Genomic DNA, 1,153,433 nt, shown 5'->3' with positions numbered 1-1,153,433 from the left:
ACACCAAAAATACCAATTGGTAATGGCCTAAGACAGGGCTGTGTATTGGCCCCACAGTTATTCTCTATATTTCTATCCGACCTACCAGAGGGTTTAGAAGTGGAGGGCAGTGCCAGCCCTAGGATGAATGGCAAAAAGGTACCGTGCCTCTTATTTGCGGATGACCTGGTAATAGTAGATCAGACGGAAATAGGCCTTCAAAGGAAGCTGAAATTTTTTAAGGAATATTGTGAAAAGAAATTTCTAACTATAAATCTAGATAAGACGAAAATGTTATGCTTTGGGAAAAAATCGATTAAGTTTAATTGGATTTTAGGTGATCTTAAATTAGAATCTGTTAATGAATACCGCTACCTAGGTGTGTGGTTCGATAAAACATTAAACTGGCACACACACCTAGAAGCCCAAAAAGCGAAGGCACATACAACAATTGCTGGGCTAAAAATGTTTAACCGTGACTATGGGGATATGTCCCATCGTCCTCTATTAAAGGCTTTCAATGCAATGATACCATCGCAAGTACTCTATGGAGCAGAAATCATTTATCTGAGCAGTAAAGATGTCTGGGACCTGGAGGAAGGAAAATGCCTGAAAAACCTCTTATCACTGCCCCCATCAGCAATGATCCAAGCATTAAGATTAGAAATAGGAACAATGGCGTGGGGAGTACAAGTACAAGTAGCAGCGATTAGATTTTGGAAACGCCTGGAGAATGACAATGGACAAAAATTTGCATATTGGTGTCGTAATGAGATTCAACAAAGTAATTTAAGTTGGGCAAAAAGGTGTAGTAAGAAAGTGGTACAGGCCGCTGAGAATATACAAGTGGTCTTATGCCGTGCGTTACTTAAGATAGAAGGCACAAAAAAAGAGTTAAAGTATAATGGTCAAGAAGCATCAAAAAGAGCAGACAAGGAATACCTTAGCAAGAAAAAATCAGTAAAGTTTATGATGAACTCCTGGGCAAAGGAAAATTGGTTCCCTTACCTGGTTATCTTACCAAATCCATGGTATAGAGAGGAGATCTTAAGGTTCCGCATTGGGATTAACCCATGGCTAATAAACAAAGGAAGCAAAAATAAAATGCTCGATCCCAAAGGGTGCTGTAAATGTAACCTGGGAACAAAAGCAGACTCAGTGCATATTCTGCTGGACTGTCTAACAATCCTAGAGCAACGCAAACTCTGGCTACGTCCAATATTCGTAAACTATGGCATAAGAAACCGGGCACAAGCGATCGATGTTATCACAGAAATGCCCAACATAGAGATTGCAATCGCCTTGGGGAAGTTCATAAAGGCAGTACAGAGTTTTATAATAAATTAGAACTGATATTTTAGAATTTTATAACAAAATGTTTTTATATCTTGTCTAGAACCGGTTTTATAATTTCGTAGAGAGTAGACCCACCAACAATGAAGTGAGATTTATTTATTATCTGATATGCATATAGGTCATGAGGATTTTAATCTAGTTTTAATTTGGTCTGACTAATTAATCGGTAAAATTGCCGGTGCGATTGATGTGAATTAATTTTAAATTACACTAATTGTTTTGTATTGTTTAAAGATTATGATCTAAATAAACATATCATTGACTTGACTTGAGTGGTTGGGGCCCAAAGGGGGATCGGGCTACGCTCCTCACAGCTAAAGTGCTTTGTTTACTGAAATCTGACCCGAGTGGACTTGGCCGTAGACCCGAGCAGTCTTTGCATATTGTGAAGTGCCCCACGCAGCTGATTGCCCATCCCATGTTTTGTTTACTTGGATTGGACCTGAACGGTCTCATGACCTTTTAAATATGAGTGTTCTGCCTGTTTCTTTCATAGATGCCTCTGACATCCTTGCTGTTAACAAGGAATAGTTTGTCAAAGCGCGCACACATTGTTCTTCTGTTATATTCCATATAGGTACTATAATATAGGCCCCAGTAATCTCATTACCCTTCACCTATATTCTCTCCCTACATTACAATGGTCATGGTTTGCAGCGACTGGCCTTTTACCTAGATATTCAATTCAGAAAGCGGGTTTTCCCTAGTTCTAAAATTCATACATTATGCATGAGGATTCTTGGAAGTACAGCAGGATTACCATCTCCTGTATAAAATCTATGTACAAAGTTCTTGCCCAACGCCATCCTTAGGCCGACACAGTAATACAGCAAGGTAGGACCCCTGGGGAGACCTATGGGTATATTTTCATCACATATAGCTAAGATAAGGCAGAGGAGACCGAGACTTCCCGGCTGACACACTGACCAGAGACGCTGAGGTTGCTGCATGCAGACACTCCAGCTCGCAGTGGTCTAACATCCCTCGCTGGATGTCCAGCTCAAGACCAGGACGGGTCCCACAATCTCTCACTTCAGGTAATGGGGTTGACTAAATCCTAGAGGGATTCTTTGCTTAACACCTACATACATACTAGGTACACTTAGGTACATCTAGTTAGGGAGGCATCGTAGGAGTACTCATCTTTTATCATGTGGTTTATATATTCATATGTATTCATGACTGTAGTAAGATGGTAGAGCTATACCATCCATATACCTTTATCATACTGCTAATCATTTATATATTATACTGTCTAATGGTTCTTGCAGCTCATCTATTCTACACCAGAATAACAACTGTTCAATAAATTCTTATTGAAAATGCCCAGCCTGTTTATTCTGTATATTTCTCTGAGACAGACTAAGTAAGCACGAGTGACTGAGCGAAAGGTAGTATATTGTTTCCACGGTCCTGAGGGATCAGTGCTGTCATATTCAATGGTTACCAAGAACTATTCTCTCCTTGGTAAGAGGAGATTCTAGTGGCACTGTGAGCTAGTTGGTACAAGAAGGCCAACATACCCAGTGGGGGTGATCAGAGTTCGTCTGACACCAATCCTATAGTGTATGTCGTCTAAACGCGCAGATCCTGTATTTTGTTTTATAGGAACTACACGACATGGCGCTGCCAACGTTGGTTGGGTACTTATTTAACAATAGAATCTGAGTCGTTCAGTCATGCTATTCCCAGAAATCCCTATTCACAAAACACCAGAGCGGTCTTGAGTGGGTAGGCTAAACTCCGCTACAGATGAGTAGGCGAAAATACTATTTATTAGCTGTTGGTTAATCAAGCTTGAAAACATAGTCTTCCTAAAAATTGAGCAAAACACCTATTGTGATACCCTTGGAAAAAACTTCTTAATTTAAACAATGACTGAAGACGCAGATAACGCGGGAGGAGTTGTGCAATAACTAAATCTCTCAGCAGATGAGGAAGATGCGAATGCAATTCAGATTGCAGAAAATATTAGAAATGCTGTCACCCTGAAACTGCTTCCACATGGTTTAACACCTAGAGGTGGCAGTGTAGCTTTCGTGATTGAGGCACACAATCATACAGAACAGAGGTATTTTATTCGGTGGTTACATTCCCAGCAGTAAACGCAAGAACAAAAACATTTCACTTCTTCACAGAAGGTGATGCACAAGTGGAATATTGTCCGTATGAGGACATTGAGGTTCTGCTCACATACCAGGAACATTTATACTGGTTTAAAGGTGCCCTACCCCATACAAGAAGAAGAGTACGACTTGGTCTGCTCGGATATTAGCAGCCTACACACCACATCCTGACATTGAAACAATGCCAGGACCAAACTTACTCACACTTCACAAAGAATTAATAAAACTTTACAGAAACATGACGCAATATGTCATGAGGGCTCTTACGGTCCAGCCAGTGATGGTAACAACAAATGCAGCTCACTTTCAGAACACAGGAACTAAAATGGAACCACAAACATTACATGCAGTAATGGGTAAAATGCCAGCAAAATGTGAATAAATGCCCTTCTGGATAGCTCAGAAGATCACACAGCTTGAAGCAGTATTCCCAAATACTATCCCTTATGAAAAACACAGAATGCTGGCAATCTCTTACCCATGGGGATAACACCACATATAGAGGATTGTACCTCGTGGGGTACAGTTTTCGCTGCCATATATACCAGAACTCATGGTATCCCGTCATTAGCAGTAATACCAGACGTATTAAGACAAATACAAAATGAGTACGGAGCAGAACCTGCTCTGAACTTAGGGATGAAGTTACTAGGTAACTATGCCCAGGTATCAGCCATAATATTAGCAAATATTAAAGGGGAGGCAGCATCAGTGGCCATCCGCCAACGCTTAAGGGAGTTCAGTCCTTTACAACAGGAGCACGAACTACCCAAAATAATTGAAACTGCATATGCAGAGTTGGGCAGGGACAGTTTGGATGGAAAAGCGTTAAAACCACAACTGATGGGTAGTCCCGAGAAGGAGACTTTGGAGCAGACACCTACTTCTTCTAAAAAGAAGTGGGACAATAACAAAAAACAAAAAGGTAAAGAAAACAGATCTCAATCCAGAGGTAGATCTCCTCCACAGGAGCCCTCCACAAGGAGGTATAATGTTAGGGAAAGGCATAATATTAGGAAACCTCACAGGTATCAGGATACTGATGCACGTTCCTCTCATTCCTTTCACGGTTCATCGAAAAACTCAGAAAGGGAAGGACGGTCAGACAGACAAGAAAAGCGTACAAAGTCCAGAGACAAGCAGAACGCTCAAGACTATACTTCCCAAAAAGAAGATAGAGCAACACCAAAACCACAGTTCAAAAAGACGAAGGTTGCAGGTCTAAAGATCAGAGAATGCCCAGAAATCTGAGGACTCAACTACTGAAAGAGGAATGGGCTTTGACGATGCTAGACAGTGCAGCAGAAGTAACAAGAGCTCACCAGAACCTGATGGAATTCCTGGTGACAACGGACTTGAATGATTATATCACGGTGGAAACACCAGATACTAGGGTAAGTGTCCCACACAAATTATATGAAATTACACTCCAAATGGAGGGGGACAAATGCAGGACAATAAGAGGTCTCTTTTGGGAGAACCTAACGTTGGCTATGACATTTTGTTAGCTGAACAGGATTGGCTGCAAGCATTCATCATGGATTGCCCTAGGGGAGAAACAGTAATTTTACCAGCATTCTTCAACCACGTTTCCAAATATTTAAGATATGCATATGCGCTGGAGTGGGCGCTAGCTGAAGCCCCAGCATTATACAAAAATCATGTTGGATGGGATGAGGATTCAACCCACCACATAATTCCATAAAATAATACTCCAACTGGGGGGCGTGACCGAGCAAGATGGCCGAATGGACTTAGCTCGTCTCGGTTCCCGGTCCACGCCCGATTCTCAAGATCACAGTTGCTGATTAAGACTGCTGCCAAGGCCGCTAGACTGACCCAGAGGTGGCCCGACGCCCAGAGCACATGAAGAAACCGTACTTGGGGCTCCAGCTCTGAGCTTTTAGGCATATCTGCGCCAGGTTGCCTCGGGGTGACGCGTCAGGCTGACTGCGGGGCTCCCCCAAAATGGTGCACACCAGCATCGCGACTCGCGGTTCGTGAGCGAGATGCCAGGAGGACTCGCTGCTCAGTGGGAATCCTGTTGCTACTGTTGAGCAGCTCTCCTGGTACTGACTGCGAGCGCTAGACATCGGAGGCCGTACAGCGTGAACTGCAGCGACGGCGACGCGGCTGCTCCAGACACTGCACATCGCAATGGCAGCGGAATTAGATGCCCTAAGCAACCCGCGATTGCCACAGCTTTGAGGGAAAGCACTCCAGGTACGGCGCGCTTCGGGACTGCAATTATGGCGAAGATCCCGCAGTTTTGAGTGCCTGGACATCCAGAGAGCCCCATGCTTGACATCAAGATGGCGGCCACTGAGGGGACGACGCTAGCCACAGAGGGCCCGTCCTGCATGTTCTAAGCACTTCCCACAGCGCCAGTTGCAGCACTCTGCCGGCAAAGTACTCTCAACCGGCCCTGTTGTGGGCCACTGGGGAAGAGCCTGAATGCTCTCTACAAGCTAAGGCCAGCCCGTTGAATGAGAGAACACCCATGATGCGGACGTGCTCTGCTGTATCTTGCCTGACATGTGCAACCTAAAGGTACACTCTGCCTGACCGGCTCCTTAGAACCTTACACCTGCCTCTGGGACGAGAATAGCTACGGGGCTTGCGCTGCACTGTGGAGCCCATTTGCCACAAGGAGAACACCCCTGGGGCCTAGAGCAATAAGGCTGCCGAGCCGAGTTGAGTTGGACCGTCTACTTAAGTCTATCTGGAGATAACACCCTGTAGGGGTCCACTCAGGTCTGACGAGGTCAGATCGCTGGAGGCCTGGCGACATCGCTATCAGTGAGCGACAGCCGACTAGATGGGGGCTAGTACACCCCCTGCCCGATCCCGATAAGCGACAACGCAGGCGAAAGGCGGAGGGGACTTTCCACACAGTTAGCCACCACTACCATAACAATGGGGTGCGGTGGGCCCCGCCTCTATACCCCCGAAGAAGGCGATATCCAAGGCCTCGAACAAGGTCTCCAACTTTTTTCCTCCAGCAGATAAACGGCAACAGTCAGAACGTGAAGACACTACAGACACCATGGCCCTCACGAAAGAAGATCTCATGGCATTCCTAAGAGACTTTAAAACAGAACTTCAGGTGGAACTTAGCCAGGACATTAAGGCTTCCATTGAACAGTTGAAATCGGACCTCAATGGACTTTGGCCACACTTCAACAGGATGTAGAATCAGTGGGCATGAGAGTGGTAAACTTGGAGACACAGACCCAGGAAGTAGAAAAGAAAACTTCAGATGCGCATGATCAAATATGCAACTGCCAAGACCAACTCTACCTAACCCAATTGAAAACCGAAGATTTTAAAAACAGGGCGAGAAGAGACAACATTGGACTCCGGGACTTAGAGGAGTGTGCGGAAGGGCTGAACCTTGTAGCCTCCCTCGAGGGATTATTCACAGAGATCTTAAGCCCACAAACACTCAAGATTAAATTGGAGCGGGCACACCGTGTGGGAGGTCCACCCACTGGGGAACGGAAAAGGACACGGTATGTGCTTGCTAAGTTCCACACCTACAAGGTGAAAGAAACAATCCTACAAGCCACCCGGAAAAAGTGCTCCATCTCATTCCAAGGACACACGTGCAGCATCTACCAAGATCAGGCTCCTGCCACCATGGCGAGGCGTCAACAGTTCAGACCTATCACGTCGAAGCTCCGTGAGGATCATGTTCGATATTGCTGAACCTATCCGTTTTGCCTAAATTTTGAACATAATAATAAGCAACGCCATATTACCGAGCTGGGAGAGGGCCTGAAACTGCTGGGCCTTTCTCCTGTTGAATCTGAGAGATCGCGAGGCCTGTCCAGAGGGAGAGATTGGACCAGCACAAATGCACCACAGTGGACCACCAGTCTGAGGGGAGGCCACAAATGAGGACTGGATGCAGAAATGACTCAATATGGATCACACACCCATGGAGCCACACTCTCTACTGCAGCAAGGCGGGCAGCCTGGATACAGAGCCACCTATGGACTGAGAGACACTGACCGACTCAGAGACTCCGTTATATAGGGCCGGTCACGCCAGACTGCGGTCAATGTTTTCCTGGACATTCGAGATGGGTGCGGACGGGGACTTCGGTTGCGCCGTCCCCCCAACACGTACAGCAGGGCAACAAAACTCACTGTTGGCGAACTGTCACCGATCTGACACATGTTGCTGTTGGTAATGTTATGTTTCATTTTGTTTAATTTTTTGGGAGGGGGAAGGGTTTTGGGAATGGTGGCGGCATTGTTTATGTATTTGTCAAAGATGCGTTTTGGTTAGGATGCACTCCTCACGGCAGGCATGACTAGGGAGGTCATTACTCATGGCTTCTGAAGCTGTTCACAAGGGTCTGACATGCAGATGCGGGGGGGAGAGAGTGGGGACAACATTTAAAAGATGGTACTTTCTATAAGCTCATGGAATGTTGAAGGACTCAATTCACCTCACAAATGTCAAAAGGTTTGGAAATACCATACAGTACATAATTTTGACATAGTGGCCCTCCAGGAGACTCACCTTCCATGGGCGGAAGAATCTCGACTTTTCGCAGCTCTACAAAATTCCAGCCAGCCAATATTTGAGTGGACAAGGAGAGAAGGTTAATTATGGTCAAGGGCACCCTGAATGGTCAAATTTGCACATTCATTGCAGTGTATGTGCCTAATGTGGGGCAGGCAGCCTTTCTAAATACACTTATAGATAAAATACAGGACTTTACAGAGGGGCCGACAATCCTACTGGGTGATTTCAACCTGACTTGGCAAGCTGACCTAGATAGCACCCACATAGGCCGGAAACTAGCTCCTTCTCCACAGATGTTAAGCAACACATACAAGATCTGGGCCTTAGATATGCCTGGCGTACCCTATATCCTCAGACAAGGGACTACACCTTTTACTCTCACATGCATCGTACATATTCCAGACTCGATAATATTTTTATTAGCCAGAACCTAGTGGCAACCCTCCGGGAGGCCAAGATTTTTCCCCTCTCCATATCGGACTAGTGCCCCGTCTCGATCTGTCTGAAGTGGAGTGGGTTTGCAACAACAACACCCAAATGGTATTTTCCGACTTCACTCACAAGAGACAGTGTGCTCCGTACTGCACTTAGAGAAGTGATCACAGACTTTTTTACTCTCAACGCTCCCGCAGATACATCGGTATGTAATTATTGGAACGCTTTTAAAGTGGTTCTACAGGGGAAATGCATAGTTCTTAACTCCACCCTGAATAAACAGAGAACTAAGGAAAGAAAGGACCTAGAGGCAGAACTCAAACGGGCCGAAACAAATCATAAAAACAACCTCACTACAGGTTCCCTAAGCACTCTTACGGTGCTAAGGGGAAAGCTTAGGGCCATTTATAACAACCGGGCAGAACTCACACTTTTGAAACTGCGTCAGCTCTCCTACTCCCAGGAAAACAAAATAGGCAAACACTTAGCTATGCAGTTGAAAGAGAAGCGGGAAAGGGAATATAGGAGGCATACAAGACAGGGAGGGTGGGTTGGTTCACAAAGACACAGAAAAGGCCAATGTTTTTGGCTCCTTCTACAAGACACTTTACACTGGGGAACCACGAGATACAGCGATGCAACACAGCTACCTTCAGGCACTACAGTTTCCCCAGGTCTTACGGGAGTGGAACGACAAACTCACATCTCCCAAACACCAGAAGAGGTGGGCGCAGTCATTAATTTCCTTAGACTCTATAAAGCACCAGGCCCGGATGGATTGACAGCCCACTTCTATAAAACCTTTGCGCTGGACCTCATACCCCATCTCACGTGTCTCTTTAACAAAATGGCTGAGGAGGAAGAGGTGACTCGATGGCAAAGGCAGTGTTCACGGTTATTCCCAAACCAGGGAAGAATACACAATTGTGCGCCTCATACTGCCCCATCGCCCTCTTAAATTTAGATACGAAGCTCTACTCGGCCATCTTAGCTGCCAAGCTGAATGCCCTTATGCCGGACCTAATCCACCCAGGTCAATCGGGATTCATTAAAGGACGCCAGACTCATGACAACACCCGACGGATAGTACACCTCATTGAGAAAGCTACCAAAAGGAAGATTCCAGCGGTGCTTGTTGGGTTGGACGCCGAGAAGGCCTTTGACAGGGTGGATTGGCCATTCCTCTTAATAACACACACACATTTTGGCTTTGCAGATAAATTTATCTCTATGCTCAGGGCCAACTATGTACAACCGTGTTCTAGAGCGCAAGTGAACGGGACACTGTTTGCGCCATTTTCCCTTACCAGAGGAACCCGACAAGGTTGCCCTTTGTCACCTCTTCTATTCGCCCTCAGCATTGAGCCATTAGCGATGTCCATTCGGGTGTCGCCGGAGATCAAGGGAATTCCCTTTGGTGGTGATACCCACAAAATATCGCTTTTTGCCTATGATGTACTTTTGTCTCTCACTGACCCGTCCCACTCCCTCCTGGCACTGCAATCTGAGCTGGCAAAGTTCGAAGTTGTAGCAGGCTTCAAGGTCAATTTAGATAAATCATATATACTTTATCTCATAATCCCAGCGGAGGAAGTCGGTGCATTACAGACACACACTTTACTCCAGTGAACTACACGCTCTCTTCAGTACTTGGTGGTCCAGTTGACAACACGTGTGGAAGGACTTTATAAGGCTAACTTCCAGTCCTCTCTTAACCAGCTCCAAACTGGTCTTAAATGCTGGAAGCCTCTTTTTATATCCTGGCTCCGCCGAATACATGCGATCTAAATGACAGTACTCCCCAAACTCCTGTACCTATTTCAGGCATTACCTGTTGAACTAGAGAAATAATTCCTTCCTAAAATCCGGCCCATGATACTATGGTTTATATGGCAAGGAGGCAGGGCATGCTTCTCCTTTTCCATATTACGGCGACCAAGAACAGAGGGAGGAGTGGGACTACCAGACTTCGGCTTATACTATAAAGCTGCCCAATTGAGGTTAGTGACAAAATGGTCTAAGAGAAAGTCGGAGAAACACTGGCTCCACATGGACCGAGCTATTGCGGGGAGGACAATTTGGGATCTCATATGGAGACCCAAGAGGGAGAGGCCCGAGAACGCTTACATTAAAACTCCCACTCAACCACCTTGAAAGTATGGGACTCTGGGAATGAACACTGGACTACATTCCCTTCACCCTATACACCCCTTCACTTCAATCCGGCCTTTCCTCCAGCCTTCCAGGAGGGAACTTTCATTTCCTGGAGAGAGGGTGGCTGTCGTGCTCTGACACACTTATTTCACAACTATGATATTCTTACCTTTGATAATTTCAGAAGGGATTACGGCTTGGAGCCCGCTGAATACTTTCATTACCTCCAATTGAAGCACTGGGTCCTCACCCCCCACATCCACGAAGCAGCTACACGTGCACTAACAAAGTTTGAACTTTTTTACAAAATGTTGGCTCCATGAAAGGGGTGATTTCATTCCTAAACACCTACTTGCTTAACTCTGTACACTCTCCACGACCCCGATACATGGCCATATGGGAGGGTATAATACAACGAGGTATACCTGATAGGGAGTGCACTGGGTTGTGGTCAGACATCACGAAATTTAACCACTCTTTAGAACTCTGAGAAGCCCATCTCAAAACACTGATGTACTGGCATCTTTATCCCACTAAGCTTAAAAGTATCTTCCAGAACACATCCGACAAGTTCTGGAGAGGCTGTGGACTACTGGGCGACTTCCAGCACATTTGGTGAAACTGCCCCACAATAAGACCATTCTGGGAGGAAATCCTCGCACAAATTAAAAACATGCTGGGTTACCCTATCCCAACCACGATGGCAGAGACTTTACTAGTCCTCCGTGACCTGTCTCTTGAACATCAAACCAAAGCAGACAAGGCCATAATGTGGACATTCATAGGGGCTGCGAAAATAGCGATCGCAGCAGCCTGGAAGAGGAAGGCGGCTCCTACTATCTACTATCAGGCTTTGGAAACTGTTATGTCTCAAAAGGATGTCGGACATCTTCCGAAACGATTACAAAAGTTTTGAGTACAAGTGGGGTCCCTTGGTTACCTTCCTTACTCAGGGATGACTGTACTACGATCCTAGAACCTGATCTAACTACTACGCCTCTGTCTCCGTTGTCTTCAAGTAATCTTCGCCCAGGTCTTGTTACTATCCCTCAAATGTTTAGTAAAAAAACTGCCCCAATCTCACCAATATTAACAGTCCAGGACAGCATGCAGAGCCACTCTGCTATCCCCGGAGCAACTACGGAAGTTTTAAGCTCTTGTGCCCCTGTGGAAAACTTGGTACCTCTTGAACCTACCGTCATTGTCTGTAAAAATCGTTTTGAGGTATTATCTGACCTGGGTAATGACCCTGTAGAATGTTTGGACATTACTTCTAGTTCATCTATACCTGTTGTTCTAGACCTTCCTGGTGATGGAGTTCTTGCTCCTGGACCAACCCCGCGGGAGGTGGTGGCAGATACAGATCCAGCGCCAGGTCTAATTATGGAAACCATTAATGCAGTGAAGCTTGAAATTAGTGATCTAAAAGCATTAGTTAAGGAATTATTATCAATAGCTAAAAGACCCTCCACGCAGCCCTGGCAATTACCAATTGTTCCAAACAGCACTGCCCATTATTCACACTTACCAATAACTCCTTTCCTCACTAATACTGATTCTAGTGTACCCACACTCCCCCAACCGTCAGTGCCATCTTCACAAGTTAGTTTAAATTCTATATTACCTACTAGAACTGGGACTAACCCACCTATTCTTAATAAGAGAACGTTCCCAATGTTGCACCATAATGCTACAACCAACCAGTCTCATCTTCCTCTAAAATCTGCAGCTTCTGATTCGCTCTCCCAATCCTCCGTAGTGCAAAAATCTAGGGTCAATTCCCAGCCTATTGTCCATATGGTGGGAGTCCCCACGAGTGATAGGTATGAGAGCGAAGAATCCCTAAAGAACAAAGTTACCCATTGGATTCGCTATACCAGAGGCTGTCGATCTCTTATTAGAGATGATCTTCTAAGGGCTCGCAGATTAAGATTCAATCATTCCCTAACGGACACGATTGAGTTGACCCTAGCTAATCACTATCTAGCTGATGGCCTCATTGCACTCGAGTATAGATCTTCCTCCCCTGACTCGTCTTCCATCCAGTTTAGACATCCTTCTACACCGAGTCACGTCCCTGCGGGGTGGAGAGGTGGGTTGCCCTACCAAAGGCTCGAGGGCAAATCAACATTGGGAAAAATTGATTGACTAATAACTGTGCCCTACACATCACCAATTTCCACCGAAGCAACTCAAGTTGCTCTTACTTCCAATTGTAGATTGACCCCCGAAACATCGTTCTCTATTACTTCCTATGGGGTTAGGGGGGATGGGGTACCAACACGGGTTGTCCCAATGTCGAACTCACCGGACCCGGTCACTCCCCCTTCCCCAGCACCAAATATGATCCATAAAATTATCTCTTGGAACATTGCGGGTCTGAAAGCTAAACTCCCACTCCCAGATAGGAATAATTTTATTGCCACCTTCGATCTCTGTATATTCCAAGAGACCTGGAGCATCGCACCTTTATTCAAATCTGGTTTCTCATGCCATTGCGTCCCTGCGGTCTCCACTGGTCGTGGACGCCCCTCGGGGGGCCTTATAATATGGATTAACGTTGCCCTCTCTTGCAGAGTTAGACATGTACGAAGTCCATCTCCGGACGTGCTGCACTTAACCTTGAGTGGGCTGAATGGGGGGCCCACTACCGAGCTTTTTAACATCTATATTAGGGGCACCCAAGGAGGATCTAAGTCCCCTATTGTTACCATCCTAGAAGAGGAACTTTCCTCTTGCCCCCCCAATTCACTCACACTGGTTGCTGGAGACCTGAATTGTACCTTTGAACCTCTTGCCTCCGAAGATATCTTGGACATTGCAGAGGAAGATACTAGGTGGGGTATACCCTCCCTCACTGTCCCCCCAGTAACGAGATGGTCACCAGTGATAATTCAATTGAATGCTCTGGTTATGGAATATGGGCTGAGAGCCGCTAATGGTCGACTTCCTTCCGACCTTCACGCAGCATCCACCTTTAATAGAATCTCCAGCCCATCACAAATCGATTATATTCTAATCGATCGAAGACTCTGGCACTATGCAGTGGATATGGTCATTGTCCCTACCATCGACAGTGACCACAATCCCCTGTGCCTGACTCTAAAGAGCTTATGGACCCCTGATCAATCAATCTCTGACCACCGTCCGACATTGCTTACAAGGGATGTCATTCCATCCAATTGTAAAAGATATCTCAAATGGCCTAAAATTGTAGTAGACAAACAAAAATTGTCCTCTATAAAAGAAATACTGCTATCAAAAACTGCTGAACTTAGGCAAGCATGTGAAGACACCAACGAGAAATCAAGGGCCGTGTCTATCTACGCAGACACCATTGAGTCAATTGGGTCTTTTTTCATATCCCTCTCCTCTAACAACACCAACAAACATAAAACATCTGGTTCTTGGTTCAATTCTGAGTGCAGATCCAGCAGGAAAATGCTTGCAACTGCTATTAAATTTAAGGACTGCACTTTAATTAAAAATGCTAGGTCTGCTTATAGGAAGGCTGTAGCCAACGCAAAGTGTGCATGGGAAGAATCTCATTGGCTGGCTTTAAAAAACGCTAGCCTAGCAAGGGACGGGACCACATTCTGGAATCTTTGTAGATACTCCCAAGGTCCAGAACCTGATATAATTCCTAATCATATCACCAATCATGAATGGTTTACCCATTTTTCAAAACTTTATTCGGATGACAATATGCAATGTACCAGTGCTCTTTCTCCTATTATCCCCATAGACCTAACCCCGCCTAACAATGATTCCTTTACTGAAATAGAAGTTATGTCCGCCATCAATAGATTGGTCCCAGGCAAAGCTGCAGGCCTAGATGGCCTGCCTGGAGACCTGTTCCGCTCTGACCCCAAATCTTGGGCTGTGTATTTTACCATCTTACTTAACGCCTTTCTTAAGGGGTTACCCATCCCCGAGTCATGGAGGGGGGCGGAGGTTATACCAATATTTAAGAAGGGCTCCAGGGAGGACCCCGCTAACTACCGACCAATAAGCCTTATTGACGTCAGCCAGAAGGTGGTCGGCAGGGTTCTGCTGGAGCGAATTCTATTGTGGGTTACTGACAATGACATTCTATCACATTACCAAGCTGGGTTCAGGCCGTTCACGAGCACGATCGACCAGGTCTTTAGGCTCCTACTGTTATATTGGAAAACTGTTCAGATTGGTAGGGGCAATCTCCATCTAGCCTTTATCGATCTGAAGTCGGCCTTCGACCTGGTCCCTCGTGACCGTCTATGGTCTGTCCTCCACGACTTGGGTCTTCCACCCTATATCCTCGACCTCCTGGTACGTCTCCATGAGGGGAACTTTGCCAGGGTGAGATGGGGTAGCCAGGCTCAAAGAACTGATAAGATCCCAGTCAGCAGAGGAGTCCGCCAGGGCTGTGTACTAGCGCCCACTCGTTTTTCCCTTTTCGTGAATGGAGTGGTGAAATTCTTGCTAGAAGTCCCGGCGGACGCTCCTGTTCTGGCGGGGGAAAAAGTCCCCACTCTTTTATTCGCGGACGATACCCTGCTGATTTCTAAGACACCAGCAGGGTTACAGAAGCTTTTAGACAGATTTCACTTGTTTTGCTCAATGAGAGGTCTGGTTATTAATACATCAAAAACTAAGCTCCTCTCTTTTAAATCTCGCAAATCACCTAGTGTATCCATCATGTCTGATGGAGTTCCCCTAGAATATGTCAAATTATTTGACTATCTAGGTACCAGGATCTCCGACACTCTGAGCTGGAAGCCCCACATTCACAAAATGCTGCTTGTTGGAAACAGCCCACTCCCACTCCGCAGGGTGGTGGTGGACTCCTCGAACACACTGGGGTAGCTTGGCTCGAGTGGTCAGGAAACAGGCGCAGTGCTAAGCATACAATATACCCATACAATAACCATGCGTGCATCCGTTCCAAAAACGACTCTACACCGTAAAAATTATGAAAATATTCTTTCTTTATCTTTTTCTCTTAGTTGCTGATTGGAAAAATAAATAGGTCAATCACAATATACAAATTTTAAATACTGCAGGTCAAATAAATATTGGCTGTTTGATGAAATAAATAGGGGTGATCATAAATAACAGGGCATAAATACAAGTGCAATATATACAGACAATTAAATACTTTGAGGCAATAAATACTGTACCAATGAATATTGTACACCAACACGTCCTGTGGACCTATAAATATAGTGCAGCAATAAATAGATAAAAATTCAATAAATACAGTATCCCCAATAAATAATTAAAAGTATACAGCACCCCTCATATAATCAGATGACACTTCACTTCTTAAGGGCTGATTTGGCCCAGGCACAGCTTGTAGGGTTGTGGAAGGCTTGAGGGGGGAGGCTACTCCCTGGCTGGGACAAGGCTGAGGCCTAAACTGAGGTAGATCAAAGGGGGGAATACCAATGCCCTGGCTTTCCTTCTCCACACAACCTCTCTAGGTTAGTCCCAGTTCACCCCAGGCACAGTCAGGTGGGTTTCAGCACCTCCCTAGCCCCTTAGAGCAGTCTCTCAGGTCTCCACAGGGCCTTAGGCGCCCTCTACTCCACTTACTGCCCTTTTTCTGATGTTCCGACGCCGCTGGAGTCGTGTCGACGCCGTGAGGCGGTTCCGGTTCGGTCTCGGCGGCCTCGGCACAATGTCAGTTCTTTGTCGACGCCGGAAGGCGGTTCCGGTCCGATGTCGGTGGCCTCGGTTCGATCTCGACCTCCGATTCGACGGCGTCGGGCAGTCTCTTCACGATGTCGACTTCGGGCGGCTCCGGTCCGATGGCGCTCTCGGCTCCGATGACGTCGGCCGGCCTGGCCTCGATGTCGACTTCCGGCGACTCCGGGGTGCGATCCTCACCCCCGACCTCCGGTGCTCCTCCTCACAGGTTCCGGGCGACTCCGGAGTGCGATCCTCACTCCCGACCTCCGGTGCTCCTCTACCTCGGTCTCCGACGACTCCGGAGGGCGGACTTCACTCCTCCGATGACGCCGCTCGCTCGACCTCGGTTCACTTCCTCCTCGACCTCTGGTATTCCTCTCGACCCCCGTCGGCGCCCTCTCACGACCTCAGGCGGCTCCGGGTACGACGTCTGCTACTTCAGTCAGCGCCGCTTCTCCACCTCGGGCTCCAGGTCTTCAGGCTACTCGACGCCGGACTCCAGGGAAACCAGTTTCCAGGTCAGGATCTTGCTGCTTTCTGCTTCTAAGGCCTGTTCCTGCTGTTCAGGTCCTTAGGATGAGTTTTTTCTGTCTTCTTCCCACACAGGGCTACAGGCTGGGATCCATCAGTAGGGACAAGTATCAAGGGTGGGTTTATGGACCCCACTCCAGGCACAAGTTTCCACCCCTGCTGCTTCACTCCTTCCTCCTTCACTGTTGTGCTCCTCTCTCTTCACCAGTCAGGTGCCAACTGCCAGCTCCAACTGCCAACTGCCTCTCTTGTCCTCCCAACATTCTAAACCGCCTCCAACGGTCACAGGGTTCTGGAAGCTCCTGGAATGTTCTGGAAGGTGCTGGTAGGTTCCAGTGGATGCTGGTGATGTCACAGGTGGCCACCATTTTGTGCTCCAGGCCCTCAGACAGAAGTTTCAGGGGTAGCTAAAATGGCTCCCTGAATCTGTAGCAACACGAAAAAGTCTGGTGGTTCCCAAAAAGGAAAAATTCAAACAGGGTTTGAGGCAAAAGTGGGACAAAATAAATAATGATGAGGAGGGACCACCCAAAGGGCTGACAGGTCTAACACGCGTCCCCCCCAGCTGAAAGTGGGGAGAGCTACCCAACCCCTTGGGAGTTCTCATCACTAAGGCGGAAGTACCTTGAGAGACCGTCTGCATTGGCGTGGTCCACTCCAGGCCGATGTTCCACCTGAAAGTCCATCCCCTGTAGGGAAATAGACCACCTCAACAACTTGGGATTCTCCCCCTTCATTTGCATCAGCCAACGAAGGGGTCTGTGGTCGGTCTGAACGAGGAAGTGCGATCCAAACAGGTATGGCCGCAACTTCTTCAGAGCCCATACCACTGCAAAGGCTTCGCGCTCTATTGCACTCCACTTCTGTTCCCTGGGAAGTAGTCTCCGGGATAGGAAGACCACGGGTTGATCCAGACCCTATTCGTTGAGTTGCGATAACACTGCCCCAATGCCATGTTCTGATGCATCTGTCTGGACAATGAACTTCTTGGAAAAGTCTGGGGCCCTTAAGACCGGGGCCTCGCACATGGCTTTCTTCAATCTCTCAAAGGCTTGCTGACAAGCCTCCGTCCAGACTACCCGTCGAGGTTGTTTCTTGGACGTGAGCTCCGTGAGAGGGGCTACGATGGTACCGTACCCCTTCACGAAGCGGCGATAGTATCCCGTGAGGCCCAAAAATGCTCGGACCTCAGTCTGTGTCTTGGGGGGTTCCCAGGCCATGATGGCCTCGATCTTCGCCTGGAGGGGTTGCACCGTTCCCCTACCCACCAAGTGTCCAAGGTACACTACCGACCCCTGCCCGATCTGGCACTTGCTGGCCTTGATCGTCAATCCAGCTTGTCTCAGGGCCTGGAGAACAGCTTGCAGGTGACGCAAGTGATCCTCCCAGCTGTTACTGAAGACGGCTATGTCATCCAGATAAGCAGCAGAGAAACTCTCCATTCCGGTGAGGATCTGGTTTACCAGGCGCTGAAACGTGGCAGGTGCGTTCTTGAGCCCAAAGGGCATCACACAGAACTGGTAGTGGCCATTGGGCGTGGAGAAGGCTGACCTTTCCCTTGCTCCATCAGTCAAAGAGATCTGCCAGTACCCAGAAGTAAGGTCAAAGGTACTTAGATATTGGGCAGCTCCCAGCCGGTCAATCAATTCATCCGCCCTAGGGATCGGATGAGCATCAGTTTTTGTCACTGAATTCAGTCCCCGGTAGTCCACACAGAACCTCAGTTCTGGTTGGGCAGCCGGTGGTGCAGCTTTCGGTACTAACACCACCGGACTAGACCAGGGGCTGCTAGAAGGTTCAATCACTCCTAGCTCCAGCATCTTAGTGACTTCACTATGAATGCTAGCCTTCACCTTGTCTGACATCCGGTAGATCTTGGACTTCACAGGTGGGCTGTCCCCTGTGTCCACGTCATGGACGCACAGGTGAGTCCTACCCGGGACAAGGGAGAACAACGCAGAGTACTGCCCCAGGACCTGGCGACAGTCCTCCTGCTGTTCAGGAGTTAGAGATGGGGAGAGAATCACTCCCTCCACCGACCCATCCTTTTCTTGAGACGCAAACAGATCAGGGAGAGGCTCGCTTTCCACGTCCTCTCCTCCGTCAGTCACCATCATCAAGATGACTTCGGGCCTCTCGTGGTGGGGTTTGAGGCGGTTGGCATGCAGCACCCGCAGGGGCTGACGAGGGGTCTTCAGGTCCACCAAGTAGGTAGCCTTACCCTTCTTCTCCAACACCTCAAAGGGTCCTGACCAGCGATCCTGGAGGGCACTAAGCTCTCCGGGTTCGATCACCCACACCTTCTGGCCAGGCTCCAACTCCACCGGGTGAGCGTTGTGGTCATACCACGCCTTCATCACTGCTTGGCTGGCTTCCAGGTTGTCAGAAGCTTGCTTCCACAACTTAGCCATTTGGCTCCGGAAGGCCAGCATGTAGCTCACCACATCCTGGGGGAGCTTTCTGGGAGTTCTTTCCCATCCGTCTCTCACCAGGTTAAGAGGTCCACGTACAGGGTGCCCATACAGAAGCTCGAAGGGGCTGAAGCCCACTCCCTTCTGTGGCACTTCCCTGTAAGAAAAAAGTAAACAGGGTAGGAGGACGTCCCATTTCCTCCGCAGGCTTTCAGGCAGACTTCTGATCATGCCCTTCAAGGTTTTGTTAAACCTCTCCACCAGACCATTGGTCTGGGGGTGGTAAGGAGTGGTGAACCGGTATGTCACTTCACACTCCTTCCACATTGCCCGCATATACGCTGACATGAAGTTGGTCCCCCTGTCGGACACAACTTCCTTGGGAAAACCCACTCGGGTAAAGATTCCCATCAGGGCCCTAGCCACAACAGGTGCTGTTATGGTCCTCAGAGGTATTGCCTCTGGGTACCGTGTGGCATGATCCACCAGAACCAGGATAAACCTGTGACCAGCTGTAGTCGGTGGATCTAATGGACCCACAATGTCGATGCCCACCCTTTCAAAGGGGGTGCTAACGACAGGAAGTGGTTCCAGGGGAGCTTTCAGCTTCACCCCTGTTTTCCCACTGGCTTGGCAAGACACACATGTCCGGCAGTAGGTATCGGACGACACTTTCATCTGAGGCCAATAAAAGTGTGGGACAAGACGGGCGAAGGTCTTGTCTTGCCCCAGGTGTCCTGCCAAGGGGATCTCGTGAGCCAACTCTAAAAGGAAGGCTCGATAACGTTGAGGAGCTACCAAGGCTCGTGACGATCCATGTAGGGGTGCCTTGGGTTCACTGTAGAGGAGGCCATCCTCCCAGTAAACACTGTAGTTCCCTTCAACGTTCCCTGCTGCCTGGGCTTCGGCCTGTCGCCTCAGCCCCTCAAGGGTAGGGCACTCCCTCTGGCCCTGGCAGAATTCCTCCCTGGACGGGCCTCCCTCCACGTGCCACTCGGCCGGGATGGGTAGGTCCTCCAGGTTGGTAACGTCCCCCTCCGCAGACTCCTGGTCCACCACCTCCGGTGGCCTATCCGTCCTACGGGGTGGAGACGCCGAGGCAGGCTCCTCCTGTCCTCGGTTCTTCCCTTGACTGGCAGCTGGCTGGGCCTTTGTTCCAGGCTCCAGCCGGAATGAACTCCCTCTTCGGGTAGTCACGGACCTTGTGCTAACACAGGCCCAGTCAGGTGTACCCAGCATCTCGGTGTGAGTCCGGTATTCCACCTCCTTCCAAGCGTTGTGCTCCATGTCATTGCCCAGCAGACAATCGACTGGCACGGCAGGGCTTACGGCAACTCGAAGTGAACCTGCAACCCCCCCCCATTCAAAGGGAACCTCGGCCACTGGATAGTGACCTGTTCTGCCGTCAGCCATCGCGGCTGGGTGGAGTACATCGGGAATTACCTGCTCTGGAGACACCAGTTGACTACGCACCATAGTCATACTGGCTCCTGTGTCTCTCAGAGCCTCCCCTCTTTGGCCGTTGATGGTGATCCACTGCCCATACTTTGCGGTATTTGCGGGCACCTGGATCTTAGGAACCATCTCCCGTTCTCCCAGGGACACTAAAGTGACACCCGCCCACTCCCTTCCCTTAGTTAAGGGCATCTCCTCCCCGAGCACTACACTAGCTACTCCGGGGGGCTTTCCTCCAGTGGGAGGGGGTGATCGTTTCTGACACTTCGGATCTCCTTTATAGTGTCCAACGCCACCGCACTCGTAGCAATGGACAACCCTTGGCTGCTGACTCTGGCCAGGATTAGGGTTTCTGGGTGGGTTAGCCTTAGAGGTGAATCCTGTTCCCTTCCCTTGGAAGTTATTTTGGGGGCCTTTGGAGAACTCCTTTTTCTTTTCCCCTCCTTCTTTCTTCTGGGGGGCGCCCTGTCCGGCCTTTTGAGTATCCCCTCCAGTCCCCCTTGTGGACACCCGGGTACTAGCCCAAATGTCCGCCTCCTCAGCAAGCTTCCGGGGGCTGGTCAGCTTGCTATCCACCAGGTGTTGCCGCAGTTCAGGGAAACATTTCTCGAGTAGGTGTTCCTTCAGTACTAGGTCAAACAGCTCCTCGTAGTTCCTTACTTCACTGCCCTGAATCCAACCTTCCAGTGCCTTCTTTGCATAGTCCAGGAAGTCCACCCAATTCTGTGTGCCCAGCTTGTGACTACCCCTGAACTTCTGTCTGTACTTTTCAGGTGTTAGTCCAAACTTTCTGATGAGCGCCAGTTTCATGGTGGGGTAATGGGTCTGCTCATCCTCTTCGAGGGCCAATAAAGCATCCCTACCAGCTGGAGGCATGTACTTATACAATCCCCCTCCCCAGTACTTCACTGGAACCCCATGGGCCCTCAACGAGACCTCATAGGCTGCTAGCCACTTGGCGATGTCGTCACCCGCCCCATAGCTAGCTACTATGTCCTTTGGCAGGTAAGGTTTGGATTCCCTGGTGACCTCTTGGTTTTGGCTGCCACCATTAGGAACAGGTTGTGCCCCTATTCTTAGGATCTGAAGCTCTATCTCTTTCAGTCTTATCTCATGAGCCATCCTCTCTTTCTCCGTCTCATGAGCCAACCTCTGTTCCTCCTTCTCCTTCTCCAGCTTGGCTAAATCCCATGTGAGCTGTCTTTTCTCTCTCCGATCTGCTAACTCCACGCTGGATAAGCCCCCGCTAGAGACAGTGCTGCCCTTCCTAGAAAGTGTCCTGGGCCCTGCTGACAGGTTCCCCACCTCAGGTTGGTACATCTCAGCCCCCTCGGGGTTAGGCTCTCCATCCCTGTCTTCCTCCTCAGCCTTGCTTTCTCGGCGTGCCTCCCCCCAAGCCCTTAAGCTGGTTTGGAGTGCACCCTTCTTTGCTCCTGGGGGACAGTACACCCCCTCCCGCTGGCAAAACTCCCTGAGTTGGGCCACAGTGTACGTTTCTAAATCTTCCAGTACAAACTCCATCTTGCCCACTCAGGTTAGAGGACAGGTTTTGTGCAGTAACAATGCAGGGGGGTACCTTTAGTAATACCTCCTCCCACCACCAGAGTAAATTTGGAAAAAACAAAAACCCACAATTTGGAAGGCCGCTGTGAGAAAACTCCCGGTGTAGGCCTATGGACTACCCACAGTTATTGTTGAGTATATGTAGGCACAGCTCTATCCCACCACTGAACACCAATTTATGTTGGAAACAGCCCACTCCCACTCCGCAGGGTGGTGGTGGACTCCTCGAACACACTGGGGTAGCTTGGCTCGAGTGGTCAGGAAACAGGCGCAGTGCTAAGCATACAATATACCCATACAATAACCATGCGTGCATCCGTTCCAAAAACGACTCTACACCGTAAAAATTATGAAAATATTCTTTCTTTATCTTTTTCTCTTAGTTGCTGATTGGAAAAATAAATAGGTCAATCACAATATACAAATTTTAAATACTGCAGGTCAAATAAATATTGGCTGTTTGATGAAATAAATAGGGGTGATCATAAATAACAGGGCATAAATACAAGTGCAATATATACAGACAATTAAATACTTTGAGGCAATAAATACTGTACCAATGAATATTGTACACCAACACGTCCTGTGGACCTATAAATATTGTGCAGCAATAAATAGATAAAAATTCAATAAATACAGTATCCCCAATAAATAATTAAAAGTATACAGCACCCCTCATATAATCAGATGACACTTCACTTCTTAAGGGCTGATTTGGCCCAGGCACAGCTTGTAGGGTTGTGGAAGGCTTGAGGGGGGAGGCTACTCCCTGGCTGGGACAAGGCTGAGGCCTAAACTGAGGTAGATCAAAGGGGGGAATACCAATGCCCTGGCTTTCCTTCTCCACACAACCTCTCTAGGTTAGTCCCAGTTCACCCCAGGCACAGTCAGGTGGGTTTCAGCACCTCCCTAGCCCCTTAGAGCAGTCTCTCAGGTCTCCACAGGGCCTTAGGCGCCCTCTACTCCACTTACTGCCCTTTTTCTGATGTTCCGACGCCGCTGGAGTCGTGTCGACGCCGTGAGGCGGTTCCGGTTCGGTCTCGGCGGCCTCGGCACAATGTCAGTTCTTTGTCGACGCCGGAAGGCGGTTCCGGTCCGATGTCGGTGGCCTCGGTTCGATCTCGACCTCCGATTCGACGGCGTTGGGCAGTCTCTTCACGATGTCGACTTCGGGCGGCTCCGGTCCGATGGCGCTCTCGGCTCCGATGACGTCGGCCGGCCTGGCCTCGATGTCGACTTCCGGCGACTCCGGGGTGCGATCCTCACCCCCGACCTCCGGTGCTCCTCCTCACAGGTTCCGGGCGACTCCGGAGTGCGATCCTCACTCCCGACCTCCGGTGCTCCTCTACCTCGGTCTCCGACGACTCCGGAGGGCGGACTTCACTCCTCCGATGACGCCGCTCGCTCGACCTCGGTTCACTTCCTCCTCGACCTCTGGTATTCCTCTTGACCCCCGTCGGCGCCCTCTCACGACCTCAGGCGGCTCCGGGTACGACGTCTGCTACTTCAGTCAGCGCCGCTTCTCCACCTCGGGCTCCAGGTCTTCAGGCTACTCGACGCCGGACTCCAGGGAAACCAGTTTCCAGGTCAGGATCTTGCTGCTTTCTGCTTCTAAGGCCTGTTCCTGCTGTTCAGGTCCTTAGGATGAGTTTTTTCTGTCTTCTTCCCACACAGGGCTACAGGCTGGGATCCATCAGTAGGGACAAGTATCAAGGGTGGGTTTATGGACCCCACTCCAGGCACAAGTTTCCACCCCTGCTGCTTCACTCCTTCCTCCTTCACTGTTGTGCTCCTCTCTCTTCACCAGTCAGGTGCCAACTGCCAGCTCCAACTGCCAACTGCCTCTCTTGTCCTCCCAACATTCTAAACCGCCTCCAACGGTCACAGGGTTCTGGAAGCTCCTGGAATGTTCTGGAAGGTGCTGGTAGGTTCCAGTGGATGCTGGTGATGTCACAGGTGGCCACCATTTTGTGCTCCAGGCCCTCAGACAGAAGTTTCAGGGGTAGCTAAAATGGCTCCCTGAATCTGTAGCAACACGAAAAAGTCTGGTGGTTCCCAAAAAGGAAAAATTCAAACAGGGTTTGAGGCAAAAGTGGGACAAAATAAATAATGATGAGGAGGGACCACCCAAAGGGCTGACAGGTCTAACACTGCTTAATCATAAACGAGCCACGGGGGTAATTGCTAAAGAACATCGCTCCTCGAGGAGCAAGCCAATCACTCCCGCATTAATGATCTACCAGGCCAAAGCAGTAGGTTCGGCCATATATGGAGCCGAACTCTGGGGCTTCGAAAACTCAGAAGAACTTACTCTGTCCGAGAATAAATTTTTAAGAGAACTAGTTTCTATGCCAAGGGGTACCCCTTTGAAACCTTTCTTTAGTGATCTGGGTAGGCGTTCGTTTAAAGACATTGTTAGGCTACGCCCTCTGTTATTTTGGGCTCGCCTATGGCGCACCCCAGAGCTAGCCAAATATACCGAGGGCTTGAGAGAAATTATGAATATAGTTGGCTCCCAAAAAATAAGCTGGCTACGTAATATTAAAAAATCTCTTATCCAGCTTGGTCTAAATGATCTTTGGGAGCACGGAGCCCCCGTGAGCAAGGTGGATCTCAAAAAAGCATACTGGGCCTGGATTGACAACCAGGATCTTGGTACCAGGATCCTGGATCTTGGTAGCTCAAGTCTTGGAAGATTAACCGAAGATTTTTACATCTTCAAGCAGACAGTTAGTTTTGAGCCTTTCCTTGAGTTTATATTAAAACCTAGGGACAGATCACTGTATTTTCAATGAAAATACAGTGATCCAGTAAATGGAAGCCTCCCTACAAGACCCCTGCCACTTGCCTGACATGTTTTGAAAAAGTAGAAAGTACCGCCCACATTATGTTTGAATGCCCAGCGTACAGAAACCCGAGAAAAAGATGGCTAGCCCCTGTGGGGACTGTGCTAGTCTCAGAACAGAGTAGGCCAGAGTCCTCGGGAGCGAAGATGATGTCTCCCCTTTCCCCAGAGACCACGCACCCCAGCTGAGGTAACAGCTAAAGAGGTACGCAATATCAGAGAAAATGGGAAGACCGGAATGAGCCACCAGGAAGGCTCGAGTAGTGTCTGTGGTGAATGGTCAAGGGAACGTGATACCTGTAGTAGGAAATAAACAGATACAAAGTATGGATTAACACTTTTTAACTTAACGGGTGATATCTCTAATTAAGCAAGCGTGTGTACTTTGTCACTTACATATAGGTTCATTAAGGAGCTTCGAGTAATAGGATTGTCACATAATATCTTGATTCCCTTAGACCAATAGGTAGTTTGTTCAGGAAGTATTCAAGCTGTAACTGAAATGACGGGGGTATAAATCCTTCTATTCAGGAACCCTGGACACCCAAAAAAGAATAATCCAAATGTCACAGTTCCAATGGTTCACCTACTAGAGTCTGAACGAACGGGGTTCTTATGCAAATACAAACGATTCCCAAACCCCTGAGGTATACTTGCGATTAGTTGGAATCAGCTGCGGGCGCTACCAGCGCGATTGGAATACTTCGTTCATTTTGTTCGTATTGTTCTCCTTAGGTAAACAAAACTCCGGACTTCCCCAAGTGATCTTTGTCGTGAATGCGCTGCCTAGCGCGAATCGCCCAACAACCCGGTTCCAGTGTCTCGGCGTCCGAGGGTCGGTCTTACAGGCAGGAAACAGACAGCCCCTGGGGTCCTGGTATCCGAAAGCAGGCACAAAAGGGGGCACCTAAAGTTCAGAGCTGACTTCGCGCTTGTGGTACGAATAAAGTTCAAAACAAAAAAAAATGAAGTAGCAGGTTCAGCGCTGACTTCGCGCTTGAGGTACGAATAAAGTTCAAAACAAAAAAAAAATGAAGTAGCAGGAAAACAAACGAAGCAAAACAGCCCGACGAGCGCTTCCAAGAAGTCTCTATTTTCGGGTTCCAAGGATTTAACACAAAGGGTTTTACTCTTGAAGCTCTGAATCTTTCAGGTCCAAAACAAGGATCACAGAGAAGTGTAACGCACGTCCACTTCAACGGCTACCAGATCTAGGCGTGGCTCAAGCACCAAACAACAAAGCCAAGCACCTGGGAGTTGTTACAGCTTGCTTATAAGCTGGTTCCAACCAGCTGCTGCTTCCCAATGTATTGTGGGAAAGTACACACTCTCGCTGTTTTATTGCATTATGGGACCTGTAGTACGTGGTGAAAGCTAACAGCCCCTGCCTGCCGTCTCCTGGGCATTTCGAACCATCGTGTCGCCCTAAGTATTCTTCGCTCTGACACTAGTTTGGTGCTAGTCTGTGCTGTGGCCAAATTTCTGGGCTGGTCCTGGATCATTAGAAGCAAACTCAATAGTTGCATTAGATGATATAATGAACTGTCTTCTTCATATATGTCTTTTTTAACTGTATTTTTTAACTTATTTTAATCGTATTTTTAGCATGTCTTTTTTTAAATCAGCCACTAAGCTATTATCATGATCTGATGTAAAATTTGTACCCTAATAAACTTCTACTTTTACTATGCTCTTTTGTACATGCTTTTATGATAATTCTTATCGAAATAAAGCTTTTTGACTGACTGACAACACATATCGTCTAGTTTTAGATTACAGACATTTAAACACTTGCACAAAGACATTTGCAGTTCAAAATCACACAGTGCCGCATTAATGAATAACATTGTGCAGAAAAAATACAAAACAACGCTAGATATCTCAAATTGATTTTTTTGCCAAAATATAGCACCTGAGAGCAGATATTTGACAGCATTTTCAGTGCTAGGGTCCAAGCTGCAATTTTGTCGACTCCCCCAGGGGTAAAAGAACAGCCCGGGGTTGTTTTCAGCCAGAGTAACTGAATTACTTCAAAATCTGGATGAGGAGACATTGTCCTATGTGGTTGATATTTATCTAATGGACAATGACCTGGAGGAACACTTCAACAGAGTGTACCATAATTTTGGGATTTGCCTCTGAGGGTTACAAATTCAACTTTAAAAAATAGAAGATAGCCCATCTTAATGTCTTTTTTCTAGGATATGAGCTTTCAAGCAAAGGGAAAAAGCCTGACAGCTAACTGTTTTGAAAAATGTGAGCTGCTCCAAACTCCATAATCATTAAAAAACTTACAATCAATCTTGGGATTTTTGAATTTTGGCAGAACATACATTTTGGATTACGCTGAGAGAGTAAAATCTTTCTACAATTTGATAAGACCTAACTTTTCAGTTAGACAGTGGACACAGGAACACACAGATACTCTTCGTTCCTTACAAGCTGACATGATAGCTTTAAAAGACTTACAGACACGCGTAAATGTACGCAACCTGTTGATCTGTATAGTTGCGGGTCAATTTGGGTACACCTATCTAACATATAATGAAGGTGAGACAGTACCAATAGCATATAAATCTCATTTGTATACGAATGCTGAGATGCGCTTCGCATCTACAGAAAAAATTCTAACAGCAGTCCAGACTGCTGTAGTTAGAGAAAGAGCCCCGGCTCAAGGGAAAATTATAATAGTCGTTACACCAGTTCCAGCCTTAGAGGCTGCAACAAAGGCAAGCAATCCAAATGCTAAAGCCTTACATCCAAGATGGATACAATGGGCTAATTCCCTCACTGCAACAGATGTAGAATACAGGTACGACCCAAATCTAAAAACACAAGCATTTCTGCAATACTAACAAGAATATCCTCTACCAAATGAAATAATGCCTCTAGATCAGTATAAATACATTATTTATACTGACGGTTCTGCGCAACCGGCCATAGGAAGCAAACAACAATACAGCGCCGGGTGTGCTATCGCAAAAGGATACCTGAAGGATGGCAAGTTTCCCCCGAAATGCACAAAAACACAGTCTCTAGGAGACTGTACAGCGCAGCTGGCAGAACTGAAAGCGCACTAATACTGGCATTGGTAAATATGGATTGATAATTCCCCACACTAAACGTATATGATTCCTTTTAGTGTGTACAGTCATATAATTAATATTTACATCACTGGGGACAAAATGGGTTTAAGGATGCAAAAGGTGTCACAATAAAGCACAAAACACTATGGGAACAGGTAGTGGAGTTGAAAAATGAACTACCAAGAGCTCAAGTGATACATACACTGAGTCATCAACGTGATGGCGTAGATGTGGAAGAGAATTCATTGACTCACGAAGCTGCAAAGGGGGCTGTACACACGGCTTCCGTAGCTGCAATCACTCATTAAAAAACTAGGATAGACGGTGAAATAATGGTTGCGATTATTGCTACACACAATAACACAGCAGTAACGAAAAGATTTCCACTCAAGTACTCCTACAAGTTAGATGTAAACAATGTTCCATTTGCTCAAATTCCGGGAGTGGGGGATAGAGTAATATCAAATATGGATCGAAGGTCAGTATTAATTCTAGTAGCACACGAGGGTATAGGTTCTGCACACGCAGGAGTTTCTGCTACAGTTTCTCTATTGAAACAACGCTACTGTTGGCCAGGACTAAGAAGGCAGACTAAGGACTATGTCTGGAAATGCGATCATCTGTCAGCAGATGAAAGGCTCCACCGTAACACGTCCAGTGCAGACACCATTACTAATATCAGGCAAACCACTTGCTTGTGTTTATTTGGACCACTGAGGCCCCTTACAATCTGATGGGGCTTACAAGTATATCATGGTTGCAGTGGATTTCTGCTCTAGGTTCCTATGGGTGTGGCCCCAGAGCTCGACTGATGCTCAACCTGTTATAAAAGATTTGCAAGTCTTTATAGGGATATACGCCAGCCCTGGGCGTAGTGGGGCTACGTGGAGCAGCACGTAGTGTGGCAAAATCTACGCACACTCGCATTCTCCGCGTAGCCCCACTATGCGCCACCCGCCGCCCACCCACCCGCATGCGCATTTCTGTGAAGAAGTTACCGGCAAGCAAGCAGACGGAGCCCCGGGACGCCGCACTTCAGGTAAGGTCTTTAATTTACTTTTTATATTCTTTTAAGTATTTTTAAATGAGGGCGGGCGGGCGGCGGATGGCGGGCAGCTTCGCTTCGCAGCGGCGTGGGCGTAGTGCTGCCTGCTACGCCTACTTCGTAAACGGCGAAGCAGGCAGCACTACGTGCACTCCGTGGGCGAAGCGTAGCACGCCGCCCACCCTTAATATACGCAATTGGGACATTACATTCTGACTTTGGCCTCACGTTTAGCTCTAGGGCTTACAAGGAAGCTATGGGAAGTCTGGGTGTAGCACTATGGTACTCCTCTCCATACCATCCTGAGGGAAATTCGGTTGTGGAGAGGAAAAACCGGGACTTAAAGAAATCTTTGACAGCTAAAGTATTAGGTTCGGGTGGAAATTGGGTAAAACATCTGTATGGAGTCCCGAGGACATTAAACAATCAGCCAAGAAGCGCTCTAGGGAGGGTCGCTCCTTATGTGGTCCTATTTTTCGGATGAGAATGTGGGTACCTGATCTTGATTGTGAAGGTACAGTGGCGGATGATAAACCTTTTGACATCCATAAACGTTTTGCTGTTTTACAGGACCTGAACGAAACCAGGACACTACAGAGTAATGTCCAGACAAAAAGGAACGCCATTGGGGATGTAAAAAGTGTCACAGCAAGACCTGTCTGGATCTCTAAAGTCGGGGATATGGTCAGAGAAAAAATAGCGGACAAAAAAGAATTTGGGCCATCATACAGAAAGCCTGTACCTGTCCTGGCAGATGAAGGAACTAGAACAGTACTTCTGTCACCTCTTGCCGGTAAAAAGGAGAAAGAATTTGTCTCAATTGACCTAATCAAACCGAACTATGTGGCCGAAACTGAATAGTAGGCTGCGTGGACTCCAAAGTAACAGACACCCTCCTCTCAGAACTATACAAGAAGTACAAATAGAAAGATTCATCACGTTTGAAAGGTCACCTGCACGGAATGAAGGACTGAGTAACAATGCAATGGAATTCGTTCCTCTTGAAACTGAAGTTTGAAATGAGAACTCCACTGAAGGACGTATTTCAATTCAACCAAACACGGATATCTACGTCAACATGCCCCAACAAGAGAAAGCTACAGTTTCCACAAAACCTGCGGAATTACAGAAAATTGATCGGACTGCATCAGTGAACCTGCAACAACGCCAGCCCAAAGAACTTGTCTACAGCTATTTAAAGATTTTCTGAACTTTCTTAAAAAGACTTACCTGGTATCACCTTCGGTAGAACTCTGGGTATCTACAGGAATACTTTTGTTTCTTTTCTGGATAGGCCTAGTAATAGTTTTTAGCATGCTTATTAATGAAACTTATCTTCGAGAACTCTCCGTGGCACAAAAAGTGAATGTAATTCTGAAACCGCACCTATCATCACATTGTGAAAAAAGAGACCTGTCATCAGTGAACATTACAGTAGTTCCTATACCCGATGGTATAGTTTGGGACAAGGTTGATTTCGATATATTTGGCCTGACCAAACTTTTAAAAATACCACTTTTATTTAAAATATCATTGAGTGATATCATTACCTCCAGTACATTTTTCGATGATTGGGATTATGAAACTGTAAATATGTTGTCTGATTTAGAGAAATATGCTGCTTTTTCTAATAATGAAATGTTAGAGGACACATCAGACTTTGAGAAAATGCATTGCTATCAACATTATGGTCATCACCTTCTGCATAATCTTCTAACCCTAGGAATGTTTTCACATATCACCAATTGGACCATTGCCCGACAGCCCCAAAAAGCAGTTCAAAAACATTTGCACACAAATTTCCATATTTTTCAGGGTTTAACACATCAGACCCAGCCTCATATTACTATAAGGTTGCACTTACACCGGCACATAAAATATGTTGAAAAACACCAAACAGATTTATTCTGCTTCCTTTATTGCCCAGTTGTCTGAACAAGGGTTTGACCTATGGAAAGACACCATAGACTTAAAATTGGTCTGGGGTACTAGAGACTGGCAGGTCCAGGTAACAGAGGCACTATTTAGAGCATGTCTTATTCCTCGTCAAATAATGTTCTTGAATGAAACAGTGCAGAAAACAACTTGTCTTGGGTTAGCCAGGAATAAAGATGGGAATACACCTTGGGTGCCAGCACCATCACACACGAGGATAACATAACATCACAAAAACTTGTTACAGTAGATGACATTTTGCAGAGCAATAAATCAGACCCCGATTGGAGGGAATGGTTGGTTTGGCCCATAGACACCAATAACTGTCAAGAAAGATTCTTGGGTTCAACTGAAGGATCCAGTATTAATGGGCCAGATCCACGTTATGTGCAAAGACAACACCCAGGGGTAGTGACATAATACAGTGTTGGGAAGTTATGCCTCGATTGGCTACAAACCTCAACACTCACACAGGTGAAACAACACTTATCCTTACTTAAAGGGGATGTGGACCTATGGGATTTTAATGAGGTCCTAGGAAGTCAAGCCACAAACGTTTCTATTACGCTGTCTACAATGAGATTTGGAAAATATCACAACAAGAGGCCGCGGAAAGATTACGAGAAATAGATTGCATAAACTTAGAGAAAGCTCTAGCAGTGGTCGACAATGGGTTAACGACACTCACGTCCAGAATATATTCACTGGGCAACATTGTATCATCTCCTATCGATGTACTAGAACAAAATTTGTCCATATTACAGCACGGCAATCACAATTGCGTTCTATTATGTTGCTAAGCTGGACGCTGCAATCTGTTCTTGCAGGCTATGTGCCTTGGTGTTTCATAAACAGCACGTCTCCTTGTACAATCTGATGGAAAAACAGATATAAATGGCACAGAGGGGAGCAAAGTATACAATGCTGCGCATTAAAAAATTAGACCAATTAGCTTTTGCAGTGGCAGAGTCACCATCCACAGAATGGTTATTCCATGGCCACATAACTCTTCCGTTCACTGCTTTTCAATTTCAATATTGCCTTGAACAAAGGCAGGCAGATATGAAGAAATGGGTAGGGAATTCATCAAGGAATCTTGCGAATTACCGTACAGATTTTGATGCCAGAGTGGGGAAAAAGAAGTGTTTCTAAGCGGTACAAACTGCGAGAATACTTTAAGTGGATCACTTATATGCCAGGATTTAATGCTTCATCGGACCTGTAATGGTTCAGTAGCAAACTTATCCTGTCACTTGAGGGGTGCCCCAGCTGCTGTGATCACTCAAGTGTTCGGGCTACTTTCAAATGGGAGTTACTTAATGCTGAACGATCAAGGTTGCTGTGGGATGCTTCCGGGTATCGCATATCTGGTAAATGTGAGTTGCAGGGTTACTTGCTGTATGCAAGTACTGTTTCTACCAACACATACAGTCAGGGAGGTGCTGTTATGGCCTTCACTAAATGTTTCATTAATACGGTTTGATACTTTGAGGTGAATGAAAGCCAAGCTTAAACAGAAACCGGTGCCCTTAACGGCCACTCGAGAGACTTTTGATCTTCAAGTAGCAAGGTCTTTGGCAGAGATACAGGCACTTATACGTACAAATTGCCCTTTTCATTTTGCAGAAATGGTAAATTGTATCTTGAACATGTCTGATACGACAGGCATTGCCCACCTATTTAAGACCATAGGTTCTGGACTTTTAAGCACTGTTAGATTTGGGGGTCTCTAGTTGGCATAGGTACCTACGACAAATAGGGACTCTTGCGTCTAGTCAGGGTAAGGGGGTACACTCCTAAAATAACCCCTGCTCACCCCCTTGGTAGCTTGACACGAGCAAACAGGCTTATCTCAGAGGCAGTGTGTAAAGCATTTGTGAACACATACAGTAATCAAGTGACAGCACTACAGATGGACACCACACCAGTTTTATATAAAAAAATAAGTATTCTTTATATAGGTTAAACACAAGACCATAAACAACACAAATCCACAATACTGTTACTTTAAAATGGTAGAATTTAGCTTAGTTCTCTTAAGATGGTAAATGCGACACTCAGAGTTCAATGTACCTTAAGATGCGACACGCAGGGCAACAAAAGTGTTGCAAGGACGGTGATGCGTTGAAGATCCGGTGCAAATAAACAAAGATGGCGCTTTCTTCTTGATGCGACACGCTTCCCGGTGATGCGGTGGCACCTGATGCGACGTCGATCCTCTTATCCGGGGATGCAGGATGTTTCCTCACGATACGAGCCGCGACAGCCCCTGCGACATGCTTCCCAGTGATGCGGCAGCGTATGATGCGACGTCAATCCTCTCCCCTGGCAATGCGAGTTGCTTCCACAACGATGCGAGCCGTGACAGGCCCTGTAACACTCTTCCCGGTGATGCGGCAGTGTCTGATGTGACGTCGATCCTCTTCCCCGGTGATGAGCTGTGACAGGCCCTGCGACACGCTTCTCGGAGATGCGGCGGCGTCTGATGCGACGTCGATCCTCGTCTCCTGTGATGAGCCGCGACATGCCCTGCGACACACTTCCCAGAGATGCGGCAGCGTCTGATGCGACGTCGATCCTCTTCTCCGGCGATGCGAGGCGCTTCGTGTTGTGAAGCGGCAGGGGCAGTTCGGCGTCACGCTTCTTGTTCTTGAGTCGCGCTTCCAGCTCCTTGCGACACGCAAGTCCTCAAAAAGTCCAGCACAACTGCAGGCACTGCAAAAGAACTCTTGGGGAGCTGGTGGGTGAAGTCTGTTGGCCCTGAGACTTCAGCAGGAGGCAAGCTCTTTTCCAAGCCCTTGGAGATCCTTCACAAGTTGAATAAAAGTGCACACAAAGTCTTTTCTCCTTTCTTTGGCAGTCAGGCCACCACTGCAGGCCAATCCCCCAAACAGCACTTCAGCTTAGGGATAGTCTCTCCTCAGTTTCTTCTGGTTCCACTCCTCAGCAAAGGTTTCTTCTTGTTTCTCAAAGTGATCTAAAGTTCTTGGGTTTGGGTCCCAATATGTATACTAAGATTCTCTTTGTTCTCTGAAGGCAGAGAGGCCTTTGCCTAGTCCAAACCAGTTTTGGTCAGTCCTGGAGCACTTTGTTTACATGACTCCTTCTTTCCTTTCAGAGTGGAGGGCAGAGACATCAGATGCACCACAGGAGGTGGCGCCAGCATTGTGGAGGGAAGGCACAGCGCTATTCAGGTCCCAGCTGCAACTCCTCCCACCCATCTAGATGCAGATCTCTCTATTCAGCCCTGTGCTGACTCACCCTGTCTCCTGGAATCCCCCAGCCCCTGTCACTCAAACTCCAGACAAGGAATACACAGCCTAGCAGAGGCAGGTTTGGATGGTTAGACAAGAAAATACCTACTTTCTAAAAGTGGTATTTTCAAACACAGGATGTTAAAACCAAGTTCAGACATACTAAATTTACATTTCTACCATGTTCCCTGAGGCAGTTAGGATTATAAGATGTAATACTCAAACTGCTCATTCTGGCCTATGGAGAACAGGTAGCCTTGCAATAGTGAAACACGAAAATGGCTGTAATTCACTAGTAGGACATGCCACACACACCAGGGTATGTCCTACCTTATAATTACAATGCACCCTACCCTTGGGCCTACCATAGGGGTGTCTGATATGAAGAAAAGGGAAGGTTTAGGGACTGGCAAGTGGGTGAACTTGCCCAGTCAGCATGACAGTACCAGACTGCACACAGGTTCTGCAATGGCAGGCCTTGGACACACTTTTACAGGCTGCTTATGTGGTTGGCACAACCAGTGCTGCAAGCCCACCAACAGTATTTGGATTACCAGCCCTGGGCACTCCTGGTGCACTGTACTAGGGTCTGACAGGTAAACCAAACCAGCCAATCATGGAATCACTAATTCATACATCAATTTACAATAGGGAGAGCATATGCACTTTAGCACTGATCAGCAGTGGTAAAGTGCCCAGAGTCATAAAACAGCCAACAACAGGTCAGACAAAATATAGGAGGAAGGCAAAAAGTTTAGGGATGACCCTGCAAAAAGGGCCAAGTCCAACACGCACCTTTCAGACGGTCCTCGGAGTTATACCAAACTTTATACACTCCGTATTTGGAAGCATCTTTGAAGGGCTGCCGCTGATCCTGTTTCTAATAGCAGGTATCCTGATTGTCATTTTTCTGCTACGCAATGGACGTCCCAGTCACCAAGGAGATGGAAACAGTACTTCTGGAGATAAAATACTGTGATCGCATGGTACAACTTCTAGGCACACCTCACCTAAGAGAACTAAGTGCTTCTTGGTTCTTGCCATTTAGACCAGTCTGGATGGACTGCATTTTACCTGTCCTCCGATGCCTGTTTTGCAGAGAAGAATGCGTGTTAGATCTCTGTCTGACACTTCCATCATGTGCGCAACCGGACGTTGATGCTTTACTGGACCTGATAACGGGCCATGTTCTGCAGTTTCCCCAGCATATTCCCATATTGATGGCGGCATTCCTAGATCCACCACAGGTAGTATCTGCTCCTGTTGGTATGGACACTGGCTCCTCCTCTGACAATCAGGCCTTGGATGGTGCACAGGCTGTCCCAGCATCAGCTGTGGATAGTACGGAAGATCATCTGTGCTCAATTGACATAATATTCGAGGTGTTACAGGGACCACCAACAGCGGAAGCAAGCAACGAAACTGTTGCATCTACCAGCCAGGACCCATAAACATTTGACTCATTTGGCCTATCGTGTGCTGGGAAAAAATTAGGGCCCGATTCACAGAACTAACTTAAGACAAAAGCCTAAACTTACTACCATTTTGGTATTCACAGAATGCACTTACTCATTTTGGTATTCACAGAAGGCACTAACTCATTTTGGTATTCACAGAAGTTAGGAGTCCTAACTTTAGGACTCCTAAATGCCTTCTGTGAATAACAAAAGTCTTAAAGTTAAGATTTTTCTCAGTTTAGGAGTAGTAAAGCTAGGACTCCTAACTTTAGGACTCCTAAATGCCTTCTGTGAATACCGAAAGTCTTAAAGTTAGGATTTTTCTCAGTTTCGGAGTAGTAGAGTTAGGACTCCTAACTTTAGGACTCCTAAATGCCTTCTGTGAATACCGAAAGTCTTAAAGTTAGGATTTTTCTCAGTTTAGGAGTCCTAAATTTAGGAGTCCTAACTTTACCACTCCTAAACTGAAAAAAAGTTTAGGATTTTGTCTTAAGTTAGTTCTGTGAATCGGGCCCTTAGACTTTTGGAAAACTAGCGGAAAATTAGAACTCCGTATCAAAATTGACATTCTTTTTGAGCATGCATGGCTTTCAAAATGCTTGTAGTAGTTCGAACTATATCTACGGACATATTAGAGCTATAGCTTGAGTGTCAATTTCCATTTTTTACCTCTTTTTAGAATTTTTTATAGAACTTTTTAAAATGTTTTAAACATTGTTTTAAAGCATAAAAAGAAACAAATGTTTTTTTTTACTATTTGGGTACCAATATCATCATCCTTGTAGTATGTTTAGAATTTAACTATGTCGTCCATTCAGAAGAGGAGTGGGTGTTAGATTCCATATAGGTACCATAATATAGGCCCCGGTAATCTCATTACCCTTCACCTATATTCTCTCCCTACATTACACTTGTCACGGTTTACAGGGACTGACCTTTTACCTGGATATTCCACTGCATTCAGAACGTGGGTTTTCCCTAGTTCTAAGTCTCATACATTATGCATGAGGATTCTTGGAAGCACAGCAGGACTACCATCTCCTGTATAAAATCTATGTACAAAGTTCATGCCCAACGTCATCTTTAGGCCAACACAGTAATACAGCAAGGTAGAACCCCTGGGGAGACCTATGGGTATATATACATCATATCTTGCTAAGATAAGTCAGAGGAGATCAAGACTTCCCGGCGGAGCCACTGACCAGAGACGCTGAGGTTCCTGCATGCAGACACTCCAGCTTGCAGTGGTCTAACACCCCTTGCGGGGTGTCCAGCTCGAGACCAGGACAGGGTCCCACAGTCTCTCACTTCAGGTAACGGGGCTGACTAAATCCTTGAGGGATTCTTGGCTTAACACCTACATACATACTAGGTACACTTAGGTACATCTAGTTAGGGAGGCATTGTAGGAGTGCGCATCTTTTATCATGTGTTTTATATATTCATATGTATTCATGACTGTAGTAAGATGGTAGAGCTATACCATCCATACACCTTTATCATACTGCTAATCATTTATATCTTATACTGTCTAACCGTTGTTGCAACTCATCTATTCTACACCAGAATAACAACTGTTCAATGCATTCTTATCGAAAACACCCAGCCTGTTTATTCTGTGTATTTCTCTGAGACAGACTAAGTAAGCACGAGTGACTGAGCGAAAGGCAGTATATTGTTTCCATGGTCCTGAGGGATCAGGGTTGTCATATTCGATGGTTGCCAAGAACTATTCTCTCCTTGGTAAGAGGAGATTCTAGTGGCACTGTGAGCTAGTTGGTACAAGAAGGCCAACATACCCGGTGGGGGTGATCAGAGTTCGTCTGACACCAATCCTACAGTGTATGTTGTCTAAACACGTAGATCCTGTATATTTTTTATAGGAACTACACGACACTTCATCAGTGCAATGAACCACAGAAATAAATATTTTCTCAGTTATAGAATTGGAGCGGCAGCCTTTGCAATATCGAGTTTCAACTCTGGGATTCACCTATGTGAAAATATTCTGAAAATAAGTTCCATCTTCTTGTTCAGTGTTTTTTTACGTAATTTCTGATGCCTGGTCGGAAAACAGTGAGAACTTCTTTCCCTCATTCTGCAGGCCGACCTCCTTGCTCATTTTCTCTAAGATTCTTTCTTTTTATCTGTGTATAAGGCCTACAATTAACGTAGCCCCTCATCTAGTGTATCTCCCACAAGCGGTTGCTTTGACTTCATTCTATATCACATAGTCGCGCTGCAGGGGGCGGAAGGAGCACACAAATAAATCATAGCTTGTCAGCACCACTAGGGCCTGTTGGCACAGTGTTGAGGGAAGTCTACAGCACACTGCACCTTTTATCTTTTACAAAAATGTATTGCTAAAGACCTTGCTAGGGCGTGTTTTCATTCAAATTTATACTTTACCATGACAGATTTTGCTAATTGTATTATGTGCTAAAAAAAAAGAAAGAGTAAAGGTCGTAGATTAGTGACTTGGTTATTTTTGTTATTTTCTATTTGGAAACGCAGATATTTTTTTAAAAAAGATGGTCATATGACATGTGTTTATATTTTTTACAGGCAGTCCAGCCCTGTAATGAAGTGTGATTTTCATAGATTCCTGAAGGTTAACACACTGGTAACTCCCCAGTTTTAGGATGATACCCTGTTTCTTCGGTAGACGCTTAGTGATTTAGGTTGGGGATGTCTCAGGTGGGGTCCCGAAGCTCATAAGCCAGACAAAGTGGGCCTGCTTGCACAGTCTCTGCTGTCACTGTGCAAAATATAACGGTGCTCAGCCAAATTTGATTTGGTTTTTAAAATTACAATAGTCCAATGACAGATGCTGTCAAGAGACAACTTATGTTTTCTCGATTGACAATGAGAAAGTATTAGGCTTGAAGTAGAGTCAGAGATATTTTTCCCAGGTTAACTTTGCCTAAAGGGGTTTTGTGACTGTAGAACTCGGGCACTGTTAGCGGGACGTAGAGATTTCTAGAGCTAACCATGCAGGATGAAAGTGGCGAATAAAGAGGAGGACCAGCCCCAATCGAACAAACGTCAGGGTATGCTGTTTTGATTATCGTAACATCAACGTACCCCACCTTCACAATTAAGAATTGTGTTAAAAATATACCCTTTATCTAGATTTTCTCCTTCGACAAATATGTTTTGTGTTTCACATAAAGAGCTGACTTCCATTGTTGCGTTTTTGCACCGATTATAGGAAATTAGGCCACAGAAATAAAGTACTAACATTCTAACTGCATAACAAAATCAATGTGGCAGGCTTGGACACCATGTTGGTGAATTAGAAGATGTGGAATTCACAGCAGGTTGCAGGAAATGAACATGTGGCTTTTTGTACTGGTGTGTTATCTGTCTTTGTTTTTTTATTCTGGGATGGTTAAGAAGTGTGTGTGATTTATGCAGGATTTAATTTTGTAAAATGTGTGCCCAGCACTTCTTTCTAGAGCTATCGGACTAGTTTTTTTTTAACAACCAAAAAACACAGATCTGGAGCTTAGCTCCTACTGATTTGTTTTTTTGTTATCACCAAAAAGGCGAAGCTGTCTACACAGTTCCACGCCTCACAGTTTAACTCCACACATTTCCAATCCATACCAAATAATTCCACACCAAACCACATAATTAAGCTCAACAACACAATTACACAACACCACATACATCCAATTCAAACCACAGAATTCCACATCATGCCACAAAATCCACCAGCACCCCACATAATTAAACTCCACTACACACCACACCACAAAGTACCATTCCAGGTAATTATACTCCGTAACACACAATCTAATTTCACATAATGCCGGTACACTTAATACCACATAATTACTATCCACATAATTCCACTGCACACCGTGCCACATAATTCCACTGCACACATCCACTCTGCACCACACAGTTCCACGCCATTCAATACCACAAATAAAATTTCCGGTCCAACCAACACATTCCCACTACACACCACATACATATACTCCATAACCCATAGGGTGAGACTTATTGCATTTCCAATGCTTGTTTTATGTATATTTATTTATCTAATTTAGCCTATTTTTGTCTATGTAACAGAGAGTTTCTACAAGATCTAATCTTGTTTGGTATATTGTAGAGGGGACGAATGTGTAGTGGGCCCCTCCATTAATGTGATTTGCCAGTAAGGAATGTTATAACGTGTAAAGGGTTTTATGACTAGAACTGTTCTTTATGTGTCTGTTATTTGTTTTGTTATGAGTGTTTCAGAACAGTTGTTGGGAAGCTGCAGGAGAGGCAGGTGTTCACTATCTCCTCTGGTGTTGGAATAAAACGTACCTTATTTGAGAGTTCTCCCATATTTTTTATGGTCATGCTCACTTCACCAAGTTTCTGAGCCTCTCCTCATTGCACTCAGGATCACACTTCACATACTTTTTTATACACTTTAACCACTGGTAAGAATGCGCTGTTTGTTCTTTAGGGGGAATGGGCCATGTTGCACTCTGTGAATTGACAGACGCAGCTCATCTCCTCTCACAGTGCACTAAACACCTTCATAGTAAGGATGGTGAGGTGGCTGTAGTATTCTCACCCTGCTCACCCGAGAAGGAGCTGGGCACTGTCAGCCTATGAGAGGTGAGCTCTAAGCGCAGTTAACACCTCTGGCCAATGTAGCTACAAACCTTTAATAAGTCGGCCTGCAGCTAGCAAAGTAGTTCGGCTAGAGCACCAACCGACCGCGGAGGTGTCCAGCCAGATAAGGTCAGGATCAAGAAAAGAGACGGTGCCGGGTCAGGAGGCCGCGTGACAATCTGCTGACAGGAGAGACTACAACATCTCTTCAGTAACACCTAAACACCTCTTCAGACAGTGCCAAAGCTCCATGGTAGCGTCATGAATGGGCATGTAACGTGACAAACAAATGAGAGAAAAGGCAGAGAGCATCCCGTGCCTTTTCCACAGGTGCAGGAGAAAGCCTTCAGGTAGGAGAGGAAAGAGCACTATAAAGAACAGAATGCCAGGCAAAACAGTTAAGGTCTACAACCAAAAGGACACAAGAATGATTATAAAAGCGCCATTAAAATGTCTCACGCTACTGATCCAGTGATCAGGGATCGATAATTTTTCATAGACATAGGCCCATTTACACTACCCAACTAATCCCTTCACTCTGGGGTTCAGTGTGATGCAAGTTTATACCTAACTTACAACAGACACTATTAAACCTGCATTGCTCTTCATATAATGTGGCGACTGATCTAAAGTTGAATAGTTGATGATAATAATTATGTACTCATTCTATCCTCCTAAATAATAACAAACTCAGTATTTAAAATGTATAATTTTTTATCGCAAATAATGTGAATTTAATGCTCATTGAGTACAATCACACAATGCAAAGACACAAATTATCACGGAGAGAAAATATTAGCAATGTATAAATGTTATGTTATGTTACATAGTTTATAAAGCGCATGAATCACCCCGGAAGGGGTCTCTCAGCGCTTGCCACCCTGAGCTGGTGTGCTGAGGTATTATTGTTCCGAGAAGAGAGTGGTTTTCAGAGACTTTCTAAACTCAAGATAGTCAGAGCATTGTCTGAGTGAAAGGGGAAGTTGATTCCATACCGAAGGGGCTTGGTAGGAGAAAGATCTACCGCCCAAACGCGATCTCTTAATCCTCGGGACGGTTAGCAGCGATTTAGAACCAGACCTTAGATCACATTTGGGGATGTACCAATGGAGCCTTTCAGTCAGGTATGAAGGGCCGGGGCCCCACAGTGCTTTGTGGGTCAGACAGCACAGTTTGAACTTGACTCTTTTCTTCACTGGTAACCAATGCAGTTGCCGTAGTAGCGGGGTAGATGTTGATCTGCTGGGAGCTTTAGTAACCAGTCGTGCTGCGGTATTTTGCACCACTTGTAGACGGCTGAGAGTAGATTCATTTGAAGCGACCATTAGTGAGTTGCAATAATCAAGTTTGTTTAGTACCAGGGCCTGGATCAGTGTCCTGCGGAAAAAATCAGGGAGGTATGGCAAGGCTTTCTTCAAAAGACGCAGAGTAAAAAAACATGTACTGACGGTGTAAGAGACATGATCCTTCATGGACATGGCCTGGTCAAGGCGGACGCCCAGATTTTTCACTGTGACCTTAGGTAATGGAACGGGCCCCAGCTCAATAGGCCACCAGTTTGGAGACCATAAAATAGTGGCATCTCCAAAGAGGACGATTTCAGTTTTATTGGCATTCAGCTGTAAAAAGTTACTGCACATCCATTCCGAGATGATCAGCATGCCTTGGGAAAAACGGGTTTGAGCAGAAGGAGAAGTTTTATCAAAAGGAAAGATAAGTTGAGTGTCATCCGCATAGGAAATGGGGATGAACCCAAGAGATCTTAAAAGAGGGGCAAGGGGGGCCACGTAGATATTAAACAGTGTAGGGCTCAAACAAGAGCCCTGTGGCACACCCTTGGTCAAACACTTGGTGGCGGAGTGAAAGGGACCGAGGTTCAAGGTTTGTGTGCGGTCAGTAAGAAAACTGGTAATCCAGCTAAGCGCCGTACCTCCTAATCCTGCTTCTCTTAATCTTTTGAGCAGGGTCTGATGGTTGACCGTATCAAACGCAGCAGAAAGATCTAAAAGGACCAAGATGGCAGACTGTCCCTGATCTAACGTGCGTCTGATACAGTCGGTTACAGCAACCAAGGCCGTCTCAGTGCTGTAATTTGCACGGAATCCTGATTGTGACGGATCCAGGTAGCCTGTTGTTTCAATATGGATAGAGATGTGTTTATTCACATATTTCTCAAGAACCTTGCTCAGATATGGGAGAAGGGAGATAGGGCGAAGGTTAGCGAGATCGTCCATAGGAAGCTTGTTATTTTTCCGTAGGGGTATAACCTGTGCAGCTTTCCAAGAAAGGGGGACTAGGCCCGAACTTAAAGAGGAATTAAACAGCATGGTAGCAGAGTCCGCAAGTGCGGCCGCAAGAGAAGCCCCCAATCTTGCAGGCATAACATCTACGGGGGAGCCCGATGTGACATTCTGTAATAAAGTAGTCGTCTCCTCCCGTAGGATAAGGGGGAAGGACATCAGAGGTGGGGGATTGACGGTAAAAGGTTTAACAGTGTCATCCAACATTGAGGAGTGGCCGGTACTGGCCAATTTATCATAGATAGTGTCAATTTTTTGGATGAGAAAAAGACTAATTTTATTGCAGAGAGCTTGGGAGTGCATATTGTCCAAATCACAGGCTTTAGTGCAGGTGAAGTCTTTCAAGATTTGGTGAAGAATTTTCGGCGCATTACCTGCTAGTCTCAATTGCGTAGCTATATATAATCTGCGTGCAAGTTTAATTTCTTTATGATAAAGTGATAAAGCTGCTCTAAAATGTGCTTTATCAGTGTCTAGGTTGGTGCGACGCCACTTTCTTTCGAGGTTTTTGCATTTGCTTTTCGTTAAACGCAATTCCGGGGTGAACCACACCGCCAAATTATTCCTGGGGGCTTTCGAACAAGTCTTTACAGGGGCGATTGAGTTAATAGCCGATAAAACAGTGGTGTTAAAAAGAGTGAGATTGTCTTCTATGTTGTTGATCGGAGAGAGCCAAGGAGGTGTGAAGGCTGATGCAAAAGACTCCGAGTTAATTTTAGACCATTGTCTATAGGGGAATTGAATATGTGCTGCCAAAATAGAAGGTGTAGGGGGGTGCTCCACTTGGAAATTAATAAGGGCATGGTCGGACCAGCACAAAGGACGGGGGGATTTACAAATAAGCCGGTCTGAGTTGGAGAAAATAATATCTAGAGTATGGCCGGCCGTGTGTGTGGGACCCTCGTTCTTTTTGATGAGGTGAAGGGTAGCCATGTCAGAAGTAAAGGCTGCTACTTCGGGCAGCAAAAGATTATCACAATGTATATTAAAATCGCCTAGTAATAGAAAATTCTCCGTCGCAATCATATGGGGGGCAATTAATTCCATTAATTGGGTGGGGAAATCCTTTATAGGACCAGGAGGGCGATATACCAATGCCCCCCTCCACGAATCTTGGGTGACCGTATCCATCTTAAAGATCATGATCTCAATTTGGGCGTTGGAACATTGATCTAAGATGGAGAGTTTAACCTGATCATTATATACTATTGCAACCCCCCCCGGTTTTCAGCGGCCTGTCGAGGCGCAAAATTTTGTAGCCATCGGGGATAGCAATCTTAATATCAGGGCCACTGGTGGGTTTCAGCCAGGTTTCAGTCAGGAAACTCACATCAGGCATAATAGTCGTGATTAGATCCCATATCTCGGATGAATGTTTGGGGAGCGATCTCACGTTGATTAGGAGACCCTTCCAGTGATTAAGCCGTGGGTTGTTAGGGGGTGAAGTGTAATTATTGCTAATCATGCTTGGCACCGAGGGCCTGGTATAATTCTGGCCACGGGTCTGTCCCAGGGGAGACTCCGCTTCCCAGTTGCTCTGAAATCTGCAATATATGCAGGAAAAGGCTTCTTCAATAGGATGCGGTACCGTGTTGTGGCAGAGCAGGCTGGATAACGGTGACCTAGCACAAATAGATCTGAGAGCGGCGCTGCTATATAATAGTATGCGCTTACTAGAATTATCGGTGGCAGAGATAGGGGTCCTGGCGCCTGGCGACGGCCCGGCACGGACGGGCGCAGACGGGCTTGCCTTTGGCGCGCCTTTGGCGCGCCGCCGGCGCGCCCGCTGCGCGCGTCCGCTGCGCGCTTGCGCCATGGCCCACTAAATAGTGTGCAAGGAGCAGACGCTAGACTGCTCCTCGTGTACTATCAAACTCATGTCAAATAAACAGTGCATTGAAGGAGTGGATAGGTGAAGAGAGAAATGTTTCAGAGACAAAATACATTTGCAAATGATTATGCAAATTCAAGATATCATCTATACTAACCCAAATAAGAATCAGGGAAATCTACACTCTGGCCAAAAAGGGCAGCAAGGCCCTTGAGAAGAGTCGAGTGGCAAAGATTAAGTCAGGAATCAGGAAACAGGTTGGCCTATATCTTGAAACAGCAATCCGACGACAGCGACGATCTCCCGCTAACTGACCAACACCTACAAACACCCCACCCCCGGGGCACCTCAATTATACCCTAAAACCATAACGTTCAACCCACCTATTAGAATGAATTCCGTCTCTCATTGGCTAAGGACGGGGGTGTTTCTGTCACACCACTCTCAGCGTGATCATTTATTAAATGTCCCATTGTCTTGAACATTTAGCATTACAACAGATTCTAACCAGGAAAGAATTTTGAACACAATCACAACACATATTTCCTAGAGTGTGTTTTCATGTATCAAGTCTTTCATGCTTTCTTTGTTTGCCTCTGGCATCTCGTGAGGAAGTTGCATCGCTTCCATTTGCTTATCAAAAATGTATTTTCCAAAGCTTGGCAGTCATACAAGGACACAAGGGCAAGCACAACTTTCGCGTTCTCTCTTCTTCTTACAAAACCATCTTTTTGGACATCTTATTTTTCATTTAATATTAACCCCAAACTGGCATGTAGGAAAGGCCCAAGCTTGTTTTTCTACAGAGAAAAAAACACAAACATTTATTATTTTCATGAAATGTAAATTTTCAAAGTGCACCATCCCAGCATTGCACTAACCCATGCACAACCCATGTTATTCCTAGCAATTATTATTATCATGCACATAAGCAGCATTAGTCTCTTATTCAAAGCACTTATGGCCTAGTTTTCATGCATTAGTATATGCATTAATTCACACATGCGCAAAAGCATTTTCCTTTTTTTAGCGTTTTTAATAATATTTTCACAGCACACTGTTAATAAAATGTTACTGATGGTTTCAACCCGAGCAGGTTTTTTTTTCTCAAAACCCTGCTCCATCTATCCCCCTTTGATGGCGTTTTGAGCCATCATAAAATACCCAACAAAATACAAGTTACCACTTATTAATATGCTGTACTTCTTTCTCGTTTTATCATTCTTACGCCTAAATCTTTCATGATCTCATAGTAATTTCCTCTCATATCCTCTAATTCTATCAATTCTCTCTTTCTTTTTCTGGCTCCATGTTTAAGATCGGACACCTTTTCCTTTCTACATTTTCCACCATTAAAACGCTATTCCCTGCTCGTCATCTCTTCCTGACATTGTAGCTCTAAGACTTTCCTCCTCCCTGCTACCCCCAACTGCTCACCCCCTTAATTGTTTCAACCCCAAAACTACGTGCACTCTATGAGGTTATCTCAGGACTCACGGACTACCTCAGTGCTGCTCAGCATACTTGGATTTCCGAATCTATTATGTAGAATCCTGCTTTATTGTATCAACCCCAAGATAACGTGCACTCTATGAGGTTATCTCAGGACTCTCGTACCACCTCAATGCTGCTCAGCACACTTGGACTGCCGAACTTATATGTAGAATACTGCTAATTGTATAAATCTTGCTGAAAAAACTGTTGTGAAGCGCTCCGATACCCTGGGGTCAGACTGGCGCTATATAAAACTCCTTAATAAATAAAAATAAATAAAGAAAATGTGCAACATTTATAAATCAAAACAATCATCAATATCACTACAACTACAGAAGGAATAGGTATTAATATTTTCCCTAGTAAACTATCCCCTAAAGTAGAAAACCAATTTCCCACTGAGGAAAAACTCTTACCAAGTTTCTCCCATGCACCATCAACCTTTAATTTAGCCAAATCTTCATGAAGTTCTGCAATATTTTTAACATACCCCTCAAGATTTTTAATCTCATCAAGGATATAAGTACAGCATTGTTGTATTTTCAACATGCTACAGACTCCACCCTCTCTGGCCAATAATATTACAAGCGCAAGTCGATTTTGAAAAACCATGGGTCTAATTGCAACCATTTCAGTATCAATCATCAAGAACCCACAAGCAATATCTATTGATAAACGATCAACCACTGTGGACAGTTTTCTAATTTTATGTGAATTCAGAATGACTCCAACTGAAGGTATCAGTGCTCCAAAAATATCCCCAATAATTTCAGAATAACTCACTCCTCTCTTATTACGTGTGAATCGCTGTTTTATATCATTAACTCTATTACTCTTATCTACATGATATACCTTCGGAAACACTATACCTAAATAACAATATCCATACAAGCCTGCAGGTAACCTATAATAAGCATTCTTATCACACATATAATAAATTCCCGGGAAAACAGGATCAGTTCCTCCTTTCAATCCCCAACTTCATTTTATCAAGAAAGTATGCTCACACTCACTAAAACCAATAAAGTAGCTATTAAGTTCAATCTTTTCTCTAAACACACAAAGCTTTCCTCTGTGTTGAAAATCTAGAGTCATGGCAGAGTAAGTATCACCCTTTTTATAATCACCCTCTCTGAAAGCCCATGGAGGTACATGAGACTTTTGCTCAGCAGCATTCTTTTTGAAATCTCGTCTTCTATCTTCTACCATAATCATACATTCTATTTCTTCACGCCGTAGATTACAAGTTAAGGTATTTCTATCTGCATCTATTGTATCTATTGGTTTGATACTAATGAAGAAATCACCCATGCATGCCGCATGAACAGGTCCATAAAATATCTTCAAATCTCTTCTTTTTTTTAAAACTGTGTTTATTAAATTTTATACAAGAATAACAGCGGTTACAGTGCAGCATACATTAATACACATGTAGGATATTATGCATCATGCACGTATGTACAGACAAAAGCAAAGCTAAGTCCATGATACCACAAGGGGCAGACAAAATGCATCACTGTTACTGACATTACAATAGGCATCATACCTTACCCTCCTCTGGGTCCACTATCCGCTCACAAGGGACACACTCATGAGTTGTGTATTTGCTGGTGTAGTTGTGGCATCCGGTATGTCCTGGAGATACAGGTGTAGCGGTTGCCATATATCTACGGGTCTCGCCATAGGTGGTTGTAGTTGTGAGTAACTGTCACTGTTTGTGCTACAATATGTCATACTGCGCAGCCATGACTTGATCATTGGTGTACGCTTACTACCCCAGTTTATGGCCACTTCGCGCTTAGCAATAAGCAGTGCAATGGCAGCATAACGCTGATTGGATCTTGGAAGGTCGTGGACGTACCCAAGTAGCACCACTTGGGGTGTGGGTGCAACTGTAAATTCTAACATTTTGGAAAGTTCCACAAACACAGCTGACCAGAATCCTCCCACCTTCACGCAGGTCCATCTTCCAATCTTTTCTAACAGGAATTTCAGAAAATATTAAATCAAAATTAGAGAAATAATACCCTAATCCTTCCCTCTCATAGAAACGACTTGTTAAAACACTACAAGACACACCATATGTTAAAGGTAGGTGATGATATGTCACTCCCTCTGAGACAGACAATGGTAATTGCATACACACATAACAATCTCTCTTTATGTTAACGTATTCATACAACAATTTAGTAGACATTTAACGAAAAATCATTAATTGATTTATCATGATGATAAATACTATCATCCTCTATCTTTTCTACTTTAGTATTTACATTTCCTTTAGTAACAGAATCCAGTCTCTCACTTTCCACATCATTAGTATTATTTTTGTGATTAATCACCATAAAAACAGGCACAACAATAATCAATGTTAACCACATCAATGTTAGTAATAAGACAGTACATAAGCAAGCATTACTACACCTATGTTTAAAACTATGGTTTTGATATCCAGTCTCTGTTACCCCTGCCATTTTAGACACTATATAAATATATACAAAAAACTAAAAATAAGAAAAAAAACAAAAACCTTAAAAATACAAAAAACTTGAACTTTTTGAAAAACGTATCCAAAAAAACATCTATAGCAGTGTATCCTTACACTTTAGGCCTCACTTCTCTACCTCCTCTTTATCTTTTTATTTTATATCTTGCTCAACTTCAAATCTTATGATTCTTCATTGAGTTTTCACACCTTAATTTTTCACAGTTCTTTTTAAGCCGGTCTTAATTTGCTTTCATCACTTTGATCAGTACCAGCTTCTTCTCTTTCATTTATGTTTTCAATCTCTTCCAACACCACATATGTCCATTCTGGAGCTCTGTATTTTTTATACGGAATTCTTATTCTTTTTGTTTTTCACACCAATTCTTCTTCTGATTCACTTTGTTCACTTTGACACAATATTTCATTTATTTGTTCTGGCCTTTTCTTTTCTAGAGTGTATTTCAGTCTTTTCACTCCTTTTGGTCACTCATCACCTTTTCTTGCTTTCTTAACTTGAACTGTTTCACCTTCGTTGTCAAGTTCGCAAGTTCTTTTATTCAGTTCTTTTCTTTGTTGTACTTGCTCTTGATTTTCATCAGTCACTTTCTCTTTTTCTTTCTTAACAGCAGTCTCTTGAGACGCAGTAGCTGGTGCCCACTTTATTCGACTTGTACTTGGTTCTTGTTCAGCTTTTTCAGAATCTGTCTCACTAGATTCTATAGCTTCATGACGTTCAGCTTCTGTTTTTTTTCTTTTCTTTACCAGTTGCTGCTTTTCTCCTTGTCTTTCAAGTGGACTTGGGACTCTTCTAGTGTGACTTGCATGAATCCAATTAGGCAAGCCACCACACTTCACTGCTGTCGTTGTCACCAAAATAATCTGGTATGGTCCGTGCCATCTGTGTTCTAAACACAACTTCCTCACATGCTTTTTCACCAGAACCCACTCGCCTGGACTTAAATCATGTGCTTGATCCGGCTGTGTTGTAGTTGCAATTTCTCCAACCTGATGAGATACAGAACACACCAGATCAGCCAATCCTTTGCAATTATCAAGCACTAGATCATCAGTAATAGTCATCAGTTTGTTTGCTGGCACAATTACTTGTCTCATTGCTCTCCCCATCAGAATTTCGTGCGGACTTAATCCAGTGTTTTTATCAGGAATGCTTCTAAGACTCATCAATACCAGGAGTAAAGCGTCTGGCCATTTCAGTGTTGTAGATTCACACACTTTTGACAGTCTGGACTTTATAGTGCCATTAATTTGTTCAACCACCTCAGATGCTTGTGGTCGATAGGCACAATGTAGCTTTTGTTCAATTTGTAATACGCAAATCATCCAAATTATTTAATTGTTGAAATGTGTTCCCCCATCTGTTTCTAAAGAGACTGGAAATCCAAACCTAAGAATTATCTCCCTCAAAAGCAGTTTAGCAACAGTCAGGCTGTCATTCCTTCTTGTTGGATAAGCTTCTACCCAACGAGAAAACAAACAAACAACACATATTTCAGTTCATTACAAGGGGGAAGTTCTATAAAGTCTAGCTGTGGCCTGGTAAATGGTCCTGCTGCTTTATCAATTCGACCCCAACTAACAACTGTCTTTCTGCCTGGATTTTGCTGCTGGCAGACTATACACCTCTGGCATAGACTCTATGCAATGACCCTGAATTTTGGATTATACCATGACTGCTTGAAGAGTCTGATCATAGCATCTCTTCCAACATGTGCAATTCCAAGGTACATCCTTGCCATCTGAGAAAGTAAACAATCTGGCAGCACTGGTCTCCCATCAACATACAACCCACACTTCATCTTCTACTCTCTTTTTACAACCTGATTTTATCCAAATGTCTTTTTCTTCCTCATTTGCTTCCTCCTGTAACTGCATGATGTCATCTCATGTTTCCAAAGAAGAAAACATCAAGTGACAGTTTGAAATTGAATTTTGTGCACAGAAATGACCCACTTGGTCTGCGTATCTGTTTCCAGTTGTCACATAGTAATTTCCTGACTTATGTGCTGAACATTTTTGGGCAATTGTAATGCATCCAACAAATCCTTCACATTTTTACTGTCCTGGATTGGGGATCCTGAAGAAGTCAAGAATCCTCGTTGCATCTACAACTGTCCTAAATCATGCACCACCCCAAAACCATAGTGACTATCAGTGAATATGGTACTCCCAGATTATTGCCAATTTTACATGCTCTTGTCAAAGCAATTAGCTCAGAAATTTGAGCAGAATTTACCCCCCTCGGATAAGATGCTTCAAGAACCATAGACACCGTACATACTGCATAAGCAGCACTCAATACACATTTTTCATCTCTCAGACAAGATCTATCCACAAACATCACACTATCTGATTCTTCTAGTGGTGTATCTTTTATGTCAGGCCTTGGTTTTGTGCACAATTCTGCCACATCCAAACAATCATGATCTGCTTCATCCCTCACTTCTTCACAATTGGAACTCGGCAGCAAAGTTGCCATGTTCAATGTTGTACACCTTGTTATTGTCACATTTTCAGCACTCAAAATCACACTCTCATATCTAGTCAGCCGACAATACGTTATATGCTGAGTTCGAGTTCTTGTTAAAAGGATCTCAACAGTGTGGCACATATGCTTTCACTTGATGTCCAATAACAATTGCTTAGCTCTGATCAAGACATACACAAGTAGCAGCCGCTGCTTTTAAACTTCCTGGTAACGCTGCTACCACTGAATCCAACGTAGCTGAAAATTATGCCACTGGACGACGTGCCATTTCATATTTTTGTATTGAGACTGAAAGTGCACACTCATCTCTTTCACAACAGAACAATGCAAAATCCTTTGTGTAATCTGGCATTCCCAATGCAGGTGCTCGACAAAGACTATCGCGCAGTTCAATAAAAGCTTCCATACTCTCTTCATCCATCTCAATCGGACCAATCATATATTTATCTGTCAACCTCTGTAAAGGTTTTGCAATCAGTGAAAACCCACTGATCCATTGTCTGCAGTATTCAACCATTCCCAAAAATATTCGGATTTCCTTGTGAGTCGTAGGAGGACTCATTTGCAAAATCACATTGATTCGGTCTTGCGTCACTTTTCGAACTCCTTTCTCAATTTTGTGTCCCAAATATTGTACCTCTATTTTACAGAACTGTAATTTTGCTGGTGACACTTTATGCCCACCTTCTGCAAAATGATTCAGTAAGGCAATTATATCTGTCACACAGGTCTCTCTTGGTTTTGATGCCACAAGCAGGTCAATGGCATCAATGTACTGCACTAACACTGAAATTTCTGTCATGATTAATGCCAAAAGATGGTCTCCGAACCGGAATGCAAATAATTATTGGCTATCTGGATATAATGGTATCGAGAAAAATGCTTGACACATATCAATCACTGTGTACCATTCTGCATCACAAGGAATTCGAAAAAGAATCACTGCTGGGTTTGGCACTATTGGATAACAAGGTACTACAATCTTATTAATTTTGCACAAATCCTGTACTATTCTGTATTTTCCACTTGGTTTCTTAATCCCCATAATCGTTGAATTACAAGGACTACTTAGTATTTCTTTTAGAATACCTTGCTCAATCATTTGATCAATTACAGAAATCACTCCTGCTGTGATCTCAGAACTCATCCTGTACAGAGGTGTGTTTGGATATATTGCACCTGGTTTTACTGAAGCTTTAACAGGATCCACACCCTTCATCAAACCAATGTATTTTCCTGTAAAGTCCCAAAAATCAGATCTTACTGTATTTCTCAACTCTGCAGGTAAATCTTTTTCTGTAAGCAGGTAATACAAATAATTCACTTCTGTCCCTTGTTTCACTAACATCATTTTAAAAGCAACATCCTCATCTGGTGTTTGAAAAGCAATACCATCTCGCGTACAATAAATGGAGCAATTCATTGTGCATAACAAGTCCCTTATTAAAATCTTTACCGGACTCGTTTCACATACCACAAACCGATGCATGTCTCTGAATTTTCAAATATGAACTTCTATTGATCTTGTTATTGGAGTCTTAATATACTTATTTGAGACCCCCACAACTTGGATAGTTTCTCCTGGGAAGGCTAGGTTTGGAATTTCTGCTGCTCTTACAGTAGATCAGGCAGCACCAGTGTCCACAAGGAATGTAACATCATTACCGTCTACTTTTCCATCAACAAAAGGACCTGACTGATCTACCTCTAGAGATGCGCCAAGCACACACTCTTCCTCCCCCCTCAGGCACCGTTATTGATATGAGTCTGAATCACTCTCTGAACATTGCAACAAATATTGTATAACCATTTGTACATTTTGATTCGAACCAACTTGTTCACCTGCGTGAAATCCAGTATTCGCACTGTATCTCAGTACTTGAGCATTAACATTATTTGGCATAGGAGCTTGAGGCACCTGTACTTGTTGTGTCTGTGGTGTAACAACCTGCTGTTGTTGTTGCTGTTGTTGATTCACAAACACCTCATTCTGCATCTGCGGATTGAAATTTTGGTTAATTCCATTATTTTTCAGTAAAGATCTACACTCATTCCTCCAATGTTCAAACTTTCCGCATGCATTACAAGGATATTTCTTTTTCATTTCTTCTCTATTCATTTTACCTCTACCTCTACCTCCGTTTGGTACCTGACCATTTGATTTTGTCCTTTCATTTGAAAATCTGTTTGAGAACCATTGTTTCCATCTTTCTGTTCTGCTGCTTTCACCTGTGCCCACTTCATTTTTCTTTCAACTTTGTATGCCTTGATCCAATATCATCACTATAATATTTAGCATATCTCAGAATCTCATCAACTGCTTTACTCTGCCAACAAATTAAATGTTACTGAATCATGTTACTAATTTCAGGTTTTAATCCAAAAACGAACCTATATACAAAATGTCCTATATCTTTGTCACCTATACTTTCAAAACCACTATACTGTTTAACCCCTTGTGTGCCCATGACGAACTGGACTCGTCATGGGCCGCGGTTGCGCTGTGCCCATGACGAGTCCAGCTCGTCATAAACCCCGCCCGCTAATGTAACGGCTGGCACAGGGCGGGGAAAGGGCGTGGCACACAAGGGGTTAAACACCGGTAACAACCTCTTATAATAAGCATGTACCAATTCTTTGGGTTCCTGTGTTGTCCTGTCAATTTTAACCCAATCTGTTTCTTTTGGGGAAATCTTACTTTTCAGAAAAGTGATTATTTGATAATATTTTTTCATCACCTCTTCTGAAGGTGCACCTGTTTTCACATCTCTAGGATATTCTACCTTAGGCCAATAAACAGTAATTTTACACTCAGCCCACTTTTGAAACCTTTACAAACCTCTCTACCTGTTTGTACCACTCAACAGGTTTCTCCCTCAATCTGGGAAAGTAGTTTGTAAAAGATAATATATCCTGTCTTGACCAAGGAACATGAACATATCCACCACCATTTCAGCCTGTCCTATTTCCCTTAATGGAAATAACGACACATTTTTACTTGCAAGCATTTCTTCCTTCTTTTTCGCTCATCTGCCTTTATACTGTTCTAAATCACCCCATATCTTCAAAGTGTTCATTAATTCTTTTATTTGCAATCGTTTACCAGATGAATTCAAGCTCTCTAAATCTTTATCAGAAAAATCCAGTCTATATATTTTCTGCAAAATCTTAGACTTCTCTATGGCAACTCCATATTCTTGTGCAGCTTCTGCCAACTTCTCATGTAAATGATTTGCTTTCCAGGTTATATTCTTACACAAAAATAACAACTCTATCACAGTACTTACTCAATCTCTCTAGACTTATTGTACCAATAATCATTTCTTCCAGATCCACTCTCAGTCTACCAACATCTATTCTCGATTAAGACTTATTGTTTTCCATTCCTCTTATCCAGTCATCTAACTCCTCTGGTGAAGGACCCACTGAACTCCCTGACACTGGAGTTGTCCCTCTAACATATTGTACTGTCTTTCTAGGATCGATCTCAACACTTCTCTTGGGTATTTCGATCACATTTTCATTAACTGGAATATCAATCAATGAGGTATTCATCTCCACTGGCTCCGATCCACTAACATTCCTGACATTATTACCGGGAATTGTCAATGCATGTCCTCTCGATATATTCAGACTCTCACCATACAATGGAACTGTAGGACCAATTGTTACTGGTACCGATAATGCTTCTGCATTCAAACTCATCTGACTAATTTTCTGAGTTAATTCCTCTCTTGCTTTATCCAACATGTTAATCTCATTCTCCTGCAACACTCGAGGACCTGATGAAACTTGTGAAGCTACCGAAACTTGTATAACCTGTGGAGTTTGCTGAGTTTGTGGAACTTGAGGAACTTGCATGTCAATTAATGGTGCATTTGGAATTGTTTCCCCTGAACTTTCCTGGTATGGTAGAGGTATCTTTAACAATATTTCATCTATTAATTCATGATCAATTTATTTCGGATCTATTTATTGTTCTGAATTCTCTGAGTTATTCTTTTTATCTTTACATTTGCCTTCAGTCTGTTCTTCAGCCACTAATACTGGATATAATCCATCTGAACTCACATCTCTCCTCCATCTTTTCTTTTGATTATCACATCTAGCTTTAGAATACCTCAATATTATATTCCTGTACTTTATTCCATTCCTGTCTCTCTCCCTTTTATAAGCCTCATGTTCCCACTCCTCAAGTGCTTCGTACTGCATAAGTCTAGGATTTGGTTTCAATGAATTCATTCATCCTCTCAAATTCTCCAAAATCCCTACATTAAATGTACCATGTTCCAGAAAAGCTAAAACTCCATCATCTTCTGTATAACTCATCCAATTTTCTAACCATGTACACGTATGATACCCACATTCCAACATCATAAAAGAAGCAGGTGTTCTCGGAGGAGGTATAGGAAGTCCCTCTCTAGTAACTATCAGCTTGTTCCTTTTAAAAAATCCTTTATTCAGTTTACCATCTTCATTTTTCAACTCTTTTCACACTAAATGTCTCAGTTAACCAAATAAAATCCTTCTGTAATTCTGCTTATTCTATTTGTTAGCGCTCGTCTAATGCCAGCGCGACTCACACCAACTAACCAATCACGGCTCTCTACGTATCTACTATTCTAACCAATAACAGCACAGCTCACAGCCACCAACAAATTACAGCTCACTACGCACCCGCTGTCTGACCAATGCCAGCGTTGCCCTTTGTGACGTCAGTATTACTCCTGCTACTGACCCTCCATTTACAAAATAATACAGCAATGTATTTCTAAGTTTTCCTAACTAATTTCTTGTTAGGAACAACACAAAACAACGCTACTTTGTCTGCTCCACCAGTAAAAGAGATAGTTTCACCTTTCAAAAAGAGATTCTTTCACTTCTGGTAAAAATAACGACCAGCGCTACTCTACCCTGAATCAAGTTAAAGGAAGACTTGGAACTCCTCTATGGATACTAGCCAAAGTTTCGTAAGAGAACTTTCCTTTCAGAAAGAGGTCTTGGTACTCCTTTGCGGATGTAAGGCCAGAGTTTTGGAAGTGGACCCTTCACTATTTCAAGCAATCGTCTTTCGATTGAATAAGTTCCTAAAATAACATCAACAGCCTTTTGCTGTTCAATATTACGTCAACAGACAAAGTACTTCTGCAGTGTGATACTTTTCCCACACTAGTCCTCTTCCACATAGGCTAAAATAACATCATCTCTGGACCTTAGGTAACTCTGTACCCGTATTTCCAGACAACATAAAACAAAGACACTAGCTTTTCATGTTAATAGCCAATACATCAATAATCAATAATTATTATCAAACTAATCAATAATTAACCATCCTCTGCTATTAAAACTGATCCAGCAATCAGGGATCGATAATTTTTCATACACATAAGCCCATTTACACTACCTAACTAATCCCTTCACGCTGGGGTTCAGTGTGATGCAAGGTTATACCTAACTTACCTCAGAAACTATTAAACTTGCATGTCTCCTCATATAAATGTGGCAACTGATCTAAAGTTGAAAAGTTGATGGTAATAATTATGTACTCATTCTATCCTACTAAATAATAACAGACTCAGTATATAAAATGTATAATTTTTTATCGCAAGTAATATGAATTGAATGCTCATTAAGTACAATCACACAATGAAAAGACACAGATTATCACGGAGAGAAAATATCAGCAATGTATAAATTAAACTCAGTGCATTGAAGGAGTGGATAGGTGAAGAGAGAAAGGTTTCAGAGAGAAAATACATTTACAAATGATTTTGCAAATTCAAGATATTGTCTATACTAACCCAAATAAGAATCAGGGAAATCTACCCTCTGGCTAAAAAGGGCAGCAAGGCCATCGACAAGAGTCAAGTGGCAAAGATTAAGTCAAGAATCAGGAAACATGTAGGCCTCCATGTGGAAACAGCAAACCTACAACATCGACGATCTCCCTCTAACTGACCAATACCTACAACCACACCCGGGCACCTCAATTATACCCTAAAACCATAACGTCCAACCCACATTTGTTTGGATATTAGAATAAACACTGTCTCTCATTGGCTAAGGATGGGGGTGTTTCTCTCACACCACTCTCAGCGTGATCGTTTATTAAATGTCCCATTGTCTTGAACATTCAGCATTATGACAGATTCTGAGGTAATTCAGTTTTCGTATTTAGCCACCATTTTGTGTCTTTCCGCCATTTTGTGTTGCCCTCACTGAGGCAGCACGGTTAACGAGGTGTTGTTTTCCCTCATACTACTGCAATGTGTCAAATAACCTCCTGCCTCTGTTTATAGCTGGTGTCAGGGTCTGGCCGACTCCACTAATCCTCGTCTGGTTTGACTGATCCCTGTTTCAACTATCGGTTAGTTCGCACCTTTCTTTCCTGACTTTATCTTATCCTCTGGCCTTCGCTATTCTTTACTCGTATTCTCTCATTTCACAACTGTCCTCCAGGGCATACAAATGTGCCCTGCCACCTGCAAGTCGACTTATAAACACTACCACTGATTAACTTGTGGGGAAGGGTGACAAACACAGTTGGAAGGGAGGCTTATTTGAGTTACTTAATATCTTGTTTTCACGTTCTTCTCATTGGCCAACCCTGTATGCATTGGGAGTGTTCTTTGTGAATATGTGTGTTATAAAAGATTGTGCGCCACAAAGTAAAGTGGCAGTCTCCTAAGAACATACCGAGTGTACTTCTGGGACAACTGTACTTAGCTGCAGCTAATAAACCAAACCTTCTACGCCTAACGGAGTGTCCCGTGTCTCTGTTCAACAAAGCAGGTGAACTCAGGAGATTAAGGCGTACTCTGCGCCGCCAGGCCCATAAGGTCCCGGTTCTTCAATTTGGCGCCCAATGTCGGGCGGCTTCAGAGGTAGCAGTTCTGCCCGAGGATCGTGAGGAGCCCCGCAAGAAAATTATGGAGGAATCGCGAACCACGTCAAGCGACCCCTGTATGTCGAAGTAGTCCGAAGGTCTTTTGCAGCGCGGTTTCTCCTTTCTGACGGCTGTTGACGATTGCTGCCCTGACTGCCGACCTGCTTTGGTCCCTTTGATGATGTTTGGTATCGCGAGACATTAGACGGGCCTCTGTTGGCGTAAGAAGACACTTAGTTAAGTATTGGTGGGTAGCTCCCACTATTTTGTTTTGATTTGGGTCTTTGATTCGGCTATTGCTAAAGCTGAAGCCGAGGGGTGAGTACGTTTGTGCTGTATTATTTGATTTAACCCCTTGATGTTTGGGAACAGTCCAGTGAAATAACGATGCCTGGTCTGAGTAAGTTTAGGAAGTTCTGTTGCCTTGGTTGTAATAGGGATTCCCGGCTGGAGGACTCTTGTCCCATTCCTCCGGTTGGAACTCCCACCTATGAGCTTTATTCAAAACATGGTGTCGGACCCATTGCCTTTAATAAGGCATGGATCCGATACAAGAAGAACGATAGCGTTCTAAAGTGGCCACTAAATGGTAATTTTGAGCCTGACATATTAGACAATTTGGAAGCGATATTGTTCAAAAGACAAGCCCGGCCAGCAATGTTTGACTTTTTCCGCCTCTGGCGTAAGGAAGCCAAACAAAAAGAAATTAAGCAGGCAAAACGAGATAAGAAAGCACAAAATATGACGATTATACAGGCTGCACAGCAGTTTAAAGATAATCAGATTGATAATGCAATGGAAATTTCAGAGAGACAGCATCGTATGGCAATAGATAGATGCTATCCGGTGTTGCCTAATTCCCTTTCTGATAAGAGTAAGGATCTGGAGGAAGACCCTTTGATGTCTCACCTATTGAGATTGCCTCCGCCCTATGTACAAGGTGCTAATGCACCCCCGTTGTTACAACCTGTTCAGTTACCTGTTGTCCCCCCACCTGTTGCGGTTCTTCCACATTTGCCCCTTCCGGTATTGCCACTCCCACCTCTCGTGCCACCGATTCCTTTGTCTCCATCTCCTGAACATCAATCTTCTTTGCCTTCGGCTCCCCTTATAACGGCCAGTTCCTCTCCTGTATCGCCTAATACCCCTTGTCCCCTGTCCTTATGTCTAATTCTCCTACTGTGCACAAATGAATAACAGATACTAACTCTGGCTTTTTGTCCCCTTTGTTTGGGACTCTGAACATGTCTCCGGCTTTCTCTCGAAGACAGTCTCGTAGTCAACTTCCAGGTTCTGACGAATGGGTGGTATTGGACTCTCTCGCTCGCAAATGGATCGAGAAGGGTCCCCAGTATAGTGTGAGGGATATCATGATCACCTTTCATCAGTGGGATGCGCCCACGCAGAGATATTTATTTAACGTTATGTGTGACGCTCTTGCTAAATGATGGGAGGATATGGATTTGGGTTTACTTCCCCAGGGTCTGTTGGATGTTCAGGCTAATTTCGATAAAGGACTCATTGTGGGTTCTAAGGTTGAGGACGCCGTAAGGTCTGCTGTTCGGCAGACATTGAAACATTACCCAATGAGAGAGTTTCCTCCGATATCGAGGAAAGAGGTTGCGCAAGCAGGTAATAATCCAGCTATTCCCGCTCACTTCCAGCGTATATGGGTACATGTGCCTTGGAAGAGATCTGATGTTTTGGCCCTCAAACAATCTTTACCGGATCCCTGTAAAAACCCTGCTGGTTACAATAAAGAATTGTCCCAGACTGTAGATGCCTGTATTATGAATTTAGCCGATATTGACATGTTGATGGGAAATGTAGTCCCACAAGCGTTATGGGCTCGGATTCGTAAAGAGGATCACGCTCAAGAATTGGGTGGTACATGGAATGCTATAACTGCCTCGGATAGAGCACAAGTGGGTGGTGCTAAGCCTGATATATTTTGATCACAGAACTCCCTGGTAGGATTATTACTTTAATGAAAACAATGATGCCCGCCTTATGAGTTAATTGGGATAAATTAGCTGCGTGTAAACAGAAGAAAGATGAGAGTGTCTCCGATTTCTTCACTCGTTTTGAGGAGACGTTTATTGATCACAGTGGTCAGGATTTGACTACGGAGGGTGGACAGCGGTTATTTGTAGATACATTCGTATTTAATTTGCTCCCCGAGTTGTCACATAAATTAAAAGACTCTGAAAGTTCATGGGCTGTTTCTTCTTCTGCTCAGATATTGGCTACTGCTCAATATTACGAAAACACGGACAAAGAGGAAAAAGACAAGCAAGAGAAAAAGACTAAAGAATTAAAAACGAAGGTTCTTCTGCAACAAGCTTATCCTCCTCGCTCTGCTCAGCGCCAGTTTCAACAGCCTCCCCAGTTTCAGAGGGTGTTTCAAAAGCCTGAGCCCTATATTCCGCGGCCTTTGTTAGGTCCTAACCAATGCGCCTATTGTAGGGAGGAAGGTCATTTTAAGAATGGCTGCCCGGTTTTATTACAGCGTAACGGAGGACTATCTACTCCACGAGGTCGTGGTGGTTCCCAGTTAGCGCCCAGGGGAAGAGGTCGAGGTATGTCGCCCCAGACATAGCGCTCCCCTCCCCCTCCACATTCTACGAACTACTTTGATCAGCAAAATACTCAGTCTACACAGTATTACAATGATGATTACTATGTTGAAGGTGAGAATGACGGTCTTCTCACTAACTAGGAGAGCCATGGACAAAGTGGGGGAGTTGTATCGATTCCAGTAGAATGGGCCTTATGTTAATGTCACTACAATGGGTGTTTCAGAGCCATTTCTTTTAGATACTGGTGCGATGAGAAGTTCTATTATTCACTCCAAACTCCCTGGGGCACCTTTGTCTGGCTTAACAAACGTATCCGTAGGATTTTCTGGTGCCCCAGTTCATAGCCCGGTCTCTTGTCCTCTGCCTATTTCAATTGGTTCTTATGATTTGGAAGCTCCGCTTCTTTTAACGACTGGTTGCGGCGAAAATCTGTTGGGTTTGGATTTATTGAAAAGACTGCATGCAACGATATATTGTTCTCCTTCTGGTGTACATCTCGTTTTGGGGCGAAAACTGACTTCACCAATGTATTTGTCTAAAGATCAATTTCCACCTGAATTGCTCTCTCTGCCTGCGACACTTTGGGCTACGGGTCCAAATGATGTTGGTTGTCTTGAGATCCCACCCTATGTCGTTACCCTCAAGCCCAATGCTAAATTGCCACGCATCCCTCAATACAAAATTCCCAATGATGGTGAAAGAGCACTTTTTGCTATTATTTATGATTTGGTTCAGAACGGTGTGGTTGTGGAGACGAGGGGAAATGTATGCAATAGTCCTGTTCTCCCAGTTCTTAAACGCACTGATCCTTCTCAGCCTCCTGTTTATCGTTTTGTTATTGATCTCCGGGAGGTTAATAAAATTGTTGTACCGCAGCTTCCTGTCGTTCCAGATATCACTGCCCTGTTAACCATGATACTTGCCTCGGCAGCTTGGTTTTCTGTTATTGATCTGAAAAATGCTTTCTTCAGCATCCCCATTGCTGAAGAGAGTAGGGATATTTTTGGCTTCTCTTCAGGAGGCCGAAGTTTCCGGTTCAAGCGCGCACCCCAAGGCTATTGTGAAAGTCCCTCCATCTATAGCCAAGCTCTGAAGTGCCATCTTGATGCTTTTCCTTTGCCGCCAGGTGCTACCCTTATTCAGTATGTGGATGATTTATTGATTGCTGCTGATTCAGAGGATATTTGCAAAAATGTGACTATTGCACTATTGCGTCACTTGTCTGACCTTCACCATAAGGTTTCACCTTCTAAATTGCAATATGCTCGCCAAGAGGTTACCGATCTAGGTCATCTCTTGTCAAAGGAGGGAAGGCGACTGACCCCAGAATGTATTCAAGCAATTGCACAAATGTCTGTGCCATCCACACAAAGAGAAGTGCGTGCCTTTCTGGGCATTACCTCTTATTGTAGACAGTGGATTCCAAATATTTCATTGTTGGCTAAGCCTTTGTTGGCACTCACTTTGAAAGACACACCCCAACCCCTTCCTTGGACTGACAAATGTCAGAAGAGTTTTTCTGATTTACGTGCTGCTCTGTGTTCTGCTCCTGTGTTGGGTACTCCGGATTACAGTAAGCCCTTCACGCTCTCTATGTCCATGAAAGAGAGGGTTGTGCGTTGTCAGTCTTAACACAACGATTTGGAGACAAGCAGCGGCCATGTGCCTACTTTTTGGCTACATTAGATCCAGTAACCAAGGCATTGCCTAGTTGTCTTAAAGCTACAGCAGCAGCAGCAATTTCTATTCGTCAGTCTGCTGGAGTGGTGCTAGATAACACTCTTATTGTTATGGTACCACATGCAGTGGATACCTTGCTAAATAGGACGAAAACGCAGCATCTTACGAGTGCTCGCTTGTCTGGGTATGAGCTGACACTCTTGGCTAGTCATGTGCACATCAAACGATGTAACACTTTAAATCCAGCCACATTGTTACCTCTTCCAGAAGATAAAGGTATTTAGGAACAACATGATTGTTTTCTCCGTACTGAGGAGGAGACAAAAGGTAGGATTGATTAGAAAGATACACCACTAATGGACCCGGATGGGATCCTATGGGTGGATGGTTCTTGTTTTAAACTCCCTAATGGTGAAACAACTTCAGCTTATGCTGTTACCACCTTGCATACAATCGTGGAGACAGCACGCATCAGAGATAATTCAGCTCAGGCGGCTGAGCTGATAGCTTTGACCAGAGCGTGTGTGTTATCTAAGGCGAAGAGAGTGAATGTATATACCGACAGCCAGTATGCGTTTGGAAGGAAAGAGGATTCTTTACCTCCCACGGTACTAAAATACAGCATGGTCAGTTGGTAACTGATCTTCTTGAGTCACTTGCTTTGCCTACCCAGATAGCAATCATAAAGTGTAGTGCGCATAAGAGGATTACTGATGATGTTGGTCGCGGGAATGCGTTTGCGGATGAGGTAGCGAAAGAAACAGCCAGAGATGCTATGAGTCGCATGTATGTTGCGGGCCCTGCAAATTGGGTCAAGGAAACAGGAATGTGTGAGGATACAATAGAAAGTGTGAGATCGATTCAAGGAGAGGCTACAGAGAAAGAGTTGAGTAAGTGGAAAGAGAGTACAGGAATGTTAAGACGCGATGGGATGTTGGATAGAATTGTCAGAACATCAGCGTTGGCTGTTACCAGATGCCTGTGTACTGCCTGTAGTTGCTATGGCACATGGTCCAGCCCACATCAGTGCGAAAGGAATATGTACGCTTCTGGTTCCAGTGTGGCTGAACGAAGGGATTCCAAAATGTGCAGCTAATTTAGTGAAGCATTCTATCGTTTGCTTGATGCATAATCCAGGAAAGGGAACCCCAACTCCAGCCGATCATTTTGCTCCCCCAACATATCCTTTTGAGGTGCTGCAAATTGATTATATTCACACGGAACGATGCAACAATCTCAAATATGTTTTGGTGGTGGTGTGTGCCTTCTCCAGATGGATAGAGGCCTACCCCCTAAAAGACAACACTGCTTTGTCCACTGCCAAAGTTCTTCTAAAAGAGTTCTTCCCTAGGTTTGGTTTGCCGCGCATTGTCTGGAGTGACAATGGAAGTGAATTTGTGGGTCAAATTATGAAAAAGGTGTGTGCCGGTCTTGGTATCGTCCAGAAATTCCATGCGGCGAACCATCCCCAATCAGTGGGTTTGGTAGAGTGCTATAACGGCACTCTCAAACTTAAGCTTGCAAAGGTACAGGCTAGCACGGGACTTGCCTGGCCCGATGCTTTACCTTTGGCTCTCCTATCCACTAGAACAGCTGTACATTCTCGTTTGGAACTCAGCCCTTACGAGGTTGTTTTTGGGCGCCCGGCTAATGTTTGGGGAGTCCCTCGCCCTAAAAAGTATTCTGACATACAGTATCCAATGCTGATTGACTACTTACATGACCTCCCCACTAAATTACGTGTTCTCCACCAACAGGTTCGAAACGCTTTACCAGAGGCCTCCACAGACCCAGGTCATTCTATCCATCCGGGAGACTGGGTCTGTGTGAAAATTTTTCAGAGGACAAGGAATTTGGAACCTCGTTGGAAGGTGCCTCGACAGGTTCTTCTGGTGACACGTACAGCAGTGAAAGTCGAAGGGAAAAAGAACTGGATCCATGGCGTGCACTGCAAAAAGGTGCCCTTGCCCTTGCCTTTTGACCAGTGGGTCCGTAAGGGTGTAGGTGATTTTGAAGGCGAAAGGGTCCCCCGGTTTGTACCTTTCAGTAGTGCACACCTAGATGGAACTCGGTCAGAGAAAGAAGATGACGACGTTTTACAAGAAGCCGTACCGCCACATCTCCGATTGAACACTACAGATCCACAGACACTATTTCAGGACCAAACTGTACTGAACAGAACTCGATATAATTTAAGGCCTAGACTGGTCAAGGACACCTGAGATTCTCATCTCTTTCATGACATGTATCATCTGTCCAGGTTGCAGGGTCACGGTAGGACTCTTGGTTCGTGACCTGTATAGTGGCTAGGCCCCCAGGACTTGCAGTGTCATAGGACGGCTAATTATCACAGCCAAGTGAGTAAGGAAGATTGCCGTGAGCAACTATTTTAGAGGATGGATGTCAAATTGGGAAAGAATAATAAGAAGGAAGAAATGAGAAAGAAATATTGTAAATTAGTCAATATTGTCAATGTGGCATAACATTGTGTGTTCTTATGTTTTCTAGTATCTTATTGGCTTGTATAGGTTGGATTGTTCATGCTATGCAGCACAAATCTGTCCCTACTTCTATTTCCTTGCCTTTTCATTCTACTATCTCCCCACATCAATTACATACGATTCCCCAACATGAACTAATCAGTAGAACAGAATATTTTAACAATTCATTTGTCCAGTTGTTGCATCAACACCAATTGGTAGTCAACACAACCGACTGCTGAGTGTGTGGACTTATGCCTCATACCACAGACAAAGGGATGCCATATTTAGCCCTCCCATATTCTTATGAAGGTTCCGCTTGGGCCTATTTTGTGATGTTTTCAAATGCATATCAGAACCGATTTAGACGTCCAGTTGGTTCATGTGGTAGTGGGCAAAATTTTAGTCATAGTTCTCTGATAAAAGGAATAGTGGCTATGGCTAGAATTGTGGAGAATAGTAGGGTTCCTGTTGATGAGAAACGGGCATACGATGGTTGGAACGTGACTCGTTACGCTACTAGCCTTACATATAGAGTTAAACAGGGAAAATCTCCACCAATTTGGACTGTGCCTCATCGAGGTAACTTTTGTTTACAAATGAATGGCCAGACTACTGACACTGGACAAGGAAAGAGTGTTTGTTCCCATACATACATTCACACATCTCAGAATTCACCACCGTTAGTGCCATCCCAGGGCACGTATTTTGTCTGCCACGATAGAGCGTACACGTGGCTACCGACGGATTTTTCAGGAACATGCTATATAGCCTTTCTTCTCCCTCCTACCTACACTGCTCCTTCGGGACGTCACAGAAACAGATATGGCAGAGGGATTATTGATTCTAAAGACAAGGCAGGACAAGAGAGGGGTGATTTCCTTAAAGGATTCCTTCCTTTTTGGGGCCCAATGGCCAACAGTAGAAACATTAGACAATTGGTTCGTGTTGTTGAGACTACCATAGATGTCACTGTGGGAGCCTTGAGTAATCGCACAGCTGAACTTCAAGTGGATCGTCTCATGACATTGCAGAACCGTATTGCTCTGGATGTTATTCTTGCGGATTGTGGTGGAGTTTGTAAATTGATCGGATATAGCTGTTGCATTTATATACCTGACGATGCCCCTACGGTATACCAAGGTGTATATACAAATGGTATAGAGGGATAGATCATGTTTACTTTCTGCACAAGTGTTTATTAATTACCTCGGCAAAAAATCAATTTCTTCTGACAAGATTAAATGATTATAATACAGGCACAAGTATCTATCGGTGAACATCCAAACACATAGTGTACCACAGTACAGTCAATACATCTAATACAAAACAATTTATATTTACACTACAGCACATATATACAAACTCATATACAAAGTAATTCAATCAAAAATCCTTTCCCTATTGGCTCATTCCATCAAACATGTGTGCACTTAACATTGCGTAGTGCTACAACCGGGGGTAGTCCTATCAGCAATACGCAGATATAGTATTTCATCTAGGTTTGTAATGCCAATACAATTTATGTATTTATTCCACAATACAGTGGACTCCTCCTTTGTCAAGGTGTCGACGCGTTCGCGTTTCAGCCTCCACTTTCCTTATGGCTTCCTCAGGACAGGGATATGATCTACAAAAATAATAACGCTAAAGTGAACTTTAAAAACCTATGTTGTACTTTTTATCTATTTGCGCTGTGTTCTATCCCTTATTTGCCCAGAGAGTGCTGTTAGAAGAGGAGAATCCGCAGGGATGCGTGAACTTGACCTCCAAGCCATTTATAAAAACGTAAATGAAATTAAGAAACAGAACATAAATCCTACAGGATAGTAGATAAAGAATCCTACTTATATGCTTAAAAGGTGTCAATGTGAATGCTCAAAACGCGCACTTATGAATGAAGAAAAACATGCACTTATAAATAAAGAAACATGAAAGACATGGTTCCAGACGCCACAGAACCCAACCAGAAGATGTGGAACGCACGCGGGGTCCTGTACCCCTTCTGTGCACCGCCACCGACTATAGAGAAAGGCATCACCGTGGAGACCTAAGATAAACGGGTCCTGGCCCGTGTGAGGGCCAAAATACCTGTGGGTTCTAATGGGGCAACCTGGTCTCGTAGATTGCAAGGTCGACTTATACTCCGGTCCCAAACGTCAGTTGGGAGCTCCTACATACGGGAGAGAACAACTATGAAATATCCCCTGTGCATCAGACAGGACACTATGTCATGGCTACTAAAATTAGGCACCAAGCCATCTCCAAATTACATGTGATCTCCGAGTCGATTTATCAGGACGAAGGAGATTGGTCTTTATTGGAATGGTTTTGGGGATTACTGTCCAAATGGGGATGGAAGGTATTAACATTCCTTGGAGTGGTTTTGGCCATCATTTTTTCCTGTTGTCTCTGTATGCAGTGTGGCCCCGCCATCTGTGGTCTTTGTGCCACTATGTGTGTCCCAAGGCCTGTGCCACGGAAGACGGAGAGCATTAAAATGATGTTGCAGCAACAGCTTGATGACCTCATGGCCATTGACGTCGACTCAGATTAAAATGAGTCTGTGTGTCTTGCCTGAGTAATGGCAAAAGGAGGGTCTGAGGTAATTCAGTTTTCGTATTTAGCCACTATTTTGTGTCTTTCCGCCATTTTGTGTTGCCCTCACTCAGGCAGCACAGTGAACGAGGTGTTGTTTTCCCTCATCCTACTGCAACGTGTCAAATAACCTCCTGCCTCTGTTTATAGCTGGTGTCAGGGTCTGGCCGACTTCACTAATCCTCGTCTGGTTTGACTGATCCCTGTTTCAACTATCTGTTAGTTGGCACCATTCTTTCCTGACTTTATCTTATTCTCTGGCCTTTGCTATTCTTTACTCGTATTCTCTCATTTCACAACTGTCCTCCGGGGCATACAAATGTGCCCTGCCACCTGCAAGTCGACTTATAAACACTGCCACTGATTAACTTGTGGGGAAGGGTGACAAACACAGTTGGAAGGGAGGCTTATTTGAGTTACTTAATATCTTGTTTTCACATTCTTCTCATTGGCCAACCCTGTATGCATTGGGAGTGTTCTTTGTGAATATGTGTGTTATAAAAGATTGTGCGCCACGAAGTAAAGTGGCAGTCTCCTAAGAACATACAGAGTGTACTTCTGGGACAACTGTACTTAGCTGCAGCTAATAAACCAAACCTTCTACGCTTAATGGAGTGTCCCGTGTCTCTGTTCAACAAAGCAGGTGAACTCAGGAGATTAAGGCGTACCCTGCGCCGCCCGGCCCATAAGGTCCCGGTTCTTCAATTCTACCCAGGAAAAAATTTTGAACACAATCACAACACATATTTCCTAGAGTGTATTTTCGTGTATCAAGTGTTTCAAGTCTTTCACGCTTTCTTTGTTTGTCTCTGCCATCTCGTGAGGAAGTTTCATCGCTTCCACTCACTTATCAAAGATTTATTTTCCGAAGCTTGGCAGTCATATAAGGGCATGCACAGCTTTCGTGTTCTCTCTTCTTCTTCTTACAAAACCATCTTTTTGGACATCTTATTTTTCATTAAATATTAACCCCAAACTGGCATGCGGGAAAGTAGGTTCATGCCTGTTTTCCTACAAAGAACAAAACACAAACATTTATTATTTTTATGAAATGTAAATTTTCAAAGCGCACCATCCCAGCAGTGCACTAACCCATGCACAACCCATGTTATTCCTAGCAATTATTATTATTATGCACATAAGCAGCATTAGTCTCTTAATCAAAGCACTTATGGCCTAGTTTTTATGCATTAGCATACGCATTAATTCATGCATGTGCAAAAGCATTTTCCCTTACTTTAGCGTTTTTAATAATATTTTCACAGCACACTGTTAATAACATTTTACTGAGGGTTTCAATCCGAGCAGGTTTTATTTTCTCAAAACCCTGCTCCATCACTACCTTACAGGACGTCTCTGAGCCGACCTCTCTCATTCACAGACACAGTGCGATGCTCATAGTCAACTGTAAGAGAGTGTGGGTCTTTTACTGTATGACAATGCAAGGGACAATGGGTAGCAGCCCCATCGTAATATGTAAGGCACAGAAAAAAATGAATTAAAAACTCTTGTGCACCTGCAGCACGCTGGCAAAGAAGACTCAAGGGGAGAGTATTTGTAGCCTCTATCCTGCAGTACCAGAATCTACCTGCTCTCAGCATTCACTAGGGCTCCAGCACAGGCAAGGACTGCACTGCCTTGAATGCAGCCCACAGAAATCATTGCTGGTCATTTTCCTGCCCTCAATTGTGAGCAGCAGCACTGAATCAGTCTAATAATTCATTTGAGAGGGAAGGAGAGACGGCTACTGTATTGTGGTGCAGCCAGATCACTGCCAGTGGACACACAGACACTGTACGACTGCAAGACATGGATGCTGTGCCAGCTGGCCTCCCCCCCTGGATGGTCTTCACCGGCTCCAGAAAACTGCATGAAGCCAACTATCCCATAAGGTGAGAAGAAGTTTGAAGGAGCTGAGAGGCGCAAAGGAAAAGAGTGTCCAACTCTACCTCCACCTAAGGGAGGAGTGACATCACCCCGCAAAGAGACTGAGTCTCTCAACCTCTCTGCAGTCAGGAACCCTAGAAATACCATACTAACTAATCAAGCCTGCCATTCGGACATAACCCCAGACAGGAAGAGGTCCAGCAAAACTGAGGCCTTACTGAAAGGAGGATAGGCTCTCACTGCACCTGAGACCCTACTCCAGACACCAAGACTTCATTGTCCTGCACCCTCAAAGGACAATGTGCCACAACCACTCTACCCATGATTGATGGCTGCCATGGCTTTAAGAAGTAGGAAAGGCATCCCCGCTAAGAATTGCAGATGCCATGACAGATGGGTAGCACCAGCAACTCAGAGTCACAAGGCTATGAAGCCATCTGGGCACCGTCACTTCAACCGCCGATTAACCAAGGAAGAAGTCATGCAGCCATGAAGGCACGGCGCCAATACATGTCTTAATGGTTCAGTTGTGCCAGGCCCTATAATGTGGTTCACTGCTACTATCTGTGGAGTGTCTTACAATCAGAGTGGAGTCCGACAACATCAAAATGTTAAGAAGTGCCCATGACAATGTGAAGCCACAATCAACCAGTGACTATTTGCTCATCTTGTCTACATCCTGACCATGTTGTTTGCAGCACACCTTGGCCATGACCCATTTACCCCTCTGGTTGCATGAGTGACTAGGCAGCGGCCCCTCAGCTGCCTTGCAGCGGCCTACACACAGCACACATGCAGCCCCAGTGCAGTCCACACATATCCCCATGAGCGACACGAGGGAGGGGCTCATACCTTACGTTATGCAGCAGCCACAAGCCCATGGGACAACTTGGAAACTGGGTCGTTCGAAGACCCATCAACAGGTTCATGTCCACAGCAACCAGCGTTTGCAGAGCCAGGCACCTATCTAGTGCTCATTCAAAGGGGTACCATAGGCAATGACACACAGGCTGGACCCAGGCAAACCAGACAGGTCAAAGTGTCACTGACCAGTCAAGATCAAGTTCTTGAAGTAGCAAGATTCCAAAGAACCTTACCATGACTTCACAACATAGATGAAAAGGTGGTAGTTCCAGAGTGCTCCAAGATGGAACATCCATTGGGGTGGAGCAAAAATAGAATCACAATGCAGCAAATGAGGAATAACACCAAGGGGATGCTCCCGAACACCCTGGAAAACAGGGAACAAATAAAAGCTGGTATTACTCCAAAGATTTTTTGGAAGGAATCAAATGTACCAGAATGGAGAACTTTAAAAAAGTTAGCAAGGCTGGAAGTATTCGATGCATTAAAGATGCGATGAACTAAACCAAAATGTATTGGGAGGTTGGTGTATTTCACTGGCTGTCCTGGCATCTTGCAATTCAAAAATGTCTTGAGCAGATGTCCGTGCAACATCTCTTTCAAACAATAGTGCTTAGAGTCTACTTAGCTCATTAAAATATGTCTTCAGCGGTGGGCTGAAATATCTAGGTGTGTTCCTTTCGGACTCGCAGTCGACCGCTTGGGACAGGAATTTGGTGCCGGTGTGGAACAGGGTGCGTGAAGACATTAAAATTTGGTCCCATATGCCCTTATCTATATATGGTTGTTCAGCTATTTTTAAGATGGTCTCTCTTCCCCGTCTCTTATATCAGCTACAGAATCATCCATTTCCCATCTCCCCTAGCTGGTTTCGTCAGGTTAATGCGGTCTTGGGTCAGATCTTATGGGGGGTGGTGGAGTGGCCAGGATGGCTCTCTGTACCTGTTTCCAATCTACATATTGTGGTGGGCTTGCGACATCCGACATCCTTTCGTACTATATGCCTTCGCACCTTCTCATCCTTAATGAATGGTGGTATGGGGACAGGTCAGATCCGGCGTATGCAGTGGAGCGGCGGCTCATGGGTGATCACTCGCTGCATACTCTTCTATATTCTGCACCCTTGCGGCGCTCCTTGCCGGTCACCACACAGCTAATTTTTCGGATCTGGAGGCAGGCTTTGCGGAGGATGGGTTGGTGGAACTGCCTGGCCCGGGAGACCCCATTGTGGCAGAATGAATGCCTGCCGCAGTTGGCTGCCTTGACTGGATTTCGTGGTTGGGATGTGATTGGGATCTCCGTGCTGGGGGATTTCATGCGGGGGCCCGTTTTGAAGTCGTTTCAAGACCTGCAGAAAGATTTTCAAATGCCGCGTACCCAATTTTTAAAAAATTTGCAATTTCGCTATGCTATTTCCCCTAGCTTGGAGGGACTGGAAAAGATGGCCGATTTTAGCCCGGTAGAAGCAAAAGTTTTCATGGGTGACTTGAAGGACCATAATATTTCTAAAATGTATCAATCCCTTGTTACGCATAGCTCCCCGACCCTCCAGAATCTCCGGGAGGCGTGGGAGGGTGATGTGGGCCCACTTGAAGAGGAGGACTGGGTGGAGGCTCTTGCCTCCCCTCGGGGGGCAGACATTGCCATGAGTCTTCGGCTCATCCAGTTTAAATACCTCCATAGGGTATATTTCACAAGAGTCAGGCTATATAGGGCGGGCTTAGTGGTTTCCCCAGTGTGTCTACGATGTATGCTTGAAGAGAGCACTCTGCTGCATACTATATGGGACTGTTCCGTGCTGAAGCGGTTCTGGCGGGGAGTGATGACGTGTTTGTCGGAGGTTTTGGGTTGGGACCTCCCTCGCATGCCTAAGCTGGTGCTCCTGCATGTGAAGGATGATATTGGGGGCAACATCTATAAACGCCATCTTATGCTCCTGGGCATTACCGTTGCCAAGCGTGACATTGCTCGGGCCTGGAAGGCGACAGTGGCGCCATCCGCCTCGGTCTGGAAGACGGGACTAGATTTTTGTATGGGTTTGGAGGCTCCTATCTTTCTAGCGAGGGGGTGCCCCCGTAAGCACTATAAGATCTTGAAGCATTGGGCGGACTATCGAGGGCTAGAGTTGGAGCCAGTTCCGGCTCAGGGTCTGGGCCGGTGCTGATCTTCCTTCCCCCCCCCCCTCCCCCCCCCTCCCTTCTCCTCTTCCCTTGGTGGGGATACTATTTCTTTTCTTTTCTCTATGGGTATATTTCTGCTGGTGGGATTGTGCCCTTCTGTAGGGTATAGTAGTGAGCGTGGGACATTGCTCTGATTGTGCTATTTCACATTGCTTGGCTAAGAGTGCGATTGGGTGCGGGGTGTTTTTTAAAAAAAAATAATATTTTTTACGTTTCTTATTTCTTTCGTATTCTTGAATTTGCAAGTTCCTTCAATATTGTTTTTCATTTGAATATGAGAAAAGTGTCAAAGTCATGATAAACGTATGTTGATGCTACGGAAGCCTCTGGGTTACAGAGCTCCGCTCCATGTGTGTTTTGACAAATAAAATATGTTCTTAAAAAAAAAAATATGTCTTCAATGTTGAAATAGAACGCCACAACGATCTAGCTTATCCTCCTTACGGAAGGGGAAAAAGCACATTATTGCACCAGGTGACTATCTGGGAAACTGATAAAATAATGGGATCCTGGCCTTCATTCCACAACATTTATGATCATTTAACATTAAATAGCTTCTGTTTGAAATAACTTGAATAAGGTGGACAAATGAAGGGACCAGTATTCCTTTTAGAACACAGGCCAAATTCGGTACAAATGCATTACAGGCGCCATAAATGGTAACTTGTTGATAAATAAGTGAATACCCGCCAGAAGAGTCGCATTCCTTTCCGATAAAGAAGACCTCCTTATTTGTGCGTTCGAAACAATAAGAAAATGGGAGGGACCATATTTATGCATGAATATGACTCCGAGGGGCTCATATCTTCTGACAGAGAACTGTTTCATGCAAGCTGTAAATTGAAATGTTTAAATTGGCAGAGATAATACACCATGTATTAACCATACAGCGGAAGGGTTTTCTTCTATAGTGAAAGGGAGCCATTCTAACTTCTCGAGATGTAACATTGTGTAGGTTGCATCCTTTGTTGCCATGAGTTGTTTACGTGTCAGATTGAAGGCATGAGAAGCTGACTGGAATTAGGATAACGCCAAGGGATGCAACCATTTTTAAGGGTCTGAAGTGTCCAGCTAAACTGCATGATGGTTCTAAGCTGACTCTGCCCATGGTACAATGAAGACATGTCACTTTGCACGATGTCAATAATAGATGACATAATGTAATTCAAATTGGAAATGCAAGAAGATAATGCATTAAAACTATTATCAACAACAGCAGGCACTTTATAAAAATGATCTTGATCAATTTGTCTTTAACGTGCAGCAGCTTCCATTTGTGACAATTTCCAAATTTCATTATATGTAGCATAAAGAAATCTTTTAGTATGCCATAATTTATGACCCAACTGAAAATCAGATAGGTCCATGTCCTTGATAGGAAAGAAAGATGTTGTTTAACTGCAGATAGTGTAGAGAGTTCTACCCATTTTTTAAACAATTTTCCCACTGAATAGGTACTAACAGTTACTGAATGTTGGAAATAGGACTAACGAAGATCAGGTCGGCTAGCTTTAAACCCCGGTGTGAAATTCAAAAAACAGGTATGACATCCATTTGTGTCCACTGGTCGCTAATAATCACCCGTCAAGACCTAAAAGTGTGGTGTTAAATGTATCATTCTGTAACATACTATCGAGTTGGTCAGCAGAAAAATGTGTTAAATGTTGTCAATTATCAAATCGTTCAAAGGAAGCAATGGTTGGTGCATTAATTTCTTTAACCTTAGCCAATCCTGAACATGTAGTCTGCTCAACAGTGACATTCAGAAAAATCATTTCAGTTAAAATTAGGCAGGCTCGAAATAACGTATTCGTGCCCTGGACCTGCCAGGATTTGTTACCCCAAACGGATTTCATATCAATGGTGTCCTTCCAATAATCATAGCCTCTTATAGCCAATTGTGCAAATAATGATTCCATATAGATCAATTTAGTTTACCTAAGCATTTATTTTTTCGGGTGTGTGGGGACAAGTTTAAAATAAAAAGACGTTGGATCTGACGTGTTATATCCTGAAAAATATGTAAATGTATCTTTGTATGTTTTGGAACTCCCTTGTGGGGGAGTGGGACAGTATTCCCATTGTATGTACTTGTAAAGTGAGTTTTGAATACTAGCTCAAAGTAAATAATGATGTCCATAATGGTGGTAACAGAGCATTTCACCATAGTTAGCAGAATTATGGTACAAATACTCTGATTCAAAAACAGTATAATATTCCAGCTCCAAGAACATTGAGTTTAGAGGTTCAACACCCCATCATTTCAATGTAACCCAGTACTATTATATCCCCCATAGATACATGTGGTATCTGCAGTACTTCCAAAGGACTGAATATGTCATAAGGAACTTTATCCAAAACAATTCAATCAGTTACTAGTCGAAATGTTCATGAGGGACAAATCTCTTTGCACTTAAGAGTGGGGGGCCATTAACCCGTTGACCAGTTCCACAGCAGAGTGTTCTGGAAGTTAGTGGCCATTAATCAGCGAGAAAAAAACTTTCATGAATCCAATCCAGAGGAATAGAAAAACCAAGGAAAGTGTTATCCAAACATTTATCCAAGGTGAGACCTGATAAGTGCCTTGCAGCCATGAAAAGAAAACACCGAACCGTGCCGGAGGAGTGTCTGAAATGGAAGAATTGTCTGAGGAAAAATCCTCTTGATCCATATAATATCCAGTAGCACTTAGTTATAAAACAGGAGGCTCTGGTTCTGCAGCAAGACCCGAAAAATCCAAAAGTGGTGGATCCAAAGATGGTGGAACAGTATAAACAACGTCAGCTGCAAAAGACGCAGTAGTAGGAACAGTAATCACTTTGGTCATGTTGCTGGTGGTTGTAGAGGAGACAGGTATGGATTGAAGTGCATTCTCCGTGCCCCCCCCAACCGGGGAGAAACAGCTTTGGTGGTGCTCACTAGCTGTAGAGGAATTTCCTGTACGGTTGTGCGAGGAGGGAACTACCAAGGACTCCTTGTGGCCTACTGTAGAGAATCGGCCACATTATGTAACTTGATGTTATCAATGGAGCCAGAAAATGGTGGCAAGATTACAGTTCTTTTACCTTGAATGCCAAGGACTGGCACTGGTGCTCGGTGTGATGAGCCAAACTCCTTCTGTACCACCACCTTCTTTCCCACGAGATCCCCAAGTTGTGGCATCCACCCAGAAGGTTCTGGTTTCTCCTTGATTCTCGCATAGTCAGACATCTGAAACTGCACGTTGGATTAGGTGTCATAGAACCTTTGTAGGTCATGTAAGACAGCACAATGATTATCAATGTCTAAGGGCGTGGCTGCAGCCACAATGTCTGGGCCACCAAGGTCTGCACTGAACATTTTGATGCCAAAGAGTACTTTGTATGGAGTTCGCCCACCCATAGATCTTTTAGGGAGGTTGGTAGGATGCCCACTGAACCCTATATAGGTGGTGGTTCCAACTACGTCCAGTGCCTAATACTCTAGCTGTTAAGGACTGCTTTAAGTCATGGTTCATTCTCTCCACAACAGAATTGCTCTCTGGCTGATATAGAGAAGAATTATGCACTTGTACACCCAGGGATGCCATAGTATCCCAATACTCTTTAGTAGCGAAAGTCGGATCCTGGTCCGAGTTGAATGTACTGCATACATGTGTCCTGATAAAGACGGCTGTGGTCAAATTCAGAGGAACCTGAAGCAAGAATCAACTGCAACTAGGATAAATTTAAATGCTGTATCCGAAATAGGGACACAGTGGTCAAAATAAATGCAGCCAAAATGGTTGTTAGAAATTAACAGGTGTGCCTGCGGTGGGCGAGCCACGGTGGAAGCTTTAATTTGTTGATAAATGTCACAGCAAAGGACATATATTTTGGCCTGCTGATATAAGCCATACCATCAATAATGTTGCTGAAGCAATGAAATTGTGGCCGCCACACCTGCATGTACTGAAGGAACACCTTTCTGCACAGCTATCACTAAAGCTAGTCTGCAGTCTTGGTTGGGAATCAATCGATCACTAACTCCTGGAATAGGTACAAAAGGTATATTTTGTTCACTCAAATAGTAGATGGAAATCACTTAGATAGGGGTGGGCTGTCTTTATTAGCATTAACAGCAGCTAAAATATCAGAGTCTGTTCTTGTTTTAGAATGAGTAAGTGAAGCAACAGTGGCAGTCACAACTGCAGATTTGGCGCTTCATCAGCCAAAGAATCCCCTTCAATGTGTGTTCCCACATGCTGATGACTCAATGTATGTATAACGTGAGCCTGTGGCAACCTATATTTGAGGGCCGCTACTTTAACACCAAAGCATTTTGTGCTTGATTGTGTTGCCTTTAGAATCTTTAAGTCCATTCTGTCGCCAATAATGTAAATTATCATTAAAGGGCTGATCACAGTAATATGAAACACACACAATAAGTGTATGGAATTCAGGATCTGTATGTTCGAGTGCAAGAAGTAAAGCTTTCAGTTCAGCCATCTGTGCAGTGCAGTCCCCGGAGGACTGAGTGCAAGTTTTTGTGGTTGGAATTTTCTGTCCAAGATCAAACCAGCAACAGTGGCACATGCCGCCGAGTGCTGTTGTTTAGAGCCTATAAGAGGTTGGGCTGAACCATCAATGTTAACAATCTGTTTATACTGTTGAAGAGGTAAGACCGAAGTGGGCATGGGATAAACATGCTCATACTGCAAGAATTATTGTGTCTGTAAAGACGGGTTAAAGACAAAATCTACATCAAAAGCTGTTAAGGATATTGCCCATTGCATCCATCTCGGATGCATGGTTTTAGCTTTAGGGAAGATAGCCTTTGTACCAGCCTCTAAGAGAGTAACAACAATCATTTGTTTCCCTTGTCCTAGTGGTTACTCCTTGAGAATAGCCATCTGCACCGCAGTCAGTATTTTTTCAGTGGAGGCAACATGCATTTCCACATTGGAATATAAATGCGATTTATATGCCATTGGCATTGTCTCACCTTCATTAAAAGTGATATAGGTGAATCCAATCACACCCGGTAAAACACAAATGACTAGGTTTGTGGTATTTACACTTGTGTGTAAGTGACGTGTGGCAAGCAAGTCAGATTGTAAAGATTTGAGTGTGTCTGTGTGTTTTGGGGTCCAAAGTGTATTGTAAAAATCAGGACAAATTAATTCATATAGTGATTTAATGTATTGGGCTCTCAGGTTCTAGATTGTGGCTGAAAAACTATTGGAAATAGCAAACGGTGTTTTGTATTTTTTATGGACCATATTGTTAAATAGTGCCGTACTGTGTGTATTTTGTATTGCAAATTTGTGTGTATGACTGTTTAAATGTCTTTAGTCTAAGACTATTCGATATGAAAGATCCGGTTTCAGAATAGGAAAAAGAGGATTATTCATCTGAGATAAACATGGTTCAATTACTCCCTGGTGCTCCAATTGTGAGAGTATTTCTCTAAAGGGTGCTTTAGCTTCCTGTTTAATGGGATATTGTGGTTGCACTTGTGTGCTGGACCTAATGGGTATGATATGATAAGGAGAGTCCTTATCCCAGCCAACATGATTGCGATATAGCGCAGGGACTAGTGCAAGAGCCCACTCTGCTGCATAATGTTTGACTTGTTCAGGGACAAGAGCAGAGAAGGAAGAAAGTGTGGCATCCTCACCCTGTGGGGATTTTTGTACGAACTGTGGGGGCCAATTGACCTCTGTTAAAAGGGTGTCATAAGACAAAGTTACATTTTCCCAGAATATTGCTTTAATGGTACGTTGTATGTCACCCTCAATTTGAATGCTTAGATCATGAAATTTATCAGGAGGGGCTGGGCAGCTCTCTGGGGTCTCAAAGTAATAAAAATATTAGTTGCGTTTTCTACAAGAAACTCCTGGGGATTTCAGCACACTATGATGACTTTGCTTTACTGTTGAGGAAAGTCACCACCCAAATCCTGTTCAGGAGAAGGGTTCTCAGTCTCTGTGGCATATTTTGCAGTGATATATTTCTCCTCCTTCTTTATCTTTATGTCAGACGAGCATTGTGAGTCTCTTTTCGCCATCACGTACTGTTCTTGTCTGCATTCAGATGACCCTCCTCTCTTGCACTGCTTGTCAGATGAGTTCTGCAAGGAACCGAGTATCATAACTCTGATGCCTGGCTGGAGTCTTGAGTTAAGTGCAATCGCAAAAATCAGCCCCTCTCTCAAGGGATGCTGTGGTGGAGAACCTCTGCAAGGTTTACCTATTTGTGTTTGTTTAGATTTATCCCAAGGTTTTATAACAAACTCATGGTTTTGCTTGGCTTCCTTGTCAGCACTAGGTTTGCCAAGAGATGGTTTAGTAGGTCTGATTTCCAAATTATTGCATCCCAAGGATGTGGGTCCATCTCACGTACTCTGTGGATCCACCTGTATGGGATATATCTGTCGACAAGCATCCAAACAAATTTCTCCACATTTCCGGATTTATAATAAGAATGAACATTGTAAGATTCCATTTATTACGCCAGTAGTCCATACTTTGGACTCCAACATTGTTTGGTCATTCGACTGAATACTTTGCCCTGAAGAAGTCTGCTGTGACTGCAACAGCATAAGACAAAACACGTGTTGGCAAAGGGGTGTGTCTAAAGAGGATTGAAAAATAAAAAAGACTTCTGAAACCAGGACCTCAGTTTGGGATTTCTGTTTGCTCAGAGACATTGTGTTCCAGAAATTAAAATAATGTGCAACACAAAAATGGGTTCTCCTTTTAAACTTTCAACCTTTAAAATCCACAGATTGTGGTGCTTCCTAAATTGTATGGAGGATTAATCCCCAACACCATGGACATCTCCAGTGGTAGGTGCAAGGGGTATTATGGACACACACAAGCACTACTCAGGAGACCTGTGCAATAAGTACCAGACCAAGTGTTGGTAGGGCCATGTCGAAAGGGATTCTGTGTAAAAAAAACTATGCCTGGGACCACAAAAGGTTAGTATGTAGGAACTGAGGAACCATACCACATCAGTACCTGTAAGCTCCAATCCAGACTAAAGTGCTTTACCACCCCTCCTAACCTTCCCAGAGTGGCAGGAAATTTAGCACCCCAGAACACAACACTCTAGTCTCCTCAGGGAGCAATGGAAACAGATCATCAACCTTTCGCTTTCTCACTCATGCATGTCCATAATAAACAAAAAGACGCAAGGATAGTTTCAATATTTATTGAAACGTATTGTGCTCTATTATAAAACATCAGTGCTGCAACTAGAAAACACATGCATCCCAACAGAGTGAAGAGTGTTACAAGTGAACTATAAACAATAAGCCCTACCATGGTGAATCGTGTATCTGCCTCAGCCTACCCCCACTATGGAAACACAGTGTTACATTATAGATCTCTGGGTTTAGTGGCGAATCCCATACCTGCTATGCATAGGAAGTTGTTCTATATCTCAGGCTGTGGATATCTCTCTTCGGGACCTTTGCTCAGCTAGAATATCTTTTCTCTGTTGGCATGTCTCAATGTATTTGTTACGAGGTGTCTTCTTGAAAACAGCAGATATCAATGTACATTGTGTCTAAGTGCCAAGCTGCGTTTTCTAACCAATCACAAGAAGTCCGGGCACAGTGTTATTTGACCTTGTATAAGATGTTCAGACAGTCTGAAACAATAACAAAAACATGTGCAGTGCTTGTCTAAAATAGTGTGGCACAAAAATAAAACATGGCAAGTGTAATGTGTGAAAGGCAAAGAAGCCTAAATTTGCAATCAAACTAATTGGGCCCTAAAAGAAACACATGACAGCGACACACTTAAAGGGGCCTCCACAAGTGAGAGATAACCTCGGCGTTGCTTAACCAATGAATACCAGCAGGTAGAAGGACCTCAGAGGAAGATGTCAGAAAAGTGTGTGACAAATTCTCTAGTCCCTTCATACTGTCTTCAAAGAGACAAGCAATGCCACAAAAGCAAGAATCGCAATGGACTGCAACCTTGCTCCTGACACACCTTTGTTGTAATTTTAACATTAACTATATGCTATCCCGAGCATCAGCAGGGTGGCCCAATCCTTTGATTTTTGGACATGACACAAGTGGGTATTCTTTAAGAGGATCCTGGACTTCTTTGCACTTGTAATCGTGCCCTGGCTCACCAGGTTAAGTTACGAATGTGAGCATAGATGTCCTGTTGCAGCCAGCCTCATTCTTCTATGTGTCTACTGATGTCCTGCTGATCGCATCTAGAGGCTGATAGTCTCAGTTGGTGTTCAGTTTGTTGTTTTTTGTTTCCACAGTTTGGAATTGTTGTCCTTTCTTTTGGTTTTGGGGATGAATGTAGTGTCCTGATGGACATGTCAAAGGTCAGGCCCTCCCTGAGGGTTGTCCCCACACTCACCCCACATCCATCCACTACAGACGTTACAAGTTAGGTGACCCTGTCAATAAAAGCTGCTGAGCCGGTTATACCCTCATGTGCCATCATTTCTTTAGCATGTGGGCCTAGGGCCTACAACATACCAAGCAGCAGCCGGGCATAGCATGGAACCTGCCTAAAGATGATAAAAGTGGCGTGCATGCCTCATCCAAAAAATTCCCTCACACATTAAAATGGTGATCCCCAAGCTTGGCCCCGGGTGTGGTGGCACCGGTCGCACAGACCTAAAGTTGTCACTTGCCCTGCATCAAGTTCCCCGCACTCCCTTTGATGCCCCCATAACTCCTCAGGCAGCAATGGCAAGTCAAACACACTTCCCTTCCGTCCCCAATCTCTGAGCCACTTTTCAGCTTTTTGTTTGCCTGAATTCGGCTGACGTCACAGAGTCAACCCTAAACAAGGTGGTCAAGTGATCCAGTGATAATACCATTTTAAATGTGCACACAATGGGAATGATCATGGCCATAAATAGGGTATCCAACTGTACAAAAGGGCCGCAAAAGGCTGTCGACTCTCTTGTTCTTTACATGCAAGGACTGCTCAGACCTTCCACTTGCAAGTATTCAGCTCAGGTGCTCCAGTAAGATTAGGGCCAGAAGGAAAATTGGTCTCTGAATGAATTACTCAGCCAGATGCGTGTCATCCGGTAAGAAAACAAAAGACAAATGTATTAAAAGTACAATGTCCCTTGAGCCTTATCAAGCTCAGAGCTGTGATCAGTGCGGACTACTTATCCCTCTCTCCAGTTAGTCCTTGAAACCCATATGGCGCGGCTGACAATATCAAATCACATTACGAATTAATTGCAGCGGGGGTCTTAATAGGAGCAGAGCTCCCCGTAAGGGCTGAGAGCCGTAGGAGGCTCGCAGACGAGAAGAAACCCGCCGCATCTGCCAGGGATGAAGAAAGAAACTATATCAGAAACTGGCTGCGGCCCTGCGTGCTCCGGAGCTGGAGGTAATTTCACAGTAATGGCTTTTCACGTTGCTTTAAAGTAAGATGGCGGCAGTGGGTGATGTGAAATCTGGTTTATATGGATCACACGCAACATCGGCGGAGACTTTATGAAATTTGTATCAGGTGATAAGCATGGAGGGTAAATAGAAGTACTGGCTGTGTTCAATCTTATGTGCTCTCAGTTTGCCCCCTCCCTCCCCCCTTCTGCCCCATAGAAACACATTTCCAGGCCAGCGGCTACCTCTGATACAGGAAACTTTATTAAAGCCGAGTTTCCCCGGAGCCTGACTAGACTTAGAAAGAGGAAATTACACCCATGCTATATCAAATGTGTATGAAGACCCTACAAGCAACATACAGAAGAAAATGATACCTGTGGTTAAAGGAGCCGCTCGAGATTATTTCCAATACAGGGGAATCGTGTTAATTCGGCAACTGTTCGGTTTGACTATTTCAAGCTCTGATAATGTAAGGGGCATTAGTGCAAATCACACGTCCCCTAAAATGCTTGCATTTACACATTCGTGAATAGTCCGTGACATTTCTGTTTACAGAAAGAAGGAGACGAAGGGGCATTGGGGAGAGGATGTGGTCCATCGGCTGCGCTGCCGCCTCTGGTGCAGGAAACCAGGGTTCGAGCCTAGAGGTCGCGTCCACATCCTGTGATTCTGGGCAAATCACTTAATCTCCCGGTGCGTAATGTAAATACGGTGCTATGTAAAGCGCTCCAATACCTTCGGGTCGAGTTCGCGCTATATAAATATGCAAAAAAAAAAATATCAGCAGTCCTTGCAAGTCAAAGATCAGTGCCAGGCAGCCATGTGGTTCCCCTCCCTGCATTCAAGGGCATCAGCCACTGGCGGCAGGCCAGACCCATGTTGTCTTTAAAACTGAGGGTCCCGGGTAGTGGCTGCAACACAGACGTCACTGTCATTAAAACACGTTCTGATGGGGATGGGATGCTTATGTTTGAACATATATTTGTGTCCTTTTGTAACGTAACTGGTGCTCATGTAAAGCGCTCCAATACCTTCGGGTCGAGTTCGTGCTATATAACTCTGCAAAAAAACCAAAAAAAAAAATATATATATATTCACTGAAAAAACCATAGGTTTCAGGGGCGTTATAGTTAGCTGGACTTTTCACTCGTACAAAACCATTGAAATTCCCCCGTTATAGTTAGTTCAACTAACTATAACTCGCGTGCCTGCAATGCACTGCTGATGACGTCACATATTACATCACTCATGACATGGTCAGTGACATCACTCAAGACATCACTGATGACATCTCAAATGACATCACTGATGACATCACTGATGACATCATCCAGTGAATAAGTGTTTTTCTGAAAATTAAATATGTTTTATATATGCATATCTCAAGGTCGATGGAAGAATAAATGGGTATATAAGTGTCTAAATGGATGATTTGTTTTTGAAAAATTGATTGTATAACTGACTGATTAAGTGTATCTTAGTGAATACATGGCTTAGTGAGTAATGTTTAAATATGTAAATATCTGTATCAGTCTCTCACTTTGTGTATAAGTGGCTGCATGGGTTGGTGAGTAGATACATGAGTGTCTATATAGGTTATTAGTTGTTTTTTTGAGTATCAGTATGAGTGTCTGACTGTATGGTTCGGTGGGGGGTATTACGTAGTGCATAGGTGCATGAATGAGTGATTCACTGTTTGTATGTGTTGAAGACAGCATGTGTGCAGCACTGTATGGGTGGATGAGTGTGTGTATGGGTGTGTTAGTGAGTGAATGACTGTCTCAATAGTGTCTTTATGAGTAACTACATATGTTTTAAACTAGTATATGTGACTATTGGTGTATATAAGTGAGTATATGTGAGAGTGAGAGATTGGAAGAGTTTCTGTATGAATAAGTATGTGTTTCTATAAGTGATTGTTTAAAAGACTAAGCATGTGTACGTTTCTGTAGAAGTAAGTGTGGTGGTGTGTGTATAACTGTATATGCAAGTAAATGGATGTTTGATTCTTTATTAGCATGAGTGAACTATGTGTGTGAGTAACTCTATGGATGAGTGGCATTGTGTAACAGGATGTATAGGTGTATGAGTACATATGATGAGTGAGTACATGTATGAGTGACTATATAGGACTGTTGGTGAATGAGTGGATGTGTATGTGGATCTTAGAATTACTGAATAGGTTGTTGTAACTGGTATTGGTATGTCCATTGTTTTGAAAATGTTAGTTTCTATTTTTGAATGTGTGTATCAAAGGTTATATTAGGGTGAGAGGAGGTCTGCCACTCTATCACAAGGATGATGTCATCAGTGATGTCATTTGAGATGTCATCAGTGATGTCATGAGTGATGTCACTGACCATGTCATGAGTGATGTAATATGTGATGTCATCAGCAGTGCATTGCGGGCGCGCGAGTTATAGTTAGCTGTACTAACTATAACGGGGGAATTTCAATGGTTTTGTACGAGTGAAAAGTCCAGCTAACTATAACACCCCTGAAACCCATGGTTTTTTCAGTGAATTTCAAAGGTTTTTTAAATGCTAATTTCTAACTATGCCTACAGAGATAGGACATGTGAAGAAAGAAGAAAAAATGCACAGAAAGAAAACAAAGAAAGAAGCAACAGAAGTCCTCAAAGACGAAGAAAAGTGCAGGAAGAAGGATAACGTGCAGAAAGAACAAACAGAAGAGCAGAAAGAAGCCTTGCTGCAAAATCATCCTGTACCCTCAACTTTTTCAGACGGATACTGGTGGTAACTGAGTCTGACTAACCAGTCCTAGAGCCAGTGCTATGTTAAAAGACACTTATAATACAGTGAAAACACCTACATACACTAGGGAACACTATGCGTTGGGGTCCCCCTGTGATTAGCATGACCTCCTCTGTAAGCCCATAGTATATAATAGGGCAGGGGGATTAAAAATACCTCTTAAAACGCGCCACAGGGCGTGTTTGCACACATCACCTCAGGCTCTGTCCCCTCCCTTCACCACTGTGTAAACATGCCCTGTGACCGTTTTTAGTTGGGAGATTAAGTTCATTTGAATCCTGATGGTCCCAAGGGTCCAACTAGCCCACTAGGTACCTCCAGTAAGCGCCACAGAGCTGCGTTGAAGAGAGGTGTAAAAAGGGGCACGGCCTGGACCACCTCTCTGCAATGCAGCTCAGTGGCGCTTACTGGAAGCACCTGGTGGGCTAGTTAGCCCCCAGGGGCCCTCAGGATTGAAGGGGAATTATATCCCCAACTTCAAAACGTGCCATAGGGCGTATTTGCACACGTCACCTCAGGCCCCGTCCCCTCCTTTCCCCACTGTGTAAACACGCCCTGTGGCCGTTTTAAGTTGGGAGATTAAGTCCCCTTGAATCCTGAGGGTCCCTAGGGGCAAAATAGCCCACTAGGTACGTCCAGTAAGCGCCATTGCAGAGAGGTGTAAAAAGGGGCACGGCCTGCACCACCTCTCTGCAACGCAGCGCAGTGCTGCTTACTGGAAGCACCTGGTGGGCTAGTTTGCCCCCAGGGTCCCTCAGGATTGTAAGGGAATTATTTCCCCAACTTAAAACGCGCCACAGGGCGTGTTTGCACACGTCACCTCAGGCCCGTCTTCTCCCTTCACCACTGTGTAAACGCGCCCTGTGGCCATTCTAAGTTGAGAGATTAAGTCCCCTTGAATCCTAAGGGTCCCTAGGGTCAAACTAGCCCACTAGGTACCGCCCAGTAAGCGCCAGAGAACTGCGTTGCAGAGAGGTGTAAAAAGGGACGTGGCCTCAGAACACCTGTCTGCAACGCAGCTCCCTGGCGCATACTAGAGATACCTGTTGGGCTAGATGGCAGTCAGGGACCCTCAGTATTGAAGGGGAATTGATTCTCCAACTTACAATTCGCCAGTGGGCGCGTTTGCAGAGTGCTGCAAGGAGGGGGCGTGGCCTCCGGCGTGATGCCGGTCTTTTATTTTTTTTATTTTTTTAAGAAGGGGGGGCTGTGTGGCCCCCCTTCTTTTTCTAATTTACTGGCCCTGGGGACCCCATCCCCCAGGGCCTGCCTCCTAATTTTTTTTTTTTTTTTTAAATTTTGAAGGGGGCCACGTGGCCCCCCTCCCAAGGCCTTAATCGGCCCCAGGGACCCCAACCACTGGGGCATGGCCTTTTTTAAAAAAAAAATCTTTAGGAGGGGGGGATGCGTTGCCCCCCTCCTCAGGCCACTTATGGCCCCGGGGACCCCATCCCCCGGTGCCGGCCATTGTTTTTTATTATTTAAAAAAATATATATATTTATAGAAACACCTAGGACATGCTGGACAAACCGTACGTACCAATCACCATGGAGATTTGCGTGATATTCATTAAAAGGCGACCATGCATACAATTAATCCACGTGGAATGTATTTACACCGCTAGTGAAGCTCTGACGTGTCTGATGCCCTACCGTGCCTAATCCCGGCGCCCCCGCCGGTGGGTACTCTCCAAGTAGACACCCTTGTCGTTTATTTATACAAACATGGGTAGCTATTGACGGGCACATTTAATACACATGCACACCAAGCCATTCACAGGGGATTCGACAAAAATTCGACCAAAACTATGCAAGAAACCCCCTTCATGGTTAATAAAACACACATCCACCGCCAGATGTGTAATTCTTTTTATTTTACTCTCTGGAAAGGAGACAAACCTCCCTTGAGAGTCAAAGCGTGCTCCTGGCTGAGCCCAATGCTGTGTTACACCCACCAGTGCCCGCCAAGTGCCACACACCTCTGTGTTGTATTCCACCAGCTAGTGCGTATGCTATGACACTCTCTAGCCCATGTGCACTGTAACACCACCCCGTGAATATGTCATGCCACACTCGCCTTCGCACGGGTTATATTGCCCCATCTAATGTGCCTTCCTCGATGCCTATGTTATAACGCACATCGCTATGCCATACATATTACAATCTGGGATCCATATCTTTGTCACAGTGCATATGCAACATTACACTCCGAGCACATATTTTATATTACAACTTTAGAGACTAGTTAGGTTACACAACACTGCCCTGTGCATATTATACTCCAAGGCGCATATCGCATAGCACGCGCTAGTGCCTGTGCTATCTCGCACTCTCCAATGAATCTGTCATTGCTCACAATGTATTGCATATTATATTTCACGCCTGGTTCATCTTATATCACACTTTTTGGGGCATAGTTTATACCATACACTATATCAAGTCTTCATTTTCAATCGTGGTCTCAGGACTATGTTCTATATAACACTGAGTTCACCTACCCTTTTCACGGGCATTACATTTTGCGATGGGGGGTGGAGGGTCAGGGGGTATTTCTGCCAAGTGAGCCCGGAGTCACAGTCACAAACGTCCTCTTCTTCCTCAATAAAAGGGAGATTATGCCGCATACTTGTTCATATTTTAAGTAGTTCGCACAGACACACATTTTAAAAACAATAAAGTTCCTAATACCCACCTTCTCTGAACAGTTAGCTTGCTGCCCCATCCCCCCCTCCCTCTGTTGTCTGAATCCATGGACTAGCCTCCTCCCTCCTGCCATGCATGGTTTGATGTGCTGCCACTGCCCTTCATTTAGCATGATGTACCAGTCCACTCCTCCTGCCCTCCATTGCCCAATTCTATGCCCCATCATTGACCTCCTGCTTAGCCTCTTTGCATTAGCTTGCTGCCCCTATTCTCCTTCCCCCTGCCCTCCGATGTCTTTGTGCATGCCCCTGCTCCATCCTTTTTGCCCACCATGTTCCATGGACCTGCCACTCCTACCTACTCTGAGTGTTCTGTTGAGCTGCCACTCCCATCCCACCTGCCTAGCATTGTCAGAGGACTGTAACCTGTCCCTGCCACCTCCACCTTGCCTGTCCACATGCCATGCCCCTATCCCCTTCCTCTTGTCCTCCATGGTCCATTTTACTGCCACACCCTTCTGCCCTCCCTGGTCTGTTGTGCTGCAACTGCTCCTCCTGCCTGCCCAGCGCGGTCTATTGTGAGTCCCCTTCCCTTGAACTCTCTTGTCTGTGCCCAGGTCCTGACCCTCCCTTCTATCCTCCATAGTCCTTTGTGCATGCCCCTGCACCCTCCTTCTTGCCCATCATAGCCATTGTGCTGCCACTAACCCTCCCGCTTGCCATGCATGGTCTTCTGTGCTGCCACAGCCCCTCCCACCTTCCCTGTGTGGTCAGCTAGCTGCCCCTGACCCCCTCCCACCTTCCCTCCATGGTCTGTGTGTATGCCATCATAGTCGCACTGTTGCTTTCCATGGTGTATCTTGCTTTTAGTGCTCATCCTGCCGGACCTCCATGGTCATCTTGCTGCTCCTGCCCTGCCTCTTGCCCCTAGCCCTCTGTCTCCATGTGCAGACCCCTATTCCCTCCCTCCTGGCTTGTCTGTTCCATTGTAATGCCCCTGATCTGTCCCTCCTGCCCTTTATGGTCTGTTATGCTGCAGTTTTCTCTCCTGTCGGTCCATTATGGTCAGCTAGCTACCATTGCCTCTTTCCCCTCTGTTCTCTGTTGTCCATGTGCATGGTCCTGTCCCCTCCCTATTGCTTTCTATGGATTGTTGTGCTGCACTCCCGTCCTGCATGCCCTGTGTGGTGTATTGTGCTGCTGCAAACCCTCATGCCTGCCCTGCAGGGTCTGTTTGGTGCACCTCTCCATGTCCCTCCTGTCCTCTGTTATCCAAGTCCATGTCCCTACCCCAATTCCTCCTGCCTTCCATGATCCAATGTACCATACATGCGAACATTTTGAACTTGGTAAGAGGGAGATTTTGAAAACAAACTGGGGTATTGATTTTCCCCTTTGAGTTACATTGAAAAAGAGGAGATTGTGGACAGGAGACAGATCAAATAAAGCCCATATGAGCTTAAAAACATTGGACGTTTCCTGGCTGAATCGGGTCTGTTGGCATGTATGGTTGTACTACCACTGCCTCTTCCTTCTTCCCACAATGGTCTATTATATTGCCACAGCCTCTCTTGCCAGTCCTGTATTGTTGGTTTGTTGCCCCTGCCCCCCTTTCCACTGCCCTCCATAGTCTGTTGTGCTGCCACGGCCCTTCCTGCCTGCCCAGCGTGGTACAATTGTTGCCTCTGCACCCTCCTACCTGCCTTCAATTTTCAGAGTCCGTGCCCCTGGCCTCTGCCTCTCAACAGTATCCTAATGAACAACTAGATTGCTAACATTCTATATTTATTACAAAGGTGTGGAACGCCTGACGTCATCTTGATGTAATCAAAACCGTAATACCTAGAGCATTTCCTTTAGAAATTACATATAAGAGAGGGTCTAATTTGCATCAAAATTATGGTTAGTGCTCTAAAAAAACTAAAATGAGGACACGTTTTCAAATAGCGACAAAGCACTTTTAAATTATTTGTTATCTTTATGTTTTTTTATCCAGTTGACCACCTGATTAAATGTTGCACTTAGGGGAGAGGATGTGGTGTTACTTCCAGAGCTGCAGACTTTGCAACTGGGGAACCAGGTTGGAGTTTCTGCTTCAGCTCGACATTCTGTGATTCTGGTCAAATCACTTAATCTCCCCATGTCTACAACCAAAATAAATTTGTTCTTGTGCGATGTAACCAATGCTCATGTAAAGCACTCCAATACCTGACAAGTCTGCACTATATAAAACTGCAAAAACACAAAAAATAAGTGTTTTGCACACTTCTGTCATTGGGCTATACTTGGGCTACATCTGGGTGATATTTGGGCTACATTTGGGCTCTTTTGTCTCTGGTGGCCATCTTGGGAGATTTATTTGTTATGAAGTTTCCTAAATTCCTCATTTACTGCAGTCTCCTCAGTAGGAAATGCTTTCAGTTTTTTACTTTGATTCCATCAAGAAGGTATTCAGATATGTCACATACTTGCCATAAATTCTGAATGTTAGCACTCTAGTTGCTCATTAGATCACTGTAGTAAAGCTACTGTTCACCACGGAAGTCTGCTCCTGGTATTCAAAGTGCATGTTTCAGTCTGCATGTCAGAAATTTTTAATGAAATAGAAGAGGATTTCAGACGTCACTCAAAATGTGCCCTAATTTTTCTTTCTTCAGCACTAATCATAATTTCTACGGCAAAATGAACCCCCTCATTGTGTTCCTTTTTAAATTAAATGTTTTAAGTGTTACCAGTTTATTCCAATCAAGATGGCTTCAGGTGTGCCATACTTTTGTCATAAGTAAGACAGTAAGCGCTCTTGTTGTTCTTAAGAACACTCTGGGACATTCTGTCATTGGGCTATACTTGGGCTACATCTGGGTGATATTTGGGCAACATTTGGGCTCTTTTGTCTCTGGTGGCCATCTTGGGAGACTTATTTGTTATGACGTTTCCTAATTTCCTCATTTATTGCAGTCTCCTCAGTAGGAAATACTTTCAGTTTTTTACTTTGGTTCCATCAAGAAGGCATTCAGATGTGTCACATATTTGTCATAAATTATGAATGTTAGCACTCTAGTTGCTCATTAGATCACTGTAGTAAAGCTACTGTTCACCACGGAAGTCTGCTGCTGGTATTAAAAGTGCATGTTTCAATCTGCATGTCAGAATTCTTTAATGAAATAGAAGAGGATTTGAGAAGTCACTCAAAATGTGCCCTAATTTTTCTTTCTTCAGCACTAATCATAATTTCTATGGCAAAATGAACCCCCTCATTTTCTTCCTTTGCAAATTAAATGTTTTAAGTATTACCACTTTATTCCAATCAAGATGGCTTCAGGTGTGCCATACTTTTGTCATAAGTAAGACTGTTAGCTCTCTAGTTGTTCTTTAAAACACTCTGGGACATTCTGTCATTGGGCTATACTTGGGCTACATCTGGGTGATATTTGTGCTACATTTGGACTCTTTTGTCTCTGGTGAACATCTTGGGAGACTTATTTGTTATGAAGTTTCCTAATTTCCTCATTTACTACAGTCTCCTCAGTAGGAATACTTTCAGTTTTTTACTTTGATTCCATCAAGAAGGCATTCAGATGTGTCACACATTTGCCATACATTCAGAATGTTAGCACTCTAGTTGCTCATTAGATCACTGTAGTAACGCTACTGCTCACCAGGGAAGTCTGCTGCTGGTATTGAAAGTGCATGTTTCAGACTGCATGTCAGAATTTTTTAATGAAATAGAAGAGGATTTGAGAATTCACTCAAAATGTGCCCTAATTTTTCTTTATGCAGCACTAATCATACTTTCTATGGCAAAATGAACCCCCTCATTTTGTTCCTTTTTAAATTAAATATTTTAAGAGTTACCACTTTATTCCAACCAAGATGGCTTCAGGTGTGCCATACGTGTATCATAAGTAGGACTGTTAGCGCTCTAGTTGTTCTTTGGAACACTCTGGGAAGCTGCAGTAGAACACAAAGGAATCAAATGACAGTCTCTGCCCTTGTTGGATGTACATGTTTTACTGAGAATGTCAGACTTCATTCTCACATGACTGAGAAAGATAATGTGAATTTACAGAAAATATGCTCTCAGTTTAGCTTATAGATCACCTTCCAAACCGCTGTGGGAAAAGCATGAGAAAATATTTTTCTCTCAATCATGATTTATGATATCCCAGCAGAAGGCTTTTTCACATGGTAAAATCACCTTAGAACATACTACAATTCTTAAAATGAGTATGGTACCATCAACAAATGATTTATAATGTAACTAAAGTCTTAAAACCTTCTATTAACTGCAATGCTTTTTAATGAGGTGCTATCATGTGTATTGGCCCCAAGATGGCTGCTAACACTTCTTGGATGGAGTGCTGACAGCCAATCAGATCTCACGATGAGATGTGTGGTTAGGCTCCGCCCAGATATATATGTGATTTTACTTTTGATTTTCTCAGGAACTACTGAACGGATTTACACCATTTAAGCAAAAGGCACGACTCTGAACCAAGGTCTACCTTTCTGCCAAATTTGGTGTAATTCCGTTCAGCAGTTTGGGCTGTAGCTGCGGCTAAAGGTCCTGTGGGAAATTGCATGGGGAAAAAACGTTTTGGGACCCCCTTTTTTCTCAGCCCCCGCTACACAAATCATCCCGAGACTTTCAGGATAGGAGCGGACCGGAGCTGGCCAAAAGTTTTGAAAATTTCGCGAAGATTCGTCAACGGGCTCCAAAGTTATTCCAAATAGAATGTTGCGGATTTCCTATGGAAAATAGGTCCTAACTATAACTACCTACTGGCGACCGCCAGTAGGTAATATATGCCATGGTTGGTGAGAATCATTGGGTTTGCTAAACATTTAATACCTGGTCATTTTTCATTTTGCATGACAACGCTGCTGAGCTTGGCATACGCTGCTGTACCATAACACTTATGCACCACCGTTATATGGGCTGATAATGGTGGGAGTCTCATATGGTGGAATGGCTTAAAAAGCGTAACAAATAACCATTATAATAGGCATGGACTCCATGACTAAGGGGGTGTCCTAATACATATGGCTTGTAACCATTTCTGGTACTCTTAGACCTAGTCTTCCTGGCCCCCCTGGCCATCCAGGTAGTCCTGGTGGTTCTCATTCTCCTGATCCTCTTCCTCCTATTCTTGCCTTGTGGTCCAGGTATGCTTGTTATTTTTTTTTCTTTTCTGATCCTCTTCCTGTTCGCTTTCATCCTTGTCTGGGCCCTCCTGGTCCTAACCCTGCTGGACTTTGTCCTGCTGGTCCTGTCCCATGATTCTCTTACCGTCTTCTCCTGAGCCTTCTAGAGGTCCCAGTCCTGGTGATCATGTTCTTCCTCCTCCAGGTCATCATTGTCCTTTGCCTAATCCTGACCCTCTTCCTCCTAGTCCTCCTGGTTCTGGTATTTGCTGATCCATCTACTGCACCCTGTCTGCCTACTGTTCCTGGCCCCCTCCTCTTCCTCTTCTTGGTTCTAGTGGCCCTCTTGGTCCTGATACTCTCAATCCTCCTCCTGGCCCTTTAGTCCCACCCCTTCTGGTCCTCCACTTCATGCTTTTGTTCCAACTCCTCCTCCTTCCTCATCTGGGTCTATCATCTCCTCCTCCTCGCTCCTCTGTTCCTCTAGTCCTGGTCCTCCCGGTTGATCCTGTTCCTTCTGATGCTTTTGTTCTGGACACCACTGATCATGCTGCTTTATCTACTCATGTTGGTAGAAAACTTCCTTCTCCTCTTCTGTCTTGTCCCTCTGGTCTTGGGTCGTAGGCTCCTCGGAGTCCTCCTTCTCCCATTCCGCTTGGTCCTGGCCCTCCTGTTCCTCCACCTGGTCTCCCTCTGCACCCTCCTGGTTCTTCTTCACTGCCCTCAATTGGTCCATTTCAACATTTGATCATTTTTTCCTCCTCCTCTCCGTCTAGCACTCCCACATCAACGGTGGTCAGCCAGGCATGAACATCAAGCAAGTGCAGACAGGGATGTGTGGAGCGGACCAGCAAGATTTGAATCTACCAGCCCTGAACATCATGAATGTGTGCTAAGCAGAGTGCTTTAAAGGGGCCAGAGTTTGTACACTGGATCACTGGGAGATGGAAAGACAGCTTTAGGAACATTTGTTGCCTTTTAGAGATGTTACTAAAAAAGAATGTGAACACCTACAGTGAAGTTGATCAGAACCAACAGGGGAGTATTTGTACACCAGCAGGAGAACAGCCCCCAGACCAGCAGAAGCCAGATGAATTACTAAGCACATTCCCACTTCATTGAGTTTCCTACATGATGGGTCGGTCACTACTTGAGAAGGATTACGCCACGGGACATTAACTTAAAAATAGGGTAAAGGTACATAAGTTCAGAGTAACGGTTTGCTAAAGAAAATGGTAACTCATATTGGGTGTGGGGAAATTGCCGGGTATAAGAGCACCCACCAGTACAATAGCAACAACAAAACACTTCTATGACCACAAGATCAAACAATTACAACGGAGTACGATATAATTAACTCTCAAAACATCACAGTAATTCTGTGATAATAAATGTTAAAACGAATTACAAATAACCAATTCAAAATGTATTTAATGATTATATTTCATGCATTTCATATATATGCGAGCATTATATATAACAATGACCCATCACCAAGTTCCATTCCAAAAGACCAATTCATCCATCTCAAGTTAAAAACAATGCACCTGTTGCATACCAAAACACCTAATAAAAGAGAAAATTACACAATTACACACATTTAGTTTCACTTTTGTAGGCCAGCAATAATGGACGGTTAAAGACGTCGACACACGTTTCGGTGGAATAACGCTGGACATTTGTAATATTTGATAATTGCATTCAATTATGGCCACGATGGATGGACATGCATCTCCAGGGGTCCATGTTTAAATGGGTTTGATCAAGTAAAACAACCTTTTTCTTGGTGTCTGCTGTATATGCATGCATATTTGCACTCGAATAGTAGCCATCTTGTAATTGGTAAAGCTGATTTTAAGATGGATGCTGGTCACCTGAGCAGTGGGTAAAAAGTGTTAAAATAAAAGTATAGTGGGAGAATAGAACAATGGGGAGCTTTTGTAGGGAAGTGGGGATATTCAAAAAGCAAATGGGAGGGGGAGGTGTGTGGGAGCAGCAGACAAGCTGGCTGAGAGGAAGTAACAGGAAGAGTAAGCAGGGCAAATAAAAAGGGTAAGCAACACACAGGAGAGCAAAACACAGCCACTCCCATGAAGTGCCTAAAGGAATAGAAAGAATGCAAGAAAAGTTAGCAGTGGAATGCGTTTGCCCGCGGCACGCGCAGTGGGCTCCTTAAGAAGGTGGCCACCTTGTGCCACTTCAGGCACCGACTCGCCCTATTTGCTGGGACCCCCCTCCTCTGGGAGTCCCCCCCTCGGGTCTAGTGCCTCCACGATGCCATTAGCAGTGCGCGGTGGGCTGTGGGCAGGTATTTATACCTGTCCGCACCCACTGGTCACCCTCTTTGTCCCCCTGCTGAACACATCGTGCGGTATGGTGTTGGATGTGTTGCATAGTAGGCAGGCCTCTCCATTTCTGCGGTGAGTCTGGACCCTACCTCCACGTGATGGGGAACAACCCCAAGGGTGTGAGGTGGTCGCATAGGGACCTGAGGAGCTGGGTTCGAGCCTGGTCTTGGCGTGAGCTCTAGGGGCCTAACTGGGTCACTTGTATTGGTGATCAGGCTTGGAGTGCCGGGCTCTCGAGGGACACGCTGTCAGGGCAGGGTTGTTGTGTTGGGTCTCGTGTCGGCTTTGGTGAGTATGTTCCCTATGCCCCCTCCCCTGGGGTACCGTTGTCTGCCGTGTGGCACCCCCTCCCTTCCTACATTATTGGCCGGCTGCCCCGCTAGCAGGCGGGCACTCTTTCTATGTTTGCTTGTGTGCGGTCAGCCGTTTGTGGGGAGGGCAGGCATCTTGCCAGGACCGGGATTGCCTTTGCCGTGCTTGTCTGGGGGGGCCTGCCTGTATTGTCATAGAATATTTCTCCAGGTGGGCAGAGCTTAAATGGGTGTCACTTCCCACTACTGATACCAATGTTTACAGGAAAGGTTTTACAAACAGGGTTTACCATGCAGTATTATCTCTGATAAAATAATTCGTTTGTTTCTCAAAAATTTCAAGATTTTCTTAACAGTCAGTCAGATAATCTTTTTTTCGGTCAAAGACCATCAAAGATACAAAAATTACAAGCATGTAAATATAAAAGCAGAAATATAAAAACAGGAATAAAATTGACCATAAAAGTTATCTACAGTTATAAATAAAATACAGATCCCCCGACTGGAAGCAAAAAAAGAAGAACACATGGTTATATAAATGTTTTTCTCCTGCCCCACATAGCATTAATAAAGCCGGAGACAGAAAAAACTATGGGTGTGGAAGTGTTGGTGTGTAAAATACGGAGTGCATGTTTATAGTTTCTGACTCCAAGATTACTACAGGGTGGGACCAACCAGCGGTGACGTATCTGTTTATACCCTTTACAAAAGAAGAATACATGAGCTACGGATTCTTCCTTAGCGCCACAGGCTGGACATACCCTGAGTTTGTCACTTGACCATTTACAGGAAAAGGCCCTTAATGGGAGTGTGCCAGATCTAAACTGTAAATACAGTTTTCTCGCTGAAAACGAGACAATCTCATCAAGGAATGGCTCTACTTTATAATGGGTTTTGTGAATGAGGTAGGCCGATGTTAATGAACCCAGCCTAAGATTAGAAAGAATAATCGAGATGTTATAGGTGCGATATAAGTTGACCAAATCAGCTCGGGACATCTCAGCACAGAAAGAAGCTGGATTCGACCAGAGGCCTGGGATGCCTAATTTCGCACTTACGTTCTTTATGTGGGCAAACCAAGGCAAGTTATGGGTACCCGCGAGTGGTAACAACTCTTGAATCTCCAGTCTGAAGTGGAGCAGTTCGGGTGTTACCCAAAGTCTTCGCCAAAACAGTAAGGGACGCAAAGAAACAAGTTCTTCAATGGGTCTAATGCCTAAGTCCATTCTAATAGGTATTAGAGGGGTGCTCGAGGGTAGAGCCAGCAGTGATCTAAAAAATGCGTTTTCAGTCATGGAGATTTCCAAGATCTTGGAATGTCCCCACAATTCGGCGCCATACAATATAGCACCACGTGCTTGGCAACTGTATATTTCCAGGATGGGAGCTACAGGCTTAATGGGAGACTCTCTATGGAGTCTAAGTATACCGCCTATGGTTTGTGACAGCCTTAGTTTGGCTTTAGCCAGTTGGGGTCCCCACTCCATTCTGTCATTCAGGGTGATGCCCAGGTATTCAAACTCAGTGACCCTGTCTAATAATGTGCCATTCAAGGAAGGATTGGAGCACCTGGTCTTAGGAGGATTACAGACCATACATTTAGTTTTTTGGGTGTTAATCTCCAATCCTCTTATGTGACAAAAGTTGGCGAAACTATCCAGGGCACGTTGAATACCCATAGGTGATTTAGAGAGCAGTAAGGTGTCATCTGTGAACATCAAAGCAACCACCTGGTCATTGAGTAGTTTTGGGGCATCAATATCCTTAACCCCTTTAAGATGACTAATTAATCCATTCACAAAAAGAGAGAACAGAGTGGGGGCCAAGACACAACCCTGTCTCACTCCCCTCAAGACTGGGAATCTAGATGTTAGAACACCCCTTTGACCGCTCCTGACCTGAGCAAAATTGCCCGTGTGAAGACGCCTAATAATATTTAAAAGATATACTGGCAATCCCATGTCCTCCAGCACTGCCCATAGAATGTGACGAGGGACAAGATCAAAGGCAAATTTAAGATCCACAAAAATTAGGTAGAGGCTGCCACCCTCTACACTAACTGTTTTCCAGTAAAGGAGAAGAAGCCTGAGTAGTTGATCTAGCGTTGATATCTTGTCCCTGAAGCCAGCCTGATAACAACTGAGGATCGAATGGTCGGCCATCCAAGACTGTAACCGATCGAGTATTATGCGCGAAATTTTTTTCTGGCTGACATCGATCAAGCTGATCGGGCGGTAATTAGCTGGGAGGAGAGGGGAACCCTTTTTAAAAATAGGGATAATCTCAGCACCCGCCCATGTGTCCGGGGTTTTGGATCCCAACATAATGGCATTAAATAAATAACAGAGATAAGGGACCCAAATAGCCACTTGGTCCTTATAGAGGTCACCAGGGATGTTATCAAGCCCTGGCGCCTTACCACCTGGGAGCCTCTTAATGGCCGATTCGACCTCTAGTAGAGTAACTCTAGAATGGAATGGTTCGGTTGGTGTGTAAGTAATAATGGATGGCTCAGCAAACTGCAATGAGGGGCAAAGAAAATTTTCGGAGATAGAATGAGGGACAATGGGCAGGGAGTACAAGGATTGATAATGTTCTATCCTACTCTCGGAGGCAATATTAGGATCATCTGCTGTACAAACACCCCTGGTTCCATTTCTGACTATTTGCCAAAATTCCTCATATCTCTTTTGTCCAGTGCAGATTTTATGTCCTCCCATTTACTATTGGCCCAGTTCAGCTTAGCCTCATTTAGCACTAGCTTGTACTGAAGTCTCTGGTGCCTGATCAGTGGTCTTTCCATAGATTTAATGGCTGCCAACAGTGCCCCCTTTGCTGACTTACAGCTATGGTCAAACCAAGAGCAAGGTTGCCTAGATTTTCCTCGTTTGGCCGATGGTGGATTTAATATGTCACCAAGGGAGGTCACTAGGTCCAGGTGAATATGATGTATCTGTTGGGTAAACGAGTCTGGACTCTGTTCAGACTGGATAATTAGATCGTATAGTGCCTGATGGACCACTTGATATAAGAAAGACATCATTTCTGGGGATCCTTTGACCAGTGGCCATTTAAGTCTTCTTCTGTCATTGGAAAGTAAAAGGTGTGGCACGAATAACGTCAGTATCCTTTGTGTATAAACCAGGCACAGGAAGACTTACGTCCATAACAAGAGCATCATGATCACTGTCGTGACGGGATAGGACCTTAAAATCTATTATCCTAGACCAGGATTTAGTCTCTACCATAATGTAGTCAATACGGGAAAACTGACCAGGACGATTAAATGTTGGTCTGCCCTCCAGATCTGATGGAGAGCGACCATTGCAGGCTCTCAAAGAATGTGCGAGGGTGATGGAATTCAGCTGTAACACGAGGGGAGACCAAGACTTGATCGGTGGAATTTGGAGGTCAGGAATAGACCAGAGAGAATCTTCATCTGAAGTAATGGATTCAACAAGGCCAGGCAAGGGTTCGTACTGGCAATTAAAATCACCAGCGACTATCAAAATAGTCTCACCCTGGATGGTTGGAATAAATTTGTCCAGGGTGACTAATATCAGTGATTCTTTACCAGACTGGGTAGGCCGAGAATATACATTAATGAGGGTGAGAGAAATTCTGGGGGAAAATACAAGTCTAACACACTGAATGTCCGGAGAAGGGATAGGTACAGAAGTCGCTGTGCAACCTAGTTGAGAGGCAATTAAAATAGACATACCCCCAAACGGTCTGCCCCTCACAGCAGAAGTGGCCAGATTGTTAATAGATAAGAAACCCAGCCTGGTAAAGTGTTCCCCAAACCATGTCTCCTGAAATAGACAAATATCAAACTGATCGATAAAGGAGCCCCAATCTGGCGAGTCCATTTTATTACGAAGCCCTGCTACGTTCCATGATAAAAAAGAAAGTTTGTTGGCAGTACCCAAGAGTTCCGTACCATTGGTGATTGTTGAACTGGAGGCCGCTGGTACAGAAAGGGAGTTGGTTGCTTTAGTAGGGGCTACCACTAATTGTGAACCAGCAACAGGTAAAGATAAAGGGAGAGAAGGAACCCGAGAGGGGTCAGGTCTGATGTTAGATATATTAAAAGTAGTCACAGTGGTATCTACGTCGTGTACCGAACAGCCTTGCTGATAATTCTCTAAAGGGTGGTCGAATCGCCTGATGAGTCAGTCTACATCTTCCAGTGGAGCATAACGGTTTGAGACTGGTAAATTACATAAGGAAGTGTAGTGCTGCAAGTTGGGAAGTGGAAGTTGTTGGAACGGAACACGTCTGTCAGAATTAAACAAAGAAAATGAGGCATCCGGCCCCCGGGGGCGGGGATAGTAGAAGTCAAGAGTATGAGCGCAAATTTGCGAAGAGGAAGCCCTAGATGTAGAGTATTGGGTTAAGATACTGCAGATGCGTGCTGGAGTTCTAAAATTTATAATCACGCAGTCACCGGGAAGGGACTTGTAAGTAGGGCCCACCTAACCAACAAAATGTCATCCGCCATGCTGTATGGAAATTGCTTATTTCTGGCTAACTAAAATAGGCACTTATTACGAAGTTCCAGCTGAGATTCTCTGGTACCATGCTTTAGTTCAGGCAACCCTGAGAGTATTAGAACATAAGGAGCAGCTTCCGGGGGTAAGTTGATTATGGGGAGACAGGATAGTATGGGTAGAGAACTAACCCCCCCAGTATTCTCTAGTCCAACTCTGGTTTCAGTTTGCCTAACCCTTTGAGATGCGATATGATGGATAGTATTAAGTAAGTTGCAATGAGGGAGACCAGCAGAAGCCTGTTCAACATCTGTCTATCACTAGGATCTACAGGATTTAAAATAGGTCGATCATGCAACAAGTTAGCGACAATGGGAGGGCGTAGGGTCGATAGGGAATTTGGATGCTGTATGTGTAAGAGCCCTGCGATTGTATTGGACTCTGGGTGAGTTGACCTGGATTCCTGGTTCATTTTTTTTTTTTTTAAATGCAAACATAAGAATTCATGCAGAAACCAAATAAAGCAGTAACAGCTGTTGCAATATACAAAACATATTAGCAAATGTTTTGTAAATTAATTTGGAACAGTTTCAGTGCTCCAAGCTGTGATAGGAGACCAAATCTTATCGCCTCTTCTTTTAGACTTCGGGCCCCTAGTGGCATATATTGCTAGCTCATAGTTATTTAGAGTCAGAAATCTGGATAACCACATTTGAAAACTAGGGGGATCACAGTTTTTCCATAATGCAGCAAGAATAATTCTATATATCGCAGTTCCAATAAAAAGAATAGCTTCCTCGCTAGGGTTCAATTTTAGCGTACCATCATATCCAAGCATATAGATAGTGGGTGACTCGGGCAATTTACGTCCAAAGATCTCCTCCCAGAATTCCCATATCATTTTTTTTAATAGTGTCAGCTTATCACAATAGTAGAACATATGTGTTAGCGTGGCGGGTCCGCAATTACACCTGGGGCATTGATCATTACTTCTTCTACCCCATAAATATAATTTAGCTGGAGTGAAATAGAGGTTGTAAATAGTTTTATACAGTTGCGATTTTAGATTAGTCGAGAGTAATAGTTGTGATGACATAACCAAGACCTTATCAATGTCTATATCTAAGATATCGAGCCTATTTATCCATAGTAGTTTGGTCTGTACTATATCATCTGGTGAATTCTCGTGGAGGAATGTATAAATTGTGCCAATTCTAGAGGAAGGCCTGATGGTAGCTTCGATAAGAGGGCTTCTAATCCAACTTATGTTAGGCAACTGGGAGTTTATACTTGATCTTATTTGAAGGTATTTTAGATAATCAGTCTCAGGTATATTAAACTGACTTTGGAGAGTAGTAAAGCTATACCCAGAAAATCAAAAAGGGAGTTAATTCCCTGTCTCTCCCACCTGGCGGAGATAGCATCATTTAAACTTTACGGTAACAAACAGGAATGCCAGAGTGGAGTATAACGACTTAACCTGGGAATATTCATATATTTTGTGATTCTTCGCCAGACTTTCCATGCCCCAGTAATAATTTTGAACTTAACTTTTTAAAAATAACTGGGCTCAAGTTGTCTTAAGAATAGTCCTCTAGTATTGTGACCGAGGGCTAGTTCGTATATGGACGGTATTTCGGGCTCTTCCCTATTAGCTACTGGGTTAACCATTGGGGAGAGTTGTTGCAGGAGGGCAGCCCAAAAATATAGAAGTAGCTGTGGGATTGCGAGCCCCCCTCTATCGAGTGGGAGAGACAAATATTTAAGCGATCTTCTAATCTTGCCGTTTTGCCAGACAAATTTAGAGAACTGTGAATCCCAAATTTTAATAAATTTATCTTCGACTAGCAACGGAATTGCACGAAATAAATACAATATTTTAGGAAAGATAGTCATTTTGATAAAGTTCCCTCTCCCTATGATAGATAACTGCAAGCTATTCACTCTTGTTAGATCTTGTGTAATTGAATCAATCAGGGGTTCATAATTAACCTTAGTAATATTTTGTACTGTAGCGGATATACGGACCCCTGGATAAGTTGCCAATTCGGTCCGTCTAACATCCAAAAACTGTGTATTTTCTGTACATAATATGATGGTTTTATTTTTGTTCAGGGAGTATCCTGAATAAGCGCCGAACTGCTGTGTGATTGCCTCTATCTCAGTTATGGCTGTCTCGGGATCAGGTGTTACGACAGCGACGTCGTCTGCGTAGGCTAAAACTTTGGTTTCAAATAGTCCTGTCACCACTGGTGTGATTCTAATATTCTCTAAGATTTTAAGTATCAGAGGATTGATGTAGAGGGCAAATAGTATCGGGGAGCACGGGCAGCCCTGCCTTGTTCCTCTTGAGATTTTGATGGTGTTTGATTCACATCCCATAACCTGAAGCTTAGCCCTTGGATCGATATACATAGCCTTAATTGATTTAATAAAACTATGCCCAAAGTTATATCGCTCTAGAATAGCCCACATAAATTCCCATGACACTCTGTCGGCATCTAGGAGAATCATTGACATCTGGCCCCCTGTCGTTGCAATAATATCGAATAGCGCTATTACTCTGCGAGTGTGATCAGTAGTACCCTTCCCTGGGATGAAACCGCGTTGCCATGGGGTGACCAGATGCGCAATGACTCCCCTTAGCCGATTGGCAAGTATTTTTGAGTATAGCTTCGAGTCTGAATTAATCAGTGAAATTGGGCGATAAGAAGATGTAGAATCTGTGGGTTTACCTTTCTTGGCGATGATAATAATGTTGGTATCCTGCCAGGATGCAGGCGTGTTTCCATTCCACTGAATTCCAAGAAATAGGTCTAATAGAAGTGGTAATATTACTTTACCTAAGACTCGATACAGCTCCAACGGCAGTCTATCGGGGCCTGCAGCTTTCCCCGAAGCTAGTTCTGCAAGAGCGAGTTCAATCTCAGTTAACGATATTTCTTTCTCCAAATTATTTTTGATGGTATTATCTAGCCTACTATCTGAGCAAGTTACAAAATCACTTAAAAATTTATCTATTTCCTCCTTGTTATAAACAATGTCATTCTGATATAGGCTCTGGTAGTAGTGTTGAAATATATCAACTATATCTTTTGTTTGTGTGTAATCTTGACCGTTTGATTTAATAGAGGAAATTGTATTTTGGGAGGCCCTTTGTCTTGTTCGTAAAGCCAGTTGTCTGCCAACTTTTTCTCCATTCTCATAGAGGTTTCTTTGCTGGGTTCTGAAAGTTTCCGCGGACCTCTTTGTTATTTCCTTGTTTAGGTCATTTTTTTAAATTAAGATCTGACGAAGCAGATCTGCCCCATCTGTTTTTTGTACAAGCGATAAGGTATGCGCGGCTTCTAAACTAGCTAATTCCCCTAATTTCTTAATGAACTCAGTGGTTTGTTGTTTCTTGATCCTGGCTACATAGCTAAGGGATTCCCCTCTAAGCGCAGCTTTAAAACAATCCCATACTATATTTCTAGGGGCGCTGTAGCGATTGATGTCAAAGTAGCACTGAGCCCAGTTCCTAATAAAATTAATATACTCACTACTAACCAATAGTTTCCTATCGAAAGTCCAAACTGAGGGTTTCCTAGCAGTGCTTGTTAAATTAATGGTACGAGCTAGGGCGTTGTGATCTGAGATTAACTTAGGATGTTTTACAATCGTTGCTGAATCAGAGATACTTCTGGTGGTAAATATATAGTCGATTCTGCTGTATTTATTGTGTGGATTTGAAAAAAATTTATACCCCGGGTCCCCTTGGTGTTTAAGGGACCAAATATCGGCTAGATTATGGCTAATAAGAAGTGAGTTGATAGCTCTAAATACTCTAGGTTTTCGACCATAATAACTATGCCCGCCTTGAGTATCATAAACAGAATCAAGTGTGATATTGAAGTCGCCGGCCATGATTAGTGGAACAGGCCAGCCTGCCAGCTCCACTTCTAGGCTTTCGAACATAGATGGATCGTCTAGGTTTGAACCGTAGACAGAGCAGATGGTTAGCCCTACGGCAAGCTCCACGATTACCCATCTACCATACTGATCCATTGCTTGGCGTTTGGGCATCCCAATATAGCTCTTGCCTAATATGGCCACCCCCCGGATATTTGTCGTTTGGGTTGTAGTTGCCAACACGTTGTACCCCTGGATTTTGAGTAAACTTCGCATTGCCCAGGGTAGATGAGTTTCTTGCAGACAAATAATATCTAGGGCATTTCATTTTATTATCTCAGACAGCCGCCCTCGCTTGCCTCTGTCATGTAACCCTGCTATATTCCAAATACATAAACTTATCCTCCCCATGATACTGAGTGGTTTGATCTTTTGCTGATACTTAAATCTAAGTTTGCCCTATAATGCAAATATGTTTTGCAACTTATCTTAATAGTTTGGATTCTTTTATATGGAGTTGTCTGCTTTTTATTAGTTTTGCTCCCTTTCCCACCCACCCCCCCCTTCTTGTCCCAACCCATCCCCCCCTCCCCTACTCCCAAAATGAGGCAACAAGACTCCATTAGAGTCTAGATGTGATGAAGGTGCATCACGCTGTCAGGCCCCCAACCAGTAAGCCGGTGAGAGAATAAAGTTTTTTTTTTTGTATTATCACCCATATACCTATCACCTATATACCTACTGGATGCTAATCCACACATCGCACTATTCTTAGACAGTGTTTCATGGAGCACCCTCCACACCTTATATTAACATACTTTACATTGCTTTAAATTGCACAAACAAACTCAACCGTGCCCTGCCTTCTGTAAGATTATTTTAAGCTGTCGAGATATTCTTGCGCAGCTATCTCAGAGACAAATTTCACCTGCCCCCCATAAATAACTTTCAGCCGTGCTGGGTTATTGAGGTACACTATTGCCTTCTTGTCTTGAAACGGTTTTATAAGCTGGCGCAGCCTCCATCTTCTTTCCACGGTTGAGTGGCAAAAATCAGGACGTGAAAAGTAAGTAATATCTTTGGAGGTACGTTTAGCGTCAGGCCTTGCCTTTTCAAACACTGCCTGTCTGAGCAAGAAATTGCCAAAGTAGACTAGAATAGCCCTCGGGTATGCTCCAGGTTTATCGGGGTTTTTTTTAATGAGAGGCATACGATGTGCTCGTTGGACTTCAATGTCCCAATTCCAGTTAGAGAGCTCCGGCAGAGAGTCTCGGAGGATGTTAACCTTAAATGAACGGATATCCTCCCCCTCAGATTTCTTGGGTATCCCTAATATGCGCAGGCTGTTTCTGCGCTGACGATTTTCAAAGTCCTCCAATTTCCATCTAATATCCCCTATCTGTAGCTCGTTTGACTCCACCCGCTCTTGGATTGCGACAACTTTGACTTCATTAGCCAGGGTTCTGGATTCTATTTCAGCCAATCGATCTCCAAAAGAACTACACGTTTTAACCAGCTTTCTCACCACACCTTGCACCTTACGAAGAGCTGCTTGTGCCCTGCGCCCATCCTGTGAAGTCTCTTCGCGGTGTGAGCTATCGCCTGTAAGACAGTGTCTATAGATGCAACCGCCGGGTTGTTTGGAGCAATTGAAATTGTTGGAGTTAGCTGCTCTGTGTGAGTGTGGTCCCAGTGTAGTGCCGTCCCATGTGATTTATTTCCCCACTTATTGAGGACTTTTTGCTTTAGTTTGACAGTAGTTGGCTCTGCCCCCGCATCTGTTGCGCTATCAGATTCGTCAGACAGATATGAGGCTGATGTGTCACCCCACGCTGCCCCTAGTTCTGCTTCATCGGAAAAAGAGAAAAAGTCGCTAGCTTCTTTCTCAAGGTCATTATGGATGGCAGCGCCAGAATTATCTGGAACTGATGTAGCTCCCTTGTTTTTGGGCATCTCCTGAATCTTACTTAGAACCGGATTTGGATCAATATTTATATTAACTGTCAGCCCTGGCTGATTATACTCTCTTAGGCTGAAACAATTCTGCAGCTGCGCTTGCTTACTAAGTGACCCGCACCTTAAGCTTGTATCTGTTTCAGCAGTTTTGCTTGAACCAGGGTCACCCTCCGCTATGAGAGACGAATCATTAACAAGGGAGGCCACAGTATTACAGTGTATGCCAAGTAATGTGCTCACCTCGGGGTTTGCCTGTAACTGTATCAGTTGCTGAGAAGGAATCGGGTTGCCTGAATCATTCTCCCCTAACTGAAGACCTTCAGTTACTATAGTTTTGCTGCCTATTCTCGTCGTTAGGGGGAATGGGCCACTTGGGAGACCTGGAGCAGGGTTGCTCTTGCCCTCAGTATGCGAGACCTGTCGCTGCTTCTCCTGGCCTGGAAGCGTACAGGAGCCTTTCCGCATCAGATCTACCACTGAGGGTCCCGCAGCCTCTCTTCGCGTGCCTTTCTTCCGGGTCACGGCTCCTGGCTTGGAAGAGTCGAGCATGGCCGCCGCCTCAGCTCTCGGACCCCGCGCTGGGGTGTCAGCTTTCTCCTGTGCTGCCGCTGTCGCTCTGTCCGTCCCCCGGCGCTCCGGCGCTTCACGCTGGGCCTGCCTTGCTGCCCTAGCACGGGCAGCTGCCGACAAGGTGGGTGGAGCGGCGACTTTCGGAGCCATTTCCGCAGTGACCGCGGCTTGCATCCCCACGTCCCGATACTGTATCGTCTCGACTTGACATGCACGAGCACAGCAGTCCGGTCTATTTATTGGGGTAAGTGAATTAAGAAAAATACGATTTAGGATTGACCAACCAATGTAGGAATAACAAGTCCAAGCTGCGTAGCGCGTTGAGGGGGTAAGATCCATGAAAAGCGCGCTTAATGATACCCGTTTGTGCTAGGGTTGTCGTTGTTTAGGCAGTCCAGTAGCTATTTCTCCAAACGCTGATCATCGTGAGAAGAATGGTGCTTCCAGCAGGGCCATAGCGCAGATATGCAGTTGCCGATCCTCGGCTTGTATCAGCGGTTGGGCTGGCAACGCTGTCAGGGCTCTCTCAGCATGACTGGTCAGGAACCTGTTGCGTGAGCACTGCGGTCCACGTTAGACCGCCATCTTGCCCTCCATAGTCCGGGATTCCTGGTTCAAATGTACCTGTGGAGTATTATTCGTAGATGTTCTGTTGTAGAGTAAGGATAATACAGGAGCAATCTCTTCCCTCACCATCTGTCGACACTGGGCCATTAGGTCCGCAAGGAGAGCTTGAGCCCAGGAAGGATAAGGCTGTAATTGGGGAGATTTAGGGGGAGTAGAGGACACTCCAGGTACAGATCTCACTCTATGTTTCTTCGCCTTAGCCCCCCCTTGAGACAGGTTTGTCTTTCCTGATTTTAATTACAGGTCCCTCTGTTATAACCACAGTGTTTGGTAACTGGAGAAAATCAGAAACAGCCAAAATGTCATGATGATCACAGTTAGTGGCAGTAGAAGTTGGACAGACATTCAAGGAGTGCTGGTTGGAATGGAGACAGCCCAGGGTAATGGAAAGGCGCCTCTCAGTCTGTTCGATTTCAGAGGTGACAACACCAATAGCCTTCTGGAGCATTAAATCAATAGAGGTAGGGAGAGCGGGGGAAGGGGTGGGCAGTTGTAGACCAGAGCGTTTTGCTGCACAGGTGCGTTTCCCCTGTACACGAGAAGGGGGGAGTTTAGGCGCCATCAGAACCAATATAGAACAGTACCTGGGTGTAGAGGTAATTGGATTAATAGGTAAAGACAATGAGCAGCGGTCCAAGAATATACAGGTCAGAGGGGTAGCCCAGTCCAGGCTTCTCCGGGCAGTTACGGGCAAGGACGGGCCTGCCCTTGGCCCAGGCTTCGCCCGGGCGAGCCCGCGCAGTGGGAGGCGCTCTTTGCTTTTATGTGCGTCTAGCACACAACGTTGACGTTCGGCGCGTGGCACGCAGAGCCCCCTGGGAGATGGAGTTCGTCTCCAAGCCGTTCCCCTCACGGCGATGGCACGGAATGTGCGTGGCTTCTCAGCTGCAGGGGGAAGGAAACAATGGGAGCAGGTAAGGTTTCGGGCCGTTCCCCTCACGGCAGGTACAAGAACTGATGCTGGAATAGCGCGTCCCGCGCAGCGGGAGGCGCTCTTTGCTTTTATGTGCGTCTAGCACACAACGTTGACGTTCGGCGCGTGGCACGCAGAGCCCCCTGGCAGATGGAGTTCGTCTCCAAGCCGTTCCCCTCACGGCAATGGCACGGAATGTGCGTGGCTTCTCAGCTGCAGGGGGAAGGAAACAATGGCAGCAGGTAAGGTTTCGGGCCGTTCCCCTCACGGCAGGTACAAGAACTGATGCTGGAATAGCGCGTCCCGGGTTTACCATGCAGTATTGTCTCTGATAAAATAATTCGTTTGTTTCTCAAAAATTTCAAGATTTTCTTAACAATAAAGGTATTAAACATTTGAAAACTGCATTGTATTCTCTAAATATGAATGGCCTTGTTCAAAGGTTCAATATGGTGGTTGTAAAGACTGTGCAAGCCGCTTTGGCTAACAGACTTGATGTTAAAAATTTAGTCAGAGAAAAAAGTTTGGTCATATCATTCTTCACCAATTCTTCCCACCGGTTTTCCCCATTCCACATACTTAAGGGACGGACACCAAGAACGTCTTTGGTTACTATATGGATAAAAAGGGGACAACCTATTTTGATTCTCAATAAAATGTATGAGCGAGCCACGGAAAATATTTAGGCGAAAAAAAAAGGTAACTTTAACTAGTGGAGAAAATAAAATAGGGTCTAGAAGGAGCATTGACATATAAAGGGGTGAATGTGTTAAAATAAAACTTCCCTTCCATGTTGAAGAAAGGGAATTCTAAGTAATCAAAAGTTTTCAAAGTGATCAGAGTGGGCAAATCATCTGCAAAGCTTAATAATGGTTCTTGGTGGGGTTTGAACAGGTTGGCAAAGGTCTGTGATAAATTGTGCACTTTTAGTAATAATATTCAAATGCAAGAAGGAATTGAAAATAATAATGTGATATGCAGAAATGACATGTTAGATGATACTGTTGTGGTGGATTCTGGTTCACATTGTTTTTTCCAGATTCTATAAAAAGTCTTCCTTGTGACAACATGTCTGAAGGATCGTGTGAGATGCCTCTGTCTTATGGTCAAGAAAGGGGGGATGGAGATGATTCTAGTTCTACAGCTCCATGTATTAGTGATTTCTAAATCGGTTCCACACCTACTGTGAGTGATGATTCTTATGCATCGGTGGAAGAGGTAATTGACTCAAAATTTCGGTGTTGTAAAAATGACCACTTTTGATGAAAATTCGGCTTCGTATTCTAAGCAGAAAGATGTTATTGATGTATTTAATAGACCAAAGAGGGAGATTATTCCACCTAAGAAGTTTGATGATTTGGTTTTAGGATCAAATTATACTTTCCTTGTTTTTGCTCTTGTCACTCATCGGTGAATTTTTCATTGCATTTTTTGCACTTCCTCTTTTTCTTTTCTTTTGCTTTCCTTGCTATTTCTTTCTCTCATTCTGTGTACTTTTCATTGGTACAGTTTTACAGGTTTTTTGTAAGTAACCGTTCAATTACTCCGAGTGTATCTTTCTTGTTCAAATAAGTTTTTAGCTTTGAGTTGTTTCTTGTTTACATTTTAGCTTTGTAAAAGAGGAAGATGTATAGTAGCGTGCATTTATAACTGTTATGTTCTTGTCATGAGCGGTTCCATGAGCCAGCTCATGCCGTTATGATGTATTACAGAATGCTAAGTTTGTACCTACCTGCAGCAGCTGGTTACCAGTTGTCGACTTGTGTGTTTGACGCTCCGCTGCTGGGGTCACTTGGGGCATGTGTAAAAGGGGCCAACGCCGCCTTAGCGGCACCTTTCCAACGGTTTTGCGGCGATATTTTTATCGCCATATGTACAAGCTGTCGCTAACCTCTGTTAGCGGCAGTTTTCAGGCAAAAACGTCCATTCTAAAGATCGCCACTTCTGTTAGCGATAATGACATGCAAGCGAGGCGTCCCCGTACAAAAACGGCTGTTAATCCCACTTTGCGATATTTATAAGGGATTCCTGAACTTTGGAGGACTAAAATAACTGCCTCTGACTGAAGTTAGAGGCAGTATTTTAAGACCATAAAATAGCTGGTCTTAAAAATGGAGATAACACTTGGGGCCTCTTTCCAGCAGGTTTTGGTGCTGGACAGCACTGCAAGCAATGTTTCAGTGCGACCTTGCGACAAAAGTACAGGGCAGGAATGCACACCATCAATAAGATAGTGCACATTCCTGGGCCTCAGTAATGAAAAGTGTTGCAGCGCTGTGACAAGACAGCGTTGTAACACTTTTCATTACGTCCTTCTTGCGACAACACGGATGTGCAGTATTCACTGGACATCGCTCCATGATGCAAGTAATGGGAAATACGTCTGGAATCCTGACGTATCTGTCTGCACTAAAGTCACACATTGCTGCAGTCGTGTCACAAGCATGATGCAACTCCAGCAATGCATGGGGCCAGCCTATACCTGTGGCACTGCGTCACCCTTATGCCTGCCATCAGGCAGGCGTAAAGTGCTGACGCAGTGCTGTCGTACAATTGTCGCAGTGAAATCTGAGGGATTTCACTGTGCCACTCCTTGTTGCGTGGGAACGCACACCCTGGGGACATCATACCTGATGCAGATATGATGTGGCACAGGGCTTCACAAGGTCACACATATGCCTACATGCGTCACTTTGCAAATATGGCGCAACGTTGTGCTAGTTTTCCCTGGCCCATTCTTGAGGGGTGCCAGGGTGTCGGCGCAGTTGGAGATCCATCGGTGGCAGTTGCGCGTTGTGGTGTCATCATCTGTAAGCGTTGGTGGAGTGGTGGGGCTGAGGGAGTTGACGAGATGTTCTTCAGTGGCCTTGGTCCAGCTGTGAGGGGGGGCGATGATGGGGATGGTGTACGGTGGGCATGGTGAAGACGTGATGTATACAATGATGGTCGGTCCATTAGAGTCCAGTGGTGTGGCTGTAGTTGAAGTTGCTGCTGGCGGAGGCGACGTGCTCGAACGTGTGCCTATGTGGCTTGCTGCGGTGACTAGCTGCTTGAGTCTGATGTTGGGGAGCTTCCCCAGGAGGGGCTGGTGTTCTGATCACTGGGGTTGTCCAGGTGGAACTTGAGTTCACCGAGTAGGATGTCATCTGTGGATGGGAGAGCCTGGTGTGCAATGAGGTCTACAATGGTATCAGAGAATGGGTGTCCATGGCCCCGGTGGCCTGCAGATGAGGGTGCCGCAGAGGATGGGGTTAGGGCTGGTCCGGATCTGGAAGTTGAGGTGCTCTATGGTCACGGTTTGGTCATTAGAGTGCGTGGTCAGTCGGAGTGTGCTTCTGTAGGTGTTTGCAATGCCTTCTCCTGGACTGTTGGGGTGGTCCTTGCGGGAGATTTCATAGCCGTCATTGATGGCAATGTCCGGTCCGGAGCAGATGTTGGTACTTGCAGGCGATGTGGCTTCCAGGGTTGATGGCGAGGAGGGTGCTGGCATCGTAGTGTTGGAGTGTGTGAGAGGAAGGGTCCTTGGTGCTGAGCGCGGTCCAGGGGCACACTGACGCAGACGGGCTTGCCTATTGCTTGCCTTTGGCACGGGATACGTCCAAAACAACACAGGCATTACATCGTAATGCCTTTACAATGCACCTCCAACAAGGCAGGTGCCAATATATCGTATTCTATTACAGCGCCTTGTGAGGTCAGTAATGGGGTATTTTTATGTTTTAGGATGGGTATGCGTTTTGGGTGTTGGAGATGAAATTTGGGGTGTCTCATGGGGTAAAATTTGAAATTTGGGGTGTGTTTTGGGGTCAATCATGCAAATGCGGGTGAGCATTTGCTCAAAAATGAAAATTAGGGTTTGCATTTGGGTCAAATATGATTTTTAGGGTGTGTTTTGGGGGCTCAAAGATGAATTTTAATGTTTAGGGTTTGCTTTGTAGTGCAACGGTTAGTTTTAGGGTTGCACTCACTGCAGTGTGAATAGTAATATTTACATCTCCGCTATCCAACACCTTCCCTACTGTTGCAATATGCCTAGTATTAGTATGCATTGTAATGGAATGCAGTGTAATAGTATGTGTCGTAACTTCATATATACCTTTGGCAAACCAGTGGTACGCCCGCTGCGCATGGTCGTGCAGCGCTGCCATTGAGAAGTGCTGTGGGGGGGACTGGACAGCTGGGAGGTGGGAAACACACCACGTAGGAGTTACTAAGTTCCTTAACATGCATTTAAGTTCTCCATGACAACGATACCAATACTCATTAGTACCAGGCTGACACACCATTAAATTAATCAATTGAGATTCTAAATGATTATCTCTCTCATGTACTTTCTCCATGAGTTGCTTTGCAGAAACATTTTGAAGATGAACTCCTGTTTTTAATATGTGGTTGATTGCATATGAAAGTCCAGACAAGTCACTTTCAAACAAAAGATGAAATATATATGGGATATATTGTCGAAACCTTGGATCTTCTGAGTACAATTTGGTTGTTCGATATTCTGATGCGGGAATCTATACTAGTTGTTCATCATATTGTCCACCTTTTCCAGTGGGGGGGAGCTGTGGAAAACAACAAGCTTCCAAACGTTTTTTCCAAGCACTCATGGGAATTCCTTTTGCTTTCTTCATTTGGAATAATTCAATAGTATGTCCTATGACTTCTTTGGAATGTAAAGGATGTACACTATAATGTTCATAAATTTCTTCACTTTTGGACATGTCCACTTTTTCAATTTGGCCGCTTGACATTTCGCTATCATCTCCTAAAAGTATTTCTTCTTCTTCCACATACACAGTTTTGTAGTAATCATTGCTTTTTATCAGATATAACGTTGCCTTTTGCACTTTGCTGACATCTACTAATTCTTGCCATATTTTCCGACTCTTCGTAGGAATCCCATTAACTAGGATAACTACCGGTTCAGTTTTGTCTTTCTCTACACCAATAGTTTCAATATTTTTCTTTAAATCTAAAGGTAAATATACAACTCTTCCTTTTAATCCTCTCTGTAAGTCTGTGGGAGGCAACTTACCTGTTTTAGGCTCCATACGAACAATAGCCTGAAACGGGTGCACAGATTGAATCTGAATAGACTCATAAGTATTTAAATCTATCAGTTCTGGAGGAATAGCTACCAACTCTACGTTATTATGTAGAGCTCTAGCTGGCATTTTGTTGTCCTCTAATTTGTTATAACAATATTTACAAATACGTTGATCACTACCCAAATCAAAGCAATCTTCTACCAACAAATAAGTTGTAAATTCCTTCCACTTATCATTATTTTCTTTTTCACTTTTTAAATACAGATCAACATTCCTTATCTGATTTTTATAGTGAGTTCGTCGACAACAAATACAAGCATAATTTGGTCTTTCACAACAAATTATCTTAAAATTTGTAATTTCTTCTTCAAACTTCTCAGTACTACTATATTCCACGTCTTCTTAAACACCTACTTCTATCATTGACTCACTTTGACTACACTCTTCTTCAGGACCAAAATAATGAAACTCTATTTCATCACAAACTTTTTTTTACATCTGATACTGACCCACACAAAAGAGCACTGTTTAAGTCACTTAAAATTATTGCTGGACTTTTTGCATAATACAATCTTCTGACTAACTTCTGCATTTGAGAATGATGTACTGCTAACATTCTGAAATGATGAAAAACACTTTGACACACCTTTCTAGAAAGACAAGCCAAAGAATAACCTTGCAAACCAGTATTTTTTCTCACTTTGCAAGGATCTAGTCCTTGCAGCATCTTAATCTTTTGTTTAACACTTTTTTTAACTATACTCTTGTAAGAAATTCCGTAAAATATCAATAGACTCCTGTCGTATACTACAAATACTACTACAATCCCAAGTATACACTGGGGCTTTAGTATGTCTCCCAACAACTTCGTCTTCACTTCTTCTACATTTCTAGGAACCATCTTTTCTTTTTCAATTGGACAACCGTTTTCTACTTCATAAGCACGACCACTGGTATCAACTGCATGCAATAATGTATAGGTTTGAAAACAACTCTCTTCATTAAAAAAAGGTTCTGAACTTGAACTGTGCTTCCATTCACCCAAAAAAATCACAAAAGTTAGTTCTGTTAATTAGTCTCTTCTTTTTACTTTTGTCCTTCATAAAATGTATTGACTTATCTAATGGCCGAATTCTGTTTTAGTTCTGTTAAAACTAAAATGAATAATTTCATTTTTAATTCAAAAGCCTTCTCAACAAGAGTTTCAATCTGGTTCTTCTTTTTATAAAATGCTGACCTTTTTTATATTAGTTCACATCTTTCAACAAATTAAAAGCAACTCTATTGGAAAACATTCTCTTTCTAATTTCTCCATACTGACTCTTTCTCCTTTTACCATACATTGTTTTTTGAAAACTTGAATTCCCATTAATGTCTCCTTTTTTTCTTCTCATTCTTCTTAGTGGTTGAGTTATTCTTTCTACTTTCTACATTGTGCAAATTGTTTCTACTCTTTGAAAGTCTTTTAATAAAATATTTTGTTCTCCTACCACAAGACTTTTTCTTTTTTCAAACATGTTGTAGTTCATCTAGTTCTTGCTGTTGTGTTTTCTTCAAATAATAGTCCTTTTCTTGTTGTTTCCTCTTTTGTGTTATTCTAGTCATGGTGAGATTTTTTTAATGATGATGAAGAACATGTGTTTAAAAAAAAATATATAATATTAAAATACATCTATAAAATATACTACTGTTTTACTAAACAAACACGTTTTACATAAACCATTTAAACACTTTGTTTTGAAATCACAATCCATTTACTGCAGTACACAGGTATTATCTGGATAATTGTAGGACTGAATGAGTAGTGTTTACGTGTTTAAAGGACTGCATCAATAGTGGATAGATGATTGTAATACTGGATGTATTAGTACCTGGGTCATTGCATTAGTGCATGGGTACTGACTGGATGATTATAGTACAGCAACGAAACAGAATGGTGAATTTATAAGTGTTTGGGTTTTCGCACAGTTATTAGATAAGAAAATGGTACTAGCTGGATGATTGGAGTAGTGCACGGACAGTGACACTGTGATTGCTGAACTTCATGGGTACTACCTGAGTAATTGGAGGAGTGAATCAGTACTGTGTAGGTTGTTAAGGGACTGCATGGATAGTGCACATTTCATTGTAGTACTACATGTCTTAATGCCTCAGTCATTATACAAGTACATGGATAGTTGACAGCATGGTGAATTTATATGTGCTTGGGTTTTGGCGAGGTGATTACATAAGGACATGTTACTGGCTGGATGATTGAAGGAGTGCACAGAGAGTGACAGTGTGATTCCTGCACTTCATGGGTACTACCTGGGTAATTGGAGGAGTGAATCAGGTGTTTAGGGGACTGCATGGATAATGCACATTTCATTGTAGCACTGCATGTCTTAATGCTTCAGTCATTATAAAAGGACATGGATAGTTGTCAGCATGGTGAATTTATAAGTGCTTGGGTTTTGGCTCAGAGATTATATAAGGACATGTTACTGGCTGGATGATTGGAGGAGTGCACTGAGAGTGACAGTGTGATTCCTGCACTTCATGGGTACTACCTGGGTAATTGGAGGAGTGAATCAGGACTGTGAAGGTGTTTAGGGGACTGCATGGATAGTGCACATTTCATTGTAGCATTGCATGTCTTAATGCCTCAGTCATTATACAAGTACATGGTTAGTTGACAGCATGGTGAATTTATAAGTGCTTGGGTTTTGGCGCAGTGATTACATAAGGACATGTTACTGGCTGGATGATTGGAGGAGTGCACAGGGAGTGACAGTGTGATTCCTGCACTTCATGGGTACTACCTGGGTAATTGGAGGAGTGAATCATTACTGTGTAGGTGGATAGGGGACTGAATGGATAGTGCATGAGTTTTTGCATGAATGCATGGGTAGTGCTTTCATACTAACTGGGTGATTGCACAATATAGAATCAGTAAATCATTTCTCATGTACTTATAAAATCACATATTCACTACCTTTGCACTCCTGTAATCAGTCAAGCACCTCTCAATAATTCACTAAATATACATACAACTATATAAATACTATTTGAACACATAAATGAGTCATTACATACTATATAGTTAAGTAGATTACTACAACATAGCAGAAACAGTAAAATGTGGTGGTTTACTTTTGAGCTACATCTTGCCATTAAATCTAGAAATATGCAACATCATCAAACTATACCTCTCAACAAGCGTAAGGAAGAAAACTAATAAACAACACCTTTTATGAGCATTTCTAAAACCACACTTTTATTATACATCATCAGCATCATATCTAAAATAATGTGGCATCATTCAACTATACCTTAGCTCAAACTACAAAAAAAATCATAATTAACAACACCTTATTTCACCATTTTATCTTAAAACATATAGCAACATTTAACTTTACCTTCTGTACAAACTAATAACAGAAACTTAATTATTAACACCTTACATGATCATCTTTCAAACAGCACAGATGTGCTACAGTTTACCAAACTAACTATAATTATGCAGTATCATTAATCTATACATTTGTAGAAAGAACAAAAAATGATGCCTAATAAACTACACCTTTTATGAACATCTTTGAAAATATGCATTTGTAGTGCATGTTTAACCAACTATCAAAAAATAAGAAGCATCATTCAGCTATACCTTTGAACAGACTTAAAAATATATATATTACTGTACAAACTCTTTTTTAAACAAACTTCAAGTACAATAAAAAATAATCCCAATATACATCTGTGCATTTGATAATATATTTCAAACAACACAGTTTTAGAAACATGTCAAATCTATTTTAAATAAACGTCAAAAATATACAACTCACCGTTTAAATAAATCTGTTGAATGAAAAATCTCAGACAGTCAGACAGGATTTACTTTTACACACAGAGAATATAGATCACTACACTCTCCAAGGTAAAACCAGTAATGGCAATATTTCCCAATACTTTGCCATACTAATTCACATAAGCAACAAATCACATTGCTTCCCAGAGATTTTCAAATTGAAAAACACATTTCAATAGGTCATACATAATGAGACTTTTCAACTGACTTCTAAACCCCTTCTCCTTAAGGCCAGTTTCCATAGCAACAGCTCATGCAACATTCAACTTAACTGTCAGGTCAAACGTTCACCACAAAATGTTGCAAATAAGAACAGCAAGTGTGGTTGCTATTGCAAAACATGCCCTTATCCTTTATGCTCTACCTTTCAAACATTTTTTACTAACCAATAAGAAACATGCTTTTAAACAAAGTAAACTGCACCCTATATTTGAATGTAGAATCTTCTTAAACAGTCAAACAAATCTCTACTGTCTTAAAAACAGCATCTTCTCCACCATTTTAGATATCTCTCATTCTACCAACTGCCTACCTCAGCTACAGACACCCTTTCATTACCTGCAGAGATCCCTTCAAGATGCTTTCAGTGTGGATTGTTGGGCACAGCTATGTATTCTGGTGCAAAAGGTATGCTGAAAGCAGAAGTATTGACAAAGACCTAGCTTTGTAAAATGTAGACATTAAATGGATTGGACAGAGAGGATTAAGGTGGCACCAATTGATGGCTTTGGTTAAAATCTTTTTGCATCTCCAACCCCCTGACCTCATGATTGTGCACTGTGGTGGCAATGACCTAGGCACATTGATTGGGGTAGGCCTGGAAATGCTTATGAAGGACACCTTTGCAGAATTGATGTTGCTTTTCCCCCAAACTGCCTTTGTATACTCTAACATATGCCAAAGACAGAAATGGATGTGGTCCAATAAATTTTGTCCACAGATTGAGAAAGCTAGAAAAGCTGTCAATAAAGCTGTTTCTGCTTACCTCAGAGACCATAGGATGGGCTCTATGTATACAACAACAATCTGTGTTTTGATATGGGTGGCATCTACAGGAGTGATGGTATACGTTTCACAGATAAGGGAAACAGAGTCCTTCTCAACAACCTCTGCTCCGCATTGGCACTTACATGTAGCTCCAAAAAATCTCCCAATAAACATAAGGGCTCTTTTTAGAGCCACCTAGTAACCCAACAAAAAACTTATTTTTTTACCAAAACTATCTTAATTATTTTTGCTTGGAGTCGCGCACCTAGCGTGACTTAAAGCCTCTCACCAATCGCGTTCACACCAGGGGAGGGGGCCATGCTGAGTGCTGCGCACCCCTTCGTGTTCACACCAGGGGGCCGCACTGGGAGCTGCGCACCCCTCGCGTTCACACCAGGGGGCCACACTGAGCGCCGCGCTAGGGTCACGACTCCAATTGTTTTTTTAAACGTCTACTTTCATAAATTTACCTTCGCCCTGGGGACCCCATCCCCTGTCCGTTGGAGACTGTGGTGGAACCCCAATACCCCCACAGTCCCGCCAGCTCCCCGCCTCCTGCGGGAGCCAGCATTGCTTTTCCACACTGGGAGCTGCTAACATACAGTTCCCCATGTGGAAAAGCAATAGGCTTTGGATTTTGGAAGTGAGAGCAGGTTTCCAGCTCTCGCTTCCCAAATCCAAAGCAAGTTTGCTATGGCAGGGTGGGAGCCACACGGCTCCCACCCTGCCATAGCAAACAACAGTGTCCCGGGGTGGGCACCCCGGGACACTGAAGGAGCCGGCCCTGGGGGGTGGTGGCCCCCAGGGTCATCAAGGGCTCCAGGAGGGGGGCCGCACTGCCCCCCTCCGAACTAGTGCTAATATTTTTGGGAATGCCCCCGGGACCTGGCCCACCCGGGAGCCTCAATTAAATCAAGCGTGGGAGCCTGCTCTTTATTTTTTTTTAAATTTCGGCAGGATTCGCGAACCCAGCGCACATTTCACCGAATTTTTATTTTAAAAAAAAAATGCTATTTGTGTTCCAGGGGGTCCTTATGGAACCCCCTGGACAGACCTAGGGGGTCAGGGTTCTTCTACCCTGCACCCTTTTCTTGTTTTCCAACTTTGTTTTACTGTTTTCTTGTGACTCGGTTCTACCGAGTCACAAGATGGCTGCCAACAGTTCCTGGTTCGGAGTGTTGGCAGCCAATCAGAGTGAAGCTCGTGCTCTGGAGGGTTCGCAAACCCACCTCGTCCCTAGATATCGAAACTTTTCCTTTATCAAATTTCTCAGGCACTACTCAGCGGATTTACACCATTTGAAAAAAAGGTCTCTTTCTGAACCAAACTCTACTTTTTGCCAAATTTGGTGTCATTCCGTTCAGCAGTTCGCACTGTAGCTTTGTCTGAAGTTTCCTATGGAAATTAATATGGGGAAAACATGTTTTGGGACCCCCCTTTTTTCTCGCCCCCTTCTTGACGAATCACCCCAAAACTTTCAAAAGAGGAGCTGACTGGAGAGCCCCACTAGTTTTGAACATTTCGCGAAGATTTGTCAAACGACGCCAAAGTTATTGGGAAAACAAAAAACGCTTTTACTATGGAAACTGGGTCCTAGCTATAACTACCTACTGGCGACCGCCAGTAGGTAATGTCTATGTGTATTAAAATGCAAATGTATATCAACACATATATACAGTCAGTCAGTCAGTCAAAGTTGGCTTTATTTCGATATAAAACATATCTTTAAAAGCAATACAATACATCTATTTTTAAAAATAAAATAAAAGGCCAATTCATACGAAAACAATTATGCAGGTTCAAGATACGAAAGGCATAAAAATTCCAATTTTTAAAACCATAATTAAACAACATACAAAAGCCTTTTTGATCTGATCGACCATGCCCAATTTAAGAACTTCGCCATACCACAGGCGAATAAAGGGCGTGTGTCGGATTTTAAAATACGGAGAGCCTCACTACATTGTCTTGTGCCTAGCTCTTTACATAGGGGTTTCAGCCACCTGAGGCGAGGAGCTTTATATGCAGGACATTCAAATAAAAGGTGGGAAACCGACTCAATCCTGGTCTCACAGAAAGGGCAGAAAGGAGTAGTCTGTGCTGGTACCTTCCATCCTGCGGTCAACTCACACACAGGCAGCACACCTATCCTAAATTTAAAATATAAAGCCCTATCTCTAAATTTTGAAATGATATCGAGATAAGGCTCAAGTAGTGCCACCTCCTTTACTAATAGGAATTCAGCAGAACATCTACATAGATTGGGATTAGAGTTTCTGGAATCCATTACCCATTTCCAGTACAGTTTTTTCAGGACAGACTTGGATGGTGCGGTCCTGGACTGCCAGGCCCCTCCAAGACCTAACTCGCCCAGCAACCGCTTAACATCCCTCAACCATCCTATTTTATGCCAACCAGGCATTGATAAAACCTCATTTAGCCCCTCCGCATAACTAACAAGCTCCGGAACTCTCCATATGCGGGCCCAGAGGAGTAGAGGGCGCAACCTTGCCTGGTCTTTAATAGGACAGCAGCCCATGTCAAGGAGTAAGGGAAGGGTGGGGGTACTATAAGGGAGGCCCATTAAATCCTTCAAAAACTTATTTTCTGAACGGGTCAACTGATCCACATTCTGCGCCCCCCAAAGCTCTGCTCCGTAAAGCGCCAACCTCACCCCTCTTGCCTTGTAGATGTCAAGTACTGGGGCAATCGGTTTGAGGGTGGAGGACCGTTGTTCTTTGAGCAGTGCCCCCACCACCCTTTTATGACTTAGCAGCATTTTGTGGAGATGACAATTCCACCTCATGGTGTCAGAGAGGCGGATTCCTAAATAGTCAAACTCCTTGACTCTTTCTAGGGACACTGAGTTCAGTGCAGGTGGCCTACCCCTTTTTTTGGGGGACTCAAGACCAAATATTTTGTCTTTCCCGTGTTAATTTCTAATCCCCTCAAATTACAAAAAGTTTGGAACCTATCAAGGAGGCTCTGCAGTCCAACTGGGGTCTTGGAGATCAAGAGGGTGTTGTCTGCAAATAATAGAGTGGGTATTCTCCTGCCCGCCAGGGATGGAGCATCTGAAGGATTTTGTAAGAGATGCTCCACCACTCCATTGACGTACAATGAAAACAGAGTGGGGGCTAAAACACAGCCCTGACGGACACCTCTATTTACAGTTATTCGGGCGGTTTTTTGGCCCTGATTGCCCCACCGAACCTGTGCAAAGTTTTCTGCATGGAACTTAATTATCAAGGATAATAAGTACGGTGGCATACCTAAATCTGACAACACCCTCCATAGGCGGCTGCGGGGCACTAGGTCAAAGGCAGTCCGTAAATCTATAAAGGCAAGATACAGACTGCCTTTGCCCAGCACAACCACCTTCCAGTATAACAACAGCAGACGGAATGACTGCTCAATGGTCCCAGTACCTGACCTAAAGCCCGCCTGGAAATCAGAAAGTATCCTATTCTCCTCTACCCACTGGAGCATCCTCCCTAAAACCACCTTTCCTGCCACCTTTTGCGATGAATCCAGTAGGCTTATAGGGCGATAATTAGCCTGGTCGTCCCGACTCCCTTTTTTGAAAATCGGGACGACCTCAGCGCCCATCCAGGGGTCTGGGAGAGGTGCATCATAGAAACTTGCATTAAGTAATGATGCAATGAGCTTTCCCCATTCTAATATATTAATGCGGATCAAATCCCCGGGTAGCCCATCCGGCCCCGCAGCTTTATTTGGGACAAGACACGAAATCGCAACCTCTACTTCCTTCCCTGTAAACAGGAGGTCCTCACTCAGCCCGAAAAAATCAACCGAAAAAGTTTCAGCTGGATCTACCCCAACCCCCGTAGCCACAGTATAAAGGTTGGAAAAATGGTCAAACCATGACGCCTCAGGGATATTGCATGTTATAAGGGAATCTATGGGTTTGTCCCTGGTTCTAATTAAATCCCAAAAACCCTTCGAGTCCCTCCCAGCACTTGCCAGTTTTAGATCACACCAGAACTGATTTTCCCACTCTTTCTTCGCCTTACCAATAGCACCCCTGTACAACTTCCTGGCTGTACTAATCAATTCGGTATCCTTAAGTTTAACTGCATTGATTAAGTCCCTTTTCGCACTTCTGCAGGGAGCAGAATACCAACCAGGGTTACCCTTAGGGCGCCCCATCTTGTTGGCCCTATCACCTGGATTTCGCACAGTGAAGAGGTCACCTAATGCTTTGGTAGTATGGCTAAACAGAGTGGAAATCTCATGAACATTCGTCGCAAGGGAATCTAGTCTGGACAAGGCGTTAGCCATGATTGATCTTATTGCCACGATCTTGCCCTCATCGAAAGCTACATTTTTCCATTTTAGGCGCCTACCGCAATTCGAGGGACAAACATTGCTTGTTGACTTCCACGCCTGGGGGGCTTGCAGTTTCTCCCCAACCGTCCACATTGGGGACAGTGACAAAGACAGCGGATTATGATCGCTGTCAGACGAAGGGAGGACTGCCATATCCAACAAATGCCCCCAGAGCTTGAAATTCAGCAGGATATAGTCAATTCGAGATGAATGACCTACCCTATTGAAGGTGTGGGCCCCACAGGAGTCCGACTTTGACCGTCCATTTACTGCCCTCACACCATATTCAAGGGATAGAGCATTTAAATGGATAGCACTTTGGGTCCAGCTCTTAATAGGTGGTATTAACAGGGGTGGAATGCCTCTCCTAACATCTTCTTCTTGAGAGCCTAATATGTCATCCTCGGCTAGGGGTTCAAAGGTGCAGTTAAAGTCCCCTGCTATCATAATATACGTTGCTGACCTACAGGATCTGAGTGCATCCTCTAAGCCCAGTAGGGTCAATGAGGGCGTGCCCCCTTTCGGGGATCTAACATAGATATTAAAAATCTCTAAAGTCCGCCCCCCAGAAGACCCTCTGACTACTAGTCTCTGCAAATCTGGGGACTTCGTTTCTATACACCTAATCTGATACCCCAATAAGATGCTTACCCAAATTAATAGACCGCCTGAAGGTCGACCTCTCCCAGCGGACGAAGGGGTTGCAGGTACAAAATAGGTGGTGTAACCAACCTTGTATCGCGGTTCCAGACACCAGGTTTCCTGAAATAAGCATATCCCGAATGACTCAATAAAAGAGTTCCATTCCGGTATGTCCAGGTTGCGAGAAATGCCCGCTATATTCCAGCTGACAATCTTCAGGACCTCATCATCAACTGCAACCTGCGCAGAGGAAAACCTCTGCACGGATAGACTAACCTTCAAATCCAGAGTTAGTTGGTACATCACTTACTGGTTTCAGCTGGTTAGAGGCTTCGAGGGCAGACTCATCGGGATTTGAATAACCTGTTGACTCCACAATATGGGACACAGCACTACCCTCAAAAGAAGATAAGTTATAACAGGGTGGCCCCAAAACTACCCCGTTACAATCTAAAACACAGCTCTCCTCCTCCTCAAGTACAGCAGGTGACTTCATGGGAGGTTGGTAACTATTTTGTCAACAATCCTGCCAGGACCAAGTGGGAAATGGGCATGGATTTTGACGAAACAGGCTGAATTGGGGGAGATTTTGAGGAGTTTGTCTGCCAATCCATCCCTCCCAACTAGCGATTCTAGCAGGCCGGGAGGGAGCTACATAGGGATTAAAAAAACTAAGATCACGCGTACCAATTCCTGTGTTGGGGCCCATACCGCCCTCACTATTGTTGAAACTACAAACATAGCTGGCTACCCTAGGGTCTTCAAAATTAACTATAATACAGTCCCCCATTATGTCTTTGGGCCGGGTGCCTAACCAGCTAACCCTCCTCACATGGATAACCCGACCACCCAATGAGCTAGGGAGAGGTCTGTTTTCCTTTAGCCAGAATAGGGTTTTATTCTTAAGTTCGGCATATGACTCATGTTTACCTGGCTTTAGCACGGGAACCCCAGTAAGTACTGTCACAAAGGGCTGGCAGTCTGGGGGTAAGTTGACATTGGGGACAGGAAAAATGCTTGAAGCATTTCTTGGTTGTAAGATGGAAGTTGGGGTTATTTTGCCAGATTTGGTATTAGTTGTACCAGTACAATTACTATCGCTAGATTTTTTAGTGCTTGGGCCCGTAGACCTCGCAATCGTCACTGGATAGACAATGCTACCCAGTGCTGCGTTAGATTGCGCCGGTACCCCCACTGTGGTTGCCCCGAACTTTGGAATGGCTCCAGAGGAGGCCACAGTTTGCACCACAGGGCTATTTACCTCGACCACCCCCTGCACTGCCCCACATGTGTTAGTTAGACTTATTGGGGCAGTAGGTGACTCTCGAGGAGCAAAATTCCCTACTGAGACATCCTCCCTAATTCTAGAGTGGAGTTTAATGAGAGATTTTAGGGAGAAAAAATTATCAAGAGTGACTTGCTCGAATCTGTCCAGTCGCTCTGTTAGCCCCTTCACTCTCTCTAGAACCGGGATCAACAATGATTTCATGATTTTTTCGAGCTGAGTGATTAATGGGGTCTCGGTAGGGGGGCCGTCGGCAGATTCAGGAGGATTGGACATCAGATCCACACATGTCTTCTCTACAATAGCACCAGTAACTGCTCCCCCTTTAAGCCCCTGTGGATAACCAACACCCACCCCTGCGCCCTTATGGGACCAACCCACCCTACTTCCAACTCTCCTGGGTTTCTTAAAAGGTTTTAAGTAACTGCCCTTATGTGGACTAGCCAGTCGTTTCCGTTTGCTAAAAACTTGGCCATTTACTGCCAGTGGTAAGGGCACAGAAGGGGCGGTGGAATCCTCCTGACGAGGTGGTGTAGCAACAGGGAGCAAAGGCGCAGATTTCCCAATCGGCCGTGGCTCTGGCAGGGCTCTCTCACCTCCCAGCGAAACCGCAGCAGACAAACTCTCTAGCCGGTCCAGGCTAGCCCTAATCGCAACAACCCGTGGGTGGTCAGGGTCTAGTAAAACATTAACTAAGGGATCAGATGCAAGAACAGGAGAAACATTAACTAGAGGGTCAGTTGGGTGTACTGGGGAGGGAACTAATGCCAGAGAGCCCAACAATGAGCGTTTACCGGTCAGAGGCTCCCGAGAAAGACGCCATTCCGTCATGGCAATTTCTTTCTCGATAACCGTAACAACCCGGGTAATAAATTGGTCCATAGTCCCAGAAACACAACCAGCGCCCGCCCCGCCTACCCCCCTCAAGCCCCTACCAGATCGGGTAGACATTGGCATAGAGACCTCAGCAAAGATAGTTAAGCCACTAACTGCGCCGAGAGAAGGAATCCTTCAGCTAACAATCCAATACACTCACAATACTTGCTACCCGTGCACCTCCTAAAGCAGGTATCAGAGGGGTGGCCCAGCCCAGCCTTGTCCAGCCCCGGACGGCCACAGACGGTCCCGCCCTTGTCCCGGGCTTCTCCCGGCACGCTCCCGCGCGCTCCCGTGCTGCGGCTCTGCGGCCTCCTAAAGTAGAACAAAAGGGGTGATAGGCTGGGGGGGCGGGTCCAGCAGGGAGAACAGCCCAGGTGAAACAAATTGGGCTCGCAGGGACTCCTGGGTGATGTAGTCCCTGCTAACGTACTCGCAGCCCTGCCAGCAATAACACACCCCAAGTTTTAAAGCACAAGACAGCCCCTCTCTCAGCAGCAACTCTCGCTGGTGGAATGTGCGCTGCGGGACCCGCGAAGCAGGTCCGGCGAGTTGCTGATGAATTTCAAGTCAAAAAAGGCAGAGGGCAACAATGGCAACAACAGCAGACCGGTGGCAGGTCCAGAGAAACAGCCAGTAGGAATCCAACAAACAAAGTCCTGAATCCCAGTTTTAACTCTGTGGGCGGGGGGGCGGGTCCAGCAGGGAGAGCAGCCCAGGTGAAACAAATTGGGCTCGCAGGGACTCCTGGGTGATGTAGTCCCTGCTAACGTACTCGCAGCCCTGCCAGCAACAACACACCCCAAGTTTTAAAGCACAAGACAGCCCCTCTCTCAGCAGCGAATCTCGCTGGTGGAATGTGCGCTGCGGGACCCGCGAAGCGGGTCCGGCGAGTTGCTGATGAATTTCAAGTCAAAAAAGGCAGAGGGCAACAATGGCAACAACAGCAGACCGGTGGCAGGTCCAGAGAAACAGCCAGTAGGAATCCAACAAACAAAGTCCTGAATCCTAGTTTTAACTCTGTGGGCGGGGGGGCGGGTCCAGCAGGGAGAGCAGCCCAGGTGAAACAAATTGGGCTCGTAGGGACTCCTGGGTGATGTAGTCCCTGCTAACGTACTCGCAGCATTGCCAGCAATAACACACCCCAAGTTTTAAAGAACAAGACAGCCCCTCTCTCAGCAGCAACTCTCGCTGGTAGAATGTGCGCTGCGGGACCCGCGAAGCGGGTCTGGCGAGTTGCTGATGAATTTCAAGTCAAAAAAGGCAGAGGGCAACAATGGCAACAACAGCAGACCGGTGGCAGGTCCAGAGAAACAGCCAGTAGGAATCCATACATGTATTCATATACACACTATACATACCTATATCTCTTTACAAGGCAGAAACCTTATATATATATATATATATATATATATATATATATATTACCTACTGGCGGTCGCCAGTAGGTAGTTATAGTTAGGACCCTGTTTCCATAGGAAAACCGCAACATTCTATTTGGAATAACTTTGGCGCCGGTCGACGAATCCTCGCGAAATTTTCACAATAGGTGGGGCGCTACGCTCCGCTCCTACCCTGAAAGTCTCGGGGGGATTCGTCAAGCGGGGGCTGAGATAAAAGGGGGGTCTCAAAACGCGTTTTTCCCATGCATTTTTCCATAGGACCTTTAGACACAGCTACAGCCCGAACGGCTGAACAGAGTTACTTGAAATTTGGCAGAGAGGTAGTCCTCAGGTCAAGGAAGTGCCTCCTGTAGGTCTGGTGTAAATCTGTTCAGTAGTTCCTGAGAAAATAGCCTTTAAATCAATATATATATCTGAGCCAGCTTACGGTGCGCTTACGGTAAGCTTACCGTACGCGTACGGTGACGTGCGCGAGCGCGAATCTGATTGGCTGTTAGATGTTAGTAAACATTCGAATCGGTCGAAACCAGGAAGTGGCGGCCGCCATTTTCTCTCTCGCACTCTGAGAGGGGGTTAAAAAACAAAGGGCAAAAACATGTAAAGGGGCTGTTTAGACAGCTCCTAAGCACCTAGCCATGTTGAGGGAGTCCCCAAAGATCCCCTAAGGCCAAAAACGGAATTTTTATTTTTTCGATAATTTCAGCGATTACGCTTACCGTACGCGTACGGTAAAAATTATTAAAAAAAAAAATATCCATACTCTCCCTACCCCATGTGCCAAAGGTGCCCGAAGGGCACCATTTGCGCCTGGCTTATGACATATGTGAAAAAGTAAAATATTACCTTTCACAACGAAGCGCATCATATGTCCTCCATGTGCGCACGGTGCGCGAAGCGCATCGTGCGTACATGGCCCATCTAGCATAACGTGGGAACGCGGTGCACGTAGCGCACCGCGTGCCCACCGTGCATGCACGGCACTAACTGCGTAAAGTGGGGGCGCGGTGCGCGAAGCGCACCGTGCGCGCACGGAACGAACTGCGTTAAGTGGGCGCGCACGCCACGAATGGCGTAAAGTAACTTAGCATTTCAAAAACCGTACAAATTCACTGAAAAAACCATAGGTTTCACACACGTTATAGTTAGGAATTAGCATTTCAAAAACCTTGCAAATTCAGTGAAAAAACCATAGGTTTCACACATGTTATAGTTAGCTGGACATTTTACTGATAAAAAAACAATGAAATTCCCCCGTTATAGTTAGTGCAGGCAACTATAACTCACGCGACCGCAATCCTCTGCTGATGCTAATACTGTATTTAGACACTTATTTGCCCATGTCTTCTTCCATTAAATTTTAGCTATACATATATTGCAAATATTTTTTTTTCATAAAGACACATATGTCATCAGCAGAGGATTGCGGTCGCGTGAGTTATAGTTGCCTGCACTAACTATAACGGGGGAATTTCATTGGTTTTTTATCAGTAAAATGTCCAGCTAACTATAACATGTGTGAAACCAATGGTTTTTTCACTGAATATATATATATATATATATATATATATATATATATATATATATATATATATATATATATATATATATATATACATACTCTTTGGGCATAAATGAAAAAATATTACATGGCCAGACTTAGAACTATATGTAAAGAATAAAAATACCTATACTGTTATATGCATTTTGTAATTCTTTTTGTTTTTTTTCTATATTTATGCATATTTTTGTACACAGAAGCATAGATACAGGGACATACACACATGTATATAGAAAACTTTGTCTTCATACTTAGACATATATATTCATGTCATGTTAGCCTAGACCAGAGGTCTTTAATCTGTGGGGCACAACCCCCAGGGAAGGCGTCGAGTCCTGGGAAGGGGGTCGTGCATTCCCCAGCTTTACGTTTGCTTTCCTTTTGGAAAAGACAGCCATCCTGGAATGACTAATTTAGAATGTTATCAGCTGCTTGCCTGAATGAAATGCAAATGTGCCTATCAGTTAATCTTCAAGTGTTGATGATGCTTGGGAGCGTTTCTGGCTTGTGATGAGAAATAATTGTTTTTTTGAGTGGTATTGCAAAGAGTTAACAACTGGGCTGGGAAGTGTTTGCTTTTCATTTTAACTGCATTTACACAGCCCTTAGTACCCCTAAAGAGGTGTTGAAGGGACAGATATGTATTAAAAAATTGCATTACATACACTCTGGAATTATTAAAATCTACATTTTGGAAGCACCATTTTATTATAAAACTATTTGCACATTTTGCAGCATTCTATCTTACACTGTGTGTAATGCAGGTATAAACTAATGACTCACATATTCACATGGCTTTCTGTCACAGGCCACTAAAAATACATATCTCTATTCTCTACTGTACCAATCAAGCTTAAATTCTGTGGCTCTCTGGTTACACACAGACCTCTGCAGTGCATTAACTAATAGAGGTTTCATGATTTACTACAGTGCATTCCTCACTGAGTAAAAACCTTTTTTATTTACGCTGCCCATTATTTTATATGTAGATACCTTATGATGAAAGACCTAAAAAATGTACAGAATATTTTGGGGCTTATTTATGAGAGGCTTTCATCACCAGAGCAGCACTTTTTTTCATGCGCCGTAGCGCAGTCATCTCAACCATACCTATGAGGCGGAGCAGAGTCACTCTGCATGGCTTTGCATAGCCTCATAGATAGGGAGTAAGATATAGCAGCGCAAGTCACTGCATTGCCTTACTCTGCATCAAGGAGGTGTTCCATGGGCTGTGCGTTACAAAATCACATAAATCTGGGACAGCACCAAAAATGGACCCATCCCCAGTCGAGCAGTAACGAGAAGAAATGTTTTCATTTCTCCTAGTTTTTCTCCTCTTTCCATGTGTGCTGCATTCTGCCGGTCATATAGAAAGAGGAAAACATCTCTCTGGATTGTTTTGGCAAAGGAAGGTAGCCCTTCCTGTACAAAAACAATCCTGCTTATGTTGGTGCTAGGCAACAATTTGTGCTCCAACGCAAGGGAAAAGGACATGAATGCACCGTATTTCATAAATACGGTGCATTCCTGCCATTTCACATTGGCATAGGGCAGCTCTGCAAGAAGACTTGCTATGCTGCCCTACGCCAATTCCTCATAAATGAGGCCCTTTGTTTTTAGCTACACTTTTGACTACACCCCCACACTCACTGACCTTTGGTTTGCTAAACACTGTTGAATATTATCTTCCTACTGTAAAAATTATTTGCTGTGGCAATTGGGGGCGTTTGTGGTTGTTGATAATTGGTGATAATGAGGAGTACCAGGTTCTCGACATTTTTGTCAGAAGGGGTCATTACGCCTAAAAAAAAGTGACAAGGGGGTCTCGGCATCAAAATGTTTTAAGACCTCTATATTTGTCTCTTGTTAGAATATAAATGCAGTGTCATATTTTGTAAATATCTAAATATATTTTTAGACCCTTATAGAAAGCCTAAAAGACTATAAGCATAGGTTCAGGTACCTACCTATAATCATATTTTTTTTAAACTGTATTTTATGGATTTTGAAAAAAACAACAAAATAAACAGTGCGTCATGACAGTATTATACAGGATCTATTGTTTGATATACGCTAAGAGCATATAATATCTAATAAGACAAAAAAATGCATATGTGAAATTGTCCATTGGTCCAAGGCTCTTTCAAGACAATGGTACATGAACCTAGACATCGAACAGAATATCATACAATAAAATATCAGTGCCCACTTGGTCGTCGACAAAACATCAAGCACAGTTACCCAGCTCTCTGTTCAGTCCTCCCATCTCAGCCCATCCCCAATGGAATGATCATCATCATCATGAAACATGCCCAGCAGTTGGCCCATTGCATTATAGCCTTAAATGCCCCCTCATCATTACATGAAAGATGCATGTGCTGTTCTTCTGCAACCACCTCCCATTCCAGTAGGTCCCTCAAGCAATGTTTCAGCATAAGGGCCTTTACCCCGATCCAGTCAATAGTTACCCATCTCTTTACCGGCCACAAACCAAGCTAGGCTAGCTGATAGTGGATCTTGCTATCCTCTAGGCTGCTTCACCACGCCCAAGAGGTAGGCCAGCGGTGTTGGCGGAATTCCTGTTGATGTTCCTATGCGGGGTACCACATGGGCTCAATATGTTTGAACTTTGGCACACTCCCAGGCTAAGTGTAAGAAAGAGGCCCAACCACTCCACAATGTGCACAGACATGTGCCCCTGACTGGATGAATTTTAATAAGGCCATTTGGAGTAATGTATGTATGATGCAGAAAATAGAAATGCAGAAGTTTAAACCTGTTATTACAGGACACAGTGCTAACAAGATGTTATGCAATTTCCCAGTCCGGATCAGAAATGGGTTTGCCCAGTTTCCTCTCCCAGGCTTTCCGTGCAGAATACTGTCTCTGCAGCATATCACTTCTATCTATAATCATATTTACATACTCTGAGATATATATCATGCAAAGAAGCATAATCCTATATACATATGTATTCACCTACACATACCCAAAACGCTGTCAACTCTTTAAACAGTGTAAACTCATATAAATATGCATATGTACATACCCATCACAATGTCTCTATATAGAGCCATTTTAAATGCATAAAGAATAAGTATACACGTGCTATAAATGAGATAAATGTCATTTTCCTCCAAATGAATAGTGGTCCCTTGCCATTTATTGCCTTGTGCATAAAAAGCACCTTGAAAGAGGATCATCTATCAACTGGAAACCAGAGGAGGGCCATCAAGGCTAGGGAGATATGAGATTGCGGCTTTACATGAAGGAGTAGTCTGGCAGCAGACTTCTGAATTTTCAGTAATATTCTCATTGTTGATAAAAAAATAAGCAGTTATATAATTTTTGCTTGGACCCTGTGGGTGAATCCTTGGTGTGGGAAGATGCATTACAGCATTTTCTCAGTAAAAAAGCTTGATCTAGACAGCATATCCACTTGGGCATTGATGGACAACTTAAATTCCAAGGTAATTCCAAAGTGTCCACATCATTTGATTTTTTTGGTGGTGGTGCTAGATAATCAGGCGCAGAGACGGTCATACGTTTTCCAGCCACCATAGGTTAGTATTGCAGTGTTGGAGGCATCCAATTTGAGGTTTCTCCATGTCATTAATTAGTCAACGGCCCAGAGGCTACTGAAGATTTTTGAGTTTCCAATGGCCTTGCAGCTTTCCTATTTAAAAATGATCTGTGTCAAAACATTGATTAGTTCTGGAAATGATTTCATGAAGATGTTGCAAGGAGGGGTGGGATGATAGAGTCTTCAGGGACTTCTGTTTGTGTGCTGTAGGTTTTTGATGAAAAAGGAGGAGCATGGATGTTTATTTATGTAGGTAAGATGAGGTCCAAATAAGAGCAGTACCCTCTATGCCGGCTTCCTTGAGTCTTAGGATTAATGTGTCCTGATCGACTTTGTTGAAGGTAGCTGAAAGCTCCATGAGATGTAGTGCAGAAACCCCAGTCTGATCTACTGTGTTTTTAAGTTTGTCACAGATGGACATTAGAGATGATTAAGTGCCTTTTCATGGACGGATTTCTGTTTGGAAGTCTGAAAGTAGGGAGTTTTCTTCAATGATTTGTGACATTTGGGTGAAGGCTGCTCTTGCCTATAAATGGTCTGTTTGCTTTTTGTCTGTGATTGATAGGGTCCTGATGGTCTAGGTTTGTTTTCTCTAATAATGAGAATTAGTACAACTTTTTTAGTCTTCTGAAAAATCCGATGTTAAGTAGTGTTCTGAGTGTCCTGATTGGGATCATCACTGAAGTTGTTATAAGCATTTTTTATTAATGTACATGGTACAAATAGCAGAAGGGTAAATTGCTGGCCTGCTAGCTTTGAGAAGATCCTTTTTCAGTTGATGATAGTTCTTTAAGGGAGCGCTGGGGCTGTGTTAACCTTCTTCTAAAAGGGTCTGTTGAAAGTAGGTTATTGCTGTTGTTTGTTTTTTGAGTCTTAAGCATGAATCCTACATATCTGTTTGGCTGTCTAATAAGTTGCCAGTTTGTGACAAAATTCATCAGAAATGGGTCGGGTTCCTTTGGTGCATTTTGTATTGTGAAATTCTGTGAGTATTTAAAAATAATCTTTTTTATGGGGCATTTTGTGTTGTGGATTGAAATTGACTTGTAGCTTTTTGATTGATGATTTGTACTTGTACGAGTTAATGAAGTTCTTGGGCCCACCTTCACCGTAACTGGTATTCCAGTAAGGGTAAAAAAACAACTCACCATACCCAGCCATTGTTGCTGCTCTGGGAGCAGTTTTCATACCTCATTGAGGCCAAGCACTGGAAGATCAGCTTTAAGACTTTACAATTAAATTTTATTTTTACTAAATATTCAAGCAAGTCTTACTTTTGCAGCTGTTTCCGGTCAAACGTTACAGATTTAAGTTACTAATCTGTACTTTGACATTTTCAAGGGTTCACTGCTGGTGAAAATAGTTTTAAGAGCATAGTCTTGAATTGGAGGAACGTGTCAATTTAATTTCACACATGTTACACTTTTAAATTTCCTCTGATCCGGGTTAATAAATAGTATGCACCATTTGTTGTGACCATCTAAAGGTTTCAGATTCAGGTCTTACAGTCCTTATGGTTTCCTAATTGATGAATGTTTGCTACTTTTCTTTTCCACTGCTTTTAGGGACTGCCTGCCCGGTATGTCATGGGTTGGTGGCTTCTGGAGGTGCTGTTCAGTGGTCACTCTATCCTAAAGGTGGTTTTGTCCTTCAACTGCTGAATGAACACGTAGTAATTGAGGATTTGTCTGCAGATCAAGTGGTTCCAGATTTATTTCCAATTGCCTTTAGGTGCTTTTTATGTAAAGTTTTAAGACAAATGTCTCAGGTGTGGCATGTTCTGAGACTACTCCATCCTTCTATGGTTGTATAGCGCATCTTGTATGGGTGCTTTCTCACATACGTTTTAGTATTCAATTCCCTCCAGCAGTGCGCTGGGATTTTTAAATTTCTTACCTCTGTCCCCTTATTAATTCTGAATGCCAGGTGTTTGCTCAAGGTCATCCTGGACTGTTTTTGCAGAGTATATTTCTCTGAGATGAAACAGGGCACTGGTTGTGCTGGAGTCTCAGTATGTTTCAGTGCTGCTGTACCCCCTTTTTCTTTTCTTTGGTTCTGAGTTTAAGAGTTACTGCATTTGCTGCTGAGCTCATTTTCTCACAGTATTCAGCACCTTGCTTTTCCCAGGGAAGGGTTGTATGCTCTTACGTTTCTACACAGTTTTTTCTTCAAGCCCTCTGATTGGAGGGTCTGGACCTTATGTCTTTTTATTTGTGTTCCATCTTCTGCAATACCTACTTAGGTGGGCTACGGTTCAGAATGCTTGTGTCTTCTCTTTTCCATTTGTAAAGCTTTTCAGGCTATCAGAGTATCTTGATGAAGGAGCATCACTCTTAGTCAGTACTTCATTTGTAAATGAATGAGGGCAGGTGCCCAAAGTTCTGCTCAGAAGCCCATGGACCGTGCAATTACATTTTTGTGTGCCGAATACCCAGAATTCATAGTTTTAAATCTACCTCATGCCTCTTTAATCCACTACAAGACTCTCCCTTCTCCTTCACCTCACTCTTGCAGGTACCTGCTTTCTCTCTTTTTAACAGTGTTCCTGTCTGTCTCTTCTTTAGTCATTTTGTTTTGTGTTTTCCCTCTCTTGATATCGGTAAATGTCTGATGTGAAAAATAGGTGCTGGTCCTCAAAAATTAGTGCTGGTGGCCCCCACCGGAAACTACCAGCTTAAGTTAAGCACTGCTCTTAGACTAGTGCTTAATGTCGCCACCTCTAAACCTAAAGATGAATGGTTCAAGCCCATATGTCCACTTGTAGGTTTGTTCAACCCCAAGATGCTTACAATGTCTCTAGTATTGGAAAGTCAATAGATTTCTATTTAGCTGTCAAGGTTCCCAGGTCCATGTGCTACTAGCTATTCCAGTTCTATTTTTTCTTAGAATTCTAGGACTTGTAGTCCTGGTTTTATACTGAGATAAATAAGACGACAAGCCCTAGAAAGCTAAGAAAAAAGGGACCTGGAAAACTTGACAGCTATGTATCTGTTACTGATTAGTTTCAGTTGATAGGACTTTATTCTGTTACATGCCTGTTGGGTGTTATGGCAATGCATGATATATAATTTACCACTTTGACAGGCAGACTGTAAGTAGCCTACAGATCATTTCTGGTAGGCCATTCCAAGAGCTCCAACTGCAATCCCGCAGCACTGAAGAGATTGTTTTTCCTCGGCATGGATTGCTGTGACTCATTCTGCGTTTTTTCTCCTGACTCAATTCTTCTGTTTTACAGTTGCCCTAATACATCGGCCTAAGGGGTGTAAGTCAAGGATTTCACCATTAACTGGATATGCAATTTCTTCTACATTCAGATTGCAGCTGTGCAGCTTTGAATGGCTCCCCTCTGTTCCTTTTCTACGGCTATGACACTTATGGGTTGTCTGGCTTTCTTCGTTGTTGCTTTTATTTTGTGACAGTCTCCTTGTCACATCTACTTCGCAGTCCATTGAAGAGTCACACATACCATCCCAATTATTCAGACTCCTGTGGCTTTATTATGTATAGGGCACACTTTCACTGTTTTCGCCCAGCGCAACTTACAACAGGTGCGCCTGGCGCAAACAGGGAAAGGGCTCCTTATTACATAGAATGTGCTGCCCCCAGGGCAGCTGCAAACTCAGGTTGCTTAGAAGCAGCAGCACTGTGTTTCATTGTGTGGGTGTCAACCCACCAGCACTTTTAAAGGGATCATAGATACCCTTGCAGGCGTGTGCAATGGGTGATGGCACCTGCCTACAAGGGGATGTCTTGGGGTCCATAGGACCCCTTTTCCCTCCTCCAGAGGGCTGCTATCAGGGGCCCTGACAGCTTCTTTGCCTCTGCACTCATAATTGTGTGACGGAAAATGGAATTGATGGTATTATTTTGAGGAGCATCTGGGTTTTGGAGCCACAAAGGGGAATAAAGTGTTATAGCATGGGGCAGTGAAAGAGATGGTGCAGTTGATGACTGCCCTCCCAGCTTTACCGTAGGATATGACCATGGTGATAGCTAAAGTGGCTCACTTGTTGAAATGGTTGAGAAATTTGAGTGAGGGGATAGTGATCCAGTGAAAGGCCAGGATAAACTTTTCACAAATCAACGTATCACTCACAATGGGCCCATATACACACTCAGATTTCCTGACTGTTTCGCTGGGGGTCAAGTTTTATTTCTCTTTGATCTGAATTAGTCAATGCATAACTAATCTTCACAGATCAACACTCTGCCTTTGGTCAATGGACCATTGGTCGAGTAGTTGATGGTGATATAAACAAATACATTAATGTATCTTATAGCTTTCAATAAAATGATCACAGACTCCAAGTAAGATTCAATAGATTTTATCTGAATAATTCAATCAAAATGAACGCTCATTTGTACAGATTCACAGTGCAAACTCCATCAACTTTCATGGGAGAGAAAAATTCATTTATCAAATAACATACACAAATGCATCCAACAATCTCGACGCATTAGGAGTGATATATGAAGAGACAAAAGGACATAGTATCTCATAATCTGCAATGAAATATTAAATTCAAGACAAAATTCTATTTACCTATAGTGAAATGGGAAACCCAACCCCTGGCCAGATGGGTTAGTGGAGGTCACCTGATAAAGTCAGGAGACAAAGACTGTAGTACAGGTTCAGGATAGGTTAATACTAACTACACTTCTCTAGAACCCGATGCACCGGAGCACATCCCGCTCTTACACTCTTTCCCTCCTCGACATTCTTCCACAAACCTTCAATCTAGTCAGGCTGTTTTAAGCATTGAATCTTCTTAGTCTTTTCTTCCCAGTAGCAGTTTTTGCCTACTCCTCACTCAGCATCAACGACTTCGTAGCAGCTCTCTCTATTTAAATCTTAAGTCTCTCAAATTATACCCTTTAATTTTGCATGTCCCATCCTCAAAGGTTGCAAATGTCTGCAAATCAAGAACTATGATTGGACCGGGGTATGGGAGTTGTCATCACCTCATGTGGTCATCCCAAAATTCTTAACTAATTATTTGTTTAGTAAACCCTTCCCACTAAATTTCTTCAATTTGTCAGAACGCTTCCTTTCACATGCATTCATGAAATAGATAGATACAAATTTTATATAATATCTTCAGTTGAGGAACTTTTCCCAAGCCCACATACTTGGGTCTTGGAAGCTGATCAATGTCCCGGTCAGCAGGTCATTCCAGGACTCTAATGGGCAGACTCAACTTGCGTTACGTCTCACCCACCATCTTTTCTTTCGGCTTAGCATATCAGGCCCAAATACACACTATTGATAACAGAATCATAAACAGAGGTTAATTTCTCAAATATGTTATTATCACTGTTTACCACCCACTTCTACTCTATCCTGTGGTATCATTTTCCTTGTTAAGCAAAAGCGTTATTAGCAGCATCTCCTTTACGTTCAGGCAAGCATATTTCAAGCACACAGTACTTCAAGACCTGCAGTTAGCAACTCTTTGCGCATGCGTGAGAGTTTCCTCTCACATGGGTTAATCACATGTTTACTTACACAGGACGGGTTCGCACAAATGCGCAAAGCGATTTTAGGTTTCAAGCGGGATTTCAGTTACGTAGCAAATTATTCTTTGTTATTTAAGCAAGCAGAAAGCCTTCTCCCCGTGTATGAATGTCGTGTGTATATTAAATTTACTTTCAAGTTTCTATTATTCACTTGTTAGTACTTATTAACGAGGGGTTGATTCGAGGAAGTTTCTTTTCTTAGAATCCTTGTTCCATCAATTCCCCCTCTGATGGCATTTTAGAGGCATCATAAAATACCCATCATTACCAAATGCCAATTAGATTTTAGTATCTACATTTGTTTTAATTCTTTCTTTCTTTATTTCTTTTATAGTCATCCCTTTCATTCTACCATACAGATCGTCTTCCATTTCTTCTAACTCAATCTTTTCCCACTTTCTCTTTCTTCCCATTCTTCTGTTCTTCATTTAAATCATTGACCTTGTCTTCCATTTTCTCTTACTACATTTATAGGTCATTACTATCGTTAATATCACTAATGCTATTGTAATTGTCGGTATCACTAGTTTCCCTAATAAACTACTTCCAAAGGAGGAAAACCAATTTCCTAATGTAGAAAGACTTTTGCTAAATCTTTCCCATGCACCCTCAACCTCCAGTAGGGTCAAATCATTTTGAATGTTCGAAATATTCTTGATATAGCCCTCAATACCTTCACTTTAATCCAGGATATATGTACAGCAGTGTTGAACTTTCAACATGCCACAGACTCCACCGCCTTTTGCCAAAATAATATCAAGGGCAAGTCTATTTTACAAAATCATAGATCTGATCGCCACCATTTCAGTATTGATCATTGAGAATCCTCCAGCAGTATCAGTTGATGAATGGTCAACTACAGTGGACAACAAACGTATTTTATGAGAATTTAATGTGACTCCAGCTGACGGTATCAATGCACCAAATATATCACCTACTATTTCTGTAAAACTTGCTCTCTTATTTCTTGTTAGTCCTTTACTTATCTCACTCATTTAATTGTTCTTAGTAATGTGATATACCTTCGGGAATACAATGGCAATGTAACAGCTGCCATACCATCTTGCAGGTAACCTGTAATAGGCATTTTTCCCGCACACATAATAAATTCCAGGAAATACAGGATCAGTTCCTCCTTTTAGTCCCCATCCCCCCGTTATTAGGAAGGTATTTTCACATTCACTAGTACCGATGAATATACTATTATACTCAGTTTTTAATCTATGATGACAGAATTTCCCCATTTATGCCAAGTCCAGGGACATTGCAGCGTGAGTCTTGCTGTTCTTATATTCTCCTCCTAAAGCAGCCCATGGAGGTATATGGGATTTTTTCTCAACCGCTTTCTTTTGAAAATCCTGCCTTCTTTCTTCCACTAAATTCAGAAAATCTTTTTCTTCATCTCGCAAAAGGCACATTAAATTATTTCTATGTGTGTATGTTATGTCTATGGGATTCTTTGTTAGAAAGAATTCCCCCATAAACTCTGCATTTCTAGCAGTAAGTACTGGATTCATATTTCTTCTAATAGGAATTTCAGAAAAGACTAAATCCATGTTACTATATAAATATTGCAACTTACCAGTAACATAGAACAAACTAGTTACAACACTACAAGACACACCATAAGTTAATGGAAAGTGGTGATAAGTTAATCCTTCTGAAACAGAAGTAGGAAGTTTCATGCAAACATAACAATCACTCACATCCATTGTCTCTATGTAGCGATAGAGGAGTTTAGTAAATACATTTAATGACAAATCACTATTTGATTTATCATGATAATACATGCTTTTATCCACTTGTGTTAATTCTGTAGTAGTATCTTTCTTTAGTAACCACATTCACCATCTCACTTACGTTTGTGTTATTCTTATTATTAGCTATCATTAGAACAGGTATTACAAGTGTTAATAACAACCACATCAATATTGATATTGTAATACCACATAGACAACATTTAACACATCGTTGTTTTAGGTTAGATTTCAGATGTTCATTCACTTTTAGTTCTGCCATCTTAAATTTCTAAAATTAATTCTACATTTATTTTCTTTATAATAAGCACCTAAATCCTTTGTGTGATCCCACACTTCAAAAAGCTTTCCGTCTTTGCCTTTTTTCAGAGTCCTTGTTTAATGTCTTTAATAGAATCTACCTTTTGTAAAAAGAAAAAAGTCTTTAAGGTGGTCTCAATTCCCTTTCATCAGACCCTTCAAAATTTCCACTGTTTGGTTCTTCATTTAGATCTAGATTTTCAAAATCTTCAAGGATGATGTATGTCCACTTTGGAGCCTTATATTGTCTATTTGGAACCTTCACTCTCTTTGATGACCTTAATGTTCTTCTTCTTGTATATTATTGCTCAGACTGGCTTGGCACCTCATCTACTTGTTCTAGCTCTTTCCCTGACTTTCTTCTTAGGATGTATCTCAGTCTTTTCACTCCACTTGGCCAACAATCTTCCTTTCTAACTCTCTTTGTCTGTACTGCTTTTTCACCTTCTTCTTTCAAGTGACCTTTCATTTTCTCTTTAATTATGTTGGTTTTGCTCTGAATTGCCTACTTTTTCTTCTTCTGTTTTTTGTTCTTTTTCTTGACTTTCTACTCTCCTTTTTTCTTCTTCTGACTGACTCTGATCTAAATTCTCTTCAGCAAATTTTTTCCCTTTTCCTAACTTGGCTGGATTTGAATTTTCAGTAATAGTCTTCCCTTCTTTTTCATCTTGTAGCGGAACCTGATCTAAGTCTCCTGTATTGAGTTCTTCTTCTGTTTCTGGCTAGGCTGAATCTATGATTTCTTCAATGGATTCTTTTGGATTTTACTCACTTCGTTCTGGTCTTTCAATTTCAAGCTCTCTTCTGGTCTTTACAGCAGCCACTTCAGTCCCAGTAACTGGTGCCCACTCTACTTGACTCGTACTTGGTTGTTCATCGTCAATGCGTTCTTCAGAGTCTGATTCTCTGATCTCTTTGACTTCACAACTCTCAGCTTCTTATTCTTTTCTTTGTTCTATCAGTTGCTGCTTTGGTCGATCAGGTGGACCTGGGACTCTATGAGTATGACTTGCGTGGATCAAGGTTGGAATCCCAGCACACTTTACTGCTGTTGTCATGACCAATATGACTTGATGTGGTCCCTTCCACCTGGGTTCCAAGCACGATTTCCTCATATGCTTCCTTATCACGACCCAGTCTCCAGGACACAAATCATGAGCTTGATTTGGCTATGCGGCATTTGGATCTTCTCCAACCTGGTGAGACACAGAACGTACCAGATCAGCCAGCCCTTTGCAATAGTCCAATATTAAATCATGAGTTATATTCATCAATTTGTTTCCAGGTATAAATGCTTGTCTCATTGCTCTTCCCATAAGGATTTAGTGAGGACTCAATCCTGGTCTTCGATCAGGAATGCTTCTAAGGCTCATAAATACAATAGGCAAAGCATCAGGCCATTTCAGTGAAGTGGATGCACACACTTTTCCTAACAGGGATTTTATTGTGCCATTGAGCTGTTCGACTACTCCAGAGGCTTCTGGTCGGTAGGCACAAAGTAACTTCTGCTCAGTTTTGAAAGCTTCACAAATTAGTTTAATTATCTCATTATTAAAATGAGGTCCTCTGTCTGATTCTAAAGTGACTGGAAACCCGAATCTTGGTATAAGTTCTCTTAACAGTAGTTTAGCAACTGTTAGACAGTCATTTCTTCTCATCGGATAGGCTTCCACCAATCGAGAAAACAGACAAACAATGACAAGGACATACTTCAAACTGTTACTAGGTGGCAACTCGATGAAGTCTAGTTGCAATCTTGTGAATGGTCCCTCTGCTTTTCCAATTTTTCCCCAACTAACCACAGTATTCCTTCGTGGGTTTTGCAATTGGCAAGTCAAACATCTTTGGCAGAGGATCTCTGCAACTATCCTGAACTTGGGATTAAACCACATCTGTCTGAACTGTCTGATCATGGAACCCCTCCCAACATGTACATCTCCATGATACACCCTAACCATTTGTGACAACAAGCTATCTGGCATTATTGGTCTACCATCTGGACACACCCATACTTTATCACCAGCCCTTCCTGTGCAGCCTGTTTTGATCCAACGTTCCTTCTCTTTCATGTCTGCTTCATCCTGTAATTGTCTAACTTCATCCCATGCTTCAAAGGCAGAGAAAAACATTTGTTGGCAATTGGTAACTTCCTCTTCCATCCCTCTGTTCAGAGACATCGTATTTCTTGCACAAAATTGTGCCACTTGGTCTGCGTACCGATTACCCAATGTCACATCATTATTTCCTGACTTATGTGCGGCACATTTGACCACTGCATTTTCTTTTGGCAATTGTAGTGCTTCCAATAGTTCTTTAACATCTTTGCCATTTCGTATAGGAGATCCTCAGGAAGTCAGAAATCCCCTTTTTAGCCACAAATGCCCTCGTCAATGCAAACAACTCAGCAATTTGGGCGGACTTGACTCCTCTTAGACATGAAGCTTCTATAATACCTGACACAGTACATACAACATAACCGGACATCAGTTCTCCATTTTCTCTTCTCAAACATGACCCATCAACAAACAACACAAAATCTGATTCTTCTAGGGGAACGTCAAGGAGGTCAAGCTTTGGCTAGGTACCCATCTCTGTCACATCTAGACAATCGTGATCCACTTCTTCTTTCACTTCTTCACAATAAAAATCAGGCAACAAGGTTCCTGGATTCACCATGGTACATCTTATCATGCTTACATTCTCAGCACCCAAATTTACACTTTCATACTTAGTCAGTCGACTAATGTTGAGTACGAGTCCTTGTTAAAAGGATCTCAACTGAATGTGGTACATATACTTTGACAGGATGTCCCATCACAATTGATTCACTTTGCTCCAAGCTCACACAAGTAGCAGTTACTGCTTTTAAACAGCCAGGTAATGCTGCAGCCACTGGGTCGAGGGTAGCAGAAAAGTATGCTACGGGACGTCGAGACAATCCGTGTCTCTGGGTTAACACTGAAAGTGCACACACTTCTCTTTTACAACAAAATAATGCAAATTCTTTTGTATAGTCTGGCATTCCTAAGGCTGGGGCCTGACACAAACACCTTTTCAGTTTTATGAACGCCTCTTCACTTTCATCATCCCACTCAATTGCATCTGCCATCTCCTATTGTGTCAACCTTATTAAAGGTTTTGCCAGTAATGAAAATCCACGTATCCATTGGCGACAATATCCAACCACTCCCAAAAACATTCGCACTTCTTTCTTGGTTTTAGGCATACTCATTTGTCGAATTACTTTATTCTTTTTGGTGTCACCTTTCTGACTCCCTTCTCTATCTTATGTCCAAGATGTTGAACTTCTTGTTTACAAAATTGTAATTTATCTGGGGAAATCTTGTGTCCTCCTTTTGCCAAATGGTTCAGTAAAGCTATTGTGTCAGTGACACAAGCTTCTCTTGTCTTTGATGCCACCAATAGGTCATCAATGTAATGAACTAAAACCACATTTCCTGGCATTACCAATGTCTCTAACCACTTTTTCAAAATCTGATTGAATATCAACGGACTTTCTGTATAACCTTGAGGAACTCGGCACCATGCCAAAACACGGTCTTCAAGCCGGAAAGCAAAAATATATTGGCTATCCGGGTGCAATGGAATTGGGAACAATGCGTGGCACAAATCAATCACACTATACCAATGAGCATCCCATGGTATCTGATAAAGAATCACTGCTGGGTTTGGTACTACGGGACAACAGGGTATCACTATTTTATTGATTTTCCTCAAATCTTGTACTATTCTATATTTTCCACAAGGCTTCCATGATTGGCAAATTACAAGGACTGCCTAATATTTCTTTTAAGATTCCTTGTTCGATCATTGGATCAATTACTTGGGCTACTCCTGCTTTCACTTCAGGGTTCATTTTATATTGTGCGGTGTTTGAATATATTGCACCTTCCTTTACCATAACTTTGACAGGGTCTACCTCAGCAATTAGACCAATGTCTTTTCCTGTGAAAGCCCACAGATCTGACCTCACTGTAGCTCTTAGCTCATCAGGCAAGTCTCTTTCAGTATGAAGTGAAAACATCTCATCCACTTCTGTTCCCTGTTTAGCTAGCATCATTATAAAAGCTATATCCTCATCCGGTGTTTGAAAAGCTAAACCATCAGGCGTACAAAAGATGGTGCAATTCATTTTGTACAATAAGTCCCTACCTAATAGGTTTACTGGACTTGAATCACATACCACAAATCGATGCATGTATCTGAAATGTCCAATATTCATATCTACTGGTTTCGTGATCAGGGTCCTAATCTGCTTATTTAAAACTCCTACAAATTGGATAGTTTCTCCCGAGAGGGGTAGGTTTGGGATTTCTGCTGTTCTCACAGTAGAACGGGTAGCACCAGTGTCCACTAGGAAAATGATATCATTGCCCTCGACCTTCCCATCAATAAATGGACCTGACTGATCTACCGCCAAGGATGCGCCAAGTACGCACTCCACCTCCCCCCTCAGGCACCGTCATTGCAACATTCCTGATTCATCCGCATCACTCTGCATGCAAAACTGTTGAACGGTTTGTGTATTCTTACCACTTTCTCCTCGGAATCCGGTGTTCATACTGTATCTATGCACCTGAGCATTCACTTTGTTGGGCAAAGGGGCTTGAGGCACCTGTAACTGAGGAGTAACTATCTGCTGCTGCTGCTGTTGATTCACAACCCCCACATTCTGCATCTGTGGATTTAAAATGTGATTTTCCCCATTATTCTGTTGAATGTTTCTACACTCATTCTAGCTTTCCACACCCATGACAAAGATATTTCTTTCTTGCTTCTTCGCTAATCATTCTTCCTTTTCCTTTACTTTCATTCAAATTTTGACCAACCTGATTCTGTCCGTTCATCTGTTTATCAATTTGGGAATTTGAATTTGCTTCTTCGCGTTCTGCTATCTTCACTTGTGCCCACATCATTTTCTCCTTTAACATTTTATGCTTTTCATCAATGTCATCACTGCAGTATTTTGCATACTTCAGAATGTCATCGTCCGGCTTGCTTTGCCAACAAAGCATATGCTGCTGAATCATCTGATTTATTTCTGATCTTAATCCGTAGACAAATCTATATACAAAATGTCCCATATCTTTATCACCGATGTTCTCAAATCCACTATACTGTTTAAACACCTGCAGTAACCTTTCGTAATATGCATGCACTGACACTTTAGGTTCTTGAGTTATTCTGTCTATTTTAACCCAATCTGTTTCCTTTGGGGGAATTTTCCCTTTCAGAAAAGTAATCACCTGATTGTACTTTTTTATTACTTCCTCTGAAGGGGCTCCTGTTCTCGCATCTCTAGGATATTCTTCGGTGGGCCAATCAACTGTAATCTTACATTCCATCCACAAATCTGTTGGCACCACTATATCAAACAACCCATCGAAATCTTTCAACAAAACCTTTGCTACCTTAACAAATCTCTCCACCTGCTTGTACCATTTAATGGGTTTCTCTCTCAACCTTGGGAAGTCATTTGTAAAAGACAAAATATCCTGTCTGCTCCATGGAACATGAACATATCCACCACCTGGAACTTCTCTCATAGGACACATATTTTCAACCTATTCCACTGCTCTCATTGGAAATGCAGATAACTCTTTAGCAATTGCTTCCTCTCTTTTCTTAGTCCATCTACTTCTCCAACGATCCACGTCTCCCCATTTCTTAAAAGGTGTATCAGTTCCTTTATTTGCAATTTCCTTCCTGATGCATTTAAGCTTTCTAAGTCCTTTACAGTAAATTCTGCTGTACAGTGTTTCTGCAGTATTTTTGACTTTTCTATATCTTTTCCGAATTCTAAGGCTACTTCTGCTATTTTCTCATGTAAATTCTTTGCCCTCCAGGTTATACTTTTGCACAGAAATACCAACTCTTCATCTTCATATGAACCTAGTCTATCAAGACCTATTGTACCAATGATCATTTCTTCTAAATCCACCCTTAACTTGTTTACATCTATAGTTTTGGGCTTCTTCTTTTTCAATCCTTTTGCCCATTCCTCTAGATTTTCAGGAAAAAATCCAACGGAACATTTCTGCTACTGGAGTGACAGCTGGTACTTTTCCTCTCGCAATTATGGGTGAAATTCTCTTTGGGGTTTCAGTCACAGCCTCAATATTTGGGAGATCCATTAATGAAACATTCAACTCACACTCACTAACTTGATCGTCCACCATGACTATCTCTTTTCTAGCTCTATTCTGAGAAGGTTCCATAGTTTGGGATTTTGGTGTACCTCGTTTATTACCATACAATGGAATCACAGGACCAATCGTTACTGGTACTGTCAGTGCTTCTGCATTTAGGCCAAATTGATTTATCTTCTGAATTATCTCTTCTTTTGTTTTGTTCAATGCATCCTTTTCTTTTTCTTGCGATGCTCGAATATCTGTTGGATCATATAGGACTTATGGAACCAATGGAGTTCCCATCATCTGGGCGCTTGGAGTGGTATCTCTAGCACTTTCCTGATAAGGCGGAGGCCTCTTTATGAAAATGCCCTCTAATAACTCATTATCAGATTCATTCCACCCGATCCCTGTCATACCCATATGTTTCATTTTCTCCTTACATTTACTCTCTTCTTGATTATAAGCCACTAATACTGGATATAAGCCCTCGGTTACTACAGCCCTTCTCCATCTTTTCATCTGATCTCCTCGCGTGTCAAATGGATATCTAGGTAAAAATCCTCTATTGATTCTCATACCTCCTCTATATTTCTTGCACTCAAATGCCTCAACTTCCCATTCCTCCAAAGCCTCATACTGTGTTAACTTAGGATTTGGTTCCAAGGAATTCATCCTGTTTCTTAAATTCTGAAGAACTCTTACATTAAATGTACCATATTCTGGGAAAGCTAAAACACCATCATCTTTCGTATACTCCACCCAATTTACCAGCCATACACACGTATGATATCCACTTTCCATCATCAAATAGGAAGCCGGTGTATAAGAAGGTGGCATAAGGATTCCCTCCCTAGTTATTATACGCTTGTCTTTCTTGAAGAAATTCTTGATTTTATTAATCAACTTCACTCTTCTTGTTCTCTTATTTAACTCACTCGACAAATTCAAACCGCTTCCGTATTTTCACTAGACTTATTTTTCAACTCTCGTCCAATGACTGCGCGACTCACACCAACAACCCAATCAGAACTTACTACGTATTTTCTTTGTTGCCCAATACCAGCACGCTACCTGTCTATTTACCAATCAGAGCTTACAACACATCCTCTAGTCTGACCAATGCCAGCGCGGCTCTTGTGGCGTCAGTATTACTCCTTCCACTGACCCTCCCTTTACAATCTGCAGTTTTCTCGCGCCCGCTGCTTTCACCAATACCAGCGCGGCTCTCTGTGACGTCAGTACAGCTCTTGCTACTGACCCTCCCATCACAAGGTAATTCACCAATGTCTGTTTTATTCTTTTTATTATAAAATTCTTATTAGTAACTGTTAGACCTGGCACCTTGGCATGGGCCTCTCTTCCATTTTTTTGCTGTTGTCTCATGTGTTTTTGCTGGTGTTAGATGCTTTGGGCACTGTGCCACTGCTGTCCAGTGTCACAGTGCAAGTGATCCCTATTGTAAATTGAGATATGAATTAGTGATTCCATGATTGGTTGGTTTGGTTTACCTGTCAGACCCTAGTACAGTGCACCAGGAGTGCCCAGGGCTTGTAAATCCAAATGCTGCTGGTGGGCTTGCAGCACTGTTTGTGCCACCCACAGAAGCAGTCTGTAAAAGAGTGTCTAAGGCCTGCCACTGCAGAGCCTGCGTGCAGTCTGGTACTGTCATGCTGACTGGGCAAGTGCACCCACTTGCCAGTCCTTGAACCTTCCCTTTTCTTCATATCAGACACCCCTATGGTAGGCCCAAGGGCAGAGTGCATTGTAAATATAAGGTAGGACATGGGCTGGTGTGTGTGGCATGTTCTAATGGTGAATTACAGCCATCTTCGTTTTTCACTATTGCAAGGCTACCTGTTCTCCATAGGCCAGAATGGGCAGTTTGATGATTACATTTTATAATCCTAACTGACTCAGGGAACATGGTAGAAATTCGAATTTAGTATGTCTGAACTCAGAATCCTAAAATACATCTTTTAGTGAAGTTGGTTTTAACATTCTGTGTTTGAAAATGCCACTTTTAGAAATAACTAAGTGAACAAAAGCAGCTAGATATGCACTCGTTTAAATCAAACTAAAACTATTATATCAATTATTTTGAAAAATTACTCTATACTTTACTCATTTATGTGTGCACCTGAAAAGTGGCACTGCCAGCCACCTTAGTGAAATTCAAACAGAGAAAAATCTGGACGAGTGTCCTGAAACAACAAGTGCACTACTGATGCCCTAACGGGGCGTAATCACATTTAAAGTACAACTTTGATATGACACATGTACCAACAGTGAATGATCAGTTGCTCATAAAGCAAAAACAAAAATTAAACATAGAATACATTGAAATGCGTTGGTAATAATTAGAGTAATGAATGAGTTTCCCATGAACAAAATGGATTCGTGTGTCTTTTAATTCTTTGTAAATCAAGATGAAACAGTTCGACAGAACGTTGCTTATTTTCAGCAGTGGTCTGTACTTCCAATTTCACATATCAAATCCCAATGCATTTCGGGCTTCTACCTAAGCCCTTCGTCAGGGGAATCTATGAAAACGAACAATGTTTTTATGAGTTTAAATATATGCATCAAAATTGTCATAATATCAACATGTACAATAATGCGGCTCAAGGAAAGTCAGGGTTATAGAGGATAGCATTATGGTCATTGCAACAGAAGCAGAAAACCACCACCAAAACAACGTGGAGGAAACAAAAAACTAAAACCCTCATTTACACATCCGTGAACTGCGAAGTGTAACAGTATGTGATCTGAATACAAGCAAATCATACCTTAGTGTCCTACGATGCGTGGAGAAACGAAAACAGCTAGATAACTTATTACGAAGACCAAAATGTATTTACAAATCATCTGCAGTTGCGCTATAGAAAATGAAAGCGAAAAATCAGAAAACTGGAAACCTGTCCCAAGTGAATCTACATAGACTGGACAAGTGAGATCCGCTTACCGGCATTACACCTCAACCAAAGGTCAAACACCAGAGTAACAACTAAATGACCGATTAATCTCCGTTTCCCGCCACTGATGGCCACAAGTAAAAGCCTCAAAAATGCGGTAGCAATATTCGTCTGGCGTCTACAATAAAAAATAAAAAATGTGTCAGAATACCTATATCGAAAGCAGATATAGGCTAAGCTATTACAAAAATGACGCAACGCTTACCAGATCTAACTGCAGTCCACGATAAACCCACACCAACAATAGCGTTTGGAGAAACGTCTGTGATCACATGCTTTAAAACAAAACCGAACATAGAAACAGGACTATAGTTTTGGCTGCAAACGAGAAGAGATCGCCATCTTAGAAAGGGGAATCACCTCTAATCGTGAATTGTGCTAAGTCCTAAAAAGACCAATGTGTGTTGAGACTTAAGTCTGTCATAAAAAATAGAAAAGAGTGCCAGAAGGAGGAAACTGATGCAACGATCATATCATGCTTTACAAATGTCGGGGTAGTTACACAATAATATAAACACAGTGCATAAACAGCCTCATACAAATATGTTGAAAAACACGAGGGAAATTCAGAGAAAACAAGCCAATTCAAACTTATCATTGAGCCCCTTGGGCAGGAGACTTCGCATAAACCAGATCCAGTAGGCTTCACGTTGTAACAAAAACTTTGTCATGTCCCTGTCAGAACGTAATGCTACTTTCTCCAAAATGCCAAGACGTAGTTGAGCTATGGAATGTTTTTTATCTGCCCAGTGAACTGCGAGAGGTGAACTTGTGGTCTTTGTACGAATTCTGCTCTTATGCTCAGTGATTCGAACACGTATTGCCCTTTCAGTTTTCCCAACATAATGCAAATCGCATGGACATTTGATGAAATAGTTGACGTGATGACTATTGCAGTTAGCGTCAAAATTTAGAGTAATCTTTTTGCCAGTCCATGGGTGTGTAACATACCTGCCGGTGATAACATTGTGACAATGTGAGCAATTCATACAAGTAGTCATGCCTTTAAAAATTGTGTTAGGTCTCACAATTGTCTGATTAAGGATCTCTTTTATGTTATTGGATCTCTTGTAGGCGAATAGAGGTGGCTCAGAAAAGAGATTTTGAAAATCAGATTCATTTTGAAGTAGATCCCATCGGTGTAGGATGCTTTTTTTGATCAAATTGGAATTACTAGAAAAAGTAGATACAAATACTTCTCGACTGGGGGCGACAGGCTTGTTTTGCTTAAATAGAAGTGTTTCACGACTCTTCATCAATGCTCTGTTTTCAGCCTCATTAACCACTTTGGGGGGGTAACCCCTGGCTAGAAATTTGCTTTTAAAATCATGCATGGTCTGCACGCATGACTCAGGGTCAGATGAAATACGCCTAATTCTTAGCAGTTGGGAAAAAGGTAGATGCCTTTTTAAGGACCAAGGGTGAAAACTCTGATAATGCAATGCATTGTTACGATCAGTTTGTTTTTTGTACACTGATGTCTCAATGGTGGTACCCACCCTAGTCAAGGCAACATCAAGGTATGAAATCCTTTGAGAATCGATTGAATGGGTAAATTGAATTCTAGGATTAATCTCATTAAGCTGATGAATACATGATACCAGTTCATTTTGGGGTCCTTGCCATACTATTAGAATATCGTCAATATATCGACGATATAAAATAGGTTTAGATGACCACATTGTGTTGGATAGAATATACTCAGTTTCAAATTTGAGCATAAAAATGTTAGCATAGCTAGGTGCCCCAGAAAAGCCCATGGATGTACCATTGGCTTGAAGATAGAATTCACCCTTCCACTGGAAATAACTGTGATATAAGCAATAGTGCAACAGTTCAATCAAAAACACTTTGTTGGTTCTGATGGGATCATGCTTCAATAAGGACCATTCAATAGCTTCGATACCCTCACTGTGAGGAATCGAAGTGTACAATGACACGACGTCAATGGTGCACAAAAAAACTTCAGCTGAATATGGTAACCTGATGTCAGCAGGAATATTCAGTAAATGCGTGGTGTCTTGCAAGTACTATGGACTAGACTGCTCAATCGGTTGCAAAAAAGTGTCAAGATACCGTCCAAGTGGATCATGTATTGACCCACAACCGGAGACAATCGGTCTCAATGGGGGGTCATTCACATTCTTATGGATTTTGGGTAACATGTAGAGAGAAGGTCTACGCGGAAATCTAGTGAACAAAAATTCCCTCGTTTTGTTGTTAATCCAACACATATCTACAGCGTGCTGTAGAATAGAATTCAATAAGGAAACAAAAGAACCAGTAGGGTCTTCAGTTAGTGGAATGTAGGTGTCTCGATCTTGTAACATCAGTCCAACTTTTTGTTCATAATGAACACGATCCATCACAACAAGTGCCCCTCCCTTATCAGCTTTTGTGAAGTGAAGAGTAGTGTTGAGTCTTAAAGAATTCAGTGCCATTTTTTCACCTTTGGATAAATTGAGTGAAACCGGTTTCGTAAATGAGATATGTTTTAGATCTTGTTTCACCAAATCCTCGAATAGATCAATGGTTTTATGTGAAAAAGGTGGTAAGAAAGAACTCTTGGGTTTGAATTCAAGATAACCCTCATCAACACTGGGATGAGGAGTAGTTTCAATAGTTGAAAAAAAGTACCGGAGCCGAAGCTTCCTTGTGAATTTAAACAAATCAACCTGAGAATCTAAAGCCTTTCCTGTGTAGGTGGGAACAAAAGAACAACCTTTGTTCAGAACTGAAATTTGCTTGGGAGTCAAAGGCTTCGAGGAAATGTTCACCACTGGTGTCTCTTCCCTCGTCTCGTGGATCCTGTTCTTGTTAAATCTGTGGCCTCACCGGGTTTTGCTGATGGTGTTGGTGTCAGTGTGGGGGGTTGGTTTGAAGCAGGACTTGTCTCTAAAAAAGAAACTTTAGATGTACTGGGCCCAGCGATGGCTGGTTCGCCCTCTTGGGGCTGTATACTGGTGGGAGCAGGTGGACGAGATAATTGGGTGTCCGAAACTGATACTAGACTCTCTTCTGACGAAGTGGTGCCTTGTTTTTGCCAATTACGTTTCTGGGCGTAAACTTCCGCCCAAGTATAAACCTCATCCAGTTTATAATCGATAGTATCCCTGCAAAATTTTCTTATTTTACGCTCATGTATTTCTTTAGCGTAGCTATCCAGTTTAAGATTAATGTCATCAAGAGTTTTAGTCCATACCTCAGTAACCATTTGTGCTGTTAAAGTGGCTTGCAAATTTTTAATTTCAAATTCTAGTTCTATTAGAACCTGAGACAATTCTTCAACTATCAAAAGGATTAAATCCAAAGAGCACTTGTTAAGAATGGCGTACCACTTCTCCATGAATTTCTTGTTCATGTTGAACAACATGGGTTTGATTGCTAAACGTAAGCCTCTTGGAATTCGACTCGCTTTATGGTACTGGACAAGAGTCGTGGCGTGCAGACGTTGATTAACTTCTCTACGCATGAGATATTCAAGTTGCCGGAGTTGCTGTAAGGTTGACCCTGAGGAAGTGTCAAATGCCCTGACTTCCTTAATGAGCCCATAAATATCGCTAGCTTCTGCTTTTGTGTGGGCTCTATTATCAGTCAAATGTACTATCTCCTCGAATGACATATTTACGTTGAAAATTGTTAACAGTAATGGTGCAAAGTGAGCTGCCAAGGCAGTGGTAATAGATAAACTAAGTGAACAAAAGCAGCTAGATATGCACTCGTTTAAATCAAACTAAAACTATTATATCAATTCCCCTTTCTAAGATGGCGATCTCTTCTCGTTTGCAGCCAAAACTATAGTCCTGTTTCTATGTTCGGTTTTGTTTTAAAGCATGTGATCACAGATGTTTCTCCAAACGCTATTGTTGGTGTGGGTTTATCGTGGACTGCAGTTAGATGTGGTAAGCGTTGCGTCATTTTTGTAATAGCTTAGCCTATATCTGCTTTCGATATAGGTATTCTGACACATTTTTTTATTTTTTATTGTAGATGCCAGACGAATATTGCTACCGCATTTTTGAGGCTTTTACTTGTGGCCATCAGTGGCGGGAAACGGAGATTAATCGGTCATTTAGTTGTTACTCTGGTGTTTGACCTTTGGTTGAGGTGTAATGCCGGTAAGCGGATCTCACTTGTCCAGTCTATGTAGATTCACTTGGGACAGGTTTCCAGTTTTCTGATTTTTCGCTTTCATTTTCTATAGCGCAACTGCAGATGATTTGTAAATACATTTTGGTCTTCGTAATAAGTTCTCTAGCTGTTTTCGTTTCTCCACGCATCGTAGGACACTAAGGTATGATTTGCTTGTATTCAGACCACATACTGTTACACTTCGCAGTTCACGGATGTGTAAATGAGGGTTTTAGTTTTTTGTTTCCTCTACGTTGTTTTGGTGGTGGTTTTCTGCTTCTGTTGCAATGACCATAATGCTATCCTCTATAACCCTGACTTTCCTTGAGCCGCATTATTGTACATGTTGATATTATGACAATTTTGATGCATATATTTAAACTCATAAAAACATTGTTCGTTTTCATAGATTCCCCTGACGAAGGGCTTAGGTAGAAGCCCGAAATGCATTGGGATTTGATATGTGAAATTGGAAGTACAGACCACTGCTGAAAATAAGCAACGTTCTGTCGAACTGTTTCATCTTGATTTACAAAGAATTAAAAGACACACGAATCCATTTTGTTCATGGGAAACTCATTCATTACTCTAATTATTACCAACGCATTTCAATGTATCCTATGTTTAATTTTTGTTTTTGCTTTATGAGCAACTGATCATTCACTGTTGGTACATGTGTCATATCAAAGTTGTACTTTAAATGTGATTACGCCCCGTTAGGGCATCAGTAGTGCACTTGTTGTTTCTGGACACTCATCCAGATTTTTCTCTGTTTGACTTTTAGAAATAAGGCATTTTCTTGTCTAACCATTCAAACCTGCCTCTGCTAGGCTGTGTATTCCTTGTCTGGAGTTTGAGCGACAGGGCTGGGGAATTCCAGGAGACAGGGTGAGGTAGCCCAGTGGTGAATAGAGAGATCTGCAACTAGATGGGAGGGAGGAGTTACACCTGGGACCTGAATAGGGTTGTGCCTTTCCACCACAAGGCTGGCTCCACCTCCTGTGGTGCGTCTGATGTCTCTGCCCTGCACTCTGAAAGGAAAGAAGGAGTCATGTAAACAAAGTGCTCCAGGACTGAACAGAACTGGTTTGAACTAGGCAAAGGCCTCTCTGTCTTCAGAGAACAAAGGAAAACTTATTATAAATATTAGGACCCCAACCCAAGAACTTTAGATCACTCTGGGAAACAAGAAGAAACCTTTGGTGAGGAGTGGGACCAGAAGAAACTGAGGAGAGACTATCCCTAAGCTGAAGTGCTGCTTGGGGGATTGGCCTGCAGTGGTTGCCTGACTGCCAAAGGAAGGAGAAAGGAACTTTGTGCGTACTTTTGATCAACTTGTGTAAGGATCTCCAAGGGCTTGGAAAAGGGCTTGCCTCCTGCTGAAGTCTCACGGACAACAGACTTAAGCCACCAGCTCCCCAGAGTTCTTTGGAAGTGCCTGCTGCTGTTTTGGGCCTTCTGAGGGACTGCGTGTTGCAAGGAGCTGGAATCGCGACTCACGGAGAAAAGGCGTGTCGCCATCGCAGCCGCTGCCGTCACATCCCGGAACTAGGGTCTCGCATCGAGGAAGAAGCGTGTCGCCGTCGATTCTAGGATGTCGCCTCTGTAGCTGTCGCATTGCACTGCGTCAAGAAAAGCGCCTCACATCCACGGAGAAGCGTGCCGCCGTCGGAGCTGCTGCCGTCGCAACACGGAACAAGGGTGTCGCCGCTGCAGTTGTTGCATCGAGCTGAAGCGTCTCGCAACGTCGGAGAAGAGTGCCGCCACCAAGGCCGCTGTGATCGCATCACGGAACAAGGGTGTTGCCGCTGCAGCTGACGCACCGAGTCGAGTCTTCTCGCAACATTGGAGAAACGGGCCGCATCAGGAAGTTCTTCACGTCTTTATTTCTTTGCACCAAACTTTCATCGCATCACCCTCGTTGCAATACTTTCATTGCCCTGCGTGTCGCATCTAAAGGTACATTGACTCAAAGTGTCGCATTTAAGATCTAAAAGAGAACTAAGTTAAAAACTACCATTTTAAGTAACAGTATTGTGGATTTTTGTCGTTTATGGTCTTGTGTTAAATCTATATAAAGAATACCTATTTTTATATAAAATCTGTGTGGTGTCCATCTGTAGTGTTGTCACTTCATTACTGTATGTGTTCACAAATGCTTTACACACTGCCTCTGAGATAAGCCTGTCTGCTCATGCCAAGCTACCAAGGGGGTGAGCAGGAATTATTTTAGGAGTGTACCCCCTTACCCTGACTAGAGGCAAGGGTCCCTATTTGTCACAAGTGCATACATGTGCCAACTAGAGACCCCCCAATCTAACAGTAACAACGTAAAAACAGCGCTACTCTATCTGCTCCACTAAACCAAAGATATTTTCTTCACGCACCACAAAATAAAATTCCTTCCTGTCACTGCGAGTAAAAACCATTGCGCTTCACTTAAGCTCGGGGAGGACCTGTTACTCCTCTAGGGATACTCCTCCTTTGGGTAAGGCCAAAGTTTCACAGGCGGGCCCTCTGCTATCAATCTCACTCTACTTTTATATGATCAATCAATCAACAAAGCTTTATTTCGACACATGATGTCATAAAAGCACAAAACACATAAAAACAATTACAAATTCATTATTTTTAAAACATGTCGTAAGAAAAATCCAATTTGAAATATGCAATAAATATCTAAAAAATGTATTAAATTTCACAGCTTTGGGGATTAAAAACAGTATTTTAAAAGATTTAATTAAAACTGATAGATTTTTGCCTGATTAGCCATGCCCAACCTAAAAATTTGGCCACTCCACAAACTAAGGTGGTGTTGGTGGTGGTTTTAAGGATTCGCATGGCGACAATGTGATCCCTTGTTCCTAAGAGTAAACAGGCGGGTCTAAGCCATTTCGTCCTAGGTAATAGATAGGCTGGGCATGCAAAGAAGAAATGGGAGACGCTTTCAGTGGCACCAGGACAGAATGGACAGTCAGGGAGGGTCTTGTGGGGGGGTTTCCACTTACTAGTATGGTTACGTAATGGGAGCGTCCCGAACCTAAACTGAATAAAGAGCGACCTGTCCCTGGGCTTAGTGATGAAGTCAAGGTATGGTTCTAACAGGATAGTTGATTTGTGTTGATAAAAAACCTCTGTCAGCCTTCCAATATTGGGATCTCTTTGTTCCGAAGCATCCACCCAAGCCCAAAAGGCTCGCTTAACTTCGATCTTCGATAATGGTGCCCCCGCTGGCCAAACAGTTGTAAGGCCGGTTGCGATCAGAAGTTTTTTAGTGTTTGTGAGCCACTCAATTTTATGGGCACCTTGCATGTTCATAACCTCCCTGAGCCCTTCAGCATAGTTAGAGAGCTCAGGGGTTCGCCACAGCCGCGCCCAGTATAGCAGAGGGCGAAGGGTGGCTAGATCCCTAATTGAGCGCCTACCAAAATCGCTAAGGAGTGGTTTAGTCGGAGTGCCCCTGGGGAGTGATACAAGTTCCCTAAAGAACTTGTTTTCGCTGGTCACCAGTGAGTCAACACAGCTGTAGCCCCATAGTTCGGCGCCATAAAGTGCGCTACCCACCGCCTTTGCAGCATAGATGTTTAGTACTGGGGTAATAGGTTTAGAGGTAGAGGCCCGAAATTCCTTTCCCAAGGCACCAGTTACTCTTTTAAGATTAAGTGCCATTTTATCTATATGAGGCTGCCATCTGAGCCTGTCGGAGATTCTGATTCCCAGATAATCAAACTCTCCGACGCGCTCAAGTGGTTTCCCTTCTAGGGTCAGAATAGAACCAGAAGATTTTGAGGGATTAAAATAGAGGAGTTTAGTCTTGGCGGTATTGATGACGAGGCCTCTTCGCTCACAGAACAGAGAGAAGCGCTGTAACAACTTCTGTAAACCAGACGGAGTTTTTGATATTAACAAAGTGTCGTCTGCGAAAAGAAGTGCGGGAACTTTATCACCCGCCAGAGCGGGAACGTCCGCTTCGACTTCAAGCAGAAAAGAGACCACGCCATTCACGAATAGCGTAAAAAGTGTTGGCGCCATGACACACCCTTGTCGAACCCCTCTATTCACTGGAATTTTTTTGGTTTTCTGGCCCTGTGTCCCCCATCTAATGCAGGCAAAGTTCTCTTCGTGCATTCGGATGAGGAGTTTCAGGATGTAGGAAGGGATGCCCAACTCCTCCAAAATCGACCACAGACGATCGCGGGGGACCAGATCGAAGGCGGTTTTAAGGTCAATGAACGCAAGGTATAAAGCACCCTTGCCGATGGTAACCGTCTTCCAGTAAAGAAGCATTAACCTGAATGCTTGGTCAATGGTGCTGGTGCAGGCCCTAAAACCCGCCTGGAACTTGGTTAGAATCCCTTCCTCGTCCACCCAGGAATGTATCCTCTCCAGAAGTACCCTGCCGACCAACTTCTGACCAGAATCGATTAAGCTAATTGGGCGATAATTCGCCGGGTCTCCCCTTAAGCCCTTCTTGAAGATGGGGATTACTTCTGCACCCTTCCATGACTCCGGCACCGGGGATCCGCTCAATAGACTGTTGATATAAATAGTAAAGAACGCAGCCCAGCCTATTGGATTCGCTTTGAAAAGGTCTCCCGGAATGCCGTCAGGACCTGGTGCCTTGGCAGATACAATCTTATCAATTGCAATTTGAACCTCCTTCTCCTCAACACTTGGGAACAAGACATGATCATGGAATTTTACTACAGACCCTGGGCTGGTGGGCTGGTCTACCACAACCTCAGGACCTGCGTACAAGTTCTTGAAGTGGTTAAACCATTCCCCATCCGTGATGTGGTTAGGGATTTGCGCCTGGGCACAGCTGGATGATCTTCTCATGATGGACCAAAAAAGCTCGCCATTTTTTGCATGGCTCGCTAATTTCAGTGAAACCCAGCGCTGTTCTTCCCAGACTTTTTTGGCAGATGCGAGGGCTTGCCTATAAAGCAACCTCACTTGCCTAACCTCACCGGGATTATTGGATTTGATTGCAGAAATTAGGCGATTTTTCTTAGTTCTGCAATCTTTATTGAACCAATCATTCTCTCTTTCAACTCTGGGGTTAGGTTTTTTCCTGCGGTCAATGAACAATGCCCCAATTGCATTCATAGAATCCACATAGACTTTAGTATAGCTAGAGTTGTCCTCAGATAGTGAGGAAAGCCTGGTGGTGTAATCAGCGAGGATGTTCTCCAACGCAAGAAGTTTAGTATCACTAAGGGCAAATTTGGACCATTTAAGGGATCTACCACAGTTAGAAGGCTCAAGCTTCTTGGTCAACAGCTGTGTACCTGGTGGAGGGGAAATAGCCTGTCTATGCCAGACTTCACGCATGGTGAGAGACAGGAGGTTATGGTCACTGGATGTTGATGGTATTACAACCATATCAACGACAAATTTCCATCCCCTCCTGTCAATTAGGATGTAATCTATTCTACTTTGACTGCCTACTCTGTTGAAAGTATTAGCGCCCACTAGATCAGAAGGGGTGCGCCCATTGACAGCTCTTAAACCGAATTCCAACGCTATGGCATTCATTTGGATTACAGCAGGGGTCCATCTTTTAACGGGGTTCAAGGAGAGTGAAGGGATATTCCATCTGGTGTCCTCGTCATGTGCGCCCAATAAATCTTCTGCGGCAAGTGGTTCAAAAGAACAATTGAAATCACCGGCGACAAGAAGATAAGAGTTCGAGGTGCATGCAGAGAGTATCTCTGAAAGTGCTGTAATGGTAAGCGACTTAGCACCCCCTTGAGTGCCACGAGAATAAACATTAAGAAGTTCCCAGGGTGGACTGTTCTGAGTGTCTTTGATAGTGAGTCTCATTATATCAGGCGTGGAGCGACCGTCAATGGTGACCATCAGGTTGAGATCCGCCTTGATCCAAACCATGAGGCCCCCGGAAGGGCGCCCACGGCCTGACGAGATAGCTGGTATAAAAAAGCAACAGAACCCCGATTTATATATTGGATCGACACTCCAGGTTTCCTGGAAGATGCATATATCGTGTTCTTCTATGAATGCATTCTAGTCAGGGAGATCTAGCTTGTTGCGTAAACCAGCTATGTTCCAAGAGACAATCTTGAGAAGACTAGGTGTAAACACCCCGGGAGTTGAAGCACTTGGAGGATAAATTTGAGGGGGGTCAGGACTAATAATGGACCTCGTCGGGCTCGTTAACATGATTGATAAATTCGACCCCAAATGTTCGGTCACTGAAGTGGGCTCTAGGGGACAACTTGCTGAGAGAAGCGGAGGAGAGGCTGGGGTAACTTTACTGTCCTCCAGTCAATCGACAGCTTCAAGACTGCTAAAACGATTTACTGTAGGAATAAAGTCTAAGGGTGGCGGATGTATAGGCCGACTCCCCAGTGGAGGGCCTCTCCCTTTTCCATGTACAACTGTCCAAGGTTCTGTGAAATGACCAGGGGGATAAAAATAGGTTAAGGGGAGAGTTGAAATACATGATCCTATGGTGGTCGACCTCCAGTTGCAAATATACTCAACTGTTCTGGTGTCCTTGAAGTTAATTAGGATGCAATCCCCCTTTATGTTTTTAGCTAAATGGCCTACCCATGGAACCCGTCGTACCATAAGAATTTTGGCGCTGATGTGCGGAGGTAATGGTCTATTTGTGTTGAGCCAATACACAACCCTATTCCTTAGGGTTGCGGGTGACTCAAGTACATTACTCTCCAATTCGGGGACTCCTGCCAAGATTACAACATATGGAGCTGTTTCAGGAGGCAAGTTGGGAGTATTAGCCATGGTTATAGACTCTGATGTTGAAGGCCTAGCAACCTCTTTTAAATCTGTTTTACTGGACAAGATGGGTTTCCTTGGGTTGCCTGCTCTAATGGGGATGTTTGGTGTAATTAAGGGTTGGCTTTCGGTTTGGGCTGGTGGTAAAGGTTTAGGGGCCAACGGGACTTTCTTAGCTCTAGGGTTGGCAGATGGGTTTGGGGCCTCTGGACTAAGAGTGGTGCTTGGTGCAATGGACAGACCCCCTAGGATGCATTCGATCCTGGCTAGATGTTTTTCGATTTTGAGTAATCTGTCCTGCACGGGACAAAGAGAGGACCTAATTAAATCCCGTATGTCATGCAAGCGCAATGGGTCAGGGGTCCCTCCCTTGGCCACTACGCTTTGCCCATCTCCCTCCTCCTGGCTCATTATCCTTATTGATGTAAAAATAGATTGGGGGACAGAGTCATCCAGTGGGGCCCCCTGTAAGGGTTGCTCGGTGATGTCAGGGGTTTTATTCATTTTTCCCATTTGATTTGGCACCTTATGTTTGCTTTTAGATTGTTTGCCCTTTCTGCCAATATTGGGCGGGCGCCCTTGTTTTGTTTTGGGAATAGCCCCCAAGTTACGCTCCCGAAGCTGCCTGGTGCTACACTCCGGGGCTGTGCTAGGGGCAGACGGCAGTGGGCAAGGAGACAATAACAAAGAGTCGAGGACCAAAGACTGGTCCTCCACTAAAGTATCAGCAACCGTTCCGCTAGCTGGCAGCTCCTGGGCTGATGGATCTGTGTCAGATCTAGCTGAGCTTGTGGGAGATAAAGTTTGACGTGCTGGAGACCGAGCATTAACAAGGTATCCCAGGGAGGACCTTCTGGCGGCTGCCAGATCCTGGGAGACGCGGCGCTCCAGAAGCATTATTTCTTGATCAATGACACAATTAACTTTAGTGACAAATTGGTCCATTGTCCCCGTGAAATGAGCATTTGCCGCCCTGGCTTTGCTGTCCTTTGGTGGCATAATAATGGCCAATAGAACAAGCTGCAAGGTGGGCTGGTACAACAAGAGCAAAAATAATAATTAATAAATGTTCAATTTCACATGACACTGTTGTATGCAAGGCGCCTGTGGAAAAAGATGGGGCAACAGTACCTTAGATGAAGTGGTGTGCGGGAAGCGTTGGAGGGGTTGCCCAGCCCAGTCCGTTCCAGGCAGTGACGGGCAAGGACGGGCCCGCCCTTGGCCCGGGCGCTGCCCGCGCGCGTCCCGCACTGCGTGAGGTCCCTGTCGGTTTTAAAGACCTCCGGCGCTCCTGGATGATGCAAGTGGATGGCGCCTCGCTGGGAACTCTGGGGGATGTAGTCCCTTCAGTGCCCGGCGCCGTTTCCCGCGCAACTGGAGCGAGAGACCCTGCTGCTGAAGTCCGTTCCCCTCACGGTGGTGTCATCTGGTGAGGTAGGGTAGTGGTGGCAAAAGAGAGAGTGATATTGCTGCATTCAAGCGTCCCGCGCTGCGTGAGGTCCCTGTCGGTTTTAAAGACCTCCGGCGCTCCTGGATGATGCAAGTGGATGGCGCCTCGCTGGGAACTCTGGGGGATGTAGTCCCTTCAGTGCCCGGCGCCGTTTCCCGCGCAACTGGAGCGAGAGACCCTGCTGCTGAAGTCCGTTCCCCTCACGGTGGTGTCATCTGGTGAGGTAGGGTAGTGGTGGCAAAAGAGAGAGTGATATTGCTGCATATAAAAGCCTTTTATATGATATAGTCCCTACTGTAATACTGCCAGCCCTCCATAGCTTCTCAGTATTACGACAACAGACGAGTAACCTTCTGCAGTGTGATTTTCATTTACCACACTCTTCTAAATTCCATTCCAGGGATTCCCAGGTATCTCTGTACCTGTGCTTCCAGACGACATAAAACGCAACACTAACTCTTTATGTTAAACATATAATATTAGTCAGATCAATAATCAATAATCACCAAACTAATCGGTAATAAACATCACTGTGCTACCAGAAAAACTGATTCAGCGAAAGGCCAGGATAAACTTTTCACAAATCAACGTATCCCTCACAATGGGCACATATACACACTCTGATTTCCTGACTGTTTCGCTGGGGTCAAGTTTTATTTCTCTTTGATCTGAATTAGTCAATGCCTAACTAATCTTCACAGATCAACACTCTTCCTTTGGTCAATGGACCATTAGTCGAGTAGTTGATGGTGATATTAACAAATTCATTAATATATCTTATAGCTTTCAATAAAATGATCACAGACTCCAAGTAAGATTCAATAGATTTTATCTGAATAATTCAATCAAAATGAACGCTCATTTGTACAGATTCACAGTGCAAACTCCATCAACTTTCATGGGAGAGAAAAATTCATTTATCAAATAACATACACAAATGCATCCAACAATCTCAACGCATTAGGAGTGATAGATGAAGAGACAAAAGGACATAGTATCTCATAATTTGCAATAAAATATTAAATTCAAGACAAAATTCTATTTACCTAATAGTGAAATGGGAAACCCAACCCCTGGCCAGAAGGGTTAGTGGAGGTCACCTGATAAAGTCAGGAGACAAAGACTGTAGTACAGGTTCAGGATAGGTTCATACTTACTACACTTCTCTAGAACCCGACACACCGGAGCACATCCCTCTCTTACACTCTCTCCCTCCTCGATATTCTTCCGCAAATCTTCAATCTAGTCAGGCTGTTTTAAGCATTGAATCTTCTTAGTCTGTTCTTCCCAGTAGCAGTTCTCGCCTACTCCTCACTCAGCATCAACAACTCTTCGTAGCAGCTCTCTCTATCTAAATCTTAAGCCACTCAAAATATACCCTTTAATTTTGCATGTCCCACCCTCAAAGGTTGCAAATGTCTGCAAATCAAGAACTATGATTGGACCGGGTTATGGGAGTTGTCATCACCTCATGTGGTCACCCCAAAATTCTTAACTAATTCTTTGTTTAGTAAACCCTTCCCACTTAATTTATTTAATTTTTCAGAACACTCCCTTTCACATGCATTCATGAAATAGATGGATACAAATTGTATATAATTTCTTCAGTTGAGAAACTTTTCCCAAGCATACGTCCTCGGGTCTTGGCGGCCGATCAATGTCCCGGTCAGCAGGTCATTCCAGGACTCTAATGCGCAGACTCAACTTGCGTTACGTCTCACCCACCATCTTTTCTTTCGGCTTAGCATATCAGGCCCAAATAGACACTATTGATAAAAGAATCATAAACAGAGGTTAATTTCTTAAATATGTTATTATCACTGTTTACCACCCACTTCTACTCTATCCCGTGTTAACCTTTTCCTTATTAGGCAACAGCGTTATTAGCAGCAGCTCCTTTACGTTCAGGCAAGCATATGTCAAGCACGAGGTACTTCGTGACCTGTAGTTAGCAACTCTTTGCGCATGCGTGAGATTTTCCTCTCACATGGGTTAATCACATGGTTACTTACGCAGGACGGGTTCGCACATGCGCAAATCGATTTTCGATTTCAAGCAGGATATCAGTTACGTAGCAAATTATTCTTTGGTTCTTAATCAAGCAGAAAGCCTTCTCCCCGTGTATGAATGTCGTGTATATATTGGATTTTCTTTCAAGTTTCTATTATTTACTTGTTAGTACTTATTAACGAGGGGTTTATTCGAGCAAGTTTCTTTTCTTAGAATCCCTGCTCCATCAACATCATTGTGGCCAAATATTAAGTAAGTATGGATGGAACTGCTCACCAGGAATGAGTGATCTGGAGTGTTGAAGCTAATTGTAATAAATTGTGTAAGTTAAAGACCGCCTTCCGAAATGCTTTTTTTCAAATAGGGTATTTGTGGTATCCTCCATAGTGGTTCCTCCCATTGCCTATGTCCACTCCCTCTGTTCCATGGGACAATAGAATGTTCTGACATGATATTCCAACTGTACTGTGCAGATACTGTTCCCCTCAATGAAGAGCTGTACCTGTGCTGTGGCTGGGGTGTTACCAATAAACCTCTCTTCAAGCACATCGTCCTCCTGATCATTCATTCTATGGGATCCGGACCCACATGAACAAAGCACAATTTTGAAGTTCTGGCAGAAGGAACACACTTTGAGAGGAATTTTCCATGGGTACAGAGGCTGGTAGTCAGGGAGTTTAAGTTACAGTGCAGCAGGTAGGTAGGGGTTTAGAGGGTTGCCCTGACCATTGTGCAGATGAGCCTGCTCCCTGGGCTTTAGAGCACGATAAGCCGTAAGACTTAGGAGTACCAGTAGATAAATAAGAGTCTATGATGAGGTGCAATTGGGTGCAATTGGGTGGGAAAAGGGAAAACAGATCCAGAAAGTGGGATCAGATGTCTATGCAGGTATTGGGAAAGCTGGGTGACTAGTAAGGTCAAGAATGTGTTGTCAGGATGGGAAGAGCCTATGACATGGCATGGTTGGCTCTTACACAGGAGGAGGGTTTGTGGGTCACGGAGGGGCAACGAGGCAAAAAGATAGAAGAGATAGTGTCATTTAGAGAAGGTTTGAGTGTAGGGATTGGTTTGCATTAATATGAGTAGATTCGTTTTTAACCAAGGAGCCAAGTGTAGCAAGTGTTTAGAGTGCAGACCTTTTTTCATTAAAACAGGCCTTTTCACAATAAAATGTGTCTGTCACCTCCTGTCCATTCCACTCAGTTGGTATCTGGGTCAGGCAAGGCCACCGAGTCCCATCACCAGGGAACAATGAGTAGATGGTGAGCGTTTTTGTGGCACCATTGTCCATTGTTCAGTTTCTGGGACCTCATTCAGGATTAGGTAGCAGGCTTTTAAAGAGGTGGATATATAAAGTTGTCCCCTTTTCTCCTGATATGCATAGTTTATCCTCTCCCAGTCCTCATTGCTTTTTGAAAAATTTGGGGTTTAGGAATTTAGCTACTGATGTGGGAAGTGAGTTTATTTTGCCACCTATGGTGTGCAGGGATGTTGGTAAGCAGTTTATAGATGTTTTGTCCTTTTGGGGTGTTTTATTGATTTAGGCCTGCATAAATGATGTTTATGTTTGTAAATGAATAAAAATTGAATGTTGCTGCTAGGTGGGTTTTATTTATGTAAACATAGCGCTTCCAAGACCAACAGCTATTCCTTTACATCAACGCAACCAGCAAGTGGAGACTCGCTGCAAGCGGGAAGGTCGCAGGAGATGAAGCGACAAAAAACAGCACGTACAACATATCGCATGGGTAAGTAGGTGTGTTTATTCTCCAGTCTCCTGAAATATGAGTAAAATAGAGTTTAGGAAATTAGCAGATTCAAGCTTAAAACCAGGTGCCCTATTATATGTAGGGTGCACTTTCCCTGTTTGCGCCTGGGGCACCTTAAAACCAATGTGCCAGGCGCAAACGTTTGCCCTGTTACAAGTATGTGCTACCCCCAAGGCAGCTGCAAACTCTTGTTGTCCAAGGGGCAGTGCATTCAGGTGAAAAACAGAGCAGCTTTGAAGCAGCCAGTCCGTGTTTCACTGTGCAGGTGACAAGCTGCGTTCACTTTTAAGGGAGATTAGAGATACCTCACAGGCAGATGCAGTGAGTGACTTCACCTGCCTGCAAGGAGATGTCTCGGGGGTCCATAGGACCCCATTTCCCCTCTCAAGAGGGCTGCTATAAGCGGGTGCATCCCCTGACAGCTTCTTTTTCTCTGCACCCATGTCTATAACACGTTGCAGGCGCAGAGGCAAAGAGATTCCTTCATTTCCATGGAGCTATGCCCCCACGGAAATGAGGGAACACCCTCTGGAGAAAGCGCTGGCACTGAATGTGAGCCAGCACTTTCATTATCAGTGGCGGTCCGCCCAGGTAAGAGCAGTGACCCTGGGTGGGGGATAATTAAATCCACTTAACTTGTGCTCAACGCATCACCGAGTTGGCAATGCGGCTAGCCCAAGGTAAGTGGTTTTAGTTATTTATTTTATATTCCTTATTCCGTCGTAGGCCACTTTTAGCGCCTGCCCCGCTCCTACTCCACCCAACCACCCTACCATGCTTACCTGCACGGACCGCCACTGTTTTTTGTTACAGAAGGGGCCGCACAAGTGTCTGTGGCCCCTTCTGTAATACCAAAGTGCCAGTTTGCGCAAATGCCAGTTGCAACCCTGTGACACTTTGGGCCAGATGTACGACCATTGGAATTTGTGGCTCGCAAATTAACGACAAATTGCGAGTTGCAATTTGCGAGTCTCAAAATCCAATGTACAACAGTGTCTCAGACATTGTTTGTGATTCCCAACAGGGTCGCAAATTGTATGCCTGATGAATATAAATGAGGCTGTCGCAATTTGCTACCCCATTGGGAACGGCTGGCACTCCCAGGGATGGTGGCCTGCTGAGGTGAGCAGACCACCATGTCTAGGACTACTTTGTCAATAAAGCAGTTTAAAAAAAAAATGCAGCCCATTTTCTTTAAAGGAAAACGCGATGCATTAAAAAATAAAAATGAAACATTTCAGTTTCATTTTTTAAGGGCAGGGAGTGGTCCCTGGGACCACTGCCTGCTCTTAAAAAATATTTGTGCATCCATTCCCAAAGGGGAATGGGTCCCCAGGGGACCCCTTCCCGTTTGTGAGTGGTTTACCACCCTTCTGAGAAGGGTGGGAAACTGTGAGTGTTTTGTGACGGTAATTGCGGTTGCAAAACATTCATACATACGTTTTGGAGTCCCTATTAGGAAGGGATGCCCTTGGCACGCCCCTTCCTAATAGCGAGTGCTAACCCTATTTTGTGAGTCGCCAAAATAGGGTTGGTACTTTGGGCTTACTTATTTTGCAGTCGCAAAAGGGACTGAAATCCCTTTTGTGACTGCAAACAACGGTTGTATATCTGGCCCATATACTATAAACTATATCGTTTTCTTTCTTAAGGTCTAACAAGGGTAGACTTTAGGTGACTGTCTCAAGTCCTGTAGAAAGCCCACATCAATGCACAAACATGTTGACCCAACTAGGCATGTGAGGAAGGTTGGAAGGTAACATTATCGTTGCCACATTCTCCCAATATGTGTTCTTTCTACCTTTGCACATGTTAGATATTTAAAAAAAAGTATATCATGTATTTATCATGATGTAATTTCAACAGCAAACACAGAGACTCCATTAATTTTGAACACACCTCTAAATCCCCAAGAGCTCTGTGTGAGCCTGGCTCGAACCATTATGGTGTTGACAAAGGAATTACCCTGATGATGAAGCATGCCAACCAGTGCGGGTGAAGGGTTACATCCTTTTTACCAAAAGCGTTCCTATTACTAGACGATCATAAAACACAGTGTAGATTTTTGGGCACAGAACACTCAGGGATAAGGGAAAACATATGTCTCTTTTCCCTCTGCCAGAGCCTACCAGTTCATTTGTATTATACATAGCCTACTTGAGGATATTATAACTAGTAATGTTCTTTAAATGTTAGAAAATGAACCACAACGTTTCATCATATGAGGGAAGGTGAGATAACAGTAAAAAATAATGAGAACCAGTTAGTAGGTGCACTGGCACATATTAGATGAGAGGCATGTACTAAAGTTGAGATAGTGGAGATAGCTGATTACTAATCTTGGGACGAGGTGAGTAAGCAGAGTGATAGAACGCGATGGTGCTCTTTCATTTGTAGGGGTGCATTATAATCATGAGTAGTTCACACCTACATTTATTTCTTGGTCGTGTTAACCTGTGATAGTAGAATGTGTACTGTAATAATATGAAAAGTGATGTGCTAGTTATATATTTCATATAATGTAGAGAAATGAATTTTGCAATATATGCACGTTTAGCTGAAAACATTAACGGGTGTGCATCTGATGTGTTCATGTAACCTGTTGATTTAGAAAAGCTTAGTAAAACAGCCCATTTATATGTAAACTTGTGGGGGCTACATATTATTCTCATATGTTGGCCAATTTTTGTAGGCCTGAATAAACTCTCCCTGGTGCTCTTTATTCATGGAGTTAATGTTGAAATTTCATGTACATGTTGGATTTGTTTTTTTCTCACGTTTCTGTTGCAGGTGGAGAAACCCGTTTTTGTTAGTTAGAATAACGCTATTGCTTTAGGAGCTAGCCTTAGGGGAGGAAAGCATACATTTACCCCAGAAAGAGCTGATAATGTGGGAAGGAAGTCTTTCTCACTGGACAAGGCCAAAGAATCAAGGTCATCGAGCAAGGAGCTGGGAGTTTCAAAATGTAATGGAAAAAAACACCTATCAGGAGTGCCCAGCTGGATGAGGTGATCGGAAGAGGAGCAATGGGCGTGCTAAGAGATTTTGGTATTTGAATTAGGGACAGTGCCTTGGGGGTTGAGTCAGGAGAGGAGAGAAGATCAATGAGGAGGGAAGTAGCATCTTAGAAAGAGCTCTGTAGCCTTTGGCTACTTAACCCATACAACGTGAGTGTATTTCTCAGGAAGTCTTCACGTGCTGACACCTTTTCCTGACTTGCCTGGGGAATGCTAAGTAGGGATGTCAGGTTAGTGGTAGAGTAGGGACAGACTAAGGCTTTTTACTTACGAACCTCCAATGAAGACCGATCTAGACATGGGGGTACTTATTGCCTGTGTTCTGGTCTTAGCATTTATCATCCTTTTTATGGTCCAGAAGCTAAATTTCGGTGGTAGGTTTGTCTTTGTATTAGTTCCACTGTATTTTTACAACCTCGTCTTGAGGTGTTTTTTATATGTCAAGTTGTGTTTGGCTTTGTAATAAACCCACTAAACTTGACAACCTGGAGTCTGTCATTCTTCGAAGTTCTGATTCTTTGTGTTAGTGATTCCAACTGAATTAGTTATTTTTCCCCTCAAAACTTCTAAAGCAGACACCAAAGGTCCATTGACTGAGAGTTCTGGAGTACAATTGAGAGAGGGAACCCAGCTCTTTCAGTTGGCAGCACTTTTGGATGGTTGACTCTTGGAGTGAGGGGGGAATCAAGAAAAGTTGGGAAAGTTTAGTCATAGAACCCCAAAGAGCCCGAAAGATGGGAGGCCAAAGATCAAGGACAAAGAACGACGGGACCTATCAGAGACCAACGGAGAGTGACGGTGCGGCGTATGTGTTAGATTGCGGTGCTGATTTGATAGTGTGATGTCTTGTGGAGTTGGGATGAGAGTCGAGTGAATGTTATTCGATTTGATGACTTAGATGTTAGGCTCAATGAGTAGCCTAAGATCCCGGGATAGATTTGAGGTATAGAAGACACCGAGTGATGTAATTGTCTGACCAGTGATTGTTGGAATCGTGAAGCACTATCGATGACCCGTTGGAGATAGGGAATGTGTGTGAGTGAGCTTGATAGAATTGTGTGGGAAGATAGTGCACAAGGGCGGACCACACCAATTTGAGTGGCCAACGCAGGTTGGGGGTCACTTTGTCTGAACGGGATTGAGCGATTGGATCCTATCGATTTTATTTATATGACTGTCTGGTCGTTTCGCAGACAGACAGTTGCCAGAGGTGAGGCAGATTATTGCTTGAAACTGCCCGGTCATTTTGTGGACAGGCAGTTGCCAGATTCTGAGAGTCAAGTGCATGAACGTAAAGAGAGATTGTGAAGGAGGGTGAACTGCTGTGTGAGGAGGAGAAGTGACATCAGAGTGTGCCGGACTGCGATAGGTTGGTTGGTGTAAAGCCACGCTGGAATTGGTGGATTGTCATCAGGAAGTTGAAACAAAAATATTTTGTGGGCAAAATAATTTTTTATTTAATCATGCGATGCTTTAGAGTGTTACAAGACCTTTGTGGGAGAGATTGAGGAGTAGCAACTCGAGTGGGTGAGGAAGCACCACCCGAGGATACCCAGCACAAAATTTTATGGCCACAAATGTAGGGCTCCATATTATAGTTTGGCTTCAAAATTGGCAAGAAATTACTGAAAAGGAGGGATATTTGACTTTTCCACGCTATGGTTCATTTAGATTAGAGGTTCTGTACCAGTTGAGGGGAGTGATGGCTTCATTTCAACCTCCACCTAGACCAACACAATTTGAGGCATTAGATGCATGGATGAGGGCAGCACAGGCAAAAAGGAGGGAGCGAAGAACGTCCTCTTCCATATATTCCAGATTCAGAAGAGGCAAAACGGGAACTCATTGAGAAAACAGGTGAACCAAAGGTGAGGTCTAGTGCGAGAGTAGTGGGAAAGATGTCAACGGGAATGGAAGGAGCAGGGACGTCAGCACTGGAAAGTAAAGGGACGCACAGAGTTAATGTTCCTACACGGTTGCCAAAAGCCCTTATGGTACTGGTCATTATTGGACCCATGGTGGCGGCATACGATCCAAATCGAGGAGAAACCAGCAGCCAGTCACGGTCAGGTGTAGGGGAATAAATCGATTCTGGAGGGAATGGTACTGTGAACTGGAATCGGCCATTTCTGGTGCCCATAGAAGCTAGTAGTCCACTGCAAGCTACTGCAGACTCCTCAAGAGGGCGTGTAGGGCCAAGTGCAGAGAGTTAGGTGTTATTGGCGGACTCGGGTTCTGATCTAAGGATGTGGGAACCTCCAGTTAGGGGTCCTACAGGGAGGGTGCCAGAGATGGGAAATGTTCAGGGAACTTCTGAGAGTCAGAATGTTTTACGGAATTTGACAGAATGGAATCCTCGCAGGAATCAGAGTAGTAACGGTGAAGAACTGAGCAATGCATCGTGTCAGGGAACGATCAGGGCAGCAATAAAAGCCAAGGTGCTAGATGTGTTGAGGTTAAAAGTAGAATTAGATGTGATAATGAGCAAAATTTGTCTCTGGAAAGGATAGAACTGTATGAACAAGATGAGCTGCTGTTTGTGGCGAAGGATGTTACCCGTAAGGCAAGGAAGGCCCACGTGAAGCTGACAGAATTAGCACAGAGGTATGATGTGGATTTGTCCAAAACGAAAATGTTACAGGGAGGTCATAGGCTAAGTTACAGCGATCAAGAGTTGGAAGAGAAAAGGGTCAAGGGATTGAAATCCCATATTCCTGAATTGATTGTGTGGCTACGCTCATGGAGCATGCTTGACAAGTGGGAGCAAAGGTGGTCCAAGAAAAAGAGTGTCAAGAAGGGAATAGGATATATGCCACCCCCAGGAGGGGGGACCGCAGGAGTAGAGGCTTACCCATCGCGAGAGGTACAGAGTGGAGGGTATGTGCATGTGCCTTGGAGCAGGGGTGAACTGGCAGTGTTTACAAATGATTTTCCTCGGCTGAGGGAAAAGCCTGTTGAGTGGTAAAAGCAGGTTGATTGCTTTGTCAAGATCTCAAAGGTACTGTGGGTTGATTTGAATACCTTGTTTGACCTTGTGGTACCCAGTGATTTGTGGTCTACGTGTAAAATTGCTATTGAATGGCCAACTTCCGAGCCCAACCAAGATCCCATAATGCATGATCCTTCACCCATAGTTATGAAAAAGTTTGAGCAGGTAATCACATGGCTACAGTCCAATGTTGCCACATGATATTGATTGGGTCAAAATTGATCGAACGACCCAAGAGCCCAAAGAATTGGTACATGCTTATTATGAACAACTCTTACAAGCCTTTAAGCAGTACAGCGGGCTGGACACATTAGATTCGAAGGATATGGGACTGTTTGTTTCCAAATTTGTTTTAGGGTTGAGACCTGAGATTAGCTTTATGATCCAGCAGCATCTGGTAAGTGGCAAAACAAGTCAGTGGATGAGATCCTACGTTATGCCAGATATTGCAGTGATGAAGTGGTTTCGAAGCATAGGAAATTGAAGGTCAAGCTGATGCTGGTACAGATGAGGAATGCAGACAGGGTAGACCAAGTGTAGTCGAATGGAGGAACACTGGGAAGAAGGCAGGAAAACAGTCATGGAGGTGCTCAGAATGCATCCGGTCAGGGAAGGGGGAAGCCCATAGATCCCAAGAAAGGGATAGACGTTGGTACCCTAAAGAAAATGACTGCCTGCCATTATTGCCACAAAACTGGGCATTGGAAGCGCAAGTGTAGACAGAATCCAGCCAATCTGTTTCAGGATGAAGAGGTAGTGCAGGTACCTGAGGCCGTGGATACAGGTCGTGCAGGTACAAGTTCCCCAGCCTCCGAGAATCCTACCGGGAAATCGAGTGTATCAGCAGATGCCCTTTATCGAAACATCAGATGAATTTGACCTAGATCCATTACAATGACTGTACCTAAGGGGGAGGGAGACTGTACCCTTGGAGCAGTCTTGGAGGAAGTCCAGAGAGGACCGTATGTGGAGGCAGATGTGGACGGTTATCCCATTAAATTTTTGATTGATACTGGTGCTACCTGTTCTACCGTGAGGTCTGTATTAGTTCCAAACCTACCCCTCTTGGGACAAATTAATCTAAGTTGTAGGAGCTGCTAACAAGAAAACCACCAATCCTTTGACAGATGAGATATCTGTGAGAATCGGAACCTTTCAAGATCGACACCAATTTGTGGTGTGTGATTCTAGTCTGGTTTGTTTGTTGGGTCATGAACTTCTGTGTAAATTGAACTGTACCATTTATTGCACACCCAAAGGAGTGGAGCTGCAGACAAATGATGATATTGCATTCAAACTGATGAACCAAAATCTCTGCATAGAGATGTTTCCCCTGTTGATGGTTGAAGATCCGCTATATGATCTCTGGGACTCAGTCCCTCCGGAAATGTGGGATTTCACAGGGGAAGACATAGGACTGATCCGAGAGGTTGAGCTAGTTAAGATACAGATCCAGCCAAATGGTGAATTTCCAAGAACACCCAGTACAACCTGACTCCGGAAACGGTGGCGGGAATCAAGCCTGTGATTGAATCAATGATCGAACAGGACATTTTGAAGGAGATAATGGGGAGTCCATGTTATTCCCCTGTAATGGGACTACAGAAGCCAAGTGGGAAGTTCAGGATCATGCAAGACCTGCGAATGGTCAACCCAATTGTAGTTCCATGTTGTCCGGTGATACCGAATCCATCAGTGATCTTGTTTCAGATACCTTGTGAAGCCAAATAGTTTACAGTGATTGATCTGTGCCATGCATTCTTTTCGATACCCTTACACGAGGAAAGCCAATTTTTATTTGCTTTCCACCTGGAAAATTGTGTGTTAACATGGTGTCATATCCCACAAGGGTATACTGAGAGTCAATCGATTTTCAATCAGATCTTGAAAAAATATCTTGAGAGTCTGGTACTGCAGCAGAATTCAGTTTTTGTGCAGTACATTGATGATCTCCTGATGGCATCAGAGACAGAGGACGCTTGCAGGATTGATACTGTCCCACTGTTGAATCACCTGGCAGACAGTGGACACAAGGTGACCCCGAGCAAACTTCTGTATTGTATTTCTGAATCCAGTATTTGGGTGATCGCATTGAGAAAGGCAAGAGGAACGTGTCACCAGACCGCATTGAGGCGATCATGAACATGAATGCGCCTACCACACAAAAGGAAGTCAGGATGTTTTCGGGAATGGTTGGGTACTGCCGTCGTTGGATCCCTGACTTCTCATTGAAAGCACAACCTCTGCAGAGGTTGACACACAAGGATGTGAGTGATCCAGTGCCATGGGATAATGACTGTTTGGTTGCCTTTCTGGAGCTGAGAGAGAGTTTGTATCATGCTCCGGTTCTAGGAATGCCTGATTACAACAAATCATTCTCACTATTTTGTTGTGAGAGAGAGGGGTGCGCACTGTCAGTACTCACACAGACTCATGGAGGTGTCCGTAGACCAGTTGCCTATTTCTCAGCTACCTTAGACCAGGTAGCTTCAGCGTTGCCCGGATGTCTCAAGTTCGTTGCTGCAAAAGGTGTCAGCATTGAAAGATGAGAAAGCATTGTGATGGGCCATCCTCTTTCTGTATATTTTCCACATTCATTTGAGCTTCTGAAGACGAGAACCAAAACACAGCATTTGACCAATAACAGGCTCACACACTATGAGCAAGTCATACTTGCCTCAGAGAATGTGACTCTGAAAAGATGCTCTGTACTGAATCCTGCTACTTTCATGCCAATTCCAAATGTTGATGATGAAGAATGTGAAGACCATGACTGGCTCGATGTGACTGTACTATGCACCAAACCGAGACCTGACATTGTTGATTAACCTCTGCCTGTATCAGATGAAATCCTTTTTGTAGCTGGTTCATGCCTATGGGACAATGAGGGTTAGCTGAGAGCAGTGTTTGCTGTGTTTGCTGTCTGTACAATCTCTGGAGTTGTGGAAGCTGCTTGTTAACGGGAGTTCACTCTGCACAAGTAACTGAGGTCATTGCCTTGACACGTGCACGCCTGGTTTCTGATCAGATCTGAGTCACCATCTACACCGATAGCCAAAATGGGTTTGTTGTGGTTCATGACTTCAGACAGCTATGGTCTCAGGGTTCCTAACGTCATCAGGATCTCCCATCAGAAACGGGGAATATGTAAGACAACTATTGGAAGCTTTGCAACGTCCAAAGGAAATAGCTGTGGTGAAGTGCAGGGCTCATGGGAAGGGAAATAATTTTTTGACTCTCTGCAACAGGTAGGTGTTTCTGTGCTGAATAAGGATGCATTTTTGCAGGGGAGTATGCTGGAGAGAGTACAGTGAGAACCGAGCTTAGCATGATGCTTGCCATAGTGGACCCTTGGGATGAGGTTAAGCGTCTGCAGGGAGAAGTGTCAGAACAGGAGGAAGCTGGTTGGATTGAGGCAGGTTGTGAGAAAAGAGATGAAGGCATTTGGGTTTCAACTGATGGTCGAGCAGTGTTGCCAGATGATTTATTGAGCCCATGGCGAGGCAGATTCATGGAGCAGTTCATATTGGAGGGGATGCCATTGTGCGAGTGTTAAGTCAGACGTGGTTCAATCCACAGTTTTGTGCGTTAGCTGAAGCAGTGTGGCACAGATGTGTTACTTGTCAGCAAATGAATGTTGGAAAAAAGACTGTGTTTGCATTGAGTCACATTGAGAGATATGGAGGTCTTTTCAACAGGATCCAGCTTGATTTCATAGAGATGCCTAGGTGCAATGGGCTGAAGTACATATTAGTGGTAGTGTGTGTTGACTCACGGTTCGGTGGAAGCATATCCAACAAGAAGGTGTGATAGTCTCACAGTGGCAAAGCTTCTACTTAGAGAGTTGATACCACAGTTCGGATGTCCAACCTCATTAGCGTCGGATAGAGGAACTCACTTCCACAGCAAAATAATGAAGCTGCTTTGTGCTGCCTTATAAGATGATCAGAGATGGCATTGTAGCTATAGGCCTGGTGGAACAGATTAACAGGACTCTCTAAATGTGCATGCAAAGGTCTGTTCATCCACGTCCCTGAAATGGCCTGATGCTTTGCCTTTGGATGTTGGTGAGTCTGTGTGAGCATCCCCAATAGGAGGACAGGACTCTACCTTCATGAGATTCTAATAGGGGGGCGATGCGCTTGCCAGCAGTGCCAGCTACAGCGTTGATAAACATCACAAATGATTTGATCCTTCACTATTGCAAAGGACTGGCTGATGTGGTCCGTTCTGTGTCTCTCCAGGTTGAAGCTGCGACTGCCCCGACCTCGAAAGATCTCTGCCATGACCTGTGTCCAGGTGACTGGATACTCTTTTGGAAACAGGTAAGAAAAGGCTGCCTTGACGCTCGCTGGAGAGGTCCTTATCAAGTGATCCTGGTGACCAATGCAGCTGTAAAGTGTGGAGGCTTGCTGAACTGGATCTACGCCTTCCACACCAGCACAGATTCAGGATCAGGTGCAGAGAAGAAGAGCAGAGTTTGTAAGAGAATTGTGGCCTGTGAGACAAAAGAGGCAAACCCTTAGATTGACACCCGAGAGAGATCTTGTTCCTGTGTCTGAAACATCTTAATCAGATCTAAGTGACACGGAACAAGGACAGGAGGGTCTGAGAGATCAAGAAGAGTGGGGTGCCTTGCCAGAGGTACGCTGCTCCAGAGTGGAACTATCTGGTCACAGATGCCAGGAGCAGTGGGATCCGGGAGGCTGAGGTCTTCACAAGTGATTAGCAGCGTTCTGAAACTGATCATTGAAATCAAACTCTTGGTCCCTGGAATAGAGGGTCCTGGAATGTTAACGGTGGACATACCAAGGCTTCTGATTTTGAGCAGGGTGCGAGTTCTGATTTTGCGAGATTTGTCTTTTCCCACCTTTGGATATTAGCCGCCGGCTCAAGAAGTTGCAGCAGTTCATCTTGAAATTCTTCAGCATGTTATTGCTGAAATTGGCCTTGAGATAGTGAGAGAATGTTAATAACATTTTGGCTCTAAGTAACATTTGCTTTAAAGAAGATAACCTAGGCCCAATTGGAAGAAGAATAACATTTTAGGGGCTTCCCGTAGAAGAAGAGAGAGGGCTAGGGAAGTCTTTTGAACTGTGTAAATAACTGTACAATGAATTGTGAATTGATTTTCAGGAGTCCTATGAACTATGCATGAACTTTGCTGAACAACAATCTGAGGCAGAAAAAGAGACTTTGTGTTGAATCCTCTTGGTGTGCTGAACCGAACTCAGTTAAAAATGGAGGCTGGAAATCCGGATTGTAGAGCCAAGTGTGTAATAGGCACACTCATAGTGGGAGTGATATTAGTAATAGCAGTAGTCATTATCGTTTCTGTAAAAATTTCATGGGATGCAGAAGTTGAAGGGGTGGGAGTACAAGGAACATCCACACCTGTTACATCTAGCACAAAAGATGGTGTCGTAGGAGCTGTAAAGGCTATGCTAGATCAAACTAGTCATATGTTACACGTATATTTATCTAAAGGTGAATACACGCTTAATGCTTATGTAAAGCTGCTATATGAGTATGTCAATACAATGGATGTGAGAGATTGCTATGAATGTATGCAGTTGCCTGCGTCAGTGGAGGAGGGAATTCGCTATCATCACCTACCCCTGACTTATGGAATTTCATGTAGTTTATTGCTTAGCATGTTTTACGGTAAGGGTCACTATGAATATTATTTTTCAAACTATGATGAGGTGTTGTCTGAAGTTCCAGCTTACAAGTACTTGAATAAGTATGATTATTACAAGCAGGAAGAGAGAGTAGGAAAGTATTTCATACCTGCTGTTACCCTAGATACAGCTTATGCTCATCGTCATAATGTGACATGCTTATTAACAGATATGGAGAAGAAAGTTATAGATCAAGTAGAAGATAGGCATAGACAATTAGCTGTCAAGTTGAATAATAGAGAAGGGAGGTTTGCATGGACCCAGGAGGAGTTGGCTCATAAGGCAAAAGGGAGTTACGGTACAATAGCTTTAGATTTTGAACAGCAAGGGAAACTTTGCATTAGACAGGTACAGACCTACTATGATAAGATTTTTGTAGGACAAAGTGTGTGTGATCACATCTTCACAATTGAAGCTACTGCAAAAAAGTTCTTGCAAGATGCAGTGCAAATGGTGCCCAATATGTATTTTGTGTGTGGAAAGAATACATATGTGCGGCTGTCGCTGAATTGGTACAAGACATGCGGCTGTTGTGTTTCCCAAGATCTATGATCTATCATGTTGAGGATTTGGGCCCGTTGAAAGGTGGATTACATCATAGGGAAAAGTGAGGTGCAAGTGCTGGAGAGATTGTTGGAGATGTATTTGGAGCAATGATACTAGGTTTGGGAGTGGTTTTGAATGATATACAGATTAGAAGGTTGTCAACTATTGTGGATAAGCTGTCAACAAACACAGCCCAAACTGTGTTGCTTGTAGATGGAGAGATGGTGTCGATAAGAGCTATGATGATGCAGAACCGCCTTGTTCTAGAGGTATTATTGGCAAAAGAGGGCAGAGTCTGTAAAATTTTGAGGGTCCAACAGTGCTGTCTTTATATCCCAGGCCATAGCAAAAATCTGAGGAAATATATGAGTAACATCACTGAGATTCATCATGAGGTCCATGACGTGGCAACAGAAGGAGTTTGGGACAAGATTGGGAAAGGACTTGGGAAGGCTGGAAGTTAGTGTGCAAACCTAGATGAAGGAATGCTTGGTTATATCTTGAAGCCAATCATCATAGTTGTGGTCTGTGTGATTCTTTTGGTTGGATTGATAAGAGAATAGAAATGTCACAAGGTAGGACATGCTGAGAGATCCCTTAGAGAGCAAGAAAGGAGGATGGAGAGACTGCAGGACAGTCACTACGAGAATCTCAAGAGTCCAGAAAAGTTCCGGCAGGGAAAGCTGGCTACAACTTCTGTTTAGGTCGGTTCTCTCTACAGGGAGTTATAGATGGTTGTGATGACACTTGTCATCAGAAGGGGGGACTGATAGAGCACGATGGTGCTCTCTCATTTGTAGGTGTGAATTATAATCATGAGTTGTTCGCACCTACATTTATTTCTTGGTCGTGTTAACCTGTGATAGTAGAATGTGTACTGTAATATTATGGAACGTGATGTGCTAGATATATATTTCATATAATGTGGAGAAATTAATGTTGCAATATATGTGTATTTAGTTGAAAACATTAACAGGTAGACTGGTGCTAAATGCTTGCACTTATGCGTGCATCTGATGTGTTCATGTAACCTGTTGATTTAGGCAAGCTTTGTAAAGGAGCCCATTTATATGTAAACTTGTGGGGCCTACGTATTGATCTCTTATGTTGGCCGATTTTTATAGGCCTGAATGCACTCTCCCTGGTGCTCTTTATTCATGGAGTTAATGTCAGAATTTCATGTGCATGTTGGATTTGTTCTTTTCTCATGTTTCTGTTGCAGGTGGAGAAACCTGTCTTTGAAAGTTAGAATAACGCTTTTGTTTTAGGAGCTAGGCTTAGGGGAGGAAAGAATAAGTTTAACCCAGAAAAAGCTGATAACGTGGGACAGTATTCTTTCACACTGGAGAAGGCCTGGGAATCAAGGTAATTGAGCCAGGAGCTGGGAGTATTGAAACTAACTGGAAAATCATCTATGAGGATTGCTCAGCTGGATGAGGTGATCAGAAGACGAGCAGTGTGCATGCTAAGAGATTTTAGTGTTTGAATTAGGGACAGTGCCCTGGAGGTTGAGTCAGGAGAGGAAAGGAGATCGATGAGGAGGGAAGGAGAATCTCAGAACGAGCTCTGTAGCCTTTGGCTACTTGACCCATACAATGTGACTGGACTTCTCAGGAAGTCTTCACGTGCTGACACTTTTTCTGATGTGCCTGGGGAATGCTAAGTAGGGATGTCACGTTAGTGGTAGAGTAGGGACAGACTAATGCTTTTTACTTACCAACCTCCAATGAAGTCCGATCTAGACGTGGGGGCACTCATTGCCTGCGTTCCGGTCTTAGAATTTGTCATCCTTTTCATGTTTCAGAAGCTACATTTCAGTCGTAGGTTTGGCTTGTATTAGATCCAATGTATGTTTACAACCTCGTCTTGAGGTGCTTGTATGTCCAGTTTTTTTAAGCCTTGTAATAAAACCCACTAAACTTGAACCTGGAGTCTGTGAATCTTTGGAGTCCTGATTCTTTGTGCTGGTGATTCCAACTGAATGAGTTTTTCCCCCTCTTTACTTCTAAAGCAGACACCAAAGGTCCATCGACCGAGGTTTCCGGAGTACAATTGAGGGAGGGAACCTGGCTCCTTGAAGAGTAATCAGAGATTTAAAATGTATTAGACCAGGAGGGTCATGAATTGTTTCGTGAATGCTAGAAGCGTGATCACCGTCCTCAATTGTGCTGGAAGGAAGTTACACTCTGCAGCAGCAGCTTCTGAGAAGGATTGTTTTGCTGCAACAGATGATTTGAATGTAGGTAATTCCAGGTGGGGAGAGTCCTTGTTCTTCAAGCCTCTTGTACCATCAGAAATGAAGAGCAATTTTGCAAATTATTCAGGAGTTTTGTTGTGGAGTACCTTGTGGACAATAGCACAAAGTTTAATTTACATTCTAGCTTGAATGAGTAGCCTACGAAAGCCAGCTCACGATGTAGTGATTTGAACATATTTTCATTCCATGAATGAATCTCGCAGCTGTAAAATTGCTTTGAGTGAAGGGGGATGCCTATCAAATTTGTATTATGGAATGAAAATGGTGAAGCCAGGAATAACATTTTGAATTGTTAGTTTGTAATGACATGTTTGATTTTATTTAGGGACAGGAGGTGAAAAAGTGCGTTTCTTGTTAGTAGTTGATCAGTGATATAAATGTGAAACCTTGATCAAATATAAATCTCATTGATTTACTGGGTTACAGGGTCTGGGAAGCTGGCTCTGTATATACTATACTAAAGTGAGGTATATTGTGCACAGAGTCAAGTTGATCCCCAGAGGTATAACAGAGGCTAAATAAGATAACCACTAACAGCTCTATTTGCTGTAGTGTGGTCAAGAAGTTAGGCTTATCAAGTTAGTGTATTATACATTTATTGTATTCACTCAGGCAAGAACCGATGACACACACTCAAACTAAATCCAGACCAATTAGGTAAGTATAAAGAAGGTATACTTATGTTTTATTTCTAGAACCAAACAGGACTTGACACAGGTAAGTAGAATATGCATTCAAATGCAAAACTTTACAAGAAAATGCAATTGTCGTTGAAATTGGAATCGTTACAGGTTTGTATTTGCTTTCAAAACAATTCAAAATACATTGAAATTCATTTGATTTACTTTTTAGTTACATCGACTACTCGGGGTGATAGGCCTAGATATCACACCTTGGGGCCTATTATACAAAGGTAAGTAAGACAATTTACTTTTCACAGCAAAGTTACTTTTGTTCCATTCAAAAAGCATGTCGACAACATTTTCAGAGGCAAAATCACAACATGGGTTCCTATGGAGAAAAAGAATGTTATCGGTTTGCAGGTAAGTAAATGACTTGGGGGGGGCGGAGCTTGCCTGGCTCTAAGATGGCTGCAGAGCATCGTAGCTCCAGAGACCCAACCTATAATATCCTGCATAATCCGACAATAAAATGCTGCAAACTGCAACGGACACATCGAACATAGATAAGGTGCAAGCGTTGGAGGCCCGGGAACAAAATCCAACCATAATTAAGTGCAGCATCTGTAGAAAAGGGAGGAGGGCCTTGAAGTTACAGAAGTGTGGCCTACCCGAGTGGGCCACGACCACCCAAATAACCTCCCAGCTAGGAGAGTGATCCTGCGTGAGGCAAAGACGTGACTGCTGGTATCTGTCATAGTGGCCTTTCCAGTGTGGCTGTCCTGTGGACTCTGGCGGCTGACAGACAGGTGGGAGTCAAGCCGGAGAGCGGAGGCTGAAGCCCTGCACCAACTGCATAGCGGTGACGATCCGGGCCCGTAAAGTGGAGTGCAAAGTTGAACCCAGGGAACATTTCGCCGACTGAGCAAGAGCCCCACGACACAAGGGTGATACGGCTAACAGAGGAAGCGAAGATTGTGTTTGTTGGGCCGTGGTGCAGCTCTGGATGATTGTCACGACGGAGAGCGGTGAGTGAAGCTGAGAGGAGATGGAATCACCTGGGGGGAATTGAGGCCACTCCGAAAAGCCACAGAGCCAGGGGTGTGAAGGCATCGGAACCCACTGGCAGAAGCGGCTAAGCAGCCGCGCACCAACACTGTACCACAGAGGTGCCCACAGGACGCTCGATATTAAGAGCGTAGAGCTGACTGTACTAGTATTGGTGGCACTGGAATTCAACGGCTTAGACCCTGGGCCTAAAAGACTAGCACAAAGTAACCCCCGAACAGAACCACAAATCCTCAACCACACCGGTAAGGGCCATAGTGGAGAAAAAAGCCTGATTCACAATTAAAGCCACACATAAAAACAACATTAACACGGACTCAGCGCCTATACTGAGCTTCTTGTGGAGGCTGCTAGAGCACAGTATTTTATGTGCATAGATCAGTGAGTGACTACTTTTACCACAGAGATCTTGTTGTTACTGTGCAATTCATAAGTTACAATAGTAATCTAGGTTAGAAAGATATATTCTTTTGTCCCAGCCTTTCATTATCCAATTTTTCTAAAAAGGGATTGTTTGCATAGAAATAAATTCTTACTAGTAAAGTCAACCCTACCCACTGTGTTATGTTCTGAATCCTGTGTTTGTGCTTCCCCAGACCAAACACTCTTTAAAAATGTCTACCAGAATGGATGACGTGGATCCTACACCTTGTTGTCCTTTGTCGTATGTACAAGAGGCACTATAAAACAAATGAAATACATGTGAGAGAGGGACTATGGAGAGATGAGAGGCACTGTTGGAGGGTGATAGTGAGGGAATCATTGAAGAGCCTCAACAAAGATTGCTGTACACTGGTGCAATGTAGGGTCATCATTTACTTAAACTTTAAAAACGAATACAATTGAATATTTTATAAAAAATGTTTTGTAGAATGCCCCATTTTTGCAATTTTTTCCCAAATGTTCTTGCTAAGAGACCTCCCAAACTCCCATGTAGGGGTCAAGCTCCCTCGCTGCGCTCGATTACTATGCACCGTGTGGGGGCTGGTCTGGCAAAATTTGGGTTACCAGCCCAGCTCTGATAACAGTGACATACCTGTTTTTGGAAAGTGCCAAGAGTAATACGGCATGATGCAGATAAAGGTCTGCCGGCCCTCCAAGCTGCAAGCTCAACACGGATAAGGACAGCTTTGTCAGAACCAGGGCTGGACTGGGAAGCGAAACCGGGCCTGGTAAACTGCTCGGACGACCCCCAGGAGGGAGGAGAGGGATGTGAGGCCGAGCTGTTAGTTAGTGCCAGTTTCGGCCAATTTTGTTACAGGGGGCCAAAATTACTAGCCCCCAGTAACAAAAAAGGCCCCCAGGGGCCAGTAACCGGCCCACACCCTGGCGGCCCACCGGGGAAATGCCCGGTGCCTGCTACGCCCAGTCCTTCAAGATCTCCTGCAACATTTCTTCCAAATAAGGATTAGGCTCTGCCACTGAAAGTGGCTGCATTGGCCTCTGCACAGATACCCGAAGATGTTTCAGCTTTCTAATCTTGCCCAGGTCTAGTGAGTTATTACCTTCACTACAACATCCTTGAATTTGCTGCCTGCAAGATTTCACAATAAAGTGAGGTTTTCAAATAGACACTGGCCTGTCAATCTGTGTGCAACGTAATACACCCAAAAATCAAAATCACAATAGCGCAGAATCGGGCCTCATAAGATCCTTTTTTGAAAACTGACACAATCATCAACACCAGCACAGTGGGCCTGGGAGTCACTGGCTCAAAAAAAACTGAACCCTGAAGCAGCACGCCAAATCATGCATATGGCTGTCACAGTCTCCACAAGCCTGAAGAGGCTCAAAGCCAAGCTGTTGTCTGGGCCTGTGAGCTCTTTCAGCTATTTCTACACAGAATAGTTTGTACGATGCTTATGGCTCACCAGGCTCTTCTTTCAATCTTCGACAAAACAAACCGGCGCCCCGTTTACGATACGGGAGTTCTGGCCTCATCATATGCATGCTATGAAAACGCCCCTTATCAATGGGGTGCCTGTGAACCATTGAAAATCCAGTCCCCAAATGTGGTACTACTTCACGTTGGACTGATGGAATAATACATCTATATCAACGAGTTACTATTTTCGTTGACTATCCCTTACATTATCCATGTACTATTTTACTAAGTGTTACATCATCTATGTGGTGCTCTTCATCGGTGCAAAAGACACACAATTGATGGACGGAATGCAGAACAAATCAAAAAACTCACCCCCAGTCAAGAGATCTATGTTAAATCCATCATACTTTTGCTCACCATGCCACCCCAGTTTAGACCTGGCCATATGCAAATCAGTCTTGACCCTGTGCCTCATGGGAACAGTCCAGCCCGAACTGCCAAGCCAGGTCCTCCCTGGACCGGAAACAAGTATCCTAGGACCGGTTTAGGGGTGCTCTTCATCAGTGCCACATAATAACGATCCTAAGGAAGTGGTTTCAGATGAAACACGTGTTAGCTGTGCTGTTTTCATCTTAGAAAACTACCTCTATCAGTATATTACATCATGTTTCTCAATATTGAAATTGAACAATTGTTTTTTTTGTTGTTTTTTTAAAAACTTTTATTGATTTAATGCAAGCCAGTTACAATACAAGCAGAAAAATATATGAGCCGGAAAACAAGTAGAAGCAACGACAGAGTAATAAAAGTGAGAATACATACAGTTTATATTTAGCAGCCAATCTTAAACCATAAATAAAAGAAACGGCAAACCAAAGGAAAAAAAAAAAAAAGGAAAGGCAGAGAAGAGTGGCCAAAGAGTATACAACTTTGCCTTCAATCCATTGCAAGATTGGCGCCCAAATTTTCATTCCCATAGTCTTTTTTTTAGACCCTTTTGTTCTGTAGATAGCATATTCCAGATTATATATTGCTAATAACCGTGCACGCCAGGTACGAAACGATGGTGGTTCACGACTAATCCACTCTTGAGTAATACATCCTCGAAGGATTGCCATAAAAATAAATACTAGGTTTCTGTTATTCTCATTCGATATCTCAGAAGAGACTCCTAACAGTACTAATTCTGGTGTTATTGTTCTTACAGATCCAAGTACTACAGTGAGAAAAGATTGAATTTCATGTAGCAAAGATGTTAAAAGTGGACAACTAAAAAACATGTGAACTGCATCAGCAGCAAATAACCCACATCTACCGCATGCAGCGCCAGTTGTTGATCCCCATTTGGAGATTTTTGCAGGGGTATAATATAGATCAAAAATGGCCATGAAATGCTGAGCACGCATTCTACCCGTCAACAACACAGAATTAGCAAGCAAAATAGATGTCTGAATCGAATTGCTATCGCAGTTCATCTTCTCCACCCATCGCTGTTGGACATCCAACATATCATCAGAGCAAGAAGATAATAAAAAATTATAGTATACGCCTATCCTTTTTTATATATAAAGCGTCGATAATAGGGATTTCGACAAGTCCAGAGCGATCCAAAGAGATCATATTCTTAAGAAAGCTATGGATCTGAAGGTACTTAAAATAATCCACATTTGTAAGATTAAACTTAGATTGAAGTTCCACAAATGTTATAATACGGTTATTATACCATAAATCGCCTAAAGAATGAATGCCACTATTCCCCCATCTCGTCATTGTATAGTCTCTAAAGATAGGAGGAAAAATATGTGTTGACGTCAATGGGGTATATCTACAGATGTTGTGGAACCCTACATGGCAGCGGATTAACTTCCAAACAAAAAAAGCGGCTTTCAATATCTTAAATTTTGTTTTTTTATAGTAACTAGGTTGTATATTAGTTAACAAACATCCACGCGCCTCAACTCCCAGAGCAAATTCATAAATTGAAGGAGCATGGGATTCTTGTATTTGCGCATTCGCGCCAATTATCAAAGGAGAAATAAACTGTAAAACAGATGCTAAATAATAAAATAAGAAGTATGGTGTACTCCACCGCCCCTATCCTTAGGAAGAATCATCTTCTTATACGCTCTGCGTTGACGTTTATAACCCCACAAGAATCTGGCCGCCATTCTCTCAAGTTCTTTAAAAAAAATAAGAGAAAATTCTAAAGGGACAGAACGAAATAAGTATAAGAATTTGGGGAGAATTAACATTTTCAGCACATTATTCCTCCCATATAAAGACAAATGCAAATGATTAATGCGCTCCAGCATAGAATTAGCCTTTTTTAGAACTAGTTTATAATTAAGTTCCGGAATAGCAGAATCTGGGGTAGTAATCTGAATACCCAAATATGTAGCCACCGTGACAATATTGAAATGAGCCGGAAGACGAGCCAGAGAGATCTGGCCCACTAAAAGAATTTGCGTTTTAGCCATATTGAGTTTATACCCAGAAAATAAACCAAACTTAATTGCCAACGCTTCCACCTTTGGGATAGCTTTGACAATATCTGTTGTGATCACAACCACGTCATCGGCATAGGCTAGTGCTCTATAATTCACTACCGCGACCGAAACTGGGGAAATATCCTCCGTTTGATTCAGTTCTTTAAGAAAAAGATCAATATAGATAGCGAAAAGTAATGGTGAAGCTGGACAGCCCTGTCTAGTCCCCCGACTGATAGAGAACAAGGCAGATGAATTTGTCCCAATTCTAACACAAGACAAAGGGGATTTATACAGTGCTTTCAAAGCCGAGATCATAATAGGTCCAAACCCCTTCAAAGAAAGCATATCCCAGAGATAGGACCACGCCACCCTGTCAAATGCTTTTTCAGCATCCAACAGGGTGATTGCCATAGATGTTTTAGTACCCTGAGCCCAATCCATGAGGGCAATAACCCTGCGGACATGGTCCGTAGTGCCCCGCCCGGGTATAAACCCATGTTGTCACCTAGAGAATATAGTAGCAATTATCCCTGATATTCTTGAGGCTAATATTTTAGAAAAGACTTTACTGTCTGCATTAATTAGCGATATTGGCCTGTATGAGGCCGGGTTGGTGGCAGGTTTATCTTTTTTCAAGAAAGCCAGTATTGTTGATTGTCTCCAAGAAACAGGCGCTGTTCCTTTCTGTTCTTCTAAAAAAGTGGACAGCATGTCTTGTTTCAATAAGTTCCTAAACAGCCTATAGAACTCCAGAGGGATGCCATCAGGTCCCATAGCTTTGCCTGAGGCAAGTGAAAATAAATCCAGCTCAATTTCATCCCATGTAATTTCAGTGTCCAAAGCCTGAACTTGAGTGGTAGTTAATTTTGTAATATTATCCAATGAGGAAAAATTCAAGAAAAGCTAATTAGAATATGATAGAGCATCTTGCTCGTAGAGCTTTGAATAAAACTGTCGGAATACCTCAAGGATTTCATCAGGATTATTATGAGTCAGCCCATTAGCATCCTCAATTGCAGTGACAACATTGATGGTCTCTTTTTGTCTTATTGTTTTTGCCAGAATCCTACCAGAGTTTTCCCCTATTTCATAAATCTGTGATCTAAATATTGCCGTCTGCTCAGCCACTTTAGTTGCTAACACCTCATACAGTCTAGCTTTATGTATATCTAGAATGGTTTTAATGTAGTCTGTGTCTTGTGATAAACTAATAGAAATGATTAGTTTAGCCTCCCATTCGTGGATCGCTTTATAATAACAATCAAGCTTATTCCGGATATTCTTTTGCTTTCTAATCGAATACGACAAGGTCTCCCCGCGTACTCCTGCTTTAAAAGCATCCCAGACATTTTGGGTTGAAGCACTCCCTCTGTTAAGCTAAAGTAATTCACTAATCCATTTCCCCATAGATTCTATATATGCTGAATCCGCCAGTAGCTTCCGGTCGAAAGACCAAGTTCTCACCGGGGGTGTATCTGGTCTATCAATTTTAACCTCTATCAGAACCGGGTTATGGTCGGAAATTATTCATGGAAAAATTTGAAAGCCAGTGTTATGATTAAATCCTAAAGTAACAAAGAAATAATCGAGTCAACAGAGTTTCTGATGTGGTGCAGAGAAGAAAGTATACCCCGGTAACAAGGGATTTTTATCAAACCCGACATCAAACAGACCAAAATCCAACACTAGAGCTCTTAATGCCTTAAATGTCTTTTTTTTCAAGCCTGAATATATTGAAGTGCCCCGTATGTCCAAACCAGCTTCCATATGAATATTTAAATCTCCGCAAAAAATTAGAGGGGATGGCCAGGTGGCTAATTCTAGATTTAAAAAAGTTAGTATGTCAGGATCATCTGTATTGGGGGCGTATATTGAGCATATAGTCCATAGTTTATTATCAAAGCAGATTTCAATAATCATCCATCTGCCATACTCATCTACTTTGGATCGTTTCAGACTGGCCAGTCCTTTCCTCATAAGAATAGCAACCCCTCTAGTGGTAGTACCTTGACGGGTACAGCCCAATAGCTGCATACCCAAATCATTAAGTAAATGTCTATCATTCCAAACCAGGTGCGTTTCCTGAAGACACAATAGGTCAAGGTTCATATTCTGTATTAATTGAGCGCAAACCCCCCTTTTTCCCCTATTATTTAGACCACAAAGATGCCAGCCTAGCAAGGGATGGGACCACATTTTGGAACCTTTGCAGATTCTCCCAAGGCCAAGAACCTGATACAATTCCCAACCACATTACCAATGACGAGTGGTTTACCCATTTTTCGTCACTCTATTCGGACGACAGTGCACAAAGTACCGGCGCTTTTTCTGTTAATGCTCCCACAGACCTAACCCCGCCTGACAATGATCCCTTTACTGAAATAGAAGTCGTGTCTGCTATTAATAGATTGGTCCCAGCTAAAGCTGCAGGCCCAGATGGCCTACCTGGAGACTTGTTCCGCTCTGACCCCAAGTCTTGGGCTGTCTATTTTACAATCCTACTGAATGCCCTTCTTAAGGGATTACCCATCCCCGAGTCTTGGAGGGGGGCGGAGGTCATACCCATATTTAAGAAGGGTTCCAGGGAGGACCCTGCTAACTACCGGCCAATAAGCCTCATTGACGTTAGTCAGAAGGTGGTTGGCAGGGTCCTGCTGGAGCGAATTCTACTATGGGTCACTGACAACGACATCTTATCACACTATCAGGCTGGGTTCAGGCCATTCACGGGCACGATTGACCAGGTCTTTAGGCTCCTATTGCTATACTGGAAAACTGTGCAGATTGGCAAGGGCAATCTCCACCTAGCCTTTATCGACCTGAAGTCGGCCTTCGACCTGGTCCCCCGTGACCGTCTATGGTCTGTCCTTTACGACCTGGGTCTCCCGCCTTATATCCTCGACCTCCTGGTACGCCTACACGAGGGGAATTTTGCCAGGGTGAGATGGGGCAGTCAAGCACAGCGCACCGATAAAATCCCAGTCAGTAGAGGAGTCCGCCAGGGCTGTGTACTAGCGCCCACTCTTTTCTCTCTTTTTGTGAACGGAGTGGTGAAATTTTTGCTAGAAGTCCCGGCGGACGCTCCTGCCTTGGCGGGGGAAAAAGTCCCCACCCTTTTATTTGCTGACGATACCCTGCTATTGTCTAAGACTCCAGCAGGGTTACAGAAGCTTTTAGACAGATTTTACTTGTTCTGTTCAATGAGAGGTTTGGTCATTAACACTTCCAAAACTAAGCTCCTCTCTTTTAAATCTCGTAAATCATCTAGTGTATCTATTTTTTCTGATGGAGTCCCCCTAGAATACGTCAAATTATTCGACTATCTAGGTATTAGGATCTCTGACAATATGAGCTGGAAGCCCCACATCCACAAAATGCTGCTCAATCATAAGCGGGCTGTGGGGGTAATTGCCAAAGAACATCGCTCCTCGAGGAGTAAGCCAATTACTCCCGCATTAATAATCTATCAGGCCAAAGCATTAGGTTCAGCTATGTATGGAGCCGAACTGTGGGGGTTCGAAAACACAGATGAACTTACTTTGTCCGAGAACAAATTCCTAAGAGAACTAGTAGCAATGCCCAGGGGCACTCCTTTGAAACCTCTTTTCAGTGATTTAGGTAGGCGTTCACTTAAGGACATTGCTAGGTTACGCCCCCTTTTATTTTGGGCTCGCTTATGGCGTACCCCGGAGTTGAAAAAATATACTGAGGGCTTGAGAGAATTAATGAACACATCTGGCTCCCAAAAAATAAGCTGGCTACGTAATATTAAAAAATTTCTTATCCAGCTTGGCTTCAACGACCTCTGGGAACACGGAGCCCCTGTGAGCAAGGCTGACATCAAAAAAGCCTATTGGGCTTGGATCGACAATCGAGATCTTAGTAGCCCAAACCCTGGAAGACTAACTGAAGCTTATTACACCTTCAAGCAGACAGTTAACTTTGAGCCCTTTCTTGAGTTCATAACAAAACCTAGGGACAGAGCATTGTACTTCCAATTCAGACTCGAGACCCTCCCTACTCGCGAATTTACCAGCAAATGGAAGCCTCCCTACCAGACCCCTGCTACTTGCCCGATATGCCCTGAAAAGGTCGAAAGTATAGCACACATTATGTTTGAATGCCCAGTGTATAGTAATCCAAGAAAACGATGGTTAGCCCCCGCCTGTCGTCTTCTAGGCATTTCGAACTATCGAGTTGCCTTACGTATTTTGCGTTCTGACACAAGTCTGGTCCTAGTCTGTGCTGTGGCAAAATTCCTGGGCTGGTCCTGGATTATCAGAAACAAACTTAATAACTGCACTAGTTGATATAATGAATTGTCTTTTTTATATGTTTTTTTAAACTAAAGTTTTAAACCACAATTTTAAATCCGTATTTTTAAATATGTTTTTAAACTAGTCATCAAGCCATCATCAGGAATTTGCTGTAAAATTGTTCCCTAAACGAACTCTTATTTTTGTCATGCTTTTCTTGTATATGCTTTTATGATAATTTTTATCGAAATAAAGCTTTTTGACTTGACTTGACTTGACTTGACCACAGATATTCCAAGAGCAAATCCTCAATATACCCATCTTGTTAAAATTAATCCTAGCGTTCTACCTCTACATGAATCTAAATTAGCACAAATCTCCCAAGAGAAAAAAAGAAAAAAAAAAAGAAAACAAAACCCAGAAAGAATACCCTTCTATTTTAGAACTCCGATTGATTATAACATTAGACTGTATGTATATCTGCAGGAAGATATAGCTAATCAGATTCATGATCATCTTATAGCATATGTCTTTCTCTGACCATTCTTTTGTAACCAAGCTTGCCCCCTCCGCACCCCGAACCCACCAGCTCACACAGCTGCCCACCCCCTCCCCTGTCCCTGTCCCTACCCTGACCCCTACCCATAGTGGGCCAAGGGACTGAAAAGTCCCTACCATGTGATGTTGTGAGAAGTATCCTGTGCCTCGTGACTCGCTCTACAGCGTATAATATGTCAAGCATAATAAATGAAAGTGCCAACCAAATAAAATTCACTACAGGTTAATTTAAATGAAGTCATATAGACCACGAGAACAGTGAAAACGAATGTCTCTGCAGCATAGAAAAAAAAAAAAAAGCAGGGCATATGCTCATAATGTGGCTAACAACTCCTTAGCTGCCCCTTCAGATATAAGAAAATACGTTCTTGATTTATGAATTACTTTCAGTTTAGAGGGATTGAGGAGGAATGCTTGGGCCCCCTTAGCCTGAAAAGACAGAATCAGCTGGCGAAACTGCCAGCATTGTTGGACAGTCGCATGACAATAGTCAGGCCGAACAAAAAATTCCAGGCCCTTCCCCCTGCACTTTCGATCTGGTCTTGCTAAATCGTACAGAGCCTCTCTGGCCAAAAAATTATTCAAGCTGATCAGTATGGCTCTTGGCCTAGCAGTATTACTAGATCTAGTATTCGTTTGAAATGGAAATCTGTGGGCCCTTTGGAGTTCCACGTCCCACTTCCAATGCGATAATTCTGGAAAAGCTTCAACAAAAAGTTCACTAACAAATTGCCTAACATTCCCCCCCTCGCTCCCCTCAGGAATACCTAAGATACGTAAGTTATTACGCTGTGATCTATTTTCAATGTCAACCAGTTTCCAGTTAATCTCTTCCAAGGAGGATAGCTGTGCTTTTTGAGTATTCATCCTGTCCTCAATTTCGGAGATCCTCCCTTCAACTGCAGTGATTTCGGAACATGATCTGGCCACTCGTCTTAGATTATTTTGCAGCTTCCGTACAGCCCCTTGTGTTTGTAGATTCTCAGTTCTTGTTTCTTCACGATGTTGGAGCATGAGCTGGTAAAGTGTGCTCAGCGTAACCACAGGAGCCTGAGAGTCGTCTGTATTGCTTGAGCTCTTGATAGTGGGAGAGCCAACATTAGTTCCTTGTATCGATAAGACGGTGTTTTCGTCTGTCTCCCATTCTGGACTAGCCGGAAGCCCCTCCACCTCAATCTCCTCATCATCTTCATCAGGAGAACTCCTGTGGTCCTGTGAACTACTCAAGCTGTTAACACTGACTGCATCACCCGTCGCTCCATAATGATCTATGTCCCCTTCAAGGCTCTCAGATTCCAAAGCATTAGACAACTCCGACATAGAATAAAAAAATTCCCTGCAGAGTCAACTGTATCAGAATCAGTATCGCCCGCCGGTACCAAAACCTCCTGTATATTATCTCCGACAGGAATCACGGCTGCAGAGGAATCAGTCTGAAACAAACTTGCATTATCGATAGTCTTGACTGCACGATCCGCAGTATCTATCGGAATATCCTTACTTTGACTCTTCTTCTTCTTTTTAAACATTCCTGGTAAAAAAAAATAAAAAAAAAAGAAATTGAACAATTGTTATAAAATGTCATTTGTTGTATGTTCCAATACTGAAAAACAACTTAATATTGTAAGAAACCAACGCATTTCATTCACTGAGCCTGGAAATAAACAAGTCTCTTTTTTTCTAACAAAATTGTGAATGGTTGTATTTTCTGTGTGCTCCAAATTCTAGTAGCAAGTTCTAGCAGTCATTGCTCCTGCAGTTGACAAATTCACACCTCATGGCAGTAGGGGTGTAGTCTGTGGTAGCACCACACAACTTTATGTTTTTTATGTACTGACCACATCTGTAAGGAGATACATTAGGGGTTATACATTCTCCACTGCAACCTTCTTGTAATAGTAACCAAAGACAAAATTACCTACCAGAATGGAAAGTTGAGGCCTTCGCCTTCAGAGCCACAAGTTTAAAATCATTCACAGGCTAGAAAAAGATAAGAGTCCTTCATACATTGGGGTAGATTTACAAGCCCCATGCGCCACATTTACACCGCCGTTGCGTCACTTCTGTGATGCAGAGGCGGCGTAAACCATGTGCTATGTTGCGCCTTATTTACAACGTGACGCATCTAGGGAGATGCATCTCATTGTAAAGCCCTGCGCCACATGAAACCTGTGTTAGGTTTCATGTGGGCGGTCCGGCGAGGGTGGGCGTTCCGTCGCAGGAACGCCTCGTAAAAGTGACGCAGTGAAATCTACAAGATTTCACTGAGTCACTTTTACGTCCCTGCTGCATCAAAACCCTGCGCCTGTTTGAAGCAGGTGTAAGGAGTGACGCAGCATGTTCGGCATAGGGCGCCCCTGAGCATTGCTGGAGCCGTGTCATGCTTGCGACACGACTCCAGCAATGCGCCGCCCTTACGCTACAGGATGCGACACGCATTGCCCCATCCTTGCGCCACGGTGCGCCGCATTGTAAACGCGACGCATTTGTGGTGGCGCAAGGAGGGAATTGCGTGTCGCATCTTTTCTGGCGCATCCCTGCTGATTTGCAGAGATGCGCCAAAACTCGTAAATCTGCCCCTTTATGTCCAGGTTCCCATTGACAAATGTCAAAAACAACTTTTATAGCTAAAGAACACCTGCGATGTAGGATTAAGGGATCAAAATCCTGCACCCCTATCAAGAAGGCGCTCAACGACTATACGTTACAATCCGTCTCCTCATTCATAGTCAACGATGGGAAATTGAATATACTCATAAACAGCACAAGCATGGAAGCATGAGGGACCTCAAATCTTTCAGGCGTGGCTTTGAGCCAGACTGATGTGATACCAGAGATTCCAGTGTGCCAGCTGCACCCTTGGGAAATATATGCAAATTAGCATGTTTGGCTGATTTTTGATTCAGGTGAATAGTTAGCTTTTAAACTTGGTACATAGTATGTGCCCCAACATGAGACTTATCCTCAGAGACACCAGTGTCGCCATTCCACATGCTCTGCAGAACCAAGTGGACCTAGATCATGAAGGTCACTGGGGGACAGTGGCAATGTAATTCTTGTTATGGCATAAAGCATGTTTTCCAGTCCTGGATGCTCTCGTGGAGAAGATCATAAGAAGAATGCCACATTTGTCAAACAGTGAGCAGAGACACCATGACTGAAACACTACAAATGTCCTCTTTGCCAATGAATGTATGGGACAAAGTAGCCATTGACTTGTTCAGACCCATCTCCACTGGCCAACACCTGTTGGTGGCAATGGAAGAATACTTCAGATTCCTGGAGCTGATGCCAGTGGTCCGCATGACTGAAGGAATAGTTGTACTGGTGCTATAAATGGGTCTTTCACATCAGCATTCCTTTAGTTGACAAATGGTCTAGCTGTCAATGGCAGAGAATGTGAGGAATTTGCTGCCCTTCTTGCATATTACCATCAGGCGATAACCCCTGTAGTGCCACAAGCAAATGGAGTGGCGGAAAGGTTCATGTCACACCCAAAAAAGGCTCTACAGATTGTAAAACTTAGCTGGGCTTCTATAGCTGAGGTATTATGTCGAACACTGTGACTGCAGGGACAGGCCTCAAAGCACCACCAACTAACCACCTGCAGAACAAATGTTTGGCCAGAAAATGCAGCACAAAAACACCTCACCATCTAACAAAAATGACATCCTGCTGTCTTGTACACCATCTCATGATGCCGGATGAAGGACAAAATGAGAAAGTACGCTGACAGATGCTGACACGCAAGTCATCACCCCTATGTCAGGGTGACATGGTGCTAGTGCAAGACTGCAGCAGCCACAAGCATGATTCTTACTACAATACTCATTTATATGTTATCACTGGCACCATAGAGACAATGGCCATGGCCTGGATAGATGGTCACATCACCTCAACAAGCTCTTCCTATTTTCAAGTCTTTAGAGGCAACTCGAGGGAGCTGTTGATGATGGATGAGCAAACTAACATGGGGACCTGCCCTTCCCCCCCCCCCCACCCCTCCCCCCCATCTCCAGGTTCAACCAGGAGCTCTCAGGCCAGAGTACTCACTGAGGGGGCTCCCTGCAGCTCCTCCCCACACACACACACCGCGGGGTGCCTATGTTACGCCACTGGAGAGGATCTTGGCGCGCGCACGGAGCAGGAGCAATCTGGAGGGAAGCAACAGCCAAGTTGAGCTCTGCCCTGCCATCTAGAGGAAGGCCTGCTACATGCAGTGCATATGCAAAGAGAGAGTGGGAGGCTGAAGCAGACCTGAGGGAGACCCACCAAACTGATTGATGTGACAGCAGAGATCCCAGTGTGCCAGCCGCACCCGTGGGAAATATATGCACATTAGCATCTTTGGCTGATCTTTGATTCAGGTGAATAGTTAGCTTTTAAACGTCTGTACATGGTATGTGCCCCAACATGAGACCAAGGGAATTCCTACTTTACACAAGGTACACACGAATTCAAATTAAATGTTACATCTATTTTTCGACAGACAATGCTTCTTATTTAGAGCTTGCATGAAATGCTGCAGTGGAGTGTGCCAGGCACCGAGCGCACTTGAAGGTTCGTAGCTCTTGTAACTCCCTAAATTAATCTGAGGCTTCTGACTTTGAGAGGTATAATTAAAAACAAGTAATTGTCTTCCTATTTGTGAGAAAAACGGAAGTGATAGTGTAAATACTAATAGGACTTGTCAAATAAATTTGTAAAATGCATTGATTTTAACTAGGCACAAGATGGCGCCATTGCGTCGCTGTCAAAGACGTCAACAGAGCACCTATATGAACAAATTACCGATTGCTCGTGCTTTGTAAACGGTGATTTGGGTAAGGCTCTGCCATGCCAAGGGGGCATGCAGGACCGACTGCATGGGGATTTTAGAGAAAACTCTGCTAGAAAATGCTAAATTCTTCCAGAGTCATAAAACGAGATCCTTGAACTAAGAGCTGCTTTTGAAGACGGTGTAAGCATGTTGTGGACCTGCACTTTCCTATGTTGCCAAAGTTCCTTATATATCAAAGTTCTCGTGTAGTCGTCGTATAGGAGCCTGCAATGGCCGTAGGGACCTTTGGTGCTGACTGAAATCGTATGAACGAAGCTGGCATTAGCAACGCATTTCAATAACAGTGAAACCAATAACTGCACAATAAGGACAGAGAAGATTGTGTCTAAACCATGAAGGTTTTTATCAGCAACTTTAGTAAAAGTTACAAATCAATTGATTAGCAAATCATTTTATCCCAAAAACAGATCGACGGGGCCTCGTGCTTAGAACTACCTGAGAGGCAATAGGCCCTCCACAAATCCCCCACTCCCCCTCCCCACCCAAAAAACACAAGGGGTCGCTGAGGCTGTCTTCGACGTCCTGGGGTGTTTTTACACCCCTTAATGGGCATCAGCTGCCTACAGCCTTCAAAATAGAGCTGGAAAGCCGCCATTTGCAGTGCTTTCCAGCTGTCCTTTCTGCCATTCTGTGGTTTCGGCTCCTCGCCATGTGACCATGTGAAGGGAGCTAAAATCGTGTGACACACGGTGGCAACATTTGGCTGGTGCGAAAAAATATGAATGGCTATGTAATTTTACAGTCTGAATTTGTATATTAAAAAGAATAATATGCTAAATATAACAAGGTGAAGAGCACACAATATAATGCAAATTGGTTACACAAAGGAATTTCCATATTCTAAATAAGTGCCAGAAGAATAAAATGAAGGTCTTAAGGGAATCAAATGGGAATTGAAGCATGAACGTCAACACCTGGGGCAGGAGAAATCAGCAAAGTTGAGAAAGGCTTTCTCTCAGTGAAGTCAGGACAGGATTCACTAAACTATTTTTAGGAACACAATATTAATACTCAGTAAAAGGTTCTGTAAACTTCTTCCCAACAACTCCCTTTAGATGGCCAATCAGGAGACAATGTTCTTTTGGGACAAGTAGACTCCCCAGATCCCCGGGGTCGAACAAAGTGGTACACAGTTGCATTGCCTTGAAGTTAGCAACAGACCGGTCAGCCTGGTACAGGAGGCTCTTTCCCATCCCCATGCACTGCACATCCTCCGCCAACTTTCAATTCTGCTAGCTACTCGGACAGTTCCCAACAATAAACAAAGCTCTTTTATACAACTGACGAGAGCTTCTTGTAGACTGCACCTGTAGAGAAGAGAGAAAACTTGAAACTTGCATTGCATGTATTTAAGAAATAGATTGAGTGGCTGAGGCCTAAGTACAAGTCAAGTCAATGTTAAGAGGGTAAAAAGATGGCGACTACATAAGTACAGTTAGCATGAGTGAATACATTGATTATAATGCCGTTATATTTATATGTGGCTCTCACTAAAGTAAATATAGCCATCTACTATCCTTTGATTAATATGGTGCATGAAGATTAATATAGTTATCATTCAATGGGGAAACATGCGTGAAGCACTAAATTACACTGCATCACATGGAAGCTTTAGACAATCCCTGGATGCAGGCACACTTTTCTTTTAGAGTGCCAATTTGGAAAAGGATTCTAGGATCAATTGTAAAGAATTTCCGGCCAGATGTATGACCCTTTTTTGCAGTCACAAATGGAAAATTGGGCTGTTTGCGTCTGCTAAAAAGGGTTGTGGTATATACAACCCCTAATTTGCGAGTCGGTAACCTATTACCGACTGACAAAATAGAGTTTGCGAGTTGTTATTAGGAAGGGGCATGCCTAATAGCGAGTCATATTGGTATGTATGATTGTTTTGCGACCGTGAATTTCTAGTTCATTGTACGGTCATATCTTGCCCTAAGACAGAGAGTTGGTGTGCAGAGACGGCAAAATTGCCTTGGAATATGCAGATATTTCATAGTAATGGACACAGGCTGAGATTACGTCCAATATCCTTGGTAGAACACACAGGCTGCAGGGCAGAATCCTGAAATATAGGAGACCTCCTTCTGGACCAGTTAAAAGCTTCTCCCTTTCTACCAGTAAGCCAATCCATATTTTTGGAGAAGGGACCATCCTGCCAGAATCCCCCTGATTTCTGCCATCCTTATCTCCCCTCCATCACAACTGTCCACTCAGAATGTCTTCAGTGGAAGTCGTAAGGCATGCAATGAGAACAATAGCACCAGGAGTAATGATTACTGCCCGTAATCAATTAGCTACCTTATTGTTCTACTTACTCCTCCCATTTCTTGCTAAATGAGAATTTTCCTGAGTAGCATATACCTCAATCAAAGCGAATGCCTCGAGCATGGGCTAGGACACTGGAGACCGAAGCTGGCACACTTGCTGGATTCAAGGAGTCTCTGATAGCTTCAGCAGGTCGTGGTATCAGATTATCAACCTTGGCATACTGCCTCTCAGACTTAGGCAGTTATTTGCTGCATTGTATTGTAAATTCACAGATCATCCCTGCATGAACATGTAGTTGCATTATTTTATTTTAGTGCATGGCTACATGCAGCTTTACCTGTCTGTTCTCAGCGCTAATGTGACCAATACTTACAGAGCCATGGCATGTTGCAGACAGAGACATAGCGTGGATAGAGAACATTATAATCAGGTGAATCAGACCCAGTCATTTTCTGCTTCACAGTTTCCGATTCATGGTTTAATGGCACTGCCGTGTGTCTATTGTTGGTGATACAGGTAAGTCAGATGTGTTGGCTTTGCCAATGCTTGTTTAAATTATGTGGTGTCTCTTTTTTTTTTACTCAAACTCCTTTGTCTTGCTTTGTTGTGAGCCTTCTCCACAGGACCTTGGATTGATTGTCTTTGTCATTAGATTTTCCCTCCACGAACTACAGGAAGTCTTCTCTCACCCACCTCCAGGCCCTGCCCATGGGATCATGTGACTCTGTCCCTCTGCCAGATGCTGTCTGTCTTGATCCCCGATACACACAGCCTTCTTAGACTGGCTCATCTAAGACCTATGTTGGTGCCTCCGCCGGATCATGTGAGTCCCTGGTGTTTCATGTAGGTCATGGCCTCCTAGCCTTAGGCAGTTATTGTAGACGGTGTCTTCTAACTTCACTGTTTATTGATGCCAGACACTCCATCTAATTACTTTGTTTGCTTTGATCATTGATAATTTTCTTTTACAATGCTCTGGTCTTAGATTTTTTTCTACACTCTTGTAACACCTATTCCCCTCCTCTACCTTGTTTTCTTTTCTTTGTCTATTTTTTTCTTTTATGTGAACCCCCTCTCCCCCTTGGGTTGATTCTCTTTGCCATTAGCATTCCCACTCAGAACTATGGGGAGGCCTTTGTTTGTAGGAGTTCTGTTGTAATTTTGTTGTCCTCAAAATTGCAGACACAAGTCTATTCTCCTTCGAGACTGTTTCCCCTTTACTTTTTAACTACTTTTACTAGTTCACCCAGCCTATGCATCTTCATAAAAGTTGGAGAAGTTCAGGCTGGGCCTTATAGGTACTAGGTATGGCCTAATGGCAGAACAGCTGTCTATTCCCTGCAAGCAGTTCCTAACTAAAGATGTCATTTGGAGTTTTGTGGGCTGCATTCCATTCTTCCATGGCAGGAGCCTCTACTCCGCTGCCCTGGTGGACTACATCCCATCATAATAGGAGAGTACCACCCAGTGCTTAATTTGAGCCGGAGATTTCCGGTGCTTGGCCCCGGCACTTAATTACCAACACGGGTGCTTGTGACAGTCACCAACAAGGTGAAGCCGTTTGGGTAATTTATAGATAACCACAACAACAGTCAAATTATTAATTCAATTTACATTAAAATGACTATTACCTGCTGCCCAAGCCATTGTTATAACTTTGGGGGCCTGAAATAGTCCGAATTGTCAAACTTGTGGGAGTGTGATGGTTAGTAGTTGTTTTGTTACCATCATTGGCAACGCTGGCACTGGCAATCTGTGATGCAAGCTGCTGTGGCCTCCTGATGAGAGCCCTACCATTTAATGTTTTAAAAATTCAGCACTGGCTCCACTTAGCAGGTGGAGATCTCTGTGCTTTAATATGAGCCATCACCATAGCAGCTCCACAAAAGGCACTGAAAGTTTGCTGAGTAGCCGCCAGAGTTCATGCAGCTGCTCAGCAAACCTTTTTGGTTTTCTAAAAGAAACTCCCCAAGCCCAAGGAGAATTTGTTTCGAAATATAAAAAATCGTAATGGCTGATGCCCTGAAAGCTTTCTCCCAGAGTTTGGGGATAAGTTTTGATTTATTCTTTGTGGAACTGCTAGGCGTTTCAAGAACGTCTTGAACAGGAAAAAGTGTGCCACGATATCTGCCCTAAATAAGCGGATATTCTGAGTTACTCAGACCGATGTCTGTGGGGTCGTTGGTTTAAGGTTTCCACCAGTGCAGCCACCAAGGGCTCTGCTGGTGGAAACACAACAATTTGACCATCTCTAATTAGAGCAATTGAACTGACAGTTTGGTGGACAGGATACTTAACGAAGTTTATGGCGGAACGCCTTGTCCATCAAACTAAATAACTCCCTATGTACATTCCACCTATGGTGCAAAACAATGTCCTCACTAGTCCCTCTCTCCTACCTTTCCCCCTCTGTTTCTTAATTGAAATTATCAATCAATCACCCCATGGAGGTTGTTACTCACTACCTAGTGAGGACACAGATAAGTGGTTTAGAAGCTGTTTTCTTTTTGTCTGCTGCACCTATATCCCTCCTAGGAGGGGGGTTAGCTCTGGTCCAGTTTCATTAGTTCATCTGTCTACCGCTTAGAACATCCTCTACTTCAATTCAAGTCATTTTTTCTAAACCTTCCTTTTCTCTGTTCCCAAATGATGGCATACGTTTAGGAAGGACCGCATCTTCAAGGGGATGATTGAGAGCAGCTGGTTGCTCTTTGAGACTGACAGATTTCTGTGCACCAGGATAAGGTTGGGTGAAATGTCAGATTCAAAATGGCCGCTGCGCTCAGAGGGAAATGATAGGAGAGCAAAGTTAGCCCTTGAAAAAGTTCGAATCTGAATGAAGGAAACTCATTTACCCTCACAAATGTTGTGGATAGGTGGGAGGATAGAAGACTTGTCTTAGGTGTCATATGATTTGATGACACTAAATCAGTACCTCACCCCTGTGCTGGCTAGGTGACTCACCTCTATGGTGATACTTCTCTTTGTAGCTGGTTTGGAATTGTGCACACAGATCACAGGAGCAGAATGCAGGGGTGAGTGGTAGAACTATGGGTACATGGCATGTGCTGAAGAAGGATAGGAGAATACTTTCAGAAGAAAAGTGTACTGATGAACATAGAACATAGACCGGATTGGGTATTTAATATGCCAATAAAAACCTATCAAATGGACGGGAATATACTGTAATGAAGATGTGAGAGGTAAACCACATGCGACCATTTGAAATGCTATCCAAACCCGGGAATTGTATGGCAATTCAAAAATAACTGAGGTGCAGCACAATTACATTTGTGTTTAGAGTTACAGTCGATTAACACACAAAATGCTCTAATCCTAGCACGTCTTCTGTGAACGTGGTATGTTTCCACAGTTAAGGGGAATTACTCTGTCAATTACTGAGCAAAGAAAGCACTTAGAAGACAGAGTGATCTGTGTACTATTGCATAAAGTCATGAGTTAATGTTTTGGACACCACAAAAGAAAGAAAATGCCCAAAGGATCACTCAGTGTCACAGTTCTGAGATTCCCCATTTTACAAACTCAAGTCAACTTTGCCGCTCTCAGTGGCTAAAGAGTGAGAGCCTTTCTCCGGATAAATATGAAAAATAGCTCTAAAGAAATGGAACGAGGCAAAGCTCAGCGTGGAGCTAGTTTGCAGCCATGGTAGAATTATAACGTTGATCCAAGGCATCTGCAAAACACACACATTCATGCAAGGTTTTGAGTACTAAAACGATAGACCTACTGCATCTAGATGTTAAGACGTGAAAGAACGTTTCACAAAAGTTGAAACCCTACCAATAGAATATAGTGTGAGGGGGAAATACTGAAAACCTAAGACGAGGAAGAATGCTACCTGGTGTTCAGGTTGGTGCACAAAACGCCATGCTCCACTTCAGGGAAACATTACACAAGAGGCAAGTCCAGAGATTTTCCTGTTGCCCACCTCAGATGAGAAAATGGAGCATATCATGGGAGGGGCTCTTCTGAATGGGACGAGGCTTCAGTGGGACACATTGGCATGTCTTCTGGCCTGGTCCTAAAATGAAACAATTAAGGGCGAAACCTGGTTTACTGCAGGGATGTTCCTATTCTGAAAGAAGGGCCTGCATAGCGCCCTGAGCAGAAGAAGAAGAAATGCTTTATTTCTTGATTAATAAAAATCATTACAAACAAGATTAAGAAACACTTTGGGTTGTGACAGAAGCTTGAATGTACAAATTTCATCTAACTGGAATCACATCTTCATACGACAAAGCACATATGCTACATGTATTGAGAACAATATCAAGGTACATTGTAAGGTGGACTTGTGCAGTGTCTTACATCTAGCAGCGATAATGAAAGAGCACTTAGTTATACCAATTTGATCGGTCTAATATCGCTACTTTAAAAAGTAAAAACCCATATAATAGATTTTTTTGCAAGTAATGTCAAGGAACATTTCTAAATTGATTCATATTTCGCACCAATCACAAAAACCATTACTCCAAATGGATGATAAAAACGTTCTCAAAGGAACAACTACCCAACCCCCAAATTTAAAATACAGACATAGAAGTGCTAAAATTAAGGTGCAATGGGCAAACTGCACCTGTGCAGTGACCCGAGCAATTACCAACCAATCAGTTCAATAGATTTTCTATAAGCAGGTTCTGGTACATCTTCTATATTGAGGAAAAAAATACTCTGGTTAGGTCTGTTACCGCCAGTAGGCAATTCTCAAACCAAAGCCATGGTAGGCAGCGCAAAAATAGATCTTCCAAACTCAACAGGAATTGCCTAAATGAAATCATATTTCATTGTTTCATCTTCCTCCCCAATGTCCTAAAGCAATCCATGTGGTTGCCCTCCCTCATTTTCGCTCTTCATTAGAACATTAAAGCATTTTCCTTTATCTATTTGTAAAGTAAATTGATAAACATAACACAAAACAAAATTCATGTATACCTATACATAGTATATATTCAGCTGCTCAGATGCTTTATAGGTCCTTATGTAATATTCCATTCACAAAACAGGGATGGACAGTTTGCCTATGTTGAACACTCATTAACTGTCAATAATTAAACCATGCCTATGTTTTATAAACTTGAGTGATGTATTTCAATACGACCACAGTTTACTTGTATTCCATACAGAAAAATATTTTTTCTGTTCATAGTCAGACGGATTGTTATTGTTTTTGTTCATTTGATCTTGGTTGATAGCACCCCCTTCTCCAGAAGCAGACCCGGCTCCCTGTAAAAGCTAATACGGGTACATTTTCTATGCCATTTACTATGTCAAAATGAGGACATAGGTGGAAAATGAGAACATGAATGAAGGGAAAAAGAAAACTATTTGATTACTATGTTAAACATAGTAGATAAAGGAATATTATTGATCGAGAAATTCAGACCTTTTTATAAGAACTTCAAAAGTATGTATACAAAGCAACTGAAGAAACATGTTGTGCTCCATATTTATAAATAGAGCTGAAATTAGATTGCTAGTAATGTAGGTGGCAGTGGACAGATCTCATTAATAAAAATTACTGCACAATCGGTTACATGTGCCTTTCATGTTTATGTATAGCCAAACAGTTTGCCTCACACTATGTAGTGCTAATGTGGTGTGATTTGAAACCAAGTTAATTAGATTAATAAAAAAGAATTGATGTGTCAGTGACAACTCCTCCCACCACTCTAGGTCATGAAGACCGATCAGCGTGGTGATGGCCCAACAGAATATGCATGGCACTCCTCAGCTCCCTTTCTTTGACTGTCTAGAGTGAAAGCACATGAGCCCAATTGTCAGTCAACGCAGACATGTATTCTACAGACCAGAACAGGCACAGAATGGTTAAGCAAGACAATGCCTACTTTCTAAAAGCGACATTTTGAAACAGGCAATTTAAAAGCCATCCTAACCAAAAGCTGTATTTTTAAAATGTGAGTTCAGAGACCCCAAACTCCAATCTCTATCTGCTCTCAATGAGAAATTACACTTAAAAGATATATCAAGGCAATCCCAATGTTACCCTATGGGAGAGAAAGTCCTTGCAAAAGTGAAAAATGAAATTAGAAGTATTTCACTATTAGGACATGTAAAACACACCAGTACATGTCCTACCTTTTTTAATACACTGCACCGTGCCCATGTGGCTGCCGTGGGCCTGCCTTAGGGGTGACTTACATGCAGAAGAAGGGAAGGTTTGGGCCTGGCAAGTGGGTGTACTTGCCAGGTCAACATGGCAGTTTAAAACTGCACACAAATCAAAATGGGGGGGTAACTGTTCCAAGGCTAGGTGCAGAAAGTCTCCTGCAGATTGACCAGGAAAAAGGAAGGGGATGGTCCTAGGTGTAGAACTCACTGCCTAGAGGCAAGCGCTAGTCTTGTCTCATGATGCCCTCACACACCCCAAGGTTGTCATGCTTCATCATCGGGCGGTTGCTCCTCGTCTGGCCGGCGCTGCAAAGTCCTACGGGTCCACCGAGGTGTCGCTTTTGCGGAGATCTTTTATTGGGACTGCCGTTAGATGAGTGCGGGTGTGCAGATAGAGGTTCCTCTGTGAGTGGGTGCGTGAAGGATAAAACTGACTAAAGGATACCAAAAGTCAGTGAATTTTAATGTGAGGGTTCCCTTGCCAGGATAAAAGACCCCAAAGGTCGTGAGTTACTAGAAAGGGCGTTTAGGTGCCTTCGTAACTATAGGTCATAGGTCAACATGTTTCGTGCCTGATCGGTTCGAAATATCCATGGCGCTTCATCAGGACCAGGTGTAGTGAATAAAAATGTGAAATGTAGTGGGGTCAAGAACCCTACTCGATCAGGGCAGGCAAAACCTGTGTGTAGCTATAAGGGTGCCGATTATGATCCGGTAAAAACTGGGTACGAACCGTCGGTCGGAGCGTATTCTCCGTCCGACTCGTACCCGGTTGTAAAACATTACAAACATGGAATTACGATTCGCACGGAAACACCATTTCCGTACGAATCGTAAAAAACACCGACCGACGAAAATATGCATATGAATGTGATTCGGGAATGCTGCGACGTGACGTCGGGACGCTTCCAGGCAGCGTTTCACGACCCAGGAATTACGATTCGAACCGACAGCAGTCCGGACGGCAATATTTTTACGGCACCCAAAAAGTGCCGGAAATGCGAAGTACGGCGCGAAACGACCAGAGTAGGTGGCCCGGTAAGCGCCGTACCCCCCCCCAGCCCCCGCATGTACGCGTCGAACCCCCCCCAGCCCCCGCATGTACGCGCCTTACCCCCCCCAGCCCCCGCATGTACGCGCCGTACCCCCCCAGCCCCCGCATGTACGCGCCGTACCCCCCCAGCCCCCGCATGTACGTGTCGAACCCCCCCGTGTATGTACACCAGAGTACGTGTCGAACTGTACGTGTCGAACCCCCCGTGTATGTACACCCGAGTACGTGTCGAACCCCCGTGTATGTACACCCGAGTACGTGTCGAACTGTATGTGTCGAACCCCCCCGTGTATGTACACCCGAGTACATTCGAGTCGTACCCCCACCCGTGTATGTACGGTGCGTACCCCCAGCGCGTAGTCGACACGTACTCGGGTGTACATACACGGGGGGTTCGACACGTACTCGGGTGTACATACACGGGGGTTCGACACGTACTCGGGTGTACATACACCGGGGGGTTCGACACGTACAGTTCGACACGTACTCGGGTGTACATACACGGGGGGGTTCGACGCGTACATGCGGGGGCTGGGGGGGGTACGGCGCATACATGCGGGGGCTGGGGGGGGTACGGCACGTACCGGGCACCTGTTTGGACGTCTCCATGGTTGTTATAGGGGTTCGGTGCGGACGGTCTTTTAACCATACGGTTGTACATTCGGACGCCCGGGACGGATCGTGATTCCCCGGTCGGACTTCGCTTTTCACGTTTGTACGGTAAATCGTCCGAGGACGTGTCGGACACTTTTTCCGACCCGAGGACGTGTGGGGAATTATTCCCAATGCGATTCGTATGGTCTTTTTCCCATGCGAATCGTGATTGCCAGTTCGTACGGCACTTGTACGATTCGTACGGTAAAAAGACCGGATACGAGTCGCACGGGGAATTTTTTTACCGGATCGTAATTGGCACCAATGTAGCGCACATTAAGGTGCTACGCGCTGGGGGTACGCACCGTACATACACGGGTGGGGGTACGACTCGAACGTACTCGGGTGTACATACATGGGGGGGTTCGACACGTACTCGGGTGTACATACACGGGGGGGGTTCGACACGTACAGTTCGACACGTACTCGGGTGTACATACACGGGGGGGGTTCGACACGTACATGCGGGGGCTGGGGGGGTACGGCGCGTACATGCGGGGGCTGGGGGGGTACGGCGCGTACATGCGGGGGCTGGGGGGGGGTACGGCGCTTACCGGGCCACCTACTCTGGTCGTTTCGCGCCGTACTTTGCATTTCCGGCACTTTTTGGGTGCCGTAAAAATATTGCTGTCCGGACTGCTGTCGGTTCGAATCGTAATTCCTGGGTCGTGAAACGCTGCCTGGAAGTGTCCCGACGTCACGTCGCAGCATTCTTGAATCACATTCGTATGCATATTTTCGTCGGTCGGTGTTTTTTACGATTCGTACGGAAATGGTGTTTCCGTGCGAATCGTAATTCCATGTTTGTAATGTTTTACAACCGGGTACGAGTCGGACGGAGAATACGCTCCGACCGACGGTTCGTACCCGGTTTTTACCGGATCGTAATCGGCACCTAAATAGTTTAGCCGATCCTGTTGCAACCAAATGGGAGACAGAAGAGACTGCACTCACAGACACTGAGGTGGCAGGTCTGAGACATGGTTGCAGGTCTACGTATATGGGTGGCATAATATGTGCTGCAGGCCCACTAGTAGCATTTGATTTACAGGCCCTGGGCACACCTGGTGCACTTTAATAGGGACTTACCAATACATCAAATATACCAATCATGGATAAACCAATCACCATTACAATTTACACAGGGAGCACTTGCACTTTAGCACTGGTCAGGAATGGTAAAGTGCCCAGAGTCCTAGAACCAGTCAAAACGAAGTCAGAAAATACAGGAGGACGGCAGGAGGTTTGGGGATAATCCAGCAAAAAGGGCCAGGTCCAACACTTTTATAACCAATCACTCTGCCCCTTGATGATGGCAGTGTAGTCACACTCTGTAGGGTTTAAATATCAATGTACTGTTTAGCGCCAGGGGGCGTGGCTTGCGCGCCGCTGCGAGATGGCGGATCGCGCTTGAGCTCCGTAAAGAGTGAGGGCCGACGGAGGCATTGCTGACGCTGAATATTGCCCCGCTCTGCGCAGAAGATGCTATCTTACATGGGAAACTGCCGTGCATGCTACGAGGGAGGTCTCTGGTGGTGAAGAGCGGCCAGAGTTCATTTATCGGCATTTTTAAGTGACGCTTCAGGCTTTCACGAGCGGCCGCCATTTTGTTTCTGCTGTGAGGGAGTTTTTCTCTCGCTTCTACAAGACGACGCTACTGGTCTATCCTGTCAGGAATGGAGGCATTCAGGAGCTGGTGACGTTATTTCACTTTTCTTGAGCTTATTTTGTTTTTTTTTTCTATCGCCTATTGCTGAGAGACCCACTGTGTGAACTTTTTGAGGTTTCTGGTCTTTTCCTCGTCGTCAAACGCACTGCCATTTCCTTATGTGAGGCTTTTTTGCTCTTGGCTTGATCCTGGTGGTTTTCGGAGTCGGTGCTTGACTACTGGCGCCTGTAGTACTTTTCGTGAGGTGTTCTTTCTGACTGGGATCGCCTGCGATATTTTATGCCTGGCTCTTTCTGATGCAAGTGCATGATTCCTTCCTGCCCATTTTTCCTCTCACACATTGAGGGTTTTACAACCCCTGGCATTCCTTGTCTCACTCTATCTGAGGAGGTGTATTTTGTTTCTGCTGAGGTGGTCTGCCCTATGGCTGAAAATATGGCCCCTTCACCGAATTCCAAAGACGTTAAGGAATCTAAAGCATCTCTTAAGAGGTCCAAACAGGTATCCCCAACACCTGAGTCTGCTCCTAAAGACACTAATTCGACTCTTGAGTCCATTCTGGCGCGCCTTAATGAGGTTTATGAGATTGCGCAGTCTACTAAGACCAATACAGATTTACTGCAAGTGGAGGTGTTAGCCATCAGGAATGATTTCAAGGCCCTTTCCCTTCGTGTCTCAGGTACAGAAGCACGGATTAGTGGCGCAGAGGATACCATGCAAAAGCACTCTAGATCTCTCACGCAGGTAGAGCGTTCTATGGCAGCATTGAGGAGAGACCTCACTGAACAAGAGGATCGTAATCGTAGATCCAATCTGCGTATTTTTGGTCTTCCTGAAGATGTTGAGAAAGATGCATCTTCCATGATTGAGTTTCTTTATCAATGGATTCCGTCAACACTACAAATTTCTTTCCACAAAGATTTTGAACTGGAACGGGCACACCGTGTCCCCTCCTTTCGCCCCAAGGCTGCTACGCAACCAAGAGCGATAATTTTTAAGCCGCTGCGTCATCAACATACTGAGCAGATTTTGGCGCATATGCGGAAGGTTAGAGCTGTCTCTTGGAATGGCCATCGTATTTCAATTTCTCAAGACTTTGCCAGAGACACGGTGATGAGGAGGAAAGGCTTTCTTAATCTCCGGAAGCGTTTGTCTGGAATGAATATTCCCTTCTCCTTTGCTGGTCCCTCAAAATTCCGCATTACTTTCAAGGGTCGTGTCAGAATTTTTGACGAACCTGCGGATTTGGCCTCGTTTCTGGATAATCAAATGGAGTTACAGATGGATCTTCAAACGGGGGCTTCACATGCTCCTGGTTCTTCTGGCACCTGAGGCGGCTATACATAATGCATTGTCTTTAGTCTTTGTCAGATCTATTAGGTCTAGCTGCTTTTAGATCTGCGCAGTGGTCTTTATGTCCATTGGTCTTGACGTATTTTTGTCGTCTATTGGTGCTCCCTTAGTATCGTTATGGTGTTTTGGTCTTTAGTGTTGTTAGTTTTAGTGTATAAACCTTTCAATTTTTTGTGGTAACTTCTCTTGTTGGCGTGACTTCACTTTTGTCCGCGTAGCGTCCTGTTATTCATTGCCTCCCCAGTTTGTCTTTCGACGTATTAGGTCACGGTCCTTTTCCTTCCAGGGGTGTGTCTTCGGTATGTGCGTCGTTTTTTTGTGGTAAATTTTGGTTTATCTTGTTCTGTTGTGGTCGTTCCTTTTGCTTCATGTTTGTTTTTTGTTACTTCGTACTTTATGGAGTAGGTCATTGCTTGTTCCTTTGCTTTCTCTTTGTGTTGTTGTTTGGTTTGTCTAGGTGTTTTATTCATATATGTTTATTAAGTGTTTATTTATGACTATACTTAGAGTCAGTATTGGTCGTTCATATAGTTGCTAGTTATACTTACTTTATTGTTTTTTCATTGAGTGATTTGTTTACATTGTGTTACTATTTGTTTTTTTCGAGTAGGTTAGTTTTTTATAGATGCTTTGTACTTGGCAGACATATGCCCCTCTTACCTACATGTTCACTTTCTTAGACATGCATATTTATCTTGCCAGTTTGTGTGTATATGGCTTTATTTATTCATGGCCAGTTATCTTTAAGTTTGTATATAGATTTTTCATATTTATATATAGTATTAGGTCTCTTATCTAGCTGCCATAAGGGTTTCTCTGTCTGTTATATGATAAGATGCTTCCTACCGTTTTTTATTATGTTTCACTTATTTTTCCCATATTGTTTCATATAGATACCTACTTTATTGACTTTCTCATTGCGTGATTTGATTACATTGTGTCATTAACTGTTTTTTTCGAATAGGTTAGTTTGTTTTAGAGATGTTTTGTTCTTGATAGATTTATGCCTCTCTTATCTACATGTTTACTTATTTAGCCAAGCATATTTATTCTACCAGTGTGCGTGTATATGGCCTTATTTATTCATGCCAAGTCATCTATGAGTTTGTATATAGACTTTACATATTTATATTTAGTACTAGGCCTCTTATTTAACTGCCATAGGGATTCACTGATTGCTATATTGATAAGATGCTATATACCGTTTTTTATTATATTTCACGTATTTTTCCCATATTATATCATACAGTATGCTTTAGAGTGTATTTCTTCTTTTCTTTTCATTATGGTCCTTTTTCTTTTGTTGGAGTCCGCTTTGGTCTGGTTCTACCTAATACTATTGTTCTCTCTTAGTTCTCTTTTCACCAGCTCTTAATGCCTGATCGTGCTTTCTTTTTCTCTCTTTTCTGCTCCTACCGTTCTCTATGATTTATTTTAGTTGTTATCTATACATTAATTTGGTCAAATGTGTTGCCTTTACAGTTTCTCATTTCGCTTTGTCTTCTAATAAGTGATACTTATCTCCGGTTCTTAGCTTTTAGATAGTGCCTTCCTTTTAAATGTATAACCGGTTATGCACTGCTCTGGGGCTTTTTATGCTGTTGATGTTATTTCTCCTGTTGGCCCCTCGCTCTTTCTTCCATGTCCCCCCTTGTATGAATTTGGTCTTTTTCAGACCTGCCGGATTGGCTCTTCTCTCTCTCTTTCTCTGTACTCTCCTGCTTTCTTTTTCCTCTTCTTTCCTTTCTTCTCTTCGGATTTCCTCTTTGGTCTCACCCTGTGTTGTGCTGGCTGTTGATGTCTGCTGGTTAGCCCTCCTGGTTGTTGCGCTTCATTTGCCACATATGGAATATCTTTTTTTCCTGATAATGGTTCTATGTCTGGACTAAATATACTTTCCCTTAATGTTAAAGGGTTAAATCATCCAGTCAAAAGGTCAAAGATTTTGGATTACTGTAAATCTCTTTCTTCGGATCTCGTCCTTTTTCAGGAGACAAAGCTCTCTGCCAAGGAGGCGTTGTTTCTGAAGAAAGAGTGGGTCTTTGATGTTGCTTGTTCAGATGCTTGTGGTAAAAGGAATGGAGTAATTACCTTAGTTTCTAGACACTCTGGCTTATCTATCGTTTCCTCTGAACAGGATACGGAGGGGCGTTGGTTACTATCTAAGTTGTCCGATGGTAATGCTGACTTATTTGTCATGAAAATTTATGCCCCCAATAAGGATGACCCGGCCTTTTGGAATGCGATTACCAAAAAGCTCGAGGATACTCCTCACTCTGGTAATCTTATTGTAGGTGGTGACTTTAACTTGCCAATGGACCCTATCTTGGATAGGAATTCTGCCTTTAACTTTCGTCCCCCTAAAGCACACAAACAAATGATTAATATGTGCTCTCTTACCCATCTTCAGGATGTATGGCGTCTTCATAATCCCACTGGTAGTGACTTTTCCTTTTTTTCTTCCCCTCATTCGTCCTTTTCACGCATTGACTATCTTTTGGTTCACTCTTCTCTGGTTCAATTTTCTTCTTCTCCGCTTATTCATCCTATTTTAGTTTCTGACCACGCCGCAGTCACATTTACTCTTACCTCCTTTGTCCCTAGGGCACGAGCTCGATCGTGGAGACTCAACACAGAAATTTTACATGATGAGTCCTTGGTGCGAGAGTTTTCCAATGACATTGAGACTTTTTTTATTGAGAATGTTGGGTCAGTCAGCTCCCCTGTTGTTCTCTGGGACTCTTTTAAATGTACTTTTCGTGGTCAGGTCATTAAATGTATGTCGAAGAGAAACGCTGCCATTAAAAAGGAACTCACGGACTTAGCAGATGAGATCAAACGTCAGGAATCCCTTTTCCGCCACTCTCAGAACAAGACCTACCTCCAATCTATTAAAAATCTAAAATATTCATACAATTCTATAGTCACTAAGAGAGCTCATATTGGCCTGCAGGCTCAGAAATCTAAGAGACTGCTGTTAAGAAATCGTGCGGGCAAGATTCTTGCTGCCACTTTAAAGTTCCAGGAATCTTCTTGTAACACTTTCCAAATTCCTTCTATTACTGACCAGCTTGGTAGGAAAAAATTTCAAACTGCAGAAATCCTTGAGGTGTTCCGCGATTTTTATAACAATTTGTATACCCCGTCGGCTCAAGCTTCTTTTGAACAATGTCAGGAGTTCTTGAAGTCGGTTCCTTTGAAAGTTGTTTCGGAGGAAGATAATCAATCATTAAACTGCCCGATTACTGCTGATGAAATCATTTCCGCGATTAAAGCTACTCGGTCTGGTAAAGCTCCTGGTCCCGATGGATATCCTATTGCGTTTTATAAAACCTTTATTCCCGTGATTGTCCCGAAACTCCAATCCGTTTTTGATGCGTTTATTAAGGATGGCTCTGTGTCTGGTTCTGCGGCGGATGCTACTATTGTAGTTATCCCCAAAGACGGGAAGGATCACGCAGATCCCAAAAATTTTCGTCCCATATCCCTCCTTAACATGGAAGCCAAGATCTTTGCTAAAATTTTAGCTAAACGATTAGAGTCCTTTATTCCTCATTTGGTTCATCCCTCCCAAACAGGTTTCGTAAAGGGGCGTCTTGCACGGGATAATATTCGTACTTTTTGTCATATTCTTGGCGCCGCTAAACGATCTAATCTTCCGGCGGCAGCCTTGGCCCTTGACGCTGAAAAGGCCTTTGATAAGGTCTCTTGGCCTTTTCTACGAGCGGTCCTACGTGCACACAATCTTGGTGACTCCTTTATTCGTATGGTTATGTCTCTGTACTCCCGACCTAGAGCTAATATACGGGTGAATGGTGCTACGTCTTCCTTTTTTAACCTTTGTCAGGGCACTAGACAAGGATGCCCTTTGTCCCCTCTCCTATTTTTGTTGTCCATTGATCCTCTCCTCAGAATGATTGACTCGCATCCAGATATTAAAGGGTTCTCTTTTGGGTCTCATCAGATAAAAACTGCGGCATATGCAGATGATGTTCTCATTTTTTCTGATGATATTGCTCTGGCCATCCCCGCTATTTCGGATACGATTGCTCTTTTTTCAAAAGTTTCAGGATACACTCTGAACAAAGATAAGACAGAGATGTTTCCTTTAAATGCTTACTGCTTCTCCTCTCATATGGGCTCGGCGGGCTTTAAATGGCAATCCCAACACTTAAAGTATCTGGGTATCTATTTTTGTTCCACCCTATATGCTACGGCTTCTTATAATGAATCCCAAACTATTCTTAAGGTGAGACGTCTTTTAGAGAATTGGTCTCCGAAGCATATTTCTTGGTGGGGCCGTATGCAAACTCTAAAAATGATGATCACTCCTATTATTAATTTTGTTTCCTCTATGCTTCCAGTAAGGCTTTCTGATTCCTTCTTCCATGAACTTGATCTGCTTACTTCTAAATTTTTATGGAATGATAGAAGGGCTAGGATTGCTTATAAATTTTTACGGAAATCTTATGATATGGGGGGCTGTAATTTTCCTGATTGGGGGAAATATCAAACTGCTTTTCTGGCGTCCCAGGGTGCCCTTTGGTTTTCTTCCCCATCTATTCATGCTCCAGCTTGGTTGACAATGGAACAGGAACTGGCCTCCCCTCTTCCGACTGCATCTTTTTTGACCACAAACACCCTTTCTATTCCATTTTCTCGCTCTATTATTTTAGACACTATTGCTGCGGTTCGTAAGGTTGATAAGAGGGTAGCAGTTCCAATACATAAAACTAGATGGTCATCTATTTGGCGCAATTCTAAAATCAAAATTAATATTGACCCTGAGTTGATGTCTTACTGGGCTGGGAAAGGTGTCTCACTTGTTAAACATCTCTATGATTCCAACAATGATCCTTCCCCTTTCTCATCCCTTGCTCAACATTTTTCTTTATCTAATTTAGATTTTTATACTTTTCTTAAGATTAAGGTTGCACTTGCTAAAGTACACCTTCATCCTTCTTCCCCGCTGATTACGCTCTTTCAGCTTTGGATCAGGACTGGTCATGTTGCGTCTCGGATTTATAAATTTTTATCGTCCTCTACACTCCCTTCCCATACTGTCACACAGCAAAAATGGTTACATCATTTTGATCATACTGTCACTGCTCATATCTCTTCTGATACCTGGCAAGATATTGGTAAATTTTCTCTTCGTAACAAAATTGCCCCTTCTCTAACGCAGTCTAAGTTTTTCTCTATTAATCTTCTTCATTGGACTCCCAGGCGTCTGTATTCACTCAATCTCAAAGAAGACAATTTATGCTGGAGTTGTGGGCTTCTACCAGGCGATTTTCAACATATGTTCCTTGATTGTTCCCTTCTCCAACCCTTTTGGGATTTAGTTCACAAACACCTTATGCTCATCTTTAACATCAAATTCCAACTGTCTCTTCCATTAATTCTTTTGGGTCCGTTGGCGGCCCCAGTCCCTCTGCCTTTAGATCCCATGGAGCTCCAGTTGTTGGACCTCTTGTTAACTATTGCAGTCAAAGTAATTCTCATGGAGTGGAAATCCTTTTCGTCTGTCTCTTACCATACTTGGTGGGCCTGGGTTTCCTTTCTACGAAGTGCTCATACGTCAGTGGATCATGCTCATCTTTCTCCTTCTATTTCCTCTGGTGTATGGGAAGCCCTAGATTCATACATGAAGTTGGCCTCTGAAGGGGTGGTGGAACAATATCCCTTTGATTTGTCTGGTTAGTGTTGTCTTGTGTGTTGGGTGTTTCCTCTGGAAATCCTCTCCTCTTCCTTTCCTTCTCTTTGTCTCTCTTTTTCTTTCCTCTTCTCTTTCCTATTCTTTCCGTCTTTTCTTTCTTCCTTTCTTCTCTTCCCTCTTCTCCCTAATTTGCCATCTGTAGGTGATACTTTTGATATATATCTTTGCCAGACATCATTTTGGGTCTTCCCTCCTTAAGTATTTATTTATCTGATGTCTGCAGATTAATGAATGACAATGAATTGCTCTCCTACCAATTAATTGTATATTAATGTATTTATTATCTTATTGTCTGATATCAATTGTATCACTTTGGTTTATATCTTATGTGTCATATTTGCGCTTTTAAAATAATAAAATTCTTTTGAAATGAAAAAAAAAATGTACTGTTTAGCGCCTTGATGCCTTCCTGTGCCTGGTCTGTGCTTCAGAAAATTGCAAATCGAAATAAATAGAGACTTGTCTCATGTTATGACTCATACACGCCCATCTCAGCACACAGCGAACAAAAATCAGATTTGAAAAGGGTACTAGCTTTAACAAGGATGGCGTAAGCTGTGCATTCCCACACTCTGGTTTACCTGCACTATAACAAATAAATAACGCATTCCCTTTGATACCCAGTACTGGAAAAGCATGCGTTCTGCTCACGGCAAATGTGCGTGATACATTTAAATCGGGCTCTTGTTAAAAATGCTGACTCCTTAGAAAGGACCGAGAGCAGTTCCTGTTTGAAGATCATTGAACATCGTTATCTGGCGCGAAGGGGCACCCCTGTGACATGGAAGAGGCAGGGAAGGCGCGGTATCCTGCAATCTAGCAAACGCTCGAGGCCTAAAACCACCTGTCCCCTGTCACGCGCCCCTCATTCACCCAGCACGAGGTCTGTCTCCGCCTTTCAATTAAGCGGACTCCAGCACCCTTTGCAAAGCAAAGCTGAGGGTGCTCGTGACCCGAGAGGGCATCCATCTTTATTAAACGATGGAGGGTCTCCAACCGAAATCCTAAGCAGCTCATACAGCCCGGAGGAGCATTGATATATTGTAATGGAAAAGGTGAACATGGGACGTCTTATGAAATCCCAAGGCACTGTCTCAGAAAAAAGTATGCTCGTTTCTTCTTTTTTTTTGCTGCAGTCAATGCTCATCTGCACTAACCAAAGGGTTTCCAAAAAAATGTGTCTTTACAAAGATGGACCCAGGGCGGTTTGGGTCAAGAGTTAATGCTCTAATCAGAAGACTAGAATTCCTTTCAGCTTTCCAGCGCTTATATGTACAGTTTTCTTGCAATGCAAAGAATAGGAGTGTTCTTAATGACTTATAGTATCATATATAGAGTGCTGAAAAATTAGCTGTCACAAAAGAACAGTTATTGGTAATTCATCACGGGAAAATGGAGGCCCAATTGAAACTCCTAGTTCAAATATCTGAGATGTACCTCACAGTTGCCTGGTCTAGTGTGTCTAAAGGAAGACAAAGTCCAATTCCTTTTGTTAAACACCCTGAGCTCTCTAATTTGTCAAACACTGGGTCAGCCAATGAACGTAATGGGGTTTTAACATATTTAGTTACGTTTAAGGGTAAAATGGTTCAAACCATGTCAACGATGTTGCCATAGAATGCTGCAACCCAGCGAAGTTGCACCAAAGGTTTGCAGGAAATCTGCGCGAAAGGCGAGTTTTTGTCTGTTTTCATCAATTGAGGTAGTGCCTCATATTGTGGAGCGGGTGTGGGTTAATGTTCCAGAGTAAAGACCCTAGACTGCAGAGAACATGGCACCCTTTGCTGATTTGCAGAAAAGGTGGGTTTAAATGAGGCAGCAAAACATAGCTTCGGTGTGTCTATGGACTTTCACTTAGAGAACAAGAAGACCTTGACATTGGAGAGTGGATGGAAGGTACATCCTGTCCTATGGTCGACTCTGAGTAAAGGGGTTGGGAGATACAGTTTCATTGATCTGCCTGCAGCATTTTAAATCTGTGTAGGGTGCTTTATTTATGCAGGTAGTAGGCCCATCAAAGGTCATTGTGGGAGTCAAGGCAGTTTTCTGCCACTGTGTTAACCACTTCTGTTGTACATAGTGACAGGCAATTCTTAGCACCAAGTTGAACAGGAAAGTGAACACATGATCTTGCATGAGCTCGGATGTCACTATTTCTCCTGCCTGATTCAATTAAACAGGATAGAAGTCTCTTAAATGAATGAATGCTTCTGGAAAAGTGATAGAAAGTTGTTAGCCATACTGCAAGGCAGGTATATGGAACACAAGGGCCCCCTGAGAAGGCAGGAGAGCAGGCTGGTTTTGCTTTGAAAATACTGCATACATTACTGAGAATGATGTTATTGTTTGGGCCACTCGTAAGAATGACCATACAAGAAAAAGATGACACAGTGAGAGTAAAGCAGTGGAAGAAGAGAGGAAAGAAATCAAGAAAGCAAATTAAGGGAAGGGAGCGGGAATCAGCACTGTAGTCATACTATAATGTGGCCATTGTAATAATATTACAAAAACTTCTAGAAACTAAGAAATCTAGAAGACCTACCATCCAGCACAGAGCTGATTCCCACTGATGCTTGTTATTGAATTCATTTTAAAAATAGAAGAGCAAAATGCTCTCAGGATTGTTAGGATTGTTATTGTGAATTCTGGATCATTTTATATTGGGCCCAACTCTGTCCTTTTTCGGGGTGCCCCTGTAGCCCCCTTTCAGACCTCTAGACAGGAGCTTCATGAACACCTTGATTTGCCAGCTACGGGGAGGGGGTTGAGTTCTTTATGGGTCTCTTCAGTCTGCAATTCAGCAGACAAAAGCTCACATTTAAAGGTAAAGAAAGATGGGTCAACAGGAAAGGGAAATGAAGGATGTAATGTAAAAAGGAAGGATAGGACAAAGGGCGAATGGGTGAAAGGATGCGTGGGTGGGTGAAAGGATGGATAACAGGGTGGACAGGTGAAAGGATGCATGGGTGGCCAGTGGCATAACGAAACCTGAGGGGGCCCCCCTGCAAAGTACATGGAGGGCCCCCCCCCAACGCCCACCACTTTGCCCCACCGCCCAAAAATCTGGTATATTTTGAATTGAAACCTCCAACATTTAATGAAATGCCTCTATATTCGCGTACTCAAAGTTCCAATAAGAAAGTAAGAAACACTCTTACCATATAAGCTACACCATTTGCAACATTATTGTCAAGAGCAGATTATTTAACTGAGACAGGAATCAGAGCAATGCCAAGGAGCGGTCCTATTGTTTGAGGACCTGCCTATCGCTGAAGAACAACAACATAGGGTCTGAATTAGAATTGACATTGATGGAAAATAACTTGAAACTCTGAAAGACAAACCCAAATTTGCAATTTAACAGACTTGGCTGACAATATACATGAGCAGTACAGAAGATATAACTCAGTATCCTGCCAGCTCTAAGAGAAATAAACGGTGTGAATTATCTGCATGCCACACACTTGTGTCTGTCAGAGATTGTGAATGATATTAACCACTCTATAGTATTTAAAATGAACTGAGGATGCAATTTCAATATCTACCATCAGGACTTTATTGGTAAGCAGGGCATTAACAGGCAGGCACACAAGACTGAAGATGAAAACTGCTTGGATGCTTCAGAACATTGATGCAGATGTGTGTCTGTATTTATCATTTCTGTATTGTACACAAAGCTAATTACACAATTTCAGGTGCACATATTATAGACAGGTGCAAACAACACCATCAATAACGCATCATGTAGGATAAAAACAAACCGTATTAGCAAGTACCTAATGACAGAATCTATACTAACTGTAGCTGGTGAAACAAATGAAAAAGTGCAAATACTTTCAAAGTGTATAATAAAAGAATCAGCAATCCAGCAATATACAAAACTCAAGCATGTTTTATAAAGCAATCCCCCTTTCTTCTTGCATCAAGGTGAAAACACTTTGAAAGTGCGTGATAAAAACAAATCCAGCAGTATGCAGGAATGAAGCCAGGTTGGTCAAACATTTCCCCCTTTGGTTTGTGTATGAAGGCGCAAACAATAACAAGCACAACAGAATGTATGACATTACATCACATACATTTACAATGTGGTATTTTACATCGCGTTCATTACAACACAAGTCGTTACAACGACTTGCGCTGGAGGGCGCTGGACTTAGGCATAGTATGATTTACTATTCCAACACCAGTCTATGTACAGTAGGGAAGGTGTTGGAATAGTAAATCATACTATTCCTTAGGTTAGAGCCCCATCCAGCGCAAGTCGCTGTAACGACTTGCGTTGTAATGACCGCTATGTAAAGCCATTGCGATGCAATGCCCGCGTTGTAATGGATGTCTCCCAGCACAACAGCATACAAAAATCAAATCTAACCAGTTTAATCAGACTAAGGCCCTTTGGTTTGTGAATGAAGGCGCCAATATTTCACAATTACTTTTTAAACAATAACAAGTACAGCAGGCAGCAGCATACAAAAATCAAACCAGTTTAGTCAACCAATGCCCCTTTGGTTTGTACATGAAGATGCAGATATTTCAAAGTCAATTTTTAAACAATAATAAGTACAGCAGGCAGCAGCATATAAAAATCCCTGTACTGTACCCTTCCCAGGCACACACACATTTAGCGCAGAGTCACTACTCCTGCACAGCACTGCACATCTACCTGAAGTAGGCCAAGGGTTAGTCAAGCACACAGCAGTGGAACTTTAAAGTGAGTGAGCCTGTTAGTCTCACTCCAGTGACAGGGTAAAAAGGACATGTTCACTACTACTGATCACTACACAGTATGCTGCCAACACTGCGCTTCTGCTGCTTAACACCTGGCGAAGGCTGTAGCCTTCCACCACTATAAGGATAGCACTTTGGGTGCCCCTCCTGGTCCAACAAGACCGCATACCATGAGACAGACCTGTGTCATGGCACACCCACATGATCTGTGCTCACCAATGAGGCTAGAGCTTACGAGAACGGAAAACAGAGACCACAGAAAAATGAAAGCAAGTGGAGCATACGGGAAAGGAAAGCAGAGAGCATGGGAGAAAGCAAAGTAGATACTAGCGGAAAACAAGTGACAAGTGCTAGATCCATGATTTTTCCACACCTGTCCTAATACTGATGGAGGTTGATTCCAAGCTGAGATTCTGGCTCAGAGAGCTCCACAGACCTCGATCCTGGCTCTGGGAGAGCTGCCTCTGTGCTTGCCCTGTTTTAAGACCTGTGTTGATAATTAAGGGCAGCAAATGTATGTTTCTGTTGGTAACAGTAAAGGTACGTTTTTTTTTTTTTTGTTAAATAATTTTTATTGAAGATATAAATGCACAGAAATACAACTATGTACTGAGCCAGGAAAGCGAAACAGTGCTTAGTATATGACATTGAATTATAAACATTCTAGGCAGATAATTAAAATAAGTATAATAATTCAATAGGAGAATAATTTTCATTTAAAAGGGAAGAGGAACAAGAGAGAGGGAGAGAGAAAGAGGGGACAGAAAGAAAAAGGAAAAGAAGGGGAGAAGACGAAACAAAAAAAGAGTAAAGAGAAAGAAACAAGAAAATAAGAATAGGTAGAAATTATGATGGTGATGATAGAAAAGAAGTAAAAGGTAGCCAGAGAAGGTCAGATTTAATTTGTAGGTGAATGGAAGATTGAGGAATAGAAGCAATTCTATGTTCATCACATATATAGTTCCACCAATGAAAAAAGGATAATTTAGAATTATCCTTCCAGCAAGAGAGTATAACTTTAAAAGCAACAGCGAGAAATAAATTCAATAATGGTGAAACGGGAGGCATTAGATCAAAATCTGGCGAAACAGTGCCTAAAAATACATTTTGAATACTAAGTTGTACATTATAGGAAAAAATCAATGAACATTTTAACCATATATCATTCCAAAAAGCAAAAACCTTAGGACAGTAAAATAATAAATGTACTAAAGAACCTTCAGCATTAGAACAAGACCAACAAGATGATGTAACAGAGTGGTTGATTTTATGTAACAAAAGGGGAGTAATGACAACTCTATTATAAATAAAAAATAAGGACTGTGTGATATTAGCAGCTTTGGAGGTCTTGAATAATTTCTGCCAAAACTTATCCCAGTGTGATAATGATAGAGACAAAGATAGGTCTTGTTCCCACTCCAGTTCCACCTTAGATTTAGTCCGTGTACAGATAGAAGTAGATAAAGATTTATAGATAAAAGAAGCACTAGGAATAACATCAGGAGAGATTTGAAATAATGAAGAATCAGGAAGAGAGGAAGTAGGTTGTGGAAGAGAAAGAGAGAGGATTTTCTGGAGGCACCCCTGTAGTATTGAAAGTAAAGTATCATATTGCTGGATGCAGGAATCAGGAAGGTGAAAAGATTCTTGCAGTTGATGGAAAGAAAGAAACACATTATTAACAATCAATTGATGTACATAAATAAGGCCCTTTTCCTTCCATTGTTTGTAGTAGAAAGATTTGTGGCGAAATTTAATGTACTTGTTAAACCAAATAGATGACGCAAGAAAGGATTGGTAGGTATTCAATTTCTTAAAGAACACTGCGTGTAACAAACCTTGAGAGTGTTTCAAAATAGGGTATTTGGAAATAAAAGTACAGTTAGACATGTGAACAACATCTCGTATTGAAAAATCATTTAACAATAAGCATTCAACTTTAACCCAAGAAGGTTTAGGTAAATCCCGATAATCTTTGGACAAGGCAAAAAATTGACGAATCAAAAATGCATTATGGTACAAAATAAAATCAGGAAATCTTACCCCCCCTTCATTCTTAGGACGAATCAATTTAGACAAAGAAATACGTGCATGTTTGTTATTCCATAGAAACTTAGTGCATAACGAATTAATCTGAGAGAAATAATATTTAGGAATTTTAAAAGGTAACATAGATAAAATAAACAGTATCTGAGGGACAATCATCATTTTAATTGTATCAAGTCTACCCCACCAAGAGAGAAACAAGGGAGACCAGAGATTTAACAAATTAGTGATTTTAAGTGTTAAGGCAGAGAAATTATGAGATAATGTATCACGAATGTTAGGGGAAAACCAAATGCCGAGATACTTAATTTTTTGAGGACACCATGTGAAATTAGACGATTGAAACATATATTGATAACAGGAAGAATTTAAGGGTAAAATCTCCGTTTTAGAGAAGTTTAATTTGTAACCTGAAACCTTAGCATATGATGCAATTTCCTGCAAAAAGGGGGTAAGGGAAGACACAGGGTTAGACATATAAATAAGAACATCATCAGCATAGGCAGATAACTTAATTTGGTGAGATTTAAGGTGAAAACCAGTAATGAGAGGATTATTTCTGATACGTTCCAAAAATGGTTCTAAACAAAACAGGAAGAGTAAAGGTGAGAGAGGGCAGCCCTGACGCGTACCTCTTTGAAGGGAAAAATAAGGGTAAAAAAGGCCATTAACAAAAATACATGCTTTAGGATTGGTGTATAACAATTTAACATATGAGATAAATTTCGGCCCAAAACCAAACCATCTCAAAGTATGAATCAAAAACTCCCAATTAACACGGTCAAAGGCTTTTTCGGCATCCAGGGATAAAGTAGCTAATGGGGAAGGATACTTTTTACTAAGAGCAAGGACATTGGAAAACATTCTGGCATTATCCGAGGCCAGGCGACCTTTAACAAAACCAACTTGGTCCGGGTTAATGAGCAAAGGGACAATTTTCTCTAAACGTGAGGCCAAAATTTTTGCAAAAATTTTACAATCGTAATTAATGAGTGAAATAGGGCGGAAATTTTTACAATAGGAGGAATCCTTATCTGGTTTGGGGATCACAATGATAAGGGCTTCCAAAAAAGAACCACAAGCTTGGGAGTTGGATATAAAAGAATTAAAAAGTTCTAATAATTTGGGCGCAAAAATTGAGGAGAAAGCAGAAAGCAATTCAATTGAAAAGCCATCGGGGCCAGGTGCTTTTGCTTTCTTCAAGGCTTTAAGAGCATCAGTTAATTCTTGTAAGGAAATATCTTCTTCAAGGGATTGAAAAATATCTTGGGAGGTTTTAGGTTTAGGGATATCTTGGAAAAAAGAGGCGAGATCTTCATCAGAAGGCTTGGTAGTTTCTGTGTATAAGAGATTGTAATACGATTGAAAGGTGGCAGCAATATCAGAATCAGACGAAAGGAGAGAGTCATCCAGTTCTGAGTGAATGGGGCCAATGGCTTTACGTTCTGATTTAATTTTTAAATAATTTGCTAGCAATTTCCCAGCTTTGTTTTGGCCCCCGTGATATTTTGACTTAATCTTGAGAAGGACATTACAGGCATCATTTGTTACGATTTTATTCAGGGTGGATTTAGCTTTGAGTAAGTCTTGAAGTGATGAGGGGGAATTGGAGGAGTAATACGTATGTTCTAATGATTTTATATGGGCTAAGGTGTCTTTATATTTAGTGTGCAGCAACTTCTTCTTCTTGGAGGAAAAGGCAATGGTGAATGCGCTAAAAGATGCTTTAAAAGCATCCCAATTATTATGTAGGGAGGTATCTGAAGAATTATTGAAGGAAAAGAATTCCTTAATAAAAGAGGTCGCTTCTGAAATAAAAATAGGGTCTGATAAAAGGAAATTATTGAAGCGCCATCTGCCCTGTTTGGAAGTGGTGAGAGATAAGTCAATATGGGTGGAGACAGGGGCATGGTCAGAGATAAAAATAGATCCAATGTCAGAAGATTGTAGACATGGTAGTAGTGATTTGGACACAAGAATATAATCAATACGGGACCTAGTATGATGTACAGGAGAGAAGAAAGTAAATTCGGAGGAATCAGGGTTACATGTTTTCCAGGAATCAAAAAGTGGGCGAGAGGAAACAGCTGTTTGAAATGATTTGTGGGTTTTGTCAGGTTTGAATTTACACTTGGATTTCCTATCTGTGAACGGGTCCAACCAATTATTAAAATCACCCCCAACCACAATATCAGAAGTGGAAATTGATAATAGTTTCAATTTTATAGATTGCCAAAATTCAGTGTCAGGTTTAACAGGACCATAAATATTGAAGAAAGTCACTTGTCTTTTATTTATGAGAACCTCAGCCAATACCCAACGACCATTTGGATCACATTCAGACGAAATAATCTGTACATTAATAGACCTGTGAAATAAAATAGCGACACCACCATGACGATCAATAGCAGGAGAGAAGACAATCTGATTTACCCATTGGCGTTTAAGTTTAAGTGATTCTTTATCATTGCAGTGGGTTTCCTGTAAAAAAGCAACCTGGGTGTTAAGTTTAGCAAGATGAGACAATACCTTCTGACGCTTGACGGGATGACCCAGACCACGAACATTCCACGAGACTACATTAACCATACTTCTGGATGGAGGGGAACGTACAGGAATAGGACCACAAAACTGCAGGAAGGACAAAATAAAAATAGAAGGGACATTTTACAATGAGTAAGACAAAAGACCAACTCTTAAGAGACGAATCTGTACAAGGAAACAAAGGCGAAACTGAGAGAAAACGAGGAGAAGGATAGGAAAAGTGCAGAAGAGGGAGAGGAGGAGGAAAGAAAAGAAAAAGAAAGAAATAGAGACAAGTAGACAGATCAAGGAAAAACATCCAGGCCTGTAAAGAGAGAGGAAATTTGAGAATGGGAAGCGAGGTGACACCGCAGGACGCGGACACATTGAAAGTAGATGCAGAAAATGATAAATGGGCTATAAGCCCAATAAGAGTAGAGAGTAGAGAGGGACAGAAAATCAAAGGAAGTAGACAAGTAAATCAACCAAAACAATTAAAGAAGAAACAACCCAACACTATGATTAGAATTAAGAGCCAGTATCCATGCCATGTGAGGGGAAATTATGAAGAAAAAGTTTGAGTTTATCCGGATCCTCAAAGGAACGCGTGCGACCATCATGAGTGATCTTGCAGAGGCAGGGATGAAGAATTCCATATTGAATATTAAGCTGACGCAATTGAGGTCGAAGATCAAGGAATTCTTTGCGTCTGGCGTAGATGGCAGTAGAGACATCTTGGGATATAAAAATGTTATGGCAAGACCAAAGAAGACGACGTTTGATTCTCACAGCCTTCAAAACTTGCATAAGCTCGGTGAATTCCAAGAACAACATTATAATACCACGAGGCTTGTTAGACGATGGCTGAAGCCGACCCAACCGGTGTGCTCTTTGAATGTTGAGGGGAGTAGATGTAGACTGAAGGTCAAGAAGCTCTGGCAGGAATTTTTGTAGGAATGAGACTAGGTCAGCCCCTTCAACATTTTCCGGCAGGCCAAAAAGGCGTAAGTTATTTCTACGATTTCGATTTTCAAGATCCTCTGTGTGGAGTTTTAGTTTATGAATTTCTTGCTCAAGGAAAGGAATCTTTACAGAGACATCTTGAATGTCACTGACCCGTTGCTCAAGGTCTAGAACCTTACTTTCCATGACAATCCATCTTTCCTCAATTTGTTTGAGCTTGTCGTTGGTAGCAGACATGAAAGGCTGAAGGCCTCGAACCTCATCCAAAATGGAGTCCAGAACAGGATTTTGTGATGATAGGATTGGCGAAGGTGGGTCATTTTTGTGCCTTTTCGGTTTTGTACCAGAGACCGATGGCCTGGACATGAGGGGATCATTAGCCATCCTTAAAAAGCAAAAAGGCAGAACACAGCAATCGCCGAAGAGAGCAAAAATCGCCAAAGAAACGAGAACTTGACGACACTTTACTGGAGATAAATAGCAACACCACGCCAACAGGGGCACTGCGTCAGATCCAGGAGGGGCAGCAGGACATGAAAGTAATCCGCCACATGTAGGAGACAAATTCGAACCCAAGGTGATTATACCGCCGGAACACAGTCACAAAATCCAATGGGAACACATCTTATCTGAAAGTGGCATAGCTACGGTAGGCTGAAGGCACCACACAAAACCAGCCAGAGCAGAAGAAGTCAGGGGCAATAATGGCAAATCATGTTATAAGGAGTCGGAGAGTAGAAGCACATGAACTGCACCAAGCGCCAAGACATGGCATAGCTGTGACAGGAACTGATGACAATCCGGAATTAATGGCAGTAATAATGCCCCTGACCAAATTCAAGCATTTGAAAAAATCATATTAGAGGCAAAAAGAACCTCAAAGCAGGTGCCAAGTCGAGCTGACAAAAATAGGAGAAGAAGATGCGAGCGCCGCGAAAAAGCACCTTAAAATGGCGGCTGCTCGCATCTCTGAGGAGAGAAAAACGTCGCAACGGTAAAAACCGTTAAAAACAAAGATATGCAGGTACAGAGGCGGCCAGCGGACTCACCGCGACATCGTATTCCAGGACAGTCCCTCCAAGCAGTAAAAACTGCAAAAATGAAGAAGAAAAGAGGCTCCGAGTCCCGCGACGGAGCGGAGCTCACTCGGGATCCGCCATGACACTTCGGCGGTCAAAGAAAGGTGCGGTTTTTTAAAGTATAAACAGACTATACGTGTTTCGAAGGACACCAACTGTTAGAAGATAAGGTAATATTTATTTAAAAAAATTCACACAATGTGGTTAAATAGGAGAGGGGGATGGATCCTGAAATTAGGATTGCTTGGTTTTGTAGCATCAACGCTGAAGAACAATTCCTCTCCCTTTAGACTCAAAATCAGTAAGCGCATGCCTTCAAACATGGGCATATTGGCTTAAAAAAAGTGTGAAATCTCCTCTTCTGAAATACGCGGAAAATCATTTAAACTGTGAGGGGTAGAGGCGGCTGGAAGTTGAGAAAAATCCAGGCCTGGCATCTTCGAAGTCACAATTGAGCCTCGGACAGCTTTCGGGTGTTTGTTTGGCCATAAAAGTGAATTCTAAAGCATCCGGGCCCCAGTGACTGCCGGCTGCGTGTTAAGCAGGGTTTTAACACTCACATAGCTGCCAAGGTTTCAGATTGCTTTCTGTAACATTTTCATAATTTCAGTGTAATTATGAGTGACATTCAATGACTATGAGTGACACTTTCTCACGATCAAAATTAAGCAATTTAGAGGAGGGAAACATATAAATATCAGAAATTACACCCATTTGAGGAATGAGAAACTCTAAGAAGATCTTAAAACTACTGTAAAGCACCAGAAATAGAAGAGCATTAACCTAGTAAAAAGCAGTAACTCACAGCTAATCCTCATAGAATACAGTTTTGCGAATGCGCCTGGTTCATGTTGGAGGAGGTGTGTGCAGAAAGACCTCTATAAACCTTCCAGCTGCCCTGCAGTGGGAGGATCAGTTACACGGTGTCCTGACACATTCCTGAGCAGGCTTAGGGCCTCCTGCAGTGGCAGACACTCTTCAGGCCCCACCCATTCCATAGGACCCGGTTTCAAGCGCGCTTCCAAGCAGGATTGGATTGGGACCAAACATGGGCCCGGACACCTGTAAAAAGCAGCCCATGTTTGTGGATCATGACCTATCATGAAACCTTGCTTGATATGTGTCAGTGGGCTACGTTTTGGAAACATTTATGGTAAATTCAGTGTTTTAAAACTTGTAGGGCCTGTCACTCTAGGTATGTTTTCCAGGACAACAATTAAAATGGGAAGCATTCAAGCAGAAAGGACTGCTTGTTTGTACCAGTTCACACCTAGGAGTTCTCAGTAGAGCAGGTGTGTGCCTTCTCCACCATCATGCTCACTCTACTCCCACTGGAACCAAATAGACCTGTTTCTTACTGCAGCCTTCACTCCAGACATGACTGTGCTTCTTGCATTGTCCTCAGTGACAAGAGTGTGCTTCCTGCATCCTCCAGACTGACAGAACCATTCTTCTGGGACATTCCCCAGAGCTGATGTGTGTTTCCTGAACTCTCTGTATTGGCAGATCTTGGCCTGATGCACTTTTCCCAAATGCAGGTCTGCACTTACTGCATCCACCCCATAAATGGATGATGCACCTTGACCACGATGGAACTGTATGTTGCACCCCAAGGCAGAAGACATAACTCATGTCAAAGAGTATTTATGTGGTGCATTTGTTGCCCCACGGTGTGTGAGCTCTTCACACGCTGCACTGCACACATTAGGTAAAACCAATGTATGCCAATAGTGGTGCTTTTGAATACGAGCTCTTTTTTTCAGTTTTGCATATTATTCTTTTTTTGCACTTGCTCGGTTGTGTGACCTTCCCTTGAGACAAAGTATGGTTTGTTGTAAAGCACCTGAACATCAACTGGTGCATATGTGCAACATACGACTCGTAAATAAGCAAAGCTTCTGTCTTCTTCGTGATCTTCCTCTTCACACTCCAGGTTCTTTGATTGTCTGGTTCTGCTGACTCTTGTTCCAGTGGTGTAACCTTCAAATAACTTTACCAGTGCATTTCCACTAAAGTTATGCTTGAAATACAGTACTGAACCAACTCCAGCAGCTCCTGCTTATTCCGGTGCGGGTAATCACTCTCAGCTGTGCCAAGGCACTCCACTAAAGTCTGGGGCATCTCCACTACTGAAATAATCAGAGTAACATACACTTTAGACCAAACATTTCAGTCACCTGCAGCTATAATTGTAATTCCAGGTGGCACAAATGTGACCTTCGTTCTGTGCTCTGCAGAAAGGCCAAAGATTGGATGAGTGTGTTGTCAGAAAACCTTTATGACAAAGTGAAACTCACACTGCTTTCACACTTAACTTTGGAGCCCTCAATGTTGCCCTGTCAAGAACCCCTTCCACAATCTGACCTGGCCCTCACCCTTAGAAGCAACTCAGCTTGCGTGATGCGCTGCACAAGACTCAAGCTGCCCGTGCACAGAGCCAGCCTTTGCGGTGCATGGGCGAATATTAAAATGCTCTTCTGCCTCGAAGCGAGTTGATATTTATTTGGCTCTAGAGTAAAGCCAGTCTGCATTGTGCTGAGGGGGCCCCTGAGACTTCGGCGGCCCCCGCACCGTGAGGGCTGCGGGGGCCTGTGTTACGCCCCTGTGGGTGGCCAGGTGCATGGTTATGGGTGAAAGGGTAAATAAGGTGGAACTATGAATGGATGGGTGAGAGGATGTGTGGGCGAGTGAACGAATCTGAGAGTGATGAAAGGATGTGTGGGAGGGCTAAAGGATGAAAGGGTAGATGAGTGAAAGTATGCATGGGTGGGTGAACGAATGGAAGAGTGAAAGAAAGTGTGGGTGGGTAAAAGGATGGGTGAGTGGATGCATGAGTGGGTGAAAGGATTGGTGACAGGATGGGTGAGTGGGTGAAAGAATGTGTGGGTTAGTGAAAGGGTCAATGGATGAAAGAATGCATGGGTGGGTGAAAAGATGCATGGGTGGGTGAATGGGTGAAAATGCATTGGTGGGTGTAAGGGTGAAAGGGTGAAATAATGAGTGTGTAGTTGAAAGAATAGATCGGTGATAGGACAGGTGGATGAATGGATGACTTGAAAGATGGACGGATAGAATGGAGAAAAAGTTAATGATCGATGAAAAAACAAATCAATGATAGAATGTAAAAGTGAAATGGTGGAATGAGCTGGTGGATGGAAGGGTGAAAGGATGAATTTATAGATACTGGGATAGAAGAGACAAGGGAGGTCTTCTGAGGAGGGTCATGCTTAAATGCTTTGCTTGCTTGGTGTCTTTAAAGCTTTTATTCAAAGTGTTTTTTTTTTATTTTATGTCTGCTCCCTTGCCTCCAGACAAAGAGAGATATGGGCAGATGTTAAACAAGACTTATGGGGCCATATCGCATAAAGTGGGCACTGCAATTGCTATATTAAGGCATAGTCCCTGCCAGAGCTTTGGGCTGACTTATGTCTTAAAAGGTTGACCAGTTGGACCAGTGCAATATTTTTCCATCTTGAACAGTGGTAGATGGTTGCTTGTCACAGGAAATTTAAAGGCATGTGCTGCTTTTGGCTGGAAATGTAGCTGCATTTGTTTATATTTCTAGAATAAACAAAATAACATAACATAATTCCAAATGTAAGGCAACATAGCAACACATATAAACCACAAATAAGGCATGTCACAAGGAAACTGTCAAAAAAGAACCCAACACAAAAACCACAGTTGGATGCAATATCACTTACAATAATGCAGCATAAAACACAGCAGCCCAAAAATGATAAAACACATCCCAATCACACCAAAACAACATTTTACCAAACAAAATTGCATGAGCACAGGCCTCAGACAGAACAGTTCTTTACTTTTTTTGGTAACATGAAGGCGCACGAAGACAAAAAAAAACACTGCTCCTTTTTTGTTGCTGGATTTTAACCTGAAGATTAGCTGAATAGGAGAAATCAAATTTGCTTATTCAAATGTGCATAATTTGAATTTTATTTTGTTGTGTATATTTTGAAAGTCTGAAACAGCGCCAGGGAATGTCACTTCTGAAACTTGGACTACCACAAAAGAGACAGGGTGTATGTGTTGAAATTTCAGAGCCAAACAGTGGTTTTCAGTAGTAGCATGCTCAGCAATCTCCCAAGTGTGGAAATTATTCACCTTTTGCTACCTACTATGTGTGACCCTCTTAGATTTTCCAATTTATAAATGCAAATATGGTTTCTGTGATACAGAACAATTAATTGCCCATTTACCTTCAGTACGGGTAGAGCCCGTCTTCACCACCATCAAAGTCCATCTTGCGGGGGGCGTGGCTTGCAGGCCGATGAAGACGGACGCTTGAGCTCGGAGCTCCACGCCTGCCTTGCTGATCATCCTGAAATAATTGCTGGTGTCCCGCTGCCGGGGATGTCTACCGACACTCGCCGACACGACTAATCTTTGGGCTCGGCAATTGCAGGTCCTGGGTACTGGAGGCACGGCGCACACTGTACTGCACGGAAAAGAAGACTTGGGTTCCGTGAGACCAAGATGGCGGCGCTCCGTGGCTAGGAGCACCCGGAGGCCACATAGTAGTTATTCCTGCTTTCCAGTCTTGCTTACCTGACCCCGGAGAAGGAACAGGGGACCGGACTCCCTGTCTGAGTGCTGGAGGGGCGATCTGGGTGAGAGCCTGGTGGTGCTCCTCTCGCCCGGCGTGCTGCCTCGGATGCAGTGCCTGACATAACGAGCCTCCTCGCAAAGAGCGGATGACCTCCTTGGGCCGGATTAGAGGTCTATGCTGGGGTGGTGCTCCCTTTGGCGAGGGGGCCATACTCGTGCGGGACTCCCCCGGGGGGGCCCCGCCGCAACTGGAGGTGCTGCGCACAGACGCCGGTATCTGCGCCATTTTGGAGGTGGATGCCCTCTGCCTTAGCTCTTTTGGAACACAGCGAAGTTTGCACCGATTGTGGAGCCATTGGGACTTTCCTGACCCTGGGATGCTGGAGCTTAGCTCACCAAGGGTAGGCTGATTTTCCAGTCCCAGCTGACGACTGTACCGCTTCCCTTGAAAAAGGAGTGCTGGGGATCGTACTCGGAGCTGCCCCCCATTGTACTGCACGCCCTTCCCTCCCACCTGGACCAGACTGCTGTGGCTGCTTGGTACCCTTGCTTGAACTCTTCAGCTTGGCGACCTCGCTGCATAGTGAGGGTGGGGGGCGATTGTTAACTGGCTGCAGTCGCGGACACTTGATGCCCCTGGGTGATGTTGTCCGGAGTTCTGTGTGTTGCCCGAAGGGAGGTGGGGCAAGCAACAGTGGAGACCCGGGGGGCGGCGCCGGCCGGGGTCTGCCCGTGGTACCTGGAAATTGGTGTTTGACCCCTGGTGCAGCGCACAAGCAAGTGGAGGGGGCACTTCCTGGTGGACGGCTTTGCATTCATACGTGAAGTTGAGATTCGCACCTGTCCTGGTGACTGCGCGGCTCGGCACCGCTGATCCATCTTTGCCAGACTGGTGTCTTTGCGCTCCTGGAGGCATGGGGAAACCCAGGGGCAAACAGGCGGGGGCTCCCCAAGACACAGAGGAATCAGCATCGGACCGTAGAAGCCAAGATTCACCCAGACCCCCAGCCGATAATTTAGTCCAGCAGCAGCTGGCCCAGATCTTGCAGGCCAAAGCGGATACCAAAGATACTCTACATCAGGACATTTCTAATGTAGAAGTGGAGCTGGGGCTCCTACAGGTGGAACACTCCAAGCTGGCTGACCGGGTGAAGCGAACGGAGTCCTCTCTGGCAGATATGGCACCGGTGCAGCAGTCCCTCACTGCTCAGATGAGGGCTATCTCTCACAGACTTGCAACGCTGGAGAAAAGAGCCAAGTATGCCGAAGGCCGTACCCACATGACTAACATAAGGGTGCTGGGGCTTCCAGAGGGCATGGAAGGGCCTAGTATACTTGACTATCTGGAGAGCTGGCTTCGAGATGTGGTGGCCCCTGCTGGACTGACCCAATTTTACACTTTGGAGAGGGCTCACAGAGTCCCTGCCCAGCCTCCGGTGCCGGGGAGGCCCCTGCCCCTGGTGGTTGCTCGTCTCCTCCATTACAAGGATAGAGATTTTTTGCTGCAACAGGCACGCTCTTCTGGGCCGTATACAGTGGACAATAGCAGAGTGTTGATGTTCCCTGACTATACGCTGGAGGTCCAGCGTCGCTGCATGTCCTTTTTAGCTGTCAAAAAGGCATTGCGTGATGAAGGGCTCCAGTACTCCTTGATGTTCCCGGCACGACTGCGGATAGTTTTGGATGGTAAAGCTCACACTTGTGATGATCCCAAGGAGGCCTGGGACTGGATTGAATCCTACAAGACAGGCCGAGGGCAGACGGAGCGACGGCGCACGCCTCCCCCGGGGGAACGGCGCTTACAAAGTGCCAGATGGACAGGGCATCGCGGCAACCCCCTGCGGACAGCTAGTGCCTCCCAGATGGAGAAGGAGAGGCCTGATGCACTGAGGGTGGTGTCGGAACTGTTGCAGGATCATAAATGCCGTCTGGAACAGACACTGAGTCGGAGAAGGCCTCTACTGGGGCAGCCTCGGATGAGTCTCAAGCTGACAGTGTTAAGTTGCCACATGTCACTCCGGGGACAGCATATGATCTTATTTGATTGCTTTAATGTCTCTTGCTGCCTCTCTTTTGCTCTCCCTCGTTCCACTGGGCTGTCACTTATTCTATTTTTGGGTTCACAGGCAAGGTTCTGACTCTTTATATCTGTTTTATGCTGCTGAGATGGAAGGGTGGCGGGGTAGTTCTTTAGGCCCTTTGTTGTGAGCCCCCAAGCATGGGGCACTTGGTGTTATTGGAGGGATGGGTGCCGTTCTGGTCGTCGTTTTTGCTGCAAAGCAGCGTCGGCTTATAGCCGCCTCCCCCTTAGATCCTCTGTAGCTACTAGAGGATAACAAATGTGTAGTGGGTTTGGATGGGGACTAGCGTTGTAGTGCCTGTTCTGGGGAGGGAGTGTTGTGGGTGTTTCTTGTTTAGTATTGGTATGTTAATGGGGCCTTGGTGTATCTCTTTTAAAAGGTTTCTAGAGTACTATGCATTGCTTTATCATGGTATTGTTACTTGAACTAAAATGTATATCATGAAATGTCAGGGGCATGCATACAATTGTGCGCCGACATAAGATACAAAGCGGTACAAAAGGGAGTGGTGATGGACGGAGCATCAGAACCAATCAAACACTCACACCCAGTCAACAGATCCGGGTTTGATACATCACCGTTCTTTAGCCCACTCTGCCACCCCAGTTCGGACATGGCCATATGCAAATCAGTCTGACCCTGTGTCTCATGGGAACAGTCCAGCCCGAACTGCCAAGCCATGCCTTCCCTGGACCGGAAACAAGCTTCCTAGGACCGGTTTCTGGCATTTCAGCCGTCTTCAGCCAGGCTTGCTTGAATCCAGTGGCAAAGTGAGCAAGGGACTCACGTCTGAGCATACCCTGCCAACTTATGGCGAACAAAGCTGTACAAAAGGGGGTGGTGATGGACGGAGCATCAGAACCAATCAAACACTCACACCCAGTCAACAGATCCGGGTTTGATCCATCACCGTTCTTTAGCCCACTCTGCCACCCCAGTTCAGACATGGCCATATGCAAATCAGTCTGACCCTGTGCCTCATGGGCACAGTCCAGCCCGAACTGCCAAGCCATGCCTTCCCTGGACCGGAAACAAGCTTCCTAGGACCGGTTTCTGGCATTTCAGCCGTCTTCAGCCAGGCTTGCTTGAATCCAGTGGCAAAGTGAGCAAGGGACTCACGTCTGAGCATACCCTGCCAACTTATGGCGAACAAAGCGGTACAAAAGGGGGTGGTGATGGACGGAGCATCAGAACCAATCAAACACTCACACCCAGTCAACAGATGCGGGTTTGATCCATCACCGTTCTTTAGCCCACTCTGCCACCCCAGTTCAGACATGGCCATATGCAAATCAGTCTGACCCTGTGCCTCATGGGAACAGTCCACCCCGAACTGCCAAGCCATGCCTTCCCTGGACCGGAAACAAGATTACTAGGACCGGTTTCTGGCATTTCAGCCGTCTTCAGCCAGGCTTGCTTGAATCCAGTGGCAAAGTGAGCAAGGGACTCCCGTCTGAGCATACCCTGCCAACTTATGGCGAACAAAGCGGTACAAAAGGGGGTGGTGATGGACGGAGCATCAGAACCAACCAAACAATCACACCCAGTCAACAGATCCGGGTTTGATCCATCACCGTTCTTTAGCCCACTCTGCCACCCCAGTTCAGACATGGCCATATGCAAATCAGTCTGACCATGTGCCTCATGGGAACAGTCCAGCCCGAACTGCCAAGCCATGCCTTCCCTGGACCCGAAACAAGATTACTAGGACCGGTTTCTGGCATTTCAGCCGTCTTCAGCCAGGCTTGCTTGAATCCAGTGGCAAAGTGAGCAAGGGACTCACGTCTGAGCATACCCTGCCAACTTATGTCGAACAAAGCGGTACAAAAGGGGGTGGTGATGGACGGAGCATAAGAACCAATCAAACACTCAAACCCAGTCAACAGATCCGGGTTTGATCCATCACCGTTCTTTAGCCCACTCTGCCACCCCAGTTCAGACATGGCCATATGCAAATCAGTCTGACCCTGTGCCTCATGGGAACAGGCCAGCCCGAACTGCCAAGCCATGCCTTCTCTGGACCGGAAACAAGCTTCCTAGGACGGGTTTCTGGCATTTCAGCCGTCTTCAGCCAGGCTTGCTTGAATCCAGTGGCAAAGTGAGCAAGGGACTCACGTCTGAGCATACCCTGCCAACTTATGTCGAACAAAGCGGTACAAAAGGGGGTGGTGATGGACGGAGCATCAGAACCAATCAAACACTCACACCCAGTCAACAGATCCGGGTTTGATCCATCACCGTTCTTTAGCCCACTCTGCCACCCCAGTTCAGACATGGCCATATGCAAATCAGTCTGACCCTGTGCCTCATGGGAACAGGCCAGCCCGAACTGCCAAGCCATGCCTTCCCTGGACCGGAAACAAGCTTCCTAGGACCGGTTTCTGGCATTTCAGCCGTCTTCAGCCAGGCTTGCTTGAATCCAGTGGCAAAGTGAACAAGGGACTCACGTCTGAGCATACCCTGCCAACTTATGTCGAACAAAGCGGTACAAAAGGGGGTGGTGATGGACGGAGCATCAGAACCAATCAAACACTCACACCCAGTCAACATATCTGGGTTTGATCCATCACCGTTCTTTAGCCCACTCTGCCACCCCAGTTCAGACAAAAGTCATAAGATACAAGCATACTTGGTCTGTAGGGGGGGCCAGATTACCGTCCTCCTAGAAATTCACATTACAAGGCAAGAGGGTCTCGCACTGCTGCGTAGATGGCGGTGTCAGCTATTCGCTACAGCTTATTCTGACTTTGCGCGGGTGAGTGTTAATATGGATTAGGGTGGGGGTTCCTTTTTAGCCTACGCAACAATTGGTGGACCCAGAGGGGTGGTATGTGATGATCGCGGGTCGACTTAATGGCAGGGATATAGTGCTGAGCAACATATATGCTTCCAACATGGAGCAGCCGGCTTTTTTCATTCAGCTGTCTGGAAAATTGGCACCATATCTGACTGGGTAGGTGATTATGGGTGAAGACTTTAATTCTGTTCCTGAAGTAACCCTGGATAGGTCTCATCCCCCACTTCCAGATGCCCCTATTCATAAGATTTCTAAGGCTAGAAGGGATTGGCAACATAGATGGGGGTTAGTTGATACATGGAGGGTACATCACCCGGGTGTGCACGATTATTCCTTCTTTTCAGCACTGCATGAACTCCATGTTCGCTTAGATGCAATATTGTGTTCCCCAGATATTCACGCAGCAGTCAAGTATAGTGAGTACCTCACTCGAACAATCTCAGATCATAACATGTTACTCCTACTGATGCACTGGGCCCAAACGCGCCCCATAATTCCGAGGTGGCGCTTAGCCCCAGAACTGTTAGAGGACCAGGCCTTTCTTGAGATGGTGAGGGATGGCGTTACACAATATTTCCTCCAGAATACTGGCACGGTGTCCTCAACTGCTGTGGAATGGGATACCTTTAAGACTGTGCTACAGGGCCACTGTATTTCCAACATGATGGGGGTGCGTAAGATGCTCTTGCAGGACATAGAGACTGTGGATCAGCGACTGTGTGAGGCGGAGCAGAGACGACCCGGACACCCGGATAGGCAGCAGCAGAGTTTACTGGAAGCGAGGAAGGAGGTCGCCACGTGGGTTGAGCGACTGCGCTGTTTCGATTATAAAAAATATGTAGCGAGCGTTCATGCAGAGCGCGATAAATGTGGAGCATTGTTGGCGTGGCTGGCAAACCCCGCTAGGCAGGGTGCGGTCATTTTAGAATTATGTAGACTGTCGGGGGAAATTTGCTATAACCAGCTGGAGATTAATAACCAATTCCTTGCGTATTATACGGACCTCTAACGGAGCAAAGTGACGCCAACTGATGCTGCTCTTGGGGAGTTTCTAGCTGAAGCTGCTCTTCCGAAACTTGATAGGACACAGGCAGAGTTGCTAGGCCAAGATATAATGCTTGGGGAAGTTCGGGGAGCAATTAAACATATGGCGCGGAAGAAAACCCCTGGGGCGGATGGTCTGCCGATTGAGTTTTGTTTGACTTACATAGACCTTTTGGCTCCCAAGTTAGTAACTCATTATAATGAAGCAAAGCGTGCAGGACAGCTGCCTGTCACCACGCGCGAGGCCATTATCATCCCACTTCTGAAACCAGGGAAATCACCATCGGATAGGTCCACTTTCTATGTTGACTACCGATTATAAGATCGGATCTTAGCGTCCCGGCTGCTTTCGCATGTGACCCATTTAGAGCACAGTGACCAGGCGGGATTTATCCCTACTAGGAACACAGCCATCAATTTGAGACACCTGATTTGTGCATTGGAAGCCGCACTTATCCGAAAGCAGCCGCCGGCATCCTATCGGTTGACATAGAGAAAGCATTAGATCGTTTAGAATAGCCTTATTTATTTCAAGTAATGCGCAGGTTCGGCTTAGGGGATGCTTTTGTTGATTGGACGGCTTTGTTGTACAGGCATTCTACTGCTCGGGCGAAAACGGGGGGCTTGATTTCGGCTGCTTGTGTTGTGGGTCGTGGGACGAGGCAGGGCTGCCTGCTCTCCCCTTTGTTGTTTGCCCTGGCCATGGAGCACTTAGAGGCCCAGGCCAGGATGGGGCAACGATATCCGGGACTTTGTGTAAAGGGTCAAATCCATTATATTGCGCTTTATGCCCATGATCTACTCATGATTTTAGCTAATACGGGTGACGCCCTCGCCGGAGTAAACCGGTTGCTTCATGACCTTGGTGTAGTTGCTGGACTCCTGGTGAATTGGTCGAAGTCTTGCCTATTCCCAGATGCGCCAATGGTGGGTAGCCTTCCAAGTACGGATGGGGTGCAGTGGGAACATCATTGTCTACCATACTTGAGGACCCGAATTTATCATGCGCAGTCAGATTTATTGGAAGGTAATGTAGGTCAGGCCATGCGGGGCTTTAAAAGTAGCATTGATTTTTGAGAGACCCTTCCCCTTTCAGTGGCTGGCCAGGTGGCCCTCCTCAAGATGGCAACCCTCCCCAGGCTGTTGTACTATATTAGAACCCTCCCGGTCTGGATACTGGCGTCAACTTTTAAACAGCTCCAGTCGATGGTCACGGGGTTTCTCTGGTCTGCTGGCAGAGTGGCTCACCCAGGCAGTCACGTTCGAATTTAGAGGATTGGACGACCGGGACAGAATGCTTGGCTCTGGGCAAGTACTCTCTCGCATTATTTTGCAGCGGCTGTTGAGGCTTAAGGCACTCACTCACGAGTTAAGGACGTTTTGGCTCTATTGGAACAGGAGCCAGAAAAGGGTGCAGAGTGCGCGTCCTTATGCCCCTGAGATCCCTTTGGCTATGAGCACTGTTCTGCCGCATGGAGGCAGCTGGGCTGCGTTGACCGACTGAAAGGACACTGGTGGACTTGTATGAGGATAACACCTTGCTTCCCTTCGGTACATTGCAGGACAGATACGACCTGCCTCATGGGGACTTTCTGTTTCATTCAGCCCTCTTTGCGGCTATACAAAAGCATTGGATGGAGGGACTGTCTGAACCGCAAATCTCAATGGCCTGCCAGTATGTAGTATTAGCAGTGGGGACCTTTAAGGAAGTTACCTGCCTATATAGGCGTATGACGCATGAAGCCCTAACACCGTTGCTGGCGCTGTGACACAAGTGGGAGGAGGACTTAGGCAAAGAAATTCCTGAGAAGGTGTGGGCTGAACTAGTAGAGCGGGCATGGAAAAGCACCAGAAATGCTCGTTTTCAGCTGGTGCATTTTTTATTCTCCAACGGGCGTACCTCACCTTTGCTAAAATGAATACATATTTCGGCATGGGTTCAGCAATGTGCCCTCACTGCAACACGGATGGTGCGGATTTCCATCACATGATGTGGGCCTGCCCCCAGCTTGGGATGTATTGGGAAGAAGTGGTTATGCTGCTGTGTGACATCACGGTGAGGGACATAGAGCCCACAATAGGTATATGTCTACTGCATTGGTTCCCTCAATCTTCTAAAAATAAGATCACTAGTAAGTTCTTGGACTTGTGTCTTCTCTTGGCTAAAAGAGATATTACGGCACATTGGAAATCCAAGAAGGGTCAAAGTGTTCAGACATGGAAGGCTGAACTCCTAAAATGGGCTGAAAGTGAAGGCACAGTTAGAGTGCAGTTGGCTTGAAGAGCAAATATTGAGAAAGCTTTGGAGGCAGCAAGGGCTTGGGAAGCTTTAGTAATACTGCTGAAAGTCCCGGAGGTCGATCAGGATGCGGACTCCGCAGCTGGGGATTAGGCTGCTTTGATCAAGATGTATTCACTACTTGACTACCTCTATTTGGGGTATTCCTGAGTTTTTTTTGCCTCTGACAGTGATGCTGGTTGCAGTTTCTCTGTAATGTACTCTTTTGGGCTACACCTTGCCGTAACCATAACTTTCGATATGTGTGATACGCCGGGGTGGGGTAGGGATAAGTGGGAGGGGGGAAGTTTCGTTTTGTGGTTTTAAATGTGTGGCACTGGTGCTTCTCCCATGATTTTCATTGATAATTGGCCTTTATTGAAACAACTGCTTTTAAATATTTCTTGCTGATTGTTGCATTTAATATATTGGGCAACGATACACGATTTCTGTTGCATATGGCTTGGTCAAGAATACCTGGGTGAGACCAGGGTATGTTGTTGTGCAACCAGCACCTGATTGCCTTTTCATTCTGCATATGATGGAAAGTTTTTGTTTTGAAAACAATAAAATATATTTTTTTTAAATCAAAGTCCATCTTACAAAATTGTTTGTTAGAGGTTATTAAAAATGTAGAAGACTCTAGTCTAGTCACTCCTCATTCAGCAACATAACATACAAAAGCCACGATAAGCTGTACTGCAAGCCTGTCACCAAAACATAAATCAGCGTCTGGAAATAGACTAATCTAATGACTTTTAGGTACCCTTTTATCCCACCTTAAAGAAGTCTAGATAGACGAAACACGTGTCGGCTGCCAGCTGAGTTTGTCAGGGTTATGGGCAAGAATCAAAGTGGCGAAAAAAATAGGAAACACAACTTCATCGATATGAACTGCCTCCTGGAAACTTGTGTTTTTATAAATTACAGTATTTTGAACACTCCAATAACATAAATTTAAAATATCTTACAATTTCATGTCTTTTCCAAGTTTGAGAAAATTACATAGCTAATATGATGGCATTTTCTGAAGTTGTTAAATCTATTGTGCCTGCCAGTGGCGACTGTAGAAATGATTTTTGAGGGGCGCACACAAGGAGCCACATTTCAAAATGATGGGACCACCTGAAACAGCACGGGCCCCAGTTGATTACACCCTGGTGACGCCACAAATCTAGAATCAAAGGCTAAAATAGGTAACTGTAGTTTTAGCGATGTTCCTTCCTAGCCGGGTATGGACCAGCTCACTAAGAATTGTTATTTGTTCTCATGTGCTATAATGAAATATTTAGAAGCAAGACTGTAATTGCATAGGAACATTTTCCAACAATCTATTGCTGCAAAAAAACTTGTTTATGAGGTCTCTTGAAGTTTTTTAAAAGATGTATTAAGTACACTATATGCTGTCCTGATACAAATGAAAGGATTTACATTTTGTATATACATCCTGACTCAAGAGAATATCAGTCAGAGTGATTGTGTAGGACTTTTATGCACAGCCCTCAATATATATTCGTTTGGAAGATAGGAGTGTTTTTATGGTGATTTTTGTATGACACTATTTGTAAAGTTTTGCATTGTTTTATACTATCATTGTATATAGGAGGATTTGAATGTCTGATGCACTACACAATACAGAAGTACACTTGCGGTAAGGAAAAAATGTGAATATAACTGGATGTACTCAATAAAAGAAGAATCCCAAAATTTTCCAGTTTTATCAATGATTAATTCATGTAATCATTAAATATAGTATTGGTTGTATTTTTTCCTGCTTCTCAGTTTCATTTTTCAGGATTTGATTAGCCCTTGAGAAGTGGGGTTATTAGGGCTTTCCCCGTTTTCTTTTTTCCTATTGCTGCAAAAGAATCATGCCTTTTTATGCACATCTTTACCCTATCCCGTGATGTATGGTTATGGATCCTATAAAACACTGTCATATAATGATTTAATATTATGTTTTTTAAAGGATCGCAGTTGGTGTTTAGATTTAGGAATGAGCAGGGAATAGGGATAGCAAGGGCTTTTAGGATTCAGGGAATATGGGTAGTAAGGAAATTATACGTTTTAGGGATGGTAGAGTATAGGGGTACTAAGGGATATGTAGGGTACAGGGATGAGCAGTGAATAGGGCTAGTAAGGGTTTTTTGGGTTCAGAAATGGGTAGGAAACAGGGGTAGTAAGGACATTTGAGGGTTCAGGGATGGGTTGGGAAGTTCACCCTATTATTAAAACAATTTTCTTTTTTATATATAAAACGGTGAGGGATTTGGGGGAGTTTACCCCATTGAAAACACAGGAAAGATTTTAAAATTCAGATTAAAAATTATTATAAATGAAGCATAAAAATAATGTTGTTGTAATTTCTTTACTTAGAATTTAATAAATGTATACATTAACATGGGCATACAGTGCTTTTACCCCTCACGTTAAAAATACCAAAAATATTCATCTATACATAGTATTTTCATTAAGTTAAATTACAAATACATTTAATTTATATTGATACAAGGAAATATAATTAGAATAATTTAAAATTAAAAGCTTTATTTTAAACTATTTTAAATCTAATTAATTTATAAATTATCATATAATTTGTAATGGAGTTTAAAAATATTTTCATTCTTTAAATTATACACATGTGCATGATACATCAAAAAGATGCTCAGATAATGAATTGTTAGTGCTTAAGACAATTGAAAATAAGCCCGCAGGGACTATACATTTTGCAGGCTAATAGTTTGAGGCTAACATTTATTGCAATGCAAACCTGAAAGATTTTCACTTCTTAGCTATATGCCAACTAGGGCTAGATTATTTTGATGTTTTTTGGGGAGATTATTGAGCCATATTTAGGCTAGTCTATTATGATGATTTACGGAGCCCCAGTCTTTATTATATATAGCTTTGTTTTACATCCAGATTCATATAAGTAGCCATGATATAACATATATAATGTATCTTATTTGGAGTTTCTGAAATAATAACTATGAGCCATTTTACAACTTCGTAGCACACTGTGGGAAACAAGAAAATAACCTTTGTTGCTATGGCTGCAGTCAGTTTGTGTATTGCATAGACCTTACTTGATCGTACCCCGGACCTTCCACCAATAGTTAGATTGCTTTCTGGCAATGTATAATCTAGAAATGTCTCTGTACGTATGCAGGCTAGCAACAAGGGGAAAGAGGTTTGGGCACTTCTTTTAGACTGGCTTGCTGGACAATTGGGGCCTTAGTAATCTGGAAATAAATCTTTTTTTTTTACAGAGTTTTATATAGCACAAACTTGACCCGAATCAGGTATCAGAGCTCTTTACATTGCACCAGTTGCATTACATGAGGACACATTCATTTTTTTGTTAGGCACGGGGAGATTAAGCAGCCGCGGTCGGTAGTAGGAGTAACTGCAGGGCGGTGACGTGGGGAGGGGGAGGGGCAGGGTGGGGGGTAGTAAACTATGGATTACGGAGGTTTACAGGTAAGTTAACATATAAATTAATAAAACAACTTTTGTTGCGTTCACTGCATCCCCAAATGCGATGCAGTGCACGCAACAAAATTCGTTTTATTAATTTATATGTTAATTTACCTGTAAACCTCCATAATCCATAGTTTACTACCCACCACCCTGCCCCTCCCCACCGTCACCGCCCTGCAGTTACTCCTACTACTGACCACGGCTGAGATTAAGTGATTTGCCCAGAATCACAGGATGTTCAGCGTCATTGCCGAGACTCGAACTCAGTTCCCCAGATTCGAGGTAGACCGCCCTAGCCGTCAGGCCAACTTCTCTCCTCAAGAATGGGCTTCATGTTAGCTGGCTATGATGTAGCTCGACAGGTGTCCTACCCCCTATCTAGTTTCGGGTGCTGCTTGGTGGTTACTGCTTGAAGTGTTCACAAGTGGAGAATAACATCAGGAAACCCCAGGGAAACATTGTATACTACCACTTACAAGGTACCCCACTCCCTTCAGGTTGGTGGAGCTTGAGCTCCCCCCCTCTGAAGGAGGATACGTTTGGGGGCATTTTTTTCCTATTTGCTTTCAATGTCCTTTTATATCATGAGTTTTTCCTAAAGTGCCCTTCTATTTTTTAGGAGTCAATTGCTTATTAAATAGTAATAGCAACCCACATCGTATTACCCCAAATTATCTCTCTCACGGGCCGGTATGGTGAAATTCGGTATAATAATAGCTAGTAAAGAGAGTCGCACTTATGCACTTTGCTGTTTGTGTGCTATAAGTCTTATTGTTCTATAGGGGGGTGGCGTAGCTACCGAAGAGAATAATTATGAGGATCTTCTCCCGCACTATATGCACTTGGTTTGATGGCACTGTATACCGCTATGTGATGGGGATTGAGGTGTTCTGTATGATGAGCATAAAGAATGCTCCTTTTTCTTTGATTGTATTGTTTCTCACTATAATTCTTGGTAATTATCAGTGGTATTCTCCTCTTGTGTCTTTTTTAGGTCAAAATCTGCAATAAAATATTTTGAAAAAGGAAGTGTGGTCCAAATTTACAAAGAAACGATGCAGCGGAGTAAATAAAGTTGCTGAGCTGAATTGTATGACCTGGAGAGGGCAGAAATGCATCATATCTACAGAAAAAGTGCGCATTTTTTATTTCTCCCGATGCTGGTGCACTTTCAGCAGCCATGCCCAAAGTAGTCACCTTTGAGCAGTAATTCAAGGGTGTGTGTTGTGGTCAGCATAGTTTTTGTTCAGGAAGGAGTGATTTCCTGCACAAAACCTATACTTTAAGGCAATGTAATGTTTGTATGTGTGTTGCTGAATACAGAACATATGCAAGGAGGAAAAAACAAGGAGACATAAAAATATTTCTCCTCATTAAGCCAACCTCAGGGAGGTGTTCGATTTTGGCACAAATCCATGTCTACAATTCCTTGTAGCTATTAATTTGCACCAAAATCCATGGGGGAATGCACGTGAATTTCCCATACACCACCCATGGAACGCCCCCCCCCCCCCTTGATGCAAAGTAATGCAAGTGTTATTTTCGTTTTAAACCAATGCAAATCACCATTTGCATTGGTTTGAAAAGTCCAACCTGGATTTTGTGATGGGTCTGCATTACAAAAGTGACACAAAACCAATGCAAAATCCTTGTTTAAACTTGGCCTGCATCGGTTATGTTCAAAGATTAACCCCAATCCAAAATATCAGTGAGAGTTTAAAGATTGTAATGAAGCAAGTTAACACTGTTGCTGTGTAGCTCAAATGTGTTATAAACAGATCTGTAAATATGAAGAGGTTTGAGTCTTAGTGTGTGCACTTTACATTTTGTATGTGGATGCTGAATGAGTCTTTTCTTGCTCACATATGTGATATGCGAGTGATGCTTTTAATTTCTATGTATTTTAACAGTTAAGATGTAGTAACAGATTTCTACTTCCGACCTGCATTGGTTTGGCTCCTGTGGGTGAATAAAGAAGTTTTATTATATGAAGCAAAGTGGCAAAACTTTTTCCTGTTCCAGGATTCATGGTCTAAGTTTAAGGCAGGAAGCCTGCCGCCGCCATGCACCAGGTCCCGCAAGCAGCAATGTCCACTCATTTCAGGTTGTTGGTTACTTTATATATGTATATTCTTACACGCACACACACATGCACTCACACACACACACACTCACACATAGTTAAAACAATATTTACCACCTTACCTGCATAGCACAGTTGAATGTCATCATCTGAGAAGTAAAGACTACTGACCTTCATAGTGTCTGATGTATTATAAGGACATTGCATGAAAACAAAAAACGGTAACAGGTTTGGTTAGTGATTTACTTTATTTAGCTACTGTAGTAGAACAAGTGTGTTTCACATTATGACACTGTCATTTGGTAATCAATTGTACATTAAATTTAAATTGGTGTGCATTGCTTCATGATTAGAAGAAGATTTTCTACAAGAACTGTGAAGTTTCTGAATTGTTATTAAAGAAAGGGTGGTTAGATCCATTAGTAATATACAATAAGGCAAATATATATCCAAATATGTAGTAATGAACAATGTTTTTACAATTTGAAAGTAGTATATATAGTTTGTATGAAGTGATATTGCAACTGTGCAATTTATAATAAGATGTTAATAGTGTGTTATAAAGTGTGCAAAAAATTAAGGTATAGAATGATTGTTTAGTATGTTTAAAAAGTAAAGTGATAGTGGAGAGTTTAAGGTAAGTAGTCTGTTAGTAATTACTATTTAGTCATTTTTGATACCACAAAGTCATCTGAGGTTTAAAGACGTCACAATATATCATTCAGTGGTAGCTATGCCTTTGGCCACCCGTGGCGGTCCCTTCATTTGCCGCCCGCGGTGGCAGAATGTAAGAGCCGGGGGGGAATGTCTGGCGATTCCTGCGATGGCTGCAGGTAAGAGCGGGGTGGGCAATGCCACCCCCACTACCCCCTTGCTACGCCACTGATATCATTCATTTTGCATGTAAATTTGGGTTTCCTAAGACTTGGCCCTCAACGATTATTGTACCCATCTTTAAAAGAGGAAACTGCCAGAATCCACAATGCTAAGGACCTTTCTCACTGCTGGACTCAACAGTGAAAATTATTGGTAAAGTAAATCTAAAGAGATTATTGACCTGAGTCACTGACCGTAATAATAATAATAATATCCACATTTGTAAAGCACAAACTCTCACTCGTAAGGGTCTCTAGGCGCTGGGGGCCGTCGGGAAGATTAAGCAAGCTATTGCCCAGAGTCACATGGTGCTGGGCTAATCTGCCGCCAGCGCCGGGGATCGAACCGTGATCCCCATATTCCGGAGTCAGTCGCCCTGGCCGCAGCGCAGGGTCCAGTATGGGTTTAGGACTAGGACTGGTCTGGGGACACTTGAGCAATGTTAATACATGCATCTACTAATATCTAAATACACCATTGGCAGGTGTAGCTCACTTCACTTAGCCCTTATGGACCTGTCTTGTGCCTTTGATAGCATAAACAGATCCAAGTTTTGGGAACTGTTATATGAGAATGTGGAATGCACCGACTCATTTGGACTGGCGCATGATGTGCAAGAGGGTTATCTTCTGGCACACATTTTGTTTCTGTTGCATATAAACAGCCTCGAAGCTATCCTGTTTGCGGAAGGGCATGACATGCTGACCATCAAGAACTAACCCGTACCTGTTCCATTGTGTGCGGATAATGCTTAATTATTTTCCCAAACCCTAATGGTTTAAAAAAACTTATTGATGATTGTGTTCACTTTCTGGGGGAACTGAATTTAGAAACTAAATTAGTTTACTTTGTCCAGACGTCCGAAAACTTGTGACCTCGTTGTTTGTCTGTTAAAGGTAAACCCATTGAGATCGTTCATCATTTCCCCTAAATAGGGGTGACCTTTGATTCTTCCACCCCATTGGGCCCTTGTTTAGCTACTAGGAAACAACATGTTGTGCAATCGGTAGGGTTTATTTAATTTGGTTCCTAGAATATACTACATATACATGCCCTTTATTGGAAATTTGTAACAGGAAATGTGTCCCTATCCTGGGATACGGAGCAGGTATTTGGGGAAATATTATTGTAAAAAGCCTACAATTGGAGGAAAAACGTGTGTGACAATTGCCGGGGCTTCCTTTGTGCAGCCCACATTATGCGGTCCATGAAGAGCTGGGACTGGACTATGTGGAGGACAGAATTAAAGTAGGTCTCCACAAAGAACTACTTGAAGACAGTTTACCCTGCAATCTTGGCCTTAGGATTGCCTGAATTCCACATATTCATCTAGTTACTGCTAAACTAGGGAGACTTACTCCTTTTACAAAGACATCATGGCTGACGTCAAATGACAATGCCTGGCTTAAACAGTCTGTTATGGAGGCCAGGTGCCATGAGAGAAATGAGGTGGAAAATTTGAAGCCTTCCATTTACCCCTGCGATTAATACTCGCCTCAAACCTGCTTCATGTTTTTTTTTGTAAGGTTTATGGGCCATTCTCACATATATTTCTGTTTCCGGTTCTTAAGAAACTAGGATTTATCAGATGTAGATCTGCATTAATTTTCGCATAAATGTTATTTTCTAGTGAAGTGTGTTTTACTGTTGGCCAGTTTTTAAAATCTGTCATTTGGTACCGTAATTTATTTATTTATTTAATGAGTTTTATATAGCGCTGGCTAGACCCGGAGGTATCAGAGCGCTTTACATGAGGTTACACATTGTTACAAAGTTACATCAGTTACAAGTTTCACATTGTTCAAAAAGGTAAATCAGTTACAAGTTACATCAGATGACGAGATTAATGGAGCATAGAGGGGTAGGGGGGTAAGGTAAAAGGGGTAACGAGGAGGGAGATAAGGTGGAGAGACAAAGGAAAGTCTGCCCAATGTCCGGCCGGGTAGGTGACGGCCGAGGGGGAGTCCACAGCCCATCTCCTCTATAGCTATCAAGGTATCTCCACCGGGCATCGGCCAGAATGCTAGGTCTCCACGGACAGGTGGCAAGTTCACAGATTCTATGTCCAGATGGGTGAGCCGAGTAAGGGAGTAGGGTGGGGGATATGAGCAAGGTCTGGTCGATGTCCCCTCCAGGTGCTGTTGTATTATTACCCTCAGTGCAGCATAGCTGTCGCCCGCCGCTACTCATCTCTCCTGCTGACCTGAAACTGAAGATAATAACTTCAAGTAATAACTTGAAGAATTATGTTTTATGTGATAGTCATATTATTTTAGTTTATCGTAAAAGTGATATTTTTAAAGTTTGATATATGAATTTAAGTCGCGCTAGATACATCTGCAAATTAAGATTTTAACATTCTTATTAGTGTTCTCCTGCAAATTGTGTTTTAGAAAATGAGTAGTGGATTGAGGGGCATATTCACAAGGACTTATTTCCGATTTATCCCACCCTTAACGCATCAAAAGTGGAGATAGACCTAACACCCCATTCACAAGCTGATGCAAACTGCAGACATCACCAGTATTCCCGCAATAACTGCCCCAAAATGTATCTCCACAGTGGACACCACCAACTAACCCTAATGAGATGCAGAGTAGGCGTTCCTGTGCAAAAACACACGAAAATACCACAACACCACTTTCACAACGAACTGCCAGATCTGCGAAGCGAACCAAAAACAGGCGATAAGCCGCGGTAGCCGCAGGTATTTAACACCTGCCTCAAGCAGGTGTAAAGACGGACAACTACCTGCAGTAAGCAACAGAGCCCCGCACACAGCCACACCCGAAGAACAAACGATGCCATCGAGCTACTCATCATGCAGCACGGAGCCCCAACAGGGCCACAACACCCACCACCACCACCCCTAGGACTGCCACCACCCCCAGGACCCGGACCCGCCCCCCCGAACCACCACAGAGGCAGCGCAGAGTAAGACAGCGGACCTACAGAAAACGCACCACTTTCACAGACCTAATGCCCGAGGAAGTCATTGCACACTACAGGCTCAAAAGGACAACCATCCTCCGCATCATGACCCACATCGCCCACAGGCTGACGGTCCCAACACAGCGGAGAACCAACATCCCTCCGCAGACAAAGCTGCTTGCTGTGCTGCACGTGTTGTCCTCTGGTACCTTCCAGCCAACAACTGCCAGAGTCAGAGGGGTCTCACAGCCAGCCCTATCAAAATTCATCACACCTGTCCTGTATGCCATCCTCAGCTTCATACCCCATTATCTTCACTTCCCCAACACTGTGCAGGAACAGCTGCAGACAAAGCAAGGCTTCTACGCCATAGCCGGATTCCCGGCTGTGTTGGGGGCAATCGACTGCACACATGTTCCACTTGTGCCCCCTGCGGATACTGCACACCACTACCGCAACAGAAAGCACACGCATTCCATCAATGTGTAGGCAATAGTGGACCACAGGGGACTCTTCACCAATGTCGTCGCCAACTACCCAGGCAGTGTGCATGATTCCTTCATCTTTCGACAGTCCATCATCAACCAGCGCTTCCAGGATGACACATATGAAACTGGACTGCTCGTTGGTAAGTGCCAAATCAACACACACACACCCCAAAGCCACCAACACACAACGCACAACTGTGGGAATGCACACGTAACCAAACTACATACAACATGTCAAACTACACGACTACCTACCAGACACGACAACACCATTCCATGGTCATCCTGGGCTACCCCTGCACCCAATACAGACATATCATGGCACCACAGCCACACAACAGCTGAACGTGTGGAGATGCGGAATGCAGCCATGTGCGAGGATGCAAGTAACCCGTGAATGGGAATGTACACAATGAGAAGTGAGGCGTGGATGTGCAGGACAGACATGGGTATGCAAACCACAGACATGTCCATGCAGACCACAGCTGCTGGTGACTGGAGAGTAGTGAGCAGTGGACGCAACCATGTCAACCCAGGCCGTGGGTCGGATAGCGGAAGTGTTGCACGCTGCGTACCCCCCTGTGTGCGTGAGCGTAGTGGGTTGGCCCTGAGTACACCAGGGCTGCGCAGGGGTGTGGTCAAAAACCCTGTTGCGCAGAGCGTGGTTCACTTCCAGGAAGCCCAACGTCACTGACAGTGCGGCGCCGCATGGCCTGCCACGAGGCCGACGCCGTGAGCAGCGGGGCTTGTGACCCTGTGCGCCTACTGCACCCCGGTATGCTGATGCACAGACCAGGCCTGCCTGCCCCAGCGCACCAGGGCCGCACTGCTCACCTGACGACACCGTTGTGTGTCAAAGAGGGCCCAACACGTGCCTGTGCAAGCGCCAAGCCCCAGTCCCGTGACCTCTGCAGCCTCCGCAGACCATCGCTGGCCCCCCCGATGCTGGCCCACATCACTCCTTACTTATTAACATGCTCCACCGGCGTCCTCTTCGGCCCAGTAGGTTCTACATGCAGAACAGTGTCCTGAGTCCAGAATGGCAGTGACCCCAAGTCCGTAGCAGCCGCCATAGCACCAGACTCCCTTTGATCAGTGAGGCATAATTTCATATCGCAGGCCTGCGACACGTGGTGACACTAACCCTGATCAAAGCAAGCCTGCGACACGTGGTGCCACTAACCCTGTTCAACGCAAGCCTGCGACACGTGGTGCCACTAACCCTGTGCGACATGAGTGACCGTCATCCTAAGGTGGAACATTGTTGGTGTCTGAGCCTGTGGCCTGGGGGTTGTCATCAGCAACGGGCAGGTATGGACTTGGTGTCTGGCATGGGTCTGTGGCATTCATATCCGCCATGTTGCCAGACACAGCTGGCATGTGCCCTCTGCATCATGCCCTGGGGGTAGACCTCCCATTCTCCACCGTGACAATACGCAGAAGGCACCAATGACACATGCTCTGCCCTCATGACCCTACCCCAGTCTCCCACAGGTCAGCATCCCGTGGCAGTGGGCCCGTGTCGGCCGCTGTGCATCTGGGGCCACTAGCCCTGTGCGACTTGAGTCATTCCCCCTTGTTGTCCTGACGTTGCACTTCTGAGTGCCTGATGACTGTTGGAGTTATTGCCAGCACCAGCTACTCCCTGAGGGCTGGCTTACACTCACCCCACACACAGCCAGTACAGGCGTCACTGGATTAGTGGGCCTGCCATCACATCCAGCCAAACCAAGTATTGACTCTTTTCTCCCTGCACTGTCACAGGTGATCAAGGATATGCACTCTGCCCTTGGATGATGACACCCCTCCGAGACCAGGACACACCCGCCCAGAGGCAGTACAATGCGGCCCACATACGCACCAGGGGCATCGTTGAACGCACATTTGGCGTGTTGACGTCACATTTCAGGTGCCTGGACGGCACAGGTGGAAAGCTCCTGTACAGCCCGGACATCGTATGCAAGATAATTGTTGCATGTTGTGTGTTGCACAACATCTGTGTTCGCACCAATGCCCCATGGATCCCAGTTCCAGAGGTACTGGGCGATGATGGTGAAGATGGGGCAGGTGGCCCACATCCCACTGCAGCTGCGGCAGGAATGGCCCGTAGGAACACCATCATTGACACTTACTTCTCATGAGCACGTCATATTGTGGCCGTCCATGGCAATCATGGGACAATACAAGATTTCCAATTGCACTGCGTGTGTGATTAAAACATATTTGCAGGTTACAGTTTGTACTTGTACATTGTCATGTTACATTTTCCTGCAGTTTCAGATGTGATTTGCCATGTTGTACACATTTGCAGAACCAGTTGTGTCCTGTGTTCTGTTGTGGACGTGCTGCTCTTTGTACCGGGATGTTGTCAATGTCGAGGTGCACTTATGCTTATGTGCGTATGCTGCACGGTGGGCGAGTCGCTCCTGCGGCTCTGATTTGTCTGCCACTGGTCTCTTTCATGCGGTGTGCCTGTCGGTTCTGTTCTTCCACGGTGCTTCGATGTTGTGGGGTACATGTTGTCCTCTGCAGTCGGTCAGGGTGCATCCGTGGTACTCCGCAGTTGATGTATTTTTTCTGTGGCATTTTCCGTATGCTGTTCTTGTGCTTTTTCCAGCATTACGCATGAGTATTGCTGCCCTCGCGGCTGGTTGACACTGTTTTCTTATCGTGCTTTGGCCCATCGCAGGTTTTTTTGTGTTGTGGTTTGTGTTTTTATCTCCATCGAGGTGGTTGTATCGTGGAAATTGTCCGCGGTTTCGGCAGACTATCGCATGGTACAGCCTTGTTGTGAATTCCACGTTGACACGGGGTTATTTTCCTGCGATAGGCTGCGATGTGTAAAGTTGCGTTAACATTTCTTGGTGATGTTTAGCACACGTTCTTGTGAATATACCCCTGAGTTTTTTTAAATATTCTTTGTATGTTTATTACTGTTCCTACTGCTGTGCTTTTGTTACTATCTAATTTTAATCGAATAATGATATGATCGTGAAGATAATGATGATGACGATGATGTGGCAACAGTAGTGGAAAATATGGAATAAAGGGAATATGTGTGCGTCTTTACCTTCTCACATAGCAATAGGGGAGGAAAACACACAAAAGGTGTACATTTTTATTGCATCTAATGTAGTCTGGTGTGTGCGCGTGCACGTTTATTTTTTGAACAAATATAACAAATAACTTTAGGAACCTGTTATCAGGGCAGCAAACTAAAATATTAAAAACTGTGCAAGGGCAACTAGTGAATAATGCTGTATTTTTATGACAGGCTAATGCATCTAAACATCATCCATTTCTAACACAAAATAGCCATAAATCGTCAATTAAAATGAATGTATGAGAACAACAGTGAGATATAAGTTTGCTAATTGTAAATAGGGAATGGGTGAAATGTGATGAAACCCTGTGAGGACCTCAGAAGGAGGCCGACTGAGGTCATCAAATCTATTTATTTGAATGAATGATGAGGAGACATGGAGGTGTGAGAAGGGCACTTGGCGATTAATGCAGATGGGTAGGAAGGGCTGCTAAGAGGTGGAGAGCGATATGGATTAAAAGATCTGTAAATTAATGTGAGAAGTTGTGATTCTGAAAAAGACGCCGTAGGGGTTCCTGCATTGCACGAACAATTATAAATTCATGGAAAACAATAATGCACCCCCATTCCCACCTTTTTTTCCTTGAAGTGTTTAATCGTGGCTCCAATATGTCTGCCTACAAAGGAAATAATGATATTGAGAACAAAGATTAAAAGGGAAAGGGTAGAATGAGGAAGAGCAGTGAGGTGAATGGATTTGAAAAAAAGTTTCATACATTTCAATTTTATTTGGCGTAGGCCGGAAATAATGCAGTCATTCAATATGCCACGAACCAGACACTTTGTTAGATCCACGCGCGGACGCTTTTAGCGGCCCTGTCTGAATGGGAAATGGAGATGTCAAAGTACCTCGTTGAAGCTAGAATTTCATGTTTAAAACTCTTTTTGTCTCGAGTGTATTTTTTTCCGTATATTACCAATGCCTTGGAGCAGTGTCAAGCAGCACTAAAAGATGTTTATGTGAACACCTTCTGTAGGAAAGTCTAAATGATGCCCGTTGTTTGGGCAATCGATGCTAATTCCTGCGAGGCCTACCTTCCTCTAAACATTTCAGGGGGATGCGAGTGTTTATTTAGTCGGTGTTTCATTTTCCTGTTGATGATATTGCCTTGCCAGAAAGGGGGATGACGGAGAACCTCTGTCTGCACGAAGACCATTAGAGGATAAGTGGGTTTGTCTCGCGTGCTCAAAAATTCCCGAAAAACAATGTCTCTGGTAGCTTGCTAATTATATAAAGTCAGTCATGGGATAGGGGGGGATTGATTCTTGCTCCTTGAGGAGTCAGCGGGATTTTTTCCACGATGGATTCCCAGTCCCAGCTGCAGCCAAGTCTCTCTTTCAAAAACGCAAAAAGTGGAAATATGTGTGTCCTTTTTAGGTCTCGCCTGAGCCAGCGCTTTAGCGCTGCTCTTGCGGGAGCTTTTGTAAACGGGGGATTTGAAAGTGCAAACTAGTGCTTTCAGGCCCCCAACTACAGTGCATGTGCGCCGGGCGTGCGCACCATTTGGCAGCCTGCGTGATCATTTCGCGGCCGCTTTGATGTTCTCAGTGAGCCGCGCGGCCACTGAGAACATCAAAGCGGCCGCGAAAGTGCACACCATTTGCCACCCCCTCCCTTATGCCACTTCCTGCTTGTTTTGCATGCGCTTCTCTCGTGCTTCTTGTTCTAAACGTTCACCAGTTTTCCACCCTTGTTTTTTAGATACGTGCCTTTTACATTTACATATCGGTTTCACGTTCACAAATCGGAGACCTCGTGTTTTTTTATCGACTAACTATATGCAGTGTTCTGCTAGCCTAAGTGATATTAGCGTTATAGCATATGTAAATACAATAGCTAGCATAATAAATAGCAAGGGTGAACAGCCAGACACCATATTTGGCTTATTGTTCTTAGTTGCTTTTTGTTAATGCTAACACAATAGTTACAGTCACAGAGTATGCGGTTACATAGCAGTACGCACATTTTAATGTATGCAATAGCTGTAATCCACCATTAAAGCATCCTCAGTATGCTTCGTAATATCAAAGTCACCAGCTAGTAAACGTTTGTCTACTTAGATACTTCACACGAGGCAGACAAATGCCCTCCAGCACTTTTACTGGGAGGTAAGTTTCTGAATCTTATCTATGGAACCATCTACTGTTCGTCGTGAATTATTCTAAAAGCAAACTGTTGTGGTTTGTAACCCACATGCTGCGACCTCGCATGTCCATGAAACCTTTGGTTAAATTGCAAACAGGGGAAGGCCAGACTGGAAGGAGCCTTAGCTGCATTTGTCCGTTATTTCCTGGTTGTTTTGTGTTCGCTGTCTGCAATCTGGCTGCTTCCATTTTCATCTTGCTCAGCACATCGCGGCAGTTAATTCTTTTTAAAGTGCCTTTTCAGATCTTTACAATTAAACACTAGGTAACCAGGTATTTTACCGGGCGCTCAACTCTAAATCTGGGTAAAGGTAGCTAAATTAATATGTACTCAATGGTGCTCATAGGGGAAGAAAGATTGGTTACCTATACAATCTTACCTTCACCCTCTTGAACAGGGTAACAAAACAAATAGTATGCGGAGCCAAATAGTTCACGTTTCAATGTCCATGAGTTTATTCAATTTCCTTTAAATCAGGTATTCTTCTCTTGGCACAGCAACCAGTCCACATCCAAAAATTCAAATAGATAGTTCTTCAGTTTATGCAAAAGGAAAGCAGCCAACACGTGTTTCGTCATGGACATTGAAACGTGAACGATTTGGATCCGCATACTATTTCATGAACTGATTATTTGATAATTGACATTTGTTATAGGTTTGAGTGCTCAGGGAGGGTTTTTCATTCCTTTTCAGATCTTTTTGGCGCTTTTACTTGCCCATATCGAGGCGTTTTATTTTGAGTGTATAGCTTCTAAAAATTTCATGGGGCTTTTGCTGTTGCGACATTAGCCCATTGTTTTCAGGTTAACTCATGCAACAGTTCTGGGTTGGTGTTTCTTCTAACGTGCCTATATGCGGCGCTCTCAAAACCTACAGGAATAATAGCACTATATTAGATATGAATACAATTTCTCCTACTGCACACACAGAAACTGACAACATCTACTATTTGGTATTGGTCACTTCTGCAATATTTGACTTCGTACTTGTGTGCACCTGATGTGCTGTGCCATATATGCGTTTGTACTTTATACTAATGTGGGGGGGGGGGGGGCGGTTAACAGCCTGAGGCAACATTTTCCGGTTAGTTCTTGGTCGCTTTTGCGTTCACTGTCTAGTACAGGGCTACTCATAGTACGGCCCGGCAAGCCTTCCTCGGCGGCCCGCAGACCTTGCAGACATCCTACATGTGTTTTTTAAAAAAAATTAAATAGTGTAAACACTGCCGGTTGCAGCAGCCCGGACTCTGAAACTCTGCTCTGTGGGGGCTGGGGGATTCCAGTGATTGTCAAAGTGGAGATGCAGGGGCCTAAGAGGTGAAATACAACAAAGTTTTATTAACATGTAAATGGCCTTTTAAAGACCTGTGAAGTACTCGGGTGCGGCTGTGTGTGAGTGCTGTGAAGCTGTCTCAGGGCGGCTGTGTGTGCGTGCTGGGAAGCTGTCTCAGCCCAGGCTGAGGGCTGACACACACACGGGTGAGATGACAGAGGGTGACGGAGAGAGGGAGAGGGAGACAGAGGGAGAGGGAGGGGGACAGGGAGAGATAGAGGGAGGGAGACAGAGAGAGACGGAGGGAGGGAGGGAGACAGAGGAAGGGAGACGGAGGGAGGGAGATGGAGGGGGACGGAAGGAGGGAGAGGGAGGGAGGGAGGGAGACAGGGAGGGATGGAGATGGAGGGAAACAAGGGGAGACAGAGGGAGAGGGAGTGAGACAGGGAGGGAGGGAGACAGACGGAGGTAGACAGACGGAGGGAGGGAGACCGGGAGGGAGAGAGACAGGGAGGGAGACTGAGGGAGGGAGACGGAGGGAGGGAGACGGAGGGAGGGAGACGGAGGGAGACAGGGACGGAGGGAGACGGAGGGAGACAGAGGGAGAGGGAGAGGGAGGGAGACAGGGAGGGAGAGAGACAGGGAGGGAGACGGAGGGAGGGAGACAGAGGGAGAGAGACAGAGGGAGAGGGAGGGAGACAGAGGGAGAGAGACAGAGGGAGGGAGAGAGAGACAGAGGGAGAGAGGCAGAGGGAGGGAGAGAGACAGAGGGAGAGAGACAGAGGGAGACGGAGGGAGGGAGGGAGACGGAAGGAGGGAGATGGAGGGAGACAGAGGGAGGGAGACGGAGGGAGGGAGACGGAGGGAGGGAGAGGGAGACAGAGACAGAGGGAGAGAGGGAGAGGGAGGGAGACGGAGGGAGGGAGAGGGAGGGAGATGAGGGAGACAGAGGTAGGGAGACAGAGGGAGGGAGACGGAGGGAGGGAGATGGAGGGAGGGAGATGGAGAGAGACGGAGGGAGAGAGACAGAGACAGAGGGAGGGAGACAGGGAGGGAGACAGGGAGGGAGGGAGGCGTACGGAGGGAGAGAGAGGGAGACAGAGGGAGAGGGAGGGAGACAGAGGTTGAGGGAGAGAGACAGAGGGAGAGAGACAGAGGGAGGGAGACAGAAGGAGGGAGACAGAAGGAGGGAGACAGAAGGAGGGAGACAGAGGGAGAGACAGAGGGAGAGACAGAGGGAGAGACAGAGGGAGAGACAGAGGGAGAGACAGAGGGAGACAGAGAGGGAGGCAGAGGGAGGAGGGCGACAGAAGGAGGAGGGCGACGGAGGGAGGGCAACGGAGGGAGGGCGACGGAGGGAGGGCGACGGAGGGAGAGTGACAGGGAGAGAGACAGGGGGAGAGACAGGGGGAGAGACAGGTGGAGAGACAAGGGGAGAGAGACAGGGGGAGGGAGGGAGAGAGAGGGAGGGGGAGAGGGAGGGGGAGAGGGAGAGACAGAGAGATCTGTGTATGCTGGTCTGGTGGCTCAGTGGACGAAGGCGTCTGCTGCAGGGACCTGTGTTCAACCTCATGGTCACAATTTTTTTTGCTTTAGCCCCGCCCCTCCCCCTCTGACCCCGCCCCCACCGGTGCAGCCCTCGGCCACAAACCACACTGTAAATTTGGCCCCCGAGAGAAAGTTTGTGAGTACCCATGGTCTAGTACGTGCTGTTTCCATGTTTATGACGCTCCCATATTGGCGCATTGCAACATTATTATTTATACAAGTTACACCTTTTCATTTTCACTTAGCCTAATTTTGGCGCACTATTTAAGTGTATAGCTTCCAAAATATTTGAGCATTTCCGCTTAATAGGCTTAGTTTCAAATCACCTCTTGATATAGGTCAGGATGCTATTATTTCTTATCCTACCTATATACAGCGCTCTAAACACGTAGTCAGATTACACATACTGTGCAGGGAAACAAACAAAAGCGACATATGTTCACTATTTACCGGCTACTTCTGCAGGGGTTTACAAGCAGTAATATCACGAGATGTGCGCGTGTAATTAATACTACATATGTACATACGCCTTATATCAACTAGGGGGAACTGCTAAAGGCCACATCTACCCCTTAAACCCTGGCCGCTTTTAAAGTCGGTGTCTTGTATGTACCTACATCTATTTCCATAGATTCAATTTCAGCGCATCTCGTAAGTATATTCTTGTTTAGCTGCCTTTTTGATTTTGAAGTGCTGTGGGAGTGCAGTGTGCTGTACCTGCCTCCCCGGGGTGCTCTTTATCTGTCAAATACATTAACTACACTACAACAACAAGCATTGGCATAGTCAATAGGTCTCGCCTTTGGGACCTTGTAAGTATTTAGGTATGAAGCAGGTCCCAAAGGCGAGACCTATTGGCTATGCCAATGCTTGTTGTTTTTTGGCCTTATTTACAGCAGGACGATTTCTAAGCAGAATCTGCCTAACTGTTGGATCGAGCGCTCCACCGTAGTCGTCTCACAGAAATGCCAGTGATGAGGTGCGAGCAAGTGTGTGGAGAGGGCGTTGACTTGCCATATGAAGTGCCAGGCTGACAAACATCTGTGCATGGGGGCGCGCCCCGGTGCCCAGATTCCACCACGAGGCAGCTGTTATTCCACTCGTTTCTTTTCGAGGTCTTGCTGCTGGACTCATTCGAGTAATGGCCAGGCTCCTTTATATCGGAAGCTGCCTTGTTTAAACCTCGTCTAGAAGCTTTTTAACATATTTTGTTGAAAAATAAATATGCTTTATACTAAGGTACCTATGGCTAGTTTTGTTTGAAAACAATCTACCTGTGCTCCAATAGGGAAGGTGTGTATTATTAGTGCAGGTGCAGTGCATGACCCAGAAGGGCGAAGGGGCCATTGCACACCCAAATATGGGTGCGTTTTTCTGCTCAACAGAGTGCAAAGGAGGCCATATTCCATGCTTGCATGGGGCCTACATCACATGCTATGTCACGTCACTACGTCACTTGAGCATTGCAAATGTTCCTATTTTTTTATTTTTGCCCCCTTAGTTCCTTTTGGAATATTAAAATCAAGTGCCTCAAGTCCTTTCTCCCTCTGAAGCACTTACAATGTTTTATGCACAAATTTAAGGTAGAAAAAACATCACAGCCTAGATTCTGAGTACCCTGGTATGGGATGCAATATTTATTGCAGTTGTGGCTTGTAGGGGGCAGTGGCGGAGGCGGGAGTGGTGATTTAAAAAAAAAAAAGACTTAATTACCTTGTCGTCGCCGGTCACCAGTCCTCGCTGTTCTGGCTCCCGACAACACCCAGGCTCCCCTAAGCGAATCGTGACGCTGCTGTCACCATGACAGCAGCGTCGTGATTGGTCTGAGTGCTGTGGTTCTGGGCACAGATGTGAACTGGGAGGCTGTACATGTCCTCCACCCCGGCTGGACAATGTGAGAACAGGCTAAGTGCGCATGATGGTTTGGCCGTCCCAAGACGGCCGGCCAAACCGCCTAGCGCACTTGTGGAGCACTAGCAACCACTTCTCCTCCCTGTGACAAACCTAGCTTCGCCACAACCTGGCTCGCTCCCTACAGAAGAAGAAAATAATAATAGCGTAACGTTATTAACGTTGCGTTGTTATAATTTTCTTTTTCTTTTTAGTTCTCTTCTTCTTTTGCGGGGGGGGAAATTCGAATGAGGTTTCCCGGGCCGTTGGCCCTACTTAACCCCCCCCTTACCTATCTTTCTCGCCCCCTGATTGGGGGGGGAGCTTCCTTTGTTTTCGGGCCTATCCCTGCCCTCCCCGGCCTAGCCGGGTCTTTTAATTGCGGGGGGCGTGGCGTGGGGGGGTTCCGCCGCCGGCCGGCGTTTTACCCGGGCCTCGATCGGGTCCGGCTTTGCCTTCCCCGGCCCGGGTCCTTTCTTCGCTTCCGAATTGTGACACATTTCCAACCCATTGCTGCAGTTGTCATGACGCCTCTACATTACTACCTAACATAGAAACGACTTCACATCCTGTAGCTTCATCAGTCCCTCGCCGACCCTAGTAAATTCAAAATAAAGAATGCCAGCATATTATCCAGCCCCATGCTTGTTCCATAACATTATTGGGATTCAGTGAATCCCCACTTAACTCTCCCTTACTACTGACACCGTGTTTGGATTGATATGTGACCTTCGGTCACCCTTTGTTGGAGCTGCACGAGACCCCACTCCTAGTCCCTCAACAGTTACCGCAACCTTCCTGCATTATCCTCACCCACTGGTCCATCTGTGACAGGACTGGGAGGGTGGCTGGCTGCCTTGGCCTTCGCTAGTTTCTAAATGCATTGCAGCCTACATGCTAAGAAATGTTTGTGTCACATTTCCGTAAAACATGCTTCCATGCTTTTAATTTACAAGGAGCCACAAAAAGAAATACTATATAAAACATCAAGGTAGTGTAGGCCAATCAGTGAAGTTTACACAGTGACCAATCGCTGCTGATTTCCCTCACTTCTTCAGCTGGTAACCAGATCCTGATGCTCAAGGTTTGAATGTTTGTCTTCAAGACTGGTGTGAATGCTTGATTAGGTCATGTTTTTTTCTCCTTTTGTGATCATCCCCAGATTTGTAGCTCATTATCAGAGTGAATCAGCTATCCTCATTCTAATTACTACTTTCTGGAAATCTCAGTTTTCGTTCCCAACTCTCCTGGAGCTAATGGTAGAAATGCATGTATCGCTTACTCTTTTACTACCCTCCTGTTGAACCCGGCAGAGAACCCACATGATCTTGAAACTAAAATCTATGTCATCTTTCCAAACCTCTGGATTCCCAGCACGTGTAAACCTTGTAAAATGGCAAAGGGAGTTTGCTGCCACTTGTGCACAGAAAGGCAGATCGATCCATTTCAACGGATATATCTCCTGTTCTCAATTTCATTTGGGACTTCCACATTTGAGGGTTAGAGCTCAGCTATTTCATTGGAATACTTGGAAATAGACAGCGAGCCAGTGTGAGAACATCCCCATGCCCATATAATGTTGAAAGGTGGGGAGGCTTACCGGACTGACAGGTGGGCTCCCGGCCCCATAACCCATCACTGCTGCCCACAGGATGAGGAAGAGGGGTAAGCAAGGAGAGCCCTCACCCCTGCATCTGCATTATAAAGAGCAACTTTACCCCGCAGCGTGTGACGCTTACTGGACTGGCAGGGGGACTCCAGGCCCCACAATCCATCCCTGCTGCTCACAGGAGGAACTGGAGGGGCAGGGAAGGAGATCCCGTTCCTGTATCTGTGTTATATAGCACAACTTCACCCCTTCAGTGCAGGACACACGTAGGTGAAGCTCAGGCCAAGAGTGGGCCCATCAACACCAGTCGGAGCCCAGGGGAGGCTGGACCATCCCTATTGGTTCTGGGCCTCACATTTCCATAGGCGCACTTTTCGATACTGTATGAGGCCATTTTCCCAAACATTCCTTCTCCTCATTGGCTGGCGGTTTATTGACTTACTGACTTATTGGTAAAGCAAAGGTTAGAGTTCACTGGACAGTGGCGTAGTTCTAATATTGTTTTTATGGGAATGTTGTGTTCCACTCATCTTTTTCAGACATATGGAACAGACTTGCATTGGGAGATTTACCAAGGCAAAATGGGGAAACGAAACGCTCCCGATGTAGATATTGGAACTCGCAAAGCAAAAAAACTTCATAAATCTGCAGCTGAGAATTGTATGCTAATCAAGATACATAGCCAGATAGAGGAAGTGCAAGCGATACTCAAACCTTCTACTTCATTAGAAATCACCAGTAAAGGCGAAAAAGGCAGTATCCTCCAAATTTAAAAAACCAAAAGAACAACGCGCCCTGCCGACTCCTTTCCCCCCTTAAATGCACCAGTACCTTAGCCCTCCCTAACCATGAAACCAGCTCCTTGACCCCAGTAACACACATTGAACCTTTCATATTATGTACAAACAGGTGTTCTCCACTTGTCAAGGAGGAGCCAATCATGACGATAGGGATTACTGAGGTGAGGCAAAACTGAGGCTCCTTGAAAACACCGTAAAAAACACTGTATTAGGGAAACTGATCAAAATGATTAAAGAGTTGATAAAATGAAGTAAATAAACTAAAAGAGATGGTGAAGAATCGTGAAACAAAAAATCGTACATCCCCACCCTCTTATAATACCTTCCACTAATTCAGGCACGCATCCACAGCACCAAAATGCTGAGCATCCAGCACCTTCCCCAAAACCCAAAATCCGCTGGCATCCTCCTTGCCAAAACCATTCCATTTTCCATTCCCCACACAGAGGATCAACTTATGGCTGTCACATCCCTGATACCTCAGTGGGGGGTTCCGAGTCTGATGAGGAGATGCGAGATTGTTGACGAGGTTGGAGATGAGCAACATAATAAGGCACCTTGGGGCACTTGGGTCGAACCAAGAAGGGAAAGGTTAATAATACACGCCAACCAGCTAAAATCACACAATGCCGTGTACTACACCAGCATAGATAAACATGCCCAGGCAGCATCATCGCTCCTAGGAAAGATTCCAGTGAAGATTCCATGGAGAGGTAGCTCCCATGATCAAAGGCTTACCAGGAGACACCATTCATTTGAGCAGAGGGAAATCTATCTGACCTCCATTCCCAAAAGCCAGCGGCACACTGTCGAAACCAAGGGATCTTTAATCAGCAAGGTAATCGACTGATTAAGAACTGTTCACAAGTGCCCATCTGTTATCAGAGAGGATATTTAGGGCAGACTGACTAATAAATCCCCTGGACAAACATGATATTGTTAGAGTGGTGTTCCAAAAACCCCCCATAGTCGCAGGACTAATGGCAATCGATCTAAATACCAACAAACACTTCTCCCTAACGCATACCTTAAGGCAAGGTAATACATCCAAAAATACACATATCCCATAGACCAGTTATTTATCAAAATGTATTATCAAAAGATCTAAATCATTTTTATAAATTGTTTTTTTGATATAAAAATGTCATGAAAACTTCAACATTGAAGGAGCCCCATAACTGAGACGAGGAACAGTGAACGTGATGTACACATCAGAAAAAAAGAAAAATGGAAAAAAAACAGACATAAGAAAAGACAATACAAATTCTTCAATAAAAATAAGCCAAAACTGGACACAGAATCATGAAAACGCACAATTACATACATACATACATGCAAATTACAGTACAAAATTCTCAACATAAAATACAGAAGACCAGGAAATGTGCTGACGCACGTTTCGGAAATGTGATGTACTCAACAGATTCCTTCATCAGGGTACTGACAGAACCAAGAAATCAGTGGCTGCAGGCCATCTGTGTATCATACACTGGAGATGGATATACAGTGTAGGGGGCTCTGTATCAATTTACGTTTTTCACAGGTCTGCAATCTAAGGCAAAGCATAGGATGCTGGCTACATTTAACACAGCATCACAATGTAGAAAAAGGTGCATAGAATCCGAGGCACAACGCAAGATCCCAGTAAATAAAACGGACCCGTTCAACTCAATGGCGCAATATGGACTCCGCAGGCCGGCCACCCGATTGGATTCACCCGAAAGATTACTTTATTTCAAGTTAAATTAAATATGGAGGGATACCTTCAGCCATTGAGTTGGTGAATTGTCCGGTTGGGATATTCGAAATCGCACATACCACGGGACCGAGTACCCTATTTTATACGCAGGAGCGGGTCCATTTTATTTACTGACATATCGCGTTGTGCCTCAGATTTTATGCACCTTTTTCTACATTGTGATGCCGTGTTAAACTTAACCAGCATCCTAGTAATTACTCACAGGTACGATGGGACACTGGGTGACAACTTACTGATCTGATCACAATCCAAAGAGGAGTTAGGCAAGGTTGTGTCTGGGCCGCCCTGTATTTTCCCTGTTCATCAACATGGTGAGCTGGCTGGACAGGAATGACTAACAGGCTGAAAATGGGATGGCAGAGGATACCTGTCCTCTTGTTTACAGATAACACACTTACTATGCAAGGACCACTGTGGCCTTCAGCAGCTCCTAAATGCCTTCGAGTAATTTTTCAAAAAGAGGGGGATAAATCGCAATACTATCAAGACTAAAATTAGATTGAGCGTGTCTCCAACTTTGATTTTTTGGGAATAAAGCTAATCCACAATGTGTCCTGGCCCCCGCAACTACAGAAAAGTCAAGCAACACTACAGCAGTATAGTTCAAGCATCGCAAGACTGCAAAAGGCCTCAGCCTCTGGGGCACTTTAATCTGCCATGGAAGTCTATAATATCAAGGCATATGGGGCAGCCTTAAATGGAGTCGAGCTCTGGGGCCACATGCACTGTGGTATTTTATCTTTCACCTAGAGTATTCAGATCCCTGCTAGCTCTTTCCAATAATACCTCACTTATCCCAATGTATTTAGAGTTGGGCCATATGCTATCACACAAAAGGGCCCTTTTTGCAGATGCACTCCCTTCCCCCTTTTTTACCCCCAGTTGGACTACCAGATGCTGGTTTTCGACTCTGACACTGCACTGGAGCCTGCTAACCAGGCCCCAGTGCTTGTGCTCTTTCTCTAAAACTGATATGTGTGAATTGGGAACCCCAACTGGCAAGGACTTTACCCCTTATAAGTCCCTAGTGTATGGTACTAGTGTTACCAAGCGTATCGATGGTAAAGGGCTCCACAGGGCTTACAGCACTGTTTGTGTCACTCTGAGTGACCCAAGTAAACTACTGACAGCAGGCCTGCCATTGCTGACTGCAGGAGCAGTGAAAACTGCTCGAACTCAACTCTGCCTTCCCCATGTGTGGCAAAGTCAATGCACTGTCTTTCATATATATATCTCATTTACCCCTAAGGAAGGCCTCCAAAAGCCCAGGGGGCAGGGTGCAATCTATTAAAGGTGTGGACATGTAAGTACAAGTTTATATTTCCCTGCAGTGGCCTTTACCATTAAGGACCCTATTAGTGATAGACAGTTCATAAGATAACATGGGCTGGCATCCGGGCATACCCGAGGTTGGCAGCTCCTTTGTGGTACCACCTAAATATGTCATGTTTAATGTCAAACAATGTGCCTTCTCACCCTTGACACAAATCTCATTTCGAAGACACTGGGGCATGCACCCATACGGCTACCTTAGAGGTTGCTCACCTGGTTGCCCCAGCTTTCCTGTGCTCTGGCTTACTGCCACCAAGACAGGATTCTAATCTCCTGCCAGACAGTGTGAAAACTCCCAGGAGTCAGGAACAAAGGCCTGAGCAGGAAGGAGGTCGCACCTTCTCTCTCTCAGAATGAAGTGGCACATCAAGGTGGTGAGCATCAAAGGCAGTCCCGGTTCTGAAATGCATCCAGGCTGCCTCCGAAAGGAAGGAAAAGCCACCTTCCTGCCCCAGGCACATTTGCATCTGGGCAGGTGGGAAGATTAGCCACTGGGGCTAGTAGTCCATTTGCCTCTTGCACACACACCCCTACTGCCTCTAAATCTAGGATTTAAGGGCTACCCCGTACACCAGAACTTCAGCCTGTGTCAAAGAGGACAAAGAAGAGAGCCGTGTCTGCGACACAAGACTTGCACAAAGCAAACGAGGGACACTCTGTCCCTGTGACAAAGCTCCTGGAACTGCCTGATTGAGACTCATCCTAGACTAACTCTCAGTTCCTCCAGACAGAAGGACCCCTGTGAGATCATGGACCACTCTCAGACTCCCTCAAACTAGCTGCACTAGTCCCCTGCACACTTCAGGTAAAATAACGTTCTGGATCCGAGGAATTGCTGGCCATCGGACCCTTCAAGGACTCTCCCAAATCTAAATGGTCTAGTGCATTGCAGGCAGCTACAGTGTTTCCCGGGAACACGTGATGTCGATGAAACCATCTGCTCTACTAACTGCTGCAAAGGCTTGTTGGTCGCCAGTCCGGCAGCCAACCCCTGCACTTGATGCTGCACCTAGAGGGAACTTCATCCAAATTCTTCCAACATCAGTAGCGGCCCTGTTGTTGTGTTTTTGCATCTAGTTCCCTGCAGCACTGTGAAAGGGGTAAAAACAGCTCTCCCGCTGCTCCCATTTAGCACCAGGAACAACTAGGAGAACTCTTAAACCGGGTTCCACAAGCCAGGTAAAATTTAACTGACTCTCGTGGCTTGGTCCTGGGACCCGCATCACCGTTACTGTCCGTGGGTTCCACGCAACTGGACCAGCAAGTGACCGATTATCATTGATTGTTTTTACCATTGACCACAATGATAACATTTCACTGTATTATTTTGACCTGATTTTCCATTGCTTCTAAAATCCATAACTCCGGTTATATGTATCTCATTTCATTCATTTTTGTATCTGAATTTAGATAAAAATCTGCTTTATTTTTAGAAATTGGTGTCAGATTTCTTTCGAGCATGTTGGTACTCTGAAATGCTTAACACATGTTCCTCTAGTAAAGCCTCTAGTAAAGCCTGACTGCTCTTTGCCACACTAACAGCGCTGAGCTAAGGATTTATTAGTGTGAATCTGTTAGACCTGGCATCATTGGCATGAGTCTCTCCTCCATTTTTTTCTGTTTGCCTCCTCTGTTTATGATGTTTTTGCTGGATTATTGCTTTGGGCACTGTGCCACTGCTGATCAGTGCCACAGTGCAAGTGCTCCCTATGTTAAATTGTTACATTGATTGGTGTTACCATGATTGGCTTGGTTGACTTACTGTTCAGTCCCTAGTCTAGTGCACTGAGTGTGCCAAGGGCGTGTAAGTTAACTGCTGCTGGTGGGCTTGCAGCACTGGTTGTGCCACCCACAGAAGCAGCGTGTAAAATGTGTCTCAGGCCTGCCACCGCAGCGCCTGCGTGCAGTCCCTGACTGCCATGTCGACTTGGTAAGGAAACCTACTTACCAGTCTCTAAACCTTCCCTTTGCCACATTTCAGACACCTCTATGGTAGGCCCTAGGGCAGGGTGCATTGTTGGTAAAAGGTAGGTCATGCCCTGATGTGTGTGGCATGACCTAATAGTGAATTACAGCCATTTTCGTTTTTCACTATTGAAGGGCTACCTGCCTCCAATAGGCCAGACTGGGCAGACTGATTATTAACTCCATTATAATCTATCTGACTCAGGGAGCATGGTAGCAAGTCGAGTTTAGTATCCCTGAACTCAGAATTTAATAACACACCCTTTAGGATGGATGGTTTTTAAATTCTATGTTTGAAAATAGCACTTTTAGAAAGTGGCTATTTTCTTGTCCAACTATCTACCGGTCTCTGCTGGTTTGGTGTGTGTGTCAGGGGCTGGGTGGCTCCAGAGGTCTGAGTGAGTCAGTGTGGGGTGAATGGGGCGTTTACACATAGAGTGAGGGAAGAGTAGCCTGCCCTGCCTGACACAATACTGGCTCCGCCTCCTGCTGGGCGACTGATAGCCCTGCTCCTGCCAGTGACAATACTGGCTCCGCCTCCTGCTGGGCGGCTGAGGACTCTGCCCTGCTCAGTGAATAGGCCAGGTGCCTCTGCCTGGCAACACCCACAACAAACCTGAGATGGTGGGAATCTCCCTGCTTGGACAAAGGGAACAAAGGGAAAAAGGGGTATAAGAGAAGGACCCCTGAACCAAGAACTCAGATCACTTCTGACAAGGAAACCTGTACCAAGGACAAGAAGCCTGCTGATCTAAGGACTTGCCTCCCCTTTCTGCCAGAGTGCTGTTTTGCTGTGGAGGAACCTGAAAGCTGCTTCTTTATTTTTGCCAAGGAACAAGGAGAGAGGAACTTGGTGTGTACTCTCTGAACACTTGCTAGGAAATCTCCAAGGACTGGAAGAGTGCCAGTCTCCTGCTGAAGTCACAGGGCCAAAGGACTTCACCAATTGCTGAATTGCTGGAAAGTGTTGTTTCCAGTACACAAGGGAAAATCTGCAGTCTCGACGCCGCCGACGCCGCCGAATCCAGCTCGACACCGTGAGTAACGGCTCCAGTGCCCCGAGCCTTCGACGCCGGCCGCCGGGCCCGATCGACGCCAGCAGCAACGCCAGTGAGCAGTGGGTATCGGCCCCGGCTCCAAGTGACCCCGTCTCGACGCCGGTATCAACGCCAGTGAGGAGTGAGTATCGGCTCTACCTCCAAGCGACCCCGTCCCGACGCCGCTGCTGATCGCATCGACTCGACGCCCTTCTCGACGCCGTGAGCGCTGCTCCGGCCCGACATCCCTCGACGCCACTGCGGATTGACCCGACTCCGAGGCACGATCGACGCCGACATCTCGACGCCGTGGATCATCGTTTTCTTCGTTTCTCAAGGTACTGTACTTGTGGGGTCTGTTGCAACTCCAGGCTCGACGTAGCGCTCCTCGCGGTCGACGCCGAACCTTGGGAATCTTGTAGACTCGACGTCGTGTGACTCCTGTGGGGGTTACATTGTTGCCGAAGAACTGTGCTCAGAAGAATACTTTGCTAAAGAACTATTTGCCAAGAAGAAACCTTATTTGAACTATTATTTTTCCTTCCAAAGAGTATTTATTAAGACTGTGGTATATTTTTGTCGTTATTTGGTCTTGTGCTAAGCCTTATATAAAAATACTATTTTTATAATACCTTCTGTGTCGTGTCCATCTGTAGTGTATTCACTTTATTACTGTATGTGGTCATAAATGCTTAACACACTGCCTCTGAGATAAGCCTGTCTGCTCTGCCAAGCTACCAAGGGGGTAGCAGGGGTTATCTGAGTGTGTAATCCCCTTTCCCTGACTAGAGTTGGTTGGTCCCTATTTGTCAGAAGTGTATACCTCTGCCAACTAGAGACCGCCGGTTCTAACATTGGTGGGCAGCGGTGAGGATTTGAACTTTGCATTTATGACTCATGTGCAGTGATTAGTGTACGCTACATAGTGAAAGCAGACCATAACGCAGCCACATTCTGTTTTGGTAGGATTGCCTATTTTTGTTCTCCGCTTTCCTGGATCTGATTTTTTTAAACACTGCCAGTTTTGACCATGGAGAATGCCAGAGCTGCTACACCTGTGGAGATTGTTGTGGGGGAATTTGATAAGGAGAAGATAGATTCCTACGTGCTAAAGGATCTAAAAGGATTTTGCAAGCAGTTTAAAGTTCCTACCACAGGTCTCACAAGGAAAGACGACTTCCTCAAAGCGCTGAAGGCCTGGTTAGAGGCCAGAAATCCCTCTGATCCGGTGGTGGTACCGGAAGAGGAAGAAGAAGAGGAAGAGGAAGAGCCCACAGGTGGGCCAGTGTCATCTCCAGGCAGTAGTGCGTCCTCTAGGAGCCTTTCCCCCGAAGAATTAGAAGACAGGGAGAAGGAGAGGGGGTACAAGTTAGAAATGGCAAAACTTAAATTAGGAGGGCAGTTGGAATTAGAGAATGCAAGAAGCAAGAGAGAAGCTGAAATGGAGAGCAAAAGATTAGATTTTGAGAGAGAGAAATTAGCGTTTGAACGTGAGAAGATGGTGAGGGAGATGGAGCTTAAAACTAAGAGTTTAGAGTTGAATCCCTCTGGTGGCAGCACTCCATCTGTGCCTGCAGAAAGTAGGTTTTATTTTCCTAAAGATGTGATCAAGGATTACAGTAAGAATGAAGATATTAGCCAATGGTTTAAAGCATATGAGTTAGCATTGTTGGCCCACCGGGTCCCTGAGAAGGATTGGGGAACGGGGTTGTGGAGCCGCTTTACAAACGAGGGGAGAGATACCTTGTTGAGCCTTCCTGCTGAGGATAGGATGTCTTATACTCATATGAAAGATGCTTTAATGCTGAGATATGGCTTAACTCCAGAAAAGTACAGACAAACCTTTAGAGAATGTAAGAAGTTGCCTGGTACTACGTGGGTTGAATATGTGTCTTTTTTCTGCAGAACCATGGATGGTTGGATAAAGGGTAGCAAGGTTGATAGTTATGATGCTCTTTATGATTTGTTTGCTTGGGAGCACTTGTCTAATAACTGTTTTCCAGAGCTACGCCAGCACCTTGTTGATAGCAAGCTATCTAACCCTAGGAAACTTGCTGAGGAGGCGGACCGCTGGGTCAGTACCAGGGTCCACAAGGGTCCAGTGGGAGACTCAGCCAAAGGTGGGCAGGGTCCCCAGCAGAAGAGTGGGGGGGACAGGGGTAAACAGAGGGAGTTTCAGAAAGGGCCCCAAAGTAGTCCCCAAGGGAACCAAGGGAAGGGTTCCCAGCCTCCCCCTGTAAAGAAGCCAGAGGCCCCGACAGGTAAACCTGTTCACAGGGGCCCCATGACCTGCTATCCCTGTAAGCAGGTGGGACACCGTTATTATGATCCCCAGTGTCCCATGAAGGATTCGAATGCACCGCCGCGTGCACCCCCTCGTCAGGTAGCGAGTGTAGCCCTGGGAGGGGATGAGATGGGTGCCCCCGGTGGGTGGGGTCCCGCAGAAATGTCCCTGGTCTCTTTAGGAGACGTGGAAATGGTCCCTCCAACCCCTCTGCCTAGTAACACTAAGAAATATAGGCAGTGGGTGACCATTAATGGCCATAGGGTGGAAGCTCTCAGAGACACCGGAGCGAGTGTGACAGCTGTCAAGTGTCACTTGGTGTCCAGAGAGCAGGTGGTCCCTCATGCATTCTACCCCGTTGTAGCTGCTGACAACTCACAGAGTCAGTGTGAGGTAGCTCAAGTTCCCTTTGAGTGGGGGGGGGTCTCGGGTACTCTTCAGGTTGCTGTGAGGCCCGCCATGCCTGTTGATTGTCTCCTGGGCAATGATTTGGAGGACTCCCCTTGGGCTAAGGTGGAGAGAAAATCGCATCTGGAAATGTTGGGTCTGCCTGAGTGGGTGTGTGCGACCACCCGGTCCATGTCAGTCAGTAAGGGTGTTGATGGGGCCCTGGAGCCTGAAAGTATGGCCCAGGTCCCAACCGTGAAGAGAAGAGGCAGGGGGCGCGGGAAACCGTCCCCCATCGTTCCCGCGGTCCAGGAGGGAGCAGACCCTGAGGGGGATGCCCTGGAACCGACAGGAGAACAAGTGGCCGAACTGGGAGACCTGCCCGAGCTGACCCATTGGCAGCAGGATGGTGGTCCCTCCAGGGAGGAATTTTGTGCTGAACAGAAAGTGTGCCCTTCTCTTGTGGGTATGAGGCAGCAGGCCTCAGCCCAAACGACAGGTGATCAGTCAGGATCACATTGGGTCTACTGGGAGAACGACCTCCTGTATAGCGAGCCTAAGGCTGCTGAACCTGGGTCAGCCCGTGTGCTGGTGGTACCCCAGCGCTTCAGAGCCTTCCTACTGGGGTTGGCTCATGACGTTCCGTTAGCTGGACATCTGGGGCAGGACAAGACCTATGACAGGCTTGTCACCCATTTTTATTGGCCTCAGATGAGAAGGGATTCAGATATCCATTGTAGGACCTGTCAGACTTGCCAGGCAAGTGGGAAAAGTGGGCGTAAGCAGAAGGCTCCCCTCCAACCTTTTCCCGTCGTCAGTACCCCCTTTGAGCGAGTGGGAATTGACATTGTGGGGCCACTGGACCCCAAGACAGCCATGGGCAACAGGTTTATCCTGGTCTTGGTGGACCATGCCACCCGGTACCCGGAAGCCATCCCTCTCCGAACAGTGACGGCCCCCGTGGTGGGACGGGCACTGATGGGTGTTTTCTCCCGCATGGGGTTCCCCAGAGAGGTGGTGTCAGACCGGGGCACCAACTTCATTTCGAATTATATGAAGTCTCTGTGGAAGGAGTGTGGGGTAACCTACAAGTTTACCACTCCTTACCACCCTCAAGGTAATGGGCTGGTTGAGAGATTCAACCGGACCCTAAAAGGCATGATCATGGGTCTTGAAGAACCAATGAGGCGTAAATGGGACGTCCTCTTGCCATGCCTGCTGTTTGCTTACCGTGAGGTGCCACAGAAGTCTCTAGGGTTCAGCCCCTTTGAGCTTTTGTATGGTCACCCGGTAAGAGGACCTTTGAGTCTGGTCAAAGAAGGCTGGGAGCAATCTCCCAGGAAACCTCCCCAGGATGTATATAGTTACATGCTGGCCTTCAGGAACCAGACTCGGCGCTTCAGAGATCTTGCTCAGGCAAATCTGGAGGCCAGCCAGGAAGAGATGAAGCGGTGGTACGATCAGAATGCCACTCTGGTTGAGCTTCAACCTGGTCAGAAAGTTTGGGTCATGGCCCCTGTGGAACCTTGTGCGCTCAAGGACAGGTGGACCGGACCATTCGAGGTTGTGGAGAAGAAGAGCGATGTCACCTACTTGGTGGACTTGAAATCTCCCAGGAACCCCTTAAGGGTCCTGCATGTCAACCGGTTAAAGCCCCACTTAGAAAGGTCCGAAGTGGGCATGCTCCTTGCCACAGATGCTGGGATGGAGGAGGAGAGTGAGCCTCTTCCTGACCTCCTGTGTGCAAAAGAAAAAGATGGGTCAGTGGATGGTGTTGTCCTCTCTGACACACTGACCCCTGAGCAGCAGCAAGATTGTCGCCACCTGTTGGTACAATTCCCTGATCTGTTCTCCTTAATCCCTGGTGTCACTCAGTGGTGTGTCCATGATGTGGACACCGGGGACAGCACTCCTGTGAGGCACAAGGCCTACAGGGTGACTGACAAGGTCAGAGCATACATCAAGGAGGAGGTCTCCAAGATGTTTGCCTTAGGGGTGGTTGAGTCCTCTAGCAGTCCTTGGGCCAGCCCAGTGGTCTTGGTCCCAAAGGCTGCAGCGCCTGGTGCTTCACCAGAACTTCGGTTCTGTGTGGATTACCGAGGACTCAATTCGGTCACCAAGACTGACGCGCACCCCATCCCCAGAGCTGATGAGCTCATCGATCGGTTGGGGGCTGCCCGGTACCTTAGTACGTTTGATCTAACGTCTGGGTACTGGCAGATCGCCTTGACTGATGGGGCAAAAGAGAGGTCTCCATTCTCCACACCAGATGGGCACTACCAGTTCCGTGTGATGCCCTTTGGGATGAAGAATGCCCCTGCCACATTCCAGAGGTTGGTTAACCAGGTATTGGCCGGGCTGGAAGATTTCAGCGCCGCCTACCTGGACGATATAGCAGTGTTCAGCGCCAGCTGGGAGGAACACTTGCGCCACCTCCAGGAAGTGTTGTTGGCCCTGCGCAGAGCAGGCCTCACAATCAAGGCTAGTAAGTGCCAGATTGGGCAGGGTTCAGTGGTGTACTTGGGGCACCAAGTAGGGAGCGGCAAGGTGGCCCCCCTGCAACCCAAGATAGATACCATCCTGGCTTGGGAACCGCCCAAAACCCAGACTCAGGTGAGAGCCTTCTTGGGTCTCACGGGTTACTACAGGAGGTTTGTCAAGGGGTATGGCAACATTGTGCACCCCTTGACCTCGCTGACTTCCAGGAAGCAGCCGAGACTTGTGATCTGGACTGACGCCTGTCAGAACGCCTTTGACACCCTGAAAACTGCAATGTGTACAGCACCGGTCCTCCAGGCACCCGACTTTTCAAAAGAATTCATTGTCCAGACAGACGCTTCAGAGCATGGTGTGGGGGCTGTTCTAGCACAGATGAATGAGGAGGGCCGAGACTTACCTGTAGCCTTCATCAGCCGGAGGTTACTTCCCAGGGAACAAAGGTGGAGTGCGATAGAGCGTGAGGCATTTGCTGTGGTCTGGGCGCTGAAGAAGCTAAGACCCTACCTGTTTGGGACTCACTTCCGGGTTCAGACAGACCACAGGCCCCTCAGATGGTTAATGCAGATGAGGGGTGAGAACCCAAAGCTGTTGAGGTGGTCCATTTCCCTACAGGGGATGGACTTTACGGTGGAACACCGCCCTGGTACAGATCACGCCAATGCTGATGGTCTGTCCAGATTTTTCCGCCTTAGTGATGAGGACTCCCTGGGTGAAGGGTAGTTCTCCCCACATTTCAGCTGGAGGGGACACGTGTTAGACCTGGCATCATTGGCATAAGTCTCTCCTCCATTTTTTTCTGTTTGCCTCCTCTGTTTACGATGTTTTTGCTGGATTATTGCTTTGGGCACTGTGCCACTGCTGATCAGTGCCACAGTGCAAGTGCTCCCTATGTTAAATTGTTACATTGATTGGTGTTACCATGATTGGCTTGGTTGACTTACTGTTCAGTCCCTAGTCTAGTGCACTGAGTGTGCCAAGGGCGTGTAAGTTAACTGCTGCTGGTGGGCTTGCAGCACTGGTTGTGCCACCCACAGAAGCAGCGTGTAAAATGTGTCTCAGGCCTGCCACCGCAGCGCCTGCGTGCAGTCCCTGACTGCCATGTCGACTTGGTAAGGAAACCTACTTACCAGTCTCTAAACCTTCCCTTTGCCACATTTCAGACACCTCTATGGTAGGCCCTAGGGCAGGGTGCATTGTTGGTAAAAGGTAGGTCATGCCCTGATGTGTGTGGCATGACCTAATAGTGAATTACAGCCATTTTCGTTTTTCACTATTGAAGGGCTACCTGCCTCCAATAGGCCAGACTGGGCAGACTGATTATTAACTCCATTATAATCTATCTGACTCAGGGAGCATGGTAGCAAGTCGAGTTTAGTATCCCTGAACTCAGAATTTAATAACACACCCTTTAGGATGGATGGTTTTTAAATTCTATGTTTGAAAATAGCACTTTTAGAAAGTGGCTATTTTCTTGTCCAACTATCTACCGGTCTCTGCTGGTTTGGTGTGTGTGTCAGGGGCTGGGTGGCTCCAGAGGTCTGAGTGAGTCAGTGTGGGGTGAATGGGGCGTTTACACATAGAGTGAGGGAAGAGTAGCCTGCCCTGCCTGACACAATACTGGCTCCGCCTCCTGCTGGGCGACTGATAGCCCTGCTCCTGCCAGTGACAATACTGGCTCCGCCTCCTGCTGGGCGGCTGAGGACTCTGCCCTGCTCAGTGAATAGGCCAGGTGCCTCTGCCTGGCAACACCCACAACAAACCTGAGATGGTGGGAATCTCCCTGCTTGGACAAAGGGAACAAAGGGAAAAAGGGGTATAAGAGAAGGACCCCTGAACCAAGAACTCAGATCACTTCTGACAAGGAAACCTGTACCAAGGACAAGAAGCCTGCTGATCTAAGGACTTGCCTCCCCTTTCTGCCAGAGTGCTGTTTTGCTGTGGAGGAACCTGAAAGCTGCTTCTTTATTTTTGCCAAGGAACAAGGAGAGAGGAACTTGGTGTGTACTCTCTGAACACTTGCTAGGAAATCTCCAAGGACTGGAAGAGTGCCAGTCTCCTGCTGAAGTCACAGGGCCAAAGGACTTCACCAATTGCTGAATTGCTGGAAAGTGTTGTTTCCAGGACACAAGGGAAAATCTGCAGTCTCGACGCCGCCGACGCCGCCGAATCCAGCTCGACACCGTGAGTAACGGCTCCAGTGCCCCGAGCCTTCGACGCCGGCCGCCGGGCCCGATCGACGCCAGCAGCAACGCCAGTGAGCAGTGGGTATCGGCCCCGGCTCCAAGTGACCCCGTCTCGACGCCGGTATCAACGCCAGTGAGGAGTGAGTATCGGCTCTACCTCCAAGCGACCCCGTCCCGACGCCGCTGCTGATCGCATCGACTCGACGCCCTTCTCGACGCCGTGAGCGCTGCTCCGGCCCGACATCCCTCGACGCCACTGCGGATTGACCCGACTCCGAGGCACGATCGACGCCGACATCTCGACGCCGTGGATCATCGTTTTCTTCGTTTCTCAAGGTACTGTACTTGTGGGGTCTGTTGCAACTCCAGGCTCGACGTAGCGCTCCTCGCGGTCGACGCCGAACCTTGGGAATCTTGTAGACTCGACGTCGTGTGACTCCTGTGGGGGTTACATTGTTGCCGAAGAACTGTGCTCAGAAGAATACTTTGCTAAAGAACTATTTGCCAAGAAGAAACCTTATTTGAACTATTATTTTTCCTTCCAAAGAGTATTTATTAAGACTGTGGTATATTTTTGTCGTTATTTGGTCTTGTGCTAAGCCTTATATAAAAATACTATTTTTATAATACCTTCTGTGTCGTGTCCATCTGTAGTGTATTCACTTTATTACTGTATGTGGTCATAAATGCTTAACACACTGCCTCTGAGATAAGCCTGTCTGCTCTGCCAAGCTACCAAGGGGGTAGCAGGGGTTATCTGAGTGTGTAATCCCCTTTCCCTGACTAGAGTTGGTTGGTCCCTATTTGTCAGAAGTGTATACCTCTGCCAACTAGAGACCGCCGGTTCTAACAGAATCCAAGGACCATCTTCGGGGTCTGTGATAGTATTGCCTGGTGAAGCCTAACTAGCATCACCACATAATACTCAACCTTTCTACATTGGTGTTACAGAGGTGGGATCCTGAACTTGTGTTTCCCAGTACCACTTGGCCATAAGTGATTTTGTTTGCCTGAGAAATACACAAAATTGACTTTAGGCTCTAAAATGATTTTTAATGATTTTTTGGGATTTGTTTGACATTGGAATTCTGGCTCCCATTCTAATTGTACATTTAAAATACTTAGTTGAGTTAGGAAAAGGTTTTAAAGTTTTTCTTAATTTTTAAAAAGGTCCCAACTTCCAAGAAAAAAGTTAGGCTCAATGGAGGCTGGTAAGGATCGTGACTTGTCAGTCATTTCAGCCCTGAGGATCAGTGATCTGAGGGTTTCATGCAAAGCAAGGGGCATTAGCTATCGGGTAACAGCTAGAGAGGAGGAACTTGAAAACGCCCTCAGGTCCTATGGGAAAGAAAAATTATTAGAGAGTAAGGGCCACACCTCAGAAGAAGTCCCTGAAGAGGATGAGGATGATGCCCTAGACCAAAGTGATAATGATGGGGAAGTAGGTGCAGGCCACACGTTTCCACCTGTTCCCAGAGCCCCTTCAGCAGTGGGAAGTGACAGGATTCACTTTAGTAGACCCCCCAATGGTAAGGTAGCAGGAACCATTGAGGAAGAGTTTGACCTGCTCTCCTTGGAGGAGAAAAGGCTGAACTCGAGGAAAGGAGACTGACTCTTGATGAAAAAAGGGTTAAGATGGGCTTGAGGCCAAAAAATGGTGGAGGCAACACTAATAGGTAAAAGGAGGAATCATTTGACCCTAAGATCCCCAGAGGGATTGTCCCTACGGTTAGTGATGGTGATTACATTGATAAGTGGTTTGCAACCTTTTTGAGGGCCTGCAAACTGTGGAGGTTAGGTCATCAACACTGGGGCTCTCAACTTTGTGAGTTATTCTCAGTAAAGGGCAGAGATAGACTGCGGGGTTCAGTATCAGGAAGTCCTCCCTGTCTCCCGCAGCGCCGGTTTATTTTTGGAAAGACTCTTGCCCTGCAGAGCCGCCGAACACAGCAACAGAGGACTGCAATAACCAGGCTGCCTCCCAGCCGTGACGCCCTACAGCCACGCATCTTTCCAGCGCCTGGAGGCACTTTAAAAGCTACCCTCGACTCCCGGAACATGGGACGCGCGCGTGGACGGTGCCCGGACGAAGCCCAGACCAAGGGCGGGCCCATCCATGCCCGTCAGGGGCCGGATGAGGCTGGGCTGGGCCATTCCGCTGACATTCGTTTTTCGAGGAGAGCACCTACACTGTAAGTCCCAAGTTTCAAGTATTATTAACATAATTGTTATATTTTACTTGAGAGCTTGCTATCTCGTGGCTCTCTAATTGGATTGTTTAGGTCTGCTGGAAAATGAGTAAATGCATGGGCGCAGCTGGGACACTGGACGCTTTTCTTGTGAGGGCTGAGTCCCTTTTAACTCACAAAATTGAATTGACAGAATGTTGCCTATCCCTCGACCCTGCATCCTTACAATCTCGCCTACCATTAGTTGGTTTGACTACAGATAGTGTAACTTGCCAAATTCCTAAAAATGTGCCGTCAATGGAAGCATGCACCGCACCCACAAGCCCATCTACACCAAATCTGGGAGCCTCTAGTAAGGCTGTTCCGGATGTGCCTAGTCTTAACACCAGAGCTCGGGCGGCATGTCCACAAAGGAATCCCAAAGTGAAACCACAAACCGCCAAAATTGTAAAAAGAAAGACCAAGTTTAAACTCACTAAAGAGCGCCAACCCACTAATAATGTTTTACATCAGGTGGCGATTCTTAGTGTCTCAGTGAGCACACAGGCTGATGTTTCCACCAATTACACCCGCACTGATTTCGATACAGATATCACGGGTGCTGCAGCTGTCATCAACCCTGCAGTAGAATCTATTGGAAATGTACTGGCAAAACTAAAGGATTTGATTAAATCGAATTTTGATGTACTTTGGGGGAAACTGGAGCACTTGGAGTCTGAACTGGCTAACCTGAAGGGGAGGATGGTGGACTCTGTTCATAACGATGGTGGGGGAGGAACCTTCTTAACTCTTCCGGGTGGCACCCTTGGGTATGAGTTACAATCTAGTCTTGTTCTGAACAAAGATGCTACACACCGTAGTAACTTAAATGCATTTCCAGCATCACAATTTATTAGCGAGCAGAGGGGAAGACAGGACGCTCCTCAACCTAATACAGCTAATGTCCCTGGCAGCAGTAATTTTACCCAACTATGGTCTAGTGTCCCCATAAGTGACCTGAGTGTAAGAAAGGATACTTCCAGTCGTCTTGGGAAGGACCGCATGAGGCCAAATACTGATGTGTTAAGCTTACCTCCTGCCTCCTGTCCCTATGTGCTGGTGTTGGCTGGGGTTCCCAATTTAGCGGAGGATCAAAGGGAGTCTTGGGTAGACCTGCGTAATAAGTCCGTAGACTGGCTTTGGATATATAAGGGTTTTCACCCATCTTATATGAATGACATTCTTATGGCCAGAAGAGTAGCGTGGGTTGGTCACTCTGTTAAGAATATAAATGGTGATTGCATTGTTTTGAATTTTCGAAGACCACATATGGTTCATCGCCTACTGAATGTTTTTGAATATCATTCTACACAAAATCCCTGTATGCTCTCCCCTTGAGCTATTTTTATAAGCCATCTTTTAAACCTGTTGGGGACATTGATGCCCCCCCTTTGTTAACCAACAGGTTTAATGCAGTCCTGGTCAGACGCTCAGGACTGACAACCACCATCAATGGCAGACCAACAGCATCATCTGCCCTATTTGACGGAACTTCCCGCTACTATAGTACCAACCCATAATGATAATTATAAGTTACTTCGAACTAAGATGGCCTCTTCAGCTACTATGGTTCTAACTTAAAATGCCAATGATAAGCCATCCTTAATTCAAAGTAGTATTGGAGCAGACTTGAATATCTTAAGTTGGAACCTAGCAAGGTTGCAATCTAAGCTTGGTGATCAGGATTGGTTGCGCCTAGTTAAGGAACAGCATGTAGTTATGTTCCAGGAGACATGGGCCACTCATGACCTGCATATTGAGGGATTCCATTGCATTAGTGCAGAGGCATCCCATTATAAACCGGGCCGTCCATCGGGGGGACTTTTCATTGGGCTTAATGTAGCAGCTGGAGGGAGCTTTGCGTCCTACCAACTAATAGTTCTAATTATCAAGTTGTATTTTATAAAAGAAGAGTTTCTTTCTATTTGGTGAATTTTTATAATAATGATTTCCAATCTGTTCCTAATAGAAATTTTACTGTGCTTTTTGATTTTATCTCTAATTTAGATTGTCAGCAACACTCGGGCGATACTATCGGGATCATTTTAGGGGGAGATTTTAATGCAAAACTTAATAACATACACTATGGTGTAGAGACACCCAACCAAGGTTCCTCCTCTCGTAGGGGCGCAGAGTTGGTTGCGTTCTTAAATTCACTTGATCTGGTTAATGTCATGGACCAGATGTGTCCAGCACATGCCATTAACTCTCAACCCCCGACATTTAGAGGTAGGGGTTATTCCTCTACAATAGATTTTGTCTCTATCTCTTCTGTGTTCGTGGATTGTCTAATGGGCACAGAGGTTATTGCCACGACTCACGGGGACCATAACCCCATTAAATTAGCATTGAAATTGGCACCCCGACCCACATTCTCAGTCGAATGTGGGGCCAAAGACCTAACGCCAACCACTGATAACTTAAGATTAATATGGAGGGGCGTTGATAGTAATGAACTGTTTAAGTTATTAGTGAAGGATAATCTGCCCCTCATTAACTCTGTCATTTAAAACTCCGCTCCTAGAGGTAGTCAATTATTTTTCTAAACTTTGTACGGTCATCAAAACCTTATTATCGAAGCCCGCTTCTCTGAGGAAGCAGGGCCCTAGATGGTTTGATGACAAATGTTCATTGGCAAATAGGAACCCACGTAGGGCCCTTTCAGCCAAACCTAGGTGTGCTTCAGATGTGAAACTGGCAAGGCAGAATTATAATGCAGCGGTTAGAAATAGGAAGGAAGTACTTCTAAATGATCACTGGGAAACTATCTCAGGCAGCTACAAATAAAAAGGGCAATATGTTTTGGTCCGCTGTGAGGGACCTCCGAGCCATAGACCAGTTATTAAGCCCCATTAGCTGTACCATATCTAGTGAATCCTGGGACCATATCTAGTGAATCCTGGGAAAAAAAAAATTCTAACATTTATGCTACCCCTTCGTCGGAGATAGACCGGCATGAATTTGGCCCATCTGTTGGCATCCAGATAACACTCTCCGAAGTAGAGGAAGCCATTCATCAGAGTATCGGGAATAAGGCTCCGGGCCCAGATGGGCTACCAACAGATTTAATCAAATGGAACACAGACTTATGGGCCCCGCTTCTTTTGAATGTTTTAACAATCTAACGCATGCCCCGCTACCCAGTACCTGGGCAAGGAGTATCATCGTCCCAATATTTAAAAAGGGGGAATCGGTCACAGCCTAACAACTATAGGCCGATCTCATTGATTGATAATACCCTTAAAATTTTGACCAGAGTTTTATATAACAAGATTCTGGAATGGTCAGAGGAATGCAGTATCCTAGAGCCTTGTCAGCTAGGTTTCCGAAGCAAGGTTGGCACTAATGAACAGTGCCTTAACCTCAACCTGGTAATAGGGAAGTACACCATCACTCGGAACTCTCCGGTCTATTTGGCCTTTATGGATTTGTCCTCAGCCTTTGACCTTGTGAACAGGTCAAGGCTGTGGGCTATCCTGTTGGACTATGGGCTGGATGAGTCACTGGTTCATTTTCTGGCGTATCTCCATAAAGACCTAGAGGCCAAGGTGAGGATAGGTAGTGGGGGAGGGGTATCGGGAGCCATCAAGGTTGGAAGGGGGGTCTGGCAGGGGTGCGTCTTGGCCCCCCTCCTTTTTAATATTTATATTAATGGCCTAAATAAGTCACTAGTACCCATGACTCAAGATGTCCCCATGATTAATGGGAAACCTCTTCCTGTACTACTTTACGCAGATGATGCGGTTCTCATAGGCCGCACTCCTAATTCTCTACGTATACTAGTACAGTCCTTTGTCAAATATATGGATAGATTGGACTTGAGCGTAAATTAAAAAAAATCATTTTTAATGTCCTGCGGCCCTAGGAAAAGCCAGCTTAGCTCTATTGCTGTTGGCAATCAAAAATTGACAAGTACCTGTAAATTTCCCTACCTTGCAGTAGTCTTTTTGCGAACGGCTCCTGGACCGAGCACCTTACTCACTCCAGGAGCAAGTTCTCAAAGGCCATTAACTAAATTTTTTGTTTTCCCCGCCCAAAGAATACAGGTGCTATTTTAGCCATTTAATTTTACTTTTTTATTACAATGTGTCCCTGTGGCGACGTATGAAGCTGAGATTTGGGGCACCGTCGATAGCTCCTGCATTCAGCAGGAAGAAAATCGGTTCTGCAGAAAATTGTTGAGTGTCCCAATCTCGACCCCACAATACATTTGCCACAAGGAATTGAATTTAAATTATATATCTGATTTTATACGTGCCCACCCAGCCCTCCTTTGGCTATCGGTTTGGAAGAATCAGGCAGCCACTTTAACAAAAAACATCATAACAGATTGTTTGAAGTGTGAGAAGGGGATGGACATTCCCTGGTTATCTGGAGTGTATCAAAGCTTATGCAGCGTCAATAAGGGTTGCAATTTCTTAAACCCTAGTGAAGCTGAAATCGTAAACAAAAGAGAACTTAGAAGGGCTCTTTATTTGTCATATAGTACTGCAAGAATTGTGCTGGAATCAAACAAATCTTCTGTCTCCAGATATATGACTTATGAACAGCATTGCTACTCCCTACCAGATTATCTCACCCTACCCATGAGTCGGTGGGAAAGAAGTCTTTTATTCCGCCTGAGGGCTGGGACAGTTAAATTTGCATTGTGTTTCCCCTTGGGTTATCACTCGAAACTTGATTCACTACCCTGCCCATGTGATGGAGTGAGTGGTCAATTAACACAACACTTTTTGTTTTTTTGCAAATATTACATGAAATACATCAAGTAGCTTCTCCTTCCATTTTTTAATAAGAGTAGGCCTATTAGTTTGGTTTCTGCTTACTCATATATGCTTGCCTTGGCTGACGAACAGCTGGTTTTAAGCTTAAGCACATTTTTGAAAATTGCTACTAGGGCGCGTAAGACAATGCTTAATCACTGAGTCTTAATCACACACGGACAGTTCTTAATTTTGAATGGATTGGTTTTATATATTAATGATTTCCTACAATTGATGATTTTTGTCTCAACTTGCTATCAAATTTTATGATACTGTGTTTATACAACTGTAATTCTTACTATTATGTATTGTTACTTTTGCCATTTTTAACCATTGTTGCACTTTTATGGATACAATGTCTATCCGAATAAAGTTTGTGAATGATGAATGATGATGACTGCTGACCCTTAAGGAGGATGTGTTTGAGACCTAACAGCATATGAAGGAGACCTTGATAGAAGGTTTTGGACTCACCACAGAAGAATTAAGACACCCATAAAAATCAAAACCAGACATGAGTTGACTTTGTGGACTCTTCAGGCAATGGACCAGAAGGCTAGATAAAAGGCAATGAGGTGGACAAATTTGATGGGCTGTATAATATAATTAAGATGGAGCATATTTTTTCCAGTTGTACCTCAGACATGGTACACCAGCATCTGGTAGATTCTGAGCTTTCTAGGCCTAGAGAGCTGGACAGGAAGGCTGATAGGTGGGTGAGGACAAGAGTTCCTAAGAAAGCACAGGGGGGGGGGGCCTCAGGAGTGGGGGGTAGGCCTACAAAAAGCAAAGGAAGGTAGTGGGAAGCCCAACAAGGAACCTCCCTCTTGGCCACATAACCCTAAATAGGAGGAGTGCAAAACCCATCCCAACTCTGGCAAGCAGAATGAGGGGAGCCAATGCTAAAAAACTCTTAGATAATTTGCTGTGCTTTGACTGCCAACAGGCAGGGCACTACAGAGTGGATATGGCCACTGGGCTGTCCAGTGTAGCCATTAAGGAGGACAGCTCAGATGAGGAGGTCTTCTTAGCTTTTAACTGGGAGAAGGGCTAGGGGATAAGCTGATGATCCCTGAGGGTGACAATAAGCACTTCCACCCCATTCGGGTGAATTGGGTCCCTACCACTTCATTGAGAGACACAGGTACCAGTCATACCGAGTGGTTGACAGGTTGGTGTCCCCAGGTCAGTATGTACCAGGAGAGACAAGAAGGGTAAGGGTAGTCCCAGGAGTGGTCACAGTCAGACCTGTAACCATAGTACCAATGGAGAGAGAGGCAAGCCTTAGCTAGCATAGGGTGGTAGTCAGTCCTGACCTACCCCTAGGTGGTTTCCCAGGCAATGACCACCCAGAGGGTGGTCTGGTCCCAGAAGAGGTGGTTGCCCATGGAGCCGCCCAACCCAAAGATCCTGGGGATCCTGTCCCTAAAGTTATGAGACTTAGGCCCCCACAGAAAGGGAAAAAGAGTAAGAAAAAGAAAGGGAAGCCACTCTTAACTAAAGATCAAGTAAGCCAAGGATATTCTATCCCAGTATGGGAGAATACTAACATTGGTACTGGAGAGGCCTCTCCTGATTCCAAAGAAGTCCTGAAAAGTCAGGCAACTGTTCAGAATCAGGGTGTCACCACTGGACTGACAGAAGGAAGAGTGAAAGAAGGGTGTCTGCCACAGGAGGTTGTAGTCCGCCACTATGAACAGCAAGAAAGGTTCCAAGATACCCTAAGGTAGCTCACCCACCTGTCAGAGCTCAGGTTGGGGTTCTGGATTCTGACAGCTGTCAGTAGTCTCTGCTGGGTGCTAGCCTTCCTGGCAGCACTGTTCTTGGCATGGGAGGTAGACCCCATGGCCAAAATCAAGTAAGGCCCCTTGACCATACTGGTCCTGGTGGGGTTGCTCAAGTGTTAGGTGACCTCAGTGGGTAAGCTAGGTATTGCCCCAGCTAAAATAGGGTTGAAAAAGGTGGAGACCTCACTACCCACATAAAAAGGGGAAATAGTTAATGGCACAGTTTCAGTTAAAATCTAGTTTAGATTAGGTCCTGTTACTGTTTACTATTGAGATGAGTCTACTGCCCAGTAAGAGTGACCATGACAGAAGGATGTAAGGCAGAGTAGGCCCTGCAATAGTTCAGCCACTTTTCTTTGCATTCTTCCTCACTGACAAGTCAAGAAGACTCTCTCAATGTTGGGCTGAGTCTCCTGGACGTGTTGGTTGGGGGCCCTTTTTGCAGATGCCCCCGGCCCACTTTTTGTCCCCAGTTGGGCTACTAGATGCTGGTTTTCAACTTTGACAATGCACTGGAACCTGCTAGCCAGACCCTAAATGCCAGTGCTCTTCAAAACTGATATGGGTGAATTGGTAAACCCAATTGGCAAAGGGTTTACCCCTCTTATAAGTCTCTAGTGTATGGAAGGAGTGGTACCATGGGCATGGGTGGTAAAGGGGTCCCCAGGTCTTGCTGCAAACCAGGTAAACTACTGACAGCGGGCCTGCCATTGCAGACTGCTTTAGCAGTGCAAATTGCTCAAACTCGATTTTGCACACACCATGTGTGGCAAAGTAAATGCACTATCTTTAATACGGGTCAGTCACCTCTTAGGAAGCCTTCCTAAAACCCAGGAGGCAGAGAGCATTATATGAAAGGTGCTGACATGTAAGTACAAGCTTCTATGTCCCTATAGTGGCCTTTACCATTAATAGACACTATAAGTAATAGACAGTCCATAGGATAACATGGGCTGGAAACGGGCAAACCCGAGGTTGGCAGCTCCATCATGGTGCTACCTACATATGTCATGTTTGGTATCAAACACCATGTCTTCTCACTCCTGACACAAATCTCATGTTGAGGATGATGTGGGGTGACCCAGGTGGCTACCTTAGAGGTTGCCCATATGGTTGGCCCGTCTTTCCTGTACTCTGGCTGACAGCCCTCACTTGCTGCCACCAAGACAGGATTCTGACCTCCTGCCAGGCAGTGTGAAGACTCCCAGGAGTCAGGAACAAAGGCCTGAGCAGGAAGGAGATCACCACTCACCCCTCTCAGAATGGCTAGTGAAGTGGCACATCAAGGTGGTGAGCTTCAAAGGATATACTGCTTCTGATATGCATCCAGGCTGCCTAAGCAAAGGAAGGAACAGCCCTACCCATGCCTCTAGGCACATTTGCAACTAGGCAGGTGGAAGAATTAGATAGTCAGGAGGTGTACACCACCAGAAGGCTAGCCACACCTCTAGGGTGAGCTGCCTAATGTGCACACCTGAGGAAGACTTCTGCTATTTTTAAAAGTGGTAGAAATTGTGGGTGCTGGGTAGAAAGTGGTCACTTTAGGGACAGATTAGCCCTTGGGGCTAGTAGCCCATTGACCACTGCACCCACACCCCTAATGCCCCTAAATCTAGTATTTAAGGGCTGCCCCTGACACCAGAACCTAAGTTGTGAACAACCTGCACCAAAGAGGACAAAGAAGAGACCGGTGTCTGTGACAAAAGGACATGCACAAGCAAAATAGGGATATTCTGTCCCTGTGGCAATACTCCTGGAACTGTCTGGTTGAGACTCGTCCTAGGATAACTCTCAGTTCCCCAGACATAGGGACCCCTCTGAGAGCCTGAAGCACCCTCAGACATCCCCGGACCAGTGGCACTACTCCCCTGCAAACTGCAGGTAAAACAACGCTCTGGATCTGTGGAATTGCTGGCCATCTGGCTTCCAAGTGATCGCCCAAATCCAGATGCTCCTGTGCACTGTGGAGACTATCTACTCCTGTTCTCCACGAAGTTACAGGCAGCTACCTTGTTCCTCAGAACCTCAGGACCACTGAACGTCAAAGTACCCATCTGCTCTTCTTACCGCCGCCAAGGCTTGTTGGCTGTCAGTCCGGCTACCGACCCCTGCACTCGACGCTGCACCTCGAGGGAACTCTATCTGATTTTCATCCTACATCAGCAGTGGCCCACTGTTGTGTTTTTAAATCTTGTTCTCCGCAGCACTGTGAAAGTGGTAAAATAAGCTTTCCCTTAGCTCCTGTTTAGCACCAGGGACAGCCAGCACAGCTCTGTACTCAGGCTCCTTGGGCTAGGTAAAATTGAACTGATTGTTGTTGCTTGGTCCTGGGACCCACATCACCTTTAACCTCCTTGGGTTCCATGCAACGCCACCTGCAAGGGACCGATTGTCACAAGCAGTTTTTACCATTGACCATATTGATAACGTTTTACTGCATCATTTTGCACTGATTTTCCATTGCTTCTAAAATCCATAAATCTGGTTTTATGTATCTCATTTTGGTGTCTAAATTAAGATAAAAATCTGCTGTATTTTTATAAATTTGTGTCAGATTTCTTTCGAGTTGTGTCAATTACTTATTGTCCCTGATGGTATTTCTGAATGCTTAACACATGTTCCTCTAGTAAATCCTGACTGCTCTTTTCCACACTACCAGCACTGAGCTAAGTATTTATTAGTGTGAATCCAAGGACCATCTTTGGGGTTGGTGATCCATCTTCCTACACCCCCTTTTTAGAGCAATGTGCAAAGATTATGCTCTTGAATATCGAGTACAAGAATATCATACCAAAATTGTACAAAATATTGAGGGACAAGGGCAAAATGTATCAACATTTGAAAAAGTGAATACCGAGTTGCTATTTTCTGTGAATCGCAATTAGGCAATCACTATTACAAATGTCTGAAATTCATAGAGTTTAATTTAGCGATTACTAGGGGGTCGCAAAGCCACCTACCTCATTAATATTAATGAGGTAGATCGCAATTTTTGACACTCAAGGAATCACTAAAATCACAGGGATGGTTGCCTGCTAGTGTCAGCAGACCACAATCAACGTGATTGCTTGTCAATAAAGAGGTCATTTTTTTAAAAATGCATCTAATTTTCCTTAAAGGAAAATGGGTTGCGTAAAATGTGAATATTTTGCAACCGCTTTCACGGTCACAAAACATTCATACACACCTCTGCGATTCGGTATTCGGAAGGGATGCCCTAAACACACCCCTTCCAAATACTGTATCGCAAACCCATTTTGAGATTCGGTAACATGTCACTTAATAGCAAAATATGGTTTGATATATGGGAAAAGCATTTTTTGCATTTGCAAATGGGCCGATTCTGTGAATCGGCCTGTTTGCGGACGCAAAATAGCTACATACATGTGGCCCAAAATATCCCAAGGTAAGTGCACCATGGGAAATATAGATTTTCTATTTTTAACTCCGCAACTGTGTACCTTCAAGATATTTATTGTCAAGGTACATAGATGTGGAGTTGAAAATGGACCATCTTTATATACTATATATATATGTTGTACTTCGATAACGTGGCCATGGTAGTGTCCCATGATATCCTGGGCACGATATTCAGGAGCCAAATCAGGTGAAAAATGAGATCGTCCCCACATCTGTGAAAGTGTCCAAACTGCATCCCCTTCTATAAGAAAAGGGATCCCTGCCTTCATAAAAATACTACCTATTAGCCCTCTAAGATATTGATTCTTAACTATACACTGAAATCTACTTGAAAGGCTTAAACAACAAGCCTACCTAGTCCCAGACTAGCTTTTGTCCAGGCTGCAAAGCTCTGGACAGCAATTTCGCTTTCTCCATAATGATGCATTAGGCTTGTCTGTGAACAAGAAATCTTTGTTCATCTCTGTTATTGCTGACACATTCATCTTTGATGGTATAGACAGAGCTATTATGTGGGCTAAACTGCCCAGGTGGGCATATTGATCACATTGATAGGGGTGCTACCAGCTCGGCCCTCGAACACCTGAGTACAAGTTAAATTGGCTGACAGTAAGTCATAAACATTTTCACCAGTCTGGAGCTGAAACAAGGTAGAGTACGCCCTTTTGTTGCAGTGCTTCAAAAAGTAATGCAAAATGGGGTGTGCTCTGCTTTGACAGTATGCTGATGCACAGTTGTTTTTATCGCATCGTGATGCAGATTCAAAGATCTCTGGCTTTGATACAATACATATGCTTAAAACATTTCTTGAAGGTAAACCTGACTAAGACAATAGGGGGCATACCTATAAGGCGGCGATATAAAATTATCGCCGCTTTTGCGGCCGTTTTCTGCCAAAAAACAGCGATAATTTTATCGCTATATTAGCAAGGTCACGCTATAGCGTGAAACCTTGCCATAGCGCCTGAATTCCTAACGCCCATCTTTGCATCTCTAATGAGATGCAAAGTGAGCGTTCCTTCCCAGGATAACGGGAGAAATGTCGCTAAGCGACATTTCTCCTATTATCAAGCCTCACGCAAAGCAGCATAGCGACAAGAAAAGTAGCGATAACCTCTGTTATCGCTACTTTCCTTACGCCTGCTTTGAAACTGACTTAGCCATGATTTCCTATGTAAGGTGGATATCATGGCTAAGTATGTGAGTCCCTATCAGCAAGCTATCGCCAAACGTCATGGGATTATCGCTGGGCTTCCAGCGATAATCTCACGTTTGGCAGTTAGCGCTAGGATTTTTATCGCTTTTGAGATAAGCGTTGCTAATAGCACGCTATCTCAGCGATAAAAATCCACGCTAGCTGGCGATAATTATCCTAGCGCTAAGTGCGCTTAGCGATAATTATCGCCTGTTGTTGCTGAAATGCCCCAAATATTTGTTTTTGAAGAAAATCTGAAAAGCCTAAACAGCAGTTTCTCAATAGGCTGTCAGTATAGGAAATCTTCTGTTACAATATTCTGGCTGTCTGGCTAGTTGGGATAACTAGTAACATGTATCATCTGAGCAAATTTAAGAGATTGGCTGCTTCTTCCACAATTTGGCTTTAACTGAAATTTGCCAAGAGTTGCAACCTTTCTGTCCTGGTCCTGCTGTTGCATTATTTGCCACTGTTCCAGTTATTCTCTCGCTTGCAAGCTTCACTTATATTACAATGGGCCAAGCATCCGCTCTGGTGTTACCCAATTCAAAGTATCAGCCCTGCAAGAACAATCCTAAAAAATAAGTCTATACAGCATTGTTTAGTCCTATGAAATGTTGGCTTGTTTGACCTGGCGAAGTTTAAAAATGTTGAGTTATTTAAAACATCTGGTAATTATGGGGCATAGTAATTAGCGGCCAAATTGGAATTCCCAGGTGTGCAGGGGGGCCTGAAAAAACCAAACAACTCGGAATCAAGACCTGAATGTAGTAAACAAAAGGACACATATGGCACTCAGACAGCAGTGTGCAAACCTTTGCCCATTGAGGTATTTTGGCTTTGTGGACCAGTTGACTCAATCGGAAATACTCACACCATCAAAAGGTGTGCCACTTGTAGGAACATGATTTTAGCTGCTTCCAAATCTTTTTTCTTTCACTTGGATAATCGAGCTGAGCACTTATTAATGATGTCACTTTATATGTTCATAGTGTGACAGAATTAGAATGTCATCCATTCACACGTAGATGATCACGCCTTTATAGAATTTTTCTGAATTCTGGCTGTCCCTGTCCTGACAAATATAGTGCGAAGTGCTAACATTTTAGGACACGCCACAATTGAATCACCCAGAATGGTGTGAACTTACCCATCGTGTTAAGGCTTGAAAAACTTGCACAGTTCACCTTCGCTAGTCCACTCATCACAAAGCCCTCAAACACCACTAAAAGCTCTTTGCACACCAGACACTCAAAACTGACTCCCACCAAATGGCACCTTGAAAAACTGGATGGCAAACGATTGGCAACAGCAGGATCTGATCTGTGGAGCCAACTTCTCCAAACTTGCAGAAAGGGTTTCAAGACTGTATTGAAAAAGCATGTTACTAATTAACTGACCTATCTATCCAGATGTGACCTATCTTGTTCCTCCCCCCCATCGATGTGTATTCTCCTCCTTCATTCTCTTCCCTTTCTTTCTCAGTTTATTAATTAATCCAGGTTTTCCTTCTCTTTTCCTGCCTTGGCGAAGTGCATTTTCTGGTAATTCAAGTGCGTTAAAAATAAATAAATACATAATCAGTATACTGCACCATGAGCAGCAGCCTCTACTTCTCTCACCTTACTGCAGAAGCCAGCTATGTCTCTATTTAATAAAATAAATATTTTGGCTATTAGAATTGATCTTATACAAACGACCCTTGTTGAAAGGGACACACGAGGAAGAGGAACTGTTTTGGAATAGTAGTATCTAAGCTAAACAAATTATCGAGTTGACTGAGATAAAGCTTCAGCAATTGCCAGAAAAATCTGAAAACCATAAAGAGTGCAATGGGTGGAATAATATTTGCACTTTTATACCTCAAATAGTGCATCAAGATGGGGAGAATGGAGGACTTACTTACGACACTCATTCCAATGGAGATGGATCATCCTAAACTACCAACACATTTTTCTGGCCAAACAGTATCTAGACCATCAAAGAAGAAGCAACCAGGGTGAGATAGGGTTCGGGTAGCGGTGCAGCAGAAGCCAGACCGGACAAGTCCCAGTGAAGTGTGTTGAATTGGATGATGGTGAAGGGCCCGGCAGCTAACAAGATGCCTGGAAACTAGGAAAGGAGCTAGAAGGATTTACATCAACGATCCAAGACTGAACAAGGGCAAAACTGTTGAATTTCAAGAGCTTAAGCTGTGTTGGAGCTGTGACCTCCTGTAGAACCAGAGCCTCAGGGACTGGAGAACAGCATGGACAATCCCTGAGGCAGAGTCTTAATCAGTCTTGGAAACTCAACCTGGTGGGCTACCACTCCATGTGTACTCGGCTTTCATAAGCAGTAGTGAGGAAAGCAGAGATATCTGCATGTCCAGTAGGTTGCATCAGTAGGCCTCTTCTGAGATGATGCAGGGTAAAGTGTGTGGATCCCGCACCATGCAGTGGGGAATCAGCAGCCTCAGGCTTCTAGGAGCTGAAATGGCACAAGTATGCTGTGTCATGCCCCACCCAAGATGCCCATCCTCCTGGAAGCACCACTGTGTGATCCACTGCACTAAGCGGACTTGGTGAGCCGTTCCTAAAAAAGAATCAGCAGCTCTCTTCAGGTCTTCCTTTTTGGTGAAGCAATAGGGAAAGAAAGAATACACCTTCATTTCCCTTCTTCTTTCCAATGTGTGAATACATTAAAATGAATATGTTTGAATACATATATTATGAAATAATTGGGCAATTCAGTTTGTGTGAAAATGGTGATTCTCAAAATGAAATGAATAGAGAATCAAGATTTCATTTAAGGTACAGAGGCTCATTTTATGTATTAATTGTTTGACACTGCTGCAACATCTTTATTGAACTTACAGAAAATAAAACACAATCTAGAACCACAACACTATAGTCTATAATATTCCATGCATAGAACATTCCTAATCTTCTAAATGTGATTAATCTTCTCCACTCCGTGAAATGTCTCAACCTCTCCTCTTCTCCTTTCACTTTGCATCTAAGAACAATAAACAAGTAATCAGCTTTATTGCATATGTATAACTATGCACATATTCCATACAAAAACAAAATTGAATAAAATTGCTAAATAATTACCTGCACATTTATAAACTTTTTCTTGTCCTCCACCTTCCCTTTTTTTGTATAGTGTTTATATACACAAGGGAAGAGGTGGGTGGGATAAGGTGAGCCTTCTAGTATTTAATGAAATGTTGATTCTCTATTCAGTTCATTTTGAGAATAGCTATTTCATTTCAACACCTGAGGCTACCATTATGCATGTTGAAAACCCTTCAACACCACATTTGCCATATGCTTTACTGGTCTAAAGTAATGCTTTGCAAATGTACCTATGTTTGGCCAATCAGCTGCCTTCAGAATTTACTCCAGTCTCCCACAAAACAAGAAAGCCTTACTTGCCATGACACCTCTTACTGAATGTGCTTTAAATATTTTATGCTTATCCCTGCTTGATCCCTCACTCATTTAATCTATCTGGCTATAGTTGCGTTACTTACAGCACCATATGATTTAACATAAGATACCAAAAATAGCTTCTCACCATCTTTTCTGTACTCCAAAACTCTATTCTCATATGGAGTCAAACATGCCACCACACATAACTTCTTAAAATAAGGAAGACAAAGGTGAAATACTGACTCAGACTTTGTCTTAGTTCGCGTCCAAATTTCAAAATACACCTCATCCAGACCATAAATCCTGTTACTTACCTCCAAAGCGTTATCATCTGAAACCCTTCTACAAGATATCAAACAAAGCAATGCCACTAATTTACTGGCACATGCATCAAAGCTTTTTGCGATCGCAAACGGTGCGATTTGCAAAAACCGGCCAATTGCAATCGCAAAATTAGCTTTTGCAATGCATCAAGGGTCAAGGCCCTAACATTTTGCGAATTCACAATTAATTGCAAGTTCTCAAATTGCAATTGCATTTAAGGAATCATATTTTGCGATTCCTTAAATGCAATGCAAGAACCACTTTGAAGTAGCAATTTCGCTACTAAGGTGCGCAAATTATCATGAAGTTGAACTTCATGGTAATTTGCAAAAACTTTGAAAAATCCACTAAAGTTGTAGGTTACACACACACATGTCCTTGGGACATTTGTGTGTGTAACATTTGTGCACAGATCAATTTCAGGGGTGCAACAGGGTGTCCTTTTGACACCCTGGCACCCTTGAAATTGCATGAGCAATTTCCCATTCATTCCTATGAATAGGAATATGAATAGGCCCATAGGAATGAATGGGAAGCCATTCCTTATTGGCGAATCGCAATTAATTGCGATTCCTTAATAGTCGCAATTAAGGACTCGCAAAATATTACCTTGATGCATGTGCCTGTTAGTTGTTAAATTTCTTTAAATCTAGATATTTATTCACTGGCCTTGATTCAAACATACTCAGAGACATATTTACATCCCATAAAACTTTACATCTAGCTTTCAGAGGCCTTCTCAATCACATACTTTAAAAAAACCTACACATCATAATATTTCTTCCCACTGATCCTCCATCCACATGAGCATGTTCAGCCGACATTGTCAACCTAAAACAATTCAATGTCCTGTAGCTTAAACCTTTCTCAAATTGTTCAACAAGAACGTTCACAACCTCTCAAAAGGAGGCTGCACGGGATCCAAAATCCTCTCCTTGCTCCTACAAATGCATATACTTCATATTCTTTTATATCTCCTCCATGTTCCTGGATTGTCTCCTCGAACAATTTGACAGCCCTGTATGAAAGTCCCACATTCGGATCTCCTGACACCCTCCATAAAAGAAGGTTCAACACCTTGCTCTGTACCAAAGGATGCTTTTCTCCTTCTTCATTCATTAGTAGACCTTCTGTTGTTGGACTCAAAGAAGGAAATGTGTACGCCAGTTCCACCACTGTTGGAAACCACACTTGAGACAAACAAAATGGAGTCACCAACACTAACTGACATCTCTCCATTCTTACCTTCGAAAGAACTCTCTGGAGCATAGCAAACAGAGGAAAAGCTTAAGCTCTCATCCCCTTCCAAATCTGCTGAAACACATCCACTACAGGTGCCCCTAGATCTGGAATGCAACTGAAATATTTCTCTATTTGGAATGTCAATCTGCTTGCAAAAAGATCTACCTCTAGAGGTCCCCATCTCTCTTATATCTTCCGTGAAAAATACCTGATTCAGCTTCCAATTGCTGAAATCCCTTTAGTTCCTTGAATTACAGTCTGCTACCAGGTCCAATTGTCCAGATAAATACTCCGCCTTCACCTTTATCTTGTGCTTCAAACAAAAGTACCAAAATTCCTTTGCTAATTCTGATAGACCACAGGATCCGCTCTCTCCTAGGCGATTGATATATGCCACAGCTGGCACTTTGTCTATCTTCATTAACATTGTCTGACCCTTCAAAATCTCTTTGAAGCTTCTCAAGGCATACATCCTGCAGTCAATTTCAAACATGTTATGTGACTCATCCTCTCTTCTTCTGACCACAATCCACCTGTCTGTAGATTTCCTAAACTTGCCCCCCAGTCTCTCAAGCTGGCATCTGATTTCAAAACAAAACCGGCGACACATCCAACAATTGCCCAACCATTCCATGCTTCCATACTGTGCAGCCAACAATTCAACTTTTCTTTGCCTCCTGATTCAACACTAGCCTGTTGCCATAGAATTTACCTTTTTCAAAGCATCTCCTTTTATCCTCTGCAATACACGATAAAGCAATGAACCTTGAAAAATCATTTGAATTGAAGATGGTGATATTACAATCATCTGTGATAAATCTTTCAAAGTCAATGTGTTTTTGTTCAAAACATGCAATATTTCCTTCATGGTCATTCTTATTTTTCTCTTTGGTAGATATAACACAACCTCAATAGTATCTACCTGAAAACCTAAACATTCAATCCATCTGAAAGTAGTCAAGATTGACTTCTCCCCGTTTAGCAAGAATCCCAATTCTTCCAAAAGGTTCTTCACCAAAATTAATTGACCCAATAATTCTTTCAAATCTTGAGTCATTATCAAAATGTCATCTAATTAAACTTTTAACCAAACGCCTTTCTCCCTAAATTATGCAACCACTGCTCTCATCACCATCGTAAAATTCCATTGAGTGGATTGAAACTGAAATAACTGCTTCCTCCACCTGAACTGCAAAAATGTCTAGCTTTCCTTTCTCATAGCAACAGTAAAATAGACATCTTTCAGGTCCAACTTCACTAACCAATCATTCTTTAACAACATACCTCTCAATAAACAGATTCCTTCCCTCTTGAAATGCCTGTATACTAAGAATTTGTTTAGTTCTTTCAGATTTATTACTGGTCTCCATCCTTTCTCTTTTTTTTTAACCAAAATTACTGTGCTTCTGTAATTTCTGACAGTTTCTTCTACCCTTCGTTTTCCATCTTTTTGCTTCATGGAATCTATTTCTGAATCCAATACAGATCTCCTCTGCTAAACTTAATTCTCTTTGTTCCCTTTTCTGATGTGGTTGTTCCACAAACTCTATTTCATAACCTTGTATACTTTTTAGAACTCATGACATCCAGGCTATCCTTTACATAGCATCTTAAATGCCCCCCTACTCTTCCTTGGAAAAAACCAATAGATGTCCCCGTACTCATCTCGTGATTCCAAATAGTTTTGGTCCTCGTCCATGAGCGAATCTTCCTCTTCCTGCCCTTCCTCCTCTTCCTCTACAAGGGTAAAAACTCTGAGAGTCTTGCCCTGGTAGTTGTGTTTAGGACCTCTACGCTCCTCAGCCAGTCAATCGTCCCCTTCTACTGGCCCTACCTATTGTTTTGTTCAGTTTCTATGTTCAACTCAATCCTGTCATATTCCATTCCCCTGCGCTGTGAAAGCGACCACATGCCTCAGGTCCTGCTGATCAGAAATACCATCAATACTCACTCCACTGTAAACCTTATAGGCACAGAACAATCATCCCACAACCGGGGACACATCAAATGGAATTCGGCAAGCCTTCACAAAATATAACAACTGGAAAGCGTTGCTACCTAATCATTGCACCGCCCCCATTCACACAATCAATAATTGGGAAATCTTTGAACACAAGCTGGTTTCTGCCCTCATCAGTAGCCAACACGTAATCCCACCGACAAAGCTTTCCACCAAAAAACCATGATTCACAAAAGATCTCAGAATGCAGGCAAGAAGTTGAGAACACTTAAAGCATGCTCAAATTCCACCATGCTAGCAAAATTCAACACCCTTCATAGCCAATACAAAAAATGAATTTGTCACGCCAAACTAAAATATGAGGAAGCATCGCAGACAGAACTTTTTCTGGCATGTCGAACTAGAAACTCCGAATATTTCTGGACAATAATAAACCGATTAAACAGGGAGTCACAACTCCCCAGCACATATGGGAGCAACATCACCTCAGATAATTGGACTAAACACACCGCTGTGCACTACAAAAAAACAATGGAAATGCCAGATCAACAACCATCTTCAGGCCTACAAGTAATAAAGCAGGTGAATTCAGCAGTAAGAGAAGCGCAACTTCGCCAATACGTGACCACCTTTAATGTAAGGAGAATAACAAATCTCATCCGGAAAAGCAGAGCTGACAGTGCCCCCGGCCCCAATGGTATACCAGCAGCTGTTTACAAACAAGATAGGGAGTGTGGGTTTGGTGCACTTGAAAAGCTGTTCAAATACTGTATTTTCACCGAAACCACACCATCCTCTTGGTACAGCTCGATCTTACACTTGATCCACAAAAAGGGCCCAGTGTCGCCCCCCGACAGCTACCGATACATCAAACTGCTTGACATTGAGGCCAAATATTTTGCAGCACTTTTACTGCAGGATCTGGAAGCATGGGCAGTTACAAACAACATGCTCTGGCACCACCGGCAACCTCATAGCCTTAAGGAAGCCCGCAGCAAAACAAATAATGAAGAAGGAACAGCTTTATTGCTGCTTAATCGATTGCAGCAAGACATTCAACCATGGCAATCACCAACTTTTATGGTCAAAGCTAAAAGCCTAGAAAATTCCAAACCCCTCCATGGCATACTGCTGCTTTACTGTTATACCTGCGCCAGGGTTAAACTGAGCTACAACACCACACTCTCAGAGAAAATAAACATCAAACAATGTGTCAATCAGGGGTGCTTATTAGCTCCGACTTTATTCAATTTATTCATGTGTGACTTATTACCAGCATTTAATTCAGTAATCAATCATGCACCAAAACTAGCGGGCCAGCATACCAGCTTGCTTCTTTATGCGGACGAAGTAGTCTTCATAAGCCAAACCCTGATTGGTCTCCAAAGATCATTAAATGCTGTAAACAATCATTGCAGCTCAAATGGCATGCCAACTATGAAAAAACCAACATTGTGATCTATGGTAGAAAAGGATAGAACAGGGCTATTGGCACCTTAAAAACCACTGGCTGACCATCTCAAATAAATATAAATATCTGGGGTGATGGCTGGATGACAAAGAAGGACACTAATTACACCTAAATTCCTTAAAACCGAAATTGGCCTCATTACAATCGGCCTTCCGAATGATCCTCAAAAGCACAAAACACTATACGATCGAGCCATTACTAAAAATAGTTGCTGCTAAACCCTCTCCCGCATTGGCTTACGGGACAGTAGCCTTCCTACGGAAACTGGGTGCATTCTTGAACACCGCACAGAGCGCAATATTTCCATCTCTGTTCAACCTCCCGCATAACACCTCCCCATCAAAAATCAGGATGGCGTTCTCCTTGAGTGACCAACCTTTTACACAAAGAGCTTGTCTCTAAAATTCCATGCATTCAGCATGCTCAGCAAAACAAGGATCTCTAATACACCTCATCTGGCTCGAATTCACAAACACAAATAATCCATTTCCATCAAACCCCTGGTCCAGTGTCCTCTCTGACATGCTCAGACTGAGGGGGGTCTGCAGACCTGTGAAATCTAGGCCTGCTGCACCCTCAGTTCAAAGCATCTCTGAACAAAAACGTTAAATTGGAATCCTTGTCATCAGACTTTCGGGCCTTCAAAAAAAGTAACACACTTCTTTAGTTCTCAGGAATTTTGACCACAGAGGTCTCCAACAACATAATACGGAACCATTTTCATCTCACCTCAAAACCAAATTCTGCCAACTCCGGATGGGCTGCTTCACATCTACCCCCATGGGTATGCCAGACACCCTCTAATATGTGCCGTCTTTGTGGCCTGCTCCAGGAATCTCTTGCTCACTTGCTGTGCATTTGCCCTGCCCTGCTTGAGGAACGCAGAAGATTCCTGAGACTTCTTTTGATCTAAGAAGGGACACAGGCTGTTACTGAAGCGGTTAATCATCTCTTGAACAATGCTCAGCCCCAAGTGATTTACAGACTTATACAATTTGTGGACATAGCAGACAAACAACTGAGGAACAAAACCACGGGCCCAAAGACTCTAAATTAGCAGGGCCAGCCATAATGATGAAGTCGTAAATCATGCTGACACGAGGTGGTCCACTGATCGTTAGCTCCACATAACTGCAAAATACATGAGAAGAAACATAAGTTAACAGAGCCAATCGCTCTCAGTAACAACGCCACCACTAAAATCTTTCTATGTCAGCAAATGTACGGAATGCTCAAATTGTACACTGTTTTAATACGTATCCGTATCAACCACTATGACACGTCATTAACATTTTCTCCCCCAAGATGTGTTGATAACTTATTTTTAAAGCGCAAATATCTTAAAGATATATCTTTTTTTATATCACATGCTTTTAATGTTCTTCTTTTTTTATATATGGTTAATATTGTACATTACGCCTCTAACCTTCTTTTAATATACTCTGAAACTTGCACTTGGAACTTTAATGGACTTGATTGTCTAAATAAAGTATTTCTTCCTCCTCTCCTGGCCCTACCAAAAACACCTCTGCTGAAAACCTTCCTCATATTTACTGCGCCTTGCATAGGGTAGTAAAATTTAGATTTTCCACAGCCTGATGAGCAGAAAATCTGGATTTTATTAAGGACACGGAGGCTAAGATTATGCAATCTCCTTTTATTGCCAGCAAAGAATTTAGAACATTGAAAACATTCTGAACATTAATGTAGTCCAGCGACTGTCAGCCATCTTCCTTCTTTTATGTGCGCTGCGAACAAAGTAAATTTCAATCGATATTCTGAAGAGTAGAAAAGCGAGTCAACAGGAGGAACTTTCCAAAATGAATCTCCGTCATTCTGAAATAAAAATATAAGATAGATTAATCCACCTGGGTGGGAAAAGAGGTGGGATAATCTTAGCCACCGTGTCCTTAATAAAATCCAGATTTTCTGCTCATCAGGCTGTGGAAAATCTACATTTTATGGCACGACACGAAGGCCAATATTATGCAAGTTCAAAGTGCATTTAATACGTTATCAATTACATTCAATGTGGGTTTGAAATAACAAATTTTGAACATGCTTTCATTGGACCAGTCAGCCGCTTTTAAGATATCTTGTAGACTTCCCCCTAGGATAAAAGCTTTGGAAGCGGAAGCGCCCCTAAGGGAATGAGCCCCAAAAATAGAAGTGTTTACTCCTGCTTCAATCATTACGTCTTTCACCCATCTAGCTAAAGTGGGGGAAGAAACCGCTTTATGAGGGTTTTTGTGAGAAATTAAAAGTTGGGAGACGTTGTTTCTTATAATATTCGTTCTCTTTTCATATTCTAGTAGGCATTGAACCACACACAATCTTGGGTTTCCCTGAAAGTAAGGGTAGAAGATGGTGGAGGAAAGGGTTTTAGTCCTTCTTTTAATGTAAAAACATACTCCTTCAGGTTGGTAGGCTCTACTGGTGACCTCCAGAGCCTTAACATCGGACGTTCTCCTAAATGAAACTAAACAAAGGAGGGTAGTGAGTTTATAGGACAATTTTTTAAGAGGTAGGATTTGATTGTCACCCCAATTTTCTAAAACTTGAAGTATTAATTTGACGTCCCAAAGGGAAGAGTATTTGGGTATGGGTGGTTTGAGGACCCTAATGCTTCTCATAATTTTCTTTGTTAAAGAAATTTGTCCTACGGGAAGACCATTTATGAGACAGTGACCTGCAGAAATTGCTGATCTGTAGACGTTAATAGTTCTATATGACAGGCCTGACTCAAAGAGTTCAGAGAGATAGTTAATTACGTGTACTACATCAGTTGAAATGGGATTGATACCCCATTGAAGACACCGGCAGATCCATTTGTTCCATGCCAATCTATAAGCTTTCCTAGTGCCTGAGGCCCAGGATTCGGAAATGAGTCTAAAAGCATCTGGCGAAAGGCCAGGGATTTCCCATTGTCTCCTGAAATCTTCCATGCTATCAGTGTAAGGGATCCTTCTTCTAGGAGCGGGTGAAATTCCCCTCGAGGGCCTAGGAGGAGAGTTTTGAAGTGGGGTAGGAGAAGGGGAAAGTCTATTGACATTTCTAGGACTATGGGGAACCAAGCTTGGGATTTCCATAGTGGAGTTATTAGAACTACAGTTTCCTTGAATCTCTGAACCTGTAGTAAAAATCTGGGTAGCATTAGGAAGGGAGGGAAAGCATAAGCTTTCTGACCTCTCCAGTCTTGAAGGAAGGCGTCTATGCCAGCAGCTAGAGGATCTGGTTTCCAGCTGAAAAAGCGTGTTAGTTTTTGAATTGAGTCTGTCTGCAAATAGATCTAAATTGAAGGGGCCCCATAGGTGTTGGATGTGTAGGAAGACTTGTCTGTTCAGTCTCCAGTTGCTGGAATCTCTGAAGTTCCTGGAAAACCAGTCTGCTACTCCATTGCTCAGACCAGGAATGTGTTGGGCTACGACCGAGATACCTTTTTGCAAGCAGTATCCCCAAAATTGCTTTGCCAGGTCTGCCAAATCTTTTGAGTGTGGTCCACCCATCTTGCTCATGTATTGGACTGCTGAAATGTTGTCCATGCGAAGTATCACACAACATTTCATTCTCTCTTGAGTGAAGCTAGGAGTTCTAGACAGTTGATATGCATGTGTTTCTCTTGATCTGACCATAGACCTCCTGTTGAGGAGTTTCCGCATATTGCACCCCAACCCTCTAGGCTCGCATCTGAATCTATTATTAATTCGGGATTTTCCCCGAAGATTGCCCTTCCATTCCAAGCTTGTACGTTCTTGAGCCACCATTCTAGTTCTTCTCTCGATTCGTGGTCTAAGGATAGCATTTGTGAATACGAGTGATTTTTGTGAAGGCAACTTTTCTTTAGTCTTTGTAGGGCCCGGTAGTAAGGAGGGCCTGGAAAGATCGCTTGGATGGTTGAAGAGAGGAGCCCTAAAATTCTGGCTAGGTCTTTTAGAGAGATAAGTTTCTCCAGTAAGATCTTTTTTATTTCCTTTCGTAACTTTTTTAGTTTGTCTCTGGGGAGGCGTAATTCTGTTTGGAGGGTGTCTTCGATGAAGCCTAGGAATTGTGTATCTCGTGAGGGTGTTAAACATGATTTTTTTAGATTTATTATAAATCCTAGTTTTTCAAGTATTTCTATTGCCCAGTGGGTGTGTAGGGAAACTAAATCCTTTGACTTACCCATTATAAGGATGTCGTAGAGGTAAATTATTAGTCTTACACCTTTGGCCCTGAGCCAGGCTGCTACCGGTCGGAGAACTTTTGTGAAGCACCAGGTTTTGTTTAGCCATGTAAAACGAAGATATTTTTGGTGAGGGGGCCAAATAGGGATAGTGAGGTAGGCGTCTTTTAGATCTAGTCTTGTTAACCAGTCCCCTTTCCTCAAGAAGTCCCTTAGGAGGTATATGCCCTCCATTTTGAAATGACGGTAGACTACCCATTCGTTCAAATCCTTTAAGTTTATTACTGGCCTCATTTCTTTGTTCTTTTTCTCTACCAAGAAGAGGTTGCTGATAAAACCTGGATTTAAGTCTGTGGTTTCTTTGATGGCGCCTTTGGATAAAAGGTCTTGAACCTGCTTGGTTACTAATTTTGAGTGATCTTGTGAGAAAGAGATTTTTCTCGGGGGATAGTGTTGGAAGGGGGTTCTGTAAGAATTCTATTCTGTAGCCTTTGACTGTTTGTAATACCCATGGGTCTTGGGTCACAAGCTTCCAGTTTCCAGAGAATAGGGCTAGTCTCCCACCCACCTTTATAGGGGAATCTGAATGGTGTTTTGAATAGCGTACCTGATGAGAAGCCTCTTTGTCTTCTGTCGCCTCTCGAGTTGCGGAACCGCCCTCTTTGCCTTGAAAAGTTGGGATAGGATGTGAAGGATTGATGGAAGCCTCTATTTCCTCGTGCCATATAGGGTCTGAATGAAGGTGCACCTCGGCCGGGGAACCGACCCCTTGTTCGCCCGGCCCTCGCAAAAATTCGGTCATGAAAGACCTTTTTAATATCTTTTTGTGATTTCTGTATTGAATTGAAAACTCCAACGTATTTTGCCATTTCTTTAATAAAATCGTTGCCAAAAAGTTGGCCTTGTGACGAAGGACCTCCTTCTTTATTAGCGAGTTCAATGAGTTTAGGGTCAAGTTTTATGAGGATGCTCTTTCTTCTTTCATTTGAAAGTGCGGTATTGGCATTGCCGAGGAAACACACAGCTCTTTGCACCCATTCCCGTAATTCTTTCGGGTCGACCCGGGAGTCGTTTAGGTAGGCCATCTCAGCCATATCAAATATTTTGGTAAGGGGACCAGTAATATCCAGGAGTCTATCCTGGCATGATTTTAAGCCTCTGTCTAGGCCTCTTCTTGGGTCTTTACCTCCCTTATTAATGAATGAGACCACTTTCGCGTCAAGTTCAGGTGTGGTAGTAATTTTGTCTGGGAGGAAGGATCGTGGGCATTCAGAGCGTAAGCGTGATCTTACTTGTTTAGGGACTTCTCTTCTGAGCCAGAAGGTGATGTAATCGGCAACGTGGGGGGAGGGGGTCCATTCGGATGATAATGGGAGTTTTTTGGTTTGGTTGTAGATGAATCCTCACACTCAGAGTTGAACTCTGATGAGCATGATAAATCTATTTCTGGCTCGTAGGTTTCATCATCCTCAGAATCACTAGGTATAGGGGGAGTAGGGCCTTTTTCTTGCCCATCCAAAATAGGGCCTCTTTCTTGCCCATCCACAGTGTCTGGCACACTGAGTCTGTCACCGGCGTTATCCGGTAGATCTTCTGCGACCCTTTTTGATTTTTTTGATTTTTTTGAAGGTAAATCAGTTGAGGTTCTTTTTTTGTGAAAGGTTTGGGGCCAGTAGGAACATCCGGGTTGGTTAGAGAGGGTTTCTAGTTTTTTATTGATGGTTTCATCGAGCGACCCCATCAATTTACCTAATGCTTTGTTAATTATATCCTCTACTTTGTTTTGAACTAAAGAATCTAGGTCAGGTTGGGTACGGGACATTTTTTTATTTTTTTATTAATAAAGTTATGTGGAAATGATGGAGTCGTTAAAAATTGTTAATAGTAAGGTACTTGCGTGCAAGGGGGGTCTTCAGGAGTTGAATGAGGCAGAAGTTGATGGAAAACTTCTTGTTTGCTGAGAGGAAGGTTCGTTTATAGTTGAAAGAGCTCAAACGGTGAAAGAAGGTGAAATCGTAAGGTTCTTTCCTCTAATAAGAGAGGAAGGGCTAGGTTTGTTTTGTAACTCTTCCTGGTCTCGGCATTAGAGGAGGCGGCGTTGGAGGGAAAAGATCGAGTTTGCCCCAAGAGAGATCGGGAGTCAGGAGGGTCCAAACGTCGAAAAGACGGTGAGGGCAGCGTTAATGGGATGCGCGCGAGGAGATTAGCGAGGTCAGCGCTGAAACGTGATGCGCGTTATGCGTGAGGAGAGAGTGTCACTAGGATACTACGAGGCGCGTCGTGCGCGAGGGAAGAGTGTTAGTTCGCCAGAAAATTTCAGAGGATGCCAATATGGGAAAAAGTCCCCAGTTAACGTCTTATGTGTGGTTGTGTGAGCCTGGTTGTAGAAGGCAATACACGCTTTCTGCGCGTCCTGTAAAGGGGGGGTGATCGGACGATACAAGATGTATCGACATCGCGCACGGTGATTTTGGGGGAAAGGGGTTAAACCGTCATCACGCTATCGTGGGGGAATCCCGATATATATATATATATATATATATAAGTGCGTGAGCGCACAGCAGGGAGAGAGGGCAAGGCAGCTCAAGGAGTGCAAATATGGCAATGAGGGGGGAGAGAAGGCAAAGCAGCTCAAGGAGTGAAAATATAGCATTGACAAGAGCACAAGTAGTATAAATTAGTGTAAACAGTACAACAGTGTCCAAGGAACACACAATAATTGCTAGATGGTATCAAACTCAGTCAAACCAAGTCACAGGCATAAGCAAGAGGAGAGAAAAAAGGATTACTTATCTGGTGAGCAGCAGCAATAAAAGAAGGAAGATGGCTGACAGTCGCTGGACTACATTAATGTTCAGAATGTTTTCAATGTTCTAAATTCTTTGCTGGCAATAAAAGTAGATTGCATAATATTGGCCTCCGTGTGTCAGGTTCCACGGGTCTTTCCGCCTCCCCGCAACGCACACACAGAAACACCGGGAGACTCACTTCCGGTTGGAGGGTGAGTCCCGGTCTAGTTGTTGCAGCGCACGAGAGGTCGTAGAAGCACTTCCGGGGGAAACGCTTACACTGCGCGTTTCCCGCCGGTTCCGTGCTTCGGATTCAACTGGATTCCCCCAGTGACGCGAGTGCTGTGATCCGAGTCGAGTCGCAACTCCAGTAACCTGTTTCCTTAGTTGGGGAAGCGTACCTGGTGGATCCCTCTCACCGCGCTGGAGCGCCCCACGAGTCTTTGATCTAATCCCGCCTTAGAGGCTGCCTTAATCCCAGAGCGCAGGAGCGCTTGTGGGATACTTTTGGTTGCATAGCGCAGGAGCGCTTGGGGGATACTTTTGTTCGCATAGCGCAGGAGCGCTTGGGGGATACTTTTGTTTGCATAGCGCAGGAGCGCTTGAGGGATACTTTTGTTTGTTTAGCGCAGGAGCGCTTGGGGGTTAATTCGATCCTATAACGCAGGAGCGTTTGTGGGATACTCTTGTTTGTGCTTTATCAGCGCTGGTGCGCTTAGGGGCTACTGAAGAGTTCACCGCGCAGGAGCGCTGCTGTGACAAAGTACGCCATTAGAGCTGGAGCGTTTGTTCTTGCACCTACTTTGCTTTGAGGGATGCCACTGTTATAGCTTGCCCCCGTAGTTTGCCGCAAGATTGCGCAAGAACACCATTGCGCATGGTTTGACCTTTACTTTTGACACAAGGGCGCAGGAGCGCTTTTATTTGATCCCACGGAAGGAGTAGTGTCCAGGAGCACATCACCTGGAGCAGCGCTGATTCTGGGTGCCGTGGTCCGAAGAAGCATCGGTGAGTCCCCGGAATGACTATCCTTTCTGTGTGTGTGTTCGTGAGGGTGCTATAGAACAGGAGTTGGGATTCTTTATTAATCTAGTCCTTCCTGTCTTCCAGAGGGCACCAGGATACTCCCCACACCAAGCCACTACGTCCTTTCTGGCTCCCTTCCCTGCGTCCATCTCATCCCCGTTGGTTCCTACTGTTCACGAGGGTCAAGTGGGTACAGGGACGGGTGCTCTTGTCGTCTCTGCGGAATTACTTCACAAGCAAAGGTGAGTCTTGTGAGGTACCCGACAGAATCCGAAGCCCACGATTTCTATTCCACCCAGACGACATGGGCGACCCGGAGGTTACATTAAGTGACATAGCGGCCATGTTGGCTGCTATGCAAGCCGAGAACCTCACTTTACGCCATGACATCACTGCCCTACAGGGCCAAATGGCATCGGGGGTTACCAGTCCGTGGGGAACCACCCCTAGTCCCAGAGTGTTACAAGAAGGTCTGTTGAGGCAGCCTACGTTTACCTTTGGGGGGTCCTCCACCACCACCTCTCCGAACCCTGCCATACAAGTGATCACACCGCATCCTGTACAGCTGGCACCGCCTGAACGCTTCTACGGTGACAGCACCAAGTACGGCATCTTCATCCATCAATGTCATCTGCATTTCATGGCTAGAACCGCGGCTTTTCCTGACGACTCATCCAAAGTAGGCTACATCCTGTCATACATGGGCGGAGACGCCGCCCAGTGGTCCATTGCCTTAGTGGAAAACGATGAACCTATGCTACACCACCTGCCGACATTCAAGGAAGCCATGCGACGTATGTTCGCCCGGCACACCTTTGTGCAAGCCGCTGATAACGAGTTGCTCAATCACAAACAAGGCAACCAGGATCTCCTCCATTACATCTCCACATTCAACAGGTTGGTTATCGAGTCCCATTGGCCAGAGGATAAGAAGGTGTCCGTATTTTATCGGGGATTACGCGATGATCTCAAGGACCTCATATCACAGTTTCCCGATCCGCCTGAAGAAATAGGTCCATTCATCGATATGGTGGTGAAAATGAATTTCCGACTACTAGAAAGGAGAACTGAGAAAGGAAAAGGTAGTGACAACCGTTTCTTATCCTTTGGGGACAAGGGCGGTGAAAAAGCCAAAGACGAATCCACACCCCAGAGCGAGGCTCCGGAACCCATGCAGATCGGGGGCATCAAAGGACCACTGACTAGCCAAGAAAGAGAGAAAAGGAGGAGACAGAACCAATGCTTATACTGCGGTAAAAGCGGACACTTCGTCAGGGACTGTCCGGTGAAACCAACTAAACCTCGTGGTAGAAGGCCTTTTGTGTTGCCCATCACCAAAGGTGACAAGTCGGGAAACGAGACAACCCAGTAGACAAAGGGATCCGTCCTCTGGGTTCTTCATCTTTCTCCTCAGCGATCCCTGCGGTGTTTGATGGCAGCCACCACATAGGGGTACAAGTAACCTTACGAAACCAGGCAGACGAATCCTGGTTGGTAACCGCTATGGTGGATTCCGGTGCAACAGGCTGCTTTATCGACACCGTTTATTCACGTACGTTGGGCATGAAAACAGTGTCGAAAGCACAACCCGAAACCGTTAAGGCTGTTGATGGCACAGACCTGACGTCCGGCCCGATCAGGCAGCAAACCGAGAACATGTCTATGGCCTTTGAGAACCACCACACAGAGGCCATCTGCTTTGACGTCATTGACGCCCCTCAATTCAAGGTTATTCTCAGATTGCCGTGGTTGGTGAAGCACAATCCACGCATCGATTGGGTGTCCAGAATCATACATCTGGATTCGGAGCATTGCTGTGGAACCTGTTATGCGAAGGATGACCTTGTGGGGGCTCGCTCCATACAAGCAAGAACGCTGCCATTACAAGGTATGGGGATGGTCTCCCAAGCAGCCATACCGGAGGAATATCAAGACCTAGCAGATGTATTCGACAAAAAAGGAGCCAACACCCTGCCACCACATCGGCCGTTTGATTGCCGCATAGATCTGATCCCCGGCTCCAAGTTGCCATGCAGCCGAATCTATTCCCTCACGGAAAAGGAGAACATCCACCTACGATCTTATTTGGACGAGTTTTTGGACAACGGATTTATCCGTCATTCCAGGTCTCTGGTGTCCTCTTCTCTCTTCTTCGTATCGAAGAAGGAGGGTGATCTGAGGACCTGCATAGACTTTCGGGCGATAAACGCCATCACAGTGAAAAAACGGTACCCGCTACCGTTGATTTCCAACCTCCTGGATCAGGTAAAAAACGCCTCAGTATACACCAAGCTTGACCTGCGGGGTGCTTACCATCTAGTCAGAGTCCAAAAGGGTGACGAATGGAAGACCGCCTTCCGGACGAAATTTGGTCTATTTGAATATCAAGTCATGCCTTTCGGACTCTGTAATGCCCCCGCAGCGTTCCAGTTCTTCATCGATGAGGTGTTACGAGACTACATAGACGTGTTCTGTATCGTCTATATTGACGACATACTGATTTACTCCCAGTTCAAAGTAGAATACATACAACATGTGCGTTCCGTCCTCCAACGGCTGGAACAACACCGTTTATATGTGAAAATGGAGAAAAGCGTGTTTCACGTCACTGCGGTGGAGTTCCTGGGGCACATCATCACTCCGGCAGGCATCCACATGGACAACAAGAAAGTAGAAGCCATATTGTCGTGGCCTCCTCCGGAGTCGGTAAAGGGGGTCCAACGGTTCTTAGTATTTGCCAACTACTACCGTAGATTCATCACAGGATTCTCTGGGATGGTAGCTCCTATTACACGCTTGCTGCGCAAAGGGGTGCGTTTTAGTTGGGATCAGAAAGCAGACAGCGCCTTCCAAGAACTAAAGAGGCGTTTCACCATAGCCCCGGTTCTGGGGCACCCGGACACCGAGCAGCCTTTCATAGTAGAGGCAGACGCCTCTAAGGACGCCATAGGGGGCGTGTTGTCCCAACGAAACACCGATACCGGACAGCTGCATCCAGTGGCCTTTTACTCCAAAAAACTCCAACCAGCAGAATGCAATTATACTGTGTCCGACAGGGAGCTTTTAGCAATCAAGACCGCTTTCGAGGAATGGCGCCACTTCCTAAAAGACGCAAAACACACGGTAACCATCTACACTGACCACAGGAACCTCCAGTTTTTACGATCAGCACGTGCCCTCACCGCCCGCCAGCTCCGATGGACCTTATTCTTCAATGAATACGACTTTGTAATCACTTTCCGTCCTGGGAAAGAAAACGCCAAAGCAGACGCCCTTTCACGGTTAGACGAACCCGAGGAGGAGGCCGAAAACACCGAGCCGGTTCCCATCATTTCGGAACAGCACTTCCAGGGCGTAGTGACATCCTCGGACTTCATGACACAGGTGAAAAACGACCTGGAGCAAGCGGATCCGGATGTCCTGGCAGAGGGCCACGAAGGAGTGACGTGTGTGGATGGGTTGTTGTTTCGGGGGGACCAGTTGTACCTACCTGGGGTTCCCTGTCAGCAAAAAGCAGTCCGCATGTGCCATGATCACGTCCTCTCCGGCCACCCTGGTTATCACAAGACGCTTGAGCTAGTGCAAAGACAGTTCTGGTGGCCCACAATGGCGAGCGACACAAAAACCCATGTAACGAACTGTGCCATTTGTCTGTTGGGGAAAAACAGGTCAGCGCCCCCTGTTGGTCTACTGCGTTCCATCCCGGTGCCGCCGTGTCCGTGGCACACCATCTCCATGGATTTCGTTGTAGAACTCCCTCTCACCAAGACAGGGCACACCACGGTTCTTACCATAGTGGATCACCTTTCCAAACTGGCGCATTTCATACCCTTGGCAAAGGTGCCCACCGCTGCAGAATTGGCCGTGATCTTTGTGCACGAAGTTGTTCGTCTCCATGGCGTTCCGTCAGTGGTTATCACGGACCGGGGCTCGCAATTCGTGTCCCGCTTCTGGAAGGAGGTCTGCAGGATCCTCGAGATGGACGTCCGCCTGTCATCCGCATACCACCCCCAGACCGACGGCCAGGCCGAACGGACGAACCACACCATGGAGCAGTACCTCCGTTGTTTACTGCTTACGGTGGAGAAGGAATGGTCCGAGGTGCTGTGGATGGCGGAATACGCATACAACAACAGCAAGCATTCTGCCATCGGTATGTCCCCCTTCTTTTGTCTCCACGGCCGTCACCCTCGCACTGCAGCCTGGGAGGTACCCCGGGACAGCCCCTTACCCACGGTACGTTCCTATCATGAGTCCTTGTGCCGCCTCTGGCAACAAGCACGGTTCGAGTTGGCCAAAGCTAAGGACACCTACAAGGCGTATGCTGACGCCCATAGACAGAAGGAGCCTGAATACCGCCTGGGTGACAGGGTATGGCTTTCCATTCGGCACCTGAATGTGCATGGCCCCAAGAAACTGTTGCCTCGTTTTGTGGGCCCTTTTGTCATCGAAAAGGTGGTCAACCCCATGGCTATGAGGCTCTCGCTTCCTCCGCACATGAAGATCCACCCTGTCTTCCATGTCTCACTGCTGCGGGCGGTTCCTTCTGGTAGCGCTGTTCCCTCTCCCCCTTCTCCGGTGGTGGTGGAGGACCATGTTGAGTATGAGGTCAGAGCCATTTTGGGCTCTCGTCGGACCAGGGGTAGGCTATTCTACCTGGTGGACTGAAAGGGGTACGGCCCGGATGAACGGTCTTGGGAACCTTTGTCCCATGTGCGCCATTCTCCCGTTCTGGTCCGTGCGTTTCATCTGAGTCACCCTCTGAGCCCACGCCCTGTCTCCCCTATTTGAGTCCTTAGGGTGTTGAGGAGGGGGTCTTTGTTTGGGAGGGTGTACTGTCAGGTTCCACGGGTCTTACCGCCTCCCCGCAACGCACACACAGAAACCCCGGGAGACTCACTTCCGGTTGGAGGGTGAGTCCCGGTCTAGTTGTTGCAGCGCACGAGAGGTCGTAGAAGCACTTCCGGGGGAAACGCTTACACTGCGTGTTTCCCGCCGGTTCCGTGCTTCGGATTCAACTGGATTCCCCCAGTGACGCGAGTGCTGTGATCCGAGTTGAGCCGCGACTCCAGTAACCTGTTTCCTTAGTTGGGGAAGCGTACCTGGTGGATCCCTCTCACCGCGCTGGAGCGCCCCACGAGTCTTTGATCTAAACCCGCCTTAGAGGCTGCCTTAATCCCAGAGCGCAGGAGCGCTTGTGGGATACTTTTGGTTGCATAGCGCAGGAGCGCTTGGGGGATACTTTTGTTCGCATAGCGCAGGAGCGCTTGGGGGATACTTTTGTTTGCATAGCGCAGGAGCGCTTGAGGGATACTTTTGTTTGTTTAGCGCAGGAGCGCTTGGGGGTTAATTCGATCCTATAACGCAGGAGCGTTTGTGGGATACTCTTGTTTGTGCTTTATCAGCGCTGGTGCGCTTAGGGGCTACTGAAGAGTTCACCGCGCAGGAGCGCTGCTGTGACAAAGTACGCCATTAGAGCTGGAGCGTTTGTTCTTGCACCTACTTTGCTTTGAGGGATGCCACTGTTATAGCTTGCCCCCGTAGTTTGCCGCAAGATTGCGCAAGAACACCATTGCGCATGGTTTGACCTTTACTTTTGACACAAGGGCGCAGGAGCGCTTTTATTTGATCCCACGGAAGGAGTAGTGTCCAGGAGCACATCGCCTGGAGCAGCGCTGATTCTGGGTGCCGTGGTCCGAAGAAGCATCGGTGAGTCCCCGGAATGACTATCCTTTCTGTGTGTGTGTTCGTGAGGGTGCTATAGAACAGGAGTTGGGATTCTTTATTAATCTAGTCCTTCCTGTCTTCCAGAGGGCACCAGGATACTCCCCACACCAAGCCACTACGTCCTTTCTGGCTCCCTTCCCTGCGTCCATCTCATCCCCGTTGGTTCCTACTGTTCACGAGGGTCAGGTGGGTACAGGGACGGGTGCTCTTGTCGTCTCTGCGGAATTACTTCACAAGCAAAGGTGAGTCTTGTGAGGTACCCGACACCGTGTCGTGCCATAAAATTAGAGACATACTTGCCCAAACTTTTCACTAAGCCTTCAGCGAACACAAGACCTTTTGCATCCTCACTTGGCTCTTTCTCAGCCATATGACTCAAATGTTCATTAATATAGTTTTCCTTCTCTCAGCCATTAATCCTGCGCTCGCATTCCCTTTTAAAATGATAGCTCTCTGACTCCAACCACGGAATAAATCTAGATCAACAAAGGACTTATTGACCTGAGCCTCCTCTGCCATGTCCATGATCCTTGCCAAAGGATCTAAAACATCAAGTGCCTTGTCTTGGCGCTGCCTCAAGGATCTCTCAAAACCTTTGCGAGGATCACGTCCAAGCCTGAATAAAACACTAATCCTTTTAGTATCTAAATTCGGCATGCAACATATCTTTATGTCTATTACTGGCTGTGAGCACTGAGCTCTTAAAACCCTGCTTACTTCCTTCTCAAAGGGTTTCCTTATCCATTCTCATATAAACTTGCTTACGTGATCCATCGGCCACCAGTCGCTTCTTCTAGTCTGCCTTATATCATAAAGAGAAACATCTCTTCGGAGAGGTTTATCAGAACCACCTTTGAAGTTGCACCCACTGCATCTTGGATCTCAGTACTGAACACATCATCCAGTTGTATATCTTAAATATAGTCATCAAATTCTTTACTGTCATCGGCCTGAGAGCCATGACCCAAATCCATCTAATAAAACTCCTCATCTTGCATGCCACTTAAGACACTTTTCCTCTGCGTGCTGCTTAGGACACCTTTTTTTATGGAGTTAAATCCATCCTTTCCTGTTTTTTGTCACAGCAGACCTTTCAATATGTTTTGGTTTTCCTAATCTCTTTACACCTTTCTCAACTCTAATCTTTTCTTCCTCGGAAAAGAAGAAAAATGTATCTCCAGACCCAAAGTCCTTTCTTTTCTTATTCTTTAATAGACTATACAGAGTCTCTTTCGCCTGACTCCTCATTTTCTTATGTATTATTTTCCTTAAAACCTCTTCACTCAAATTAGACCCAACAATCTCCATACTATCCCTTGGCTCAGGCTCCATAACCGATCCCAATAATCTATTCTAGTGGCAAAAATTATCCTAAACCTATCTAAAAACTACACAAAAAACAAACCTATAACTGAACTTTTCCAATAAAATCCTCTCCTCAAACCTTACAATTCCTTACTCCTGTCAAAACTGACATTTTTAACCAAGCACCGTTAACTTACGGTGAAACTCCAGAGCGCTAGTGTTTTTTCCTCCCCATTCAACCTGAGAATGCCCAAACTCGTGAGCGGCTGCCTTTCCTTCTTCTATTTCACTGTTTCTCTCAACGTGCTCAGTTGGTGCTGGGGAGGCCAATGCAGCTTGAGAGAAACGTGCATCAGCATCCTCTGCTCCTGCCTTAGAGCAGCTCAAGCCTTCCGTGTGGCATTCTTATGAAAAACAACTCAGCCTTGTGAACGCTCGCGACTCTCCAATAGCCGGTATTGAAATGAATTAAGTCTTTTTACTAGCATAATGGTTATCACTTCAAAAGTGAAAGCGGTACATAAACTCAAAGTAATGCACACCAGTGCATGCATGCCACTTTAAAATCTTGTTAACCTAAACAATTTAAAATTTTTCCCCAAAACTGGAACGCTGTATTATATCAACATTACCCCCTAAAATAAATAGCTTATGTTAACCACCACCGTGCTACTTAATGCATGCATTGCTTCTGAAAATTAGAAGCTCAACATACGTACTTGCTAAAAATACTTAAATGGAAACACACTTCACTCATGGTACTTATCTTTCTCAGGAGCAGCATTTAAAAGAGGACGATTGTTCTATGTGGTGAATATTTATGGACTATAGTGTCCTGGTTCTAGATTTTTGTTTTTTTGTCTGTAAATTCTTTAAAGGTGATGCAGGCAGTGGCGGCCGGCATGGCTCGCGGGTGGCGGGTGGCGTGCGGGTCGCGCAATGAGAGACGCGTGGGGAGTCGCGCGGGGGGACAGGAGCACGCGTATAAAGAAAACATTTTTTAAAAGTACCTTTTCGCTGGGTCCTGCGTCTCTGCTCCTGCTCATCTCGTGGAACTCGAGGAACAGGAAGCAGACCTCACTGACCAATCTCAACGCTGCAATGCAGCGTTGAGATTGGTAAGTACCCAGGCTTCCCTGACCAATCACAACACTGCAGTGATGGGTTTTGAGTATCATGGTTCGAAGCTTAACTAGGGAATGGGGGCCTGGGCTTGTTCTACATGCAGGTTGTAATGCAGACTGCATGAAAAACGAGCGGGCCGACCAAACACTCATTGCGCTCTTAGGAGTGGGCAAACCACTCCTCCCCTGCCCTGTATCGAGAGCAGAGCACCCCGCCCACCCACCCGCCCACAAAGCAGTACAAGCATAAAATGGAAATACCTTTAAGTTATTATCATATTATGTTTCTTCTTCGCACTGTTCAAAAGGAGTGGGCGACGCTCCTCCGCCATAGCGGTGGAACTGCCACTGGATGCACGATAATTAAAAGATTAATGCATAATCTCCGGTCTTCAAATGAAATCCAAGCACATTTCTAATTCTACAAGCAAACAGTGAGAGACTTAGTTTTGCTCACATTTGACAACACCCTTCGTGCTTATCGATCCTTTTACGTTTCTGAAGTTGGTTGACCCAAAATGACTTTCGCTGTCTCTGTGTCATCTTATGAAGAGAACATACTTGACTGCCTCTGCCATCTCAGGTAGGAGATGTAAGGGCTGTTCACCATTGCAAATCATCAGCCTTTATAAACTCCCTCCTTCAGGAAATAAGGTATTAGATATCTGTGGTAAAATCAACACACTAAAAAGTCATGTGAATCACAGCTCAGTAGTCCCAATGGACAAACCTCTTGAGGGCCCACTTGGAGTGCTGGCATCCACTTAGTGACAATAAATATTGGCTGATGGGTAACCACACCTCCATACATCTCCAACTTCATAAGAAGTGCTTACATGTGCTAATTGTATCATGCATGAGACAAAAATAAACATAGATATTTAGCCAATTATAGCCTTCTGTGCAATTAAGTCCCCTTGAGGGATGCAGCGTCGAGAGTCCTCGAGTGATAAACTACTCAGACATTTAAATGCCCCAAGGGGGAGGATGGAGAACGAGAGCTTAACTATTTTTAGGTTCCTAGTGACCTTCTGATAATTTGCATTTACGACTGCCTGCAACCCACAAAAAAAGAGGACAAAATCGCAATTATGCTGTTGTTTATACATGAGAAAAATGACAAAGGTTTTGCCTGAGCAAATGTCAGAGTTTTAGCAGGAGCAGAGTGATTATAGAATGAGAGCTTTTGACAGAGGACTAGACATTTGCAGTTTGAAGAATTATAGGGTTATTAGCCACGGGTGAGTACAGTACGACCGCTGAATCTGAAGTCTTCCTTGGTGGGAAAAAACTAATTTAGATGCTGCACATCTAACCTAGCCCTACACAATCAAGGGGGGGGGGGGGGAGGGGAGGGACACAGGGAGGATCAGCGTGCTTCTTCTTTTTTTATATATAAAAGTCTGCCCTATAATTTACCACTTACTTTTGCACAAAGGAGGCAGGTTTACCATTGGTCGTTGCCTCTCAAAGATCGAAGAGGAAAATCTAACAGCTGTAGAATCACTCAGCAGAGGCTTCCATGTCCAAGTAACTGCATTTTGCAATGGAGGTTACATATAGAAGAGAAATGTATAGATGCCCATGATGGCTGGTTGAATTTCTGCTACCAGATGTGGCAATGAAATTAAACCCCTAAATTCAGGGCACATTGTCAGTCTCCACATATCCAATCTTCCTAACGTATTGGGGCTCATTGAATATAATAGGAAAAGTGATTAACATTGCCTCTGGCAGCTTTGAGAAACTTTTATGTAACTGTAGGCAACAGAAACGGTGAAGTATTACACCTCAGCAGCAACTGTTTGCTATGTATATTGAACGGAAAATGTGTTTTACATGTGCCCTAGGTCTCGTTTATGCCCCAGCTTGATTCGTAGGGCTAACCGTGCTCTTTCTGTGAAATCCAAGATGGCTGCCTGAGTAGCTCTCGAAATATATTCTCAAATTCAACACTGTAAAACACACATTGTATCCACTCATGGAGTGGTGTGGCTCACTGGTTAGAGGCGGCAGACCCGGAAGCAGAAGTCGGCCCTGGACCAGGGTTCAATTCCCGGCAGGGTCTTGGGCCAAGGTCAGCGGACTCGATAATTCTCGCCTCGGTGCCTACTCTAACCATGGATCCCACTCAGCAACTCTGGGCAATAGCTTGCTTAATCTCCACTTACGGCCCCATCAGTGCCGGGGATGCTTGTCTTCACCTTGGAGATGCCCAGTAGGGACCATCTCACAGGGAAAGCCAGGATGGGTTCCCCAGCGGTATACAGCGCTGGGGCAGCTGTGCGCTTTACAAGTCTACAACATTTACATTGCTCAAGAGATGCTACAGATTTACCCACACATATTAGCCCAGTGAATTTCACCAGTTATGTCTATGTCCACCAAATGTACTATAAAGCACCCTAAATCAATGTGTCTATCACTTAGAATTTAGCCATAGGTTCGTTATCTTCTTAGCAATGCCAATGACTGCCCAACGCCAATGGCTTTTAGCTTTACATCTCAACCATAATGTTTCTTAACGTTTAGCTTTTTATCATTAATTTAGTGATTTTGCAAATCTTGTTCGTTTTCTTAGAGGTTCGCTAACCGTGTAGAGGCTTGCCACCCAGCTGATGGTGATCATTTTAATGAGGCTTTTAAGTCATGAAATAGAATTTCTGGTTCATGAACCGCAAGTGATCACAATCATGCTAAATGTGGCTGAAGCAGTTCACTGTCACTACAGGATCACGATCAGTATTTGATCTGTGAAAAACTGAGCGGTGCAGACCATGGTTGTGGAATATTTTGACTCCATAAGACAGCATCAGCCTGGAATGATGACCAAGAACCACGGTTTAGGTTTTTTTCTCCATTTTTACATAGCTTTTCTTGGGAAGAATGACTTTTTCCAACACACAGGTTGCAGTCCTTAGTAAAAGAGAGAGAAAAATGATACAAGGTCAGGCCCGTTAGAAATGGGAGGAGGGGAAGCAGAGCGGTCTATAGTCGGTGCCAGTGGTGTAAAAAGTGTTCAGGTGACCCCCCTGCCACGTACACGGAGGGGCCCCCACTCCAGATTTATTCTGGAGCTATTGGGCCTGAGTACTGTGCTAAGGGGGCCCCCTGTAGCTCGGGGTCCCCCGCTTCTTGGGGGCTGCGGGGGCCTGTGTTACACCCCTGGTCGGTGCTTTTCATGGGACCTCTGCTTGCGCTGCAACATTTATTTATACTTATTACGTAAAACTGCAGTTTTTTAAAGTCGTTCCTGGGCAGTGCATGCACTGTTCTGCGAGCCATGCTGTATTGGAGTATGTACTTGAAGCCCCGCCCTCTCTCCGCCCATATTTGTCATTGTTTCATAGTCATTTGTAAATGCTGGCTTCTGTTGCGTTATTAGGCTTGTTAGTCCCTCCTTGGTACCGCCTTGTCTTAATTTGTAACCTCTCATAAGGACTGGCACTTTTACTTCAGTTGTTTAGTACTATTTTCTTTAATGAGTTCTCTTACTGCAGGAGGATCTCGTGCTCAGTTGTGACCACCGGCTTGTTTATTTACTCATAGCAAATCTGGGAGCTCTTCAGGGGCCCTGGGAGAGAGAAGGGGGCAACTCGGAGATGCCTTCAAGCATTTGCATTGCAATAGGTCTCACATTTGCGAGAGTTTAAGCTTTTGGCATTGCAAATGACAATGCCTTTTATTTATGTTTTAAAAAACAAAACATAAATAAAAGGCATTGTTATTTACAATGTCAATAGCTCAAACTCTCATAAATGCGAGACCTATTGCATTGCGATGCTTGGTTTTTATAACCATGAGACATCTAATATGGCTAATTTCATTCGGTGGTCCCAGATGCTGCGTTTGATGAGCTTTCTCTATCCTTGCAGGTCTGTTTTTTTAACTTTACCAGGGTAAGACCTTTAGGAGATAGTCTATGGCCACACAAGAACAGAATAATTAGAAACTCAGACAAAACCAGTGCAAGGTAGAGTTTGTTGTGAAAACCTGACAGAGGAGTGAACTGAAAACTAAGCATCTAACCGCTAGGAATAAGAAGGGGAAGAAGCTGCCTCCAGTGAGGGGGCCAGTAGGAGACTGCATAGGGGTTGGTAGAAGATAATAGCCGCCACTAGGAGAAGTTTTGCCAAGAGGTTTGGTGTTGTTAGAGTTAAAGGAACAAGAAAGTGCGACAGAAGAGCTTTGGGGCAAAAAATATATACAACGGTTAAAAGACAAGGATGGAGAATTCATCAACATCACTTGTAAAAAAAAGGAGGGTTAAGGTCTGTCCCATTAAGATCTACACTAAACCTGGTGTGTTAGAAACAGAGGTAGCCCATCCTCTCGAGGTAAAAAGAGAACGAGTTAGAAGAAGGAAAGTGAAAAACAAATGAGCCCAATAAAAGTGATTTCCATACAAGGGCATAACAGGGCAGCAGGGACGCATGCAATGGCCACCCCCGAAGAACAAATATAGGTGGGGAGGATACAGACCTATATAATCTCCTTAATGCAGTGTGCTTACAAGAATATCCATAAAAGGGAGGCAGGTAGTTTCAAGCATGTTTCTCTGACAATATACAATTCCACATCAGTTTTTTTTTATTTATGCTTACGTCCCACATGAAAGGTTTCCATAGAAGACTGTAGCCATATTCAAATACCTAAATGCAATTAGTAGAGGACACATCAGTTTGGATGGTTGGCTGAGATGAGTTATAACAAGGAATTCATGTCCCACATGGACAAGTTACTTTTATGACCTGATGTGAAATTGTTTTAGATTTGTGGGCCCTGTGCCAACAATGCCAATATCCTTCTTGCGGCTAGTGGGGTACCCTTGCCATTTCCACTCTTCTCTGGGAAATACCATTGGAGCAGGTGTGATATTTTGGAAGGAGGTGAAGGACCTGGGTTCCAAGTTCTAGATTTACTCTGGAACCCCTGGTCGATGGCTCCTTGTTGCTTGTTTAAAAGTGTAGGGGAGAGAAAAACCGTTAGCCAATTATACATTACCATTCCAATCGCCCATGTTACAAAAGGAACACAAACTCCGAAGCTAAAATGTAGTGAGTTTCTTACAAAGCCAAGAAAGGTTGAACATGCAGACACCTCAAGACGAGGGTGTAATAATACATGGGCACTAGTACAAAGTCAAATCGACGAGCGAAATTTAGATGGTGCAATACGCACAGAATGACCAATTCCAATATCATTGCGCAAGAGATTACTGCACCAACATCAATAGTTCTCTTCATTGAAGGTTCATAAGTGAAAAGCATTAGTCTGTCCTTTCACTATCACTATCATGACATCCTTACTTAGCATTTTCCAGGCAAGTTCCAGGAAAAGGTGTCAGCTTGTGAAACTTCCTAAGAAGTGCTCTCACGTTGAATGGGTCAAGTAGCATAAAGCAACAGAGCTCGTTCTAAGATGCACACTCCTCTCCAGTCCCAGCAGAATGCTGGACTCTGACACTAACCCCAATACAAAAATCGTAGGGCACACCCATCATCACATCACACGATCTTCCCATCAAGCTGGACACCTCCTCATAGGTAACCTTCCATGCAGCAACGGTGCTCCCAGTCTCTTGCTCGATGGCCTTAATTCCCAGGCCTTTTTCAGTGAAAAAGAACACGTCCCACATTATCAGTATTGTTTGTTCAAATGTATCCTCTCCTGCCTAAACCTAGATCCTAAAACAAAAGCATTTTTCTAACTAACAAGTGTGAATTTCTCCACCTGCAACAGAAATGTGAGAAAGAACAGATTCTCCATTCACATGAATCCTGCTAACAAACCCATCTAGAGAGCCAGGGAGAAATCCACGAGCCCTACAAAATTCAGCTAACAAAATAAGATGTTATTTCTATATGTTATCATCCTCTAGAGCACGTAGATGATGTTCATGTGCTGGGAATGCTGTTTGCAGGTATTATTTCAGTAGTCTGGAGAATACACATATGAGGTGAGCTCTCCTGTACAGTAGATTCTTACATTTGTACACAGGAAGAGGATACGATAATCAACTGGTTCTATGTATTGAAACATCACCACTTCCCCATGCATGGCAGATGCCTGGCTAATGAACCAATTGTTTATTGCATCCTTTTCCTGTGTATGAAAGTGAGAAGCCAGTCCTGATGAAAGTGTCATTTCAAGAAGCATGTTGAAACATGTGGACCTAATGGAAGACCGAGGGCATGAAATTCAGAACTGCATGTCTTTTTTACCCTTTTGGGTAGGACGGGTGCTAAAAATTCCAATACCAAGAGTGTATCTCATTCTTTACATACAAAATTTTAAAACAATAAGGTTTCCTTCACACTCATATACCTACTAAGAACGCGCTCTCACAACTAACAAGGATATCACAATGGAAGTCCACCCAGTGGCATGGGAAGGGGGGTTTGGTGGGTGCGGGCCGCCCCGAGTGTCATCACTGAGGGGGGTGACAAAATGGCAAAAATATGTGTTTTTAAAATAAAAAAAAATTAAGAGGACTCACGGCACTTTTTATTGAAAAAATAATATTATTTAAAACGAGTTTAATAACTTCGTATGACAATTAATTAACCTCAACAAGCCAACATAATACATATTGAAACTTTTTAGTTCAGTCAACAAACGCAGCGAAACACGGCTGAACTCGACGCAGTGTAGAGTAGAGCGTATGGATAAGGAAGGGGAGGGGGTGTTTCTTTCTGCCGAAGTCTGTCTCTGCAGTTTGTACTCGAGCGAGACGTAAACAACCAGTGACTCATCATCACTCAACCAGCATCTAATCCTATTGTCTGCCATGCCGGTCAGTCACCCCACGTCATTTTTTTGAGTTAGTTGTGCATTATTACTGAAGCTTATAAGAGCCCTGCTGAATTTTTTTTTGGTACATTTTTTAGTTCATAGATTCATTGTGATTATCCTCTTCTCTATGATATTGCGTTTGGTAAGTAATGTAAACGTTATGATGCATGCTATTTGGTTGTATTTGTACGTTAAGCCAGGGGTGACAAGAAATTTTCCGCACCGGGTACCACCTGACCTTGCTACGCCCTTGAGTCCAGCTACCAATAGTACCACTTCAGGATGCCACCCAGTGCTTGAAGGGAACCCACTAATGAAGTATGCCATGCAAGGTGGGTGAGGGTTCTTCACCCCAGTGGGTACAACGGTCCCACTTTGTTAGTATAGGTTCCAATCATGGTAGGAAGGGAGACTGCTTTTTGCGCATTTATACAGAAAGAAAGACAACTGAGAGGCAAAAGTGGAAGGACGGATTTGTCCCCACTGCACCTTTTAATGGACCAGCATCCAGAGAAGGGGTCTTGTGGGAAACAGCTGGAGTACAGTTGTGCCAACGCAGTGATTTAGCGCTTGGGTTGCGAGTAAGAGCTAGACACAGACGATGGAAATACTAATAAAAGCAGAATTTAAATTTAAATACTGTTGATTGGGACCAGATTGATATTAATGTTTTTCTAACAAGAAGTTTGATACAACCAAGGAAACAAACAGCAACTAAACAGGTAAACACATCTGCACACACTAAGTGATAAGATGCTTCGAACATTAATATATAAAGTGTACCATTATAGGGTTTCCCGGGAGAATGATGCAGACCTGGTATGTCTAGAAACTATATGCATGGAAACCTCACAGAATGTTCTAGGCTGGTTTATTTAAATGTACTGTTTCGCACAGAAAGATTATTATATTAGGAATGTTTTTTGGGTGCATGAAGATCACAATAAAAGGAACAGTTTTGTATGTCTATGTTTTGGTTATCAGAGGAGAGGGGAGATATTTGATCAGCATCAGTCACCAGACAGACACCCTGGCTTAGAGGTCAGGAGAAGGAAGGATCACGAAGTTGAGGCAATGGGTGACTGGGGATCACGCAATTTCTATGGGACCAGGCGTGTCATAAAGTCTGGAGTACCACTCTGAAAAAATGTGCCATGTGAAGGTTGTTGATTTGTTTAGCAGGTGATTTAAGATGGACAATAATAATGTAGTATGGAACTGTAGTAGGCATGGCTGTGTAGTCCAGGGTGCAAAATTGTGAGTTTATGTTTGCCTTTAATGAGACATCCTGCTATCAAATCAATATGGCATCCATTGCTTGTTCTGCCTCTGCCCCATTTCTGACCTGGTAGCATGGGAGACCGTTCACCATCTCAGGGACATTATAATACTAGGGATGTTTAAATGGGTGCACTGTGTCTTCTTCCTCTCCTCCCATGCTGAGTGCCCATCAGAGGTCACATGACGTGAAAGAGGGATTGTCAAAAAGCTAGTGCTTGTTTCACTTTCAAAATACTCTACTATCAGAAAAACTATTTGCCACTCTTGTCTCCTGTGTTTTTTAGCAAACAGATTCAGAGTGGCAAGTCTTCACTGCTGCTGGTTTGCCCCAAGATGTCAAACCACTCATAGAAAGAAAAAAAAATCATCAGTGTCTCATAGAAAGAGAAAAAATATTAGTACCTCAATAGTATTGAGGCAAATGTAGAGCAGATATAGTAGCACTGCAATTCCTTTCCAGAGGAGGCAAAGAAAGGGTGCGATGTAATCAAATTTCGGCAAATTCAATGATTAGATTTTAAAATAGCCTGAGACATAATGCAAACAAGACAGGAAGTTTAGTATGCTTTGAATATCAGTTCTGCAATGTATCAATAGTTCTTTGAGCATGTGACTGGGCACCAGTGTCCATCTGGACATCCTGAGTTGTCAACAAAAGAACTGAAAAGATTGCGCTTCAGGAAATTGCACCCTCCTGTTATTTGTTGCCACAGCTAACATACCTACAGAGAGGTAAATTGACTGGAACCAAGTATGAGGCATATTATCAAGGACGCCGTTAAAAATTATCACCGGTTTAGCGGCAGAAAACTGCAGCTAAAGCGGCGATAATGGGCTTGATAATATGCCCTTGAGAATTCCAATAGAAGTCCATGTTCTGGTGTGAACCTGGGCTTCTATTGGAATTCTCCAGGGCATATTATCAAGCCCATTATCGCCGCTTTAGCTGCAGTTTTCTGCCGCTAAACCGGCGATAACTATAACGCGGTCCTTGATAATATGCCCCTAAATCATTAGACACCTGAATGAGAACACATCAACTGGAAGCAATCCAAAAGAGCAACAGAGCAAGGAATACATAGAATGTTTTATCTCCATCTATAGGGAGGCAAAGAGTAGTGCAGAAAAGGAGGAACAAGCTGATAGCTGCACCCCAGGTACTTAGGTCCCTGCCCAGGAATGGACTCACTTTCCTACGGTTCAGACCCATCGGTGAACAGAGTACATTACAAATGTCATGTTCTAGAAATGGGGTCTCCATTTGGCAGAGGTATGTACCCTGTCCAAGTGGGGACCATCACTCTAGTTAGGGTAAGTGTAGCACACACTATGGGCCTGATAATGACATTTGGTGCAGTGGGAGCGGGCGATATGCCACCGCCACCCTCCTGCTGCACCATAGCCATTGTCAGGCTGGCCACCAAATCAGGAGTTTCCTCCTGTCTGCCAGGCTGGTTTTTGGCATTCCCACGCCAGTGCCTTTAAAAATGGGCAGCGCAATGAGAACGCCAAAAACAGTTCCTGCACAGCATGGACTGTAAAGTCCATGATGTGAAGAAACTGATTTGCATTCACACAGGAGGGCACATGTTGTGCCCCCCGCAGTGTGCAGCCACATGGCATGAGGCACCTGGGGGCCCTGTAGGGCCCCTTTTGTCTCCTCTCCACCACGGTTCTCATGGAGGTGGAACCGCCATGAAAACTGTGGCAGATTTGAAACTCTTAATATACTTGATGGGACGCAAAGGTCCTGCCAAACATATTGCGGCTTTGGGACTGGTGAACCACCGCCAGAAAGCAAGGGTTCCCTGGCAGCGGCGGCTGTCCCATGGCGGTTTGCCCGCACTAGTCTTAATGGGGTGGTCAGACCACTGGTGCGACAGTGGCTGGACCACCACCACTGCGCCACGACAAGTCTGGCGGTCCTCGGACAGCCAGACTTGTAATCTGGCCCTAAATGTTTACCTGTGTTCACCCTCTGCGAGCTTGACACAGAGCAGGCAGGCTAAACTAAAGAGGCAATGTGTAAAGTATTTGTGCCCACACAGAGTAACACAGGGAAAACACCACAAATGTACCCCACACCAGTTTAGAAAAATGGCCAATATTTATCTGAGTAATGCAGTGCTTAGAAATCAGTAGCTCTAACTGGGGCTATCTGGTTGCGCTTGAGAGGGACAAATCCAAAAGTTCAGTCTGATCCCGATGGAGAGCGGGCCTGATACAGGAGTCACACAGACTCGCTTAAAGTACCTTGGATGTGTCAGAAATCATACATGAGGAGGTGCACAGAGGAAGTGAGGCGTCATGGATATGGGTGATGCGTTGGTTCCATGAGGCGGAGCAAGGTCGTTGAGGCTTTGGCGCTCGGGAACAATGCAGTGCGCAAAAGAGGTGATGCATCGGTTGCTGGTCCGAGGCCTCGGTTCCTGCAGGCTGTGCAAGATCGAGGATGCTTCGATGTCAAGAGCGCTGTGCATTGATTTCTCGCCACCGAAGTCGAACCACTGGGTTGAAGGTGAAGTGTTGGTAGGAAGCTACGCAGGGCTGAGACTATGTCGGAGTTAGGATGGTGCACCATGGATGCCGGTGATGCAGTGTTCAAGACTCACGCGGCAACAGTTCTCTGGAGGTGCTGCTGCAAAAGTCAGGGCTGCGTTGAAAGTCAAGGTTGATGCATTGTGCAATTGGCCTGCTGTGTCCACGGCTTCGGTGCAGGTAGCAGTGATGCATCAATTTTGCAAGGATGAGCCGGTTCTGACATGACACTTTGGAGTCGATGTGTCAGTTTCTTGGTTACAACAAACAAACTCAAGGGCAGATTTACAAGCCCCTTGCGCTGTCAGTAGTCACTTTTTGTGACGCACTGGCAGGGCAATACACTGCCTCATATTTACAAGGACATGAAAAGCTACCCTGCGTGGCTTTTCCTGTCCTTGTAAATATGGCCCCTTAACACGCAGCACTTTGCGTGAAAGGGGTGTTCCATGGGTGTTGCTGTGGGTGTTCCCACGCAACACCCATGGAACAAGTTACATTTCAAGATTTACGAGAAAACGTAAATCTGGAAATGCATGTGAATGCTGCGCCTCCCCAGGGGAGACGTAGAGAGGCGCAACGAGGAGAAATGTATTCATTTCTCCTCGTTTTGGTTTCCTGTTTCTATGCGTGCTGCATTATGCAGCACACATTGAAAGAGGAAATCACCTCTGATGATTGTTTTTGTCCAGGAAGGGTTCCCTTCCTGCACATAAACAATCATTGAAAGAAGGCTGTTTTTCAACTTCTATGTGTGCTAATGCAGCACACATGTTGAAAAACAGCATTTCAAATTGTTTTTGTGCAGGAAGGGAACCCTTCCTGAACAAAAACAATCTCCCCACCATGCAAGCATCCTTGCACCATGGTGCAAGGGTGTCTGCGTCAGCGCTTGGCATCAGTTTGTGCACCAGAGATGTGACATATTGTTGTAAAAATGTCGCATCGCTTTGCTTTCCAAACTAACGCAGCATGGTGCAGCAAAATGACTTGCTGCACCGTGCTGCATTAGTTTATTGCAAATCTGTCCCTCAGTTCCAAGGGCCCAGTACTGGATTTTGCATCACTTGGCAGAGCAGGGCCAACAGCAGAGGAGCCCAGGTGCTGGTAGCAAGATGCAGGTGAAGTGTTTGTTGTCCCTGAGACTTCAGCAACAGGAGGCAAACTCAATCAAGCCCTTGGATAACCTTAGAATTGCAGGATGAAGAGAGTAAAGTCCAGTCCTCTCACTACCAGGCAAGAAGCAGCAGGCAGCAGGCAGCAGGCCAACAATGCAAAGGAAGCAGCAAAGTGGCAGACACTCCTGGCAGCACAACAGATCTTTTTCTTGGCAGAATGTACTCAGTCCAGAAGTGCTCTGAGTATGTGGTGTCAGAGGTCTAGTACTTATACCCATTTTGGCCTTTGAAGTAGAGAGACTTCAAAGAAGGTCTTTTTAGTGCACAGGAACTGTCCTTCCTGGGTCCAAACACACTACAGGGGGGTATGCAGCTCTTTGTGTGGGGACAGGCAAATCCCTATTCAAGTGCAAGTGTCAGCTTCTCCCACCACTCTAGCTCAGGAAGGCCTATCAGCCGGGTGATGAATCATCGGGATATGCAGGGCACACCTCAGCTCTAACTGTCCAGAGTGAATTCACAAAGCCCAGATGTCATCCAACCCAGATGTGTATTCTAGGGACAGACAGAGACACAGAATGATTAAAGTAAGAAAATGCTAACTTTCTAAAAGTAGCATTTTCAGACCTGCAATTTAAAAACCAACTTCACAAAAAAAATTGTTTTTAAATTGTGAGTCCAGATACACCAAACTCCAATTTTCTATCTGTTCACAGTTTGAAGTTACACCTATAAAGTGTTATAAGGCAGCTCCAATGCAAACCTATGGGAGGGATAGAACTTGCTGTATTGAAAAACAAATGTAGCAGTTTTTCACTACCAGGACATGTAAAACTTAAAAGCCCCTTTCCTACATGTACAATACACTGCACTCTGCCCATGGGGATTTACAAGTCCTGGGCACAGTTGTGCAGTGTTCTATAGGCTTGTCAGTAAATCAAATATGCCAATCATGAAGAAACAAAATGCCATTCACACAGAGCACATGCACTTCAACACTAGTCAGCAGTGAAAAAGTACCCAGAATCCTAAAACCAGCAAAACCAGTGTAGGAAAAAGGCAAAATGTTTGAGGTAATGCCACATAAAGGGCAATTTCAAACAGCACGGGACCACCATGTGCATATAACCACACAGTCATGGTTCTTTACATAAGTGGCTGCTTTGTAACAATGACCTAAGCTTTGTTTCCATAATCTGTGATGCATTCTATATGTTTCGTTTCAGTACGTTTATGCATTTGGATTCCTACATGCTACCAATTGCCTAAACATTCCAGCAAAGTGCGATAGACATGGTGTTTGCCATTACATTCCCTGCTCTTCAACTTATATCCATCATTAGTGGTGTGGGCCAAAGGGCAGGAGGAGCCCTGTGCCTTTCCAGTCAGCACCCTTGAGTGCAGTAACATTCAGATCCAGTCTACAGAGGGTCTTCAGTGGCAGTGGAGTGGGCTTAAGTTGCCCCATTTTGACACAGGGGCAACTGTAGTATATATTATCTGTTCTGACAGACCCTTTAGGTTGAAGGGGTAGCTGCCTGTGGAAATTGGGACAAACACCTCTTCCTTCCCTGCATAAGAACAGCCTACTGCTGAAACTAGGGGAATCATCTGACCCAAGGGAGTTTCACAAGACACAGGACACTGAGCTGGATGTATACACATTGGAACAGTCGTGATAAACTGGGATGTCTGATCACTCTATGAAGGAGTAGCTAAGTGGGCAGCTGCAGAGAGGAGAGATGCTTATGTGGAAAACTTTATTCCACTGCAGCTCCATGCTAGACTGAGCTATGCATGATGAAAAATCAAAACACTTACCCCCCCAGCAAACTTCCTACCTTTGATTTAGACTGATTTGGACTGATTTGGAAAAAGCATTCTGCCACCCATGGAGCTACTCCATTCTCAAACTTAAAAAAAATTTGCAAAAGTGGTGCAAATTACTTAAGTTGAGGCAAATGCAAAGGCATCATTTGAGCTTATCAATCCTGGTGCAAAACATATTTGGTGTAAACTTGCTAGACTGTTATAAACCTAGAATCAGTTGTCACAGAGTTCGAAACAGCAATTTCTTAACTTCACCATCCCATCAGATAATTTCGGGCCAGCTTTCTTTCTCACTTCACCCTCACGTGGTCCCAACTTGCACATCAAATATCATAATGCAACGAACAGTCCCAATTTCCACAGGAAGCTACCCCTCCAACCTAAAGTTTCTGTCCGAACAGAAATAATATATATATCACAATTGATTTGTTTTGTAGTTGCATTTATATGGTGCTTCCTACTTTTAACAAGACACCAAACTGAATTACCACTGGTTTGTACGCTCTCTGTGGGATGTGCTTTGTTGCCAGGGTATGGGTTGGTAGTGTGGCCTATATGCAAGTGTGTTTGAGTCATGCTGGATAACTGTATATATAACTTTAAAAAAAGCTTGATTTCTAAAGAGATGGTCTGGACCAGTGCCTCCTGAAGTATCTGCCACCCGCTCTGGTATAGTACTAAACCCTGCCTTTGCCACTGACCATGGCAAAATTAAAGGTTTTCATCTTTTCAGGTCTTTGAAGGGAAACACCTTGGATTACCCTTAAAGTGGTGGGGATCACAAGTATGTTCTAGATTCTGTTACTCTCTAGAGCCAGCGACTGCAAATCCATGAAGAACAAATCCATGAGCTCCAGCTTCACATGTACCTCATCAATCTAGCCTCTGAAATTGAGCCTGTCTGATGATGCAGCAGATTCAGGTCTACAATGCTGCTTCACATTGCTGGCTTGGTGTTTCTATGAAATAGGTCCAGTAAAACCATCTTTTGGACCAGGCCTCATTTGTTGTCAAATCTTTGATGCCCATTGTCATCATCAATGGACTTTAGTACCATCTCCAAGTACTCTTGAGGCAGGACCCGACACCAGAAAGTGTTCAATGGAGAACCTTGGCTCTCCAGATATAGGATGGCTCCTTAGAAGAACAGAGTGGGCCAAACCAGATGATAAAGGTATTTGGATGCACACAGCAGACCAAGACAATGATTCTTCTGCACTGGCTGCATTGAGAATGACTGAGATACTGCAATCTCGCATTTGGGTGGCACAAATGTCTTCTCTATGCAGTCAATTCAGAAATGTCAAACTGAGGATGGACACAATGCTCTAGGCCACTGAAAGGGCTTCTGTGGTCCTTACAGGAGATCTCCGAGGCTCGCCATTTTTTCGGCCACTGCAATGATGGACTTTTACCACTGAAGCAGATAGTTTCACTGAAAAAGGTGTCCTTTGGATGTGGATGTCTGGACAAAAGGTGGGCTTCAGTACTCACCTTGAAATACTAGTACTAGAACTAGAATGTGTATATAAAAATCCGATTGGCCGCACTCTGCTAGTCCTACCAGCGTGTTACCCCAAAGAATTGTGGTCCATGAAGTGGCGTCGGCGGGTACGCCTATGCCAAAAGATTAAAATGAAAATAAGTGTCGAGTTAGCCATCCCTGGACACGTGTTTCGAGGTAGTTGCCTCTCGTCAGCAGGGAGTAGGTATGTGTGTAGGGTTGCTGCGTAGGATGCCAAAAAATATTCTCAGGTAATGTACCACTCAAGGCGCGCAGGTGCGTAGCCATGGGCTCGTCAGCCCCACCGGCTCAAGGGAGCCTGAATGTAAACAAAAATCCGATTGGCCGCACTCTGCTAGTCCTACCAGCGTGTTTCCCCAAAGAATTGTGGTCCATGAAGTGGCGTCGGCGGGTACGCCTATGCCAAAAGATTAAAATGAAAATAAGTGTCATGTTAGCCATCCCTGGAGACGTGTTTCGAGGTAGTTGCCTCTCGTCAGCAGGGAGTAGGTATGTGTGTAGGGTTGCTGCGTAGGCTGCCAAAAAATATTCTCAGGTAAAGTACCACTCAAGGCGCGCAGGTGCGTAGCCATGGGCTCGTCAGCCCCACCGGCTCAAGGGAGCCTGAATGTAAACAAAAATCTGATTAGCCGCACTCTGCTAGTCCTACCAGCGTGTTACCCCAAAGAATTGTGGTCCATGAAGTGGCGTCGGCGGGTACGCCTATGCCAAAAGATTAAAATGAAAATAAGTGTCGCGTTAGCCATCCCTGGACACGTGTTTCGAGGTAGTTGCCTCTCGTCAGCAGGGAGTAGGTATGTGTGTAGGGTTGCTGCGTAGGCTGCCAAAAAATATTCTCAGGTAAAGTACCACTCAAGGCGCGCAGGTGCGTAGCCATGGGCTCGTCAGCCCCACCGGCTCAAGGGAGCCTGAATGTAAACAAAAATCCGATTGGCCGCACTCTGCTAGTCCTACCAGCGTGTTACCCCAAAGAATTGTGGTCCATGAAGTGGCGTCGGCGGGTACGCCTATGCCAAAAGATTAAAATGAAAATAAGTGTCGCGTTAGCCATCCCTGGATACGTGTTTCGAGGTAGTTGCCTCTCGTCAGCAGGGAGTAGGTATGTGTGTAGGGTTACAGCGTGGGCTGCCTAAAAATCTTCTCAGGTAAAGTACCACTCAAGGCGTGCATGTGCGTAGCCATGGGCTCGTCAGCCCCACCGGCTCAAGGGAGCCTGAATGTAAACAAAAATCCGATTGGCCGCACTGTGCTAGTCCTACCAGCGTGTTACCCCAAAGAATTGTGGTCCATGAAGTGGCATCGGCGGGTACGCCTATGCCAAAAGATTAAAATGAAAATAAGTGTCGCGTTAGCCATCCCTGGACACGTGTTTCGATGTAGTTGCCTCTCGTCAGCAGGGAGTAGGTATGTGTGTAGGGTTGCTGCGTAGGCTGCCAAAAAATATTCTCAGGTAAAGTACCACTCAAGGCGCGCAGGTGCGTAGCCATGGGCTCGTCAGCCCCACCGGCTCAAGGGAGCCTGAATGTAAACCAAAATCCGATTGGCCGCACTCTGCTAGTCCTACCAGCGTGTTACCCCAAAGAATTGTGGTCCATGAAGTGGCGTCGGCGGGTACGCCTATGCCAAAAGATTAAAATGAAAAAAAGTGTTGCGTTAGCCATCCCTGGACACGTGTTTCGAGGTAGTTGCCTCTCGTCAGCAGGGAGTAGGTATGTGTGTAGGGTTGCTGCGTAGGCTGCCAAAAAATATTCTCAGGTAAAGTACCACTCAAGGCGCGCAGGTGCGTAGCCATGGGTTCGTCAGCCCCACCAGCTCAAGGGAGCCTGAATGTAAACAAAAATCCGATTGCCCGCACTCTGCTAGTCCTACCAGCGTGTTACCCCAAAGAAATGTGGTCCATGAAGTGGCGTCGGCGGGTACGCCTATGCCAAAAGATTAAAATGAAAATAAGTGTCGCGTTAGCCATCCCTGGACACGTGTTTCGAGGTAGTTGCCTCTCGTCAGCAGGGAGTAGGTATGTGTGTAGGGTTGCTGTGTAGGCTGCCAAAAAATATTCTCAGGTAAAGTACCACTCAAGGCGCGCAGGTGCGTAACCATGGGCTCATCAGCCCCACCGGCTCAAGGGAGCCTGAATGTAAACAAAAATCCGATTGGCCGCACTCTGCTAGTCCTACCAGCGTGTTACCCCAAAGAACCACTCAAGAATTTCATGTACCAGCTTCCCTTGGGGCGACCCGGAGGAGGAGCTAGCGGAGTGCGGTCCATTGCGTTTGTTTATAAAATGGCTCCTTCGAGCTTTGAGCTGACGAGCTCCTGGACGACGCACCTGCATGCCTGTGCGGGCACTGAGGCCCTTGACGGTTGCTTGGCGGCTCTCTCTTCTACCCCTGACTATTTTCTCTACTGAGGAGGGAAGTTATCCCGAAACCCGAGCCATGTCTCGGGCAATATTTTAAAACCCGGGACATGTATCGGGTCTAGAGATCATCAGTTCAACAAGTACTTACTTGCACCCACTGGGGTGAACCACTCAAGAACTCCATCAGAGAGCATCAGTTCAACAAGTACTTACTTGCACCCACTGGGGTGAACCACTCAAGAACTTCATGTACCAGCTTCCCTTGGGGCGACCCGGAGGAGGAGCTAGCGGAGTGCGGCCCATTGCGTTTGTTTCTAGAATGTGTATATAGAAAGAGGAGTCAGCTATCAGTGACCATCAAAATGTTAATCTACGTGAGAGTTGTTATTGGTTCTCACCAGAAACATAACACTGCATCAGTCATCCTGACATTCCCAGTCTTAGAATCAACAAAGGAGGTGGGGGGGGCAAAAGGGCTTTTGGAAAGGTCCAGCTAAGTGTGCCCAAAGATACAATATGAAAATGACAAAGCTGTTCCTAGGTGTGGTGCACCATGTAGGAGAAGACTGTTCTGGATATTTGAGAGCCCTCACACAGCCATCAGGATATTGTGAATCACATACCCTTTAGGATGTAATGTAACATCATCGGGCTGCTCCTACGTCGAGTCGGCTGGTGCAATACCCGACGGGCTCTTGTTTAGAGAGCTCTCTTGTGGAGATCTTTTATATCCAAAGTAGCCGATAGTTCAAATGGAATAGTGGGGCTCGATGAGAATGTAGATGAATGTTAAAAATAGGAGAGGAAGTACTATCTCAACAAATTTATTATGATGTCTCCTCGCCTAATTAAAAATATGAGGTAAAAGTGTTAGTGACTCAGATCTATGTTCTGGGTTGTCTACACTGCCTCGTCATGGTCAACATGTTTCTCACTATAGCTGAGATGTGCTCAAGTGATTCGTCAGGACCTTAAAAATTCTATCTACAAGTATATATCAAATGGGTTGTTTGATAGACAATAAGCATTCATATATACAGCTGGTATTGTTACCTGCGGCTCGGTCTACCCTATATGCTCCATAGGATAAACCACTGCAGTGCCTGGTAGGCTGCGCAAGGAGTTCCTTGCGTTTGACACGCCGAGTCCGTGTCGCCCGTCGACCTACCCCGCACGGGGTCAGCTATAGTGAGAAACATGTTGACCATGACGAGGCAAGAGAGCTCTCTAAACAAGAGCCCGTCGGGTATTGCACCTGCCGACTCGACGTAGGAGCAGCCCGATGATGTTACATTACATCCTAAAGGGTATGTGATTCACAATATCCTGATGGCTGTGTGAGGGCTCTAAAATATCCAGAACAGTCTTCTCCTACATGGTGCGCCACACCTAGGAATAGCTTTGTCATTTTCATATTCCCAGTCTTAGACCATGTCAAGGTGAGGAAGGTGAGCTTGTTGACTGGGTAGTTCTTCTCTCATCTGGAGAGAGTCCGGCTGCTAAATGACGCCAGCATGAAGCTCCCTGGCCATCCCCTAGATATAGGACAGGACATAACTCCTCAAGGCTGGCATCAAAGTAAAGCAAGTAGGCCTGGGTGGGACGTAAAAGCCAATAACATATGTGCTGAACAAGAGTCCTGAATGCAATTCCACAATCGGGGCCCATCAGTCTCCAGTGGACCTCGTGATAAGGTTGCTCAAAGTGAATAGTGCTATCTTTCCTTTTTTTCAAAAGACTATAGTGAGGTCGAAAGACCTACTAGCTCCAGGGTGTGGTGATCTTCCTCTGACTCAGAGTTATATGAGGTTATTAGATGGCCTGAATCCAGAGGCCAGTTCAGAGCCAGCAGCCAGTCTTACTATTCTAGCAGCTCCCGGGTTAGCCACTGACCCAGATATTTTCCTGGCTAACTTAGGAAGACTCACCAGCCTATCTCAATGTGGGCTGGGGGAGGAATCAAGAGCCCATGGTGGGAGCAGCAGCTCAATCCGCGGCTACACTTTTCAAGGACTATGATAGCACCCAATCCTTGATACAGATAGGCTTTCCACAATAAATCAAGTGGGTTTATAGGCCCCTATAGGGCGACATGTATAATCTTATTGCCCACATTGATTGACAGTTTATTCACAAATTATATAAAAGGTATAATTTCAGTTGTTTCAGAAGTAGGGTAGAGTGCCAAGTTATATGTGAAACAATTCCTCCTAGAACACACAAAAAGGCTGTTACCTCTAGCCAGTGCCGGCTTTGGGGCAGTGCAAACGGTGCCCTCACACCGGGTACCAAGCTCGGGGGTGTCAGTTATTTGCACTCTAACAGGAGGGGAGGAGAGAGCAGGCAGGCCAGGCATGACACGCGAGACAAGAGCAGTTGCATAGATCCTTGTGTGCCCTGCAAGTTGCAGGGGATAATAATAGTAATGCAAGATTACTCTGGTGGTTTGTATACTTACTGGTAACATGTGTTTCGTCTTGTCACAGTTTTAACTCCCCATATAATATCACAGAGGGTTAATGTGCCTGCTGCAAAGCACAAGGTGTAACATGCAGATCACAGATTTTTATTTTATGTAGATAGTTCAGTGAGGTATTTGTTTGTCACAGAGATTGTTTTGTTACAATATTTATAAAGCACAATGAGCTATGGACTGGCATAGAAGAGATGCATGCATGTGGCAAGACATACATTTAGATCCTTATTGCTTATTCTCTCATTCTTTCATTATTCTAAAGGGGTCCTTTGGGTAGTAATAAATTCTCATTAGTATAGACAACCCCGAATACTGTGTTCCATTTTAAATCCTGAGTTTAGGTTTTTCCAGACTATGCGCTCTTAATATAGAATGCCTACCAGTATGGATAACAGGCGACTCCTATTTCATTGTCTTATGTAACATTTCTACTTGGCTTGATCAAAGGTATTCAACCGATTAACCGAAAGCTGCCAGCAATATCCCTATTAATGGCAAAAAGAAGGGTGGCAATCCACTGGGGTGGGAAAGGAAGCACCAAACATGAGCGCTGGTTACTTGACGTAGTGTATTGCAGGGATCAGCTACACGGAGGAGCTCCCTCAAGCCTCCCGACCCAAAGATATCTGGGAACTGTTATCTGCATACCTACGTAACCTATAGGAAGACTAGTTACAAGTGTTGTGTGAACCAACCCCCCACCATATGCACTCGACACTCTCAGTAATGTATACTTATATGATAAGTCAAATTAACTATTTGTGATGAGATGTAGTCACTAAAATGCATGGCATTTTGTTATGTTGTATCGTATTTGAAAATGCAAAAATAAAAATAAATAAAAACATTTCCTATATATATATATATATATATATATATATATATATATATATATATATATATATATATATATATATATATATATATATATATATATATATATATATATATATATATTCACTGAAAAAACCATAGGTTTCACACACGTTATAGTTAGGAATTAGCATTTAAAAAACCTTGCAAATTCACTTAAAAAACCATAGGTTTCACACAAGTTATAGTTAGCTGTACATTTCACTCGTAAAAAACCAATGAAATTCCACGTTATAGTTAGATCAGGTAACTATAACTCGCGCGCCCGCAATCCACTGCTGATGACGTCACATATTACATCACTCATGACATGGTCAGTGGCATCACTCATGAGATCACTGATGACATCATCCTTTTGATAGAGTGGCGGTCGCGCAAGTTATAGTTACCTGATCTAACTATAACGTGGAATTTCATTGGTTTTTTACGAGTGAAATGTACAGCTAACTATAACTTGTGTGAAACCTATGGTTTTTTAAGTGAATATGCAAGGTTTTTTAAATGCTAATTCCTAACTATAACGTGTGTGAAACCTATGGTTTTTTCAGTGAATTTGTACAGTTTTTTAAATGCTAAGTTATGTATTTATTTTTAATTTTTGCGCGCACGGTGCGCTTCGTGCACCGTGCGCGCGTTGTGGACATTTCGTACCGTGCACGCCTCGCCATTTTTTACAAAATATCAATTGTTTTTTTCTCCCTTGGGGGTCCTTAGATTTATATATTAAATGTGATTGTTAATTCTTTTTTTTTTTTTTTGTATTTTTTTTTAGCGCACTCCGTGATTTTTTTTTTAAATTATTAAATTTATTTTTCATACTTTTGGTCCTTCGTGAACCCCCTGACGAACGCTAGGGGGTCTGCAACTCTCTTCGTTGCCCCCTTTTCATGTTATCAACCTTTGTTTTTCAGTGCGAGAGACAGAAAATGGCGGCCGATACTTTCTGATTTCGACCGATTCGAATGTTTACAGTCATGTAACCACCAATCAGAATTGAGCTCGCGCACGGCACCGTACGCGTACGGTAAGCTTACCGTAAGCGCACGGAGCGCGCTTACAGATATATATATTGATTTAAATGCTATTTTCTCAGGACCTACTGAACAGATTTACACCAGACCTGCAAAAGGCACATCCCTGACCTGAGGACTACCTCTCTGCCCAATTTCAAGTAATTCTGTTCAGCCGTTCGGGCTGTAGCTCGGACTAAAGGTCCTATGGGAAAATGCATGGGGAAAACGCGTTTTGGGACCCCCCTTTTTTCTCAGCCCCCCCTTGACGAATCCCCCCGAGACTTTCAGGGTAGGAGCAGAGCGTAGCGCCCCATTAGTTTTGAAAAATTCGCGAGGATTCGTCAACCGGCGCCAAAGTTATTCCAAATAGAATGTTGCGGATTTCCTATGGAAACACGGTCCTAACTATAACTATCTACTGGCGACCGCCAGTAGATAATATATATATACATATATATATATATATACACATACATACACACACACACACACATATATATATATATATATATATATATATATATATATATATATATATATATATATATATATATATATATATATATATATATATATATATATATGCAAAAAGAGAGTTTCCCCTTGGGTGGAGGCACACATCAATTGTTGCTGGAATCCCACACTCGCGGTCACATGAGTGACCTCCTAATTGCTTCAGGGCACTTTTGATTGTATAAATGAACACGGCAGCCTGGCCGTGAGGAGGAGCACCATCGCCGATAAAGCTGGAGGAGAAATCCACACACCAGCAGGGTGAGGCTGTTGTTTTGCACGAATCAAGACAGTATCAGCACAGTGCCTAAATATGCTAAATTAAGCCTGCCAAATGCTCCATACCTACTACAGGATTAAAATGTGCCTTTACATTTAATGAAACTATTGAACTTACTGCAAGAGAATAATGACGCTCGCATTCAGGACTTCATGTCCCAGCACACAACAACAGCTGCACTGAGCATACGCCCACTGGGGGGGCGGCGATGTAATTTATTAAAGCTGCAAAGTGAAAGGAGTGCGATGTTCAGTGTTTCATTGCTGGCAGCCCGAGAAGAAGGGGTTTTTCCTTGAAACGCGTTGGCATTTGGATTAATTAAGGAGCAGGAAGGCAGCCTGCATTGAGGAGCCGCATGGCGAGGCTCTGTCAAGTGACCTCCTAATTGCTTCAGGGCACTTTTGATTATATATATATATATACACATACATACACACACACATATATATATATATATATATATATATTACCTACTGGCGGTCGCCAGTAGGTAGTTATAGTTAGGACCCCTTTTCCATAGGAAAACCTCAACATTCTATTTTGAATAACTTTGGCGCCGGTCGATGAATCCTCGCGAATTTCTCAAAATAGGTGGGGCGCTACGCTCCGCTCCTACCCTGAAAGTCTCGGGGGGATTCGTCAAGCGGGGGCTGAGATAAAAGGGGGGTCCCAAAACGCGTTTTTCCCATGCATTTTTCCATAGGACCTTTAGAACGAGCTACAGCCCGAACGGCTGAACAGAATTACTAGAAATTTGGCAGAGAGGCAGTCCCTAGGTCAAGGAAGTGCCTTTTGTAGGTTTGGTGTAAATCTGTTCAGTAGATTCTGAGAAAATAGCCTTTAAATCAATATATATATCTGAGCCCGCTTACGGTACGCTTACCGTACGCTTACCGTAAGCGTACGGTGGCGTGCGCGAGCGCGATTCTGATTGGCTCTTAGATCTTAGTAAACATTCGAATCGGCCGAAACCAGGAAGCGGCGGCCGCCATTTTGTGTATTTCACTCTGAAAAAAAGAGTGAAAACAAGAAAAGGGGGCAAAGAGGAGAGTTACAGATCCCCTTACATTTGTGAGGGGGTCAAAGAAGGACTGTAAAGTACAAAGAAAACATTTATTGATTTTTTAAAAAATCACGGGGTACGCGTACGGTGAGCTTACGGTAAGCGTACGGAAGAAAAAAATGGCGTGCGCGAGCGAGATTCTGATTGGCCCTAAGATCTTAGTAAACATTCGAATCGGCCGAAACCAGGAAGCGGCGGCCGCCATTTTGTGTATTTCATTCTGAAAAAAAAGAGTGAAAACAAGAAAAGGGGGCAATGAGGAGAGTTACAGCCCCCCTAACATTTGTAAGGGGGTCAAAGAAGGACAGAAAAGTACAAAAAAAACATTTATTGATTTTTAAAAAAATCACGGGGTACGCGTACGGTAAGCTTACGGTAAGCGTACGGAAGAAAAAATAAAAATGAATAAATGAAATGAAGAATTAAGAGTTAAGATATTAGGGAGCTCTAAAAAGAGCTGTTGTGTTTATGAAGTCATTTTTTTAGTGGTACCTACAAGTAAGTACCGATGCAGAGTCTAAGGTTCAAAAGGAAGACTCTGTTCCCTTCATCATTGAAGTGCACACCATCTCCTCTATAAATGTCTTGCATGTCATAACGCAAGTTGTTGTGGTAAATGGAACCCATACCATAGTCACGGAGGAAAGCAGAAACAGATTTGTTGACGTGCTTTCTTGCTTTGTCAATCTGTGGACAGAAATGATTGGACCAGTTCCATTTTTGCCTTTGGCATATGTTGGAAAACACAAAGGCAGTTTTAGGGAAAAGTGAAAACAGTTGTGCAAAGGTGTCCTTCATAAGCATTTCCAGACCTACCCCAGTCAAAGTGCCTAGGTCATTGCCACCACAGTGCACTATTATGAGGTCAGGGTGTTGGATTTGCATGAAGGATTTCACCAATGGCATCAATTGGTGCCACTTTAACCCTCTCTGACCAATCCATTTAATGTCTACATTTGGCAAAGCAAGGTCTCTCACCATATCTGTTTTCTCTGCAAACTTTTCACTCCAGAAGACATAGCTGTGCCCTACAATCCACACTGTGAACATCTTCAAAGGAGAACTGGATGCACTCAGGAGGTGTCTTTCAGTAGAATGGCAATATGAAAAGAAAGACAGTTTGGAAATGGAGGCATACATATTTTTTTCAAAACAAAAAGAACTGATTGGCTGTTTCATACCATTCTAGAATAAAAACTAGGCTGTATGTGTAAATTAATAGAAGCATGTTTTGTATTGGTACAAAAAAATGTGTAACCAAAGAACAGTACTATGGATTTGCTGTTAGGTTTGAAAAGTCAAGCACTCTTGCTCTGTGGAATTGAAACATTGTTTGGCGAACTTCTGACCTAACTCAACACAGCAGTGTTCCATGAGCTGTTGCTATGGTAGCAGGCAGAAGTCAAGTTGGGGGAAGGGTACTAGGCAGAAGTCAAGTTGGGGGAAGGGTACTTTTGGAAAAGGGTTGGTTTTCAACCAATAGAAATGTGTGATTACATTTGAAAAAAAGGGGGAAGCACTGAGATTTGAAACTTACATGTATATGTGTGGAAAAATAGAGGGAAAGTTTGCCATTATCTGGTTCTGCTGAGAGGAGAGAGGTGAACACAACAGAGATCCTGGCTCTGATAATCTGCTGTTTGAGTGTCACATTTCTTTCACAACTAACTAATTTTAAAGGTGAGTTTAGAGTTTGAGAGGGGATGTATGTGGTAACTTAAGAAATGAATATTAGAAATGGAAATTGTTTTTGTTGTAGTTGCGTTTATCATTTTCTGTTTTGGGAGAAATTTAAATGTGAGGAACATGTAAAATAATATGGAGTATGTTTTCACAATAAATTAAGGTGTACTGGAAAAAAAAAGAATAGTTTAAGGGTTTGAGGTTGGACTCAGTAATGCAAATACATGCAGCATCACTAAGGCTGGTTGCCCTTGCTGGAGTGTAGGCAGCCACCCAGGTTACACATGGAGGTGGTCTGAAAAAGAAGTTTGGACATGTGCATTTAAGAAAATCAAAAAAAGTGGTTTCATAATGTGTCAGTCTGTAAAAGTGATTTTCACTTGCCCCGAAAAAAAAAGAGCAGTAAGTGTGCTTTCAAATTGGCAAAGAAATTTCGTTTTGGGACTAATGTGAAAACATGACTCTGTGTGCAGAGAGGAATTATAGGCAGAGATTTATTGCGTATTGCTCTGGTGATTTCACAGTTGCATTAGATGGAAAGGGGGAGCGAATTTTTGGGGGAAGAAGCAGACTCTTAGCACACACACATGTGCTTGCCATGTATAATCATGCACAGTATTTAAAAGCGAGTGGGGTTTTCAGGTTTCAGTCTGTAATGCAAATACATTCAGCATCACTAAGGCTAGTTGCCCTTGCTGGAGTGTAGGCAGCCACCCAGGTTACACATGGAGGTGGTCTGAAAAAGAAGTTTGGACATGTGCATTTAAGAAAATCAAAAAAAGTGGTTTCATAATGTGTCAGTCTGTAAAAGTGATTTTCACTTGCCCCAAAAAAAAAAGAGCAGTAAGTGTGCTTTCAAATTGGCAAAGAAATTTCGTTTTGGGACTAATGTGAAAACATGACTCTGTGTGCAGAGAGGAATTATAGGCAGAGATTTATTGCGTATTGCTCTGGTGATTTCACAGTTGCATTAGATGGAAAGGGGGAGCGAATTTTTGGGGGAAGAAGCAGACTCTTAGCACACACCCATGTGCTTGCCATGTATAATCATGCACAGTATTTACAAGCGAGTGGGGTTTTCAGGTTTCAGTCTGTAATGCAAATACATTCAGCATCACTAAGGCTGGTTGCCCTTGCTAGAGTGTAGGCAACCACCCAGGTTACACATGGAGGTGGTCTGAAAAAGAAGTTTGGACATGTGCATTTAAGAAAATCAAAAAAAGTGGTTTCATAATGTGTCAGTCTGTAAAAGTGATTTTCACTTGCCCCGAAAAAAAAAGAGCAGTAAGTGTGCTTTCAAATTGGCAAAGAAATTTCGTTTTGGGACTAATGTGAAAACATGACTCTGTGTGCAGAGAGGAATTATAGGCAGAGATTTATTGCGTATTGCTCTGGTGATTTCACAGTTGCATTAGATGGAAAGGGGGAGCGAATTTTTGGGGGAAGAAGCAGACTCTTAGCACACACCCATGTGCTTGCCATGTATAATCATGCACAGTATTTACAAGCGAGTGGGGTTTTCAGGTTTCAGTCTGTAATGCAAATACATTCAGCATCACTAAGGCTGGTTGCCCTTGCTGGAGTGTAGGCAGCCACCCAGGTTACACATGGAGGTGGTCTGAAAAAGAAGTTTGGACATGTGCATTTAAGAAAATCAAAAAAAGTGGTTTCATAATGTGTCAGTCTGTAAAAGTGATTTTCACTTGCCCCGAAAAAAAAAGAGCAGTAAGTGTGCTTTCAAATTGGCAAAGAAATTTCGTTTTGGGACTAATGTGAAAACATGACTCTGTGTGCAGAGAGGAATTATAGGCAGAGATTTATTGCGTATTGCTCTGGTGATTTCACAGTTGCATTAGATGGAAAGGGGGAGCGAATTTTTGGGGGAAGAAGCAGACTCTTAGCACACACCCATGTGCTTCCCATGTATAGTCATGCACAGTATTTACAAGCGAGTGGGGTTTTCAGGTTTCAGTCTGTAATGCAAATACATTCAGCATCACTAAGGCTGGTTGCCCTTGCTAGAGTGTAGGCAGCCACCCAGGTTACACATGGAGGTGGTCTGAAAAAGAAGTTTGGACATGTGCATTTAAGAAAATCAAAAAAAGTGGTTTCATAATGTGACAGTCTGTAAAAGTGATTTTCACTTGCCCCGAAAAAAAAAGAGCAGTAAGTGTGCTTTCAAATTGGCAAAGAAATTTCGTTTTGGGACTAATGTGAAAACATGACTCTGTGTGCAGAGAGGAATTATAGGCAGAGATTTATTGCGTATTGCTCTGGTGATTTCACAGTTGCATTAGATGGAAAGGGGGAGCGAATTTTTTGGGGAAGAAGCAGAGGCTTAGCACACACCCATGTGCTTGCCGTGTATAGTCATGCACAGTATTTACAAGCGAGTGGGGTTTTCAGGTTTCAGTCTGTAATGCAAATACATTCAGCATCACTAAGGCTGGTTGCCCTTGCTAGAGTGTAGGCAGTCACCGAGAATACACATGGTGGTGGTCTGAAAAAGAAGTTTGGACATGTGCATTTAAATAAATCAAAAAAAGTGGTTTCATAATGTGTCAGTCTGTAAAAGTGATTTTCACTTGCCCCGAAAAAAAAAGAGCAGTAAGTGTGCTTTCAAATTGCCAAAGAAATTTTGTTTTGGGACTAATGTGAAAACATGACTCTGTGTGCAGAGAGGAATTATAGGCAGAGATTTATTGCGTATTGCTCTGGTGATTTCACAGTTGCATTAGATGGAAAGGGGGAGCGAATTTTTTGGGGAAGAAGCCGACTCTTAGCACACACCCATGTGCTTGCCATGTATAATCATGCACAGTATTTACAAGCGAGTGGGGTTTTCAGGTTTCAGTCTGTAATGCAAATACATTCAGCATCACTAAGGCTGGTTGCCCTTGCTGGAGTGTAGGCAGTCACCGAGAATACACATGGTGGTGGTCTGAAAAAGCAGTTTGGACATGTGCATTTAAATAAATCAAAAAAAGTGGTTTCATAATGTGTCAGTCTGTAAAAGTGATTTTCACTTGCCCCGAAAAAAAAAGAGCAGTAAGTGTGCTTTCAAATTGGCAAAGAAATTTCGTTTTGGGACTAATGTGAAAACATGACTCTGTGTGCAGAGAGGAATTATAGGCAGAGATTTATTGCGTATTGCTCTGGTGATTTCACAGTTGCATTAGATGGAAAGCGGGAGCGAATTTTTGGGGGAAGAAGCAGACTCTTAGCACACACCCATGTGCTTGCCATGTATAATCATGCACAGTATTTACAAGCGAGTGGGGTTTTCAGGTTTCAGTCTGTAATGCAAATACATTCAGCATCACTAAGGCTGGTTGCCCTTGCTGGAGTGTAGGCAGCCACCCAGGTTACACATGGAGGTGGTCTGAAAAAGAAGTTTGGACATGTGCATTTAAGAAAATCAAAATAAGTGGTTTCATAATGTGTCAGTCTGTAAAAGTGTTTTTCACTTGCCCCGAAAAAAAAAGAGCAGTAAGTGTGCTTTCAAATTGGCAAAGAAATTTCGTTTTGGGACTAATGTGAAAACATGACTCTGTGTGCAGAGAGGAATTATAGGCAGAGATTTATTGCGTATTGCTCTGGTGATTTCACAGTTGCATTAGATGGAAAGGGGGAGCGAATTTTTGGGGGAAGAAGCAGACTCTTAGCACACACCTATGTGCTTGCCATGTATAATCATGCACAGTATTTACAAGCGAGTGGGGTTTTCAGGTTTCAGTCTGTAATGCAAATACATTCAGCATCACTAAGGCTGGTTGCCCTTGCTGTAGTGTAGCAGTCTGGACATGGGCTTTTTAAAAAATCTGAAAAGTGGTTTCATAATGTGACAGTTTGTAAAAGTGATTTTCACTTGCCCAAAAAAAAGAGCAGTTAGTGTGCATTCAAATTGGCAAAGAAATTTCGTTTTGTGACTATTGTGAAAAGAAATGTAGTAATATATTTAAATAAAATAAAGGAATTTTTTTTTAGTTTTTTTCAGGTATTGCTGAAGAGCAGTGAACAAAATTTAAGATGCCTACAAAATCCAGAGTTCAAAAAACGCTAAAAAAAAAACTATATTTGAAGACAACTGGAGGACCAAAGTTAGTAGAAGATGCTCATGTTGGGAAAAAGAAAAAATCTTATGGTAAGCAGAAAAAACAATTTCTTAAAAATATATTCAAAACAAGGAAAAATGTACAAAATGTCTGTACTGGAAAGAATGTTACGAAACGAACAGAACAGGAAAAAATTGAGAATTTAGTTAATGGAAATATACCTTCTGCAACTGAAAAGATTTACATAAACAGAAAAACAGCGTTTAAAGAGATACGTAGAAAAATGTTTCAGAGAAGAGTTATGTCCAATTTGATAAAGGATGTGAAGAAATATAAGAAAAAAACAAAGTTTTATAAGAGAAAAAAAGAAATTGAAGCCATTGCAGCAAAGGCATTAGAATTAAAAAGGAAACTATTCATATTAATTTTGAATAGGATGCGTACATTAGACAAAATGGTTAATGTACTGAAATCACATAGCAAAAGGAAAAGAGTAGTGAACAGAACAAACTTTTGTAAAGTGTTTTTAGGAAAATGGATGCATAGTTCAAGTAGTGAACCTTTTTTTAATGAAGAGAGCTATTTTCAAAGTAATAGTTTGCTGCATGCAGTTGACACCAGAGGTCGTTCATACGAAGTAACAAATGGTTGCATAATGGAGAAGGAGATAATGGTTCCAAGAGATGAGGTACAAGTGATGGCAGATGAGGCAATGGGGAGACGTCCTAAAGCCCCAGTGTACACTTGGAATTGTAGTAGTATTTGCACTGTGCGTCAGGAATCTATTGACAAATTTCGAGAGTTTCTAAGAGAATATAGTAAAAAAAGTGTAAAACAGAAGATTAAGGTGCTTCAAAGTCTGGATCCATGCAGAGTGAGAGAGAATACTGGTTTGCAGGGTCATTCTCTGGCTTGTCTATCTAGAAAAGTGTGCAATAGTGTTTTCCATCATTTTAGGATGCTGGCTGTTCATCATACTGAAATGAGAAAGTTTGTGAGACGGTTGTATTTTGCCAAAAGTCCAGCAATAAAGTTAAATGAATTGAATAGGGCTCTGTTCCGAGGAACGGTATCAGATGTAGAGAAGGTTGTTGATGAAATTCAGTTTTGTTACTTTGGTCCTGAACAAAACAGTGCAGAGAAGGACACAGTAAATGAGGAAGAAGTGGAAGAGAATGTAGAACCCTCTGTAAGTAACACATTTAATGATCACATAACAAAATTTGCAATAGTCTCTAATGAAAGACCAAATTTTACTTGTATTTGTTGCCGCAGAACTCATTATAGAAAACAAACTAGGAATGTTGATCTCTACAGAAAGAGTGAAAATGAAGATAATTATAAGTGGAAGGATTTTGCCACATATATATTTCTAGAAAATTGTTTTGAATTGGGTGAAGATCAGCGTATTTGTAAATACTGTTACAACAAGTTAGAGGAAAATAGAATGCCGACCAGAGCTGTACATAATAATTTAGAATTGGATGCTATTCCTGCTGTACTTTCTGAATTAAATACATATGAGTCTATACTCATTCAATGTGTTCATCCGTTCCAGACCATAGTACGTATGGAGCCCAAAACTGGTAAATTACCTCCTTCAGATTTACTGAGAGGTTTAAAAGGTAGAGTGGTGTATTTGCCCTTGGATTTGAAAAAAAATATGGAAACTATTGATGCGGATACTTTGGAAACTGAACCATTAATTATTCTGGTTAATGGTGTACCTACAAAGAATAAGAAGATTTGGCAGGAGCTGGTAGATGTGCGGAAAGTACAAAGAGCAAATTTGTATTTGAAAAAAAATAACAAATGGTATGAATCAATTTATATAGAAGAAGAAGAAGAAGAAGATTTACAAGAAGACACAGAAACACCAACTGGACAAATTGAAAAAGTGGACAAGTCAAAGGAAGAAGAAATTTATGAACATTTTAGCATACATCCTCTTCATTCGAAAGAAGTTATGGGAGACAATATTGATCTCTTCCAGATGAAGAAAGCAAAAGGAACTCCCGTGAGTGTATGGGAGGAGAGCTTGGAAGCTCGATGTTTTCCCCAGCTGTTTCCTAAAGGAAAAGAAGGATGATACGATGAACGTCCAGAACAGATTCCAGCTTCTGAGTATCGGACTACAAGACTATATGCTGAAGATCCCAGATTTCGACAAAGTATTCCTTATTTGTTCCATCTTTTATTTGAAAGCGACTTGTCTGCACTGTCTTATGCAGTAAATCACATTTTAAAAAGTGGAGTACATTTACAAAATGTGTCTGCTAAGGATTTTATGGAGAAAGTGCAGCACCGAGATGATCATTTGGAAACACAACTGATCAATCTGATGGCTTGTCAGCGTGGGACAAATGAATATTGGTACCGACGCCATGGTGAACTAAAATGCATGTTACGGAATTTAGGAACACCAACATGGTTCCTTACCCTAAGCTGTGCCGAGTACGCTTGGGATGATTTACTGGATTTTCTACGAGAGGCCAATTCAAACATTAAAAACATCGAATACAAGACAGCAGGAGAACTGTGCTCATTGGATCCGGTTAATGTTTGCAGATATTTCAATCATAGATTTGAGGCTATGATGTCCTTCATCTGCAATAAAAAAAATCCACCCCTTGGAGAAGTAGTGGATTTCTTTTGGAGAAAAGAGTACCAGGCAAGAGGTGCTCCTCATATTCATATGCTGTTGTGGATCAAGGATGCCCCAAAGTTTGGAACAGATGCTGATGAAGCAGTGTTATCTTACATTGAAGAATATGCAACATGTGCTATACCAAAAAGCACAGAAGAGAACAAGTTAAAGGAGCAAGTTTTACGTTTCCAAAGTCATCGGTGTGGAAAATACTGTCGACGGAAATACAAGAGCAAAGAAAAATACTACACTAAATGTCGATTTGGATTTCCTAGACCTGTTCTTTCAAATGGAAGAGTCAACAGTTTTATGTCAGCTGTGAGACATACTATCACAAGAAAATCACCTAAGAATACCTACAACCTAAAAAGAAAAGAAGAATCAAAAAATATAAATGACTACAACCCAGTCATTTTATCCATGTGGAACGCTAACATGGATATACAGTATGTAGCTGACAATTCCATTGCTGTTGCTCGATATGTAACGTCTTACATTACGAAATCAGAAAAAACAGAATTGAAGGAAATGTGGGAAGAGATTTCTCACGAGAAGACTGTCAGTAAGAAGCTGTACAGTTTCAGTTTAAAGATGTTATCGCATCGAGAAATTGGATCCTACGAATGTTCAGATAGGTTATCTTCTGCAAGTCTCTACTCGAAGTCAAGAAGAATAATTTGGGCAAGTTTAGGCCTTGCAGCAATGAGAAATCGGGTACTGAAATCTGTAGGAGAAATTGAATATTTGGCCGAGAATGACCCAGAAAGTACAGATATTTTGAAAACAAACATGTTGGACACATATTATCCCAAGAGAAGTCATCATCTGGAGAACATGTGTCTCTATGAAGTGCTGCAGAACTACATTTATTCACGGAAAGCCGCAGAAGACATCAACAATGGAAAATATAAAGTCGTTGGTGAAGAAGGATGTTTGGTGAAGCAAACAAAAGGAAGTTTGATAAATCACCGGAAGCTGAGTTGCGACACTACTGACAAGAAGGAATTTTACTACTTGGCTCTTTTACAGTTGTTTAAACCATGGCGTACAGAGGATGAACTACTGGGAGAATTCCAGAGCTATGAAGATTCTTTTAATGCTTGCAAAGACAGCATACAATGCAGTACATTCTCAACTTATCTGCAAATGTTAAATGAAGAAATTGAACAGGAAACTACAATTGCAGCAGAAATAGCTAGAGATAGTTCTCAGGACAGCCAAAGTTCAGGAACACTCAGTCAAGATCCCCTAGGACAACCAATCGTTGAAAATGAAGCATCAATAGCCATGAATGAAGTGGAAACGGCTATGAATCAAGCTCAAGAAGAATTTATAGACGTAGAAAATTTGGAAAGACAACTGAATCAAGAGCAGCAACAAATTTATGAAGAGATCAAAAACAAAATTGATCACGGATTTCTACATGAAAAAAAAGAGTGCTCATGCACATCATTTCATCCAATCAGGATGTATGTAAGCGGACAAGCTGGAACTGGAAAAAGTTTCCTAATAAAAGTCATCAGAAGCTACCTAAAGCAAAAAACGGATTCTACTTTGTCTTGTGTGGTTACTGCTCCAACTGGGTTAGCAGCATATAACATAAAAGGAATCACTTTACATCGTTTGCTAATGTTACCAGTGGAGCATGAGAACAAAATACAATTCAACAAGCTAACTGGAGAAGCATCCTTGGAAGTTTCAAGAGTATTGAAGAAGATGCAAGTTCTCATTATTGATGAGGTGAGCATGGTATCAAACTTAATGCTTGCCTTTGTGCATTTAAGAATGCAGCAAATTTTGAAGACAGACTATGACATGTTATTTGGTGGAAAACACGTCATAGTTTTTGGAGATCTTTTGCAACTTACTCCAGTTAAAGGACAACCAGTGTTTAATACTGTCACACATGAAGACACGAAGAAGTCATTGGGAAGCATCGGAAATACAAATATTTGGTCCTTCTTTGAGTACAAGGAACTTACTACTAATATGAGGCAAGCAAACGATGAAGAATATGGAAGTATTCTGAAAGATATCAGGATTGGACTACTCACAGAAGTTGGCAAAAAAACATTACAGAGTCGGCTGCTACATAATTTATTTCCAAAGGAAGAAATAGTTGCAGAGAAGATATACAAGAACATTGCAGAAAACAAAAGTGTCATCTGCTTAATGCCAACTCTACGTGAATGCTCAATATTCAATGAGGAGCTTTTGAAATTGGAAAAGGAAGAGATCAGGAAATTGGAAGCAGTGGACAAAATTGAGGATGGAAGAATTAGTGTCACAGTAACAGGCAAAATGAAAAATAAATTAGACTCACTAGAGAAGAACATCTCCAAAACAGCTGGATTAGAAAAAAATCTATATGTTTGCATGAACTGTAGAGTATTTTTAAGAAGAAATTTTGATGTTGAAAAAGGTTTAGTTAATGGAGCGATGGGAAGAGTTGTGGGTTTTATTAATTATCAGAAAAAAGAAGGAGTTGAATGTTTAAAAATAAAATTTGATCAGATAGAAGAAGTTAAAGATATTTGTCGTTGTACAGTACGTTTTATGCTTGTGAAAGACTTATATGTACGTAGGAAGCAGTTTCCGTTTTCTCTAGCATATGCTGTAACTATTCACAAGTCTCAAGGATTGACTGTAGATTGTGCATTTGTGAACATTGGTTCAACTGTGTTCAAAGAGGGTATGGCTTATGTAGCTTTGTCACGAGTGAAAACATTATCAGGTTTATTCATGATAGACTTTGATGACTCAAAAATTAGTGCTGATACAAACTGTGTAAAGGAGTATAATAGATTAAGAAGAAGCTATGCTCCTCATTTAGGTCAGTATCCTGTGTTGGAGAAACGTGTAGTTTCTCGTAAAAGAAAAAATGAGAATATCTGTAATGAAGATGTAGAGAAGAGGAAAAAAAAGAGGAGTGATGTAATTGCAAGCAAAAAGAAAAAGGAAAATGAAGAACAGGTTGTAGGATGTCATTTTGAAAATAGCTCTGGTGTCAACTGCTACGCAAATGTAGTGCTGAATGTTGCATTTTATCTGGAAAGTTTGCAAGAGCAGATAATAGTAAATCAGGGGAAAAGATTCTGTTCAGAGCTGAGTCTCCTTTTTCAAAAGCTGAGTAAAGATAAAACTCAAATAGAAAGTGCTACTGAAATTAGAAAACTTTTAGATGTATGTTCAGGACGAACACAGTTTTCTCAAAATGAACAGCAAGATGCACATGAATTTATGATGTATTTTCTTTAGGTAGTGGAAGAAGAAGGAGTTCCCATTGACATTTTTTTTGGTCTCTCTTATAAATGGGAACATAGTTGTGATAATTGTTATAATATATGTGGCTCTATTGTTGATAATGAAAGATTTATTTATTTGACATTGCCAGAGAGTAAAACAGTCACTTTTGCAAAATTAGTTAAAGATGCTAATCATAGCATGAAATGTGGTGAGTGTAATTCTGACATGTTTTCAACATTAATTTTAAAGGAATACGGACAGTATGTAATTTTAATGATGCAACGATGTAGAGCTGATGGTTCAAAATTGGATACTTTAATAAAGAAGTTTACAGGACAGCAATTATCAATTTCAGGAAAAACTTTTGTAACTGTTGCAATAATTTTCCATGATGGACCTACTGTTACTTCTGTTACTTCTGGACATTACACAGTTTATCTTAAATGTGAAAAAGGCTGGACACTGTGTAATGATTCCCAATTGATTTTCAAACAACGTTTGCCTTTTGGTTTAGCAAATTCCTATCTAATCTTCCTGAAACCTAAATTTTAGACAGATTTGGCAAGATCTCGACAAAATAATTTTACCATTTTACTGGATTACCATTGCAATTTTGTAGAAAAAAGATTTTTAAAATTATCATTTGGCCTAATGGAAAGATAACCAATTGTAATGTGGACTTTTTTAATTTTTAATGAAACTTTGAAAAACCAATAATTTAGAGATTATCGGTAACATCTGCACAATTTAAATTTTGGAATGTTATTGGACTGCCATTGGAAATTTTTTCAAAAATGATTTAAAAAATTACTATTTGGCCATGCGGAAAAGTAACCAATTCTATTGTGGAAATTATTCAAAAAAATTTCGTGAACCAAAATGTTACAGAGAATCGGTGAGATCTGGACAAATTAAACTTTAGAATTTTATTGGATTACCGTTGGAAATTTATTCCAAAAAAAAATTTAAAATTACTATTTGGTCTAAAGGAAATGGAATTAGATGTATTTTGGAGTTATTTGAGATATAATATTGTGATTATACTTCTGAAACAAACATATCAGACGGTATTTTAAAGAAATAAGTATTGGTATTAGATGATATTTTTTTAGAATATTATGCATTTCTATAATGTTAAGTTTAAGTAAAAAGAGAATCAGGGCTTTTTTAATACAATCTTTGTGATTGTTATTTTTTTTTGCCCGCTGTAAAATGATGAATGCAATTGCTTTCACAATTTATAGTGAAATGCAATATATTCTGAAAACAGCAAAAATAAGGCAAAAATATTTTTTTGAAAAAAATGTAAATATGTGTACTATATTATAAATTGTTTTAAAAATATTAATACTTTTTTCTTTTTTTCCAGATAGATATAGAAAATTTTCGAAAACTAGAACCATTTTTAAAACTATTTTTAAAAAAAACAAATGAATAAATATTTTTTTGAGTGAGTATGGTAAGTCAATAATAATAATAGTAGTCGCTCAAGGACCTTGTAATGTGATAAATGATTTTTAGTGTTTTTTTTTAAAAATAAAAAAAAAGTACGCGCACCGTACGCGTACGGTAAAAAAAAATAAAAAAAAGTTTTTAAAAACATATGTAAAAAAAAGATGAAAGATAAGGTTGGCTCTTAAAAGAACCGTTGTGTTCATGCAGGGACAGAGGAAAGGAAGCATGGGAAAATTATTCAAAGCGACAAATGTGCTGATCTATTTTGTTGTTCACTAGGGAAACACTGGTCTCCCTATGGCAAATTAGATCTTGACAAAATGTGCATCGAATATCAACCTTCCGAAATCGAGGGTTCATTTCCAGAGGGCCAGCAAAAGGAGATTCTCCCCCCACAGATGAAGGGCTCACCTGACCTGCAGAAGAAGGAGTCAGCCCTGCAGATGATGGTCCAGGCTGAGCTGCTGTGGATGTACTGGCTTGTCTTTCTGAAGAGTTACCTCCAAAAAGATGACCATGTGTCCTTCTGTGTACATCCTTGAGGTGTCTCTTCATGGTGTGATTCCCAAAGGAATACTTCCTGTCAGGATTACCTCTAGAAAGTACACGCTGACACAGCCTGCAAGTTACTAAGGGTGCATTCACCTTTTGCTGGCCTTCAGGAAAAGTAAAATAATCCCATACATAAGAGGGCTTTTGTTTCCTCGATCTCTGCCTCAAGACAGTGCTGCTAGTGCTAGCCTCACTCTCAGAAGAGCTCTGCTGTTCTGCCATCGTATCCCAAAGACAAACCAGCTCCTTCTCCCAAGGGATCACAAGCAGAAATGAGGGGAATGGGTGTGGTGTAGGAGAGTTCTAGAACTGAAAGTAGTTTCAACCAATCAAAAGTTGTGTTTCATGATCACATGACCTACCGTACGCTTACGGTACGCTTACGGTACGCTTACGGCAAAAGTGCGCATGCGCGTAAAAAAGACACGCGCTTGCGCGCATGCGCATAACAGTCACTCCCCGGCACTTCCGCGTAACGTGCGCGTGTAGCGTACACGCGTACGCGTCCCACGCGGAGTACGCGCGGCTACGCAAATTGCGTAACTATACGCAAGCAGCGTAGAAAAATTACGGACGTTGCGTAAACCGTACGCTTACCGTGAGCTTACGGTACGCGTACTAAAAAAATAAAAAAAAATAGAAAAAAAGTACTGCAAATAAATTTTACATGTTTATTTTAAAAAATATATTAAAAAAAACATATTAAAGAATTTTAAAAATTTAATCATAGTCTTTATAAAAGGTAAGAAAATTAAAATAAAAATATGTTAGAAAAAATAGAAGAAAAAAAAAAAATTAGCATTTAAAAAACCTTGCAAATTCACTGAAAAAACCATGGGTTTCACACACGTTATAGTTAGGAATTAGCATTTAAAAAACCTTGCAAATTCACTGAAAAAACCATGGGTTTCACACACGTTATAGTTAGGAATTAGCATTTAAAAAACCTTAGAAATTCACTGAAAAAACCATAGGTTTCAGGGGTGTTATAGTTAGCTGGACATTTTACTCGTAAAAAACCATTGAAATTGCCCCGTTATAGTTAGTTCAGCTAACTATAACTCGCGCGCCCGCAATGCACTGCTGATGACGTCACATATTACATCACTCATGACATGGTCAGTGACATCACTCATGACATCACTGATGACATCTCAAATGACATCACTGATGACCTCACTGATGACATCATCCTTGTGATAGAGTGGCAGACCTCCTCTCACCCTAATATAACCTTTGATACACACATACAAAAATAGAGACTAAAATTTACAAACGAATTGACATACCAATACCAGTAACAACAACCTCTTCAGTAATTCTAAGATCCACATACACATCCATTCATTCACCAACTGTTCAATACAGTCACTCATACATGTACTCACTCATCATATGTACTCATACACCTATACATCCTGTCACACAATGCCACTCATCCATAGAGTTACTTACACACATAGTCACTCATGCTAATAAAGAATCAAACATCCATTTACTTGCATATACAGTTATACACACACCACCACACTTACTTCTACAGAAACTTACACATACTTAGTCTTTTAAACAATCACTTATAGAAACACATACTTATTCATACAGGAACTCTTTCAATCTCTCACTCTCACATATACTCACTTATATACACCAATAGTCACATATACTAGTTTAAAACATATGTAGTTACTCATAAAGACACTATTGAGACAGTCATTCACTCACTAACACACCCATACACACACTCATCCACCCATACAGTCCTGCACACATGCTGTGTTCAACACATACAAACAGTGAGTCACTCATTCATGCACCTATGCACTACGTAATACCCTCCACCAAACCATGCAGACACTCATACTGATACTCAAAAAACCAACTAATATCCTATATAGACACCCATGTAGCTACTCACCAACCCATGCAGCCACTTATACACAAAGTGAGAGACTGATACAGATATTTACATATTTAAACATTACTCACTAAGCCATGTATTCACTATGATACACTTAATCAGTCAGTTACACAATTAATTTTTTCAAAAAGAAATCATCCATTTAGACCTTGAGATATACATATATAAAACATATTTAATTTTCAGAAAAACACACATTCACTGGATGATGTCATCAGTGAGGTCATCAGTGATGTCATTTGAGATGTCATCAGTGATGTCATGAGTGATGTCACTGACCATGTCATGAGTGATGTAATATGTGACGTCATCAGCAGTGCATTGCGGGCGCGCGAGTTATAGTTAGCTGAACTAACTATAACGGGGCAATTTCAATGGTTTTTTACCAGTAAAATGTCCAGCTAACTATAACACCCCTGAAACCTATGGTTTTTTCAGTGAATTTCTAAGGTTTTTTAAATGCTAATTCCTAACTATAACGTGTGTGAAACCCATGGTTTTTTCAGTGAATATATATATATATATATATATATATATATATATATATATATATATATATATATATATATATATATATATATATATATATATATATATATATATATATATGCAAAAAGAGAGTTTCCCCTTGGGTGGAGGCACACATCAATTGTTGCTGGAATCCCACACTCGCGGTCACATTCAAATTCACCGCCGACGCGTTTCGGGCTGTTCCCCTTCTTCATGGGCGGTCTTAAACAAATGGACGGCACGCAAGGACCACCAGCGTTTTCCCTCATCTCTTTTTATTCATCCTGAAATAGGTCATCACTGGAATTATGGGACTGGTAGTTCCTCCATACAATTGAGCCTCAAATGAGGTGCTGCCAAAACCGTCCATCTGTAATAAAATAAAAACAATCACTGGGGTGCTCACAAAAGTGCAGGAAAAACAATAACAGCAACAGTCGTTCCGATCGCCGCTCTTGATCTATGGCGACAACGGACCCACAAGTTCAGTGAGGGTGCCATCCATGACCGGGTGGTCACTATGATGCAAAAAGAGAGTTTCCCCTTGTGTGGAGGCACACATCAATCGTTGCTGGAATCCCACACTCGCGGTCACATTCAAATTCACCGCCGACGCGTTTCGGGCTGTTCCCCTTCTTCATGGGCGGTCTTAAACAAATGGACGGCACGCAAGGACCACCAGCGTTTTCCCTCATCTCTTTTTATTCATCCTGAAATAGGTCATCACTGGAATTATGGGACTGGTAGTTCCTCCATGCAATTGAGCCTCAAATGAGGTGCTGCCAAAAACGTCCATCTGTAATAAAATAAAAACAATCACTGGGGTGCTCACAAAAGTGCAGGAAAAACAATAACAGCAACAGTCGTTCCGATTGCCGCTCTTGATCTGTGGCGACAACGGACCCACAAGTTCAGTGACGGTGCCACCGTGAACGGGGTGGTCACTATGATGCAAAAAGAGACTTTCCTCTTGGGTGGAGGCACACATCAATCGTTGCTGGAATCCCACACTCGCGGTCACATTCAAATTCACCGCCGACGTGTTTCGGGCTGTTCACCTTTTTCATGGGTGGTCTTAAACAAATGGACAGCACGCAAGGACCACCAGCGTTTTCCCTCATCTCTTGTTATTCATCCTGAAATAGGTCATCACTGGAATTATGGGACTGGTAGTTCCTCCATACAATTGAGCCTCAAATGAGGTGCGGCCAAAAGCGTCCATCTGTAATAAAATAAAAACAATCACTGGGGTGCTCTCAAAAGTGCAGGAAAAACAATAACAGCAACAGTCGTTCCGATTGCCGCTTTAGATCTATGGCGACAAGGGACCCACAAGTTCAGTGAGGGTGCCATCCGTGACCGGGTGGTCACTATGATGCAAAAAGAGAGTTTCCCCTTGGGTGGAGGCACACATCAATCGTTGCTGGAATCCCACTCTCGGGGTCACATTCAAATTCACCGCCGACGCGTTTCGGGCTGTTCCCCTTCTTCATGGGCGGTCTTAAACAAATGGACGGCACACAAGGACCACCAGCGTTTTCCCTCATCTCTTTTTATTCATCCTGTAATAGGTCATCACTGGAATTATGGGACTGGTAGTTCCTCCATACAATTGAGCCTCAAATGAGGTGACAATGGACCCACAAGTTCAGTGAAGCTTTCAGCAGCACCTGGTGGTCCTTGCATGCCGTCCATTTGTTTAAGACCGCGAGTGTGGGATTCCAGCAACGATTGATGTGTGCCTCCACCCAAGGGGAAACTCTCTTTTTGCATCATAGTGACCACCCCGGTCACGGATGGCACCCTCACTGAACTTGGGGGTCCGTTGTCGCCATAGATCAAGAGGATGAGTGGCACTATAAAAGAAATCAAACGTGAGACCGGGGCTATGGACAGATGGGCACAGTTGGAGTGTGGTGTCAAGTGATTCTGTGGAGAAGGCAGTAATGGAGATTGGGGCTTGACCACAAAGATTGTCTGACTGGCTGCCACAAGCGCTAAAGTTGGCCATGCTGCTAGCTGCCCCCATGGTGACCCTGAACATGATCAGAGCAGCACTGTATTTGTTTAAATGTATTTTACATTGTGCAGACTTATATTGAGCTTCTAATTGTATGAATGTGTATGTATTTGTCAAGCAGTCTCCACCTTGCTGTATAAATACTACATAATTATATTGAATTCCTCAGTGTTACAGTGCATGGGCATGATTATTATTATAAACACTCCAGTTGCAAGCAACAGTAGATTTACATTGATGAAATATCGCTTCCAATTTTCAAGATGGGCTTTCTAATTAATGAATGCTAGGGGAATTCATTTTTATCAATTTGTAATGCACTATGATTATGACCTGTCCGAATGAACAAGACAAATGTAAGCCATTAGCAAAGCAAATAAATAAAAAATGCAATGCAGATGCATCATTTTTAATGCTTTGGAAGGTGCTTTGTTTTGTTTTGATCCTGTTTGCTAGTGTTCCTGTGTTGCTGAATATGACATTCACTTGAGAGGTTCTGTAATGCCTTGTTTTTTTTGCCTGCTGCATCCATGAGTGAGACGGTGTAAGAAGCAGCCACCCCGTCATATCCCCTGAAGGGGAGTGGATACTCAACGCTGGCTTGGATGAGAAGATCCTATGACCACTCTGGCATTAGTGTAATATCAGTTAGGCAGGCAGGTCTATCAGCATCATAAAGGCTGCATGACAGATGCAGAGTGGGTCCAACGAGCAGGACCAGACATTCATTGTGTATGAGCAAGGTTATGCTATTGACAAATGCTTCCTTCGACAATATTCCTAAAAACTTGCATGTAAAATAGGCCCTGAGTTCAAATTTTAGATTTTTTTCCTCTCCTTTCTTTCGAGTGACCCTCTCCTTACATTCCATACTCTACATGTCTCCTCTCTCAGTAGAGGCTGGCATTGATCGGGGGTGAGGGTGGCAGAAAAAAAAAAAAATTAAACTTACCTCTTTGCAGACGCGTCTCTTCTTGCTGTCCCTTCTTCGTTGCTCTGCTCCGGCTGGAAGTAGGAAGCACCCAGGCTCCTCAGAGCAAAACACAACGCTGCAAGGCAGCCATGTGATTGGTCTGAGTGCCATGGTTCAGCGCTCAGCCAGGGAATGGGAACCTGGTCATGTTCTCCACCCAGGCGGTAATGCAGCCTGCATAGAGAGAACAAGCAAAGTGCACATGACAGTTTGGCCGGACAGAGACGACCAAACTGTCATACGCACTGAAAACAGTGCCTACCACTCCCCGTGGATGCCTGTTATCCCACTAGCCCCGCCCCTAGAACTCCGGGTCACAAAAAGAAATACAGTAGTAAACCACGGTTTATTATCATTTTATTTTATTTTATTTACGCTGCTAGAAGGGGCGGTGACGCTCTTCAGCCATAGCGGAGGAGCGGCTTCTGTCCTCTCTCTGACTATGGCAAATCCTAGATTGTATGACTGTCTGCCTTGATCTCTGTTATTATATTTCTACAAATTACCCACACCTTCATTCATAGACCACAACCTTTCCTTCTCTGAAACCGTATTCTTGATATCGAATAACGCCTAATCACCTCTTGGCTATCTATTCACACCACCAACCATTTACATGAACTTCACTTATCCCCCACTTATGAATTCACCTAACTCCTATAACCAAAACTAACCAAAACATACGGGATTTACCATTAACCTTAGGTGCTAGATTAGTGTGCTATTCACTGTAAAATGCTTTAGTGTCTCGTCAGGAGTAGTAAGCAGCATATAAATGCAATTACAATATAATACCGCACAATCTCTTCATTGAAAGGGAGATAAAGTACATAACGTAGGCTTTTCATCGCTTCCGCTAATAAATTCACTCTCCAATTAGTGTCTACATACCCTACTAGACCTTCTTTTTAGTCCTGTAGTTAGAGAGTTCCTGCCCCTTGTCCTTGGGATCACAAACAAAATATCCTCCATTTTCCCTATCCGAACTTTTAAGGATTGAGCAGGAAGGGATGTGGACCAGGATAGAGAATGAACACTGAAGGCAACTGTAGTGATTTGGGCCAGGGTACAGATAGCTCCTGTGACAGGAGGGTGGCGGCGAGAAAATGTCAGTGATTTGGCCGGTGCACAGACAGCATCGATGACTGGAGGCGTATTGGTCTCTTAGATGGGGTACAGCGAGGGTCGGTACATGGCAAGAAAATTTTAGAGCCTTTTAGCCCCTTCATTTGCTTTTTTAGCTCTCTTCTTTAGAATGAAGTCAAGAAGCGCTTCATCTTTGAGTGTCTCTGTGTTCTTGGTGCACCTGGCATTTAAGAGCTGGGCATCCCAGCCAGGGTCGGGACCACCGGATCACTACCCCGATCAAGTGGCATGAAGCAGTGGAGGGTGTAAAAGGTCAAATGCAGTTCTTCTGTGTGAGTCTCCTTTAAGGACTTGTGAATCTGAACTGCCTCTCTAATTTAGTGCTTGACCTTTTGGCTCTTAGTGGGAACCAGAGAAAGCAGACACACCTATATTCCCCAGGGTACTAGGTGACTACCTGTAAAATGTATTTCATTGAAGGGTGATTCTCCTTTCAGGTGTTTCCAGGTGTATTGGTCAACAGCCTCATTTTCTATAGAAACACATTGCTATACTTGGAACAAATTTAGACTCCTTTGGGCATCAGGCAAGTTCAGTCTTCCAATGCTTGTGCACACTAAGTTACAAGTATTTATAAGAATTTTTAGCCATTGTGATTTGGTGAGAACCATCCCTGTTTTGTATTACATAAAGTAATATGCCAAACATCACATACTGATGAGGCTTATCACAGTATGGACTCTACATAAACCTTTGCAGTGTTTTAGTTCAGGAGATTCACTACTCTGAGCATGAGCCTTGCAGCTTAAATTTCTACACTGATTGTGCTACCAACCTTTTTTTGTTCCTTGTGGCACTTCCCGAAAGGGTGTTTGGACCTAAATTCATCTAGTTGATTTTTTAACTTTTCTTCTTAATTTTTCTTTCATTGAGTTCCATGCCCTCCTGGACGTACGAATTGATAACCATTTAATCAAAACCCTACATTGAGTTTGCTGGAGTTGAAACCTTACTGCTTGAAATAGAAGCCCTTAAGGAAGTTCCTATTGGTTGTGTCTTTTCTATCGCCCCATTATTTGCTTTCAATAAAGAGCTTCTAATGATAACAGGAATTCCCTTTCTACCCTACCTATATTACCAAACAGTTGATAGTTCTAAGTGACTTTAATGTGTGGTTTGACTCTCCTAAAGGCCTCTATTCACAATGCCTAGTAGGCCCTGCAGAGCTACTGACTGTAGGGCAGATGGTGAAAGACCAATCGCATGATTTTTAGATTAACAGAGAGAGAATTTACTTCAGTAAAATAATATAGTTAGATCATTACAGCATTTATTTATCATTAAAGCATTTATTTAGAGAATCCCCTATTAAGAATAGGTCATAATTAGGGAGTCTTTCTAGACCATCACAAATTCGGTTAATTATCTCATCCTAATTAGTGGGCCAAAAGCTAAAGAATAGCTGGATCAGTTACTCTGACAGTTTTGATGCACTTGATCAATCATTTAACCTTAAATCCTTCAACTATCTACTTATTGCTATGGTATATTAACTTAGCACATTAGAAAAAGTAAACATTAACCCTAAGGACAATGTGTGGCAATAGTTCACTCCTCAGAACTCCTAATTCCCTTGCAAATTCCTCTCTCTCCAGTAAAGAAAAGTCCTCTTTGTAAAACCTAGCCAAGAACCTATTTAAATATTTCTCTGATAAAATAAAAAAAAGATTATGGTAGGCTTTGACTCAAAATCAGCCATGAGCTCAGCAGTTATCCCATCAACCAATTTTGAAATATATCCATGCTTCTCATAATTTGACCAATTGAATACACAAGTCTACGACAAGCTAATTTGGTGCAGTAAACCCTCTGAATCTCTGGAGGACTTAGTCCCAGAAACCTTCTTGAATATTATCAGGACAAATGTTCTCTGTAATCTGACCAGTATCCTAATTTCACACTTAGCCAGTGACATCCCACCTGATGGCTTCAAAACAGCAGTTGCACATCCACGACTCAAAAATCTCTTGTAGGACCCAGCTGATCCAAGATGTTATAGACCTCACTCCCTACTTCCTTCTGTTTCAAAATTCCTAGAAAGAGTAGAGGCTGCACAACTGCAAGGGTCCATCAGAATGCAATACCCTCTGCAAGTCAACTGTAGGCCCAGCAGAAGCACTGAACGTTTGAGAACCTCAGTGAGAATTGATGATCTGCGTATGACAGTCGACAAGGGTGACACAGGATTACTGATTCTTTTGGATCTCTCTACTGAGATCAACACCATTGATCAGTCGACCCTTCTTCATTGCCTTTCCTCCTCATCTGTACAAGGTCAAGTTTTTCCATGGCTTTCTTCCTTTGCCTGAAAGACACCAGATTGTCTAACTAGGAGTATTTAAATCTCTCCTCAAACCCATAAATAAAGGTTCACCACAAGGATACATAATTTTAAACATACTATTTAATTTTTACCTTTGAGCACTAGCAACATTTGCTACAACCTTTCAATGTGAAGACCTACTTTTGTGTAGATGAGAACAACGCTGTCTTCAATTTCCACAATGCTCCTCAAGACTCCCTTTAGGCCTCTCTGTAGCTTTGGAAGCGACTCAGAAATGGGAGGCTACAAATCTTTAAAACTTAGCCCCGATAATTCAGTTATCATTCACACTCTGCATCTAACACTAGGCAGCTCACTCACATATAGCTTTTCACTCACAATAAAATATACATTACCTGCGCATGTAACCAATTACTATCTGACCTCTGCAACTGGGTGCAAATTGAGCCACTGCAGATTTTCAATAATGCAGGGTTATACTGGAATGGGAAATATCATGTAAACAGTGCATGGTATTCCACATCCCTCCATGCACAAATAGCCCATTGTGCTAGATGCTTATGCAATGTGCATGGATTTGTACACATTGTTCATCAGAGTTTACGCACAAATTAGGGTTTGGGTCCCTACCTTATGGGGCCCATGCATACACATTATGCTCTAATGGTGTGGGGCCAGAGTGATTTGGATGATGATGAGATAGTATTGGTATATAGTGGAATTGTAAGGTTTACAGAGTGTATCAGTAGTTTGACTAAGTTTGCAAAGAGTGTTAATTATTTTGAGCTTATGCAATGATTATCAGTATCAACGTTCAATGTATTCTCTTCTTCCTAAGCCTAACTCCTAAAACAAGCTAACCAGAATGAATTCTCCACCTGCAACAGAAATGTGAGAAAGAACAAATCCAACATGCACATTAAATTCTCGGGTAAATCTAATGCGGGAGCTTCCAGGGGAAAATTACAATTCAGGCCTAAAGAAATCGGTCAACATGAGAAATGGCACACGACCTCATGAAATTACACATCAAGTGAACATTATTTACTGAGCATACATAAATTAACACGTTATATAAGCACATCAAATATGCGAATATTTGTCAGAGACATGTACGAATTCTGCACGTTAATGTTTTCAGCTAAACACACATGGTTACAACGTTAATTTCTTTACCTTCATATTGGATCTATCTCTAACATGTCACCTTTCATGTTATTACAGTTCACGCTCTAATGGCCATAGTTAATAGAATAAAGGATTACATGTATAGTGCAGACTACCTACCCATGATTATACTGCACACCTACAATTGAAAGAGCAAAATTTGCCCTCTAACACATGCAAGTGTCCAACCAATGCCTGTCGCAGCCACGAAACAACTTGCACCTTTGTTCTGATGCTAGGAGGTCCTGAGGGAATCAGAGCGCTATGTAAAATGATTTACCATAGCTTACGCGAATCGTTGTTTGACACTGATTCAAATGTCCTTTATTCTTTCAGGCTGCCAAAATGCGTTTTATTGGATAAAATAATTGCCAGTCTCGTCAAGCATAAATATCGCCTACAGCGCACCTGTAGTGTTGGGGGCCCTAGGCCCTCATGCTGGGAATGACTGACGCGGACACATCGTTAGATGGTGGGTTAACTGGCCACGAGCACGTGCGCTCGGCCCTTTTATTAGCCTCGTCACCTGACCCAGTGACGTAGGTGGTGGGTGGGTGTAAAGTGTAGAGCATACACTTATGAACACTAGAACGTGTCCATGCTAGGACACTACATTCCTCCCAATCTTTACTAACAAAAACCCGGAGTCAAATGTCCAACCTAGGGGAGAAAAGACATATATATACAGATGTAATACAGTGACTAAACTTCTGCAGAGTCGCTCACGCTTCAGCAGCCTGGAGTCACAGACGATGTTCTTCCTGTCGCGGACGATGTTCTTCCTGTCGCGGGCGATCACCAGTTCACTGTGGCACCAGTCATGGGTGCTCGATGGAGTTAGTCTGTTTGACGGCTCTGCCTTGAAGTTGCTCTCACAGTCTTTCTTCACGTTACTTTCTTGGCGACAAACGCAGTTGTTGAGTTCTTTTGGTTCAGCGCTAGATGTTGCCATTTATCTTTTTAGTCCAGTCCTTTTCTTTATCTGTGGCGTGTGTTCTGTTTTGCAGAAAGACGGGTTATTCGCAAGACACCCCTCTCACCAGGATGCCCCTCTCACAGGTGTTCCCCTGCCACGGGATATCCTTGAGGCCCTCTTCCTCAGATCTGGCCTGGGTTCAGTGTCCTGTATCGTGTTACTCCCATGCCGATAAGTACGGGTGCGGAGGAGACGGCAGGTCTCACCTCAGATGCCGCAGTCAGACCTGGAGGGTGGCTGTTGGCTCCTGTCTTTAGCACGCGAAGTCTTCATCCTCCTGAGACCTTTGCTGAAGGGCGGCTGATGACCATCTCTCGTCGCGGGGATACTCTCTCACCGGCATCCCTGAGGCCTTTGCCCCTGAGTCACCACGGCTGGCATTGACCAGTGTCCGTGTAACCCCAAAGGTGGGTGTTTCGAATGGTCCGGCCTGCTCACCTCTGCAGATCCCAGGTGTGCTGAAAGCATCATCAAACAGATGGTCTTTTCTCCGTGCCACGGGTGTTCTTTAGGACTTGCGCACTGTGTTCTGACGCTTGTCACCTTCCTTGTCTTTGAGGTGTGAGTAGTCTTGCCACACTCTTCTCCTTGTCCTCTATTTCTTTCTCCGTGAGGCTGTCATGTCACTCTGACTTCTTCTCCTTCTTACAGTGGCAACCGTGCCACTCAGATCTTTCTTTCCCCTTTTCCTATTAGTGGCAGACGTGCCACTCTGATGTCATCTTCCTTCTTGTAGTGGCAAACGTGCCACTCAGATATCTTCTTTCTTCTTAGTGGCGGACATGCCACTCTGGTCTCTTCATCACTTCGCTTCACGACCTACTCTGGACCGTTTCTGTTCTCCTCTTATCAGGCCAGGCTTCTCCATGCAGCGCGCGCACTCTGCACGTGTTCCCCCTGGTCTTGTCCTCGTCCGAGAACACTCTCTTCATCTTCCTCAGCATTCCGAGTTAGGGTCGTGACTTTCTCTTCATCTTCTCCTTTTCACCAGTTACTTTGGTTGAAGTTCGTGGGGCCAAACTCTTGGTCCGCTTCGTTCTTCTCCTGTTCACCAGTTACTTTGGTTCTTCTTGAGCTTCTTGGACCACTTGACGGTCCGCGCTGCCGATCGCTGGCAGGATATCTTCGGTCTTGTCGTCAGACCTCTTGCTTTGTAGCTTCACTGACCCGTGCGTCGGTCACCTCCTTGTGCAACTCCTGGCGAGTCGGCTTATGTGGTGCGACCATTTGGCTGGTCGGCTTGACCTTTGTGGTGCGACCGTTTGGCAGGTCGGCTTGGCCTTTGTGGTGCGACCATTTGGCTGGTCGGCTTGACCTTTGTGGTGCGACCGTTTGGCAGGTCGGCTTGGCCTTTGTGGTGCGACCGTTTGGCAGGTCGGCTTGGCCTTTGTGGTGCGACCGTTTGGCAGGTCGGCTTGGCCTTTGTGGTGCGACCATCTGGCTGGTCGGCTTCACGAGGTGTGTCACGTCGTGTGACTACCTGTGTCCGCTGCCTTGTCAGGCGCTGGTGCGTGCTACTCTTCGTACCGTCGTGGTACATCTTCAGTGTAGCGTTGCTCCTAGTATCATGATTACTTGAAGTGGTGGCTTCTTGGCGCCACTGGGTGTTGCTCTGCATCCTTGGCCGCCAGTGTCGGATACTTGCTGCGCCCATCCTCTTCAGTGGGCTCCTCTCGTGTAGGCGCTGCAGTGTACTGTCCGCGTCCGGGGTACCTCTGCGCTGAGTCCGTTTGTTCTCTCGAGGGTTCGCTCCACTTGATGCGGCGACAGCGCAGTCCTCGCTGGGGTGGATGTGGCTCAACACCGTTCTTCTTTCTTCCTCCTTGTTGCTGCGGGATGACGCTGCATCCCTGTGGCACACCGTCTCTTCTTCCTGTGCTTCTGTCGCGTTCCTGCGCTTCTGGCACATTCCCGTGCGCCTCCGTCGCACTCCCGTGCGCTCACCTTCGCGCCTCCGTCAGACCTTGCGGTGCGTGCCTTGCTGCCTCTTCTCCCACGCCGTCGGTCTCTTGTGACTGCTGGACCTCCTTGGCTTGCTGTAGGCTTGTTGATCTTCCTCTTGCTGCAGTACCACCAGTGGCCACTGGGTGGCAGTGTTGCTTTTCCTCGGCTCCAGCAGCAACCTTCTGCGCTGCCAGAACTCTATGCCTTGTTTTCCTTTTCTCCAGGCTTCACTCGTGAGTAGGAAGGCTGGAGGGGAGCTGGAGCCAGGCAGAGCAGTGGAGTCCAGGACACGTGGCAGCAGGTAAGTCCTTTACGTTTTTTTTTGTATGGGGGGCAGGAGGGCACTGGCAGTCTGTCCAGTTTATCTCAACTTCTATTGCAGGTTGCAGCGTGCTTCTCTGGGCCACATTTCTGCCTCTTCCCCACAGCTCCTGACGGTCACCCGGGAGGACTCTTGACTCGGTGTGTGCCGTCCTTTCTTGGAGGGAGGGGCTCAGTAACTTGCTCTCTCGCGCTTCCCTGGCTGCTCAGGGACACACGTTGCAGCTGGCAGCCCGTTTACTTTGCTGGGGGCGGGGCCGGCTTCAGTGCATGCTGCCATTATCTCTTTAGTCACTGCAAGTGGGGAGGGGGGGGCCCCTCGCAGGCTGTCCGTCCTGCTCTGTCCTCACTGCGGGGTCTGTCTTTCGCGTGGTTACCGGCCACGCGCGGAATGTCTCAGGGGGCGGGGCACTACCCCGGACTGCAGCTCACGCTAGGACGCCTCACAGGCAGCCCTCTCGCCAGAATCACCGCACCGCCTCCCGAATCCCGGTAAGCTTTTAACTTCAGGCTCACCCGCCGCCGCAGCCTCACCTTCTCTACGCTGCGCGGCGGGGAGTAGGGTGTTGGTGAACTTGGTGCAGTCGCGCTTTACTGCGGGTGCTGTCGCTGCGGGTGGGCTCCGCTTTTGCTTACGTAGCTTTGGCAGGACGGTGGCAGTGATCCACTTCGCTGCACCTTCGTGCTCGCTCTCCGGGCTCACCTTCTGCCCGGTTGGGCATCCTCTAACGCGGGTGGGCTCCGCTTGATACAGGCTCCGGTGAGGGGGTCGTGGCCGACGCGGGTGGGCTCCGCTCGGTCCACTCTTCGAACCGGGCACAGCGGCAGGCTAGACAGGCTCGGGGTGGGCACCCGACTTTCTCCGGCTGAATCACGGCGTCGCGGCCGGTGCGGGTGGGCTCCGCACGGCTCGCACTTCTCCTCCTTCACCGGGCAGGTCGCGGCCGATGCGGGTGGGCTCCGATCGGTCTGCTTGTCGTCGGGGCGCTTCCCACGCGGGGTTCACGGCGGCAGACTCGGGGTGGGCACCCGGCCGCCACGGGACATGCTGCGGGCTCCGCCTCGCCCCGTAGGCTTCTCGGCGCGTCGCGCCTTCATTCAGAGGGGGGGGGTGTCCTCACCGGGCAGTCCTCTCTCCCCCCATGTCGTCGATGGTGCGCCGATCGGGGGCTGCACACGCGGGTGTAGATTACCCGCCTCGTCGCCATTGTGGCGTTTGGGGGCCCTAGGCCCTCATGCTGGGAATGACTGACGCGGACACATCGTTAGATGGTGGGTTAACTGGCCACGAGCACGTGCGCTCGGCCCTTTTATTAGCCTCGTCACCTGACCCAGTGACGTAGGTGGTGGGTGGGTGTAAAGTGTAGAGCATACACTTATGAACACTAGAACGTGTCCATGCTAGGACACTACAGCACCCTACCCATACTGTAAAATATTTAGGGGCATATTATCAAGACAGGCGATAAAATTATTGCCGCTTTAGCGGCAGAAAACTGCCGCTAAAATGGCGATAATGGGCTTGATAATATGCTCTATGGAATTCCAATTGAAGCTTACGTTAGATGTCCTTCACATCTAACATGGGCTTCAATTGGAATTCCATAGAGCATATTATCAAGCCCATTATCGCCGTTTTAGCGGCAGTTTTCTGCCGCTAAAACGGCGATAATTTTATCACCTGTCTTGATAATATGCCCCTAAATCTTTCACAAGTACGTTGTATTCTGTTCTTTATACATTTGCTAGGGGAACCGTTGACGTTGGGCAACAGGCGCGGGCACACTTATGCCAATGTCTAGCCGTGCCGTGCCCTTTCTGCACTGATGAGCCCGGAAGGTCATACAAGCACACATGGAAGTGATGATATTTGCATGTTATGAATTTCAACAAAACTCGTCGCGGTAGCACTACCCTGAGAAATTTGCATTAACATTTCAGTAAAATGTCTGGTTATTCGCTGTCATCATAAAATGGCGGCTAGTTGCATTGTGCGGTGTATCTTTAATCAAAAACCCGTTACCTGCAGTCATGAAGCCTTCTGTCATGCATGCGAAATATTTCATTCTTTTCAAGGACAGAACTCATAAAAACACGAACTATCACACGAAAACCCAAACAATTTTGAATATTCATCTTAGTTTCCTGTTAGTCTATGAACGCTCAAGGTCTTGGGAATTACTTTTCAATATTCAGCAGCATTTGTCTTCCTAATGGCCGTGTCAGAAGATGACATACCTTTTAGCTTAAAACATTAAGTAATCTGTACATGAAAATGAGGTGTTGTAAATATGCTTATGGGCAGCTGATTTATGCAAGTCTCCGCTCGCATAAAATGAGGTTGCTTGCATATGTTTAAAGTTGCAGAGTCTCTGTAGTATTCAGTTCGAGAAATGCTAATGCCACATGAGCTTGCTGTCATGCAAAACAAAGAAATCAGGGGTGTGTAACTGGGAATAGGGCAGGTCTCGATATGGCAGAGGGCCTCAGTCTCTTGGTCTAGACAGCCAGCCTTGAAGCTCAAGTGACATGGTATGCCCTCTTTTTTGGTCTCGGCGATAGACAGTGTTAGCTGGTCGTTGGCCAGTCCTATTCTTTCTATCAGAACCCCATTCATAGGGCTACTGGACTCCTGATGTCCAGGAACCTGGCCAATGGGGGCTCCTACGCTAAGGCGGAGGAGCGTCGCCCCACTGAGCAGGTCGAAAAAGGAAAAAATAAAATGATAATAGCTTATTGTTTTTATCATTTTATTTTCCCCTTGCTCAGCTGGGTAGGGGTGAGGCTGCTTTGCAGGGGGGCAGGGGAGGAGTGGTTTGCCCACTCCAAGTGCGCAGGACGCTTTGGCCAGATGTGTCAGTCCGGTCAAACCATCATGCACACTTTGCATGTTCTACATGCAGGCTGCATTACAGCTTGCATGGCGAACATGCCCAACCTCCCATTCTCTGGCTGAGTGCCGAACCACAGTGCTCACACCAATCACAACACTGTGCTGCAGCCTTGTGATTGGCTATCAGGAGGCTGGGCGGCGGGTGCTTCCTGCCGTGGAAGCGGGCAAAGAGGACCATGAGGAGGCGGTGGCAGACAGGTAATAGTTTTAATTATTTTTCCTTGATTTCCTCCTCCACCCTCCCCCCTCTACCCACCCAGGGACCCAGCCCCCTGCTATTAAATACCAGCCACCACTGGACCTGACCTTCTATTGATCCTGAGCAACTGGACTAAGTATCCCTTCTTCGCTTGACTCGCAGTGGTAGCTGTGGACGAGCAGTCACTGCCTCTCTCGAGATAAGGGTAGGGGTGGGGTGAGGTGAGGGGTTTAGGAAGAGAAGGGACATGAGAGTGAACATGACACATGACTCACAGTACACACAGTACTAAGAATTAATCAATGTCCAGTCAAATACTTGCTTTTATAAGAAAATGAAGTATTTTATTACTCACTCTACACATTCAAAGGAATAACGACATCCACAACCAACAGCACAATGGCTTTGAGGTTGGGGCTTTAGTAGTTGCAGGCAAATCCCCATCCAACCCTCTTCTTTATAACATGGTCGGAGTTCTTCCAAATTCACTGGTGGCCGCATGCAGGGTAATGTCACTAATAGCCTGTACTTCAAAGTTCTCCTTTGACTCTTTAAGAATTAGTAAAGTTTCTATGGTGCTGCAGTACTGTCAGCAGCGAGTTCCCCCTGGGTCCTATAGGCCAATTCTAGTCTTATCGGCTTGGGTGTAATAGTGTTTCAGCGAGTGTCCTCTCTGTGGGCAGTGAGAGGTGGCTGATTGCACAGTGCAGGGAGATACTGGAAGGCAGCATGAATGAGCAGGCAGTACAGAGAGGCGAGAGGGAGTGTGAGAGAGGGATGAGAGGGGATGATGGGGCTGCGTTATCTCTCAAAATTTGGTGGCCGTCATCATCAGCCACTGTCTCACATTCCAACTGTGGCAAACTACTTGATGCACTGGTACATTAGCCCTGACGTAGCATTCATGTGTGAATTGAAGGACCACAAATACTAGTTTCAAGGTAGCTACTATTGAAAGGTCCGGGCCCATTAGGTCTCGATCTGTTCTAGAGTCACAATCCGATGGTTCTTTTTTACAGCATTGAAGTGTAAAGGGGAGAAAAGTCGCTATGCTACAATCAAAGATCCAATAACTGTTCCAAATGCATAATAACCCACGGACAACTACTTAAGGTTAGTTAGGTTTATTAGAAGGCCAAAAATAACTGAACAGAAAGACACCTCAACACAAGAGTATATAAGTGCAGAGGCATTAGCATAAAGCCAAATCTGCGGATTAAGTTTAGACGGTGCAGCAAAAGTAATAAAATTAATTCAAGAAGTAGAATACAGAAAATCAGGAAGCATGAGTTCAAATTTCCCTGCATCGAGGGTTGGTGAAAAAATAATTAAATCTATCCCTACTCTAACTCTAAGGTGTCATCCCACAATAATTAATTCCATGGGGAAGGATAAAAAGTGTCAGCACATGGAGTCTTTCTAAGACGTTTCTCCATGATCAATGGTTCAAAAAGCATAACCTTACCAAGGACAGAGCTCATTCTAAGATGCTCTCTCACTGAAGTCACACAGTCAGTCAATCAAATTCACTTTATTCGGTTAATTAAAACCATAAAAGCATACTACATAAAAACACATTAAATACTAAAAGAGCACAAACACCAGCAAGGTATAAAAAATGCATCTAGATTATCAATCTACAAAGGAACAATTCATATTGTAATTGATTAAAATTCACCATAAATAATTAAAAATATTCTAATTCATAGCAATCCTTCTCTTTTTCTTTATTCTGACCGCTGAAGTCAGAAAACTAGCTATATTAAAAAATTCCCAGACATTAGTCAGCATCTGTAAATATACCAAAGCAGGTCTAGTCTGTAAAAAACCTTTGCCCCTTAAAATAGGTAAAATGAACCGGTTCCGGATGTGCATAAAGTGCACACAAAATAAAACAAAGTCCAATGGGTCCTGAGTGGAAAAATGATTACATATAAAGATACCCAGGTCCTCAATCGTTTTCCATCCCTTTGGTTCAGCAAGAAGTAGATGCAATTGATTGAATCTAAACCTCACTAAAAGGAAACAATGATGCTGATTAGTTACTATGTTTAAATAGGGTTCAATTGCACATGAAGTGCCCGAACCAATGGCTTTCTCAGTTCCCTGGCCTCTCTATCCGTCTGTGACACCTGCAAGTACGTATTTTTAGCCCAAAGCATATCTGCCTTTAAAAGTTTCTCTGGGGAGTTAAATATCTGTGACCTTCCTAGATACCAGGGGATGCTACTTACATGATCAAGTGCTAGGCAATCGCGAATAATTTCGCGATTCATCCGTAGCTCTGGGTTTATCCAAATTCCTATCCACTTGATTAGGTCTGATATAAAACCTGAACCGATTTCTTGGTGGATTATATGAGAAGATGTTGACTGTGGCACAGATAGCAGATTTCTTAGGAATTTGTTTTCTACTATTTTGGATATCCCTAACTTCTCTGTATCCCCATAGGTCAGAGCTATAATTTGCTATGGTAATGCATTTGGCCCTGTATATATTTAACATTGCTTACATTGGCTTTGCCCCTAATCTGCATGCAAAGTCAAGGACAGCCAGGGTAGATCTGGCCATTACATTTCTTTGATATTTCATGTGTGGTACCCACATACCCCTTTCATCAAATAAAACCCCTAGATATGTGAACGAGGTCACCCGTGATATTACATTTCCTTCACAATAGTGAATTTTGGGTTTTCTGGGCTTTATACCCATAATCGTTGTGTGAGATTTAGAACAATTAACATCAAGGTCCAGTGACTTAAAAGATGCTGTAGGCCAATTGATGTTCTAGCTAGCAGGGCAGCATCATCGGTGTATAGGAGAGTCAGAATTAACCACTCCCCCGCACGTGGGATTTCCTTACTAGCTCCCACTAGAACTGGATCAAGATTGTTAATATATAAAGTAAATAAAAGTGGGGCTAAAATGCATCCTTGTCTGACTCCTTTAATAATACGGATGCCTTGCCTAAGGTTGCCTTTTTGGTCAAATCTCACTGCGGCTGTAAGATCCCGGTGCAAATTGGCCAGAAAGTTTACAATATTCTTGTCCAAACCTAATTTTAATAACAAATGCCATGATTTGGATCTATTTACATGGTCAAAGGCAGAGGAAAGGTCCTTAAATGCCAAATGGAGTGACCCTTTCTTCGCGATCGTGTACTTCCCAGCCAATAAAAACAGATTTAGACAGTGGTCCATGGTTCCTCTCCCTTACCTAAACCCATACTGTAGATTTAAGAGGATATTAGTGTAATTTAACCAATCAGTGAGTTTGCCTAAGACAACTCTTCCCTTCACTGCAGAGTCTATCAGTGAGATTGACCTATAACATTGTGGGTCTCCTCTATTTCCCTTTTCAAAAACCAGAACTATAACTGACGGGGACCAGGATTGTGGCAGGCCAAATTGCTAATAATTTAGACCATGGTGATACATTAGTTTTAAAAAGGTCAGCCGGGAACCCATCCGGTCCAGGAGCTTTATTACTTGACATTTGATCAATAGCCACCGCTACTTCCTTGTCAGTAAAAACTAAAGTGTAGTGCTCAACTACATATGACGTACTTGAGGGTCCATGGTCCCCCTGATCACCATATATGTGTTTGAAATGGTCCTCAACCTACCAAGACACTGCCACATCTCCCAGCACCTGCAAACACTCCACTGGTTCCCTATCGAAGCTAGAATCAGCTTCAAGATGCTAACCCACGCTCACAAGGCCCTCCACGACACTGGACCAGCACACCTGAACAGCCTACTCAAATTTCACGCACCCCAATGGACCCTACGATCAGCTCAGCTCTCCTACGCTGTGGTCCCCGGCGCCAGAAATACCAGCTCGGGAGGCCGCTCCTTCTCCTTCCTCAAGGCCAAAACCTGGAACAACCTTCCTCTCTACTTCAGACAGACAACATCTCTCCCCATCTTCTCAAGAAACCTCAAAACCTGGCTCTTCGACAGTCTGCCACCTTGATGGACTGGAACCTGCGACCCCCCAGTGCCTTGAGGCCCTTACAGGTGAGTAGTCGCACTTAACAAACCCCTGATTGATTGATTGATTGATTGATTGATTGATTGATTGATTGATTGATTGATTGATTGAACCACTCCTCTTCCGGAATATCACATTCCAGTGGGCTATTATTATTATCTGAAAAAACGGTTTATTAACAAATTCCAAAACTTGGCGCTATTCCTAATTACATCAGTGGACAGTAAGTCATTCCAAACCTCATTTTTTATTTCTGACTTACATGTATGTATCACTAGTTTATTATTTTTCCTGAGGATAGCTATAAGAGGTTTGTATTGTGGTTTAGTTTTTAGGGCAACCATCAGCTTCTGATGAGCAACTGTATACTTGTAGTCAAGCCACCTCTCTCCTCCATTGGGGAATTCCTTGCAAATATATGTTAGAGCTCTAGCTACCTGATTACATATTTCCGCATAAGCTGTGCGTGTCTTATTATCTCTTATCCTGATATCAAGACAGAGCTCCATCTCTAATCCCACTTTAGTGACTAAATCATTACAGAACTCGTCCGGAATGACCTTACACCATTTGAGTCCGCGACCCTGATCTTTTGCTTTGATGGCTAAATTAGAAACACACTTTTAGTCTCAGAATTTAACCCAATTTCCCCTGCCAATGTCAGATATATAGGATTGTGATCACTAAACTGTGACCACATAGCCGTATAGTCTTTAACATAGGCTTCCTGGGCAGTACTAACAAAGATATAATCAATAGTTGTGTACATTCCCCTTCCTTTAAAAGATGGCATGTCTTCCTTCCCACACAGATCATTCGGATTTAAAAGGCCAAACTCTACTAAGGTGTCCTCTAAAAGTTCCCCTTGTTGTGGGTGTTCAGAATGTGTTTCCGAATACTTGCCAGGCCCTAGGCTGTCGGCAACATGATAATTCTTTAAACATAAATGTATATTAAAATCACCTAAAATAATAACTGAATATGGTGTGACTTGTTTCTCCTTATAAGACTCCAAAAAAGATTTAAGATTAGACAGGTGCTCAATAACAGAAGTTCTGTCAAATGAATTGTAAAAATTAACAATTAACACCTTGGTTGAATTAGTAGGCATAATTTCAACTGCTAAACAGTTTACTGACCCGGAGTCCAATTTACGAAGGTTACCTGAGACCTTTAGGGAAACCAGTGCTATTAGCCACCTTTCGGACTTCCAGTTATAGATGGCCTTGCAGGTTCAGAGTAAGTTGCATAACCATCCTTCCAGAAAACAATATTGATTTCTCAGGATTCTTGGAGCCCAATCACATCATGCTCCCTTAATAAATCATTCCATATGGAATCGTCCATTTTGTTTTTTAGCCCTGCTATATTCTAGCTAAGTATTTTGGCTAATCCTGCCCCACTTAACTCATCTCCACGGGTCAGGTTATTTATGTAATACCTCTGGATACCAACTTCCTGCGTTTGTGTAGAGAAGCCGGTAGTTGGTCAGTCATTACCATCCAACTGGCTCAATGAGGAAAATCTATTTGCTAATTCCAACTTGCTGTTAGCTGCGCTTTCTCTTGCATCATCCACCAAAGTTGAGAGAGCAGTGGGATGCCCACTCCCCATCGTCTGAGGGAGATAACCGCCACTGGACTTAGATCTAATACCTGGCTCTTTCCTATCTTCTCCCAGTTGTTGTTTTAAGAGGGGAATTGGGTTATTTGCCCGATCAACTATATTAGGCGGGTAAAAGAAATCCAAAGGAAATTCTGAGAGAGTGAGTTTAGAATTTCTTTAAATCAATACCTGCTAAATTCATAACGGTTTTAAGCCGTCTGGCAATAGAAGTTGAAGTCATACCTTTATGGGGTTTAACAAAGAAAATAAGTAACTGATTCACACCTTCAGCACGAAGACCATTCATTCTGTGATCGTACTCTCTCATGCAGTCTACCACACAAAGTTTAGGGAATAAATCAAAGCGTGGATAAAAGATAGAATCAGACATCAGTCTTGGTTCTCCTAATTAGCTCAAATTTGACACTGAACATATTGTAGGATCTATTTGTGATTTCAAGGGCTTTGACATCAGAAACCCTTTGGCAAGAAGCTAAACATAGCAGTGTAGCGAGCTTGAAGGATAGTAGTTTCCTATTCAGTTGAGAATTAACGGGCCAGTTAGAGAAAAGGTCTAGAATTAGCTTAACATCCCAGAGAGATTCATATTTGGGCTTAGGAGGTCTCCTCAATCGAATACTCTTCATTACTCTACAAACAATGACATTCTTACCTACCATTTTACCGTTGACAAGGGAATGGCCTGCGGAGATAACCGACCTATAACAGTTGATTGTTCTATAGGTGAGACCCCTTTTGAATTGTTCAACCAGGGAGTTTACTACGTCAACAATAGGTGCTTTCAAGGAATCCTCTCCACGTACCAACGTACCCAGCATCTCCATCTATTATTGTATCTGTATTGAGTACCTGGGGCCCAAACCTCTCTGAGGAGTGTTGCAGCTGTCGAAGAAAGTCCTGAGACTTCATTGGATCTCCTGACACTTTCCAGGCAAGAAGGTTCAAACTCCCGGTCTGGATTAGGGGGTGACTTCCTCCATCTACATCTGAAAGAAGATTCTCTTGGGTAGGAATTAAGAAGGGAGGGTTGCAAGCTAGTTCTAGAGTGGTAGGGAACCAGGCTTGAAATGGCCAAAAGGGAGTTATTAGGACAAGGCGGCATTGGTCCTGTCTCACTTTCTGTAGAACTCTCTGGATCATGGCAAATGGAGGGAAGGCGTACACTTTGATTCCTTTCCAAGATTGGAGAAAGGCATTCACAGACAGAGCACCCAGGTTGGGCATCCAACTGAAGTGATTCTTCTACTGGAAGGCCAGTCTCGCAAAAAGGTCTATTTCTAGGGGACTCCAAATTTTGTTGAGACGCCAGAATACGGAAACATTGAGTTTTCAATCGCTGTGATCCAAAAGGAACCTCGAGTTCCAATCTGTAGAAATGTTTGTTTTCCCTGGGAGGTATTCCGCTCTCAGAGTGATCTTGTGTTTCAGGCAGAACATCCAAAGTTTTCTGGCTAAATTTGGAAGGTACGGATATTTGGTTCCTCCCAGGCGATTTATATAGGCTACCGCGGACATATTGTCCATCTTTAGGATGACTGATTAGCCCTAGAGAGAATGTCTGAAGCTCATTAATGCGTAAAGACCAGCTGTCAGTTCTAAGTAGTTTATGTGGTGAGAGGACTCCTCTTGCGACCAGATACTGCCCGTATTCTGATCAAGGAGACAGGCTTCCCAGCCATGAAGGCTTGCATCTGATTCTAAGACAAACTCTGGTACTGAGCCAAAAATTGCTTTGCCATTCCACGCGTCTAGGTTCTCTAGCCACCAGGCTAGTTCTGATCCGGCTTTCTGATCTAGGATAATGCGAACTTCGTGCCAAAGGCCAGATCTCAGAGCTCTCGCTTTTACCCTTTGAAGAGCCCGATAATTTAGTGGATGGAGGAGGATAGTAGACCTAGCAATCTCGCTAGTTCCCTTAGAGTTAGGTTTTCTCGTTTCAGGACATGTCTTATTTCCTTCCTGATCTTGATATTTTCTTTGATGGGAGAAGAAGGAGACACTTTGTTGTATCTACGGTGAAGCCTAGGAATTCCATAGTTCAGGAGGGGGACAGAATCGATTTTTCTTTGTTTATAATAAACTCCAGGCTATCTAATAGATCCATTACGGTATTCAGATCTTGGAGTATCTGTGAGTAGTCTTGGGACATTATAAGGATGTCGTCTAGATATGCGATTAGACGAATGCCTCTTTCTCTTAAGGATGAGGCAACAGTTCTCATGACCTTGGTGAAACACCATGGGGCAGAGGGCAGGTCGAATGGTAGGGCTTGAAACTGATAAAGGGGGTTTTTACACATGAACTGAAGGAATGATTGGTGGATTTTGGCCAGTGGGATGGTAAAATAGGCATCTTTTAAGTCTAGTTTGACTAGCCAGTCTCCCTCTAGTAGTAGGTCCCTCAAGAGATGTATGCCTTCCATCTTGAAGTGCCTGTATACCAGATATTTGTTTAGTTCCCTCAAATTTATAACCGGTCTCCAGCCTTTATCCTTTTTCTCTACGAGGTAAAGTGTACCTGTAAATCTCAGTGCTTCCAGAGGAACTTCTATTATTGCTCCTTTCTGGAGCATGGAGGATATTTCTTCTTCCATTATTTTTTGTTGGTCTAAATTGAGTGGGATATCTCTTGGAAAGAAGGTTTTAGTAGGGGTTTCTGTAAAGTCTATTGTGACGCCCATCACAGTGTTTAGTACCCATGGGTCTTGTGTAATTAACTTCCAGTTCTGATAGAAGAAACTGAGTCTGCCTCCCACCTTTTGGGGGAAAGAAGGAGCAGGAAGACGGGGTAGAATACTCACTTTGGAGGTTATTGCTGTTGATGGGTCCACGGGACCTGAAGCCTCTGTTGCGATGGCCTCTCCCTCTTTGGGGGTGGAACTGGGGAGGATTGGAGGGTTGGTAGCCTCTTCCATACGAACGGAATCTTAAGAAGGGCCTTTGGTTGAAGCGGCCGGAAGAGAGGCCCCTTCTTCCGGCCCGTCCAAAAAGGTTAGGGTAGAAGACTTTCTTCATATTTTGTAGTGCTTTATCCAGGGCTGTGAATATGGACACATACTTGCATAGTGACTTAATTAGGTGCTCTCCAAAAAGCAACCCTTTGGGGTTCTGAGATGGTTCTCTGTCTGCCATATCAGAGAGCTCGGGCTAATTTTGGAGAACCACCCTTCTCCTCTCGGCGTTAAGGCTGGCGTTGGCGTTACCCAGTAGAATCATCGCCCTTTGGCTCCATCCCCTAATTAAATTAGTGTCCAGGGGTGTGCCATTAATATGGCTCTCCTCGGCAGAGTCGATGATCCTGGCTAGAGGACCCAGGATATCGAGGAGGCAATCTTGGTAATTTCCGCTCCATCATGACTTTGCAGCACAGTCTTACAAAAATAAATTCTAAATTGCACCGTTATGCATTCAAGTCCTCTGACAGTTACGTTGTAGAGTAGTGTGGCTGCTGAGCAGCATGTTGCAAGCTTTTGATAAAAAATATTATAAGCATTTTTGTTACTTTATATATAATTAAGAAGATATTATATATGCCTGAATGACTCATTAAAAAAAGAATGATTTTTTTGTCTTTCTGTCCTGGGAATGGTGGCAACTTTTTCATGCCTGTTCTAATGGTTGTTTGTTATAGTTTTTTGTTTTATTCTGCAGGGAGGGGTGGGGGGTATAAACAGCAGGAGGGAGGAGGTTGGGAAGTAGTTGTGAATTATAATATGAGTAGCAGACAGTTAGTAGGTGAGAATTAACAGAAGCTAGATTCTGAGGGTGGAGTGCAGTTCTGGCAATGGGGTATTTTAGAGACTATGTGGATAGAGTCTGAAATCAGTATAATAAAATATACATAGAAGTAGTAATGCAAGAGATTGAAAATAAAACAATTAGGTAAGAGGGTGTGTGTGGGGTGAAAAAATAAATATGTGAGAAATATAGAGTGAGTTAGTATGAGAGGAGAGCAATAGAGTGGAAAGAATATTATGTAAAGGAAGGATAAAGGGTGATAAAGAAAGAGAAAGAGAGAGAGAGAAAGTGCAAGACGTTGTGTGTGTATGTTAACAGATGCCACATCCTGAGGGCAGACTGCAGTTATGCTAATGGAGCATACTAGTAATTGTGTGGGTAGAGTCTGAAATTAGTATATTATAATATATATATAGAAGCATTAAGGACAGAGATAGAGAATGAAATATTGAGGTAAGAGGGTGTGTGTAGGGGTGGAAAAATAAACATATGAGAAGAGAGAAAACGCTGGTATGAGAGGAGACTAATAGAATAGAAATAATTATACCTAAAGGAAGGAGAAGGGGTGAGAAAGAAAGAGAAACAAGAGAGAGAGAAGGAACAGGAAATTGTGTGCATGTATGTGCTTGAGAGAGAGATAGGGAAGCAAGAGAATTAGCCTAGCTGTAAAGATCTGTATTGTTCTTGTGACCAGTGTGGGAAATACTTTTAAAATCAAATTTTGACTTGGAAGCCATGTTAGATTCACACCTTAGAATGTGTTTAAACTGCTGCAGAAATGTTTTCACAAAGAAAATGACACGTAGGAAAAATGTGTTTGCTTCATAATGTGAAAGAATCATTTTCCAATGTATTATTAATGTCTCAAATAATTCATAAATTAATCACACATAGGGAAAATGTGCATTTCTTAAATATATATGAAATAATATTAAGAACATTTTTGTACTAGGCTATCATTCTTAAATGTGTCCCTTTAAGTAGGCCAAAAAAGTATTTCTTTTCAAAATCTTGCCCTTAGCTTAATAGCCATTTTTAGAGCATTTTACCTAGCTCCAGCATATTGTTTAAGAATGTGCTGACTTCAAGCATAAGCCTATGTTTCTTTAGCCCCATCACGCCACATTAGCTCATGAAAAATAATCAATATGCTATGCTGTGATTGTTAGAATTAATAATGATTTAGATATTTTAAGTATGCCTTACCAGAATGTTATTGCTAGGTTTGTCCCAGCATATTCGACTTGGTTTGGAATTCACAATGGACATAGAGTGCATCTATTAGCTTAGGTAAAAAGGTTCTCGTGAGAACTTTGCTCCATATTGCAAATTTACAAAACTTGTTTTATAATACACCGGCAGAAATGTTTACCATTGGAATAGAGTGGAGAAGCATCAGAAGTTGACAACACCATTAGATGAACGGTTTCCAATGGAGGAAAACTATTAATAATTTCTATGTTTCGATACATTATTTTTTTATATAATTCTGTTTATTAAACTTAACACAGTGGTCATGCGATACAGATATGTGTTTCGTACATTTCCATACAAGATTTTCTTTACAGGCATCGGCATATTACTTTCGTTATAGCGTTTGTATCTACAGTACATGCAGTGAGTTCTACACCGTACAGTGTTCGTCAAGGGTTCGATACATTATTGTGTGATTCTAAATTAATTAGTGTTCCTAACTCGTTAGGGGCAGTCGCTCCAGTGGATGTCGGTGACCCTTAAAATTGGAGGGTCATCGAGCCAGTGCCAAACCCAGTGGTAGACACTGTGATAAATCACAATGCCTTTAGACTCACATTCCAAAGCTCTCAATCATGGCTCGTTAACAGATTTTATAACGTGCTGTGACTGAGAGCTCTGGAATTAAGGCTGAAGGCAATGCAAGTTTCTCACAGTGCCTGCTAGTGGGCAAAAAAGGTACTAAAAAAAACAACAACAAAAAACAAACATACCGTTTTCATCTTTATTGTAGTCAGCGCAAATCCTCCTGGAGCCTCAGCCAGCTCCTCTCGCCACATCCCAAAGCTGCCTTCATGCTGCAGATAAGCAGCATGAAAGCAGCGCCAGGATTGGGTGGAGCGTGCTGCCTTGATGCTCCAGCAGGCACAGGGGTCCTCTGCCTACTCTCCACCCAGCTGGCTAAGTCAGCCAGGTGTAGAGGTTTACACTGCGCATGTCAGGCTGGCCGTCACAAGACAGCCGGCCGAAGAGGCATGTGCAGTGTAAACTGGTGAAGTGAACACCATTCCCCTGCTGCCAGTCAGCAGCAGTCCCACTCCCAAACATTGCTCAGGCTGGGAGCAGTATAAAATAAAATGGTGATTCATTTTATTATCATTTTATTTTTTACTGTTGCTGCACTGGCATCAGGGGGCGACGCTCCTCTGCCCTAATGGGGGGGGGGAGGGCACTGCTGAGTCGCTCACACTCTTTCCAGACCCTGGCTTGGGACTCATCATTTTGAGACTCGAGACTCGACTTATTCTTCCTCTGAGATTCACTTGAAGTAGACTTAATCCTTGTTACCAACAGGTATTGCTAAAGTTGACTCTGTTCTCTACCTTACCTAAACCCTTTCATGATCACTGTTACTGCAACGATCTTTTACTAGTTTCAGTTTCATATGTCTTTATTTCGATTTTTGAGTCATAAAAGACAAGTACATAAAAAGTATTACGATTAATCAATCATACAAACAATTGTTTAAAACATCATATTAGTGCATAACAAAGCACACTTAAAAAGGGATTAAACAGTATTTAAAGACACAATATAGATGAGATAAAACCCAATGTTTGGAAGAAAACCAGGATAATTAAAAAAATTAAAAATATCTGGCTCTAATAGCCCAGGCCCACCCTAGGTACTTTGCTACCCCAATTACAACCAGATCTGAGGTGTTGGTTCTTAAGGCCCACAATGCCTCAATACTTCCTCTAATGTTCATCCGTTGGAAGATGGGCCTAATCCATTTATTCCTTGGTGCATGATAAGCAGGACAAGCAAAAAAGACGTGACCCACACTCTCCTTTTGATCGTTACACCAGGGGCAGTACTCATTCAAGCTACCAGCCCATTTTTTAGAGAAGGACCTTACTGGTAAACAGCACAGCCTATTCTAAACTGGTGGTATAATTTTTTATCCAGACTCTTGGTGATAATATCCCAATAATTCTCCAGAAAGGGATCTAATTTATGCACCAGAAATCTGCCAGTAAGGGAGGCGCCGTTTGAGCACACAACGGATTGGTGTCTAACTGATGCCCAGTACAGTGACTTGAAGGCTTGCTTGGAAGGAAAAACAGAACTCCCCGGGGAATCCCACAATTGGATAAGACCCATTTCATCCCAAAAAATTTTCACTTCACGGAACCAGGGAATATTGCTAGAACCCAGGATTGATCTTACTTCCGCAAGTTCGGTAGCAAAGAGACTTAGATCCGGCGATGTCCAATTCCGTCTCCACAACGCAACCAACCGATACCGTGCCAACTCTTTGATGGATTTACAACCCATATCCAACAAAAGAGGTTTGATTGGGGTGGATTGCGGTAGTCCTACCAGGTTACGCAAAAATTTGTTTTGGACTGTTACCAGAGGGGATAGGTCCAAAAAGCCCCAAAGGTCAGCCCCATACAAAATAGCCGAACTAATTTTTGCGTCATAGATTTTAAGTGCCGGTGTTACCCTTTTAGTGAGAGACATTTTTTGCTCCTGGATCAAACAGCCCGTGAGGCGTGCAAATTTTAAGCGGAGAATGTCGATCTGGGACTTCCAGCGTAACCGAGAGTCTAGAGTTACTCCAAGATAAGTCATCACCTCCACCTGTTCCAGGCCCACACCATTCATGCTTACATAGCTCTTTGTAGGGCGGTTTTTTGATAGAACCATGAATTTGGTCTTGTTTACGTTTATTTGCAGATCATTTAATTTACAAAAATCCTCAAATCTGTTTAAGGCCGTTTGGAGGCCCTTACGCGTCTTTGATAAGATTAAAGTGTCATCTGCAAAGATGAGCATGGGAAATTTAGTCCCACCCAAGGTCGGTGCATCAGTAGGGGTATCCGCAAAGAACTTCACCACCTGATCAATAAATAGTAAGAAAAGGGTTGGTGCTAAAACGCACCCCTGTCGGACACCCCGTGTTACGGGGTAACTGTCCGTCACCTGCCCTTGACCTCCCCACCTCACCCTCGCAAAATTGCCCTCATGTAGTCTCACCAAGAGTTCAAGGAGTTCTTGTCGAATTCCTAAGGAGCCCAGGACAACCCACAATTTTGCCCTTGGCACCAAGTCGAAGGCGGACTTTAGGTCCACAAAGGCGGCGTAGATAGACCCGCCGCCCAACAGCACCACCTTCCAGTATATCAGAATAAATCTGAAGACCTGGTCAATGGTGCTGGTACCTGATCTAAAGCCAGCCTGCATCGGAGAGAGGATGCTCTCCGACTCCATCCACCCCTGTACCCTGGTGAGAACCATCCTAGCTACTATTTTTTGGAGGGAATCAATGAGACTGATGGGGCGGTATATTTCCGGGAACCGAACGGTCCCCCTTTTTAAAAATTGGAAGAATTTCCGCCCCCATCCAAGACTCAGGGATCCTAGCCCCCTTAGCAATAGCATTTGCGAGCTGGGTAACATAGGGAATCCAAAGGTGGGGGTCAATTTTAAATAGATCTGCCGGGATGCAGTCCATCCCAGGAGCTTTCCCAGCTTGAACCGAACAAAGTGCAATCTTGGAATCATCATTCGTGAACACCAAGGGGTAACAAGGGGGGAGCGACAGTGGCGCATATATCCCTGACTCATCAAGAGGTTTAAGGTCTGGGTCCCTAAACTGGGTTGAATAAAAGTCCACCCATGCTTCTGCTGGTACATGGTTTGCAGGTGTTTGGGAATCGGGGTTCCTGCCCCATTTCACAACTTCCCAAAACTTGGTCTGATTGGACGTATGGCAAGCCTCAAGCAAGTTTGTCCAGTGGGCTTCATCCCATTCCCTCTTCGCCTCCCACTGGACCTTTTTATACCGTTGGCGAGCCATTTTAATGTCGGTGGTCACCCGGGACTTTATAGCTTTAATTAGCTCACTATGGGCTTCCCTGCATTTTTTATTGTACCAATTCCTGATGGGACTGGGAGTTTTTAGTTTTCCTGGCTTAGGTGGTAAGGTAAGGTGGGCCTTTAATTTGATAAAACACTGCTCGTGTAAGTCAGTAATCCGGTGGATAACATCCTCATTCGAAGGTAAGTTCGCTATGGCAATCAAGGTGGATGATACTTCCGATGATATGCCATTAAGTATGGAGGAGTCCTCCAGGACCCTACTCCATTTCACCCTTCTTCTATCATTGGTTAGGAAAGCCTCGGCGGTGATACACGAGGCTACAGGGGATCTATCAAATCCACCAGGGAGTTTTAAACTTAGGGACAAGGGGTTGTGATCGCTCTCGGGACGGTCCATAACAGCCATATCTTCCAAGAGTGACCAATACTCCATTTTAACCAAAAAGTAGTCAATTCTACTTTGGCTAACCCCATTGTCAAATGTGGATTTACCAGCCTTGTCAGATATCGAGCGACCGTTAGCCGCTCAAAGGCCCCACTCCAAGCACAGCCCTGCCCAATGTAGGGCCGCTTCTGTGGCCTTTTTGATATTATTTAGTGACAGGGATGGAATATTCCACACAGCATCCTCCTCAAATCCCAAGTCCTTGTCGACACTTAACAGGGGTTCAAAAGTGCAATTTAGATCCCCCCCCGATAAGTATTAATTTATCCCTCCCAATAAGGTCAAGGTAAGTATCCAGCTCCTCTAAGAGAGCCGGACTGCGCCCGCCAGGAAGTCCTCGAGCATAGATATTGATGACAATGATTTCCCGATGTTTCTCCTTTGTTAGCTTAATTCCCAAAAGATCGGGGTTATTAACCAGAATTTCCACTGGTTTATAACTAATGGACTGCTTAACCCAGGTTACTAAGCCCCCAGAAGCTCTGCCCTTGGTACCCTTCTTTGCTGGTTTAAAGAAATTAAGAAAGCCTTCCCGAAATATTGGTTCAGGGGCCCAACTCTCTTGAAATAATAAGATATCATAGTTGTCTATGAAATCTGACCAATCTTCTGAGGTTGTTCTTCCCTTTAGGCCGGCGATATTCCATGAGGCTATCTTAAGTGAAGAGTCCGGGACAATGTGATTGAGCTCAGTAATACCGTCACCCCTACACACAAGATCAGGTAAGCTGGGGGCAATTGATAAGGACGGTGAACTATTTGGAAGCATGGTAGCAATACTAGTCACCGACTCTAAAAAAGGAAAATTGGGAATAACAGAGTCATTGACCTGGAGTGTATTCCGGCAATCCAAATCTGGAGATAAGCAATCGATGTTACTACAAGATATATTAGGAGAAACACTAACATAGGTGGTGTGGGGAACATCCAAACCCTGAGAGCCCCCCCCCTGACCACCCCAAACATCCAGCCCCACACTGGGGCAACAATTAGGGCCCGCAAAGATCGAGTACGCACAGCCCATGAGGGTTGGAGAGGTTGGTAGTCAATCAACCCCCTCCAAGGAATTTAAGGGTGCAAAGTGATTGAACAAGGGGAGATGGGAAGACAATCTTGGCGGGCATCTAAAACCCCTAGTCACCCTTTCCCACCTGGTAGACGATAAACTCGGTATAATACAAGGGTCACAAGGATAGAAATAAGAGAGGTCCACAGAACGGATACCAGGTGCACTCAAAGTATTGGGCAAGGAACAGATATAGCTCACCACCTTAGGATTTCGAAAGTTAATAATAACACAATCACCCTCCACATTTTTAACCCTGGTACCCACCCAACCCACCCTACGTACAGTCAAAATTTCTGCACTTATTCTTGGTGGTAATGGTCTATTATTATTTAACCAATATATAACTTTGTTCTTCAACTCGGTGTGTGACTCAGACTTTTCCTGGGGAAGCCTAGGAACTCCTATCAAGATGACGGTATAGGGTAAGGACTCTCCAGGAAGATTGATACGAGGAAGGTTTAAAGGCGAGTCTTCACCCAAGGAGAATGGCTGTCTGATGACATTGTTGCCCTTGCTTTTACTAGCAACATAATTGCTGGCTGATTGGGTAGGCGAGATAGCGATGGTAGATATATGAGTTGCTACCGCAATAGGTTCATTATAATTTAGTGGAGGGGAGGAGAATTCAACCATGGGAGTAAGGTCAGTTAGAACTGGCCCCTATTTGAACAGAGATGTCCGAATTAGTGGAGATCTTAAGGTCAGCACGGGACATGGTGATTTTCTCCAGATGAGACGTGTTTGTTAGAACCAAACTCTCTAATTTCCCAATGGTGATGGAAAGTTTCTTCACTCTCTCATGAAGAGGTAGGAAAAAAGATTTAAGAAGTTGTTCTATGGGTTCAAGAGAGCAAGTAGGCTTGGAATTGGGCTTAGGTAAAATTTCAGGACAAGGGGAAAATAAGGAACTCTCAACGGCAGGAATTGTACAACAGGGTAAGTGAGTGGGGAGGTCGGGACAAACCTTTGCAGATTGGGGTTTATGGGAAATTTTACTACGTTTACTCCTAGGTGGCGCTCCCACGTGCTTTCTTTTCCTAATAATCGGCTTATGCTTGTTTGCCAGTGACGAAGTGGCTAGCCGAGGCTTCTCGGATGGAAGGGGGGTGGGGGTTGCATTGGGAGTTTCGAATAGGCCATTACCTTCAGTAATATTAACGGTACCAGGCAAATCAACCGATGGATTACATATCGAGAGATTCAGCGACCCAGACACATTGATAAGCAACATGTCAGGGGCTAAAGGGTCATTTCTACATTCAGGGGATGTGGCTGACATAAAATTGCCTAGTGACGATCTCTTGGCTGATATTTCTAATGACAATCGCTTTTCAGTTAGAGTGAATTCCTGTTCGAGGACCCGGGCAGCTCTGGTGATAAAATTGTCTAAGGTCCCAGAAATACAACCCCCCATGTTTCCCTGCATAATCTTTCTACCTGATCTTAAGGAAGCCATCTTCTAAGGAGGATAGACTGGGGGCAGGGGGATAATATACACAATAACTGTGGACCCTAAAACGACAAATGTCCCAGTGATCTACACACGTTACAAGATAATAGGTAAATCAATAACAATATAGTTGCAACAAGGCAATAATCAATAAACAACCTAGCAGGTTACACACGTAAGCAACCTAGAAGGCAACAAAATACCTAAGAATGATTAATGTCAGAGGGGTGGCCCGTCCCGTCCACACCCGGCCACGAACGGCAACAAACGGCCCGCTCTTTGCCCGGTCTTCGCCCCGTGCTGCGTCCCGTGCGCGTCCCGCTAGCGCGTGCAGACAGGGGACTTATCTCAAAGGAAGATCCGGAAGGAGGCTGGCCAGGAAGAGCAACCAGGTGTGCTGGGTGAGGATGACAGAAGGCACCCTGGTCCTCGCAGTCCCGGAGTTCAATGCCCGCACAGCGTCCCTTCGGTATGCAGCAGCACAATCTCCCCGCAGGTATGGGTCACAAACGCTATGTAGCGATCCGGCTCCAATTTATACAGGTTACGTCCACGAGCGGCTCCCGCGAAGCGGGGGCCGCGAGGCTCGCCGTTGCAGAGGGAGGCGGGGCCAGGAAGAGCAACCAGGTGTGCTGGGTGAGGATGACAGAAGGCACCCTGGTCCTCGCAGTCCCGGAGTTCAATGCCCCCACAACGTCCCTTCGGTATGCAGCAGCACAATCTCCCCGCAGGTATGGGTCACAAACGCTATGTAGCGATCCGGCTCCAATTTATACAGGTTACGTCCACGAGCGGCTCCCGCGAAGCGGGGGCCGCGAGGCTCGCGTTGCAGAGGGAGGCGGGGCCAGGAAGAGCAACCAGGTGTGCTGGGTGAGGATGACAGAAGGCACCCTGGTCCTCGCAGTCCCGGAGTTCAATGCCCCCACAGCGTCCCTTCGGTATGCAGCAGCACAATCTCCCCGCAGGTATGGGTCACAAATCTTTTACTAATACTTTGATGGTTTCTTCTGCAACTGTGGGGACTCAGCTGATTTTCCAGAATTACTCTTTATAGAAAATTTCACTTGTTCTTTTCCCGAACAGGAACTCTTCATAGGTTTCTATTCTGGGGTAGATCAGGCTTATAGCTAGGTTAGTGACAATTTTCCTTTACAGAACACTTTATGTGTATTGCTTTATGCTTGTCACTAATCAATATTTACTTGACATTTCGGTAAACTGAACTAATCTGAATAATGATGATAAAAATCATACTAATCCTTTAAGATAAATAAAGGTTTTGAAAACTTTACCTAGGTCTCATCATTGACTGAACATCAAGAATCTGACAGTTGACGATGTATACATAACTTGTATTCTTGTCCAGCGCCATTCAACCACAGTGGCCAAGGTCCATTAAGCTATATTGGAGCAATCAGGATTTCCAAGGGACGAAATCTGTAAGTTGGGGTGTTAGGTCTTTAAGATCCTTTGGAAACTTCCTGAGAATTCCTGAACCAGCTATTTGTGATTTGTATTGGCACGTTTGTGTGTAAAGGATCCCATAAACAAAACACACGCTGGGGTAGCCCTCACCAGTAGCGTCAGTTGAGGAGGGTGTGTGTGAGAGGGCAAAAAATATTACCCCGACCTTGGTATCCAGCACTGCAACTGATGGACAACACCAAAAGCATAGAAGTGCATATTGCCACACACTTTTGCCCAACTACATTCACTGCAAAGCTGCAAGGCAATGAAAGAGTCTACATATTTACTTAAAATATGTTAAGCTGGATTTCTCTATATATGTGTGTTTAAATATATATAGATATATATATAGATCTAGATATATATTTACACACACATACAGTCAGATGTATTTTTTTTTTTTTACAGTGTGTGTGTACGCGCATATACACGCCTACACAGTCAATAGATGCGATTTGGAAGTGGCCCCACCAGTTTAAAAAAATGTAATCTAAAAAAGCCAATGTCTAGACTAAGCTCGGCATTAGAAAGTATATTATGATCACTTCGATAGTGCTAAATAATCAGAGGTAACCAAGTGCTATAAACAAACAACAGCAGCATAATTACATTTCAAAACAGAAAAGGTCTTAGAACTTTCTTAAACTGGCAAACTAACACTCTAAACTATCACTGGAAATGCACTAAAATTGATTGAACAAGTTAAACAGAAAAGTGCAGCTGATTAAAAGTCCACATTAGGGGTGCTTATAAATATGTATTTATTTTTTGATGTAAGTGGTAACTGTGATTTTTTTCTCTTGGGTTTTCCCTACGCGCTAGCTATCAATGCTCACACACCTGGCTGCTTAACATGTACACCAAGGGATTTAAAAGATGACCCCATGTGTGGACTAGCCAGTCCCGGTGGGGCTCTGCAGAGTGCACCCCAAAAAATGCCAGCTTCCACCCTGATTTGGTAACATCTGCCTACTACCTTCCTTAAAGTTACAGAGACCATGAGGAATGCACAAGGGGTACTTATAACATACATATCATTGTTAAAACAAAAGCAAATCAACAAAAAAGTATATTAACCTTGTGAGGAGAAATGTTGCAATTTGGGAGACAGAACATGTTAACCAAATTCAGCATTAACAAATTTCACGGCTGTGTCTAGAATAACTGAAATGAAGGAAGGGCACATCTTGAGAACTAAGTTCCAGTGTGTGAGAAGTTGGCCTGGTATATGCTGTCCACTAATTAAAGTGGGCACCTTGTACCAGCCCAAACAACCCTTATTGATGATTAGGTTAAAGACAACCTTTATTGAAAGCTATCCTAGTGGTAGCTATGGAGAGCAGCCTTCAGGCTAAGTCTTGAAGGAATGTAAAGCAGCTGGTTTTACCAGATCAGAATCTCCTGAATGACCAAATGAAAGGAGAACCACACAAGAGATATATAAAACATATGTATTTATTACTAAACACTCGCTACTAACCTCTTTATGAGATTAGAGCACAAAGCACACAATATTAGATCACTAGAAGGACAGTAAATAGCACAATACACAACGGGCTCCAGGGGGAACTGAACCATATACTAAGACAGTGGTATTACAACCACGACTTAACTAGACACAGTGCGTAGAGCATGTAGAATCGCTGGGACCCCAAAGAATCACCCAAAGTAGTGACACAGGGGACCCACGGAGGACGGGTGCAGTGTGTGAACACAGGCGCGAGCTCCGTACAATACTATGAGAAAGACGCGGTTGGAATTTTAAAGATTAAGAACACTTCGGAGAGGACTTTAAGCAAACCCTTTCAAACATAGAAGGTTCTAAGGCCAGCACCCTTGAGAGTACCGAGGTACCCGTGTTACCTATCTCAGAGGAGCAGGGTGCATAGGGGTCAAGTGATGTCGGAAACCTTCGTCGTTCTCAATTGCGTGATGTGGAAAAGTGCTGCTGCCGGGAAGAGGAAAAGTGTCCGGTGGGATCCAAGCCTGGATCCGAGGTGAGAAGAACCCGAAAGCAGAGGGGACAGAGTCTGGGTCACTTCAGGGTGACCAGGGGCACGATAGACGAATGCCCACCGATGTCGGATGCTTCAGGTGAGATGATGCGATGCTTGACTCTGCAGCCACGGGGACCAGGAGATGTCGACGACGACCAAAGTCTGAAGGTGAGCTGTCCCACGAAGGATGTCGAGTGCTGGGGGGCCATTATGCAAAGGGTGGTATTAGGAATGCTTGTACCTATTTCTTTACATAAAGGTGATAGTCAATAAGAGCGAACACACGCATATTCCAGGTCTATTTCAGAGTTGGCACATTATGTTACCGCTCTGCGGGATGTAATAAAAGCTGACAGCTCCCACAAAATAAAGTGGCTTGATAACATCCAATGGACGCTTTACTCTATTGGACGGGGAGACCTGTGGAAAGCCCCCTTTGGTAGTTCCCTTTTTGTCAAAGGAAGAACTAAAACAAACATATTATAACAAAGTAGAGGCTGAAAAATTAAAAAAAGTAACAAATGCCAATCTGAGAAATGATTTTATAGATTTTAAGCCTCATAGAGTATGCAAACAGTTTTGGGACCATATTACTGTAACATTGGATAGGAAGATACACATTCAGTTCAGAGAAGGTACAGTGCTGCTTAAAGTATTTATCCACAAATGGGCACCTTTAGACTCCCTGGCCTGTTTTGCATGTAATCATCCGAGGGAAACTGTAGCCGGTGTTATCGTCGCTTGTCCTGTCTATGCTTGTGCTCGTTCTTATTGACTATCATCTTTATGTAAAGAAATAGGTACAAGCATTCCTAGTACCACCCTTTGCATACTGAAATCAGACTGTCGACCTGTCTATGCATGCACAGTAGCCAAGTTTTTGGAGGAATTTGGCTGATTCGTAGGTGGGTACTCTCTTCATGAAAGTGATCATTTGTTTTTATCAATCTTTCTTCCATTTGGATGCGATTTGAACTGTTTTTAGAAAAATATTTTTGGATGTGATATGTACTGTACTGTTAAAAATCTTCTAATTTTAATTTTATGAATTAGATATTTTTTCACCTTTCTATGTGCTGTTATGGCCTTGATAGCCAAAATAAAGTGTTATTGAATTGAATTGAACTGATTTGAGTCACACACAAATAACAAAACAAATAGTGTCACACTCGCTCCCACAGCATGAGGCTGTATTCGTGTCTGCCCCAAGGTTTCCTCTGATGGTTGTGAGCTTTAAAAAGCCAAAAACGATGCATAGGACAGAAATTAATAAGGAAGAGGGGGAGGGAAGGTAACACAGAGATGCGGTTTCATCTCAAACGTCTTTGCAGTAGCTATGCTGCCTATTTGTGCACTCGGAAAACCGCCTCTAAAATTTTATCTCAGTCTTTGAGTGCACACTAAATGTAAGTAAGGAGATAAGAACATGATTTACAGCGCTGTTTACAGAAACGGACCTCGGAGCACTGAAAACATTCAGCACTTTGGTCAAATGCTGATAAACAAAAGGATAAGTAGTCCCTAAAGAGATGTTACAGTGGGACAAGCAGAAGCCTACAAGTCCTGAGGCAATACTCAACTTTGAAAAAGAAGGACCAGGAAGACAAATTACCCACTTGCAAGCAAGGATTTTTACAAGACAACTGACTAAACAAATCACAACCCATGGGAGGAGTCAAAGCCCTCAAAGTACATATAACAGAACATCCTGACAGTGCTAGGGCTGTCTAGGCTCGACCTAAAAAGGAAAAGCTTTAGCATTGTTACCATGTAATAAACTTTCAGGAAAAATTGACTGCAACTCACTCTCGACATTCGTGAAAAAGTTTGCAAGAGCCTGCTTTGTGAATGTGAACTTACGAAACGAGATAATTTTAGTTACGCCACAAAGGCAAAAAAAGCAGCTACAAGTTGCAGGAATAGGTGCTGTATTAATGATAGTTTCAGTAGATCAAAGAGCATAAAAGACATAGCTAACTTCAAATTAGCCGTAAAATGATGCATTCGACTAGCCATGGCTCCTGCTTTATCCATCTAGCTTATATCACATTGATTCCTCATGCGGAAGGAATGTTTTAGTGGATATACAAGTGAAGTCTTTGGCTTCTGCCCATCTTCCTGTGTCGCAGAGAGAGCCTTGTGAGTGAACATGGTGCAACAGGTGTAGATTTGGGAGAGCTGAAGTCTGATTCACACTAGTATGAACTAGTCTCATTGCTGACTAATACCTGTTACTTCTCACCAATGCCAGTTTCTAACACACACGCACACACACACACGCACACACACGCACACACACACGCGCGCACACACACACACACACACACACTATCAATCAATGACAGTTTGTCAGACTACCTGCAGAGCCATATTTGTACACTGTTCACCATTCCACCATCCTCACACCCCCTAGCATTACTCACTCCCCAGGCTGCTTACCAAAGCCAGCGCCAGCAGAGCAAGAAGTGGTGGTCGCTCATTTGCTAATGTGGTAACTGATATCTGTATTCTTCACACTTGCTGTGTTATCCCTGTCTATGTAGTGTGTCAGGCTAGTGTATTCCTTTGGAGCCTCTACATGTGAATGTTTCATTGGAATATATTGATATGAAAACAAACTGCAGCTTTGATCTTGATGGATGGCTGGGATGTCTCTCCCGTGACTTGAACATATTAAACAATATATCTGAGGCTAATACACTGGTTCATCAACTTCATTAAAAGAAGGATCAACTCTGTTACAATTACCTATCCTCTAAACTTTGGAATTCTCTCCCTGTGCAGCTCAGATCAAACAAACATCGGTTACGTTTTAGAAAGTAACTAAAAACGTATTGTTTCAGATAACTGCGCATGATCCTATGTTTCCTGTGAGTGCAGGAAGCCCGTCTTGGGTAGCTGTGCGCTCTATAAAACGTATAACATAACATAACTTCAGTGCCAGCTTCTCGTATTGCCAGATTGTGCCAACACCTTGCGTTGGCCAGCAGTGCCATCTTCTTATGCTGCCTGCTAGTACTAGCTTCATCGAGTGCTCACCAGCACCAGCTCCCCACACTGTCAACCAAATGCCAGGTACTCATTCTTCCCACCAGCAAAATCTCCTTATCCTGCCCATCATTGCCTGCTTTTCACAGAGCCCATCAGGGCCATTTTCTTACAGAGCCCACCACTGTCAGCTTCTCACACTGGTGTCTAAGGCCAGCACCTCATACCTCTTTCTAGATGCAGCTCCTCATATTGATTGCCAACACAGACTTCTCTCACTGTCTACCACTGACGCTTCCTACCCCTTCTCACCAGTGCTTGTTCCTCACTGCCCACTCGTGTCAGGCAGGTACACTGTTCCACCAGGGTCAGATACTCATAAGGACCAACGCTGCCATCTCTTCACAGTAAGCTTCAGAGTCTGTTTCTCGCATTGCTCACTGTACTGTCAACTTACACTTCTCACCTGTGTCCAGTCCTCAGAGCAACCACCAGAGCACCCCAGTCTCATTGCTCACACTTTCCACTAATATGGCTCCTGCTCTCACTGCCCACCACTGCTGACTTCTCCCGTAGCCTATGAGGGATGACTCTGAACTTTGCTCTGGTTGGCTATCTGTGCCTACTCCTCGAACTACCCTCCAACTACCTTGCAAAAAACAACCAGTGGCAGCTGCTGTGTCAGGAGTAATAGGATTAAAGTTACTAATCCCGATTTCTGATGGCCCCTGTGCAAATTTCACCATGTGTTTTTCCTGACAAAATGTGTGTGGGGAAAAATGTTGGGTGTCGGGTAATTGGGCACAACTCCTAATCTAAAATTGAGCACACGCAATGTTTATGTCCTTTATCAGATTTACTGGGGCACTTAGTATAAGAGCCTTAGTGGCATGGGGTATGTGACCCTACCCACCACCAACTAACAAACACAAATTAAAGCTATTATAGTCCTGGATCACTCTGTAAATTAAGGTTGTTTTGTTTAGTAGTAGTAACCAGCTACACTTTATTTAACCCAAAGTGATAAAACAGGCAGGGTTGTGGACGGGCTTTTTCGCTTTGCCTGCAAGCTGGGCCACAAGCCAGTGACTGAGCTGGGTACTCTCTATAAAGCCAAATGTTTGTCTGTCGTAACATATGGGGCAGGAGTTTGGGGCTACCGTAAAAGCTGACATCTACAGGTCATGGAGAATAAATTCAATAAAAGGCTACTGGGGACCCCAACTAGTGCCCCTACACTCTTCTGCCACCATGTGTTGGGAGTTTGAATTCCTAGAAGATCGCATAGATATGGCCCCCCTGCTCTTATGGGCAAAAATCTGGTTGTCTGAGAAGTTAATGTTCTCAAGGGAGGTTATTAAAGATTGTATTAACCTAGATGGAGCATTATCTATTCCCTGGATCCGATTTGTAAGAGATAAACTCCATGAGTTAGGCTTGGGACATTACTTTGACAACCCAGCTAGCATTCATAAAAATGCAAAAGTCATCATAAAAGAGGCACATTTACATTTACATCAGGGGTAAATATACACCGCTCCCAACCCTAGGTGACAGGTCTTAGATGTTTATTGCCTGCCCAGCCGCAATTTTATTTAACATTCACCATAAATGTACACACACGATTTTATCTAACTAGATTTTGCTTATATACTTTACATTTTTTAGTTGCCTACCCAAGACAGTCGGGATGGGCAGATAATCTTATGCCTTGCCCTTGCGATAATTTGGCTGTCCAGGGCACTTTGCGCTTTACGCTATTTTGCCTCCTTTATTAAGACCCGAGGGGAAATTTTTTAGCTCCTCTTTTAAGAGAAATTAGGCCAAGTTCTTATATTGAAGGTTTAAATTATCTGCACTCTTTGGCTACCCCTGCTATATGCATTATGGTTTCAAACAACATCAAAGTCGCATTGGCTATTAGGAAATGGTATGAGTTATAGTAGACGAACATGAACGATGTAGCCTCCTTACACACAACTTAAGTACCGATGAAATTGTAAGATGGGGGTCACATTTTGTCATGGTGTTAAGTGCCTTGTACCATGGATCATATCTTCACAAAAGGATTTAATTTTAATGAGTAAATGCTTTTTTAATGATTGAATTTTATGAATTTCTTTTCAATAATTACGTATGCTTTTTTGTAAATACTAATTTGTAATGTTGTATTTCCTTTTTTTTACTTTTATGGTTTCTTTTTGGAATCGAATAAAGTTATTTTGACTTTGACAAAACAGGTGTAAACATAAAGCTGCTACAAGATTATGAAATCCTTCCATGTTTATTTATCTTGAAACATTTGATGATTGGAAAAGAAACAAGGGAAATCTGAGACATGCAGTAGTTATCTATTGCAACTTTTCATTTCTTTTTTATGCCATCCAAAAGGCAAGCTACCTACCAGCAAAGGGTTCATTTCTGTGAACAAAATGCGGAAAGCACAAAGTAAAATTATTCTCCAAGTCCCCGGTCTAGAAGTACCCCAATCAATCACATTAACTGCACCCACAGCATTTAAATATGCATCAGCATGAATATTTCATTATGACCACCTAGAAATTACGCACTCAGGGCGTCCTAATGCCAAACATACCGAAATAATTGTCAGTTCCAGTCAAGTAATTTTCACCACAAAGTAAAGCTTTTTATTTGTTTGACTCGAGGGACTTTTTAATTTTAAATCCGAGCAGCCAGTCTTTGGGTTTTGCCTGGCATGGGTGTGCTGCAGTGGAGTCATTATAGCAGAAGAACAGAGTGAGTACAAATTAATCAAGATCTCAATACATCCTGCCTTCATGTGGACTGTCGGAGCTGTTGCTTTAGAGATTTGAGCAGAGGAGCTGCAAAGTGATGCTTACATCTGCTTAGGCCACAGCTTTTCAGCATTGGAACCTCAGATATACTAAGAGACTTTTATCTCAAGTCTTTCTAGATTCTGACAGTGGTAAAATGATTGTTTTTTCCGCTGACTGAGCCCATGTTTATAGTGGGACCAATGTCAGTGTCTATGTTCTTCTTGTATTCCAATCTCGTTTCAAATCCAAGGTACCAAATACAGTAAAATACAGAAAATGTGTCTTGTGATCCAATTTGTGTTCAGAATCAATTGATCCCCCAACAACTGAATAACAATTTCAATACCTCACTGTGACATGTTCCAAAAACGTTCTCTGTGTTCTACTTTGAAAAGTTAGTTAGGCGCGCCTCCTAGTGCAAACAGGGTAAGGCGCCCTCCTAGTTAAGCAAACCGAGTAGTGGTCCAACCATTGTGATCTCTTTTTTGGCGATAGTTTCATGGTACATTGTAGCCCAGCATGGGGCGAAAGGTCTTAAAAGACGCTCAGACATTTCCTAAGAATGAGTGCCTGCTATCTGCTGGCCCAGACACACATGGTGAGTATGTGCTTTCTTGATGAAGAATGGTGCATTTCATTTAATATTGTGTGTTGTACACAGAGTAATATACAATTTTATATTAAACTCAAATTCTTAGATTATTGATAGGGGCGTAGCTTGGCCAGTAAGATTGGGGGGGGTAAGCTTCAGATTTTTCAACAATCACGCTGACATATAATGTTAAAATACATTATGCCACAAGTAGGGCATATGAGAGGGGCTAAAGGGGCAGTAGAAAATAAATCGTTTCTAAGCAAAGAGGGGTAGAGTGTGTGTGCGTTTTTGTCTGTGTTTATGTATCATTTACTGGTGAAATTGCCATGTAGTTTCCATAAATCTATATAGGATCTGCAGATTTAGACAACATAAAATAAGGGATTGCTGTCCAGACTGGTTCCAGACACCCCCGAAGGATATGTTAGTCTGTAGACCAGCTAGCTCACAGTACCACTATAAGCCCCACAACCTTACCAAGGAGTGAATAGTTTCTGGCAACTATCGAACGTGACAACTCTGACCCCTCAGGGATCGTGGAAACAGTACAATTTTTTTTTTGCTCAGTCACTCATGCTCACTTTGTCCCAGAGAGATATACAGACTAAATGGTGGAGACATTTTCAATTAGTATTTATTGAACCAGCGTAATTCTAGTAAAAAATACATGTGCTGCAACAACCATGAGACAGAAACAGATATAGATGATTACCAGCACCAATAGAGTAATTAAAAGGTAGAATTCTACCATGGTGCTAATACAGAGAATATATGCAGGGATATAAATACATGACATTAATAATGAGTTGTCCTACGAAGCCATCCTTAACTAGATGTACTTAAGTGTACCTAGAATGAATGTAGGTATATAGCCAAGAATCCCCCTAGGAAAGAGTCAATCCTATTACATGATATTGGACAGTGAAGGACCCCGTCTTGGTCTCGAGTTGGATACCCCGCGAGGGATGTCAGACCACTGGGTGCTGGAGTGTCTGCGTGCACGGACTTCAGCGTCTCGTGTCAGCATGAAAGTTTCTTCTCCTCTGGTTTGCCCAGCGGAGATGTGGTACTTATATATCCAAAAGATACCCTCAGGGGTTCTACCTAGATGTGCCATGATACTGTGGGCATGTCGGCCAAGGATGATATAGAGGTGACCCTTATACAGAGTTATTATGCAGAAAATGGTTATCCAGCTGCAATACGGAGAATCTTCATTCATAATGAATGAGGCAAGTTTTCGGAGAAAACCACATGACATTAATGCGCCACCTATCTAGGTAAAAGGTCAGCTCCAGAACCATTATGTAGAACAATGGTAGGCCAAATGTAGGTAAAAGGTTGCGCAACTACCTAGGCCTATATCGAGGTACATTGTAGTTCATAACAAAATCCGACGGACACCTCACAATACCCGACTGAAAGCACCTGTACCCAACTATTTACAATAAAATTATTTTATTAGGGGGGTGTACCACCCCAAACACCCCCACTGAAGGTACACCCTTGCCCATTGAAGCACATATATGCTAAGATTTTGAGTCTGGGTTGAGACACTTATGTGACGCAGCCCGACACAAAAAAAATTGTCGAAATTTACTAAGCAAAGCCAGATCTGAGTGACTTTGAATGTCTTAGTAAATCAAACGCAGTGTATATATCTTTACTCAGAGTACTGGAGAGTGAGATCAAATAGCCCCCTAGGCACAGTATGTTACCCTTGCTGGGTGTATGGTACCCTTTCCAAGAGATAGATGTAGCTGTCTCATCAACCTGATGGAATTAAAAACATCAATCAATAGAAAATGCATGCATATTACATGCAAAGAGGGGCTTTAGTCTACCCTCTTCATTTATTGACCCTTTTTAGACTCTTCCCTCCTCTACCCCTCTTTGCATTAACTTATACCTCGTTTACTATTCAGATCTCCCAAAGAAGCCTTTCTAAAGTCTTCCCTCTGACTCTTCCCCCTCTACCTCTCCTTTACTTATCCCAAACCTCCTCCTACTATGAGCGCCAACATAAATCCTTTCCTTTTTCTATCTCTCCCCTATCCTTTTCAATCCAAATAACAGACTTACATATCCATCGCTCAAATTGATTGTATATGTCCCTATACTGATTCCCCAATAATCCTGTATGGGATCCACAGTAGCGTGCTACCCCCTGAAAAGCACTTCAACACCTCATCAGGGGTATCCAGTGCTATATAAATGCAAACCCTTCACTCTTCTATCCCTCCACTATCCTTTTTCAATCCAAATAACAGACTAAAACGCCCACCACGCCACTTAATTTAATATTTCACTATACTAATTCACCACTAATCCTTTTTGGGTTCCGGAGTAGATTGCTACCCACCGAAAATCTTTAACACCTTATCAGGGGTAGCAGGCGCTACGTAAATGCAAACCCTTCCCTCTTCTATCCCTCCACTATCCTTTTTCAATACAAATAACAAATTTGCATGTCCACCACTCAAATTAATTTTATATTCCCTATACTAATTTCCCCACTAATCCTGTTTGAGTTTCGGAGTAGCGTACTACCTGCCAAAAAGCACTTCAACACCTCATCAGGGTTAGCAAGCACTATATAAATGCAAACCATTCCATCTTCTATCCCTCCACTATCATTTAAATCCAAATAACAGACTAACATGTCTACCGCTCAAATTAATTTCATATTTCCCTGTACAAGTTCACCACTAATCCTTTTTGGCTTCCGGAGTAGCGTGCTACTCACCAAAAAAGCACTTTAATGCCTCGTACGGGGCAGTAAGCTCTATATAAATGCAACTACAATTGTTCAGTTTAATTGTCTTTTCAATTTGCTTCCGCCCACAACAGAATACAGCATGGAGCAATGGATCAGCCCACCTCAACCTTTGGCTGTCTTGTACTGTGCGTGTCGTCATTGTAGGTAATTACAGGTGCAAATCCATCTAAAAAGACATTTGCTTAATACACTATTTTGCTTTGCCTATTTCCTTTCCATTCTTTACCCTTGGGTGAGGCATAACAAGGAGAAATGTCTTTATTTCTCCTCGTTATTTCATTTTTCGACATGTGCTGCAAAATGCAGCACACGTAAAAAGATGACTATTCCTCTTAGGGTTGTTTTCATGCAGGAAGGTGTCCCTTCCTGCACAAAACAATCCTGCGTGCAATGCAGGCACCTGCATTGTTGCTAGGCTACCAAAAGGACGCAAGCTCAGGGGAAATGGCAGGAATGCACCGTATTGCCCGTGCAGCAAGGTGACTTGCTGTGCTGCACTGCATTACATTCTCACAAATAGGCCCCAGGGTACTCTTTTAAGTAGTAGGGTTCGTCAGCAATTGATCACTATGGATGGTACGTAAAGTAAAATGTTACTTACACTCACTGTGTCTGATCTGATGACAAAAAGTTTCATTTTCAAAGAAGTACAATAGATTACAGATCAAATTCAATTCATCTTTCCCATCATTTACAGAAATAGACTGCCTTTTTCCTGAATCAATCATATAAATTTCATTTCAGAATGACAATGAACACAATAATTACAATGCAACTCTATTACTGCAGAAACTGAGAACATCACAATGCATGGTAAACGCTCAGCAAACAATGGCAGCACATTCTCTGCCATTTTAATTATATGCTATTTGAGAGCAATCTGCATTCTCCATCACTTAGAAGATGCACTTGTAGCACTTTGGATTGAAAACAATGCTCGCGGGTTTCACATTGTTCAGGAGATGTCATTTTCTACAGTGTTGCTTTATGTGAAGAGATAGAGGAAACAAAATATCAAAGACCAACTGAAAGATTTCTTCTTTCACATGAATTATTTTATCACAAACACTGATTTTATGGAAGAAGTTTTTGACATTGAGGACTCAACCGTGACAAGATTCGAGGTGATGAGAGTGAGTATGTGTGGCTACCATGCGAGACCCTGGGTACTTGGTGTTATATGACCATTGCGCAGCAAATGGCCGTGGGGGGGGGGGGGGTGGTCACTGTGGTTCAAGTTTATCTTACAATGGGTATGGAAGAGCAGGGAATGTCCAAAGAGGTGTAGATCTGGCGTGGGAGAAATTTTAGTTATGCCGGAGTAATCAGAGCAATTTCGGTAATTACGTATTACCCCTGTGATGCAAAATTTACAAACCTATGCAATATTGCCAGCTTGAATAATTAAGAGTAATTTCTGTCAAACATCCTGCTGCAGAAGCACAGGAGCAAGGAAACTGAGAAAGGTAATGGCTGCTGACTACTGCTGTTCGTCTCCCATAACATTTAGTGTTATTTTCTTAGCTCAAAATGTATCCTCTTGCCCATTTTGGAAGCGATGGTGTATTTTGCATTAAGAAAATAGCGCTAAATGTTGGAGTCCGCGTCTCACAGGATTATGCATAGTTACGAGTAATTTTGTGGTAATTACGAGTAATTACGCTAGAGAGAATTTAGCTAGTTAAGCCCACCTCTAGTGTAGACCTAGGCCAGTCTAAGCTGGTGAGGACTGTTGCTCGACTGAGAGTGCCCTCTTGCAGCATAAGCAATAGGGTGTTCTGCTGAGGTGACAAGTACTGACAGATTTCTAATGCTTCCTTAATGTCATATAGTTCTGCATAGAATGGATGTTTGTGGTTGGAACACTCTGGAGGCAGCAATGGAGAAGGCCCCAGAGGCACCTAATACAGGAATTTAGAATAGGATAGGGCATAACATGTAAATCTGCCTAAAACGCGGACCTAGACAGTGGAGCCCTATGAAACACAGCACCTGACCCGCTATCCCTATGTAGTGTATACCCAGAGTGCACACACTGTTAACGCACCCACTGTCACAGTGCAATCCAAGAGCAGGAATGTCAAATTTTCAAACAAAAGCAAAGGTGCACCACCCAAACATAAACAAGGAGAAAATCAGATCTGTGTTCAAAAGTATGGTCTTTAAAGTTCTTCTTTTATTCACAGAGGATTAAAAGCGATCAGAATGAACTAAACAGCCGACGCGTTTCATCCATACACATGGACTTCTTCAGGGCTGTTGATTTAACAAAAATATACACATCAATATAAAAAAGGACATTGACAGGAACATGAAATATATGACATATATATTCAATATTACTTACTCCATAAATAACATTTATGACAAGACTATTATATGTATACATTTTTCATGCTGTAATAGATCTAATGTCACCAGAATACGATAAAATAATGTTTGTGCATAGCAGAGGCTACTCAACAAATATATTTTGCCTGGGATTAGAGCAGCGATAATACAACAATTGAGAATGAGAAGAGAAGAAAAGGAAGAAAGATTACAATCTAGTGGAAGAATTTCACAATACAAACAAATTCCCACAGGATAGCTAATAATTTCTGGTATTAGGACACATGCTAGGAAGAGAGGAGAAGAAAGTGATGGAGAGAGATAAAGGAAAAGCCCTGTGTGATTAGTGTTTCACGCAGAGGGGATGAAAGTGATAAAACCCCAAAAGAAGGCGATACATAATTATCAGACCAGATAGAGTTCCCCTTGGTGCATAATAACGGTATATACACTATACCTACCATAGTTTAAGAACGTATGGGGATTGACATCATTCTGTACATAACATCTCAAAGCAGCAGGGGATATCCTAAATACCATCCACTTCACTATCTAAAAATGGAGAAAGATGAGATTCAGTAACCCCCTAAAAATTAAATAGGATAGTCCATGAGGAGGCATGGATAATATCAAGGCCTGAGTACTCACTTTATCAGGCAAGCAGAGTACCCGTCACATAGGTTAAGCAACTGATTGTGGGGTGAAATCATGTAGCGCTGAAACCACGGACCAACCAAGATGGGGTGGGCCCAGTATTAAAGGCAGAATGCCATATCCAACCTAAATCAAAGGGGAGACATAATGAGTCATAATCAGGGTTAAGTTAAGCAACTTACTCTAGGCAAAACTAGAAACCCCGTTCAAGAATAACACCTATCTCGCGGCACCAAATTGCATACTTGGTTTATCAAGGGCATCATTTTAAAAATGGACTTGCCGATTACCCCATCTGAATGGTGGTGGGTCATAAGCATTAATAAGATTGAACCCAAACTACGCTTAAATCTTAACAAATATCAGGGGCTAATGACAATATTGTGTCAGAATTTGTCCTCTTTCCATTAATAAGATTGAACACTGAAATGCAAAAAATGCAAAAAACAACAACAAACAAGTCCCCCTGCCAGGCGAGTAACCACCACATTACTGTAAATGCATCAGTGTGCCCAAGTTTAACAATGGCCAAGACCCCCACGCTACATATGTGTAGTGGAGCCGAAAATTAAGCCAAAGACCATCCCAATAAAGTAAGATGAAGTCTTAACAAAAATCAGGAGCTAAAGACAGTATTGTATCAGAATCTATCCTCTAACCTCGATAAGTCTGCAGTCGCGGTCGGAACGTCTCCTGTCAAGTAACGTCAGGACGAACTGAAAGGGCAAATTTCCCCTCAGTTTAAATAACCTGCGCTGATTCTGAAAATCAGGACAGCTGTGACTGAAGATGTGTCAAATGCCGGGGTCACGTACTGCACGCAAAGTAAAGTGTGTTTGGCTGCCATCATGTAATGGTGTAGCCAAGGTACGTACATGTCACAATGAAAACTGCGTAAGTACCTAAAACCCTCGTAATGACTCCACTTCTACACCCATGGTTAAATCATCAGTCGTGACTGCTTTTCGGTGTATGTGCCGGAACCTGAATGCCACCTGATGCTGGACAACCTAGGCATGGTGTTTGACAGAAGGCGAGAATAGTGTATCGAAGTCTGGTGTTCAAATACAGCATAGTGGCTGCCATATTGGCATGGTGTTTGCCAGAAGGCGACAATAGTTCCAAACTACGAAGTTCACAAATCCAGCCCACTTCATTCTTTCTCAGGGATAGCTCCCTATCCCTTCCTCTCGGATTGATCGGTATGTGGTCAATCCCCATGAACCAAAACTCATCACCACTAGTATGGTTTTCTTGCATGTGATAAGTGAGAGGGTATCTAAGGTCACCATTTTGTATAGCACGTAGTTGTTCCTGGATTCTTACTTTGAGGGGTCTTTTGGTGCTGCCCACATAGATCATATTACACGGGCAGCCCAAAATATACGAACATATTTTGATTAGCAATTAATCCGGGTTCCGGCACATACACCGAAAAGCAGTCACGACTGACGATTTAACCATGGGTGTAGTAGTGGAGTCGTTACGAGGTCTTTAGGTACTTACACGTTTTTGATTGTGGCATGTACATACCTTGGCTACACCATTACAAACATTAATAAACATACTGCGTATGGAGGGGGAACCTAAGTTTGATAGGAAATAGTGTAGTTCCTCATCACTGTTGTGACCCAGTTCCACACTACGAAGTTTACAAATCCAGCCCGCTTCATTCTTTCTCAGGGGTAGCTCCGTATCCCCTCCTCTCGGATTGAAAGGTATGTGGTCAATTCCCATGAACCAAAACTCACCACTAGCATGAGCTTTGTTTCCCCCATACATAGACTGAGTGGACGTGCATGTTTCTCTGAGGTAAGTAAGTCATGTAGCAATTCTATGACATGGTTCTGGATCTTCTTAATGAGACTTTCAGAAAGAAAGACCCAGCAGATTGTAGTTTTCCAGAATGCAGCAGGTTCACCTGTCACGGAGCAACTCTTCAGCTGCAATGTCTCTGTCCAGTCTGCTTACCAGTGGTTATGCAACTCTTTTGCCTGCTGACCCAGGGATCATCAACTTGTTTACAGCTGCTGCTCATACATATATTGTAAGCTTGATCAATAGTCTTCCACTTTTTCAGCTGTGGGTTTGTTCAACAATTTGAGGCGGGAGATTCAATGGTCTATGAAGACAGAGAGGATGAGAACTCTTGAAAAAGTGTACATGTTCAGCTTGGGATGTGAATAAATCTTCTGATGCAGTTTGAATTTAAATATTTGTTAATGTGTTATGTTGATGAAGTTTCTATCTGAGATCATCACTGCCAAATGCCAATTTGAATATTTAAATTAAAGACATGTAGTGTCTTTGCACGTACTAGGACCTGGACTTTTCTAAAATGTGTGGTGGTCCAATCAAGAAAGGGTTGCATTAGCAGGATTATCTTAAGGTTATTTTGAAATAGATCAAACAGAAACCTGAGATGTATTTACATTTCATTCACGAGGAGCATTCCTGACACTCTTTCTTAATTCCTGGTTCGATCCAAATTAGCAGATGTCATCAATCTTGATCCTGTCATCTTAAGATTTTGTTTAAATGTGATACATTGTTTGACCACATTGTTTTTGCAGGGCATATATTTTAAAATCTGACCTTTACAGAATCAAGTAATGTGCTAAATCGTTGTATTTAGTGCTCCTGCTAGACTTTAGTACAATAGTGTAACTAGGGGCATTAAAAGTGCAATGAATGCCCCACTTGGTACTCCGTCTGTAACAACAGCAGGACAATTCTTGGCATCATGAGATGGAAATCAATAATATTCATGCCTCTTAATATCTGGTGGCAGAAAGACAGGTCAGAGCTGAACTGTTCATCTAGGTTCTTCACATTTCTCAGGTATCGCCTGACAAGATTTTTCCCAGATCCATGAAGAGTAGTGATAATTCATTAGTATCTAAGGTAAGATTGCATGCATTTTCTCATCAGCATTATCAAAATTGGTTTCGTGATATAAGCAATAATTAGAGAACAGTTGAAGAGTCTGTGCGAGAGACCTGAGAGAGGCTTATTCTGATCGAATCTCTCCAATACCTCACATCCCCAAACATGTTGGAGTTTATGGAGTATTTGTGATGTGTGAACAAAGCAAACACAAGGAGTTAATGGACGGAGCGCTGAAACCTTTCAGACACTCAACCCCAGTCACAGATCTGGGTTGAATCCATCATCATTCTTTACCTCACTTTGCCACCTCATGTGTGCAACAAGGCCGGCAGGTCCCAATGGAGTTGCACAATCAGGCTGCCACACCCAGTGGAGCCATGATAGTGTAGTGTGAATAACATACTCATTAATGGTGGATATATAAAAGAACATGATGTCAAACTCCATTATCTAATACTCAATGTGATGATAACAGAAACATGGCAAGACAATGCCTCAGATACCATCCTTTTCATCACTGAAAACTATAGACTCATAAAATCAGAAAGGAATAGTAGCTTTGGAGGTAGTGTGGTAGCATTTAAAATTACTTAAACATGACAAAATATTGAAAGAGGGATGGTGGCCGCTCCGATATGTCACGGGGTTTGGGTAAGATTGTGTTACTTGAAACAGTTCTGCCATTCATGATGGAATATGGTCAGATGATGCTGGGAGAATTTAATTTTTGGATTATGGATGAGGAGGTTATTGTATGCATGATGTGAACCACACTGCAGGATTTTGACATCCACCAATTATCATCTACTCCAGCACATCAAACAGGAAAGATATTATTTGCAATGGCTTCAATTCTTTCACATTAGAATAATATTCATACTTATGCTCTGGACTAGTCGGATCATAGGATGGTACATTTTGAAATACTGATGCATCTAAAGTTGGTGTTGTTTCCAAATTAATATATTTGCCATCCTTCTGAAACAAAATGTTTCCCGCTAGAAAGGGAAAATCAGAGTTCCAACAAAACCCAGTAAATGGTATAACTCTGAACTGAAAGGTAGCAAAAATAAAAAACTTGGAAGAAAGATTTCTCTGAGGTTAATCTGAATTAATTAAAAGGGTATATGAAGGAGTCAATACTTGTCATTTTCAAAGACTATAAAGTATTTCTCTCTAATAAGTTTCAGGAAGCAATTTGTTTAACAAAGTAATTGTTTAGGACACTGAAAACTATTTCACCACATTGGGCCTGCCCATCTTTCATCAAACAATAAACCAGAAAGTGGTGCACACATTTACAGAATTATTTCAAATATGAAATGAAAAGGTCAATTCAGACTAGTGCCCACATAAGTGAGGACTCATTGGGAAAGGAACACATGAAAGGAGGAGAGGCTATAGACCTTCCAAACAGTTAGGGGTCCCTCTCTTTTTGAGACATAATGGTAAGCTACGTGATATAACTTAATGAGGAAAATGAATCCAATTATGCGACCAGGCAATCCCTGTTACTTGGTGGTTACTGTGGTGATTTAGCACCTTCTAGTAGTTGAAATTAGTGGGAGTTTATTTTAATACTTGCATGGCAAGGTTTAGCCAGGTGAAAGTAATTGTCCCTTGTTTCAATTTCACAATAAACAGTTGAGAAAAGCATGTCTACTATAAGACGAGCAGGATACGGTCAAGGCTGCCAGAGCCCAACCACTAGCAAAAATTTAACATTGACACTATTTTCTTGCAGGTGCAACTAAAGTGAACATCTATATTCTTGAAGTTCTGAAGAAGTTCGTAGCTCGGGCAGATACAAAACTTACAAACAAGGCTAACACCACGCTTACTTTAAGATGACTGTTCTAACTAGGTTCATATTCAAAATCGTTGTGATGTTTCAAATATAACTGCATGTCCCACTCTGCAGTATTTAAAGAGTTAATTAGAAAGCCCAGATGAGAGCTGAGGCAGAATTCTTCACATTCTAACTGTACACGTCCCACACTGTCTGTTCTAGCAGCATTTCTGTCTTGCTCAGTGAAGTGAGAAATCATAAACAATACGTGTGCGCAAGTAACCTGGGCTTGCCTGCGTTCGCAGCTGAAAAGCAGGGTCAGACAGACACAAGATGAAACCTTGCTCACATAATGTAGTTAGAGTAAAATGGAGTCAATTGCCAATACATGATCTCACTATGTTTAACTGTCTATTGCATCACACTCCGCCCCTTGACCATTGACTAATTATTAGCATAACTCATAGGTGTAAACATTATAGCTCTACATTAAAACACGGATGTAAAGTTAGGCACACATTGTATACAGGAACAAATAGACATTAAATTACAAATTATAATATAAATGACACTTAAAATATAGCGAAGTTGCCCAAAATCAGCCAACCATCCAAATAACAAATCCCCCTTCCCCTTGTCCACATCTTGCTTTAGTCCCTTGACTAATTCATGGAGTGCATTAGGATACAAATGGATGGATGTGGAATGGTCAAATAAATTGAAACAACACAATCCTTCAGAATCTGCACAACCATGTTTATGTTTTAAAAAACAAATAGTCAATTGCAGCCCTATTTTGTAAAGTGGCTTTTCTTGTTCCCTGAACGTCAAATAGCAATTCAGCTAAAGCAGTAGAAGTGTCATTTATATTTTTTACCATTAAAACATGCAAGCTTGTTTATTAGCCTAGTATAGTACACAGTTAACTCAGGAATGCCTATTATGGATGTAGCTAGACCAATATATTCAGTTTTGGATAATAAGGTAATTTCAGAATCACAGTCTTTAGACAATTGAAATGCGTCTCTAGCATAGCGAGAATGTAAAGCTGAATGCAAAGAAAACATCATAAGTCCTAATCGTGTTCAGGCACATGGCCCACCAGTCAGGTTCGCTGGAATATAGGTGTAGGATGTATTGCCACATGAAAAGAGCCATCCGTTGGGTAATTTAGCATGCCTAAAGTGACTAGGAACAGACTATGTGTTTTCAAGACATATTGTTATTTTCAGTAGTATCGCTCCGTGACTGACACAATGTGTGTGGCTCTCTAGAAATGTTACTCATAGAACAGTCAAGGTTTAGCTGCTGGCACTTGCCCATTATAGCAGGATCACATGTTAGGTTATAACAAGTGTCTGCAACAGAGATATTGTATGTTACAAAATGAATCATATTTTTCCACAGATTTCCTGTTATCTGAGGGCATAATTTACAACACTCATATAGTGAGAGGTGGGTTTTGACATCCCTCTCCTCCACCACCTCATCAGCATTGGTAGTATTAAAGATATGTAATAGAACATTAACAGGAGTAAGTACAACAACTAAACAGGTGGAGATAATGTGCTCTTAATTTCGTGCATACAGAAATGAGATATGTTGAGCACATTTTGTGCCACGTAAGTACACAGTTCTCCGGCTGCTGTAAGAATGTTCTTATTTGATACTGGCGGTTCAGTCCCTTAGCTTAGGTATTCCTAGAACCTCCCGGTCCTCTCCGAGCATACCCGAATACAGTCCAAACCCTGTAATCAGGACATCAACACGGCCTGCTGTGATCTAGAAGAACAGAGAACAAATTACTATTATTATTGATTTCCACCAATAGCATTTATCAGCAGGCACATGTTCCCATTTCTACTCTGCAGGTCTCATTACAACTAAGATATTGCCTTTTCCTTTAGCTCTGAATATAGCAGGTTCAGGAGGGTAATTGGGGGATTCGATCCAAAGTTGGCATCCTGGATTCTTATCAGTGGAGCCAAACCCTCCCTGTTCTCGTACAGTAAGAAGGGCTGGGGCAGTCCCCATCTTAACAATTCCTCCATAAACTGGCGTGATGATGATCTGAGCAACTTGATCTCCGGGTTGCACCACTAAATCAGTGTCTCCACTGTTCAACAGTATCACTTTTATCTCTCCTTGGTAATCAGAGTCTATTACCCCTCCCAAAACTTTGATGCCTTTCAAGGCAAGCCTGGAGCGAGGGGCAATTAATCCAAAATGTTCCGGGGGCATTTAAATTAGAGTTATATCTCTGGATTTCAGTCTGTGCATCTGTAAAGAATGTAAATCAAGACCTGCAGCCTCTAGGGTGGCCCGATATAGAGCTAAGACTCCGGGAGTTGGCGCCCAGTACAAAATATTGTTCCTGGCCATGTGAGGCTGAATCTGCAAGGCTGGTGTCAACATTCGCATTACTTAGTTTCTGCATTTGTCAAACGCCTGTTGTTCAAAATCGACAATGCGTCATGCAAGCTATCTCTCCAACCTTTTAATGACCCATCTGACAATTTTTTGAGTTGAGCTCTCAACAATCAATTAATTCTATCAATCAGGCCCGCAGACTGTGGGTAGTAATGGATATGATATATCCACTCTTTGTTGTGCACAATAATCCTGCACCAATTTGCCATGGAAAGGAAAAGCATTGTCAATTTGTATCTGCAATGGAATACCATAATACAAAATAAGTAGATTCAATGTTTTTAAAGTATTCTGCTGAGTGGCGCTTTCACATGGAAAGGCTATGAAGTAGGTAGAGTAAGTATCCACCACTGTACATGTATACTGACAACCCTGACTAATTGGCATTGGCCCAATGTAGTTGATCTGCCATATCTGTCCTGGCAGCTTTCCTTTAGCTAGCTGACCTCTCACCCCCTTTTGGACTTGTCTATGTTGTGTATGCTGTCAAATGGGACATTGCATAATCGCAGTTTTGATCAAATAGAGGGGCATATGCATCCCTCTATCCTCATCCCACCTGTTAGTGGCTTTCTCTTCCAGGTGACCAAATTTTTGGTGTGCCCACTTAGCCATTCCCACCAAATCAGAATCCTGTGCCACCACTTTGGCCTCCAAATGTTTGGCTTTTTCATCTGTAAACGAATTATACCACTGTTCTGATGAGTCTGTAGGGTAGTGGGCATCTACGGGATATACAGTAACCATGCTTTGCCATAATATTTCCCAGATTTCTTACCACAACTGCTTACCCCACACCTCCTTTGACTGTATCTGCCAGTTATGGGCATGCCATGTGTGAAGCCAGGTAGCTGACCCATTAGTAGACCATGAGTCTGTGTAAATAAAACACTTTCCAGGTAATTTTTGTTTCAAAACCTGATGCACAGCACTCAGTTCTGCAAACTGGCTAGTCTTTCCCTCTCCGGTAGTAGTTAACAATTTCTTGGTCACAGGATTGTACAACACCGCTTTCCAATGCCTCTTAACCCCACATACCTGGCTCAGACATCAGTAAACCATACATGTTCCTTGTCTTCTGAATACAATGCTGCAAACGGCTCATCCCACTTCACAGGGGACTCCTGTATCTCAGGCACATCCTGAAACACCTCTGTATCTTCCTTTGGGGCCTGTACCACCTGCTCATACAACACTGCAGTACCTTTGGGGCCTACTCGGTCCCTGTCTTATATGTACCACTTCCACTTAATTCTGCTGGCTTCCTGGGCATGCCCTATTCTGTGAGTCTTGGGGGAACTCATCACCCATTGCATAATAGGAATCTTAGGTCTCAAAATCACATTGTGCCCCAGGGTCAACCAGGGCCCAACAATATGCAAGCAACTGTTTTTCAAATGGAGAGTACTGCTCTCCAGCATCTGGTAACTTCTTTGCTCAAAATCCTAAAGGCACCATCTTCTTTCCTTGTTTCTGCCACAAACTCTAATTTGCATACTGTCCCTGGACTGTTACATTCAGCTCAACATCCCCCTCTTGTACTGGCCACAAGTCCAAGGCACGCTGTATAGCCTCCTTTGCTGACTCGAATGCATTATGTTACTGCTCTCCCCACTCAAACTCAAGTTTCTTTTACGTAACCTTGCACAAAGGGGCCAAAATCTGACTTAAGTGAGGGATATGCTGTCTCCAAAAAACAACCAATCCAATGTACCTTTGAGCTTCCTTCCTATTTGGTGGCATAGCAAATTCTTTAATCTTTTGTCTCACACGCAGTACCACCTCTCTGTGTCCCTGATGCCATTGACTACCCACAAATTTCACATTTTGAGAGGGTACCTGTACCTGTTCAGGATTTATCTCCCACCCTTTACTCTGCAAGTGTTCCACAATCCTGTCCTGTTGAATCTGCACTTGTTCCCGTGGCTTTCCCTGTATCATCAATGTATTGAACTTTCCTTTTATTAACTTCCCCCGCCATTTCTTGTATTAATTCTGCGCTACACGCACAGCGGCTTTCTCAACCACTGTCTGGTAATTTTCCAACTTATCTTGCAACAATTCATTCTGACATGACAGCGTCACAGAAGTGTTCTTAGCTTTCACTAGCTGTTTTTACATCGCTTCACGCTCCTTTCCTAAATGAATACATTTTTCATGCATTTTCCTACAAGCATTTAAGAGGATCCAGCCTGTTCGATCCAATGTACACAATTCTTTTCTTTTTCAATTGGCACTTTTAATACATCTTCTGGCTGTGCATCAGACATACACCCTCTCCAATTCTCAGTCAACCCAGCACAATGCAACCACTCATGAGCAAAATGACAGGAAAAAAGCATCGCGAACAAGCAATTCTGCGCGTTTGCGGAATTTCTGCGTGCTCGCGGAGATTTTTTACCATTCCCCGGAGCTTTGCGTAGTGCGACTACGCAAATTCCACCCACCCCTAGACTTTACACACTTTAGAATTCCAACATACAACATAAACAAAGCTGAAACAGTCATTTGCTAAGTAAAGGGGAATATTTATTGCAGCAAGTTCCCATATATCAAATGGCGATAATGCACATGTAAAATAAATGCATATAGTGAATTTATATGCACAAGAATAAATGCATAGAACAATAACTGCATGCACACAAGAGTTATTAATTGGAACTTGAAATACTTCACTGGCTGTCTGTTTAGCATCAATTTGCCAGCATGACTGACAGTCTCACACAGGAGGTTTCAACTGGGCACAAAAGCCCTGGTCAGTGTGTCCACTTCCGGGAGAGTTCCTGTCAAAGAGCTAAGAGGTCTCCATCTTTATACTCTTTACTAACATAGAGAGAAATTTCTAAAATCTCCTCCTCCATTCATCTGCGAAGTAGGTGCTGGCTACACTTTCTGTGTCGAGGTCACTCTATGGAGCTGGCCAGGCTCCGATGAGAGCTGAGGCAGTATTCGTCCCATTCTCCTCCTTAGACACTGTATGCATCCCACACTGTCTATTCTAGCAGCTTATCTCTCTCGCTTGGTGAAGTGAGAAAACATAAACAATCCATGTGCACAAGTAACCTGGGCATACCTGAGTTCGCAGCTGAGAAGACAGACACAAGATGAAACCGTGCTCACTAAATGTACTTAGAGTAAAATGGAGTTGATCCAGCGTTTAGGGACAGACACATTTCTATCATCTGGACCCAAATTAATACCTACTAGTCCCTTCCACGCTAGGTGAGTTTAAACAAATCTTACCAATTTGCTCATTACTTATTTATCCTCTTTGTTTCTCGATGAATCTTTGATAGTGGTTAGGGATTGGCAAATAATATTCAGAGTTCAAAGAAATATCATCATAAATAAAAAATCATTCAAAATAGCTAAATGACACTAAAAGACAGACTCTGTTTAAAAGTCAAAATGCTTTATCTAAATATGTGAATTTCTCATCAAGTACAATACGGCTTGACTCATAGATCCTCACACAAGAAATAGCAACGATAACAAAACTAGCTTGAACATCTCAAGTGTTAGCACAATGAGTGAGTAGATAGGCGAAGAGACAAAAGGATAAAGACATTTGCAAATAAGATTTATGCAACTTCAGAACATCATACTAACCGATCATGCAAAGTTCAAGAAATCACAAAAGCTATCCTTTGGCCATGAGAGTAAGCTGGGCATCCCCAAAAGAATTGAGGGGCAAAGATCAAAGAGTCAGGATCAGCAGGACAATAGCCAGCCAATGAATTTAGGAAACAGCAACACAGCTCTCTCCTCTCGCAAAGTAGGAAAACGTGCTCTAGCCCCCACCCTCTTTCTACTAACAGTTATACCCTAAATTCACTAACGATCCAACCCCTCATGTATCATCTCACATAGAAACCTCATCTTTCATTGGCTAAAACCAGGGGGTGACTAGTCACTCCACACTCAATGTGTCTAACTTTTCAACAGTTCCATTGTTTTTGGCAGCTCATGTCATCTGTCAGTCAGCAAAAAGAAGTTAAGTTATTGCTTCTTCCGTGGCTTGTTCATTTCTCAACCTCGAAATTTTGTCAACACTGCAGTACAAGTGTCCACAAACTCCACTCTGCAGGGAAGTTCCATTCAACATTTTCATTGTTTTCTCTACGCAACCTTGGCCATCCTGAGGAACTCACGAACGACAAAATGCATATTCCTTTTCTACATTCTAATAAGCAAACTAAACCTAAAAAGACTTTTGAGGCCTTCTCTGCAGAGCAGTAAAATGCTCCCTAGGAAAAACAAATACAACTATGAGTATCATTGTTATTTTTGAAAACTCCACTACTAAACGCTCAATGAATGCTTTTTGCTTACATTTTCTAACACTGTGCATTTATTTTGAAACAGTTAGCGAAAAGAAACTCACGCCTTTTGGTTGTTATTTTCTACATTAATTGCTTGCATTTGCGGCCTACATTAACTCTCCCAGAACGCGCTTGCGCAGTTTTCATTTTTACCCCTTTTTACGCTGTTAATTTTCACACAATTTTGTTAATAATTCACACAATGAGGAGTTCAATCCGATCAGGTTTTATTTAGCGAAAACCCCGCCCCATCAGAGTCACTGGTCAATACACGTTCTCACTGTGTTTAACTGCCTGTAGCATTACACCCTGTCATTAGGTGTCTCTGGAATGTACTTGACCACTCTGTGGTGCAGATGTCAATCTTGCTTCTTAGGTTCAGCCGAAGTCACCCGGGTTACAGATGCTCATGGATCAAAGGGAGGCTCACACCTTGACTCATCTTCCTAGTAGGGCTTAGTCCATGGTCCTTTCTGTCAGGAGCAGCTCCTCTGCATCCACGCCAAGCAATCCAGCTGTAATTCTTCTGAGTAAGGGCAATTACTTCAGCTTTCTACTCATTTACTAGGTTTGGTCCCATCCAAAATGATAATGCAATGTATTATCCTGATTTCTGCACAATATCCTCTGCATTGGTACTCCAGACCTTCTAAAAAAGTCAAAACTACAGACTACTATTGTCAATGTGTTGGCATTTGTTGAGCACTGGGAGCACTAGCTGGAGACAAGTGCCCAATCCAAAGTTGTATTACCTTTGAATTTGACTCCCCCACTAACCAGAATGAGTACAATCTTTATAGGCATTAACTTAGACTATCTACACTGAATGGAGTGGCGAACAAATAAGGGTAAAGGGCATGTGAATTTAGAATTCCCAGACCATGTGTCCTAAGTGCTGTTAAGTTGTCGCTGGGCTGATCAACTGACTGAGTTTCATATAGTCAGCCATACTGAATTGAGCTGATTGCAGTTGCAGGTCAGACCTCCGGGCTGGGCTAAATATATGTACTGCCTCCAATTCTCTCAGATATCTACAGGTCTTCAAGAGTCAGACTCTGTGCATTACAAATCAGCCCTCTCTCTGGATATTCCCAGTCAGGCAGACTCTTATGGTCTGCTGTGGGCGCGGGGGTGCAAAGAAAACGACAGAGCACCTACATTGAGTTCAAGAAAGGTGAATCTGCTGAGAAAAAACAACAAGAGTCAGTGTCACAGATGTTCCTATAGTGTGAAGATTGTTGTCACTACATGGTAATTGATGGAACGAAAATAACATTTCGGTCTCAATAAATTGAAATTTACATTTGTGATCTCATTACGTGCTAGATAGAGGCCAGTTTAAGTACCTGTGTTGTTCCACACAACTAGATGTGTTATCATGTGACATCCTCAGGACTTGATATGTGTTACACCTTTGGACAAAACTCACCTGAGCTAGTGGCATGGTCATGTAAGCTTGTAACTACTTAAGAAAGCAGTGCATCTTTGTCCTTTGGTTACTGCTGCTCTGCTCAGTAAGCAGTGGTGTTCCTGTTGATGCAGCAACCTGGATGGTTCCACATGTAAAGCAGCGGCATCAGCTGGTGAAGCAGAGAAACTTGGAGGAAACAAATTATGTCAAACAAAATCTTTTCTTCTTATGCATGTCATTTTAGGAAAAGCGTTTCTCTTGAAGAAGGAGTTGTGGATAGCCCTAAACCCATTCCTGTTCAAGATGGTCGTTTCTCCAATGTGGTAGGAGTTCTTGAATTCATGATGGTTGCAAGATTTTTTCCAGTAATGTCATTTCCTGTCTACACCATTCATATGGGGGATTTGGTTAGAGGAGGAGGCTTTACAACCAGGGTCACTGGAATTATGTGTCATGAGAGGGCCGAATTATGCGGCAGGGTTGAGTAAATTATGCAGCAAGGAAAGGTAAATTATGGGGTATTTTGCAGCACATTTTGTAATGGTATTCCTTCAGTATTTAATCATTGTTTAACTTGGTAACACTCTCTGGGCATTGGTTGCACTTAATTAGTACCAGTTTAATACCCAAGTATAGCGACAAGCAACAGAAAAGTTACAAGACCAGCTTTACAAAGTGCCTTCCACTGCACTAACAGTTTGGGCTAGAAACACATTTCTTTTCTTGCCAAAATCTGTAGATGATGAGGTAGTTGATAGATTGTGTGGCAATTGTGACAAATCTATAATTATGCGAAAATGGCAGCAGCCTCACAATCGCATAATTCCAGTGGCCCTGATTACAACACTTCCAGTCCATATTATTCAGCACATTCCATGCCCCCTTTGATGCTTTTTTGTCCCTGAATTTTGCTCCCATTTTCTGCAGTCTTATTTCTTATCAGATTTCCTCGCCTGGAAAGTATATTGTGGAATGTTTCTCAACCCTGAAACAAGGTAATATGGTTACATTACTTATCAGCTCCTGCCTCATACATCATCTTGAGTCAAGTACAACCAACATTTCTAAGGAGTCTTTTTCCGCCCTTAGTGGTTCTTTATTCCTAACTGTGACCCTAGTCATTGCACTTTCCTCAAGAAGGAAACTAAAAAGGTCTTTATAGTGTACAGTTCGTTGACACTATCTAGGACGGTTATGTGTGTTAATTTATGTGCGCACTGAAAGACAATTTATAGAATTAATTGGATTCTCAGTTGGATAAACCTGTGAAGTTACTGGTTGTGGCTTGCCGCTGTTACAACGCTACAAGGAGCTATTTGAGAGCAAACGTGAAAGAAGATTTGGGCCATGGACAGAGATCTATGCAGGGTCACCTGTGTGGAGAGATAGACAGATAGCACAAATCACAAAGCCATTTATAGCCATAAACCTACATTTATAGTATTAAACCGCTCAATTGTTGTCTGTCAGGCCTCCACAAAGCATTACCTGTCCGGTATGGATGGCTTTACTACTGCATAACTCTCCACTACAAGTGTTCATAATTACACAGCAATACAACCGGTGGGGAATGGGATGACCAAATCGTGGCTTGTCTCGTCACACTAAGCACATAAAAACCTGCTCGCTTGTTGATGTTCACAGACTCCTTTCTGAACCCCTTCCCATCCCAGAAAGGATCAGGGTTTTTACTCAGGTACAGGGCTTGAGAAGCCTTTTAACTGTTGGAAGGGGGAATGGATCACCCTCAAAGTGTGTATGGATGGAGGGTAAGGGGTTTCTCACAGGGAACATTTTTGTTTTTCATCCTGGAGAAAAAAAAACCTGTATTTTTATATGGGACTGCTTTTCCACAGTGTGTAACTTTACACTATGTAAAATGACACACTGGGGACATGGAAGCCTCGAAAGAAATTCACATGATTCACTAGAAGGCCTGGAAGCTATGAGTGGTACACCATTCGAATCATATTTCAGCAGAGTTTTGTGAGGGAAAATCAGAAATGTGCACCTGTGAGGGCTAGCGCTTCTCTGAATGAAAAGGGCTGATTCCTTTTTGTGAATCGGGCCCAGAGAAGAGTTAGACGAACAGATAAACGGGTAAACCTAATAAAAACCTGTTCTTCCGTCCTGTTCTGCTACTGCAGGCTCCTTTGTGACCCATGTTGACTTTTCCGTCATTTGTGGATGTCAGTGCCTGTCACTGTTTTCACAAATAATTCAAGCTACTTATTACAGCCTCCTATCGTCTGCACCAATTACAGCTAGATTTTCATAATTTACTCCCCCCGCCACAGTGAAAAACGCGCAACAACTATTAAGTATTCACCCACGGAGGCAGCCAGGTGTCGGTCGAGAGAAGCCTATCTGAGACTGTTTCAGCATCTAAATATACAGCGGGGTCAAGAGGGGTTTCACTGTCTATGAAGAGGCTGCCATATTACTGTTTGCTGGAAAACACAATCTACATTGCACAAACCTATGCTTTGGGAACCAATATTATTGCTGCCTTAAGCACCTCCAGGTGTGAATCTCGCATAAAAAACCTGAAAGTGCATTGTATTTCTTTCCCCAATGCAAGACTACAGATTCCAAGCAGAGGTTTATAGAACATTACCGTTTCCATCAAACGTAATTGAAAGAGTGGCAAAGCCTTTAAATATATGTTCCCCTAATTTGTTTCATACAGGCCCTGATTCTAGGTTGTGCAGAATAGGATGGGATAGCGACCAAATCCAGTAAATCGTATTACCCCAGGGCAAGGTATTTAATGAATGTTGTAAATACCTCAGGTTCCGAGTTTTCAACTTGGAAATCAAGCATAACATGCAAAATTAAAATGTAACATTCCGAATTTTAAATTTTCCCCCTTTTTTGCGGGACCTTTCCCTTATTAAATTTTAGAAGGTTTGACATGCCGAAAGCTATTAAAGTAAAACTGTAAGGGTGTGATAATGATCACACAACTCGTAATTCTGATCCCGCAGCAAACTTTTATTTGCACAGCTATTGCAATTTAGCCCTTAATTTGTAATCAGGGCTTCAGTCGTGGCTGAACTGGGAACAGCAACCAGCCCTGTCAGATTGCTGCTCGACCGGCCCTGGGTGCAGGGGTGGGGAGCTGACATGCCAGTGAGAAGCACCGCTCCCGCTTTTGTTACAGGGAGCTGATATCGCAGCAATGCTGCAAAACCGACCCCCAGCCCACCGGGGAAACGCCCGGTACCCGCTGCGGCCAGTCCGGCCCTGGCTTCAGTGCTTCTGTTTTGACATGGACTGTGGCAAGGTTCACATTCTATCAACTGGTGTAGTGCATCCGTGTATATTCCTACTCCAGTTTAAGAAAAAACTCTAGTAACAGTAAAGTAACAACATAGCCAGCTACCCTAGTATACAAACACATACTCCCCTATGATGTAATCAAATCAATTACAGGCAAAAAAGACTAAAGTGACAAGGGAAGCCAGTGTGAGCCTCATGGATGTGTGTACTTTACCAGATCAAAAGCACATAAATAGATATGAGTGAACTCACCCACTTGATAATACTACTATTTGTAAGGTCTATTTCCCACCTCAACAATAAAAAGGAAGGTACTAATTCACAGTAGTATCTCGAGCATAGAGCTGTTTCTGCTCCGATGCACAGCATATCCTCGTCTTCCATCATCTGCCCTGCAGTGAATGGATCGCCCTCAAATCCCAGCCAACTGAGATAAGAGAAGGGCCAGACTGGGACAGAAAGAGGAGGGTCAGATTGGGACAGAAAGAGACCTGGGCAACATATTAAACGTGCGGAAGTGTATGGTCTGCGCTAAGTCATGCAAAATTCATACAGTCAATTAAGGATGCTCCAAGGATATAGGGTAATGACCACCATATGTTACCGACTGTTTAAACAAATGCCCACACATGAAATGAACCAAATGATTAATATCCTGAGCAAAGAGAGTTCATAATAATTAGAATGAGTCCACATAGTTTTCCTTCACAGAAGTCTTCTTAGGTCTTTGTTTATTTCAAGCTTTGCTCACAAGTAGTTACTTCTGGCAACCAGCAAAACGGTACATAATCAATGGCTCCGGCCAACAGCAAAAGAACTCCTAGCCAACAGGTGTTTCGTCTACGTGGAAGTATCCACTGACTTCTTCAGGGCAAATCTTGTATATATTCCAGCAAAGCAAATATAAGCTCTGGTACTTATGTTAAATACTAATGTCTTAAAAGAACATCCAGGCGAAATCCTTGATACTGCTCCGATCCCAAGGAGAGTGCTCATTAGACAGAGTGACGCCAGACATTATTGCATTAATCGGTACTCAGTGTATGTAAAATGATATGTTTGAGAGGAGCATGAATGGTTCCCCACAATAAGATGACTAGAGTGTTGTACAAATAAGAGTGTTCATGCAAAAGGGATAATTTTTATTGTTGTTGAACTCTGAACCCTGTCCCTTTCTTCTAAAAGGGTATCTCTCTCATATTTATTGAGCTATACAGACTGTGCCTACCAGCTGTTTTTTGTTTTCACAAAGAGTTCACCGCTTTGAGGCAGAAGACAGTTGGTTCTCCTACTAATCAGTGTTAAAGTGCTTATTTTGTCTCCTTTAAACTTGGTGAAATTGGCTTGCACCCAAATAGCACATTTAATTTACTTGCAAGCCCCTAAGTAAGTGGTACTACATATAAGCTGGGCATGTAAATTAAATGCTGCTAGTGGGCCTGTGTTAGAAATTGGGTTGGTGGTATGACTGGGGTATGAGCCCTAGTCAAGCAGCAACCCTAAATTAACCTGTGCTCACTCTCTGGAAGCTTGGCACAGAGCAGTCAGTCTTAACTTAGAGACAATGTATAAAGTATGTGTGCAACCCTTCAGACAGTAACACAGTGAAAACACCACACAAAAAGTGCACACCAGGTTAGAAAATTGAGTTTGATTATTTAATAAATAAAATAAGACCAAAACGACAAGCAAGTTGAACTTGAGTTATGAATTTTTAAAGGATAAACTGTAAAATGGAAGCAGTAAGTGATTATTTGAAATATCCGGATTGTGCTGGACGGGGACAAACTCAAAAGTTCAGTCTGACCACAATGGAGCGCGGCTGGATACATTGACCCAGTAAGGCCCACTGAACAAAAGTACCTTGCTCCTAGCTGCTTCAACGTCAAGGATCTGGGTTACAGGCGATGCCATGCATCGGTGACGATCCTCGCAATGGCGGCAATGCGCCAGACCTGTTCTGCGCCGCTGCGGCAATACGTTGGCTGCGATGATTTGTGAGCTGTGATGCGGAGGTTCGGCATCATCATCAAGGCAGCCTCTGACAGAGATGTGAAGACCTTGTGCTGGGGAGGGCGTCACACAGTGGTGATTCTGAAGGCGATGCGTTGGATCAGATCCATGCAGCAGAGGCACTGTGCCAGTTCTGGTCTGCCCAACCGTGGTGATGCGTTGGTGCTGATCCATGTAACAGAGGCAATACGTTGGTTTTGATAAATGCAACTAGGGCCATGCTGTGGTTCTGATCCACTCAAGAGAGGTGATGCACTAGTTTGACAGAAGCTGCATGGGTTCTGCTGAAGCACACAATTTAAGCCCACTGTGAAGGGTCCGGGACTGGGGTGGCACCACTTGACAGGGCAGACTCATAGATGGCGGAGCCCAGGTGCAGAAGCAGGTTGGTTAGAAGTCTTTTATGTCCTTGAGACTTCAGATGAGGAGGCCAGTCAGCTAACCCTTGGAGTTACTCTGAGTTCAAGTGATGAAGCTCCCATTGTGTGTGGCTGTCTAGGAGGAATGTGCAAAGCCAATCTGTTACCTTTCCCAGATGTGTATCAGAGACAGGCAGCAAGCACCAAATGGCTAAACTAAGAAAATGACAACTTTATAAAAAAAAGGGGCATTTTCAAAATTGCAATTTAAAATCCGAACTCACCATTAGTTTGGATTTTAAATTGTGATTCCAGGATCACCTAACTTGAAAACTCTCTCTTCACAAGTGGGAATTACACTTATGAAATGTAATAAGATAATCCCAATGTTATCCTATCCTAAGTAAACCTTATAAGTATGTGTCCTGCCTTTTAGATACAGTGCAAACTGCCCTCTGAGTTGTCCAGGGCCTATCTTAGAGATGACTTACATGTATAAAAAGGGAAGGTTTGGGCCTGGCAAGGGCTTTACCTTGCCAGACTGGAAAGGCAGTGTAAATTGCACACACAGGCTCTGCAATGGAAGGCCTGAGCCATGGTTAGAGGCCAACTTAAGTGGGTGGCGCAGTAAGTACTGCAGGCCCCCTAGTATCATTTAAGTCAGAGGCCTTGGGCACATGTAGTGTGCTTTACTGGGGACTTATAAGTAAATTAAATATGCCAATTGGGGATGAGACAACATTGCCATGTGTAATGGAGAGAGCACAAGCACTTTAGCACTGGTTAGCAGTGGTAAAGTCCTGTAGCCAGCAAAAATAAGGTCAGAAAAGTGAAGGAGGAAGGCAAAAAGTTGGGAGGAAGACCAACGTAAGGCTATCAGGTTTAACAGCCTGCAGCACTGATTGTGCCACCAATTTAAGTAGCCTTTAAACATGTCTCAAACCTGCCAATGCAGCCTTTATTTGCAGTTTTAAATATACATTTTGACTTTGCAAATTAAACCTGTTGCCAGGGTTAAACCTTCCTTTTTAAAAATATATGTCACCCCTATGGTAGGACCTAAACAGCCCATAGTGCAGGGTAGAGTGTATTTAAAAAGTTGAACATGTACTTTCAACTTTTACATGTCCTGGTCGTGGAAAAGTCTTAAATTAAATTGTCACTACTGCAAGGTCGGCGCTCCCTTAAGATAACTTTGGGTTACCTTATTACATTTAATAAGTGATAACTTTCAGTTGGTAGCAGGTAGGAATGTCTAGCTTGGTGTCGAAGAAGAGTAATTTAAAACTCCCTTAAATGGTAAAGTTGGATTTTAAGTCACAATTCTAAAAAAGCCATGTTTTTAGAAAGTATCACTTATGAATGCCCAAACAGTGGCATTAAAAACATAAATTCTAGAAATCAATTTATATAATCACAATCAAATTAAATAAAAAAAAGAGAGAAGGAACGGGTGTATTATTTATTTCCTGTTTATAATCCAATAAATACACTTTCAAGGGTACAAACAATATTCACCTAAACATGAGTGATAAAGACTAAACATCTTGCAGCAAAATGTCTAATTGTCACTCGAGTCACTTACCCATTTCTAGTACCTATTTACACAGAAATTCTCCTATACATTAGGTAGACATTTCTTTTACAATTAAATTATTTCATTGATGAAAATGGGTTTGTTGGTTGACGTTTCGATCTTTATTACATCTACAAGACCATCTTCAGGACAAAAGGATTTCTTATGTAGAAAAATGACCCTTTGAAGAATTTGAATCTTTTAACTTTTCAGACTTTTAAGGGAATTGGTCCTCAAAGAATGTCAAGACATTAGAGATTTGTGCCATAGAGTTGCTATAGTTATTGGCATGATTTAGAACAAAACGCGATGAACCAGAAGTCTTCAAAATATTGTCATTGAAAATTGACGTATAAATCGTGGTGTCTGTAGTGGCAGGCAGCGCCGTCTTAGCTTGGCATCCACACGTGGTGAATTACACAATATTAGGCAATCATTATGAAACAAGTGACTTTGCACAAATTGGTTAAAATTATATTCACCTGCTTGTAAAACATGCTCATTTTGAACATGAAGGACATATTCATAAAATAATGACAGGAGAAAGGGCTGAGTGAAAAACATAAATATGTAAGTCAATACACTGTAAAATATTGGGGTGGGGGCATAGCTCTATTCACCAACAATGCACACAAAGCCTTTTATTTTATATAATTATTGTGTAATTTATTTTGTAATGTTCATTTTCTAATTTAGAAATTAGGTGATTTATTTTATTATTTGTTAAGTTACCATAAAGTTCTTATTTATTTTATAATCAAGTTTTAGAATGTAGCACGAATGATAGTCTGACTGTGTGTAATATTTTTACGGAGTTTTATTATAGCGCAAACTTGACCCGAAGGTATTGGGTATCAGAGCGCTTTACATAGCACCAGTTGCGTTACATGAGGACACATTTATTTTTGTTAGGCACATGGAGATTAAGCTATTTGCCCAGAATCACAGGATGTTCAGCGTCGTTGCCGAGACTCAAACCCAATTCCCCAGATTCAAGGTCAACCGCCCTAGCCGTTAGGCCAACTCCTCTCCCCTAATAGTTTTGAAAATAAAACATGCAATATTTAGAAAGAATCAAATAACTTAGAGCCTCATTATGATGTCGGTCGTAAAGCCTTCCGACTGACTACTTGTCGGAATCGTTTTCAACCAACTCGGGTTTGGGGAGTCTGATTGACCAATTATGATGTTTCCGAACACCCTTTGGTCAGACTCCCATTGACTTCAATGGGAGCATGTGTTCCGACCTACAATACATGCAAAAAGAACAGTACAGAGATGTGGGCCTAAATCCATCATTTTTTTGCTCCCAAGGCCATTCCAGTTTGAACCCAGCCATATGCAAATCAGTCTAGACCCTGCGCCCAATGGGAACAATCCAGCCCGAACTGCTAGACCAGGTCTTCCCTGGACTGGAAACAAGCATCCTAGGACCGGTTTCGGGCTTTCAGCTCTCACCAGCCAGCATGGCTTGACTCCAGTGGCATGGAGATCACGGGACCCACCTCTGGGCCTACCCGTCGCACTCGGGGTGACAAATTCATAAAAGAACAATTGATGGACAGAATGCAGAACAATGTCATACATTCACCCCAGTACAGAGATCTGGGCCTAAATCCATCGTTTTTTTGCTCCCCATGCCATTCCGGTTTGAACCCAGCCATATGCAAATCAGTCTTGACCCTGCGCCCAATGGGAACAGTCCAGCCCGAACTGCCAGGCCAGGTCCTCCCTTTACTGGAAACAAGCCTCCTAGGATCGGTTTCAGGGATTCACCCCTCATCAGCCAGGATAGCTTGACTATAGTGACATGGAGAGCACAGGACTCACGTCTGGGCATATCCGTCCCACTTAGGGCGACATATGCAAAAGAAACAATTGATGGACGGAATGCTGGCAATGCAAACATTCATCCCCCCTCACAAGGATCTGGGTTTAATCCATCATTCTTTTGCTCACCACACCACCACAGTTTGGACCCAGCCCTTGACCCTGTTCCTTATGGGAACAGTCCAGCCGAACTGCCAAGCCAGGTCCTACCTGGACTGGAAACAAGCATCCTGGGACCGGTTTCAGGGCATCACCCTTCATCAGCCAGGCTAGCTTGAATCCATTGGTGCAGTGAGCACGGGACCCACGTCTGGTCATATCCTTCCCACTTAGGGCGACATATCCAAAAGAAACAATTGATGGACGGAATGCTGGAAAAGGCAAACATTCAACCCCAGTCACAAGGATCTGGGTTTAATCCATCATTCTTTTTATCACCACCCCAGTTTGGACCCAGCCATATGCTAATCATCCTTGACCCTGTTCCTTATGGGAACAGTCCAGCCCAAACGGCCAAGCCCGGTCCTACCTGGACTGGAAACAAGCATTGTAGGACCGGTTTCAGGGCATCACCCTTCATCAGCCAGACTAGCTTGAATCCAGTGGTGTAGTAAGCACGGGACCCACATCAAGGGAGGGCCGGATGGGCCATAGCGGGCACCGGGCGTTTCTCCGGTGGGCCCCCAGGGTGGGGGACGGTTTTTGTTACCGGGCCAGCAATATCGGCCCCCGGTAACAAAATCAGCCAAAACCGGTCCTAGCAAACAGCTTGGCGGCACCTCCCCTGCCCCACAGGGGGGGCGGCCGAGCAGTTTGCCAGGGCCCGTTTCGGTTTCCAGTCTGACCCTGCATCTAGGCATATCCTCATGGACCTGTTCAGTACAATTGGCACCACAAAAACAGATAGTTAAATTCTAAATCATCAAACCATGAAACAGGTAGATGAAGATATTGCAGACTCCATCATGATTTCTTGGAGGGATGCGGTACAAATATCATTATGGTTTTGAACGGCGTATTGCCAATGGCTAACAATGTTTTGGTTATGATAATTGGGTAAAAGGGAACATTTCGCTTCTCTGTCAATGGATCAAGAGGTTTTGCTTTTTGCCACTGATGCAGATCTTTGCTTTTTTCTGGCAATCCTGCAAATGCTTAATTCATTGTCCCTTATGCCACCGTTCACCTGTACTGTGCTGCTAAATGACTTTGTAAAACATCTATTGATTTATGCTGCTATTAACTGTGGCGAATTATGACAAAAATAAATATTTCCTCCTGAAATCTGCACCCCAATTGTCATAATGAGAATTAATAAATGAATGAGGTTATTTTCTATAGTGCACAGCTACTTGTAAGAGTATCCCAATGCTTTTAGGTGTAAAAGAGTTTTTCTCGGTAGAAGATTGGAAAAGCGGGACAGCGCTCCGCATGTAGATTCAGAAAAAGCTGCATCAGTCAGCTTGATCGGGTACAATGCATTTTCACTGTTAACCCACAAAGGGATTCTACAACGCTACGGCTGCGGCGTAAAATTAATTAAGCCCCTCTGGCCCACCTACATACCTCATTGGATTGACAGCCTGTCCTCACATTGAGTACCCGGACGGGTCCTCAAGTGAGTAAACCCTTTTCCTCTATTCTTCACGTGTGGCACATAATTTTCACAAGGCTGCGCAATCATGAATTCAGATGTCCCTTCATCAATAGTCCTGAAGAGACCCCACATTGTTTTGAGGGTTGAAACGCCGTCGACAAACAGAAGAAGCGAACCATTATCCCAGCACATATCATTGTATATAGCTGCTGTTCACATGGAATTATTTTGATAATGGTCGACTTGTACAAACTGTTGAAGCCTTGTATATAATATTCACATTGTCACTTAGGTTTAGGTTCCCTTTGTCACTTGGGACACTATGCACAAATGTTGTTTTGATGTATAATGTTTACTCCTAACTTTATTGATTAAAAAATCCATAAAATATACTACACTGGAATTGGTGTGTTAGTGGTTCCTTCGCGCTCTGCCATTATCTAACCCTCTATATTGGGATTGTGCTTATGTATCATAACTCATAGTATATGATTCCACAGGAACCGTTGTTTTTCCTAAAAGAAAGTTGGTCATCAAACAGCACACCCAGATTTATGGCCAACATGTTGGAGCGGCAGAAGGGGGGACACTATTCAGCCAAGCTTCAACCCAGCCAGGGAGAGGATCCCGTCCAAACAATAAGACTTTCGTCTTATCGGGATTACACTGTAATATGTTAGCCTTTATCCAATCTAGCAAAGCCACCAGACAGCTAGCAAAAGCAGCTCTTGCATTAACAGGATCCCCATCGTATGCGAGCAGGAGCTGGGTATCATCAGCATATGAGATGATCTTGAAGTTAAAGGATTCCACCAAGTATACCAAATGAGAGATGTAAATGTTGAAGAGCATGGGATTGAGGGAGGAACCACGCGGCACCGCCTATTTCACCACTTCACCTCCTGAGGCATACAGCTTCATCCATACCATCTGCTCGCATTCTTTGAGGAAAGAGCCCAGCCAACACAGCGCAGAGCCTATTAGCAAGTGCTGAAGCTTGTGCAGCAAAATGTTATGGTCCACAGTATCAAATGCTGCTGACAGGTCGAGCAGCGCCAATGCCACATTGAGTCCTGTATGCAGAGAAAACATGATGGACTCCGAGACGTCTACTAATGTGGTCTTGGTGCTGTGGTGGGCTCTATGTCCAGATTGGGAGGGGTGAAGTAGGTAATTTTACATCTGAAATGTCGTGAGTTGCTGATTTACCAACTTCTCCAGCACCTTTGAGGCTGCTGGCGAGACTGGACAAAAATTAGCTTTGGATTTAGGATCAGTGCTTGATTTTTTAATAAATGAATCACCCTAGCTCTTTTCCAATCATCAGGTATTTCTCCTGAATGAAGTGGGATAGTAAATAGCGCCTGATACATTGGAGCAATAGTGTCTGGGATAGACTTCAATATGTGAGGGGGGTATGGGATCCATTGGTTACCCTGACTTACAACTCATAAAAGAAGTAGCCATGTCCTCCAGGATTGGCACCAAAAACATTGCCAATGATAGATTGAGTATTCGACCCAATGGATCTCCTCGGTCCAATTCTCACAAATAATAATTTCCCCCCATCAGGTTGGACTGAATTCTGAGAATTTCTCCTCCTAAAAATCACTCAATTGGGAACATATGGACTGACTAGGTTCCAACGGGTAGGATGGGACTTTAGGATACATAAACTGGGCTATGATTTTAAAAATCTTCCTCCAATCGTTCTCCGCCTCCCCTATAGACTGTGTATAAAAAGAGCTGTTAATCCTCTTAAGATTTCTATGGTAGGCTTTCAGGACCAGTTTATAATGGACTTTACCGGAGTCCAGATACGCATGCCGTCACACTCTTTATAACTTCTTGCAGAAATAAGTTACCCAGAACCTACTAACTGAATTCCGATGCAACATTTAGGGCCTGATTATGATGGTGGGCGGGCTTTCTTCTGCCCGACACCATTGCGGTTTTGAACCTCCCGACTTTAGGTTGGAGGTTTCGACAGCATGATTATGATGCGAGAGCTCATAGGGCGGTCGCAGATATCCATTTTCCAATGGAAGCTTGTGCGGCGGGCGGAAAACGCACTGTTTTGTACATCTACTGATCTTCTTATAATATATGACGCCTATGGGCGCATGGATTGAATTATTTGAAGCCTCCTCTCTTTTGTTCGCCGACTGTAATGTCTTGTACATACAAGTTTAAGTAATCACAATATATCCTGCTGAGATATTGTTGCATTTATACTGTACCTACCCAGATCTCAGTTGGGTTTACGGGTTAAACTCCTGTGGTTTTTCTATCCCTTGAGATACCAGCATTTTTTCTGCAGCTCCCACTACCTAGAAACCACACTCTTTCGTCCTCTTCTTAACTGACAAACATTGCCTTCCACATTCCATTAGCTTCACCGATGACATGGCAGGCCCTCAAACATAGAAAGATCTTGGAATAGTATTGTTCTACAACTCTAAGGCATTACTCCTAAGCGTGTCCAGGACTGCCAGAATGACGGCCTCAGTAGAGTGGGCAGGTCTGAAGCCAGCTTGGTTGGGCTCAAGGTGGCAAGAAGATTCAATAAAATTAGACAGGCATCGGGTGACGTGGGCCTCCATTAATTTGGAAAAGTAGAGAAGGAGGGAGATGGGACGATAATTGGATGGTTCCGCGGGGTCAGCGCCAGGTTTTTTGAGGAGGGGCACTAGGATGGCCTCCTTGAGAGAGCTAGGAACAATGCCGCTGCTGAGTGAGCCATTCAGCAGGTTTAGGATACAATCAGGTAGATCAATACTAAACTATACATATAGAGAATTATCACTGCTAGACCGAATCTCCTGAAGAAATTAAGCCTGGCCAAAACGATGCAAAACAATAATTCTGTTCAGGCAATGCAAAACAAAAACATTACTTCTTGTTCTTCTGAGATACCTCAATCTCTATTCCTCCTAATTATTAATAAATCATTGAAATGCACTATTAACAGATGAAATAAATCATGGCAAGACCAGATAAGGTTTTAGTTATGGTTAGATTTTATCAAGATTAAAGACAAGTACATTAATATTAGGGATTTGTTTTAAAAGTATAAGACAGTCTAATGGAATAGAGGTTGTCATAGAATGACCAGCTCTAAAAAGTTAAAGAAATGACATGAGCTATGACAGCTTATAGGCAGTCTCCCATGAGGGAAATTCCAGGAACAGCGCACAGAGCCTATGCATCAGCCCAAAAAAGAAGCCAAGAACCCGGTCTGTTTAAGGAAATAGATCAGCAAATCCGCAAGGACTTCCTCAGGAAAGTTCAGAAGCATCTGCCAAAAGTTGTAGTGAATGACGATGACAATTCCTTCAAATCAATGTATAATATAATCCTCGAGTTTCGGGGTGACACTTCCTTGGTCATCTCATTTGGTCAGACTACTCAGTCCATTGGTCGGTTCGTATAGGATGATTGTCATGAAGTGTAAAGAAGAAACATTTTATAGGAGTATAGGGCAGTGCAGAATGCGAAATTGTCACACCATCTAGTGGGTGAATCCTCTTAAGCAAAGATCCTTTAACAAAGGCACATAAGTGAGTTTGAAAGGAAAGTTTCTCATGATGGATGTTCCCCTTGTAACAGAATTTGTGTCAAATAGTTCTTGTATGCGAGTGGGACATCTTTGAATAAAACATAGTTTTAATTCACTTTTACAATCTTAGGAAACTTTCCCATGAGAATGAAATTGAGCAAAGCAAGAAAACTTTGTACAGGAAGGCAAGCCTATATTGAATTTAAGCTAATATAAGCAAAGAATATAAAGTATTGAAATGTACATTTTCATTGAGAAATATGAGTTTCAAACATAATTTTCAGGTTATTTGCACTTCGAAAGCAGGTTAATTGACTTGTAAATAGCATGTGTAACGATGGCATATTAATGCGTTTTCAAAGTACCAACGTATAAATGTAATTACATTTTCTAATAACTAATGTTGTTTCAGGTGATTTACATTAGTACAAATATGAAGATCAGTCTGTGAAAGTTTCAGGTAATTCGAATCAATTATGAGTGTGCAGCACCATTTTCTGTTTTCTCACGTAGTGCACACTTTTCTAATATGCAAAGGATGGAGTTTAGAATTAAACTCTCCATTAGCACATAAAAGTTAATCTAAACTACATTAGTTTTCACAAATTCTTCACATACATCATTATTTAATGAGGATGGTTAATGAACCCTCTATAACACATGAGTTATCACATGAAAGTATATACCAATGCATTTTTGGGAAACATGAACCTATGTTATTCAAAAGAATATTTTTGTGTAATCTAAACTCTTCTGCATGCTTTTGTGATGCAGTAACTAAGTGTTCACGAGATTTGTCATTTTTCTTCAACTGTGTTTGATGTACGTTTACCATGTTTTTCTTTCAAGAGTGTCAAATTCGGTTTATGTCTTATTTGAAAGGTTTAGCAGTTTTTCAACTGTATCAAATCCAATATTTTTCATAATATTGGCTAAAGATTGTATAGCATTAACTGTTTTTAAAAAAATATTTTAATTCATTTATTTTTAAATTTATTTTACTGTGTATAGTGTTTTCAGAAGTCATATTTTTATTTTTCAAATGTTTATAATTTATTATCTACATTAATTAATATAGTTTTCTTATTCAATTTGTTATATTTTTTTTGCTTTTATTGTATGCGCATTATTTATCTATATGATATATCTATATCGATATCTATAAATATATAGATTACTGGAAAAAACAAAGGTTAAAGTAACACTATAGTTCAGTGAATTTGTCAATGAAAACATAACGTTTTGAACTAAAAAAAACACAGGCATACACCAGTTACAGTTAGCATCCCTAACTATAACTTGCACCCCAGCCAAGCGCTGCTTATGATTAGGCGTTGGTGTAAAATTCCTCTCCACTCGTTGAGTTTTGCCACTCCACTCTCCTTGTAGAATGTGCACTTCCGAAAAATTCTGCAAAGTGGTGTGGAATGGAGTTTTTCCTCTCATGCGGCTCGCTAAGGTGAGCGGGGGAAACCCTATGCTAGACTACCTCCCAATGACATTTCTCAATGCAGGTGGTCATGGCAGGTCGCTACTGCTAATGTTGAGAAACCTACTGTTCGCGTTTACAACATCTACCCGAGCAGCAAAAAGAAGCAGCGCCCATCTTGCGCTGTGAGTTGTGCAGTTCGCAATGATTTTACAACACGGACAAACTCCCAGTGCTAAAAATTAGCACGAGCAGCGCAACTTACCGCACTCTGCCGCCTGCGGAACTCCATGGAATGTGGCAGAATTTTTTCTGCACTTCACGGAGTTCTGCTTTGCAGAACACCGTGAGTTCCATCCAGGCCTGCTTATGATCTCACATATGGCATCACTAATGACATGTTCTATGAAATCATTTATGACATCACTATTGACATCTCAAATGACATAATCGATAAAATCACCGGTGACATCACTGATTACATCATCCAAGCTTTGTTTTCCCACATGTAGCTCTATAAATTACTATGGCATTAGAGGCCAGACGGTAAGTACAAAATAGCTCAGGAGAATATCAACCATTATTACTGCCATCACAGAGACAACTCCCTAAGGTGTAGAAAGCATGCAATAAATGCAACATTGACCCTATACTATACACTTTACAACTAGCATAATTCACATTAACAATCAACCACAGATATATAGGTAACCCTCATTGAGTAGGGTGTTCAATCTGTATAGAACTATTCACAGGAAGCCAAGTTCCCAAAATGAGTGAATGTCAGTTACAAACAAATGCCCTACTACAGACAGTGTTTTTTATGTACCAAACCTCTAAAACTCATCAAACCTACATGGAGAAATGAAGTTGATATCAGTATAGCACTGGGTACTGTAAACAGTGCTTACTCTATACCACACTGTTTCCAAACAGTGACACTTTCATGAGAAGTACACCATAGAGTATTACAAATAATCTATTAAGAACAGTGCACACTCAATCCAATAGTTGCCAAAAAGACACTATTTGCTGAAAAATAACCAAGTTCTGAAGGTGCTAAATATCATACTACTGGCGCCCTATATAATGTTGTGAAAACTTTACAGATAGTCCATCTTCTGAAGCAAACCAAGCACATGTACATATGTGAGTGCCTATGTTCTGTAGAAATTGCCATACTGATACAATTCTGTCTAATAACTCAAGGCTGCATACAAAAGTTAGTATCTACTGCGTAGAATTTTACTCCTGTTAAAAGCAGTTGCGGCCAGCATGACCCGCGGGTGGGGGGGTTCATGTGGGGGGGTTCGCGCAAGGGGGCGGTGGTTTGTGGGTTAATTACAAAAAATTTAAATACACTTACCTTTCCGGGTCCCGTGCAGTTGCAGTTCCTGGCCGGGTCCCGCAGTAAGGAACAGGAAGCAGGCAGCCTCCCTCCCCTCCCCTAAGCCAATCACAATGCTGCAATGGCAGCGTTGTGATTGGTGCGGACTGCGCCCAGCTGGGTGCCTATGGGGAGGCCATTTTCTCTATGTAGGCTGCATGCATCCTACATAAAGAAAAGGGAGAATGCACATGACTGTTTTGGTTGGCCCATGAGGGCCAACCAAACAGTCAGGGCCCACAGCATTGGGCTTGCCACTCCTTCCCTGCTTTCCAGCAGACCAGCCCTCCCCCAACCAAACACTTCTGCTTTGTCGCAGTGTGAGAAGCAGAAATATAAAATGGTAGTTTTACCATTTTATGTTTCTGCTTCTCGCACTGCAAGAAAGCAGTGGGGGGACGCTCCTCTGCCCTAATGGAAGAGCCGCCCCCGGTTGAAAGCTTTTTTGCGGGAATAAAAAACCTTTGTGGAACATAATGAACACAAGTCAATTGTCACCTACACAGCCCCCTACCCGAATATAAAATATTTGGCCACCTCCCCGGGGCTATCATTTATTTAGTTCGGGGGGGCCTCGCGGGCCTCATGAAGCCCTGGGGGCCACCACCTTCATAGAGATATATGATTGAAATGTGGGGAGCCATGCGGCCCCCCGCATCCCCAGAGACCGCCTCCTCCCTAGGCCTATTTTGAAAAATGAAGTGTGGGGGGTCTCGAGCCCCCCCACACGCCCCAGGGACCACCACCTCCCAGAGCACTCTTCATTAAAATACGGGGGGCCGTTGCGGACCCCTGGCCCTGGGGACCACTTTCCAGGGCTTTAAACAGTTGGGAGGGGGGCCTTGCTGCCCCCCTCCTGGAGCCCTAGATGGCCCTGGAGACCGCCACCCCCCCAGGGCTGGCTCCCCTAATGTCTGGGACATTGCCATTTGCTATGGCAGGGCGAGAGCACGGCTCCCGCCCTGCCATAGCAAACACTGCTTTGCTTCTTAAAAGCAAGAGCAGGAAACCTGCTCTTGCTTCCAAGAAACAAAGAAGAATTGCTTTTGGGTAAAGGGAGCTGCATGTCAGCAGCTCCCCTTGCCCAAAAGCAATGCCGGCTCCCATAGGAGGCGGGGAGCTGGCTCGGACTGCTGGGGAATTGGGGCTCCCCACGGTCCCCAATGTGAGGGCCGGCCCCGGGGGATGGGGTTCCCAGGGCCAGAAGTGGCCCAGGGGAGGGGGGCCACTCAGCCCACTCTCTTTAAAAAAAAAAAAGAATGGTCGGGCCTCGGGGATGGGATCCCTGGGGCTGAAATCGGCCTGGGGAGGAGGGCCGCGCAGCCCCCTCCTCGAAAATAAATATTAAAAATAGTTGGCCAAGCCCGAGGGGATGGGGTCCTCGGGGCCAAAAATGGCCTTGGGAGAGGGGCTGCTCGGCCCCCCTCCCTATGTATTAATGAAACAAAAAAAATGTCCGGGTCCCGGGGGATGGGGACCCCGGAGCTGAAAATGGCCCAGGGAAAGAGGAGCCACTTGGCCCCCTTCCTTAAAAAAATTATTTTAAAAATGGCCCAGCCCTAGGGGATTAGGTCGCCGGGGCAGAAATCAGCCTCGGGAGGGGGGCTGTGCGGCCCCCCTCCTGTTTTATTTTAAATGAAGAAAAAATGGGACAGGCCCTGGGGGATGGGGTCTCCAGGGTCCAAAAAGGATCAAGAGAAGGGGGACCACACATCCCCTTTTCCTAAAATAGGGAAAGGAAAGAAGGCTGCAACTCCCAGAGGCCCTGCCCCCTCGCTGCGCGACTGTGCAAACGCACCTCCTGGTGCAATCTGGGTTGGGGGATGAAGTCCCGTTTGATGATGAGGGTCCATCTGTTGCCTCCAGTAAGCCCCACACAGTGGGATTGCTGAGAGGTGGTACGAGGAAACACCCCTTTTTACACTACTCTGCAAATGTGCCTCTTGGTGCACTGCTGGTGGGGCAATGAGGTCCTCTTGTGTCCTGGGGACCTCAGGACTAAAGTTGACTTCATCCCCTGAGCAGCAGTGTGCCAGGAGGTGCTTTTGCAGAGTGGTGTAAAATGGGGGCGTGTCCTCGGACCACTCTCAGCAATCCAGCTGTGTGGGGCTTACTGAAGGTACCTGGTGGGCTAATTGGCCCCCAGGGACCCTCAGGAGGCAGGGGAACTTCATCCCCCAACCAAGAGCGCGCCAGGAGGCACATTTGCAGAGTGGTGGACAAAGGGGGTGTGGCCTGTGTCCACCTATTAGCAATCCCACTATCTGGGGCATACTGGAGGTATCAGATAGGCTAGTTGGCCCCAGCAGCGAAGTGGACTTTAATCCCTATCCAAGAGCGCACCAGGGAGAGCATTTGCAGAGTGGTTGGGAAAGGGGGCGTGGCCTGTTATGAGAACTTAGCAATGCTGCTTTGTGGGACTTACTGGAGGTATTGGAGGGGTAGTTGCCCCCCAAGGTTGTGTTTGGGGGCCACTACCCCTCCTGTTACCTCCACTAAGTCCCAAACAGTGGGGTTGCTAAGAGGTCTTCGGAGGTCAGACACTCCCTTTCTCCATCACTCTGCAAACACGCCTCCTGGCACAGTACTGGTTGGGGGATGAAGTCTACTTTACTCCTGAGAGACTTTAGGGGCCAAGAAGCCCTCCTGGTACCTCCTGTAAGTCCTGCGCAGCGGAATTCCGGAGTGCTGGTTGGAGGCCTAGCCCCCTTTCTCCACCACTCTGCAAACATGACTGCCAGTTAAAGAAGCATTTGTAATTTAATAGGTCTCGCATTTGCAAGAGTTAGAGCTATTGGCGTTGTAAATGTAAAAGTTTTTTACAAATGTTTTTTAGAGTGGAGTGGATGTACGTTGAGTGTAGTGGAATTATGTGATATGTTGTGCAGTGAAATTATGTGGATAGAAAGTTTTTTGGTATTTAGTATATAGGAATTATATAGAGTGGGATTATGTGTTATGGAGAGTAATTATGTGGTATGGTAGTCTGTGTTGTGGATTGGTAACCTCAGGTTTAGTCTTCCTCATTTCCACAGAAGCTAAACTATGAAATCAATGAGACAGAAATAGAAGGAATCACTGAGGAGCACTTCTGGACCTAGTCAGAAGTATTAGCAGGGCCACTGGAATTATGCAACTGTTTGGCTGCACCAACTTTCACATAGTTATACATTTTCCGCATTAGCCACATAATCCATCATCTGCAGCCTAATCTGCAGATTTGAACAAAAAAAGCCTTGTTTCTAGCTCACACGTTGCCAAAAATGCAGCAACATGTGTTACAGCATGGTGGAAGGTCCTTTGTAAACCTAGAGTAGTCACCTGTTACTTATTGCTAAATGTGTGTGTTACCCTGATACTAATGGTGTGCAAGCCACTCTTGCTTCTTTCTGTGCCTCTCTTGCCTCTTTCTACATTTCCGTTGCTTCTTTTTGTACCTCACTTGCTTCTTTGTGTACCCCTCTTACCTCTTTCTGCACATCTCTTATACTTTCTGCACCTCTTTTGCCTCTTTCTTCACCTCTGTTGCCTCTTTCTGCACCTCACTTGCTTCTTTGTGTACCCCTCTTGCCTCTTTTTGCACCTATCTTGCCTCTTTCTGCTCCCCTCCTCCCTCTTTCTGTACCCCTCATGCGTCTTTCTGCACCTCTGTTCCTTCTTTCTATACTTGATTTGTTTCTTTCTGCACCTCTCTTGCTTCTTTCTGCACCCTCTTGCCTCTTTCTCCGCCCCTCTTCCCCTTTCTGCATGTCTGTTGCTTCTTTCTACACTTATCTCACCTCTTTCTGTACCTCTCTTGCTTCTTTCTGCGCCCCTTGTGCCTCTTTCTGCACCCCTCTTCTCTTTCTGCACTCCTCTTGCCACTTTCTGCACCTCTGTTCCTTCTTTCTGCACCTCTTTTGTTACTTCCTGCACCTCTCTTGCTTCTTCCTGCACCCCTCTTGCCTCTTTCTCCATCCCTCTTCCCTCTTTCTGCACCTCTCTTGCTTCTTTCTGCACCCCTTGTGCCTCTTTCTGTACCTCTCTTCCTTCTTTTTGCACCCTCTTGCCTCTTTCCGCATCTCTTTTGCATCGTTCTGCACTACTCTTGCGTCTTTCTGTACCTCTCTTGCATCTTTCTGCACCACTCGTGCTTCTTTCTGCACCCCTCGTCCCTCTTTCTGTACCCCTGTTCCTTCTTTCTGCTCTTCTTTTGTTTCTTCCTGCACCTCTCTTGCTTCTTTCTGCACCCCTCTCACCACTTTCTCCACCTCTGTTCCCCCTGTTTGCATTTCTGTTGCTTCTTTCTGCACTTCTCTTGCCTCTATTTCCACCCCTCACCCCTCTTTCCGCACCTGTTGTTTCTTTCTGCACTTCACTTGCTTCTTTCTGCACCTCTGTCCCTTCTTTCTGCAACCCTTGCGCATTTTTCTGCACCCCGCTTCCAGCTCACCTCTTGCCTCTTTCTGCACCTCTGTTCCTCCTTGTTCTCTCTTGCTTCATTCTCTATCCCTCTTGCCTCTTTCTCCTCCCCACTTCCCCCTTTCTGCATCTCTGTTGCTTCTTTATGTACTTCTCTTGCTTCTTTCTGCACTTCTCTTGCTTCTTTTTGCACCCCTTGTGCCTCTTTCTGCACCCCTCTTCCCTCTTTCTGTACTCCTCTAGCCTTTTCTGGACCTCTCTTGCTTTGTTATGCATTTCTTTTGTTACTTTCTGTACCCCTCTTGCCTCTTTGTGCACCTCTCCTGCCTCTTTATGTACCTCTCTTGCCCCTTTTGCACCTCTGTTGCTTCTTGCTGCACTTCTCTTGCTTCTTGATGCACCCCTCTTGCCTCTTCTTGCACCTCTTTTGCCTCTTTCTCTACCCCTCTTCCCTCTTTCTGCACCCCTCCTGCCTCTTTCTGCACCTCTGTTCCTTCCTTCCGCACTTATTCTGTTTCTTTCTGCACCTCTCTTGCTTCACCTCTCTCGCCTCTTTCTCCACTCCTCTCCCCCTTTCTACATGTCTGTGCTTCTTACTGCACTTATCTTGCCTCTTTCTGCACCTCTTGTTTCTTTCTGTATCCCTCTTGCCTCTTTCTCCACCCCAATTCCCCCTTTCTGCATCTCTGTTGCTTCTTTATGCACTTTTCTTGCTTCTTTCTGCACTCCTCATACCTCTTTCTGTACCCCTCTTCTCTCTTTCTGCACTCCTCTTGTCTCTTTCTGTACCTCTGTTGCTTATTTCTGCACTCCTCTAGCCTCTTTCTGCACCCTTCTTCCTTCTTTCTGCACCTCTCTTGCCTCTTACTGCACCCCAGGTCTCTTGCCTCCTTCTACAACTCTCTTGCCTCTTTCTGCATCTCACTTGCCTCTTTCTGCACTTCTCTTGCTTCTTTCTACACCTCTGTTGCGTCTTTCAGCAATTCTCTTGCTTCTTTCTCCACTTGTCTTGCATGTTTCTGCAACTCTCTTGCCTCTTTCCACACCTCTCTTGTCACTTTCTGCACCTTACTTGCTTCTTTCTGTACCCGCTTGCCTCTTTCTGCACCCTTCTTCCCTCTTTGTGCAACTCTCTTGCCTCTTGCTATACCTCTCTTCCCACTTTCTGCACCACTCTTGCCTCTTTCTGTACCTCTGTTGCTTCTTTCTGCACTTCTCTTGCTTCTTTCTGCATCCTTTGTGCATCTTTCAACACCTCTGTTGCTTATTTCTGCACTTCTCTTCCTTCTATCTGCACCGCTCGTGCCTCTGTCTGCACCCTTCTTCCCTTTTCCTGCATGTCTCTTAGTTTTTTCTGCACTGCTCATGCCTCTTTCTGTACCTTTTTTGCCTGTTTATGCAATTCTCTTGCCTCTTTCCGTACTTCACTTGCCTCCTTCTGTACCTCTGTTGCTTCTTTTTTATACTTCTCTTCCTCTTTCTGTACCCCTCTTGCATCTTTCTGCACCTCTGTTGCTTCTTTCCACACTTCTCTTGCTTCTTTTTGCACTTCTGTTGCTTCTTTCAGCACCCCTCTTGTCTCTTTCTGCACCCTTTCTATACCTCTCTTCCCTATTTCTGCACCTCTCTTGTCTCTTTCTGCACCTCTGTTGCTTCTTTCTGTACTTCCCTTGCCTCTTTCTGCACCCTTCTTGTCTCTTTTTGCACCTCTCTTGGTTGTTACTGTACTGCTCTTGTTTCTTTCTGAACCTCTCTTGCAAATATCTGCATCCCACTTGCCTCTTTCTGCACCCCTCTTCCCTCTGTCTGAACCTCTCTTGCCTCTGTATGTACCCCTCTTGCCTCTTTCTGCACCTCTGCTGCTTATTTCTGCACTTCTCGTACTTCTTTCTGTACCTTCTTGCAAATTTCTGCACCCCTTGTGCCTCTGTGTGCACTTCTTTTGCCTCTTTCTGCACCCCTCTTGCCTCTTTCTGCACCTCTGTTGGTTCTTTCTGCACTGCTCTTGCTTCTATCTGTTACTCTCATGCACATTTCTGCACCCCTCTTGCCTCTTTCTGCACCTCTGTTGGTTCTTTCTGTGCCTCTCTTCCCTCTGTGTGCACCCCTGTTCCCTCTTTGTGTACCTCTTTTGCCTGTTTCTGCAACTCTCTTGCCTCTTTCTGCACTATTCTTGCCTCTTTCTGCACCTCTGTTGTTTCCTTCTGCACTTCTCTTACCTTTCTGCACCCTCTTGCCACTTTCTGCACATATGTTGCTTCTTTTTGCACCTCTGTTGCTTCTTTCTACACCTCTCTTGATTCTTGCTGCACCCCTCCTGCCTCTTTCTGCACCCTTCTTCCCTTTTCCTGCACGTCTCTTGGTTCTTTCTGCACTGCTCAAGTCTCTTTCTGCACCCCCACTGCCTCTTTCTGTACCTCTTTTGCTTCTTTCTGCACTTCTCTTGCCTCTTTCTGCACCTCTCTTACCTCTTTCTTAACCTCTGTTGGTTATTATGCACTGCTGTTGCTTCTTTCTGCACCCCTGTTGTTTCTTTATGCACTTCTCTTGCTTCTTTCTATACATCTCTTGCTTCTTTCTGCACCCCTCTTGCCTCTTTCTGTACCCTTCTTTCCTTTGTGTACCTCTCTTGCCTCTTTCTGCACCTCTCTTGCCTCTTTCTGCACCCCTCTAGCTTCTCTCCGCATCTATTTTGCTTGTTTCTGCTCTTCTTTTGCCTTTTTCTGTACCCCTCTTGCCTCCTTTTGCACCTCTGTTGTTTCTTACTGCACTGCTCTTGCTTCTTTCTGCACCTCGCCTGCAAATTTCTGCACCCCTCTTGCCTCTTTCGTCACCCCTATTCTCTCTTTCTGCACCGTTCCCTCTTTCTGCACCTATTTTGACTGTTTCTGCACCTCTGCTGCCGCTTTCTGACCTTCTCTGGCCTCGTTCTGCACCTTTGCTGCTTCTTTCTGCACTTCTCCTGCCTTTTCCTGCACCCTTCTTCCCTCTTTCTGCACCTCTGTTGCTTCTTTCTGTACCTCTCCTGCTTCTTTCTGAACCTCTCTTGCCTCTTTCTGCACAAACAGGGCTACTTTTAAACTGACCTCAGATTCAGCAGTGCACAAATGTAAGTGTAGAAAAAGGCTGCTAGCCTCTAAACTGCCCTGCCCTATTATATGCCTGGGTCTTAGAGGTAGGTTTAATCTCCCTGCCCTATTATGTAGTAGGGCATTACAGGAGAGGTCATGCCAATCACAGGGGTACCCCAGCCCATAGTGTACCCTAGTGTATGTAGGTGTTTTCACTATATTCTAAGTGTCTTTCAGCATAGCACTGGCTGCAGGTCTGGTTAGGCAGAGCCCAGAGTCAGAGTCAGTTACCACCAGTACCAGTCAGCAAAAAGTTGGGGGTGCCCAGGGCACAGGATAACTTTGTAACAAGGCCTCTTTCTGTACCTCTGTTGGTTCTTTCTGCATATCTCTTGCTTCTTTCTGCGCCTTTCTTCCTCTTTCTGCACATGTCCTACCTCTGTAGGCATAGTTAGAAATTAGCATTTAAAAAACCTTAGAAATTCACTGAAAAAAACATAGGTTTCAGGGACATTATAGTTAGAAATTTGCATTTTAAAAACCTTTGAAATTCACTGAAAAAAACATAGGTTTCAGGGACGTTATAGTTAGAAATTAGCATTTAAAAAACCTTAGAAATTCACTGAAAAAAACACAGGTTTCAGGGACGTTATAGTTAGTTGGACATTTCACTCATACAAAACCAGAGAAATTCAGCTGTTAGTTGAGCTACCTATAACTCACGCCCCCGCAATGCACCGCTGATGATGTCACATCATTCATGACAAGGTCAATGACATCACTGATGACATCTCAAATGACATCACTGATTACATCATCCACGTGATAATCTGATGCACCTCCTCAAACACTAATATAACCTTTTATACACCCACTCTAAAATACAGACTACCATTTTCGAAACCATAGACGCACCAATACCAGTTACTACATACCCACTCACTGATTCCTAGGTCTACACACACATCCACACATTCACCCATACAGTCACTCATACATGCAGTCACTCATCAATACAGCACTATCATATGCACTCATACATCTATACAGACACTAACACACGGCCACTCATCCATAGAGTTACTCACACACCTAGTCAGTCATGCAAAGAATCAATCACACTCTCATTTACTCACCTACACAGTTATACACACACCATCTCACTTCTTCATACAGATACTAACACATACTTACTCTCTTATACAATTACTGATTCAAGGACACACTCATCCATACAGCCACTCTAACAATCACTCACTCTCACATATAGTCATTTATATACTCCAACACTCACATATACTGCCTTTCACATATATAGTTACTCACACATGTACCACTGAGACATCTATTCACTCACCAACACATCCATATACACACACCCACCCATATAGCTCTTCACAGGTGCACTCTTGAACCCATACACCCAGTGAATCACCCACTCACACATATATGCAGTCACACACCCCCACCCACCCACACAGACACTCAGGCACCCATACAGATACTCAGACAACCAATCAATAACCCATATAGACACTCATGTAGCTATTCGTAAACCCATGCAGTCGCTTACACACCAACAGACAGATGGATACAGACATTCACACAGTTTACCCATGCATTCAGTAAGATACATTTAATCACTCACTTATAGAGTCAGTCATGCACCTACTAAATCATCCATTCAGACACTTATACACCCACTCATTCTTCAATACGCCTTTCCCTATATATATTAAACATATTTGCAGCAACACACAGTCACTGGATGATGTCATCAGTGATGTCATTTGGGATGTCATCAGTGACATCATCAGTGATCTCACTGACCATGTCAAGAGTGATGTAATATTTGAAGTCATCAGCAGTGCATTACGGGGACGCGAGTTATAGTTTGCTGAACTAACTATAACGGGGAATTTCTCTGCTTTTGTACGAGTGAAAAGTCCAACTAACTATAACTTTCCCTAAAACCTATGGTTTTTTTCAGTGAATATAAATATATGTATAACTTATGTATATGTATGTATGTATGTATATATGTGTGCTGCCAAATAAAGAACTGTTACCCCCTTACCAACCTGGCTCGAGAATCATTGGACTCATTGCGTGGGATATATATATATATATATATTACCTACTGGCGGTCGCCAGTAGGTAGTTATAGTTAGGACCACGTTTCCATAGGAAAACCTCAACATTCTATTTTGAATAACTTTGGCGCCGGTCGACGAATCCTCGCGAATTTCTCAAAATAGGTGGGGCGCTACGCTCCGCTCCTACCCTGAAAGTCTCGGGGGGATCCGTCAAGCGGGGGCTGAGATAAAAGGGGGGTCCCAAAACGCATTTTCCCCATGCATTTTTCCATAGGACCTTTAGAACGAGCTACAGCCCGAACGGCTGAACAGAATTACTCAAAATTTGGCAGAGAGGTAGTCCCTAGGTCAAGGAAGTGCCTTTTGTAGGTTTGGTGTAAATCTGTTCAGTAGATTCTGAGAAAATAGCCTTTAAATCAATATATATATCTGAGCCCGCTTACGGTACGCTTACCGTACGCTTACGGTAAGCGTACGGCGGCGTGCGCGAGCGCGATTCTGATTGGCTGTTAGATCTTAGTAAACATTCGAATCGGCCGAAACCAGGAAGCGGCGGCCGCCATTTTGTGTATTTCACTCTGAAAAAAAAGAGTGAAAACAAGGAAAGGGGGCAATGAGGAGAGTTACAGACCCCCTAACATTTGTAAGGGGGTCAAAGAAGGACAGAAAAGTACAAAAAAAACATTTATTGATTTTAAAAAAAATCACGGGGTACGCGTACGGTAAGCTTACGGTAAGCGTACGGTAAAAAAATAAAAATAGATAAATGAAAAGCAGATTTAAGAGTTTAGAAATTAGGGAGCTCTAAAAAGAGCTGTGGTGTTTATGAAGTCATTTTTTTAGTGGTACCTACAAGTAAGTACCGATGCAGAGTCTAAGGTTCAAGAGGAAGACTCTGTTCCCTTCATCATTGAAGTGCACACCATCTCCTCTATAAATGTCTTGCATGTCATAACGCAAGTTGTTGTGGTAAATGGCACCCATACCATAGTCACGGAGGAAAGCAGAAACAGATTTGTTGACGTGCTTTCTTGCTTTGTCAATCTGTGGACAGAAATGATTGGACCAGTTCCATTTTTGCCTTTGGCATATGTTGGAAAACACAAAGGCAGTTTTAGGGAAAAGTGAAAACAGTTGTGCAAAGGTGTCCTTCATAAGCATTTCCAGACCTACCCCAGTCAAAGTGCCTAGGTCATTGCCACCACAGTGCACTATTATGAGGTCAGGGTGTTGGATTTGAATGAAGGATTTCACCAATGGCATCAATTGGTGCCACTTTAACCCTCTCTGACCAATCCATTTAATGTCTACATTTGGCAAAGCAAGGTCTCTCACCATACCTGTTTTCTCTGCAAACTTTTCACTCCAGAAGACATAGCTGTGCCCTACAATCCACACTGTGAACATCTTCAAAGGAGAACTGGATGCACTCAGGAGGTGTCTTTCAGTAGAATGGCAATATGAAAAGAAAGACAGTTTGGAAATGGAGGCATACATATTTTTTTCAAAACAAAAAGAACTGATTGGCTGTTTCATACCATTCTAGAATAAAAACTAGGCTGTATGTGTAAATTAATAGAAGCATGTTTTATATTGGTAAAAAAAAATGTGTAACCAAAGAACAGTACTATGGATTTGCTGTTAGGTTTGAAAAGTCAAGCACTCTTGCTCTGTGGAATTGAAACATTGTTTGGCGAACTTCTGACCTAACTCAACACAGCAGTGTTCCATGAGCTGTTGCTATGGTAGCAGGCAGAAGTCAAGTTGGGGGAAGGGTACTAGGCAGAAGTCAAGTTGGGGGAAGGGTACTTTTGGAAAAGGGTTGGTTTTCAACCAATAGAAATGTGTGATTACATTTGAAAAAAAGGGGGAAGCACTGAGATTTGAAACTTACAAGTATATGTGTGGAAAAATAGAGGGAAAGTTTGCCATTATCTGGTTCTGCTGAGAGGAGAGAGGTGAACACAACAGAGATCCTGGCTCTGATAATCTGCTGTTTGAGTGTCACATTTCTTTCACAACTAACTAATTTTAAAGGTGAGTTTACAGTTTGAGAGGGGATGTATGTGGTAACTTAAGAAATGAATAATAGAAATGGAAATTGTTTTTGTTGTAGTTACACATGGTGGTTTCATAATGTGTCAGTCTGTAAAAGTGATTTTCACTTGCCCCGAAAAAAAAAAGAGCAGTAAGTGTGCTTTCAAATTGGCAAAGAAATTTCGTTTTGGGACTAATGTGAAAACATGACTCTGTGTGCAGAGAGGAATTATAGGCAGAGATTTATTGCGTCTTGCTCTGGTGATTTCACAGTTGCATTAGATGGAAAGGGGGAGCGAATTTTTGGGGGAAGAAGCAGAGTCTTAGCACACACCCATGTGCTTGCCATGTATAGTCATGCACAGTATTTACAAGCGAGTGGGGTTTTCAGGTTTCAGTCTGTAATGCAAATACATTCAGCATCACTAAGGCTGGTTGCCCTTGCTGTAGTGTAGCAGTCTGGACATGGGCTTTTTAAAAAATCTGAAAAGTGGTTTCATAATGTGACAGTTTGTAAAAGTGATTTTCACTTGCCCAAAAAAAAGAGCAGTTAGTGTGCATTCAAATTGGCATAGAAATTTCGTTTTGTGACTATTGTGAAAAGAAATGTAGTAATATATTTAAATACAATAAAGGAATTGTTACAGAGAATCGGTGAGATCTGTACAAATAAAACTTTAGAATTTTATTGGATTACCATTGGAAATTTAATCAAAAAAGAATTTTAAAATTACTATTTGGTCTAAAGGAAATGAAATCAGATGTATTTTGGAGTTATTTGAGATATAATATTGTGATTATACTTCTGAAACAAACATATCAGACGGTATTTTAAAGAAATAAGTATTGGTATTAGATGATATTTTTTTAGAATATTATGCATTTCTATAATGTTAAGTTTAAGTAAAAAAAGAATCAGGGCTTTTTTAATACAATCTTTGTGATTGTTATTTTTTTTTGCCCGCTGTAAAATGATGAATGCAATTGCTTTCACAATTTATAGTGAAATGCAATATATTCTGAAAACAGCAAAAATAAGGCAAAAATATTTTATGGAAAAAAATGTAAATATGTGTACTGTATTATAAAATGTTTTAAAAATATTAATACTTTTTTCTTTTTTTCCAGATAGATATAGAAAATTTTCGAAAACTACAAACATTTTTAAAACTATTTTTAAAAAAAACAAATGAATAAATATTTTTTCAGTGAGTATGGTAAGTCAATAATAATAATTGTAGTCTCTCAAGGACCTTGTAATGTGTTTATTGATTTTTAGTGTTTTTTTTAAAAAAAAAAAAAAAAGTACGCGCACCGTACGCGTACGGTAAAAAAAAATAAAAAACGTTTTTAAAAACATATGTAAAAAAAAGATGACAGATAAGGTTGGCTCTTAAAAGAACCGTTGTGTTCATGCAGGGACAGAGGAAAGGAAGCATGGGAAAATTATTCAAAGCGACAAATGTGTTGATCTATTTTGTTGTTCACTAGGGAAACACTGGTCTCCCTATAGCAAATTAGATCTTGACAAAATGTGCATCGAATATCAACCTTCCGAAATCGAGGGTTGATTTCCAGAGGGCCAGCAAAAGGAGATTCTCCCTCCACAGATGAAGGGCTCACCTGACCTGCAGAAGAAGGAGTCAGCCCTGCGGATGATGGTTCAGGATGAGCTGCTGTGGATGTACTGGCTTGTCTTTCTGAAGAGTTACCTCCAAAAAGATGACCATGTGTCCTTCTGTGTACATCCTGGAGGTGTCTCTTCATGGTGTGATTCCCAAAGGAATACTTCCTGTTAGGATTACCTCTAGAAAGTACACGCTTACACAGCTTACAAGTCACTAAGGGTGCATTTACCTTTTGCTGGCCTTCAGGAAAAGTAAAATAATCCCATACATAAGAGGGCTTTTGTTTCCTCGATCTCTGCCTCAAGACAGTGCTGCTAGTGCTAGCCTCACTCTCAGAAGAGCTCTGCTGTTCTGCCATCGTATCCCAAAGACAAACCAGCTCCTTCTCCCAAGGGATCACAAGCAGAAATGAGGGGAATGGGTGTGGTGTAGGAGAGTTCTAGAACTGAAAGTAGTTTCAACCAATCAAAAGTTGTGTTTCATGATCACATGACCTACCGTACGCTTACGGTACGCTTACGGTACGCTTACGGCAAAAGTGCGCATGCGCGTAAAAAAGACACGCGCTTGCGCGCATGCGCATAACAGTCACTCCCGGCACTTCCGCGTAACGTGCGCGTGTAGCGTACACGCGTACGCGTCCCACGCGGAGTACGCGCGGCTACGCAAATTGCGTAACTATACGCAAGCAGCGTAGGAAAATTACGGACGTTGCGTATACCGTACGCTTACCGTGAGCTTACGGTACGCGTACTAAAAAAATAAAAAAAAAAATAGAAAAAAAGTACTGCAAATAAATTTTACATGTTTATTTTAAAAAATATATTAAAAAAAACATATTTAAGAATTTTAAAAATTTAATCATAGTCTTTATAAAAGGTAAGAAAATTAAAATAAAAATATGTTAGAAAAAATAGAAGAAAAAAAAAATTAGCATTTAAAAAACCTTGCAAATTCACTGAAAAAACCATGGGTTTCACACACGTTATAGTTAGGAATTAGCATTTAAAAAACCTTGCAAATTCACTGAAAAAAACATGGGTTTCACACACGTTATAGTTAGGAATTAGCATTTAAAAAACCTTAGAAATTCAGTGAAAAAACCAAAGGTTTCACACACGTTATAGTTAGGAATTAGCATTTAAAAAACCTTAGAAATTCAGTGAAAAAACCATAGGTTTCACACATGTTATAGTTAGCTGGACATTTTACTCGTAAAAAACCAATGAAATTCCCCCGTTATAGTTAGTTCAGCTAACTATAACTCGCGCGCCCGCAATGAACTGCTGATGACGTCACATATTACATCACTCATGACATGGTCAGTGACATCACTCATGACATCACTGATGACATCTCAAATGACATCACTGATGACCTCACTGATGACATCATCCTTGTGATAGAGTGGCAGACCTCCTCTTCCCCTAATAAAACCTTTGATACACACATTCAAAAATAGAGACTAAAATTTACAAAACAATGGACATACCAATAACAGTTACAACAACCTCTTCAGTAATTCTAAGATCCACATACACATCCACTCATTCACCAACAGTCCAATACAGTCACTCATACATGTACTCACTTATCATATGTACTCATACACCTATACATCCTGTAACACAATGCCACTCATCCATAGAGCTACTCACACACATAGTCACTCATGCTAATAAAGAATCAAACATACATTTACTTGCATATACAGTTATACACACACCACCACACTTACTTCTACGGAAACTTACACATACTTAGTCTTTTAAACGATCACTTATGGAAATACATACTTATTCATACAGGAACTCTTTCAATCTCTCACTCTCACATATACTCACATATATAAACCAATAGTCACATATACTAGTTTTAAACATATGTAGTTACTCATAAAGACACTATTGAGACAGTCATTCACTCACTAACACACCCATACACACACTCATCCACCCATGCAGTCCTGCACACATGCTCTGTTCAACACATACAAACAGTGAGTCACTCATTCATGCACCTATGCACTACGTCATACCCCCCACCGAACCATGCAGACACTCAGACTGATACTCAAAAAACCAACTAATAACCTATATAGACACCCATGTAGCTACTCACCAACCCATGCAGCCACTTATACACAAAGTGAAAAAATGATACAGATATTTATATATTTAAACATTACTCACTAAGCCATGTATTCACTATGATACACTTAATCAGTCAGTTACATAATCAATTTTTCAAAAAGAAATCATCCATTTAGACAGTAATATACCCATTTATTCTTCCATCAACCTTGAGATATACATATATAAAACATATTTAATTTTCAGAAAAACACACATTCACTGGATGATGTCATCAGTGAGGTCATCAGTGATGTCATTTGAGATGTCATCAGTGATGTCATGAGTGATGTCACTGACCATGTCATGAGTGATGTAATATGTGACGTCATCAGCAGTTCATTGCGGGCGCGCGAGTTATAGTTAGCTGAACTAACTATAACGGGGGAATTTCATTGGTTTTTTACGAGTAAAATGTCCAGCTAACTATAACATGTGTGAAACCTATGGTTTTTTCACTGAATATATATATATATATATATATATATATATATATATATATATATATATATATATTACCTACTGGCGATCGCCAGTAGGTAGTTATAGTTAGGACCCTGTTTCCATAGGAAAACCGCAACATTCTATTTTGAATAACTTTGGCGCCGGTCGACGAATCCTCGCAAAATTTTCAAAATAGGTGGGGCGCTGCGCTCTGCTCCTACCCTGAAAGTCTCGGGGTGATTCGTCAAGCGGGGGCTGAGATAAAAGGGGGGTCCCAAAACGCGTTTTTCCCATGCATTTTTCCATAGGACCTTTAGACACAGCTACAGCCCGAACGGCTGAACAGAATTCCTTGAAATTTGGCAGAGAGGTAGCCATAAGGTCAAGGAAGTGCCTTTTGCAGGTCTGGTGTAAATCTGTTCAGTATTTCCTGAGAAAATAGCATTTAAAAGCATATATATATGTGGGCGGAGCCTAACCACACATCTCGTCCTGAGATCTGATTGGCTGTCAGCACTTCATCCAAGAAGTGTTGGCAGCCATCTTGGGACCAATATACATGATAGCACCTCATTAAAAAGCATTGCAGTTAATAGAAGGTTTTAAGACTTTAGTTACATTATAATTCATTTGTTGATGGTACCATACTCATTTTAGGAATTGTGGTATGTTCTAAGGTGATTTCACCATGTGAAAAAGCCTTCTGCTGGGATATCATGATTGAGAGAAAAATATTTACTCATGCTTTTACCACAGAGGTTTGGAAGGTGATCTATAAGCTAAACTGAGAGCTTATTTTCTGTAAATTCACATTATCTTTCTCAGTCATGTGAGAATGAAGTCTGACATTCTCAGTAAAACATGTACATCCAACAAGGGCAGAGACTGTCAGTTGATTCCTTTGTGTTCTACTGCAGCTTCCCAGAGTGTTCCAAAGAACTACTAGAGCGCTAACAGCCCTACTTATGATAAACGTATGGCACACCTGAAGCCATCTTGCTTGGATTAAAGTGGTAACTCTTAAAACATTTAATTTAAAAAGGAACAAAATGAGGGGGTTCATTTTGCCATAGAAATTATGATTAATGCTGAAGAAAGAAAATGAGGGCACATTTTGAGTGACTTCTCAAATCCTCTTCTATTTCATTAAAAAATTCTGACATGCAGACTGAAACATGCACATTTAATACCAGGAGCAGTCTTCCATGGTGAACAGTAGTTTTACTACAGTGATCTAATGAGCAACTAGAGTGCTAACATTCAGAATGTATGGCAAATGTGTGACATATCTGAATACCTTCATGATGGAATCAAAGTAAAAAACTGAAAGCATTTCCTACTGAGGAGACTGCAGTACATGAGGAAATTAGGAAACTTCATAACAAATAAATCTCCCAAGATGGCCACCGGAGACAAAAGAGCCCAAATGTAGCCCAAAATCACCCAGATGTAGCCCAAATATAGCCCAATGACAGAAGTGTGCAAAACACTTATTATTTTGTGTTTTTGCAGTGTTATATAGTGCAGACTTGTCAGGTATTGGAGTGCTTTACATGAGCATTGGTTACATCACACAAGAACAAATTCATTTTGGTTGTAGACATGGGGAAACTAAGTGATTTGACCAGAATCACAGAATGTCGAGCTGAAGCAGAAACATCAACCTGGTTCCCCAGTTGCAAAGTCTGCAGTTCTGGAAGTAACACCACATCCTCTCCCCTAAGTGCAACATTTAATCAAGTGGTCAACTGGATAAAAAAACATAAAGATAACAAATAATTTAAAAGTGCTTTGTCGCTATTTGAAAACTCAGAAAATATGTCCTTATTTTAGTCTTTTAGAGCACTAACCATAATTTTGATGCCAATAAGACCTTCTCATATATGTAATTTCTAAAGGAAATGCTCTAGGTATTACAGTTTTGATTACATCAAGATGATGTCAGGCGTTCCACACTTTTGTAATAAATATAGAATGTTAGCAATCCAGTTGTTCATTAGGATACTGTTGAGAGGCAGAGGCCAGGGGCACGGACTCTGAAAATTGAAGGCAGGTAGGAGGGTGCAAAGGCAAAGATTTAACCACACTGAGCAGGCAGGAAGGGCCGTGGAAGCACAACAGACTATGGAGGGCAGTGGAAAGGGGGGCAGGGGCAACAAACCAATAATACAGGACCTGCAAGCGAGGCTGTTGGAGGGAAGATCTATTACGGGTCAAGGAAGCTAGGGGCGGTCCCCAGAGCCCCGGGAGCCACCACAGAACTGAGCAGGAGAGTGAGTCAGGGACAAAAGGGGCACCTTAATTTGAGCCGGGGTGCCTAGGAACGCTTGCTCCAAAAATGAAGAAAACAGACATATGAGACATGGAATTGGAGGCAGAATACAATGGCAGTTTAATGAGAAGATGCAACTTCAAAGAAACCGCAGAATAGAGACATAAAGTACAAAATACAGAATCCAGATAATCATACAGCTGTCATGATATTCTCTGTATCTCAATTAATGTACTGACAGAGAGAGAGAGAAAACACATCTATAAATGCATCATGAGAAACAAGTTACACCAAGGAAAATGTTACCTAGGAACACTCACGTTTACTCTTAGAGCAAGCATTCCTGCAATTACAATACAAAATCTTTTAAATGCAAAAGTAAAGAGAACAATGGTTAAACATAACATGACATTTCATATAGGTAAAATAGAATAAGATACTTCAAGCAAAGCAGAGCAAGACATTTTAAGCAGAGGAAGACAAGAGCTCCCAGCTCTTGGGGAAAACCTGCACAGCCTGTTAACCTACATACAGACGGCGAGGTAGTCCCTCGATATCTGTGGGTGCTCCCTTTTTATATCATTTTGTGGGCTCCTTTGCACGCTACATCTACCTACGTATGCTACCCAAAAGCTTCGTCTGCAGATTTTACCAGACATTTCGTCATTTACCCACTTAATGCTGACAATGGACTGGGTGAAAAGGTCAGTCTCTCAGGCCAATCGCTTATCGTAAGTTCCAAAGAGCAAGCAGAAAATAATGGGTATTGTACGGGAATTCAATATATTCATGTATAAAATCTTCTCAGTTCTCCTAACTTGACGCTCTGCGGTTGCCACTTCCTTAAAAGCGGGAAACCTGCCCAGGAAGCAAGTACCAGTCCAGGATGCAGCCTACTGTATATCGACAGCTTCAGGGGGATGTTGAACTTTGATACCGAGCACGGAGCACTCGGGTAGGGTGGGGGCTACTAGTTTGGAGCAGAAGGCCTCGCTGACCTGCCTTCAGACTGCTATACACTAAAATTGCAGAGCTATGGTCAATTTAACAAAGAGGCCTACATATTGAACAGAAGGGCCTACACAGGGGTTTTATGCTGGCTGAGTGGTAAGGATGTCTCAGGATAATTATATAGCAACACAGGACCCGCTGGTCAATTTAATACGGCCTACAAATGCGGCTGGCAGGGCAAGGACAAGGGTCTCATACTTCAGGTGTGGACAGAACGGGCCAGGGGCCCCCTGTGATACAAAATCTACCCTCCTTCAAGGCTGTGGCAATGTAATAGACCATTGTGGGCAGAAGGAAGAGGCAATGGTAGTACAACCATACATGCCAACAGACCCGATTCAGCCGGGAAACGTCCAATGTTTTTAAGCTCAAATGGGCTTTATTTGACTGTCTCCTGTCTACAATATCCTCTTTTTCAATGTAACTCAAAGGGGAAAATCAATACCCCAGATTTTTTTCAAAATCTCCCTCTTATCAAGTTCAAAATGTTTGCAAGTATGGTACATTGGATCATGGAAGGAAATGGGATAGGGACATGGACTTGGATAACAGAGGACAGGAGGGACATGGAGAGGTGCACCAAACTGATCCTGCAGGGCAGGCATCAGGGTTTGCAGCAGCACAATACACCACACAGGGCATGCAGGACGGGAGTGCAGCACAACAATCCATAGAAAGCAAGAGGGAGGGGACAGGACCATGCACATGGACAACAGAGAACAGAGGGGCAAGAGGCAATGGTAGCTAGCTGACCATAATGGACAGACAGGAGAGAAAGCTGCAGCATAACAGAACATAAAGGGCAGGAGGGACGGATCAGGGGCATTACAATGGAACAGACAAGCCAGGAGGGAGGGAGTAGGGGTCTGCACATGTAAACAGAGGGCTGGGGGCAAGGGGGCAGGGCAGGAGCAGCAAGATAGCCATGGAGGTCAGGCAGGATGGGCACTAGAAGCAAGACACACCATGAAGAGCAACAGTGAGACTGTGATGGCATTCACACAGACCATGGAGGGAAGGTGGGAGGGGGTCAGGGGCAGCTAACTGACCACCCAGGGAAGGTGGGAGGGGCCATGGCAGCACAGAATACCATGCATGGCAAGTGGGAGGGTTAGTGGCAGCACAATGGCTATGATGGGCAAGAAGGAGGGTGCAGGGGCATGCACAAAGGACGATGGAGGATAGAAGGGAGGGTCAGGACCTGTGCACAGACAAGAAAGTTCAGGGGAAGGGACCTCACAACAGACCACACGGGGCAGGCAGGAGGAGCAGTTGCAGCACAACAGACCAGGGAGGGCAGAAGGGTGTGGCAGTGCAATGGACCATGTAGGACAGGAGGAAGAGGATAGGGGCATGGCATGTGGACAGGCAGGGTGGAGGTGGCAGGGACAGGTTACAGTCATCTGACAATGCTAGGCAGGTGGGAGGGGAGTGGCAGCTCAACAGAACACTCAGAGTAGATAGGAGTGGCAGGTCCATGGAACATGGTGGGCAAAAAGGATGGAGCAGGGGCATGCACAAAGACATCGGAGGGCAGGGGGAAGGAGAATAGGGGCAGCAAGCTAAGCACAGAGTTTAAGCAGGAGGTCAATGATGGGGCATAGAATTGGGCAATGGAGGGCAGGAGGAGTGGACTGGTACATCATACTAAATTGAGGGTAGTGGCAGCACATCAGACCATGCATGGCAGGAGGGAGGAGGCTAGTTCATGGATTCACACAACAGAGGATAGGGAGGAGGGGGATGGGGCAGCAAGCTAACTGTTCAGAGAAGGCGGGTATTAGGAACTTTATTGGTTTTAAAACATTGTGTCTGTGCGAACTACTTAAAATATGAACAAGTATGCAGCATAATCTCACTTTTATTCAGGAAGAAGAGGACGTTTGTGACTGTGACTCCGGGCTCACTTGGCAGAAACACCCCCTGACCCTCCACCCCCTATCGCAAAATGTAATGCCCGTGAAAAGGGTAGGTGAACACAGTGTTATATAGAACATAGTCCTGAGAGCACGATTGAAAATGAAAACTAGATATAGTGTATGGTATAAACTATGCACCAAAAAGTGTGATATAAGATGAACCGGGCGTGAAATATAATATGCAATACATTGTGCGCAATGACAGATTCATTGGAGAGCGCGAGATAGCACAGGCACTAGCGCGTGCTATGCGATATGCGCCTTGGAGCGTAATATGCACAGGGCAGTGTTGTGTAACCTAACTAGTCTCTAAAGTTGTAATATAAAATATGTGCTGGGGAGTGTAACGTTGCATATGCACTGTGACAAAGATATGGATCCCAGATTATAATATGTATGACATAGCACTGTGCGTTATAACATAGGCATCGAGGAAGGCACGTTAGATGGGGCAATATAACCCGTGCGAAGACAAGTGTGGCATGACATATTCACGGGGTGGTGTTACAGTGCACATGGGCTAGAGAGTGTCATAGCATATGCACTAGCTAGTGGAATACAACACAGAGGTGTGTGGCACTCGGCAGGCAATGGTGGGTGTAACACAGCATTGGGCTCTGTCAGGAGCGCGCTGTGACTCTCAAGTGATGTTCATCCCCTTTCCAGAGAGTAAAATAAAAAGTATTACACATCCGGCAGTGGATGTGTGTTTTATTAACCGTGAGGGGGGTTTCTTACATAGTTTTGGTCGAATTTTTGTCGAATCCTCTTTGAATGGCTTGGTGTGCATGTGTATTAAATGTGCCCGTCAATAGCTACCCATGTTTGTATAAATAAACGACAAGGGTGTCTACCGGCATTAGGCACGGTAGGGCATCAGACATGTCAGAGCTTTACTAGTGGTGTAAATACATTCCACGGGGATTCATTGCATGCATAGTCGCCTTTTAATGAATATCACGCAAATCGTCATGGTGATAGGTACGTACGGTTTGTCCAGCATGTCCTAGGTGTGTCTATAAATATATATTTTTTAAAAATAATAAAAAACAGTGGCCGGCCCTGGGGATTGGGGTCAAAAAAATATAATTAGGAGACAGGCCCTGGGGGATGGGGTCATCAGGGCCTATAAATTAGAATAAGAAGGGGAACCACACAGCCCCCTTCTTAAAAAATTAAAATAAATAAAAGACTGGCGTTGTGCCGGAGGCCATACCCCCTCCGTGCAGCACTCTGCAAACGCGCCCCCAATAGGCATCTCCAGTATGCGCCAGGGAGCTGCGCTGCAGACAGGTGTTCTGAGGCCAAGCCCCTATTTACACCTCTCTGCAACGCAGCTCTGTGGCGCTTACTGGAGGTACCTAGTGGTCTAGTTTGACCCTAGGGACCCTTAGGATTCAAGGGGACTTAATCTCTCAACTTAGAACAGCCACAGGGCGCGTTTACACAGTGGTGAAGGGAGGGGACGGGGCCTGAGGTGACGTGTGCAAACACGCACTATGGCACGTTTTAAATTGGGGATATAATTTCCTTCAATACTGAGGGCCCCTGGGGGCTAACTAGCCCACCAAGTGCTTCCAGTAAGCGCCACTGAGCTGCATTGCAGAGAGGTGGTCCAGGCCGTGCCACTTTTTACACCTCTGTGCAACGCAGCTCTGTGGCACTTACTGGAGGTACCTAGTGGGCTAGTTGGACCCTAGGGACCCTCAGGATTCAAATGAACTTAATCTCCCAACTAAAATTGGACACAGGGCGTGTTTACACAGTGGTGAAGGGAGGGGACGGGGCCTGAGTTAACGTGTACAAAAACGCCCTGTGGCCTGTTTTAAGAGGTAGTTTTAATCCCCATGCCCTATTATATACTAGGGGCTTACAGAGGAGGTCATGCTAATCACAGGGGGACCCCAACGCATAATGTTCCCTAGTGTATGTAGGTGTTTTCACTGTATTCTAAGTGTCTTTTAACATAGCACTGGCTCTAGGACTGGTTAGTCAGACTCAGTTACCACCAGTATCCGTCTGAAAAAGTTGAGGGTACAGGATGATTTTGCAACAAGGCTTCTTTCTGCTCTTCTTTTTGTTCTTTCTGCACGTTATCCTTCTTCCTGCACTTATCTTCGTATTTGAGGACTTCTGTTGCTTCTTTCTGCACTTCTTTTGTTTCTTTCTGTGCATGTTTTCTTCTTTCTTCACATGTCCTATCTCTGTAGGCATAGTTAGAAATTAGCATTTAAAAAACCTTTGAAATTCACAGAAAAAACCATAGGTTTCAGGCACGTCATAGTTAGGAATTAGCATTTAAAAAACCTCAGAAATTCACTGAAAAAACCATAGGTTTCAGGGGTGTTATAGTTAGCTGGACTTTTCACTTGTACAAAACCATTGAAATTCCCCCGTTATAGTTAGTTCAGCTAACTATAACTCGCGCGCCCGCAATGCACTGCTGATGACGTCACATATTACATCACTCATGACATGGTCAGTGACATCACTCATGACATCACTGATGACATCTCAAATGACATCACTGATGACATCACTGATGACATCATCCTTGTGATAGAGTGGCAGACCTCCTCTCACCCTAATATAACCTTTGATACACACATTCAGAAATAGAGACTAAAATTTTCAAAACAATGGACATACCAATACCAGTTACAACAACCTCTTCAGTAATTCTAAGATCCACATACACATCCACTCATTCACCAACAGTCCTATACAGTCACTCATACATGTACTCACTCATCATATGTACTCATACACCTATACATCCTGTTACACAATGCCACTCATCCATAGAGTTACTCACACACATAGTCACTCATGCTAATAAAGAATCAAACATACATTTACTTGCATATACAGTTATACACACACCACCACACTTACTTCTACGGAAACTTACACATACTTAGTCTTTTAAACAATCACTTATAGAAACACATACTTATTCATACAGGAACTCTTTCAATCTCTCACTCTCACATATACTCACATATATACACCAATAGTCACATATACTAGTTTAAAACATATGTAGTTACTCATAAAGACACTATTGAGACAGTCATTCACTCACTAACACACCCATACACACACTCATCCACCCATACAGTCCTGCACACATGCTGTGTTCAACACATACAAACAGTGAGTCACTCATTCATGCACCTATGCACTACGTAATACCCCCCACCGAACCATGCAGACACTCAGACTGATACTCAAAAAACCAACTAATAACCTATATAGACACCCATGTAGCTACTCACCAACCCATGCAGCCACTTATACACAAAGTGAGAGACTGATACAGATATTTACATATTTAAACATTACTCACTAAGCCATGTATTCACTATGATACACTTAATCAGTCAGTTACACAATCCATTTTTCAAAAACAAATCATCCATTTAGACACTTATATACCCATTTATTCTTCCATCGACCTTGAGATATACATATATAAAACATATTTAATTTTCAGAAAAACACACATTCACTGGATGATGTCATCAGTGATGTCATCAGTGATGTCATTTGAGATGTCATCAGTGATGTCATGAGTGATGTCACTGACCATGTCATGAGTGATGTAATATGTGACGTCATCAGCAGTGCATTGCGGGCGCGCGAGTTATAGTTAGCTGAACTAACTATAACGGGGGAATTTCAATGGTTTTGTACAAGTGAAAAGTCCAGCTAACTATAACACCCCTGAAACCTATGGTTTTTTCAGTGAATATATATATATATATTATCTACTGGCGGTCGCCAGTAGATAGTTATAGTTAGGACCGTGTTTCCATAGGAAATCTCAAAATTCTATTTTGAATAACTTTGGCGCCGGTTGACGAATCTTCGCGAAATTTTCAAAACTAATGGGGCGCTCCGCTCAGCTCCTACCCTCAAAGTCTCGGGGGCATTCATCAAGCGGGGGCCAAGAAAAAAGGGGGGTCCCAAAACGCGTTTTCCCAATGCATTTTCCCATAGGACCTTTAGTTGAAGGTACAGCCCGAACGGCTGAACAGAATTACTTGAAATTTGGCAGAGAGGGAGTCCTCAGGTCAGGGATGTGCCTTTTGCATATATGGAGTCAATCTGTTCAGTAGTTCCTGAGAAAATTGCATTTAAAAGCACATACATATCTATAGCCGCGCACCGTGCGCGCACCGTGCGCGCACCCTAACGTGCGCGAGCGTAATTCTGATTGGTTGTTACATGTCAGTCAACGTTCGAATCGGTCGAAATCAGGAAGTGTCGGCCGCCATTTTGTTTGTTTTCAGTGCGAGAGTGGAAAAGGAAGGTGGTGAACGTGAAAAGGGGGCAGGGTAGAGAGTTCCTGACCCCCTAGCCTTTGTCCGGAGGTCCCTGAAGGCCCCCAAAGGAAGAAAAAAACATTAAAATTCTTTTTTTTTTTAAATCGCGGGGGTGCGCGCGCCGTGCGCGCACGGTGAAAAACCATAAAAAATATATATATATTTTAATACGTAGTTTATTAAAAATAAATATATAAAAAAATAATAATGCATACATAACTTAGCATTTAAAAAACCGTACAAATTCACTGAAAAAAACATAGGTTTCACACACGTTATAGTTAGGAATTAGCATTTAAAAAAGCTTGCAAATTCACTTAAAAAAACCATAGGTTTCACACGCTATAGTTAGGTGGATATTTCACTCGTAAAAAACCAATGAAATTCCACCGTTATAGTTAGTTCAGATAACTATAACTCGCGCGACCGCCACTCTATCACAAGGATGATGTCATCAGTGATGTCAAGAGTGATGCCACTGACCATGTCATGAGTGATGTAATATGTGACGTCATGAGCAGAGGATTGCGGGCGCGCGAGTTATAGTTATCTGAACTAACTATAACGGTGGAATTTCATTGGTTTTTTACGAGTGAAATATCCACCTAACTATAACATGTGTGAAACCTATGGTTTTTTAAGTGAATATATATATATATATATATATATATCCAAACAAAACCCCTCCGATTTGAAGAGAAGTTGGAGTCCACACCGGGGAATATCTTGGAAGTCTTTAATAGGGCAACAGGCATGATGCATTTTGGCGAGTAATCGCCTTCCTCAGATGCCATTGAAATCCTGGCACTACTCCACCTACACCTTTAAATGCTGTAAAGAACTCCCATTGGTTGAAGCTTTCAGCCCCACGATCACATGATGACACACCCTCTGTAGTTGCTGTAATAGACTACAGTTCCCAGAGTTCATCATAACTGGAGGGTTGTTGCGTGGGGAAAGCTAAAAATATGTCCAGCCCAAATTGACATCTGTTAACCAGGGAGGGTGTGACATATCCAGATGGATGGCCATGGATTAAAATTGTAGTCCTCACACTTCCTCGAGTCCCCTTTGACGTCCCAGCCTCTCATGCAGATGGCGGGCGTGCTGTGAGTGGAGATACAGTGATTTTCAGCTCCTCGTACAGTGATGAACTGCTCCAGGCAGCAGCCCTTTCCTTAATCTGCAGTCCGAGGCGGGCCGAATCTACCAATACCTTGGTGAAAAACAAACGCTGCAACAGCTGACCCAGCAATGCTTTGGCCTCTTTAGTGGAACGGGGCCTCCATAACACGCGACTGGGAAACGTGTAGAAATCCAAACAAAACCCCTTCGATTTGAAGAGAAGTTGGAGTCCACACCGGGGAATATCTTGGAAGTCTTTAATAGGGCAACAGGCATGATGCATTTCGGCGAGTAATCGCCTTCCTCAGATGCCATTGAAATCCCGGCACTACTCCACCCACACCTTTAAATGCTGTAAAGAACTCCCATTGGTTGAAGCTTTCACCCCCACGATCACTTGATGACACACCCTCTGTAGTTGCTGTAATAGACTACAGTTCCCAGAGTTCATCATAACGGGAGGGTTGTTGCGTGGGGGAAGCTAAAAATATGTCCAGCCCAAATTGACATCTGTTAACCAGGGAGGGTGTGACATATCCAGATGGATGGCCATGGATTAAAATTGTAGTCCTCAGACTTCCTCGAGTCCCCTTTGACGTCCCAGCCTATCATGCAGATGACGGGCGGGCTGTGAGTCGAGATACAGTGATTTTCAGCTCCTCGTACAGTAACGAACTGCTCCAGGCAGCAGCCCTTTCCTTAATCTGCAGTCCGAGGCGGGCCGAAGCTACCAATACCTTGGTGAAAAACAAACGCTGCAACAGCTGACCCAGCAATGCTCCGGCCTCTTTAGTGGAATGGGGCCTCCATAACAAGCGACTGGGAAACGTGTAAAAATCCAAACAAAACCCCTCCGGTTTGAAGAGAAGTTGGAGTCCACACCTGGGAATATCTTGGAAGTCTTTAATAGGGCAACAGGCATGATGCATTTCGGCGAGTAATCGCCTTCCTCAGATGCCATTGAAATCCCGGCACTACTCAACCCACACCTTTAAATGCGGTAAAGAACTCCCATTGGTTGAAGCTTTCACCCCCACGATCACATGATGACACACCCTCTGTAGTTGCTGTAATAGACTACAGTTCCCAGAGTTCATCATAACGGGAGGGTTGTTGCGTGGGGGAAGCTAAAAATATGTCCAGCCCAAATTGACATCTGTTAACCAGGGAGGGTGTGACATATCCAGATGGATGGCCATGGATTAAAATTGTAGTCCTCAAACTTCCTCGAGTCCCCTTTGACGTCCCAGCTTCTCATGCAGATGACAGGCGGGCTGTGAGTCGAGATACAGTGATTTTCAGCTCCTCGTACAGTGACGAACTGCTCCAGGCAGCAGCCCTTTCCTTAATCTGCAGTCCGAGGCGGGCCGAAGCTACCAATACCTTGGTGAAAAACAAACGCTGCAACAGCTGACCCAGCAATGCTCCGGCCTCTTTAGTGGAATGGGGCCTCCATAACACGAGACTGGGAAACGTGTAAAAATCCAAACATAACCCCTCCGATTTGAAGAGAAGTTGGAGTCCACACCGGGGAATATCTTGGAAGTCTTTAATAGGGCAACTGGCATGATGCATTTCGGCGAGTAATCGCCTTCCTCAGATGCCATTGAAATCCCGGCACTACTCCACCCACACCTTTAAATGCTGTAAAGAAATCCCATTGGTTGAAGCTTTCACCCCCACGATCACATGATGACACACCCTCTGTAGTTGCTGTAATAGACTACAGTTCCCAGAGTTCATCATAACGGGAGGGTTGTTGCGTGGGGGAAGCTAAAAATATGTCCAGCCCAAATTGACATCTGTTAACCAGGGAGGGTGTGACATATCCAGATGGATGGCCATGGATTAAAATTGTAGTCCTCAGACTTCCTCGAGACCCCTTTGACGTCCCAGCCTCTCATGCAGATGATGGGCAGGCTGTGAGTCGAGATACAGTGATTTTCAGCTCCTCGTATAGTGACAAACTGCTCCAGGCAGCAGCCCTTTCCTTAATCTGCAGTCCGAGGCGGGCCGAAGCTACCAATACCTTGGTGAAAAACAAACGCTGCCACAGCTGACCCAGCAATGCTCCGGCCTCTTTAGTGGAACGGGGCCTCCATAACACGCGACTGGGAAACGTGTAGAAATCCAAACAAAACCCCTCCGATTTGAAGAGAAGTTGGAGTCCACACCGGGGAATATCTTGGAAGTCTTTAATAGGGCAACAGGCATGATGCATTTCGGCGAGTAATCGCCTTCCTCAGATGCAATTGAAATCCCGGCACTACTCCACCCACACCTTTAAATGCTGTAAAGAACTCCCATTGGTTGAAGCTTTCACCCCCACGATCACATGATGACACACCCTCTGTAGTTGCTGTAATAGACTACAGTTCCCAGAGTTCATCATAACGGGAGGGTTGTTGCGTGGGGGAAGCTAAAAATATGTTCAGTGGCAGATATATATATATATATCTCCCACTGGCGACAGCCAGTAGGTTAGTATAGTTTGGACCAAAGTTTCCATAGGAAAAGCATTTTTGTAGTGACAATAATTTTGGTGCACCTTGACGAATCTTCAAGAAATTTTCTAAAATGTTCCACTTTTTGTATCAGCTTCTGTGTTGAAGGTTTTAGGGTGATCAGTCAAGCAGGGCCGAAAAAAAGGAGGGCCCCAAAATGCGTTCCACATGTTATATCAAAGGCGATCTTTCATTGTTAAACAAATCTACAGCCCGAATCGCTGAACGGTATTGCACCAAATTTGGCAGATAGCTAGATGATGTTCCAGCAAGCATACTTTTTGTGATTTGGTGTAAATCTGTTCAGTAGTTTCAAAGAAATTTAGGTTTAAAAAATATAGATTTCTGGGTACCCAAAATCCTACTGAAACCTTACTGAAATTTGATTGGCTGCCAACACTTCAAACCAGGACGTGTTGGCAGCCATCTTGTGACTCGGTTGAACTGAGACACAGAACTTTTTTTTTTTAAAAAGAAGAGGGAGCAGAGTAAAAATACCCTGACCCACTAGGCCAAAAAAGCAATTAAAAAAATAAAAAATTAGCAGGAGACGCGCCGGATTTGTGAATGTTGATGAAATTGTAAAACAAAATTCCCGAGCTTCGTTAATTATTGGCCTCTAAGGTGAGCCAGGTCCTGGGGTCAATATCCAAAACCAGGAGGGGGTGCACGGGTCCCCCCTCCTGAGATTTAGTATACATCAATATGGAGGAGGCCCGTATGGCCTACCTCTCTGCCCCACGGACACCACATCCCCAGGGCTTATTTCTCTTCAAATGGGGTCCTCTTGGACCCCCACACCCCCGGGGACCACCACCTCAGCGGGGCTTTATGCTAAAAAAAATGTGGGGTCCTCATGGACACCCCTGCAGCCCTGGGGGCTGCCGTCTCCCTGGGGCTTTAATTTGAAAAATGTGAGGGGCAATGTGGACCCCCCCCACAGCCCTGGGGACCGCCTCCTCCTCAGGGCTTTTTTTACATTGAGTGCAATTGGGGAAGCGCAGCCACCCTGCCGTCCCGGGTACCATCGCCCCGGGTGCAAATTCAAGAAAGGAAGGGGTACACATGGCCCCCCTCCTGGAGCCATACATGACCCTGGGGACCGCCACTCCCCAGGGCCAGCTCCTGCTACCTCCTGAGGTGCTCACCCTCGGAGGTAGCTGTTTGCACTGGCTTGGCAGGAGCTTGACCACTCCTGCCAAGCCATAGCAAATTCTGCTCCGCTTTTAGCACACAAGAGCATTAAAAAAGCTCTTTCTTGTTAAAAGCAGAGCAGAGCAGAATTGCTTTTGGACAGCTCCCTCTGTCCAAAAGTAATGCCAGCGCCAGCCAATATCAGCCCGGGAGGCGGGTCGCGTAGTCACCTTCCATTTTTGAAAAAAAATCAAGGGCAGGCCCTGGGGTAAGGGGTCCCCGGGGCCAAAATCGACCCAGGAAAGGGGGTCAATGCGGCCCTCCTTGGTTTATTAAAAAAACAAAAATTAAAAAGAAAATGCCAGGCCCAGGAAAGGGGGGGCTGCATGTCCCTCCTCCTCATTTTTAAAATCCCTGGCCTTTAGAATTAAAAAAAAGAAAATAAAAAGCTACCAGCACAATGCCAGAGGCCCTGCCTCCTTTCTGCACTACTCTGCAACCGCACCTCCTGGTGCACTGCTGGGGTTAGATGAAGTCCTTTTGGATGCTGAGGGTCCTTGGGGGCCAACAAGCCCTCCTGTTACCTCCAGTAAGTCCTACATTGTGCGATTGCTGAGAGGACTTTAGAGGCCATGCCCCTTTACTCAACCACTCTGCAAATGTACCTGATGGCGCACTGCTCGTTGGGCGATGATGTCCACTTGGATGCTGAGGGCACTTGGGGGCTAACAAGCCCTCCTGTTACCTCCATCAAGTCACAAAGAGTGGAATTGCTGAGAGTTCCTCAGAGGCCACGCCCCCTTTCTTAACAGCTCTGCAAATGCACCTCCTGGCACACTGCTGGTTTGGGAATGAAGACCTCCTGGATGCTGAGGGTTCTTGGGGACCCAGAAACCCTCCTGTTACCTCCAGTAAGTCCGACAGAGCAGGATTCCTGAGAGCTGGTTGGAGACCCCCTCCCCGTTACCCCCCACTACTCATACACCCAATTACTTACCTACAAAGTCACTCACACACCCACTCACTCACCCAACCAGCCTCCCAACACAGCCAATCACCCATACAAGCCTTTACACACTCACTCACACAACCACATACATACCCATTCACACATCCATACAAGCACTCACACATCACCATACTCATCCATACTCACCCTTACAGTCATTCACACAGATACTCACTCTCTAATACAGCCACTCACACACCAACTAACTTAAATAAATACCCACTCAAACAACCACTTACTCACCCACACAGCCACTTCCATGCCCAGTCACTCACTCATTCAGACCCTGGCTCACTCGCCCATACAGTCACTACACACCCACTTACCCACCCATAGAGCAACTCACACTGCCAATCATCCACCCATACAGCCACTGGCACACCCACTCACTCACCAATACAGCAACTCACACAGCATCTCAATCACCCACACAGCTATTCACACACCGGCTTATACACCCATAGAGCCACTCACACACCCATACACACAAAGATACACACAGTCATACAGCCACTCACATGATATATAATAAAAGTAGTATCACTCATTAGCAGTACACCTAGTATACTACTTTAACGTTTGCAGTACTTTAGTATATATGTTTAACAATCATTAACTTTTGCAAAAAACTTACACTCACTGGATGGTGTCATCAGTGATGTCATCAGTGATTCCACGGGCTTGTCATGAGTGATGTAATATGTGAGGTCATAAGCAGAGCATTGCAGGGTCAGGATTATAGTTAGCTCAGATAACTATAACTGCCGAATTTCACTGGTTTTGTGCACGTGAAATCTGAGCCTAACTATTATGTCCCTGTAGCCTTTGTTTTTTTCAGTGAATTTCTTAGATTTTTTTTAAATTCTATTTCCTAACTATAAAGACCCTGTAACCTATAGCATATATATGCCACAGATATCCGGGCTTCTTTGTGTGGCGGTTTGTGTTCAAGTGTGAATCCTAAGTATATATATCTAGAAAACAATGTTTCTCTGCGTTGAAAGATATGGCACAAACCTTTTTGATGTGACGAGCATAATTTATTGCTAGAACAATACCTGCGGGTTTCAAAGAACACTGTTTGTTCACGGGTCAAAGGTAAGAAACGCTCAATCATTCTATATAGAGAATTGTGCGCAACAGTGATGAAGGGCAATAGAATATAAAAAGCAAAAGATACCGGTGTGAATGGATATCATTTTAGAATCTGTTTTGTTATAAAAAAAGAACTCAAATGAAGTGGTATTTGCTTTCTATTGTCTTTTATAAATATGAACAGCACGGCTAATGTACATCCCCAGTGAGCCCTAATAGTATGCATATGGTCTGCAGAAACATGTACAATGCAGGATTTAAATAACATTGTTCAATTACTGAGCATGACCTAATATTAAACAACCTGCAAAACCAGAACAAATCAGGCCTCATAATGTATAGGTGTAAGGAAGACGATCCCAAAGTTTTATAATTGCGCTCAGGGAAAGAATCACCCTATGACCGACCAACATGACAAGTTATTGCTTTTGAGCTGTTATTAACATAATTCCTTAAAGAGTATTGTAAGGTTTCAAAGAAGGATGGTTGACTTGTGAAGCCCAAGTAGGTAAACTTTTGAGACTCATAGAGATGTCTCTTTTTTAATTCAATCGAAGTGTGTCCAGAGAATGAATGTCAAAATCCAGATTTCCTAAAAGCAAAGATAATAGCTGTCCAGTATACTTCATGGAGATTATTGTGCAAAATCCCTTAAAAGAAGATCTTCCAGGATACAATAAACATGCATACAAAGTGAACCCCTATTGTATAATAAATATAACTAAATCTTTACATTGAATAGAACAAATAAAACAACATTGATAATTTGTATCTTTCTTTCCACTAAGCTGTGCTAAAATGGTAAAGTGCACCTGTGCGAAAAACACATTAAATACATACATTAAAAAATGAAAGGTGAGTGCCACTTCCTGCATCAAGGGAAGATGAAACAAGTAAACATTTATACTATAATTTATAGAAACAGCTAAGAAACCTGAATAAATATAAGAAAGGAGGGGAGGCTGGGGGAGGGAAAATCTATCAGGAACATCAACCTAGATGTACTGCTAATTCATCATCTAAATTCAGGCCAATAGTACTTGGAGTATTCAAGATGATTATATAAATTGACTCCACCCTTCTTAATTCTAGAGTTCTATTACCACCGCTTATTTTCAGTGGTATTCTGTCAAGTACAATTAGTTGTAGCTGACTGATATCACTCGAATTAAAATCTTTGAAATGTCTGGCAAGTGATTATTGTTTATCCTGTTTTGGCTTGCATAAGTTTGAGGGCTCTTTTTTGGCGTTGTGTATTGTGCTGCCTATGTAGTATTTATTTAATGTGCACTTTAGGCCAAATACTCAAAAATTTGAGATGCAGGAGTGCCTTTTACGACTTGTAAATTCATTTTTCACAATAGGATATGCTACTTTTTTTTTAAATTCACATCAAATTTGCATGGATTGAATCTTGTTTTTGTTGGCTGGTTCGTTTGTGAATTTATTGTGACATAGTACATCCTGTAGTAGCTTGTTCTTTAAAAGGTTATTTTGGGATGACTGTCTCACTGGCGGCTGCCACAAATAAAGGGTGGTGAAGCGGGGGAGGGGTTGCGTGGAAGAGGGGGGGTGCTAGAAATAAAACATTTTTAAAACCTCCCCTTTAGCCGCCCCTGCTGGCCGCCTCCAGCTTTGTGCCACCTCTTCTCTTCCTGGGTCCCAGCATCCCCTGGTACAGACTCCCATCCAATCTCCGAGCTGCAGAGCAGCGCAGGGATTGGCCTGAGAGGTCTAGAAATACACCCTGCTCAGGGTAGGGAGTCAATGCAGCCGGGCTGGAGAAACCTAAGAGCGCATGTGTGTTTTAGTCAGCCTGAGACGGCCAGCCAAAAACACATGAGCACTTAGGAATTAGGGAGTGGAGTGCACGCCTTGCGAAGAGCCGGCAAATGCACAATAAAACATGTAAGAGCATTATTTTATTTTACATTTGCTGGCTCTGAGCCAGGAAGTGGGGCAACGCTCCTCCGCCATTGGAGAGGAGCCGCCGCTGGATTGTCCAGAGATTTGTGCCATCAGTATGTGAAACATGCCAGTGTTTGAGAAGAATTTGTCTTACTTTTGTGGATTTATTGCTCTATGTAGTAATCAATCTAATGTTGTTAGAGTCCTCCTTTCTGGTCTTTACTCCTGTCATAATATATTCTCTTTTGATCATAGCTACTCTTCCTAAGGCTCTGTGTATGGTACATGTGGTATAGCCTTGGTCATGAAACTTTTTAATCATCACCTTCTTTTCATCTTGATAAGGTTGATGCGTGCTGCAATTTCTCTTTGCTTTTAATAATTCTCCATAAGGAATACTATAGATGAAGTTTTGGGGATGGTTACTGGAGGCATGTAAAAGGCTATTCCCTGCTGTTGCTTTCCTGAATAACTTAGTTTTCAGTTTAGTGTTAGTTGTCTAAATTTTGAGTTCTAAAAATTTGATAGACTGTTCATCCAGATGACTTTTGCAGCTCCGATTCAGAGCATTATTGTTTACAGTTTCACAAAGTCCAATGCTTGTGACTTAGCACCCTTCCAAATGACAAAGCTATTATCTATGTAATAAACCCAGAGCACCACACGGTTGTCAAACTGATAGATATTACTAACAACTGTTTGCTCCCACCAGCCCAGGAAAGTCCATTGTAGTTGGGGGCGAAGCAGTTCCCCATTGCAGTGCCCTGAGTCTGTTAATAGACTTCATTGTCAAACAGGAAAACATTACTGTTGAGACAATGCCATATCATGTCTAGTAACATTTCAGTGTGTATGAGTAAAGATAATGATCTCACTCAGAGAAAATGGCAACATGCTTTTATTCCAAATTTCTGTGGAATGCAAGTAATACAGACTGTTGACATCTAAACTCATCAGGAGATAGTTATCTACCCAGCAAAACCCATAAATTAGTCTAAGGAAATCTCCACTGTCCTAAAGGGAACATTTTAATGGAAAGATAATTTTAACAATGATAATGAGTGGAGGTTAGAGGTGAGGAGAGGTTTTTTTGCATTCAGGAATGGGTGGAGAATATGGGTGTTGAGGGATTTTAGGGTTCGCGGATAGGTAGAGTTATGTCTTTAAGGGGTTGAGTTTAGGGTTGGTTAAAAGATTTTAGGGTTCAGGAATTTATGGGTAGTGAGGGGTGGGTGGATTTTATGGCCACAAAGAGTTATAGGATTCAGGAATGGTGGAGTTTCGGGTTGTGAGGGGTTTTAAGGGTTCAGGGATGGGTGGAGTTTAGCTGAAGAAAGGAGTTTTTAGGGTTTAGGAATAGGTGGAACTTAGGAGTGGTGAGGGGTTTTAAGGTCTAAGAATGGGTGTAGTTTAGGGGTAGTAAGGGTTTTTAGGGTTCAGGGACAAGTATAATTTTGGGGTAAAAGGGTTTTTCTGGTTCTAGGATGGGTGCAGTTTAGCAGTCTGGGTCGGATGTAGTCTAGGTGCGGTGAGAGTTTGTTCAGGGGTCAGAGATGGGTGTAGTTGAGGCGTGGTGAGGGTTTTTTAGAGTTCATGGGTGGGAAGAGTTTAGGGTAGAAAGGGTTTTTAGGGTTCTGGGATGGGTGTAGTTTACAGGTTAAAGATGAGTGTAGTTTGGGCATGATGAGGTTTTTTTTATGGTTCTGGGATGGCTGGAGTTTAGTAGTAGTAAGGACAGTTAGGGTTGGGTAGAGTTTATCTATCAGAGAACGGTGTAGTTTAGAAGTGGTGAGGAGTTTCTAGGGGGCAGGGATGGTTGGTGTTAAGGAGTTGTGAGGGGGTCTGGGATGAATGGTGTTCAGGGATGGTGAGGGGTTAGTGAATTAAAAGCATTCAAAATAACTGACAATTTAAAATATATCAATCTGTAGTAATGTCTTCTAAAGTAAAGCACTGAAATAAATACCTCTATCTCTGAAATATGTGCAACTATTGCATTTTTAGCTTCCAAAATAAGCATGCAAAAGCCACTTTAGAAAAAACAGACATTCAATCAATTGGTTTCTACGAAATGATAAATATTATCATGCAAATTTCCATTATATTGTTTAGGTGAAATGGTTTCCCTGTAATGTATTCATGTGATCATTTTTCAAAAAGTCACCTACAACCCTGCAGGTCAAAGGCAGTAGGTGGTTGCTTTACTGTTTGCATTATGAGGTGTTGAAATGTGGGGCACCCTGTGCAATCTCATTAATATTCCACTGGGGAGAAAGGAATGCAGCCTGTGCCCTTTTTATAGACTTACCACCTGGCCTGTAATTTCCAGCCAGGTAGTATTTTCATGTCAAGACCAGTTAAAACACTGGGAAAATCAATAAAACAGGTATTTCTTCATTTTCAATAAAAACAAAAATAACACAAAGAAGGGGCAAATGCATCAAAGTTGTGTAAATTAATCTTCAATGATGATAAAAGTGAACAAATGTATAAATGCTATGTTAAAAAGAATGCAGAGAATTGTCCAGACATGTCTTATACAAATTTCAGCTCCCCGCCCATTCATATTACCAAAACATTAATAGCCAGTTTTGTCTCTGTGAAAAGTGGTAATCCTACTTTTGTTAGGTCTGTCAGCAACTGGATCCTCAAAGGTCTGCCCTCGGTATAATGTGATGCATCAGTGCCAGCAGAAAAACAACACAGTTTGGGGAGGAAGACACCTCATTGTGTGAAGCAATAGCTAGTGAACAAGCATATCATCAACTCAGGTTTTGGTTGGGCCTACTCAGCCTCTCATCCTTCTGGTATCAAAACTCTTAGAACCATTACTTATGGCAACGTTTAGTTAGTGTCTTATTAGAGATTTACTAAAGTCTCTTCATGACCCGTTCACAGCACTTTACTATATTTTAAATATGCATAGTGAAATCTATTGCTTACAGTGACATATCTGTAGTAGGAATCGTTATATACAAAAAAGTATTATTAAGAGGGATAGGATGGAAACACGTGAGAAGGGAAAAAAGAGGATTAGGGGGTGAGAGCAAGGTATGAAATTGGACAGAACTGTGATTGGACAATAAAGCCTAGAAAAGAGAAAAAGAGGAGGGCCATCAGTCAAGGACAACGAACCAAATGAGCAGAGCTGGCGGTGGGGAGGAGAACGATTGTGGTGATGCGGCCAGAGATAAATGAGCATGACACTAGAGGCTGATGAAGGAAAGAAAAGGAAAATAGTGAGAAGATGCTATATCATATTTTTTATGGTGCTCTGTCTTAACCGTTTCAATGAGGTAAAATTAGAGAAACATCTGGCTGACTTCATTCACTAGCTCACAGAGGCATTCAGCAAATGTGGGAATTAGGCGTGGGATAGCAGAGTGCGATTATATTCTTTCTCGATTTAAGTCTCTTTCTCAGTCCTTGTTACCAACTCAACCCATCACACTCTTATTCCATGTCACCATCCCAATCCCTGCCACACTCCCTGTTCCTGGAAATGTTCCTTTCACTACCATGGTCTCAATCAATGTCCAAGTCCTAACCCCTGCTTCATCCCTATCAGAGTACTGTTATCTTTCACAGTCTCAATCCTTGCCACCCTCCCATCTCTGTCACTCTCACACATACATGCCAACATTTTAGAGCAGGCAAATGGGAGATTTTTTCAAAAATAGTCTGGAGAATGTATTTTACCCACTGACTTTTATTGAAGCAGAGCCAGTCTGCCTGAATCGGGTCAATTGGTATGTATGGTGACAATCAGCACTTCATTTTTGACAGTTTAATAACAGTGCAAGTAAAAACAGAGTTCTAAACTTTGTTTTTATTTGCATTTAAAACTGCCAAAAACAAAATGTCGAGGCCTGTCACATGCTTTAATTTTCCCATCCAAGAATTAATGACAAAGAGTTAACCTTTGAAGTCGAGGTAATTCTTGGATGGCGAGATTGGAGCTTGTGTGACAGACATCACCACAATTGTTGGGGCATTTTTGCAATACTAAGAATTGAGTTGGGATTCTACAAGCAGGAATCGAGATGCTGGAGACTAGGCTTGAAATCGGTAGGCTTCCGTCTGAATCGGAAGTGTTGGCGTGTATGCTCCCAGTCCCTGTCATCTACCTCGTTCCTGTCAAGCTTCCAGTCCCTATTACTTTCCAATTCCCTGCCATGGTCACAGTCTCTGCCACATTTTTATCCCTGGCATACTTTCATTCACATCTCTATTCCAACCATATCACACTCCCCAATCCTTGCCTCACTACCAATCCCTCTGACACTTCCCATTCCTGCCACACTGTTACACCATGGCCTCAAAGTCTTAAAGAATTGGAGCTCAAGTATTTCCTTCCTTTAATACCAGGGCATTTGTATAGTGGAATTTGGCAAGGAAAAGACTTAGGGCCCTATTCACAGAATGAACTTAAGACTAAATCCTAAACTTACTACTTTGTGGTATTCACAGAATGCACTTACTACTTTTGGTATTCACAGACTGCACCTACTTTTGGTATTCACAGAATGGATTTACGACTACTAACTTTACGTCCGCACTCGGGCCGGAAATTCCGGCCCGGAGGCGGGGCTTCCGGGCAGGAGGCGGAGCTTCCGGCTCGGAGGTGGGGATTCCGGCCGGTGGCGGAGATTTAGCCATGGCCGAAATCTCCACCTCTGGGCTGGAAGCTCCGCCTCCGGACCGGAAGCTCCGCCTCCGGTCCGGAAGCTCCGCCTCCGGTCCGGAAGCCCCGCCTCCGGGCCAGAAGCTCCGCCTCTGGGCTGGAATTTCTGGCCCGAGTGCGGACGTAAAGTTAGTAGTCGTAAATCCCTTCTGTGACTACCAAAAGTAGTAAGTGCAGTCTGTGAATACCAAAAGTAGTAAGTGCATTCTGTGAATACCACAAAGTAGTAAGTTTAGGATTTACTCTTAAGTTCATTCTGTGAATCGGGCCCTGCCTCTTTAGCAACACCGGCTGGATGGAGCACCATATCATATGCAAGATCATTTGCAAGACGTATTATTGTTTTTCGGAGCTTATCCTAATTCAAGATGGTGGGGAAGTATTTCCATATTAACTGGGACATCATTAACATTGGTAATTTAAAAGGATGTTTGAAACTTGAGCTTCCGTCTTCATTGTGTTCTATGCCCTCTTGAACCGCATGCCCTTGTATCTCTTCAGGATACTCTGTTTAACCTTTTCTGCTTGCATTTTGAAATGGTATTGCCATAGTACTTGTAGATTTTGTTTTGCTATATTTTTTTGCTTGTATACTTGAATATTTTGTCAAGTTTTTTTTAGATTCTTGTTTTTTCCTCTCTTAGGGTACCAACTTGCAGTTAACATATTGACACAGCCATACCACAAGATCCAGATTCCAGAGAAACTCAGACTGATGAAATGCCACTTCAAAAAACTAGAGTGCAAATGGAGAATGAGCCAGGACAATACTGACAGGAGGCAATTTAAATCCACCCAGAGGTGTTACTACCAAGTAAACCCAACCACCAAATGTGCTTCTCTGGCAGAGAGTATTGATGCCAGCACCAACAGAAGCAAATAAATCTTCACTATTGTGAAGTATTTCTCCTCACCAGTGGCCACTCACAACACGATCACCCTCTCGCAGGACCTCTGCAATAATCTCTCTTAATTCTTCTGCAATTAAATCACCACCATTTACAGCAACCTCAATCCACAACCGGACCTGACAGACCTCGCCAAATGCCTCCAGTCTCATCCAAAGAACCAATGCTAACCACATGGCCCACCATCACCCCAGAAGAAACCCCAATCACTGTGAAGTCCATCCACACAGTTGCCACATCGAACCCCTGCTTCCACCACGCCTACTCAAAAGGACTGCAACCCATCCGCATCATGATCACACCCATTTTGAATGCCTCCACCTCTTACGTGACCTTCCCAGGTGCTTGGAAACACACAACTGTCTTCCGATTCCTGAAGAAACTCTCCGTGGACACTTCAACTCTTGCCAACCACAGGCCAATCTCCCTGCTACCATTCATGGCCAAGGTCTGAGAGGAAATCATCCACACCGAATACCTCAATGGCCACCAACTCCTCGACACCACCCAGTCTGGTTTATAACTCAATAGACAGCATGGAAACAGCCCTCATGCCTCAGATGACATCCCAATGACTCTAGAGAGAGGAGACACTGGATCCTCATGTTCCTGGACCTCTCTGCAGCGTTTGACAAAGTCAACCATCCCATTTCAGTACCACGTCAATGCCTTCATGACTGAAATCACCCACTGGATGAAAAACAACTCTCTAAAGCTGAAATTCGACAAGACCGAAGTCATGATCTTTGGGCAGAGCATTTCACTGTGGGACTCCACCTAGTGGCCAACAGATCTAGTACCCATCAGCCACTCCAAGATTCTTGGGATCGTCCTCAAAAGCAAACTCGATGTGACCACCCAAGTCAACGTCGTCACTGCCTCATGCTTCCATACCATGAAGAAGCTCAGGAAGATTTTCAAATGGCTCCCAAGCAGAACCTCGAAAATTGACACACACACACCAATCACAAGCAAGCTGGACTACGAGAACACCCTCTGTTCTGGGATCAACAAAAACACTCACCGGAAGGCTGCAGACCATTCAGAACTCAACAGTCAGATTCACTCTCAAACTCCACAGTCATATTACTCCACACCTGAAGGAGTTCCACTTGATCCCCATTCTCAAAAGAGAATAATTCAAACTCCTCAACTGCTCTTTCACGACACTGCATAACACTGGCCAACCATACCTCAACGACCGCATCTGCTTTCACAAACCCTCCAGGCACCTTTGCACATCTGGCTTCCAACTTGCACACATCCCACACATATGTAAAAGCAGATCTGGTGTTCAAACCTTCTACATCACTCCTAAAGCATGGAACCACCTGCTTCTACACATAAGAGCCTCCTCCTCACTTTCTTAACTCCGCAAGAAGCTGAAACCTGGATTTTCAAGTAGTACCACTAGGCCCTAGGTTTGGATAGACTCTCACTTCGTTGCCGGTATATCTTCCTGGGTAATAGTATGCTCTACAAATCTGCATAACATAACCTTATCTTTTTGCAAAGTGTAGTTTTCTTTCTGGTGCCCTATCTGCTGTCTTCTGTTCATATGGAAATTCTGGAGAACAGCAATGTAGTGTCTGGAGAGGGTTGGCAGTATCATCCTTCCACCATAAAGAAGGAAAGGGTAAGGGAAATGCGACCCACAATGCACACACACTCACGCTGCCCAATTCCTGCTGTACTCTCCCGGTCCCACTTCCCATCCCAGTCACACTTCTCAGTCCTTGTCACACTATCTAATCCCTGTCACATATCCCAATCTACTTAGCACCCCAATACTTGCCACTTGCCCATCCTTTTCACACTCATGTTCACTGTCACGGTCCCAATCACTTCCACCCTCCCGTCTTTGGCATGCTCATAGTCCCTGTGACCCTAATATCGCTGTCAAACTCCCAGTTTCTGTTAGTTTCTTATTCCCGCCACTCTCCTGATCTCTGCCACACTCCATATCTAAGTCGCACTCTCAATCTTTATCCCAATCCCAAGCTCTGTCACATTTCCAAAGCCTGCAACCATCAAATTCCTGCATCACTCCCACTCCCTGCCACACTACTATACACTCAGAAAGCGTGCTAGTCCCATGGTACTGAAATTTAAAAAATAGGGCCTTGTGGTTGGCTGAATACGTTTTTCCCCCATTGGTCACTTTGATACCATAGTACCAGTCCTGTGGTGCCAAGAGATCTGATTTGCTGGCTGCAACTATGAAGAAAATGTTACAGGACTTGGGGACTTGGTGTCTGTGTTTTGAAATATATTTCAGGACAGGGTACAAAGTGATATGGTAGGGTCACCCGTACATTCAAACATTAGTGACAGGGTACCCAGAGGGATGCCCACACAGATCAAAATTGATACTTCATCAGGACCCAGCATGGCCTTTCAACGAAGCACTGCGATACTCCTGTGGGAGTCACTACTCAAGCTTTAGCCTAATGTTACTGTGGTACCATGCAAGCTTACCCAAAGAAACTTGCCAGGTACTGCAGTACCGCAGGAGTGAAACGTGCATGGCTGATATGATAGGAGTACTGCAGTACCCCAAGAAAAATTTAAAACAGAAAGGAAATTGTGGGTTGAACGCAGGGCCTGGCTAGAGCCAGGTCATACAGCCAACCTTCTGCTCTGCACAGCTGGAAAACATGTGCAGTGGAAGCCATGTGCAGTGGAGGGTGTTGGCTGACTACTGTGGGGTTTGGTGCAAGGCCTGGTCAGAGATGAGGCTCTGCAGCCAACCCTGCTGCGCACGGCCGAATGCCATGCCCGGTGGAGGATAGTTGGCCATGGTCAAGGGGTTGACTGGCCACAGCGAGGTAGGGTGCAGGGCTTTGCCAGAGACTTCACCTGTGATGTCATTGAACATGTCATGAAAGATGTAATATGTGAGGTCAAAACCAGTTCACGCTGTGGTGTATGTTATAGTTATGTCAGTGAACTATAAGTGGTGAATTTCAGTGTTTGTTTTAAAACAATAGGTTTTATACTATTACAAGGCTTACCTATAAACTGTGTCACTTTAACCTTTGTTTTTTTCCAGGGAATTTATAGAGTTTTTAAATGTAACCTAAATTCTTAATACCTTCTCTAACTATAACTTTACTTTAACCTTTGTTTTTTTAATATATGTATGTCACCGAAAATATGATCAAACTCAAGCAGCTCGTGTTTTTAATTTTTTTTTATAACGGCAGCCTTTGCGAGGATCTTTTCTGTCAGCACGTCATTACAATTTGGAAAACATTGGACACCGTGAAGTCACATGATGGTCTTTATTGACGATATTCACTTGTTATTTAAAAAAATCACTAGCCACCTGCAATAATTTACAACAGCAGTCTAACCACAGTCGGTCACAGTGACCCAGTAGGCTGGGCCTGCACACAGCTCCGTGCTGCCTTCCCTCCCTGACTGCAAGGGAGATTACTGCCAAAAGCAATTAAAGCTGAAACACATTTTCTAAAGAAAAACAATCATAAGGGCATGATGGCGATGTTCAAGCGCTGCTCCGGTTACACTGCCAGGTGTGAGCTGGCAAGCCTGGTGAATGAGCCAGTTGCCCTACAGTCGTTATTTGATCTCAAATGTCTTTAGATAATCCGTTCAAGCTTTCGCTGTGAAATAATTAAAATTCGTATTTTCATTTAACACCTAAATAATATTATTAGGCGCACAAGGTCAATGTGCGGATGGATATAACATTAGTTTGCCGCAATATGAATCTGTGAAAAGGTATGAGTGGATTTTGTAGGTCGCCAAGGGGATCCGCGACCACACAGAGACCTAATGCAGCCGTTGGGGGCACTTTATCCCGTATATACATCTGATTTATTTAATCTGTAACAGGAGCCAATTCTTTATTTTTGATCAAAATGTGGGACTATTCAGCGTGCAGGTATTCAGGCCCTGAACATTGAAGCTGACATGCGGCAGCTTTGTTTTACCCTGCCTCTTGATCCCGCTGCCCATTCCTCTGCTGCCGTTTAGCTCCTCCTTTCATTTCCCATCCCCTTGAGGAGGAAAACGCGGCTTCTTTTCCAAGAAGACGGAAGGGGAGCATCGGATGTGTGTCGGAGAGACACTTTTCAACCCCAAAAAAATCAAGAAACGTCGGAAACATCACAGGACCCTCAGATGTGAAGCACCCGAAGAACAAAGCGCCGTGAGATAAATCGTAAGGAATATATAGTTTCAGAGGGGCTTTGATCACCGGCTCCCCTGCTCGAGAAATATCTAGTAATAGATTGCTGATCGCGTGCTTGCTTTTCAAAGTCACGGTCCTGTGCTGTCGAGCAGACCATGGCAGCAGAAATTGATTCCCAGGTTTGTCAGACATCTTGTTCCAGTGCCACTCACCATAGCAACACACACAGGCCTCGCTGCATTACATCAGGCGCTCTTTAGCGAGAAGGGGAGAGAAAGCGGTTTCACGCGGTGATAATCTTTTTCATCCGCTGGGATGGGGATAAAGGCGCATCATAACATCTTATTTCCTTGGGTGTGCACGAAGTTAGCGTGCGACGCCATTCCTCCAGTTACCGAGGGCCGAGTCTATTACCGTGTAATAGGTGTTCAGCAGGGCAAGCTTCTTCCAGTTTACCTTGCTCCTGCTAACTGAAGGGTAGGAGGGATCCCCCCATCGCAAGCGTGTACCATATTTATTACTTCCTTCCTAGTGTTTTATAAAGCGCGAACCTGACTCAAGAGTATCAGAGTGAAAATTGTCAATTGTCAATATCCCCACTTGCACATGAATCATAAATGTCATTTGTGAATCCTTATTAGCGAAAAATAAGGATTCGCTAATAAGGAATGCAAATGCATCTGCACGAAGGAATCCCTAAAAAAATTGCGATTCCTAAACATTCCTTAATTGAGACTCGCAAATTGCGAGTCGCAATTGAGGAATTGCTACCCATTCATTCCAATGGGCCTAGAGGCCCATAGGAATCAATAGAAAGTGCATGCGCAATTTGCGAGTACCCAATAGGTACTCGCAAATTGCGCATGCAATTTCAAGGGTGCCAAAAGGACACCCTGTTGCAGCCCTTAAATTGATATGTGCACACATGTTGTGCACACACATGCCCCAAGGCCGTGTGTGTGCATAACCTGGAACATGGAAAAATGCACTTTAGTGCATTTTTCAAAGTTTTCGCTAATTACCATCAGGTATCAAGGCATCGCAATTTGCGATTCCTTAAATGCAATCACAATTTGCGTATTTTTGCATTTGGGATGATGCATCCCAAATGCAAAACTAACAGTCGCAAAGGGGCAGATTCTGAGAATCTGCTCGTTTGCGACTGTTTTTTTCCTTGATGCATGTGGCCCCTAATGAGTTAGCTATGTTCAGCCTTCCAGTCGCAGTGCTAGCAATAAAGAGAGTACGGGTTCTAATGAGAAGGGCCATAAAGGAAATTACTTATTTGTTGCAGGTTTATATAGCGCAATCTCGACCCATAGGTATTGGAGCGCTTAACACGAGCACCAGTTATGTTACACAAGGACACATCAATTTTTTTGTTTTTTTTGGTAGGTACGGGGAGATTAAGTGATTTGCCCAGAATCGCAGGATGCTGAGCCGAGACTGGAACCTGGTTCCCCAGCTCCAAAGTCGGCAGGGAAAGGGCCATTTCAACTATTTTGCTGAATGGTATAAACGGATCTCTGTTTCTTGTGGCATATGGTGGGATTTGCAGACATAAGAGACCCAGCAAATGCAAATTTGTGTTGTAAAACAATATTAATCCATCCTCATAGGTCTCTTGCAGAATGTGCAGAGTAGACTCACATTCTGTAATATGTTTGGCTACAGGAACACTTGGCTGTGAATTCCCTATTGATCACTTCACCCTCATTTATAGGAGGGTGGGTGAATGTTCCCAACGCCCTGCACTTGCTGCTTCATTTAAAAGTTGCGGGTATATCATTTATACAAAGGTGGACTGGCTGCAGGCTTTGCACAACACATGGCTGACCTAACACGTGTGGGAATGGCATTGAAGGGGCCCCTCCAATGCAGCAGCGGCCCGTGCAGGTAAGAGCAGTAGGGCCGAGTGGAGGTGGTGGGATTTCGACAGACGACAATGTCGAAAAATTAAATAAATAATTAATTTTCCCTCGTCGCCAGCTGTCGAAATCCCCCCCACCCGGCCCCACCCTAACCGCTCTTACCTGTATGGGACGCTGCTGCGAGTCCAATGTAGTGCTTGTTCATTCGAAACCTGCCATATCAACCATGTCAGTCCCTGGCAGAAAAATCCCAGAAACGTCCCCTTTTCATTTCAGTATGTAGGGGCTATTAGTTATGCTTGATAATGGGTTATTTCCTACCTGAGGGTTGTGCTTCTATCTGATTGTCTGATTGCACATTTTGGAAAGTGACAGATTAGAACATTTGTAGAGCCAGTAATTCAAGAGCTGGTCTTTGAGGAGAACAGAACCATACTTATGGGTGGTGTCTGCAGGACTGTTCTGGGGGATGGGAGCTCTTTCATAATATGAGCAGCAGTGGTGGCACGGACCTGACATCACCGATGAAAGGAATGATAGGCCATGGCTGAAGCTTGAATGGAAGAATCTGACTCTTTGGAAACCCCAGAGCAGGACGGCTGCGACCAGGCCTACCTGAGCCAGTGGTGGGCAACTATCAAGGAACTCTTCATTTCATGCATCACATCTTCCTCAGGTGGAGAGGTACAGAAAATGGAGAAGCGTTGATGAACCAAGACCCCAGCTCTCTGGTGGGCATTAAGTTGTCAAGGTGCAGCAAGTCACCACTAGTGACTAACAACTGTGTGAGTGAATTACTTGGCAAATGGCGAGTGTATGCTTCCAAATGGGTGGATTCATTCCAATGGACTTTGATCCACAGCCACGGATCCATGCCTTTGTACTCCTTATTTAGAGATCATTGGCAAAGTCAAGCATTCTACATGGACCCTAGAGCGATACTAGGGATGGAAAATTACTCCCTCAGCTATGTGTAGGAAAGCTAGTGTGCTACTGTTTTGCCTCAGAGGAGGCGTAAGACACATCTACGATGTTACATTGCCCGCTCAGTTGGTAGAGGTGTCCCTGCCTGAAAGGAAGAGGATTTACTGTTACAAATCTGTGCGACACCAGGACACGCGAGAGACTGTATGATATGTACCCACATGAGTGTTGCATCCAACGTTCTGCAGAGGAGTTGTGTTGATGATATGCTTGCAATTTCTATTCTGCACTCACTCAATTACATATATATCCTTAAACCTTTTCGTGGCTGTATCCTTTCCATGCTGGGAGAGGGGAAGAGTGTAATGGTATGTTCCTAATCATGGCACTCAGCCAGCTTTTTAGTCTTTTAGTAGAAGATACACAAAGAGTTTTTTCTGGACACACAGCCCAGAATGTAGTCACTTCACTTCCTTTCATATCAATGCATGATGCATAACCTGTTTCTATACTATGCTCTCTCTCTGAACGGACTCCCTATTCAGTAGCATGTAACTACTCAGTGGACACGCCCCCTTCTCACTGGACATTCTCCCTATGCCTGGAGATATTCAATTTGGAGAGCGTGCTCCAAACCTTGGACAAGCTCCTTAGCCCTGGATATGTTTACCCAGCTAATTGAACATGCTCTCTTTTCTAAAAGATGCACCTACTGAGTGGAAATGCTCTATCACTCTGCAAGGCTACATATTTCATCTCTATGACACACTTCCGCTATCACTGTACCTTTAGTCATGGTATCTCCTTACGCAAGCACCGGAGTCTGCAGCCTTGCCCGGGTGAGCAGGCAGCTCGCCTGCTCCTTTGTAAGAAGTATCAAATCATAAGATCCACTTAAATAACTGCCTCCCAATAAGAGTAGTATAGTGACCTTGGACCCTCATTACAAGTGGACCAGAAAAAAGGGACAGGAATGCTGCACCCAGAAGTACCGCCAATGGTGGCACCGGTTATATCATGTCCCGGTAAAACCAAGTGGCCACAGATTGACTGCTTATAAAGGCTCATGAGAAGAAGAATACTAAATGGACATCGATGCTATGACACAAGTATCCACTTATATGTGCATGCACCAGAATCAAAGTAGTCTAGGTATGACCTGGCAGATTTTTCCCAGTTCTACTGTACCACTTGGGATTCCCTCCACAGTCACTCTAGTACAGGTCCCATCATAAATTAGGAGCCACTCATAATGAAGGCCTAGGAAGAAAAAAACGGAAACTCAGTCAATAATAACATTCTGTTACCATACAGCACTTTGGCCAAACTGCTTTAAGTTGCACATTCTATATTCATTTCCAATAACCCTATTAATATTTGTACTTTCTTGATCGATAAAGCAAAGCTGACTCAACCACCCTACTGGGATTTAGACCTGTGACCAATAGAGAACAAGCAGCTCTCAACAACAGCAAATAGCTATCTTGTTGTTCTACTGGTCATAATAAGTGGCACCTCTCACATGCAGACTGCATTACTCATTTCTATCAAACTGCAGCTGCACCTCGAGGCGTTGGCTAATTGTTCTTAATAAACAACCACCACCCAAATACCACTAAATGAGTGAAAATATTTTTTGGGTGATGAAAAATTGGAATGAATATTGGAGCCATTAACGTACATAACCCAAAACAGTACACTAAACATTGCCATCATGTGGGATAGTATGCTGAGTCCACAGGATCGTCCAAATATCACTGTCTTGAGACTGCAGGTAGAGGACTGTTTTTTTCTGCCATATATAGGAATTATTGTGGCTGTATTGATTGTTGATCTAGCAGCAATCCACCAGCCTTTATAGAGTACAATTTGAGTGCAAAATCTGACACTGGAAAATATCACTGGCCACTGTTTGTTTATTAAGCCCACCAGGTGGAAAGCAAAAGAGAGGTGTTCACTTGCCACAGACCTTCCCTGAAACATATTTGAGAAAGATCTGAGAAGGATGGCCGATACTTGTTAAGCTATTTCACAGGACCATCAAAGGCAACACATGATCAACATTTCTGACCAGACATTTCAAGTTCTGGTTGAATATATTTTTTTAAGTTGAGTTACAAGTCCTTAAAACATAAGTGACCAAGAGTCCCCAAATAAAAACGGGGGTGGGGCATAAGTGCACGTACAGAAGAGGCATGGAAGCAGCTAGCTTTCTCAGGCTGAAACTCACATGGCCGTAGCGTCGCTACACGGAGGCCATCTATGTTTTTACCCTATATTGGTGTCAGAATACTACTGACATGGGACACCAAACATGGCTGTAGAAGAGGTTGTTCTGCTGGATAGTAGAGGCACCCCTGCAATTGAAAGGTAGCACAGACTTTGCCAGCATAATTGTGAATACCATAACAAAACACTATCTTTGTCTGTCAAGCTTACAGTCGGACTCATGTCACATTTTATCCAAGTGACTTTTCTGTCCCCGTTTTCTGTGGGGCATTCTATCCATATACATTTGTGGTTGTTTGTCTATGCTTCTATCAATTGCATGCAAGCAACCATGTGGTGTAGTAACAACCACACCCTTTCCTCCAACAGCCTAGAGAGCCTTTTTTTAGATCAAGCAAATACCTCAAACTTTTTAAAACCTTCATTATGGCCATTGTTTGGTAAATCTGTTGACCCCTTGAAGAAGAAAGACTATTACTTAACCTCTCGGGGATAGAGTGTCAGGAAGTTTTGAAGCCTTTACCAGAGTTATTTCAATTTCATGAGGCAGTGGTTGGAGATTATAATGAGATTAATGAGGCATTGGACAGGCTGAAGTTTCATTGCACCAAGAACCTTAAAATGTAATGAAATCGCATAATGTTTACTCAAGACATAAACTTGTTAGCAAACTCTCTGATGCATTTGAAGCTACACTTAAATACCTAAAGCTATATTGAGGACCACTTTTCAGGGCTTTTCTCTAAAAAGAAAATGTATGATGAACCCATAAGACATCCAAAATCTTCATAGCTAAAACCGTTGATATTGCAGAGTGTAGAAAGGTCTATTAGAGCCTTAAATATGCTCAAAATATTCAATCAGGGGAAATTCTCAAATTCAGATGTGGCTACTGTTAATGGAAAAATGTTTTCAGATAAAAGTAAATTTAACAACAGTAAAGATGAGAACTTTAGCATTGTTACTAATACGAGTAAACCTGTTAAAATTAGCACTAGGAATCACGTATCTTAAAGAAAACCTTTTCAACAATTGGAAACGAACGGAGTAGCATTAAGCAACACTAAGATAACATTGCTCACAGCAGAAATTAAATGAAAGCAAAGTAGACCAGGACAAATTCAGGGAAATATGTTATGGGTTAAAGATGGAAGAGAGGGAGAGGCAATTGAAAATTAACAGGGAGAGGCATGAATTTCAAAACTGTTCATTCACAACCATAAAATGATTGGATTAGGAATCATTCTTTCTTAAAACAAAGGTTTCCAAAAGGAGCATTTCTGAGCTGTGCAGGAGCAGGACTTCTCTTAAATAGTTATTATTCTGGTTAGGTAATGTGATAAGGACATGTGTAGAAATTTGTAAATTTGACATGCTAGCTTGATGGTACATCAACTTCTGCAATGAACCATTCAGAGAAGGGAGCACTTGTGTTATGTGATCAAATCATTTACTTCCTGAAACACGAATCTGGTCTTTAAGTCTTGTTCAGGAATGAAGTATGCACATCCAAACATGACTTTGAGTTGATGGTTTTCATTTTTATCCATGTTACTGATATGTTTATTTTGATTATGACATGAATAAAGCCAATCTTAAGGTTAGGATGGTTTTAAAAAAACACTTCTGAACAGGAATGTGGAAGGGAGTTGGAAAGAAAAGAAGAAATTCACCATTAAGGAGGGCTGATTTTGAAGCAACCAAGAGACATATATGAGTGAAAGTTGTTTTATTGTCTTACTTAAATAGAGTTATCATCTGCGGAGGGAAATTTCAACTAGAGTTGTGTATCAGTCATATTGCGAACATAAGATTCTGTAGTCCTTAAAAAGGTCACAAAGAGATCTATCTAAAGGTTGAAGAATGCATATTATAGAATGAAACCTTAAGGGGCAACATGAGGAAGAGGAACTGGATTTGAGCATGTCACCCAATTGATCTTGTAGGATCAATATAAAGAGTATGGGAAGCTAAAACCTTTCAAGGCCATGTCTTCCATTCCTATGCAATCTCTCAAAATTTGTAATGGAATTCCATGATTGACAGTGCTGTCTGCTCCTGAGAAATCAAATAAAGTCAGCAAGCAAAAAACTCTCCATCGCGATATATATTTAAGGCATTATGTAAGATTTGTATAACGGGAGCTTAAGTGGTGCAGAATGTTCTGAACCCTGAAAAGAAATCATCCTGTAGTTTATTATTCCTAAAGATTTGTTTAAGCTGTTTAATTATGCAACTTTCACATACTTTATCAAAGAATAGGAAGCCAGAAAATAGACATAACTGCCAAACAGTAGCGGACCGTGGAGGGAGTGCTGCGGGGCGGTGGGGCGGGGAGGGGGAGGAGCAGGGTGGGGGGTAGTAAACTACGGAATACGGCCCAACAGAGGTAAGTCAACAAATAAATAAATAATATGAATTTTGTTGCGCACGCTGCATCGCATTTGGCAATGCAGCGCGTGCAATGAAATTCGTTTTCACCAGCATGGCTAATAGATCAGGGTGAATGACACTGCATCAGAAGCTCACCGTACAGACAACCCCCCATGCTGGCAATGCTAGACTCTAGCATAAGACCCATGGCTAGACTTACACGTGTTGCAGCAACGAGGATGACATTTCAGAAAAAATTGTGTGGCTACATATCCATAACAATCTTAAACTTAGACCATCAAACAAAAGCCAACGATATGGACATAATTGTCTATTTAAGCAAAGTTCTACTAAGGACAGTTGAGGAGTAGAAACCAAATACCATCCTTCTTACTAGCGGCTTTAATTTAAATCTTATGTCTCAAGGACGCAAGGAATGTCATCCAGGAGTTTGTTATTCCTAAGGAATTGTTTAAGCTGGTGAATTATGCAACTCTCAAGTACTTTATCGAAGACTAGGAAGTCAGCAATCAGACATAAGGTCCTAAAGTCATTGGGATCCACAGAGGTGTGTTTAACAGTGGACACTCTTGGTCTACTTCCAAGAAAATGTGTCCAGAAGAGTGCTGGAACTTAATTTTAACTAGGATGGTTGACCCGAGTATTTGTAGTGTGGCAATATTATATCGTACTAATTTACTTATTACATTCTGTACAAATCAGACTCCAACTGACCTTATTCTACACTGGCCTTTGCATCATTTATTCAAAATCAAGGTACAAGTTCAAATTCAGGAATTGTCTGAACTGTTATCCAGTGAAATATTTGTGTGCCAACTAGCATACCAAACACACTTACTAGTAAATCATTCTTCACCAGTATGGCTAATAGATCAGGGTAAAGAACACTGCATCAGTAGCTCACTGTATAGCCACCCCTCACACTGGCATTGTCAGTGTCTATCATAACAACTAGTGCTAGATTCACACTTGGTGTAGCAACCCGGATAATCTTTCAGCAAAAACTGTGTCGTTACCTATCATTAGCAATCTTAAACACATACCTTCAAGCAAAAGCCAAAGATACAGACCTAATAAGGGCCTATTTGGAAAAAGTTCTATTAAGGACAGCCCAAGGAGTAGGAATCGAATGCCATCCTTACTAGCAGCTTTACTTTAAATCTGATGTCTCAAGGTTTCAAGGACAGGTTTAACCGGGTACAAAACTTAATCTGGAATATTCGAGACCAAGTTACTATTCCTCATAGAGAAGATTATTTTGTCAACAAATTAAAAAAACAATCTAGATACCCTGAATCTGAGAGTGTGTAATGGCCGAACGCCTGATTATATACCAACAGCATTCACTAGTAGAGCAAACTCAAGGTGTGTTAGCCTGAACATTATCTTGGTCAAACTAATCAATCAATTATTTTGCTTCAAAATCAAACATCAATCATTCAAGCAATCAGCGATTTGTGAAGCATGCTACTCACCTGTGAGGGTCTCAAGGCACTGGAAAGGTGTGCAGAGTGGGGGAACATCTGACGTTCAACAGTAGTTCAGTCCAGGATTTTGGCGCTATGTAGGAGTAGGCTCTTCCACCCGTTCTGGCTCTGAGGATGCGCGGGGTTTCGGCAAAGACAAGGTCGGCGGAAACGAGGTTTCTTGTGGGTGCGAGGAAGGAGACTCTTTCGTTGAGGTATTGGTGTCTGGTGTTATGGAGGGATTTGTAGGCATGAGTGAATAGCTTGAAGGTTATTCTCTTCTCGACGGCGAGCCAGTGGAGGTCACATAGGTGCTGGGTGATGTGCTCATGTCATGGAATGCCGAGGACGAGCCTGGCAGCGGTGTTCCGGATGGTTTGAAGTTTCCATAACTGGGATTTGTTGATTCCGGCATAGAGGTCATTTCCGTAGTCCAGTCTGCTTGTTATGAGTGCATGGGTGATGGTCTTTCTGGATTCGGGGGGATCCACTTGAAGGTCTTGTAAAGGATGCAGTGGGTGTTGAAGCACGTGGAGGAGATTGCGTGGATCTGTCGGGCATGGTGAGGGAAGAGTAGAGTATGATGTCGAGTTTCCGGGCGTGGTCCATGGGGGTGGGGGGGTTGCCGAGTGCGATGGACCAACAGGTGTTGTCCCATGCTGAGGGGGTGGGCCCGAGTACGTGGACTTCTGTCGTCTCCGAGTTGAGCTTCAGACATCTGCTGCTCATCAACGATGCAATGTCTTTCATTCCTTACTGGAAGCTGAGTCTGGTGGTGTTGGGTTGCCTCATGAGGTAGAGGATGAGCTGGGCGTAGGATACTATGCTAAGTCCATGCTGTCTGACGCTGGCGGCAAGGAGTGCCATGTAGTTGTTGAAGAGCGTGGGGCTGAGCGACAATCCTTTTGGTACTCCGCAGTTGATCTCTGTGGGTTCCGAGAGGAAAGGCGGGAGTCTGATTCTTTGGATTTGGCCAGTGAGGAAAGAGTGGATTCAGTCGAGGGCAGTTCCCTGTATGCCAGCATTGTGGAGTCTGCCAGTGAGAGTGCGGTAGGAGACGGTGTCACAGGCTGCAAAGAGGTCTAGTAAGATGAGGGCCACCATGGGGCCCTGGTCGAGGAGAGTGCAGATGTTGTCTGTGGTGGTGAGGAAGGCAGTCTCGGTGCTGTGGTTGCTGCAGAATCCGGATTGAGAAGAGTCGAGGATGGAGTTTGCTTCAATGAAGTTCGTGAGCTGGATGTTGATGATCTTCTCTGTGACTTTAGCAGTGAAGGGGAGGAAAGAGATGGGTCTGTAGTTTTTTAGGTCCATAGGGTCTGCAGAGGTCTTCTTGAGGTGGGACTAGACTTCTGCGCGTTTCCAGAAATCGGGGAATGTGCCAGATTCGAAGGTGGCGTTGATGGTACATTGTAACTCGGGTGCTATGGCAGTGGTGGCTCTGTGGAAGATGTGCTGTGGGCAGGGCTCTGTGGGGGCTCCTGAGTGAATGCTCTTCATGGTCGTGGCTGTGTCTTCTGTGGTGACCGGGGTCCAGGTGGAGATGGTAGGCTGGCTGGTATTGCTGGGGGTGGGTGTGGTTTCGGAGTCTGGTTTCTGTTCGTTGAAGTTGTCGTAGAGGGAATTGATCTTGAGATGGAAGAAAGATTTGAGTTTGTTGCAGAGGTCCTGGGAAGGTGTGATGTCCGAGGCTTTGCTGGTGGGTTTGGTGAATTCCTGAATGATGCTGAAGAGTTCCTTTGAGTTGCTGGAGGCGGCAAGGATTTTGTCCTGGATGAAGGTCCTTTTGTTGGATCTGATGCACTGGTGTATTCTGTCATAGCATTCTTGTAGGTAGTCCGAGCTTCTGGGGTTTTGATGTTTCTCCATACTTTCTTGAGATGACTGCAGGTGCGTCTGGATCCTCTGAGGTCAGTGGTGAACCAGGTGGCTTTCATGGGGCGCTGTCTGTTGGAGATTTGGAGGGGGCGAGGTTATCTGCGCAGTTGGTTATCCATCTGTGGAGTTTGTTGGCTGCAGAGTTGGAGTTGGTCATGGTGGGAGGGGGATCGTGGTTGAGGGTGGAGCTGAGGTGCTCCACGTTCTGCATAAGAGCAGATCCAGCCTATCCCAGGACCACGTTGCAACCAATCCTGACTTCGGAACTAGGCTTAAGCTGCCAGGAGTGGTGCTGTTCCAATCTGGCCCATCTGGAGAGGTTTGCTGGGGGACTGAGTGGCTCAGACAGCACCGAGCAGGCTCCTGCTGCCTCTCGCTCCCCCAGATCATAGGACCCTGAGGCTTTTTTGGGCGAGAAGGACTCTACCCTGAGGCACCACCCGCCCAACCCTCTTCAGCCTGCCTAGAGAGACACTGGGACACTTGCTCTGGCCTGAGGTGGCCTAGACTGGCCCAGTGCTGCTCGCTGTGGATGGCCGCACCTCCCCACTTGGCACGCCATCCTATCAGACCTCCTGGGGCCCAGCACGGTTTACTGGGTACCTTCATTTTACTGTTTTGTCCCCCTACAGCCATTTGAGCAACAGCATTGGGCTCTGTCGCTGAGGGGGAGCCTTGTACACTCCGAGGCCAGCGTTGGATGCCAGACCAGCAGGGAGGTATAAGAAGGGTCTGTGAGGCCTTAAGTGACCTGTTTTGCCTTTAACCCTCCTATTGCATTCTCTTTCCGCGGCAAGGGTGCTGGTCCTGGAACAGCACTGCTACAGTTGCTGCACCATCCCGACACTCTGCCTTGCCCTGAGAGGGGGGAGCATCATGTGAAGAGCATGAATGTGGGGCTTGCTTGGTGGGGCCTAGTGACGCAGTGGGAAAGCCCCTGTCTCAGATACTTCTAGAGGACTCCGGGGTGCCGTGGTGGACTTGTTTCATGCCTCATACCCAGTGCATAGGGGGCCAACTCTATATTGAATCTGGTGGTATAGCGAGCATGGGACCCACATCTGGGCATACCCTTCCCACTGAGGACAACAAATGCAAAAAGAACAGATGATGGACGGAATGCTGAACAAATCAAACATTCACCCCCAGTCACAGATCTTGGTTAAATCCATCGTTTTTTTGCTCACCCTGCCAGCCCAGTTTGAGCACACAGTTTGAACACACACTGTGGTGTGTGTTCAAGAGCAGGCCTAAAACCTCAGCATTGTGAAGTTATCACTGCTGCTTCTTCAACATGTTAAGAACAGCACATAATGTAAACCTAAATCCCGCGGGCAGGCATGGGAAGAAGTGAAATGAGGTTTGGCATACTACGGACGAACCTCGACCGGCAATTTTGAAGTGTTAATGTCTCTGCAGACAGATCAAACAATCGACCCTGTTTTACAACTGCAGGAAAAATGCTCACAATTTCCATTTATTCTTCATGATGCCAAGGGGCATGAGGTAAAGGGTAAAGGGTAAAGGGTAAAGGGGCATCATGAGGTAAAGTGTATAAAGACGAGACAATTGGTCAGGCAAGTCTCGAAGCCTCCAGGGATCACCCTGTTTAGATGATGGTTTCGAGTGGGCTCGGATTTGATAAAAGCGAGAAGAGGGTCTGAGATGGACTAACTGTTAAAACTGCACGCCAAGCTGCTTCGCTGACGTCACTGCACTCGAAGGGCGCGCTCATTAAATCTGATATTAATAAACATGGAAATAGATTCCGCTCCTGCTGGAAAGCTTTCTCTCGCCTTTGATGCTTGATGGAGTTACCGCTGCCCTGCGATTCACCTCTTTTTAAAATATGCTTCTGGTAAGAAGGCATGCTGTCAAGCCATTATGAATAATATTTGTGTTTTAATCATTTTAATAATGCTTCCTTGTCTGCTGGTAAGGCTGAAGTCATCAAAGTAATACACTACAGCGTTCAATTGACCACTAATCAGATTGTGAGGTGAATATTTAATTTGCTTTTCTTGCTTTTGCTCTAAAATAATAATTTTTCATCCACAAATTTTGAATGTAGAGTACATTGAAGAGACATTCCATCAGCCCACAGAAATTACTTGGTCTAATTCCATGATGCTTTGTTAACTTGTTCAGATAAAATAATTACCTTCCGTCAACCTCTGGGATAAAAAAAATATCTGAAAAATTATATCTGCAGCATTTTACTTATAATATATTGAAAAAAGCACAAAAGAGACCATTATGAAGTTGTAAGTTCTTCACTAACCATGACAAGATTAGATCTGTGAATTGTAAATAGTGGCTACCTGTAAATGCGAAATGACCTTGCTTGTGTGACACCCTGGGATGTCATTTCCGTTCACGTTTCTGTAAACGTCCACCGGTGCCCCTGTGAAATGCAGGCACCAGAATATAAAGTCAAATTCTACCTAAAGCGCTCAGCTGCACTGTGTGTCTGGGACTGCGCCATTTAAATACCCCAAAATAACAATACAGGCAAAGGAAACATAAAAGTGCTCAGGTATTTTGTTTAATAAACTAATCACAGTAAAAACTTAATAGGCATTATGGGACTGTTTCAGATGGAGAATGGCTGATGAACTGTTGGTACCTCTAGGATGATTTTTGGCAGTTTCAGGGTGAGGATGATTTACTCCAAGATGACACCACTAACATTTCTGATAGGAGTGAATTATCAGATATAATTTTATCAAAACTTTAGGATGCGATGGATTATTCCATGATGGCTACATGAAAACATCCAGATGTTGATGAATAACTGCCCAACGATTAGCGTGTATGTTTAGGTCACTGGCTCTAGGTGGGTGGACAAGTTTTTTGCTAGTGCGGAAATCTGTCTCCTCAAATTTTAGCCGATGGTTCTTGTTAAGCAGCATGAGAGGTAAGGAACTTTTCAACTCATTAACCCAGGACGAAATTTCTCACGATCTCAGATCCACAACAGGATTCTGATTAGTCAGTCTATTGTAAACTTTGAAACAGATTTAAATATATCACTCTTACCATGATAGTATAAAATTACAAAGAGAAAAGGATGAAGCCAAATCTCCGGAATCGATTCACTCTACCCAACAAAAAGAAAACTACCAATTCGGTTATTGCCACATAGAATATTAAAAGACATAAATGTAAGTTAGATTGCATTGAATTCTTTAAAAGTAAAAATTCCCCAAATTGCCTAATTAGCCCAGCACTACGTAAAAGGAAAATCTAGACTAAGCGAGGTTCAAAAAGGAAAGCATAAAAAGGTGCCAGCTGCCAGAGTTCTCCTAAGAGGAAACTCTAACTATGGTCATGTAGCCTAATTCCACAATCACCAAGAGAGGTCTGTACCTCAAAATGTCTGCCATGGAAGTGTAAGCTGACCCTAACTTCATTAGTACAAAAGCAACCATCCAATACAGTCACCTCCTACAGCCTTCGGGTAAGTTTCCATTGTCCCAACGGCCTTCATTGACTCCTTTCTCCACCTTATGCATCACACGGTAAATGTCCCACACGTCCTTGGTGCCATCTCCGTCTCACACGAGAATTAATCTCTTCATAGTTATCACGCTCCTTCCCAGGCCTACCTATCAACGAAACAATGGGCCCTTCTCGAAACTAACAATGCCTTGTCCACCTGCAATGGGAACACAAATACATGCAACATTTCACAGTACAAGCAAAAAGTAAAATTAAACCCTAGTCAGGAAGTGAATTAAACATAATTCAGGCCTACCATTAGGCTAACTTTGCATCACACAGGATACAATGCAGCTTTTCTGTGATTCATAAAAAACATTATATGAAACTCTGAACATCCTGAATATCCAATTATACTAATCATTATTACTATGATCATGTTAGATCAGTTCACATTTCACGTTTTAAAGGACATGTTATACTCAACTGGTCAATGTAAGATTCAAGTAATCAATTATATTTCTAACACACATGAAAAATACTGTAGAACAGAGAAATACTTTGACATCTTGAACATGAACCCTTTTAGTCCAAAATTAGGTACACAGAATACATGTGAGTGCAGACTACCCAGAATTATGTTGCACTCTTACGGAAATTTAAAAAGAAAACTGAAGAAAAATACGCTTCTCCCCTTTAAGTTATTGTCTGTAGACAAGAGGAATATAAAACAAGTGACTGTGGGAGTGTGGTTGTCATCATGCATTTTTTTAACAAGAGCAGGTAAATGGCTGCGAACTGAAGGTGTTTTAAGTGAGTAACTTTTGGACATATGGAGCCAGATTTACTAATATTTCATGCAATGCAGCTTACCTTGCTGTGCTGCTTTGCGTGAAAGGGAGACAAAAGAAATCCGCCATATTTACAAATATATGACGCATTACTGCTGCCTCCTAGCGCTTGAGCACTATGTGCTGCATGGCACCAACGCAGGCACCCTTGCTCCTGCTGCATTACAACCAGAATAGTTTTTGAGTAGGAAGGGATATAGAAACATAATCCTTAGATGCATTTCCTCTTTCTATGCAGGCCTCAGAATGCAGCAGGTATAGAAAGAGGAAGTAACAAGATATTTCTCCTCGTTACAGCGGGGTCAGGGAGGCGCAGCATTTATTTGCAATCCCAGGTTAACTGACCTTAGTAAACCTGGGATTGCATCAAAATTTGTGGGTGGATGTACAGGAACGCCCATGGTCTACCTATGGAACGCTTACCCCAAGGAAATATAACACAGCACAAGCTGCAGCGTTTCGTTATATTTCATTACAAAGCCATGCAGGGTCATAAGGATTTGGGTTGTCATCCGATGACTTGTGTCACACAAAGATAACACAAGTCCTTAGTAAATTTGGGCCCTGGTATTTAGATTGAGTCCTTTTTGCTAAGTGGCAAGGCGTGTTTGCAACGAGTGACCGTGGGCAGGAGTAGACTTAAATGAGTTTACGTCAGTCAGTGATCGCTCTGACTAGTGTTTACAGTCAGTATTGCAAGCAGCTGTGTATAAGTAAGTGATGCTGAAGTGAAGTCTTGAGCAAATGGTGCCCTGTATGGTTATTAGTGTGAATAGCGTTGTTAGTGGCAATGAGTAATTGGTGTTTCAAGTGTTTTTTTGAGCAAATATTGTTTTGAGTGACTTTTATTGCCCATGTTGTCTAAGCATGAGTCGCTAAGGACAAGTAGTATTGTGTGCAAGTATATTTGGAAGAGTGATCTTGCACGTGATTGGTTTTGGCGTAGTGGCACTGCACGTGAGTGTTTGGGTTGAGTAGTGCTAAGAGTTGCTGTGGGCATGTCAGAGTTGTCTGCAAATGGTGTTACATATAATTGGCTTTGGGGAGAGTGGTGCTCTTTGAGAGTAATGGGGGGCCAACTGGTGTGTTTATTTCATGTTGTTTCATGGGTGGTATTGTACACAATTGATTGTGGATGAGCTGTGTTGCATTTGAATTTCTTTGGGGGAGTGATGTTGTATGTCAATGACTATAAGAGAATGAGATTACAGGCTGCATACAAGTGGTGGACAAAAGGTGTGTGTGAGTGATGGCTGGCTAGAGGCTGTGGGCACGTTTTGTTGTATGTGGATGAGTACAGGTGGTGTGCTGAGTGAACGTGTGTTTTGGGGTCTTTGGGAAGTGATGACTGAAGCAAGTGGCTGTAGGTGAGTAGGGGTTTGAAGGAACTAATGTAGGTCATTGGTTTCGCACATGAATGGAGTGGTTCTGTGCAAGTGAGCTTGGGTGTGGGTGAGCAGTGTTGTGCAGAGGTTATTGTGGGAAAGTAGTGTATGGTGCAGGCGTCTCTCAAGTTCTGTTGTACATGAGAGGCTACGTTAAAGTAGTGTGGGTCATTAGCGTGGGACTGAGTAGTGTAGCAAAAAAGTGGTTGTGGGTGAGTGAATTTAATCTAATTTTTTGCATTGTGTCAATAATTAAAATGGGTACAAATGCGTAAGAGGGCAATAAGATACCAAAACAGTTTATCTCAGTGCGTGAACTGCAGAATGCCTGGATGGGCTGTGCATAGATGCAGCATGATGCACAAGCGATCCAAAGCGAAGTATAAATAGAGTCAGTTCTTGGACACCTCCAGTGGAGATAAAAGCATGCATGTGTTCCTCCAGTAGAGATAAAAGCATGCATACAAATATACCAAAGAAGCTTCTCATAAAGCATAAAACAATAGCTAAACCAATAAAAGAAAAAGAAGGACAGGCACTTGTATAGCCAGGATGTGCAAAGAGCCTTCTCTCACAATTTAATGGAAGTAAAAATTTAGTCAATAAACTAGCCAAAGCAAACCAAGTTCATCGGAATATTAGTTGTCAGACAAAAGTGCCTTGCATCCTTGCAGGTGGAAACCACAGACTTTAAAAACATTCCATAAAGTGTGTTGTGCATGAAGACATTTCTGGTAGCAGGAAAGTAAATGAAGCATAGACTCTTGTAGTTACAAAACCTACAAGGCCCGATACTGGATTCTGATAGCCAGCCGGAGCCAAATTCATTGCTTGCAGTACCATCAATCTTGCATGGAGAGATTTAAGTCTGATCCCCCTACTAAGTGCAGATTTAAAGTATGGTTGCATTGTAGTTCCTTCAAAAGATCTTGCAATCGGTGTGACATAGCTGCATACCTGAACCAAGTTAAAATCAGCTTTCTTAGAGCGAGACCGAGACTGTTTCTTCAGGATGGTTTTCATGCCTGAATACAAGATCGAGACGGCAGTTAGAGTAACTTCATTCCAATTCAGGTCTTTGACTGCCTGTTTTAGGTATGGAGACCATGACCTGTCTGACTTGGAGAAGATCTCCTGCAAAACTTTCTTCAAGGTTTTAGCTTGCTGAACTGAATTACTTCTCTTAATAAAATAGAAGGAATTCCCTAGTCAACTAATTTGGGACAAAGTTTTTTTCGATCGACTTTGTCGAAGGCTGCTGAGTAGTCTACAAAAGATGCAAATAAGGGTGGCCAAAAGTATTGAGAGGTGCAATCTGCCAAATAAGACAGGACACAATGTTATCCAGCTAGAAGAGTATCTTCTGAATCTTAGGGCATATTATCAACCAGGCGATAAAATTATCGCCGTTTTAGAGGCACAAAACTGCCGCTTATACAGCGATAATGGGCATGATAATATACTCTATGGAATTCCAATTGAAGCCATGTTAGATGTGAAGGACATCTAACATGGGCTTCAATTGGAATTCCATAGAGCATATTATCAAGCCCATTATCGCCGTTTTAGCGGCAGCTTTCTGCCGCTAAAGCGGCGATAATTTTATTGCCTGGCTTGATAATATGCCCCTCAGTTTGGTAAAAGGGGATTATCGTGGCCATGAAAGCTCATGCCTCCTGCTCTTACATTTTAGCGTAAGCTTTAGCCTCTACATCCAGTAATGTGATTAAAAAATAGTTTCTTGTGATGGAAGGGTCCCCTTTTAGAAAATTGGGTGAAGAATATTTCCCTTTCATGAGTTGGGAGCCTCAGCTGATCGAAAGCAGTCCGCATAGAGAGGGGTTAGTAGGTTCCTCCAAAAGTCAATGTTCGATTTGAAGAGTGGACCTTGTAGGACATTGGGACCAGGCGCACCCTTTGCTTTAATTGATTTAATAGCTTTACACACGGCTGGCTTATTGACAACCTCTCTAGTGTGTTTGCCATAATTGGATTCAAGGATCTAGCATCTGCTATCGCTGTGTTTGTTACTTTGGGAATCTGCTTCTGAGTAAAGTGAGATGACATACTCAATCCATTTTCCCAGAGGGGCGGTATTCTCTCTCATACTGGATCTGTTCCTTACGTAAATATCTTAGTGCCTTTACTTTTTGTGGTTCTTGTGGGTTAAGAGTGAGTGCACATGAATCCATTCTGATTTTGCGTAAATTACTGTGGTGTTCCACAGGAAAGCGCAATGAGCTTTTCTTATTTTGCTTAGGTGTTGCTGGGCAGTCAATTTTGTTTTGTTTTGTCTACATCTTCTGACAACTATATTATGGGCTGTTTTGCTTTTCCTTAGTTCATTACTATACAGTGGGTGGGTATTTCTCACTTGCTTTCTGAGTACTCATTGCCAAGAGTTATTTTGTCCCCTTAAAGCAGTGTATTTTGAGCCTGTAATTAGCTCCCAATCAGAGAGGGAATGGGCTCGTCAAATCGGCAGTTGTGGCAGAAATTCTTTCCATCTACTGAAATGTTCCAGGGGGACCTTGTTCCATTTCTGTCTCCTTGGTAGTGTGGTCTTCTCACCTGTCAGAAGCCACGGAATATTTATTCGGGTGGCAGAGGGATGCTCTTTGCAAAACCACATTATAGCTGGATTATGGCCACTTTCAGAGCGTTCTTGCAAGGTGTAAACTTGGCACAGGTTCTTGAAAAGGGGGCTCGCGAAGGTGTAGTTTAAGGTGGTAATTCCCTTAAACATATATGGAACGTTGCTGGTGGATGTGATGGTTGTTCATAAGGATGCAAGATTGTGGGATTGCAACTGGCTTACTGCTTCTACTGCTGGAAGGACACCGCTGCTTGAATTTGTATCGGCGAAGTCAACCAAGTTAGGTATGTTGAGGTCTCCCTTTATCAGTATTTCATGTGAGGGGCATTTACACACTAGATCCCTAAGCGTGTCACCAAAGTTGTGTGTATTTAAATATATATAGATAAGCAAGACTGATTTTGCCTGTTTATCCACGATTCAGCCTTAATTGTAGCTGATTGCAGCAATAGATATTCTGAGTCAATGTCCTGTGTCTCCGGCTTTGCCCTCATAGTTACATAGATAGAGAGATCCCCCCATTGGTGGGCAAAATGACTAGTTGGCACATGGTGCATTCCATTAAATTCTGCAATCTGCATCGGCGTCATCGCCCAAGTTTCTTGCAGACATAGTATATCAGCCCCTTCAATAAATGTTGGTATTTCTGGTTGACTGAGGATCCTCCTTAGCCCAGCAAAGTTCTGCAAAATTATTGTAAGGGGGTGCTTACAAGATAGTGCAGCATTAAGCTTTCAGCTGTTGGGGCTGCTGCAAGTGCTAGGAATAAGTGTCAAACCTCATGGATGGCGTTGAAGTGATCCAGCCCCTTTCAATTTCTGCCATTGGGTGTGATCGAACTTGAACTCTGCTATTGACTTGAGCTCTTTTCTTGATGCTTATGGAAATCTGCAGCTTGTCTTGATGAATTTGGTCGGAGGCGCCATTACAGCTCCCGTCAAGATGCTGACAGTTGTTCTTTTGTTGTCAGGAGTCTGATGTTGTTTGAAATGTGGAGGTATGTTTCTGGCTCTCCCAATACTATGATCTCAGATCTCAGATTCAACAAGTGTCAGGCAATAACCAGCAGACATTTTAGAATCTCCCCCCCCCCCTTTCTGCCTGCAAATAACAGTCTGCCACAAAAACCAACACGATCACACGAGCATGCTGGCAACTCTCATGACCGATCTGCTGCGCAAAAGCTGATATTTACTCCGCTATACACCACATGAGAATGAAATGATTCTCTGAATAGGGGAAATATTTTATTAATATTACACCACATCCCCAATCTGGGTCAGTACCAGAGTGAAGATATAATAAATGTGCAATTTAACTATCACCTGTCTCAAATATTGAATCCAGGATTGTCACCAGGAGATCTCTAGAAATTGCGGCTGAAGTATTGAATGAATGATCTGCTTTTGCTCCAAGGGGTTGAGTGGTGCTGTCTGCAAAGTGATTGTGTTATGAATGGTGTCTGGCTGTTGTGAATGGTGTTTTGAACAAGTAGCTGTGGTCAAATGGTGATTTGGCAAAAGTGGCCGTTGAGTGTTGTTGCACACGAGTGGTTGATAAAAAGTGGTGGTGCACAGATGGTAGAGTGGCTGTGTGCAAATTCATTTAGGCATAAGTGGCTGTTGGGGAGTGGTTAGCAGGATATAATGATAGTTCCATCCAATCAGACTAAAGGGACACACATTCCTGTAGCTATGTTGCCACCTTTGGAATCATAGGTGTATTCAATAACTGTTACAGTGAGCAGGTATTGTCAAAAATGAATGAAAAACACATTTACTGAAAAATAGTTGAATTGAAGTAGGCAATAATGGCTGAGGCAAACATGCAGACAATTCTAGCACTAAATTGCTCTGATGAAACTGGGTAGGATAGGGCCAATGTATTTCTATAGACTGCAGTGCAAAAGGTTAACAGAGCATGAAAAATGGGTCAAAGAAAGTTAGAGCGAAACGGGCAATGAACGTGCAAAAACACTTTGGAATTTGTGCAAAGCAGCCTTCCTTGGATCAGCCCTCTTCTAAATGTACAGACAGGAAATTACATCGCTGTGGGCCATAATGCCTTGAGATGATTTTTTTTATGTTTTTCGGTGGTAGTTATCTTAGATTGGTTATAATGACTCACCTTTTCTTCTAAAGGGACTAACAGAATACGACGATATCGAGGGCAGTGGAGTAGAGAAGGTAAGTTTCAATCTTCATAACAATCTTTAGGATTTTGTTATCCTCCAGTTGACCATGTACCCGACTGGTAGTTACACAGCACCGCTCTGGTGTTGCCAGCATCATAGATGGCCTGTTGGACCATGCACCACAGAATGCAAACAAGGTGTAGGTCTACCAGACTCTGTTTCATTGTGAGCAAGCACAGAGAGAGGCATGCCTGCAGTGGATGTAGGGTTGTGCGAGGAAGCACGGGTATAATGACTCCAGAGAAACCCGCCAGAAGGAAAGAGAAATGTGACCCAAGGGCCCCTGTATGGAATTTTTGTAGCATTATTCAGTTGTAATTCATCCCCCTCTTAGTTTGAGCCCTTCCCTTGGGGACACTCAAAAAAATTCAGAATGTTGTCTACAAAGAGGTAGTTGTAACCCCCACACTGTTTTCAATGCACTCTGTAACTCCCACACACACCGACTGCTCTCATAGGTTTACACACTGCATGGCTAAAACATCAAGTGCTCTTCCCATATTCAGGAAATTGTAGTCCACACCGCTTGCCTTTGATGAGGGATGCGAGGAGGGGCCCTACGATGAAGCATGCCATCTAAGTGTGGTTGAGGGTTTCCATCCTAAACATGTGGATGTTTACCATTAGAGAGACTTTTTGATCAGTAACCCTCCAATGTGATAGGTTCATTAGACCATGTGCTTTATTGTGTCTGGTGTGTATATAGTGGCAGGTAGTGTGAATGATATGCTTCAAGTGATGTGAGGCAAGAAGTAGAGGATTGGTTGGTTGTGTGAGTGGATGTGGGAAGTGGTGTTGCGGCTAATGAAGTATGGCATTGTGATTTGTCGAGGGTACACAATATTGGTGCATGATGACTAGTAATGTAGAGAGTTTATGAGGATGCGAGTGAAAGAGTTTCGGTTATTGAGTACATGTTACATGCAGATATATGCAGCAAGCACTCTCGCAACTGAGCTATTTTACAGAAATTGGAATGCATATTTAGCAAGCACATTGGTATTAGAGCTACATTACTGCTCAGGTGGTAATTAGACTCGCCGTCACACGGTTCCATCATCAATGCCTTTACTCCAAGCCTTATAGAGAAAATAAATAATACTATATGCAACAACAAATATTTGGGACTTCCATGGCTCTGTGTATCTTACCCTAATTTATGAAAACCTTCAAAACACTCCTTGAAAACCAAACGTTTCAAGAAGCAGCTCAGTTGTTGAGCCACTAGGAAACTACTTGGATCTTTTTATTAAATTGTGTTCCCATTACTAAGACCTTTACTAGAGACAGTGGCAATCTCATCAACAAACATTAGGACTGTCCCATTGATTGCAGTAAAGTGTTGCTAGATAAACTTCATAATGAGTTATTGTGCACTAATCCATCATTCGCTCATTAGGAGGCAATCATGTAGGCTCAGTGAGGTCCTGCCTTAGGATGTTCCCATGCCAGTACTCTCTCCAGAATTGTGGCACACTTTCAGTGCCGGACTGGCCGTAGCAGGCACTGGGCATTTCCCCAGTGGCCCGTAGGGGTGGGGGCCAGTTTTGTGCCCGCTGGGGCTGCTTTTCTTACTGGGGGCCGGTTTTGCAGCAGTGCTCCAATATAGGCCTCCTGTAAAAAAAGCAGGAGTTGTGCTTTTTTCTAGCACCCCCCGGCCCCTTCTCCCAGGGCCGGTCAAGCACTAACCTGCCAGGGCTGGTTTCTGTTTCCAGTCCGGCCCTGCACACCTTGCTCCACATTACCCTGCAGTCCTACTTTTCCCTTTACCATCTCAGCACACTGTGGGACACATTGATCATTTTGTTGTCAAACTTTACCCAGAGCTTCTCCAGGAGGTGTAGTTCTGTCCAGCGTCTTGTTACTGGCTCCTATAGTTATACCAACGCCTTCAGACTTGCTTCCTCACTGCCTTTCTCGTGTGGCTGTTTCCATCCTTTTATCTGCTGGCTTCCATAGTATTCCAGTCTCCAATTTCCTGTGTAGCCTTCCCTTTATTCCCTGCAACTGGTTGATGATTTCCACCCAGCTCATTCTCTGTACCTGTACTCCTCCCCCTGTACCTCCAGCTATTTCTGCTCCGGAAGCTCAGAGTGCAGCTTCTCGCAATAGTCTTTTCTGCGGAAGCTCCACTTGTTCTGGTACCATCTTGCTGCTCTGATTTCAAGCCTACTCTTTGTTTCCTTTGTACTTTGGTTTCCCTTTATTTCTCCCTCACTGCCCCCTGATTTGTTCCTTTCCTTCTCTGGTCTGTTTCTGTTGTTGCTACCTGCCGCCCCCTCCTGATCCCTAATTCTTCTTCTACCTGCACATTCCTTGTCCTGCACTTGTTGACGTGCAGATTCCGAGTCTTGGATCTGTGTTCCTTACCCTGTGTTCCTCGTTTCAACCCTGTCTCCCTTCTTCTAGTTCTGTCTGCACACTCCCCGTCTTGCTCATGTTGATGTGCAGATTCGTACTTTTGGATTCTTATTCCTTACCCTTTGTTCCTTGTTTCTGTCATGTCCCTGTTTGACTATTGCTTCCCTTTCTTAGATTTCAGTGCTCCCATTCCAGTCCTGATTCTCCCTGTGCCCAGTTCTTGTTTTCAGTGTTTCTGCTTCTGTTCCCTTTAGTCTTCTCTTGTGGTTGTATTAGTACCTTGAGTATTATGTCAGAGGATGTAAGAGAGATTCTGAGGTTTGGAGCTTTTTGCACAGAGATTCATTCAGCACTCTTCCGCCATAGGAGCTACTTGGTGTGTTGAGTTACTACTCCTTACCTTACCTTTTTATGTTTTGTTCTCACAGAATGATCACTTCACCAGAAACATGCAAACTATCATTTCTGATGGTGTACTTCTGTTTGTATTATCATCTTGAATTCTCATTGTTTATTGTTCAGCGAATATTTTCTCTGTATAGTTTTGTCGTTAAATTGTAAATTTGATACTTGTAAATTTGATACTTGTATAGCGCACTACTCACCCGCAAGGGTCTCAAGGCGCTTGTACGAATACCGCTGTGGAACCCATCCTGGCTTTCCCTGTGAGGCGTCCACTCCTGGGCACCCCCAAGGTGGAGGCCAGGCATCCTTAGCGTTGTGGGGGCCGTTGTGGAGATTAAGCAAGCTATTGCCCAGAGTTGTTTGAGTGGGACTCCATGATTAGAATAGGCACCGAGGCTAGAATTATCAGGTCCGTGGAATTTTTGAGCCCATGACCCACCAAGGCGGGGAATTGAACCCTGGTCCCGGGCTAGACCTCTGTCGTTGCAGGTGTTACGCTGTTCAGTTCCATGGTCCCGATCCCAACCTGTTCCAGTCCGCAGATTCTGTCTTGTTCTTTCCATTCCCCATGTTGAGATATCTGTCTTTTGTATATTAAACCCTTCCTCCAGAATAAACGTATCCTTGCTGAGGTCGAAGTCTCTTTATTTGTTAGTTCAGTCCTGATCACTGCTGAGTTGTTGACATAATGGTGATTACCCAAATTCTTGACCCATGCCCCCCACCTGTACTGGTCCCCATTGATTTCTTGATTGCCCCACTAAAACCGGTTTTGTAATTGGATTATTTATAATCTAATCAATATTTCTTCCTTGATATCAAACAAAAGTCCACGTGGATTTACTTCACCCCACAATTTGCTAATTTGTTTACACTTTCAAAACTCTATGCCTATTGACAGACTTCAGCCCTTTTCACACGAGAATTAAATTCTGGAAAAGTCAAATAGATAATGTCATACTGGTATGAGTGGGCAATAAAGAGTAGGCTAATGCATTTGTTAAATGGCCTGATGATCAAAGTAGAAGGTTAGTATTCACCAATAATTATGATAACAAATTCATTAACTATTTGAATCTAAATTTGAGTGTGCATATAGCGCCTTATATAGGAAACAAACAGAAAAGAATACAATTCCCCACCTCACATTTCTCCAGCATTAGAGTACAGAGGTTTAAGGACTAGACAGATCACCACATGACCAGGTTGCGGGAATTACCAGCTATTATAGGCACTTGAAACACATCAATTGCTTTATTTGTCAATTCAGTTGCAATATTAAAGAATTCAGACACAACAACATGAGATGCACACAAAAGATGCATACTATTTGCAACTTCAAGTCTGTAATTTACTGCACCTGGTGTTCATGCACATTGATTTACGTTGGCCAGGTGTACAGAATATAGAAATATACAATATACATCTGTTTTCATAGGAGTATGTTCTCTTGTAAATCTGTGCCTTCCTTGTTCAACATTATTCATTAACCAACACATGGAGAATGACAACAGATGACAGATAACTGTATCTGTATCCAGGCCTGTGCATTGATTGAGTATTTCACAAGGTTGCTGAATAGATAGAAGTGCAAATGGATTTAATGTGCCTACTCTGATGAGGGCCACTTGACTGAACTAGAGGACCAGAATTCTATTGAAAGTATGTCATTCTATTACAGGTATGTAATTAAATGCTGAATCCATATGACTGACCTTCTTGTATATGTCACCATTGTTGGCTGCAGTACATTTCTTTGCTGCAGAGTTTGATTATGCTCATCTCATTCCATTCAATTCTCTACATGGCAATAAGTGAAAGTTTGGCATTTAAAACATAGTTGTACACCACGCTGTGCATTTTACTTTTACTTATTTTAATTGTGTGCATTTTTGTAGCCCTTTGGTAGATGTGTATATGTGTAATTGAAGTAACTAAAAGAGTCATAGGTAGGATGCTTGAATTCATCTCAGCCACAGGTTTTTACTCGAGCTGCGTCCCAGTGCATCACTTTTTTGCCCACAATGCCATCTCAGATTAGACCCAGCCATACGCAAATTCACCTTGGTCCTGCGCACATGGAAACAGTTCAGCCTGAACTGCCAAGCAAGGTCCTCTTGAACCGAAAACAAGCAACCCAAGACTGATATAACCATAGTTGGGGCTCTTCAGTCTGGTGCACCTTGGTTCTAGTGGCAAAGTGAGTAGGGAAGTCATGTCTGGGCATAGTCATCACACTTTGGGCATTGCACTGAAATAAACAAAATAGTGATGCGTGAGATGCTTGAATTGATCTCAGTCACCGGTGATTACTCTGGGCCAAATCCCAGTTTGTAAAACAGTGGGCTGGAATAAGTACCCAAGTGATTGCCAGTTGCTGAGATTAATTCAAGAATTCCATCCATCACCTTGTTGTTGTTGCATTTTACGTCTTAAGCACGACCTGTATGGTCAGACAGGGTCCTGTGTTCAGACTTAATCTATACCTCACTGATGAGAAATAAGTAGGTCTCTGGTTGCTTGTAGTCCCTTTTGGAGTAGGCCATGCCTGGCAATTTGGAACAAGCTATTCCCATGAAGAGGAGGGTCGATAGGGTTGGCGTTGTCTAGAGTGGCATGGTGGGTGAAAAACTATGGACTAAAATACGTCCCCAAGTGATTGCCAGTGACTGAGATTATTTGAGCATTGCATCCATCCACTGTGCCATAGGACTCTAGCTGTACCTCACTGATGAGACCTAAGTAGGTTGAAACCAGTCTGGAGCTGCGTGTGGTCCCTTCTGGAGTGGACCTTTCCTGACAGTTAAGGTTGGGCTGTCTCCATGAAGAGCAGGCCTTCGTCTAGAGTGGCATGTTGGGCAAAAAACAATGAACTGGAATGTGGACCCAAGTGATTGTCAGTGGCAGATATTAATTCAAGCAATCCATCTATCACATTGTTGTTGCAATATAAATAAATAAATAAATAATATATATATATATATATATATATATATATATATATATATATATATATCACCAGTCCCGCTTTACATCAAAAACGGGTCAGACACATGCTGGACTTGCTCAGCGGTAAGTTTAATGCCACCAGTACGCACAATAAAGAGAAAACAATGTCCTCAGAGACTGCTCCTGGCAGACGCGTTTCGGCGGATGCCTTTATCAATGCCGGTTGACAGCCAGATAGTTCGAAATGAGGCTCTTGGCGGGACGATGTTAAATGTCTGTGGCAGGGAACCCTATTGGATGACTGATGTAGTCATCGAGAGAGGACAAAGAGAATTCCATTCAGTAAGTACTGTTCCTCTCTCAATGTGTCCGTCCAAGGTTCCCCTCACTCCGCCCTGTGCAACGATCCAACAGAAATGGACACGCACATCCAACTTTGCGAGCAAGGTATAATAACCCGCCCGTGCATACAGTTATGCCCTGACCTCGTCAGCTATTTGAAGTGTTTGCCCCCTCATATCAGCATGATCCTTGGCGGATTCCATCACCGCTGAGCGACTCTATCAGCAGACCATCTGCTGCTCTCTCCCCAGTACCTTTAACACAGTCCAGGCTGGGGGGCGCCACGTTGTGTAGTCCATACACTAATCCACAGAGTTTTGTCGGTAATACGTGGAGCTCCAGAACGAGAGGCGTGCCTGAAAGCGGAGCCGACTTCCGCTACAAATACACCACCAGTCCCGCTTTACATAAAAAACGGGTCAGACACATGCTGGAGTTGCTCAGCGGTAAGTTTAATGCCACCAGTACGCACAATAAAGAGAAAACAATGTCCTCAGAGACTGCTCCTGGCAGACGCGTTTCGGCGGATGCCTTTATCAATGCCGGTTGACAGCCAGATAGTTCGAAATGAGGCTCTTGGCGGGACGATGTTAAATGTCTGTGGCAGGGAACCCTATTGGATGACTGATGTAGTCATCGAGAGAGGACAAAGAGAATTCCATTCAGTAAGTACTGTTCCTCTCTCAATGTGTCCGTCCAAGGTTCCCCTCACTCCGCCCTGTGCAACGATCCGACAGAAAGGGACACGCACATCCAACTTTGCGAGCAAGGTATGATAACCCGCCCGTGCATACAGTTATGCCCTGACCTTGTCAGCTATTTGAAGTGTTTGCCCCCTCATATCAGCATGATCCTTGGCGGATTCCATCACCGCTGAGCGACTCTATCAGCAGACCATCTGCTGCTCTCTCCCCAGTACCTTTAACACAGTCCAGGCTGGGGGGGCGCCACGTTGTGTAGTCCATACACTAATCCACAGAGTTTTGTCGGTAATACGTGGAGCTCCAGAACGAGAGGCGTGCCTGAAAGCGGAGCCGACTTCCGCTACAAATACACCACCAGTCCCACTTTACATCAAAAACGGGTCAGACACATGCTGGAGTTGCTCAGCGGTAAGTTTAATGCCACCAGTACGCACAATAAAGAGAAAACAATGTCCTCAGAGACTGCTCCTGGCAGACGCGTTTCGGCGGATGCCTTTATCAATGCCGGTTGACAGCCAGATAGTTCGAAATGAGGCTCTTGGCGGGACGATGTTAAATGTCTGTGGCAGGGAACCCTATTGGATGACTGATGTAGTCATCGAGAGAGGACAAAGAGAATTCACTGGTGATTACTCTGGGCCAAATCCCAGTTTGTAAAACAGTGGGCTGGAATAAGTACCCAAGTGATTGCCAGTTGCTGAGATTAATTCAACAATTCCATCCATCTCCTTGTTGTTGTTGCATTTTACGTCTTAAGCACGACCTGTATGGTCAGACAGGGTCCTGTGTTCAGACTTAATCTATACCTCACTGATGAGAAATAAGTAGGTCTCGGGTTGCTTGTAGTCCCTTTTGGAGTAGGCCATGCCTGGCAATTTGGAACAAGCTATTCCCATGAAGAGGAGGGTCGATAGGGTTGGCCTTGTCTAGAGTGGCATGGTGGGTGAAAAACTATGGCCTAAAATACGTCCCCAAGTGATTGCCAGTGAGTGAGATTATTTGAGCATTGCATCCATCCACTGTGCCATAGGACTCTAGCTGTACCTCACTGATGAGACCTAAGTAGGTTGAAACCAGTCTCGAGCTGCGTGTGGTCCCTTCTGGAGTGGACCTTTCCTGGCAGTTAAGGTTGGGCTGTCTCCATGAAGAGCAGGCCTTCGTCTAGAGTGGCATGTTGGGCAAAAAACAATGAACTGGAATGTGGACCCAAGTGATTGTCAATGGCAGATATTAATTCAAGCAATCCATCTATCACATTGTTGTTGCAATATAAATAAATAAATAAATAAATATATATATATATATATATATATATATATATATATATGTATATTATCTACTGGCGGTCGCCAGTAGATAGTTATAGTTAGGACCCTGTTTCCATAGGAAATCCGCAACATTCTATTTGGAATAACTTTGGCGCCGGTCGACGAATCCTCACGAAATTTTCAAAACTAATGGGGCGCTACGCTCCGCTCCTACCCTGAAAGTCTCGGGGGGATTCGTCAAGCGGGGGCTGAGAAAAAAGGGGGGTCCAAAACACGTTTTCCCCATGCATTTTTCCATAGGACCTTTAGACACAGCTACAGCCCGAACGGCTGAACAGAATTACTTGAAATTTGGCAGAGAGGTAGTCCGCAGGTCAAGGAAGTGCCTTTTGTAGGTCTGGTGTAAATCTGTTCAGTAGTTCCTGAGAAAATAGCATTTAAATCAATATATATCTGTGGCAGCGCTCCGTGCGCTTACCGTGCGCTTACGGTAAGCTTACCGTACGCGTACGGTGCCGTGCGCGAGCGCGATTCTGATTGGTTGTTAGATCAAAGTAAACATTCGAATCGGTCGAAACCAGGAAGTATCAGCCGTCATTTTCTGTCTGTCGCACTGAAAAAAAAAGGTTGATAACATGAAAAGGGGACAACGAAGAGAGTTGCAGACCCCCTAGCGTTCGTCAGGGGGTTCACGAAGGACCAAAAAGTATGAAAAATAAATTTAAATTTTTTTTAAAAAAATCACGGTGTGCGCGTAAGGTAAGCTTACCGTACGCGTACGGTAAAAAAAAATAAAAAAAAATAAAAAAATTAACAATCACATTTAATATATAAATCTAAGGACCCCCAAGGGAGAAAAAAACAATTGATATTTTGAAAAAAATGGCGAGGCGTGCACGGTACGAAATGCGAAAATTAAAAATAAATACATAACTTAGCATTTAAAAAAACGTACAAATTCACTGAAAAAACCATAGGTTTCACACACGTTATAGTTAGGAATTAGCATTTAAAAAACCTTGCAAATTCACTGAAAAAACCATAGGTTTCACACATGTTATAGTTACCTGTACATTTCACTCGTAAAAAACCAATGAAATTCCACGTTATAGTTAGTGCAGGCAACTATAACTCACGCGACCGCAATCCTCTGTTGATGCTAATACTGTATCTTTAGCTATACATATATTACAAATATTTATTTTTCATAAAGACACATATGTCATCATTGATGTAATATCTGACATCATCAGCAGAGGATTGCGGTCGCGTGAGTTATAGTTGCCTGCACTAACTATAACGTGGAATTTCATTGGTTTTTACAAGTGAAATGTACAGGTAACTATAACATGTGTGAAACCTATGGTTTTTTCAGTGAATATATATATACATATGTTTATTACTCGTGTATCGTCTCACATACACTCCATTCAGGAACAGACGATGCAGACCCAAAGTTTGGTGCAAATCATTTATTTAGTGCCCTGCGCCGCCGCCATAACACGTTTCAGCCCTCATGGGGACTTGATCACATGTATATATATATATCTGACACTTTGTTCTATAACCTTTGAAAGGTAATATGCTTTGTTAACCAACAACTGCATAATGTTTGTGCCTTTATGACTTAGTCTAATGAATTTAGACTCACCTTTATAATTTTCCACACATCCGTTCCCTAGAGCCATCACTGGCTGTCAGTCTTCTATGTCAATCAAATCCTTTTTTCAAGTATTCTCTCTGATTGTCTCTTCCAATTTTTCAAGTTACCTAAGTTGCGTAATCAGAAACTCCAAGCGGATAACAGAGGTAATCACTCCCTGCCCCCTCCTATTCTTTATAGAAGTCATGATAAGCACTGTTGGGTCACTATGTTTCATTTGGACATTTCCCATCCAGATCCTCCTCTATATTTCAGATTTTTGTTTGTCTCATAAGTACCAGAGTGTATTTTTCCGTTCTCATTACTCTATTCCAAGGCGAAGTTTTTTAATTAATATTTTGAAAAAGGCCAACCCGACTCAAGCCAAATCAGCGCTAATGTTTTTACAAACGGCAGCTGATCCATTGACCTTGTGCTGTACATTGAACTTTATTAAAGTAGCATTGAGATTAAGATTAACTAAAGGACAGGTTTAAACTGTGATTGCCAAGAAGCTATGTATCTATTATGTCACATGTTTTTTTCCCCCTCATCAAACGTTCTTATGATGTTGATTTAATTGTTTTTTTAAAATTTTTTATATTGTGTATATATGCTCTTTTATGGGGTTTTTAACATCCGAATAAAGAACTATTGATTGAAGTACCAGAGTCAGCTTGTGGTACAGTTTTGTAAAATACTGTCTGAGACAATATTGGTCTTTCAAAGCAGCAGCTAACCAGCATTTTCCAATATCGCCACCACAACATCTGTGAGCCCATCTCATTTTTCTGATGTAGCAATAGTATTGGCTGAAGCTATCTACTTTTTTTTGATTAACTGAAAGATATCTCACTTAAGGAATACTCAACATAGTTTCCTTAAGTAAGTGTTGTTTGTGCACCCATGTGTGTTTACTATACCATGCACATTTTGGTTTCAAACAGGTCACATACTTAAGCCTCCTTTTTCCTTAATACTATTAGACTCTCTGTTTTGGAATGGTGCATTTGAGTCTAACTAGTTGCCACGATGCTGATGTCACTTTTAAAGTGACTTTTGCACTCCATGTCCACTGGATCCTGTTGGGCTTTGGGTTTGGGTGCAGTAAGGGCTTATCCCTTAAAAAACAACTGAAAGTTTCATTGTCACAGTAAGCAAATCTGAACAACAGAGATCATCATTGGTTCTGCACTCCTTCGTTTTTCTGTGTGGTCTTTCCAGATTGTTTTCCCTTTCATAGCCTCATTTTTTTAACTTGTGTTTTGACTCTTTGCTGTGTGACACTACAATTCAAACACATAATGTTTGTGCGATGTGCTAAACATATTTTGTGAAATTAGGTTCACCCATCATGCTTATTTAACTTTCCAGTAAGACCATGGTACCAGTGACATGGAAGTTAAATCTCATATGTGGGCTTCGATGCCTAATTACAGCACCAACCTATATGGTTAAAGTGTATTGCTTCAGAGAACACCACTGTGTCCGAATGGGTTGCTGTTTTAAACCACTGCATTGACACCTATAAAGAAAAAGTGCTCTGCCATGTAGGAAATCTACTTTTATACATTTAGTGAGCTACCTTGCAGCACTATAAGCCACAGGCCTTGGTGTTTAATGTATACAAATTAGACGTATACAATATTAAAGAAACCAATGTTTCACAGTGAAAAGTTGCTAAAAGTGGTTGTGCACTGTATATGTCAAGTTACATTTTAGATATTAGGCCTAATTGTGAGAAATACCTTTGCAATTCAGGCTGGGAAAATGGTAAAAGTTTGTTTGAAAGATATTTTCATCAAACATCTAATTTAATTGTTAAAGAAGATGTTTGATAGCTGTTGTCAAATCAGTTAACAAAGTACACTGCCTTGCAAGGAGAAAGCGTTAATAACTGCTCACTCAATTGTCCTTAATCTACACTTCATGTAAAAAAAAAATTCATAAACTCCAAAACAAGCATAGAGAGGGACTTCGAAAAGGGGCACAATGAGCACTATGTATTTAACAATTGGAATTTAACAAATCAAAACACTCTTCCTAATTCCAGGGGTATATTTTGAATTAGTGTTCAATAATTATACTACACTTAGGGGTCGATTCCGATTTCAGCTGGAAAAGGTTTTTCCCAACACGGACCCGTCATATTTTCCAACCGAACCGTACACACGCCTTCCAAATGGCTGAGTACGATGCGATGCTTGAAATTTACAACCGACTCGGCCAGAATTTTTTTTTTACAGCTGAGTCAGCAGGAAAGGAGCCTGATGCGATAGACTCGTACGCGCAATATTTGAGATAGCCAAGCATCAACCCGACGCAACAGACACGTACGCGAACGACTCCATATAGCCAAGCATTAACACGACACAACAGACTCGGAGGCGAACGATGCCGCATAGTCCAGCATTAACACAACCCAATAGACACATACACGAACGATTTAACACAGCCAAGCACATACAGGACGCGACAGACATGTACGCGAATGACTCCATGTAGCCAAGCATTAACACGACATGACAGAGTCGGACGCGAACGATGCAACATAGTCCAGCAGCAACACAACCCAATAGACACGCACGCGAACAATTCGACACAGCCAAGCCCATACACGACGCGACAGACTCTTGCTGTGTTGTTTGCTGTGCTGCCCAGCTTGTGTCACATGAATGAGTTGGGATCCCACTCAACTGACGATGCCTGCTTGCCTACCAAGGGATCCCACATGTTGTGTATGATATGCAGTGTGGGGCTGCCTGTCTGTGTTTGTGCATCTGCTCCACTGCATTGGTATGACTTTTGCGGTCCATTGGCTGTATGTTGTTTGCAGGTTTTTCCCTAGTGTCCCTGCGTCTCCTGGCTCATCAATCTGCACATTCATCATGTTTGGTGTGTTCCATTGCTGCCATGGTATGGGACTTGGTCACCTGACATCTACAGTCTCCACAGGATTCCTTAGTTTGTGTGTCTGTTTGTATAGATTTGTGTGAATGCATCATGGTGCTTACTTGTCGCATTGTCTAATTGTACACTGGAGTAATTAACAGGGATCATGGCCATTGCTTGTCTGCACATGGCAGAGGGTGTTCTTATGATACACAGCAATCTTTGTCTCACCAAATCTATGTTTGTATGAGACAAAACCATACATTGCCACAACATTGCTTGTGGTGTTGGGACCAGGAATCATGCATGCTGGTTTGGAGATGCTGCTATTTTCACGTCCACACTTACCTTATGGTCACTGTAGTGATGGGGGGTTTAGGACACATTACCACATAGGTCCCAACATGCTGGATGTTTGAACCCCACTATCAACTTTTGGGCACTGTAGTGATGGGGGGTTTAGACCCCATTACCACATTGGTCCTGAGATGCTGGATTTTTGAACCCCACTAACACCTTTTGGTCACTGTAGTGATGGGGGGTTTAGACCCCATTACCACATTGGTCCAGAGATGCTTGGTTTTTGAACCACACTATCAACTTTTGGGCACACATGTGTTGGGAGTCACAATGTACGTTCACTGTCAGGATCTGTGTTGTGAGCATTTTGCACACACAGACATTAAATCTTGCAAAGTTGGTAGGGGGTTTGCTTACTCATCCTATGTGTGTGAATCCTGGTGGTGCTAGGCATCCAGCCCCCTATTACTGGGGATGGTAATAGTGATGAGCATCCAGCCTCCTATGGGTGGGGGCACTGGTGGTGATGGGCATACAGCCCCCTATGAGTAGGGGGTACTGGTGGTGATGGGCATACAGCCCCCTATGGTTAGGATATTCTAGTAGTGAAAGTCATCCACCCCCTATGGTTAGGATATTCTAGTAGTGATAGGCATCCACCCCCTATCGGTGGACTATGCTGGGAGTGATAGGCATCCACCCCCCTATGGGGTGGACAATGCTATGATAGGCATCCACCCCCCCTATGGGGTGGACTATGCTGGGAGTGATAGGCATCCACCCCCTATGGGGTGGACAATGCTGGGATAGGCATCCACCTCCCTATGAGGTGTACTATTCTGGGAGTGATAGGCATCCACCCCCCTATGGGGTGGACTATGCTGGGAGTGATAGGCATCAACCCCCTATGGGGTGGGACAATGCTGGGAGTGATAGGCATCCGCCCCCCTATGGTGGGGTTTCCTTTCGTGTCATTTTGGTGTGTGGTAGGTGTCTGACTTACCTTCTGCATCGTGCGCGTCGGTAACGGTAGGCATACAGTATAGGGAAGACATGTGCGATTGGATAAATGGCTGCTTCGTCTCATCCCCGTTGATCGTGTTCTGGCACGAATCGGAGCTTCAATACGCCTCGTCCGAATGCTGGGGACATGCTGGAAGCGGCGCCCTGTACGACGCGTAGTAAAGAGGCATCGTACTTGCGTGTCCGGAAACTGGTTGGGAAAAAACTCTGTACGACTCGATTTCCGTGTTTCCTGAGCCTGTTCGGTCGTGAAATAGAGCACGAATCGGAGCTGACAATTCGGTCGGGAATTTGCCTGTAATACGCATCCTACTTGCTTGTTTGTAGAAAAAAGCTCCAGATACGAGTCGGTCGTAAGGTAAGCCTACGAATTGCATTGGGAAGGCATTTTTAGCGACATCGGAATCGGGCCCTTAATGTTACAGGAGTACAAAACCACAACAACTACTGTGAATGTCATAGTAAAACCAACCATCATAGTTTAGTTTTCACACTTGCACACATTTTCACACTCACTTTTTACCTTGTATGCAATGTATAGAAAATTGTCTAATGTTCATGCTAGCAGAGCTCCGAAATTAAATATCAAAAGCATAACAGTGCATATGTACAAAGAAACAGCAAAACGCAATTCACGAAATGTCAGAAATCTGAGATATGCTTAAAATAAAAAGGAAGGGATAAAAGTGGTGAATATCTGTAAAACATCAATGCTTACCAAGCAATGGAAAGGGAAACAGACTTTAGGGGATCATGGATGGAATAGAACTAATCACCTCAATTAATTTCATACAGCAAGTCCCCACTTTTTTCTACCTGAATGATTTTCTATCATATGTTTTACAATACGCCTATAGTTTAAATGGTGGAGGTTTGCATTCTAATTAAGCTGTCAGGATTAACATTCAAAACATTGATCAGTGGCGGCTTAAATACTTGGCCAATTAATTAAGATCTTGGCCAATTAATTAAGAGCTTATCAAGGAAAACTGCAACTTTCTCCTTCAGGGGTGGAAATCTCCTACTCCCAGCAAGGGTCCTTTTACTGATAGTCACATGAATTGCAAGGCAAAAGCTTTACAGTATAGTACCTCCCAGGGAACAGCTAGCATGTCAGAGGTGGCCTATCAACTTAAAATGTTACAAATATCCACACAAAAAATCCAAGAGAAACAGTTGCTTCAAGGTTTGGCACAGAGAAATATCACCTCACTGTTTTAAAAGTGTAAATTCTGAGTTTGGAGATGAAAAGCACCTGCAAAAGGCAGGGCCGGACTGGCCGTAGCGGGCACCGGGCATTTCCCCGGTGGGCTGGAGGGGTGAGGGCCGGTTTTGTGCCTGTGGAGGTCAGTTTTTTTTACAGGGGGCCGGTTTTGCAGCACTGCTGCAATATCTGCCCCTGTTAACAAACAAGGGAGCGTTGCATTTCGTTAGCACCCCCAAGCTTCTAGGGACGGCCGGACAGCAATCACCAGGGTTGGTTGCTTTTCCCAGTCCGGCCCTGGCAAAAGGTATTTGAATTCACTTAAACAAAAGTCTTATAAACAAAATTCTAACTGCCAGTCTGTTGATGTTTTCTGCTTTCACTCATAGTTTATACTCTGGAGAGTTTTGAATAATGGCTGAACCCCCTTCTGCGGTTAGGGGTAGTAATTATGTAGTAGATGTCTCTTACTTATACTTAGATATCAGCTCCAGGCTTTCTTTGATTAGACCATTATAGACAAACGCGGGAGAATCATAGCTATTGCAACCCTGACAACTGAATGTGCTAGAACTTTTTTATAAAGGTTGCATTTAAAGCATGAGTAACCATACAAATACATCTGAATATTATTACGATACCCAATAGCCTTATGCTGTATTTTTAAGGTCTATTCCTCCTGAGTTAGTGGAGCCCTCTAATATTTGTCTAAGAATGCATTAATTCTAGCTATTCTACAAGGTAAATATGTAACAGCAGGGGCCATAGTAATGTAAAGGGAGATCTGTGCTGGTTGGTGCCATTGCACACTTTCAACAGACTGTTCTGTCCCAAGGACAGACACACACTTAGCCTGCCCTGTGGTAGTGCATCAGTAAAAGGTGCACTGGTTGTTTGAAGAAGTCAGCCCATCTTTTATTGTGCAGGCAACAATCAAGCTGAAATTCAAAGGTGGGCACAGAGCCCGGTTCAGTTAGTGACTGCACTCATCTCCAGGGGGCTGTCTGGGGTAATCTGTGGACACAGCCGGACTGGAAACACTAACCAGCCCTGGCACATTGACGAGCCACGGGAGCGGGGGGAAGTGCTAGTAAGAAGCACCGCTCCCGCTTTTGTTACAGGGGGCCAATATTGTAGCACTGCTGCAAAACCAACCCCCAGTAACAAAACCGGCCCCCACGGGTACAAAACTGGCCCCCACCTCCCCGGCCCACTGGGGAAACACCAGGTGCTCGCTATGGCCAGTCCGGCCCTGTCCATGGAACCACAAACTTCCCTGGGGCTTGCTCATGGCATCATAATAAATTGGTGAGGGTTGGTGGACAGAAGTGAGGATTCATGAATGTTTCTCAGTTTTTATTTAGAAACTTTCATGTCAGTCAATGCAGTGATGAAATCTAATTGCTGAATTGAAACCGTTCTAAATGTTAAAGAAACACTTTATTTTAATTGTTAGGCTTTCATCTTGTTTTTATAAGTTTGTTGAGTAATTTACATACTAAAAACTTTAGATGGCTCAGCTCATACTTTAGCACTTCTGGGCCAACCAGACCACTGACTTTGCTCTAGCTCAGCATTTCCCATTAATTTGCATGCTTGTCCACCACTGTTCCTGACTACATCCAAGATTAAATTAATGCAAGACGGCAATACGATATTACTTCTAGTAGCATAACTATGCAGTGTCCAAAATTGGCAAATTATACTTGTCTACAACATTTCTTTGACATTGAGGGATTGTATTGGTTATTTATCTAGTGTCTTGTGTACCACTTGCAGAGTCTAAAGCTCTTTCCTATGTGGTCCATTTGCATTACTTTTAATAGTGCTCCATCCCCCTGGCAAGGTAGTAAAGAACTTTAATTTTCATTGGGTTCCTGGGCACCCTTTGGAGTACATGGTTGAAATGGTGTCGTTGCCAGTTCAACCTATATGGGATGTTGATGAGTTGCATTAAGTATAATGATGTAGTGGGTGCACAGTGTGTTGAGAATCTCTACTCATAAGCATTTTTTATTACAGATATGTGCATCAGTGTGGATTGATTGTGGTCTATGAAGTTCTCTCAGTGGCATCAGGTGATGCATACTACTGGAGGCCCTTTTAAACAACCAAGAAGTATTAGAAGGATTGTACTCAGGCACAACAGAGGAGCAAGCCGATTAAGGCACTATTAAACCACCAAGAGTCATTATGCGGAACCTATACAGGAGCGTCTGAGAAGCAGCTGTTATAGCAATCCATTGGCAGCACAGTTAAACTGAAAGGGATTTTTTTTTTCCATAGTTTTATATAGCGCAAAGGAAACCCGAGAAATCGTGTATCAGAGCGCTTTAGATGAGCACCAGTTTTGTTACAGAAGGACACATTCATTTTTTTTGTTAGGCACGGCAAGATTAAGTGATTTGCCCAGAATCACAGGATGTTGAGCGTCGTTGCCGAGTCTCAAACCTGGTTCCCCAGCTTCGAGGTCGATCGCTCTAGCCGCAAGGCTACATCCTCTCCCCTAATATTATAGGGAGTGTTCCCAGGAGGAACAAGAGACAAACCCATTGGTGAAGGTCTTAAACCATCTGAGAGTATTACATGGAGTCCAATCAGGAGCCACATAGGAGCACCCCACTGGAATCACTGTTAAACCACCAAGTACTGTTATTAGGAGTTTCAGCCAGGAGCAACAGGGGAGCTACTCAGGAGTAACAGAGGAGTATAACAGCATATATATTGATACACACAGAATGAGGGTAGAGGCTATAGATACCGCACTTAACAAGTGAAAAGTGTTTTCTTTAAATATAGCTCTTACAGTGCAAAGAACCAAGGAACACTGCCCTCTATGTTCCTTATCAGGACAAAGGCCCTGTTACAAAATTTCATTCAAAAAGGTTCAGCACCGTTCAGAAATAGTCAATAAGTATTCAAAGAAATGTTCAAGACGTCAGTCATTTTCTTGAGAAGATTAAGAGAGGATCTTAGCCAACGCGTTTCGTCTCTTACAAGGAGACTTCTTCAGGGCTAATAGAAAAACATATATAACATACAATTATCACCATGAAAATAATTATTTTCATGGTGATAATTGTATGTTATATATGTTTTTCTATTAGCCCTGAAGAAGTCTCCTTGTAAGAGACGAAACGCGTCGGCTAAGATCCTTCATGTCCAATGTGATTATGACTCTTCATTTCCATGTGATTGCACAATAAAGAAAGAGAATCTTCTCAAGAAAATGACTGACGTCTTGAACATTTCTTTGAATACTTATTGACTATTTCTGAACGGTGCTGAACCTTTTTGAATGAAAAAAAAAAAAAGCATATATATTGAGTATCCTTTACACAACATACATACTAAATTTGACACTGTAAGCATAATATGCACCTTACACACATTGACCAACAATATCACAGAAATAGAGAAAATATTGAATTATCAGCACTGTAGAAATAGTAGGAATAATCAAATAATAATAATAACAAGATGCTATGAAAACTAATGAGAAGTTTAGCGTTTCTATTGATTTCACTTGCAGAGTGTTTCCACAAACTCGACATTGGTGCAAATCAATGTTGACAAGGGTTGCATGTTTGAAACTTTCAGTATAAGTACTTAAAACCCTCAAGAATGTATATTAATTTAAAAAAATATTTTCATGATTTTTAGAATTAGTTTACATGTTCCTACTTTTGAAATGCGTATGAGTAGGCCATATTTAGTGTGTGTGTTCATCTTTAAATAATAATTACTGACAAACATCTATTATTTCCTAATATGAAATGTTTGATTTACTTTATTACTCTTTGAATAATTAATATTGAGTTGATGTACTAAAAGAAAGGTGATATTAATGCATTGAAATTCTCTTGCTTAGGCTGCATTATTTCATGGGCTAGTGAAATTAACTTTGACATGTTTCCTTCGAATGTTGCTTTAACTGTTCCTGCCTAATGTAACAATTCGACTATGAATGAAGCCTTATTTCCTGTGTGTGTGAATTGGTGGGAACCGATCCTTGATCTGTACCCATGAAGGAGCAACAGATACATTTTTCCTTTACTAACCTGTGAGGATGACAAAGACTGTGGTTTCTCTTGGCTAGCATGGGCCACAATGCTAGAGTAGCAAATTGTACCAGACAAATGGAAGATGCCAGCACAATGGACAGACCACTGTGGTTTGATCGCTGATGTCATAATTGCATCATCTATACTATGAAGACAAACTCCCCAAAGGAGTGGGTAATGATTTTGGATGAGGATTTGTAGAGATCAGACCCAGAACAAAAGAACTCTCTTACATGTTGGCAGTTTTTGCTCGACAATTTGGGATGCTTTTGCAGCTGCTGATGTGATTGCTGATCGATTCAAACTCTTTTCTTTGCTGATAACTGAACTCAATGCTTGATTTTTCTTTTCCAATTAACTTGCTTACTGAACACTTTTGGACTATTTGGTGAGAATACCAAACCTGAACTTTACATTTCCCTAGTGGACTTTAACATGACGTGAATGCTGTACCGTTAATAAGGGGTAAACTGTATCTGTTACAACTCCTTTCAAAGAGTGAATATGGATGATGTCAAACCGGTTGATGTATCATGTTCTAAATATACATCATCATTGAATGAATCTATATTGTCATGTTGAGCACCTATAAGAATACTATCACGCTGCACAAACTTTTCGCCTCTACACCCCTAATGATATTGACTCACTTTCAAATTGCGAAAATACTGACGCTCAAATGGTAAATATAGCAATATAATATACCAAATGTCTTATATCATAAATGCTTACTGTATATACTGATAATTATCAGGCATGGTCTTCAGGATGAGTACACTTGATGCTGCATGTTTTAAGCATAGTTATACATACCTATTGTCCCACAAATTGGATATATATTGTGTAAAGTATAGCAGATCAATGAACCAATTGCCTTACACCTTTAATGCTTACACTGATATTCACCAGGCATGAAATGGATACCTATGTACCCCTCACCCTGCCCCGCGCACCGGACGTGACGCAGGACACCCGCGACCCAAGCGGGACTCCTCCTTTGGCCAAACCCCCCACGGAAAGAAGGGGGGGAGAAAGGAGTGGGGGGTGGAAGCCCGATGCCACTACAGGGCCGCCCTCTTGAGTGCCCCCTGTGGTGGCCTCGGGCAGCCGCATACTTGAAGCTGCAGGTTTCAAGCATAGTTATCCACTTAAGAATGACGGCTGTCTCACAAAACATTGGAGGTCCTGAAAATGGCAGTCCTCTTTCACTTACCAACATGCCGCGGGTTAGCCTGTTTGCAGAAGTACGCTCGGATTCAATAGCCAGCATACTCGCAACAAGCAACACGGATACTAGTTTACGAGCCAGTAAGCGTTTTACTAAATATTATATCTGGGACAATACTGATACATTTACGGACTGAATGGCATTGAAACACACACGAGTGGCGATTCACCTCTTATACGGGGGCCACATTCAAAGTAAAAATTTGGATTATCTTGGATAACTAAGGAACCACGTGGGGGTCCGAAATATACATTCGTAGACCCCAGACAAGATATTTTGGAAGAATCGGGACAGAATTACAACCGACAGAGTTAAGTTGGTTAAGTTGATAGCATTTTTCGCCCTTCTTTTACATTCAACTTTATTCACACAAAGCTATAATTGGTCTTTACCAGGTACCGTTCAAAGAAGAATAAGGTATTGTAAATATAGAGTATTTTACATTGAAAGTTTGATTTCCAATTAAGGTTGCACAGTGTATTTAACACTTCATTATAAACTGAGGGTGAACCAGTGTAAATAATATTTGTTTTAACAATGTTAATACAATATGCTGGGCACAGGAGAATTGCTCAAGATCGCTTACTGAAAACATTTGAATCAATGATGTGAAAGTAATTATCGTAATTGTCATAGTCACAATACTTAGGAATATAAAATGAGTCTAAACTGAGATATTATGAATCTGCAATTATGCGCATGGGTTTCAACTGCACGTTCCTATTTTGGTGTAATTTACACAAATCTTATTTTCACAAGCCAAGTCACTAGGTGATGATTACACAAAACGTAATACCACATATTATGTTATAGCAATTTTGTTCTTTATACTTCTCTTAGCCCTGAGGAAGTTGCGGTATAACTCTCCCATTAACGCCACGAATGCGATGTTGGCTAAGGCTAAGAAATCTGAACTTTTGATCATGAAGTAACATACTTGAACAGAAGAACAATAAAGAACAAAAGATAAAGAAAACCACAGCTCATATTCTGTATATTTTGTATTGAATTCCTCTGTGTGTGCTAGGGGACCATATACAGACTTTAACATGACACCTTTGTCCATTTTCTGAATGAGAGTTTTTCCGTTGTAAACCATCCTCCTGCCTTCATCTGTAGTAATGTTTAAACTATTCCCTTGAAAAATCTTTGATTAATGTGTGGTTTAATACCATAAACTATTGCCATTTTAACTGAGCTACTTAAAATGTTGCCTCTATGCATTGATTTTGGATCATTAATCCAATAACTAATTTTTCTAAATTACCTGAGTCAGTTATTGTGTCCAGATGTTCTTCCTTTAAATTGTGTTAATAGTTCTAAATGCATAAAAGAGATATTCATAGATTGTTTTCAGAATATCAAGGTCTGCTGCTTTTATTTTGAGTGGCAACGGCAGAGCTAATGGTTTGTATCACTTTGAATCAGACTAAACTTCTTCAGGAGGTTGGGTCTTCCAATTGCAATACTATATTTATACAGTATGGTACGAAGAGTAGATTATTTGAACCTCATTTCAAACTTGTGATTTGGCCACTAATCAGTGGTCCTCATTGAGTGGCTAACTGGGGTTTTGGGCATCCTGAAGTCTCACCCCTCATTACGACATAAAATATTCAACAGAGGAACAACGCTTCTGTGGGTATTGAGTAAACCTGTGTTTTGTAGGATATCACTACAGAGATAGCCTTGTGGACCCAGTGTGGTTGGTGAAGTGGAGAAAAAAGGTTTCTGATGCACCAGGAGTGACCCATTGAAGCCTCTCTTAAAACACACAAATCAAAAGAATGGAGGAAGAAGAAGTAGAGGTACTGGTTATCTATCAGAAAGGGGGAATGAACCACATAAGTCTCAAAACCAGAATCTCAGTTACTGCCCTTGCCTTACTCTACGTCAAAGAGGTATTCCATGGGCATTACTGTGGGTTTTCCCACACAACACCAATGAGTTTTGCCACATTCACAGATTTACGAGGATCTGTAAATGTGGGAATGTGTCAAAACTATGCCCCTCCCCAGGGGAGGTGTAACGAGGAGAAGTAACTTTATTTCTTCTAGGTTTTTTCTGATTGTTTTTGTGCAGGAAGGTGTCCCTTAATGTACATATTTAATTAATACGGCGCATTCCTGACCTTCCCTTTTGACGCAGGGTTGTGCCGCAATGACATTTGCGGCACTGCCCTAAGCCAAAAAGTAGTAAATAAGGCCCCCTTTTCCTCGGCCCAGCTCTCCAACCTTGCAAGCAAACCTCTGCCTAAAGCTTTCACAGTGGAATCAAGCGTAAAAATTGGGTGACAGCAAGCGGGGAGGTTCCTGTCTCTATTTTTGAAGATCAGAACTATGGCTTCAGACCAGGAGGATGGGAGGACTCCAATAATAGCAGCCTGAATCATATTTGTCATCAACGGGGCCCACAAGGGGATGCTACTTTTAAAAACATCTACTGGTACCACCCTGGCCTGGGCTTTTGCCTAATAGAGAACCTAGGAATGCTCTTGTTACCTCCTAGACCTAGATGGAGTGTGAAAACTGCTCTAACCCATCATCTTTGGCCAGCAGATCAAAACAAACCAGAAATGTCATCACAGTTAAATCTTCTAAAAAGTGTTCTACACACTTACCTACTGGAATTACTGTCACTGGAAAGGACAGAGTTGTGTTGATAAAATAAGGAGCATTAACAACTCACCAAAATGCTCTGGCGTCTTTAGGTTTGCCTGCATCCTCCAAGTAATCTCAGGCTTTTTCTTCTTCTGTTGATTTAACACCTAGTTATAGTTAGTTCTGAAAAGCCTAATATCAGCAAAACACATTGGTCCTTTTTAAAGGTCCATTAAAAGCTTTTTATGGGCCTTGGTACAATCTTGGTGAAGCCAGCCCTGCTTATGTTTATTCATATCCTGGGTTTATCTGGTCACCCTGAAACTAATAGACTCACTGAGTAACAGGAAGGCAGATATCATTTCATTAGGCTCGCTGTCGGAGTTCAAACACATCATTAAAAGACCCTGTTGTCTGACACTAGCTCAGTTAAAAACCTAGTCGATTTTGTCCCATTTAATCCGAACACTTTAATTTTTTGAGTATTTAATCAATGGGCCAAGCTTCTGATTTTGTTACACTCCCACGTAGATATGAATTGAGAGTGGGTTGTGGTCACTATAACATGTAGGTATAACCTTAAAGTTAGACATCATTGTAGCTAGAGAAGGAGAAAATAAAATCAATAATGCTTCCTGTCCCTTTCCATATAAAGGTGGGCAATGAATGATTGTCTATGTCCTGCTGGTCTAATAAGCAAAAGATACATTGTATTTCCAAATCAATCTATTTAAAAGAGTCCACATATTGATCATGTTTGTAATGGGACTGACCTCCCCCATTCATTCCTATAAAGCCATAAACTCTCTTGCTGAGGTATTTGCATGCAGCAATATTGAAATCTCCCTCACACAATATTGGGAGGGATTCATGAAGATTCTTCAGTTGCTTATCAATGTTGTGGTCCAACCCGTCAAATATTGTGTGTGAATGGTCAGAAATGTTGGGATAAGAATTTGCTATGAAAGTTTGTCCCCCCACCTCCTGAATTTTCAACAACACGGCAGCCAGTCCCCCTACAGACCCCTGTTCTATCCATATTGGATTGTACAGCCAAGACAAAAATTGAACCAAAACCATGAATATGGAAATCCTCTTTAGACCAAGGGCATGTTTTAGGTCTTGATGGCTGGGTTCCTCCGTCACAAAGGTGACAGATATCCCATCCGCCAAAATATAAATACAATATGATATAATGGGATTTATATTTTGCAGGGCGGGATATATGTCACTGTTTTTGAGGAGTAACCTATCGATTAAGATTTAAATCAGGCCCAAGTCTCGGCCAGAAATCCCATCAAACCCATGTATAAAATATTTTAAAAAGCCAATCATGTTTTTTCAGCTTTGTACGTACACCAGCAATGGTCCATGATAACAAGAGAATGCATCTCTGCTCTAAAGCTGTGCTGGCTGGACAAACAACAGCACGTGAGCAATTGCCACTAATAATATCTCTTAATATTTGGATTCTTCCAGCCTGCAGTGAAGGATTCTCAAAACAATGCTTTATTGGGAGATAGAGTCAATCGATTTCTTTCAAGTTTTGGAGAGGGCAAGAGGTGTTACTAGTTGGAATGTTAAAGCGGTTGGCAAAATACCTTGAATCAAAAGCGTTGAGACTATCTATATATAATTGTTTAGATAGTCTAGGAGGTGGCTTATAAAAGTAACCAGGTGGCAAAGCTGTTATGTTTTCAAGCATATTCCGTCTCGAATGTAATCTAGAAAAAAGCCTTTCGACCTCCATAGCACTTTTAAAATTGATTACAACACAATCTCAAGGGGTAGGTTTCACTCCATAGCTAACCCACGGGATCCTTCTATCCATAATTATATCGCCACTTTTTGCGAGCCAGAGTTCTTTCTAAGCCAGTTTCTGAAATGATTTTGTAACTTAGCTAAATACATTTTGAATCAGGTTTTTTTTATTTCAGACAGATTAATTGCAGATGAGCCAGAATTTTGTGAAGCCCAGGTCATGGCCGTCCCTGTTGGCATATATTCTGCCAGCTTGTTCTTGCCCCGTTCCTTTGAGGGATCCTTTTTTTCAATATTTCTAGGGCTGATTTTAAGTCAACCAAAGGAGAGTCAACTTCCTCAATAGCCACTTGCGATACATTTACGATACACAGATTAGATCAAGACATTTGTGGCATCGCTCTCCCCTCACTGCGAGTTTCTAACAAGGCTACATCTTAGGGAGACTCCTCTCTGATCTGGGTCTGTGACAGAGCTTTATCTTTCATTAGGATGCCATCATCTCCCTCACACAAATCCATAGTCACCTCCTGTTGGACAGAGGAGAGCCACTCTTTAACCCTTCGAATCTCTGACGTTATCACAGCCATGGCAGTCGTGAAATATGATGCGATAGACATTGCTGGCACTTCTCGCTTATCTCCTCCCACTTTTACTGCAGATGCCTTTTGTTTGCCCATTATTTAAGAAATGCAAATGTCCCACTTGCTTCAGACTGACACCAAGGGGGGTTGCTCTTCTAGGCACTGGCAGGTGCAGTCTTGACCCAGGCCCCAGCAGGAGTCAAACTGCACTCATAAGCACGTTGTCGACCCCCTCCCCTTCCTGACACAGGAAGAATGGGTTGCTCCTGGTACATAGAGTCCCTTATACCACAGCAAATAGTGGTGAGTCTTTAAAGTCACTTCTTATAAAGTCAGTTCAACAAACCTCTTGATTCACTTTAGGACAGGTCACTCAGTGTGTACATGACTATAGAAAAAACTGATGGTCGATAGTATGCCCAAAGCTCAAAATACAAGGCGGCTAGCACCTTGACACATTACTCCTTCTCTGTTGATTTCCTTGTTGGTAAGTAAATTACATGAAACTTGTGGAAGATGTGCTGTTCACATTTAAAAAGTTAGGTCTGCTTGATTTTTAAATAGCATAGTTAATGACTTAGGTGCCTTATATATTTGGGCAAGAGTGTTTTTTGAATTAAGACAATATAAACTTCAAATTAAATTAGTTAAAATGTGATTGAGCTGTTCCTGTAATTTATTGTTTTGGTAGACTTTTGAGATTTACTTCATTTTGTCACATATGCCGTTCTATCTGTTTTATACCATTGTGTGCATTTGTTTTTTTTTGCATTTGATTATTAGTACTGACTGCAGGCATTCATCAATATTACTAAAAAGTTAAAATATTGTAATTGAAACCTTTTACAAATACTATGCATCTTAAACTTATGCAAGCCAGCTCCATACTTATTACTGACCAGCTCCTCCAAAGTGTTCCCTGAAGAACCCAGGACTCTTACTTAAAATGTTATTATTCTCATACAGTTTTCAATAGCGCCATTAATTTTCTCAAACACAAATTGTTTGTAAATCCCCAGATAGATATGTTAAACATTGTACGCAATGCCCTTGGGGGAGGAGGCGAATAATAACATAATCTAAAATACAATCTAAAATACAAAAGAAAATGCATTGAGTTCTCACTGATATTCCACAATTTTCTTAAAAATTGTAATAAGATAGATAGAACTCTCTACAGTCGTATGCCAGAGTATCAACAATACAAAAAAAACTGTCATATTTGACATTATTTGACTAAATTGACATAAATATAGCAGCCTCAATATATTTTACAAATATTATGCTCCATACTATGTAGATTGTTTATTATTTTCTCCAATGGGTCGATATTTTTGTAAACAATATTTAAGGCAATTTTCTTTTGACAAATGATGTTCTGATACCATACGCTCAATACCTCATCCCATTGCCTTCATGCAATTACTAAGGGAGATGTTCGACGAAACAAATATTCCTAACTACGGACATTGTTCAGGGTCAGATGATTTGTTGCTGCAGCACTGGGCTCCCTTGGGGGCATATTATCAAGCACGGCGTTAAAATTATTGCCGCTTTAGCGGCAGAAAACTGCCGCTAAAGCAGCGATAATGGGCTTGATAATATGCTCTATGGAATTCCAATAGAAGCCCGTGTTGACACCAGAACATGGGCTTCTATGGGAATTCTCTGCAGCATATTATCAAGCCCATTATCGCCGCTTTAGCTGCAGTTTTCTGCCGCTAAAGCGGTGATAATTTTAATGCCGTTTCTTGATAATATGCCCCCAGGAGTGGGAGGACTCAGCGGGCTCATGGTGACTGGCACTGACATTGGGGGCTAGTTGTGTGGGCCTATGCTGCAATGTTTCTGGGATGGAAGAGGATCAATGCAGATACCGTCCTGGGAGGGGGAGGAGGAGGGGTTTGGGCATCAGGAAGAACATTGACTTCCCTGGAATGCTTCATGGTTGTTCACTTTCCGTTTATCATTGCCCAAAATCTGGAGAGGATGAGTGCAGGCCCAAGCAGCACCACTTGCGTCAGATGCTTGGTGTCTGATAGGCTAAAAGGATAAGGATTCAGTGGCTGGTTTGTGGTGCATGATTGGTCAATACCAATAGAGGCAGGAGTAATTATTCTATTCCAGTGATCTAGTGCCTGGTATTTCTACTGACTTGTTTAAAGGAGTGTCTGAAAGCATCCTGTGAAGCTGGTGGTGGGATTCATTTTCTCCATGCTGCAATGTTGACAGAAGTTATGTTTCCTTATCTGTGCATGGCAACCAAACTTTGTTTTCTATTGACTTTCCTTTGACCAGCTGATTTTAGGGAAAACATCTGCATAACAATACAAGACCTCAAACACAGACAATATTGTTCTGATGGGAAAAAAAGCCCATTGCCAAATTATATGATATGAAGTAAACCTGGGCCAAAACAATGTGGATTTAATTTTTTCTGGCTTGACAAAGTATCTATCTGCCATGCCTTTTTCGTGACTTTTCTAAAATATATATGCATTGGGCTTCAGAGACCTATACTCTTTTCACAACATGCAATTGCTTGATTGGTGCATTAGTTTGACTTCTGGGAGTGCTTCCATTGCAGTGCGCGAGTAACTGTTTTACATCTCTAACGTACAATGAATCATCACACTTGTTGTCTCATTCAATGCTTTATGTTGCACACACATTCAAAATACAAAGCAATCCTTGAATTTTCATTGCAGCACCTAGAGTGCAAGGCCGACCTTTATATGGCCTCCAAATTGAAATTTCTCTCTGCATATAGAGATGGTCTGATCAATTAGAATGTAGCATGAGATTCGAATGTATGGTTTGTACCATGGGGATATGGCATGTGCACAGAGAAGCATGAACAAAGAAGCAACAGGTTGACTTTAAAGGTGTGTGCAAGGTTGACCACTCAATAGATGTGGACCTCTTTTCCTTCATTTGATTGGATGCCTGCCTTATGAGATTTTACAATACTGTTTATGTGTGATAGGTGGCAAACCATTGTTGATGATGCTCTTGTGAGTGGTACGTATGGTACTCTGATGCAATATGTTTAGCTCGTCACCCACTGCCAATGTCAAACACCGCTTTATCCTGAGCCAACTAACTCTTCGCCTTCTCGCAAAGCATCATAGGTGTGCTTCTCTTGTGCTGCCTCAAGCCCCTGCTTTCCATAGGTGTGCTTCTCTTGTGCTACCTCAATCCCCTGCTTTCCATAGGTGTGCTTCTCTTGTGCTGCCTCAAGCCCCTGCTTTCCATAGGTGTGCTTCTCTTGTGCTGCCTCAATCCCCTGCTTTCCATAGCTGTGCTTCTCTTGTGCTGCCTCAATCCTCTGCTTTCCATAGGTGTGCTTCTCTTGTGCTACCTCAATCCCCTGTTTTCCATAGGTGTGCTTCTCTTGTGCTGCCTCAAGCCCCTACTTTCCATAAGTGTGCTTCTCTTGTGCTGCCTCAATCCCCTGCTTTCCATAGGTGTGCTTCTCTTGTGCTGCCTCAATCCTCTGCTTACCATAGGTTTGCTTCTCTTGTGCTACCTCAATCTCCTGGTTTCAAGTAGAGCATAATTCTTGTGGACAACCACATATCCTGGGAGCACACCATCAGCAGGCCACACCCGAAGATAGGGACTGCTAACTATCAACCCAGTTCAACCACATGCAAAACCATTACTGTCTTCCAATTTCTAACACATTACAACCATCTTAATTACAGTGAGAAAAACAAGAAACACTGTTAGTCAAAGGATACGAGTTCTAATATGCATCTCCACTCTAACCCTCCTCATGCCCTTATACATCCTCTTTGCTTTTTCAGCAGATATTTTTCTCACCTACTTAATTCTCTTCCTGCTGTGAGACCAACCAGGAGGAGGCTTGATATTTCATCTTCCTCCACACACTGGAGACACCAGCATGGTGTTGAAACCCGAGAACTTCTCCCACTTGTCTTGAACTTGTGTTTTTCTTTATTACCACAAAAATATATTAAATTAACTGATGACCTTTTTCTGCACTACATACCACTCTATTCCTGGATTTTAGTTAGTCAGACAATTTTTCTAAATGTATGCCTCTCAACACTCACAAACACCATTGCAGCATGGATGGGATTTGCACCGTGCAGATCATTGGTGCAAACTCAAGTATAAACAGCACGCCAGCGGATCAATCTTTAGTCCAGGGCTGAGGTTTAACATCAACAAATCAATAATTCATCATATACAGTGAATCACATTATGCCCCACAAGGATCACAGAGAGTAGAGGATTAGCAAACAATGAAGGTTAGTTAGAAGATTAGCAAAGTGACAAATTCAAAACACCCAAATTAGTCATCAATCAATGATCATGGTATATAAGTGTTCGTCAGTATAATTGAAAGTGATTCAAAATATAGCAAATATAAACACAACTGTTTAAAGTTGTCATAAGCAAACCGACCAAATACAGTTTCCAGCGAAGAGAACATTCCCTAAAATAGTAAGCAAAAGGGAAATCAGGAAATGTAAGGTGTCATCAAATAAAGCTTCTAAAAGGCAGAATCAATAAAGTAAAGGTGAATGGATTTGCTCAGGAGTCTAACTCTGAGCAGGAACAAAAATGGATGGCTAGTCTCGAGAGAGTGGAAAGGGGCATCTGAATGTGACTAGCTCAGCCATGCACAATTAAAACATATCATTCTCCACAAGCTGCAACACTCCCCACAGTTCAGAGGTAAAGGAGTCCAAACAGGAGTGCAAAGTTCACAAACTTAGGCAGTCAACTCTCTCTCGTAGGAAGATTAGAGAGTCAGTCTGTCTTAGCATAGGTGCGGGATTCATTATTCTGCTTTCACTGAAACACGTATAGATAAACAATTCTCACAGAAACCAAAACATTTTGTAACAATCTAACTCAAGCTACTGCAGCTTGACTCCTGAAAAGAGAGAAAACACAGCAGCCAAACGTAGACCTTGAATATCAGCGTGAGTCATTTTAACTGAGGCTTACATAAACTATGGCTAACTTAACACGAAAATCATACTCACAAAAGTGCATATAATGTGCATATTATCGATATGTTATGCAAAAGGAAAAATAGTGGACAGGGTGTCACCAACAGTTCTAATACACTGTTGACTACAATGCAAAAATTCTGTTGTATCCACCTATCACAAGAATGTATTAAATATATACTTTCATTAGCTCTTCAATATTCACAGTCGAATGGAAGCAATTTTAGTGAAAAACAAACACAGTTTAAGAATTGCCTCTTATTGTTGATTTCAGAGTACAATTGCATGCAATAAGAAATCTTGTAACTTTTCCGATTTCATATTGCATGCAATTGAATCACTGACAGAATATCGAAGGACAGAATATCGATGTACAAAAATATCGGGACACAAATATCGAAGTCAAGAATATCAACATCCTATCTACAACATGGTAAGTAAAAAAATATAGTTAAAAATATATATATATATGAAAAAATATTGTTGTAAAAAATATTGTTATTTTTAAATGTTAAAAAAGTAAGATAAAATAAAGTCATAAATACATATAATTAACAGAACATAGCTAAAAATATAAAATATAAAAAAAGTAATAACTAATACATATAATGTTAAAATAAATTAAACATATACATATTCACTAAAAAAACATAGGTTTCAGGGACGTCATAGTTAGTTGGACATTTGACTCATATAAAATGAGAGGAATTCGCCTGTTATAGTTAGTTGAGCTAACATTAACTTGTGCGCCCGCAATGCACTGCTGATGATGTCACATATTACATCACTCATGACATGGTCAGTGACATCACTGATGACATCACTAATGACATCTCAAATGACATCACTGATGACATCATCCAGTAAATGTGTGTTTTTGTAAAATTTAAATATTTTTCATATATATCTATGCCAAGGTGTATTGAAGGATGAATGCATTTACAAGTGCCTGAAGGGATTATTTAGTAGGTGGGTGACTGACTGTATAAGTGAGTGATTGAACATGTCTTACTGAATGCATGGGTTAGTGACTACACTGTGTGAAAGTCTGTATTAGTCTCTCAGTGGGTGTGTAAGCAACTGCATGGGTTGCTGAATAGCTACATGAGTATCTATAGGGGTTATTGATTTGTTGTCTGAGTATCTGTATGCATCCCTAAGTGTCTGTATGGGTGGGTGGGGGGCTATATGACTGCATAGATGTCTGAGTGGGTGATTCACTGGTAGTATGGATTCAAAAGCGCATCTTGGAAGGACTGTATGGATGAGTTACTTTGTGTATGGGTGTGTTGGTGAGTGAATGAATGTCTCAGTGTTATATGTGTGACTAATTACATATGTTTTAAGGCACTATATGTGAGTGTTGGAGTATATAAATGACTATACATGAGAGTAAGTTATTTGAAGAGTTTGTGCATAAATGAGTGACTGCTTGTATCAGTAATTGTATAAGACAGTACATATGTGTTAGTATCTCTATAAATAAGTGATATGGTGTGTCTATAAATAACGGACTTGGTGTGTATAACTGTATACATGAGTAAACGGATATGTGATTGATTCTTTGCATTACTGACTAGGTGTGTGAGTAACTCTATGGATGAGTGGCGAAGTGTGACTGCATGTATAGATGTATGAGTGCAAATGATACTACGGTATTGATGAGCAACTACATGTATAAGTGACTGGATGTGTGTGTAGACCTAGGAAACAGTGAGTGGTATGTAGTATATGGCATTGTTGTGCGTATAGTTTCAAAAATTGTAGTCTGTATTTTAGAATGGGTGTATCAAAGTTTATATTAGGGCATCAGTATGTGCATCAGATTATCACGTGCATGATGTCATCAGTGATGTCATCAGTGATGTCATTTGAGATGTCATCAGTGATGTCATCAGTGATGTCACTGACCATGTTATGAGTGATGTAATATGTGACATCAGCAGTGCATTGCGGGCGCGCGAGTTATAGTTAGCTCAACTAACTATAACAGGCGAATTTCTCTGGTTTTATATGAGTCAAATGTCCAACTGAATATAACGTCCCTGAAACCTATGTTTTTTTTAGTGAATTTCAAATTTTTTTTAAATGCTAATTTATAACTATAATGTCTGTAAAACCTATGGTTTTTTCAGTGAATTTTGAAGGTTTTTTAAATGTTAATTTCATATTTTAATGTTTATAAAACCTATATTTTTTCTATTTTTTTTGTAATATTTTGGAACTCTATTATACTTCTTTTTTTTAACTTTAAAAATTAAGTAATGTTCTATATCGTCCCAAAAAAATATGTATATCTTTTTTTTTTGTTTGGGAAAACTGCACTCCTATACCGGTAGTGTACCAAGCTCCATCACCACGCAAATCCTATCCACCATATTGCTAAACTCGTTAAGGATGCACATTTCGTATCCGACAGATTCGTGGCACCGCGTCCCGCGTAACATCATATACGCATGAGTTCGCGCCAGCTGCTACATAGGTATCCAACGGGTACGCAGTACCAAGCCACGCGTTACCTCATGTACATATGGGGTCGCGGCCGCTGTGCGTTGCGTATGCAACGAGCGCACATTGCCAGGCCCTGTGTTACGTCATAGAAGTATGGTGTCACGCCGGGTACGCCATTCCCTCGGTTTTTTAATGTCTCAAAACTATATCTAAATAACTTTAAACTGTATATGAGAGCAAGCGATAATCTAAAATATTTTAAAAATTTATATATTTCTAACTGTAATAAATTATGATAAATACATTTTCTCAAAATCTTGTCGGGTGCGACCGCCTTGTGCCCTTGATGCGCGATTGCCATGTGACCTTAAAAAAAAGCATTTTATTAGTTCATAACATTTCCCATTGTAACAGTTGGAGGACTCCACCCATTTTAGTCATTCTCTCTACAGCGTTTGATGAGACACACCCCTTCTGCTTGGAGAGCTTTTTTGAAAAGTGTTTTTGCTTTGTTCACATATCTTCTACTACACACAACATGCAATGATCATCTTGATCAATATTCATGGTCTGTACATTAGCCTTCCACGTGTGATGGCCATGCATCTCAAACGTTACATCAAAAATCAAATGTGTGTTACACGATGCCCCTGGTGTGTGTGTGTGCACATTATTGTGCTGCCTTTCGGCCTGGGTAATGCTGGCCCGAAGGGGTATCATCAGCCATGGGCAGAGTGCACATCCTAGATCACATGTGACAAACAGTAAACAGTGATGTGTACATTTGTATTGCTGTATTCTCTGTTGTCAGGCTTTACCAGTATAGTAGTGTCAAATGAGAGACTTTCAGATTCACGTTTGGCATGCATTGCTTGACTATAATGAACGTTATCACTATTTATGACGTAGCCTCATTGCTGATCCTCCCTCCATCCGAGCACATTCCCATGTGTGTGCTTCGCGATAGCAACACTTTCAATAATACCGCAGACCATTGACATGAATGTCTGCGCATATCCACAACCTTGACAACGACATGTGATGTTGGCCATTCAATGTTTTCGAACAGCATCTCATTAGCGATAGTTGCAGCCCTCCAGGTACATGCTACATTAATGTAAATTGCGCATTCTGTGACGTCAAAACTGCAACAGAAACACACATAAGTACACTTCATGGCCAGGCAGGAACTGAACAACGCCCAGGTCCCCGGGACTATTCACACCCCTACGCTCACCTGGCATACGCAAGCCCTGCCCACTTTGCATACGTATAAATAGGATAACAATGACGCCACATGTCCCAGTTCTTCTACACTGCCTCAGGTGATATGGTCGCATCCACCTCGCATATCATAATGCACAATAAAAAAAGGGATCCATAAGGCGTACACCATCGTCGCAATCAACACTGCACCTGAATTGTGAACACTGCTGCCCGTTGTGTGTGGACACACAACAATGACAGCAGGTGAGCGGTGGGGCCTGAGTGCACAGGGGCTGCAATTGAGCGCAATGCTGCGGGAGTAGTGGGGTGCATCAGCCTGGGTGCGCAGGTACAAACAAGCGATATTGCCCTGCTTAATAATGTGTTCTCTGACCTCATTCAGTCATATAACTGTCTCATTTTAAGGACCTGCTGGACCGTACTGTAGGCCTGAGTCAGCGGGCAGCGCTACCCTACAGACACGTGCTGAACGCAGTGCTGCGGATAGGGTGTGAGGCGTCAGCCTGTGTGCAAAGGTGCGAACAACCGATGTTACCCAGCGTACCGATGTGATCTCTGACCTCATTCAGTCACATGTCTGTCTCATTTTAAGGACCTGCTGGACCGTACTGTAGGCCTGAGCCAGCGGGCAGCACTGCCCTACAGACACATGTTGAGCGCAGTGCTGCGGGAGGGGTGGGGAGCATCAGCCAGTGTGCAAAGGTGCAAACAACCGATACTACCCTGCTTGCCGATGTGATCTCTGACCTCATTCAGTCACATCTCTGTCTCGTTTTGAGGACCTGCTGGACCGTACTGTAGGCCTGAACCAGCGGGCAGCGCTGCCCTACAGACACGTGGCATTGGCTTTTGGGGCACTGTAGTGAGCTTATTACTAAGTGTACATGCACACAGGCTTGCGTCATTGCATTACACGTGCACATTATGCTTCTACTATTGTATGTGAACGATGGCATAACATATTATTATTTAACCTTGTGTATTCTCATGTACTCCAACTCCTCTTTGAACCACGATTAGCACTAACAGTTCGAAGATCGTACTTCAAGAAGGAAGGATGCACTCAACTGGTGTTCTCTATTAACGTTGAAAGAAACCTTCATTTACCTAAAGACGTTTCCAACATTATATTTTTTCTCCCTTTTCAGACACTGGGTTAGTGGAGCCAAAATGGGGGGAGCGGGTGCTCACCCCGTGATGATGCCCTGAGCATTCTGATGCCTTCCACCGTGGTATTAAGACACCATCCCCGACCGGAGACCTGCTCGGCCACCCTGATAGCAGCACCTCGGAGTTGGAGCTTGCACCGGCACGTCCTCGGACACACCGGTTGTGGCAGCTGAGCAGTCAAGCCTTGGCACGCAGGAGCTGCAATTGAGCACGGAGCGGAGAAAGAGGCTGGGGATGCAGCAGCCTGGGTGCACAGGTGCAGGCAAGCGATGTTGCCATAGATAATAATGTAATCTCTGGCCTCATTCATATCTCTGTTTCATTTTAAGGACTTGCTGGACTGCACTCTTTCTCGTGGACCCCAGCATCCCAGACACACGGGTGACGGGAGGTGAACAGTGAGGGCTGGGTGCAGTAGGCCGGCCCTCTGTCTCCTCCTCCCTTTGTTCTTTTCACTCTCCCTCCCCTGCTCTCTTCCACCCACTTGCTCTCTGTACCATTCTCACTTTCCTCCATTAATTCTCACTACCTTTCTTTTTCTCTTAGACATGGCACACATACTTATGTTTCCCCTTTTGTCTTGCAGGATTTGTACGCTGCTTCCGGAGGAGTCCCACCCACTTCTTTCATGTCTTACTGTTCTTCGAATAAAGTTACATTTCCGTTTATTTGTGTTGTGTTAATAAAAGTTATTTTTTTTACCAATAGAGAACTGAGTGTATGGGTTTTCTTTTTCTGACAACACTTGTCTGTAGTTTATTGTGAAAATCGGCGGTTGATAGTAGGTTATAAGGGAAATTTTGTTTGGTGCACCTACCAAATATAAACCAACAGACTATTACATTAATGAAGCCTGGGTAATTGTACAACGGCAAGAGTTCTATGAGTGTATCACTTTATTACACCATGAGTACTGCCTGTGGGATTTCAGAACCAATAAGGCACTGCCTAGGGCCACCGAGGCTTCAAGGACTGGTGAGGCCCACCCTGCATATTTAAATAAAGCCCTGGAGGTTGACGATCCCCGGTCTTGAGTTGGCCACAAAGCCCCCTGAACAATTTGTAAACAATACCCGGGGAGGTGTCGATCCCCTAGTCTGCGAAACATCTCTGTGCCCTCCGCGCATAATTTACATGTGAGATTAAGATCCCCAGTGCTGCAAAGACCCCGCAATATAATAATAGGATTGGCCCCGGATTATTGCCCACCAGTGGGCTCATTTAAATGAACGGGTGAGACCCCGCTTCATTTTTTTTTCTCCATTTTTACCATCCGGTTCCGCTTTATTGAAACAATACGAGGTTTTCCTCATCTCGCTTCAATGAGGCAAAAAAGAATTTACTATCACAGGGTGCAAGCAATGCTCCCGCCCTGTAATAGCAAACATAAATGTCCCACGCTTGCACACCCCAGAACATTGTATGACCTGCGCCTAGGAGGTGGCGCTCTATGGGACCATGATGCTTTGTTTAATGCATAACTACAGAATTAGTATAAACGCATACTAACACTACTTGCACACGTGTGGTACAGCAACCAGAGTGTAGTGAAGAGGCAGAGGAAGCCCAAAATCAAAAAATATAAATTCTACCAGAGGCAGGATCACATAGTTCGATCAGCCGACGACCCTGGGATGAGTAGAAACAGATTTACCAAGAAAACGGGTCTTCAGCACAACACAAGCAAGCGCAAAATCTTGATGAGTGCTGCCTTCATTTCACCTTCTCCCGCTCGTCGCCAAATTTATGTAGTGAACAGGAAGACAGCAGTGGATCCGATAAGTGGATTTATTGCAGGAAAAGAAGACAGCTTAAACAGCCACCAACAGGACCAGACACCAAGGCATCCGTCTTCTCCAGCACCGTGTACAAATCCCCAAGATTCCCCTCATGACAGCCTTACATTATAACATTACATACTTACATTATAGTATAATTACATACTAACATTGTACTATGACATACATTGAAATAGTACACAGAGCACATCACTTTGCAGCAATGAGCTCTCGGTTTAATCCCTGAGTCTTCAGACCAGTAGGGGTGAGTCGTTCGCTTCCCACTCCCTGTATAGTATAAACACATACTAACACTACTTAGAGTTATACTATAGCGGCCAGTATGCTACAGCGCCCACAGCCCATCACTTTACAACAATCAGTAGGCGTAGTAGTTCGCTTCCCACTTCCAGTATAGTATAAACGCACGGTAGAGCTCAGTAGTTCGCTTCCCACTCCCTGTATGGTATAAACGCCTAGTAACACTACTTCCACAGGTATCCTACAAACACCAGAGCACATCACTTTACAGCAATGACCTCCCGGTTTAGGCTCTAGGTTTCCTACCCGACTGTAGCAGCATCTCATCTCAGCACCATGTCACTCTGAGCAACACCGCACTTTCAGACTGGTAGGTGTGACTACTTTGCTTCGCACTCCCCCACAGAGGTTACAGTTCTCCTATCTTCCTGTTTCCTACTCTTTTCGCCATTTTTCCCCCTAACTCGCTTCAATGGAATCACAAAATGGCAGCCAACACTTCCTAGTTGTAATCCCTCGTAGCACTCACAACCAATAAGCAGCAAGCTCGTGCTCGTAACGCCTCAGCCAATCAGATGGTAGAATTCCCAAATATCGATATCTGTAAATTTCGATACTTCTCTAAAACTACTGAACGGATTTACACCAAATAACCAAAAGCATGCTTTCTAGACCAAGACCCTTCCCGCTGCCAAATTTGGGGCAATTCCGTTCACCCGTTCGACCTGGAGCCTTGTCTAAAGTTTCCTATGAAAATTAACATGGAGAAAACACGTTTTGGGACCCCCCTTTTTTCTTGGCCCCCCCGTGACGAATCACCCCCAAACTACCCACATAGGAGCTGATATGAACAAAGAATAGGTTTGGAAAATTTCATGAAGATTCATCAAACGACGCCAAAGTTATAAGCAAAGCAAAAAATGCTCTTCCTATGGAAACTTGGTCCTAACTATAATTACCTACTGGCGACCGCCAGTAGGTAATAAAATATAATATATATACTTACTACATAGAGTGCAAGAGTAGGGAAAATGTAGCATAGCTTAGGGGTAAAAATTACTATTCCCACTCCAGAGAGTGAAACAGTAGGGAAAGTGTGGGATAGCGTAGGGGTAAAAATTACTATTCCCACTCCAGTGAGTGCAACAGTATGGAAAGTGTTGAATAGCGTAGGGGTTAAAAATGACATACATATAATTTTAAATATTTTTTTGAATAAATAATGATTTCATTATTAATTAACAATACATTCATTATCAATATCAATAAATAATTAATAAAAACTAATTACCAATTAATAATGAACTAACAATAAATGAGTGATAAACACCAATGAATAATAATTAATAAAAACTAATTAACAATAAATTAATTTTCAATACAAAAAATATTAATTATTAAAAAGTAATTACCAATTATTAATTAATTAAAAATAAATTAATGATGAATGCCAATAAATAATAATTAATACAAATTAATGACCAATTGATAATTAACAATCAATAAAGTTTTGATACCAAAAATAATTATTATTAAAAGTTAATTACCAATCAATAATTAATTAATAATAAATTATCAATACCCAAAAATATTATTAATAATTACTTAATTACAATTAAATTACTTCCCACCTTCTCCCCTATAAACTCACAACCCACTCCTATAATAAATTAATACACTTAATATAATTAGCAATTAATCAATTAACAAAAATGAATTACCAATTAATACAAATTAATTACCAATTAATAATTAATTAACAATAAATTAATTATCAATACCAATAAATAAAAATAAATAATTACTTAATTACTATAATTACATTTCTTCCCACCCTATTCCCCTATAAACCCACAACCCGCTACTGTACTAAAACGCATAATTTACTTTAGAAAAGCATTACTAACTTCTAAAAAATTTATACATGTATTTAAAAACTAGTACAATACTTAACAAAAAAAATATAACACATACATATAAAATACATAATAAAATACACAACACTAATATAAATATCGATATTAGTAACATCAATATTTTTGCTAGCGATTTTACTAACTTCAATATTAACAAAAAATATATTTCTTTCCTTTAGGTCGATATTCTGGTCGTCGATATTCTCGATTTCGATATTCTGTCCCTGCGATATTTAAAACTCGATATTACTGTAGGTTGATATTAAAAACTCGATATTTTGACTGCACACCCATGCAATTGTAATTTTAAATTAACAATAAGAGGCAATTCTTAAACTGTGTTTATTTTTCACTAAAATTGCTTCCATTCAATATATCGTTCATGGGGTGTGATGTGTAGAAAACACTCTACACGGAATCTAAGCAGAGGCACAAGACTTCACTCAACCCATAAAGAACTCCCCCAAACGCAAACCGGGATTGTGATGTGCAGAAACAATCTACACGGAACCTAAGCAGGAGCATGACGCTACACCCACAAACTACAGCTCGTCCCCCAACAACAAGTTGGGGTGTGATGTGTGGAAGGGACTCCACACGGAACAACGTTAAATGCACTTAAGGTAAGTAAATGCACAACTGAATATCCAACAACAACATCAATGAAAAGGGAAAAACCACTCACTCTACAATATGTGTGCTACGATAGGTAGTAATACAGGACCAACTTATAACCACATAAAAGTGGGAGACATGGCTACAAACAACTGCACTGTTCCAAACAATCATCTACTGTAAGTGTAATGGGAAATAAAGGAACAAGTACCCATGAAAAAAAAAAACATGACGCAAACAGTAAGCACACAACAGAATCAGCGTAAGCTGAACAGAACCACAGAAGAGCAAGGAATCATTAAAAAAAATTAATTAAAAAAAAAACAAGAACAGTGAACAAAAACACTATAAGGCAAAATAAGGCATTTGACGACAGAAAGCTCTGAGCAAGGACACGTGTGAAACTCGGGTGAGCGACTTCTCACCCGGGTGTGCAAGAACTCTGAACACATAGGGGCCTATTATGATGGCGGGTGGACCGTACCGGTGAACGGGACCAGCTGCCAGAGGTGTGGCAGTCCCGCTGTGGCCATTAGGATGCCACCGCCACCCTGGCGGTGGCATCCCCCATCCACAACACTATGGTGAGCACCGCCCGCCAAAATGCTGTGGATGCACATTGTGCATTGGCATGCACAAGGTGACAGGCGCCGTGCGGTGCCTGCCACCTTGTCCATGCCAATGTAGGGGGGTACCATAGGTACTCCCCATGTGCACCCCTCACCCCCCAACACTCTGGGGGCCCGCAAAGGGCCCCCAACAGCAAAAACCGCATGCCTTCCCATGGCAGCAACTCCGCCATGGAAAGGCTGCTCTCTGCCTGCATCGTGATATGGATGGCGGTCATGCCCCTTTTCCGCCCGGTCGACGAGTCGGAAAAGCGGCAGACGGTCTTTCTGTCCGCTGCGGGCCCCCCAGCCATACTAATATGGCTTGGGGATCATTCAGGTATGGATGGCGGGCGGATTGCCCCCACCGGGCCAGCGGTGGTTACCGCCGGCCCGGCGGGTGCGATCTGCCTGCCATCCAAATAGACCCCATAGTTTGTGCCGCAAAATGTTCATTGTTAACCGGTGCGAAAAATGTCACAGAGCAAAACAAGTTCAAGGACAGAAATGTCCCAGGAGCTCATCCGAAGAAGAAGAAGGAAACATCAAACCAACTGCCACATGCTCAGCACTCACGGGGTTGAACAGGCTCACCTCACAAACAGGATACTGACGGTGGTAAACGAAGAAGTTTCTCAAAAGGAGTGAGCGTTACAAAGTTAGAAGTGGCTCACGGTGACGCGGAAAAAACGCACATGTATGCGTGAAGATAAGAAGTCGGCTCCAGCAAACAACCTCTCCCCGTGGGAACACGCCGTGTGAAGTAGACAAAATGGCGGCATGTCGACGTAAATAAGTACCAGATGGTTCAAATCTCGTCCATGCTGGATAGCGTCTCTTGGCAACTTAAGCAGCTGCGTAGCAACCAAAACGCCGACGACACCAAGGGAAAGGCTCGTGAAGGTAAGGGCGTGCTATGTGTGACACGCGCCCATTTCAAACCGCAAAGGTGCCGTTAAACTGCCATAAGGGTACAAGGGCCAAGAGTAAATTATAAAGAAATACCGACTCACCCCTAAATGTCCATGGCAGACGGAGAGAATTAAAAAAAAAAAAATTACCATGTCAAACAAATTCACTGGGTCACCAGCGGGTGCTGATTGTCCAATTCTTGTGGGGTGCCAGGGAGTTGCCACCGGAAAGCAGAGCCGGTAGAGCAGGCATGGTGTAGACAATACAGTAGCTTGTGAAAATAATGGTGAATTGCTCAGGGGCACACAGCTTGTTTAATTGTGGCATGTCTGGGAAGAGACACAAGTAGGAGCAGCGGTCTTCTGCGTAACAACGGTAGCAGGGTAAAGTAGGTCACTGGAAAAGCAGACAGAGGCAGAACCTGGTCGCTCTTCTGGGAAACTGCACTTTGTGGAAACACTCTCCCAAAGTAACAGGACAGGGACCACTGTCCCAAAGGAGGAGGGAGAGGAAGAAGGGACAAAGAGCAGGAACTGGCACACTAAGGTTGGGGCAACCGATGTCAAGGCCACTGGAGGCGCTTAGGGGTGCCAGGTTTCTTTAAATATGCAGGATACAGTTTCAAAAGAAAGTCCTTTATCTTGAAGTAGTTTAAGGCTTCATAGTGATCGAGCGGTAATTTCACGGTGATTTCTCAATGCAAAACCTCATTTACCTCTAGTTTACCACTTTCAAGGTGATGGACCTTTGCCATCGTGTATCACCTTCAGGAGACTTTACATAAACATGAAAAATCAAAATGCAATTAATATTTAAGCCAATAAAGAGAGTTGTGAATATTTTAAAGGGTTTTATTTTCTAGTTCAAAGTTAAGGTTCTCTGACCCTTTATTCATTAGTCAAATATCAATCAGGTTACAGAATTGAAAATAGGAAAAATAGAATTAATACAAAACATATTATAGGTTGCATAGAAAGCACTCCATAAAGGAAGAAAAAACCCTAATTCTATGTCAGTCAGAACTCTTTAAAGAGTTTCAGGAAAAATATAATTCAAGAGTGAGTTTTGCAAGGTTAATCAATAATTAATAATTATCAAAAATCTCCCATAAGGAGAAATACATGCATAAGACATAAACCTGTCCTGATCTCTCAGCTGCACTCTCTTCGCTGGTCTGTTTATCTGTCTATCTCCCTCTCCATTGGCTGACAGAGAGGCTGCTCCTTGAAAATGCCCCTCTTTCACAAGACTTCAGAGGAATTTGATCTGCCTTGCCAAAAATATGATGTGCAAGGACTCTCTGAAAAAAATATGAGCAAGACCCCACCTCACTCTGTCTCTCCTCGGACGCAATCTCCTCCCAGGCTGCACCCGCGTCGTTCACGTACCTAACCCATATGATGTCTGTGTCAGATCTGCTTCTTCTCCTCTCCTCCCTTTAAGACTTCTAAGGCTGACACGCCACCTATGGGGTCATTTCTTATACTCTAATTCTTGGCTGACTCTCCTAATAATGTTGCAGTTTCAGTAGAAACTCGCACTGTGATTGGTTAGCATATATGACATGTGGGTCTCACCATCCTGTTCTCATTGCAAGTTCAACCCATACCAGTTTTGACAATAGGGGCTTAATGCTAAGAACAATATACATAACATGTATCAGTAAGAACATTTCTTGCAACAAAATATATCACTCAATTTCTTGTCTCTCTTTCACATAGCACACAGGGATGACACTTTTCCATAAATACTGGTCCATTGGCACGATGACAGGAGTGTACAGTTCATTGTGGCCTTGACCCCTGTGTCTTCACTTGAGGCACTTGGCAGTTCATGCAGCTGGAAGAATCTTCTGTGCATGCGTCTCTCATTCAGCACACTGCTAACAATTCTCAGCCATGCTGGATTCCTAGGCAGCCATTTTATAGTGGGCCCAAAAACAAGACAAACACAAAAAAATATTAATTTATGAAATTAAACTCATTATGTTTACCCCATACTAGTACCCTGTATTAGTTATTACCTAGCAAACGCTATTAGTTTAAAGCAGCTTTTCTATTATTTGTGCACATCATGCAAAATATGCTATGTACAACATAGCATACACATGCTCTACTGCAAATTTTCAAAGCGCAAACAATTTATACATACTCATAGCAACATGCTCTAATGTTTTAGATAGTTTTTCATGCAAAATGTGTTTGCCCCACGTGTAGTGTTGGTGCATGGTTGATTAATTAATACACATTATAAAAAGATGTGTTATGAACTGAATATGCATTGTCTAAATATGCAACAAAGCCAAAGTCTCTTGAGATGGGAACAGGAAGTGTGGATATTATCTTCAAAGCAGAAGAGGAAACTGAAATCACGAGAATTCTACACTGCAAAAACACATGTTAATTCAGCACAATTATGTTCTACTTTAAAAGTTAAAAAAAACCATTCTCTAAATTAAATGTCCATTCTGTAGTGAGGTTAAATCTAAACTAAACACATGTTTACTACCCTTGTTTTATCAATTGAGCATGGTTTGAAATGAAAGCATTTCAGACTGAAAGCATTTTGACCAGGCTTCATTTCATGTCTTTCCCTTTACATGCACCAAAAGTGCCACTTTTAAAAAGCATTTGACTGGGCCTCATTTCATGTTTCATGTTCCATGTGTTTTCAATTGCACCAAACTCTGCCTGCCATTTTAAATGCAGTCTGTCTGAAACACAAAAATAAAGCAATGCCTGAATCCAGATGAAATCTGAGCTACATCAATAGTAACAATCCATTAGGGTAGCACAGGCAGGTTCTTCCATCAATCGTCACCAAAATATGTAGTAAATAAGAGTAGTTCATCCAGGTAGATTCTTAAGGTATCTTTATTCAGGTAGGATGTTACATAAGAGAGAACCCCACCAGGAGCAGCCTTTCTGCTGCTCAGCCCATCCACCAACTGACTCACGCACTCACCAACATTCCAGACACCAACATTCTCTCACACAGTCACCCTGGCTGAGCAGCAGGTATAAAACCCTCCCTCTCTTCCTTTCTATCCGGAAGCCTCTTGTGCATTCAGGGAGTGGAGGAAAGTGACAGAGGTACCAGGAATGCCCATTGGATTGCCAAACCGGCCTCCAGAGGCTCCAGCCCATTGGGGAAATGACTGGTGGAATAAAAGGCCTGTCCGGCCCTGGTCTCCAGTGTGCAATGGTGGCGATCATAACTGAGGCAGCAGATTGATGCTTAAGACATACTCCCCAAGCCGCTTCTAACAAACCCTTCTGCAACCTCTAGGACACGCATGACAGCTGCTCTGCAGCCACAGACCGAACATGACAGATTTCTTTGCAGGAGGCTTACCTAGAGGCCCCATGAACAGAGGTATCTGCTCAAACATTGTTGTCTTATGTTCATATTATGCCATGTATGCTGGTGAGCACCAACCTCTGTTAGAGTACATATAAGCAGCATCTTTAGTCTATCCTAAATGTAGTGATATGACAAAGGGTGTGGCCAGTGAACTTATATCAAATGAAAGGCAGGAACTACTCTCAGGCTGTGTCTGTCGTCACCAGTCCTTCTGACTATCAGACTGTGTAAGGGCTAGTTGTGGACTGCAAAACAGAGTGCCTTTTTGTTAGAAATGGGGTCTCTAATTGGTAGAGGTATGTACCTTTGTCCAAGTACAGACACTTGCTTCTAATCAGTGTAAGGGGGATACACACTTTAAATAATCCCTGCTCACCCCCTTGGTAGCTTGACACAAGCAGACAGGCTTATCCCAAAGGCAATGTGTAAAGTATTTGTATTCAAAACACACAATAACACAGTGAGTGAAAACACCACAAATGGACAGCACACCAGTTTAGAAAAATGAAAGTGGCAGATTTACAAAACCCCTGCGCCACCAGTACGTAATTTTTTGTGATGTACTGGTGGAGCAGGGGGTTCCTCCATATTTACAAGGAGAGGAAAAGCCACCCTGCATGACTTTTCCTCTCCTTGTAAATACGGCCCCTTCACACGCAGCACTTTGCGTTGAAGGGGCGTTCCATGGGTGTTGATGTGGGTGCTCCCATGCAACACCCATGGAACAAGACACTGCTCCAGATTTACGAGAAATCGTAAATCTGGAGATGCGTGTGAATGCTATGCCACCCTAGAGGTGGTGTAGCGAGGCGCAACGAGCAGAAATGTTTTCATTTCTCCTCGTTTTTTCCTCTTTCAATGCGTGTTGCATTCTACAGCACGCATTGAAAGAGGAAAATGCCTGTAGTGATTGTTTTTGTGCAGGAAGGTGCCCCTTCCTGCACAAAAACAATCTTCCGACGACGCAGGCATCTTTGCACCATGGTGCAAGGGTGCCTGCACCAGCGCATGTCTGCAGTTTGTGCGTCAGCGCAGGGGGAAGCACAGAGATGCGACATATCTTGTAAATATGTTGCATTCCTGTGCTTCCGAAGTGCCGCAGCGTGGTGCAGCCAAAGGGCTTGTGGTGCCATGCTGCGGCACTTTCTCGTAGATCTGCTCCAAAGTATCTATATCTAAACCAAACAAGACCAAAACGGCAAAAATCCAACATGCATATATCAAAACAGCACTTAAAAACAGTTACTTGCAAAAATAGCACTTGTAGAAACAAATAGCTCAATCTGGGGCTATTATGATGTCGGGACAGGCATAAACCCAAATACGGCACCAACCACTAGGTGAATGGCATTGGGCATGGAGTCACACGGACCCCCAAACAACAGTACCTTGGAAAAAGAAGTCTATGGCCGATGCACAGTGTAATGGAGGTGAGGCGTCGGTACGAAGGTCAAGGCCGTTTCCCTGGTTGCCACGGGGTAGGCGAGACATCATGTCTGCGAGGCGGTGACGTGTTGAGTCCAGGACAGGGGAAGATGGCGGTGGCGGCGGTGAGGCGTTGGTTCTGGTGAAGCGGTGTGAAGTCAAAGAGTTCATTAAGTCACCCTCGTCAGTTATCGGCTCTGCGATAACGGGATGCAGGCACTGGCGGTGATGACATTGGAGGGAGCGCTGGCGTTGGGAAGACCAATAACTGCAGGCATTAGCGGGCATCAGAGCTGCAGTGCAGGCGAGATGGTGCGTTTTGCACTTCACAAGCGGTGCCCCTGGCCTCGGTGCAGGTCGCGGCGTCACTGGTGGCATCGCTGACAGCATTGGAGTTGTTCTTCTTGGTTTCTTTAAGTTTCTTCTGGCTCCCAACAGCAGTAACAACCTCCAGAGGCCCTAAACTGGAACAGGCACCTCCTGGCAGGTCAAAACTCCCATTGGTGGAGTTCAGCGGAGCTGGTGGTGAAGTCTTTGTGTCCCTGAGACTTCAGAACAGGAGGCCAACACACACATACCCTTGGAGATTCTTCTTCAAGCAGGTTCTCAGCAAAGTTCCAGTCTGTGACCTCTTCCGTGGCAGAAGCAGTAACTGCAGGCCAACCCAGCAAAGCACACAGCATAGGGGCAGTACTTTTCCCTACAGCTCTCCGGTCCATCTCCCAGGAAAAGGTTCCTCTTGAGTGCAGAAGTTATCTCCAGCTCTGGGGTTTAAGGTCTACTACTTCTACCCCATTTTGTCTTTGTTCTTCTTTGTGCCAGGGTCTCTGAGCCCAGTCCAAACCAGTTCTGTCCTCACTGGTGCAGTATGACCACAGGGAGTGGATACAGCATTGTGCAAGGTAGACAGGTCCTATTCAGGTGCAAGTAAAACTCCTGCCACTACTCTAAATGCAGCCAAGGTCTTTTCAGCTCAGCTCTGAGTCATACAGGAAGGGCCAGGCACATCTCAACCCACTCCCCCAGTGGTTGTCTATAGTGAATGCACATCCAGAGCACCTGTCCCTCCAAAACCAGACAGTCAATCCACAAACAAGCAGAGGCGCACAAAATGGTTAAATAAAAAAATGCCTACTTTCTAAAAGTGGAATTTTCAAACACACAATTTAAAAACCCTCTTTACTAAAAAGATGTGTAATTAAATTCTGAGTTAAGAGAGACTAAACTCCATTTCTCTATCTGGTTCCAATGGGAAGTTATACTTGTAAGATGTTACAAAGTACCTCCCATGTTAGCCTATGGGGCAGGTAGCCTTTCAATAGGGAAAAACGAAATTGCCAGTATTTCACTATCAGGACATGTCAACCACACCAGTACATGCCTTACCTTTCACATACACTGCACCCTGCCCATGGGGGTACCTTGGGCCTACCCGAGGGGTGCCTTACATGTAAGAAGAGGGAAGTTTAGGGCCGCGCAAGTGGGTACACTTAGCAAACACAAGGAGATGATGGACGGAGCGCTGAAACTTTTCAGACACTCACCCCAGGTCACAGATCTGGATTGAATCCATCATCGTTTATCAGCTCACTTTGCCACCCCAGTTCAGACACAGCTATATGCAAATCAGCCTTGACCCTGTGCCTCATGGGAACAGTCCAGCCCGAACTGCCAAGCCATGTCCTCTCTGGTCCGGAAACAAGCATCCTGGGACCGGTTTCGGGCTAACAGCCCTAATTAGCCAGGCTAGCTAGAATCCAGTGGCAAAGTGAGCAAGGGACCCACGTCTGGGCATACCCTGCCAACTTAGGACAAACAAAGCATACACCAGGAGAGGATCGACGGAGAGCTGAAACTTTTCAGACACTCACCCCCAGTCACAGATCTGGGTTGAATCCATCATCGTTCTTCAGCTCACTTCGCCACCCCAGTTCAGACACAGCTATATGCAAATCAGCCTTGACCCTGTGCCTCATGGGAACAGTCCAGCCCGAACTGCCAAGCCATGTCTTCTCTGGTCCGGAAACAAGCATCCTGGGACCGGTTTCAGGCTAACAGCCCTAATTAGCCAGGCTAGCTAGAATCCAGTGGCAAAGTGAGCAAGGGACCCACGTCTGGGCATACCCTGCCAACTTAGGACAAACAAAGCATACACCAGGAGAGGATGGACGGAGCGCTGAAACTTTTCAGACACTCACCCCCAGTCACAGATCTGGGTTGAATCCATCATCGTTCTTCAGCTCACTTCGCCAGCCCAGTTCAGACACAGCTATATGCAAATCAGTCTTGACCCTGTGCCTAATGGGAACAGTTCAGCCTGAACTGCCAAGCCATGTCTTCCCTTGACCGGAAACAAGCATCCTGGGTGCACTTGCCAGGTAAACATCGCAGTTAACAACTGCCCACGCAGACACTACAGTGGTACGTCTGAGGCACACTTACAGGGCTACTCATGTGGGTGGCACAACCACTGCTGCAAGCCCACTGGTAGCATTTGTTTTACAGGCCCTAGCACACTTAGTGCAATTTACTAGGAATTTACCAGTAAATCAAATATGCCAATAATGGACAACCAATCAGGATAATAATTTACACAGGGAGCACGTTTACTTTGACACTGATCAGGGTGGTAAAGTGCCCAAAGCATATAAGCCAGCAAAAACGAAATCCAGCACAGCATCAAAAATACAGGCGGTAGAGGGAAAAAATTATGTGAAACCATGCCAAGGATGCCAAGTCTAACACTTTCAAGTTAGCATAGAAAAGAAAATGGCATATCTACTTGTCGGTAGATCAAAGTCACATCCCTGAAGTATTAATGGCTGGCAGGCAGAGGTTACAAGCAACTTGACAGGAGCACCAGACAATCACTCACTTGTAGCTGACCCTGGTGATCTACAATTGATGTCCATGATATATCACCCACTTTCAGCATCTTTACCTTACAAATACATGATTCATGTGCATGTGCCATGGAAAGTGTACTCAATTATGTAAAAAATACAGACTGGGGCTAAGAAAGGGAGACATTGAATTTATCTTTTATTTGAGAAAGTAAAAAGTCAACAAACGATATAAGTGACGTTTGCGAAAAATCCCGTCCTGATATTTGCACAATTCAAAGAGGATGTACACTTAGGGGTAAAACAACATATATAAGTCAGTTAATCTTCTGAATTCATTGCTATAACATGGATGAATTATGAAATAAATAAGTTAGGCATACATACTTCAGAGGTCTTCATAGTAACTTGGACACCCTTGGATTCTTGAAATCTAAATCTTAAAGCGCATTTCTTAATTTTCTGAACATTACAGCTTTCGAAGCACAATTGGAGCGCCTGGAGTGAATCAGCAACTTTTTTTCTTCGACCAAGACTGTCGCTTTCACAAGCCTCTGTGCACATTGTACCCCTCCATGGGGAACAGGTTCAAGACTGATTTGCATATGGTTGGGTTCAAACTGGATTGGCGTGGGGAGCAAATAAACGATGGATTCAGGCCCAGATCTCTGTACTGGGGTGAATGTTTGACATTGTTCAAAATTCTGTCCATCAATTGTTCTGTTTGCATTTGTCACTCCGAGTGGGACGGGTATGCCCAGACATGGGTCCTGTGTTCTCCATGCAACTGGAGTCAAGCTAGCATGGCTGATAAGGGGCAAAAACCGGACCCGGTCCTAGGATGATTGTTTTCCAGTCCAGGGAGAACCTGGCCTAGCAGTTCGGGCTGGATTGTTCCATGGGGAACAGTGTCAAGAATGATTTGCATAAGGCTGGGTTACACTGGAATGGCATGAGGAGCAATAAAACGATGGATTCAGACCCAGATCTCTGTTCTGGGGTGAATGTTTGACTTTGTTCAACATGTCCATCAATTGTTCTTTTTGCATTTGTCACCCCGAGTTGGACGGGTATGCTCAGATCTGGGTCCCGTGCTGCCCATGCCACTGGAGTCAAGCTAGCCTGGCTGATGAGGGGTGAAGTTCCGAAACCGGTCCTAGGATGCTTGTTTTCCAGACCAGGGAGAACCTGGTTTTTACAGTTTGCGCTGGAGTGTTCCTATGGGGAGCATGATCAAGACTGATTTGCATATGGCTGGGTTTAAACTGGAATGGGATGCAGAGCAAACAAACGATGGATTCATGCCAAGATCTCTGTATTGGGGTGAATGTTTGACATTGTTCAACATTCTGTCCATCAATCATTCTTTTTGCACAAGTCAAAGGTCGCATTATATAACTTAGTGATTCAGCTTCAAGGAGAGGTGGAAGCAAAGGCCAAGGTTATGGCTGTAAAGGTAGGTGAGAGATCAGGGAATTTTGAGAAGCATGCTTGCAATGTTTTTGGTATTCGCCAGTGCACAAGTACGTCTAGGGGTGAGATCCCTCCCTTCTGTTTAAATGCCTCACATTTTAAAAAAACTGCCATCGACAAAGATGGTCTAACGTATGTAGACCAAATGCTGTCAGATGTTTCTGTACACTTGGCTCATCAAACAGGGGAAGAAGTGAATTATTGCAGAGTGGAAACCAGGGTGAGTACAACTTGTCAACGCCAGCATGTCTAGAAAGTGAGTGGCATGCATAAGCTATATTGATAATAGTGTGAGAGTTAGGGAGTGGGCGCTATACCTGTCCTGCAGTATAGATAGTTAGTGCGGTGTCTCTTGCCATGCAGTGTTCAATTGTTCGAGATGGTAAATGGACACCAGGGTGTGTCCATTTAAATAAATATTTTGCTTGTCCCACCAAATAGTAAACTTCTAAATTGGGAGCAGGTAATCCATCCTTAGGGTATGGTTGTGTCAACACCTTCCAACTAATCCCAGCTTGTTTGTTGGCCCAATTGAAACTGACAAATATAGAGGAAATATCGTTGAAAAAAAACTTGTGAGAAGAAGGGTAATATTGGAGAACAGATAAAGCACACGACAGATAAATACCACTTTTAAGCTGTGTATTCTTACATCAACCGAAAGAGGCAAAGAGATCCATCATGCTTGCTGTTTAATTTTTTGAGCAGCAGAATCATAATTGACCTCAAATACTGTAGTGGGATCCTGGTGTATCACTATCCCCAGATATTGTGTTGTGGTATCGCACTAGATCAAGGGGGAGTCGATCACTGGCATAAGGATCACAGAAGTAAGGGAATTAATTATTGATTTGCTCCAGTTTATCTAAAGTCCAGCTAATCACCAGAATTGTATAATCTCCTGTAATAGAGGGCCAAGATTGTTTGTGGGGTGCTGGACATATAGAGTGATATCATCAGCGTATAGTTATGTTAAGTAGCTTCTACTGGAAATGTATGGACATCAATAACAGAGTTTTTCTTTCATGGTGCTAATTTGGGGTTCAGTTACAATCACAAATTGGAATGGTGATAGTGGACACCTCTGCCTTGTACCTCAAGATGCGTTTATCGGGGTGGAACAAGAGGCTGTTCACTCCCTGTCTGGCTTGTGGCTGGGTGTATATAGATCCATCCATGGAGGCCTTCATCAATTCTTATTTGAGGGATTGTTTTAAATAATTAAGACTATGAAAATGAGTTGAATGCTTTTGTGGGGTCAAGGAGGGTTACCACAGCAGGCAGATCAGTGGTTATCCTTTGTGCCAATATAAAGAAAATTCTGAGATTGTCAGAGGTTGGGCGTTCAGGTAAAAACCTGGATTGCCCCAATGAAGCTATATTGCGAATATGAGGATGTAATCTTTTATTGATATTTTAACCAAAATGTTTGTTGCCAGGTTAATTAGTGACAGCCGGCAATAGAATGAGCATTATCACAGTCGTTCCTGAAACCAGGTAAATCACCTGGTTTCAGGAGGTCTGTGATAATTGCTTCTCGTAAAATGGGGAGGAGCAAACCAGTTGATCTAGCTTTGCCATTAACTTCTAATAACGTGGGTGCAAACAGGACTGTATCTTCTTAATATCTGGGGTGAGGCCATCTAAGTCAGGAGCTTTCCCACCAGGCACGGATTTTATCAACTACTGTATCTCCTCAACAGTAATTGGCTCATTGATGAGTTCACGTTTGTGTGGTTCGAACAATGCAAGAGTAGCGTCTGACAGGTACTCTTCAAGTGGGGGCCCCTTCTGCGTGTGCTCTACTTGATAGAGAGTGGTGTAGTATTGTGTAAATGTGGATGTAATATCTGCAGATAAGGTATGTCTAGTTCAGTCACTTCCCTCCACTCATGTCTCTACGGGTCCTATTGGCCCTTAAAACACGAGTCAGAGTGAATGCAGGGAACTCGATCTCACCATAGCCTATAGCTCTGGCCTTCTTCCCAAGATACTTAGGGCCTCATTTACAAGGCCATTCCGGCGTTTGTGCGCCACTTTTTTTGACACACCTGCGGCGCCGTGTGCCTGGACATATTTACAAGGCCAAGTAAAGTCACCCTGCGTGACTTTTCATGGCCTTTTAAATATGGGCCCCTTTCACGCATTACTCTGGGTGAAAAAAGCATTCCTTGGGGGTTGCTGAGGGTGTTTGCACATAACATCCATGGAACCTTACACATTCCAGATTTACAAAGTTTTGTAAAGCTGGGAATGCATCAGAATCCTAAACCTCCCCAGGGGAAGATAGTAGTGGCACAATGAGGAGAAATACTTTTATTTCTCCCTGTTTTTTCCTTGTGCTATGTGTGTTGCGTTCTATAGCATGTATAGAAAGAGAAAAGTGCCACCAATTATTCTTTTTGTGCAGGAAGGTGCCCCTTCCTTCACAAAAACAATCATCCCCGCAACACAGGCACCCTTTCAACGTGACACAACGTTTCCTGCACTGGTGCATGGCAGCCAATTGCACCAGTGTAGAGGAAAGCACAGGGATGCATTGTATTTTTGTTAATATAACGCATCCCTGTGCTTTTAAAATGACGTAGTTTGGCGCAGCAAAATGGCTTGTGGCGCCATGGTTTTCATTTTTTTGTAAATGAGCCCCTAAATCTTTCTCTATGCCTCCTGTTTCTGTTGGAGGAACGCTTCTTGGAATTGAGGGAGAATAGTGTCACCTGAACTTTCTTCATTAGAAGTGGGGCAGGGTTGTCAGTGACCCAATTCAGTACCCTTTCCATCTCATCAACTGTGCTTTTCCATACATACAATCATAATCTGTTCCCTCCACTTGCCCTAGGTTAATCTCTTCCATACTCCTGTTTCAACCCACAATGAGACTGTGTCTATAACTCTTTGCACCAGTAATAGTAATGTAAAATGCTATTTCTGAGCTTACCATTACTATTAACCACATTGGTTTTTATATTAGTACACAGTGTTTAGCAATATATCACCACCACCGCTCTTTTTGCCAACACCCGTGAACCATCCATTCACTAGGAAATTTAGGAGGAAGTGGTCTACATGTATATTGAGGTACTCAAAGGGTTGGATTGTAGTGTAGTGCAGCAGGAGATTACTTTCTTTAGCTTCTTCTTTGACACCTCAACATCATTACATCATAGGGCCTGAATTCCAATCTGGCGGTCTACTGACCAGCAGGCTCGCTGTGGCGGTCCACAGTCCACCGCATTACGACTTTGAAAGTCATTGTGGCAAAGGACCACCAGCTGCGCCAGGGAACAGTTGTTCCTTGGCGGTGGCGCTTCCGCGCCACAATATAAGATGCTCAGCGGGACTAGCGCAGACCAACTGAGCATACTGCAAGTTCCGCCACCGCCAGCCATTTCATGGCAGGAGCCTGGCTATGAAAAGGCTGGCGGTGGAGTAACGCCATGGTGATACATTCAGGGAGGCACAACATGTTCCCCCCTGTCTGTATTCCCTAAGGTTCCAGCACGGCATGGACTTCACTGTCTATACCCTGTTGGAACTTTTTAGCTGTTCCTATTGCGGTGCCTGTTTTTCAGGTACCACCATGGGAAAGGCGAAGGACCATCTGCCGTACACAAGTTCAACTCTTAATACGGTGGGTAGTCCTTGCGCAGGTTTGGCGCAGCTGTGCAGTCGGAGAGCCGGCGCAACTGCACCAAATTCGTAATCAGCCCCATCGTTTGGGTTCTCCTTTGATTAACTGATGACAATATAAAGGCACAACAGCTAAAAATGTCAGCCTCAAATGCAACATTTTTTGCTTCCTTATGGTTCCTTTTATGTCGAACTGCGTCCCTTGTATCACTGCACTGCTAATGATGCACGACTCTCTGCCTGTTGGTGCTTGCCTACAAAGTTCCTTGATAGTCCAAGAATTATCCTTCGCCTGTCCCGTTTCACCGTTTCATTCGAAGATAATGTTTCTACTGGTTCCAGTGCTCAGTTAAAAAACACTTTAGTTCAGTGACCCACACTTTTACTTAGGAGCCAGTGTTCTCAAATGACAAATAACAAGGCTGACCAATCTTGATTTTCACCCCATGCCTCTTTAATCCATGATAACACACTTTGGGGCATATTATCAAGGAAAGTTTTGCCGCTTTTCGGGCACATATCGCCGGGAAAGCGTCGATTTTCCTATCGCACTATCACCAAGGACCCGCTAACATGCGTTAGCGCTAGTATCCTTGCGATAGCTGCCGTTTATCCTGCCGCTTTGCATGTCAGCGATATTTATTGCTAATGATATGCAAAGTAGGCGTTTCTCACTAAACTAAAAAACTGTCGCTAACACAACTTCCCTCTATTATCAATCCGGCCCCGGAACCGTATAGCGATAATCAAGGTAGCGCTAACCGGGAATATCGCTGGTTATTGAACGACTGATTGAAACCTGACTTGTCAATGGGAGGTGGATTGTCAGGATAAGTCCACCATGGCTTATTATCAACGATTTCCCTATGGCTGCTTTTTTATCGCTGGATTTCCAGCGATATTCAGGCATTTCGCCACTATCGCTGGATTTTTTTATCGCTTTGGAGTTAAGCATTGATGATAACGCAATAACTTGGCGATGTAATCCAGCGATAGCCGGCGATATTGGAAATCGCGCTAAGCGAGTATTATCACTGCCTGTTGATAATATGCCCCTTATGTCAATCTTGTCGGTCCTTTTTTGTCCCTGCCTCTTCTTTGCTGTTCGAAAAAATTAGTGACATTGTGCACCCCTTGCAACCCCAGGACAAATTAAGCACCCTCTGACATCTTTTCTACCCCGGTGTAGATGTCAGATAAAGAAATTATATCTCAAACAATTCGGAAATAATTTAGGTGATAAAATTATAATCACCTTAGGTATCTCTGCACGCAAGTCAAGGAAGAGCTCATTCAATGTTAGGCTTCTGCACTCGTATGTCTCCTTTACTCTGTAACACCCAAGACAAGGCTATTGCTTCCACTAGAATGTGGTCTTTTCGCACCAACAGAGCATCGTTTCGAGGGTTTTATTTATTTCTTTTTAGTGCCACCACTTTGGACTTTGCCAGGAGCTGTGCATAAATGAGGCATTAGATTGATGAGAGCTCATTCGGTGCAAGGCTACATTTCTATATGTTGGTACTTTGCCAAGACTCGTTTCAACTCTTCTCGTTTTAATCAACAAGGAAGATATCTAGTAAACTAATACGTTTTCTGTTCCTATTCACAAGCAATAAATCAAATTGATTTTAGTCAATTCTTGAGACTTTGCGTAAACTGTGTAAAAACGTCATATTTGCTATTCCAAATCATTATCACGCAATAGTCTATCAATTGGCACTTACATTTAAGTGAATTCGCCCGTCTGTAAAGCAACTGGTGCTCATGTAATGCGCTCTGATAACTTCGGGTCTAGTTCGCGCTATATAAAACTTTCCCCCAAAAATATATATATATTTTAAATCCATGTAATATGCTCTTATTATTATTTAACTGTTGTCTACTGCCATGAACGCAGCGGACTGCTCTCATGTGGTAAAGGTCTCAAGTCCAGCCTTTCCGGAGACAAATAGGTTTTCACAACTGCGCCTCATTTTTCTGACACATTTGAAAGAAGGACTTTGGAAACACAAGTTAGGTAAGGGCCATCTCCTGTCTGCACAACAACTCCTTCCAGGGACACCAGTTCGGAACAAATTTCCAAAATCTCACAAGAGGTGCGATTTATTCTGAATTCTACAACATTGCCCTTTTTCTACTTCACAAAGGCCTCCTCTTTCTCCACCCAGGTGTGTGAAATTGCATGTTTCTCAATGTTCGGACAAATCTGACAACTTCACAACACCACATTGCCTTGTCCTCTCACAACTCTACCCTTTTTCCTTCTCACAGCAATGAATAGATAGCAATTAATCAAAAAAGTGTGTGCAGAGGTGAGAGATAAGAGGGAAAAAAAGGAATTTTAATGAACTGTTAGAGCAAGGTGTGCTGCTCCTCTCAGGGTCAGACTAGGAACCAAAAATCCTACCTGGGTAAATGCTCAAACCAGCACCAATGTCATCTTCCTCTCTCGTCTTTCTCTTTCTCTTGCTCTCCTCTCTTTCCTGAAGCCCTCACTCCCCCTCCCATCCATGCCACTGTGGTCACTCAGGGAAGCTATAGAAAGGGGCAGAATTGCCTTCAGTGTACCCCTGCACACAGACTGATCCAAGTGCACTTAATTCTGGGTGAAAAAGTAGCAACGATAGATAACGGCCTGACAAGACATCCTTGAATAATGAGGTTTGAGTAAAAAATGATCAGGACTTCACCATGTGCTCATTATGAAGTAGTAGAGACACATCCTGAAAGTTGTCTTGGAGTAACCAGAAGTAAAGCACGCATTTACCTTCAAAGTAAAAGAGTCTCAAGCAATAATAATTATAATCATATAGTAATAATAATAATAATAAAAATGTTGAAATTATTTTAGAATTAAGTCATCAGATGACTTCTGAGTGATTCCATTAAACATAGAGGCTAATATAGAGTTTTTCACAGAGGGTACCACAGAGGGTACTTTATCGCAACCGCAACAGCGTATTCTGTCTGCCAAAGGGAAGGTGCACCCATCTGATTTATAGTCAGACGGACATTACGCATGCCAGTGATGGAGCCTGCTCCCTCTCCGTCGCTGACATACTCCTCTGACGGGCCGATGCACTAACGTCTGCCAGAGGTTTGGCTATTCGACTGCCCGCCCTAAATAGGCAGTTGAATGGCCCATTGCTTAATTTGTAAAATATTAGGTGCCGGGGCTCTGACCAGGAGACCACTGCAGCTTGCACCACCCATCACCCTTGTCATTGCTGCCAAAACAACTACATACCTTCTCTCTCGCATGTAAATGCAACAGTTCGCATTATTCCAGGTCCCCACAGCTAAAGGAATGGCTGGGAAGGCAGATATTAGCAATGTTTTAATGTATATTGTTTCCTTAAACAACTGCTATACTACTCATCTCTAAATTACATGAGCAGCGCCACCTTGTGGCAGACTGCCCTAAGTTTGGTGTTGACAATTATGTGCCGGTGCCGAGCACCGGAAACCAATTAAGTGCCGGTGCTCAGCACCGGAAAGCACCGGCTCAAATTAAGCACTGGAATGGCCAGTATTTACTGTCCCTTACTGCTGTGAAAAACTTGGCTGTATAGGACAATAAAAACATTTCAGTGACCCCCCGGACCACGGGAGAAGACTCCTATGGTGTGATCCATTCGTTTTTTTTTCAAAATGAACAAAAAACCCATTTTGAAATTTAACTAATTGACAGGAACCCCCATAATGGAGGTTCCTGTCCGTGAATAGCATTGCCTGCTGGGCAGCTCTAAATTTGGAGAACAGGTACAAAGAACTCTCAATCAGGCCCTGAGTCTACTTTTATTTCATTTTAAAGGTTTAGTTAAAAAATAGTGCTTAATAGCAGAAAGTGCGAACTGTGGTTATCTGGTCGCACTGGACCAGGACAAAGTCATGAGTTTAGACCGACCGCAATGGAATGCAGGCTGGATACAGAGACCAGGTTTGTTCCACTGAGAATTGTACCTTATGTCTTTAGTGCAGAACGTTGCAGTTCCAAGGAGTGATGCAGGGTCCTGAGTCTAGATGTCGTGCAGCGACATTTCCAATGGGAAGCTGTGAGGGCTGTGATAGACGTTCACATCGAGTTGCATTGCACTGTCGGTTCCAATGAGAAGCTGCGAGGGCTGCAATGCGAGGGCCGCGTCAAGCTACGTAGCACTGCATCGGTTCGGATGAGGAGCTGTGAAAGCTGCTTTGGGTTGCCCCGAGCTGCATCGCTTCTGATGGGGACCAAAGCTGGGCTGGCAAAGCACCTTTATCCCAACTTCCAGGGGTCCAGGACCGGGAAGGCACCACTTGGGGATTAGTACTCAGTAGGCAGAGTCCAGGTGCAGGGTTCAAGGATGTTGGAGCTTGTTGTTTCCCTGTGGTTCAGAACAGGAGGCCAACCAACTAGCACTTGTAATCACTCGGTAGTCCTGGGTTCATGATGCTGGTTCATTCCTTCTTCCTCCGGTATCAGGGCAGCAGAGCAGTCCTCTTGCAGGCACTATAGCAGGGCAGCAGGCAGCAGAGCAGTTGGGCGGTCCTTCCTACAGCAGAGCAGCAGGATGGTAGAACAGTCCTTCTTCTGAGTCTTCCACAGGTCCCGAAGTAATCTGAAGAGTGGGTCTGAGAGACCCCTTTTAATACCTGGTGCCCACTTTGAAGCGGGAGAAGCTTCTGGAGTTTTCACCTCCAGAGGTGTCTGGAATTTCCTTCCTACCTGCCCTGGTCCTAGTCTGTCTGGGGGCAAAATACGAAACTTTGAAGTGCTTTGTGAGTCAGTACCCATGAAGTGCAAGTGTAGTAGGGAAAAGATGTGTGTCCCATTACGTCAGGTTGGCCCATCATGCCAACACCCAGACCCTCTATTGTGATATGTCTGGGAGGAATACACAAAGACCAACTACACCTAGTCATGTGACACAGGATGCAGGCCACAGTATCAAATGGTTAGGACAAGAAAATGCCAACTTTCTAAAAGTGACATTTTCTGAATTGTGACATAAAATCCGACTTTACCATTAAAGGGCATTTTACATTGCAATTCCTCAGATATGAAACATGACATTCCTATCTACTCCCAAACAAACATCATCACTTCTTAAATGTAGTAAGGTAACCCAATGTTATCTCATGGGAGAGGTAGACCTTTTAATAGTGAAAAACACATTTGAGAGTTTTTCTGTACCAGGACATGTAAAACTCAAAAGTACATGTCCAACTTTTTAAATACAAGGCACCCTGCCTTATTGGCAGTTTAGGGCCAACCCAAGAGGTGACTTATATGCATTAAAAAGGTGTTTCAGGCCTGGAAAAAGGTTAATTTTGCCAGGATAAAATGGCAGCTTGAAACTACACACACAGGCTGAAATGGTAGACCTGAGACATGCTTATTAAGGCTACTTAAGGGGGCGGCACAATAAGTGCTGCAGGCCCACTAATAGCATTTTATTTTCAGGCCCTGGGTAAATGTAGTATTCCTTTACTAAGGACTTACAAGTAAATTAAATGTGACAATTGGGTGTAAGACAATTTTACCATATTTAAAGCAGAGAGCACCAGAGCGTTAACACTGGTTAACAGTGGTACAGTGCACAGAGTCCTAGAACCAAATACAAACATTGATCAAAAATAGGAGTGAAGGCAAAAATATTGGCAGTGGCCTTGTGGGGGGGGGCATGTTCAACACACCCACTCTACCACTAACTAAGCTGTAACCATATGGGGAGGAGAAAGACACAGAGGCTATTTATTTTGTTTTTAAAGTGTTATAACGTGTGAACATAACCTGAGGGATGTCAGAGTGCTGCTCATTACACTTTTACATCACAATTTGCACCTCTCAATGTACATTTTGGGACAGGTTTACAAGAAACTGAAGCATCGCTGCGTTAGAGCAGAGATGCGTCAGTTTCCCTACGCCTGCGTGCAAAACCGTTGCGCCACCATGGATGCGTCGTATTTACAATACGGCACGCCATGGCGCAAGGACCTCTTAGCAATTCCTCTATGTGGGACTTACTGGAGGTAAAAGGAGGGGTAGTTGGCCCCAAAGGATGTCCTTGGGGTCCAACCACCCCTCCTATTACCTCCAGTAAGTCCCACACAGCGGGATTACTGAGATGTTTTAGGTGGCCATGCCCCCTTTCTCCACCACTCTGCAAACGCACCTCCTGGCGCACTACTAGTTGGGGGATAAAGTTCCCTTGGCTCTTGAGGGTCTTTGGGGGCCAACTACCCCTCCTGTTACCTCCCAGTAAGTCCCACTAATGAACTCATTTAAACTTAATATTTAGCAAAAAGCAATACTTTTACCTGGTTTTGGTCTGTATTCTTATATTAAACACTATTTTTGTCAAGATATATTTGTCATTTACATTACAAGTATAGGACCACAATATTTTTGCTACCAATATTTTTGACACAATATTTCTGTCACTCTATATTATTGAGTTGGAGCCAAGCCTGTCACTTACATGTAGAACATCCTGTAATTGAGCATATGTTTTTCTGGGCTGTCCAATGAGAAGTGCATTGACCTGGTCAAGGTGAGAGATCGCAGTGGACAGCACTGCTTTTTTCAGGTCATTTGTTGATAGGAAATTTGGTGGTTTGAGTAGTTTAAGTTGCAAAAAAATGCTCCTCTAGCTAGATTCTTGATGTGAGCTTGAGGCTTAAGTTTCCTGTCTAGTGTGATTCTTAAGGATTTGGTAGAGTGATCAATTTGGGCCTGAAAACTCACAGACTGAATTTAATTTTTCAGTTATGTTGAGGGTATGGCTCCTAGTTCCCATTATAGCTCACCTTTCACCCTTTCACCCTAAAACATCAACACATTCTGGATTCTAGGACGTCTAGTGTAAATGTTCTCACTTTAAATATTTACTTGATGGTAAAGGTCACAGCATCACTGCAGATGTGCACATGGCAATGTTTTCAATATATACTTTTGCCTGTCAATCCGCCAAAGACGTTGCTGGTCTGAAGGCAGTGCTTAATTTGAGGCAGTGGTTTCCAGCGCCCGGCACTTAATTTTCAATACCTGAATTTGTGACAGTCTGCCACATGGTGGCGCTATTTGTCTGATTTATGAGAATGAGCACAACAACAGTTGCTTACTAATTCAATATACATTAAAAATTACCAATACCTGCCTCAGAAGCTATTCCTATTGCTTTAGGGTCCTGGAATAATCTAAATTGTCCCACTTGTAGGAATGTGATGGTTGTGCTGGTACTGTCATTGGCAGTGCTGGACGGGATAATGATGGTTAGTGCAAGCTTCTGTGGCCTCCTGACAAGGGTCCTGGGACTTTTTTTTTTTTTACAAATTAGGCAATGTCAGTGGAGCTATGGCAGTGGAACGCTGCTTTTCAGAACATTGGCAGTAATCATGCTTGTGGGTCAGAGTAAAGGCTGTATTGACACTCACATGTAAGCAGAGCGCGAGAACAGATCCACGGTCTCCTACGACTCAATTATTTTGATGAAGCTGGGTAGGGTAGGCAGCTTGTCACAATTGGGTTCCTTACAGAGGGCCCTGAAAAACAGACAGAATAGGAACCTTCGAGAATATAACGGCCATTTCTCGTCTGTCATTCCTTAACTTTCTTGAGGAACGTGAACTCGAGGAAATCTGCTCTGTTTTCTTTCCAAGACTAATAACAGGGTCGGTAGAAACACCCTGATCCGGTGGCCAGGCTTTATTATAAACCTCAATTCATGGTTTTGCAAGCCAGCCTCCCTAAAAAGTTAAAATGCAACATTTACCTGTTCTCAGTTTCCACAGGGACATTTTCATGCCGTTGTACAGAGCACAGAGCTGACGAGTCTATCTATACCCAGCACACGGGAGCGGCCTCACTGAAACATACCTTTTCAAAGTAATAAGGCAGACCGAAACCTGCTGAAATATTTATGTGCTGGTCCAGGCTGCTGGCTCCCCCTCTTGTATTCCGCCATTATCGAATAATCGTTCAAACGGATCCATTCTTCTCGGCGAGGGACTGCTGCAGGATATATATCACGGCTCGTTCCTTTATAAAACCTAATGAAGCCATTCTTCATCCTTCAGTGATACGTGCAGACGGCAGGGGGCGGTGTGCGGGCTCCTGAATACTTACACCGAGCCAAGTCATTCTCGGCGAAGTGTGGGCCGCGGAACGGGTCCAGGAAGAGCACAAGTAGAAATGATCCTCGGATTCCTCTTTCCTGGCTACTCACTGCTTCATTTCCTATTCTTCATATTTAATTAAGGTCCAAAGGTACATCAATGGAATATTATAATTCAGAATGTTCGTATTATTTTTCTTAATCTTTATTTTGATGTTTTCTCTTGTGTATAAAAATTGTTGGAAAATGAGCGGCTCAAATACATTGGCTTGTAGGAGCTCAGCTTTGTAACCTGGGACTGACGGCCGACCAGTAGATGCAGAGCGATGACGGAAGAAGACTTTAGTGTCAGATCATTGATGGGATGGCCACAAAACTAGGATAGCAATTGAGAAGGTCCATCTGGAAGTGATGAACGCCCATCAGAAAGTCACAGTTGTGATTTCCACACAGCACATGAGTGTCAAAGACAGTGGATGGCAGCATAGATGATGCTGAAACAACAAAGCGACCAACAAGTCACAAGAATGTATGAAATGTGTGTTGGACACAATTGGCCCATCATTCACTGATAGCAAGACCATGAAAACATGTGGTCAGGCCCCTAACAGTAAAGGCTTTTTTCTCACTGTAGGCAGGTGCTTTACTGTTTAGGATAAATTGTGCCATAAGCTGATGGCACCTTATGGGACCAGCACTTATTTGAGAGTAAATTCTGCGTTCTTGCTGAGTTTGCAGCAAATGATGTGGGTGGTCTTTAAGGCCTGGCTAAGGTACTGGCCACACATGCATTCACATGGGTTACTTCCTCACAGGAGCCGCTTGGTGCAGGTATGCAGGTATGTAGGTATGTGAATAGTGGTGTTCCTACTGGAATCACTGGAAGGGGTTTATTTGATCTCTCAAAGGCATGGAGACCAGCCACAACAGTGGTGTATCTGTTGACCTTGGTGCAGCATATGTATCGAGTGACCCAGTGCCGTATGCAGCCAAGGCTGTCTTGTGCGCTGCACTGGAGATCAGCAATAGGTCTTCTACCAGGAACATCTTCAGGATTCTCATGACTTACTGCGTTAAGGCATGGCTTCCTAACATCACTTTCAAAAATTTGTGCAGGTCCTGGAATGTGCATCAACCAACATGATCAGCTGTGACTGCCTTCCCTCTCTTATACCAAACTCATTATGCATGAAAGAGGAACCTCAAGTTCTTCCCAGGCTCTGCCTCCAGCACAGAAAATAACTCCACCCCTTCTATATTTGATTGGATGACCTCTCCCTACTGCTTTGTATAACATTACGCTGCTTTCTAGCTAGGTTTCACTGGATAAGTCTCAATAAATACACACATGAACCCTTCTCATGGGCATTTTAGCAACAACGATGGGGCGAATTGTCATAGAAACCATTCACAATACCAGTCCTGTGAAAATGCAGATTTTTTTGTCTCAGCAAGAAGATAAGTCAGATGGCAATTGTATCAGGTTTTTCTCTCCTACTTATTTCACCCACACGTATGAGGTACACGCTTAGATAAAATTAATGAGAAGTACGCCACCTTTTTGACCTAGGGTTACTGTTACCTTCGATCAGCTCCCAAAGTTACTCTCCTCCCTTTTTTTAATGCTTTTTCTGGCTGTTCAGGGGGTTAGAGAGTTTGATGGGGCACCTTCTAGTGTCTTGCTTTTTCATCATTCATTTCATCAGCAGTCTTTTTTTTTTTCTCCAGAGGGTGCCCTCTCCCTCCCCCTGCCCTGGGTGCCCTCTCTCTCCCTCTTTTCATACTTGAATCTTGTCTCTGTAGCGGTGTGATCCATCATGCATTTCCAGCATTGCATTTTGATCAATGCTTCTACGTGGTTGAAGATATTGTATGTTGTTTGTGATTCTGTGATCACATGGGAGCATTTGGCCTCATTTACAAAAACTGACACATCGCTGCGCTAAAGCAGCGATGCATCAGTTTTACTTGCGCCTGCGGCAGAAACCCTTGCACCACCATGGATGCGCCGTACTAACAATACAGAGATCCGTGGCACAAGGCTTCAAGGATACATCAGTTATATGACGTATCCTTGTGAAGGATGCTGCAAGGCATCCGGCGTTAAAGTGGCGCATTGCTGTAGTTGGTGGGAAAAACGACTCAACTACAGCTGTGCGTCACAATACAGGACCAATGTGTTAGAGCGTGAAAAGGTGACGGTTACCTCACGCTCTAACATATCGGTCCTGGATGTGATTAATACAAGTGGCCTAGTGCCCACTTGTATGTGTGACATTAGCATATAATGTTACAAAATGTGACATTAAGTGACATACCTACCTTCTGTGGCCCACTGACCATGTGACTTCATTGCAGATTGCAGTCAAGTCACTACAGCTGTTGTGATCCCTTGGTCACATCTAATGCGTCATTCCTACGCCTGGGTTTAGCAGGCGTAGAGATTGTGATGCATTGGCAACACAGTGGCCGGATGTGCCAAAAACAAAACAAAATCATAAATACCACTGAATTTGTTTTATGGGGGGGGGGGGGGGGGTTTCTGATGGCACGCCTACCTTGCATAAAATATTAACTAACGCGACACAGGTGATTCTGATGCAGGAAAAACCGATGTAACCACACGAAAAGTGACAAATCTGCAACCTTGTAAATACGGAGCAAATGAAGCGCGGCTGTTGCGTCAAAAAAGTGACGCGATAGCGGCTAAAGGGGCCTGTAAATGAGCCCTATTGTGTTTAATATTTGATGACTGCATGTCCTTTAAACAGTGTACATGTGTGTGTATATGTGTGTGTGTGTTTGTGTCTGCGTATGAGTATGTGCACATGTGTGCCTAAGTATCTTACTTTTGTGGACATGGATTTGTGGAATGAATGTGTTCTCTGGTGATGAAGCCAATTGAAGCCCTCATCGTTTTTCCATGTTTGTTCCACAACAAAATTCAAGCACCGTTTAGTATATCCAATCAGAAGTCACTGGTGTAGAAGCAGGTCACAGAACCATCCCTTCTTGTAGGAACCTTTAAGCCAGCTACAGTCTTTATCAGTTTTTCCACTTGTGTAACTTCATCTGGTGTACTCTCAAGAAATACTGACCCAAGCATCCTCAGTTAAGGGTGGATAAACACCAGCACTTCATCTATTTTGATTGGTTAGAGCCTGGGAAGGTCAAAGGACAAGCCCCTGCACTATTTTCTAATTTCTCCATTCACTGAGAACAATCACCATCCTCTCTGCATAACAGACTATTGTTAAGCAAATCACATTAATTTCATACGTAACCTCCTCATACCTTAATACCACGAATACAACAAACACAGAAAACAGCTCATGAATTTTCACGTTGAAGTACACCATGCAGAAAGAATTGAAGACACTAACACAGCACATTAAATAAACGCAATTTTCATCCCAGAATCATGGCTGAACCCCTCCGAAAGCACATTCTTCACATTCTCATCCATAAGCTACATGGCATGTATTTGTAAAGCTCACATTCACCCAGAAAGGTATCTTGGCACTGAATAACAGATGTTTATTGTTATCCAACTCATGGTACTCATTTTATTGACCTCAAAAGGATAAAAGGCTGAGTGGACCAGTCAGGATTTGAACCTCTGATCATAAGGTCGAACACATGCCCCTGCAGTGGATGCATTAGTCCATTAAGCCACCAGACATGTAAAGAACTCATAGTAGTAGCAGAGCATTGGTTGTCCACCATTAACCATTGTAAAGGCAAAATCCACAAACTTTTCAAATTCAAATCCATGAAACACCTCACTTGCCTCTTCTTTCTCGCAGTCTCCCTGACAGCCACCTTTTAGCTTATTTACAGACTGGCTGGTGCCAACTTAACTTTCATCAACAAATTACACGTCTCATTAATACTGCATTTAAACACTACTGCAACCATGTTTTCTTGGCAAATTCAATCTTCCGAGGTACTCCAGTACCAAAGGCCACTAAGTAAGTAAGGTTGTAAGAACCAATGACAACAGGGCGTTTTGGGATATATCTTCTCATGGGAGCTCAGATACTGTTAAGAAAAACCCTTATTATATTGAACCAGAGAAATGGATCCATAATTTCACAACACTATACACAGAAGAAGCTACTCCATCACTGCTACACTTCCAAAATAAGAAATGTGGTCTTAGTGATAACACACATACTACTAATGGCGTTGATTTAGTAATCAGTATGGCTGATACATCCTCGGTTATTAGTTGCCTAAAAACAGCTAAGGCCCCGGGCCCTGACCACATATCAGGTGATTTATAGAAATCTGAACACTCAATTTAGGAATTTTATGTTAATCTCCTATCTAATGCAATCGCGGCTGGGGGCATGATCTCAGACACATGGGAAGGAGCAGAGATAATTCTGGTCTTCAAAAAAGTGTACGCTTCTAGTCCATCCAACTATAGGACAGACCGTCTTATTGATAACTTGCAAAAAATATTTGCAAGGCAACTGCTTGACAGGTTGCAACAATGGATCGATTCTAATCAAATCTTGTCACCCTTTCAAGTGGGATTCCGCACCAAAACTAGCACGTCAGATCAAGTTTTTAGGCTTATATTATTGTATTGGAAGTATGCTCTGATTTGGAACCAAAAACTCGATGCGGCATTCATAGATGTACGTGCGGCCTTTGATTGAGTCCCTTGAAGGCTTCTGTGGGAGGTGTTAATTGAGATAGGGTCCCCAGTCAACCTGATTAATTTAATAGCAAGGCAACATGAAAATAATTACGCTCAGGTATGATGGGGAAACCAAGGGGAATTAACAGAGCAGATTCCAATTGTACGTGGGGTACACCAAGGTTGCACTTTGGCACCAACTCTATTTATGTTAAATATATAAATGATGTTGTCAAGGAACTTTAGGATTGTAACACCGATTCTCCTGTATTGAATGGTAGGAAGATTCCTATATTACTTTTTGCAGACGATTCCTTGCGCATATCAAAAACCTACACCGGCCTTCAAAAATGTAATTTATACGGTTTTTAACTTTTGTATTTCTAGGGGACTGGAAATAAATGCATCGAAAACAAAATACATGATTTTTGGGAAGGGTCCTGTTAGAAATAGTACTGTATAGTCCATTCTAGAGAGTCAAAGGCCTTGGTCAAATCCAGTACCAAACAACCCGCCTGGGCCCATTGACCCAGAGCATACTCAAGAACATGGAAGAAGTTCCTCAAGTTCAAAGAGGTATTGCAGGCTGGCACGAATCCGTTTTGGTCTCAGTGGACCAGACTTGGCACCAGAGGTGCCAGTCTGTCTGCCAGTATTTTAGCCAACACCCTGTAGTCTGTATTGAGCAGCACCAAGGGCCTGTAAGATCCCAGGTCAGTGTAATCTTTGTCTGACTTAGGAAGGCATATAAGCAGTGGCAGACTCTGATCGATATAGCAAGGTGTAGTGAATGGTCAGCTCATGATGTATGCCATTCTGAGTATAAAGTTAATTTCTGGCAGTGGAGCGTAGTGTCACAATAGGGTGTCTAGGTTGTTTGGAATGTATCAGCCATGCCAACAATGAGTCAGATTTATCGTCAGTGGCATGAGTCCTGGTGGAGTGGGCAGCGCAGGTGTTCCAGCAGCGAGGCGTGTTCTTACTGTGCGTCCCACAGGCTGGAGGAGTTTGCTGAGTCCTGCACCGTCTGAGTCTCATGATTTAAGAGCGCGTGTTAGATGTGAGATGTGTCTTTGTCATGTTGTTTACATATGTTTCAGGTCACTCCTAAAGAGTGGCCCCATATTGTCACTTTGAACGCATCCCATTCAATCAGTCTCTGTGTGGCTGACCCATGAATGAGCTCAAAGTAATCCAGAATGGCAGTGTGAGGCGAAGTACAAAAGGGGGATCTTCGAGTGCCACTGCTTGCAAGCGCCAAATGATGGGAGGGCCTGTGTCCTAAGGGAGCTGGAGCTGTTGAGTGTTATGCGGCCTAAATAGTCAGTGTGTGTAACAGAGGATAGTAAATTGGTCTTGCTAACAAACCGGTCAATTGTAAAGGGAATTCATGGGAGCCAGATGTCAACCAGTTGCCAGTGTTGGAACCAGTCATGGAACGCTTTGGCGTTGGAAGTGGCTGACGTACGGAGTAGCCGGGGGAAGGATCAGTTGAGGCCAATGTTCAGGACACAGCTAAAGTCCCCTCCTATAAGCAGTGGAACCCCACTTCAACGGGAGAGCCTCTCCAACAGACTACGGTGGAATGAGATCTGTTCTGTGTTAGGTGAGTATATGCTGTCGTCCATTTAGTCAACCTCTTATGTGCAGATAACACCCTCTGCATCTGTAACCACTTCATACACCATGATGGGAACCCGTGGACTCTTCCAGATCAACACTCCTCTGGTGTAAGAAGAAAAATTGGTGGCATACACTTGTTCACACCAGCACCCCTGGAGCCTATCGCTTTAGTGAGTGTGAAGTGTGTTTACTGATAAAGTGCGATATGTGTAGAACGGCGCTTGAGGTAGGAGTAGCCAGCATATCGAGATGAGGTGGTGTGTATTCCTCGCACGTGCCACTTGATGATGTTAGTGTGTGTCATGTTGGCAATTCATGAGGGTGGGATAGACAGCCGCTTTGCGCAGGGTGAGCGGTCACTCCATAAGTAGTATTTGCAATACCCGGGGTTGGGCGCGGAGGCAGGGCTTCACAGAACAAAAATAGACAATAAAGAAAAAGGAAAGACAAGGAAAACCATTGAATACCATTAGAACAGGGGGACAACATGTTCTTGTACAAACTGCTGAACAATGTCTATCAGAGTCGGCTAAACAACAACAAAGAGGGATGCAAGGGGGAAACATAACCGCCATGGATGGTGCACCCCGTGCAGTGAAATATCTATGCGTACCATTCAGCTAGAACTGAGTGGTGCTGCATCTGGGTGCTATCTTGTGGCACAGAACCGACCACATAAGGACAGGAATGTGCTACGAAGGAGAATGGAGCCAGTGTGTGTGTGTGTGCCATCTGTAAGGAAACGAGTTAAGTGAGCTACAGGGTAATCTGTAATGACATGCAGAATGTATACTATACATTAGACAGGCAGCCAAGGTTTGTGAATAGCTAATCAAATTATGTCCTCTGCTGTCGTTGGGGTGATATCTGGATGTATTCGTGAGTTAATTTTAGAGGGCAATGTGGTAGAGGAACCGTCATCTCTCGGGGATCCTGTGGAGTCAACGCCAGCTCCCGAGGTTCGGTTGGCATATCTCATCCCCGCCACCGATTGAAAGGCCCATCTCCTTTCATGTATGACCTGTTCCAGATCAGGAGTTGCTGTCGGGCCAGGGAGATGCCATGACGGCTGACGACACCCACAACTGGCACCTCCAGCAGAGTCGTGAGATGCAGCAGCATCCTCCTGGGATTGGGAAGGTGGTGTAAGTGCTGATGCCTCTAGCCTCTCCCAGACGTCTTTGGGTGATTCAAAGAAACATGTTTTCCCTTCAGTCACAACACATAAACATGAAGGGAACAAGAGAGAGTATTGCAAATTCAGTTCACGGAGGCGACGTTTGACAGCTAAAAAGGAGTTTCATTGATGTTGCACTGCCACCGTGTAGTCTGGAAAGAGCATGACACGAGTGTTGTCAACTACAACGTCTTGAAGCTTACGGGTTTCACGTAGAATGGCGTCACAGTCTCTGTAGTGGAACTGTCAAAGCAGCAGTGGCCTTGGATTGGAGCTAAGTGGGAACTTCCGTGCCAGGACATGGTGGGTCTGTTCAATCAAGAAGAATTGTGATAGGGCAGTCGCAGGGAGCAGGTCATGTAGCCAACGCTCAACGTGTTCCACTGCATTTTGCACCTCAACTCCTTCTGAGAGGCCCACCACGTGGACAGAGTGAGTGTTCGAAAATCTGGAGCTCACATCCCCTCAATCTAGTGAAAAAGCAACACCCCTGCCTGGAGCCCCAGTTACTTGTGTCATATGTCTCCTGGAGTCCTTACAGTACACCTGGCAGAATGCTTGTGAACACTGCAAAGCATTTCAGTTTCACCCCTGACTACTGCTGAATGGTTGAACTTCCTTACATGAAAACACTTCAGCTATTGTCAGGGGAGATGTGCTACACTGTCACCTGGACAATGTTGGACAAGGGAGCGACAGAGCATGCGGTGCAACAGTGTACAGCATACAGAGTACTGCAGGTACTACATCACTGCTGCCACAACCTTTATAATCGCTGCCATGCCTGTGTGCATGTGCATCTGTGGTTTTTTGCTGAGGCCACCTTTGCATGTCCGGTCATCGGGAGAGAAGGCTTTGATATTTTCTTTAAAGGCATGCAGCATGGCTCTGAAGGCAGTGTGCCACACCATAAGGGACAGCTCTCACAGTGACTTACAGAGCAGTGCACTGCAGAAAGGAGTGTTATCTGTGCCAGCCTACCAGCTGAGCTGCTCTGGAATGATCTGTAATCTTCGGAAGGGACAGGGAACTCACTCCAGCACGTCAGCGACTGTCTGAACAGCAGAGCAGCTGCAGCCATGCCTTGTACTGGGCATCGGGCATTAGACTAATGCATTTCATTGTGGTGGTCCACATCACCAAACTGACATGCAAAGTCACTCATTTATATTGCCTCCTCAGTTGTCAAGCCGGAGTGCCTGTTGCTAATTAGGACCACTGACAGAAAACTGGCAATGCACCGTCCACGCCGCAGTGTTTGCAGCTGGCTTGGGGGCTGGCTCAGCTCACTCTGAGCTGGCTTTGGGGCTACAATGTAACAACATTTACCCGCGGCATGCAGATTCACTGATGTCACGTGATGACTCGAGTGAGTCAGTGTCTGCATGACATGCCCTGTCCAATGGCTACTGCTGACAGACTGACACTGACTACACACACCTATAGGCAAGCCCAGGTGCCTGATGCATGTGTGGGTGGAGTGACAGTCAGTTTAAGTTTGGCTGTCCAGCTTGCAGCTGCTTGCACCTTGCATTTTTGTGCCTTGCAGCCGTAATGATGTGACAAACTGACCTGGACTGCGGTTGCCACAGGAGTGGTAGTGCTTCAGCAGGCAGCCTGCATGAATGGTTGAGCACTGAAACATGGCCGTTTCCCGCAGCCCATGCAGAGGGGAGTAGTTGCAGTGGGCCACTGGCCCGTACCATCATGTTGCTGCTCACTAGTACAACTAGTAAGTGTCACTACTGGTTACTCATTTGTTTAACAGTACGATCAGTTTGCAAGGGCCCTAGGTTAATGCCCTTCCATTTCTGGTGCTTTGCAGCAGTTTTAAAATCTTCTTGTATGCTCAAATGGGTGTAATTACTGGTATTTATTTGTTTCTCTCTTCTTCATTGCTTGATTTTCTCATGAGAAAGTGTCACTCATAGTAGTTGAATGTCACTCTCTTACAGTGAAATTATGAAAATGCACACATAAGCAATCTGAAACCTTGGCAGGTATTTCAATGGCTGAGATTAATTCAGGCGTTCTATCACATTTTTTTAACCTGAAAGGAGGATTTGTGTGGAGCAGGGGCTGCATGGCATGGCAGGGGGCAAGCTCTCCCAGAAACTGGAGAACAAGTATCAGTTAGGTTATTGTCTTGCATCCTCTATGAAGTATAGTCATATATGATACCTGGGTCTATGACCTTCTTTGAAAAGAAACAGAGGAAATAACAACCATCAATAAACATAGGCTGCAACCCACATGTATTAGCTGTACACAGTGTGGCTGGCCCTTTTCTAGTTCTACAAACCATTAACACTTTTTTAAATGGAAGGCTGAACAATACCCTTCTTTTTAGTCAGAGCCAGCATTGATTACCCCTTGTTTTTCCAGCTTTCATCTCTCTTGGAAGTGACATGACTGCAGGCCCAAACATCTATGTTTCTTGGAAATGATATCACTGTATTTTCCAGACTCCAACTATACAGGTAGTGATATCACTGGTTCCCACCTAAAACCACTGGTTCCCCCCTACTTCAGTCAGCTTCTCTGAACAGCCCACCAAACAGTGTCACCAGATAAGGGCAAGCATCAACTGCTTGATGCTTTCACAGCTAAGCAGGGCTTTGAGCCAGAAACTCTGCTCCACTGCAACATCAGCAAGCACTTACCGGGTAAGATGTTAACACATGCTTAGACCAGCCCTCCTCACTACCCATCCACACAATTATACCCAGCAGGAGATTTCAATTGCTCCTTCGAGCCCCTTGCCTCAGCAGACCTTCCCGATCTACTCGAGGATGACGCCAAGCGAGGCATTCCGTCACTAACACTGCCCCCTATCAAGAGATGGACTAAATCTGTTGTATTCCTGAACACCATGACTCTAGAGTTTGGCCTAAGGGCGGCCAACGGCAGAACATCTTCTGACCTCCAGGGCGCACATACGTACAATAGGCCTAATCACACCTCAAGGATCGACTACATACTTCTCGATCTCAAGCTCTGGACATACATGGTGGACATGGAAATAATTCCCTCTCATGATAGCGATCATAATCAGCTATCTCTCTGTATTAAATCACTCTGGGCAGAACCACATGGGTCCTTGCTTTCATCAGTGGCTAATCCCCTTCAATCTTCTGAGGTTATTCCTGCCAACTGTGAGAGGCGCCTTAAATGGCGCAAAGTCATGCTGGATGATGGTAAAGTCGAATCAATCAGGTCAATTTTATATGCTACACAAGTCGAGCTGACCTCAACCAATACTCATCAGGCCGCCCTTGATAGGGCTCCATCTGTCTTTCAAGACACCATTCTCAAACTGGGAAATCTATTTCGAACACAAAGCAAAGGTGGCCCACCGAAGGGAGGGCCAAAGCTCACCCCCAAGAATGGTTGGTACACGCAAAGTTGCAGGATTAAGAAATCTGCTCTAATAGTGGCTTTAAAAAGCGGGAATATATCCACGATCCAGAAAGCCAGGAAAGATTATAAGACCTCGGTTTCCAATGCTAAAAAGTCTTGGGAGGAACAGTTTTGGCAGACCCTAAGGGAGGCTTCCCTCAAACGCAACCCCGGTGCCTTCTGGTACACAATCAGATCAAAGAATAGACCAGCCCATGAACTTCTGACATGCAATATCACTGGCCTAGCATGGTATGAGCACTTCCTTAATCTATATTCCACTCGACCCGAGAAGGTGGAGAAGCTCTTCCCCGAGGGGGCGCTCCCCCTCGTGGACGTCTCGATAATTGACCCCTTCTCTGACAGGGAGGTACACAGTGCTATCCAGTCTATTGTCCCACAGAAAGCAGCTGGTCCGGACGGTATCCCCGGTGATGTGCTTAAACTTGACCCATCTAGTTGGGGGAAGCTCCTCTCCACCCTTATTAATGCTGTTACTAATGGCGCCCCGGTCCCTGAATCATGGAAGGGGGCCGAGGTCGTCCCCATTTTTAAAAAGGGTGCCCGAGAAGATCCGGCTAATTACCGCCCAATAAGCCTGATCGACTCATCTCAGAAGGTCATCGGGAAAGTGATTCTGGAGAGGATACTAACTTGGGCAAATGATAACAATATCCTCTCAGATTATCAAGCAGGTTTTAGGGTCGGGACAGGTACTATAGAACAGGTCTTTAGATTGTTCCTTATCTATTGGAAGGTTGTCCTCCTTGGAAAAGGCAGTCTCTATTTAGCCTTTATAGACCTAAAAACAGCGTTCGATCTTGTCCCCCGCGGGCCGCGACACCCTTTGGCGTGTTCTGACCAACATGAACATTCCTTCCTACCTGTTAGACTTGCTAATAAAACTCCATGATGGCAATTATGCCCAAGTACGTTGGGGTCCACAGGGCCAGAAAACTGAGAGAATTCCAGTAAACAGGGGCGTCCGTCAGGGGTGTGTTCTTGCTCCCACCCTTTTTTCACTTTATGTGAATGGGGTAGTGGACCATTTGCTGAAAGTTCCTGCTGATGCACCATCCCTGGCGGGCGAACGTGTTCCAACTCTCCTGTTTGCTGATGATACTCTCCTCCTGTCCAAAACACCCATGGGCTTGCAAACCCTTCTCGACAGTTTCCAATCCTTCTGTAATGATAGAGGTCTCATCATCAACACTACCAAAACAAAATATTTAATTTTGAATCCCCCCAAAAAATTAGGTCAGCCTCCAGTCTTGAATGCAGTCTCTCTTGAAAGGGTCAAAGAGTTTGACTATTTAGGCATTCGCATTACAGACACTATGCGCTGGACATCTCATCTTCAAAAAATGCTTCTAACTCACAAGAGGGTCACTGGCGCCCTTCTCAGAGAACATCGTTCCTCTTCATCTAGACCAATAGCCCCAGCATTGGACATATACAAAGCTAAGGGCGTGAGCTCGGCACTCTATGGTGCTGAACTATGGGGCTTAAATAATATTGAGGAACTTGCCAAATCTGATTCCAGTTTCTATAAGGAACTGATGGCACTTCCGCAGAGCACACCTATAGTGCCCCTGTTATCGGATCTAGGGTGCCATGCGTTGAAAGATTTGGCAAAAGTACGCCCCTTACTTCTCTGGGCCCGGCTCTGGCGGACCCCCGAGTTAGCCAAGTATGCGGAGGGCTTATCCGAAATACTCTCTATGCCTTCTTGGAATAAAATCAAATGGCTGAAAGAGGTAAAGTCCCTGCTCTTTGATCTTGGCCTAAAAGATGCTTGGGTAAATAGAACCTCGCCCCCGAAAGCTGAGCTGAAGAAACTTTACTGGAGTTGGGTTATAGGAAAAAGGAATTCCAGCTCCCAATCCAGTAGATGCACTACTGAATTTCTTCTGCTCAAAGATGACGTTCACTTTGAGCCTTATCTTGATATTATCCAGAAGCCATACGACCGAGCCCTCTATTTCAAATTTAGGATCGGCACTCTTCCGGTACGCGAGCTGACTGCTCGCTGGAAACCTCCCTTCCAAACTTCGCCCTCCTGTCCTTTTTGTGTAACCAAACCTGAATCTATTGCACACGTGCTTTTTGCATGCCCAGAATACAAAATCCCAAGATCATATTGGCTTAAACCTTTATGCAGAATCTTGGGCACACGCGACCACCTCATAGCGCTGCGCATTCTTAAATCAGACACACGATCTCTGTTCGTTTGCGCTCTATCGAAATATTTGAGGTGGTCCTGGCTCTTAAGATCCAAAGGCCTTGCAGCCCTCGACTAAGTAGCCAGACTGTTTTTATCGTTTGTCTGCATATCTATTTTATATTGTCCTATTTATAATGTTTATATGTATTTTACAATTCTTTGTATATCTTGGGAATATGTCGTTATTATATTCATATGATTCGTCTTTTGGTATCACATGTTTGTACAATTTATATTTGTTTGTGCTTTTTAAGATATTTTTTATCGAAATAAAGCTTATTTCATCATCACAATTATACCCAGACCTATGCCACACAAATGTTCAAAATGCACCCTCACTTCACATACAACCAACCTCATACATTTCTCTCTAACCACCACACACTCTCAAACTACTGAACTCACATTCCAAATCATAATTGTGGACAGGATTGACCACCTAGACATTTTCATCACCCTTTTGAGAGTTCAACCAACACATTAGGTCAACCTAAAGAAAACAACAAGCTTTCCGATTCTTCAGAAACTTCAACAACCTAAAGCTCAAATGTATTTCTTGCCCTGCTACCTCCATATCTCAACATGCTTATAAATGACTTCAACACATTTCTGGTAAACCTTGTGAACACCCACCCTTCAACTGAAACATGGGAAAGCAAGCCAAACTCTTTAGAAATCTATTCCTCTAATGACTTCATTGTACACAATTTCTTCATCTTTGACAGAAAAAAATGAAAATAAAACAAATCCCAATGATTTCGCATTACTGCAGTCACTCCACACAACACAAAAACAACTTATCCCATTAGGCAAAACCAAGTACTATACCAATGCCATCCATGAAGATGGCAACAGAAGCAGAACACTCTTCATGACAATTAAGTACTACATATACCCTCGATTTAAGCCTAATTTCCCACACCCCATAGACAAGTGCCATGCCACCAACATCTTCAGTAGAAACATACAGCAGATCCAACAGCACATCATCATCACAAAACCAGCTTTCGCTCTGACACTCCTCTCTCTGTGCTACATTTCCTAATAGCCCTCCTACAAACCCCTGCTTCTCTCAGACCTCACAGGCATTCTCAACTCTCTCAAAGCCACCTCCTATGAAAATGATGGTAATTAAAGCCCTCTCTGGAGATGTTTTTTTCAAACTTATTCATCTTCATCAACTCCTCCCTCACTCAAGGCATCTTCCCTGAAGCTCTTAAGACAGGCCTGATACTACCACTTAAGAAGAAACCCACTCTGAATCCTGCCTATTGATTATCAGCTATCAATCTATCACTTACCTACTATATGTCAGCAATATCATTGGAAAGGCGGTGTACACACAACTCCAAGAACACATTAACCTCAATCATCTCCTCCACAAGTACCGTCCAACTTCATATCATGCTGTAGCAGAGATACAGGTGTCACAGATATTGTACACAATGCCCTCCTGACCACAGAGAACGATGACTTCTGCCTCCTGATTCTCTGGGACTTCTCAGCAGCTGTCAACACTGTCAACCATCTGCCCCTCATAAACACACTTAAGTCATGAATTGGATTAATTACCAATATCTTTCACTGGTTCTCCTCCTATTTTTTCTAAAAACACCAGTTCCTTCACATGGGCACCCCCATGTGCAATATGATCCCTGTCTAGAATGGAGTCCCTCAGTTTTATATCTTGTCCCCTGCCATCTTCTACCACTTCTACCGCTACCTGGTGCTCTTTGAACCTCTGTATTAACAACATTCACCAATATGCTGATGACCGACAAATAAACTTGAAAGTGTCCTCCGCAAACATTTCCTGCATATCATCCATACCTGGATTTCAGTGCCTACCTGATGCTTAACCCCATTAAAAACAATAACGAGTCGAAACTTGGATGCATCTGAACCCCAACTATCACACAATGCCAAATCACTTGGATTCACCCTGGACACTGGGCTCACCTTCCGCAAAAAAATCAAGATGGCCTAGTACCAGCTCTCTAAAGAAAATGAAACTGTTCCTCCCAGAAAGAGAGTTTGAACTACTGTTCAATTCCTTGCATTCTTACATTTATATGGTTGTGACAAACTGTTTCATAGCCTCCCAGACTCCACACTGGCTTCCCTTAAGTACATTCTGCAGGATTCAGCATGCTGGTTCAAGGGAATGAAGGAATCTGACCACTTCACTTCTACCCAGAAGGAAGGCTCCTCGCTGCCCTTGCTATCTGCAGCATCTTCAAAATCAGCTGTATCATCTGCAAAGCCTTCTCGACCAGCACCACTGCCTTCCAGGCTGACAAGCCCACCACCTCCCCTGACTCTCAGCAGACACAGCAGACTGGAGACGAAGAAGCTCAAAAAAAGGGCAACAGGCCTTCTCCATCTAGGCACCGTGGATTTGGAACAACATCCACATATCCATAAGGATCCACACAACCCTTCTGCAATTTAGGAAAGAGTTGAAGATGCACTGCTTTATAGAAAACTACATCATGATGCAATGACAGAACACTTCTGCTCCCAGAATCCACCTGACCTTCCAATGAGTTATTTAATGTATCTTTGCCTTTGAGACTGTCCAGCATGCTGCTGTCTTTCAGGTAGGTTCGCTCTATACAAATGCCATATGCATACATACATATAGTGGTATTGTAATATTCATGCGATATTTCAAACCAATTGTATAGACTTCAAACACAGTATGGTACTGTATGTAAGAAGCTACCTAGATTTCTACATGTGGTTTGGAGAGGGTATTTTATACTATGGTGTATTTGGGAAGCGTTGGATTGGTGGCGTAGCATGGGGGGGTGCGTCCGCCCCAGGCAGCAAGAGTCTTTGGGGCGGCAGCCTTCCCCCTCGTTCTTATCTGCGGAGGTCGCGGGGCAGGAAACATAGGAATCGCCAGCACCCCTTAACCCCCCCTCGCTCTTACATGCAGCCGCCGCAGGGCGGCAAACGCAGATACCACCACAGGTGGCCAAAGGTCTAACTGCGCTGGATGTCATGAATGAATACTGGCGCTCCAAACTGATGTTCATAACCTTCTATGGCCCTTATTATAAGACTCCTGCACGTATCCCAATTATGAGCTTTATGATAAATATTGTCAGGCCAAACCTGCCAATATTTATTAGGGAAAAATGCCCAGTAATTTTCAGAACATGTGTGTTTTGGTGCATAGGCAAATACCAAACTCTCCATGTTATCCCCCAAAAACTAGTAATTGGGTGGTAATCATTACGTCCGAAATCTGACATCCTTTAACATTTTGAACAGGTGCAGTACAGAGGCTGGGATTGCACAGAGACTCCTGCATGCACATTCAAAACCTTTTTAGACAAGGTTGGCACCTGTGTGCCCGGCTAAAGCATATTTACTTAGGGTGTAGCAAGGCTGCTCCAACCAACAATGCTACATCTCAATACGAGGAACACCAAAGAATAAACAGCGGCAGGACTTTCAGGATACTGACTTTGAATGGGAAACATCCATTTCAAGGCAGTCATTTCAATGGCCTACCTTTACAAAGCAACTGTTATAACCCAACTGCTTTTACATCGCATGCCATTACAATGCATGTCAATACAATGCATGTCACTACAACGCATGCCATTACAAAGCATACTATTACAACGCATGCCATTACAACGCATTATAAGGTAAGTAATAGAGATTAGTTTAGTATTAGGGTGTGTATGGGTTTTGGGGTACATGGGAATAGTAATTGTTAGCCCTACACTATCCAACACTTTCTCTACAGTTGCGCTCACTGGAGTGGGAACAGTATTTTTTACCCCAACACTATCCAACACTTACCCTACTGTTGCACTCACTGGAGTGGGAATAGTAATTTTTACCCCTACACTATCCAACACTTACCCTACTGTTGCCCTAAAAGCATTATGCGTTGTAATAGTATGCGTTGTAATGGTATGTGTTGTAATGGAATGCGTTGTAATGGTAGTTTTTAAAAATGCGTTGTAATGCCATGCGTTGTAAAATAATGCAATATAATGGTAGTTGCGATGTAAAGACTGCGTTGTAAAAGCATACGTTGTAATTGCATGTGTTGTAACATGATATATTCACTTGGAATATCACCCAGGTGAGAATCGTGTCAAAACTCACATGTTCACTAACTTATCTCCCATACATTGCTCTCATTGAGTTAAGCACCTGCTCCAGAGCTCTGTCTGTAACCTACATGCAATGCATGCCTAAAATGTACATGTTCTGTGAGAGATGGAAGCTCTTATTATTCTGCTGTTCTGGATCTGTCCTGATGGAAATGGAAAACTGCACATACGTCTCCTGTTACAGAGGGACGGTTGCATTGCTACTGCCATGCTATCCCTGTTATGAGAGGAAGAAAACCTTGCACAGCTGCTGCCTATCCTTTAATGAGAAAAGCTAGTGCTGTATCTGCCCAAGGTGTACCTGTTCTATGATGGGGGTGTTTACTAGGCCTGGGCTAAAATTCCGTTCCGCTCGCGGAAATTGCGATAATTTGACATTTTCGTGTTCCACAGAAAGCGCGAAAATGTCAAAATTTCCGCAATCCGCATCTTACCGGTAATTTTTTTCTTGCTCGCGCTGTAAAAAATACATTCTCGCGTGCGCGCGATCGCCTTACCTGAATCCCCGCGTTCGCCGACAAGTTTTCCCGATCCGGTCGCATTCTCCACGAGATGTTGGATTGTTGGTAGCCATTTGCGCTGTCTTGCGACAGTTCGCGCCCGCATTAACGTCATTTGTCGCGCAATCACGTCATTTGTCACGCGGTCATGTCTTTCTTCTCGCGATCATGCACTGCCAGAGTATGAAATGATTGAGATCTCGAACACGTCATTCTCCACCGTGAGCGAGAGCGTGAGGACCCGGGCACGTCATATCGAACGCGAGCGGGCGGGACAAGTGAAAACAAGATGGCCTTGCCCGTGAGCAACCGCATGGGTAAGTTGGCGAGCCGCGATCACGCAAAAAATACGCGAACAGGCGGGAAAAAAACTTCTGCGTCTTCGCGATATTTCCGGCGTGTTTGCGGAGATTTTCAACATTTTCGTGATAGTTTGCGAAAGTGAATTTTGCAAATTCCGCCCACCCCTAGTGTTTACACTACTGTTGCCTCATTATATAAAAAACATAAAGGATATTTTGAATGCACTTGCATAACATGCCTAGCCCAGTCAGATACAAGCAAAAATTATTTGCAGGGTGAAGACCCAAAGTCCTGGCTTCAATCTCAGCTTCCTTACTCGACCAAACTGTGTGCCACTGGGCAACTACTTTTCTTCCTTCTGATTCCTTTTTCGTGATCATCACAGTTGAGAATGCCTTGAAATCATCAGTTCAGGGTTATATTGAAAATACAACTGCTGACTTACCTCTTAAGTCATCAACAAAATGATCACAGCAGAGAGAGCGTGGCTCACTAATTCTAATAAAGGGCACTCAATGCAGTGATATAATGTAAGGTGCTTAGGTGAAAAATCTGAAGTAAACTTATTTTATGTAAAGGTGCAGTCAGCAACATATGCAGCAGGGCAGGAGGTCCGAGCTGAGCTAAGAGGTGTTCTCCTCAGTCTCCACAGTGACGTTGTTCAGATAGGAAGCAGCACTGATGGGGTAGTGGAGATTTGTGGGATTGCGCCATCCCTGTCTTACCACCACTGTCCTATTGGTACTGGTAGTGAGGCAGGAGATGCTTTGGTGTCGGGCATGTGCTGCGTAGTCTCAAATGTCTAAGCACTCCCACTTCCCACACCCAGTCAGGTGCAAGTACATCTTGCTTCATGGTGCAGTCTACAATTACAGTCCCTCAACCTTTGAAACATACCGCAATTACTGACAACCTCACCAATAGCACATCGCGAGGCCTCTTCAAGCAATGGGGCCCGAGGAAATTTGACCATTCACCACCTCCTTCTTTTTTGAGTTCAAAATGTTTTATTAGATTTTCCATAAGAATGAACAAATACAGACAATACAGAAAAAATGTATCACAAGCGAAAATACCTATATAAAATAAAACATTTCTAAAAGCAATTCTAAATACAATAGTTAAAGATGTATATATAATCAATTAGAAGGAGGGAAGATAAACTAAAAAGAAGGGCAGGGAGGGAGCCATGAAGAGTTGCAATGTCAACTTATTAGAAAAAGGAGCTACATTCATCATATAAGGCTTTAAATAGAATGACTGTAAAACGGTGAATCAAGTATAAATATACAATTATAAAGATAAGTATACATCTATGGGTAACCAAAAAGAGTGAAACAAATTAGAATTGTGATTGATCCCTTTCAGGGATAATTGAGCACCTCTTCTTGTAAAAATGACCCATGACCACCAAGCATGAACCGATAAAGACGAAATATCCTTCCAGCAAAATGTAATGGACTTTAAAGCAGCTGATATTAGGAAGTTAAACAGTTTACCTTCTAATTCAGTTAAGTTATGCGTAAGATCAACAGCTTTACATATTCATATTTTGTAAGAAATAACATCATGAATATGAAATATTTGTTGAATAATATCCCAAACATCAGACCAAAATTTAAAAATTAATGGACATTCAAAAAGCATATGTCGTAGTGATCCAGGGAGTAATTTACAATGCCAACAAATGTCGTCTTGCATCAGCTTAGCACGAAATAAACGCACTGGGGTCCATAAACAATTAAATAAAATATAAGAATTGGTTTGGTAAAGTGAAACAGGCAGCCATCCTGAAATACTATTAAGCCAAACAGTCATCCATGTATCGTTGGACAAAGAAAGGGAAAGCTCATCATTCCAAAATGTTGAAATAATATTTAAATTGTTTCCTATAGAATTAGATAATTTTTTATATAAAATAGAGACAGTATGTGATGACGTAGAGATAGTTCGAATATATAGTGCTAAATCTGCTTTAACATTAAATGGAATACCATGAGGGAAGGAGTCTAAAATTGAATTACATAACGATTCATATTTAATAAAATCAGATTGAGGTAAACTAAATTTCATTTGTAAAGCTTCAAAAGAAATAAAAACATTGTCAAAATAGATATCTTTAAGATAAAAGATACCAGCTTTAATCCAAGCATTCCAAAAAGTAACATTTCTATTCAATTTAATCACATTACTATGCCACAATGACATATCTTCAGTATGAGTCATAGGGATCAAAAAGATTGCATCCAGGTCATTAAAAATGAGTTTAGTGGATTTAATAATAACCGATTTATGCACATATATTGACCTATTGGACATTGTTAGCAAGGTGGTCAATGGAAAAGGATCCACAAGAGACTGCTCTATATGAAACCATGTAGGTTGGATCTTTAAAGAGGAAGGAGGAAACCATATGGAACTTTGTTTCAGTATAAATGCTTTGTGATATAGAAAAAAGTCAGGCAAGCCAAATCCAGCATTGCATTTAGGTACTTTTAATTTTTTATAACCAATACGAGTTGATTTATCATTCCAGAGAAATTTGGAGAGAAGTCTATCAATGTTTTTATAGAATTGTAAAGGAAATTGAATAGGAATCATAGCAAGTGTATAAAATTTTTTAGGAGCAATAGTCATTTTAATGGAGTCCATTCTACCCCACCAAGAGAGGTGAAGTGAAGACCATTTAGACGTTTTATCTTTGATATAATTCAGAATAAAATTACTATTTAATGTTAATGTTGCTTTTACGGAGGACGCAAATAGAATCCCAAGATATTTTAATTTATCTTTTTGCCACACAATATCAGCCATGGGTAACATATCAGGAGTACAAAAAATGTTTAAAGGGAAGAATTCAGTTTTATTAATATTAAGTTTATAGCCAGAAACCATGGAATATTTTGTAATAATTTCTAATAGGGCAGGCATTGAGGATATAGGTTCACTAATAAATAACAGCACATCATCAGCATAGGCTAAAGTTTTGATATTAATCTCCTTAATCTGAATACCTTTGATATTAACACAATTTCTTATATGAGTAAGGAAAGGTTCAATTCCAATGAGAAATAAAAGTGGAGAGAGGGGACAACCTTGTCTTGTGCCTCTAAAAAGAGAAAACTGACTAGATACTTGACCATTAATAAATAAACGAGCAGTAGGGGCATAATACAGAGCAGAAATCATGCGTATAAACGAAGCACCAAAATTAAATGATAATAAGGTTTGAAATAAAAATTGCCAATGGATTTTGTCGAAAGCTTTCTCTGCATCTAAAGCCAAAATTCCTGCGGGGGAACTTAAAGTGGAACTCTGTTCAATAATGTGTAATAAGGTTCTTGTGTTATTTGTAGAATATCTATTCTTCATAAAACCAGATTGATCAAGATGTATAATAGAATCCAATATAGGGGCCAGTCTAGAAGCAAGTATTTTAGCATACAATTTACAATCTTGATTAATTAAGGAAATAGGGCGATAATTTGAAACAAGAGTGGGGTCTTTATCTGGTTTTGGAAGTACAATAATTAAAGCATCAGTAAAGGAACCTGAAATCGTTCCTGAAGAACCAAAAAAAGTAAAAAGTTGAAATAAATAAGGCAAAAGTTGGGACTGGAACTCTTTATAAAACTCAGCTGGGATACCATCTGGGCCAGGGGATTTTTTTTTTTTATGGATTTAATAGCAGCTAAAATTTCCTCAGTAGTAATGGGTAAATCTAGCCCAAGCCTGTCCGAGTGTGAGATTTTGGGCAAATCACATGTATCTAAAAAAGAGTCCAGTATGGAAGGATCATGAGGATCAGGCTTATTATATAAAGTAGAGTAAAAATCCAAAAATTCCTTAACAATATCATTATGAGATATTGCAATGTTACCATTAGGGCCATGAATTGAGGTAATTTGCGTTCTATCTTTTTTTATACGTAAATAATTAGCTAAAAGCTTCCCAGATCTGTTGGCATTAAAACGGAACTTAGCCTTAGAATTAGAAATTTGGATGCCAGCTCTAGTACTAAGGATTGAGTTAAATTCATATCGAAGCTTTTGTAGCTTGACTTTAAATTGAGGATCATTTGATGAAATAAAAAGCCTTTCAAATTTCGCAATTTGTTTTTCCAAACACCTGATATGTGCGTTGAATGTTTTATTTTCATAGGCCATAATTGAAATAGTTACACCCCTAATGTAAGCTTTAAAGGCGTCCCATCTATTGACCATGGAAGTGGAACCTTCAGGATTGAGTAAAAAATAGTCTTGAATAGCATTTAAGATTTTAGGCTTATTATGTTCATTAAGAACAATTCCAGTATTCATACGCCATCTAGTTTGGTTTGCAAAAGTTGAAGTTAAATTCAGAACAAAAGAAATCAAGGCATGATCTGAGATATCAATATTACCAATCTTAGGAGTCTTAACAGATTGGACTAATTGTGTGGAGACTAAAAAATAATCAATTCTAGAATGCGAATTATGTGGATTAGAGAAAAATGTAAAACATTTTTCTGTGGGAAAGTGCAAACGCCAAATGTCAACTAACTTGGTGGTATGAATAAATGACTTAAAAGCATGAAAAACCTTAGGAGGGCGAAATTTAGTACTAGATATTCTATCCAATAATGGGGTCAGCAATAACATTAAAGTCACCTCCAACAATTAAAGGAACTTTACCCAACTTTAGAACCTCGGTGGTAATATTAGACCAAAAAAGAGGGTCATCCGCATTTTAGCTATAATATATCTTCCATCTGCATCCGAAATTTTGCTTAAGACTTGGCAATGCAATTTTTTTGCAACAAAAATAGCCACCCCATTTTTTTTACCAATTGCAGGTGATGAAACAATAGTATCTACCCATTTCTTTTTCATATAATTTAAGATGTTGTCATCTATATGAGTCTCTTGAAGAAAACAAATATCTGCCTTACAACTACCTAAATAATCTAAGATTTTTGTACGCTTAACTGGATGACGTAAACCTTTAACATTTAGTGAAACAACTTTAATATTGTGGATATGAGCCATAATGAAGAGAGAAAGAAAAAAAAATCAAGAAGAGGAGAAAAAGAAAAGAAGGATAACAATAATGAGAGAAAATAGTAGCTCCAGAACAAGTAAAAGGAGGTGAAAAAATTTAAAAAAGGAGAAAACGACAAACAGGGTACAAAAATATCAAAGATGAGACGCACATACGCTCAACAAGCATGACCTAACCGTTGGAGCCCAAAGTAGTAATGGCTCATTAACCTGTCAGAAAAAAAAGGAAATTAGCTATAATCAGGTATTAGAGTCATGAGTATCCATGGATTGCTGTGAACGTTGATCCAAAAACTGACGCAAGTCCTCAGGACGTTGAAAAGATTTTGACAGATTGTCTTTCCAGATACGCATTGTTGAAGGGTCAAAAAGACCATATTTGAACCCAAGACTTCGCAGTTGAGGCCGAAGAGTAGAAAATTCCTTGCGGATTGAGACTGTTTCCTTGGCAAAGTCTTGATGAATAAAAATTTTATTCCCATTGACCATTAAGGAAGGAATCTCTTGTGCTGCCTTTCGAATCAAAACCAAATGATGATGTCTGAGGACTTTGAAAATCATTTGACGAGGTTTGGTATGTTGAGGATTGCGATGTGAAGGGATTCTATGGGCCTTGTCAATCTCAAATTTTTCTGGAAATTTAATTTGTAGAAGCCCAGGAATCAAATTTTCCAAATACAACCTACAGTTGCCACTCTCCACATCCTCTGGTAAATTAAAAATGCGTAAATTGTATTGTCTGTTACGATTTTCCATCTCTAGGAGTCGGGTAGACAAAGGAGATATTTTAGCTACAAGAGGAGTGAAAGTCTCAAGCTTAGCCTTATTATCGTGTATTTTAATTGCATTATCAGATATTTTCATTGACATACTCGCCATTTCCTTTCGAACATTTTTAATCTCTGAGGCAATAGAATCTGTGTTAACACGAAGCGCTTGAATTTCCTCCAAAATTAAGGATAATGAAGGTTCTGTTGACTCTACCGCCTTTGATTTAATTGGCGGAGGTGAAACCTGCTGCTTTCTTTTAGGATGAATATTTTTATTATCCATGTTGATTTGGTAGCAAAAGTAGGATAATAATAATAAAAATAAAATAAAATATCAAAATTGCAAAAATAACAGCAACAACGCAAAAAAAATGAAGGAAAAGAATACTGCAGCAGTAAGAATATCCTTATTAAAGCTGGTGCAGCAGCTATAACAGGCTATGGGAGTGGCTAGGCCCAAGCCAGGCCCTTTCCTGAATGCTTGCTCCGCCCCCTGACAGACAAAGCTGGGAATACCTGAAGGGAGAGCTGGAAGCAGAGGCTGGACACTGGAAAACGCCTCAAACAGCGTCCAAATTCAAAGAAAATCTCAGCAATCGACAGGTAAGATGCTCAGCATTCAAGCGACCTCATTTGCGGTATAAAACTGACAGGAATCGTCGTTTTTAACGAAAAACGGGCGAAAAAACGCCGGAGCTCACTACACGGCGGCCATCTTGTTTCGCGCGCCCAAACAGCGTCCAAATTCAAAGAAAATCTCAGCAATCGACAGGTAAGATGCTCAGCATTCAAGCGACCTCATTTGCGGTATAAAACTGACAGGAATCGTCGTTTTTAACGAAAAACGGGCGAAAAAACGCCGGAGCTCACTACACGGCGGCCATCTTGTTTCGCGCGCTCGCGCGTCTCCCTCACCACCTCCTTCTGAGGCTGGTGAGCATGCCATATGAAGCAGGGATTATTTCACAATATTTGATGTGAAATACCTATATTCCTGGGGAAGCCGACTGACCACACAGAGGCAAAATTCAAGAACCCAAACACGCTGATGGAAGATAGGATTCGAGTCAGTTGCTCACCCTTCCAGTATTTGATCCTGAAGTTGGGAGACACCACTCGAAAATATTTTTTGTCCACCCGCATACAATTTTAATGTAGGTCTGATAGATTAACATAGGGAGAACATAAATGTTGACATCAGTGACATAACTTCACCCAAACTAGGGAACCTATAATTAGGATGCTGTACAACCAGTGAAAAGTAATGTTCTTTAATGGTTTCCAGTGCAAGATTTGGAACCCGCTGAGGAAGCATCCCACACTAGGTATGTGAGCGATCATCATCCTATCTGAGTATGTGAATTTTGAGAATTTCATAAGAGATTTGTCTGTTTCTTCCAGGAGTTTTATACTTATTGTACGTTTATGTCTGTTTTTGAAATTGTACAACAGTTTTTTTAAGGCGAAATGATATCTTGCCCCCCTAGTCCAGAGAACATCCTGTGCCTAGAAGTTAGCATGCCCTGCATTGAACAAGTGCAGCTACAATATCTGCCTTGCGAAGGCTGCCAGTGCACACGACAAATACCCACTCCCATTGTAATAATTTCAATAAATATCACACCAAATAATTACCAGCCCACTCATAATGAGGGTCTTAGGGGCATATCAACAACAACCGGCGATAATTATCTCTAAGCGCACTTAGCGCTTGGATAATTATTGCCGGCTAGCGTGAATTTTTATCGCTGAGATAGCGTGCTATTAGCAACGCTTATCTCAATAGCGATAAAAATCCTCACGCTAACAGGCTAACGTGAGATTATCGCTGGAAACCCAGCGATAATCTCACGTTACCTTGTTGATAGGGACAGGCAAACTTAGCCATGATATCCTCCTTCCATAGGATATCATGACTAAGTCAGAAAAATACCAGACGTAAAAAAGCAGCGTTAACCGCGGTTAGCGCTGCTTTTTTTGTCTCTAACAGGGTTAGCGACATTCTTGATAATAGGAGAAATGTCGCTTAGCGACATTTCTCCTATTATTTTACTCTGGAACGCCCCCTTTGCATCTCATTAGAGATGCAAGGGGAGGCGTAGAGTAAAAGGGTGCTAACATGCAAATTTGCATGTTAGCACCCTGTTGTTGATAGGGCGCTAGTTTTATCTCTCTTTTTTGGGCTTTTAAAGCCAAAAAAGCAGAGATAAAGCCCTTGTTGATATGCCCCTTAGTCTTGCTGTCAGTGCACAAATTTGCACTTCACGCTTCATAGGGGCATATTTACAAGCCAGGCGATAAAATTATCACCGCTTTAGCGGCAGAAAACTGCCACTAAAACGGCAATAATGGGCTTCATAATATGCTCTATGAAATTCCAATTGAAGCTCAGGTTAGACGTCCTTCACATCTAACATGGGTTTCAATTGGAATTCCTTAGAGCACATTATCAAGCCCATTATCGCTGTTTTAGCGGCAGTTTTCTGCCGCTAAAGCGGCGATAATTTTATCGCCTGGCTTGTAAATATGCCCCATAGTTACTTTTTATCTCAGCCACATTTCTCCCCCAGTTCTGCCTCATGTGCGTTTTGCGCTCCACTACACCTGTCTTCAGCGGGCCCGCCATTTACGTGAAGAAACTCCACACGCCACTCCTGCCTGTGGTGGCCCTAGGAGACACAGAGGAGTGCGGGGCTCGGAGCTGTCAATTCGCTGCTGGGCTTTGAGGAGCACTTTAACACACAACACACAAATCGAAACTATGTCGCGTGGGAATAAAAAAACATTGAATGGGAAATTATTTCCTGCGCACAGTTGGCAGGTTGCAGCTTCTCTACAGGTCTTTTCACTCGTCTATGAATATAGAACCTGAAATAAAAAAAAAACACAATTCGAGAAACCAGAACAAAAAGCCAGGGCATCGCTGTGAGTGACAGATAATTCATCTCTCGCCAGCCCCCGTCCCCTAGAGACTTCTCAATATTGTTAGCAGTCAGTCCCTCAAAGGCCTCAAAGGTTTTCCAGCAGGAAGCCGGATGTGATGGGGGTCAGCCTCTGTCTGTGAGGAGGCGCGCGGGTTAATTATGACGGATGCTGTATCGCTTTTCATAGAGCAGGCGCGTGTCGCATCAGGTGCTTTCACTGTCATTTATGATCTGTTGTCTCAAGCCTCGGCTGCAAAGTGCAGGGTTCAAGGAGAAAAGGATGGCGATGCAAAATATCCAATTATACCCCGCTCTGCTGTATCATGACACTGGGGTAGGCAGGCCGCATAGTTTCTTCCAGGGATTGTACTGTGCCTGAAACCTGCCCGCCGAAGCGTAAATCTTAGTAGTAATAAAGCACGGGCATATCTCCCTTGGTGTCACTTTGTCTTTGATGATCTGTTTATATTTCGCATCGTTTGTCTTCATGAAATGTTCTCTGTATGCATTACACAGCAGATATGTCTAGGATAAAATGGTGCGTTCAGAGGACCCTGGAATCCGTGAGCCCTGTGGATGGGCAAGAATTCCAGCCCTAAAACTGGTAGGATAGAATTTGCCGTTTTCCGCTTCCCTCGAAATTGATGTTGAAAATTGCTATTTCCGGGTATCTGTTGAAGGAAAAAAAAGAGAAGTGAGAGAGTAAAATTGAAGAGTAGAATAGAATTTGCCTACAAAGGTGCTGCACCACTCCCAATCCTACTCTTGAACGCGTTACATTTGCAAAATGGACTTATTAAGATGATGCCTTGAAACAGTGTTTCAAAGTGTTGGGGCGCATAAAAGGGACCTATATTTACACCAAACAATGCATGCTTTATAAATAGAATGTGACGGAACACCTCTGCAATGCGAATTCCATTTTTAAGCGCAGCAGATCTGCAAAATGGAATTCGTAATGCAGTAGTGATCGGGCAGACTCTATTTAAAGAGCATACAACCTATTTAAAGAGCATAGGTCCGTTAAAAGCATGGAGTAATAAATAAACTTTAACTTACCTTGACACCTTTTTAGGTCTCGCCTGACCCAGCGCATGCGCTGGTCTGGCGAGACTAATTGAGAGGGCTCCAAAAAGTGCTACCAGACCAGCCTAGAGTTACAGTGCATGTGCGCGGGCGCGCGCGCCGTGCTTGACCGCAATTACTTTCACTTTCGCGGCCGCACGGCCGCTTGGCATAGCCAATAGGTCTCGCTTTTGGGACCTGATAAGTATTTAGTTATGCAACTTTTGCATGGCTTAACACTTATAAGGTCCCAAAGGCGAGACCTATTGGCTATGCTAATGCTTGTTCTCCTAGTCGCTCTGCCTGGCTGTAAAGAAGAAGAATGCTGGTTCCATTGGGAAGCTTCCCAGCAAATCTAAACACTGGTCCCATGCTGCCTATAGTACTAAACAGCATAAGAGCAGAACCAGGATTGGCTGGCTCAGGAAAGCACAACACTCTATCGGAGACTGATGGGGCTGTGTCTTTGCTGTACCAGGTTCCTCATAGTATTGTTTCTGGAAGCCTGAACTGCGTATGTTAGGCTGGCCCTGGCGAAAACACGGCCAATCTGACATGTGCAGTCCAGGTTCCATAACCTCAGCTGGTCCTGGTTGTCCAACCAGAGTGCTGTAGCCTTGCGCCTAGGGAAAAATGAGTGACAGAACGGGTACGTTTTACTTTAATAATAAGTCTCTTGGCCTGTAGGGTCTCCCAGTAGGGCTTCAAAGACCCCACGCGCCTAGAGGAACTGCCCCTTCCTTGAACACTACTGTTGACACTGCAGCTCCTAACTGCACTCTTTTATTAAATCTCTGGATGACCGCTCATTAAACAAGCAACGTTGAAACTAGTTCCTTTTGCATTTGTCACCCCGAGTGGGACGGGTATGCTCAGTCGTGAGTCCCGTGCTCTCCATGCCACTGGAATCAAGCTATCCTGGCTGAGGAGGGGTGAAACCCCGAAACCGGTCCTAGGAAGCTTGTTTCCGGTCCAGGGAGGACCTGGATTGGCAGTTCGGGCTGGACTGTTCCCATGAGGCATAGGGTCAAGACTGATTTGCATATGGCCAGGTCTAAACTGGGGTGGCATGGTGAGGAAAAGAATGATGGATTTACCCAGATCTCTTGACTGGGGGTGAATGTTTTGATTTGTTCTGCATTCCGTCCATCAATAGTACCTTTTGGACGTATTAACAGCAACTGACCTTCAGAAAACCAGAGCAGCAGGAAGGACTGCGTTGATGTAGTTTTAACTCACAATTTGAAGTGCAAAAAACTATTTTTGCATAGTTATGATTTTTATGATGAATAGTACGATTTAAATATGCCCTTTAGAAGCGTGTTTATTTTTTGTTCAAATCTGTTTATTAAGTTTTCAAAAGATACAACGGAGTTACCAAACGTTTCAGTAAATAACAGAGAGACACATGGGAAGGCATACGTTTGCTCAGAGTCACATCCCCAGTACAAACATGCAACAAATTAGCGGCAGGACGTGTGACACTGCCATAACTTCCCTGTAACCAAGGAGAGACAAAATATTCCCCAACAGATAGAGAGAGAAGGGGGAAAGAAAGAAAAAAAGGCTTGGGAGAGGGCCCAGGCTGAGGGGAGGGGAGAAGAGCAGTCAATCAACCTGCAGGATCATTACAGGCCAGAGCACGGTACAGCGGGTGACATTGATGCCGTGGTGAGGCCATCATAATAGAAGAAGAAGGAGAAAGAAGTCCCCAGAGCAGTGTCCTGTAATTAATCAGAAAGCTTTAACCTCTTCGCTGCAGCGCAAATTCCGCCGCAGCGCTGCCGCAGCGCTGGACATTCCATTCGTGGGCGTGGTCATGACGTCTCCCGGCCGTCGTCCGCACACGCCCATTGTGACTCATGACGGCCTGGAGACGTCATGAGCATGGAAGAGGTTAAAGCATGTGGGCAATGTGGGGAGAAGCACAGATATTCCGGTCGAGACATAAAATAAATAAGGGGGAGCCAGGTCGAGGTGAACTTCCTTTCAGTGAAGGGCAGTAAGTGGTAAATTCATTCCATCACCAATATATGCTATAATCCATTGAACTACTGAGCCATAGGAGGGTCAAAGTCAAAGTAAATTTACTGTATATAGTTAATTAAAACATTTACAATTCTTGTACTAAAATCATCCGGATAACATTAACAAGTAAAAAGGATGCACGCGTAGTATATACTGTCATATTTCCAAAATTAACATTGACCTAGATGCTGTGCAATGATTTGCTCATCAGTCCTTAGATTGTAAGCTTCCGCCAAAATGACCAATGAGTTGTTTTGCTTCTCCAGTCATATAGCTGTGGAAGTCCAGTCAGAACAGAGGCCCTCCAACTGAGTGGGCTGCTGGCCCAAGAGTAGTATGGTGGGATTTGCCAGGATGGGGTAACAGCGTGTTTTTAACGTGGCCTAAGATTTCTTTCAAAATGTTTGGATTGTAACGTAGGACCACCAAATCTCCTTCTTCCTGGTCACAGCACCAGCATATGGTGGTGGCATTAGGGAACATTTTGTGAAGTCGGAGTGGTGGAGCAGTGTCATTTTAGCTCCACTCTTAATGTTTTGACCATGCCATATATACGTATAAATGGTCTCATGCATGTGTGTTCTAATATCAATAACGCAATGTAGCGCACTTGAACAGATAGAGCAAGGGCATTTACTGTGTAATCTCGACATTTATATAAACATGGATCCTAATGTTTTCTTTACATTGTCATCAAACTGCAGTTCTTAGATATATCTGGACTTGTGTAGTTTGAATAATATTGTTAATTCTTATATATGAATGTACCCATTTGAATAGTATTCTGCATTTATTTTATAACATAATATGCAGCTATAACCATGCATTTAAATGTGTACTGAGATGCTTGCCACGTTAACTTGAGTAAAGGCCTTAGCATTTTAATTTCATCTTTAACCATCAAAGGGAATATTTGGTCGGGTTGCAATTTTTTTGATCTCCTCTCCAAGGAGCAGTCATATGTTCTTCATTGGTGGCACCTCCATTGGGACGGAGGAGCGTCGCCCCCTTGCTGTCAGCCCTGCAAAGGTGAAAAATAAAATGGTAATATCATGAATTTATTACCATTTTATTTTTTCCCTTTTCCCAGCCTATCGGTGTTTGGCAGCAGGGCCACTGCTGCCAAATGGCATCAGGGGAGTGGTACTCCCTCCACTAGTTTATATTGTGTATGTAATTTTGCCTGGCTGCATTGTGACAGCCTGTCTGACATGTGCACTATAAACTACTATACCAAGCTGTCTTAGACAGCTGGGTGGAGAGCCGGCACATGCCCTCAGTGCCTGTGGGACCGTCGATGCACCCTGCTCCGGCCAGTCATGGCGTTGCTCTCATGCTGTTGAACATTATTAGCAGCATGAGAGCAGAGTCTCGATTGGTGTGGAGACTTTGATTGCTGCAGAGGCCACCAGTGCAGAGGGAATGATGCACAAGGAGGACTGGAGAAGGCTATCCAGAAGAGTGGGTAAGTGGGAGGATGTGGCCTAATGGCTAGAGCGGTCAACCTCCAAGCTGGGGAACTGAGTTCGAGTCTCTGCAACAAAGCTCAACATCCTATGATTCTTGGCAAATCACTTATTCTCCCTGTGCCTAACAAAATTAATTTTCATTTTTTTTTTCCAACTGACAAGAACTTACAGGTTGTGCAAGTTTCAGACAAACGTGATTGTCTCACAGCAAACAGAAAGTAATCCCCAGCTCTTAGAAATGGGGTTCTCTGGTTAGCAGGTTTGTACCCTTTCCAAGTAGGGACCCTTCCTTCTAGACAGTGTAAGGGGGATTACACTCCTAAAATAACCTCTGCTCTTTTCCTTGGTAGTTTGGCACGAGAAGTCAGGCTTATCTCAGAGGTAATGTGTAAAACATTTGCACATAACATACAGTAATACAGTGAAAACGCAATGAAATGACACTGCACCAGTTTTCGAAAAATAGCCAATATTTATCTGTGTAAAACAAGACCAAAAACAATAAAAATCCTTCTCCTCACATTGCTTACATGCTTTAAAGCTTTTTGATTAGTTACAGGACAGTAATCAAAATATGAATATTGTAAAAAATAGACTCAAAATACAGTTCCTTGAAGTTGATTGCTCAATCCGGGGCTATCACGGCGCCGTGAAGAAACAAATCCAACAGTTCAGGCTGACCGTGGGCCTTGTGGGCCAGCTACGGTGCCAGGAAGTCCGCAAAAGGTATCTTGGAAATGCAGGGCATTGTAGACCTTACGATGAGCTCTGAAGAGGTTGCGTTGACAGGCGCCGATTCGGGAGGTCAGTGCAAGAGTCATCGAGCCCCTGAAGCCACAGGAGTTGCAGATCAAACTCTGTGAGATTGAAGTCAGGAGCCCTGGCAGGCATCAGGGCTGCAGTGTGCAGTGGAGTGATACGGCGTGCGGTGCCCTCAGGTCGTGGTGCAGGCAGGTGCTCGGTGACGGCATCCAGTAGCTTTGGTGAGACCAGGGCCGCGGTGAGAAGCGGGGCAGTGCTTGTCACGGTGCTGGCAGGTCATGGTTCAAGCCGCAGTGGCGTCGTTGCTGAACCGCTGTCGTCGAATGATCAGAAGTGGATGGTGCCGGTGGGCCCAGGCTGTGCTGTGGGACGGGCTGGTGTGTTGAGTAACTTACGAGCAATGCCCTCAGGCCAAAGTGCAGGCAGTAACGTCAATGTTGGCATGGAGCCGCATCGTCAGGGATACCAGGGTGGAGATGTGAAGGGAGGCTGTGTGAAGTGCGGTGCCCTCAGAATCTGGTACAAGCTGCGGCTCAGTGACGGCATTGTGCATTGTCGTCGGTGAGACCAGGCTTGCGGAGTGAAGCAGGCTGTGTTCTCTGCGGTTCCAACAGACCACGGAGCCGGCAGCAGCATCATTGATGGTGTCTGGTTGCTTTTTCTACTGTTGCAGCACAAAAAACACAGTTCCCAGGGCTGGTAGCACATGAACTTGAAGTCTTTGCTGTTTCTGAGACTGAAGCTCTACCTCAAGCCCTTGGCGAAATTCAGGAAAGTAAGTTGCAGAAAGTCCAGTCCTTTCACTGCCCAAGACAGAAGCAGCCATTGCTGCAACACAGCAAAGCACACAGCTTCTCCAGCTCTTTTTCTTGGAAAGTTGCTTGGTCAAAATGAATTCTAAAGTTCTGGGGTAAAAGTAAAGAGATCTACATTTAGGTTAAAGTATATAAATTAAAATTGAGGGGCATAGTGTGTTTGAACAGTTGCATGAACAGTTGGTTATAGGTGGGAGGAGTAAGTAGGAATTAGATGAGATCAAGGGGCATGGGCTTCATAGGTCTGCTGATATAGCGTTTGCAATGTAGTTCGGGAGTAGGAAGGAAAAGAGATTATTTAGCAGGACAAGAGTGATTAAAGAAAAAAGAGAGTAGAGTGATTGGTTCAATTTGGGAACGGAGGTTTTCATTGGTACTGGCTATGAAGGGACTATTTATGGGGGAACATGAGAGGGCTGCGAAGTAACATGACGTTTTGAAAAATTTATATTAACCTGAAAAGCAAGTTTGAATAAGAAGTAGATTGTTGGTCAAGACGTAAATGGTTATTGTTTTTATTGTTGTTTTTTATAGTGACCCTGAAGAAGGGCGTTCGTCGCCCGAAATGCATTGGGCTATTTTACTAAATACACTGCCATGGATGAATTCTGCATTTGTCATGTTCTTGCAAGAGGTCCGGAGGGGCATAGTGCGAACATAAGAAATATGGAAAAAAGAATATTATTCGGAGTGTGGACTCAAACATAAAGTCAGAACTAAATAAGAGGAGTAAAAAGATGGAGTAAAAATGAAGACAAATAAGGAATTTATGGATGTAAAAGAGCAACACATGGCCGCCAAGATGGCGCCAGTTAGCAGTGCGACTGGTTGGGGCGAGAGGACGCCCCATCCTTTGGAGTTGTTGATTACCCAGGCGCCGGTTGGGCAGGGCCCCTTTCCAGTCTGCACGCATTCTTTGAATAACAATGGATAAGTTGGATTAAACGTGAAGCTAAGGAGTGCATCCCACCTGTATAATTAATCACTTTCTAAAAGTGGCATTTTCAAACACACAATTTAAAACCCACCTTTACTAAAATATTTATTAAATTCTGAGTTCAGAGAGTCTAAGCTCCATTTATCGATCTTGTCCCAATGGAAAGTTACACTTGTAAGATGTTACAAGGCAGCTCCCATGTTCACCTATGGGAAAGACAGCCTTTCAATAGTGAAAAACGAAATGGCCAGTATTTCACTATCAGGACATGTAAAAAACACTACTACAAGTCCTACCTTTCACTTGCACTTCACCCTACTCATGGGGCTACCTTGGGCCTCCTTTAGGGGTAATCTACATGTAAGAAAAGGGAAGGTTAGGGCCTGGAAAGAGGGTGCACTTGCCAGGTTGACATGGCAGTAAAAACTTTGTGCAGACACTGCAGTAGCAGGTCTGAGACACCTTTGCAAGGCTACTTGAGTGGGTGGCACAACCAGTGCTGCAGACCCACTAGCAGCATTTGATTTACAGGCCCTGGGCACACACAGTGGAATGTACTAGGACTTACTAGTAAATCAAATATACCAGTCATGGGAAATGAATCATAACACAATTTACAGTAGGAGCACTTGCACATTATCACTGAATAGCAGTGGAAAAATGAGCAGAGAGACTAAACCAGCAAAAACCACGTCAAGCATGCCATCAAAAACAGGAGGTCAGAAAGCAAAAAAACAGGGGAAACATGCCAAAAGATGCCAGTTCTAACACCGGCCTGCCCACAGACCCGGAAATTATCAAATTAATGGATTTCTGAAAGGCTTCCAAGTTTCCGACAGGCTTTTAACATGTACGTGCGCAGCCAAAATAGACCGACCTCTACACAGAGCAGATACTGCAGAGCAAGTGGAGACTGCATGCAAATTCTATGCGGTGGTGGCCGGCCGGCACAGATCGGGGGCAGTGAGGAAGGGGAGGTGGGGGCAAGGGGGGTACATAAAAAATAAAATTAAACTTACCTCCTCGCTGATCTCCTCCGTGTCCTCCTCATTGCGTCTCTCCTCCTCGTCTCTCCGGGTGGAACATGGAACAGGAAGCACCCAGGCTCCCCTGAGCCAATAACAACGCTGCAATGCAGCATTGTGATTAGTCTGAGCATCATGGTTTGGGACTCTGATGGGGACTGGGAGCCTGGGCATGTTCTCCACCTAGGCTGTTATGCAGGCGTGGTGGAGAAGGTGCTAAGTGCGCGTGAATGTTTGGCTGGCCCAAGATGGCAAAAGGTGCCGTTCCCGCAATAGGAATAAATGAAATGATAATAACATTGAGTCAGCCGCCACTGATACTGTGCAAAGCTTTTTCTATTGCAAACCAGAGAGTAAGTGTGATTTCAGATAGAATTAGCCTTTGCCTTATAACCCGGTTTGGGTAAAATGTTGCATGACTTCGGAAATGGTAGTCCTCTGTATAAGGATCACTTCTTTGCAGAATAGTTTCTCATGTTTGTGTTTCTGTTGCTGACAGCGTTGTGCACTTGGAAGATAAACATCCCTTGTCTGAAGATGCCTGGTGCACAGGTAGCTGTGATAACAGAGAGCCACAAAGACATCCGTCTGACCATTGTGTCATTGTGCGAGCTCTGTGCAAGCCTAGCCTAGAATACCAGAGCTGTCAGTCGTGGTTCATTATACACACTGGTTATAATGAGCCATGGCTGATAGCTCTGGCGTTGACTGGAGGCTGGTCAGTGATTTTTTTTTTTTTTTTGCATAATTATATAGCGCGAACTCGAGCCGAAGGTATTGGAGCGCTTTACATAGCACCGTATTTACATTACACATTCAGGCACGGGGAGATTAAGTGATTTGCCCAGAATCACAAGATGTGGACGCGACCTCGAGGCTCGAACCCTGTATTCCTGCACCAGAGGCGACAGCGCAGCCGACGGACCACATCCTCTCCCCTATTGGTTGGTACCAGCCGCTAATGCGTTGGAGGCAGGATTGGTTGAAGTGTGCCCTGCAGGCCCGGATTGGAAATCAAATTCAGCCCTGGCAAAAATGTTCAAACCAAACCACACTGCAAGAGACTGCAATTAGTATAGAGTCATTGGAAATGTTATGGTTGAGTCTTGGCAGTCCATCCAGCTCCTAGCCGGCAGTCCTCCATGAAAATGCCAGAACGACAGAATGCTCACCCTGGCCCTGTAATTTTAGCTTTCTAAATTTAGACACAGTAGTTTTTTGTCCCGTTTGTACTGTATCATGAGTGGCACAAAATATGTTGTTGCTAATGTGAACTATGTGAAGTACAATTGTTTGTGCAGCTAATTCGTTTAAACACTAGCTCTTTACATGTGTAGCTGTTGAAAAGAGTCATAATTTGGGTTACAGTTCACAAATGAACACTGTAAAGGTTTTTATGAAAGGGTTCTGAACTACGCCAGTGCTGGTACCAATTAGCATTCACAAATTATGTAATTATGGTAGGCTACTGCAAAAAGGGAACATAATAGCACCCATGCACAATTTAGCATAGATAAAAAAATGAGGGCCACCTGGCATGTAATGCAGAAAACGAATTTCCCTGCTATGTTTAAAGAGGACACCCTGTGAATGGCGGGCATGCAAAGGTTAGCAATGTAGAACTGGGTAAAGAGAATAGGGTTTTTACTCTATTCCGGATGGCCCCTTTAAGTGAAATACACAGCAATGTTTCAGCCAAAGCGCTACTTACTGCCCACTGGCAATCTTGCCCTCGAAAAGACTAGCCCGTAACAATGCTGGCAAAAAAGATTGATTGCAGAATGCCCCCCTGGTGTTCACGGTGAAGACAGCAGTGATGATAGGAAAGCTGCCCCGGGGGAAGCATAGTTAATTAAGCTAATCTTGGGTCCACTGATTCGTGGAATGTTACTGTGCAGAAGGGCTCCTTCTGCAAGACACCATGTCAGATTGCATCCGTGTTCATCCGCTTCCTGTGAAGGGTACCAGGGATGCTGCTACACTGAGAAGGTTAACAATTTTAGCAAAGTAGACAGCTTTTGGAGATACACACAATATCTCATTGAGACTTCTGAGGAATACACTGCACAAACTAACAAAGGATGGCCTCACACAATTTAAATGTCATTTATGAGAACAGTGTAAAAAGTGTGTCTCTTTTATAAAGGCACACATTTCACATATATTAATACATTTATATTTGACAAATTTACTAGTATGTGTGTTAATTAATATGTGTAATTAATATGTGTGTTTGTGTGTGTGTGCGTGTGCGTGTGTGTGTGTGTGTGTATATAAAGACACATGCGTAGAGTGTATGTACAGATGCATTGAGCTAAGCTGAATAGCTGTCAGCGATACTGCAATTTCAGATATTACTACCCTTTCTTATTTGCAAACTTTAATTTACATGACAATAATTTTAGCAAATGAGAATCCGGACATTTACTATTTTTCGAGCCTACAGGATGATGGAAGGTATTCAGCAATTTTAAATCATGATTTGGAAATTTATTTGAAACCAAACGCACTGTAGGCCATATTTATGGCAAAGTGGAGAAGTGCAGCGCAGCAAGGTGACTCTACGCTGCACTGCGTCACTGAGAAAGGGCACTGGGAAAGGGCAGGAATGCGCTGTAGTTAAGGCATACAGCATGTGGTGTCCTTTCCCCTTGCGCCGGCTCACAATGGGCGGAATAGGGCCAACGCAGGCACCCTTGCATCATGGTGCAATGGTGCCTGCGTTGCATGCAGGATTGCTTTTGTGCAGGAAGAGGCGTCTTCCGGCACAAAAACAATCCTGAGGCATGCTCTTCTTTGTATGTGTGTTGCATTCTGCAGCACACATAGAAAGAGGAAGTAACGAGGAGAAATAAAGAGATTCCTCCTCGTTACGCCGCTCCTGGGTGGATGTATTTTTTTGGCCTATTTTTAGGTTTACCAGGTATGGTGAATCTGGAAATGCGTCAAAAACAATGGGAGTTGCGTGGGAACACCCATGCAACGCCCATGGAATGCCTCCCTTGTGCGGAGTAAGGTAATGCAGTGATTTGCGATGTATTGCATTACTCCAGATTTTTGAAGCCATTCAAAACCACGCAAAGTGGCTTTGAGTGGCTTCAAACATATGACTTATGGTTTGCATCACTCTTGCATCACGTTGCATGGTGCAAGAGCGACCCAAACCGGATCACAAATATGGCCCTGCATGGTTTTAGGAGAAAGCATTACTGATGTATTGTTCTTTCGATTGTCTGTTCTCTTTACTGCCACAGCTTTAATTTGGAACATTCATGTGCTTTTATGCATATATATTTCAGGTGAATCGAAGATATTTGGAAAACAAAAACAGTGAAATAAAAGCCCCCAGGTCATTTCTATATTTATAAATAGAATAAATTCTACAAGTTAGATGTCAGTTAAGGACATTCTCAAAGTCTGTAGGTAGTTCTAGGTCTGTCAACAATATTGCACCCCATCACAAAATTCACACCGATAGTATTGGACCACTTACTTGTTAACAAGGCTTTGTTGTTTTTTCATCTCTCCTTAGAGCCCCTGCATCTCCACTCTGACTATTGCTGGAAGAATTAGCCTCCTCGAAATGTTTAGTAGCCCCCCTACGGAAATTTGGCTCTAATTGCGCCTCTGATTGGATGGTCATCTGCATGATCTTTTCTATTTAAGTCACTCTTCCATGTACAAATGTTTTACTAAAAGATTAAGAGTAAGAAATTAAAAAAAACAATACGCAAAATATGTCAAACCAAATAATATTGATTTTTGGGAGATTACGTTTATGTTAAAAAGCACCCGGGCCTAGTCATCACCTGTAACCGAAATAATGTTGAGAATCGACATTGACACTACTGCTATCAGTGGAGTGATGAGCTGAATTACAGAGAGTGATTGCGTACACAATTTGGGGTGGGGGTTTACAGGGCCATTGAAGGGTTTGAAATCTAGACAAGTTGGTAAGGTGATTCAGCTTCTGAGGTCACGTAATCTTCATCAAGTGGCATTCAAGTACATCTTTTCATGGTTTTCAATGTTTAAATTGCTTCATGTCTCAAGCCCCATGAAAGTTTCCTGCAGACATAACAATGCACTGTTTTCTGGCATTTGTTAATGAGACACAGACAGGTTCAATCTATGTGTGGAAATGCAGAACATTGTGGGAATAATCATCAAGGTGATTCCACCACTGACATTTCCACTCTTTGTTACTTGATTCTAATCTCTGTTTGACACAGAAGACCAGGGACAAGATGAATATTTTTGAACAAGTGAGGGTCTTCATGGAAGGTGTTTCCAACACTAATAAGTTCATTTATTTCTCCTCACTGCTATTGTTCTGATAGCAAACTTTCATCAGCGTATGAAAAAATGGCCCTCTCATCCGGGTACTTTGAATCTAGAAAAGCTATTTTTAAATCTAATCTGCAGAAGATGCATTCTGTTCTCGAAAGCTAATGGACTGCATTTTATTGGCATTTTATTTTTAGATAGTTACATAAACCTATAGGGTTTGGAATATAAAGCTGGAGTAACATGGAAATGGACCTTTCTTCGATAAAAATGGTGTGTGAAATTTGGCAGTATACCTGCTGTACCCCTTGAGTCAGCAAAGGTTTTGCGAAGGTCAAACAGAATATAAATGTTAACAAGGTTGAACAGTTGTAAGCAGGCAGAGGTTGGTTTGAGGTTATAAAGAGAGAGAGTAGTATTTTGATGTCAGATTGTAGCCTTAGTTGCAGGTAGAAGAAGAAATAAGAAGGAATAAGATGAGAGTTGGAATATTTCTATGTTAACTTTATTGTTCATAGGAGGTCATCATCTAGTATCAGACGGCAGACAGATGTTGAGATTCAGTGGTACAAAGTGAGCCTTGGAGAAAGAGGAAGAAGATTTGGAGGTCAATGGCAAAGAGGTGGGAATAGAATGTAGGACACAACTGTCTGTGTGGAAGATTGAATACAGCTTGAAGAGGAGGGCACCAGTGTAGATGCCCACTGGTCACTAGCAGTGAGATGAAGCACAGACTGAAATAGATGTCAAGAGTGTGTTTTGATCACAAATGTCGATTGTGACACAGATGTTTTGTGTTAGAACAGCACAAGCACAATGAGTTCTAAAAGCCTATGCAAGCGGCTTCAAATACTCCATTTCCCCATCCCATGTGAACTTTGGAGCCAGCTATTCCTCTTGCTGGTCTCGATCATGGAGCTGGCTCACTATTTTCCCTTCCCAGCCCTTTTAATGCAATTTCCATTCTTCCTATCTTTGCTTTGTATGTGGGAGACTTCCTGAAGTCACAGCACAACAGTTTTTGATGCCCCTTCCCTGTCCTTCCTGCCATAATGCTGCCAGCATCCACTATGTCTCTTCAATTCCTTTATGTTTGGCCCCCATCTTAAACATGTATTTAACTCATTATTCGACCCATGATCTAGTTCTTTGGCCCACTTAACATGTATTGCATGGTTTTAATGTGCTGCAGATGTAAAGTGTAGTAAGGGCAGGACCTAGGATGGGAAGACACAGGTTTAATTTCTCTCTACATACCAGCCTTCCACAGAATAACACCTCCCATTTTCCAACTGTCAAAACCCCTTGTCAACGTTCCACCATGAGCTCGAGGTGCCATGCGCTTGCTAATGTGGTTGAAATAAGCAAAGGACAACCTAAAGTGAACTACTTTATAACATTCTAATAAAGACAATGGTATTACATCAGATACTACATCTTCTCTCCTCTTCAGAGAAATGACAATATTACAAAGTCATAACATTTTGAAGGCATTCCTACATTGCATTTAAGTCTACACTTAAATTCATTCTGTGCACCTTCAATCTGTCTATTGCTGTTTATGTTCATTTCATTGGCAGATGGTGATTTTGGGGTTTCACTAATGTGTCTTTGAAGATGTGTGTGAATGTCTGACTGATAAACGTTCTTGTCTGATCCCCACTACCATCCTCATTATACATGGGAGTAACACTAGTGGCGCATGACTTGTTCCACTATCCTCCATTTTCCAACCTAAAGGCAGATCCTGATCTTTTCATTACTCAAAGAAGCTCTCCATATTTAGTTACATCTGTGTTCTGGGGCGTCTAATCTTTATAAAGTCCCCTACACATATCTTTGTTTTATTCTGTTTTCTAATCACTGCATGATGTACAGTATTTTTTTATTTTGAACATTTTCTGTACTGGCTCAAGTTGGTTTGACAACATTATGTGTACACAGCTTAAGGCCTCATTACGATGTCGAGCGGAAACTACCTGCCCGACACTGTCCCAGATCCAACGGACTCGCTCTTGGTGGTTCCACACAACCGATTACGATGCAACCGAACACTGTTCAGTCGGATTCCCATTGATTCTTATGAGAGCCTGTGTTCTGACTGACAACACAGGCTCCTATGGGACATGGGATGTTTGCATTGCAGGAAACCCTACACCCTGTTGTGGGCACCCCATGGTGCCTAATACACAGTGCAGGGTTTTACAGGGGGTCCCTTGGGTACCTCCTTGGCCCACAACCGGAGTCCTCAGGATAAAGAGGCCCTGCTAGGGGTCCCCAAAGACAGATATCGACAGCCTTTTTGCGTTGGACAGGCCAACTCAGAAAGGATGTTGGCAACCGACATTGTAATTGCTCGGTCAGAAACGCTGTGAATAGAGCTGTACGATGCGGTTCCGACTGACACGGATGCTCCGAGAGCCGTTCGTAACCGATTCAGAAAGACAGAGGGGTTTACGATCCGACCGCAAACATAGTGATCGGTCAAGCGGATTATAAACCGACTGAGTCGGTCGGAAGGGTTCCGACACGGTCGAGGGGATTCCGAATGTCGAGAGGAGGCTTTCAACCCGACATCGTAATTGGGCCCTTAGTTACAGGTGTTCTTCCCCTCAATAATTCAAAGGGTGTAGTAACTATGAGAAGTTGTATGATATGCCCATAGTTCTCCCACCAGTATTTTATTTTTCAAGGCCAATTGAACTGTTTCTTTAATAATTAGATTTGTACATTCAACCTGACAATTTCTTTGGGGATGATACAAGGATGACTTACAATGTTTGATCCCTGAAGCTTCCAAAAATGCTTCCATTTCCACTGACGAAAACTGAGGCCCATTATTACTCACTATATGATATGAAAATCCTTCCCTGGCAAAAATAGTTTAGAAACTTTACCACCTTGTTTGTAGTGGGGTTAGCCATAAACTCAAATTATATTAATTTACTGTAGTAATCAATACACACTATTGCAAACTTCCTTTCATTAGGTAATCTGTGCATCGGGCCAATAAAATCTATCCCCACTTTTTGCCCTGGTTTATCAGGTAAAGGTACTGGAGTTAAGGGATATCGCCATTTACAAATGGATTTGTCAGCATCTTGATATACATAACAATTCTGCACTAACCTCTCAACATCACAGTCCATGTAAGGCCACCAATACTCAGACCTTAATCTTTTCTTTGTCCCTGACATTACCATGTGCCCCCGTAGGGCCAATCTGAGAAGCTTGTCTTTGACACTTGATGGTGGTACCAATTTATAATTTCTCATAATGATGGTTCCTATAAGTGTTACCTCATCATTAATTTTCCAATATGGTCTTAAAGCATCTTCCAACTGCTTTTATTTTGGCCATCCTTTAATATGTAATCCGACACACAATGATATTCTATATCATTGCAAATAGCATCTAGCCACCGCTGTTTACTCATGACACTTATACTTTCAAACTTATCTGACAAATATGCAACAGCTAAATCGTTATTCATATCATCTATGTCAATCTCGTCACCACAGGGACTGTGAGACAAATAGTCCTCTGTGACATTATACTTCCCTGACAAGTAGTCAACTTCAAATACATATTCATGTAATGTACATGCTAGCTTTGTTATATGTGGGGACACCTTATCAGTAATGCATTTGCTCAATATACTTACTAATGGTTTATGGCTAGTGTGAATCAGAAAATGTTTACCCCATACACAATCTTAGAATTTTGCCACCACCTACACACAAGCCAATAATTCTCTCTCAGTTACAGAATACTTCTCTTCTGGTTCTTTCAATTTTCAGGATGCAAATGCAATCAGTTGACATCCATGTTGTTTTTGTTGGCTCAATACTGCTTCAAGTCCAACTTGACTTGCATTTACAGCTATTATTGAGCAAAGAGATTTGTCAAACGATTTTAAAGATGGAGCTTTTTGGATTTCTTCCTTTAACTTGGACATACACTTTTTACAATTTTCACTCCACTCAAAGTCTACTTCTTTTTTAGTTCATTTTTACATTGGTTAAATTTTGTCTGAGTAGTTCTGAATACATTTTGAATGCAATTCACATAGAATGATTTTAGTTTATCCTTGTTTGCAGGTTTTGGATTATTGGCAATTGATGCAACAAAGCTGGGTTTTGGGTTGTCATCTTCAGGACTTATAATTTGGCCCAAATAGGCCACTTCACGTTTGAAAAATGTGCACTTGTCTTCACAAAGAGTTAATTCACTGTATGAGTGTAAGTATTTCTTTTAGGATTTTCAAGGGAATCTTTTCATTCTTCAAGAAAATAAATATATCATCTCGAAATGCCTTCACTCCACTCATCCCATTAAACATTTTATGAATTATCTTTTAAAAAACAGCAGATGCTGAGCACAAATCGAAAAGCCTATGGCAACATCCAAATGATCTCATAGGTGTTATAAATTAAGTGAGACCCCGAGAGTCTGGATGTAATAATACCTAGTGGTATGCTGCGGTGAAGTCTAACATCGAGAAAGCTTTAGCATCACCAAGAGTTGCCATCAGTACATGAATGTTTGGCAAAGGTTGTGTTTTCACGACTACCTGCTGATTAAACTGCCTTAAATCAATGCACAATCGGATTTCACCAGATTTTTTCTTAGCAAAGACGATCAGAGACAACCAACATGATGCATCCACAGGTTCTATTGTCTGTTCTTTTTGCCATTTATCTAAAATTGATTTAACTTCTCTCCCTTCCTTTTTTAACCATATCAACTAGAGGTTGGAAAAAAATAAGGAGCCCCTACTAGCCAGGTATGTTTAGTGACCCACCATCAACCCCCACTCCCCTTTTCCTTCAAGAACAACACCACTTCTTGGGCGTAAATTCAGGACACCCCAATGTTAAGGGGAAGGTTCCAGTGGTGCGCGTGGGAAGAAGTAGGTAGTGTCAGGTTGCAGAGGGGGGTGGGTGGGTTCAAAAAATCAAAATGAAGTTCTTGGCAAAATTTTTCATGTTTTTTTTTTTTTTTTTTGCTGTTTGGACAACTGCTGGAGGTTAACATGGTCTTTGTGCTTGATTTTACGATGTATATTGATGAAGGTATTGATTGTTTAAGTAAAATTGGATAATAAGGGAAATTTTGTGGTATGGGTTCTAAGTTTGGGCTCTAATTATGGCTAAAATAAATTTGAAAATTATCTCTTTTAATGTGAATGGTCTAAATAATAAAAAGAAGATGCGGGCAATAGAGACATGGATTTTGTCTGAAAATCCCGCAGTTATATTTTTGCAAGAAACTCATATTCCTATTCTCAAAACTGATAGTTTTTCTATGTTTAAGGGGTGGGCCTCTTATCGGGGTTTTTCCTTTTTTTCTGTGTCAGAGAGAGGAGTCGCACTCTTTTTCAATAGGAGATTAGAGGCGGAGTTGATTCAAACTAACGCGGATACTCAGGGTAGGTGCTGTTGGGCTACGTGTAAGTTAAAGAATAGACCATCGCATATTACCTTTGTAAGCTTCTATGCCCCCTTGAATGATCGCCCTACAATATATGATGAGATGTTTCAGTCCCTACTGATGGTTGGTGGGGATATTGTGATCGGAGGGGACTTTAATATTCTCATGAAACCGAACTTGGATTCCACTACCGGTGGGAAAAAGCAGCTGAAACCTAAATCACTTCAGACAATCATGAATAATGTAAGGATCTTTGATCTTGTTGATCCATGGCGCTTCCTAAATCTTTATAAAAGAGAATATACCTGTTGGTCGGGAAGGCATAAGTCATTTTCTCGTATTGACTTTCTTTTGGTTTCTTCAAAATTTAAAATCCAGCATTATCGGATGTTACACAATGGCTTTTCCGACCATGCGATGTTAGTGGCTGAATTTGTGCTGGAGGAAAGCACGAATACTCAGAAACGATGGATTTTTAATAAATCTTATCTCTCTGATGAAATATGGGTTATTTCTCTTAAAAAGGAGATTACGGAGTATATTGAACGAAACATGGGGACAGCCCCCATTCATGTTGTATGGGACTCACTGAAGGCATTTATACGTGGGGCAGTTATAGGAAGGGACGCAAAGGAATCAGTCATTTATAGGGATACAAAGAATCAATTACAACAAAATATACAGGTTTTAGTAAATCAAATGTATCATAATCCGTCTCCTCAGATACAGAATCAATTGAATGCCGCAAAACGGGAGTTGAATGCACATTACTTTGCTAGAAGTGAGGAAATTGTTTGCAGACATGTCCAAAAAATTTACGAGCATAGTAATTTTACAGGTACATTTTTGGCATGGCAGGTTAGAGAACGTGCTGCAGCTAATGTAATTCGATCTCTTAAATCTCCAGTTAGTGGCGTGGATACCTTAGATCAGGGAGAGATTGGAGCAATTATGTTGTCCCATTATGAGAATATTTATACCTCATGTCACATTATGGATCAGGGGAGATTGAACGATTTCTTAGATAAATATCGGCTTCCTACTCTCCCTCAACTGGACCAAGAAGTAATGGTGTCATCATTTTAGTTTGATGAATTAGAGTCTGTTGTTAAAAGCCCTCCTCATGGTAAGGTCTGTGGTCCAGATGGACTTCCCGCGGAATTTTTTGCCACGTTTTTCAGTTCTTTTTCTCCGCTCCTTCTTTTATTAGTAAATTCTATGCTCGATGGTGGCCCAATTCCTACGTCTTTTTTCGATGGAACGGTGGTCAGTTTCTTGAAAAAAGGGAAATTAGCCCAAGACCGCAACTCATATAGGCCCATAACACTACTCAATTCAGATTATAAAATTATTACAAAATTGCTCTCTACTCGTTTTAACCATGCTGCTTCGCAATTGATTCATGCAGATCAGAACGGCTTTATTGCAGGCCACCAGTTAATTACTAACACACATTATTTGATTGAGGCATTAGACTATTTTGAAACACGTAGGGTTCCGGCTTTGGTTCTCCTTTTAGATGCAGAAAAGGCTTTTGATTTGGTGGTCTGGGATACACTTTTTTCTATTTTACAGCATTTTGGTATTCCCTCCCAAATCATTACCCTTATTAGGAATTTATATCAGGGGGCAAAAGCTCATATCCTGGTTAACTCATTAATTGTAGGCTCGGTTTCAGTGCAAAGAGGGACGAGGCAAGGATGTCCATTATCCCCCGTTCTTTTTGCTTTTTTTATCGAGCCTTTAGCAGTAGCAATTAGAAAAAGTAAGGATATTCTTCCGCCGATTCCCTGTATGGACAAAATTAAGTTATACGCAGACGATATTATGTTGCTGCTGAAACTTGAGATACATACGCAAATACAGGCTTTTTCGGTCTTTACAGAATTCGAAGCACTGGGGGGGTATCGAATTAATAGGAAGAAAACTGAAATTTTGATTTGTGGTAAGAATAATCCTCAATTGTATTTAGATATTCAGAGCTGTGTTAATAATAGACCCAAAAAGTATTTGGGCGTTCTTTTCTCACCTTTAGTACGTGATCTGTACACATTGAATTTCGAGCCTTTGATTCAAAAAGTTCGTAATATGCTTCTACGATGGAATCCACTGCCCTTATCCATTTTGGGTTGGGTGGCTTTAATTAAAATGTCAGTACTTCCTTTATTTAATTTTCTGTTTTCTACTATTTCCTGTTCACTCCCAGGTTTCTTTTTTTCAAAAGTTGAATCTGTATTTTCAGCCTTTGTCTGGGCTAAAAAAAAACCTCGAATAGCTATTAGTACTTTATATGTAGATAAGGAACAAGGAGGTCTTGGTCTGCCAAATCTGAAAGACTACTATTATGCATACTTTTCACAGTATCTCTCAAGATTTAAACATTCAATACCTAGAGTCTCTCTATTTATAAACTTTTTTTCGACTTAATTTGTAAAGGGACCAAAAATTCCCTCTCCTCTTTCGATATTTAAATCACCCAAATTAGTCAGATGTAAAGTTCGGAGCTGGTTTTTTTAAAAACGTGAAGTAATGCTGAAAAAGTATTCGCTTCCCTTTTTGAGCTTAATAACTCCTCTGAGTGACGCTGTCCTGGGATTCGGAATTAATATCGGGCCAAAAGTTATATATAATTGGGCCAGATTTGGGTTTACAACTTTATCGAACTTTGTGAAAGATGGAGCATGGTTGACTATTGACGAGATGTCCACCTTAATTTGTGGAAACTTTCTTCCTATGGGTTCATATGGTTTATTGTATAAATCCTTGGCTCAATTCAATTTAGTACAAAATAGTCAACTATCACATTTAACAAATGACCTTTTCTGGTCCCCACTTTTTAAAAATCCCGGAAAATGGAGGAAAAGCTTAGCACAAAGCAGGGAGGAGGATGTGAGCGTCGAAGCAATAAAAAAGTGGCAGAAGCAGGAAGGCATTAAAATAACTGAAATTTTTGGGAATACTTTAAATAAATTTAATTTTATGGTTTTGAGAGGTGCCACTTGGCGATGAATGCTTTTTTTTAGTAAGTGGCTTTTATATTACACTCCTGCAACTTTGGCTAAAATGTATAGCACTACGTCGCCTACTTGTTTCAGATGTACTCAACCGGATTTGGCTAACTGGTCTCATATAATGGCTTTATGCCCTAAAATTAAGATATTTTGGAAAGGAATGTTTTCTTTGTCTTCTCTTCATTTACATTTCACGATCACCAGATATGAAAATGTAATTATATTTGGATTTGATCCAGAGTTAAAATTCTCGATTCTATGGCGCAACTTCTGTATATTTTAATAGCAGTGGCTAGATCACTGATTCTTCAGTACTGGAAGACAGAAACAGTTCCAACTGTTGATGAATGTTATCAAAAAATTAAGAAAGTTAGGAAATCCGAATTTATTTTTGCACAAAGGACTGGGGCACTGCGTAAATTCACCAAAATCTGGGAATCTTATTTTAACTAAAACTATCTTCGGATTGCGGTGGATCATTATTGACATTTGTTATTATAATTTAAATCGTCGAATTTTCTCTATGTATGTTTGTGGGGGTCTCTTTCTCTTTGATTTATGTTGACGTACTATGTTTAGATCCAGCACATTATTTAGGTATGATAAATTGTATTATCTGTCTTAATGGATTGCCAAGAACTCAATAAAAATTATTAAAAAAAAAAAAAAAAAAAAAAAAGAACACCACCACTTTTTCATCGTATTTACAACAGTAAGTGCTCCCACATAAGCCGCAGGTCGCAGCATGCCCTGTTCCACAGTGGAACGGGATGGACCCGATAATGAAGCATGCCACCAAGAGGTAGTCCCTGGTGGGTGAGGGTTTTAAAAGAAAAACCTTTGTTTTTCTTTCATGAAGAGTAGTTTGTACAAAACTGAACTGGGTTTTCATTTTCTTGAAATAGTGAACTAGAGTGAGGCATTGCAAACGTCTTCAATTTAGATTGGTTTCAAACAGGAACTGGCCATCTCTGCAAATCTGAGGAAGGAATGGCAAAGTGTTTCAGTGAAGGCAGAGCTAGATGATAACTAGTCTCCACTAAGAATCTCTTAAAAGCACGAAATATGTCTTTCAATACAGGCTGCTCTGGGGGTAACTTGTTACGAAAGGGTCTGCCCGCACTACTTTGCAATTCGCTTATTAGAAGAATATAGCTAAGGCCAAGGCGGGGTTAGTTCTAATGCGTACATCGAGCGTCAGCTTGAATTACTTTCTTAAGGCAGCACACATGGAGCAAGCGTCGATGATCTCACAGGAAAGGCAGATCAGCGTGAGCCATCAGATAAGGAGTAACACACTGTAAGTGTAAACGTGCTGGATCATACCGGTATACTGATTGAACGTTCAGCATATTCTAGTACGATTTTGCAATCCTCATCGCCAAATTTCCTGTACAGTAACGACAAGACACAGGTTGGGAGGAACAAGTGTAATTCCTCTCTACATAACATCCTTCCACAGCATAAACTCTCCCCTTCCTCAACTGTCAAGAACCCCATCAATCTTCCACCATGAGTGCGAAGTTTAACATGTTTGTTAACGTGGTAGAAATAATCAAAGGACCACATCAAGTGAACTACTTGCAACATTCTAATAAAGACAGGTATTACATCAGATACTACATAAATTTAAAGATGTCAGTGGTCGAAGTAGCTGGGAGGAGATAACATTATAAACTCCTTCTAATCAGGTTTCCATTCTCGTTTCTTCTTTTATTACATTTTGTATTTGCAAATTATAGAAAAAGAGTAACATAGCAGCTAATCGCAGCAGCAATAAATAACATACTAAAAGCCTCATTATGGGCTGGCTGACTGGACTCTACTCTGGGCAATGCTAGTGGCCTGGTGTTCCTGGATTAGGAATTACAGGGCTCAGGAATCCCAGTTATGGAGACATTGAGCCTGGGTCTAAACCCAGCGAAACCGCAGATGGGGCTGGGGACAGCTGCAGAGTTGGCCACTGTAGAATCACTGGGGAAACAGGCAGTGTCCCCCCAGCAGTGTCCAGCTTGGCTGGCTCCTGCCCTCGCTCCCCAGGCCCACAGCAGTCCCCCTACTGCCCTTTAACACTTGCTTAAAGCAGATGGCAATTGGAAGAGGAAAAGGGCTGGTAATTTGGCCCAAAAGGATTATGACATGTTGAAGGGGTCAGAGGTTCCCTGCCCTTTGTGTTAATCCCTATTCAGTAGGAAAAATGTTGTAATGTCAGTTATTTAATATTGGTATACCATCTGGAATCCGGGCCTCGACATAGCGGTGCACTGAATGACAATCATGCTGAGATATACATATTTTTCAGACCTGCTCATAGACAGGATACTTGCTTTGGCCGATAATGAAACCTGTTTCTGTTTCTCATAATGCTGCTAGAACATATGTTTTCATGGGACTGCTGAACTGTTTTGGGGTTGTTGGCGCACCTACGTCTTAGTGCCTTTTTGTGTGGAAGGTGGTGACTTGGATTGAGCATGTAGCATCCTTGGAGGCTTTTTTTTTTTTATTAAGCTCATGTTTTATAGTTTTTTTTAAACTATCGTAAATCATTCTGTTGCTTGCAAAAGTTGGGTAAGAAGCACATTAAGTATTAAAGTAAGTAATTCAAATATAGTTGGAAGTAGACAGATGATCCTAATCATCACTGAAGCCCTAATTAGGTTTTATGGTGATACAGTGGAATGGTACTTGATTTCTAGACATTTTTGTTGCTCGGTGGTATTTGATCAGTAGTAGTCACAATTGTAGTGGCATACTAAACCCATCACTTATTCCTGGAAGTTAGAGAATAGTGTTGTTATGAATGTGGGCTCTATAAGAAGTAGTCTGATTGCAACAAGCTAGTTGGAGTATTTTTCAGCAAAACTCTAAGGTCCACTTTTAGAGTTGTTCGACTTTAAAGTGGACATTTCAAGGTGCCATAATCTATATTACAGTGTGCTTTTCTGCATAACCTCATTCTCTACATCACTTCAGAAAAATGGCTTATTAATCGTTGCTGTTTACGCTTGATCTCCAGTGTGGAAGGAAGAACTGTAAAGAAATGTGAAAAGCAGGCAGGAATAAATGGGAACGGGCGGTGGGAGAAGGGAAGTATACCGCTATCTGATAAACTACAAGCGGTTTCTTTTCTTTGAGATTTACTAAATAGAACTGTAACATAAATCTCCAACCAAGCAATGTTAAACCTCCGAATTATAAACAAAAGTGGTTTTGTTCACAGAAAAAAATAATTTCCAGGTGTGAGATTCCATTAAAATATATTGGGCCAAAGAAACAGGCCACGAGACATGCTGCATTCTAAAGAGTAAGACTCAACCAAAGAGTGAGACTTAAGCATAGGTCTCAACTCATGAAAATTGTGTTTAGAGATACTCCGAAATACTGGTTCTTCTCAAACCTTTCAATAAATTATTGTGTACTAAATGGGTATTTTGCAGGCACTCCCCCCACCCCCCTGAAATGCCCTCCATTTATACCCTACAGTAAAGAACGGGGTTGGAGTACTGGTAAATTCATGCATAGGTTTATGGTATTTTTTGTATGCACCGCATGACTTCGCAGTAAGAGTTTGAGCCATTGAATGTGCAGTTCCCAGGTCCTCATAATGGGTACAAGGAATGAGGACTACATTTCAACTTCTACCTTTGCCAGGGAACAATCACGTTTCATTGTTATTATCCTTCTGTTTGTTCATGTCAAGTCACAAGGCACATACTTCCAGCTTAGCAATATTGTGATGTTGCTTAAATCACTATTAGCCAGGACCATCAGCCATCTTCTAGAGTGCAGCGAGATTATCAAAGGCATGATGTATGTTACTTGGCTGAGCAATCAAACATGGCCACCCAAGTCACTTACATCTGTCAAAGAAAACTTCAATACCCTACTTTGGGATGAGTCGGCAAAATCTATTTATTAATAGAAACAGTGATATAAAAATGAGGCAGAATTGTCCCCGGCATTTGTCAAAAAGAAGAGCTCTTTGCGGGAAGACAGCTGCCATTAAAAGAATCTACACAGGAGTGAGACCTCTGCAAGCACAGCAGTTTTCAAAATGCTTTCTTTAGCTGTCAACATTTAACCTGATGCAACGCACAGACTGCCCAGCATTTATACGTCACAAATGTCGCGGACACTTACGAAACACACAGTATTAATGTGCACTCAGCACATGATTCATGTATGGTTTAACAAATTAATGTAAGTGTTGCACTTGACATTTATGAAAGAATGCCTTCACTGTAGGATTAGAGAACTTACATAAATGTTTTGTCTTAATTAAGTGTGAAAAATAAAGACCTATCTTCATTTACTAGAAAATGTTTTCACCATAGAGATGAATTGGGACATTCTAAATGTGCGTGCTACTTTATGTGAATAACATTTAACGAATTGAAACTATGACTGAACACTTTCTCATATCCGTAGAATGTAATCCTACTAGAAACGATAATTGATTTATGTAATGTGTGCTTTAACATTCAATATATTTGATTTAAATGTAGTTTTCAGTTATACTTATCATTGAATATTACAATGACTTATTAAATAAAACATAATATGAAACTAATGCATTAGAAATGTATATTCATTTGAGCTGAAAAGTGCACACGCATATTAAATGTGCACCACTGAAGTTAATGTTTAACTTCAGTGGCGGCTCCTCCGCTATGGTGGAGGAGCGTCGCCCCACTGCTTTTAAGCAGTCCAAAGTAAAGGAAACATAAAATGATAATAACTTTGAGTTATTATCATTTTATGTTTCCTTTGAGGGGGCGGGTGGGCGGGGCTGCTCTTCTCTCGGAGCAGGGCAGGGAAAGAGTGGGTTTCCCACTCCTAAGTGCACATGACTGTTTGGTCGGCCCTCTTGGATGACCCAAAACAGTTGTGCGCACTTTCCCTGTTCTCCATGCAGGATGCATTACAGCCCGTGCGGAGAACATGACCAGGCCCCCATTCCCTGGCTGAGTGTCGAACCAGGACACTCAGACCATCTAAGCAGGAGCAGAAACGTGGGACCCGGCAGCAAGGTAAGTGTTTATTTTTTTGTTTTAATTGTTTTTGCATTGCGCAACCCCCCCTGCTCTCGCCCGCACTCGCCCCCGCTTAACCACCTGCGAGTCCAGCCGGCCGTCACTGTTTAACTTATCCCAAGTAGGCCTGTATTTCACCATGCTGCATAATGTTGATTTCATTTTTCTGCTAACTCAACGTTTCTTGCAGGTATTCACATGCATTGTTAGTTTAGAACTGATACATTACTACACTAGAGATATGGGGGAACAGGAGCCTGAGAAAGAGACCTTGACAGAGGTTCATGAAGGAACAGAGCTGCGGGGGGGGCGTGGCTTGGCGCCCGAAGGAGATGGCGGCGTTCGGCTAGGAGCTCCGTCCACACCGGAGTCTACTGGCGGTTCGCGCACCAGTTTCCACCAACGAAGGGCAGTCTTCCCTGTCGGAGCATGCCAGGATCATTTTCAATCCTTTTCTGGCGCTGAGGCACAGTTATTTTGGGTCTTACAGCCCATTTTATCTTCGGTCGCGGCTCGTCATCGGCCGCGGCCGCCATCTTGTTTATTTTCGCCCGTGAGCGCCTCAGCAGCGCGTTTTATCGCGCATGGATCCCCTGGATGCCTCATGCTTACATTTTTTACCCCAGCACTTCCCGAAGCACAGATGTGGCCAACCAGCACTCTAAGGTGACTTTTTTCTCTTCAACTATGATTATTTCTGCTGCTTCTCTTCTTTTATAAGCTGACTGGAATTTTCAACTCTCCTCATATACGGCGGCCATTTTTATGACTCCAGTCTCCAACACTTTTGACTCCAATTCTTTGGCCTGGCATTTTTCTTTATTAATTTGCTTCCTGGTCCTTTTTTTAGTTGGGCAATAAGATATTTTATGACCTCACGCTCCATAGGCGTGCCGATGGCGGATTGCTCCAGTAAAGTTCAAAAGCGTAATTATATTAAAAATTCCAAATTATTCACGGCACTGGCCCATTTGGAAGCTTCTCAGTCTCTACCTTCAACTGAGATGACGTCGACTGCGGACACCTCCACACAATCTTCGGCAAAAGCGAACTCTAATAGGTTAAAAAAAGACCCGCCTTCGCCTCCTAAGTCCTCTTCGCCCATCTCTATGGAGTTAATCCTCGAAGAGATACGGGCCCTGCGCCCTTACATGGAGGAGACTAATGCTAAGTTGCAGATTCTCACTGACAATTAGGCTTCGTTGGATGAAAGAGTGTCGTCGGTGGAGCGTGACGTCTCCTCTCTTCAGGAATCTGCGTCCAAGGTCTCTCACATGCATACGCAGATTTCCTCTCTTCAGAAGCAGGTGGAGGACCTTGAAAATCGCAACAGACGCAATAATCTCCGTCTTTACGGCTTGGTGGAGGGTTGTGAGGGGAATGATCCCATCAATTTCTTCAAGTCCTTTCTTCCTAAGCTTCTGCACCTGCCTGATGACACCTCACTGAATATCCAACGTGCTCACAGGCTTGGTCGAGCATCCTCCTCTCCTTCCGTGTCAACGAAGCCTAGAGGTGTAATAATTATGGGCCCGATTCACAGAACTAACTTAAGACAAAATCCTAAACTTACTACCATTTTGGTATTCACAGAAGGCACTTACTCGTTTTGGTATTCACAGAAGGCACTTACTCATTTCGGTATTCACAGAAGTTAGGAGTCCTAACTTTAGGACTCCTAAATGCCTTCTGTGAATACCGAAAGTCTTAAAAGTAGGATTTTTCGCAGTTTAGTAGTAGTATAGTTAGGACTCCTAACCTTAGGACTCCTAAATGCCTTCTGTGACTACCGAAAGTCTTAAAATTAGGATTTTTCTCAGTTTACTAGTAGTATAGTTAGGACTCCTAACTTTAGGACTCCTAAATGCCTTCTGTGAATACCGAAATTCTTAAAATTAGGATTTTTCTCAATTTAGTAGTCCTAAGTCTAAACTTAGGACTACTAAATTGAGAAAAATCATAATTTTAAGAATTTCGGTATTCACAGAAGGCATTTAGGAGTCCTAAAGTTAGGAGTCCTAACTATACTACTACTAAACTGCGAAAATTCCTAATTTTAAGACTTTCGGTATTCACAGAAGGCATTTAGGAGTCCTAAAGTTAGGACTCCTAACTTCTGTGAATACCGAAATGAGTAAGTGCCTTCTGTGAATACCAAAATGAGTAAGTGCCTTCTGTGAATACCAAAATGGTAGTAAGTTTAGGATTTTGTCTTAAGTTAGTTCTGTGAATCGGGCCCGTACTTTCTAGAATACACAGACCTGTTGAAAGTCCTTTCAGCCGCCAAAGCCTCTCCTCGTCTCACATGGTCAGGCTCCACTTTGTTCTTTGCGCAGGATTATGCCAGGACCACTGCAAACCGTCGCAAGGCCTTCCTAGATATGAGACCTGACCTTCGCGCCATTGGTGCCAGATATGGGCTCTTTCATCCTTGTCTATTTAAGGTCACTCACAATAACAAGACTATAACATATGAGGACCCTGCGCGACTTCGAAGCTTCCTGAATTCCTGCGGTCAAGCTGATATGGAGCTATCTGGTCCCTCTTCTCACCCACCATGACTTTTTTCTGTAGTTGCAGTTTGATTCCCTATTTTGTTATGCTTTAATGCTTTCATTTTTACAGGTTCTTCAGATTGTATGACTTCTCGTTAAGATTATATCTTTTATTTTAGCTTCCGATATTGTTGTTCTGGTTCTTTAGCTGGTCATATGTTTGTTTTTTATCTTTGTTGTATTCGAGTACCTAACTTTGTTCTTTTTCTCCCTTCACAGATCATTGTGTTACGTTCCGTTTTGTTGTCTCTGGTTGGACACCTTCGCCCCGAATGCCTTGCTTCTCCCAGTTGGCCCTACCTCCCTCCCCTCGTCTCCACGTATGTCTTCGCTTATTCCCAGTTCCTGATTGTATTTTTCCCATGCTACCCCCCGTAAGTACCCTTCATTCCTTATTTATCATGTTTCTCTTTGTTCTATATTTTCTTATTTTACCTTTTCCCTCGATGCTCTCAGGTTTATTGGTGTCATTACCTTTTCCATGGTTCTCCTCATCTTCTCTTTCTTCACTCTTTCTTCTCCCCATTGTATATTGGATCTCTTGCTTGTATTCATGTCCCTTTACCTATCGTACTCTCCCTTGGCCCTTACTTACCATTATCTTTGAGAATTGCTGTATCTTCTTATCATTCTTATTATTTTCTTGGCTCTTTCCTATTTACATGGCTTCTCTGGTCCCTCTCTCACTTTTTCTTTTGCTCATCTTCCACCACGTCTGTTCTCACCTCATTCTCTCTTTTTCTTGTGCCCTTTCTCGCTGCGAGGCTTTTCCTTGCTGTCCTACTCTCCAATTGGTCCATTCTTCGATTAGCCCTTAATGTCAGTTCGAATTGTTTCCTGGAATGTTAAAGGTCTGCATTCTCCTATCAAGGGACAAAAAATCCTCTCTCATTTAGCCAAATTAAATGTAGACATTGCCTTTTTACAAGAAACCCATTTGTCTGACGCTGAAGCTGCTACACTTAAGAGAGGATGGGTGGGTGCTGTATTTTCATCTCCGGGTGATGGTAAGAGGAACGGTGTGGTTGTACTAGTTCGCAAATCTCTTGCTCATTTGCTCTTGGTTTCTGAATCAGATCCTGAAGGTAGATGGTTGTATGTCAAGCTTTCCTCGAAGGGTGTCCCTCTTTCCCTGCTTAACATCTATGCCCCCACCGGTGGTGATCATGTCTTTTGGCACGCAATGGCCTCCCGCATCACTGAATATATTGATGATAATTTTATCTTAGCAGGTGATTGCAACTTACCCTTCGATCCTCTTTTAGACAGGAACTCCAAGGCACCTTTTATCCCTAATAAGTCTCACAAGCTCTTTGCTCAAGCGATATCCCAACATAAACTCATTGATGCTTGGCGCCTCTGCAATCCTACCTCTAAAGAATTCACCTTCTACTCCCCGACTCATCATTCCCAATCCCGTATTGACTATATTTTTCTCTCCCATCATATGTCCCAATCCCTTTCCCATGCTGACATCGGCCCCATCTTATTTTCTGATCATGCCCCCGTTTTGATTAACATTGACATCTTACCCAAGTCCACTGGACCAAAGAGATGGCGCTTTTACAATACCTTACTCCTCGATCCCAAATTCTCCGCCTCCTTTGTTGACTTCACCACAGAATTTTTCATCATTAATGACATACCCACTATGCCCAACCATGTTATCTGGGATGCCTATAAAGCAGCAGCCAGGGGTTTTATTATCAGCTTTGTGGCTAGTAAACGTAAGAATGCTCGTAAGCGCACTAGTGACCTCCTTTTTACGATTAAAAAGTGAGAGCATTCCTTCTATACTTCCCACTCGCAAGAAAGTCTGACTGCTCTCATTGCTGCCAAGATGCAATTTAACAAACAATCCACTGAGGATGCTTCATTGTACTTGTTGAAATCCAGTTCAAAATTCTATGGGGGTAAAAATAAGGCGGGGAAGGTTTTAGCCAACTATCTAAAAGTCAAGCAAAACAAACTGAATATTGAATCTGTCTACGATGTTAATTCTGTTTTAAAGCATACAGATGTTGATATTTTAGAGCAATTTTCCCAGTTTTATTCCAAACTCTACTCTTCTGAAACGCACCCCACTGCTCATTCTCTTGCTACTTTCTTTGCCAGCATTCAACCACCTTCCAATTTCCCTGTTGATTTATCTGCCCTTGAATCACCAATTTCTAGCGATGAATTACTTACCGCACTTCAGTCACTCAAGAAAGACAAGGCCCCTGGCCCAGACGGATTCACAGTTGAATTTTATTTGCATTTTTCTAAACTGTTATTGCCCAGGCTACATTCCCTTATTGATTCCTTCATATTAAGTGGCTCTTCATCAGGTACATTTTCAGACGCTCACATTTGTGTTATACCCAAAGAAGGCAAAGATACCCAGCATTGTAAGAATTACAGACCAATTTCTTTGGTCAACATTGATTATAAATTGTATGCCAAATCTCTCGCCATAAGATTAGACCCTTTTCTTCCCGAACTGCTAGGCCCTGAACAATCTGGTTTCGTTAAAGGTCGCTTCATCACAGATAACACCAGACTTTTGTTTAATGTCCTTTCCAAATCTCCACAGTTCCAAAACTCACTAGCAGCCATTGCCCTAGACGCAGAAAAAGCGTTTGATAGAGTGGAGTGGACTTTCCTTTTCTCCGCCCTCAAATGGTTTGGGTTCGGTCCGCATTTCATCTCTTTTATCTCCTTCCTTTATTCCAGCCCTAGAGCGGCGGTTTGCGCCAACGGTCTAGTTTCCTCTTTTTTCAATCTAGGTAGGGGTGTTCGTCAGGGTTGCCCTCTCTCCCCTTTTCTTTTTAATCTGGCCTTGGAACCTTTTCTTTCAAAGCTTCGTCAAAACCCTAACTTACATGGTTTCCAAATTTCCCAAACTAATATTAAACTTGCTGCCTATGCAGACGATATTCTATTATTCATGTCTAACCCCGCTACTTCTATCCCCGCATTCCTAGCTGAAGTCCACGATTACTCTCAGATTTCAGGTTATAAGCTTAACAATGACAAGTGTGAGATTTTACCCCTTACTAAGTTCACTTTTAAACCGGATTTTATGGCGTCCAATTTTACTTGGAGCCCCTCACATATCAAATACCTTGGTTTGCACATTACTCCCTCCCTCTCTGACACTGTTTCGTTATGCCTCAATAAGTGCATCCAGAAACTGTCCGACCTCACTTCCAGATGGCACCCATTATACCTTTACTGGTGGGGCCGTCTTGACACGATTAAAATGATGCTCTCCCCGTTAGTCCTTTACACCATTTCTAACATTCCAATTCCTATCCCTGCTAAGTTTTTTAAGAAAATTAACACTATTCTCTCTTCCTTCCTCTGGTCCGGCAAAAAAGCACGTATGTCCTTGCTCAGACTGCAACTCCCCAAATCAGAGGGTGGAGTTAATTTTCCGGATTTTCCCGCTTACCACAAGGCATTCCTTTTGCGGCAAGCTTCCCATTGGTTGCAAGACCCTGCTGAGCCGTCCCCCTTATGGGTTGTCATTGAACGCCTTTCTCTATCCCCTTTTACTTTTGCTGAATACCTTTCATTTTCTCGTAAGCCTCACTTTTCTTCCATTCCTATCCACAAGTTTACAGCCAAACTGCTTCTTTCCACCTCTCCAGGCCCCCCTTCCTCTGTGGCAGAGTTTCTCAATTCCACTATCTGGCACAATAACAGTATATCCATCAATCGTAAGCCCTTTTATTGGAAAACTTGGAGACAGAGGGGTTTAATCTGGGTATCTCAACTCTTCTCTAAATCTGATTTCTTATCCTTCTCTGTTCTTAGCCAACACTTCCATCTCCCTCGTTCTTTTGCCTGCAAATATCTTATGCTTAAAAATGCAGTTATGTCCACTTATGCTCTTCTCTCTAACCCCCTCATGCATCCTCACCCTCCCAATCCTACCTCACAGCTTCATTCCTTCTTGCGTACCCACCCTACAGCCTCCTCATTATACCACTCATTTCATACGATCCTCACACCTAGACCAAAATCCAAGGTTGAGGAACAGTGGGAATCTGATTTTGCCATCTCTTGGCCCACCTCCCTTTGGGACAAATTATGGACCAAACTCCGCAAGACATCTAGAGCTGCCTCCCTCACACAATCCCTTTTCTTTATTTACAACAGACTTCTCTTTTCTCCCCAGGTGTTGAATAAGAGGTTTTCTTCTATCCCGGATCTTTGTTGGTCCTGTTCTACTCCTAAGGCCACTCTTTTTCACATGCTTTTTTCTTGCACTCTTACGCAAAACTTTTGGACACTAGTTTGGGCCCAAATCAATGCCATATTCCACACTACATCCCCCTTCTCTTATGTCAACATTTTTTTAGGGAGCCTCTCTCCTTGCTGGGATGACACTGATTTCAATACGCAAATTGTTGATTTGTTGTTAGCTGTTGCATTCCAGCAAATCACCGTCAATTGGAAAAACTTTACGAATATTTCTTTCAAAGCATGGTGGTACAATGTTTGTCATAATCACAGGCTAGATACTGTCTTTGTGCACCCCCTTAGCTTAGCTGCTAAACGACATGATTTATGGCTTCCTGTAACCTTATACCTAGATACCTGTGCTAAACGCTCCTCTCATGTATCACCTACTCAGCAAGAGGTCTCTAAGCCTCCTTGATTGACACTGCTTTTCATTTGCATTATTCTTTTTATATAAGCTATTTTATTGCTCATTATTACCAGCGCTGTTTTTTGTTATTTAGCCTCAAATCTTTGTTATCCTCTGTTTAATTGTATATTTTCATTACCATGTTTTACTTTTCTCTTCTATTGAAGATATGTTGTATTTTTCTTATGTATTGACACCTTTACTGATCCAATAAAAATCTTTTGAACTTAAAATGAAGGAACAGAGCTCTAACTGAATGAACTATTGTCCAAATGTTACAACCTATGTGTGTTTGAAGGAAAGATGTTCTTCCTATGTCCAGTGTGGGACAACCCAGCAATTTTGCAGTCTGCAACGTTATGATTCGTGAATTACAATGGACCCCTGCTGGTGTGATCGAGGGAGTGTTGCCCAATGGACTTTGCATGTTATAATATACTGGTCCCCTTGGACTTTCAAACAGATTCTTTCCAGGTACCTTTTCAGATGCTTCGCGGATCCCTTCCTGTCCCTTTGCTCCAGCAGAAACCTTTGTTGATACATTACTAGCTTAATGGACTTTGAGAGGTCTTATGCCCCCATGCATTCTCAGATTTTTGCTTAAGTGCAGCTTAGGCTGACACTGTTAATGACCTATAGAAGGCTCTTGACTGAGCTTCTGAGATGCTAAGGCTTTCCTATTTGATTCCCTTTTGTATTGACCTAACGTCCTTTATGGAATTTCCCTGATTTGCTAGAACTACCTTTTTCCCCAAACCATACTCTGGACTTTGAAATTCTAGATGGCTAATATCTAGGAGAGAGATCCTTCAATTATTCTCTGAGCATCAGATTTTGATGCTGTTGTTCTGTATAGCCATCACAGAATTACTTGTTTGTTTGATACTAATTCGCCTTAATTTCTTCCAGCATCTGGGGTTCCAGTTGTCATTTTGTACTTCTACAGCTTGGCATTAGGAGTTGTTTATTTTAGTTTGATTATTACCTTGTAATAAATCTTTTGAACTTGGCTTCCAATTCCTGGTCCTCATTTATATATTGAAAGGTTGGCATTATTATGCATTTACACACCCATAATATGCATCAATAATGAACATATCTAAGTCGCTATCTAATTCGCCTGAAATGTACTGATGTTGAGCTTCATAACCAGGCCTGGCCAGAATTGACAAATACCATGCCATTCTTCTCCAGAGAGAATAGTCTTGTAGATCTTCTGATTTGCTTCTGGCACTCCTAGAATATTAGAGTTTCTAAGGAGTACTACAAGGGTACATCACCTCAAACTCTTTGTAAATCGCCCCTGGTGTATAGTGTGGGAAACCAAACTGTGCTGTAGAAGTAAGGTGTTGTCACTCTTCCACCAGTGCAGTCCTTCTAGTGTCTGCTCAACAACTCAGTCCCACTCGTTCAAGACAGAATATGCAAAAATAACTTTTGCAGTGGCGGCTCGCATCTAGGGGAGCGGGATGTGTGCGCGTGAGCGCAGATAAAATACAAAAAAGAAAATTAAACACTTACCGAGTACTCCACACTGGACCTCTTCTTTCTTCAATTACAGCCCGGCCACCAGGAATCTCATTTAACCAATCCTGGCGCTGCTCTCATGTAGCATGAGAGCATCGCCCTGATTAGAGACTCCATAGCTCTCTGGAGGCATGCACTTGCTCTAACCCAGCTGACTTAAGACAGCTGGGTTAGAGATATTTAAAGTGTGCATGTGTGGCTGGCCGTTGCAAGCCGGCCGGCCAAAAAGACATGCGCACTTTAAACAGTGCACATCCAGCCCCCCATCCTCCCTGCTGCTGTGACTCAGCAGGCTCTGCCCCATCCTGACACTCTGTTCGGGAGAGGGGCCAAAAATAAAATGGTAATGAATGACCATTTTATTTTTCATCTCTGGGGTTTGAGGGTAAATCAAGTGGGGCGACACTCCTCCGCTTCAATGGAGGAGCCGCCCCTGAGCTTTTGGCTGTCTCTCCATTGAATTACCAAAACTACGAGGCCTTTACAACATTGAACTGTCATCAACACCAGCTTTTGTGTAGAGCAAGTGATGTGCTCACAATGGTGTCTAGAGTGGGACTGTATGAATATCACCAGTTGTGTATGTGGCATTCACTGTGACAAACCCACAAGGCCTGCTCTGATTTAACCCAGAGAAAACAAAAAAGTCCATATTTAGATTGAGAGCAAACATAATATATAATACAATAACAATGTCTTGAATGAAATAAGCTTTATTTCGATAAAACATATCTTAAAAAGCACATACAAGTGTGACATACAAAACAAAATTTGTGAGACCAAAAGACAGGCCATGTGAGTACAATGTCGTCATGTTTCCCAGGATGAGCAAAAGGTTAGAAATACATATAAACATTATAAATAGGACAATTTAAGAAGAGAGTATAAACAGACAATAAAAACAATCAGCCTACTTAATTAAGGGCTACAAGGGCTTTAGTTCTTATGAGCCAAGACCACCTCAGAAATTTCAATAGAGCGCAGACGTGCAAAGATCGCGCGTCTGATTTCAAAATGCGCAAAGCTGTGAGATGGTCGCGTGTACCCAGGGCTCTACATAGGGGTTTAAGCCAATAAGATCTTGGGATTTTGTATTTGGGACATGCAAATAAAACATGCACAATTGACTCAACTTTGGTCTCGCAAAAAGGGCAAAATGGTGATGTCTGGGAAGGTGGTTTCCAGCGTGCGGTCAGCTCGCGGACCGGAAGAGTACCAACCCTAAACTTAAAATAGAGGGCTCGGTCATACGACTTTTGGATAACGTCAAGATAAGGCTCATAACACACTTCGTCTTTGAGCATAAGAAACTCAGTAGTTCTACTGCCACCTTGGGAGCTAGAGTTCCTTTTTGCAATCACCCGGCTCCAGTATAATTTCTTTAACTCTGCTTTCGGGGGTGAAGTTCCATTTACCCAAGCGTCTTTAAGGCCAAGGTCAAAAAGCAGGGCCTTTACGTCTTTCAGCCATTTGATTTTATGCCAGGAAGGCATAGACAGTATTTCGGATAGGCCTTCCGCATACTTGGCTAACTCAGGAGTCCGCCAAAGCCGGGCCCAAAGGAGTAAGGGGCGTACTTTTGCCAAGTCTTTCATCGCATGGTACCCTAGATCCATTAGTAGGGGCACTATAGGAGTGCTCTGCGGAAGTGCCATCAGTTCCTTATAGAAACTAGAATCGGACTTGGGAAGCTCATCAATATTATTTAAGCCCTATAGTTCGGCACCATAGAGTGCCGAGCTCACACCTTTTGCTTTATATATATCCAGGGCTGGAACTATTGGCCTAGACGTAGAAGAACGATGTTCCCTAAGGAGGGCACCAGTAACCCTCTTATGGGATAGAAGCATCTTTTGTAAGTGGGATGACCAGCGCATAGTGTCTGTAATACGAATGCCCAGATAGTCAAATTCTTTTACCCTTTCAAGGGTAACCGCATTCAAAACTGGGGGCCGCCCTAATTTTCTAGGTGGATTCAAAATTAGGTATTTTGTTTTAGTAGCGTTTATGATAAGGCCTCTAGCACTACAGAAGGTTTGGAAACTATCAAGAAGAATTTGTAGACCCATGGGAGATTTGGACAACAGAAGAGTGTCATCAGCAAACAGGAAAGTTGGAATGCGTTCGCCCGCCAGGGATGGTGCATCAGAAGGAACTTTTTTCAGATGATCCACTACACCGTTCACATAAAGTGAAAAAATACAATAACAATGTAACATCTATGCGCTTCAAACCCAGTGGTTAGGTGTATAAGGAAAACCAAAAACATAGGTAGACTTCGAAAAATTTGAACTGTAAGCCTTTTACTGCACAGACTGAAAACTCTTCAGTATTTTCCTGGGCAGAATTGTTAATATTTCACCAAGTATGCCTTTGGGAACTATTCTGGCCCAGGACTAGATATATGTTGCTACAGTTAGCCTCGCGGACATCTTAGACAGCCACTGGAATCCAGGCGCTAGGATTCTTTTTCAAAACCCAGGATCAATGGCATGGTATTTCAAGATTGAAAGGTGAGGTAGTAATATCATGCAAAAATAACCAGCAGAACAGTGGCAGCTCACATTTTAGGCGGAGAGCATTCCAAGTGAAATCATAAATCCAGTAGCAGCATTATATTAAGATCACTGAAATGTCTGTGTTTTCCAAGCATTGGACTAGTGAAGCTCCATTCACGCCAATCCGGAAATCAGCAGAGTCAATTTCCCTTCTGTATGAATACAGGAATTGTATTAGTTAAAAACCCACTTGCCTTCTTGGAATTAAATAAAAGTAATTTCTGACTCATGTTCCACTTCATTGGATCTCATTAGTGCAGAAGAATGTAGCGTAGGCCAGACGTCAGCAAAACTCCCATTACAAGCAGGACCGAAGTGCTCTAAACCTGAGGAGCCCATGGCTCTTTCTGTACATGTAATTGGTGCATTTGGCCTGTCTAGGGAAGAGAAGAAAAAATGTGTGTGTGTGTGGGGTGGGGTGGGGGGGCAGGAAAGGTACCACTCAGAAAGTCCTAGGGCTATCATCAGGTGCAGTAGGTATATGAGTGCAGTTAGATTGTGAGCGGTCATGGCCCGCACTGCCGAGGGCTGAACCTGCCAGATGGACTGGTGCAGGGCTCACAGGCGCAGCTGGCTCCGCTTTGCGCACCTCAGCCCACGCCCGCAAATACTCTTCTAGAGGGGCCCAATGTCTTTGGGTCGGTAGTGCACCGGCATCAAACACCAGTCAAAATACATATTGTCAAGCGGCTCTTGATAATATGTGGCATCGTGCAGGCAGTCTTTCTTTTTGGGGGTGGGTCGTCGGCCCAGTGCAGTGTGATTTGGAAAACAAGAGCAGCATCACCGTCCGTATCCTAGGCAAACACGCGACAAGTGCTCTATCGCTCATTCTCTAATTTCTTCAATAGTGCCCAAAATCTGCCTCCAGAAGTATTGTGTATCGGGACAGCTCCACGCTAGGTGTATGAAATCTGCTGTGGATAAAGACCATTGTAAGCAGCGCGGACCATCTATGAGGCCCATACCATAGAGATGTCCTGGAGTGTGGTATATGCGATGTATGAAGTTAAAATGCACCAGGCGTAGCCTGTAATTGGTGGAAAGGGCCCTGGACTGAGCACAGCAGTATCTCCACTGGTCGTCAGTGAATGCAATGTTGTGGTCAGTTTCCCTCCATCCTCACGCGGGCAACACACAGTGGGGAGGTTGCATGCATTTCTGCATAAATTCTGGTTACTAATCTGTGTGGGTTAGGGTTGGTGAGTGCGGTCTCCAGGACTTTGAACATGGGAAATGCCGCAAGGAAGGAGTCATGTAGTGTCCGAAGTGCAGCGTGCAACTGATAGCATGTTAATGCATCTAATAGGGTGAAGTTCGCTTCCTGCAGCACCTGCTGTGAGGTAATTAAAGTGCCCTCCCAATAGAGAATACCCATGGTCGTTAAGTGAAGGCGCCGCAGCCTGAATAGGGTGCCTGCATTTTGTATGAAAGGTATGGAGTGATGGCCTATTGTGGGTATCAATGGCGCATATAGGAAATCAAGTCGGGCTCTCTGCTGCAGGTTGTTCCATGCCCACATGGAGCAGGCAACTGCGACAATAGATGAACATGGGCACCTAGGAGGGCAAGGGGCAGCATGATCCTGCTCTGTTAGTGTTACTGTTAGAAATTCGTAAAGCGCCTATACGGAGTGTCCCCGCACTAGGTTTTCTCCTAGACCGTCAATCAGAGTGTACAGTAAGGCAGCCATAGTCATTATATGACCATGGATTGCCTGAAGAGCCAGATCTTCATAATTTTATGAAAAAAACCTTCTGAGGGCTGCATTCCAGGGGTAGAAGGTTCCACATCTTTGCCGCAAACAGACTAAAAGATCTGCCACCCACAAACGAGCTCTGTGCACTTTGGGAATCATCAGTTTAGCTTTTCCCAAAGATCTGAGACTGCAATTTGGCCGATAGAATTTGATCAAGGGAAACATAAATCGAGGACCTTTCAAGTTTACAATTCCATGACAGAAGCATAAGGCTTTGAAGGTCACTCTGGCCTGAATAGGGAGCCAGTGAAGATTAGGAAGAGCAGGGCCGAGAGAGGAACGCCTAGGAATATGTAGGAGCATGCGAGCTGCGGTACACCCTCTGCAACATTCTTATTCTCTCCTTAGGGACTCCGAGATATAGAACATTACAGTAGTTCAGGCGAGACACAACCAACGTCTGGATGTTTTCCTAGCGGACTCTGGCAGCAGTTCTAAGATTTTGCAAAGCATTTTCAAGATGCCAAAGCAGGAGCCAGCCAGAGATGAGATTTGGTTGTCGAAGGACAGAGTCGAGTGAAACCAGACCCCAAGATTTTTTATTTTTAGTTTAGGGACAGGGACTTACCCCAATTCAGGAGGCCACCATACAGAGGATCAAATGGCTGGTTGCTTACCGACCACAAGAATCGTTCTTTCCGGCATTTAGTTTCAGGCAACTGGAAGCCATCCATTTTACCAGGTCAACCAGGCACGCTCTAAACATAGGGACAGCATCGATTTTCTCCTGTGCCAAGGTGATAATCAACTGAGTATCATCAGTATACAATACTATCTTCACCCCATGACACTCAATTACTTCCGCCAATAGGAGCATGTAGACATTAAACAAGGTCAGACTCAAAGCTGAACCGTGAGGCACTCCTTGCAACAAGGAGCGAGTCTCTGTCTTGTAGGACTGCTGGAAGGCCTTGGAAAGAACGGTCATGGAGGTAATCGATGATCCAGTCAAGTGTGCAGCTCCTAACTTCAAAATCCCATAGGCATTCCAGAAGGAGGCCCTGGGAAACCATGTTGACTGCAGCATTTAAATCTAACAGGATGAGGGCCGCCGTCTTGCCCTCATCAGCAGATATTCTAAAAGAATTGGAAGCTAGAAGCAGAGCGATTCGGTGCTGTACATAGGTCTAAACCCTGATTGAGTTTCATGAAAAATATTGTTTCCTTCATTGTACTTAGTTAACTGGAGATTAAAGAATGTTTCGTCCATCTTAGCAAAGAAAGGAAGTAGAGGGTTAGGTCACAGATTTTCTGGGAGAGTGGGTCCAATAAGTGTTTCTTTAGTAAAGGGACCACTATTGCATGTTTCCAGTCCAAGGGGACTAGAGCAGAGGGAAAGGAAAAGTTACGAAGATTGCAGAAAACAGGCGCAATAGCATTCTCCCTACGTAACAGCAGTGTCGAAGAGATGGGATCAAGAGAAGTGCCCAATTTCACAAGAGAAGACTGAGAGTTTCCGAAATAGTTAGAGCTTTAAAGTTAAAGAGACCCTCTGAAGGGAGTGTATTCTTCAGCAGGATGAATTTAAAGTTCCTGCTAGATTCAGGGAAGGGGGCATAGATAGTATCTATCTTTTCAAAGAAATAGCAGGCCACTAGATTGCAATGTTCTGTGGAGGGAGGAATGGTGAGGCAACTCACTCAAGAGAGGTGAGGCTTTTTATGATCTGAAAGATCTCGCTGGGTGAACCTCTAGATGATTGGACCTTAAGAGCGTAGAATTTAGTGCCTGTACTCTTGATCTGTTTATGGGAATTTTTTAGTGCATTGACATATGCAATTTTATCATCAGAGTTGTAGTGCCTTCTCCAGAGGCGCTCTAACCTTTTACAGACCTTTTTATGGCCCAGGAGTTCCTCTGTGAACCATTCTGCAGTTGTATTGCAGCAGGTGTTGTAACATGTCTTCAGAGGAGCTAAGGTGTTCAGAGCCACAATTAGCCAGGAGGATATATGTTTATTGGCACTCTGCGGGCATGTGCCAACTACAGGGGGATTGAGAGCCAGTTTAACAGTAAAAGCAGTAGAGGTGACTAGAGACCATTCACGTGTTTTTTGTAGGAGGGGTAGCAATGATGGAAACCTGATACAGTAGAGGAGTGAGTGATCTGAAAAGGAAGAATGAAATGATCCGATCAAGCGACATGAATCGGCCATGTAAATTTTATAGATGTACAGTTTGTAAAGATGGGGTCAAGGGTATTTCCTCCAATGTACATAGGAAATTGTACCAGCTGATTCAATTCTAGTGCCTCGCGGTCCTTCCCTAGAGATGACGCTACGAGGTAACAAGTGTCTTCAAAGTGTAGATTAAGATCACCTAGAACACTAAATTTCAGATAGCGGATGGCATAGGAAGGAAGAAGATCCACCAGAGCATTTGAAAAAGCCCTAGCATGTCCCGGCGGCCGATAGATGAGGAGACCTGTTACAGAGTATGCACTATAAAACTCGTGGGAAAGAGCTAATAATGGGCAAATTGTACCTGTGTGCATTAGTAATAAAAGTCCACATCTGGTGCCCCCAGCCCTCCCTGCTCAAAGTGGAGGGTTATCACCTCCCAAGCGATGCAGGGTTGTTGCCCTGCCCACACGAGTCATTTGAACAAATTCTTCTGCAGAAGGCCGTTGATCGGGGGAGCGGCAAGTTTATGATCAGATATAAAAGCTTGGGTAATACTATCATCTTAGTGATGGAAAGCCTACCCGTGAGAGACAGTGGCAGCCTACGCCAGCCCTCCACCCTCTCCTCTAGCCATGTTACAATACTACCATAATTGTCCTGCCAGAGATCCTGAAGATTCCTACTGAGTCATGTTCCCAGATATCTGACTGACTAGCTGGCCCATTGAAGTGGGGACTCTAAGGAAAATTCTTCAGTAACCGAAGTGAGGGTAAACAATATAGACTAAGACCAGTTTATATTAATGTCGGACAAGCCTCTGAACCTAGTGAGCTTGCGGATTAGCAGGTCCGAATTGTCACACAGATTTCTGACAGATAGTGTCACATCATCGCGTAGATAGACACAAGGACTCCCCGCTGTGTAAATCCCAACTGGTGGTGTGAGCGATGCTGCTGTAGTCTCGTTGCAAAGGGCGCTCCATGGTAATGGCAAATAAGATTGGCGACAGTGGGCAGTCCTGACGAGCCCCAGGAAAGGAGATGTTATAGTGGCGTTGACACATAGGCGAGTGACTAGTTGATGTACAGGAAACATATCAGGTGAATAAATTTGGGTCTCAAACCTAGATGGGACAGCATGGTGAACAGATAGGGCCATTACTGGGAATCAAATGCCTTTGTGGCATCTAGAAAGATCGCTGTGGCCTGCAAGTCAGGATTAATAGTGTGGTTCAGCGTAAAAAAAGTGCGCAGGTTATGAGTTGTTGCACGCCCAGGAACAAAACTCACCTGATCAGGTCAGACAATAAGCGTCAGGAGCAGTAGTAGTCTGGAGGCAATTAACTTGGCAAGAATCTGATTGTCGAGGTTAATCATTGATAGGGGGTGGTATGGTTCACACTTTTGGTAGTCCTTATCTGGCTAAAGTATGGTAACAATCAAGGTCTCCCAAAGAGAGGGAGACAGAATGCCAACCTGGAGAGACTCCTCATACATTTCAAGGAGGTGAGGCACGAGGATCTGAGCGCATTCTTTGTAAAATGCGGCAGTTAGGCCCTCAAGGCAGGAAGTCTTGTCACCTGTCATAGCATTGATAACCTGTACGATCTCATCCTTCGTGAACAGTTCATTCAGCTATTGCCTGTGTCTAGTCAGAGGAGTTGCACTGAATTTAGATAAACAGTAAGGTCAGAGGAGGGCTGTGTTTGTTTGTGGTCATTTCCCTCTGCACTGCTGCAGTGCCGACATGACACTGATTAATTTCATCTTGTAGTTTGGTAATGTAGTCACTGGCCCAGTATTTATGAAGTAGATTGACTAGAGTTTTACCCACTCTGTCACCCTCATTGAATCTTCGGGCATGTGCCTGCCTCCCCAAATACTGAGTGTACCTCTGTGCCACCTCCTGATAGGATGCAAACTTGCCCCTAATGTTTGCCCAGAACATTTGGTGAGCAGTGCTAAAAGCACTTTGTCTCAAGTGCGTGGATTTCTGTCTCAGGGTGGCGCGTCAGCCCATCGCATCTGTAGCACACCCACCTGCTATGAGATCCAGACCCCATGGATCACAACTTTGAGGGCCTCCCAGAGTGTAGGTTGGTAGATGTGGAATGTTGTTTTTGCTTGAAGTAGTCCACGATGGCACCTCGGACCTCCTACCGAAAAATCTGCTCTCACAAAACTCCCGGCTGGAGCCGCCATGTGAAGGTCCGCTTTGCTTAGTCTGGTGGATGTAGCTCCAGCCAGACTGGTGCATGGTGAGATAATGCTCCAGTCAAATGCTCCAACTCTGTGACCCAAGCGTCTATTTCACGCGTTGCTAACCAGTGGTCAATGCGTGACCAGGTGTAATGAGTTGATGCGGTATAGGTGCTTTCAGCATTTTCTGCTTGTCTAGTGCGTCAGGGGTCTGAGAGATGATTGTCTTCTCTGAGACTATGCAACTGAGCAGCTGCATTTGTGTGTGGCTACCTGGTGTCGCTAGATTGGTTGGCCATGGGGCCTAGGATCACATTAAAATCTCCGCCCAAGAAAATTGCTTGTGGGCAGAGGATGAACAAAAGCCTCCAAACCGCAGAGAAGAAATAGGGGAAGTCAATGTTAGGGCCATAAATTGAGAGCAACTTCAGGGGGGTAATCTGCAGTGTGCTACCGAGCAATAAATAGCAACACATGTGGCCACATAAGACCCGTTGAGTGAGCCAAGGGAGTCCTTTGCAGAGCAGTATTGCCACACCTCTTGCATAACTTGAATAATAAGCTACATGTTGGTCCCCAATCCATCCCACTCGCAAGCGCACTTAAGTGTGTTCAGTGAGGTGTAGCTCCTGCAAGAAGCTAGTGTCGCTGCACATAAGCTAGATTTTTTCTTATCATTAAGGCCATGGACGTTTCATGTTAAACATTTAAGCAGGCGCATAGGATAAGGGGAGGAATGATAAGAGCACCTGACATTCAGAATGTGGGTAATCAGCTTGGGGAAACACTAACTGGTGCTGAGTGAGCAGGGAAAGAAAAAGAGGAAGAAGTACTCAAAATCGATCAACTGTAAGCAAAAGCATTGTCCCAACAGTCCACCCCCTCCCACTTCGATCCGCCACATACGCCCAACCCTGTCATCTAAAATTCCCAATTTGGAGAACAGAAGAGTGAAACAGGAACTCATTCCATGGGGGTGCACCAGGGGTCCGACATCCTCCTAGCCACAGCGTTGTCGGGTGGCTGGAGCAAGGACATACGTGGAGCCAGGGCCATTTTAGCATGTCTCGGGGGAATCTGTGCCCGGCAGAGAGCCCTACAAGTTGAGTCATGGTCATGTCACAGGATTAGTCATTGTTGCTGAGGTGTCCAGACTCAGAGTTCTCTGCAGCCGGAGATTGCCGCGGTGCACGCTTTGGAAGGGGTTTGATACTTTGGGTTGGTGAAGTAGCGGGTCTTCCCTGAATGAAAAAATAAGAGTTTGGCAGGGTAAAGGAGCAAATATTTGGCATCCGTCTGCATAAGGGAATGCATAATTGGTTAGAAGTCTCTCTGAGCAGCCTGTACCACGATAGTGAAGTCCGGGAAACCTGAAACCTCTTTGCCCTGGTATTGTAGGGATTGTTGCTGTCTGGCCAGGCAAAGAAGAGTGTTGCAGTCATGAAAATTAAGAAGGCGAGCTATAATTTGCCTCGCATGTGTCCCGGGGGGTGGTTTTTGACCAAGCGATCGGTGAGCCCACTTGACGATGCGCACAGTAGAGAGGGCCTCCCCAAAGAGCTCCTGAAGCATTAATTCAACATATTCTTCCATGCTGCTCATCGCCGTCGAATCTGGAATTCCCACAATCTTTATAGTGTTTCTTCTAGATCTCGACTCTAAGTCTTTAATTTTATTCTGGATCACTTCTATTACTATTTCCATTTGTAAGAGTCTCTCATCAGTCACTTGGTTGTTATCCTCTATGTCTGAAGTGCGGCATTCCAATCATCATGTTTATCTACCTTGTCCTTTAGGCGGTTGAATCTGTCTGTTAGTAAATTAATTTTCCTGTCGATGGCTGTCAAACTGTGCTTCAAGTCTAGGAACATGGAGCAGATATCTTGCTCCTGCGTGGGGCCATCAGTTTGTGATTGGCTTGACTGAGTACCATCAGGTCTGGATCAGGAGCACACGTCTGGTGGCGTTGGTCGAAGGATATCTTTGTTTTGTTGTTGTCAGTTTTCCCCTATCTCAGCTGAATATCTCAGTTGAGCATGCCATGGAAATGTCATACAGCGGCACTCCTCACCAGCTTCTGTTGTGAGTCCTAGAGTCCCGCCTCACCTCCAGAGTAGGTGATGCGGGCACAAGCAGACCCAACTCAGCAGACACCGACAAGCGGACTTCCCGACAAGTCAGGCGAGTGGGGCAGCTGCAGATGCTCAGGAAGGAGACACCACTGGCCACAATTCCACAAGGGGCTCCCAGATAAAGTGTCTGTTGTCCAAGGTCCTGTGTCAGGAGGACGTCCGGCTGGGGGGAAGCCACCAGCTGTAAACAGAGCAGTCTGCCGCCCAGTTCAATCCGGTGTCCCAAGGAGGGAGACACCCCTGGTCCAGATCCCTCAGGAGGGGGCCAGAAGCTGCCCACCAACACCAATGGAGGTTGCAGCAGTCCCCAGGAAGCAGGAGGGGCAATGGCAAGTGGTCTCATCAGTCCACACTGCTGGCAACCAAGGGTTTCCTCTCAGGGGGTCAGGCCGCCGTTATAGGTGAACCATAGTGGTAGGTGTCAGCTGTGAATGGTACCCCCGACAGGCCCCCTCCAACAGCAGGGGGACTGAGTGCAGCAAAGCATGCCAGGTAACTGGAGAGGAAGGATGCCATTTGTGAGCAGAGTTGGGAAGCATTGATAGGAAGATGGCGGCATTCCGGGGGATGGTGGGCAAAAGTGCCCCCTGCGCCAATGGCATCAGTGGGGTCCCCTGGGGACATGAGCAGGCCAGTCTTTTTCAGGACTTCAGGGCACATCTGCGTCTCTCCATCAGGCCCACAGGGTCCACCGACCCAAGGAGTCTAGAAGAGTCATAAGGGGTCAAGAACCCAGCCAACTAGCCAGACCACCAGACCCTCGCGGGGGTAGGCTGTTATGGGCAAGCCATAGTCCATGAGTCGAAGAGGCATTCCAGGCCTGCGAGGGGAGACACAGAGCAGAAATTATGCTCCGCACCTACCTCCGGTGCAGCGGTGCTTCAGGCCTACGTCTGGCAGCATGGGCAGAGATATGGCCGCCGAGGCTCACGGTCTGGTCTCAAGGGCGGGCAGGCCATTCAAACAGATGGTCTGCAACACAGCTCCCTCTGGTGTGGGACAACAGGCAGCCCTGGCCCCCCATGGCTACAGAAAAGCAGGTGCTGCTAATGCCCCGCCTCCTCTCCTGAATCCATAGTCATATAGGGCAGCCCAGCACCACAACACATCTCAGTGCCGGAGGTAAGCCAACCAGGCTGCAGATCAGGAAATGTAGGAGGTGGCTTGCGAGGCAACCTGTGCCTCTCACATCCATGCTTCAGAGGTTTTCAGAGTGGTCATAGACCCTGCGTTGGAACCAGCTGCGTTGTCCCACAATTCAGGCCACCTCAACCACACAGCTCAGGAGTCGCAAAAATCGAGGCATTGGGCCCACTCCTCTCAGCCCCGACGGTCTAGGCCCTCAGATCTGCAAGGGCAGCTAACTGTACCTTCATGCCCTCATCGGCAAAAACATGGAGATGGCAGGATCTAGCAATATGTTACAAATGAGGGCAGTCCATCGACAAAACCCGATGCCGCCGTTTAGAAGGGATTTTTGCTGGATAAACAGCTCCAGCCTGCAGAGCCTCACATAGTGACGGCCATCTTGCAGTCAGGCTCTCTGGTGTCCCCTTAGGGAGGGCTCACACTTTCACAACATAATTCTAACTAAAATACACTTTATGCATTCTATGTAAGAGTACTCTATGAGATGCTAATAAGTAGCAAGAAGTCACTAATTAATGTCTTCATCTTTATAATAGCCCACTGTGATTGCCCAGCTCAGCTTCCTCTACCATCATAACAGCAGGCATGATACAGGACTGGTGAAGGAAGTGTTCGACATAGCTTATATCAACATTCTAAAAGTAGGTCATTGCCTAGTTTATTATATATATACTAGTGATATTATAATCAGTTCACAAGCACCCCCAGCTTTTTTCAAGGAGAACTGAGGCCCATCCTTCATCTGCTAGATGACTAAACTGGGTTCAACTCCCTTCTATAGGGGAATGGGTCTCACAAATCGGAGGATACTGTTCAGATCAACATAAGTTCCCACCTACTTAGGGCTTCACATGCCTAACTAGAGCTCTCAGTGAGCCAAGGACAAATGTAGCACTCAAAAAAGCACTACAGGCAAATAAATAAATGGCAAACCCTGCACCAGACATAGGCTGATGCACTTGTTTTCCTCCCATTCAGCACACCCCGATTTTCTGCTTTTGAATCACCTGGTTTTGGTCTGGTCTCACTACAGGTGTCTCACCCATGGTAATCACAAGGCATATGGATGGTGCGTGTTTTCTGCCACTGTCTGCCTTTTAAGGTAATGCTGCTGCAACGCAGCTGGGGTAAGGGGCACTTGGCTGGTTATACTTGCGCACATGTGCACACACGTGAGGGATGCGCATGTGAGACTACTGTTGTTCTCAGCCCAGTAACTGAGCACTGGTAGTTTGGCACAAAGGTAAGTCTGCAGGATTAGATATTGACCTGGGTAGGCCTTATAATGTAAGTGCACACCCATAGATAAAGTCAGTGTGGTTTACCATTTTGTGTGTAGTGGTACTTTATTACACACATGGGGGCAACTGCCTTGGAGTGCAATTTCATTCCCTTTGGTGTCCAAAGTCCAGTGACATATCAAAATGGGGTGGAACATGTGCAAGAAAACCAAATCTGAAAGTTCCAAGAACATATCTGTACAACAAATGGGTCCTCCAAAACATTTCTTATTTCCAGTGCTCAATTTGCATACAAATTTGTGCCAGGGCCCTTGTCAGGAGGCCGCTGCAGCTTGCGCCAGCCATTGCCTCTGACATCACTGCCATTGACAGCACCAGCACAACTACTAACCATCACACTCCTGCAAGTGTGATAATTTAGCATATTTCAGGCCCCCAAAGCTATAATAACAGCTTGGGACGCACGTATTAATCATTTTAATGTATATTGTATTAATAAACCACCGTTGTTGTGCTCATCTGTAAATTAGACAAACAGAGCAAACTTCACATTTCTTTGGCTCAGCTCAGGACCAGAGCTCAGGCCTGTATACCTGCTAGACCAAGTTAATTAAATTTCTCTCCAGCAGCTGAAAAAAGGCCACCCCGCACAAAAGGAGTAATTAACAGTGCTTCCCTGGGCTCCAGAGGAGGAAAAGGTGGGGATAAAAAAATCTGCATCTGTGAAATATCTGTCACACTACACCAGGGCTGAGGACAAACACAGGCCCACTGAAATAAGGAGGAAGTCCAGATGACTAGAGCCAATACAGGAGGGGGCTCCTCTTTTAACTTTTGGTGGGTAGGGCCCTGGCAGTGATGTCAGCAAGGGGATGAGCTGAGACCCAAGGACCAGATGTAATCATTGACTCCTGGATGATGCCATATTGAACTGTTCCAGCACGCTGTGCAGGAGAGTTAGGACAGGGGTGGAAATATGATGTGACATCCTAGGATTGGGCAGTGTTGCATGTCTTCTAGAACCTTCCACTCCCCCTTAGAAACACTTGCACAACAGAGAGGAAGGGTTGTAACGCTCTGGGGAGACTAGCCTCTCCGCCATCATGGTGTTCTTAGCATCGACATTCCTCAGGCAGTGACTGGAACCCCATTCACTTCCACATGGTGGAAGTGATGACTTCCACCCACAAGGATCACCAACTCACCTTGTGAGCTATCTCCCAGCTGAGGGAGATCATGACATGGTCATTGACATTGGCCAACGCTATGGAGTTTCCACCAGTGTGTGGTTTCTTTGGACAGGCAGAGTCCCCCTGCTTGTGTGCTTACTGGGAGCACTCAAACTAGTGTTACTAGAAATGTGGCACCCTGGGTCACCGCCCACAAGAACCAAGCGCCCTGTTTCTCAGATGGGGCTTAGGAGTCCTTTCCTCCCTCTTGCTCTTGGATCAGTCTGGATCATCTTTAACCTTCCCCTTTCTCTGTTGAGGGGAACTGTACCCTCCCTTCTTGGGGTCACTCCCAGGTACCCTTTTGGACATGCTAGTGCTAGCCCAAAGGTCCACCTGCTCACCAAGCTTCCTGGGATCAGTCAGCTTACTTTTAACTAGGTGCTGGCGCAGCTCTGTAAAGTAAATATTGAACATGTGCTCACTTATCAATGCATGCTCCCACCACATAACTGGGCACCAAGTCCTTTGGTATACTAACCTTCCTGTCTACTCCATTCACTGTATTTATGCTGCCACCATCACTGCTAAAACCGGGCTGCCTGGCCTTGATTTCCAGCTCCTTTCTACTCCGTTCATGAGCCAACAAAAGTTTCTTCTCACCTAAGGCTCCTTCAGCCTCAGCCTGTTTAGCTTCTCTTTCAACCTTTTTCTCTTCTGCCTGCATCTTTAACTTCACCATCTGCAGCTTGAATTTTCTCACCCCCCTCCTCTTCCTCAGCTCCTCTAAGCACAGGCTATAGATGGAGACACTGCTTCTTGCTCTCCCAGGAAGCTGAAATATAGGAGTTTTCCCCTCAACTGCTTCAGGCAAGCTCCTCAGAAGAGCCCATCTCAGACTCCTCCAATGCATCATTCTCTTGGGATCGGGACTCTGCCAAAGCCCTGAGGGCCTTCTGGAACTCGTCCTTCCTGGTGGCTCCTGGGGCATGTACCCTCCTGTCCTTACAGAAGACCTTTATTTGAACCACTGTATAATCTTCTAGCTTGGCCAGCTCAAGCTCCATGGCTCTACTTGCAGAATCAGTCAAAGACATGATGTAGAGGACAAATCAAAAGATAAAGCAGGGAAAAATGAAGAAAAAATCAAAGTGGTCTTGGATGTGGCTGGGTAGTGTACATCTACCTATTGTATGGCAATGCAGAAACACAAGTCATATCTTCACTGCTGATCACCAATGTTACAAATTGGGTCGCTAATTGGCAGAGGTATGCACCCTGTCCAAGTAGGGACACAATCCTAGTCAGGGTCAGTCACAACACAACCTAAATTATCCTCTGCTAACCCTCTGGCAGCTTGCCACAGAACAGGCAGACTTAACTTAGAACGCAATGTGTAAAGTATTTCTGCAATAGCTCATACTTTAACACAGTGAAAATCTCATAAAAAGACTCCACAATGGTTTAGAAAAATAAAGTATGACTTTATAAATAAAACAAAACCAAAACAACATAAATCCAAGTTGTAGAAGTTGAGGTATCACATTTTTAAAGAAATAAATGCAGTAAAGTGCTTAGAATCCAGTAGCACTAGAAAGGTTACCTTAGGTCACACTGGACCGGGTCAAAATCAAAGTTCTGGCCTGCCGTGATGGAGAGCCAGGTGGCTACAAGACCCAGGCAGGCACCGGTGAACAAAGTACCTTTCCTGATCACAAGCAGTGAGATGCGTCGATCTTCAAGCAGAAAGTGCGATTTATCCATGCTGCAGGGCGACTTCCAGTGAGTCAGGCACAGGAGCAGGGTAAGAGACTTTGATTTCCCTGAGTCTCAAGCAACAGGAGCAAAGCCAACAAGTCCTTGGAGATCACTTGCAAGAAGGCAAAGTCCAGCTCTCCATCAGCAGAGTCAGAGTGCAGCAGGCAGCAGGGATACAAACAGAAAAGCAGGTCTTCCAGATAAGCAGTCCAGCTGAGTCCTTTGAGCAGCACAGCAGTTCTTCTGTCAGAAGTTCAGGTGTAGGTCCTGAAGTGTCCGATTTGCTGGGATCAGAGCCCCAGTACTTTTATCCAAATATGCCTTTGAAGCTGGGGAGACTTCACAGAATGGCTTTGAAGGGCACCAGTATCCCTTTCAATCCAGTCTTGTCTGCAAGGCTATCTGTGGGGGGTAATCAGTCCTTTGTATGGGGTCAGGCCACTACCCTTTGAAGTATAAGTTTGAGCTCCTTCCTGCCCGGGAAGGGCCATCAGATTGCAGATCTATGTAGATGGGTAGTCAGCCACACCTAGCCTTCCTGTGTTTGTGGCTGTCTGGAGTGAATGCCCAAAGTGTAACTGTCACCCAGCCCAGATCTGTATTGGAGACAGACTGCAAGGCACACAAAGCAATAAGAGCAGAGAAACATCCACTTTATAAAAATGTCATGTCTAAAATAGTAATGTTAAATCCGACTTTACAAGTAAAAAGATTTATCAATACCATTGCAAACACATGAAATTAAATTAATGAAATGAAAATGAAATTTATAAATCGCGACTACTACCCGAGGGAGTCTAGGCACTAGCTCAGTAAGAAAGACTGAAAAATTGCATTGAGAACAGGTTTATTTGTTAAAAAGCCATGTTTTAAGTGCCTTCATAAAAGTTAGCAGATTTGTTTTGTGTTTCAGTTTCAAGGGAAGGGTGTTCCAAAGTCTGGTTGCACCTGCCAAGAAGCTTTTGCCGCCCCAACCAGCCTTTTTGTATTTGGGCACTACCAAATTATTTGCTGAGGTGAACCAAAGTGGTCTGACTGGAGTATACCATTGGAAACTTTGCCTAAAGAACTCCCGGCCAATTTCGTGGAGAGCTTTGAAATGGATGCACAAAGCCTTGAAAATAATGCGCTTTCTGGTCGGTAACCAGTGTAGATGTTTTAGTGCAAATGAGGCAGATTCTTGCTCAGGGATGCCTAGATGCATTTGAGTCGCCGCATTCTGACGGACTTGTAGTTTGTTCAACCATGATGCTGCTACTCCTTTCTAATCAGGAATTACAGCTTAAAGGTATTTAAAGGAATTCCCTTATGTTTACCTATGATTTAGCTGTTTGTCACTACCAGAACAAGCAAAGCATAAAAGTACATTTCCTTCCTTTTACTTACACATTACCTTTCCCTAAGGGCCACCTAGGCCCTACCTTATAGGTAAATTAATTGTAATAAAAATAGGAGTTAAAGGCTTGGCAAGTAGTTTAAATGCCAAGTCGAAGTGGCAGAAAACTGCACACACAGTCCCTGCAGTGTTAGGCCTGAGACATGGTTAGAAGGCTACTTATGCAGGTGGCACAAGCAGTGCAGCAGGCCCACTAGTAGTATTTAATTTACAGGGCCTGGGCACATGCAGTGCACTTTACTAAGGACTTATAAGTAAATTAAATTTACCAATCGGATATGAGCCAATGGTACCATGTTTTAGGGGGAGAGCACATGTACTTTAGCACTGGTTAGCAGTGGTAAAGTGCTTAGAGTCCTAAAGCCAGCAAAGACAAGGGCAGAAAAATGGGAAGAGGAAGACAAAAGGTTTGGTGATGAACCTGCAGAAAGGACCAGGTCCAACAGTCACTGGATCACCCACTTCCTTAATTTGTTGTTCTGCATACAAGGATGAGTAATTCTAAACCTGGAAAATGCTGCCAAACTCTTGTCAGGACATGCTACACACTCCACAGTGAAATAATGTATTATTTTTATCTGTTTGAATGTATTGTATTTGTATTGTGAATGAACAGTTTACATTTATATGTGCAGACACTTTTTAAGGCTACCATTGTTTGCATTGCTGTATTTTATAAATAATACATCAAAACATTATAAACTATACACCTAACACACCCTAGGAATGTCAGATAGTTGGGTATGATCGTGCTCACAACATCATTAGCCACCGGGACACAACATTTACTATCAGCTGCAACTCAACATAATAAGGCAGAACTCCTAACATATGCATCACTCAGCCTAAACATGCTATAATTGGCAATTACGAGTGTAGGAGAGTAGGATCTGCACTTGTGTTGCCCCCACTTTTTTTCTGATGTTGACACTGGTTTCTGGCTATAGTCTGGCTGGGTCGCTGCTAATCAGGGCCCCAGTCTCTCTGTTATCTCTAAACAACTTGGAGTGCATATTAGATGCACTAGTGATTGGATACTGTGGTGCCTTATGAGCCCCTAGTATATGGTACCTTAGGTACCAAGGGCATAGGTACTTTACAGGCCTACCAGGGGCTGAAGCATGTATTATGCCACCCCTGGGAAGCAGACTGAATCTGACACCACAGGCCTGCTACTGCAGCCTGGGTGAGGTAGTGGTAGCACTCCTCACAGAGGTATAGGTTCCTATATCTCACCATACACACACACAGTCACCCCTAAGGCAGGCCCTCTCAATCCTGAGGGCAGGGTGCTTGGTTTACAATGTGAGGGGGTGCCACTGCCTGAGCAGGGCCCCTCTGCAGCTGGCAGAGTCTTTTCTCTGTGGCTGTTTGTGGATACGGTTAAACCATATACTCTTAAGTGCATTATAACCTAGCGGTAAATCTAACTTTGGAATGACTGGATCAAGACATGTCGTGTTTGGTGTCAAACAACTTGGAATCATACCCCCACACCAGTAACTGGTGTGGGAGTATGATCCCACCCTTCTAGAGGGGATGACATGTACCCACTGTGGAAACACAGTAGAAATCTGAAAGAGCCCTGGCATCACAACATGGATGCCACCAGCACAGACACTGGGCTGCCCTCCTGCTGCTCACTGAAACTCGCAGTGGAGGAGGCCCAACAATAGGCATCCTGTCACCGGGAGGTGTCACCACCTTCCAGACAGGATTTAGTGTATTGGGGCTGGGTGGGTGCACTCCTAGAGTGCTTTGAAGTCCTGCACCGGGGAGCAGTAGGCTCCTCTGTGCATATGCCAGCTCAAACCGGTTCAGGGGCTACCTGCCCCTGCTCTGGTGTGAAACTGGACAAAGGGAAGTGGGTGTAACCACCCAATCCCCTGACCCTCCCAGAGGAGGGGTCATAGAGCTAGTCCCTCCCTTTCCTTTAGTATAAGATAGGGAAACCTTGCCATTGCAAATCAGATGTCCCTGGACGACGCTCTACAAGAAGAATCCTGGCCCTTCGACGTTCCACTACCTTTGGAAGACTGAAGAATCTCCCTTGGAGTCAAGGAGTGACTCCCCTGCTTGGCAGACACCAAAAACTTGACTCAACGGTCGCAAACTTTCCCGCTTCCGCCAGAGTCCGAAGTCCCTGCAGCCTCAGAAGTAGATTTCCTGACTTCTCGACGGCCATTGTGAGTCCCCAGCAGAGCTGAGGCGAGTGGACCCCACGAGTGTTGAGGAACAGTAATACCTGGGTACCTTGCACTATTGTCAAGTGCAACCCCTTTACGATGTTCTACAAACTTGTGCATTGGACCACGTATGGTCCAAGACTCCAGCAGGATTTCCCTTGAAAATCAGAGGCCTATCTCATCCCGAGTGACCGTGGGCTCCTGTGAAGCGAATCCTCATGAGGCGTCTTCGCGATCCCTTGCTGGCTGGCTTGTGGGTCTCCTGAAGACTTTTTCATCAAACCAAAGGGCTCCCCTGGTTGCTCCAGGCCTGCCCTGACTTACCTTTGCTGGGTGAGTCCCTCAGACCCTGCTGGTCTGCACCGCTGTCTTTCTTCAATTTCCACAAGACTTGCTGATGCCAAGGCTTGTTGGCTCCAATCCAATTGCCGACACCTCAGTAAGCTGCAGACTTTGTGGAACACTCCTAATCCAGCTGCTGGTCATCGTCGACACCTCCTGGACCTCGTGGCTGAAGAGTCAAAACACCCTTGATCACCTGAAATCATCCCACTTCCGTGGGCCTCCATCTTCCTGGCCCCGGGTCACTGCCAAGTGACTGTGAACACTGTCCCTTCTGCTTTCAGGTCTTCTTCATCTTGAATCCAGCCTTGGATTCCACCGGACACTTCTCCAGTCTTCGCAAGCAGCAAAACTTCTTCTGCTTCCATAGAAAATGACGACGCGACCCGACACCAAAAGACACCTTTGCACCCGGCTTCCCTGTGTGAGGTAACTTGTGCACTCCAGTGCTCCTGTGGGTGTTAGCCCTCGAACTACTTACCTTGTAAGTGGCTTGCTTGTAGACTCACTAGAAGTACCCTTAAACTGTAAAAATCCAACGCGACTTGCTCCTTTGAAATCAATAGGGAACCCACGGCTGTGTTCACACACTGCATGCGTCTCCCGTGGGTCCTTTACTTACCTGCCTTGGGTGGATTACTCAAGCCCCAGCAATTCTACAGGCCCTAGGCCTTCTCCCCTTGCAAGTTGACTTTCCTAAACCTCTTTTTTAGTATATGGTCTGGTACGCCCCTAGGGCCCCAGCCATATTTGTGCTTAACTTATCGTGAAACGTTGATATTTGCATATGTTCCTGACTTCTAATCTCATAAAGAGATTAGTAGAGTGTGTCTAGAAATACATACATATATATTTGATATATACCTGTGTGGTGTCCTTTCATTTGGTAATTCAAGAGATTATAAGGTAAAACAAGCTGCTTTACATTCCTCTGAGACTTAGCCTGAAGGCTGCTCTCCACAGCTACCACTAGGATAGCTTTCTTTAAAAGGTTGTCTTAAACCTATCTACCATAAGAGTCGAATTGGACTGGTTCAAGGTGGCCACTTTAACTAGTGACCAGCACATGCCAGGCCAACTTCTCACAACGAGACACACAGTACGTGCTCTCATCTATTGTCCTACACATGTATACTCCAGCTGGGCAATGCACCTGTGTACTATCCTGTAAGCTGCAGAAGCAAATTCTTATACTCACCAAGCACCAAGAACATTCCTTCCCAGCTCATTGAAGTTGACACATTCATCTAACATAGGAGCATACACATTGACACCACCGCTAGGACACCTTCCGACGGCAAATCTGACTATAGAGAAAGGGCAAACCGGAGAACAGGTTGAAGAGTCACACATGGACTATCATATCATGTTATGCAAATGGCCGATTATGCGCTCTACATATGCCCATCGAGTGCCGAGAATTATAGCCATCAGGCCACATACTGCACCATACCAACAGTGGGACGTGGCTTACTATCATACGGTGCATACACTAACTAGACCAAGAATTATCATCCAGTGCCTGCATTTGAGATGGGCAGGGCAGCATCATGCCATGGATGCCCACAACTTGCTAGAAGGTGCTACAATTATTCGAGGGTTAACATTTTTACTGAGGGTACAATTTATAGGCACCCCGCATTTCGCACATTCATACACTCTCACATGTGCGTACTGATACACACATGCATGTACCAACACAGACACACACTCGAGCAAACACACAACAGCATTTAATGCATTTTTTAAATACTTACCTTACGTTGGATGGTTCCAGGCTGCTTACCTCTCTCTCTCTCTCTTGTGGTCCTACAGCTCCCGGGGAAGTACAGATTGCAGGCACTAGATCTAAAGTTGAGAGTGAGTGGCACTGCTGGGCTTTTTTTTTAACACTGTTGTTGTGATGCTGAGCCTGTCACAGGCTTGGTAGTGCTGAAGTACAGTACTCTGCTGGTGAGTTCTGGGTGCATTTCATGGGACTCTAGCAGACCACTGCGTTAAGTGCTTTAAAACCATGCAAACTGTGCGCATGCGTGAAGGACTAAGCATGTACTGACAGCCCATCAGACATGTGTGGTTTGCATGGATCTGTATGACGAGGCAACACTGAACAGCTCAAGGCCTCAAGGGGTGAGAGAGAAAAAGAGATGGAGTGACACTCCTAAGCTCCAATCCCCTATTAAGAATACTTCCCATTGTGCATAAGCATATGATCCTGAATAATACTTTTAAATACTGGTTATCATAACTTGATAGGCTAAAGAAAATCCGGTGTGTACACTTATAAACCCCATTACAGCACAACAAGAACATAGAGAGAGAAAACCATTGAAATGAAAGATAGAAACTGGCAAAAGAATAGCCTTTCTTAAAAATGTCAAGAAATATAATTGCAATTTCATTTGTTGACCTTGGTAATGCGTTTCGCCTATGCTGCTCCGTGAAATATAAGTATATACACCTTCACTAATGCTTTTCCAAAGAAATACAACATTAAAACAAGCATTGTCAAAGCCAACACGTCTGGCATTTTGGTTGGGAAAGTGTTTAATAATACTTGGGGGGCTTTGTGTGTATTGCCACCAGGTGCTCTAGAAAACAAACCCCACAATGAAGCAACATCATGGGCTACAACAATCTCGAAGTTGGGAGTTGGGCCCCTTTGCCGAACAGAATGCTTTTAGAAAAGTTAACTTTACTGTCAAAGTAGAGTGTTGCATCGTAGATACTGTTGACAAAGCATTAGTATATTTGTTGCATCTTTAGGAAAGCCAATGCGCACACACATCTTAGCTTTTTGAACAAAAAATCAGGAAAATAAATGACGTTATCATGATAGTGAAATAAAACAAATAATAAGGCAAGGGTGAAGCAATACAACTACCTGAACAAACAGTCTAAGGCATCCAGACAGCATGCACTTTCTAAGCAAAAAAAGTCATAAATCACTAATTGTAATTTTCTCCTGTCTGCAAAGTAAATACATCAAAGAAAATATTTGGTCCTAAATACAAGCTACACGTCACTGCATGGGCCGCCTAACGAAGTGGCTTTTTGATGCCCCATCACCAAACCTTATAGGAACTCAAAATAGGGCAATGTAACCTCCCCCGAAATTACACGAGCTTGTTGGGTAGCCCATCAAAGCAATGGCAAAGCATGAAAACCATATGAAAGTCAATAGGTGAAGGAGCTGATCCAAATCCCACACTTTCTGTGTACTTCTTTTTATTGTACTTTTTTTGAAGAAGTGAGGTCATCCTGTTAATCAAAGCTATATCTAGCATGATCTAAAGGGTAAAGTTATCAGCTTCCCAATAGGCCTACCTTTAAACCAATGGGATAATGTAAAGGGTTGCCCTCGGAGGAGAATGCATTTTACTAAAATGTGTCTAAGCTTCAATCTGATTGGGATAAGATGCTGGGCTGATATTTTTCTGGCAAATAATAGGCAAAAATATTGGAAAGACAGAGCAAAAGACAAAAAAATCCATAGTCCAGTTTCATTTCAATTTAATTTTTAGAGCAATTGCCTTTGGTCAGCAGATAAAAATGAAAGGTGGATCCACCTTCCACTGCTAATGCCTGACCTGCTGTGTCACATATCTGAGCAGCATATTATCCCAGAAAGCGCGGTGCATATCCACTGGTGCAAGGAAAAGAATGTAAAGCCACATTACAGAGGGATATAGCAGCATCAAGCAGGAAGGCACCACCTTGACAAAAGCCATATGGTATGCTCTTGTGATAAGCAGTAAAGAATGCAAAACTAAGTTGTCAAGAGATTTCTCAGGAGTTTTAATCACTTCTGGTATTGGACGTATAAGACTCAGCGCAACGTTGTGAGGCAGGATCAGCAGGATTATGAATGTACGGAAAATGCATGAGCAGTAGAAGACATTCATAGTAAATGCAGTCCAGTCACTTGCGGGGAAAAGAACAGTTCATATTCTAGCTAGATCTTCTAGATTACCAGCATCCCAAGTGACTCACCAATTATATACCAGTAATATCTTAGCATTTGCTGTTTTTTTACCATCTCCTTAGACATTTGGTGGTGAATGGCGATAGTGCGGTGATAGAGTGGGGAAAGAGCGCGGAGAGCCGAAAGGTGGTGTTGGATCGGAAGATGTGTGTTCTGCTTCCAGCATGACCAGTATGTTACCAGTATTAGGGCTCCAGCTGCTCTAAAGTTGGAGTACAGCTGTGGTGAGGTGTGTTTTCCTGTTGCTCTTTTAAGTAAATATCCATATCATGAGGTTGGGCCGCCTGAGGGGATCGCTACAGCTTCTGCTACAAGCACAGCCACAAAAAAGGCAGAAGACTGATAAGACATTAAGTTCGGATCATGCGACAGGGAACCATGACCAAGCATTTAAACCTGTTTCTGACTTTGGATCTCAGTTCGCCCAGCCTAGTATTAAGGAATACTTCAAATAATCAGATAAAGTTCAATGTGAGGATGGGGTGCTTCAATCTACACCTGCGCTTCCAAGCATATGCTCACAAACAATCAGATAAAGTTCAGTGTGAGGATGGGTTGCTCCAATCTACACCTGCGCTTCCAAGCATATGCTCACCAATAGCCAAGGCTGTATGTGATGGTTTATTATCCCGGGGGGATGAAATAAGTGATTGCCTACAGCATTCTGCTGATACTACTACTCTGGTATAAAAGCAACTGCTGTAAAAAATGCTCCATCTGAAAGGGTGCTTCCTCATGTAATAGTTGCTAAAACCCAAGCTTTTTCAGATCTCTTATTGCTATATCAAAGAATGAGAGAGTCTGCAAGAGTCTAGGTGAGCCCATAACCCAGTCATTAACCTAAAATAATGGTATAAATCCATTTAGTCCCAGAATATGTGACTGCGAATGAGTTTCTGATCCATATTCAACTTAAATTCCTCAAAAGCTTTAATTAAGAAGTAGCTTTGACCAAGGGCTAAAGAATTCAGTTCAAGGTGATAACTCCTTGAACTTTGCAGATCTCCCAAACTAAGATAAATATGATGTACCTATATTACCAGAAGAGTGCCCTTCCAAACATCAAAGTTCAGATAATAATGGAGGGAGGTGAAATCTCTTGAACACAATGGATGCAAAAACAACCTTGTTAAATTTCCATTCTTGATATACAGGTGGATCTATTAGATACTCTAGCAGTTTATGTGGCAGATATAGACACAAAATTACAATATCTAACCAATTTGGTGGTCAGAGCCCAGTCTGACGTCAATAACCAATTAGTTAAATGTACATGTTCACATATTCTAGATAATGTGTCTCAACTCCCGATTATTGTAGGGTCGCTTATTGAAGAATTGAAAAAGATAAGAAATGAGCAATTAAATGAAACTCAGAATCGCCACTAACTACATATAATGGTTCAGGATTAGGAGCAATTGGTGTGAGTGTAAAGTTCCAACACGCTCATCAAGATGTTCCCACTGATAAAAGGGGGGTATTAGCAGGTGAAGTTGAGTGTCCGATAGCTGTTTTGGGATCCACTACTGTCATTGAAGAAATCCCTATTTTGCAAAATAACATCAATAGAAATAGAAGCCAAACCTCAGTCAATAGTCACAGGAGTGATCCTCCGCTAACAAAAAGTGCCAGGAAAAGGTTGCGTAAGGCTCGGAATAAAGCCAAGAAATCTATGGTCTCAGTGGTCCCATTGGCTAAACCCAGGGACTGCGATCCTATCTTCAAACTTTCCAATCATGAACCACAAGGGCAAGTTTGTTCTTATAAGGGTGTAGAAACTTTGATTCTACCCAGTTAAATTATACGAATTTCGAACTGAAGAAAGAGGCACTACAACTTTTATGGGGTAATAATAGTAAGGAGTTTGTGACCGCTATTGATAAGGTGACTACAATATTGTGGCCTCTAGCAATGGGGCAGTCTCTTAGCAAAATGGCAGTAGGATTTTGAATTGGAGTGAGAATAAACAGAGTCACAGAAACACTATTAGAGAAATAGCTGATCATTCACAAATAAAGAGGCCACACTCTTGCCTCAAGATCATGTAACTCAGATCATGTATGGGGCCAGTTGAGCAGATGGGAGAAGTCCCTGTGTTAGTCAGTGATCTCCATTTTAAAGAAATCACCAAATCAACAATTAGACCAATGGTAGCAATCAAGGCCCAATCATATCTTTAAGGGTTAAATCAGAAAATATATCATCTAACAATGTGAAATTCGTTTTTCACCCTTTATGTGAATCTAGGGGCATTCATGATAAAAGCTTATCTCAACCATCCCTGACCTATCATTTTTTTTTTTTAAACTGACCTCCTTTCGGTTCAGTTTAAACAATTACACATTAATTCTTTACGTGAGTCCACCATAACAACCTAGATCACTAATGAAATAGTAAATACAAATTCTAATTCTAGCCTCTACTTTATGGAATGGGGCATCGAGGTCAAGAATTGTACTCCTTTAAAAATTCCTACTCTTTTGGAAGCACCAGTTCCAAAAGTGGAAAAAGATAGATACGAAGTTGAGAGTAAAAAATAATTTCCATTACTTAGAGCTGCGATTTGTCCATTGAACAAATCACATTGCAATACAGGTCTGTTAGTTACTAATACACTAAAAGGTGTTCGCACTGGTGAATTGTTAGCCAAAAACAAAATGTAACCCGCGGGCTGGACATGGCTTCCAGCTACCCTTGCAAACGTGCCTCTAGGTGATGAGAGTTGAAGCTCACCTGTTGTAAGTGTTAAAGATTCACAACTGAGAACTTGTTCCTTGAATGTACATGGGCTGACCCATTTGCGGACTGCTTTAGATAATATTTCATTTTTGAATACTTTTAAATGTTACTATTCCAGGACACATGGAGAGAACAACTAAACCCATTGCTTGGATTTAATGAACTCAAGCACCCTGCTGCGCACACTAACAAATTAGGTCGTGCAAAGTGCAGACTGTCATGGTATATTGCGACTGAATTAAATCTGACAGTAGAAGCTGTTGATCTACACTTGGAATGGTTACAATGTGTTTTACTACAGTGCAACTGCCATTAGATGATCATTTATAATGGTTATTTAAGTGCGAAGAAAAATAAGGTGACACAGCTGTACATCCTACAGGATATTAGAAGCTCATTAGTTATTCGGTATCCAGATGCTGTTTTGATTATTTCTGGTGACTTCAATCTATGTCTGGTAACCTTTAATTACATAAAAGGAAAGAGCAATGGTATTGCAAAAGAGTGTTGTGACAATATGCACCAACTTAGGCTAACCTTGTTAATAGAAAAGTCCTTGAACAAATTAAGGTCAGTTCCGTCTTTTAAACAGTCCAAGAAAAGGTTCAATTATTGATAAAACTTTCATTTCAGAAAATTTGAGTCCACAACTAGTAGAATATAAGGTGATACTTCGACTCGAAAGTGACCACAACCCTCAGATACACATACTACAACTGTCAATAAGTTGTAACCCCAGATCTAATGAGCTTCTCAATATGGCTCACTCTTCATAGAATTTGAAAAGACTGGTATGGCATGCGGACAAACAAGTAGAAATAATAAAGTTTGCCGAAGCAATAATAAAGGATACTGAGCAGTGCCAGGTTGGGGCAGGATCATTCCCTGGAGGGAAAATTTCCATCACAAGACCGAACAAAAACCTAATCTATCGTCGACCCTCCCCAATAAAAGGTTTACAATTCAGTTACTGAAATTAAAATGTTCATTCAATAAAGCTGTACGGGCAGTTTTTTCACATAGATATAAGCAATCTTATTGTGTTTTTAAGGATAAAATGATGGTTTTAAGAAGGTCTTATAGAAGAGAAGTTTGGTTGGCTAAATCACGTTATCAATCAGGGCTATGGTATAGATTACTACATGCCTCTAGACAAAATAATGTAATATCATTTTTGGGGATAATCAATGAACTTGAAAGGGGAGGCAATAGGGCATATACTATTAATATCATGAAAGATGAATGGGTAAATATCAGCAGTTTGTATGGCGTTTGTAATCTAGATATGAATAAGCAAGACTTGTGTTATAACTGTGATAGATCAAGCAAGCCAAATATGGAGATAGTGAGCGGCTTGAATCTGGGCCATGATTTGGATCAAACAAACAATATTGTTATACCTATTGAGTTGTATATAGAGCAAGTGAGTAACCCCTCTTTGGAGTATGATTTGGATTCTATAAGTTTTAATGAAATAGTCATTCGCCTACGTTGTCTCCGAACAAATGGGGCTCAGGTCCTAATGAGCTTCCCAATGCTTGATTCCGTACCAACATTGACATGTGAGCAGAAGTCTTGAATCCAATGTTCAATGAAGCATTAACTTTAAATATTGTCCCTGTATCTTGGCAAGGTAGTATTGTCCAGCCCATCTAAAATAGTGGCCCAGTTGACAACCCTGCCAATTATCGGTTAATTGCCTTAACTGATTTTGATGCAAAGGTTTTTGCCTCCTATCTATTGATTGATTTAGAAGATTGGGCAGCACAACAAAATATAATTCCAATCAACAAAACAGGTTTTCGAAGGACCAATCTACTATCACTGTTGGCCCTTACATTATTAGCGGAACGGACAGTTTAAAAAAAACCCAATATATCTCTTTTATAGATTTAAAAGCAGCTTTTGATTCAGTACCTCGATCTTTATTATGGCAAAAACTGGTAGGTTGGGCCATTCCACGAAAACTGCTAGATGCTATTATACTCCTCTATACCAACACTGGGGTCCAGGTTAAGCTAGGTGCTGTTGGTACTTTATCACAAAACACTAAAACTTATAGCAGTCTTAAGCAAGGTTGCATTCTTGCTCCCTACCTTTTTAATCTATTTTGGTCAGATCTACTCCAGCACCTAGAGTCTGTTAATGCCCACCCTCATAAAATAGGTGAGGTGCATTTTAGTTATTTACACTATACAGATGATACCATCTTGCTAAGCCAAACCTTGATAGGCTTACAAAGATTGATTAATACATTTGATGATTACATCCTATGGAATGGCCTGGAATTGAATGACAAAAAAAAGACAAAATCATGAAAATCTCTCTGGAAAATTCTAAGACCGATTCATGGCAGGCCAGAGGAGGGCCAATTGAAGTGGTAAAGACATAGACATATTTGAGTATTTTATTTGACAATAGAGTCTCGTTTAAAAGTCATTTTAAAGATTTAAGGGCAAAAAATGCAACTTTACTTTATGCCTTTAAATGTTTACATAAAACTTTGAGAATCATATGATCATCTTCTCAAAGTTATGAGAGCTACGTTATAGCCAACAATTATATATGGTTCACCCATTACTAGGGGGAAAGATGAGAAACAATTGGACCTATTAATAGTTAAGGCCTATAAATCAATCTTTGGGATTCCTAGGTCAACCGGCCAGGCAGAAATCAGATTGGAGTTTGGCTTTCAAAGACAGTCCATGGTTTTGCAAGGGTCATTTTTGAAATGCATGTATTCCATGTAGCAAACATATGTTGGCATAAAATAATTAATCCTGCCTATACAGCTACTTGGCGATCTCATATCACAATATGTCTCTGGAATTTTGGTTAGCAGGTAGGGCTCACAGATCTGACAATGTCTAGTTTTGAACAAATTAAAAAAAATAAGAAATTAAAATTAAGTAATTTAAAGCGGACAAAATAGCCTTAGCGGCTAAAACTCAGTCATTCTCTGTGGTTAACTCTCATCAGTCTCTGCGACTCCAGCCTTATCTGAACGCTTATTTTTTGGCCGAAATGAAATAAGCTTTTCTAAAAATAAGATTGGGCATAAATTCAATCAAGGAGGGTATGCCAACCTGGATTCAGCAATGGCCAAATACTAAATGTAGACTGTGTGGGTGGTCATGTACATATAGTATGTGAATGCCCTAAATTATTTAAAATTCGCTGCACACTTCTAAAACCTTTTTTCCCTCAGGCAGGGGTAAGATCAGCCCACCAGGCCCTCATTTTATGCTTATTGGGTAACTCCATTCCATGGCTATGTCAACTGATAACATTTTTAGCCAGAGTTGACAAATTATTGATACTCACTTTTTAAGGTTTATCTTAAGGAATCACAAACCACTTTGGTTGTTTTAAGAACGCTGACATCTTGAACAATTTAGTACCCAATTACCACTGGAATTAGGCCTTATAGGAAAATTGTAAACATATTAATGCACTTTTTTGCTTATTTGCACAATGTAACCTTTGGCTTAAAATTTTAGACTTAAATCAACTTCAGATAACAGGCATATTGGCTTGTAATGATTCACTTCATGTACATTGGCACTATATCGCATATTTGCACAATGTAATATAATTTTGATTGTTAGTTTTCACTGCATACTTCCGGGAATGTAATAATACTTTATCAGTTTTAAGAATATATTGTGTTTGTTTAATTTTTTTTTTTTTTTTTTTTTTTTATTGGGTTCTTGGCAATCCATTAGAGCAAATAAAACAGTTTGTCACACATAGACAAAATGCTGGATCAAAACATAGTACATCAACAAAAAAGAAAGAGCAAGAGACCCCCACAAACCATATATAAAAAGAGTTCAGCAATTTAAATTATAATAACGAATATCGAAATATATCTGTCTCATTCAAAGGATAACTTTAGTCAAAATAAGATTCCCAAATTTGGGTAAATTTACGCAGTGCCCCGATCCTCTGTGCGAATATAAATTCGGATTTCCTGACTTTCTTAATTTTTTGATACCATTCATCCACAGTTGGGACAGTTTCTGTCTTCCAATATTGAAGAATCAGTGATCTGGCCACTGCTACCAAAATATACAAAAGTTTCGCCATAGAGTCAGGCAAATTTAACTCAAGGTCCAATCCGAATATAATTAAATTTTCATATCTAGTGATCGTAAAATGTAAATGAAGAGAAAGCAAAGAGAGATTCTTCACTGGTGTTTGTTTAATTGAGATGTTTATGTGTGGTGTTAGTGTTGTGTTATGGCATGTAACCATGGTAACAATCCTTTGTTCTTTCACATATTGTTTAAAGTAACTGAGAACTGTGTTTCTTTTTACTGCTGTGTTTTCATCTTTTAATTGCAATGATTTTTTTAATTAATCAATAAAGAATCAATTAATCATCACACCTCCTAAGTTTTGTATGGTCTCGGCCAACTGCAAAGTGGGGGCCCCATAGAAGTCAACCAATTGATAGGAGAGCACATGGTGTTGAATGGTCCAAATGCAGGACCTCTGTCTTAGAGCACATTTGCAAAGAACTTGTTTAGGTGCAACCAAATGTTTCACAAGGCTGGACTCATTTTGATGGCTGTCCCCAGAGTCATCCTCGGAAAACAGCTGACTCTGAAGGTATGCCACAATAAGAGATTGCCATTTTTAAGTGTAAAGTGCCCATACTATCCTTATTGATGTAGTTCTTGAGAAAGAGCTGCTTCTCTGATGCCTGCATGATTGTCAAGGCTCATAATTAAGAGTGCTCAGTACAGTAGATGTAGTGAGTAGATACACCAGCAAACTAATACTTGGTTCACCTATTGGTGATTAAAGTGGTTTCCCTTTCTCATTGTGGACATCACCAAGACTGGACGTTATGAGGAGGCGTGGGTTGCCAAGAGGAAAGATAATCGCTTTGGACAATCATGTCAAGGACCCCAAATAGACCTGGGAAAGCACAAATTCATCTGATGCTAGCTAAGATCTCTGGGTCAGCACTTGTGTTTTTTCAAAAAGGGGTCATAAATGCCATGCTTACGTTTATGGGGAACTTATCCTTTGGCTAATGAGGTATTAAAGGGGAGAAGATGAAGTGAACAAGGAATGGCAAGCCCAGGGTGGATACAGGTGCTATGAAGATGCCAGGGCTCAGAGAATTCTGGGCGCCTTCTCTTCTACTTTGGCTTTTGACTTGCAAAGATGAACATCACTATATAGAAGGTTTAGCCAGTGTTTGATTTGAGTTGGGGAGGAAGAGGGTGTCAGCAACCTCTCTTTTGTATTCTGAATGTAGACAATTGAGATGGTCGATAGGCTAAGTTCATATCCCACCCTTAAACTGACCTTTGTCAAACAGGTCAGACAGGCCTCAGCTGCAAACGGTTACCTCACTAAACCGCCATGTTGCAACTAGTTCTGAACTTTTATCTTATTTTCTCGGGCACGGAGCTTCGGTGAGTTCATTGTGCGCTTTACAGATATTCATGAATTCGTTCATTCAACCATCGTAGCATTGTAGAGCCCACTTACCACTTAACCTAGCATCTTGCCTGAACACCCTTTTCTGCAGTACATGGAAAAACACATTTGACAACACCAAACATGTTTCCACTGAAACCATTTTCCTTCTCCTCCACAGAATGATAACACCGGAGCAGTTCATGGCCTGGCTGCCCGGGCATGAGAGTAAAAAATGAGTCGTTTCGGGCAAAGGAGGGAAATGCTGAGAGGGGTTGGGAGTAAGGTAAAGAGCCATTTCCGGCAAAAGAAGGAATCAACTATGAGGAGCGCAAGTATTACTGGGACAAACAGCGGTGACAGTGTCAGGGCGGCAGGAGGTGGTGTACTGAAAATGAAATGCAATGAGATTTATGTGTTATATTTGTTAAAATCAGTTTGTTAAGCAGGTAGCAGGCTACCCCATCTACCCGCACTAAATCGTGGGATTACACGGTATGTCGACTGTAATGGGGAATAACAAATGGAACCAAGAATACCAGATCCAAATCTGTAATTTGTCACCCCTTGCCCAAATCCTAGTCCGCGTACCACCTGACTAGAGCTGGTGAGGGCATTTTCAGTTCCCCCATTTTACAGGAACATCATGGGTGGGAGCTTCGTGCAGAGGGTCCCCACAGCCCCGCAAACTGGTCCAGTGGTCCTGGGGACAGAATTACTAGGTGCGGAGTTTGTGGAGCTTTTAATTCCAGAAATTGAAATACAAGACAATTGGGAAAGACGGAGAGCAATATCCTGTCCCATTCCCCAGCAACCCTGGGACACCACTCCAGGCCAGTCATAATGTGGGGCTCTGTGTACATTTTGTTGGCCTCATAGCAAAAATCCCACTCTACAACATGAATATGTTTTGGGACTTCATAATGTGAGTGCTCTTCCAATATCTTTACTGTGTGCATTAGGCCATCATTACCCCCAATGAGCACTATTGGAGCATAGCTTTGAGTTAATACCTAAAAGTGTGTCTTTAAAGAAGAATGAAATCACCAGACACAGTCATTTTCTGGAAGGCAGCTGTGAAAGTTAGAAACCTCTCTGTATCTTTGGTTTTGGCAGCCTTTTGCTTTGGCCTGATCTTCAGAAAAAAGTCCCCAGTTTTCTCTCTTCTACATCCATCAGGCACAAATCTACTGCAGCAGAACATGTTTTTTGCAGCTCAAACAAGACACATACATTGATTTTCTACATGCAGCAGGCTTACTTAGCATCGCCCTGTTCTGAAATGGAGATTAAGGCATGCGTTTTGTGTCCGCGAGCTTTTGATGAACAGACCTGTTAGTGTCTTGCTGATGCCAGCGCCTTTCGCAGTGCTCTGCGAGGTTATGCACTATTCATTATGCTGCACTGTGTTGCATTGCATTGTGATCAGCATTTGTCGCCCATCCATTTACTCAGCAACCAATTTTTGTGCTTGTTCACAAAGAAACAAGCAATATCAGCGAAATGCACAACTTTTAGTAGGCCTCTCTCTGGCAGAGAATCTAGAATACTCTAGAACGTGTGCTAACTCCACCTTTGATGTAAGCTGCACTGAAGACTTAACCAGACTCACAACAAGGACCCAGATTGTTCCACAGCCTAGAGCAAAGTTTTTACTCGCCAAAAACTCTGACTTTTGAAACTCAGAGACTCCAACAAGCTTTAATCTTCCCCGTCCCCACTTGGATCTAACAGCCGAGTCTCCACTTATCCACTGTCAAGGAACAACACCAGCAGCTAGAACTGTGTAATGATGCTGGTACCCCCCAATGATATGCTGGAGGCAGGACTGGTATATAAGTGCCTTTATTGCAGCCTTATGTGTCTCACATCCGAGAGAGCGCCGGGCAACAGGCTCCGATCGATTCTCTCGCGTCGCGCTGACTCCGCATGCGCAGTAGCGTCCAATATGGCCGCTACGCGCATTTCTCCCGTTACGTAGTGCGCGTCAACTAGACCGCGACACTACATATCTCCCCCTTTTATACCACACAACACAATGTACCTGACTGGATGGTTAGTCCATTTCATAGTCTCTAAACTTGGATGGTCTCACCACCGCTCGCCCAACCCGGGTGTGTCTTACCAGGGTAGTATGTCCTTCTTGACCTCCTTCTGCAACAGGGCTTCCCCTTCTTCCTTCCGGAGTGCCATGACCTTCTCTCTCTCCGTTCTCACCCCCTTCCCGGGTCCTTTCCTCCGCGGCCGGTCCTTCATGTAAATCTCTCTCACAGTTTTGCTCTTCATGAATGTTCTCTCCGCACTCTCCCTTTGGAGCTCCTGCTTCCCTTGTCACCTCTTCTGGTGGTGTTGCCCCTTCCATGTCCTCCCGGGGCCATTGTAAGATTTTGTTGCATTTGGCCATACGGTCGTGGGACCACACGTTTCCATCGCTGAGCAACGCTGCTCGGTCATACACTTCTTCCACTCTTAGGGGTGGGGAGTATTTGCTTTCTCCCTTTCGCTTTAGAACAGCCAGCTTCACTCTGACCGTCTCCCCTTTTTCCAACGCTGTCTCCTTCACCTTTCTGTTGCGGTTGTAGTATTCAGTGTAAATACGCTGTGCCTTCTCCAGATTGTGTTGTACCACCGCTGGAGACCACTTGCTGGTGATGGTCTTCTCTTGCCAAGCAACATTGTCTCTGGTGAAGGGTTGCCTTCCTCGTAGGATTTGGAAGGGGCTGTACCCCGTGCAGGTGGGGGTGATGCGATATGCCCAGACCGTACTTTGTACTTCTTTTTACCAGTCTTTGCCCCTAGTGATGGCAGCCTGTATGGAGCCCATGAGCACCCTGTTGAACCTTTCTACTTGTCCATTACTGGCCGGGTGATATATCGACGTGTGTCTGAGTAGAATGCCGTTCCTTTCCGCAAATCTGGACCATTTGTCCGAGGTAAATTGGGGACCATTGTCACTGATTATGGTTCTGGGGATGCCCTCCCTGAGGAATACCGCCTTGAGAAAACGCAGTATTGTGTCAGTGTCCATTACCTCTTGGATGTGTACCTCTGGCCACTTTGAGTATTTGTCCACCAACACGCATAGGTATTTGGGTATCCCCTGATGGTCAAGTACCGGTCCCAAGATGTCCACTGCCACTTCTTCCCACGGGTTACTGGGATTCGTGAACTTTCCTAGAGCAGGCCTCATCGGTTTTAGTATCTTGTCAGCTCCTTGGTACTGCACGCAGTCTCTCACGTGCCTCTCCACCTGCAGATCCATCCCCGGCCACCAATACGTTTGTTTGGTTCTGGCTTTCATCTTCACGATTCCCAGGTGTCCTTCGTGTATTATAGACAGCAGATCCGGTATTATGTTCTCCGGTGGAACCACTCTATTTCCTCTGTATACGAACACCCCGTCGTTCCCCACCGACAGCTCCTCTCTAACCTCGTAGAACTGTCGAACCTTGGGCGTCTGTTGTCTCCTCTCCGGGCACCCTCGTACGATGTACTTCTTGATTTCTTCCAGGTCTCTATCAGCTGCATACGCTTCCTTCCACTCCTGTCTACTGATGGCCTTTTCCGGATCGTCTGTCAGGGCTACCATCTCGTCTTCTTCATCGGTGCCGCTGGTGGCGCTTTCCATTGCTGACGCCCTGCTGAGGTAATCCGCTATCTTGTTTCTTGAGCCAGGTATGTAGTCCACATCGTACCGATACTCCAAGAGTTTTAGCGTCATCTTCGCTATCCGGGGTGTTGCGCTGGCATGGCCACTTGACGTCAAGACCTTCACTAGGGGTTTGTGGTCCGTTTTCACTTGAAATCTCGTGCCCCACAGGAACTGGCGATACTTTCCCATGGCCCATACCACGGCCAACATCTCTTTCTCTATCACACTGAACTTTTGTTCCGATGTCGTCAGTGTCCTGGACGCGAAGCTGATCGTCGCCGTCACGCCTCCTTGTCTCTCTTGCATGAGCACCGCTCCTAACCCTTTTTCGCTTGCATCTGTCATCAATATCGATCTACCCAGGGGATCGTACCCATGCAGCGGGATCGCCTGGCTGATTTCTCGTTTCACCGTGTCAAACTCTTCTTGCGCCTCTTCCGTCCATGCAAACGCCATCTTGTCCCTCGTGAGTTGTCTCATGTTGTGTGTTTTCGTGGCGAAGTGGTGGACAAACTTACTTCTTCTTTGGAGGTAGGCGGGGGCGCGTCACAGATAGCCTTCACGTTCCCTTTCTTCGGTGTTATCCCGTGTTCTCCAATCTCATGCCCCAGGTATGTGACTGATGTCATTCCGAAATGACATTTCTCCCACTCTGCCGTCAGTCCGTTTTCTTCCAAGATCTTTAATACCGCTTCCAGCTTCTCATTGTGGTCTTCTAGCTCCTTCCCCATTACTAGGATATCATCTTGGAAGTATTGCACCCCCTCTATACCCTTGAATAGGCGGGCCATTAGCTTTTGGAACACTGCAGCTGCGGATGCTAGTCCAAAGGGCATGCAGCCGAACTGATAGCATCCAAACGGAGTTATGAATGACGTCAGTTTCTTGCTCGTGGGATGCAGAACTACCTGGTGGTATGCCGATTTTAGGTCGATGGTGGAGAACCATTTCACGCCTTTCGTGCGGGCCAGCATTTCCTCTATGCGTGGTAACGGGAATTTTTCTACCACGATGCACTTGTTGAGTTCTCGGAGGTCCACACATAATCGCACCTTGCCCGACGGTTTCATGGCCACTACCAGTGGCACCAACCACTCTGCGCTGTCGATCGGTTCAATGATTCCTCCTTCCTCCAGTCTGTGTAGCTCCTGTTGCACTGCCTCTCTCACAGCGATCGGTATGTTTCTTACTTTGTGTGTAAAGGGGCTGACGTTCTCCTTGAGGACGATTCTGTGGGTAAATTTCTCTAGTTTACCGATCTTGCCGCCAAATATTTTTGGGTGTTCGCAGCGCCATCTCGCTGCCGTTGACCCTTCTCCTTCCAACGTCACTAGCACTTGGGTGTCTCCTCCTGGATTCAGTTGTATGCCCAACTCTCCTTGGTCCATCCACCCGAGGACTGATGGTCCCTTCTCCGCGACGTATAGTTTGCACTGGGCGCTACGTTCTTTGAACTGGAACAGCAGTCTCTTGAATCCTACCATTGGAATGGGTTCCCCCGTGTAGGTGACCGGTCGTATGTCGGGCGGTTCCAGCTGTGAGCCAAGTGTGGGTTTGAATCTCGCGTTCCACACGGATCTTTGGACGATCGTGTAGGGAGACCCCGAATCCGCAACTATGGTGATTTCTACTCCTCCAATGTGCATGTCGCACTGGGGCTTGCGCGCACTTTTCCCGTCGATGCCCAGTACTTGGTCTTCCACACATAGGACTTCATCGTCTTTCTCCTGACCTTCTTCTTCCTCTCCTATGGCCTGCGCCACGAATTTCACCGCGTGTTGTTTCCCTTTCCTTCGACACACCTTCTCGTAGTGGCCGACCAGGCCGCATAATGCGCACTTGGCTCTGAAGGCGGGGCACCGTTTGTCGTGCGCCGCGTGGTTCGGGCTTCCGCACCTGTAGCACCTCGACGTTCCTTCCTTTTCTTGCTTCCACGGTTGTCCCGGTTTTCCTTTCCCCTTGTTTGTTCCTTTGTACTCTCCTGGCGCCGTTTTTCCTCTTCCATACTGGTCCGCGTCGTCCACCTTATTTATCGTGAGTCTCGGGGCTTGGTCTCTCTTTGCTGCTTCTGCGCAGCGCTTAGTTAGCTCTGCCCTTTTCACTATGGCTATCACGTCTTTTAGCGTCGCATCTCCACTCGCCCACAATTTATCTTGCACTGTCTTGCTTGTCGTATGCATTACTATTTGGTCCTTAATGAATTCGTCCTGTAATGCACCATATTTACATGTTATCGCTAGTTTTCTCAGCGCCGCCACGTAGTCGTCTATCGTTTCCCCCGCTTCTTGCTTCCTCTGCTGGAAATTGTAGCGGTCGATGGACGTGCAAACTGCGGGTCGATAGTGGTTGTCCAAATCTTCAATGGCGTGTTTGAACACATCGGTGTCTGCTGCCGGTCGGGTGACCGGTGTTAAGTTTTGGAACACCCGTATGCCTTCTGGTCCCAGATTATGTAAGAGTATCCTCTTCCTCCTGGCGCTGGAGAACGCCTCCTCGTTCTCGTCTTCCAGTGCTTCGAGGTAATTTTTGAAGTACTCCCTCCAGTCTTCCCATTTCATTTGGGGTTCCCCTGGCCTTGGTAGGAACGGGACTGGCGTCGTTAATGCTGATGCCTGCGCACTCATCTTGGCTTCCACCTGTTTCCTCGGACTGCCTGGCGCTTCCGTCCTCTCCCCCCTTCTTCGGGTCGTCGGGTTCTCGTTGGAGCTGCCTGCGCTGTCTCCACCCACTTCCGCCAGGGTCTCTGCTGCGCCTCGCTACGGTTCGCCCACTTACGTTGCTCTGCCTCTGGTCGGCACACTTACTTCTCACGTGCCTCCCTCTGGTGTTCGTCTGCCACTGCCGCACTCTCCCAGTGTGCTGGTGTCCGTCCTCTACCTCCCTGGTCTGCTCTCCTTGTGGGACGTCGTCCCCTCCGGCTTTCCTGCAGGTTGGGGGCTCTTCCCTCACTGGGGTTCAACAGGGTCCGCTCTGTCCAAGCCTCGTCGCCACTGTAATGATGCTGGTACCCCCCAATGATATGCTGGAGGCAGGATTGGTATATAAGTGCCTTTATTGCAGCCTTATGTGTCTCACATCCGAGAGAGCGCCGGGCAACAGGCTCCGATCGCTTCTCTGGTGTCGCGCTGACTCCGCATGCGCAGTAGCGTCCAATATGGCCGCCACGCGCATTTCTCCTGTTACGTAGTGTGCGTCAACTAGACCGCGACACTACAAACTGTTGCACAGAAAAGTATGTAGAAGATGAAAACTGTGGGGTATATTTACAAGAATTGCACCTAACCAGTTTTGATGCTGGTTAGCGGCAATTTTTTGAACGCTGTCAATCGCAGAAAACTATCACCATGTTTGTGAAGTATTTACAATACATCGCTACATGGCGATAGAATCAGCTCGCGGTGGCAAACGTTACCACTAACCCGAGCGTCACAGCAATAAAAGTCTTGACGCTAGTTTGAAAAAAGTGATGGCCGGCCAATTAGGGGCAAAAAAATTCCCTTTAGTCAGCCAAATGTCACTTTTCAGCCTCTAGAGACAAAAAGAGCTACAAATACACCTCTAATGAAATAAAATAAAATAAAAACACAGAAATGCAGAATGGAGCATCCGGAACCAAGTTCAGCACTGGTCAACAACCCCCCCAAATCCCCCAACAGCCAGGATGACCAGCCAGAGTCCCAGGAGAAGAGTTAATGCAGAATCAGGGCCTCATTAATTAAATGTGGTGCATTGCTGGGGAAAAATAGCGATGCAGCACTTTTCATTGTGCCATCCTTGCGACACCATGGCGGCTGCTGCCTGGAAGCGCAGACAGTCCCCAGGGCCTGGAGGCGTCGCTGGGCCTGGGTCTGAGACCCCGGGGCAGGAATCACAAGTGCTGTGGAGTTACTGCAGACTGATGTTGGAGGTGGGCTGCATCGGGCCCAAGCTTGTGGTCCGTGGCTGTAGACATTGAGGCATAATCGATCGCCCTTACCTGGTGGTGAATTCTGGCAGGTCGCATGGAAACCCATTGCTGACCTGTGTGAGAAGACACCCTGGTGCCCCTTGGAGCCGTGATTGGTAGAGGCGCTTCTGCGCACCAACGTGGGGAAGTTCGTATTGCATAACACATGCCACCACTACACCGGGGTGCATGGAGGAGATTGCCAATGGTGGGTCATGCCTTTCTGCATCACAGGCCAGAGGAGGTGGCGCTGCCTGGATGCTGTGGAGGGTGAGGCCGCTAGCTGTGCTAAACTTGTGTGGCAGGAGCACGCAACGTTGCGCCTAAGAAGCCCCTGTTGCATCACGTGCATTGAGAGGTTCCTCAGAGGACTGGGAGGTGACTGCTATACCCAGGCTTGTGAAATCTGGATTGGCTGCGGATACTACTGGCTGAGTCACAGATTCGGAGAGAGCATGGTGGACTGAGCCCCGGTGTCGATGTCCAGGTGAGGAGAATGTGGGACGGGGCGCGGAGGCGGCCTGGGGGTCATGTTGGGCCCAGGCTTAGCACCTGTGGGTGGTGCACATCATGCCATGAGCAATCCCTGCACTGTGGTGGTCCCACATCGGTGAGGACACCTTACAAGACAAGTCGGGGACTTCACTAACTGGCTCATGTCGATGATATCGGCCGTTGGTGGCAGCGGGTGCCTGGGGCAAGGTTGTTGGTTCGGGCCCCGGCCCTTGGGCGTGCAGCTTGTTCCGCCGTTACTTGCGGGGGCACTGGGGAACATGTAATTAGGTCTCCACTGTTAGACTGGAGAAACTGGGTGGTGCTGCCTTTCCTCGCACGCTGTTAGTATGCTTTTGGGTGTACAGGGGACTATCTCTTAGTTGAGTTGTTCCTTCCACAGTGCAGTGCTGTCCAGTAGCTGCTGCTGCTCTCCCAGTCTGCTACTGCTAGTTCCTCTGACCCGGAGGTCAGACGTTCAAGGCCCTCCTCCAGCCACAGGTAGAGCGTCACTGCTCTACTGCTTTACTGCCCTCCTGTCCCTCTTTTCTGCTGTTTCTGTCTCTCTTGCTACTCTTCTCCGTTGCTTTTCTGCCTCTAGCTTTGTTTTTTTCTATTTGCCCTTGTTTGACTTTTCATTTTTCTGTGCTTTTTTCCCTGTCCTCTCCTTCGTTGCTGTGATCCCCCATGGCCCACCTCCCTCCAGTGTTCTTTCCTGCATATCCCAACTCCCAGCTGTCCAGCTGTCCAGCACCACCCACAGCACCACTTAATGGCGGCCGCTGTGCACCTCTGCAATCCCATCTGCGTCCGTTTGCACCTAGACCGCACCAAGCGCCAAGAACCCTGTCTTTCAGACACTCCACTGCTGTGATGCCAGCACCCTGCTCGCCCTCACCACATCACCGAAGATTACCCTTGGACACTTTGCCTGCCGAAACTGCAACCACACCAACACACCAGCTCCTCTCACTGCCCAGCCAACCAAAAGCGCACCCAACCGGCTCAACTGAATCCTCCTCAATGTGCGATCCCTCCACAAACACGCCACAGAAATCTGGGACCACCTCAACGCCACATCTCCAGACATCACCTTCTTTACAAAAACCTGGACCAACCTCTACTCTAGACCAGACATCGCCATCCCCGATGGCTACAAAATCACCCACAAGGACCACCCCGATCGCCCAGGAGGAGGCATCACCACCGTCCACAAAAGCACACTCTGACTGACCATGCACTTTAATGACCCAACGGCAACCATGGAACACCTCTACTTCCAGATCCGGACCAACCTCCACACCACCCTTTGCAGCATCCTCGTCTATAGGCCCCCTGACACCTTTTAACTACACCATCATAGACCTCATCGCACAAAAGGCTCCTGCATCCACCGACTACATCCTACTCAGAGACCTCAACTTACACCTGGACAACCCAGTGACCAGAACACCTCCTACCTCCTGGAGAACTTCGCCAACATTGGACTCAAGCAGCTGGTCACCGCACTGACCCACATAGCTGGACACATGCTTGACCCCGTCTACTCCACCAGGAGGAACTTCAAATACAGCCACACCACTGAACTCTCCTGGACCGACCATCATTGCGTACATCTCGCCTTCACCACGCCCACCGTACACCACCACCATCATTGCCCGTCGTCGCAGCTGGATCAAGGCACCTGAAGAACATCTTGTCAACTCGTTCAGCACCATCAATCCGCCAATGCCCACGAATGCCAGCACCACAGCGTGCAACCGCCACAGATGGATCTCCAACTGTGCTGACACCCTGGCACCCCTCAAGAAAAGACCAAGCAAACAACACTCATAGAAAGGCCAGTGGTTCACTCCCGCCCTCCACAAGTCCATACACACCTGCAGACATCTGGAAACTAGATGGAGACACAACAAAACCCCAGAAACTCATGCAACCTTCAAATCTGCCATCAACGCACACCACCGCCTCCTGAAAACCACTAAGAATATGGCCCTCCAAGACAGAATCAATGTCAACGCACGCAACAGCAAGGAACTCCTGCCATCGTCAAGAGGTTTGCCAGGCCCATCAGCGAGACCACAGACGTGCCCCACTCCCAAGACCTTTGCAACAAACTCGGCACCTTCTTCCACCATAAGATTAGGAAGATCTACTACAGCTCCGACACCACAGATCCAGACACCACGCATGTCACCATCGTACACAACCAAGCCACACCCCAACAGACCACGCTCTGCTGGACCCCGAACACAACAAAGGACTCGCTCAAGACCATGAAGAGCATCCTCCCAGGTGACCGACAGATACCTGCCTGTACTGCATCTTCCATAGAGCAGCCGCTGCCTTCGCCCCATAGCTTCACCACACCTGCAACTGCTCCATTAAAACTGCCACCTTCCCCAACACAACATACACGCCGAGATCAACCCTCTGCTGAAGGAACCATTCTCGGACCCGAAAGACCTAAAAGACTCCAGACCGATCTCACTCCTCCCCTTCCCAGCCAAGGCCATAGAGAAGGCCATCAACACCCAACTATTCGAGTACATCAAAGTGAACCACATCCTGGATACCTCCCAATCTGGCTTCCGAGGCAACCATAGCACTCCTCACGGCCACAGACGACATCCATTCCGTCCTCGACTGGGGCAAAACTGCAGCCCTCATCCTACTAGACCTTTCAGCCTCCTTCGATACCATCTCCTACTGCACCATAATCACAAGACTCCACGATGCCCGCATCAGCGTCAAGGCTTTGGACTGCATCCACTCCTTCCTTACCAGCCGGACCCAGCAAGTCTACTACCGTTCCTCTCAGAACCCATGGAGATCAGCTGTGGAGTGAGTACTCCAGGATTCCTCCCTGAAACCCACCCTCTTCAACATCTACATGGCCCCCCTCGCAGCCATCATCAGAAGCCATGGACTCAACATCATCTCCTATGCCGACAACACCCAGCTGATCCTCTCCCTCAACAATGAACCCAGAACCGCCAAAACCAACTTCTACAGTGGAATGAAGGCAGTTGCTACCTGCATATAAGACAGCTGCTTCAAGCTCAACTTGGACAAGCTGCTCTGGGATCTCCCCCACCCCGACGGCCCATGCACGTGATGTAGCGCTTAAAAGTTTGAAAATTGTAGGGGTGCATTATACTCGCTGTTAGTCGGCACCCGCATATAATCAAATGTGTATTCAGGTATTTTGTGTGCAATGTATTACGAATTGTATAACCTATATCGATTTTAATAGAAGTGCTAGCTATGTACAAGCACATTGTAAAGGTATTAGAGAAATGTATAGAGTTTAGCCTACATGAAAAGTAATGTGGTGTTAGAAATGGGTAACTTAGACTTCGTGTCTGTGGACTGTTTAGTTTGACCCCACATGAAAGAAAGACGTAAATGTCAATACTGTGATTGAAACCTGCTTGTGTAACCGAAGTAGTGGCCAGAATTCGCATATATCGTTGAGGCGAAAGGCCTGGTATTTTCTTATGTTAGCCAAGGGCAATAGGCCAAAAAGGATTTATTCCAGTAGAGGTTTTAGGCTGTAGTAAATTGCAACTTAAAAGATGTGAAGAATGTCTGCTTTGCATGATCTCACCCCAGGTGCAAGGACAGTTGCTCGTTAGTAGAGAAGCTCTTTGTTCACAAATTGACTTATGTAGTAAAAGCCAGACATGGGAGTGTATTGGAATGTGCCAATCGTAACTCCTAGTGCGGATGGCGTCTGGGACTCAAGGCCAAGCGATGGACGATGGAACTGGACAGCGCTCTGTGGAAATTTACTGAAAGACGACCCCGCAGAAGAGGAGGCGCAAAGGGCGTGTTCTGGGATTTGGGGTTCTGTATTAGGGACAGCGCCCCGAGGGTGGAGGCAGATCAGAGCAGCCCTGAGCAGAGGAAGGCTAGGCGAAGAGATAGAGGGGGCAACTTAGACCAGCTCTCTAAGTGAAGTCTTCTTATGAAGTTTCACTCTGACACCTTTTATTCGATGAGGGTCTCAAGGGATTGCTAAGTAGGGATGTCATCTAGTGCAGAGTAGGGACAGAGATGGTATGGTTCAGTGTCCCTAGTATCGACATTTGCTTGGTGGTGTTCTACCTCATGCTTTTAGAGATTGTACTCTTAGTTATTTTTAGCCGTATGCGGATTCTCCGTAGAGTAGCTTTTGTGTTAGTGCCTATGTACTTGTTGTGCCTCGTATTGAGGACTTTGTATCTGCAAATCTTCATGTTGATAATAAAAACCAGAGAGCCAAGAGATTAAGTCTCGAGTCCTTGATTGTGGCAAATTGCGGACAGTAATTTTGATAATTGTGTTGGTTTTCCCTCCACGCTATTGGGCAAGTAAAAAGTTCCAACTGACCAGAGTGGGTTCCAGTAGATAATTGCGAGATACTCAAATGGGCCGGAGCAGTTGGTAGCAAACGAGGATGGTTTCTTTCTGATAGCGAGGGAAGATTAGATAAGGATAAGTGACCCTTGAGGCCCAAGAGACGATAAGTGATGCTGAATCATCAGATGGCGAGCAGCAGACGGCAGCAGATGAGCATCGACGGCGAGTAGCAGCGCGGCAGAAAGCAGCAGTTCCAGGAGTGAGTATGAACATAATGAGATGTTGTAGATTGCGGTGTTGATTTGTTGTGTGATGTCTTGCGGAGTTGTTGTGTATGTCGTGTGATTGTGAGATCAGGCTGTGAGCGCGCGCAGCCCGGGAATTGTGGTGTAGAAGACACCTGAGATAGATTTTGTTGACCACCCAAAGGAGATCGTGAGGTACCATCGATCACCTGGACCGAGATAGGGGGAGCGAATGCGTGTGTGTATGGCAACTTAACGCTGGTCGTGGGTTGTGGTGTGCAGATCGGAGTGTTAGTAACCTATCAGAGGCGAGTTGTCTGGCCGGACGGGGGCAGACGGGCGCCAATCGAGGTCAACAAGGTCGAGAGACTGTGGACGAACAGTCAGAGGCTGTGGACGGACAGCCAGAGAAGTAACTTAATTGGTTATTTCAGTGTGTGAATGGGACGTGAGTAAGCGTGAAACGAGTTTGGGGAAGGGAACTGCTGCGAACGAAGGAAGGTGACGTCAGAGGGTGTCGCGCTGTGATAGGCCGGTTGGTGTGAGTCGCGCTGTTATTGGAGGATTCGGGAACAAGAAGTAAATAGAGCGCGAGATCGAATTTGCTCATTATGAAGTGCCTTAGGGCTTTGCGAGAGTTGTGTAGAGGCGATAAGCATGTGGTTGTTCGTGGGGGAGAAGAAGCCCCTCCCGAGGATACCCCGGCACATTACATGGCACAGAATGTGGGGTTACATACTATAGTTTGGATCGAGAATTGGCACAAGGTTACACAAGGTGAAGGGGAATTAGCTTTCCCGAGGTACGGCTCATTTAGATTAGCGGTGCTGTACCAACTGAAGACGGTGATGGGGTCCTTAAAACCCTTGCCAAGACCAGCACAGTTTGAAGCATTACATGCGTGGATTAGAGCAGCGCATGATAAGGAAAAGGGAAGAAGTCAGGAGAGAATGAGGAAGTCGATTAGGGCATTTCAGGATGCCAAGTGGGACGCAGCGGAGAAAAGATGGAGAGTGCAGACAATTGAGGAAGCGAAACTGTATCCCGCGCTAATGGAGGAGACGGGGATACGCCATGTGAAAGCACAGGAGAAGTCACAAGAGGAAGATAGTGATTCCGATGATGGGGTATTGCAAAGATTGCTAGACGAAAGACCACCCCCTTATAATCCAGATGAAGAGGATGATAGGTGGGGTGAGAGGGGAGACTCTAGGAGGGTAACAATACGGCCTGAGACCCGAGTGGAAGGGTTGGTCTCGTTTGAAACAGCGAGTTCACAGGGTCAGTCGGAGACCAGTGGAAGGATTGGAAGAGAGATGAGGTTACCGGATGCCTTGAGGGTACCGGTCACCATTGGACCGATTGTGTCGATATACAGTCCGGAATCAGAGGAAAGAGAGAGGTCAGAACGAGTGGCAGAAAGAACGAGGAGAGAAAGCGGGGAAAGTGAGTTGGAAGGGGCAACGGCCCGACCTCCAAGCCCTGTACAATGGAGTACACCATTAGCAGCGGTGTCAGACACATCTAGGGGCGAAGAGGACGAGAGACCGGTGAGGCCGAGGACTCTGATGGAGTCGAGATCAGATTCAGGGTCGTGGGTACCGCCAAAGAAGCAAATGAGCTGGAATATGGGCCGAGCGGGGACAACCCCAGTTGCCTTTACGAGCCATTCTGCTCCCATAGAACTACCAGAAGAAAGGAGAGAGCAGGAGCCGGAGTGCGAGTATGATGAGGGACGTGGAGCAAGTTGTCAGGTGTTGAAAGGGGCCTTGAAGGCAGGAATGATAGATGTAGTAAGACTTAAAGCAGAGGCGGATGAAATAATATATGGGAACCTACCTCTTGAGAGAGTAGTGACATATACTCCAGATGAATTGCTTTTTGTAGCAAAAGATGTGACTCGTAAAGCACGAGTGGCACATGAGAAACTGGCGGGTTTGGCTAGAGAATATGGGGTGGATCTATCCAAGACTAGAGCATTACAAGGGAACCATAGGATGCATTGTACCGAGCGGGAATTGGAAGAGAAAAGAGTGGTTGGTCTAAGGTCACATACTAAGGAACTGATTGTAGCTATGAGAATATGGCTGATGCTTGACAAATGGCAAGAGAAATGGGCTAGGAAAAAGAATTCTAGGGGAGCGAAAGGAGGGAGCTCTGAAGGAGATTTGCAGGAGGTAAAGATCCTTCCCTTGAGAGAGGTGGCGAATGGAGGATATGTGCATGTACCATGGAGCAGGGGGGATTTGGCATCATTTACGAATGATTTTCCCAGGCTCAGGGAGAAGCCTGCAGAGTGGTACAAGCAAGTTGAGCGTTTTGTTAAGATTTCGAAGGTGTTGTGGATAGACCTGAACACCTTATTCGATATTGTGGTTCCAGGGGACCTGTGGAACGCATGTAAAATTGCTGTTGATTGGCCGGACTATGAGCCTGATAGGAACCTGGTTACAAATGGTCCGTCGCCCGTGGTAATGAGGCTGTACGATAAGGTAATTACCTGGTTGAAATCGAAGGTTTCACCCCAAGACATCGATTGGGTGAAGATAGATAGGACAGTGCAGGAGCCAAAGGAGACAGTACATGAATTTTATGAGAGACTTTTGAAGGCTTTTAAGCAGTACAGTGGGTTAGATGAGCTGGAAACGAAGGACATGGGACAGTTTGTGTCTAAGTTCGTGCTGGGTTTGAAGCCCGAGGTCAGTCTTATGATACAGCAGCATTTGATCTGTTGGCAGAATAAGCCTGTAGATGAGATCTTGCGGTACGCCAGGTACTGCACGGATGAGATTGAGTCCAAGCACAAGAAGATGAAGGATAACTTATTGCTCATTCAGATGCAAGCTGCTCAGGGACCGCCGAATGGGGGTCCAGTGGTGCGGAGACAGGGAAATTATCAGACAGGGAATCAGAACGCGCAGGGTCAGGGAAGGCCGAGGCCCGTTGACCCTAGGACAGGCATAGATGTAGCGATCTTGAAGAAGACGACTGCTTGTCACCAGTGTCACCAGGTGGGACATTGGAGGCGCGAGTGTCCCTTGAACCCCTATAATCAGCCGCAGATGGAGGGAGGAATGGGTCAGGTCCCTGGGGCGGAGCAGGTACAGACGGTGACTGTACCGAGAATGATGCAAGGGGGGACCGGCGTCTCGCAGGTGCAGGTTCCCCAGCCACCCCAGATGCAGAACATACAGCAGGGAGCTCGGACTTATTTGCAGATGCCCATGTTCGAAGTGGGAGAGGAGAGGGATGCAGATTTGCTGGCGCAGCTAAGTTTAGGTCAGGATGATGATTGCCTACTTAGGGCCATACTAGAGGTAGATCAGAGAGGACCCTTTGTGGAAGCAGAACTCGACGGACGCCCGACTACCTTTTTGGTAGATACGGGGGCTACCAGGTCAACCATAAGGTCAGCAGTGGTTCCGGGAGTAGCCCTTTCGGGGGAATGCATACAAGTGGTTGGAGTGGCGAATAAGAGGCTAGTTAGCCCCTTGACAGAACCGATTCCAGTCAGGATAGGCAACTTTAGGGATCGACATCAGTTCGTGGTGTGCGATTCTAGCCCTGTTTGTTTGCTGGGAAGAGATTTATTGTGTAAGCTAAATTGCACAATTTACTGTACCCCGAAGGGAGTAGAGTTACAGACAAGAGATGATGACGCGACCTTTAAGGTTGCAAATCAGCGGGTGTGCGTGGAAATGTACCCGGCTTTGACAATGGAGGAGCTTCCACAGGATTTGAGGGAGTCAGTGTCGTCTGACGTGTGGGATTTAAGCGGAGAGGAGATCGGTTTAGTGAGGGGAGTGGAACCAGTGAAAATACAGGTTAAACCGAATGCAGAATTCCCGAGAACACCTCAGTATAAACTATCGCCTGAAACAGTTGCAGGGATTAAACCTGTGATTGAGTCTATGATTAGGCAGGGAATACTGGTGGAGATCATGGGTAGTCCATGTAATTCACCCATTATGGGACTGCAGAAACCAAGTGGGAAGTTCAGGATAGTGCAAGACCTGCGGAAAATAAACGACATAGTTGTTCCATGTTGTCCAGTGGTACCGAATCCATCTGTGATACTGTTCCAGATCCCATGCGAAGCTGGATGGTTCACAGTGATTGACTTGTGTCAGGCCTTCTTTTCGATCCCCCTACATGAAGAGAGAAGATTTCTTTTTGCATTTAGGCTAGAGAATCGTATATTAACGTGGTGTCGTATCCCACAGGGGTATACGGAGAGCCCGTCGATTTTTAATCAGCTCCTAAAAAAGAATCTTGAAAGCCTTGTGTTGCCGAAAAACTCTGTTTTGGTGCAATACATTGACGACCTGCTTGTCGCATCAGAGACAGAAGATGCTTGCAGGGTCGATACCATTGCGTTGTTGAATTTCCTGGGAGAGAACGGTCACAAGGTGTCTCCAAACAAGCTGCAATACTGTTTACCTGAGGTACAGTATTTGGGGCACAGACTTGAGAAGGGTAAAAGGAAAGTGTCTCCAGATCGCATTGATGCGATTCTGAGGATGCCAGTTCCCTCGACTCAGAGGGAAGTTAGAATGTTTTTGGGAATGGTGGGCTATTGCCGCCAGTGGATCCCGAACTTTTCCTTTGAAGCTAAGCCTTTACAGCGGCTGACGCGAAAGGATGTAAGTGATCCGGTACCATGGGACGACGACTGTTTGAAATCATTTCTGAGGCTGAGAGAAGCCTTATGTAGCGCTCCTGCGTTGGGAATGCTGGATTACAACAAGGCATTTGCATTGTTCTGCTGCGAAAGGGAAGGTTGCGCATTAGCAGTGTTAACCCAGAATCATGGAGGTGTCCGTAGACCAGTTGCTTATTTCTCAGCTACTTTAGATCCAGTAGCTTCTGCGTTGCCCGGATGTCTCAGATCCGTTGCGGCAACAGGTGTCAGCATCGAGAGATGTGAGAGCATTGTGATGGGGCATCCTCTTACTGTACATGTGCCACACTCTGTTGAATTGTTGATGACTAGGACTAAAACACAGCACCTCACGAATAATAGGCTGACTCGTTATGAGCAAGTTATCCTTGCAGCCGATAATGTGACATTGAAGAGGTGTGCTGTTTTAAATCCTGCTACATTGTTACCTATTCCAATTATAGATGATAATGAAGATTGTGAGGACCATGATTGTCTCGACGTTACGGAACTATGCACCAAACCGAGGCCTGACATTGTCGATGAACCACTCCCAGTGTCAGATGAGATTTTCTTTGTGGACGGTTCATGTTTAAGAGACAGTGTCGGTCGATTGAGAGCAGCGTTTGCTGTATGCACCATCACGGGTGTGGTTGAAGCCGCTTGTCTAGAAGGAGTACACTCCGCACAGGTGGCTGAGCTCATTGCTTTGACTCGTGCCTGTTTGGCAGCCGACAAGATCCGTGTAACTATTTACACGGACAGCCAGTATGGGTTTGGTGTGGTTCATGACTTCGGACAGCTATGGTCCCAGAGAGGGTTTATGACGTCTTCAGGTTCTCCTATAAGAAATGGTGATCATGTGCGGAAATTGTTAAAAGCATTGCAAGGTCCTGATGAAATTGCTGTTGTTAAATGTGCTGCACACACAAAGGGGAACGATTTCGTTTCGTTGGGAAATAACTATGCTGATGAAGTAGCCCGATTTTGTGCAGAACAGGGATGCAACTTCACTGAGACCCACGTCGAGGAAACTGGGGAGGAGGTGGTGTACGGTCAGATGTTAGCAATGGCCGACTCATGGGAAGAACTGAAACAGCTTCAGGAGGGGGTCTCGGATCAGGAACGAGACAGTTGGATACGAGCGGGATGTGAGAAGGGAGATGTGGATATATGGGTTTCGAGTGATGGACGAGCGGTGTTGCCGGAAAGTTTGTTGAATCCCATGGCGAGGTTGATACATGGTGCTGTACATCTTGGTAGGGATGCCATGATGAGAGTGTTTCGTCAGACTTGGTACAACCCGAAGTTTCGTGCAGTGGCTGAAACTGTGTGCCAGAGGTGTGTCACTTGTCAACAGATGAATGTAGGGAAAAGAACTGCTGTGACGTTGAGCCACATAGGGAGGTCAGGGGGACCTTTCAATAGGATGCAGTTGGATTTTGTCGAAATGCCGAAGTGTAATGGGTTGAGGTACATATTAGTGATAGTATGTGTCTTTTCCAGGTGGGTGGAGGCGTACCCTACACGCAGATGCGACACACTCACAGTAGCGAAACTATTATTGAGAGAACTCATTCCAAGGTACGGGTTCCCGACGTCCTTTGAATCGGACAGAGGAACTCATTTCCACAGCGAAGTTATGAAGTTGCTTTGTGCTGCTTTGAATATAGACCAGAAGTTACACTGTAGCTATAGACCAGAAGCTTCAGGGATAGTGGAGCAGGTGAATGGAACTCTGAAGGCTCGGATGGCGAAAGTGTGTTCGTCTACGTCTCTGAAATGGCCTGATGCATTACCTTTGGTCCTTATGAGCCTCCGAAGTGTGCCTGATAGAAGGACTGGGTTGTCTCCCCATGAAATCCTCATGGGAAGAGCGATGCGTTTGCCTGCAATACCTGCTACTGCCCTGATAAATATCACTGATGATATGATCCTGGACTATTGTAAAGGCCTTGCTGACGTGGTCCGTTCTGTGTCTCAGCAGGTGCAGACAGCAACGGTTCCAGCTGCGAGTGACCGGTGCCACGACTTGGACCCAGGCGATTGGGTCCTAGTCCGAAAGCACGTGAGGAAGAGTTGTTTGGATGCTAGGTGGCGCGGCCCTTTCCAAGTGATCCTTGTCACGAACACAGCTGTCAAGTGTGGAGGTTTACCGAACTGGGTGCATGCTTCTCATACCCGTAGAGTTCCAGCACCCTTGGAAGATACAGCCCCTCTCGAGAACAAAGATCCCGGTGAGCCGACAGAGCCTCCTGAGAGGGCCAGTCAAGCTGTAAGGGTTGCTGAAGCGGCTGCTGGTGCACTGAATCGTATTGGGGAAGAGCGTGAAAGGAGTACTGACCCAGAAACCGGCGGAAGAGCCAGAGGTGCAGTGGATAGTACAGAATCAAGTTCTGCCGAAGAAGAGGAGGTCAGTGCACAGGGTATTGAAGAGAAGATCGGAGGTGTTACCGAAGCAGAGAGGGTTTGGCCCGCAAGACAGAACCGGGTAAACCTGAGGTTGGCTCCGGACACAGACCTTGCACCAGTTTCGGAAGAGCCAGGAGAAGAATCAGGAGACGAGGAGAATCCTCAAGGTGTGAGAAGATCAAAGAGAACAAGAGTGCCAAGTCGGAAGTACGCTTCACCCGAGTGGGCATATCAAGTGACTGATGCCAGGGTTACCGAGCACGGGAAGGTTGAGGTCGATGACATTGGTCAACAGTGTCCCGCTCCAGAGGGTGGAAGTGTTGCTGAAAGTTCCGGGATTGGAGATCGAAGGAATTTTGACGATTCATATTCCGAGTCCGCCATTCCTGAGTGTCATTCGAGGTATGATCTTGGACAATTTGGAGTTCCCGACGTTCACGACTGTGCCAGACCCACAAGAACTGATCATTCTTAAGCTCGAAATCTTGCAGGGAGTCTTGGAGCTGTTGGGACCAGCGCTTATGTTAGATTGATTTGAGAAGGTTGCAAGCAGAGAAGAAGATAGCCTAGATCCGAGCGGAAGAAGAACAAAATTAGGGATTTTTCCGTTATAGAACGAAGAAAAGTTAGGGAGGTTTGCCTAAGTTCACGAAAGAGACATTAATGAGAAGACGACATACCCTTTCAGAGACTGTATTGGACACTGAGTACATTCCGAAGATGGCAGATCCTGCAAACCCACATCGTAGGGCTAAATTGATAATAGGCACATTGGTAGGAGTTGTGATAATCACCATATTTGCGGTAGTGATAAGTTCATACATGGTGGCTCACAGGCAAGAGGGGAAGGTTCAGGGAGCACCCACACCTATTACCCCAGGGCAGAGTGGTGTCAGTATCAGAGAACAGGAAACATCGAAGATGAGGGATGATCGCAGACTCCACATGGATTTGTCCAAGGGTGATTTCAAGCTTAATGCGTATGCAAGGTTGCTGTATGAGTATGTTGATGCAATGGATGTGAAGGATTGCTATGTGTGCATGCAGTTGCCTGCTTCAGTGGATGAGGGTATCAAGTATCATCATCTCCCATTGACATATGGGATTTCTTGTAGTTTATTACTCAGTTTATTTTATGACAGGAGACAGTTCGAGTATTTCTTTTCAAATTTTGACACGGTACTTCCTGAAGTTCCAGCAATCAAGCATTTGAACAAATATGATTCTAGCAAGAAAGAGGATAGACTCCTGAAGTATTTTAGACCGACTATGAAGTTGGATACGGCGCATGCTCACAGGAATAACCTGACATGTGCGTTATCTGAGATAGGGAAGAAATTCATAGACCAGGTAGAGGACAGATACAGACAGTTGACCCAGACACGACACACCGGAGATAGTCCAGTAGATTGGACAGACGAGGAGAGGGCTCACAGATCCAAGGGAAGTTATGGACCAATAGCGTTAGATGAGGTACAGAGAGGGAATTTGTGTATTGGACGGCCTCAATCCGATACGGATAAGGTCGCAGTAGGACATAGCACTTGTTCTCAGACCTTCACAGTGGAAGCTTCTGCTAAGAATGTTATGGTAGGTCCAATAGAGGTAATTCCCACAGTATATTATGTATGTGGGAAGAATGCTTATGTCAGGCTACCTGCGAATTGGTATGGCATATGCTATTTGGCCATTATATTCCCGAAGATCTACCACACCGAGGACTTGGAGTTGTTAGAGACGAAGCGACAGTCTAGGAAACGTAGGGCTACGAACGCCGGTGCAGTGATTGGGGACATATACGGAGCAATGATACCTAGTATGGGTGTGGTGTTGAATGATGTGAAGATTAGGAGGTTGGCGACTGTGGTTGATGAGTTGTCTATGAACACGGCGAGATCTTTGTTGTTGGTGGCTGGAGAGATGTTGTCGATACGGAATATGGTTATGCAGAATCGCCTTGCTTTAGACGTGTTCTTAGCCAAAGAGGGCGGAGTCTGCAAATTATTGAAGGTTCAGGAATGCTGCACATATATTCCAGACAACACGAAGGAGATAGGGAAGTACATAGACAACATCACGACTATTCACAAGGAGATTATGGATTTGACGGAGGAGAATGTGTGGGAGAAGATTGGATTAGGATTTGGAAGAGTGGGAACTTGGTTTGCGAATTTGGGAAGAGGATTTCTGGGATCAGTGTTTAAGCCAATTATCATTGCTGTGGTTTGCGTGATTTGTTTGTGGGGATGCGTGAAGGCATGGAAGTGGTATCAAGGAGGCAAGGTTGAAAGGGCTCTTAAGGCAAACGAGAAAAGGATGGCGAAGCTCCAGGAGCAGCAATATGAGAGTCTTAAGAAACTGGAGGGAGTTCGACATGGCAAAGTTATGACTAGCGCGGTCTAAATCAGTTCTAAAGAAGAGAAATGTAATGGTGTGATGACGGATGTCATCAAAGGGGGGAACTGATGTAGCGCTTAAAAGTTTGAAAATTGTAGGGGTGCATTATACTCGCTGTTAGTCGGCACCCGCATATAATCAAATGTGTATTCAGGTATTTTGTGTGCAATGTATTACGAATTGTATAACCTATATCGATTTTAATAGAAGTGCTAGCTATGTACAAGCACATTGTAAAGGTATTAGAGAAATGTATAGAGTTTAGCCTACATGAAAAGTAATGTGGTGTTAGAAATGGGTAACTTAGACTTCGTGTCTGTGGACTGTTTAGTCAGACCCCACATGAAAGAAAGACGTAAATGTCAATACTGTGATTGAAACCTGCTTGTGTAACCGAAGTAGTGGCCAGAATTCGCATATATCGTTGAGGCGAAAGGCCTGGTATTTTCTTATGTTAGCCAAGGGCAATAGGCCAAAAAGGATTTATTCCAGTAGAGGTTTTAGGCTGTAGTAAATTGCAACTTAAAAGATGTGAAGAATGTCTGCTTTGCATGATCTCACCCCAGGTGCAAGGACAGTTGCTCGTTAGTAGAGAAGCTCTTTGTTCACAAATTGACTTATGTAGTAAAAGCCAGACATGGGAGTGTATTGGAATGTGCCAATCGTAACTCCTAGTGCGGATGGCGTCTGGGACTCAAGGCCAAGCGATGGACGATGGAACTGGACAGCGCTCTGTGGAAATTTACTGAAAGACGACCCCGCAGAAGAGGAGGCGCAAAGGGCGTGTTCTGGGATTTGGGGTTCTGTATTAGGGACAGCGCCCCGAGGGTGGAGGCAGATCAGAGCAGCCCTGAGCAGAGGAAGGCTAGGCGAAGAGATAGAGGGGGCAACTTAGACCAGCTCTCTAAGTGAAGTCTTCTTATGAAGTTTCACTCTGACACCTTTTATTCGATGAGGGTCTCAAGGGATTGCTAAGTAGGGATGTCATCTAGTGCAGAGTAGGGACAGAGATGGTATGGTTCAGTGTCCCTAGTATCGACATTTGCTTGGTGGTGTTCTACCTCATGCTTTTAGAGATTGTACTCTTAGTTATTTTTAGCCGTATGCGGATTCTCCGTAGAGTAGCTTTTGTGTTAGTGCCAATGTACTTGTTGTGCCTCGTATTGAGGACTTTGTATCTGCAAATCTTCATGTTGATAATAAAAACCAGAGAGCCAAGAGATTAAGTCTCGAGTCCTTGATTATGGCAAATTGCGGACAGTAATTTTGATAATTGTGTTGGTTTTCCCTCCACGCTATTGGGCAAGTAAAAAGTTCCATCTGACCAGAGTGGGTTCCAGTAGATAATTGCGAGATACTCAAATGGGCCGGAGCACACGCAACCTCGGCACCATACTGTATTCATCACTCACTATGAACCCCCAATTCAAAGCAGTTTCCTTAGCCTGCTTCCACACACTCCGCCTGCTGTGAAAGACATTCAGATGGATCCCGACAAAATCCAGAAAGATGGTCACCCACGCACTGCTTACCAGCAGACTGGACTACGGCAATTCACTCTACGCTGGCGTCACACAGAAACAGCTCAAGAAACTACGGATCGTCCAAAATGCTGTAGCCAGGTTGGTCCTTGAATCCCCCGCTGCAGCCACAATATGCAACAACTCCACTGGCTTCCAGTCACAAGAGAGTCCCTAACAAACTCTTCACTCATGCCTACAAAGCTCTACTCGACGAAGGACCGGCATACCTGAACCACCTCCTCACATTCCACGTGCATGCTTCCCATGAGAGACGCATAGACAAAATCACAGTCAACTTCACCCTGGAATGCGCAGATCATCGCAAGCTGACTGACAAGGTGCACAATATTGAGCAAGAACTGGCCAAAGTCCACCCTATTACCCGGAACGCAGCGTTGGAGGTACAGAAGCTAATGGCACGTGTGAAGTCACTAGAAAGAAGAGTGGAGGATGTGGAGGGCTGATCCCGGCAGAACAACGTGTGTGCAGTTGGGTCTGCCTGAGGGAACGAAAGGAGCTGATGCAGTGGATATACTGAGACATGGTTTCGTGACCTACTGCCAGCAGGTGAACTCTCCCTATTGTTGTGGAGCTGGCCCATCAAGGGCCGGCAAGCCATCCACTGCTAGGGACAGGTCCTAGACGCTTTCTCTTCCACCTCCCACAGGCATCGTAACACTGTCATGAGGGAGGTGCGCAAGCTGGGGGAGGTGAAAGTGCATAATGCCACAGTAGTTTTCTTCACTGACTATGCCACGGGGTTTCAGAGGGGGTAGTTTCTAACGGTTAAGTGACACCTCAGAGAGTTGGGCATCAAATACTCCCTCTCTTTCTGGCAAGGCTGCAAGTGGTCTTAGATGGTAACACGCAATTCTTTGACGCCATTGAACAGGTCTTGACCTGGCTAGAATCTACTGGTCGCCAGGTTCTGTGGACAGGGAGTGAAGGGTCTGTGCAACAAGCTATAATTCACAGAGCCAGTCGTATTGGGAGGCATAGGAGGAGCAGGTCCCCACCACAACCACAAGCCACCCCCAATCTGGAGCAGGTTATACATGCATGCTGCAGCGTCAATGTGCGATTGCACTCAGAGACAGGATCCCCGATACTTCCCATGAATGCTCTCCTAGAGACAATGACACCACTGCGATGTTGCCATCTGGTGTGGAGTCCGGGCGGCCCAAGGATGTGATTCCTCAGATGGCAAATGACCTAATTTAAGGTTGACTGATTTTGCGTCTCTCCTTCTTCCACGGTTCCAGACGGCCCTGGAGTGTGTCTGGCTCTATGCGGTTCCCAGTCTCCAGCTTCTTGTTGCTGACATTCTGTTCTACCGAGGTCTGCACTTAGAGGGAATCAGGTCCAGTCATCAGCCAAAGAGAACGGAGCAGATGTTCAAGTGAGGGATGCATGACAGGGGTGGTGGTCTCCTTGGTGCTCCGAGCTGCAATGGCAGGAGGTCCATGACATTGTTGACCTTGCCAAAGATGAATTGTGGGAGATCTTCTATTGGAAATGTGGGAGTTCCTCATGTATGAGGCCCTATCAGCACTTTTGCACCACTGGAATGTCACTTTTTTTACGTTCCTGTGGCATAATCTGCCACAGAATTTTTACAAGGCAACGTAAAGCCATTTTACGTGGCTTTTCATCACCTTGTAAATATGTGCCCCTTTCACACATGAAACTGCGTGAATGGGGCATTCCATGGGTGTTGCTGTGGGTTTTCCCACGCAAAACCCATACAATCTGAAGCATTCCCAGATTTACAGAAACTTGGGAATGCATCAGAATCTAACACCACCCCAAGGGTGGCATTCGGGAGGCGTGACGAGGATGAGTATTTTCATTTCTCCTCTTTTTTTAATTTTGAGGTTACATAAGGTGTATTTAACGATATGTAATTAATGTTTTAGATGTAAAAAAACAAGACGCAGTTGATTGGGTACATATATTTTTGGAGTGTAGTGATTTACAGCAATTCTGCAAAAACGTTTTTATAAGTATTACTCGATGTATGTCCATCACAATTGCTCCCTTCTTGTTAGATTAGGCTCATTAATGCTCATGCAGTGCATCGTATAAGCTAGCATTCGCTAACCCATTTGCTTTTCTGCTGTCCATTTTGTATGATGATCGAACTAATTCTTACGTATTTCAAGACATGCTTCTTGCTGAGTTTCGTTTCTTCCATAATGAGCGGTTAGTGTTAGCACATAGTTTCCCACTAGATTGAGGGACTCTCCCACTTGTCTGATAGTCTTATCACAGTACCAGGTGCAGCGACCTTGGACTGTGCTGAGTTGTGAGAACAGAAACTCTTTTTCTTGTATTTTACTGTCCTGTTGTGTGAGCCTGGAAAATTCCACTGTGGGCGTGTTCTTAACCAATCATGAAATGTACATAATGTATCCCTGTGCTTGCAGACCTTTAGGGCCAAATGTACGACCCTAAATTGCATGCTCAATCTGCTCAGGTACTCCTTAGAGAGAACTTTCCTTGTTTTGGTAGGCCCGAATTATCTTGAGTGACAACTGAAGTCATTTTAATGGGAAAGTGATTAACTTAATATGTGAGGCTTGCACATCAAGCAGAAATGTCATGCTGCCAATCACCCGCAGTCAGCATGACTCGTTGAGAAGGACAATGGTACTCTTGAACGGAAATTGGCAAAAATTCAAGAGGCGATAGGTTTGAAATGTCCAGATGCTTTAACATTTGCTCTTTTGTCAACAAGAACAACAGCACATTCTAGAACAGGCTTGTCGCCTTACGAAGTCGTGTTTGGACTCCCGGCAAATGGCTGTGGTGTCCCACATCCTCGTAAATATTCTGATATGGAATATCTTGTGCTGTTTGATTATCTTGGACAATTGACTGAAAGTTTGCGTTCTCTTCACCAGCAGGTACGCGACTCCCTACCTCCTTTTCCACAGTGACCCAGCCACAACATCCAGCCTGGGGATTTCATCCTCGTGAGAGATTTTCTGAGGAAGAAATGTTTGGAGCCCTGCTTGAAATGTCCTGAGCAAGTTCTGTTGGTGACACGGGCGGCTGTAAAGGTTGCTAGTCAGAAAAACTGGGTGCATGCCACCCACTGCCGGAGGATTCCCTTACCATTGCCATTTTACCAGTGGGTCAAGGAGGGTATCAGCAACACTGAATGTGAGCAAGTGCCCAGGTTTGTCCCCTTTAGTGATGCCAAGTTGACCTGGACACAGACAGATAAGGAGAATGACGATGTTTTGAACGAGGCTGTTCCACCAGAAATACGAGCTATCCATGAGCTTTTGTTCATTGATCATACAGAGCCTGGGTTTGCAGGTACAATTTGCACCCTCGGCTGAGTGCTACTGAGTCTAAGGAGAAAACAGATTAGGTATGTACTGTGCAAGATAGGTAGTACTGAATAGCAGAACCAACATATAATTGAAATGAGTAAAAAATCCTGCATTTGCCTTGCTGTTGTATGAACATTAGTTAGGGAAAGAAATATACTCTGACAGTGTACCACCTTTATCGACGTGGGATAGATGAGGAGGAGAGCTTAGGACAGAGCAAGCTAACACTGGGCTGTGAACTCCGCTCCGCTCGCAGAGTTTGTGGAGTTTCCTGCACTACGCGTTACACGGAGATTGCGGAGTTCCGAAAAACTCCACTTCACATTGCGTAGCAGAGTTTTTTTTCCTTGCTCACGTTCGTCAATGCCAAGTTGGCGAACGCGAGCGAGGAAAATCAACCTCCCGGCGAGATTTTTCCTCGTTCGCGATCGTCAACATCCAGTTGGCGAGCATGAGCGTGGAAATTCAACATCCTGCTGGGATTTCTCAACGCGGGAGGGGGGTCAGGTTTCTCATTGCGAGTGGTTGCGTATGCTCATGACAGCTCGCATTAAGAAACTGCCCTTTTGCGTTGAGAAAGCTGCTGCTCGAGTAAAGATCTACTCGAGCGGCAGAAAAGGAAAGCAGGGACCGCTTGCACTGTGCATGGTGCCGTTCGCAATGATTGCACAGTGCGGACAAGCATCCGGCACTGTGCAATCACCACGAACTGCATTTTTCTATTGTACTCCACCGCGCGCGTAGTTCTGCGTAGTACGGGGGAGGTTTTTTTGCACTTCGCATAGTGCTGCATAGTGCAATTCTGCGAACTCCGCCCAGGGTTAGAGCAAGCTCCACCGCTGGTGCTCAAGAGCGGCAACTTTTTGATGAACAATAGGAGACTGTACCAGTGAGCCTCTATCAGACACTGGGAACATTTATATTGTCTTGCATTGGTCCCCCTTTCAAGTTCGTTATGCAACCCTTTAGTAGAAAGGTTGCCGAGGAGGAGCTGCCAATTGCTATTTTACAACATAATATGATGTGGTTGAGGAAAATAAAAATAATATGCGTTGTTCTTTTGATACTGGTGATAATAATACTGTGTGGGGTTTCATGGGTTTTGGAAAATGCTCAAAGCATGCCTTTGCGTAGTAAGGGTAAGGTCATTCCCTCGAGACAAAATAAAAGAACAGCCCCAAGTAATGTATTTCTGGAAACACATAAGAGATTCTTTGGTGAAGGGACCGCCTGTTACCCACCCGATCTGTCACTAGCCTGTGGATTGCATATCCATTGTCATTAGTTAATTATACCTATACTCGGCCCCCCAGTTTACAGAAGTAAAAGGAGTGTTTGGTTTTGGTTATCTGGGGCCATGTCCATATCGTCGAAAGCCACTGGGAGTGGGATATCCAGGTTGCGACAACAGTACATATTTGTGATAATTTATATATGGAAGAACAGAATGTAACATTAGTGGGTTGGAATTATAAGGAGTTGACGATCCCTCAAGAGGCTAGTTATTACCCTGCTTGTTGCCCCATTGTGAACAGTGTGGACACTTCATTGTATATAAATTGTTCAGGGATAATACTGCACAAACATATGGTCCCCTTAGTGAGTAAAAAGTATTCAAGCACCATCGGCATGAACTCTAGGTATCACAGCTGCCAAGGTTTCAGATTGCTATGTGTGACATTTTCATAACTTTAGTGTAATTATGAGTGACATTTCAATGACTATGAGTGACACTTTAGTGTGAGCAAAATTAAGCAGCGAAGACTAGGGGAACATATAAATATTAGAAATTACACCCAACAAGAAACTCTAGCAAGGGTTTGAAAACTGCTGCATCATACTGTTAAACGAATGTGTAACCATGGCATTAAACAAGTATTTCAGAGGTAGTATTTTATTAAAGTTCTGTGCACATAAGGTAGACAGACACCCGGTTGGGCAGGGGCACGGGCTGAGGCAGGAAAACATCAGAGCTGCGCTGCCCGAGCCTGATTGGACACATTAATTTAATTATGTACATGACGCAACAGGTCGACACATCTCTCCCTTTTGTGTTCTTCTTAGGACTACTCTTGATGAAGGGTTATGTAAAACCCGAAATGCATTGAGTATACTTCACGAGTCTTTGGCTTGATTTCTTTGATGAATTTCATATCCCGTGAATAAAACGAGGAATATGACAACAATGAACAACTTGTCAGTTTACTTTTGAGTTTGAACAGTGTTTATTCTGCAACTTCGTTGCAATTTCGGCTGTGCTTAGAGGGACACTACTCAACTGGAATAGTGCATTCTTCATCACACATTGATGTGTTGCCAGCAGGATCGACAGAAAAGTAAATTATCAGCAGCCCTGCGGCCCGCCTGCATACTGCAAAATCATGTGACACTGCAGAGATTATGATAAACTAGTTTAAACCAGGAGACTCAGGCTCACTGTGACTCCAGAAGGATGATCAGACAGAGCAGCCCTGCAGATCGATGCAACATGCTATTTGTGTGAAATCAATTTTTTCAGATCATGATGACTCCTGAGTTAGTATCAAAACACTTTAACACTTACTTGTAGAGTTCAGAGACTCTTCCCCGGTCGTCGACTGCACTGCTGCTGCATGAATCATTGCACTCTGCAGCAGCAGCAGCAGCCTTCTTCTTCTCAATGCCCCAGGCTGCTGACTCACTTGTCCCCGCCCCCGGCGCCGCTGCCCAGCCACAGTAGTAGTTTGCACTGCTGGCCGCCCGCGATGCAACGATCGATCATGTCTTGTGCGGCGGGCGGCCATCATGAGAGCAGGACTCGAGTCGTCGACTGACTCATATTGAGTCTCCCGCCTCTTCTGCCTCACTTACTCTTCCTCCAGACGTGACGCCACATCCGGATATTAATCCCAGCCCCATGGTGTGCCACAGTGTGACTGACAGCAGTAGCATCGATTGCTGAGAGGGCAGCCCTACCCCCTCACTAAATGGTAGCACTAGTGAGTGAGTCGAGTCTGTGTGTCAATTTAAGCCACGCCGCAACACAGCCAGGCTGGGCAGATTTGATACATTATAGCGCTCTCAGCCACTCCAGAGCTGAGAGCAGATGGATTTAACTATTTAGGAACTCAGGCCAGCAACGCAACACGTCTCTTGGAGCAGCAGAGCCCGGTGCACAGGCGCCGCTGGTGACACGCGCTTGCGAGTGGCAAAATGTGTGACAATGCATTTCAGTGCGGTGATGCGGAACACCGCACTGAAATGCGTGAGTGTTACACCTGATGCGTGATACTTGGCAGGACCGAGGTATGCTGCAGTGGATTTATGCACACCCAGGCTTCTTCTTCGTGTCTAACAGGACTTATTCCAATGTCCATAATGATACAGACGATGTGACCCTCGGAATGGTGTTGCCTTTGTGTGTGCCCTATAAATATGCCAAACCCAAAGTAAGATGGGTTAAAAGGACACTAACGAAAGAATTCTGTGAGGGAGTGACCGATATAGATGTCAATAATTACAGCAATGGTATCACCTTTGGATACATCCTTTCTTCTATTTTTACATTGGGTGGTACTTCCATGGCCTGGGGTGAAAAGGCTAGAGAATACTTTGGATGCAGGTTGCAAATTCTATCTAACACTACAGTAGCAGCTTTGCGCGACATCACTACCCAATTGGAAAGTATGCGGATATATTCGGAACAGACTATGTATGCAGTAGATTTTATTCTAGCTAAGAGTGGCGGTATATGCGCAGTAGTTGGCAATCAGTGTGTGGTCAGGATCAAGAATCTGGAAAAGAATATTATTAAACATATTATGGACATCCTTGAAAACGTTAAGGTAATGGAAAGTGCCAATTGGAGTTGGTCCCTATTTGGTGGTTGGGGTAGGATACTTGAGAAAATAATCTATATTATAGTGGTGTTAGTGATCTGTTGCATTCACATACAATGTCTTCCCTTATGTTGTTCATATTGTGCAACTAGTTTCACACCGAAGCAGAAAATATCCACTCATGTTACCAATGCTGCTATGATGATCCAGTCGGATATTGATGACCTAATGAATATAGATGAAAGAATATTTAAGGTGTCATCTCTCCTTGCTGGTTCTTTGCCAGATGTTGAGTTGGAAGAATGTCCAGAGTTCCTGCATACTCGTGTTTCTGCCTCAGATGTCTACATATATATAAGCATACTTACATTAGCTTGCTTGTTAGCAAATGTTTTTAGCTCATGCTAAAAGGAGGGTCTGTTAGATTAGGCCTGTTCATGCTCATGCAGTGCCTCATGTAAGTTAGCATTGGCTACTCCATTTGCTTTTTTGTTTTCCATTTTGTATGAGGATCGAAACTAATTCTTACGCATTTCAACAAATGCTTCTTGATGAGTTTTGTTTCTTCCATAATGAGCAGTTAGTACTAGCACATAGCTTTCCACTAGATAGAAGGCCTCTCCCACTTGTCTGGTAGTCTTACCGCAGTTCCAGGTGCAGCCACCTTGCACTGTTCTGAGTTGCGAGAACAGAAACAGTTTTTTCTTCTATTTTACTGTCCTGTTGTGTGAGCCTGAAAATTTCCATTGTGGGCATGTTCGTAACCAATTATGAAATGACCATGATGTATCTCTGTGCTTACAGACCTTTAGTTCCTTCTGTACCACTCTTCGAGACTGTGCAGATGGGGCTCCACTCTGAGTGTATCTGAATAAAGCAATTATTGGCATATTCTCCACTGTTCCTCCCACTCTTCCTTTGATATGAAAGGCTGAGAGGTGGTCCTAGGTGACCCAGGTGGCCCCAAGTAAGGCCATATCCTTCAGTCTTGTATGTTGGTCTTATTTGGCTCTTCTGGGCAGACAAAATGTTTAAGGAAATATCAGCAGTATTTTATACTGATATCGATAACAGTGGCAAGATCACCTATTTTACAGGACTAGAGAACAACTATTCAACCAACGATTGGTAACTGGACTGGTAAAATGTGTAGGACATCCAGATTTGAGGAGGCTTATGTGAAGAGGGTCAGTGGCACTCAAAGATTTAGGGCAATATGGGCAGGTTTTTCATCCATTTTTATGAATAATCACCTTTATTGTAATAGGATGAGCACTTTTTTTTCCTAATTGCACTTTTTGCACCTTATCTTAAATAGCTTTAGGTATTCAAATAATTCTGCTGCTATTCTTTGTTGATCAAATCAAGGTTTGTATGGTTTTATGTGAGTTTAACTAGCAATCATAAGACTGTTATGCATTCATGCGTACTGTCTGCCACAATTGCACTTTAGCACTTTTGCACTTTACTTTGTGGCGCTACCTGTGATGATTAGTTTAAAGTTCTGGAGGCCTCATGTAGGAATGTTTTGTACTTAGATTGCTGCTATACACCTATGCACTTTAATGGTTTTTTTTCTACTCTTGTATGATGTGTGTCTAGGTCGATATGCTGTGACATGTATATGCAAAATAAAATAATGAACATATTGATTATGTTTCTCTTGTGGTGTGTCTAGAGTTATATTTAGAAAACGTAATAATTCTTGTGTGTCATCTAACTGTCATTTTTCTAAGCAATTGTTTCACTCAACAAAACACACTGCAGACTATATCATGTATACCCAGGTTCTGAAGGACACAGGGTTACCCTATTAACTTTAATGATTAACTGGAAGAGGCCGGGTTCTTTCAACAAGAGTAACTGCTGCTTCATGGACAGAATGGAGTGGTGTCTTAATTTTGGATATTTCTTCTGCAGCAAAGTGGGCTAAAGCATTAACTCTTGTAAGCATTAAATAGTATGAATTTAGCCAAAGGAAGGGGGTTATTGTTTGTAAGAAAACTAATTAAAGACAATTAGTGATCAGTAAAAGTTCTTTGATTATCAAGAGGAAAATTCTTTTAGTTGGTACTATATTGAGTATTACATAATATCCTTTTGTATATGTGGTCTTTCTTTAACACTGCAACGATGTGTTAAAGCTTTGGTAAATCTGCAAGAGTAAGCAAGGGGATATGGAGGGCAGGTAAGGAGGTATGCCTGGATTACGTACAGGTATTCTTCAAGACTTCGATTCTGCACTTCTCGTTCCGTTACTGACATCCCTCCCTCCCGCCAGGTTTTTCTCAATGGAGTTGGGGCTGAAGCATTACAGGAAGAATTTAGAGCCTCTTTCCCTTTCTTAGTGGAAGGGCGAGGTTCTTTTTAATTAACATAGAAAAAAGATGGCTTTGAAAGTGGTGCATTAAGGTTAGGGCAGGGACTAAAATGAAAAATGAAATAGTGGGATAAGGAGAGCAGAAATGTAGTAATGAAGATTACCAGTAAGTGATCCAGACATTCAAATTTAGGCAGTGAGAAATGTTAACTCCACCCAAAATGGTCTTTAATGTGCCATCTTTTTAAAATGTGCTAGGCAAAACAATATAACAGACAATCTAAGTCCTCTTGACAACTTTTTAGGTAGGAAAGTTGTTTGCACCTTTTAGGTGATGACACACATGTACAGAGTCACACAACTACCCATGTTGTGTCAAGAAGTCACCTTAACAATAGGAAAGACAGGAGGTAAAAAGTGGATTTACAAGGTTGAAGAAAGCCTGTGAACCCAACCAAATACATTATGGGGCCCCTATCACCACTGCTGAGAAGTCCAGGACACAGCAATGTACTATGAGTGTATCTATAGTATGATCCAGTGAGGTGCTGCCTTCATAACTGAGTTAATGAACCAACAGTATAGTAGTAACAATACACTCATCACAGCAGCCACTCCCAGAGATTACCAGTTTCAACACACATAGAGGACTAGGGCTAAACTATGTGAAATATAACTAAGCAAACTGACCTGGGAAGTCCAATAAAACAGCTGATGGTGGAACATAAGATAAAACATAATCCTACTATGGTACTCCTCCTTGAGGAGAGAAAACAAAAATCCAAATCCTGCAGATATACCAGCCAGAGAAATGAATAAATTACCTAGCTACCAATATTTGTAGAACTACGGCACTGAGAAATATTAGTAGAGAGGAACACCGGCCATACCAGATGGAGTAAATAATAGACCATTCATAAACCTGTGTGCAACATGTCCTGATGGAAGCCTACATCCTCTGTAAGAAGTAAAATCATTACTACGTCTTAATCAGCCTTTATTGCATCCTTTATTTGGACAATGTAAATGTTATCTTTTCGGCATACTATTAAAAGCTAGATCACTAAGGGTCTTATTACGAGTACAGCGGTCTTCAGGACTGTCGTACTAGTGGTGGCACTGACCGGCAGTATGCAACTGGCCTAAATATGCTAGCAGTGCCGCCGCCAGCACCGCTGATCATATTACGAGGTGCCTTTTCACTGCCCTTTTCATGGTGTTAAGCCCTCCATGCAAAGGGTGGCAGAGAGGCAACAAAGGCAGCCCTAACAGGGCCCGTGACGGATATGGTCCATGGGGTGCAAGCAGGGGGGCACATGTTGTGCCCCCTCGTAATTGCACCCCCATTCCTGCACAGTTTGGCATGCATCCCACACCATGCAGGAACATGCTGCAGACACTGTTCCGGCGGCGGACTGCATGTTAGGCTCTCTTATGAGCCTAGCAGCCCACGCCCTGAGACCACCGCAGCACCATCCACCTGCCATGGATTACACTGTCATCCAGCTGGCGGGCGCTATGGGTTTGATGGTCCTCTTGTTGGTGTAGCAATGGGGGGCCGACAGGAGGGCCGCCAAACTCGTAATAAGGCCCTAATTAAAAAGAAATATTACATCTATGACCTGTCAGTTGATCTCAACCCAGATTATGCCTCTTTTATTTATTTATTTATATTTATATAAGTTGTATATAGCGCTAGCTAGACCCGTAGGTGTCAGAGCGCTTAACATGATCATAATAATACAGTAATGCAGACATGTAATGAACATATGAGTCGAGAGTTCAATAGACAAATGGTACCCATCAAAGGTGCTAGTAGAATGACCAACACTAGAGACACAATTCAAGAGGATCTAAAAGTCAGAGAAGCACAAAAAAAAAGAAAAAGAGAACTGCCGCTTCAGACAGAGGGTCTAGTTCTGATAAAGCAATACTTTACTAAGATCTGTAAACTAGGAGTTAAAGTATTTGTTGGGGAGGATCAGTTGCATATTTTTCTTGAAGCAAGGGAAGGAAGGGTTGCATCGAAGGTCATATGGTAGGGAGTTCCATATGCTTGGAGCATTTCCAGAAAAAAAGCGCAACTTGGTTGCTGCCTTTTTTAGAATGGGAGGTAGGAGCAGAAGAGCATTGGAGTTTCTCAATGATCTAGTGGTTCCTGCTTTCGTCCGACTGTTTTGTAAGTAGTTGGGTGTATAAGTGTGAAGGGCTTTGTGGATGATACATGCAGTCTTGTAGGTACATCTTCTTTCAATAGGAATTCAATTGAGGCTCTTGAGTGCAGGAGTGATGTGTTCAAAACATTTAACGTCCGAGATGAACCGGGCTGCCATGTTAAGAACTGAACTCAGGGGGGAGAGGTGAGTTTTAGGCGTCCCAGTGAGTGTGGCATTACCATAGTCTAGTTTAGAGAGGACCAAAGATTGCACCACATTTTTTAAATCATCGGCGGGAATAAATGGTTTAAGTTTCCTGAGGTTTTTGAGTGTGTGCAGAGCTCCTTTTGCTGTATTCTTGATGTGCTCTTTCATTGACATGTTGTTGTCCAGGACCAAGCCAAGGGATTTTGCAGAGTTTGATAAAGTAAGAGAGCACTTTAAAGCATTTAGGTCGATGAACCATTCGTGTATTGGAAGGTGGTTACTGCCTGTTTTAAGATGACCGTTAAGGGTTTCATAAAGAGATTGAAAAGGTAGGGGGATAGAATTGGGCCCTGAGGCACTCCAATATTGATCCAAGTGGGTTTAGATAGGCAAGAGTTGATTTTGATTTGTTGCAAGCGGTATTGAAGGTAGGAAGAGAACCATTTTAGTACAGTGCCATTCAAACTGAAACGCAACTTCAAAGACTCAAGTAGGGCTGGGTGATTAACCGTATCGAACGCTGCCGATAGGTCATATAGAATAAGTAGGCAGGAGTCACCCTCGTCTAAGGCTCTGTGGATGTCATCAGATATGTTGAGCATGGCCATTTCGGTACTACAGCCTTTCCTAACCACGAATTGGAAGGTGTCAAGGAGGGAGAATTTTTGTATACGATGATTACGTTGCTGTAAGACACATTTTTCCAAAGTCTTGGCAAGGAACAGGAGGTTGGAGATAGGTCTGAGGTTATTGAGATTGTTGTGGTCAGCCCTGGTATTTTTGAGAATGGGTGTGATTTGTCCTAGTTGGAGCAAGATCGGCACACAACCCGTGGTGAGAGATGTGTTGATGATGAGAGTCCAGAATGGGGCGATGATGTGGTTGAGATTTTTCACCATCGTGGATCGGAGGGGATCCTTGGTGTGGGTCGTTGGCTTTAGATTCATGATTATATTGAAAACTTCCTTTTCAGTCAAGTGTGGACTTGTTTTTCAGTTTGGCGAGATTCAGGAAGTCATTGGTTATTATCGTGGTCGTTTGGTCCGCAACGGGCTCTGGAGGGGGATCAGCTGCGAGGGGACGTGGGGTGGTGAAGGTGGAAAGGACGGAGGGAGGAGAGGAAACTTGCAAGAAGGTTTGCTCAATTTTTGCGATTTGTCAGCAAAAAAGCTAGCGATTTCTTCACATTGTTCGTTTGTGGCAATTATAGCAGGAGGGTGCTGATGTAGTTTGTTGTATAACAATGTTAAATTGCTCCCTAGGTCTATTTTTTGCATGGTCCAATTGGTTGGGAAAAGTAGGCTTTTTCTCTAATGATGTGTTTTTTGTAAGACTGCCTTGTTGTTCTAAGTAGTGCTAGGTGATAAGTTGAGGGGTTTGTGTCTCCAAGTTTTCCTCTTTTGCTGTTGAGATCGGAGTTAAACCAAGCTTTTGATTTTGAAGATCTAATTGTTTTAGTTTAGGCGGGGCAACTTGGTCAAGAACATCTGATATTGATGAGTTGTAGTGTGAAGTGATCTCTTCTGCGGTGGACAAGAAGGGAAGATACTGTAGTTGATCACACATTTTGGATTCAAGTTCAAGAATTGGGACTTTTTTGATATTTTTGATTTACAGCTTTGATTTCTTTCTAACATCAGGGTGGGATCTGGTAGGGGAATTGATGTTAAAAAGAATTAGATGGTCGTCAGACCAGTCAATAGGTGAGATGGAACTGATGGCGATAAGGTAATTTTTCGTTATTATTGCGTTAATGGTGGAACCTTTGATGTGAGTTGGTTCCTTACAGAGTTGATTTAGGTCATTAATTTTCAGGAGGTTTGTGAATAGTTGGATTGAGGTGTCTTCTGTGTTGTTCCAATGGATGTTTAAATCTCCCAAGAACACATTGTTCGTGTCTGTTAGGGCGTACCATGTAATTAGGTCTGAGAACTCTTCTTCAAGGAGGGCACGTTCACCTAGCGGATGGTAGATGGTGTGGAATTTGATGGTATCCTTTGTTCATAAATTCCACCCCGAGGTATTCGAAGGTTGAGTATTCTGCCTTACACAAAGTGGAAAGTTGAATTCCAATTTTGTGAATAATGGCTAGGCCCCCACCCGATCTTTTAGGTCTGTCCTGCCTGATGATGGTGTAACCGGATGGGGTTAGCAGGTCAAGCATAGGGGTGGAGTGGTCATTGCGCCAGTATTCCGTAAGGAAAGCAATGTCTATTTTTTCTCTGATGATAGATTCAGCGCTATCGGTTGTGTGCTTTGCTGCTGATCTACAGTTTAGGAGCATGCAAGAGAGAGGGCAATGCTTATCCTTCGAAGAAGGGAGAGTTAGAAGGTGGTGAGTTGAGCTGGTCGTTTGGGCTCATTTATAGTTGAGGGTAGTATATTTGTGCTGACAATTACTGGGATAGTGGAGGGAGGTTGGGGAGATTTAGTCAAGTGCTTCGTAAAGTAGGATTCACTGAGAGCAGTGGCTTCAGCCAGACAAGTCACCCCATCCTGGATTCAAAGTTTGAAGTGTGCAAGGGATTCTGGGTAACAGAAACTGGTGAGAACCAGACAAGTCACCCCATCCTGGATTCCCCTCGGTGTCTAGTTTTAAAAAATGTATAGGTTTGCTAAGTTTCCCTAGGTGCCGGCATTGCTAGGGTTCAAAATCTAGGCACTGTGCAAAAATGTTTTCACTGTAAAGAAGAAGTTTGTCCACGTTGTGTTTTGAGCCGTTTTCTGTCGAGGGCACTAGTCCTACCCACACAAGTGTGGTACCATTTTTATCAGTAGACTTAGGGTAACACAGAATTGTAGAGCAACTGTTATTACCTCTTGACGTTTGATACATTTCTGCCTACCAAATGAAAGAAAATGTGTAAAAAAGAAGTCACTTTGAAAAATGTTCTATAATTCTCATGCTACTCACAATTTTGGAAATGTGCAAATAGCTACTGTTTCTAAACTCTATATTTTGTTCCAATTTCAGAACTACATAGGTGTCTTCATCCGTATTTTTCACTATATATATTTTCCCAAATTAATTGCTATATACCCGGTACATAATAAAAAACCATTGCAAGATGCTGCTCAGTTATTGACTCTGGGTTTGCTGGGTTCTTAGTAAACCTAAAAGTCCTATACATCCCCACAACCATAAAGGTCCAGAGGATGTAACGGTATATTGCTTTCAAACATCTGTCATAATTAGAAGAAGTTACAGGTGAAAAGGTTGGCACAAATGGGTGTTTTTCAACTCATTTTCAATTTTTCCTATTTTCACTGCTAGTTTCTATAAATAAACCTTGAAGGATCTACACAAGTGACCCCTTGCTGAATCCAGAATTTGGTCTTATTTCTAAAATGTATAGCTTTCCAGGATCCATTATTGCTTTCATAACCCATTTCCACCATTAACTGGAAGAAGGTTGAAAGCACAAAAAATATCAAAAATAGGCTATGTCCCAGTAAAATGCCAAAACTGTGTAAAAAATTTTGGTTTTCTGACAAAAGTCTCTAAGCGCGAACCCGGGACCAAAAACACAGATGCCCCCTATGTATCCGAAAATTACCTGGTTTTGCAAGGGGTGTCACATGAGTTTTTGGCCCAGGCTTGGTGGCCATCTAGTGAAACCTACCAATCCCACACATTTCTGAAAACTAGAGACCTGGGGGAGTCCAGTAAAGTATGGCTTGCATGGATCCCCCAACATTTCCCTACCCAGAATTCCCTGCAAACCTCAACTTTTGATGAAAAATCTATTTTTTCTCAAATTTCTGTGTGGGGAAGTTGTAGGATCACTGGGCTGACACAAATTTCCTACCACCCAGCATTCCCCCAGGTCTCCCAATAAAAATGGTACCTCACTTTTGTTGGTGGATCAAGTGCTAGCGACAGGCAAGGGTATTGTAGAGACATCAAAACTACCTATCTCAAAACGGTCTGCTTTGTAAGGGGGGTCACTTGCGTTTCTGGTCCCGGACTTCCCAGCCATCTAGGGAAACCTACCAATCCCATACATTTCTGGAAACTAGAGACCCAGGGAAGTCCAGGTAGGTATGGATTGCATGGATCCCCCAATGTTTTCCTACCCAGAATCCCCTGCAAACCCGAAATTTTGATGAAAATATCAAATTTTTCTCAAATTTCTGTGTGGGAAAGCTGTATGATCACCGGGCAGACACAAATTTCCTACCACCCAGCGCTCCCCGAGGTCTCTCGATAAAAATGGCACCATTGGGTGGGTCAAGTACCCGCGACAGGTAAGGGCCCAAAACGTATTGTGGAGACATCAAAATTACCTATCACAAAACGATCTGCTTTTGCAAAGGGGGTTACATGAGATTCGGTCCCGGGCTTGGCGGCCTTTTAGGGAAACCTACCAAACCCATACATTTCTAAAAACTAGAGACACGCGGAGTTCAGGGAGGTATGGGTTGCGTGGATCCCCCAATGTTTCACTACCCAAAATCCCCTGCAAACCTTACATTTTTATGAAAAAAATAAATGTTCTCAAATTTCTGTGTGGGAAAGTTGTAGGATCACCAGGCTGACACAAATTTCCTCCCACCCAGCATTCCCCAGGTCTCCTGATAAAAATGGTACCTCACTCGTGTGAGTGGGTCAAGTACCAACGAATGGCAAGGGCCCAAAACGTAATGTGGAGACTTCAAAATTACCTATCAAAAAAAGACTTGGTTTTGCAGGGGGGGGGGCACCTGGGTTTTTTGCCCTCGGCTTGCGGCCATCTAGAGAAACCTACCAAATCCACACATTTCTGAAAACTAGAGACCCTGGGGAGTCCAGTGAGGTATGGCTTGCGTGGATCCCCCAACGCTTCCCTACCCAGAATCCCCTGCAAACCTCAAATTTAGCTGAAAAAGATCACTTTTTCCATACATTTTTGTGTGGGATCACCGTGCCGGCAAAAATGTCCTACGACCCAGCATTCCTCTTGTTCTCCCGAGTAAAATGAGAACAGAACCCCGGGGGCAGATTGGATGCTACTGTCCCCCAGGGGCAGAAAGACTGTACTTTTGTGGCAGGGGTTGGGGGCATTGGCATGCCCATAATGGACAGCCCCCACCCCTAATTTGCATTTGAAACAAAATTCCTGGTTTCTAGTGGGCTTTCTGCCCCCCGCTGTACTTTTGCGGCGAAGTGGGTGCATTGGCTTGCCCATACTGGGCAGCCCCCACCCCTAATTCAAATTAGAAAAAATCCCTGGTATCTAGTGGGATTTGTGCCTCCCGGGGGGGGGGGGACAGATTGGAGGATACCGCCCCCATCCTCCCCCTTGGGGGGTAGAAAGACTGTCATTTTGTGGCAGGGCGTGGGGGCATTGGCATGCCCGTTTTGGGCAGACCCCACGCCTAATTCAAATTTGCAAAAACAAATCCTGGCATATAGTGGGCTTTCTGCCCCCCCCCAGGTTGGCAGATTGGGGGCTACTGCCACCATCTGCCCCCCAGGAGGGGCAGAAAGACCAAACGTATCCAATTCTTGAGGGGGAACCAAGGGCCTTGCCCAAGGGGCCGCTTCCCCATCCCTGGTGGCTAGTGGGTCGATCCCTACTTGGGGATCGCCCTCCTGGGATGGGTACCATTGGTAAGGGGAGATTCTCCTCTCTCCAATGATACCTCTCCCATCTTTCTACATGCTCAGGGGACTGAGATAGCCACTTGAGCACATAGAAAATGAAACTGAAATGAGCCTCTTGGCTCATTTCAGTTTTGGTTTCTCGGAAATGACATCCAGCGCGACGTTTCATGGAAACCAAAGCGTCGGGAGCTTGGGAACCTCTTCCACAGCTCCCAAAGCTGTTGTGGGTGAAAGGGAATCCCTCTGGTGCCTGCACCAGAGGGATTTCCTGTGCCATGTGCTAGGACGGCAGGGGGCCACCCGTCGCACATGAGCAGTGGTGCATCGGACGGCCCCCGGACGTACGACGCAGCGAAGGGGTTAATGTTGTGGAATGCAAATATGAATCTACAGTTTGTAGAAGACAATTTCATCACTGTTGCTTGCTACATCACTTCATTTATAACAAAATCAGAAAAAAGAGAAATGAAAGAGATTTGGGAGGAGATTTCTGCAGAAAATAGTCTTACCTAGAAATTGTACAGTTTCTGCTTGAAGATGCTTTCCCACAGAGAAACAGGTTACTATGAGTGTTTGGACCACTTGAGCTCGGCTTGTTTGTTCTCAAAGTCAAGAGGAATTGTGTGGGTATGCCTAGGCCCTGCAAGCAGTCGGAATAGAGTATTAAAATCTTTCTCAGAAATGCAATATCTCTCAGAATTCAATCCAGAAAGAAGCGATATTCTGAAAACTATTATGTTGGATATATACGACCCAAAATATCTATCTTCAAAACATGTGTCTCTATGAAGTACTTCAATATTACACATATAGAACTAATGTAACTAAAAACATAGAAGAAGATATATAGGCAGTACTTGGATGTGATAGCTGTTTAGTGAAATACAAGAAAGCAAATCTAATTAACCACCTGAAGCTTGGTTGCCAAACTCCAGAGATTTTGTTTTCCCTTTTGCAGTTATTCAAACCATGGTGTGCTCAATCAGATTTATTTGGACAGTATGACTGTTATGAAGACTCTTTCAATGCTATGAAAGACAGTATTGAGTGTTCAGCTTCTAACCTACTTGCAAATGTTGAAAGATGAGAAACCATTGCTGTTGAAATAGCCGGCTTACAAAGCAGCCAAAGCTCTGGACCACAGACTCAGAATCCTCTTCCCAGAAAACCAATTACTCAAAATGAAGCAGCTATAGCAATGAATGAGGTGGAGAGTGCAATGCAGCAAGCAAGAGAGGAAACTGTTTATTTTAAACAGTTAGTTGAACAACTGAACGATGAACAAAAAGAAAGTTCTAACAAAGTTAAATGCAAAATAGAGCATGGATTTCTGCACGAAAAGAAACAATTTGAATGTTTTTCATATTAACCAATATTACTTTACATCAGTGGTCAAGCTGGCAGTGGAAAAATGCTTTCTGATTAAAATGCTGACTGGTTTTCCAAAGCAGAATACAAACTCTAATATGTATTAATAGCACCAACAGTTTTAGCTGCACATAACATTAAAGGGATTACTTTACATCACCTACTAATGCTACCTGTTGAACATGGCAATAAACTGGAATACCTTAAATTATCTGGTGAAGCTTGTCATTAGGTATCAAGAATATTGAAGAAACTGAAGTTTTTAATCATTGAGAGGTCAGCATGGTATCTAACTTAATGCTTGCTTTCATACACTTTAGAATGAAGCAGAAATGAAGACCAAACTACGATGTACTCTTTGGAGGAAAGCATTTCAATGTATTTGGTGACCTACTGCAACTTACCCCTGTAAAAGGACAACCTGTTTTCAAAACACTTGTCCATAATGAAATAAGGAATTGTCTGGGAAATATTGGCATTGTGAATATTTGGTTGCACTTTGAATACAAGCAACTAGTGAAAAATATGTGTCAAGCATCTGATGTGAATCATGAAAATATTCTTAAGGATATTAGAAAAGGAGTTCTAAAAATGATGGAAAATGTGCTTTAGAAACTTGACCTGTCAAGAAACTATTTCCATCTAACATTAAAACAGCATAACGTAAGTACAATTTCATTGAAGAATAGGAGCCCATAGTCTGTTTAATGCCTACTCTGTAAGAGTGCTCTAACTTCAATGAACAATTACTAAAACTGGAGAAAGAAGAGATTTTGAAAATTACAGTTGAGGATAAAATGGAACATCGGGGAGTGACAATACTGCTCACAGAAAAACTTCAAGCAAAATGTGATACTTTGTAGAAGTCTGTATCTAGGATTGCAGGATTAGAAAAGCATTTACGCATGTGAAAGAACACTTGAGTAATTATAAGGTATAATTTAAATGTTGAAGAATGAATAATAAATGGTGCAGTGGGTAAAGTCATTGATTTAAAATAATTTCCCAAATAGAGATGAGGTTGAATACTTGACCATAAAATTTGATCAGATTGATGGTGTGAATCAAATTGGCAAATGTATTGTATTTATTTTGCTAGTGAAAGACTTTTATGTGATATGATCCAACAGTTGCCACTCTCTCTAGCGTATGCTGTAACTGTCCATGAATCACAAGTTTTAAGTGTGGATGCAGCTTTTGTTAATATTGGGAGTACTGTATTTAGAGAGGGAATGTCATATGTAGCATTGTCACGAGTTAGAACATTGTCTGCTTTGTTTTTGATTGATTTTGATGATAAGAAAATTAGTGCTGATGGAAGCAGTGTAAAAGAGTACAATCAGTTAAGAAGTGTATATGCTTCTCATTTAGGCCAATACCTTGTTTATGAGAAACAAATAATTTGTCAAAAGCTAAAGATTACAAAAGAGTGTACAGATGCTGAAGAAGAGAATGGACACAAGGACAAACTAGAAGCTCTTAAGAAGAGAAAACCGGAAAGTGTTAGAGAGATTGCAGGTTACCAGTTGGAAAACAGTTCAGGTGTCAACTGCTATGAAAATGTTATTCTCAATGTACTGTTTCATTTACCACATCAAGCAAGCCAAATTCAACAAAAACCAGATAAGAGATTGTGTTCTGCACTGTATCATTTGCTCTGTTTACTGACTGACAAAACTGTGATACATTCTGCTTCAGGTATTCGAGATCTTTCAGATACATGTAGCAGATCAGTATTGTTTACTCTCAACAGTCAACAAGACGCAAAAAAAATCTATTATGGTTATGTTTGGAGATTTAGAAGAAGAAGATGTAAAAATTGATGGTTTATTCGGACTGAGGTACAAATGGAACCATGAATGCGAAGAATGTGATTATTCATTTATCGCTCAAATAAATTCTGAGTGTTTTCTGTATTTAACATTAGCAAATTCCGAAACTTTGCCTTTTGACAAATTTTTGAAGAAGACAAACCAAAATATGACCTGCCCAAACTGCAAATCAGATGTTATGTCTACGTTAATCCTAACAACAACTGGTAAATACCTTATAGTAATGCTGCAATGATGCAGAGCTGATGGTTCCAAATTGGAACCTCAAATTACAAATTTTAAAATGGGATGAATATCTATTTCTGGAAGAACTTTTACTACCTTGGTTATCATCTTGCTCAGAGGAATTTATACAACCTCTGGACACTGCACTGTATATTTAAAGAGTGAAACTAGATGGACGGAATGCAATGACTTCAACCTAAAATTCAAACAAAATCTTTCTTTCAAACTACCAAATTCATATCTTTTCTTTCTTCAACTAAAGTTCTAAGGAAGAATTCTGGATACAAAAGTGGTGTACAGTGTTTTTTCTATGTCGTTCATCAGTCATTTATACATTATTTGGCCTCTTTGGGGTAATACCTTTAGAAAGTTCATCAAAATTCAACAGTTCTTTTATCTCCCAGAATAGAGTTAGTACCACGTCTAAATACAACATTGCCTAATTAAAGTCTGAAACTGAATGGACATAATCCAATTAGATCAGCCTTAAGTTGAAAGCAAAAACTGCCTCTGAAACTAAAAAATGGGCAATTGTGTTTCATCAACTAAACTTCTACATACTATTTGTGGAAAAAAACTACAGTATGGGATTTTGTCTATGTAGACCATCAGCATTTTAAACATCACTTGGCCTACCAGGTGTGATGTTTTAAAAAGGTATTGTGCAGGATATAAAAATGTAAGAAATATCTTTAACATATGTTTGTTTAGATTAGTGTAGTAATTCCAGAAAAGGCAATTGATTAATGAATTGTAGTGAGTGCAATGCATAGTGTCACTTGTTTATTGTGATTTACTGTGCAGCTTATTGTTTATTTTTTATTTTTTTTACAATCCATTGATAGTTGTTTCCCCCTTTTCAGGGATGATGCTTCAGACAGACCATTGTTTATGGCGAAGAAGTATAAAAGCTGAGAATAGTAAAAAACTGAAAATATATTTTCACTATATTGTGATACAGTGCTACAGTATAATAAATGTGGATTTTTATGTTTCTGTAATTTTGAAGATGAAATACTAATATAGCTGTATATTCTTTTTCTTTTTCAATAACGGCTGAAGTTGAACGTCTTTAGATGTCAAACATAAGAATGGTTCCGCACATAATAATGTAGTTGAGCTATGTACTGAAACGAAAAACAGTCCTAATGTGCACACAGAAGGATTTTGGATTCCACAATGTATCTTCTTCCAAGAATATTTCTTTATTGTGTTTTTACAAAGATAAAATCTAGTAGCTGATGCGTTTTGTCCCAAAAGGGACTTCTTCAGGGCTCCACAATATGAAAGCGTCTTATTCGAATCCAAATTTTGTTAACAGTAATTTCTTTCCAATAAATACATAGATATGATGTATTTCTGTATTGTTGCGGCTTGATAATCAAGGGCTGTCCGTTCATCGATGCGTCTGCTTCAAAACACTTCTTGTACCATAGAAATACTGCTGAAACATATCCATGGAGAGTGCTTTAAAATACAAAGTGCTCTTGCCTTAGCTTACCATCACTTTGTTTTACCAATTTTTTAAATATATATTTCAGTGTAGTTCAGCACATTTACATTATAAGACTATACATCAAGGTAGAGTCTTGTACAGCCACTCACACAGTCACATATACACTGATTACAAAACTCATACCCCCAGTCACTCATATATTCAACCACTGACTCACCCACTCACTCAGTGTTACAGGTAAAAACATCCCTTTTACTTACGAGTACATCTACTACTACATGATTTTACTTACTCAGACAGATAATCATATACTTATTTACTTCCTAATACAGGTACTAAAACGTGTACTCAATCACCTACACAGTATCTTAATCAACCAGTCAACCATGTACAAAATCACTAACATACTCAGTCACTTTACCATGTAGCTACTGATACAGTGAATCACTCAAACATACAGCTAGAAGCTCGAAATTCATCCACTCACTCCTCTAACCAGTGATGCATACACTTACTTACTTATCTACACAATTACTAACACAGCCAGTCAGTTACTTATACAGCCAGTGCCATACATATTCAATATTACATCTGGCCCTAACTACGTCAGTTTGTCACCTATATAAGCACTCCCACAGCCAATTAGTTATAGATACACACACTCATGCATCCACTTACTGATCTATATAGATACCCACACAACCATTTACACACATTGATACAGACACTAACACACCCAGACACACACTCATCCATAGACTGACACACTCAGGCACACAGTCATTAATATACTAATACATCCACTCACTACTGATAGATACAGTAACATACCCAGGTATTCACTGACACACCCAGATACAATCTTGGATATACACTGATACACCCAAGCACACAATATTCTATACACTATTATACCCATACACACAATAATACAGCAAATGATACACCCAGTCATACACTGATAGAAACACTGACATAGTCACACAGTCACTCACTCGCCCATACAGACACTCACACATGCATTCACTTACTCATAAATACTCTCTCACACCCTCTCACTCACTCAGGCACTCATATACTTACTCACTCACTCATAGTTTCACTTACATACCCACTATCTCACTCATACGACAGCTCATACATCCACTTGTTCACTCATAAACCCACTCACACCCTCATTCACTCATCCAGTTACTCTCACACTAATACATGCAGTCACCCACCCAGTCACTCACTCACACAGTCATTCATACACTCACTCACTCACTTATACAGACATTCACCCACTGAAGAAAGTCATCCTTTTTCTCTGTTCACCCCCATTTTGTTGCTTACTGGTACTGGTGATAAGTGTCTCTAACTGTGCCTTGGGCTCTGCTAACCAGGCCCAGGGCCAGTGCTCTGATTAAATAGGTACATGTAATTGGTTACACTTACCATTGACAATGGCAGTCTCTTTTAAGTCACTAGTATATAATAGGGCCAGGAGAGATAAATCTAACTATAGGTCCCTAGTAGATGATAAGGCATGGAGGTTTAGAGGCGCTGCAGATTTCCTACACTTGCATGTTTGCACTGATGATTGCCTGCTGTCATTTTAAAGGCAGCCTTGCAATGCAGCTTGTCTTTAAAAGTAAATTCAATGCAAATTCGAATTTGGTGGTATGGGCACTCTAAAAGTGATACCTTATTCTTTACATATTAGTCACCCCTAAGGTCTCCACTAGGTGCTCCAGGGGTGGGGCACCATGTAACTATAAGTAGGTGCCTTATAAAATATGTTTTATGTACCCTGGTGAGGGAAAAACTGGCCATTTCATTTTTTCCCATTGTAGATACTTAGCTCCGTAGGCTAACAGGAGAATATGTTATTAAATTATTTATTTATTTATGCGATTTTTAAAGCGCTACAATTACCCATGGGTGTCTCGGCGCTAGGAGCTATAAATGATACCGATAAAGTGAGACTCTGGGCAGTTTTAGATTGGTTTAAGAACAGTCTTTGCTTTGAGAAAACAGCCATGTTTTTATCTGCTTTCTAAAGATAATCAACGTAGGACTGGATTTTATGTTAAGAGCAAGGGAGTTCCACAGTCTTGCAGCTGCAACAGTAAAGCATCTGTCTCCCCAGTTGACTTTCCTTGTTCTGGGTATATGAAGCAGATGAGCAGTGTTGGAGCGAAGCGTTCTAGAGGTTGATAAAGGCTTGAGTGACGTCCTAAGAAATTTTGGTCCCGTGTTGTTTACTGCCTTGTAGACGATACAAAGGGCCTTAAATTTCGTCCGACTCCTAACCGGAAGCCAATGCAACTGGTCCAAGTATCTAGAGACAGAACTAAATTTTGGAATGCCTAGTAGAACTCTGGCTGAGGCGTTTTGTATCATTTGTAGTTTGGAAATGATTTTTTTTTTAGCATTGAGGAGGAGGGCATTGCAATAGTCGATGCGTGAGAACACCAATGTAGAGATTAATGTTTTTCCTGTGGATGTGGGAAGATATGGGAGAAGTTTCTTTATTTTCCTTAAGATGTTAAATGATGATGAGACTACGGTGTTCACATGGTGATGGAAAGAAAGTTTGTCATCAAATATTACTCCCAAGTTTCTTACTTTACTGACTGGTTGGGGTGGGGTCCCCATTTCCTCCGGCCACCATAGAGGAGACCACAGAGGCTCAATCTTACCAAAAAGCATGACCTCCGTCTTAGATGAATTAAGTTTTAAACAGTTGGAGGCCATCCAACTGCTGATAGCCCGCATGCCATCCTTGAAGTTTGCTGCTATCTGAGAACCGTTTTTATGTATGGATAATACCAACTGGGTATCGTCGGCATAAGTTGTTAAGTTGATGTTGTAAGCTTTTATTACCCTCGCTAAGTCCGAAACATAGATGTTAAAAAGGGTCGGACTTAGCGAGGAACCCTGCGGAACTCCACAAGGGTGGCTGAAAGAGGGGGAGGTAAAAGTGCCTAACTTAACTGCCTGCTTGCGATCCGCCAGGAATGAAGTGATGAGATCTCTGGCTTTGTGTTTAATACCGATGGCCTCGACACGGCCGATCAAAGTAGAGTGATCGACCGTGTCGAAGGCCGCCGATAGATCTAGCAAAATCAAGACAGCCTGTCCTCCATTATCCATAGTGGTTCTTATTTCATCTGCAGCCTTAATCAAGGCAGTTTCTGTTCCATGTCCTTGTCGGAATCCAAACTGAGTATCATCCAATAAGTTGTTACTTTGGATGTAGTCAGACAGTTGTTTATTCATGACTGATTCAACGATTTTGGCTGGAAACGGCAGAGATGCAATAGGGCGATAGCTAGACGGTAATGAAGGGTCAAGTGATGGTTTTTTTACAAGTGGTTTGATTATAGTGTTTTTCCAGATGGTTGGATATAGACCTGTTGAAAACATAATGTTACAAATGTGTGTCAGTGGAGTTGTGATAGTGTCTGGAATAGTATTGAATATAGAAGGATGACAAGGGTCCAGTGGGGAGCCCGATTTGATTGACAGAATTAGTTTATGGATATGGTGCGACTGTATTTTGGTGAATTCCGTTAGTACTGTAGGGTTCACGTTCAGTTGTGTGTTGGATGATTCAGTTAGGTTCAGGTTTGGGGAAAAGTCCTTAAATATAGAAGTGACCTTTCCAGAGAAGAAGTCAGCCAAAGTATTGCAAAGAGTTTGAGATGTTTCAGTGGGTGGATTAGATGGTTCAGCAAGATGATTCACGACTTCGAACAGTTTCTTCATGCTACAATTAGCTTGATTTATTTGGGTGGTATAATAAGTGTTTTTCTCTGTAGCTATGTTCTGCTTGTAGTTATGGAGTGCTGCTGTGTACGTGGTTTTGTCTGATGCATTGTAATGTTTGCGCCAATGGCGCTCTAGATTACGGCAATATTGTCGCTGTAGTCTAAGTTGTTCGGTGAACCAAGGGGCCGAAGGGGTCTTCCTGATGTGCTTGACTGTTCTGGATGGAACTAGTGTAGAGAAAGCCTCATCGAGAGTAGAGGTATATCTCGTGGCTGCCAAGTTAGGATCAGTTTCTGTATCTATGTCCAAAAAGGCCTCAGTGAGAGTCTGTGCAAGCTGAATGTAATCCAAACTTTTCCAGTCTCTAGTGGTTAGGTGGGAGTTCTGAGCTGTTCTTTTAATAGCTGGTGTTGTAGTTTTGATATCGAATAAAATGGCAGAGTGATCAGACCATGTTAAAGGCAGTGTTTGGTTAATGGTGATGTATGGGTTATTGGTAAAAATACCGTCAAGTGTGTGTCCCGCCTTGTGTGTTGGAACCGTTATCAGTTGTTTCAGTTCCACAGTATGAAGATCATTGATGAGCTGGTCAGTGTCTTTGTCGGTGTGGGATTCTAGATGAAAATTGAAATCACCCAATATGGTGAAATATTTGTGCTCCACAGCTAGTTCACTGAGTTGATGAAGTTGTGAAAGAAATGTGGTACGGGAGCCTGGGGGTCGGTATAAAAGGGCACCCGTGAGTGTTTGGTTGTTGGTGAGTGTCACGGTAAATGCAAGTGCCTCACAGCTCGTGTGTTTTAAATCAATGGCTTTAATGCGGAGGCTGTTGTGGTATAGTATTGCTATCCCTCCACCTTTGTGCGCTGAGATACGATCCTGCCTGTAGACACAGTAATCTTCTGGCATGGCTGCTTTAAAATCTGGTCCTGATGCTTCGTCTCCCCAAGTTTCAGTGAGAAACAGGAGATCGATAGCATAGGTATTAAATAATTCTAGTATGTCAATTTTGTGACATGGAAGCGAGCGAGCATTTACGAGTGCTGCTTGTATTGGCTTCTGAGGTGTCAATGTTTCCAGGTTATGTTTTTGTTTTTTACAAAGAGTACAGCGAAACGGCCCTCCAATAGGATCAGTGAATAAACATGTTGGGGGATCATGCTTCTGGCGAAGGGTATCGTTCAAATTAATAAGGTCATTCGCTGTGTACACTAACCTTGCAGAATTAAGAGGTGCAGGGGGGGTGGCCCCAGGCCCGGTCGAGGCTCGGACGGGCGCAGACGGGCTTGGCTTTGGCGCGGCTTCGGCGCGCGCCCGGCGCGCCCGCTGCGCCAGCCCGCTGCGCCGTCTGGCCGTGACACACATTATATGGGGAGAGGGGGGCGGGAGTCCGGCGCGACTAGAGCGTTGACCCCGCTACTCCCAAGATGGCGCCCACTGCCGCCAGACGCCTGAACAGATCGTCCAGTAAAAGGTAGGAAGCGTGTGAAGAGTGTTAGAGTTCCTGAACTACGTTTCCCAGTTAATCTTAAATGAAACCCCCCAAGATACAATTCACATCAGTTTAAGAGTCTAAAAACTACCTACGAGAGTAAAACTTCTAAAAGATGCCGTCAAAGTAAATTCACAAGTAGGTTCGTAGGTAATACACAATAGCTCGCAGCCCCAGTAGCAATCACCAGGGAGAGCCTCTAAGGTAGCGCAGCCACCGGGAGCAGTCGTTTAAGTATTCTGGGAGGGCGGGAGTCCGGCGCGACTAGAGCGTTGACCCCGCTACTCCCAAGATGGCGCCCACTGCCGCCAGACGCCTGAACAGATCGTCCAGTAAAAGGTAGGAAGCGTGTGAAGAGTGTTAGAGTTCCTGAACTACGTTTCCCAGTTAATCTTAAATGAAACCCCCAAGATACAATTCACATCAGTTTAAGAGTCTAAAAACTACCTACGAGAGTAAAACTTCTAAAAGATGCCGTCAAAGTAAATTCACAAGTAGGTTCGTAGGTAATACACAATAGCTCGCAGCCCCAGTAGCAATCACCAGGGAGAGCCTCTAAGGTAGCGCAGCCACCGGGAGCAGTCGTTTAAGTATTCTGGGAGGGCGGGAGTCCGGCGCGACTAGAGCGTTGACCCCGCTACTCCCAAGATGGCGCCCACTGCCGCCAGACGCCTGAACAGATCGTCCAGTAAAAGGTAGGAAGCGTGTGAAGAGTGTTAGAGTTCCTGAACTACGTTTCCCAGTTAATCTTAAATGAAACCCCCCAAGATACAATTCACATCAGTTTAAGAGTCTAAAAACTACCTACGAGAGTAAAACTTCTAAAAGATGCCGTCAAAGTAAATTCACAAGTAGGTTCGTAGGTAATACACAACAGCTCGCAGCCCCAGTAGCAATCACCAGGGAGAGCCTCTAAGGTAGCGCAGCCACCGGGAGCAGTCGTTTAAGTATTCTGGGAGGGCGGGAGTCCGGCGCGACTAGAGCGTTGACCCCGCTACTCCCAAGATGGCGCCCACTGCCGCCAGACGCCTGAACAGATCGTCCAGTAAAAGGTAGGAAGCGTGTGAAGAGTATTAGAGTTCCTGAACTACGTTTCCCAGTTAATCTTAAATGAAACCCCCCAAGATACAATTCACATCAGTTTAAGAGTCTAAAAACTACCTACGAGAGTAAAACTTCTAAAAGATGCCGTCAAAGTAAATTCACAAGTAGGTTCGTAGGTAATACACAATAGCTCGCAGCCCCAGTAGCAATCACCAGGGAGAGCCTCTAAGGTAGCGCAGCCACCGGGAGCAGTCGTTTAAGTATTCTGGGAGGGCGGGAGTCCGGCGCGACTAGAGCGTTGACCCCGCTACTCCCAAGATGGCGCCCACTGCCGCCAGACGCCTGAACAGATCGTCCAGTAAAAGGTAGGAAGCGTGTGAAGAGTGTTAGAGTTCCTGAACTACGTTTCCCAGTTAATCTTAAATGAAACCCCCCAAGATACAATTCACATCAGTTTAAGAGTCTAAAAACTACCTACGAGAGTAAAACTTCTAAAAGATGCCGTCAAAGTAAATTCACAAGTAGGTTCGTAGGTAATACACAATAGCTCGCAGCCCCAGTAGCAATCACCAGGGAGAGCCTCTAAGGTGATTATAAAATTATAATTGTTGCTAGGAAGGGGTTGAAAATATGATTCAAAGACTTAAAAGATGGGCAAAATCCAGCAACTTGCCACTGTTGAATTTATCATAACCAGTACAGAAAAAAGTTATACAACTTTCTCTTCTGTAAGCCAAAATCCAGCCTTCTGGTAGTCTTTGGTGTTGGTCAGCCTTAACAGGTTTAGCCAGCCTGCCTTGATGAATTGATAAGTGGCTTTTTTTTTGCAGAGTTTTATATAGCGCAAACTTGACTCGAATCCAATCAGGTATCAGAACGCTTTACATAGCACCAGTTACGTTACATGAGGACACACATTCATTTTTTGTTAGGCACAGGGAGATTAAATGATTTGCCCCGAATCACAGGATGTTTAGCGTCATTACCGAGACTCGAACCCAGTTCCCCAGGTCCGAGGTCGAGCGTCCTAGCCGTTAGGCCAACTCCTCTCCCCGGCTTGATGAGTGGCCACACACAACAGGGGTTATCTGATGGAGAGAGCTCTGCAGCTGCAGAGTATAGGTCATGAAGGGTGGCTGGATAGATCAAACTGGGCTTCAAAGAGAGAAGGACAGTAAAGGAATGACAGGCCTACCTACTGCCACATCCTGTACCCCCTGTGAGATGGCATGTTTAGGACAGGAATTTGCAGAGGTCAGGAGGAGAGATAATTGAAAAGAGCCAAACTGTGGGTTGGTGTAGCTAGGTCTTACTCCTCTGGAGGAAATTGATCCATGTTGGATTTTGGCTGGGCAGTGCTTTGTGGGACAAGAAGATGCCACACTTTGAAGGATGTTGTCATGCTTTTGAGTGGCACCCAGCCCAGCATCTGATTGGATAGAGGTTCCTGCCTGCTTGTCGCCCCACAGCACTGAATACAAATGTGAAAGCTGCATAGCCTCGCAGATCTGCTCCCTGAAACTACAAGGAGAAGAAGGACTGTCCAGTGGACTTTTAAGGATTTGGCCAGATGCATTGTGGAAATTGTAGTTCAGACATCCCAGAGACCATCTAGAAGATTCCAGACCTTTGTATTGTTGTTTTGGACACTTTGAAATTACAAAGAGACCTTCTGGAAGGACCTCCTGATGTTTGGAGATGTTTTGACAACTTTTGTGAAAAAGCTCCATAAGGTGACCGACCCAACGTCAAGAGTCAAGCCGGCCACCTTCAACTGCGACCCGGCCTGGATTTCAGGTTTGTCCCTCTGAAAGCCCGGAAACTCCAGACTTCTAGGATTTAACCCTGGCCTCACAGAAACTCAAGCAGGTAAACCCGCACTGAATCCAGCCTGACAAAGTGCCTTGTCCGACATTGGAAGAAAAAGCTCCAGAAAAGTTTCTAATTAAAGTTTTGCCCTGGGGCCTCCCGCTTAATATATCCGCCCTGGGTTCCATCGCAGTCAGTCTCAAACTTTGATTTTGTCCTGATTAAGCGCGACCAGATGTCCCAAGTGAGCGCTGTATGTTTTTAGGCACTAAAAAGTGGTTAATCTTTAAAAAGTCATATCTCTGGTTCCCTACATTGGATTTTTTTTGTCATTTTGGTGTCATTTTGAAGAAAAAGATGTTCCTATTTCTAAAAACTGATGTGGGATTTGTATTGTGTGTTGTGTCTTACTTATTTAATGTATTTGTGTTTTTAAAAGTTGTACATACCTGTCTCTTAAGTTAAGCCTGACAGCTCGCAGCCAACTACTAAGGGTTGAGCAAGGGACTAATTTATTGAGACCTTTACTGGTCCTTGTATTATGCTGATGGCCTTATTGCTTGTGGTAGGTGTATACTTTCCCCTAGCAATAACCCACTTTCCAACACCCACCCAGTCAGTCATTCATACTAGCACTACCGTGCACAGTCACTTACCCATCACACTTGCAGTCACTCACCCTTACAGCCACTCAGACAACCGCTCACTCAATTACCCAACCACTGACACACCCAGTCACTCACCCATATAGAAACACACACACATAGTCACTCAGTTATGCAGGCACTCATACAGTCACTTACCCATACAGCCTCTCACACAATCAGTCACTCAATCATACAGTCCCTCACATACCCAGTATTTCACTCATAGAGTGGGTCACACCCCCACTCTGTGACTCAAACAGCACTGTAACAGACAGTCACTCACTTCTAAAGCCGCTTACACATGCAGACACTCCATTAAAGAGCTACTCATACCCAGTCACTCACCCCAAGAGCCACACACACAGTCACTAACTTATGTAAACACTCACCCACCTAATCACTCATTCATGCAATGATTCGGACACTTTCTCACTTCCTTATGCAGTCATAAAAAGTCACTTAATCATGCATACAGCCACTCACACAGTCACTCACTGATCCACAGAGTCCCTCATCGATTTATCACTTATCCACTCTTTCCCTCACTCAGAAGAGCACTCAAACACTCACTCACACTCTCATACTACTATTTACACACTCACTATTTTACTCATACAGCATCTCATACACCCACTTGTTCATTCATATACCCCCTCGCACGCTTGCTCACTCACTCACTCACTCACTCACTCACTCACTCACTCACTCACTCACAAACTCACTCACTCATACAGCCACTCACTGACACATATAGACAAATACACAATCACTCACCCATGCAGCCACTAACACACTTAGTCACACTTGTATACATGCACTCCTCTTTATAGGTATACAGACTACAGTTTATCTTTTTTTTTTAACCATGCAATGCGGTTCTGACAACAACCTTTTTTTCTTCTTTTTTTCTGAAACTGTTTTATTTTCTAACATTTTGTACTTTTTGTATGTTTTCACAAATAAAATTGCAATGAGGGGAAAAGAAAATTCTTACCACAAACACAAAAACAGTGGACAAACTGGAGTAAACTACAAAAAGAATGACCAGTTGCCTTGCTGTTTCCAAAATCACATCTACAGACTGCTCACCGGCTGTCAGGGTGGTGTTGTAGTCAAGGCAATATGCCACAATGTGCCTTAACTCAGGATATATTTCTGGCCACAGCCTCTCCACTTCTGCTGGTATTCTCTCTCCAGGAGCAGATTGTGCAGCCCGGAAGGTTGTTGGCCCCCCACCAGCTCTCTTCTTCTGTACCCTTTTTAGGTGGTTTTTATGGTAGGTTTTTAAGTGGTACAACATTATTATTATTTTTAGCTTTGCCCATTGATAAGGTTTTAAGACACAAGCTGCAGTTGACAAACTACACACCTGTTTTTGATTCACCAGATGGGATGGTGAAAAAGCTCAAGCTATGCTTTGCTTCTTCATTGGTGGTTCCTCATCAGGAGAGTCTTCTGCTGCTGCCAGTACTTCATGCTCCTCAGCATCTTGAGGGACTTCCTCCTCATCTCTTTGTTGATGCTATTTTATTTGACAAAAAATGCCAAAAAAATACAGAATGAGTAGGAGTATTGGCCTATCTTGACCCTTTGTTCAACACACCCACCATACAATATTGAAACATTATTGGGAAAAAGACAACACACATCAATGCCAAGAAAAATTAAGTATATTCAAAGACATATACCCAAATAATGCAAACAAATGTTATTTGTATATAACTGTCATGAACACATAAATAAACAGCGTGACTTGGTGAAAAGGTGACACAAAGTGAAAAAGTGCTAGATTCAACACAGTACAAAAATATATATGAAACAATTATGGAAATGTCCATCCTTTTTATATCAAATAGTTCCACACACACTATCTCATTGTTAGTCTTTTTAGGATGGTTGACCAGGGACATGGACCAATAAGAATGTTGTCGACATTTTGACCCTCTACTTATGAGTTAATAGATACACATCACTTCGGATCTTCCTCAGGGCTAGCAATCTATCACACACTCAACCCAATCTACCTTACTCCATTTCACTCTAATCTACCAAATGTCACCCAAATGTAACCCACTTCAGTCCAATCTAACCCACTCCACGCCAATCCACACTTCTACAACCCACTCCAATCTGGCCTACCCCACTCCACCCCAAATTACCCTACTCCAATCTACCGTATCTGATGTGCCCCACTTGAATCTACCACACGTTAATCTACCCTACTCCACTCAAAACTACCCCACCCTAGTCCGATCTTCCCCACTCCAATCTACCCCACCCAGCCCCATTCTTCCCCACACCACTATAACACACTCCACTCCAATCTACTCCACTCCACTTCACTCCAATCTACCCCACCCATCTCCAATCTACCCCATTTCAATCTACCCCACTGTAATCCAATCTACCATACCCCACTCCAATAGCCCTAAATGTACTACACTGCAATCCAAGCTACTCCACTCCACTACAATCTACCTCACTTCACTCTACCCCAATCTACCCCACTCCAATACAATCTACCACACTCACTACATTCTGCTCCACTCCTCTCCAATCTACCCCACTCCTTTGAATCCAACCCAATTAACTCTACCCCACTCCAATGTATCCCGCTGCATCCAATCTACAGCACTCCACTCAAGTCTACCACACTCTGCTTCAAACTACCCAAGTCTACCCCACACTACTCTAGTCCACTCCAATCTTCCCCACTCCAAGATACCCCAATCCTCCCACTTCAATGTACCCCATTCCAACCAACTCCTCACCAATCTACCTGACTACACTCCAATCTACCCCAATCCACTCTACTCCACTCCAACATACTCCAGTCCAATTTGCTTCACTCCATTCCAATTTACCAAACTCCACTCCAAACTCAAATGCAATCTATCCAACTCCTCTTCACTCTAAACTGCCCCACTCCCCTCCAATCTACCCTACTCCAATCTACCACAATCGATCCCACTCCACTCCAATCTACCACACTTCAATCTACCCCGCTGATGGAGCAAGGATTTAAGAAAACGAAACTTGCTTGGTGCTATCCTTCATTAACTTTTATTAACCGTCAAACTGTAGATGAGACCAAACTAATAAACACCAGACACCAACATATGGGGAGAAAGCATTACGCATGCTTAGGTAATAAAGAGTAAAAAGCAACGCGACTAAAACCCGCTTTTAATTTGTAAAAATACGTTTGTGCATGTGCAAACCAGAATTACGCAGAGATAACGTGACTACCTCGCTTTGAGAGGGAAAAAGATCACGCATGCGCAAGAAGGACTAACATGTGGTCTCGAGGAATGACATGCCCAGCATCTGCTTGCTTGAATTTAAAAGAAAGCTGCTGTTGTTAATGCTTTTGCCCAGAGAAATAATAATAACATGGGATAGAGTAGAAGTGGGAGTTGAAAAACGATAATTACATGATTAAGAAAACAACATCTGCTTATGATTCTTTTATTTTACGCCGAAGACAAAAGGAGAAAATGGCGATGGATGACAATGAGTCGCGCATGCTCAGGGGATTCATAATGTGACCCGATGACCGAAAAGCTGAACAGCTGCCAGATACCAACAACGGAAAACGTGGGAAAGTGAAGATGATGTATCCCTCGTCTATGAAGCTTGTATTGAAAGTATTATAAAAATGGCAACAATAAGTGTATGGGAAATGAAAATTATGAATGAGCTAAAGGGGAAGGGTTTGCGAGACAATAGTACTTTAATAAAAGGGAATTTGTCTGCATAGTGTGATGAAAAACTCCTCTAGCCCCGTACAATCATATTTCGTATTTTACCGATATTTGCAATTGTTGAGGGTGGGACATGTAGAAATGAAGACTATAACTAGAGTGAGTTAAGTTAGTTAAGGGTTCGTCGAAGCCGAGAGAAGATGAGAGGGAAAGGCGAGAGCTGCTGCTAGAGGAAAAGAAGAGAGAGCAGACTGGGAAGATTCAGATCCAAAGAACAGCCTGATTAGAATTGAAGATTCCATCAACATCTCCTTCGAGACAGCGACCATCCCGGAGAGCTGGAAGCACGCAGAGATCAACGCCTCGCTAAAGAAACCCAAGGCAGACCCCAAGGACCTCAAGAACGTCCGGCCCATCTCCCTGGTCCTGTTCCAGGCGAAAGATCATCGAAAAGGCCGTCAACAAACAACTGACCAGCTTCCTCGAAGAGAACAACATCCTGGCTCTGTCCCAGTCCGGGTTCTGCAGCAACCACAGCACCGAAACTGCCCTCATCGCCGCCACCGACGACATCAGGATCCTGCTCGACAACGGAGAAACTGTGGCCCTCATCCACCTGGACCTGTCAGCCGCGTTCGACACAGTCTGGCACCGCACACTAAGAGCACGCCTCCATGACACCGGAATCCAAGAGAAGGCCCTGGACTGGACCACCTCCTTCCTCTCCGGGAGAACCAAGAGCATTCGCCTCCCCCTTCCACTCCGAAGTCACCGAGATCATCTGCAGCGTACCCAAAGGCTCATCTCTCAGCCCAACGCTGTTCAGCGTCTACATCGCACCACTCGCCCACATCACCCGACAGCACAACCTCAACATTATCTCCTATGCCGACGACACCCAGCTGATCCTCTCGCTCACCAAGGACACCCACACCGCCAAAACCAACCTCCACAAAGGAATGAAGGCCATCACCGACTTGATGAGGAACAGCCGTCTGAAGCTGAACTCAGACAAGACGGAGGTCCTCATCCTTGGTTCCACCCCCTCGGCCTGGGATGACACCTGGTGACTGACGGCACTAGGAGCACCTCCTACACCCACCAACCTCGCACGAAACCTGGGGGTCATCCTCGACTCCACACTCTCCATGACAAAGCAGGTCATCGCCGTCTCCTCCTCCTGCTTCAACACCCTTCGCATGCTTCGCAGGATCTTCAAGTGGATTCCCACCGAAACTAGAAGGATGGTCACCCAGGCCCTCGTCAGCAGCAGACTGGACTACGGCAACGCACTCTACACAGGAGCCCCGGCCAAACTCCTGAAATGACTCCAACGCATCCAGAACGCCTCCGCACGCCTGATCCTCGACATCCCCCGCCGCAGCCTCATCACACCCCACTTGAAAGACCTGCACTGGCTCCCCATCAACAAGAGGATAACCTTCAAGCTCCTCACCCACGCACACAAAGCACTCCACGACACCAGACCAGCGTACCTCAACAGCCGACTCGGCCTCTACACCCCCGCCCGCCAGCTCCGCTCCGCAGACCACGCCCTCACCACCGTCCCCCGCTTCAGAAGAGTGACCGCCGGCGGCAGATCATTCTCCCACCTCGCCGCCAAGACGTGGAAAACACCCTCCCCATCCACCTACGGCAGACCGAAGACCTCCTAACCTTCAGGAGACTCCTCAAGACCTGGCTCTTCGAACAATAGCAGCATCCCCCCCCCCCCCCAGCGCCTTGAGACCCTCAAGGGTATGTAGTGCGCTTTACAAATGCTATGATTGATTGATAGATTGAGGGATGCGCCTTGGTGTGTCGGGTTTGTAGAGAACTCTAGTAAGTATCTGCCCTGTCCTTATCCTGTCCTATAGCCTTGTCTCCTGATTCTAACTCAGGGGACCCCCACCAGTCCTTTGGCCAGAGGGTTGGTTTTAAGTATTTCTAATAGGTAAATATTATTCTATCTCAAAATATGCATATTCTTTTACAATTTTTTTAATTTTATTTGTATCTTTTGTCTCTTCATCTATCCACTCTTGTGCATTGGTTTTGTTGAATGAGTTTGTGTCATTGACTGTATTGCCAAATGAAAAAATAATTCTCCCATGTGAAGAATGATGGAGTTTGCACTGTGAATAGGGGTGGGCGGAATTTGCGTAACCGCGTTACGCAAATCTCCGCGAAACGGTAAAATATCTCCGCGAACACGCAGAAATTTCGCGAACACGCGGAATTGCTTGTTCGCGATACTTTTTGCCTGTTCGCGATCGTTGTTTGCGTGCTCGGGGTGAAATATCTCGCGAACATGCATATTGAGAACGCGAACAAGCAAAAAATTTCGCGAAGTCGCGGAACGCAGATTTTTGGGCAATTTCGCGTTCTCCGCGGAACGCGAAATTACCCAAATTCCGCAAATTCCGCGAACGGAATGGAATTTACCGCCCAGGCCTAACTGTGAATCTGTATTAAGGAGCGTTTAATTTTATGACTGAAATCTTAGATAAAGCTTATGAATCTTACCCAGACTCTTTGGTTATTTCACTGAGATCTACAAATTAGTTCGATAACTGTTAATTTCACCATCAACTAACTCAACTAATGGTCCATCAACCAGAGGAAAGAGTGTTAATTTGTGAAGATTAGTTAGGCATTGAATATTATTCCAAATTGTTTGTGGATACAGGGAATTAACTAATCAGAACTTAGGCGAATTATAAAACTTGACACACTCAGCATTTTTACCAGGGAGTGTGGATGAGCAGTTGGGTAAATGTGTACGGGCCCCATTGAAATATTTGGTTTGTGAAGTATTCAACCCTGGCCTTCCGCTGGATCACCACTTCACTCTACCACTCTACCCAAATCTACCCCACTCTCCTTCCCTCCAATCACCACACTCCAATCTACCATACTCCACTTCAATCTAACCCATGTCACCTCAGTCCACCTCACTCCACTCTACATCACCTGACTCTACCCCAATCTACCCCAACCAAATCTACCCCATTCCAATGTACTCCTATCTACTCCACCCCTATCCGCTCTACTCCACTCCAATCTACCCTATTCTATTTCAATCTACCCCACCCACCCCATCCACCCTACCACACTGCATTCTACCCACCCCTCTCTACCTCACTCCAGTCCAAATCAGTCCACTCCAATCTACCCCACTCCAACCATCCCTCTTCAATCTACCCCACTATAATCTACCGTATTCCAATCTACCCTACTTTAAGGCACCCAATGTACTGCACTCCACTCCACCCTAATCTACCCACTACACTTCAGTCCAATCTACCCCAGTCAACTCCACTCTTTCCCAATGTATTTCACTTCCCTCCAATCTTGACTCCACTCCAATCCAGCCTACTCAACTCTACCCAATCTAACCCACTCAAATCTACCCACTCAAATCAACTCAGTCTACCCCACTCCACTCTACTCCAATCCATCAAACTCCATTCCTCTCTACCCAATCAACCCCAGTCCACTTCACTTCAATCTACTATATGCCATCCAAATGTACCCCACTCCAGTCCAATCTAACCCACTCCACCCAAACCCACCCCACTCTATCCCACTCCAATCTACCCTACCTTACCCCTAACCACCCTACTCCAATCTACCCCATCCAATCTGCCCCACTCCAATTGGCCCCACTCCAATCTATCCCAATCTATTTCACACCAATATACCCCATCCTAACCAAATCTACCTCACTCCAATCTCCCCCAGCCCACCCCAATCTACCCCACGTCACTCTATCCAACTCCCCTCCTATCTACTCCACTCCACTCCACTCACAATCTACCCCACTCCATTATACCCCAATTTACTCCACTCAAATCGACTCCACACCAATTTACCCCACCAAGACCCAATCCACCCCCTCCAATCTTCCCCACTCCAATCTAGCCCACCACATCCCAATCTACCCCACACCAATCTATCCAAATCCATGCCAATCTACCCCACTCCACTCCAATCCACCCGACTTCACTCCAATCTCCCCATCACAATACACCGAATCTATCCCACTCCAATCTGTCCCACTCCACTCTTCCTCTCTCCACCCTAATTTACCCCACTCCACTCCAAACTACTCTTCTTCACTCCTATCAACCCCAATCCACTTCAATCTACCCCAGTCTTATCTACTTCACTCCACTCTAATCTACCCATATTAACTACACTCCATGCTTCCACAATCTACCCCACTCGACTCCAATTTACCCCAATATATTCCAATCCACTCTACCACGATCTACCCCACACTAATCCACCCCACTCCTCTGCGATCTATCCCACTCTACCTCAATCTACTCCACTTAACCCCAATCTACCTCAATTCAATCTACTCCACTACTCCACTCCAATCTACCCTACCCCAATCTACTCCACTCCACTCCAATCTACTCCACTCCCCTCCAATCTACCCAATTCTACATCAATCTACCATACTCTACCCCTATCTACCCCATTCCACCCCACTTGAATCTACCCCACCCAATCCAAATCTACCCCACACCACTCCAATCTACTCTACTCCCCTAATCCACCCCACTCCACTCCACCTCAATCTACCCAACTCCTTTCCATTCTAGCCTACTATACACCACTCACTCTACCCCACTCCAACCTACCTCACTCCACTCCAAGCTACCAGAGTCAACTCCAGTCTACCCCACTCCAATCTACCCTACTCCACTCCAATTTACCCCACTCTACTCTACCTCAGCCTACCCCAATCTAACATACTCCTATCTACCCCACTTCAATCTTCCCAGTCTAATCTACCCAATCTAATCCACTCCAATTTACCCCACTGCATCCCAATCTACCCTACTCCACCCCAATAAAATCTACCCCTCTCCAATTTAACACGCTAATTTACCCAACTCCCCCACTCCAATCTACCGATTATCCAATCATAATCACATGAGATCAATTGTCAGTTTACTTCACTGTTTTTATGTATGCAACAGAATATTGTTCAAAGTAGCTAAGATTATAATCCACATGGCTATCAATCGGCTCCCGACTTTCTAGCATCCACATTTCTCAGGCGTAGATCCAAAAACCATAGACGTTCCACCATCTTTAACTTCTAAAGTCAGTACTGTCACTTGTGGAGACAGTGTTTTCTTTTCACAGCTCACAGGTCTTGGGTAAAACCTACTTTAAATCTGGTGCGATCCTATAGACAGGGGTGAAAGACAGCCCTGTGGCACAGGGGGCCCTCAACCCTTGAAGGGGCGTACCATTCATCTCAAGTCCAATGAATATCTTTACGTTATGGGAAACTCTGGCCCCTCATCACATTCTGCAGGGGGGCATCATTTTGTGTTACACCACTGCTTGTGGAGGCTCCCGAAATGTCCTAAAACGTGCCTTTTAGCCAATAGTTTCTGTTCTTTCTCTGGTTGTCTACTTCTTTCAGGTTTGTATCTCTTTAATTATTGTGTTATTATTTAGTTTACAGAGGCGTTGCTTAGGTGGGATCCATATATAAAATCACATAACATCTGGATCTTGACAGTCATATCAGATACATGTTGTCACTTATAGTATCACATCCTACACTTCATAGCGAGGACTCAGGTCCTTCATGCAGATAATGAAATGGCATACCTCACTATGACTGATCTTTATAAATGAAGCAATTTACACAGACACCTGTGGTGCTCACGTGCTTGTCACAGAAACCACCGACAAATGATTGGTCAGTCCCTTCTTCTTGGAGGAAAGCCCTGATATCGTGTTTCCTGTACCATAGTCGACACCAGGCCTTTCAAAACGGACATGCCATGGGGTAATCTGGCTACCGATTTCCGGGTCTACAAATCCTTCTGCTGTAAGTGACGAAGAAAACTTAATTCAACGTTCTATATTCGGATTTCACCTTAAAAATGGGTAGCAGGAATTTTTATTAGATCGCATTTCTTAATAAATCCCTTTACTTGCTATGAATAAAACCTCATTTCGAATTCCACACTTTCCCTCATCAGTTTTAGCTTTTTGTTTCTCTTAAATTAGCCTTAATTATTTAAAAGCATTTACAAATTGTTTTGCACATGCTCGCCCTTTCAACTGTAAATCTCTTCAACGGCGGAATATGTAACGAACAACAAGTAAAATGATGTTCTCACCTTAATAAATCATCTAAGGTTAACTCTCCCTTGTTTTATTGCTGCATTAATACATTTTACGGCAGCTTTGTCTCTGCGCTTATTTTGGCGCCATTAATCTCCTCGCATTGCCATGCACTTTTAAGGACAGTCAGTATTTTGTACATCCCTTTGCTTCTTCCCTTTTAGCATGTCCCGCCTCGGATAAAATATTGCATTCTATTATCTAGCTACTACCTCCCATAACTCAAATAAAGCATCACACATTTTCAGTTTTGAGCGCCATTATTTTTGCAGCGAGTCAATACACTCTCAGGAGAAGTGAGCCTCGCTCAGCACTTATTGATCTGCCACACTAGTTCGCTCGTTTACATCGAAATATTACTCTCCGGTCTGATCTTATTATTATCTTATCAGGAACAAAAGGACAGCTTCAAGTATAAAACTCCAACTAGTTCTGCCAATGTCCAGCAACCTAGGCAACATACCGGAAGCACTTCTCGTCTACTGAGTGTTCTTAGTGAGTTGACCTTAGTGCTACTTTTAAAAAGAAGACTTGGCAAAGCCAATAGGTCTGGTGTTGGCTGTCAACCTTTGGCTTTGCCAATGCGTGCGAATGTTTTTTGTAACACTGCATTGGGGCACTTTTTGTGTGCAGGAGCACATTGTGCAAAGGAAGAATGCTGTCACTCACAGAGAGGTACGCCGGTGATTAAAGGGGGGGGGGGGGTGATCTTGTGTCCCTTGCTGGACACTATGGTGGGCAGAACAAAAATATTAATAGCACAGTGACGAACCAAAGGATAAAGGCAGTTGGCTGAAAGCCACCACTGCAAAATGTATTATATTATACTTCTATAAAACTCAAAAGTTATTGGCTAACTACAGACCTAATGAAGGCAAGATGCAAGGGCTCCAATATCGTTTTTACCAGCGGTTGCTGTGAACTATTACATTAATGGGATGTAAATCTCCTGTCTAAATATCACAGAGCCAGTCAATAAAGTGAGGAAGCATGATCCTCTCCACCCGTGTTCTTCCCTTGCAGACATTTCAAAAAAATATTTGGCCAAAATCGTACATCTGATATCACAATTTCCCATATTGTGCAGATAGTCAATGGTTTTTCAGTCAGTTCTGAAGAGGCACTCATTACATTTTTAATATGTTATGTTATGTTACAGTCACTTCTATAGCGCACGGATGCCCCAGCCAAGGGGCGTCCCGGCGCTTAAAAAGATCCCAGCACCATAACACTATATACAGGCAGGGGGACGCAGTCGAAAAGCTAAGCTGCGAGAGGAAACAGATGCGTTTTAATTGCCCTCCTAAACTTAAAAAGTTCATCAATTTCGCGAATGTTAGGCGGGAGTGCGTTCCAAAGTTTAGCAGCTAGAACCCAGAAAGACCGGCCTCCAGCTCTAGAAAGCCTAAACCGTGGGACCACTACAAGGTTTTGACCTGAAGATCTTACGGAGCGCACAGGTACATAAGGTACCAAAAGGTTAGCAAGAATCTGGGGTGAAGCCCACTTGAGAATCTTGAAGGAAAGACACAGAGTCTTAAAAGAAATCCTCTGTGCTATAGGCAGCCAGTGTAGAGAGCGGATGGTACTTTCCGCAGAACAGAACCTCGGTAAACCTACCAGGGCTCTGGCTGCGGCGTTCTGAATACGTTGCATCCGGGCAATTTCAGCCTGATTGGCCCCCAACAGGAGCGAGCTGGCATAATCAAGCCGAGATAAAATGGAAGCCTGTATAACCAGCAGTCTAGTCGGAGCATCAAAAAACCGCAAGATAGGCTTCAACCCACGTAAAATGCCGAAGCAGGTAGCCGCCACTTTTTTTGTGTGAGTACTAAAACTTAAGGCTGGGTCCAGCCACACCCCCAAGTTTTTTACCTCTGAAACTGGGATAGGGGTAACACCCAGTTCAGGAGGCCACCACATGTCACCCCAAAGATCCGTTTGCTTACCGACAATCATAACCTCCGTTTTTTTAGCATTTAACTGGAGACAGTTGGCATTCATCCAGCTAGCTACCTCCAACAGACCATCCCGGAATCTCGGGGCATCCAGGTCGGCATCTCCATTCAGTACAACCGCCAGCTGCGTGTCGTCAGCATAGGAGACCATAGTTATACCCCATTGCTTGACAACAGTAGCTAGAGGTCTCACATAGAGATTAAATAGTGTGGGACTCAACGCCGCACCCTGAGGAGCACCCACATCCAACGGGTAGGACTTGGACTCAAACGGCGGGATCGAAACCTTAAACGACCGCTCAGTAAGGAAAGAACGGAACCAATCGAGAGCAATGTCCTTAACCCCCGCCTCCCCTAGCCTTTGAAGAAGGATCCCATGCGAAACCGTATCAAACACGGCACTAAGATCAAGTAGGATCAGTGCCGCAGTCTGACCGGAGTCGAGAACGGAGCGGAGGTGTTCCGTCATTGAGAGCAAGGCTGTCTCAGTGCTGTGACCAGCACGGAAACCGTTCTGGGAAGAATCCAGAATGCTGGCCTTGGCAAGATGTTCAGTCAACACCCCGTTCACATGGGACTCAACTACTTTCACTTTACTCTACTGTACCTATGCAGGTCGGGGGGCTTAAGTCAGAGAAGTTTTTGAACTACAATCAGCAAAATGGTGCATTTTAGCGCACAATGTACCTTATAAAATGTATAGAAGCTGATATGTTTTACAGTTAGGTGCTGATCACGATCCTGCAAAAACCGGGTACGAACCGTCGGACGGAGCACAATCTCCGCCCGACGCGTACCCGGTCGTCAATTTTCACAAACAAGGAATTACGATTCGCACGGGTACACCATTACCGTACGAATCGTAAAAAAGCCCGACCGAACAAAAAAACACCTACCAATGCGATCCGGGAAAGCGCCGACCTGACGTCGGGACGCTCGCAGCCAGCCATTCACGACCCAGGAATCACGATTCGCACCGACGTCACCCCGCACGGTGAATATTATGCGGCAGCCAAAAACTGCCGGGAAATCAGGACGACGCGAACAAGGACCACCAGTACGCGACGGACAGACGACGACGCGAACAAGGAGGACCAGTACGTGACGGACACACAGGACGACGCCACCAAGGAGGACCCGTACGCGACAGGACGACGCGATCAAGGAGGACCCGTACGCGACAGGACGACGCGAGCAAGGAGTACCAGTACGCGACGGACAGACATGGACCCGAACCTACGAGTCATCCCTGCCCTCATAGCAGTACACCTCCTCTACAGGTTACGACGCAGACGCCGTAGAAGGTCAGAATAACTAAGGGAGGGGGGAAAGTGGGGTGGGGTGGGGGTGGCACGACCAGGGCAGGCCACAAAACAACCACATAAGTCACACACCACACATGGCCTGGACATACCTGACTCCCATGCCCTGGTCACCACGAGGGGGTGGGGGCGTGTCCTGATAAGCCAGCGACCGCCACAACGGAAGTCCGTCACCACGCGAACCGGCAACACAACCAGACAGGTACGTCCCGTACCCACGCCTGAAGAGCGTGGGTACGAGTCGGACCACGCCCACACACGTCACCCCAACAATGGCGGGACGGATCGCACCCACGTGGCAAAGGCCTGGGTACGGGCCGCACAAACATCACATAGCGTGGGGACGGATATGTACGGACCCTACCCCCACCCCGTATGCAAGGAGCGTACCCCCCAGCCCAACAGTGTAAGTACGACCCGTACCCCCACCCGCGTATGCTTGGAGCGTACCCCCCAGCCCAACAGTGTAAGTACGACCCGTACCCCCACCCGCGTATGCATGGAGCGTACCCCCCATGCCAACAGTGTAAGTACGACTCAAACCCTCACCCGCGTATGCAAGGAGCGTACCCCCCAGCCCAACAGTGTAAGTACGACCCGTACCCCCACCCGCGTATGCATGGAGCGTACCCCCCATGCCAACAGTGTAAGTACGACTCGAACCCTCACCCGCGTATGCAAGGAGCGTACCCCCCAGCCCAACAGTGTAAGTACGACTCGAACCCTCACCCGCGTATGCAAGGAGCGTACCCCCCAGCCCAACAGTGTAAGTACGACCCGTACCCCCACCCGCGTATGCATGGAGCGTACCCCCCATGCCAACAGTGTAAGTACGACTCGAACCCTCACCCGCGTATGCAAGGAGCGTACCCCCCAGCCCAACAGTGTAAGTACGACTCGAACCCTCACCCGCGTATGCAAGGAGCGTACCCCCCAGCCCAACCGTGTAAGTACGACCCGTACCCTCACCCGCGTATGCATGGAGCGTCCCCCCATGCCAACAGTGTAAGTACGACTCGAACCCTCACCCGCGTATGCAAGGAGCGTACCCCCCAGCCCAACAGTGTAAGTACGACCCGTACCCCCACCCGCGTATGCATGGAGCGTACCCCCCAGCCCAACAGTGTAAGTACGACCCGTACCCCCACCCGCGTATGCATGGAGCGTACCTCCATGCCAACAGTGTAAGTACGACCCGTACCCCCACCCGCGTATGCATGGAACGTACCCCCCAGCCCAACAGTGTAAGTACGACCCGTACCCCCACCCGCGTATGCATGGAGCGTACCCCCACCACACCAGTGTAAGTAGACTCGTACCCTCACCTCGAATGCATTGAGCGTACCCCCACCGTGTATGTTCCAAGCGTACATATCCTGAAATCGGAGGTGTGTGTGCAGAGTCCACCCAGCAGTGCCCTGAGACAGGAGGGGTGTGTGCAGAGTCCTCCCAGCAGTGCCCTGAGACAGGAGGGGTGGGTGCCTATCACTCCCAGCAGTGCCCTGAGACAGGAGGGGTGGGTGTGGAGTCCTCCCAGCAGTGCCCTGAGACAGGAGGGGTGTGTGCAGAGTCCTCCCAGCAGTGCCCTGAGACAGGAGGGGTGTGTGCAGAGTCCTCCCAGCAGTGCCCTGAGACAGGAGGGGTGGGTGTGGAGTCCTCCCAGCAGTGCCCTGAGACAGGAGGGGTGGGTGCCTATCACTCCCAGCAGTGCCCTGAGACAGGAGGGGTGTGTGCAGAGTCCTCCCAGCAGTGCCCTGAGACAGGAGGGGTGGGTGTGGAGTTCTCCCAGCAGTGCCCTGAGACAGGAGGGGTGTGTGCAGAGTCCTCCCAGCAGTGCCCTGAGACAGGAGGGGTGTGTGCAGAGTCCTCCCAGCAGGGCCCTGAGACAGGAGGGGTGGGTGTGGAGTCCTCCCAGCAGTGCCCTGAGACAGGAGGGGTGGGTGCCTATCACTCCCAGCAGTGCCCTGAGACAGGAGGGGTGGGTGTGGAGTCCTCCCAGCAGTGCCCTGAGACAGGAGGGGTGTGTGCAGAGTCCTCCCAGCAGTGCCCTGAGACAGGAGGGGTGTGTGCAGAGTCCTCCCAGCAGTGCCCTGAGACAGGAGGGGTGGGTGTGGAGTCCTCCCAGCAGTGCCCTGAGACAGGAGGGGTGGGTGCCTATCACTCCCAGCAGTGCCCTGAGACAGGAGGGGTGTGTGCAGAGTCCTCCCAGCAGTGCCCTGAGACAGGAGGGGTGGGTGTGGAGTTCTCCCAGCAGTGCCCTGAGACAGGAGGGGTGTGTGCAGAGTCCTCCCAGCAGTGCCCTGAGACAGGAGGGGTGTGTGCAGAGTCCTCCCAGCAGTGCCCTGAGACAGGAGGGGGGGTGTGGAGTCCTCCCAGCAGTGCCCTGAGACAGGAGGGGTGGGTGCCTATCACTCCCAGCAGTGCCCTGAGACAGGAGGGGTGGGTGTGGAGTCCTCCCAGCAGTGCCCTGAGACAGGAGGGGTGGGTGCCTATCACTCCCAGCAGTGCCCTGAGACAGGAGGGGTGTGTGCAGAGTCCTCCCAGCAGTGCCCTGAGACAGGAGGGGTGGGTGTGGAGTCCTCCCAGCAGTGCCCTGAGACAGGAGGGGTGGGTGTGGAGTCCTCCCAGCAGTGCCCTGAGACAGGAGGGGTGTAACACATGTGTGTGAGGCCAGAATTATCCACATGCATACTGGCTACAAGGGAACATGTCCCCATGAACTCATGTCAACAGACTCCACACACAAGTACAGTGATCACCAAGGATGCCACGATTGTTGCAGGTGGACACATGACCCTGCATGCATGGCCAAAGTAGAAGGGCTCCGTCACACACACAGCTCATGTAGACACAGCTCTGCGCTAAACATTGGGAACACCCTGCAGGGAAGAAAGCTGGGTACACAGAGGAAGGAATACACCCTGGGACAAGTGCACCATGCAGTAACTGCTTACATGAACAAAGAAAGTTAGCCAACACCTTGTGATGGCACACAGATCCCAGGGTCCCACCAATGAGCAGTACACTACTACACATCCCACACACCCAAACCCTTACACACCACCCAAAACCATGTAGCAGCCCCACCAACACCAATACCAGCATAGCAGTAGTGTGATAATGCAAACAAATTAAGCTTTATTCAGCATGAGCACAATGTCCGTGGATCGCAGGCAGTACAATCTTCACAAAGCCCATAGGGCAGTCAATGATTCTCAGCTGGATGGGGGACACAGTGGGATACGTGTCCCCTACCTTGCCTGCACAGTCAAATGGCATCGTCTTCCACACTGGTGAGGGCATCAGGGGGGGGGGAAGCAACAGGCACCGCAGGGACATCAGGGCAAAGGGGCGGCGTTGTGGGTGCAGGGGTGGAGGACTCCACCACAGGGGGTGGGGCAGGGCCAAAGGCGGAGGCCAGGATGGCACTACGCACCTTTGCAAGGTCCTCCAGGGAGTCCCCTGCACCCGTAGGGACCTCAGGCCCCAAGGAGGGGGGGGGGTCAGAGGGATGGGTCGCAGCGCCACTGGGGGAGGGTGGAGACAGGGGGGGAGACTCAACCACCCTGACCGGGGACCTCCTTGACCGCTTGCGTGGTGGTGTAACCGTGGGGCTCAGGGACAGAGCGGCCATGAAGGAGTCCTTGGGGGAGATGTGGCCAGGAGAGCTGAGGGGAGGGGATTTGGAGGGAGTGGACTGGGTGGAATGCGGACTCCCACTATGGCTGCGTGTCACACGTTTGCCCCCGACCCAGTGGGTGTGCCTACCTCACCCTGTGTGTGCGTGTCAGGAGGAGTGCGGTGGACCTTCCCTGCTGGTGTGGTGCCCGTGTCCGTTGATGTGGGTGCATGCCGACGTCTGGGTGTACGTGGGACAGGCATGGGAGTGGGAAGTGTGGATGGGGCAGGGGTAGGTGGGGGGAGGTCGCGCTGCAGGAGACCCACTGCTGCAGTCAGTGTGGAGTCTATGGACCTCAGCAAGTTGCGTTGGTCAGCCTGCGATGAATGAATGCCCTCCAAGAAAGCCTCGATGTTGGTGAGGGTTTTGCCGTGGGCATGGAGGACATTAAGGATCGCAGCCTGACCAACCTGCAGTTGCCGCTGGATGTCCACAGACTCTGCATTGGCGGCAGCAGTGGAGACAGGGGCAGGGGGTGCGGTGCCTGGCAGGAAGGAGACATGCTATGACCGGGCACGCTGGGAAGGGACACGAGCAAGTGGGAGGCGGCTGATGGAAACTGAGGGGGCGGTGCGAGGTGTTGTTCCGCTGTCAGCTGCTGGTGCAGCCTCCGCCCACTCGGAGACATCCTCCCCGGACCTGTCAGCTTCGTAGTCTGATGTGCCAGTCGACAGGTCCTCGGCCACACTCTCCTCCGCCTCTGTCCCACTCGATGTGCCAGACCCGATGTCACGGCTGGCACTGGTGCTCGGTCCCTCCGCCTGGTCTGTGTCCATGTCTCCCTCTGTGTCCCCCGACGATGCTGTGGGCAGGGTGGAGAGACAGAAATTAATCAGACACCTGTACACATCTGTCACATGAGTCCAATCTACATAGGTAACATTGCATAGCCTGAAAAGGAAGATCCCTAACATCTACTGAACAGGGTACCGATGTAGGGCATGAAACACACAGTTGGTTGAGCCACCATGCCACTGAAATACCATGGAGAGCATGAGACAATAGCTAAAGACAGGAAACGGAGTCTGACATAGCACCCAGGCCCTGGGGACAATCCAGCACTGCATCTGCACCACACAGCGTTGGCGAAAATACCGATGACCAGGGACCATATCCATGAACTTGAGACACATGCTGCATAGGTAATGCTGAAAACATGCCCAACATGACTCGGTCACTGCACATTGCGTGTGTGTCCAGACACATCACACACTGCCCAGACCCAGCAAGTGGAAATCAGGATTTGACACATAGGCATTGCCCGCCCCAACAAGACCCTACACGAGGCAAATTGTTGAGACACAGGTGGCACCAACATCTCATAGTCTGGGTGATACACACAGGGGCAGGCAAAAAGCAAGATTGGACGCCAAACAGCCAAGGTGCGCCTGTACAAATAATGAGGTACCAGTGCCCATCCTCAGAAGAGTATAACAAGACACACAGGCACTGGCAACTGTGAGTATGAAGAAGGACAATCAGGTCAGGCTGCACAGTGGACACCTGTACAAAATAGCACGTCAATATACATGGTGACAGGGGACAATGGCACAGAGCACAACCTACGCTGTAGACACTGAGATTGGCCACGTTTCTGATGACACATACACCACTGAGGAAGAGCTGCCCCAGGGGACAGTAGTGGGCACACAACTACATGCTACTGAATGGTAATGACTGCAACACACGTCACCATCCCTGCAATATGTGTATCGCACACTCATGCACATCATGTCACAGGCCACTACATAGGACATGCGCGCTGTAAGGCATGACACATGAGAGACCAACTCCCATGTCTGGAGTCAGCATCAGTGCCAACTGACATGGAACCCACATGCAGTGAACTTGACAGTGCACAGGCAAGGTCCCACAACCTGTTACACACCACCCCCACACATGATGCTACAGTCATTGTTCTCGTGGACAAAGCGCCAGCCTACATTACCTTGTGAAGGAGTGACTACACACAGACCAGGGAACACATTGCAAGGAGGGGAAGTGTGGCAGGGGCACAGCGCTATACTGGGGCAAACAGGATCTGCACAGCACCTTTAAACCCTGCCAGTGAATTCATGCTACTGTGCCCTTACAAATGCCGGTGACACACAACAAACACACATGTACCTACCCCCTTCCGGCTGCTGCATCGCCTGTAAGCGCCTCTCCAGGTCTGGAAAGACCACCGGCAGCACACGCCTGTGGAGGTGGCTCAGACGGCGGCGGCCGCGGTTCTTGTGGCTCTCAGGTGAGTCCCCCAGCAGGAGCCGTGCAATCCTCCGCGTCCAGCACCGGATATCCTGCCAGCGTTTCCTCACCTGGGGCAGGCTCCGCCTCCGACCATCCACACCCCTCACGGCACTGACGGCGGTCAGCCAGATCTGCTCCTTGGCAGTGGCGCCTACCTGTGAGGAGGAACAAGTGACACCACATCAATACACCAGCCACATGTCACAGAGAGACATATGGGTACAGATTAGCTGGTTACAACAAGGCATGTCATGCAGCCAACGCATTGCACCTTTGTTATAGTGACATCATCCCCTGGTGAGGGAAAAAGCAGTACGTGCCACAGTGGGTACACAGGTGGAATGATGGCAATGTCACAATCAATGATCAAGGCTCACACTGTGCATCACACCCACCCCTCCTGTCTCAGGGCACTGCTGTGAGTGATAGGCCCCCACCCCTCCTGTCTCAGGGCACTGCTGTGAGTGATAGGCCCCCACCCCTCCTGTCTCAGGGCACTGCTGGGAGTGATAGGCCCCCACCCCTCCTGTCTCAGGGCACTGCTGTGAGTGATAGGCCCCCACCCCTCCTGTCTCAGGGCACTGCTGTGAGTGATAGGCCCCCACCCCTCCTGTCTCAGGGCACTGCTGGGAGTGATAGGCCCCCACCCCTCCTGTCTCAGGGCACTGCTGGGAGTGATAGGCCCCCACCCCTCCTGTCTCAGGGCACTGCTGGGAGTGATAGGCCCCCACCCCTCCTGTCTCAGGGCACTGCTGTGAGTGATAGGCCCCCACCCCTCCTGTCTCAGGGCACTGCTGGGAGTGATAGGCCCCCACCCATCCTGTCTCAGGGCACTGCTGGGAGTGATAGGCCCCCACCCCTCCTGTCTCAGGTAACTGCTGTGAGTGATAGGCCCCCACCCCTCCTGTCTCAGGGCACTGCTGTGAGTGATAGGCCCCCACCCCTCCTGTCTCAGGGCACTGCTGTGAGTGATAGGCCTCCACCCCTCCTGTCTCAGGGCACTGCTGGGAGTGATAGGCCCCCACCCCTCCTGTCTCAGGGCACTGCTGGGAGACATCAGGCACACCCCCCCTGGGACCCCCCCGACAGTACATGGCATGTGTGTTACACCTGGACGCAATGGCAGAAGTCACAGTCACAACATAGGGACAGTCTGTGGCAGTGGCCTATGCACTCACCTGATACCCTGGTCGCCCATACAGCATGGAGTACTGTGGGAGGATCACATCCAGCAGAGCCATGTTCTCCTCCAGGGTGAATGGCTGTGTCCTCTCCACAGCCCTTGACATGGTTCCAGGGAATCAGTAGCAGCAGCTGGGTCGACGAATGCAAAGATGTGCAGGCAAGTGCTCCCTCATGGGACCTGGCTGCCTTATATGTGCCCTTCTGCCCAGTCTCATGCACAGGAGTACAGAGTGATTGGTCACTCACATTTGCATCCTATGTTTCCACCAATCCCTTCAAACCTAGCAGTCTGTGGGTTCTCTATCGGTTTCATTCTCCTGCATGATGTCAGCCCCACAAACACATTGCAACAAAGTAGAAGAATTCCAACTGACTTCTGCTGTGCACCTTCCAGAACAATTTCGAATTTTGAACTTGGTCTCCATGACAACCAGCATGCATGTAGGCCTTAATACTTGTCCCCTATGTAATTTGGAGCATCACACACAGGTACGATGCGTTTCGGGGCCCTAGGGCACCCCGAATGCATGGCAACGGCCCGTACATGCATGCCTACGCTCTCCATCACTATGGGTCTGCACGCGTATGCGTACTCCTAGTGATAGTGAGCGTACATGCGAGTGTACGGTCCGTACCACTACGGGTACGCATACGCGTGCAGACCCATAGTGATAGTGAGCGTACATGCGTGTGTACGGTCCGTACCACTACGGGTACGCATACGCGTGCAGACCCATAGTGATAGTGATCGTAGATGCGTGTGTACGGCCCTATCACTATGGGTCTGCACGCGTATGCGTACCCGTAGTGGTACGGACCGTACACACGCATGTACGCTCACTATCACTATGGGTCTGCACGCGTATGCGTACCCGTAGTGGTACGGACCGTACACACGCATGTACGCTCACTATCACTATGGGTCTGCACGCGTATGCGTACCCGTAGTGGTACGACCGTACAAATGCCTGTACGCGCGCCATCACGATGGGTACACATACGGCAGCACTCCCACAGTGATTTGGGAACATGCACAGGCCCTCTCAGCAGCAGTACGGCGGTTTTTACACATCACTGTGGTGATAGGCGACACACATGTAGGAATAGGGCGGACATACTTGTCCATGGATGGACATACTTGTCCAGGAATGGACATCAAGGCATCGTCTGTGCATTACTACATGTGTGGGGCACAGGTGTCACAGGCTGTGATGTGGAACATGCCTCCTGAGTGGAGAAGGCACCAGATGTATGATGAGATGTGCACATGTGTACTGTGTGAGGGTGCAATGTGTGCCAGGCATGCCCTTGACTCCTTTGACATGTGTGCATGTGGGACTGCGCACTTGGGGTGAGCGTCACTGGCATGGCACGGACACCAACACACGGAAGTGTCCCATGATGCCCGGTACAGGGGTCATGACACATGACTTGTCACTACCCACAGTGCACAATGTGACTATGTCATATATGTGTCCGGGATTTACATCAGGTTGATGTTGTAGCACCCTCAAAAGCTGCAGCCGTTGCAGCAACCAACATGTGGCTGTGTGTAGATTGTCATTGCACACTGTTCCCAACACCATGCCACATGTGTTATCGGATGTGAGGTGCACATGTATGCATGGGACACGGAGTAGCGTGACAAGGCCATGTCAGCTGTTAGAAAGGATAGACGGACCGGGAGGGTCGGCCGGGGTCAGGAGGAGTGGTCTGGTGTGACGCTGCTTTGGTCGGAGGGTCCTGCGACCCCAGTTTCTGTCCATGACTCAAGAGCGCGCTTTAGATCATCCTTGGTACTCAGGCCGGTGGTAGCAATGCCAAGTTCTATGCAAAATTGTCTCAGTTCGCGGTGGTTGTATTCTTCTAATTTCTCCATTTGGAACTTCTCGGTGGAGCTGCTATCTTTGGTCGACATCGTGTTTTGTCGTGGGGTGAGCTACTCTCTGTACGATTACGCGTTGATTCGGATCGCGCCGCTGGCCACCAATGTTAGAAAGGATAGACGGACCGGGAGGGTCGGCCGGGGTCAGGAGGAGAGGTCTCCGGGGAGAACCGTCTCCAGCGATCGTACAGACAAGTAACTTCCCCCCCCACAGACAGATACCACACACGGATAGGGTTTAGCGTTCTTTATAAGCACTTATTTAAGGTACGGTTGAATGGTACAAGGAGGTCTGGACTCAGGGGTCCCCTCGATTAGAGTCTCGCAAGGTAGGGAAGGGGGTATCGGGGCAGTCTATTTACCAATCAGGTAGTTCTGATGAGATGATGATGAGCTCACAATCCTCGAGCTTGGTGGTTAGGTGGTACGGGCCGCGGCCGCGCCAGCAGGTCCCGGTGGGGATGGTCGATACAACGGGCCGCGGCAGCGCCAGCAGGTCCCCGGAAGATATACGGTCCGCGGCAGCGCCAGCAGGTCCCGGTGAGGATGGTCGTTACAACGGGCCGCGGCAGCGCCAGCAGGTAGATGACTGTTGCAGAAGGCCGCGGCAGCGCCAGCAGGCAGGACGATGGTTCACAAGAGCGGGCTACGGCAGCGCCAGTAGTCCGTCAAGGCTGAGTTCTCTCGGTGTCTCTCGACTCCAGGATACAACTGCCTTCCTGCTCCGGAGCTGCCTCAGTTATAGGGCTGGTGCCCTTTGATGTCCGGACCCTCGCACTTGGAGGTCGGAGGGTCCGGGATGAAGGTGTCCAGACACCCAGCAGGGGGTGGAGCCAGTGCCTGGGGGAGCTGGGGGCGATCGGCACCCGGCGGGGGAGAGCCCTTGACAGTTCGTTCTCCCATTGACTTGTCAAGTGGTCCGCTCACCTCCTGGGTGGATGGTGGTGCCGGGATGTCGGGGCCGGCCAGGCCCGGGGTTAGGGTCGAGGGGAGGCCAGGCGGCCGCGTGGTGCAGGGCCCCAGATGGCGGCTTGACCCGGCCGGGGGTAGCCGGTGGGGCTGGACCCCGTGATGAGTAGGGGTCCGAGGGCAGAGGGTCCGTCGGGAGACGGAGTACAGGTGCTTGTCGTGGGGATATGCCAGGTGGGCCGAAGTTCGGGCCCTGTCGAGCGGGGAGGGAGCAAGCCGTCTGTGAGGCCTGTCCAACATGCGTCCCCCCCAGCTGAAGGCGGGGAGAGTCACCCATCTCCTTGGGGACTCTCTTCGTCGAGGCGGAAAAAGCGGGACAGGCCATCCGCGTTGGCGTGGTCTTGGCCTGGTCGGTGCTCCACGGTGAAGTCCATTCCCTGCAGGGAAATGGACCAGCGCAAGAGTTTTGGGTTTTCCCCCCGCATCTGCATCAGCCATTGCAGGGGTCGATGGTCGGTTTGTACCCGGAAGTGGGTACCGAAGAGATAGGGTCGGAGCTTTTTGAGGGCCCACACTACTGCAAATGCCTCCCTCTCGATGGTGCTCCAACGCTGTTCTCGGGCCAGGAGACGTCGACTGATGAAGGCCACCGGCTGGTCATGACCTTCGGGGTTCAACTGAGAGAGGACGGCTCCGATGCCGTGGTCGGAGGCGTCGGTCTGCACCACAAATTCCCGACTGTAATCGGGTGCCTGGAGCACCGGGGCGGTGCACAGGGCGGCCTTCAGCTCCTCGAAGGCCGCTTGACAATCAGGAGTCCAGTTGACCCGCTTCGGTTGGTTCTTGGATGTGAGACCCGTGAGGGGCCCCACGATGCTACCGTAGTCCTTCACGAACCGCCGGTAGTAGCCGGTGAGCCCCAGGAAGGCTCGGACTTCGGTCTGGGTGACGGGGGGCTGCCAGGACTGGATGGCAGCAATCTTAAGTTGTAGTGGGGCCACCAGCCCGCTCCCCACTTGGTGCCCAAGGTAGGTCACAGACCCTTGGCCAATCTGGCACTTGCCGGCCTTAATGGTGAGGCCGGCCCGCTGGAGGGCGTGTAGGACCTCCTGGAGGTGACGGAGGTGGTCGGACCAGTGGCGGCTGTATACAGCGATATCGTCCAGGTAGGCAGCGCTGAATTCTTCAAGTCCCGCCAAGACCTGGTTCACAAGGCGTTGGAACGTGGCGGGGGCATTCTTCATGCCAAAGGGCATGACCTTAAATTGATAGTGGCCATCGGGGGTAGAGAAGGCTGACCGTTCCTGAGCCCTGGGTGTGAGGCCGATCTGCCAGTAGCCCGCCGTTAGGTCGAAGGTACTAAGGTAGCGGGCGGCACCCAGCCGGTCGATCAGCTCGTCTGCTCGGGGGATGGGATGGGCGTCGGTCCGGGTGACAGCGTTCAAGCCCCGGTAGTCGACGCAGAATCTCAGTTCAGGGGCGGAGCCGGGGGCAGCGGCCTTGGGAACTAATACGACCGGACTGGCCCAGGGACTGTCCGAGGGCTCGATGACCCCGATCGTGAGCATCTTGGCCACTTCCTCCTGTATGCAGGCCCGTACCCGATCTGGTACGCGGTAGGCCCGGTGCCGGACAGGGGGACTGTCCCCGGTGTCTACGTCGTGCAGACACCAGGGGGTGACCCCGGGGGTGAGGGAGAACAGGGCAGCGAACTGCAGCAGGAGGCCCCGGCAGTCCTGGCGTTGCTCCGAAGTGAGGGCGTCAGAGAGCCGGACCCCGTCCACGGAGCCGTCCTTCTCCTGAGTCTTCAGGAGATCCGGGAGGGGCTCGGAGTCTTCTTCCGTGCCACTGTCTGTAGCCATCAAGAGACTTAGTTCGGATCGCACAAAGTGTGGTTTGAGCCGGTTGGTGTGGAGGACCCGAAGGGGGTTCCGGGAGGACCCCATGTCGATGAGGTAAGTGACGGGGCTTTTGCGCTCGACCACTTTGAAGGGCCCCGTCCACTTATCCTGCAGGGCACATGGTTCGGTGGGGGACATCACCCATACTTGCTGCCCAGGCTCGAATTCAACGGAGGAGGCATTGTGATCATACCACCTCTTCATGTCCTCCTGGCTGGCCTCGAGGTTCGCCTTGGCCATCTCCCTGAAGCGCCGGGTCTGGTTTCGTAAGGCCAGGAGGTATTTGAAGACGTCTGGAGGGGTTGTGAGGGGGGCCATCTCCCAACCTTCCTTGACTAGGCTGAGGGGCCCTCGCACAGGGTGCCCATAGAGGAGTTCAAAGGGGCTAAAACCGAGGGACTTCTGGGGAACTTCCCGGTAGGCGAAGAGGAGGCACGGGAGCAGTACATCCCACTGGCGACGGAGAGGCTCTTCCAATCCCCCAATCATCCCTTTGAGAGTGCGGTTAAACCGCTCCACTAGTCCGTTCCCTTGGGGGTGATAGGGGGTCGTGAATCTGTAGGTGACCCCGCATTGTTGCCAGAGGGACTTCATGTATTTGGATATGAAATTCGTACCTCGGTCGCTGACGACTTCTCGGGGGAAGCCTACCCGGGAGAAGATCCCCATCAGGGCCCGGCCAACCACCGGAGCGGTCACTGTCCGTAGGGGCACCGCCTCGGGGTAGCGGGTGGCATGGTCCACTAGTACCAAGATGAACCTGTGTCCTTGCGCCGTGCGGGGGTCCAGAGGTCCCACAATGTCTATCCCCACCCTCTCGAACGGGGTGGTGACCACAGGGAAGGGTTGCAGGGGGGCTTTCAGCTTCCGACCACTCTTCCCGCTGGCTTGGCATGTGGGGCAAGATCGGCAGTGGTTCAGGACGTCATTCCTCATTTTCGGCCAGAAAAAGTGGGTCACCAGGCGACTGTACGTTTTGTCCTGGCCCAGGTGTCCAGCCAGGGGGACATCGTGGGCCAGGTTGAGCAGAAAGTCTCGGAAGCGGAGCGGTACCACCAGAACTCGACCGGCCCCCAGCTCGGCGATTCTTTGCTCGCTGTAGAGCAGGTCGTTATCCCAGTAGACCCAGTGGGTTCCGGTGGTGTCCCCGGCGTTTTGGGTGCTGGCTTGTTGGCGGAGTCCCTCGAGGGAAGGACAGGTCTTTTGTTCCTGGCGGAACTGTTCTTGGGTGGGCCCCCCTTCTTGCCGCCACTGAGCCAGATCCGGAAGGTCCTGGTGTTGCGCGTCTTCTTCGGTAGTCGGGTCCGGGAGGTCGGACTCGCCGTTGTCCTCTACGGGGGCAACCGGGGGCGGAGGTGCTGGCCATTCGGTTTCTTCTGATCGGGGGGCGGCACGGGCGGCCATGGATCGGGTGGTTACGCAGGCCCAGTCCGGGAGGCCCAGCATCCCCAAGTGCTCTCTTCTCTCGACGGTGGCCCACGGGGAACTCTCGAGGTCATTCCCCAGAAGGCAGTCCACGGGGGCATCGTCCCGGACCGTCACCTTCAGTAGGCCGGAGACCCCTCCCCATTCAAACGGGACGCAGGCCATCTTACACATGCTCTCAGAGTTATCCGCCGAGCGGACGGGGCAGAGAATGTTCGGCAGGATCTGCTCGGGCTTTACCAGGTGACAGCGGACGGCCGTCACGCTGGCGCCGGTGTCACGCAAGGCCTCGGCTCTCTGTCCATTAATGGTCACCCACTGACCGTATTTTCTGGTGTTGGCGGGTAGGGGAGCCCGCGGAACCATGTCTCTTCCCCCTAAGCATGCCAGGACCATGGCGGCCGGTTCCCACCCTTGCTGGGCCGGCTCATACTCTTCGGGTCCCTCCGATGATTGCTCTTCCCCGAGGGCAGCGGCAGCTACCTGGCGGGGCTTGGGTGTTTGGTTCTGCGGGCAGCTCGGGTCATTGGCGTAGTGGCCGACTCGCTGGCATCGGTGGCACGTGACGTTGGCCCGGAACCCAGGACGCAACGGGGGGTTGCTCCGGCCGGCCGGAGGCGGGGTGCTGGCCACGGGGGTTGCCGGCAAGGCGTCTCTCCCTCGCCCCTGGCCTCCTCCTCCACCCCGAGGACGGTGCTGGCTTTGGTTGCTTCGATTCTGCTCGTGTGGCCCTCTCCGGCCCACTCGGGTGCTTTCCCATCGGTCAGCTTCGGCGGCGAGCTGCCGGGGGTCAGTCAGCTTACTGTCGAGTAGGTGCTGCCTGAGCTCGACGAAACAGTTGTTTGACAGGTGCTCCCATGCCATAAGGTTGAAGAGTTGTTCGTAGGTGGTGACCTGACTTCCCTTGATCCAACCCTCGAAGGCCCGGCTGAAATAGTTCACGTATTCTACCCAAGTTGTACCTGGGATCCGGGTGCAGTCTCGGAACCTCTGGCGGTACATCTCGGGCGTGAGGCCGTAGCGGGCGAGGAGGGCAGCCTTCATGTGGTCGTAGGACGACATTTGGTGATCGGGGAGCTGTAGTAGGGCATCGCGACCCTCGTTGATAAATCTCCCCCAAAGTCCGGCTCCCCAATCACTCCGGTCGATCCGGTGGGAGGTCATTGCGATCTCATAGGCTTTAAACCACTGTTGTATGTCGTCTTCTCGGACGTACTCGCGGACCACATCCTTGGGGATGTGAACTTTTTTCTCAATTGGCCCCGGGGTGTGTGGTCGCTCAGGCACCCCCAGTTCCTTATTCTGTTTGCGCAGTTCTATTTCCGCCAGTCGGCGCTCGTGCTCGAGCGTTATTTTTTTCTCTTCCAGCTCTCTCTGTCTCTGCTTTTCTTCTCGTTTCTCTCGAAGCCGCATATGCTCGAGGTTGAGTTTCTGTTCAGCTAACTTGAGTTCCCCATCCATCTTGAGTCGTGCCATCTCTAATTCGTGTAATCTGACTCTGTCTCTTTCTCGTATCTCCTCCTGCGAGAGGCCCGTTCCCCGCTCCTCGGGAGCCGTGGCGTTCCCCTCTGGTGTGATGCTGTTTTGGTCTGGTGTGACGCTGCTTTGGTCGGAGGGTCCTGCGACCCCAGTTTCTGTCCATGACTCAAGAGCGCGCTTTAGATCATCCTTGGTACTCAGGCCGGTGGTAGCAATGCCAAGTTCTATGCAAAATTGTCTCAGTTCGCGGTGGTTGTATTCTTCTAATTTCTCCATTTGGAACTTCTCGGTGGAGCTGCTATCTTTGGTCGACATCGTGTTTTGTCGTGGGGTGAGCTACTCTCTGTACGATTACGCGTTGATTCGGATCGCGCCGCTGGCCACCAATGTTAGAAAGGATAGACGGACTGGGAGGGTCGGCCGGGGTCAGGAGGAGAGGTCTCCGGGGAGAACCGTCTCCAGCGATCGTACAGACAAGTAACTTCCCCCCCCACAGACAGATACCACACACGGATAGGGTTTAGCGTTCTTTATAAGCACTTATTTAAGGTACGGTTGAATGGTACAAGGAGGTCTGGACTCAGGGGTCCCCTCGATTAGAGTCTCGCAAGGTAGGGAAGGGGGTAGCGGGGCAGTCTATTTACCAATCAGGTAGTTCTGATGAGATGATGATGAGCTCACAATCCTCGAGCTTGGTGGTTAGGTGGTACGGGCCGCGGCCGCGCCAGCAGGTCCCGGTGGGGATGGTCGATACAACGGGCCGCGGCAGCGCCAGCAGGTCCCCGGAAGATATACGGTCCGCGGCAGCGCCAGCAGGTCCCGGTGAGGATGGTCGTTACAACGGGCCGCGGCAGCGCCAGCAGGTCCCAGGAAGATGACTGTTGCAGAAGGCCGCGGCAGCGCCAGCAGGTCCCGGTGAGGATGGTCGTTACAACGGGCCGCGGCAGCGCCAGCAGGTCCCAGGAAGATGACTGTTGCAGAAGGCCGCGGCAGCGCCAGCAGGCAGGACGATGGTTCACAAGAGCGGGCTACGGCAGCGCCAGTAGTCCGTCAAGGCTGAGTTCTCTCGGTGTCTCTCGACTCCAGGATACAACTGCCTTCCTGCTCCGGAGCTGCCTCAGTTATAGGGCTGGTGCCCTTTGATGTCCGGACCCTCGCACTTGGAGGTCGGAGGGTCCGGGATGAAGGTGTCCAGACACCCAGCAGGGGGTGGAGCCAGTGCCTGGGGGAGCTGGGGGCGATCGGCACCCGGCGGGGGAGAGCCCTTGACAGTTCGTTCTCCCATTGACTTGTCAAGTGGTCCGCTCACCTCCTGGGTGGATGGTGGTGCCGGGATGTCGGGGCCGGCCAGGCCCGGGGTTAGGGTCGAGGGGAGGCCAGGCGGCCGCGTGGTGCAGGGCCCCAGATGGCGGCTTGACCCGGCCGGGGAAGCCGGTGGGGCTGGACCCCGTGATGAGTAGGGGTCCGAGGGCAGAGGGTCCGTCGGGAGACGGAGTACAGGTGCTTGTCGTGGGGATATGCCAGGTGGGCCGAAGTTCGGGCCCTGTCGAGCGGGGAGGGAGCAAGCCGTCTGTGAGGCCTGTCCAACATCAGCAAACTCACAAGGAATGTGTGGTGAGTCATGACATGTGCACCTTCATGGCAAGGTGTGTGGGCTGGACTAGTGTAATGTCATGTGACCTGTGGCTCCAGTGTTCCGCTACCAGTCTCTGCAATCGGCATCACACTTCTGCTGATGTGTGGGTGTATGTCACTCCTGTCTTGCGTCGGGCAGTGCACTTGCACTGGGACACAGCTATTTCCATGGCGTGGCATGGGGAGGTTCTCAATCACCGTGTGTAGCTGGGTCTTGGAAGGAGTGTCACCTTGCATCCATACGTGTCCTGGGCATGTAGCACATGCCTGACTCCCTATGTGGCATGTGTGTATTGCCAGATTTACATGTGCTCAGTAGACATGAGTTGTTCTCGTAGTGCACTCACTCTTCCTTGTCACTTCCAAATTACTGCAGAGCGCCTCCTGTTGCCCGAAGAATTCCAGACTTGGCTACCATGCAGGAGAATGACAGGATCCGGCTCTACCGCTTCACCCAACCGTTGATTCTGGAGCTGACGGCGAGACTGGCACCACACCTGCAACCGCAGCACAGGTATCCTACGGCACTGACACCCCAGCTGAAGGTAATGGCTGCCCTACATTTTCTGGCCACGGGTACCTTCCAAAATACCATAGCTCATGTTGGTGGCATGTCCCAGAGCATGTTCAGCGGTGTGCTGCATGATTTCTTGGAGGCCATGTTGATTTACCTGGATGACTTCATCAAGTTCCCAACCCCTGAACAGATGACTGAGGTCAAGCGTGGATTCTATGCCCTGGGAGGGATGCCCCATGTCATTGGGTCCATAGATGGGACACATGTAGGTTTGGTACCACCACACGCACGGGAGGTGGCGTACCGCAATCGGAAGCACTACCACTCCATCAATGCCCTTGTGGTGTGTCTGTCCAATATGGTGATTTCACATGTCTGTGCTCGTTTCCCAGGATCAGCACACGATGCCTACATCATGAGGCGTAGCGGGATGCCTGATATGATGATGCAGCTGCGCAACGAACGGGCATGTGTTGTTGGTGGGTACAGTCTGTCTGTCCTGTATTCTGTATAGCCGACCAGCACGACCGCTACACCAGTTCTAACGATGTCCATGTGCTTCCCATGTAGGGGACGCTGGCTATCCCAACATGCCTTGGCTGCTGACACCTCTCCGCAACCCCATCACGCCGGCCCAGCTCCGCTATAACACCGCCCATGGCCGGACAAGGCGAGTGATAGAGAGGACGTTTGGCATGCTGAAGAGCCGATTCCGGTGCCTCCACAAGACCGGCGGTGCACTCCCTTATGCCCCGGCGAAGGTCTGCAAGATCTTCATGGTCTGCTGCATGCTGCACAACATGGCAGTTGAAAGAGCTGTGCCACTCATCCTGAATCAACATGACGAGGACCATCCACCCGTGGAGGACGAAGGGCTTGGCAATGGGGCTAGTGATGTGGAGGATGTGGAGCCGCAAGAGGACATCCGGACTCGGCTCATACGCGACTTCTTTGCTTAGTGGTGAGTACCAGTGTCTGAGTGTGCACGCATTGGTCCCCGTGTGGCATGCGTTGTGATGTGTGTCTCCACCTGCATGTATGGCACGTGGGTCAGAGGTGTGTGTGGGTGTGTCACTGGAGTGATGGTGGCAGTGATGGTAGTATTTCCCCAGTCATAATTGTGACCTAGCATGTTGTCATCCATACATGTGTCGAGTAACTGCACATGCAAGTGGCTGTGCTTTTTGTGGCTGACTTCTTGTGTGTCTCTCTTCCCCAGGTACCTGCGCATGCCGTTTGCTGGTTGCATTGTTGTGGCACTGCTATTCCTCATGGACATGACATCGTGGGCTGACTCAGCGTTACAGGCACGGACACGTTTGGAAGTCTCCATGGGGTAAGGGATGCATCTGGGGTGTATTGGGTGTGGCAGTTGTTCACGATGTGTGCACACTGCACCGGTCGGGGTTTGGTTCCTCTGCAGACATGTGGCATCCCCATGGGACACGACATGCAGCTGGGTACACCTGAATAGATGGGCTGCCTGGTTGTCAGTCATCAGTGATGGGATAGTGGATTGTGATGATGGCATCAATGTGTGTGACACTGCCCTCGGACACATACGGTTAATATTGTCTTGACATGGCGTGGGACTTCCACATCAGCGGATGTATGGTGTATGGCAGGCTCTCCGTGAGCAGCTGTGGGTGTTTAGCTGTTAGCCGACGCTTGTGTGCCAGTTCCATGGCTATCACGCATTTGTGCTGCAGAAGGGGGGTGCCAGTGTTGGAGCCACATGTTACTCCACATGATGTGTTCATGTGTACTTGAAGTTGCCTCTGCAATCCCAAAAACATGACTAATAAAGGTGTCCCTATGCCTCCAAGGTGCCTCTTCTCAGTCAGTGCTGGTGTGTTGGCACGGTGCATCCTGCATGTCTGGCATGGTATTCCCTGATTGTGGCTATGTGTCAATGTGTCGAGTGGCAAGATGCAAGCTGTGTGTGTGTGCTGAGACTGTGTATTGGGCATGATGTCCATGACTGTGTGGGTATTGTGACATGTGCCATCCCCATGCATCCAACGTTGTCCATGACTCCATTCTCTGCATCCACCGGACTCAAGCTTGCAGGACATGGTTCTGCCACCTGTCTACACATACCTGGGTGCCCCCCAGGACACGGGCCAGGATCCCTGACCTCTGCGCATGACTGTTGCTGTACTCAATGTGTCTGTCAGCACGGTTGTTCGGCCACCCCCTCAGCTGGTTCTGACCATCACAGGTGTGTATGGTGCTCCATGTCTGTCTTGCCTAATAAACTGTGACCCATGTGTCCTGTGCCAGACTCAGGCCCCAGGGTGTGGATGGTTGAAGTGAACAGATGACTCAGGCATGTTTAGACTGTACAAGACACATGTTAGGTAATAATGCTACCAGCAGGCATCTACTCTTTATAGTGTGATTTATTATTGGGGGGGGGGGGGGACAAAGTGAGGGGCTTTCCGGGATTAGGGAATCCAAAGTTCAGTAGGGGAGTTGGTGTCCTTGCCATTGGAAATCCTCAGAGTCCATGCCACAGTCTTTGTCAACATTGGTCAGCCAGTGACCAGCAGGGCCATGTGGCAGAGAATGTCTCTTGATGCTGTGATGGTGTTGCTCCAGTGGGCCAGGTGCCAGGCCAGGTGTCCTGGGAGATGGTGATGTAGCAGCCACCCTCACGGTCCTTTCCGTGGACGACCCGGCCTCCTGCGGGGAACCTCACCAGCAGGCCGTGACGACATCTGGGATGCTCCGTCGGATGTTTCCTCCTCCTCCTCATGATCCCTCCCTGTGGGTGGTGATGTTCTCCGCCTTCTGGCACAGGGAGGGTCGGCCATGGTGTCGGCCATCCGACGGAGTTCAGCGTGAATCCCCTGGGACGCCGTCACTTGCTCAGCCTGTCTGTCCTCCATCCTCCGTTGGTGTAGCTGTAGACAGGCTATTAGCTCCGCATGTTGCTGGGCCTGCTGGACCTTGATCCCCTCGAGGACGGACACAACCTGGGCCATGCCCGTGGTGTCCTGCCGGTATGAGTCCAGGATGTTACGGACATGGGCAAATACCGGATCCCCAGCCAACTGGTCAGGCTCGCGCCTCCGCCGTCCTCCACTCCCACCACCCCTGCCCACTTGCGTCTGGCCTGCACTTGTGGGAACATCGGGTCTCCGGGACCCCTGAGGGGTGGCATTGGCGTTGTCGCCTGCCTCCTCCTGGGTGCCCGGGACACCGTGTCCCTCCTGGCGAGCCTGGCTGCATTGTGGTGTTGGGGCAGGGATCCTGGGTGTCTCCTGGGATGTGGCAGGAGTGGGGGTGGTGGTTGGCACGGTTGTACCTGACGCAGGTGCTGCAGGTGGTTGGACACCAGAGGGGCCAGGTCGGTCGGGGTCGTCCGCAGAGTGGTGAGAGTGGTCGCTGCCGGTGGGATCGGTCTCCTGCAGATCCGGGTCCTGTGAGTGTTCCCCCCCAGTGTTGGGGGGTGCAGCACGACGTTGACCTGTGTGTGAGAGAGAAAATGTTAATTTTGATCCATGCAACATCCATGTTTCATCCGTTACAAAGTTGGCACATTTCCTCTTGGAATTAGGATCTGTCTTGCATTCCACTCACAGTGCACTTGTGCATGGGTGTGTCCCTTGGCCACCAATTTGGCCCCTTTAACTATGTGTGGCACAGTCTTACTTGCTGCGTCAAGTGTGACTGCAGTCAGCAGTGGAGTGTGCATGTGTGGCGAGCCATGCATTTGCGCCTTCCTTGTAGCACTGTACATGTGCACATGGAGTGGATCCACACACTTATATGATGCAGGTGGCTGTCCTTGTGCTCGTGTACAGGTTGTGACATGGCCCTGCGTTTTGCCATGATGAAGAGGGGGGGTTCTGGCACTGGCCACCCTTGTCTACATGCACGCAGTCCACCTGCTGACGAGCAGACATTCCCACACACCAAAGGACTGATTTGCTCTCCCTGTGTCTCCCTCCTTCTCTGTCCCCCTCTCCCTCCCTCTCTGTCCCCCTCTCCCTCCCTCTGTGTGTCAGCCTCCTCCCTCTGTCCATCTTCCTGTGTCTCCCTCCCTCTCTGTCCCCCTCTCCCTCCCTCTCTGTCCCCCTCTGCCTCCCTCTGTGTGTCAGCCTCCTCCCTCTGTCCGTCTCCCTCCCTCTCAGTCCCCCTCTCCCTCCCTCTGTGTCCCCCTCTCCCTCCCTCCGTGTGTCACCCTCTGTCACCTTGGCCCAGCTTCCTGGGCACACACTGTTAGCAGATCTTTGAGTGGCCCTTGGCCTGTTGATGTGAGTTTGTTTCTGATCTCCAGGCACCCATTTTGTCTGCTGTGTGTCTGTGCGCTGCTGCTGTGGTGGTGTGTGCTGCCACTCTTTCACAATGTTGGATGTTCATTAGCTGCTGTCATGTGCAAAACAGTGCCTTCACCCCCATGTGTTGATGCAAGGCGTCCACCATTTGCTGGCAAGTCATTCCTGTGTTGGGACACAGTGTTTGTCTGGCTGTGACCTAGGCCATATGGGCAGAGGGCATTGTTGTCTGCTTTGGAGTCGCACTATGTGATTCTTGGTGCCCAGCCTCCCGCCATCCGGGTTACCGTGTCATGTGTTGTTGTCTTCTGTGGCCTGTGACTTGACATTGTCCAGCTGGGTGCATGGGGCATGGTGGCAGCAGTGGCATGTGCCTGCTCATGGAGTGTGGTTGAGTCATGCGATGGCTTGTGGTGGTTGCGTGCCTGTTATTAATTTTGGTTGTGGTTGCAGTTCCCCCCATGTGAGGTGCGTTGTTTGTGTACTCACCCGGGTCTCGGAGTCCTTCTACTCCTTCAACTGCCTCCACCGGCAGTATGGCCATCACCCTCTCCTCCCAGGGATGGTACTGTACGGCTCTGCGGGAGGGCCCTCCTCCGGTGGCGTTGGCCTGGTCGTGTTCCTCCTGCCTCTTGGCTCTGACCCTCCTCCGCAGATCGTACCACCTGTTCTGGCAATCCTGCTTGGTCCTCCTGGTGTCCGCAACAGCATTCACAGCATCGACGATGGTCTGCCACATGGCTGTTTTGGCTGCCTGGCTGGTGCTTCTGACCAATGTTCCAAAGATCTGTGGCTCGACTCTGAGGATTTGATCAACAAGGACCTCCAACTCTCGGTGACTGAACTTTGGATTCTTGGTAGTGGGCATGGTGAGGGATGTGGGTGGGGATGGTGTGGGTGTGGGGGGTGTGTGGATGTTGGGGGGGGTGTGGATGGTTGTGTGTGTGTGTGAATGTGATGAGAGGGTGTTTGTGAGGGTGGTCGTGTGAAGGTGTGCAAGTGTAAGATGTGGTGTAGCTTGTAGTCTGGTTCTGTGGTGTCTGGCAGCAGTGAGTCTGTTGCAAAGGCTCATGGTTTGTGTGTGTGGGCCCTTTTTATTGGTCCATGGGTGGGTGTGGCAGTGTTTGAATTTTGGGTGGGTGTGTTATAAGGAGTGGTGGTGTATTGGGCCTCTGTTTGTTTTTGACAGTTGCAGGTCAGTGATTGTGTTATTTTAGTGGTTGTTGGCCATGTTTAGTGGCTGTGTGCCTTTCGAATGGTGTATTCTTGTGTTGTTTTGTTTTGTCCTTGTTGTGTACGTGCGTTTTGAGCGTGTGTACGGTGTGTACATGGGCCATTTGGTTGTACGATTATGTCCTTGTGTGTGGCTTTGTACGACTCGTACATGCGGTTGTGATGTTGGGGCATGGGGTGCGCTCCGTACTTAGGAGGTTGTGTTGGGGGTGCGCCAGGAACGTACTGGGGTGTAGGTACACGGGGGGTACGACACGTACTGGGGTGGGGGTACGACTGGAACGTACTGGGGTGTAGGTACACGGGGGGTATGACACGTACTGGGGTGGGGGTACGACTGGAACGTACTGGGGTGTAGGTACACGGGGGTATGACACGTACTGGGGTGGGGGTGGGGCTCGAACGTACTGGGGTGTAGGTTCACGGTGGTACGACACGTACTGGGGTGGGGGTACGACTGGAACGTACTGGGGTGTACATAGACGGTGGTACGACACGTACAGGGGTGGGGGGTGTACATTGACGGTGGTACGACACGTACTGGGGTGGGGGTACGACTGGAACGTACTGGGGTGTAGGTTCACGGTGGTACGACACGTCCAGGGGTGGGGGTACGACTGGAACGTACTGGGGTGTAGGTACACGGGGGGTATGACACGTACTGGGGTGGGGGTGTGGCTCGAACGTACTGGGGTGTAGGTAGACGGGGCTATGACACGTACTGGGGTGGGGGTTCGACTGGAACGTACTGGGGTGTAGGTACACGGGGGGTATGACACGTACTGGGGTGGGGGTACGACTGGAACGTACTGGGGTGTAGGTACACGGGGGGTATGACACGTACTGGGGTGGGGGTGGGGCTCGAACGTACTGGGGTGTAGGTTCACGGTGGTACGACACGTCCAGGGGTGGGGGTACGACTGGAACGTACTGGGGTGTAGGTACACGGGGGTATGACACGTACTGGGGTGGGGGTGTGGCTCGAATGTACTGGGGTGTAGGTACACGGGGGGTACGACACGTACTGGGGTGGGGGTACGACTGGAATGTACTGGGGTGTAGGTACACGGGGGGTATGACACGTACTGGGGTGGGGGTGGGGCTCGAACGTACTGGGGTGTAGGTTCACGGTGGTACGACACGTCCAGGGGTGGGGGTACGACTGGAACGTACTGGGGTGTAGGTACACGGGGGGTATGACACGTACTGGGGTGGGGGTGTGGCTCGAACGTACTGGGGTGTAGGTACACGGGGGGTATGACACGTACTGGGGTGGGGGTACGACTGGAACGTACTGGGGTGTAGGTACACGGGGGGTATGACACGTACTGGGGTGGGGGTGGGGCTCGAACGTACTGGGGTGTAGGTTCACGGTGGTACGACACGTCCAGGGGTGGGGGTACGACTGGAACGTACTAGGGTGTAGGTACACGGGGGGTATGACACGTACTGGGGTGGGGGTGTGGCTCGAACGTACTGGGGTGTAGGTACACGGGGGGTACGACACGTACTGGGGTGGGGGTACGACTGGAACGTACTGGGGTGTAGGTACACGGGGGGTACGACACGTACTGGGGTGGGGGTACGACTGGAACGTACTGGGGTGTAGGTACACGGGGGTATGACACGTACTGGGGTGGGGGTACGACTGGAACGTACTGGGGTGTAGGTACACCGGGGGTATGACACGTACTGGGGTGGGGGTGTGGCTCGAACGTACTGGGGTGTAGGTAGACGGGGCTATGACACGTACTGGGGTGGGGGTTCGACTGGAACGTACTGGGGTGTAGGTACACGGGGGGTATGACACGTACTGGGGTGGGGGTACGACTGGAACGTACTGGGGTGTAGGTACACGGGGGGTATGACACGTACTGGGGTGGGGGTGGGGCTCGAACGTATTGGGGTGTAGGTTCACGGTGGTACGACACGTCCAGGGGTGGGGGTACGACTGGAACGTACTGGGGTGTAGGTACACGGGGGTATGACACGTACTGGGGTGGGGGTGTGGCTCGAACGTACTGGGGTGTAGGTACACGGGGGGTACGACACGTACTGGGGTGGGGGTACGACTGGAACGTACTGGGGTGTAGGTACACGGGGGGTATGACACGTACTGGGGTGGGGGTACGACGGGAACGTACTGGGGTGTAGGTACACGGGGGGTATGACACGTACTGGGGTGGGGGTGGGGCTCGAACGTACTGGGGTGTAGGTTCACGGTGGTACGACACGTACTGGGGTGGGGGTACGACTGGAACGTACTGGGGTGTACATAGACGGTGGTACGACACGTACAGGGGTGGGGGGGTGTACATTGACGGTGGTACGACACGTACTGGGGTGGGGGTACGACTGGAACGTACTGGGGTGTAGATTCACGGTGGTACGACACGTCCAGGGGTGGGGGTACGACTGGAACGTACTGGGGTGTAGGTACACGGGGGGTATGACACGTACTGGGGTGGGGGTGTGGCTCGAACGTACTGGGGTGTAGGTAGACGGGGCTATGACACGTACTGGGGTGGGGGTTCGACTGGAACGTACTGGGGTGTACCTAGACGGGTGGGGGTATACATATACGGGGGGTACGTGTCGGACGTACGGGGGCTGGGGGGAGTGTTGGGCGCGTATGCGGGCACATGTCTCCATGGTTGCTGTAGGAGTTCGGTGCGGACGGTGTTTTTTCCATACGGTTGTAACCTCGGACGCACGGGATGGATCGTGATTCCTCGGTCGGACTTGGATTTTCACGTTTGTAAGGTAAATCGTCCGAGGAAGTGTCGGACACATTTTCCGACCCGAGGACGTGTGGGGAATGATTCCCAGTGCGGTTCGTATGGACTTTTTACCATGCGAATCGTGATTGCCAGTTCGTACGGCACTTGTACGATTCGTACGGTAAAAAGACCCGATACGAGTCGCACGGGGGAATTTTTTACCGGATCGTGATCGGCACCTTAGTGAACAATCTGGGAAAGTAATATAAAACGGTCTCTTATAATGTCAAACAAATTGTATAAAATATGTTTCTTTAATGCCTCCTTGCACTTCCTTTCATTTTCCCATGCTCATTTGCAGTAGGTTTTAAGCCATATAATACAATATGACTGAGAATTTACTGGGAAGGCAGAGTATGGAAAAATGACACAGCATACTCCACTCACAGTCTCTTGCTTTAGACCTGGGCCTATTCCTTGGGCTACATAGAGCTTAGATTTCACTAGAAAAGATGACAGACAATTTGTTGTATTTTAGAATTATATAGCTACAAATAATGATATCTATGTGTTTAAAATAAAATAACTTACATTTTCAGAATGAAATGAAGAGCTTCTAAAGCCAATCCTATGTCGGATATTTACAAAACCAAGAAGTGGAACCGCCTATAATCCCGTCTGCCGATTAACTCCCATCTCAGTGGAATGGCCACATTCTAGTGTGAGTTTGTACAGGAGAGAAAGAAAGAGAGAGACATACAGTTGCTTGTCTCAGTAGTGTCATTAGGGTGGGTGGAAGGTGATGGGCCAAATTCTGTGTGACATTGCTGAAGAATAGTATGAGTCATCTGGAGATCTTGTGTCGGCGGATGACGAATTGTGGGTGGGGTTGTGTATGCAGTCAGATGGAATAGTTGTAGTTTCACTTCCCTTTCAGTGAAGTGGATGTTTCCCAAAATATCCCCCACATGTTCCAGAAGTGTTGGATTGGTCATGTCCAGCCATGATCAGTAAAACACATACCAGAGCAACCCATACCCAAAGGAAACCTGGGTAAATTTGTTTGTAGAGGACAATGAGTCACTAAAGGACACATTTAGTGACATGTTCAGTTTATACGTATCAACCTCATATCCACTTACAATTCATAAAAGGTAATTCAATGTTCCATGCAGCAAAAAGAATTGGAACATCGGCTCCGTGGCCACTGAGTGCTCGGGTCCTCGACTAAGGTAACCCATAATTGAATATGGCATGGACCGAACCTTCCACTGTGTGTTCCTTCTGGAGACCCTACAGATTTATTTGGCTAAATTGCTAACCCTATTACATCCTGGTAACTCCATATGAGTATTATACTCTTTACTGAGATGTTATCTTAATCTCCCCTTGGTTTTCTTTTATTAATCTAAGGCTTGTATTGCATGGTCCTGATGATGATCCAAGACTCTTAGGTGGCTCGAAACATCATCAACAAAGGAACACTCTGACCTGATTTGAATTATCTACTAATGATTGCGAGTGCGGAAGGGCTCAAATGTTTGCAATTGTGACTTTGTACAATAATGTATATGTGTCACACATTTAGGCCTGAGTGACTTCGTACAGTTAGCAGGCCTTGTGCCCTGTAGGGTGTTTTTCTTACAACTCCTTTTTAATTGCATGAATAAAAATAAAATGTTATATGGTTGATCTACTCAAGTATCCTGGGTATGATTGTTTTCCCAGAGTTTTAATACATGTTGCTCTGTTTAGGGGCCTCTGTTCCTAATAAATTACTGTTACTCACGGTCCCTAATTATCCCTGGGTTCCCTTTGTGCGTACTAAACATATTACTGCTTTAAGGCTCTCTTTCAGGTGAATAGCCGAGCTTTATAAATCCTGATTGATTGACTGATTGAAGGCAATTCCATCTTTGTACTTGTGCTATGGAATGCCGCGCACATGCAAAGTGGGAAAAGCAAGGAGAAATGAAAGCATTTATCCTTGTTCGACTGCCTCAGGGAGGAACAGGATTTAGGCAGAATTCCCTGTCAATAGTTCTTTGCAGATCTAGATTTGCTTCAACACCCATGGGCGGTGGCAAAGGAACACCCATGTACCATCAATGAAAAGCCCCTTTAATGCAAAGAAACACAAGGCAGGGCACTGCGCTGCATTGCTTTACTTTCGGTTACAATGCAAAGCACAGCACAAATTGCATTGGCATTGTAAATCCCACCAGTAGTAACACAAACCTGATGCACAGTCTTGGTAGAACTGAGCCATACGCTTTTAGAGCATCCTAAACGACTTGAATTGGGACCGTGCCAAGATTATGGCCAAGAAATTCCTGAATCATGCCATTCATATGCAGACAATATGTCTTCTCCTTCAACAAAGTTGTTAAAAGTCACCTCCTGTCAGTATAACTCTGATCTCTGATATATTCAATTCTATTAGTAGTGGATTATGATCAGAAATGATCATAATGCATATTTCAGTATTGACTTAGGTGACCTATTACCTGAAATAAATATCAATGTGTGAGGAGTGCCCATGTACAGGTGAGAGATAAGTAAACCCATATGCATCTCCCTTTTATGATCGCCATAATTCACTAACTGCCCATTGTTTCTGGGACTTACTCAATATGTGTAATGACACCTTTCATAGAGCACTGTCCTTTGGACAAGGTGAATGCAGCCGGAGTGCTGAAGAGAACAATGGAAGAGGTCAAGAGGCGCTGGAATGATGTCAAGCGCAAAACAAAGCAGAAACTCGCAAACAACAGTGGGGGGATGAGGGCAGGAGTTGGGGGCCCGTACATTGCTCAACATGACCGGACACAACAGCAACAGGATGAGTAACGACCAGGGACTGCGGGGATGGGGGAGATTGCCACAATGACACACATGCAGAATTAAGCATAGGACAGCTGCAGACAAACCATGCTGCAGAGTCCCTACTCCCACCAAGAGCCCAATGTACCCAAGCCCGCAACATCCCAGCACTGTATGAGCACAGGAGTCAAAGGCACACCGCATGTAAGGGATAAGGGGCATCCAAATCAGAGCTGCAGGGCCGACTCTCACAAAATGCAGCACACACACATAACATGCAGAGCACAGCAACATTGACAACAAAATGGTACAAACTGCAACACGTCCACAACAGAACAGAGGACACAAGTGGTGCAGCTTGTGTGCAGAAACTGGTCAATCACATTTGGCATAGCAGGGAAATGTGAGATGATGATGTACAAGTACAAAAACACATCTGTGATGTTGTCAAAATGTCCACTGTCTCGCATCAAATAGGCAGCTCCCCCCAAACAGTCACAATGCACACTGTCATGCAGTCCGAATGTAAACATGTACAATGCGTCAACACATATGTGAACACAATGTTAAACTGCATCTCCCCTTCACATTGCAGGGGGAAATCCAACACCTCCTGCAGAGCAACCCGAACCTCTCTTCTCCGATGACGAAGAGGGCACACCTTCGACTCCGACGCCCTTCAACAGCTCGTGGAAACCCTCCGCAGCCCACTTCCAGGAGCATGCTAGCCCAGTTGCTACGAGCAGAACCCACCCCCTTCACAGAACACACAGCAGGCAGCACCCACCACCACGGCTGCCTCCAAGGACCCCCACGATGAACACATGGCCTTCCAATGGCATGTGTTGGGGTGCCAGGAGAAGCTGGCTGAACAGGTGCAGGTGGGGATCGACCACATGGCAGACAAACTAGACGCCATATGTGGGTGTCTAAGTCCCATCAGGAACCACTCACAGTCCCTAACGGATACCTACAGTCCGCTCCATGCTCTCCAACGAACCATAGCTGACATTGCCAGAGTCCTGACTCTGAGACAAGAACAACTGTCTAGTCAGAGTGGCTCCAGCAAGCTCGCCCGGGAGTTAGGACTCATGCGGAGGCTCATGGACAAAACGGAGCGGACGCGGGGGAAAGATCAGCTGTCACAGCTGCACACCAGCGAAAGGTAGCTGGGTCCCTCAATGCCCTAAAGACCATCCTCATGGCATTGCTGCCACAAGGCCTGGCGCTGATGCATGCTGCTGCTACCACTCCATCCACATCACCGGCCCCTAATGTGTCAGTGCCACACAGTGTGGTGGACATTCCACCTCCGGCCCCTGATGTGTCACTGCCACACAGTGCTGGAGACAGAACACCACCACTCACATGTGAGGCACATGCAACAGCAGAGGACGAAGATGCGGATGAATCTGCCTACGTGGTCAGAAGGACACAGTAGCATGCATCTCCGCCATATGGCCTGTTTCTGCTTGGTTCTGCCCTCTGCATCATCACCTTCCATTGTCCCCTGATGCACTCTGCGACACTCACCTTGGACCTAGACATGGATTGCCATATTCTGTTTGGTCACCAATGACACAGCTATCAGACTGCGGACTGAACTCCTCCTCTTCTGATGTACTTGTCATGACCTGAAGGACTCTGGCTGGCCCTCTGCAGGCCAACAATTCAAGGTGGGGTTTGCATGGGCCAGTACTGCTCGAGCTACAACACTCCATTGAATGTGCATTAAACATTCATTTTCACACCGATGTGTCATGTTTATGATCTTGCAAGTGTGGAAGTATTGATGAATGTAGGGTCAATGATTCCCTCTTACGTCCATGTTGATCATGTTGTGGGACTTGGGTCACAGGATGACACATTGCCGGTTGCGGTCCGGGTGGCGCCGACACTAGAACAGAGACACGTGCATTAGTTATTTCCTTGTACAGCCCATAACAGAACCACGCCCAGAGCCTGGGGGTCATTGTTCACACCCTTACGCTGGACAGGCATACGCCAGGCCAGCCCACTCTGCTTATGCTCACGGGGGGGCAACAACGCTACATATCCCAGGTCTTCCCTTGTAGGGATCTGCTGCTCACAGGTCTAGTTGTCAGCATGCCACTCCCTCACGGCTGGTTTACACCCACACCGCACCCATCCAGCACAGCCATCACCGGACAAGTGACCCTGCCAATATAAAGGGCCTGTCGCGTGTGCTGGACGCCATTTCTACTCTGTAACTGGGTGTCTCCGTGTGGTTATCATTTATGCATGAGGGCCTAGGGTCCTGCCACAGCACATTGCCCAGTGCCGAGGGTGACATGATGGCGTCCGCACCACAAGACTCAATCATAAAGGGTCCATGGCTTGCGGTGAACAGACTTGGTGGCACCGATACACTGTGGCAGGCACAGGCACAGCGCAACAGGACGGTGTCTTTCAGTGCACTAAGGTAGGGGCACCTTAAGTGCTGAGCGGGTGTGCAGCCTGCAATGATGCGCCGTCCTGACGGTACGGACTGGTAGGATTAGTGTGAGCCCTGCTGGACCGTAGTGTAGGCCTGAGCCAGCGGGCAGTGCGGGCCTACCGACACGTGGTGTCGCCTCGCGGTTCACAGAGTTAGTGGCACCTCTAGAGCTGAGCGGGTGTGCAGCCTGCGATGATGCCGTGTGCACTGATATGTTCTCTGCCATAGCGAAATCAAGACCCAGAATCAAGTGTGTGACCTGGTGGTCCGTGGTGCGGGGCTGCATGATGTGCAGGGTGCCATGGTCACAGGCCCCGGGCATGGAGCTCCCACCGGCACGTGGTGGGCCCTCTTGGAGACACGCAGGTGGTGGAAGGTGAGCAGTGAGGCCTGGTTGCGCAGGGGCGGGCAATCACCGCTGGGCGGCGTGAGGGGCAGGGGTGCATCCGCCTGTGTGCGCAGGGGCGGGCAAGCGATGATGGTGTGTGCTTCTGTATGGACTCTGCCACTCATGTGTTGGAAACTGTTTCAGATGAGGGACCTGGGGGACGGCAGTGTGTACCGGCACATGGTTGGAGACACACCGGTGGCAGCAGGTGAGCAGTGAGGCCTGGGTCTGCAGTGTCGGCACTCTCTCTCCCTCTCTTTCTCTCTCCCTCTTTCTCTCTCCCTCTCTTTCACTCTCCCTCTCTCTCTCTCTCCCACTCTTTCTTTCTCACTCTTTCTCTCTCTCTCCCTCTCTTTCTCTCTCCCTCTCTCTCTCTCTCCCTCTCGTTCTCTCTCCCTCTTTCTCCCCCTCTCCCCCTCTTTCTCTCTCCCTCTCTCCCTCTCTCTCTCTCTCTCACGCTCTCTCCCTCTTTCTCTCTCCCTCTCTCCCTCTCTCTCTCTCTCTCTCTCTCTCTCGCTCTCTCCCCCTCTCTTTCTCTCTCTCTCCCCCTTTCTTTCTCTTTCTACCTCTCTTTCTCTCTCCCTCTCTCTCTCTTTCCCTCTCTTTCTCTCTAACTCTCTCCCTCTCTCTCTCTCTCTCTCTCTCTCTCCCTTTCTCTCTCCCTCTTTCTCTCTCTCTTTCCCTCTTTCCCTCTCCCTCTATTCCTCTCTCCCTCTCTCCCTCTCACCCCCTCTCTCTCTTCCTCTCTTTCTCTCTTTATCTCTCTCTCTTTCGCTCTCTCTCTCTGTACTTTGATGAGCGCATGACACACCTTCTTATTTAGGTTTTTGTCTTGCAGGCTGTGACTTTCAGAATGTCCTCAGAAGACCCAACATGACTCTTCCGAATTGTTGTTTTGGAGTTATTATATAATAAACTGATTATTTGGATATTCTAAGATGAATGGATGATTCTGCTTTTTCTGACCACACATGTATGTTAGGTGTTGTGATTGTGCGACTACAGGCAAATTGTGCGGTTCATGATTTCGTGGAGTTGATGTGCAATATCTTTGTCCAAAGGGGGGGGCGCGGTAGGGCCCCAGGGGGGTTCCTGGGGGGTGGCTGTGGGTGTTGTTGCCCTATTGGGACTCCGGGCTGCATGTTCAGTTGCTCCTGGGCATCCGTTGTTCTTCATGTGTGGCTCTGGGCTGTGCTCCCTTGTCTGGTGCCAGTTGTCGTCCGACTTTACACCAGGTAAGATCAGGTGTTAGTTTCCTGCTGCTAACGCACCTTATCGCCTGTTTTGTGATCTTATCGCAGATCTGGCTGGTCGCTGAGAATGTTGCGAAGTGGTGTTGTCGCAGAATTCTTTTAAACCAAAACTGAATGTGGGTCTTTTTATAGGTAATAGTATAAACTAATGTTAACCTATGGGAGATCCAGCGTTGCCGCAATGAAAAAAGACTTTGGAGGTTCTTCACTACCAGGACACATAAAACATTAAATATACATGCTGTACTTTTTAAACATCATGCACCCTGCCCTCTGGGCTTTTAAGGCCTATCTTAGGGGTGACTTGTAAGTATTACAAAGGAAGATTTAGGCTTGGCAAAAGGATTATTTTGCCTTGTCAAAATCATTGTTTAAAACAGCACACCCAGGATGCTGTGGCAATCCTGGAGACATGTTTTACATTGCAACTTTAGTGGGTGGCACAATGAGTATTGCAGCCCACTAATAGCATTGAATTTACAGACCCTGGGTACAAGTGAAACCAAATACTACAGACTTAAAAGTATATTAATTGCACAAATTAGGGGTGTGGCATTTCTAACATGCTTGGAGAAGATGATCTCAAGCATTTTACTACTGTTTATCAGGATTAAAGTGGGCAAAGTCCTATGGCCAGCAAAAACGGGTTCTGCAAAAGAAGGCAAAACTCTGGGGGAATACAACGCAAAAGATGGTAATGTCAACATGTGGTATTTGTGTTATCATAATCTTTTATTGATCTTTGAGAACTCTACCATGGCCCTGTCCTCCCCACGGGTGTTACTGGTGCACATCATCAACAGCCTTCGTTATTTCACCTTCCACAATGTAAATGTCCAGTGATGCACTTCAGCCCACATTCAGCTTCAGCAGTAATATATTGGAAAACAGCCTATCCATTAAATTTAGGGAATGGGCATGGCTGTGATTGCAAAAATGAGTGAAAATGCTGTCAATTTCTTTATTACATTGGGTGGATGAGTAGGCCATTACGTTCACTGGTATAACAGACATCAACCATATCTGACAAATTAGGTCGCTACTAGTGTGGCCACTGTCTCCCCATGTTCCTAGTGCTCCTCTGTAACCAATGGAAATCATATTCTTCCTGAGATTTAAAAAGACCACTATGTAAACTTAGCTCTAGTCAGGCCTCATAAAAGTGGTGTTTTGGGTGACATATTGTTGTGGATATTGTTATCCCTCAAGGATGCCTCTAGTGCGTTCTGATGTTCTTGAGTTTCCTCCTTGTGCAGCGCAGATTTCCTCCCTATATTGGCCCTCACATATGTGTCACCAGCTTCCAAGTGTCTGATCTGAGATTATAGAACCTGCATTATAGATAAGGAAGTCAATGAGTGGGACTGTAGCTTATTTTTCTCTTCAGAAAGTCTATATTTGAAGACGTTCATTCAACATCTATACAAGGGAGGTGCTACAAGTTCTAAATCTAGCTATAACTGTATTAGAGTGTGATTAGTACTGCATGATGACACCTTACAGAATGATGCTAGATGTGATTTATGGTCATGTGCAGGCTAAGGTAAGGAAAAAATTGATATGAGTGCATGTACCATGGATGCAAGATACAAAAGTGTGGACTCTTTCCTGAGTGTATAGGTGCCTACAAATGTCCACTAGGGAGTGGTCTTCAGGACGTCTATTAGTAGGCCTCAATCCTTGGAATTACCCTTCTCTTTCGAGTTTCTTTCAGAAAGATTTTATGGTGAAAATCCAGTCCATTCCCAACACTGTCATAAATCAATGAAACTCTGTGGGCATTGTGGATAGAACAGAGAAAAATAAGAATTAGGGGTAAGGTGTACTATTGTACAGGTCGCAAAAAGCTGTAGCAATTTGTGCAACATTTTTTCAGACCAGTAGTTTATTTTACCGAGCTATGAACTACTAGGGAGATGCACAAAATCAGGAATCTGAGAGGGTCACAGAATAACCTGTCTAGTTAATTTTTATTTAGTAGGTCGCAAATTGCTACTCTGTCCAATTGCCTACTTTCACAGGGAGGGGGCCTGCGAGGGACAGCAGACCACATCCCGGTGAAAGTATTTAAAAATTTATGTTTTTAAGCAGCTTGAGTGTCTTTTTGGAAATGGGGTTGCTTTATAAAAAAGTTAAAAAGCTTCAGAGAGTGAAGGCAGTGATACCCTGGATATCTTCCTACTGCACATGAAGCTGTCACTAAGATTCAGGAAGTGGAAGGGGTCCAAAGGGGAGTTGGTAACTGGAAAATGGTTTGCAACTGGAACCACAATCACAAACCATTGATACACTGTAGTGGTGGATCTAGACTGGTATGACATTAGCATATAGAATCTGGCATTTGAGTCAGATTGCAGCTGGCGCCAGTATTGATAGTGGTCTGGTCCCACTGTTCCTGATATACCTGAAAAAATCTACTGAATACCTCTAAGAGCTGTGTGCTCCTTTCTACAGAGCACCTCAACACTGGGGGATTCAAAGGAGAGACTTTGTCGGGGTCACTTTATATAAATACTTAGACATTTGGCCTCATGAAAGAGGTGAGCGCCGGAATCATTTCACGAATCTAAAACCAAAAGCAGTGCCACTTTCTGCACACTATCATATTTCAGTTCAAAAAAGTGATTTTATTAAGGGAAAGTAAGGTAGTAATACAAAGGATGTTATAACAATAAAAGATCACATACAATAAAGCAAATTAAAACTGATAAATAAATAAATTAAATGTATATTTGACTAGTGAACCAATAGGTCCCGCTCTAGTACCCATTATAGAAACAATAGGCACAAAATTCCTCCCAGCTGTGAGCTTCGTAAATGAGGTGTCCTTTGGGTAGGTTTCCTCCCTGGCTCGGCCAGCCCCAAAACAATCTATTCAGGCAAGGTATAGCCTTCCAGTTCAACCTCCCAGACCCATATTAGAAAGGAGTTTGACTGGTTAAATCAACAATCGGCTGGACAAGTTTCCTTAATAGGATGCTGGTATAGGACTAAAAGTGTCTGTAGTTCTGTAAAAGCCATCTTATGGGGAGAGCTCAATACACATAGAGAAGTATGCAAGAGTTGGTGCTTGACTTTGAGAAAGGAATATGGGCTTATTTGTCGTGCAATCTTTTTAGAGGCATTTTGAAAAAGATTTGATGTATAGATCCCATATGCAGAATGTGTGCACTCTCAGTAGCAGAAAAGTGTTCAGCTTAGGAGAGGGCTCCTATTTGACCCAGGTATCCAACTTATTTTGAAAATGCATTAAGAAAGACCATTAAAATTGACTACATGCCTGTGTGCAGTCTGCGACTGCCATTGTCGACTTGGCAAGTGCACCCACTTGCCAGCTCCTAAACCTTCCCTTTTCTAAATGTTAGTCACCCCTAAGGTAGGCCCAAGGTACCCCTGTGTGCAGGGTTCATTGTATGTGAAAGGTAGGACATGCCCTGGTGTGTGTGACATGTCCTGATAGTGAATTACAGCCTACTTCGTTTTTCACTATTGCAAGGCTACCTGTTCCCCATAGGCCAGAATTGGCAGTTTGATTATAACATCCTATAATCCTAACTGACCCAGGGAACATGGTAGAAATTCGAGTTTAGTATGCCTGAACTCAGAATGATAAAATACATCTTTTAGTGAAGATGGTTTTAACGTTCTGTGTTTGAAAATACCACTTTTAGGAAGTAGATATTTCCTTACCTAACCATCCAGCCTGCCTCTGCTAGCTTGTGTATTGCCTGTCTGGTTTGTGAGTGACAGGGGCTGGGGGAGACTCCAGGAGACAGGGTGAGTCAGCACTGGGCTGAATAGACCTATCTGCATGTAGATGGGTGGGAGGAGTAGCACCTGGGTCTGAATAGGGCTGTGCCTGCCTTCCACAATGCTGGCTCCACCTCCTGTGGTGCGTCTGAGGACTTTGGCCCACACTGGCAAAAGGAAGAAGGTGTACACTGGCAGAATGAACCCAGAACTGGTTTGAACTAGGTACATGACCCTCTGCCTGCAGAGGACAAAGGATTTGCTCGTATAAATATTGGGGCCCAGACCCCAAGATTTCAGAACTCTTTTGGATCAAGAAGACTACCAAGAAGAAGAGCTGGAGAAGCTGTGAGGAGGAACTACCACTTTGCTGTGTGCTTTGCTGTGTTGGCCTGCAGTGGCTGCTTCTGTCTTGGGAAGTGAAAGGACTGGACTGAACTTTCTGCAATCTACTTTTGGGAGTTTCTCCAAGGGCTTGAGGTAGAGCTTGTCCCCTGTTCAAGAAGTCTCAGGAACAGCAAAGACGTCAAGCTCGATGCCATCTACGACACCGCTGCCGACTCTCCTGAAGGCACCGCAGTGGGCACCGCCGCGACACCGCACCTTGACCCTGGTCTTACCAATGACACCTGCTGACACCGCCACCGAGCCGCTGCTCGCACCGCGACCCATGGGCAGTGCACTCCGCACCGCTTTGCTTCACAGCAACACCTTGGTATACCCGACGATGCCGCTCCACGCCGAAATCGACGCCGCTGCTTGCACTGTGGCTCGAGGGCACCGCTCGTAAAGTTACGCGATGCCCCACCCTCATCCCGCACCGCAGCCTTGGCCTACCGACCCCGGTGCCATCGACTCCAGGTCATCAGCCGACGACAGCGCTCCAGCAACAACAACACCGCTGATTGCACCGTGACCTGCCAGCACCGTGATGAGCACTGCGTTCATCACACTACGTGACCCTGGTCTCACCGACGATGCCATCTGACGCCGCTGCTCGCACCGCATCCTGAGGCACCACACGCTGCACCGCTGCACTTTGCACCGCAGCATCCTACGCCGGCCGACGCCAGCGCTCCTGACTTCAACAAAGAGGAGTTCGATCTGCAATGCGTGTGACTTCGAGGGCCCCGACGACTCCTGCACCGACCTCCGGAAGCGACGCCTGCAGACGCCGTGTGTTCGGAAGCTTAACGAGAGGTCATCGACACCCTGCATTTCTGAAAGGTACTGTTTGTGGGTCTTCTGAACCCCGTAGCTGACTCGCGACGCCGCGGTCAGCTAGAACTGTTTGGATTTGTTTGCTCACGACACCGTGATAGCCCCGGACGGAGCTATCGACATCAAGGAACTGTTTTACAAGGTTTTTTTGATAACTGAAGATTTTTAAGTACTATATTGTGGATTTTTATCGTTTTGGTCTAGTCTTAAGTATATACAAATATTGGATATTTTTCTAAACTGGTGTGGTGTCCGTTTGTTGTGCTTACACTGTATTACTGTTGGTTATGTGCAACTGCTTTACACACTGCCTCCAAGATAAGCCTGACTGCTCGTGCCAAGCTACCAAGGGGGTGAGCAGGGGTTATTTTAGGAGTGTAGCTCCCTTACCCTGACTAGGAAGAAGGGGCCCTATTTGGACAAAGGTGCAAGTCCTTGCCAACTAGAGACCCCCATTTCTAACAGGCGGCATACAGTAAGCTAACCATCAGGGGCCATCACTTAGTTCTTCCAGCTACCACTATTCTTGCTGCCCCTGATACCCTCCATGCATTTGATAGGGCCAAGAAAGAGTATGTGTCGTTTTGGGACTGTGTCTTTGTGGCTGTGTGCGTGTGTGTGTGCGCACGCGTCTGTATGTGCACCTGTGTGGGTGTGTGTGCATGATGACACATTTTGTATATTGTTTGCTTGTGTGTGCATGTATGTGGCGTGTGTTAGGTAAAGATAATCGGTCAAACTGTGGAGCACAGCATGTAGATATTAATAATTCAACATATTTATGAAATCATCTCAATATTGTAGTTTATAAAACCCTGGCAGACTATAAAACATACAAGTGTGCTCATATTTCATTTCTCTTATCATTCCGACACGATGTGTAAAATATCTATAAACTGTGGACTAAACCTAATGATAACGTTATGTCCTCTGAAATGTATGTATTATCTCCTTGAACATAAATCTTCTTATGCAAATGTATTCCACCTTTGGACAAATCATCGATGCACATAGTCAACAAATAAAAGTAATCTACGTAATCTTGTTTCTTCTCCCAGTGTCTTTCTCTCACTCATAAATGCTGAGCACACTGCATTTTCGAAGTAGCCATGGTTGTGTTGCTAAGTTGCTTAAAAGCTTACAAAATGCACTGGACACATTAGGTGCATAATGCGGCAGAGTCATGGAGTGGGACAACGCGTGCATAATGAGGAATGCCTCAGATGAAGCTTGCTTGAAAAATGAGTCAATGGACAATCTATGTGCTGAGCTGAGAATACACACAGGAGAGAGGTTGTGTTTCTTTCTTCATTTCAAATTCTAAGCATGGCGAGTAGTCAATAGCGTACAACAGGTCAAGCTACCCCCTGAGCTGTGCTGACGACGGTAAGAACATATTGATGATAAAGTTCATTTTATTGAGCTGAACCTCCCCTGTACATCTAAATATTTGATTTATGTAAATGGTGCATGTTCTTGATTTAATGCTGATTTTTACATGCGTACAGCTATCTATTGAATGGGAAGAGAAAAATCGGAGTGGTCGATTTTATTAAATCCTAATTGCATAAATGCATTTCTGTGATTTTACATGCCGTTCCCACCTCTGCTTTTCAGCACAAGGCACTGCCACCTTCTCATCGGGGCCTAAGGCTCCCTCACGCATCGTTGCCCTCTGTGGCTCCTCCTGTGCAGCAGTGTTGTACGTTCTAGTGTTTTATAACCATAGAGACGAGTGTCTCGTTCCCTCTGTGTCACGTGATGCCCCGTCCTATCAGGACGGGCGGCTCCGTGGCGCGGAGGGGGACGAGACATTCGAGGGAGAGCGTCGGCGGCGAGCTCACACCGCCGCTCCTCGTGGGCCCTGAAATTCAACTTAAATGTATAAGTGATCTGCAATAAATCTACACGCTGTTACAGTACCTACCCAGCGTCCTCCCTGTTATTTCCGGCACTACAAATGGCGACGAGGGTTCTGGAAGCTGGGCCCACGAGTGTCTCTCCATGCCCTGCTGTACTTGCCGGTTGAAGCGGAGCCCTCCCACGTGGGCGTCTGCTGCTGAAGTCCCTCCCTGCAGCCTCTAGTTCCCGCTTTGCTGCCTGCCTCGACTGTCTTCTTGCCACGTGCTCCTGCCTGCTGGTGCTGTTCCCGGGACGTTTCTGTGCTGGCGCCCCCCCCTCTGGCCCTCCTGCAAGCTGCTGTCTCCGGCCCTGAGTGCCAGGTACTTTCTGTTGCTGTGGGGTCTCGCCTAGCGGTGCTTGCGCCCTGCTTGGTGCTCCTCCTTTGTGCTCACGTTCTGCCAGGCCTGGGGTGCTGCCGCTGTGAGGGGGTGCCTGCCATCCGCGCCACGTCTGTGGGGAGTGCTCACAATGGCGCACGGTGGCAACATCTGTGTCCCGCCTCTCTTCTTGGAGGTTCCCGGCAAGCCATGCATGAAGTGGAAGAGCTGGTTGAGGGCTTTTGAGAACTATATTGTTTCCATTGATGGCACGGGGTACTCGGCGGAGCGGAAGAAGGCGCTGTTGTTCGAACTGCTGGGGAAAGCGGGGCAAGAGGTCTTCGACAGTTTGCCTGTGTACGTGAATCCGCCTGGTGTTACCACTCAGCTCAACGCGTTCCAGGAGGCGGTGAGGAGGCTGGAGCTGCAGTATGCTGAAGAGACTAACATCATGGTGGGGCGCCACAAATTTGCTCTTCGGAAGCAGGATGAGGGGGAAACTATAGAGGAATATATTGCCTGCTTGCGCGTTCTGGCCCAAGACTGTGAATTTGCGGGCATGACGGACACTTACATCAGGGACCAGGTGGTGTTCTACTGCCACTCCAAGAAAGTGCAGGAACGATTACTGACATGCCGTGATCCTACGCTGCAGGAGGTGGTGGCGATTGCGAAGGCCATTGAGAGATCCCTGGTGTCCGCTGAGGAACTTGCTAAAACTAGCCACGCTGCCAATGTGTTTTATGTGCAGGACAGAAGCAAATCCGCCCAGAGGCCTCCTGACAAAGGGGCGAATGATAAGGGGGCGGGTAGGAAGCCGCTCGCTTGCTTCAGGTGCGGAGCGCTGGATCACTTGGCGGACAGTAAGGCTTGCCCTGCGCTTGGCAGGAAATGTACTAAGTGCAAGAGGGTGGGCCACTTTGCTGCTGTATGCAAGACCAGGAAGTCAGCTAGCAGTGTGAAAGTGAGTTTTGTGAGCGAAGGTGATCTCGAGGCGCTTGGGGATATAGTACTCTCTATTGATGCGGAGGATGGGCGAGTGAAGGGGCCCATAGGCACCGTTATGATCGGCTCTGTTGAGCTTCCGTTCACTGCTGATTCAGGTTCCCCTATTACCCTGATTTCCGACACTACGTTTGATGCGAAGTGGCAAGATGTGCAATTGCGTGTGACGGATGTGAACCCGAAAGCGTTTGGGGAGCAGGACATAGTGATGAAAGGGTATTTTTCCGATACCCTCACTTTCAAAGGGAGGGCCATCAATACCAAGATTTACGTGGCCGAGAAAGGGAGAAGCCTTGTGGGGTGGAAGGATCTGGCGAAGTTGGGAGTGATGCTAATCCCAGGGGCAGCGGATCCCATAGTCCTCAGGGCTGACTGGGTCAATTCTATTCAGGCAGACGATGAGCCGGGTGGGTTGTCCGGAGTCCTTGCCAAATTTAGTTCGGTCTTCGCAAATGAAGTAGGGTGTGTGAAAGACTTTGTGCACGACATACAGCTGAAGGAGGGGGCTATGCCGATCAAGCACGAGGTCAGGACGGTGCCCCTATCTGTCAGGGCAGAACTCAAGGCTGTGCTGGACAAGTTGGAGAATGAAGGTGTGATTGAAGGCGCTGGTGCTTCGGAATGGGTGTCCGCGATTGTCGTATCGAAGAAGAAAAGGTCTGGAGACATCCGTCTATGCGTGGACCTGCGTTCCCTCAATAACAACATCCTGGTCAATTGTCACCCTCTGCCCAACATTCAGGACATTTTGGAGTCGACGTCCGGGTCCCGACTCTTTACCCTGATTGATCTGAAGTCCGCGTACCACCAGGTCTGCCTCACCGACGGCTCCAAGAAGCTGACCACGTTTGTCACTCCGTTTGGGGCGTACAGGTACGTCCGGCTGCCTTTCGGACTCGCCTCTGCTTCGGGGGTGTTCCAAAAGTTGATGGAACTGTTGTTCTGTGACATGGAGGGGGTCGAAGCGTTCCAGGACGATATCTTGATTCACACCAAGGACGAAGCGGAGCACCTGGTGGTGTTGGGCAAGGTGTTGGAGGTTTTGCGTGAGAAGGGGATGACGGTCTCCAAAGACAAATGCAAATTTATGGAGACCAAGATCGAATACTTGGGGCATGTCTTGACCCCGGAGGGGATTGCTCCCAAGGAGGACCTGGTGAAGGCGATCAGAGAAGCCCCGTGCCCTAGCGACAAGGACGCACTGCGGTCCTTCCTGGGGCTCAGTGAGTACTATTCGAAGTTCCTGCAGGGGTACGCGACCACGGTGGAGCCACTGAGGGCCTTGCTGAGGAAGAATGTCAAGTACGCATGGGCAGCGGAGCAGGACGCGGCGTTCGAGGCCGTCAAGAGGGGTATCGCAGAGGCTCCGGTGCTGCAGCCTTACAACAAGGACTTGCGGAATGTGGTCACTGTCGATGCCAGTGCAAAGGGCATTGGGGCGGTTTTCTGCCAGTTCCACGGGCAGAAAGAGAACACCATCGCCTTCATATCCCGCTTTTTGAGTGATGCCGAGAAGCACTACAGCACCATCGAGCGCGAGACGCTCGCCTGTGTCTGGGCGGTGGAGAAACTGAAGAACTACTTGTGGGGCAAGGTGTTCGAAATCGTCACGGATCACAAACCCCTGATCTACATGATGGCCGGCGAGGGCCGTGGTAATGGGAAGGCCAGTTCGCGGCTGCTACGCCTACTGTCCAAGCTGCAGGAATATCACTTCACGATCCGGCACATCAAGGGTGGCCTCAACTGCAGAGCGGATTGCCTGTCCCGCTTGCCCGTGACAGGGGACGATGGTGTGTCCCTCGATGATACGGAGTGTGTGGTGGCTCTGGTGGATGCCACGACGATGTGCGAAGGTTCCATATCAGAAGAGGAGTGGCTCGCTTCTCAGGAGAAGGACGTGGTTCTCCGCACCGTGATGGGCCACATGACATCCCATTGGCCTCCTGTTCGGAATCTACACGGTTCGCTCCGAAGCTTCCAGCAGGTGAGTGCGGAACTCACTCTCGAGAATGGCTTCTTGAAACGGCACGAGCTGTTCGTCCCTCTGGAAGGCCTCAGGAGCAAGCTGATAAGGATTGCCCACAAGGGTCACCCTGGCGGCACCGCGACCAAGAATCTATTGAAAATGTACTACTGGTGGCCGGGGATGACCAGCGATGTCTGCGACTTCATAGACAGATGCGAGCAGTGTCTGAAGGCGGACAAGCATTGGAAGACCAGCAGAGGGGAACTGCAGAGGGTGGAGATTCCGGCTGGCCCATGGAGCAAGGTTGCCATCGACTTCGCGGGTCCGTTCTCACTGCTGCCGGAGGACTGCAGGTTTCTCATCATGATCACCGACTACTACTCCAAGTGGATACAGTACAAGTTCGTCCGAGAGGTTACCACGGACCGGGTGATTCAAGTTCTACGAAAAAGTTTCGCTCAGGAAGGGCAACCGAAGGTCATGGTATCTGATAACGGCACCCAGCTGGTTTCCAGGAAGATGACGGATTTTCTCACCCACTCAGGGATCAAGCAGGAGAAGACCCCATTATACAGCCCGAAGAGCAATGGGCAGGTGGAGAGAATGAACAGGTTCCTCAAAGAAGGAATTCAGCTGGCCATTGCGTCCAATTTGGATGTCAAGATGTTTCTCGCGGACAAGGTGCACACTTACCATAACACTCCAAATGCTGTTACAGGCCACACACCTTTCTATTTGATGAGGGGGAGAAGGTGCACCAGTGAGCTTACTCCCAAATACAACGAATGGTATGATGTACGAGAAGACACGGAGGGTGTGCAAGAGAAGACGCTGAGAGTCAGGGAGCGTATCATGGCCAAGCAAGAGTGTGCCAGTGTACATTACGATACATTAAGATGAGAAAAAAACATAATTTGTTATAATCTAGAGATAGATTTGCATAGTTTCTTAAAAATTCCAAAGAAAATTAAATGGATGCTCACCTGGGTGTCAAATCCAAACATACCTTCCATACCTCTTATCACTGGATCCCAAAATCGATGTAAACTAGGGCAACTTAAAAACATGTGCTCATCATTAGCTTTCTCTTGCCGACATTTTGGGCAGCACAGAATAGTTCCCTTGGCAAACTTTGAAAGCTTAAAGGGAGACCAGTATACTCTGTGAAGAGAGAAGAGGTGATTCCTTCTTAAGTTTGCAGATGAAACTGTAGAATATAATAAGTCAAAAGATACTTGCCATAATGCTGCTGCATCGGAACCCGGCAAGCACTCGCCCCACAGCTGTGAAGGTAGGGAAAAGGCACCATCCGACAGTTCAATCAGGAGCCAGTAGAGATTAGCCACTTCTCTCTTATTTCGTGGTCTTGTCATTAAAGCAGTCTCTAAATCATTTGTGTGGCCCACATCCATAGCAGTCGCTTGTAACCAGCTTTTTATTTGCAGATATTTAAATCTAGATAACTGGTTATCCGTGATTGAATTGAGATGTTCCCAGGATAACAACGAGCCATCAGGGATAAGCTTCACCCAGCTATCTATCCCAGCTTCTTTAAGCGGTAATACTAATGCATCCTTAGTCCAGTCAGGAGAACCTGGTGTGTCCCAAATAGGTGCCATAGCAGAATAGTAACTAATTTTTTGAAGCTTCCTGATTTTAAACCAGGTGTGTGCTAAGTCTTTTAATGATTTCAGCCGAACCTTCTTAAAAAAGCGTGGATCACCAAATTTATATATATATAGGCATTTTCCGCTCCTTTTAAAATTTGCAGCATTTCCCTATACATATGCCCTATATCTGAACTGTTGGGCTCCAACAGAAGCATTTTACCGGCTTTAATCAAGAAAATCCATGCATAGAAAATTAAATCCGGAGCACACAATCCTCCCTTATTCTTTTTTTGCCGAAGTTTTTTCCAGGAGATCCTTATACCCTTGGAAGCCCATATAAAAGAATTAATTTTTGCCTGAATTTTCCTCAACATTTTTTCATTAAAGGCTAATGGTATATTTTGGAATAAAAATATCATTTTTGGTAAGAGCATCATTTTCACTAAATTAATCCTTCCAATTAAAGATAAAGGTAAGTATGACCAGCTTTTCATAGAGTCTACTAATTCCTTATCTACTTTTCGAAGGTTAATATCAGGTATCTCATTAATGTCCTGTGTAATTTTAATCCCTAAATATCTTATCTCTTTTTTCAACAAATGAGGACCAGCATTTAAATTCCAGGCCATACATTCAGTTTTAGAATGGTTAATCTCGTAACCTGATATTCTGCCAAATTGATGAGCTAGATTGTATATAATAGGAATAGTTTTCACCAGATTGGAAGTGTATACCATAATATCATCAGCATAAAGAGCTACTTTTTTTTTCCAATTACCACAACTAAAAGGAAGAATGTCTCCATGTCTCCTGATCCTTTCAACGAAAGGCTCTATATAAAGATTAAAACGCAATGGAGAGAGGGGGCAGGCTTGCCTAGTTCCTCTTTGAACTGGGATATCAGGGGAAAGGTTACCATTTATAAGTATCTTCACTGAGGGGGCTAAATAAATAGATGAAATTACTCTACAAAATTTCTCCCCTAAATTACATTTACCCAGTACTTGACCTAAGTAAAGCCAATTGACCCGGTCAAATGCTTTAGTTGCATCCAGTGTAATAATTGCCAAAGCAGTGTCGGATATTTCATAAATGTTGCAGCTTACAATGAGAAAATGGAAAACGAAAACGGAACCCCTGATGATATGAACTGAGGGGTGGTACCTGAGTGATTTAGTGCAAATAACTGAAGTCTACAATGCCTAAGGCTGCCAGAACTTTTCCTTGGACTGTGAGACGTTTAGACCTCTATGCTTATTCCCTTTGACTTTTGCTGAGTGTGCCTTAGGCCAACACTCAAATTTCCTGGATCCAAAAAGTCTCTCGACCGAGCTTCTGAGATGCTGACACCTTCCCTCTATTTCCTGAAATTTCCTGTGTTTTTTCTATTTTTCTGCATCTCCCAGATTTTTAAGATTCTTTAGATTCCAAAACCATTCTTTTTAGTTTGGATTTTAACATTAACAATTTCAGATTTTACTCATGTATAGAAGAGAGGACCAGAAACTCTTCTCTCAGCACCAGATCTTGCTATTGATCTTTTGTATTGCTATGACTGAACTTCTTGGGGCATATTTACAAGGGCATTGCGCCACCAAAATGTCACTTTTTCCGGCGTTCCAGTAGCGCAATGTCCTGGGGTTAAGCTACTTTGTAGATAAAGTCCCCTTTCATGCAGGTAACTGCGTGAAAGGGACGTGCAATGGGTGTTGCTGTGGGTGTTCCACTGCAACACCCATTGCTTTTTGACACTGCCCCAGATTTACAAGGATCTGTAAATCTGAGGCAGCACCAAAAACTAACGCCACTGAATAGCAGACGTTCGATTGGTGCAATGAGGAGAAATACTTTTATTTCTGCTCGTTTTTGCTCTTTCTATGTGTGCTGCATTCTGCAGCACACATAGAAAGAGCAAATCGCCTTAAAAAGATTTTTATGTGCAGGAAGGTGTCCTGCACATAAAAAGTGGGGTGTTGAAGTGTAGAGCTTTTTGGGGCTTGCAGGCAATTTTTAGATGTATTCTTGCTTCATACAGGAGCCAATTACGAGCTTTTAGCTCAGGCAAGATGTGATGATAACGTTTGGAGCCAGTGATGAGCCTTGCAGTGGAATTGAGAGAGTCCTTAAGTAGAGCCATCTTCGCTCTCGGAAGTCCACAAAGGGTTGCACTACCATAATCAAGCTTAGGGATCACTAATGATTGCACCGCGGTTTTGAGGTCTTTGTGGGGAAGGAACGGTTTTATTTTCCTTAGGATGCTTAAATGGAAGATTGCTCCTTTGGTGAGAGCTCTGATGTAATTCTGCATGTTCAGATGTCTGTCAAGTATTAATCTGAGTGAGCTCGTAGAGTCAATGATGTTTGGAGTGCAGTTGAGGGCTGTCAGCTGGTGCACCCATTTTGCAATGACTGGGAACTATTTGTCAGAGGTGATGAGGAGGAATTCAGTTTTGAGAGCATTCAATTTCAGATGATTGAATGTCAGCCAACTTTGTGTTTCCTGAAGAACTGAGTTGAGAGATCTGATATCCTCTGGGGAGGAGATTTTCAGGTACAGTTGTGTGTCATCGGCATACATGTGATAATGGATGTTGGACACTTTCAGGATTTCTGTTAGAGGTTCTATAAACAGGTTGAAGAGAGTGGGTGAGAGAGTGGACCCCTGCGGTGCTCCCAGAGTGAGCGGAGAGGGGTTGGACAGGGACTTTATAGCTTGGTGCTAAGGTTTGTGTACCTTAATCTGATTGCTAGCTTGTAATAAACCTTCTTAACATAGTTACTGATTCCTGGTCCCTACTGTATAGCCAAATGGGATACACTGTAAAGTGAAATTGATTGATGCAGTTTTAACTCCAATCAACTCTCAGGCGAGGAAGACAAGGTCCATCGGAGAAAAAATGGTATGAGCATTGTCCTGAGTGCTGGATCAACTTGGTAGCATGCCGGATGGTTTTCCACTGACATGAGGAAGTGAGGGTGTCTCATTTAGAAATAGCCCAAGCCCAGTCCAAACCTGTAAAGAACATGGTGCAGACAAAGGATTTATGGAGTTCCAGTGCTTCAGAAACTAGTTGTAGCAAAGGAGGAGTGTAAGTATTAATAGGGTTGCGGATTGCAAATTTCTTATGCTTAGACTGCATTATTCTACAGTGGCTGTGTGGTGTTCTGCAGAGATGATTTAAGTTGATGTACAAATGTGTCACTCAATTCAGAGAAGTTGAAGTGGTTATTGGGTCCATCGTGGCCTACGATCGTGGGATACTTACATACCTACATGGCAATGAGTTGTCAATGTAGAAGACACAGGATGTAGTTGTCTGCTGTGTTGTGGTGCTGGTTGTGAGATATCGTCGATATCATTAATGAGATTGGGATTTTATCTTTGTGTGATTGTCGAATGTGGTTTGTATAGTGAATCGTGAATAGTGCACAGGGAAGAACTGTATCAATCCAGAGTAGGTCAGGAAGTGTTGCCCCAACTGGTTCTTGTGTGTATGAAAATAAATCTTTAATTACATTAGAGGAGCAGACAGTTGCTGAACATTGCTTTTATTTATTTTGGGCATAAATTGCTGAGAAAATGCACTTGTGAGATTTGTGAAGGAGGGTGAGCTCTCGCAATGATTGAGGTTAACATCACAGGGTGCCATGCTGGTATCTGTCGCTCGGTGTAGGGCTGTGCTGGTATTGGTTGGATACGTCATAGATATCCGCGCTGGTATTGGTCGCCAAACAGAAATTTGTGGGTGAAGAATCATTTCCTGGTTCAAACTAAAAGTGATTTGTTACTTTTGCCATTTGATCAAAAATGAAATTCTTTAAAGCACTACAAAGTCTAATGAAGGAAGACATGACTGTACCTGTTAGATAAGGGGAAAAGGCAAAACCCAAAGGTACGGCAGGTCATATTATGGCAATAGGCATGGGTCTTCACACGTGTATTTGAAAAAATGGCATAAAATCACTGAGAAAGATGGTCTGACATTTCGTCTTTATGGGACATTTAATTTGAGAATAATTGAACATTTAAGGAGTATGTTGTTTGACAAGAAACCGCACCTGGACCTCCACAATATAAAGCACTTAAGTCCTGGGAACATACAGCTCATCTTAGACAGAGAGAAAGATTTCAAAGAAGGGTCAAGAAAGCCATACACACTTGTGGGGATGCTAGATGGGATGCAGAACAGAAAACTGGGAGAACTTACATGATTGAGGGAGCTAGGTTATATCCTGCATTAAAGAGTGAGGAAGAAGGGAAAGGGAAACAAAAGGATAAGAAAACGAAGAATGAGGCAGATGATACAGATAACTCAGCTGAAGATAGTGATAGCAATTCAAATGAGGATTTTATAAACAAACTGTTATTAAGCCGTCCACCCCATACAATGTGACCCAACCTGGAGGAGCAAGTAATGTACATACTGGTGACACTTTTGATGTGCCTACGGCACCAGTAAATGTGGATTCTAATCCAATGGGAGAGAGTTCAGGAATAACTGCCCATTTAAATTAACTTGCTCTAAATGCCCCAGATGCACTGACTGTTCCTGTTACAGTTGATCCTGTAGTTCCTCTGTATAACCCTGGAGTGGGATGAAATGCTTTGGCTGTTCCAACTGGAATGAGTACCTTATATATCAATCCTGTGGGCTCAACAATGAGTCGATTCCTCAAACTCCTTTGGTTCTAATGCAAGGGAATAGCCCATGTGCTATGAGTGTAGACCCTAGAGTAAATCAGACAGGGTTTGACCAGACTGGAAGGTTTTCCTAAAGATTAGCACCCTTTTTCATCCCCCAACACGAATGTGGCTCCCAGCAGTAATAATAAGTATCCCCAAGACATAGATGCCTATGGTTCCCCAAATTCTGACATGTCCCTTTTGAACTCACCACCCGATGTGAATCACAGTTCCTTTAGCAGAGAGTAATTCCTAGTACTCCAGTAGAACAACAAGGTCTTACTGCCCGAGAACATGATGATTGTCTGAGAGTTATAGACACCTGACTAGTAGTGGAAACCCCAGAACAAGTGGGAGGGATAATTAGGCCCCAGAGAGGGAAAGAACACTAGATGTGGCCAAACTGAAAATAGAATTGGAAGAGATGATACTGAGAACTCTTGACATATCACAATTAAATGTCTATTGGTATGATGAGCTATTGTTTACATGTAAAGACATTACAAGATGTGCAGGACAAGCTCATGAGAGATTGTCTGAATTGACTCGCAGATATGAAGTTGACTTGGAGAAATCTAAAGCCCTACAGAGAAGTTACCATTTAAGTTTAAATAACAAGGATCTTGCTAACATCAGACTGCCAGGAATGAAGTTACAGATCAAAGAATGAATTGCTTATGTCCGAAAGTGAAATGGGTTGGATAGATGGGAGGGTAGACAGACAAAGAAAAAGGAACCGAGGAAGATTAGATTAGAACTACCTCCATCTGGAACTGAGGAGGTTATGTCCACATACCTTGGAGCAGGACTGTCCTTGCATCATTCACAAAGGATTTTTCAAAATTGAGAGAGAACCCAGTGGAAGGGTACAGACAGGTTGATCGGTTTGTGTAGATATCAAGGGTTCAGTGGAATGATTTGAATACTTTATTTGAAATTGTTGTTCGAGGTGATTTGTGGGCCAAATGCAAAGTTGCCGTGGAGTGGCCCGAGTAGGAGCCAATGAGACATCCCATATCACATGCTCTGTCGCCAGTGGTGATGAAAAAGTATCATCAGGTGATGACATTTTTATAATCAAAAATATCTCCTAAATATATTGATTGGGTTGAAACTGACTGAACAACCCAAGATTCCAAAGAAACAATACATGCTTATTGTGAGAGACTGTTGTAGGCATCTAAGCAGTATAGTGGTACAGAGACGATTGAGTTTAAAGACATGGGACATTTTGTGTACAGATTTATGCATAGATTGAAACCTGAGATAAGTTCAATGATTTAGCAGCATTTGATTTGCTGGCAGAGTAAGCCCATTGACGAAATATGCAATAAGCCAAATATTGCAGCGATGAATTGAGAATGAAACATAAGAAATTGAAGGAAAGCTGATGATGACACAGATGAAAGCTGCACAGCAAGGCCTGAATCAACATGTTTTTGGGAATGCTGGTCCCATGCAGGGAGTGTATCAGCATGGACTTCATGTGATGTAAGATGAGACCGCAAGGTACAGTACCCTGAATGCTCGTGGTTTCCATGGGGAGTGTCAGAATAAAAAGCAGACAATTTGCAATTTGTTGTTAACTACTGTTGATATTTGGGAGGAAGTTAAGAAGTTGAAGAAGGAAGTGTCAGAAGCAGACCAGCAAGGCTGGATCAGAGCAAGTTGTGTCAAGAGAGATGAAGATGACATTTGGGTTTCAGGAGATGGAAAACATGTGTTGCCAGAATGTTTGTTACCTCGAAAGGTGAGACATTATCATGGAACTGTACATGTAGGTTGAGAGGCAATGGTATGATTGTTCAGACAAACATGGTTGAATCCTAGGTTCAGACTGATGGCTGAAGAGTTGTATGACAAATTTGTTGTGTGCCAGTAACAGAATGTAGATAGAAGAACAGCAGTCAAACTGAGTCACATAGGGAGATCAGGAGGTCCCTTCAACAGGATGCAACTGGACCTTAACGAGATGCATGTGTGAAATGGGTTGAGATATGTCCTGGTGCTTGTGTGCATTTTATAGCTTTGGGTTGAAGCTTACCCGACCAGAAGATGTGATAGTCTCACAGTGGCTCAGTTGTTGTGAATGGAGTTAATACAACAGTTCAGTTTCCCGACTTTTCTGGATTCAGACAGAGGACCTCATTTTAATAATGAGGTCCTGACGATATTATGCGCATTACAAATTGAACAGAGGCTACATTGCAGTTACTGTCCAGAAGTATCTTGAATTGTGAAACAGATTAATGGGACTTTGAAACCCAGATTGGCCAAAGTGTTTGCCTCGACATCTCTGAAATGTCCTGATGCTATGCCTCTTGTGTTGATGAACCTACGCAGTACTCCGGATAGGAGAACAGGATTGTCTCCCCATTAAATCATCATGGGTAGAGCCATGACAGTACCAGCTGTGCTTGCAAATGTGCTTGTGAATATTACAGATGACATGATTCTTGATTACTGCAAAGGACTGGCTGATGTGGTGCAGTTTATGTCTCATCAGGTCGGAGAGGCTACAGCCCCACCTCAACAGAAGCAGTGCCATAACCTCAGTCCCGGCGACTGGGTTATGGTGAAGAAGGACGTGTGTAAGTCATGCCTGGAACCTCGGTGGCAAGGCCCTACCCGGTCATTTTGGTCACTACAACAGCTGTGAAGAATGAAGGTCTTCCCACCTGGCTACAACCCGCACATACATGCAGAGTCCTATGTCCACTTGATGAGATAACAGCACCTGTCCCTGAAGTGCCGGTGATTACAGTGAAAGGGGCGCAGGTTAGTCAAACTGTTGAGGATTAGCAAGATCGGCCTAAGGGGGTCTGAGAGTCTGAACAGTTGAAGTCAGTATCGAAGGGTCTAATCCTATAGTGCTGACTGCAAAGAATAAGACCCTGGCAAAGGGCTTAGTGCAACAGGAACATGTGTTGTGTCTGGAGACCAGTGGCCAAGAAAACAGGAGAGAGGGAGACACAGCTTGTCTGAAGTGTGTGTGCCATACACTATCCAAGAAGATACTGAAGGATCTAGCCTAAGTGACAATGATGAGGAATGGCCAACAGTAAGGAGATCAAAGAGAGCTAGATTACCCTGTTGGAGATACTGCTCACCTGAATGGACATATCTTGCTGTCAATGACTAGGAGAGAGCATTGTGAACATTTTGCTATAACAATTCACATTCAATTGAGCCTCCTTGAACTGAACTTTGTAGTTTGAACTGAGTTTTGAATTTGCATTGCCACTAAACAGACTATGGGCCTGATTTAGATTTTGGCAGACGGGTTACTCCGTCACAGCGGTGACAGGTATTCCGTCCGCTGAAATATAAATCCCATAACATCCTATATATATTGACGCTCCTAATCACCTTTGCCTGTGCACTGTGCTCATGTTACTGGGGTGTACCCTTGTTGTCAACGGTAGCTCCGGTTTCCCATATTCAGTCATTCAAAGGAAATGCACTCGTGGGCTTGAGTTCATATAATTTATTTTAGAACTCTTGCAGAGAACAGACGCGTTTTGGCTGTCGCCTTCGTCAGTATCATCAGGCGCGCTGGAAACATACGTTCTTTATCTTCCAACAAAATCTATTTTCATCTCGCTGAATGCTGTGACTTTTAGCAATGCCCCAAACCTCTGCGCCATAAATGGCTGTGGGTATACAGTGGGATTTATAAAAAAATTTAAATTGCTAAAATAACCCCTGTTCTTTTTGGCCAAGGGAGGCTAAGAATAGTTGGTGGCTTTTGAGAACTTGTTCTCACAAAACGCCAGGTGTTCAGACCATGAACCGTTCGCAGCAAAGACCAACCCAAGATATGTAAAAGTGCAAGTGCATTTTAATTTTTGGTTACCCACAGATATGGAATTTAATAAATGTTTTCTTGGCACACAGGGCATTATGAAAGTTTCTTAAAATTGGCACAGAAATCTGAACTGGTCATAAAATCTCTCTCTATATATATAACTTTTTTTTATTTATTTTTATTGATAATGCAACAAGTTATTCAGAAGCAATTACATCAGGGCAATCAAGGATATCAACAGTGTATCTAGCGCTCACTTTTACAGTACTACAGTTAGTCCGAATTCCATCCCCCCCGACCTCATTACCTTCATCGTAGGCATTATATCTCAAACTTGTTATACCACTTGGCCTTTTAGAGGGGGCCACACATGGACTTCCTCAATAGACTTTCCATGTGCCCTGATTTGTTCTCATTTCTTGGCACAACCCCTGCTTTCAAATAGAGCTTTCTCAGCTACCATGTACCAGTCAATATTTTTTTCCCAGTCTCGGTGAGTTGGTGTGGTTGGCTCTCCCCACAAGTGGGTGATTTTACGCTTGGCAATAGTTGTCCCCAAGTTCACCAATGCCTGACCTTTGCCGTTTAGGTCAGCAACTTCCCATATGTTTAAAAGACACCTCTTAGGTGATAGTACCAAATCCACCCCAAACACCTCTTGCATGGAGTGAATGATTGCCTCCCAGAAAGCTCTAGCTGCTGGGCATTCCCACAGTATGTGATAGAAAGTACCCTCTCTGACAACCAGAGTCAGCGCCCCTGTCCATGCTAACTAGGGTATTGCAGTAGAAATAGGATCTGTGGAGTATCCACAGCTGCAGCAACCTAAACCTCGCCGATATGGCCACCGCTCTGGGAGAGGCTATAGCCTCCATCCTTGTCTGCTATTTCCCCCAAATCTTGTGCCACTGTTCACAGAGATGAAGGCGAGGGTCGGAGGAGATGTTGGTTAGCTTCTGGTAGGTTTGGGAGATTTCTCTATGGTCCATATGGTCTGATAGAAGCCTATCTTCTAGTGGGGATTCTTCCAGGAGCTCAATCACACTTGGGATGACTGCCTGGATAGGATGTCTAACTTGCAGGTATCTAAATGTTTCCGTAACTACCAGGTTGTGATCCTGCTGTAATGCTGTGAATGGAACCATCCCTCCCCTCGACCACAGGACACCAACTCTGAAAATACCTATGAGTTCCCACTTCTAAAAGCCGGGACATCTGGCCAGCTTCTCTGCATCCCATAGCAGTGTAGCTTTTGTTATTTTATTTTGCCACCCCAAATTTCTATGCCCCTTGTGCCAGAGACTGACTGTGTGATCCATTGGATCCATAAGATGCAGGTGTCTAGGGTCGGTATATAACGCTCACAGATATCCTCCCGGGCGTAGGACATATATGTCCATCCGATATGTGGGTTCATCTTCAGATTAGTGCACCCATTGGCTAATGACCACCAGTTGTTCAGCCCAATAATATTTTTGGAAGTCCGGTAACGCTAACCCCCCATCATACCACCCTGTGTCAATTTATTTGTGGCTATCCGCTGGGGGTTCCTGTCCCACAGTAGGGCTCTAACCTATATTGGATTCCAAAAAAGGACCTCCAGACTGGGAACGGTGTATTCTGTAAAGCGTAAAAGAACTAGGGAAGCACCATCATTTTAAATAGTGCTGACCATCCCAGCAAGGAGAGTGGAACTGATATCCAGTGCGAGCATCACCCCGCAATCGTACCACTGGGGCCTGGAGTTTGTTAGTATAGAACACGACTGGGTTTGTCGTGACATATATGCTGCAATATTGGAAACCATCCATCACAACTTCCACCGCACATTCCGATGGTAGGGCTGAAGCAGGGCCACACAGGACATAGATCGTGGATTTGGACCAATTAATTGTCTATCCGGAATACTTTCCAAAAATTGTGAATATATTTAATCTTATATATATGGAGAAACATGACTCTGCTACATAGAGGAGCACATCGTCCGCGTACAAGTATATTCTTTCTTCCCATTCCTCTGCCCAGCACAATCCCCATATCAGAGGGTCTCCCCGAACCCAAGTCGCAGGGGCTCAAGAATAAAGTCAAAGACTAGCGGTGAGAGGAGGCAACCCTGCCTGGTTCTGCGTCAGAGGGAGAACATCTTCGATGTTCTCCCATTCACCACTACCTGTGTTAGAGGTTTTGCATAACGGAGCTGCAGCCATGCCAGGAACTTGAGCCTGAAGCCCATTCTCTCAAAGAACTGCAAATAAGTATGGCTATTCGACCGTGTCAAAGGCCATCCAGGCATTGAGGGACAAGACCATTGCTTCTTCCTGTATAGTTTCTACCCGCCCATGCACTCCCTGGAGACAACGCAGGCTGAGTGCCGTATTACAACCTGGCATAAATCTGGATTGAGCCAGGTGAACCAGTTTAGGAATGATTTGTATCAGTCAGGATGCTAGTAATTTAGCTAGGATTTTGACTTCTGCATTACGCAGTGAGATGGAGCGATAGGAGGTGCATTTATGTACTGGTTTGCCTTCTTTGTGAATGACTACTATGGAGGCCAATCATTGTTCTGCGGAAGCATCCCCTCTGACAGCTGTCCAAATACATATTTCTCAACTGAAGGGCCACTCTAGGAGTCATCAGCTTGAAATTTTTTATCGGGAGGCGATTCGGTATCATAGTTTTACCCGACTGGATGTTGCGAATCGGTTGGGCTACTTCTACATTGGTGAGATCGCCCTCCCGTAGTGCCAAATCTGCGGGGATGAGAGTGGGAAGGGCCAGGTCAGCTAACAACTCCCTAGCATCCTCTATCATGGCTGTGGTGGCGGAAGTATAAAGGAGTGAGTAGTATGTAGCAAACGCCTCAGCGATGTCTTGTGGGTCCTCTCAAACTGGCCCTGCTGCCGTACTTATAGTTGTGACCCACCTACTTGTGTGCTTGCGTCTATCTAGCCAGGCCAATAACTTACTCGCCTTGTCACCCACTTCATATATTTTGTGTTGTGTCACCAGGTGTCTAGCCTTCACATCCTCGGTCGCCAAATCTCTGTACTCCTGCCTCTTAAGGTCCAGAGCTTGTCTAGCAGTTATGGGATTTATATTTGATGGACAGGATATCCATCACCATTGTGACAGAGCAACCAGTCCGTTGAAATCTAAACCAGGTCCTGTGTCATTTTTTCCTGGATGTGATCATTAGTGATTTTGAATTGAGCATTTATTAGAGAGAACTTAATAGATTTGCCCAAACTACTAAGAAGAGTACCAAGGCTCGAGTCTGCTGAAGGAGCATGAGGTTGTCACTTAGAAGAAAACTGAGTAGGGCTAAGAAAGTCTCATGAAGATCATTTGCATATACTATGCTAAAAGACATTTAAAACTTTTCTTTTTTGCACAAGTGGAAACAGATCGAGAAGACTGTGCTGAAATCTTCTATTTCAACGGTCTAACCTCAGGAAACTCATGGGGCCCGATTCACAGAACTAACTTAAGACAAAATCCTAAACTTACTACCATTTTGGTATTCACAGAAGGAACTTACTCATTTTGGTATTCACAGAAGGCACTTACTCATTTCGGTATTCACAGAAGTTAGTAGTCCTAACTTTAGGACTCCTAAATGCCTTCTGTGAATACCGAAAGTCTTAAAGTTAGGATTTATCTCAGTTTAGGAGTAATAAAGTTAGGACTCCTAATTTTAGGACTCCTAAATGCCTTCGGTGAATACTGAATGTCTTAAAGTTAGGATTTTTCCCAGTTTAGGAGTAGTAACGTTAGTACTCCTAACTTTAGGACTCCTAAATGCCTTCTGTGAATACCGAAAGTCTTAAAGTTAGGATTTTTCTCAGTTTAGGAGTAGTAAAGTTAGGACTCCTAACTCGTTTTGGTATCATTTTATTTATTACAATTTTTCCTATTTTTCTAAATTAATTTAGGACATTTTTTTTCTGTATTTTCACTTTATTACTGTTTGCGTACTGCATAAATACTTTGCATATTGGCTGTAAGTTAAGCCTGACTGCTTTCTGACAAGCTACCAGAGAGTTAGACACAGGTGTGTTTATGGACTGTTGTGTTTCATCGGATCAAGGATTGTGATTATCATTAGAGGTGGGTCTCACCCCCACAACTAATCCTTCAATTTCTTACATGGTTCCTAGAATACAACTTCAGTTCTGACACTGTTTCATGTCCAAAAACTGTGGCATCTGTGTGCAGTGGTTATAACATTACGGTAGGAAGCCAGCTTTTTTTGTGGTAGTGCCAATATAAGGACACACCATGCAAAACGTACAGACTTCCCTTATTGGTTTGTAGGGCTTTAATTAACAATGCCAAGAGCTCTATTTGTGGTAGTGTAGTCGAGCAGCTTAGGCTTATCAGATGGTTGTGTTAAGCATTTTATGCACACACAGAGTCAATAAATGAGACACACACTCAAGAAGAAACTCTAGACCAATTTGGAAAAATAACACAGATTTTTATATCATTTAGACACCACGATCTTCAGGCTCAGTTAAGTACTTTAGGCTTTATAGATTGTTACAGGTAAAACAGTAGAAAATCACAGCTGTCAGATATGAGGCATGAGCCTCGCATGCTGTAATGTTATCCTATGGGAAGAAAAGACATGGCAAACACAAGGAGATGATGGACGGACCGCTCAAACTTTTCAGACACTCACCCCCCAGTCACAGGTCTGGGCTGCATACATTATCATTTTTAGCTCACTTCTCTACCCCAGTTCAGACCTATTCATATTCAATGTTTGATATTTACATTATTGTATTACTACACAGCCTTCAAAAAGTCACATTGGTGACGAAACATGTGTCGGCCGTTCTTAGTCATCACTGAACACATCCACTTTGAATGGAATTGGAAAGCAATTATCTGTGACAATTGTATCTTGCTCACAAACCGAATTACGAGAAAGTGTTGAAGAAAAGCTTATAATGAAACAGTTCTTTTTTTATGTACATCAACTTTTATTTTCTGTTGGTTCACGCCTGTGAAATAATTAAACTTATCATTTTAAAGACAAAATATTGTCGAGAACAGATCTCAGATGTAAATGTGGAGTGCCGGGGTACATCTCTCATAAATATGCAAATCAGTGTTGACCCTGTGCCCATTGGGAACAGAACAGATCGAACTGCCAAGCCAGGTCTTCCCTGAACCAGAAACAAGCATCCTGGCACTGGTTTCGGGGTAACAGACATGTACTGCATAGATATACTTGGAAATGGTTGCAGAAGGTAACCTTTAGGGTTTAAGATGCCTAGGGCCCATAGTCCAGCACTTCGAGTCGCACTGTCCTGGAGTGTCCGGGTGAAGAGGGACTGGTCATGTTGCGAGCCTTAGCTCTACGCTGTAAAGTTTGAAGAGACCTGTCAAAACAACAGAGTTTTCAAGGGGGGACAAGTCCGGCATAACCCAATATAGGGCTTGGCTCGTAGGGACTCCTAGGCCAAGGGGACATAGGCAGAAGTCGTGTACTCGAGCTGTGGGGCTCGGGTGCAGAGGTTGTGGCTGACTGGCTACTTAGCATTGGAGGCTTTTACGGTTCTTGGGGTACCTGCAGATGGGAGAAAAGAAATACAGTAGGGCCACTCTCGTTGTGGAGCACATCTCTCCTGAAGTCCCTCGATGTGCAGGTAAGTTTTTGTAGCAGTGGTGTTCAGATTGAACAAACAAGTCTTGGTGGGTGCAAGTGCCCCAGTGGTGCAGTGGGGCTCCTGAAGGTTCAAGTCTCAGGGACTTCCTCCTGTCATACTGCTCCTTTGGTGGGCCCCATGGCCAAAAACACAAGGTACAGGGTAGATGCCTTTGGTGCTTGCAGTTGCAGGGGGATGGCTGCTCCACCCCAAGGGAGATGCTCCCTGGTTGTTGAAGTTGCTGGGTAGTTCTCCACAGCTTTAGGAGGATGCACACCTTCTGGAAAAGTCGGGTAGGTACAATTGTCGAGGTTCCAGCAGCAAGGGAAGGTTTGGTGCCAAGTAGTGGTAAGGTTCACTGTTCTCATGGTGACTGCTCTTCTTTGTTCTTCCTTCAGTTCTCAGTGGATGAATCTGAGTTTCTGATGTCAGGGGTCCACCTAGATGCAGACGTTAGGGGCATTTAGGGTAATGTAGGGTAGTAGCCAATGGGCTGCTTACCCCTGGGGTGACTACACCTCCTATATGACCACCTCCTGTGCACAATGGGCATAACCCTGAACAGAGTTCCCAGTTTCACCAAAAGCAAGATGGTGAAACCCTTCTTCGACTGTCCACTTCCGTTGGCCCACCTTAGCAGTGTGCCTAGCTTGATAGTGCAACACGCCTACTAACTAATGAATTTTTCCACCTGCTCTGTTGCCAAATAGGGTGCAGGGCAGGCAGTGGCATTCTCCAGGTCTGGAGGAAGCAGGGGTCGCATATCAAAGGTGGCTGAGGCTTTGAAGTCTCTGGCCTTTGCATGTTAAATCACTAGCCATGCTGCTGGAAGAGGTGTAAACACTTCCTGACAGAGCAGGCATTGCTTCTAACCTCTGAGAGTGAGGGATCTCCCAGGCTCGGGTCAGAAACGCATCTGTGGTGGCATGCTGCAAGGTTCCAGTAGGCCAGCACGCTAAATGACTGGTAGTTTTCATTTCTTAATAAATCCAACTCTGACATCAATGTGAATTTATTAAGACAAGGATTTTAATACCAAACATCAATATTTTCAGTGAAGGCATTATGTAGCTGGGTAACTCGTAATGACCAGTGCCCAGTACATATGCTTAAGATAGCTTCCTGATCACTTGCAATGTCATTGCAAAGGAACCAGACATCACAGGGGCATATCTGCACATGCAGATATGTCCTCACATGTAATATAATGCACCCTGCCTTAGGGCTCTAAGGCCTGCTGTAGGGGTGACTTACATATAGTATATGCAGTAGGCCATGGCGGTAAATTCCGTTCCGCTCGTGGAATTTGGGTAATTTTGCATTCCGTGGAGAACACAGAATTGCCAAAAATTCTGCGAGCCGCGGCTTCGTGGAATTTGTTGCTTGTTCGCGCTTTCAAAATGCATGTTCGCAAGATATTTCCCCCTGAGCACGCAAACAGCGTTCGCTAACAGGGAAAAAGCATCGCGAATGGGCGAAACAAGCAATTCTGCGTGTTTGAGGAACTTTGCGTGCTCGCGGAGATTTTTTACCATTTCGCAAAGTTTTGCGTAGCGCATCAACGCAAATTCCGCACACCCCTAATATGCAGTGTGCATGGGCATGGCACACAGAGCTTACCATGCCGTGTTTTTAAAATAGTGTGCACCATTTCACGCATCCTGCAATGGCAGGCATCATGCAGGTTTTGGGTGAGTCCCTTTGGACCGCATAATACATGCTGCTGCCCATAGAGATGCTCTTTAGTTCCCATGACCTGGGTACCGAAAGTACCATTTACAGGGAATTACAGGGGCGCTAAAGTCCTTGCAAATTGGGTTACAATTAGACATTTCGCTGTTTTTAGGAAAAGGGACCTGGCAAGGGGGGCCTGGTTAGCAGGGTCCCAGTGCCCTTTCAGTCGAAAAGCTTCAGAACAAGGGCAAAAAGTGGGGGTGACCATGTCAAAAAGGGGCACTTTCCTACAATTACTATACCTCGTACAGTCATCAAGAAGGACTAGCCCTTGAGATGCATGCTGTAGAGCCAATGGTCAATTGTAAGGAACTGGTGCCCATGCAGCAACTTGATGAGCAATAGTTTTTAGTGTGGGCATGGATGGCGATCCAGCGCAAGACTGGGAAATGGGGAGCAACATATATATACCGATATCCTCCCTGCGTCGCAGACCCGTCGTCACTCACACTCATTCATACATGCATTCATTGGTGGGTCCCATAACACCAACACTCACACATCTCCATTCAAGAGTCTGCACACAGGAGGAATGAATAATTCAAGCACTGGACATGTGGGGAAAATACCTCATATATAGGGAGAGAAAAGTTATTTTACAAAATATACATTAATATCCTTCGCCTGTAGATCCCTAGTCTCAAACATCAATGCACTCCACCCACCTGGTCAATGGACCATTTTTATATTTGCTTTTGTCTCTTCAAATTTAAGAGTTTTAGATCAATTCAAATAAATCGCAGAACATCATATTTACCTAATCTGGCTATTTGAAGTCCTCTAATTCATTGGCTCTGCATAACCAAAATTTGTCGTAAATTGTCCGAAAAGCAGGCCAAAGCTCAAAGTCCTCTGCTCAGCACGCTACGGTCCCAATTTATCAAAGGACCAGAAATCGTGCAAGCATATATCATAGTTCGTGGATTTTTAGAAAATGTTTGCAGTCATCAAGCGGTCGGGCAGCATCTGGATCTTCGGAAAAGGCGTCACAACGAACGTGGAAATGATAAATGAAAAAGAGATCATCATCTGCATCATCCGCGCCCTCCCTATTCTACTATCCTTTTTATAATAAAACAAGTCATAGAAGATACAATATTAAACTTTAGAACAGTCGTGATTGGCTGGTTGAAATCGTACGACTAATATTCCAAGATTTTCAGTACAGTTCGAGGGGTGAGGTCATTGGTTAGCGAAGTATCGGCTTGTTCCGGTTTACTGTAAGGTTGATTGTTCCCGTGTCTTGGCGAGTGTCCCGTTTAGTCTCCTTGACCGGGGACAGTTTGTGCAAAGGTCGCTACGAGGTTTAAGAGATTTCTAGCGCCAGGATACCCTTTGGGTGACAGCTGCGCTTAACAAGAAATAAATACATTACACACGCACAGCTCACTTCACGCCTCATGAGACAGTGGCCACTTCTGCGTGTGGTGACAGCGGCCATATTGGATTTAGGCCCAAATGCCAACTTAAGCGAAACAAACACAAAATAATAATTAATTCATGGAAATGGTGATCCTAATGTTAACCCCTTGCTAATCCCTGTATGTGCTTGTATTTATCTAGCATATAGCGACATTTAAAGCATTTATATTCACCTTTTTCGATCCTCCTCAAGGGTGCAACATCACAAATCAACATATATCATGCAGTATTCTATTACCACATATACTATTGTTAATATGCGGACAGATTTTAGTTATAAGAGTTATTTAGCCATGCAATTAGCAAATCCCATGTGTATTTTAGTATTAATAATGTTGATTAGTATACATGCAATACTTGTTTAATAATATTATAATTAACAGATTATATAATTAGTATTTTCATGCAAAAATAGAGGAGGTATACAAAATTTTGTACTACCTGCTCCATCAATGGCATGCAAACGGGCAGTTGGGAATGTGATTTTGTTGACCCAGTTCTATACCAGGCCAATCATCACATATAGGTCGAAGTAGAACCTCCCCACCAGCTCTTTATCATCTAAAAGTTTGATCCCTTCTCTGTATACTCTCATCCTACATCTCCCATTGATCATTAAAGCCATGGTCATGAAAGCTCCCACAATGTTGCTTACTTGTTTTATACCCTTCACAAACACTGGAATTATGTGGAGTACTACAGGCCTCAGTTGCGCTCAGACAATGGCTCAGCTGTTCTGCATGTGAGATTACTGGTTTTGCATATCCTGATAAAGTGATCATCATGATATATGTGTCCCTTTTGAGACATTAGTGTGGTGCAATGCATGTTGGCATTGTGTTTTGTCACAGTCTTCCTAAATGGACAGTCTGTGTCATGATCAATTTGTGCATGTGCAGCAATCTTACTATTCCTCAAGTCTGTGAAATGGGCACCCTGGATTGGGCATAACCGCAAGCTAGTGTCTTGGGGATTCGCTTACTTGAATAAAAGCTCACTCACACGTATCTATTTGTTCTCTCATGGGTCTGCAGGAATCTCCTTAAATTACTCTATGGCTGTACATTCACAAATTATGGTGGTAGGTGCTTCAATATTTTAACTCTGTTGCAGGGTTGGTGGCCCTATGTGTTGCCACAGTGCCACAGTGGTCCACTGTGTTGCCCTGTTTCTTTTGCCAGTTTCCAGGACTGTGTGAACTATAGAGGCACCTGTGGCGGTGACAAAAAGTTTCCAAAGAGGACCATCAGCCAGTGGTTACGACTTACCTAGATTTGTGCAGTTTACTTCTTGGAATTCACTCCATGGAGCATTTTTCCTTTCCAGAGGAGATTCACCACTGTCCTGCAGACCACAGCATGAATAGCAATCAATCAATCAATAGTCATTTGTAGAGAGCGCAGCTACCTCAAAAGAGATTTCCCGGCGCTAGTAGCAAACTAATAAAAAGACCGGCCAGCAGACTACACCTGAGAAAAGAGCCAGGTTTTAAAGGCCTTGCTTAACTCCTGTTCTGTCTCGATCTGGCGCAGGTGGGCAGGCAGAGCATTCCAGAGTTTAGCTGTCCTTACCGAAAAGGACCAACCGCCTAGTCGGGTTTTGAAAATTCCCGGGACACGCAGGAGTCGCAGGTGATTGTATCTCAGGGTCCATAAAGACTAAGCCTCTGCTTAAGATAGCATGGGCCAAAGCCCCTTGTGGCTCTAAATACCAAAGTCAGAGCCCAAAACTCTATCCTTCTGGCCAATGGGAGCCAGAGTAAATGTCTCATGTGAGAGGAGATGTGGTGCCGGAAGGGTACCTGTCGAATTAACATCGCAGACTCATTCTGGATTAAGTGTAATCTGTGAATCAAGTAGGCAGGAAGCCCCAGATAAAGGTTGTTAGATTAATCCAACTGAGAGGTCACCAGAACGTGTACTGTGATCTTACGGCTCTCCTCCCTCAGAAAGCGTATAATTTTCCTAATAGATCGCATCTTCCAAAAACAGGTAGAAGAGATCTGTTGGACTTGTGCCGTGAATGAGAGATCCGTATCCAACCTGATTCCCAGATTTCTTGCCAAACCATCCGTGGATATAAATCCATGGATGGAAAATGCTTAGCTCCTCCTCCCCTGTATACCGTGCTCATGCCCGGCAATAGCTTCACAGCATTTACCATGCTCATTGTGTTCACAGAATTCACAGAATTCTCAGCATAGGAAGCTTCACATGCTACCACTGTTTCTGTGGACATGGGTGAAAACTCTCCAACAACTCCGGCCTCTTTGGATGCTGCCTTTCGGGTCACACACTCTCTCAGAATAAAATAGTGGGCCAGTCCCCCCATAACACCATCTCAGCTTTCCGCAGTGCTATTTTTTACTTGGACCTGTCTTTTCTTGCTTGGTCATTGTTTGAACCTTGTTCTAGACCTGCTGCCTGTAAGAAAGAGAAAGCAATCCTACACAACACTTAAGTATTTCAGTCTTTGCCCCATATAACTCTTATAACATTTTTTGGGGTATATTCACAAGAACGTGTGATAACTACCGCAAGAGTATAATAACGCAACTCTCAACATCGCAGGCCAATGCGGAAAAATTACGCCGTGCCAACCAAGTATTCACAACGCGGCGGTAGCATGCGATAGTCACCAGATAACGTGTCAAATGGGCGTGCAAAATCCAACGCCACGCCGCAAAAATGCGAAATGCGAAAAAAACATGCAACGAGGCCAATCGCGGTACAAAAAGTCACGAAAACCAGTGGATCACTGACATAATATCGACTACCAAAATATAGACATACAAAAATATCGATGCCAAAATATAGAATGCCAAAATATCGAATCCCTATCTCCAAACAGGTAAGTACAAAAATATAGAATCCAAAATATCGTTGTTAAAAATATAGTTAGACAAAATATCGAATTTTTCAAATGTCTTAAAAGTAATGTAAAATGAATGAAATAATACATATAATTAATTGACACATGCTTAAAAATACTTAAATAACATTAAAATTAATAAATAATTATTGTAAGTAAAAAAAAAAATTATACATATATATTAACGTAATATTAATTAAAAATATTCAATATTTTCTGCGTAGGGTAGCGGGCGGGTAAAATTTACTATTACCACTCCAGTAAGTGCAATAGTAGGGAAAGCGTTGGATAGCGGGAGGGTCAAAATTACTATTCCCACTCCAGAGAATGCAACAGTAGGGAAAGCGTTGGATAGCGGGAGGGTAAAAACTACTATTCCCACTCCAGAGAGTGCAACAGTAGGGAAAGCGTTGGATAGCTGGAGGGTAAAATTTACTATTCCCACTCCAGTGAGTGCAACAGTAGGGAAAGCGTTGGATAGCGTAGGGGTAAAAATTGCTATTCCCACTCCAGTGAGTGCAACAGTAGGGAAAGCATTGGATAGCGTAGGGGTAAAAATTACTATTCCCACTCCAGAGAGTGCAACAGTAGGGAAAGAGTTGGATAGCGGGAGGGTAAAATTTACTATTCCCACTCCAGTGAGTGCAACAGTAGGGAAAGCGTTGGATAGCGGGAGGGTAAAATTTACTATTCCCACTCCAGTGAGTGCAACAGTAGAGAAAGCGTTGGATAGCGTAGGGGAAAAAATTACTATTCCCACTCCAAAGAGTGCAACAGTAGGGAAAGCATTGGATAGAGTAGGGCTAAAAATTACTAATCCCACTCCAGAGAGTGCAACAGTAGGGAAAGCGTTGGATAGCGTAGGGGTAAAAATTACTATTCCCACTCCAGAGAGTGCAACAGTAGGGAAAGCGTTGGATAGCGGGAGGGCAAAATTTAATATTCCCACTCCAGTGATTACAACAGTAGAGAAAACGTCAGATGGCATTGGATAGCGTAGGGATAAAAATTACTATTCCCACTCCCAAGAGTGCAACAGTAGGGAAAGCGTTGGATAGCGTAGGGGTAAAAATTATTATTCCCACTCCAGTGAGTGCAATAGTAGGGAATACGTTGGGTAGCGTAGGGGTAAAAATTACTATTCCCACTCCAGTGAGTGCAATAGTAGGGAAAATAATAAATTAATATTTTATTAAAAATAAATGAATTATTAATACCAGAAAAGTATTAAAATTAATTACCAATCACACAATATTTAATAATTAATTAATTATAAATACCAATAAATTTTTGATTAATTAATTACCTATTAATAATTAATTAACAACCAATTATTTTTCTATAACAAACATTAATAAATGCAAATAATACCAATTAATAATTAATTAATAATATATTAATTATCAATATACACAAATTATTTAAATAATTAATTTTTTACTTCCCACCATATTCCTCTATAAATCCACTACCCGCTACAAATATTAAATGAATACAATTAACATAATTATCAATTAAACAATTAATACAAATTAATTACCAATTAATACAAATTATTTACCAATTAATAATTAATCAACAACCAATTACTTTTCAATACTAATTAATAATTAACTAATAACAATTCAATTACTTCCCACCCTATTCCCCTATAAACCCACAACCCGCTACAGAAGTAAAACGCAAAATTAAATTAAAAATAATTAATAATTCCTATAAATTATTATTTAATGTACTATAATTAAATTACTTCCCACCCTACTCCCCTATAAACCCACAATCCGCTACGGAATTATATTACACAAAAATGAAATAACATAAAATTCATTACTTTAAAAATATTCTAACATACATTCCAATATTAATACATACTTTTAACACATATACTAACACTTAAAACACTATAAAAAAAATCGATATTTTTAACTACTATATTATGACTGTCGATATTACTTACTTCTATATTATTTAAATCGATATTTCTTACCTGATTTTCGATATTCTTCACCACTATATTTTGCCAATTCGATATTCTGTCCATTCTATATTAAAAACTCGATATTCTGTCCAGTCGATATTTTTTTTTCGATACTATGTCTATTTACCAAACCGGCCACAGGCCTGCAAATACCACGCGTCTGGCGGGAAAATGAACCATAAAAAACACAGACACAACACACCAGAAACAAGCCAAAGCACGTAGCAACATGGATGCAACCTGACCCAGCGCAGATCCCAACGCAAACCCCACAACCCCCACAGACCACCAGCAAGGAGCAACGGGGTGGGGGAAGGCCAAGGAGAAGAGGGAGAGGAAGACGGGGTGCAGGCCACAGGAAAACAAGACCAGCTTCACAGAGGCGACAGAACACTACCAGCAACTGACCCACAAGCAGACCACCTGGAATGCAGTCGGAGTGCCGAGGAGGCCAATCCAGGAGGCCAAGAGGCGCCGGCATGACGTGACAACCGAAACCAGACCCGCTGCCAACAGGAAGGCAGCAACGGCGACAGGAGGTGGCAGTCCTGCGCCACAGGAGAAGCTGGAGGAAACCAAGGCCACAGTCATCAGTGTGGAGACGGTGCAAGGAGTAGAGAGTACGGACACAGCTCGAGAGGACCTGACACAACATCAATAGGGAGAGTAACCAACAGGGACTGGGGGGACGGGGGAAGATGGGCACAATGGCACACATGCATGAGGCGTAGCACACTGCACACCCACAATTTCCCAGGATCATGTCCCTGATCCCCTTGGCACACTGCAGCACACACACATAGCAAGAACAGCACACCCACATTGACGACAATGTGGTATAATGCGCATAGCCGACACTGCAGAACAGAGGACACAACTGGCTCCGCACATGCACAGAAACATGCCTACTACATCTGACAGAGCAGGAAACTGTGAAATGGAAATGTACGCGTACGACCTCACATCCGTCATGTAGTCCAAATATACACTGTCCCGCAGCAGAATTCAGCACCTCACGAACAGTCACAATGTACATTGTCATACAGTCTGCATGAAGACCAGATCAATGCGCGAACATACATGCCAACACAATGTCAACGTGCATCTCCCCTTCACATTGCAGAGGGGCACATAACACCTGCAGCAGAGCACAGAAAACAACACATCTGTGATGCCGGGGAGGACCACCACACCTTCGACAACGATGCCCTACAACAGACCATAGACATCCCACGGAACCCACCACCAGGACCCGGGCAGCCAAGCTACTCAGAGGAGGACACAGAGCCTACAACAGACCACACAGCAGGAAGCACCCACAAGCACAGCTGGCTCACGACACTTCACCCACCCACACATGGCACCCCGTTGCCATGTGTCAGCATGCCAAAAGGAGGTGGCCGAACAGGTGTGAGTGAAGTCCAAAACCATGGAAGGCAAACTAAATCACATATGTTGGTGTCCATTACACTTCAGGGACCACCCACACCCCACAAAGGAGACCCACACAGCCATAGAGACACATGCAGATGCACATTCACAGTACAGAACCACGCCCAGGGGCACGCAAATAGCAGTCACACATCCACGTCGGCTCTGCCTACGATAGCTCAGCCCACTCCCCTTATGAATTGAGTGGGTAACGACAAAACTACATGTCCAAGCTCCAACCCGCTGCCTGCGGTGACATGTCTGCATCCGCTGTACGCAGCACAATGTAATGTCATAGGGTCCAGGGCCCTCATGCATACAAGACCACAGGGAAACACGCAGATATCATGTTGAACTGGCTATGGGCATGTGCGCCCGACCCCTTTATTGGCAGGGCCACATGTACATTGACGCCTGTGCTGGATGTGTGTGGGGTGAGTGTAATGTTTGAAAGATTGAGAGGGACCCCTTAAAAACCAAGGGAGATGGGGTACTTAACCCAGATAAAAGAAAATGTTCCCTTGATCCACCAATTAACAGAGCATAAAGTATTATGTCAGAAAGAAAGTTTTCTTTGGGAAATAAATTTTTTCTTTATTTTATAAAAACATATTCATCCTTGTAGATCATACAAATTCATTAAACATTTCATAAACATCAAAATTATTAAAAACCTCCTAAAATACAATACAGTTTAATTACAATCACATAAAAATATGTAACACCATTATGACCAGCATAACGTGGAGACAAAACACAAATTGTAAGATTCAAATACTCCTCTTTACGAGTGCACATCAGATTCAATCTTTAGAAATACAGTACATTATACATTTACAAATCTGTATATACATAGTCTGTATTTGTTCTCTGATTGCGCTATCCACAGCGTCGACGCGTTTCGATGGTTTCAGAATGATAATGCCATCTTTATCAAGACCACATAATTTTGTCTCACACTTCAGTAATTTTCCTAGAACAGATAAATATAGTTACTACTCTCACTTGTATTTATATTTTTCATACATTGACGATCATATTCTCTGAGATTCATGGATTCTCTCATTTGTTGTGTACATTGGTTATATTCATTACCTGAAAATAAACATTATCCCATTTTGTCTCCCATATTATAAGGTTAATCCAATTTAATTTAATGGGCTTTGCTCCTCACATCCGTGGTCTTATTTGTAGCACCATTGTCTTGACATACTTTGTATTTCCATTCTATATATAGCGGCATTTGCCTCCTTCTTTTGTTAAACTTTTCTTTCTATAGCTATATTTGGTATATGTACATAATTTTCCTAAATGTTATTTTATTACCCCACCTTTTACTTAGAGAATCCGATGCCTATCCCTTCATGTTATTAGTATGGGCAACCGGATTACTTTTTTATAATTGTCATTCCTGGTGTTAGTACATTCGAGTTTCCTGCATCACCAACTAATATGTTTATCGGCAAGTTCCAATTACAGGCCTCTTCTCACCTTTGTGATGGGGTATCTTTCTGTGCTCCTTATTCCTTTTGTGTTTCAGAAAACCCACATTCCTCTTCTTTCACCCTCTTCGTGATTTAGAGTGACATATTTTATCTTTTCTAAGTTCAAAAAAAAAAAGGGGGAAAATAAGAATATTTGTACAGCACTAATCTTCCTCCTGATTGTTCGCTCAATTGCAATCATAAGTTGTTCCCTACTGTTTAACTCTCAAAATTACCTTGTCGTGGTAAATGCGGGCTTGCTGATTTCAAAGAGCCTCTTTCTATGGTTATGTTTTCCGACTTTCTGCACTGCGAGGTATTTTAAAATGTTCTTCTTGCATCAGCGAGTCTAAAAAACATGGGAGAAGGGATATTTGTCTGAATTGGTCCGTACTTCTAACCCCTAATCGTTTGTTTTAGCTATCGTCTCTACGTGTCCTTATTGTCTCACCTGATTGCTCGCTGTATTACAACCGTCCTGTTAGTTTCCGGATCGGAGCCAAATCTATGGTAGTTTTCAGGATTCCTGCGCTGCCGAGTATTTTAAAAGCCTCTTCTTACATCAGCGAGTCTAATAGACATGGGAGAGGAGATGTTGTCTAAATTAGTCCATACTTCTAATCCCTAATGATTTTTTTCTAACTGTCATCTCTCTGGATTCTTATTGTCTCACCTGATTTCTCGCTGTGTTACAACCGTCCTGTTAGTTTCCGGATCGGAGCCAAATCAATCTTTCCCTATCCGGCTTCCTATTTATCTATTGTGTCCCTCTTTCTTATTGGCTTAACCCCACTCACGTGGTGCGTGTACGGGTCTTTGCACTGTAATCCGCAATCGTATTGGTTGGCAGAGTCACGGGGTCGGGATTGTTCGCTCCTTAGTGTTGTCAATTTTTTTAAAACAAAGGAAAAAACTTTATTGGTGCTGCCTATATGTCCTCACTGGTGGCTATCGTAATTTGATACAGATCAATTTAGGATGGTTGCAATTTATGTCGGATGTTTTTTTTTTTAATATCTTTTTATATCTTCTGGGTGCAAGTACATTTAAACATATTACTCCTTGTGGGTACTATTTAAACCGCAGTTCTCCCTCTTGATGTCGTTCTTATTCGTTTTTTCATTTCCCCTACGGTTGTAGTGAGATTATTGGTGGCATTATCTCTGCGTGTATGTATCATCCTTAATCCAGATATCTTTTTGGATAAGTATTCCCCCAGATTTGGAATACCTCTTTACAGGGAAAAAACTAACCTGTAATATCTTTTTCCTCCAACATGGCTCTCCACTCCTAGCTATCTTAGTTCTATTTGTTCCGGGTCTCTTGTCTGTTCCCAACGGGAACCTATACCTCGTAACCCATTCAGACACGATGAGGATATGCTCTACTATTTAGGAAGCATGAACCTCATCCAGTCCTCTCTAGAATTTAAGCCTCTTTCAATGGTATTGAGGTAACACATGAACCATTGTTCTCTCTTTTTTCTCCTGCAGTCTAGGTTTCCTCCTCTTCTATTGATCATAATTTTTTCCAATATGAACCACTGAAAATCATCACATTTGTGATTCATCTTAATAAAGTGGTCCACTAATGGGGCATTTTCCTTTTGCGTTCTTATTGCCGACTTGTGTTCTGCTAGGCGTGTGCGGAGTTCTCTACTCGTTTCCCCAACATAACCAAGCCCACATGGGCAGGTTAGGAGGTATACTACATTTTTGCTACGGCAATTATTTAATGTAGTAGTGTTAAGGTTTTTGCCGGCAAATGTAATGTTTTTCCCTTCTAGGCATTGTGTACATACTGCACAGGATCCACATTTGTGGTTACCCTTGGCTCTCTCACCTCCTAATGTACTCTGTTTTTCTAATTCTGTTGGATATGTTCTTACTAATGCATTTCTAATGGTCTTATTGCGTCTGAATGAGAAAAGCGGTTTGTTTAGCTTGACCTCTGTGCCATAATTTAAAATCTTCCAGTTTCTATTAATTATATTTTTGATTTGATTACTTTTACTTGAGAATTGAGTTACAAAAACCACTCTCTCTGTGGATGCATTTTCCTTCTTCTCTTTTTTTGAATCTAGTAAACTCTCTCTGTCATAGAACCTCGCTCTTTTCAAAGAATTTTTAATCAATTTTTTTGGGTAACCTCTGGCCTGTAGTTTTATTTTCATTTTGTCTGCATGGTGGTAGAAGTCTGCGATACTGGTGCAATTTCTCCGCAGTCTTAAAAACTCCCCAAAAGGAATATTGTCCTTCTGGGAGTGAGGGTGATTGCTGGTGTACTGTAACAGTGTGTTCTTGTCAGTCGGTTTTGTATACAGTTCTACCTGCAGCTCGCTATTTACTACTTTAATTTTAATGTCCAAGAAGTCTACACTGACATTACTGTGGTGGGCTGTGAATTTTAAATTAGGGTCTCCTAAGTTCAACCATTCCAGGAATTCCATCAGATCCGAGCTGGCACCGTTCCAAATGAAGATAATGTCATCTATAAAACGGTGCCAGCACGTGATATTTTCGAAGAAAGGAGCCACTTCATTAAAGATATTTCGACGTTCAAACTCTCCAACATAAAGACAGGCCAGACTTGGGGCACATGTGGCTCCCATACTGGTACCTTTTGTTTGTAAATACAGCTCGTCCTTGAATAAAAACATATTGTTTTTTAAGACCATTCTAACACAGGCCATTATAAAGCTTTTGTTGCCTCCTTTTAGGTCTTCATTGTCCAGGATTGTAGATACAACCTCTATCGTGTCGTCTTGGGGTATATTAGTATATAGGGCTTCAATATCGAGGGTGACCAAAATTTGGGTCACCCTATTGAAGCCCTGGCCCTCAAAGACGGAAATTGCATGGGCTGTGTCCTTCAAATAAGACCTCTGTTTTTGTACTATTGGTCTCAAAAAAACATCTACATATTTGCTTAAAGGTTCCAGGACTGAGCCTATGCTACTTACTATTGGCCGCATTGGTGGATCAGAAACGTTTTTGTGGATTTTTGGTAATCCATAAATTGCCGGAATTACCGGATGTGAGTTCATTAGAAATTTGAACTCAAACTGCTACAAATAAGACCACGGATGGGAGGAGCAAAGCCCATTAAATTAAATTGGATTAACCTTATAATATAGGAGACAAAATGGGATAATGTTTATTTTCAGGTAATGAATATAACCAATGTACACAACAAATGAGAGAATCCATGAATCTCAGAGAATATGATCGTCAATGTATGAAAAATATAAATACAAGTGAGAGTAGTAACTATATTTATCTGTTCTAGGAAAATTACTGAAGTGTGAGACAAAATTATGTGGTCTTGATAAAGATGGCATTATCATTCTGAAACCATCGAAACGCGTCGACGCTGTGGATAGCGCAATCAGAGAACAAATACAGACTACGTATATACAGATTTGTAAATGTATAATGTACTGTATTTCTAAAGATTGAATCTGATGTGCACTCGTAAAGAGGAGTATTTGAATCTTACAATTTGTGTTTTGTCTCCACGTTATGCTGGTCATAATGGTGTTACATATTTTTATGTGATTGTAATTAAACTGTATTGTATTTTAGGAGGTTTTTAATAATTTTGATGTTTATGAAATGTTTAATGAATTTGTATGATCTACAAGGATGAATATGTTTTTATAAAATAAAGAAAAAATTTCTTTCCCAAAGAAAACTTTCTTTCTGACATAATACTTTATGCTCTGTTAATTGGTGGATCAAGGGAACATTTTCTTTTATCTGGGGTGAGTGTAAGCCAGCACGCACGGAGTGCTTGGTGCTGGCAACCACTTAAACAGTGGACACCAGTGCAACGGAAACTGAAAACACCTGCATAACAGAGTCAACTGCTGAGCAACATGGAGGGAGCCGGAGAAAGTCCAGAGGACACACAACATGCAAACAGAAGTGTCCGTGAGTTGCAGTGCACTGTGGTTGGGGCACTAGAGATGAGCGCGCTCATGTGAAGAAAAAATCTCGGATTGTATCCCTTTGAGATATTCCTGATGCAGATGCAGTGGGGTGTGTTAGACCTGCATCAGCTTCCTCAACAACGTCCCAGGTCTCCCACACTGCTTGAGATGACATTGCTGCGTAGCCTCTCCACAGCACAAAACACAATCAGTAACGGACGATGGCTTGCAGAGCACTGAGTTAGTGGCACCTGGAGTGCTGAGCAGGGTATTAGTCTGATGATGGCATCCACAACAGGTGTTTTGCAACTCCATAGGTTTGTCAGGACCACCGTTTCGACTGGCAGAGGTGGCATGTGCCTCCTGCGGTGATGCGACGTCCGGGCCGGTCAGGAGTCGATTTAATTTATGAGCCCTGGTGGACTGCAGTTGAGGCCAGAGGCAGCGGACAGCGCAGAGACCACAGACACATGGCATTGATGACACTAAGGCCATCGCCTCATAGGACATCCAATACCCCAGAAGAAGGGGACCCGGACATGACCAGCACAGAGTTGGCTCCGGATGCACAGCGGCCGGCACAGGCACCCTGCCACGGGACGGTGACTTGCGGTGCAGTCAGATGGGCCATGCGACCTGAGCGGGTCCTCATCAATGTACGAGGTGTATGTTGCAAAGTGTTGCAGAGGACAGTGAAGGTGTCCTCCAGAGCATGAGGAGAAAGGTCTGATGTTATCCGGAAGCAGCAAATGGTGGAGTGGAATGCCATGGCCTTGTTTTCACCACAAAGTCAGTATCACAACCCCAAGTCCATGGACTCAGTCACCCCCAAAGTCCAACCAGAAAGTTGCCATGGGTCTCGGGGAATAGACATATTGGCACTGGGGCTCAAAGGGGATGCAGTCTGCGATGAGGCCTGTACAAAGACATAAGGTCTTCCATAAATAAATCGAGGCTGAATTCAAATGTGTATGTGACCTATTCGTCCGCAGTGTAGCCTGGGGGCAGCGGTCAGCAAGGGCCCACAGCCACCTGTCATTGGGATGCTATGCACATGGTTGCTGCCACCTGACCAAAGGGAGTACAGTGAAGTGGAATCTTCCTTTTCATGCGTACACGGACAATGTATGATCAAAACTCAGTTCCAAATGTGTGACCTACTTGTCCGTAGTGTAGGCCGAAGGCAGTAGTCAGCAGTGGACCACAGACACCTGTCGTTGGCTCGCGATGCACAGAGTTAGTGGCAACAGGGCAGTTGTTGGTAGTGTTCGATCACCTCCGTAACAGTGATCCTATTCCCTCCGGGCTGCAACGCGTCATCCTCTCACGCCTCTTCTTGCGTGCAAAGATATGTAATCTGCCGTTGAAAAATCGATGTACAGTTCCAATTCTGTGACCTACTCGTGCACAGCGTAGGCCGAGGGCAATAGTCCACGTGGGCCCACAGATACGTGTGGTTGTGATGCTATGCACAGAGTTGGTGGCACCACGTCAAAGGGAGTACACTGATGTAAACTCTCCAATGAACATATGTACTCTGCCATCGTGTAATCAAGACTCAGTCCCAAATGTGTGACCTGCATGAACGTGGTGTAGGCCAGAGACGGCAGTAGAGCACGTCAATGTGAAAGGACTACAGCGGGCTTGTGTCGTGGAGGCCGTGATTTATTTTATTATTTATTTTATTTATTTATTTTATTTATGTGTTTTATAGAGCGCGAACTTGACCCGTTAGGGTATCAGAGCGCTTTACAGGGGAGCAAAGCAATATACAGACAGATTTAGAGTCAACCAGTTACAGCTCAAGTAGCAGTATAGTGCAGGAATATATATACACAAAGTATGTATTTACATTTTACATAACCGATTACAAAGAGCGACAAACCATATTTACAGAGTACATTTTCAATAATTCTAACCCGGTCCCAAGATTCTGGTGTTTCGGGAGACCCGGTAGGTAGGGGGGAGGTAGTGGGCCGTCATAGGCTATGCCAAAGAAGTAGTTGAGGTAGTGTTAGACGAGAAATTTGCCCATAAGGAAGATTTTGGCATCCTTTTTGAAGTGAGACAGTGAGGGGATTCTTCTGATGTGGGGTGGGAGAGAGTTCCATATTCGTGGAGCAGCCCCTGAGAAGGCCCGATTGTACGTTTTATTTTTCCGAAAACGTGCAGGTTGGAGCAGGAAATCCCTGGCGGATCTGGAGTTTCTGGTTCCTCCGGAGATCATGAGTTTCTGTGTCAGGTATGCGGGGGAGTTAGAGTGTAAAGCTTTGTGCGTGATGCATGCTAGTTTGAGCTGTATTCTTGCCTCCAAGGGAAGCCAGTTGAGAGCTTTCAGGAGTGGGGAAATATGATCATATTTCCTAGTGCCAGTCAGTAGTCTGGCAGCCGCGTTGAGGCAGGCTTTTAGAGGTGCCAGGGAGATCTTGGGTAAGCCCGAGAGGGTTGAGCAGCCATATTCCAGTCTAGAGATGACGAGTGCTTGAACTGCCATTTTTAGGTCAGGGGCATCAAGGAAGGGTTTCAATTTCCTAAGGTAGCTCAGATGGAATCTGGCTGTTTTAGCCATAGAATTTATGTGGTCCCTCATGTTAAGGTTTGTGTCAAGGGTAATGCCCAGGGATTTAGCCGAATTCACAATGGTCGGTGGGCAGTTTAAGGCTGTAATAGCCTTGATCCATGATTGAATCTCTAAGTTGGCATTGGGAGGGGAGATCAGGAGAAATTCTGTTTTCTTTGCATTGAGTTTAAGTTGGTTGGATGCGAGCCATTGTACGGTGAGTATCAGGGCTTTGTTCAGGGAGATAATCTCTTCGAGAGAAGAGGTTTTGATGTAGATCTGGGTGTCATCGGCATACATATGATAGGAGATGTTAGCTGCGCGCAATACTTCGGTAAGCGGTTCTAGGTAGAGGTTAAAGAGGGTGGGGGACAGGGTTGATCCTTGGGGGACTCCAACTGTGACCGGCGATGGTGAAGAAAGGTTGCCATCAATCAGGAATCTCTGTGACCGGTTATGGAGGAAGGAACTAAACCAATCTAGAACAGTGCCATCTAAGCCCATTCTGAGTTTGAGGCGTTCGAGTAATTTTTCATGGTTGACTGTGTCGAAGGCCGAGGATAAGTCCAGGAGGATTAGGAGACAGGTTTTGCCTTGGTCGAGGGCTTGGAGGGCATCATCGACTATGTGAAGCATGGTGGTTTCTGTGCTGTGCCCCGGTCTAAATCCGGATTGAAAGTCATCAAGGAGGTGGAAGTTGTTGATGTGGTGACTAAGCTGCTGTTGCACACATTTCTCCAACACTTTGGCTAAGAGGGGGATGTTGGAGATGGACCTGAAGTTGTCTGGGGAGGCTGGGTCCAGCGATGGCTTTTTCAGGATGGGGAGGACTTGGCCGGCTTTTAGAGAGTCTGGCATTATTCCCTGCTGAAGGGAGGCATTGATTATTGAAGTCCAGCTGGGAATAATGGATTGGGCGACGACCGTAAGGCAGTTGGCAGGGAGCGGGTCATTGAAATGGTTGTTCGGTTTTAAGGTAGAGAGGATTTTGGAGATGGAGTCTTCATCATAGTCTTTGAAGATGGACCAGTGAGCGTGATTTTTGGGAGTGGCCTGTGGGAGTGTCGATGTGGGAGGAGACGGGTCAGGTGGGGGTTGGGGGTATGTGATGGTGTTGAGTTCGTTTCCAAGGGCCAAGATTTTGTCAGTGAAGAAAGAGGAGAATTCTTCAGAGGATATAAGAGATTTGGGGGTTTCTTTAGAAGATTTGGCCAGTTTGTTAGATTGGTGTTTGACCAATTCGAAGAGCTTGTGGGGTCTGTTCTTAGCTTTCTCAAGTTCTGTTCTGAAGAAGTCTTTTTTTGAGTTGAGAATGTTCCTGTTGTAGGTATTTCTGGCCTGGCGGAGGAGTTGTAGGTGTGCAGTAGAGGGGTGTTGCCTCCAGGCTCTTTCAGCTTGCCGGAGGGCTCTCCTCTCGTCATTAAGGGAACCCGTGAACCAGGGGTTTCTGTCTTTGATTTGGGTTCTTTTCAGTTTTAGTGGGGCTAGATCGTCCAGGATGTTTGAGATGGTCGCAGAGTAGTGATCATTGAGGTCACTGACTGATGAGAGATGCGAAGGGGGTGGGAGGTTGGATTTACAGCGGGCCACCAGTTCATTTCGGTCCAAGTTCTTGGTGTCTCTGATCCAGCGTTTAGGAATCGTTGGTTGCGGTGCTTTTGTCTTGATGGTGCCAGGTAGATGGAAGGTGATGGCGTGGTGGTCAGACCAGTCGCATGGGTCAATAGAGATGAGCTGGACAGATGATTCTTTGGAGATGATCCAGTCAAGGGTTGCCCCTTTTGAATGAGTAGGTAGTGAGCAGGCCTGGGTCAGGGCTTGATCTGCCAGGAGGTCTTTGATGGCGTTGACATGTGGGTCCTTGGGATCGTTCCAGTGTAGGTTAAAATCGCCTAAGAAGATATCTTTGGAGTTGGTGGGAGTCTTAGCTGAGATGATTTCCATGAGGTGGTCGGTGAAAGAGTCGTTCGTACCTGGGGGGTGGTAGAAGATGTGAAGATTACATAGTAGGGTGGAGTTGTTGCAAATAGCGAGAGCGAGGTATTCGCAGGATTCGGTAGAGTCCGCCAGAAGTTCGGTGACGCGGAGGTTGGAGCTATAGATGCAGGCGATGCCTCCTCCTTTCTTGTTAGATTGTCTATCCAGTCTTGCGATATTGTAGTTAGGGGGGACTAGGAGGTCCAGGTATGGGGATGAGGAATCATTGAGCCATGATTCTGTTAGGATTGCTAAGTCGCGTTTTTTGCAAAGGATGAGATCAGCAATATCAGCAGCATGCTTAGCTGCCGATCGGCAGTTGATTAAGAGACCAGACAGGGAGGATTTTGGTGGGATTTCGGGAGTTTGGGCAGACTGGTGGACAGGTGCTAGATTGCTCATGATCACAGCTCTGTTGTGGACGGTGGCTGGCCTGTTGGGGTTGATAGTGACCAAGCGGATGGGATGTTCGAAATTCCGGTCAAAGGGAAGAGGGGTAGCTGTGGTGGGGTTATGATCTCGGAGGATGGCCAGTATTTCAGTTTCAGTGAGGTCTAGTGGACTTAGAATTGGAGAAGCGGTGTAGGAGAGGGCCAGAGCGAGGCATTCTTCCTCTGAGAGGTGGCAAGGTTGTTTACGGAGACGAAGCTGTCTCAAGACTAGAGGAAGAGGCTGTTTCGGGTGCTCAGTTAAGTGCAGGGATGTGCAGACAGGCGGGGACGTGAGGTTAGCTAGGGCAAGTACAGCGAGGTGGAGGAGGTTCGTTAATTCCGAGATAGAGATGTGATGGTCTGAGAGGCTACCAAAGACGCGGTCCTCGGGCTTGGAGCTTGCGCAGGCACGTGGTGGGCCCTCCTTGACACACGCCGGTGTCGGAGGTAATCATTGTGGCCTGGCTGCGCAGGGGCAGGCCTGACAGTTTTGGGGTCCAGCGGGCGAGGGTACGGAAGGCACACAGGACCGCAGGCAACTCCGCTCACGAGGACGGCGTCGACCTCTTGGCGTGGTGAGTGGCGGCGCCCTGGCAGAGATGTTGGGCTTTCCGGAGGAGGACCACGCCCAGGGCTACATGCTTTTAATTCACACCCCTACGCTGGCCTGGCATATGCTGGGCCATCCCACTCTTTTCACGCTTACGGCGGGACATAACAGGCAACATTTCCGCAAACTCCCCCACTGGCTGTGGTGACATGGTTGCGTCCACTATCCAGTACACTCCATACACCAGCGGTGTATGTCGCCATGTATATGGGTGTGTTCTGCATGCTGCAGTCTGTCCAGCACATCTCCGCCACTCTTGGCATTGTGTACTTTCCCAATCATGGTTCTCCTGCCTCCTTCACGCATGCCTGGTTGCCACCTCTCCCCACATTCGGTTATTGTGTGGCTGAGGTGCCATGCCATTGATGGCTCATGTTCACGTCTTGCCCAGATTACCGTTGTGAGTTGTTCTGTCATGTCTGGTGGGTGGGCACGTTGTTTTGCATGTTGGTTGTGATTTTGTGTTGTGTGCATTGCCAGTGTTGTGAATTGCATGGTTGTGGAGTTGAGGTGGGTGGGGTGCTCATTTTGTACTTGCCAAGGGACTGTGCATTTCCCTTGGTGCCATCCTGGATACGCTGGGTGCTAATGGACTGTCGGAGGATGAAGGTATCATGCACACTGGTGGGGAATTTGTAGGCAACATTGGTGGAGGTTCCACGGTGTTCTGTTGTTGCCTGCACATTGATGTGAGATGTGTGCTTTCTGTTGCGGTGATTGTGTGCTGTGTCATCAGGGGGCACAGGTAGGACATGTGTGCTGTGGATTGCCCACAACACGTGCGTGCATCCAGCTATGGCATATGGTCCTTGCTTGGTCTCCAGCGGATCCTGTGCATTATGTTGGACGTATAGGGACTGGGGTACCAGGCTGATGGTGATGTCCAGGACAGGTGTGAGGGACTGGGATGTGGCTGGCTTTGTGGCGGGTGTTGGTTGGCCAACAGATGCAGCACAGCCAGCAGCTTTGTGTGGGGTGGGATGTTGGTTGTCCACTGTGTTGGTGCCGTCGGCCTGTTGGGCGTTGTTGGTCATGATGCGTGCAATGGTTGTCCTTTTGAGCCTGTAGTGGGCAATAACATTGTCAGGTGTTGGGTCTGTGAGGCTGGTGTGTTTCCTGGGGGTCCGCTGTCTTTGTCTGTGCTGCCTGGGTGGTGGTCCTGGGGTGGGTGTTCCGGGTGCTGTATGGGGTCCTGGGGTGGTGGCTGTGGGTGTTGTGGCCCTCTTGGGTGTGCGGGCCACATGAACAGTGGCTCCATGCCATCTGCTGCCCTTCCGATTTGGCTGTGGGCTGGGCTGCCTTTTGTGGTGCAGGCTGGGGTCCGACTTAGCACCACTTCAGAGCAGGTCTTATTTTCCTGCTGCTAACGCGCCTTATTGCCTGTTTTGTGTTCTTATCGCAGTTCTGGCTGTTCATTGTGAATGTTGTGGAGTGGTGTTGTCGCGGCTTTTGGCACGGGAACGCCTACTCTGCATCTCATTAGCGATAGGTGCGGGAGTCATGTCGTGGCGATGTTTTTTGCGGCTGCTATCGCGGGTAAACTGGTGCTGTGGGCTGTTAACACCAGCTTGTGATTGGGGAGATAAGTTTATCGCAACTTTGGCTGCGGTAAAGTGCCTTTAAGTCGGCGATAGTTCCTTGTAAATATGGCCCTTAGTGTTTTCCAACAAGAGCATCCAGTCTCTTTAAATGCACACTATACTCAGCAAAGTTTTCAAAATGTCGCCAAGACTTTAGCTCCTGCAAAAGCCCAAAGTATGAACCCTTGTTCGACAGAGAGGACAATAAAGCTGAAATACACTTTTAGCCTCTCCTTTTGACACCTGAATATCACACAAAAAGGTCCATCATAACATACTAACTAGAGGGAACATATTGATGCTTCTTCATTCACAGACTGGCTAAAAATCTTTTAACTCCCACAGTATAGTGTCAATTGAGTTTGTGGAGGGAGCGATAATTGCTATTAAAGAATCAACACGTAGTAGTTTATTGTGCTGTTAATAAAAACCTTAACAAACAGAAATACAGATTAAAAGCATTCAGCATACAAAATTAAACATCCCATTAGAACAGGTACACCTGAGTTCAATACAAAATGATTAATCTGAGCCATCCTAATCAACAGGAGTAATTTGGGCAAACCTCAAAATTGCCAAACAGTTTTAGAGCCACAAGGATCAATTAGCAGCATGGGGCTTTATAATGATCAAACCAGCCATGATGGGATATCTGGAACCGCTAACTCCTGCACCAACTATTGCCACGCGCTCAATTATTAATACAAAATCGATTATTAAGGCCAATCAGTATTACACAACTTCCAATTCAATTACTGATGATTTACAATCAGTTGGGACCCTCAAACAGGGAAACAGGTTAGTGTAAAAAACATGTTGCATCCTGGAAAGAGATTACAGAATAAACTTTAGCTGTTTGGCTGCTACCCTACCCTGTCTTCCTCTTGATGGTGGTAAAAGCAGTCAACAATGCAAAGAGAGAGCGGATTTCCGTAGGAACCTGTTAAAAATGCTTTCATGGAATGTAGCTGGGCCGAGTAAACTTCTCTCCAAAGATATAGTGTGCATTCAGGAATCATGATGTTGTGATCTTTCTCCCATCTTGAGTTTTCGGAGTTTCTGTGTCAACATTATTAAATCTTTAAGGAAGGGCTGAGCCATCAGGGGTCTGTGTATCGACATATCAAATAGTCTCAGCTTTGCAGAGGACCATATAGATTTGGCATGAAATAATCTGCATTCACTGCGCTTAACATGGCATACCACAGGGAAAGCAGTCTATTATTTCCTACTGAATAATATTTATTTCCACCCTAGCAGTACTAATAAAGCAGGTACTATACAGCACTTTGAGTCCAGTTGCTGCTCGCGATTCTCGCGTGGGGGGGCGGGGGTTATCATGCGGGGGTTACTACGAGGAGGGGGTAAACAAAAAAAATCCTGCTCCTGAACATGAACAGGCATGCTCCAATCCCTCCTGTAAGCCAATCATAACCCTGCAATGGCAGCGTTGTGATTGGCGTGGAGTCCCGGAGAGCGCCCAGCCAGGCACCTGTAGGGAGTCCATTTTCTCTATGTAGGCTGCATGCAGCCTACATAGAGAAAATGTAGAGTGCGCATGACTGCTTTGGTCGGCCCCATGGCCGACCAAACAGTCAGGGTACTCAGAGTGGTGCAAGCTACTCCTCCCCGACCCGCCCTCCCCCAACCAGTCATATCCTCCCGCCCGCCCCCAATCATGCATGCCCCTGCCTTCTGCTTTCTCGCAGGTATTTGAAATAACATTTTATTTTCAGCTTCTCGCCCTGCGAGAAAGCAGTGGGGCGTTGCTACTCTGCCATAATGGAGGAGCCGGCCTTGCTTGGACCATGCTTTACTTGCTAATAAATGGAAAAGGCGATGTCTACCCAATCCTAAGAGGTGATTGTAAACAATTTAGCATACAATTTGACAGAGAATCCGTTTTCTACATAGACTGATATTTTTGGGGGGATTCTAACAGGAGCTCTTGCACATCAAAGGTATGAACCCAGGAGTTTTAGATTTCTTTAGACATTAAACTCATTAAATTTATGCTCTGTGATTATAAGGTTCCCTGCCAACAGGCCAATAAAAGGAACACATTTATCGGCATATAAAAATGCGATGTTGGACTATACCTTCGCCTCAGCGGAGTTCTTTGGCATTGTTGACTCATTTGAAATCATTGAATGCATAGAGAGCGATCCCGTGGCTCAAAAAATACATCTAACACATCTGCCATCAAGACATTAAGCGTTTAGGACGATAGGCAATGCAAGTGATCACAACAACAAACAAGCATTTGCAATGCAATAGGTCTCGCATTTGTTAAAGTTAGAGCTGTTGGTGTTGAAAATAGTAATGTTTTTTACATTTGTTTTTTAATTTTTAGTGGGGGTATTATATTTGCATAGCACTATTGCCTAATGGTATAAAAAAGCTAAAGTAAAAAACATTATCATTTTCAATGCCAACAACTCTAACTTTAACAAATGTGAAACCTATTGCATTGGAAATTTCGCATTTGTTGGCACTGGAGTTATTTACAATTTAAATACCAATTTTTTTACCTAGGCATATTGCAGGGCGCACTACCATGTTTCTCCAAAAGAGGTCCCAAGGGACCTCTTTTGGCCACATACAGTACTGCTCCCTGCAAAATGGTAGTTATTGGCATTATAAATGCCAATGTTTTTTACCTAGCCATGTTGCAGGGTGCAGTACCATATGTGGTCAAAAGAGGTCCCACGGGACCTTTGTTGTTCACACATGGTACTGCACCCTGCAGAAGATATGGTGAATCCACCCTACTCATAATGCATTGCATGCAAGACAGTACCACAAGTGCATTCAAATAGCTATGTCCATATATACAATTAGCAGCTTTGAAATGTGACAAAAGAATTATCATATTAATTCCGGATTAGGTTGTACTCTGTGTGGAGCTGATGAAGGGAACTTTATAGAAAGTGTCATATAAATGTAAGATGTGCTAGCGAGTAAAATAATCACTTGCAGCCTTGCTTTAGACCAAGCAGGTGTCCTGCCCATTTCCCTTTAAGAAAATAGTGTTCTGAGGCTGCAATTAAAACCTAGGGCGTAACAACACGTAACAGGGTGTGTCTTCATGGGAGGTTACAAGAAGAGACAAGGTGGTACTAAGGAGGGAATATGAAAAGTCACCATTTACAAAGGACAGGGACAGGAGCCAATTAAAAAGAAGTGCGGAAAATGGGCTGAGCTTTATGCCCGTATCCTGAATACAGCATGCCTCGGAGAGACAGCGCAAACACTGCCTAGGCGAGACCTAAAAAAGCCTGAAATGGCCACAGGCAATGCCGAGCAGCCTTCCTAAATAGCTGATTGCTGAAGGTGGATGGTTATATAACAGGCATATTCCAGAAGAGAGGCTTTCACAGCAACCGGAACAGCAACAGGGGAGAGGAGTTGGCCTAACGGTTAGGGCGCTCGACCTCGGACCTGGGGGAACTGGGTTCGAGTCTCGGTAACGACGCTTAAACATCCTGTGATTCTGGGCAAATCAATTGATCTCCCCGTGCCTAAAAGAATGTGTGTCCTCATGTAATGTAACTGGTGCTATGTAAAGCGCTCTGATACCTGATTGGATTTGGGTAAAGTTTGCGCTATATAAAACTCTGCAAAAAAAAACACAAAAACAATTAGTAACACTGTATGGTCTGATCTTACAAACTTCATGTTAACGCTAGGCCCCAATACAACCTGTAATGTATATATGCGTGGACTTCCTTCCAATAAAATATGGTATCAAATGAAGGGTGTTTATTGTAATAATTGTAATTATTATGATGTTGGCCATATGAGTATATATGATACTGTAAAAGTCTTTCTATAAAACTATATTATATTTCAATTAATTCACTAGAATATTCTGACACCAACCAGACCAGAGACACCCCCCTCAGGCTTCTGACCAAACACGCTCAGAATTCTCTCATCGGTGACAGACAAAGGCTGCCTGGCAGTGCCTCAAACTTCATCCTATTGCAACGGTTAAGCTTCCAGTTATCCCACTCTTCGGCAAGGCAAAAGCATTGTGACCTATTTAACTAGAAAAGTCTAGGCACAATAAAGCTATCTCACCCTCCTCATTAGTACTCACACTGGTCACCTGCCACCAGAAACCTTTCATCCTGATAGAAGGGACCATAATATGTAGATGCTTGATGGAACAGGATGCCTTTTTGCAAATGCTAATACTTTCCAAAGTGCATGAATAAAGCGAGGTGATGTGGAAAATGACTGAAGTAATACAAAATTGGGAGTGATTTTTTACTATAACTTATAGGACAGATATGAGCTTCTAGGATTTTGATGTAAGAGCCATTTGCTCCCTAAGTCATCTCAGCCTGGTGGGCCCCAGGGCACTGACATACAAGCAAGAGACCAGTGACTTAGCTTGGTAAGGTGCCTGTTGCTCTTAATTGGAGACCCCTCTCGTTATCCTCCTAAGTGCAACAGGGTTACCTAGGTGTCAATGTGAGTCACTAAGTGGAGTAGACACCCTTAAACCGGCTACACTTACAAGTCAGGACAATACAGATGTGTCATATGGAATCACCTCAACATGACTATGTGACTAGGTAGTGTTCCGATCATGGATTTCAGGGGCGCACAGGAAGAGGAGGTACCAGCAGTCTCAAGTGAGCTGGATACAACAAAGCACATAGTAAGCCCTAACTTAGAGTATTATGTGTTATATTATGTTCCCAAACAAGTAAGGGTAGGTTAGAGGCAGCACAGAAAAGGATGCTAAACATGGTTTATGCCAGAGGTGTATGCCGGAGGTTCTCTGGGAGGAGAGCCAAGTATCGAACTTAGAACACACTGAAGTAAAGATGTGTCCTAAGCCATCACACACTCTGTGATGTGGCACAGGATGGCTTTGTACCCACAGAGCATCTTTAATACAGGCCCATCTTTACTAAAAAATCTGGCAGCGCAATGATGTGTAAAATATACAGCTCCATGCAGTGTAAATGGGAGAAATATGTGTGTTACTATATGCAGTAATATCACGCAATAATCAGCTGTTGTTGTCAGGTTCCGTGTGGTGCTACAATTTTATGCCAAGCCAAGCTATTTAGCTAAACTGGCCCTGCATGTAATTCTGGGTACATGCGTGCTGCTTCTGCACCTAGACCAAGTTTGCATTGATTATTATGGGTTACACGCCACGTGATGCAATTAATATTTCAAAGTTGTGCTGGCATCAACCATCAGTGCAAAAATCCGTTTACACGTCCATAGAAAATAAATAATAATAATATTCATAGTCACCCTACCAATTATAATTGGTCTTCTGCTTACAATGATAATAATGATGGTAATGATAATAATAACTATAATATTATAAGGTATTAAGTCCCCTCTCCTGTACATTATAAAGCTCACCGAGGAGTTCCATAACCGTAGAGGAATGAGGCCAAGTTCCTTTAAGGTTATGGATCTCCGAGATGGCTTGCAATATCCTTATAACATGCTGCATGGGGGTTATTTATACCCTATATACATGGCCACACCATGGCCACACCATCACCTTTCCCACAAACCATTTAAAACCTTGGTACGTAGCTCTTTCATATGAAAGACAGACCATGTGTTTACATACACGAAGAATAAAAATAGAGCTTGTAGTGCTAAATTAAAAACATTAAAATCCTGTTAGATATTTGTTGCAAAAAAGAAATTAGAAACACAAATATGTTTTTTTTTAAAAAGCTGGAATAGCTCGGAATGTGTAGAAATATGCAGAAAGATGCTAACTTTTCTATGATTATCTAAGGAGGGAAAAAAATAAACATGGTCTTTCTGCATGTCACTTTAAGTTAGAAAAAAGAGCAGAAAAAGAAAAGCATTGTTTCCTTTTTAGTTGCTTTAAACAGCCACTTTAATTATGCTACATGACCTGACCTGCCTTACACCTCCCACTGCTGGCTCTGGCAGCAGGCATTGTGACTTCAGAACTCCACTATAATAACTTATTACAGTTGAGTTCTGACTTCTTTTCTTTATAATCAGCGACTGGGTGCATCACAAGTCACCAATTATAAGGAAATTCGAGATGGAGTTTTAAACAGGGATTGCTGAATCCCATGTATAATAATAATAATAATTTTAATAATAATTTTAATAATAAACACTTCTGTGAGCTACAGCGAGCAACAGCCTGTTCTACATGACAGAAGCCAATTGCGTAGTCCTAGCAAGCTACAGCCGCATTGCTTCTTGCTGTATAGGCTGTTTCCTGCCTCCATCCTCCAAAGCTCCCAGTCCCCAGGTGTATTTTTGCACATTTGCTAAACAGATACACAATGTGCTCCGTTGAGGCCCTTTGTTATTCAGAACCGGAAGCAGTCTCCGGTGAGTCAGCGCCTTCACACACTCGGCGGCAGCCCCACTTGTCACATCAGGGACTGAAATACGGCCTCGTAGAGACACGCGAGCGGTACACTTTGTTCTGTTTACCGTCAACGCTAACAGCTGTGTAATGATGCGGAACAGCATGTTGTTCGAGCACGGTTCATTATATCACAGAAACTAACAAGGAATTCAGAACAAACATTCAAGATGCTTGCCTTTTTCTGCTGCCTAATTGCCGGGGACGCGTGTGCTTGGGATTAATTAGCACCATAGTCAAAGTTATAATTATGATTTGCCTCGTGCCTCTGGAAGAGGTCAAGACTCAGGTGTCCTTAAATCGCCGCCTCTGACGAGTTGAAACATTTTCAGTCACGTCACCATTGCTACCAAGAGCTATCGCGGTCCTGTTGTTTTTTGTGTACTGTTTTTTTTATTTCGTTTTATCCGAGTGCCTGAAAACAACCAGAAACAAACCTTGAAAAGTCAAGAGGTCTGACTTCGTGCGTGAAACGCGTTTCTTTGCTGACTGGGTAGTTAGTGTGTGTATGTGTGACAGGATGGATGAGTGATTGCCAATGGGCTGATGGATGAGTGCATGAATAGATGAATGAATATGTGAGTGTGTGTATGGAACGATGAATCAATTGTTGAGTGAGTGCATCGATTGGCAGCTGGTTGGGTGAGTGACTAAATTCTTAGTGAGTGCAATGCAAATTGTAGAAATGTATGAGTGAAGTTATTTTTCCGAGGGCCATTGTCTGAGTAGCATAGGCTTGGGAGCACTTTACTAATTTAAAACCGTGAATATTCCATACTGAAAACTTCCATGTCCATCCATTTCACCGCCTTTCAATGGTCTGTGACAAGAGTCCGCTTGCAACGACTGTTTCCCTTGAACATGCTGCCACCAACAGGAATCAAGCCTCAGCTATAGTGTGGGCAGCTCTTTCTGACCCCATTAGGCTGGTAGGGGATGAGTGTGTGAAGTAGGGGGAGAAGTCCTTCATCTCAATACTCACTCCTTGTTGGTCCAAGGTGGGCTGCAGCAGTAGGAGAGGACATGGCTGCCAGAGCCTTGACACATACAGTGTTGGTACATCCGGGACAGTGGGTGAAAGCTATGCACACACGCGTACACACCCACACACACACACACACACACACACACACACACACACACACACACACACACACAGATGCTGTTACATACACATGCACACACATAGATTGAAGATTTCAAGATTTGTTTATTATGCATAATTAGTTAAATTCACTGCATACAATAAAACAGGATTTTGTGAAGCTGCATTTTAAAAGAATCAAAGATTTGCACACATGAGACATTCCCCCCAACTGTATAGCTTAGAAATTCTTCGTTTTGTGCTAGACTCTTAGAAAGAATTTTATAAAGCGACAAATTAAAATGGTGTCTGTTTGATTAAAATATGCGAGGATTGCTTACAGGCAGGGGCAAATACCACGCAGATTAAAAATGCCCCCTCAGGAGTACTCTTCTTTCCTGTAGCACAGCTGGGCAGATGCATACCAGGTGGGGTAAGTCCTCTTTGCAAGTCCCAGATAGACGACAGGAGGTCAGATCACTGGCCCATTGCCATGGGAGACAATGCTGAAGCGAAAGTAGGCAACCATAGTCAAAGTTCAAAATCTTGCATGTAAAAAAACACAAAGGAGCCGGACTCAAAGTACGATAGTGGTTTTAAGATCTTGTAATTCTGTATCAGCATCCAATGCAAGCTTTCGAACTTTCGTTTTGGTCACCTACCTTCGCTTCAGCATAGCCTCCCATTGCACTGGACCAGCGGACTGACCTCCTGTCATCTATCTGGGATTTTCCTGTAGTTCCAAGGAATCCCCCAGGACCTGCCTGTTTTGGATGACCTAAACTGAGGGCTTTGTGTCCCAGCCACTTCCGGACACCCTCACAGGATATGTCAGCCGTGTGTAGCCAATAAACCCCTAGGGACACAGCAGCCCCCTCACCTGATGGGTGAGAATGAAGGATCCCGTCTCTGCTTCGAGGATGACACCATGCAAGGGATGTCAGACAGCTGCATGTTGAAGATTCAGCATTCAGGACCCCTCCCAGCTTGGAAGGAACTCTCCTCTAATTTGTAGGGGGAGTGAAGGTCTTTTATACTAAAGTGGTCACGCCACGTTTTTTTCTAGAATTGCCACGTTTTTAAAACAATCATGGATGTTTTGAAAACAATCATAAATGTTTTGAAAACAATTACCAATGCTTTTCTAAACAAGTAGATCATGCACAGCTGGCTGTTGGCCAAGGATAAAAAAAAAGTGGTGACCCTTATACAAAATAATTCTGCCGTGCCTGGGGATATGATTATGTACATCAGGTACAGGGATTATGATAGAATACTTAGAGCCTGGTGTCGAAGAGACAGGAGCAAGCTACTAGGTAAAAGGTCACCTGTTTAGAATCATTATTGTCGTGTGGATTGGAAAAATGTATGCAATAGGGGTATACATGACAGGGCTAGCTTAAAGGACATGACAGGATGTGCAAAGAGGACTTACCCCACCTGGTATGAATAGTTGCAAACTTACTGTTAGTAGAAATAAACTTTCAGTTAGTGAATACCCAAAAAATAGTAAACTTGCGTAAAAGTGTGAGTTTACGTTTGTGAATGAGGCCCTAAATGTCCCAGATTTAAGACATGTCTTCTTATGTTTCATCACAGCGAGGCACTGTGTTCCGTAGGCTATAGACAAGAAAGCTTATCATTAAGGCCTGCCACTGCAATTCTGTGAGCACCGCCCCCGCAACAGATGCTGCCACATCCTCTTCTCTCCAGGGTCCCCTCAACAATGTGTGACTTCTAGACCTCTGCTGTCACCTTTCACTACTGGCTAATGAGAAACATGACTGAAATCTCAGTGCTCATCTTAAAAACAAGTTGTAGCAAGGGCTATCTGGTTAAAGCCAAGAAAACACAACACTGAGTGAAAACCTAGATAGTTTTTCTCCATTCAACTGACATAAAGATTCTAAACCACTTTATATAAACCTTTAGGAAACTGAAATGATGACACAACGCAAGAGGAAATGATATAGATGATTAAACGGAGAATATTACCTTGCAGGAGGAGACCTACTGAGAAAAACAACAAACACAAACAAGGACTAAAAAGAAGGTAATGGGCCAAAGTGGAGAAAGAAGACAAAAGCAAAACTTGAAACTGGCTAAACACAGGGGCTTTTTTACGAGAAGCTTGAGCTGCCGGAGCATCACTTTTGTGACTCTCCGGCGGCATAAGCCTCTCAATCATATCTATAAGGTGGCACAAAGCCACTCTGTGTGGCTTTGCGTGGCCTCATAGATATGGAGTAAGAAAAAGCAGCACAAATCACTGCCTTGCCTTACTTTGAATCAAGTGGGTGTTCCATGGGCGTTGCAGTGGGTTTTCCTACACAGCACCTATGGATTTTGATGGTGCCCCAGATTTACTGAATCGCGTAAACTTGGGGGAGATCCAAAACTTTATGCCTCCCGAGAGCAGGCATAACGAGGAGAAATATTTTTATTTATCCTCGTTTATTCCTCTTTCCATGTGTGCTGCATTCTGCAGAACACATAAAAAGAGGAAAACACCGCTCTGGATTGTTTATATGCAGGAAGGTGCCCCTTCCTAAACAAAAACAATTCTGCCTGCAACGGAGGCACACTTGCACTATGGTGCAAGGATGCCTACATTGGTGCTAGTCAGCAAATTGTGGGCCAGTGCAGGGGGAAAGGACAGGCATGCAGTCTCTTTTAAAAATACGGTGCATCCCTGCCCTTTCAGATTGGCGTAGGGCAGCGCAGGAAGAAGACAGGTGGCACTGCAGTACCTCAATTCCTCATCAATTAGGCCCCCAGCTTGTAAAAGTAATGCACCGTAGAACTTATACTAGACCGGATTCACTTTTTTTTCTACTGTAGCAGATGAAGAAGCAGGGATTATGCCAATTCTAGGTATTGTAGTGAAATGTGTGAATGATGAAAATTGCTCATCCCAGCATGTGAAAACTATTTTAAGTAGAAGAAGAATTTGGGGATGACCTGACAGTGTTTTATAATATAAGAAACATTCACAGATTAAAATTTTTACACTTTTTACATTGTATTTGCTTATAAGTACTGAACGAAACACTCTAGGTGCTTCTCTGCATTTATTTTAAAAAATAGTTTTTTATTTGAGTATTTCTCCATGCTTTTAGTCGTAACTACTAGATCAACAGTTGTGCATGCCATAGCGTCACCTTTATTTACGCTCCAGCGGCTTAAGCCTCTCAATCATATCTATGAGGCGACGCAAAGCCACTCTGCCTGATTTGCGTGGCCTCATTTATATGGAGTATGGAAATGACACATCACTCTTAGGAATAACATGCAATGTTCCACTTACCTATTCATTGTGCCAGGCACTAGGATTTCTCACAAAGTCAAGTCGCTGTACATTTTTAGTTCTGATGTTACTTTGAATTTTAGGAGTGTATGTACCGTTGCCGTACCATTACAGCCCTTTCTACATAGTTTAAGTAAGGATTGGTTCTCTGCAATTCACAGTGATGTTTGTGCTGCACTTGGGTTAACTTTTGGTGCAATATATTTTTGGCTCCCTAAAGTTGATCAGCGCTGCTGTTGGAAGCGATATGCCCCTTGAAGTGCTGCATAGTGTTGCATGTGCGCCTGTGCAAATTGTTACTAAATCTAGATACAAAACTCTATGGAGATGAAAGTTTGAGAGTAAATCTATCAGTTAAATGTGACAATATCGTATTTGCAACTCACTGTTTTAATATCCCTTCAGCAAGAACACTAACTCAGCAAATGCTCAAAATTTCTACATTCCCATGACAATAAATGTGGGGCATGTGCCAAAAAAGTTCGGATGCCCCATTTGCAACCTGGCGGTTCCCTGCTTCATCTGGATGTGCTGTGAGGACTCTCCCTTCAGGCATTGTTCGACCGCTGCACTGCAAGTTCTAATGTTTAATGCGCGCCATATTGGGCGCAGCCCTGAGAGGGAGCAGCTTTTCACATAAGCAGAGAATGTGAGTTAGTGATTCTTCCTGTTTTGCACAATGTCTGCAGCGTCTATCCTGCTCTTTCCGGATTCTGCTGCCATACCAGTATGATTTTAACGGGATTATGCCCAATCACAGTCTTGGTAGCTCCTGTTTCAGTGCTAATTTAAAAGCCAGGGAGAGGTAAGTCAGCAATACTCCTGGTTCATATAAAGTGAATGCCCAGTGGCCATGGGCCAAGTTCTTGATAGTTTGAATGTTCTGCTCCCTGAATATGATTTTTGCTAGCCTTGAGTCTTGTGGCTGTTGGTATTGAGAAACCGCTAGACCAAATCTCTTGCGCCTCTAGTGGAATATGCCTCTTTTTTCCGCTTTCCCTAACCCCGCATGTTGTTACAATGCGGTCGTTACAACAACCGTGTTGTAACAACGCATACCATTGCCCCGCAAGTTGTTACAACGACTTGCGGAGGGGGGGCGCTGGATGTTGGAATAGTATAATTTACTATTCCAACTCCAGTCTGTGCGGACAGTAGGGAAGGTGTTGGATTTTAAAACCAACACCTTCTCCCCCGTCAGCAAGTCGTTGTAACGACGTGCGGGGTAATGGTATGTGTTGTTACAACGTGGTCATTGAAAGGACCGCATTGTAACAACGTGCGGGGTGACAGGTGCGTAGTAAGGGATGTTTATCCTCTAGTGAGTCCAGTGTGGAGTTGAAATACTTATACCAGTTGGTCTTGGGATTTATTATGGTTTCCCAAATTATCTTTTATAGCGCGTTTTCTTTAGCTTGATTGGCTTTCATGCAGCATAATGAAAATTTGGCTTTGGGCACCCAGTGCAAAACTCTTCTCCTATCTGAGCATGTGCCGTGCAATTCGGGAGGTAAAAAACTCTGATAGAACATTCATCGGGTCCTATCGAGCCAGTTTGCCATTCGTTCTCTGACGACAATTGCTCCATGTGATATTGTTGGATGTAACTTACTGTCTATCACCCTTAGTAGTGGTCTTAGATCTGGCTTCACTAGTGACTGCCGTAAATTCCTGAAAGCCCGTTCTAACGAGTTGGCTGCTGTCTGTTGTGTGTGGATGTGTATGGAGAAGTGGCCCCTATGGAACAGCCACACACCTAGATATTTATACGCTTCCACGACTTCCACAGGATTGACCTCAATGGACCAGACGTCTCTTTTTTTCATTTTTGAGGAAATTATTATAACTTTTGTTTTGCAGTATTTTTCTTCAGGTTAATTTTGCACTAGGCTGCTAATGTGCTAAGGAGGCGTTGTAACTCAATAGGTGTTTGGTCGAGGAGCACTTTATCGTCTGCATATTGTAGCAGCTGTAACTTCAGGAGTTTTTTTCAGAAAAATTAAAAGTTAAAGAATCATGGCATCCAGTGTGCATTTTGCTTTGCATCCAGTGCATCCACCATACTAGCAGATACACTGAAGGCACTGAGGTCTCGTCCAGGCAGGTGGTGGTCTCTACTTATGGCAGGCAGTCATCCACTGAGGGCTGAGGTGAGCTCCAACGCCAACAAAGCAGACTGAAAACCAGCCATAAAGTCCAATTCAGTTAATTGGTCACTTTGAGTATAAAGTATTGACTGTTGGTTTATGTGATGCTTTGCAGTGTTTCAGTGATTCATAAGTGAGATATCCTTATTGTCTTTCTTGTTATTGGCCTATCTGACATGTTGATCTACTGTTATAGAGCAACTGAACATCAAGGCATATAAAGACATTTTTGTTGTGACCTTGAGAGTTTTATATTTGTGTAAAATAACAAAAGCATGAATTACATGTGCCACATGTAGTGGCCTATGTGTATGCAATCTCATCTTGACAAATGAAATTAGATAAACAGGGGATGGACCGGTTAAGGTACAGGCTAAGGAAGAGTCTTTTAACTACAGACATAATCATTTATACTTTATTTGTTTGTGCAAAATGCAGTGATTATGAGGTTAAAAGGCAGATGGGAATCACATTGTTCCCTCATATTTGTACTCTATTCGCTGTTGCATTCAAATGAAGTTTCTTTTGAGTTTTAAAATGAGGATTTTTCTAGGAAAAAATTGGATAATGTGTGGTGAAAAGTCAGTTCTTGTGAGCCCAGCTTCACCGCACATTATCTCCTTCTCACCTATTTATGGAAGGTGAGATGTCTTCTATGTGAGCCGGGCACCACTTTTATAAACAACCTGCTTTGGGCGGGCAGTTTATAAAGGAAATCTTTTATTTATAGTTTTGTGTGAGGCAGCTGCCTTGATGTCACTAAAACTGTGTCAGAAGAGACATCTCTAACATTAAAAGTCAAATAAAAAAAAACAGTTAAGATCAAGAGATTGAGTTCTGACATGACCATCTGCCTTTCTAGCCACTAACACGTTTTCCAAATCCTTCAGCACCTGTCCGGCCTGTGAGTGACTGGCTGACAGGAGTGCGCCTCTGCAGGAGCAGCTACTATCAAGGATGGCTGTGACTGGGGTCCATCCGGCCACTTAACCTTGTGCATGACAGAGGCCCCTGCAGGCCGGGGGTTGCCCTTTTGATAATGCCCCCAACTGGGCAATGCAATGAGCATAAACACCACTGTATTCAGCTAAAGCAGGATGAGCGCTACAAGTCTGTGGTGTTTAGTGAGTTGCTATTGTTCTAAATATTTTGTCACAAAACTCAAATTTACAAAGTCTTTTAAACCTGGGTTTGTGCCAAAATGTTGCACCTACCTGATAGAGGAGTAACAAGGAGAAATAGCAGTAGCACACATAGAAAGAGGAATATGTCTCTAAGGATTGTTTTTACGCAGGAAGGTACCCTTCCTGTACAAATGCAATCCCCCTGTAAAGTAGGTATCCTTGTACTATGGTACAAGGGTGACTGAGTTGACTCTAGGCAGCACACAGTGCACCAGTGCAAGGAGAGGCGAAAGGGTCTATAGCTTTATAAATATGGCATTCAGGGACATGTGCTTTGTTATGATTCCACTTATGTCCTTTCTTTCGTTGAAGCACCATAGTCATAAACCCTCATAGAAAGTGCTGCTCGCATTCTGTATGCACCAGTAACTGCTTCTGCTGTTAACTACCTGTGCGCCCATAACGTTTGGAGCAATGTTGTCCAGATCAGCCCAGTGTACACATGTCAAGGTAGGCTGCAGATCATGATAGCTGGCTTCTGCTGAATGTAAGAGTGATGGTCTCGGAAAGGACACCCAGACATTGTCCATATCATAACTATATGCCTTCTTCATGCTTCTTCAGATGACAATGGTATGAATGATTACTGAGATGATGAGTGCCAGGGAGGCTTGGAAAAACAACATAGCATTTAATATAGCCTAGTTACCAAAAATGTTCTTCATAACATAGTGCATGTGTGATTCTTAGTGAGAATGAAGCATGGGAAGAGTCTGAAAAGAGCCTGCCATCCAAGTTAGCTCTTAAGACAAGCATTAAAAATACAATAGGTCTCGCCTTTTATTAAGTTAAAGCCATTTGCTTTGCTATTCAATACCATTAGCAAAGCAAATGGTTTTAACTTAATCAAAGGAGAGACCTATTGCATTTTTAATGTTTGTTCATTCCTGCTAGCTTCATTTCTCACAAAAAAAAAAAATTCTTCCTTTTCCTTCACCCTTTTCTGCCTCCCTCTCTGGCTTGGGCTGAAGTCTGATGATGAAAAATAAGTTTCAGTGTGCAAAAAATGAATGCCGGTGCCCACCACCTGCAAACACCAGCACAAATTAAGCACTGCTTGGGCCAATCTCTTTGGTCAGAGGCAACTGCCACGGATGTGGTCATCCAGCTGGTCCTGGTCTGAGAAAGTTTAAGACTATAGCATTGTTGAACCGAAAGTGGCTAGTGACCTGCAGGGATGGTGGAGCGCGGTGGCCAGTGGGAAGTGGTGGGGTGGATCCATCTAGGAGACCATTCCTTATTCCTCAAGGAATCCCTCTTGTTACGCAACCTTAGCCAGGCGAGACCCATTGCAGACCACCCTACACCTCTACATACTGAACATGCGACTGGTTGTTCCCCAACCTTATCAGCCTTGGTATGATGTCTGTCAGACCTGTCCAGATCCATGGGCCCTTCAGATCCACTCCCCATTGATGTCAAAATCACCAGATCCATCAGTCAGCTGCCTCACCTGTCAAGCAGAAATCCTATTAAAAAACACAAACATATCCCTTACATACCTGCTCCGCCCATTACCTGTACAACACCAGCACAGCGGATCATTCAGGGCTGCGGTTGGAAGAGAAAAGCTCTCTCCTGTCCTCCTACAAAGACTTGGCAAGGCCCTGGCAGGAATGAGCGGTGTAATTGGCCCCATTGTTGGCAAGAAGCTGGTGTCGCATTCACCGGTGGCCCATACAATTAGCCTTTGTGCCCTTGGCCACCTCTTGTGCAATCGTTCATTTACTTTCTAGAGGATAGGAGGCTTAGTGGGTAAACTGTCGGCTAAAGACGTAGGCGACCAGATGTGTTATTCACCATCCCTTAGTTCATCACTCTGTGTGATCTTGGACAAATCAAAGTGTGCCAACCCCTCTACTTCACCCTGCCTATACTGGGGTCGATCGTAAACAGACACCGCTCCAATTTGAGTGTGATACACAAACCATCTTGACATTTCTATTTCAAGTGCCTAGGAGCATATGCAGACAGCAGATTGCTCTAGGAGCGCAGGAAAGTTTTCGTTGGTTCAGCTAAGGTTGTTTCCTTCAAACAAGCATTGTCAAAGGCAATAGGTCTTGAATTCTGGGTGCACTGGCTTTGCCAGTGGTTTTAGCTGATGCAGTGTTGCATCACGAGTGGGAGGGCGGGCGGCATACCTTACCTAGACAGGTGCATCTCCATGAATGCGCTTGCCCTTTTTTCCTTTACATTATTTCCTGATCCAAGATGGCAGGTGGCATTAAGAGCGGTTAAAATAAAGAAATAAATTAAATAGAATTTTTGTTGTGCAAACACCTTTTACACTGTGAGACAGATCTGCAGCAAAAGGCAACTCCCAGGCCCTCGAAAAATAATGCAGTAAAAAAAACATAACACATATTAAAAAGTCACACAGGCCCTTTAGGCTGGGCATGCAGGAGGACAAAAAAAATGAATATTATGTAGGATGGCTAAAGCAAATGAGAGCTTGGGTGGGGTATAAGGGAGCAACATAAAGCGCACCGGGGTGTGTGGGCGAGGGAGCAGCACACTGCAAAACACTATCACAGAGGGCTGAATGAAATAAATAAAGTAGTTCTCTGAATGTGAACAGCAAAAGAATAAACAAAGTCATCCAATCAAATGGATGGTAAAGATGCTATGCTCCAGGTGAAAGACAAACACAAGAAGGGGAAGGCAAGATATTAAATAAGAAGAAGGCAAATGGGAAGACAATAATCCCAGCCAATGGCAAGCATGAGTGGACCCCAAGCCCACTGTAAGTTTTCGCTATGGCACGAGAGGCTTTTGATAGGCAAGACCTAATAAGGGTAAAACACTCGTCATCTATCAATTCACTAATGTATTTATCCTAGGACACATTAGTCTTTCTACTTTAAAGAGTTGTTCCAGAAATACTGTGGTAAATTTGTCCTTTTTAAAAGTTGGACCACCGCAGCCAGTTGGAGTGGCGAGATGAAAGGTTGAGTGGGGGGTGGCAGGGGTGAGAGTTTCAGTTGCTGCTGCAGTCTCCTATGTTCCAGATATAGCTACTCGGCCAATCTATGGCTGGTTCTGCTTGCACTGCAATCTTCTGCACTCAAGTATGGTTGCACCCAAGTATGGTTGCACCCAAGCTAGTTACTACATAGCTGGTAAGAAAAAGTGAGCATGTGAAGGAGCAAGAGGTAACACATTAAACAAAAGACACTATGTCTAACCTCTCCACCACTGGAATTATGAATTTGAAACAAATACAAGAAATCACTTCAAAATATTTTAAGAGCCATCTAACCTATTTTTAAGTTATTTTAAAGAAAAAAAAATAGGTAGGGTTGCCATTGGAAAAACAAAGACAACACAGATGGTTTTTGCACACCCTTGCATCATACTACCACCTCCTGGCTCTTCCAGAATTTCAAAATGTAACAAATGGACACTATTTCTATCTGAAGAAGGTCACAGCCCCAAAACCAGCTGTGGTGCGGCCGGGTGCCTGCCCCCTCCATAACATCTACCCCAAACCAAACCCTAAGACCCTGGGGGTTCTTTGAGATGCAGGGCCACAGTGTCCAGACCCCCACGTGCCTGGGGTCTGGACAGAGCAGAGATTATGCTGAAGACCTGAACACTGGCTGCCCGGGCGTGCACGAGAACCAACTTTCTGAAATAGATGACTGTGGGGTGTTTAGGGGCAGAGGGGGATTCTGGGAGGAGGGCTTCTAGCCCCAGTCCATGGGCAAATGCCACGTTTCCACGGCTTGGCTATGAAAGGCCAGGGATGCTCTCCGCGGTCAATGCCGTGGTCACTTTGAGCCGCTTTAGTGGATGGCGCCCAGGCTAGGCGCCCAGATTCACTTGCCCCAGCAGATGAGAACACACAAGGGCGTAACTTTGGGGGGGTGGGGGGGGTGGGGCGTTACACCCCTTAATAAATGTATTTTCTGACAAATAGTTGGGTGCAGGTGCTTTCAGTCGGTTATGGTTAGGTGTCTGTCGGATTTCACCAGGAATTTTGACATACACGCAGACTAAAACGCTAGCACACTCTCTCTGTTTTAAAAAATCTTTAAAAATGTTGGCTAGTTTGCAAAATATAGTTTTTTCACTCACTTAGTGCCCCCTACCAATCCACATTCCTCCAAGTCTACTGTCCCTAAAGTCCCTTCTATGCGCCCTGCTTGTCCTATAATGTATTTTAACATTATGTGCCAGCGTGATTGTTGGAAAACCTGAAGCTCACCCCACGCTCCTCCCAATCTTATTGCCCAAGCTCCGCCCCTGGGAACACACCGACCACACAGCAAGTCCTGCCCTCCAGTATATGGGCGAAGCCTCTACCCTTGGCGAGCCGCCCTACACTGCAGGGATGTTGGCTGCAAACCTGCGGTCCAGGACATAGGGGGGGGCACAGAAGAGCATGGCCTCCCGAGGTCTCGTGGCTTACCAGGAAAACTGTAAGGGTCTCGGGGCACCCATACTACTTAAAATAATAAGTCCTTTTTATGTTTCCATACTCCTGCAGTTTCACTCACTCCTGCCCTCTCACTCAAATGCAGAACCTTTCCTGGGCTAGGGAGGGGGGGAGCATGTTCTGCATGGACCTACAGCGCTGAGGCCTGGGGGCCCTCATGAACCCCGACATCCGTCTGGAGTTTTACATGGCAGGATCTGACGTGGCCTTTCTGCCTCACGCCGGTATTGAGCGGTACCTACCCACGAGGCGTCGCCTGGCACCCACACACCCGAAAGAGGCATGGTAAAAACCTGCCCGGGGTCCCTATAAAATGACTGATGGGCACGGAAGGCCAGGAGTGATGCAACTTTAACACAATCGGTTTCACGGGCTACGATGCACCCCTTGATTATGGAGAGCTATGCGTTGATCATATGCGCTGGAGGGTGGGGGTCCTTCGCAGCCCCAAAGTGGTGAAACTGAACTCGAGACCTTCCCCTCACCAAGCAGCTTGGGGGGGTTTTAACAAGGAAGTGCAATAAGTGGTCACAAAGCCCCGGCATTGGTTTTTCATCATCAGGGGGAATGAGTGTCACGCCTTGATCCTTCAGGCAGGTAGAAACAAATGCGTGACCCCTCCCCAGAACTATTGCCAAAGAAGTATCCTGCCTGGAGTCTGCCTTTACTACCCATGCGCCGTGCATCATTACATGGTGCTAGTGCAGTCATGTCACGCCTCAACCCTGCACTATGGGCGCCAGTCCCTGTGTGTGAACCCCTGCTGGCCTCTACTGCCCCTGCAGTGTGGCAGCCATGCGCCCCACCCATGCCATCATGGTGTGGGCGTGTCTCTGCAGCTCCCACACAAGCTCATTGTGACACACAACCGCGTCCTCCGTGCTCGACATGACACCCCCTGCCCCCCTTAAACTCACTGCAGAACACATGGCCCCCATGTGGCTGGATGTAGCGCCGCGACCCGAAAACCACAGCACTGGGTCATGACACTTCTAGTGACCCTTATTCAAATATTTGAGTCACAGCCCTGAACAAGCAGTATGGCCATGAGACCCGGGTGACCGGTGGCCAGCCTCTCCTCCTGTGGTGTGCCACACACCAGCCTCGAGAAGGCAAGGGCGTGGCCAACTCCTTACGGAGGTCTGCCAATGCAGGCGTGTCGCCTACACCAACACGCATGTGTCACAAGTGCACCATCATACCACAGTGTTGTCACACCTCTGAGGCACAGAAGACAGAAGTCCTCCTGTTGACCAGTGGGTCCACTCGCTGTGGCAGGACCGTCACGCCCCTCAACCTCCAGGGCAGACACCAGACTTCCAATAGCGCTTCGGTGCCGTGTTAAGGCACTGCACCTGGGACACATCCTCCTCCCAGGGACATACAATTACGCTTTGCTGCTGGACCACACAAACCCATGTGTGACACAACAATTGCAGCCACGCCAGTGTCACGCATTAAACCTGCATCGTTACTAAGTTACTACAATTTTATAGCGCACATTCCCACACCGTCTCGTGGTCGAGGAGCTAATGGCCCAGTCCTACACTGTGATACCAGCCTGCTGCACTCCCTGGCCTTCACGACTCTAGCAGCATGGCGCTAGGCCTCGAGACGCTTAACTCACACGCAGCAGTCTAAAGAAAAAACACACACACGGTACAATGCGGGTTACCTACTCACAGCCCGTGGTGACACATAGGAGGCAGCGGCCACCGCCAAAGCAGCCAGGCAATCGGTTCCTCGTCACAGCTCAAATGCCAGCCTTGGAGCCCGGGCCCGAGAGACAAGGATGTGCTTCGGTGCCAGCGGTAGCGAAGTCAGGGAGCTGCGAGGCACCCCCTGCGGGCGGCGCCACCAGAATCCACAACTACAAACTCTCTGGGTATCTTTCACGGCATGTCCGTGCATGCAGCGCATACCTGAATTGAAGGCTGATGAGCCCCCTGGCACGTGTCACTTCTGACAGTACACCGCGGACTTCAGCAGCAGATGCAAGAATCCATCTCCCAGCTAGAAATATCATGGCCAGTAACGGGTTACTCGGCTGTTGTCAAGAAAACGGTACAGCTGCAGTATCCCCCCTCCCGTAAATGTGAAACTGCAGTCGTGCCTTTTCACAGCGTATGACAGACCATAAACTAATACGCAGTGTATGTCACGAAACACACGTTCTTCTCTTGACCCTCTCAATGCAGAGCAGATAACAGATCCACTGACTGCATGGTCAGTTTGTGTATTGTTGTCAGTCATAGACAAGCACTGTCCGCTTTCACTTTTGTCCCTCGTGAAAGCTTTCTTGTCTTTATGGGGCAATCTGTTTGAAACACATGGCCCCATAAAGATAAGAAAACTTTCACGACAACAGGAAGGCAGACGAGCCCGTCCAAATGGGACGGCTCAGAAAGCCACGCAAATACGTCACCAACAGCTCTTTTCCAATGGCTGGCCACCGTTTAGCATAAACGGTGATGCCAGCCAATGGAAAAGAGGGGCGGGGCTTAATGCCCTTTACAGAAAATACCTCATATCATTAAATCTCGCCAGCGAGACTGCGCATGTGCGCAGCCAATGCCAGGCGAGACCTAAAAAACAAAATGGATCACATGTGAACTACAAGTAGAGATGCAAAACCATTACTATTACCTTCAGATTGTTTTCGTGTAGGAAAGTGTTCATTCATGCACAAAAACATCCTGCCAACAACGCAGACACCCTTGCACCATGGTTCAAGGGTGCCTGCGTTGGCGGTAGGCCCCATATTGTGCACCGGCGCTGGCTGAAAGGACAGAAATGCACTGTACCTCATAAATACGTTACATACCCGTCCTTTCTATTTACGCCAAATCATTGTAAATGAGGGCCCCACTTTGACTCACAGTGCCAATACCAAGGCATACAGTCCAATAATGCTCTCTGTCTTGCCCAGAAGGAATAAATCAGTGGCAAGAGGTTTTTGTCCTTAATGAGGAAAAAAGGCACATTGGCATTTGCGCCATCTGCCATGAGGAGGTTTGCTATTGAAAGTCAGGCAAACATCTTGTCATCATCATCTGACAACAAGTCATATATTGTTATATGGGATGGACACCTAAAAAAGTAGCAGAACCAAGCGATGAGTGTCCCTGGCTTCGCTGTTCAGGCTTGACTGTTCCTACTGGAGCATGATCCCATCAGGAGTTGAACAGAGAGGAAAAAAGACGGACTGGAAACTGATCTAGAGTATTTATCAGTGGCTGAGATCAAGTCAAGCATTTCACCCATCATATTTGATGTCACTGACCATGTCATGAAAGATGTAATATGTGACATCATCAGCAGTGGATTGCGGGCGCTCGAGATGTAGTTAGTACAACTAACTATATTTTGGAGGAATTTCAATGGTTTTGTTTGATTGAAATGTCCAGCTAACTATAACACCCCTAAAACCTATTGTTTTTTCAGTGAATTTCTAAGGTTTTTTAAATGCTAATACCTAACTATATCAGGCCTGAAACCTATGGTTTTTTCAGTGAATTTCAAAGGTTTTTTAAATGCTAATTCCTAACTATATCAGGCCTGAAACCTTTGGTTTTTTCAGTGAATTTCAAAGGTTTTTTAAATGCTAATTCCTAACTATATCAGGCCTGAAACCTATGTTTTTTTCAGTGAATTTCAAAGGTTTTGTAAATGACAATTTTTAATGTATTAATTGTTATACTGATTTTTTTGATACTGATTTACTACATTTTTTAAACTATTTATTTTTAGATATTTTTTTTTAAATTACATTATTATTACATTATACATTACAATACAAAATATACTTTCTCACAATGAATTACTTTAGTTTAAATACTTTGCAAATAGGCAATAGACTTTTAAGTACAGTAGTTACAGTTGTTGTAATAGGCAACACAATTTCAAACACAATGCAAAATTAAGCTCAATGTGAATTTCTAGTCAAATGCAATTAGTTACTTTATGGATTACTTTTCTAACCACAGGACTGGATCCTAGATTCAGTCCTTGGACATCTCCTGTAAACAGTTGAGGTAAAGCGTTTTGGTTACAGTAGGGATTTTTAAGGAATATTATTGTATTTTAAAAGTTGACAGAAATTTTTTCACATAGAATCACCATTGTTATCCTATGGCAGAAAATTCACTTAGCAGGTAAGTAGTGTTATTATTACTTACTTTTTCTTACTCAGTGGTGGATCCTGGATCCAGCACTGGTGAATCTCCTGTAAACAGTTGAAAGAATGAGTTTAAGTCATACAGATGATTTTGTTGGAATATTTTTAGTTTGTGAAAATAGACTCTTAGAAACTTTTCTGCTGAAAACCACACAATGGATTCCTATGGAAGGAAATACAAGTTACTGGTAAGTACACTTAGAATTACTTTCCAGGGTCAGTGCTGGGCTAAAAGATACAACCCTTTGTTCTCTCCTGATAACAGGTGAGTAATTCGGAATTCGTAGTTCGGCTGATTTTAGAGGAATATTTGTACGTTTAAAAATTGGACACTTGGAAACTTTTCTGGTGAAAACCACACAATGGATTCCTATGGAAGGAAATACAAGTTACTGGTAAGTACGCTTAGAATTACTTTCCAGGGTCAGTGCTGGGCTAAAAGATGCAGCACTGGGTTCTCTCCTGATAACAGGTGAGTTCAATCGGAATTCGTAGTTCGACTGATTTTAGAAGAATATTTGTACGTTTCAAAAATGGACACTTCGAAACTTTTCTTGTGAAAACCACACAATGGATTCCTATGGAAGGAAATACAAGTTACTGGTAAATACGCTTAGAATTACTTTTCAGGGTCAGTGCTGGGCTAAAAGATGCAGCACTGGGTTCTCTCCTGATAACAGGTGAGTAAATCGGAATTCGTAGTTCGGCTGATTTTAGAGGAATATTTGTACAATGGTGAAGTAAGGGGGCGGGGCCTGAGGTGACATGTGCAAACACGCCCTGTGGCGCGTTTTAAGTTGGGGAATTAATTCCTCTTCAATCCTGCGGTCCCCTGGGGGCCAACTAGCCCACCAGGTACCTCCAATATGCGTTAGGGAGCTGCGTTGCAGAGAGGTGATCATAGGCCACGCCCCTTTTTACAACACTCTGCAACGCAGCTCCGTGGCGCTTACTGGAGGTACCTGGTGGGCTAGTTGGCCCCTAGGGGACCTCTGGATTGAAGAGGATTGAATTCCCCAACTTAAAACACGCAACACAGGGCGTGTTTGCACACATATCACCTCAGGCCCCGCCCTCTACCTTCACCAATGTGCAAACGCACCCCGTGGCGCGTTTTAAGTTGGGGGATTAAGTCCCCTTGAATCCTGATGTCCCCTGGCGGCCAACTAGCCCACCAGGTACCTCCAGAAAGCGCCAAGGAGCTGCGTTGCAGAGAGGTGTAAAAAGGGGCGTGGCCTCATTACACCTCTCTGCAACGCAGCCCCCTGGCGCATACTAGAGGTTCCTGGTGGGCTAGTTAGCCCGCAGGGACCACCAGTATTTAAGGGGAATTAGTTCCCCCTCTGCAAACGCACCAGGGGGCGTGTTTGCAGAGTGGTGCAAGGAGCGGGCGTTTATTTTTTTTATTTTTTTAGAAGGAGGGCTGTGTAGCCCCCCTTCTTTTTCTAATTTATTGGCCCTGGGGACCCCATCCCCCAGGGCCTGCCCCCAATTTTTTTATTTGTTTTTTTTTTAAACGGGAAGGGGGCCACGTGGCCCCCCTCCCGCAGCCAATTCCGTGCCCCTGGGACCCCATCCCCTTGGGATGGCCACTTTTTGGACTTATTTTTCTATTTTGGAGGGGGGTTGCGTAGCCCCCCTCTTCAGGCCACTTCAAGGCCCCGGGGACCCCATCCCCCGGGGCCGGCCATTTACATTTTTTTTTTTTTAAATGTTAATTGGGGAGGGGGCGGGGCCCCCCGCCCGGGCCACTAGTAGCCCCGGGGCTGGCCCTCACTGTTGGGGACCGTGGGGGGCTCCCCAATCCCCCCACGGTCCCGCCAGCTCCCCACCTCCTGCGGGAGCCGGCATTGCTTTTCCACATGGGGAGCAGCTAACATGCTGCTCCCCATATGGAAAAGCAATCTGCTTTGCTTCATTGAAGCGAGAGCAGGTTTCCCTGCTCTCACTTCAATGAAGCAAAGCGGTTTGCAATGGCAGGGTGGGAGCCGCGAGGCTCCCGCCCTGCCATTGCAAACAGCAGTGTCCCGGGGGTGGGCACCCCGGGACACTGCAGGAGCCGGCCCTGGGGGGTGGCGGTCCCCAGGGCCAATACAAGGCTCCAGGAGGGGGGCCGCATGTCCCCCTCCCACATTTTGAAGTTGCAGTGGGGGGTGGCGGTCCCCGGGGCTGGGGGGCCTGAGAGCCCCCCACACCAAATGTATTGAAGCCCCGGGGGTGGCGGTCCCCAGGGCTGGGGGGGCCTGAGAGCCCCCCGCCGATAATATGTTAGAGCCCCGGGGGTGGCGGTCCCCGGGGCAGTGTGGGGGGGATTGGGACACCCACACTTAATTTTTCAATATTCCACCGGGATTTGGCCCCCGGGGGCAAATTAGCATATTCAGCGCGGGAGGCCGCACTGATTTTTTTTTCTATCAGCAGGATGCGCGCATCCAGCATGCATCCAGCGCGCATCCAGCGCGCATCCTCCCTTTTTTTAAAAAAAAGTACGTCTTTTTTTGGCCTTGGGGGGTCCTTGTGGGACCCCCTGAGCAGGCCCCTTTTCGTGTTTTGCGACTTTTTTGGGGGGGTTTCTTGTGCCTCGGTTCTACCGAGGTACATGATGGCTGCCAACACTTCCTGATTCAGAGTGTTGGCAGCCAATTAAAATTCAGCTTGTGATCGGGAGGGTGCGCGGATCCTCCGAGGCCATAGATATATAAGTACTTTTAACTGTAATTTTCTCAGGAACTACTGAACGGATTTACACCATTTAAGCAACAGGCATGAGTCTGAACTGAGGACTACCTCTTTGCCAAATTTGGTGTAATTCCATTCAGCAGTTCGGGGTGTAGCTGCGGCTAAAGGTCCTATGGGAAAATGCATGGGAAAACGTGTTTTGGGACCCCCCTTTTTTCTCGGCCCCCGCTTGACGAATCATCGTGAAACTTTCAGGATAGGAGCAGACTGGAGCTGACCAAAAGTTTGGAAAATTTCCCGAAGATTCGTCAATCGGCACCAAAGTTATTGCAAATAGAATGTTGCGGATTTCCTATGGAAAAGAGGTCCTAACTATATCTACCTACTGGCGACCACCAGTTGGTAATATATATATCTATATATATATATATATATATAGATATATATATTACCATAATGAGTCTCATCCTTGAAGACAAAGCGCTAGTGATCCAAGAAAAGAAAAAGGCAGTGGCGCATGATAACATTAATCATTGTGGCTTCTGAAGCCCCCTTTAGACTCTCAACTTCATGTTTTTTCCAACACAAAGTAAATGCTGTTCGGACAAACAACTAAGTTAGATATGTCAGACTAGTCTTTATAATGACTACTTGAAAAGTCTTAAATTTTCAAGTAATATTGTATAAAAGAAAAGATGCATCTGGCAGGGAAGCAGATAATAAAAATGTACTCTATATTAATTTGACTAGGTAATTTAGTTTGAGGATAATGCAATGTATATGCCGCACTGGGCGTTGCTGAAAGTAATTCCATTAGTTCAATAATCACCTTCAAGCAAGTGGCCTCTAAGCTGCTTCTCTAGTTGTTACTTTCAGTTAAAAGCCTATAAAATCTTACAGTTTCCAAAAGGCACAAATCAAGAAAATGCTAAAAAAGAGTACTTGTTTAGGTCACACTTTGTTCCATCCTAAAATACGACATGTTTGATCAGGCTAGGTTCTTACCTTACTTGCTGCCTCCATCTTAATCGGTTTTTCCGAAAAAGAGGAAAGCTGGCTATTAACAGCTTTGTTTCCATTTCGTTCCGGCAGCAGAAAGGAATTTTGTGGGGGGCGTGGCTTGACGCCCATGGAGTCGGAGGTCCGCGAGTGAAGCTCTCCGGCGGATTCCGGAGCCGCCACGCTTCTAAACCGACTTGCGGCGATATATTGACGGAATTGTATCCATGAACACCGGCGGAAAATGAAGTTATTTACGTCGCATTTCAAAAACTGCAGCAATTTTTTTTTTTTTAAATAACTCTGTCTCTCGTCGGTCGTGTTTATCGCGGCCGCCATTTTTAAATTTACCGCGATCGCGTTTTTTCCTCAAATGGCACCAGTTCGCTTCATTATATGTCTCCTATTGCTCTCAGGACTATTTTACTATTTTACTCATGTTCTATGTCTACTTTCTCATTATTGAACTGAGTTCTATGCTGCACAACGATTCTCTATATTTTCTGTATGCTCTGAAGTGCTGAGGTTTGGCAGCCATTTTGAGTGGTTTACTCAGGTCTCTTAGTAACCACATCGTTTTATTCGCTAAAGGGTGGACTAGGACTTTGTTCCCTATGTCAATAGCTCCCTGCATTGGTTATCACACAGAACTGTGGCACAGTTTGGAATTTTAGGCTCTCCAGGATAAATCAGTGTTGCTGATACTGCTGTTGATGACTACGTGATGCTTGTGTTTGAGCGGCCATTTTGCGATTTACATCACCTTTCCCCAGAGAGCACCTTTTTACACCTCATGGAAGTTCTTTGGAAGAAATTCATCTATTTATTTATTTTCTTTAATGGGCAGAATAAAAACGACCCGTCCTCCCTCTTCCACGCAGCATGTCTTCATAAAAAATTCTAAAATATTTACAGAATTTGCCAAGTTTGAAAACTCTTTACAATCTACATTTCAGAGCCCTGAGACAACTATGGATCCTCCCTTTTGTGCAGGCTATCTCTCAACATAAACTTCTGGATGCCTGGCGTTTGTGTAATCTGACTACCAGAGAGTACACTTTTTATTCCTCTTCCCACCACACTCAATCAAGAATTGACTATATATTTGTCTCACACAATATCTCTCAAACTCTTACACACGCTGAAATTGGCCCTATTTTACTATCGGATCACGCCCCAGTTTCAATTGGCCTAGACATTCTTCCTCCGATTACTGGTCCTAGAAGGTGGCGTTTTAACAATGCCCTTCTCTTAGATCTGAAATTTACCGCCTCCTTTACTACATTTTCTAATGAGTTCTTTGAATTAAACCAAACCCCTTCTATGCCACAAGCCACGATATGGGATGCATTTAAGGCCTCAGCAAGGGATTTCATAATTAGATTTGTGGCCTCGAAACGGAAAATCTCCCCTAAGTTCACTAAAGATCTCCTTCAGGACATTAAGCGTTTGGAACATACTTATTATACCTCACCTTCGAAAGACTGTCTCACAGCCCTCATAAATGCCAAATTACAATTCAATAAAAAGTCAACGGAAGATGCCTCTTTATATTTGTTAAAATCCAGTGCGAAATTTTATGGGGGTAAAAATAAAGCTGGGAAAATACTAGCCAACTATTTAAAAGTTAAACACAATAAATTAAATATCGAATCTATTTACGATGGTCAATCAGTCTTAAGATTCAAGGATGCCGAAATCCTGAATGAGTTTTCCCTCTTTTACAAATCATTATATACTTCTGAATCACAACCTTCTCTGGCTTCCCTTTCTAATTTTTTCTCCAACATACAGAAACCCTCACATAGCACACCAGATCTTTCCTCCTTAGAGCTTGATTTAACTCATCAAGAATTACTAACAGCTTTGCAGCGTCTTAAAAAATACAACTCCCCGGGACCAGACGGTTTTACTGTAGCATTTTACCAACATTTCTCTAAACTTTTAATGCCTATACTACACTCCCTACTTACTTCTTTCACCACGTTGAGTAGCTCCTCTGGCTCCTTCTCTGAAGCACATATATGCCTCATCCCTAAACCGGGCAGAGATCCAAATATTGTAAGAACTATAGGCCCATATCCTTGGTCAATATTGACTATAAAATTCTCGCTAAAGCGCTGGCCATTCGATTAGACTCCTACTTACCTGATCTATTAGGAAAAGAGCAATCTGGATTTGTTAAGGGTAGATTTATTACTGATAATATAAGGCTCCTTTTTAATGTACTATCTAAGTCCCCTCGTCTAAATTACTCTCTAGCGGCGATAGCATTAGATGCCGAAAAGGCGTTTGACAGAGTTGAGTGGACTTACTTGTTCCACACGCTACATTGGTTTGGCTTTGGTTCTAAATTTATATCCCTAATCTCTCTACTCTATTCTAATCCCCGGGCGGCGGTTTATGCCAATGGCTTAGTCTCCACATTTTTCGATTTACAGAGAGGTGTGCGCCAAGGTTGTCCTCTTTCCCCTTTCCTTTTTAACCTGGCACTGGAGCCTTTCCTTTCGAAATTATGTCAGAACCCAAATTTACACGGCTTTATAACTCCCAATTCCCATGTCAAACTTGCGGTTTATGCCGATGACATTTTGCTTTTTATTCTAAAACCTAGCGATTCAATTCCTGCCTTTTTGGCGGAGGTACACGCTTATTCTCTTATTTCTGGATACAAATTGAACGTAGACAAATGTGAAATCCTACCCTTAAATAAATTCACGTTTAAATCGGATTTTAGTGCTTCTAACTTTACCTGGAGCCCTAATCATATTAAATACTTAGGTCTTCATGTCACTTCTTCAATTTCAGACACACTAGCTTTATGTATAAATAAATGCATACAACAACTTTCGGATCTAACTACTAAATGGCATCCTCTCTATCTATCATGGTGGGGCCGCCTTGACACTATAAAAATGATGCTGTCACCCATCATACTTTATATTATCTCTAATCTCCCAGTATCTATCCCCATCAAATTCTTTAAGAAGATTAACTCAACCCTCTCTTCTTTCTTATGGAATAAAAAGAAATCCCGAATGTCATTACTTAAATTGGCACAACCTAAAGTAGAAGGGGGGTCAATTTTCCTGATTTCCAGTCATATCACAAAGTATTTCTTTTACGTCAGGCCTCACTTTGGTTGCTAAGTCCCACGGATGATTGTCCTCTATGGACTACAATCAAGCGTCTTTTTTTATCCCCCTTCTCTTTTTCTGAATACCTTTCTTTCTCACGCAAGCCACAGGTTGTATCCACTCCCATAATCAAACTGACCTCCAAACTCCTGGAAACTACACTTGCTTCCACACCCAATACCATTCATTCCTTCCTTAATTCGAAAATTTGACATACCAAATCTCTGACTATTCATAATAGGCCATTCTATTGGAAAAGTTGGCGACAGAAGGGCTTAATATGGATTCATCAGTTATTTTCTAACTCAGATTTCTTGTCCTTTCCTTCACTCAGACAATCGTTTAGTTTTCCGCATACGTTCATTCATAAATATAATTTACTTAAAAAAGTAGTGATGGACAAATATACACAGATCTCTGCCACTCTTACTGTTTCCACCACATCTGAACCTTCCTTACATCTTCACGCTTTGCTAAAAACCATTCCTAAAGCCTCCGTCATTTACAGTTACTTGCGAAATAAAGCCAGCCCTAGGCAGAAATCCAAAACAGAAGAGGCTTGGGAATAAAGTTTTAGTACAGTCCTGGCCAGTTTCTTTATGGAATAAAATATGGATTAAGATACGTAAATCCTCTAGAGCAGCTAACACAGTACAAACGTTATTCTTTGTTTATAATAGACTGTTACTCACTCCATGTCTTAGGCAAAAGATTTACGAATACACCTGATACTTGTTGGATGTGTTCTTCTCCAAACGTAGACTTGTTACATATGTTATTCCTCTGCCCAGCTGTACATAATTTTTGGAAGCAGGTATGGTCCCAAATTAATTCAATTTTTGAAACTGATATTTCTTTCTCTATTATCCATGTTTTCTTAGGTAGTCTTTCATTATGTTGGGAGAAATTTTCATTTAATTTCAAAATTATTGATTTATTGCTTGCGGTGGCTTTCCAGCAAATTACGGTTAACTGGAAAGACTTCACAAAAATCATTTATAAAGCATGGTGGTATGCTGTTTGCCATAATCACAGATTAGATACCTCTTTTGTTTATCCTTTAAGTTTGGCACCGAAACGTTTGGAATTATGGTCTCCTGTTACATTGTATTTAGATGAATGTCCTAGACGTCATTCCTATCTGAAGCCATCCCAGCAAGAAGTCCTTAAACCCCCCTGATCCCCTTATGCGTTCCTAGCTGATTTGCTATTACATGTCTTCTTCTCTTTTACGCTGCTCCATGTATTGTATTATGCTTTCCATGCTTGCAATTGTTAATCCAATTCATTTGTTTTTTTTCCTTTTTGTTGTTGCTCTTTTTTTTTTCTATTGTAATATATTATATTGCGTTGATTTAACCTGAAAACTGAGAACAATATATTGACACCTTTGTCTTTTACCAATAAAGTTTCCTTTTGAACTTAAAAAAAAAGAAAGGAATTTTGTGAATATTTCCAGCTTCGAGTAAGTGCACTTATTATTTTATGAAAATTGCTGTCACATTTATGTGCATGTACCTTTTAGCTTAAGTATAGACCCCCTCAAAATAACACAAAGCCATGATAAATAATGAAAAGTTAGCAATTGTTTGAAGGTGCAAGTAACTTATCAGTGTTGCGCCTTCTTAGGATGAAGAACCTACTCACAACTCAGGATTATGTTGACAGTGTATAGTATCTTTAATATATATGTATTGTTAATTTAAGCATGTTGAGTATGAGATGAAGATTAGCACTTGAATTTCAGATCTATGTAATTGATACATTACATTAATTTGTGTCCTCACAGCAGGAGCAGCATGAGGGTGACTCAAATGCCTGACAATATGCTAACCTTTCTCCGTTCCCACCCAATTAACACTCCTTCATATTTTCCCCCTTGATTGCTTGAGTTATTGCCCCAGAATTCCATGTCCAGTGTCAACAGAACTGTTTATGTGGTATTTTGCACATGCAAGGACAACTTAGACCAAAGTTGTGAACATACAGGTATTGTTCTTTATATATTTGGCAAGTAAATGAGCTAAAAGCACTATGTTAAACCTGTCAAAAAATCCAATCTCTCCAGTTTCTATAAGAATTTGGAAAAATAATTATTCAACAGCATAGATTGACAAAATAATACAAATATGTATCCCACATTCTTAAAGATTGGTCCCACAGAACCTATATTATATTTCGTCAATAGTGAGCAATGAATCCCAAAGAACCCCTAACTATACTTTGAAACAGTTTAATCTGAACTCTGTCCATGCTTTTCATGCAATCCAAGGTCTACGAGCCTTTGCCCATAGAGACAGAGACAGAATAACAATTTCCTTCTGTGTGTAGCTCACTAAAACATGGGATTTGCATACTGTTGTAGAGTAGGAAAAAATCTGAAAGTCTATTCCTGCTCATTAGATGTAGTTGGAAATTATCTGTGGGAATTACACAGACATAAGAAAACAATGTTGCAATGAAGACAAATCCTTCTCTCATGCCTTAGATTTACACACAACTCTGACTAAATGATCATGTGCATAAATAAACTTTACAAAAAGGGAATATTACAGCAAGGCTGAGGTATGTTGCACGATGTGTGCTATTCTGCAAAGAGAAAAGGTAGTTTTCATAGTTAAAGACTGCCATATAATAGGCAGTGCTTAATTTGAGCCAGTGGTGTCCGGTGTTCGGCTCAGGGACTTAAATCTCAACACCGGCACTTAAGACAATCCACCACATGGTGGTGCTGTTTGGCGAATTAGAGTACAATAACAATTAATTATTTAATACAAATTAAAAATGAATAATGCCTAACAACCAAGCCATTTTTATCACTTTGGGTGGCCTGTAATAGTTGAATTTGTCGCACTTGTAGGAGTGTGATAGTAAGTAGTTGGTTGGCAGCACTGCCAGGGGTAATGGGTGTTGTAAGCTGCAAATGCCTTCTCAGAAGGGCTCTGGTTCTTACTTTTCTACAAATTAAAAAATGATTATAGGGCATATAGGTGAATAAATATCACTCTGGGACAGCTTCTCTGAAGCACAACCTTTGTTGTGGATGGTTTTGTCTTCAAGGACAGCAGGTGGCAGGTAGGCATTCTTGGTCTAAGGATCCTCAGTTGGCTGGGTAAGCACAAAACTGCTTGGCTCTAATGTCACAATTTGATATCCTTCCCTGGTATTGGGAAATGTCACCCAACGTCAATAGTATGCTGCATGCCACAAAGGGCTAAATTGGTCATGAGGGCACACATGCAAATGTACTACCAATGTGATAACGGCAATGGAAATAGCCCTTCAACAGTCTAAAGCATGTGCTGTTGTGTTGAATGCCCTGATATATGCTTGGTTATATGCTTGTTTCTGTACATTTGCCGGCACATGCAGAACCATCATCAACCAGTTCCTCAATGGATACACAGATTCTCCTATAAGGGATCCATAGGTAAGTATGGTGCTAGAATATCAATGTAAAGGAAAAATAAACATGTGCCATAATTGACTACAATAATGTGTATTATGTCATTATGCCTTTCAAAAGATATTTCTGTGGTGTTTTTGGTTATTTTAAAAAAATATACTACCATCTCCGTAGAAGCTAAATAAAAGAAGCATAAACAATTGTCACATTCCACAGGCAATTTTATACATATTTATGAGGGTACGCACGAAAATAGCAGCAAACACATTTGCAGAATTGTTTGCAAGATCCTTTATGCCTCAAAACCACCAGAATGTGTGTTAAACGCATGTCCAATATCTAATTATGCTATAGTAAAAGGTAATTTCTTCACTATTATGGACAAATACATGGCACGTTTCTGATCGAAAGATGCAAGTATTACATAAGCATTAAGCATGTAGCCAATCACAGTGAAATAACACCTCGTGGTACATGCATGATGCAAATGGTGACAGGTAATGATGTCTACATATCCTGGTGGCTGGGATCATCAAACGTGTCCAGACAGTGGCTTGCACAATTCCTTTGTAATCGACTTTTGGTATTTGGTCTTTGCTATATATGGACATAGATTGACACATTCCTTGCACGGAAAGGATGGCAGCAACTTGTTACAGGAATTGTACATCTTGTGATATTTCATTGTGTAACCTAAAACAGCATAAGCTCAACCTTAGGGCATTAATATTTGCTCTGAACATTCCACGGGCCAGGCCTTATCATCATTGAGTATCACAGGACAAGACTACAAGAACAGAATCGACTCCATACAAAATAAAACAGGATTCCATATCCCCTTGTATGATGACACGTTGTTCCTAATTCTCCTGGCACTGCCCTGTATCCATCATTATTTAGGTCTAATATTGTGTCTGGCATATGTGCTATTGCTAACTTGGGTAACTATTATTATTGCTGAGTCTCATCATCATTTGTATTTTGTACCTCTTGGTCAGTCCTTGGCTGTCACGGTGTATCGCTAGTTGTGGTATTTCGTGTTGATAGATATTACACATGGGATATTTTAAATCATAACAAAATCTACATGTAATTAGCTACCTGTGGTGAGTTTACCTTGGAAGAAAAATCTTCCTCTCCATGCACCAGGTAATCTAGGATGCATAGTTGGGCCACGACTTGCTGGTCTATATTTAAACCCATGAGGAATTTCTCCTGCTACTAGTATCCCTGAACTAGGAATTCTGTAATACTCTGTTATTGATGACACATTTTTTAAGCTATAGATGGTAAAGGTGATGTTCTCTATCACTCTGTAAGTTATAATCTACTAGGTACTGTTGGGGCAGGTGTGTGCAAATGCTAGATGTCATAATACATGTAACTTTGCATCATATTTCACTTTCAATTCAACATAGTTCTATTTCCTTCAAAACATGTTTCCTCTTTTTCATTTATTCTCTGTGGTAAAAAGGTCAAATTCTCAATGTCATTAAATGTTCCTACTTTGAAGTGAAATGTATTTGTGTGAAAACCCTAGGCACCAGTAGCACAGATAACTGTTGGTACCCATAGTAATTTCTTGGCGGACCTTGAAGAAATGTTGGATGATGTTGTCTCTAAATTTCATAAGAAACCTTAAAAATGATGAATTTCTTGTACCTTCTTTGTTGCATCAGAGGTTGATAACACTTGGCATAGGTACCTTTCAATGCAGGCTACAGGTTGATATCCTGAACAAGTCCCCCCTGCTGTAATATCTTTCAGCAAGAGCTGCATGCAATGAAGGCGATGAATTTTGTGCCCTTAGTCCTTGTTGGTGCTCTAGTGGTGGGGGCACCTTCTTGGTGTGAGGGCCATGCTTTGTGTCCAGAAGATCAGCTCCCCACACTTCGCAGCTATGGCAGTCATAGAGGGGACCTGGTGGAATGGCAGTGACGTCTGATGTAAGCATTGGAAAGGGTTCAGCCCAAATCTCCCATTTGGAGATCATATCCAGCTGGCGTTGTTCAGTCAGGAAGGGCCTGCAGTACCTGATGATGAAGCATCAGCTAATGTCAGCAGAATTATTGCGCATGTGGCCTGAGATGTGCCTGCTCCTGGATGATGGTGGACACAGTGCAGTTTTGCGTGACCCCAAGCCCTTTGCAAAAAATGTTTGGTCACTTTGGAGAAATGAACACCGGCCCCTTAGGATCCCAAAACATTTCCGTTATTTTAGGACGCATTTGGCCATATTCATACCTTGCACTTGGGAAATGTGGGGCATATGTATCCCGTATTTGCGATTCTCAAATAGCGATTTTTAGGGAATCGCTATTTGAGAATCGCAAACGTTATGTAACAAATAATTCGCAAATGTTTTGCGATTCCTTGGCATTCCTTAATTGCGATTAGCAAATTGCTAATCGCAATTAAGGAATACCTTCCCATTCATTCCTATGGGCTAGGAGGCACATAGGAATGAATGGGAAGACATTCTCAATTTGAGATTCGTAATTTGAGAATCGCAAAATGAGAATGCAATTTCAAGGGTGCCAGGTGTCAAAAGGACACCCTGTTGCACCCCTGAAATATGTATGTGTGCACATGTGGCGCACATGCATGCATGTCTGTGCGTCACATGTAAAAATGCTAAAAAGTGCATTTTTCAAAGAAATCGCAAATTACCACCAACTTGAAGTTGGTGGTAATTTGCGATTCCTTACGGACAAATTGCACTTTTCCTGTGCTTCATACATTGCATTTAAGGAATCGCAATTTGCGATTCCTTAAATGCAATCTCAAAATGGAGAATTGCAAATTTAGCGATTCTCTAATTTGCGATGCCCTTTTGGGATGATACATCCCAAAAGGCCTTTTCCCGTTCGCAAACGAGCCGATTCTGAGAATCAGCCCATTTGCGAATGGGAAAAGGGCTTGATACATATGCCCCCATATGAATAGCTAGCCAACATTGCATAGGTAGTGCGTATTCATCATTAATATCATAGCCGAGCCATACAGTGTCTTCTGTTTTCTTCAATCACAAACCCTTTATTTATTTATTATTTTTTTCTTCAACTTTATATCCTGTTCCCGACTCATCCCTTTCTTTATATCTGCTGGAGTGGGGATTTCGTATTTGCATACTCTTAGTTGTAGGAGTGCATCCTCAAGATATGTAGAGCACACCCACATATAATCTTGCTCGTGTAAATGTAGAGTGTTAGGCTTGTGATATGTACTAATTTATCTAGGTCACGTATTTTAGGTTACTGACAATTGGTAAATGGATGTAAGTAGCAGAAAACACTAACATGGAGAAACTGTGTTGTGAAGTTGACATTACTCTTGTACTAAATGTGTTCAATAACAAGATTTTCTATAATGGGGTAAATGTGTTAACTGAAATGAAATGTAGTTATGCAACTTGTAATGTTTAAATGATACGTTCTTAAGTTAACCAAAGTGGTAGGCCTGAATTGCAACCCCTGACAACTCTCGCTTTAGAATTAACATCCTGAATTTCATGTGCGCTGTGTTCTTACCCACGTTTTGTATTGCAGGTGGAAAAGCATTCTTTTAGGCAGAATGTCTTTGTTTGGCGGTGGGGCAAGGAGAGAAGAAGTTACAATCGTATGGCTTAGAGACAATAAAGGACTGCTGTTGGTTTCACATGGGAGAAGGCATGAGAACCAAGGACAATTTGTTGCAAAAGATGTACATGGAGAATACCATGGAAAGGTACGCTCATGACTGTACCCATTGTGGAATACGTACAAAGCTGTGCATCATGGGAAAACTACCTGTGGATGACTAACTATTGGAACTAGGGAAAGTGACCACATCTTTCTTGCCTTCAGAGAGGGAGCGTTCCAGAGCAAGCTCTTTCTTGTGACGGTGGCTTTATGCTACCTGACCCATGAAGAGGCTTATTAGGAAGCCTCCACCACTGACACCTTTTTCCTCTTGATTCAAATATGCTTACCCATTAATGTAGGGATGTCAGCGTAAGCGATAGTGTAGGGATAGATTTGATGCTTTTCCTTCATCAACCCTCGATGCAGGGGAATTTGGACTCTTGCTTCCTAATAATCTGTATCCTCTCTCTCGAATTAATTGTTTTACTCTTGTTGCACCATCTGAATTGTATGCGTAGATTTGGTTTTCTGCTGTTTCCTTTGTATTTCTATGATCTTGTGTTTAGGTGTGTTGATGTTCAATTATTTTTGGCATTGTAATAAACCCAACTAACCTTCCTAAATTGTCATTTGGTTATTATGTATCCAGAGTCAGCGTTTCTAAATTGACTGTGCTTTAATTATTTCTCCCCTTCACACTTTCATGCTGCCTAACAGATCCATTGGAGAGTGCCTCTAGAGAAGCTCCAGAATGATTAGAAATGGCCTTCTCATATCCTACTAAACCCCTGTGTTCCTCTCTCAAAATCCCTATTGCACAAAGCTGTCCTCTACTTAAACAAACTATCCCCATACTCCACCCACACTATCCTCACTGAATTACAAATGCAAGTCTTTTCATTCATATTCACACATTTAAGGCATTTTCTGGCACATGCATCAAGTTAGGATTTTGTGAGTCCTTAATAGCGAATAGTAAGGATTCGCAATTAAGGACTCGCAAAATCCTATGCATGTAGGAATCGCGATAATAATAGCGATTCCTACACATTCCTTCTTTGCGACTCGCAACTTGCGAATCGCAAATAAGGAATAGCTTCCCATTCATTCCTATGGGCCTAAAGGCCCATAGGAATGAATGGGAAATTGCAGGCGCAATTTGCGAGTACCAATAGGTACTCGCAAATTGCGCATGCAATTTCAGGGTGCAAGGGTGTCTAAAGGACACCCTGTTGCACCCCAGGAATTGACCTCTGCACATATGTTGCACACACACATGCCCTAAGGGCTTGTGTGTGCGCTACATGAAACTTTGAAAAATGCACAAAACTGCTTTTTTTCAGAGGTTTTGCAAATTACCATGAACTTCAACTTCATGGTAATTTACGCATCCTATTAGCGAAATGGCTAAATTTTTTACTTTCATGCATTGCATTTAAGGAATCTCAATGTGGGATTCCTTAAATGCAATCGCAATTTAAGTAATCGGGATTACTTGAATTGTGATTTTTGCATTTGGGATGATGCATCCCAAATGCAAAAATACCAGTCGCAAAGGGGCAGATTCTGAGAATCTGCCCGTTTGCGACCGTTTTTTCTTTTGATGCATGTGCTTGTTTGTGTTCTAGGGAACAAGAGAATAGTGAGTAGGCAATAAGAGAGAGAGAAATAATTTAAATATAGGTATTTTAATACTCAACGCAATCATGGACAGTTGCAACCTGTTGACACATGGAGGCAAATCCATGTCACTGTACTTTATATATTAGGATATACCCCAAAAACTCCCACAAACAATAAAAACAACATAAAACAGAACACAGACATATATGCAAATTTTCTTCCACATTCTGACACCTAGTAAATAACATGGAAAGAAAAATACTTTTGCACCAACCAATTATTTTAACCAACAATGTGCGTATTATCTATCTATCTATCTATCTATCTATCTATCTATCTATCTATCTATCTATCTATCTATCTATCTATCTATCTATCTATCTATCTATCTATCTATCTATCTATCTAGATAGATAGATAGATAGATAGATAGATTAGATAGATAGATAGATAGATAGATAGATAGATAGATAGATAGATAGATAGATAGATAGATAGATAGATAGATAGATAGATAGATAGATAGATAGATAGATAGATAGATAGATAGATAGATAGATAGATAGATAGATAGATAGATAGATAGATAGATAGATAGATAGATAGATAGACAGTCATGTATCCAGGGTGTATGGGAAATCATACAAACCTTAACACGTAAGAAAATCCAGATATTTATCATGCATCAACATTCAGATTGTGCATTTGTTGTACATTTTTCCCTACCAAGAACACATGCTCAACCTACCAAGCTTTTCCTGTCTACTGTGTGTACAGTGCACTTCTTTTTGTCCCATCAAGGAATGTTGCGACAATCTGTGGCTTTGCTCTCGGGTCAAAGCCCAGAGCCTTTGATGGGGTATGCATTATTGCTGAAGTGAATCTCCTTTTTCTCATAACTAATATAAAGGCATGTTGGAATATCGTGTGCATCAGTAGAGGGCTGGTCAGTGTGTTTTGCGCCTGTTGTAATTTCCACAATTTATGGCACAGATCTGAACCCTAGGGTTTTAATAACTTCTTTCTTGCCATTGTTTTACTGTGCCACACACTAATTTGGGGCAGTGAGGTTAGAGGGGCTGGGGCACGGCAGGCATCACTAACCTTGGGTTTCGCTTCCCCTTCTCCTACACACTTTCCACCCTTAGTATTAGCAGTAGGTGAATTAGCACTTATCTGTGGTACCACATTTGCACATCTTGACTTAGGAACACCTATTTTATTTTAAATAGTGTACAGTTTTTTTTCTTCATGCCTTGAAGCTCAACTAAAGGAAACAAAATAGCGCAAGCACCTCGAAAACAGATGTAGCTTGAAACAACTTAGATTAACTCTCTTTATACATATTCTGACATAAATGCAAAAGCATTCTGTCAACCCTAAATGTCCCAGTGTCTTCAAAATGGAGAGTAGCACTCTTCTCCCTTAAGAACTGAGGCAAGGATAGCAAATCGGGCCTGTCTGTTCACTCTCTATCTCTCTAAATACCAATGTGTCAGAAGCCACAATTCTCATATTTGCAAATGAAGTATTTGTCCATTAATGTTTTGAACACATTTCCTACATTTTCATATTTGTACTAAAACCTGCTGAAGGTGGGACAGTATTTTTGATGACTCCCAGTTGTACATCTCGCTGTCAGTAAAATACTTATCAGGCATGTTTTGGTCTCTAATGCTACCTCCTAACAACACACCCGATACTCTAGTGAATTGATCATAGAGACCATAGAAAAGAGACAAGTCCTCTTCTGCCCAGTCATGTGCAAGGAGCAGCAATTCAGCCATCAAATGGTGGGAACCCACCGATGAGGGTCATTTCAAAATGTAAAATTGTAAATCAGTTAGTTTATCTAAAATTTCTGCACATTTGTTTGTTTCTCTGCTTGCAGGCATTTGTATGGGAGGAGGGTTTTCAATCTCATTCTGGTCCCCTTTATTATTGCGATCCTCTTTCAACTCCTGGAACAAATTATACTGGTAGGTGCGCCGTTCTCTCCCTTTAGCAGCCATTTTGGAAATGAATCAATTAAGTGCAGAGGACGGTATTATGGCTAGGAAATAAGAATTATCTTATTTCTGAGGCAAAATAAGGCCACCTGTCACCCAGGAGGCAACTCCTACACCTTCTTAGTAACACTGGTGAATAATATCATAGATACCTTGATGAGTGTTTACCAAGTCACAATAAGCAGTCTGAAACATGTTATACAATGTATCCTTGTGCACAAAAAACTGGAAGTCACGGATTGCAAGCTCCTTGTGTGGTAATTGGAAAAAAATCATTTGCTGCTTTCAAAAGTCTGGCTCTCCGACAGATGGAGGTGATCCCTTTGGTGCCATCAAGTCTTCTCTATCCTTGTCTTCCCCATCCTGTGCACATGAAATTGTGAGAGAAGAGCAGATCTGTTTATCTATGTCCTCTTCCAACCTTTCTCTACACTGTCTGTAGGTGGGGGAATTTTTAGGTAGAGCAAGCTTACTGCAGTCCAGACCCTTTGTACTCATCGGGCGACCTAATCTAAAAAATTACCACAACTATCCCTACTGAAAGGCAGTTATGTTTTATTCACACTAGACATGGCTACTGTAGCATGCACCACTGTTGGTAATTTATCCAAGGGTGTTTGCAGATAGTGGTGAATACTCTTTCACACGGATGCATTCACACACAGAGAAGTGGGGGACTAACCCTGGCAATGCGTTCCACCCACACATCACAATTCCCAAGTTCCACTGCATTATGAAAAAAAAAAAGCAACATACATGCATGTGGCAATACTAAACAAATGCTAAAAAATACATGATACTAAGTGTGGCAAGGACATAATCAATGACTAATAATAAAAAACATTTAATCACCTAAAAAGGTGGATGATATTAGCCCAAAATGGCATTGACACAGCATTGCGACAGGAGAATAAACAAACAATATGCAAAAGTGCTAGAAGAAATGTAAAATCTAAACTTCAATCAACACTAAAAATAGCACATTGTAGAGAAAAAAAAATATGAACACATTACATAGTCAACCCTCGGTTTGCAGTGAAACACTCAACAGTTAGGCCAAACTCTGGGTACTAGTGTGACACTCAACCGTTAGGTGTTATGCCCTGGGACCCAGTAACCTCAACAAGTCAAAGAAATGCATGCCTTCAGCTCAGAATCATGTAAAGCAAATCCTATGTCACCCTCCTCATGTAACCAGGGAGTACTCTGCGTTACAAATGGAGACCTAACTGGCATCAAGAAACGCAGTGAAACACTCAACCGTTAGGCCAAACCCTCTGTACCAATGAATCACCAGGTCAACGGAGGAGACACGTCAAAGCAGCAGAGCACTTACTGCTCTCCGCTATTCCAGAAGGACAGCCACCTTCCTTTATTGGCAATATAACTCATCACTCCTGGTATACCAAGCTGTGCAAAATAGTGCTCAACCAAAATGTACGCTATGAACATTCATTCACCTGAGATAGCCCACCAGTGCGAAATCAAAAACCCTAATCTATCATCTGCATTACACCAGCACAAAATCGAAAAACCCTCTGCTGAGGACCAGGGGATCACCCTTAGACCGATCTGACACAGTAACCATCCAGGCACACCAGTGAAGGACCCTAGATCATCAGGAATAGTCTCAGTATGAGATATGTCAAATGGTGCATGGACCAAGTGACCACCCAACTGTAAGAAACCATCTCAGTCTCAATTGTGCCACTGGATATGTCATTGGGATGGTAATTGCCAGACGTGGCTCGCTGTGCCACTGGATTCACGCCATCCTGGCTGATGAGGGGGGTTACTGCGAAACCGGTCCTAAGATGCATGTTTCCTGTCCAGGAAGGACCCAGCTTGGCAGTTCGGGCTGGACTGTTCCCATGAGGACCAGGGTCATACCTGATTTGCATATGGCTGGATTCAAACTGGGGTGGCGTAGTGATCAAAATAACGATGGATTTAAGCAAGATCTCTTGACTGCAGGTGAGTGTTTGATTCATTTAGCATTCCGTCAATCATTTGTTGCCATAGCACTTGTTGCCCTAAGTGGAATGGGTATACCCAGACGTGGGTCCCTTGCTTGCCGTGCCACTGGATTAAAGCTAGCCTAGCTGATGAGTGGTGTTACGCTGAAACCGGTCCCAGGATGCTTGTTTCTGGTGCAGGGAGGACTCGGCTTGGCAGCTTGAGCTGGACTATACCCATGAGGATCTGGGTCGAGACTGAGTTGAAAATGACTGGGCTTAAACTGGGGTGGTACAGTGAGAAAAATAACAACAGATTTAACCCAGATCTCTTGACTGTGAATAAATGTTTGATTCATTCAGCATTCTGTCCATCATTTATTGCCGTAGCACTTTTTGCCCTCGGTGGGATTGGTATGCCCAGTTGAAGTTAAGAATAGTAAATCAATACCTATATTTACCTTCCCATTATGGTGTTTTTAAATTTGTAAGAAAATATTTATTTCCTTGATATCCTCACTTACAACTAGCTATTCTTTTTACCAACCATTGGTATCTCCTAGTATGTACTTTGTTAGCTATCTCATTTATTTAATTGATTAGTTTTATAGAGAACTACTTGTCAGCTTTTGGTCACTTCAGAGTGCTTGATGGAAGAAACTATGGCTTGCTGACAGGAGGAAAGGCTAATTTCTAGTTGGGCACAGAAGGAGAAATGTGTCTTAAAACCATTGCTTGCGACACCTCTTCTGTGAAGTGTTCAGATGAAGGCAATGCTGAATATTTTACAAGCTGTGATTCCATGTTTCATCCCTTTGAACAATCATTGAATAATCAGATGGGCAAAAATGTGTTTATTTATTTGAATATTTATGTAGTGCAATCAAGACCACTAAAGGTATATTGGTTCTTTACAGGTGAACAATGAAATGCATGACAGCTTCATCGAGGTTAAATAACCGTGACCACTGTGACCTTCAAGTTAATGCAGGACGAATCCAGGGGAAGACGTCCCAGGGGGATGAAGAAGTTTAGCTGATAGGTAACAGAACCTAATGACCGAAAAACCACCAAGTAGACACATTCAACATATTGTAGGGTAGCATCCATTTTTAGAACAGATGAGGCTCAGGTAAGGTATTGGTGGTACCCATTTGTTTTGAACTGTCTCCTGAAAGAAAGACAAGGTGTAAGTTTTCTAAGGATGACTGAAGAGCCGATAGAGAGTTCCTGGCTGCAGACACTGTGCAGAGAAGTATTGTTTCCTTTCTACTGGAGATGTACATTTGGGAACTTCTAGTAGCAGAGACCCCCGTGCTTCTTAGACCTGTATATCTCCACGAGGGCGTTAGGAGCTCAACTAGGTATATTATGTCATATGGGGCTTTTTTTGATTACGACACATTTAGATATTCTTTTGCCCTTAGGCAAGCACAGGTATGTACAGACTTTTAGCTTGTGGGGAGCAGACAAGCTATGCCTACACATCCCTCAAAACGTAGAATTAGCGTTTGGCTCAAGGTAGACCCTCCAGACACTGTCAGGTATTTTGATTTATTGTCGTGAGTTCTGGCAACCTTTTACCCCCAATATGCGCACACAAAAGAAATTCACAGTTATTTTTAAGGCTTTATTTAAGCCGATATTCTTGCTCAATAAATGAAATAATATTGTCACATATATCAAAACAATTGTAAAGAAGACATAGAGTGTAAAAATGATGACAAAAGCTAACACAAGGTACATTTTCAGGATTGCTACATATCTAATCTTAGTATAAAAAGTCTTCTATTCTATACCTGAAGGTCATTTATTTTTTATTTTAAGACTGAATTATATTTCTGTCATTAAGTTTTCTATGAGACAATGGCCTTTGAGCAGTTCCACAGTGAACTGCTCTGCTTGGCCTGGAATCCATAGTCTTATTCCCTCTCTGAGAGGACTGTGAACAATCAATTTATATCATTCAGACCATTAATTTTGGGAAAAATTAGGTGGCCAAAAGAATGTGACAATTCTCTCATCTACTTGTGTTAGAGGCAAAAGATACTATACCTTTTTCTAAGCATCAAACATTTAAATAAATATATGAATATATGAACAAGAAGCATAGTATCAGAATATATACAATAAATATAACACACATTGTTGCACACTAATAAAGATGAATTCATATGAGCTAATTAATCATTGCAATCAAATATTGGCTTATACCGGCTGAGACATAGATGAGGAAAGAAGCAAGTGCACAATACATGGTGCTCTTATAAGGCAAAACAGGTAAGGTGGTCTGCTTCCATGAATGTCAATATAAATAAGGACATTGACCTTGAAGCATATCCTTTATTATAAGGGGAGACCATGGAAATCGTTGAGAATAGTTGTGCTGGGGTCAATTGCTTTTGCTTTATGCACTCATCTGGTCTCTTAGGGCAAGACATCTTCGATTGGTTGGAGACCAGGTGTGATTGAGCGAAGTAGAATGGTAGGATCCTAGTAAGATGCCATTTTTGCAGGCATACAGACCTTTGTCCAAGAAATATATGCCAGACTGGCTAAAATGATCTTGCAGACAGGGCATTGACTCCATCTCCATTAGGCCCTATATTGCCGCATTCTAGTAGCTCCACAATCGCACCCTCAGGCCTACAGAAGTCAGACTGTATGGCAGAACAGTTGACCCCTCAACTCATCAACATCAAAGAAAATAAATGAACTTACGCTAAATTGCACTATTGTTTTGTGTTGGGGGTTAGGATTCTAGGGATTGTTGAATGAATTAATGAAAAAGATTTATAAAGCGCAACAGCTGCTCAACCAGAAGCAAAGTGAGGAAAAACAAAATTTACAGTGCTCTGAAGAGATGAGTTTATAACGAAGATTTGAAGGTTTTTTCTGAGTCCGACTGTCTGAGGGAATTAGGAAGCAAATTCCAGTGTTAAGCTGACAAGAAGACACCGTGGCGTCTCCCACCTCTTCTTATTTATATTAGGAATACATATTAAACTCTCATTGGAGGATCAGGGAGTTCTGTTAGGGACACAATGTTTGAATCTCCTCTTAAGGTAGAGAGGGCCTGAACAGTGAAGAGCCCTACAGGTGATGGTAAGGGCTTTAAACCTCATCCTCTCTTTAGTGGGAAGCAAATGTAAGGATTTCAGATTCTACATAGAAGATTGTCTTTTTGGACATCTCAACATGGTGAGTACAGTGAGTTGGCACAGTCTAATTTAGCTGTGATCATTGAGTGGATTACAATCTTGCGAGACAGATCAGGTAGGAAACCAAGCATCAAGATGTAAAGATTTTATGAGGAAAAAATAGGTGGCAATGGTCTTTCTCACTTGAAGCTTGAATGATAGCTGATTATCAAAATTGACACCAAGGTTCCTAACTGCTTTATTCAGCACAGGTGGTGGGCCTAAGTCAGCTGGCCACACAGATGTATCTACTGGGGAACGTAAGGTTCCATAAAACAGGATTTCTGATTTATCTGAATTTAACTTCAGATAATTGTGCTTCATCCACTTCACCGTGGCTGTCAAGCAGTTTTGGGCAATTCTTGAAAGAAGAGCATCAACTGAGTATCTTGAGCATAGGATACCTCATCGTGGCTGTCAAGCAGTTTTGGAAATTTCTACTAACACAGTATCCATTTCTTGAAAGGAAAGCATCAACTTAGTATCTTGAGCATAGGATACAAAAGGAAGACTCCAATTCTCTACTCATTTCATAAAGCATTATTCGACAGTTAAGTCATAAAAGCACAGACATTAAAAGAAAAATAAACATATACAACTCAATAATAAGAACGTCCATATTCAATCATTTTATATAAATAATTAAAATGTTATTAAATCCCCATGTTAACTGTCGTGTTATATTATTAAAATTATAATAATTGGTTAATTATAAATTTAAAAATGTGTTACTAATGCACATCAATAGTTTTCATACAAATTATTTATCATTGCCATAGCGAAATAAAAGTAATTAATTCATCTCTTAGCAGCATGATTAAATACTGTAAGCACAAGACTAATACCATAAGTGGGCAATTATTTTATTACAGAGTCGTCCACCGAACTAACCACTATCTGCCTAAACGTAGTATCTGTGAACGAATGGACCATGCCCAATTAAAAAATTTAGCCATCGCAATGGCTATGGGCGGATAGGAATCGGTACCTAATATTCGTAAAGCCTCTACGTGTCTTCTAATACCCATAGCTTTACATATGGATTTTACCCATTTACAACGTGGAGCCACATATAGTGGGCAAAAAAACAGTAGATGATATACATATTCTTGTTGGTCCAAACACATAGGGTATTTATCATTAGTTGATCCAACCCACTTAGCGGTAAATAACTTTGTTGGCAAAGTACCCACCCTAAATTGAAAATTGAGTTTACGATCATATGGTTTCTCAATAAGATCCCAATACTTCTCTAATGCAGGCCAAGGAAAGGAAAGGAAAGGAAAGACAGCTGTGGAGGGATCATCCCATAATGCGGTCATATCCAATCTAACTAACATAGAACGACTCTCCTTTAGCCACTTAATTTTATGATAGAAATCTGCTTGGATAACATCAGTGAGGCCCTGAGCATAATGTATTCGTTCCTCGGTGCACCATATTCTACGCCAAAATAATAAGGGACGAAGCTTGGCCATATCTGCTTCTGCTTTCCTTCCCAGGTCCAAGAAAAGACGCCTCAAAGGGGTACATTGCGGAAAACCAGTTATTTTGCATAGAAATGCATTCTCTGCTATAGTTAGATGCCTTAAATTTTCGAACCCCCTAACTCAGCTCCATATAGGGCCGAGCTCAATACCTTCATGCCATAAATTTCTAATGCGGGGCTGATAGGTTTGGTAAGGGAGGTTTTGAATTTAGTTAAAAGGATCCCAGCTTGCTGATGATGTTTTAAGACAGCCAGGTCAAGTTGCCTTTTCCAACACATATCCTTCTGGAGGGTAACACCCAAGTAAGAAAAGGCATTGACCTGTTCTAAGGGAAGTTCATTCATATACACTCTTGCCCTGAAAGATTTATGCTCTTTAAAGGACATAAATTTAGTCTTCGCAGCGTTAATTTCCAATCCACGTATAAGGCAAAATTCCTCAAACCGCTGGAGGGCCCTCTGGAGACCCCTCGGTGTTTTAGAGATAATCAACGTATCATCCGCAAACATGAGGATAGGGATACGAATACCTGCCAACACCGGCGCATCCGTGGGGGTCTGGGAAAGATAGTCTGCAACTCCGTTGATAAAGAGCGAGAATAGTGTAGTGGCCAGAACACATCCCTGGCGTATTCCTCTTTCAACGGGAAAAGTTTCTGTCACATCACCCTGTGACCCCCAACGGACCCGGGCAAAGTTATCCTCATGTAAGCGGACTATCAATGTCAACAGCTCTGGAGCCATCCCCATCTCCCGAAGAACTTGCCATAATTTACAACGCGGTACTAAGTCAAATGCTGACTTTAGGTCAACGAACACAGCATATAATGTCCCTTTGCCCAAGACCACTGACCGCCAGTATATTGTTAGAAGCGGGAATATTTGGTCTATCGTACTCGTAGAGTGACGAAACCCTGCCTGCAAAGGAGACAGAATATTATGCTCCTCCACCCAAGCCTGCACCTTGCTCAATACTAATCGGCCCATGACCTTCTGCATTGAGTCAATGAGGCTAATAGGCCTATAGTTCCCGCAACAGCTTTATCTCCTTTCTTATATACAGGTATTATCTCTGCCCCTTTCCACGAGGGAGGGACCGCTGCTCCATGTGCTATAGCATTAGACAAGATGACAATATACTGGCGCCAGATTGTCTTTTCTTTCAAAAAAACATCTGCTGGGATGCAATCCATTCCTGGTGCTCTACCCTCTGTAACAGCATCCAATGCTATATCAACTTCCTCTGGGGTAAAAACCACACCAGAATAAAATGTGTGAGGAAATATGCTGTTTGACAATTCATCAGGACTACTGGCGTACTGTGGTTTGAAATGATCAACCCATTGATTCTGGGCTACATTATTCTGCGGAGGATCAGGACATCCCCCCTATCCCATTTAAAGATGTCCCAACATAATTTCGAGTTTTTGGCCTCACATGCTTGTCTCAGCACCTGCCATCTACATTGATCCCATTGCTTCTTAGCCTCAATCTGTGTTTTCCTATAACTATCCCGTGCCTCTCTTACTTTATCAAAGTCCATTTCACTTAATACTTCACCCAACTTTGCCCGGGCTTTTCGGCAGGCCCCATTGTACCATTCTTATTCTTTACGGTCTTACCTAATCCCGGTTTATAAAAATACGTTTTTAACCTGGAGAAGAGCTTAACATGGGTTTCGATCATAATCGAATGGAAATCCGATTGTTTAATACTAGCACCCATACCTGCTAGAGCATTATTGACATCTTTATTTATGGCAACCAGGGTGTCGGGATGTTTAATAATTTTACTCCATTTGAGATGGCGCATATTATTGGCTAGGATTAAATCGGATGTTGTTACGCCTTTATTTACTGTTACCTCAACCCCAGCTTGAAAATTAAATATTGAGCAGAGGGGATTATGATCACTTTCTAAGCGTCCCACTATCACCATATCCTTTAGACAGTGCCATAATTTTAGATTAATTAGCAGATAGTCAATACGACTAGACCTGTAGCCATTGTCATATGTCTTAGCACCCTGCCTATCGGAAGATGTATGACCCTTGGCAGCCCTTAAACCTTTCCCCATACACAACCCCTTCATTTGTATGGCCACCTCCGTCCATTTTGTTATAGATATTAGCTCAAGTTTGGGGATACCCCATCTAATAATTTCCTCGTCAGTAAGATCTAGGTCTTCTTGCCCTAAAGGTTCAAAAGTCGTGTTAAAATCCCCTGCTATAAGTGGCAATATGTTACTGGGAAGAGCCTCCAATATATCATCTAGGGCTTTGATTACTTCTGAACTACGCCCCCCCACTCGACCTCTTGCATAAATGTTATAAACATCAATATTACAACCTGGAGATAAACTTATTCTTATTGCAAGAATATTATTGTTTATAACTGGTAGTACTTGAACTTTGTAACTTAGAGCCTGCCGGACCGAGATAACAAGTCCCCCTATTGGTCGACCTTTGTCTTTCTTTGCCGCAGGAACATGAAAGTTAAGATAGCCTGTACGAAAAACCAGGTCCACCGACCATGTCTCTTGAAAGATACAAATATCATATTTGCCGATGAAATTAGACCAGTCGGGCGATGATAATTTAGACCCAAGTCCCGCTATGTTCCATGATAACATTGATATTTTGCAATTGTTAGAAATCATATCGTCAGGACCATTAATCCCACCAGGATAACATTGGTGTCTTGATTCGATTACTGACCCTGGTACTATCTTTGTGTTCGATACAGCTACCAATTGGGTTGAAATTTCCTCAAAGCTAAATAGGTCCTGGACTACTTCCTGGATGCTAGTTTGCTTTCTGGGAAGACAAGAGTCGTTTGTCCCAACCTGGGTGTTGGCTATATCAACAATTATATTTCTCCCCCAAAATAAATTGCTATCATTTGGTATCTCGGCTTTTACCTTCTGCTCGAAATTATGATGTGTGCCTGACCGTCAATCGCAATCCTCCAAACCTGACAAGACATTAAATCTATTGTTCAATCTAACTTCCCCTCCTTTGCACATAGCTTCTCTTCTACCCTCCAAAGATGTAAACGAAGGGACCTTATATCCACGTAGGGGACACTTTAGAGGAGGAGGCCTGCTATAAAAAAACTCTAGAGTGAGTGGTATTATTGAGGAGCTCCTGGTATGGGTAGGGAAAAGATTAGTCAGTATATTTGGTAGTATTCTTGGGTTGGAATAATTGATAACACAGTCACCTTCAAACAGCTTCTTCTGCATTCCCACCCACCCCACCCTCCTAGCATAATAATTTCATTGGCTAATTGATGGGCCCCCTCTTCAGTAATAGTTATATTATTTATCAACCAGTGTAAACATTTGTCCAATAAATGACTTGAGTGTTCTGTTTGTTTAGCTCTTATCTGGGGAACATTTGCTAAAACTATAGCCAATGGTACAGCAGCTGGAACAGGATGAAATGGCATTGGATGAAACTGTGCTCTATTTCTAGTGGAGCTTGATTTTTCTTCCCCAGACTTGCTTCTAGCATTTTTAATTCTGTCTGTTAAGTCCGGGGTACATAAAGGGCCCCCTTTCGTTACATTCCTGGAGCAGTTATTTGTTAAGTCAGAATTGGATGCATGATTATTCAAACCTAATTCAGGAGAGGATGGCACAATGAACTCTGTCAAATGATTGACTATGTCTCCCTCATCTCCAAGCAATGGTGGGGATATGTTGGTCACCACAGTCGGATTTTGAAGCTCAGACTCTCCATCTCGTTGATCATCCTTGTTATGGGCATTAGCAATAATAAGTCTATGGCGATTCTGGGTTTCCAGTTCAGTCATCCGATTTTCCATGAGCGGCAACCTTGTTAAAACTGGTGCCATTACATTATCTATCTTTGTAGCAATAGTTTCCCAAAGAAGATTATTAGACTGTGTTAAGATGGTAGAAGAGTCAATGGGCACCTTAAAACCCGTAAGCTTTTTGGAGGGGACAAGTTGTTTTTTCGCATTAGACTTCGATTTAATTACCTGAGTAGGCTTTGTCTGTTTTGCTTTGTTAGAAACCACCGCACCTCCTGTTCTAGTACAATTGTCCTGTAATGTTGGAAGGGGAATGGGATTCACCGATGGGAAATCCGATGAATGCACCATCAGGCTATCGTCATGGCGCGAACCTATAAGTGGAACAGTAAGAGGAGGGGTTATTTCTCCTTGAATAAGATCCCTCGGTATACCTAGTAATATTTCATGAAGGGGTGATGAAGGGGCATCAGAGGCTTCAAGAACGACTCCCGGTGTTAGGCTCCCAACATCCATGGATAATCGCCTTTCAGTACGCTCAATTTCATCCGAGAGTACACTCGCTGCTCTTGTCAAATATGAATCCAGGGTAGCCCCCACCCCTCCATTCACCTTGTCCCTTAAGCCCCGACGTTTAGCCATTATTAATATTAAATGTCAAAAAGGCACTATACCTTGTCTTACTCAGGACGTTAGAGCGTAGGCCCAGCCCAGCCTCTTTCGGGCTCGGACGGGCAAAGATGGGCCCGCGCTTGGCCCGGGCTTCGCTGCCCGCGCGCGTCCAGCGTTGCGTGGGCGCCTAACGGTGATATAGGCGCCTCAAGGCGCGTACTGCGCGTCAGTCAGCGTGACCCCCTGTGGCCTCCTAGGGGCTGAAGTTCGTGGTTGCTGCCGTTCCCCTCACAGCAGGCTGGCTTGGTAAGAAAGCGACAAGGCTGCAAGGCTCCGGTAAGGCAGAGCGTCCCGCGTTGCGTGGGCGCCTACCGGTGATATAGGCGCCTCAAGGCGCGTACTGCGTGTCAGTCAGCATGACCCCCTGTGGCCTCCTGGGGGCTGAAGTCCGTGGTTGCTGCCGTTCCCCTCACAGCAGGCTGGCTTGGTAAGAAAGCGACAAGGCTGCAAGGCTCCGGTAAGGCAGAGCGTCCCCAATTCTCTACTATCTTTCCAGAGGAGCAAGGTCGATATTGAAAAGGGTGGGACTTAGGGCAAAACCCTGAGATACCCCACAATAGATCTTCTTCAGATCTAATGAAAATGGAGGGACGTATTATGCTTGCTCCCTGTCAGATAGAACATAATGTAACCATGTGTTTGCTGGCTTGGTGATACCATCATCTCTCAGCTGAATTAACAGTATCCAGCTGAAGAAGGTGTCGAACGCGTCTGAGAGATCTAGCAAGATGACTACTGCTTGTCTGCCAAAGTCTTGGTTGTTCCTCACAAATTCTGCCACCTCTAAGAGTGCCACTACTGTACTGAAACCTTTACGAAAGGTGCATTGAGTCATTTATTTCATTAAATGTGAGATCTGGTTGTTTACTGACTGTTCTAGCAGTTTGCCCAAAGCCGGCAGAAGAGAGATGGGCTAACAATGTTTAGGCAAGCAGGATCAGCGTTCATTTTTTAATAGAGAGAGGACCATGGCCTTCTTCCAAGATTTGGAAAGATGCCTAAAATTTAGTGATTGATTGTGGATCCTGTTAATGTGTTTCCAGAGTTCTCTGGAAATTAGTTTGAGAATACGAGGTAGGCAAGGATCTAGGGGCGACCCCGTTGATACAGAATCTAGAGCTGTTTCTGTATCAACCAGAGGGATGAAGAAGGTCTGTCTGAGTACAAAAGTATTTCTGGATGTAACTCAGATCTGCTTGACAAGCTAACGGGACAGGAGTTCTTATTATCCAACTCTGAATTAGAGTAGATATTAGTTATCTTCTCCTGAAACAAATTGGAGAGATTATCATGTCTGAGAAGCCTTTATGTTCTGATTGCTACTGTTGGAAAACGAAAAGACTTCGCGACCCTAAAGATTGCTTTGGGCACATTGTCTTCTAAACCGGCCATATCAATGTGTTTGACAATGGCTGCTGATCTTGCTAAGAGTATATTCTTATGAAAGGCTTTAATAGCAGCTTTGCAGATGACCTTATCATTTAGGTAATATTCTTGCCACCATTCTTTCTCCAGTTGTTTACCATAACATTTTTAATTTCGTACATCTTGCATAAACCAAGAAGCAGATTGGGTTTTTGTGTTTTGAGGTTAAAGATCTTACTGGAGCCACTACATCTAAAGCTTCCTCATGGTGGCTGTTAATATCTTCTCCCATTATATCTGGGTGTGATCCTGGTTCCCTGTTCATGTGGTGTGTTTGACTTAGGGAAGGCATAACGTTTTGAGAAATGTTCTTTTGGGTGTGTTGGGGTAAAGGAGAAAGGAGGAACATGGGATCTGGACATTGCACAGTAGGGTGAGGGAAGGATCATGGGATCTGTACATTGCACAGTAGGGTGTGGTGAGCTATGGAGGGAGTGGGATCGAGGTGATTGTTTTTACTAGTGTCTTGCATTTGGGCAGGGGGTTTGAAAATTGTGATTATTCACTGGTGTTGGCTGGGATTACAGAAGGAGTTGTAGGTCCAAAATCATATTTTACTGTTTGTCGGTTGGGATTGGAGAGGGCTGAAAAATGAGTATTATTCATTGAGGTACTGGTTTGAGGAGGGGTAAGTAAGATGTTAGGTATTGTTCGTTTGGGTCTGTTGGGGCTGTGGGAAAAGTAGGATGAATTGGGTTGTTCATTAGGATATGTTGGGAGGTAGCAGGATTGTTGGGAGTATTGGGGTTATTCAGCAGTGTATGTTGAATTTAGAAAAAAACAGGATTATGATGTCTGTATTAAGGTGTATTCAGTTTAATGGAGTAGGTATATGATGAGTATGTTTATGTGGGCTATGGGCAAAGAGGAGTAGTATCATGGGTGTCTCCTATAGTTGTGATTTATGATTGGGGCAGTATTAAGGGGATTATTCATTGGGATATGTTGTTGGATTTAGATAGGGTGCTGCATAATAGGGGTTTTCCTCAGGGCCACAAACCTGGGGGCCTGGGGGATAAAGGTAGGATAAAGCCATTGCTCACTTTATTGTAATTGGGTTAGAAATCAATATTATGATGGATATTGTTTATTGGGACATAACGTGATTAGGGCGGAAGAAAGAAGGTGTGGAATGGGTATTAGCTTGTTTTAGAATTAGTTTTCTGGGTAAATAATCATGTGATGTTTTGTGATTAGGAAAGGGATATATTGATGCTGATTATTGATTGGGAGTATGAATTTTCGGTAGGTGGTATGGCAATGGGATTGCTCACTGGGGTTTATTAAGGTTAGGGGGGTGAAGGATGATGCACAGTGTTTAGAGGAAGGTGATGGGTCAGATTACTAAAGTGTGCCTCAGGTGAAACAGAACACAAACACTCAGACATTAAAAAGCAGAGGTATTTTTCGTTACAAAGATGTGACAGTGTGAGGCATTAAGCAGCAGATGTCTCTCTCACCTTACTCTGTTTCTTTTGCATGATTGTTTAAAATCGCATTGATCAATAAATGGGTTGTCTTTGATCATTCTAGAAATCAGTAAGTCAGAATGAATATCACAGTAGAGCCCATCCTCTATGGTACCTGAATACAGCCTACTCCACCATCACTCCATGGTTGATGGATGCTAAATCAGGGATTTATAAATTAGATTTCACTCAGGCTATTTGTTAACCTACATTAGATAAAGCTATGCAAGACATTTGCATCATGCACAGTGAATTAATATCCAGCAATTATGCATATTTTCATTTATTCTACTGTAAGGAAATGCCTCTTTTTGCATGATCACCCACAAGGGTTCGGACTGATGCTACTGGTTTTTGACTATGAAGGTGCACTCCCGCTGGCTAACCAGACCTCAGTACCAGTGCTCTGCTTCTAAAAAGGTATATGTCTGGCTTGCTCACCCACAATTACCATAGGTTAACTCACTTATAAGTTCCCAGTCTAAGGTCCCAAAGTACCCAGGGAATGTATGTTAAACTGTCTCTTGTGGACTGTAACACTTATTGTTCCACCACAAGTGTGACAAAGCAAAGTAAGACTCACAGACTCAAACTGCTAACTTGACTTTGCCATTTAATCTAATGACAAAGGTCAGACTTTCCTCTTCAATATATGTAAGTCACCTCTATGAGAGGCCCATAGAGCCCTAAAGCATGGTTCTGTATATGACAAAAATAGGAAATGTGTTTTTATATGTCCTAACAGCATCCCTGAAGGTTTGGGCCAGGCTGTGGAAGATTGAATGGGCCTGCTCCTATGTACAGTAGTGACATATGGTTCAGTGATGTACATAGCATTGTGAACCAATATGGCAGAAAAAAGTGAGGAGAAGACTGCTTCAACTTAACGCAGAAAATGACAGCTGGTGTGGTGTGGTCTATAAGGGGCCTATTTTTGTTTTCCCTATGTTAGCCTAACTATACATGTTGTAGGACACATTTGCTTGGCACATGTTACCAACTTTAATGCTTGTTTTTGTGCCACATTTTATTTTCACACATAGGCAGCACGTTTTCATATTTTGTTCTCTTCCTGCAGACTCTAGCACCTAAACATAATAGAGAAATCCAGCTGCTTTTTTTGAACATACATCCTTTATCAAATAACCCAATACTTGTCATTTTAAAAACACACAGAGCGGAAACTTGCCGGCAGAGCACAGGTCCTGAGACAAAAGAGCTGCTCCAGCTGAGAGCTCCAGCTGAGATGTAGAGCAGCCATCTGTGTGTGCCAAGGTGTGGGGTTCACAACGATTCCCAGAGATCTATATTATACCACTTTGCTTCTATAGTGAGGGCGGGTTTAGGCAAATCTGTCAGCTAATATGACAGGGCTTTTTATTGTATAGGATCTGTTAATCATGCTAATGACATTACTGACTTACATATGTTTTCTAATTGTGGCACAGTTATTGCATATTAAAAAACAATATTGTTTCAATAAATATTGTAAGCTTTCTTCATGTCTCATTTTGATTTTTTGTGGACATGTATGAGTGAGAGAACGAAAGGGGGTGACCTGCTACCGTGACCCCTGAGAGGTTCGAGAGTGTTGTGTTCTGGGGTGCCAAATCACTTGTCTCTCTGGAAAGGTTAGGAGGGCAAATGAGGCACTATAAGCTAGCTGGATTCAGGTACATAAGTACCAATGTGGTATAGTGACTCAGTCTCTAAATACTAATGTTCTCTGGTCTGAAGCATAGTTCTAGTCCTGAGCAGAATCCCTGCAACTATGGAGGTGGAGTTTGAGCTTCCTGAGTAATCGGCACATACAACAGTTGACAGTACATTGATGAAGTCAATTAAAGTACTCCACACTGCTGTGGAGATGAGGACTGCAAAACTCAATCAGTGGATGAAGCAGTTCAACGCATGACAGAGTGGCTCACCAGAATGAATGAGAGAGAGAGAGAGAGAGGAACGGTACCTGAAACGGACAGTGCAAAAGGTGACTGCAGCATTCTTATGTCAAAGATTTGCTCTGTGGATAATAACCTGTAGCTTTAGGAACAAGACTGTGGACAGCATTTTGTAGGTCAATGCTCACTTGAAACTTCTAGAAAACCTAAGGTGGGGGCAACTCTCCATGTGTGGAAGGTCATTCTTTCAGCCTCTGCAGTGATGTGGAAAAAAACTGCACAAACCTCTGGAGCTGTACCAAGAGCCAACACGGTGATTGGAGAAACTTCCATACTGCTTCCCTGTAAGACATCGATGAGATGCAGACATGGTGAAGAACACGTTTGGCGAGACAGTGATGGTGGTCCTCACCTCTTCTGACTGGAGCTAAATAGTGCTGTGTAAGTCTGAAGGTAGTGATGCTAGAAAGACCCTGCAGATCTCAGTGCCACGTACAAGTACCTATTATAGTAGGGAGTAGAAATGTGATGGTGAAACAACTGCATTCACCTACAGTCAGTGGAACCTACTAAGGCACAAATATATAAATCCCTCAGTAGGAATTTGTTCACCTGCTTTATTATGGTACATTTACATATGTTTTTAAAAAGATGTTCATAAATACATTTACCAGCTTCATACAAAAGACAATTATTTTTCCATTTATTTAAAAAAAAAAATATTTTGTCATTTTTCATGCTGAAAAAAGATTTGACAATGAAAATTAGGACAGCCAGCGTGTGTTTCACCCGTTCATGGCAATCAGGGTCGGAGCTTTATCGTGGCTGCTGTTGCATGCTGTTGCCTAATGCAGTGGTTCTTGAACTTTTCACTTCTATGGACCCAACTTAATCATTATTGGAACCTGGGGACCCACAGTGAATCATTATTGGAATCCGTGGACCCCTACTGAGTCACTATTAGAAGCCAGGGACCCTGGCCTAAGCATTTTCAATGATTTGAACCACAAAACAATATGCTAAAAATGCAGAAATAAGCATTCATCAAATAAATACACAAATGATGAAATATGCACAAAGAAATATAAACAAATACAAATGTTACATTTTGGTAGGAGTTTTTCTAAATTCAATTGCAAGCACTCATCATCTATCCGATATTCTGGTTGATTCTCTTGCATTGATCCTACAAATAAATCTGAGGATGCTAACCTAAGTGTAGCCTCCAATTTCAAATTGCTTCACACTTACAGAGAGTTTACAAATGTCCATTTCCTCTCATTTCACTTTGCTTCTAAATGTATATACACTTAATTAATCTGTTAATATTATTTAATTTTCTAAGCAGTCGCGGACCCACTGAAATGAATAGAAATGTAGATTTGTAACGCGTACTAATACCCAAGGGTGTCTAGGTGCGGCGGCTCTGTAGTATTGGCTAGACTTGAGTGGGATGCTGGCTTGGTGCGTTCGGGCTATTTATTGAACAACCAGGTTTTCAAGAGCTTGCGGAACGTAAGAAGATTGGTTTCCTTCTTAAGTGCAAGAGGGAGTGAGTTCCACAGGCTAGCTGTGCCCACAACGAAGCTTCTTTCCCCCCATGAGGCAGTTTTGGCCTTAAGGATTATCAGATTATAGGTTTCCGCTGAGCAAAGCTGCTTCTCTGGGACATACCATTAAAACCACGTGTGAAATAGTCGGGGCCAAGTCCATGTAGAGCTTTAAAGGCGATGCAAAGGGCCTTACATTCGATTAGTCTTTTGACTGGTAGCCAGTGCAAAATTGTGAGGGAATGAGCCACTGATTGATGTTTCGGGATGGCAAGCAGCAGACCAGCTGCTGCATTTTGGAGGACCTGCATTTTGTTAAGGAATCGTGATTGTATATTGAGAAATAGCCCGCTGCAGTAATCAATTTTTGACAGGATAAGTGCTGCAACCACTTAAGCTCTAATGGAATAATAGTTAATATTTTTGGAAGGGTTTTGATCATGAAAAAACAGGAAGAGGTGATCGCATTGATTCGCTTTTCGAAGGACAGCTTGGTGTCGAAGTAGACTCCTAAGCTTTTCACCTTTCTTGACTGGATGGGGATTTCTCCTAGTTCCTGTTGCCACCAGCTTGGTGTCCAAAAGGAGTGTCCAAAGAGAAGCACCTCAGTTTTCCCTGTGTGCAGCTTCAGACAATTTTGGGACATGCAGTTTCCAACTTCACGCATACAGTCGTGAAATCCGGCGCGGTGTTTGTTGGGTCCCCTGCAAAGGATGCCACAATTTGCGCATCGTCGGCATATGACACTGTCTTAAAGCCGAAGGACTTTATAAGTGAGCAGAGGGGGGTGACATCGAGGTTAAACAGGGTCAGACTCAACTATGACCCCTGAGGCACCCCACACGGAAAAGAGAACAAAGGGGACCTGTGTCCACCAAGCTTCACCAGTTGCTCCCTATCACTGAGAAATGACTTCAGTAAAGCCAAAGCCCTACCCCTAATCTTCCCGCTTTTGTCGAGGACCTCTCGTATTTCCTCCGACACATTGATCAATGCCAGCTCAGTGCTATGTTGACTTCTAAAGCCATACTGATAGCTGTCAAAGAGTTTATTGTATTTAATAAACCGGGTTAATTCTATATTCATAGCCTTCTCCACGATCTTGGCTGGAAACGGTAGTCGAGAGATCGGCAGATATCTGTTAGGATCTTTGTTATCCAGATTTGGTTTTTTATAACAGCAGGAGAATCGATGCCCTCTTCCATTGTAAAGGATAATACCCAATGGAAAACATACTGTTGAAGATACTTTAAAGGTAATTAGCTGAGACCTCAGGAACCGAGTAGACTTTGCGGACCTCCATGGTTCCCTGAACCAAAGGCTAAGACCCACTGGCCTAATGTACTTTGGGATTCAGGTGGTTCCACATAGCATGTAGTTTGAAGAAGGAAAGGAGCTCCTTTAAGACATCAAAACATATGCAGAGAGCACCCTACACCAGTCTAGGAGGCTTCATGTGCTCTATGACACTACATGATATATGGAGATGTGTTCACAGGACACGTAGCACATTTTATGGCAAGACAGGAGGGTAGCATTATGCATTCATTTTTATTTCATACTCCCCGGCATCAAACACTTCAAAAGATCCAAAGTAGAAAATTACTTGATTCACATTGTGAAAATTGCACATGCGCGGGCTCGCGCATGCGCAGTTTTCACAATGATCACCCGGAGACGGCGAGTAAGAGGAGGAGGGAAGCCCGGGGATGCCGCAGTACAGGTAAGTGTTTTTAGTTTTAGTTTTAATTAATGTCTAATTAATTGTTAACAGGGGTGGAGGCGGGTTGCGGAGCGGAGTTCCTCAGAGTTTGTTCCCAACTCCATGGACCTCCGCGTAGTCCAGCTTCGCCAGCTCCGCCCAGGGTTATATAAGATGTGTCAGTATTAAGCTGGAAAAAAAAAGATTTGAGCCCCAAGATATACTTAAAAAGATCTGTATTAAGGAGATTATAGGTTATAGTTCAGAGTAGTGCAAATATGAACCAGAGAGTGGGATGAGTATATTTTTGATTTGGAGGCCGATGATATATCGGGCAATGAATATGGAGAGTTAGACTCAGGGCAATCAGTAAAGGACCCAGTAGGGCAGACATTATTTGACCCCAAGGAAGTAAGACATCCGAGAAGTTCGGATTGGTGCCCAATGAAACATGAGGTAGACTATATAAAGAATAGAACGAGGAGGCCACTAGAGAGGTGGAGAGAAATGTAATGAGGGCGTAATGTTTAAGACCTGTAATTGCAAAAAAAGAGACTATGACTCTATTTAAGCTTGGAAGGGATTCAAGGAAAAGATTGGAGTGTGCATTGAAACAATGGGAGGATAGATTATTGGTTGTTTTGGGTCCATTGGAGCGTATATTTGATTAGGTAGAGGAGGTTTATGTCAACAGAAGTGACATAAATATAGAGCTCTGAAGAGGTTGGAGTCAGAGGGCTATCTGTTTTCTTGGAAACACCAATGCAGACCTGAATGGGGAAAGGAGAAAGGCAGTCCTGATGTGCATAAGCCCAAAGTTGGGAGAGTTAGCGCAAAAGGAATCCTCTCAAGAGGCTAAAGGGTTGTTGTTTGGAGAAGGGATGGTAAAATCCATAGGGAAATACACCACCACTTTTGCATTTTTGGACAAAGCGCAAACTTCAATAAGGAACGTTTTTCGTGGAGGAAATGTATATGGTAGCGCTGGAAGGAGTGGGCAAACTTTCGGCCAGGCAAACTACAGAGCCCTATATAATCAAAGAAGGAAAGTGTACAGAGGAAGTCAGCCAGAAGGAAGTTTCTACCCTCAAAGGGGTAGAGAGGAAGAGAGTGAGAACCTCAAGAGGGAGAAGTCAGCAAACTACAAATTCACGAGGTGAGTATGAGGTTTATTACTGTTTTTATCCAGGGAAAGGTCGGAGGAAGTTAATGACAGTTCTCAGAGGAGTAGAACTTACTCACACAAGGTCCTTGGGTAAATGCTGCAATACCAGGATATATGATAGAATTCGACCAGGAACCTTTTCAGGGAAGAGAACCAATGGAGTTGGTGCTCAATCAAACTCAAAAACAGGTTGTAGCAAAATAAATAAGGGCCTCATTACGTTGGTGGAGGGACTTTAGTCCGTCCGCAATCGATATGCATTTTAGACCGACAATCCTAATTACGGTGTGACCGCCGTAACGGCGGTCACATCACCTATATTTTGCACTGTGGCAGGGATGCGGTCAGCAGCCCCTGCAACAAATCAAAATGGAGGGTGCAGACACATCCCTGCACTACGTGGCAGGCACCCTGCAGTGCCTGCCACATGGGGTATGGATATGTAGGGGGTACCCCAGGGTACATGTCCCTGCACTTGGGATTGAGGGGGGCCCGCTACGGGCACCCAAATTAGTTTCCGGCATTCATTTTGTGGCAGGTTGTCTGCCGCAAAACGAACGGAGGAAAGGGATATCATAATCCACCGCAATGTTAGCCAATGTTTTTGTTACGACTGGCAGTCAGAAAAGGACCACCTGTTGGAACTGTGGAGGGCAGTCTTTACGACCACCATGCTTAACCAACGATTCCCCCTGCCATCATAATATGGCAGGGGAAAAACAGCAGTACGATGGTGGAGGGCCTGCCACTGACCAGCTAGCAGTGGCTGGCCCTCTACCATCGTAATGAGCTCCCTAAGTCTTTTATTAGACAAATAAGCTATTGTTAAAATAGTAGAAAAGGAAAAAAGGTTTGTAAGTACCCTTTTTTGGTAGAGAAGAAATACATGGGTTGGAAACCACTGATACTTTATGGAATCTGAATTTCTAAGTAAGATACCGTAATTTCAATATGGAGGGAGTACACATGTTGAGAGACATTTTACAGGAATTGGATTGGATGGTGCAGCTAGATGTGGAAGATGCTCATTTTACAGTGCCAATAGTCCAGGAAAGTAAATTTTTTCTTCAGTTCAGTTGGGGAAGTCAGTTGGTGCTTCACAAAGATTTTAAAGCCAGTGGTAGAATTGTAACGGGAACAGGGTGTGAGAATGATTATATATTTGGACAACATTCTTATCATGAATCAGAGTGTGGAAATGATACGAGCACATTTGTCCATGGTGAAAGAGTTACTGGAAAGATTGGGGTTTTTGGTAAATCAGGAGAAATTGATTCTTCAACCTGCTCAAACAATGGAATTTTTAGGTTTTGTAATAGATAAAGTGAAAGCCTAATGACAGTTGACAGAGAGGAAGATAGGTATGATAAAGAAAGGGTATATCAATCAATGAGAAGGAAGGTGGTGGCATTGAGAGGCCTTGCTCATTTCATTGGACTGCTGTCTTCTTCAATACAGGCAGTTTTTCCAGGTCCACTTCACTACAGGGCTTTGCAGCATTAAAAGGCGAATGAATTAGCATGGTGTGTGGTATGCAGACAAGATGAAGATGATGGAGGAAGTCAGGTTGTAATTGTCCTGGTGTTTGGAAAACTTGTATGCTTAGAATGGTTGAACAGTTTTTGGGACAGTTCTTGATTTTGTGGTGGAGTCAGATGCGAGCAATCATGGTTGGGGGTCAAGGTTAGGAAACTGGAGGGAAGTGAAGTGGGAAGGAAAAGATAGGACATATATATCCTTTGGAGTTGAGTGCAGGTTTTTTTCCTCTGCGCAGTTTTTTTCCTCTGCGCAGTTTCAAGGACATATTACAGGGAGGTTCAGTTTAATTGAAAATGGACAATGTAACAGCAGTAACTTACATAAACAAGTTGGGAGGAAGCAAGTCAAACAAACTGTCTGAGATTGCAAATAAGTTATGAGAGTTTTGTCAGGAGAACAAAATGCAAGGGTTAGCCCAGTATTTACCAGGGAATGAGAATTCAGTGGCGGACTTGGATTCTCACAAATTCAGAGATTCCAGAAATTGGGTGTTGCAAAGAGATTTTCTTCAAAGGATAAAGTGATATTTAGGTCCAATAGAAAAGGATTTATTTGCATCCAGTTTAACTTTTCAAAGGGAGAAGTATTTCAGCTGGCGTCCAGATCCAGGGTCAAAGGCCTTGGATGCATTCACACAGAATTGGAAGGTATCTTTCCCACTGTTTGCAATGATACAGAGTGTGTTAATCCAAGTGAGGAGACTGAAGTGACAAATTGTGTTGGTGACACTTTTTTGGGCAACACAAGTTTAGCTACCGTCAGTGTTGGAATTGGTTATAGAAGTGCCTCTGTTGATTCGGTCATTCAAAGGAATGGCGATAGATTTAGAAGTAGAGGAAAATCCTCTGGTAGAGTTGGGTTTGTTCAACTTTCTAGTGCTGAAGATTTCAAATCAGGAATATTCCAAGGCCTTTTAGGAGAATCATGGGCCCCAGGAACAAAGAAGAGACGTAAAGTGGCATGGAATGTCTGGGTTCATTTGTGGATGGAAAGGGATCTGGATCCCGTGGACATTGATGAGATAGAGTTTTCAAATGTTTTGGCAGGATGATTTTAAAAATGTTTTTCGTACAGTACTGCTACTTGTTATAGGTCAGCGGTTGCAACAGGTCATTTCATTGTGCATGGCTCATCTATTGGGAAAAGTCCTGTGATTTGCAGTGTTAAAAGGAATCCATCTAAAGAGACCACCTATGTCTCACTATGAGAGTATTTGGGATGTTAAGGATGCTTCAATCTTGGCCGTTGACTAGACATTTAGCTTTAAGGGAACGAACATGGAAATTAGCAACTTAACTTTGTTTAACTTCTTTTAGGAGAGTGTCTCATGTTCAAGCTTTGGATGTCACAAGTAGATTTTATCAACTAGAAGATGTAGTTTTTGTAAGTAAAGGAGAAGAATAAAGGCAATGTCGGAATCAATTTTCTGTCAAAAATTAGAGAGACTTCCGAACTTTTATGTGCTGGACTTCTTGAAAGAGTCAGTGTTGGAATTGGTTATAGAAGTGCCTCTGTTGATTCGGTCATTCAAAGGAATGGCGATAGATTTATAAGTAGAGGAAAATCCTCTGGTAGAGTTGGGTTTGTTCAACTTTCTAGTGCTGAAGATTTCAAATCAGGAATATTCCAAGGCCTTTTAGGAGAATCATGGGCCCCAGGAACAAAGAAGAGACGTAAAGTGGCATGGAATGTCTGGGTTCATTTGTGGATGGAAAGGGATCTGGATCCCGTGGACATTGATGAGATAGAGTTTTCAAATGTTTTGGCAGGATGATTTTAAAAATGTTTTTCGTACAGTACTGCTACTTGTTATAGGTCAGCGGTTGCAACAGGTCATTTCATTGTGCATGGCTCATCTATTGGGAAAAGTCCTGTGATTTGCAGTGTTAAAAGGAATCCATCTAAAGAGACCACCTATGTCTCACTATGAGAGTATTTGGGATGTTAAGGATGCTTCAATCTTGGTCGTTGACTAGACATTTAGCTTTAAGGGAACGAACATGGAAATTAGCAACTTAACTTTGTTTAACTTCTCTTAGGAGAGTGTCTCATGTTCAAGCTTTGGATGTCACAAGTAGATTTTATCAACTAGAAGATGTAGTTTTTGTAAGTAAAGGAGAAGAATAAAGGCAATGTCGGAATCAATTTTCTGTCAAAAATTAGAGAGACTTCCGAACTTTTATGTGCTGGACTTCTTGAAAGAGTATGAGTCTAGAATGCGAGAGTTCAGGGGTGATGGTGTAAATCAATTCTTAATAACATATGTTAAACCTTTTAACAGTGCCTTAGCTAATATTGCAAGATTGGTGAAAGAGGTCATGAAGGAGTCTGGAGTGAACGTTGAACAGTTTAAGTCACATTCTGTGAGAAGCGCTATGGCTTTAAAGGTCTATACAGCAGGAGTGCACTTGGAGGAGGTGATGAAAACAGCTGATTAGTCAAACGCTGAGGCTTTCAGGAAATTTTATTATTTTAAACCTTTCAAGCATGCTTCAAATTACGCTTTTAGAGACTTTAAACATGCATAATGCTAGCCTCTGGTCTTCCCATAAAATGTTGATTCTCATAGTGTTAGTGAATAGAGAATCGTGATTCCATTAAAGACAATGAGGCTAGTATTGCCCTACCCTTCCCTACCACAGGTAAATACATATATATATATATATATATATATATATATATATATATATATATATATATATATATATATATATATATATACATATATATATATATATATATATTATATATATATATATATATATATATATATGATCCCGTTCCCCCAAGCAAATTCCGGAGGAGAAAGGGACAGCACACCAGGAAACAGCACAAAAAGACTTTTATTTGTGCACTAACTTAATTCAGGACGACGCGTTTCGGCGTTTAGCCTTTGTCAAGTAACTTCCTGTGTTTCCACAAGCCGTAGAAATACACGGACATGGTTAATAGACATGGAGAAAATACTGCCATTGTTTACGGATAGCGTTACAATTGTACAAAATCATTCTGTTAATTAATTTACGTCCATCATAGGTAATCTATTCCCGAATTCATGGACCCCAATGGTTTAAATGATAGCAACTTATTACCATGATGAAATTCAATTACGTACTCCAAAAGCCCTTGTAATCACGGACATAGTTCATAGACATGGAGGAAATACTACTATTGTTTAAGCATAGCGGTACAATTATACAAAATCATTCAGTTATTTGATTTACGTGCATCACAAGCAATCCATTTTAAAATTCATAGATCGCAATTGTTTAAACAATAACAAATTATTGCCATGATTAACCATGATGAAATTCAATTATGCACCCCAAAACAGACACTACATAATGAATCCCTCATAATCACAATATAGTGTGATAAGAATTACAGCGGTGGTCCATATCACAGAATTTAGCTGAAATGGCAACTTATACAATTGCAAGCTGTATCTTATTTGTTGATCATCCTTTTTAAATAAAGTTGAACAATTCAATCGAACTCGATTTTCACGTTAGTACGTGTGCTTGTATTTCGTAGCTCCTGTCACTCCTAGGGATTGGTGCCCAATCATTACTTTTAGGTGACATGGAGTATCAATAATGCAATACAGTACATCTGTAAAGGAGGGCTTCTCCAATGACAATAAATAGAGTATATGACTAAATACCGGTGTAGAAGCGCAATTGCGCCTACATCATACCAACGGTCATTTATGAAAATTCATATGAGTGAGTGCTCTGTAATGGTGTGTGCTATGGGGAAAGAACAGGAAGAGGCCTTTATTTAGTGCTAAATAGGAAAGAAGTGATGAGGGAAAATGGGAGTGATAAACATGATTACCTAGTGACACAAAAGAGGGTAGTAAGACATACCATCAAGAACATATACCACAATTGTGGTTAATTAAAGCATGTTGTCCCGATAGGGGTGAATTGTAAATTCATCGGTATCCTAATACCCTAACTAAATAAAATGTGTGAGAAATAAAAATGATAAGATATCGAAACCTTAAAATCCCAGCCTAAGTAGGTTGGGAAAAACATTACTACTGATTCCGAGATTACAGGAAAGGCGAAAATGGCAGGTTATAGCCCTATGTGGGTCGCAAGTTCTTCCCCACTATTGAGACCCTTTGGTACCTTGCAGTCTAGATCGATGATAAATTTGGACTCGAGTACTCTTAGACTTCTTTCCCTGTCACCCCCCCGTGTTTGTTTCAAGATTCGTTCAATGCCAAAGAATTTTAAACTGCTATTGTCACTGTTGTGAAATTCTGAGTAGTGACGTGCCACAGGATAGTTGTGATCACAGTTCGTGATGGCTCGTAAATGCTGTAAAATTCTCAATTTAAGGGGCAGCTTTGTGCTGCCTACATACCGGAGGCCACAAGGGCATTCCAGGACGTAGACAGTAAAATCGCTAGTGCAATTGATAATGTGTTTGATGGGACGTGCTTGTCCCGAGCCCGTAATGTATTCCTTGCAGTTCTTGCCATTACGATCAGCTTTGCACATACCACACGTGGTAAAGCCATTGGGCATTTTCAACCACTGTGATCTCATGTCATTGTTTTGAAAGCTGTGGACCAATCTGTCCCGCAGTGATCTAGCCTTTTTGTAAGTTATCTGTGGTCTTGTTCCTATGCGATCACCAATGATTGGATCCGCAGTTAATAAATTCCAATGCCTATTCATGATTCTCTCTAATGTCCATGCACCCCTGCTGTATTGTGTTATCATTCTAGGTGCATTGGACTTGTTCTCCTCATCCTCTTTTTTTCTAGTACTGGTTCTTGATGGTTTAAACAATAGGTCATGTTGTTTCAGGTCTTTGACCTTGTTCTTAGCTGTTGTTAGGGTTTGTTCCTTGTATCCCCTTGATCTGAAGCGGGTCAACATAGTCTGTTGTTCCCGCTGGAAATCATCCTCAGTACTGCATGTACGGCGGGCTCTCAACAGCTCCCCATATGGTATGCTGTTCTTTAGTGGTGTTGGGTGGTGGCTTACGGCGTGCAATAATGTATTTCCAGCAGTTTGTTTGCGGAAGAGACGTGTAGTAATCCGTTCCTCCTTTATCTCTACTGCAATGTCTAGAAATTCACAGTAGGTTGTGCTCATGGTATGTGTGAACTGTAAGTTTAAATCATTATTACCCAATTGCTCAATAAATTCCTTAGCTAAATTCATGGTGCCGTTCCATATAAGGAACAGGTCATCTATATACCTGATCCATACAAGTATGTGATCAGTATATTTCTGTAGATGCTGTGTCCATACCACTTGCTCCTCCCACCACCCCAAGAACAGGTTAGCTAGACTGGGGGCAAAGCATGTGCCCATCGCGGTGCCAGATCGCTGTCGATACAGCGATTTCTCAAAAAGGAAGATGTTGTTTTGGAGGCAGAAAAGGATCATGGTTTCAAGCATTCTGTTGTGCTCCCAAAATTCAATGTTTCTACTTTTTAGAAAGTACATGCAAGCTGCTACCCCTTTGTGTTGGTCAATACATGTATATAGAGAGCAGACATCCAGACTGATCATCATATATCCTTCTTCCCATTGTACATCGTATAATCTACGCAGGAAATCGGAACTGTCTTTACAGTACGACATTAGATTCAGTACATATTCAGACAGATATGAGTCAAGAAAAATAGAAGTGTTCTCCAAAAGTCCCCCATTTGATGAAACAATTGGACGCCCTGGTGGTGAGGTGGCATTCTTGTGTATCTTCGGCAGAAAGTATATGCACGGTACACGCGGTTTTTCGGTTCTTAAGAAATTGAATTCATCACTGTCAATTAGACCTAGAAAATACCAATTGCTTAACAGACTGTGGTAATCCGTAATGGTTTGTTTGTATCGGCTCCAGTCGATAAGTTCATAGCATGTTTCGTCTGTAAGTTGCCTACAGACGAAACATGCTATTTCTTAAGAACCGAAAAACCGCGTGTACCGTGCATATACTTTCTGCCGAAGATACACAAGAATGCCACCTCACCACCAGGGCGTCCAATTGTTTCATCAAATGGGGGACTTTTGGAGAACACTTCTATTTTTCTTGACTCATATCTGTCTGAATATGTACTGAATCTAATGTCGTACTGTAAAGACAGTTCCGATTTCCTGCGTAGATTATACGATGTACAATGGGAAGAAGGATATATGATGATCAGTCTGGATGTCTGCTCTCTATATACATGTATTGACCAACACAAAGGGGTAGCAGCTTGCATGTACTTTCTAAAAAGTAGAAACATTGAATTTTGGGAGCACAACAGAATGCTTGAAACCATGATCCTTTTCTGCCTCCAAAACAACATCTTCCTTTTTGAGAAATCGCTGTATCGACAGCGATCTGGCACCGCGATGGGCACATGCTTTGCCCCCAGTCTAGCTAACCTGTTCTTGGGGTGGTGGGAGGAGCAAGTGGTATGGACACAGCATCTACAGAAATATACTGATCACATACTTGTATGGATCAGGTATATAGATGACCTGTTCCTTATATGGAACGGCACCATGAATTTAGCTAAGGAATTTATTGAGCAATTGGGTAATAATGATTTAAACTTACAGTTCACACATACCATGAGCACAACCTACTGTGAATTTCTAGACATTGCAGTAGAGATAAAGGAGGAACGGATTACTACACGTCTCTTCCGCAAACAAACTGCTGGAAATACATTATTGCACGCCGTAAGCCACCACCCAACACCACTAAAGAACAGCATACCATATGGGGAGCTGTTGAGAGCCCGCCGTACATGCAGTACTGAGGATGATTTCCAGCGGGAACAACAGACTATGTTGACCCGCTTCAGATCAAGGGGATACAAGGAACAAACCCTAACAACAGCTAAGAACAAGGTCAAAGACCTGAAACAACATGACCTATTGTTTAAACCATCAAGAACCAGTACTAGAAAAAAAGAGGATGAGGAGAACAAGTCCAATGCACCTAGAATGATAACACAATACAGCAGGGGTGCATGGACATTAGAGAGAATCATGAATAGGCATTGGAATTTATTAACTGCGGATCCAATCATTGGTGATCGCATAGGAACAAGACCACAGATAACTTACAAAAAGGCTAGATCACTGCGGGACAGATTGGTCCACAGCTTTCAAAACAATGACATGAGATCACAGTGGTTGAAAATGCCCAATGGCTTTACCACGTGTGGTATGTGCAAAGCTGATCGTAATGGCAAGAACTGCAAGGAATACATTACGGGCTCGGGACAAGCACGTCCCATCAAACACATTATCAATTGCACTAGCGATTTTACTGTCTACGTCCTGGAATGCCCTTGTGGCCTCCGGTATGTAGGCAGCACAAAGCTGCCCCTTAAATTGAGAATTTTACAGCATTTACGAGCCATCACGAACTGTGATCACAACTATCCTGTGGCACGTCACTACTCAGAATTTCACAACAGTGACAATAGCAGTTTAAAATTCTTTGGCATTGAACGAATCTTGAAACAAACACGGGGGGGTGACAGGGAAAGAAGTCTAAGAGTACTCGAGTCCAAATTTATCATCGATCTAGACTGCAAGGTACCAAAGGGTCTCAATAGTGGGGAAGAACTTGCGACCCACATAGGGCTATAACCTGCCATTTTCGCCTTTCCTGTAATCTCGGAATCAGTAGTAATGTTTTTCCCAACCTACTTAGGCTGGGATTTTAAGGTTTCGATATCTTATCATTTTTATTTCTCACACATTTTATTTAGTTAGGGTATTAGGATACCGATGAATTTACAATTCACCCCTATCGGGACAACATGCTTTAATTAACCACAATTGTGGTATATGTTCTTGATGGTATGTCTTACTACCCTCTTTTGTGTCACTAGGTAATCATGTTTATCACTCCCATTTTCCCTCATCACTTCTTTCCTATTTAGCACTAAATAAAGGCCTCTTCCTGTTCTTTCCCCATAGCACACACCATTACAGAGCACTCACTCATATGAATTTTCATAAATGACCGTTGGTATGATGTAGGCGCAATTGCGCTTCTACACCGGTATTTAGTCATATACTCTATTTATTGTCATTGGAGAAGCCCTCCTTTACAGATGTACTGTATTGCATTATTGATACTCCATGTCACCTAAAAGTAATGATTGGGCACCAATCCCTAGGAGTGACAGGAGCTACGAAATACAAGCACACGTACTAACGTGAAAATCGAGTTCGATTGAATTGTTCAACTTTATTTAAAAAGGATGATCAACAAATAAGATACAGCTTGCAATTGTATAAGTTGCCATTTCAGCTAAATTCTGTGATATGGACCACCGCTGTAATTCTTATCACACTATATTGTGATTATGAGGGATTCATTATGTAGTGTCTGTTTTGGGGTGCATAATTGAATTTCATCATGGTTAATCATGGCAATAATTTGTTATTGTTTAAACAATTGCGATCTATGAATTTTAAAATGGATTGCTTGTGATGCACGTAAATCAAATAACTGAATGATTTTGTATAATTGTACCGCTATGCTTAAACAATAGTAGTATTTCCTCCATGTCTATGAACTATGTCCGTGATTACAAGGGCTTTTGGAGTACGTAATTGAATTTCATCATGGTAATAAGTTGCTATCATTTAAACCATTGGGGTCCATGAATTCGGGAATAGATTACCTATGATGGACGTAAATTAATTAACAGAATGATTTTGTACAATTGTAACGCTATCCGTAAACAATGGCAGTATTTTCTCCATGTCTATTAACCATGTCCGTGTATTTCTACGGCTTGTGGAAACACAGGAAGTTACTTGACAAAGGCTAAACGCCGAAACGCGTCGTCCTGAATTAAGTTAGTGCACAAATAAAAGTCTTTTTGTGCTGTTTCCTGGTGTGCTGTCCCTTTCTCCTCCGGAATTTGCTTGGGGGAACGGGATCATAATTATTTGAAGTGGTTACTGCCACCACTGACGGCACCAGCGTCGCAGGCCTGGGGGAAGCTTTGGCAGTAAGATGATGAAGAATATATATATATATATATATATATATATATATATATATATATATATATATCAAAGAAATACCCTTTCAGGCATAGAGTGACGAATAAATTATGCAAAAAAGAAGCAGAGAACTCTGGGTAGTTCTCAAGTTTAGGTGGAAAGCAGCTCCTGTATGGAGCACTCTCAACACCAGCGACACTCTAGATCTGCTCACCTCAAATGTCTGTTTTTCTATCAAAATCTTTAAGCATAGGATTAGCACAGTGCCATCCACACCGAGATAGAAAAGGACAAAGTCTTTTGCCATTTGTACAGCAAAGTCTTTAAGCATAGGACTAGCACAGTGCTGTCCTTGCCGAGCTGTAAAATGACAAAAGCCAATTACCACTCCAGGCACAGTATTACAGCTTTGAGTTGGTAAAATACCAATCAAGCCAACCTGAAATGAGTAAAAGCAACCCCTGACACAGTGTTTCGCTCTAATTAGAGCTCTTCAGAGAGGTATAGCTTTGTCCAGACACAAGGGAGCACCCAGTATAAGTCAAAGAAATACCCTTTCAGGCATAGAGTGACGAATAAATTATGCAAAAAAGAAGCAGAGAACTCTGGGTAGTTCTCAAGTTTAGGTGGAAAGCAGCTCCTGTATGGAGCACTCTCAACACCAGCGACACTCTAGATCTGCTCACCTCAAATGTCTGTTTTTCCATCAAAATCTTTAAGCATAGGATAAGCACAGTGCCATCCACACCGAGATAGAAAAGGACAAAGTCTTTTGCCATTTGTACAGCAAAGTCTTTAAGCATAGGACTAGCACAGTGCTGTCCTTGCCGAGCTGTAAAATGACAAAAGCCAATTACCACTCCAGGCACAGTATTACAGCTTTGAGTTGGTAAAATACCAATCAAGCCAACCTGAAATGAGTAAAAGCAACCCCTGACACAGTGTTTCGCTCTAATTAGAGCTCATCAGAGAGGTATAGCTTTGTCCAGACACAAGGGTGCATATATATATATATATTACCTACTGGCGGTCACCAGTAGGTAGTTATAGTTAGGACCCTGTTTCCATAGGAAAACCGCAACATTCTATTTGGAATAACTTTGGCGCCGGTCGACGAATCCTCGCGAAATTTTCAAAACTAATGGGGCGCTCCGCTCCGCTCCTACCCTGAAAGTCTCGGGGGGATTCGTCAAGTGGGGGCTGAGAAAAAAGGGGGGTCCCAAAACGCGTTTTTCCCATGCATTTTTCCATAGGACCTTTCGACACAGCTACAGCCCGAACGGCTGAACAGAGTTACTTGAAATTTGGCAGAGAGGTAGTCTACAGGTCAAGGAAGTGCCTTTTGTAGGTCTGGTATAAATCTGTTCAGTAGTTCCTGAGAAAATAGCCTTTAAATCAATATATATATCTGTGGCGGCTTACGGTGCGCTTACCGTGCGCTTACCATAAGCTTACCGTACGCGTACGGTGACGTGCGCGAGCGCGATTCTGATTGGCTGTTAGATCTTAGTAAACATTCGAATCGGTCGAAACCAGGAAGCGGTGGCCGCCTTTTTCTCTCTCGCACTCTGAGGGGGGGAGGAAAAACAAAGGTGGAAAACATGTAAAGGGGCATGTTAGACAGCTCCTAACCACCTAGCATTGATTAAGGTGCCCCACAAGATCCCCCAAGGCAAAAAAATCTATTGTATTTTTTTTCGAAAAAATGCCGATTACGCTTATCGTACGCGTACGGTAAAAATTAATTATAAAAAAAAAATATCCACATTCTCCCCCCCCCCCGTGTGCAAAAGGTGACCGCAGGGCACCTTTTGTGCATAGCATATCCCTTAATGGAACAATTAATAGATTAAGTTTCTCAACGAAGCGCATAATATGTCCTCCGTGTTTGGACGGTGCGCGAAGCGCATCGTGCGTACATGGCCCATCCAGCGTAACGTGGGCACGTGGTGCGCGTAGCGCACCGCGTGCCCACCGTGCGTGCACGGCACTAACTGCGTAAAGTGGGCGCGCACGCCACGAACGGCGTAAAGTAACTTAGCATTTAAAAAACCGTACAAATTCACTGAAAAAACCATAGGTTGCACACACGTTATAGTTAGGAATTAGCATTTAAAAAACCTTGCAAATTCAGTGAAAAAACCATAGGTTTCACACACGTTATAGTTAGCTGGACATTTTACTCGTAAAAAACCATTGAAAATCCCCCTTTATAGTTAGTGCAGGCAACTATAACTCACGCGAACGCAATCCTCTGCTGATGACATATGTGTCTTTATGAAAAAACAATATTTGTAATATATGTATAGCTAAAATTTAATGGAAGAAGACATGGGCAAATAAGTGTCTAAATACAGTATTAGCATCAGCAGAGGATTGCGGTCGCGTGAGTTATAGTTGCCTGCACTAACTATAACGGGGGAATTTCAATGGTTTTTTATGAGTAAAATGTCCAGCTAACTATAACGTGTTTGAAACCTATGGTTTTTTCACTGAATTTGCAAGGTTTTTTAAATGCTAATTCCTAACTATAACGTGTGTGAAACCTATGGTTTTTTCAGTGAATTTGTTATATATATATATATTCTATCAAAGCATCCAAGCATTTAGGGGCGCACTCTCAACAGGCTGTAACATCCGGCATTCACATATTGACAATATCCTGCAATGCTGCTCTGATACCTGTCACCGACCTGACACGTTTCGTGGCTTCCTGCCTCTTTCTCGAAGGTCATATGCATTTGAAAAACACAGGTGGTTCTCATTTCAATATGTATTCGCGCTCAGTGCGCGCAATGCAGGTTGGACTTCGTAGTCCTGGACTTAGTAGTCTCTGAGAACAAAACATTTTGCCTATAGTAGGTTCTGTGATAGTTTCAAAATTTAAAAGCATTTTCTTTACCCTAAGTGGGCTCCGGAGCAGCAGGCAGGAATAATTCGTCACAGTCTGTTGTGCCGCAAAGGGGGGTCTCCGACAGTTCCGACCCACGGCCTTCCTTTCTCTCTGGAATGTTGCTGCCCCCCACGGTAGGATTGACTGTGTAGTAATATTCCATCAAAGCATCCAAGCATTTAGGGGCGCACTCTCAACAGGCTGTACCATCCGGCATTCACATATTGACAATTTCCTGCAATGCTGCTCTGATACCTGTCACCGACCTGACGCGTTTCGAGGCTTCCTGCCTCTTTCTCGAAGGTCATATGCATTTGAAAAACACAGGTGGTTCTCATTTCAATATTTATTCGCGCTCAGTGCCATCGAAGAAGGATGGTAAACCACTCGCAAACCAGAAGGGGTCCCCTGGGGACCCCTTCCCCTTTTGTAAGTGGCTCTGAAAATATTTTTCAAGGGCCACTGACTGCCCTTAAAAAATGTAACTGAAAAGTTTCATTTTTATTTTTAAAATGCATCTTGTTTTCCTTTAAGGGGAACGGCCTGCATTAAAAAAAAAACTGCTTTATTTAAAGGCAGTCCCAGAATGGTGGTGTGCTGACCCCAGCAGGTCACCATCCCTGGGAGTACCAGCCAATCCCAATGGGGTTGCAAATTGCAACAGCCTCATTATTATGCTTGAGGCATGCAATTTGCGACCCCATTGGGAATCTCAAACAGTGTCTCAGATACTGTTGTGCATTCCAAATTGCGAGTCGCACATGCGACGCAATTTGCGACTTGCATATTGGTGAGTCGTACATCTGGCCCTCTGTCCTCTAGATTTCTTATTATGAGTGAAGTAATGTTCTTCTTTGGATCTTTGAAGTGTTTGCTGCTTGCAAAAAAAGTAAATGCATAATGCTAGCCTATCTGCATTAAATAAAATCACGATTCTCTATTCCCTATAGCTATGAGAACACAGACTCATGCTTTGACCCTTTTTTCACTCGGGCCCGAGGCATAAAGTTTTAATAAGGGTGCTTTTATAGCCAAGAGAGTGTCGGATCTCTCACTTCCATGCATTGATCTGACAACCCCCAAACAGAAACGCCCTAGAGAAAGCACCCTTGGTGCCTTACCAATGAGAAATTGGTTGACAAGGTGAAACAGTTCTCCCATTTCCTCCTTTAAGTACATCAATAGCTTAGTAGATATAGTAGACAGATTCCTAGTTATCTCAAACACATAAGGGATAACGAGTAAAGAAGAAAACGTGTCAGTCTAGCGAATGAGATGCTCAACTTAGAGAAAACTCATGTAGTGAATCTGACACCATTACTGGGTACAAAGCTGCAAACAAAAAGAGAAAATGATAAGTCACTGCATTTTAGTGAGGCCTGTACACACTAATTCAGCAGCCAACAATGGCTACCTGAAGTGTGAAATACAGTAGGGAAGCTAGTGTCCTGCTCCAAAAAAATTACATGAGACAATCAAATGGTGAGAGCAGAGACTGGGATCGGAAGAGAAAGATGTGGTAGTGGCTTTAGCTACCTATTTTCAGTATTGTTAAAAGGGAGGCAAAGGAATTGATATAAGACAGTTTTTCCCACAATTAAAGATGAACCAAAGATTCTCTCTGGTGGGGCCTAGGATGTGGAAATTGCATGATGAACATTGTCAGGAAAGACATTCGGACCTAATGGGATGGTGGCACAATTTCATAAGAAGATGAATGAAAGTGGAGGTTATCGAGTCAATGTTAAAAGTGATTAAAGAAGCAAGAGAGGGGTGCTGACTGCCACTGGACTTATGGATGGTGACAATAATTGTGGTACATAAGATCAGCAAAGTGAGAGAATGCTGTTTCTCTGCTGAACTGTGCATTCTAAATATTGACCAAACAATTTGTACATGGGTCAGTTCAAATTATCACAGACATATTGTATCCGGCTCAATCTGGATTTACGCTACAAAACTCAACACATCCAAACCTGCATACTTTGCTGATAACCTGACACATACCAGTTGAGCAGAATAACCCGATGCCATTGTATCTATAGATTCAGACAAGGCATTCAATTCCATCAAGTGCCCTTTTCTGTTTGCACTGTTGAATAGGATGGGTTTCAGACCATACTTCTGGTCCTGGATGGAATTATTGTATGGACTCCAATAGTGAAGGTAGGGGTAAATGGTACACAGTTAATAGGGAAGGAAATGAAGCACATCCTTTGCCCCCACTCCTATTTGCATTACCAATACACCCGCTAGCTGAGAGGGTAAGAAAAGATTCTCTGGCAAAGAGGTGGAAGTTATGCGACCTGGGACAAGCTTTACTGGCTACACACAGACAATATATTGTTGTACATAGCTGACCCCATCCAATATCTAACAAGGTTGAGATCGATGTTCTTGATTTACTGGAACTACTGTGGTATAGAAATAAAGTTGGGAATCTCTCTGTTGTTCCCCTTGGGTTGGCATCCACCGGTAGCTCTCCCAGGGCACCTCAAGACTCAGTGGCGTCTATGACCACTTAAATATCCTGTGTGTCTAAGTCACTGTTTTTATACATTGTAAAAGTATATCATCGTGGATGAACGGGGTCTTTTTCATATGTATAATTAGAAGACATTATGTTAGTAATAGAGATGGACGATTTAAAAAAAAAAGTATGGCAAACCTGATTTGACTGCTAACTCTGCACACTAGAACTGTTTCACCTGGAGGCTTCCGCTGCTGAGAACTGTGGAAATACCGGGCAAAACAGATTGAGAATCAATACAGAAACATCTATTCTCATATACAATTGCCTAAAATCCAATCATCGTGGGCATCTCATTCCACTTGGGTTACCAATGCCCCTGGAATCAGTAACGCATCAGTAACTCTGAGGGATGATGGGACTACCTGACAGAAAACCAACTTACTTGTATAGGCCCTCCCAGTAGTTGGTTTTTATTTTTTTTTTCTCTTTTGAGGCAAGCACAATTTGAGTTTTCTACTTTGATATTAAGGTGAGCAAATGACACACAAATGTTACTTACGTCTCCTTCAGCCATCTATTCCCAAATATGAAAAATATAACTTCCAGAGGAGCAACCAGCCAGAGTGTCCCATCTTGGCACAGTCTCCACAGAGATTTTTTGATGCAAGTGTTGGGGAGGGGGAGAAGTGAATTGGTTCCTGAACATTTTGCTTTGCATGTATTCAAAATTCAAAATGTCATCAAAGTTGTAATATGTGAGACTACTGCTTTCTTAAGACTATTTGCAGTTAGAGATGGAAAGAAACCTAAATATGGAATTAGGAAGAAAGAGTGCCATGCAAAATACATTGTATGCCATTATAGCAACTGCAAAAATATCGAACTGCCCAAATATGGACTCCTTAATAGCGACTTTTACTATATTGTTAGGATATGTCTAGGGAAGTTTGGGTTTACTATTCCTACTCATCTGCCAACCTTGACCATACAGTGCAGGTTGATTTTTTGGAATTGATAATATTGCAGATCAATGTTTTGTCTCCCCAACCAAAGAAAATCGAGTCCAGGGCCATACTTGATTTCAAAGAAGTTGATTGTTTTTTATGACGAAAGACAAACAGAAAAGGTGCCATGATTCAGTAGTACAAAACACATGTTGAATAGGTGGGTAAAGTCTACTATAGACTTCTACAAGTATACATGACATATTATGCATTGTAAAGAAGACCAAAGGGCAGACAAAATATAACTATGAGGTATACCAGACCCTGAATGACAAGCAAAAAGCAAAATACTAAATGTAAAAAGCATAACATAAAATAATGAATGATAATGATAGGCATGACAATCCTGGAAGTAGGATTAGAGAAGTACGCTTCTGAAAAGGTAGCAGTCTGTTTACAGTCAATATAAATAACATGTTAATGATAGATATGCAACCATAGATTGTTCTAAGAAGAGGATTACGGGGTTTGGTAGAGGCAAAGTAGTTGTTTATTATCTTCCAAACAGGTCTGGTCTGAGGTCTCCAGGGGGAGTTTTGGAGAGCAGTATTATCAGCCCCTCTTAGATATGAGCTCTAGTTTAGCCAGGACTTGAAGGAAGTAGTTGTGGTATTTTTCCAGTTAGCTAGGACGGATTTACAGCAGTCAGTAAAATGTCTACCAGAAGCCTACCATTAGGTGACTTGAGTTGTGGGTCAAATAATCCTTGAATGAGGGAAATGAAGTCATGTTTCAGCTGAATCCCAAATAGGGATCGCATCAAATCTAGTACTTGGTTTCAAAAGTGGGAGAGAGTACTACAGTGAAGTAGAAGATGCGGGAGATCACCAGTAGCTTAGTTACAATTCCAGCATGTTGAGTGCTCTCTAAGCGACACTTTATGGAGGCGTGAGGGAGTCCAAAATGTCCTATGAAGGAGCCAGTATTTCATTTGGGGTAAAGAGGGGGTTATTGTATGAGACACTACTGATTTGCAGATCAGACATCAGTCGGCTGGAGAGATAGTGTCGAGCGTCTACCATTTTTTAATATGGTAGAGGTTAAATACATGGATTTTAGCTGTAAGAGGTGATAACATTTTGAGGCTTGATATCCGGATTTCTTAAAGGTGGCAATGATTGTAAGCAGCATGGGATCTGCGTTAGGCGTTTAGATTTTGAGAGGCTGGATTTGAGTTTTAGAAAGTTGTAGAAGTCACTATCTGATAGGTTGTATTGTTATTGTAGTTCTTTAAAGGAAAGGGAGGATTGTCGTGTGCCTAATTGTTTCAAGAAGTGGATGCTCTTCGATGCCCAAGAACGCCAAAATATGTGTGTTTTGAATTTCGATGTTAGTATTATTCCAGAGTGAGGTCAAGTTAGAATGGGTGATTGGGGTCTCTAGGAGGCCATCAATTTTCAGAAGGGCCTTTTTGTATTAATAAAGATATAATACACATGTGATAGATGGCTATGCAAAGAATGTCCGCACATTCAGAGCTCGTACACATGTCTCTGGGAATTCAAATGTAAAATTCAAGCAATGCAGTAAGATTTGGTGCTCCTGTGGTATGCGCACCCTGCCACCTGGGGTGCAAAACCAAAACAGGAAAAGTCCTGTTCGGTGTATAACTGTTCAAAAGCAATACAGAAGCACTCCGAGAAGTCCACAGTAATATATGTCTGTTCAATAAAGTGGTGGGACAAAGTTGTGATTGATTTCTGTGTGGTATATTTCTTTCACAATGTTGTACATTCTTTGGGCCAATTCTTGATACCCAAATGCAGAGACACGTGTTTCGTCAAAAAGACTTTCTCAAGGCTGGAATAGGCAGTCCAATGAAGAGAACGATGCTAGAGTGCACCAGAGTATGGTGCCTCACTCTATAGTATTGAGCTTGCTGGAACAGACCTTGATAAGCCTGTGTGCGAGCATTAAATGTCTGTGTGCAAACAGCAGGAAAAGTCATAATAGTACTCTTCTGACTTTTACTGCTGCTTGCACACAGGCTTATCAAGGCCTGTTATAGCACCTGTCAGCTGCCTCTCTGCATTTGAGTATCAAGAATTGACACAAAGAATGTACAACATTGTGAATTAAACAAACCACACGGAACTCAATCACAACTTCGCCTCACCACTTCATTGAACAGACGTATATTACTGTGGCCTTTTCTGAGTGCTTCCGTATTGTTTTTGAACTATTATTAAAGATACAGTTAGCTGGGATGGAAGATTAAAGACTGATAGATAATATCTGTATGGGGTGCAAATCCTTGAGCAGTTATTTTTCAACAGAATGCCACAGAAGAGTATAAACTATAAATTGGGAGAACCACATGGAACCTTGTCTGGCTAAGAAGGCGGTTTGGTAATTCCTGAAATTGGCCAGATTGACACCACCCAGATTTGTAGGGAGGCGTGATGTTTTGATGGCAATTCTTTTTTTCCACTGCCATATGAACTTTGTTAGTAGCTTGTCCAATTTTTGATGAAAGTCTTCAGATAAAACTAAGGGGAGCATACTTATGAGGTAGTTAACTACTGGTGTCACGATAATTTAATTAGATTCTATACGGCCCCACCAGATAAGGAATTTGGGGTTCCAACCATCATGGAAGTCTTCAATTTTCTTTGGAGTCAGTTTTTCAGTGTCTAACAGATCTGACCCAAATTCTAACCCCAGGTATTTTATGAATTGAGGCTGCCAGGTTAGTCCTGTAGAGGTTAGGATGTCGCCAGTGAATAGGTTGTTTAGACCTTTGACATTAGACTTGTCCCAGTAAACTTTATAGCCTGCAACCCGGGCATAGTCTTCAATCATTTGCAATAGTGCAGTAATTGAGTTTTTGGCATTCTCAGTGGTGATCAAAATGTCATCGGTATAGGCCGCCACTTTAACGGAAGTGTTGCTGAAGGTAACACTGGTGATCAAAGTGTTTTTATGAATACTGTGGAGTAAGGGATCAAGAGTCAAGATAAATAGAGAAGGGGATAGTGGACAAACCTGTCTGGTGCCCCTTTTTAGGTTCAGGGCAGAGGACATTAGACCACCAGCTCAAACTCTGGCAGATTGGCCCCTATAAAGTTCCATGGCCATTCTAGTGAATGTTTCCCCCAAGTTAAATTTTAGAAGTATTTCATGCAAGAACGTCCAGTAGACTCTATCTAACAGTTTTTATGTGTCAAGAGTTATCGCAACAGTATCTGAGTTAGTCGATTTTTCTGTCTCTCTCGAGGATATGGCATAAGAGACGAGTGTTATCATTAGATAGTCTATTCTTCATGAAGCCCACCTGCGAGCAGCTAACCAAGTGCAGCAGGAGAGATTCTGGGTCATATGTAGGTGGGCTGCTACCGGTCAGTAACGGCCGAAAATCTGTAAATTTCCCGTTACCGACCGTCATTTAGCCCTTTGCGATGTAGGAGGCTGGATTTAAGGATTCGGTAATTTACTGATTCGTTATTTTAAGGAATTGGTAAAATTCCGATTCCTTAATTTAAGGAATCTGTAAATTACCGAATCCTTAAATCCTATGTAGGGAGCACTCAAGTGAGTGCATTTTTGGTTTAAGGATTCGTTATTTACCACCAACTACAAGTTGGTGGTAAATACCGAATACCTTTTCAGAAGCAATTTTGTGCTTTTTTAAAAGTGCCATGTGGCAGACATACATGCCCTTAGGGCATGTATGTGCGCCACATGTGCACACATGCACGATTCAGGGGTGCAACAGGGTGTCAATGTGACACCCTGCCACCCTTGAATATGCTCCCCCTATTACCGATTCGGTATTTACCGAATCGGTAATAGTGAATGGCTTCCCATTCATTCCTATGGGCCTCCAGGCCCATAGGAATGAATGGGAAGGTATTCCTTATTACCGATTCGGTACGAATATTACCGAATCGGTACAATTTACTGATTGTTTACCTACATTCTATTTACCGATTCTTAAATACCGAATCGGTACAATTCGGTATTTAGGAATCGGTAAATAGAAATTACCTACATGTGGCCCTTTGTCTTTTGCATACAATTTTGGCATACATTTTTATATCTAGGCTAATTAAGGATATAGGTCTATAATTTTTGGCTAACGTCAGGTTCTTGCCCTCTTTTTGAGTTGCAATGATGGTGGCCTCACTAGCCGTACCCGTAACAGTGCCTGAATTTGTAAAGTGATGAGAGAGTTCAAGAAGTGTGTGGCTAAGAATGGTAAGAAATGTTTTGTAAACATTGGCAGTAAAGCCACCAGAACCTGGCGCCTTGTGTGGTTAAAGGGATTTGACAGCTTTGCTAATCTCATCTAGTGTTAATGGTGAGCTAAGACATCTTTTCTCAATGTCGGTTTTAGCAGGAAATTATAAGCGGTTTAGGTAAGCTATACATTTCTCTGAAGAAGATTTTGAATCATTCTCATAGAGAGATTTGTAAAAGTCCCTCAAAATATTCACAATCTTTTGAGGGTTCGTGTGAAGTATATTCAACTTGTCCCTGAGAGAAGTTATTGCTTTATGGGTATGCTTGTGTTTCAGATATGAGGCTAAAGTTTTACTGGTCATGTTTGACTCACAACGTATTAGGATTTTGTACTTATTAATGCAGACCCCTGCCCTTTCTGCCTTTTCACTTAAGATTCTATTATATTCATATTCTTTATTTGTGAGGATGGAGAGAGTGTGGGAATCTGAGGTGGAAATGTCAGTAGCTTCTATGGTTTTGATCTCTTTTCCCATACAGAAGGTTAGGGTTCTAGGTTTTGTTTATTTTGGGTTAGATTTCAGTTAATGAACCTCTAACAGTAGCTTTAAGTGTATCTCAGGAGGTGGTGGGGTAAACATCTATGTTTGAATTCTCTTTAATGTAGTTTCGTATTGTGTTTTCAATTATATTTTTCAAAGTGGCATACTTGATAGTCTCATCATTAAATCTACAGATTTTCTCAGATCGTTTCACATTGGTGCCCATGAGAGATAAGTTAATGGCGGAAACGTCTGAAATGAGCCATGAAAGAATTACAGTTTGGCCGATGAGGTGGGTAAAAGTTTAGGATATCAGAAGGTAGTCTACTCTAGAATATGAATTGGGAGGTGTGGAAAAAAAGGTGTAGTCCCTGGTATCATGCTGCTGCAATCTCCAAGCATCATGTAAGTTGAATCTTGAGCAAAGCTTAAGGAGTGATTCTTGTGACGCAGGGAGGCAAAATGCGGCTTTTGAGTGCCTATCAATGGTAACATCCAGTCGGGAGGTTAAGGTCCCCACCCATTGGGGAGAGGAAGTAGCCTTACGGCTAGAGCGGTTGACCTCGAAGCTGGGGAACCGGGTTTGAGTCTCATCAGGGACACTCAACATCCTGTGATTCATGTCAATTCACTTAATCCCCCCTTCCCTAACAAAACAAAATGAATGCGTCCATCTGTAATGAAACTGGTGCTCATGTAAAGCGCTCTGATACCTGCTATCTTCGGGTCAAGTGCACACTATATAAAATTCTCAAAAATAATAATAATAATAATGAAACCATATGGAGGGATGTGACTAAGGGGAGATGAGAGGGAGTCGCAGAATTTTGGATTTCCCGAATTTATGTCATATACATTGAGGACGTGGAATGAGTTGGCGTTATTGGAAAGTTTAGTCAACATCCATCTACCATCATTATCTTCAATATGGGATTCCACCTCAAGGCCTGATTTTTTGGCTACAAAGGTTATTACACCTTTTTTCTTGTTGATCACTGGTGTGGTGAGCAACAAACATCACTAATCCAATTATAACCAAGCAATGGCATCTGTTTCTGGGTGATTTTTGTCTCCTGTAACAAGATAATATCAGCCTTAAGTTTATAAAGATGGTTGCTGATTTGTTTTGTGCTCGACCGTATGGTTGAGACCTTTGATGTTTAAGGAGACTATTTTGAGATTCTCGTCAAGGGGGTTGCTAGTCATAACGTGTGAGCAGGAGTGCCATTATGAGCAGTGTGAGTGGAGTATGTGGAAGGCAGCTAGAGTCTGTCCTATCATGATGGTGATGGATTTTAAAAGAGAACCACGCTATCCCACAAAACTGTATTCCTGGGTGTAGGTGAGACCTTGCTGCTCTGATGTGGAAATAAAAGGTTGCTAAATCAATCAATCGTTAAGCACGACTACTCACCCGTGAGGATCTCAAGGTGCAGAGTGGGGTGCAGGATCCAATCCATCAAGGAGGGGGTCTGTCGAAAAGCCAGGTTTTGAGGTTTCTTGTGAAGATGGGGAGCAATGTTGTCTGTCTGAGGTGGAGCAGAAGGGCATTCCAGGCTTTGGCCGCGAGGAAGGAGAAGGAGTGGCCTCCCGATCTGGTCTTTCTGGTGTGGGGGACCATGGCGTAGGAGAGCTGGGCTGATCATAGGGTCCTTTAGGGTGCGTGGAATTTGAGTCGGCTGTTCAGGTATGCTGGTCCGGTGTCGTGGAGGGCCTTGTGTGCGTAAGTGAGTATCTTGAAGGTGATTCTCGCCTCAACAGGGAGCCCGTGGAATGTGCGCAGGTGCTGGGAGATATGGCAGTGTTTTGGCAGGTTGAGGATCAGTCTTGCGTTGGCGTTCTGGATGCTCTGTAGCTTGCGGGTGAGGTTTTTGTTTATTCCGGCATAGTGCGTTACCGTGGTCGGGTCTGCTGGTGACCAGGGCGTGAGTGAAGATCTTTCTGTGTTTGAGGGGGATACATTTGAAGGTTACAACCCAACCATAGTGGAGGTGTACTGAACAAAGAAGCTAAGTGAGTGAAGCTGCAGTTTTACAATAAAAAAGCAAGCACTGGACGTAATACAGTAAACAGTTAGACAAAAGTTATTAACTACAATCACCTGTGGAATACCATTGAAACTTTGCACACACAGAATGTAGCACAGCCCGAGTAATATAAACTCACCCATGAGAGGAAAAGATTGAGTTCTTAACAAATATGAGTATAAGTTAACTTTCTGAGTGAGGCAGTAGGTACTGGACCCCCTGATTAGCGTACATTGGCAGGACAGTCATTTAAAGGTCAATATGGGACTGTGATTAAGCGGGTGCAAACAGTATTATGTAAGCGGGCAGCACTGAGGAATTGGACAGTGAAGCAGGGGATGACTTAAGAACATGTTGGGAGAAACAGTAAGGCAACAGAGCATCTGTGATGTTCTGAAATCTACAACATAAGCACCAAATAAGTACTATAAGTACTTAATGCACCTACAGTATCCAAACGTAGAGATGCACACCTGTGCACAAGTGTACCTATACTCATTCATGCACGTACACAATAACAAACCTAATAGCATTGTGACAGTGATCAGGAAAAATGGTGAACCAACAGCCGTGAGAGCATTCAAAACACTGTCATAATCTGCAATGGACAAACACTGGGTGAGGCACATGAAAATATATCTGTTTTGACCACAGAGAGAGCCTCAGGCCACTATATGTAAGTATGAGAGGTGTATGAGAGTCGTTTATCCAGTGGTGAGAAAGCCACAAGTGTTCAAGAGAAAGAATTATGAGTGCAACCTATTGGAGGGTGATTGTTGGATATCCATTAGAGCATTGTCTCTGATCTAAGAAGACTTGTAGTTCCCTGTAGTCAGCAAAAATATGGTATTTTCCATCAGCAAAGATTTTGAATTGAGCTGGACCAGTGAAGGAAAATTGGAGGTTCGCTTTCTTCAGTGTCGGTCTAAAGGCTAGGAATCCTTTCCTAGTTTCAACTGTGGGCTTGAAGTAGTCTTGAGATATGAAACTTTTATGACTGTTCCATAAAATATGGTTGTTTTTACACATTTAGTTTAGAATTAGTTGGGTGTGCTGGTTTCTTAGAGGATTCCACAATTTGGCGTGTGATGTTCTTATTGACAGGTTTGAAGGAGGGGACACAGTGTTCCCTTTCTAGCTCAAATTCTTTTTTGAAGGGATGCCCATCATATGCGTAATCTAATTCTCCAGGAGGGTAATGCAAGAGCTCGAAATATCCTCTGCTCCCTCCGGCAATCCATAAATACGCAGATTTCCCTACATTTTCTGTGTTTCAACTCTGCTGTGTCTCTTTGTAGGGCCTTGGTTAATGCTTGTATTTTCTGAACCTCTTTCTGGGAAGCCTCTGCTGCATCCTCCATTGTGCTGATGCATGATTCTGCTTTGGAAATCTTGGAGTGAATAGTACTGATATCTGCCCTGATCGGGCAAAGTTCCTGCTGCATCATGTCCATATTGGCCTTGGTGGATTTTGCCAGATCATGCACCTCAGCAAGTTTCTTCAGGATCCTGTCCATCGTAGTAGATATATCTGTTTTCCCTTGGACAGGCGAATCTGCGGAGATTCCACTTTGGAACTTCTGTGGCTTGCTTTGATTGCTTTTTCAGCCATTTTCTTTCTGTTGTAAAGATGTTTCGGAGAGCAAGACAGACTGTAGAGAGATACAGGCTTACAGCACAGATGGGGAGCTTACATGCCTCTTCATGATGCTTCTTGTGTGTCTTTTAATGTTACTTTAGTTTACGCCAAAGACAGTGGTGTCTAGACCAGACGAGGTAATGGCGAATATTCAAGGCGGTCCCATTAATTCGTACCTTCTGGAGCCAGTTAGCCAGTCAGATGGCCAGTTAGCCAGTCAACAAGAATCAAGTTGTGCTCCATTTGGCACTTGTTGGATTGTCTGTCTGCAAAGATCTAAGTTGTCACACTTGTGTAAAGTGTAGGATTGAACATATGCAGCACAAAGTAGAGGTGCAATGCACTACGGATGATGAACGGTGCAATAAAATGGGATACTAATAGAGCTCAAATCAGATGCATTATCACCAGAGTTTGCCGTAACAGCTGGTATAGAGATAATTGTCAGAGGTCTCTGAAATGTTCGTCAATGGTTACCATTGATCATTACTGTTCATATTGATCATACTGTTCCTACTCATTTGAGGAGGTGCTATACTCCTGGTTCAGTTGTCAAGGTACAATACTCCTGTGCAGTGTGCCCAAGTGTACTTAAGTATTACTCAGAAGGCATTCAAATTGTGTACAGAGCTGCTGAACTGCCATAGCTCCAGGGGTTTCATTAGAAGGGAAGAGCCTCTTGGGGAACCCCCATTTAGAAGTCAGGTAAAACGGATGAGGATCTCCAGGCATGAAAAGATAATTTCCGGTACCCTGGAGGGCGTTCGATATGTCTGGCAGATGTGCACTGGAGAGGCATCAACAAAAAAACAGGAATACTTGATAGAGGGACTTACTTGTGGACCAGCGAATCACGTTTTCAGGGCCACACTTGTGTACAAAAAAGTGTGTGCATCAATTCCACATTATTTCCACTGTTTAGGACCAGGAAATTGATCAAAAGGATCTATTTAATTTACACATTTGTCCATAGTGCTGTAAAGGAAGTGTAAAGATGCTTTACCCCAATTGCAAACAAGACTGTATGTCACAGAATGTTTTGGGTTATACGCATTAAGTAATGCAGGTATTACAAGATGTTACATATTTAAAATGTAAATGATGAGATTGACTACATCAACATTTCTGTGAAAAATCTGTATTTAAGATGGCTTACAAACTATGAGCAGTCCTCCATATTAAAAAAAGTAACAGAAAGATGAATGTACTCTACTTTGAGTACTGAGGGGAATTTTAAATAACATAGTGAAAGTTTAGAAATCAATGGGAAAATGTATGCAATGAAGACTCACAGGAAGTGCAAGGAAACTTAAACCTGCCCATTTCTGAAACGATCAGGAGAAACACAGGCCAAAAAAGCAATACATAAGATAACTAAGGTGTAGGTTTTCAAACTGTGGATCAGGCGTGGGAGTACCTGGCTCTTGCCAATTGGGGTATTTACTTTGACACTGTGGAGCAGAAACAAACACCATGCTGAAAACAGTGCAGTGCTATTAGCAAAAGGCTAGAGAGTGACTGTCATCCACTCTGCAATGGCCATCAGCAATGCATTTTGTCACTCAGATCTTGGCTAGGAGTAAGTGTCAACATGGGCTGGAGGTGCCCTCCAAAAAACCCACAAACTCCCCCCCCCCCCATCCATATTACTATGAAGGGTCACACAGTGAATACTTGTACACTTTGAGGAAGACCTGGCTGGCAGTAGAATGCTTACAAGCATGTATAGGATTGCATTTTTAAAAGGGTAACTGAACATACCTGCAATGTTTGACTTGTAAAATATGTTCATAGCTACCACCTTCATAGAATTATTGTGACAAAATATGTATGCCTTTTTGGAAAGTCCAGATGATTTGTTTCAACACGAGGGAAGAGTGTGACGGTAAAACGTTTAAAGACCATTAACCTCGAGTAACCACTGAATAATCACTGGTGGGCTGATCTGAACAGATCAATCACAAGCAGTGAATGGCGAGGAACAAAGCAGAACATCAAAGATGAAGAGCACAGATAAATCTTACAAATTACAGGATTTGAGATCAAGACAACAAAAAAGTGAGGCAGACAACAATAACAAATATAGATGTCACGACAACAAGCGAGAAAAATAAAAAGAGTGTGACAAATTTGAAAAGGAACACTGAGGTGGAAAGATCGTTTCAAATGACTTTCATTCTTTGAAGAACTCAAGAATCAATTCTAATCAGTGAGATAGATTGGGCTAGACTGAAAAGAAATGTAAACTGAAGCTGTTTGTTTTACTCGAAAGAATTCAAGTGGGTTGAGACAGACCATTGAGCATAAGCAACCAACAAACAGGCATGCACGGAAGATGGAGCAATAGAAAGTCAACAATTAAGAGGGAAACCAATCCTGCCCTTTCTGAAAGGCAGATATCTTTGTATTCAATACAACTTTTGTTCAAGCGAAGAAAAAGAGAGGTGAAAGAGTTATCAGTAAATGGAAGGCAACAAAAATCACTTAAACTGAACACGGAGAAATGGAAAGCAATCACGGACATCCACACAAAAAGGTTCATTGAAATGCAAACGATCAAATGAAGGGGTAAGTCTTGCAGTACAAGTAACATTGATGATTCAATCAAGCTTAATGATACACCTACCTGACCAAAATACAGAACTATTCGGTCCATTTTCCAACAGAGGGAATTGTAAGGTCAGCGCAGAATCAGGAGTAAGCCAATCCCTTATGGTAGAAGTCAATTCTTGTGGATGATCAATTTAAGTTTCCATCTTTTTTATCATGTCATTGCGTTATGTAGCAAATCGTTTGTGATTGCTTCTAAATTAAAATGTGTATTATGCACCTGAGCCATTCGTAACTCTATAAATGTGCAAGGGTGTCTAGGTGGCTAAGTGATGCACAACTCATGCCCATAAGATAAAGGTTTGCAAATTGTGGTTGATGCCCATTTTGAATCAACATTTATGCCCTCATTATGCTTGCATGATGAGAAGTTTGCATCATTTACTTCCGCCAGTAGAAGTCACCAGCTAAATCTATTAACATAATGCAATCTTCAATTTTTTAAGAGAGCAGATGACTGCTGCTACATATTGTGGCAACAAATCTCTGCACAATGCAGCAGCATGGAGGGCAGGTGCAAGAGTTTGCAGCACAGTGTGACTGCTCTAGTTGCCACTTTTTCAGATGTCCCAAATAAGTCTTAGTTCTTCCAAAACAAAGAAAATGATCATGATCAACTTCACCTCACACGATTGCTAATATTAAAACGCCACTTTGCAGTATGTTTTTTAGTACTACAAAGTGTAACACAGAATGTAAGTTGTACAGATTCTTATGCACAGTTCTCTGCCCTGACTGCAGATTTTAGTAGTAAATGTTGGAGAGAAAGTAGAATAGGCGGGGAAAGCGGCATACTTACTCCTAAGGGATTTGGGATTAGGTAGGAGGGAGAGGGGTTAGGGAGTAAGCCGATCTCTTCGCTTTAGCGATGGAGACATGTAATTTACACTTTTGTAATAAGTTTACATTTGCAGTTTGTGAAAACCAAAAGCAGTAAACTTTATTTTTTGTATTTTTAAGATGTGATTGTTGAGTATATTTTGGTTGACCGGCATCAGATTGTGCTGCACGTCTCGTTTGACAAATTGTTTCAAATAAATGTGTGCCTTATTGAATGCAACAAGATGAAGACACATTGTAACCCCAGGCTGAGTTCAATGAAGAGCAAAGTAGCTCTATTTAGGTCATTAACAGTAACTTATTCCAGTCCCACACGGAAAAGCAGCACTAATCAACAAACCCAAAAGCAAGTTGTCATTCGTATCACACAGTAATCATTAATCAACAATCCCTGGGAGAAAGACTTACTGCCTAGGAACTCAAATGACATATTAAAAATTAATTACAAAAAATATCACAGTGCAAATGTAAACAGTTCCAGGAAAGAAATCACAAACATTGGCAAAGTTAAACATTAGAGTGAAAATCTATTAATTTTGCCAATGCTTTTTTATGCAAGAAGCCTTTGCAAATGTGTGGCTATGAATGATGACCATTTCAAAACTGGATTTAGCTAAATTTTGCAAAATGTTTTCAAATATATTTCAATATTTTAGGAAACCTTGTTTAAAGATAACAGCCATGGACGCGTGTGTATATGTGACAACCACTTTTGTACGTGTATTGTTTGATTTAGGAAGTTCATTTCAAAGATGGCTACAGTGGTTGCATGTTCATCAATGGCATGCATCAAAATGGGATTTGATTAAAAAAAAGCCATTTTAAGATGCCTGCCGTGCATGTTTGCAAATGAGTGAGTGGCCACTTTGGAAAGGTAAAAAACTTTATAAGATGGCCACCTGCTGATAGTACTGCAGGCGGCAAAAAATGAGAAGGGCTTTGGGAGGCTAGACAACACTGAGATTTGGTTGGCAAGGGGGATGGTTAAAGAAGAGAGTGATGGGGAGGTGAAACAGGGGGAATGGAAGGCATGAAGAGACAGGGAGACAAAATGGTCTATGACGTACTGCAATGCAAGGTCTGATGTCAGCCATAGATTAATCCATCATGGGACAGACACAAATACACCAAAGAAAGCCGTTTAATAAGCTGTCTGTAGCTGAGGCCTAGCATAGTGAAAAGTACAGTTTCATATTTAGCTGAGTTTTAAACTATTTAATTGGATGTGATGTGATTACCTTTGTGTATGCCTTACGTTGAACTAATGACTGCCAAGGTAGCATTTGCAATACATATCTAAGGGAGGAGTGACAGAAAATACATTTGACTTAGAAGTGAAAGTGGCAAGAATAATTAAAATGGCAGGCGTGAATTGCATAAGGCAAAACCATACATCACCGAATGGACACTCATATACTTTGAGACAATGGCCCCCAACTTGCCGCTCAGAAGCAGCATGTTGCTCTCTGTGCCCTACAATTTTGCTCATCATTAGGTCAAGCTCAGTAGCGCTTGCGCTGTCTGCAAGACCTGTTCTATCTCATCAGTGGGTGTGTGGCACACCCACCAAAGGCCATTGGTTGTTATCTGTGGCATTCAGAAGTGCTAGCTTGTAATTTGTGCATTTGTGGAAATGTCCCTTCTTTGTGTGCTTAGCTCTCTCACTGGTGATTTCACTAAGAGAATATTTTTGTTGGCCATTACACTGTACAGTGTGAGATGGCCTGTCTGGCTATTGCAGGTTTAGCTCCTACCTTTTGGCTGTTGCAGGTTTAGTGCCGCCGGATGGGGGAAAGACTTGTCAGTTATTTGTATATTTTTTTTATATGGCGCAAACTCGATCCATAGGTATTGGAGTGCTTTACATGCACACCACATACATTACAGAAGGACATATTCATTTTTGGTAGGCGTGAGGAATTAAATTATTCATGATGACTGAGTGGGCGGAGTCAAGGCTGCTCTTCTTACGCGGTTGGAGACTCCGGTTGCTGCTCCCATGTCGTGCATTGCTTGCCGTGCCCGCCCTGCTGGGTATCAGGGGTGGCTGCTCTGTCTTCACATGGCCAGGCGAATACCATCTATGACCACACTACACACGTGACAGAAGGAAACATTCATTTTTGGTAGGCGTGTAGAGTTTGTTATTCATGACGACTGAGTGGGCGGAGTCAAGCCTGCTCTCGTTATTCTGTGACTCCGGTTGCTGTGGAGCCAATGACGCCATGCAGAGCCCACAGCCAAGCAGGTTCTTGGGCTAACTGGGACACCCATCCTGGTGTAGCTGCTAGAGGTGAGGCCCTCAGAACTGTTGCATTTCCTGTAGGAGCCCTCACGGGCATGGCCCAGGGCATAGTGGGGGCGGAAGTCATTGTGGTAGCTCCGGCAGGTGCCTTACACCCAGCAGTGAGGGGGATGAGAAGCTAGGAGAGCCCGTGTTTAGCAGTCGCCTGAGCATGCATCAGCTAGTTGAATGTTTATTGTTGTTCTGCTGGCAGCCCGTAGCAGTCTCTAAGAAGAAGCCGGCTCCTGTGGCGCTTGCTAAGAACATATTCTTGTAGAACACTTAAAATCTATACAGCATATGGTACAATGCATGCGTTACTTCAGACAAACAGACTGATGTAATCCACACTACACACTGGGAAAATCAGGCTGTAGAAGAAAAAATATTTAACGAAATCGCGGGTAATGAGCAGAAGAGGCATCCTCTGCACTTCAAAGCCACCGAGCTTAGAACAACCTAAAAACAATAGCTGTTTGTGGAAGTGCACCATTGTGGGACTTTTTTTTAATGTGTTCGTTGTTTCCCTCCCCCTGCAGTTTCACTTGCATCACATCTACCTGGAAAAATCTTTTTTTTCATTTTTGTTTTTATAAACGTGATCTAACTCTGTCCTCAATACACAATGTTGTGGCAGGAAATCCCAACCTTTGGCACAGTTGTTGCTGAGAACTCCTCTAAGTTCAGCAGAAGTATGTTCACCTCATGGAGTATTTATAAAATGCTGCAGGGCCAGGAGCCTTGGTGAAGTCAAATGTTACTGTGGGCCTTCTCTAAACACAGGGTACACTTCCCATGTGTCTTATCCTACAGCTGCTGTTCTCTGTGTGTATGGTACGCACTATGAAACAGACTGATTCCCTGGCAGCTAAACAGTTAATTACTGAGCTGGAAGTGTTTCACACCGGTGTTTTAGTATTGAAAAAATTACACCTTTATTCTAAAGATGATTGGGCTGGATACTATGCCTCGTGATGTGGATAGCGGAGAGGCTTGGGGAAACAGTGGGTGTGATGCAGTCTGTGTTGATGAGGCACGCACGTGCACATATACACTTCTTAATGGACAAAGAAGACAGGCAAGCTTAGGACCCTCTTGTTCCAAGCTTCTACATCTGGTCACTTGACATAACAATTACTACACCTACAAACCAATGTTTAAAGTGCTCTACCTAATTGTTAGGAAGAACCTGGTTTTGGTGAACTTATGCAGCTATAGCGCACATATATTCAGTAAAACACCAGAGCGGCAATAAAGCCAAGAATTGTTTTAAAATACACGCATATTTTATTTAATGGTCTTTAACAATTTTAAGCTGATCCTTAACTCTCTTCAAGTCACTCAGGCCTTCCATACCAAACTGTTAAGTGCACCCAGCATTTTGTGATGTGCTAAGAATTTGCACAAATGTGATGACACTGCGGCTGCTTTCTGTATTGTTGTATTGTACAAGAGAAGCGTTCCTTCTAGACTTCGTTACTTAGCCAGCATGTTTTTAAGTTCCCGCCTACTTGCATTTTGCTGGGGACGATGGGACATATCCATCGTTGAACCGAGAAAGCTTTATTTTTGAGAACTAGACAACAATCTTAGTAAATACACCACAATGTGATATCACTTTAACACTTAAATGCAGCAATCAGCAAAAGAACGTTGACATGCCATTGTGCATTAAAGGGCCTGCCTCTGTGCAGCAACGCAAGTGGCAGTGATGGAGCAAGGATTCAAGAAATTGCTGGAAGAAATCCCTCATTAACAGTACCAATTATTAGAAATAGTAAAGAAAACAAAATTAATATGCACGCACAACATTTACATATGGGAATAAGACCTTTATACATGCTTAAATGATAAAAATAGGACGCAACGCGACCAAAACCCGTTTTAAACTGGAAAACGCTTTTGCGCAGGTGCGAATTAGAACTACGTAGATAGTAACGTGACTAACCCATCTTGAGAGGAAAAACTCTTACGCATGCACAGAAATTACTAACATTGGGTCTTCAGGCACCGCTTGCCTGGCATCTGCTTGACTGAATTTAAAGAGAGCTGTCGCTGCTAATGCTTTTGCTTAACAAAGAAGAAAATAACATGGCATAGAGTAAAAGTGGGTGGTGAACAGTAAAAATCACTTATTTGAGAAATTAACAATGGTTTATGATTCCTTTATTAATAGTGTACGTTCGGGTCTCATGTGGCATACAAGATAAAAAGATGTCGATGAAAATGGAGGCGAGCTAGACATGCGCAGTGTAATAATGATGTGACCTGATCACCGAGTCACTGACAGGCGGCCAAGAGCCAAGGTCAGCCGCCATGTGAAACTTCTTCCTGACTGTAGAACTGTATTGATATGTATTTTGAATTGTACCATTAAATACATGTGAACAGAAGTGAGACAGAATATTAAATGATCTAAAGGGGATGGGGTTGCTAGACAAAAGAGTTTATTAAAAAATAAACATGTCAGCGTGTGGTGATGACAACTCCACTGTCCCTGCCTAATCAGAGTTTGTATTTCATCAAGAATTGTAACTTTTGAGGGTGGGACATGCAGAAATGAAGACTATAACTAGAGTGCCTTAACCCCTTCAGTGCCCATGACGAGCTGGACTCGTCATGGGCTGCGGTGGCGCTGTGCCCATGACGAGTCCAGCTCGTCATGAACTCCGCCCGCTAATACAAAGCGCGGCACTGGGCGGGGAAAGGGGCGGGCATGCAAGGGGTTAAATATTAAGAGTTGTCATGCATTCAAGCGAGATGAGGCAAGCACGAGAGCAAGAGAGAGAGGCAAGAACTACTGCTGCTGAGGAAAGAGAGAACAGACTGGGAAGATTCACCTCTAAAAGACACTTGATTAGATCGAAGATTCTGGAAGAATATCGAGGAGAGAGAGAGCATGTAAGTGAGGGATGCGCCCCGGTTCATCAGGTCTGTAGAGAAGATTAGTAAGTATTACCTATTCCTGGGCCTGTCTTATAGCCTTTGTCTCCTGAGTCTTAATCAGGAGACCACCACCAGCTCTTTTTGGCCAGAGAGTTGGGTTTCCGTAATCCCCTTTGGGTAAATATTATTCTGTCTCAAACTTGCATACCTTTGCAAATGTATGATTTATTATTCCTTCTGTCACTTCATCTATCCACTCGTAATGCATTGATTTGTTGAATGAGTCTGTGAATTGAATGTACATTGCTAAATGAATTTTTCTCTCCCATGATAATTTGACGATGTTTGCACTGTGAATTTGTATTAATGAGCGTTCATTTTATGACTGAGATTTAGATAAACTTTATTGAATCTTACCCAGTTTCTGTGGGTATTTCACTAAGATCTGTACGTTTAGTTATTTAAGTTGTTGATATCACCATATACTACTCACCTAATGGTCCATCGCCCAAAGGAAGAGTGTTGATCTGTGAAGATTAGTTAGACATTGAATAAAATGTATCACCAGTGAATTGAATCTCCATTGAGTTAACTAATCAAGATCAAAATGAATTATAAAACTTGACCCCCAGTGAAACAGCCAGGAAATCTGATTGTTGTATATGGGCCCATTGAATTTTTCAGTTGTTTGTGAGGTGTTCGTCCCTGGCTTTCCACTGGATCAGTTTTTCTGGTAGCAGATTGATAGTTATTATTGATTAGTTTGGTGATTATTGATTATTGAATAATGATTCTTGAATATTAACTATATGTTTAACACCAAGAATTAGTGTTGCATTCTATGTTGTCTGCAAGTATAGGTACAGAGATACCTGGGAATCCCGGAAACGGAGTGTGGTAAGGAAATCACACTGCAGGTTACTCGTCTGTCATAATACCTAAAAGCTGCGCAGGGCTGTAGGTGTTATACTAGGGACTATGTTGTATAAGAGTAGAGTGTGGGTGACAGCAGAGGGCCCACCTGTGAAACTTTCATCTTACCCAAAAGGAGGAGTATCCCTAGAGGGGTAACAGGTTCTCCCCGAGTTTAAGTGAAGGGTAAACAGTGTTTTTTACTCACAGTGAAAGGAAGAATTTTCTCTTTGAAGCGAGTGAAGAAACAATTTTGGTTTAGCGGAGCAGACAGAGTAGCACTGTTTTTACATTGTTACTAACAGAAATGTATAAAGAAAAATTGAGAAAAATACATTGTCGTATTACCTTGTGAGGGGAGGGTCAGTAGCAGGAGTCATACTGACGTCACAGAGAGCTGCGCTGGTATTGGTTGAAAGAGCGGGTGTGTGAAAAGTCCAGATTGTAAAGGGAGGGTCAGTAGTAGGAGCAATACTGATGTCACAAAGAGCTGCGCTGGCATTGGTCAGACGAGTGTGTGTGTTGTAAGCCTTGATTGGTCAGTAGACAAGAGCCGTGCTAGTATTGGCTGTGGGAAAGAAACGTTGTTAGACCTGATTGGATTGTTGTGTGAGTCGCACTGGCATAGGACGAGTGTTATCTAACAGGCGTCGTGAAAACACAGAAGAGTTTTGGGATTTTATCAAGTGAATTAGATAAAAGAACGAGAGAATGAAGTTGATTAATTAGATCAAGAATTTCTTTAGGAAGGACAAGCGCACAGTAACTAGGGAGGGAGTTCTTATGCCACCTTCTAATACACCAGCTTCCTATATGATTATGGAAAGTGGATATCATATGTGTGTATGGTTAGAAAATTGGGTGAAATGTACGAAAGATGATGGTGTTTTAGCTTTCCCCGAACATGGTACATTTAATGTAAGAATTCTTCAGAATTTGAGAAACAGGATGAATTTGTTAGAACCCAATCCTAGGTTAATACAGTATGAGGCTTTGGAAGAATTGGAAGTTGACGCATTTGAATGAGAGAAATACAGAGGAGGCAGAAGAATAAATAGAGGATTTTTACCCAGATACCCATTTGACACCCGAGGAGATCAAATGAAAAGATGAAGAAGGGCTGTAGTAACAGAAGGTTTTTATCCTGTATCAATAGCTGAGGATCAAGAAGGGAGTAAATGTAAGGAAAAAACTAAACACATTGGTGTGACAGGGATAGGAAGAGATGAATCTGATGATGAGTTGTTGGAAGTTATTCTAGTCAAAAGACCTCCGCCTTATCAAGAAAGTGCTAGAGATACGACTCCAAGTGCCCCTATGATGGGAACTCCATTGGTTCCACAAGTTCTATATGATCCAACAGTTATTCGAGAATCACAAAAAAAGGAAAGGGATGCATTGAATAAAACAAAAAAAGTGATCATTCAGAAAATAAATCATTTAGGTTTGAATGCTGAAGCATTGACATTACCAGTAACTATTGGTCCTGTTTTTCCATTGTATTATGACAAACGTGGTGTACCAAAACTACAAAATGTGACAGTTACACAGAATAGTGTGAGAAAAGAGATAGTGATGTTGAAAGATCAAACTAGTGAGAGTGATTCGAATGTTTCATTATTAGATCTCCCCCATCTTGAGACTGTGACAGAGACCACAAAAAGAATTACACCTATAGATACAAGGAGGAAAGTAACAATGACAGGAAATTCTACTGGATTTTCACCTGAGGATCTAGAAGAATGGGCAAAAGGATTAGAGAAAAAGAAACTCCAATCAAAGACTATAGATGTAAGTACGTTAAGAGTGGATTTGGAGGAAATGATTATTGGTACAATAAGTTCAGACAGATTAGATTCATATGGAGATGAGGAATTATTGTTTTTGTGTAAAAGTATAACCTGGAGAACTAAGAATCTTCATGAGAAGATAGTCGACGCTGCTTTAGAATTTGGAATAGATGTAGAGAAATCAAAAGTATTACAGAAATCTTATAGATCAGAATTTACTGAGAAGGATTTGGAGAGTTTGAATGCATCAGGAAGAAGATTGCAAATAAAGGAACTAATGCAAATTTTAAAGAAATGGGGAGATGTAGATCAATGTAGAAGTAGCTGGACAAAAAAGATGGATGAAGCTGCTGCAAAAGAAGCATCTGCATTTCCGTTGAGAGAAGTAGAAAAGGTTGAAAGGATGTGTCCAATGAGAGAAGTTCCTGGTGGTGGATATGTTCATGTTCCATGGAGTAGACAGGATATTTTGTCCTTTACGAATGACTTCCCTAGATTGACAGAAAAACCAATTGAATGGTATGAGCAGGTAGAGAGATTTGTAAAGGTTTCAAAGGTTCTGTTGAAAGATATCGATGGCCTGTTTGACATAGTGGTACCAACTGATTTGTGGGCAGAATGTAAAATTACAGTTGATTGGCCAACTGAAGAATATCCTAGACACGCAAAAACAGGTGCGCCTTCGGAAGATGTAATGAAAAAATATAATCAAGTGATTACTTTCCTGAAAGGGAAAATTCCCCCTAAAGAAACAGATTGGGTGAAAACAGATAGAACAACTCAAGTACCAAAGGAGTCAGTGCATGCATACTATGAAAGGTTACTACAAGTGTTTAAGCAGTATAGTGGATTTGAAAATATTGGTGATAAAGATATGGAACATTTTGTGTATAGGTTTGTGTATGGATTAAGGTCAGAAATTAGTCAGATGATTCAGCAGCACATGCTTTGCTGGCAGATCAAATCGACTGACGACATTTTAAAATATGGAAAGTATTGTAGTGATGACATTGATGCAAAGCATAAAAAGTTTAAAGAGAAAGTGATGTCGGCATAAGTGAAGTTAGCCGAACACCAAGAAGCAACTTCTGGTTCTCAAAAAGATAACCAGATGAGGGGGCAGAACCAGAATAGTCAAGTGTTGAATGGATGTAAGGGAAAAGGACAAATGAGTAGAGAAGAAGTGTAAAAGAAATATCATTGTCATGGATGCGGAAAGTTTGGACACTGGAAGAACGAGTGTAGAAATATGCAGCAGATTAATGGGGTAAATCAAATTTTAAATACACAGATGAAGAATGAGGTGGTTGTGAATCAACAACAGCAGCAGCAGGTAGTTACTCCTCAGTTGTAGGTGCCACAAGCCCCTATGCCCAACAATGTGAACGCTCAGGTGCAGAGGTCCAGTTTAAACACTGGATTTTGTGGAGAAAGTGGTAAGAATACACAGACAGTTCAACCATATTGGATGCAAAGTAATGAGAGTGAGTCGGATATGTCCCAATGACGGTGCCTGAGGGGGAGGAAGAGTGCGTGCTTGGCGCATTCTTGACAGTAGATCAGTAAGATCCATTTGTTGATGGAAAGGTTGAAGGAAACGATATAACTTTTCTAGTGGATACTGGCACTACCCGTTCTACTGTGAGAGCAGCAGAAATTCCAAACCTACCCCTCTCGAGAGAAACTACCCAAGTTGTAGGAGTCTCAAATAAACAAATAAGAAACCAAGTCACAAAACCAATAGAAGTAAATATTGGTAATTTCAGAGACATGCATCGATTTGTGGTATGTGATTCAAGTCCTGTAAATTTGTTAGGAAGGGACTTGTTGTACCATCTTCTGTACGCCTGATGGTGTTGCTTTCTAAACACCTGATGAAGACGTTGCCTTTAAGATGATGCTAGCGAAACAGGGAACAGAAGTGAATGAGATGTTTGCACTTCTTACTGAAAATGATTTGCCTGATGGATTTAGATCCACAGTGAGATCAGATGTGTGGGATTTTACAGGAAAAGAAATTGGTCTAATGGCAAAGGTAGACCCAATCAAAATTGTGGTGAAAGAAGGTGCGATATATCCAAACACACCCCAATACAGAATGAGTCCTGAAGTGAAAGCAGGATTTGCCCCAGTGATTGATCAAATGATTAAGCAAGGTATTCTAAAAGAAATATTGAGTAGTCCTTGTAATTCACCAATCATGGGACTTAAAAAGCCTAGTGGTCCACAAAGTAGGCGTAGTAGGCAGGCTACGCACACGCCACGTCGGAGCGGAGTTGCCCGCCACCCGCCTCCCTCCCGCCCTCTTTTAAATGTCCTTACAATCTTTAAAAGCGTTTTCAAAGTAATTAAAATGACTTACCTGAGCTGCGGCGTCACTGGGCTCCCTCTTCCTGCTTTATCGCCGACTTCTTCCTCACAAATGTGCATGTGCGGGCACCCGCGCATGCGCATTTGTGAAGAAGAAGTCGGCGATAAAGCAGGAAGAGGGAGTCCCGGGACACCGCAGCTCAGGTAAGTCATTTTAATTACTTTTAAAATGCTTTTAAAGATTGTAAGGGCATTTAAAAGAGGGCGGGAGGGAGGGGGCGGCACGTAGTGGGGCTACGCTGAGTGTACAGACTGATCGTAGATTTCCCCCACTCCATGATGCTCCGCGTAGCCCCACTACGCCCAGGGTTAGTGCCGAGTTCTTCAAGAGTACACAGAGTCCCTCGATTTTTAATCAGATTCTGAAAAAATGTTTGGAGACTTTGGTTATGCCAGGAAATTTTGTCTTTGTTCAGTATATTGATGACCTATTGTTGGCATCAAAGACACGCGAAGCTTGTGTCATTGACACAATAGGTTTCCTCAACCATTTAGCAGAAGGATCACTCAAGCAGTCACCAGAAAAATTACAGTTTAGTCGACAAGAAGTTCAATACTTAGGACACAAGATAGAAAGAGTATTCAGAAAAGTAACGTCAGTAAGAATAAAAGTGATTCGACAAATGAATCTGCCTAAGACAAAGAAAGAAGTGCGAATGTTTTTAGGAGTGGTTGGATATTGTCGTCAATAGATCAGTGGATTCTCGCTGCTTGCAAAGCCTTTGATAAGGTTGACCCGAAAAGATGTAATGGATACGATTGAATGGGATGATGAAAGTGAAGAAGCATTTGTAAAACTGAAAAGTTGTTTGTGTCAAGCGCCAGCATTGGGAATGCCAGATTATATGAAAGAGTTTGCTTTGCTCTGCTGTGAAAGAGAAGGTTGTGCACTTTCAGTGTTAACACAAAGACACAGATTGTCCCGACGTCCAGTAGCATACTTTTCTGCAACTCTGGATCCAGTGACTGTGGCATTATTTGGCTGCTTAAAAGTAGTAGCTGCTACTTGTGTGAGTCTGGAACAGAGTGAATTGATTGTGATGGGACATCCTGTCAAGGTGTATGTGTCACATTCAGTCGAGATCCAGACTCGCACTCAGCAGTTGACCCCTTGTCAGCTGACTAAGTATGAAAGAGTAATATTGGGTTCTGAAAATGTAAGTGTGACAAGATGCACCATGATGAATCCCGCAACTTTGTTGCCTGATTCATGCTGTGAAGAAGTGAGAGAGGAAGTTGACCATGATAGTTTGGATGTGACAGAAATGTGTACAAAGCCCAGGCCCAACATTCTTGATGTCCCCTCAGAAAAGTCAGACTATGTAATGTTTGTTGATGGGTCATGCTTGAGGAGGGAAAATGGAGTATTGAGTTCTGCCTATGCTGTATGTACTATGTCAGGTACTCTAGAAGCATCCTGTTTAAGAGGAGTCAAGTCTGCAAAAATAGCTGAATTGTTCGCTCTAACCAAAGCATGTAAAATTGGGAGGAAATTGAGAGTATCCATATTTACGGATAGTCAATATGGTTTTGGGATTGTGCATGACTTTGGCCAATTGTGGCTACAGAGGGGATTTCTGACTCCTTCCGGATCTCCCATCAGAAATGGGAAAAATGTCAAAGAACTATTGGAAGCATTACAATTGCCAAAAGAAATTTCCGTGGTCAAATGTGCCGCACATAAATCAGGAAACGATTATGTGACACTGGGTAATCAGTACGCTGACCAAATTGCACAATTGTTTGCTCGACATACAATGTCTTTGAACAGAGGGTTGGAAAAAGAAGTTATCAAATGCCGACTAATGTTTTTCTCTGATTTTGAAACATGGGACGAAGTCAGACAGTAATGAAGAAAACAAGGACCCCCTGAACAGCAAATAGTTCAATTCCTGGGACAGGGTAAATTTTGTTTAACGAGAATAACTCCTAGGCAATCAGAATATAATGAACAAATTATATAACAATGAGATATAGGGAAACATGAAACAAAATAATATAAAAATACTATAGAAAATATTTTATTTTTTAATAATTCATATTGTGAGAAAAGTTCATATAACACATTACATTCAATTTTAAAAAAGATCAACAAATATAAAAACCAATTAAACATAAAGTTAAAAAGTGGCAGCTTTGTATAATCGATGCGCATTTCGGCGTTCACAAAGCCTTCATCAGGAGTAGCCACACATATATCTACAATGATAAAAAGATATATACATACTCATTAGCTAAATAAATATGTAAACAATAATAATTATCAATATAATGTATATTAAACACCATTAACATATTTTTCAATTAATATCCTTTCATTCTAAATGATTAATAATATATATTTCAACAGATTCCCTATATAAATACCATATTCCACATCTTGATATGTTATGTGTTATATTTGAGTACTCACTTGGACTGACATATTTAAAGACAAAGACCTTTTTTTAGGTTAAACTGAAGGGAATGGAAAAAATAAAGAAAGAAAAGGAAGCTAATTACTAAAAAAGATATAAGATATAGTGAACAGTATTCCATATTGACTTACTTTATATTAAAAAATGGGGATGATTCACGTGAAAGAGGACTGCACTTCAGATTTTATCTTTCTGTTTTATAGAGATGCTGCAAGATGAAATATCGCTATCAGAATTTTTATAGTCAGTTATTCTTTTGTGACTTCATAATGAATATATAGAGCAGTATTATTATTTATGTTACAGCAATAGACTTACTTCCACAAGTGATAAGGTTACGAATTCTTCGCACAGGAGACCTGTATCTATGGCGGATTATAATAAAGGTTCTAAAAACAAGAAATAGTATTCTATAATACTAATGATATCTCAATCGATATATCAAATAGTCCATAGCAATATAAAAGTTGCATGTAGATAGCAACACTAATGTTAATAATTATGAACATACTAGTTAATGTACCTTCTAATACAGCAAATATCGCTGGTAAAAAGTGGGAAGTGGCTGATGTCTTCCTAAGTTTTCTGTCTGTGACGATTAAAATTGACCATAGTCAGGTTTCTAAAAAGAGGGAAATTATAATGAAACTACGGTGGCTCACCTTTGTTAACATAAAAAATATACAAAAACGATAAAAATGATCAACATTACCTAAGGTATACAGCTATGAAAAACACACGATATCTCTACGATATATTTGATTCGAGTGTGTGTTCCAAAACCGGCTTTTCTGAAAGAAAGGAATAATAAATGTCTCAGGGACAAAACTAACGAGAGTTTGGTAACTCATTAAAATAGACCATATAATAGGAATATCTACTGGCAAAAGTTACCTGGTTCCGTTCTGGTATATAGCTTCGAGCCGGGCTGAAAATGGCCTTAGTAAAATCGGGTAGCGCTGCATCTATGCTAGCCTTATGAATAAATACTCTATGGTACGTCACATGACAAGTCACATGTAGTTATTTGCTATTGTAATGTCTTTATAAAATTCGACAATAGATGCATAGGGATAAACAAATAGGTACCAAAATGTGTGTAAATTACATAGTCTATAACGGTCATTCGGTAACTCCATAATCGAGAGAAATAGAAAGAGGCTGCTTATGGTAACATTCAAACTTATTTATAAAGGAAGTCACGTTCCTGCAGTAACAAGAAAATAGGTGTAATAGAAAGAGGACTGCTCACAAAAAAGTATTGAAACTTTTCAACAAGCTTTATTCATTCATGATCTGATTTTTATGTGGTGGAACGTATTTATATGTGACTAAAATACTATTTAAAAACCAATAATTCTAAAAATAAAAGACACTTTTGGGAGTAGCTTATTAGGGAAAATATAAATACCAGTAATATCAATAGCATTAGTCTTCTTGATGATAAAAATTACATATAAGTGTTGCAAGGGAAAATTGAGAACGTGAATATTGAATGAAACAAAGAATAAAAGGATGGGGAGAAAGAGAAAAAGAGAGGAGATTGAACTAGAGGAAATGAAAGAGAGTCTATATGGAAAAATGAAATAAATAAATATAAAAGAGAAAAATGAAGAGTGTATAGAATCTAATGTAGATGCCAAGAATAGATAAAGTTGGCACTTGGTAATGATGGGTATTTTATGATGGCTCTAAAATGCCATCAGAGGGGAGATTTATGGAGCAAGGATTCAAGAAAACAAAACTTGCTCGAAGAAATCCCTCAGTAACAGTACTAATTATTAGAAATGGTAAAGAAAACAAAATGAATATGCATGCACAACATTTACATATGGGAATAAGAGCTTTACACATGCTTAAATAATTAAAATAGGACGCAACGCGACTAAAACCCGTCTTAAACTGGAAAACGCTTTTGCGCATGTGCGAATTAGAACTACGTAGATAGTAATGTGACTAACCCATTTTGAGAGGGAAAACTCTCAAGCATGCACAGAAGTTACTAACATTGGATCTTCAGGCGCCGCGTGCTTGGCATATGCTTGCCGGAATTTAAAAAGAGCTGTCGCTGCTAATGCTTTCGCTTAACAAAGAAGAAAATAACATGGGATAGAGTAGAAGTGGGTGGTGAACAGTGAAAATCACTTATTTGAGAAATTAACATTTGTTAATGATTCCTTTATTAATAGTGTACGTTTGTGCATCATGTAGCATACAAGAGAAAAAGATGGCGACGAAAATGGAGGCGAGCTAGACATGTGCAGTGTAATAGTGATGTGTCCTGATGACCAAGTCACTGACAGGCTGCCAAGAGCCAAGGACAGCCGCTGTGGGAAACTTCTTCTCGACTGTAGAACTGTATTGAAATGTATTTTGAATTGTAACATTAAATACATGTGAACGGAAGTGAGACAGAATATTAAATGAGCTAAAGGGGATGGGTTTGCTCGACAAAAGAGTTTGTTAAAAAATTAAACATGTCAGCATGAGGTGATGACAACTCCCCTGTCCCTGCCCAATCAGAGTTCGTATTTCATCAAGAAGTGTAACTTTTGAGGGTGGGACATGCAGAAATGAAGACTATAACTAGAGTGACTTAAATATTAAGAGTTGTGATGCATGCAAGCGAGACGAGGCAAGCACGAGAGCAAGAGAGAGAGGCAAGAACTACTGCTGCTGAGGAAAGAGAGAACAGACCAGGAAGATTCACCTCTAAAAGATACTTGATTAGATCGAAGATTCCGGAAGAATATCGAGGAGAGAGTGTAAGTGAGGGTTGCGCCCCTGTGTGTCGGGTCTGTTGAAAAGTTCAGTAAGTATTACCCTGTCCTGAGCCTGTCCTATAGCCTTTGTCTCCTGAGTCTTAATCAGGAAACCACCACCAGCCCTTTTGGCCAGAGAGTTGGGTTTCTGTAATTACCTTTGGGTCATTACTATTTTGTCTCACATTTGCATACCTTTACAAATGTGTGATTTACTATGCCTTCTGTCTCTTCATTTATCCTCTCTTAATACTTTGTTTGTTGAATGAGTCTGTGAATTGTCAGTCAGTCAAATTCACTTTATTTGTTTAATTAAAACCATAAAAGCATACTACATAAAAACACAATAAATATTAAAATGTTAAGATAACACAAACATTGCAAAATACAGAAGGAAAGACATCTAGATCATCAATATACACAGGAATAATTCATTGTATGATAACTTGTCCCAATCATTCACTCTTTGGGGCCGGACTGACACGCATCTTTAGCGGCTGACATCCTGATATCCTCACTGCTGGGGCCCTGACGCTGTGAGTTCTCTCCCGCCGCCGTTGCTCCTCACCTCGCATGGCCGCTGGGGGGGGGAGACTACAGCTCCCAGTTTGCACAGCGGCGACCTGCACCGCCCACTTACCGCCTGAGCGCGCCAGGAGGCGCATATACACCAGCTGCTTCCTCGGTGGAGCGGGGGTCCCAATCATTCACTCTTTGGGGCCGGACTGACACGCATCTTTAGCGGCTGACATCCTGATATCCTCACTGCTGGGGCCCTGACGCTGTAAGTTCTCCCCCGCCGCCGTTGCTCCTCACCTCGCACGGGCGCTGTGGGGGGAGACTACAGCTCCCAGTTTGCACAGCAGCGACCTGCACTGCTCACTTACCGCCTGAGCGCGCCCGGAGGCGCATAAACACCAGCTGCTTCCTCCGCATCGCGGACGCGCGCGGGCAGCGCCGGGCGAAGCCCGGGCAAAGGGCGGGCAGTCTGTGGCAGTCGTGGGTAGGAGGAGGCAGGGCTGGGCCAGCCCTCTGATAACGCGCAATGGGTAAGCATAAACATAATGTAACTACAGACCAGGGAGCCAAAAAGGCTAAGGTGCCAAGACAGTCTGAGTCCATCATCTCGTACCTTTCCTCTGCGGTGGGAGTGCTTACTAAGGAAATCGCTAATGCTGAATTAGAGCTGGGATTACCATCTACCCCTTTGTTACCGCTTGCACACGCTACTGATGCTGCGCCACTTACCTCAACTGAACCGGAGGGGGCTATTTTACAGGCCAATCCAACCGCGATATGTACCCCAACCACTGTGCCCTTCCTACCTGACGATACCCAGGTTTCGACCTTGCATGAGAACATTCAGCCACGACCTCATGTCCTTAAGAAAGTCCAAAAAACGAGAAGGAACGTGGAGAGTAACCCAACTACAGCCCGAATGCGGGAGGCTACACTCGGAGACCAGTTAGAGACATTGTTTACAGCTCGTATCGAGCCTTTACTGTTGGGTATTGCGAAGGACATCGTTGAGACCTTGAATACTTGTCTTGCTGGTCTATTGACAAAATGTTCCATTATTGATAAACTAGCTAAAGATTTCTCCACAATTTCCCTTCAACTGGCAGGGGGAAGTGGGTTGCGGGACTTAAGGTCTTGTAATACTAGAGAAATATCTGACCCTAGTCCTCCTAGTTGTGGGAGGGTTTCAGATACGGAGGGGGAACGAAACCCAATGAACAACAGTACTGACCTAAGTTCAGCGTCAGTAGGGACCAAGCGAAGACCTCTAATGAGGGGTGCTAATCCTAGAGGGATTGTTACAGTTAGGGGGCTAAAGGGTTGTAACTTAAACATCGATTTGCCCCCGGAGGCAGCCCCCTTAGTTGCAGTCTTTATTGGCGTACCACCACTGGCTGAAGGAATGGGTGAATCGGCCCCTGCTTTAATCACTAAGGCAAGGTCATGGTGTGCGGAGGCAAGCTGCGGTGGGTCAGAAATTGGTAACAATGTGATATTTGCTAGTAGGGTAGGGTGGATCGGGAAAAGAACTAAGAAAGTACAGGGTGATTGCGTTATTGTTAACTTTGATCGCCCAGACCTGGCTGATAGATTATTTTGGGATGGGTCGGATATCTTAGGGACCGATTGTTTGAGACCTATCCCTCTGGGTTATTTCTACCCTCCCCCACCGCCAGCTTTTGGCTCCCAGGATAACTATTTAGGGCAAGCTAGGGGGTGTACGAGTTACACAGCGGGCAGGCCAGATTCAGCATTATTGACACAATATACCCCTGTGAGGGACCCTGGTACTCGGCCAGTTCTGACCAGGCACCCTATGCACAGAGTACAGGAAGTGGAGGGACTGGCCTTGAACAACAGATTTTCCCCACTTTCTGATTTTGATTGACAGCCAGTCCCCGTACAAGTCATTAGCCCTAGAACCCCTAGTCTTGGTGGGCCTGAAGTATGCAAATTGATTAGTTGGAACATCGCAGGGGCAAGATCCAAGAGGGGAGACGTAGCCTGGACAAATTTTATCAGTGCCCATGACATCATAGCGTGCCAGGAAACCTGGGATACTTCTTCTGATTTTTGGTTAGATGGCTTTATTACCTTTTCTATCCCAGCGGTCCCTAGTAAGTTTGGTAGGGCGAAGGGAGGTCTTATGTCCCTTTTTTCTTTGAATTTGAAAGGTACATTTAGGCAGGTCCAAAGTGGTTCATTAAACCTTTTAATTGTAGAATGGTCCGTTTCAGCGAACCGCAATGTCCTTATTATTAATTTTTATAATTCTTGGGATAGAGAAACGGAAACAGGTCACTTAGATTGCCTTGACACTTTCCTTTCTATGTTTAGTCAAAAGAATCACACGAATTATGAGTTGGTTTTATTAGGCGATTTTAATGTTCACCCATGTAGCGATCCGTGTGTGGCAGTAGACCAGGAAAATATGATGGCCCCACAGATCCCCCACTTTGAGCACTCCAAGGGGGGCGAAGCCCTTGAGGAGTTACTCGCTAATCACAATTTGTACGAAACTTGCACTTCGGAGAAAGACGCAAGAATTGTCACTTTTAAAGGATCAATCCCTGGTTCCATACTTTATTATATCTTTTTGAGCGCATACTTTTTACCCAGAGTAGTGTCTTATGGGGAAATAGTATCAATCCACAGTGACCACAACCCTGTTTTGCTTGTCGTTATATGGGGTGAACGGTTGGGCGTTAAATCCCACCTCAGTATTCCGGGACCAGCCCTTTGCCCTATAGATCAAGGGAGAAGGCTTAAATGGGCGAATGTGGTGCCCGAAAACTTTATGCTGGATCTACTCCCTAAAATAGAGGGGCTTTTGGAGATTTGTCAGGAGGAGGGTGCCCCAGCACATGAAGTTATGGGGGCAATTGAAGGTATCTATGCGCAATTTTCCGATGCCCTAAATTCTAAACGCACCTGGGGGGTGGAAAAACAGCATAGGTGGTTTGATGTTAAGTGCTCTAAAGCCCATAAGGCGCTAATGACGGCTCTGAAGAGAAAACCGAGAGTTAGGACTGAGATCACTAAAGCAAGAAAGGTATATAAGGCTACCATTACGGGGAGAAAGCAAGCTATAAAGCAGATGGCGTGGGAGAAACTAATGTCAAATGACGTCTTGCACGATAGCTCTCAGTTCTGGGCCACGGTGAATCAATCCTTTGTTTCAGAGGTGGATAATAAAACAATAGATTGTGTTATCCCGGACGAAAAATGGCTTAACCACTTCAGAAGAGTCTATGGCACTAGCGATTTGGGCACCACCGATAATGGGTGGGAGCCCTTAGAGTGTACTCCATTAGTTTTCACTTCAGCGGAGGTGGAGAGAGCAATTTTAGAGACATCCAAAAATAAAGCCCCTGGGCCGGATGGGGTTCAGGGCGACTTCTATATGCACTCCCCAAAACTTTGGGCAGGGGTTCTGAGCCATGTTTTTACAGCTGCTAACCGTAACATCTTTCCTAGCAGCTGGATCACATCAGTCATCGTGCCAATTTTTAAGAAGGGCCAGCGCGACGACCCGGGGTGTTATAGGCCTATCTCCCTCCTAGACTCTGCTATTAAGATCTTAGGCAGAGTCTTACTCTATCAACTTAGAGGTAATATCGAGAGGAGGGGAGGTCTTTCAAATGTGCAATATGGCTTCAGGGAAAAGAGGGGCACCGTGGACCAGTGCTTAAACCTCCACATGTTAATATCTAAATACACAGTCGCAAAGGAGGGGTCCTTGTTCTTGGCGTTCATGGACCTCTCCTCGGCATTTGACTTAGTGAATAGGTCAAAACTGTGTTAGAACTAGGGGTTGATAAGTCGCTTGTGAATTTCATGGCATCACTCCATCAGGACCTTTTTGCAAAAGTAAGGGTTACAAATGAGGGAAGATGTACTAGCCTTTTCAAATCGGAAAGAGGAGTGCGGCACGGCTGCATCTTGGTTCCCCTCCTTTTCACCATCTATATAAACGGCCTTGGTAAACATCTCGAGGCCGTGGAGGGGGACGTGCCGCGTGTAGGAGAGATAAGAATACCTGCTCTCCTATACGCGGACGATGCAGTCCTGTTAGCCCGTACTGGGGTGGCACTCCAGCGTTTGTTGGACTCATTTGGGGTGTTTATGGACCAGCTGGACCTGAAAATGAATGCCAACAAGTCCCACACTATGGTGGCGACTCGCCTCTGTAGTAAGGGCAAAAATATCTGCTTTTTTCGTAAGGGCGAGGTAGTGTCCAGGGTTGCTTCTTTTCCCTACCTGGGGATAACATTCGATGCAAGGGGTACCTGGGGTCATCAGATTAAGATAAAGAATCTCTCAATGGCGAGAGCCACATCGGCCCTTTTGGGTTTTGCAAATAGGTTGGGGGCAAGGTCTATGGAGGCCATTTTAAAAATATATAACGCTAAGTGTATCTCCATAGCTACATATGGTTCGTCATTATGGGGGTATGTTACCCATGAAACCTTTCAACGAGTGGAAAATAGGTTTTTAAGACACCTTCTCTCTGTTCCTCAGTCTACTCCTACCTTCTCGATCCACGGGGAAGTGGGTTTAGACTATGTAAAGATAAGCTTAGACTGGCTCCCTTATTATGCTGGCGGAAGACATGGTTAAATAATGAACTATCCCTTAACCATGCCATTTTGCAGGATGTTATGTCTCTCGATCACATGAATAAAATCCCGTGGTTGGTGTATGTGAGACACACCTTTGCTCAGCTAGGACGCCCCAATCTATTTAATTTACCTTCTTCTATCAGGAAGGAGGATATTAATTGGGTTAAAATACATTTTATGGGAAAGGCGATATTGGCTCGTGAGGAACATGAACTGACAAAAACATCAGTCAGATCTCATTATATGTTGTTATCTTCTCCGTCCCTAGAGCCTTACCTTACTCTTGTAACAAAGCCCTTTCATTGATATTTGTTAATTAAATTTAGATTTAATTTAATCCCATATACCCTAGGCTGCTACCAGTCTTGGAGCAAACCAGAAAGAGGCCCACCATGTAAATGTGATGATTTCTCTATCCAGGACACCATGCATTTTATGATGTTTTGCAGTTTTTATAGGGTTGCTAGGAACAAATATCTGTTACCCATTTTAAAAGAAGCTGGGTTTGTTCAAGTTAGGCCAGCTTTAGTTTACCTGCAGTCTCTTGGCAGTACTCCCATTATATTTTCTGTGGCTAGTTTTTTGGTAGCAGCATACAGAATTAAAAAAAGGTCTTTACCCACTATGGAAATTGTATGAACTATGAACTGGGAAAATTGTGAAGAGTGACCATATAAGTTTGTTTTTGTCTTGCACTCCCTATTTGTATTTTTGTATTTGTATCTTTGTATATGATGATTGTGTCTCGACGTGTTAAATCATGAGCTATGTATTTTTAAATTGTATATATTGATGTTTTATGGCTTTTATGATTTTTAAAAATCGAATAAAGTGTATTTTGACTGACTGACTGATAACTTGTGGTTCTCCCCTATTGATTAAAGAGTATTCTAATTAATAGCAATCCTTCTCTTTTTCCTTATTCTGACCGCTGCAGCCCAAAGACTAGCTATATTAAACATTTCCCAAACATTGGGCAACATTTGTAAATATATAAAAGCAGGTTTAGCCTGCATAAAACCTTTGCCTTTTAAAATGGGTAAAATGAACCGATTTCGAATGTGCAAAAAAAGCTCACAAAATAAGACAAAATGCATTTTGAGTCCTGAGTAGACAAATTATCACATGTACCAAAACACTCAGGTCCTCAGCCTTTTTCCATCCCATTGGTTCAGCGAGGAGTAGATGCAATTGATTAAATCTAAACCTCACTAAAAGGAAACGGTGATACTGGTTGGTGACTATATTTAAATACGGTTCAATCACTTGTGAGGTGGATAACAACTGGTGTGCCTGTACAAGAGGCTTACTTAATTCCCTAGCCTCTCTATCCATCTGTTATAACTGCTGGTAAGTACCTTTAACAGAGAGCATATCTGCCTTTAATAGTTTCTCTGGTGAGCTAAATAGCTCTGGTCTACCTAGATAAAAGGCAGTCCTTTTCACGTAGCTTAGCCATGGGATATTACTTGCTAGGTCAAGAGCTAAGCAATCACGAATAATTTCGCGGTTCATCCCAAGCTCCGGATTTATCCAAATACCTATCCATTTAAGTAAAGGTGCCATTCCCATAAGATCTGATATGAAACCTGAATCGGTTTCTTGATGGATAATATAGGTGGATGTTGATTGTGGCTCGGATAGAAGGTATCTTAGGAATTTATTTTCCACTATTTGGATATCTCTAGCTTCTCTGTATCCCCAAAGTTCAGAACCATAATTTGCTATAGCTATGCATTTTGCCCTGTAGATGTTTAACATAGCATGCACTGGCTTAGAACCCAATCTACGTGCAAAATCAAGGACTGCAATGGTGGATCTGGCCATTGCAATTCTTTTGGCTTTCATTTGTGGGACCCATGTACCCTTTTCATCAAATAACACCCCTAGGCATAGAAACGGCGTCACCCGTGATATTACATTCCCTTCACAATAATGAGTTTTACATTTACTGGGCTTTACACCCATGATCATGGTGTGGGATTTAGCAAAATTGACATCCAGATCCAATGACTTCATAAACTCGTCAAAGGTTGTTAAAAGATGCATTAGGCCAATCGCCGTTCTAGTTAGTAGGGCAGCATCGTCCACATGTAAGAGAGCCGGGATTAATCACTCCCCTACACTGGGAATATCCATACTCGCACCCACTAAAACTGAATCAAGATTATTGATGTATAGGGTAAATAAAAGTGGGGCTAGGATGCAACCCTGTCTAACTCCTTTATTAATACAAATGCTTTGCGTGAGATTTCCTTTTTGGTCAAATCTCACTGTGGCTGTAAGATCCCGATGCAAATCCGCCAAAACATTTACTACATTTTCATCCAGACCTAACTTTAATAACAAGTGCCATAGTTTGGATCTATTTACATGGTCAAAGGCTGAAGAAAGATCCATAAAGGCCAAATGAAGTGACCCTTTCTTCGCAATCGTTTATTTTCCAGATAATAAACGCAAATTTCTGTCTGTGAATTGAATGTACATTGCTAAATGAATTTTTCTCTCCCATGAAAATTTGATGGTGTTTGCCCTGTGAATTTGTTTTAATGAGCATTCATTTTATGTCTGAGATTTAGCTAACTTTATTGAATCTTACCCAGAGTCTGTGGTTATTTCATTAAGATCTGTAAGTTTAGCTAGTGAAATTGTTCATATCACCATCAACTGCTCAACTAATGGTCCATCGACCAAAGCACAAGTGTTGTTCTGCGAAGAGTAGTTAGACATTGAATAAAATTTATCATGAGTAAATTGAATCTCCATTGAGTTAACTAATCAAGATCAAAGTGAATTATAAAACTTGCCCCCAGCGAAACAGCCAGGAAACAGTTGTATATGGGCCCATTGAATTTTTCAGTTGTTTGTGAGATGTTCATCCCTGGCTTTCCACTGGATCTGCAGCATTTTTAGTAATCTGATCTGTTCGAGCTAGAATATATTTTTTTAATCTGCAAATCACGCAGAAAATTAGGGATAATTGTGCAACCACCCTATTCCATAATTATGCAGGAATCTCAGCACTACGGAATCACATCATTCTAGTGGCCCAAAGTCTTATCTTCCAGAGAATAAAATGGACCACTCAAAATGAGGGTCCTAATGTTTTTTCACTAAATTGGAGGTAACACCTTTTTGGGCAATTGCTGTTTGTGACAATATTTACCACACAATTCAGCATTTTTGGAGCCCAATTGAAGCCTTCCATCTCCGCACTTGTCATTGCAGGCTTTTTTACTACCAGCTTATAGTTTGGAGTAAATTGTGATGCATTAACCTGGGAATAATTTGCTCTTACATTTGCATTTGGAGCATGTTTACCAACATGTACTAAAGTTATTTGCAACACTTTTTCACTTTTTTCTGACCTGTAAATATGACCTAAAAGTTACTAAGTGAGCAATTGCAGTTTGAGACTACCATATTAAAGGAGTGGTGGGGTGGGGTCTAGTCGAGCATTTTAAAACACGTTGTTCATCAATGTTTTTGCAATGTTCTAAGTGACTTCCAACATTTTCTATTTTTCAGTTCCTACCCACTTGCAGTTTGTAGGAGAAAGATGTGGTAAATTCATGATTTAACACATAAAGCAACACTTTTGTGACAACTAGACAACATGCTGAATCCATCACGGAGTAATCTGTGTAGCTCTCTCAAGGTTTTCCCCAGTAAGGTATTGCTGAAATTGAGAAACAGTCAAAATAAGTTGGAACATTTTAATGTATAAATATTGGCACTGAAGATTAGTGCTTTAGACAGAGCTTCTAGCTGCTTCTCTGGTCCCTTAAAAAATTCCTCAATCTAAGTCCTCTAGACAGTGCTGCTTCCATGGTCCCTGTGGTAATTCCTCATTCTGAGCCCTCTAGGCAGTGCTGCGGCTGTGTCTCTCTTCCCAGTGGTAATTCCTCATTCCAAGTCCTCTAGGCAGTGCTGCGACTGTGTCTCTCTTACCAGTGGTAATTCATAATTTTTAGTCCTCTAGACTCCGATTGTAAAAACAATATCATTTACAACGCCAATAGCTCTAACTTTCAAAAATGTGAGACTGACTGTATTGTACATGCTTGTTTTCATCTTGCTAATGCCCCACATCACAAACATTTTTTTGTGTGAAAGAGGGTGTATGGGACATTTTTGATGTTGTCCTTCCAGCAGTGACTTTTCTATTAACTGTTAAAGCAGAAACATATATTTTACCAATATCTCTGGGCTTTAGATAGTTTGGCTGCAACCTCTGTGGTGGTGCAACATAACTTTTCAAAGGGAACCACAGACTTCCTACTGAAGTCTCTGATGGAGTAAGCAAGATCAATCAGGTAGAAGCCAATCAGACTGTGCAACTCCCTCCTTTCATGTTCCTATGTAAAGAAACACCAGAACACACAATGATACAGTTAAGAGAGACCACTGATACTGGCTGAGTGTATGTAAACTTTTTTTTAATTAAATCTCTTTATTGATTTTTAAGCATAAAACACAGAACTTAGGAAGCGAACATTGCCACTCGACAGTCCCGACAAGGCTTATTACACAAACATATGATAATGAAATAGCATTAGCACGTTGCATTGACTGATAACATTGCCATTGGGACAAATAAAGTAAGATTTACATTCCCGACATAATCTGGTGAAATAGGAGCTAAACCACATCCCATGTGTAAGCACTATCAACCATCCGGTAGTAGTCTTGCGCCAGTGCCATTGGGGGTAGTTTGCTCTAAGAAGTACGTCTGGAGGGGAGACCATATGTCGCGTGGGTGGGGGGAGGGTGGTAGGAGCTCGGCATAGGTGTGCAATTGGTCTTGGCAAAATATAAGGTCATTCAACCATTCTTTGAATTTGGGCGCCCTCCCTCTGCCCCATCTACAGGCGACCATCCGTTTAGCTAGCAAGAGTGCCAAGAAGATGTATCTCCGAGCTGGAGCAGCCAATGCCCCGGTATAGCTAAGGAGCATAACAAGGGGGTCATCAGGGACGTGTAGCCCGGTCATCTGGTTGAGCGCCTCCAATATCATCATCCAGTAGCGCCGGATGGGGAAGCAGTCCCAAGCTAGGTATCTAATATCCACCCCCTCCCTCCCACATCAGTCGCAGTGGTCTGTGTCTCGTAGGTGAAGGCGGATCAGACGTGCTGGTGTATAATAAAGGCGGTGGAGGTATTTGTAATGAATGATATGCAGTCTACTGCTGGCTTTTTTTTCCCGGTCTGCTGACAGCAGAAGGACCACTGTTCGTCAGTGAGGGTGAGCTAAGTTCTTCCTCCCAGCATGCTCTGGCCGGGGGGGAGTCGTATGGGCAGCCTGTTTGGGTAGTGCGGTGTAGCAGCGACACAACATGTGTAGGAGTATCTTTCTGAAGTAGGGCGTGTAGTGGAGTCATGGTGGGGGAGTGTATGTAAACTTAAATGGGTAATACTCAATTTACCTGTTTCTCTTTATTACTACCTATTGATTTAGCATCTGAGTGTGGTTCAGTAGAGCATCTTGTCAGCCATCTAGCAGCTGGGGAAACAGCATACGTTCTGCTAACTGCAGCATTGGGAACTTTCAATGTGTGTCTATCAGCAGCTTTACACAAACAGCAAACTGTGAGAGATACACATAGTTCAACTTAAAATGAAGTTTTCAGAGTGTGTTGACATAAAAATGATCGAAACTGAATAGTAAAGACAATTGCAAAGTCAGTGACTTGGCAACTATGGAAACCCACATGTGCTTACAGGGTCCGTTTAGAAACATGTAAAGTGATACAAACGCAGAAACAAAATGCAATATCAGGGCATTATCTGGGGTAATGGGGAGTTTGGCAAGAGTGTGGCCCAAGAATATTAAAGATGCATATAAACTAGATTATGGGGATACATTTACTATAAAAACTTTTACTTGTACATTGAAAGTTGTACCAACATTGGTTTAAGGCCACAGGCAACTAATTATTTGGATGTACTTAGCCTATTTGCACAATGAGAGGTTATCTATGATTATTGCTTGAAAATGCACTGACCCCATACAGGTAATAACACATTTTTTTGCCCTCTGAAACCTCTGTTCTTGTGATCTGCAGCTGACCATGTGATGACCTTTTTTATTGTTTATATATGTAGTAAGTGACTTAATCATCAACACTGGCGCTTATAGAGTGAACTTGACCCAAAGGTATAGAAGCACTTTTCATGAGCACCGGCTAAAGACACATTCATTTTGGTAGGCACAGGGGGCCCGATTCACAGAACTAACTTAAGACAAAATCCTAAACTTACTACCATTTTGGTATTCACAGAAGGCACTTACTCATTTTGGTATTCACAGAAGACACTTACTCACTTCGGTATTCACAGAAGTTAGGAGTCCTAACTTTAGGACTCCTAAATGCCTTCTGTGAATACCGAAAGTCTTAAAATTAGGATTTTTCTCAGTTTAGGAGTCCTAAAGTTAGGACTCCTAACTTTACTACTACTAAACTGAGAAAAATCCTAATTTTAAGGCTTTCGGTATTCACAGAAGGCATTTAGGAGTCCTAAAGTTAGGAGTCCTAACTTTACTACTACTAAATTGAGAATAATCCTAATTTTAAGACTTTCAGTATTCACAGAAGGCATTTAGGAGTCCTAAAGTTAGGAGTCCTAACTATACTACTACTAAACTGAGAAAAATCCTAATTTTAAGGTTTTCGGTATTCACAGAATGCATTTAGGAGTCCTAAAGTTAGGAGTCCTAACTTTACTACTACTAAATTGTGAAAAATCCTAATTTTAAGATTTTTGGTATTCACAGAGGGCATTTAGGAGTCCTAAAGTTAGGAGTCCTAACTATACTACTACTAAACTGAGAAAAATCATAATTTTAAGACTTTCGGTATTCACAGAAGGCATTTAGGAGTCCTAAAGTTAGGACTCCTAGCTTCTGTGAATACCGAAATGAGTAAGTGCCTTCTGTGAATACCAAAATGAGTAAGTGCCTTCTGTGAATACCAAAATGGTAGTAAGTTTAGGATTTTGTCTTAAGTTAGTTCTGTGAATCGGGCCCAGGGAAATTAAGTGACTTGCCAAGAATCACAGGATGTTGAGCCTACTCCGAGACTCGAACCTGGTTCCCCTTCTTCAAAGTCAGCAGCTCTGGCCATTATGCCACATCCTATCCCCGCTTGTAGGATTTCATTGTTAGTAGTTAGGTCTGTTATAGGCAGTGCTAATAGAAGCAATGGGCTGGTGCTATCTGCCTCCTGACAAGAGTCCTGGCCCTTACTTTTTCGCAAATTAACCACTGGTGTTAACTTTTATTTACTCTTCCTAAAACATTGTTTTTTGGAGCCCAAGTTGTCTCATGTGGTGTTGTTGCTAAACTGTTGATTTTAGGACCTTGGTTGAAATCTCAGATACAACAGATGGCTGGAAATAGTGTTCTACTGGGCAAATCGCTTAGGGATTTATTTAGTGCTAGGTGGACGGGATACTCCAGCACATACATGGCGGATGGCAGGTGCATTATAGTAGCCTATGGCTCTTCTATAGAGAATAGAATATCTGTCACATTTTGATGGAGCATCCTGTCTTTCAGGCTCGAAATAAGGCCCTTAATCCCCATGTGCAAAAAATGGAAAATATATAAAAAATGTATTTTAAGGTGAATCACCCACACTAGTGGAATGGGAAAGAGACATGGACTGGTCAATGGTAGCAGAAAAGACCATTTGTGAGAATAGAGGCTGCCCCCCAAAAAAGGGAGCAGATCTGGAGTAGGTGGAATGCACATAGGGGCCAGGTGTGTGCTCAGCAATACCAAGAAATAAAACATTCTTTGGGAGATATGCAAGAAGGGGAGATACTGTAAGCTCATAAGGGCAAGTTTTAGAATGTAACTTATGAATGTGGGATCTGACTGGAAACTGTGTTCTGTATTACTGTGATGTTTATCACTGTATCATACGACTGTGTATTGATGTAATCCAATAAAAAAGAGTTTAAAAAAAGAAATGTATTTTAATGAAAAAAAGTGCAATGTAGTGTCATTTTGAGATTCAAATGCACTCTGGCCCAGATTTGTCATACTTTCATGCAATGTAACATAGCAAGCCAACTTTCTGCAGTGTGTAAAAGGAAAAAAGCAGGAATGCATGTATTTAACATTATGCGATGCATTCGTGTCTGTTCCTTGTGCTGGCACACAATGTGATGCCTTGCGCCTATGCAGGCACCATTACGTCATGGTGCAAGGGTGCCTGGTTGTAGGCAGGATTGGTTTTGTGTAGGAAGGGACACCTTCCTGCACAAAAACAATCTTCAGAGGCATTTTCCTCTTTCTGTGTGTGCTGCAGATTGGACCACACATAGACACTGGAAAAAACAAGGAGAAATAAAGATGTTTCTCCTTGTTACTCCTCCCCTGGGGAGGCGTAGCATTTTGATGCATTAGCATGTGTGCCACTAATCGTAACTATGGCAATGTGCCAAAATCAATTGGAACACCCACGCACGGGCAGAGTAACGCAAGGCAACGATTTGCATTGCCTTGTGTTGCTCTAGATTTATCAAGCCATGCAGGGGGGTGCAAGGTGGTCCAAGGAGCAACCCAACACTATGATGAATGTGGCCTCTGTTTCTGACTTGTTAAATTCGTACTGCATAGATACAATTACATCCATACCTTTAAATTGAACCTATTTAGATGGGTTTTTTAACAACCATGATGATCAAATGCATTGGTGATGACTTAAAATCCTTACTGTCTATGCAACAAAAATAAAAAAGGAAATAACTTGGTTTGAAACTGTACATTCTTCATCAAAAAAATAGATAGTTCTTTTAATAATTAAAAGTAAAATTTGATTTTAAAAAAATGCATTTTTGATGGCACGTAAATATTGACATATATTGATAACAACCATGAGCCTTGATTGGCGTAAGGCCCAAAAAGTTAAAACCGCACCAAGGGATAAATATGATTATTACTTAAGCTCATGTTTAGGTAGTTCTAGTTCAATAATTGTATTTGAATACCAAAAGTATCCATAAAAGAACAAAACATACAATCAGATACATGTAGTGCATGATAAAAACACAATTTGATAAAAACAGTGAGCTAAATTTCAAATCACAGAACATAAATATGCTAATCGATGCAATAAACGTCTCTGTAAGCTTATTCAGTATTCTTGGTTCCACTAGCTCGCTACTCTAAAAAAAGAGCCTACATTGGCAAATACCTCCTCATCTATAATTTGAAAGAAAATTCTGAGAGCTACCCTGAAGTTGATAATATTACGCCTTTTTATAAGAGGAAGCAAAACATTTCTTTAATACATAGAATAATAACCACACAAAAAATGTAAAATGCAGCCTTAATTGTCTAGATTTCCAGTCACAAGGTCAGGGCAACAAATTGAGATTAGCAACCATGAGCCTCGATTGACCTAAGGGAAAAATACGATTAATACATAAGTTTGTTTTGAGGTATATGCAAGTAGTATAATGAGCACAATAATATTTTTTCTTCTAAGTTGCTCAGTGCAGGTTCTATAAACCTTTTTGGGTCATACAATAAAGCTCACGTCAGCACCTCACATACACAATATTAGAGCCTTTGATAATGTCTGAATGTTATTTTTCTGGAATATTGCCCTGAGTAATTTGAGGTGAGCATTTTTAGTTTTGGGATAAACTGATCTGATCTGTCCATTCTTTTGCAATTAAGCTGGTATTAGACATTTTCACCCAGAGCCTGTTTTTAAGTGAAATATTTGTGGTGTCTTCAATCAGTAACAATATTTGTTTAATAATGAAGTGAATATTATTTTGAATTTTACAAGACTGAACTCAAATCTTAGTTGTCTGAGAGAGCAGGCCTCTGGCAACCTAAATCTGAATTCTAAACAGTTAACACGTGTATTCTCTAGGGCTATATCAAGGCCTGTTCCTAAAGTTATTGCACTATACAAGAACACCTCCCAACCTGAGGGCTCAACAGACCTCAACCAGGCTGTCCAGAACTTCACCATCTGGATCACCAACAGAGTCGCCAAACTGAAAACTGCAAAAGTCAACAAGAGCTCCAAACATGCCAGCTGATACACCCCAGAACTCAGGACCACAAAGGCCAATTGCCACCTACTGAAGAAACAGTTCTGTGCTATCAAGAGCAACGCGACAAAGCACCTCACAAAACAGCCCAACGAAACTATTACCGGAACATCAGAGAAGCCAAAAAAGCAGCCACCACACGTGCATTGACTCCGCAACAAACCACCGAAAGGAACTCTTCAAAATAGTCAAAGAATTCTCCAACCCACCAACCACAGAGAACACCATCCACCCCTCCCAATAACTAGATGCTTTGTTTTTGCTGTCCATGTTCTCTTAATTTGAATACACATCTGTAAGTTTCTTACTTGACAGCCTTGTATTTCAAACGTATTTGAAAAATCCTGGATGCTTGATTTATTTCCTTTCTAACTCCTTTTACTCTACCTTCAACCACCTCCTTTGATGTGGCGGAAAATAAAATATTTGCCCGAAAAGCAAAGCTTTGACAATAGCAACGGAATCATGAAGGCAAAGGAAACTCAGGAAAGAGTAAGGGAATTTATAAGCCAAGCCCCACCTCTAGAAGTGACTGTTGTTGAATTTTACAGGGATTTGATGCAGGTCGTGTGCTGCACCTTGCAGTAAAATTATTGTTTTTGGGGATGCTATCCTCTCTTCCCACCATACGGGTCCTACGTTTCCAGCACCCATCCTTGATTTCCAAAGCCGATCTGATCTCTTTGGGCCCAATTCACAAAGAAAATATGTAAGTGTACACCTGTACATGGCACATACACTCTATTGGTACACCTCGAAATCTGTGCCAGCTGCTTGTTACTTGCAGACTATTGGCCATTTCCCTAATGTGGAACCGTATACACAGCTTCACTCTTCAATATGTAAAGGCAGCCAATGTATGTTTTAATTTTTTCTTCACCATGTAGAAAATATGTTTACTGCCACCTTCAACAAAGTTTGGAAGTCTTCTAACCCTGATAGGGAATTTGGTTCAGTCCTTTGCCAGGGCAATCTCTGATCATGTTCAGCGTACAAATGGGCTGTAAAGGATTTTGTTTTATTTACCACAAATGCACTAATTTTGTGGCTTCTTAAAATACAAAGGCAAGCCATGCCTTATTCTGCCCAAACGACTGCAAAAGTGTACGCGGTCTTGATGTACAATTACGCACTAGCATAAGTATTTACACCTAAGAGGGATCCTTTCCTGTATAACTGGCATACATAAATGAATGAATGATTGAGACTTAATATAGCGCGCAGCTACTCTAGAAGAGTGTCCTGGCGCTGATGGAACAGATGGCAGGCCTCTGAGGCAGACTCATTTTTGAAAAGCCAAGTTTAAAGGTTTTTCTTGAAGATTACTAAATCAGTAGTGACTCTCAATGTTGCAGGCAGTTTGTTCCATGCCTGAGCACCTAAGAATCCGAAAGACCTGCCTACCATACGGGGTATCTTAGGAATGCAGACCAGATCAGAGGAGGAGATCTTAGGGTACGTACTGGAGTGTAGCGGTTTATGCGCCTGTTCAGGTACTGGGCTTCCGTGCCATGAAGGGCTTTGAAAAATATCACTAGTGCTTTAAACTTGATGCTTTCCTTCATTCCTTCATTCGCAGTCAATGTAGTGACAAGGATGGGAGCCATATGGGATCTAGGTTTGGGTCTAAGGATCACCCTTGCCGCTGCATTTTGCACCACTTGCATGCACTGGATGAGATAGCCAGGTATACCCAAGTATAAACTATTTGCATAGTCTACTGTAGACGTTACCAGGACCTGGACTACTGTCTTTCTGGTATCTACTGGCAGGAGCTGAAGACATTTTTTTAGCATGCACATAATGCCGAAACAGGAACCGATCAAAGCTTGGACCTGTGGCTTCAAGGAGAGGGCACTATCAATACAGATACCCAGTCGATTGGGCCGCGAGTGGGGGAGACGATTTCTCTGGCCACCATGTACTCCACTAATTCACTACCAGTAGGCCAAAGAAAACGATCTCAGATTTATCTGGATTGAATTTCAACTAGTTCACTTTGAGCCAGTTGAACACCTTATTAAGGCAGGATCTAATATTGTCTCCATCAAAGTCAGCACCTTTTTCACAGGTGAAAATTATCTGAGTATTATCTGAGTAGTATATAATCTTTGCGCCGAAGTCCTCAACTAAGGGTGCTAGAGGAGACATATACAAGTTGAAAAGGGTAGGACTGAAAATCGCTCCCTGGGGTACTCCTACCATCATGCTCAGCAGGTGGGAGGAAAAAGGAGGAGTCCAAATTTCCTGAGACCCGTTGTTTGAGAAAGAAGTCAACCAGGCCAGCTCCATCCCTCCTATACTCAAATTCTCAGCCTGTCAAAGAGTCTGTCATGGGGGACCGTGTCGAAAGCCGCCGACAGATCGAGTAGTATCAGAATGGTTCTGCCTCCAAAATCCAACTTTCCCTTTATGTGCTCAGTGACTTCCAACAGGGCAGACTCATGGAGACATATTAGTGTTGTTATCCTAAACCGACTATTCTATGTGAGGAGGGGATAGAGATCCCCTATATGCATATTATAGGGTAAACGCAAGATAGTGCCCCTTACATTTATTCGTTCAACACTAAGGTATCTTACCACCCTTATGACTAAGCCTTAGCTCTTGTCTCTCTTCTTGACAAGAAACTAGAGTGCAGGTGTAGTAACCTCCCACCTCCAATACATACTCGAAGAGTAGGTTTTAATTTATAGCAAAGGCACCGAACAAAAAAAGGGAAGCTGGGGTGTCCTATTAGGTATTTTTAATCTTTCAACCCCGTCAGAAGAAATATTCAAAATACTGGCTGTAATATGGCCGAGCTTACCCTGGTTTATAGGGAGCAGGGTAAGACCCGATTATGAAGCATGACACCAATAGGGTGTGTGAGTGTCCATACAAAACTTTTTTGGTTTTCTCCATTGAGAAAAAAGAAATTTTCAACTGAGCTTAGGCTTAGTCCTAAGGGTGATGGGATACCTTCCATTCTTTTTTAACTATTTTAGTCAGAAAAGCAGTGTTGTTCATAAAATAAAAATACATTTAAAAAGCTGGCCCAAGGAGATGATGGACGGGGCGCTGAAACTTTTTCAGACACTCACCCCCACTCAGAGATCTGGGTTGAATCCATCATCGTTCTTTTGCCCACTTTGCCACCTCAGCCTGAGCTGGCCTGCCATTTCTCTCATTGGGTATTTTCACAGAGGGTTGGCGCTACTGGAGGCTGGGTTTTGAAGGGTCACAGCTTCCCTGGGGCTTGTTGCTTTAGGCACAGCAGGGACATAAACAGAGAGAGAGGGGAGGGCAAAAGAGTGGAAGGAGAGAGAGAGAGAGAGCGAGAAGGCAATTAGCAAGAGATAGGTAATGGATGGACAGAAAGAGAGGGCAGGGGGATAAAAGTGTGGCTGGTTCGAACTTTTTGTCTGGGTTGCTTTTAGTTACTGCTCTGGCCCGTGTGGCAGTGAATCGGTTTAGGCAAACATAACAAGGCTGTTCAAAGAAAAATACACGTATTTATCTCCTACAGTTCTGCGTCGGTTGACCTCCATAGGTCACAGCTATTTCCAGCATTCCAGCAGAGTCCCTGAACTTCTTTCGTTTTATAGGGAGAGCACCTGCACTTTTCAGTGGGGGGGTTCAATACTCTTCATGGGCGAGCACCAGCACTTCTCATTAACACGCAGGTATTCCGAAGCAACGAGTACCTTCACTTTAATGCTATTTCAACTACTGATTTCCAGAAAAGCCAACATTGCACCAAAATACTTATTTTGTACAAACTTTAATGAGTCATAATCATATCCTCAGAAACTGCAGCCCCACTGAACGTTTGTTTTCATCGTCAGTGACGGAGGAACACCTACCCAGCTGCAGCACCCCATATAAAGTCCCTGACCATCCTATTTGTATTTTTAGCCATCATAAAATTCTTGTCAGGCAACCATTCAGGCGAGGTGACAAATCAGACCACAGCATCTTTCCCAATATGCTATGATGCTGAGTTAATGCGCGGGCTCAGCACCGCTTCCAGGGTTACTTTTCTTGCTGCCACCATTCAGACAGCAAATGCCTCATAAAGTTTTGATAGAAGAGAGCGGCCCTGAAATATTCTTTCTTCGTCATCATAGTCACAGCAAGCAGCGGGCACAGCTGCGCGCCTTAAAGACCCTGACCGCCCGAACCGTTCCCACACGTCATTACTAGCACGGAGTTCAGCCGCAGCACCTCCTTGAAGGCTGCGCCAAGCGGAACTCTTTTTTTGTGTGCAGTTTGATCGCCATCACAAGATAAAGGCGAATATGGCCCTGCAGGAGAAGGTTGGAAATCAAACGCATTGCTGTATGGATTCAGGATCCTTTTCAACGTTATTTTTGGGCTATTTACATGCCAAATTGGCACTTTTATATTCATATGCTAAAAAAGTGTGTTGGCCATTATGACAACTTGGCACTGCAATGGCAAGGTATAGAAAGTCAACATTAACGAATAACAGTTGTGCTTCTGATCTAGACGCTTTCCTTGGCTTTCTATGAATGTATTGAACCGTAAGTGTGAGATCGTGTTTTGACTTCCATAGCTCAAAGAATACAAAAATCTCACTCACCTAGAAACTAAGGCGAGTGGCTTGAAGTAACGCCTGTTACTTCCTGCCCATGGAATCCCAGCTGAAGGGAATCCTGGTAACTCTCTGATTGGGTTCAATGACAGATATTTAAAGTTTTGGGGTAATTAAAAGCAAAAATCGGATTTACTGCAGATATTGCTGCATGTTTCCCCCAGTTTTTTAGCCGAAGGCTTAGGGCCTGATTCACAAAGGTAAACTTACGCTTTAGTGCAAGTTTACGATTGTTTGCTATCTGGGGCGTATTCTCCACGTGGGCGTCGGAGCGTCGCCCCACTGCTCTCTTGCAGTGCGAGAAGCAGAAATGTAAAATGGTATTTATACCATTTTACTTTTCTGCTTCTCGCACTGTGAGAAAGAAGAAGAAGGCTATGCCTAATTGGGGGCAAGTGCGTGGGCGGGTTGGGGAGGAGTGGCTAGCCCAATGTTATGGGCGCTGACTGTTTGGTCGGCCTCAGGTCCAACCAAACCAGTCATAGCACTCTCCGTTTTCTCCATATAGGCTACTGCACAGCCTGCATGGAGAAAATGGCCTCCCCATAGATGCCTGTACGGACAGCGTCCTAGCCAATCACAACGCTGCCATTGCAGTGTTGTGATTGGCTTAGGGGAGGAGAGGGAGGCTGCCTGCTTCTGCTTCCTGTGAGCACTGAGCTTGAGATGCGATGCGGGAGTCCAGGAGCAGAGACAAAGGTAAGCTTTTTTTACATTTCCTTTTTTATTATATTAACCCCCCTTCTCGCGCAACCCCCCGTCCCCCCACCCGCAAATCATGCCGGCCGTGACTGTTTGCTATTCACAAAGGGATTTATGAGTATATCTTAACGAGTGCAGAGTCTCCGCTTTTTATGTGCAGAGACTCCACTCGTAATAAAGATAATACTCGTAAATCCCTTTGTGAATACCACACAATCATAAACGTGTACTAAAGTGTAAGTTTACCTTTGTGAATCAGGCGCTTAGTGCCTGGTTTAGAGTTTGGCAGATGGGTTATTCTGTCACAACTTGGCAGATATCCCATCCGCCTTATTGCAAATGCATTATATTCTATAGCACTTCTAATAAGGCAAAAGGGATATCCGTCAAGTTTATGACGGAGTAATCTGTTCGTCAGACTCTAAATCAGGCCCTTTGTCTGCTTGCAGCAGATGAAATCTCTGGGTAGATTTCCATGGTGCTGCAGTATTCCTGCAAAAATTGCAACTCGTATTCCTGTTATCACCCCCATCAGAATTATTTGGTCACTCATAATGAGGACTTAAAAGAATCACTACAAGTGGGACAGAAAATTCTGACCACTATGCAAACCACTGTTTGCGCAAGGCTTGGAATTATGTGTGGTAGGAACTTTACCACTCCTGTAATAAATCGCTGGTTGCGGTGTGATGAATTCCAAACACCCTATTAATTATTTTCAGTCCAGACCTGCAGAATTTCATTTGGAAATCACCAAAATCTACATATTATGCCTCATTTTCAAAGCAAGACTTGCAATAGGGGTTATTTTTGGCATCCAATTATTATTATTTTTTTTAAATGCAGTGTTAGTTTTGATTGGGTGCAATACAAATCGCACCCTTGATGGAGCAAGGACTCGTAGAAAAGAGACTTGCTTGAAAGCAATCCGCTCCTTTAACTCACTAACAAGTTATTAAAAATGTTTTGTGTAAAACTAATACGCACCACACAAATGCACGGGTTAGTGAAGCTTGCTAATGTGTTTACTAACGTGAATAACATGAACGAAGGACTAAAACCGCATTAAATGGGGAATCTTTACTGCGCATGCGTCAACTACATCTACGTAGTATGACGAGCTGTCGCTTGAAGGGAAATTCTTGTGCATGAGCAAAAAGCACTAAAATAGAGTCTTAAAGGCTCTCGTGCATGGCATCTGCTTTACTGAAAAGAAAACAAGCTATTATACTAAAGCTAATGCGGGAAAAGTATTAATAAGTAAAGGGGAATAGAGTAGAGGTGAGTGGTATACAGTGTGACCACTTTATTTTTTAAACTAATATCTGTCTTTATGACTTTATTACTAGTGCCGCTTCCAGGGTTACTTTTCTTGCTGCCACCATTCAGACAGCAAATGCCTCATAAAGTTTTGATAGAAGAGAGCGGCCCTGAAATATTCTTTCTTCGTCATCATAGTCACAGCAAGCAGCGGGCACAGCTGCGTGCCTTAAAGACCTTGACCGCCCGAACCGTTCCCACACGTCATTAATAGCATGGAGTTCATCCGCAGCACCTCCTTGAAGGCTGCGCCAAGCGGAACTCTTTTTTTGTGTGCAGTTTGATCGCCATCACAAGATAAAAGCGAATATGGCTCTGCAGGAAAAGGTTAGAAATCAAACGCATTGTTGTAGGGATTCAGGATCCTTTTCAACGTTATTTTCGGGCTATTTACATGCCAAATTGGCACTTTTATATTCATATGCTAAAAAAGTGTGTTGGCCATTATGACAACTTGGCACTGCAATGGCAAGGTATAGAAAGTCAACATTAACGAATAACAATTGTGCTTTTGATCTAGACGCTTTCCTTGGCTTTCTATGAATGTATTGAACCGTAAGTGTGAGATCGTGTTTTGACTTCCATGGCTCAAAGAATACAAAAATCTCACTCACCTAGAAAATATGGACCTCATTACGAGTGGCTTGAAGTAACGCCTGTTACTTCCTGCCCATGGAATCACAGCTGAAGGGAATCCTGGTAACTCTCTGATTGGGTTTAATGACAGATATTTAAAGTTTTTGGGGTAATTATAAGCAAAAATCGGATTTACTGCAGATATTGCTGCATGTTTCCCCCAGTTTTTTAGCCGAAGGCTTAGGGCCTGATTCACAAAGGCAAACTTCCGCTTTAGTGCAAATTTACAATTGTTTGCTATCTGGGGCGGATTCTCCACGTGGACGTCGGGGCGTCGCCCCACTGCTCTCTTGCAGTGCGAGAAGCAGAAATGTAAAATGGTATTTATACCATTTTACATTTCTGCTTCTCGCACTGTGAGAAAGCAGAAGAAGGCTATGCCTAATTGGGGGCAAGTGGGTGGGCGGGTTGGGGAGGAGTGGCTAGCCCAATGTTATGGGTGCTGACTGTTTGGTCGGCCTCAGGTCCAACCAAACCAGTCATAGCACTCTCCGTTTTCTCCATATAGGCTACTGCGCAGCCTGCATGGAGAAAATGGCCTCCCCATAGATGCCCGTACGGACAGCGTCTAGCCAATCACAACGCTGCCATTGCAGTGTTGTGATTGGCTTAGGGGAGGAGAGGGAGGCTGCCTGCTTCTGCTTCCTGTGAGCACTGAGCTTGAGATGCGATGCGGGAGTCCAGGAGCAGAGACAAAGGTAAGCTTTTTTTACATTTCTTTTTTTATTAAATTAACCCCCCTTCTCGCGCAACCCCCCGTCCCCCCACCCGCAAATCATGCCGGCCGCGACTGTTTGCTATTCACAAAGGGATTTATGAGTATATCTTAACGAGTGCAGAGTCTCCGCTTTTTATGTGCAGAGACTCCACTCGTAATAAAGATAATACTCGTAAATCCCTTTGTGAATACCACACAATCATAAACTTGTACTAAAGTGTAAGTTTACCTTTGTGAATCAGGCGCTTAGTGCCTGGTTTAGAGTTTGGCAGATGGGTTACTCTGTCGCAACTTGGCAGATATCCCATCCGCCTTATTGCAAATGCATTATATTCTATAGCACTTCTAATAAGGCAAAAGGGATATCCGTCAAGTTTATGATGGAGTAATCTGTTCGTCAGACTCTAAATCAGGCCCTTTGTCTGCTTGCAGCAGATAAAATCTCTGGGTAGATTTCCATGGTGCTGCAGCATTCCTGCAAAAATTGCAACTCGTATTCCTGTTACCACCCCCATCAGAATAATTTGGTCACTCATAATGAGGTATTAAAAGAATCACTACAAGTGGGACAGAAAATTCTGACCACTAGGCAAACCACTGTTTGCGCAAGGCTTGGAATTATGTGTGGTAGGAACTTTATCACTCCTGTAATAAATCGCTGGTTGCGGTGTGATGAATTCCAAACACCCTATTAATTATTTTCAGTCCAGACCTGCAGAATTTCATTTGGAAATCACCAAAATCTACATATTATGCCTCATTTTCAAAGCAAGACTTGCAATAGGGGTTATTTTTGGCATCCAATTATTATTATTTTTTTTAAATGCAGTGTTAGTTTTGATTGGGTGCAATACAAATCGCACCCTTGATGGAGCAAGGACTCGTAGAAAAGAGACTTGCTTGAAAGCAATCCGCTCCTTTAACTCACTAACAAGTTATTAAAAATGTTTTGTGTAAAACTAATACGCACCACACAAATACACGGGTTAGTGAAGCTTGCTAATGTGTTTACTAACGTGAATAACATGAACGAAGGACTAAAACCGCTTTAAATGGGGAATCTTTACTGCGCATGCGTCAACTACATCTACGTAGTATGACGAGCTGTCGCTTGAAGGGAAATTCTTGTGCATGAGCAAAAAGCACTAAAATAGAGTCTTAAAGGCTCTCGTGCATGGCATCTGCTTTACTGAAAAGAAAACAAGCTATTATACTAAAGCTAATGCGGGAAAAGTATTAATAAGTAAAGGGGAATAGAGTAGAGGTGAGTGGTATACAGTGTGACCACTTTATTTTTTAAACTAATATCTGTCTTTATGACTTTATTACCAGTGCCGCTTCCAGGGTTACTTTTCTTGCTGCCACCATTCAGACAGCAAATGCCTCATAAATTTTTGATAGAAGAGAGCGGCCCTGAAATATTCTTTCTTCGTCATCATAGTCACAGCAAGCAGCGGGCACAGCTGCGTGCCTTAAAGACCTTGACCGCCCGAACCGTTCCCACACGTCATTAATAGCATGGAGTTCATCCGCAGCACCTCCTTGAAGGCTGCGCCAAGCGGAACTCTTTTTTTGTGTGCAGTTTGATCGCCATCACAAGATAAAAGCGAATATGGCTCTGCAGGAAAAGGTTAGAAATCAAACGCATTGTTGTAGGGATTCAGGATCCTTTTCAACGTTATTTTTGGGCTATTTACATGCCAAATTGGCACTTTTATATTCATATGCTAAAAAAGTGTGTTGGCCATTATGACAACTTGGCACTGCAATGGCAAGGTATAGAAAGTCAACATTAACGAATAACAATTGTGCTTTTGATCTAGACGCTTTCCTTGGCTTTCTATGAATGTATTGAACCGTAAGTGTGAGATCGTGTTTTGACTTCCATGGCTCTAAGAATACAAAAATCTCACTCACCTAGAAAATATGGACCTCATTACGAGTGGCTTGAAGTAACGCCTGTTACTTCCTGCCCATGGAATCACAGCTGAAGGGAATCCTGGTAACTCTCTGATTGGGTTCAATGACAGATATTTAAAGTTTTGGGGGTAATTATAAGCAAAAATCGGATTTACTGCAGATATTGCTGCATGTTTCCCCCAGTGTTTTAGCCGAAGGCTTAGGGCCTGATTTACAAAGGTAAACTTACGATTTAGTGCAAGTTTACGATTGTTTGCTATCTGGGGCGGATTCTCCACGTGGGCGTAGGAGCGTCGCCCCACTGCTCTCTTGCAGTGCGAGAAGCAGAAATGTAAAATGGTATTTATACCATTTTACATTTCTGCTCCTCGCACTGTGAGAAAGCAGAAGAAGGCTATGCCTAATTGGGGGCATCCAATTATTATTATTTTTTTTAAATGCAGTGTTAGTTTTGATTGGGTGCAATACAAATCGCACCCTTGATGGAGCAAGGACTCGTAGAAAAGAGACTTGCTTGAAAGCAATCCGCTCCTTTAACTCACTAACAAGTTATTAAAAATGTTTTGTGTAAAACTAATACGCACCACACAGATACACGGGTTAGTGAAGCTTGCTAATGTGTTTACTAATGTGAATAACATGAACGAAGGACTAAAACCGCTTTAATCGGGGAATCTTTACTGCGCATGCGTCAACTACATCTACGTAGTATGACGAGCTGTCGCTTGAAGGGAAATTCTTGTGCATGAGCAGAAAGCACTAAAATAGAGTCTTAAAGGCTCTTGTGCATGGCATCTGCTTTACTGAAAAGAAAACAAGCTATTATACTAACGCTAATGCGGGAAAAGTATTAATAAGTAAAGGGGAATAGAGTAGAGGTGAGTGGTATACAGTGTGACCACTTTATTTTTTAAACTAATATTTGTCTTTATGACTTTATTACTAGTGTGCATTTGGGACTCTCATGTATAACTGAAGTAGGCTGAGTCATGGGACGACCGCGCATGTCTAATGAAAGTTAACTCGGAATGATGACATAGAGGTTGAATGGAAGCCACGGTCGCAACTTGCTTTACCCTGGGAACGGATGGTAAAAAGTTCAACGAAGAAGAAGTCACATATAATGTTATAATAATTGTAACAAATAAAACGTTAAGGCATGTGGGAAACCAATTTACGAATAAAAATTAAGGGGATGGGTTTGCAAACAATAGTTGAATAGAATCTAATGTCATGTAAGCATGGTGTGATGGAGCTTCCCCCCTTGCCTGACCAATCATAGATCATATTTTTACGATATTTAAACATTAATGGGTAGAACATCCAGAACGAAAGGTATAATTAAGATAGCTTTAGTTAGTTAGTTAGATGAAGATTTGCTGAATGCTGCAGAGCTTGGGATGCTGTTAGTGTAGCGGTAGATGCTGATGCTGGGAGAGATGCTGCGAGATGCTGATAAAGAATCGAATGCAAGCCTGAAGCAGAACTTTCTATCCTAATTTAATTGGGTTAGATGAAGACTTGTGGAAGAATCTCGAGGAGGAAGAGAGTGTCAGAGAGGGGTGCGACGGAATCGTCGGTATTCTAGAGAGGTAACTATCCTGCCCTGAATCCTGTCCTGAAGTCTTTGTTTCCTGATCTATCTCAGGAATCCCTCACCAGCCCTTTGGCCAGGGGGTTGGTCTTTCACACCGTCCTTGATAATTATTATTTTTCTTTATTTGCAAATGATCTTTTCTCTCTGTCCTCTCCCTTTCTGAGCATTGATCATTGTTTGAGTCCGTAGCATATGTATGGTGTCTAATGAATTGAATTTTCTTTCCAATGAATGAGGGTGACTGTACTGTATATTTGAGAGGGTTCACATGCTCTACAATTTAGATAAATCTTTAAAATTCTAAAGGAGTCTGTGGTTATTTAATTATAATTAAAGTGTAATTAAGTTAGTTTTATGTCATTATCACCATCAACTAGTTCAACTAATGGTCCATAGACCTGAAGAAAGAACTTTTTGATCCGTGAAGGGTTAGTTTAAAGGTGAATAAAAGGTATTTTAGACTAATCCCAAACATCAAAAGAAAAACTCATAAACTTGACAACCAGCGGTTTACTCAATTGTGTGTTTATGGGCCCAGGTGAGTATATGGTAGTAGAGTATCTCTTGTTGTTGAACCGCTGGATCAGTTTTCTGGAGCAAAGCTATGGTTATTATTGATTGGTTTGGTGATGAATATCGATTATTGATTTATGTTTAACAAAAGAGTTAGCGTCTTGTTTTATGTTGTCCAGAATTCCTGGGAAATGAATAGCGGGTGGTGAAAGACGCCATACTGCAGTGAGGTTACTCGTCTGTTGGAATAACACTGAGAAGCTAGGTAGGGCTGGCAGTGTTAAACTAGGGACTATTTTCGTATAAAAGTAGAGTGTGAGTGATAGAAGAGAGTTCGCTGGTGAAACTCAAGTCTTATTTCCCAGTAGGGGTAACACAGAAGGAGTAACAGGTTCTTCCAAGCTTGAATAAAGGGTAACCAGTGGTATTTACTCTCAGTGGAAGAGGAGTAATTCTGAAACTCCACAATAAGTCAAAATCTATCCTTTGTTCAGTGGAATAGGCAGAGTAGCAAATGTTTTTATGTTGTTATTAACGAAGAATGTAATGAAAAGTATTAAGAAATACGTTTTCATATTACCTTGTGAAGGGAGGGTCAGTTGCTGGAGTTGTACTGACGTCACAGACAGCAGCGCTGGGATTGGTTGAAACAGCAGGCGTGAGACAGAAGCAACTTTTTAAAAGGGGGGTCAGTAGTAAGGTGTAATACTGACGCCACAGAAGGCCGTGCTAGCATTAGTCAGACCACAAGATTGAGCCTGAATCTGATTGGTTGAAAAGATTGAAGCCGCATTAGGATTGGTCGAAAGAGAAATTGTATGTTGGATTCTGATTTGACTGCTGGTGTGAGTCACACAGATAGAAGAGTTCAAGGGTTTGCGGAATACTCTTTCATATACCGTTCATCTAGAATGTATGGAGAAAAGAGAAAAATGTTGTTAATAAAGAGAATTAAGAATTTCTTTAAGAAACGTAAGCCTGTGTTAGCTAGAGAGGGAATTCCTATTCCGCAACTGAAAACACCTGCTTCCTTTATGATGATGGAAAGAGGATATCATACTTGTGTATGGTTGGAGAATTGGATAGAATATACGAAAGGTGATGGAGTGCTAGCTTTTCCTGAACATGGTACGTTTAATGGGAGGATTCTTCAGAATTTGAGAATGAGAATGAATGATTTGGAACAGAGACCTAGGCTAACTCAGTATGAGGCTTTGGAAGAATTGGAAACTGAGGCATATGAACGAGAAAAATGCTGAAGTGGTAAATATAGAGGATTTTTTCCCAGATATTTGCATGAGTCATGCAGAGGTCAAATGAAGCAATGGAGAAGAGCTATGGTATCAGAGGGTTTATATCCAGTGTCAATGGCTGAGGAACAGTCTGGAGGCAAGTGTACGGAGAAAACAAAACACATGAATGTGACAGGATATGGTGAGTCAGATGATGAATTGATAGAGGATATTTTAACTAAAAATCCTCCACCGTAACAAGAAGGACCCAATAGAGTCACCCCTAGTGCACCGGAAATGGGACACCCTTAGTTCCTCCAATTTTACACGATTCAACAATCAATAGGGTGCTTAGTGATAAAGAAAGAGAAGCATTAAATAAAACTAGGGAAGAAGTAATACAAAAAATAAATCAGTTGAATTTAAATGCAGAAGCTTTGACAGTACCAGTGACTATTGGTCCTGTTCTTCCATTATATGGAGATAAAATGAGTTGCCTGAAACCTCAACCTATAACCATTCCTTTGAATAACCCCAGAAAAGAGGTAGTAATACCTGATGATCAGGCTAGTGAATGCGATTCAGTCATTTCATTAATGGACCTTCCTTTAAGGGAGCCTGTAATTGAAACTCCGAAAAGAGTCACACCTGGAAATGTAAAAGTAAAAGTGTGCATGGTACCTTTAGGAACTAGAAGCTCGACAGCGGTCACTACAGAAGATTTGGAAAGATGGGCACAGGTTATAGAAAAACGAAGCTCAATACCAACATTTTTAGATATTTACAGATTGAAAGTGGAGTTGGAAGAGATGATAGCTGGAAATGTGGGAATAGAAAGATTGAGCCTTTACAGTGAGGAAGAGTTGTTGTTTATAAGTAAGATTATAACCAGAAATGCAAAGCTGTTTCATGAGAAATTGACAGAGATTGCTTCAGAGATTGGAGTGGATATAGGAAGATCAAAATTATTGCAGAAACCATACAGAGTGGATTTTATTGATAAGGATCTGGATGGTCTGTTTGATATAGTGGTACCTGTTGATTTATGGACAGAGTGTAAGATTACAGTTGATTGGCCAAGTGAGGAATATCCAAGATATTTGAAAACAGGAGCACCCTCAGAAGAGGCGATGAAGAAATATCACCAAGTAATTACTTTTTTGAAAGGGAAAATCCCTCCTAAAGAAACGGAACGGGTAAAAATAGAGAGAACAACTCAAGAGCCAAATGAGTCTGTACATGCATATTATGAGCGGTTACAACAGGTGTTTAAGTAGTATAGTGGCTTTGAGAACATTGGTGATAAGGATATGGGACATTTTGTGTATCGGTTTGTGTATGGTTTGAAACCAGAGATCAGTCAGATGATGCAGCAGCACATGTTGTGCTGGCAGAGCAAGTCTATTGATGAGATTTTGAAATATGCAAAGTATTGCGGAGATGACATTGAGACAAGGCGTAGGAAGTTAAGGAGAAATTGACAGAACAGCAGGAAAATAAATTAAATACTCAGACTGATAATCAGGTGACAGAGCAGAATCAGAATGATCAAGTGGCAAATGGTTGTAAAGTAAGAGGACGAATGAATAGAGAGGAAGCTAAGAAGAAGTTTCCTTGTCATGCGTGCGGAAAGCTTGGACATTGAAAGAACAAGTGTGAGAATATTCAGAATAATAATGGGCAAAACCAAAATTTACAAGATGTTGTTAGCCAAGCAAGGTACAGAAGTAGATGGAATGTTTTCATTGATGACTGAAAGTGAATTACCAGAAGAATTGAGAACCACAGTGAATCCCGGTGTATGGGATTTTACAGGAAAATATATTGGGCTCATGTCAAATGTAGACCCAGTGAAAGTAACGGTGAAAGAAGGAGCAGTTTATCCAAACACACAACCGTACAAATGAGTCCAGAAGTGAAAGCAGGAGTTGCTCCAGAAATTGACCGAATGATTAAACAAGGTATTTTGAAAGAAATAATGAGTGGTCCTTGTAATCCACAATCATGGGACTTAACAAGCCTAGTGGGAAGTACAGAATGGTGCAGGATTTGAGAAAAATAAACAAAATTGTATGTCCTTGTTGTCCAGTAGTGCCAAATCCAGCAGTGATCCTTAATCAGAGACCCTGGAATGCAGGCTGGTTTACAGTAATTGATTTGTGCCAAGCCTTTTTCTTTATTCCTTTGCACCCAGACAGCCAATATTTATTCGCATTTAAGTTTGAAGACCGTGTCTTGGCATGGTGCCAAGTTCCTCAAGAGTATACAGAGAGTCCCTCAATTTTCAATCAAATCCTGAAAAAGTGTCTAGAAACATTGGTCATGCCCAGAAACTCAGTTCTGGTTCAGAACATTGATGACCTATTAGTGGCATCAAAATCATGAGACGATTGTGTTACTGACACAATTGCATGACTGAACCATTTGGCCGAAGGAGGACACTAGGTGTCTCCAGAGAAATTGCAATTCTGTCAACAAGAAGTTAAATATTTAGGGCATAAAATAGAAAGAGGAGTTAGAAAAGTGACCCCAGAGAGAATAAAGATAATCAAGCAAATGCAGTTACCTCAGACACAAAGGGAGATGAGAATGTTTCTCGGAGTAGTGGGATACTGTAGGCAGTGGATTATAGGATTTTCCCTGCTGGAAAAAACATTGATTCAGTTGATTCAGAAAAGAGCAAAAGATCTCATTGTCTGGAATGATGAGTGCATGGAAGCGTTTGTGAAATTGTAAAATAGTCTATGCGAGGCCCCTGCTTTAGGCATGCCCGATTATATGATATCATTTGCACTGTTCTGTTGTTAGAGAGCAAGTTATGCACTTTTAGTTTTGACTCAAAGACATGGACTAAGCCGATGTCCAGTAGCAGATTTTACTGCTACTTTGGATCCTGTGGCTTCAGCTTTACCCAGCTGCTGAAAAGCAGTAGCTGCTACTTGTATGAGTCTGGAACAAAGTGAGTTGATTGTGATGGGACATTCAGTCAAACTTTATGTTCCACATTCAGTTGAGATTCTTTTAACAAGAACTCGAACACACCACCTTACCCCTAGTCGGATGACTAAGTATGAAAGAGTGATTCTGGGAGCAGAAAATGTGACAGTAATAAGATGTACAATAATGAATCCTGCCACATTATTACCAGACTCGAGTTGTGAAGAAGTGAAAGATGAAGTGGATCATGATTGTCTGGATGTGACTGAGATGTGTACCAAGCCCCGGCCCGACACAAACGAAGTGCCCTTAAAAGAGCCAGAACATGAACTATTTGTAGATGGGTCATGCTTGAGAACAGAAGGAGGAGGACTTAGTGCAGCCTATGCTGTATGTAAGATTTCTGAAGTCATTGAAGCATCCTGTTTATCGGGAGTCAAGTCTGCACAAGTAGCCAAATTGGTGGCCTTAACAAAGGCATGCAAAATTGGGAAAATTGAAGAATAAACATATTGACAGACAGTCAATATGGTTTCGGGGTTGTGCACGACTTCGGCCAGCTCTGGATGCAGAGGGGATTTCTGACTACTCCAGGATCTCCAATAAGAAACTGCAAAAATGTAAAAGAGTTGTTGCAAGCAATACAATTGCCAAAAGAAATAGCAGTGGTTATGTATGCTGCTCATCAGTCAGGAAATGACTATGTGGCGGCAGGTAACAGATATGCTAAACAAATTGCTCAACATTGCGCAAGAAATAAAATGGTACTTAACCGAAAGATTGAAACAGATGAAATCAGCTGCCAACCTATGCTTTTTTCAGCTCTAGAAACATGGGATGAGGTTAGACAGTTGCAGGATGAAGTTTAGGCTCAGATCGGCTCCAGTGGCGAGAAGATCACTCACACCGGCCAGGTGAAGGCGGAGAAGGAGTAATGCCACAGCATTCTGGAACAGAGGACACTTACCTGCACAGCCTGTCCACACTATTTTCGCCACCGCCACCGCCAAGAGTCTAACGGAGCCAAAGTCGGCGTCGCCGCTCCGGGGACTCCATCTCCCGGCAGTACCAGCGGCGGCGCACGCACAGAACGTAGCGCCAGCGCCAGGAGGCGCTCATAAGAACACCTGAGGGCGGCAGAGCGGGGGGAACAGAGGACACTTACCTGCACAGCCTGTCCACACTATTTTCGCCACCGCCAAGAGTCTAACGGAGCCAAAGTCGGCGTCGCCACTCCGGGGACTCCATCTCCCGGCAGTACCAGCGGCGGCGCACGCACAGAACGTAGCGCCAGCGCCAGGAGGCGCTCATAAGAACACCTGAGGGCGGCAGAGCGGGGGGAACAGAGGACACTTACCTGCACAGCCTGTCCACACTATTTTCGCCACCGCCAAGAGTCTAACGGAGCCAAAGTCGGCGTCGCCGCTCCGGGGACTCCATCTCCCGGCAGTACCAGCGGCGGCGCACGCACAGAACGTAGCGCCAGCACCAGGAGGCGCTCATAAGAACACCTGAGGGCAGCAGAGCGGGGGGAACAGAGGACACTTACCTGCACAGCCTGTCCACACTATTTTCGCCACCGCCACCGCCAAGAGTCTAACGGAGCCAAAGTCGGCGTCGCCGCTCCGGGGACTCCATCTCCCGGCAGTACCAGCGGCGGCGCACGCACAGAACGTAGCGCCAGCACCAGGAGGCGCTCATAAGAACACCTGAGGGCGGCAGAGCGGGGGGAACAGAGGACACTTACCTGCACAGCCTGTCCACACTATTTTCGCCACCGCCAAGGGTCTAACGGAGCCAAAGTCGGCGTCGCCGCTCCGGGGACTCCATCTCCCGGCAGTACCAGCGGCGGCGCACGCACAGAACGTAGCGCCAGCGCCAGGAGGCGCTCATAAGAACACCTGAGGGCGGCAGAGCGGGGGGAACAGAGGACACTTACCTGCACAGCCTGTCCACACTATTTTCGCCACCGCCACCGCCAAGAGTCTAACGGAGCCAAAGTCGGCGTCGCCGCTCCGGGGACTCCATCTCCCGGCAGTACCAGCGGCGGCGCACGCACAGAACGTAGCGCCAGGAGGCGCTCATAAGAACACCTGAGGGCCGCGTCGCGGGACGCGCGCGGGACGTGCCGGGCTAAGCCCGGGCAAAGGGCGGGCCGTCTGTGGCCGTCCGGGGCCGGAGGAGGCCGGGTCGGGCAACATTTCTTGGCCGTGAAATCTGGGTTAGTCTGGACTTTAATTCTCCACTGACAACGAGTCGTGTCTTTTATTTGTTATATAGTATTCAGCCACAAGCTATTCATAGAGTGTTCTATCTTTTTATTCTTGATTGCTTAGTATTTAGCTATTGTTTTATAGGGGATTCTATTAGTACTGTACCAGCCTGTTAGCCACCACCCGAGTTATGGGGAAACACTCTAAAACCTCTTCGAGTCGTCCTATGACTAGACAACTAGCCAACTCGAATCCCCCGCTCCCAAGTCTGACAGCGATAGATAAAATGCTGCAGAAAACAATTGGGGTGGTTGCTACAGCCATTGAAAACACGGAAAGACGGCTGTCCATTACTCCTGCATTTACTATGGCACCCCCACATGATGGTTCGGATGATATGTCCACATACCAGGTGGATATGGAAGCTATGTCATCTATGCTGCCATCTTTTACCCACTTACCTTGTGCACAGGTGATTTTAGATGAGCCTGAGCTGCCGGAAGCCGGTCCATTATCATCCTCCTTTGTTTCTATAGTGGCCCCCAAGAAGCAGGCAAAGTCAAAGAAAAAATAAACAGAAAATTAAAAAAAGGACTTTAAATTCTGCCCCTCCTGCAGCTGGGCCTGCCCCTTCAGTCCTGGCTCAACATCCTCCCATTTCTAATCCACCGGTTTGGGCTTCTAACTTACTAATAGATCTACAGTCGCATATAGATCATTCCCTAAACCTTCTTTTAAAAACCCTGTCATCTAAAATAGACAGGTTGGTATCCCTTATCAATACCAAAGGTATTGGGAAGCAGCAGCCAAACCATGATCCACTGCACAACTCTCGCAGTACGGAAGGTATTAGCACCAAAGCTATGATTAATAACCCTACTCCTCAGGGTCAGCCTAGTTCCCGCTCACTCCCCACTCCCTCTACTTCAGCACAGCCACTTGTGGCGCCACTAATTGCCCCTCCTCTTTTTACTGGTCCCCGTATACCCCTGAGCGTCCCCCGAGTCTCTATTGTCTCATCAGCTTGTGATCAGTTCCAGAGTAATAAGGATCATAGCTCACGGAGCTCTGGTGGGGGTAGGCCTCTCCCTAATATGGGGGGAACTTAGCCTCTTGGAACCTGGCTGATCCCTCTCCACTTGTACAGCTCCCCCCCGAGTCAGCTCCGTATGTGATTGTGCTTACAGGAGTTCCTCCTTTATCTAATGCCAAGGGGGAAACTTACCATGAACTAAATAACAAAGTCACCCATTGGTTGTCTAAAAATAGAGCTTTGTATGGAGTTGGCAGAGGGGAAATCCTGTTTGTTTGCAGGGTTAGCTGGCTAGGGACTCGCCCAAAGGACATCAGTGGGGATTGTGTTTTGATTAATTTTAGGGACCCCAGAGTAGTGGGTCACATACTGGATCTGGGTGGGAAGTTTAAACTAGGTTCCATTGATACTTCTCATTTAGGGTATTTTTATTCCCATCCCAATGTTTTGAACCCTGTGGAACTTCCATACTCTCACCAAGCATTTCATAATTCCTATTTTAATATCCCGGTTGCAAACCGTTTTGATGTGCTTGGTTCCGTGGATTGACCATCATCCCGGAGGCACATCAAGGGAAGGCACATGCACACGGAGGGGAACCCTGGTAGAGAGGACCATGGTGTGGTGATGGATCTCCCCTTGGTCGCACCTGATATCGGGAGAGGACTTACTCCCTCCTTTCTTTTCCATCTGAATAACAGTTCTACGGAAGGACACCCTGAGTTGGGCCCCCCTGAACATACTGCTCCCCATGAGTCCCCTACTTCTCTCCCCTTGGTGGCTAGTTCCTGCCGTACACCCTCACGTAGACCACTAGTAGGGTCCTGGAATGTGGCTGGACTAGAGTCCAAACTCTCTGACCCTGAGTGGGGAGAGTTAATGGACAATTTTGATATTTGTCTATTTCAAGAAACTTGGCTTCGGTACAGTCCAGTGAGGGTGGGTTACGCAGCTTTTTTTACTCCCGCGGTCCAAGGCACCAGGGGCAGACCTTCGGGGGGGTTAGCTATTTGGGTTGCAACTCATTTAGGTTGCTCTGTAAAGTCTATAGACACAAAGTCCCCTGATATCCTGTGCCTGCTACTTACCTTCCCTGCCGGGTACTCGCTGGTAGTACTAAATGTCTATCTGCGTCCTTATCCGGTACAGCTGGGTTTGTTGATTTTGGGGGCTCTAGATGAGGTACTACACTCCCTTCCCCCTGCGTCCCACAAACTATTAGGTGCGGATTTTAACTGTCACTATGAACCCCTCCCTGGGATCCCTCCTCTTACTTGCGATGAGGACGAAAACTATAAAATCCCAGATCCAACCATCTACCCGGCCAAGCGTCTTCTCCCACTAGCCCTCGAGATCAACAAGCTAGCCATTGCACATTCCCTGAGGGCCTGCAATGGTAGATTGTGCCCTGATGTACCGGGAGCTTTCACCTTCAATAGACCCGGGAGTTGCTCGACTATCGACTATATCCTGGTGAACGTGGAATTTTGGGGCTATTTAGCAGCATTTTCTGTTATTCCGCGGGTCGATAGCGACCATAAGTTATTGTCATTGGAATTGGTCAATAATATCGGTGGTAGTGCAGGCCCACACGGCCTGACACCACCTAATAGCGAGAACTTGGTCCTAGCTGCAGGAGGTAGACGGATTAGGTGGGCAAGGGTTGTGACCGATGAAATAAAGCTTGCAGCTTTATATAGCAGTGTCACTCGCTCCCTGGAGGCAGTCTCCCTCCTATTGAGCCCCAATGGGGATATTGAGCAGAACCATCTCCTAGATTTCCAAAACATCCATAAGGAGCTCCTTGGCGGCCTGGTTGTTTTTTTTTACAATGCCTCTGTCTCAAGGCCAAGGGCCCCAAGGCCTGAGCATTGGTATAATGGTTCCTGTAGGCTGGCCAAGACTGCCCTGATTAAGGAGATAAAAAATGGTACACTGTCTAGTATCCAGGCTGCGAGGGCCTTTTATAAAAATCTGATTAAGGAGGCAAAATCTGAGTGGGAGGATCTCAGGTGGCAAAACATGAAACAAGCATTAGCAGACCATGACTCGAGGGCCTTCTGGAATATTGTTCGAACTGGTACGGCAGCTTGTAGCCCCACTATCATTCCCAACCTCAGTGAGGAGGTCTGGCTCGCCCACTTTAAACCCCTATATTCTCTTAGTGACCCTAGGGGAGGTTCTGATCTGGTAACCCCGCCTAATGTTATTCTAATGAATCAGATGGACCAAGAAGATTCTGTGAGTCGATCTTTCTCCCTCTCAGAAATAGAGTTGGCCCTTAGCACCTTAGCTGTAGGGAAGGCTCCGGGGCTTGACAGGATCCCTGGTGATCTGTTTAGAAGTGAATAAAAAATTTGGGCCCCCTACATTTTGGTATACTTCAATGCCATTTTACAGGGCCTTGAGATCCCGGATACCTGGTTGGGTGCAGAAATTATACCTATTCATAAAAAATCTTCCCCTCTGGACCCAGCCAATTATCGCCCCATAAGTTTGATTGACGTCTTACAGAAGCTGTTTGCCCGAGTCCTTTTAACAAGGTTGCAGTCCTGGATGGAGGACCATCAAATCCTAACCTCGCTCCAGGCAGGGTTTCGAGCAAAGGTCTCTACCATTGACCAATTGTTTAGGCTTCAGTTGATTCATTGGAAGACAGTCAGCATGGGTGCTGGTAATCTCTACTTGATCTTTGTGGACCTTCGGTCCGCATTCGATACGGTCCAAAGGGAAAAATTATGGATTCTGTTATTAGAGATGGGTGTTCCCCCCTACCTTTGCCATCTATTCAAACGCCTACACCAGGGCACTTATGCAAGGGTGAGATTTGGGAGATGTGGGGAAATTTCAGGGCCATTTCTGGTTGAAAAGGGTGTACGGCAGGGTTGTGTCCTGGCCCCCACCCTTTTCTCCCTTTTTATTAATGGGATGATTGAGCATCTCCTGCGCGCCGCTAATTTGGATTCCCCTATCCTTGCGGGGCGTAAGATACCAGCCCTAATGTTCGCGGATGACACGCTCCTGTTATCTAAATCTTTTATGGGCGTCCAGCTTACATTGGAGGCCTTTTGCTCTTTCTGCAAAAAAAGGGATCTGGAACTGAACCTATCTAAAACTCAATTTATGGTTTTCAGCTCCAACTCAATCAACTGTCCCCACCCTAAGATGGGAGATGTAGAGCTAGATAGGGTCTCTACCTTTGATTACTTGGGGGTGACCCTCAATGATAAAATGAAATGGGGGTCCCATATGGCGAAGGCAAACCTGAAGTTAGCACAATCAGTGGGGGGTTTACTGAAGGTCTTTAATAACACTTCTTCCAAACCTCTGGGCCCCCCCATGGAAATCTACAAATCCCAAGCAAGAGGGGGCGCGCTATATGGCGCTGAGCTTTGGGGGCATTCTATTCCTGCTTCTTTATCGGTAATTGAGAATTCCTTTATCAGGCGACTGTTGAAATTACCTGCAAGCACCCCCTTAATTCCCTTGAGATGGGATTTAGGTTTAGTTCCTATAGAAGAAATTGCCCTGAATCGACCTCTCCTGTTTTGGAGACGACTCTGGTCAACACCCGAGCTTGCAAGCTATAGGCACAACCTGGGTGATATACTGGCAAGGGGAAAACTGGAAAAAATCCCTTGGTTAACTTATGTTAAGACCCTTTGTTATTCCATAGGGAAGGGGGACCTTTGGTCCGCCCCGGAAGAGACAAGCCGCACACTATCTAAGAAATCTTTGAGTGAGGTCCTGCACTTGTATCGGAAGGAAATTTTATTACATTCCTCTCTGGGTAGGCTCACTGACACCTTCCTGGACATTAAGTTCAGCCCCCAGTACGAAACCTTCTTGGGTGTTATCCAACCCCCCTTGGCAAAGAAACTTTACATACAGTTTCGACACAGCTCGCTACCTCTGAGGGCTTTTACATGTAGATGGTCTAATGCATCTGATCGATCAAGCACGTGTCCTGTATGTACTGATATTCGTGAAACAGAGATGCATGTCGTTCTTTTTTGCCCTCTATATATCAAGGCTAGGAAGAAGTGGATCATTCAGCTCTGTAAGTCTAGGGGCCTTAGGGACTACCAGGTAGTCTTTAGAATTTTGAAGTACGATACTACCCCATTGATAGTGTTTGCGATGGCCAAATATCTTCTTTCTATGTGGCTCACTAGGTCTAAAAAAACGCCTTCTGCCCCACAACCCTCTTGATTCCAGTATTACTATCATTGTCACTTTAGAATCTTGTGGTGTAGTGAGATCACTTTGGGCTTTGGTCACAGCTCTAACAAATTTGCTTCCTGTGGAAATAATTTGTTTTCATTTCTCTGTGCAATTTTTTTAGTATAAAAATTTTAATGTTTTGATGGATTACACTCTATCTAATGTTTATTTAATCATGTTTTATTGTACAGAATTATTTATGTCTTTTTATGGTATCATACCGAAATAAAAGCTTTTGACTGACTGACTGACTGAAATCTTGATAAAGTCAGGTTGTGAAAGGACAGAAGATGATGTATGGGTATACACTGATGGCAGACCAGTCATGCCACATTACCTACTCTCTCAAATGGCAAGAATGTACCATGGCACAACACATATTGGCAGGGATGCAATGATCAGACCATTCAGACAGAGTTTGTACAATCCAAAGTTTAGGGTTGTCGCAGAGAGTCTTTTCCAGAGATGCTTAATTTGTCAGGAGCTAAATCCAAGCAGAAAGACAGTGGTCAGTTGGGGAAAAATTGGAAAGGCAGAAGGACCATTCACGAAATTGCAATTAGATTTAATTGAGTTGCCTCCATGCCAGGGATTGAGATATGTACTTGTCATAGTGTGCCTGTTCTCAAGATGGGTAGAAGCATACCCCACAAGGAGGAATGACAGTCTTACAGTTGCTAAAGTTCTGTTGAGGGAGATGATACCTCATTTTGGTTTTCCAGTCACTTTGGAATCAGATAGAGGACCTCATTTTAATAATGAAATAATTCGATTAATCTGTGAAGCATTCAAAATTGAACAAAAACTGCACTGTGGATACCATCCAGAGGCTTCTACAGTGGTTGAGCAATTAAATGGCACAATCAAATCAAGGTTAGGGAAGGTGTGTACATCCACATCACTGAAATGGCCAGATGCATTGCCTCTTGTGTTGATGGGACTCCAAAATATTCCTGACAGAAAAACAGGATTGGGTCCACATGAAATACTCATGAGAAAGGCAATGAGACAAGCATTCATTCCTGGACATAAATTGATGAATATAACTGATGATTTGGTATTGGACTATTGCAAAGGATTGGCTGATCTAGTGCGTTCTGTCTCTCAACAGGTTGGAGAAGACGCAGTTGCCAGGCAGCCAACGCAGGCGCATGATTTGAATCCTGGAGTCCGGGTAGTGGTGAAGAAACATGCCAGAAAGTCGTGCCTAGCACCCAGGTGGGATAAACCACGTCAAGTCATACTGGTCACTACCACAGCAGTGAACTGTGCAGGTTTACCCAATTGGATTCATGCCAGCCATACTAAAAGAGTTCCAGGCCCCACTGAAGAAGAACAGCAACTGATCGAACCAGTTGAGACCACTGAAGGTTGTGAAGTTGGAGAATCTAATGTGATAGATTCTGAAGTAATAGACGAGGAACAACCAAGCACAAGTCAGGTGGAATAGATACCAGTGTTTGACATGCCTGAAGTTGTTATTCAAACAAGAAGAAGAACCACATTAGAAAGACAGGAAATTAGTGAGGATCAGATAGGTGTAGAAGCACACGCTCAGGAAGAAGTGAACAAAACTACCCTAAACCCTGAGCAGGACCAGACGGGGAAAGAAGAGCATACGCAGGCAGAGGTGAACAGATCCAGTCAAAGACCTGTTCAGGGACAGACAGGAAAAGAAGAACATGTTCAGGCAGCAGAAGAACAAATTGTAGTAAGACCTGAACAGGACCAGTTAGGAGAAGAAGAACAAGTTTGGGCAGAAGAAGAAGATCACATTGAAATAAGACCCGAACAGGACCAGATAGAGGAAGAAGAACAGGTTCAGGCAGATGGAATAACAACATTAAGACCTGAGCAGGAACAGGTAGAAAGTGATTCAGAAGAAGAACAAATTGTGCCTAAACACCATGAAAATTAAAGAAATTTAGAAAAAGACTGAGCGGATGAAAGTGCAGTTCAGGTTAAAAGGGTCAGAAAAGGTGACAACTGGCCAGGTGGAGTGAAAAGATTGAGATACTATCTGAGAAAAACAAGAGAAAGACCAGAGCAAGTGAATGAGGTTACTAGTCAAACTCAGTCTAAACAGTCACTTGTAAAAAACACACGAAGAAGCCCTAGACTGAGAATTTTGAACAACAAATACAAGGGCCCTGAATGGACCTATGTAATATTGGAAGAGTTTGAAAATTTAGACTTGAGAGAGGAGTTAGAAGAAGTAGATAGTGCAAAGATTGATGAAGGAAGATTGAGACCACCTTAGAAACAAGAGTTTGAATTTCCAAGTGAAGAAAGAAAGAGAAGAAATATCTTCTTAAATTGAAACGGTGAAAAATGAAGTCACTGAGCAACCGAAACGAAGTTTAAAGCAAAGATGTTGTAGAGCTTGCATATGTAGTATTCTATTAGTGATTTCTGTATGGCTATTATTAACAGTAGCAGTGCCTTATTTTATGATAACAAGTAAGAAGAATGATACAGCTACTAATGAGAAAACAGCTACCATAAAAGGAGATAGAGTAGAATTAGAAGCAGCAGATGAGACAGATTTTCATCACATAGTATTATATAATAATACGTCTTTAAATGCTTTCACAAAATTGTTATTTCAGTGTGTAGATACAATGGAGATTAGTGATTGTTATGTTTGTATGAAATTACCAGCGTCAGTGTCAGTGTCAGAGGGAGTTACATACCGCCATTTACCTTTAACATATGGTATATCATGTAGTGTACTAGCAAGTCTGTTTTATAAAACCGGACAACTTCAGTATTATTATTCAAACTTAGATGTAGTATTTTTAGAACTTCCTATTCGAAAGAATATGAATCCAGTACTTAGTAGTCAAGATGCACAGTTCCTGAGTGAATTCTTCTTAACAATTAAATCAATTGATATAGTAAAAGCACACAAGAATAATTTAACGGGGAAACATGGCGGCCGTGAGCTAGCGGTTGCGGCACTCGATCTGTATAATGCCTGGCGCTCGACATCACTGAGTCTAACAATATGATGCCTATACGCCGATTTATGAGCCTGAAGTGATTGCGGTTTCTTTTTTACCTTCAGCCCCCAGGGGGGGGATAGCTGTCATCGTGGTCATCGTAGTCTCCGTTGTCTCCGTTGTTGTCTTCGCCGCTGTTTGGCACCGTGGCGACCGGCCCTTGCACTTCATCAATGAACGGTTCCTCTTCAGTGCTCTCGCTGCAGCATTTGACTCTCTCTGGCGTCCCTTGCTGGATTCGGGCGTCACGGGGGCTTCAGAGAGCGAGGAGCGGACTGCGGAGCTCTGTGCGGGGCTGGATGCGGGATAGGATGCTCAGCTCGGCTCCTGTGAGAGGCTTCACCCTGGAGGGAGACACAGCGAGCTTTCTGAAGGCGACTGAGCAGCTCCCGATTACCGAAGGAGTGTGTGAGGTGGTAAGCCCATTAGGGGAAACGGCTAATGTTAAGCAAGCCCAGACTGCCTGTGCCACCCGAAGCTCTAAGCACCAGGGCGGTCAGGCAGTTGCCCAGGATAAACAAGACCTTAAAAACAGAAGGAAGGGGGTAAAAAAGAGTGTAGTTAAACCCCGCAAAAATATCGTCACAGCTGTCACTACTACAGCTATTGTTAGGAAACCACAGCAGACGACGGGTCCAACGAGCAAGTCGTCTGGCCAGACAGACAGCCCGGTAGCTCTCTCAGGCGTCACTTCTCCAACGGAAGCAGTTCCTTCTGTTCCTGCTGTATCCTTTGAACCAGCAGCCACCCCAGTGGCAGGCAAAGTATATACTTTAAAACAGAAACGAAAAACCCAACTGGGGGGGGCTCTCAAAATAACACCTTCCTTAAGATCTTATTTCAAGGTGTTACCCCAGATTTTGGCACTCCCCAAAATTCCAACTTCTTGTACCACCTCAATGCAGGACTCCTTGGAGCTTCCTGTCATGAGCTCCTCGGAGCTATCAAGTAGTCTTTCTCAGAATGACTTGGCCTTAGGGGCCTTAGGGGAACCCTCGGAATCTCAACTGGGGGTTAAGTCTCAAAGCGGGGGCGCAGGAGCGGGACTATCTGATACTACCGAATTGCAAGATGACACAATTGCGTCCCTTCCCGGTGGAGAGCTCTCTCTGCCTCCAATAGATGAACAATCTGAGTACTCTGTTGGGCAAATGCTGAGAGCACTATCTCAGGACATTAAATTATGTTTTCAGACCTCAACTGCCAACCAGTTGGAGATCAGGAGTTTCTGTGAGTCTTTGGAGACAAAAATTGACCTTCTAAATACTAGAACGGCAACACTAGAAAGCAATGTTACAAATTTAACCTTGAGTCTTCAACAAGCGAAGGATAAAATAGAGCTCTTAAAAACCAGTGAAGCTAAAAAAGCGGAGAGAATGGAGGCCCTGGAAAACAACAGTAGAAGGAACAACCTCCGACTTCTTAATGTTCCGGAGGAAAGAGAAGGGGGCGATATTAAGCAGTTTATTGTTTCCCTTCTAAAAGAAGCTCTGGGTCCAGATATATGTGCCATCTCCTCTCTGGTCTGAATAGAAAGGGAAGATGAGGTGCTGGACCACTCAATAATAGCCTCATCCCAAAGATTTCTGGTAGACATAGATATCTCCACCAAGCATGCAGAGATCTGTAAATATGGTGGACTTCAGTCTACTAGGGCAGCCATGTACAGGCCTCTGCAAACCTGGTGTAATGGAGTACAGCCAAGTGATCACTAAATAACCTTATAGCACTTGAAAATATTTGTAGGATATATCACCCTCAACCTGAGGGACATTTGAGAGCTGAATGAAGCATGCAATAAATAAATGCCAACCAAACTAGTCCTTACTGATGATGGCACTGTCAGATTACTGCACTGCATCACCGCTGAAGAACTGGTGGCTCTCCACCACTGAAGTTTCTTTTTCCACATATGGAAATAAGCAGCTGGAGAACTAAAGACACTGAAGGATCCTGCATTGTTCAAAGGGTTCAATACCCATGCCCGTCACCCATGTAACTAAAAAATCAAAACAACCTGACAAATTCCATCGGACATGAGGTTTACCAATTGAGGGTCCAATTCATAAACTGCATTTTGGAGTACGTATCATTTACTTACTTCAAAAGGCAATTCACAAACCATTAGCTGGAGGTCTCAGCCTCCCCCTCTCCTCTCTTTTTTTACAAAGATATCGCTATGGGGTGGATATTTCGGCACATGTAAGTGTACATATTGGTAGCAAATATGGGTTGGACCATGGGGGTGGTGGGAAAATGGGGAGACGTTTTTACAAAATATGTGGAATTAAGAGATAATTAGGGAGGGGTTTAAGTAGTAACATGGTAATACGAAACACATATCCACAAAAGAGTAGGACAATTGCAATTCACAAAATACACTTCTGAATTTACTACAGCCCTAATAGAGCCAAACAGTCAAAAATGTACTCCAGTCCAGCTTTGAAGTAAGCCAAGCACCACACACGGCCACCAGCTGATAAGGCAACATTTTCCTATGAAAAACAATGGAAGCAAGGAATTCCATGAACACCCCATGAAAATTAATTATTGATAAAAATTAAGTTTAATTGTTGATTTTTTAAAATTAATAATACACTTAATTGAAAAAACAACTTTTTTACTTATTTTTAAAAATACAAAAAAATATTTACTTCAAGTAAATATATACCTTTTAAGTAAGTTTAGTACCCATTAAGCAAAAAAAAAAAAGGGGTAGTGAAGGTGGGTACTTTTACTTTTAAATTATTGTTTAAAAATATATATTTATAAAAGATATTAATATGGTTATTTTATTTTATAATTTAATTCAAATTTAATTTGTGGAGCTAGTGCTTATTTTTTTAGTTACAGATATTTAAATAACTTTTATGTTATATTAAAATGTTTTAATCTATTTGTTTTAACCAAAAAAATTAAGTTAATTACATTTCCATAAACTTTTCTATAGGAAGTACTCTGCTGCAATGTTGGAGATCTCCAGAAACAGGTGGAAAGTTACTAATAGTAAGTTATATGCATATCTTCAGTCGCAAAAGGGGCACCCCTTTAATTGGAGGAAGTGAAGACACCTAAGTCTAGCCCCATGTGTAAATCTCCCCTCGCAAATGGTAAATATGAAAAAGTGTATTCGCTTGAAAATGGAATGGACGAAGTTGATGGTGGTGGGCAAGAACTGAAAAAACCATAAAAATGGTTCTCGGGAGGAACCCCGGTAGAATTAATGAAGCAATACAAGTATCTTGGAGTTATATTTGACTCAAAAGGCCTTTTTACAGCTCATCTGTGCCAACTAAGAACAAATGTCTGGGGATGAATGGCAGTATTCCAAGCTCTTTACAAATCCTCGAAGGGTCTCTCTCTCCTCCCAATGCTGTAAGATTTATCTGGGAAATTGCTCGCCAGACTGACATATGGCAGTGAGGCACTCTGGAAGGGAGATGCGAGGTCTTGGACCTTATAGTTGCTAAAACTTATAGATACATCTTTTCCCTCTCCAAAAATTCAGCCCCAGGGCAGATAAGACTGGAATTCAGTCTCATAAAACAAACAGTAGCCAGGCAGTGCCCTTTTCTGAAAACCTGCTATAGACTAAAACCGCACCTGGAAATATCCTAAACCAACACCTTGGAAAGAAATTAGCAATGGTGCAGACATTCCATGAGCTAGTAGTTACTTGGAACAATCTCTGGATGAACTGAAAATCAAACACCTCTGGGAACTCTCATGCACAAGTCTTTTCTTTTAAGAGAAGAATAAATAAATTAACAGCAGCACAATCCTTGCAAGAAGAGAAGACCATATTTTCAAAGCAATGTCATAGCTGGTTGCTAATACAGAACTATAAACCAGCTATCACCTCAACCATACTTGGAGGCAGGTTTCTTATTTCATCTAAAACAAAAGTTCCAACAGTACAGGTTTAGAGACCTTCCCTCACTTGATAATATGCCACCTTGGCTAAAACCAAATGAAAATGCAGCATGTAGACTGAGGACCTAATTCATCTAGTATGCATCTGCAAAGTCCAAATGAGAAGCCTGAAGTTCCTTCTGCGTCTGGTCTTCATAGAGAGGAGCATACACACATGCAGGCAGCAGCACTAGTCTGCTTCGACTTGAAAGACATAAGAAAGATCTGTCACCTTGTGAAATTTCCGACACTTGCGGAAGCTGACTTAAAATCAGCAGCAGGGGGAGGGGCTAATCGCAGCTACTCATGCAGTGCCAGTAGGACCCTAAAGGATCAGCACTCATGCAACTCTGCGGCCATGACATCATGATGCCGACATGTTTTTAAGAATCTGTTACCATGATCTTAATTCAAACCTCCAATGATCGTTATCGCAAAGTTTCTAATTCTACCTGCCTCGATCATGGTTCTTGGCGTATCATCAAGTTGTATATACAAAGAAAGGACGCCGCAGGAGCTACGGACACTAACTTTTTTATTCTTTCTTCCAATTTTAAATTTAAATTAGTATGCCTTTTAAAAAGAAATTGTGTTATGATTGTAACGATTTTAAATAATTGTACAATAAATTATTCTGATTTTCATTCTGTAGAGTTACACCTCGGTTTAGTAGTAGATCTACATGTGAGTAGATCTACATAAACAAATGTCTCTGTGAATCAGTCCCAGAGTGTTTGAAGGAGTACTTGTTCCTCACAATGTGGTACACACTGGCAGCCATCAGTAGAGTCGGGTGGGTTTCGAAGTTAAGCATCCAATGTAGTCACCAACAAACAGAGCTATGTGAAGAATCTTGCTGTATAACAGTCTTTTTCACCCATGTGGGGGAGAAAAGATGACTGCAAATTAGCTTTGTGGTGTTGTCAGAGGACAGTTTATTACAGAATGACCCCTATTAAATGATCATTGGTCTGTCTGTTATAATATCAGCTGCATACTAAAAGTCACATAAGTTAAGCAAGAGCATCATGCTTGGGTACAAGTAATAGTAAACAGATTGTAGGAACGTGGGCTCATCCTACATTAAAATAAGTGCAAGTCAATGAATTCTCATCTGAAATTCATTCAGTATGTGATCTCAACAAAAGGAAAGGGGTTATAATGAATCCTAGGAAGTACCAGGCATTTCTTTGGCAGCACCCTCTAAAAACGTTTAGGATGTACACAGTTGCTTTGGCAAAGTGATGTGCTTTGCGAAATTAGCTACCCTGAAGGAACCCTTCTGTGACTACCTGATAAATGCTCCAACTTGGAATTGATTCCAAGTCACAAAGAGGCCATTAAATTGATTAAGAATGCATTATGTAAGCCACTTTCATGGCCTTTTTTGACTTAGATGATTCAGAGAACTGGCGGCGGATGCTGGCTCATGTGCACTGGCGGCTGTACTGCTGAAAAACGACTAGCAAGGAATAACAGTGAGAGTCACCTACACCAGTCAGGCCATGCCTCCACAGGACAGTGCTATTCTTGTATGAAAGACAAGACTGTCTTAGTACTGAACAGCCCTGACCATATATGTAAATTGAGGCTGCCTCCATAATATGTGGATGTAGGCACTTCCAGATGCAGTAAGATAGACATCCGTTTAATGTAGTTGCTGATAATACACGTCTGGTGTCTTTCTTCCATAGATTGGCCCTACTCCACCTCGAAGATCAAGAAATGGATACTCCAGCAATAAAAACACTGATTTGTGGTGGAGCAGCATCCAAAATTTGACCATCTGGCAGAATATGTCAAGGCAACCTTCATTCACATCTCACCTAGAACATAAAGACATACCGAAGATCATCATTCTGCTCCGTAAGGCACCCTTTCTACAGACAATCATACTGGAAAAAGTCATGAATGAAACAGCCAGGGATAAGTGTCACATAGATGCCCTCGCAGAACAGGAAGAGATAGCTACTAGAAGAAACCATGTACCACCCCCAGGATGGAAGAATGGAATCGGCAGACAGGAAATATATCCAGTTTTCACTGGATTACAGACCAGAAACTCTGAGGCTATCCCCACTTCTTCCAGTCAACTAAAATCTCTAACGAATTCCAGAAATTGAAGTGACTGTAGAGTGGAAAAGAGGGAAAGGAAGGTAGAGAGACAGGGAAAACTCCATAAAAATCTCAACCTGCTGACGTTGGTAGCAAAGCTGGTGGAAGGCATGTGGCAACAATCCTGAGTGTACAATAGACAGAATGATAACCCACACAATCTAAATATACTGGTGCATGACAGGATACATTGATTTGTGGGTAAGAGTAGAATGGCAAACCACAGGATAGAAGCAGAGTGGCCATGACTAGGCCCCCGGTGACTAGGATCAAGTCCATAAACTGAATACTAAGGTCCCGCTCCAGTATTACAGATGGCAGGAACCCCGATGACTTGGAGTGTTTGAAGTTGGAGCAGGTATTCCAGAATAGTAACAAGCAAAACTCAGCATCTGTGCAGGAAAGGTTAACCTGAGCTGCCCTAACCACCTGATGGAACTTAGAGGAAGCAAAAAAAAGATGCAGAGATTGGAAACAGTGAAGACTTTGCCACTGGAGTAGAGAGCTGATCAACCACTGTTGCCAGGCAAAGTGGAATGCTGTACCTGGTGCTTAAATCCCTCCAGCACTTACTGACCCGGAAGTATCCAGAACCTACCTGATCCTTCCAGGATGTCCTGGCTCCTCTGAAATGTTCTGTCTCTTTCCACCTTGCCCTAGAACTGCTGATCTGTGTTACTCTGTGACTTCACTCTCCTTCACTTCCCCAGCTCACGCTGGCCGCCTGCCACAAACTACAAGGCTGGCCCATAGCAAGTCTGTATCGTGGAGTCACTGAAATGTGACTGCAAGACAAGACATGATCCCTTGAGAGAAAATACTCCAGGATTTCTGACACCCCTATGTATGCATTTTCTCCACTGTTTTCTTGACAGCAGTTAGATAAGGAAATCTGTCAATTCTACTATTAGCACGTTCCCCAATGTTTCAGAGATTAGAGTTAGTATAGTAATCTAACACTCAAAGTATAAACGTTCCCACTATTTGTTTTACTGGAGTTAGAGTAGCAATTCTGCCCCCCTGGCCCACGAATGTAAACACTTTCCCTAATGTTTGTTAGAATGGAGATAGAGTAGTAGGTGTTGATGAAGAGGGTAGTACAACATTTTGTATACCCCCCCTATTCTGCATGAGATCACTAATTGAATAATCTATTAACTATTATATTTTATTAAATGTGTTTTGCATGTTTTATTAATCAACATTATTAATATACAAAATATACTTGGGATTTGCATTTTGCATGACTAAATAATCTTTATGACTAAAATCCATACGCATACTAACAGTAGTATATGTAATAAATAGAATATTGCAGGGTATATGTTGCATTTGTGATGTCTCTGTAATGTTGCCCGAGAAGACAACGTAAATGGTGAATATAAACGCTTTAAATGTCGCTATACGCTAGATAAATACAAGCACATAGAGGGATTAGTAAGGGGTTAACATTAGATTTATTATTTCTATGCATTAATTACTCTTTTGTGTTTGTTTCGCTTAAGTGTGCGTTTGGGTCTAAATAAAATGGCCGCCAACGCGACACGAAGATGTGGCCACTGTCCCACGAGGCGCGGAGCGAACAGCGCATGTGCAACAAAGATGACCGCAGCCTCTGCATGACCTGTAACCCACTGTGCTAAAGCAAGGCCACGGTGGGACAACAGCCAAGTGACAAGACAATGGACATTTACAAAAAAACGGAATGGACTGAACTTGTGACCTCACCCCTCAAACTGGGCTAAACCCCATCGGACGATCTCAACCAACCAATCACGACCGTACGAAATTATCAAAATTTAACTTTTACTGTGATTTTATTATAAAATTACATGGTAGAATAGAGAGGGACCTGCTTGCTTTCCTACCCTACTGACCGATGACTATGACGACGACGGTGACGCTACGCGAACTCTACTACTTAGGGTGACTGCTGCGTTCCTGAATCCTAAATGGTGCGGATGCTGCCCAAATACCTGATGATTGCGAACTTTTCCTAATTCCATGGGCATTGACAGATGCTTGCACGTCTTTGGTCTTTACTGATCTTGGAGACTGTGGCGTGCTGAGCACAGAACTTGAACAGTCATCTGTTTTGACGAATGACGACAGACTTAGAGGACTCCAGATAGTCAGAATAGGTAAATATGATGTTCTGTGATTTAATTGAAAATTTTATATAAACTCTCTAAACGCAAATTTAACCTTGCTAAGAAATTTTAGATAAACAGATATTGATTAACTAAGAATGAGTTTGTGGTTTATTGAGAAGGGGAAGATCTAAATCTTAAAATGTGTTTTAGCTGGTTCTAGATCACCATCAACCAATCCAACTATTTGGTCCATTGGCCACGTGGGAGGAGTGCCTTGATTAGGATTGAGATCTGTAGGTGGAAGGGATATTGATGTATATTCTGTAAATTAACTTATCTTTCCCTATAGGTTAATAGGCATTCCCCTCACATGTAGAGCGCTTGAACTGCTCATCCTCCGACTGTGTGCGGACCGGTGAATGGTCAGTGTGAGTGTTGGTGATATGGGTCCCACCAATGACTGCATGTGTGAATGAGTTAGTGTGACGTTGGGTCTGTGATGCAGGGAGGATATCGGTACGGGTTTGCCTTCGCCGTTACCAAGGTTTCTGCACTCCATCAGTGTTTCCCATGTAAATGTATGCACTTTCCCCAGTGTATGTTAGATCAGAGTTACAATAGTAAATATGACTCTCCATTAGGTTTAGGTGAAGAACTCCACTCCGTTCATGGAGTTTTTTGAGTGTTTTGCACTCCACTCTCCGTGGAGCTCGCAGAGTGCAGAAAACTCTGCTCCGCACATTGCAGCGTAGTTTATCCCCGCTTGCGCTCACCAGCGGTGGTGAGCGCGAGCTTCCTCTCAGGTAGAATTTCTATCTGATTAACAGGAAGATCGTCGCGAGCAGCAGTCCGCTCCGCACTCAGCCGCTTGTGGAACTCCATGGAGTTTTTTGTCACTTTGCAGAGTTTCGCGTAGCAGAACTCTGCGAACTCCACATAGGCCTACTCTCCATTGTAAGAACTTTCTTCAATGTTTGTTAGACTGGAGTTAGTATAGCAAATCTGTCCCCTGGAATGTAAACGAAAGACCCAGTATTTACTGAAACAAGTTGTGCGGTGTGGTAAGCATCAACATCCACAAGTTATTCCCCGAAAACACTGAATATATGATAATTATAACTTTTGATGAATTCCGTACATCTCTGTGCCTGCTACATAATCAGGCCCTATGTCCTGCCAATGGCAATTTCCTTGGAAGTGCGAACAAAAGATCCCTGGGAAACTGGCAATGCTTAATCTGTGCAGTTGGCAATCCTTTTTGGGCCCAGGGGCCTGCATGTGTGAATGAGTTAGTGTGATGTTGGGTCTGTGACGCAGGGAGGATATCGGTACGGGTTTGCTTTCCCCATTACCAAGGTTTCTGGGCTCCATCAGTCTTTCTGGTCGCAGGATGATGGTTTTATTGTTTTGGTTTGGTGATTATTGCTTGTAAATTGCTTATTGATTAGTATTGGTTTATGTATTAACACTCTATGTTGAGTCACGTCGAGTTCTATGTTGTTTGACGGCTTCTGGGATGTAGGAATCGAAGTTTGTAACGGTTCCGTAGTAGAGCAGAGGTAAAGCGCTGCTCTTGGGAAAGACGGAATTGTTGTTGCCCTGTTGGTACACAGGGGAAAACGTGTGACGATTGGAGTTGCACGACGCATTGTCTGGGTTCGATTTGGTAGCATCGTCGTGTGTTGCCATTAGGGGCATTTTCTGTATGAGAGAAGTGTATGGTAGCGAAGGTCACCTGTGAAATTTTGGTCTTAGGTACCAGGAGTCCAGAAAAGGAGCACTGATAACCCTTATCACTGGAAAGGTAATAGGTGTTCCCTAAGCTTGTTAGAAGGATAAAGTAGAGGGAAGTGCTACTTTATCAACAAGAGTCATAGGGGCATATTATCAAGCATGGAGTTAAAATTATCGCCGCTTTAGCGGCAGAAAACTGCCGCTAAAACGGCGATAATGGGCTTGATAATATGTACTTGAGAATTCCCATAGAAGCCCATATTGTCACCAAAACATGGGCATCTATGGGAATTCTCAAGGGCATATTATCAAGCCCATTATCGCCGCTTTAGCGGCAGTTTTCTGCCACTAAAGCGGCGATAATTTTAACTATGTTTCTTGATAATATGCCCCTTAATTCTGTAGTAGGGCAGACTGTTCGCTGCTCTCGGGAAAGACAGAATTCTGTGTGAATGTACTACATTTTCTGTATGAAAGTGCGTGAATGAAATAGCTTTCGGGTTAATTGTGACACTCTAGTTTTATTTCTCAGGAGCATTACGTCTCCAACTAGGTGTCTTAATTCTGGAGAAACGGTTAGCTAATGCTTGCTAGAAGGGAAAAGTAGATGGATGTGCTACTTTATGAATGGAAGTAACGATTCCGTAGTAGGGCAGAGGTAAGTGCTGCTCTCGGGAAAGATGGAATTCTTGTGAAAAAGGTAATTGACTTTTCTTTGGTTAGCGAAGCGGACAATGGTGGTGTTTTTATGTCGTTACTAACAGAACTGTAAATCAGAAAAACGTAAGAAAAGTTACCGATAAATTTTGTAAAGGAGGGGTTGGCAGGAGCAGGAGTTGCGACCCCGAAAAAAGCTGACGTCAGAAAGACTGCGCTGGGATTGGCTAGTCAGTAAGAAATGTAGACGCCCCTGATTAGTGTGTTGGTGTATGCCGCGCTAGGAGTGGAGAATTACAGGGTGACATAGACGCTGCTGATTGGTGCGTAAGTGTGGGTCGTGCTGGGATTGGAGAACTACAGGGTGACATAGACGCTCCTGATTGGTGCATAAGTGTAAGATTGGTTAAAACAACAGAATAGTCGTAGGGAAAACTAGCGATACACGGAAGACAAAAATGATGTATTACGATCCACCCGAAAAGGAGAAAAAGTACTGGTTTGGAAAAATTAAGAGTTTGTTTAAAAAGGACAAGCCGATTAAAACTAGAGAGGGACAGTTGCTTCCAGCACCGAAATCGCCTGCATCCGTAATGGTTGCAAAATATGGATATCATACTTGTATTTGGTTGGACAATTGGGCAAAGTACACGAAAGATGATGGAGTTTTGGCATTTCCAGAGCATGGTTCATTTAATTTAGCGGTTTTGAGAAATTTGAGAGAACAAATGATTAATTTAGAACCGAGACCTAGACCAACACAGTTTGAAGCATTGACGGAATGGGAAGATGAGATGCATGACAGAGAAAGACAGAGGAGAGGCGGAAGATATAGGTACATGTTTGGTAGATCACATGGACAGGAGAATCATGATGACAGAATGAGGAGTTGGCGAAGTGCAAGTATGGCTGATGGTTTGTTTCCTGTGAGACATGCAGAAGAAAATAGTGGTAGAAAATGTACGGAAAAGAGACATAATATAGAATAATGAGGGTATGGAGTGAATGAATCGGAGGATGATGTTCTTGACGACATGTTTTATAAAAATCCATCCCCGTATCAACCAGATTCTGAAATGTTAACATCAAGTGCCCCAATGAGAGAGACTTTGCGAAGCATTAAGACAGAACCAGTACCCCAAGAGTTAGGGAGAAATACATATTTCAGAGAAGTAGAGAGAAAACAGGATAGCAAGGTAAGTAGTGAAAATTCTACAGAACTAGCAAAAACCACTTTAGAGTTAACCAAGAAGATGAGGGAATTGACTAAAAACTTAGAAGCCGTAGCTGTTCCTGTAACTATAGGTCCAGTGATGCCTATTTTTGATAAATAGAAGGAAAATGAACATTGTTTAATGGTCCCTTATAACAGTAATAAACAGACAGAAAGGCCAAGGATAAATTCAGAAGAAAACCCATGGAGACAAACAGTAAGTGCATCAGAACAGAGTACGCCTAAAAATTTGACAGCAAATCCAGGTTTGGTTGAAAGACTAATAATGACTACAGATCCCATATCAGAGACCCCAAGAGACTTAGAAAGAGGTAATGAGGAAAAACTAGTAGGTCCTACTTCAGAAGAATTAGGTGAATGGTTAAGGAGTCTATAGAGAAAAGACAGAGAATCTCAATCTATAGATGTGGCCAAATTAAGGATGGTTTTGGAAGAATTAATAGTAGGGACTATCCCCACAGAAAAATTAAAATCTTATCAGGATGAAGAATTACTCTTTTTGTGCAAAAGTATAACCTGGAGAGCAGAGAACCTACACGAAAGATTAGAGGAAGTAGCAAATGAAATGGGTATAGACATTGAAAAGGTAAAGGCTTTACAAAAACCATATCGAGTAGATTTTACGGAGAAAGATATTGAAAATTTGAACACCACAGGATGAATAATCCAGATTAAAGATATAATCATTTTGTTGAGAAAATGGGGAGATGTGGATAAATGGAGAAGTAGGTGGTTTAGAAAACGAGATGATGCCTCAGAAAAAACATTTGCAGCTTTCCCTGTAAGAGAAAAAGAAAAGATAGTGACAGAATGCCCTATGAGAGAAATTCCAGGAGGAGGATATGTACGTGTTCCTTGGACTAGGCAAGATATTTTGTCATTTACAAATGATTTCCCTCAACTACGTGAGAAGCCAGTCGAGTGGTATAGACAAGTGGACAGATTGGTAAAATTATCAAAAGTTTTGTGGATTGATTTAAACAGCCTTTTTGACATAATAGTACCAGCAGATTTGTGGACAGAGTGTAAAAGTAATAGACTGGCCTACAAAAGAATACCCTAGAGATCCAAAGACAGGAGCCCCTGATCCAGAGGTGATGAAGAAATATGAACAAGTAATTACCTTTTTGAAAAACAAAGTGCCTCCTAAAGAGACTGATTGGGTAAAAATAGACCGAACTCATCAAGAAGCTATGGAGTCAGTGCATGCATATTATGAAATGTTAATTCTTGCCTTTAAGCAATTTAGTGGTGACGAAAATTTGAGCGAAAAGGATTTAAGTCATTTTGTATACAGATTTGTATATGGACTACGTCCTGAAATTAGTGAAATGATTAAGCAGCACACAGTGGATTGGCAAAATAAGAAAATAGATGAAGTATTAAGACATACAAAGTATTTTAGTGATGAAATTGAGGCCAAGCAGAGTAAATTAAAAGAAAAGGCTATGTGGGCACAAGTAAAAGTGGCAGAAAGACAGGAAGCACAATTGATTGAACAAGCAAATAATGCAGGACCAAACCTAGATTTAATACTGGAAAAGGAAAGAGACAGTTTAATATTGAAGAAGCCAAAAAGAAATGGCCAACTCATAATTGCGGAAGAATAGGGCACTGGAAATCCGAGTGTAAATTTCCCCCGAATACTAATGGTAATAATGCATCATTGAATCCGCAGGTGCAGAAAGAGGTGAGTGGTCAACCGCAGCGACAGCAGCAGGTTGTTACCCAACTGAATCAGGTGCCAAAATCGCCTATTCCACAGAGCGTAAATTCACAGAAATACAGTAATGAGACAGGATTCTACAACGAAGAACAGGTAACTAAGCTGCAGCGCGCTAGCGCTGTTTTGCAGTATTGGCTACAACGCGATGAGAGTGAGTTAGAAGAAGGTTATTGACGGTGCCGAAGGGAGGAAGAAGAGTGCATACTTGGCGCAACTCTAGAAGTAGACCAGACAGGCCCTTTTGTAGATGGAAAGGTAAATGATGAAAATATTACTTTCCTGATAGATACTGGTACTACTCGATCAACTGTTAGGTCAGCTGATTTTAAGAATCTTCCTTTCTTGGATGAAACAATCCAAGTGGTTGGAGTATCCAACAGACAGATCAAAACATATCTGACAGAACCAGTAAAGGTCAATATAGGGAAATTTTCCGAAATGCACCGCTTTGTCGTGTGTGATTCAAGTCCTGTAAACCTATTAGGACGAGACCTGTTGTGCAAGATGAATTGCACCATATTTTGTACCCCTGATGGTATAGCATTTGAGACTCCTGATGAAGACGTATTGTATAAAATGACTATGGCAAATATGGAAACTGAGGTTACTGAAGCCTATGCTATATTCAACCCTGACGAATTACCAAAAGAATTAAAACAGACAGTGAAAGCAGAAGTCTGGGATTTCACAGGAGAAGATGTAGGATTGATGAGAAACATGGATCCCGTAAAAGTAACGGTGAAAGAAGGAATAAGCTACCCAAATGTTCCTCAATATAAATTGACACCTGAAATAATTGAAGGAGTAACCCCCATAATCGAGAAAATGATTAAACAAGGAATTTTGAGAGAAATAATGAGTAGTCCATGTAATTCACCAATCATGGGACTGAAAAAGCCTAATGGGAAGTTCAGGATAGTGCAGGATTTGAGAAAGATAAACAAAATTGTAGTGTCGTGCTGTCCTATTGTACCAAATCCATCTGTGATTTTGTATCAGATTCCTCATGATGCAGAATGGTACACAGTAATTGACTTATGTCACGCTTTCTTTTCCATCCCGATGCACCATGATAGCCAGCAAATTTTTGCGTTTCGTTTTGGCGAACGTATTTTGGCTTGGTGCCGAATCCCACAGGGGTATACGGAAAGCCAATCGATATTTAATCAGATATTTAAAAAGTCTTTGGAAGATTTAGAAATGACCGAGAATTCAGTGCTAGTCCAGTATATCGATGACCTGCTTGTGGCATCGAAAACTCGAGAAGCTTGTGTAATGGACACCATAGCATTGTTAAATCATTTGGCAGACGGAGGACTTAAAGTGTCACCATCGAAATTGCAATGTTGTCAGAAGGAAGTACAATATTTAGGTCACAAAATTGAAAAAGCTTTGAGGAAAATAACTACAGACAGGATCAAGATAATAAAAGGAATGAGAGCTCCCATGACGCAAAGAGAGGTGAGAATGTTTCTTGGAATGGTTGGGTATTGTCGTCAGTGGATAAGTAACTTTTCCCTGATCGCAAAATCTTTGGTACGCCTGACGAGAAGTGATGTGAGAGATCCCATTGACTTAGATAGGGAAGAAATAGCAGCATTTAAGAAATTGAGAGACAGTTTGTGTGAAGCGCCAGCGTTAGGGATGCCTGACTATGAAAAAGAGTTTGAGCTGTACTGCAGTGAGAAGAATGGATGTGCACTCTCTGTATAGATACAGAAACATGGAACATTGAGAAGACCAATTGCATATTTCTCAGCTATGCTAGACCCTGTAGCTGTAGCCTTGTCAGGTTGTTTGAAAGCAGTAGCTGCCACTTGTAAGAGTCTGGAACAGAGTGAAGGAATTGTGATGGGATATCCTGTACGAGTGTATGTGCCTCATGATGTGGCAATCCTTTTAACAAGGAGTTGCACTCAAGTCATGACACACTGTCGGCTGACTAAGTATGAGAAAGTCATATTAGGTGCAACAAATATGAGCCTTGCGAGATACTTGAATTTAAATCCTTCAACGTTACTGCCTGATGCTGCAAATGTTGAAGTCAGGGACGAAGTGGATCATGATTGTTTGGATGTATTGGATTTCTGTACAAAACCACGTCCTGATATAAAAGATGTACCCTTGTCTGAAAGTGACTTTGTGATGTTTGTATATGGGTCATGTTTAAGAACAGACGAAGGAAATCTGAGTGCAGCATATGCAGTGTGCACAGTTGCAGCCGTAATGGAAGCATCTTACCTGAAGGGAGTAAAATCAGCTCAGGTTGCTGAACTGATAGCTTTAACTAGAGCATGCAAGATTGGAAAGAATGTGAGAGTGACTGTGATAACTGATAGTCAATATGGGTTTGGTGTGGTGCATGACTTTGGCCAGATATGGCTGCAGAGGGGTTTCCTGACTTCAAGTGGAACTCCTATAAAGAATGCTGAAGTGGTTGGAAAGTTGCTTGAGGCGATACAGCTGCCAAAGCAATTGGCTATTGTGAAGTGTGCTGCTCATGTACAAACTGCTGATTATATCGCGGTTGGAAATAAATATGCCAACGATATGGCCCAATATTGTGCTCGTAATCAGAACTCAGTGAACAGGGCTAAAGAGAGGGAAATGAATTCCTTGCCACTAATGTTTACTAACATTGTGGGTACATGGGAAGAAGTAAGGCAATTGCAGGAAGAAGCAGGAGACGAGGAAATGAGACAGTGGGTAAAAGCAGGATGTGCACCAAGGAAAATAGATCATGTGTGGGTTTATTGAGATGGAAGACCAGTCATGCCTGATAGCATGATATCTGCCATGGCACGGATGTATCATGGACAGGGACACATAGGGAGGGATGCGATGATTCGGTCTTTCAAGCAAACGTGGTACAATGCAAAATTCAGACTTGTAGCTGAGAGTCTTTGTCAAAGATGCCTTATATGTCAGCAGTTCAATCCAGGAAGATAAACAGTGGTAAGCCTAGGAACGATAGGTCGAGAAGGAGGGCCTTTCTCCAGAATGCAGGTTGATTTCATTGAGAAGCCACCTTGTAGTAGGTTAAGGTATGTTCTAGTAATGGTCTTCTTGTTTTCTAGATGGGTAGAAGCATATCCTACAAGAAGGAGTGATGGAATTACTGTAGCAAAACTGCTTTTGAGGGAATTCATCCCTAGATTTGGGTTCCCAGTTACAATTGAATCAGCTAGAGGAAAGCATTTCCATAATGAGATCATGAAATTGATTTGTGTAGCATTGAATGCACAACAGAAACTACATTTTGCCTATCGCCAAGAGGCTTCTGGTGTGGTGGAACAAATGAATGGCACTATTAAAAACCGATTGGTAAATATGTGTTTAGCCACAGGTTTGAAATGGCCTGATGTCTTGCCTCTGGTACTCATGACTATTAGATCAATTCCAGATAGAACCACAGGTTTAAGTCCACACTAAATAATCATGGGAAGAGCAATGCGCCATGTGTTCATACCAGTCAACAAGCTGTTGCCTATAACTGATGACTTGGTGTTGGATTACTGTAAGGGGCTGGCTGACGCAGTTCATTCTGTGTTTCATCAGGTTGGACCGGATGCCACCACCCTTGAAAAGAAGCCAGCTCCTGATCTGAGCCCAGGAGACTGGGTGAGAATCAAAGTACACAGAAGAAGGAACAGTCTAGTCCCATGTTGGGGAAAACCACGACAAGTGATTTTGACTACAACAATAGCTGTGAAGTGTGCTGGGATCAAGAACTGGATCCATGCTAGTCACACATTGAGAATCCCAAATCCAGTGGATAATCAAGAACGAGAATATTATGACGAGTCAAAAAGAAGCACTGAATCGGATGCTGAAGAAGTAAGAACAAGAGAAACCCCTGAAAGGGGGGAGATAGAGCCAAATTTGACACTTGCCCCAGAGAATATTCCCTTGAGAAGGAGGTTGCAGATTTCTGATACCAGCTCAGACTCAGAGACTGAACAGATACCGATATGCTCCAGAAAGGAGAAAAGCAGTGAAGAGACAATTGGAGAAGTTATTGATAAGGAAATTCTTGATGAAAAATTTAGAGAAATTCCACCTGAAGTAACAAAAATAGATGAACAGGGGCCAGATACAGAAAGTGAGGGAAAGATTCTTGCGGAAGACCCCGAGGAGTTGTAGGGAATTCCAACATCTAGTTAGAAGAAGGGACAGCTAGTCAGCAGGAAGATATTGTGCAAGAAACACGAGGAGGGACAGAAGTAGGGAAATTAAAAGAAGTGGTGGAAAGAAGAACAACTGAAAGCAAAAAGCAAGTTGAAACAGAAACAGAGGAAAGTGATGAGGAAGTACCAGAAGGTCGAGTCCTGAGGAAAAGAGCATGGAGAGCTGAAAAGAATGATAAAGGAAGTAAATCGAAAAGATCAGCAAGAGATGAAATCTGGCCTAATAAGATAAAAAGACTAAGATATCGACTGACACGAGTGAATTCACCAAGAGCAGAGCAGGTGAATGAAGTATCAAGTCAGGAAAAATCAAAAATTGAGGAAATAACTACAGCAGATGAAACCAAAAGAATAAGAAAGCACAACCAGAAGTATAAGTCGCCAGAATGGTCGTATGTGGCCCTGCCTGAAAGAAAAGAAGAGGCGGACAGCCAAGAAAACCCAGAGGTGACTGTACCGGAAGTGGTTGAGGAAGACGAAGAATCGGAAATCCTGAGAGTTATCTTGTCCGACATCGGAGAAGAGACGGATGTTCAGGAAGTTCTGTATCAAGATTATGAGAGAAAAGTGAAAGACGATCAAATGCCAAACTGAACAAGACAAAAGTGCTGCTAATGGAAAGAAAATAGAATACAGGAAAAAGACATAAACTGATAGAACCAAGTAGGTGCTTAGAGCCTTGGGTTAGACAAAACTTGTTGTGAAGTAGAAGAGGCTAAGTCAAAACACACTGGTCATTTTGCAAAAATGGCAAACACTGAAAGTAGAAGAGCCAAATGTGTATTTTTAAAGAGATGGTTTAAAATGCGTTGTTGTTGTACAGGATTACTGATGCTTCTATGGAGTGTGTTAGCACTGCTGATTTCATTTAAGGCTACAATAGACACAATAGAAAGACATAGTGAGAATAAAACTAATACTAATATAGAGAAGGTTCAGAAAGTATATCCAACTAGAATAGAAAAAAACTATCTACATAAAGACAGGTCTATAAATGATTTCTCTAACAATGTGTTTTCGAAACTTTTGTATGAGTATGTTAAGACAATGGATGTGAGGGATTGCTACGTTTGTATGCAGTTACCTGCATCTGTATCGGAGGGAGTGACCTTTCATCACCTCCCTGTAACATATGGAATAACAGGTAGTGTGATAGCTAGTTTGTTTTACCAAATAGGGAAATTAGAATATTATTTTTCAGATGTAGATAACATATTTTCACAAGTACCTGTGATTAATAAATTAAATAAAGTAAAGCCCACAAAGGTGTTAGGTGAATTTTTCTTAGAAACTAAAGAACTAACATTAGAATATATTTTTAGAAATAATTTGACTTGCAGTTTAAAGAAAGAAGAAAATAAGTTCTTGGATATGGTTGAAGAAAGGAGGCTGAAAATGCAAAAGAAAGCATCTGAGAGAAAAGAGGAAAAGACAGTTTGGGATGTTGAAATGGAAAAACATTTGAAAGGAGAAGCTAGTCCAACTATGGCTTTAGATTGGCCTCGGAAAGGGAAATTGTGTATTAGAAGGAATCAAACTGCATATGATAATTACTTTGTAGGTAATAGTGAGTGCCATGATACATATCGAATCATGGGTGGATGGGGATTTAAAGGAGGAAATGATCCAGTTTTTCCTGGGTTGTATTTTATTTGTGGGAACAAGGCATACTATCGGTTGCCAGATCATTGGTATGGCACATGTTATGTAGGTCTGGTCTTTCCAAAGATATTTCACATGGGAAGAGGAGAAGATGGTGTACATAAGTTAGGTAGTCTATTAGCTCGTAGAAGGAGAGAATCTTGGTCAGAAATTGTAGGAAACATCTTTGGAGCATTGATACCAGCAGTGGGAATATCTCTGAATGCCCACAAAATTAGAAAATTATCAACAGTTGTGGATTGCTTGCAAACAAGCACCGCTGGAGGATTTTTATTGGTAAATACTGAAATGGTTGCCATGCGTGCTATGGTAATGCAAAATCGACTTGCCCTTGATATATTATTGGCAAAAGAGGGTGCAGTCTGTGGAATGCTGAAAGTTCAACATTGTTGTACTTACATTCCTGATGAAAGTAAAGATCTGAAAATCTACATTAAAAATATAACTGAATTACACCACTGGAGGTTGAAAGTGTTTGGGAAAAGATTGGGAAGAAACTTTCTTCTATTAAGGATTTCTTATTAAACTTAGGTGGTACCTTTATAGGTAGGATCTTATTTCCATTAACCTGTGTTATTTTTTATAGTATTAATTCTAAGACTAGGATGTCTGTGTCATAGAAGAAAGAAAATACAGAAAAAGTTAAAAAGAGAAAATTTGAAAAGAAGGCAAAATAAGAGACAAGAGAGGGAATTTGAAGAAGTAGAATTAGAGGAGATGAAGGAAAGCATGTATAGAACAGCTAGGAGAGAAGAAATTGGGGAAACAGAGATGTAAATGAACTGAAAGGAATTCATTTCACTTTCTTGATAAATTGAAACAAAATTTTAATGGTGTGGTGATAAAATCACCAAAGGGGGGATTGATGGAGCGGGTAGTACAACATTTTGTATACCCCCCTTATTTTGCATGAGATCACTAATTGAATAATCTATTAACTATAATATTTTATTAAATGAGTTTTGCATGTTTTATTAATCAACATTATTAATATACAAAATATACGTGGGATTTGCATTTTGCATGACTAAATAACCTTAATGACTAAAATCCGTATGCATACTAACAGTAGTATATGTAATAAATAGAATATTGCATGGTATATGTTGCTTTTGTGATGTCTCTGTAATGTTGCCCGAGAAGACAACGTAAAGGCTATATATAAACGCTTTAAATGTCGCTATACGCTAGATAAATACAAGCACATAGAGGGATTAGTAAGGGGTTAACATTAGATTTATTATTTCTATGTATTAATTACTCTTTTGTGTTTGTTTCGCTTAAGTTGGCGTTTGGGCCTAAATAAAATGCCCGCCGACGCGACACGACGATGTGGCCACTGTTCCACGAGGCGCGGAGCAAACAGCTCATGTGCGACAAAGATGACTGCAGCCTCTGCATGACCCATAACCCACTGTACTAAGGCAAGGCCACGGTGGGACAACAGCCAAGTGACAAGACAATGGACGTTTACAAAAAAACGGAATGGACTGAACTTGTGACCTCACCCCTCAAACTGTGCTAAACCCCATCGGACGATCTCAACCAACCAATCACGACCGTACAAAATTATCAAAATTTAACTTTTACTGTGATTTTATTATAAAAGTACATGGTAGAATAGAGAGGGACCTGCTTACTTTCCTACCCTACTGACCGATGACCACGACGACGACAGTGACGCTACGCGAACTCTACTACTTAGGGTGGCTGCTGCGTTCCTGAATCCTAAATGGTCCGGATGCTGCCCAATTACCTGATGACTGCAAACTTTTCCTAATTCTATGGGCATTGACAGATGCTTGCACGTCTTTGGTCTTTACTGATCTTGGAGACTGTGGCGTGCTGAGCACAGAACTTGAACATTAATCTGTTTTGACGAATGACGACAGACTTAGAGGACTCCAGATAGTCAGAATAGGTAAATATGATGTTCTGTGATGTAATTGAAAATTTTATATAAACTCTCCAAACGCAAATTTAACCTTGCTAAGAAATTTTAGATAAACAGATATTGATTAACAAAGAATGAGTTTGTGGTTTATTGAGAAGGGTAAGATCTAAATCTTAAAATGTGTTTTAGCTGGTTCTAGATCACCATCAACCAATCCAACTATTTGGTCCATTGGCCACGTGGGAGGAGTGCCTTGATTAGGATTGAGATCTGTAGGTGGAAGGGATATTGATGTATATTCTGTAAATTAACTTTTCTTTCCCTATAGGTTAATAGGCATTCCCCTCACATGTAGAGCACTTGAACTACTCATCCTCCGACTGTGTGCAGACCGGTGAATGGTCAGTGTGAGTGTTGGTGATATGGGTCCCACCAATGACTGCATGTGTGAATGAGTTAGTGTGACGTTGGGTCTGTGATGCAGGGAGGATATCGGTACGGGTTTGCCTTCCCCGTTACCAAGGTTTCTGTACTCCATCAGTGTTTCCCATGTAAATGTATGCACTTTCCCCAGTGTATGTTAGATTAGAGTTACAATAGTAAATATGACTCTCCATTAGGTCTGGGTGAAGAACTCCACTCCGTTCATAGAGTTTTTTGAGTTTTTTGCACTCCACTCTCCGTGGAGCTCGCAGAGTGCAGAAAACTCTGCTCCGCACATTGCAGCGTAGTTTATCCCCGCTTGTGCTCGCCAGCGGTGGTGAGCGCGAGCTTCCTCTCAGGTAGAATTTCTATCTGATTATCAGGAAGATCGTCGCGAGCAGCAGTCCGCTCCGCACTCAGCCGCTTGTGGAACTCCATGGAGTTTTTTGTCACTTTGCAGAGTTTCGCGTAGCAGAACTCTGCGAACTCCACATAGGCCTACTCTCCATTGTAAGAACTTTCTTCAATGTTTGTTAGACTGGAGTTAGTATAGCAAATCTGTCCCCTGGAATGTAAACGAAAGACCCAGTATTTACTGAAACAAGTTGTGCGGTGTGGTAAGCATCAACATCCACAAGTTATTCCCCGAAAACACTGAATATATGATAATTATAACTTTTGATGAATTCCGTACATCTCTGTGCCTGCTACATAATCAGGCCCTATGTCCTGCCAATGGCAATTCCCTTGGAAGTGCGAACAAAATATCCCTGGGAAACTGGCAATGCTTAATTTGTGCAGTTGGCAATCCTTTTTGGGCCCAGGGCTGGCTCTACATCAGACCTTGAATTTATGTTTTTACAAATTAAGTTTTGTAAAGCATGCAGGCTTCAAATGTATAAACCAATTGATCAATTTCAGTTCTTTAGTCACAAGAGCTGGGGCTATTATGCCAAACGGTACAATTCTACAGTGCTGCTAACCTGCCAACCTTCTAGTGTTAGAGTTTCTTGTTTTAAGGACTGTGCGCGAAGCTCGGATACCATTGTGTTTTTTGTTTGTTGCCAAATGCATATATGAATAGAGGATTGCCATAAGGTAGCAGCACAGCAGTTACAAACTAATAATAAGCATCAAAGAAATAAAACCCAGGTGTCTCGAATTAAAAATATTTAATTGCAAAATCTGGAGTGTGTGCAAGGATAGGACGCGTCCGAAAACAAAAAGCTGACAAGCATAATTACGTTGATGCTTTTTTATGATTTAATTATTAGCAATTTGCATATTTGGCTTATGTTTAGTCTGATACAAAAAGCAGGAACCAAGCAAAAGTGTAATTTCAAAGTTTCATCTGCAAATTATCTATTTGGAAAATGCTCAGTTAAATTTCTTGGATTGTTTCCACTCGTCTCTGGTATGCTGTCTGTAGCTGAACGTGGTAGGATAGCTCAGCATCTGCAGGCCAAGCTTTGAATGATGATGGGGTGGGTCAATGTGCAATATTTTCGAGGACAATAAAATTACTTTGAACACCCCTTTAAATTATAGTGCTGCAACACTCCATGGACTAGAACAAGAAGTACTAATGGGAAAATAGTTTTTTATTACTTTTCTTACTACAACTTGATTATTTGAACAAGTAAAATAATAAAGGATGGATAACAATGATAAAGCCTTCATTATTGGTTAACACACAGTAGGCATGGAAAATCAGCCACATCTACCTCCGTTTTCTTAACTCTAAAGGACTCATTTGTCAGTACCTTTTACATATACATTTACATTTTACAATTCCTAGTGTAATACATTTCAAGTTATAGGATTGTTTTCATGCTAAAGTAACCTACAGATTTAGGTCCCGATGCACCGAGTTGAGGCCCGATGCACGGATTTGAGGGTGCACATTTGGTGGCCACTTGCAAATATGTGGCTGCACTTTGTGTCCCCAGTGCATTAATGGGGCCCCCGGCGTGATGGAGGGCCATGTAGCTATCTCAGAAGCCTCACTTACAATATCAACAGTGTCCTCCATGCTTAAAGCAGCGGATGCATGGTTGTTGATTTATTATACACTGGTTACCATGAGTCACATGAGTAGGGTGAGGAGGCATGTTGATGTTAGTACCCACCTCTGCACCTGCATCGTCCATGAAGTCAGTTGCACATGTGGAGTACTATTTTGGGTCCTTCCAGAGTGTTGGTAATCAGTTTGTCTTAGGTCTGTTTAAGGGTGCTCAGGGATATCTTCAGAAGTATTCTCCAAATGCTGTGGTGTCCCAATTTCCTTCACAGTGTCTCCAACACTGGTCAGATGCCATGGGATATTTTGGTTTCAATTTGCTTGCTGTACATAGCTTTATATTCAGCCTTTTAGTGCTGAATGCATATAGTGCTTTTGGTGATATTGTCACACAATTTGCCCCAAATGTGTGGCTCTACTTTTCTACCTAAAGAGGAGTTCAAGTGTGTGTTAAAGGGTGCGGTCCTTGATAGCACGCAGATCTCATTAGAGCGTTAAAGGAAGAAATTGGTGAATATTAAGTACACCCATTTTTTAAAAGGGGAACTGAGCTCTGGTGGCCAATAGTTTATATCATTGAAAAACCTTTGGAAATACTAGTGGAGATGATTCCATCGCTTGTGTAAATTCTTTATTAAAATGGTGGTTGACAACGCGAGGTAAGTAGTCAAGCTTCTCATGAACTCTAGGGATTCTCACGGGTCCGGGTTTGGTATACTGACACTACACACATGTAAGTCGGGTGCCATATCTTATTTCCATATCCAAAGCAAATTTTAAAAAGTTCTGGCCACTAAAGCATGACCATGTGTGTCCAGTAATTTCAAAATCCCTTGCAGTCATTACGCAATTATGCTGTATGTATCAGTGTATGATGTGTGTTAGTGCCAAGTTTCCCTTGAGTTTAGGTGAGTGAACAATTGTGGACGATGGAACGTGGTAGAGCTTGAGATAAGGATAGCAGCCTCAAGAGGATCTCGAACTGCTATTGGGTCCCAACAATAAGGCATGCTAATGGTGCCATATGTTTAGGCTTCCAATTACCGTTCCTACACGTTTAGGCACGTAGAAAGCCATCATGGTGCAATTTCATGTGCATACCAAGTTATGTGATGCATTTATTTAAAGGCGGTGTATATATTTTCAAATTTCGATATTTCCTATGTGCCTGGTTTGGAATGAGTATTTCTGATTTATTTTAAACCTTGATGCGTCTTCATAATTCCACATTTCTCTCAGTGGGTAATGTTGGACGTGCATGCCTATGTATTGCTAGGATGTGTTTGACTGATGTTCCCTCATGTATAACCAATGTTGTGTGATATTTTGGGTTGTATCTTAATATTATATTATGGCGATTTGTAGAGCTCACCACTGTGAGGGTACCCAGGTGCCTGAGCTGGTGTTTCGGTGTGTGGTCCCTACAGAGTCATTCAAAGAGCCAGGCCTTCAGCTTCTTGCTGAACTCAAGGACTGAAGAGGAGTCTCTGTTGTATTGTGGGAGGTCGTTCCATGTCTTGCATGCATTGTAGGAGAATGAGTGGCCTCCTGCTTTGCTTTTGTGAATGCGGGGGTGGCTTGCGAGTGAGGATGAGATGGAGCGTAGGTGTCTGGCAGGCTGGTAAAAGTGTATGCAGCTGTTCAGGAATGCTACCCCAATGTTGTGCAGGGCTTTGTAGGTATGCATGAGCAGTTTAAATTGGCTATAATTGTGAATGGGGGGCCAGTGGATTTCTATGAGGGGAGGTGAGATGTGGGTGCATCATGGAAGGCTCAGTATGAGTTTTGCGGCAGTGTTCTGAATGGTCTGAAGACTATGCAGGAGCTGCTTGGAGATTTTAGCATTGACTCATATCGTCAAGTTGAGCTTGTCGTCCAGGATGATCTCTAGATTTCTGGTGTAGTCGTTGGGTGTTGGCCCTAGCTCTGTTGACCACCAGGTGGCATCCCATGGGGAGATCTTGTTTCTGAATATCAGTAATTCTGTCTTGTTGTAGTTGAGCTACAAGCAATTTGTTTTCATCTAATCTGTCACCATGGTCATACAGTTGGTGAAGTTGGTTCTGGTGGTAGTTGTCTTGTTTATCAGAAAGAGGATAAGTTGGGTGTCATCGGCATAAGAGATGATGGCGATGTCTTGAGATTGGATGATGTTGGCGAGTGGTGTCATGTAGATATTGAATAATGTTAGGCAGACGTGCAATGCCTGGGGGACTCTACAGATCAGGTTCTTGGTCTGAGATGTGAAGGGTGGCAGACTGACTCTTTGGGTTCTTTCCTTGATGAAGGAGCACATCAGGTTGAGTGTGTGTCCTTGGATGCCGATCTTGTGGAGTCTTCTGATGAGTGCGTTGTGGGAGACTGTGTCGATGCCGCTGAGAAGTAGTGCAGGATGAGGACTGCTGTTTATTTTCGGTCCAGAATAGTCCTGATGTTTTTGTTGACTGAGATGAGTGCTTTTTCGATGCTGTGCTTCTTTCTGAATCCTGATAGGGTGTTGTCCAGTAGGTGGTATAGTTTGAGATGGCTTGTGAGTTGCTTGTTGATGGCCTTCTCTATCACTTTGGCTGGGTAGGGGAGCAGGAAAATGAAGCGGAAGTTGCTCAGTTGGCTTGTGTCGGCCGATTGATTTTTGAGGAGGGCGTTAGCGGCTGTGTGCTTCCAGTCTTCCGGGAATGTGACAGAGATGATGGAGGGGTTGATGATGTGGGTGAGGAAAGCACTGATTGATGATGCTCCGAGGTTGTTGACGTGGTGGAGGCATGGACTTGATGAGCCCCTGAGTGGGTGATCTGCATTTCTTCTCTGGTAGGTGTATTCCAACCGGTCAGGTGGTTGTCTTGCTAAGTAATGGGCAGATTGTCAATGAGATCTCCAGGGTCTGGATGGTGAGCAAAGTTGCTTTAGATGTTGGTTATTTTGCTATGGAATAAGTTGGAAAGATAGTCGCAGAGTTCTTGAGAGTGGGAGATGCTGTTGATGAAGACAATGGGAGATGTGAAGTTCTTGAGGATCAAGAAAATGTCCTTGCAGCTGTTGGAATTTTCTTTGATGCACTCAGCTAGCACTCTTTTCTTAGCATCTCTCAGTTGCTGGTGGTAGCAACTGAGTGTTGCTTTGTAGGTGGTACTGTCAGTGATTTTATGACCGGCACTCCATTTTCTTTCTAGCTGTTTGCAGGGTCCTTTGAATTTCCGAGGACCTCTGTGTACCAGCTGGCTTGCTTGTTGGTTCTTCTTTGCTTGTTGAGATTGCTGGGTGCAAGGGATTCTGTGCAGTTCTATATCCAGTTGTTTAAGTGGATGATGTCCTAATTGAGGTTGCCTATAAGGTTGGGTTGATTTGAGCCAGTTTGCTTCTGAGATTTTGTCCCAGCTGTCGCTGGATAGGCTGATGTTGGTAGGTGCGTTGGTTTGTGGTGTGCTGATTTGAAAGTGGATTATAGAGTGGTCGGTCCATGTGAGGGGTGAGGTCAGTTATACTTGATGATGTCACTGGTGGTGAAGATAGGGTTCAGCATGTGCCCAGTGATGTGTGCTGGTCCTATGACAAGCTGGGTTAGTCCAATGTTGGTCAGGTTTTTGAGGAGGGATGTGGAACTGGGGTCAATACTCTCGTCTAGGTGGAAATTTACGTTTCAGAGGAGTAGGAATTGTTTGGGATTGATGGTGAGAGAGGTGATGAAGTCAGTAATGAGGCTGGGGAAGGTAGCTTGCGGCCCTGGTGGTTGAAAGATGAAGGTTCTGTTTAGGGTGTACTTTTCAGAGATTAGCAGCTTGAAGTGTAGATGTTCCATGAATTGGGGGGTGTTCTTCATGGTCATTGAGCACTTGATGGTGTCTTTGTAGATGACTGCAAGTCCCCCTCCTGGCTTCTAAAGGTGGTCCTGTCGTATAATCTTGTAGCCCATTGGGATTGCCGTGGTGATGTTCCATGTCACTGTGGAATTGAGCCATGTTTCCATGATGAACAGAAAGTCTAGTGTGTTGCTGCCCAGCAGGCCCCAGATTTCGGTCATGTGTTTGCTAAGAGAGTGGGTGTTGAGTAGCATGCATGTGAGCGAGTTTTGGTGTGGTTTTGCTGGACGGTGGTGTGGCTTAGGGGTTTTAATGGTGTTGCTGGTGCTTGTGTGGGATGTGTAGGTATGCTGCAGCAGGTGGAGTGGCAGTGGGTTCAGATGAAGACTCCTACCGTGGTGTCCGTGCGGCAGCAGCTGGACGAGAGACATCCCAGGTCAAGAGATCATAGGAGTGCTGCAGCGTATTGCTAGGGGCTATTGGACCAGCGTTTGTGGAGCTGGGTGCAGTTTTGGTGCGGAAGGGCACAGACAGGTTTGCCTTTGAAATGCCCGTGGCACACCCTTTGCAGGGATGCGCAGCACCTGCAACTAAGAAGGTCCTGGGAGGGGGAGGCAGAGGGGAAAGGTGGGGCTACAAGAGGGTGGGAAGAAGATGCAGAAGGAAGAAGCAGGTGAGGAGCGGGTCGAGGCAGGAAAAGGTGGAGGAGGGAGGCAAAAGTGGGCTGAAAAAACGAGAAAAATGCTGCAAGAGAGGCAAAAGGCAAAAGCAGGCTGAAGAGCAGAGAAAGCTGGCTCAAGCAGGAGCAAAACCACCTGAGACAAAGCAAAAGCAAAAAGCTAAATAAAGTGCAAAGATTGCAGAAGAAAGAAGTGAGAGAGAAAGGCTGACAAGGAGAGAGAGAGGAGAAAGGGCGAGAGAGGCAGGAGCAAGACGGGAGCCTTGAGGCAAAGAAACCGGGTCCAAAAGGGCCTTGCCTTGTTGGAGGACCAGTGACAGGGCATTCGGGGCTGGAATGAGGGTGCTAAACCTCACCTAGGACTACTCATAAGTTCAGGAAAGTCTTGTTTCAACTAATGGAGCATGTCAATGTATAAGGATAATTCTAGGTATGCTTTAACAACTTTATGTGAGTTTTGAAGACCTATGTATCAATAACTCTGCAGAATCCTTTAAAATCGGTTAACTAATTTTTATTTCTTTATCTTTTTCTACTTCTGCCTGTTTACTTTTTTGGCTATTTCAACTCATTGTTATAAACTCATTCAGCTGCTGATTAAAAAATGAAGACAAGACTACTGTTTACTCAGAAAAGACATTCTTAGCCCAGATTGGGACATTAAATGTTGCAAAGGAGACTCTACATTACAAGAAATTAGATGAGAAAGTAATACTTACCAGGTGCGCAAAATCAAAAAATGTGTTTTATTTTGTTCTGTTACAGCCTTGGGGATGTTGTGCTTCTCTGGCAAGAATCTAGATCTCCTTTAGTTCTGCTCAGTAAAAATATGTGGGTTGCCACTGTTTTAAAGCTCATTTAAAATGCTGTTTTCGTACATAAATCAAAGAGCTCCAATGTCCACCACCTGCAACCACCAGCATAAATTAAGTGCTGCTTTCACCCTTGCCTATTATCATGCTGGTTAATGCTCAAGCTCCCACTATTTCTAGTAATTACATTTCACCAGCTGTAATTCTACGTATAGCCAAAGGATACCAAGACTCACCTCTGCCTTCAAAGTGAACCTAGGAAGCACATGAATATCACAAAGTCTTGAAACTATGTTGAAACAAAGTGGTCTATTCCTCAAATGAGGCACAATAGATGCTGTGGTAATGGGTGACTGTCAAGCAAAGTTCCCATTCTCTTTCCCTACAATCCCGTGTCATCTGCAACCCTGGAACATAAAGTAAATAACCTTGGTGGAACCTTTGACTCTGACCTAAACTCTACTACTAAAATGCACACTGTTTTCCAAAGTGGACTGGCTTCTAAGTCCCAGTACTCTATATCAAGGGTGCCCAAAATAGGTCCTTCAAGGCCGGATCCATGTCAGATTGTTAGGTTTTCCACAGGCTATAAGGAGTCCCATTTAAGCGAATTGTATGTAACTATGTCTAGAAAGATTTTGGCCATCTTAGACCTGAATTGTAGCCCCTCTTCTAAGTGATTCTGCCAGTAAATTTGCCCTTTAGCTCGGAATAAACCAGGAACTTCAAAATAAGTAACCCCATCTCAACACATAGTTAAAAACCAAAGTAGCTACAACATGGAGGATCAGGTTCTGAACAATTTTGATGCAGCATTTAGAATCATTTGGCCATGAAATAACTTGTAAATACTGTGGGACCCTGTGAGTTAAGACTTTCAAGGTGGTGGGAGGTTTCATCTCTATCACTTTACAGGCCATAAAGAGCCCCAAACAATGGCTATCTTTCACTCACAGGGTATATGTCGCTCCCACTGAGCCCTACAATTCTATTGCCCTGCTCCCACTTTTATCTACTAACCCAATGTTTGCAATTTTTGTTATTGGTGCAAAATTGAAGAAGAAATTTAAGCCAATGTCCATTCCCAATATGAATATATTGGAGAGAGGCACACAGGGAAGGTTAATAACTCCAAAATTCCTTGCAAAGAACTGGATTTTTAAGTTTAAGATCTCTCAGGGATTTTAGACAGTTGCAAGGAAGACATCTAGGGCCAGATGTACTATTTACTGGTCACAAAATACTGGTAACGATTTGTGACTAGTATTTTTGTGACCAGTAAAGAATTTTGACAACTAACCTTTGTACAAATGAATTGCCAACCGTAGTGGCTTGCAATCAAGCCTATCTCATTAATGAGGTAGGTTGCAAATTGCAACTCACTATGATTGGAGGCCATGAAGGTGTGATGGTCTCCAGGGGTCAGCAGACCACCATGTCTGTGATTGCTTGTACTTAAAGCACACATTTGTTTAAATAAATATAGCTGGTTTTCCTAAAGTAAACGGTTTGTTTTTTGAAAAGTATTCTTTTTCTCTAAAGGTTGTTTAAGAGTAAGTTTGTAGTTGTCTCTTGGATCACTGACAACTTTTCAACAAACCTTTTTTTACATTCACAAAGGGGAAGGGTTCACAATGGTACTACTTTGCCACCTCCTTTTCGGTGTTGGGTAAAACTGAAAGCTTTTGCGACTGAATTTTGGTGGCAAAACATTGAGCCATGTAATACCAATTTGGTGTTTGGAAGGGATGCCCACAACATGCCTCTTCCAGGCACCAAAACAGTATCATTCAGAATACCATTTATGAGTCAGAAAACTTTTCTGAATCCTAAAATGGGATTAGTACATAGAAAATAGGAGTTTAACAGTCACAAACACCAAACTGAAGTATTTGAAATCATTGGTCGCCTATATCTAGTGACTGAAGTGTGTGGCTTGTATAGAGTAACAAAAGGATGCAAGCCATATAAACTGTACAAATCTAGACTATATCCGATAAAAAATCATTTATATTCATATTGCGTTCCACTTGCATTAGAGACCTAATTCAGAGTGAGAGAAGGTCAAAAAAATGTTACGTCTCCAATATATTTCATGTCAAGTTACAAACCATAATATCATGATTTGATAAACTATAAATGAACATTTCACATCAGCATCTAAGAAAATAGTAAGGATGTACAGTTGGGCGGTAACACAAACTCCTCCAATTTCTGGGGAAAATGCTAAATCCAGTGGAAGGCCCACTGGTGGAATTTCCTCAACATAAGGAATGTATGGCAGAGGAGATTATTCCGAAGAATTCTTCTCTAGAGACTTCCAGAAGTCAGAAGATTTTCTGTTAGCGCGCAGTGCCAAGACAGGCCTTAAAGTCCTGATTTAAAGTTGAGTGGTGAAGAGCAAAACGGCACACTATCCACTAACAGTTTTAGGCTCAGATGATAATTAATGTTAGCTTTCATTGAGGAGGAAAAAGACTTTTGTTGGCAACACTCAGTTAGTCACTTGGTTATATTGTAAAATAATGGTCATAATTCAAAGATAGAGCCACCTGTTCAAGGTATGTGCTTCTCAGTGGTTAAAAAGACATGACTAAAATGAATGTTCATGCAATGCCTACAGTCATTCAAATGGGTGCTCTGTAGATGAAAGTGGGACACAGGTAAATGTTCAGAGTTTTCAGGCAAAACATTATCTTGTTTTGGCAGTTTAAATTCTTTGATAGTTTTATGTACACTACTCCTTTAAACATGATGATCCTGTTTGCAGGTCTTTCCTGGATTGGATGAAACACAGAGTCTGTTGAGTATGCAGAACTTTTAACCCCTTCACTGCCAGACCGTTCTCCCCCCTGTGCCACACACTTTTTAGGCTACTTTAGGTCGTTTGCGTTGATGTCCCCATAACCTTTTGTCCACATGGGGTATCTGTGCCAAATTTGTGTCCTTTTCTTTCAACATCCTTAGGATTCTAAAGGTGCCCAGGATTTGTTGATTCTCTTGGAGGGGACCAAGAAATTAGGCAAAATACAGCTAAATGTTAGTTTTGGGGGGGGGGAATTGAAAAAAAGTACTGAAGAAGAAAGCGTCTGTTTTTTCCCTGCAAATGGTATCAACAATGGGTTTTTGGTGCTAAAGTCACCATCTTCTCAGCTTTCAGGGACTGACAGACTTTTGTCAGAAAAACCCAATTTTCTGCACAGTTTTGGCATTTTACTGGGACATATCACATTATTCCTATTTTTGGTGTTTTCAACCTCCTTCCAGTTAGTGTTAGACATAGGTGTGAAACCAATAATGGATTCTGGAAAGCTATACATTTCTGAAAAGTAAACTAAATTCTGAATAAATCAAGGTTCATTTCTGTAGATCCTTCAAGATTTTCCTATAGAAAGTAACAGTTGAAATAAAACAATATTGACATTTAGTTGAAATAAACAGCTATTTGTGCCTACATTTTCACCTGTAACTTCTAAATACAGTAGATTTTTTAGAGAAATATACCCTTTTTGGTTGCTGGAATTTATTAAGCTTATATTTTCACCAAGGACCCAAGGTACCCAGAGCCAAAACTGAGTTGCACCTTGGATGGTTGTTCATTGTTTACTTGGTATATTGCAATTTGTTTGGTAAAACATAAAGAGTGAAAAATAGGTATCAAGAAACTTATATATTTCTGAAATGGGAATAGGGTATTGAGGTTAGAAGCAGTGGTTATTTGTGCATCTTTAAATTTGTGGTTACCCATATTAGCATGTGAATTAGAGGGTATTGTTCAAAATAAAAGATGTTCACACTTTCGTACATTTGGAAAGCAGAAATGAATAAAAAGACAAAAGGTAATAACACTTGTTCTCCCATTCTGTATTTCCAAAAGTCTCCCAATAAAAATGGTACCACACTTGTGTGGGTAGGCCTAGTGTCATTGACAGAAAATGGCCCAAAAACCAACATGGACACATCACATTTTTCCAGTGCAAACTGACTTTTTTGGGGGGCAATATGCCTAGCTGTGGATGTTGGGCCCTTACCCAGCCAGCACCTAGTAAAACCTAGCAAACCTGTAAACATTTTTACAACTACACACCCTGGGGAATACAGTATAGGGTGACTTGCGTGGTTCTTATCAGGTTCTGTTACCCAGAATCCCTTGCAAACCTTAAACTTTATAAAAGAAAATATATATTTTCCTCACATGTCTGTGATAGAAAGTTCTGGAATCTATGGGTAGCCACAAACTTCCACCCAACCAGCATTCCCCCAAGTCTGCCAATAAAAATGGTACTACACTTGTGTGAGTAGGCCTAGTGCCTGAAACAAGAAATGGCCCAAAATCTATTCTGGAGATATCAAAATTATTTATAAGAAAACAACCTGGTTTTGCAAGGGAGCCATCAGCGTTTTTGGCCCTTGACTCTACGCCCATCTAGAAAAACGTACCAAACCCAGACATTTCTGAAAACAAGACACCCGGGGGAGTCCAGGGAGGTGTATCTTGTGTGGATCCCAGATGTTTTCTTACCCAGAATCTCCTGCAAACTTCAGCTCTAGCTTAAAACAAAAAAATCACATGATTCTCCTGTTTCTGAGTGGGAATGTTGTGGGATCACTAGGCCCACACAAATTTCCTACCTCTCAGAATTCCCCTAGACCTCCTGATAAAAATAGCATCTCATTTGTGTGGGTGAGCCAAGTATCCGCGACAGGGAAGGGCTCCAAATGTATTGTGGGGACATCAGAATTATATATCACAAAACATCCTGGGTTTTCAAGGGGTTGCACCTGTGTTTTGTTTTCCCGGGCAAGGCAGCAGTCTAGGGCAACCTACCAAATCCAGACATTTCTGAAAACTAGACACTGAGGGAAGTCTAGGGAGGTGTGTCTTGCGTGGATCCCCCAAGGTTTTCGTACCCAGAATCCTCTGCAAACCTAAAATGTAGCCGCAAAAAATCAAATTTCTGTGTGGGAAAGTTGTGGGATTACCACGCCAGCACAAATTTCCTACCACCCAGCGTTCCCCTTGGTCTCCCATTTAAATGTTACCTCACTTGTGTGGGTGTCCAATGCTGAATCGCCTAAAAACATATATTAAAAAATATAGCGCTTAGAGCTCGCTGTGCTATCCCCTCAATCTCTATGTTTTTTGGCCTAACCTAGTCACAGGCCCCTAGCCCACCCACACAAGTGAGGTATCATCTTAATCTGGAGACCGAGGGGAACGCTTGGTGGTATGGAATTTATTTTGGCCTGGTGACCGCAGACAGAATTGTGTGGAAAATTTGACTTTTTAGCTAAATTTGAGGTTTGCAGAGGATTCTGGGTAAGAAAACATTGGGGGATATACACAAGTCACACCTCCCTGAACTCCCCCAGGTGTCTAGTTTTCAGAAATGTCTGTTTTGCTTGATTTCCCTAGATGGCTGCCTAGCCTGGGACCAAAAATGCAGATCCCCCCCCTTGCAAAACCAGATCATTTTGTGATATAATTCTGATGTCTCCACAATATGTTTTGGTCCATTCCCTCCTTCCCTGTTGCAGGTACTTGGCTCATGCACACAAGTGAGGTCCCATTTTAATCGGCAGACCTGGGGGAACGCTGAGTGGTAGGAAATGTGTGTTGGCCCAGTAATCCCACAACGTTCCCACACAGAAATGTGAAAAAAAGTAATTTTTAAGCTAAATGTGAGGTTTGCAGGGGATTTTGGGTATGAACAAGTTGGAGAATCCATGCAAGCGACACCTCCCTGGACTTCCCCGGGTGTCTAGTTTTCAGAAATGTCTGGGTTTGGTAGGTGCCTAGTGGGCTTTCTTCTCCCTGGGGTGCAGATTGGGGGCTATTGGCTCTGTGTGTCCCCCAGAAAGGGCATAAAAACTGTGGCTATTTTTTGTGGGGGGAGGGGAGATTGACATCCTCATTCTAGGCAGACCCCACCCCTGAACTGCTAAAAACAAATGTATTTCCTGGCTTCAAAGTGGGATTCTATTGCCCCCAAATGCTCCTAGCGGTGACAAAAAGACTGTCCATTTGTTTTTGAGTGGGGTGGATGCATTGGCATGCCCATTTTTGGCAGCCCCCAGCACTGCTCTGGCTAAAGAAAATACTTTCTGGTGCTAAGTGGGCTTTCTGCCCCCCCCCCCCAGTGAGGCAGATTGTGTACTATGGCCCCATCTGCCCCCAGGAGGGCAGAAAGACTGTGGACATTTTTGGGTGGTTGGGGGAATTAGCCTGCCCATTCTGGATAGCCCCCACCCCTAAATTTACATAAAAATGCAATCTCTGGCCCCTAGCTGCCTCTCTGTCCCTTGGGGGGAAGATCGGGAATATTGCCTCATCTGCCTCCAAGGGGGGAAAGACAGTCCCATGTTTTCTTTTGGGTGTTCAGGCATTGGCATCCCCATTGTGGGTAGCCCCCACCCCAACATATTCAAAATAAAAAAATTACACATCTGCCCCCAGGGAGGGGCAGAAAGACTGTCCCATAAGTGTTTTAGTGGGGTGGGGGCACTGGCTTGCCCCTTTTGGGCAGCTCCCACCCCACACATTGAAATAAAAAGAATCCCTGGTGCCTAGTGTGCTTTCTGCCCCTGCACCCTAAGGGTTAATGTTAACAAACAGAGACAGTACACTTCTTCACTCTACAATGGAACACTCAGCACATCTGCTCACTCACACCTCTATATCCACGTGCATCCCGTGCCAGCAATAATGTAACCTTTACATTCTTTTTCATCCCTGTCATCCTATTTGACCTTCATTAGCCAACGTGATGATCTTAGCTCTCAACTTCCCTTCCTTCTACCATTTGGCTAAGCACAGCCCCTAATTACTAGTCACTAGCATCAACTGTCACTACTGAAGCGCAGGAGTCGAGATTATCAATGCTTGAATCTGATCAAACATAGTGGATTGCTACTGACCTCAGGCAAATTTTGCCTTGAATTCAGAAATTTCCTAAAGGGTTCCAGTTACAGGGCAAAATTCTGCACAAATCTTGAATTATATTCACACAGCTCCTGGAATGACCTTGACTGACCTTTATCGGTATGTGCTACCCTGCAAGCTATTGCTTGTAAAAGTCCCTCCTTGGGAGAGATTCCTGCAACTGACAAATTGTGTCCCAAATATTGTGCATTTTCAACCATAAATGCACATGTTGTCCTTCTTTACAGTAAAACCATAATTCTCTAACACCCCCCTAACACTTACTCAGCAATTGCAAATGTGACTGAACAGTGTCAGAGAAAATCAGGATAACCGTCCAGTCCTCGCAAAATCTGGTTAATCCGTAGTGTTGAATGCTGTAATTGAACGTGAGCCTGTTAAAAGTTTCACCTGATGGTACGCTGCTATCAAATAGAGTGTGGTAAAGATCTTGGCTCCATCCAGCTAGGCTAACATTTCCTGTATTTTGGGAAGAGTCAACCAATTTAAAAAATGTGCCTATTTAGTGATCTGAGATCAATGCAGAGCAGAGTTCATCTGAATTAGCATGACTACCACTATGGGAGAAATCTACTGCTATGAGTCCCTTGACCCTATGACTCTGTCTTCACATTTGGGCATATTTATCATGTGTCACCTATGTGCCAAGCAAAGGGGCGCAGGGGTGGCACAAAACCTACAATGACATTTACCAAGCCATGCAAGGCTACCTTGCATGGTCCTGTGTGGCTTAGCAAATATGAGTAGAGTAACGCAAAGCAGTCACTTGCGCTGCCTTGCGCTATTCTACCCAGAGAGGCATTCCTGGGGTGGAGTGTGGGTGTTCCCACGCATCCACCAATGGATTTTGGCACATTCCCAGATTTCCCATTAGTGGCAGACCTGGGCCTTGTATTACTCTACATTTACCATACCATGCAGGGCCACACAAGGTGGCCTTGCGTGGCTTGATAAATGTCATTGTATATTTTGTGTTACCCTTCAACCCCCTTGTGTGGTGCAAGCGCAGTTCAAAACCATTAAAAATATGCCCCTAGGCCTCTTTAGAGGCGGTGTAACCAGGAGAAATATGCTAATTTCTCCTTGTTTTTCCTCTTTCTAGGCAGCATTCTACAGCACAAATAGAAAGAGGAAAAACTTCAGAGGATTATTTTTTTGCAAGAAGGTAAACTTTCCTGCACAAAAACAATCCTGCATACATCGCAGGTACCCTTGTACCATGGTGAAACGGTGACTGCGCAGGTGCTAGCCACCAGGCTGTGCGCCAGTGCAGGCAGAAAGCAGGAAAGCACTGTATAATATTAAATACGGTGCATTCCTGCTCTCTCCCTTTCATGCAGTGCAGCGCAGAGATGTGGCTTGCTGCGCTGCATGAATATTTTATAAATATGCCCCCCCCCCAAATTTCTCTGTTTTCCTTCATTCATCCTGTTATGCTTAAAGGCACGCCCCTTACTTTGAGTGCTAAGGACCAGCTTAAGAATGATTCTATGTGCAAACCCTTTAACCAAACTAAGTTTATCTTCAAAAAATGGTTTGTGTTTGATCAACACCTCTTCCAGTGACAAATTTTGCATTTCCATATGATCCACCAAAGAGATGGGACATTCCATGCCAGTTCTCAATACAATTCCAAACATTCCTTGGTCATGCAAGCCCAGGATGTTTTACCCCCCCTTGGCCACATATACCTTAATATGAATCTGTCTGTCTTTGTACTTGACATTTTCCCTAACGTACCTCACCATGTCAATTTCCTGTCCTCCAAATGCAATGGTACGAATGTCTGGTGTAGACAAAACTATGGGGCCGATTCCGATCCTGGAAAAACCAGGTACAAACTGTCGGTCGGAGCGTTTTCTCCGTCCGACTCGTATCCGGGAAAAAAACCCTACAAACTTGCAAGTACGATTCGATACGGAAACACCATTTCCGTACGAATCGGAAAAAAGACCGACCGACAGAAAAATACATACAAATGTGATCCGGGACACCGCGGACGTGACGTCCGGACGGAGTTTGGCAGCTTTTTACGTACCAGCAAGTACGATTTGTACCGACAGCACTCCGGATGGCAATATTTTTACGGCACCCAAAAAGTGCCGGAAAAGCGAAGTACACCGCGAAGCGTGAGGAAAAGGGGGCCCGGTACGCGCCGAACACCCCCCTAGCCCCCCCGTAAGTACGTGCCGGACCCCCAGCCCCCCATGGATGGACGTGCCGTACCCCCACCCGTGTATGTACGGAGTGTACCCCCAGCCCCCCGTATGTACGGAGCGTACCCCCAGCCCCCCCCGTATGTACGGAGCGTACCCCCACCCCCGTAAGTACGGTGCGGACCCCCAGCCCCCCGTATGTACGGAGCGTACCCCCACCCCCGTATGTACGGTCCGCACCGTACATACGGGGGTGGGGGTACGCTCCGTACATACGGGGGGGCTGGGGGTATGCTCTGTACATACGGGGGGCTGGGGGTACGCTCCGTACATATGGGGGGCTGGGGGTACGCTCCATACATACAGGGGGCTGGGGGTACGGCGCGTACACACGGGGGGGCCTGGGGGGGTGTTCGGCGCGTACCGGACACCTGTTTGGACATCTCGATGGTTGCTATGGGAGTTCGCTCCGGACGGTCTTTTTTCCATACAGTTGTACAATCGGACGGATGGGACGGATCGTACTTGCGCATTCGGACTTCAGTTTTCCCATTTGTACGTAAAAATGTCCGGGGACGTGTCGGAGACTTTTCCTGACCCGAGGACGTGTGAGGGAATTTTTCCAATGCGATTCGTATGGACTTTTTCCCATACAAATCGTACTTGCCAGTTTGTACGGGACTTGTACGATTCGGTCGGAAAAAACTCCAGATACGATTTGTACGGGGAATATTTTTCCAGGATCGGAATCGGCCCCTGAATGTTCTCACTCTTGTTCAATTAATTTATCAGATATAATTGTGATGAGAGATCTAGAATCCACCCTCACAACTAATGGCACTCCCCCTGTGAGTATCTCACATTTTGGCTCCCATTTCTTCTCCTGACTGCTCCCATAGATACCATTTGTATGGACATGATTACCTTGCTTTCTGAACTCCCATTGTCCTGACAGCCTGGAGAAATGGAATCTGCATGTTTCCCAACAAACACTACTACATGACAGTTACTGCAAACTCTTACGAAGTGAACAGATCTTTTCCACTTCAAATATGTTTTCCACATGGTCAGTCAGTTCTTGAAATTTGCCATGACTTTTAGATCCTCACCTAAAACATGCATTCACATTGAGATTAAATATTTCTGTCCCGTATTCTTACCTCAGTATTGAATGTATGTTTGGGTGCTGAATGTATCACACCCACTGTAGGAAAGTAGGATCTGCTTCTTATGGTTACCCCCACTTTTTGCTTGATGTCTCATTGTTTTTGATTAGTCTGGCTGGGATCCTGCTAATCAGGACCCCAGCCTATCTGCTTTCTCCCTTAAATTGACATACATGTACTTTGGTACACTCCATATTGGATACTGGGGTGCCATTATCAGTCCCTAGTATATGGTACACCATGTACCCAGGGCATTAGGTACCCCAGAGCCCTCCCATGGGCTGAAGCATGTATTATGCCACCCATGAGAGGCCATGCAAAATGGAACTCTAGGTCTGCCACTGCAGCCTGTGTAAGATGGTGCTTGCACCACTTACGTTAGATATAGGTTCACTATATCTAATGGTCACTACACTTAAAACTTATAAGTCACCCCTATAGCAGGCCTTTACAATCCTGAAGGCAGGGTGCTGGGTTTTATGTGGGAGGGTGCCCCTGCATGAGCAGACCCTCTCTGCAGCCTTCGGAGACCATTCTCCCGGGTTGTCTGTGACTCAGCCAGACATATAGGTAGAGGTACATTATAACCTTGCGCTAATGCTATCTCGAAAATGGCTACATAGAAACATTTTGTGTTTGGTATCAAACACCTTGGAATCAGTAACTGGTGTGGGAAGTATGATTCCATCCCTCTGAAGCGAGCTTCGTGGGGTCAGCGGTCTATCCGATACCAGCCTTCTCGATCCGGACAGCACAAAATGGATCCTGCCAGCCAGACACACATTTCTGCCCTCCTGATGCTGATCCAAACTGGAGCAGAGGAAGGCAGCACAATAGACATCCTGTCACAGGGAGGTGTGACCACCTCCCAGACAGGGTTTAGTGTATTGGAGCTAGGTGCCTGAAAGTCTGCACTGGGGGCACATTTGGTGTCCCTGTGCATAGTCCAGCTCAAACCAGTTCTGGGAGCCATTGGCTCCTGCTCTGGCACGAAACTGGACAAAGGACATGGGTGTAGCCACCCATCTGTCCTGCCCCTCCCCTAGGAGGGTGAATCTGTCCAACCCTCTACCGTGGGTATAAAATGGGTTACCTGGCTACAGGGCATTAGATTTTACGTGAACAAGATTCTACAAAGAAGAAACCACTGACCTTTGACTGTCTGGACACCTTGACCTTCATTGGACATTGACTGGGCTTGACTTCGCCCCCCTTGCCGTCTGAAGCGTTGTTTGTGCTGTGACTCCATACAGGCTCTGTGCAGGACCTGTGGGGCACTTACAACAACAGATGAATCTCCCTTGGAGTGAAGGAGTCACTCCCCTGCTTCGCAGGCACCTAAAGCGCAACTGAACGGTAGCTGTTCCTGAGCTCCTGCGGACTCTGAAGATTTCAGCAACACAGGAGGTGGGTTCCTGAATGTCTCTGAGATTGATCTGCCCTCTCACCAAGTTTGAGGCCAGTATCTCTTGTGGGGGCTGCGTAACCTAAACCCCTGTGCACTGTATCCATTTGCAAGTACATATGCTTGTTGGCAATTCCTGAGATTGTGCATTGGACCTTGTGGCCCTGACCCTGAGCAGTATTTGCACCAAAGAACTCTGGCCTCCTTGCACCGTGTGCTCTGTGAGCTGGTACTTTGCAAACTTGCTTGAGGTGCCCTCGCGACTCCTGGTCCTTCAAGCCTTTGCTTGGTGAGTCCCCTGGACCTTGCTGGTCCACACTGTAACCTGTTTGTCCTTCCAGCGTGGGTTGCTGTTGCCAAGGCTTGTTGGTGTTCCTGCCGGACACCGACCCCATAGCACTCGACATCCTTCGTGGGAAAGCTCACCTCTGGCTCCTGGTTGCCCTTGACGCCACCGGGACCTCGTGGCTGCAGAGCCAAGCATCCCTTCTTCGCACCTGAAGCACCTGACATCGGTGGGCATTTGTCTACAGAGCCTCTGGTCACTCTGAAGTTACCAAGACTCTGTCCCCTCTGCTTTCAGGTTCCTTCCATCCAGCATCCAGGCTTGGATTCCACCAGACCCTTTTCACCTTCACATGCAAACTGAGGTGAATGAATGACATTGTTTTGCATTCTGTCCATCAGTTTTCTTTTTGCATTTGTCACCCGAGTGGGACGGGTGTGCCCAGACATGGGTCCCGTGCTCTCCATGCCACTGGAGTCAAGCTATCCTGGCTGATGAGGGCTGAAAGCCCGAAACCGGTCCTTGGATGCTTGTTTCCAGTCCAGGGAGGACGTTGCCTGGCAGTTCGGGCTGGACTGTTCCCATTGGGCGCAGGGTCAAGACTGATTTGCATATGGCTGGGTCCAAACTGGAATGGCATGGTGAGCAAAAAAATGTTGGATTTAGGCCCAGATCTCTTTACTGGGGTGAATGTATGACATTGTTCTGCATTCTGTCCATCAATTGTTCTTTTTGCCTTTTCACCTTCAAGGCAGCAGTACTTCTTAACTTCCTTCCATAGAGAATGATGAGAGTTTCCGACACCACTTCAGACCTATGCACCTGGCTTCCCTGGGTTAGGTAACTCTGATACTATGGTATCCACGGGTGGGGTGGCTCTTTAAACTCTTAAGTTCCGAAGGGTTTGCTGGAAGTCCTCCTAGAAGCGTCCTTAAACTTTGCAACCGCGACTTTCCCATAGAGATGTACAGAGCACGCAGTCGTGTTTCCTCACTGCACCCGTCCGCCGTGGGTCTCCTGTGTCATCACCTTGGGTGGCTCCTTGGGGTCCCAGTGATATAACGTGCACTAGGCGCTGTGTCTAGTCAAGTCGTGATTGTTATACCACTATTTTAGTATATGGTTCGGTCTCCACCTGGAGCCCGCTGTGTATTGTGCTACCTACAACTGTTCTATTGGTCCAGTATTGTGTGCTTTGTGTTCTAACCTCATGTAGAGGATAGTATAGAGTGTTATATTAATAAATACATATTTTTATATAACTACTTTGTGGTTCTCCTTCACTTAGTCATTCAGGAGGTGATATTCTGGTAAAACAAGCTGCTTTACATTCCCTCAAGATTAAGCCTGAAGGCTGCTCTCCATAGCTACCACTAGGATAACTTTCATAAAGGTTATCTTTGACCTCATACATCACAAGGGTCGTGTGGATTGGTATAGGGTGCCCACTTTAACTAGTGGACAGCAAATACCAAGCCACCTTCTCATACCCACCACCTCTGAAGCAATTCATTTAGCTCTACCCAATTCTCTAAATGCCAAGACTGACCTCTCATTTCCCCTTGCAATCTCTAGAGTTTTGTCTAGTGATGGATTCCTGCAACAGAGATTTCTTTCCTGCATGTGATTTTCATGGCAATTCACTACTACTTGATCCCTTATAGAAGTTTTTGTCTAAAGGTCCTTTGAATTCTCATGCTGAAGCTAACACTCTCAGCTCTGCTAGAAACAATCAATTAACTTTTCCTGATGTTGTTTACGAGCAACACATCTGTGCCTCTCCACTAGTATACTGAGGCCATCCTAGAAATGTTTCTTAATCTTTTCATTTCTTCTGTACATACATCCCATTGAGTAGAAGGAGGAGGCATTTATTGTGGCTGATGATCAAAAATGTGTAGTCCTTCTGAACCTAAACAGTTATAAAGAATGACCCTTTTCATTAGCGGAGGAAAATCAACCTCATCAATGGCCAACAAATAACTTTCAACTTTTGGAACCATTAAAGCAATTGGTGCCTCTGAGCACCTAGTTCCAGAAGAAATCAGATTGGTAAATGTGCTGCTTGTATGTTATGCAGCAAAGTGTACATGCAGAGGGCCTTTAGATCCGAAGGCTGTGTATTACAAAATACTATCTATCAGTGTCCATGCAAAAGTGACTAAGGGCAAGATTACGAGTTCAGCGGTCCACGGGACCACTGAACCCATGGTGGAGGTGCGCTGGGGGTTGTGCGCCTCTGCACCAGTGGTCCGACCGCCGCATTACAAGTGGAGTGGTTGGACCGTGAGGTGACCTCCGTAACCGTCGGGGATCCACAATCCCAGGCAGTGGCACGGAGGTCCTGAGACAGCAATATGCTTGGTGATGCCGCTGTGGCACCACCAAGCATGTTATAAGTTTCCTCTCTGCCTTACTTTTCACGGTGGTAAGCGCACCGTGAAAAGTGAGGCAGGGAGGAAACGAAGGAGACCCTACAGGGCAACCTTGTGTCTGGGGATAAATGCAGGGGTACACATGGTGTGCCCCCCTGTGTGCATACACCCCCTGTTCTTGCACGGCATGGAATTAACAGTTCATGCCATGCAGGAACGGACTTTGACGTTCCCACTGGGGTGCCTTTTTTAAAGGACCCACCATGGGAACGCCAAAGGACCGCCAACCAGACTACAAAAATACTTGTAATGTGGCGGGCAGCTGGAGGTTCTAGTGACAATTACAAACCATTTGGTCTTCAGCCGCATTGTTAATGATGTCACCAGAACCCCTCAATGGCAACATTGGACTGTTATGTATTCTCTCTCAATATAGATACTGAAAAACCCAATTGCCATTATGGTTACAAAACAAAACCTAAACATGAATTAAATCCACCATTTATCTTCAAGTAATCTAATCGAAACTTGTGCCCCTGTCATAGGTTAGTTTGGTCAATTTACTATTTGTCATAAGTTAATGAATCTGCATGAAATTTGACATGATGTTACTGGTAAAGTCTAGAGCTACAATTTCAGATTTTGTTTGGGCAGATCTGATAACGGGACAAAGTTAATGGAGGATGTGAAAAGTCTTTATTTGCTGTCTTTGGTGCCTTATCGCAGTTCCGTAGAAAATTTGGCAGGCCCTTAGCATGTTTACATTACTCTTAATATACTGAGTTTTGGGCAAATCTGTCTAGTGGGGGGTCACAGTTACATGAAGGTACAAAAAAGTGTAATTATAATAACTTTTCACTGGCCAATGAATCCGTATTATATTTGACTTTGTGTTAGATACTTAAACGCGGTGCAGGGATATGAGATTTCATCAGGTTTCACAATATTTGACAAGGGGGGTAAAAGTAAAGGGTTTGGGCAAAGGTAAATGCGCAACATGCGTCAGTGAGTAACCATGAGCTGTGGGTTTTTGACAGGCCATGAGCATGCCTGTGGGGCCAAAGGCCAATCTCAGTGGTGTTTGGTTGCTGGGTCTGGCCTTTGACCATGCCCTTTATCCAACCTTCACGGTCAGCCAACTTCTGCTATGCAAGTCCATTGTCACTGCCATAAAACCCTGCGTTTGCTTTAACCCTGTATTTTCTTTCAAAACGTTTTAAGTTTTGAGGACTCTGTGTTGGGGGTTCACTGACCCAACTTTGGTACTACAAACCTGAAATGGACAACAGAAGCACAAAGCTCCCTTGTTCAAAGTAGGCTTTTTTTTATTGAAGTCCCCAGACAGTCTGCAAGCCTGGGTTTGAGAACTGTCTGTGGACCAACAGTCCAGATAGCTCTAAATGTTAACCCTTTCAGGCTTAACAACACAATTTTGTAAAGCAAATTTCTCAAAACTACTGAACAGAAGGAAAGGCACTTATATGAGTAAAGGTCTAGTATCATACCACATTTGGTGTAATTCAATTGAGGGGTTTTTTTTTATCGGAAAGGAAGAATTAAAATGGGAACTGCTGCTCTTTTACTCACCCAGTTAGTGCATTCCATCATGAAACGCCTAAAACTCAAAATATTGAAAGTAGGCTAAACATGATAAGTGTCTGCTAAGAGGTGTGCAGATCCTTTAAACCACACCAAACTTATTAGAAAATCAGTGACTTTTTAAATCCAATTTAAAGTTGTTCTCTCTTGTCCCATCAGCATCAAGTCTCTGAATCCTACTCTGGGATCCCTGCAGTAACAGCCTGCCACATTTCATGCAGGTTCGTAAATGTTTTTGCGCCTTCTTTTAACTTTGCCCAATCCCGATGGATTTGCAGACAACTTGCCATACCCACAGGATACTAATCATTCTAAATGTCTATGTGGATTTATCTAATTTAGCCACAAATATATCAAAGGAGCCCTTGTTTGACTCCACCCCTTTAAATGGACCACCTTTGATGAATGTTTGTAAATTTAAAAATTCCAAGAGTAGATTAAATATGCTAAGCATCTGACAAATGTCAAGCAAGTCCATCAAACAACACTAAAGTAATAGGCAAATCAAAAATGCATCTTTCTAACTGTTAGGATTTCTCTATCTTTTTAACCTTTTAAGCACACCCACATTTAAAAAAAAATCTCTAAATCTACTTAACGGATTTACACTAAACCAAGCAAAACCACATCTTTCAGTAAAGTTCTACTTCCATACCAAGTTTGGTGTAATTCCATTTCATTGTTTTTCTGTATCAGAGAGCAAAGACTAATATGGAAGTTGAAAAGGGAAATGCTACTTTTCATAATCCTTGTTTTTGGCCGTGAATTAATGGATATGTACAAAACCTGCAATGGCAAATTCAAATCAGGTGAATGAACTTTTTTATCAAAAGGTTTGATGGTGATTTGTTGAACAGTGCCAAGCTTATTAACACATCAACAATTGCCTATACAATGGAAACTCTGTCCTAATCATAAATAAACATTGGCTGCTGCTAGTGTATAATATATTTATAGTTAAATATTTATAGATTTTCACTGAAAAAACACATTTAACATTAAGTTAAGGTTAGGTTTAGTTTTAAGACTTTACCTTGTGTTTTTTTTTTTTAATAGTGGTCAGTTAAGAAACACAGTTAAGGTCGAGGTATGGTTACAAATTAAAACCATGGTAAATTCGACAGTTGTATTGTACATCGTTCTACAAACCATAACTCACACATCAAACAGGTAAACCATGGAAGGTCCTTGCCAGCACTGCAAGATGGCAGCTGCAATTTAGTTGGGCACCTGGCTTCCTTTCTAAATGCGCAACAGCCTGCAGGTGGACATAACCATGGGTGCTACACCGGCAGGGAGCTGGCCGTTCTGTGATTCACTTGGGGATCCCACTCTTGTGACTGTGAGACACTGGGAGGCAGAGAAAAGAGTCACTGTTCCAGTGTGATTTAGCAGCCCCCAGTGCTGTAGGAGACTAGGCCAGACAACACATTGTAGAGGGAGCCAGTGAGGACACTGCCTGACTGGAGTCCCTGTGCCGTGGGGAGGAACTGTGGGGGTCCTGGAGTCCTTTCCTAGGCCTGCTTTGCTGCAGCGGCATGGCATTCGATCAAGGTCAGGCGTTGGCTCACCGTTGTGCTTGGGGGTCTGGCCTACAGGACATCTCCATTGCTACAGGGGCGGGGCTGCCCACACAAGGTCTTGAATCCAGCAAAGGGTGCGGCTCACTGAGGTAAGCTGATGCTGGTAATGGGGGTACCCCCTCTCCTCCTTATCATAGGCAGGCCTATCTATCAACCGGTGGTATTTGCGACTTAGGTGGCCTCCTGCACATCCTTGAGGGACCAATGGCCATTACATGAGACAAATGACGCTGTGTAGAATACCACCCTTTTGCTACCTGTCCGATTACCGCTGCTACCACAGGTTGGCACCTCGTTCACTGGCATAATTATCTCAGACCAGGAGCGGGACCTGGGCCACAAGTGAGGATGCATTACGATGGGACAACTGCAGAGAGTGGATCCACTTCCCGTTTTTACTTCCTGGAGGTGGCCTTTCCCTCTCCTTTCATTGGACTAGCTGGTTGTGTGTAATGCTTGAAGCAGTGTGACATTAAGCCAGTGTGTCATGTATTACAAAGGCAGAAAATGCAGACTGCTGGTGTTTGTGGCACGTAGCGGTCAGGCTCTTTGTAGATGCTGCCAGGACAAGGGAATCTGGTTTTGACAATATGGAGCACATAGATCATTGGAAATAGGAGAACCCATCCTGGGTGTTCTGGGGGGGAGAAAGACTTTGATTACTTAAGGTGAACTGGTTGCTCATGTAACTACTTTAAGAATGTGGTTGACTTGGTCGAGTGGGTAGTAGACCAATGCACCCAGTTTTGGGACTTCACATCAGCACAGTTGGTTGAACAACAGAGACTCGTCCACAGTGATGTGTTGAGCTGCCCACAAGTTCCCATGGGAATGAGGCACCATGGGAATAATACGGTCTCCTCCTGTCACAGAAGTCAACCTTGGAAGCTTAAAAAAATGGACAACAGGCTTCACCGCCGCTGGTGCAGAAGATGGCAAGCAATCCCCAATCTCAGGTTGGCACAGACAATGAAAAGTAAATTAAATACCATCCTTGAAGCTAAAATCACCATAAAGTGACAGAAACTCTCAGAGATCCAACCACAGACTCCTGCGCTAACCCAACAAATTCAAGACGCTACCGACAGAGTGAAAGTTTTAGTGGGAAGGATGGACGATGGTTTGGTGGGGTAACATTCATATTATAGGTTTGCCTGAGGGTGCAGAGGGCCCAAACATGTGCAAAAAGCTAGATGGTTGGTTGTGGACCTGGCCGCTCCACAAGAATGATCTCCCTTTTCTCCATAGAGAGGACACATAGATTCCGTTGGTTGCCACCTGGAGTTTCCCCAAGAACAGTGGTGACCAAGTTGGTAGACTTTTGTGACCATGCTACAATCTTAACAACAGTGAGGACTCAGCAGCACTTCACTGTTAACAACCAAAGATTATTAATAGTTCATGACTATGCACTAGAGGTGCAAAGTCGTCCTTCCTTGGAGTAATCTAATGACTACATGAATTGAGTTTGAAATACGCTCAGCTGTTTCCAGTTAAACTTAAGATGATGGAGCAAAAGAGCTATTTCTTTACAGAGTCAGAGACTGCATGAGACCGGGCAGAGCAGTGTGTAGGACTGTCCCTACATTGGTAGGAACGGACCGGGAGCCCAGGCCTTGACGGAAGAGATGCACATGTATAGTATGAAACAGAGAATCCAGTCTTAAGGTCCACAGAACCGCTTTACACATGACAAGAAAGACAGTGGATGATAGGATGGAGGTGCTTCAGGTGGTGGCACGTTTCTGCGAATGATGAAGCAAGCTGGCTAGGTTTTGATGGGACACAACTGCAACAATGAAGATGAACTGTAGCCCTACCAGTATGTGTGTTGGGACACCACTTCATGTTATGCCACAGAGTGTTGAAGACATAATTGGGTGACAACAGCACGGAAAGTTGTGTATGTCCTTTTTTTGTTAACTTGGAGTGGGGCGAGATTAAGGCGTGGATTGAAAATAACAGGAAAAACCAAAATCGAATGGGAATATAGATGGGGATCAATCACTTGGAGTGGGTTCTACTGATTTTTGGGATTGAGCATGAGAATAAAAAAATACTTTAGACCCCATGTCATTAATATCAAACACAAGGGAGTCTTGTGGGGAAAGAATGGAAGCAGAGTACTTAACTGCATACCGAGGCGTGCACGCCGCTTCACATATAAGAAGTTTACTCTTTTATTAGTTGGGCGAGAGGCAGTACTGGCCTACATCCTGGGGGGGAGTTTTCACTTAGAGAAGTTAAACCTGGTCCTACACATTCACAAAGGCATAGTTGGGGTCACAAGGGACATACACACAATGTGCTAGAGAGAGGGAGCGCTCAGCTCGCTGACCAAAAGCCGGCAGCTTATTGACCAGACAAATAAAAGAGGTGGCTTTCCATAAACTAGCACATTACAATTTCTTAACATGGAATGCCCTGGGGCTGGTCAATCTGGTCAAGAGACAATAGGTACATACATATTTAAAGAGAAGGAGGTACACTTTTCCCTCTTACAGGAAATTCGCCTCACTGCCACTGACCGCAACATATTACAGCACAAAGAACATGGGCAGCAGTATGCAACATGTTACTCTTCTTTTACCTGGGGTGTTTTGGTATGGTTTCCGTCTGATGGTGCCTTTTTAAGTGCCACGCCATCAGGTTGACACAAAAAGTTGCTTCATGTCGGTAGCTGAATGTTTAGAAGACCGGGAACTGCATATATTGACATTATATATTTCTAAAACAGGGCAAACCGTTATGTTACAAGCACTTAATATACTAAGATGAGAGGATTCACACATACCAATAATGTTGGGGGTAACTATGAGGACAGTGGCTACACTCTGGGATTGGATAACAAATACGTGGAATTAGTGGACAGCTGGAGGGAGATACATTCCATAGATCGGGGCTACTTATATTATTCCTCCCGCTAATGACCTGCACATATGTACTGATGTGAGATTCCTATCTTTCAGTGTCCAAGGTATTTGCATCATACTGAATTCCTAGTTTTCACCTTGTCAGACCACAAACCATTGCTATGTACCATAGCTAGGGGAAGGTGCCCATCAGAATATCGAACTCGTAGCTTCAACAACGGATCAATTGCTGGAGAAATTGACCAGTACTTTAGGTAGAATCAGGGGTCCGTGGGTGATATGGTAAGAGAATGGGAGTCCTTTAAGGTCGACTTAAGGGAGATGTGTATTAAAACCAGTGCGGGGGTTCGAGCAACACTGCAGAACTACTTAACCAGAATCAAGGCTAGGATGCTCATGTTGGAGAATCAGGCAGCGAGTTTGGATGAGTGATGGCAAAAACTGTTAGAAATGAGAGCAGACCATAAAAACTGAGAAACAGGCTGAGCACCCATGACTATAAAGAATATATAGCACAGCAACACCTGGAAGGTACTGAAACTGGACGACTGTTGCCCCAGCTATGACACAGGTGGCAGGTGGGAAGACTCCCGGCAGGAACAGGCTCCCGACTGAATTTTATAGAACATATCACTCACAGATAGAAGGATGTCTGCTAGAAAGATATACTGAAGTCAGGGAGCTGTGTGTTTCTACCACCCACAATGCACCGGGCAATAATAGTGGTATTGCCTAAGGCAGACCAAGACCCAGTGGTATGCCAATCACACAGACCTCTATCTATGTTGAACATCAACTGCAAGATTCTGGGTAAAGTGACTGCTTATAGAGTCTAGAAAGTTTTTACATATTTCATACACACAGACCATATTGGGTTGCTCCTGGGCAGGAGTATAGCCCCTAATCTACAAAGTCTTATCCACATAATGGAGGGAGCAACTGCAGGACATAAGAGAGCAGCAGTCATCTCCATTGATATGGAGAAGTCTTTCAATACTTTAAACTGGACCTACCTTCTTGAAGTTTTGGAGGTGATGGGATTTGGGCTAAATATTAGGGGAAGCAGCCTTTACAACGCAACCGTTACAACACATGCACTTACATCGCATGCCTGGTCTTACTCCTAATGAGGGAGAGCAACGACATGTAGTAACTACCTTGTATACACCTATGAGGGTAACACGAAGCAGAAAATTGGAGGGCCTGGTGACAGAAATGGAAAAGTGACTTAAAAACGGAACCATCAGATCGGAAGTGACAACTGGTGCTCCACCATACTTCTAAGTTCTCCTAAACTGCAACATTTAAGCTGTTAGGGCTTAAATACACTCATCACACCTACCTTACTGCTGCTTGCCTCACCAAGATGAATCCCTTGGCCCCACACCTAAACCCTAGATGCCACATGGATGACATCTCTTTTCATCAAATGGTTTGGGTGTGCATTGGTCTGCAGACATCCTGGGTATAGAGAACATCCTGGGTATAGAGATTAGAAACCAGGTGTGTAAATAGACACACAAGGAGAATCTGCGTAACCCAAAAGTATGTTTGCCGGGATTAAAAGTAGGCCCAAACAGGTCAAATTTACAAATGTCAAAATGTAAATTTATGGACCTTGCCTTGTTGTTGGCTGAAAGAGAAACATTATGTAACTGGGAAGTGAATCTTTTTAATGGGCACAGGCTAAGAGCACAGCAATAAGATGTCTGAGATACAGAACAGGAGTGGATAAAGATGCGATCCCTGGGTTTGGAAATACAGCCAAAATTTGATGATAAACCACCATGAACAACTGCTAAACCACCATAAACAACCAAATCCTTACCAAGATTCTGTTGGATTGCAAGGATTTGGCGAATGCAGCTCAGAGGGACGAGAACTATGATACATCAAAGCCTCCCCCTCCTTCCTGTTAGGAGGATTGTTGTTGTTGAGCCGTATCCACTTGCAGTCCCAAACTGGGCCAAACCATAGCCTTCATAATTTGTGAATTGTCTCCAACTTCAGTAACCAATCTCATTATTGAACAATGATGACCCTAGACTGACTAGTTAACATGCATTTATTTTCAGGAACGGGGTGAGTTGTTTAGAAAGAGGATTTGCTAGGGTTTGCTTTTAGTATAACAAGTAGTCATGACCATTACAGCGTATCAATGTTAATTGCTTTTCTATACAAGATCGTAATAAAGATTTTTTTTTTTTAAATGGACAAACCTTAACTTGCACGCCACATTTTGATGTACTTGCTGGTGTTCATTTTTTTCTTTTGCTTTTCTAGGAACTTGAAATATTCATTTTCATGCTTTAATGAGAGGTGTCATGTCATGGTCAAAGTGCTTCCTGCTTAGTTTGCAGTCAGAGAAATTGGAACTCCTCTTGTTCAGTTTCTTTTCTCCTGTGGGTTGGGGGAAGCCACTCAAATGGTGAAATCCACAGTTTCCCTTGGGCAAATCACTTATTTCACTGCAGGTGCAAAGAATGGTCCTGTATGGAAGTATGCCATGGTCTTTTGCCATTGTTTACTTCAAAAATACAGCTGTGACTATCAATAGCACCTGCTACGGTCTCCTGCTCATCACAAAATGGTGGGTGCACCTCGTGTTTCTAAGGAACATGCCCTTTTTGCTGTGGTGAAGGATATATTACCTCCAAGTCCCTTGTCCTTATCCCAGTCATTACTTGTGAGATGAAACCCACCTCTTCCAAAAAGCAATTTCCATGAAATGTTGAGGTCTTCTGACCATAAGAGACACGTTTTACACCTGTATGCAAGAAGTTCTTGGATTGATGCACACAAACTTTCTTAAACTGAACTTTGGCAAGACCTAAATGCTTCTACTAGGGCATCACCTCGTCCTTGGTCTAGCGAATGATGGTTGTCCAGCTAAGGCCAAGACCCCTTCCCAGGTACATTGACCATAAATGTTGGTATTATTCTTGAAAATGAGTTGTCCGTGGGGCCTCAGGTAAATCACATTGCTACAACTAGTTTTCTCACTCAGAATATGCTAAGAAACTATTTCAAAGTACCCCTTAGACAACCGCAAAGTTGTCATTCAGGCATTGATCACTGACAGACTGGATTATGGCAAAGCACTTTATCTGGGCATATCTATCATTGCTCAGTTATAAAGAACTGATAATAAAGTGGCTAGATCCATACCTAAACTTCCTTGCCAAGTCATTATATCAACACAGCTTCAGGCTCTTCACTGGCTTCTCATCAGGAAAACGGCAATTTTTAAGACTTTGTGTCTGACACACAAATCCATTGAGTAGATGCCCTAAGTACTTTCTACGCTGTAGCTGACTTTATGTTCCTCACAGACCACTTTGATCACTCAACTCTGGCTTGCTAGTGGTTCAACTGAGCCACTGCTATTCCAGTTTCAACACTCTCAACATCAAATTTGACCATTGATTCTTTTGCTGTAAATGTAGAGTTTAGAGAATGGAATGGCCAGGTGAAAATTAATTCAGCTAGGTTTTTGCAACGGCTCTGTCCTCTCGCTGTAATAGAGTCAAAAGTTTTTGATTTGGTACCAGGAGACTCCACGGTGGGTAGCACAGTGGATAGAACCTCTGTGTCAGAGCAAGCAATTTTAAAGACCCTGCAGACAAGGAATTAGACTTAGCCCTTAAAGGGTATATTCTGGCTCACACCTGGTCTTAAGGGGTTGAATATATAAGGCTTATATCTCCCAATCCTTGATTTTTGATTCCAATAAACTATTTAAAGGAATAGAAGAGGGAACTGCATTCTCTGCTTTATAACAAGGGATAGAAAGACAAATTGAATACTTATAAGACATTTCTTTTGATATTGTAAGATCATTGTCTTGAGTAGCCTCGGTAGCAGTCAGAAGTGATCTGTTTTTAAAGGACAGATATACAGATACACTAAATTATACAGAACAGTGATGGATCAAATGCTTGAATTAATCTCTGCCACTGGTAATCGCTCTGGCTGCATCCCTGCCCATCGTTATTTTGCAAACCATGCCACCTCAGTTTGAGAACAGCCAAATGCATATCAGTCCTGACCCTACTCCAATGGAAATAGTCTAGCCAGAACTGTCAGGTCATGTCCTCCCTGAACTGGAACACGAGCAACTCAGGACCAGTTTCGTCTGGCAGTTTAATGTGATGATCTATATCTTCATTGATTTTTCAGACCTTAAACAGTGTTAGGTTTTCATACAATTACATTTTTTTTCAGTTATCGATTGATAGGCTTTATTTCGATATATAAATATCATAAAAGCTTTACAACAAGTAAAAATAGTCACAGTAATTACAATATATAGAGAAGAGAAATAAAAACAGTGACATGATCCAATAAAATACAGTTAAAAATAGAATTAAATTGAGACTGACAGCCTTTTTACACGAATCAACCAAGACCACTTTAGAAATTTTGACACCCCACAAACCACCAAGGTGGATGTGTTGGACAATAAGATGCGTAGGGCCACAGTGTGCTGGCGAGTACCTAAAAGTCTACACAGTGGTTTGAGCCAGCGCCTCCTAGGTGTACAATAATCTGGGCATTCAAAAAGAATATGTGCCACCGTCTAGACACGCGTGGGACAAAGGGCACAGAAGGGGGAGGACTGGAGGGATGATTTCCACCGGGCTGTTAGGTCGCCTACAGGTAAAGTCCCCACTCTAAACTTGAAGTACAAGGCCCGGTCAAAGGGAATGCGAATCATGTCGAGATATGGTTCATAAGCCACCACGTCTTTAATTCTCAAAAAGGCTGCAGTAGAATTGCAATGACGTGGATCGACAGTGAGCTTATAGGAGACCCATTCCCAATACAATTTCTTTATCGTGGCTTTAGGTGGGGCAGATCGAGTGACCCAAGCTTCACCAAGACCCAGCTCCCATAAGAGGCATTTAACGTCCCTTAACCATTTGATCCTATGCCAGTCCCCCATTGCCATAACCTCGGACAGTGCCTCAGAGTAAGAGAATAATTCGGGCACCCTCCACAACCAGGCCCACAGGAGCAAGGGACGAAGTCGTGCTTGGTCTGCAATCGATCTGCAGCCTAGATCCAACAGCACAGGAACTGTGGGCGTGCTCAAAGGGAGAGCCATCAGGTCTTTCAGAAATTTGCTCTCAGATTTTTCTAGTACTTCCAGGTTACATGTACCCCACAGCTCCGCCCCGTGTAAAGCAGCGCTAGCCCCTCTGGCTTTATAAATCTCCACAACTGGGGCGATAGGTTTAATTGTGGAAGAACGTTGTCTCCTAAGCAAAACACCACCCACCTTTTTGTGGGTAAGGAGCATCTTATGGATGTGCGGGGTCCAGTTCAGTGAATCGCTAAGGTGGATTCCCAGGTAGTCAAACTCTGATACCCTTTCTAAAGGAACAGAGTTCAAGGCCGGGGGGGCGCCCTGGTTTCTTAGGAGGATTCATGATCAAGAATTTGGTCTTATCGACATTGATCACCAGCCCCCTAAGGGAGCAAAACTCCTGGAAGCGGTTTAAAAGTTTTTGAAGGCCCTGGGGGGTCTTTGAAATGAGGAGGGTATCATCTGCAAAGAGCAGTGTTGGAATCCGTTTGCCCGCCAGGGAAGGTGCGTCTGCGGGTCCCTTTAGCAGATACTCAACCACCCCATTCACATAAAGGGAGAATAGGGTGGGAGCTAGCACACATCCCTGGCGGACACCCCTCCTCACTGGAATCCTGTCAGTTTTCTCCCCATTCATACCCCATCGCACCTGCGCATAATTGCCTGCGTGTAATTTCATCAGGAGCGATAGGATATAAGGGGGCAACCCCAGGCCCTGCAAGACCCTCCACAGTTCCTCCTTAGGTAGCAGGTCAAAGGCAGTCTTAATGTCAATAAAGGCCAAATAAAGACTGCCCTTGCCCAGCACGACCACCTTCCTATACAGGAGGGCCAATCTGAAGGCCTGCTCAGTGGTCCCAGTTCCAGAGCGAAATCCAGCCTGGAGATCTGACAGAATCTTGTTGTCATCCAGCCATTGGAGCACCCTCCCCAGAATCAACTTCCCTACCACCTTTTGGGATGAATCAATAAGGCTTATGGGCCGATAGTTGGCGGGGTTGTCTCGACATCCCTTCTTAAATATAGGGACAACCTCCGCCCCCTTCCATGATTCAGGTACAGGGCCCCCCCCCAAAATAGCGTTAAGTAGGGTGGAAACCAGCTTCCCCCATTCCTTAGGCTTGGCACGTAGCAAATCACCGGGTATCCCATCAGGCCCAGCAGCTTTTAGGGGTACCAGGGACTTGATTACGACCTCCGCTTCTCTGGCGGTAAAATCATCACCCTCACTGACCCTTGTGTAGTCGGCCAGAGGAAAGGAGTCGATAAAAATCCCCTCAGGAGGAGTATAGAGAGACAGGAAATGATTGAACCAGTTCTGGGTTGGGATGTTGCACGTCAGCAAAGTGCCGACAGGCCTGTCCCTAGATCTTACCAGACTCCAAAATCCCCTAGCATCCCTGCCCAAACTTGCCTCCAGAAGGTCCGCCCAGAACTTTTCCTCCCACTCTCTTTTTGCTACTTTTATAATCTGGGAGTAGTCTTTCCTTGCGAACCTAATTGCAGCTTGAGATTTAGCTTTAACAGCACCTACCAATACTTTTTTCTTTTCCCTGCATTTTTTGGTAAACCATCCCTGCACTTTAGGCGACTTCTTCCTATTACCAGCGCAGGGAGCCATGCTTGGGACAATGAAGAGATTGCTCAGGGCCCTGGTTAAGTTGCAAAAAAGCATAGTGACTTCCTCAGGCAAATGGGTCAGCGAGTCCAGCTTACACTGTGCTGCAGCTAGGAGCACCCCTATAGCTGCCACTTTCTCTTCTGCCATGGTGAGCTTAGCCCACTTCAATCGTCTGCCGCAGTTAGATGGATAAACTTCATGGGTGTATGGTGCTATGCGGGATAGAGTTCCCCCCTGATCATTAAGCCACTGGGGAGAGAGGGCAAGTGAGAGGAGATTGTGATCACTCTCAGTTGTCGGTACAACCTCCATATCCCTCAGGATACTCCATGAACTGGCGTCAAGAAGACTATAATCTATTCTTGACGTATGGTTCAGCCTATTATAGGTATGGGCTCCTACTAAGTCAGACTTTGTCCTCCCATTGACAGCCCTAAGGTCAAGTTCCAAGTTTAGGGAATTAATCTGTACCGCCACTTGGGTCCACCTCCTAATGGGGGGCAAGGCTAGGGCAGGAATCCCTCTCCTGGAGTCCTCCTCATCAATACCCAATATGTCGTCCAGGCACAAGGGCTCAAACGTACAATTCAGGTCTCCCGCCACCAGGACACGAGATTTGTTGGGACGCTGCCTAAGCGAGCCTTCTAATAGAGCTATTATGGGAGATTGTAAACCTCCCTTCGTGCCTCTAGCATAGATATTAAAGATGTCCAAAATCAAGCCACCCCGTGCACCCTTTATAGAGATGTTAAGAAGATCGGGTGAATTGATGCGATGCTGAACCACCTGACAATCAAGTGAGACAGCAACTCATATGAGGAGACCTCACGAGGGGCGTCCCTTCCCTGAAGAGGGGGCTACAGCGGGAACAAAATAAGATGAATAACCTACCTTGTGGCAGGGCTCCCTACACCATGTTTCTTGGAAAATGCAAATAGAGTAACCCTCCACAAGGGTATTCCAGTCAGGTAGGCCCAGCTTCCTCGGGATGCCTGCAACGTTCCAGCTCAAAATCCTGAGGTCTGGATCCGCCGCAACCGGCTCCCTGCGGGGCTCGGGGCTAGGTGTCCCCTCCGTCTGATCTATTAGCCCTAGTCCACTACCCCAACATTGGCCCCCTACAGGCAGGTCAATAACCTGCGCTAGGTGGGTGGCTTCATCTGGTGGTGAAGGAGGGATGGTATTACTTTTACCCAACTCGCATGACTCAGGGGCGTAACCTAGACTTAGGAACCCGGTGGCCACCCCAGGACAGGTATCGGTTCAATATCCAGGCAACCTCCCATGATATCCAGGCCAGGCTACTGGTTGGTAGAAAGGGGGGGAGAAAGGGTTCTCAAAATAAGAAAAATTGTTACTCCAGCCCTCACTTAAATGAGTACCATTATAGTTTGCTACAGGCCTTGGGTAGAAATAGGTTAAATCTACCACACCGATGCCAGCTCCCCCAGTACCATGCTTCTGGTTGCAGATCGTTTGGGCGACCCTACTGTCTTTGAAATTTACCACCACACAGTCTCCATCTAGGTGCTTATGTCCATAACCTACCCACCCTACCCTTCTCACTCCTAGGATCAGCCCATCTAGATCCCTAGGTAGAGGTCTGTTAATCTTTAACCAGTGCAGGGTTTTGTTTTTTAGTGCCTGATGGGATTCATAGTGGTCATCCTTCAGACAGGGTACGTTTGTGAGTATGACGACATACGGATGGCACTCTGGGGGCAAATTCACAGGTGGAATTTTTAGGGCCGCTTTGGGGGGCAATGCTTCTAGCTGGGACGCTTTTGGGAGATTAATACTATTTCTACTCGGATGGGCTTGTTCAACGCCATTGCCATTCACAGTTCACTTCGGTTTTACAGGACCCTTCCTACCGGGTAACTTAGCCCGAGTAGGCTTCTTGACCGGGGCAGTACAAGGCTTGGGTACATTCAGTTGTGCTAAGACAACTGGAGCAGCCAGCCCTGCTTGACTAGAACTACCTAAAGGAACCGCAACATGGACAGCAGGGGCATTTGCCACTGCCATCACATTTACAGTACGTGCCGTATTAGAAGCAGTAGGAGTGGCCTGTGGGGATGCGGGAATCACCCGAGCGCCAGTTTCCCCTCCCTGTTCATTCTCCCTAATTCTGGAATGCAATTTAATGAGCGATTTTAGAGAAAAAACATTGTCCAGAGTTGCCTGCTCAAACCTATCCAGCCTCTCTCCCAACCCTTTAACTCTCTCTACAACCGGGGACAGTAGTGATATCATTAGTTCCTCTATTTGTACAATTGTAGGAGGATCATTAGTTGGAGCTACAAGGCAGTCTGATGTTAAATCTACACATATTTTCTCCACTATATTGCCAGAATGCTCTCCCTCCTTACCCCTCCCGGGGTTTTTCGTGCCCAGCCCCTCGCCCGCACCCACTTTAGTTCCACCTGCCCTGATACCCTGCTTCCTCGGTCTCTTATAGAGTTTTGGAAAGTTGCCTTTCCTCGGGCTAGCAACCCTTTTCCTTTTGGTATGAGCTGAGCTCTTAGAGGCCGACGGAGGCAAGTCAGGTGGCTTGGAGATACTGTTTTGAGTAATAAGAGTAATAGGGCAGGGTGTAGGGACAATAAACTCGCAGGGCCGTAAGTCGGAACTGATACCATCAGTAGGAGTAGATATGGATATGGCAGCCAGGCTCTCCAGCCTATCTACACTAGCCCTCAGAGATGCAACCCGTGAATGCTCTAGTGGGGGGAGATAGTTGACAGAGGGCCGGGGTTACATGCAGGCGAGGGAACAAGCGCCAAGGAGCCCAGTGAGGACCTTTTGGACGGAGGGTGTTCATGGGAAAGGCGCCGCTCTGTCATTTCAATTTCCTTCTCTATGACAGTAGCTATCCGTGTTATGAACTGGTCCATAGTGCCTATGATACGACTGGTTCCCCCGTCCCCCCCCTCTCAGGCGCCTCCCTGAACGGGTAGACATTAACGCGAGCTACACAGGAGGCCAGATGTTAACAATAATAATATGCCCCTCTGTACCTACATAAGCAAACAACAATGTCAGGGGGAGGCCCAGCCCAGCCTTGGCCAGCCCCGGACGGCCACAGACGGTCCCGTCCTTGTCCCGGGCTTCTCCCGGGATGCTCCCGCGCAGCGGCTGACTGGTACTGCTAAACACACGCGGGGGCGTGGCAAGCAGGGAGAGCGGGCCAGGTGTAGCAGGTTGGCCAGGCAGGGACTCCTGGGAGACGGAGTCCCTGCAACTCCACTCGCAGCCCTGCTACTGCCCCTCAGCAAGCCCCAACAGACCTCCAGATGACAGCACAAAGTCCGGGACCCCCACTTGCAGGTTCCTCAGCGAAGCGGGACCCGCGCAGCAGGTCCGGCGAGGTGTAGCGTGGCGTGCAGAGCTGCAGAAGGGTCCAGGAAAAACAACCACCAGGCGAGGTCAGTTCACAAAGGTATCTTATTGATCTTTTATTTCAGTTAATGACTTTGGTATACCAGAGTGCAGATAGCTTTTTCCTGGCGGATTTTTGTATGAGGACAAGTTTTTTTTATTTAGAGTGACTTGTGTGCATAGCTTGCATCTATGTCGGCAGGATGGCAGGTATATGCCCAACACTAAAGCATTCAGGGGCATATCTATTAAAGGGCTGCATCGCTTTCACAACAATCAACAGGGTGCATGCACAACACAGCCCTTGAAATGCAATTTGTTAAGCTATGCAAGGCCGCCTTGTGTGGCCCTCAGTGTCTTGATAAATCCAGAGTAACACAACACAGCACAAATCACAGTGTTGTGTTACTCGGTTCCATGGAGGCAACACCCATGGATTTTGAAGCATTCCCATATTTACCATAAGTAGTAGACCTGGGAATGCGCCAAAACTGCTACGCCTCCCCAGGTGAGGCATATAATTTTTCTCTTTCCTCTACCATGGTGCAGGAGTGCATAAAAGAGTTGTCGCTAGGCAGCACATTGTGCTCCACCGTTGGGAAAAGGTAGGAATGCACCATATTATGTTTAATACGGCACATTCCTTCCTTTCTTTCCCTGTCACCCAGTGCAGCAAAGTGGCTTGCTGGGCTGTGCTGCATCACATATTGGTAAACGCGCCCCTCAGAATCTGTTTGTTCTTAAAAACACCTGGAATTCTCTCTTACGTTTTGAAAATGCTCTGATTCTTTTGCGACAACCCTAAGCAAGCTCTATTTATATGTGTCGAAAAACGTTTCCAAACATGTGGGTTTTTTTTAAAGATGCAATGTTTGTTGATGATGAATCCCATTATCTGGATTCCCATACATGCATGAATTGTTGTATATAAACTGTCATTGTGTAACATTCTGGCAACCTAACTGAGAAATAGGTCGCCCTACAGTAACGTGTCTGAAATGGTTTCTAAGGGGCATATCAGCAACAACCGGCGATAATTATCGCTAAGTGCACTTAGCGCTAGGAAAATTATCGCCGGCTAGCGTGGATTTTTACCGCTGAGATAGCGTGCTATTAGCAACACTTATCTCAAAAGCGATAACAATCCTAGCGCTAACTGCCTAACGTGAGATTATCGCTAGAAAACCCTGCAATAATCTCACGAAGTGTGGCGTTAGCTTGATGATAGGGCCTCACATACTTAGCCATGATATCCACCTTCTATAGGATATCATGGCTAAGTCAGTCCTGAAGCAGGCGTAAGGAAAGTAGCGATAACAGGGGTTATCACTACTTTTCTTGCCGCTATGCTTCATAGCGGGGGGCTTGATGATAGGAGAATTTGTCGCTTAGCGACATTGCTCCTGTCATGTCAGGAACGCCCACTTTGCATCTCATTAGAGATGCAAAGCTGGGCGTTAAGAATATGTGCGCTAATGCAAGGTTTCACGCGATAGCGTGACCTTGCTGATTAGGCGATAAAATTATCGCCACTTTTCGCCCGAAAACGTACACTAAAGCGGCGATAATTTCATATCGCCTCGTTGCTGATAAACCCCTTAAATCGCAATGTTTCTTTAACAACTCCCTGGCTTTACGTTCTCCATACCAAGGCTATAATATGATTGCATACTAGTGAGCGTGTTGTAGAACCTACTTGTTTACCGTTGTTTGTTTTCCTATTTCCAGCCCTCTTCCTACCTCCCTTAGGCAAACGTGTAGAATCTCATATCAGTCCCCTATAAGAGCACCGAAAATAGCGTTTTGTTCTGTAATATTTTCATCCCTTTTTGTTTTCAGTACGATTAATTGGATACGCTTGGGTGCCATGGGGTTGGTGTAATTAAGGGGGTAATGGAGCTATGAAAATAGTTTTTTTAAAATTATAAGTGCTCGTTTGTCTATTAAGCAGAACGTTACGTTAATTGCTACATACAAGCAAATTAATACGATTTACAGCAACTTAGTGAGACGAGAACTAATGATTCGCTCTATTCCTCCTTGATCTGCTGTCTATTGCCGCCATTTCCTTGCCCCTTGCATTCTGCCGCAGAGAAGCCTGGCTGGCGCTCTTTGAGGCATCGCTGGCTCCCGGCCGCTTCATCTGTTCTTTGTTTCTTATTTGCTCCGCACCTCTGCTCTGCCCGTGTGTAGCCATTTGCCTTATCTATCTATGCAGCTATTACCGCCGGAGACCGATGCTTTTAGCCAATATTGACACAGCGGAACCTGCGTTTGCTCTCAGCGCTCTAGGAGGCGAGAGCGAAGGCCCAGCGGGGCTCCCACAAACACAGGCTTCTAGCTGCGTTCGACCACCTTACCCGCCGCCACCTCGGCCAATGTTACAGAGAGAGCGGAGAGTTGACATTTGAAGGTTAAGACGGTGAGGCTGTGACTCGATTTTCCAACCTTAGTTATTTTTGTTTTTGTTTCCAGGGCAAAGGCCCAGGGATGGGAGGCAACTGGAACACGCAATGAACTTGGGCTGTGCTGCGAGAGAGTTTCTTTTATGTTTTCGGTGCTGTGTGTTTTTTCCTCTCAAACACTGATGATCGACAACAGATGTATATTTTTTAAGTCGTACAATGCACACCCACACATACTCACACACATACACACATACCTACCTACCTTTCATTTGGTGCGGAAAAAAGAGCCACTAATTGGGGTAGGCCTTTCCCAGCTCTTACACACACACGAATTTACAATGCCACATCTTAACAGTTTGGAAATATTTTAGATAGTCTGTCAAAGTGCTGGTCACCAGAGCTCTGGGAGTCAGACAACCATAATCTGGCCTGGCCGCCTGCATCACGTTCTTGAAGACACAAGGGATCCCCCACTAGGCTGGATGATGCCTTCAGCATCCACCATGCTCTTCCCACAGTCTGTGATGGACCCAGAAACTATCATCAAGACCGTGGGCTAGATTTATTGAGGTTTTGTGTTGCTCTTGCACCATGAACGGGGAGCAGGGCGATCAAAACCTAAGTGAGATGTATCAAGCCACACAAGGTCACCTTGCATCGCCCTGCACGGCTTGATAAATTGGGAGTAACAGAAGGCAGCATTACTCTGCCCCAGGGAGTCGTTCCATGGGTGGCGCATGGGTGTTCCCAGGCATCCACCCATCAATTTTGGCGCATTCCCAGAGTTACCATTAGTGCTAGGCCTGGGAATGCGTCAAAATGCTATGCCTTCCCAGGTGAGGCGCAACGGGGAGAAACATCTTTATTTCGCCTCGTTCTTTCCTCTTTCTAAATGTGCTGCATTCAGCGGCACACATAGAAAGAGAACAATGCCTCTCAGGATTGTTTTTGTGCAGGAGGGTGTCCCTCCCAGCACAAAAACAATCCTGCTGGCAACACAGGCACCATTGTAACATGACGCAAGGATACCTGCTTTGGTGGTAAGCAGCCAAAAGTGCACCAGCGCTAGGTAAGGACAAGAATGCACTGTATAATTTTAAATACAACACATTTCTGTCCTTTACCTTTCATGTAGCACAGCGCAGCAAGATGTCTTGCTGGGTTACGCTGCATGAAAGATTGATAAATATGCCCCCTTGTATTTAGACGCCACAAGAATCCTTGTTGCAGTAGCTGGAGCTTGGTCAGTGAAACCTAGCAATTAGTTCTATAGAGAGCTGGAAATCCTGAAATGATTGGGACATAGACTTGAATTACACCGGAGAACACCAGGCCATACTGCAATAAGATCTGATGTAGACTGATTTGAGAGGCTTCCATAAGGTGATCTACAGGGCATGGAACCCTCAGCACAACACAGCAGAAACAAGAATGCTTCTGATACCAGTCTGGAATATTTTGAAAACATTAAAAAATCAGGACAGATATTTGAGTTTACTTGAAAGGCCATATTTTTGTCTTTTGTATTTATCACATCACTCTGTGGCACCAGTGTCCACAATTTCGTTCACCACAGAATTCTCCTGCTTTATCTTGTATGGGCCACACCGCTTTTCTTGTAAAGCTCTGAAACAACTGGGCTTCAGCACCAACACCTCTTGACCCTCCCAGTACCCAGTCAGCATTGTTTTCTGCTTATACCATTCATTGATATGATTTTTAGCTTGGCTGAAGGTTTTTCTGCACGTGGTTCACCTACTGTGAAATTAGCATCTGAGGTCAGTCATGTAGCTCACTACATTATTCTAGGTGGCTTGAAAGTTCCTTTTCAACCTTCTCTGATTGAGGTGAATGGATCATGCGCTGGGCACCCAAACAGAAGTTTAAAAGGTCTAAACTCAACTCAATTCTGTGGAATTTCCAGGGCGTGGCTTAGCCGGCTGCAAAATGGCCACATTCTAAGTGGGCTCTGCCGGCCGAGCCAACAATCCATAAGACATCCTGCACGCATTCCTATCTCACGCACCTGGTTAAACGCCATCAAGATCCGCCTTGCTTTGGTGCATCACTGACTTGAACTCCGGGCTTTCCACACCCCCGCTGGGCCAAGATCCACCGCTGGGCCTAAGCCCCAAGACGGGGCACGTCGGCTGGCATGGCCTGGCCCGCTGGATCCTCCTGCACCGCGGCCTACTATGACCCGTCCCTGGACTGCAGACCGCTGCCACCTCCTGTCTTCCGACGCTGGTGAGTGCTGCCGCTTTTGGGGTCGGTTCGCGGCAGGATTGAGGGTGTGTGCGCCGTACCGCCCGGCCCAGGCCTTCCCTCTGTGCGGGCGCCGTCTCCCTGTTACGGGTGCCCGCTGCGGCGGCTCACCTCCTCCGGGCCTGGCGACGTGGGCGGGCCGCCCTACACGATTCCCCGCTGCCTGCCGCCCCCCATCCTGCGCAGCCTCCCGGCTCCCCATGGCTCCTTGTGACATCCAGCGGATGTGCCCGGCCTATCTGCAGCCCAGCCTCCCAGCTGCCTTATCGCTGCCTCCTCATCACAGCGGGGCCTCATCTGCCGCTTCTCGGCCTGGTGCCCGATCCTGGCGTCCACGAGGCTATCCTGCTGGCTCCTGTGCTGGCTGGGGGTAACCTGGTGGGCCTTGCGGTCCACAGCCAGCTGTCTGGGCCCCCCGGCGGCCATTTTGGAACCTAGCCTCGCCCCTGGTGCGCCCTGCTGCTGTTGGGGCTACGCGGCGGTGTAGGGGTTGTTGCGTGCCACACCACGGGGCCCCCTCTCCAGCACGATCTCCGGATCACCGTGTCTGTGCCCGCACCCTCTGGTCCCGCTGCCCTGGCCCCGTGCCGTAGGCCGCACATCCCTGCGCTTCCCTGCTGCTGCTACCCCCTGCGTTGCCTACACCTGGACGGTCTCAGCTGAGGGCACTGCTTACCAGCCTGCTCCTCTCTCACCGGCTCTTTGCGCCTCCTCAACGGCCCGGAGCCGTCACTCAGCTGCCTTCCCTGTCACCCTTCTGCTGGGGCCGGCGGGCCCGCTGTGTCATTCGTGGCAGCTTGTCATCACGGGGGGTTCTGACCTCGGCTCCCTCATGGCTCCCCGCTCCTGGCCTGGCCTGCCTCCTGTCTGCCTGCAACACCGCCTCTTCTTCCTACCGGTTGGACCATCCTGGCTCTCACTAGGTCGTTCTCCCCGCACCTGAGGCCTCAGCTTTACTGTCCTCCCTGCGTGACCTCTCCTGCTGGGTGGCGGACCCGCCCACTTGTCCCCTGCCCAGCCATTGGGAAGGTGAACTCCAAGCAGCCGAAGATTGCCTTCGATCAGTGCCGTCAAACATGTCAGGATGGCGCGGTCGCGGAGGGGGTTGACACAGCTGCTCCCTCGGAGATGGCCCCGTCGCGGGAGGACGACTTCAAGTCCATCATGCTGGAGGTCAAATCCCCTGTCACTGGTATAGCGGCCCAGCTTGAACAATTATCATCCCATCTTGACACAGTCAACGCTCATGTTGATTTCCATGATGCTCGCCTGCTGCACGTAGAAAAAAGGGTCTCCGATGCTGAGGATGCCGCCACTCAGGATCATCAAAATCTCCTCCAAATGGACAAGATTCTGGAACTAATTCGGAACAAAAACGAGGATTTAGAGGCGCGTTCCCGCAGGAGCAACCTTTGCATCACGGGCATGCCTGAATCCACCAATATCTCACGTATGGAAGACTTTGTCGAACAACTCATCTGCAAACTTTTTGGAGACATCCTTTCCCCTGTTTTTATTGTTGAGCGCGCCCATCGCTCACTCGGCCCTCGACCTGACCCGGGCCTGCTAGCTCGCCCAATCATTGCCAAAATCCTTAATTTCAGGGACTGTGATGCTGTTCTCCGAGCGGCCAGGGGGAAGGGCGAGATTCGACATCAGGGTAACTCGTTGTCCTTTTACCCTGACTACTTGGCAGTGCACGCTGCTCGCTGTGAGTTCCTTCCGGCAAAACAGCTTCTCCAAAAGCATGAAGTCTCATATTCCCTGGCGTATCCCGCCAAGCTTCGCGTAAGGCAGGGCGCGAAAATGCTCATCTTCCCTGATCCTAAGGACGCTTTTGCATTTGCAAAGAAACTGGACAAGTCGAATCGATCCTCTCATGCGAACCCACATAATAATGCAGAACGTAACCTAAGTAACAATGACTGATACAAAGTGCACCATTACTTTTTCTGCTGCCTCTCTCTCATGTTGTATATGCACCTGATTGTTATTGTCCTACGTAGCATTTCCCTTCCACACAGGGCTCCTATTCCCCACGGGTGCGCCTCGGGCTGGACACTCCTTTCCCTCTGGCACCCTTCGCTTGTCATTATTGCTATGATGCTATGCTGGGTGTAATGTTTGCCACTTAGGCTTGTAAGGTGTCTTGAGACCCCTGGGTTTACGTTGCCTCTTAGGTCATCTCTGTTCATCTCTTCACCTTTGGTGTAGTGCTCTTCACTTCTCTATGCCCATATTCTGTTGTCGGCTGTAACTAAAGGCTCGGCCACCCTGTCTTTCTGGCAGGGGCATATGCTGGGCGTCACCATGCCCCCACGGGATGATTCCCTTCTCGGACATGGACTTTCTCCTTCCCAGTTGTGGGTCCCCGGGGTGGGTATGGGTGGAATCTCAGCCTGATTGGGGGGTTGGTGTGGGGTGGTGGGACTTCTTGGGGTTTTTTGTTTTAGGGGTGGGCTCGGGAGGTTGGATGTTGGGGGTTTGGGGTTTGTTGCCTCCTTATGAGGCCTTATTGTTCCTTTTAGCGCAGGCTCATGTATCGGACCTTTCCGACACCAGTTTCCTTTTACTTACTACCCATATTTCCATTGAGGGGATGGTGTTGATTGAATTGCTGCCTTCTCTTGGGGACCACGTATTTCTGATTGTGTCCTGTCAATGTGATTCCACGATTATCGCACTGCCTTCCCTCCTTATTATTCATTGCACCGCTCATTGCAGTCACACACAGCTCCCGTCACTTTTTCCACTCTTTCTGGGCACTCCTTCCCCTGCCACAACGCCATTACTGACACCACACTCTGGACCTGGAATGTCCGTAGGCTCAACGACCACCGTAAGTCACGTTTGGTTCATGCTCACCTGTCCCGGAACAAAGTGGACATCTGTTTTTTACAAGAGACCCTTCTCCTAACGGCTGCTGCCTCTCGACTCCTCTCCCGACATTGGGGTGAAATCCACTCTTCCTTTTACTCCAATTACTCACGCGGGGTGTCCATACTGTTGTGCAGGGGGCTCCCATGGCAGACCTCTCAGGTGTTCTCTGACCCCGGAGGGCAGTTCGTAATCCTTCATGGCACCCTACACGCCCAGCCCCTGATACTTGCTGCGTTGTATGGCCCCAACTGTGACGACCCGTATTTCTTTGCACAAGTCTGGTAACGCATCTCTTCCTTTGGCCCCGCGGCTCTTCTTTAGGGGGTGATTTTAATGTGACAATGTCCGCCACTTTGGATCGATCTGGCTCTCATGTCTCCCACCCGCGGGCGACTTCACTCCTTAGTTCTATTCTCCTGGACAATTCCCTGTACGACGCTTGGTGTCATGCTCACCCCGCTGTGCGTGAGGGCACATGTGTCACTGGCTCTCGTGGCTGCTGGTCTCGACTTGACTTATGGATCACATCCCCGGACATTTTGGTCTGGCTCACCTCAGTGGATCATATGGCGAGCACCCTCTCGGACCATGCTCCAGTTTGCCTATCCCTCCGCCTCCTGCGTTCTCCCTGTCGAACCTTCTCCTGGCAGTTTCCCCCTAATGCACTCCGTGACTCGGTCTTCTGCAACGAGATACAAACCACTATCGTGAACTATTTTGAGCTCAACGAGGGTTCGGTGGACTCCCTATCCAAACTTTGGGAGGGGTTTAAAACAGTCATCCATGGGGAATGTATCTCCAAGCAGTCCGGTGTCCTACACTCCATCCGCTGCACCCTGGAAGGACTCGAAAGGGAGATTAAGGTGCTCGATGCTGCCCACGCCCAGGATCCGCACCCTGAGGTGCTCACTCAGATACGCAAGAAACTGACTGCCTTTGCTGATGAGGCTAACAGGGGACTGGTGGTTCTCGGCAGAGAAGCGCGGCGCGCCGCTTTGGTGAGGGCGATCGCCCGTGAAAAACCCTCGCTAATCTCCTTCGTCCGTCTCGAGCAGGGTCATGTACCACTGCCCTCCGAGACGGCGGACCCGCTCGCACTACCTCCCCGAAGAAATTACGCGCTTCACTACTTTCTATGCACAACTATATGTGGCCAGGTTGGTACCTTGCAGCGAGATCCTCGACCAATATTTTGATACTCTTCAACTCCTCTGGCTTGGCAATCCACATTGGGAGTTCCTGGACGAGCCTTTCTCTAAAGAGGAGATTCTAGCTGCAATCAACAGCATGCCAGGAGACAAGGCCCCTGGGTCTGCCGGCCTGCCGGCCTCCTTCTACAGGGCCTTGGCCCCGCTTCTGATTCCTCATTTAGCTGCCATGTATAATGAGTCCTTCGAAACGGGTCAGTTCCCCCATCGCTACATGAGGCAGTGTTAACTCTACTTCTCAAGCCGGACAAGCCACCCGAGCAGCATGACTCCTACCATCCCCTATCCCTTCATCAATACAGACAATAACATTTTCGCCAAGTTGCTTGCTTCCAGTCTCCTTCCTCTCTTGCCGCTCATCGCCCGCCCAGACCAGTCCGGTTTTATCCCCGGTCGCGCGACATCCCACAACCTCCGGACCATCTTCTCCGTCCTCCATCAAATTAACCCAGTGCTTCCGGCAGTGGCGGCTCTGCTCAATGCCACCAAGGCCTTTGATACCTTGGAGTGGCCCTTCCTGTTTTATCTCCTTCCCCGTTTGGGCTTCAGTCAGGTCTTCATACGCAAGGTGCTACTCTTGTACACTCTCCCTACCACTCGTCTCCGCATCAATGGACAGATCTCTGAGCCTATTCCTATCGGGCGAGGCACTCGGCAGGGCTGCCCGCTGTCCCCTATGCTTTTCGCTGTCGCCATGGAACCTCTTGCAGCTCGTCTCTGACAACATCATGACTAGAAAGGCATTGGCTTCGCAGCTCGTGCTCTGTTAGTTTCCATGTACGCGGACGATATCACTCTTTACGTCCATCATCCACAGGAGAATCTCAGTCCACTGGTCCGTGAGGTGATACGATTTGGTGGCTACTCCGCCATTCAGGCTAATTGGAAAAAGTTGGTATTATTCCCTTTAACGGACGCAACGACTCCCTTTGTCCCCGATTATCCCTTTGTGTGGGCTTCTGAGCCAACTAGTTATTTGGGCATTTGGCTGAGTAGGGACGAGGATGAACTTTGGAAGGTTAACTTTGGCCGCGCTGTGGACTGGTTTGAGTCCAAGATCCCTCTTTGGATCCGGCTGCCTCTCGCTTTAGCCAGGCGAATAGCCATCACCAAAACGGTGGTACTTCCGAAGTTCTTATATCTATTCGTTAATATACCCATCCCCCTCACCTCTCATTTTTTCCGTAAGATTCGCTCTCTGCTCATCACCCTTATTTGGGCCGGACGGCAACCCAGGATCGCATATAACATCCTCACTTCCCGATGTCACGTGGCGGGCTTGGCGCCTCGGACTTCAAGGTCTACGCTCAGGCCAGTTTTCTTCATTTCTGGCTCCACCCCACTCCATTCCAACCTCACGTCACGGTGGAGGCTGACCTCACCACCCCTTGGCTGCTCACAACTGCTTAATTTGCCCCGGCGAATCTCCTACGCTCTAAAATCAACACGGTCGAAACCTTGCGCTGTGCTTGGGACGGGCTTCGCAAAATTTCTGGCTCTGATGTGCTCTCCGCTAACAAGATGCCAATCGCTCATCACCCCACCTTTCCTCCTCTCCAGTCTTTTGGGATGGTACAGTGTTGGACCTGTAGCCGGGGGACACTTTCTTCTCGCTTGCCACCGATTTTGGCCCCATGGACACCCTGTTATATTATCAACTCCGGGCTGTTTGCAGGAAGCTCCACTCCACCTTTCCTCAGCCTCCTCCCTCGATGGCCACTTTAGATCTTGTTTATGCCTCCTCCTCCCCTAAGAAATTGGTCACTAAAATCTATGCTTACATGCTAGCGGCATCTTCCATCTCCACAGACCGGGCGCGTGCTGCATGGGGCGAGGACCTAGGAGTTGAGATCTCCCAGGTAGATTGGCTGTATTGCTGTACTCAGATCAAACGCCTCTCCCCAAACTATCGTTTGTGCCTTATACATTTCAAGTACATACATAGGCTGTATTGAACTCCTGCCCAACTTCATAAGTTAGGTTTTATAGCAAGTGACAGATGCCTGCACTGCTCTGCGCCTGGGGCTGATTTCTCTCATCTCGCTTGGCTGTGCCCCCGGGTCTCGGCATACTGGCGTGAGGTCTGCGCCATTATCTCGAAAATCACTTCGTCACCGCTTTAACCTGACCCCGTGATCTGCCTCTTAGACTTTGTTGAATTTTGCCCGGACACCTCCCGACGCTTGACTGCCATGCTGCTGGTCCTCGCGCAGAGTCTCCATGTGCTAGGGCCGCAGGCCTGCGCCTAATGTTGCCCTCTGGCTCAAGGATGCGTCCCGCTGCCAAACCCCACTGTCTGAGTTCTGGGACCTTCTGCCAGCCAAATCCCGCCCACTTGATATATGGGGCCCACTTGTCACCTACCTTGCAAGCCATGATTTCCAGCGCCCTGCAACTTCTCCCGCGCTCCGCCGCCGGTGTATGTCCATGAGCTGCTTCCCCTCTACTCACGCTCCCCTTCACCCCCTGCCTCTCTCCTTTACTCATGGTGTCTCTCCCTGTCATATGTTCTCACCTCTTCAGTGGTTATATGACAACTCTCCTTGACATCGACCTCAAGTGTCTCAAGTTTGTGATTGCCTATGTTGTGCTGCATTGTATTGCTGTGCTTAATCCCTTGCTACTGTGGAATTCTGTATCTGTGCTGTGCAATTTTTCCCAATAAAGGTTTTTGAAAAAAAAAAGAGTCCTATTCCTTCTGAGGTTCTCTGGCAGAGGTCCCATCATGCTGTTATGGGTGTTGTTAAACCATTCTCCCAACCCATTGACCTGCAGGACCCATGCTGTGGAGAGGTGGAAGGTCACACCATCTTACTTGCACACCTCTCCCATAAAAGGAGATAAAGGACTTCATTTACAACAATTTGACACAGGGCAGCGCTGCATGTCACTTTTCAGCGCTTCCCTGCATCCAAAGAAAAGGGCAGGAATGTGCCACATTTATAAGATATTGCACATTCTTGTCGTCTTCCACTGCGCTTGCGCGCAAATGTCTGCCTAGCGCCAAGGGTGTCTGTATTGTTGGCACAATTGTTTTTGTGAGGGAGAAGGACCATCCTGCAGAAAAACAATTGTTTGTCCTTCCCTGTGGAGGTGCACAGTTTTGATGCATTCCCAGATTCACAATGTGTTGTAAATCTGGGAATGTGCCAGATACTATGGTGGTTTAGTGAGAACACAAACAGCGACGCCCATGGCACGCTTCCCTGACATAGTGTGAGGCAACACAGCAACTTGCCTTACACCATAGCTACGAGGCCATGAAAAGCCACGCAGGGTGGCTCCTCGTGGCCACGTAGATATGGCTCTGCACTCTGCACTGCTGGAACATAAAAAAGAGTCCCTTGAAGTGCCGTGGCACCTACCTTAGCAGTCTTGCTCCTAAGAGATACTACATTTTTATATTTAGTGGCATTATTCACCACAGCCTAGATATACTTGTTGCCTGTTGCTGAAGAGGGGGGTCAAACTGAAAAAATTATGTCCATACCCATCTGTTTAGATTGAGGTAAAGCAGATAATGACACATACACTTATTGAACAATCTCCCTGGGTGTGAGTGTCAGTTATTTGGTTTTCAATAACAAATTCCCACAGTGGGAGCTTGTTTTCGAAAAACAAACACTGATAGTGGACGTCCGCCAAACTTCAAACTTTTTGTACCTTGATAGGAACCACCATAACACCATAAGAGGGGATCCTGTCAAGTTAAAGAGATCACCGCTGGGTCAGTGGTTATCTCTAAATTTGGTGGGCGGTAGTCTGTCCTATTGGCGGACATAATGCCCTTCGCCATCTTCACAGATTTTACTCTGTCTGCAAAACAATAGATCAAGCTCTTTAACCCCTTCGATGCTGCGCAGATTCCGCCGCTGTGCTGACGGAATCTTGCGCGGGCGTGGTCATGACGGAATGGTTCCGTCATGAGCACAGCTCAACCGTGGGTCATGACGGAACCATTCCGTCATGAGCACCGAAGGGGTTAAACCGTTGCCCGCTCATGACGGAACCACTCCGTCATGAGCCACGGGTGCGCTGTGCTCATGACAGAGTGGTTCCGTCATGCTGCGGCCGTTGTGGCCGCTCCTCCCACGCGGCGCTAATTCCCCGCCTGTGCGGGCGATTAGCGCAGTGGGTGGAGTCATGACGGAACCACGCCGTCATGAGCACAGCTCACCTGTGACTCATGACGGCATGGTTCCGTCATGAGCACAGCGGCGTCGTCAACCCCCCCAAACCCCCCCAGCGCTGCGGCGGAATTCGCGTCGCAGCGAAGGGGTTAAATCATAGTTGCATTGTATACAAAAAGTAATAGACTTTTGTTTTATTTTGTTCACTGTGGCACACTTTTCTTTAATGTTTTAGTCAGAACTCAAAAAGCAAGTCAAACATATTGGCTTTGCCAATGTATGTTCACTCTTACTTTCCAAAAAGGCCAATTTCCTCATAACTACGAACATGATGAAAATCAATCATCTTTTCTCCTCCAATATCATTTGTAATATAGGGCTTACGTTTTAACACTTCTTGCACAGACTTGCATGCTTAGTATGTTAGTGTCTTAGTGCTTAGTGTCAGGATCTGATCAACCAACTCGAGGCCAGCAGATTTTTGTGGCCAGAAATTGCATTTCCCCATTGACTTGGTTCGCGACTGTTGTCAGTGTGGGTTAGTGGTGAGGACATGGGTGTTCCAACTGAATTATAAAGGGAGTGCTCATTGCAAATATTGGCAACACCTGCAAAGTTGGGATATTGAGGCATTAGACATTTTGTAAAGAATTTACGAGATTAAGTTCCTTGTTAAGGGGTTCTCAGTATTTCCTATTTGGTTGGTAACAAAAATATCAGTGTGAATTGGGATCACAAGCTCTGTGGGAGCACATCACTTGCATTTTTACCTCCCTGTGCATTTTGCCAGGAAGAACCTGACAAAAAGTGTGAAGGGATTTGGGTCTGCAAAGTGGGGAAACTTGCCAAAATTAGTGTTGAAAAATTGATTCCTCCAGTCACCCCCAGTTTCAGGACACAAAAAATTTAATAGTTTGGTAAAAGCACAGCAGGATTTTGGGGGTGATCATAATGAATACCTAATTGCTTTTACAAGGTGGTCAGAAATAATGCATCGGTAGCCACGCTCCTGAAATTACTGATACTGAAGGGTAGCTCACATCAGGAGTCCGGCATTCGTTTTCTGTCTTTGCTCCAGAGTATTTCCTGAAATGGCTAATTGCTGCATGAATCAAGAATGATGAACTCAGTTCTGATGGCAAATCTGCTTGTTCAGCCATTTCTTTGTGTGGACATTTCAAACGTTTGTATCATTGACTATATCTGGATGGAGAAAAATTGAAAATACAGCATTTATGATATTCTTGTAATTTCTGGTACAGCAAGAAATGGGATTTTTACCAAAGCCGGAATTACACTTTACTCTTCTTGATGGGGCTTTTGAGGGCGAGAAAGGGCATAGAACTGTTTCCAATACTCCTATTTCTGTGTTACTAGAGGGAAATTGATCTATATATGGAAAGATGTTTTTTCAGGTGGAGAAATAAAGAGGTCTTTGTAATAGCCCATTTATGTTATCCCTGAAATCAGCAAATTTACTGCTCTGTGGTCAACCTCTAAACACTGGCGTAGGGGTGACAAACCTACACTCAGGAATCTAAAAAGCCATAGCTTTCACAAGAACATGCCTGTCAGTTTTCTGAATCTACACCACTATTTGCAACACTTGCCTTTGGTGCTGCACAGAGACGTCGGAGCGCAATAAATTGATCAGAGACATCCCGCAGCGCAGGACCCTCATTTTGCCTGCCTTCCTGCCCGGGAGCTGGTGTGCTACGCTACACGGGGGAGGAGACTACAGTCCTCAACCCTTCTGTGACACTGCACGGAGATGCCGGAGCACCATTGATCAGAGGCATCCCACACTGTGGGATGCGCCCTGGCTAAGGGCAGACCCGTCCATGCCCGTCGGAGCCCGCAGGAGTCTGGACTGGGTCCCTTCTCTAACAATTTGGCCCCAGGAGCAAGCCCCTAAGAGTCAATATGGGTAAAAAGAAGACCAAGCACCGTGAAACAGATGTGGTAAATATCTCTACGCTAGACTCTTTTCTTGTAAAGGCGATAAATGTTATAACACAAGAAATTGCGCGTGCTGAGCTCAGACTCTCATTGGTTGGGGCTGGATTAATGTCTAACAACAGCCCTCAAATTCTTGATATATCCAAAACCCAAGAGGTATTCAACCATTCTCAACAGGAACTGGTCGACAACCAAGTTACTTCCCCAAAGGACCAATTAGGTAAAAGGAAAAGAGGAGGGAAAGAACAAGGAAAGTCAGCACGCCAACATTAGCATCAGATGGCCAAATCCACTCAGCAGTCCCATTAAACTCGAGTTTGGATGATCTTTATGATAAACTGAAAGGTCTTACGACTACTATGATACAACCTGTACTGTCTCGCCTAGAAAATATTGACTAGCTGGTCTCAGAATTAATCGCAACGGGGGGCCAATTCCAATTTTGCAGGACCCCTGGTATTTACCATTACTAACAATGCTTTTTTGAACAGGCCCGCAAATCCCTCCGAGCAAATACAGGCCGGGGGCATATTGGGAGCACACAGTCAACTCTGATGGGAGTGGGAGATTTAGGGCTACCCCGACTAATAACCCAGGACATAAGGCCCACTTTAAGACATGAGTGGCACAGGGAAGGTGAGATAAGACCGTGGGAGGAGATTGCAAGCATGAGTCATGAGCACCAGCAAGCAGAAGGATATGTGATCCCTTTTTAGGTCTCGCTGGCGTTGCAGCGCGAAGCGCTGCCGCCAACGAGAACTATTGTTACCGTGATGCCTCTCAAGGGAGACAGACCGGGGCACGCGCAGCGATCGGGGTCTGTGGACGCGCTTCTGAGAAGCGCAGACGCACACGCCCTCAAGCGCGCGCGCGCCACGCTCCGCCGACCGCCGGGCTTGTTTTATTTATGAGCTGATTTAGATCTGCAAGTAAAAAGAAACTTGCAACTTAAAAACGATAACTGTCTCTTAATTAATGTGCCTTTTTTCTGACCTTGTAAATTGACTGACTGACAAAGCAGGATGGCGTGTGAATAAATAATCATTACTTAAGTATATATACAAACCGTCTCTTATAGTAAATTGCTTTGTGTGTGAGATTTTTAGCTTCGCAGCTAGAAGATGAAGGTGGGATTTGTTAAAGATTATTTAAAAAGTAACAACATTTGTATAGTCTTCAATGACACAGAAAAAGACACAGCTTATTACCCTGCTGTTTATTTTTCTAAAATTGTAATTGTGCTCTCAATGGAAAAAGGAGAAGTTAGTGTTTATTTCCACAAAATGTTTAACTAGTGCTTTATTTCTAAAATGTAACATAGCACAGGCTACCGTGGCTCAGTCAGTCACAGGTCAAGCTAAGCCGGACATCCTTCTGTGGCTTTCGAAGGCAACAGCTTGTTGCAGGGGCTCGCATATTCCATTCCTATTTTGAAAGCTCCTTCTGAAAGTTTGGATGCACATTCATTGAATTAGGTGTTTGCATGTGAAAATGAGAAGTATTTGCCTCTCGTAGTTGTCTCACCAGTCCATAGGCCCGCAAAAAGTGCGAAATAAATACTATAATGTTGTTGGGATAAGAAGGGAGTGGATTAAAAATGAGAGGTTGACTATCGGTTGTGAGTCTGATTGTCATTTGTGAGGCTGGATGTCAGATGTGAGAGTGGATGTCAGATTTGAAATTGACTGCCAGCCGTGAATTCCGAGTGAAAGTCTGGGTGAGGCTGAGATAATCAACAGGAGATGAGTGTGAATAGGTGTGAGCATATGTGTGTGTGTGTGTGGGTGGAGAAGTGAGTGGAAAAGGGTGTGATAGAACTTTAGCGGAAATGTGAGGAAGGTTGAATGACCCTGGATCGGCTATCCAAATACCTTAATTAACCTTTTTAAGTTCCTTCTTGTATTTTTTTTTCGTTTTTAAGCCCTACAAATAATAGGTTTTACTATTATTGCTCAGTTAACTAAACTGCAAAGGATGGGAAGGCTGAGTCGACATCGCCGGTATTCTCGTTTTGTAACCGAGAAGCCGTTTGGTGTTTTACTTTTTTAATTTTTTCATCCTTGGTGTGCCTGGCTCGTGGTGTTTGATTGCCTTGCCATTGATACATGGCATTATTCTTTTCCATATCTTCATTTGCACCATATATTTTATGTCGTTAAAAACTCCTCTTACCGTATTTGTTGTGCAGGAATCCATCGCATCATCTAAGTTACTCTTCTGTGTTGGGTAGACCAGTCACTGCTGTAATCTGTGTGTTAGTTGTGTCAAAGGTTTGAATGTTTGCATAGCTGAGTCAGTTTCTCATCGTTGGAGGTTGGTTGCATTTCTATCTTTGAATGTAGGGGGGCATTTCCATGCGTATTCTCAGTTGTATACACTGTCAATATTGTATTATGATATGGCAATGGGAGGAGAAAACCTGCCTTATGACTAGTGAGGGCAGGTTGCAGGACTCGTGATATGTTTCTCATGTTGTACAGGAACTGTTTGGAATTTGTAGCTTATTTCGTACCTTTAGTAGGTTCTGAAGGCAAAAAACAACTTTTCGAAACATTAAATTGATAGTATTGGGCTAATTGAATGTATGCTCTTTTTATTGTCACTTTGATGTGTCGCACCTGATTGCATATACTTTTTTTCAATGGTGAATGGTGTTTCCTTAGGGTGGAGTGACATGTAATCTAAAAATGCACCACTTTTAATAAAAAAAAATTATGGTGTGATATGTAAATGTTCACAGCATTGGGGTGAAGGGGTTTTATGCTGGTATTGAGGAGCACTAAACTGTTCAGGAGGATAAGAGCATACAAAATATTGTAACCCCCTTATTGAGATCTGTACAGTAAAAGACTACTTTTGACTCTATACTGACTAATAACATTAGACATTAGGTGGGACCACAGCCTGATACTGGATTAGTCTAGATTTGAGCGGTGCTAAAATTTGAGCAACCAGATGCCAGTTTGACTAGTCGGTGGGTGAGGCTAATGGTGGTAGTGCTGCTGGCCATGCAGAAAGTGGGTCATGGTGCTGCTGTCATTTGGTGTGCTGGTCAGCAGATGCAAAGAGTTTGGGAGGTGGGAAACCAGAGGCCGGGTCCGGATTGTCAAGTGGGCAGTGCCAATCAAAGTGTGTGGACAATGGTGCAGTCTGGGGTTTTCAAGTTGATGTTACTTGCCTTGAACCTTCTTCACAGCTACTTAATTTGGATTTCCTGGATCAGTGAGTGTGTTATCAGTTGTAATTTCCTCATGAATCCAGCAAGCTTATCTTATTGTGGGGAACACAATTGCACTGCAGAAGCAAAGCATTCACTTGGAAGTGATGTGTTGTTCACTTATAGGCTGATTTTGATCTGGTTTCTGTGTCTGTAGTACGATCTTGTTTGAATTGATGCAGCGACAAAGGTGTGAAGAAGACTGTTGCTGTTTGGGCATATGAGACTCCAATGTTATTGATCTATTTAGCTTTTTCCAGTTAGGTATTTGTGCTCAACGGTGATAACTAAAGACCTGCTTGAGGGGAGTAGCGTGCGCCTTGCACAAGCAAAGATAGATAGCTAGGGGAGTAAAGAAGGGGGACTAGAGAGAGGAGCTGACCGCTGCCCATTGGTTGCGGGCATTATCTGTTCCTGCAGGCCATTGATGCGGTAGAGGCCCAAGCAGGAAGAAATTATCTCTAAATAGTTTGGTTGGATACTTTCTCCCTAGGGCTGTGTGAGACACGACCCTTTAGACATTTTCTGAGGAGTTATAGTCTACAATGCCATATTAGGCTAAATACAAGTGGTGTTCCTGGTTTAGACTTTAAACTTGTTGGTAAGTTTAAGACATGAGTCTTTGCGAGAGTAGTTGGCCTAACTGCTAGGGCGGTTGACCTCGAATCTGAGGAACTGGGTTCGAGTCTCGGCAATGACGCTGAACATCCTGTGACTCTGAGCAAATCACTTAATCTCCCTGTGCCTAACAAAGATGAATGTGTCCTCATGTAATGCAACTGGTGCTATGTAAAGCCTCTGATACCCGATTCGGGTCAAGTTCGTGCTATATAAAACTTTGTAAAATAAAAAAATGAGTGAGCTAGTCACCTGGGAACTGGGTAGACTCCTTGGCCTTCCTGTTTATGTTCAATGAGCCACTGGTCTCAAACACCTTCCACCATCCTCTGATTCTTCTGCTAACATGCACTGGAAGACTCATAACCTGTTTTTAGCCCTGAAAACTTAAAAATTCTGCACATGTGGTAGTCATTTATCGATTACTTTGACCGTCTTAGCTGGCGTTCCTTAGTCATCGCTTGCCCTGATCGGGACAGTTTTTCAATCTATAGCCTGTCACATTTAAAACAAATAGAAGATTTGACATTTCACCGGTGCCAAAATAACTTTAATGTCTCCCAATACACGCCAGAATACAGTTTAAAATTTGCTGTCTCACGCACAATGCTGTACATTTAGTGACCTCACCTTATCAGCAACAAATGTTTTATTTATTTGCTAGTTCCTTTGTTTCCCTTTTTGCTAGGCCGTCCGGTTGCATTTTGTCGTTGTAGAGAAACCCAGTAGTACTTTACATCTGAAAGTTATTATTAAAATATGTAAACCACACTAACGCCTTTCTGGTCCAGCAACGCTATAGAACAATGGAGAATAAATTAATAAAAATGCCTGAAATTTGTCTGTGGGCCTGCTATTGTGCCGGATTCCTCCATCAGCTTTGTGTTTTGGAATCTGGGGCAGACAATTTTCAGTCTGGCAGATAATATTTAACATATGGAGTATATAAAGTGCACTGCTCTTGGGACGCTAAATCTCCACTGTTGCACTGTGGGACATTACATTATAAATGTAAGTAATATAAATAAGTAAAGGATAAGTGTTAATTAAGAAATAGAGGAGCAGTAACTTAATTAAACATGACGTAATCACCCCATATATATAGTGGTGGTGATATCGTGTCCCGGGGTGTGGTGGCAACTGATATATTGATATACTGGCAATTTTTATATTTTCTCATTTTACAGAGCCCAAGTGATTGTTTTAGTGTGGATGTTGTTCAAGGAGGTTGACGTTGTAGATATTTGCAAGTCTACTTGTGTCTGAGTTACAGTGTCAACCTTGGGGCATTTATCTTGGAGTGTCTGTATAGTTTGGGGGTAATCTGGGTTGCCTTAAGTGGAAGATGATGTGCGTGGTCATGATATCCACCTAGCTAGAGAAGGGCACTAGTTAAGTTGAGCCCAGTGTCTTGGCATGTTGTGGAAAAGACCATGATTTCATTAGCGATGGGCTCTTGGATGAAGGGCTTTGGTCTTGAGATGTTTCATTCAAACCAGCTTTGTATGAATTTTAGAGTTCCAGATTTTCATCCCAAAAAGACTCCTCTCTAAGCTTATCTTAGTGTCATCCAAGTATGGTTGGAAAGTGAGACTGACTTGTCAAAGTCGGGTCAAGAGAAGAAGCCTGTTGCTACTGTACAATGGTTTGAAAGGGGCTAGCCTTATGAGTCACCATAAGTGAATGTTACTGTTCAGGAGAATTGTAGTAGCTCCCATTCATTGTTCTAGATTCCCAGGTAGGAACCTAGGGGGAGAGATTATCAGGTCGTTACATGGCAGAAGGAGCTTTGTTCATAACCAATGAGGTATGAGAGTAGGTTTGTTTTAGCGACCAGGTGTTTTTATTTTTTTGGCATACCTGAAGTGTTCAGCATTTGGCTAAGTTCTTTTTGAGCAATGTAGGTATCTAAAATCTAGGCAGCAACTATCAAAACGAGCATTTGCTATGCAATAGGTCTCGCATTTACGCGAGTTTAAGCTATTGGCATTGTAAATGACAATGCCTTTTATTTATGTTTTTTAAACAAAAATAAAAGGCATTTTTATTTGCAATGTCAAAAGCTCAAACCTGCGTGAAAGCGAGACCTATTGCATTGCAAATGCTTGTTTAAATCTCCCACCGGCTTCATCTCCATATTTTATAACGTTGCTTAATGTCCCAAAGCTAAGGCCCTCTCAAAAAGAATCTACTGGGCAATAAATGGCTAATGCCCGCTACTGGCTGACAAAGTATGCCAGAATGGGTTCATTCATTCATGGACATCTTATTATGGCCGGGGAGTACCATAGGAGGGCCCGACTATAAAAACAATTCCAGGGGATTGCATAGCACTCAATTTCAGTACTCACGTCTACTAGCTGACCTGTTAATCCAATTCCCAATGCCACCTTCCATAGGTATTTTTCATAAACAAAATGATTCTACCCTGCAAAAGTGAACATTTATTTAATATTTTATGTTTTTTTAGTGATAAATTGCAAAGAAAAGGGCTCCATGGATTATCATGGGAAGGCACTAAGTGTTTTTAAAATACCCCTCATACACTATGAATCCCACAGTGTCATGCTTCATCATGGGGGTCTTCCCGTCCCTCTACGGGGCGGGGCGTGCTGCGACCAGCGAAATACGTGGGAGCACTGATGTTAGTGATGGAATAGGCTATGTGTAATGTGAGGATAAGAGTGGAAAGGGTGGTGAATAATAATAAAAATTAAAAATTCTCTGGCTAGTGGAAAAAACAATTTTAATCGTTTCACTGGCAGAAATGTTAAGAAATCCAGAAAGACCCAACAGAAAGGATAAAAATAAAAATAATGAGCATGGTAGAAGAAGCCCTTGCTCATGGATGGATGACTAAAAAAGAAGGCGATTTCTTAATCCAAGTTTCACCCAGAACACCTTATCTATATACCATTCCTAAGATACACAAAAGACTAGAAAACCCCCCAGGTCGTCCGATAGTGTCCGGGATAGGTTCCATCTTAGAACCAGTCTCAAAATTTGCTGACGCATATTTAAGACCTATGGTGCAGAAAACATCAACCTACCTGAGGGACACCAAAGATGTCCTCGTATTACTAGAAGACCTCCCTTTTGATCCACGAAACCAATTTCTAATTAGTTGTGATGTTGAGAGCCTTTACACTAGCCTCCCTCACACTGAGACCTTAAACATCATTGAAGAAGTCCTTTTTGACACCGAATGGAAATACCAAACCCCTAGGAACGTCATTATGGAATGCTGTAATTTAGCATTAAGAGAGAATTATTTTGAGTACAACCAAACCTTGTATCTCCAAAAACACGGGACCAGCATGGGGGGCACATTTGCTCCCAGCATAGCTGGTCTCTATGTACACCATCTGGAGATGACAAAAATTCTACATCCCAATAACCCCTTTCACAATCACATCAACACCTGCAAACGATATATAGATGATATCAAGATCATCTGGGATGGTGACGAAGACACTGCAAACAGCTTCATTACTTGGCTGAACTACCAAGACGATTTCTTAAAGTTCACAAGTACCATTTCCAACAAAGAACTAGTCTTCCTAGACCTCAATATATCACCCAAAAATGGGAGACTCATGACCACCACACATTTCAAAACTACATCTAAAAACTGTCTTCATAGTGTGTGAGGGGTATTTAAAAAACACTTAGTGCCTTCCCATGATAATCCATGGAGCACTTTTCTTTGCATTTTGTCACTAAAAAACCATAAAATATTAAATAAATTTTCACTTTTGCAGGGTAGAATCATTTGGTTATGAAAAGTCTTACAAGAGGAAGATTCTACCTGTGCACCTCTAAACTCCCCCCCCTTGTTATAGTTTACCTTCCATAGGTACTCAGATATAGGCAGTACCACTACGATATTTTTATAGACCACATGAAATTATGAGATTACAGAAGGGGATAGAAAGGGATATTTCTATTTTTTACACTAGCTTCCCATCACTGAGAGTCTTCCCCAAAATACAAACTAGGAATCACTTTGCTCCTTTGGCAAACATAGAGGTGTGTGATTTATTGACCAGATTGTCCAGAGGTGAAGGGGGAACTAGGAGAACTAACACCCAACTACGGACAATAGGGAATGGGGAAAAGAATTAGATAAAATCACAGGGGAAGGTGGTATTCTGGAATATCACAGGTTATGCAAGTAAGAAAGATAATAAGGAGTGGGTGGATGAAATTAGGCAATTTGATGTTATATGCTCCAGGAAACATGGGAGGTGGGGCACATCTTCTTGGATGGTTATCGATCTTATCAAACTCTGGGACTGCCATCTACAGGTAGGGCTAAGAGAGAGATATTAACCCTAGCAGCAAATAATGCACATTTTCCCGTTTGAAAATTCATAAACTGTTCTCCCAATTTTCACAAAGTGATCTGTAATGGCCAAGGCAACTGGGATCTAGCAATTATACATTTGTAGAAAAATTGCTTCAGGAATATGGTGCTAGTGGCCGAAGAAGTTGAAAGGATAGCGAATGAAACCATTCAGCGGCACCGTAAACCATTAAAAATCATCTCGATGGGTGATTTCAATGTTACAAGCTGTCAGATACTAGTAATCCCGGATTGTGGGGTCACAGATTGTGTTGCAGAACCTATCACACACTTTACTCAGAACCCTTATGGGAATGCCCTAAATTGAGTATTGGTAACCTGGAGCTTCGCAATTGGTAACAAAATAAATCCAGACAGGCACAATGAATAAAACGTTTGAGAAACGTGCAAGTACGACTAAAGGTGTGAGTGATCATGCCACACTAACCTGTGATCTATGTTGGGAAGGGAATACCAAACAGGGGAGGAAGATCATTCCAAAGCCCATTCTAGCCAGGAAAAATGGTTACACCCTACAATGGAATAGAGTTAACGAGAGTGATCTAATAACTACAATCGGAATATCTAAAAATGCGGAAATTATGTTGTGCTTGGATGACATTGCTAACCCATCTCAGATATAAGGGGGCTTTTGTAAAAATTCTAATCGATATTAAGCAACACCTAACTCACCCAGTATTGGCTAGAGAGCGCCGGGTAATATCCTGGTTTGATAAAACATGCGCTAATTCATTGGGAAGATTGCTCAAAGCCTTGAAGGAAGCCCCGCATGATAAACAATTGGCACAGACCTTGCACCATCAGTATAAATAAGCCAGAAAAAAACAGGCAGAAACAGCTAAAAGATAATGCATGGGAGGACGTAAGGCAAGCATCTGTCAGAAATTAAAGTAAAGAGTTTTGGAAAGTAGTTAGCACCCTGTTTCTGAAAGCTGCAGGGGACCATTCCTTAGATGTGCATAATGAGGAGGACAGTTGGGTCATACATTATGGCAAGATCTTTCAATCGAACGAGGGAGCTTGTCTACAGGAGACTAGTCAGGCATTGACAGTTTATTATCCCCATATGTTCGATATTATGGAGATAGAACTTGCCCTTGAACAGGCATCTCCCCTGAAGGCCCCTGGGCCGTACAGGTTGCCTGTTGATATTTTCCTATCTAACAAGAAATTGTGGGCTCCACTGCTAACAGACATCTTTTATTGCATAGACAGAGTTGGACCCCCAACTTCTTGGAAGCACTCCATAAGTATTCTAGTTTTTAAAAAGGGGGATGGCTCGAATCCAAACAACTATAGACCCATTTCCCTAATTGATTCAACAGCTAAGCTAATGGCCCACCTGTTATTGAATGGGCTTGAAGAGCCGGTAGAAAAAATAAGACCCTCTTAGATGTACAGTATGGTTTTAGACAGAGCAAAGGAACAATTGACCAATGTCTCAATTTAATGATATTTGCAGCAACATATTCATTGGTCAAAAAAGAACTGTGTATGGCCTTTATGGATCTATTCAGCCTTTGACTGTGTGTCCACAGTAAGCTGTGGACCATAATGGATACCATGGGAGTAGAACCTGCGATAGTAGTTTTTATATGGCAATTATACAGGGGGGCAACAGCAAGTGTGCGATATGGAAAGCAAGTAGAATGTTCTAAGGCTTATTTTACTGAAAAGGGGGTAAGACAAGGTTGTGTGCTCACACCTTTTTATTTGCCCTCTACACAAACCAATTAGAGAATGTATTGACTGAAAATGTAAAAGACACTCCGATGTTGACTCACGCCCCTTTCCAATCCTTCTTTATGTAGATGAGGCAGCCCTATTGGCCTTTGGCTCAGCAGTCTCATTGAGAAGTACACGTCTTTTATGGCCAGCATATATCTACGTGTTAATGAGACTAAAACATTTGAATTTATCACTGGGGTAGATAATAAAAAAACAAAAAGATTCACTATAGAAAAAAGAAGGATTGAAGTAGTGGAGAAATGTTTATACCTGGGGGTTCTTTTTGACAATAAACTAAAGTGGAAGGCCATGTTATGTTAAGAATTTTTTAAAGCGCACAATTACTACAAGGTGTCTTGGCGCTGAGGGAGAGGCAAGCTGGGTGCTGTTTTGATGTTTAACAGCAACAGGTCTTTATCTCCTTCCTAAAAGATGTTAGTGAGGTGTTTGCTCTGAGAAGAGTTGGGATGCTGTTCCAAAGTTCGATCGTGTTGAGGACCATACCTCTGCCAACCCATTGCATCTTTTTAAATTTAGGGACGGCTAAAAGATTGCCTTTGGCCGATCTGAGTTCGCAACTAGGCCTATATCGCTTAAAAGCTGATCTGAGGAAGTCCAGCCCTTAGTTATGCATTCCTTTGTGGGCTAAGCAGAGGGCTTTAAAATTAGCACAACTATGCATGGGAAGCCAGTGAAGCTTGCGAAGTCACTGCGTGATGGAGTGGAATTTGGGAAGCTTAAAAATAGATCTAGCCAGGGCATTTTGGACTAACTGAAGTTGACTCATGTGTTTTTCTAGAATGGTTAGATAGAAACTATTGCAGTAGTCCAACGTTTGAAGGACAAGCACAGTGATTAAGGTTGTCCTGTGGCTTTCTGGGATAAATGGAATAATTTTCCTGATCATTTTTAGGATACAGTAAGCTGAAGATGTTATAGCTGAGATTTGCACACTCATATTAAGGTTGTCATCAATAATGACTCCTAAATTCTTAGCTTTGGTGACGGGTAGAGAAGGCTGGGGCAACTTTTTGGGCCACCAGCTAGTGGACCACGCAGGAGAAAGGTTCCTGAACCCAATGATCTGGGTTTTACCTGAGTTAAGCTTCAGGCATTTCCCACTCATCCAGCCACCGACCGCCTTGATTTAATTTGAGCATCTCAGAGGGTCTGACGAATCATTATTGGAAGCCGCAATTATCAACTGAGTATAATCAGCATAGGAAGTTACCTCCAAGTTGAAGCTTCTAATGAGAGGGGCCAGTTTCACTACATAAACATTGAAAAGTGTTGGGCTCAGGGACAACCCCTGAGGGACTCCACATGGCAAGGAAAAAGGTGAGGAATTAAATTTCCCTAACGCTACTGTTTGTGATCTGTCACTGAGAAAAGAGGAGAGTAGATCAAGCGTGACCCCCTTCACCCCTATTTCCTCTAGACAGTCAATAAGAGTTGTGTGATCTACAGTGTTGAAGGCAGCAGATAGGTCCAGTAAGATCATAACTGCTGAACCTCCACTATCTACTGCCTTCCTCACTTCTTCCGTTGCCTTGACCAGGGCGGTTTCTGTACTATGCCCTGGTTGAAAGCCATACTGAGAGGTGTCTAGAAGCTGGTTATCTAGAATGTATTTAGATAGCTCAAAATTCATTATCTTTTCACAAATTTTTGTTGGGAGAGGTAAACGTGCAATAGGACGGTAATTCGACGTATCATTAGTATTTCTAATTAGTTCTTAACAGAGCCAATCAAATGGAAAAGAACATACCAGCTTTAATTAGATTTGTTAAAAACCTAGGCTCTAAATCCATCCAGGAAATGGTGAAGATTTATCTAGCCAAGGCCAAATTAATCGCTACATATGGGGACTGCATTTTGGTGTATGGCAGACACTGGGGCGTTACAGCGTATTGAGGACTTGTTCTGTAAAAGATTATTAGCAGTACCCCAAGCCTGCTCAAACTACTTTAGTCATGAGGAATTGGGATTACAGTATATTGTTGATTTGCTAAAAAAGTCTTCCATCATGTTATGGAACTCAATATGGAAGAGGGAGATGGTCAAACTGAATCAGCTAATATTGAGTGACAGCTTGAAATTAGACTATGCACCCAGAATCCCTTGGTTATCTTGTGTAAAGACTACTCTTATATCTCTAGGTCTAAATTAGTTTTATGACTATCCCCAGTTGTGTACCAGTTTCTAAAGGCCAAGCTTAAGGATATTTTTGTGGTTAAAGCAAAAGGAGATAGATTGGTTTTAAATAAAGATAATGGTACTGTAGGAGTATACCAGTCGCAATCTCATATGATGCACAGTGCACTTTCTTATCTGTTTTTTATAGAGTCTTGTCAAGCTTTTGGTTAAACTGCATCCCGCTAATGATGGGCTATCCTGTAAATGCTTACTCAGCAAAGCAGTTATCCCCTTGCCCAAGTGATGCAAAGTCCACCCAGTCCATTTCATAGGTCTTGTTTTTTTGTTCCATGTACATTAGTCTGAGGAAAAGGTTTTAGAATCCATTACTACAGAAATATAAATGTATACAGTATCTTATTGCTTTGTCATTTTTCCAGCGACTAAAAAAATCCCTTTGCATGTTCTGCGCTTGCATCTTTTCTGTGGGCCGCACAAAAAATCCATCATACCACATGAATCAAAATGGGCCATAGTTTTTAGTAGGAGGAAGGAGAACATGAAGACTAATACCTAATCCCCTATCCTACTTACTAATTTAGATTACACATATTTTAATGGCCTAAGCACATGGGCATAAACTGTACAGGGACACAGATTTGGAACAAAATTATAGCTGCTAATTGGACGTTAGAGGTTAGATATAGTTATTTATTTGCGTCTTCGAAATTACGTATGAATTTCTAGGTTTTAAGATTCCTAGTGTTTTTTTTAGTTCTGTGCATTTATTTTAAATAATTAACTAGAGTGGAGTTTGGGGAAAATTGTAAAAGACGGAGATCAAGGTAGATGAATTATAAGATGGGTGGTAGGGGGGCAATGTGAAACTCAATGTGAAACTATTTATAGATTTGCACCAAGGATGAAATAAATTATTGATATTTATTGAAGATCATATATGTTATTAGTTTTAGTGATTATCCTAATTGTTTTTATGTATTTTTATGCATTTTAATTCATGCGAAATAAAGTTTGGATTAACATGACTCAATAACAATAAGCCTTGGCAAAATTCTCTGCTGAAATTACAAAAAATGCTCAAAATAAAATGTGAAATTACACATTTTATATGAAATGCTGCTCAGCATTATGTGCAAGATAGACTAAGTATTGGGGCACACAAGCATTCACCAACCACTGTTGAATGTGAAGTGGCATAACACCAAGTCTGCTGAGGTTTAATTTCACCTCTTGCCCCTTTCTTTACTCACCCAGCACTTCATGCCCCATTATCTCACTTTTGTGATTTCTTAAATGAATATATAAATGCCTAAATTATTGCTCATGTACTGAAAGGGCTGGGCCCATAAAGTTCTGGACTTATACCAGAGTCACAATCTGATGGTTCTTTTTAGTAGCATTAAAGCGTAGAGGGGAAGAGAGCGCTAGGTGGCGCCGGTCCAACATGGCCGCTCTGCGGTGAGGCTCCAGATGCCTGACCCCGCAAATCCTTCTCTGATCCGTGGCGAGCTGCCCTGGCCGACTCCTTTTGGGCGCATCTGAACGCGGACCTGTCACACGGCTCAGGGTCTGAAATTGGGAGGATTCGGCCCGGCCCGAGCGAAGATCTGCGGCCTGAAGGCGGGCCGGCGGCTGGAGGTGGCGATCCTGGTGCTGGGAACCGGGCGGGCTGCTAATTGAGCCCGCGGCGCCCGCGAGGTATTTAGGCCCGGTCTCCCTGGGACATCGGAGGTCTCGCGGAGGCACTTCGACTGCTGCTGCCGGCCTCCCCCCACGAGAGGAGAGGTGTTCCTGCCCACGGACTGCCGGCGGTGGGTGCGGGGGTGCGGAGCGGGCCCCGGGGGGCTGAGCTGTGGTGGACGGCGGACGGTGAGTGCGGCGCTGAGTGAGGCGTGGTGCACTTGGGGCTGCCTTGGCTGTTGAGGTGGCCGGAGAGTGGTGGGGGGCCCCCCCTTCGGGCCGGGTGTCGACGGCCGGGGACCGGCTTCCCCCCTCTTCCCCCCTGCGTTCGCTGCTGAATCTGGGCCTGGTCCCTCGCGGCCTGCTGGGGGCTGTTGAGTGGCGCGGGGCGGGCATCTGCCTATGCTGTTCGGGCCGTGGGCCGGCGGTCAGTGTGTGCGGCTCTTCTCCTCCACCCCCTTGGCAACAGGACTTACGTTGTCGGCGGTGAAGGTATCAAGATCCTGGTGGGGCGATCTGATTTTTGCGCCCGCCGCCTGGGCTGAGTGCTGGAGAACCACCGCGAGGCGCCTGGAGCGGGGGCGGTCCTGCCTACCTGTGTACCGGGGACCACCTTGATGTGCTTTGACGTCTGTATGGAGTGCCCGGGTTCTGTGACTTCGCTGGTGGCAGCGTGGATTTAGCCTTGACTGTGCTGTGCGGTAGGAGGCGGCGTGCCGCCCTGGGTACCGGTTGGCCACAGGTCTGCGGATACAGGTCAGTGGCAGGCCTTGAGGGACACTCGGCTGCCTCATCGGGTGGCGCGCGGGGCCGTGATCTGACGGTGCCTGTTGCAATAGGCCTCCCGGACGGGCGGGGTGCCCCGGCCACGCCCCCTCCCCCCTGCCGCTCGGCTCCCCGGTCCCTGTGAGGTCTCCGGAGGGTGCCCGCGTTGCTCACTGTCCGGCTTTGATGTCCCCCATTGACCGTGGTGCGGCCATCATGGGTAAGGACAGGGCTCCCAAGCCGACACCCGCAGCCAGCCAAACCAGGATGGATCAGTTCACAACCTCCGAGAGGGGGGCGGGCCTGACCGAGGAGATGGCTTCGGCCCCCAACACGGATCTTGCAGCCATTTTGCAGGCCATCAACGCATCCCGGTTCTCCATGGAGGGTATGGTTGGGGAGGTCAAGGTCGACGTTGCCCTTCTCCGGCAGGACCTGCGTAACGCCACCGCCCGCATCACCAAAACCGAATCAAGAATCTCGACAGCCGAGGACGACATCCGTCAGTTACAGGACCAAGTGCGAGAACTGACCACCCACTCTAAGGAACTGCACTGCCGGGCCGAAGATGCAGAAAACCGAGCCCGGCGTAGTAACCTCCGCCTGGTAGGATTTCCGGAGGGGGCTGAATCGGGCCGTGCGGATGATTTCCTGGAACGCTGGTTTAAGTCCTGGATGCCGGCAGACAGCCTGTCAACCTGGTTTGTAGTGGAGAGGGCCCACCGCTCGCTGGCTCCCAGGCCTCTGGGAGCGCCCTCCCGTCCTTTCATCTTAAAGATCCTTAATTTCAGAGACAGGGACGTGATTCTACGTGAGGCCAGGCGCAAAGGGACTCTCACATACCAAAATCACACTATAATGATCTTCCCGGACTACACCCGGGAGGTCCAAGAGCTAAGGTGATCCTACATGGAGGTGAAGCGGAAGATGCGGGCTATGGGCCTCCAGTAACAGCTTCAGTTCCCGGCCCGCCTCCGGGTCATTTTTCAACACAAAACAATATTTTTTGACACGCCGAGAGCAGCCTGGACCTGGCTGACGGAGGAGCGTCCTCTGCACCGATCCGGACAGGGATCACCGGCGGCTGGGCATTGGGGACACGAAGTGCCCCGGCCGTCAAGAACCCGTCGATGGAGATGCACACAGCCCCAAAGGCGCGCAGAAGGAGAGGTGGTAGTCATGCGCTCCATGAGCCGGCCGCGCTGGGCGTCTGGGGACTCATCTGCCTCCTCGGCGGCACCTACAAGTCCCGCTGATACTGGACGGCACAATGAGTCCCCCCCCCGCGGATGGGCTCTGCAGCCCAGCCGGACACACGAATGGACCTCACGGGTCTTTCCCGCAGTCCAGTCATTTGATATCCTTTTACTGCATGTGGATTTGTGGGGGATGAGGGCATTTGCTTTACCAGGCTGACGATGCGAGGGACAGGGCTTCAGTGTTCCACTATAATCACAGCTCTCGGCCAGGGCAGGAGAATTTGTCTTGTTCCGCTCTACTGAGGGGTCCATTATGTGCTCAAGCCCAAGCGTTTTAGCTTGGTTGTTGTTATATACCGTTAGGGCGACAGATGCTTCTGTTTTCGAAGTATAGGGTGGGGGATGGGGGGTTGGGGTTGGTTTGGGGTTTTTTCTTCCTCCTAGGGGGGATTTTGTTGGTGGGGGATGATTTCCTCGCTCTTGTTGTTCTATGGCATCATGACACTGTTGACCTGGTCTCCTGTCCACTCTCCCGATGTCTCTCCCTCCAGGGAGGCCATGCGCCTGCGCCCCCTTCAGTTCTGGTGTGGGTGCCGTGCCCAACGGGGGGCCCCTTTCTGCGCGCTCCCCGGCCCTCCCTGCGACTGACTCCGGGGTCACCTGCTCCTCACAAGGGATGTGCTTCTTACAGTGGCGCCCGTTCACACCTCATGCAGGGGTGGCGTTGTATTCTGCTCCCTGTTCCGGGCTCGCTCCCCTTAGCTTGTGGAGTTCCCTGCGGACTGAGGGATGTGTCCCCTCAACTCCGGAAGACGAGAACTCTTGTTAGGCCTGCCCCGACTATAGTTATGGCTGACACACCCATTCCTAGGGCCGCTATGCGCATACTATCCTGGAATGTGAATGGTCTTTTGGACCGTTTCAAGCGCATGACAGTCCTCAAATATGCACAGCGTATGGGGATCGACGTGCTTCTCCTTCAGGAGACCCACCTTCTCGGTAATAAATGTCCCTTTCTCGCCCGCTACGGGTATGATAGGGTTTGGCACTCAGGCTTTGCTAGGGGCTCCCGGGGTGTGGCTATCCTGATCAGACGGTCCTTTCCCTTTGTACTGGCCCAGGTGCACTTAGATCCCCAGGGTATGGCTGTTGCAGTTTGTGGCACTCTCGAGGGGCGACCACTCACCTTGCTGTCCCTATACGCGGCACCGTCCCTGTTGCAGGCTGCCCTTTCCTATGCCGCAGATTTGTTGTCTACGCTTCCGGCGGGCTCGCTCGTTCTAGGGGGGGACTTCAATGCCATCTACACGCCCCGTATGGACTCGACGGGCCCGATCTCCCTTGCCAGAGCCGCTCATGCGAAGCAGTTGTCGAGTTGAGCTGAAGCCCAGGGCCTGTGCGATGTCTGGAGGGTTTGGCATCCACATGCTCGACAGTACACTCACACCTCGGCGGCGCACCATTCACACGCCCGGATCGACTTAATTTTTGTCCCGTCTACGGAATGTGCGGGTGTTCAGGACACCCACATTCTTCCAAGAGGCCTTTCAGACCACTCACCGATGATTATCGCTCTCGGCCCGCCTCCTTTCTCCGCCCGCCCGATGTGGCGCCTGAATGCCTGGTTCCTTCAGGACAAAGTTTTCCGGAAAACAGTGGGAGTCGAGATTACCAATTATTATCTTCATAACGTTGGCTCTGTCTCTTCCTCGGCCATCCTTTGGGAAGCCGGCAAGGCGACTATTAGGGGGGCTGCCAGGGGGCATGTGCAACAGCAACGCCGGGCACAGCTCCAGCGACTCACGACCTGCGAAGCGCAGGCCTTGGAGCTTGAGCGGGGCCAGGAGGCGTCGAGTGACACCGCGCGGGCGCGATGGCTGGCCTTTCTGAGGGAGGAGATACATATGCAATCTATGGAGGCGGCTAAGACTCTTTGGCGCTCCTCGGTGGCCCGGGTGTTCGGGTGGGGGAACAAGAACGGTACACTCCTCCATCGACTGGCTACTTACCCTCGGGCAAACCGGATTATTCCTGCCATTGTGGACTCCACTGGCATGACTCACACAGTCTCCGTGGCAGTGGCACAGACCTTTGCAGATTATTATTCCCAACTGTACCGGGCTCGGGCACCGGGGATCTCTCTTGCGGAGATGATGGGGACGAGCGGGGTCGCTCTTGGGCGGTTGGGACGGGAGGCTGGTGAGACTTTAGACCTGCCCATCACGCTGCAGGAAATTGGCGAAGCGATTAGTCACTTGGCATCCGGGAAGACCCCGGGGCCGGACGGCTTCCCACAGGAAAATTATGCCCATTACCGTGAAACCCTCACCCGAGGCTTCTGGATCTCTATGCTGAAGTGGTGGGGAAGGGCTCGTTCCTGGCGGAAACGGGCACGGCCATGATAGTAGTCCTTCCCAAAACACAACCCCCATCACAGTCTTGCTCGGATTACCGTCCGATATCTCTCATTAATACCGAACTTAAGATATACGCTACCATCCTGGCGCAACGGCTTCGCCCGCATCTTGTCTCACTTGTCCACCTGGACCAGTGTGGATTTATGCCGGCCCGGGGGACTAGGCACTGCTTGCGGCGCCTACATCTGGCCCTGGCCCACCGGGAGCACCTATCTCCATATCTGGCTCTTCTACTGGTCGACTTTGAAAAGGCCTTTGACTCGGTAGGGTGGGTCTATCTCGGTGAGGTCTTGGAGCGCATGGGTTTCGGCCCCCAGTTTCGTGCCATGGTCCGTGTCCTGTACGCGGCGCCGCGAGCCCGAGTGTTGGTGAACGGAGCTCTCTCTCACACGTTTTCCATAGGGCAGGGAACGCGGCAGGGCTGCCCGCTCTCGCCCCTCCTCTTCGCCCTGGCAATGGAGCCTCTGGCTGTTCTGGTCCGATCGGACCCTGTTTTCCGTGGGTGGGATTGGCCGGGTATGGTCCCTGATAAGATCGCCCTGTACGCGGACGATGTCCTTCTCTATATCTCAGACCCGGCTGTTTCGGGCCCTCGTGTTTGCCAGATTCTTCGCCGTTTCAGTCAGGCATCCGGTCTTCACCTAAACCGCAAAAAATCTGTCCTGGTCCCGCTGCACCCGTCTAGGGAATGTTTCGATTGGCAGTCTGATATTCCCCTCCGGAGACTTTCCTTTAAATATTTGGGGATCTGGATCACCCTACTTCCGGAGCTCTGCTGGGCCCTCAATGTGGCTCCTGTGGTTAATAGGACCAGATCGGACATGGAGAAGTGGCAGTCGCTCCCACTGAACACACTGGGGAGGAGAGCACTCTATAAGATGATGATACTCCCGAAGTTCCTATACATGCTACTTCTCCCTCTCCTGGTTCCGAGATATGGACAAGATTGCGACTAAGTTTCTCTGGGGTGGCGGTAGGCCCCGTCTGGTCCTGGTCCTCATATGACGGAGGCCTGAGCATGACCAAACTTTATTTGTATTATCTTGCAACTCGGCTTCTGGTGGTTCATGATTGGTTCTCAGGCGGGTGGGACGATCTGGCCTATAGGTTAGAGGTACAGATCGTGGGGTTCTCCTCCATTCAAAACATGCTCTATGGGGCGGTGATCCCTTTGTCGCTCTCTGATGTTACGCGGGCCCCCTTCTTGGCATGGCGTGCCGCTCTACGGCATACCCGCTGGTCGAGGACACTGACCCTAGTCACACCACTTTGCATGGTACTTGGCTGCCGGAGGTAGCGGGGCTAGAGGGGTTTCGAGCATGGGACCTTCTTGGAATCTCTCGGTTGGGTGACTTGTGGCGGGGGAGCCGCATGTGTTCCTTCAAGGAGCTTCAGGGTCGATTTTCGTTGCACCCTTCGCAATTCTATAAATACCTCCAGTTGTGACATGCGGTCCAGTCTCATGTCCCTCTGGATTCACGGATTCCCGACCACAGCCCACCTGAGGCTCAGGCGATGCTGGGGTGTCTTGGGAAGGGAGGAATCTCCTGTATCTATCGTTCCCTGGTTAATAACACCCCGGTGGACTGGGATGGACTGAGGCAGAGCTGGGAGACTTGGGTGGGTCCATTCGATGAAGCTGACTGGAGGGGCGCCCTTATGGCCCCCAGGACGATCACCACATCGGCTAGATTGCGGCTCATCCAGCTTTATTACCTGCATGCCGCCTACCTGACCTCGGCATGCCTCTATTGTGCAGGCCTTTCCCCGGATGCTACATGCCCCCGCTGGGGGGTAGACCCAGCGGACTTCTTCCATATGGTCTGGAATTGCCCGCGCTTGGGGAGCTACTGGGGTGAGATTGAAATTGAATTAACAGAGGTCCTGGGATGGGAGGTCCCCCATGACCCCAAAATGGCTTTGCTGGGGATAACAGATAGTTTGGATGGCTCCCGCAATGACAAATATTTCCTAACTACTGCTCTGGTAGTGGCTAAAAGGGATATCGCAGCTTCCTGGAAGCAGATCGATCCACCCAAATGTGCTAAATGGAGAGGGGGCGTGGACTGGTGTGCCGCACAAGAACAGACGTTGTATGCTGCACGGGGATGCCCCAAAAAGTTTCGCAGGGTGTGGGGGAAACGGTTAGGGGGCTTATTCTAGGGGGGAGAGTACGGGTAGGGGGAATGGGAGACCAAGGGGGGGGATGGGGGTTTTGCTATTGATTGTCGTTGATCCCATGATATGTCATTTTGATGCCAGTTCAATCGGACTGTTGTATGTGATATTTGAGTTTTTTGTCCTTTCACAAGAAAATACAAATTTGATTATCAAAAAAAAAAAGCGTAGAGGGGAAAAAATGTATTTTTATTGTTAATCAAATCATCGATAAATCCTTTGGACACCGAATGACAACAGACAACTCCGTAAGGTTAGTTAATTTATTGCATTGCCAAAAACAACTGGACATAGAGACACCTCAAGATGAGAGTGTAGAAATACATTAGAATAGGCATAAAGCCAAATCCGCATATCCAATTTATGTTATGTTATGTTAAATTAGTTTTAAAAGGCGCACACCTACCAGAAAAGGGTTAGGTGATGTAACATAAACAAGACAATTAGCTCAAGAAACAAAATTTTGAGAATCAAAAAGCATGAGTCCAAATTTCCCTGCATCGAGGGTTGGTGAGCAAAAAACATTATTCTATCCGTAATCTAACGCTTAGTGACATCCCTATTTCAGAATCTTCAGAAAGGAAAGTTAAAAGGTGTCAGTCTGTGGAGTCTCCCTAAGAAATCTCTCCACAGCCAAGGGGTCATGTAGCATGAAGCTACTGAGACAGAGCTTGTTCTAAGTTGCTCTCTCTCCAAAGGCAGAAGAGAGGTGAGCACTTTCCATACTTTCAACATCCCAATATTTCAGGCATCCTTCCCAAGAGTCTTTGCGGTCACGCCACTTCCTCTGGATAACGGCGTTCTTGGGTTGCTACAAGATGACCTTGGTTCCCAGGACTTCTCCTTTGTGAAACACAACAGCCTTCCTTTATCAACTCAAGTTTATGATGTAACTTCTTCTCTCCTTGCCTGATTAATAAAACAAAGACATTATTCTAACTAACAAGGGCGCTTCTTTCACCTGAAACAAAAAACATGAGAAAGAACAAATTACACAGCACACATGAAATTCAACTATTAATTCAAAAGTGAGAGTTTCCAGGGAAATGCATTTCAGGCCTACAAAATTCAGATAATATAAGAAATCAGCATATAAACTTTCTGAATTTGTATAGGAAAATAAGGCACATTCAATTGAATGCATTTACCTACATTAAAATGACACAATTAATAAAAACTTAATAAATGAATATTTGTCAATTTTACAACACAAAATCTTCATGTCAATGTTTTCTGCTAGTTGCATTCACTTTCTACATCAATTCTCCATGTTACTTCCACATGGGCTAAGCACATCACGTTTTTTTCAACTTAATATATTTTACAATCCTAACACCTCACGTTAATATGACAAAAGATTATATGCTGGTGTGCTCTACACATGTGATTATAATGCACCCCTACTAATAAAATGCGGTTTCCGCTACATCATTACTAAAAATGCTAATTTATATATGTGCCTTAACATATGATACTATGTTGCATTATTAAACTGCTAGTTCCTTTTGTACCTGCTTGAAGCCCACAAAAGCCTTAGCATTATTGCACACATCCCCAAATTTTAAATGAGTTTCCATTTTTTTATCCTATGTTGTACACTGCTTATCGTAGCGGAACTATTCTAGTAAGTGTAGCCTCATTCAGAAGCGAGGATTTCAGAAAGTAGTAGAGTCCGCTCTTGCTCGTTATAAATGTATCTTTCCATCAATGTCTCCTGGCACTCTTTCCATAAGAAGAGCCTGGCACTTGCACATTAGTGCCTGTTTGTTTCAGTCTTATCACGTGTTCTTGGTTTCATTCGATTGCAGTGAGAAAAAGTGTATAAATGTATCACCAAAATGTATGGATTCTAGCAATATATGTTCCAACTGATCAAGGGTGAAGCTTCACTGATCTGATATTGCCTTGCTTATTTTCAGTTTGCTGGATTTATTTGCATTACACATGTTAGATTTCTATGTGCTATCTCAAGTGTCAGTGTTTCCTTCTCCAGAACCTGGTGCATTGTGTGACGGGAATCACCCTCACTCAACAAGCAGGGCAGGCGCTATACCGGACTCCACACAATGAATCAAGTAGCCAGAGATGAGGCAGAGATTTCTCCAAGGAAACTGGAATGGAGCATAGCCCAGGGTTGGACCGAGTGGTTCCGCCAGACAGTGTAAGAATATTGTACTAAATTTAGGTGAAGTTTAATTGTGTTTAGCAAATTTTGCTTACTTACTTGCTCTGCATTGTTTATAATCAATTTAAAAGTCCAATGATGGTGTCCTCTGGTTTAGGAGATGGTGTGAATCTAGACTGGTTGAGTAGCTAGGAATAAGATGAGTCCAGATGCAAAGATTGTTGTGTATGTAAATCCATAACTTAGAACGAGCGGCTCTATGAATAGTCTAGATATGGAAAAGATAGGCAGGAGTGACAGGACCGGAAGCACAAGCCTTGAAGGATTAATGTGTTTGAGAAAGAAACCGCCTGATTCACTTGTCCTGGATCCTTTGCTTTCTTCTCAGGGGTGCAACCAAAGGTCAGCTGAATGCAAGGAGATCTGTGGGTGTTAATGTACAATACCTACCCACCTTGAGTTCCATTAAAAATTTAACTGAGGCAACCCTTCTTCCTGTTTTCTTCCCAACCACCCCCAATGGGATGAGCTTTCTGCACCACAAAGCTAGAAAATCCTTTCCCTGTTTCCGTGTGTGTGAATGAATAAACAGTAATGGGGAATGAGAAATCTATGAAAAACAAAGAAGGGGCTATACGCAATTTTGACAGTCAGGCACATGTCCCCCAAATATCTTAAATAATCACGCAAGCAGGTGTGCTGTTCCCGTGAGAAAATTAATAATCCATTGGAATTTCAAATAGAATAAAAGGTAAGACATAAGAGACATCCCTTATTGGATGAATGGGTCATCACCTAGCAAAGTGGCATGCTTCATCATCATGCTGTGCTCCTTGCTGGGTGGGCTCTGCAATGCCCAGCGGACCCTAACAAGTGGGCTCTTTGCCAGAGATCTTTTACTTATTCAGAAGAGCCAGTGAAAAAGCAGTCGAGTAATGCCCTGCACCTAGCTTGTGAGTGGAATATAGTGTGGTAGATTGGGAACGAGTGAGATTAAAGTTGGCTATGGGTTATCAAAGATTGTTCTTTACTCGTGCTGAGAACTCATGCTAAAAGTAAAAGCAGGGAACCTAGACAGATATTAATTAAAACCAGGTTCATAAAAAGATCAACATGTTTTTTGCCTAAGTATGCTCACGAAGAGTCAATGACAATTCATCAGGACTAAGTGTAGGTACCCTAATCTACCTAGTTGGAAATGCTATGTTGTGATTCATATATTAGGTAAATAGTAGAAGTGTGATAATAATTGAATAAGATAAGGGTCTCCCAGTGGATAGTATCCCTGTCTGATCTGTAGACAAAAAATATACAGTAGACAACATAAAAACATTTCTGTCATAGACATGTAATCATAGCAGGCAGATTTGTGGAAACATAATGCCTCAGTCATGCAGCAAGTGTGACACTGCACGGTTGTGATCATATTATACTTACCCGTTAGCAATTGTGAATGGGCCCCTAAAATGCCATTGAGCCACTTCTGGAACTCACAGAAATATTTGAAGAGTATATATAAAGCAAAGATCTCAAACTGGAGACAATGGCATAACCAATTTGGTTAAAAAAGGAGTCCTACTTACTTGAGGTAATCAGATAGTGTGGTGAAGAACCTACTCTTTCTCCAGCATCCCAAGAATGCTAGTAGTTGTTAAGGTGCTGGTATTTAGTGGTGCCGATGGAAGGGTTACGTGTGAGGTGTGCTGAAGTAGCACGTAAGAACATTATTACGACATAGCTGCCCCTACATACTTTTAGAGCGCGCTGCAGCGAAAGGATTTTAGCCATCATGATTGGTGAGTTAAGAGGGAGGAGCTATCATTGCGGAAGCCACAGTCATAATTGTGTGACTGAACTCGGGGAAAGTTGTCTATATCATAATGAAAGTGTATGAGGAAGAAAGGCCAATATTTAAAAAATAAATACAAAAATTATTTGAAGATGCACATGAAAATTAGTCTGTTAGAAGAAAAAGTAAAAAATATTTAATTGTCTAAATATATATAATAATCTAAAAAAAATATTTGTGGAAATGCACAAGAGAAATTTTACTTTTGAAAAAATGATTTTGCGGAAATGAGCAACAAAAGTTTAACGTTTGCAAAACAAGATTCTCTGGATGCCAGTGAGTGGGTAGGTTCTCCACCACGCTATCTGATGACCTCAATTGGGAGTTCCAAAAGTGGCGCATGGCAATCTAGGGGGCCCGTTCACAATTGCTAATGGGTAATACAGAGAAAATCTTCACTGTGAGGCTCGGGATTGATGGGACCCTGAACATGCCAAAATATGCAATGTCAAATGCTGTAGCAGATGTGTGCCTGATGAAAAAGGTTTGGAACACAATTTCAAATTGCAAACAGAATAAGGGCAAGTCACCCACAGATTATATAGAGAGATTTCAGGATATGTTTGTGAGATACTCTGTGATTTCCCATCTTACAGAGCTGGCTCATGAAGCTGTAGGTGCTGGCTTTGTGCAAGGATTGTTAACAAATGTGACATTGCAGTTGATGGCAAAATGTACTGTTGCAGATCACTGAGTGGCTTCGCAGGAAAGAAGGAGAAGGTTGAATCTAAATTTATGTATTTGAAATTACAAAACAAGTAACCAAGAGTAAAAGGGTTTAGATAGGGAACCTCTCAAAGGTGGGAAAAATGGGGTAGCTGGGAGGGAGACTGATAGGAGGCAGAACTGGAGGAGGCAACAGAGGGGGCAGAGGAGAAGCCCCATGTAAGGGTGAATCATGTTTTGCCTATGGTCAAATGGTGGATTTGGAAAAGAGACAACCCTAATACTTTTAGAAATGTACATAATCGTATGTACCCACCCAAATTTTACTCAAACTCTTATCCTAAATTTTATGACATACCGAGTGGTTCTGACAGTGCTCTGTATACCCTAATTCTCCTAGATCAGAAAGGTCTCTATGTTGATCGCATGATAAATGGTAAATACACCACTTGTCTTATTGATACCGATGATAGCTCCTCTGTTTTAAAAACCTCTAGGTTTCTTTCAGTAAGTCTCTCAGGCTTATCCTTAGACACAGTCCGTATTTCAAACCAGCAGGCTCCACACCATAGTACCAACACCATCTCTATTTCACTTGGACCCATTATCGAAAAGCATGCTTTACTGTTAAGTCATACCTCGCTAGTCAATTTGTTGGGGCGGGATATACTTTGTAAACTTAATTGCATAGAGTTTTGTACCCCTGATGAAGTGTACCTAGGCATGTAACATATCTCGGAACTGCAATAATGAGGTGATGGTGCTGCTTTGAGACAATACAAATTGCCCGCCTTTTGGACAAATACTGAATTAGCACCTGACATAGATAATTGAATTTCCCAGATGTCTGCCAAATTGTGGTCCACAGGGGCCAACAATGTGTAATTCATTGTTTCATTGGAACCTGTGAAAAGCAAGATCAGCCCACAAAAGAAGCTGCCTGAAATCCCTTAGTATCCCTCAAACGTGAAGCCGAGGCAAGAATTAATCCTGTAATCGCAGGATTTATAAAGCAGGGGATTTTGTTTTTTACTTATTATTAGCAGATGCAATATCCCAATTCTTCCCATCAAAAAGCGGGAAAGTCCAACATGTACAGATTTGTTGAAGATCTCTTCTTCATTAACAATGCAGTTATCCTTAGCTTTCCTGTGGTCCCAAAGCTGCCACCATCTTTTATTCTATCCGTACAAGAACCCAATGGTTTATGGTGCTGAACCTCTGTGTTCCACATCTTGCTATTGGCATCAATTTGAAATCACTGCAAGGCTGATTCCATCTATCTCTTCATTGAATTGGCTAAGAAAGGGGAATAAGGCTTCAAAGCAGAAACTACAGTTTTCCCTTCCCTGACTGCAATACCCTGGTCAAGACATCTCAGCAGGTGAGTGTCACAGGTTACCCGAGCGAATTAAAGCCACCTGTAAATTGACCTGTCCAGTGACCATCTCCCAGTTAGGAACTTTTATGTGTGTGGCTGCTTACTGTAGACAATGGATCATGGGCAATACCATTACATGGAAGCCTGTGCAAGATTTTGGGAGAAAAGTCACCCTAAAGCCCTTGCAGTCCTCTAAAGAGGCTGAAAATGCATTTGCTTGCAAACAAACAAGCCAGGAACTCTGTGCCTACTTTGGAGCACCCTAATTATGCTAAATCATTCACTATACATTGTCATAAATGTCTTTCTCTTGGGGTACTGCAACTGTGCTTGCACGGAACTGCTGCTATGTGTTTGAGATTAACTCCTAGTTGCTGTTGTTTGAGTAATCCCACAATGGATTAATCTTTCCTCCTGCTGGATCTGCAGACACCTGCATGCTGATTTCTTGGGGGTTTGCCTTTGATCAGAGTGGCCCTGAGCAAAAGTGAAACTTGCCTTGATTTGTTTTATCATGGGCACCAACAGCAGGAATGTGCCTGCACCTTCCCACATCCTGTGCAATACCTTGAAAAGTAGAATAAACCCAAAGGTTGCTATACACCCGACCTCCTCTACAAAAGAATAGTTTAGTGAACATCAATATACAACACATTAAAGTTTCTTTGGGAGGCAAAATGTGTGGGGTGTCACCATGAAGCAGCCCCTTATGAAAACAGTATTCCTACTGGCATATTATTTCACAAGTATCAGTGACAAAGCACCTATGTGCATTTCATCTGTGATAGGAAAGCATTCCATTAGCTGCCTTGAAAATGGGCTGGGGTATGCTATCCTGGCATCACCATGACAACCATTAAACACTCTGATGGTAACTATCTCCAGACACAGTAGGGATTCTGCAAGGTCTCTGAAACATGTAGAGTTGTCTACACTATAATCCCTAACTACAGTGTTTGACAGGCTACCTGAGAAACTAGACACAATTCTCAGATACTGGAAGAAATGTAACATGCTACAGCCATTTCCTTAGGCGTAATAGTAGGTCAGTTTGATGCTCAGAGGTTCATGCTCCTACAGAGTAGAACGGCTAAAGATTACATCCTCATAGCTAAAGAGGAGTGTCTGTGCAATAGTAGGGTCTGGGTGTTGTACTCACTTCCCCATTATCTCCCTTAGCATACAGATAGATTACATCAAGGCTGGTGTGAAGAAATTGCATGAGATCCAAGATGGTAAAATGTCAACCTGAGTGGCATCTGGTCTTGGTTGTCTGGAATATTCAGAAATTAGTGAATGAAGATCTTCAAAATCACAATTGTAGTTATTCTTGTCATAATAACATTATACATTCTGAATTAAGTGCCATAAAAGCATTGGCCCAGTTTATCTGCTTGATACATTGGAGGATTATTGGACTTGGCCTTCTCTGCAGGTTCATTCCCAGATGTTTTACCTTCCGGCTCCTGTTTCCTGAACCTGTTTTTGTTGGCCTTTAGGACTCTACATACTTTACCACTGCTAATCAATGCTAACATGCTTGTGCTATCTCTTCTAAGCATGATAGAATTGGCGGATACCCAATTGGCTATTTAATTTCCTTGTAAGTCCCTAGGAAAGTGGCACTACATGTGCCCAGGGTCTGTAAATGAAATTCTACTCGTGGGCCTGCAGCACTAATTGTGACACCTACTTACGTAGCCTTTTACACATGTCTCTGGCCTGCAATTGCAGCCTGTGTGTGCAGTTTTTAAAAAGCTATTTTAACCTGCCAAAATGAACCTTTTGCCAGGCCTAAACCTTCCTTTTTAATGCATATAAGACAACCCTAGGGTAGGACCTAAACAGCCCACAGGGCAGGATGAAGTATATTAAAAATGTAAGACATGTCGAAAATTGTTATTAAAAGCCCTCTTTAATGGTGAAGTCAGATTTGTAGTCACCATTTTGAAAATGCCACTTTTAGAAAGTTGGAATTTTCTTATTCTAGCCATTTGGTACCTGCAGCCTGTTCCTAGGTCACATGACTAGGTGTAGCTGGCCATTGCTCTTTGTGTATTACTCACAGATAGTGAGACAAAGTGAAGATAGGTATTGGCAGGATAGGCCACTCTGAGTTAATGAGGGGGAAACATTCAACCACCACATTTGCACATCACAAAGGCTCCGCTGAGCACTTACAAAGGGTTTGACACTGGTCTTTTGTGACCCCAGACAAGCTTGTGCCAGGGCAGGGAGGAAGGGGAAGTATGACATCTCAGGGGGAGGAAACCTATATAAGCTTCCTCTACTTCAAATTGGGCAGGGTATAAATATTGGACCCTTAGACCCAACTCTTCAGCACACGTCTGAACCCGTGGACTCTGCTAAGGAAGAAGGACTGCTGTGCAGTTGAAAGGACTGCTATTCTGCTGGACTGCTGCTCTGAAGGACCGCTGTCCTGCTGCGATGACCTGCTGCCTGCTTGCCTGGGTGAGAAGGACAGGACCTGCATCTCTGAACCCAGGACCCCAGAGTGACTCCAAGGATTAGTTGGCTGGTGTCCTGATCAGAAGCCTCAGGTATACACCAGGCTGCTAACAATGTTAAACCTAGCACTTGGGCTCTGCCATCTGTGAGTCCTGCTCTCTGAAATGGTGCCGCTATAGTTAGATAACTAAATCGGATCGAAACGCCGTCGACCTGTCAGCCTAATTGGTGGCACAGTTCTGTTTTATGGTTCTATGAAATAATCTAATTATTTTTATTGCTTAAAATTGAAACCAGAACCTTTTTCATTGTATAATTACTCACCTTCACCTCACTTTGCGCCGTCCCGTGCTGCCCCACTTTGTCACTTGTGTCGCTATTCGGTTGTGTCACGTACACTTTGAGCACCAAGTACAAACTCGGGTTGTTCTTATGTTAATTGATTTTGTTTGCAGTGCTGCTATAACTGTAACATTATCTTGTTCAAATTATGTTGTTTTATCACCTTTTGTACTAAATGTATCTAATACTAGGGTGCCAATTACGATCCGGTAAAAAAAATTCCCGTACGACTCGTATCCGGTCTTTTTACCGTACGAATCGTACAAGTGCCGTACAAACTGGCAATCACGATTCGCATGGTAAAAAGCCCATACGAGTTGCATTGGGAATAATTCCCCACACGTCCTCGGGTCGGAAAAAGTGTCCGACACGTCCTCGGACGATTTACCGTACAAACGTGAAAAGCGAAGTCCGACCGGGGAATCACGATCCGTCCCGGGCGTCCGAATGTACAACCGTATGGTTAAAAGACCGTCCGCACCGAACTCCTATAGCAACCATGGAGACGTCCAAACAGGTGCCCGGTACGTGCCGTACCTCCCCCCAGCCCCCGCATGTATGCGTCGGACCCCCCCCAGCCCCCACATGTATGCGCCGTACCCCCCCCAGCCCCCGCATGTACGCGCCGTACCCCCCCAGCCCCCGCATGTACGCGTCGAACCCCCCCAGCCCCCGCATGTACGCGCCGTACCCCCCCCAGCCCCCGCATGTATGTGTCGAACCCCCCCCAGCCCCCGCATGTATGCGCCGTACCCCCCCCAGCCCCCGCATGTACGTGTCGAACCCCCGTGTATGTACACCCGAGTACGTGTCGAACCCCCCCGTGTATGTACACCCGAGTACGTGTCGAACCCCCCCGTGTATGTACACCCGAGTACGTGTCGAACCCCCCGTGTATGTACACCCGAGTACGTGTCGAACCCCCCCGTGTATGTACACCCGAGTACGTTCGAGTCGTACCCCCACCCGTGTATGTACGGTGCGTACCCCCAGCGCTGGGTGGGGGTACGACTCGAACGTACTCGGGTGTACATACACGGGGGGGTTCGACACGTACTCGGGTGTACATACACGGGGGGGTTCGACACGTACAGTTCGACACGTACTCGGGTGTACATACACGGGGGGTTCGACACGTACTCGGGTGTACATACACGGGGGGGTTCGACACGTACATGCGGGGGCTGGGGGGGGGTACGGCGCGTACATGCGGGGGCTGGGGGGGTACGGCGCGTACATGCGGGGGCTGGGGGGGGTTCGACGTGTACATGCGGGGGCTGGGGGGGGCTCGACGCATACATGCGGGGGCTGGGGGGGGTTCGACACGTACATGCGGGGGCTGGGGGGGGGTACGGCGCATACATGCGGGGGCTGGGGGGGTACGGCGCGTACATGCGGGGCCTGGGGGGGTACGGCGCGTACATGCGGGGGCTAGGGGGGGTACGGCGCATACATGCGGGGGCTGGGGGGGGGGAAGGCGCTTACCGGGCCACCTACTCTGGTCGTTTCGCGCCGTACTTCGCATTTCCGGCAATTTTTGGGTGCCGTAAAAATATTGCCGTCCGGACTGCTGTCGGTTCGAATCGTAATTCCTGGGTCGTGAAACGCTGCCTGGAAGCGTCCCGACGTCACTTCGCAGCATTCCCGGATCACATTCGTATGCATATTTTCGTCGGTCGGTGTTTTTTACGATTCGTACGGAAATGGTGTTTCCGTGCGAATCGTAATTCCATGTTTGTAATGTTTTACAACCGGGTACGAGTCGGACGGAGAATACGCTCCGACCGACGGTTCGTACCCGGTTTTTACCGGATCGTAATTGGCACCAAAATGTTCTCTGAAAACGTTTTCTAAAACTTATTACTTGAGAGTCTGCCTTTTGCTTGATTGTAATGTCTCGTACATGCATCTTTAACTGTCTTTGCTAAATGATACCAGTTGGGATTTTTGTTGTTTTTTGCATAGTTAGATATTAGCATTTAAAAAACCTTAAAGATTCACTGAAAAAACCACAGGTTTCAGGGACGTTATAGTTATAAATTAGCATTTAAAAAACCTTACATATTCACTGAAAAAAAATTGGTTTCAGGGACGTTATAGTTAGGTTGAGATTTCACTTGTACGAAAGCAGAGAAATTCAGCTGTTATAGTTAGCTGAGCTAACTATAACTAGCGCCCCCGCAATGCACTACTGATGACGTCACATATTACATCACTCATGACATGGTCAGTGACATCATTGATGTTATCACTCAACACATGGTCAGTGACATCACTGATGACATCATCCAGCGACTATGAGTGTTTGTAAAAAGTTCAGGAATATTTTATATATATATGCGCCAAGGTGTATTGAAGAATAAATGGGAGTATGAGTGTCTGTATCGATGATTCGGTAGGTGCATGACTGACTCTGTAAGTGAGTGATTATACATGTCAAGTTACGGAGAGCGCCAGCAGGCGCTCAAATATCCGACAGGGCTCCTGCAGAGCGGGACGCGCATGGGCGTGCCCGGGCAAAGCCTGGGCAAAGCCCGGGCCAAGGGCGGGCCCGTCTGTGCCCATCCAAGACCGGACGAAGCTGGGCTGGGCTACACCTCTGGGCTTGTAAAATTTAAAACCTGAAGTCAAGTATATTAGTAAGGAGGCAACCATCTTTTGATTTATTGGATCGGAGTGTCCTGGAGAAATGGGAAAAAGAAAATTAGCTACAAGTAAGGGGAAGCTTGCTGGTAAAACTGTACGCATTATCTGAAAAGTGCCATGGGAATTATAAACAGTGAAATTGTACAAGTAGAAAAGCAATTGGCAGCTACTAAGACGGCCCTGACTGTTGTTCAAAGGGAGGCTAAGACAACTATGGAGGATCATGACAGTGAAAACAGTTTTGGCTCCGGTACTGAAGGGATTGTAGCAATAGGAGCAACAGTTCAAAGGATAATAGACCCAATAGACCCATTATCCCTAAGTTAGATCCCCCAACCAAATCGGGCCCTTGCGTATTCACTACTCCCCTGGAAATCTCTACGGCATCGGACTTACCTGATTTGACTTCACCAAATGCCAAAAGGTGTAAACAGCATATAGCACCTGCGAAGATTAGCCTCCAGAAAACCAATCCAAAAAAAAGGGAAAAGTATAAAACAGGATGGAAAGGGAATAGGGATGGGACATGGGGATTTATCGCCTAACATGCTAGGTATCGCACATCCTTTTAAAAAATGACACGGGAAAATTGATACTATTGAAAGGCATGTCATGACTGAAATAAAATCTGTGCAAAAAGACATTACCCAATTAATGGAGCTGGTGGCAGATTTAAAGCTAAAAAATGTCCCTAAAATATGGCCAAAAAATATCCCTAGTAGAAACCCTGTTAAGACATTACGACCTGACCAAAGTCAAGTACCCGAAATAGAGATGGTTGACACTGATAAACTACCTGTAAAACTTACAGAAGGAAAACCTGGTACATCTGGCATATCAAGTTCATGCTCCGTTGTTAAAGGGACAAATGGTACCTTACGAGGGCCACCAACAACCCAAGAAGCACCAGGGTATTTTTCTTAGTCTGCCCACTCAGGTTACCCCCTATGTCATTGCTTTAAAGGATGCCCCCAAATTGCCTGATAATTACAAAGAATCCTGGGGATCGTTGAAAAACCGTGTGGTACATTGGTCTTCCATCAACACTTGTTGTAGCACTAGGCTCTTATCCCAGAAAATAATAATGCTTAGAAGAGTGAGTTGGGCGGGTAACATGGATAAGTCTTGTGAAGGGGACTGTGTCGTTGTAAACTTTTGTCATCCTGAAATGGTGAGTTGCTTATTGGAAGAAGTATTAGCAAAACAAATTTGGCCAAGCAATTGTCAAGATGCTGCCATTACTGCAGTACCCCTTGGGTATTTCTATAGACCCAGAACAGAGCAACGCCACCCAAATAGTAGAGCTCAATGCAACCTTGCGAATGAAATGATTCTATCTATGCCAAACAGGTTTGACCTCCTAAGAAGCTGTAGTGAGGCCGATTGACGGAATGAAAAATTAGTACAAATGGACGACACTATTATTACGAGCAGGTATTTGAGTACCTGAATAGAAGCAGCCTGTGTAGAAGCACCACTATTGAACAAAGGTAATTTCTTTCCCCCCCTATTAGTACTGCGGTAGTGCCAGTTGTAGTTATGATACCAGGCGCTAGTAGTGACCCCATGCTCTCATAGTGACCTCATCGGCACTGACCCAGTTAGTTGTCCACTGGCTGGATCGCTACAAATTATGTCATGGAATGTCGCAGGGGTCAAAAAAAACACTTTCATGACACATTATGGCTTAATAGCTTACAGAATTGTACATTGATTTTAATCCAGGAAACATTGCTTATAGAATCTTTTTTTATTAATGGTTTTAAAACCATTTTTACTAAAGCAACCCCATCTAAGGCTGGGAGAGCGAATGGAGGTTTAGCGGTACTAATATCGGTGACTTCCCCACTGACCATGAAGACATTTTTTATTAATTCACAGTATTTCCGGTTCCTACTCTTTAGTGTTAAGGGAAAGCAACAGATCATAGTGATTAATTTCTATAATAACAATTTTAATAATATGAGATATGGGATAATCACAACACTGGAGGAAGAGCTGGATAACTTTTTGAAGAGGTTGGGGGGGTGAGTACATATTGATATGGGGTAGCGATTTTAATAATGAATTATGTAAACTTTCGACAGGGGACCAATGTGGTCACAAAAATGATTTAGGTGACCATACTGCTCATTTCCCACACAATTCCTACGGTGAAACAATTGATCATGTTATGTACAAATATAACCTAGAAGTAACTTTTTGAAGAGGTTGGGGGGTGAGTATATATTGATATGGGGTAGCGATTTTATTACTGAATTATGTAAACTTTCGACAGGGGACCAATGTGGTCACAAAGATGATTTAGGTGACCATACTGCTCATTTCCCACACAATTCCTACGGTGAAACAATTGATCATGTTATGTACAAATATAACCTAGAAGTTATGAAGGAGGGTGCCCATGACGGAGTCCACGGTGAATATACATATGAGGGGACCAGGTCGTCTTCATGCATTGATCATTTCTTAACATCAAGGAATAGCAGGCCTTTTGTCGATGAATGTTATATACAGCATAGTCTGCTTAGTGATCATCACCCTCTCCTGCTAATGTTGAACTCCAGTTTATATCATACTGTAAAGGCACATGTCTCTGCAGCTGACATTAGAACACAAGGGGAACATGGGATTTCTATAAAGTGTACAGGTGTCAATCCTATAACATTTATGGTAAACATAGTTGTAAAAAACAACCATAACATAAAAGTTTGCTTGGATGAACTCTCCTGTAATAATGATACTGCTATGGCTTTTCAAAAAATTTCCATAGATATTAATAAAGATCTGAAACTTAAAAATAAGAACAATATAAATAATAGGGATTTTTGCCCACGATGGTTTAACCAACAATGTTCTAAATTAAATAGAGATCTGAAGGAAGCTTTAAAAGTTAAACCCAGGAATGAGGAAAAAATTTGTACCCTCCAGAAATGTTATAAGCAAGCCCTAAACGCAAGAAAAACTGAAATTAGGGAGATTGCATGGGACAGTCTGATCCAAGCAGCTGAGACTAAGAACCCCACCCTTTTTTGGAAAACTATAGATCAACCCCTGTTTAGAGATACTTCATCTGTTAGGGTTAATACAGTAGTCACTTTGTCACTGGATTCAAGCAAGCCTGGCTGAAGACGGCTGAAATGCCAGAAACCGGTCCTAGGAAGCTTGTTTCTGGTCCAGGGAAGGCATGGCTTGGCAGTTCGGGCTGGACTGTTCCCATGAGGCACAGGGTCAGACTGATTTGCATATGGCCATGTCTGAACTGGGGTGGCAGAGTGGGCTAAAGAACGGTGATGGATCAAACCCAGATATGTTGACTGGGTGTGAGTTTTTGATTGGTTCTGATGCTCCGTCCATCACCACCCTCTTTTGTAACACTTTGTTCGCCATAAGTTTGCAGGGTATGCTCAGACGTGAGTCCCTTGCTCTCTTTGCCACTGGATTCAAGCAAGCCTGGCTGAAATGCCAGAAACCGGTCCTAGGAAGCTTGTTTCCGGTCCAGGGAAGGCATGGTTTGGCAGTTCGGGCTGAACTGTTCCCATGAGGCACAGGGTCAGACTGATTTGCATATGGCCATGTCTGAACTGGGGTGGCAGAGTGGGCTAAAGAACGGTGATGGATCAAACCCAGATCAGTTGAATGGGTGTGAGTGTTTGATTGGTTCTGATGCTCCGTCCATCACCACCCCCTTTTGTACCGCTTTGTTCGCCATAAGTTGGCAAGGTATGCTCAGACGTGAGTCCCTTGCTCCCTTTGCCACTGGATTCAAGCAAGCCTGGCAGAAGACGGCTGAAATGCCAGAAACCGGTCCTAGGAAGCTTGTTTCCGGTCCAGGGAAGGCATGGCTTGGCAGTTCGGGCTGGACTGTTCCCATGAGGCACAGGGTCAGACTGATTTGCATATGGCCATGTCTGAACTGGGGTGGCAGAGTGGGCTAAAGAACGGTGATGGATCAAACCCAGATCAGTTGACTGGGTGTGAGTGTTTGATTGGTTCTGATGCTCCGTCCATCACCACCCCCTTTTGTAACGCTTTTTTCGCCATAAGTTGGCAGGGTATGCTCAGACGTGAGTCCCTTGCTCACTTTGCCACTGGATTCAAGCAAGCCTGGCTGAAGACGGCTGAAATGCCAGAAACCGGTCCTAGGAAGCTTGTTTCCGGTCCAGGGAAGGCATGGCTTGGCAGTTCGGGCTGGACTGTTCCCATGAGGCACAGGGTCAGACTGATTTGCATATGGCCATGTCTGAACTGGGGTGGCAGAGTGGGCTAAAGAACGGTGATGGATCAAACCCAGATCTGTTGACTGGGTGTGAGTGTTTGATTGGTTCTGATGCTCCGTCCATCACCACCCCCTTTTGTTCCACTTTGTTCGCCATAAGTTGGCAAGGTATGCTCAGACGTGAGTCCCTTGCTCACTTTGCCACTGGATTCAAGCAAGCCTGGCTGAAGACGGCTGAAATGCCAGAAACCGGTCCTAGGAAGATTGTTTCCGGTCCAGGGAAAGCATGGCTTGGCAGTTCGGGCTGGACTGTTCCCATGAGGCACAGGGTCAGACTGATTTGCATATGGCCATGTCTGAACTGAGGTGGCAGAGTGGGCTAAAGAACGGTGATGGATCAAACCCAGATCTGTTGACTGGGTGTGAGTGTTTGATTGGTTCTGATGCTCCGTCCATCCCCACCCCCTTTTGTACCGCTTTGTTCGCCATAAGTTGGCAGGGTATGCTCAGACATGAATCCCTTGCTCACTTTGGCACTGGATTCAAGCAAGCCTGGCTGAAGACGGCTGAAATGCCAGAAACCAGTCCTAGGAAGCTTGTTTCCGGTCCAGGGAAGGCATGGCTTGGCAGTTCGGGCTAGACTGTTCCCATGAGGCACAGGGTCAGACTGATTTGCATATGGCCATGTCTGAACTGGGGTGGCAGAGTGGGCTAAAGAACGGCGATGGATCAAATCCAGATCTGTTGACTGGGTGTGAGTGTTTGATTGGTTCTGATGCTCCGTCCATCACCACCCCCTTTTGTACTGCTTTGTTCACCATAAGTTGGCAGGGTATGCTCAGAGGTGAGTCCCTTGCTCACTTTGCCACTGGATTCAAGCAAGCCTGGCTGAAGACGGCTGAAATGCCAGAAACCGGTCCTAGGAAGCTTGTTTCCGGTCCAGGGAAGGCATGGCTTGGCAGTTCGGGCTGGACTGTTCCCATGAGGCACAGGGTCAGACTGATTTGCATATGGCCATCTCTGAACTGGGCTGGCAGAGTGGGCTAAAGAACGGCGATGGATCAAACCCAGATCTGTTGACTGGGTGTGAGTGTTTGATTGGTTCTGATGCTCCATCCATCACCACCCCCTTTTGTACCGCTTAATACAGTAGTGATGCCACAAGACTGGCTAATCCATTTTGAAAATATTTTTAATCCCACTAAACAAACCACCAAAATGGATTAAAACTGTAATATTATCCTATTAAAAATTAGTAAAATAGAATTGATCACTGTAGATGAGATTAAAATTGCCTTACATAATAGTGCAAGTGGGAAGGCTGATGGTCCGGATTGGATCCCCATAGATATTTTTAAACATAATGTAGATTTTTGGTCTCCTATTTTAGTCAATCTCTTTAATGCAATTATTGATGGGGTGCTGCCCGCAATTTGGACTGAAAGTGTGATTGTCCCTATTTTTAAAAAAGGCAATAGAGCTAGCGCAAAATGTTACCGTCCGATTTCCCTTCGCGATTCTACTTTTAAACTTATGGGCAGAATTTTGTTAGCCAGATTAGAAGGCTAGGTCAAAGATAAAAACATCCTAACTGAAGCCCAGTATGGTTTCAGAAGGGGCATCGGAACGGTTGAGCAGTGCGTTAATCTCGAATTGCTTATAGGGAAATACACCCTTGCCTAAGAGGGTTTACTCCATCTCTGCTTTGTTGACCTCTCTAGCGCGTTTGATTTAGTAAACCATACTAAGTTATGGCAAACGCTGGAAGGGATGGGTGCCCCACATGATAATGTTAGTATTTTATCACAGATATACGTTCACCTAACATCAAAGATACGATATGGACAGAATGGGGAATGCACTACACACTTTAAAGTAACTCGAGTGATTAGACAAGGCTGCGTCCTACCTCCCCCTTTATTTTCACTATATATCAATGGTATTGATTTTGTATTGCAGAGTTTGAAATCTGATGTTCCTATCATCGGCAAGCATGTAACCCCAGTTTTATTATATGCTGACGATGCAGTCCTGATCTCCAGGACTGCAAATGGCCTTCAACTCCTGATAGATAACTTTACAAATTTTATGACTGATAAAGATCTATTGATATATTTGACTTAGACCTTAGTCATAACGTGTGGGAAAAGTAAAACTAAGAGTAGAACCCACTACGTTGACGGAGTACCCATTGAAAGGATATCTACTTTTTCTTATCTGGGGTTACTTTTTAACCGTAAAGGTACTTGGAGCGCACATATCAACTCTTGCTAATTAAAATTTTTGAGGACAAGCAAGACTATCTTTAGATTCTCCCAAAAAAAGGCAATAAGCCAGTACGAGAAATTTTAAAATTATATGAGAGAAAGTGTATAACAGGGGTGTGTTATAGTGGAGCCCTATGGGTTATCGCAGACACTTCCCCATTACAAACACTGGAAAATAAATTTTTAAGATGGGTCTTATCAGTTTCAAACTCCATGGCTACCTTTATTGTTCATAGGTAGACAGATGTACCATATCTATTGTGGTATCGAATTTGGACAAAGGATGAAATGAATTTTACTAAGTAAATAATATGAGCCTCATACTTGATCATTCAAGGAAAATACCATGGCTACAATATATTCTATGGGGCAGATTTATGTTGGACTTGCACCACTTTTACGCCGTTGTTGCGTCACGTTTTTGACGCAGCAGTGGCGTAAACCCTGCGCCACGTTCCGCCCTATTTACATCGTGACGCATCTATGGAGATGCGTCACGGTGTAAAGCCCTGCGCCACATGAAACCTGCGTCAGGTTTCATGTGGGCGTTTCTACGCAGGGGGGGCGTTCCGTCGCAGGAACGCCCCTGAAAAGTGACTCAGTAAAATCTACAAGATTTCACTGAGTCACTTTTCCAACGCTGATGCATCAAAACCCTGCGCCTGCTTGAAGCAGGCATAAGGCTTGACGCACCACGTTACAGATAGGGCAAGTTGGAAGAGTGCTGGAGCTGCGTGCTGCACGCAACACTACTTCAGCACTGCACCAACTTTACACCCCAGATGCGACACGCATCTGTTTATTCCTGCGCATTGATGCGCTGCATTGTAAATGCGACGCATCATAGGTGGCGCAAGGTTAAACTTGCGTGCCGCATCTTTCCTGGCGCATCCCTGCTGATTTGCAGAGATGCGCCAGGCAACATAAATCTGCCCCCTAGTCTTTTAATCGAGTGTAATGTGGTAACTGATTTTAAGGACCACATGAGTATTCAGACCTATAGTAAGGGGGAGTTAAAAAGGAGACTTTTTAAATCTAGGGAAAAAATGAGAATGAGGAAAGTCGCAACGAGTAAGAAATCATTTGTTAGATCGTACTGCGAAGGGCCATTTTCACCGGGTACTCAGCCATATCTTATTTTTATCAGAAATGTTCAACTAAGATTTTTTTTAACAAGACTAAGGCTGAGCACGCTTACCTTTTACCTAAGGGCCTCTGTGATGGTAAATCCCCCCAAAGCACTTTGCGCTTTCTATTTTTTCCAATTTTCATAGGGATCTTAGGAAATCAATTTTACGCCCACTTTTTATTGTTAATGGAATTTACTCTTATAAAACTGCTTTTTATCAAATTCGCAATTGGGAAAATGTATTGATATGTAATGCGGTTATTGTTTTTACTCAATTGGCCATCAAGCGAAGGAAGAAACTAATATATCTGGAATCTTTGAATTATGAAATAGAATAGATTGTGCATTTTAATATTTGGAAATCTGATTCTTTTTAAATAAGAAAATCACTATATGCACTTTACTTTTTATTGCTCCATGCGATGATTTGTAAAATTGACCGGTATGGTGTATTTACATTTATGTGGAAAATGTGTCTTAAGCAAACTAATCAGGGTGAAAATGTTCTAAGGAGAATGTATTATTGGGAAATTCATTATGATTATGGTAAAATGTGTGATGTATTGACTTCTTTTTCCTGTAGAATGCTTTTATGGATATATTCCTATATACCAAATAAAACTTGATTTGATTTGATTTGATTTAAATGTATTTGTGAGTGATTAATCTGTATGAATGTCTGTATCAATCTTCTTTCAGTTGGTGTGTAAGTGGCTGCATGGGTTGGTGAGTAGCTCATGAGTGTCTACATGGGTTATTCATTGGTTGCCTGAGTACCTGTACTCCCTGCGTGGATGTGTGAGTGGGTGAATCACTGGCTGCATGGGTTCAGACGTGTGTGTGTGAGGTGCTGTGGGGGTGACTGAGTGTGCATATGGCTGTGTTGGTGAGTGTATGGATGTCTCAGTGGTATATGTGTGAGTAACTATATAATGTGAAAGGCATCACATGTGAATGCTGGATTATATGTGACTGTATGTGAGAGTGAGTGATTGTGATAGTGGCTGTGTGGATGAGTGTCTACTTGTGTCAGTGACTGTATGAGAGAATAAGTATGTGTTTATATCTGTATGAATAAGTGAGGTGGTGTCTGTGTGTGTAACTGTAGAGGTGTGTAAATGGCAGCGTGATTGATTCTTAGGGTGACTGACTAGGTGTATGAGTAATTCTATGGGTGAGTGGTGGTGTGTGAGTGTCTGTATGGGTATATGAGTGCATCTATTAGTCGCTGTTTTGATGAGTGACTGCATCAATGAGTTACTGTATGGGCGAGTGAGTAGATGTGTGTAAACCTTTGAATCAGTGAGCAGTTATGTTCTAAATGGTATTTGTGCCTTTATCATTTCAAGAATGGTAGTGTGTATTTTACAGTGAGTGTATCAAAGGTTATATTAAGGTGTGAGGAGGTGCATCAGATATTAAGTGGATGAAATCATCAGTGATGTCATCAGTGATGTCAATTGAGATATCATCAAGGATGTCATCAGTGATGTCACTGACTATGTCATCAGTGATGTAATATGTGACGTCATCAGCAGTACATTGCATGGGCGTGAGTTATTGTTAGCTCAGCTAACTATAATAGCTGAATTTTTCTGTTTTTGTACGAGTGAAATGTCAACCTAACTATAACGCCCCTGAAACCTGTATTTTTTTCAGTGAATATGTAAGGGTTTTTAAATGCTAATTTCTAACTATAGCATCCCTGAAACCTGTGTTTTTTCAGTGAATTTCTAAGGTTTTTTAAATGCTAATTTCTAACCATAACATCACTGAAACCTGTGTTTTTTTCAGTGAATTTCTAAGGTTTTTCTAAATGCTAATTACTAACTATAATGTAAGGGAAAATCTAAGGTTTTGTAACTAGTACTGAAATGTTTACAGTGGAACAGAAATGACGCTACATTTCTGAGGAATTGCAGTGTATACCAGTTACAGTACGTGTTAAGAAGGCTTCTTCAAAATATGTTTGCATTCATAAAGGTAATGTACATTTTTTATCCTTTTTAGGTCGAGCCTAGAGTCAGCGCTCAAGCCCTGCTCTGGTGAAGATCTGCTGTAGTTCAGTAGGTGAGGGAAGCCCCGCCCATATTTTTCATTGGCTTGTGTCATTGTCCTTCGTAAATGCTGCCTTCGGATTTGTTTATAGGGTTGTTAGTCCTGCCTTATTACTGCCATGTTGTCATTTGTATCCTCCCTGGCTACTGGCCCCTTTACTTTGAGTGTTACACAGTATGTGTTATTTAGACTGTGAGAACTAGTTTCGTAAATGAGGTTCTCCTACTGCCTTCTCTACTCTCCCCTCCCTCCTGTTGTCCGTGCCTTCTCAACCCCGCCCGCACTTCCGTTGCCCGTGCCTTCTTGCCCCCTTCTTCCCCCTCCCTGCCCACATTCCCATTGTCGGTGCCTCCCACGTCCTTTCTCCTATTGTCTGTAATGACTACCATTTGCACTGCAATAGGTCTGGCGTAAATGCGAATCCTATTGCATTGCAAATGCTTGTTAGAATATATAGCCTGCCCGTGACTATTCCCCATCCTCTTCCCATGTGTAATACAACTTGCTGCTCATGTAAAGTGCTGCAATGGCAGCTTGGGGTCGAGTACTCGCTATATAAAACTGGGACGGTAGCGAGCAGAAGAGTGTGCCTTCAGAGCTAGGCCCAGTAGCAGGTTTGGGAGCCACCGCACCCTATTTAATCGAGCCTCCCTCGCTAGGATAACAACTGTTAAAGGGAAATCCCTGCACCCGGTTTTGTGCACAGCCAACCGTGTTTAGACCCTCGCTACCTGACAGACTTACTCAAAGAACGTGTCCCCGTGGGGACGGACACAGGGCTGACAGGCAGTGGTCCGTCTTCTCTGTCTGCACCTCATGGTCACGTGATTGTGGGAGCGTCTCCTCTGCGCAGGCGCAAGCCCCCGGGACAGGCTGAAGATGGAGGCACAGGCAAGAGGTGGAAAAGTGGGAGGTCCCGGATGAGGAGCGGGCACCGAGGGCTGTGAGAGCTGGAGGGGTGATGGGGCCAGGCGGGAGTCATTGAGTGAGTGAAGGTTTGCGGTGATTGGCAGAGAGTGGGGGAACAGCTCAAAGTAATGGATACACAGGGTGCCAGGTCACCTGTCTATCAGGGCGAGGGGTACAGAGAGCATCTCTTTAATCAATGGGGCCTGGAGTCGCTTTGTGAGGGTGTCAGTGACCCGGTGAGGGATTATGGTGAGAGGCACAAATGGGGTGTCGGGGTTACCTGTCACCAGTCATGGGGTCACTGTTATGGGCACAGAGGGGTGGGGGTACTGGGGTGTCACATGTCATTAACGAGGCATGGGGTCACTGGGTGAGGGTATCACAGACCCTGGTGCGAGGCACACACTGGGGGTCGAGGGGTCACCTGTCACCAGTCACCAGTCATGGGGTCACTGTCACAAGCACAGAGGGGTGTGGGGGTTACTACGGCATCCCATGTCATTAACAAGGCATGGAGTCACTGGGTGAAGGTATCACAGACCCTGGAGCGAGGCACACATGGGGTGTCAAGGTGTCACCTGTTACCAGTGCATGGGAGTCTCTGTCACAGAGGGGTGTCAAGGGGATTAGCTGTCACAGGCGGGTGGATTTGGGTCATTGAGTGAAGGGGATGGGTATGGAGGGGATGTGAGCGGGATGGGGCCACTGTTCACTAACTGGCACCCATGGGGTGTGAGGTGGGCAATGGGTCACAGGGTCAGACACTGAGTGGTAAGGCAGCGCTTGGCTTCTTTACAGACTGGCTGCTAGTAGGAGTCGCCTCCTCTAACAGGACTTTTAAAGCATGGCTAATCCCCTGTGTGGGTATCTAGGCAATGAGAACCTGTGCTTGTCAGTCTGGGGGTGGATAGCTTCAAGCTGGAGCAGTGTTTGAGGTGTAGAGCGGCATCACACACTGGCCTGTGGGGCTTAGCCCCTGGCAGGACTCAGCAGGGTCTCTGCAGATAGACTGGGGAGAGGAGGGGTCACCAAAGCGCTTTGGCACAGTAAAGCCAGGGGATAGATTCATGTCCATCGAAGCCGACCACCGAGGGGACAACATCGAGGCCTGCGGAGCTGTCAGAGTAGACTATGAGCCCTTGTGTCATGCATGCCCCTGACGGTTTGTTCGAGGCATCAGACTGGGTATGTGTTCAATTTGGGTATTGCGGGCTGACGTTCAGCTGAACTGGTGGGCATTAGGTACGACAGGACAGAGTTGATTCAGGCCGGGGGCCCTTTTTTGTTTGCACTTCTTTGATGTATTAATTTCAATCATCAGTAAAATGGAATCTGTCAGCAAGAATTATACTGCAACAGTAAAATGGAATCTGTTAGCAAGAATTATACTGCACCATCAGTCAACTTTGAGAAGAACAGCTTGTTTATAAATCGGTAGAGTCGTTCTGTTGAGGGAGTCTGTGAATTGTAACACAGCTGGGTGTATGTTTGTGCTAACCTGAGGGTTAAGTCATGTTTTAAAACTTTTTGATAGTTTTAACTTGAGTAATCTAAACCTTACTTACATGCATACCGAACTGGCCAGTCCGATTATACAAAGCAACGTACAATGAAGTGTATTGAAGCCACAATGAGTCTGAATATTAGGCAAATGCAAAAAACTTCAAGAGTTATTAAGTCATGGACCTTAATTGCTCCAGATTGATCTCCACCAGCTAGCGGACATGAGAAATTTAATTTAACTGTAATCTAAAGTAAAGAAATGAACATCTTGTGTGGGGTCCATAACTTTACAGGGCCATTGTTGCTAGCTGTGTCACTTGATGTGTAGACAGGCCACTGACACATTCGGTATGTTTCTCTAGGCTGCAGTTTGCCTGTGGTCGATGGTATAACCACAGAAGGTTAGGAGGAGATGGGTTCAAGCCTTCCTCTGGGCAGTTTGATTTGTGCTGCACTGAAGATACTTTTTGGAGGGTGGAATTGTTGGCCATCTATAATATTAGTGTATGTCTGACTGCCTTTAAGTTTTAGGTGGGCAGGGGTCACTGGTGGTTCATATTGGGGGAAAGGCTTGCTTTCTGGGGGCTATATTCAGGCTAAAATAGATTGTGAAATGGTGCTCGATAGTAGAGTATTCTGGATTGACTTTAGATTCACACTAGCCTTTAGGGCTGATGGAGTGTGCAGTATTGTGGAAAGATTCTGGCTGGGCTGTGGGTAGGCGATGTCTTGTTCAGACTGATACCGGAGCGATGGTGGACTATGGTTGGATGAATGTGTGTGTTGGAAAGATGCAGTAATGAAAATTGTTGTGGTAGATTCATGGTGGACAGTGGGTGTCAATTGTTTTCTAGAAGAGGATGATTTCAAGCATTGCATGAAGGTGGACTCCACTAAACTGGTGGAGAATCAAGAGCAAGTGGCCTCTTGAAGCTCACCTCAAAAGTGTAAATGCAGGTAAGTTAGGGGCTCTAGAGGGAGGGAACTATTCATCTGGTTAGTAGGCAGATATGGATGCATTCTAGAATGAGGCAGGGGCATAGTGGTTGACTAGAGTTTTGTAGTACTTTCTTTCCTTCTCTCTTAGTGGAGAGGTAGAGAAGATTCTTAAGTGGAGAAGATTCAAGCTGGACTTTTCGCTACTAGATTCAGGCTGGACTTTTCACCACTAGATTCAGGCTGGACTGTAGCTGGAGTAATCCATGCTGGTTGTAAAGTTGAATCATGTTGAGCTGCAGAGTAAGGGTAGGAATTTGTATTGGCTGTTCTAGGGGTTATCATCCCGTCTTCCACTGTTAGCTAGATTTGGCCCCAGTGGGTGGATGAATTCACAGTGGACTTTGACAGCATGAAGGTTCTGCTGAGGCAGGATTTTCAGAGTTCAGAGGTGGGAGGGTAAACTGAAGCTGATCTAAGGGTGGCAGCTTGAGACTGGTAAATGGATTTGTAAGATGTGTATTTATTTTGAATTTGGTCTGATTATTGGAGTTAGAGTACGGTGGGACTGAGCCGTGAGTTATTTAAGCCTTTTTTTCGGGTATGTTCAGAGAGGGAAGAGGGACTTAGATTTTCGTTTTTTTTTTTAATGCAGGTGAATTTGGTCAGACTAAGTTGTACTATGTGGATTCTGGTTCTGATAAGAAATAGATTCAGAGCTGTCGGGGAGATGAAAGATGAATCCTCATCTGGAAGAGTTTGATTCTCAATGGTTTGAGAGGAAATTATTGCTTGACTCCGGGTAGATTTAGGCCGGACATACGGCAGATTACAATTAGACTCAGGACATATATATTTTGGATGAGAATTCACAGATTTGAGCAGTCAAAAAAAGGATAGATCCTGAAAGAAATGTTGGTTGGATTTGTGTTCGAGTGGTTTGTTCAGGGTGTATTGGTGGAAGGAGCAGATGACAGGGTGGGGTCGATTCAATTAGGATGCGGGTAGCAAGTTTAGACTGAAGTATTGCAGATTCATGCTGAACGCTGTGTGTGCCAACAGTTGGCTGGACTGTTTGAAAAGTTGGACAGAGAGGACAGGTTGAGGGCAGATGGTTGTATATGTTATCACTGATGTAGAGATGAGGTCCATTCTGGCTTGACTATTAGGGGTTCTGAATACAAACTTGTCTGGACTGTCACGTCCAGGCTGAACAGCGAAAGGTGAGACTGTGGGGGGCGCATTAATTGAGTCTATGCTAGGACTGTCAATTAACATTGGATAGAAATGGGTCTGTCCTGGATGGTGTGTTGGCTTTGACTGAGGCTTGACTGTAAGGGCACATGTAGAGAAAAGCGGTATTCCATCAGATAGTCATACTGCGGGCTAGAAGAATAGATTTAGAGTAAGGAGGACCCACTTGCTGAACCGAGACAGCAGATACCACCACCAATACCACCACCACCATTACCACCACCACCAATACCACCACCACCACCACTACCACTAATACTACCACCACCAATACCACCACTACCACCAATACCACCACCACCAATACCACCACTAATACCAACACCACTACCAGTACCAATATCCCCACCAATACCACCACCACCACCAATACCATCACCACCAATACCACCACCAACACAACCACCATCAATCCCACCACCACCAATACCACCATTAGTACCACCAATACCACCACCAATACAGCCACCACCAATACCAGTACCACCACCAATACCTGTACCACCACTACCAATACCAGTCTCATCACCAAAACCAATACCACCACTAATACCAATACCAATACCACCACCATCAATACCACCATCTCCACCAATACAACCACCACCAATACCACCAATTCCACCACCACCACCAATACCACCACCACTAATACCACCACCACATCAATTACACCACCACCAATACCAATTCCACCAATTCAGTGCCTCTCGCTCACTAGTAATAGCAGGGGCACTGTACAAGGCCAGAGCTGCAGCTGAGACCATCCCTCCCTCTCTCCATGCCTACCATAAAGCTCAGCCCGCCCTGCACCAGGAGGTTAAGCCAGGACCCTACTACAATTGGAGTGTTTTTTATTAGGCCAAAGATACCAATGACATTACGCAACGTCACACTTCACACTCAAATCATGGTGAGTGCATGAGTGGAGGGGCACTGCCTGGGAGATTGCATGAGTGGAGGGGTACTGCCTGGAGATTGCTTGAGTGCATGGGTAGTGCCTGTGTTAATGGATTCGTGCAAGGGTAGTGTCTGGGTGATTGAATGAGTGCATGGGTAGAACCTAAATGATTGGATAAGTGTATGAGTGCTAACGGAGTGAAATGATGAGTACAAGGGTAATGCCTGGGTCACTGGATGAGTGCATGGGTAGTGCCTGAGAAAAGTGATGAGTACATGGGTAGTGCCTGAGTGAATAATTTAGTGCAAGAGTAGTGCCTGAGTGATGGTATGAGTGCATGGGTCCTGCCTGGACAATTGCATGAGTGCAAAAATACTGCCAAGGTAATTTCATAAGTGGAGGGCTACTGCCTGGGAGATTGCAGGAGTGCATGGGTAGTGCATGAGTAAATCGATGAGTGCAAGTGCAGTGCCTGTGTTATTGAATGAGTGCATGGGTAGTGCCTGAGTCATTGGATGAGTGCATGAGTACTGCCTGAGTGAAATGATGAGTACAAGTGTAATGCCTGGGTCACTGGATATCTGCATGGGTAGGGCCTGAGCCAATGGATGAGTGCATGGGTAGTACCTTAGTGAATAATGTAGTGCAAGAGTAGTGCCTGAGTGATTGCATGAGTGCATGTGTTGTGCCTGGGTAATTGCATGAGTGCACAAATACTGCCTGTGTGATTGCATGTCTGGAGGGGTACTGCCTGGGAGATTGCATGAGTAGTGCCTTAGTGAATGGGTGAGTGCAAGGGTTGTGCCTAGGTGATTGGATGTGTGCATAGGTACTGCCTGAGTAAAAGGATGAGTACAAGGGTAATGCCTAAGTCACGGGATGAGTGCATGGGTAGTGCATTAGAGAATGGATGAGTACATGGGTAGTGACTGAGTGAATAATTGAGTGCAAGAGTAGTGTCTGAGTAATTGCATAAGTGCATGGGTAGTACCTGGGAAATTGCATGAGTGCAAACATACTGCCTGGGTGATTGCATGTGTGGAGGGATACTGCCTAGGAGATTGCATGAGTGCATGGGTAGTGCCTGAGTGAATGGATGAGTGCAAGGGTAGTGCCTGGGTTATTGAATGAGTGCATCAGTAGTGCCTGAGTGATTGGATGAGTGCATGGGTACTACCTGAGTAAAAGGATGAGTACAAGGGTAATACCTGGGTCACTGTATGAGTGCATGGGTACTGTCTGAGAGAATGGATGAGTGCATGGATAGTTCCTGAGTCAATGGTTGAGTGCAAGAATAGTGCTTGAGTAAGTGCATGAGTAGTGCCTGGGTGATTGCATGAGTGCAAGGCTAACACTTGGGCCATTGCATGAGTGCTTGGGTAGTGCTTGAGGGAATATATGAGTGCATGGATAGTACTTGACTGAATGGATTAGTCCAACTCTAGTGCCTGTGTGATTGGTTGAGTGCATATTTAGTGCCTGAGTGAATGGATGAGTGCATAGATAGTCTTTAGTTAAGTGCAAGTGTAGTGTCTGGGTGATTGCATCTCTCTGTAGATAATGCCTGATTATTTGGAAGTGTGTATAGGACGTGTGTCCTTAATTGCATGAGTGCATGGGCAGTGCCTGGGTGATTGCATCAGTGCAGGAGTACTGCCTGGGAGATTGCATGAGTGGATGGGTACTGCATGAGTGAAAGGATGAATACAAGGGTAATGCCTGGGTCACTGGATGAGTGCATGGGTAGTGCTTGAGTGATTGAATGAGTGCATGGATACTGCCTGAATGAAAGGCTGAATACAGGGGTAATGCCTGGGTCACTATATGAGGGCATGGGTAGTGCCTGAGTGATAGGATGAGTGCATGGGTACTGCACGAGTGAAAGGATGAACACAGGGGTAATGCCTGGGCCACTGGATGAGTGCATGGGTAGTACCTGATAGAATGGATGAGTACATGGGTAGTGCCTGAGTGATTGCATGAGTGCATGGATAGTGCCTGGGTAATTGCAAGAGTGGAGGTGTACTGCCTGGGAGATTGCACAAGTGCATGGGTAGTGCCTGAGTGAATGGATGAGTGCAAGGGTAGTTCCTGGGTGAGTGAGTGAGTACATGGGCACTGCCTGAGTGATTGGGTGACTGCATGGGTATTGTCTGAGTGAAAGGATGAGTACAAGGAAAATGCCTGGGTCAATACATGAGTGCATGGGTAGTACCTGGGAAATTGCATGAGTGCAAAAATACTGCCTGGGTGATTGCATGTGTGGAGGGATACTGCCTAGGAGATTGCATGAGTGCATGGCTAGTGCCTGAGTGAATGGATGAGTGCAAGGGTAGTGCCTGGGTTATTGAATGAGTGCATCAGTAGTGCCTGAGTGATTGGATGAGTGCATGGGTACTACCTGAGTGAAAGGATGAGTACAAGGGTAATGCCTGGGTCACTGTATGAGTGCTTGGGTACTGCCTGAGAGAATGGATGAGTGCATGGATAGTTCCTGAGTCAATGGTTGAGTGCAAGAATAGTGCTTGAGTGAGTGCATGAGTAGTGCCTGGGTGATTGCATGAGTGCAAGGCTAATGCTTGGGTCATTGCATGAGTGCATGGGTAGTGCTTGAGGGAATATATGAGTGCATGGATAGTACTTGACTGAATGGATTAGTCCAACTCTAGTGCCTGCGTGATTGGTTGAGTGCATATTTAGTGCCTGAGTGAATGGATGAGTGCATAGATAGTCTTTGGTTAAGTGCAAGTGTAGTGCCTGGATGATTGCATCTCTCCATAGATAATGCCCGATTAATTGGAAGTGTGTATAGGAAGTGTGTCCTTAATTGCATATGTGCATGGGCAGTGCCTGGGAGATTGCATCAGTGCAGGTGTACTGCCTGGGAGATTGCATGAGTGGATGGGTACTGCATGAGTGAAAGGATGAATACAAGGGTAATGCCTGTGTCACTGGATGAGTGCAAGGGTAGTGCCTGAGTGATAGGATGAGTGCATGGGTACTGCACGAGTGAAAGGATGAACACAGGGGTAATGCCTGGGCCACTGGATGAGTGCATCCGTAGTACCTGATAGAATGGATGAGTACATGGGTAGTGCCTGAGTGATTGCATGAGTGCATGGATAGTGCCTGGGTAATTGCATGAGTGGAGGCGTACTGCCTGGGAGATTGCACAAGTGCATGGGTAGTGCCTGAGTGAAAGGATGAGTGCAAGGGTAGTGCCTGGGTGAGTGAGTGAGTACATGGGCACTGCCTGAGTGATTGGGTGAATGCATGGGTACTGTCTGAGTGAAAGGATGAGTACAAGGAAAATGCCTGGGTCAATACATGAGTGCATGGGTAGTGCCTACGATTATGGAGGAGTGCATAGATAGTTCAATGGTTGAGTGCAAGAATAGTGCTTGAGTGAATGCATGAGTGCATGAGTACTGCCTGGGTGATTGCATGAGTGCAGGGGTAGTGCATGGGTGATTGCAAGAGTGCAGTGGTTGTACCTGGATGATTATATGAGTGCATGGGAAATACCTGTGTGAAAGTATGAGTGCAAGGCTAATGCTTGGTTTATTGCGTGACTGCATGGGTAGTGCTTGAGGGAATAGATGAGTGCATGGGTAGTACTTGACTGTATGGATCAGTCCCACTCCATGGTCTGCATAATTGGATGAGTGCTTATGTAGTGCGTGAGTAAATGGATGAGTGCATAGATAGTCCTTGAGTCAATGGTTGAGTGCAAGAGTAGTGCCTGGGTGATTGCATGACTCTGTAGGTAATTCCTGATTAATTGGATGTGTGTATAGGTAGTGCGTCCTTAATTGCATGAGTGCATGGGCAGTGCCTGGGTGATTGCATGAGTGCATGGGTACTGCCTGAGTGAAAGGATGAATACAAGGGTAATGCTTGGGTCACTGGATGAGTGCATGGGTAGTGCCTGGGTGATTAAATGAGTGCATGGGTACTGCCTGAGTGAAAGGATGAATACAAGGGTAATGCCTGGGTCACTGGATGAGTGCACTGGTAGTGCCTGAGAGAATGGATGAGTACATGGGTGGTACCTGATATAATCAAGTGCAAGAGCAGTCCCTGAGTGATTGCATGAGTGCATGGGTGGTGCCTGAGTAATTTCATGAGTGCAAAAATACTGCCTGGGTGATTGCATGAGTGGAGGGGTATTGCGTGGGAGATTGCACAAGTGCATGGGTAGTCCCTAAGTGAATGGATGAGTGCAAGGGTAGTGCCTGGGTGATTGAATGAGTGCATGGGCACTGCCTGAGTGATTGGATGAATGCATCGGTACTGCCTGAGTGAAAGAATGAGTACAAGGGTAAAGCATGGGTCAATAGTTGAGTGCAAGAACAATGCTTGAATGAGTGCAGGAGTACTGCATGGGTGCATGCATGAGTGCAGGGGTAGTGCTTGGGTGATTGCATGAGTGCAGTGGTAGTGCCTGGGTGATTGTATGAGCGCATGGAATATATCTGAGTGAAACTATAAGTGCAAAGCTAATGCTTGGGTCATTGGGTGAGTGCATGGGTAGTGCTTGAGGGAACAGATGAGTGCATGGGTAGTACTTGACTGAATGGATTAGTCCAACCTTAGTGCCTGCGTGATTGGATGAGTGCATATGTAGTGACTAGGTTAATGGATGAGTGCATAGATAGTCCTTGAGTCAATGGTTGAGTGCAAGAGTAGTGCCTGGGTGATTGCCTTACTCCATAGGTAATTCCTGATTAATTGGATGTGTGTATAGGTAGTGTGTCCCTAATTGAATGAGTGCATGGGTGATTGCATGAGTGCAGGAGTACTGCATGTGAGATTGCATGAGTGCATGGGAAGTGCCTGAGTGAATGTATGAGTGCAATGGAAGTGACTGGGTTATTGAAGGAGTGAATGGGATAGTGCCTTAGTGATTGGATGAGTGCATGAGTACTGCCTGTGTGAAAAGATGAGTACAAGTGTAATGTCTGGGTCACTGCGTGAGTGCATGGGTAGTGCCTGAGTGAATGGATGAGTGCATGGGTAGTGCCTGAGTAAATAATTTAGTACCTGAGTGATTGCTTGTGTAGTGCCTGGGTAAATGCGTGATTGCAAATATACTGCCTGGGTAATTGCATGACTGGAGGGGTACTGCCTGGGAGATTGCATGAGTGCAGGTAGTGCCTGAGTTAATGGATGAGTGCAAGGGTAGTACCCGGGTGATTGGATGTGTGCATGGGTACTGCCTGAGTAAAAGTATGAGTACAAGTATAATGCCTGGGTCACTGGATGAGTGCATGGGCAGTGTGTGAGAGAATGGATGAGTACATGGGTAGTGCCTGAGTGAATAATTGAGTGCAAGAGTAGTGTCTGAGTAATTGCATGAGTGCATGGGTAGTGCCTGGATAATTGCATGAGTGCAAAAATACTGCCTGGGTGATTGCATGTATGGAGGGGTACTGCCTGGGAGATTGCATGAGTGCATGGGTAGTACCTGAGTGAATTGGTGAGTACAAGGGTAGTGCCTGGGTTATTGAATGAGTGAATCTGTAGTGTCTGAGTGATTGGATGAGTGCATGGGTACTGCCTGAGTGAAAGGATGATTAAAAGGGTAATGCCTGGGTCACTGGATGAGTGCATGGGTGCTGCCTGAGAGAATGGATGAGTGCATGGCTAGTTCCTGAGTCAATGGCTGAGTGCAAGAATAGTGCTTGAGTGATTGCATGAGTGCATGAGTAGTGGCTGGGTGATTGCATGAGTGCAGTGGTAGTGTCTAGGTGATTGAATGAGTGCATGAGAAATACCTGAGTGACAGTATGAGTGCAAGGCTAATGCTTGGGTCATTGCATGAGTGCATGGGTAGTGCTTGACGGAAGATATGAGTGGACGGGTAGTATTTGAATGAATGCATTAGTCCAACTCTAGTGCCTGTGTGATTGGATGAGTGCATATATAGCACCTGAGTGAATGGATGTATGCATAGATAGTCCTTGAATCAATTAGTTAAGTGCAAGTGTAGTGACTGGGTGATTGCATGACTGTAGCTAATGCATGATTAATTGGATGTGTGTATAGGTAGTGCATCCTTAATTGCATGAGTGCATGGGCAGTGCCTGGGTGATTGCATCAGTGCAGCAGTACTGCCTGGGAGACTGCATCAGTGCCTGGGTACTGCCTGAGAGAATGGATGATTGCAAGGGTAGTGCCTGAGTGACTGGATGAGTGCATGTGTACTGCCTGAGTGAAAGGATGAATACAAGGATAATGCCTGGGTCACTGGATGAGTGCATGGGTAGTGCCTGAGTGATTGGATGAGTGCATGGGTACTGCCTAAGTGAAAGGACGAATACAAGGGTAATGTCTGAGTCACTGGAGGAGTGCATGGATAGTGCCTGAGAGCATGGATGAGTACATGGGTAGTGCCTGAGTGAATAATTGAGTGCAAGATTAGTGCCTGGGTAATTGCATGAGTGCAACAATACTGCCTGGGTGATTGCATGAGTGGAGGGGTACTGCCTGGGAGACTGCACAAGTGCATGGGTAGTGCCTGAGTGAATGGATGAGTGCAAGGGTAGTGCCTGGGTGATTGAATGAGTGCATGGGCACTGCCTGAGTGATTGGATGAATGCATGGGTACTGCCAGAGTGGAAGGATGAGTAGAATAGTAATGCCTGGTTCAATGGATGAGTGCATGGGTAGTGCCTGTGTGAATGGATGAATGCATGGATAGTTCTTGAGTCAATGGTTGAGTGGAAGAATAGTGCTTAAGTGATTGCATGAGTGCATTATTATTGCCTGGGTAATGCATGAGTACAGGGGCAGTGCTTGGATGATTGCATGAGTGCAGTAGTAGTGCCTGGGTGATTGTATGAGTACATGGGAAATACCTGAGTGAAAGTATGAGTGCAAAGCTAATGCTTGGGTCATTCCATGAGTGCATGGATAGTGCTTGAGGGAATAGACGAGTGCATGGGTTTTACTTGACTAAATGGATTAGTCCAATTCTAGCACCCTGTGATTGGAAGAGTACATATGTAGTGCCTGAGTTAATGGATGTGTACATAGATAGTCCTTGAGTCAATGGTTGAGTGCAAGAGTAGTGCCTAGGGGATTGCATGACTCCATAGGTAATTCCTGATTAATTAGATGTGTGTATAGGTAGTGCGTCCTTAATTGCCAGAGTGCATGGGCAGGGCCTGGGTGATTGCATGAGTGCAGGAGTACTGCCTGGGAGATTGCATGAGTGCATGGGTAGTGCCTGAGTTAGTGAATGAGTGCAAGGGTAGTGCCTGGGTTATTGCATGAGTGCATGGGTACCGCCTTAGTGAAAGGATGAGTACAAGGGTAAGGCTAGGGTCACCGGATGAGTACATGGGTAGTGCCTGAGAGAAAGGATGAGTACATAGGTAGTGCCTGAATGAATAATTGATTGCCTGGGTAGTGCCTGGGTGTTTGCATGAGTGCAACAATACTGCCTGGGTGATTGCATGACTGGAGGGTACTGCCTGGGAGATTGCATGAGTGCATGGGTAGTACCTGAGTGAATGGATGAGTGCAAGTGTAGTGCCTGGGTGATTGAATGAGTTCAGGGGTACTGCCTGAGTGATTGGATGAGTATATTGGAAGTACTGAGTGAATGTATGAGTGTAAGGATAATGCTTTGGTGATTGCATGAGTGCATAGGTAGTGACTGCCTAAGTGAATAGATGAGTGCATGGGTAGTGCCTGAGTGAATGATTGAGTGGAAGTATTGTGCCTGGGTGATTGCATGAATATATGGCTAATGCCTGATTGATTAGATATGTGTACAGGTAGTGCCTCCTTCATTGCACAAGTGCATGGGAGTACCTCACTGAATGCTTGAGTGCAAGAATAGTTTCTGAGTGATTGCTTGAGTGCATAGGCAGTGGCTGGGTGATTCTATAAGTGCAGAGGTACTGCCTGGGTGATCGCATAACTGCAAGAGTAAAGTGTGGGTGCTTAGATCAGTGCATGGGTAGTGCCTTTATAAAAGGATGACTGCAAGAGAAGTTCCTGGATAATTACATGAGTACATGTCTAGTACCTAAGAGAATAGTTCAGTGCATGGGTTATATCTGAGTGAAATGTTAAGTGCAAGAGTAGTGCCTGAGTGAATGTATGAGTACAGGGGCACTGCCTGGGCAATTGGATAAGTGCATATGCTGTGCCTGTCTGAAAGGAAGAGTGTAAGGATAATGCCTGGTTTATCCTATTTGTGCAAGAGTTGTGCTAGAGAGAATAGATGAGAGCACAGGTAGTGTCTGCATGAAAGGATGACAAAACTGTTTTTAATCGCCACATTTTGAAGGTCGCCCTGGGGATCGAAGGGGTTAAATATATAAGATGGTTAGGGTATGTAAAAATGTTTTTTATTAAATTTGGTCATGCGTAATGTTTTAGCAACCCAGATTCTATCTGAGAAGCTAGTTGTTTGCGTTTTTTGGGAGAAGGTAGAACCACCATAGAATGGTGTAAATCAACAGTTCAAACCCATTATATTATTATGGCAACACCAACAACACAACCATATATTTTGCTAGCACCTGGAGATTACGCTAGGTTTTTGCTATCACGTTTTAGACTTAATATTTCATTTAGATCCCTAAGCTTTCCGAAACAGAACGATTGGTTGAAAATCTTATGTAACTGCCCTTGTGATGATACCTCGGCACAGTCAACAATACATATATTGTTTTTTTTGTAAATTTTATACCATACCAAAAAAGAAATGATTATCCCGGTACTGAAAAAACTTGGTTTGAGACAATGCCGACCTGCATTTTTAGCGTTACAAACCCTGGATGATGAATTTAAAATTGCTTCTGTGACAGCTTTTTTAAAATATATTTTTAAAGGCCGTAAAACCATTATTGTGTAAATCCGAGTGTCGCATTTGTACTTTAGATTAATTATTAAATACCTGTTGGACTGTGTATTGTACTTTTATGGTAAACTTTTATGTTTACCGAATAAAGTTTTCTGACTGACTGACTGGCTGATTACATTAGCAACATGGTGATAGTTTGCAAATAGTGTAAAGGTTCAACTTCATTTATATTAGAAACAAAGGACAACAAATTAAACTTTAACCCCTTCCCCGCTCATGACGGAACCGTTCCGTCATGAGCCACGGTTGCCGTGTGCTCATGACGGAACGGTTCCGTCATGACACTCCCGTTGGCGGCCGCTCCGCCTACGCGGCGCTGTTTCCCCGCCTGTGCGGGGGGACAACGCAAATGGGCGGAGTCATGACGGAACCGTTCCGTCATGAGCACAGCTCAACTGTGGCTCATGACGGAGCGGCTCCGTCATGAGCACAGGCCCACCGCGCTGCCCCCCTGCCCCCCCCAGCGCTGCAGCGGAATGTCCGCAGCAGCGAAGGGGTTAAACATTTTTTCATGTTATCTTGCAGATTAAATTATGTATTCTTAACTTTAAAGTAATTTAGATACATTACTCATTAGAACTATTTTAGAATAGTATTCTCCTAAACAGCATTACAACTCCTTTGAAACTTCAAATGTACCTACTATGAAGAAGAAAAAGATTTTTTTTATTTAATGATAATATATTACAGAAAGTATAATATTATATTTTTCAGAAATCAACATAAATTTAGAATTACATAACATTTTCAGATTCCCTTTTTTGCTGTTCTCAGATTCCACTTAACTACACCATACTCAGTGATTGTAATGTAGTATCATCATTGAACAGCATGGAAAAAAAATATCAAATAGATTGTAGAAAAAAAAGAAATCAGTGTAGAGCATCATCATCAAGATGTGTCGCTATGAGTATTCCTATCTACACTTTTGTTACTTACTTCCTTCATCTACATTAACTCTATTACCTTTTCAAATACATTTCCCAAAATGCAGACTCTCATTTATATCTGGTACAATATAGACAACAAATATATAAACTATTTTCTTTTAGACACAATTTTCCAAATGCAATAACAATTAACGCAAATAATATTCCAAACAATATAAATACTAATAGTTTCCAGTCCTGTCTACTTTCTGTTCACTTCTTCCCAATAGGTTGAATGATGTATTCAAAACTTTGGCTAATTTGGTAATTCATTAGGCAATCTAGGTTTGATTTCCAAGTGGGCATCATTGCAATGTGTCAATCCTTTATTACACTTTTAAACAAACAGTATAGTGTCTAGATGTTGTAGTAGGTCCATCATATAGCCACTGCTGTAAAAGTTCTCTCTGAAATAGATATTTGACTGGCATTAAAAATTTAAATTTTCGTTTCCAATTTTCTTCCATTTGCTCTACAACGTTGTAGCATTAAAATTAGATATTTTCCAAATCTTTCTACATGTAATGTTGACAACATCTCTGATCTACAATGTGAACCTCTCATTTCCTGATTAACTGTTTTTATCAATTTGTTAAACTGTACTGATTTTCAGTCTGGTATTGTCAAGTATATGAATCGTTCTGTTTGTATTTCAGTGACAAAAGTAAATGAATACTTTTCACATTTATGATCCCATCGATAATTTAGACCAAAAAAGTTTTCAATCTGTATTCCATCATGTTCTAATACTTCAAGCATAATAATTAGAAATTCTTGTGCATCTTGTTGTATATTAAGCATAAATGTCAAAGAACCAGTACAAATATCCAAAGATGCTGAATGCCAGAAGCAGTATGAATTTTACTTCTGTCAGTTACCAACTGTTGAAATACATGATGTAGTAAAGAACAGAATCTTTTTTCATGATTTTCCATGATTTCATGATGAAGATCTTGTAGATAAAACACACCATTCAGAATCACATTAGGAAAACAGTTGATACCTGAACTATTTTCTAGCTGGTATCCTACAATGTCATCAAAACTTTCTATTTTCTTTTTCTCTACACATTCAAATTTCTCTTAATTTGTTTTCTTTTTTTGAACCTCAATTGCATCTTTGACATTATTCTGTTTTGGACACACTACACGTTTCTCATATATGGGAAATTCACCTAAACGATTGAAGTCTCTTACACAATTTGCATCAGCACTAATCCTTTTCTCATCAAAATCTGTCAAAAACAAACCAGACAATGTTCTTACTGGAGACAATGCAACATAGGTCATTCCCTCTTTGAAAACTGTACTTCCGATATTTACAAAAGCAGTGTCTATACTTAAACCTAGAGATTTATGAATAGTTACTGCATATGCTAAAGACAGAGGAAACTGTTTTCTGCAAACATACAAAAGTGTACAACACAACGCCCAATCTGTCTTACCTCTTTAATTTGATCAACTTTTATAATCAAAAATTCTATTCCATCTCTGTTCTGAAATTTTACAAAATCAGCAACTTTTCCCATTGCTCCATTTACTAAACCTTCTTCTACATTCAAATTACGCCGTAAAATTACTTGACAGTTTATACATACATCTAAAGTCTTTTCTACGCCTGTAGTTTTAGATACAGACTTTTCCAAAGAATGTACTTTAGCCTGTAGTTTCTCTGTCAGAAGAATAGTCACTCCCGGTTGTTCAATTTTATCACTAGCTTCAATTTCCAATATTTGTTGTTTTTCAGTTTCAAAAGTTCTTGATTCAATGTAGAACACTATTGCAGTGTAGGCATTAGGCAAACTATAGACTTCTTTTCTCCAAGCTTATTGTACATTACCTCAGCCGCTGTGTTTCCAGTTGTAAACAAGTGCCTTAGTAGCCGACTTTCTATAGCTTATTTACCATGTTTCGTCAAAACATCAATTCTCATATCTTGAAGAATATTTCCATAATCTGCATCACTTGCTTGTCGCATATTTTTAACAAATTCTTTATATTCAAAATGAAACCAAATGTTCACATTTCCAATGCTCCCCAAAGCTTTCTTAGTGTCTTCATAGACAAGTGTTTTAAAAACAGGTTGTCCTTTTACAGGAGTAAGTTGTAGTGGATCTCCAAACACAATTAAATGTTTTCCTCCAAACAGAGCATTGTAATTTGTTTTTTAAATCAGTTGCATTCTTAAATGTACAAAGGCAAGCATTAAGTTTGAGACCATGCTCACCTCATCAATGATTAAAAGTTTCATTCTCTTCAGTGCTCTTGAGACTTCATAAGAAGCTTCTCCAGATAGCTTCTAATATTCCAATTTATTATCATGTTCAAATGGTAGCATAAGTAATCAATGTAAAGTAAATCATTTAATGTTGTGTGCTGCTAATCCACTTTTAGCTGTTACAACACAAGATAAATGTGATTCTGTAGTTTTGTGTAGATACCTGGTCAAAACTTTAGTTAAGAAACCTTTTCCTGTGCCAGCTTGACCGCTGATGTACATTATAATAGGTTAAACTGATGAACACTGGCATTCCTTTTTTTCCATATAGCAAACCTTGATGTTTCTGTTTTTCACTTGTAGATATATTTCTTTCTGTTGAATGTTTAGTTGTTTGTCTAACTTTTCCAACTGAATAATATCCTGTTGTGCTTGTTGCATTGAATTTGCTACCTCATTCATGGCTATTGCTGCTTAATTTTCATTTATTGGTTGTCCCAGTGGATCTTGACTAAGTGGATCAGAACTTTGACTATTTTGAGAACCTTCTCTACTATTTCCACTGCAATAGTATTTTCTTGTTCAATTTTGTAGATATATATTGTGCACTGAAGACTATCTTTACTTGCATTAAAAGAATCTTCATAGCATTCAAAATCTCCAAGTAATTCCGTTTCACTACGCCAAGGCTTGAACAGTTGCAGAAGTGCGAAATAGAAAAATTCCCTCTTATCTGGTCTTTCACAACTCAGTTTTCTGTGGTTAATAAGATTTCCTTTGACATGTTTTATCAAACATCCGTCACATCCAATCACTGCATATTTTTCTTCTTTTATATTTTCTGTAGCTTTTCTTTTAAAGCTGTAATGTTGAAGTATTTCATACAGATATAGATTCTCGAGATGTGGAATCCTTTTGGGATAGTATGTATCCAACACATTAGTTTTAACAATATCAGTACATTCTGGTTCATGCAGTGCTAAGTATCCAATTTCTTGTAATATTTTCAATACTCTATTTTGTGTGGCAGCAAGACCTAGAGTTACCCAAATGATTCCTTTTGACTTTGAATATAAACTGACTGAGCTCAAGTGATCTGAACATTCATAGGTTCCAATCTCTCAATGAGAAAGCAGTTTCAAGCGGAAGCTGTACAATTTCTTGCTAAACCTCTTTTCTTGTAAAATGTCTTCCCACATTTTGGTTATATCCGATGTAACATAGTGAGCAACAGCAATTGAATTATCTGCAGCGTATTGAATATCCATGTTTGCATTCCACATTTTCAAAATCACTGAATTGTAGTCATTAATATACTTTGAATCTATTGGTCTTTTTAACTTGTATGTATTCTTCAGAGATTTCCGAGTTATTGTATGCTTTACTGCTGATGTAAAACAATTTACTCTTCCTTTAGAAATTATTGGACGTGGGAATCCAAAATTAAATTTTGTATAAAATTTCCCTTTAGACTTGCATTTTCGTCGACAGTATTTTCCACATTGATGAGTTTGAAACTGTAAAACTTGTTGTCTCAAACACTTTCATCAGTAGCAGTCCCAAATTTTGGAGCATTCTTGTTCCATAATAGCATGTGTATATGTGGAGCACCTTTGGCTTGGTGCTCCTTTCTCCAAAAGAAATCTATTATCTCTCGAAGAGGTGGAATATTTTTTATTACAGATAAATTACATCATAGCTTGAAACCTATGATTAAAATACCTGCAGATATTTATAGGATCCAAAGAACAGAGTTCTCCAACTGTCTTGAAATCAATGTTTTTAACATTTGAATTTGCCTCTCATAGAAATTCAAGTAAATTGTCCCACGCATATTCAGCACAGCTAAGTATTACAAACCATGTAGGAGTACCTAATTTTCTTAACATATATTTAAGTTCTCTGTGACAACGATACCAATACTCTTTGGTACCACGTTGACACACCATCAAATTAATTAACTGAGATTCTAAATGTTCATCTGTTTGTTGAACTTTGTCTATGAATTCCTTTGCAGAAACATGTGGAAGATGAACTCCTGTTTTTAAAATGTGGTTCACTGCATATGAACGTGCAGACAAGTCACTTTCAAACAGAAGATGAAATATACATGGAATGCACTGTTGAAATTTTGGATCTTCAGAGCACAATCTTGTCGAGCAGTATTCTGAAGCTGGAATCTCTACAGCTCGCTCATCAAATCGTCCACCTTCTCCAGTGAGGAGTAGCTGTGGAAAGCAACGAGCTTCAAAACGTTTTCCTATACACTCATGGGAGTTCCCTTTGCTTTCTTCTTTTGAAATAATACAATACTGTTTCCTATCACTTCTTTTGAATGTAGAGGATGTATAGTGTAATGTTCCTAAATCTCTTTACTAATGGACTTGTCCACTTTTTCTATTTGACCACTTGAAATTTCTGTTTCATCTTCTAAGCATATTACTTGTTCATCACATTTACATTCTTATAATAAATAATATTATGCACAAGATATAATGTAGCCTTTTGAAGTACCATATTTTTCGACTCTTTGTTGGTACATCATTAACTAGAATAGGCCTGGGCAAAATTTCCGTTCCGTTCGCGGAATTTGCGATAATTTGACATTTCCGCGTTCCGCGGAGAGCGCGGAAATGTCAAAATTTCCGCATTCCGCAGCTTTGCGATAATTTGGTTCTTGCTCGCGCTGTAAAATAATACATTCTTGCGCCCGCGCGATCGCCTTACCTCAATCCCCGCGTTCGCCGACAAGTTTTCCCGATCCGGTCGCGTTCTCCATGAGATGTATTGTTTTAGCCATTTGCGCTGTCTCGCGACAGTTCGCGCCCGCAGTGACGTCATGCGTTGCGCGATCACGTCTTTCTTCTCGCGATCATGCACCGCGAGAAGAGTGAAAACAAGATGGCCGCGCCCGCAAGCAACCGCATGGGTAAGTTGGCGAGCCGCGAACACGCAGAAAATACCACGAACGGGCGGGAAAAAAACTTCCGCATCTTCGCGATATTTCCGCGTGTTTGCGGAGATTTTAAACATTTTCGGGATAATTTGCGAAAGTCGCTTTCGCAAATTCCGCCCACCCCTAAACTAGAATAACTACTACCTCATTTTCCTCCCTATCTACACCAAAAGTTTCAATATTTTTATTAAAATCTAAAGGTGTACACAACTTTTCCTTTGAGACCTCTTTGTAAATCTGTTGGTGGCAGCTTCCCTGTTTTAGATTCAATATGAACTATAGACTGAGACAGGTGCACAGATTGAATAAGATTGGACTCATATGGATTCAAATCTGGCAGTTCCTGAGGAATAGCTACCAACTCTAACTTGTTATGTAATGCTCTAGCTGGCAATGTGTTCTCTTCTAATTTGTTGTAACAATATTTACAAATAAGTTGATCAGTAGCCAAGTCAAACTCACCTTCTTCCAACAAATAGGCACCGAATTGGTGCCACTTATCATTGTTTTCCTTTTCACTTTTTAAATATAAATCAACAGTCCTAGTTCGATTTCTATAGTGATGACGTCGGCAACAAATACAAAAATAGTTTGGTTTTTCAGATGAAACTGTCTTAAACTTTGTCATTTCCTCTGCGAACTGATCAATACTAATATCTTCCACCTGTTCTTCAAAACCTACAATTCCAAGCTCTTACTTTCTCTATACTCCTCTTGTGAAACAAAAAAACGTAACTGTATATCATTACAAACGTTTTGTACATCTGATAATGAACCGTGCAAAAGAGCTGTATTCATGTCACTTAAACATAATGCAGGACTTTTTACATAGTATCGTCTCCTTACTAACTTCCACATTTGAGTGGTGTACTGCTAACATTCTTAAATGATGAAAAGTACTTTGACAAACTTTTCTTGAAAGACAAGACATAGAATAACCTTACAGCTTAGTGGATTTTCTCACTTTACAAGTATCTAGTCCTTGTAGCATCTTAATATTCTGTTTAGGACTCTGTTTTGCATATTCTCGTTAAAAAAATTGTAATATGTCAATGGATTCCTGTTGAATACTGCAAATACTATTACAATCCCATGTATATACCAGAGCTTGTGTACGCCTCCCTTGAAGTTCTTCAGCTATTACTTCTTCCACATCCCTAGGAACCATCTTTTCTTTTGCAATGGGACAACCATCTTTCATCTCATATCATCGACCACTAGTATCAGCTGCATGAACTAATGTGTTCTGTTGAAAATAGCTTTCTTCATTAAAGAAAGGCTCAGTACTAGAAGTGAGCTTCCATTTACCAGTAAAAGATTGACAAAGTTACTTCTATTAACAAGTCTTTTTCTTTTGCTTTTCTCCTTTATAAACAGCTTTGCTTTATTCAATGTTTTCATTTTCTTCAATATTAAAATAAATAATTTTCTGTTAATATCAAAAGCTTTATCTACTACACTTTCAATCTGTTTCTTTTTCTTATAAACTGCTGATCTTTTGTATTTGTTATAATCTTCCAATATATTTTGTCGTACTCTGCTTCTATACATTCTCTTCTTTATGTTTTTATGTTCTTTAGCCTTTCTTGAACATGCATTGCTTTCCCATAGCATGATTTTTTATTTTATCATCTCCTTTTTCCTTTCCTTTTGTTGTTGAACTTTTCTTTTTCTTTCTAACATTTTCAAATTGCTTACGAGAACTCTTTTTCTTCAGAGTTACATTTTGCACTTCATCTAATATCCTCTTTTCTCTTTCCTTTAAACAATACTGGTTTTTCCTTGTCTTCTCTTTTGATCTTTTTTGCCATTCTCAATGTTTTTTACCAATAAATGTAAATATCTGAAAAAAAAGATAAGTTTCAGTAGTTTAATAAATATTTTTATACTTTTGAAACAATTATATATTAATATTCATAACAATGAATAAACAAATCCTTTCAATTACATTCCGAATGTCTCCATACTACGTAAATATTTAGAATATTGTACCTCAAACAATAGCAAACCTGACACAAGAACACGCACCATTACACAATAACATGGTTGAGATTGTTGTTTTAAGTTTGCCTAGTCCCAAGATTCTCAGCAGTTGGTAAAAACTGAAGCTTCAACAGAAAAGTGAGTTTTAAGACATGTTGACAAAAGAATTACAGATTAGGTTACTTGCTATGAGTTTGTGGAAAGGTAAATTTAAAGTAGGCCGTATAAGGTTAAGTTTCTGCTTGAAATGAGAAATATAGTATGTCAATTTTATAACTATACGTTCTGTAGTAAGTGAAGTATGTGTCTATTTCTACATCTATTGTCTCATGTATAATTCATCTGAAACTGGTAGCTGGAAAACCTGGTTGGTTTGGCTACCGGTGGACAAATCTCTCAGTCCTGCTCTATCATTTGGTCGCACAGCTTCTGATGTCTTCTGTATATAGGTATTATGGAACCTCTCAAATAGCCTGTTCAATACTCATGTGCCATGTTTTACGAGCCGAAAGGAATACATAGACTTTTTTTTACACAAATTAAGAGACCATACACTGTGAAACACAGGTATTCAAAATGCACAGACTGATGTATGTATACTTTGAGAAATATGTTGAGACTTCTAACAGTGATATAATTGAATACCTGTACTTTAGAACATATGGTGTCTAAATTTGTGCAATAAAAAGTGTATGTATTTCTTTCTGCTCATAAAACATGGCATCTGGGTATTGAACAAGCTGTGTGAGAGTCTCCACATAGAAGCAGACAGAAACGACATTCACAAGATCATGAAATCCCTTAAACTTGACAGACTGCACTTCCCATTTCAAGAAGACACCTAAATTTAGGCGTCGTACTTCAAGCGGACCTTTCCACAGACTCATAGGAAGTACCCTAATCACTAATCCTCTTGTCAACATGTCTTAAACCTCACTTTTCTCTTCCAGCTTCATTTTTCAACAACTGCTCAGAATCTTGGGCCTAGTCAAACAGCAACTCTTCCCATGTCACTCTTATAAGTCTCACTCTGTTCCTCAAAGCATGCATGCATGTGTCTGTACCTTTTGCTAGTGGCATCATATATAAAAGAAACATACAAATAAATGTATACCAGTGTTTTATATGTCTAGCATGTCCAGATGCATAACACGTGTGAGAATACATATATAGAGACATACCTCAGTCACATGACCACGCAGACCTTAAAACTTCACAGAATACAGTCCCCAGTTCAAGCAGACACCTAAAACTATGTGGCATATTTCAAGTGTACCTTTCCACACACTCATACATAGTAGCCTAATCACTAATCCCTCTACCAACGTGTTAAACCTCACTTTTGAGCTCGACGTTCACCATTCTGCAACTTCTTAGGGTGTTGGACCTAGCCAAATTTAAAGCAGTAACCTTATGCATGTTTCTCATGTAAGTCTCACCATATTCCTGATAGAATGCATGCATGTGTGTGCACCTTTTGCTAGTGGCATCATATATAAAAGAAATATACAAATAGACGTATACCTATGTTCTATACACCTAGCATCTTCAGATGCATAACATGCACGAGAATACATGTACAAGTAGAGACATACCTCAGTCACAAGAGCATGCAGACCTTAAAACTTCTCAGAGTGCAGCTCCCATTTGAAGCAGACATCTAAAAGGATGTTACATATTTCAAGTGTACCTTCCCACACACTCATACGAAGAAGCCTAATCACTAATCCCACTACAAACATGTCTTAAACCTCACTTTTCAGCTCCACATTCATCATTCTGCAACTATAATGGTGTTGGACCTAGCCAAATATAAAACAGTAACCCTGTGCATGTGTATATTGTAAGTCTTACCATATTCCTCATTGAATGCATGCATGTGTCTGCACCTTTTCTTAGTAGCATCTTATATAAAAAAAACATACAAATAGATGTACACCTGTGTTTTATACGTCCAGCTTCTTCAGATGCATAACACATATGAGAATACATGTGGAAGTACAGTCAAACCTCAGTCACAAGATCGTGCAGACAATAAAACTTCACAGAATGCTGTCCCTATTTCAAGCAGACAACTAAAATTATGTGGCGTATTCCAAGTGTACCTTTCCTCACACTCATACAAAGAAGCCTAATCACTAATCCCTCTACCATCATGTCTTAAACCTCACTTTTGAGCTGCACGCTCAACATTCTGCAACCACGTATGGTGTTGGGCCTAGCCAAATATAAAGCAGTAACCCTTTGCATGTGTCTCTTGTAACACACCATATTCCCAATAGAATGCATGCATGTGTCTGCACATTTTCTAGTGGCATCACAAATAAAAGAAACATACAAATAGACATATACCTGTGTTTTATACATCTGGCATCTTCAGATGCATAACATGTACAAGAATACATGTACAAGTAGAGACATACCTCAGTCAGAAGAGCATGCAGAGCTTAAAACTTCACAGAATGCAATTCCCATTTCAAGCAGATGCCTAAAATTATGTGGGATATTTCAAGTATACCTGTACACACACTCATACAAAGTAGCTTAATTAGTAATCCCTCTACCAAAATGTCTTAAACCTCACTTTTATGCTGCATGCTCACCATTCATCAACTTGGGCCTAGCCAAATATAAAGCAGTAACCTTATGCATGTCTTTCTTGTAAGTCTCATCATATGTCAGAACGCATACATGCATTTGTGCACCTTTTCCTAGTGGCATCATATATAAAAGAAACATACAAATAGATGTATACCTCAGTTTTATACATCTAGCATCTTCAGATGCATAAAACATATGAGAATACATATGGACGCACAGACATACAGTTCCCATTTGAAAGAGACACCTAAAATTATGTGACATATTCAACTTTACCTTTCCACATACTCATAAAAATTACCATAGACACTAATCCATCTACCAATGTAGACATATTAGTATGCACAAACTATTTCAATAATCATTTCAGCACAATAAAACAAATTACAATACACATCTGTACATTTCGCATTATTTTTCAAACATCACACTTCTCAAATAATTTCAAAACTTTGAAAATAAAGCTTTTCAAATCAAAAAAATCACTACAAACAGTAAAGCACTACTACAAAATACATAAAACACCTTACAAATGTATAACTTACCTTTTAAATAATATTGCAGAATATGAAATATCAGAAACTCATAAAAGATTTTGCTTTGCACCACTCTCAACAATGTAAACCAGTAATGGCAAACGTTCCCTCTCTCTATGCACACAAATAAATGTAAGTAACAAATCACATTGCTTCCTACATTATTTCAAATTTTGAAACACATTTCTATTGGTTAGATATATTAACGGATCACTGACATAATATCGACTACAAAAATATAGACTTACAAAAATATCGATGCCAAAATATAGAATACCAAAATATCGAACCCCTATCTCCAAACAGGAAATTACAAAAATATCGAATCCAAAATATCGTTGTAAATAATATAGTTAGTCAAAATATCGAATTTTTTAAATGTTTAAAAAGTAATGTAAAATTAATAAAATAATACATGGAATTAACTGACACATACTTAAAAATACTTAAATAACAGTAAAATTAATAAATAATTAAAGTAAGTAAAAAAACAAAATTAATACATATATATTAACGTAATATTAATTAAAAATATTCAATATTTTCTGCGTAGGATAGCGGGCGGGTAAAATTTACTATTACCACTCCAGTAAGTGCAATAGTAGGGAAAGCGTTGGATAGCGGGAGGGTAAAAATTACTATTCCCACTCCAGTGAGTGCAACAGTAGGGAAAGCGTTGGATAGCGTAGGGAAAAAAATTACTATTCCCACTCCAGAGAGTGCAACAGTAGGGAAAGCGATGGATAGCGGGAGTGTCAAATTTACTATTCCCACTCCAGTGACTGCAACAGTAGGGAAAGCGTTGGATAGCGGTAGGGTAAAAATGACTATTCTCACTCCAGAGAATGCAACAGTAGGGAAAGCGTTGGATAGCGGGAGGGTAAAAATTACTATTCCCACTCCAGAGAGTGCAATATTAGGGAAAGCATTGGATAGCGTAGGGGTAAAAATTACTATTCCCACTCCAGAGAGTGCAACAGTAGGGAAAGCGTTGGATAGCGGGAGTGTAAAATTTACTATTCCCACTCCAGAGAATGCAACAGTAGGGAAAGCGTTGGATAGCGGGAGGGTAAAAATTACTATTCCCACTCCAGAGAGTGCAATATTAGGGAAAGCATTGGATAGCGTAGGGGTAAAAATTACTATTCCCACTCCAGAGAGTGCAACAGTAGGGAAAGCGTTGGATAGCGGGAGTGTAAAATTTACTATTCCCACTCCAGTGAGTGCAACAGTAGAGAAAGCGTTGGATAGCGTAGGGGTAAAAATTACTATTCCCACTCCAGAGAGTGCAACAGTAGGGAAAGCATTGGATAGCGTAGGGGTAAACATTACTATTCCCACTCCAGAGAGTGCAACAGTAGGGAAAGCGTTGGATAGGGGGAGGGTCAAATTTACTATTCCCACTCCAGTGACTGCAACAGTAGGGATAGCGTTGGATAGCGGGAGGGACAAAATTACTATTCCCACTCCAGAGAGTGCAACAGTAGGGAAAGCGTTGGATAGCGGGAGTTCAAAATTTACTTTTCCCACTCCAGTGATTACAACAGTAGAGAAAACGTCAAATGGCGTAGGGGTAAAAATTACTATTCCCACTCCAAAGAGTGCAACAGTAGGGAAAGCGTTGGATAGCGTAGGGATAAAAATTACTATTCCCACTCCAGAGAGTGCAACAGTAGGGAAAGCGTTGGATAGCGGGAGAGTAAAATTTACTATTCCCACTCCAGTGAGTGCAACAGTAGGGAAAGCGTTGGATAGCGTAGGGGTAAAAATTACTATTCCCACTCCAGAGAGTGCAACAGTAGGGAAAGCATTGGATAGCGTAGGGTTAAAAATTACTATTCCCACTCCAGAGAGTGCAACAGTAGGGAAAGCGTTGGATAGCGTAGGGGTAAAAATTACTATTCCCACTCCAGAGAGTGCAACAGTAGGGAAAGCATTGGATAGCGTAAGGATAAAAATTACTATTCCCACTCCAGAGAGTGCAACAGTAGGGAAAGCGTTGGATAGTGGGAAGGTCAAATTTACTATTCCCACTCCAGTGAGTGCAACAGTAGGGAAAGCGTTGGATAGCGGGAGGGTGAAAATTACTATTCCCACTCCAGAGAGTGCAATAATAGGGAAAGCATTGGATAGCGTAGGGGTAAAAATTACTATTCCCACTCAAGTAAGTGCAATAGTAGGGAAAATAATGCATTAATTTTTAAAAAATAAAAAATTAATTATTAATACCAAAACAAGTATTACAATTACCAATCACACAAGATTTAATAATCGATTATTTATAAATACGAATACAATTTGGTTTAATTAATTAACTATTAATAATTAATTAAAAAACAATTGTTTTTCAATAACAAACATTAATAAATGCAAATAATACCAATTAATAATTAATTTATAATATATTAATTAAAGATATACACAAATTATTTAAAAAATTAATTATTTACAATTATATTACTTCCCACCATATTCCCCTATAAACACACTACCCGCTACAAATATTAAATAAATACAATTAACATAATTATCAATTAAACAATTAATACAAAGTCATTACCAATTAATACTAATTATTTACCAATTAATAATTAATCAACAACCAATTAATTTGCAATACCAATTAATAATTAACTATTAACAATTAAATTACTTCCCACCCTATTCCCCTATAAACCCACAACCCGCTACAGAAGTAAAACGCAAAATTAAATTAAAGATATATTAATTAACAATGTACACAAATTAATTAAATAATTATTTATTTACAATTATCTTACTTCCCACCATATTCCCCTATAAACACACTGCCCGCTACAAATATTAAATGAATACAATTAACATAATTATCAATTAATCAATTAATACAAATTAATTACCAATTAATACAAATTATTTACCAATTAATAATTAATCAACAACCAATTAATTTTCAATACCAAGTAATAATTAACTAATAACAATTAAATTACTTCCCACCCTATTCCCCTATAAACCCACAACCCGCTACAGAAGTAAAACACAAAATTAAATTAAAAATAATTAATAATTCCTATAAATTATTATTTAATGTACTATAATTAAATTACTTCCCACCCTATTCCCCTATAAACCCACAACCCGCTACAGAAGTAAAACGCTAAATTAAATTTAAAATAATTAATAATTCCTATAAATTATTATTTAATGTACTATAATTAAATTACTTCCCACCCTACTCCCCTATAAACCCACAACCCGCTACGGAATTAAATTACACAAAAATAAAATAACATAAAATTCATTACTTTAAAAATATTCTAACATACATTCCAATATTAATACATACTTTTAACACATATACTAACACTTAAAACACTATAAAAAATTCGATATTTTTAACAACTATATTATGACTGTCGATATTACTTACTTCTATATTATTGTAATCGATATTTCTTACCTGTTTTTCGATATTCTTCACCACTATATTTTTGCTGTTCGATATTCTGTCCATTCGATATTAAAAACTCGATATTCTGTCCACTCGATATTTTTTTTTCGATATTATGTCTATTTACCATATTAACCCTTTTTAACTATCTTCTAAAAGTGCCCAAATTGGTTCTGTAATTTTCAGGAGTCGCGAATCCACTGTGGTGACAGTGTAGCATCGCAATGGAACCGCGAACCCTTACTGGAGTTCAAAAACCTATTTATAATAATACTAGTATTTTTTTTCACAACACACTACTGCTACATATACCGCTGAATTAGAAAAACTTAATTTGGTAACATATCACTTATATATGTTATCATTTCACATTTTAAATCCACAGTTAACTTTCAACCCTTCCCCCATTCTGCTTAATCCCAGTTTCCATAGTAACACTTTCTGCAACACTCATCTGTACTGGCAGGTCACACGTTCATCATATTTTCAAGGCCAGCACAGTAGCTTACAAATGCAAATAACAGGTGTGGTTGACTTTTGCAAAATATTACCTTATCCTATCTGCTGTACCTTTCAAATTTTTTTTAATAACCAATAAGAAACATGCTTCTTCAGGAACATAACTTGCAACCTATTTTCGAGTGCACAATGTTAATGAACAACCGATCACTTATCAGCTTTTTCTAAAACAGCATCTTCTCCACCATTTTAAATACCTTGAATTGTACCAACTGACTACCTGAGCAACAGACATCTTACTATTCCTTCCAGACATCCCTTCAAAATGGTTACAGTAGGAGCTCGCGAACAGCAGCATAAAAAGATGGCCGCTCTGTAATTACCTCCGCTGCACCAGGAGAGCCTCAGAAGCGACAGGGAGCTTAAATACGCACATGCTGATAACTGGTCTCGGGAATGGACGTCTGAGGTGCTCAGGAGTCGGGAGGCAAGTTTTTAGACCTGAATTTGTTCTGATTTTCTAGGTATACTCTCCTATTTTCCTGGGTTGCTTCATGTCGTGGCCGCTATTTTGGGAGCGGAGCTCCCAATTTTTTTCTCCTCAGCTTTTTTTTTCTTTTCTCAAAACTGCAGCACTCAGCGAGGTTACGCACTCCCTTCTCTTGGAAATGCAGCAATTCATCTTTCTTTTCCTTGCTGTAATTACAGTCACACAGCAATATTTCTTCAACATGTGACTCCCTTTGGAGCATTAAATCACAGAGGGATTGCAATGGTTTTTGTTGACCAAACTATTATTTGATGCACATCTATGCTATCATTGTGCTGATATACAAAAAGAACTGTGAGTGATATTGATAGTTCCAGTGTTGTACGATTAACAGTGACAGTTGGTGGTTTTTGCCTCAACCTTCTGGAAGGAACTATTTTGGCCGCCATTTTATTTCATCTCAAGAGTTGCCCTGAAGCCTCTGTTCCTTACTTGTCAATTGTGACTTTTTTTTAGTACATCTTCACAATGGATTCTGCTAGCTCAAAGAAATCACAAGGTTACTCTGGTTCCAGCAATGCCAACCGTAAAGATATTGCAAGTAGTGCTAATAAAATGGCAAAAAAAGACCCTGCTCTCCATATAAATCTCCTCTACCTTTAACACTGGATGATATTATGGAAGAGTTGCGAAATATTTGTCCATTCATGGCAGAGACCACTGCGACACTCCACAGAATAGATGAGAAATGGTCTTTCTTAGACTTAAGGTTAATCGATGTCGAGCAACGAATTAGTGATGCGCAGGATGCGGCTGGTAAAGTTAATGCCTTATCTATAGAGGTAATTCACCTGAAGAAAGTAACAGAAGATTTGGAAAACAGAAATAGATGCAACAATTTGCATATTTACGGTATTCCAGAAGATTCTGAAGGTAATGATATGATCTCTTTTTTGAAGCTGCTGATTCCTCAGATTGTTGGTTTATCAAAATCGATCGATCTCAATATCCAGAGAGCTCATAGGATTGGCCCTCGCACTGCGCAATCCTCAACCAAACCTCGAGGCATCATTGCTTATTTTCTTCTATATTCTGACCTAATGGAGACTCATGCTGTCGCCAAACAATGTAAACAGATGCTTTGGTTGGGTCAAAAAAAATCCTTCAGTCAAGATGTTTCAAAACCCATCGCCAATCGACGGAATGAGTTTTTGGACCTCAGACCCATGCTTCCTTCAATGAATGCTTGTTATGGCCTCATTCATCCTTGTTTCTTTAAAGTGACATACAAATAAAGAACACTGACCTTGGAAGATTCTGCGGACCTTAAGAGCTTTATATATATATGCATAAAACTGAAGCAATGGAACTGAGTAAACCCTAAATGCTTTTTTTCTCTTCTTTTTTCTTCAGAGGTCTACATTCGTCCATTGTTTGATGTGTCTTTGTTCTCGTCGTATATCAAATCCGTCGATGTTGTCCTTGTGTGGCTCCATTGTCACCCTAATGTATGGTAAGTTCTCTCATGCTGTGCACTTTAAGTCCCTTTTTCAATATTATTGCCCCTAAATCATTTACTGTCTTTCCTTTTGTTTACTCTTGGTGTTGCTTATCTGGAGCGGTATCTGTTCTCCCCCCCCATCATCTGTATTGTCTTTCTTATCTTGCTTACATGGCTAAAGTCCTTCGGCTTTTGGTCATATACTCTAGATATATTTCTCAGAAGAGATTATGTTCTCACTTCTTTCTCTTCGTTTTCCTTTTCTCTCTTTCTTCCGTCTTTCTTCTGGTTTTTCTCCCTCTCCTCCCACATTTCACTATTGCGAGTTTTTTCTTCCCTAAGGCGATTCTGGATATCTCTTACTCTTCTTTACTTGGTCAGCTGTCTCTCAGTAAATACTTTGGTATTCATTTTCCTTCTGCTACTCGTTTCCTTCCATCTTCTCAACCCTTTGGCTTTAATCTTTCTTCTATTTGTGTCAGTTTTTACCTCTTTTTGGACATAGTTTGTCAATTATCAATCCTGTTTTGCTTGATTATTTCAAATATCTATTTGGTTATTTATTTATTTCATGTTACAAGTTTATAATTACGTTTATCTATACCTTTTTACCACTATTCTAATGAGTAATTTACGGCTGGTGACATGGAATGTTAAAGGTATTCGTAATCCGGTTAAAAAACAAAGAGTCTTATCCCATTTGTCCAAATTGAATTGTCAAATTACCCTACTGCAAGAAACACATCATAAAGAACAAGACATTAATTCTATTAGGAAACAATGGGTCGGCAATGTCTTCAGCTCTCCGGCTGTACAAAACAAAAATGGTGTTCTCATATTGTTCCATAGATCTTTAAACGTTCAATTGATAAATGAATATAAAGACGATGCTGGACGATGACTTCTCCTTGAAGTAACCATTAATAAAACAAATTTTATGATTTGCAATATATATGGACCAAATGGAGTAAACCTTACTTTCTGGAAGGATATTTCTTCTTTGTTTTCTTCTCATGCCTCTGAAAACTTAATTGTTGGAGGAGATTGTAACCAACCTCTCGACCGCTTTTTAGATCGGAAGTCACAAACTAGATTTGTTCCATCTCAAATGCATAAGCCTTTCCACAAAACTATTTTGGATAGCGAGCTCACTGATGTATGGAGAGTACTTTGCCCTAATGATTTGGAATTTACCTTTTATTCTCCCGTTCATAAGTCATTTTCTAGAATTGATTATGTGTTTTTCACACAACATACACTTCAATTTCTCATGCAGAAATAGGATCAATTCTAGATTCCGATCTTGCACCTATTATTGTAGATTTTGATTATCCTAACCCCATTTCATCCACTCGCAGATGGCGATTTAATATCTCCCTTTTACTAGATCAGCAGTTTACAGATCAATTTACAACATTTACACAGGAATATTTCACTCATAACCTCCCTTCAGATACGCAAATGAATTTTGTCTGGGATGCGTTCAAACAAATGCTAGAGGCTTTATAATTGATTAAGATTAAGATCAGGTAGTCTGGGTCTGGTTTGCCTACCTAAGATAAAGAGAGCCCGATGGGGTGGCAAGGCTTTCTCATTTCAGGCAGCAAAGCTGTGGAATTCTTTGCCCACTGAGTTATGCCTGGAAACGAGTAAGATCTTGTTTAGAAAGGCTTTAAAAACCTGTCTATTTACTAAATCCTAGACTGGAAGTGGCTAATCTCAACTCTCATACAGCGCCAAGACACCTCGGCAATAGTGCGCTTAATAAATAATTCAGTCAGTCAGTCATTATGTTGCCAGAAAAAGAAGAAAACTCTACAGGATTCCCAAAAACTTTTAATTCTGATCAAATCCTTGGAACACAAGTATTTTTCCTCTAATGAGGACGATACTTTGTCTAAGCTCATCAAATGCAAATTGCAATATAATAAGCAATCCCTTGATGATGCTTGTGGTACATTACTTCGATTTAATGCAAAAATGTACGTCGAACGTAATAAAGCGGGAAAATCTTTGGCAAATTATCTGAAAATTAAAAAACAGAAATCTAAAATTGTTGCCATTACTGATTCCTCTGGTGTACGACATATGAGTGATTCCTACATTTTAGATTGCTTTACTGATTATAAAAAAATTATATACTCCAGAATCATTCCCCTCTGCTGAACAAATTGATTATTTTTTTCAATCGATTCCCAAAGACCCTAATAAAAATATAGTTTTATCATCCCTTGATAAACCTTTATCTGAATAACTGTTAAATGCCATAATCAAGCTTCCTAAAGATAAAACCCCTGAGCCCGATGGCTTTACTATGTGCTTTTATTTACATTTCAAGCACCTTTTAATTTCCAAACTATTACTGCTTGTTAACCATTATTTTTGCTCAAGCCATGCTATGCCTCATACCTAAAAAATATAAGGATTTGTGTCAATATGGCAATTATAGAACTATCTCATTAATCGATATGGATTGCAAGATTTTTGCTAAATTGTTGGATATCCATGTCAACTCTGTTATTCCAGATTTAATAAACATGCACCAGTCTGGGTTTGTAAAGGGCAGATCCATCTCAGTTATTCAAGAAAACCTCCTTAACATTATACATTTAGTGGCTAAACTCAGTCCTCCACTAGCTGCCATACATTAGATGCTGAAAAGGCCTTTGATCGAGTGAACTGGAATTTTATGTTTGCTGCTTTGAAATGGCATGGTTCCAGTCCCCAATTTATCCAATATATTAAATTATTATATTCCAATCCTTCTACCTCGATTTGGGTAAATGGTAAGCAGTCCAGTTACTTCCCCCTGCATAGAGGAACTAGGCAAGGGTCCCCTCTATCTCCCCTGTTATTCATCCTTGCACTGGAACCCTTTTCAGAAACAATTCAAAGATCCTCCACGTTTTCAGGTTTTCAGTTAAAAATCCTGAGTATAAAATACACTGCATATGCAGATGAAATTTTACTGTATGTATCTACCTCCCTGCCGGAATTCTTCTTCTTCTTAAATTATTAATCGATTGTCTCAGGCTATAAATTGAATATCGATAAATCAGAAGTTCTACCACTAAATAAATATTGTCTTCCCCATATGTTTAAGGATTATGGTTTCAAATGGAGTCCAAAGGGTATAAAATGTCTAGGAGTTCTCTATGCTAACAATTTGAAGGACAAAATAAAAATCAATAAGAATGAAATAATAACAAAAATCAATGCATTAATAGAGGGTTGGTCTCCCCTGTTTATTTCTTGGTGGGGCAGGTTAGTCACAGTTAAAATGATGTTATTATCTAACTATTGTCAATTTTTATTTGTCAATGCTTTCTATTTCTCACCCACCTAGTTTCTTTAAAATTATTAATTGATCTTTCGTTACATTTTTATGGAACAAGTGCAAGCCCTGCATTGCTTTAGCTCGATTAAAACAACCCAAGGACCTTGTTGGGGTCAATTTTCCTAATATTAGAACATATCATTCTGCTTTTATTTGGATTTCCCTTTCAGGCAATTATACAGAACCATCCAGAGTATGGGGTCAACTAGAGCATGCACAGTTTTCTCCTTTTACCTTTAAGGATATGATTCATATTACTCAACCCCCACGCGGTCTAATATCCTCCATACTTACCCACTCAATTGCAATTCGCAAATCCGTACTTGCTGCTTCAAATACTATTTCTGACAACATTTTACAAACCCCACTATGGTGCAATACACACCTTAAATTAAAGAACAGGATCCTTGGGTGGAAGGAATGGATCAACAAAGGCATTATCGCCATCAGACAACTTGTTTCTAATAACACTTTACTGTCCTTTTCAGAGATACAAGAAACATTTTATATATCCAACAAATATGCTTCTCATTTTGAACTTCTTAAGCCTCTCCTAAATATAAATATTTCTCAGCAATCTCTCCCAGCTACGGATACACAATCTCCCTCCTCCTCAATTGATTTTTCTACTCAACTGAAGGCTTCAACCAAATACAAGTTATTGATTTGCTCTTCTAAATCTGTCTCAAAACACACAATAGAACTTTTATGGGAGTCAGACTTACACCAAGAATTTTCAGCTCACAATTGGAAATCAGTTTGGGCCAAAATTCATACTTCGTCCTCATCAGCAATCACAACGCAAACATTGTATTTTTTTTGCAACAGATTATTTATTATACCCACAAGTTAATATAAATTAAATAAATTTAAAGTTTCTTCAAATGCTAATTGTTGGTCATGTACACATGATAAAATTGATCTTTTTCATATGTTTTTGAATGCCCTCTTGTAAAAAAGTTTTGGTTACAGATTTGGCACAAAACCAATGACATCCTATCGCTGTCCATTCCTTTTGATTTTAAATATATATTTTGAGGTAGTGCCTCTCCCTGTTGGGCTTCGCAACGCTTGGTTGGGATTTAATGATCGCCTTAGCTTTTCAATTCTTCACCTCTAACTTGGAGGATACAGGAAAAATGTCATATATTGCATGGTGGAACCTATTATGTCATCATAATGGATTAGACCATGCCCATGCTACATCTGTTCCGTTAAAAATTAAAAAAGATTTATTATGGTTACCTCTTACTTCATTTCTATCTAGGAATATGGACAGATCAGTTTCTAAAGTTTGTAGTTTTGAACCTCCTTAAATTATAACTGTTTTTATCATAACTGTTCATTCTCATACAAAGTTTATAAAACTCACTGTGCATTCTCATAATTATATATCTGGTCTTTTGTTAATCTTTTAATAGTTTAGTATAGTTTTCTTGTCATTAGGCTGGTATATTGTACATTCTACTTCTTCTAATATTTACTTGGATTGTCTCACTGATACTTATTATTGTTTGATGTAATTGCACAATGTTCAATTTTATTTTCAATAAATTATTTTTAAACTCAAAAAATGCTTACAGTTTGGATTGTAGGGCACAGCTATGTTTTCTGGTGCAAAAAGTATGCTGAACACAAAGGTACTGACAAAGACCTAGGTTTGCTAAATGTGGATATTAAATTAATTGCACAGAGAGTATTAAAGTGGCACCAATTGATGCCTTTGGTTAAAACCTTTTTGCATCTCCAACCCCCTGACCTCATGATTGTGCACTGAAAATGTTAATGAAGGATACCTTTGCACAATCGATGTTGCTTTTGCCTCAAACTGTCTTTGTATACTCTAATATATGCCAAAGACAGAAATGCAAGTGGTTAAATCAATTCTGTCCACAGTTTGAGAAAGCTGGGAATGTTAATAAAGCTGTTTCTGCTTACCTTAGAGACCATGGGATGTGCTCCATCGATAACAACAATCTACATTTTTATATGGATGACATCTATAGAAGTGATGGAGTTCACTTCACAGATAAACCTTAAGCTGTGAATTCGCACTTACATGTAGCTCCTTCAAAGTCATAATGAAAACAAGGGCCCTTTTGAGAGCCGCCCTACAACCCAACAGTCAATCTTTTGTTTTTTTTAAACATACGTACTCTTTTTTATTTTTTGGTGGATTCACAAACCCGTCACAAATCCGCAAAACAAAAGCACAAATTCAATGTACTACAACACAGTACACTTTTCAAGTTTAATTTTTTTTCATATTAATTCTAACTTAATGAGATTAATAACTTCAATCTCACTAACTCTATAAAAAACTTTCGAAACGCAACACTACCACCTAAATTACATACTGTTAAATTATTCTCAAGTATGTACCCAAGCACAAATAAAATTTCAGTTTAAAGTTTGCGAATTTGATCACACATGAAACACAATAAATCAATCTTTAGTTTCTTTCTTCTTTTTCATTGATCTCCAAGTTTTCCGTTTAGAAAGTAGTTCCCAAGCCAACACGTGTTTCGTCGCATCAGTATGATTGTACATGCGACTTGTTCACGGCTAGGTAGAGAGTGATATGAAATTTTACATTATTTTGTTATTTTTTATAATTTATTGCAAACATTTGTTATTATTAAAAACAAATGTGCTCCCAGGGTAATTACAATAACATTGTTCTAGTTGATGTGTTAACACCTCATAGTTAGGCCTGGGCGGTAAATTCCGTTCCGCTCGCGGAATTTGCGGAATTTCGGTAATTTCGCGTTCCACGGAGAACGCGAAATTGCCCAAAATTCTGCTTTCCGCGACTTCGCAAAATTTTGTTCTTGTTCGCGTTCTCAAAATGCGTGTTCGCGAGATATTTCTCCCCGAGCACGCAAACAGCAACTGTGAACAGGAAAAAAGCATCGCGAACAAGCAATTCCGCGTGTTTGCGGAATTTCTGCATGTTCGCGGAGATTTTTACCGTTTCGCGGAGATTTGCGTAACGCGATTACGCGAATTCCGCCCACCCCTACTCATAGTCCGGTGTTTGTTCATGCATATAGTACCATCTGTGACATTTAAAAAAGTGTCGAGTCACACCTTGAGAAAACAGTTATACAGAAGTATTCATTTGTGCTAAAAGGTAAGAAGTACGCATGATAATGGTTGATTATGTGATAAGAATTGATTTCTATATGGATTGTTTCGTAGGTATCTCTAATTCAAGTCCTAAAAAGAGTCACCCAGTGACACAACCTTAAACGCAACATTAAAGTTCAAAAGTTAGGGAAATCAGTGTTATTTTTAACCCTACCAAAATTATAAGACCGAGACCCACTGACCTGAACACTTTCGCTGTAATAAGGTCTGTAAAAATAGCATACAAAGGAGAAAAAGAGAGAAAAACACAAAAAGCGTCGATTACACTCTGTGCTAATCTCTGTGATTTTGAGCTCAAAGTAAAGGCTGTCGAGTGAAAACACCCTACTAAAAATCCCATGAATATATACATACTTATAGCGCAGCGGTAATTCCAAGCCACACTAATCCTATGGCGTGAGGGGAATTCCTAGTAAGGGCTGTGACGTCGATATCACGATAACTTCAAATTTAGCAATCGTGGTCTCCAATCTAATTCAGAGAAAGAAAATACAGTATGGCTTCGACTCCTATGACGAGAGAAACAAAATAATTAATGCCCCCAGTTCCATTACCCGATATCAGCCCAAGGACCCCATCCCTAGGGGCTTTGCCATTTTTTATTTTTTTTTAAAGTAGAGGGTCTGATTGGCTCCCCCTTCCGGGTCATTTTTGCCCCCAGAACCTCATCTCCCGGGGCCTGCCCAGCCTATTTTTTAATACAATTTTGTAGGGAGGCCGTGTGGCTACCATTCCCTGGGGCCTGGCCAGCCTATTTTTTGTAACAATTCTGTAGGGAGGCCGTGTGGCCCCCCTCCTCTGCCAAATTTTGGCCCGGGGACCGGGGCTTGGCCTCTCGATGGGGACCGCGGGGGGATCCCCAATGCCCCCGCGGTCTTAGCCGGCTCCCCGCCTCCTATGGGAGCCGGCATTGCTTTTGGGTAAAGGGAGCTGCAAACATGCAGCTCCCTCTGCCAAAAACAAATCTGCTTTGCTTCATGGAAGGGAGAGCAGTTTTCTTGCTCCCGCTTCCATGAAGCAAAGCAGAAGTTTGCTATGGCTTGGCAAGAACAGTGCTCCTGCCATGCCAACACAAACTGCAATGTCCTGGGGTGGGCAACCCGGGACATTGCTGGAGCCGGCCCTGGGGGATGATGGTGCCGAGGGCAATGGAGGGTTCCACAAGGGGGGTATGCGCAGCCTCCCTCCAACATGTGTGTAGCAACGGACTCCCATATTTGAATAATTAGTGGCCCAGTGAGATGGTGGTCCCCAGGGCAGTATGGGGGTACTCGAGCCCCCCTACACTTTGTTTTTAAATTAAGGCCCAGGAGGTGGCGTTCCCTCGGGAAGTATGGAGAGCCAGGAGTTCCTAACCCTAAGCCCCCTTTTCATTTTTTTATCCTTTTTTCTTGTGACTCGGTTCAACAGTGATACAATCTTTGTGGTGTATACATTAATATATATATATATTCACTGAAAAAACCAGAGGTTTCACACAAGTTATAGTTAGCTGGACATTTCACTCGTACAAAACCATTGAAATTTCCCCGTTATAGTTAGTTCAGCTAACTATAACTCGCTCGCCCGCAATCCACTGCTGATGACGTCACATATTACATCACTCCTGACATGGTCAGTGACATCACTCATGACATCACTGATGACATCTCAAATGACATCACTGATGACATCACTGATGACATCATCCAGTGAGTATGTGTTTCTCAACAATTTTAATATGTTTAATATATATAGGGAAAGGCCTGTTGAAGAATGAGTGGTTGTACAAGTTTGTAAAAAGATGATTTTTTGTGGTGCGTAACATGATTCTATAAGTGAGTCATTAAATGTATGTTACTGCAGACTAGTAACTACACTGTATAAATGTCTGTATGTGTCTGTATGTTGGTGTATAAGTGGCTGCATGGTTTTGTGAAAAGCTATATGAGTGTCTATATAAGTTATTGATTGCTTGTCTCAGTATCTGTATGGGTTCCTAAGTGTTTGTGTGGGTAGTGTGTGTGTGACTCTATGCATAGATGTGTGAGTGGGTGATTCTATGGGTGCATCGTTATAAGAGTGCATCTGTGATGGACTGTATGGTTGAGTGAGTGTATGTATGGGTGTGTTAGGGATTGAATGTATATCTCAGTGGTACATTTGTGACTAACTACTTATGTAAAAGGCAGTATATATGCGTGTAAATGTATGTAAGTGGGTAGATGTGAGTGTGTGATTGTGAAAGTGACTGTATGGATGAGTGTGTGCTTAAATCAATGTTTCTATAAGATTGTAAGAATGTAATACTATTTTTATGAGTAAGTGAACTTGAGTGTGTATAACCGCATAGGTGAGTAAATGGGAGTGTGATTATTTGCATGACTGACTAGGTGTGTCAGTACCTCAATGGATGATTGTTAGTGTGTGAGTGTCTACATAGGTGTATAAATGTATATGTTAGTTTTGTATGAAGTGACTGTAAGTATGAGAGACTGTACAGGTGAGTGAGTTGAGGTGTATGAAGACCTAAGAATTAATAAGTGTGTATGTAGTTATTGGTATTGCAGTATGTATGGTTTTGAGATTGGAACTGTTAATTTTTGAGTCGGTGTTTCAATGGTTATATTAGAGTGTGAGAAGATCTGGTAATTTATCACATGGATGACGTCATCAGTGATGTCATCAGTGATGTCATTTGAGATGTCATCAGTGATGTCATGAGTGATGTCACTGACCATGTCATGAGTGATGTAATATGCGACGTCATCAGCACTGGATTGCGGGCGCGCGAGTTATAGTTAGCTGAACTAACTATAACGGGGAAATTTCAATGGTTTTGTACGAGTGAAATGTCCAGCTAACTATAACTTGTGTGAAACCTCTGTTTTTTTCAGTGAATTTGCAAGGTTTTTTAAATGCTAATTCCTAACTATAACGTGAGTGAAACCTATGGTTTTTTAAGTGAATTTGTCCGGTTTTTTAAATGCTAAGTGTATCCTGCAATATAGAAAGGTTCACCTTTTTAAAAAAAAATGGTTAGATATAGTTCAATAACATAGTTAATATCTTCTACAAACCTTTTTTTTTTGGGGGGGGGTTTTTCCCAGCGCGTACGGTAAGCTTCCCGTACGCGTACGGTACTTTATGTACTCTACGCTTACGGTACTTTATGTACCGTGCGCGTACGTAATCTTTATGTTCCGTTTGCGCATGCGTACGCGAATTCCGTACGCGTTCGTGCTTCCTGTACGACGCGTAAGCGCATCCTCCCTACGCGCACCCGTGCGTGCACATTACGCGGGCACGCCGTACGTGCGTGCATGCCTCTAATGCGCATGCACGCGTACGCGCGTGCCTGTAATGCGCATGCGCGCGTGCACGCGTCTTACGTACGCGCATGCGTACTTTTACCGTGCACGTAAGGTAAGCTTACGGAGCGCGTACGGTAGGTCATGTGATCCAGAAACAAACACTTTTCATTGCTTTAAACTTGTTTCATTTTCAGAAACTTCCAACACCACACCCATTCCCCTCATTACTGCTTGTGATTCCTTAGGAGAAGGAGCTGAATTGCCTTTGGGATACAATGGCAGAGCAGCAGTCCTCTTCTGAGAGTGAGCAGGGCAGCAGCGTCATTAGACAGAGAAGGAGGAAACAGAAGAGTTCTTTTATTTGGGAGTATTTTACATTTCCTGAGGGGCAGAAAAAGGTAAATGCTCCTTTAGTTACCTGCTCACTTTGTGAGCGTGTGTTATCTATAGGTAATCCAAGGAAGAAGTATTCCTTTGGTAATCACACTATGTTGAGACACCTTAGGGATGTTCATCCAAGGACTTTTGCTCGACATACTGAAGCAAACCCTTCAGTAAGTCACCCGAGCACATCCGCAGAAGATCAGCCGAGTACATCTTCGGCAGCTCAGCCGAGCACTTCCTCTGCGGTGGGAGCATCACCCTCTTCTGCTCCTCTGGACATATACCCTCGATTTCAGAGGGTACAAATAAGGTGCAATACTTGCTATGCTCTTATTGCTTATGGGGAGTCCAGTATTCCTTTAATAAACAATAAGATTGAGCAGCACATGTGCGGTCCCTTTTAATATTCCCATTCTTTCTTTCCTCTGTCCCTGTATTAACACAAGGGCTCTTTTAAGAGCCACCCTACCTCACAATTTTTTTTAAATTTATTTTATCATTCTTTTTTTAAAAATGTTTTACCGTACGCGTACGGTACGCGTACGTTAAAAAAAAACAAAATATATATATATATTTTTTTTCACCCTTCAATGTACTTGAGGGACCACAATGGAAATAACAAAAGCAGAGTGAGGAGAAGTGAAAACAAGGGACTACGAAAGTAAATGTGTGATAAATACAGATATTTCAAACTTACCTGACCAACTTAATTATCAATAAATGCTTTTTTTTAATTGCTAGAAAAAAGGATTATTTTTCCCAAAATTTCGTTTTTCAATCTGTAACAAAAGAAAAAAAGTATTAATATTTAAACATAAACACAACTTTAAAAGAAGAATGGCAATTCTAATATTTATATCAAAAATCACCACATACATCCCCTCTCAAACTCATAACTCACCTTTAAAATTAGTTAGTTGAGAAAGAAATGTGGCACTCAAACAGCAGATTATCAGAGCCAGAATCTCAGAGCTGTACACCTCTCTCCTCTCACCACAACCAGTAAATGGCAATGTTTCCCTCTCTTTTTTCCACACATATACATGTTAATGTAAAATCACAGTCCTTCCCACATTTTTTCAAATGGAATCACACATTTCTATTGGTTGCAACTTTCAACCCCTTTCCAAATCATCCCTTCCCCCAAAATGACTTCTACCTGCTACCATAGCAACAGGTCATGGAACACTGGTGTGAGCAGAGAGGTCAGAAGTTCAGCACACAATGTTTCAAATCCAAAGAGCAAGAGTGCTTGACTTTTCACACCTAACAGCAAATCCAAAGTAATGTTCAGTGGGAACACATTTTTCTGTACCAATCCAAAACATGCTTTTAAAAATGTAAACATACAGCCTAGTTTTAACTGTAAAATGGTTTGAATCAGCCATTCAGTTCTTTTTAAAAAAAAAAAAGTATGTATGCCTCCATTTTTCAACTGTCTTTCTTTTCATATTGCCATTCTACTGAAAGACACCTCCTGAGTGAGTCCAGATCTCCTTGAAAGATGTTCACAGTGTGGATTGTAGGTCACAGCTATGTCTTCTGGAGTGAAAAATTTGCAGAAAAAAGAGGTATTGCTTTGCCAAATGTAGACATTAAATGGATTGGTCAGAGAGGGTTAAAGTGGCACCAATTAATGCCTTTGGTCAAAACCTTTCTACATCTCTCACAGCCTAACCTTATTATTGTGCACTGTGGTGGAAATGACCTAGGCACTTTAACTGGGGTAGGTCTGGAAATGCTTATTAAGGACACCTTTGTGCAATTGATGTCACTTTTTCCACAAACTGCCTTTGTATATTCTAATATATGCCAAAGGCAAAAGTGGAACTGGTCCAACCAATTTTGTCCACAGATTGACAAAGCAATAAAGCATGTCAATAAGTCTGTTTCTGCTTTCCTCAGAGACTATGGTATGGGTTCTATATACCACAACAACTTGCGTTACAACATGCAAGGCATTTATAGAGGAGACGGTGTACATTTCAATGATGAAGGGAACAGAGTCTTCCTCTTGAACTTTAGACTCTGCATCGGTACTTACTTGTAGGTACCCAAAAAAACACTTCATAAACACAAGGGCTCTTTTTAGAGCCACCTAACATCTTAACACTTTTATTTGTTTTTTTTTCTTCTTCTTTTCTAATCATTTTTTACCGCCGTACGCGTACCATACACGAACCCCTGCACTTAACGTACGCGCACCCCGCGATTTAAAAAAAAAAAAAAAAAGGTATTTTTTACACTTCTTGGTCCTTCTTGGACCCCCTGACAAACGCTAGGGGGTCTGCAACTCTCTACCTTTCCCACTTTTCACGTTCTCCCCCTTTGATTTTTAGTGTGAGACACACAAAATGGCGGCCGACACTTCCTGATTTTGACCGACTGGAATGTTTACTGTCATGTAACCACCAATCAGAATTAAGCTCGCGCACGGCAGCGTACGCGTACGGTAAGCTTACCGTACAAGTACGGTGCGCGCTTATAGATATATATGTACATTTAACTAAAATGTTCTCAGGAACTACTGAACAGATTGACTCCAGATATTCAAAAGGCACATCCCTGACCTGAGGACTACCTCTCTGCCAAATTTCAAGTAATTCTGTACAGCCGTTCGGGCTGTACCTTGGACTTAAGGTCCCTATGGAAAAATGCATGGGGAAAACGTGTTTTGGGACCCCCCCTTTTTCTCAGCCCCTGCTTGACGAATCACTTCGAGACTTTCAGGGTAGGAGCTGAGCGGAGCGCCCCACCTATTTTGAAAATTTTGCGAGGATTCGTCAACCGGCGCCAAAGTTATTCAAAATAGAATTTTCAGATTTCCTATGGAAACACGGTCCTAACTAAAACTATCTACTGGCGACTGTCAGTAGATTATATATATATATATATATATATATATATATATATATATATTCAATGAAAAAAACATAGGTTTCACACACGTTATAGTTAGCTGGACATTTCTCTCGTAAAAACCATTGAAATTCCCCCGTTATAGTTAGTTCAGCTAACTATAACTCGCGCACCCGCAATCCACTGCTGATGACGTCACATATTACATCACTCATGACATGGTCAGTGACATCACTCATGACATCACTGATGACATCTAAAATGACATCACTGATGACATCACTGATGACGTCATCCATTGAGTCTGTGTTTCTTAACAATTTTAATATGTTTAATATATATAGGGAAAGGCCTGTTGAAGAATGAGCGGGTGTACAAGTGTGTAAATGGATGAGTTTCTTTGGTGCGTAACTGACTCTATAAGTGAGTCATTAAATGTATCTTACTGCAGACTAGTGACTAATCTGTGTGAATGTCTGTATGTTTCTGTCTGTTGGTGTATAAGTGGCTGCATGGTTTTGTGAATAGCTATATGAGTGTCTATATGGGTTATCGATTGGTTGTCTGAGTATCTGTATGGGTGCCTGAGTGTTAGTGTGGGTAGGCTGTGTGTGACTCTGTGCATAGATGTGTGAGTGGGTGATTCTATGGGTGCATGGTTTTAAGAGTGCATCTGTGATGGACTGTACGGTTGAGCGAGTGTATGTATGGGTGTGTTAGGGATTGAATGTATATCTCAGTGGTACATTTGTGGCTAACTACATATGTGAAAGGCAGTATATATGTGTGTAAGAGTATATAAGTGGCTAGATGTGAGAATGTGTGATTGTGACAGTGACTGTATGGATGAGTGTGTGCTTTTGTCAATAATTCTAATAGAGCATAAAAATGTGATACTATTTTTGTGAGCAAGGGAACTTGATTGTGTATAACTGCATAGGTGAGTAAATGGCAGTGTGATTATTTGTATGAATGACTAGGTGTGAGAGTACCTCTATGGATGATTGGTAGTGTGTGAGTGTCTATATAGGTGTGTGTATAAATTCATATGATACTTTTTTATGGAGTGACTGTAACTATGAGTGACTTTACAGGTGAGTGTGTGGAGGTGTATGAAGACCTAAAAGTTAATATGTGGGTATGCAGTTATTGGTATTGCATTATTTATGGATATGAGAATGGAACTCTGTAATTTTGAGTTGGTATATCAAAGGTTTTATAAGGGTGTGAAAAGATGTTGTAATTTATCACATTGTTGACGTCATCAGTGATGTCATCAGGGATGTCATTATAGATGTCATCAGTGATGTCATGAGTGATGTCACTGACCATGTCATGAGTGATGTAATATGTGACGTCATCAGCAGTGGATTGCGGGTGCGCGAGTTCTAGTTAGCTGAACTAACTATAACGGGGGAATTTCAATGGTTTTTTACGAGAGAAATGTCCAGCTAACTATAACGTGTGTGAAACCTATGGTTTTTTCAGTGAATTTGCAAGGTTTTTTAAAAGCTAATTTCTAAATATAACGTGTGTGAAACCTATGTTTTTTTCTGTGTTTTTGCATGGTTTTTTGAATTCTAATTCCTAACTATAATGTGTGTGAACCCTATGGTTTTTTCATTGAATTTAAACACTATTCTACCTATGTATATATTCATGGTTTTAATTCATTCTTCAATTTATAAAGATTCACCTTTTTTAAATAAATGGTTAGATATAGTTGTATAACATAGTTAATATCTTCAACAACTCTTTTTTTTTTTAAATTTTACCGCGCGCGTACGGTAAGCTTACCGTAAGCGCACGCTTCGCTTTATGTACGGTGAGCGTACGTAATATTTATACTCTGTTTGCGCATGCTTACGCAATTTGCGTAGGCGTCCGTACTTCCTACGCGATGCGTAACCGCATGCTATACACACGCACGCGCGCGCGTTACGCGGAAGTGTACGAGCGTGCCTGTAATGCGCATGCGCGCGTGCGTGTGTCTTTCGTACGCGCATGCGTACTTTTACCGTACGCGCTCGGTAAGCTTAACGTGCGCGTACGGTTGGTCATGTGATCAAGAAACAACACTTTTGATTGGTTTAAACTACTTTCAGTTCCAGAATCTTCCTACACCACACCCATTCCCCTCATTACTGCTTGTGATTCTCTAGGAGAAGGAGCTGAATTGTCTTTGGGATACAATGGCAGAGCAGCAGACCTCTTCTGAGAGTGAGCAGGGCAGCAGCATCATCAGACAGAGAAGGAGGAAACAAAAGAATTCTTTTGTTTGGGAGTATTTCACTTTTCCAGAGGGGCAGAAAAAGGTAAATGCTCCATTAGTCACCTGCTCACTTTGTGAGCATGTCTTATCTAGAGGTAACCCAAGGAAGAAGTATTCCTTTGGTAATCACACTATGGTGAGACACATTAGGGATGTACATCCCAGGACTTTTGCTCAACATTCTGAAGCAAACCCTTCAGTAAGTCACCCGAGCACACCCGCAGAAGCTCAGCCGAGTACATCTTCGGCAGCTCAGCCGAGCCCTTCCTCTGCGGTGGGAGCATCACCCTCTTCTGCTCCTCTGGAAACGAACCCTCGATTTCAGAGGGTACAAATGAGGTGCACCAGATGTTATGGTCTAATTGTTCATGGGGAGAGCAGTGTTTCCCTAATAAACAATAAGATAGACCAGCACATCTGTGGTCCTTGTTAATATTCCCATTCTTTCTTTCCTCTGTCCCTGTATTAACACAACAACTCTTTTAAGAGCCCACCTTACCTCACAACATTTTTTTAATTTTTTTAATTAATTTTTGTAATTTTTTTTTTTACCGCGCATTTTTTTTTTTTTTTAAAACAAGAATTTTTTTTTTTACCCTACAAGGTCCTTGAGGGAGTACAACGGAAATGAGAAAAGCAGAGAGAGGAGAAGTGAAAAAAGGGAGCATGAAACTAAATGTGTGATAAATACAGAAATTTCACACTTACCTGACCAACAAAATAACGTATTTATTAATAAATGGTTTATTTAAATTGCTAGAAAAAAGGTTTATTTTTTCCTAAATTTTCTTTCTCAATCTGAAAAAAATGAAAAAAGTATTAATATTTAATAATACATTTTAGAATACAGTACACATATTTTCATATTTAAAAACAATTTTTTGCCCTTTTTTTGCTGTTTTCAGAATCTATTGCATTTCACTGTAAATCGTGAAAGCAATTGCATTCATCACTTAACAGCGGGCAAAAAAAAATAACAATCTGAAAGATTGTTTAAAAAAAGCCCAGAATCTCTTCTCACTAAAACATACCTTTATAGAAATGTAACATATTTTTTAAAAATATCATCTAAGAACAATAACTATTTCCACTAAATATCGTCTTAAAATTTTTGTTGCATAAGCATAATCACCAAAATAATATGTGTCAAAGAAGTCCACAATACAAATTGTTACCTTTCCTTTAGGCCAAATGGTAATTTTTAAAATCTTTTTTGATGAAATTTCCAATGGTAATCCAATAAAATTGCAAAAATGATTTGTACAGGTGTTGCAAATTCTATCTAAAATTTTGGTTTCAGAAAAATTAAATAGGAATTTGCTAAATCAAAAGGCAAACGTTGCTTAAAAACCAATTGAGAATCATTACACAGTGTCCAGCCTTTTTCACATTTAAGATAAACTGTGTAATGACCAGAAGTTACAGTAGGTCCATCATGGAAAATTATTGCAACTGTAACAAAAGTTTTTCCTGAAATTGATAATTGCTGTCCTATAAACTTCTTTATTAAAGTGTCCAATTTTGAACCATCAGCTCTACAACGTTGCATCATTAAAATTACATACTGTCCATATTTCTTTAAAAATAACGTTGGAAACATGTCAGATTTACATTCACAGCATTCCATGCTATGATTGGCATCTTTAACTAATTTACTAAAACTCACTGATTTACTCTCTGGCAATGTTAAATAGATAAACCTTTCTGAATCAACATTAGAGCTGCATGTGTAGAAACAGTTTTCACAAGTATGTTCCCATTTATAAGAGAGACCGAACATATTCTCAATATCTATGCCTTCATCTTCCAGTACCATAAGGACATACATCAAGAATTCCTGTGCATCTTGCTGGACATTTTGAGTAAACTGTGTACGTCCTGAACATACATCTAAAAGATTTCTAATTTCAGTAGCACTTTCTATTTTAGTTTTATCAATACTCAGCTTCTCATAAAGGAGACTTAGCACAGAACAGAATCTTTTATCATGATTTACTATTATCTGCTCTTGCAAACTTTCAAGATAAAATACAACATTTAACACTACATTAGCGTAGCAGTTCACACCAGAGCTATTTTCAAAATGACAACCAACAACCTCTTCAACATTATCCTTTTTCTTTATGCTTGCAATCACATGAGTCTCTTTTTTTTTTCTCTTCTCTACATCCTCATTACAGATATTCTCAAATCTCCTTTTCCGAGAAACAACACGTTTTTCCAACACAGGATACTGACCTAAATGAGGAGCATAGGTTCTTCTTAATCTATTATACTCCTTTACACAATTTGCATCTGCACTAACTTTTGAGTCATCAAACTCTATCATGAATAAACCAGATAATGTTTTCACTCGTGACAAAGCAACATATGCCATACCTTCTTTGAACACAGTAGAACCAATGTTTACAAAAGCACTATCTACAGTTAATCCTTGAGACTTGTGAATAGTTACAGCATATGCTAGAGAAAATGGAAACTGCTTCCTACGTACATATAAGTCTTTTACAAGCAAAAAACGGACTGAACAACGACTAATCTCTTTAACCTCTGCAATCTGATCAAATTTTATTTTTAAAAATTCAATTCCATCTTTTTTCTGGTATTTCACAAAACCCACAACTTTACCCATAGCTCCATTCACTAAACCTTTTTCAACATCCAAATCTCTCCTTAAAAATACTCGACAGTTCATGCAAAGATATAGATTTTTTTCTAATCCAGCTGTTTTCGAAATGTTCTTCTCTAGAGAATCCAATTTATTTTTCAGTTTGCCTGTTAATGTAATAGTAATTCCTTCATGCTGAATTTTGTCAACTGCTTCCATTTTCTTAATCTCTTCCTTTTCCAATTTCAAAAGTTCCTCATTGAATATCGAGCATTCACGTAGTGTTGGCATTAAGCAGATTACAGTATTAATTTCTGCAATGTTCTTGTATATTCTCTCTGCAACTATTTCTTCCTTTGGAAATAAATTATGTAGCAACTGACTCTGTAATGCTTTTCTGCCAACTTCTGTGAGTAGTCCAATTCTGATATCTTTCAGAATACTTGCATAATCTTCATCGTTTGCTTGCCTCATATTGTTAGTAAGTTCTTTGTACTCAAAGAACGACCAAATATTCGCATTACCAATGCTTCCTAATGACTTCTTCGTGTCTTCATGTGTCACAGTATTAAACACTGGTTGTCCTTTAACTGGAGTAAGCTGTAGAAGATCCCCAAAAACTATAACATGTTTTCCACCAAATAACACGTCATAGTCTCTCTTTAAAATTTGCTGCATTCTTAAATGCACAAAGGCAAGCATTAAGTTTGATACCATGCTTACCTCATCAATAATGAGAACTTGCATCTTCTTCAACACTCTTGAAACTTCGAAGCATGCTTCTCCTGTAAGCTTGTGATATTCTATTTTGTTCTCATGCTCCACTGGTAACATTAGCAAGCGATGTAAGGTAATTCCTTTTATATTATATGCTGCTAACCCAGTTGGAGCAGTAACAACACAAGACAAAGTTGAATCTGTTTTTTGCTGTAGGTAGCTTCTGATGACTTTAATTAGGAAACTTTTTCCAGTTCCAGCTTGTCCACTCACATACATCCTGTTTGGTTCAAATGATGTGCATGTGCACTCTTTATTTTCATGTAGTAATCCGTGATCAAATTTTTTTCTGACTTCTTCATAAATTTGTTGTTGTTCTTCATTCAGTTGTTGTTCCAAATTTCGTAAGTCTATTAAATCTTCTTGAGCTTGATTCATAGCTGTTTCAACTTCATTCATGGCTATTGCAGCTTCATTTTCTACGATTGGTTGTCCTAGGGGATCTTGAATGAGCGTTTCAGAACTTTGGCTGTCTTGAGAACTGTCTCTAGCTACTTCAGCTGCAATTGTTTCTTCCTGTTCAATTTCTTCATTTAACATTTGCACATAATTTATGAAAGCACTGCATTCAATCGTATCTTTACATGCATTGAATGAATCCTCATAGCTTTGAAATTCTCCAAGTAGTTCGTCCTCTGTACGCCATGGTTTAAACAGCTGTAAAAGTGCCAAGTAGTAAAATTCCTTTTTGTCAGTAGTGTCGCAACTCAGCTTCCTATGATTAATCAAACTTCCTTTTGTTTGCTTCACCAAACATCCTTCCTCACCAATGACTTTATATTTTCCATTTTTGATGTCTTCTGTGGCTTTCCGTGAAAAAATGTAGTTCTGCAGCACTTCATAGAGACACATGTTCTCAAGATGACAACTTCTTTTTGGGTAATACGTGTCCAACATGTTTGTTTTCAAAATATCTGTACTTTCTGGGTCGTTCTCGGCCAAATATTCAATTTCTCCAACAGATTTCAGTACCCGATTTCGCATTGCTGCAAGGCCTAAACTTACCCAAATTCTTCTTCTGGATTTGGAGTACAGACTTGCAGATGATAACCTATCTGAGCATTCGTAGGATCCAATTTCTCGATGCGATAACATCTTTAAACTGAAACTGTATAGCTTCTTACTGACAGTTTTCTCGTGAGAAATCTCTTCCCACATTTCCTTCAATTCTGTTTTCTCAGATTTAGTAATGTACGATGTGACATACCGAGAAACAGCAATAGAATTGTCTGCCACATACTGAATATCCATGTTAGCATTCCACATGGATAAAATGACTGGGTTGTAGTCATTTATATATTTTGACTCTTCTTTTCTTCTTAGGTTGTATGTATTTTTTGGAGATTTTCTTGTAATAGTATGTCGCACAGCTGACATAAAACTGTTTACTCTTCCTTTTGAAAGAACAGGTCTGGGAAATCCAAATCGACATTTTGTGTAGAATTTATCTTTGCTCTTGTACTTCCGTCGACAGTATTTCCCACACCGATGACTTTGGAAACGTAAAACTTGCTCTTTTAACTTTTTCTCTTCTGTGCTTTTAGGTATAGAACATGTTGCATATTCTTCAATGAAAGATAAAACTGCTTCATCAGCATCTGTTCCAAATTTTGGGGCATCCTTGATCCACAACAGCATATGAACATGAGGAGCACCTCTTGCTTGGTACTCTTTTCTCCAAAAGAAATCCACAACTTCTCCAAGAGGTGGATTTTTTTTATTGCAGATGAAGGACATCATAGCCTCAAATCTATGATTGAAATATCTGCAAACATTAACCGGATCCAATGAGCACAGTTCTCCTGCTGTCTTTTATTCGATGTTTTTAATGTTTGAATTTGCCTCTCGAAGAAAATCCAGAAGATCATCCCAAGCGTACTCTGCACAGCTTAGGGTAAGGAACCATGTAGGAGTTCCTAAATTCCGTAACATACATTTCAATTCTCCATGGCGTCGGTACCAATATTCATTTGTCCCACGCTGACAAGCCATCAGATTGATCAATTGTGATTCCAAATGATCATCTCGCTGCTGCACTTTGTTCATAAAATCCTTAGCAGACACACTATGTAGATGTACTCCACTTTTTAAAATGTGATTTACTGCATAAGATAGTGCAGACTAGTCACTTTCAAATAACAGATGGAACAAATAAGGAATACTTTGACGAAATCTGGGATCTTCTGCATATAATCTTGTAGTCCGATACTCAGAAGCAGGAATCTGGACTGGACGTTCATCGTATTGTCCACCTTCTCCTGTAGGAAACAGCTGGGGAAAACAACGTGCTTCCAAACTCTCCTCCCATACACTTACGGGAGTTCCTTTGGCTTTTTTCATCTGAAACAGATCAATAGTGTTTGCCATAACTTCTTTTGAATGAAGAGGATGTATGCTGAAATGTTCATAAATTTCTTCTTCTTTTGACTTGTCCACTTTTTCAATTTGCCCAGTTGGTGTTTCTGTGTCTCCTAGTAAATCTTCTTCATCTTCATCTATATAAATTGAATCATACCATTTATTATTCCTTTTCAAATATAAATTTGCTCTTTGTACTTTCCGTACATCTACCAGCTCCTGCCAAATTTTCTTACTCTTTGTAGGTACACCATTAACCAGAATAACTAATGGTTCAGTTTCCAAAGTATCTGTATCAATAGTTTCCATATTTTTTTTCAAATCCAACGGCAAATAGACAACTCTTCCTTTTAAACCTCTCTGTAAATCTGAAGGAGGTAATTTACCAGTTTTGGACTCCATACGTACTATAGTCTGGAACGGATGAACACATTGAATGAGTATAGACTCATACGTATTTAAATCAGAAAGTTCTGCAGGGATATCAACCAATTCTAAATTATTATGTACAGCTCTAGCTGGCATTTTATTTTCTTCTAACTTGTTATAACATTATTTACAAATACGATGATCTTCACCCAAAGCAAAACAATTTTCAAGAAATATATATGTTGCAAAATCCTTCCACTTATAATTATCTTCTTCTTCACTTTTTTTGTAGAGATCAACATTCCTTGTTTGGATTTTATAATGGCTTCTCCGGCAACAAATACAAGTAATATTTGGTCTTTCATTAGAGATGATAGCAAATTTTGTCATTTGATCTTCAAATTTCTTATTTACGGAGGGTTCTACATTCTCTTCCACATTTTCCTCAATAACTGTGTCATTCCCTGCACTTTCTTGTTCCGGACCAAAGTAACTTAACTGAATTTCATCAGTAACCTTCTCAACATCTGATACAGTTCCACGGAAAAGAGCCCTATTCAACTCATTTAACTTTAGTGCTGGACTTTTAGCAAAATACAATCTTCTCACAAATTTTCTAATTTCAGTATGATGAACTGCCAGCATCCTAAAATGGTGAAAAACCCTTTGACAAACTTTCCTAGATAGACAAGCCAGAGAGTGTCCTTGCAAACCAGTATTCTCTCTCACTCTGCATGGATCTAGTCTTTGAAGCACCTTAATCTTCTGTTTAACACTCTTTTTACTATATTCTGTTAAAAACTCAAGTAATTTATCAATAGATTCCTGTCGCAAAGTACAAATACTACTACAATTCCAAGTATACACTGGGGCTTTAGGACGTCTCCCCATAACCTCATCCGCAATCACTTCTTCCTCATTTCTTGGAACCATTTTCTCCTTTTCTATTATACAACCATCTTTCACTTCATAAGCTCGTCCAGTGGTGTCAACTGCATGCAGCAAACTATTACTTTGAAGATAACTCTCTTCATTAAAAAATGGTTCAGTACTTGAACTATGCATCCATTCTCCTAAAAACATTTTACAAAAGTTATTTCTTTTCACTACTCTTTTCGTTTTGCTTTGTGACTTCATTACATTGACTATTTTTTCTAATGTATGCATCCTGTTCAAAATTAAAATGAATAGTTTTCTTTTTAATTCTAAAGCCTTAGCTACAATGGCTTCAATATCTTTTTTTCTCTTGTAAAATTTCGCTTTTTTCTTATATTTTTTCACATCCTTTAGCAAATTGGACATCACTCTTCTCTGAAACATTTTTCTACGGGTCTCTTTAAATGCTGTTTTTCTTTTTAAGTCAATCTTTATTGCTTCTGCTTGTACATTAGCATTTAGTAAATTCTCACTTTTGTCTTGTTGTTTTCTACTTGAAACAGTTTTTCCAGTGGGGACATTTTTTACATTTTTCCTTTTTTTGAATATATTTTTAAAGAATTCCTTTGTCTGCTTACCAGAAGACTTTTTCTTTTTTCCAACATGAGCATCTTCAACTAACTTGGCTCCTCCAGTTGTCTTTAAATATACATGTTTTTTCTGTTCTTTTCGCTTTTTTGATTTTATAGGCATCTTAAATTTGCTTCACTGCTCTGCAGCAATACCTGAAAGAAACTAAAAAAAAAATACCTTTTTGTAATTTAAATATATTACTATATTTTTTATGAGCTTTTCAAATCTTATAATACTATCTACCCCTTTCCTACAAGTGAAAAACACAATAAAACCAACCCGAATTAAATCTCTAAGAACAATTCCTGTGTGCACACAGACTCTTGGTGTGATTCTAGGCAGAAAACGATATTTGATTTGCAATTCAAAAGCACACTTACTACTGTTTTTTTTGCAAGTGAAAATTACTATAACAGTCTGACACATTTTCCTTATAGTTTAGAGAGGCAGAAAAGAGCACATATCCAAACAGCTTTTTCAGACCATGTACATGTGTAACCTGGCTGACTGACTACACTCCAGCAAAGGTAAGGAGCCTTGGTGATATTCAATGCATTAGCGTTACTCACTCCTACCTAAAACACCACACAGTGCTGATTAGTAAGCATGAGTGTACAGGATAAACAGCTAGCTCTCTGCTAAGAGTGTGGTTCTGGAGACTGTCTTCTGTCAGGTACAAGAGAGACTTGAATGGACCCTTACATAACTGCATAAACACTGTAAACATGTATGTAAGACTACATGTGTGGTAAGGGTTAATATGAGTTTTTAGCATGTAGCAACTACATGACCCATTGCACGAGTGGAAGAAAAATCTACCATGTTGATTTCAAATATGTTAGCATTTGCCTCTCATTTGAGATACTGTTTTGGGCTGAATGCTAACCATCACATTTCCAGAAAACAAGCTTCCCCTTTCCTACGAATGCAATTCTAAAAGAACCAGAGTGACACGAAATACATCTCTTACAACAATTCCTGTGTGCTCACAGACTCATGGTGTGATTCTAGGCAGAAAACGAAATTTGCTTGCCAATTTGAAAGCACACTTACTACTGTTTTTTCTGCAAATGATAAGTACTCTAACAGTCTGATACATTTTCATTACAGTTTTCAGAAACAGAAAACAGCACATGTGCAAACAGCTTTTTGAGACCATGAACATGTGTAACCTTGGTGACTGACTACACTCCAGCAAAAGAAATCAGCCTTAGTGATGTTGAATGTATTAGCGTTACTCACTGTTACCTGAAACACCACTCACTTGTGAATACTAAGCATGATTCTACAGGATAAACAGCTGGGTGTGTGCTAAGAGTCTGCTTCTGCAGACTGTGTATTTTCAGTTACAAGACACATATGCATGGATACATCCATAACAGCATAAACATTGTAGTAATGTATGTAAAAGTACATGTGTGGCAAGGGTTAATTGCAGTTTTGTATATGTAGGACCAACCTCACCCATTCCATGTTTAGTAGCAAAATCTACTATATCTATTTCAAATGTGTTATCATTTGCCTCCCATTTGTGTGATACTGATTTATGCTGAATGGAAACCATCACAGTTCCCAAAAAAAAGCTGACCCTTTCCTACAAATGGCATTCTTACAGAACCAGGCCAACAGAAATACAATTTCTGACAACATCCAAAACCTCCCCTTTCCTACCAATGCAATTCTTAAAGAACCAGAGTGACACGAAATACATCTCTGACAACAATTCCTGTGTGCTCACAGACTCATGGTGTGATTCTAGGCAGAAAACGAAATTTGCTTGTCAATTCGAAAGCACACTTACTACTGTTTTTTTGCAAGTAATAAGTACTCTAACAATCTGATACATTTTCATTACAGTTTTCAGAAACAGAAAACAGCACATATGCAAACAGCTTTTTGAGACCATGAACATGTGTAACCTTGGTGACTGACTACACTCCAGCAAAAGAAATCAGCCTTAGTGATGTTGAATGTATTAGTGTTACTCACTGCTACCTGAAACACCACTCACTTATGAATACTAAGCATGATTCTACAGGATAAACAGCTGGGTGTGTGCTAAGAGTCTGCTTCTGCAGACTGTGTATTTTCAGTTACAAGAGACATATGCATGGATACATCCATAACAGCATAAACATTGTAGTAATGTATGTAAAAGTACATGTGTGGCAAGGGTTAATTGGAGTTTTGTATATGTAGGACCAACCTCACCCATTCCATGTTTAGTAGCAACATCTACTATATCTATTTCAAATGTGTTATCATTTGCCTCCCATTTGTGTGATACTGATTTATGCTGAATGAAAACCATCACAGTTCCCCAAAAAAAGCTGACCCTTTCCTACAAATGGCATTCTTACAGAACCAGGCCAACAGAAATAAAATCTCTGACAACATCCAAAACCTCCCCTTTCCTACCAATGCAATTCTAAAAGAACCAGAGTGACACGAAATACATCTCTGACAACAATTCCTGTGTGCTCACAGACTCATGGTGTGATTCTAGGCAGAAAACGAAATTTGCTTGCCAATTTGAAAGCACACTTACTACTGTTTTTTCTGCAAGTGATAAGTACTCTAACAGTCTGATACATTTTCATTACAGTTTTCAGAAACAGAAAACAGCACATATGCAAACAGCTTTTTGAGACCATGAACATGTGTAACCTTGGTGACTGACTACACTCCAGCAAAAGAAATCAGCCTTAGTGATGTTGAATGTATTCGTGTTACTCACTGCTACCTGAAACACCACTCACTTGTGAATACTAAGCATGATTCTACAGGATAAACAGCTGGGTGTGTGCTAAGAGTCTGCTTCTGCAGACTGTGTATTTTCAGTTACAAGAGACATATGCATGGATACATCCATAACAGCATAAACATTGTAGTAATGTATGTAAAAGTACATGTGTGGCAAGGGTTAATTGGAGTTTTGTATATGTAGGACCAACCTCACCCATTCCATGTTTAGTAGCAAAATCTACTATATCTATTTCAAATGTGTTATCATTTGCCTCCCATTTGTGTGATACTGATTTATGCTGAATGGAAACCATCACAGTTCCCCAAAAAAAGCTGACCCTTTCCTACAAATGGCATTCTTACAGAACCAGGCCAACAGATATAAAATCTCTGACAACATCCAAAACCTCCCCTTTCCTACCAATGCAATTCTAAAAGAACCAGAGTGACACGAAATACATCTCTGACAACAATTCCTGTGTGCTCACAGACTCATGGTGTGATTCTAGGAAGAAAACGAAATTTGCTTGTCAATTTGAAAGCACACTTACTACTGTTTTTTCTGCAAGTGATAAGTACTCTAACAGTCTGATACATTTTCATTACAGTTTTCAGAAACAGAAAACAGCACATATGCAAACAGCTTTTTGAGACCATGAACATGTGTAACCTTGGTGACTGACTACACTCCAGCAAAAAAAATCAGCCTTAGTGATGTTGAATGTATTAGTGTTACTCACTGCTACCTGAAACACCACTCACTTGTGAATACTAAGCATGATTCTACAGGATAAACAGCTGGGTGTGTGCTAAGAGTCTGCTTTTGCAGACTGTGTATCTTCAGTTACAAGAGACATATGCATGCATGCATCCATAACAGCATAAACATTGTAGTAATGTATGTAAAAGTACATGTGTGGCAAGGTTTAATTGCAGTTTTGTATATGTATGACCAAGCTCAGCAATTGCATGATTAGAAGCAAAATCTGCTATATCAATTTCAAATGTGTTAGCATTTGCCTCCCATTTGTGTGTTACTGATTTATGCTGAATGGAAACCATCATATTTACAAAAAGAAAGCTGCCCCTTTCCTACAAATGCCATTCTTACAGAACCGGACCAACACTATTAAAATCTCTGACAACAATTCCTGTGTGCACACAGACTCATGGTTTGATTCTAGGCACAAAACAGTATTCCTCAGTGATACCAGTACACCTTAACTTATGGTGAAAACATACTCCATAATATTTTTCAAGTTCAAGACAGTTAAATATCTCCCAAACCACAAAATGTAAAACATAACTTTTAAAGAAGAATCACAATTCTAATATTTATATCAAAAATCACCACATACATCCTCTCTCAAACTCATATCTCACCTTTAAAATTAGTTAGTTGAGAAAGAAATGTGGCACTCAAACAGCAGACTATCAGAGTCAGAATATCAGAGCTCTACACCTCTCTCCTCTCTCCAGAACCAGTAAATGGCAATATTTCCCTCTCTTTCTTCACACATATACATGTTAATTACAAATCTCAGTGCTTCCCACATTTTTTCAAATGAAATCACACATTTCTATTGGTTGAAAACTTCAACCCTTTTCCAAATGAACCCTTCCCCCAACTTGACTTCTGCCTGCTACCATAGCAACAGCTCATGGAACACTGGTGTGAGCAGAGAGGTCAGAAATTCAGCACATAATGTTTCAAATCCAAAGAGCAAGAGTGCTTCACCTGTCAAACTTAACAGCAAATCCAAATTAATCTTCTGTGGGAACACAATTTTCTGACCCAATACAAAACATGCTTCTAAAAATGTACACATACAGCCTAGTTTTAACTGTAAAATGATTTGAATCAGCCAAAGAGTTCTTTTTATTTAAAAAAAATATGTATGCCTCCATTTTACAACTGACTTTCATTTCATATTGCCATTCTACTGAAAGACACCTCCTGAGTGCATCCAGATCTCCTTGAAAGATGTTCACAGTGTGGATTGTAGGTCACAGCTATGTCTTCTGGAGTGAAAAGTATGCAGAAAAAAGAGGTATGGTGAGAGACCTTGCTTTGCCAAATGTAGACATTAAATGGATTGGTCAGAGAGGGTTAAAGTGGCACCAATTAATGCCTTTGGTGAAAACCTTTCTACATCTCCCACAGCCTAACCTTATTATTGTGCACTGTGGTGGAAATGACCTAGGCACTTTAACTGGGGTAGGTCTGGAAATGCTTATTAAGGACACCTTTGTGCAATTGATGTCACTTTTTCCTCAATCTGCCTTTGTATATTCTAACATATGCCAAAGGCAAAAGTGGAACTGGTCCAACCAATTTTGTCCGTAGATTGACAAAGCAAGAAAGCACGTCAACAAATCTATTTCTGCTTTCCTCAGAGACTATGGTATGGGTTCTATATACCACAACAACTTGCGTTACAACATGCAAGGCATTTATAGAGGAGACGGTGTACATTTCACTGATGAAGGCAACAGAGTCTTCCTCTTGAACTTTAGACTCTGCATCGGTACTTACTTGTAGGTACCACAAAAAAAACACTACATAAACACAACGGCTCTTTTTAGAGCCCCCTAATATCTAAACACTTAAATTTGATTTTTACTTCTATTTTTTTTATTGTTTTTTTTCTGCCGTGCGCGTACGGTAAGCTTACCGTACGCGCTCGGAGCGCGCTTATAGATATATATATTGATTTAAATGCTATTTTCTCAGCAAATACTGAACACATTTACACCAGACCTACAAAAGGCACATCCCTGACCTGAGGACTACCTCTCTGCCAAATTTCAAGTAATTCTGTTCAGCCGTTCGGCCTGTAGCTTGGACTAAAGGTCCTATGGAAAAATGCATGGGGAAAACACATTTTGGGACCCCCCTTTTTTCTCATCCCCCGCTTGACGAATCCCCCCGAGACTTTCAGGATAGGAGCGGAGCGGAGCGCCCCACTTATTTTGAAAATTTCGCCAGGATTCGTCAATCGGCGCCAAAGTTATTCAAAATAGAATGTTGCGGATTTCCTATGGAAACACGGTCCTAACTATAACTATCTACTGGCTACCGCAGTAGATAATTTATATATATATATATATATATATATATATATATATATATATATATATATATATATATATATATAATTCACTGAAAAAAACACAGGTTTCAGGGACGTTAAAGTTAGTTGGACATTTCACTCATACAAAACCAGAGAAATTTGGCTATTATAGTTAGTTCAGCTAACTATAACTCGCACCCCCGCAATGTACTGTTGATGACGTCACATATTACATCATTCATGACATGGTCAGTGACATCAGTGATGACATCACTGATGACATCTCAAAGTAGTAGTATTTGCCCGAAATGCGTTGGCTGAAGGAAGGAGGCTGTATTCGGAAAGTGGAGTGATCCTGGGTGTGTCTTCCACTGTAGGGGTAACCTGATGTAAACAAAATAGTGACCAGCCCTTGGTCACGGAAAGGCACCACCGCCAATGCCCCGGAGGTCCATGTGCTTTTTGGATGGATCAGGCACATGGGAAAGGTGATTCCGACGGAGTCCCACTGCCGGAGATACGCGGGTCCGCTCGCTGTTGTGATTTTTACAGCTGAGTAGAACGGGAGATACCCACTGCATTTTACAGAGGATTATTAAAGCCCCTTGTGATGGTTTGATTAAATAACTCTGATGGCGCCCATGGGGTGGACTATGGACACTACCAGTCCCAGAATGCATTGGTTGGTATTTGCATATTGATTGAAGAAATAAAAGAGGGATTTTACTGGTGAGCGCCCCTGCCGTCATTTTTACATATGACCCACGATGAAAGGCGTTATTTGCCCAAAACGCTTTGGCCGAAGGAAGGAGGCTGTATCCGGAAAGTGGAGTGATCCTGGGTGTGTCTTCCGCCTTAGGGGTGACCTGATGTGTGTATATATATATATATATTCACTGAAAAAACCATAGGTTTCACACATGTTATAGTTAGCTGGACATTTCACTCGTAAAAAAACAATGAAATTCTCCCATTATAGTTAGTTCAGCTAACTATAACTCGCGCGCCCGCAATCCACTGCTGATGACGTCACATATTACATCACTCATGACATGGTCAGTGACATCACTCATGACATCACTGATGACATCTCAAATGACATCACTGATGACATCATCCATTGAGTATGTGTTTCTTAACAATTTTAATATGTTTAATATATATAGGGAAAGGCCGGTTGAAGAATGAGTGGGTGTACAAGTGTGTAAATGGATGATTTTCTGTGGTGCGTAACTAACTCTATAAGTGAGTCATTAAATGTATCTTACTGCAGACTAGTGACTAAACTGTGTAAATGTCTGTATGTTTCTGTATGTTGGTGTATAAGTGGCTGCATGGTTTTGTGAATAGCTATATGAGTGTCTATATGAGTTATTGATTGCTTGTCTCATTATCTGTATGGGTTCCTGAGTGTTTGTGTGGGTAGGGTGTGTGTGGGTGATTCTATGGGTGCATGGTTTTAAGAGTGCATCTGTGATGGTCTGTATGGTTGAGTGAGTGTATGTATGGGTGTGTTAGGGATTGAATGTATATTTCAGTGGTACATTTGTGACTAACTACATATGTGAAAGGCAGTATATATGCGTGTAAGAGTATATAAGTGGGTAGATGTGATAGTGCGTGATTGTGAGAGTGACTGTATGGATGAGTGTGTGCTTGTATCAATGATTCTATAAGAGCGTAAGAATGTGGTACTATTTTTATGATTAAGTGAACTTGAGTGTGTATAACCGCATAGGTGAGTAAATGGGAGTGTAATTATTTGCATGACTGACTAGGTGTGAGAGTACCTCTATGGATGATTGGTGGTGTGTGAGTGTCTATATAGGTGTATAAATGCATATGATAGTCTTGTATGGAGTGATTGTAAGTATGAGTGACTGTACAGGTGAATGAGTGGAGGTGTATGTAGACCTAAGAGTTAATAAGTGGGTATGTAGTTATTGGTATTGGAGTATGTATGGTTTTGAGAATGGAACTCTGAAATTTTGAGTCGGTGTATCAAAGGTTATATTAGGGTGTGAGAAGATGTGGTAATTTATCACATGGATGACGTCATCAGTGATGTCATCAGTGATGTCATTTGAGATGTCATCAGTGATGTCATGAGTGATGTCACTGACCATGTCATGAGTGATGTAATATGTGACGTCATCAGCAGTGGATTGCGGGCGCGCGAGTTATAGTTAGCTGAACTAACTATAACGGGGGAATTTCATTGGTTTTTTACGAGTGAAATGTCCAGCTAACTATAACATGTGTGAAACCTATGGTTTTTTCAGTGAATTTGCAAGGTTTTTTAAATGCTAATTCCTAACTATAACGTGTGTGAAACCTATGGTTTTTTCAGTAAATTTCAAAGGTTTTTTAAATGCTAATTCCTAACTATAACGTGTGTGAAACCTATGGTTTTTTCAGTGAATTTCTAAGGTTTTTAAAATGCTAATTCCTAACTATGACGTGTGTGAAACCTATGGTTTTTTAAGTGAATTTGCAAGGTTTTTTAAATGCTAATTTATGTATGTATTATTATATTTTTTATATATTTATTTTACAATAAACTACCTATGTATATAGTTATAGATTGACTGTATCCTGTAATATTGAATGGCTCAGCTCTTTTTTTTTTAATTTGGATAAAATTGAACAGCATAGTTCATATCTTCTATAAACTTATAAACACTTTAAATTTTTAAGGCTTTTTGACCATGCGCATGCCTATGTCGTGCGTGCTCCGTGCGTGCGTGCTCCGTACGCGCATGCACGTGTGCTCCCTATGCGCGTGCTTCGTACGCACATGCGTGCGTGCACCGTGCTTGTACGGTGCGCGCACCTGCGTGCACCGAGTGCGCATGCGTACGTCGTGCGTGCTCCGTGCGTGCATGCTCCGTACGCGCATGCGCGCGTGCTCCCTACACGCGTGCTCCGTACGCGCATGCGTGCGTGCACCGTACACGTCCGGTGCGCGCACCTGCGTGCTCCGAGTGCGCATGCGTGCGTGCTCCGAGTGCACATGCGTGCGTGCTCCGTGCGTGCACGGTACGCGTACGGTGCGCGCACCGTGCGCGCACGGCAAGTCATGTGATTACGAAACAACACTTTTCATTGGTTCATATTAGTTTCTGTTTCAAAACAACACTTTTCATTGGTTCATATTAGTTTCTGTTTCAGAATCTTCAAACACCACACCCACTCCCCTCACTTTTTCTACTAATTTCCTGGGAGAAGGAGCAAAACAACCTTTTGAAGCAAAAACTTCAATTGAAAATGGCAGAGCACCACTCCACTTCAGAAAGTGAGGAAGAGACCTTTTTTGAACCAGCAACAAAAAAGAAACAGAAACACTCCTTCATTTGGAAATTTTTTACATTTCCTGATGGACAAAAAAAGGTAAACGCACCAAACGTTACTTGCACTGTATGTGGGACAGTCTTATCACATGGAGACCCAACCAAAAAATACTCTTTCAGTATTTTTTCAATGATTTGACACTTTAAAAAAATGCACCCTATAGCATATGCTAAGGAGTCAACACAGGCCATGAGAGAGAATCCTGAATCTGCTCAGCCAAGCACTTCATCTGCGGCTGCAGAATCACCATGCTCCTGATCAACATCCGTCCTCTCTTCAAAAACGTCCACATTCATTGCAACATGTGCAATGTCACACTCTGTTACGGAGAGACCATCTTCAATCTTATAGAACAGAAGATCCAGCAGCACACTTGCTCCCCCCGTAATTTTTTTTTTTAAATAATTTTTGTTCCTGTTGAACAGTTTTTTTTTGTTGCTCTAAAAAAATCCACAAAACAAATACAAAATTGTTTAAAATAAAAAAATACAAAACAAAAAAAAAGTTCTTTTCAGAACTCACTTCACTTCTCCAAGAAGAGCTATGTTCTCAATATATATACTGTGTTGTAAATTAATTGAATGAATGTGTAGTGTATACATGAATGATTGAAATTAATGAAATGACTGAGTTAAGAGGAGGAAAGGACTGACAGAATGAGAGTGACAAGGAAAGTATGATCAGTCATGAAAGGGAAGTGAGAGACTGACTGCAACAAAAGGACAAAGGGTAGAGGATACAGGTAAGAAGAGTGAATGAGTAAGGGAAAGGCAGTGAGTAATGGAGAGTGAGGGAGGGGGAGTGAGAAAAGGGGAGTAAGGGACGGAGATAGGAAAAGGGAGTAACAGACGAAGCGGATGAAGTACAGCAGGGTAAAGGGATTGAAAGTAAGAGAAGTGGAGTGATGGTGAGATAAGGGGTATGAGGATTAGAAAAGGTGGTAAAGGAAAGTGAGAGATGGGGAGCGAGGGGATGGAGAGATTTAGGAAACTGGAGTGAGAGAAAGGGAGTCAGGATTTCAATGAGCAAAGCAGAGTGAGGGAGAGTGAAGGAAAGAATGCGAAAAGGTGAAGAGGTGTGAGATACAAACAGGAGGAAATGAAGTAGGAGAATTGGAGTGACTATGAGTAAAGGATAGTGACAGTTAGGGAAGGTGCGGGAAGGAGAATGACGGAGAAGGTTAAAAAATTAACATAGATGGAAAATGAGTGATGGAGAGAGGAGGAGTGGTAGAAACAGAGGGGCAGATTTATAACAAACTAATGCAGCACGGTGCAGCAAGTAATTTTGCTGCGCCGTGCTGCGTTAGTTTCGAAGCATGAAAAGTGATGTAGTGGTGGCGCAGGAGGCTTCTAAATCTGCCCCAGAGATGTTATGGAAATTAAGGGTAAGATAGACAAAGGGAGAGAGACAGAAACAGAGACAGAGAGCAAGGAACTGAGAAGGAGTAAGGCAGTTAGAATGACAGAGACATATGGAAACAGGGAGAGAAACATGGTTGAAAAAATAGTGATGGAGGCAGTAAACCTAGGGGAGTAGTAGAGAAGGAGTAAGGGAGTTACGAAAGAGCAGTAGAGGAAGAAGAGAGAGGGAAGGGGAATGAGAAAAGCAGAGTGAGGAGAAGTGAAGAAAAGGGAGCATGAAAGTGAAGGGGTGAGAAATACAGATATTTTAAACTTACCTGACCAACAAAATAACTTAATTAGAAATAAATGTTTTTTTTAATTGCTAGAAAAAAGATTACATTTTCTAAATTTTCTTTCTCGATCTGAAAAAAAGAAAAAAGGTATTAATATTTAACAATACATTTTAGAATACAGTACACATATTTTCATATTTAACAAAGTAATTTTTTGCCTTTTTTTTGCTGTTTTCAGAATATATTGAATTTCACTGAAAATAGTGATATCAATTGCATTCATCACTTAACAGCGGGCAAAAAAATTACCAATCTGAAAGATTGTTTAAAAAAAGCCCTGAATCTCTCCTCAGTAAAACATACCTTGATAGAAATGTAACATATATATATTAATAACTATTTGCAATAAATAACGTCTGTAAATCTTGTTGCTTAAGCACATACACCAAAATAATATCTGTCAAAGAAGTCCACAATAGAAACAGTTACCTTTCCATGAGGCCAAATGGTAATTTTTAAATTCTTTTTGGGTGAAATATCCACTGGTTATCCAATAAAATCGAAATAATGGTTTCTTCAGATGCTGCAATTTGTATCTAAAATTTTGGTTTTAGAAAAATTAAGTAGGAATTTGATAATTCTGCAGGCAAACGTTGCTTGAAAATCAATTGTGAATCATTACACAGTGTCCAGCCTTTTTCACATTTTAGATAAACTGTGAAATGACCAGAAGTTATACAAGGTCCATCATGGAAAATTATTGCAACTGCAACAAAAGTCTTTCCTGATATTGATAATTGATTTCCTGTAAACTTCTTTATTAAAGTGTCCAATTTTGTTCCATCGGCTCTACAACGTTGCATCATTAAAATTACATACTGTTCATATCATATTTCTTTAAAAATAACGTTGATAACATTTCTGATTTACATTGAGAACATTCCATGTTGTGATTTGCATATTTAACTAATTTACTAAAAGTCACTGATTTACTCTGGTAATGTTAAATATATGAACCTTTCAGAATCAACATTAGAGCTGCATGTGTTTCAACAGTTTTCACAACAATGTTCCCATTTATAAGAGAGACCAAACATATTTTCCATTTCTACCCCTTCATCTTCCAGTACCATAAGCATATACATTAAGAATTCCTGTGCATCTTGCTGGACATTTTCTGTAAACTGTATACATCCAGAACATACATCTAAAAGATTTCTAACATCAGAAGCACTTTCTATTTTAGTTTTATCATTACTCAGCTTCTCATAAAGGAGACTCAGCAGAGAACAGAATCTTTTTTCATGATTTAGTATTATCTGCTCTTTCAAACTTTCAAGATAAAATACAACATTCAGCACTACATTAGCGTAGCAGTTGACACCAGAGCTATTTTCAAAATGACAACCAACAACCTCTTCAGCATTGTCCTTTTTCTTTTTGCTTGCAATCACATCAGTCTTTATTTGTTTACTCTTCTGTACATCCTCATTACAGATATTCTCAATCCTCCTTTTCCGACAAACAACACGTTTTTCAAACACAGGATACTGACCTAAATGAGGAGCATAGCTTCTTCTTAATCTATTATACTCCTTTACACAGTTTGCATCAGCACTAACTTTTGACTCATCAAAGTCTATCATGAATAAACCAGATATTTTTTTCACGCGTGACAAAGCAGCATATGCCATACCTTCTTTAAACACACTAGATCCAATGTTTACAAAAGCACTATCTACAGTTAATCCTTGAGATTTGTGAATAGTTACAGCATATGCTAGAGAAAATGGAAACTGCTTCCTACGTACATATAAGTCTTTCACAAGCAAGAAATGAACTGAACAACGACTAATGTCTTTAACCTCTTCAATCTGATCAAATTTTATTTTTAAAAATTCAATTCCATCTTTTGTCTGGTAATTAACAAAACCCACAACTTTACCCATAGCTCCATTCACTAAACCTTTTTCTACATCCAAATTACGTCTTAAAATTACTCGACAGTTCATACATACATAAAGATTCTTTTCTAAACCAGCTGTTTTCGATATGTTTTTCTCTAGAGAATTCAATTAAGTTGTCAATTTGCTTGTCAATATAATAGTTATGCTGTATTTTATCCACAGCTTCCAGTTTTATAATCTCTTCATTTTCCAATTTCAAAAGTTCTTGATTGAATATAGAGCATTCATGTAGTGTTGGCATTAAACAGATTACTGTATTTTTTCCTGCAATTTTCTTGTATATTTTCTCTGGAACTATTTGTTCTGTTGGAAACAAATTACATAGCAATCGACTCTGTAAAGCTTTTCTGCCATGTTCTGTGAGTAGTCCAATTCTGATATCTTTGAGAATTCTTGCATAATCATCATCATTTGCTTGCCGCATATTGGTAATGAGTTCTTTGTACTCAAAGTATGTCCAAATATTCACATTACCTATACTTCCTAACGACTTTTTCGAGTCTTCATGTGTAAGAGTATGAAATACTGGTTGTCCTTTAACTGGAGTGAGCTGCAGTAGATCCCCAAAAACTATAACATGTTATCCTCCAAATAACACGTCATAGTCTGTCTTTAGAATTTGCTGCATTCTTAAATGCACAAAGGCAAGCATTAAGTTTGATACCATGCTTACCTCATCAATAATGAGAACTTTCATTTTCTTCAATACTCTTGAAACTTCAAAACATGCTTCTCCTGTTAGCTTGTGGTATTGTATTTTGTTCTCATGCTCTACTGGTAAAATTAGCAAACAATGGAGGGTAATTCCTTTTATGTTATATGCTGCTAACCCAGTTGGAGCAGTAACAACACAAGACAAAGTTAAATCCATTTTTTTCTGTAGGTAGCTTCTAATTACTTTAATTAAGAAACTTTTTCCAGTTCCAGCTTGTCCACTCACATACATTCTGAATGATGTGCATGAGCACTCTTTATTTTCATGTAGTAATCCATGATCAATTTGTTTTCCTCATAAATTTGTTGTTGTTCATCATTCAGTTGTTGTTCCAAATTTAGTAAGTTTATTAAATCTTCCTGAGCTTGATTCATAGCTGTTTCCACTTCAGTCATGGCTATTGCAGCTTCATTTTCTACGATTGGTTGTCCTAAAGGATCTTGACTGAGCGTCCCAGAACTTTGACTGTCTTGAGAACTGTCTCTAGCTACTTCAGCTGCAATTGTTGCTTCTTGTTCAATTTCTTCATTCAACATTTGTACATAAGTTGTGAAAGTACTGTATGCTATCTTTGCATGCATTAAAGGAATCTTCATAGCTTTGAAAATGTCCACTAATTCATCCTCTGAACGCCATGGTTTAAACAACTGTAAAAGTGCTAAGTAGTAAAATTCCATCTTGTCAGTAGTGTCGCAACTCAGCTTTCCTGTGATTAATCAAACTTCCTTTTGTTTGTTTTACCAAACATCCTTCCTCACCAATGACTTTATATTTTCCATTGTTGATGTCTTCTGTGGTATTCCGTTTAAAAATGTAGTTCTGTAGCACTTCATAGAGACACATGTTCTCATGATGATGACTTCTCTTTGGGTAATATGTGTCCAACATGTTTGTTCTTAAAATGTCTGTACTTTCTGGTTCGTACTCTGCTAAATATTCAATTTCTCGAATAGATTTCAATACCCGATTTCGCATTCCTGCAAGGCCTAAACTTACCCATCTTTAAACTGAAACTGTATAGCTTTTTACTGACAGTCTTCTCGTGAGAAATCTCTTCCCACATTTCTTTCAATTCCGTTTTCTCAGATTTAGTGATGTAAGATGTAACATACCGAGCAACAGCAATAGAATTGTCAGCTACATACTGAATATCCATGTTAGCATTCCGCATGGATAAAATGACTCGGTTGTAGTCATTTATATATTTTGACTCTTCTTTTCTTCTTAGGTTGTAGGTATTTTTCGGAGATTTTCTTGTAATGGTATGTCGCACAGCTGATATAAAACTGTTTACTCTTCCTTTTGAAAGAACAGGTCGTGGAAATCCAAATCGACACTTTGTGTAGAATTTATCTTTACTCTTGTACTTTCGTCGACAGTATTTTCCACACTGATGACTTTTGAAACGTAAAACTTGCTCTTTTAAGTTTTTTTCTTCTGTGCTCTTAGGTATAGCACATGTTGCATATTCTTCAATGAAAGATAAAACTGCATCATCAGAATCTGTTCCAAATTTTGGGGCATCCTTAATCCACAACAGCATATGAATATGAGGAGCACCTCTTGCTCGGTACTCTTTTCTCCAAAAGAAATCCACAACTTCTCCAAGAGGTTGATTTTTGTTATTGCAGATGAAGGACATCATAGCCTCAAATCTATGATTGAAATATCTGCAAACATTAACCAGATCCAATGAGCACAATTCTCCTGCTGTCTTGTATTGGATGTTTTCAATATTTGAATTTGCCTCTCGAAGAAAATCCAGTAAATCATCCCAAGCGTACTCAGCACAGCTTAGGGTAAGGAACCATGAAGGAGTTCCTAAATTTCGTAACATACATTTCAATTCTCCATGGCGTCGGTACCAATAGTCATTAGTCCACGCTGACAAGCCATCAGATTAATCAATTGAGACTCCAAATGATCATCTCGCTGTTGCACTTTGTTCAGAAAATCCTTTGCAGACACATTATGTAGATGTACTCCAGTTTTTAAAATGTGATTTACTGCATAAGATAGTGCAGACAAGTCACTTTCAAATAAAAGATGGAACAAATAAGGAATACTTTGACGAAATCTCGGATCTTCTGCATATAATCTTGTAGTCCGATACTCAGAAGCAGGAATCTGTACTGGACGTTCATCATATCGTCCACCTTTTCCTGTAGGAAACAGCTGGGGAAAACAACGAGCTTCCAAGCTCTCCTCCCATACACTCACGGGAGTTCCTTTTGCTTTTTTCAACTGAAACAGATCAATAGTGTTTCCCATAACTTCTTTAGAATGAAGAGGATGTATGCTGAAATGTTCATAAATTTCTTCTTCTTTTGACTTATCCACTTTTTCAATTTGCCCAGTTGGTATTCCTGTGTCTGCTAGTAAAACTTCTTCATCTTCATCCATATAAATTGATTCATACCATTTATTATTTCTTTTCAAATATAAATTTGCTCTTTGTACTTTTCGTACATCTACCAGCTCCTGCCAAATTTTCTTATTCTTTGTAGGTACACCATTAACCAGAATAACTAATGGTTCAGTTTCCAAACTATCTGCATCAATTGTTTCAATATTTTTTTTCAAATCTAATGGCAAATAGACAACTCTTCCTTTTAAACCTCTTTGTAAATCTGAAGGAGGTAATTTACCTGTTTTGGGCTCCATACGAACTATAGTCTGAAACGGATGGACACATTGAATGAGTATAGACTCATTTAAATCAGAAAGTTCTGCAGGAATATCAACCAATTCTAAATTATTATGTACAGCTCTAGCTGGCATTTTATTTTCTTCTAACTTGTTATAACAGTATTTACAAATACGCTGATATTCACCCAAATCAAAACAATATTCCAGAAATAAATATGTAGCAAAATCCTTCCACTTAGAATTATTTTCTTTTTCACTTTTTTTTAGAGATCAACATTCCTTGTTTGAGTTTTATAATGGCTTCTCCGGCAACAAATACAAGTAAAATTTGGTCTTTCATTAGAGATGATGGTCAATTTTGTCATTTGATCTTCAAAATTTTTACTAACAGTGAGTTCTACATTCTCTTCCACATTTTCTTCAATAACTGTTTCATTTCCTGCACTTTCTGGACCAAAGTAACAAAACTCAATATCCTCACAAACCTTCTTCACATCTGATACAGATCCACGGAACAGAGCACTATTCAAGTCATTTAACTTTCGTGCTGGACTTTTAGCAAAATACAATCTTCTCACAAATTTTCTCATTTCAGTATGAGGAACTGCCAGCATCCTAAAATGGTGAAAAACACTTTGACAAACTTTCCTAGAAAGACAAGCCAGAGAATGTCCTTGCAAACCAGTATTCTCTCTCACTCTGCATGGATCTAGTCTTTGAAACACCTTATTCTTCTCTTTAACACTTTTTTTTACTATATTCTCTTAGAAAGTCACGTAATTTATCAATAGATTCCTGTCGTACAGTACAAATACTACTACAATTCCAGGTGTACACTGGGGCTTTAGGACGTCTCCCCATAACCTCATCAGCTAACACTTCTTCCTCATTTCTTGGAACCATTTTCTCCTTTTCCATAACACAACCATCTTTAACTTCATATGCTCGACCACTGGTGTCAACTGCATGCAGCAAACTATTACTTTGAAGATAACTCTCTTCATTAAAAAATGGTTCAGTACTTGAACTATGCTTCCATTCTCCTAAGAACACTTTACAAAAGTTTTTTTTTTCACTTCTCTTTTTCTTTTTCTTTTTGACTTCATTACATTCACTAATTTATCTAATGTACGGATCCTGTTCAAAATTAAAATGAATAGTTTTCTTTTTAATTCCAAAGCCTTTGCAACAATTGATTCAATATGTTTCTTTTTCTTATAAAATTTGGCTTTCTTCCTATATTTTTTCACATACTTTAGCAAATTGAACATCACTCTTCTCTGAAACATTTTTCTACGAATGTTTTTAAAATCTATTTTTCTTTTTAAGTCATTCTTTCTTACTTCTGATTGTACATTAGCATTTAGTATATTCTGTCGATTGTCTTGTTGTTTTCTACTTGAAACACTATTTGCAGTGGATATATTTTTTACATTTTTTCTTTGCTTGAGGATATTTTTTATAAAATCCTTAGTCTGCTTACCAGAAGACTTTTTCTTTTTTCCAACATGAGGTTCTTCAACTAATTTTTGTTGTCCAGTTGTCTTCAAATATAGATGTTGTTGCTGTTCTTTTCTCTTTCTTGATTTTATAAGCATCTTTAATTTATTTCAGTGTTGTTCAGCAATACCTGAAAGAAACTTAAAAAAAATACCTTTATGTAATTTAAATATATTACTATATTTTTTATGAGCTTTTCAAATCCTATCATATGAGCTGTCCCTTTCCTACGACTGCAAGTCTTACACAATAAAAGCTACACAAATGAAATCTCTGACAACAATTCCTGTGTGCAGACAGACTCATGGTGTGATTCTAGGCAGAAAACAATATTTAATTGGCAATTTCAAACCACATTTACTACTGTGGTAGAGTAAGTGATAATTACTGTAACAGCCTGACACATTTTCCTTATAGTTTAGAGAGGCAGAAAAGAGCACATTGTCCTAACAGCTACTTGAGACCATGAGCATGTTGAACCTGGGTGAGTAATTAGACTAGAGCAAAGGAAATGAGCCTTGGTGACGTTGAATGTGTTAGCATTACACACTGCTATCTGAAATACCACACAGTGCTAAATACTTAGCATGGGAGTGCAGGAGAAGCAGCTGCCTGTGTGCTAAAAGTGTGTTTCTGGAGACTGTGTATTGTCAGGTGCAAGAGAGATCAGCATGGACGCTTCCACAACTGCATGAAGACTGCAGAGATGTATGTAAGAGTACATGTGTGGTAAGGGTCAATTGGAGTTTTGAACATGTAGGATCTACCTCACCCATTGCAGGAGTGTAAGGAAAATCTACCATGTTGATTTCAAATGTGTTAGCATTTGCCCCTCATTTGTGAGATATTGATTTGTGCTGAATGCTAGCCATCACAGTTCAAGAAAATAAGCTGCCCCTTTCCTACGAATGCAAGTCTTACAGAACCAGACCAACACAAATTAAATCTCTGACAACAATTCCTGTGTGCACACAGACTCATGGTGTGATTCTAGGCAGAAAACGATATTTGATTGGCAATTTGAAAGCACATTTACTACTGTGGTAGAGCAAATGATAATTACTGTAACAGCCTGACACATTTTCCTTATAGTTTAGAGAGGCAGAAAAGAGCACATGTCCTAACAGCTACTTGAGACTATGGGCATGTGTAACCTGGGTGAGTGATTAGACTAGAGCAAAGGAAAAGTGCCTTAGTGATGTTGATTGTGTTAGCGTTACTCACTGCTATCTGAAATACCACACAGTGCTGAATAGTAAGCATGAGAGTGCAGAAAAAGCAGCTGGCTGTGTGCTAAGAGCGTACTTCTGGAGACTGTGCATTGTCAGGTGCAAGAGAGATCTGCATGCACGCTTGTACAACTGCATGAAGACTGCAGAGATGTATGTAAGAGTACATGTGTGGTAAGGGTTAATTGGAGTTTTGAACATGTAGGATCTACCTCACCCATTACAGGAGTGGAAGGGAAATCTACCCTGTTGAGTTCAAATGTGTTAGCATTTGCCTCTCATTTGTGAGATATTGATTTGTGCTGAATGCTAGCCATCACAGTTCAAGAAAACAAGCTGCCCCTTTCCTACGAATGCAAGTCTTACAGAACCAGACCAACACGAATTAAATCTCTGACAACAATTCCTTTGTGCACACAGACTCATGGTGTGATTCTAGGCAGAAAACGATATTTGATTGGCAATTTGAAAGCACATTTACTACTGTGGTAGAGCAAATGATAATTACTGTAACAGCCTGACACATTTTCCTTATAGTTTAGAGAGGCAGAAAAGAGCACATGTCCTAACAGCTACTTGAGACTATGAGCATGTGTAACCTGGGTGAGTGATTAGACTAGAGCAAAGGAAAAGAGCCTTAGTGATGTTGATTGTGTTAGCGTTACTCACTGCTATCTGAATACCACACAGTGCTGAATAGTAAGCATGAGAGTGCAGAAAAAGCAGCTGGCTGTGTGCTAAGAGCATACTTCTGGAGACTGTGTATTGTCAGGTGCAAGAGAGATCTGCATGGATGCTTGCACAACTGCATGAAAACTGCAGAGATGTATGTAAGAGTACATGTGTGGTAAGGGTTAATTGGAGTTTTGAACATGTAGGATCTACCTCACCCATTGCAGGAGTGGAAGGAAAATCTACCATGTTGATTTCAAATGTGTTAGCATTTGCCTCTCATTTGTGAGATATTGATTTGTGCTGAATGCTAGCCATCACACTTCAAGAAAACAAGCTGCCCCTTTCCTACAAATGCAAGTCTTACAGAACCAGACCAACACAAATTAAATTTCTGACAACAATTCCTTTATGCACGCAGACTCATGGTGTGATTCTAGGCAGAAAACAGTATTCCTGGGTGATACCAGTACACCTTAACTTATGGTGAAGACATACTCCATAATATCTTACAAGTTCAAGGCAGTTAAATAGCTTCCAAAACATAAAATGTAAAACACAACTTTAAAACAAGAATCACATTTCTATTATTTATATCAAAATGCACCACATACATCCCCTCTCAAATTCATAACTCACCTTTAAAAGTAGTTAGTTGAGAAAGAAATGTGGCACTCACACAGCAGATTATCAGAGCCAGAATCTCTGAGCTGTACACCTCTCACCAGAACCAGTAAAGGGCAAACTTTCCCTCTCTTTTTTCACACATATACATGTTAACTTCAAATCACAGTGCTTCCCACATTTTTTCAAATGGAAACACACATTTCTATTGGTTGCAAATTTCAACCCTTTCGAAATGATCCCTACCCCCAACATGACTTCAGCCTGCTACCATAGCAACAGGTCATGGAACACTGGTGTGAGCAGAGAGGTCAGAAGTTCAGCACACAATGTTTCTAATCCAAAGAGCAAGAGTGCATGACTTTTCAAACCTAACAGCAAATCCAAAGTAATGTTCTGTGGGAACACATTTTTCTGAACCAATACAAAACATGCTTTTAAAAATTTAAACATACAGCCTAGTTTTTAGTGTTGAATGGTCTGAAACAGCCAATGATTTCTTTTTATTAAAAAAAAGTATGTAAGCCTCCATTTTACAACTATCTTTCTTTTCATATTGCCATTCTCCTGAGAGACACCTTCTGAGTGCATCCAGATCTCCTTGAAAGATGTTCACAGTGTGGATTGTAGGTCATAGCTATGACTTCTGGAGTGAAAAGTATGCAGAAAAAAGAGGTATTGTGAAAGACCTTGCTTTGCCAAATGTAGACATTAAATGGATTGGTCAGAGAGGGTTAAAGTGGCACCAATTAATGCCTTTGATGAAATCCTTTCTACATCTCCCACAGCCTGACCTTATAATTGTGCACTGTGGTGGAAATGACCTAGGCACTTTAACTGGGGTAGGTCTGGAAATGCTTGTTAAGGACACCTTTGTGCAATTGATGTCACTTTTTCCACAAACTACCTTTGTATATTCTAATATATGCCAAAGGCAAAAGTGGAACTGGTCCAACCAATATTGTCCGCAGATTGACAAAGCAAGAAAGCACGTCAATAAGTCTGTTTCTGCTTTCCTCAGAGACTATGGTATGGGTTCTATATACCACAACAACTTGCATTACAACATGCAAGGCATTTATAAAGGAGACGGTGTACATTTCACAGATGAAGGCAACAGAGTCTTCCTCTTGAACTTTAGACTCTGCATCGGTACTTACTTGTAGGTACAAAAAAACACTCAATGAACACAACGGCTCTTTTTAGAGCCAACCAACATCTAAACACTTAAATTTGATTTTTATTTCTATTTTTTAATAAATGTATTGCCGCCGCGCGCGCGCCGTGCGTGCACCGTGCGCGCACCGTGCGCGCACCCCGAGGATATTTTTTAATTTTTTTTTTTTTTTTTTAGACCTAAGGGGTCTTTCATGGTCCCCCTGAGAAGGCCTAGGGGGTCAGGAACTCTCTACCCTGCCCCCTTTTAACGTTCTCCACTTGTGTTTTTAACTCTCTTCTGCCTCTAAAACTCAAAATGGCGGCTAGGGGTGCGCGCACCCCGCGATTTTTTGAAAAAAAAATAAAATGTTTTTTTCACCCTTCGGGGTCCTTCAGGGACCCCCTGACAAAGGCTAGGGGGTCAGGAACTCTCTACCCTGCCCCCTTCTCACGTTCTCCACCTTTCGTTTTCCCTGTCACACACACAACACACAAAATGGCGGCCGACACTTCCTGATTTCGACCGATTCGAATATTGACTGACATGTAACCACCAATCAGAATTACGCTCGCGCACGGCACTGTGCGCGCACCGTGCGCGCATATAGATATTTATGTACTTTTAACTGTAAATTTCTCAGGAACTACTGAACAGATTGACACCATATATGCAAAAGGCACATGCCTGACCTGAGGACTACCTCTTTGCCAAATTTCAAGTAATTCTGTTCAGCCGTTCGGGCTGTACCTTCGACTAAAGGTCCTATGGGAAAATGCATGGGGAAAACGCGTTTTGGGACGCCCCTTTTTTCTCAGCCCCCGCTTGACGAATCACCCCGAGACTTTCAGGGTAGGAGCTGAGCAGAGCGCCCCATTAGTTTTGAAAATTTCGCGAGGATCCGTCAACCGGCGCCAAAGTTATTCAAAATAGAATTTTCAGATTTCCTATGGAAACACGGTCCTAACTATAACTATCAATCACGGGTCTCTTTGCCTCTTGATGGCGGCGGGCTCGAGAAGAGGTCGCGACCCTCTTCAAACTCCAACTATGATTCTTCCAAAGTTTATAAAGAATCCACTCGAGCCCAAATTCCTTTGCAGCATGATGATTTATTCAAACATGCAGCAAGTAAAACGCCCAACGCGTTTCAGTGCAGCCGCACCTTGGTCATGGGTCGAGAGCTGTTTGTGGGTTTACTTTACATATCGTGCAAAATTCCTAGAAATTAAGGTAGGACTACATGTCTACACTCCGTTTTTTGGCAGCCATTTTGTCATGGTGTTTATACATTGTCGACAACAACGTAGTGATATCAATAAAGTTTTTTCGAGAAAAACAATTCATGCATTTAAGCTCATACATAGTTGTATACTGGTATATTGATGTAAATACACCCTATTTAAATGGAATAATACCGCAATATAAAAATATGATTTTAGCGGGAATAATAATCCAGACAGTGGTGATGTTTACCTACTAGGTCAACATAAATACAAGGAACCAAATTCTGTATGACACTAAATAGGGTGTACAGTTCATAAATTTGAGATCTCATCAGTGATTTCATCAGTGAGTTCACTGGCCATGCCATGAATTAATGATTATATGATGTTTTCAGCAGTGCATTGCTGGGGCATGAGTTATAGTTAGCTGAACTAATTATAACGGCCGAATTTCACTGGTTTTGTACGAGTGAAATGTCGAACTAACTATAACATCCCTGAAACCTCTGTTTTTTCGGTGAATTTCTAAGGTTTTTTAAATGGCAATTTTTAACTATAACATGCCTGAAACCTATGGTTTTTTCAGTGAATTTTAAAGGTTTTTTAAATGCTAATTTCTAACTCTAACGTCCCTGAAACCTATAGTTTTTTCAGTGAATTTCAAAGGTTTTCTAAATGCTAATTTCTAACTATGCCTACAGAGGTAGCACATGTGTAGAAAAAGGAACAAAGGCACAGAAAGAAGCAAGACAAATGCAGCAAGAGGCAACAGAAGTCCAGAAAGACTAAGAAAAGTGCAGGAAGAAGCAAGAGATGTGCAGTAGGAACCAACAGAGGAGCAGAAAGTCCTCCTGTGCCCCCAACGATTTGCTGACGGGTACTGGTGGTACCTGACTCTGACTAACCAGGCCTAGAGCCAGTGCTATGCTAAAAGACACTTAGAATACAGTGAAAATACCTGCATACACTAGGGAACACTATGCATTTGGGTACCCCTGTGATTAGCATGACCTCCTCTGTAAGGCCCTAGTACATAATAGGGCGGGGGGATTAAAACTACCACTAAGTCAGAGGTGCATGAAAGATGCATCTTTAAGTAGTAGTCACGTTTGCAGAGTGGTGGAGAAAAAGTGCTGGGCCTCCAACCAGCGCTAAGGAATTCTGCTGCATAGGACTTACAGGAGGTTCCAGAAGGTCTTCTTGGCCCCCAAACTCCCTCAGGACTAAATTGGACTTCATCCCCCATCCTGTAGTCTGCCAGGAGGCACGTTTGCAGAGTGGTGGAGAAAGGGAGGCATGGTCTCCGAAGACGTCCTAGCAATCCCAATGTGTGGGACTTACTGGAGGTAACAAGAGGGGTAGTTGGCCCCCAAGAATGTCCTTGGGGGCCAACTTCGCCTCCTATTACCTCCAGAAAGTCCCACACAGAAGCATTGGTAAGTACTCATACCAGGCCACGCCCCCTTTGCCCACCACTCTACAAACGGGCTCCCTGGCGTGCTCTTGGATGGGGATTGAAGTCCCCTTCACTGCTGGGGGTCCTTTAGGGGCCAGCTAGCCTACCTCTTACCTCCAGTAAGCCCCACGCAGTGGGATTCCTGAGAGGTTGACAAAGACCACACACGATTTCTCCACCACTCTGCAAACACGGCCCCTGGCACGTAGTTAGATGGGGAATTAATACTCCTTGAATACTGAGGCTCCCTGAGGGCCAACTAGCCCGCCAGGTACCTCCAATATGCACCACAGAGCTGGATTGCAGAGAGGTGGTCTCTTGGCGAACTGCTGCTTGGATGATGAAGTCCACTTGTGTCCTGAGGTCTTCAGGACACAAGAAGACCTCATCTCCCCACCAACAGTGCGCCAAGAAGCGCGTTTGCAGAGTGGTGTAAAAAGGGGGCATGGCCTCCGACCACCTGTCTGAAAGGCAGCTCTGTAGGGCTTACTGGAGGTATCTGGTGGGCTAGTTGGCCCCCAGGGACCTTCAGGATTGAAGGGGACTTAATCCCCCAATTTACAATGTGCCAGGGGGCGGGTTTGCACACTTGCTATGTCAGGCCCGCCACCTCCCTGCACCACTGTGCAAACACGCCCCCTAGTGCATTGTAAATTGGGGAATTAATTACCCTTGAGTCCTGAGGGTCCCTGGGGGCCAACTAGCCCACCAGGTACCTCCAGTAAGCACCACAGAAGTGCGTTGCAGAGAGGTATAAAAAGGGGCATGGCCTCGGAACACCTCTCTGGGGGCGCGTTTGCTGAGTGCTGCAGGGAGGGGGCGGGCCTCCTCGCATGAAGCCGGCTGTTTTTTTTAACTAGGGGGGCTATGTGGGGCCCCCCATCTTTTACATTATTTGGGCCCTGGTGACCCCATCCCCCGGGGCCAGCCCTTACCGTTGGGGATCGTGGGGGGAGCCCCAATGCCCCCATGGTCCCGCCGGCTCCCTGCCTCTTGTGGGAGCCGGCATTGCTTTTGAGCAAGGGGAGCTGCTGACATGCAGCTCCCCTTGCTCAAAAGCAATCCTGCTTTGCTTCGTTGAAGAGAGAGCAGGTTTCCCTGCTCTCACTTCAACGAAGCAAAGCAGAGTTTGCAATGACCCGAGCAGCTTCCGCCCTGTCATTGCAAACAGCAGTGGCCAGGGGTGGGCATCCGGGACAATGCAGGAGCCGACCACGTGGCCCCCTCCCAAAGTTTAAAGCCCCAAGGAGGTGGTGGTAACTGACCCCTGCATTTGCATACAGAATCCATGGGGCGTGTGTGGGACTCTTGCCCCCCCGCAGTTTAAAAAAGGAAAAATAATTAACACAGCCCCAGGGAGGTGGCGGTCCCCGGGGCTGTGGGGGGCCGCGTGTCCCCTGCACATAATCAGCATAGCCCCAGGGATGTGGGGGCCCACGTGGATCCCCGCTATTAATTTTGGGGCAATGCCCCCGGGACCTGGCCCACCCGGGGGCCTCATTAAAATGAAGCGCGGGAGCCCGCGCTTCATTTTTGTTTATTTTTCCTCAGGATTCGATTTTGTTTATAAATACTTTTTGGGGCCCTTGGGGTCCTGTGGGACCCCCTGAGAAGGCCTAGGGGTTCAGGGTGTTTCTACCCTGCCCCCTTTTCTTCATTTTTCACTTTGTTTCACTGTAGAACCGAGTCACAAGATGGCTGCTAACTCTTCCGGGTTTGGAGTGTTGGCAGTCAATCAGAGTGAAGCTCGTGCCCGCGAGGGTTCGCGAACCCTCCTCGGTGCTCAAATATTGAAACTTTTTTTTCAAATTTCTCAGGAACTACTGAACGGATTTCCACCATTTTAAAAAAAGGTCTCTTTTTGAACCAAGACCTACCTTTTTGCCAAATTTGGTGTAATTACGTTCAGCAGTTTGGGCTGTAGCTTTGTCTAAAGTTTCTTAGGGAAATTAACATGGGGAAAACGCGTTTTGGGACCCCCCTTTTTCTCAGCCCCCGCTTGACAACTCACCCTAAAACTTTTAAGACACGAGCTGACTGCAGCGGGCCACTAGTTTTGAAAATTTGGCGAAGATTTATCAACCGGCGCCAGAGTTATTGGCAAAAGAAAGTCGCTTTTTGAATATAAGCGAGGTCCTAACTGTAACTACCTACTGGTGACCTCCAATAGGTGTTATATATATATATATATATATATATATATTACCTACTGGCAGTCGCCAGTAGGTAGTTATGGTTAGGACCTATTTTCCATAGGAAATCTGCAACATTCTATTTGGAATAACGTTGGCGCCGATTGACGAATCTTCGCAAACTTTTCCAAACTTTTGGCCAGCTCCGGTCCGCTCCTATCCTGAAATTTCACGGGGATTCGTAAAGCGGGGCCCGGATGGGAACTTCATTTCATCAGCAACTGGGTCGCCATTCAGCGGTTACACGTTTGAATATCCAGGACTCGTGAAGAGATTTAGTGGGTTCATGCTGGACATTCACCCGGGATGGAGTGGCAGTGCATTCTGGGTCCTGTGGTTCGCCGATGCAGCCACAGGGATTGGTCACGGTTTTTCAACTCACCTGGGCTGCACCAATGGGACAAACGACATGAACATTTAAAAGCTGAACTGGTTGTAAGGGCCGATGTTGTAGCAGTCATTTGAGAAAGGCATTATGTCCGAAACGCGTCATGCCATGCTGGAATAAAGTTCTTACCTGCAATTCCCGCTGTGTTTCCTCTGGTTGTTCGTTCCGTAGGAACCCTTGTGGCATATTGTGCGCGCAAGCCCCGAGCGCGTTTGAGGAAACCCGCCTTCCAAAGAGGCCAGAGACTTTAAGGGCAGCTTCGGCAACTTTTCTTCTTCCAAGGTATTGGTAAATCTCTGGCACACCGCATTCACCAGCAAGGCTCTGCTGTGGATCGCAGCCCGTGATTTCACGGAGGTCTTCGGATTATTTAACCGTGACTAAAGGGCAACTTGCACAGGGACATATGCGGTTAAGGCGTAAAGCGGGGCCCGGATGGGAACTTCATTTCATCAGCAACTGGGTCGCCATTCAGCGGTTACACGTTTGAATATCCAGGACTCGTGAAGAGATTTAGTGGGTTCATGCTGGACATTCACCCGGGATGGAGTGGCAGTGCATTCTGGGTCCTGTGGTTCGCCGATGCAGCCACAGGGATTGGTCACGGTTTTTCAACTCACCTGGGCTGCACCAATGGGACAAACGACATGAACATTTAAAAGCTGAACTGGTTGTAAGGGCCGATGTTGTAGCAGGCATTTGAGAAAGGCATTATGTCCGAAACGCGTCATGCCATGCTGGAATAAAGTTTTTACCTGCAATTCCCGCTGTGTTTCCTCTGGTTCTTCGTTCCGTAGGAACCCTTGTGGCATATTGTGCGCGCAAGCCCCGAGCGCGTTTGAGGAAACCCGCCTTCCAAAGAGGCCAGAGACTTTAAGGGCAGCTTCGGCAACTTTTCTTCTTCCAAGGTATTGGTAAATCTCTGGCACACCGCATTCACCAGCAAGGCTCTGCTGTGGATCGCAGCCCGTGATTTCACGGAGGTCTTCGGATTATTTAACCGTGACTAAAGGGCAACTTGCACAGGGACATATGCGGTTAAGGCGTAAAGCGGGGCCCGGATGGGAACTTCATTTCATCAGCAACTGGGTCGCCATTCAGCGGTTACACGTTTGAATATCCAGGACTCGTGAAGAGATTTAGTGGGTTCATGCTGGACATTCACCCGGGATGGAGTGGCAGTGCATTCTGGGTCCTGTGGTTCGCCGATGCAGCCACAGGGATTGGTCACGGTTTTTCAACTCACCTGGGCTGCACCAATGGGACAAACGACATGAACATTTAAAAGCTGAACTGGTTGTAAGGGCCGATGTTGTAGCAGGCATTTGAGAAAGGCATTATGTCCGAAACGCGTCATGCCATGCTGGAATAAAGTTCTTACCTGCAATTCCCGCTGTGTTTCCTCTGGTTCTTCGTTCCGTAGGAACCCTTGTGGCATATTGTGCGCGCAAGCCCCGAGCGCGTTTGAGGAAACCCGCCTTCCAAAGAGGCCAGAGACTTTAAGGGCAGCTTCGGCAACTTTTCTTCTTCCAAGGTATTGGTAAATCTCTGGCACACCGCATTCACCAGCAAGGCTCTGCTGTGGATCGCAGCCCGTGATTTCACGGAGGTCTTCGGATTATTTAACCGTGACTAAAGGGCAACTTGCACAGGGACATATGCGGTTAAGGCGTAAAGCGGGGCCCGGATGGGAACTTCATTTCATCAGCAACTGGGTCGCCATTCAGCGGTTACACGTTTGAATATCCAGGACTCGTGAAGAGATTTAGTGGGTTCATGCTGAACATTCACCCGGGATGGAGTGGCAGTGCATTCTGGGTCCTGTGGTTCGCCGATGCAGCCACAGGGATTGGTCACGGTTTTTCAACTCACCTGGGCTGCACCAATGGGACAAACGACATGAACATTTAAAAGCTGAACTGGTTGTAAGGGCCGATGTTGTAGCAGGCATTTGAGAAAGGCATTATGTCCGAAACGCGTCATGCCATGCTGGAATAAAGTTCTTACCTGCAATTCCCGCTGTGTTTCCTCTGGTTCTTCGTTCCGTAGGAACCCTTGTGGCATATTGTGCGCGCAAGCCCCGAGCGCGTTTGAGGAAACCCGCCTTCCAAAGAGGCCAGAGACTTTAAGGGCAGCTTCGGCAACTTTTCTTCTTCCAAGGTATTGGTAAATCTCTGGCACACCGCATTCACCAGCAAGGCTCTGCTGTGGATCGCAGCCCGTGATTTCACGGAGGTCTTCGGATTATTTAACCGTGACTAAAGGGCAACTTGCACAGGGACATATGCGGTTAAGGCGTAAAGCGGGGCCCGGATGGGAACTTCATTTCATCAGCAACTGGGTCGCCATTCAGCGGTTACACGTTTGAATATCCAGGACTCGTGAAGAGATTTAGTGGGTTCATGCTGGACATTCACCCGGGATGGAGTGGCAGTGCATTCTGGGTCCTGTGGTTCGCCGATGCAGCCACAGGGATTGGTCACGGTTTTTCAACTCACCTGGGCTGCACCAATGGGACAAACGACATGAACATTTAAAAGCTGAACTGGTTGTAAGGGCCGATGTTGTAGCAGGCATTTGAGAAAGGCATTATGTCCGAAACGCGTCATGCCATGCTGGAATAAAGTTCTTACCTGCAATTCCCGCTGTGTTTCCTCTGGTTCTTCGTTCCGTAGGAACCCTTGTGGCATATATATATATATATATATATATTACCTACTGGCAGTCGCCAGTAGGTAGTTATGGTTAGGACCTATTTTCCATAGGAAATCTGCAACATTCTATTTGGAATAACGTTGGCGCCGATTGACGAATCTTCGCAAACTTTTCCAAACTTTTGGCCAGCTCCGGTCCGCTCCTATCCTGAAATTTCACGGGGATTCGTCAAGCGGGGCCCGAGAAAAAAGGGGGGTCCCAAAACACGTTTTCCCCATGCATTTTCCCATAGGACCTGTTGTCGCAGCTACAGCCCGAACTGCTGAATGGAATTACACACAATTTGGCAAAGAGATAGTCCTCAGTTCAGACTCGTGCCTTTTGCTTAAATGGTGTAAATCCGTTCAGTAGTTCCTGAGAAAATTTGAGTTAAAAAGATAGATATATCTGGGCAGAGCCTAACCACACATCTCATCGTGAGATCTGATTGGCTGTCAGTACTTCATCCAAGAAGTGTTGGCGGCCATCTTGGGACCAATATACATGATAGCACCTCATTAAAAAGCATTGCAGTTACTAGAAGGTTTTAAGACTTTAGTTACATTATAAATCATTTGTTGATGGAACACGTAATTAATCGACTCCTGAGGCGGAAGCCGGGAGGAATTGCCTGATATTTTTAAAATTGAAGTGTATTTCTGTGTTTTAAATCCTTTGTGTCCACTTACCCTGAGCACCTCTCCCTGGTAACATCGCCAGCTTTAACCCTGTTACAGCAGATCTGAGCTGTTACAGGGAAGGATATCACTGCCGCCTTCGCGGCTCGAACGCTGGGACACGCCCACTCTTGAGGACACGCCCACTTTACCTTCTTCAAAAGCGCCGATCTGCTAGCGCGCCAGAACACGTAATTGATCGACTCCTGAGGCGGAAGCCGGGAGGAATTGTCTGATATTTTTAAAATTGAAGTGTATTTCTGTGTTTTAAATCCTCTGTGTCCACTAACCCTGAGCACCTCTCCCTGGTAACATCGCCAGCTTTAACCCTGTTACAGCAGATCTGAGCTGTTACAGGGAAGGATATCACTGCCGCCTTCGCGACTCGAACGCTGGACACGCCCACTCTTGAGGCCACGCCCACTTTACCTCCTTCAAAAGCGCCGATCTGCTAGCGCGCCAGAACACGTAATTGATCGACTCCTGAGGCGGAAGCCGGGAGGAATTGCCTGATATTTTTAAAATTGAAGTGTATTTCTGTGTTTTAAATCCTTTGTGTCCACTTACCCTGAGCACCTCTCCCTGGTAACATCGCCAGCTTTAACCCTGTTACAGCAGATCTGAGCTGTTACAGGGAAGGATATCACTGCCGCCTTCGCGGCTCGAACGCTGGGACACGCCCACTCTTGAGGCCATGCCCACTTTACCTCCTTCAAAAGCGCCGATCTGCTAGCGCGCCAGAACACGTAATTGATCGACTCCTGAGGCGGAAGCCGGGAGGAATTGCCTGATATTTTTAAAATTGAAGTGTATTTCTGTGTTTTAAATCCTTTGTGTCCACTTACCCTGAGCACCTCTCCCTGGTAACATCGCCAGCTTTAACCCTGTTACAGCAGATCTGAGCTGTTACAGGGAAGGATATAACTGCCGCCTTCGCGGCTCGAACGCTGGGACACGCCCACTCTTGAGGCCACGCCCATTCAATACCATCTATATAATGTGCTCCTCACGTAAGCGCAGCGGACGAGCGCAGCGGGCGCGCCGTCAGCGCGCCGAAAGCGCGCCTAAGGCGAGCCCGTCTGCACCCGTCCGTGATCGTACGCGGTCCAGGGCCATACCCTATGCCCCTGGGAAGGACCCCATACGATGGAGCAAGCAAGAACTACTAACTTTCCGCTGCAACTTTGCTGAGTCTTGTAAGCATAACTTGCGAGTGGAGGATAACATAGGCGGCGAATATTGTCACTTCTCCTATGATCCTGGTAGGAATATGGCCACTACGGACTACATCATGCATTGTGGACTGCTTAATGTACGCTCACTACGGAAACACAAGTTGGACTTACATGATCTACTCACTGAGAAACAGTGGGATCTTGTGTTTCTAACTGAGACATGGCTAGATGAAGGATCTACACCTGACGCCCTGGAGGCGCTCCCAGAGGGATATACAATCCATAGATTGGATAGACCCACAGGTAGAGGAGGGGGTATTGCAATTGTAGTTCAGGAAAGTCTACGATGCCAACTAGACTATTCCCCCATCCTGGACAGCGAGGCAGGGAGCTTCACTATTAAAGTGAATAACGGCTGCACGCTGAAGGGCATGTTAATCTATAGACCCCCAGGCCCTATAGCCAGGTTTGAGGAGAGTCTGGTTGAGGGCATTATGGAGACTGCGCTATGTAAAGATAAATTTCTGGTGCCTGGAGATCTCAATTTACACCTTAACAATCCCTTAGACAATGTTAGCAAGAATTTTTGTCAGGCATTAGGAGCCCTCCAATTAAATCAAATTGTAAATGGTCCCACTCATCAGTTAGGACACCTGCTTGATCCTATATTTGCTAATTGGGGAGAAGTAGAAGCCATGACCCCTATCCCTATCCCCTGGTCGGATCATCACATAGTACCTTTTTCTATACGTATTCTTGGAGGAAGATCTCCGCAGCCAACGACATTGTACCACCTCAGGCGGAGATGGGCTACCTTCTCCCAGTCTAAATTCTGTGAGGCATTGACTAAAGGGGGGAGCCCTGGGGGGGATGACGTAGACACGGCTAACACTAATCTTTGTAAGCGCATTAATGAGGCGCTAGATTATATAGCTCCTCTCTCAAAAGCCAAATCTGGTGGCCGGATTAAAAAAACTGCCCCATGGTTCAATGATGAACTACGAGTTATGAAAGCCGCACTGAAGAGAGTCGAAAGACGATGGCACGGAGCTCTTTCCAAAGAAACTAGAGATGCATATTTGACTGAGAGGCGACTTTACCATGGGCTAATTAGAAAGTCTAAAACAGCATATTACACGACTAGAATTAGCGAAGCGGGTAACTCGATGAAGGAGCTTTTTTCGCTCTACAAAACTCTCTCGAGTGGAAAACCAGCTATTGCCCCAGATGATTGCTCGCCTGAATCCTGCGATAGGATCGCAGATTTTTTTGCGGAAAAAATATCTAAAATTTATTCGACATTTCTGATTCAACCCATTAAGGGGACAGAATTTGTGGAAAGCCCCAGGGAATGGGGGGATAGACATAGACTGACCAACTTTGTCACCCCTCCTCCAGAAGATCTCTTGAAAATCTGCCGATCTGTGAAGTCGGGATCTCCGCGGGACCCTACTACACCGAAACGTCTAGCGGATAGCCTGGTGGTATTGGAACCTTACATTAGACATCTATTAGACGTGTCCTTCAGCACCAAAACCGTGCCCAAAGACTGGAAAAAGTCGGTGGTTCTACCCCTTAGGAAGAAACCCAATATCAGTTTTGATAAATTAGAGAACCTCCGGCCAATTTCCCTTCTACCCTACCTGGCCAAAGTGGCTGAAAAAACGGTCAATCTGCAACTGATGGATTTCGTGGAAAAGGCTGCCTTACTACACGATACCCAATTTGGCTTCCGTCCCCGCCACTCAACGGAATCTGCGCTCCTGATGGCTGTGGAGACCCTACGTCAGGGGGTGGATGAAGGTCATACTATGGCCCTCATCCTATTGGATCTGAGTGCAGTATTCGACACTGTAGCTCATACCACTTTGCTACAGTGTCTGAACAATGGAGGAATATCTGGAGCTGCACTTCAATGGATCCAATCGTTCCTGACTGGGAGAAGCTTCCAGGTCCGCCAGGGTGACTACTACTCCAGGGACATAGGATTGGCCAGGGCGTTCCCCAGGGATCGTCCCTGAGCCCCACCCTTTTTAATCTTTATGTTTCCCCAGTGGCTCCGATTGCTATGGGCCATGGGCTGAAAATTGTGTCCTACGCAGATGACACGCAGCTGGTTATCTCCCTTTCACGTGTGCCCGGCCTTGCCACGGACAGTTTCAGAGCTTGCATGCAAGATCTTGCAACCTGGATGTCCACTAATTTCCTTAAATTAAATGGCAACAAGACCGAGGTGCTCGTGGTGGGGAGGAGCCCATCTGTTTGGTCGTCGGCGTGGTGGCCCCCATGCCTAGGTGAGGTCCCTATACCTCGTCAGGAAGTCAGAAACCTTGGGGTCTGGCTCGATGCTGACTTGTCTTTTGGACCCCAGATAGACCGGGTGGCGGGTGTTTGTTTTAGCATTTTAAAAAGTCTACGGAAGGTCCTAGTTCTCCTCCCTACGTCCGCCCGTAGAACGCTGGTGCACGCCCTCGTCACATCGCGTCTAGACTACGGCAACCTACTGTATTTGGGAGCAACCTGTAAGGCAATGAATCGCCTTCAGGTGTTACAGAACGCGCAGCCCGCCTTATTTTAAAATTCCCTAAAAGATCGGCCTCTAAGGCGGCCCTTCAGACCCTCCATTGGCTGCCAGTAAGAAGCAGAGTTGAATTCAAAGCCCTCTGTACTTGCTATCGCATCCTCACTGGGAGGGCGCCTGTACCACTCCAGAACCTAGTCACCAGGCACGTACCATCACGCGCTTTGCGCTCCTCACATGGAGGCCTATTAAAGGTCCCTAGGGTGAAAAAGACCCGCATGGGAGGAAGATCCTTTCGCTATATGGTGGCGAAGAGCTGGAACGCTCTACCTCTTAACCTTCGCATAGATCCATCTGAATCAAGTTTTCGGAAGAAATTAAAAACTCATCTATTCTCTAGATAACCGGGCGCACTTCTCACTTCTGTTTCTGACTCTTTCAGTTTCAGCGCGGGGACACGCTTCCGAGCGTAACCAAACGCTTTACAAAATTCCCTTAATAATAATAATACTCATTTTAGGAATTGTGGTGTGTTCTAAAGTGATTTTACCATGTGAAAAAGCCTTCTGCTGTGATATCATGAATCATGTTTGATAGAAAACTATTTTCTCATGCTTTTCCCACAGAGGTTTGGAAGGTGATCTGAAAGCTAAACTGAGAGCATATTTTCTGTAAATTCACATTATCTTTCTCAGTCATGTGAGAATGAAGTCTGACATTCTCAGTAAAACATGTACATCCAACAAGGGCAGAGACTGTCAGTTGATTCCTTTGTGTTCTACTGCAGCTTCCCAGAGTGTTCCACAGAACAACTAGAGCGCTAACAGTCCTACTTATGATAATTGTATGGCACACCTGAAGCCCTCTTGATTGGAATAAAGTGGTAACTCTTAAAACATTTAATTTAAAAAGGAACAAAACAAGGGGGTTCATTTTGCCATAGAAAGTATGATTAGTGCTGCAGAAAGAAAAATTAGGGCACATTTTGAGTGACTTCTCACATACTCTTCTATTTCATTAAAAAAGTCTGACATGCAGACTGAAACATGCACTTTCAATACCAGCAGCAGACTTCCCTGGTGAGCAGTAGCTTTACTACAGTGATCTAATAAGCAACTAGAGTGCTAACATTCTGAATTTATGGCAAATGTGTAACACATCTGAATGCCTTCTTGATGGAATCAAAGTAAAAAACTGAAAGTATGTCCTACTGAGGAGACTGTAGTAAATGAGGAAATTAGGAAACTTCATAACAAATAAGTCTCCCAAAATGGCCACCAGAAACAAAAGAGCCCAAATGTAGCCCAAATATCACCCAGATGTAGCCCAAGTATAGCCCAATGACAGAATGTCCCAGAGTGTTCTAACAAACAACTAGAGTGCTAACAGTCTTACTTATGACAAACGTATGGCACACCTGAAGCCATCTTGATTGGAATAAAGTGGTAACACTTAAAACATTTAATTTACAAAGGAACAAAATGAGGGGGTTCATTTTGCCGTAGAAATTATGATTAGTGCTGCAGAAAGAAAAATTAGGGCACATTTTGATTTCTCAAATCCTCTTCTATTTCATAAAAAAATTCTGACATGCAGACTGAAACATGCAGTTTGAATACCAGCAGCAGACTTCCCTGGTGAGCAGTAGCTTTACAACTGTGATCTAATGAGCAACTAGAGTGCTAACATTCAGAATTTATGGCAAACGTGTGACACATCTGAATGCCTTCTTGATGGAACCAAAGTAAAAAACTGAAAGTATTTCCTACTGAGGAGACTGCAGTAAATGAGGAAATTAGGAAACTTCATAACAAATAAATCTCCCAAGATGGCCACCAGAGACAAAAGAGCCCAAATGTAGCCCAAATAACACCCAGATGTAGCCCAAGTATAGCCGAATGACAGAATGTCCCAGAGTGTTCTAACAAACAACTAGAGCGCTAACAGTCTTACTTATGACAAAAGTAAGGCACACCTGAAGCCATCTTGATTGGAATAAAGTGGTAACACTTAAAACATTTAATTTACAAAGGAACAAAATGAGGGGGTTCATTTTGCCGTAGAAATTATGCTTGGTGCTGCAGAAAGAAAAATTAGGGCACATTTTGATTTCTCAAATCCTCTTCTATTTCATAAAAAAATTCTGACATGCAGACTGAAACATGCACTTTGAATACCAGCAGCAGACTTCCCTTGTGAGCAGTAACTTTACTACAGTGATCTAATGAGCAACTAGAGTGCTAACATTCAGAATTTATGGCTGTGTGACACAACTGAATGCCTTCTTGATGGAACCAAAGTAAAAAACTGAAAGTTTTTCCTACTGAGGAGACTGCAGTAAATGAGGAAATTAGGAAACTTCATAACAAATAAATCTCCCAAGATGGCCACCAGAGACAAAAGAGCCCAAATGTAGCCCAAATATCACCCAGATGTAGCCCAAGTATAGCCCAATGACAGAATGTCCCAGAGTGTTCTTAAGAACAACTAGAGCGCTTACTGTCTTACTCATGACAAAAGTATGGCACACCTGAAGCCATCTTGATTGGAATAAACTGGTAACACTTAAAACATTTAATTTAAAAAGGAACACAATGAGGGGGTTTATTTTGCCATAGAAATTATGATTAGTGCTGAAGAAAGAAAAATTAGGGCACATTTTGAGTGACTTGTCAAATCCTCTTCTATTTCATTAAAAAATTCTGATATGTAGACTGAAACATGCACTTTTAATACCAGCAGCAGACTTCCGTGGTGAGCAGTAGCTTTACTACATTGATCTAATGAGCAACTAGAGTGCTAATATTCAGAATTTATGGCAAATGTGTGACATATCTGAATACCTTCTTGATGGAATCAAAGTAAAAAACTGAAAGCATTTCCTACTGAGGAGACTGCAGTAAATGAGGAAATTAGGAAACTTCATAACAAATAAATCTCCCAAGATGGTCATCAGAGACAAAAGAGCCCAAATGCAGCACAAATATCACCCAGATGTAGCCCACATGTAGCCCAATGACAGAAGTGTGCAAAACACTTATTTTTTGTGTATTTGCAGTTTTATATAGTGCAGACTTGTCAGGTATTGGAGTGCTTTACATGAGCATTGGTTACATCACACAAGATCAAATTCATTTTGGTTGTAGACATGGGGAGATTAAGTGATTTGACCAGAATCACAGAATGTTGAGCTGAAGCAGAAACTCCAAGCTGGTTCCCCAGTTGCAAAGTCTGCAGCTCTGGAAGTAACACCACATCCTCTCCCCTAAGTGCAACATTTAATCAAGTGGTCAACTGGATAAGAAAACATAAAGATTACAAATAATTTAAAAGTTCTTTGTCGCTATTTGAAAACTCAGAAAATATGTCCTCATTTTAGTTTTTTAGAGCACTAACCATAATTTTGATGCAAATAAGACCCTCTCATATCTGTAATTTCTAAAGGAAATGCTCTAGGTATTGCAGTTTTGACATCAAGATGACGTCAGGCGTTCCACACTTTTGTAATAAATATAGAATGTTAGCAATCTAGTTGTTCATTGGGATACTGTTGAGAGGCCGAGGCCAGGGGCACATACTCTGAAAACTGAAGGCAGGTAGGAGAGTGCAGAGGCAACAATTTGACCACACTGGGCAGGCAGGAAGAGCAGTGGCAGCACAACAGACTATGGAGGGCAGTGGAAAGGGGGGCAACAAACCAACAATACAGGACTGGCAAGGGAGGCTGTGGCAATATAATAGACCATTGTGGGCAGAAGGAAGAGGCAGTAGTAGTACAACCATACATGCCAACAGACCCGTTTCAGCCAGGAAACGTCCAATGTTTTTAAGCTCAAATGGGCTTTATTTGATCTGTCTCCTGTCTACAATCTCCTCTTTTTCAATGTAACTCAAAGGGGAAAATCAATACCCCAGTTTTTTTTCAAAATCTCCCTCTTACCAAGTTCAAAATGTTCGCAAGTATGGTACATTGGATCATGGTAGGCAGGAGGAATTGGGGTAGGGACATGGACTCGGATAACAGAGGACAGGAGAGACATGGAGAGGTGCACCACACTGACCCTACAGGGCAGGCATCAGGGTTTGCAGCAGCACATTACACCACACAGGGCATGCGGGACGGGAGGGCAGCACAACAATACATAGAAAGCAATAGGGAGGGGACAGGACCATGCACATGGACAACAGAGAACAGAGAGGAAAGAGGCAATGGTAGCTAGCTGACCATAATGGACAGACAGGAGAGAAAGCTGCAGCATAACAGACCATAAAGGGCAGGAGGGACGGATCAGGGGCATTACAATGGAACAGACAAGCCAGGAGGGAGGGAATAGGGGTCTGCACATGGAAACAGAGGGCTGGGGGCAAGGGGGCAGGGCAGGAGCAGCAATATGACCATGGAGGTCAGGCAGGATGGGCACTAGAAGCAAGACACACATGGAGAGCAACAGTGAGACTATGATGGCCTACACACAGACCATGGAGGGAAGATGGGAGGGGGTCAGGGGCAGCTAGCTGACCACACAGGGAAGGTGGGAGGGGCCATGGCAGCACAGAAGACCATGCATGGCAAGCAGGAGGGTTAGTGGCAGCACAATGGCTATGATGGGCAAGAAGGAGGGTGCAGGGGCATGCACAAAGGACCATGGAGGATAGAAGGGAGGGTCAGGACCTGTGCACAGACAAGCGTGTTCAGGGGAAGGGGCTTCACAACAGACCGCGTGGGGCAGGCAGGAGGAGCAGTTGCAGCACAACAGACCAGGGAGGGCAGAAGGGTGTGGCAGTAAAATGGACCATGGAGGACAGGAGGAAGGGGATAGGGGCATGACATGTGGACAGGCAGGGTGGAGGTGGCAGGGACAGGTTACAGTCATCTGACAATGCTAGGCAGGTGGGAGGGGAGTGGCAGCTCAATAGAACACTCAGAGTAGATAGGAGTGGCAGGTCTATGGAACATGGTGGGCAAAAAGGATGGAGAAGGAGGCATGCACAAAGACATCGGAGGGCAGGGGGAAGGAGAATAGGGGTAGCAAGCTAAGCACAGAGGCTAAGCAGGAGGTCAATGATGGGCCATAGAATTGGGCAATGGAGGGCAGGAGGATTGGACTGGTACATCATGCTAAATGGAGGGCAGTGGCAGCACATCAGACCATGCATGGCAGGAGGGAGGAGGCTAGTCCATGGATTCAGACAACAGAGGATAGGGAGGAGGTGGATGGGGCAGCAAGCTAACTGTTCAGAGAAGGTGGGTATTAGGAACTTTATTGTTTTTAAAATGTGTGTCTGTGCAAACTACTTAAAATATGAACAAGTATGCAGCATAATCTCACTTTTATTTAGGAAGAAGAGGACGTTTGTGACTGTGACTCCGGGTTCACTTGGCAGAAACACCCCCTGACCCTCCACCCCATCGCAAAATGTAATGCCCGTGAAAAGGGTAGGTGGACGCAGTGTTATATAGAACATAGTCCTGAGAGCACGATTGAAAATGAAAACTAGATATAGTATATGGTATAAACTATGCACCAAAAAGTGTGATATAACATGAACCGGGGCGTGAAATATAATATGCAATACATTGTGCGCAATGACAGATTCATTGGAGAGCGCAAGATAGCACAGGCACTAGCGCGTGCTATGCGATATGTGCCTTGGAGTGTAATATGCACAGGGCAGTGTTGTGTAACCTAACTAGTCTCTAAAGTTGTAATATAAAATATGTGCTGGGGAGTGTAACGTTGCATATGCACTGTGACAAAGATATGGATCCCAGATTGTAATATGTATGCCATAGCGCTGTGCGTTATAACATAGGCATCAAGGAGGCCTGTTAGATGGGGCAATATAACCCGTGCGAAGTCAAGTGTGGCATGACATATTCATGGGGTGGTGTTACAGTGCACATGGGCTAGAGAGTGTCATAGCATACGCACTAGCTGGTGGAATACAACACAGAGGTGTGTGGCACTCTGCGGGCACTGGTGGGTGTAACACAGCATTGGGCTCAGCCAGGAGCACGCTGTGACTCTCAAGTGAGGTTCGTCTCCTTTCCAGAGAGTAAAATAAAAAGTATTAAACATCCAGCGGAGGATGTGTGTTTTATTAACCGTGAGGGTTTTTTTTGCATAGTTTGGTCGAATTTTTGTCGAATCCCCTTTGAATGGGTTGGTGTGTGTGTATTAAATGTGCCCGTCAATAGCTACCCATGTTTGTATAAATAAATGAGAAGGGTGTCTACTTGGAGAGTACCCACCGGCAGGAGCGCCGGGATTAGGCACGGTAGGGCGTCAGACACGTCAGAGCTTCACTAGCGGTGTAAATACATTCCACGTGGATTCATTGTATGCATAGTCGCCTTTTAATGAATATCGCGCAAATCGTCATGGTGATAGGTACATACGGTTTGTCCAGCATGTCCTAGGTGTTTCTATAATTATATATTGTTTAAAAATAATAAAAAACAAAGGCAGGCCCTGGGGGTTGGGGTCCCCAGGGCCGATTAAGGCCTTGGGAGGGGGGCCACGCGGCCCCCTTCCAAATTAATTTTTTCCAACAAAAAAAATGATGGTGCAGGCCCTGGGAGATGGGGTCCCCAGGGCCAATGAATTTGAAAAAGAAGGGGGGCCACACAGTCCTCCTTCTTAAAAAAATTAAATAAATAAAAGACCGGCATCACGCCGGAGGCCACGCCCCCTCCTTGCAGCACTCTGCAAATGCACCCCCTGGCCAGTTGTAAGTTGGGGAATTAATTCCCCTTCAATACTGAGGGTCCCTGAGGGCCAACTAGCCCAACAGGTATCTCCAGTATGCGCCAGGGAGCTGTGTTGCAGACAGGTGTTCTGAGGCCACGCCCCTTTTTACACCTCTATGCAACGCAGCTCTGTGGCGCTTACTGGAGGTACCTAGTGGGCAAGTTTGACCCTAGGGACCCTTAGGATTCAAGGGGACATAATCTCTCAACTTAGAACGCCCACAGGGCGCGTTTACACAGTGGTGAAGGGAGGGGACGGGGCCTGAGGTGACAGTACAGTCACTCATACATGTACTCACTCATCATATGTACTCATACACCTATATATCCTGTTACACAACGCCACTCATCCATAGAGTTACTCACACACATAGTCACTCAAGCTAATCAAGAATCAAATATCAATTTACTTGCATATACAGTTATACACACACCACCACACTTACTCCTACAGAAACTTACACATACTTAGTCTTTTAAACAATCACTTATAGAAACACATACTTATTCATCCCGAACTCTTCCAATCTCTCACTCTCACATATACTCACTTATATACACCAATAGTCACATATACTAGTTTAAAACATATGTAGGAGGTCAATGATGGGCCATAGAATTGGGCAATGGAGGGCAGGAGGATTGGACTGGTACATCATGCTAAATGGAGGGCAGTGGCAGCACATCAGACCATGCATGGCAGGAGGGAGGAGGCTAGTCCATGGATTCAGACAACAGAGGATAGGGAGGAGGTGGATGGGGCAGCAAGCTAACTGTTCAGAGAAGGTGGGTATTAGGAACTTTATTGTTTTTAAAATGTGTGTCTGTGCAAACTACTTAAAATATGAACAAGTATGCAGCATAATCTCACTTTTATTTAGGAAGAAGAGGACGTTTGTGACTGTGACTC

The sequence above is a fragment of the Triturus cristatus genome, chromosome 2_1 (genome assembly GCF_964204655.1).
Source record: "Triturus cristatus chromosome 2_1, aTriCri1.1, whole genome shotgun sequence".
Lineage (NCBI taxonomy): Eukaryota > Metazoa > Chordata > Amphibia > Caudata > Salamandridae > Triturus > Triturus cristatus.
The sequence above is the reverse complement of the archived record's forward strand: the minus strand, read 5'-3'. Positions refer to the sequence as shown.